Source organism: Leopardus geoffroyi, chromosome B1 (assembly GCF_018350155.1).
Source record: "Leopardus geoffroyi isolate Oge1 chromosome B1, O.geoffroyi_Oge1_pat1.0, whole genome shotgun sequence".
NCBI classification, from domain to species: domain Eukaryota; kingdom Metazoa; phylum Chordata; class Mammalia; order Carnivora; family Felidae; genus Leopardus; species Leopardus geoffroyi.
The window spans coordinates 154,923,239-156,076,671 of NC_059327.1; the positions used below are offsets into that span (position 1 = coordinate 154,923,239).

General features: G+C 35.5%; 1 protein-coding gene and 5 long non-coding RNA genes across 44 annotated transcripts; 3 read left to right on the forward strand and 3 right to left on the reverse strand.

Annotated features, from left to right (window-relative positions):
• Positions 1 to 105,845: 105,845 nt before the first annotated feature.
• ADGRL3 (adhesion G protein-coupled receptor L3) lies at positions 105,846 to 934,695 on the reverse strand. Of its 35 annotated transcripts, none has more exons than XM_045473897.1 (29): positions 934,121 to 934,695; positions 750,816 to 750,884; positions 630,333 to 630,589; positions 610,447 to 610,650; positions 529,830 to 530,043; positions 447,042 to 447,151; positions 398,176 to 398,190; positions 395,254 to 396,054; positions 347,642 to 347,722; positions 269,541 to 269,828; positions 267,121 to 267,224; positions 256,958 to 257,143; positions 253,911 to 253,949; positions 236,478 to 236,661; positions 235,435 to 235,557; positions 228,113 to 228,321; positions 226,935 to 227,111; positions 204,863 to 205,072; positions 201,351 to 201,571; positions 189,424 to 189,490; positions 187,275 to 187,366; positions 169,199 to 169,231; positions 161,137 to 161,163; positions 158,403 to 158,571; positions 148,101 to 148,226; positions 140,196 to 140,292; positions 120,537 to 120,665; positions 115,885 to 115,902; positions 105,846 to 113,974 (listed from the first exon to the last, which is right to left on the reverse strand). In XM_045473897.1, the coding sequence occupies exons 3-29, from the start codon at positions 630,385 to 630,387 to the stop codon at positions 113,175 to 113,177; spliced, it is 4,779 nt and encodes a 1,592-aa protein (XP_045329853.1). In that variant the 5' UTR covers positions 630,388 to 630,589; positions 750,816 to 750,884; positions 934,121 to 934,695; the 3' UTR covers positions 105,846 to 113,174. The 35 variants fall into 35 exon arrangements, with proteins under 35 accessions (XP_045329853.1, XP_045329850.1, XP_045329862.1 ...); XM_045473894.1 differs by having other exon boundaries at positions 269,541 to 269,843; XM_045473906.1 differs by lacking the exon at positions 120,537 to 120,665 and adding an exon at positions 137,724 to 137,765 and having other exon boundaries at positions 269,541 to 269,843.
• LOC123595932 lies at positions 326,881 to 345,300 on the forward strand. The gene is made up of 3 exons (XR_006711436.1): positions 326,881 to 327,535; positions 337,668 to 337,879; positions 344,524 to 345,300. It is a non-coding gene; the product is annotated as an uncharacterized LOC123595932 (long non-coding RNA).
• On the forward strand, positions 789,926 to 793,242 carry LOC123595933. Its single transcript, XR_006711437.1, has 2 exons — positions 789,926 to 790,913; positions 792,489 to 793,242. It is a non-coding gene; the product is annotated as an uncharacterized LOC123595933 (long non-coding RNA).
• Positions 934,696 to 938,638: 3,943 nt separating the features above from the next.
• On the forward strand, positions 938,639 to 951,453 carry LOC123595934. Its single transcript, XR_006711438.1, has 2 exons — positions 938,639 to 939,812; positions 951,211 to 951,453. It is a non-coding gene; the product is annotated as an uncharacterized LOC123595934 (long non-coding RNA).
• A 31,664-nt stretch (positions 951,454 to 983,117) lies between these two features.
• LOC123583450 lies at positions 983,118 to 998,222 on the reverse strand. Its single transcript, XR_006704878.1, has 4 exons — positions 998,131 to 998,222; positions 984,040 to 984,162; positions 983,543 to 983,651; positions 983,118 to 983,247 (listed from the first exon to the last, which is right to left on the reverse strand). It is a non-coding gene; the product is annotated as an uncharacterized LOC123583450 (long non-coding RNA).
• A 9,917-nt stretch (positions 998,223 to 1,008,139) lies between these two features.
• Positions 1,008,140 to 1,040,264, reverse strand: LOC123595935. 5 transcript variants are annotated; one of them, XR_006711443.1, is made up of 7 exons: positions 1,040,060 to 1,040,264; positions 1,039,630 to 1,039,933; positions 1,039,159 to 1,039,309; positions 1,033,999 to 1,034,092; positions 1,031,193 to 1,031,263; positions 1,013,209 to 1,013,283; positions 1,008,140 to 1,009,626 (listed from the first exon to the last, which is right to left on the reverse strand). It is a non-coding gene; the product is annotated as an uncharacterized LOC123595935 (long non-coding RNA). The 5 variants fall into 5 exon arrangements; XR_006711439.1 differs by having other exon boundaries at positions 1,039,630 to 1,040,264; XR_006711440.1 differs by lacking the exon at positions 1,039,159 to 1,039,309 and having other exon boundaries at positions 1,039,630 to 1,040,264.
• Positions 1,040,265 to 1,153,433: the final 113,169 nt, after the last annotated feature.

Genomic DNA, 1,153,433 nt, shown 5'->3' on the forward strand with positions numbered 1-1,153,433 from the left:
TTCACACACACATACACACACACACACACACACACACATTATTCATCTTTAAAGATGCTTTATATCCTACCATTAATCTAAGAAAGAGTATATTTGCTTATATTTTTTAAATGTAGAAATACCACAGGATGCAATCAGCACAATTCAGACTGTGAGAAACTCTGTAACACAAACTATGTTTTCTTCAACAAAAATTGTAAGAATCATAATAGTGAGATGGAGGTAGAAGCTATAGCTATAGTATGAGACTTAAGATACATGACCACCAATTGCCATGCATGGAATTTATTTGGATCCTGACTTAAAGAATAAAATTTTTAGAAAGAATTAGATATAAGTATGAGAATTTAAACAAATCTTTGTATGTTTCATCATATTAAGGGATTCTAGTTAGTGTTTTATATAATAATAGAGGTTACATTTTTAAATGAGTTATCTTTTAGAGATATATTGAAATTACATTTAAATGATATAATATGATATATAGTGTGTTCTCTCCAAAATAATCCAGGAGAAAGGAATAGGAATAGGATGAGAGTATACTTGAACCCAACTGGACATGAGGTTGGTAACTATAGAAATGATGAGTATATGACGTTATATTATATAATTTTCTCTTCTTTTGAATACATTTAATTTTTTTCAAAATAATATTGAAATGCTAAAACAAACAAACAAACATTTGTCTGGGTCTAACCAGAACAAAAATCAAAAGAGAACATAGAGTAGAAGCTCTAAGGAAGTTAATGGCCAAGGGGAAAACATCAAGAAACCTGTGTCCTTCCCTACAAACTGCTTGGCCAAAGTCAAGTTTTGTTATCTTTTGCATATTCTGTCTGGAAGAAGTGATACATCTAATGAAGCTAATGAATTGAGTGGAAATAAAGAAAGGAAGTATAAAGGTATTTTAAGATCATCAGCTATACCTTTGTCCAGAGGAACTGAACATTGAAATAGAACTTCTAACAAAATTACAAAGGAATAAGAGCAGAGATCAAACCTGTAATAATTATTTTCCCATAACTCTATCTGAAAAGAAGAACTGAGGAGGGGACACCACATGACAAGAGAAAAACAGATCAACAGTTGTTCTGGTTTGTATTTACTCATTCGGTAGTAATGAAACCAAACAAACTAAACTACCACAAAACTGGAGTGGCCATAAAGAGATGTCAGAAGGAACACTGACAAATGTCCCAATTTTTTTTAATCCATCTTAGTATGTGGTCAATAAAAGACAACCTCTAAAGTCTATGAGTCAACAAAAAACATGTTTAAGCATATTATATATCACTTACTATCAAGATATCCTACTATTGAAAATTCTGTCCTTGGGGCACCTGGGTGGCTCAGTTGGTTAGGTGTCCGACTCCTGATTTCAGCTCAGGTCATGATCTCACGGCTCAGCTCGTGAGTTCAAGCCCTGCGTTCAGCTTTGTGCTGACAGTGCAGAGCCTGTTTGAAATTCTCTCTTTCTCCCTCTCTCTGCTCCTCCCCCTTCAAAATATATAAACATTAAATAAAACCATGTTATATAAGTTTATAAAGTTAACTTCAATTAATACCAAAATAAAAGTGTAAACTTCCCAAAATAGCAGAAATAGAAAAAAAATGTCAAAAAAATTAAAACTAAATAGCAAATCTATAAACAAAACACAGAAAATACAAATGATACTCTGGCACATAATACATATACAACATAACTACTATGATAGAAGGTTTCTTTTCAACATTTTATAAAAACTGATCATATGGGGGGTGCCTGGGTGGCTCATTCAGTTGAGCTGCTGACTTGATTTTGAGTCAGGTCATGGTCCTAGGGTGGTGGGATCAAGCCCCATGTCACACTCCATGCTGAGCATGGAGAAACCTTACGATTCTCTCTCTCTCCCTCTGCCCCTCTCCCCTGCTTATGCTCTCACACTCTCTCTCTCTCTCTAAAATTAAAAAAAAAAAAACTGATCATGTAAAATCCTCAATAATTTGCAAAATATTTGTAAAACTACAGATTCTATTAGCTATGTAATCATTCTGAAAAGTTTTCGAAGTTAGAAAAAAAATACTTTATCACTTGGAAATTTTAAGACTTTATCTTAAACACTCTTAGGTTAGAATACAGTTAACAACCTATGGGGTGCCTGAGTGGCTCAGTCAGATAATTGTCTGACTTCAGCTTGGGTCATGATCTTGTGGTTTGTAAGTTGGAGCCCTGCATCGGAGCCTGGAGGCTGCTTCTGTCTCCCTATCTCTCTGCTCCTCCCTTGTTCTCTCTCTCTCTCTCTCTCTCTCTCTCTCAAAACAAATAAATAAACGGGGCACCAGGGTGGCTCAGTCGGTTAAACGTCCGACTTTGGCTCAGGTCATGATCTCACAGTTTGTGAGTTCGAGCCCCATGTTGGGCTCTGTGCTGTCAGTTCAGAGCCTGAAGCCTGCTTTGGATTCTGTGTCTCATTCTCTCTCCACCCCTCCCCTGCTCATGCTCTGTCTCTCTCTGTTTCTCAAAAAATGAATAAACGTTAAAACATTTTTGATAAATAAATAAACAAACAAACGAACAAACAAACATTAAAACAGTTTTTAAAAAGAAAACACTTGGGGCGCCTGGGTGGCTCAGTGGTTAAGCATCCGATTTCAGCTCAGGTCACGATCTCACCATCCGTGAGTTCGAGCCCCGTGTCGGGCTCTGAGCTAATGGCTCAGAGCCTGGAGCCTGCTTCGGATTCTGTGTCTCCCTCTCTCTCTACCCCTCCCCCATTCATGCTCTGTCTCTCTCTGTCTCAAAAATAAATAAACGTTAAAAAATTAAAAAAAAAAAAAAAGAAAACACTTAAGAACCTAAATGTCTGGTTATTTAGAAAATAATTGTAGATAGGGGTGCCTGGGTGGCGCAGTCGGTTAAGCGTCCGACTTCAGCCAGGTCACGATCTCGCGGTCCGTGAGTTCGAGCCCCGCGTCGGGCTCTGGGCTGATGGCTCAGAGCCTGGAGCCTGTTTCCGATTCTGTGTCTCCCTCTCTCTCTGCCCCTCCCCCATTAATGCTCTGTCTCTCTCTGTCCCAAAAAAAATAAATAAACGTTAAAAAAAAAAAAAGAAAAAGAAAATAATTGTAGAAGCAATTAAAATTATTTAGGAATATTCTATTTCTCCGTTGTTGGTGGGCACATTGTACACACACTTCCCATTCCACCCTTTATATTTCCACATTGATAAGCATTTGTACAATTTCACTGATTAAGTGTCCTTCCATTCTTCACTATGTATCACATCACTGCTGTCATAAATAAAATTCAATAAATGCGTGTTTCTGTTTCCAAGCCCTGTGTTCTATTCTATTCCTTTTTTTAAATTTATTTTTGAGACGGGGGGAGGGGGGGCAGACAGGGAAGGAGACAGAATCTGAAGCACGCTCCAGGCTCTGAGCTGTCAGCACAGAGTCTGACGTGGGACTTGAAGCCATGAACCATGAGATCATGACCTGAGCTGAAGTTGGACGCTTAACCAACTGAGCCACCCAGGCACCCCTATTCTACACTTTATGGGGGTATCTGTTTTAATGACTATAGGTTTATAATAAGTCCTGATATCTAAAAGGACTAGTCTTTTATTCTTAATTTCATTCTTCAAAAACATCTTTGTTATTCTTGGTCCTTTACACTTCCATGTTAATAGGGACATAAAGATTTTATTTTGTGTATTGTTATATTTAGAATATATAGGTGGTATTGTGCTGGAAAGCTTATGATGTTACTTTTGCTTTTTTTTCCCACAAATAACTATGTTTCTAAGAGTTATCAAGTTCTTTGTGTACATCTAGTCATAGTTTCCAGCTGCCCCAGGATATGTTGGAGAACACAACCACATAACACTTATCCATTTTCCCAGCAATAGTTAAATTGCCTCTAACGCTTTGCTACTACAAATCACCATCAACGTCTCCTTACACCCTGTGTAGAATTTCTCTGGGACATACCCCTAGGAGCTGGGTTTCTGGGATGTCGGGTAGGCATACTTCACCAAGTGATATAAAATGTCTTGACAATGAAGTTGAGCCCACCGACGCTTTCAACATTAGTATACAAGATTCCTTTCTACCTACATATCTTCCAGCACTTGGAATTATAAAACTGTGTATCATTGTTTCTCAATCCGATGAGTAAAAAGTAGTATCACATTTTGATTTTAATTTCTGTGATTACAAAGAAGTTTGAGCATCTCTTCATATAACTATTAGCCATCTAGTTTCCCCTCATTTGTATTTTATAACTTGGCCTTTATTGAGGCTTTGCTATCTTTTTCTGTAACACAGGATTCTCACAAAGAATGAAATTATATTGATACCTTTTTATCAATAGTATTGTATCTTGGAACATAATACCACACAAGGACTATTATTTTGATCTTTGAATTCAATCCAAACAACCCCCAAAATTGAGACATTCAGGTATTCAAGAAAAGGAACTCAAAAATGGGGAAAAATGAATCTTAAAGCACAAATTCTTAAACTAGAAAGCAGAAGAACAAGCAAACTAAGTAAAAAACAAAATACATTAATAAAGCCAAATTGGCTCTCATCACAATTGCATATAAAATGATAAGCATTTTTGATTTTTATCATGAGAAAAAAAGAAGATAAAAAGTGTCATTAGGCATCTATGCAGACACAACTATAACTATGATAGAAATCTAAAAAGTATAAATAACTATTATATATAATTTTGCCATCCATGCATTTGAAGATAAAAATGAAATTATCGAATTCAATAATCATAAAGTCAAATGATTATTTTTCATTAAAAATATGAGGAGGGCAAATATTACTAGAGACTTTCTAGTAAATTCAGAAACAAAATAATGAAGTTCTAATCAATATAATAACCAATAAAAAATAATGTGTGAATATTTAAAAGAAAATGAAAATTATCATTTGTGCAGATAACATAATTTTATACCTAGACAATAAAAATATAAACTCAGGCACTAATAGATTTACTAATTATCAAGATTGTCATAAACTACTCAGAAGTGAAAATCAGTAGTTTTTTCTATAAATAATTACAACCAGATATAAAGAAAATAAACTGTTGGCTTGGAAGTTATCATTACATTGCAACAGCAAGTAAAAAGTTGACAAGGCTAAAAGGTCAGCAAGTCTTCTAGGATCCTAGAAAGGGGTGTACACATAGGGCGCTCTGCTGCCCTCAGGACTAGAGACACAAGCACCTACAGGAAATGGCAGCTTCTTGGAGCAGGGACTCAGTGCAGGAAGAAGTACCAGGGTAGAAAAACCTGAACGGTAACTGACCAACTGCCAGACCTCAGTACATCTCTGACCATTAAAACTCCAATGGGACTTAATCATAGGGGGCCCCACAATACTGTGAGATTTGCCACCAGGAGCATGACTGGGTTTCCACAGCACATCACAGAGGCAAATTCCCTTTGGCCTATAGCAAGGGAAGGTGGGGCGGGGGACAGCCATTTTGAATTATACCACAACATCGGGTTCTTCTTAACCAGGCCTGTCCTCAGGTGAAACTAGTGAACCACAGCCTAACCTGCTCAGTTATTTATTATCGGAGCCTAACTGACCTGGGGAAAGAATTCCTAACGCTGGCTCTAGCCTCCCATGGGAGAGAAGGGAAATACCCAACTCTAGCCCATTCTAGCCATCTGTCCCACTTAACGGGGGTTGGGGCAGGGAGTGAGAAACTCTCGTGAAGCACACAGTCCAGAGGCACAAGCTAGAACACTTCCCCTCCCCCACATACCACATTAATAAAGGCCTATTTACACCAGTTCCTTTTAGCCAGTACATCAAATCCAGGTATCAAGAAAAAATGACAAAGCATCCCAAAAGGTAAAGGTCAGTTTGAAGAACCTGAACAAGCATCAGAATCAGACACGGCAGAGATGTTGGACTTCTCAAATCAGGAATTTAAAACAACTCTTGTGTTAAGGACTCTAACAGATATAGTAGATGGCACACAAAAATAGATGGGCAATGCAAGTAGAGAGATGGAAATCCTAATTGGAAAAGAACCAAAAAGAAATGCTAGGGATGAAAAACAATGTAACAGAAATGAAGGATACCTTTGATGGGCTTATGAGTATACTGGACATAGTTGAGGAATGAATCTCTGAGCTCAACGATATACCAATAGAAACTTTAAAAACCGAAAAGCAAAGAAAACAAGTAGTGAAAAAAATAGATAAAAAAATATTGCAATATATTCATGTATCAAATCAACATGTTGTATACCTTGAATTTGCAACGTTTTATGTGATTATATCTAAATAAAAGGCAAACTTTGAAATTTTTCCTTTTTAAATGTTTATTTTTAAGAGAGAGAGAAAGAGAAAGACAGAGCATGAGCGGGGGGGGGGGGGGGGGGGGGGGGGCGGGCGGAGAGAAAGGGAGACACAGAATCCAAAGCAGGCTGTAGGCTCTGAGCTGTCAGCACAGAGCCCGATGCGGGGCTCGAACTCACGATCATGACCTGATCCGAAGTTAGACACTTAACCAACTGAGCCACCCAGGCGCCCCAAGAGGCAAAAATTTTAAATGTAAAATTCTAAGAATAAAACTAATAAGAAATTTACAAAACTTGAACAAAATTTTTTTAAAAACTATGAAACGTACTGAAGGATACACTTACACTCTTTCTCAGTCTCTTAAATGATGAAAAGAGTCAACAGCATGAACATAATAATTCTTTCCAAATTCACGTACAAGCGACAGGAAATCTCAACCAAAATTCCAACTTTTGAAGAAATATGTTTATTCTGAGAGAGAGGCAGAGAGAATCCCAAGCAGGCTCTGCACTGTCGGTAAGGAGACTGATGTGGGGCTGAACTCACAAACCATGAGATCATTACCTGAACCAAAGTCAGACCCTTAACCAACTGAGCTACCCAGGCACCCCCAAAATTCCAACTTTTTAATGGAATTTGAAAAGCTAATTCTAATGAATGGAAGATATTTGTAAAAAAGAAAAGCCACATTTTTTGAGGGGAAAAAAAGAAATAATGTATGATTACATGCTCTAGTAAAAGCTTCTAGAAATATAGAGTTAAATGAGGTGTTAAGAACAGAGATAGGTAAAGTGGAGCAACAGAACAGAAGAGACATTCCAGAAACACATTCATGTAATACATAAGTAAGAAGTCGGTGCACTTACTTTTTAACTTGTGAGATCAGTAGGGAATATAGAGTTTAACAAATAGGTTAGAATAATATTCAGCCTTAAAAAAGAATGACATTTTGCCATTTGCAAGGACATGGATGGAGCTAGAGAGTATTATTATGCTAAGCAAAGCAAGCTAGACAGAGAAAGACAAATACCATATGATTTCACTCATTTGTGGTATTTAAGAAACAAAACAAATGAGCAAAGGGAAAAAAAGAGAAGCAAAACAAGAAACAGACTCTTAACTATGGAGAATAAACTGATGGTTACCAGAGGGGAAGGAGGTCAGGGGATGGGTTAAGGAGGACACCTGTGATGAGCACCAGGTGTTGTATGAAAGTGTTGAATTACTATATTGCACAGCTGAAACTATTATTACACTGAGTTAACGAACTATAAACAAAAATTTGAAACATTAAAAAATAAATAAAATAAAAACTTAAAACAAATGAAAAAATTAAGGAAATACAGTGATAAAAAACCAAATAGGTTAGAAATCATTGAGAGGTTTTTTTTTTTTTTAAGTGAAATACTTCACACTACATTTAACAAAAAATTTAGTATCTTAAAGAACAAATTTATGAAAGATATGGATAGCTAATTTTTAATTATTTGGAGGTAACAAATTCTAACAAAACTCAGAGGCCATAAAGAAAAAGACTGACCTGTTGAATTACATAAAAATGTAAAACTTCTAAAATACAAAAGAAATTATTAAAAAGTTAAAAGTCCAATGTCAGAAGAAAATTATTTTTAATTTAGATAATACACAATAGATTAATATCCTTAATATGTAAATTACTTCTAAAACCAAAAGGGAAATATAAATTACTCATTAGAAAAAATGGATTAAGTTTATTTAAGATATTTCAGAGAAAAGCATATAAGCAGCCACTAAACAAATGAAAATTTGCTCAGACACACTTAATTTTTTTTAAGTAGGCTTCACGCGCAGCATAGAGCCCAACGGAGGGCTTGAACTCACGACACTGTGATCAGACCTCAGCTGAGATCAAGAGTCTGACACTTAACTCATTGAGCCACCCAGACACCCCCCACTGAATATTTTTAAAATAGATATCCATTTTTCCATTGCGCAAATAAGAATATGTATATTTTTTCAATAATAGGTCAGCGGATGTATGTTGATTCCGAAACTTGGGAGCTTCCTGGGTGAAATCTGAAACTTGTCCGTGAACACGGAGGGCAAAGAGGGACCAAGGAGAGAGGCAGGCCACCCCAGGTTGGTTGGTGGCAGTTTAAACAACAAGCGAATTTCCTTACCAGGTTTATCTTGGGTAGCTGCAAGACGAGTAGATCTCCGCCAGAATTATAAAAGCTTCCATCAGGCCTCAACTGGGTTCAGGCATGAAGTCCAGACGGTCCCAATAGCACCTTACTCTCTTAGGGATATGTACTTGAAAATAGCTCTGGCTGGGGGAACCACGGAGGCAATGTGTATTCCAAGGACAGGGAAGGAGGGGGTGAGGAGCCACAGAATGCCCGGATCTAGCTCTGGGGTCAACTAGGGGTCACGTCCTCGTGAGGACCTCCTCTAACAATTTATTGAGTAAAAATGTGTAGAACCTTGATGAAAGACAATTTTCCACTATCAGCTCCAGAAATTTATTCTTTAAAATATTCCAATATTTTTACAAGCTACCACTTGTTTAAAGAAATAAATTAAATGCTATATAAATGCCCATCAAAACAGGTAAATGGTTATGTAAACTATGGTTTTCTATATTAAGAATACTATGTAGCAATTTAAAAGAATAGGAGATCTATTCTGAATACAAGAGTTTCTCTGCCTGTATTGGAATTTAAAATCAGGTGCAGAGGGTCACCTGGGTGACTCAGTCTGTTAAGTGTTCAACTTCGGCTCAGGTCATGATCTCCCGGTCTGTGAGTTTGAGCCCCATGTTGGGCTCTGTGCTGACAGCTCAGAGCCTGGAGCCTGCTTTGGATTCTGTGTCTCCCTCTCTCTCTGCCCCTTCCCTGCTTGCATGCATGCGTGCTCTCTTTCTCTCTCTCTCTCTCTCTCAAAAATAAATGAACACTTTTTTTTAAAATCAGGATGCAGAAAAAACATTGGCAATTATTAATTTTATCATTCATTTATAAATAGATAAATCATACACTGGAGGCACCTGGGTGGCTCAGTCGGTTAAGTGACTTCGGCGTAGTTCATGATCTCGCGGTTTGTGAGTTTGAGCCCTGCAGCGGGCTCTGTGCTCACAGCTCAGAGCCTGGAGCCTGCTTCAGATTCTGTGTCTCTGGCTCTTTCTGCACCTCCCCGACTCACGCTCTGTCTCCCTCTGTCTCTTTCTCTCTCAAAAATAAACAAACATTTAAAAAAAAGAATTGAAAAAAAATCATACACTGTGTGTGTGAGAGTATGTGTATGTGTGTATACATGTTCTTTTATGGATACATCTATATACGTATGTGTGAAATGATTCACAGCAAACTGACAACAGTTGTAGATAGAATAGGAAAGAAAGGTGTTTTGATTTTGTTCCTGTTTTGATTTTGGCATCTATACAGTTTAAATCCTTTATAATAAAATGTAGTTACGGATTATTTAAAAATTAAATGAAGTTTATTTTAATGTAAGTCAGTTAAAGCCATGATCTTGAACACATCTGAAATCCAAAAACTTTAATTCTATTACATGTAAAATGAATGGGATTACCTAGATATTCTCAAAGTCCGAAAGGTCTAGAATGAAGTCCAGTTCCAGTACTCACAATAAAATGACTCTGAGATTCAGTTTCCACATGAGTAATAGGGTTAAAAGGAAGTGGCTAACTTTCAAGTCTCTGTGAAAAATCAAATGCCTACAAAAACTGCAAAAAGTAAAAAAAAAAAAAATAATAATGTATTATAATTATTATAATCTTGCAATGCCATGGATCTATCAGTAATATATCCTGTTGTCTAAAAATAATATAATTATATGTACTATTATATAATATATACTATATATACACTGTATAATATATACAATTATATTATATATAATTTTCCTTACTCTTACAATATCAACTTGTTTCTATAATACACTCCTCTGTCCTTTGGTAACCCTAAGCCTTAAATGCAAAGAGTCTGTACTAGCAATATTTATAATATATATATATATATATACACATATATATGCTAGCAATATTTATTATATATATATTAGCATGAAATTCTATTTCTAAAGAAACTTCATATACCTAGAAATTATTCTATCTTTATTTATAAGTGAAATGTACATTTTAATTGAACTAAAAGTACTGATTTCTCATTTTTGAGAGAAAAAATGGAAATAGCAACTTAATTTCTTGGAATAGTTTTTACACATCATGGACGATTAAGTGGATGCCAATTGATTTCTCCTCACTTGATTGTCTCCATGTCAAGGTAAGTCTAGCCAGCCTCACCTCTAACTTTCTCATTCCCCTAAGCTTTAACGAACTGAATCTTCCTAATAGAACAATTATGGCCATGTAACTAAATCAATCATCCTTCCTGAGGCATGGGCTTGCTTTTACTTGTCTGGATCAGAAAGGCTGAGGATAATGGACCATTGAGAACTGTACTTTCCTAGCCACAAAAAAATCATGAGGCTTACTGGCAAAGAACGGGTTTTTAGATGAGAATAAAAATCCTAAGAGGGTCAATTTGTTTATAATTTGCTTGGAAGAGTGCCCTTTCCTTTAAAGTCCCACGCTGACAGAGTTGCTTATTTTTACTTCAGAACAATTATTTTAAATTAGGACCATACAGTTATGGAATTACTGACACTGGAAATCTTTTATAAGAAAAAACAAGTCACCTCAAATTATAAACTTTAACATCAGATTAATAACCGAAAGCTATTTTGAAAGAAGGAAAATGTATCTCTGTACAAGTTAATGTTAAGTCATATCCAAAATCTGGAGAAAGAGTAAACATTTCAAGCAAAATTCTACTTGATTTTTTTTTAATTCCCCAAACTAAGCAGCGTATTTGAATTGATATTTTGCCAAACTCGAATTAAAAAAGAAAAAATTCTCCACTCCCAGTCGAACTCAGCCATTTGCAATAAGAAAAATACGTATGTGAGCGTACAGTTCTAGAAAACGGCAAAGGTGAAAATGTTTCTCCCCTGTAAGTGGTTCATCTCTCAGGTCCCTTCTCCCTAGGCAATAATATCAGCGATGAGTTTAAGACAACCATACTGCAGAGACCTGAAAAACACTCTCTGATTACTTATCAAGAGAAGAGTGTGTATGAAAACTGACACACCATTCTATAGAAGCACATAGGAGTTATGCCCTTTGTTCCCCAGACCAGCACCATGCCTCAGTCCACAGTGATAGCCTGTTTGGGGACCACTTTCTCTTTGATCACTCTTTCTTTCTTTGCAGGCAACCACTCAGAAGCGGCAGCACAATGGCTAGAAGCACTTTCTCAGAGAGGCTATTTGTTTATCAGACAGGAGGGCTAATGACACCAGTGGGAACCGTTGGTGGTAGATTTGCATCTCACCTATGCACATTAGCCTGGTAAAATCAGGCTTCTCTGTTTCATAAAAGGTCCCACACCTGACAAAGTGACCTGCATTTTGGCAGCCATTCCTTCAATTCAAAGACTGTACCAAAAAGCAAATGCCCTTGCATACCAGGCAACAACAACAACAACAACAACAACAACAACACATTCAAGGGTGCCATAAGGTGAGTTTTCATTTTTTTTTCCTTTGTATATTAAAATTGATAGAGTTAAAGAGAATAAAGTATTGGATGAATTCTGTAGCAGTTTAGAAAGCTTCTGCCATTATTGGTAAAGGGGATGCATAGCCTTTTCAATAGCTCACAGTTTTTGTTTTCTTCTTTTTAATTAATAATGATTCCTTTCAAAAGTTTTGTTAATGAACTATTGTTATGTCTAATGGGCTATGTCTTATCAAAACTGCATTTCTAAGGCACAGCTTCATGGTCTCAAATTATTTTCAAAACTATTTCTTTACTTCCCCAATAAATTCTTTTTTTTATAATTTCATAAATATAAAGTGACACACAGATGGTAAATATAGGACCATAATTTTGTGGGTGAGAAAGCTAAATCCTATGTGCAAGTTAAGGATTTTAGAATCCCAGCTGTTGACTCAGCTGCCGCAGCAAAATCTCCCACATGGGTATTAGTGGTAGCTACCAGGTGCTGAGCTCACTCACCACTTCTGCATCTAAGAATGACCTGAAGTGACCCCAGTTTGAAAACCAACTTGTTTGCAAAGTATCTGTTGCCTGAAGAACAGGAATCTATCACCCTGAGCCAACTACAAGGAAAAGTTACTTTTCCAAGGCACAGCAGGAAGCCATGTAACAATACCACTTAAGCTAAAATCCCTTAAGAATAAAAGGTCTATGTCTATTTTGTCTGATGTTCTGTACTCTGTCTAGATTAACAATGCCTTAAAAAAGACTGCTTGGAACTGAGAGGCTGGCGGAGTTATTAGTCGTTTTCAGAACAAACCTAAGAATATTACACTGCTGGGAGTTTGGTTTGCTTCTGCATGTAGCTCCCTAGTTGACCTGAAGAAGCTGCAAGTTAAGGGTATGAGGGATCTTTACACCAATGTAAAAGGAGGAAGAGAGAAAAAAATTCAAAATTATAAATTATTTACACCATTTTTGTTTCTGAAAATTACTCCCCTTTGACTAATCATTTATATCTGTTTAAAAGACATTTTTTTTTAAGTATGGACAGGAAAAAAAAAAGTTTGGCCACACAATGGAATGAAAGAAGCAAATAACTACCATTCCCTTAGGAGTAGGAATTCTTCCTTCTAAATTTGGAGCATGGCTAGCCTGGCAGGGTCAGGATGTATTTTAACAGTGGAAAGGTCCTAAGTAATTAGATGAGCACTATAGACAATCTTATGCAATACACTGCCCTTTTTAATTGCTCACTTATTCGAGACATGCTGATGTGGCAAAGAAGTTTCTGAGTGTCTTTTTAAAGTAAAAATGAAAAGTTTATAAAACATGTTTTTTAAAGAAAAATGGAAGTAGGTCTTTTACAACTGAAAGAATTCACATTTGCCCATACAAGGCAAATCATGTGGGTCCCTCCAATTTTGTTCAATTACCTGCAAATTCCCTTCCTAATATTCTTGATTCTTTTAATTCATTAATTTACTAGATCTTATTGAGATCCTATAGTATAGGAGGTGTTCATCTAAGCACTGGATACAGTGAAGAATAAGATCTATATGGTTTCCTGCCCTAATAGAATTTGTGGTTTTAGAAGAGGAGAGAGATACCAAATAGATAATTGGATTGATAAGTTAGGGAGTGAGTGAATGAATGAGTGAATGTCAATTTTGATACAACCATGAGGGCGGGTTTTAAAAAAGAAAAGGAAAGTAAATATAAGGCCATGGAAGGAATAATAGAGAGCCTATAACGTCTGCAGGTGAAGAAGGCTTGCTGACTAAAGTGACATTTAATAAGGAACCAAATGACAGGTAGGGTATCCAACTGAAGAGATAAGGGAAGCACACTCTAGGAAACCAGTTCAAACAGTTGAGGCCAATGGAAGAAAAGTCATAATGTTTGCACAAGAGAGTCCTTGCCCTATCAGAGAAACTTACACATTTAAACTTGTAAATTTAGTGTAAAGATGGGACTTGCCCAGTTCAGATCTCTGTGGCTTAAACAGTTCTCAAAGGTCTTCAAACTCTCAAAATGTTTCATCAAATAATTCCTTAAGAAATCTGATTCTTGGGGCACCTAGGCGGCTCAGTTGATTAAGCATCCAACATCAGCTCAGGTCATGATCTCACAGTTCGTGAGTTTAAGTCCCACATCGGGTTCTGTGCTGACAATTCAGAGCCTGGAGCCTGCTTCAGATTCTGTCTGTCTGTCTGTCTGTCTCTCTCTCTCTGACATCCCCTACCCCTCAAAAACTAAATAAACATTAAAAAAAAAGAAATCTGATTCTCAATAAAAACAAAAATAAAAACAAAATTAGCTTTTACTCAACAAATATGGTATTCTATAGAGAATTGTTTACATACATGGACTTTAATTCTGCATTCTACTTGGAAAATTTCAGTTCACGTAAGTGAACTTAATAGACTTTGTTTTACAGGTCTGATGTTAAGAATCTCAAGTTGCTCTCAGCAAAACTGTAGAAAGAAAGAAACTGCACATAATATGCACATACATAATTTCAGGGCATAATTTTTAAGATAGGCATGACCAAATAAATAATAGAGAAGACATCTCTGTTTAGTTTTACACATGTTGGGAAATTATGAGCTATAAATATTTCTGTATTCTTAACAAAATTATATCCATTCAAATTTCCTCAGTAAATATGTATTACATACCTATTACCTGCTAGGTTGTGTGGTTGGTACTGGAATTGGAAAAATGAATAATAACCTGCCCTAGCCTTCTATTAAGAGGTGATAGCCGAACTACCTGAAAACTCAGAATCTTCTTTAACCAACTTCAAGTTTTCATAGGTATAATTAATGTTATAATTTTTCTATCCGTGATTAATAGTGTGTTAAACGCTATTATAAAGAAAAGCTCAGAGGGGGCACGTGCGTGGCTCAGTTGGTTAAGCATCCAACACTTGAACTCAGCTCAGGTCTTGATGTCAGGGTTGTGAGTTCAAGCCCTGCCTTGGGCTCCATGCTGGGTGTGAAGGCTACTTAAAAAAAAAACAAAACAAAACAAAAAGGCTCAGAAGCAAAGAGAGGAGAACCTTCTGGAGGATGTGGTAAAATCATTCAGTCATGAAGGAGTAGATGAGTGTAGGGAACCTAAGCAAAGACTACATGTTTTACACAGAAAGAGTAGCATGCATGAAGTTATGAATATGGAACACTAAGGTAAGAATGAACCAGGGGAGACTGCCTCTGTGTAAGTAGGATCAGAATGAGATTAGGCAATTATATCTTTACCAAGGTCTTAATGAAAGATGAATCACGGAGGTATGACAATAGACATAATTCTACTTTTTTTAATTTATATGTTTTTATTTATTTATTTATTTATTTATTTATTTATCTTAATTTAAATTTTAGTTACCTAATATACAGTGCAATATTCATTTCAGTAGTAATTCAGTGATTCATCACTCACATACAACACCCAGTGCTTATTACAACAAGTCCCTCCCTTTTTTTTAATAGCTCAATTCCTGTTCCTCACTTCTTTTTTTTTTAAGTTTATTTATTTATTTTGAGAGAGAGAGAGAGAGAGAGAGAGCATAAACAAGGGAGGGGCAGAGAGAGAGGGAGAGAGACAGAGAATCCCAATCATGCTCCGTGCTAACAGCGCAGAGGCCGATGCGGGGCTTGAACCCACGAACTGTGAGATCATGAACTGAGCTGAAATCAAGTGTCAGACATTTAACTGACTGAGCCACCCAGGCACCCCGGTTCACTTTTTAATACCCATCACCCATTTAGCCCATCTCTCACCCATCTCCATTCATCAACCCTCAGTTTATTTTCTATCATTAAGAGTCTCTTGTGGTTTGTTTGCCTCTCTCTTTTTTCCCCCTTTCCACGTGTTCATCTGTTATGGTTCTTAATTTCCACATATGAGTGAAATCATATGGTATTTGTCTTTCTCTGACTGACTTATTTCGCTTAGCATAATGCACTCTAGCTCCATCCACATCATTGCAAATGGCAATATTTCATTCTTTTTGATGGCTGAGTAATACTCCATTTTGTATATATACAACATCTTTTTCACTCATCAGTCAATGGACATTTTGGCTGTCTCCATTGTTTTGGCTATTGTTGATAATGCTACTATAAACATCTGGGTGCATGTACCCCTTTGAATCTGTATTTTTGTATCCTTTGGGTAAATACGTAACAGTGCAATTGCTGGATTGTAGGGTAGTTCTATTTTTAGTTTCTTGAGGAAACTCCATACTGTTCTCCAGAGTGGTTATACCAGTTTGCATTCCCACCAACAGTGGGAGAGGGTTCTTCTTTCTCCACATCCTCACCAACACCTCTTGTTTCTTGTGTTGTTATGTTTAGACATTTTGACAGAATTGAGAGGTACTCATCATGGTTTTGACTTGTATTTCCCTGATAATGAATGATATTGAGCATCTTTCCATGTGTCTTTTGGCCATCTGGGTGTCTTCCTTGGAAAATATCTATTTATGTCTTCTGCCCATTTCTTAGCTGGGCTATTTGCTTTTGGGGTGTTGAGTTTGATAAGTTGGTTATAGATCATGGACACTAACCATTTGTCAGACATGTCATTTGCAAATATCTTCTCCCATTCTGCAGGTTGTCTTTTAGTTTTGTCTTCCCCGAAAGAACCACCTGAGAGGGTGCTATGAGTACACAAGAAAGAATATTTGTGGAGTAGACTGACAAAGGATGCAATTTTCTCCAAACAAAAAGGAGTCTTCAAAATACCTACAAAATTTCTGGCAATAGAAAAAGTTAATTTTATTTTTTTTTTATTTTTTTTATTTTTTTTTTAACGTTTATTTATTTTGAGACAGAGAGAGACAGAGCATGAACGGGGGAGGGGCAAAGAGAGAGGGAGACACAGAACCGGAAGCAGGCTCCAGGCTCCGAGCCATCAGCCCAGAGCCTGACGCAGGGCTGGAACTCACGGAACGTGAGATCGTGACCTGAGCTGAAGTCGGACGCTTAACCGACTGAGCCACCCAGGTGCCCCAGAAAAAGTTAATTTTAAATACATGCCAGAGCCAGAGCACACAAAACCATTCTTTTATGGTATCATTCAAGTTATTAAAATAATCATTTTTAATTTTTTTATGTTTATTATTTTTGAAGGAGAGAGAGACATATCACGAGTAGGTGAAAGGCAGAAAGAGAGGGAGACACAGAATCTAATATAGGCTATAGGCTCTGAGCTATCAGCACAGAGCCCAGCGTGGGGCTTGAACCCCCGAACTGTGAGATCACAACCTGAGCTGAAGTCGGATGCTTAACAGACTGAGCCACCCAGATGCCCCTATTATAATAATCAATAATCATATAATGATAGCTAATGCATATAGAGGGTTTAATATTTGCCAGACACTGTTGATATATACACACACAAATACACGTGTGCACATATCATATTTTATCAATTTCAGTATGTCCACATTCTCACATCATAACACTTTTGAAATCCAGATCCATTTTACAATCAGTATACTTTCATGATTAGCCATTAGCCAGTTATGGCACAGTTATCATTGTCTGTGCAGACCTTTATTTGGTCGTTTCCATGACATGACTGGACTACTGCCCTCCGCCCCTTAATATTTTAATCAGTAAGCCATTTAAGGATTATTTGAGGAAGAAGGAAAAGTCCTGATTACCTGTTTGTCTAAAACACTTTTCTTAATAACTTCTGATAAAATTAAAATGACACCTTCATCAAAACTTGAAAGAAGGGAGTCAGCCACTTGGAAGAAAATTCCATAAACAGTAATGGAACATTCTTTTAAGAAATGCCCTATCACTAATGATGTTCATGGCATAAAAAAAGGAAAGTATGCAGAAACACACAGACATTAATGACAGTCAGATAGTGATTCCAACATGTTAGACTGAATGTGAAAAAGTTTTAGAACTACATTAATAAATTTATCTCACTTATAGCTTCCTTATTTATATATTAGAAGGGTCAAAAAACTAGATATAAGTAGATACAAAAATTATTTCAAAAATTATAAAATAAACAGTAAAAATGATTTAAAGTAGTATTGTGTCACATTTTAAGGGGCAACATTTGTTTTCCCTTTTTTGTGGTACATCGCATAAGTATGGTTTTACGATCATTAGCATCTTAGATTCTGTTAAATATGGTGTATTATTTCACTTCTCACAACAACCCTATGAAATAAGTGATATTTTCCCTTTTTTTTTCCCTCTCAAACCCTGAAGGCCAGAAATAAAAGTTTATCAGTAGGGAAAGAAATGAGAGAGAAAGAGGAAAAAATCAGAATAACAGCTTCCCAAAAAGCAGGCAGTGCATCCGCAGAAGCTGAGGGACCTGGGAAAAGTCTTAGCTTTGAATAAATACTGAAGTGTCAGTTAACATAGTGAAGCTGAGACTTTAATTAAGGCCATGAACCCAAACTTGCTTTGCTATTAACACTAACCAAAATACTCTATCCATGAAGAGTGAAAAGCCATGCATTTACTTCCAAAAGTAAGGGAAGTCTATCCTGCTTGACCAGGGGGATAAAAAGAACAGTGGCAGATAAGACTAAATTTGCATTTATGATTATACTCCATGAATTCTCCTTGTTTAATGTACCTACTAGACATGGAGTCAGTTCCTATTTTGAAAGAAGTCTGCTAGATTAATTAATGTAGGTGGCCTGTACTTGGCTTTCTTCCTTGTATAGATGATGAGACAGAGAGAAAGTGATAAAGAAAGAGATAGAAAGAGAGAGAGAATCCCTCCCTCACCAATAGGCCACATTCCTTGAATAGAGGACACTAATTGATATTTTTAGGTTATTGGGCAGGGCCCAGTGATGTTTTTGCCATTAGGGTATATAGATAGCAAGTCACTAAGGCAACTAGAAGCTTCTTCTTTGCCCCCCCCCCCCCCAACTCTTGCCCTCCAGCAGTATGGTACAACTTCAGAAAGGTATATATAGGGCATTTTTTTTTTTTTTTTTTAGGGAAGGATGTCTTTTTGCTACATCCACTTTTCAAATCTATGTTTACTTCAAATTTCACCGTGCTTCTCTCTCAGAACTCAGTGAACTCGCCCCTGAGGCCACTTGCAAACTCTTTCCTAGAGTAGTTCCCCGGCTTGAGCCTAAGGGTAAAAGTCATTGCTGCCAGCCTAATTATTTACAGGAGAAAGAAAGAGGCAGCTCTTTAATGAATCACTGTGCTGATTGCTCCCTGGCCCACTCTCACTTTTACATGTTGACTCTGACCTTGGAGTTTCTACAGAAGATCTATGCTTATGTCTAGTACCAAGCACTAGTTTTCTTTTCTTACTCTTTCAGCTTTATCACTTGATTTCTATTCTCTAAGAATTCCTTAACCTTTTGTTGTTCTAGCGAACCTTTTCTTGATTTCTAATGACAGTATTGCTGTTTGTTGCTTATAAGGTTTTTCTATAATTTCAGTAGAATCCTCAGGGAAGAGGAAATAGTTGCCTGAACTTAGTATTTGGAGACTCTTTTAAATGGTTGAATTCAGCCAGAGATATTTTTCAAATGATTGCAGCCATTCATAGTAATATATTAACTGGATCTATGATAGAATTTGAATGGTTATTTTCTAGATCTGGCTTAAAACATTCAAATAGGTTATAATTTAACTTTTTTTTTTTTTTTTTTTGGTATGGAGGCATTGGTGCAAAGAAATAGACAGCAATTTTCCGCCTTCTAAGAATTAAGGCAAAATTAAAATGCCTTTTGAATCTATCAGTTCCTTGAGAACATCAGATTAAAAAAAAATTTTTTTAATGTTTATTCATTTTTGAGACACAGAGAGATACAGTGTGAGCTGGGAGGGGCAGAGAGAGAGGGAGACACAGAATCTGAAGTAGGCTCCAGGCTCTGAGCTGTCAGCACAGAGCATGACACGGGGGCTCAAACTCACAAACCCTGAGATCATGACCTGAGCCGAAGTCAGATGTTTAACTGACTGAGCCAACCAGGTGCCCCCAGATTGTTTTTATTCTCTTCATTTCTTTCAAAAAAAAATCTGTAGAGAGGAGCCTCATGATTCCATCTGACCACAGACTAGAGCTAGAAAATAGGAAACCAGGACCACTCTCCCTGTCTCTTTGGTGGCACTTTTCTCAAGCCTGACTCTTCTGCTCTCCAGTAGCTTCAGCTTACGTGTGGCTTAGGTACGTTGGACTCCACCTCGACTTAAGGTAACTCACTTGGTAGCTCGCAGATAAAATTTAGCTCTTTCATATTAGTCATTGTGTTTTCTTTTGTGACTTGCAAAGGGCTACTCACATGAGGTTAGAGGTAGCTGTGGTATAGCAGACTGACAAATGAACCAAAAGTCAGAAAATCTCAGTTCAAGAACTCAGGTGCTCACCCAATCATTAAACTTCCAAGACTCATTCTTTTCCTGTAAAATGAGATTAATAAGAAATTTCAGAGGGAGTTGTCAGAATCACATTATGCATTTTTAAAAATGGGGATGGCATTATAAAATCTGTATAAAGCTTAGTTGTTATTATTAATTGGAAAATGTTATCTTTTATAGTCAGAAGTGACATCATCTGGGCATAAGCTTAATGTAATGTAAATTACAAACATAAAAGAGGACACTTTTTTCTTTCTGAATTTGAACATAACTGGACACAATTCAAAATATGCATTCACCACCTTCGGAAAAAAATACCCTCTGTTTTCTGAAAGTAATGGTTCCACTTCCTTACTAGTAAGCTAAGCAGGAAAGGTATATACAGGTCAGATGTAACAAGTTACACTGTAAAAAAAAAAAAAAAAAAGAATTAACTCCTGACGAGACCAAGGGATTTGCTTTCTCTAGAAGAATCTTTCAACCCCTGAAAAGTGAACTTGTTCAGAAGTTCAGAAGTTCAGTTCAGCTAAGTACCCCAAAAATTTGGCAGTTGATCCAAATATTATTTGAACCTTTAGAGCACATATAATTAGACTGGAAATCTTATTAAAACAGGATCACTGTCTGGTACTATTTCCACAAATTTTGCCTCTTCATATAACCATAACAGAGGACTAGAAACATATGTAAAAGTAATTGATGAAAATTACCCACATTTTTGTGAAATACAGGACAAGACTAAAGTTGGATCATGCTCATGTATAAAGTTCAAGTTGTTTTAAAAGCACTCCCATGTGGCAGCTTAAGAGGGTGAAAAGTGAATGGTTCAGGTGATGGCTTTCTCCTAAACTAAATTGTGAAAGCAGATTAAAACAGCCAAGTTAAAAAAAAATGAAAAAAAAAAAGAAATTAAAAACAGCCAAGTAAAGAAACCCACCAATTTCTTACGTACAGTAAAAGAGAGAGAGAGAGAGAATCATCATTCCCCATTTAAAATCCAAATATATATATGTATATATACAGAAATATACCCTGGTGCTATTATATATGTATATATTAAACATATGTATATATTTACAGATATAAATATATACATAGATATAGATATCTATATTAGGAATATGAGTCTTCTTATAGGCTGATAAAAACCTTGGTCAATGATTATAAAATTCTTTAGAACAGAAATCATACTGTCATTTAAAAGATATCAGCTAATTTACTCCTTTTAAAAAAAAAAAACTTTTTATAAGCTTATTTATTTATTTATTTATTTAGAGAGAGCAGGGGAGGGGCAGAGTAAGAGGGAGAATCCCAAGCAGTCTTCATGCTGTCAGCTCAGGATCCCGTGAGGGGCTTGAACTCACCAACCTGGAGATCATGACCTGAGCTGAAACCAAGAGTCAGACATTTAACCAACTGAGCCACCAACTAACTGCCCCAGAGCTAATTTAATTCTCATCTCCATTCAAGTGAGGACAACATGCTTGCAAATGTAGAATATAAATTTCATTCCCCTCTCTTCCCAAATAGTACTCTACAGCATAACTACATGTTACTATCTAATGATTTCATTTTAAAACACAAGAATAACATGACCCCCAAAAAGCCTAAAAAGTGCTCCCAATCCCTGTGTGAACTCTGTAAACTCTACCATTACCTAGAGGGAAGAAAAAGAGGAAAAATTTTTTTATTGTCACTCCATGTCAAGTTTTGTTTTCTCATATTATTTCATTCATCATCAGTCTAACCTTGAATACAAAAATGCTGTGGGATTGTGCACATAAATGATAAATATTATTAAAATAACTGTGCAGTAGAGAAAGAAGGTGTGAAGGCAGAGCCTACAGCTTGAAGTCAAGCTTTATTGCTTATTATTCCAAGTGTATTTTGGTAAATATAGGCTTATGACATCCTACTTCTCAACCCATAGGAGAGGGGGAGGAAGGGAGGGACCGAGAGAAGGAGGGAAGGAGAGAGATTTCTGCAGTTTGTCCACCCCAACTTGCTTGGGTCAATGTATCCGTTAGTATTATGGTCACCTTTATATAACAGCATAAACAGGGCTTACAGAATTACATGCAAAAAAACAAAAACAAAAACAAAAACAAAAAAACGTGTAATTCTCTCTAATGAGTAGTCCAGGCTGGAGATAGCAGCACCACGGTCACGCAGTCCCCAAATTTCTTCTCCCTTTTTCTCTAAAATCCTTGCTTCCAAGATCTTGAGGTTACATATTTCCTTGAGATCCAACAATTCTCAGGGATTAAAATTTCTTATTAAAGATATTTTTCTTCCATAAAGGATACAAGTACTTACGTAAGGATTGTCTTTTATTTCAAAGAGCTTTCTTTGTAAGTCATGCTTTCAAGGTGCCATCCTGTATATTTTTATTTCCACCTTATTCAGGGATACTCCTTATTTCAGTTGGAAACTAAAAAAGGCTCATCTTGGAATACAGATTTACAGGGTGTGAAAGAAATAAAATCGGGGTGCCTGGGTGGCTCAGTCAGTTGAGCATCTGACTTCGGCTCAGGTCATGGTCTCACGGCTTGTGAGTTCAAGCCCCACACTGAGTTTGCAATAATAGCATGGAGCCTGCTCCAGATTCTCTGTCCCTCCTCTCTCTCTCTCTCTGCCCCTCCCCTGCTAGCATGTCTGTGCTCTCTCTATCTCTCTAAAAACTAACACAAAAAAATAAGAATTAAAATCCGTTCTCTAATAATTCAGCTTCTTAGGCGGGCAGGTGGCAAACACTGACTGTTAAACAATTTGTTTCTGAATCATTTTACACAATTCATTTCTAAAGTTTAAAATTAGTCCTTTTTCCCCCAAAAAAAGACAATGAATGAAGAAATCCAAAGTAAATTTTTCAAAATCATGTAAAACAACGGCAAAAATAAACATGGAACACAGAGAGGAATAAACTCACCCTATGTAGTCTTTATTATTATTGCTATTATGATGATGATGATGATGATAAAGTACACATGATCTTTAACGCTTTAAGCATCTTGTTTTATTTATTTTAAGTAATCTCTACTGCAAACGTGGGGCTTGAACTCATGAACCAGAGATCAAGAGTCGTATGCTCTTCTAACTGAGCCAGCCAGGTGCCCCCATTTACGCCATGTAGTCTTAATGCAGAAAGCTCACTCTACCTATAAGACTACCCACACGCTTTTAGAAACCCACCAGGGTGTGTTCTCAAGGCATATTTTAAGTGGGTATTTGGCCCCAAATTTATGTGTTGTACAAATCCTCTCCATTTAATAATTCCTCAATGTTATTCCAACTGTCAAAGTAATTCACATATAGTTTATATATTCATAAATTTCACTCAAGAATTCTTAGATACAGTTGGCTGTCCCTCTCTTAACACTGACAAAAAAGACCCTAAGATGTGATATAGTAGGTATAGAGCCAGAACTGGCCCTTGAGAGAATAGGAGAATGTCTTACTTATCCTAGAGGTACATGTTTACTCATATCAATACCAAAAATTAAAAAATGACCTAAGGACTAAAGGCATTTTGATTTTCCAGGAAGTCTGTCTCCTTTACATCATTGTAGCATACATTCGAGAGACTGTGAGTTTCATTTACTTATTGTCATAAGCACAATTATTAAAACCATCATCTCACCTTAAAATTTACTCAATTATTTTAACTTTATTGTTTAAAAAATTTTTTTTTAATTTCCTTAACTATTAAACAGCCTCTGAGGAAGGCGGTAAATCCTTGCCCATCATCAGTTCAAAAACTTTCTTCATATTGAATTGAGCTAAAAAAGATTTTAAAACTACCTGGGAAATTTTATAACAAAATGATGTTTTCATTTTCTATTTTGATTATTGATGTGTTCTTTGCAGAATCCCTAGAAATCCTACTGGTGTATAGGCCTTAAACAGACACCTGTCAGAGACAGCCAGACGCACCAATTAACAGCAAATCTTTTTTGCTGCTAAATCCTGGCAGCAGACCCTTTCTGTAGAAAAGAGCCTCCAGAAATCTCATGAACTGCTTTTTCCTTAGAGGGCAAGAGAAATAAACCTCTATATTAGCAGAAAGACAATATTAAACAGCTGCTCACAAGTCTCTCTCCAAAAGCACTTGATTTCTATAATAAACAGAATTAAATTGTGTCCATTTCTGGTCCTAAACAACAGGGCTGGGCTTTCCAATGTAGACCAGGCACATAAAACCTCACTGTAAAATCCAGCCTCTATCATAAATGGGATAGTCTAGGGAAATTCCAGATTGAAATGACCAGCCAGAGCTTATTAACCAACTGCTTTAAAAGGACATAGGCAAGTTTTGTTTTAATTATTTTTTATCTTTATTCCTGGAAACGAAATTAAAAACAAACAAAAAAACGTTTTCTTTGACAAAACAACAGGGTTTTTCTTCTTTGATTTTTTTTTCCTTCCTAATTTGGAATGATGATAAAATTAAAATCACTACTCTTGTTTAAATGCCAACACATGTCATTTGTGCCAAAGAGGCTTTATCTGTGTCCCAGCCCCATCAGTTAAAATCCGCAAATATGAGGGACTGGGAGATTTCGTGCTTGACCTGTTGAGCGGCCAGTGAGCAAAGAACTTCTATTCTTTCATATGTAATCCCTGTTGATGACCTGATTGCACAAAAACCCTGGTGACAATAGCTGGATTGTTTCCAGGCTCCTTATACCTTCCAAATTCCTCAAGGCTCAATTGTTATTTTGCTCTGGGTGCCCTGAAAACATCAGAAGTGAGCTCTTGGATCTATCCACCTAGGACATGATTCCCTTGGTCTATTTAAAGGACTCCCTCTTTGGGGCGCCTGGGTGGTGCAGTCGGTTAAGCGTCCGACTTCAGCCAGGTCACGATCTCGCGGTCCGTGAGTTCGAGCCCCGCGTCAGGCTCTGGGCTGATGGGTCAGAGCCTGGAGGCTGTTTCCGATTCTGTGTCTCCCTCTCTCTCTGCCCCTCCCCCATTCATGCTCTGTCTCTCTCTGTCCCAAAAATAAATAAACGTTGAAAAAAAAAAAATTAAAAAAAAAAAATAAAGGACTCCCTCTTCAAATACTTGAATCAAAGAAAGCAGAGGAAATAAAGGCAGAGAGCCCATAAGAAATATTTTTGTATGGCAAGAGGCCTGAAGGGTAGACATTTGGGAAGGTCTCTTGATTGTCTTGGGATTTTCTTCTCTTTAACTATGAATAGATTCGACCCTGAACTACAAGAAAAATACAATAGTGATTTAAGCTTATAAACCGGCACAAGCCTTATGCCTCAGGTTCTTAACTCAGGCGTGAGAACCTAATAAATAAAGGATAGCATCTTTTAAATAAATAAATAAATGGGGTGCCTGGGTGGCTCAGTCGGTTGAGCGTCCGACTTCGGCTCAAGTCATGATCCCACAGTTCATGGGTTTGAACCCCGCATCGGGCTCTGTGCTGACAGCTCTGAGCCTGGAGCCTGCTTTAGATTCTGCCTCCCTCTCTCTCTGCCCCTCCCCTGCTCATGCTCTGTCTCTCTCTCTCTGTCAAAAATAAATAAACATTAAAAAAAATAAAAACAATAAATAAATAATAACAAACAAACAAATAAATAAACCTAATAAAGAAGGATAGCTTCCTGAATGAGGACCTGGCCATTCAGAGACAAGCACCACAATGCAAAAAGGCCTATTTGTTACCTTGGGCCATCTGAATAAATGAAAAGTTTAGTTCTAATATGAGCTACTTGCTTAAATACTTAAAAACAAAGTATCTTAGGTGCTGCCAAGTTCAGTCAAAATGTGTTCAACTCAATTACTAACAGGCCTGATTGGCAATGAGTAGAAATCATAGCAAATATTTGTAAAAGTGTGTTTTTTTAAAGCATAAATTTGCTTTCATAAAATATATATGCATGATTGGAATATAAAAAAAATCATAAGTGCCAGGACTTTCCAGATCCCTGAGCAAAAAAGTAAAATTAGTAACCTCAAACAATTAAAAATTATTTTAAATAAGTAATAATGTTTTAAAAATCATATATGTGATAATGACTTTCATATTATTTAGTGAATTTTGCATTTCCTCTTGCTATTATAAGACTAGAAATACCTTGAAATTAAAAAAAATATATCCTATAGCACTATTTCAAAATTTTCAATTGGGTGACATTGAGAATCTCATAACCTATTTTATTCTACCATAAAGATACTTGGAAAATAAATAATTTATTTCATCAAATAAGTATAAGAATGAAAGACGGTCTGAAAACTTTCATACTAAAAATTCTAAAAATGAAGAAATATTCAAGTTGAATTAATTCTATGTCATACATAAACATGTAGATACATGCATAAATGAACAGCTCTTCCCATTATTTGTCCTTTGAATTCTATTATGTTTAGGGAACATATTGCAAATAAATAGACACATATGGAGGAAAATTTGTATTATATTTGTGTCTACAAGTGTGTGCACACATGCATGCACGTGCATGTGACACATGTGTGCGCCATACACTTATATGTATATTTCAGTCAGGATGCAAACGATAGAACCCTTTCAGGCAGGTTCCATAGAAAATGAATATATTAGTGAGTAGGTGGTCCCAAGATTCTCTGGAATCATGCTCAGAAGCTACATAGTTAGAGACATTTCCCAGAAAAATAATAGAAGCTGATCATGGACACAGACATTAGGGTCTCTGCTACTTAGAGTCCAAAAAACTGAAATCTCTTCAACAGGCTGTGCCCAAACTGCCAGAAAGATCCTATGAGTGCCTCCCTCTTCATATCGCTCTCTTCCAAACAGAATTCTTAAATAGTGTGTCTAGTAGCATTTAGGTCACATACCCATATTTTAGCTATAAGAGAATCTGGAAAAGTAGAATAAATACTATCCATTTTCTAGCCTCCCAGCATCACCAGATATTTTTCTTGCACATTTAAATTTCAAACGAGAAAGTGCCCCACCTAACATATTGCAAAACTATTCTTCATGCATATGAAAATACAAGTGCCCTTATTCTCAAAGAGTGGCATACCCAAAGCCTCATAGCCTTCAGTATCCAGTTCCAAATCAAAGATAGTATCTAGATGATAGTCATAACTCTTCCAAGTGTATGATAATGCCATCTTAATGTTTCCTAACTTGTGAACTAAATTGTAAAATATAAATATATAAATATAAATTAATAGGGGAAAGGAAGAGAAGAAAAATATTTGAAGGTATGTAAATACGTGTAAGATACTGCAGGGAGTATGAATAGATACTATATTCCCCATTTCTGGAATTGTTCATTATATCAAGTTTTGATTTTCTTTTTCCATTATATATTTGAGGTTTCTTTTTCCTTCAAACCATTCCTCAGTTGTTCAAGGTTCTGATTTGTGACGGAAAACCAAATTGTATTTCTTAAATACAGAAGCATTGGTGGTCCTTCTGGTGTGTTCCTATCTATGGTAGTCTTCCATTCACTATACCACTAGCTATAATAACACTATTAAGATGGGAATATATCCTATATTTCAAATATTTATTCCTATACCCATTGTGTAGTCCCTCCTTATCTTTGATAATCAGGATCAATCATCCTATCAACATTCTAACTCCCATTACTGGTCAACTTATAAGAAGCTTGTAATGATCACGAAGCACTTTCGGCTCCTAGTTCTATAAAAATATAGTTAAGTGTCAGGGAGAAGCATTATTCACTTGGCTGCTAAGACTTCCAAACCAACAGCCATGAATCATAATTTTTGCCAATAGGTCATAAGGAGTAAAAGTAGAGGTGATATTCTGACTCCTAACATCTTTGTTCCCAGATTGTTGGAAGAAAAAGCACCATATACTAATTAGTGGCACATAACATAAGCCACATTCTTCAAGGTGGCATACTAGTCATGTCACAAGATTCGTACCATAATGTGTATTCAATAATCTTTTACACATCTATCAAGACAAGCTGCTTTTGGGTGATAGAAGTACATAGCTGGACCTCTAAGTCTAGTATGTCTAATACATCTACGCTGTAATTCTGTCCCTGTAAAATCAGTTCCTTGGTCAGAAGCAGTGGTACATTGGCTATCATAAAGGCAGACAAGACATTCAATTAATCCACAGATATTATTCCTGGAAAAGAAAGAATGTAACTTTAAATATCCAAATCCAAAATAGTAATTTATTTCAGTGAGTCCAAATCACTCTCTAATTCATAATAAGTAAGTTGTCACACACAACAATGTGGGTTGTTAAGGGTTATATCAGGGTTAAGGGTTTTGCTGTCTGAGACTTCTATCACTGGCAAACTGCAAATGTAATATAATCAGTAAATGGCTAGATCGTGTTAAGGGAAGGACATGTTGATTTGGTACATATTCTCCTCATTGAAAGCAAGAATGGGCCCATTCAGTATTGGCGTAATTACTGACATTTATTAGTGAGGTCATCTTTTGTATCTGAATATTAATAACCTCCTTCACAGTGAGAGCCCTTAGTTTATCATTAGTGTGGGAAACAAATAGTCTCACATTCTAGGTACATTTTGTTCTCCATCTAAATAGCGCTTCCTTAACGTGTCTTGTCAGCAGCCCTCCGTTCTCATTTCTTCTGAGTTTGAGTCCATGCTGAATTACTAATCAGTATCCATGAATGGGTGTAAAAGGTACTTCGGGTCTTATTTCCTTCTAAGTGGGCAATGAAAGATATTGCCCAAAATTCTTCCCTTTAGGATATTAATTCTCCACTGTCTTTTAGGTACATCCCTGAGTACTAGTCTAACACTGCGGAGGTCCATATTTCTTATATACCATGCAGGATGGTCTATAAACCAAAGCAAGTTCAACCTTTTCCTTCTTTGTTAATTAGTCATTGGGAACTTCTAATGAGATCATAGGAATAAATTAATGAAATGGATGAATTCACTTAATGATGGAGACTTACTATACATGCCCAAATTTATGATTTGGTACATCAGGTAACACCTCATACATAATGGTAGCTCCTCTTCCAAATGAAACTCAAATAGATGCTTTGAATTGGCAAAGCCTTCTAATTCCATGATCTAAGTTGCAAGGGAGGCTGGGAAATTCAATACCTGGTATTTTCCTTGAGAAGACAGGACTTATAAGGAAGAAAATCACCCCAAACATGAAAAGGAGTGTTCAAAATGTGGTGAATAACCACTAAATATGAAAAATAATCATGACAACATACTCATAGATCCTAGATGCAGATAGAATTGTCATCCAAATTAAAGATATTGAGACAAAGAATCAAATAACAACGTATTACATACTTTTTGGTAGAAGATAGTGATAAAAAAATAAAAGAAAAAGCTAAATTGTCTGATCTAGATATTCTTTCAAAAGAAGTTCAAAAAATCCACTGGAAAGAGTAATTCATTTATCTGTGCTATTTATTTAGAGCATATGACATGATGACTTCATTGCTAAGCACTAAAGTTAGAACATTGCCTGCATTCCAGTAGGAAAGCTTAAAGAATCATATAATTTGAAGTCAGACAGAACTCTATGATACAGACCCTCAAAGCATTGCCAAATATGGAGCTAGTCCCAACAAATGAGGCAAGTCTGTTGCTTACTGAATAAAAGTGAGCAGAGACAGCAAAATTAAAGATAAAAAACTCTATTAAAAAAGAGAGAGAATTTTGATGTCATCACAAAAATGTGTTTGTCCAGAAATGCAATGAGCTATATTGAATGGCACTAATTTCTAATCCATTCCTTCATAGTGATTAAAGAACTTAGTGAGATGTCTTGGTTCTTTCTGGTCTGTAATGTTTTCTAGGCATTGCTTTTGCAGTGCCAAAAGCCAGAAACAACGAAAGAATGAATAAAATGAAAATGACAGAGTCATTGATTTTTTTGGTCAACAAATTCCAAGTTGATAAATTATTTCCAGGTCAAGCTTCCAGTCAGGGTGTGAAATGTTTCTCTGGCTAAACTTTTTTTAAAAAGGCACTATATCACGTATCATCTTATTTTATTTTATTTTATTTTATTTGCTTGCTTACTTGGGAACATTTTTTAAATCAACCATATTGAATATAACTGACAAACAGCAGAAAGCACCCATTTTAAGTGTATAGTTCAATGCATTTTGGCAAATGCATACAGGCATGTAGCCACCACCATCATCAGGTTATAAAACACAATCATCACTCTAAAGTAATCCTTTGGTCCCCTTTCTGTTTATGATCCCTCCTCCTGCCTCCTCACCATCTTTTGTTTTTAACCTACAAAAACCCCTAACATTTGTATTTTCAATTATTTTTTAATCTAAAAAATGGTATATATATCCTAAACTTCTAGATGGACATTTCATTGTCTCTGCCTCTCTGTAGCCTCCTAAATTTGTCTTCTCATAACAGCTGACAACAGTCTTCACAAGGTTAAACTCATTCTACACTTAACCATTATGTTTCTCTGTCGTGGAATGTTGTTAAATCTGTAGGCGTATATCTCTTTATGCCTGCAATAGGGAAAAAAATCATTTAAATCTTTATATCCCTGTATTTCAAATATTATTGAGAATTTACTTTGTGCCACACATTATATTTAGTGTCAAAATATGGTGCTGAAAAGATTAGACAATGTCCCTGCCTTCATGTATATTACAATCTAAGGAAGTTGAATAAATTTACTATAAACAGACCCAATATTCTATCGAATCCTATAGTCTATCATGTACAATTTTGACACCAAAAATATTTTAGCTGTACAGAATTTTCATATATGTTATATGCATATAATTAAATCTATATAATCAATAAGTCCTTTCATAAATAATAATTGCATATTGAATTACTAAATTTAACATTTATTGACTTCATTCATTTGGTTGGTTTGAAGAAGTATGATCTGCATGTATATACAAGAGAGTGGTTTTGAAAACTAGTTCTAAGAGTCTTCTTTCATTGAAAGTAATTAACAAGATACATTATATGGCAGCCAAACACTCCCACCAACATCTCTTCATTTTCTCCCCCGTATCTGCCAGCTTCCTTATCAATTTGACAGTTGAAAAGATTTTTAAACGCTTCTGTTATTTCCCATAATATTCTGACATTTAAAGAACACTGTTAAAGATTAAACTTCATTATAAATGTCTTTCTTCTGAGTTAAAAAAAAAAAAAAGTCAAAATCAACTCTACAACAAAATATAAAAATGGCTCCACTGAATGTGTTCAAGCCAGGCAGCAGAACAGGCACAATCTGTATTACATGTTGCTCGATGAAATAGAAATGGATGATAAACTGAATGAAAAAAATATATACAAGCAAAGATGGAATACAGCCAGAGAGCTAGTAAATGGAAGGTTGTAATTAAGCAGGCACCTAGTGGATTAGAGGAAATTAGACCACTGCTGCTGTGTTTCTGCTGCCAGCACAGAATGCTTTTTAACTCAAAATAGTCAACAGCCTACCAAGAGGACTGTAATTATATATTTTTAATTTTATTTCACAGGGTATGATTGCAGACAAGATAGAATCAACAAAAGTTGAGAAAAGGGCCTATGACTATCAATGATACTAAGCTTGATAAGTATATCAATGTGAGAAGAGTTATTAAACTTTAAGTTTAAAAAGTTAGATTGTTTATTTCTTTTCATCGCAGTCATGTGACAGCCAGTCAAAGCCTCCCAGATAAAAATCAAAAGGTAAATATGCGAAGAATTTCATTGCCAGCATCCTGCACAAGAAACATCTGGCATCATAATCCTAAAATAACATATATAGAGAGCAAATGCCTCGAGCTGAATAAATAAATTCAAAGCATCTCAGGCTAGAGTATCTACATTTTGAATTAACTCAGTTTCCTTTGGAACTTTGACTGGGGGCCGGCTTTCACGGAAACTAAGGAACTCAAAAGTTTCCAGACTTGTCTATTAACTCCCTCTTCTCTTTATGCCAACCCTGCCACCCACCAATGGGTCTATAACTCCCATTCAGTTATTTACTTCCCATGGACTCTTTCAATGCTAGTTCCCCACAATATTCCCCAAAATGGCTCTGGTTTACTGGCCTTAATGTCAGAAACAAACCCAACAATTTATTTTTTAATGTTTATTTATTTTTGAGAGAGACAGAGTGCACGCAGAGATGCACAGAGAGAAAGGGGGACAGAGAATCTGAAGCTGGCTCTGTGCTGACAGCAGAGAGCTTGATGCAGGGCTTGAACTCATGAACTATGAGATCATGACCTGAGCTGAAGTCAGATGCTTAAAGCATCTTAAAGGACTGAGCCACCCAGGCAACTCATGAATCTGACATCGCAAGACTTAAATCACTGATTTACATGCTACTCGTTCTAAGAAAACATCTACTTCCAGCAAGTATTATGACAACTGCAGATTGAGTGGTGGAGGATAGTTGAAGCAAAGACTTCAAGAGATTGGAGACAAAAATTCCAGAAATCAATGCCTTGTCTAGTAATCTCTGGCCATCCTTTTTTCCTCCTCCCCCCCCCCCCCAGCTCCAAACGCCACTGCTCAGGTTATAAATCTGCCTGCTTCCTCTTCCATTGCCATCACCAATTTTAACATTATGAATGGTTTGTGACTGGTTATAATTCAATCAACCAAGTTGCTATTGAGCACTTAAAATTATATAATTTTAGAATTGGAAAGCACTTTAGAGATGATTTAGCTAAATACTTTCATTTAAAATATGATGGTATTGAATCCCTGAGATAAAAATCCATTTGCATAGGGTAGCACAAGTTAAAGCTGGAAGGTCTATGTCTCCCAATTTTCAGAGTAGCACCTTTTTTTGAGAACGGTGAAAATGGAAACAAAGAATCGTTTCATGCTGGTCAATTCACGGAAATGAAAATGATTATTGAATATGCATTTTTCTTCATTTAAAAGAAAAATAATTTTATTAAGACTACGAAGAAAAAAGCATATTCTATACATTATATTGTTAACAGAGGTTATTTCTGAGGAGGGAGATAACTGAAAAATTTCACTTTCCATGTTGCATATGTAACCAGAATATCCCACAGTCTTTCAGCCTTCCAGAGTTACCCTTTATTAACATCTTCACAAAATCAACTCAAGCCTCCATTTCATAAAACTGGAACAGGTTCGTTCCTTCTCTTGCTATCTCTGAACCTTCCTGAGATGCCATACAAAAGGGTCACAAAGGAGCACATAGACTTGTCCAGATACTTTGTTTTAAATCCCTGTTCCTGACTCAGTTTTCCATTACTCAGTAACACCCAATGCTGCCACAAGTTGCTTGGGTTTTCTATGTGTCATTTTTTTTTTAATTTTTTTTTTCAACGTTTATTTATTTTTGGGACAGAGAGAAACAGAGCATGAACGGGGGAGGGGCAGAGAGAGAGGGAGACACAGAATTGGAAACAGGCTCCAGGCTCTGAGCCATCAACCCAGAGCCCGACGCGGGGCTCGAACTCACGGACCGCGAGATCGTGACCTGGCTGAAGTCGGTCGCTTAACCGACTGCGCCACCCAGGCGCCCCTCTATGTGTCATTTTATCCGACATCTTTTGTTTAATGTTTATTATATGCCTAACAGTGGTGTAAGAACTTTATATGCATTAACTGATTTGATCCTGAGTACAACTCTATGGATTAAGTACATTTTACCTCCATTTTGGGGCTTAGGTAAATGAAGCACAGAGAGGTTGGTAGTTGTATTGTTGGAGCCTAGATTTGAACCAAAATAAGCCTGGCTACAAAGGCTGAGATCTCAGGGGTGCCTGGGTGGCTCAGTCGGTTGAGCGTCCGACTTCGGCTCGGGTCACGATCTCACAGTCCGTGAGTTCGAGCCCCGCGTGGGGCTCTGTGCTGACAGCTCAGAGCCTGGAGCCTGCTTTGGATTCTGTCTCCTTTTCTCTCTGCCCCTCCCCACCTCATGCTCTGTCTCTCTCTGTCTCAGAAATAAACATTAAAAAAACAAAATTAAAAAAAAAAAAAAGGCTGAGATCTCAAATATGTCTGTACTGCTTCTATTTCACTTCCAACGGTACAACTAATATAATGCTGTTATGCAAATCTTCTACCAGATCCATAGTATGCTGGAGCATAATTACTGCAGCGCAAAAAATAAAAAATAAAAATTTAATGACAGCATTGTTTCTAAGTTCCTAGACATCTCTGCCACAAAAAAAATCTTTCTTTTATTTGTTCTCCAATTTCTCACATTAAAAAAATTTTTAATGTTTATTCATTTACTTCGAGAGAGTGAAAAAGAACTTGAGCAGGGGAGGGACAGAGAGAGAGAGAGAGAGAGAGACTGAGAATCCCAAGCTGGCTTCACGCTGTCAGCACAGAGGCCGATGCAGGGCTCGAACTCACAAACCATGAGATTTCACAACCTGTGAAATCAAGATTTGGATACTTAGCCAACTGAGCCACCCAGGTGCCCCCATAATTTCTCACATTCTTGTTCCCCTTTTAGGGTCATCTTTTCCTCTTTTTCCTCTTGACTTGAATCGTTGGAGCAAACCAGTTTTCTTTCTTGAGTCTTTTTTTTTTTTTAATTTTTTTAAATGTTTATTTATTTTTGAGACAGAGAGAGACAGAGCATGAACAGGGGAGGGTCAGAGAGAGAGGGAGACACAGAATCTGAAACAGGCTCCAGCCTCTGAGCTGTCAGCACAGAGCCCAATGTGGGGCTCGAACTCACGGACCGTGAGATCATGACCTGAGCTGAAGTTGGACGCTCAAGGGACTGAGCCACCCAGGCACCCCAATCTCTTGAGTCTTTAATAGACAAAGGGCAGCTCAAATATCATATAATTGTTTTGAATAAAAACTATTTCTTTTTTGTCTCCTCTCCACAGTAGCCTGGGCTTTAACCTTCATAGTCAAAACTCTATTATTCTGAGTTTCCTTTAAAGTTTCCTCTTTTTAAAAATTTCTACTTTTCCTTTTAAAATGAGACTGTGAATATAGTTGAATTTCAGTTGACATTCTTCTTCCCATTGCATGGATTTTACAAAAAGAACAGATTGTTTGGAAACTAGAAGAAATTATTCTAAAGTTATGAAGTTGGATTTACACTTAATTCTTTAAAGTGTCAATATGGAAATTGACACTGTTTTCTAGCCACTAAAATGTAATACTGTGATACATTCTACTGGAATAGTAAAGAGTCCTATCTGCTTTTTCATTGTGGGTATAAATGAAGGACTCTACTATAAATCAAGTGAACTTATGTCTGTTAAGCTATGGGATATTAGGATATTCATAAAGAATCCAAAACAAACAAACAAACAAAAAAGTTACTTGCATGAATTTTTTTTTCTTCCAACTTTTTAAAAATGTTTGTTTATTTATTTATTTATTTTGGAGAAAGAGCACAAATAGGAGAGGGGCAGAGAGAGAGAGAGGGAGACACAGAATCCAAAGCAGGCTCCAGGCTCTGAGCTGTCAGCACAGAACCCATTGTGGGGCTCGAACACACGAACCATGAGGTCGTGTCCTGAGCCGAAGTTGGATGCTTAACTGACTGAGCCACCCAGGCGCCCTGATGAATTTTTTTAATGTAATAATTAGAAAATGTTCACCTACTATGCAATCATCGTTTGAACTATTAAAAAATAATCATGTATAATTATTTAAGATATTTTTTGCTTTTGATTACTAGCTTAGAATTGATGAAAACTAAAGACTCTTTATGGAGAAAAGCATACATACATACATGTGGACAAAAAGAATTTTGTGCAAAATAATGGAAAGTTAATCCACTTTAGGGTCCAGGCATCTACTGATCTCTAGGTTTAAATTCTAGTGTCATGTTAAAATTATTTTTAAATGTATATTTTATATAGTTTATTAATCTTACTTTTAGTAATGAATATCTTTTTCTAAATTTAAGGTGTATTACCATATTTAATCAGATCAAAGTTAACTTCAATTGTAACAAGCCTCCTTATTTTGTGTTTCATGAAGAAAAGAATCATCCAATTTTAACTGTAGGATACCACTGATTGTAAGATGTCTACAGGTTTCAGAGATATTAAAAATGTTTTAAAAAGTGCATCTTAGGGGTGCCTGTGTGGCTCAGTTGGTTGAGCAGTGGATTCTTGATTTCAGCTCAGGTGGTGATCCCAGGATTATGGCATCGAGCCTGGAATAAGGCTCTGCAGTGAGAGAGTGGAGGCTGCTTGGGATTCTCTCTCTCTCCCTCTGTTCCCTCCCTTGCTCTCTCTAAAATAAATAAAATGAAAAAAAAAAATGAAGTGCATCTAAGAATCAATGAATTATGGTATTTCATTTTTTATTTTAGATATGAATTTACTTCAAATAAATGAATATATGAATAGTAGGTCTTAGAGTCTTTGCCATTTTTCTCTATTATTTTCCAAAAACTGAATTCACTTTCCTTCAGAAATTCATACACGTGTACCTGATTTTATTGTAGACCTATTATTTCTGAAAGATTATTTTAGCATGTCCGACCTTATCCTGCAAGCTTCCGACCTCCTTCTTGGTTAAAATGATATCTCATGACCTGAGCCCACCCACTGTAGGAGATAGTATAAAACAGGGCAGAGGCCAAACAACCTTCAATTTCTAGAATCATTTTTGTTCTCCTATTACCTAGAAGTTGAATTCTATCTTCTGATATTTTTCAGTTGGATGTCTTTGGAGTCTAGGACTGAGATGTCTACCAGACTACACCTATTTTGGTCCTGTCTCCCTTATCAGCATTATGTTGAAATAAAAGGCTTCTGAATCTTTGATCCACGTCTTTGCCTCAAATAAGTCCTAACACCACCCTTCTGATCCATCTCTGCCTGAAGTTGTCACTAATGCTGACATTAACCATGGGGCTGGCAAGGTTTCCAATCCCAAAACCATCTGGGACATGGTTTTGGAATTGGATGGCTTTTCTTCCTTGTTTCTTCATAAGCTACATTTCATATCATTATCTCCATTGTCATACACCAAAGGTCAAGAGTAAGTAAACCAAGAGAAAGCCGGAAACGTTTAAACATTAAAGTACAGAAAGCACTTAGCCATACCAACATCTTGTGGTTTCTTTCTGCTCGTGTCCAGAAAGAAACCACAGGTGGGAATGTTGACAGGAATTAGGCTAAATTATTTGTGTTTTAATATCTTTAATTTGCCAAGGGCTCAAGAAGTCACTTGACTGATAAGATCTATCCAACTCATCAAATGTGTAAATAGTAGAAAAAATTACTTCAATCTGAAGTATCTTTAAACAAAGGAGGGCAATTAAAACTTTAGATAATTAACTTTCAATGTAATTTAGAAACTGAAAATATTATACAGGAGTTGGGCACTAGCTTTTTATACTAAAAACTTGAATAATGGCGAGGAGATTTTGACATAGCTAAGTAAAACCCACAAATGATAAGCAATTCATAGATGTAAAAACGTATTCGAAGTATTAGCAGTTAAACCAGAAAATCAAATATAGGAGAAATATAATTTCCTACATTATGACATTTATCTAATAACAGAAATATACTAAGAATTTTAAACATTGAAAGGTGTCGATGCCACTACAGAATTTTTGGGTATGTTAGATCATTGACTTACATTACTATGACTTCAGGGTTTATATGCATGTGTATGCTTTACAGTTTTCAGAATCACAGCAGTACTTGTCAATTCTAAATATATATGTGTGTGTGTGTATGCAATATATATATGTATATATATGCATGATATATATGTATACATATATATGCATTATATATGTGTATGTATACATATATATATATATGCAGTCTATCTTCATTGTTCACAGATTTCATATTTGTGAATTTATCTACTTGCTGAAATTTATTTGTAACCCCAAATCAATACTCTTGGTACTTTTGCTGTCATTTGCAATCATACTCATGCACAGAGCAGCAAAAAATTTCAGCTGCTGGACATTCACATTCCCAGCAGAAATTAAACAAGGCAACACTCTGCCTTCTTGTTTTAGCTTTCATACTGTAAATGTGTCCTTCTTGCAGTTTATGTAGCACCACATTTTTTAAAAACATTTTCGTGCTTTTTGTTGGTTGTTTTGCTTTTTAAAATGTTCCCTAAGCACATTGGCAAAGTGCTGTGTAGTGTTCCTAAGGGCAAGAAGGCTGTGGTATGCCTTAAGGAGAATATACATGTGTTAGATAAGCTTCATTCAGGCATAAGTTATAGTACTGTTGGTCATAAGTTCAATGTTAATGAATTAACAATGTATGTTAAGTAGGATATCTTTAAGCATAAACAGAAATAAAAAGAAGTTAAATATTGATCAGTTGATGAAAATGTGAAAAAGGCTCACGTGAACCTAATTCTGTATTTTTCCCTGGGTGTAATGCTTAGTATTCACTAATACTTCAGTGTTCAAGGAGATTTTACAGAACATAACTACCACAAATAACAAGAATCGACTGTATGTATGTGTGTGTGTGTATAATGGAATGCCACATTCAAAGGACATCTGTTTTTCTTCAGTTTTCCACTACTCAAGATTTCTTCTTATTTGATGGAGAAGATTCTCCTATTATTTAAGCCTTGGTTGACATGTAAGTTGGCAAGCTGAAGAGATTCAGATATTGTCTCTTCATAATCTTGGCAGTAAGGGTATAGTCACCTGACGTAGTTTCGGTCATTTGAAGTAAGATACTGAATGTTGAGTTAGGATGTGAAGACAAAGGTGTGGTTTTCAATATATTCTCAGTGGGCAACCATCAGTAGTAATAGTATTTGGTCACAAAGACCAGACCAGACCAGACAACTTTGCAATGTTTCCAGAGCTGGGAATCTTGATACTAATGCTTCCTTGTTTCCTGTCCATTTTCTGAGCCTGATTCACCAGTCTTCACAACAAGATGGGCTGATACATTTCCAATAAATTTCTTTTCTGATAAGTTAGCCAGACCTTGTTTTTGTCGCTTACAACCCAGAATCCAGACTGATGTAACTATCATATGCCATATGTTATGCCAAACACTATCAAGTTATATTGAAAATCTATATGATTTTGGGATTATTTTAGAAAATATAAAACATATGAAGTAAGTGTATTTCCCTTAAATGATTTATCATTTTATGTCTACCCTTTATCTAATATTTAATCTAAATTATATTGAAAAGAACCAGAATTTTTAAAAGGTACTTAATATATTTTAAAAGATTAATATGTAGTCAATAAAACTATTAAAATCTATATCAAAGGCTTAGAATAACCTTGAATTTGAGTCTAGATGTTAAATTATTTCACCGATAAATCGATTTAATTTTCACTTTCTTAGAAAGACCTTTCAAGATTTTTTACCTTTCTACAATCTTCTGAACCTTAGGGTTTGACATTTTCTCCTGCCAAAGTATCTTATAATTATAAAACATCATAAATTACTTTTCAATTCCATCAAAATGTATAAAAATTTATCTTACTAGGAATTAAAAGTTAAAAGTTAATAAAGTCAAACAACTCTTCCATAGATGTTTCTTACAAATATAAGTTTAAGTAACTTGATAAAATCTGTATATTGATTTGCCACAGATAATTCAGTGTTTATAGGGTGATTTTCCTGGCATAAGGCATAAAGCCTTTTGCTTACACCCTCTTTCCTATTAAGCTGCATATTAAGTATCTAAAGCCACCAGAAACATGCCTTTAGATAATTCTTGTATTTTATAAGCTATTCAGTGTCATGGTGCCTTTGGTTTGGTTTTGTTTATTTCATTTTCACATTTCAGAAGTGTTGAATAATAAAACTGTTTTCACAGATTATGTTACTCAAAAATTGTTTATATCTACTTGCAATTTCTCTCATTTCTTAAAAAAGATGGCTCTTGGTCCCACATGTTGAAGTGTTGAAGGCCCCAGGAGGAAGAAATAAGAGTTTTGTTACTCCTAGATTAAGCTTATTACTGAAAGCAGTAAGAATTACTCTTCACGTATTGGAAATACAACTGTCAAGTTCTAGCAATAACAGTCACCAACCCCACCTGAGATATAAAGCTGACACAGACCCAAAAGAAGCCTTGTGGTTGCTGAATGTCTTGGCAGCTTCTAAAGCCAATGTTTCTGGGTATTTGTAAACTAAGTGAGCATATCAGGCCATCGCTGAAATATGCAAGTATGTCATCTATTCATATAAAACCGTTAAAGTTGAAAAGGAATTATACCAATGGTAACATGGTCACCAACCAAAATGACATGACCTTTCTTCATCCACACTGTAGAAGACAGAAAAGCCACAAGGCCAACCAGATATTCTGCATCCTATTATCTACACTCTCTGAAAAATTGCCCCTTTCACTTGCAATTTTTTAGATATCTTTTCCTGGAAATATATTCAAATTCCTAAAAAATCAGTTTTATGTAACAGGATATTGGCATTATTTTTCCAAATGTTTTCAATTGTCCAATAAGACATTTTAACAAATATTGTTAATCCTAAGTATTGTTAACAAATATTATTAGCATTGTTCAAGTGTCCATAGCACCCAAAGCCATTTATAGATTTAATGCAATTCCTATTAAAATTCCAATGGTATTTTTTTACAGAAATAAAGACAACCATCCTAAAATCCACATGGAATCACAAAAGACCTCAAACAGCCAAAGCAACCCCAAGAAAGAGTCCAAAGATAAAGTATTACCTTTGCAATCAACTAATATTTGACAAGTGAACCAAGAATAATCAATAGGGAAAGGATAGTCTCTTAAATAGTGTAGCAAAAACTGGACAATCGTAGGCAGAAGAATAAAATTGGACCCTTATTATACATTGTTCACAAAAAAATAATTCAGAATAGACTTAAACATAAGACCTGCTCCCAGAGATAAAAAAAAAGGGGAAAAGCTACTTGACATCAGCCTTGGCAATGATTTTTGAATATGACATCAAAAGCACAAGCAAACAAAGCAAAAATAAGTTAGACTAAATCAAACTGAAAAGCTTCTGCTTGGCAAAAGAAACAATTAACAAAATTAAATAGCAACCTATGGAGTGGAGAAAATAGTTGCAAATCATATATCTGATAAGGGGTTAACATCCAAATTATATAAAGGACACTTACAGCTCAACAGCAAAATAATTAACAATATGATTTATAAATGGGAAGAGGATCTGAACATACTTTTTTCCAAAGAAGACATACAAATGGCCATCAGGTATGTGAAGATGCCCAACATGACTAATCAGGAAAATGCAAATCAAAACCACAATGAAATATCACCTCACACCTGTCAGAATGGCTACTATCAAGACAATAGATAAGAAATGTTGACAAGAATGTGGAGGAAAGAGGAAACTTGTACACTATTGGTGGGAATGTGGATTGATTTCTGCCACTATGGAAAATAGTACAGAGGTTTTTCATGATTTTATGATCCAGCAATCCTGCTTCTGAGTATATGTCCAAAGGATCTCAAAGAGATACCTGAACTCTAATGTTCATTGCAGCATTAGTCCACAAAAGCCAAGAAATGGAAACAAGCTAAGTGTGCATCAGTGGATGAATGGATAAAGACGTGGTACATATATCGATAGAATATTATTCTGCCATAAGAAAGAATGAAATCTTGCAATTTGCAAAAACATGGGTGGCCCCTGAGGATACTATGTTAGAATAAGTCCAATAAAGCAAAAAAAAAAAAAAAAATACTGTATGATATCATTCATGTATGGAATCTAGGAAAAAAAGTCTAACTCATAGAAATAGAGTAAATGAGAATTGTCAGGGGCTAGAGGTAAAGGATATAAGGGGATAGTAGTCAAAGAGTACAAACTTCCAGTTATAAGATGAATAATTTCTGGAGATCTAACACATAGCATGGTAACTACATTTAACAATACTGTATTATGTGCTTGAAAGTTGCTCAGAGCGATCTTAAATGTTCTTGCCACAAAAAAGAAATGGTTATTATGTGAGGTGACAGAGGTATTAACTAACCCTACTGTAGTAATCATATTACAGTATGTAAGTATATAAAATCATCATGCTTACAACTTAAAATTACACAAAGTTCTACGTCAACTATCTCTTTCTAAAGCTGGAAAACATGTCATATATTAAATGACAATAACTTATATGAAGAAACAAAGAAAGGAGCAATGTATAGAGAATTTCAGATGGTAGATGATAGATATTGTCTTTTCTCTGTGTGGTGACAGTTAAGAATCACATGAGAAATACCCATGAAATCTCTTGGTGAAGAGCACAATGAGAATAGCAAGTGAAAAGTCCTCAGAAAGGAACATGTTTTGCATATTCAAGAAACTGCACGTTGGCCAGAGTATTTGAACTCAGGTGAAACCAGGAGGAAAATAGAGGATGAGATCATAAAAATGCCATGGAAGCCACATCATTAGGGCTTCGGATTTTAGCCTTGTGGAGATGGGTGACAACTCTAGGGCTTTGTAGGGAATGGCATGATTTGACATGTTAAAAAGAATCCTCCTGGTTGTGTGAAGAGACTGAACTATAGTGAGACAAAGGTGATGATAGGTCAGTTATAAGGTGATTGCAAAGGCCAGGCAAGAAATGATGGTGTTTTGGATGATGATGGTAGCAATGGACGTGGTAAGAATTGCAGTGGGGGTGGTGAGAATTAGTCAGATTCTGTATTGTATTTCAAGGACAGACATGATAGAGTTTGCTATTGGTTTGGACGTTGGGATGGGACTATAGGGAGAAGTCAATGATAACTTTAAAGACATTGGCTACCTAGCTTGAGTAATTAAACTGATTTTTACTAGGATGGGGAATTGCAGGGGGGAAAAGCAACTCTAAGAAAGAAAATCAGGAACTTGATTTTTGATACATCAGTCTGAGACATCTAAGTGAAGATGTCTATGGCAGTTTGATAAACATGCCTGGATTTCATGGAAACAGTTTAGGCTGGAGCTAGAAATTCGGAATCATCGGAATATTGACGCTTTTTGAAGCCATGTGATCCAATGAGGTCACTGGAGGTGAGTTGCTAGATTGACAGGATAAAAGCTTCAAGACTGAGCCTTGTAGACATTTTACCCGAACCTGTATACATTATAAAGAGTGGAAGCAACACGAGCAGGCTGAGGAAGACCAGCCTGTGAAGTAGGAAAAAAAAAAAAAAAATGAGAGAGAATTTTATCCCAGAATTCAGGAAAGAAAGTGTTTTAAGAAAGGAGTGATGAGGGCGCCTGGGTGGCGCAGTCGGTTAAGCGTCCGACTTCAGCCAGGTCACGATCTCGCGGTCTGTGAGTTCGAGCCCCGCGTCAGGCTCTGCGCTGATGGCTCAGAGCCTGGAGCCTGTTTCCGATTCTGTGTCTCCCTCTCTCTCTGCCCCTACCCCGTTCATGCTCTGTCTCTGTCCCAAAAATAAATAAACGTTGAAAAAAAAAAAAAAGGAGTGATGAAATACTTCAAATGTTGCTGTTGGGGCTCGGGACATGTACCTCAAAATACGGCACTTTGATATATTGAATATTTTGAGCAAAAGGAGTTGGAGAAAAGAGCAGGAGCAGGAAGATCCCTCTGACCTCTACTACTGCTCATACTTTTTCCCCTGAAACAGCCATCAAACCCTCAACTGAGATGCCTATACCTGGAGGAAAGGAGCATCCTTCTCTGCAAAAACAAAGGGACACCAAGAAGAATCCTAACAAACATCCTGCTACATTTCCTCCAGTTTATTACAATTACCTCATGTTTCTTAATTTACATTTCTCCATGACTGCACTCCTCAACAAACCTAGCATGAAATACTCAGGTCCAACCGTTTTCTAAGGCGTCATTTTCTTATGAAGGCTTCCACGTCGGAGACTATGAGGAGACTTCTAGAGAAAGAATTGTCTTACATGAAGCAGGAAGCCAGAAACCTCCTCTTTCCTAAGATTATGCAGCAAGAAATCCCTTCCCATCCATAGCGAAGGCATCATGACCAACAAAATGATCTGTTTGTCTCTCTTTTAATTCTTCTCGCATCCAAACATGAGACCACTAATTTTACCACACAGAGCACACCCTGCCCCAGGTGTACTTCTCAGAGCTAACCAAGTTCCACTATCCGTGCAAAACTAAAATCTGATAGAGATTAGATTAAATAGCAGTGGAACTAATCAAGGGGATACCTCCTGAATCATCAGGCTATGTTTCAGGTAGAGGATGACTGAAGTAATTCTGGATTGACTGAGTAAACAAATCAAAATCACTTAAGTTACTTCATGATTTACATAGGCTTTTTGTAATTCAGAAATAAGTTATATCAATGCTACCAAGCATGAAAGTGGCCTATGGGTAGGTGCTTCATAAAGGTGTTACCAAAATAGTTTCATTTAGTATGTGGATAGTTGTGATGGGCCTCAGTGTCCCTACCCTGAGTGTTCAGATGTCTTGCAGTTTACTCCTGGTCTTATAGGACTGGGGCACAGACTATCTCTTAATACTTCTGGGATCTTAAGTCACTTGCATTGACCAACATCTCTGTAATACACTTCCTGAAGGTGTGGGTTTCATCTCCTGTTACCTATCATTTAGATTATCTGGCCCCCAAACACTTGTCCTTTTAATAATACCACTAAGGAGGTACAGAAAGGCATAGTTATCACCATCTGATTCTGGAAAATTGAGCAAAATCTTGCTGAGCATTTTATTGAAAAGCAAAGGAGGGTGCAGTTTTCTCTGCTTTTTCAAGTTGATGCACTTTGTTTCCATTCAAAGGATAAGAAGTATCATGTTTTTCATAAAATTACAAGAGATCAGTTTACAAGATTAACGATGAAGTTAATATAGTTTACACTTCAGGGCTCTCATTAGACCACACTTCTCCCAAGGCCCTGGGAGGAGGCCTACTAGTTGTGTCTTCCTAAGTTTGTACTTTATGTCTTACAAAGGCCTCCCGAAATGTTACAGGCTTCAGGCACCACAAAATCTGTATCCACCCTGCCTAAAAGTCTTCCATTTGATGGACACAGGGCAAAACAAACCTAGTCACATAGTACTAAGTATCATTAATTAGCATTTGTTGAATAAATAAATCCTCATAATTTTTAAAGAATATAATCTTTATTTTGTTTCATATGTGAAACAATATGTTTGAAGGGGAAGTAAAAGAATGAAATTTATTATGATCTAAGTGAGAACCAAAGTTGTAGGTTTATGTCACTTTCTGAACACTTTCAAACTTACTTTAGGATTATTGCCTCATTTTATCCAATAGTTCTTTTTGAGTAGGAATGATATGCTTCATTTATGTGGTAACAGTGTATAGGGTTTCATGTTTTAGTATATTAAGCCATCAATAATAAAATCTTTGATTGTAGGTCTTAGGAAGACTATTTAAACTGGCATTTCTTTATGTGATCTTAATCTTAGTTTTTGTTTATCTCTAAAACTAATCAGGTAACATCTATGACTACCTATATGCTTGCAAAGCATAGTGACTCGTTTTATGGAAATCCTTTCAGTTTGAGACAAAAGATAACGTGAAACCTTCATCTATCTACTCTGTCTGCAATGACTTGTCAGTCTTTGATGTACTCATCAATCCTCCCCTGGCCATCCTATAATTTAAAAGTGGTCACTGGGACTAAGACAGAACTTCACTAAATATTGTTCAGTTTGCTCAGGGAGGATAAACTAAAATGAGTTTTAGAAAAAAGTGTTCGTGATTTTTATGTGTATAAATTCAATCTCTCTTTTCACATTCTCCCAAACCCAAAGTAAACAGGCAGAATTCAGCTTCCTCCTGACTCTTTTTCCAAATATTGTCTGACTCCATATCTGGGGTTTTTTCCCCTCAATTCCACAGTTGTTAAATGAAGTTGGATCGCAAGCTCAAAATGAAGAAAACCTAATTCTTGTTTTGCATGAAGCTGTAGTTCTGAGAAGTAAACACCCCATCCACATGGGGAATTAAGTGCCTATAAAGCGTGTGCATGATGGGGGACTTTTCTCTTCAGTTGTATTTTATTGCTTCACCTATTGACTTGAACATATTAATTCTCATGCATTTAATTTCTTGCACAGATGAGAGCATTAGGGTGAACAGAGCAAAATTAAAAACTACTCGCACACATAAAGTATAATGATGCCAATCTCTCTCGCTTTTTTCTCTCTCACCCCCCCATTTCTTTCAAAGCCCAAGGAACTGGAAATAGAAAATGTTATTGATAGGAAACAGCATATGCATGGACTATCCCTTTGTCTTTAAAGAATGTGAAACAGAAGCAAGAAATAACTTTCCTATTAGTCTCTACAGACCAAAGTGATGAATAGAGCCCAAATACTTCCCTCGTAAATAATATTACAGAGTTTCTGGCTCTCAGCTCAACTTTGTTTTTGACTATGAGCAGAACTGAACATTCCTTGGTATTATAAAAATATTCTGAAATTTAAAAATTCTGATTGCTCATCAGATATATTACTGACCATTTTAATTTTCATACATAACTATGTATTGCAAATGACCATACTTGTAAATCTCTGATCTCTCTGGCTCTTTCTCTTGCAATATGCCTCTCTCTTCTTTCTGCAAAATCACTTAGAAATTTTAGTTTAGAAAACTAAATTTGCTCAAAGCAGCAAAAAAGATATTGGTAGAGATGGGCATATAAGATGTGTCATCTAAGCTATGAAATTTAATAAATATATCAAACCTTAGTAGGGGAAAGGATTTGAGTCAGCTATCCTGGCAATTTACATCACATTACCCACAATGCCCAGTACTTGGAATAGTGCTTAAGAAGTCATGATTACATAGGAAAGAATAAAAGAAAACCCTAAAAAAATGTCCGATTAAATCATTGAATCAAATTTGTGGTAATCACCTATTAACTTGTGCTGATAAATGCTTTTCCATGCTGTTTGTAAATAAATTTTAAAAAGAACATGAAAGAAAGGTAATTTTGTCACACAATAAGGGATTGCATTTTAATGCAAAAGCAGGTCTCTACAGGGCCATCAGACAGCTTCCTGGAGTGGAATAATTAAGTTTGAGATTGCCGGAGGAGACTGCAATGGTATTTTAGTTTATAGCCGCAAAGCCAAGGGGACCCATTAAAATGAAATAAGTGAAATTGTGCTAGTTCCTTGTAGGCCAAGTACCTGAGTGATGTCACCATCATCAAGGTAACATACTTAAATGATACCAGGCTACATTTAATAATAGCGGAATCTCAGACAGTCTTTCTGCCATACAGGGTAAAACAGTGCTCTAAGGAAAGGGACCTGACAGAAAATAAGCCATGAATGGGGGGAACGATTAATTAACGAGTCATCTGGGAGTTGAGAGAGCTGATAAACAGTCATGAGAAAGTCACTAAAATCTGATATTAAATGTGATTTAGCTGAATTCTCTTAGAAGGTAATTTCACATTGTGACTTCCAGACAGTCTGTCTCTAAAACCCAGTTTTCTCATCTCCAGTGGGAGATGTGGCGGACACAGCAGTGTTCTGACCCTGAATGACAAAATCTAAGCAACATAAGTGGGACTCAAACTCTTCTGGGGATCCCTACGTTTCAAAATGAACTGTTATACCATAGCCTGAAATAGTATGGCGCACACACGAAATGTTGAGCATGTATGATTCAAACTTTCTAATAATGGAAATGATAGAAACTAAAATGTTTCCATTGAGTGCTAAGTACTATTACACCCTATCTATGCATTGATGGCACTATAAAAAATATGTTGCGTTAAAAAAATGAATCCGTTAACAATATAGGCACTGATTGCTTGGATTCTAGTTAAGCAGCCTAACTTGTATGATGAACAAGCAGGACTTGAGACATGAATAAACCAAGTTTCTTTTGCTCTCTCACCACTCTTTTAAACTTTCTTCAATACAGACCATCTTTGTGTAGACCTGGAGGGAGGCTCAGGCAGGTGCTGAGGCTTTTTTGCACATTCCTGAAGAATAGATCACAATATGATCATTTTAATTGCAAACAAAATTTAAGTTCAGCAGTCAGAATACCCACTGTAAAATATTTGAAACACTCTAGTCTTGATATAGGTTTAATTCTCTTCCTTGCCCCCAACTAGAAGCTCAAGGAAGGTAGGCTGGGATGGTGCTTAGTGCTTCTGCTATCTGCCACTGGGTCCTATCTTTCCTTTGCTTGCAAGCTGTTACTTGGCTCCTTACTAGATTTGCTTCACGGGAAAGCCCTTAACAGATGATGAAAGCTGATTCTCATGACCTTGATTTTATGAGCTGTGGAATGGTTCTCTTCCGCCTCTTACCTAAAATTCCCTTGTCCTGGGTTGATTTGTCTCTGCTGTAAGTGAACTCTTGTGACCCTCTCCTAGTCCCAGGGTATTACGAGGGTGCTTCCAGCCCTCATGTCTATTAGATCCCCAATAAACAAAACCCCTGCAAAACAAACAAACAAGCAAACACAAATCCTCATGCTATGGCCCACATCTGGTTCCCTAGAAAATCACACACCTCCTTGCCTTGATAAGCCTGGAGAGGGAGGGCCAATCCCAATGCAGCCACCAAAGCTATTTAGTCAGAACTTCTCTCTTCTTCTTGATTTCCTGGTCAGGAAAGACCTCAGAACACATTCTGCTTTAGCTTCCTTTGTTGTGGTCAGGCACTGGTAATCAAAATTTCCTGATTATCTTAAAGGTCTTCAACTCCAAGCCTAGGAGCTCATCCTCTTCAAGCTAGGGATTGAATTTCTCTCCCTCAAAAAAGGATGGAAGAGAGGCTCCTGGGTGGCTTAGCCAGTTAAGTGTCTGACTTCGGCTTAGGCCATGATCTTCCAGTTCATAGGTTTGAACCCCATGTCGGGCTCTGTGCTGACGGCTCAGAGCCTGGAGCCTGATTTGGATTCTGTGTCTCCCTCTCTCTCTGCCCCTCCCCTGCTCATTCTCTCTCTCTCTCAAAAATAAATAAACATTAAAAAAAAGAGTGTGGAAAAGTCAACAGCTCTCTCCAAAGAAGTCTCTTTACTAATCCCCTTCATAAAAGCCTCTCTCGAGACCATGATCCTCTTGTATATTCTCTAAGTACACGAAGGTGTTCAAAAAGTACAAGATTGCATTCTTAGTTTCTTTTAAAATCCCTATGGGTAGATATTTCTCATACTCACTTTGGTATCTGATATTATGAAAATAGAGTCTAGGCTGAAACTGAAGCAGGAAGAATCCAATACTATCACACAGCCTAGAGTCATATAAATGTCATGTTATCTTTGACTAGAGATAAGCTTATTAAGCTTACTAAATTAAATCATTAGAATGCACAAATGAAATGTACAGCTTTCAGGAATGTCACTTGGATGGTGTTGAATGGCTTGGAAATGAAGTGGGACTAGTCTGTATTTGAGCAGGGCCTGTCAAAGCCAATAGTGTTAGTGGATTTTAATCACTGAAGTAATGTATTGCCTCCATCAGTTAAAGGGCAAGATAATTCATTTATTCAGTGAAACATTGAAAATGAAGGGGAAATTGAATCTTTTCCTGTGGAATTATATAGAGGCAGAAAGCTGGGGCTTCAGGGGAACTAAAGGTGTTGGGAGTCATAGACCATCAGAACTTAGAATCTGATACCTAATGCGAAATATACCCCTCAAAAAAAAAAATCACACACACACACACACACACACACACACATAGACACACACACACACACACAGGCTTAAAATTATTGCATACAATTTCAGTCATGAACTTTAGTTTAGCACCCCTCAGGGACATGACAGTTATTTGTTAAGTGAGGTTGCTGCTTAGAGGAGCAATTTGTGTGTTAGATAACACTGTGGTTACATCCTTTGCCTAACGAACTTCTGTTAGTGGATCCCTTCAATAATTAGAGTCCATAATAGAAACGTTTATGAAAAACAATATAAAGGTATTCCTCCTGGAGTTTGCTCCTGCTCACCTATAATGGCAACCTGGGCTTTATTTCAATCTCCAAATTTAGATATTATATCACAGATATATAAAGTTCTATAAAACTCTATGGTGAGGACAAAAATAATATGAAAATACAAAATAAAGAGAATGAAGATACAGAAATGCCTGTTCTAAAAATCACTTTATTTTTGTTGCCCAACTCACTAAATGTACCCAAGTGAAAAACACAAATCTTTAAAATAAAATATAAATGAAGTTTCTATAATTACTGAATGGGGAGAAATCTTAGGTATAACCCCATCCTATACTTTCTCTTCCTCACAACATCTATACTGCCTGCTGAATATATTAGATGCCTACCTTACATGTGCAAATTAAGCAAACATTTAGTTTAAATTATTACTAAAAATTGCTGTCTTATTTTTCAGTTTTATTAAGGGGATTTTTAGAAATGAGGAAATAGGAAGAACCATCTATAGACAAAAGGGATAAATAACTAAAAGGGAAAAGATCAGATAATTGGCTTCCTGCAATTTTATGCCTTCTGTATCTCTTTGGGAAATTTTTCTGACAAGTGACATTGATCTTCATAATGAGAATTTTCCCCATAATATATGCACAAGTGTCTGTTTGTATGTGTGTGTGTGTGCATGTGTGTGTCTATATATATATATATATATATATATATATATCAGATAATATTTGACCTCATTCTATGAAACATCTATGAATTCTCATTACTATTTTCACCTTTTCAGCATGTGCTCACTAATTAGAAATTCAATTAGAGAAGTAAAGCATTTGAAAATTAAATGATGTATTCTCTTTATAATGCTGAAAATGCTTTGCCATGTAACACTGAGCTTAACCAATTTATTAGTTTGCATTTTAAAATTTCCTCAGTCTCATAAATATTTCAATTATAACAAAAATATTTTGTATATATCTAAAAATAACCAGACAATATTTAGGAAGCTGTATTTCTCTCATTTTAAATCTAGAGTTGAAAACTTTATCTAGTCAGGAGACCATCAAATGAATAGGCTCTCTGGCCATTGGTCTCAGGTTGAAGTTTCCACTATGCTATAAGGCAAACCAGATTATTTTAAGCTCCTGTTCCTCAGAAAAGAATACCACAGTCTGAGGACAATGGTATGGTAAAGGACATACCAGATTTATACACCGGGGAATAGGTGAAGATCTGTAAATGTACATACATAAGGACTTCAGGATTTCATAGATCTCTAGAAGTGGGCATAGATCAGTGCTATCAAACCAACTTTGTCTTTTTATAACAAATATTTGCAAATACACACTTTAATACCCAGAAATGCAGATCATAGATACGAAGATCTACCTACACATAGATTTTTATTTTTTTTTTAAAGTTTATTTGTTTGAGAGAGAGCAAGAGAGAGAGATAGTGCACAAGAGTTTGACTGGGGGAAGGACAGAGATAGAGGGAGAAAGAGAATCCCAAGCAGGCACCACGCTGTCAGCCTGGGCCCATGTGGGGCTGGAACTCATGAACCATGAGATAATGAACTGAAATGAAATTAAGATCAGATGCTTAACCGACCAAGCAACCCAGGAACCCCTACACATAGCTTTTTAAATATATATAATGCCCTGTCTGCAATTTAATTATAAGTAATAAGAAAGCAACTTAGGAAAAACAATCTGACATTCAGTATGTATACTTTTAGGTACAACTACACAAGAAGATTCATGAAATAGGTGCTAATCTCTATGTGTATAATCACGTAAATACGAAACTATAAATGTTGTCTAATTCAGGTGTGAAGCATTGAGGACTAAAATTCTATGAACAACTTGCTATTGCTAAAATGATTTTTCTGGAACAGCAGCTGATACTGGATAATTCTGGGTACTATTCTAAATAAAATAAAATGCAATAATCCCTCAATATACACAGTAATTTGTTTTGCTGAAAAAAAAATCTCTGGAATTATGCAAAACACTATTTATATCTCTCTCTATAAAAACATGCTTGAATTTCTATTCAAATAAATCTGAACAGTCTTTTTTTTTCCTGTGTGAATGCCCTATGTGTCATTTGAAAATCATATGGAACAAAGAACAATTGAATATATAACATTTCTGGTCACTTCTCACTAAAACAGCAAGTTGCACCTACTTCTAATCATTACGAAAAAGAAAGGTCTCAAATAGTATCTAAATGATACAGAGAATGGATGCATGGCCAATTAAATACAGAATGAACATTAAAGGCTATCTAGCAGAGGTTAGTGAGTGGTTTCAAGAAGATCTGCTGAAATTGGTTTGACAAATGATGTCAATGCCTCAGGTAGGTATTGAAATTCTTAGGTTGGTCACAGGTTCCCCATTTATAATGATTATTCTATGCTCACTTTCCCTTCTAGCTCCTAAAATCATATAAGTAAAAAATACCTGATTTTAGTCCAACTTCTCATTTTATAAAAAACTAAGTTCAAAAGTGAGTTGGACATTGACTAACAGGGAAATCAAATCTTCTCATTTCTTTTTCACTGGAAGGATCTAAACCCACAAACTTGACAATAACAAGTGGAGGGATTTCATGTAAAGCATATGTAACTGGTCATTGAATGAAATGTTTTCCAATGTCCAAGAATCAATGTTCAATGTCTGAAGTTGAAGACAAAGAGGCACTGACTATTCATTTTAAAGAGATCTGGTCAACAGCTAAGAGCAATCACAGCCCTTACTCTCACTCCTGAGCTAATTATGGTTTTGGAGAACCAGCCTTAACTTTGCACCCAGCTACTATTCCATCATTTTTCCTAATCTAAGAAAGAGGGTGGGTCAATGTGGAGTAAAAGATGCAGATATTACGTTGTGTTTCTTGCAACAACTGTAAGCTCTTCGAAGAAAATGATTACCCTCTCTTCCCACAGGGAAAGGGGTGCTGCTTCTCAAAAACTCTGAAACCATGTGATACTCTTAGAAATAGATTTCCTGCAAGAAAGGGAGCCTGGCATAACAGTACTTAAGTTAAATATCTGTTAGGCCGTAGACCCTTCATAGCAGGACAAGAAAATTAAAGAGGGGTGTGTGTGGAAGCAGAAGGAGTAGAGTGGCTTCTCTTCAGTATTTGGCATGTTAAGAATATGTGGATTTCTCAGAGTTCAGGGAAATATAACTGAATGTCTGTGCTACCTTACCAGTATACCATGTATGAGGACTGACCCCAAAGCAAGAGGAAGATAGCGGCACAAAGTTTTAGAGAGACTGCTTGCCACAGGAGCTAAGAGAGGAAGGAAAGCTGAGCTTAAGACTCACCTTCTAGATTAGAAAACTTAGAGTGGGGATATTCCCTACCATTCTCTTAATAACTCGCATATGCAATCCAACATAGCAAATATTGGATGTCTGCCACAGAGGTGTCAAGAATACGTCTGTATTTGTTTCCTAAGGCTATCATAACAAATTGCCACAAATGAAGCAGCTTAACCCAACAGAAATTTATTAGCACACAGTTCTGGAGTCCAGAAGTCCAAACTCGAGGTGTCTGAAGTGTTGGTTTCTTCTCAAATATCTAAAGGTGTTGTTCATGGTGGCTGCCAGCCATTCTTGATGCTCCCTGGCTTGCAGATAGAAAACTCCAGCTTCTGGTTCTACATTCACATAGCCTTCCTCTCTGTATGTTTCTGTGTTTTCTCCTTTTCTATCGTCAGGACACTCATCATTGGATTTAGAGACCACTATACATGCAGGAGAACCTCATGTTGAGATCCTTAAATTAATTACATCTGCAAAGACCCTATTTCCATATATGGTCACATTCACAGGTACCAGGGGTTAGGACATATCTTTTTGAGGCCACTGTTGTGTATGCTGAGAAGCTGTATGTGCCACAGAAGGGGATTTCATCACTTCCCACCTAAATAATAAGATAAGTCTTGTCTCCTAAGTTTTGCTCCCAGTTCTTGACAGAGAATATTTTGGACCTGGAAGAGAGTGGTGGAGGATGTATCCCAGAGCCACACTACACTTCTCAGTGCTGTCATCATGTCCTACAGCCAGGAATCTAGTCTGTTCTGAGGAGAGGAGAGGAGAGGAGAGGAGAGGAGAGGAGAGGAGAGGAGAGGGGCAAGGAGAAAAGAAGGGAGGGGAGAGATGGGAGGAGAGGGGAGGAGGAGGAGGGCAGGAGAGGGGAGGAGATTTAAATGTATTTGAGGCCCAATTTTCTAACTGGACTGCTTTAATAAGTGAGAGTGACAGGGTTTAGAAAATCTCCCAGATACTGCTTAAGGAACCAGAAGAAGAGATTTGTTATAGTCTAGATCAAAGCAATGATAGAAGAAAAATAAAACTGCTTCATGTTTTTAGGCAATTGAATATAGACAGTTCAACAGATTAGTTACATGAACTTCAGAGTTTTAAATATATATATGCATATATATATATATATATATATATATATATATGAAGTTTGAAAAGGGTAGTCAAATTGTTAGAGGAAGGGGGGAGTGACAGGACACCAGTAATCAGATCACCTCCCCACCCAGAATGTATCCCCACATCCAGGACCAAAATCTACCTGACACATTATCACCTCTTGAATCATGTATTTAAAAATTTATTAATATGTCCTTTCTCCTATCTCTGATGTTATGTTTTTCATGAATATATAAATACATGGTATCTTTTTGACCAGGATTTGTGGGTAAATCTGAGCTGAAACAATTGCATGTTCTATTTTATGGCCAGAATTTATAGAAGATGAATAGAAAAGTGGTTAGATGAAGAGTGTAGGAAATTTATCTCAAGACTGCAAAATATAACTTAAGTCTTAGTTCATCCTTTGGATAAGTGAAAAGGGCTGAAATTAATAATAATTTCAATATTTTTAATGGATAAAAATCTCACACCATCTAATCAGAAAAAAATCCATTGGAATCTATATCAAATTAAATTAAACTCAATTACATTAAATCTTAATTACTTACGTATTACTGTGAGTAGTACCAAGAAGGGAAAAGACACAGGTCCTGTCTTGATGGAAATTAAAAGCTAACTGGACAGATTAGACCTGGAAAAAAAACCTGAAGAATTTAGATACCAGTGTGGAAAAATTTATAAAGAGTATTTGCAAAACAATAACATAAGATTTCAGAGAAGAGAAGGTTAAAAAGGGTCAAAAAGGATGTCCTTTTTGAAGAAGTATAATTTGAAGAAGAAAAGATTTATCATAGGAAAGTGTTGCCAGGTGAGGGAATCATTTCTGTAGATGCAGATTCATTTTTTCCAGACATGGTAATCAAAAACCATAAGTTTTAGAAATGCAAATTATTAAGATAAACACCTTGACATTATTTTAGCTTCATTTTAGAGTCTGATATGTTTACCATTATATTAAAATGTACTCACTAGGGAGTGAGTACATCTATTTAGGGAAAAATGATTATTGACCAATTCTTCCGGAATTTTTTGTTATTGAAATAGTCTATTGAAAAGCTTTAATAAATATGAGAATTTCTATTAACAAATCTGCTGAGCTATTTCAAAGACACTGATCTCTAAGTATTGATGAACCCTTATAAAAAATATGAAAAGCAATTTTTTCAACTAAGATGATGTGTAAGAGCTATGTTTCATGGGTATCAATGTATTTTTCCTATGCTAAGAATTTTTTTCATACAATTTGTGGCAAGTTTCATATGCATTCTTATTCTCCATGTGATACTCATAACACTGCCACTTTTATAGCTTTTCCCCCCTATTTATCTAATGTTCTTAAGAACTAACTTCCTTGCTTTTTCAATAGTCTCTGTCATTTATATGCCAGTTGATACTTATAAGATCATTATCACAAGCTTGATAGAAAACTAGGCCAAAAATAGAATTATATCTTATTTCTGGTTAATTGACTAAGAATTCATGTTTATTTAACCAAATATATCTTGCAAATTATTATTGCTAAGTATTTACCAGGGGTTGATACAAGTTTTATAGAGCCTAAAATTCATATGACTTGGGGGCTCTATTTAAGAAAAATAAACTTACATTCTTCAAAAAGCTGATTGTAGCATAAAATCAAAATTTAAGGGGAAAAATATTTGTATTTTTACAGTTAAGTACCTAACACTTTCATACACCTTTCCTGTATATTCTGAAAAATATATAAAATTAACAAAATTAAGACATACTGTGTAATTTAAATTTTCTTCTAGATTATACTGACCTACATAATTATGTAATCAGATTATGCTTTATTCTGTGAATGATAGCAGAATTTATTGATCCAAAATATCTTTTCTTAGCATAAGTATTATTTTGAGATGATTATTTTGAGAAACAGCAGACATAGGAGAAGCTCTGGAAACAAGTAGAAGTTACCCTTTTGAAAAGGAAATTTATATTTATAAAGGAAATCTCCATTTATAAAGGTGTCTTCAGCTAAGTACCAAGAAGAGAAGGATGATTTTATTTATTTATTTGATTGTTTTTATTTTGAGAAGGATGACTTTAAATCACAGGAAAATCTTATCATTGGAGAAGGCCTCACTTAAATCTGTATAACAAACTTTACCCTCCTTTGCTTTACTTTTCCTGGTAACCTCTATAACTAGCCTCCCCTCCACCCTCCACACACACACACACCACTTTCTTTTTGTGTGTGTGTCTTTAGCTAAAGATGGTATTTAAGCCTGAGTTCTAAGCCATCTCAGAGTTATTCATTTTCCCCTGGATATCTCCCATGTATACATGAGGCATACATGTTAATAAATTTCTGTTTGTTTTCTCTTGTTAATCTTTTATTACAGCAATCCCAGCTAAGAACTCAGAAGGGTAAAGGGAAAATTGTTTTTTCCTGCTCTACATCTGTATTCTTTGTTTTTCTACATTTACATATTCAATTGTAATTGAGTTAAAGAGCAATTAGCAAAAGGTCAACCCAGCTACCTCTCCTTTCTCCCATTTTCACTTTCCATGTTCTAATATTTAAGAGTGTGTGACAGTATAAAGAGAGGCTGAAGAAAGTAGATATGAATTAGTGTCCTCATTCCATTCATTTCTCTATTCTTCCAATGAATGAATGAATGAATAAATGAATGGATCCTATGGAACATTTAACACAACATTCTGGGCACAGTGTCTGAAACATAGTAAGGACTCCATTCTTTTCATGGGCTTCAGCTATTCTTAAGAGCCCTTTAAAGGGTCAAAGACCATAGAAATAGTATACTTTTAAGATTACTTCTTGTTCTTACATCCATGTCTTAGTGAACAAGTGAATTTACTATTACTAAAGAGCCACAAATGAAAAAAAATGATCTTAGACTCTCCTTCAACCATGGGCAGTCTCGTACAATGCTCTTATGCATGTTTGAGATGCAATGAGGCTGAAATACACACTAAGTCAGGTGTTTGCAATGATCAGAGATCTTGTGATATGCTTCCCTTTGAGACATGTTCTATCACCACATCACATACATTGCCATATCCAGTTATGATTTTCATCCTCTTAGGTTTTTTTGCAATCCACAAAAATACCCACAAAGTCTTTCTTTATTTGATCCATTCCTTTTTTAGTGCAAAACTAAGACAATGCAGAGAAAGCATAATGAAAATAAAATTGGATTTATAAATATAAAATCCTAGGTCCAGGGTATTCTCCAGGTTTGACTGTTTTTCTCCTCTGCAATGACAAAAAACAGTGTTATAATCAACATGCACAAATATTGGACAAGCCAAACTTGCCTAATCCGACTGTGAATTTTAGTCAGATTTAATGGGGATTCATGGCCATGACACAGCTTCCTTATATATCAGGGACTTAAAATACTGTCAACTGCACTTTTACTGAGCCCTTAAGTCATGTGTTGAGCATGCGAAGGTGAAGGATTCTATCAATTTTATTCCGCTCTTCCCTTGCCCTCTACATCGCACATCTCTGAATAGATTTTTCAAATAATTTCACTGAAATCAGGATTCTTAGAGTCCCCTCTGGCAGATCTATAAATCATATGCTGTAATAATGACTTCTATTTTCTGGGCCTTCTCTATTTTTCTATTTAGTTTGCACATAAGATTTTGTTGTCAGCCTCTCAACTTCCATGAAATATAAAGTTATATCCTTTAGCATGGTGTTCTGATTTTTTCTGGATCAGCTAATTTCGCTCTTTACTTTTGTCATGAGAGTAATAGTAATTTATCTTATACTCTGTCCACAGCTGCTTCTGAACTTCCAAAATTTCTATTGCTATTACAGAATACATGTTTCTAACAACAATGATCAAGAAACTTTTCTGAGCCTGTTAGCTAACAAAGAAATTGCTGGGCCAAAGAATTCACCTTATGATAAGTGGTCAAGTGCTCTAGAGTTGTTATCCATATAAAATAAAGAACCCTTGAGATGAGATGACCTTATAGAAGCATCAAAACCTGGCAAAGGAATAAGTAAATTTAATTGCCAAAGATATATACTTAGGAAGATAAAGGGGGCAGAGAAGACTAAACTATGTAGATAACACCACAAACTTCATTTAGTCATTACTGACACATACTCTAGCAGTTTTGATGCAAGCTGGCTGGATCTGAGGACCCAGAAGGGTCCAGTAGGGCTAGTCAAGAGGGTCCTTGGCTTCGCACAGGATGGAAATCAAACTCAAGCTGAGAGGCAGTAAGAGCAGAGTTTATTAAAGATATATAGAGTATAGAAATGAACAGAGTGTCCAGGAGACTCAGAAAGGAAAGAAGAGTGAGTTTAATCTTTGCTTGGGGTCTAGGGTTTTTATTGAGGATGGTGGTCTTGTGCACATGCTTTCTCAGTAATCCAGGAACAAAGATGAGTGTTTAGGTGTCCTCCATAAGTCACTTATGGACAAAGCCAAGGGTCTTGATGAGTCAGTGGTCTTGGAACCATTCATGATGACCCTGCCCAGTCACTCCTTAGATGTTATCTATTGTGCCGGAAGATTCCAAAGACATCATTAACTCCTTGACTTCTACAAGCAGGACATACATTCTGTGTTCTATAAGTTGTGTGTAAGACAGGGGTGTAGGTCCTAGCAAGAATAAAAGCAAGAAAAGAAGCAAAAAAAAAAGCAGTTTTTCATGGGGTCCCCTTAGTTCCCTGTCTCAGTTTTATCTCTGTTTTTTTTCTTTCTTTTTTAAAGTTTATTGATTTATTTTTGAGAGACGGAGAGAGAAAGAAAGAGAGAGAGAGAGAACAAGCAGGGGAGGGCCAGAGAAAAAGGAAGATAGAATTCCAAGCAGGCTCCACACTGACAGCACTGAGACCAATGAGGAACTTGAACTCACAAACTGTGAGATCATGACCTGATCCAAAACCAAGAGTCAGATGCTTAACCAACTGAGCCACTTAGGCACCCCATCTCTCCTTTATTTCTACAATGATGCTTCTGAAGTGAGATGCAGCAAGCAAAGTGAATCTGCAAGGGACAATGGAAATGGAAGGAAAAGTGATAGTTGTGAATTGTCCACAAATAAGTTGAGTGTCTTTTTAAAAAAAATCTAAGTTGGTAGCTGGTACATAGCTTCAGTCCTGAGATGATGGCAGATACCTGTTGTTGTGATTTTTTTTTAACGAGAAAGAAGTTAAAAGCAAATTTAAGCTAATCCACAGAAAGGAAATGGCACCTTGTAGAATGACTTATTTGAAAGTATTTAAATACTCAATGAATTAGAAATCTGAAGGAATATTACTTGGCAGACTTTCTCGGGGAAAAAAAAGTGAGTATAAGGATTGTAATGCAGCCAAACAATAAATGAAATAGAGACAAATTCATTTCTAAATATAGCACTTCAGTTTACAAACTCAAAACAATCACTTCTGAATTAAAAAAAAATAAAAGCACAAGATGAAATTAAAAAGATAAGCCATCTTAGTAGTAAAATTTATGGATTGCTTTACAAATAAGACTTGGCTTCTTTTTAAATGTTTAATCAAAAAAAATTGCATTCAGATTAGTTCAAAACAACATCCTATCACCCCACTATTATTTAACCATTGAATTATTATTAGAACTATACCCTGTGGCTAAAGAACATATCCTTTTAAATTTTTCTTATGCAACAAAGTTGTGAAAAACTAATTAATTCTTCACCATTCCTACTCCAACCATATTCGTTGTCAATCTAGAGGATTCATGTGGTGACATTTTATGTTCCAATTTCAATCTTAGTCACAAAAGCAAGTCTTCTAATTCTGTCACCATTTCATGATAGACAGATGATTTTGCACTCATTCGACCTTTTCCATGCTCTGTTTGATTAGCAGCCCATTCCAGGTCTCTTACAATAAAAGGTAGAATGGATTAGCCGGTCAGAATTCAGAGTATTTAAGTAGTTAAAGCATAACAACAGACCACTGCTGGCATGTAATGCGGACATTAAAATTCTAATGACTCATTCCCCTGTCACAGATGAGGAAAGGAATAGAAATAGACATAACATGGATCTGTTCTTCTGAAACTAATTATAACAGGAATTTGAGATGGTAAAGACTTCATCCATTCATGTAAATCAGTGTTTCCTTTAGCTTTGGTTTGAAGCTCTTGGAGTTTACCAAAATTCAGATTTTCCGGGTATGGAATCAGGTTATTCTAGGATTGAGTATTAAAAGAGATTTTTTCAGGTGAAAGAACAGAAAGATGTGAAAGAAGGAAGAAAGAAAAGTTATAAACAAAGGTAGACTCTCTTTACTGACAGGCATAATTTAACAGAAAATTTGATATTAAAAAAAAAAAAAGAAATCAGACTCTAAGAAAAAGTTGTAAACATTCTGTCAGCAAGCCCTCTTGATCAACTATAGACCCAAACAGTTAAAACCAGAAATAGATAAGACCACTTACCGCATGCTCTAAAACCCATTGTGCTTATTTCTTATCACACTTCCTTGAGGCATTGACAGACATTTTGCCATGATGGGAATATTCCAATGTCCAGACCAGAAAAGATCTGATAGCAACAGAATGCATAGATCACACCCCACACAACCCCTTCACTACCCACCAGTGCACACTGAACACATACTGAGCCCCGCCCACGATCACAGGCTTCCTTCCTGCTATCTTGCATGTGTACCCCTAAACCTCTCTCTCTATAAAACTCTGGGTGTCCCTCTTGGTGGAGGAGGGGTCAGTTGTTAAGGCTTGAGCCCATAACCTCCCCCAGATGCTGGCACCTGAAATAAATTTCTCCCTTTCTCTTTTTCAAACTCTCATCTCTTGATTTATTGGCTTCTCTTGCAATAAGTTTATCTGGGTTTTGTTCAGCAACAGTATTGGCAAACCCAGCCAGAAGCTATGCTTTTGATTTGTCCAGCTCCCCACCACCCCGCCCCAGGATTCCCTGGGATGAAGCAGGTGGCTATGGCAGCAAGCCAGGGCTTACCCATTCGTTTTCTGATTTAGTGACTATGATAGGTCAGTAACAATTCTATGACAAGTAATGAATATCTACACAAGATATTTCCTTTTTTTTACCTATCATAGTGTAATCCTAGATATTATAAATTACTTTTATCTTACACTATAGGAAATAATAGTTAAAACAATCCAATAAATATATTTGTTGAATTTGTGGAGGTGCTTTGAAATGCACTAGTGATATCACAGAGACTAAACAGAACGTGTTTCCTGTCCTGGCCTTTACTGAGTCTCTAAGTGAGTCAGTAAGAGAGACATTAATCAAATGATCACACAAAGAAATATAATGCTGCCATTTTAATAAGTAATACGAAAGGTACCAGAATATGCCTCTCCAAAATACGCCCCTTTTGCTTATGGATTATTTTGGTCTTTTGTTTTCTTTTGTTTCTGTTTTGTTTTGTTTTGTTTTGCCATTGAGGACCAGGAGATGCAGGAAAGCTATAAAAACAGGGTACAAGTTTTTAATTTTCCTTTATGAAGGAAAATTACATTTGTAAAGGAAACTCCTATTTGTAAAAGGCCTCCCTCTCCCATGCCAAGAAGAGGACTCTTAACAACTTTTATCAACAGAGAAGGCTAGACTGCTTAAATCTGCATAGCAAACCTTACTGAATGAACCTTGTTTACTATACTTTTCCTGGTGTCTTGTCCCTCTTCCCCAGAAGCGTAAAACCTCTCTTCTTTCGTCTTAGCCTAAGATGGCATATAAGCCTAAATTCTGTTTTTTAATTGAAATATAATGGACATGTGTTCGTTATGTTAGTTTTGGGTGTGCAGCATAATAATTTGATATTTGTATACATTGCAAAATGGTCACAGGAAGTTTAGTTAACATGCATCACCACACGTAGTTACAGGTTTTTTTTTTCTTATGATGGGGACTTTTAAGATTTACTTTCTTAGCAACTTTCAAACATGCAATCCAATATCATTAACTATAGTCATCAGGCTGTACATTATACCTCTAGGACTTATTCATTTTATAACAGGAAGTTTATACCTTTTCATGACCTTCACCCATTTCTCCTACCCCTTACCCCTAAGCCTAAATTCTAAACACCCTTTTGGGTTATTCATTGCTGGGTGATCCCATGTACATGTTCATGATGCACATGTTAATAAACTTCTGTTAGTTTTTCTCTGGTTTGGGCCAGTCTAATTAACAGAGCCCCAGCTAGAGAATTCACACTTATGTGTGGAATATGATTAGATTTCTACTTAAAGCACCACATTAGTATATCGTGGAAAATGGGTTGATGGATGATAAGGCAACAGGAGATGTATGGGGCCCAGTTAGGAAGCTGTTGAGACTGAGGTGATTATAACCAGGGTGGAGCAGAAGATGGTAAGGAAGAAAAGAAGTTTGAGGATACAGGTGATGAAGCACTGGAGGGTTCACAATTACTGTCTAAAACTGAGAGGCAGTTGGATAGTTTAAGAAAAGACTAGAAGCTGTGAAATTTAATATATACATGATGCTGGTAAAAGATAAACAAGACAATCATAAAACTGAGAATTATTTAATCATTCATATTATCTTTTTTACTCATCATCACTTCAGGGAAGTGGAAGTTAGTATTCTTTTATTCTTTATCTTCGATTTGCATATGGGGAAGCTAAACATTAGAGAATTGAGGTGTCTCCCCTGTGATCACTCAGGTAAAGGGTGACACAAATAGGTTCTGACTCCAAGGTTGAAGCCTGTCTAAGGATTTCATCATCTCCTGTTTGAAATATGTTGGCTGGTTGTTGACGTAAGCCATTAGAGGATATCTGTGATCCAATAGGTAGCATATTGTCCATTTGGGGGGAATGGTTTAGAATAACATTTTCCAATGTGCCTAGTATTTTATTACTCATAAAAAAAGTTGCGCAATCTTTATTGAACAGTGTTGTTTTAGATTGAATTAGTACTCTGAAACTTTTCACTTCATTGCCTCCACATACTTACCATGGCCTCAATGTGGGTATGTTTTACCATCCCTTGACTTTGGACTTGATGAAATCATTTTCTTTGACCAAGGACATATAAGCAGAAGTAACAGTGCCAGTGCTGAGCATGGACCTTAGGGGGTCACACGTGTTTGTGCTGATTATTTTGCACCTTTGCCAGTGCTGTGAGAGGCAGGGACATCTCTGACTACCTCTCTGACACAAGAAGAATGAGAGACACTGAAGCAGGGCTATCCATTCTGTCTTCAGTCTCACTACTGTGTGCAGCCTGCTACCTAGTAATGTCCAACCGAGATTAGCCAAGTCCCAGAAGACAAACAGATGACCAGAATAAATGAGTGTTATTTTAATCTATTGAATTTTGAAATGGTTTGGTACAGAGCATTTTGTGATTTCTCAGAATCTTTAAAACACTGGGAGTCTGATGACCCCTCTTTTGGAGGAGTGCTCCTCTAAACCGGCATTAAGAAATACTATGTTAGAATGAGAGCTAGCAATCAGAAATATTATTTTTCAAAAAAAAATACTTTTCACTAAGTCTATCTTAGTTCATATGCTTTACTTTTTCTGAGCAGCAAATGAGCATAGTAATATATGCCATGTTATCAGCTTGAAAAATTGCAAGATAGTCACCAATCACCAAAACTGCAGATAGTAGGTGAAATATTACTCCTGCATTCAAAGAGAGCTACAAAAATATTCCCACAGAAGTTACTAATATGTGATTAAATCGGTCCTTGACTGTTAGCTACCATCACCCACTTCCCAATCTCTGTTAAAAATGACTGGAAGGTTCATTGAGGAAACTACTTAAAGAAAATCTGTAAGAATAAAGAATGCTGTGATGGCTTCTCTCTTTCCTTCCTCTGTGGGGAGAGGAGGGTGTGTATCTCCACTGTCCCACCACCATCATGTGAAGAGAGATGCCTGAGACAATCATTCATAGGGATGACAGTGAAGTCTACAAGAAAGAAGACTGCATCTCTTTCACTAACTGGATCTTAGGCTTGCTGAGCTACCAATCTCCTAATGATATAGAGCATCAGAGAATTCTTAGGAAAAAGTGGCATGAGTCCCCAGGATTTGGGGCAATATGTGAGGAGAAAAATATGGTACACATTTCCCTCAGGAAATTCAGAAGGTAGGATGCCAGCCAAGGAAGCACTTAATGACAAAGGGAGTGGACCATATAGGAATCAGGCAGTGGTGCACCTTCGTTTTTCTGCACAGCAAATGAGCATAGTAGGATACGTTATGTTTTAGGATGTTGAACATTTCCTATCGATTCAAACAACTTGGCTAAATTTATAATTTTGTTCAGCCAGGAAGCATGAGTTTCCTTGGGCCACTTGATCTGGAGCTGTGGAGGAGTGGCCAGAACCACTGGGGTTTCACCCAAGAAAAGGCTGAAAGGAGGGCCAGCCAAAAAGTGTTATGTGCAATGTATAAGCTTACATAAATTCATAGACACCCAGCACAACACACCGTATTGATAAATTACAGTGCTATTCAACCAATAAAATATATGTCCTATTTCTCTGTTGCATTCAAATCCTACCTTGGTAGTATCAGAAGGACTGGGAAGGAGGTGGAGCAGGAGAGAAAAACAAAATTAGGCCTCATCCCTACTGCAGGCACCAGGCTACAGATCTGGTATGAGGAGAGGGAGAGAAAAAGCTTTAAAATGTATTTAAAAGCAAAAGAGATCATTTTTAAAATAGACAGTGACTATATACAGCTACAGAATCTGCCAGAGATATTTCTATCAGGTAGGGAAAGCAGACCTATATCAGAAGACAGTAATAGGTAAAGAATAAAGAATAAGGCTTTTCTTTTATTTCACCTTACTCATTTAAACCCATTAAAAAAACTAGCTATACATGTGTATATGAGCGTATGTGTGTATATATGTCTCTATGTATAGCATCTGTGTGGTAAAGACTTGGCCTTCCTTAGAGAGAGGTCTGGCCTTTGCCCTCAGCTTCCAGAAGGTAATCTATGTCTTTGTTGAGAATTGGGGCCTGGCCACACTGGATCTTACTGTGGACTGGGCATCCTAGAAAAACCAACCACATGATTTAGGGTAGGTGCTCTGAGTCACATGGTATCAGTTGACCTGGTATTAGGGGTTGACTGACTGTGTTTCCCCAAACTTCATATGGTGAAGCCCTAATGCCTAGTATTTGGAGATGGGGCTTTTGGGAGATAATTAGGGCTAGAGAAGTTAATGTGGGTACAGCCCTGGTCTGATGAGATTAGTGACTTTATATGAAGAGACACTAAAGAGCTCTATCTCTGTGAACACACAGCAACAGGGTAGCTACCAACAAGCCAAGAGAAGAGGCTTCGAATAAAACCCACCTTACCAACACCCTGAGTCTGGACTTTTCAGCTTTCAGAACTATAAAAACATAAATGTCTGTTGTTAAAGCCACATAGTCTATGATATTTTGCTACAGAAGTCCAAGCAGAGTAATACACCTGGTGACTGACTTAAACTGCACGGGCAACAAACAAGTGAAGCCTCAATAAAAACTGTGGACACTGTGGGGCGCCTGGGTGGCGCAGTCGGTTAAGCGTCCGACTTCAGCCAGGTCACGATCTCGCAGTCCGTGAGTTCGAGCCCCGCGTCCGGCTCTGGGCTGATGGCTCAGAGCCTGGAGCCTGTTTCCGATTCTGTGTCTCCCTCTCTCTCTGCTCCTCCCCCGTTCATGCTCTGTCTCTCTCTGTCCCAAAAATAAATAAACGTTGAAAAAAAAATTAAAAAAAAAACAAAACAAACAAACAAAAAAAAAACTGTGGACACTGAAACTCAGGTGAACTGCCTTACTTGCCAATGCTTGGAGTATGCTGTCACATACCAATGACAGGAGAGTGACTCGTCCAAAAGGCAAGGGAAGCTTCATGATAGATACCTCCCAGATTCTGCCCAATGCATCTCTCCCTTTGGCTGATTTTTTACTTTGTATTATTTCCCTGCAATAATTCATAACCATGAGTATGCTAGCATTCAGTGAGTTCTTTGAGTTCTTCTACCAAATTATTGAGATCAATAGTGTTGGTATGATGAAACTGATGGTTTTGGTTACTCCCACAGTTTGCAGTCAATGTCGGAAGTCTTGGCCAGAGTTAGCAGTCTGGAGGACTGTGTCCTCAAAACTTACAGTTTGGCTAACTCTGTAAGAATATTTTTCAGTCTAATGGAATTCACATAAGTAATGTTGTCAATACAACTGATCTGATTAACACATTACTCATGTATATTTTTCTGATATACCAAACAAAAAGTAATACATGTCACTTTAGAAAATTTTAGGTAATAAAATAGAAAATAAGAAAGAAAATTAAAATCATCAGAAATCATACCATCCAGATATAATGCAATATGAGCATGTTAACATATTAGTGTATTAATTTATATATTCTGGGTCACATGAGATAATATTACTGAAATATTGCTCTGCAGAAAGGTTGAACTACCTCCTAGGCACAGTTGGATTCCTAGGCTCAAATAATGTCATGTTCTAATATCTTTATTTACTTGTTATGCTCTTCTTTCTTCTATATGTAAACTTTATTCTCAAACTTGACCCAGTGATAAGATGCCTGCAGTCTCTAACTTCATATATTCTCAGGTTCAATTTCAGTAGAAAAGCTTCTGTACTAGTAACCCTGGGAACATCCTAAGATCTGAATGGGTCCTCGCAAGACACATGCCCAGCCATGAAGTACTGATTGGTTTGAGCCTAGATTACATGTTTCATCACCGGAGTACAGGCTGGAGTCTCTAAATAACTTTCAGGGCCTTTGTCAGAAGAGGGGGAAATAACTGTTGGAAAGTTCAAGCAAAAATCAATCAATGAATCAATCAATGGTTCATCACATTATACTTATAGACTATTAGTATTAGTATTATAGGCCACTAGCATTTCTCTATGAGCTATTTACAAAATTCACCAAAAATTTGTAGAGAGTCTTTGGGGAATGTTTTTTTAAAAAGTAAGGTATTGGGGCACCTGGGTGGCTCAGTCGGTTAAGCATCCGACTTCAGCTCAGGTCACGATCTCACGGTCCGTGAGTTCGAGCCCTGCGTCGGGCTCTGGGCTGATGGCTCAGAGCCTGGAGCCTGCTTCGGATTCTGTGTCTCCCTCTCTCTCTCTCTCTCTGCTCCTCCCCCATTCATGCTCTGTCTCTCTCTGTCTCAAAAATAAATAAACGTTAAAAAAAAAGTAAGGTAGTAAGGTAATACATTTTTGTCTGTTATATTTTTTAAACATATAATTACTTCCCAGTTTTTCATGTGCATTTAATTCGATTATTTTTTCATATAAAGAAATTTTTCTAAGGGACCAAAATTGAATATCTTTTGTAACTTCTTTCATTTTTTTTTTCTTAAAGTCCTCCCTGTCATAAAAATTTACCTGTTGGGGGCACCTGGCTGGCTCAGTTGGCAAAGCATGAGACTTTAATCTCAGGGTAGTGAGTTCAAGCCCCACATTGGGCATAGGGCCCAGTTAAAAAAAATGTTTTTTAAAAAATCACCTATATATTCTCATATAGTTTATTGTATTATTTTTGCATTTTGTTTTGTATTGTATATTTTTGAATAGTAATTTCATACTTGTTTATTGTTTTCTGTATAACAAAGAAAAACACATTGGCATGCTGAAAAAGTACTGCATATCTTTCTGAAATTTGACCTGCCTGGTTTTCTCTGTTTGAAAATGCAGAGAACTGTGTAAACTGTTCATATCCTTTAATAAAAAATTAAAGAATCCTGTCATACTGTAGAAACCTAAGAATTGTGCTTCTTCCACATTGTTTGCAAAGACCAGCTGTCCATAGAGCTTTGCAACCACAGATCTTACCAATTCCCATCATAACAAGGGATGAATTCCTAATGACTGTATAGTGTGTTTTGTGGTCATGTTTGCTATGATTTGACAGTCTAAGGTCATTCCTCAGAAGGGAGAGGAAGTAATCCATTGGATAAAGATTTTATCTTATCTCCTAGTTATAGAACCTTTTACTCTTGTCTTTTTCTTATTTGGATTTCCTCAAAATTCAGCACCTTGCAATATCCTGGAATCACACCAGGAAACAATCCTGAAAATACTGGAAGACAGGAGCAGAGTAGGAAAATTTTGTCTCATTGTCTGGAACAAGACCATTGCCTCTGATACCTCTTAAATAGCAGAAGGAGACTGTCAAGATCCTCTCAGTTAAAACATTCCCAAGGGCTTCACTAAAATGCCATAGTCTTCTAAATAGCATGACTTTCTGACTAATTTGTAGCCATCTGTTTTCTATCTTTTTCTTGATTGGTTGGGCCTGTGAGAATTAGCACCATCTAATTCTATGGGAGCGTTGGAGAAACCCAGTGAAATGGTTTAAACAATGATTGTAATAAATGTATATGTGCAACAGGGGCCTAATTGAAGGGCCAGATATTGAGTACACTATGAATTCTGTACTTCTTTTAATGCAAAAATGAAAAGTCTCCTTAGAAAAAGTGTGAAAGGACCCTAAATTCTGGCAGGTAACCTAGGAACCCACAAAAATCTATGCATGAGATTTACATTCAAACAAGCTTCATATACTGTGACAATTACCTTTTACCTAATTCTTAAACTTGTCCACTTTATCACTCATTTTATTATTTTTTTAATTTACTTATTTTGATGAGAGAGCAAGAGAGAGGGGGGTGTGTAGGGGCAGAGAGAAAGGGAGAGAGAGAATCCCAGGCAGGCTCCGCACTGTCAGGAAAGACCCTGACACGGGGCTTAATCTCACAAAATGTGAGATCATGACCTGAGCCAAGATCATGACCTGAGCCAAGATCAAGATTTGGACACTCAACAGACCAAGCCACCCAGGTGCCCCTCACAATTGCCATTTTAGAATGAAGCCACCATCATGCCTCAATTGTATTACTATACTACGATCCATGCTGCCCCACCCAATCCATGTCCAATCTTGCCACTTTCCTCCTTTCCATTGTAACATGAGTGAAAGAAAGATTTTCCTAAACATCAATCTTAAAATAGCTTTCCATTTCAGGGACTTGTCTTTGCTCTTTCTATGAAATCTAAACATCTTAAAATGACCCCAATGTCCTCATGATCTGGCTAACCTCTCCAGTTTTCTCTCTTCCCAGTCTCTTGGCATATGCAATTTAGCCATACTGAAGCTTTCGAATGACACACACTCTTATTCCCCAAGTCTTGCTTCAGGCTTTTCTTTCCTCTTTGAATATCGTATTCTCCTTACAGCCATATGTCTTATCTTGCATTTTACTAATTTAAGGAGAGATGATTCTTTAAATCTTATCCATCAGACACTCCAAGTTAGGGTTAGCTGCCTCTCCTATGTGGGCCTGAATATCTAATATTCCTTAGCATATCACTCTGTATTACTATTACCTGTTTTCAGTTTTGTTTTGGGTTTTTTGGTCACACTTACTATGAACTTCTTAGGCAGAGACTGGAGCTTTTGTGTTTATCAACCCTGTCCTGATGTAAACCAGATTTTTGGTCATTATTTATGTCCTGACAACAGAGAACTCATCCTGTGTTTGGCAAAAGGAAAGTTGTCATCTCAAACATCTTCAGTCGAGGAGGCAGCTGATGGTAATGTCCTCTAATCCAGCCTGAGGAAATCTGCTTGAAGTGCCTTATTGAGAAGGCTAGAAGAGACCTGTAGATGTCAATTAATACAGGAGTGTGCAACATTAAAGTTGGTAAAAAAGAAAGAAAAAATAGAAACCTAGGTAGAAGGGACCAAAAATGGGTCAAAGCATCAGAGCAATGAAGAGGTCGGGAAAAAAGAAGTTTTAGAAGTACCACAGAATGTAGAGGTGCCTACGTAGGATCTTGTGAGGAAAAGGAAGAGATCCCGGTGTGCTTGGAACTCCCGTGATTGCACCAGGTGATGCTCAGAGATAAAGACAATGTTTACCTTTATTGCCTTTGTCATCCATATTCTTTGAATAACATAAGATGCGATGGTGTGGCTGTAAGGGAAGCAAGTGATATCTATGTGTGTAATTAAAAATTGGCCCTATTTCTTTTTTTTTTTTTTTTAACGTTTATTTATTTTTGAGACAGAGAGAGACAGAGCATGAACGGGGGAGGGGCAGAGAGAGAGGGAGACACAGAATCGGAAACAGGCTCCAGGCTCTGAGCCATCAGCCCAGAGCCCGACGCGGGGCTCGAACTCACGGACCGCGAGATCGTGACCTGGCTGAAGTCGGACGCTTAACCGACTGCGCCACCCAGGCGCCCCCAAAATTGGCCCTATTTCATAATAATAATATAGCTGCTAGCATTTACTAGCATTCACTTAAGGCCAGACAAGGTATGAAATACTTTGTGTGCATCATCACAATTAAGGTAGGCTGAATAATGGCTCCTAAATTTATCTACATCCTAATCCCAGAACCTGTGAATATTTCATTATCTAGTAAAAGGGACTTTGAAGATGTGATTAAATTAAGTATCTTGAAATGGGAAAATGATCCTGGATTATCCTTGTGGGTCCTAAATATAATCACCAGGAAGCCACCAGACATTGAAAAAAGCAGGAAACAGATTCTCCCCACTGAGCCTCTAGAAGGAACCCACCTGACCAACACTCTGATTTTAACCCAGTGAAACCAATATAGGACGCTCGAGTCTAGAAATGTAGGAGGATCAACTTGTGTATTTATGTCACTAAGTTTGTGGTAAATTGTCACAGCAGCAACAGGAAACTCATCCACCACTTAGTTCTCAAAACTACTCAAACCATTATTGGAAGCACAGAGCAGTTGAATAAATTGACAGAAGCACAATTCAACCCAGGCAGTCTGATTCCAAATGCCTTGTCCTCAAACCACTACACTGCATTCCATGGCAAGAAAACCTCCTGAGTACATATTCGTGGTCGGTCCAACCACATGCGGGTTTTTGATTAACTGATGTAATAAGTATACAAAAATGGAAATGTACATTTTGGGGAAATTTTTTTGGAAATGGTTTCAGTTACTTTTATGTTTCAGTTTCCAGACTGATTCCCACGTTAAGATAATGATTCCTTCTATTTTATTAAAGATTTTTAAAAACTATCCTAAGACATATTAACTCATTTGTGGTTATAATCACATTGTTATTATATTTTCATAAACAATACACTCAACTGTAACTAATGCATGATTCCATTCCAAACAAAAAAAGATATTAAAAAAAATTACTGATGTGCATAGTTGAGTACTAGAAACTTGAACCTGTAAGTTAGGAGACATGAATTTCAGCATCAGATTTGCTTCTTAGAGTATAACCTTGAACAAGCAATTTAACCTCTCTTGATTCCCTTATCTATAAAATGTGTCATTTGCCCTATCCGCCACCTTTCTTTTCTAAGATTCTATGAGTCTGTGATTCAATTTTCTCCTCAAGCATATTGGTGACACTGGATTTTTCCATATAAAAAGTTATATTTTGCCCTGTCCTGAACATATTGCTTATAGTTTGTTTCTAAACAGAAATCCATCCTTTGGCCTATTAACAACTGCTTTGGTCTGTTGGGAACTCTGATTTAGTAGCAGACTGAGACATTTTTAGTGACACTATCTGCATAGCCAAAATTTGGTAGAGGTGGTGGGGGAGCATTTATTTGGTGCTTAGACCTAACAAGTACTTTTGCAGATTATCTCTAATCCTTGCAAAGACCCTTCAAAATAAGTGCATCCTCCTAATGAAATAATGAAGAATTTGTCAGATAGTAAATAATTTAACAGGATCTTTAAGTTAATAAGTGGCAAATATTGTTATCCCAAATCCTTGTCTTTCCCACAATTCATAATATGATATAAAAATAATAGTTTCTGTATGTTGAACACCGTGTAAGGTTTTATTTTCTAAAGATGTTTACACAGGGGCACCTGGGTGGCTCAGTCGGTTGAGCGTCTGACTTCAGCTCAGGTCATGATCTCGCAGTTCGTGAGTTTGAACCCCACGTCAGGCTCTGTGCTGACAGCTCAAAGCCTGGAGCCAGCTTCAGATTCTGTGTGTGTGTCTCTCTCTGCCCCTCCCCCATTCATGCTCTGTCTCTCTCTGTCTCAAAAATAAACATTAAAAAAAATAAAGATGTTTACACAATGTATGTACCCCATCCCATATGTTCTTGCAATGTGACTCAAAATCTTCTCACCAAGAGGTGGGGTTTCGCTGTATGTGGGCAGGGGGTTGTGGCTGCTCTAACCAATGGAGTGTGAGAGATTGATTTTATGTGACTTCTGAGGCTACATTTCATAATAAATGCCGCTGCCACCTGGCACCCACTCAGGACAGTCATCCTTGAACCCCAGCCACTATGCTGTGAGGAAACTCAAACTAGCTCTCACGTGAAGAAGCTCATGGGAGGAGACATGGAGGCCCCCAGGTAGCAGCTAGCATCAACTCTAGACGTATGAATTGATGATTTCTTAAGATACCTCCAGCCTCCATCTTTCATCTCAGGCCAAGGACATTGTAGAGTGGATACAAACCATCCCCACTGTATTTCTGGACCTAAGGAACCCACAAACATGGATGTTTTGCACCGTTAAGTTTTGGAATAATTTGTTATTCCAAGCAAATTCCCTCTACTGGGAAGCCCCAGTAACTAGAATAGTATGTAACATGTAACATGTACAGAATAACTTACAAATTTTCCATTTTACAGAAGTGAAAACAGGCAGAGATTATATGACTCACTCTGAGCCACACAGTTAATATATAAAGATACTAAATTAGAAATCAGGCTGTTTTGGGGTGCGTGAGTGGCTCAGTCGGTTGAGCATCCGACTCTTGATTTTGGCTTAGGCTATGATCCGAGGGTCGTGAGATCGAGCCCTGCATAAGGCTCCGCACTGAGCGTGGAGCCTGCTTAAGATTCTCTCTGTCTCTACCTCTGCCCCTCTCCACTGCTCTCGCATGCTCTCTCTCCCTCTCAAAAAAAATAATGAAAATTACCAAAAAATCAGAACTTTTCCCCCCCAATACTCATGTCCCATTCACTATATTTTATTATCTCCTAAAAGAATAGCAATTTGGAAGTTGTTGAACTTTATGGATACTCACCAGCCTATATGACATTAAATTATATTATTTGGTAAGTCCAAGGCCATTCTCTATATGTAATCTGGTGCATCAAAAAACAAGCAAAAGCAAATAATATGATTTTAGGAAACCATATTATTTCTAGGCCATTTATATTTTGTATCTATTTTATCAGTTTCAATGACTTTGGTATATATTTTTATTTTGTCATTTTACATTGGAAAGCATAGGATTTTGTTTCATTTTGTTTGTTTTTGAGAGTTTTAGCCTTCACAAGATGGACAGCAATTAATACATTAATTTAGTAATGCAATAATGTTATACTTCAAATACATTGAATAATTTGACTACATCAAAATTGATTTCAAATAAGCACTTGGAAACATATGTGGTTGGTTGTCTATCCAAAAACTATTTATTCTAGCTTTGATTTTTCTCTCAGAAATCTGATATTTTTTGGTATTTACCAGCCCTCTTTCCTGCTGGGAATAGACTGTTTTTAAAAGTAAGTAAAATAAAATTTGCTAATCTAAAGGTTTTTGTCTTCCTGGAAAAGAATCTTTAAAAGAAATAATATGACAATTAGGAGGAGGAACTTCTCAAATAACATTTTAAAGTAAAACTTAAAATTCACTGACAAAATATATATCCTATATTTATTGCATTCTAACCCCAACCATTATTACAAAAAAATTCTTAATATTTCATTTTTTGTTACCATTTTCCTTGTACTTTAAGGGTAGTTTATTATAAACAGCTCTTCCTTTTTAAAATAAAGTCACTGAAACACTAAAAATAGTACTTTGTTCTGATTATTTCTTTTAAATGTTCTCCCATAATATGTCTTTTGCATTTCCTCTCTGAAGTCAGACATTTCTTCAAGTTTTTTAACCAACTGTGGAAATAGGTCAATAATTTCACTGTGAGATTAAATGTTGACCTTCCTGACCTTAGACATGAAAAAATATAAATGCTGGTATAGGGACTCTCTAAATCTTCACTAGATTTAGAGTATAATACACAATTCCCTTTCAAGTACAATACATAATTCTTTTTTTAGAGGAGAGTATTCTCCTTAGAGTAAATAAAGTATTTTGATTGATGCAACAGAAATTTGAGACAAGTTTTAAGATGTTGTGCCTTTTAGGAGTAATTTAATAAATTCAAGTGCCAGCTAACTTCCTGAGAAATTTTTGTCACTGATAGAATCTGGCTCACAATGAATGAAATGGGAAGCATTTTAAAACCAAACATATGTTTCTAATAACTCTCTTGTGTATGCAATTCAGTGTTTTCAATGTAGATGAGGTACTCTGGTGACATCATCCTTTAAATTCTCTTTAGGTAAACCAGATGGTTGAATGTGTATGCAGTAAGAATGCTGTTAAGTTGTCCAGAGAGAATAGTTTAATAATCTTTAAGAATGTCACTAATATCCAACATGTGTATTTTTAAACGGGTGTTTATATTGAAAAAAACTGAGGTCCCGAATCTGTCTCAGACAATTCTTAATTAAACTAAATGATAAAAGTTGCAGAACTTTTTTTTCAAAAAGCAACCTTTCCCTAAGAAATAGTCTTAAAAACTTTGATTAAGATACATTTCTGTATAGCAGCTAGCAATTTTGCTGCCATACAATAAAATGAATGACATTAAAATTTGTACCATACTACAAGTAAGGAGCTGTAATTTTTTTTCATGTCTAAAAACAAAAAGAAAAGAGACTACTAAAGAAGTTTGGAAAGGAAACAAACAAACAGGAAAATAAAAAATGGGAAAGGAGAAGCAGAACTTAAGCTTCTCTGTCCACTCAGGAAACTTTATAGCCCAGAGATTTGACAAATAAATCTTGTCTCCGTGGTTTTCTTATGCATTCCACATACACAATGTCATGGGAAGAGATTAGTTTCTTATGATGAAAGAATAAGTTTAACTGAGGTTGGAACTGGAGAAATCAACATAAATTGAGTCGATTCAATGAAGAAGAAAAGTAAAAATAAATTCTAAATTTGATACTTGGAATTTTTTTATCAACACAATTGCATTGTAATTATTGGTTTGCTCTGGATCCTGCCCAATGAGATTCCTCCCACCCTGCAACTTGAACTATTAGAAGGGAAGTTGAGCAGAAGAAAATACATGCAATTAGAAGTGTTTTAGTAAAGAAGGTGCATCCTTCAATTATGAATGGTAAGAGGAAATTAACAGCATTTTAATTATACCTTGAATGTCAAAATAAGTCTGAATTCATAATTCCAACATTTGGGCTAGATTTTACTTCTCTGAGGATGTAACAAATCACTACTTAATCTTATATAAAATATAAAAGGACAATTAAAATTTCAAGTGAACAACCTATCCTTATCCTGAAAACTACCCAGAACATTAGAATGCCATTATTTACCAGTGCTTAGGATGTCTTCAATTCCATAGCGGTATAAAGTTTGGTGGCATCTCACTGCATTACCATGAGAAAAAAAATGCATTGAACCTCAAATTACCTTGATCACAGAAGGAGGAATGACTTTCCTGATGGTGATTCTGGAAGACAGAACTGAGCGTAAGACTGTTGGCAACTTCAATGCTTCTATTTTGTGTGTAGGAGGCACCTATTCTGGTCTGTTTGCGGTCCCATTCAAAGGTATGGGAAGAAGTATGCTTTGTCTACTCTGGGAATGTGCAATATTCCCATTAATGAGTGAGTTAGTCTAATAGAGATTAATTATTAACAAACCAATTTACCCTTACATCTAAATTCACCTTTTCCAGTTAGTCATGAGAGAAATGAATGTGACATTTTGCCCTTTGTTTGACGTTTAAGTCTATCTTTCCATTGGTTCCAAACTTGAGAACAGAATGAACCTTGAAAAAAAAAATTAAAAATTCTATGTGTTTTATGCAAAGTACACTCTACCTGAATTTTTCATCGTATGAAATACATGAGAAATAAGAAACAAAATATTGAATCAAAATAATATTCCACCTAACCTCATGTCCTACAGAGATATTAAAGGATATTTGCAAAGTTCTTTAAAATCAATTTTTATAAGATCAAGGATTGCCTTTATGATTATAGGAAGGCAGAAATTTACCACAAAACTTGTAACCTGGAGGTTCTAACCTCTAAAATGTTGCATGAGGGGTGCCTGGGTGGCTCAGTCCATTCATTGAGCCTCCGATTTTGGCTCAGGTTCTGATCTCACATTCATGAGTTTGAACCCTGTGTCAGGCTCTGTGCTGACAGCTCAGAGCCTGGACCCTGCTTCAGACTCTGTGTCTCCCTCTCTCCGGTCCTCCCCTGCTTGTGCTCTGTCTCCTTCAGTCTCTCAAAAAATAAAATAAAACGTTAAAAAAGATTTTTTTAATGTTTCATGAATTATCTGCAGCAAATCTAACATTGAATCAGGAAATCAAGAAGCTGAAGTTCTATTTATGGAAGAAAGCTTTGCAAAAAAAATATATAAACATCATCAAACAATCTCTTCCATGTTGTCTTTTCTGTGCTTACCTGTTTCTGAGTAGTACATATACAATGGTGTAAGATTACATGAAGTCAACCTAAACAAAGGCTCAAATTAAAAACTCGAAATGGGAATTCATAATCAAATAGAGACAGCATACACTGTTTTCATGTTCCCATTCAGGATGGAGACCTAATGGCAATAAATATCTAACCCAAACCAGCTATACTTGGCTCAGTAAAAAGAGGCTTACCAAAGAAGAAGACTTCTTTTTGCAAGATGTTAGATTGAGTAAAACCATTTCCAAAAGTAACATGAGAACACTTGCTGTCATGAGCCAAATGAAATTAAGTAATGGTGAGCATATAAGTTAAATAATTATAATAATAACTAATCCTTACTGAGGCTAATCTTACGTCAGGACATGTACATTTATTTTCTCTTTTAATCCTCACAACTCAATAAAAGTATTGTAACTATTGTGTCCACTTTACAGACAGGGAAATGAAGCCTAGGAGGTTGATATAAGAAGCCTAAGCATAGGCAACTAGTAAAACATTGAACGCAAATTCAAATCCAAGGCAGTCCAACTCCATATCCAAGCTCAAGTTAAAATGTGTACCATGATGATAAAAAAGAAGAAGAACAAGAAGAACAAGAAGAAGAACAAGAAGAAGAAGAAGAAGAAGAAGAAGAAGAAGAAACAAAGAAAAGGGAAAGGAAGAAAGAAACATTAGTTTCTAGGTTACTAGTTAAAAAAAATTATATTTGCAAAATTGCAGTTATAGTGGATCAAATCTGAACATGACCAAAAAATCTCTGTAAATCTATGTAAATTATTTATTGTTTTTATTTTAGAGAAAGAAAGAGAACACTTGAGTCAATGAGAGGGGTAGACCGATAGAGAGAAAGAGAGAGAGAGAGAGAGAGAGAGAGACTCTTTATTTTAGAGAAAGAAAGAGAACACTTGAGTCAATGAGAGGGGTAGACTGATAGAGAGAAAGAGAGAGAGAGAGAGAGAGAGAGAGAGAGACTCTTTATTTTAGAGAAAGAAAGAGAACACTTGAGACAATGAGAGGGGTAGACCAATAGAGAGAAAGAGAGAGAGAGACTCTTTAGCAGGCTACATGCTCAGTGGAGCTCAATCCCACAATGAAATCAAGAGTTGGTTACTTAACTGACTGAGTCACCCAGGCACCCCTATATAAATTATTTAGAAAAGCTTCTGGCTTGTAAAAAAAACCTTAATAATACTTGGCTAATAATTTTTTACTCTACAAGATGTACTTACATAAAAATTAAGGTAAACTCAGTTAAGTGTTTGACTCTTGATTTTAACTCAGGTCATGATCCCAGGGTTGTGAAATCAAGCCCCATGTCAGGCTCCACAGTGAGTGTTGAGCCTGCTTAAGATTCTCTCTCTCTCTCTCTCTCTCTCTCTCTGTCTCTGTCTCTCTCCCTCTCTCTCCCTCTGCCCCCTTCTTCCCACTCCCTCTTTCTCTCAAAAAAAAATTAAAAATTAAGATATATTTTACCTCAGAACTGAAGATTTCCAATATCATAAATACCTACATCAAGGTTACCTGGATTACTTGTTTCCATTTGAGTTGTCCATTCAGCTATTATTTTTTGTTAATGAATATAAACATGTCATACCAGTAAAATTTAGAGATGCATTATCAACGGATATATTATGCTATCATTCATATATAAATTTGGAACTATTGATTCAAAGTATTAGGATCTGAACCTTAAATTGTTTGATTTTTCCACTAGTATGAATGAATTTGTAGTGATCTATAACTCTCAACATTCCCTTTATGTTATAATTACATAATATATAAAAAATTATACACAAAAACATTTGATAGAGATTCTGCTTGGATATAAAGGGTTAACTCAAGAAATTAAAGGATTATATCTGATTAAGAGTAAAATGTACCTTGAAATAAAACCTATTTTCATGCACCTGATGCTGACTAGAACCATGTTTTTAATTTTTAATGTGCATATAAATCACCTGAGGATTTATTAAATGCAAATCGTGATTCATAAGGGATAGGGCAGGCCTGAGATTTTAAATTTCTAACAAACTCCCTAGTAATACCAGGGTTGTTCCATTGACCTCATTTTGAATGGCAAGGGGTTAGAGAATGCAGCGACTGTTCACATACAAGAGACCCTGAATAAATTATGTGCCAATATCTCTTTTCTGGAAATATTCCTTTTTCTTTCCCTCAATACTGGTACAATGGCAGTCATCATGATAATACCTGATTGTCATTCACACGTCAGGGGTGTGCCCTGAGCTCAACCAATCAGTTACTTTTCAAATATTGAGACCTGAGGCCCAGAGAGAATCAATTTAGTAATTCTCAATGACCTTGTGACTTTACATAAATTTCAGAGCAAGTGTTTTTGGTCATTTTCTACCTAGGGGACAGGGAAAGAGAAAAACTGTTTTGCAATGAAAGAGAAAAAATAAAGTATGATATACAGACAGAAATAGACATGAGAGGCACCAAGAGAGTAACTTAATGGATTTTTTAGTGTGTTCGCATTCAAATTCTATTCTCGAGGCCCAAGTATATTGCTGCCCTAATAAATTACCTTTTGCTCAAGCCGAGTGGGTTTCTATTTCCTACAACCTAAGGAGTGCTAACTTTACACTCTAAAGTGTAATGTACTTTATCTTTATACATCTAAAAGCACATGAGCTTGGGATCCATAATCACAGCCTCATTTACGTGAAGTGCTAGGAATTTGCACTAAGTATGTATATAATAATATATGTTACACACATGAACATTATTGTAATGAATTTTTGCATCGAATATTTTATTTCAGTACATCTGTTACTTTAGAATTTGGTTCTAAATAAATAAACATAGCACTCATTTAACTTACAGATGTGCAATGATAGAAAAATCTATTAAATGATATATAAGAGTGAATATTATATTCCATGAGCTAAACAAACTGTCTTTTAAAAATGTATGCATTTCTCCTTTCAAAAGCTCAGTAGTTATTATAATGATGAAAATCTTACATTAAATACATGTGTTGATTGCTAACAAAGGCACCAGAATGGTATTTTCCTTTAGATAAAGGTATTTTAAACTACTCCGTATTATTCACAGTATCTATTCATATTTAACTGCTTGAAAGTTTAGCCTGATTAAGCAAAATGTTTACAAATAAGCAATGCCATAAAAGCATCTCCAGTTTTGGGGCTCTGGCCAAATCAACTTCCTGTAAGCATTTAATGATGAATTCTATAACTGAATAGCTAATAAACCCATCTAAACTTAAATCTTATACTGAATCCACACATTTGTAGCAATCAGATCATTTCAGTAACACAGGTGTTATAAAACTATCACAGAAACTAGGATCTAAGGGACAGATCAGACTTATTTTTCCTCAAATATTTATATTAAGTGCAATGTAAGCTTAAAGTGTGGTTGTTAATCTTAAACAAAACTAATTACATTGTTTGAGTAAATCACCAATATTAAATTACAGGAGCAAATCTATAGAATTGGCTTTGTGAAGCAGTAACTCAAACTGGTCCTCTGGTGAATTGGCAGCCCAGGTTCACATTGGACAGTTAACCCAAAACAACAACAGCCACAACAGCAACAACAAAAAACAAAACAAACAGAAAAAAACACCACCACCACCAACAACAACAAAAGCAACTTTTCATAAATCACAGTAAAGGTATTGGAGATTGCCAAGACTTCCAGGGATCTGGAAGAGGCAAAGGAAATCTTCTCTAGAGGACCAAACTCTATCCTAGGACTCAAATAATTCCCATGAATAAATTCCCTTCAAAACATGAGCAGCACTAATAAGAATGTCAAAAAGTACTCAGAAAATTAAGACACTATGTGTAGGAACACACAGACATGTAAGTTTAGTCCATTATGTAGCACATATCAAACAGTGGATTTATTTGAGAGCAGAAATAGACGATAAATTCATCATGTACTCACATTATTAGAATAAAAAATAATTATGCTGACTAAAATTAAAGAAAGAAAACACTAGTTTGAATTTATGTTCAAGGAACTAGAAACAATAACAACCAGCAGTTTTGAAAAAATATATAAAAAATTGTATTTTTAACTTTCATATAAATATGAACACTGAAATTAAAAACTCAATGAATGGTTATAATATCAAATTAGACACAACAGAAGGAGAGTTAGTAAAATGAAAGATGAAAGAAGTTATACATAGTGCAGCACAGACAGGAAACAAGTAGACACTGGGAAGAAGGTTAAGAGATAATGAAGTTAACTGAGAATGTCTAACATAGTTCTATTTGGTGATCCAGTAAGAGAGAAGGGCATTAATTGGTGAAAAGAACAGGGATGGGAACATTCTATAACTAATGTAAAATATCAAACAAAAGATTCCAGAAACCCAATGCAGCATTTTTAGAATAAATTTTTAAAAATCCATACACAGGAACATCTTAATGAAACCACAGAACATCAAATAAAAACAGAGTATTAACATGGGGTAAAGAAAAGGAGAGGTTATTTCCTAAGGAACTAAAGATAGTTAACTTTTTAACAATAAAAACTGAATCCAGAAGATAAGAGAGTTCTATCCAGTTTTCAAAGAAAAAAATCATGCCAAATATTGCAGACAATAGAAACCAGGAAGTCTTTCAAACTCATTCCACTATTTCTAGATAGATCTGACATTAAACTCAGAAAAATTTATTGTAAGAAGTAAAATTAGAGAAAGATTTCTCTCAAGATAGATGCAATATCCTAAACAAAATAGCACATTGAAGCCGAATGAATTTTTCAAATAATATATCTTGGCCAAATGGTACGCCAGTTATATGAGAACAGGTGAATATTGTCAAATTCATACATGTAATTGAACATATTAACAGGTTAAAGGGGAAAAAAGTAATCAACTACTTAAGATTGAAAAAATGTTTAATAAAATCCAATACTGATTTATTATAAATACTATTAGTAAATAGGAATACAATAGAATGTCTTTAACTTTATAAAGAGGAATAACATTCTGAAAGGGGAAACATTAGAAGAGTTCTCTTATAATACTAGTGCTTTTATGCAGCATTGTATTAGTAGTCTTAACAAGTATAAGACAAGACAAAAAAAATGAATATGAAGATGCAAAGTAGAAATTATATCATTACATAGAAAATCAAAAGGTCTGTAAATTGCTGCAAATAATTTAGTAAACTGGCAACACATACAACTAATATTTAATTAAATAGCAAAACGAAATTTATATCAGTTGCATTTCTAATTACTAGTAACAAACAACCTTAAAATGCAATTAAACAGATATCACAATTTATAATACTGTCACAGGCTATCAAGAATATTTAAAAATGTTCAAGACTGCTCAGGGGAAATTTTTTTAAGGTTTTATTAAATGATATTAAAAAACATCTAAATATAGGGAGTGATGTACCATGCCATTGGCTGGAAAAACTGTCACTTAGAAATAGTACATCTCCTGATCATGTCCATTACAATTCCAATGTGTAACCAAGTTATTCAAGAAACATAAAATTTTATATGGAAGAGTAACAGACTAATAGTAGCCAGAAAATAGGGGGAAATGAATTGCCCACCAAATTACCAGGAATTATTACACGATAAAATGGCGCAAGGATAAAGAAAACGACAACCGAAATAGAAAACTCAAAAACATTTCCACACGTGTTGACATATGACAGAGGTGACATTTCAGATTGGTTGGGAAAGGAAGAATGTTTGGGGAAAAAATGGCCATCCATATGGAAAAAAGATTAAATTGAAACCACTTCACCCCATGTAAAAGTGCAAAGAAATAAAGACTTAAATGTCAGAAATGTAATGTTTTAAATGTCTTGGAGAAAAACCTATCTGAAGTGTTTTTAGATTGAGGGATATGGAAAAGTTTCTTAAAAATACATTTTAAAAAGGTTGACCATAAATAAAAAGACTTATAAAATTGAGTACATCTCAGTTGAGAATGGTTGTTAAGCAAAAGACACATTAAGTGAAAAATGTTATAAAGTGGAAAAAATATTTGCAATATAAACAACGAAATATTCAAAATATTGAGATGTCATAAAAGAAACTTCCACAAATCAATATGAAAAACTTTTAAATGATAAAAAAAAATGGTCAAAGGGATAAAAAGTCTTTCCCAAGAAAAATTCATATGGCCAATAAAAGCACTAGTAGTGACCAGGGCAGTGCAAAATAATACCACAGTGAAATACCATTTTATACATGGTAATAACAAAGATTAAAATGAATAACCATTCCAAGAGGAAGAGATAGAAACAAATCCGGGTTTTGTAAAGGGCCAGACATTTATTTAATTTCTCTCTCTAAGAAAAAGAAAGAAAGAATAATAATTCTTAGGTACAACATATAATATTCATTTAGAATGAGAAAAGAAATCATAACAAATTACAAGTTTTAAAAAGCTGATAAATACTACAAACAGCAGAAGCCAAAACAAATACTTCCTTGTGGTCACAGCTACATAATAGTATTTGCCTAGATCTTGGGGCTGCATACTTTTTTATGACTTCTCATGTAATAACAATTTTGGAAAATTTTCAGTAAACAGAAAAGAAAGATACTTCCAATATTTTCACACGGTTGAGATTTGTTTTTAATGTTCAGAGCATAGAAAATGTATCAACTTTATGACTTATCACTAGTAATATGTCAGTTTATTAAGGATTTCAATAAAAATTAGGAAAACCTCTAAATTTGTTTCATACGTGAGCTGGGAAATTTCAGGGCATTTAAAAATTTCCTGTGCAGAGAAATATATTAAAGAATTATGTATTCATTAACCAAATTATTTTTGATAGCCTCATTGTATGGCATATTTATAGATGCTAGTGTTTGTGGTCACATTAGCAGAAAATATATATATATATATTTTTAATATAAGCCATGTCATCTGAAACATAAAGGACAAGATGCATCAGATATTCTAAGATGTGGTCCTTTATGTTGAGATGCATAAAACGTAAGATTGAACACAATGGTGTGCTTATTTGTAGCATGCTTACAGGCTTGTGTCCTATAAAACACAGGAGGTCTGATAGATTCTACTGTGTCATATAATATTTTAAAGTGTATATTTATAATTGTACATGTGAATTATTGAATATACACCTGCCAGGATAGAGCTTCTATTCTAACCAAGCATCAAGAAGAACCAAAAAAAAAAAGGGGGGGGGGGGGGGGGGGGGAGAAAAAGAAGAACCAAATCTTATGCTGACAATTTTAAACCTCTTTGATTAGAAGAATTTTCCACAGCTAAATTCCTGCATTCATACTTTTCAAAACTCATTTTTCCTCCACTTCACACAAATTTTTGGTGCCAGGTATTGTAGGAAAAGTTCATGTGGCAATTCAGTGTCAGGGTCATAAGTTCTGTGCTATGATGTCAGCTAAGTCAGCAAGATGTACAGTCTGAGGTCTTCGGGAAGGCATTCTGACACCAATAAGACAAACGAGAATTAATATTCAGGACAGTGACTCTATAAATTATGCAAACATATCTTTCTACACCTAGAGTACTTCTCACTTTAGCTGAACTACCTTCCCAAATTCCGTGGCCACTCTATTGCCATCCATCTAGTGGAGACTATGCAATCAGTAGTTGAAAGAATGAGGGAATTAGCAGTGATACACAACCTATTTTCAGCAGATGCTCATTTAATAAAGTGACTTGAAGGGCTAATTGAAGAGTCATGGTACAGAAAATGGACTGGTTTCGTGGGCATGAAGTTCACTTAGATAGACAAAGAAACCTGAGTACTAAGTTAAACTGTTTAGTTTTGTTCCCAAATAAAATGTTTCCAAGTTTTCTTAATCTCATTACTCATTGAATGTAAAAGTATTCAACAACACACCTGCTTGTCTCACTCAGGCTTTATTCTTCCTCAGAGTTTAAAAGAGTGGGTTATCTAGTAGATGCTGGATATAGATTGGAATTAACAACCAAATTTGCACAGAGAGTGCCATTATGTAACTGTTTTCTATTATCTAATCTCTTTTATCTATAGCTAGGCTGGATGCACAAGATCATCCGAAACCATTTCATTTTTTTGTTATTCTTTATTGTATTTTAAAGTCAATTTATTTGTTTTGAGAGAGACAAACAGCACAAGCAGAGGAGGGGCAGAAAGAGAGGGGGACAAAGGATCCTAAATGGGCTCTGCGCTGACAGCAAAGAGCCTGATGTGGGACTTGAACTCACGAGCCCGTGAGATCATGATCTGAGCTGAAATCAGATGCTTAAGTGTCTGAGCCACCCAGTCTCCTCCATCTGAAAACATTTAAAAAATTATTTTATTTTAATTAAGGCTGGTGCCTTAGTTAAGTGACTATGTCCTTCATGCTGCAAAGTGACCTCCTGCCAAAAGCATTTCATTCAACTGAGAATAAGGACATCTGACACGTCTTCCTCCTGAAGGTAGTGCGCATGCATCCTGTCCTGGGCACCACAAACTAAGTTCTATTAAAAGTAATGAAGTAGGAATGTCAGTACAATTATTTGCAAACGGTTTGTTTCTGTCCAGGTTTTTTCACAGTTCAGGGTAATAGCTGCTGCAGGCTTATAAAATTCCTATGCAGCAAAGCCTTACTGCATGATGTTTATGCGGACTTTAACCCGTAGCTGGCTGGGTTTTTTAGGCACTGAAATGTCTTACCTAGAAGATGATATTGGCCTCAAAATTAGTCCCTAGCAATGAAATAGCAAGTGTCGCGATATTTAAACAAAGACTTAAAAAAAATCAAAATGTTTTGTTTATGATGTAGTCATGGAGTTGAAGACAGGCCAGATATTTTTTACTAGTTGTAGGACTTGGGACAAGTTACTTAGATTCTCAAATACAACACGAAGGAAATAGTATCACCTAACTCGTAAGACTGTGCTAGTAATCTTATGTGAATACCAAGTGACATAAACACGAACGACGTTTTAGTCTGGCATTGGCCATACAGTTAGGTTTAGTAAATGTTAGCTTATCAGTAAGAGTAAAAATATTACTAAAAATACTAAAAAGAAAATATCGGCATAATTTTATCCCCTGCATCTCTAGATATAATTTTATTGATGATTTATAAATGCTTCTTTTCTTCCAGCACTCTCTATTGTATAGATAAGCCAAGGTTGCAGAATGATTCCAGAGAGTTGTAGGCAGACTTCTAAGATGGTCTATAATGATTCCTGCCTCCTGTTATTCCAGTCCTTTTATGATTCCCTCTACCCGTCTGTGGCACGAACCTAGTGATCCGCTTCTGAGGAAGTGAATCCAGCAAAGGTGATAGGATGGTACTACTAACACTAGATTAAAATCTGACGGCCATTGCCAGCTCACCTTCCACTTTTCTTCTTGCTTGTTTGTTCTGATGAAGCAAGCTGCCAGGCTGTGAAGTGTGCTAGAGAGACGTCTAAAGGGCAAGGAACTGAGGGCGGACTCTGACCAACGAGTGAGAAACTGAGGCCCTGAATTTGCCAGCAAGCCGGTGAGCAAACTTGGAAGTGCAGCCTTAGTGGGACTTTATGATGACGACGAGGATCTTGGCTGATATCTTGATCGATTGCAACTTGAGCCAAAACACCTAGCCTAACCTCGCTTGGACATCTGATGGGCTGAAACTGAAATAATAAATATTGTGGTTTTAGGCCACTAATTTTCAGAGTTGTATTGTATGCAGCTATAAACAACCAATGTAAAGAGGAAGGACTTGAAACCTGAGCCATGTTTTCCAATATATCAAATAATCTTTAAAAGTGAATTGGGAATGTGAGTGAAGAGTCTTTATGTATAAACTCCAGCAGCAACCGTTTTGTAAAAGAGATTATACCTACCCTGTTTTTTAAAGATATAAGCCTCCTTTTTATTCCTTTTTAAGTATTTTTATCCCATAAAAATGAATCCAAACAAAAATTATTTCAAAAACTGTCTCTGTGCCCAACTGATGTATTTATGCTATTAAAAATGACTACTTCTGTGGGTTTAAAGGCTTTATAAAGATTTATATATGATTTTTCTGGTGGAAAATTGGCAATAAAAAAGGATAACCATAGAATATTAGGCAATAAGCTCTCAAGTCCAGAAACAAAGTAATTTCTCTTTGTAGACTAAGCAGGTAGCACAGAATGCAGCACACAGACCATGGCACATGTTTGTTTTTCTTGCTGAATGAAAGCAACTGGATTTTTAAAAAAGAACGGTGCAAATAGAACATACATTTTGGAACCACCAGCAAAGTTAATTCCAAATGCTGCCTCTGCCCACACCATTATATGACCTCACGCAAGTCAATTATTTCCTTAGAAAGTGAAAATTACCCCTAAAATTTAATCTGATAGAACGAAAAAAAAATTGAAAATGTGTCAAGAGAGACATAGTCTTTATAGATATTAAACTATATTATAAAGATAATAATTTTAAATGAAAAAAAAAAACAGAAAAAAGTAACCTAATTTGTTTAAACAGAAAAAAAAAATGACCTAATTTGTTACTATGCTAAATAGTAAAAGAATACAATCTGTTAGAATGATGTTCAAAGGATGTAAAGCATTATTTCACAGGAAAATATACATGATTTGCTTAATACAACCATGAAAAGACCTCAAATTACTTCTTCTTTTTTAAGTTCATTCATGAAAAGTAACCTAAAACAGGGTTGCACAGCTGTTCATTCATAGGCCACCAAAGATAAAAACTAATGATGATATCTAATGTTAGCCAGGTTGTCAGATAACAGACTCTCATAATCTTTATGTAAGAGTAGAATGAAGTAGACTTTACTGAGGAAAATTTGCCACTATCAAAATTAAAAATCTACACACCCACTCTTCTAGAAAATACTAAAGACATGGTTGTGGTAGCATAATGTTGTATTTTCCAAAATTCCACCAGAAAAAGAGACAGAGAAACTAAGATAGCAAAACCAAGGCCTCACAACAGGCAACTAGAGTCAAAATGATGAGATAGTATCTCTTAGGGCTCTCTATGGAGATAAACCACCTGTCACCATAAACTTGCAATGCATAGCACCTATAGGAGGGATAAGAATGAAGGAAATGGGCATCTGAATAACCTGAAAGAAGAAACCCCAAATTCCAACAGGGTCTCACTAGAAAGCACAACTGAACACAGACAAGCTTTTTGCACAATCTGATTCCTGGTGCCTGAGTTCCACGACAGTCTCACAGGATGGAACAGTCTGGTTTCCATAAACACTCAAAACTAACCAGTGGAAACTTCCATCCTGGACAGAGTTCCACAATGAGAAGAAATTGTTGGGAGTAGAATCCAAGGTGAGCAAGACAGAGACAACATAGGTGAAAAAAGAGTATGTCCAGACGGGGAGAGTTTAGAGAGTATAAAATCCTATTTTTTTAAATTTTTATTTATTTATTTTGACAGTTTGAGAGCAGGGGAGAGGTAGAGAGAGAGAGAAGGAGAGAGAGAGAGAGAGAGAGAGAGAGAGAATCCCAAGCAGGTTTTGGACTGTCAGCGCAGAGCCCAATGTGGGGCCCAAACCCACGAACCGTGAAATCATAACCTGAGATGAATTTAAGACTCAGATGCTTAACCCACTGAGCCACCCAGGGGCCCTATTTTTTTTTTAATTTTATTTAAATCCAGGCAGGTTAACAAATAGTGTAGTAGTGGTTTCAGGAGTAAAATCATATTTTTCAACATCTCATGAAAATAAGAAGGAGCCCTGGAACTAAGAAGCTAGAAAAGGTGTTCTGACACACCTCTCCTTCTAACAGTCCGGGAAAAGCAATTTCACATAAGAAACAGGCCACAGAAAGTAATTGGTTTGAAGCCTATACAAAGTTTTTGGAAGTAACAAAAGAAAGTGGAGTAAAAAACCACCTACAGACATGAAAGTAGGCCAGAAATGCTCAAAAGAGATGAAAATTATTAACTAAAAATTTCAAATGAATTAAGAAAATAGTTAAATAAAAGAAGTTATAAAAGAACAATATAGATTAGAATTTTAAAAGTTCATATAAGGTGACTGAACTCAGAAAAAATTACAAATTAAAGGAAATATAAATTCAGTAATAAAAATAATTATAAAAAAACAGGTGGGCTACTAAATCAGATAATCTTAAAAGAAATACAAAGGAAAAAGGAAAATTGTACAAACAAAAAAAGTGAGAAAAGCAGTAAGAAATTTTGAGGGAAAGCCAGACTTTTTATTATTTTTTTAATGTTTATTTATTTTTGAGAGGGAGAGAGACAGAGTGCAAGCAGGGGAGGGGCAGAGAGACACAGAATCTAAAGCAGGTTCCAGGCTCTGAGCTGTCAGTACAGAGCCTGATGCTGGGCTCCAACCCACAAACTGTGAGATCATGACCTGAGCTGGAGTCAGCTGCTTGACCAACTGAGCCACCCAGGTGCCCTGGGAAGGCATACTTTTTAAAATGGGAAAATAAGCTCCAATATATCTAGAACAGGAATTCAATAAAATGAAGTGGAAGGAAAATTAACTCTAAAATATGTATAACAGAAGTATCCAAACAAGAATATCAATACCAAGAAATAGAAAAATATTAAAAATTATAATTCAGGAAATAACCATATTGGAAAGGTATGCATACTGGAAAACTTGAACCATAATTGCCAACTTTGAGAGCGTATTTTAATATTGTTATAGATATTTGAAGAAAAAATGAAAAAATAGCTCTGTGAACATTAAGGCAAAAATACCAAGTTACCTATGAGGAAAAGAAAATCAGAATGTCATCAGATTTTTAATAGCAGCATTTTATTCCAAAAGACCAAGGATAACGTATTTATATTTTACATACTCAAAAAAGCAAATGTGAGTCAATAATTTTTTTCAGCCAGATTGTCTTTCCAGCATTTATGACTTTTGTCACAATTAAACTTTTTGAAAATCTATGAATTCAGCAAATATTGCTTAAAATGAATCTTCCTTGAGAAATCCACTGAGAAATTAGCCTCAGGCAATGAAAATGACTGGAAATATATTGAGATGAATATTGATGTGATTATCAGTGGCTACTAATACCTTATAAAGAGAGATGACCAGACATTATTTGCTTCCTGATGGCATAAAATATCACCTATGAAAGTCTTGCCAAAACTATTTTACCTGAATCTACTGAAGTTTCTGGATTCAACTATATTGTTGTAGAAGACATTCAGAGAATGAAGGGATATTGCAAAGACACCACAACGATATATCAAGCAAAATCCAGATTGTTGTAAACACCACAAAGCAAACAACATGATTTCTTTAAGGTACACACACACACGCACACAAGGCAAGAAAACAACAACAACAACAACATAAAACTTGAGAGATCTAATCCGTGAACTATATCTGGTTCCTGATCCAAACTATAAAAAATTGGCAGCTGAAAATATAAACGCTGACTAGATATTTTAGGATTTTAAAAGAATTATTTTTAATTTAAAAAAGAGCAAATGGTATCAGCTACATTTAAGTTAAAACCGTCATCATCTCTAAGAAATACATATTGAAATATGTATGAATGAAATGGTTGAATTGTTTCATAAAAAGGAATGTAAATTATAAAGATGATTTCCTTCAAAATGAAATAGGAGAGGAGGACATGGATAGAAATATAAATGAAACAACACTGACCAATTTTTGATAATGTTTGAAGGTGGTCAGTAAATATATGGGGGGTTATATTTATCTATTTTATTATATGTTAAATATGTTCCATAATAAGTTAAAAATGCACACACTTCTGACTTGGCAATTTTACTTCTAGAAGTTTATCTACAGATATGCTAACAAAAGTATAAAGAATATATGTAGAAAGGACACCAGAAGTCTAGAATTAACTTAAATTGAAGGTTCAACCTGGTTGAAAAACCTACTATTATAAAAACTGAGGGACGCCTGGGTGGCTCAGTCAGTTGAGCATCCGGCCCTTGATTTTGGCTCAGGTCATGATCTCACAATTCATGGGTTCAAGCCCTGCATCCAGCTCTGCACAGACAACATGGAACCTGCTTGGGATTCTCTGTCTCCCTCTCTCTCTCTTTACTCCTCCCACACTCACACACGTGTGAGCTCTCTCTCTCTCAAAATAACCATTTTAAAAAGATGAAAAAAATATATGTATATGTATATATACATATGAAAGATGAAAAAAAAATATATGTATATGTATATATACATATATATATGCATGAAGACAGACATACACATGTCTGTAAGTGTATACACATTGGCACATCCCCAGAAAGGTTTTAGAAGGATATACACCAAATTGATACCTGTGACAAATTTTATAAAATGCTATTTTTAAAATTTTTATTATTGCTTATCCATTCATCTACTCATCCATTCAACATATATTCATATAGGCCTGCCCTGTGTCGTGTGCTATTCCAGGAACTGGGAACAAGGAATAACATAGACATAAATCACAACCCTCTTGAAAATAGAACGTGGAGGGACAAAGTATATGCCAGATAAATAAGTGAAAATGTTATGTGATAAGAAAAAGTCAAGAAAGAGAGTAGTAGGGGGAGATTGCTGGATTTTTCATAGGTTTGCTAGCACAAGCCTCACTGAGGAAGTGTGTGAAGCAACTATGGGGATTTGGTTGGGAAGGAGCACCGCAGTAGAGAGAACAGCAATTGCAAGTTCCATTAGCAGGAGCACGTCTTCTGTCCTTGAGGACTAGCGGCGCAGAGAAGTGTGGCCGAGAGGACAGGGCGAGGGGAGAGTAGTAGGAGCTGAATGCAGAGGGTGCTGCATGTAGTTCATCATGTAGGGCCTTGTACGTCTTAGTATGGATTTACTTTCGGTTGCTGATGAGATGGGAGAGGCCATCAGATGATTTTTGTGGTTTTGCAACCCTAGCTTTGAGGATTTTGCTTGTGTAGCTATATTGTTGTGATTTATAAGTTTGTATTGTTTCCATACGAAAATATTTATAAAAAGACATCTGCAACTGTCTTCATATAATTTGGAAGTCTGACCATTTCCAAAAAAAAGAAAACATTGGCCTGCCCGTCAGCTGGCAGTCATCTCTTTAAGAAGCTATCAAATCAAACGTTGAGTCATTTTTAAATACTTGGGTGTTTACCTCTAATAATCTTCACTCTTTTTCCTGGTAACCACTTGCTAGAACTAGTCTCACCTGCTACTACATCTAATTATACTCTTCCTGCTTGCTCCTCCTAATTCTCATAACAGAGTTATGTGCATATGGACAAAAGATGGAGAAGGTAGATACATCCAGAAATGCCTCCCTAAGCAATGTTTTACCAAGTGGTTTTACCAAAAGGTAAATATTTATCATCTATAAGTGATTATATCATGCCAGTCATGGTGTGTCATGTGTTACATGAACAGAGAGGTCCATCTTACTCAAGACTTCCAGTAAAATTACATGGCCTTATCAGGAGAAAAGCTAAATTACCTATGTGGCCACCAGCCCCCTAATAAGATACTACACCATTTGTTAAATGCCTCCTCATGGTGTGTTTGCGACTATGGCCCCTGCTAAGCCTTCTCTAGGGCTGGTTTCTAATTGACTGATCAAGTGTTGGTATAGACAGCTTTTCTACATGAGTCAAGAAAGAAAAGAATGATTTGTGTTGCTACTGGGTTTTAATTGAAGCATACTTTAGTGTCTTTTGACTAACTACTTCATTGCGTTTTCATAATGATTACAACCTTGAGAGGGAACTCTTCTGATAACTGCTGGCTAGGCATGAGAAATCATGCTGTGCTGCAGCTAACTGATAGCTGAGATTTTCCCCACAGTAATACATACTCCATGAGGAGATTAGAATTAAATGGAATGGTCCTGTCTTAAACAGTCTACAGTGAGACCTTGATGCAAGCTGCAGTTTAACGTTGAAATGTAAAGCCCTGTCACTTTTATGTTTAAAAAAAATGGCATGATTGGTTTGTGTCTGGGTTCTCTGGCACCCTCTCCATCATCATCTTCGGAAGCATCCCGCATTATTTCCAAATATTTCTTGGATAGGCAAGGACCAAATGCCAAAAATCCTCAGCTAGTAGTATTAATCTGCCTGCTTTTGCCTTTTAAAAAAATGGCATTAAGATGCCCTCTTCCTATTTTGGTCAAGAAAAGAAAACAAGTTTAACTGACTTACTACTTTATCAGTTAGGAATTATGGATAGTTGCATGTGACAGAAAAGTCTAAATAACAATGACTAAAACAACATGGTGATTTATTATTGATCACGTTAAAATATAGGTCTGAAGGTGGACAATTCAGGGCCGTACAAGAGCTGCACAGTCATCAGGGACCTAGGCTCCATCAGTCTCTCTGCTTTACCATTTTTAGCATAGCTCTTTCTTTTTCAAAGTGACCTAATGGTCCAAGACGGCTGCTAGAGTTCTAACCATTATGGCTATATTCCAGCAAGAAAAAAGAAATAGGGAAAGAAGGGTAAAGAACAAACACACTGCCTCGCTGAGGCAACCCCCTTTAAAGAAACTTCCCAAAATTTATCCAAAGGATACAGGAATGCTGATTCATAGGGGCACATGTACCCCAATGTTTATAGCAGTGCTTTCAACAATAACCAAATTATGGAAAGAGCCTAAATGTCCATCAACTGATGAATGGATAAAGAAGATGTGGTTTATATATACCACATCTGGTATATATACCAGGTTTATATATACCACATCTGGTATATATACCAAGATGGAATACTACTTGGTAATGAGAAAGAATGAAATCATGCCATTTACAGCAGTGTGGATGGAACTGGAGGGTATTATGCTAAGTGAAATAAATCAGTCAGAGAAAGACAGATATCATATGTTTTCACTCATATGTGGATCTTGAGAAACTTAACAGAAGACCATGGGGGAAGGGAAGGGGGGAAATAGTTACAAACAGAGAGGGAGGGTGGAAAACTATAAGAGACTCTTAAATACAGAGAGCAAACTGAGGGTTGATGGGGGAGTGGGGGAGAGGGGAAAATGGGTGATTGGCATTGAGGAGGGCACTTGGGATGAACACTGGGTATTGTATGTAAGCGATGAACCATGGGAATCTACCCCCAAAACCAAGAGCACACTTTACACACTGTATGATAGTGAATTGGACAATAAATTATATTTAAAAAAATAAAGAAATAAGGAAACTTCCTAGAAGCAACATTAATGATTTCTACCTATGTCTCATTTATCACCTGTAGCTATAAAAAAGGGTAGGTAATAGAGATTTTTAGCTGGACAAATTGCAACTGTACTATAACGTCAGGTCCTATTGGTAATAATAATAATAGTTTAATTATATACATTTTATGTGTGTCAGGCACAAATGTGTATCACAAGTTCTAAGTGCTTTTCATAGATTAATTGCTTAGTTTTTGTAACAACCCTATGGAGTAGATAAAATTATTATTTGTTTTGCAGAAGAGGGAATTGCACTGAAGGATTAAGTAACTTGCCTAAAGTCAAATGTGAGCCAAGATTTGAAGATCGATTTTTGGTTGTGAAGTGTGTGCCCCTAACCACCACTCTTCCCACTTTTTTTTTTTTTTTAAGAGCCAGATACTAAATATGTTAGGCTTGTCAGCCATGAGGTCTTTCTGAAGCTATGCATCTCGGCACTGTCACTCAAAAACAGCCATTGATGCCACAAAAGGAGTGGGCATGACTGCGTTCCAGTAACAGCTGCAGGCCATACTTTGTTTATCCCCTGCAAATATCCATCCTTCCTCTCCAAAAGGAGCAGTGATGACTGGGTAGGTAACTCAGAGTTGTTTGTTCACCAAAGAGTGAGTTTATTCTGCCCCCAACACTTGATGTGTAAAATAGAGCACAACTGAAATCCTGCTCATCGAGAACTAAGTTTAGACATCAATGGATCATGGACTTAGTAATGGATGACTAATGTTTGTTCTAATTTGGTTTCCTTCTTTTATATCCTATCCTCTTAATAAATATTCAGTTTATGCTTTCTTGGAGGAGACTCACAATGAAGGTTAGTATATTAAAGCTTTTGTGGATTTTGTGGTTAAGAAACATGTTTATTTTAATTTGGTCTTCCTGAATTTCCTTGACCCACAGAGTTCCCCCTACCCATTACATTCCCCCCTCCCACACCCCCACAATGTCTCAAAACAGAAGTTTATTAAAGTAGTTTGGGAAATACTGACCTAAGTCTTCGAGTAACTTCCTTCCAGTATGCTTCCTTGCTGTGGAAATGTCATCATGATAGAGATCATTTTGAAGGCTGATAACTTCTTCTAAACTCTTTGAATAAGAGGTGTAATATAAACATCAATTTACAGGGGAACCACTAACCTTTGAGCTCAGTAGATCATTTTTTCTTTTCTTTTGAATAACTACAAAACGGAAATAGTTATCCAAAGGTTTTATCTCTAGTGCTTTGTGTCTCAGTTTTCAACACAGTAAACACTCTGTTGCCAAGCTATGGTAGATTTTGGCAGAGAAAATAACCCTAGGAGGATGTATTTAAAAAAGAAAGAAGAAGAAAGAAAGAAAGAAAGAAAGAAAAAAAGAAAGAAAGAAAGAAAGAAAGAAAGAAAGAAAGAAAGAATAAAACCTGTTACTTGCCAGCGACCCTCCACATTCTTTCATTTCTCTGTTACTTTTCTTCCCCAAACCTGCTTAATGTAGTTTGGGGTTCAGGTTAAAGTTCTAAGTTGATTGCTATAGGTATATATTACAAAGGAAGACAGATAATACCAGCCAAATAAAATGCAGGTCTATCTTCTCATTTAGGAAAACAAAAAACAAAAAATAAGAAATGCACTAAGAGGATGCCTGCTATGGACAAGGCATTGTTCTGGGTATAATGTTAAATGTTTGTGAAATAATTGGAAATAATTATTTGGCTAAGCTGTTTCTATCTAGCAGTAGTTATGTATTTATTAGTCTACTGACTCTAATGGTATACTGGAACTTAATATGTAGTAGTAAATAAATATCTAATGGGATAATTAAATCTCAATAGGGATATAATTACCGAATAGCATACTAAAACTCTGGAGCCATCAGAGCTTCAGCTCATTTATTCAATAGGGTTTTATTATTTGCATAGACAGCTTATATTTTCCCTCTAAAGGATGGCCTTTACAGCACCTATTTTCTGTAACAGTCACATCAAGATTTATTTGTAGCACAGTATGCTTTGTTACAATAGTCTTGAGAGTTATAATCCTCTTAAGCTTTCCCTTCTCTTAAAAGCATTTTCAAACACTTTGGGCATGAGACTATATAAGCCCCAAATGTGATTTAATCCTCAGTATTTTGGTTTGTTCTTGAAGGTGCTATTCCTAGTGAAAGTATATGTTGGTTTTGTATGTTGTTCGCATTTATGTAGGATAATGAGAAATGGTTGATCATCCTATCACCTTAAAAATTTTAGTGTCCTTAAAGTATGCAACTGCTCTAACATAAAGCCCATATACATAGACAAAGGAATAGCCCCCTTTCAGCAATCAGATTCCACAATTCCAAAATCTAGGCTTTTAAATCTAGCAAACCTTCAATAAAGCATTACCATTCAACTGAATTTTGTTTTTAAACTTGGCAAAATTTAATCGTATGTGTAACTAAATCACAATTAGTCTTTAATTATTCTAATTAAAGATTCGTATCATTTCCTTACGATGGTCTCCCCTGTAGTTTGTTTTAAATTAAATCTACTGGAAATAATAAGTAATTTCTTCTGATGTATGTCCAAGTGTCTGCATCTCACATTTGGAACACTTCAATCTATCTTTTTATTGAGGCCACTCAATTAGTTTTTCCTTCTGTCTATGGAAATGCTGGAAATGCTTCAAAAGAAAAATCAAAATTTAGTAGCACTTCTTCTACTTTGTTTATTCACAAGAACTCAACCACTTCCACTTAGAATAAAACTGAAGCTTCTAATAAATAAAACACAACTCTACACACATAAGGCTCATTGAGCAAAAGAGGCAGAACTGTAATTGTTTTTCACTTCTGATATTCTTTGGGTAGTGCTGGAAGTCCTATGGCATTATACGAGACGTTGGATCTTTCCCTTGACTCACGAAATACACTGCATACAGGTTCTTCGTCAAGTATTTGTGAAACTGGGGGGAGGAAATGCTAAGATTTCTGTTTCTTTACTAGAATTGCATATATATATATGTATAATATTTTTTAACTTATTTTTCTAACAGTTGCGTGTGTGTGTATGTGTGTGTGTGTGTGTGTGTGTGCTTGTTAGATAAGATAAGCAATCCATATTTTAAAAAAATGCTTCATTACAAAGTGTATCTTTGGAAAAATCTCCACAATGTTATCTCAAAGATTATTTCTAACTGGTAGCAGCATTCTTTTAAACTGTTATTTTATTTAGATATATATACGGTGGTGGGGTGTATCCCTCAGCTCTTAGCCTTTAGGCTTGGTGAGAATACCAGCTTTTCTGGCTATCTCTTGCTAATCCTGGATTAAACCTAATAGCATTTTTATTTCTACCCCTTTTTTCAGGAAGAGCTTTCATCAAAACCAATTTAATTATCTTTTCAAGGACATGTAAGTGTTTAGAAAAAGTAGTATTTCTCTACTTCAAATTTCCAAACTTACAGAGTGAAATTCAGGACCTCGGTATAAGAGAAGAATCCATAGAAAAACTAAGTATTCATTTCTGATTTTCAAATGTTTACAATTCAAGTTTATTAAGGAGAAGATAGAAATTAATTGTAACCAACATAAATATGCAGCTTTGTAATTGCAATTGAATTGTGAGTTTAATTGTTGTTTTTAATTAGCATTACACTGGTGAGATAGAAATGGAACTGAATAAAGATAACAGAGGTCAGTTGGATATGAAGCATAATATAGATATGAAAGAATGAAGTTTACAAGGCTCATGTCTCAGATGGACCAGGCAAGCTGTAGCATTGTGACAACTGATAGTAGCCTAGGTGTCTTTGTCCAGCTTCCCCCTCACATCAGCTTCTGGTAGGACTTTGCTACCCTAGTTGGAGATGTAACCAGTAACTTAGGCTGTGCCTGTATTATGGTAGTCAATCCCTCAGGCAAAAACTAGTCCAGGGTAAGGAGTAAACCAATCATGGTGAATCTAAATCCTTCCTCAGGCTTTTCTTTTCTTTTCTTTTCTTTTCTTTTCTTTTCTTTTCTTTTCTTTTTTAAATTTTCTTTTTTCTTTTCATTTTAAGTAGACTCTACGGCCAACGTGGGGTTTGAACCCACAACCCTGAGATCAAGAGTAGTGTGCTCTACTGCCTAAGCCAGCCAGGTCCCCCTTTCCTTGGATTTTTCCTTTTTTTCTTTTTAGAGAGAGAGAGAGCAGGGGAGGGGCAGAGGTAGAGGGCGAGAGAGAATCTCAGGTGGGCCCCATGCCCAGCATGGAGTCTGACATGGGGCTCCATCTCAGGACCCTGAGATCATGACTTGAGCTGAAATCAAGAGTTGGATGCTTAACCAACTGAGCCACCCAGGCACCGCAATCCTTGGATTTTTCTAATCGGAGCCTTTATATATTTCCATGGAGCTGTTTGATTGAAATCCAAAGCTTCTACCAAACATGACTCTGTCTATAAAAAGAGATTGGCCTGTTAGTACAATAAGAATAGGGAACAATTCTTAAGATTTATTTTGTGTCAAGCACTGTCCTAAACACTCCAGTAACTCATGATTTTAACTCCATTATTCCAAAAACCCTATTCAGTAGATTTTATCATTATCCCTATTTTACAGAGGAGGGAATTGAGATACAGAGAGGAACTTTCTAGTCACAAAACTAGAAAATGGAGAAGGATGCTTTCAACCCAGGCAGTCTGCAAAGTCTGGGCACTCGACCACCATAAAATACTGACTCTTAGTGGGAAAAAAATCAAGCTGGCTCATAGGGAAAACAAGGAAAAACAGAGAAATCAGACACAGGGAAAGTCTTTGTGTTCATTGTCTAGTTTCCAATTAGCCCTTGCCTCACCTTTTCCTTCCCTGATTAAGGTGAGTCAATAAATCTCATTAAAGGTATTTTATGTTTTTATTTGTTTAGCTTAACTAAGTTTGAATTATGGTTATTTATTTAAAACCAAAGGCTCTCAGGGGTGCCTGGGTGACTCAGTAGGTGAAGCATCCCACTTCGGCTCAGGTCATGATCTCAAGGTCCGTGAGATTGAGCCCCGCCTTGGGTTCTGTGCTGACAGCTAGGAGCCTGGAGCCTGCCTCGATTCTGTGTCTCCCTCTTTCTCTCTGCCCCTCCCCTGCTTGCACTCTCTCTCTCTCTCTCTCTCTCTCTCCTATATATAAATAAACATTAAAAAATAAAGACAAAGGATCTCAAAAATACTCTAGTAAGAGAAGAGAAACTAGATCACATGTGAGGCAGACATATTGCAGTAGGAGGACTTAGCCAGGAAAATATGAAGAAAAGATAAGAAATGAACTGATCAGGAAATTCTGATCCAAGAATTAGCTCCAGTGTGAATGAAGTATGATATTGAACAATCACATGTTCTCTGTAGTCCTCAGTGTACTCACCTGTGAAGTAAAGGGATTGAATTAAATGATTTCAAGGGTTGTTTCACATCTGCAATTCAGTGAATTTACACTGTACATGGAAAATAAATAAATAAATGAATAGCTTAGAAAGCAGGGAAACAGGGGCGCCTGAGTGGCTCAGTCGGTTAGACATCCGACTTTGGCTCAGGTCATGATCTCATGGCTTGCGGGTTCGAGCCCCGCATCGGTCTCTGTGCTGACAGCTCAGAGCCTGGAGCCTGCTTCGGATTGTGTCTCCCTCTCTCTCTGCTTCTGCCCTGCTCACACTCTGTCTCTGTCTCTCTCTCAAAAATGTATGAACAGTAAAAAATATATTAAAAATTAGAAAGAAGGGGAACAAAGCAAAGTCCTGGCTGGTGAGTTGATCTCAAGGCTGAGTAAGAGAAGATGCTGATTTATGGAGCAGAGAAACATCAATTAATATGTAAATGACCTTTACAAAACACAGAAACAAATGGGGGAAAAGAGTAAGGCTAAGATTAAACATAAGAGGCAGACTGAGATTGATATGTAGGAAAGATCATAAAAGAGAAAAAGGCTTCCACATTTCTATAAGAACTGGATGGAATTTAGGGCGAATGTGAGGGAGCCTGGTCAGGGATGTGGTCAGCTGGAGGTGATGACCGGCTAGAGCGGAGAAGAGCTCAGGTATGGCTTTGTGAAAAATAATGGGATAGAAAATCATTCTAAACTTAACCCAGTGGATAACATAAAACAAACATGTGGAAGAAGTGGAATAAATGATGTAAATAACTTTTCTTCTTCCCTTGTGCACTATTTTCTATTATTGCATAACTGAAGCAGCTGTCGTCATAAAGAAGGGGCGGAGCATGGGCAAAATAGGTGAAGGGGATTAAGAGATCCCGACTTCCAGTTATAAAGTAAATAAGTCATGGCAATGAATGACAAGTACAGCGCAGGCAATATAGTCAATATTATACTAATGCTGTTTGGTGAGTACGCTTACCGCGGTGAGCAATGAGACACACATTCAAGTGTCAAATCAGTATGTGGCACACCTGAAATTACTATAACTAGTGTAATTATGTCAACTACATGCAAGAATAAAAAGTTTCTTAAAAAGGAGTTAGGGCTCTAGATTCTTGTAAAATAGGAACATCTGATATTTGTATTCACAACTTCTCTCCCAGGGAGGGCATATAAATTGCACGTGAATTGATGGATCATTTCCCCTCTGGTCCCCTTCCCTGATTGTAACAGATACAAATAATCCATCATCGAATTCTTTCTTACTAATTTTGGGTAAAGCCTATTGAAGACAGTGCTCCAAGCAGGCATTACCATTTTATCAGTTGCCAAGAGAATAAAAACTTATTTGACACTCTGTTACTCTATCCATGAACGTTATGTGTTAAGTATCTAGGGAATTTAGAATTCACTTTAACAAGGATATTTTGGGATAGCTGTGACACTGTGCTGAATACCACGTGTATATATATGGTCTGATAACAGTCAAATATTCAGAGAAATCTTGAAGAAGCTTTTGATCCATGTAAACAATTCCTGATATGTGTCTGTGAATTTTGCCTGATGTAAAATTAATAACTGACTTTTTTTCTGCTATGATAATATTTACGGACTTTGAAACTATTGATAGGAACCCAGATATTTTGAATAAGAATTTTTCTTCCGTTCATTAAATAATGAAATATATGATTAATAATCTAGCTGAATTTTATTTGAACGATATGTTATCCATTTTCATAAATTGGGAGGAAAACCATATTTAGGTGATTAACTAGATTCATCTGAGGATAAGAAGTTTACTATTTTGGTCTTTCCCATACATCTTCCCTGCTTCAAAAAAAAAAAAAAAAGAAAAGTTGTGTAATATTTAAACATGATTAATGCAGATACTTATCCAATATTTATTGAACAGTTAACTCTGTGATTCTTAGCCCAAACTGCACATTAAATCACCTGTGAGCTTTTAAAATTAACTTATACCTGGGCACCATCCCTAGAGATTCTGATTTAATTGATACGGAGTGAGACATGGGCTATTTGTTTTTTAAATATACTCTAGGTGATTCTAATTGAAGCCGGAGCTGGGAAACACTGAACTATTTTATTGACCCTCATACTAACATATAAACATAGCAAAATAAGCTAATATCATTGTTTTCAAAATAAGTGAATAAAATATAACATTGAATTAGTTGTGTTTTACACAGGGATTTGAATTAGTCTTGAGTCCTCAATCTTAGATATTACTCCGATTTGAATTTTTAAAGCCAAATGTTATTAGTTATTATTTTTAACCTTTTAGGCAATTTATAAACTACAGAAACTATGTACTTAATTTACAACTGTAAACACATTAATTTAAAAATTGTACATTATAGAAAAATAACATGCTATACTTAAAATTTTAAAACAAAAGACCAAGCTTAAAAAGAAAGTTTATATTCTTTTTTCACTTTCCTATTTCTTCTTGGTAGGTTTTTCTGCATTAACAGAATTAATGGAATTCTGTTTTCATCAGTTACAATGAAATTGTGACAATCACCACTGTGCTAAAGACTTTCTACGAATGTGAGAAATTATTAGCTTTAGGACGTATAAAGCTTATATTTTAATTCACTTTACCTTTCCACAATGCCCCCCAACATTTAAAAATAACTGTGAATTTCTAGACCATGACTTAATTGGTAGAATCAACAGTATATACTAAGTATAAAATACATATTCTCATATCTTATATAAGCAAAGCATGAATATCAAAATAAAAATAATGAGGTTTAGTGAGATGTTTTCACCATTTGGAAATATAAGGAGAATTATTATTTTGGAGATCAGACAGGGTTCTTGCTTTTTAAAGAATCGTGATTATCTGAAGATCATGTTCATTATAATCTAATTCATAATTATCCGGGCATTTGTGTTTGATACCATGGTGTGTTTGACTTTAACACACTTAACACACAATTACCAATATAGACAAGATCTTTTATTTCAATTTATACATAACATCTTCGGAGCCTAACATTCTTGATACTTTGGGATAGAAATTAATATTTTCTGATCCTGTGACTGGGAGTGAATCCTAGGTAAAGCATCCCAAGTAAGTAGAAAACAGTGAGCTGACTTTCACCTCATTAGATATTATACTGAGACAAGATTCTTCACTGTCAATAAACAAGAAACTTTTTAGTATTGTAATGAAACACATAATTATAACTATTTTTAGAAATGGATTTATCTATAAAATTCAAGATGATGTAACTTTCTGGGCATTCTTTAACTTTTCAATTTTTGCTGCATCTACCTGTGTGACTATTTCCACTCTACATACAAATAGAAGACCAGCAAGTATCTCTAACTGCAACAATGAACTCTTTTACATACTCAAAAAATTAGTTTAAAATTTTCTAATAAATATTTCTAGTGTGTTATATATAATGTTAATGAGGAAAATTCCACTTTGCTAAGATCTTTCTTATAGGCAATTGCTACATATATGTCTTTTACATATACATGCAATTACATATAGACACAAACACAGAAACACACACACACAGTCTCCCCATTTTTCCATGTTATTTTGACCCAAAATGGTGGAGTAGAACAGTAATGGCCTCTGCTTCAGTTCTACTCTATCCATAACCTACTTTGAGAATCCACTCCATATATATTTTCCAAAATATTAATAGATTTTTTTTTGGTAAAATTGAGAACTTTCTTGATTGTCCACAAAGAGAAACTCGGTTCCCCTTTTCTATAATATATCCCTTAGTATCCAAAAATAACCAGTTAGGGGAAAAATACCCTAAGGCATAATGTGTTACTGGGGAAGAAACAGAACGAGACCGTAGAAAACCTTGGTATTGGGAGGAGTGGCCACGCAAATGTGTGAGCGCTTGTTTGAGATTGAAACCCCAGACTACCGGACTAACACAAATCAAAATTTGCATTATTTTTTTAATGTTTATTTATTATTTTTGAGACAGAGAGACAGAGCACGAATGGGGGAGGGGCAGAGAGAGAGAGAGAGAGAGAAGGAGACACAATCCGAAGCAAGCTCCAGGATCTGAGCTGTCAGCACAGAGCCCGACAGGGGAGATCATGACTGAAGCCCAAGTCGAACACTTAACTGACTGAGCCACCCACATGCCCCCCAAATTTGCATTTTAACAAGATTCTCATGTTATTCATGTGCACTTTATAAATGAGAACCACAGTTGTTGAGAATGAACTCTGTCTCCAGTTGCTGTAGCCAAATGGACAGGTAGCATTAGAAGATAGGGGACTATGCTAAAAGGAAGGGAGTCGATGGTTAGGGCAGGATTCTTACAGTAGGACTCATTTCATGAATTGTCCTTCCTCCACTTAAAGATTGGGACCAGACATTAGCGGAAATAATGTTACTATAATATTATCTTATCATGGGTTATAAAGTTATAAATTAATATTGGAGGGCGTCACACCTCCAGTATTTCATTAACATAAATTACTTAGGGAAAAAAAAACTCAGTTGTAAGAAAAATATTTTGGGTGGTGTATCACAAACTGAGTTCCATGGGTTAATAGTGCTCAATGCATTGCTATTCAGGTTCCTTGAGGATTTCAGGGCCAGATAGTTTTACGAAAGAGTGCAATATATAGTACTCTTTGCAGTGTGTTCTCTGAAGTCTGCAATTAAAAAAGTATCTATTTTACTTTGTTTAATCTGACAACTCCCAAATACAATTAAACTTAGAACCATTTTTTTTCCATCAAATAAGACCATTTGAAAGCAGATTATAAAATGGTGTATTTGATCACTAGAAGTACAGCTGTTAAAACCGTTTTATAAAGATTAAATACTGAGAAATTGCATACATAAAGACAAAGAAATGTGCAGTTATTATGCTGCTTTGATAAGGGATGAAATAATCCTATAGATCAGTGTGAACCTTTCACTAGAATTTGATGTGGGTGTATAGCACTATTCTTTATCCATTATGTGTATTGGGGGTGAGGGTGTAAGAATACAAACAACAAGATACTAGTACTAACTCAGAATGTGTTTCAGAATTTTCTAAATAAGGGTTTCATGTGCGCCAAGTACAGCATATATATATATATATATGGTGATACATATATATCACGCTATATATGTAATACACTTTTACATATATATATCACATACAAAATAAATATTGTATTTACATTGTTTTGTTTATTTTTTCAGATATTATATTTACTTTAGAAATGAGCTTAGAAAAGTAATTTGTTCAAAGATACAGAATTGGTGAAACCTCAGTCTGCCAAGTAAAATGGAGTTTACATAAACTTTGAGTGTCTTAAAAGTAGGTTCTGTATGTTTTCAATGATTCCTTGGCTGTCTGTTACCCCGGCTTCTTATTTAAATGAAAAGGGCTGGGTTAATTTTTTTTCAACGAATCATTTAGTTGATACAGTGTAACATTGTAAAAAAAAAAATCAAAATGGACTTTAGACTGTGAGAGTGTGTTTCAAAACTCACTAGCTCTATGACTGTGAGATCTGAATTTCAATGTCTTCTGTAAAGTGAGCATGAATAAAAATCCATTTCACTGTATTATTAGAAAGATTAAATGAAGCAATGCAAAGTACCAGGCACATCCTGGGCACTCAGTATCTGAGGATTCCTCTTAATTTCTTTTCAAAATATTTCTTATGAAAATGTATTTTTAACATTATAAGGGAGAAATATCTGGATTAGATTTTCCCAGCTGATATTTTGTTCATTTTTCTGATGCTCAGTGTTAGTAAACTAAATAATCAGAATCCCTGACACGACAAAATGATGATTATATAATGTCTATCTTTGTGATCCACAACATATACTAATATTGATAGGGCCCTTTATTCAAAAGAGGAAAAGCATGTCACAGCACAGACCTCTGTAGTCTTCTGTGCACCAAAGTCATCAGTGACTGTCCTTACTTCTACCCAACAATACCCTAGTTTGAGGTGGGGAGAAATAAGATCAGGGGACAGATATGACTACATTTGATTATATCTCAGTATCGGCAGACTTTAAGGGCACGCAGTTCTTAATTTAACTTCCTATCTTTTCTGGAAAGAACAAATAACCTCATAGATACCTTGGGTGGTGGCAGCTCTCTGAAAAAGTTAAAAGAGAAAAAAAGAATAAAAGCCCTTGCATTTTACTTTGGATGTGTGAAGAGAAGGGTGGCAGGGTGTAGGGATAGCAAGGAAATATATTAGGAGTCTATGTTTCAATTATCCTGCAGTCTGAAAAACTGTCCCAAAACCAAAGTTTTGGTACTCCCATATAATAACAGTGACTACATCACTTATTGTTTACTGACATTTTTTATTGAGGTTTGTAGCTCATGATTTTACATGTGATTGTACAGAGCATTTAAGAAAAAAAAAAAAAAGAGGTTGGAAAGGTTGTACAAGGGAAAAAAATCCAATAGATAGAAACCTGGTAGGTGTATATGATAAGATTAATTCCACATGTAAATATATGAGAATGGTAAGAGACCAGAGCCTGCGATAGCTATATTCTTGTTCCTAAAAAGAGAAATCGTTCCTATCAATGAGAAATAACTTAATTAGTTGTTATTTTTAAAAATAAACTATCATTTTAAAAAAAGATATATTTTGAATTAGATTTAATGATTGGCAAGTGGGAAAACAGTGTGGAAAAATGTCCCAGATTATCCTTCTACTTCCAATGCATTTACAGACGCCAAATGAAAGGAAATCCAGCTGACTCTTTCTACACTTACTGATTTTGGAGGTCATAGGCAAAGAATAGTGTTAGAATATACAGAGACTTGTTTATAAATGAACACATTCTGATTGTCTACAGCTGTTTCAAGACACATCATTTTTATTACTTAGAATGGTAAAGGAAATCTTTATTCTGAAATGAGGCATGAAAACCAACTTTAAATGTTTTTTCCTCATCTTTCTTGATTCATGATGGTATTTAAAACATAAGACATTGTGACAACTTGAAATTCAAGGCATTAAAAATGCTCTCCAACATGAGGCAGTGGTCAGCAGAAGAGGACATTGTGTTCTAGTGACTGTATTCTGTATCCCCAAAGACCTCTACCTACTATTAAAGGGTTGATGACATTCTTGATTTTTGCCAAACACTTTTTGAAGTCAACCAGTCCATTTCATTTTGAAGCCAGGATCATTTACCAGTTTTACCTTCAGAAGAATCAGGGAATTTTTAACCTTTAAAAAGCTACTTCAGGTATGGATTTCAAGCACATTTCCTTGCCAATGTAGTGTGAAATTCTGCAGTCTTGGGCCATTGAGACAAACTTAACTCTTTTTAAATTTAAAATCCTCCAATATTGGACTAACTGTAAAATTTTAATAACCTCAGATCACAGAGTGGAACATTCTCATTTTAAAATCACTCATTCTGAATGGCAATGTTAATCTAAATTAGATCCTTAGGAGTCGGCTTTCCTTTCCTCTTCTTTCAAGCTCTTTACTTTAGCATTCTAGAATGAAAGAAGCATTGGGAATACTTTTAGACACATTTGGATTATGGAGTACTTTGATACATGTCATACAACTGTCTGCAGAATTTTACGAATTGACTACAATAATTGAAGAGAGAAAGGACTTGAGAGTAACATTTTCAGCTGTGTAATTATTTGTTCGGTCTCAATGTAATATTCATATATGTTATAAATTAGCCTGTAATATGAATATTGCTTGGTTACGGATTATTTTGCACAATGTACGTAATTCCAATTTAATATTAATTGAATGTTTATTAGAAAGATTCATAATAAAGCTCTAAAAGGTGCATAGCTACTGGTAGCATTAACTGTGTTGGCATACAATAGAATAAGCAGATTAGAGAGTGAAAGAGAATTGAGGCAAAATACTTATATTTAAGAAACATTTATAAAATATTCATGTGTCCTTGAGACAAGGTGTGGCTAGACAAGAAATATCTAAGGAGTGCTGAACGTGTTTAGAGTTTCCTGCGTAAACAGCAGGATAAAATTATCATATGGTATACTTCAATTTTTGTTTTAACACACCAGTAGCACTTGTTACACTGTTTAAAGTTTTTACCACTCTAAACAATTTCATTATTTTCCCTGGAATTTTTTTTTCTTTTGAACTCGAATTTAGGTCCTGCTGCCTCACCATAAGTATGCCAACTTGGATCTGCCCTTCTTCTGTTCATATTGTGATGGAAAAGACTTGCTTATCCCAACAGAGGTTTTTCCTTGTGTAGTCTTCCTCAACTTCTCCATTATAAATCAAAGTTCTCCTTTCACGTGCCTTCTTAAAAACCATAGTTTGCCTTTACCTTTGAAATACTCTGATGGGACACAAGTGAAATGAGAAAAGTTTGTGTGACATACTATTAAGAGAGAGAAAGAAACATCAAAACATAGCTGAAACGAAGACATTTGAATAATAACCTACAGGTCCTGGATGTTGGAGACGTGCTTTTAATTTTTTTAAGGAGGGTAGGGCAATAAGTTTATTGAAAATGAAAATATGCAAAACTATAGTAACTACCTGTTCTATTGCAAAAATCACAAAGTTTGCAATATTGTAAACAAGCTATTTCTTCTGCAAGCTGTAAATAAAAGGAATCAAAGTATGTAAGTGTATAGGTGAAAGTTAAAGATTGATTTCCCTTTTAAAGCAAAAGTGAAGTAGAAACTAATCAGGTTAATTAGAAAATAGGAAAGATTCCTCTTATGGCCTAAGCAGGAAAGAAGCAGCTACCAACATTTTAATTTAGAAATGAAAATTTAGATATTTATCAATATTTTTCAGATGGTTTCAGAAGTATGTATTTGCTGATTACAAAATTGAATTTCTGGTTGGGATCCATCAAATCTATTTCGTGAGCTCAAAGAAGCTTTCCACGTAGAATTCATTTGCACAAAAATGCTTCCATAAGCTATTTTCTAATGTTGCTGTTTCACTCTTGTGCTCCCATGTTCTTAATTTATTAATGTGCAGAAATCTAACAGAGGATAAATGTAAAGTATTTTTAGAAATGCATAGTAATTGTTTATGTTGTGAGTTATAATTATGAACCACTAAATATGAACTCATCAAATCTTAATACCTTGGTACTACAATATACTAGGAAGATCGTACATATTGTTATTTTATCTCAAATAGTTTTGTAACAGAAGAAAGGACATCCTTGTCAATATTTTTAGAATTGCTCAAAATCAAATTAGAGTCGGGGTTTCTTTCTTTCTCTCTCTAAATTTGTAGTAGTATAGTAGTCCTGTAGTGTTTTTGTTTTTTCTAAAACACCTCAAGCAGTAGCACTTTGGTATAATACTAACGCACAACTTCTGAAAACAAATGCTTCTTTCACTAATAGGAGCTGATTATTGATTAGTCTGGAGTTGATCTTTAGACAACCCAGAAACTGGTTTTCCTCTCCCTTTTGTTCTCTATACTGCAGAAAGTCAGTCTTTAAAAGTTTTTAATGTCATTTTTTAAACTAAGTAAACCTTTGTCAATGGATTGGAACATGTGTGGGGGAAAAAGCTGAAGATACTGGCTAAATTTAAGTCCATGGGTTCTATATGACTATTACTAATTCTCTTCTATGTTTATCTCTATTACCATGAAAAGTTTCGTCACGCCAACTAAATTAATTTTTTAAAAACACTAAATCTTAAAGATCTTTTATCAATATGTTGACATTTTTAGGTTAATGGGGATTTTAAAAGTATATATCATAAACTACACTTTAGTTTTGAGTCTTTGTGAATTTGCCTGATAGGAAGTTAAGGATACTTCCATTATCTACATTTTATTAATACAGTTTCCTGATTATTTTCACTTTGACATAATTGTTCTCATGCAAGTTCTTTTTTGTCATGATTATTTAAGCATGGCAATTTATTATTCAACTATAGTAGTTTTTACTTTTAATAGTGTGGAACTGGAGGGATGTTCAAAAACTTAAATTGAAATTCAAATCTATTTTTCCTTTACAAAATGTAGTTTTCTCCATAAATATTATCAGGTAGGAACATGGGCTGTGCAACAATCCAACAGTCTGTGAGTCAACTAGACATGAGATCTGTTAGCTAGTGTCCTGCAAAGTACCTTGGGAGATAGACCTCAAAAGAAAAAAAAAAAAGCTTGAGAGTAAAATATTACAAAAATATTATTTTACTAGGAAATAATAATTGGTTTGTTTTATTGGCATAACTTTTACTTCCAGCTACCCAAATGATGTGCTATGTAGGTACAGTCCGTCTGCTTGATGAAAATTTAGTTTTTTATAGAATTTCAGATAAGCATATCAGAAGTAGGCAGATAAGTAAGTCATGAATGGCACAGGGTATTGAAGTATAGTCAACCAAAGGTGGTAAAAAAACAATAAACTTTTTAAAAATTATTAATTTATCAATAGCTATGCATGAAAATACATGTGAAAAAAAGTCAAGTTTAGGAACTCAAGCCTTGCTAGTATAAAAAGGACTAAATGAATACATGTTAGATATACACAAATTTCTATTGAAATGTACACATAATTAGCTCCTATATCTACTGTTTTGTTTCAGTATAGTCACATAAAACTTGAGGGAACAATCTCTTTCTGTAAAAGTCTTTGGGATCTTGTCTCTCTGATAGCACATCAATTGTGATGTATTCGAATTCAAACATCTCACCCTTTCATCTTTATGCAAGGGCTTGGTAGTAACTGACAGTCCTAAATGGCCTTCCGCACCAGTTATGTATTCAAGTGATTTTCTTCAGTTGGTCTGTGTAAAGCTGGGGAGGCTACCTGTTTCAAATTCCATGTAATGACACATAAAAGATAGCGGGCAGGGAGGTAGCAATATCAGAAAATCAGAATTGGCAGCCTCAGCAAGCTGACTTGAGGTAGTTTCCCCAATGTTCTGTGAAACTAGCTTCTTACTGACGAGCTGCTTTCATATAGATCTCTGCTGAATTGGCGAAACAAGCATAAGCGCTCATAATCCACAGGCCAACTTTAGACAAGTTGTCTAAAAGGGGCTTTTTCATTACCAAATGTATTCTATGCAACAGATAGGCAAACCACCTTTCAGGTGCTAATATTGCCACAGTGTGGGATGTGAAAACCTAATTACCATTAAAGCTTGAGGTTCTCCTGCAACTCAAGAACAATTCTAGAGACTTAAAAAGGAATGATGCATAAAATATTCTGAGGTGAATATTAAGATTATGATGTACTCTGGCCCAGCACAGAATTCTTTCTTTTGTCATATATTCTTAAACTATATAGAGATTACTGGTTATTCCATAAACTATTCCATCTCATCTTAATTTAAGAAATTAATTAATAGGTGGGTGGTGTTCAGATTTGGGGGGGGGGGGGAAAGAAGTCACCAAAATATCATACACTACAAGATAAATTACAATTTGGCAAATTCATTCTAGCTTTGCTCTAGAAGGGACTCTATGTTTAGACACTGCTGGTAAAGGTTCTTCAGTAATTGGAGATCTAGAAAGTTTCTTTGAAAGGACTTTGTTTCATATATGGGGCAAGAAAAATTAGCATAAAAATGTCTTCTACTATCTTTATAAAATGGATATTCTCTTTGTCATTAAACTGGCAGCTTTGAGCCAACTGAATGACTTTAAATTTCTGACATCAAAATAGAACTTACAGGAAAGGAAAATAAGTGACTCACCCCCTCTTCAATTCAATACATAAATCTCTGATTGAAGCTGGTTTTCATAGTAAGCATGATGGCTGCTGCTTATAAAATAAGCACATAGTAGCTGATATTAACCTGCTTAAAAGTGAGTTATGCATCTTATTTCATTCAACATAAACATGCCCATCCCATTTTTCTGGTTTACTTTGTCTGCAAAAATGGTAAAATTTTGTGCTTAGGTTATTCTTCTAGGCAGATCTGATTTCTATTGCATGGCTCATTTGGGCCATAGAGTAATCGATTAGCAAAGTCTATATAATGAAAACAGAAGGAAAGACGAGAAAAATGAAAAGAATAATTCATCATATAGTACATACATCAAAACAATATCTTCTAAATCTCAATCAGTTGTTTATTGGTTGGCAAACAAGTTTCACTTTTACAACAAATATTAGTAATGAGGTCATCCAACTTTGAGACCATACAAAATGGATCATAAATTTAAAAAAAAAAATTATATGTGCTGCTAATTTACCTCTTGTATTCCTACATTACTTAAAATCCTGTCAAATAAATAAATTTTCCTGTTAATAAACAGAAGAGTTTAAAAAAAATCACATCAAAATAACTTGACCTTTCATTTCTTACTACAAGGGAGTGAATTTCCTTTAAAAATTGGTAGTGCGGGTGCCCACTTGGGGATCAGACTGAGCATTCAGCACTTTAATGCCTATGGGATACTGTTTTTTTTTTTTTTCACATGCAGAAGCCCCACTAGTTCTATTGACGCCTCTTGACTTCTAGAATCATAGCTACTGTCTTGGTGATGAACTGCTTGCCAAATATACTTTGCATTACAACAGATGTATACTGTAAACATAAAAGTTCGTCCTGCTCTAATCTGCAAAAATGCTCTTGGAAATATTCTGACTGAATAAAGATATATAGTGAGGGAAGGAAGTCTAATTTTATTTATTTTATTTTTTTGTAAAAAATAATTTGTTTGCATTACTAGAAAATGATTCTTATAAAGTGATAGTTTCATTTATTTATTTATTTATTTATTTTTTTGCCAGGTGAAATTTTAAAGAAAAAATCAAGGAAAAATAAAAGGAAAGAAAAAAAAGAAGAAAGGAAAAAGAGAAGAAAAAGCAAAGAAAATGAAGGAAGAAAGAAAAGAAGGAAGGAAGGAAGGAAACTTTGCTCTCTTACTGGCAGACAAACTTGCAAGACCAGCACGAAAGAAAAAGAAAAAATATCTCTTTTTTTCCACTACATTAACAGGACTCAAATTCTGGAGGAACAGAAAGCTGACTATATGTGCAATGCTAGTATCTGTACATTACATAGAAATTGTTCAATTTTTTTTCTGCCATTAGTTTTATCATCAGTTAATACAGCAAATCATAAAATATGCATTTAGCATATAATTCTAGAATTCCCCTCCATTTCATTATTAATTTGTTGTTTTATTTTGTATTCCACAGCTATTCCCACTGTGGTGAATTCAGGTTGTGAGTGACTAAAAACCACTATGTGATACAGTTTTGCTTTGTTTTTATGTTTGTTTGTGCAGCACTCCAATCTAGATGCAGCATTGTTACTAATGTCAAACAACTGTTCTGGCCTTTTAAAAATCAGGTCCTTGTAATTATAGTAACAGAGCATCAGAGATGTTAGAACAAACACAACATAATTCAACAAGGCCACAATGAGCGCCATTTTCTTCATATCTCGTTCATTAACATAATGAAGTCTCCATCTGAGGGGGAAAAGACAAGAAAGGAGAGGGCACCGGGGAATTTCAGCAGTTATCTTTCTCCCCTGGGCTGACCTAAAAATCCCAGTTTAAAAAAAAAAAAAAGTCTGAAAGTTTGTGTTTGTCTTTCAAGAACAGCATAAAGATTTAGGAGTACACACATTATTACCACTGCTTATATCAATTCAGAACAGTCGACCAGGTGTTAGCAGTTTTGTTGGTTTCAATTTCTGTGTCATCTTCTATAGACTAGTGACCAAATGCGCTGGTCCTTTTGAACTTCCCTCTGGCGGGGTCCCATCTTTGTTTGGAGGAACTATAAATCCATCACTGCTACCGCGACCTAGCTGATAGTAGGTGTGCAGCTGATGGACGTGGTTTCTGGAGCCTAGGTTTGGCATGCTTTTGTAGTAAACATCTTCGGCATCACCACATTTGGCCGGTGGGGGTTCGGTCTGGGTGCTGGTGGTAACGCTCTCTGTGGCAGGCACACCAGCCAGTGCTGGCATGCTGGTGTACAGAGAGTCCCTATGGGGTGACTGGAGATCTTCTGTGTGCTCGTTGGTTAGCAAAGGGAAAAAACTCTCACTGTGGTCTTGGGGGAGCCGCCTTCTGGTGTAATGGTGTGGCTGGTGGTTCTCTGTGGAGTAGACTCTTGGGGGAAGCAAAGGAGCATCAGATTCCTCATGAATGAGTTCCAGGCCCAAACTCTCCTCGTGGTTGAAGGAGGTGGCGTCATCCAGGACAATGGCATCATCTTCACTCCCACTGCCAAGGTTATTCACCAGCTTGTTCATCAGATTCCTGTTCTGTTCACTGGAGCGCTCGTGGTTGTTCAGGTAAGACGGGATATAGTTGGAAGTGAGTTCCTTCAGAATCTTTTTCTCTAGGGCGGTCTCATTGTGGTTATAGCCACGGTCTATGATTTGCACACAGTTGCTCAGGTATTCGCCACTGGCAATGCTGTAACTATTGCCATGGTTACCATTCAGTGGTAGAGTATCCATGACACTTGTATCCCTGGCATTGTTCAGAAGCCCCTCTGAAAAAGATTACAAAACACTATGACATTTACATCCATTTGGCCACAGAACACACACACAAACACAAAGGCAGAAACATCCGACTATGAAGTATGTATAAATTGCTAGCACGTTTAATTAATTATAAAATGTTTGGAAACAAAACATACTATTAAGTCTATATGTACACATTTCTATATACACTTGGGGACAATTGATAGGAACCTTATAAATGGAAAAGTATCTAAAATAATTCTTTAAAATAACAATTTAAAAAACCTATAAATTTGTAGTTTCCACACAAACATTGCCTGACACTATTTGAAACATATTTGGTTATAACTTAGAAAAAAAAATAACGCAAAATTTTGGTGTAATCATTCATAGCTTTCAATTTATACACATCAAAGTCAATTTAATAATTCATTACCTTTAATTTTACATGTTGTTTTAACATTAAAATAGGCATACTATTAACATAATTCATGTGTGGTACTTTGAATATTCTGGTCAAAAGTGAAAGAATCAAGCAGCTTCTAATAATTTGATATATAATTTTGCAAGATTAAACATAATTCCTACACACAAAACCACAAAAGGATTATGTTAAATTTGTCAAAATGATGTAGTCATGAAATAATGCTTAGTCAAATAAATGGCACATCAAAATAATATGCATCTAGGAACTTTCAAAACAAAAATATTTAGATATACTTTCTAATATCATTTTCTACATATTAACCCATTAGCGATTGTTTAGGGTCATTAGGTAATACTACAAAAGAATGTGTAAAGACACAGGTATCTGATTCCTAAAAACATAGTGTCAGTATTAAAGATTCCATGTCATAATGAGTGATGACTTTGTGTGCATATTAAACTTTGAATTTAAAAGAGATTGAACATTTTATTCTGGGAAGAAATAGTTGCAGTGAAATAAAATTTAACCACATGCTTCTTCAAGGTTTTTGCATTCTCTTGAATGAACAGAAATCCAAGAATCTATAATAGTTCCAAAATCAGTTCAAATGCAACCACGAAAGAAAATAAAACACAAACATTTAACCAATACTCATAAGAAAGGATATTTCTTTACAGAACAATTAATTGAAGAATTCTATTAAACTTCTCAATACACTGCTAACTTGTGAAAATATAACATTCATTCTATATCTGTGATGCAGTTATGTTTATCAAAACTGAACTCCTTCTTTGCTGGTTTAAATAAAGTGTCCCAAATGTATCAATTTATATATGGACTTTTGCTGCATACTCTGTATTCAAGTAACAGTTTCTAAAGACAGCAAAGCATAAAATTCATTAAAAAGCAGCCATCACAGACATAGGGTGAAGCGATTTATTTTCATGTTATAAGATATCTTGTAGACAAATCCACAATGTTAAGAAAAATAAAAGTAAATGTTCTTTAAAGGGCCATATGTGATGGGTGATCGCTGCTGTGGAGGCTGCCATGGTATGCATGATGGTTATGGCTGAGTGACTGATGCATTGAAACATGTGTATTACTTCTGTTGTCAATGCATTAGGTACAGGTCGGAAACAACCATAGTAAAATAAAGTGGATATGCTGCATGTGACATATATGTGTATGATGGAATGTAGTAATAAAAAATAAAAGCTTATGAATTACTTAGCAAAAATAAATGCTTAATTTAAAAACAATTTAACTCACACAAACATTACATGAGACTTAACAACTATGTTGATTATGTGACACAGTAAAAGAATCAGACAACAAAAGCGTCTAATCTCTATTAACGTAAATTTATATAAGTCGATTCATAGGCTCTTTAGTTTTTAAATTGTGAGATGAACTGTTTTTAATAACTACATCATCTATATGTGATGCAATAAAAGTGAACTAAAAAAAATTACATTTGATATGCAATGTTTAGCTTTACTCCCATACTTGTCTCTCTGTAGGGCTCTAAACGACAGCATGAAGAAAAGGAAAGAAAAAACAACAAGTAAGCTTACAGCGACAGTAGAAGAAACATGAGTAAAAAGCAAATTGATGATATGCAGAAAAAAGAGTCAAAGGAAATAATTTCCACTGCCCCCAAATTCATGAGTCTGTGTTACATGGTTTATCATAATTAAAAATACTGAAATGTTAGTCAGAAAATAAGAACCCCCCCTTAACACATGCTAATAAAATGAGTCTTTAATAAGCGTTTCTACAGTTTATAACAAATTTTAAACAAAAACACATCTATTTTAAAGTTAAGATTATCACACCAACCAAGGAGAGTAAAGATTTGAAGGCAAGCCATGACGATTCCCACAACTTCATTTCAATATTGCATATATTTATGTGTATGTATGTTTGAACATACCTGCTTCTAAGAAATGTTATTTAATTTTAAAAATTTTCAGTAAAATTATAAATAAAATCTTTAGCATGTACACAGAGGAAAAAAAACACAGTTGTAGGTTTCCATATTTGTGTCTTTTTTCCTTTATGAATCTTTTTTTTTCCACGTAAAAAGGTTATATTTCCCCCATTATAACTATCCAAATGCTTCTTATCATTTGTGAATAATACTGATCAGAACTGTCATTTCTGGAGCTCATATTCAAAAGTCGTGTAACTTTGAAAAAAGAAAATGGTTAAATCCAACTGTTATTCTGTATCAAGACAACGGGAGGGGAAGAAAAATACCACCATCAGTGTCCGGTTTTCTTCTGGATTCTTGCACAATCATGCAATCAAACATTTTTAGAACTGATCCTTTAAAAAACAATCCTGGCAAAATTATTTTTTAAAAAACACTCCTATTTTAATCAGGTCATGAAGGACGGCTCTTGCTGATTTTGTTTACAGGAAGGTTAAATCATCCTAAAATCAAAACCAGGAAATTCATTGGGCTAGATCGTTTTAGGAGATTCCAGCTTGTTAGAATTTCACCATTCCTTTAAGAGATGGTTTGTGCACTTAAAAGTTGATTTGCTTTTCAGAAAAAAAGACTGACTTTATTTCAAGATGGAGAGGAAGGTTCTCTTAAAAAAGTTTCAAAATAGCTTTAGAAAAAATAATTTCAAATAAAGAGCCAAACCAGTATACTAACAGATGCAAATCGTTTGTAAGCTCATTATGGCTCCTTCCTTAAATGACAGAATTTTAGAACTGGAAAGCCCATGAGAGATAACTGAAGTTCAATTCCTGATTCTCAGAGATGAGGGAACTCCAGCCAAAATAGGCTGAACCTTATCTAACTCCACCCTGCTAACAGTGGAAGAACTGAAATGAAAAAGAAAATCTTGTAGATTTCCTCTGTGCCCTACTATCTAGTTCTTCCATCTGCCTTAGGCTTTGAAGCCATCATAGAACATTTATTTACATATTTTATAATATAATCTTGTATTCTTACCACCTATCATGTATTCTTCATTATATCCCGTCCTAAGGGTATGTCTTTCTTTAAGTTCTACGGTAGAATTAGTTACTTTAAAATGTAAATTATTTTGTGAAATCATGACTTCGGCTCTATATGCTGTCTTGATAGGTTAATCTATAACAAGATTTATCTTGCAAAAATTGAATTTTCTAATCCTGATAAGAATATAATGGTCCAGAAATACAATGCATGAAGTTTTCAAAAATGTCCACAGATAGAATCTCAATCCAATATAATAAAAGCATATTATTCATCTTTATTCCTAACTCTACATGCTTCAGTAACTCTATAAACACATCTCTACATATTTTAAATAAAGGCATTACAAACAAATATGGATACTTATATCTGAATGCTCCTTTGCTTGGATGGTCTTAGTGCAACTGAATTACAGGACCCAATAGAACAGAACCAAGTGGTACTTCAACATAAACCACTCCAGAACATACCGAGCCACCTATATTTCATGTAAGATTTCCCCTTGCCAGTAAGAATATTAAGTGCATTCATCTGAAAGCATAAGATTAGTAGCAATATGACAATCACTAAGATTTATTTGGGGTCAGTGGTAAAAAGAATGATTTTAAGCACTAACATAGTTTAATATCTTAAAAAATATTAAAACATTAAGCCATTAAATAATTTCACCTCTGACTCTGAGAAACATTAATGAAATTATTTGCTCTTGTTTTTAAGAAAAGTCAGTAGTATTTATTTAATTTGCTGGGAAAAACAATAAACTCATTCAGAAGAATCATTTGTGTATTTATTGATCATCGTAATAGCAATATCCAGTAATAAATTCCACAGGAATAAAACCTTATATGTATATGATATTACTTTAAATTTGCATCTACAGAATTTCACTTTGATAGTGTTTACAATAATGTTCCATCCTTAGAAAAATCGCCTAATTTATGATTCCAGTAAAAATAAAACAGGACAAGAAAGCAGATATTGAATTAGGGAAGACATATAGATTAATAATTGTTAGTTTTTTGTTACATAAGACATTAGGAATTATATCTGAATAATCAAAAACGCTAAACAAAATGTGGTCTAAATTTTTACATGTTCTGAAACAATATTCAATAAGTAAAACAATTTTTAGTGTTTTTCCAACTCTTTGCATAAAGTGAATAATGTAGAGTAGATTTAATTTGCAGATATGGTATAAATCTTCACTTAACATCACTGAAAACTTACTAAGATGTCAGCACATTGCAAAATGTTTATAATGACACAATTATCTGTAACTTAACCTAATTTAAAAACAAAAAACAAAAAAACCCAAGCCTGTATAAGGTTTGCTGACTTGTTCTGTTAAGCCACATTTGTTATGTTGTGAAATATACAACAAGTGTTATGTACCCTTCACTGAGGGCCACAATAAAATAGGGACGTTGACAGAGGAAAGACAATTTAGAGAGGGAACCACCAGGAAGGACCCAGAAACTATCTCCTATTGATGGCACTGGGGCGGTTTTACTGGGGAAATGGAGGACTCAAAGAAGCCAGATCAATTGCTTTCAAAGTATTTAAAAGGATTGACAAAGAAAGCAGAATACTTTGCTCTTCCTTGCTCTAGAAGGCAAATCAAAGCATCATGGCCAGAGGCAAATTTCAGCTCAGTGGAAGGAAAAAATATACATAACAAATGGAGCATTTCAACAATTGAATGTATGAAATCCTGAGGGGAGAAGGGTCCCATTAAAGGAAATGGGCACAGGCTGACAGAATGTCAGCAATGTGGTGAAGAGAATTCGTGAGCTCTATCCCTGCTTTTGATTCTCAAAGTCTGATTCTTAGACATGCAGGCCTTCTGAAACTTGATAATTAAAAAATTCGCTAATTACTTCATCCTACTGAGATACAGTTTGGGCATATTCCTGAAGTCACTCTGTATTACTGACTTCAGAAATTTTGAAATAATTTAAAATCATCCTTTGTCCCTGGCAAGGTATCTGGGAAACTCAGAAGGTTTTAGACACCCAATTTCAGTTCTGCAACAAGCAAACTTTCATGGGATGGCCACTCACACCAAGTTTAACACACTCATGCCACTAATCTTTTATCTCTGACTGAGAAGGAAAAGAAAACACAGAGATTCCCATAAAGAATAATAGAAATTTTATTCAGAATTGCCTAGGAAAGTTAATATACTGCTAATCTGTCACATCCAACTTCAAACAACCACTTTTAAGTCTCTTCGTTATAGTGAATTTTCTTTCAGATATAATATTACATAAGTGGATCCCTAACTAGGACTTTTCTTTTGGGAAAGTTTTATTTGACTAATTTTTTTCCTGTGGTTTCTTCCAAATGATATGAATTGTTTTAATTTCTTGTGCCCCAGTACATCTTTATTCTTAGAGAAGGTAATGCCTGTCCAAACACTCATATTGTAAGTGGTTTTAAAGAGAGTTATGCTTATTTGTTTGGGATGTAATTAAAATTTTATATCATTTAAAGTAATTAAATTTTCATATCATTCAGAAGAACCATATCCCAAAGCTTTGTTTTTCACACGTAGCCACAGCAGGACAGAAAATCCCAACTGTCCTGAGTCACTCACACAGGCAATGGCAAGCTAGTGTGGAACCTAACTTGGTATTGTTCAGTTCAATAGCAAACGGAATGGATCTTTTCTCCATGGCTTAGCTCAATGTAATTTTCCATGGAGCTGACCTAAGTGCTTTCAACAGTACTGATGACTTGCACCTAGAGTATTCTTCATGGCATAACAAAGATTACTTTCTTGATCTTATACCATTAAGACTATCGAATCAAGTCTTTATTTTACTTACCTTAGGCAAATTCTCATTTCTCAAAATACATACATAGGTGTTTAATATAGAAATCGATCAACAACAAGACAAGCACTGACACGACACAATACATTTTATAACATTACAGAGAAACAAACACGTATTGGTGAATTAAGCATTTGTTTATCAGAAGGAGGGAAACCATTTGTTACTAAAGGAAACCTAAGGAAAATGGAAAATAAAAGCACCAAGAGGGGTGGAAGGCAAAGGGAGTCTGTGTGTCTGCTTCCAAAAGAAAGAAAAGGCAGTGGAAAGAACGCAAAATAGAATGTGGCCATAAAAGCTACATAAAATGGGACTCTCACTTGAAAAAATTAAGATAAACTCCAGCACACCTTGTGCGTTGTACATGCTGACAGAAGGGTTGTTACAGACCGCCGGTTCCCCAAGCAATGTATTATAGGGATTGTTAGTACCATGCGGACGAAGCAGAGCATTGCTTATAAGATGATTAGCCATGGCTCCTGGAGCAGCCCCATAGAAAGACAGAGAAAAAAAAAAAGGTCAATCAGGCAAATGTGTTTGAAAAAAAGAAAGGAAACATTTAGAATGACAACAGTTGATATAGTCCTGATTACAGGCAGGCAGCTAATTAGACTCAAAAATATATGCCACTAAAGCACACATGTTTCCAATAATGCACATATCCAAGAGTCAATGGGAAAGAAAGAAAATGGTTTACGATGTTGATTAAGCCATATATAGGGTGTTCTCTTTCCCAAAGTATAAGCAAGAGTATACTCCCATGCTTGCTAAAAATAAAAAAATGAAAGCAAAATATAGTCTTCCATATAAACAAAACACAAAACAAAAGCTGAAAAAAAAAGTTTAAAACACGGAAAGAAAAGCCAAAGTAAACAAAACATTCCCTCATTCACAGAAACCGTTGGGTTGTTTTCAATGAAAGTAAAAAAGAATAAAAGGCAACATTTACAATAAAACACACATTTGGAGAGCAGTTGTGGACAGAACAGAAGAATTTGACATTTCTTAAAATTCTAAGAAAAGGAATCCCTTACATCAAAATAAGATATAATCACTCTTGTTAGTACACCGTAGTAAGCATACTAATTAGGTGATTTTACAAATCTAATAATCATATGGATATTATTTTAAATATTTCAAATAAAGTATTGACTTCATAATATCCAGCATATATATAATTCCATTTTCCATTTTCCAACTGGTTGTTTGAACTTTGGCACATAAAGTAAGAAAGCTAAATTATTTCATCTCTTTGTAAATAGATGTTCCTAGTGCCTAATATATCATTAGTATGAGTTGCAACCTCCAACCTCCAAAATTGTTTAACCAAAAAAAAAGCAAAATATCAGAGGAATAGTTTTATTAAACATAATTAGGCCATGTGTAAAAAAATGATAGGCAGAATGCATGTTTATGTTAGATGATAAAGAAAGAAAATGTGACTGAGGAGAGGAAAATACAAATTGTATGAGGATAGTCAGATTGAACACAAGTATTTGTTAATTCAGTATATACATTAGAGAATGAAAATACAATCAGTAGACCAGGAGAAAATATTTGCAAACAAAGTTACAAATATTTGCAATCCAAGAAAAAGTTAGTATCTGGAATACAGGAAGAACTCTTAAAAGTCAACAGTAAAAACAAACAAACAGACAAACACCCAAACAACCCAAAGCAAAAAATTAACAACAACAACAACAAACCCAATCCAATTAGAAAATGGGCCAAAGACATAAAAAGACATTTTACAGCAAAGGATATACAGGTGGCAAACAAGACCATGAAAAGAATTGCTATTAGCTATTAAGAAAATGCAGATTAAAACCACAATGTGGGGAGCCTGGCTGGTTCAGTTGTTTTAGCATCTGACTGGATCTCGACTCAGGTCATGATCTCACAGTTTATGAGTTTGAGCCCTGTGTCGAGTTCTGCACTGACAATGTGGAGCCTGCTTGGAACTCTCTGTCCATCTCTCTCTGCCACTCCCCCACTTGTGCTGGGTCTCTTTCTCTCTCAAAATAAATAAACTTTAAAAAAAATTATTAAAGAAACCAATGTGATATCACTACACACTTAAAATTTAAATGGTGACAACATTAAATGCTGGCAAGGGTGAAGAAAACTGGATCTTTCCTACTTTGCTGGAGGAATGTCAAATAGTATAGCTACTCTGGAAAATAGTTATAAAAGTAACCATTCAATTACCATACCACCCAGCAATTGTACTCTTGGACATTCATCCCAGATAAAATGGAGATTTATGTTCACATAAAAACCTATACATGAATGTTCATGCAGCCTTATTTATAATAGTCCAAAATGGAAACAGCCCAGATATCCTTCACCTGGTGAATGGTTAAGCAATCTGTGGCACATCCTTACCAGGAAACACTATTCGTTAATAAAAAAAGAACAATTATTGATACAACAAACTGGATGAATCTCTAGATAATAATACAGAGTAAAAAAGACAATCCAAAAGGTTATGTACTAAATGATTCCATATATATATATATATATATATATGTATATATATATATATATATATAATATATTTCCATATAGATATGCATAAGATTCTTGAAATGACAAAATGATAGAAATGGAGAACAGATTAGTGGTTGACAGGGTTAAAGATGCAAAGGGGAGGGAAGTGGAAATGGTCATACATGGGCAACATGAGGCTTCCCTGTAGCTATGGAGCTATTCTGTATATAGGCTATGCTGGTATAACACAAACCGAGTCTTGATAGATAGAATTGCATTGAACTAAACACACACACACACACACACACACACACACACACACACACACATACACACAAATACAATGAAATATAAGTAATATTGAAGACATCTGAACAAGACTGCTGGATATCGGTCAATATTCTGGCATGATTTTGTAGTATAGTTTTACAAGGTATTATTGAAGAACATTGGGTAAAAGAAACACAATCTCTTCACTATTTCATATAACTGTAAGTGAATCTACAATTATCACAAAATAATAAGTAACCTATATTGAATGAAACAAAAATGTTTATTTATTCATAGAAAATGCAAAAAAATGAGAAGAAAAAACTTAGCCATGGTAGTTTTATTTTATTTTTTCTCAAAATCATAGTTCTTTGTTATATAGCAAATTATCAATCAAGTAACACCTATTTTATCTATTTTTTTAAGTAAGCTCTGTACCCGATGTGGGGGTTAAACTCATGATCATGAGTCGCATGCTCTACCAACTGAGACAGCCAGACACCCCAAATAACAGATATTTTAACCTCAAAATTGGGTAAGTGAACATCTCTCGATTTAAAGTACAATATAGCTTGTCGGATTTATAAAACTGGAAGGTTACAATTCTTTCAGGAAATAAGCCATGTGTTTGCATCCTACACATTCCACACAGAACTAGCACAGAAGTAGCACAAAATTTTCCACTTATTAAATGCTCGATGAGTATTTGCTGAAATTGTACAACATATACATTTAAATGTTTTTAACAGAGTGAGACGGCAGATCTCCACTTTATCGTACAATGGATCAATCAGGATGTCACTTCCCACTGATAAATATATAGAATACCAGCAAGAAAAACTACAAAGAGTTGGCTATCGTGCCATTCAGATAAGAAACAGAATACTATACATCTTAAACATGTGTATCATTGATGTTACACAAATTTATGATTGTTAGAGACCAGATTTGGCCTGCACAACGTTTTAAAAAAGCAAACTACCTGTAAATTGCACCTGCTACTAATGTTTATTATTCTAGCCTTCAAGTTACAATACAGTTACAATTCTAGCCTTCCAATACAAATAATTACTTTCTAAAATTACTCTAAGAATTTTAATAGAAAATGAAAGGTGTAAACAACTTAAAATGAACAAGGGAAAAACCCTAAATATATAAAATTGCTAAAATTCATTATTTTCCCTCATAGATCAAATAAGGGTTAGATCTTTATGGCCGGAGCATCTATCTGTATTTCTTCTTCTTCTTCTTCTTTTAAATGTTTATTTATTTTTGAGAGACGGAGAGACACAGAGTGCGAGCAGAGGAGGGGCAGAAAGAGAGGGAGACCCAGAATCCCAAGCAAGCTCCACACTATCAGTGCAGAACTCAATGTGGGGCTTGAACTCAAATCGCGAGATCATGCCCTGAGCCAAAACCAAGAGTCAAATGCTTTACCAACTGAGCCACCCAGGCGCCCTATATCTGTATTTCTATATATTTTCCTTCATTACTACATATTTCTTAATTTGAACTAATTAAAAAACAAACGAGCTGGGAAGATTGCATGCTACTTCTGCCCACTTGCTTCACGTAGATTGCCAAAGAAAATATTCCTTTGTCATATCTGTCTCTCTCTATATGTATATATATTTTTCTATACCAATGTAAAAGAATATGCTCTGTGATTTAAAATAAGGAAACAATTGAGTTAGGAAGAACCAAACATAAGCAAAAAGCATGTGACTCAATATTTTTTCTGGCTGTCATTCAGTTTATTTAAAAGTTAAAAATATAAGGACAAACAATTTAATCATACAAAAATGGAGTTCTGTAACTGAATTCTAATGAGGCTATCAAAATTTTTGATAGATAGGCCATCTGGTTATAGCTTTCCTAGCATAAAGTTGTTTTTAGTTTTGCTAAGTGTGTTCTAACTTTTGAATATACCTAAAGACACTCTTATTAGTGAAATTACTAATGTAGGAAGACTGAGTTTTTTTTTATTTGTCAATTCTTGCTAATCTGGAAAGTCCAGCAACAATAACAGAAATGCTATTGGTATACAGCCATGGAGTGATACAATATTGACTAAACGAAACAATATTCAGTCCCAGGCACGTGGCTTTGGAAGGTAGCTTCCTCAAATCCAGGTGTAACCCAGATCAGGTACAGATCTATAGTCACAATGAGTGACATACAGTCATAATTAAGATCCACCTGCTTTTAAATCTAAAACCACACAAATACTGATAAAAATAATCTAGAACTTTCCAACAAAATACATTTTCTTCTTTACCCTTGGTATTAAGAGCCTTTTTCCTGATAGAAGAAGGATCACTGGTTAAAGTTGCTTTTTTATGATGACTCACCTTTTTACATCTTATGCCCCATTTGAAATCAAATTAATTAGTGTCACTATAACTGACTTTAATCCTAAAAATTGAGTTAAAATATAAGTGAGGGCTCAGTAACAGGAACTGAGGAATAGGATATCAAATTTGATCATTAGAGTTTTGCAGAGTATGAAGTTGTGGATAAGCTTTATGGGTTAGCTGGTTTGAAAGAATGAGGGATATGTTTGAGTAACCAGTTATCTGTGGTTTGATTCCCTAGTGTTAGAAGGCAATCGTTTTCCATCATTTTATGGACACTCAAATCTTGCAAGAGGCCGTTTTTCCTGTTGCCATTCCAAACAAGTGCGATAAGGTGTTTTCGCATGGTTCCTACAGTCCATGCTCACATTTATGCATTTCAATTGTACCTTTGAAAGGTGGCCCTGTGTCAAAAACACTGGCTTGTTGCCAATGCCTAGATCTCTTAACTAAAAACTTGTACGGAACCTGTCTTCTTGGGTCTTCTGTGTACAAAGTTGCATTTGTCTTTTTCCATAGCTGCACTACATTTCACTTGTCTTAGCTGAAGCCTATTCTGTTTGCTTCTGGCTGTTTCCCCAATTTACCCAGGTCACTTTGAATTCCGATACTATTTTCCAAGGTACTGTCCATCCTGTCTCTTCCTCTTCCTTCCAACTAACTTCTGATTTGTAAACTTCCCTTCTAACAGCTATGAAATTGCTGCAGACTTCCAAGAAGATCGGTGTTTACAGACCATCTGTCACTGTTTTTCAGCTGAAAAGTTAAGCTTACTGGTTAGTCAGGTTGAAGACACAAATAAGCTGATGTTGCTGGGTAGAGAAGATAGTTACAACACTACATATGGGAAAAGAATGTTTATGTGCAAATTTCACTGGAATGTAAACACCAGAAAAACAAGGAATACACTGGATTTTATTACCGCTCTATACCAAGGGTCTAGAATAGTTCCCAGAGCTTGGTAAATACTTGCTTAAATAATGAAAAAAAGCCCATGTGAAATCTATGGCATCTTTAATGTAACAAACTAACACAAGTCATTTTATCAATTATGAGCAGTTTTATAATTTGAGTAAATTTTTTACAAGTGCCAATTGTCTAATTCCTAATGTGATTTATTTCCTTCTAACACTATACCAGGCATATTTAAAGCAGGAAAAAAACAATCATATAATTATTTGGAAATACAAATTGCTACTTGAATAATAGCTGCAAATAATATGACAAGAGGGGGGGAAAACTCAGCACAACCTACTGTGACTTAAAATAAAAAGCTCAAATTGGGTAAAAAAAAAAAAGCTCAAGGTAAAAATCTCAAAGCAGTAATATAAGAATAGTTGTTTCTTAATTATCTGACACACTAAATCCTGGGTACAGTCTAGTCAAAACTGCCTATTTGCTGTCAGAAACAAGGGTTAGGTCTTTAATAAAACCATGGAAAAGGAATTAAGTTGAATTTCAATATATGTGAATCGTCAGAGAGCCAACCAAGAGATCTTTATTTCTAGTAAAAGCATGATACAAAGCAAAAAGGGATTTTCATATTCCATACTGAAAAACGTAGGGACGTTTTTCTGACAATTATTTGAAAGTCAGATCCTAAACCTACTGAACAACACGAAGTGAAAAATCATAGTCATTTGAAGAAGAGTCTTTTTTACTTTATTTATACCTGAAGATAGACATAGACATAACAGTTTTTGAATGAGTGAAATTTGAATGGGATAATAATGAGTACACCCTTTTCAAATGCACAGGTTTACCACAAAAGTGTTGTACTTTTTTTCCTTATGAAAATAACATAGGTGTTTTGACACGGGCAGGCCTTAAACGACAGCACTGTCTAGGCCAGTTCAGTGTGATACACGTAATTGAGGCCTGAAAACTGAAGTTAGAGCTGCAGGCTTTGAAAGTGTGAAGTGAAAAAAAGATCTGAAAAAAAGATGACAGTTGAATCCCACTTGAATCCATATCATATCATTCAGAAACATTTTCAAACGTTTCTTCTTGACAGCAGGCTAACCACGGTACGCTGAAAAGCTCTTAAAATAACTTGAATTGTCACTCTGCTCTGCCCCTCGCTTTTTTTTTTTAAATTTACTTTCGTTCTTATTTGTCTTATTGGACAAGCAAAGGTGTATAATTCTAGACCCTGGTGTTCTAACGAACCGACTGACTATCCCATTCCTGAGAGTCTCATACCAACATGTCTAATTTTCAAATTCTTGTTATTTATGAATATATAGGATGGTAAATTTTTTGTTTGTTGTATTTCAATCAAACAGTTTCACCTGGATCATTCTTTCTTCTTTAATATGTTTTGTCCTCCATTCCATCCCCTCATGGTTCTCTCTCCCTTGATTCGACGTATTTTTTGTTTTATGAAGTCATTTCCATGACATGGACTGACTAATGCATATGAATTGGAGTTATAAATAGAGCAAAGTTACTACTGGATAATGCCTCTGTGCTTCTGTCTTCAGAACATAATTTTGGCCCATCACGGAGGCTTCATTTTGTTCAAGTAAAAAATAGCTTCACTAGTGACGGTATTTTCTACAGAGTTATAATACTAACTCGAGTGTTAAACAAAGGGTCTTTTACCAGGAGATGGTATCTACTCAAGTTGCGACTCCCTTAAAATTGTATGTAAAATGGTTTAGGTGCATGTTTGTGAAGCCAGTTGGGCACCCACACATGACTGCTTTTCTTTCTGGTGAAAGGGTCCTATGGCTTTGATTTCCTTTTCAAAGAGCTAAGAAAACTGGTATAAAGAAAAAATAAAAAAGGTAAGTCTTTTTCTTTAGTGAGTTAACTTTATTTAAAAATTTTTTTAACGTTTATTTATTTTTGAGACAGAGAGAGACAGAGCATGAACAGGGGAGGGGCAGAGAGAGAGGGAGACACAGAATCGGAAACAGGCTCCAGGCTCTGAGCTGTCAGCACAGAGCCCGACGCGGGGCTCAAACTCATGGACCGCGAGAGCATGACCTGAGCCGAAGTCGGACGCTTAACCGACCCAGCCACCCAGGCGCCCCTAGTGAGTTAACTTTAATATAAACAAGAAAACCGGAAAAAATGAATCAGAAGGACCCCACACACATCTTATGTATGTAAGTATTACCCGATGAATTGCAGTATAACACAATGGAAGAAAGTTATAACTCAGAATTTAGAAGTGAATAAGGTTTTAACATTATCTAATCTACTACCATCATTTACTACATAAAGAAACAGGTCCAAAGACATTCATAATCTGTTCAAGGTCACACCTGACTCTGGTGATTTTATTTAAACATATTTAAACAGTGATGTTTGAATATTTTTAGCATCCTGTCACAAAATTATGTTTTTTTTTAATGTTTATTTATTTTTGCAAGGGGTGGAGGGGCAGAGAGAGGAGGACAGAGGATCCAAAGCAGGCTTTGTGCTAACAGGCTAACAGCAGCAAGCCCGATGTGGGACTTGAACTCACGTACTGCGAGATTGTGACCTGAGACAAAGTCAGATGTGCAACTGACTGAGCCATGCAGGTGCACCCCAAAAACATGTTTTGATAACATTTTATTAGGAGCCTTATAGGAGTGCATTACTTTTCTGTAATGGTCAATTATTTAATTTTCATATTCATGTCTTAATTTATATAACACAAAGAAAAAAAAATGAAAGTAAATCGATAAAAGAGACTTCCACATCTATGGAAAACTGATTGAATAGGCATTGTCTATTTTAAGTATTTTGTTTCCTGTTTTTTCTTTTTCTGTGTAACAATGAAATATCAACATGCACACACAATCTACAGACAGTGCAAAAATGGTAAGTTCAACTTTAAAGGTTTATTTTATAAAATAGGAACAGCCATATAAATCAAGACCAAGTTGTTTATAATCATTAACAGAACTAAAAGAATCTGCATGCTATCCTTAAAAATTATATAAAATAAATTTAAAAACCACAGAAACCATAATTTTATATTTTGTACTGTTTTTATTCAAATAATTAATGAAATTACAAAGTGTCAAAGAAGAAATATTTTATTGAAAGCCAAGAAACCTTCATCATTTTTTTCTGAAGTCATAAATTGAAGAGCTGACATCTTGATTTATCACACTGTGCACTTTTAATAGCCAACAAGTTTGCTATTAAATTTTAATCAACCTGCCTATTAAATTTCTTTCAAATGGTTCGGAGATACCTCAGCTTTTTTTAATAGAAAATTCATTCACTGGGAATCTATTAACATGGACTTCAATGATATGTTTTCTCCAAAGTACAGATTTGGGTTATTGTTAGTTCAATACGAAATTAAATATTCTGAATGTAGAGGTGTTGTTCTATTGTAATATAGAAGTTCAAAGATTTAGATGTGGGAACCCTAGACGTTACCTTGTCTATTTGTCTTTATTTTGCGCTAGCTGACATTATATAGGTCTTCTTGTCCAGACACATGGTTTTTTCTACAATAAATACTTAGAAGTCAAGTTACTGGGCCATATATTGCTCACATTTCAATTTAGAACATATTGCCAAAATTCTGTCAAATGTATTTGTATCACTTTACACTTCCATGAGAAATTAAATTTCTCAGATTCTTACTAGGACTTAGTATTGTAAGCCTGATATTTTTGCCAATTTCATACAAGTATCACATGATATCTCATATTACTATTATGCTTTGCACTTTCCTGATTACCAAAGAGATGGGGTCATTTTTCATGTTTATTGGCCATAAGGGTCTCCCATTCTGTGAATTGCCCGTTCTTATCTTTTGCCTGTATATATTGGTTTATAGACATTCTTTATACAATGTAGGCATAACATTTTGTGTGTTATATGTTGTTTACTCTTTCTCCCAATATCTTACTGTTATGAATACTGTTTACATTTTGAGGCAAGAACATTACTTTTTGTTATAGTTCATAATCTTTGTTATTTTGTTTTTAAGAACTCCTTCTTTAATCTAAAATCTAAAGTGTATATATATACATATATATAGCTTTAAAGTTTAATTTTTCGTATTATATATTTATATTTTATATAATATATATTGCATTACATATTATAATTATATATAATAATTTTACATAATTAGCTGAAAGCAAAGCTTCTCAAAGATCTTAGGTTTTCTGACAGCTCAAGACAAATATGGTAGAATTGGAACTTAGAATTCTTGGTGAATCTTGGCTGCACAACAGTGTAAGTAGTTAATCTGTAACAGAAATGATGAACCTATACTATTCAGTCATTCATCTCTAAAACTCATCCTTTGTAGTCAAAGGCATATCTTTCTGTGTGCTGTTAAATTGGGATGTGTTGAATACATTTGGACATTTGGACATTTTTGAATACATTCCATAATACTGAAAACAAAAAATACGAAGCCTAAAGATAACCAGCTGAGTTTGCTTAACCACAGGTAAAACAGCAGTAAATTACAGTTCTTTTTAGTACATCAAAGGCATTTAGCATAAGAGTATTTATCTTTGTCATTCACACTATATTTAATTCATTTTCTCTACATCAGATTATCTCTTGATATCTGTTAATGGTATGTAGCCAATTCCACAGCTATATTTATTTGTAAATCACACACAGCTTGTGCATTTTCATTTAATAAAACACACTTCAGAAAAAAAGGAAAATATAGTAACTACTTAATAATAGGAAATGATTTACCAATGTGAAAAAAATCTGACTTTTTGTATAATGCTCTGTACTATATTGACATACTTTCCTATTTTGAACAAATTGTATAGCTTACATGCAGAAAGTCTATCCTGGCTAAAACTTGAATATTAAATTTAGAACCAACATTTTAAAAACATGTCTGAGAAAAGTAAATTCAAACAAGTTATCTATGAACAAAGAGATTCTTTTTTTTTTTTTTTTTAATTTTTTTTTTCAACGTTTATTTATTTTTGGGACAGAGAGAGACAGAGCATGAACGGGGGAGGCGCAGAGAGAGAGGGAAACACAGAATCGGAAACAGGCTCCAGGCTCTGAGCCATCAGCCCAGAGCCTGACGCGGGGCTCGAACTCACGGACCGCGAGATCGTGACCTGGCTGAAGTCGGACGCTTAACCGACTGCGCCACCCAGGCGCCCCACAAAGAGATTCTTAATAACGTTCAGAGAAGGCCTATTGCATCATATACTCATAATTTTGTCCTTCTTAGAAATGAGGCTGTTTCAGGAAACTTACATTGTTTCCATTTGTCTCCATCAAGATTAACTATCTTCTTTCAATCTGTGTATCCTCTCAAATCTTTCTTAATTCTCCAATGATTTTCCAGGGTTACAAATTACTTTCTATGAATGTGATGGGTAACTTATCTTAGTTTTTGAAGCACCCACATTCCTTATAATGATAAGTTATGGAGAAAGACTATTAGGAAAATCATAGGAGAACCTATCAGATAAACACTTACTTTCAAATGACATGCAGTATATAAGGTTGAGCTATGTAAAGTGTATGCTTCTGAATGTAATGTAGTTCAATAAAATAGAAGCTATTTTAATCAGATACTACACAATTATTGGTAATGACAATTTAAGTACTGTATCTTTCTTTTTTTCCTTTTTTTAGTGTTTTTTTTTTTTTTTTTTGAGAGAGAGCGAGAGAAAGAGAAAACAAACAAGTGGGGGATGGGCATATAGAGAGGAGACAGAGAATTCCAAGCAGGCTCTGTGCTGTCAGTGCAGAGTCCAATGTGGGGCTCAAACTCATGAACCATGAGATCATGACCTGAGTCAAAGTCAAGAGTCAGATCCTTAACTGACTAAGCCACCCAGGTGCCCCATAAGTATCTTTTTCTAATGAGGGCTCTCTTTGGCTAACCCTCTTCCACAATTTAATTTTTCATGTAATTGAATTAATCTCTAATTACTTTGAAAGTAGCATATATAAGTTAATACAATCTATTTCTTAGAAAAAATAATTTGAACAAGTAATGGCTTTGTTAATTAACTTTGGATGCTATAAACTACATTGTATCATCAGAACTTTTATGTTTATAATCCAGTAGAAACATTTTTCCAGATGAGAGGTACAGTCAGGTTTTGTTTTTAAATTTTAAGACAGTCCATAGTTTTTGTGAAACCTGGAATTAGCACATAAAATAGTTTAATTTATACATCATCAGTGTCTTCTTGAAGTTAAACAGATTTTCTACTTGTTCTAGGCATTTTCACATTGTCCTGACAAAGGACAATATCAACTTCAGAAGTATAAATAGCTGGGGAAAGTTATATCTTTGTTGGTTTTAATACTAAATCATTATAGGCAGAAGCTATTTACCTGATTTTTTAACAAAATTGTTCCCTGACCAAAATGTTCATTCATCCTTTTACTGAAACATAAAAAATTAAAGATAAAGGATTCTGCCAGTTAAATACCTTGAGGCCTTCCAGGAAAGAAAAGAATGATTATAAAAATCTTCTTGCAACCTAAATCCTAAAACTAGGACAATAATGCATAGCAAATCAGCATATTCCATACCAAATAGTTTTGGAAAGTATGGCCAACCCATTTCTCCATATATTTACAGTATTTTAAAGCTTTTCTTTCACTAAATGAATAGGCTGAAACCACACTAAACAACTATACCTAGAGCAAAATAAAGTAGAAGGAAATCAATGGTACATGAAGGAAATTAAGAAATAAAGATGTTATAACTTGTGGTTTTAAGAATATCTTATTTCCATGTGAAGTGATAAAAATCACTTTGAAATACATTCTTGGAAAATACCTTTATTCTAATCTTAGCAAGCTTCATGAAAAACTGTCATAATAAGAAAAGAGTGAAAATTTTTGTTGTCATGAATAGGGTTTCGTGCTCAGATAGATCTTGTTTGGGATCTAGATTTCGTCCTTTAGGAATCATTTCACAAACCTGGCTTCTTCATGGAAATGAAGACAATGGATGAATAATGAATAGTGTACAATAGGCAAATTTGTAGCTGTACACATTAAAAGAGAAATCCCAAGTTGATCAAAAACTATAAAGAGCCATACTGTGTTCTATTAGAAAAAAGAATACCAGCAATTTCGGAAGAGAAGTTGAGTATGTGTGTTTAGTTGTTCAAAATATATATTTTTTGAAAAATTATATCTTCAGTGACGAAACAACAGTAATATTTCAAAAATCAGTGGAAATGTTTTATAGTGTTACATTTAGAAACTATCAAGGTATTTCACCGCAGCTTGTTTGACTAATAGTAAAGAGGTATGAGGGGGGCACGGGGATGGCCCAATCAATTAAGCATCTGACTCTTGATTTTGGCTCAGGTCATGATCTCACGGTTCTTGAGTTTGAGCCCTGCGTTGGGCTCTGTGCTGACAGTGCTGAGCCTGCTTGGAATTTTCTCTCTTCCTCTCTCTCTGCCCCTTTCCCCTCTCTCATTCTCTCTCTCTCTTTCAAAATAAATAAATAAGCTTAAAAGAAATAAAGACATAAGAGATAGTGCAAACTATATATAAGGCAGTCAGATAATAAACCATAATAAAAAAGAATCTACACAGAGAATTCTCTTTGTGAAGGGATCTATAAAAGCTATAATAATAATAATAATAGTAGTAGTTGTTGTAGTAGTAGTAAAATACAAACCATTTTTGCTACTGTAGAGTTGATTGTGAGAGGCTGGATGGTTATGACTGAAATGATTTACATCAAAGAGACAAATTTAAAAGCAAAGCATAAGAAGGACTCACTGGACAAGCATTTTAAAAGTCTTCTTTTTCAGTTCCTACCAACAATTTATAGCAAGAATATTTGCCCCAATTGTGTAGAAATCAATATTTAATATACTTAATTTTGTAATGGAGAATTTATTCTGAAAGTTATTTGGTCTCCTTGAGTTAGGAATCAAGATACTAATAGCATTGTTTACTTATCTATTTGACATAGCATTTCACTTTTACAACCTGTAACTATTTTACTTTTGTGTTATTAAACTGATTTTCCTAACACAGAAGATTTCCTTATTTTTTGTACATTTTCTGATTATGTCTTTATTGATGACATGTATAAAGGAAAGGAATTAACACAGGAAGCAATGTTGCCTCATTTACAAATGAAGAATGTAAATGTCAAAAAATACTAGATATAAATGTAATGTGAATTTCATATGAAAACTTTATCTGTGTCATATGTACTATATTTGTACTCATAATATCATAATGCTTATTCATAACAAAAAGTAATTTGTTATACAGGTTCTACTCTGATTTATTAGCTATGCACATCATTTAACTCTTTTGCAAATTCCTCAAATAGATGTCAAGTTATAGCAGGATCTGGTTAATGTTTACAAACAATTTTATAATCCTTCAAAGCAGCAAGGCTTTTGAGAAATATGACATATTTTATGCATATAAGCCAAATTTTATTTACTGACATTAATAGAGCGCAGTGAATGAGTATGAGGGTTTCACCCTAGTACGCTTTAATTTATAGAAATCATTAATTGCTGTGAAACACCACTTACACATCTTCATTTGCATTTTTCTTTAAAAACACAAAAGCAAAATAAGTTGAAAAGCCTGAATATTAATGAGGTGACAGGTGATTTATTGTGAAGTTTCTTCTGCCTCAGTGACCAACCTCCCAGGAAAGACAATACAGGCTCTGAGAAGACATGAGTTTTAAAATGGGAATGAGTCACATCCCTGCTCTGCTACACCACTGGTTATTTAGCAGGACTGTTTGAATTGAACTAGTGTTCTCTAAGCTTCTGAAGGGCAGGATGGGGCTTGGAGGAAAGAGAAGACAGTGTTTGCTTATTTTATTATCTAAGGTAGGGAGAAGAAGTATTTTACCTTTATTGCTTCAATGCTAAAATATGGTTACAAATCAAAAGTGGAAAGCACAACTAGGCAGATGTAATGTGCATTTAACTTCTAATTTAGAATAGACAATTCAGTTTTATTAGTTTATCTCTTTTTTTTAGCCTCAAAGGTAGCACCACTTTAGATAAATTATTATTTCTTTTACTTGGCATTCAGGTAACTACTGTATTCCGACTACCTATTACTAGAAAAAAAAGGGGAAAGAAAACCTTCAGTAGTGAATGATGAATTTTAATATCTAATTATCTCAGAGCACTGACAAGGATCAGTTTTCATTTGTTAGAAGATATAAGTGAACTTCTGAATAAAATAATGATAATAGTACTTGTGTTCCAGGCACTATAGTAAGGAATTAACATATGTAAACTCACTTGGTCTTGTCAAGGTCCCTGTGAAGAGGGTGCTATTTATATCCTTATTGCATAGACACTGAGAAAATAAGCAAGTTACCAAACGTCACCGGATTGAAACCCCATTCTCAAAACTACTATGAAAACTACAATGAGTAAGTCAACAATTTGCAAATGTCTATTTGATGATGCTTTCCCCCTTTGTATCAACAATGTCCCTAACAGGTGATGCCTTTCAGTAGGTCGTTGTGCCACTGAGAGCCAAGATTTACCCCTAAAATTGATGAAAAGATCGTCGTACGCCATCATAATTGTACTGATTACATAAATTTACTGAGAATGCATGTGTAGATTAATATGAATCTGAACCTTGAATGGAGAATCCCATCAACATTAATAAATAAGTGCCGGACATCTACAAAAGAGACAGTTTTCAGTCATACAACACATAGATTTGGCTTAAATAAATCTAGCTTTACCAGTCAGATCTCCATGTATAAAAATCTAAATTGCATTAATTTCTGTGGGAGGTTGATAAGACAGAGGGTGGGAGGTAGGGGGAAATAAAAATCCACCTTTGCTAGTCAAGCTATTGTTTCAAAAGAAGAAATGCCTTTTTGCTAATCCTGCCACTACAATGGGTTACATTTTTGTAATAACTCCACAGCTGAGGAGGGGTGGGCATGGGACACTTGTCATAATTCATACAACATCATATTGGTAGCAGCTATCTAGCAAAACTAGATTTTAAACTGAAATTTCTGATGTCAACTCAACTAATGAAATAAAAAGAAAATGGGAAATGCAATTATATTATTCACAATGAGATAAAGCCTAATAAAATCTAATTTCAGAAAATACCCCAATTTCTATACAGATCTATAAAAAGAGAGGAAATGTTTAACCATTAACTGAACTAGCAGAGCAATTTCTCAGAAATGCTTCATTTTATGATTAAACTCAAGTTTCAGAGGCATTGATGGTCTAACTCATTCAGGGCAAGGTTTGGCCAGTAGAGATTGTGGGTAGGAGATATGAGTAGTGGATTACTCTAGCTACATATTTTTTCTACCACTACTGGGAAGTTGGAGCTACTGGAAAGTTGGGTGAGATTTCTAATACACCTGGGGGAGGCTCAGGGATTGAGGCCTGACTTCAAGATATGAACAAATAGTAAATATTTAAATGAACAAATAAATGAACCCTCCCTGTGGCATTTGTAAAATCTTGAGTTTGGATCAGAGTTAAACTTCTTTAAAACTTTTTATACTCAACTACCACATTAATTTTCTTGAAAAGCTCCTTCAAACTGTGTAGGCAGTGGCATCAGGGAAATTAACTTGATAGTTGCCCTGGGGTACCGGCCTCAAGGAATTCTTAATTTATGAGTGAGTACCATTGTAGCAAACAAGTCAGAAGCAGAAAATATATCTTAAAACGCACAGGGAACCTTTGCAAAAACCCCTTCATGAGTATACATATTCAAAGGACAAATGTAATGGAAGGTTTTTAAGAGATGAGGTGACCAAATAACAAAATTCCAAAGAGAATATATAAGAATGATTACATGAACTGAAAATTATCAATAAATCTTCCAAGGTTTTGCATGATTCTAAGGAATAAAATCCCAACGGTAATCAAGTTGATCACACTGGAAAATCTAGGCAGGTAATCTGACACATAGGATATAACAAGTTGGTGCAAGAACAGAATGTAAAAGATGGTTTGAAAAAATAAAAACCCTTGAGAAAGAGTTCTGTACTGCATGGTAGATGTTTTATTCTTAATGGATCCCAAAGATGATAATGATGAATTCCTGTTTGGAAGAATAGATGGTAAGACATACAGAATTATAAAATAATTATTCTTCTGATGAATTGAGCAGTGGTATGAATATGAAAGAAAACCTAAAGTAAAAATAGGACTAGCTTTTAGACAACTTCTTGTAGTTTTCAAGGGCCAGAACTGTTCTAAAGACAAAAATAAGAAATTTAATATAACTGACTTGGAAAGAAAGGAAAATGGGGTTTAAATTAACAAAAAATTGCCAGCTGGTAAGAAACTAAGAATGAATGGGAAGTTAGAATATATGAAGATGCAAAGATGCGGTGCCTAGAATTTTTATTTAACAGAGAATATAATCTTTCGATTAAATAACGGTGAACAATTATGTTGCTGAGGTGACTGAAGGGTTTATCTGGAAAGGTGAATCTTGGATTCCACCTACCTAAATATGATACACACGCCTGAATGCAGGGAAGATAGGACCCTGGGAAATAAGACAAGATTAAAGAAGGAGGTTAAAGACGATCTTCAGAGATATACTATGAAGAAATAAAATTTTAAAGTACTCCAGGCATCTAAGACAAAAAAATAATGAGATGAGAATAAAATGAGTTTCTGACTTGGGGGAATGGGGAATTAATGTGGGAAATCAAGAAGATCACTCTGATGTCTACCACCATTAAAGTCACTGAGTGAAAGGAAGAATATATATCCTGAAGGAAGAGATCACTGGCTGGACACACTTCAAATCATAAATTCAATTTAACCCCCTCCCCAAAGTCAACATTAGAATAACTTATTGGGTGTCACAAGAAATTTTATACCATTCTTCAAGAGTAACTTTAAGAAATACTTTTAAAACTGAAGATTTTGCAACCAGATTTAAACATATGATCGGTCAGTATAAAATATTATTTCCTTTAAATATACTTCAAACTGACCCAGTCATCCACATAATTACATATTCCAAGTTGATGAAATTCGTTAGAAGGGACTAAAAAGGTAGAGAATGTTATTTGTGATTGACCTGAAAATCAAGGTCATGAAAATGTGTCCATTTAAAACAATTTTTAGTAAAGTCACATACCTTACAATCTTTATATAAATTTAGATCATAATGCTAGACAACATAATAATTTTACATATTTTAACCATCTTCGCGGTAGGCAAATAAACAGTACATCATTAGAATATGTGATCTCATCTTTTGTTGAAACAACAATTGTTCTATGGTTACTGTGATCATTAGATGCAAGATACTTCTAATAATAAATCCTATTCATAAGGGTAGCTTTCTTTCTAGTAACATACTGTAAATTTTCCATCTGTGGGATTAGGCAATAAACAAAGTCTGTCACTATGAAAGCAAATTAGTTCCTAAATGTTGAAGGCATCTGTAAGTAATCTGCATTGTATGATTTGAAAGTATGTCTTCAGTTAGAGTATTCATATTAAAATAAATTTTCACAAACTAACCATTAAAATAAAACTTGAAAAAGAATATTTAGATGATACTATGTAAATCAAAATCTAGCAAATAAAAACAGATTAATAAAGAAACAAAATACAAAAAGGTATTTTTTGGAGGAATAATTGCACTCACTATTCCTACTCAGGCAGAAGTGACAGAGAAAATGTAATATCATTATTAGGTTATAGTTATATCACTGCCCCAAATAACATATTAAGATTACATATAACATGGGTCCCTGTATCAGGTTCAACTTGGACACTATTAGTCCCAACTTCTTTTATGTAAATAAGATGCAAATTAATTGAGTAAAAGTAATTAAGAGCCGCACCAGGATCTAAATTTTTCTGAATCATAACCCATGATTTTTAACTGTTTGTTTCCAGGTAGCATTTAATGTAACAAAAAGCTAACAGAAGCAGGTTTAAAATCAACTAATAATCCTAGTTCGGGGATAAGGAAAAAAACAATGTTGTACTCAATATATGTGTACTCAATATATACTTAATATATGTATCAAAAATATCTGTTAGGACACTGTGACTAGAATAGGCTTATGCAAATTCCACCTTTCCAGATAAAACTATAGTCTAAGTATTCCCCAGCAATGTCTACAGTGTCCTCTAGCTCTAGACAAACATAGCATTTACTCATTTTGACTGGAGTTGATTTAATTCTAATCACCCCCGCCCCCAACACACACATACACTGAATAAGAGGGAGGGAAGGAGGGAAAGAGGGAGACGGAAAGACAGAGAAGAATAAAAAAATCAACCACAAACAAAATAGTAGCTTAAGGAAACTTCACTTTCAAAGTCTAAATTGATGCCCTAGGCACATGATAAACAGAAGCACACACACACACACACGCACACACACACACACACACAAATCATAATATATGTATATATATTTTGTTCTCCTAGATCTTTAAATATGCTGGATAAGTTTGTAGATACTAAGATCAGATGCAATTTTTACCCCAAATATACAGGTTGTCTCAAATATGTATTAGACAGTATATTTTTACTTCCACAAAGACTATGAAATTGCTCTATGCCTGGGACAATGTGGAACTCTATGATGCTTAGCAGACTATATAGCCACATAATTGCCCATTTTCACTGCTTCCAATGAGGCCTGACAGCTCACCAGTTTATTAAAGTGGCAGATGACTAGAAAAGGAAAGTTCTCATTTTCTAACTTCCTTTCAGAAAAGATTTCCTGAAAACTCAGGATTCAAAAAAAAAAAAAAAGGCTTATGAATAATGGAACACACTGTTACACTCAGCCAGGTTTTATATCCTTGCAATATTCCTATCACTTGGAACAAGGTCCAGAAGTTCCAAAAAGAAAAAAAAAAAATAAAAAAAAAGCAATGCATTTAAGAACTTCATAGAGTAATCACAAATGTACTAAATAGGAAAAATCATTTCTACTTACCTCTGTTGAGTGACGCTGAACTGTTTATGTCTCCAGTAATGAAGGAAGACTCCGACTGCTTTCGGACCGTGTCATTCCACATTCTACGAATTCGGCTCTGGATGGGGTAAAGGCACAAAAGGAAATGAACTCACCAGGCAGTGAAGTTTCACACAAATCGTTCTGTTTCTTTCTGTCGTAGTTATACGAGACCTTTGGTCCGGCATCTGGCAAATGTGTAACTTTTACATGCTTGCAGTATGGTAGCATAAGAATATCAGAAACTAAATTAATGACAATAATTGGTTCTCATTAAGTGCATTCCGAAATGCTTATACCAAAAATAATTGTAACTGAAAAAGCAATAAATGTAATGTACTATACCAATTGAAACATGTTGAAGGTATATGGAAGTGTCCTCTAGACAGTTAGAATTTTAATAATTTTAGTTTCCAGAATGAAACAATTATTTTCATTGTAACTTTTATGGGAATGGATATTTAAATATGTATTAAATTGTCAGTTTTATTAACAAAAGATCTAGTTCAAGAATTCAGAAACTTGCAGGAAAGAAAAAGGTTAGTAAGAAAAGAATAGAGTATTATTAAAATGTGACTAAACTCAATATTTTCCATAAATTTTGTAAGATCAGTGTAATTTCACAGGTTATATATGATTTTGACTTTTCTTTCTCTCAAAGGAGATAAAGGAAGTCAGTTCACCCTATTCATTTCTTCACAGTAGGTAATTTATAGAGAACTGAAAATTCTTACATCATTATTTATATTCTCAAATTCAGTTTTCTAAGTGCCAGATAACTGAAGCAGTGTAATATTTGTCTATTATTGGGAGGTGGATTTTTTTCTGCTTTATTGTTTTGCTATTTTATTGAGTTAGGGATCAAAAAAGTATTAACAATCCTGTGATGAGGAAACAAAATATTTTCAGTTTTTCCAAGGATGAATAGTTTTAAGAACTATTACTCCTAGTCATGGTAGTGGTAAAACCAAGCTCATAAATGGGTTATGTTCCGAATATATGTGAACACCGTGAATAAGAGGAGTACCTAAACTTAAAATATTAGACAATTGGTTTTATAAATCTTGGGGCATTTCTACATTGTGTACATTGTTTTATAGGTCAGCAACCACACACAAAGAAACACACATAGACACCAGACACACACACACACACACACACACACACACACACACACACACAGAACAAAACTAGTAAATAAAAGAATAAGAGAGGTGCCTGAGTGGCTCACTGAGTAGAGCACTTGACTCTTGATTTCAAGGTCATGAGTTCAAGCTCATGCCTACTTAGAAAGAGAGAAAGAGAGAGACAGAGAGAGAGAGAGAGAGAGAGAGAGAAAGAAAGAAAGAAAGAAAGAAAGAAAGAAAGAAAGAAAGAAGGAAAGAAAGAAAGAAGGAAAGGAAGGAAGAAACGAAGAAAGAAAGAAAAAGAATAAGAAAACTGGTGCAGGATTATAGATCGTCAGCACTTAAACACTTTCTATTGAAACATACTTAAAAACTTCAAACTGAAATACTGGGGACAATTCTCTCACATTTGTTTCTATTTGTCATTTAATTAATTAAAAATATTCATTAGGGGGCACCTGGGTGGCTCAGTCAGTTGGGCGGCAAACTACGGCTCAGGTCATGATCTTGTGAGTTAGAGTCCCGCGTTGGGCTCTGTGCTGAGAGCTCAGAGCCTGTAGCCTGCTTCCTATTCTGTGTCTCCCTCTCTCTCTGCCACTTCCCTGCTTGCTTTATGTCTCTCTCTCTCTCTTCCCTCCGCCAATAATAAACAATAAAAAAAATTAAAAATATTAATTACCCTCTACTGCATACCAAATGCTACTCCAGAAAATACAAAGGGAAAAGGCAAACGAAAAATATCTTTATCTTTGTGGAACTACTAGGTTAGTAAGTGATAGATACAACAAATTACCAGAAAAATAAATGCCAAAGTAAACAATGTGCCCACAAATCTTCACAGAACCATTAATTATTATAGCTGAAGACTACAAACCCGAATGACTGACAGTGGTAGAATGGATGTATAGAACGATACAGAATAAGAAAAACAGAAAATCAACATAGCTTCCTGCAGCAACATAGATGTCTGAGGAAAGGAAGAAAATAGAAGAGAATATGTGCTGGATGATGTCCTGTGAATAAGCATCACACACATGCAAAACAAAATACATGAAAAATTAAGATGATGGATATGTTTGAGGTGAATGATGGAGAAGGTCCAAAGGGTTTCTGAGGCACTCCCAACATTCTAATATTTAACCAGGGGGGAGGTACTAAATCACTGTGCATACACTTATCTTTTGTATACTTTTGTTAATGTTTGTTATACTACATAATTAAACAAAATGTTTCAGTGCACATGAGAGGATACATCCTTGGCTGGGAAGTCTGTGAGCACTGCACTGAAGAAGTGATTTCTTAACAGATTTGATGAAGTTATGATTGTTGGTAGGCGACATTTGTATGAGCTACCCCATTATCTCAGCTTCTGTTAGTCTCCCCAACCTGAGTACCCACACTGGTTCTCTTGCCATTCCTTAACAAGCTAAGTATGCTTCTGCCTCAGGCTTGGTACAATTGCTTCCTCGGCCTGAAGTGTTCTTCCCCCAGATACACGTATGGATAACTCCTTCTTCTCTTTAAATTTTTGCTCAAATATTTTCTCCTTGAACGGACCTAACTTGATCACCCTATTTAGAATTGTATTCCACCCACCTAGCCCTGCTTTCCTCCCCATAGTCATTATTATGTTATACAACATGACCTATAACTACAATGTATTTATTTCTTATATTTATATATAATGTCCAATGTTTAACATCTAATGTCTGAATTAGATCTGAGACTATCAAAAAACAGAAATTGTGTCTTTTTTGTTTATTGATGTATCACCACCCTGAAATACTATGTGGTACAAGATAAAGATTATATGTATGTATATGTAAAATATGTATTTATATGTAAAATATGTATTTTAATTAATTCTATGGAATTAGAATTAGAACCTAGAATTCTAGGTTATATACTATGTTCACTCATTGAAATCACACAAGAGTTTCATTTATTCACTCATTGAAATCACACAAGAGTTCCTTGAGGCAAGTACTCTTAGTGATTAGAAAATTGAGGTTCAGAATTTAATTAGCATGTCCAATGTCACAGGCCTAATAAATGACAAAACCAACATTTGAATCCATTCAACTGGTTCCTGATCTAGGAGAAAAAGGTGAAATATTGCAGGCAGAGGAAAAGTATACATTATATAGCACAGAGACAACACTTAAATGTTTATGGAATGAACTAGGATAATGTGGGGGTGAAAAGAGCAAGTCACAGAAGACAACATATAGTAATATACCACTTAGAAAAAAGATTTTAAAAAGTAACACCAAACATCTTTTTTGGAGGGGGAGAAACTATTAGAATACATCAAGGAAATGAAGAACAGAAGTCTTCTCTGGTTGGAGGCACAGGAACTAATTCAAAAGAGGTTTCAAGAAGGCAACATATATGGAAAATGTTCAATTTCTGAGTTGGATGTTCACAGGTATTCATTTTATTACGATGCTTCATAATTTAATAGACATTACATACACGGCTTATGTTTCAAATTCATGTGATAAATATAAATGTACCTAAAAAGTCAAAACAAATAGAAAACAAATGACAGATTAAAGAAAGGTCAAAGAGGAAGGATAATACCTTAGTCCATAGTTTTTATAAACACATACAAACACAAACCAATTCTATACATATGGCTGTGAATATCTGTTTGTGTGATTTGGGTACTACAGAGCTTTTGTAAGTGTTTATTAGCAACATGTAGGTAGGGGGAGCAACAGGTAGAGAGGGCTTTCACTTTTTAGTCTTGCCAGTCAATGCCCCTCCACCACCTACATGGAAGCCACGTGATCTTTGTCATACGTGGATGATCTCCTGCCACTTCCTGTTCTAAATCATCTCATTGGCTTTCTAAAGTATTCAAAATAAAATCTAAATTTTCGTACTCTTACAAACGATTACTGATCCAAGTCTAGCCTTCTCCTTTGACTTATCTCCTATTCACTTTCACCCAATTTAGTCAATGACATTCTTTCCATTCCTGAGTTTGCCTGTCTCCTCTACCTTAAGGGCTTTGCATTAGATGTTCTCTCACCTGGAATTCTCTTCCCCTGAATTTCTTTCCTGTCATTCAGAATCTTGGTGTCAATATCATCCTCCAAAATAGTCTTTTTCCAGCACTTAATCCAAGTAGCCACCTGGAATTTCTGAATCAAATCACCATACTTGGCTCTCTACCAGCTTTTATAATCTGGTATTTTCTGTTGGTTTATTTTTTAATAAGTTTTCTATCTTCCACAATTAGAATGAAAGCTCTAGATCACAGGGGAAGGTATTTGTCTTTTAGCCACTGTAACTTGAGAGCTTAGAAGATTGTCCTGCCATTAAATACAGGACATTCAATACTTTTTAGTAAAAAAATTATATATATATATATATGTATATATACATATATATATACATATATATATGTATATATACATATATATACGTATATATATATGTATATATACATATATATATACATATATATATATACATATATATATATATGTATATATACATATAGGGATTGTTATTTTACAAGTTTTCTGACATGGATAAGGCATCCGTAGTCCCAAGATTTTACCTAAATATCAATGAGTAGTTTAGACTATGGAAGGTCACAGTTTATATGAAATACATTTATCATTTTTACTTGAAAAGATGATTTAAATAACTATTACTTTATGTAGGGTTGGATGGTCAGTTAATCAGAATTAGTATTATAGTCAGCATAAGGAAACAATGTAAGGTTTTTTTTTTTTTGGAGGACTAGAACTGTGATATCAGAAATATAATAGTGAAGAAAAAATATGATACAGTTTTGAAATATATATCTGATATTCTATTCTGTAATAATGACACTAATAAGGGATAGCTGCTCCAATTTATTGAGTACTCACAATTTAAGTGTTTTGAATACATTACCTCAATCTTCCTAACAACGTAACAAATAAGTATTATTACCACTGCTTTACAGATGAAAAAACTGAGGGTCAATGACATTAGTAACTTGTTTTTGGTCATGGATGATACATGCCAAGGCGAGACTTCTAACCATGGGCTACCACACAGCAAATGTATGGTTATTCTGTTAACCTGCATTGCTCTTTCACCTTAAAAGTATTGCTAAACATTACACAACTCTGTTGTAACATAATACGTGAAACTTTCAAGTTGGATTGTTTCATTAGTGACATTTGTCAAATGTCACAAGATGGTGGCTGATGAACTGAGTTATATGGAAAGCATGTAGGAACTAATCAAGCTAGATGGCACACAGGATCTAAGCAATGTCAATTTCAAAGTTGTGGAAAAGGTTATTACAAAAAGGGAGGTAAGGATTATTGGTGTGAAAGTAAAGGTGTGGAGAAGAGCCTCATGCTAGAAGCATCATCCACGTGTATCCCTAAAATTATGTGAGACCTCAGATTATTAAACATTTATTTATTTTGATAGAGACAGAGAGGGAGTGAGTGGGGGAGGGGCAGAGAGAGAGAGAGAGAGAGAGAGAGAGAGCTAGAGACAGAGAGAATCCCAAGCAAGCTCCACACTGACAGCACGGATAGAGCTCAATGCAGTGCTTGATTTCACAAACCATGAGATCACAACCTGAGCCAAAATAAAGAGTTGGACGCTTAACTGACTGAGCCACCCAAGTGCCCGGAGACTTCAGATTTCTAATTGGCTGATGTATTTAGTAGTCCTACACTCAGAAATCTCAGCCCACCTAAATTGATACATCTGTTTCCCCCAAATTTGCAACTTTGTAACCTCAGTAAGGTATAGAAATAAAAAAAAAAATTCAAACCGTTAATGATTGTGTATTATATGTAGGGAGAGGCTTCACGATCATTATGATAATTTGTGGTTATTAATTTAGATTGTTAATAGTTGGGTAGGTTTGACAGTTACACGTTACTTTTAAATGTTTAGTTACAAATGTTAGATTGATATTAAATATGTGGTTTTACTCATAAAAGAGAACTCCAACAGTTTGAAGAAAGCATTTCTTTATGAAAATATTGTGCATTATTTTTCATTTATAAGTAAGAGTCATTCCAGTGCTACTTAGGTGTATATAATTGTCCAATCTGACATATGAATCAGACATATTAAATTTGTAAATGATATTTAAAGGTCAATGATACTTAATTTTCTTTATTTTTTAATGTTTATTTCTTTTGAGAAAGAGGAAGAGAGAAAGCATAAGTGGGAGAGGGGCAGAAAGAGTGGGAGAGAGAATCCCAAGCAGGCTCTGTGCTCAGGAACTGTGAAATCATGAGCTGAGTTGAAATCAAGATTTGGACGCTTAATTGACTGAGCCACCCAGGCAGTCCAAGGATATTTAATTTTCTAAGCACAAAAATGGAATTGTTGGTAAATTTAATCTTAAGTTTACAAGACAATCAAGCATTAAACAAAGAACACCTAAAGTGATCTTTCTTATTTCATATAAAATTACCAAATTTACAAAAAAATGAAGATCCACAGGTTGAGCTGAAAGGGTTAAGAAAAACTAAGTTCCTGATTTACAACTTTATCAATTTAAATTTAAGCCTTCTTTAGAAAAAAAAAAAATAAATTGACAACCCTGAAAACATGATTGCTTTTCCCACTGGATCAGGAAATCTCCAAAATATTAGTCTGCTAGTCTGAACTCAAATTCACCCATGGCCCACATAACCTTGGCATTTATTTTATTTATTTATTTTTTTTATTTTATTTTATTTTTTTAATTTTTTTTTCAACGTTTATTTATTTTTGGGACAGAGAGAGACAGAGCATGAACGGGGGAGGGGCAGAGAGAGAGGGAGACACAGAATCGGAAGCAGGCTCCAGGCTCTGAGCCATCAGCCCAGAGCCCGACGCGGGGCTCGAACTCACGGACCGCGAGATCGTGACCTGGCTGAAGTCAGACGCTTAACCGACTGCGCCACCCAGGCGCCCCTATTTTTTTTTATTTTTATCATTTTACTTAGTTAGGCTACATGCCCAGTGTGGGACTTGAACTCACGATCCTGTGATCAAGAGTTTCATGCTTTACTGACTGAGCCAGCAAAGCACCCCAATCCTGTCTTATTTGATCGGCTCATTTTAGCATCCTGGAGTTGCTGAAATTTCTATATAATAATCTTTGGACTCAAATTGTGGCATGGGAAAAACGTCAGTCAGGTTACTCAAAAGTTTACAGCTTCCCAGGTGACAGTCAATGCAGCTGCTCCCTGGAGTGCTGGACGGCCAAAAGCAACAGGTAGAGCAGTTAAGCCAATGCTGCTGTTACTGTATCCTTCACAGCTTTGAACTGTATTCAACTTATCACCATATGATAAATATAATATGAATCAGGGCTGTTTTTACTAAACATGCCATTTAATAAGTACATATTTTCAGTATGTGATAGAGAATTACTCTCCTGGTTAAAAGAGGTAATTCACTTAAGAATCATTTATATAAAATGTCCCTTTCTTAGAATTTTGGGGAAAGTGTCAAATTCCTTTTTCTCACCATCTATATTCATTCAACTAGGAATAATCTAAAATCATTAATTATCATGCAAACCGAGACCCTAAGTTTCATAATTTTATTGCAATGCGGCTTCTTAAATTTTTGTCATAATTGTTCTTGTGTGAGACACTAAAACAACAGCAACGGCAACAACAACAAACTGGATGTATTAAACACTTGGGATAGAAGATAGTTCTGATCGAGGACAGCAACGTGTAACAGAATATAGGTAAGAGATATCTCATTTTAATTAACAAATGCTAGTTACCTGTGAGCCCGTGGAGTAGCGTCCAGGAGTTCGAGAACCAGATGTTTTCCCTGAGCCAATGGAACTCTCTGTACTTTTGCCACTACAACAATGCGTCCGCAGGCATTTCCCATACTCTTTTCGTACCTAGCCAATTAAACATTAACTTCTGTTAGCAAGTAATTCATTTCAGCTGGGAACTGTGGTATAAAATGTATGTTTTATTTTTAGATAATTAATATAATTATTTCCTTGCCCTTTCAGATACAAGAAAGTCTGTTCAGCATACATTTTCCAATATAAAATGATACTCAAGTCATCAAGCTTGAAATTTGGCATAACTGGAGCCTTTTAAAACATGCACTCATGCACACGCACATGCCCAATCATGCCATAATGATACTACTTCTTAGTTCGAAGAATAAAAATGTTAAGACTTTTTACGACCCTATTTTTAGCTTCATAAATTTGATTTGAAGTAGCCTATTGGTGCAATTGTTCTTTAAAGAGAAACTGAATGAAAAAGCTACAGAGAGAAGAGGGGAGGGAGAGAGGGAGAGAGGAAAGGAATGTCTAAACACAGGAGAAAGGAATTTCCTTGTTTCTTTCATTTCTCTTAAAAGAGGTCAAATTTATAAACTTTAGAATATAAAACACAAAATAATTTAAATTTAATGCCCTCATAATAGTTCTCCTGAATAATTACAGTTCGCTCTTCTTTATTAAATTCTTAATCCTGCTTGTAGTATAAAATCATAGGAAAAACGGGAGATAAACATTTTTTAGCGGATGTTTTCCAGCAGGAAGATATCAACAGTTTCTGGGAAAACTTTTATCATGTTTAAAATTTTTATTACTGCCTATTTAATTAAACAAGACATACAAAAATAAAACAGTAACTGCCCTAAATCATCCTTCTACTATCTACAACAAAAATATTCCCTTACTCTGTGTTCATCAACTAAAAACACATTCTGGGACATTTTATTGGTTCTACATTCCAAATTTGCGTTCATTATGAAATAATGCTGTATATATAGTTATTCTTAGCTCTTTATCTATTGAATTCACATGAGTTCATCCGTTCCATAATACATGACAATGTCATATTCCAACGTAATTTTATTTAAAGCGACGTTATACGCTTTTCTAAGGGATGTTATTTAGAAGCAAAAGCAAAAAAAAAAAAAAAAAAAGGAATGTGGATCATACATTAATATTAGCATTCAAAACTGAAACATTACTTCTTAATATTGGAAAGCTCCTTCTATGAAAGATATAGCAGAATCAGAGACAGAACAGATTCAGAATTGTTCGAAGAATTCACATTTATTAAATGTTTATTCTGTGACCAGAACAACAATATGGAGACAGGTGAATCAAAGCATGGAGGAGAAGTGCCTGCTGACAGTAGGTCGGAGCCCCAAAGAAGACTTCTCAGAGAAGAGGACTTTTGAGAGAACCTTCAAAAGACAAGTTCGAATCTGTCAGGTTGGACAACGAGGTTGAAAGAAAGGACAGACAAGAGAGACAAAGGCATTCCAGGTGTTGTGAACAGTGTGAGCAACTTTGAGGACTTTCTCTGACCCGGGATGCCAACATTACATTCTTTAATATACTTGAAATTATATTGATATGTTTTTCAATCTCTTCTATGCTACATTTATGATTAATTAGAAATGATTCGTTTTATTCAGTGTTTAAAAGCCAATTCATATTTTGTTACTTTTTAAAAGAAATGTCTGTACCCACTTGTGTGTGTATCCAAGATATATGTGAACTGGGGAGTATGGAATGAAGAAGCTTCTAAATTTTTTAAAATTTTATTTTAGAGAGAGACAGAGAGAGAGAGAGAGAGAGAGTGCATCAGTGGGGCAGAGGGGCAGAGAGAGAGAGGGAGGTATGAAGAGAGAGTGAGAGAGAGAGAGAGAGAGAGAGAGAGAGAGAGAGAGAGAGAATCTTAAGCAGGCTCCACACTCAGTGCAGAATCACACATGGGGCTTGATCCCATGTCCATGGGATCATGATCTGAGCTGAAATCGAGTTGGAGCACCCAGGTGCCCCAATAAGCTTCTGATTTTTAATTGCTATTTACTAGAAATTGTGCTAGGTCCCGCCCTCAAAATGACTCTGGGGAATAATTATTACCTACATTGAACAGATAAGAGCACTGAAAAAGTTAAGCAATGAAAATAAACTGGAAGACTGAAAAGATTAAGCAATATATGCCTTATGTGAAAAAATCCACTTCTCATAGGTGCTTTATGATCAGAAAGTTCCTTCTAAGAGGCCACATTTCTAATATTAGTATATTAACATCATTATTAAAGTAATCTATTAAATTATCCCTTTCTCTGTATCTAGAAAAAATAAGGGCAGATGCTTTAGTTAGAATTTGAGAAACTTAAAATAATCTCCACCCAAAGGTAAGCACTATCAAATATAGTTTAATATTAGTCCTGAGTTAATAAAGTATCTCCAAGAACCTAAATTTTGATCATAACCTACATCCCACTTTGTTTTTCCTAAAGCACTCAACAAGTATATTTTTCTTTTTAGAAAAGAAAGTGTTTTTTAATGAAGTGATTTAAATCTAAACAAATATTTTAGGAGATAGAGGTAGAGAAAGAAAGAGAGAAAGGAACCACTCCCTTTCCTGGTACAAAGGCAGCAATAGTGTATAAGCCATAGGAATTCATCATGAACTATTTATATTTTTCAACAAAGGTTATATGTTCTGAACTGATTATATAAATAACCAGCAAATCAAGATATCTAGTGATGTCAAGTTCCATATTCAGGTATAATACTTACTGAATCTTTACTGACTTGACTTTATTTTTCTGCTATTAGATTTGAAACACTAAGCATGTGTTTTAAAAAGAGAAAAAGGGCTGTTTCTATGACGTATTTTCCTTTAGATTAAAATAAAAATTATTTGATTGTTCGATCATATCCATATTCTAATCCACTAATTCACATGATATTCCTCTTATCCCAATCAATATGTCTTATTTTACTAATATTGTTTTAGGATAAAGAAGATGGGAAAGAAACTATATCTTACCAATATACTCTCAGATCAGAAATAGTATAATATGATATACGCTCTGAGATTTATCACATAATTGAGTGTATAACAAAAGAAAAAGTAACAACTTTAATGTCTCCAGTATTACTGGTATCAATAATACCATGCAATCCACTCTCAGAATAGGACTGATAACTCAAAGTTTGATTTTTGTTAATGAGTTGAATCAATCAACAAATAACCCTATAAGCCAAAATATTTCAACAATGGAATATTTCATATTTCTCTAATCAAAGCATATGACAACTATATCAGTATGGGTATATTATTGAATTCAATCAAATGGCTTAAGAGAAACTTCTTAAGAGAATTAAGATTGTTAAAATGTCCATACTACCCAAAGACCTCTATAGATTCAATGCAATCTCTCCAAATTCCAATGTTTTTTTTCACAGATACAGATAAAAACAATTCTAAAATGTGTACAGAACCACACACACACACACACACTCACATACACTCACACACACAGAAAGTAATTCTGAGAAAGAACATAGCTGGAAGCATCACACTTCTTGCCTTCAAACTATATTACAAAGCTACAGTCATCAATACAGTATGGTGTTGGTATAAGCCAAGAGACCAGAATTAGCCCTAAAATAAATGCTTGCATTTACTGTCAACTAATATTTTACAATGAAGCCAAGAATATCTGGTGGGGAAAAAGACAAACTTTCCAATATATAGTTTAGGGAAAACTAAACATGCAGAAGAATGAAGCTGGGCCCTATCTTACACCACTCACAAAATTTAACTCAAAGTAAATTAAGGACTTAAACATATGACCATTAACCATAAAATTCCTAAAAGAAAATAGAAAAGTTCCTGGAAATTGGTGCTGGCAATAATTTCTTGGACATGACATCGAAAGAACAAGCAATGGAGCAAAAATAAGTGGGACTACATCAAACTAAAAAGCTTCTGCATAGCAAAAAAAAAAAAAAAAAGATCAACAAAATGAAAGGGCACTCTACAGAAAAGAGGAAAATATTTGCAAATCCTATTTCTCTAAGGGGTTCAAATCCAAAATATATCAAGAACTTGTAACACACAATGGCAAAACATCAAACAATCTAATTAAAAATGAACAGAAGAGGAGCACTTGGGTGGCTCAGTCAGTTAAACCTTGACTCTTGATTTCAGCTCAGGTGATCCTTTCATGGTGACATCGAGCCCTACGTTGGTCTCCACACTGACAGTGCAGAGCCTGCGTGGGATTCTCCCTCTCTCTCTGCATCCCCCCTGCTCTCTCTCTCTCTCTCTCTCTCAATAAATATAAAACATTAAAAAAAATGAAGAGAGTAAATGAACAGACGTTTTTCTTAAGAAGACATACAAATGACCCACATGAAAAGATGCTCAACAGCACTGCTCAAGGAAATGCAAATCAAAACCACAATGAGATACCACTTCACACCTGTTAGAATGGCTATCATCAAGAAGACAAGAGAAAAAGAAAAGAAGACAAGAGATAGTAAGTATTGGTGAGGATGTGGACAGAAGAGAGTCCCTGTGCACTGTTGGTGGGATTGTAAATTGGTACAGCCATTATGGGAAACAGTATGGAGTTTCCTTATAAAATTAAAAACAGAACCAGCAATCGATGCAGAAAAAGCATTTGACAAAATTCAGCATCCTTTCTTAATAGAAACCCTCGAGAAAGTCGGGATAGAAGGAACATACTTAAACATCATAAAAGCCATTTATGAAAAGCCCACTGCTAACATCATCCTCAATGGGGAAAAACTGAGAGCTTTTTCCCTGAGATCAGGAACACGACAGGGATGTCCATTCTCATCGCTGTTGTTTAACATAGTGTTGGAAGTTCTAGCATCAGCAATCAGACAACAAAAGGAAATCAAAGTCATCAAAATTGGCAAAGATGAGGTTAAGCTTTCACTTTTTGTAGATGACATGGTATTATACATGGAAAATCCGATAGACTCCACCAAAAGTCTGCTAGAACTGATACATGAATTCAGCAAAGTTGCAGGATACAAAATCAATGTACAGAAATCAGTTGCATTCTTATACACTAATAATGAAACAACAGAGAGACAAAGAAACTGATCCCATTCACAATTGCACCCAGAAGCATAAAATACCTAGGAATAAATCTAACTAAAGATGCAAGAGATGTGTAGGCTAAAAACTATAGAAAGCTTATGAAGGAAATTGAAGAAGATATAAAGAAATGGAAAAACAATTCCATGCTCATGGATTGGAAGAATAAATATTGTCAAAATGTCATACTACCCAAAGCTATCTACACATTCAATGCAATCCCAATCAAAATTGCACCAGCATTCTTCTCGAAGCTAGAACAAGCAATCCTAAAATTCATATGGAACCACAAAAGGCCCCGAATAGCCAAAGGAATTCTGAAGAAGTAGACCAAAGCAGGAGGCATCACAATCCCAGACTTTAGCCTCTCCTACAAAGCTGTCATCCTCAAGACAGCATGGTATTGGCTGTCTGACCTCAGCCGTAGCAATTTCTTACTTGACACATTCCCAAAGGCAAGGGAATTAAAAGCAAAAATGAACTATTGGGACCTCATGAAGATAAAAAGCTTTCCACTGAAAAGGAAACAATCAACAAAACTAAAAGGCAACCAACGGAATGGGAAAAGATATTTGCAAATGACATATGGGACAAAGGGCTAGTATCCAAAATCTGTAAAGAGCTCACCAAACTCCACACCCAAAAAACAAATAATCCAGTGAAGAAATGGGCAGAAAACATGAATAGACACTTCTCTAAAGAAGACATCCGGATGGCCAACAGGCACATGAAAAGATGTTCAACATCGCTCCTCATCAGGGAAATACAAATCAAAACCACACTCAGATATCACCTCATGCCAGTCAGAGTGGCCAAAATGAACAAATCAGGAGACTATAGATGCTGGAGAGGATGTGGAGAAACGGGAACCCTCTTGCACTGTTGGTGGGAATGCAAATTGGTGCAGCCACTCTGGAAAACAGTGTGGAGGTTCCTCAAAAAATTAAAAATAGACCTACCCTATGACCCAGCAGTAGCACTGCTAGGAATTTACCCAAGAGATACAGGAGTACTGATGCACAGGGGCCCTTGTACTCCAATGTTTATAGCAGCACTCTCAACAATAGCCAAATTGTGGAAAAAGCCTAAATGTCCATCAACTGACAAATGGATAAAGAAATTGTTGTTTATATACACAATGTAGTACTATGTGGCAATGAGAAAGAATGAAATATGGTCCTTTGTAGCAACGTGGATGGGACTGGAGAGAGTTATGCTAAGTGAAATAAGCCATACAGAGAAAGACAGATACCATATGTTTTCACTCTTATGTGGATCCTGAGAAACTTAACAGAAACCCATGGGGGAGGGGAAAGGAAAAAAAAAAAGAGGTTAGGGTGGGAGACAGCGAAAGCATAAGAGACTCTTAAAAACTGAGAACAAACTGAGGGCTGATGGGGGGTGGGAGGGAGGGGAAGGTGGGTGGTGGGTATCGAGGGGGGCACCTGTTGGGATGAGCACTGGGTGTTGTATGGAAACTAATTTGACAATAAATTTCACATATTTAAAAAATAAAAACAGAACCAGCATATGATCCAGCAATCTCACTTCTGGGTATACATCCACAGAAATAAAATCAGGAACTCAAAGAGATATCTACACTCCCATGTTGATTGTGGCATTATTCACAATAGCCAAGACACGTAAACAACCCAAGTGTTCATCAACGGGTGAATAGATAAAGATGATGTGGTACATACAAACAATGGTATATTGTTCAGCAACCAAAGAAGAAAATCCTGCCATTTGTGACAACATAGATAGATCTTGAGGGCATCGTGTTAAGTGAAATAAGTCAGATGGGGAAAGACAAATATTGTATAATATCACTTATATGTGGAATCTAAAAAAGCTACACTCATAGAAACAGAGTAGAATGGTGGTTACCAAAGGTTGCGGCTGGAGGAAATGGGAAGGTGTTGGTTAGAGTACAAACTTCCAGCTATAAAATGAATAAGTTCTGTGGATCTAATGTACAGGATGATAATTATAGTTAACACACGTGTATTATATACTTGAAATATCTTAAATGTTCTCACCACAAAATAGAAATGGTAATGCTGTGAGTTGATGGAAGTATTAGATAACACTATAGTGCCAGTCATTTCGCAATATATGTGTATCAAATTAACACACTGTATGCCTTAAACTTGCACAATATTTATATCTCATTAATATGTCAATTTAAATAAAGGAATAGAAGAAAAATCTCCTAAGATATTTCTGCAATTTTGAACAAAATTACCTGTTTTTTGTTTTGTTTTTTGTTTTTGTAGGGAGAAAGGTAAACAATTCCTTTTCTATATTCTGTGATGTTGGGTCATGTTCTTGATACCCAATAAAAATGCCATCAAAATTTAAAATTCAAAACATAAAAATGAATGAAAGAATAATATGCTTATTACTTGTTATTATAAATAAGGCATAAAAGAAAGCTTCTAAGTCAGGGATTGGTAAATTTTATCATGAAGGGCCAGATAGTCAATATTCAGGCTTTGTCTACAAAGAGGCAACTAAAGATGCTGCTTTTGTACTTATTTTAAATTTTAAATGTAACCATTTAAAAACATAAAAACCATTCTTGGCTAACTGGCTGTAAAAATTAAAAGGCAGCTGGACACATTAGACCCATGAGCTGTTTGCTAAACTCTGTTCTAATGAATCACAAAATTGAGTTTGATCACATGTATTTTTTAGAATTTCACTTATGTTAAATATACTAAAAATTCTAGACTTTTTTTTTGGATTCTGAGGTTTAATATCTCTTCCTGGATACCAAATGCAATTCCTACCTATACCAGTATGTATATTTGTAAGATGAGAGAAATAAAAATAATTATTGGGAAAACCCTAATAGATACTGGCCAATAAAAAATACTCAACATCAAAATAATTAATATATACAGTACAAAAAGTATTCTTTGCTCTAAAGAAAATTTCTATATAACATTCAAACTTTTAATTTTACTAGCCCAAATTCCTAGCTAATACATAAAATAAAAATAATAGGTAGATCTGTTTCACTATATTTGAAGATGTTATAACTGCTTATGATGGCTCAAGGCTCAATATTCCCTTATTTACACAGACAAATGCTACCTTTTCCTTAATCTCCTGATTTTGCTCCCATCTTTTTACACATATCTCTTGTGACAATCAGTTATGACCTTCTTCTATCAAAATGTAGAAATTTTTCCCAAGTGCTTAGTCTCTCTGACTTCTCTGAAATGTTTTATAATACTGGCTGTTGTCTACTTCTAGACATGCTCTCCTATCTTTAATTTAGTGTATCACCTTTATACTCAATCTTCTCATCAGACACTTCCTTTTTTCCATCTCTATTCCTATGCATCATTTACATGTCCTACTCTTTATACTCAAAGAGTAGGTAGACTGCTAGCTGTTTACAATACCTAATTCCTCATCTTCCTGAGGTAAAAAAGCTAGACTGTATTTTCGAGTCTTCCTTGTAGTTTAGGTGGTACCATTGATAGGGTCTTATCTGATGGAAGGTGAGTACAAGTGAAGTAAGCCTCTTTCAGACCTTTTACACAAGATCACCTCTTACTCAGACTACCTACTTGATGCCAATATTCAAACTGACTGTGGAAATCATATATTAATGTTGGTTGAGATTTCATCAGCCTACATCCCTCCATGAGGGACCACCATCAACTGGGCCATAAGAATAAAAATAAATATTTACTGAATTAAGCAACTGCAATTTTAGGGGTGTGTATACTAAGTATTTGGGAGGATCATCCATTCTAATACAACCTCTTTTCTACATTAATTCTAATCCATTAGGTTAGAATCCATCCACTCCCCAGTAACCTCTACTTTTCTGTAAGCTACATTTATAGGTCTCAGTCATCATTACTATTCTAGCATTATTTATGATCATGTCAACACATTTATGTGTTATTTATAATTATGTCATTATTTATGATTATGTCAACACATTCATGTGTTATTTATAAATATAAATAATTATTTATAATTTATAATTATAGTATATAATTTATAATTATTTATGATTATGTCAACACATTTTTTGATACATACCACCACATACAACTGAAACAGAAGACAACTGGACTCATATTGACAAGCAGACACCCTCTCAAGTTTTGTCTAAGATCCCATCAGTCTCTCAAACCAAAATTCATAGACATTGATATATTTACTTTTTATTTATTTTTTTGTTGTTTTCCAAAGAAAAAATTTAGGTGGTGTTATTTCTTCCTTAGAAAATATTTTCACATTTTGACATTTCATTTTCAGAGCCACCTCTCAATATCTCATAATTATTTTTATTACCATCATGTTACACATGAAGAAACTGGGGCATGAGAAGGTTAATTAACTTGCCCACAGTCACATAAGCTTTTAAGTAGAAAAACTAGGATTTAGACCCAGACAGTCTTGGCTCAGGGGTCTATGTGATTGGAAGTATAATGACCACATTTTTAATAGAGTTAAAAAGTATAAGATGAGAAAATCAATCTTGAGATTTCTAAAAAATGCAATGAAAGTATTTAGGGGCTAAAATTAACTTTGAAAATGAATATTTTAAGTCATTGTAAATGTGAAAAATCACAAAAATAGACCAGCATAAAAAAATTAAATATTGCATTCTAATCATCTAACTCATAGATTTTATAAAATAGGTTTTAAAGAAAAGAAGTACACAGACATTTACTTAGTACTTCATTATTCATTTAAGAAACAAATATTATTATAAAATGTTAAACATTTATATTTTCCAGTATATGCAAACTGTTTTTTAAAGAAAAACAGAAAAAACATATTTCTTATGCCATATACGCCATCTCACAGCTCCATAACATCTTAGAAAGCTATTTCCAATACACAAATTCCATATGTCTGACAATAACAATATTAAAGGCTATAAGGTCAAGCCTACAAGAATATATTTTTATTCATTGTCCAAATCAGAAACTATTTTGACTTTTTTTGCAGTTAAATACATTCACTATTATGCATTTATTTTGTGTCTTTTATTTTTACTATTGTAAAAATAAAATTAATAAAGTAATATATTCATTTCTTAGAGGTCAAAATATCAAGAATGATTTATATTATGGTTGGTTTGTTATCATGAGATACATATGCCATTTATTCTTGAACAGAGAATTTTTGCTTACCTTCTTTTGTAGGACACAATGGAAAATGAATATAAACATTCCCTGTAGAGAATTGAAAATGGTGAAGAGATACGCCATGATGACTGTGCTTTCATTAATATACATGAGTCCAAAGGCCCAGGTCAATCCTAACAGGCAGAGAAGAGCTATTGCACCTATAACCCATGACCTGTAGAGAGAAAAGAAAATTAAAGGTTATCAAATGATCGGTCGTTAATTAACACAATCATATAATATCAACAATACTGACACTGAAAAAAATGTTACGGTAAGTTTTATTGACAGAAAATGTAAGACAGGTGGTATAAATACTTTAAGATTTTAATGGGGACTACAAGTTTTCAAATTTGAGGAGATATACATGAATGAAAATGTTATGAACACAGAAATTCGTTTGAGCAAAAGCAGATTTGTACTATTCAATTATTCATGTATTTGCAGCACATATGCAAATGATATGGAGATGTAATTATGGTGAATGGCAAGGGGGAAAAAGTCTATAAAGCTATGTTAGTTTCCACTGGCCTCATTGTTATGATAACATTTGTTTGATTGGACTCTCTCCATTAGTGCTTCATCCGATACGCTTTTACCCCATTTTTCCAAATTTCCTCTTTTTCCATAAAAATTTTAGTATTACTGACAAAAACAGAGCTCATATTAGAAGGAGCCAGTATATGGAATATATGTATGAATTTTAAGAGCTCTATTTGTCTGTTTCTATAGTTAGGTAAAACAAATGTGATACAGCGGGTGGGAAAAATTGTTCCACTCTGCATTGCAATCTACTTTGCCTTTGGATTGCTGTCTTCTAGGTTAATCTGGACTAGACTTTGAAAATCAGGCAACTGGCAGCTTTGTTGAAAAGAATCTTAAAAGCTCAGGGCACCTTCATCTCTTTGAAGGGTCTATAAATTTGAAGGAGAAGATGGAGCTGAGAATGGGATGGAGCGGTATGAACAAAGTAGGCTAGAATGGAAGACAATTCTCACTCTCCATTCCCTTAGTTTCCTCCAGCTGCCGTTCGCAATAGTAATCAACGGGTGACATAAGTCCATATATTTGTGGCCATGTGTTATGTACTTACTATCAATGTAGAATGAATCTTTCCAATAGATGGGAATTCAATATGTGAAAATGGAATCCTTTTAAACTCCTCTCTAAGTGTATGGGAGAATAGGACCAAACCAGTCTAGATTTCTATATCCTCATGAAACCACCCTTTCCTTTCCCAACACACCTCATTTGAACAGAGTAAACTAATATTTCTTTTCATCAGACTACACTCCTCCACTTGCATTGTCTAAGGAAGAAATGTTTATTGGGATTGAAACTTTGCAACATGAAGGGGTTAAAAAGAAAACACATGTATTTACTATAATCTGAAGCTGGGTTGAGTAAAGTTTTCAGAGAGAACTACATTTTAAGAAAGATATGGTCCCAAAGTAGTCAATTAATATTAAAGTCTTGTTAAAATAAATCATGAACATTTACTATTTTTCTTCAACAACCATCAGCTACTATATTCCATATTTAAATATCCACTAAATTTAACATGTTCAATTTAAAACATTAACATTATTGAATAAAGAATCCCTACAGGAGGTTTGCCATTGTATGTGGAATGTTTGCTTATATGAATTAGAAAACATCTTAGATATTAATATTTTATTCTATAACTAGATTAAAAATATGGGAACTTTCAAGGTAAAGCTCTCAGCTTCTTCTTACAGACATTGGAAAAAGGAAAAATGGAAAGAATACCATTGAATCAAGGCAAAATTGCTATTTAAATTTAGAAATACAAGTATAGGATAAAATCCTCAAGTTAGCTAGTATCTACTTGTAAACACATGATGGGCCCAAGAGTTAATAATATAAAACTGCAATGAGCCCAATTTCTAAAGAAAAAAATAAGCAAGAGCATGAAGAAGTAAGTGAAATGTCATTGGAGAAAATGAAAACAAAGGACTCTTCACCAGAAGAACAAACTGAAAGTCTACAGTAAGGTCACTCCTCGGTTGCCAATCAAGTTTATTGTGGCAGGACACGTAATTTTAAAATGTACAAAAGAAAAGAGCCCGAATATCGACATTTATGTTTACTCTTATCAGATTAGTACAGACTTGTAGCTTTGTGTCAGAAATTTAAAAGGTATATTCATAAACAATTAGATCATTAATCCAATGGCATGTGTCAAAATTAAAAGAGGTAAATTTGCATATGTAAAATTGAATTTTTGAAGGAGGCATTTTTTTCCTTTTTGGATATTTAAAAGAGAAATCCAGTAATAACCAATGCAATCGGGTAGTTTCATACTCATAAGGTCATTTTGAAGGTACCCCGCTAAATCACAAAATAATTTTAGATGAGTGATGTCCAAACAAACAACAGAAATGACGACATATGCAGCACAGAGGAACACGTCACAATGAAAGGAGAAAGCTACGAAAAGCGAAACAAGTCTGTACCACATGAAGTTGCTATTACTGTGGCACTGATTTCAGGTGATATCCAATTAAAAGAGGTGAAGCAGAATTTGTTTTTGGCAATACACCTGCAGCATATTTATTCTGCATACAAGTTGTATGCCTGATTATTTTCCTGCACAGTTTGCTTTTCTGCCTCAATGTGAATGACAGAAGCTCTAATGATTTTTCAGTACTGATCTGACAGCTGGTTCATGGGACCACACTGATAAATGGAATTTATCAGCCATTCAGGTCATTCTTACTTGATGAAGGGTCTGTTATCCTCATAGCTAAAGAATGCATAGACATAAAGACAAGAACACCAACATTAGCATTTTATGACAAAGATTTCATATGAAAAATATTCTCCTGGTCCCCAAAGGCGTCTGTACCCCACCTCCCTACAAGGCATCATAGCCTTCCCTCTGTATCCAGAAGGTAAATCCTAAAATGACCATGAGAACTTACATAACAAGGAATAAAATCAATTTTACAATACTGCAATAGCCCTTATGAGACTAAAAAATTCCATTTTTTCATCATGTGCTCATATTACTTGTGACTTGACATAGACATTTATTTCTTAGAGATCGCATTTCTCTAGAGAATGAGAAATCTTATGAGCAATCTGGAAAAGGCTTGGGGGCATACTTAGAATGACAGACTCCTTGTCACCTAAAGGTATCCTTATTCTGTAATATTAGTAGGTAAGATTACTTAATTATGGACAGTACATTTCTAAGTAATTTTATCTTGCAGATGATTGATCTGAGATAAAACTGAACACTATAGCCCTTTGAAAATAATCAATCCTGACCACTTTAAAATTCTTTCTGTTAGTGTATTAAGAAAAAAATCTGAATAATTTTTTTCTAGTAATAGGAGCAAACATACAGCACCCGTTCATGATCACTTATGTTAACTAATTTGTTTTGTATCATTCTGATAAAGTAAGATCCCAGTGCCAAATTAGTAAAGATTAAGTTAGGGAACATTTCAGATCACCCTTTTGTAAACAGTCTGTTCAGTGAATTGTGACAGAATAGAAAAGAGAAAGTCTCTGCTCTTTTCTCTTGCTAGGGGCAATCGTTTCCAATATTACGCATACACAAATAAAGCCCTTGGGCCCCAACTGTGATGCATTTTTGATTAAAGAGAACAACTGATGGGAAACCTTGCTTCTCCAAAATGATGACAGAATAAAGAATGGAGAAAGATCCTGGGATTTAAAGCCAGTTTGTTTGGAAATTACATCCTAGATCAGCCACTTAACCAGTTATTTGATCTCAAGCAAAAATTAACTAACCTGTGGTCGTGTCAGTTTATATATCTATAAAATGGTAATAATCATACATAGGTTTCTTGTAATTATGGAATTATATATTATATATAAAGTTCTCAGAATGGTGCCTGGTATGTATTGTGTACAGTAAATATATTGTTACCATTAGACTATTTAAAGCTCGAGTAAAGTCACACTGAAAATATAGAATCTCTCACCCAAAGAATAAAACACCAAATAATAGACGTTGAGTAGTCAAATTCACTTGAGGACATTTCAGGAGCAATATTATGCAGTAAAATAGATGCGGCGGAAGTAAGTTTGTAAATGGAGCAGGGAATGACTAACTGTGCAGTCTAATATGGTGACTACTGGCCACATGGGTTTATTTAAATTTAAATTCTTTAAAATGAAATAAAGCTTAAAATTCAATTCCTTAGTCACACTAGTCAGATTATAAGCACTCAAAAGCTTCAGTAGCTGCCATATTGAACAGTGCAGTTTTAGAACATTTCTGTGTTCACAGAAATTTCTATTGGACATTGCTGGACTAAGACATTCAAAGAAGGTTTTAAGCCAGAAAATGGAATTCCAAGTGATATTTAAATAATGCCATGGATATGTGAAAGGTAAAGAGTGAAGAATTTCTTAGAATTGATTGTTTTTAATAGTTGTAAACTGTTCCTACAAAGAAAATCTTGTACTTAGGTTAATATTGAAATGTTATAGAACATAATACTATGAGACTTATCCCATTATATGCATTCCCACTGTAACCATATATTCCACCTGTAATTCCAAGGTTATGATTGGAATAACTATTTCTACCTTCATCTGTATAGTGGAATGTCAAGTAAAGAAAATTTCAGAGGCTGGCATATAGGAATATATGCAAACACACTGTACGAAATTGTACTGAGCTATCTAAACGTTTCAAAAAATAAAATACAAAACTTGCACTGTAATCGCTGGAGTGAGATGTTTTCCCATCAATGGGAAATATCAAAACATGGTACAATTCAGCAGTTTTTGTCAGTAATTGTGGGAAAGCACCAGTTGTTCCACTCAATAACCCAGATTGTAATCCCAGCTTCACTTACAGTTAGCTACAGCCATGCATTTAAGTAGTGTCCATTGGGATGCAAACAGAAGCGAATTGTGACATTTCTTGGTCTTGCCAATTAAAGGATTGCAGTCGGGCTTCCCTTGACCATTTTTTCCTCCCCCCCTTTGCTAGGAGAAAATGACAGGAGAGCCTCAGATTCAGAAATGGAAGCTGTTTACTGATGTGGAGCTGGCGTATTAGATTTAGACCACTTTTAAACAACAAATTTAGGCCACTATATTTTCGAGTATTCTTTTAACTGGGGCTTAGCCTGTGCAATAACTGATAAAGCATTTAATTTGTATATTTTAGCTATAAGAATTACCAGTTCATATTGAATATGAAATCCATGCTCACGGACAAAGAACCATTCATTATTTCTAGAATATAATAAATAATATACAATAATTCAAAATCTAAAGAACACTGAGGATTACCTAAAATATATCAGCGCTTTCCATCATCTTGTCAGATATTCTGTTGGCTTAGAGGATCTAGTTTAATAATGTCTTTCTACTAAATTCAAGTTAAATTGATCGTAATGTTGCCACCATTTATGGCGGCAAAACTGTATGCTATTGATTCATCTTTTTATTTATCTACAAAACTAGTCTCTAAAGCTCAATGATTTTCATTCTGATTTACCAATGAAAGTCTATTGAAATAAAGTCTCATTCCATGCTGTATGACGAAAACAATTTCAGTGCAGTTATCTTAAGATTTTATAAAAATATGGACACAAAGTCCTAACATGCTCTTGGCAGATGTTAACAGGAATTTTCAGGTTACCTTATAATTTCTAAGTGGTGACTTTCTGAAAATGAAGTAAATTGTCTTGTACATACAATTTTTAAGAAACAAAAAGAAACCCTCTTTTCTTTAGCAAATATATTTTTTTGCCAAACATTTTAGTTTATTATTTTATTCAACTAACATCTAAAATTAAAAGCTTTAAATATTAATGTCATAAAATTATCTTAAACTGTGATCATTAGAATCAATATCAGAATCAAATTTTTATGGGTCTTTGCACAGATTGATAATAATTATGCATATATTTATGTATTCTACAACAATTTCAAAGCCCACAAAAGGGCTATTAAAATCTAGCCCCATGGAAACAACTCGGAATACATCTTCAAGAAAACTGATTTCTTAGCCAAAATATTAACTGATACATACTAATACTGTGATATAAAGATTCATAATACAGAATATCAGTATAGACAGATAATGAAAGGATAGAAATAATGTGAATGAGTCAAGTTAATTGTAGGATATTTTTTCTCAATTTTAAGAGTTCAAAAGAGAACGTTGTTTTGGGAGATATTTTTTGAAGGAAATATCTAAAATTCAAGATATAAGGAAGATAGATTAGTTAAATAATTTAGAACTTTCCCTTCTATTATATTTACATATAGAATTTTTGTTGTTGTTGTTTTAAGTAGTGGGATGGGTAATGTTTGGTGTGAAGGAAGATGGAGTGATGGGAGGTGTATTTGAGAATTTAATCCCCATGCCAAAAGATCTGATCATTAAGTCACAGCAGGTAAAGGAAAATGAATGGCTTAGGCAGAATTGTAGATAGCATCAACATTCATCCCACTCATCCTATCAGGATGAATGCATTCTGGATTGCTTGGGTGACTCAGTTGGTTAAGCGGCCAACTTCGACTCAGCTCATGATCTCACAGTTCCTGAGTTAGAGCCCCACACAGGGCTCTCTGTTGTCAGCATGGAGCCTGCTTCAGATCCTGCCCCCCACCTCTCTCTTTGTCCCTTCCCTGCTCACACCCTCTCCCCCCAAATAAATAAACATTAAAAAAAAAGATGAATGCATTCTGGGATCCTCTGGAATTGGGTAGTTTGCTAATTGTTGTTGGTAATTGAACTGTGTGTTTAACAGTGAGAAAGAGAGCTATCAAAGTGTAGATAGATATCCTGATTAGTATCCCAATATTTCCAAATTCAGTATGCAGCTAAATTTACTTTCTCTGGTGTGAAACTAATTGTATCAAAGGAATAAAGACATTTCCCCTTGAATTTGGTTTAGGTTACCATAGCAATGAGAAAGGTATTGTCAGTGAATTTCTTATATAAATATGTATCTTATATAAAGTGTATTCTTCATTCTTCATTGAAGAAAAAATAAAAAGCTAACAAATACTTCTGTGTCTGTATGATAAGCAGGTTTTCTACTGTTTTTTAATCAGTTCCCAAATGAGGACTAAGAAGGATTCAGTTACCCACATTCTAAAAGGATCTGGCAACAACCCACACTAATGGACTTCAGGTAGAAGTAATCTTTGAGACACTGGTTAGCCAAACTACCAATCTGGGGTTCCCCAGTCTTTACAACTGGAATCATAGAGACAAGGTCTTTTAGGACTATTATGTTCACAGACTACAGGAAGCAGTGGAAAGAAAAAGGAAAGTAACACCTTTGCTTGTACTAATTCCCCAGCAACAAATCTTAGCAGACAATGGGAATGTTTTAAATGGGATATATTTTTCGAGTTTTAAATTGATCAGACATTTAAACACCAGAATAGCCTGGTCAAGTAGCCACATCTAAGACAGCATTTAGAGATCTGCTACCCAGTGGTTAAGGAATATTTAAGATAGCATGCCTCAAAGAGTAGTGATCAGAGCAAAATCTAAATATTTCATGTTTCTACCTCATTCTGTTAAAAATGCTTAATCAATTAGTAACAGGACAAAATCGTGACTGTTTTATATTTCTTTCAAATGTATTTTATATATCAGGACTATACTATCCTAGAATTATATTCAATTCTCTCTCTTAACCACTACAGGAAAATTAAAGAAAAGTCATTTAGAATATAATTCAACATTTCTGAGTAAAATATGAAAAATGTTTCATTATGGTCATATGTTTAAATCACTAAGTATTAAAGATATTAAAAATTCTTAGAAAAATATGAAAGTCATATAACATCAATGTAGAAATTATCAACGGCAGAGAAGATGATTGTATTTCAACTATGGATTTTATTGCAATGACAGTATTACTATTAAAAGCTATATTGCTACATTTTGTTCATACAAAATTTATTAAGAGGAGAATGAAATGAACCAAATAAATAAAATAAATAGCTTAGAATATATCATGAACACTTTCATTCCCATGAATCAATGTCCCTATAATAATATTACAGATTTGAAAGCATACACCAATATTAAATTTTTAATCACAGATTTCACACTGCTGATGAATTGGGTAAGTCTGAAATTAAGCAGAATTGAGTATAATAAATCAGGATCAATAAATATTAAATCAATGACTGATAAAACTTTAATTATATTATCTTTACAACTCAATGTTATGCAAATTTTTACAACCCAATATAATATGGTTAAAGAATTAATTTATATATGAAAGAAATTAAGGATATCAATTATGAGAATGAATAATGAGCATATATTGTACACAGCTACAATTTTATTACAATTCAGTGTCTCCATCTACCAGGTTTATAAAAAATGACTTGGTCATTTCTGGTCATTTATGATCCATGCAAATAAGATATCAAATTTTGGAATCTTATGTTGAAAGCAAATAATATCACCCTATGATAATGTATTAATTTTAATGTATAGAAGGTAGTATAGGTAGGTTTTTCCCACTATCCTATGAAACCTGTCATAAACTCAGATGGTGTAAAGCAAAGAAGGAGTTACATTAATTTATATGTAAATTTTTTGAGTGTTCCTACACCCCAAAAGGAATCTCTCTTGGACTTGTCTTTTTTTCCCTAAAGTTTACTTATTTTTTTAAGCAATATCTACATCCAGTGTGGGGCTTGAATTTACCATCCCGAGATCAAGAGTTGCATGCTCTTCTGACTGACTTAGCCACGTGTCTCTCTCTTAGGTTTTTCTGATCCCTTACAACACATCTTGCTAACAGATGCACAACATAAACTGAGACAAAGCACAGATGCTCACAGATACAATTCAAAGCTATGGTGACTTGATGCTGAGATGCTGAGCGTAGTTCCCAGGGAAGGAGCTTGGCAGCACCGCTCTTGTTGCTCAGGATGTGCACTGCTTCTATAACAGCTCGCTGCACAACAAACACTGAGCTCTAGTTTTGCTTTTCACCTTTTTTTTTCCATAAAACGAATATCCTGTTCAGATTTTTTCAATTAGCAAAAACAGCTACCAATGTAGGCCTTTTGCAAAAATGAAATAGATTAGCAAAAACTTTTCAAAATAGGGGGATACCTGTATATCATAGTAACTGGAAGCTTGGATTTGTGAATCATCTTGGCCTGAGTTTGAAAGCCAGCTGAGACTTTTACTAACTCTGCAAACTTGGGCTAATTATTTAACTTCTCTGATCCTCACATTCCACATCTGTGAAATATGGATGAATACACAAATTTTCCCCCATTTCCCCCCATGTTGTGTATATTAAATAAAAGGGCTTCGCTGGCAATCTTCAACACACACAAAAATATGCAAATTTACAAAATTTTAATTTACAAAAGTACCATATAAATATTTGCTATTATAATTACTGCTGTATACTGACCTTCTGACTTCAAAAAAGGGGTCAAGGGAAAAATACGAACACAGTGCTACATTAGGTTTCCTTTTAAGTGTTTTGGAAATTCATATATTAAGTAGAAATCCAAAGGGGAAAAGGGAGTCACTGACTCTTTTTGAAATGATCCTTGGTTTTACCTTTAAAAAGCCTCAGTTTATGGCGCCTGGGTGGCGCAGTCGGTTAAGCGTCCGACTTCAGCCAGGTCACGATCTCGCGGTCGTGAGTTTGAGCCCCGCATCAGGCTCTGGGCTGATGGCTCAGAGCCTGGAGCCTGTTTCCGATTCTGTGTCTCCCTCTCTCTCTGCCCCTCCCCCGCTCATGCTCTGTCTCTCTCTGTCCCAAAAATAAATAAACGTTGAAAAAAAAATTTTTTTTAAAAAGCCTCAGTTTATACAATGTTTCATTGAAAATTTTCTTTGGGCATAGTAAATGCTGTGAATTTTTACATTCTCATTTGAAATGGGGTATATCTGGATTCCTAATGAACATTAAAGTCAAATCCCAGAGTTCTCTGAATTAGATGAGAAAGCTAAATTTAATTCATAAACATGGTGTATCCTCAGTGTCGAAAAGTGCACTGAGGAACCACAATGTCCATTAAATGAAATCATTTGAATATACAGAATAAAAGACATAAAATCACATGTGAAATGTTCATAAAAACTCATTAAGAGATGTCTGTTCTAAAATAGGGCTTCACTAATATTTTGATGACTTTTTTGAAAATTTTAAATCATGGATAGGAAAAGATGAGATAAACGCTATCTATATAAAGAGAAATTTGTGTTTCTTTTTGATATGTTTTATCTTGGAATCAGTGAAAAATGTGGCTTTAGTCCATAATATCTCAAAATCCATAAAGTAATAACTACGAGTTGAAATATCTTCTTTATTGATACTTGTAATTAAAACCACAATGTTTACTGTTCATTGTCTGAGGGCCAGTGTTTTTTAGACTCCCACAGAGTTTTAGAATTTTCTGTTTCTTCAGAACATGTGATTACTGGGCTGGTAAAATTTGGTCATTGCAATGCAAGGAGATGAAGTTCTTTAAAGAATATACTACATACTTTCAGGATTTCTTTTTTTCAACTTAGAAGATGCACAAACTTTTAAGTTCAGTAAAATAACTCAGGGAATTAATAACTTTTTTTGTATTCATGCCAAATGTGTTTTGACAAGTTGAATTGCTATTATATTCTTTCTCATGCCATATGGTATCATCACCTCTTGTTGCAACAACTTGTGATAGAAACATTCATCATACCCCTTCTGTGAATAAACCCCTTATTATAAACTGCTTGTAAGAACAACTAAAAATTAAAAAAAAGCACAACCGAGTATTTAAAACATGTCTGTACTTACTAAAGATTCCAATAAATGGAACCAAGGGAGGCACTGAAATACAACAGAAAGCAGACAAGTTTTATTTAATTGTGGACAAGTAAGGTAACCTTCATAAGCTTTAGTTTACTCACCACCACAATGAGTAAAATAATCTTGCTAGGATCTTTTCAGGGTTAAATGGAACCAAGGAAAGAATAGCCTATGGCTCTTAGGTTATCAGCTGGTATAAGCTATTGAAAAGCACTCTGAATTCTTGAATTTTTCATTCATAGGAACAGTGAAGGTCTGTTGGTAAGGAATTTGAAGAAGTTGCCCCCACATAGATAGGGCATAAGAACTAATTCCTTGGACAGTGAGCAGGCCTAATTAATGATCTAAGATTTCTACCACATCCTACTTTTAATAAGATGTTGTTATTTACAATTAAATTTGTTACTGGGAATCTAATCTTGAAATTATGTCAATGAAGAAAAAAAATTAAGCAATATAATAAGCAAATACAATTTTGTAGATATATAAAAAGCTCCAAACAGCAAAGTTAACAAATTTTAACTCAATCACATTTTAGGCCAAAGGGCAGCCTCAATAAAGTACTAAGAATCAATATTAATCAGAAGGTATTCTCTGATGATAATGAAATCAAATTAGAAGTCAATTACTAATAAAATATGCATACATACACATGAGCTATTATCTATCTGTTGCTACTTCCAAAAATTCTTCAAGCCCCCAAAACATTTTACAAATAAATTCTATCTAATATTCAAGTAATAAATAATTCTTTTCTTGCATAGGTTAGGCCTAAAAAGAAAAGAAGAAAAACTTTATGAGACTACTATAACTTGGCAAGTAAGGAAAGTTTAAGAGAATAAAAAACAAATTATAACAACGTTTTACTTAAGAACTTACATTAAAATCCTAAATAAGCTATTAAATAGCAACATCTAATGGTACATAAACATCATGATCAATTACGATTTATCTCAGAAGGGTAAGGAATACATTAAAAGAATTTAAAAGCTAATTCTGGAAAATATGTGGAAGACTAATAAAAGTCTATGAGTAGCTAAGGCAATTCTGAAAGACACAATCAAAATGGGAAGTCTGACTAGAACAGATATTAAGCAAGTTCTGGTAATAACATGGTGCTAGTAGAGGAACAAAGTGTACTCCATGGAACAGAAGAGAGAGCACAGAAACAAAGCTTTGATACAGGATAGTGTGGCAGCACAAATCTGATGGGAAAAGATGGATTATTTAGCAAATGATGTTGGAAATTTGGCTCACTAGAGAAAGAATTCCAAATGTCCTCCAAAGACTACAAAGGCACACACTGTAGAGGGAAAAGGTAACTGCTTAAAAGTATGTATCTCTTTGTAACAAAGACCAATTAATAAAGACAGGAACCACTGGGCAGAGACATAACAATGGCAAAAGCATTCAAATTGTGTATCAGCAAGTGAAAGAAAAAGTGTACGGGAAAGATAATAGGAAAAATAGGAAAACATTAAAACTTGTTATAACAAAAACAAAAACAAAAACAAAAAAACAGAGGGGCGCCTGGGTGGCTCAGTTGGGTCAGCATTCAACTTCAGCTCAGGTCATGATCTCTCGGTTCATGAGTTTGAGCCCCAGCTCAGAGCCTGGAACCTGCTTAGGATTCCATGTCTCCCTCTCTCTGTGCCCTTCCCCCACGCAGGCTTTGTCTCTCTCTCTCTCTCTGTCTCTGTCTCTCAAAAATAAATAATAAAAACAGTAAAAAATAGAAAATTTAGCAGGAACAAATGTGCATAAATATTTTACTAATAGGGTTCCTCTGAGTATTACTAAAGATGTTACATATGTGCTGTTTCATTATATTGTACTAATGAAAGTTACTGAATAGAAGATCTGGCAATTTTAGAAACCTTTGTGCAGCTAATTGAATAGAATGTGGCAAATTCAAAGAAGGCAGAAAAATGCCATTTTTGACTTACATCTTGGTAGAAGTAATATATTACTATCCAATGATGTCAATACTTTTGCCGATAACTTATTACCTTCTATGCTCAAGGCTTGTTTTTTTTTTTTTGTTTTTTTTTTTTTTTGATCTCATAATTAAGCAGTTTTAAATTACAACCTTAAACTATCAATCTTCAGTTCTGGAACTGAGAGGACTTTTCTATTAGCACATTGAAGGATCCGATTGAAAATATTAACGTCCACAGAAAACATTCCAGAGTATTCTAAAATGCATGCTCAAATAGCACATTTATAAAAGTTCCAGAGACTTTGATGACAGACCTTATTTAAAATACATAATTGTATGTAGTGGAAAAATCCAACAATTGGGACTCAGTCAAGAGAAAATTAGATTAGGAAATTTTCAAGTGCAGACTGAGAAGCTCAAGACACAACATCCTACAATACTGTCTGCACATTTTAATTACACATTCAATGATTTAATACATAATCCTTTATTTAAAGTAACTACAATTTATATGCTTTCACCACTTTTTAAAATGAGGTAAAGAAAAAAAAATTATCATTTTAAAACACGGTAACACTCCTGTAAGAAAGCACTCCTGGAAATAGGAAAATGAGAAAAGTTGAAGTCTGAAAGAGTTGTTATTATCTTATTCCCTTATTGTTGTTTTTACTTAAATGAGAGGTACACCCCTGAATTAGGGGAAACTGAAATGCACTCAGACTATGTTGGTAAGACTTTCGGTCCATCTGTGTAGTCTACAAACCCTTGTGATGATTAATTTGCCAATCAGTGACCATTCATTTATTTTCTTTAATCATAGAGCATTTTTGTCTCCTTTTATAATTTGGAATATATTTAAGTAGTTTGAGCTGTGATTCTTAAGACTTATGTATCTCAGTATTTTCTAGAATTTGGGGAGAATATGTATTTATCTAAAGGCAGAGTGTAAGCAGCATTGTCACCCATCCAGGGACTTTTCTATCACCAGTTGATACTGGATAGGGACTCTATTGCTCAAGATGTTAACTGCCCGCAAAAAGATAGTAAGTAATGAATTTGGACAACAAAAAATGGTTACAGGCTTATTACTTCCATTTATTTTTTGGGGGGGAGTATATCTGTTAATCCAATCCAGCTTTCCACCATTTCCCTTCCTCTCCCCACATTCCATCCTGTCCTTTGGAACTCACAGTCAAATACCAACCAATCCCCCTCTATACTAAACTTCATCTCTAGGTGTTTCTATAACCTTCATGCTTTAAGTGAAATTGTCCCCTGAGGACAGCACTTTCCCCGAAGACCACACAAACTCAAATATTTGTTCTCTCACAACCTTTTGGCAGTAGAAGTGCCATGGTGAGACCATGATTTCTCCTCCAAACTCCCAGCTCCTTTGAGGTTTTTACCATCAGATGTTTATTACCACTTCAGACCTCCCATTTTTCCTACTCTTCACTTTTTCACTTTAAATCACTCCCTTTGTGTTCATACTTTCCTCCATGGCTAACCTTGATCCTATGACTTCTTACTTTCTTACCTCCTCTTTCACCTTTAATGATTCTAAGAAACCCCAACTTTGGATAGGCAGGCATTGTTGGGGGGAAAAAATAAAAACACAACCAAAAAAAAAAAACACGAAGAAACAAAACAAAAAACACACAACCATGATTACTTAACACATGCTAAATTCATGACAACACAACAGTGACACTTAACAATGGCTGACATGCCAACTATTCTTTCCTAGCATATATGTTTTTCTACTCTCCATCTTCCTTCAGTGTCAAACTTTCTGGTCATTCTAAGCTCTCAGTTGAATATTGTCACCTATTTGCTTGAAAACAAAATGAAATCGAGCTGACATTTGCAAACACACTGGTGCCCTGTGCAGACTTCACAGTCTCTTGTAGAGATCCTGAATCTATCCTCTAGCTGCTGCACGCTCGGCTGCTAAAGGCTTACCCCTGTGACCTATGGATGACTGTCCTTGGGCATGAGAGCTATTATGCCACAGAGTAACAAGTACCTGGGAGTTTACATTCCATTCACACCACACAGGGAGCCTGTGGTCAATTACTAACAGGTGTGAAATTATACAATACCAGCTCCTTTGCCTCAAGGTTGGAAAGTTGCAAAGTATAATTTACACTCCAGTGCCCCCTTTGGCACCTGGGTCAGTCTGAGACTTCACCCAAAATGACAACCTTGCGCGCTTCTCCCTCTTACCTACGCTGCTTCCCCTTACTTTCTTACTGATTTCTTCTGAAAGCACTTCCTAAATAAATTGTTTGACTGAATCCTTGATTCAGAGTCTGCTTCTGGGAGAACTCCACCTAGAATACTGACAGAAATGTTCCCATCTTCCAACACTAATCAATCAACTGTCTTCACCAGCACCCCCACACACTATCTTCCCTCCTATTATAATGAAAGAAGTGCCTTTGTTCTTATAAAGCCAACATATCTGCTCATCTAGGTGCTTCTAAAGAACTGTGCTTCTGTAGTGATTGTGCTCTCTCCTGTTTCATCAGTGTCTTCTTCTCTATTGGCTCACTCTCACCAGGAAACACACTCTAATATTCTTGACTTTGAAGAAACAAAAATACCTTCTTCCTAGATCTCAGACGCTCTCCAGACTCTCCAAGAATCTTAAGCGTTATCTTTTACTGAAAAATGTATCAAGTAATCCATACTTGCTCACTTCTCATTTTCTTAAAAGCTACTCTCTTTAGGCATCTTTCCCCACAAAATTCCACAGTGCCCCTGTCACTGACAGGACCATTGTTAATTTTTTCCATATTATCATATTTGCCCACTCAGAAATATTCTATGGTTGACTACCTCCTTCTATCCTTGGGCTTCCATGACATAATGTTATTACATTTACCTTGTTGACTATACTTTCTGAATCACCTTTCCCAGAACAACATTCTTCTTAGGTGGTTTTATTCAGTAATTCACCCTAAATAACAGTAACTCTGAAATCTCTATTTCTAATCCTGACAAGACTGCTGTGCCATTAAAAAATCCTGATAATTGCATTTTCCTTGCATGATTTTATGGTCCATAACTTAAAAATACTAGTAGAATCACAGGTTTTTAAAGATGGGGCCCTTAGTTGGGGCGCCTGGGTGGCGCAGTCGGTTAAGCGTCCGGCTTCAGCCAGGTCACGATCTCGCGGTCCGTGAGTTCGAGCCCCGCGTCAGGCTCTGGGCTGATGGCTCAGAGCCTGGAGCCTGTTTCCGATTCTGTGTCTCCCTCTCTCTCTGCCCCTCCCCCGTTCATGCTCTGTCTCTCTGTCCCAAAAATGAATAAACGTTGAAAAAAAAAAAAAAAAAATTTAAAAAAAAAAAAAAAAAAAAAAAAAAAAGATGGGGCCCTTAGTGATCATGTAATCCAATCACTAGATTTAAAGTTTCATAAGCACATACTCAATATAAAATGATGCTTGCTGAAAAGAAAATCATCTCTTTTAAAATAAAACGCAATTTATTTATAGATGTGCAATGTGACCTAACAAGGAATATACAGTAATGGTTAAGGAAATGGACCCTCAGGTCTGACAATCTGCTGAAATCCTAGTTCTGGCACTAACTAGCTATGAGATCCAAAGGTGAGTTAATTACCCTCTCAGAAACTCAGAAGGTTTATTGCAAAGATTAAATTTACACATGAGAAGGACTTAGAATTGTGCCTAGCACACAGTGAAACTTCAACAAGTTAACTAATTGTCTTATTATTTTGCACAAAATTTCAAATAGAAACAACACATAAAATCTCAAAGTGCTATCTGATCAAGTGCAGCAATTACAGTTGATTTAGGGGCAGAACCAGGGAGTAGTGGAATCTGTGACTAAATTTTTACTTACAGTATGTGACTGAAAATGCACCATAGTATTTAACTTAATATTGCCTACAATATTTTACTTTAAATATCTTCAAGAAGCATTTGAAATGGGTTGATTTGGACTTGGAAGCTAACAGTCTTTCAGCCCAATATTACTTATTCAGAGTTTCCCACAACACATTTTCAAAATCAGTAAATTTTGTAAAATTTTCAGACAAATTTATATATAGTCACCGAACTAAATAAAAATTACAATTTAAAATAATTTGTGTCATTTTAAAGAAAGCTCTGTTAGGAAAAAAAAAAAAAAGTATTTCCAGTTAGTTCTGATTACAGTAACCAAAAGAAACTTTTAAAAGCCCCCAAATTATGATACAAGTGAGATTTCTTGTGTACTTCATTCAGCCTTTGGAAGTACTCATATCTTCTACATAATACTTCAAAGAACTATCCCTTAAATAACGACTGGGTAAAAATTGGCTTTTGTATTGAAAAACAATGATCTGCTTGGAAGTAATCAAAAGTGATTCAAATGCTTTCATTTACATTTGGAATCTACAAACCCAAATTTACTCATTCCTTATATAATTGTTTATAAGCTGAAACTACATTAAAATAATATGTTAAAAGTAAATGAAATCATGTTTGTGAGTTTTACCCATAGTACATACGAGTTCATTTTACAAAATAGAATTAAACAAAATATCGGGTGCCTGAATGGTTCAGTCAGTGAAGCGTCTGACTCTGGATTTTGGCTCAGGGCATGATCTCACGTCGTGAGTTAGAGCCCAGCATCGGTCTCTGTGCTGACTGTGCAAAGCCTGCTTGGGATTCTCTCTCTCTCCCTCTCTCTGTCATTCCCCTGCTTGTGTACTCTCTCTCTCTCAAAATAAAGAAATGAACTTAAAAAAAATTAAACAAGATATTGCTAAATATTTTTAACCTTTATTCAAATGTTTAAAATTCAAGGAAAATAAAGAGCAATTATATTTTTAAATGAACAAAAAATATAAACATAGAGGAGGTTAAAAGTTTTTTATCCCCAGAGGTGCCTGGGTGGCTCAGTCTGACTTTGGCTCAGGTCATGATCTCGCATTTCATGAGTTCAAGCCCTGCATTGGACTCCACACTGACAGAGCGGAGCCTGCTTGCTTTTTTCTCTCTCTCTCTGCCTCTCCCCTTCTCTGCCCCTCCTCAATTTGAGTGCACTCTCTGTCTCTTAAAACAAATAAACAAGAAAAAATTATCCCCAAATTGTAACTAGATTCTTACATTAATTTTTAAGTGATATATATAAAGCAATTTAAAACACTATTTGGAGACAAATGAATTTTACAGTAATTAAATGTTCTCATTTTCATAAGATTTGATTAAATTTTCATTATGCAGCTATATACACAGTAGCATATTAATAGAAAATTAGACTTGATTTTTGGAAACTTTTTCAGAAGTTAGAAATATAGGATGACTCAGAAAAATGACATTCTTAGGCTGTTCTATCACTAATATGTTTATGGACATAATGTAGGGCAAGCCATTTTCAAGGAAAATTTTGTATGAGTACTATAATATTCACCACACTAACTTCAAAAAATCAAGATTGCTGTGGTATAACAAAAAAATAAATATTTGGTCTTTGTTCCTGGGGCAGACTTTCTCAAACCCTTGAAATCTCTTGAGTGATAACAGTGTCTTTTGTATGCTAATGAATGATGGAGGTGGGCAGAGAGAATAGGAAACAGTGGAGGTGAGCAGAAGGGACAGGTCTGGAGAAAAAGCCATGATTAGAGGCTTGGAACTTTCAGCCCCACTCCTACCTACAACTCCACCCCTAGTAAAGGGTGGGGGCCCAGAAATTGAGTTCTATCATTATTGGCCAATGATTTGATCAATCACATCTTTGTAATGAAACCTCCACTAAAACCCCTAACAGATGCTGCAGTTCAAGGAGCTTCTGGGTTGGTGAACACTTTGGAAGGGCTGGAGGGTAGACTCCAGAGAAGCCACGCAAGTTTTACACTGCTGCCAACTCAGTCCCTCCCCCTAATGCGTCTTTTTTTTTTTTTTTAATGTTTATTTCTTTACGTTAGAGAGAGAGAGAACACAACCAGGGGAAGGAGAGAGAGAAGGAGACACAGAATTTTAAGTTTATAACAAGTATATATATTAATATTCATGTTAATATATAAATAGGGAAGTAGAGGATTAAAATAATCTTAGAATAATGTTATAGTTTTCAATGTTATATAACTTTCTTCCCAGGTAGACGGATACTTCTAGACATAATGGGTACTTACTACATATGAGTCATGATAGTTTACTACATTACTTTAAAGGAAAACATCTGCTGGCCAGTCAGTTAACAGAACTCAGTCATAATTTTATCATATAAAGGAAGAACTGTTTTGTCTATACTCCTTCTTATATAAGACGAACCTTCACTGTACACATAGATCCCATCCCCCTGCCTACTCAAATGTAGAAACCACACAATTCTCCCCTCTTGCCAACATCAACTACTTGTCCATTCTTACCAGATTAAAAGGAAGAGGCTGTAATCTCTATCATGCTGAAAATTAACCAATGGATAAAACACAAACAAAACTCCCTTGATCTTACATTTTCCTTCAGCTACTACATATCTTGGCTCTTATTTACAGAAAAAGATCCAAAAGAGTTGTGTTTACATGTCATTTTTAACTCCTCTCTTCCTTTTCTCCCCTCAATCCACTCTAATGAGGCATTGTCAACCACTTTGCTAAAACAGCTTTTGTCAAATGCACAGGGATCTCCAGGTGGTCCAGTGATAATGGTTAAGTTCCCACCTTAACTGAAAGGCTTGATTCACCTAGCTTCCAGCATCTCTAGTCCTCTTCCTCTTTCACTGGATGCTTTTTCTAAATCTATTTTGTAGGCTCGGAATTTCTAAATTTTTTTTTTCAACGTTTATTTATTTTTGGGACAGAGAGAGACAGAGCATGAACGGGGGAAGGGCAGAGAGAGAGGGAGACACAGAATCAGAAACAGGCTCCAGGCTCTGAGCCATCAGCCCAGAGCCTGACGCGGGGCTCGAACTCACAGACCACGAGATCGTGACCTGGCTGAAGTCGGACGCTTAACCGACTGCGCCACCCAGGCGCCCCATAGGCTCGGAATTTCTAATATGTCTAAAAGTTAGTGACACAGGGTTATTTATAGTCATTGGTGTTCTTATTTCATTTTACCCAATATCCCTTTATTTTATCCAGTATCATATAGATTTTTAAAAAAATCCACCTTGACCAATTTTCCTAAGATTGCAGCCAGTACCCACACTTCTAGGTCTGAGGAGTGGCCACAGGGAAGCTGTTTGTGGGAAGGATAGATGGAGCTTAGGTCCTGACTAACATCAATGAGCTACTGAACTGACTCTGGAACCATCTAGTTCTGGATTGTTTGGGCCCATAAATCATCAGTGTCATAATTTAGACCACGATATGGGTCAGCATTTGATACTTATGGCAGGAGCTATCCTAACAGAAACATACGTTCCAGTGACTAGTGAGGGAAACCAGTGTGACTAGAATATCACTATCTTATTACACCATCACATACCACTTTTATATATATAGAATATTATATGATTTGAAAAAATATTATATTAATGATATCAAATTATTATTTATATTAAATATTATATTAAATGATTTGAAAAAAGTATATATATATACCACATACTTATCACATACCACTTTTACTATTTTACTGCTTTTTTTTTCAAATCATTTCACTCTGCTTAATTTTTAAAGGAGATGTATCGCTGTGACAAACAAAAAAGGATTATTTGGCATTATGGAAAATAATAAATATACAGAAAGTGAAATCAATACTAAACACAATTGGGGGGCCTGGGTGGCTCAGTCGGTTGAGCATCCGACTTCGGCTCAGGTCATGATCTCACGGTTTGTGAGTTCGAGCCCCGTGTCAGGCTCTGTGCTGTCAGCTCGGAGCCTGGAGCCTGCTTCAGATTCTGTGTCTCCTTCTCTCTCTGCCCCTTCCCCACTTGTGCTCTGTCTCTCTCTGTCTCTCAAAAACAAATAAATGTAAATTTTTTAAAATAAAATAAACACAATAAAATATAAAACCACTACATGCAAACATAAAATAAAACAGACCTACACAGTGATGAATCCAAACTGAAATCTCCAGGGTTCATTGTCATTGCTCCAACGACCTACTCCACATCGACACTGAGATGTTCAGTCTTTCAAAGTTATGTTGTTGAAAAAACCTCTCTTGACTGACACCTCATGTATTTTTCCTACAGTTTTCCACATCTTAGTAATAACAACTCACCCTTCCAGTACCCCAAGCAACAAACTTTGAAATCACGATCCACTCCTTTCTCTTATAGCCTATATAAAATAAATTCACAAATTGTTTGTCTTCAAGATAAATCCAAAATTTTAGTACTTCTGATTTATTAAATAAACTAATGAAAAATTAAAAAATGAAAATCAAATAAAAGTTCCTATATAAAAATTAAATAAAATCTGTGAATAAGATGGACTACTAATGTTATTTACTTATAATTTTCACTCAGACTTCTTCCACTCTTATGAAAATTTGCACTTAACTATTTTTGGGGAAAATGAATCTTATTGACTTCAGAAATGTTGGTTTCATAAAAAAATTCCATTTCCCAAGCTCTTCCAAATTCTGACTGCACACCTCACGTAGGATACAAAGGAAATCTCAGTCTAAGTCACATATAAAAAACAAAAAAACTGCTAATTTTTATGTTTTTTACTATAAAGAAGAACTTTTTTTCCCTTAGGTAGGCAGCCTTTAAGGCTTTCTCATCCTTAGACTGTAACTGACTCTCCTAAATTTGATATAAATTTTATGTGATTATATTTTAGGGAAAAGTGAAACTATTATTTGATCTTAAGTATAATGCAGAACAGTTCCAGTGTGCCTACGACAGTCATGCTTCAAACTATTTTCCTCAAATGTCAGCTCTCTCAGTGTATAAAACAGTGATGCATAAACCACCTGGCTTCTAGAAAGATCATATGGGGATTTAAATACACTTTAATGAAAAAAAAACTTAAGAAAAAAAAAAAAAAGAGAGAGACAAACACTTTTACATTTCAGAAAACTTTAAAATGCATGATTCAACGAGACTGGCAACAACACTTGCAGAATGCACACCTTTGTGAATCTGTGGCTGCAATTCATTTTCCAGATAAGTAATTGTGAAATGCTTTTACTGTGGAAATTAACTTACTCAGTAAAAGACTAACGGCTACTTACTACCTTAACTTGTTGGAAACAAATCTAGTGGTGTTATATCAATACACAGAACTGCACACAGTGTTTTTTAGACCATTACTCTTCAGAAACACCTGGATCATTTATGATAATGTTATGATGCATTTCCAGGGATCTTTAACCACAGACCAAGGAAGTGAAGGAAGACTGGGAAAAATGAAATAACAGATAGATGTATACCTTTCAGAATTTTCTTGAACATTATTGTATCTTATTATAATCAATAAAATAAATCAATGACTATTTCTACTCTTTCTAGAATGAGAGTGCTTATGGGATATATGAGAATGAGCAGGTTTACCTGATTAAAAAAAAAAAAAAGATTTGGTGAAATACATCTTTACTATAGTGTGCTGACCCAGTAATCTTTTTATAAGAGAGGTGACAGTTTTTAAAAACCACATCTCTAAATATTTAAAATACTTACAAATTGGTAAAATTTTCATTGGAATTTAGCAGCATCCGTGGTGAAAGGTAAACTATGAATAAAATCAATTGCTTGGAGATATAAGCTATTTTTTTAAGTCTTCATGGACTATATGGACTATACTGAGCTTCCTTGTAAAAAACTTAATATTTCAACATTTTTATATCACTAGCTAATATTTAGAGAAAAATGAGAAAGTACTAAAAACATTCTCATAAAAACTCATCTGGAAACTTTGAAATGGATCAATATTTTTACTAAACACAACTCAGAACTAGACTTACTATCCTCATAAACGTTCGAACTCTTTTTAGGATATTACTCTGACCACAGTATAAAGATGATACCTGCTGTTTGAAAAGGCGGCTGGCTCTCTCCTTTCTCCCGTCTCCCACATACCCTCTCTCTTCTAGCTACATATACATATATAGCTATCTTAATGTATTAACATAAGGAGAAAACTTAAAGCCTTAAAATATTCTGGTGATATTGTTGCATTTTTCAAGATTAAGTCAATTTGCTCTTCTGTCTTCTATTTACAGAACCCTACACCCTAACTCCATAAAGTAATAATGTAATACTGTAATACTGTAATAATGTAACATATTACATTCAAGCTGAATGTAATTCTGAGTTAACTGTTTCCAGCAACAGGTAGAAACATAGTCCTCAAAGTGAAAGTTACCTTTAAGGAACAGAATAAGTAATTACTGACACTGGTGAGGTATAACTTTTTAAAAATTATTATTCAGCCCTTAAGTTATTTAGAGCATTCTTAGATTTCTTTATGTATGGCAGGTGTCCAAACTCACTGAGCATACTTTTTTTTCTTCAGGACTAACTATAAAATTTGCTATTTAATAGTTAAATGAACATTTTACTCCTATAGCCAATTCTTTCATAATAGAATAAGTTTGGTTTTTTTTTTTTTTAAAGCCATCCTTAACAACATTCTTAATGATACCCCATGGTAAACAAATTCTAGGCAGTCAAATTCTAACAGGATTTTGACATGAAGTTGAGCAGATTTCATCATGGAAAACACAAAGAGCCAAAGGAAGCAGTGTATTTCTACATTATAGTTAAAAATAATCATACCATTATGTATGGGCACAAATTATGTGATGTATGCATTATACATATAATTATATTTAATTACCTCAAAGCTCTACAAAGTAGATGCAATTATGCCCAATTCAGAGGAGAGCCATGATGAAACTTACAAGGTAATATAACCGTTACAAGACTGAATAGAAAATCAAACCCAAGTGTGTCTGACACTGAAGTCATCGCTCCCCTCTATTATTGTCTTCCCTTAGCAATTAGAGCACAGGGAAGAAGGAAGAAAAGTGAAAGTATTTCTTTAAACCATGTGACAATATGTTTGCCAACCCACCACTCCTGCTAAACCTAAGGTAAGAGGAGAGACCAGCAATCAGAAAACATGACTAAGCCAAAACTGGAAGTCTCAATGCCAAATTCTATATATGGGAAAGGGCAAAGGGACAAACACAAGAAAGGGAAGCTTAAGTTGACTCCTTGTCCCTCCATACAGGCACTGATTTTCTTTCTTAGGCCTAAAAGCCTCTACTATGACTTTTTAGTTTTTAAAGTACCTGTGATGTTATTAAACCAATAATAGAAGAAATAGTTGATAACCATGTAAACAATACATTTTTATTTTGAAGGTAATTGTCAAGAGTGCTATAAATGCTCCTCAAGAAGTAAAGTTTTAGGGGGCACCTGGGTGGCTCAGTCGGTTAAGTGTTCAACTCTTGATATAAGCTCGGGTCATGATCTCACAGTTCCTGAAATGGAGCCCATGTTGGACTCTGTGAGGATGACAGTGCGGAGCCTGCTTGGGATTCTCTCTCCCCTTCTCTCTCTTCACCAGCCCCCCCAACCGCTTGTGCACTCATGCACATGCTCTCTCTCTTTCAAAAAAAAATAAATAAACATTTTTAAAAATAAAAATAGTTTTACACATCATTATACTTCAGCAACAATGGAGGTTGACTTTGTGCTAGTAATAATTCAATAATTATTTTATCCATATTTACACATATGTATGTATTTAAAATTAGATTTTTGCTATGATTACTGTAAGCTGCAATTTAAACTTGTCAGAAACTCAACCAGAAACTTATAAAGACTGGAATTACTTTTTTTTCAAATGATTACCTATTTTGATGAAAAAGAGACAAAAGACAAGTAAGCAAACAGTAAATAGAAATGTAGTTTTAAATTTTAATTACTTATTTAGAAATCTGAGAATGGGCATACCTCAGTTCCTCAGTAATCATGTTACCTGTAGTAATTCACTCTATTATTTTTTACAGAGTATAACATTAATATAGTAATGAGCCAGCCAAATGAATTCTCTAAACTAACACTAAAATGTGCTTATTTTACTGACGATGAAATAAATTTTGATTTAAAATATAATTAAATTATTTTAAAAAAAATTAAATTAATTAAGGTAAATTGGAAGTCAGCCAGGCATAGTGTTAGGGAAAAGAAAGTGTTAGGGAAGGGAAACAGCAGAGTTAAACCCTAAAGCAAAAGAGAGTACATCCAGAGTGCCAGAGGGGCAAATGGTTTAACAAGAGGCCAGGGACACCTTGGTTGCTCAGACAGTTAAGCATCAGGCTCTTGATTTTGGCTCAGGTCGTGATCTCACTGTTTGTGAGATCAAGGCCCTCATCAGGCTCTGCACTGATAGTTCAGGGCCTGCTTGTGGTTCAGTCCCTCTCTCCCTCTCTCTCTGCCCCTCTCCTGCTCACTCTTTCTCTCTCAAAAATAAATGCATAAATATTTACAAACAAAACAAAACAAGAGGTTAAAGAAAGAAGTGACTAGACCAGGAAGGTTTTGTAGGGTGGGGTAGGGAGTCTGGACTTTTGTGGGAGAGTAACAGGAAGCCACTGAAGAGTTTTACCCAAGGGAGTTGCACAGTGGGATTTGCTTTTAAAGAGATTGCTTTAGCTGAAGGTGGCAGCAAGAATCAATACAAGGAAAGATATTACATGACCACCGCAGTGGTTCTGCAGAAGTTGATGGTGGCTTTTAAAAAATGGTGGCAGGGGTGCCCAGGTGGCTCAGTTAGTTAAGTGGCTCAAGTCACGATCTCATATGAGTTGGAGGCCAGCCTTGGGCTCTCAGTTGAGACCTCAGAGCCTGGAGCCTGCTTTCAATTCTGTGTCTCTGTCTCTCTCTGCTCCTCCCTTGCTCATGCTTTGTCTCTCTCTCTCTCTCTCTCTCTCTCTCTCTCTCTCTCTGTCAGAAATAAATTTAAAAAAAATTAACTAACTAACTAACTAACTAACTAAATGGTGGCAGTGAATATGGGGAGAAGCAAACACATTTTAGATAAAGGAGAGATCTATGTGTGAAAGAACATGCATAATGAAGGCAGTAAATATTTGATAATTGAATGAATGGTTTTAGAAAGATGTTGACTTTTGAAAGGTCTTATATGTTGGCTTTTTGTCCTCAATAAAGTGAACAATCTTAATAAAGTGGCTCATCTTAATCATTTTACAAAAATACAAAAAACCCAAGAAAACATTATTAAATTTTATACCCTGTCTTATATACTGAAAAAAAGATTATCCAGATAAATTTATAAATTTATAAAATTTATTTACAAATAAATACTCTCATATCACCTGTAATATTTAAAAATACATTATTATACAGATCCTTGTGAATTTTTCAAAATAAAAAGGATGCCAGGCTTTGTGCTTTCCCTAGTGATCAAAATCATTATTACCTTTTTAAAATTCTTCTTTCCTTACCAATTATGCCCTGTTGATTTCTTTACAAGTACTTCTTAAATAGTTAATATATTTTAAATAAAATGAAATGTCCTTCAGATTCTGGGAAGTTTAAGGAATACTTTCTTGAGACTGCTTTCTTATTTTCCCTCTCCCACATGCCCCTGTGTCCTGCAAATGGCCTTCTTTCCTACTTCATATTGGAGAGTGGGCAGAAGTTCCTGCCCTGCCCTGCTTCTCCACCATATCTACATCATCTATATTACTTATTTCATCCAGTCTCAGTGGAAAAGAACACCCTTTCTTCTCTCACCTAGGTAGAAAAGCGTCCTTCATGTAATCTAATAGAGTAGAATTGGTTGACCACTATTCTGGATCTCATTCTCTACAATTCCTCAAGTCACAGCTATAACAACGATTCCCTTTCTTATATTTCTAACCACTCTATTACTGTTCTTCTCCATCAGCACGTCCATACCCTGTTTTTTCCATCTCAAAACTATCCCTTCTAATAACTACTTAATTTCTCTTCTTGCCTTATTGACTCTTTAGAAAAAAATCATCAAAGGCTGTATATATATTCCTCTGCTCATTTGATGGTTGGGTATGTTTCATTATTATACCCATTTTGTCTTATTTTTATTTTTACAAGTAGGTTATTTATTTATTTATTTATTTATTTATTTATTTATAAGTAAGCTCTGCGTCCAATGTGGGACTTGAAGTCACAACCTTGAGATCAAGAGTCACATGTCTACTGACTGAGCCAGCCAGGTGCCCTATTATTGTACTCATTTTAAAAGGACAGGAAGGCTTCACAAGGTTAGATATATTTTCCAAAGGCTATAAACTATAAAGCAGTTTGGACAAAACTTAAATCAAGATATTCTCATTTAAGGCTTTACTTTGCTTTGTAATATAAAGCTTAATGCCATCAATGTCATTCATGTAATTATTGCCATTTGTGTGTTTGTTTTTCTAAGCAATAACATCATAAAGACTTGACCCATACCACCTGAAGAAATATATGTGAATAATTACAGAACAAATCGGTCTTTTAAAATATGTGACTATAATAAGCACAAGACCTTTTTTTGCTGATTTTTTTATGTTGTAAAAGCTGTTACATAGATACCAAAGTATTCACTTTTTATAGTACTTTAAAAACAACATAAATGGTAATAAAGTATTACTTGCAGTTTGCTTTATACCATAAAATAAAAGAGACAAGGAAGTTATCATTTACACTAAAGTAATAAAAGTATGACATGGCAAAGAAAACTTATTTTATAAGCCTATTTATTTATTTATTTACTTACTTACTTACTTACTTATCTAAATTCAATTTCATCAGGAACAGACAGTCCAAGGAACGAAAACTACAGTTTAGAAGGGCAGTCTAATTGTACATAATTCAAGAAAGTAATGACTATTATCACAACTAAGTAACATTACGAACTACAAAAGTCTACTACTCATTGTAGATAATTCTTATTTTGCTCCATTATATTATTTCTCTAATTTCTTAGCTATCCTTTTCAGTAAATTTAAACAGATGATTCCTTCAACAAAATTAACCACTTAGTGTCAATACACTTTTGTCACTAAAGTCTTTAATGTATTGCTTTATTCTATAACATTCATTAAAGGCCTACTATGGGCAAGAAACTGTGTCAGGCACTAAATGTAGATGAAAAATGGGTGACATAGCTGCTATCTGAGGTAGTTCGAGGAGAATGTTCAAAAGTCACAGGTGACCTCATGAAACGTCTGAAAGTACATTCATTTAAATAAAAACATTTAGCCAGGTTAATACATAGCACAGGCAAATTATATACAATTACAATTTAATATATAACATATATTAATGACTAATGTACATCTCCCCATTACAATCTCTCTCAAATGTCCCAGCCTCTGAAGGGACAACATAAAAATTTTGGTTATACTGAGAAACTATTTTTCTTTTCAGAAAATGTAAATTAGCTTCTTTTGTATATATATAAAACAAGCACTACTAGTGTGGAAAGGAATGTGAATATTTTCATATCTCTGCATGGCAAAGGCTTTCTGAGCATAGAGAAATAGAATTTGGATTAAAGGACAAACCTTGGAAGTTAAAAGATGGCTGAGTAGATAGAGAGACTTCTGGAGTGCTTTACCTCCCAAGAGGGAAGCGTTAACATTTCAAAGGGGTTAAAGCCTGGAGCTATATATTTATATACTATAGGACTTTCCATGGGGAGTTGGGTTTTCTCTTCCTCTCTCAGAAGGAGAGGGGGGCCAGCTTCATAACAGCTCCTCTACAATTGCCCAGATTAATAATCTTGGGATTCTTCTCCTCTGGGGTAAAATCTCCCTTGTGCTGTTTACAGGGTCACCATTCTACTCTCTTCACATTGCTCTGAAGGGGGAAATGGGGTGTTGGTAACTGATGTGGTTACTGCTCCAAGAAATAACAGTCTATCCAGATACAGAAACTTTGTATTGGCTCAGGAAAAAAATAATAAATGTACATCTTAAGAGCTTCTCATGTTGAAAATCAGAGTTTTGGGAAAAAGTATTTTTGAAGACAAAGCTTCATTATACTTATTTTCAGGCAGATCAGGTCATCTCAGTAGTCAATAAATGATCTTATTCAGCAAAGACAACACATCGATCCTCATCATTCTGTCATAAGATTTCAATAGAATTAAAAGTAGGGATAATTTAGAGTACCAAACTTAGGATGGCTAAAGAAAACAAAAAGAAAAATCACTTACTTGATATTATCAAGGCAGCCCGATTCAGGTTTCAGAATGGCAGTATGATGAAACATTTTATATAAAGCAATCCCAAGGAAGATTACATTAAGCTGTAATGTAAAAGGTACTGTTATGTAGCATAACTGGAATAAAAAAAAAAAAGTAAGTCTATTCTCCATAACAGATGAGTTGTTCTGGGAAATTAGCTCTCACTATACTTATAAAGGAATTGGATCATAGATGATTGACTAGTATTTTAGCAAAGGCAAGAAGCCACTTTAGGGAGTTGGGATACCAATGAGTTACAAAGCACCATTATGCCAAAATACATACAAATAAAAAATCAGCAGCAGTTGGAATGATGCTGTGGAAATTGTAAAACAACTCAAAGCCAGGTATATGTTGAAAAAAATGGGCGTCTGGGTGGCTCAGTTGGTTAAGGTTCCAACTCTTGATTTCTGGTCAGGTCACGATTTCTTGGTTGGTGAGTTCAAGCTCCACGTCAGGCTCTATGCTGACAGCATGGAGCCTGCTTGGCATTCCTCTCTCTCCCTTTGTCTCTGCCCCTATCCTGCTTGTGCATGCGCACGTGCTCTGTCTTCTCTCTGTCTCTGTCTCTCTCAAAATAAATAAACATTAAAAAAAATAAAAGCCAAAAAAATTATTCCAGGTGTGTTATTATTTCTGCCCTCTGAACGTGGCCCCAAATTTACTGTTTGGGGATATATTTTGTGAACACAGCCCCAAATTTACTATTTGGGGATATATTTTGAAATGTTACATTCCAAAAACATAAATGCTAAAATCAATAATATATTTTTGAAGAGCTAGATCAAAAGGATTATAAAATGGTGGTAAATTCTAATGCTACAAAAAACTAGGATTAAAGTCCAGAAAACACTCAATGATACTGTTATATCACTAGAACCACCAGAGAGAGTATAGAACTTAAAGCAAAACAAAACAAAAAGTTCCAGTGTAAATTCCACATATTACATATATAAAAACTATAGAAAATATATTGAACTGCCCTTTGTGACCTGGTTTGTTTTAATATGTTCCAAAATTTAGGATTGGTGGGGTCGAGGAAAATCCAATTATAAGCCCTACTGAAGTTCTCTCAATAATACAATTCTATAATCCTTTATCAAATCCAAAAAGTCTGAAAAGTGAGAGTATTAAAAAATTAATTGAGTGGCCAAAAAGCCTAACCTTAACTAAATCTATTTGGTGGGAAAACCGAACTTGTACTGACATAGGGTTCTTCTGTCTTTATTCCATTTGCTTTTACTTTCCCATTTTTTTTTCTGCTGAATTATTACTGTTTGGTTTTAGAGTACTGCCTCGTCCCTACTGTTGATATTCATTGATGTGTTTGCTTTGGGCAACTGTTTATTCTCTACTAGGAATTCTATCTAATATGCAGTACATGTACCATATTGTCTTTCTGAAGTTTGAAAACTTTCTGAATTCTAAAATATGCCTGTTTCAAAGGATTTCAGATAATGAATTGGAGATCTGTATCTTATTCAGAATCAAGAGGCCATTTTATTTGGAGAATGACTTTGTATTATAAAATGATGAGTATATAAATAATGCCAAAAATAGAAACTAAATTACAATAAATAATTCATATTTGAAATCAAGATATTATGCATCTAAAAATACAAAAAGAAGTATGATTCCGAACACTTGCATAACTTATTTGTGCCATTCTTAAATGAAATCCTTCTGAATTTTAAAGTTTTTGAGATTTATATAAAAAACAAAACTGGAAGGAATAGTAAGGTATATTGCCACATTTCCAATTTCTGATTTCATTCATAGTTCAAATTATGTAAATGAAAGACAGGAAATATACTGTTGTGAAACTTGAAGTCATTGCTGTTCAAAATCCTACAAAGCCAAATAGATTATGTTGGATCGGGCTCCTAAGGAACTATGGTACTGCATAAATATTTGCAAAGGCATGTTTTCTACTCCAACAGCGATGATTACATTTTTTACAATATAAAAGTAGACTCTAATGAGTGTCTAATTGCTTGAGTCATATAGGGTCAAAAAGTAGATGCTTTTCCCAAATTCATCTATGTAAATTAAAGATGGCCAGATCATAGAAGTTTTATTTCTTGACCTGGGAGACACATAGTTAGTGAGGAGTTCTTACCATAATTATCAAGGTCGCTGGTCCTATAAAGCTCCAAATGAAGTAGGTGTCAAGTCGGAGCCAACATCTGCGATGAAACACAAGGGAGAGAAGGGATTAAGGACTGGGTATGGGACATACATCAAAAGTGAGAGAGTGACAGAGAAGAATGTGAACTGCAAAGCATCCCACTGGGAGACAGGAAATATTACATTGCTTGTTCATTTAAATGCTGAATTATGTGCCCAATTTCTGACAGCACTATTGATGGAGTAAGATAATTACCCCTGGAGGAAGCAGGGAAAAAATGGCACTAGGCCTATTTGCTAAGTCCTTTTGTGTCTGTCATAGGACCCTTAAAAAAAAAAAAAAAAAAGAAAAGAAAAGAAAGAGAGAAAAAGCCATACACATAGCCATTAAATCGAGTAGCTTTAAGCTATCCTTTTCTCTCCAATTATGGTGCTACATAACCTGTCTATCAGCTGTCAGGCAAAGTGACATTTTCCTGTCAAGAAGATCTGAGGAAATTCAGTACAAAGAAGAAATAAATTTGGTATCAGAAGATTGAAGTTTAATTAGGTTGGGCAGCCAACCTTTGAGAGTTCTTGAGTCTGAAAAAGTGCATTGTTACCGCCAATGCTTCTGGGGTTGCAAATGATCCTTAGCATCCCGTGAAGTTGATTCATGACCCAAAAGTAAATTATTAATCACTTAATTTCAGTCACATTTAATACTCCCCCAATTCTTAAAGCCTCTGGGAAATTACATTTTCATTCTTCAGGATGACAGGAAGACAAAATGGAAGTGACTAGTTATGAGAAAGATTAATGTAAATTTTGAACAAATTACATTTGATGTTAAAAATCATATCTTGAATTATTTGCCATTTTGCTATATTTGAAGAATAATCAAAAAAGAAAACACCTCCAGTGGAAAATATTCAAGAGTGGTTTGCTAAGTAGTCTAAAACTGCAAGTCCAAAGTAGATAAATATTTGATTATTATGAAAATGTTACTTAAATCTCAGCAATAATGGACTACCAGAGAAGGTATGAAGAAAGGAACTTATCAATGTCCATCGGTAGAGGAATGGATCAATCAATTGTTTTCTATTCATATGAGGAAATGTTATAAAACAGGTAAAAGAGAGGAGGTGGATTTTTATATGTCAACAAGAGAGATCATAACAACAAATGCCTTACACCTTTGAACATGCAGTTCACCCTTGAACAACATAGTTTTGAAGTGTGTGGGTCCACTTCCATGTGGATTATTTTTTGATAAATACAGTACAGTCCTGTAAATGTACTTTCTCTTCCTTGGGATTTTCATAATAACATTTCCTTTCCTCTAGCTTACTTTATTGTACGAACACAGTGTATCATATATATAACATATAAAATATGTGCTAATTGACTATTGATATTATCGGTATGGCTTCTGTCTGGTCAACAATAAGCTATTAGTAGTTACGTTTGGGGGGGATCAAAAGTTATATGCAGATTTTGGACTGCACAGGGGTCAGCACTCAGAGCTCTTCAAGTGTCAAGTGTATATTTAAAATATTACTTATATTTTTGACAGATATACACACACATATAAGTAATTTTATCTAATTGAAAGGGAAAAAATCAAACTCATATTAGTGTTTGCCTCTCATATGAGAGTAGGAGGACTAAAAGTGGACCAAAGGGCTTAACCATATGTTTTATTTTAATAATTACTGGAAACAACATGCCAAAATACAACAGTCTAACATCTGAGTGATTGAGGCAGTGATGTTTATTATGTTTTTCTTTTGACTTTTCCATAACTTAATTTTTTAAAAAAGGTTAAATCCTAAATTTTTAAGCAAATTAAAAATAACCATATACTCTGAAAAGATCAATTTTAAAACAACAAAAATCCAGCTTTCTTCTACTAAGTTAAATATATGTAATTTCAACAGAAGTTTAATATTTGTCCTCCAAAAAGAAACTGACTACAAGTTCATATTTTTTTACATAGACAGATGTTTTTTCCTATATTCAAGATAAACATAACAATCCTACTTGAAAAAATGCTATCATGGAAACAATAAACACTTAAACTGCTAGCTCTTAGCTTGCTTGAGTAATTAGTTATCTTTTTGTTGGTCTGTTGTCCAAAAACTGTGGTCATGGAAAATCAAAGTATGGTGGTGCCAATAAGCAGAATCAAACCAGAAAATTCAGGTTTGAAATATGAATATTATCCTCATGCTGACCACAGGGTAGTTTGCTATCACCCTAATACAGGTGTGTGTGTGTGTGGAGGGGAAAGACCAGAACAGAGGAAGTATTCATGAATCTCTCTTGGTTCTCATCAAAGATCATATTTTCCTTCAAGACCTCAAGATAAGAACAATAAAAGACAAAGCATGGACATTTCCCATATTAAAACATGCACACACACACACACACACACACACACAGAGTCCAAGAATGCTGCTGAAATTATAACATGATACAATACTAATAAATTTTGTATTTATTATTTATAACAGTATTTATGACTGTTAATAGTATAGCTCCTGTTGTTTTGTAGGTCAAACATGTTTTTGAGAGCTAATCTAAGACATAAAACACATCTTCAAATTCTTTTTAAAAGAATATGTGCTTTAAGAACTTCTGAAAAAATGTTACTCTACAGGTTAAGGATTCTTATAAAGATAATTTAAATTATGTTATTACAGAGGGCTTTGGACTAGGTAGGGAATTTAAAAATTTTAAATCATCTCACCAAATGCGTTGTTAAAATGAAATAATGCCATTAAATTTTAGCCTTACAAAGCTTTACTTTTTGGAAAACAGTCTCAGCAAACGCTTTATTTGGAAATAAACATGCTTTTGGCATAGTGATCTTTAAATGTGGAACTGAAGTTACTTTAGAAATTATTATTTTTTTATTTTTTAAGAAAATGCGACAATATCTATTTGGTGTAATAGATTTAAATTCCCTTTGGAGAGGATCAGTGAAAGAGGCAATATGAAACACTTAAAATGTACTGAGTAAATCATCCCTTCTTGAGCACTCTCTGGGCTTGACTATCTTCTGGAAGGCAGTGTGGCAAAAATCCCTTTTCTAATTCGATTGCCATATGGCCACACCTGCTGTTGTTTTTGGCCACATGCTGGTTTTCTCAAAGCTTTCTCTCTTTCCCATTAACTACCTTAAAAGTTTGAATGATTCCTGCCCCGAGTTCCCTGTGCCAATGTTGAAAGAATTCACCTGGCTTTAAGGTAAAGGAGAGTATTATGTCAGGTGTTTATTACATGCATGGACACATATATCCCATGTCATGGTATTCGAGAAGTCTAGGCCATTCAATGTGATGTGGCTATAGTGAAAATGCTCAGGTTAAGAGGAGACAAATGTGAGAGGAACAACTTACTTCGTGAAGCACAATAAAGTCCAGCTTGCAAATGGCTAGACAGACCTGTTATTGAAGAATATGATTTATCTGAAAATTGCCTTCATCCACTAAGCAATATTTAATTTGTGAAGTCATTAATGTTAATAGACCATTCTTGCTAATTTTTAAGATATGTCAATTTCTTTTTCTAATGAAATTCAGTCATATGAATATAATTTATAACGGATGTTTATACCAGTACAAAAGAGATGGCTTGCAGTTGAAAAAGCAAGTACATTCTGACCTCACTACATGCTTATTTGAAGTCATGTTGAAAAATATTGTGAGGTCAGATATATTTTGGAATTCAAAGGAGCACTTGTCATATATCATAAACCTTGACTTTTTTCCCATTTGCCTAATACAAAGAAGTCATAAAAATTATCTTTTTGTAGCATTTTTCAAATTGTAAAACCAGAATATATTGTTATATATTTGATGAAGTCTTACTATATTAATACAAGTTTACTGATTAAATATTCAAAAGAACTGGCATATTGCAGAATTATTCTCTTCTAAAATGTAAGAAATCATATTGCAAATTAAATAATAAAGTGTTGATATCGGATCAGTCTTCCATAAAAATGTCAATTATCAACCCAGCCTTTACCACCTTCATGTATACACAGAAATAATAAAACAAATTAATTTCTCAAAACAAGACAAGAGAAATAGACAAGAACATACTTCTAAAGCTTATTTTCTTCTACTATTAAATTGCCATTTTATTATCATTAGTCATTTTAAAAAATGTCTGATTCTGTATTTAGAAAACTGGTAAGTTAATTACCCAACGTATATTAAGTGCCACCTAAAACATTTGTTTTACAATGCTTTTAGATTTCAGTAACATCATCAGAATCTACTTCCTTATGTCAAGTTAGCAAGTTTAATATAGTGTCATTAATATGCTCTGGGACATTATATTTTGTTGCCTATTTAATTTACTCTTATCCAACTAGATATCTGACTATTCTCCAGGGTCTGAAACAACGTAAGTTAACAATGGTGTTTTCTTCACTTCTACTCGACTCCAAATTGCAGACTGAACCATCCTTGGTGAGTATTAAATGTAGCCAATAAACAGGGGCGCCTGGGTGGCGCAGTCGGTTAAGCGTCCGACTTCAGCCAGGTCACGATCTCGCGGTCCGTGAGTTCGAGCCCCGCGTCGGGCTCTGGGCTGATGGCTCAGAGCCTGGAGCCTGTTTCCGATTCTGTGTCTCCCTCTCTCTCTGCCCCTCCCCCGTTCATGCTCTGTCTCACTCTGTCCCAAAAATAAATAAACGTTGAAAAAAAAAAAATTAAAAAAAAAAAAAAAAAAAAAATGTAGCCAATAAACAATATTTGGCTACTACTAGACCATAAAACTTACAAGGCTTAATTATATCAGGTTGTTTATGAGAGTTTGTATAATACATAATATTTCTTTTCTCTGTAACATATGCAGATCTCTTTATATTTGTACTACAAATATCTGGCAAGATTGAGAGAGAAAAGAAGGAATAAAGAGAATTGCGGCAAGAAAAAAAGGAAGTGAGGGGGAAAAGGGGCAAATATATACTTCAAGCATAATAACTTTGGTTCTAAACTCAGTGCATAGTATGTCTGTTAAGATTTTTTTAAGTTTATTTATGTATTTTAAGAGAGAGAGAGAGACAGAGACAGAGAGAGAATCCCAGGCAGGTTTCATACTGTCAGTGCAGAGCCTGATGTGGGGCTCTAATTCATGAACTGTGAGATCATGACCTGAGTTGAAATCAAGAGCCAGATGTTTAACTGACTGAAGCCACCCAGGTGCCCTTGTTAAGACTTTTTTTTCCCCTGTTCAGATTTTTTTTTAACGTTTATTTATTTTTGAGATAGAGAGAGACAGAGCATGAACGGGGGAAGGTCAGAGAGAGAGGGAGACACAGAATCCGAAAAAGGCTCCAGGCTCTGAGTTGTCAGCACAGAGTCCAACGTGGGGTTCGAACCCACGAACTGCGAGACCATGACCTGAGCTGAAGTCAGATGCTCAACTGACTGAGCCACCCAGGTGCCCCGCCCTGTTCAGATTTTTTAATGCCATTTTCATCACAGCACACTCATGCATCTAATCTTGAAATACTTTGTGAGCAAGTATATGAACTGGAAAAAATATTGGCAGAGTGATGCAGGAATGGAGTGTGACCAGTGGTAGTCAAGACTAGCATTTGTGGTTCACCTACAGCTTGGGATTGTAGAATTCAGCACTAGATCTCATAGATGAAATGCAGGTTATATTATCTTCATGTCCCCAGTATGTTACTTGAAAGATAAATGTTTCACTACTTCATCAGCAAAATACATCCTACACTTTTAGGGTGGACTACAAAGGTTAGAAAAGCTTTAATTTATTATTACTAACTGTTGGAATATTTCCCATGGTCCCACATTGCTTAAGTTAATTGAGGCAACAACATAAGAATTGTAATCACTACTCTATAAATGGATGCTTTTAATACAATTTATTGTACTAAATTAGAACAATGTTGCTAATCATAAAATCTGTATTTCTTTATTTGTATCAGACAAATAATAGTACCAGTAATAATAATATTTCTAATTCAATAAATGCTTATATATACCAGATACTTTACATATATGCTTACTTATATATAGGGGCGCTAGGTGGCTCAGTTAAGCATCCGACTTTGGCTCAGGTCATGATCTCGCACTTTCTAAGTTCGAGCCCCACATTGGGCTCTCTGCTGTCAGTGAAGAATCCACTTTGGGTCTTCTGTCCCCCTCTCCCTCGCTGCCTCTCCCCTGCTCACACTCTCTCAGAAATAAACATTTATTTATTATAAATTTAAAAAGATATATATGTTCATACATATACACATATACATATCTATTTAATCATATATACAAAAACACATATTCTCAAACTTTGTAATAGTTTTGCAAGGTGCTTATAGATTGGAATTATAGATTGGAGAATGAAACTCTGGAAATCTAAGTGACCTGTCCATAGCTCCAGGCTGGAGCTCAAGGCCCTAAGATCTGAGTCACATGCTCTACCCACTGAGCAGGCCAGGAGTCCCCATCCAATTCAATGTTATTTAGCTGGGCTCCTTGTTTAATAATATTATAATCTAGTATTTAAAAAATATCAAGGGGCTCAGTTGGTTAAGCATCCAACTTCGGTTCAGGGCATGATCTCTCAGTTCATGAGTTCAAGCCCTGAGTCAGGCTCTGTGCTGACAGCTCAGAGCCTGCAGCCTGCTTCGGATTCTGTCTCCATCTCTCTGCCCCTCCCCCACTCGTGCTCTGTCTCTCTCAAAAATAAATATTAAAAAAATATTTTTAGGGGTGCCTGGGTTGCTCAGTTGGTTAAGCATCTGACTTCAGCTCAGGTCACGATCTCACAGCTCATGAGTTCAAGCCCAGTGTCAGGTTCTGTGCTGACAGCTTGGAGCCTAGAACCGGCTTCAAATTCTGTGTCTCTGGCTCTCTCTGCCCCTCCCCCACTCATGGTCTGTCTCTCTCAAAAATAAATAAACATTGAAAAACAATTTAAAAAAAATCAATACTCACTTTTCTACCCAAATGATTACATGGGTTGAATAATGAAGTGAAAATAAAAAACTGGGGGTGGGGTTTTTAACCAGCACAGGGGAGACTACCTCTTTTAGAGTTGTTCTTAAACTATTGAGCTAGGGAGACAAATATAAGACTTAATACATGATTTATAATAATTTTCAGATCATAAAATTTGATTTCAATTATTTTTAAGACCTTGGTTATGCTTCTAGTACTCAATGATGCTCTGATTCACTATAAATGTTTATGACCTAATTGACATATTTCGGAAACCCCTTACAAATACTCAAGCCCACGTTTTAAATCTTGGGCTATTCTTTGGGCTTTACTCCGTTCCAAGCCCTCCCTCCTCCTGGAACCTGCTCCCAATCCTTTTCCCATCTACCCATCATGTTAACCACTCCTTTCTCTTATATTATTTGATTGTGAGGAAAGTGGTATAAACTATAAATGTGATTTTCTCTTTAAAGAAAATTTAACTGTTAAAATGGTTTGTTTTTTGGTAATATTGAGGTAATTAAAATTTACATGAACTAATTAGTTTCAGGTCATAAAATTAAAGTATCTAGCATGAAAATTCCAAATCAGCCCTGTTTAAATTATCGTTAAGTCAATGCCAGCCTTTATGGTCTGACAGTATCATTTATTGGATGACGTCACTGAACGTGCATACGGATAAGAGTATAAGAGAGACTAAGAGAAGAAACAACAACAGAGATAAAATTGAATAAATGCCCATTGTTAACGGTACAATTTAGAATGTAGTCCACCAGCTGAGAGTTACTTATTTTTTTAAATGACTATACTGATCTCCTAAACTCATTTTTTTGAATGTCCAATTATTGTGACTAAATGTAATTCTAAGTACATTCTCGAGAATACTGTCAGCACAGATAAAAAGATTTCACTAAACGATATCAGAAAATAATAATAAAATTATCTTACAAGCATTGTAAATTGATGGCAAACTAAGCAACTTCTCAAAAACAAATTATGTGTGTTTTGTGTGTATGTGTTTAGTAATCAACAACCCTAACAACATTTCATAGAAAAACACATCATAACGCATCAGCCAGATGAAATATGATAGTTACCACTATCTGCATCAAAATAACATTTATTTAACCTAGAAAAGTAATTTTATCTCTTATTTTATCTCCTACCATTGATATGCTTCTCTACTTTATAGAAATGTAAGTACTTATTACTATTATTATTATTATTATTATTAAAGGTTTCAGAGATAAAATCTTATTGGCAGTATAGTAAAATATAAGTACATTAAGAGGAGAGAAAAGGGAAAAAGGTTTATTATTATTTGGATTACTATAATATATATTCAATGGTTTTATTCTAGATGTACTCTAAGTGGTGGAAACTGAGGAGTAAAAACTTAATAATAATAATAAAGTTCCAATAATAAGTGAAATAGATTTCCAAGACATAAAAATTCAATGTATTGAGCTTAATAAGAATTTGCAGAAAGTGGCTGATAATATGTTCTGAATCCTGGCTAATTCCAATTTATTTAAGACTGGATTTGTATTAAAAAAAAAGTCAATGTAGCATATAAGAAGGGGCCGCTGGTAAACAGACAAACAAAAGAAACAGTGCAATTGAGATAGTAGATTTACATGAAAAAAAGAGTCAGGAGATGAACAGGGAGTCAGGAATGCCATCCAAAGTCAAATAAAAGCAATGAACAATAGTAACAGAAACTGGAACAACAAAGACAGATTTGATAATAAGGAACAAGATATATAATTCTATACATAGAAATCCTTCGAGTTGTGTAAAAATTCATTGCTTATATTTTTCTTTGAGAAAATATCTTGATTAAACACCTGATAGAAAACATGATCTGTTCATTTCAGCTTCTCAAGTAAATACAAATGACTGAATAATGTTTCTTTCTCCACACCTGCTTCTTCAATGGGCAAAATAGACACTGGGTTGGATGAATTCCCAATTGGTAGAAGTTAAACATTTTTTTCCATGTATTCTGAAGGTCTCTCTGTGGACAATGTATTTAAGATGCACAAAAGAGCCACCAAATGCTCTATGCCTGCCTATGATAGAATTCTAAGCAATTTTCCTTGTTCTTCTCTCTCCCTCTTTCATCTATCCTTCCTTTTCTCTATATCTGCTGTGTTGCTCTTTGTGTTGGGAAAAATCATAATTGTGGAACCAAACTATTATCAAGGCTTATTTTAAATCAGTGCCTGGGAAGTAAATTAGCCTCTATTCCCACACAGTAATAATGTCAGTAAATGAGAGCTTCCAGTTATGGTGCAGGAAATTAAAGCAATGATGGCCAAAGATTGAACAGTCACAAGAGACTTACATATTATTGATTCTAAGAAAAGATAGATTCCTACTATCCAGAAAACGACATCTGTCTCAAAATAAATGACTAAAACACAAAGCAAGCAAGTCTGAGTCAGTTTAGTAACAGGAAAATTTGGAAATATCTAAAAAGAAAAAAATAAAATAAAAGCAAATCAGGAACTGCAAGAGAGTGAAATGAAATTATTGAGAAGCATATTCGAATGCTATAAGGTCACAAATAATTACATATCACTCAATTTAATATCTGAGAGGGGATGTACATTAATTAAAGTATAAAATCCGATGACCTAAGTGTAGTGACTGCTAGGGAGTTCCTTTTTAAGTTGTTGAAAACGTTGTAAAATTAGACGGTGGTGATGGGTGTATAACTGTGAATGTACTAAAATCTACTGAAGCATACACTTTGAAAGAGTGAATTTTATGGTATGTGGATTATATCAATAAAGGTGTTATTAAAAACAACAACAACAACAACAACAACAACAACAACAAACTTTTGATTTAATCCCCCCACGCCTAAGAGGTCTTTAGAGGCAAACATTTTTAATGTCTTTAATCCTAATTTGTTCTACAGTGGTCACTGGGATCCACAAAATGAACTCAGACTTGACCACAATTCATAAAGGTCAGATTAAGAAATTATTATTGTTGTATTTACACAAATGGCCTCATATAGCCCTCACCGTACTCCGGGCGGGGGGGTGGGGGGGACAATCAACAGAAGTGAGACAGTCTTCTTTCAATCACAGTGTTCGTGCCTCGGAACAGACATGTATTCCACTTTAACTGTGCTCCCAGTAACACTTCTGCTTGTCTTCTCTCCTTATGAATTCTCTCTTCTGGGAAGTGAGCTGCTTTATTGCCAGCATATTCAGGCTGCTGATTGCTGGTGGCAAGTCATGAAATTTGGCTTATTAACTTCTGTACAAATTGATGTTATCTAACCTCATCTGAGCCTTCACTACTGCTTGGAAATCTTATTAATGTCTAATTGGCTCCTTAACACATTTTCCATAGTGCTCATTTCAAGGCTTTTCAAATCTCCTGTCCTCTCCAAATGACCTCACCTATTCACTCAGCCGAAGTCAGGTTCTTCTGATTGATGGAAAAGTTCTTCCACTTCGAAATTTATCTTATCTTTTCTTTCCTTCATACTCATCTCAGAAGAGAGGGGTCATTTTACTCTTCCCAAAACATCCTAGTTTAGTGGAAATAAATCTGACCTGTTTTATCACACACATCTGCCACTAACTAGCTCTAGCATCATGGGCCAGGCAATTAATTATCTGATCTTTGATTTTTTTTCATCTGTAAAATTAATGTCTTGGACCACGTGAATTCCAATACCACTTTCATTATTAAATAAGGTTTTCCTAATCTTATGTACAATCTTATGCCTTTCTATCCCTCAGGACCTTTCCTTTTCATTCAGCCTCTCTCTATATTAAATACAAATGAAGCATAAGATATTTTCTATTAGTCTCCTCCTATCAACTTGATTCTTCCCACCCTAGACATTCTTCGGACTTTATTTTTAAAAATTCTTCTTCACTACTGTTATCATGAGTTAAGCCTTTCATTATTTCTCAAACTTTTTCAGGGTGCAGGTAATACTTGAAAACTCTACTTTCTTGCTATTGACTTCTCTCTTTGAATCTTCCAATTTGGTTTCTGCTTCCAGCACTAGCAAAATAATTGTTGCAAAGGACAAATCATTTTTCCTCAGTGCTTATCCTACGTGAATTATCTTTGATATAGAACACTACAGATGGTGTTCTGAAACACCATCCTGAAACTGCCTTCTCATTTTCCTCATGATTCTCTTTCAAGGCTCTGGTCACCTCTCGCCTTTCTCTATTTTTATTTTCCCGCCTCAATCTATGTCCTAAATGTGGGTATTCATCAGAGATCTATCTTGGTCTTCTTTCTAATGTTTTTCTATTGAAACTTTCATTCATGCTCAGGGTTCCAACTGTTATATTGATGTGGATTACAAAAATATTTTTCACTGAATTCCTTTCCAGTATGTTGGACATCTCTACATGTATGTCTCACCAATTTGAACGTACACTGAAACCAAAATTCATCTCTATGACCCAATACTCACCTAGGGGAAAAAAAGGGAAAAATACAAGCTGCCCCTGTTCCTATTGTCTCTCTTTCTGTTAATGATATAAATTTATTTCCAGTAACTAGAACTGACAGGTAAGGAAGAACAGAAGCCATTAATATCAGGGACTACACTGTCCTCTGAATACACAGTTTCTGACATAGCTAGTTCTACATTTGACAAATGTCTCAATGCTCTGAAAGATATTAAAACAATCATCTTCTTATAATTACTCAAGGGTATGATGTAGTTGTGGGACAATTAAGTTCTTTTCTAACAGAATCATACTGAATCTCAAGGTTTTTCCTCTTTCTACCTCATAACAGAAGTATACTCATGAATTGAATTACCCCCATTTGCTTCTCCAGTTCAAACATCTATTGCTATGAGGTGATATAAAGACCTTAGCTTCCAAGAAAATACAAGGCATTTATTTCAACTAGATTTCAAAAGAGAAAAGAAAAAGAAAAGGGAAAGAAAACATAAACTCACACTTTATCTGTTCCATAACTCCTGTAGTCTACTGCCGCGGACACAGCCACTATGAGCGCAGGCATCCCATAGCCAACCAGGTAAAAGTATTTCCTCCGTGAATGCTCACTCTCAAAAACCTCCACCAGCATGATATAGAGTTGCACTCCCTCCAGGAACATCCAGGTGAAGGCCGCCAAGAAGAAGAAATGTAGTAGGGCAGCAAAAACTGCACAGGCAATCTAGAAAAGAGAACAAATGATTTGAATGACAACCAAAAGAAATATGACCAACTACCATAACATCAAAACAAATATTTATCAGGGTGCCCGGGTGGCTCAGTCAGTTAAACGTCTGATTCTTGATTTCGGCTCAGGTCATGATCTCATGGTTTGTGAGTTTGAGCTCCGCATCGGGCTCTGTGCTGATGGCATGGAGCCTGCTTGGGATCCTGTCTCCCTCTCTCTCTCTCTCTCAAAGTGAATAAAAATAAACTTAAAAAAAATTTTATCAAGACTGCGGTAATACAATAGGTCTGTCAAAAAATAACCTAAATAAGATTCTTAAATTTCAGATATTAAAACCTAATTAAGTATAACCTACCTTTCAAAACTATATTTAACATTCTACTAATAATGTCTTACAGATGACAGCATAGTATTATAAGGAAAAATAATAAAATTTAGGAAAAAGTTCTAATAAGAGCCTAGTTATTGATAATTATTTCTGAGATTAACGTTTTAAAAACACAACATGAATTATTTTTCTTGGCCTTAATCATGGGTGTTCTAACATATTAAATTCTTCAATTGTAAACGAAAGAGAAACATTAAAACCAAGGAGAATAAAAGCTCTTAAATTCAAAACGAGGGGCGCCTGGATGGCTCAGTTGGTTGAGCATCTGACTCAGTCTCCGCTCAGGTCACGATCTCCTAGTTCCTAGGTTGCAACCCTGCAGCGGGCTCTGTGCTGATGGCATGGGGCCTGCCTGGGATTCTCTCTCTCCCTCTCTCTCTGCTCCTCCCCTGCTCATGCTTGCTGTCTCTCTCAAAATAAATAACGATTAAAAAATAAAAATAAAATAATTATAGTATTTTGTGATGGGATCACCAATTCATTATTATTATTTGCTTGTTTATTTCTTCCCTGCTTGATTTCAGAAAGGATTTAAGGTGGCATTAGGAAGTTCATACTAAAAAGTATAAAAGTAGGTTTAAAATAAAATAAAATAAAATAGAAGGCTCCAGAGTACTTTCTTTCCCTCTATTTCTTTCTTTCTTCCTTCCTTCCTTCCTTCCTTCCTTCCTTCCTTCCTTTCTTTCTCTTTCTTTCTTTCTTTTTTTTTGTTATTGTAAAAAATGTTGGCCTAGAAGACAGCCAGCCCCTACTTTGGCATATTCTCTAAGGCACTACGAGTTTCAGCTGACCATATATTCATTTTCTTATGTGAGTTCTGGAATTCTCACTCCTTGGGGGAAGCAGCAGTCTTTATTTTTAATTTAAGAAATTCTAGTTAAAAATCTATAGCTCCTACTAGAAAAAGGCAACAAATTTATAGAAATCATCAGATTATTAGGGATTCAATGATAAGTATGATCCTTGAGACAGAGACAAAGGCCAAGTCAGTTTCACCAAGTAAGAGAGATGGCGATGAGGATGTCTCACGTCACCAGGCTAGAGACAAAGCCGAGCCTACTCACCGTAGAAAAGTCAGGAAGAGGACACTTATCCAGCAACAAGAAGAAAGACAAGTTGGGCTAAGATGCACTCTACTCAACTTTTTCTTTTTTTTTTTTTTTTTTAATTTTTTTTTTCAACGTTTATTTTATTTTTGGGACAGAGAGAGACAGAGCATGAATGGGGGAGGAGCAGAGAGAGAGGGAGACACAGAATCGGAAACAGGCTCCAGGCTCTGAGCCATCAGCCCAGAACCTGACACGGGGCTCGAACTCACGGACCGCGAGATCGTGACCTGGCTGAAGTCGGATGCTTAATCGACTGCGCCACCCAGGCGCCCCTCTACTCAACTTTTTCATATCAATCTTTGTTCTCTAGGCTACTTGTCAGAAGTTAGTTTGTGCGGCACACAACGTGTGGTGAAGTTTGTCATACAATATGTACATTAGGAAACAAAAGTATGAATAAGGTTTCTAAATGAAAAGAAATCACACAGCATTTGAATTGCAGGTTAACAAGAGAATGAAATGATTTCTTCTTGGAAATAGCACAGTTTTCCATTTCTTGCTTTTTAGAGTTGGAACCTCAACTATTAATTTTTGTTATCAGAAGACTTAACTCTTTTGGGAAAGCAATGTGCACTTTGATTGCTTATTCATATGTATGCATTTATGGGAAAAGCTGTCACATTTGTGTATGATAACCAATTAAAAGTAAAATCACCATAATTGTACCCTTTACAGCCATTAATCATGAATGTGTAATCACAAACATGAATCCAACTGCATTTTTATTGTAAAGTACTCCATACTTATGGACACATACCAGAGAACAGCATTAAGGGAATGAATTATTTATTATGCCTACACATCTTCTAAAAAAATGGAAGTTTTTTGTTCTCAATTGCAGTTTAGTCATGAAGCAAACTTGCGCTATGTGCATGAATCCTAAGTAAATAGAACGGGCCTCACAAAAAGTATAAGCAGGCATAGAGTCTGTTGAATAATTAGATACTATCTGTTATTCACGTTTTCTGTTTGGTTTCACCCCAAACAGTTGGCTGGTGCAGTTCCTTTCCCCCTTTTACTTTTCCTACTTCTTTCCTTCCTCTCTTTCATTTTCTGATGACTGAACATAGTTAGTAGTAAAGTACAAAGCTGGCATTAAAGATGTAAAAACAGAACTTGCACAAATGTGTGTCAAACAAAATTTGGGAAGAGTTTATAAATTCTAAAAATGACCTACGGTTTAAACTATTTTCCAAATAGGTCAATTAAAAAAAAACTCATTTTATACATGAAGTTTTTAATATGATATAAACTGATTTTTTTTTTAAGTATATGATGGGGGCACCTGGCTGGCTCAGTCAGGAAAGCATACAACTCTTATCAGGGTTGTGGGTTGGAGCCCCACACTGGGTGTAAAGATTACTAAAATAAATAAATAAATAAACTTAAAAAAAAAAGAGTATGTAACTTTGAAAAATAACAATTGTATCTATCAGGAGAGATATTCTTCAAATCCCCACATGATTTTATTTGACATTCATCAATATTCTGCTCTGATAAAAACAAAATGAAACAAACACCCACACATACAAACTAATGAGGAGATACAGTTCCTTAGAATTGCAAGGTTATGAACAGAATTTCTCAAGAAATGCACATTCATACATCCCTAACATTCACTGCCTCTTTACAACAATGGGGTATGAAAAAGGGAAACTGAGTAAGATCTGAAAATTAACAATTATCTTAGACAACTAGAAGAGAGGATACTTTCAAACAAGAATATTTTGGGTATTAGAAAGCTGGAGATGGAGACATTTTTTCCTAACATCAGTGGAAGCTGCTTACTGGTTGGTCCGTTCGGTTGATCCCAATCAGGAAGAGCAGTTCAGCTACAAAAAGGCTGATGCAGAGGTTCTTGTGGATGGTGTTACGGTCACTCTGGAGCCCACGGAAAAAGCAAAATGTGAAGATGCAAATCAGGAGACAAACAAGGGACAGCAAAATTCCAACCCACGTGATCACATCCAGAAGAAGGTCATGGACCGCATCACTGTGCTGGAAATACAACAGAAAAGCCATAAGTTGCACTTATGCATAACAGATTGTGAAGTCTTATGAGGGCCTGGATTCATGAAGCATGATTATCATAATGCGCTAAATATCCTATGCACACACAATGAATAAGATAACTTAATTGTTCAGGTTTTCTAGTCCACAGGTAAAAGATTTTATATTTTCTGCAGTTTAAATCAGTTTGCTATTCAGGGATGTCAGTAGTGTTTGTACCTTTCTTGATTAAATATGCTTTTAGGATACAAATAGTTGAAGCAACCTAACCTAATTCTGGCCTAAGATTTCAGGGAAAATTTTATTTTTTCAACTCATATCACTTTTTTAGGTTAATTCTTTGACAACTCCCACTAGGGAATACTCTATTTAAAAAATTAAGCTATATGCTTAAGGAAGTGGTGTCTCAACTGAAATGCTTTTTCAATCACCAAGGGATTTTTTAATAAAAAAATACAATTCCTCTGTTCTGTAGGTTCTTTATTAAAATTTCCAAGGTTGAGTTCATAAAAGTATGTATTTTTATAAAGATTCCCAGTTAATTCTGATGAACAGCCACATATGCGCACCATTTATTTAGTGGAAGATCTAAAAGAGTGAGGATATACACTGGATTTATATTCATATTGAATGGCTTAAGGAGATCAGGAAGTTTGATCCTTGAAGGGTTTGCATGAATAGAGCCTGTTATACATAGATGGAAAATAAGCATTCAGTATTACTATACCCCATAGCAGCATAAAACAGATAGAGCTAAGAAAAAGAAAAAGCTCATAAAAGCTTCTGTACTAAAACTGCATTTTTTTTTTTTTTGGTTCTGTTAAAATAATCTTGAGAGTTCCATACCATCCATGTTCCTTGTTCTTTGTACTATCTCATTTCTGTCCTTGTTCCAAGATTCCAGACTCTATTCCTTCCCTATGGTAGATTGACTCTACCCAAAACACTTCTGTGAAGCATTAGAATATATAGTGGCCCAACACAGCAGCATGCCAAGGTATTGGAGCAGAGTTCAGAAATTGTCCATGACTGTCAATGCCTCTTTTCTTCACAAGTTTCTGGAAAAGCCCTGAAGACCTAACTTCCATAAGTAGGACTTCTTCTCAAAAACCTAACATTAGATTTTTTAAAAATGTAAGTGGCAAAGGGATCTGTATGATGCCATTTATACAAAATGTTAAAGGACAAAAAAAAACAGTGACTTTGATTTTTATGGATATGTGCATAAGCAGTGCAAGTGTAATATGAGGACGGGAAATTTTTTAATTAAAAACAAAGAAATGCATTTCTTTTTTTTTTTTTTCAACGTTTATTTATTTTTAGGACAGAGAGAGACAGAGCATGAACGGGGGAGGGGCAGAGAGTGAGGGAGACACAGAATCGGAAACAGGCTCCAGGCTCTGAGCCATCAGCCCAGAGCCTGACGCGGGGCTCGAACTCACAGACCATGAGATCATGACCTGGCTGAAGTCGGACGCTTAACCGACTGCGCCACCCAGGCGCCCCCAAAGAAATGCATTTCTAATTGACATCTTTTTCCACTGTGTAGATCATACACGTTGCTTGTTATTTTAGGATGGAGATTACTACATTTGGTTGTCTTCCACACTGTTAACTCACTTTCAAAATACATAAATATCCAGGTTTTCCAGTGTTACTTGTGTCTATTCAAACTTCATACTTTTAGGTTTTTTACAAACATCATACAAAGATTATTCTGAATATGAAAATTCTTACAAGTGAGTCCCTATGCTGTAACCTAAATCATAACTCTTCTCAGATTGCCAGATGAGACTTCACAGTTGTTATTTGATACAGAACTCTGCTAGCACACTGTCAATGAAACCGTTTTGAAATATTCCTGCATAACTCTAGGTATATTTCTCGGAAGGAGCTGAAATCATGAAAAGAAAACTACATGAAATTTTGCTTTAACTGCTTTGTTCTCCAGGGGACACTAACATAGTGTTGGGTCTCAGATAGCTTAAATTACTTTTACTATTTGAATGTAGAGAGTGGTTAGTGCTACCCGGTTCCCTGAACAGAGGGCTATTTGCTCTCTTCTTTGACTCAAAGGAAAGATGCTGTGTTTGAGTATCAAGCACCAATGTTCAGCACAGCAGTCTTCTATAATGGGAAAGATGGCAGGTATAATACATTCTCAAATGTATCCTAAAGACCTAAAACACTAACGAGAGAGAGAGAGAGAGAGAGAGAGAGAGAGAGAGAGAAAGAAAGAAAGAAAGAAAGAAAGAAAGAAAGAAAGAAAGAAAGAAACCAAAAAACTCCTGCCTTTGTCTGGGTAGTTGCATTATTAGAAATGTATTTACTTTACTCAGTGCCTTCATAAGTCCATCAAAAACCCCATGCAGAGTTATTAAGAGAAGAATACCAGATGCCAAAACATCAGTAGAAAAAGTACATTACACTCAAAGACAGAACAAAAAAAGTCTAGTGATGAATTCACCTTTCAGGTATTAGTGTCTAGCTCAGAAATCATCAACACCAACCACCCTGTGCTTACTATACTGTGATAGCAGAGCCCTTCAGGATACAACTCACCACTTGAATTTTATAAATAAGATGAAAGGAAAAGAACAATGGATATTAAATGCCAATAAAAGCTGTAAGTATAGACTTCTTTATCATAGCGTACCATAACAGAACTTTCAGAAGGCCAAGCTATGAAAAAAACCACATCCCCTTCAAAAGGATGGCCAATTGAATAAAACTCTTAGGCATGGTGTAACAGTATGATGATCGATCAAGTATTCTTATTTCCAAGGTTTGATGTTTGTGAGCACTATATAACTCAATCACCTATAACCTGTACTATACGTAACATTATGTGCCTTGAAATCTTATTAATCTAATATCTTATTAATGTTTTAACCCAACATGTAGTACTACTAGGTTTGACAAACGAAAAATCCTTAATAAATATTTGTTTTTGAATGATGATGATAATCGCACTCTGCTTAGACCAAATGCCTTAGAGCTGAATTACCTATATCAGTATAGGTTTAACATCCCTTTAATCTCCACTGAATGCTTAAAAAGGTTTCAAGTATTACATGTTAAAAACTGAGATCCTCATCATATCCTGTTTCTTTCTCCACCCCGCAAACAAACTTTTCTTCCCTCTGTTTTCCCATTTCAGTAAACAACAACAACAACATTCTTTGAGGTATTCTTGCCAAAAACTTATGAGCCACGTTGATTCCTCTCTTTCACATGCCACACTTTATCCACCAGGACATCTTGTGGGCTCTGCCTTCTAAAGCTGGTATATGCCCATCACTTCAACTACACCAAAGTGGTTGGAGCCATCCATTTTTTTTAGTAGCCCCCTAACTGATCTCCCCACTTTGATCCTCACCCCCCTTCCCTCTATATACAACAGGGAAGAGAGATTATTTTTAAATATAATTCAGACGATATGACTCATTGATGAAAGGCATCCAATGTCTTCTTTCCCAATGACAGTAAAAACCAGTCTTTCAAAGGTCTGCAAGGCACTATAACATCAGCATCTCCATGGCACCATTTCCTATTCTCCCCTTCATTCAGTTAATTCCACCGAGTTGTCCTGCTCCATTCTTTGAATATGTCAAAGACATTCCAGGCTCAGAATCTTTGCATTTGCTGTTCCCTTTGCCTGGAATGCTCTTCCAAAAGGCAGCTGCATGCTGACTTGATACCCTCTTTCAGTCCCTCTTTCAAATGGTACCTTCTCATAGTTTTTCTGAGTCACCATATCTGAAATTGCAACCACATTTTCCCCATTCTGACTTTCTCTATTACTTTTTCTGCATTATTTTTCTCATCAGCACTTATCTACAGTATATATTTTGTTAACATTGCTTGTCTACTGTCTGTGTCTCCCTCTAGAAATTATACTCCAAGAGAATAAATTGTTTTATCTTTCTAATCACAATTTTATCCACAGGTATAACATAAAATTACATACCATAGAGTGGATGCACAATTAATATGTTGATTGAATGACTCTCTAATTATCCCGATCTTCTAGAGTGGATTTAAATTATAAACTAAAATTTGTATCATGCTGTCCACTGCACAATCTTTGGAACTCTTTGGTTTTTAAATCACACACTCTAAAATCTTAACTAAAAGATAAAGAAAATTAGAGCTGAAGAATGAGAAGGATGTTACACCATAATATTTTAAGATATGTTGAAACGTCAAGGTGTTACATTAATTATGACAATGGAGGCCAAACTATGCAGCGAAGTAAGAAGACTTCAGAAATAAGTCTTAGGGTCTAAAGGCATGGATTTAACCCTGCCACTCCAATTTCACAATTGTTACCTTGAACAAACTACTTAACCTTTTAAGTATCGAAAGCCCCATACACATAGAGATAAAATGACTGAGGCTTCAGCGTCTTGTGATAAGTAATTAAGCTAATATATATGAAAGCAAGAAAGTCAATGTTTCTTATTTCCTTTTTTAAATTTTTTTTTAATGTTTATTTATTTTTGAGAGAGAGAGACAGAGAGTGAGCCAGGGAGGGGCAGAGAGAAAGGGAGACACAGAATCCAAAGCAGGCTCCAGGCTCCCAGCCATCAGCACAGAGCCTGATGTGGGGCTTGAACTCACAAACCGTGAGATCATGACCTGAGCTGAAGTAGGACGCCTAACCGACTGAGCCACCCAAGTGCCCCTCTTATTTCCTTTTTTAATTTGAAAATAGTCTGGATTATTTTCTTGTTCGACAGCAGCCTTCATTTAAATAATCAAAAGTCTGTATGAATGATAAGGGTTGGATCAGAAAAATAATAACTGTGACAAGAATAAATGTTAATGTTATTTTAACTAACATTAAACATTGGACACAAAACATTATTCCAACCAACTGATGAATTACCTAAGTTCACTTTGTAACATTGCCAGTTTATTTTATGTTAATTATATTTGTGCTATTGATGAATTAAGGTCACAAAGTGCCTGCATTATCTGAAGGAGGCAGATTTTAACTTTAGAATCTGAATTCTACATACACTATTGCACAAATGTGTTTATAACTTTTACATAATATAACACAAAGGTGCTCAATTTCACCTTTATATTCTTCTTTAACCTATAACAAAAAGACAAAGTAGCAACGGGAGATATATACCTAATCCCCCCCCACCTCCGCCAGAGTCTGACCATACATAGATTACTATAATCTGTTTGGAAGAATTCTTAAAAAACTCACAAAAAATTTTTTTAAGACAAAAAATCAAAAGATTCAAGGAGATTAACTTCTTAAGAGAAGATGGAGAGGTGTGAAAGGAAATCTTCACGCAGAATGACAGAATGATTCCCAGAATGATATTCCAGAAAGAAGATACTTTTGGAAAAGGAAATGATTCTATACTCTCTAGAAAGAAATTTTTATTAAAACAATATTTGTTTTTCAGGTTTTCTATGACATTTCTATTCATATTTTAAATGCCAAATATTTTGTCAAATCTACACAAAGTTTGTGATTTTCTGTTTTCTGTTTGTCTCAGTGAATTTGCTTTGCCTATCACCATGGAGAGCTGAGAGAGTAACACAAATGTCACAAAAGGGTGAGTGTCACATTTGGGGAAAAAAATGCCCTAAACAATGATGTTTTGTGGAAGACACTCTGTCAATGTAAAATACTCAAAGATACAAACAGGTACATTTAATGAAACTAAATCCAAATTTATGGAAAAGGAAAACGTGACTTTCGTCTCATGATTTTAAAATAATTAATCTGAGTACACTAAGACCTTTGGTGGAAGTCTTGATGTTTCTAACTTTATTGTCATAAGGCAAGTCAACAAACAAGATGGAGAAATAGATTGTGAAATGTTTTTCATTTTAACTGCATAAGTGTTTCCAGATGGGACATGAACTATGTGAATTAATTTGTAAACCCTCCGGATGGTTTTTCTTTTATCATAATTTTAGAAAGTTATATTTTCTAGACACTACTTGAATAATCACTCCATATAATTATTAATTCTGGGCCAGTAATTATCAAGAACCTGTTTAACTTTCTGCATAATAATGTATCATTTAAATGTTCAGTCAGATTTGTTAAAGCATAATAATATGATTTTTTAAATTGCCTCTTAAACGTTATCTCTTTCTGAAATACTTGGAACATAACTAAAATAAATTTTCTTTCTTTCTTTTTTGCAAAAATATGAGCACTTGCTTTGCTATTAATGTATCACAAAAGCATAAGGCCAGTAAGGTTACAAAAGGCTATTTTCTGATGAATGTTGTGTAAACTGTGTAAATCAGTTCCTAGCATTGCTCTAACTCTTGGGAGACAGGTCATCAGACACAGTTCACTCTGCAAATGCTTGCAAAAATAAAGGGTTCAATGCACTCAGGAAATTAGGATTTCCTTGTGGAAGAAGATGAAGGTCAAAGTTGAGTAAGACATTGAGACGAACAACATAACCACATTTAATATTTTCACAGTAAATTAACCAAAAATCAGCAAAATTTTTCAGATTTGTATTACATTGAAAAAAAAAAACAATCTAAATATTTTCAGGCGTTTATTGCTAAGAGAGAAATACTGGCACCTATGAGCACACAAAAACATACATAACCAACTGTCCTTTGGATTCAACAGAACTTATTCAGCAAATCTTGGTTTCAAAAGTGTAGCATAGCAGCCTCAAAGTTATTTGACATTTTCTTGCTTTGAATTAAAAAAAAAATATTTAATTCACCATATTTGGTGAGCCAAATTTACAACCACCATAAAATAAGGAAACAGAAAAGAAGATAGTAGAAAATGTAGGAACTAAGTAAGTATCTTACTGGCGCTGCGTTAAACACAGTAATAGGTTAAAAAGGGTAGATTAAAGTTGATGAACCAATAATAGATTAGTGATCAGTTAGAACTTTTCAAAGGCAATGAAATGACTGAGCAGTAAATAAGAAAGAAGATTTTATAAGTATCTGGGATGAGGGTAGGGAATGAAGCTAGGCAGACAGAAAATTCCATCCTTAGCGTTTCTAAGTAAAGTAAGGTGATGATGATGATAGCCAAAACATAACTTTTAAAATGTCATACTGTGTTAGAAGTGCTTATTTGTTTTATTAGGATATGCAATCACATAAAACATTATGATGTGATATTATTATTATCTCCAAGTTATAGATGAAGGAACTGAAGCACAAAGAACAAGTAATTTACTCCAGATGATTCACCTAGTATGCAACAGAGAAAGGATTAGTGGTAGGGTAAGTAACTGTCGAGGTTTGCTCAGGACTATCCTAGCTTTATGTTTTCGAATGCTGGGAAAGATCCTTCATGAAAGGATCTCAGCCTTTAGAGATGCTTCAGAAGTTTGGGAGAAAATTATAAAATCTGTATGATAGTCTGGCTGAACACAGGCTGGAAGTTCTACTATCTGCAGTGTCAAATTCATGTAGCATTGATTACCCATTTTCTTTAGCGACTTCTGCTGTTTTTCACCCTGACTCTTGATGTTGGCATCCGTTATTTGCACTTCCCAGGATCGGATCATCCAATGTTGCATCCCTCTGAGTGATAACAGTTTCACTGCTTGTGATCATGTCTTCCTCTTTGACTTTGGATTGATTTTGGTATGTATCCATTTGTATGTATCCATTGCTGTGTATGGATTGATTTGTATGGTGCTTTGTGCTACTTCAAGTCTTAACACTGTAAATATTGTGACCATGTTTCTAACAATTCATTACTGAAACTGAGAATGACAATAATATAACAAGATGACAATACTAAAACAGGCCAAACAACTGTGCTATTTTAAAGACACATGGAAGAATTCATGAAACCATATTGGAGAAGAAAGCAAAGTAGAGCATTTCGTACAATATGCAGAAATAAATTTGGGACCACACATGAGAGAGAAGGTTGTATGAATGTGGATATGGAGGTTGAATCTCACAAGTTTAGGATGAGGCAGGAAAGTTTTTATAAAACCAAAAGTTTTTTTTTTTAATCTCCCCCCAAAAAAGACACGAATGCTCAGTTGAAATGAACACTCATTGAATGCAATGAGTGTATACCATAAGAATAAACGTTCATTACTGTTTGTTCCCATTATTGTTTTGTTCCTGACTTGGAGATGGCACATTGCAGTGCTGTGAGAAAACAAAAGGGGAAATTTGGATAGCCAATGTTTTGTCCCTTCATAGTGTAGAGCTGATTCTGTCAGATCTTAACCAATGACCATACTTTCTCTAGTATATCAGGTGACATATTGAATCATGGCAACAAAATATGTTTCCCCTAGCTCTTAGGTATTTTGATTTGAAACATGGGGTTTGAACTTTCTTTTTTTTTTAATGTTTATTTTTGAGAGAGAGAGAGAGAGAGAACCTGTGTGAGAGGGGAGGGGCAGAGAGAAAAGAAGAGAGAAAAGTCCAAGAAGGCTCTGTGCTGACAAGCACAATGCAGGGCTTGAACTCCCTAATTGTGAGATCATGACCTGAGCCCAAATCAAGAGCGGGACACTTAACCGACTGAGCCACCCAGGTGTCCCGAAACATGGAGTTTGAAATCATTTTCTTGATTTCTATAAAAGTTTTAATGGAACTTCAGAAGACATAAAACAAAAGATTGTTGACACGTTGTCCAGGCACAAAATAGACTTTGCGCATCTATGTGCATATTCAATAGACAGTGCAAATGTAAATTTTGGAAAAGTCAACCCAGCCTATAAACTTCTTACCTAGTAAATGTCCTGTATACCTTGTACACAAGGTAGCTATAAGGAGATGTGGTTTGCTTACTATGATAATGAAGTTTCATAATGAAACTTTTTGGTCATTTTTCAGTTCCCTCAAAATGGGCATAGGTGTTTTTTTTTTTTTCCTTTTCTTTTTTTTTTTTTAATTTTCTAGAAAGGGAAGGAGACAGTCTCCTAAGACATGTACCTACAAGATGGATATCATTGCTGCTGGCCATAGAGAAGACATGAGAATACTGGCCTTCTATAAAATCATATTTTCAAAGTGTGGGACAAGAAGAATGTCTTTCCCTAATTTCCCTAATGACATTCCCTAAGAATGTCTTATATGACAGATAAGAATGAAGAAAAAGATTATAATAAAACAAATTTTTATGATGTTTCTCCAAAGCTACTGAACTCTGAAAAAGCTATAAGGAACCGAGAAAAAGATAGACTGACTCCATTTGAGTTGCATGAATTTCTGTGTAGGTTAGGACAAAACCCCATACAGAGAAAACATTATTGGGGATTTAAGATTTTCCAAAAAAGAAAAAAAAAGTCACTAGAAAGGGCAATCAAGTTAAACAGGACTTTCTCATTCCTTTATTAAAACCTTTATTGTTATTTGGAAACCAATCTTGATTTCATAAAGTAAAGTCACCTCACTGCTTTAAAACCATTATCCTTGATAGTGTTTTACATTATTTAACAACCAGTGTGCTTGGAAGTGTTTAAAAATGATGAATATTTTGGACACGGAGATGAATTCACAGATGCAAAAGAACTGATTGACAAACAGCTGGTCTACCAAAAGAAGCTTCTAGATACAAAGTGGAAGGGCATATTTAGAGAGATGAGAACGAATTCCTACAAGTCTGAAAACCTATTAGGTAAAGATATTAAATAAAATCCTTTGCATTCTATGCTCAATATTTTTCTTGAAGGTTTTATTTTTAAGTAATCTCTACACCCAATGTGGGGCTTGAACTCATAACCCCAAGATCAAGAGTTTTATGCTCTACCAACTCAGTCAGGCACCCCTAGGCTCAACATTTCTGTTGAGAAGATATTTAGTTTGATGTCATCACATTGGATAAAACATAATACTAGGAATGTATGTAATATGGGCTTGGTAAGAGCAGAACCATAGGTCAAAGTGAATTTTACTTCTGACTTTATTCAATTTTAATTCTCAAAAAAAAAAAAGACAGAAAAAGAAAGAAACATGACAGAGCTATTTCTATTAAATATGAGTAATCTCTCTCTCTCTCAAAAATAAATATAATTTTTTAAGGGAGTGCCTGGGTGACTCAGACGGTTAACATCGACTTTAGTTCAGGTCATGATCTCACGGTTTGTGGTTCTGAGCCCCGCGTCAGGCTCTGTGCTGTGTCTCCTCCTCTCTCTGCCCATCCCCACTCACACTCTGTATGTGTGTCTTTCTCTCTCAAAAATAAACATAAAAAAATTAAAAAAATATGAGTCATATCTGTTTATGTACTAACTTTTTGAAGTCTCACACTTACATATCTTAAAAATACACAATAACATAGTCCCAAAATTTAAATATCCAATAAAATTCACAGTATCAGAGGACAGAAAGACACATATAAAAATGTTTTATAGTTTTTCACACTTATTAGCCCTACTATTAATTAGTGTTAAAAACTATTAATGTCATTATTCAGTAGCAATAACACAGATGTACATAATTACTCATTAAATATTAAGTATATTTTTGATCTGGTAGTGCTGTTTCCCAACGAGCTCTCCAAAAAGTTGCTCACTCTGGTGGCCAACTACTCCATGCTCTTAACAACTTCACCAACAGTGGAGAGAACCACAGATCCTCTCCCATATTCCTTTTCTGACCAATTTTACTAAGTTCCTTAGAAATGGACAGGGCCAGGCTTTCAAAGGTAAAAACTTCCTTAAAATATCCTTTGAATGCAATGATTAAATCTAACAGTTTTATTAACACGGTTTGCCAGTGATTATTCAGCAAATTTCCTAATTCTCATACAAAATGGGTAATCTCTACTAAGACTGTTTCCATTAACACACACACACACACACACACACACACACATACACATACACACACAACTTTTGAAACTACATCTTAAAGGGGTTACATGATATGAATATCATAGAGGAGCTGAAGTACAATGAAAGGAAACAATGGAACAGCCAGACTTGAATTACGCAGATATGTTCATTGTTATATATGTATCATTCTTCTCATCCAGTAATTTCCTTCGGCATGTAAGCAAAGATAAATTCACCACAATAAGAAAGAAAAGTTTTAAAATAGAAACAAATCAACTTAGGTTTAAAAGAGAAAGTAATTTTGCATAACTAGATTATGAAAACCATACAGATAGAAACTACACCAAACCCTAAATATCTACTAAAATTTTGGTAGATTCATGGTAAGAATATTCCTTGTATGCCTGCTATACTTCAGGTACTAAATAAAACAGAATGTAGATATAAACACTCAGATACACACACACGTGCACACCTCTTATTTTTACTCCATTATTCCATGTTCATTTGATTTTCTTAACTAAAGCAATTTCAGGAGAAAGAAAAACGGGATAGTAACTAGGCTTTCTTTTTTCCACTCTCATGAATAAATTTATTGCATTTTAAACAGAATAGGGGTCTTCCAGATAATAACCCTGGGGACAATTACCACACAGGCCTATAGACAATAACTTGAGCTAACATTAAATTTTACAAAATTAACATCTTAAAAGTTCTATGAACTGGTAGTTAAATCAGTAAGCAAGCGACCATAGAAAACCTTTAAATAGTAATGCTTACACTATAAGGATACATGTAGTAAACTGGCAATTCTTTGAATTGTCTATAACAAGTTAGGAAAAGTGGTTCAGTTCAGCCATATCTTTGTTCAAATGCTTTTCAAATCTCATTTATACAAGTAGACCTAGTTGCCTACCTTAGAAAGCTATATAAATAACTATTCTGGAAAACCTAGCCTAATTCCTCTGGAGTCCAATAGTTCTCTAGCTTTATCACTTTATTTACTACACACAATGGAATGAAATAGGCTAGGCAAAAAGAAGAACAATCGCTGAATAGTCTCAATGTTAGAAAAGAAAGTAAAATTTTGTGATCTGGAACAAATAGAATACAGTTAGTAAACACATCAACTAGTTCTAACGAAGAACAGTATAAGCAGTTGAGGATATTTTTAGGACATTAGAATGGAGAAGGTTTTTATGCTTAGTTTATTTGCTTGGTTGGTTGATTATACCTCCTAAGCATGGGAAAATTGTGTAAGTAAAGTCATTATATTTAAAATAATTAAAAAAATAATTCTTTCAGTTAGTCAGTGCCAAAAATTGTTGCACGAATGAAGAAGAGACACAATCAATAAAAAAGATTATGGATTGATTGTATTAGTATTGATTTATAATTTCACTTAAAATGGAATTTGGGAGTGCTGATAGTGCAGGAATTGACAATGTCCGTCTAACCAACACTTTGAAGGGCTGGAAAGTTATATGCAGTTATGATAATATCTTGCTGCAGATCTAGTATTGGCTATTTCATTGTAAAAAAAAGAATCTGTCACTTCGAAAATTGATGCAAAGTACTGGCCTACACTCTTCTCTTTTTTAGGGAAAACTTAGCTGTGTAGGGGTATGTAAAAATCATTATAATTTATTAGAAATAAAACTAAATATTTGGGTCTTGACAGCTAAGTATTCCCAGGCTCAAGAGCTCAAGGGTTTGGAGGTCAGGCAAGCATATAGTGAATTAAAAAATATTTTAAGTGGGGCATCTGGGTGTCTCAGTTGGCTAAGCGTCTGACTTTGGCACAGGTCATGGCCTCACAGTTCATGAGTTCAAGCCCCACATCAGACTCTCTGCTAGCTCTCTGCTGGCCCTCTGGCTGTCGGCATGGAGCCCACTTCGGATCCTCTGTCCCCCTCTCTCTCTGCCCTTCCCCTGCTTGTTCTCTCTCTCTCAATAAATAAATAAACTTAAAAAACTTTTCAGTAAAGTTTATAATTCTCAACATGATTTTAATATTTTTTTATTCAGTCCCTAAAATAATCCTGAGATAATGTTAGAAAAAATTACTAGTCTTAAGTAACTGATTTAATAGTAAGAACAGGAAGTTCAAATGATTTGCCTGAGAACAAGAAGCAATTTCCTCATGACTCTAAGTCTCCTGATTTTTAATTCTCATTCTAAGTTCTCTTCAGATTATAAAGTGGGCAAATAAATTATGATGATAATACCTATTGTGGTATTGTGAGCTAAATGAAACAATGTGTGTAGACATTAGAGACATGATATTCATCCCTATTATTATAGGATATGGTGCCCTTTCTGAGAGGGGAAGTCCTCACCCAATCTCCAGCTTTGGAATCTCCATAAACTTGATTACTTATCTTTTTTTTTTTTATGTTTATTTATCTTTGGTGGGGGGGAGGGGCAGAGAGAGAGACACACAGAATGTGAGGCAGGCTCCAGGCTCTGAACTGTCAACACAGAGCCCAATGTGGGGCTTGAACACATGAACTGTGAGACCATGTGGGATACTTAACAAACTGAGCCACCGGGCACACCTTGATTACTTATTTCTTATAAAATATTTCTCACTAGAACTGCAGATGAATCTCAAGTTCCTATTCTTAGTCAAGCTTATTTACTGAAGATGATAAAGAACCTAAAAATTGTAAGTATGAGGATCCACTCTGGGTATGAGAAGACCACAGGTCTCTTTCTACTTAAAAATTCCACTACAACCCAGAACTAAAACAGAGAGAGTGTTATTAGTACTCTTAAAAATACAAATTTTACTGAAAAAATATACTTTAAAACCACAAAAACCTAGGCTCATTTCATGCTACTTCAACCCTGTCTCTCTCATTTTGCTTAAACAGTTATGTGCCTTCATCTAGAACATATTCCTTGACACTTCAAGGACAAGTTAAAGCTTGTTCTTATGTGTTTCCATAGCATCCCGTACCACAATGATAAGACGCTTCTCACGAAATTCTGATTTTAGTGATTACTTATCTGTATTACTAATTAGACCATAAGCTTTGCCTCTCACAAAGACAATCACCAACTACTTGAGAAACAAATAAAGGGTACAGTGAACACATTACAGTTTTTAAAATGAGATTAATAAAATCGAGTTTTCAAATATATTTCAACAGATTCCTCTTAGTTACAAAAAGTTCAATGTCCTATTCAATGTTCTAATAAGGGGCCTCTTGATGCAAGAGGAAGGATATATAGCATTGCCCACAGGGTTTTCTTGCCAAAAATGTTTAACCCAAATCTAATTATGAGAAAATAATCAGAAAGATTGAAATTGTGGAACATCCTACAGGACAAATGGCCTGGATTCTACTAAATGTTCTTTTCCTGAAAGACAAAAACAGGTAGGAAAACTTCTACATTAAATAAGGCTAAATAGATGTGGCAATTAAAGGCAAAGTGTGATTCTTAATTGGGACCTACATGGAAATTCAAAGGCTATAAAGGACATTATTAGAAGTATTGGAAAAAATTGTAATGGCCTCTGTACTAGAGGGTAGTACTTTATCAATGTTGAATTTCCTGTGTGCATTTATGGAACAGACAGAATGTCTGTGTTCTTAAAACATGTATGCTGGAAGACAGGAATTAAGTATTATAAAGTCAGTAATTTACTTTTGAAAAATCAAACAATACTGCTAAATATATATGCATACATACACATAAAAGTCAGAGTCAAATGCGGCAAAAATTTAAATGTAAATTCAGAAAAATGGTGTATAAATTTATTGTATATTTGTTGTTTATTGTACCATTCTTTCAACTTTTAAAAAACATTTATTTATGTATTTTGAGAGAGAGAGAGAGAGAGAGAGAGAGAGAGAGAGAGAGAGAGAGAGAATGAGGGAAGGAACAGAGAGGGAAAGAGAGGAAATCCCAAGCAGGCTTCAGGCTCAGCACAGAACCTGGTGTAGGGCTCCATCCCACAAACCATGAGAAAACGACTGGGCTGAGATCAAGAGTCAGACATTTATCTGACTGAGCCACCCATGTCCCCTTCAACTCTTTAATAAAAGTTCTATAAAAAGACTAGAGAAAAAAGTGATAGAAGAATTTTTAACAAGGGCACCTGAGTGGTTCAGTCTGGTAAGTGTCCAATTCCTGATCTTGGCTCAGGTAATGATTCGGGTTCTTGTGTTAGAGCCCCGTGTTGGGCTCTGTGCTGATGGCATTCTCTCTCTCCCTCTCTGTCTGCCCCTCCCCCTCTTGTGTTCTTTCTCTCAAAATAAATAAATAAACTTAAAGAAAAAAGAAAGAAGAATTTTTAATGGTTTATTTTTCTTCAAATCCATAATTTCAGCTGTTCTCTCTCTATAAATAGCTAATTTTGTTTTTTTTTTATTTAACAAAATTTTTTTTAATGTTTATTTATTTTTGAGAAGAGAGAGACAGAGGATGAACGGGGGAGGAGAGAGAAAGAGGGAGACACAGAATCCGAAACAGGCTCCAGGCTCCGAGCTGTCAGCACGGAGCCAGATGTGGGGCTGGAACTCACGGACCTTGAGATCATGACCTGAGCGGAAGTCGGACGCTTAACCGACTGAGCCACCTAGGCGCCCCAATAAATAGCTAATTTTGGATGTTCCTGCTCCTTTCACAAACTTAAGAAGTTTGACACTGGCCAGTTGCCAATTCTTCTTCTCAAACGCATATGCAAAAAAGTATCCTCCTTGCTATCATCAGATAGGTTACCTTTCTTCTTTTCCTCCCTATCCTGTACAGAGATAGAGGGAAGAATCCATAAAACTTTCCTCTTCTAATAATTTCCCCCTTTTAGAGCAACTTCATCAGAAGTCACACGAAAAAGACTGTAGGCAATTGGTGATCCAGTGTAGATTAGAGGGAAGTGACAGGGAGACAGCACTCTTCATTCCTTATTTATGCAAAGGAGCATTAGAGTTGAGGTCATGTGGTACTCTGGGAGCCATGGTGGTGAGAAGAAAATTCTCCCTTCACACTCACTCATATTTTGAAATATCTCCCTTGCCTACTGCTCACAGTGATATGAAATCGTAAATATTCTCTCTGACCTAGGAAATTAAAAGATGTGTGTTTGCAAGTGTCTGGTACAGAGGGAGGGGTGTAGGTCACTGAGGAAGGTGGTGCTGTCGTTCTTTTATTAACTAAAAGGGATGTGTTGCTTCTTGGACAAATTAACTTAGACAAATTAATGCCTAGACAAAAATGTAATGAGTTCTAGAAAATCACAAATTGGTACAGACTTAGTTCTAGGTATGTTGGACTTCAGACTAAATATAGTAACTGATTTCAAGGAACTTAAAATTCAGAGGAGCTAAAAGAGACACAGAGATAAGCTATCTTGCAAAGTATTTATTCCTCAGTGTAAAAACTAACCCACACTTTAAGGAAGTATATATAACATTTAAGGTCTGGGTATGGCTGAAGTTTTGTATGTATTTCAAACTTGTAGATATAAGCCATTTAATATATTACTTATATAACATATGCTCAAAACTCTCCTGCAGCTTTCCATTGTACTTTGAGTAAAACCTGCACCCAAATTCATTCTGAGGTCCTATAAAACCTTCCATTCTAGACCCTTTGGCTTTTTCCACTAACGCACTTTCTCTCTTACTCTTTCCACTCCCACTACACTGTTCTTCTTGAAGCTCCTCAAACACATCTTGTCCCATGTACCTGGAACAGTGTTTCCCCAGATGATCCGCATGGCTGACTCTTTCATTTCTCTCTGCCCTTAATACCACACTAGTGTATAGTGAGACAGGTAGACAATAAAACAGCATACTAGCCAAGAAATAATTTCAAATTTTAATAAACCTATGAAGGAAATGCATCATTATAAAATGGTTCACTACGAAAATCCAAGAATAATTCTTGGTTACAAAAAGGTTGTCAATTTTTTAATATAAAGTTACTATTCAAGATAAGTAATATAACAAAGTCTTATATGTTTGACCATTTTCTTTTTTGTGGAATATCCTGTATTTGGAAGGTATTCAACCTCAGCTTCTAGTTTTTTTTTTCTTTAAATAAACACATAGTTTAAAGTACTATATGCCAGTTATGATTTTTAATCTCTCCCTCTCCCTCAGTCCCATCACCCTATATTGAGTGGTAAAATTAAAAAAATAAAAAAATTTATATGGTAAAATTTAAAAAATGAGCATAAAAATTTGGTAATAGAAGTATATAACCTTAAATATCATAAACTAAGCATTTTATTTTTCACTAATAAAATCATTGCTTAAATTCAAAATAATTTTTTTTGGCATTTAAAGAATAAATAAAAATACTCTTTTTAAAAAAATAAGTACTTTCCTTCAGGAGCAACTGTTGAAACTTGCAACATAAAACTATCTATTTTCTTCGAGCATAGTAAAAGTTTAACTATAAAATATTTGACACACAGAATCTATGATATGACACTAAAGTTTTCTAAATTGTCACTATTTTGAATCACTACTAAAAAAGAAATAAATGCAATGATTTCAAACAGCAAAATCAATGCTTATACTTGGACTGGAGTGAAGTTGGGGTGGGGACAATACACAAAACACAGAAAAAGAAAGAGACGCAAACATCAAACTAAGGAAAGTAAAGACTTCTAAAAATAATAAAAATCAATATTGAGTTGAACTGACAGGAAAAAGTTTTTTTTTTAATTTTTTGTTATTCTTTATTTATTTTCAACATTTATATATTTTTGAGAGAGAGAGCCTCCCCCAAGTGGGGAAGGGGCAGAGAGAGAGCGAGACAGAAGATCCAAAGCAGGCTCTGCACAGACAGCAGCGAGCTCCATGTGAGCTCCAACCATGAGACTGTGACCTGAGCCGAAGTTGACACTCAACCAACTGAGCCACCCAGGTGCCCCGGAAGGTTTTGTTTTTTTGTTTTTTGTTTTTTTTTAATCTCTCAAAGAATTACAATGTGAGTCGAGGAAGGAGCTAGAGGTGATATAAATGGTCAACCTTATTTTAAAGCATTTATTACAATCTTATTAAAGAATAGACAATAGATAATAGAAGCAAACTCACAAATAATTAACCAGCAAGATTGCCACCCTATGGTAGAAGCAACTCCTTCCTTTTTTAACCTGCCTCAATTGACCCAGCTATTGTTGAAGAAACCACAGACCCCCAAATGGCATCACTTAGGCTAAATCACCAAACTGGGACTTAATACCTAACCCCAATTGCAGTTTCAACCTACCCTAAGAAATGTAACTCTTAGCCAGTCAGGAATTTTCTGGCTAGTACCCATGAGGTAATCTCTCACATAGGCCCTCTACCACCCCCACCCCCCACCCCCCAAAGGTGAGGTCATTACACCTAAATAGATCCATGCCCTTCCTCCAAGGGAAGGTGACCTTGCCTGAAACAGTCCTTTACTTTATTTTGCTAATAGCTTCCGTGTCCTCTCCTCTCCTATAAAAGCCTTGTATTTTGTACAAATCATCAGATTTCCTCTCTACTTGTTAGATGGGACACTACCTGATTCATGAATCGCTTATTAAGGCCAATTAGATCTTCAGACTTACTCAGTTGACTGTTTCTTCTTTAAAAATACAAAATCGGGGTGCCTGGGTGGCTCAGTCAGTTAAGCGTCCAACTCTTGATTTTGGTTAAGATCATTATCTCACAGCTGTGAGATCTAGCCCTTGGTGGTAAGATCGAGTCCCTTGTAGGGCTCCAATTTGGGTGAGCTGGGCATGGAGGCTGCTTAACACTCTCTCTCACTCTCTCATTTTGACTTTCCCCCACTCTCTCAAGAAAAAAAATAATATGAAATCTCTCTTACCACCCCATTCAAAAATCAGTGTTAGCCCTTCTTTCCCTTGATAAATTACGACTTGATAAACTACAAAGTGTAGGTCAGGGAACTGTTTTGCCTTATTTATTCCTCAGAGTATTTGGTGGGGGGCAGGTAGGGTAATCTGAAATTTTAAATAGTGTGGACAGGGTGAGCCTCTTTAAAAGGTGACAGTGAAATAGAGACTTAAAGGAGTTGAGGAAGTTGGCTATGAGGCTGTTTGGGGGGTAAGAGGAGGGGGCGGACTTTCAGGTCTAACTAATAATACCTGATGTGTTTGTGGAAGGCAAGGAGGTCTGTGAAGCCAAGCGAGCAAGAGGCAGAGTAGTAGGAAAAAAGGTCAAGAGATGCTAAAGAGGCCAGAATTTGGGATTTGCTCTTATTGAGATAAGGAGTCATTCAAATTCAACCAAAGATATGAAGTACATGATTTGCATTTTGAAGGGATTACAGAACTGATTTTTGAGAATGAATCAGACAAGAGTGAGGTCTGACTCACATTTTAAGAGTACCCCTCTGGCAACTATACTGACAATAAATTTAAGAGGGGGCATGGAGGGAAGCAGGGAGACCAATGAAGGGTCTGTAACTAGAATCAGAAGGATAGATGACAGTGGCTGGAACCTAGGTGGTAGTGATAAAGATGCTGAGAATCTGTCAGATCCTGGATCTTGCAGGATATGCTCATAGGGTGGGTGTGTGGTATGAAGGAAGAAAAGAAACAAATCAAGGATGGTGCATGGCTTAGGGCTTGAACACCAGGAAGGGCAGAACTACACAGAAGTGTAGTTCTAGAATGGAGACACTTATTAGAAGCCTAAGTGGATATAATAAGTCAGCAGCTGAATCTAGGAGTCTGGAGTTAAAAAATGGAGATAGACGTCTGGGAATCATACGATGTTTAGAGACATATGAGTATAGGAGATCATCTAGGGACAAAGAAGAGATAATGCCTATTCTAGATCTAAGATTACACTTGGGCCAGAGAAGCAATGAGAGGTCACAGAGATGAGGAGGGACCAGCAAAGGAATCTAAGAAGGACCAGCCACTGAGGAAGGAAAGAAACAAGAGGGAGTGGTATACCCAAGGTAAAGTGAAGAAAGTGTTGCAAGAATGCGGTCAGTGCAAATTCTCCTCACGTTGCCCTACTAAATACATCCTATTCATCCTTCAGAACAGAATCATTTTTTGATAAACCTTTTCTGAGCAGCCCTGCCTTAATAAATGACCTTCCTCTGCATTATGAAATCACAGTGGAAATCTCATTTACAATACTTATCAAAATTATGACTGCACCTTCACTTCTCTTCCCTTGCCTACTTCCCTCTCCCCATCAAAAATGTGAGTTTCTTGACGGCCAGAAGCTTCCGTGGAATGCTGGAGCAAAAATTATCTCTGGCAGATGGGAAAGAGGAACTTACAATTACTGGGAGCTTCCTGTGTAGCAGCCAACATGTCAATACCTTTACTTAAGTGTTCAAATGTTGATTTAAAAAAAAAGTTCCATATAAACAGCAAAGATAACATAGATGATAGGTAAGGGCAGCATGTATGGTGCACATGTGGAGTCTGGAAGGAATCGGGGTACCCATGCATCAGGGTACCACAGCTTAACGGCAACTGCTATGAGATTACTCAATTCCTCTTGCTCTCTTCCCAAGCTCATCAAACAAAACTACCCAATGTAATTTCGTTTCCTTCATATATTTTCCTGTGGAGTTAGAAAGTGACGGACAAGCGAACAACAAATATCTATTCCAACTGGCTGCTGTATTTCTCACTGTGCACAGATAAATTGGTGTTCTATTTTAGAAATTAGTCTAATGTAAGTTTGGTTAGTGTATTTCTTTGGGACTTGTAGTGTTGTTCAAACTGCTTGTTTTCTGTTTTTCAAGTGCCAAAAGCATGCTGTGAGATCAAAATGACGCTGACTGGCAATCATGAGACTATGGTACTGAAAACCAAGACATCTAGGGTGTCCGACTAACAGCTAAGGGAAAATATTTTGCATTTATATTATCTCTTGTTGACCTACAATAATGGTCATCGTCCGAATTCTTGCATAATGGATTGAGGAGATGTTGCTATACAAAGCCTTGAACAAAAAATGATATTTTTTTATTGTTTCAAATAAGATCCATTTTGTGTTTGAATTTATTCCCTAAATGGACAAATAGAATCCCAGAGCCACACTCACACATTTCAGGTTTAAATCTAACATTTGTTGGTATAGCCAGTCTTGCTTAAACTAGATCAATTTGTGACACTCTGACAAAATAGCGCATGTAGTCCTTTAAAGATCAAAATTTCAACAGTGCTGACACAGCTAAGGTAATTTACTTTCAAGATGCTAACAGGGTTTGGATTGGGTCTCCTTCTGGGATATCCATACTATCTCTAAATTCAACAGTGTCAAAGAATATTTTGGATGAAATCATTTGGAAAAATGACATCAAGTAGATAAAACCTTTGCCACAGTTTTTATCTTTGAAAACATGTTGGAGAGTAATCCTTCCTCTCTTTTTATTGACATCAGGGAGATGAGAAGAGAAACTGTAAGCATATACTTTCTTGGTACTAACCCATCAATCTCTATAACCAAGTTAATAAACTCTTTGTATTTTTACGTCCTAAGTATATCTGAAATTAAATCCTCTTCATGTTTCCTATGGCAGCCAACATCATGCTGGGAGGAGACTGATACAGCCAACTTAGCTATGTTTTTGACTTTGGAAACTACCTATCACCTGGATTTTTCCTTAGAATAGGCTTTTCTCGAATGGACAAAACTCACTACATTATATTAGAATTTGCTAAGCCCTTTGCATTGCCAGGCATTTTTTATTGTGCTAATGGCTGTTTTCCCAAGAGTCATTTTGGCATATTTAATCCTATGCATAGCTTGTTAGTTTCCAAACTACGAGATCCTGGGGGTCCTAGTTTGTTTTGTTCATGAGATCTCATTTATTCATACAAAGTAAGAGCAGATGAGAGTAAGGGGAATTTTATAAGCACAATTTTATTTTATAAGTGAACTTCAATTTTATAAACTATGTTGATAATAGAACAAAAAAAGGCTTCTTTGAATCATCCAGGAGGATATGGGTTGAACCATAGAGAGTTTCTTTATAGAATTACTAGAAAAGTGGAAAATCTTTGAGTAAGACTGGTCTGTGGAGTTAGGGCTTTTTACAATGGTATCCTGACCATATGCTTAGACATCTTTATTTTATGGTATATATCTTACCTTAACTTCCACATGTGCCATCAGTACTGCAAAATTGGTTAAGTGGTTACAAGAGCATGTAGTATGTGTCTTATTTGTTGTTAGGAGCCGACAGCCTTGTGTTGACCAGTAACCTGTCATTGTGCGCTTGGAATAGCTCCAAAATGAACAGTTAGGGTTGAAATTCTCCTCGGACTGCTACAGGGAAAAAAAAAAAAAATCAATAAAGCCAATAACTACTTTATGATCACGTAAATTAGATAGGCATTTTTCTTTACATTTAACACAAGTTCATCCTTTGTTCCAACTTTTATGGAGATGTATACCAGTGTTTTTTTGTTTTTTTTTCTTTTTTTTTAATATATGAAATTTATTGTCAAATTGGTTTCCATACAACACCCAGTGCTCATCCCAAAAGATGCCCTCTTCAATACCCATCACCCACCCTCCCCTTCCTCCCACCCCCCATCAACCCTCAGTTTGTTCTCAGTTTTTAAGAGTCTCTTATGCTTTGGCTCTCTCCCACTCTAACCTCTTTTTTTTTTTCCTTCCCCTCCCCCAAGGGTTTCTGTTAAGTTTCTCAGGATCCACATAAGAGTGAAAACATATGTATACCAGTGTTTTTAAAGTAAGTGGGCCTCATCAAGCCTAAGCAAATTTGAATATATGTTGTTTATTTCCTCTGAGTAGAGGTAAGTTTACTTTTTAAAAAATTAATATTGATGGAATACTAGTATCAATGTCTCAGAATGCCTTCAACTAATTTCAAAGTATTGTACATTATAAAGAATTTAAACAATCAACGTCTGAAAACATGGTCTTCAGAAATCTTTGTTCAATTTACAATATAATCTTTCTACATACATAAAAATATACCTATGTATAAAGACATAATTACATGTAACATCATATATGAAGTCATGTCCAATTCCACTAAATGTATTGCTAGCTCTTTTTAATTATGGAGACACATTTATAAATCCATCTATAAATATTTTTACCAGAAGCATTTACACGTTAAAGAATTACTATCCTCCTTCATTTCTGAAAAAAAAATCACCACTATCATTTTATACATAATGAATTGCTTACCTGTTGAATAATAAGAAAAAATGGAGGGAAAATTAATATACTTCATGTTCATGCTGTAACAAATACAAATAATGCACATAGCTAAATTTAACATGCCATTTTCTTACCTTAATATGTTTAACAGTGAACACCACAGGATCAGCTAAATAAACTTTATTGCTGAACTCTTTGTTTATTGCTGCTGTAATAACAGGGGAATTGACAATAACAGAATGATTGGTGGACATAGCCTCTGTTCCCAACTTCATGCTGGCATTCTCCGTGGACAAATAAGGACCCAAGTTGTTATACAGGACAAAGGCCACTCTGATTTCTCCTGAAAAAAATGTAAATGTGAATTATAAGTTGGGAAGAAACTCTGATTATTTCGTACATCCCATTTAACTTAGATAGTGCTAATTACATGATAATCAAATCCACACAGTACTTATTTACAACAAAATTAAACATTCATTTTAACTACAGTGCCAAGTCATTCATGAGAAAAGAAATGTCAAATGATGCTGAAAAAAATTACATTTTGGTATTTCAAAAGATGAATGCCAATCCCTACCTCACTCCATACTCAAAACTTAAAGACAGATCATAGACCTCAACATAAAAACCATGAAGTCTCTGGAAAAAAATGTAGGATCTTTGTGATCTTGGAGTAGGCAAGGATGACTTGGATAGACCCAAAAATATTAACCATAAAAGAAAAAAAGTGGTAAACTGTATTTTGTGAAATATAAAAATGTGTCTATCAAAATATAGTATTAACAATAATATATATGAAACTCATGACTCTCTATAGCATTTCTGCTGATCAATAAAAAAAGAATAAATAACGCATGAAAGTGGCAAAAGACATAAACATATATGTTAGAAAAATCATGAAACATTATCAACATCATTAATAATTATTGAAATAAAAATGAAGGAGCACATTTAGATACCATTTGATACCCACTGGAATTTTAAAAATCAAAATGGGGGCGCCTGGGTGGCGTAGTCGGTTAAGCGTCCGACTTCGGCCAGGTCACGATCTCGCGGTCCGTGAGTTCGAGCCCCGCGTCAGGCTCTGGGCTGATGGCTCAGAGCCTGGAGCCTGTTTCCGATTCTGTGTCTCCCTCTCTCTCTGCCCCTCCCCCGTTCATGCTCTCTCTCTGTCCCAAAAATAAATAAACGTTGAAAAAAAAATCAAAATGACTGATCACACTAACATTTATAAAGATGTAGAACAACTGGAGCTCCTGGCCACTGCTGAGGCAAATGGAAAATGCTTCAACTATTTGGAAAATGGTGATTTCTTACAAAGTCAAATATCTACCCCTTCTAGATAAGTGAAAACATATATCGGCAAAAAAAAAAAAAATTGTATAAGATTGTTAATAGCATTCTTATTCATAATACTCCCCCAATGGAAATAACACAAAAATATATCAATAGACAAATAAATGATGGCATATTAATATAATGCATTATACTATGCATCAATAAAGAATGCCTGATAGAGCAAAGAACAAACTACTATTAGAGCATGATGACAGAATCCCCGAAATATTACGTTCAGTTAAACAATACAGACAGAAAAGAGTACATTCTATCTGATGCCAGTTGTATGAAGTCTAAGAACAGGCAAAATCTGTCTATAGAGACACGAGTGAGAAGAGAGTAGTTTAATCAGATGGGGAGAAAGGGTAAGAAGACTGGAAAGGGGTAATAATTTCTAGGTAATAGAAGAGATTTGTATCTTATTTTATGTAATATTACAGAAGAAATACAATTATCAAATTCATCAAGCTGCATACTTAAGCTATGTGCATTTTATTGTATGTAAATTTTATCTCAATTGCAATAAAACAAACAAGAATTCAAAATCCTTATCTGTCTTAAAATTCAATTACCATGTTCTTTCAAGGTCACTTTCTCCATACATCCTTCCACCTCATCTTTTCCCTTATGACTATTTCTTTCCATGCAATCTTCAGTAAAATGAACCTTCTTTTAACATATTTTTTATCGTATCATTTTCTTTTTTTATGTTTATTTTTGAGAGAGAGTGTGCATGCAAACAAGGGACAAGCATGCAACAGAGAGAGAGGAAGAGAGAGAATCCCCAGCAGGCTCTGTGCTGTCAGTGCAGAGCCCGATGTGGGGCTTGATATCATGAACACTGAGATCATGATCTGAGCTGAAATCAAGAGTTCAATGCTTAACTGACTGAGCCACCCAGGTACCCCCATATGGATTTGTTTCTTAAAATAAATCAATCCCTACGTCTCCCTTCCAGTATGAATTCATATCAGTTCACCAAGTGCCAGGCACCATCCTGACTACTGTGGTTACTAAGATGAGGGTATCTCCATCCTTATCCCTGAATCTTAGAGTCAAGTGAGAATAAAAACAAATTTTAATATATTTCTTTTGAGGAAGGAGAAGGCTGTGCAACATCTACACTGTGCTCCCATGTTTGGAAAATTCTCTACTATTAGGGATTTATAGACACAAAATGGATGTATATCTGTTTTCCCAGCCTGTCTTGCAAAGAGGTTACCCTGGGCAACTCAGCTAGATGCCTTCCATCAGATGCACTAGTCTCTGACTTTGGATGAGGAGCTGGTGACACAAGGAAGCAGGAGTGGAGCAGCACACAGCCTTCACTTGTGCTTCACCTGTGGCAGCAGTGACATCTCACAGCAATGATTCTGTGTGATGATACAGACTGCTGTCAGCCTCCTTGCTCTTGTATGTTTTCTGGGCCTGATTCTCTAGCATTCTCTGATTCCATGAAATATCTATTATCCTTTCAGTAATTCAGCAAAGAGATTATGATAAGAGCTCCATAAAGAAAAGGGGAACTCTTAAACTTCCAACCCATATCTGTTAACCCAGTATTTAGCAAACAACAGTAATTCATTAAATACTTCCGGTGTGTCATAACACAGCATTAAATTTCAGTTTTCTCTAGATCCAAGACAAAAATACTAAATTTTGCAAGGCTATACTTAAGAACATCTATGTATTTTTCTTGTTGACAGTAACAACTTTTATTTTAACTGGTATATAACTGGCTGATAATTCCTATCAATTTCCACCTGTGGGCCAGTGTCATATGCACATTTGCCTTGTTTTATCAATGCATTTGGTCACATATAATTGTTACAGATTCTCCACTCCAAAATTAGTGCTTAAATGTGACCTAAAACATGCAAACACACACACACACACACACACACACACACACACGCACGCACACACACTCACATGCACATATTACTTTAGTAAATAAATGAGCACAAAACATAATATGACTAATATAGTCATATTTTTAAAAAAAATTGTTTAATGTTTATTTATTATTGAGAAACACAGACACAGCATGAGCATGGGAGGAGCAGAGAGAAGGGGAGACACAGAATCTAAAGCAGGCTCCAGGTTCTGAGCTGTCAGCGCAGAGCTGGACACAGGACTTGAACTCACAAATCGCTAGATCATGACCTGACCTGAAGTCAGACACTTAACTGACTGAGCCACCCAGGTATCCCCTGATATAGTCATATTTTAATTGTCATTAGCTCACACACTTACTTGATAAATTCTTAGAAGTTTATCCATGTGCCAGGCACTAGGGTTACATCAGTGAACAGGTAAGAAAAGGTCCCTGTTCTCATGGAGCTTACTGTCTAGAGGGCAAGTCAGATGATAGATGGGCAACTTAAAAAGAATAATAATAAAGTTTCATATAATAGTAAGTGAATAACTGCTATGAATAGTAAGTGAATACTATGAATAGTAAGTGAATAACTGCTATGAAGACGTATTGGCACAAAATGGTTAATAGGAAAAGAGCAATTATGAAAAAGTAATGCCAAAATGCCCAAATGATAAATGGATAAAAAAGATGTGGTATGTATGTATGTATGTGTATATTACCCAGCTATAATTTGATGGAATATTACCCAGCCATCAAAAAGAATGAAATCTTGCCATTTGCAATGACATGGAGAGAGCTTGAATGTATTATGCCAAGCAAAATAAGTCAGAGAAAGACAAATACCATATGATTTCACTCACATGTGGAAATTAAAAAATAAAACAGGGGAGCCTGGGTGGCTCAGTCGGTTAAGCATCCAATGTCAGATCAGGTCATGATCTCTGAGCTCTGGCTCAGGCCTGGAGCCTTGAGCCTGCTACAGATTCTGTGTCTTCCTCTCTCTCTGCCCCTCTCCCACTCACACTCTGTCTCTCTCTCCCTCAAGAATAAATAAACATTAAAAAATAATAAAAGAAAAAATAAAAGAAAACAGATAAATATAAGGGAGAGAAAAAACGAGAGAGAGCGAGCAAGGGAAACAAATCATAAGAGACTCTTAATGATAGAAAACAAACTGAGGGTTGATGGAGGGAGGTGGGGGGGGGGGATGTGCCAGGTGGGTGATGGGTTTTAAGGAGGGCGCCACTTGTTATGATGAGCACTGGGTGTTATATGTAAGCAATGCACCACTGAATTCTACTCTTGAAACCAATATTTCACTGTATGTTAACTAACTAGAATTTGAATTAAAATTTGAAAAAAAAATTAAATTTTAAAAAAGGAAAGAGTGGTAGACCCTCAGGGAGACAGAGAAAAACTTCCCTTCCTAAAGAGGCAAGATTTATACTGAGCAGTAAATGATAGAGAAGCTTCTAAATAAAAAAAAAAATGTATAAATTGCATTCTAGGAAGAAAATCAAAATGCAAAAATCATACACAGAAATACTCTTGGTATTCAAAAAACAGAATCACGACTAGACAAGAGAATCCTTGTGCACTGTTGGTGGGGATATAAATTGGTGCAGCCATTATGGAAAACACTATGGAAGCCCCCTCCCCACCCCCCCTGCCAATGAAAAATAGATCTACCATATGATCCAGTAATTACACTTCTGGGCTTTTACCTGAAGGAAACAAAAACACTAACTCAAAAAGATCTCTGTATTCCACATTCATTGCACCATTATTTATAAGAGCTAAGACATGTAAACAACCTAAGTGTCCATTGATGAATGAATGGGTAAAAAAATGAAATATTATTCAGCCATTAAAAAGAATGAAATCTTGTCATTTGTGATAACATGGATGGACCTTGAGGGCATTATGCTAAGTGAGATATGTCAGATAGGGAAAGACAAATACTGTATGATCTCACATATAGGTGGAATCTTAAAAATAACAAAACAAACAAAGTAAATTCATAGAAACAGGGAACAGACTGGTGGTTGCCACAGGCAGGGGGTTGATGGGTAAGCAAAATGGGTGAAAAAGGTCAAAAAGTACAAACTTCCAGTTATAAAATAAATGTTGTCATGGGGATATAATATATAGCATTGTGACCACGGTGAATAATACTGTATTTTATATTTTGAAAGTAGCTAAAAGGGTAAATCTTAGAAGTTCTCATCACAAGAAAAAATGTTATAACTATATGTGGCGATAAATATACTTATTAAACTATACTTATTGTTGTGATAGTTTCACACTATATACAAATATAGAATCATTGTATTGTATACCTGAAACTAATATAAAGTTATATGTCACTTATATCTCAATTAAAAAAAAGAATCAAGAATAGACTGGATCATAGACAGCATGTGAAAAAAAGACATAAAATGGGGCAGATGAGGCAGGAAAAAGGGGATGAGCCCATGGTGCCCTAGTGAAATTATCTGATTTCATTCTGAGTGTAACTGGAAGAGAACTGGTCAGATTTACATTTCAGGAAGATCCCTTTGTCAACAGGATATCCTATTGGGGGGTGGAAAGAGTGGAGGGAGGGAAACCAGTTAGAAAGCTAATGTAGAAATATGACTTTGCTCCACAGAAAATCTGATTGCTGCCTCAAAATTCACATAGTCAGATTAGCAATAGAACAATTTATATGCTTAGTCTTATAACATTTCCAACACTTAAAAAATAATTGTGTTCATGGGGCGCCTGGGTGGCTCAGTCGGTTAAGCATCCGACTTCAGCTCGGGTCACGATCTCGCGGTCCGTGGGTTCGAGCCCCGCGTCGGGCTCTGGGCTGATGATGGCCCAGAGCCTGGAGCCTGCTTCCGATTCTGTGTCTCCCTCTCTCTCTGACCCTCCCCCGTTCATGCTCTGCCTCTCTCGGTCTCAAAAATAAATAAACGTTAAAAAAAAATTAAAAAAAAAAATAATGTGTTCAGCTGACAACAGCCATATTTTGTTTTTCTTGGTATTCTTCTTTTTTTTTTTTAACCCCTCACCCGACACTATGAAATACCAGCTCTGAGTTGGTTGCTACAACCTGAGGCCATCTTCCCATTATCACCAAATAGGTCAGAGGATCTCACTTAGTTTGTAAAAAGAACGGTTTTTAGGGGTGCCTGGGTGGCTCAGTCAGTTAAGCAATGGAGTCTTGGTTTCTGCTCAGGTCATGATCTCAGAGTTTTGTGGGTTCGAGCCCCATGTTGGGCTCTGCACTGACAGTGTGGAGGAGACTGCTTGGGACTCTCTCTCCCTCCCTTTCAGCCCTTTGCACACTCACACTGTCTCTGTCTCTCTCAAAATAAATCAATAAACTTAAAAAAAAAAGAAAATGAATGTTTTTAAAAATTTAATAGTAGTGAAAAGAATGATTTTAAAATTTAATACTAGTGACACTTGAGACATATTTTCTCTGGGTTTATTTTATATTTAAATTTTTTTTCACAGTTTAGTTCTCAATGAGTTTAATTCTAATTACATTCAGTGAATTTACTCTAGTATTAAACTGACCTACATTTACCAATTCCTTTTCCTGAGGTCATCTTTTTTTTTTTTTTTAAGTTTGTTTGTTTGTTTGTTTAGTTAGAGTGAGCGGGGGAGGGGCAGAGAGAGGGAGACAGAAGATCTGAAATAGGCTCTGCGCTGATAGACTGTGAGATCATGAACTGGAGCCGAAGTTGGAGGCTCAACTGACTGAGCCACCCAGGCACCCCCAAAGTCATCTTCTCACAGTTAAATTTTCTGTATGTGTTGCAAAGAAAAATCATAGAAACACTTTCAAAAATAAGTGAATAAGGAAAAAAAGACATACAATTTTAAAATTAGAATTAAAATTTCCATTAAAAATTTTATAAACTAAATCTGTCAACTCAGGGGGAATTACTCCTTTGAAGAAAAAAGTCAGATATCTGGATTTTGTTGGTCATTAATTCTCCTCAGTTTCAAGTGTCTGACATTTTACTCCAACTGAAAAGGAATAGAACAATTTCCAAATCTGACTGAGAATTTTGTGGACACGTACATTGCAGTGTTGCTGCTGCAGAAGATAAGAGGAGAAAGACAATAGTTGAATGAGAGGAGAGCTTTTGGATAGCAGATATAAACTCCCAAGCCAAGAAACAAGGCATTGATGATAAGTTCAATTTCATCATGCTTAACAAACAAACGCTAACCTACCGTTTCGACCATTTTGTTTTAGAGTATTTGCGGAAAGCTGGATAGTGCTTCCATGACCCATGTTTTCTGGAAATTTTAGGTCTTCTAAGTTTCCTTCTGTGCTCAGCCTTGCAACTTCCAATTCTGTTAATGGAAAGAGTTATCAGTCTTCACTGAGAAATGCACCAAAGCTAAGATGATTTCCTAAATCACTAAAATATTTCTGAAATCAAAACACTGGAATTAATGTTCTATTAATTTATAGTAGTCAAAGTTTATAGTACTTCAATGTTTCATTTACAAAGTATTTCTTTAGTATTTTAAAGTAAAGGAAACCAAGCTATTAAAATCAGGTAAATAAGAATACAAATGTATCAATTATAAAGCCTAAAATTTAAAATTCAAGCTCAAATCCTTATACTTCGTCATTTACATTAAGTTTATTTTCAAAATGTATCTTTATCTTGTGAATTAAGTAAAAATATTTTTATAATCTAGAGCTGTACTATGATATCAAAATTGATGTGTCTTTAAATCTAATAAGCTTGAAACAGCTTTATCAAATCTTCTGAAATAAAACTGTCAGCTACATCCTTATGCACAATAAAAAGAGATTTACATTCCTTATGAGCCAATAACACAATTACAAAAAATGGTTTTATCACCTTCACTTAAATGACTGATTTCTTTATAGTATATAATTCAGAGACATTCTTATTATAACTGAAGTGACCCATAAGCACTGTATTAGGAGGATAAAATTTTAAATAGCACAAATACATGCATAGATACATTCAGACATACAAAGCAAAGGACCTCACTGTGATTGATCTCAGGTTAATATATCCAATATTGGAATGTCCTAAGGAGGATAACATACCTGATTATGAGGACCCTTTTAAGCCAATGGCAAGTGATATCCTTCCAATTATAGAAAAGAATCACTGATCTCCATTGAAATAAAAATCACTCATAATATCTGGGCTACCACAGAATTTTTTTTTCTTTTCTCTCTTCTGCTGTACAAGGGTCTCTGGCCCTTCTGTATAACAAAGGCCACTTACGAATATTGTCTGTGTTCTCTCTGACAATGTCAGTCTTCAAAAGGTTATCAGCCAGCACAAAAGCGCTTTCCTCCACAGTGTCAAGCAACATGGTCGCTGCACGTAGTTGATCACTTGTAGTCAGGTCTCTCCATGCATTTGAGGCTTGTGGCTGGAGGAGGTTGTTAACTGTCTCGACCATTGCCTACAAGAGGATGAACAGAATGACAGAGGTCTCTAGTGAACTCACAGAGCTGTCAGAAATCCAGGTGTACATGTTGCTCAGCAAGCAAGGATCAGCGGTGTGCATGAGTTCAGTATTGTCCCAGCCTCCCCTGTGACATGCTGCAGCAGAAGCATTCATTATTTTTTTTTCTGTTAAAACCCTAGCTGAGACTGCAAGGCAAGAGAAAAATCAGCTTTTGTTTTGAAGGACAACAAATAGATCTGTGCTTGCTTCTTAGAATCAATAGCAAAGGCTTCAATAAGACTATAATCACATAATTAAATTATTTGGCTGGGGAACTGTTGGCAAGTAATTGAAACCAACACTTTTATCATATTACCCACAGAAAAAAAAAGATTTTTTTTCTATACATCACCATAAAACTACATGCTGAATACAACAGATGAAAGGGATGACTATAGACAGGACAATATAAGAATTAGTTGCCTATAGGTTGAGGACTCACTGAGCAAAGCAATTTTTTTCTTAACCAGCTGGTAAAATGTCAGAATGGGAAAAAAATGTATCAAAGCATACATACTCCCAGGGGCTTTGGATATGTTATGTGTGAAGAAAAACCTTCTTCATGCTGTTTACTGTTAGGGAGGGGAGTAAACAGTTGGAAATTGCTACCTGTAGCCCTTAGGTGTTTTCCTTTTAAAAAAAACAGCAGTAGGTACCCACAGAGATAAAGCACCAGAGTTCTCATTGCTTCATCCAAAAGAATCATCTCCCTAGTTACAATTTATATATTTCCCGTGGTTAGCTTTATGCTCTAGGTTACAAAGGAAAAAAAAAAAAGTTCTCCCAATAAGGTCTTCCTAAGGTTTCATTCAAACGGAGAATTGCAAAATAGAAAAATATAAAACCTGCAGTTTTAAAGTGATCATCCCTGATACCGTTGATTATGAAATATGTATCTAATCGTGAAATAAACTTGAATAAATGGCCAACACAGGCACTTTCTACAGAGCGCATGGATGTTTTAAAACAAGACTCACGTTACTGACACACTGGAAGAAGGATTAGGAGAGATTGAAGAAATATCCATTACACTGCAGTGTTTTCTTCTGGCTGGTGTTTTCATAGTAACCAAGTAACAACTGTTAAAAATTCAGCTTCATAATGAAACACCTTGGCTGCCAATTAACACCAGCTTCAAAAACTAATTTGCCTTTTGATAAGAGTTGTTTGTTCTTGATATTTTTCCCCCGCGATTCCAAGTTCTGGCCAAAAAGCAACATCACTGGACGTTTATTTAAAATAGTCCCACTCGCAACTTGAATATTTTGCATCATTTAAAACAAAAAAACTAGCAAAAGAACACCAAAAAAATCTCTCATGAGTTTAACGACTGGGCGTTTTGACATAGTTCTGTCATTTAGTTTTGTCATGTGTTCTGAGTTTAAAGCATGACCTAGAAGTCAGACAAAAGCATTTCCGATCACAACAAAACGATCTGCTTTTCAGGACGTCCTCCATAGGGATAACGCCAACAGGATATGCCAAAAAGGAGGTGCCACATAGGAAATAAATGAACAAAAAAAGTTTAGGTATCTTCAGAAGCCAGAGAACCTCCATCTCTCAAGTGCAAAGCAGTATTCTTTCTGTGATTAGATGATCCTTTGAACTCACTGGAAATGCTCTGAAAACCCCACATGCAACAGAAAGTATGCCTGCTCTTTAAGGAGCAGCCATTTTAACATTATTTAACAATCTTAACACTGATTAATTTAAACCTTACCTCAGGGAAAATTTTACTAGGGATAAATGCAGTATTTCTGCTCCACCCTTTATTGTTTTTATTTTTTTTTAATTTCAAAAAATGCAAAAGGAGGAAAAAAGACAAGAAAAACAAGAAAAACAAACAACTGTAGTCAACTCTGAAAATGTTCTAAAGGCTACCCATTTACAACAGACTGCTTTAGGTAAAATACCATGTTTGAATGGGTAACAAACCAAAGGCACCCCTTACTAATTTATCTCCGTTTTGCACCCAAAAAATGTATGTAGTGCAGTATTTTTTATAGTTACAAATTTTAGTACCATTGCAACTTCCCAAATAAGTTATAATCTTTAAGGAAGCTTTCTATTACAGCCCAAATGATTTCCAAGTTTATTGTAGAAGAGGGAGACATAACATATAGTCCTAAAATCTGGATGGGTTAAGACACAAATCTAATATTTATTCATTCTTCTTTAAAAAGCATCTATTGTGACTGCTTAAGTGTAAATTTAAGGAAATGGCAACACAAGGATTGGGAGACAGAATCCTGTAGTGGTAAAACTGGAGTATGGGATTTGGAACCACATCTCCTGAGTTTGTACCTGGACTGTGCCACTTACTAGCTGTGTGATGTTGAGCAAGTTACTTAACTTGTCTGTACCTCATCTGTAAATTAGAGATGATGATATAACCATTTTATATTGCTTGGCAATATAAATGCATTTATGTTGCCTGGCTCATAACACGTGCTTAAGGTATAATCTTACATTGACTTTCATTGGATATCCAAATCCAGTTTGGGAGGAGGGGGGTGTTCACTGAATGAAGCACATGTACTATCTGATAATTACAAAATATCCGTTCTGAAGTGAGATCTGTAAGGAATAACTTCTACAACGCAATCTTCATAAACTGTTTCACTACTTAACTGGTGTAAGACTATGCCACCTTAAGCTGTGAAGAATAGGAGAGTACAGGAACATGTGTATTAAATAATTCATAATGTGTATTTTAGAGGTTTGAAAAAACTGTCCTGTTTTCTGCTAGTGTAATACAGTGTTTAAACTTCCCAAAGTTTGCTGATATGTCCCTGTTACCAGTTTAATGATGCCAATTAAATAGTCACAACTCTTCAGTGACAAAAGAATATCTATATTTTGTTTTCCTTATACATTTCTGCATTTGTATATTTTACCCACAAATGATGACATGAGGTCAGTGTGTGTGTGTGTGTGTGTGTGTGTGTGTGTGTGTGTATGGTCAAACTAGTTATTTGCATTGCTTTCATCAGTTCAACAACATCTCCTTACAAACATATTGACTTTCATTTTATTTGGTTACAAGGAAATGAGCTTACCTATGCTTAGAACCAAAATTAAACAGGGAATGTACAATAAATTTGATTAAAGTAAGGTACTGGGACATCACTTAATGTCCAACAGCTCTCACTGATTTCTCTTTTTCTGCTATATTTTTCTAATCTAAAATGTATATGATAAGTTTGGAAGAAAATATGCTTGGTCTTGCATTTATCTTAAATTTATATTCTCAAAAAAATGATTTGATCTGGGAGGAAAAAAAATCACCTAATGGTTTTGACAGGTACAGATTGAAATAATCTAAAATTCAGAAAAGTAAATTTAATAAAAAATGTACTTGTCAGAAACAAAATGCTAACTCACTTTATTATTTTTTGTAAAACACTAAAAACTGGATAGGAGACAGCACTGGAAATTTGCATTCTAATAGTCACTAAATTTCCATGTGTCTTTGAACATATTTATGTTTTCTAACCAGTCAACAAAGTGAGAACTACACAAGAAAGTAAATCTCATTATGTTCCAACATGAGGGGTAGTCAGGGGCTTTTGACTATTAGCTATTACTCTTATTATACAGTTGTATAGTTTATGGATAGACTCTAAAGTGACTTTTGACTGTTTCTAAAAATCAAAAATAAATTAGAAAGTGTAAAAGTCACTTGAACTCACCCCAGGATCATGGGCATCCCATATCCTTCTGGATACACATTTGCATTACACACCATTATTGGACCACCAATCATAAAATTCAGATCTTAAACAAATTCATTTGACTAGTTTTACTCATAGCATGTAATTGTAGTATGTTTGGTAAAAAAATCTTATGAAGTGTATGATCATACTATTTCAAAAGGAAGCATTTACTTAATGGCTATAACTACTGCGAAATTGGGGGAAAACCAGCTATATATCTCTCTAGTAACAGCTTTTGTCATTATTCCAAGAGTTCATGCTTGTGAAATAGCCTAGGATCAGTGATGAGAAACATGTCAATGGCACTTCTTACTCAAGAGTGGGGAGTAAGTCTCAAACTAGGAAAGCAAAATCACCTGGAGAACTTAGTGACCCCTCTCTCTTCACTTGAAAACCACCAAAGATCCAAATAGAATGAATGCTTTGTAAAAAGATATATCACTTTACCACCATTGCATTTGTCTGAAGATAGGCTTTTTAATCATAAGCTCTTTTTAGGTTTTAGCTCAAGTACAAAGAGTTCTTCCATTATCAGCATACCTAGGGAGAATCCCCCTACCTGTAAATCTGTTATCTGTTTTGTTTTCTCTGTATCATGCATCATTACCTAAAGTATATAAAATATTTATCTTAGTTACTTATCCACATGACTAATTTAGATCTCTCACTCAAGAAAAGGTATGCCTCATGAAGGCAGCAACTCTATGTCATTTAGAAGTGCCAAAACTGTGTGGCATAGAAGTGTTCAATAACTTTTTGCTGAATGACTGCCATCCAGTGAAGATTCATACTTAAGTGAGTTTTCTCCATTTTCATGCTAGCAGGAAAAAATAATCTCTGAAGGTATTGGTTTTATAAGAGCAAAAGATACGTAAGTACAAAGGAAAAAACCCTAGGAACTAGCCCATATTATCTGTATCCTTACCATTTAGAGATTCAATGTCATAATGGGTTCCCATTTTAGTACTTATTCACCTTGACTATAACTATCCATACTTGTGGTCTGGCTTTCTCACTAGATTACAATGTTCATAGCGAGAGACTGTGTTCACTGGTGTTTTCCCAAAGTAAATTTTAGTGCCTTGAGATATTTTAGGTACTCAATAAGTGCTCATTGAGCAAAATCATTAATGACCTTATATACAATAGGAAAATGAAAACATCTAGTTCTATAACTTTTTGCCATGTCTCCCAAGAGGTGTTCTGAGGGTATAAAGTGCTCAGATATCATCACATGATTTGGAAGGAGGACAGGCTGAATTAGAGAGAATTAAGAAGACAATCAGAGTTCAAAAGGAGAAAAGCAGAACCACAGGTTATTGTAGTAAATGCAATCCACTATGCATAACAACAATATATTCTACAAAACAGCTTTCCAAAATGTTTTTAAGTATACCAAAGTGCACTTTCAATGTAATGCAATGAGGTCCTATTAAGTATGTATGATATGCAAACAACTAGGGAAGTCACTGTTGGAAGAGGTTAGGAAAGAGAAGAAAAACATAGAGTCAGCCTTCAGTTTGTCTACACGCCAAGGCAGAAGGTAAGCACAAAATAGAGCTAAAAACTCACAGCATATGGGACAAAAAGTAATGAATTCTTACACAGGAAGAACAAGAAAAGATCCCAGAAGGTGTTTGATTTTGAGTTAGAGACTAAAAGATGAATAAACTTTCTTGATTATGATGAGGAAATTTGAGGCTAAAGAACATAATAAGCAAGTTAATGATTAGAACAAAACTAAAGCGGTAGGAAGGCAGGGAATGTGTTGAGTTTGGGATGAGGAAAGTGTGTGGTGCCTGGAAAGAGAGTGTGACAAGGTGAGTGTGATGGGAGAAATGGTAGGTACAAGTCAGATCTTAGAAGGTCTTCATTCAGTATGATAGAAGTTTGGGCTTTACTGCATAGAAAATATTAAGCCACTAAGTATTTTTAACAAAGGAGCTATATGTTTAGATATCTATTTTTAGAAAATTTCCTCTGAAAACATATCAAAGGATGAATTGAAAGCAGAATTATGAAGATGCCTCCTGCCCCCCCCCAAAAAAAAACCAGAATAGAAAAGGAATTCTATATTAAGTTTACTCATTATTTTTAAAAGTTATTTTGTATTACAGTAGAACAAACATTTATAAATATGCAAATTATCATTAGGCAGCCCATTACAAAGTTAAGAGCAATTATTCCCTCTTAGTGCATAAATTTAAGGTAATAAATTGCTGACAAACTTTTGACAAACTCTCCAGTAATCTGAAATTTTATTTTACTCTTTACTTCCATATCTTTGTTTTTTGATGTGTTCTCCTGAATATAGTATTTCTTTGTCAATATATACTGTAATCATTATGCTGAACATTGCTATTTTATTCTCATGTATTATATATACAGTTATGTTTAAATATTTTTCTTCATGTATAAATCTCAGGATATGCAGACAAAGAGAATTAAATGTGTTCATTGCTCCTATCCCCTGCTTTCTAACTATATATATGTGTGTATATAATATTATAAAACATACAATATATAATTATATATATAAAATACATAACATAGTTTATACCGATTTATACTTTCAAAAATTAAACTTTCTTTAATTCTTCATTTTTGACTTGTTGATATGAAAGTTATCAGTTGGGAAAAAAATAAAATAGAGCAAAAGTTTAAAATTGTTGCTGAATAGGGCACATTGTATTCTAATCTACCTTTATATATTGATTCAAATCAAAGTTTTAAAGATCAAATGTTAGAGGAGTCTTCAAAAACAGTTTTGAACTTGCTGGATTTATTTTTTTTTATTAGAAGTCAAGTTGAGTGACTGATATTTACACATCTGATCAATAAACCTAAGGTTCTTTTTACAATCACTGTCATTTAATATTATTAAGCATATAAAAACTACTAATCTCTGAATTCCCTTTTATATTACAGTGAAGTGTTGGCATTTTCAAGTCTTAATTAAAATTAGATTATATAACACAACTGACCTTAATGTAGTAATAAGAGCCCTTAACAGTAGAACAAGATGAAACTAAAAATTTCATAGAAAAGACTGCCTCTTTAAGACATCCCTTGTTGCTTAAAAATGTATTGCTTTTAGCAAACTGTAATTTATTGTACTATTTAAAAATCTAATTTAGAATTAAATGATTGAATGCTGTCAAATCTATATTGTGTTATAAGAGGTAAATAGAGCTATAAACTTGATTCAAACGTCTTGCTAACTCAACATTTATTCACCAAATATTAACTAAGTACCTTCATTTGAGATGCTGCAAGAAAGTCAGATGTTCTCCTGTCCTTAAAAGTGATGACAATATAGTGAGGGCAGTTAATTACACAAGTACAAACATGGCAAACATTAACATAGTGGAAACAGTGTTCAAGCACTGTATTGAAAAGGCTCCGTGAAGTACAATTCCAAGTTTAAATTCAACATGGACCAAACAGGCAAAAGGTAGAGCATGTACATATAGGTCTGGAGGTGAAAGAGAACAAGCACCTCCAAGGAACTGAAAAGATGTCCTATGGCAGAGCAGAGTGCTGAGGGTTCCATGACAAGATAGTAAGTGAAGGCAAGTTTTCAAAGATGTTTGCAAAGCATGTGTGCAATTCTTCCTAAAGACAATAAGAAGTCACTGAAAAATTTCAAGTAGAGGAGTGATGTAAATTATGATGGTTAATATTTATTGAGAATGTTCCAAACTCTGATCTGAATGCTTTATGCATCAGCTCCTTTGACTTTGACAATAACCCAAGGAGGTAAAAGTGATTATTATCCTCATCTTGTGGTGAGAAAACAGACTGAGAGAACTTGAGTAACTTGCTTAAGGTTAATTAGCTAACATAGGGCAGAACCAGGGTTCAAATCCATGCATTCTGGCTATGGGGATGAAGAAAAGTAGAGATTTAAAAGAGAAGCAAAGCTTTGTCTATTAAAATGCAGAGGGCATTGAACATAATGAATTCTTGGTTTCCCTATTTTGAATGCTATGTACTTGAATAGCATCAATTTAAAAGGTCTACAGAGGCCTGGTAAGGGAGGAAAAATCTTTCCTCAACTCCAATCTCTTAGGTTCTATAATGGGACCTGACAATTAAGCTGACATAAGATAAACCAAAGACAAGTATACACATTTTATTTAATATTTTTATGTGCATATAGGAACTTACATAGGAAAAAATATTTAAAGAAGCAGTTAGGACTGAGAGCTTAGATGATTTTTTAAACAAAAGGACAATATATTTGTAAAGAAGTGACAAGATAAAGGAAAAGGTTTAAGCTTTCAGGAACAGTATATTGTGGGAAACTGACTAGGAAATATATAGGGGAATCTAATGGAAGATAAGGGTTATTTTAGTATATTTGTTGCTTTCAAATAATCAGTATGCCAAAGTGGCACATCTGGGACATGTTCTTACCCCCCTCAGCTGCAGCTCACTTAAACACCCATTCTTGACATACAGGTTTAGGCAACATAAATTTAAGTAAGAAACAAGCCATTGGTACATCCAACATTACCCAGATAAACTGAGTAGAGGAAGAATTGATGGCCCAGAAACATTAATGATAGAGAAAATGTAGAAAGAACTGTCAACACCTGAGATGAAGAAAAAGGAGCCAGAAGAGTGTTGTATCACAGAAGGGAGGAGAGTTTCCACTGGTTTCAAAATGAATTCAACCATAAAAACATCCAAAAAGCCCTTCTTCTTGAAATAATAATGACTCTAGATATTTTTGAGAACTGGTAGAATGGTTATAAAATAAAGAGAAAAAACACCCAGAGAAGCTGTTCTTGAGGGAAAAATCGGTTCAGTTATATGATATTTCACTTTGAAGTAGGGCATCTAAATATATAAAATAATGTATATTAATAAAAAAATTAAAAGTATACCTCTTGTAATGTATTTTTTAATACAGACATATATAAATTAAAACCTGAAAGATGGTTTATGGGATAACACCACCAACCTCACCAGAAAAAGAAATCACTCTAACTGTCATGGATCCTTCCAGACTTACAAATATTTACATGTCTATACCAACAAATGTGATCACTACAAGTATGTTGTTATTTGTTTTTTGCCTCTAATATACCACACCTACCTTTCTAAATCAATGCAAGATCTATCTCATTTCTTCCATAGCTAAAGAGTATTCCATTATTTGGTGTAGCAGTTTATTCAACCCATTTCCTACTGATGAAGGGGTAAGTTGTTTTGTTGACGTAAACCATGATGCAAGTCTACCTTGTGACTATCTCTACACATTCATTCCTTTCAGTGGAGGAATGCTGCCCCATTGCATGGTTCTGCCACAAGCTAACCCCAAAGTCCTTAATGTAGGCAGAGAGAACAATACGGTTTTGTGATTGTATGACAAGATTGATAAAAATAAAATTGATCACAAAAACATGGATAAGAATAAAAATAGTCTTCTCTGGTAGGATTTTTAAGAGGCTGATAATAGTGATTGCTATAAAGAGCTGAATGCCTGGGGAGATGATGGGGAGATCTTCCTGTTTAGAGATTAGCATGAAGTGACGACTGGAACCTAAGTAGCCATTGTCTCATTTTTTCTTTTAAGTTTATTTATTTTGAGAGAGAGAAAGTATAAGTAGAGAGGGCCAGAGAGAGAAAGGGGGAGTGAGAGAGAAGCCCGAGCAGACTCCACACTAACAGCACACAGACCAATGTAGAGCTTGAACTCATGAACTGTGAGATCTTAACCTGAGCCAAAACCAAGAGTCCGATGCTTAACTGACTGAGCCACTTTGGCACCCCTGCCATTGTCTCATTTTGAGGATGGAAGCACATGTTTTAAAGATAATAGAACAGAAAAACAGATGAAGCCTTGGTCTCTGATGTGGAATTTTCATGCTAATCCTGGACTGCAATTCTTTTTTATGCATATGAATAAAACCCTGGTTTGTTTAAGTCACCATAGTAAAGTTTGTGATACTACGAGCTGTATAAAATTCATACATTAGATAAGGGAAAATATCAAAATTAGAACTCTGTAGGGAGCAGTACTAAAAAATCATTTGTTTGGTTCCAAGCCATCAGGCAACTACTTTACTGCAAATTATACCTTAAAACTTCCATTTCTTTTCTGACCTGCATCAGAAAAGGTAATGATAGCTTCAGAAAGTAGGGTCTTAAATCTGTAATGCTATTTTTAATATCTTTTTCCTTCTGGTTAGCTATGTGATCATAGAGATATTAAAGAAATAACAAAGTAAACTGATGTCTATCCTTTTTTTTGCACAGAAATAATATTTATACAGTCTATGTATTTAAAACTTTTCTGAAAGTAAACCCTTCAGAATGAAATGATACATTAAAAAGAACGTTAAATTAACAATTAATTAATGACCCAGGCTTTGATCAGAAAATTATAAGAGAGAATATAACTTGGTGAAAAGAAGTGGGAAAATGTTTTTGTTTCAGATGAAAATATTTTATTTAAAAACAGAAGGGGTTTTTTTGACCCTCATAAGAATTACTTCCCGAAGCATTCATAAACCATGTATATACAAAGAGCAGCTGGAACATTTTGTTTATTTATAGGAATGTGCAAAATGGAAGAGTCGGAAATGACTGTAAAGCAGCCATCACTGCTTGACCTGACACATTCACCACAGGAATTTTGAGAGATTCCCCAGAATGATGTTCTATGCACGTCAGAGTAGGATCTGCATGATTAACATCTGTCATTTGGAGGTTGTTTAATTATGAGATAGATGAAGTGACCTGTCCATGTTTTAAATGATAACCTGTATAATTTACTCTGCTACATTACATGCTGTTTCACTGTCTTTTGATTCAACGACTGCTTTCTCACAGCATTTAATAACTACAACTTACAGGAGAGAATTCTTACAACTTCTTTCTCTGAAGAAAACTACTCTGGTTTTGTCGATGGAAGTCACTTTCTTTGATCTCAATGTTTTTCAGCAATAGGTTCAGGGCACCAGAAACACGCAGGGTGCAGATTTATATTTTCTCTCTTACTGACACAAATCAAGTGCAGATTTATCAAGCTGTGAAATATATTAAGTTCACAGGGTTTTAACAAAGGGTTACCAAACCTCAAGAACCTGCTGTGATTCAAACTACTTTCAGATGTCCTTTTAATTATATTAAATGAAAGTTTGGGTTGGCTTTGATGCTTATGGGCAAACATCGAAATCTCTTGAAAGAGCTGCTAAAAGTACTCCCTGTTGCTGTAGTTAATATACTACATTGTATGCACACCACTAGCCAATTTATTCTAGCCACTTTAACAAGGATATCCAGCCTGACAGGCCACACAGAATAGTATCACAAGTCAAGCAAAGCACAAATCATTAGAGGACTCTGAAAGTTGTTTGACATGCACCACGGAGCTCTTTGTCACACAGCCAATTAAGTGACCAAACAAGGAACTTGAAAATACTCATTAATTTCTTCCTAGCGGTATAAATGGAGGTTAGAATCCTTCCTGTCTCATGCACCAAAGGCAGACAAGTAAAACGGGCATAATTCAATTTGCACTTTGTCCAAGACGCAAGTGGCAACTTAGGTTCACAAGAAAGTCTGCATTGGAGACAAAAGAATGAAAGGAATAGGTAAAAAAAAAAAATCAGAAAGTACACATAATAATATAGATATATGGGCTTTGGGATTTTTTCAATTAATCAACAGTTGACATTACTTTTATCCTTGAAAACCTGTGTCAGCATTTCTGAGCAGATTCAGACATTGACATTATTACCTCCTCTGTGAAATACGAACTGGAGTGGATTCCTGAATGCCATGCTCTGCAGGTTTCCCTTGTTCCTCAAGGCTGTTCTTCAGCCTCTCCTGTTGGTTTCTTTTCTCCCTGACCTCTTAGAGTATGGCAGTATCCTGGGGCTCCGTCCTAGATTCCTTCCTCTTCTCTCTACACTCATTGTGTTGATGTATTCATCTAGCACGTTGGCTGTAAATGCCACTTGAAATGAAACATTGCCAAATGATGATTTCTAGCCTGATCTCTCAGCCGAACTGCATGCTTATATAACTAACTGCATATTTAACATCTGCATTGCGCAACTAACGGGAATCTCAAAGTTGACATGCCCTAAAGTGAAGTGCTTTTTGTTCTGGTCCCAAGTTGGTCACAGACAGACTGTCTCAATAAATAGTGACTTCATCCTTCCAGAAGCTCAGGCAAAACTTTTTGTCATTTTGACTCCTTTCTCTGACATGTCACATATGATCTCTTAGCAAATTCTGTTTGGTACACTTAAAAAGAAATCCTGAACCTGAGTAATTATCTCAGCATCTCACACTCAGTGAGTCTCAGTGAGACTCAAATGAGTCTATTTGACCCTATTGTGCTTGGTCACCCTGTTTCAGGCTTTAGTTTTCCTCCAATAATCTATTCTTTACTTTTAAAACACATTAGGTCACGTCATCACTCTGCTCTGAAGCCTACAGTGGTTTACTGTGTCTCTCTGAATAAAAGCCAGCATCCTTATGATGGTCTGTCACATCTGAGCCCTTGCTACCTCTTATACCCTCTTCTCTTTTACAGTGCACCAGTTACAGTCCATTAAGCGTCCCACTTCAGCTCAGGTCATGATCTCACGGTTCGTGGGTTCAAGCCCCGCCTTGGGCTCTGTGCTGACAGCTCCAAGCCTGGAGCCTGCTTCAGATTTTGTGTCTCCCTCTCTCTCTCTGTCCCTCCCCTGCTTGTACTCTGTCTCACTCTTTCTCTCTCTCAAAAAAATAAACATTAAAAAAAATGTAAAATTACAATGCACCAGTTGCACTGGCCTCCTGGAATACCACAGGCATTTTTCTACCTCAGAAATTTTCTGTCTCTGTACAAGAGTGCTTTTCCCCGTGTATCTGCATAGTTCACTCCCTCACCTCCTTCAGAGTTTTGCTCAAATATCAACTTGGTGATGCATTTCTTTTTCTCCTTAGTATTTATCATCATCTCATATGCCATATTTTTCATGTACTTACTGTATTGTTTATATTCTGCCCCTAGAAATATCACGGCAGGATTTTGCCCGTTATGTGTGTTGCTGTATCCCAGTGCTGATAAGGTTATTGGGCTCATGTGCTCAACTATTAACTCCTGAATGTTTTTGTTGTTAATTATTATGTGGTATTTTTCCATAGTCGGAGACAGACACTGTTTTGGCACTGCTGGTGCCTAGCCCAGAGATATCTCGTGGATAATTAAGGCAAAACAAACAAACTAAATTAACAAATCTATAATGAGCAAATCATAGTCGTGAATTAAAATTAACAGTGTGTTTCAAATTCTTTGTAAGCTTTAAAGAACACAAACCATCTGCCTTTGAAGAAAAAGAAGGAGAATGGGAAGGAGAAGGAGAAGGAGAAGAGGAAGAGGAAGAAGGAGAAGGAGAAAGGAAGGAAAGGAGGAAGGAAGGTAGGACGGAAGGAAGAAAACTGTGTGTGTGTTCATTTGCATCCATCTACCAATTTTTTCCAATCAGTTCTCAGCCTGACTGTGCAGGTAATAGCAGCTTCCAAAGGATGACTCAAAAGATTCATATCCATAACTGTATGTTCTTATATTTTCCATTAAGCAAGGTCAACTGCAGAATCTACAGGGCATATGTGCTGCCTCTGAGATCTGGAGAACAAAAAGAATGGCTGATAATTTTTTTAAATATATATAACACTTAGCTAGGAAAATGTCCTGCTTTTAAAACTGTGAAAAATGATTGCCAGTATTTCTTAATATTTCCTTCTAAAGAAGAGAACAATGCTAACAAACATTACTATTTAAAAACTGGGCACAGGGTTGACAATTGAGAAAAAAATGAAAATCTAAGTTCTGGTTTCATTTATACAACATGAAAGCAGTTCTTGAGTGGTTTGAGGTCAACCTGTACTCCCAGAGTCTCATGAAAACCACGGATGTCTCTTTGGAGTCATATGACTTTTCACTGGTTCACATACCACACTCCCACACCCACCCAAGCCCCCATTCCATGACTGGAGTTAAGGACTTTTGCAATCCACCTGTACTAGAATGACTATACTCAAAAAAGAGAGAAAATAACAAGTGTTGCCGAGGATGTGAAGGAAGTGAAACCTTCATGTATTGCTGGTTGGAAGTGTAAAAGGGTGCAGTCACTTTGGAAAACAGTTTTACAGTTCCTCCTTTAACACAGCGTTACTGTATTTTCTATTTGCTTTTTCCTTTCTTAATATGATCATTTTTTATCACAGTGTCCTCTGAAAACAAAAGGACCTCAAAGCAAGTTATGTGTGTATTTGAACTTAGCAGTACAAAATTATTACTATACAGCCATGTGAACTGAACCTCAAACAAGAAGGAAAATAAAACTATTTTATTCTATATCATCCCTGAGATAAAATAAAATAAATCAGTAAATGTAAACCAGTAGATCTATCCTGACTCCTAACACCAAATAATGAAGTCAGTTCTGGAATAGCCATATCTTAGGGATTTGGAACATGAGTTTCAGAATCAGGAAGTCCAAGCTTTGAATTCAGGACCCCCTTCATTACTGTGGTATGATCTTGTTAAAGTCACTTAATTTTCTCCCTGGGTCTCATTTTCTCTACTCTAAGTTAAAAATAGCAATAATTGGGGTGCCTGTGTGGCTCAGTAGGTTAGACATCTGACTCTCGATTTCCATCCAGGACATGAACTCACAGTGCATGAGTTTGAGCTCCACATCAGGCTCTGCTCTGACAGTGCGGAGCCTGCTTGGGATTCTCTCTCTCTTCCTCTTCCTCTATCCCTCTCCTGCTCTCTCTCTCTTATAATTATATCAAAAGATTGTTGTGAATATTAAATAAGAATTTATGCAAACTGCTCCACACAGTGATGGCCACAGAATTAGTGCCTGATAAATGCATTTATTCTCAACAATAAATCACTGTTCATGTTGCAAAAACATTACAGACATGTTAGGACAACAGCATTAGTGCCTTCGGTGCTAGTGGTTGACCTTGGGCCAATCATCTCATCTCTCCAGATCTCAGTGAACTCATTTTCATTTTTAAGGTACCTTTTATTAACATAGGACATCACAGTACGTGTTACAGATGTAACACAAGCCTTACTTCTCTTTCTTGGCATAATACTTAACACTCTCTTCTTGAATGAAGGTATCTATTTTGCCCCAGACATGATAATGATTTTTTTTTTTTTACTATGACTTGTATCAGTTTCTATCTTTTGGTAGTGAACAAAGACTTCAGTGTAATCTATATTAAAACTAAATGAAAAAATACTGGACCCAATTTTTTTGTTTGTTTTTGTTAAATTTTTTGAGGTACGAGCATACTGAGTATTAGGAGATTCGCATATTATTTAAAAAAATCAAAGCAATCACCTTTTAATTATTCACCTACAGAACAGTATTCAGTTATCATGGCTGCCAGATGATAGTTCAGTTTTTACTGGGCTTTTTATGTTTAATAAACAAATGTAGGAAGTATAAAGAAGTAAAAGACTGATCTAGATAAATCATAGAATAGACACAGTACCTCTAAACAATTAAAAGCTAAATGGATTTGATGGTCAAAGTCAAACCTAGAAGAATCATTGTTTATACTGATGTAAAGGCCACAGTTTTAAAGAATCTCATGTTTAAACAGCTACTTTTTTTTTTTCAAATTTAATGCATAAAGCGCTTCTAGTGTGTTTTAAACCTATCATATATACATAGCTCAGAAAGTGCTCCAAACCTAGAAACAATAGGGAACATAAAACAAGTCTTTAAAATTCAAATAAAGTTTAAAGTGTTATTTACCCTAGAATTTCATAGAGTGATCATCTATGTTAAAATGAATAGAAGTAATGCCAGGTCTTAGTAAGCAGAGCATTTCTACTTCACAAATATTCTGTTTGTATTTGGTCTTATCAGATGTTTAGTCAATAACTGAAACATTTATTCATAGCCAGGCAATTATAACACCAGGAAATCAGCCATTGAATAAACTGTGCTATTAATTTTCCATCAGAGATTCATGTTTGAATGACCATGCATTTCACAGATTTAAATACCAAAAGGCTAATTATCTCCAAGGCCCTATTAAAGGGATAGCATAGATTGCAATCAAAAACAATCCTAAAATTGCTAAAAAATGATCTTCAGCTTTCATTGCTGAGGAATACTTCAATTTCTCTACCTATTATACATATTACGAGGACAGGAGATATATCTTAAGGGAATATATATATATATAAGATATATATATATATCTTATATATAGAATATATATATATCTTATATATAGAATATATAAATAAGATATATATATATATTCTATATATATAGTTATATATAGAATATATATATAAGATATATATATTCTATATATATAATTATATATAGAATATATATATAAGATATATATATCTTATATATAGAATACATAAATAAGATATATATAATTATATATAGAATATATATATAAGATATCTATATCTATATATATATATATAAATATATATATGGAAAAAACAAAAAAACAGCTGAATGTTCCTTACACTCAAAGATTCATAAATTTATACAGTAAAATGCACATTAAAAGCTTATCTTTCTAATATTTGTTTGATGTAAATTATTGTCCCTCTTTTTTAAAGCCTCAGGTCCTTATCCCATTCCTTAGTTTAGAATAACATTCAATTGCCTGACTGCCTTCCAGTTCATGTCTTTGGGGGTTCCTGTACATCTGGAATTACAGTTGTTTTTTTTTCTCCTGTTAATCTGTCTTATGTCAATTTAATTATTAGACCAGCCAAAGAACCTAGAGGGGAAAAAGGAAAAAGAAAAAATTTCAAACCTCTACACTGCCTTCCTGTCTTGTAAAAATAACTATAAAGTTGTTTCTGCCATTCTTTTCACACAGACCCCATGAACAAAGTAATGGTTTCTACCCTGCTTAGAAACAAATTGCAACATGTTAGCTGGGGAAAAATTATATTTATATCAGGACTAAGATGTTCATAATGGGTGGGAAGGTAAGACAGTCACCACGTGGGTGGAATATTTTGGTACAGAAGCACGATGTTCCAAGTATTCTGGACTATTCGTTGTCTTAAATGGCTGATTAAATGTCATTTCTGAATGATTTGCTAGTCAAATATTAGCTGGCCCAGTGTATTAATGAAATGCTTTCACACACACACACACCTCTATGAAGAAATTAGAGATTTACGTATTGCACCCAACTCACCTTTTAGTTATGATCAAAATTCCCACATTCCAAGTTACACCTCCTTGTTGGTCTGTGTTCATCTTGGATGACAGAGCATGGGCACTGCCAATTTCTTTTCAGCACATACCCTTTCATATGTCTTTCTGTCCCCACCCTTCATGCCCTCCCTGAAATCCCTTTAGCTCAACAGGGTACGTTACCGTTTTGCTATCAGATGCCCATCAATGCTATCACCAACAGAGACAATTCAACAACTTAACACATTTATAAAAACGCAGAAAGTACCTGGACATAGGCTCTGCAAGAGCGCTCTCTTTTCTGAAGCTGAATCCATTAAGACAGCAGATTAAACACAGAATAGAAAAAACAAGTTAGTGACAGAAGAAAACAAGAAAAATAAAAGAACGCATCTACACAAAACACCTTATTCTGTTGTGCACTACTTTCTAGAGGAGAATGAAAGCTAAGCAGCAGCAAAATGTAAGCCATGGCTTGAAAGACAGTCGCCAACGCCCTTTCAGAATAAGCCAGGTGGAAACTGTATGGTATAAAGTTGTTAATGATGGGAGGAAATCTGGGGATAAATGTAGTAGAAATTAGTAATAATCATTACACTTCAGTTATTTGAAATGATTCATTTCACATCAGGTTAGCGGTTAATTCATGGGCCACAAATGAAGACATGAAGTTAAGGAAGTTATATCAAAACTTTGGAACCCATTGTTTGTGGTTTAGAGATTATAGAGATGGTTAATATGCACCACAAACCGTATGTTCAAACACAAAAAATTCCGTTTATCAGAAAAATAGAAATGTCCATTCATTATGGTTATTTGATTCCAAGGGAAAGATACCAACAGATAAGTAACTTCTGATTAGAAGAATGTGATTCATCTTCTGACTTATCACTGCTTTTATTTCTTGAATAATTTCTTTTCACAGTTTTGACCAAAAAAATTTATACATTTTAGAAACTTCTGTGGGATAAGAAGCCTGTTTTTATTTGTTTGCATACTGAGTGATGTTTTTCTGGGCAAAAGGTTAACAACAACTCATATTCAATCCCAAACATTTTTTTTTTCTGATGATGGAATGAATAATTAATAAGTTTAATTGCCCTGTTTAAATAAATGACACAAAATTTTATAAATTCGATTGTGATTTTCTTCCACTTCCCTATTTTTTTTTTTCCCTTCAGTAGCCTTGATTGTTGAAGGAGAAAATTACCCAGGTTAAAGAAGCAGTTACTCTGATGCCTTTTGTGTGGCTAATACTCTCCCAACTTTAATTCATGCATTCTTCAAAGAGCACACTGCAGTTACTCCTCTACAGAATTAAGTGAGGAATGAGTGCAAGTAAATTGCCAGCGCTGTCATTTGGATCACTGACTCGCATCTTGGTGTTGCAGGACTCTAAACCCTTCAGAATTTCAATGTGGAGTTCAATTGATTTGTACCAAGTTGACTTTGCAAATCTGATGGGTTATAACTGCTTCGGGGAACAGTGGGAACCACAGGATATGAGAGCAAGCCAGCAAGCATGTGAATAACCTTTGCCCTCCCATCTCCTTACCCCATCATGCAAATTAACATATGACAAACCACATTATATAAACAACTGAAAAGAGCCAAATGGGAAACAAAAGAAAGCATTAAAAAGCTTCACAAATGGAAATTTGCCCATTATGTAGTTATTTGATATTCAGAGTAGGCAAGCTGATTAGCTGTAGCCAGTTAGAATGTGACATTAATTGCCAGCTTTACCTGATATTGTCAGACATCAACATCATTTTTAAATAAAGATACAAAGTATTGCTATAACAAGTAATGTTATGGATATGTAACATTAATAGAAATTACTACCTCCAGTACATTAGGATAACAATAGCTGGCGGCAATATTCATTAATAGCATCCAGTCAGCCTGGGTAATAACACATTAAAATCACAGCATGCCCAGATTACATAGGCCGCTGTGGATTACATTTTATCAGGGACTTGGTTGTGATTCTGTCAGGGGTATAAGTGACAAAAATAACTCCTTTATGTTCAGCATGAACAAAAAAAACAAACCTCTAATGATAATTTATATCTACTAGATAAAACAGAATCTGTTTTCTGAGGATGAAACTGCAGGAAAAACTGTATTTGCCAGATAAAATAGTAGGCTTTCCTATATCCAACCATCATTATTGGAAAAATTTCTCCATCTTTATCAGTGAGACTTTAGTCTAATAAGACACAAAAGAACTTAACATATTAAAACACCACTCAGAAGTCATTTGTCATTCTAAAGGGGAATGTTCATTTAGTGAATTCCATTGAGGACTTTAGTCTGTTACTGCCAAATTCTTGCTTTATACAGTAGTAGGACTATCAGACATTCAAGGCCTTAAAATCCAGTTTCCATAATTGATCACTTCTCCTGCACAAAGATCTTTCAGGGAACATATGTCATTTGATGGTAGCAATTCTAGTTTGTTTTTGATCATGGAGTTATTTCACCATGTGATTTTATAAGTAATAAATTATATTCCTTATAAATATGTAAAATATATTTTACAGTTATGTAAGTTAAGTGCTTATATGGTGTATAGGTTATATACAATAAACATAAAATGCTTGTATATGTTTATATAATGTATGTAAATATATTGTATATTTATAAGTATCAATAAGAACATATAAAATGTATCTTCTCTGAAATTTAAAAATGTATTATTTTCATTATTCAGATTTGCTGAAATACAATTAAACCTTCTAAGTGTTAACATAGTGAAGTAAAATCTGAGTAATTTAAATATCAAAAGGAAATACAAATTAAAACCTAATTACTTGCCTCATGAGTTTTTAAGTATAATATTAATTAGATTAAGTCATTTCGTTTTTAAAGCATCTTTAATGAATTGCTAATATCCTTTCTCATTGTTGCTATTTTCTAAATTTATACTTATTAGATTTTTGTTTATTGCAATTAGACATTTGTTTTATTGTAATTATTTTAAAATAAAAGTTTAAAAGGAAGAAAAGAAGCAAAATAAATCACATTTACTCGTATTGACCTTGCCAGAATTTAGCATTCAAAACAGTAAACACTAAAGAAAATAGAATTGTAAATTCAAAAAATTTACATTTTTTGTAAAGAGAGAGATTATCATTTATTGTGTCTTTAGAGGCCAAATAGGGTGGGTCATCATTAATAATAAAATAGTGAAGCAGACTGAATGTAACTAGTGATGCTCTTTAGAACGAACAAATTTTATAGAGAGAAATTAACCAAGGAAGGTTCACTGATCCTACTACAGCTTTAAAAATATATAGCTGAAGTCCTTACCTTGTTCAAACTCCGTGCAGCACTATCTTTTCCACCTGGGGTCAAGTTCCGGAGTTGTACATCTAGGAGCCCTACCAGCTGGTCCATGGCACGGACTGAGTAGGTGATGTCTCCAGCATTCAAATGATTTCTTGTTTGTTCAGCCAGCTCTCTAGCTATGTTGGCAGCTGTCTCTCCAGATTTTAACTGCGGTTTTTTGAAAACAGAATAAAAAGGAAAGAGATCTTAAGTAAGGGATTTTATTGGTCTCTGTGAACAATTGTTTTTGCATGGGAATTATAATCATCAAGCCAAGACATAGTTATTTAACTCCGGCTTCACCTGGAAGATAGTCTCAGGTTTTCCTACTAATCCATCTTTTCCCACAATACCTAACCTGAAATTCATATCTTTAGGAAAGTCCCCTTTGAAGAGTCTTCTAAAAATTGTTCTCACCCTAATTATCCATTTGAGTGGTCACATCTAAGGTTTGCCCTATGATTTTCTCTGTGAGTTTCTAAATTGGATGCTGATGAGTTGTGATGATGCAGTTGTGAATCCCCAACCATATTCTAAGTTCTAAGAGACAAGCACAAAGTTTCCATTGTGCCTAATTTAGCACTTAATACACAATGTATACGGACTGATGCTAAACTCCAAAAATTTGTCCCAAATACAATCCCTGTTTTTCAAAGGGTCTTCATTTTCTTCTTAACTAAATATGAGATTTTGTTCCCACTGAACTAGGTAGCAAATTACTGCTGTTTCTAGCATCTTCCTTTTCTGAAGCTGCATGCTTATTATTCAACTATATTATATAAAGATATATCAAACTGTCAATACCCCAAAGATGTTATTTAAAGAGACAGATACTAATAACCCATGTTCACGTGAACAAATTTGACAGCTTTGGGTAATAAGAAGATAGGGATATCTTACAGTATTACGAATATATAATAGTGTCATGTTTAGGAAACTTTTTTTTTATAAATTTTTTTTACGTTTATTTATTATTGAGAAGCAGAGAGACACAGAGCATGAGTGGGGGAGAGGCAGAGAGAGAGAGGGACACAGAATCCGAAGCAGGCTCCAGGCTCCCAGCTGTCAGCACAGAGCCCGACCCGGGGCTAGATCTCACAAACTGCGAGATCATGACCTGAGCCAAAGTAGGTCGCCCAACCAATGGAGCCACCCAGGCGCCCTGGAAACTTTTTTTTTTTTTTTTTTTTTAGCACAGTCCTATATAAAACTTAGGGTCACACAGAGAAAAGTCCTTTCTGTAAGGTTATCTTCTAGCAGGTATTCAGGCTATAAGGAGCAAGACTAAGACTCTTAGTCATGTAAGTTAACACTACCTCCTCAGGGATGCTCAATAAATATTTATAGCAGGATTGACTATTAAGAAACAAATAAATAAGTTAGGGTTATCGGAACATCTATATCATTAATAATCATATCCTCAAGTATATTTAAAAATCCAAATTGAAAACGAAGCAAGTATAGTAACACAATGTTGGGAAGGATTTGTGGAAATGTCTATCACCCTCAGAAACAGCTCCTGGGCATATATATTTGTATAGGCCCCACGTAGAATTAATTACCAATGTCCATTAAATTTTGTAATGCGAAGACTACATAACTGAGGGATTTCTCTTATCACTATCAACCATAACAAATAATCCCACAGATGTAAAAGAGAAATATTCAAAGATGTTTATTCTAGCTTGTTTAAAATACAAAACAAAATGGATTATAACCTGCAGAAAACTGCTCATGTATATAAATATCATGGAATATGGTACAATGGTTTTTTTTTTTTTTTTTAATTTTTTTTTCAACGTTTATTTATTTTTTGGACAGAGAGAGACAGAGCATGAACGGGGGAGGAGCAGAGAGAGAGGGAGACACAGAATCGGAAACAGGCTCCAGGCTCTGAGCCATCAGCCCAGAGCCCGACGCGGGGCTCGAACTCACGGAACGCGAGATCGTGACCTGGCTGAAGTCGGACGCTTAACCGACTGCGCCACCCAGGCGCCCCTACAATGGTTTAAAAGTATAAAGGAGATCAATATCATTAACATCAAATTTCAACATGCAATGCTGAGCTAAAATAAATGCAAGTATAAAAAAGTATTTATTTACGCTAATATCTATTAGCATGCTACTTGAAATAAAAATACAAAATGGAAGTAGCATATAAACATGCTATCTATGAAGAAGTAATACAATACATAAAACATGATATTTTTATGTGTTTATTTTACATATATTTAAGCACGAGGTCTGGAAGATGGGAATCAAAGGAAAAATCCTTTTCTGTAATGTTTAAATTTTACAAGAAGAATGGTTAAAGTAGTTATTATATATAACCAGTGTTTTTTAGAAATCCTTACAATTGTAAACACCCGCACTAACTTTAATAAATTTGTAAAATATGGTCAAGGGGCGCCTGGGTGGCGCAGTCGGTTAAGCGTCCGACTTCAGCCAGGTCACGATCTTGCGGTCCGTGAGTTTGAGCCCCGCGTCGGGCTCTGGGCTGATGGCTCAGAGCCTGGAGCCTGTTTCCGATTCTGTGTCTCCCTCTCTCTCTGCCCCTCCCCCGTTCATGCTCTGTCTCTCTCTGTCCTAAAAATAAATAAATGTTGAAAAAAATAAAATAAAATAAAATAAAATAAAATATGGTCAAGACCTACATAGCTAGATACCTGTAACCAATGGAACATATTACAGGGTTCAAGGATAAGTACATAACAAATTCAATGTGGATCAAAGTAGCATTCATGGCCCACTGACTGTCATGAAAGTATTTTCAAGTGGTCTCAGAGTGAAATAAATGTGGTTGTAATTCATACATTTTAATTTTATATACAATGTAAGGCTGTTTACTGGTAATCTAATAATCAATAAGTGATTTACAGAATTTAGTGTTCGTTAATTTAAATCAGTGAGAAGCTAGGTATTCTCAAAGATTTCAAATTCAGTATTCCATTCAGACTTATTGAATGGTGCACATGATATACAAGTGCTTGGTAACTTTGAAAAACTCTTAGTGTGCATATGAACATCCAGTGGTTGGAATTCCCATAATTTTCCAAGAGGATGTTCTTTTAATCAACACATGATACATAGTGGGCTGGCATTTGTTGTAGTTTCTATCTATGTTATTCCTCTAATAATGAATATATTTGTAGAATTCTGTGGTTTTACTTTGTTAATCACTGTTGTACAATTGTTCATTTTAATTTTTTTTTTGAATTTATTTTGAGAGAGAGAGAGAGAGAGAGAGAGAGAGAGAGACAGTGTGAATGGGGGAGGGGCAGAGAGAGAGGAAGAGAGAGAGAATCCCAAGCAGGCTCTGCACTGTCAGCACAAAGCCCAGTGTGGGGCTTGAAGTCACAAAATTGAGATTAGACCTGGGCAGAAACTGAGAGTCAGACACTGAGACACCCAAGCACCCCTGTACAATTGTTCTATACCTTTGTTGGTTGTTATATTGTTTTCTTCTATTTCTTTATTGACATGTATTAGTTTTTCTATGAGAATGGTCAGGGCAGATGGACCTCTAGAGTCTTTTGATTTACTTAAATGGTCCGTGTTGAACAAAGTTTGAGAGGCATCTGGGGTTAGAGGCATACAAGTAAATAACATTAATGCAATGATGCAATTTTATTTTATTTCTTATGTTTATTTATTTATTTGTGAGAGAGAGAAAGAGCACAAGCAAGGGAGGGGCAGAGAGAAATAGGGAGACACAGAATCCGAAGCAGGCTCCAGGCTCTGAGCTGTCAGCACAGAGCCCAATGCAGGGCTCAAATCCACAAACTGTGAGAACATGACCTGAGCCGAAGTTGGAAGCTAAACAGACTGAGCCACCCAGGTGCCCCAACGAGACAATTTTAATAACAAGATTGAATATGAGGTATTATGGGAATATTAGTAGAGGGGTAGAAAACATCTGGAAATGGGGTGGGAAGGCAACCAAAGTAAACAACTATAACAACCATGGTTTGAGAAGACAGGATACTGTAGGTACAACAGAAAGGAAAAGCACACTTTTCCACCTTCAGAACTCAATATTGATACCTACACAGTATAAATTGTATTGTCTATGAGGTAAATATGTACTGTATCTTGCTTTAAAAATAGGATGAATATCTCTATAATTTCAACAGTTATTCACTCTGTTTATGTTCTTTTGCTTTTTTAACTAAAATTTGAATTTTTAATGGCATTATGCTAAAGTCTGAGGCTACAATACTAAATAAAATGGTTCCCAATAAAAAGGAGCTTACGTACTAGCAATGGAAAGAACTCTTAATAAATTAGCTACAAAATTATTTAATTTTAATTTTGTGGAGTGCAATACAGAATCCAAGTTTAAGGGCCTTTTAATCGACTGTATGAAGTTAGGGAATAATTTAGGAAATGCTTTTCTAAGGAAGAATGTTTCGTGTGAGGTGGAGGAACGTTTCGTGTGAAGAAAAGAAAGGATTGGGTTAGAATATAGGTGAGGGCCTCTAGGCAGAGACGACACTTTCAGGAGGGAGGGGTATGGGGTCCTAGGGGAACTGCACAAGGGGTGGTATAACTGGAATTTAGGTGGCCAGAGAAGTGAGCAAGGGGCAGATTAAGTTGTCCCCTTCATAAGTCATGATGAAGACTTTGTGGATCATGCTAAGATCAAGGGAAGGTACTAATATGTCTAAACAGGAGTGATCTAATCAGAGTTGTGTTTGAAATCAAATGCAGGAGAATGGATTAGAGGGTTCAGGAGTGACTGAATGAATGAATGACAGGGTACTTGCTAAGAGGCTACAGCAGCAGAAGCTGTTGTGGGTTAGGGTAGCAGCAGTGGAGAACAGCGGAAAGTGGCCTGATTTGGGAGAGACTTATAAGTACACTGACAGGCCTACTCTCTGAGGGGAGGAGAAGGGAAGAGAGGCACTCCATGGTAATGCCATTAACTGGATTCTCCAACAGCCATTATGACCTCAACATTCACCGCTCAGTTCAAAGGTTGCCTTTCCAGATAAGGCTTTCACTGACCATATTCTTTCCAGTGGCAGCCAGAGGTTACTCCCCTGTCCTGATGGCCCTATTTACTTCTCTCACCCCAGCAGTCACGGACCACAAGTATCTCATTTCTATACAACAAATACATGCATATCTTGAATCTGCCTCAAGCCTCTGCACAGAGGCAGGGTTGAAATAATGTTATTCTGTATATCCTAGCTTACAGACCTAATGAAAATATCTGTCTCTAACATTTCTTTCACTAAATTCTACTGAAGTTATTTCTCAGCAATAAGCACATACACTGAGAAATCTTACGAGTTCTGTGAGGATTAATAAATTAATACCTGTATTGAAATGGTGGGATTATATTCAGGACTTGAATAGGGGAAGGCAAACCCTGCAGCTTTAGTTGAGGATAATTATGACAGAGATGGATACTATTTACATGTCAAATTTTGACACATGTAAAAACAATTTTCTTTGAAATAAGCTTTGACATTTTATGAGATTTATTACATCAAACATTAATCGGGTGCCAAACCAATTCATGAAGGAGTTTCTCATAGTGTTTAAGTATATAGCTATCATTTCTTTGAAACATCTACTTATGCTATTTTGCTGTAAATCAGAGTCAAGTAGGTATAGAGACAATTAAATGCTTCTATCTTACAATTGAAAGTAGGTTAAATAAGCCTGAAGTCCTAGAAACCCTACCAATCTCTGATAAAATTAAGAAGCAATTTACAGAATCTCTATGGAGATTAAAAGAATGGAGAAATTAAAATCTGGGTGACAGGATTCGACTTTTTCTTCCAAGGCAGGCAACTGGCTTATTTTATACAATTAAATAGCAAAAATTCTAGGTATTCACATCCTTCATTAGAAAACGCAGGGAGAACTCTACTTATCTCAAAATCTGTCAGTAGCTTGTGAACAAACAAAAGACAAGACTCTTCCGTTTGTTAGAAACAGAAAGACTATTTTCCAGTGACAATTCAGTCATTTCTTTTCCATATAATAGTTGAACTAGGCAATGAAGGAGGAAGCTTACCTCACTTCACATGCAAAGAAATATGAAAGCTATTCAAAACTGTAATTTCAAAGAATTTTAAATTGGAGGGAGTGTAAAATGCAATCAGCTCTTTAAAGGTATGCAACACAGAAAATATAAACTCCTTTTGGAGAATCTGAGTCTAATCTAGAGATCAAGCTGAAGTGAGAAACTGTATTTTAGTAAGCAGTCATTATGGCGAGAAAATACGATATTTTGCTACATATGTGTGAAGAGGCCGAGCTCTGAACCAACCTGCTTGCTGTCAAGAAAAGCTTGAAAATATTTAAAAAAAATTAATTTGAAGACCAATCTATTTTTCTATCCACTCATCTATTTATCTTTGAACCTGCCTTTCCTTCTATCCAACCATCCATCCATCCATCCATCCACCCACCCATCTAACCATTGACTCATCTATCTATCCACCTACCTACCAATTTTTCTCTCTCCCTCTCTCTCCCACCTCCCTTTCTATTGCTGCTGGAGTAAAGGCCACGTTGTGCACAAATTTTTGCCTTGCTCTTTCTGTACATATTATGCTTTTATTAAACCTCATCATTGGGGCGCCTGGGTGGCGCAGTCAGTTAAGCGTCCGACTTCAGCCAGGTCACGATCTCGCGGTCCGTGAGTTCGAGCCCCGCGTCAGTCTCTGGGCTGATGGCTCGGAGCCTGGAGCCTGTTTCCGATTCTGTGTCTCCCTCTCTCTCTGCCCCTCTCCCGTTCATGCTCTGTCTCTCTCTGTCCCAAAAATAAATAAACGTTGAAAAAAAAAATTAAAAAAAAAAAAAAACCCTCATCATTATGAAAGTATTCTTGCTCATTTGTAACAAATTTCTTCATGAAATTCTGACTTCAAAGGCTTACATTTTCGCTAATAAAATATAAGCTACACTTACTTTATCACCACACAAAATTTAATCTATAATTTCACCAGTATGGAAGTGGCCTGAATTCATTCATGGATCAGAAGCCATCAAAATTATTTGCCCGTTTTCTCCCTTCTGGCCTGACTGCAGGGGTGGGGGGGGGGTGGGCAGAGGTGTGTGTGCATAACTCATTTCTTAGCAAACATGAAAATATAGTTTGCATTTTCAAACTAAAGTAAGCATCCTGATGCATGTACTTGTGTATACTTGCTGTCTACAGGGGTGCCGGACACACAGTGGGTGGATAGTGTTAGTGATAATGATAATGAAAAGAATAGTCCTCCGTGTGGTATAGATGCTGAGACTGTGATCCAGAAGTGTTCTTTCCTTGAAAGCCTTCAGGAATTCCCTGAGAAGCACTGTACAGTCATAAGGGAGGTGCCTCACAGGCCACGATGCATTCACTCAGGAGCTCACGAAGATGGGGACATTGAATACACTGTTTATACTGAATTACTCCCTCCTTTCTTTTCTCATCTGTGCTGTCATTGGGGGTCAAAAATGTTCCTTTATTTTAAAAGTTTGAAGTTCACAAGACTACAAAAGGGGGAAGAGAGAAGGAATGAACCATGAAAGATAACTCTTCCACTTTAATTTTTCAACATGACATAAAAAAATCCACTAGAAAAAGGGGAAAGTTCAGAGCAGAGGACAGGGGATGGGGCATGGGAAAGGCAGAAGGGAGGGGAGGCGGAGTGCAGGGAGAAGGGAGAAGAGGAGGTGGATGGGAAAGGGAGGAGGGGTAAGAGAAGGGAAATGCAACACTGAGAACTATACAATTCCTGGGTCAAGGCCACTTTCCATCCTCCTCCATCTTGCTCTCTGCCCTAGAGGGTGAACTCAGAAGGATGTTATTCAGAGCGCCCCTCTTCTCTGGCTTCTACTGGGCTTGTCCAATGGGGAGGGTGGGCAAGGGAATGGAAGGAGGAGGGAGAGTGAGGTCAGTGTATTTATTTCCCTTTGGTCTTCTTCTGAAAAGTTGCCTGGGGCTAGGCTGAGTCTCTTGTCTGTAGGCCATCTTTCTTCTCAAAGACATCCGCTTCCAATTTTTTGTCACTCCTTTTATCCAGCAACAGTGGGCCTGGGGTTGGGAATAGCTGGACCTCTGTTACTAGCACTGGGTTCTTGCTCAATCCCTCGCAGTTCACCTTTGCTCCCCCAATACTGCTAGAAACAAACCCTTTTCCAATGTCCTATCTGTTGTTGGGACTCAGGTACTGAGGGAGGAAATGAGCAGAAGTATGAATTCTGTGAAAGATGCTTTGGAGAGTTAGGGAGATAATACGGACAAATCGCTCAGTGAACACTGCACACAAATTCTCTCTTGGAGGTTTACAATGTTAATATTTAAAAGTGTTGGAGTTTTATGGTAAAGAAACCTGTTCAACTACCCTTTATATTCAACGGATAGCATACATATTTGGAGGTATGAGGGGCACACCAGGTAAAAGGGTGGACAAAAGTGAAGAGAGACTAGGGAAGTAAGTGTGATGTAAAGGCAGGAATTCTGTGCAGTTTAGTTTAACCAGTGTTGTGGCTATACGTGATATTTTGACAAAAGTAGACCCAGCTAAAACCCCAGCTCCAACACTGACATTGGGCTACTTATATAATCTGATTCAGACTACTCCAAAGCCTCCTGTTATACTTTTGAAGATTTTATAAACTTATGAAAACTGCAGCGAAGGTATTATTATAAATTCTCATTGCCTAAATTCTATAATCTTACTATAATTATAATCTTACACAATTTTACAGACTCTACAGGATTAAACAGAATTGCTCCAGAATAATGGAACATATTTGTTATATTAAAAAAAAAAAAACACCCATCCATAAATCAAATGGGCAACAGCTGTCTGGTCTTTGCAAAGAATTATCTCTTTTGTCATAAGATTAGGAGGTCTGCAGAGGAAAGAAAAGAATTAAGAATCATTATCAGTTAAAGTCACCCAGTAATTCCTGCAATGAAATAGTCTAACCATATTCAGGAATTATCATGAAAACACTCAGCTTTCTAGGTGAATTATTACTGAATTAATATCAACCCCTGGGCTAAGTATGTAGGGAGTATTTTTTAAAAGTTGCTAATGTAAGGAGATATGCTACTGATCTCTTAATCTGATCACATCCAGCAAGAGTTATTTGCCCTGGGGTCTGAGCTACACTGTAATAAAATCAAAGGACATAAAAACTGTGGCAGGAACAGTGCTGAAATTGGAGAAACATCATTATGAATAGCAACAAGTGTGGAGATGCATATGTAAGAGGGTAACTAGAGTCAATATAACCACTGTTCTCCATGATTTAGGGTAAATAGATAGTTATGGCTCATCTGCTAAATAATCTACTGGGTAGATATTTATGGATTATTATTCAGTATATTACTGAGGATCAGCCTGGTTAAAAACAAATAGAGAAAAGGGCAAATGGCACAGACAGGCTTTTAGAAAGGCCATCATTCGTAATATTTCTCAGGAAAAAATCTCTTTCAGAAATTCCTCAGCATAGCTAATGTGCCATAGAAGGACTCTTCATTTTAGGAGTGCATAAATCCACACAAATTGCTATAATAAGGATTCATCCCATAGCCCTTTTGGCATAAATGCACATCTGGTCTCTGTTTGTAATGAAATCAATTCAAAGCCCCACAGTGCATTAATAATAAAAACGTTCAACATATTGCAACCAAATAAGCCCTGAAAATTTGAGTATGCAAGATTTTGTCACACGTACATATACTTTTAACACTGATAAATGATTAGGTTACAGAACGTTTATCAAATAGCTTAAGATTCCAAAGGTAGACTTTTTTTGGTAATTGCTATTTTCACAGGAAAATCCATATGCATGTACGCTAGATGTTTTGCTTGCTTGATTTATAATACCTCTTGGACTTTTATACCTATAGTTCAAAATACCATAAAAATTTTATTATTAATAAAATTATCATAAGCAATACTGCCTGGTTTAGAGGAAGTTCATGGATTTGCCCTTTAAGGACAACAAAATTCTAGATTAGCTCATCACATATCAAAGGGTGTCATTAAATCTTAAATAAAAATATAATGGAAGAATATTTCCACATTAATTAAAAAAAGATCTTAACCAGTTTGTCTGCACCAGCTAGAGTCAACAGCAGAGGATTTAAGTTTGGGAAAACCTTCCTTGTCAGTCACGTGATTTACCTTTTGTGTTATTTGGTTGACCCAAGGAGAAGAACAGTTGCTAAGATCCGGTCCTTGGGGATCCCAGATTCCATCAGGAGCCAGGCATAGATATGTTGACACTCCTAGAACAATGAGAGAAAAAGGTCTGCTTTAAATACTCAAACCATGTTTCTTACAATGACTTTATATCCACGTTATGTTTAAATATGAACACAGGCAAAATGGAGATCATTAAGCTAAGCTAATGTTTATTGAAACACCACATCCAGAGCCTGGCAGACAACGGACACCGGAGAAATGCAACCAACCAAACAAAAACGTTCAAAATTTTTAAAACACTTGCTGGCAACTACACCAGTTACAGAGGACAATTTCATAAATGAGATAGATGCGGTGCCTGCCGCCATGGGGCTTATCGTGTGGGTTTTCACACAGGCAAGGTATCAGTTGAGTCTTAAAGGAATCAGTTTGCAGGTTTTTCAGGAAGACGAGGTAGGAAAGGGCACTCCAGGTGCAGAGAAGATATGTTGTCCTTGGGAAACCTCAAATGTTTTATTTTTATTTCTTTTTTAATTTTTTTTAACGCTTAATCATTTTTGAGACAGAGAGAGACAGAACATGAACGGGGAAGGGTCAGAGAGAGAGGGAGACACAGAATCAGAAGCAGGCTCCAGGCTCCGGGCTGTCAGCACAGAGCCCGACGCGGGGCTCGAACTCACGGACCGCGAGATCATGACCTGAGCCGAAGTCGGACGCCCAACCGACTGAGCCACCCAGGTGCCCCTCAAAAGTTTTAAATTGAGGTCTACTGTACAGGAGAGTTATATGTAATGGGCTTGGAAAGGCAGGCATAGTGAGATCATAAACTGCCTGGTCTGCCACCTGTGGGTGCTGGAAAATCAATGAACATTAAGCAGAGGAGAGAAATGAGCTGATTAAGGTTTTAGTAAGATAACTGTGGCAGCAGCAGAAAGGATGAATCTGAGGGGGAGATGTGAAGGTTTGGGGGACACTATCGCAAAAATTCAAGTGACAGCATGTGTGGGTCTAAACAGCAAAGGAGACAAAGAAAAGGTTAAAAATAAGATTTCAGCATAGGGACATTCACCTGGGAGGGCTCTAGAAGGCTCCCTTTAAATCTCTCTCCCAATTTTCACAGAACAATGGTGACATATTTCTGCCATGCTTTCAAACTGCTTTCAAATAAAGTACTTCAGTAACCTTCACAACAAACATTTGACAGGGTGGTGGTGGGGGGGCTGTTATTATTTCTCTTTTAGAAATGAAGGAAATGAGGCCCAGAACGAAGGGGACAGTGCTAAGAGGCAAGGTTTCAAACTGTTGGAATCACACTGATTTCAGTAACACAACTGAATTGCACCCTTTCCTAAAGGGAAAAAAGATTTCAGAATATTTTTAAACACTTTGCTGAAAAAAAATTAAATGTGCACTTGTGTAAAAGTCAATATTCTTTTTGGTCTTTCTACCACTTCATATACTATAGAATTCAGAATGCTATATCCCCACTGGAACAGTTCTAAGAGAAACCTGTTTGAAGCAACCAGATCAATAACACCCAAAGGCGTAGTCACTATTGTTAGTACAGTGACATCTATTGTATATTTGCTTTCTTTACATACTTTATGGAATAAGGCACATTTTATTTAGTGTATCAAGTATTAGCTTTATGAAGATCAATGTATGTGACAATAAGAAAACCAGGCATTTTCTGGCTTAACGATTGTAAATAATAGTATGGTTACCATTGGGGGATGTTATGAATCGCAACAGTAATAAAAAGGGGGGGAAGTAGAGTAGAACTATTTAGCTCTTAACTGTCTCTCAGAGGAAACAATGGAGCTTGCTCTCTCTAGTGGATATTGAGTAGTGGGAGTCTGACTCCTGTCTATGTGAAGAGCCCTTGACTGTTAAGGGATGGCTATGATGACTTATGAAAAGGAGAGTCAAACTTCCTCTTCCGTTAAATTTTAGGTAGTTTCAATGATCATCTTCTAATGTAAAAGTCCTTGACCCCATTTTCTGCAATCAACAGTTGATGGTCGGTGCCAAGGACGAGAACTAACTCTCTTCCAATCCATTGATTCGCTCTGGGCTGCTGCACAGAAGGGCTGGCCTTCAGGAGTAGCCAGAACATGCACAGCCTAACTGCAACTCCACCCAGGGACCTCCCCCCGTGGGCGAAAATACTGACCTCACGTGTATCCCCACCAAATCCTCACCAGTGACTTCTTCAGAATGTATTTTCCAACTCTGAAAATACACTGCTTGAAATCGTCATTCAGCTGAGTTCAGAATTCAAGTGAACTAACAAAAATACGTAGTGACAAACAAACAAAAACACTAAAGAAACAATTGCGAGAAAAGCAAGCTAAAGTAACAGAATACCTTTCTTTAGCTTGGCTCTAGGACACACTTACCTATAGTTCCTGCAGGGCACGGCTGCTTTGCCATCTGTCCTTGACGGGTCTTAAACCACATGATTTCTCGGGCTTCCACGGCTTCACAGCTCTCTTCCAGGGCTGGGATTTGGGACGCTGCTGATGGCAGATGTGTGGTAATGTCGTCAAGCACCTCCACAGCTGGAGATGGGGTGCTGGTACTCCGGTTTCTTCTTCCTGACACTGATGGGGTAGTACTCCTGCCTGGGCTCCAAGTTGTGGTCCGCAGGGTGGTACTGGTGGTGGTACTTCCCATGCCAAGAGGTCCTGTGGTAGAGATTTCTGAAATAAAATTCAAAAGAAAAGACCTACATTGCTTGCTCCTCACCTCAAGGTGTCCTCATACTTCAGAAACCATTTTCATTTGAAAATTCCAAGAGCCCTCCACATGGGAAAAATAAGCCAGTGCCAAGGTATCAAAGTGGCACTTCAGGATGATGACGGTCAGCTGACCAGTGACAAATGAAGGCTTGTTCATGGTTCTACTCAGCTCGAATCGCAGGAAAAAAAGTTAACAGCATAATTCAACTCTTTAGTAAGCTTCTTAATGTTTCAAGCCTTTGTAACAATCAGAGGATTAATACTTAAAGCCCTCACCTTAGAATATTCAAACCTGGTACATAGAATGGGAGAAAGCTACCTAAACTAGACTTTTCACATTAAGTATAACATGAGTTTCTAAAGATGAAGCACTTAGGGGGAAAGGATCGGAAAAAAAAGGGCCTCAAAAATTAAAGTGCTCTCAAGCTAAAAGAGAAAAGACAATTCTGAGTAGAGTCTCTTTAACTTGACGACCTACCAATGCTCTTAGAACTGACCCATCTTAACAAAACTGTGTGAAGTATAAGTGGTTTCCAATCAGTTGTGCCATTAATTACTGTCTAACTAGATTTTTTAAAGTCTAGTATGTATGCCAAATTCCAAATAAAACTAGTAAGGCTCCTTGACCAGATGTTAATAGGTTATTAAGCCTATGAAGTACTCAAAGGAATGTTCTAACAATACTATGGAAATAATCACTGCAGAGAATCACCTTTCTGGGAAAATATATTCACATTTCCATCATAGGAATGCAAGAGTATGCCAGTCCTCCACGTACATACATTGCATTCCTAACTGTAAGGTTAGAAACTACGCTTAACCTCACTTACTTGCAATAAACCTAGGGACACCGGCTCTAACCAGATTCAAAGTAGCTCAGGGTTATGGAATTCAGGGAGTCCTGTACTAAGCCTCCAGATGTTTGTCATTCATTGTCTGCCGTCTTTAACATGTCATCAACTTGACTCTGCTATACCAGAAGAGAAGCCACATCCATCACAGTGCATTTAGTACATATAAAGCTTCCCCAAACAAGACAGAGATGGCGGTGGGAAGGGGGTATGGATTTCCTGAACATTTAATCACTGAAAAATTGTAGCATTTTCTGACGTGATGCTATTTTTCTAGCTGTCTTGTCTGTTCTGTTCCTCTTTGCAGCTTTCTTTCTTTCTCTTGTGTTTTCTCTCTATGTGAATGTAATGTTCATAAATTCATTGACTCAAAATTCATAAAGGAAGAGAGGGTATCTTTTTTCCTCTTCTTTCATTTATACCATATTCCCCAAACTGCCAAGTCTTGTTGATTCTGTTTCATTTTTTTACTTTTCTCTCTCCCCAATCACCACTATCTGCATTCACCCCACCATCATCAGTGGATGAATACAATAGCCTTTTAACCTTTTTGCCAGTGAAAGCAATACTAGAACAGAATGGCAATACTGGTATTTCAGTATCTATTTTTGCAAAAGCAAAATTCAGAACTCATAAAATAAAATTGACACAATTTAACACAATTCAAATATAAAATTTAGCAACATAACTAAAGTTGAATTCTTAAAATTATAAATAGTAGAAATGTGATTCTAATGTATGTTGTTTACATTTAAATTTATTGAAATATCTCAAAAAGAAAAATAAAACTAAGAAATATTAATAACTTGAAATTAAATATTATTTAACATTATATTATTAAAATAAATTAATATTAAAATTAAATAATATTGTTCTTAATAATATTAAGTATTAGTCTTAAAAACAACATGTCAGTGGTGTCATGGCTGGGATACAAGAACCTTTTTGTGCAAATTTTTCTGGCTGATGGAAAAATTCTTCTTAACTTTATATTACTTGATAAAATAGTAAGGCAATAGTTAAAAGTTAACTCCAAGTATTTTTTCTGGCCCCTTCAACTTAAAAAATGCCATGTCTCATTTGTAGTTTCTTGAGAATTACATAGATACTCCAGAATGCTTTCTAAATGAGTGAATTTCTTTTCATTTAGATATTTTAATTAGCATACAATGCTCTATGAGGGAGGAGATTCGTTTTGCAAACATTTTTGCCCTGATAAAACTGCACAATACCCCATGTAGCAAAAACATGGACCAGCCTATTGTCTCAATCACACAAATCATAGGAAAGGAATGATGACACATTATCACAAGATGCTTGTCTGCTGTGACTTTGGACTTGCCAATTTTGAATAGATTTGTCTTTTAGCATAGATTTAATATATATATCCTATTTAAATGATTGGGATTTCAGATTTTTAAAGACTACAGTATCACACCAAAAGGTACTTAACAATAGCACAGCATAATGGAAATCAATGTTCATTATTTTTCTCTAAAATTATCCCATTGAAATAATTTTCTACCTTTTGCCAGAGGCATCTTGTAGGGTATAAATTGAAATGTGTTACTCCCCAGATTAAAATCCCTTAAATCATTTCTGTCTGCCCTCTAAACACAGATTGGACTCCTTTTCTTCGTGCCTTAAGCCCTTCATGAGTTTATTTCTCTAGCTCATTTGTAATGCTTCTTCATCTTTCAGCTCTACTATTAACCCATACAAAATTACCAGTAATTCCCCAACTGCACCCTGTTCTTTCTGCCTCAGGGCTTTTGCACATGCTGCAGTGTTCCTGCTCCCATTTCCACCTGGCTAATTTCTGTTTAGCCTTTGGGGATTGCTTGGATGCCATCTCCACCAAAGGACCTTTTCAAAGAACCAAGATGAGGTTATATACTAATATGTTTTATACACGATTACTTCCTCAGCTTTTAGCTTTTTGTCTGACTTACAATAAATTAGGTCTTAGTCAAAATAGATGACTATCAGGGATAGGTCAAAGAGGCAGGGGAGAGTCCAGTTCTGAAATGTCACACAAAAAAGGAAAAAAAGATAAATAGAGGGAAATAACAAATGGGGTCATTAAGAGTCCTTATAGTTGATAGGCTAAAAAAGTTATTTTATAAATGCATTTTAATGCTATCATTAAGAAAATTACCAGATAACTCAAATGAAAAGAAGCAAGAACTCTTCTTCCCCAAATTGACTCTATCTCACAACATTCATATTTAAATTGAATACACTCTTGTGAAGCAATGATACCGATAAAAGAGATTTTTTAAAAGTTTGATTTGTTATGCAGTACATCGCAAGGCCTCAGTTTAATACAGACATACTAATGTTCGGGATCGATATAGAACTTATTTCCTTGGAACTGTGCTGCAGAGAGATGTATACAAGCAGGGCCTTTTCATATCATTTGACTTTCAGCAGAATAAAAGTCAGATTTAAAAGCTGTTCCTGATTCCCCAACCCTTCTATTCCATTTACTGCCATGTAAGACTCTCAAGAGTTTTGTTCGGTGCCATCCTTCGGCAGAGTAAGTACTAGTGATATACATGTCATCACCAGTGCCCAAGAAAGAACCTGTCTTATTGTAGATACTGCAAAAAAAGATGTAGAATCACTGAAGAGTCATAGCAGCACACTTTGGCCAAGTTCCAGCCCATACCGTAAGCCACAGGAGTTTGTATTTTTCTATCTTCCAGTAAGGAAGAAATGATATGACACTTTTTCACTAGATCCTGTTATCGAGTCTTACCTGATAATGTAGCTACTTTAATAAAACTATGTTATTAAGTGCCTCGTGTGGTTGCGTCTCAGGGAAAGTTTAAAAGAATATAAAAGAAAATAAGTGCGAGTGACTATCTGCATATAACACTTTATCAAGCTTGGGTAATTTTCGTTACTATTTTGTCATTGCTATTGTGTTTATTGTACTTATGTAGCTTAGCATTTTCATAAAAGTAACTAAACTCCACATTAATAATTTCCCTCATACTTAACCTATTTCCAGAGGAAAATTTCAATTCTCCTATTTACTGAAATATATTGCCCATGGTCTATTTCATTTTTACATTTTGGTTTATTTTGTTTAATTTATGTCTCCTTCAATTTCCTTGAAAGGAATAAATATTATTTTGAATATTACTACAGGTTATAGTTCGTGGAGTACACTCATGGAAAACAGTGAAAATAACCAATATTTGTACGGTGCTTTACATTTTTCAACGTCCTTCTTTATCTCTATTATCTGATTGAATTCATTGCAGAATAATTATAACTATGAATTCCTTGTATTACAAATGAGAAAACATAGGCTCAAATGGTAAGTGAATCATAATTATACATATAGAAAGTAAATCAGTTTCCTCTAATTCCTCCATGTTTTTATAATAAGCTATCAAAATGACATTCTGAATTGTTCCATGCATTCCACAACCATGAGTCTATCATATGCTTTAAGAAGGGACTTAAGTAAATACAATGATTCTAAAAAAGACATTACTACTCTTGATCACAAACCATATTTATTATTTGGGATGGACATTGTTAATTTTTCCCCCCAAAGTCGTACATTGAAGTCCTAACTCGCCTATAACTACATTTGGAGACAGAGCCTTTAAAAAAGATAATTAAGGTTCAATGAGGTCATAAGTGTGTGGCCCTAATCCAATAGCACTGTTGTCCTTAAATGTGGAGGAAGAGATACTACTAAATGTGGAGGAAGAGACATGCTCACAGAATGCTCATTTTGATAGCTTATTATAAAAACATGGAGGAATTAGAGGAAACTGATTTACTTTCTATAAAGGCCATGTGAGAAGGTAGCCATCTCCAAGTCAAGGAGTAAGACCTCAGCAGAAACCAACTTACCAGCACCTTGATCCTGGACTTTCAGTTGCCAGAACAGTGAGGAAATGAATGTCTGTTGTTTAAGTCACCTAGTCTGTGATATTTTGTTATGGCAGCCCTAGCAGAGTAATACAGGCATCTTCTAAAAAACTATAAAATTTAAAACAGAAGATTAAACTTCACAGTAGAAGAAATGTTTACGTTCTACTCATAAAGTGCATGAACTTTCTTTCTGATTCGCCTTTATTTTTTCCTTTCTTCTCTAAGATATGTATCCCCCTTCATGGTTTTCCCTTTTCTAATCTGTGTTAACTTCATTCCAACATATAACATTTGGCTAACTACAGAAACATTTCCTTCTCCCCACCCTCCAAGTATTTATTTAAATCCAAGGTCAGTTATTGAAGAAATCTTCCCAAGGGTTTGATATAGGAAATAAGAAAACTAATACTATAACAATACTCCAAGTGGCTTTTGGTTATTTGTGTAGTGCTCTGGGTAGAAAGAAATTCTGCCTGGTCTCCATGGATATCAGTTGGTGGCAGCTGATTTGATTATACCTAGTTTTTAAAGAGAAACATCAGTTTTATCTGTCATGAAATTATCCAATTCTCTTCAGAATCCATTCATTATATTTGGCTCAATGGCCTCTTAAGATAGTGAAATTCCACAAATTATCAGCCATGTGAAGGAATACTTATTTTTGTAATTTAATCTATTTACATTTTCTGATTTTTTCATAGCCTATCATTTTTTTTTTTCAACGTTTATTTATTTTTGGGACAGAGAGAGACAGAGCATGAACGGGGGAGGGGCAGAGAGAGAGGGAGGCACAGAATCAGAAACAGGCTCCAGGCTCTGAGCCATCAGCCCAGAGCCTGACGCGGGGCTCGAACTCACGGACCGCGAGATCGTGACCTGGCTGAAGTCGGACGCTTAACCGACTGCGCCACCCAGGCGCCCCATAGCCTATCATTCTTATTGCAAATAGAGGAAAATATCTGTTCTAATTAAACATGAATTTGTAATACACTTATTACGTAAAATAATGAGCTAAAATATGGGATTTAGAGCAACCTATTAAAATTATCTGCTACATATTGAGCCCTACTATGCCAGGAACTATGTGGAATACTTTATATGTGTTCTGATTTAGTGCTGCTAACAATCTTTGGGTAGATATATTTACCTTCATTTCAGAGATGAAAGAAGTCAAATTAAGTAATTCTCCCAAGCTTATAGACTGTCCAGTGACAGAACCAGGAGTCAGTCTATCAAAGTCCAAACCAAGTCCATCAAAATCCTTCCCTTTTCATTAGGACATTTCATTAGGACTTTTCATTAACCACGCAGACAAAATTTAATAACAGAAACACATATGTAAAAAATCTTAATGAATGTGGAAATTAATTTGTCTCAAACACCACTCACATGTACTTTTATTGGTATTACTATGGTTCAGACCTCTTGGGTACTTAATGAACTCTTATTATTGGATCAGGCACTATTCTGAGCACTTTACAGGAATTGGCCCATTTAATTCTGACAACAAATCCGTGAGGAGGTACAATTAATTACCTTCATTGTACAGATGGTGAAACTGAAGCACCAACAGATTCAGTAATTTCTCAAAGGTTAAAAGTTCATAAGTAGAAGAATAGAAAAATAACTGAGGCATGGTTAGAGAGACCTCACTCTTAACCATACTAACCTGGAGGGAACATGGAGAGCCTAAACTTGATCCACAAGAAAGCAGCCTGCCCTCTGCTGTTAAGAATAGAGGAAGTGATCATCTTTGAGCTAATTTCTGTTTATCATTTCTAATTCTCCTAAAGAGTCAGGACTGGCTGAGAAAAAAAAAAATGTAGAATCCACAAAATTTAATACATTGCTCAGCATTCAAGTAGATAATAAACAAGCAGCAAATAATAATGTGAAATAATAGTTGGCTTTCTTTGAGCATATATTATATACCAGGCAGTGTGCTAACACTTTACATGCAAAATGGAAGTACAGAGAGGTTTTGTGAATTTCCTAGCTTCACATAGTCCATAAGTGATAAAGCCAGCATTTAAATACAAATAGTTTCACTCCCAAACTTTTGTGTATCTATGTTATCTGACAGAGGTTTAAAGTCCTTTTTTTTTTTAAGTATTATATATGGCATACATTATGTGCCTATAAGAGAGTTCAGTTCTAGGAATTACAAGATAAATTCATTCCATCCATATTTATTAATCAACTATCATGTGACAGGAGTTGTATTGGGAATACAATGTTGAATATAGTTACCATGTTCCTTGCTTTCATGATGCCCCCTCTAAGAGGCTTTTACAGAAAACGCTACTGAAAATAATAGGAAATAGAAAGAAGAGAAATACACCAACTATATTTTTCATTTGGTATATATTTGGTAGTGTTTGTCTCATATTACACATTGTGCTGGGCACCAAAGATTCAGAGGCAAAGCAAAGAGTACCACCCTCAAGAAGATTTTAATATACTACATTTTGTTGAATGTACAACATCATCAATTATTCTTTGTGCCACTTATAAAAAAAAATCTCTAATTAAACCCTGACATGTCTTCAATTGTTAGGTGCACTCTAGCTTATGAAATATTAAAAGGTGAAATCATGAGAATCTTAAAGTTGGTAAAACACTATAATAACAGAAATGTCTTCTTTTAACACACTTAGATAAATACTCAATCATTTAAGAGAGATGTGACTTTGAACAAATTATAATACTCTCTGTGCTTTAGTTTTTTTTCACTTAGATGGAGGTAATATATACACTTATTTGAGAAAAAAATATACTTATTTGAGAAAAAAATGGCAGTATGGATTTAAAGTACATAGCAAACTAAATGACAGTGAATAATACATTAATAAATATTTACTATCAGTAATAATATTTTTACTTATTCCTTGCTTCAACCAAAAATTACTGATTGCTTACTATGTGCCAAGTGCTATTTTAAATGCTGGGGACATAGAAGTGGACAATAAAAACAAAAAAAGTAAAAATCTCTGTCCTCATGAAGCTTACATCTTAGTAGGAGAGATACACAGGACAAAAAATTCAAATATACAGTATATTATATTAAAAAGTACTAAGGATAAAAATAACAGACAAAGCAGGGGAAAATAATAGAAAGTGCTGGGAGAGGGCAATTACAAGTTTTAATTGGGTGTCAGGCATGGACTTGTTGTTAAGGGGACAAGTGGCGGACTGAGAATCAGGGGCCTGCCAGGTAGAGGAGTCAGCCTCTCTAAAGGCCTAGGCACAGTGAGGTGGCCAGTGTGGCTGGAGGAATGTGTGTGAGGGAAAACAGCTATGAAATGAGACCAGAAAGGTGGTGGGGACTGTAGCACATAGGAATTTATAGGTATGGTGAGGACTTTGGTATTTATCTGGTGTGGAAATTCACTGGAAGGTTCTGAGCAGAGCAGTGACGCGATCTGACTTAGGTTTGCTTACACTGCCGTGGTTAAGAGTAACTGAATGGGCGAAGAGCAGGAGTAGGAAGAACAAGTGTTTATGTGGCCATACATCTGAGGCGCTGGTGACGACGATAACGGCCAGCATGCTGTGGGGATCCACATAGACCCACGAGAGCACGGGGTCTGATAGAGGAGGTGATGGCTTTCGGGTCTGGATACGATGATCCTCATTGACACATAGTAGGCCTTCAATAATTGTTGACTGAATTGAACTGATTTAACAAAAGGAGAGTTAGTCCTTCTCATGTGAATTCTTCTCTAGCTCCATTCAATTATTATCATTTATTTGAACTTAAAACAACCACATAAACATATTGATCTCATACTGTATAAAAATATTCCTGAGGGCTCCTGAATTATAATCAACAGAGGCATCTCAGTGTGCTCTTTACTGTAAACCTTCTAGAAGTTTTAATTTATGAGAATATTAAGTAAACTCTGGTGGTGACAAAACCATGCAAACTGGGGAAATCAGTTCAAGTGGGTTTGAGTTTGCTGATTTCTCGACGACCAGTAAAACATTCAAGAAGGGGAAGTAGTTGAATTGCTGTTAGGATTTAGAATAATTCCTTACTTCTAGCCTCAATATTATGTTTTATTCCCCCAGATTTGACATCATTATTATCCAGTTACTGGAGTTATTGCCTGAGATTTGCAGTGACATATGTTTTATTATTAACTTGTGAATTGTAGTTTACCTACAAAGATAAAGTGATACTGAAATTCAAGAAGGGTTATGCATGATTTATTTATAAGCATAAAGTTAAAATAAATTCAAGAAAAACAAAATTATCCTCTGTATTTGGAAATGAAATATTCAAGTGAACAGGGAAGAAGTGTTCATCATTTACGCTTCAAGTTTTTTTTTTTTTTAAGGAATGCAATTTTAGTAATTTTGATCTATTGCAGATGTTTGAAAAATATATACATCCTTGTCCTTGTTACCTTTGCACAAGTTTCTAAGAAACTGATAAAACGTAAGCCTCTACTATGGGATAGCTACTGTTCTTGGTTATTTGTTTTTGTTTATGTTTACAGTCTGGAAAAATAAAGGATATTACATTGCTATTTAAGTACCTTGAAATATTTCTTAACCCACCCCCCCTCCAAAAAACTCTAGCATTGATTTTTCACCTAACCTGAGAGTGCCATGAATAGGAGTTCCAACTAGCTGCTAGAATGGGCATATGAGTTTGCATAAAACATGGTCCCTCTCTTCAAGGAGTTTACAGGTTGGGCAATCTAATTTTATCATCAATTGTAGAAAATCAAAGGGTGGCTCTTCACCATGCCCATCATTTCTCTCATACTGGTGAGTCCAGGAAACAGTCCATTTTTTCACATAATTTAAATAATAAAAAGGAAGGCTGCTGTGTAATTGGCATATAAGTGATTAATTTCAAATGCAACCACAACCATATTGGAGAGCCTTCTAAATGACTTACTAATCAACATATAGATTAAAGACTTGATATATGAATTAAGTCTATCTGCCAAAATCACAATTAAACTCTACAATTCTTCCTGAGTACAGGGAAATTTGACATTCTATTTTGTTTCCATGCAAATATACTACTTGGGATACATTGAGTACTCACTCATGCACGTTAGGTGAGTGGGAATAAGTATCTATGCTTTATTTTGAGAAGAATTTTCTGAAGATCTATGTATATATACTACTATATCTGAATTACATTGACATTTTGATAAAGTTGGATTAAATAATTTAATCAACTACTCCAGATTACATTTTGTAAGATTTGATATACAACAGTTTCAAATTTTTACATACACAATATTCAAAAGCCAAACTACAACTGTCAGAAACTATATAGACTCAGGAAACTTAAATATTTAAATAGATGCTATTAATTTATAATTACTTCTCTTGAAAATAAATGTCTTAAACAAAAAGGCAATATACTCAAAATGGAGTCCATTGTGCTAAGTCCCAAGTCAGCAAACCAAGACTTAAAACTTAACCTAACTGCAGTTTCAGCCGCTCCCAGGAATGTAACCTTTAACCAGTTAGTGTGGAAATACATGGTCAGCGCTAATGACTAACCTGCCCTGATAGACTCTTTCTGCTCCCCATAGGAAGGTCACCTTGCTTAAAATATTCCACTTTTTGCCAGAAATTTCCTTTTCCCGTTCCCTTCTGTCTACAAAAACCTTCCACTTTGTATAGCCCCTTCCTAGACGGTGTGCTGCCCAACTCATGAAATCATTGAATAAAACCAATTAGATCTTTTACCTCAGTTAAATTTTGCTTTTTAACAAAGGAAAGGGTAAAAATAGCCCTGTTGAACTGAGAATTAGGCAACTGAATGATTAGGCCAAGGTATTTTCTGTTATAGACTGAGGAACAGAATTCAGGGCATCTAAAGCAAATGTTTCAACTAGTCCTCACGTTGAGAATTTAGCAGCTTCTCCTCACTCATGTATGCACCAAACTATTTTTCTTTCAACCATCATGCCAACCATGCCTACCCATCACCTTCCAAATTAATAGAGTAATAAAACCTCCCGATTTTGCTTTCTCCTGGTTATTATTATTATTAAAGAGGATGGAGTCGTGCACTCCATAGGTAATGATAAGTAGGTCAGAGAAGCAAATTGCTTAGGGGGAATCTGCCCACAGGATGATGATTCTCAGGTTTTTCTATTAAAACAGAGAAAGAAAATATACATGTATCTGCACAAATACATGCACATCATACATATATTCCAAACTGCTAGGGAAAAAAAGTAAATAAAATGAATACTTTTCTTCTTGAAAAGAATTATGTTCATTTTCAGAGATCTATGAAGAAACCTCAAAAACTTCATAAAACAGTGCATTTACTGTATTAATAATACAGTAAAAGGCAGTGGTATCCTGGAAAAAGCATTGATTTTAGGTTCAAATATTAGATCATCATCACTAGTTATTTGGCTTTGGGCAAATTAATCCTCCAGAAAGTCAAAATTTCCTTATCTTTAACAATGTGGATCTCTATGTTTACTTTGATAATACTGACACAGGATAGACCTTCAGTAATAATATAACATTATTATAATCAAATTCAGGTTATCCCAAGATGCCATCAACTTTCTTTCAGGAGAATTATCAACAGCTATCTAACTTATGAAGGTGAAATACTTTTTGCGTGTCTATAACAGAGAAGATAGGCCAGCCTGAAATAAAATCATAAAGTTTATCTTTTTCACCTCAGTCTCTGAATGACATTTAAAACCCCCGTAGTAATTTACCACCCACTTTATCCAACCCAGCTTTGGAAAAGACAACTGAGATTGTTAGTTGTGCTCCAATGGGAAATTATTTTTTAAGACAAAAAATAATATAAATAAAGAAAAAATTACTTCAAAATCATGTGCCTGCTCTGTGGTATTTCAAATTTTAAGATGATCAGATTTGGGAGCATAAAAGATATTTCAAAACATTTTAAAAACTTAGTATTTAGCTTTGAAAGTAAAATGGGGGACTTGAAAGAAAAGAACCATTTTAAGTCAATATTGAAATATATAATATGAACAAAATCACGCTATTTTGGATTCAAAATTGTAGACGGTCCATATAATTTAGGAGTCCACAAGTGATAAAATTCTGCCTGGAGCCTGATCTCTTGGAAATACAACCGGATCTTAACGTAGAAGAGTGTCAAAATTTGTGTAACACTCTCCGCAGGCCAAGTAGCCCAAAGGCCCCATGAAGACAGACTGTTGCTGTTTTGCTTGACCACCATCCTCAGCGACTTGACACAGAGGAGAGGCTCAATTAATATTTGTCCAATAAATGTACTTCATCATCAACTGCCTTGATTCACTGCAAAATATTCGTAACAGGACTTGCAAAATTGATCACTGATGTGCTGAGAACATTGCTTTACTTATTCTTCATCACTGTTCCCGTTCTTTAAAAAGCCTGTTCTATTATAATAGTCTTAAAAATGAAACTTTTTATTTTGAAATAAGTATAGACTCATAGGAAGTAGCAAAAATAGTAAGAACAACCCCTTCCTTCAGCCTCCCTCAATGACACGATTTTATATAGCTACAGTATAATATCAAAGCCAGGAAATGGCATTGGTACATGGCTGTACCGGTCTGACTACAGACAGGCTTTATATAGAGAGTTTTACCTGCATTCATTTATGTGTGCATGCTTATGTTCTATGAGATTTTATCTCAGGTATAGATTTGTATAACCACTGTCACATTCAAGAAGCAGAACTGTTCCATCACACAAAAGAGTTGCCTTGTGCCAACTCCTTGTATTCAAATCCGCCCCCACCCTCCCCATAGCTATCTCCTGGCAACCACTTATCTATTCTCCATCTCTATAGTTTCATTCTTTCAAGAATGTTACATAAATAGAATTATAAGCATGACACCTTTTGAGATTGACTTTTTCCACTAAGGATAATGTTCTCGAGGGCCACCCAGGTAGTTGCAGCTATCAGTAGTGAAGTCATCTCCCGACATCATCAAATGAATACCTATAATCTATCTTTCACCTTGTACCTGGAGTGATCTTTGAAAAATGCAAATCTGATGCTGTTGCTCTTTAAAAGCTCCCAACTGATCGTACTATAAAGTCAAAATCTTTAAACATGACCTAAAAAGCCCACTAATCCTCAGCTCGCCTACCTCTCCAGTCGCCACTTAAGCCTCCCTGCCTTTGCTCTCTCTCTCTTCTAACCATCCTGGATTTATTTCCTGTGTCCCCAGAAAGGCCCCTTCTCATCTTCAATGATGCGAATGTCTTTCTGGAACACTCTATGCTCAGTTTTAGGTATTCTTCCATCCCGTGTCCCACACCCTTTACTTGGTTAAATCACTAATCCTTTTGATAACTGATTTAAAGTAATTGTAAGCAGAAACGGGAAAAAATTAATGAAGTTGTTATTTTAGACTACTCATACTTGTATTCAACATATGTTTATTATTTTTAGGATACAAATTCACAACAAGAATTTAAGATTGCATTCTTTCTGAGAGTGATCATTAATCACACCACTAGCTACATAGAGCCACATGAAGAGACATCTGCCTATAGGTACTAGCTCCTGTACATTCTAGCTATGACACTTTGGGCAAATCTCTAAACCAAGATGGCATTGGTACATGGCTGTACCGGTCTGACTACAGACAGGCTTTATATAGAGAGTTTTAGTTCTCTTTGAAGCATTAGTTCTCTTTGAAAAATTTGGCAAAGTAGACTTATGAATGATAATGCAATATTCTACATCCAGTATAGTTCCTGGCACATAATAGGTGCTTAATAAATGTTTTGTGTACTTGCGAATATCCATTGAAGATAAGCAAATGGTGCGAACATAAAAGGAAATCATATGAAGGAAACAAAAAAATCTATTTGTATAATTTCCACATCCCCTAAAATTATGCATTATAAACACAAATGATATAAACTAGAAATTCTGAATTCTCCTATGAAAGTGAACAGCACACTTGGTACCTATGTTAATACAACTTTATTGGTCATCAAATATATATTAAATATCCCAGAATATGTCTTATAGCATATTTAGTACATCAAATGGTATCTGAAAAGAACAATACTTATTTACACATCTTAAGAGGACACAAATGGATAAAAGATTCAATGTAATCATAAAATTCTTATTCATTAATATTTGCACCTCACTGCTTAACAATGAATCTCTATAATACTACAACCTTTGTAGTATTACATTCTCATCACTAGCATTAATTTCCAACAATGTAGAAATTAATATGGCTTAAAGACAAAAGGAGACATAGCTGCATACAAAGAATAAAGATGCAGCACACATTTAAAGTAAAAGCAAACAGGTAACGTTCCCCAGCAAGTGTCCAGTAAACAAAATTCATTACAACATATTTATTATAACAAGCTAAATTTAATTTATGGAAAGAGGGATTCAATACCTATTTTTGTGTTATGTAACTCACAGTACTTTCAGTTATTAGTCATTCAAGTTATCCTATTTATGATTATATATATTTTTTTATTTTTACTTTTTTACAGTTATGTATTTTAAACACAGAACGATCTTCATGACTCACTAGCAGTAATGGACCCAAGACGGCCTTTCTCCTCCCCAAAACCCCCACCACCAACCACCAAATGATGTGAAGATTCTTAATACAGAGAAAGAAAATGAAACCAACAGAGAGGTAGGCAAGGTAAAAGTGACAAAATATAGGTCTACAGAAAGAGAGGAACAAATAAACTAGGCAATTTTGTGAGTTGATTATAGAAAGAGCACTTTGATTATTTCAAATATTCTACACATGTGAAAAAAGTATCAGTGATAGTCACCATGTGACAGTCATCTGTGATCTCCCTTTTAGTTCCCTGAATGACAATATGTGTATTTTACTGTCAAGTATCTTACATTTAGCCAATTAACTTTTAATGGATAGCAACTTTTTTTTTTCAATTGTCAAGTTAACATACAGTGTAGTCTTGGCTTCAGGGGTAGATTCCCGTGATTCATCACTTACACACAACACCCAGTGCTCATCCCAACAAGTGCCTTCCTCAATGCCCATCACCCATTTTCCCCACCCCCCTCAATCCCCTACCCCCCCATTAACCCTCAGTTTGTTCTCTGTATTTAAGAGTCTCTTATGGTTTGCTTCCCTATTTGTATCTTATTTTTCCTTCCCATCCCTTATGGTCATCTGTTAAGTTTTTCAAATTACACATATGAGTGAAATCACATGATATCTGTCTTTCTTTGACTGACTTACTCCACTTAGCATAATACCCTACAGTTCCATCCACAGTGTTGCAAGTGGCAAGATTTCATTTTTTTTCATTGCCGAGTAGTATTCCATTGTGTATACATACTACATCTTCTTTATCCATTCATCAGTTGATGGATATTTGGGCTCTCTCCATACTTTGACTATTGTTGACAGTGCTGCTATAAACATTGGGGTGCATATGCCCCTTTGAATCAGCACTCCTGTCCCCTTTGGATAAATTCCTAGAAGTGCTATTGCTGGGTTGCAGGGTAATTCCATTTTTCATTTTTTTGATGAACCTCCACACTGTTTTCCAGAGTGGCTGTACCAGTTTGCATTCCCACCAACACTGTAAGAGGGTTCCCCTTTCTGCACATGCTCACCAACATCTGTTGTTTCCTAAGTTGTTAATTAAAGCCACTCTGACTGATCTGAGGTGTTATCTCAATGTGGTTTTGATTTGTATTTCCCTGATGATGAGTGACGTTGAGCATCTTTTTATGTGTCTGATTGCCATCTGCATGCTTTCTTTGGAAAAGTGTCTATTCACGTCCTCTGCCCATTTGTTCACTGGATTATTTGTTTTTCAGGTGTTGAGTTTGATAAATTCTTTATAGATTTTGGATACTACCCCTTTATCCAACATGTCATTTGCATATATCTTCTCCCATCCTGTCAGTTGCCTTTTAGTTTTGTTGACTTTTTCCTTTGCTATGCCAAAACTTTTTATCTTGATGAGGTCCCAGTAATTCATTTTCGCTTTTATTTCCCTTGCTATGTCAAGTAAAAAGTTGCTGTGGATCAAGGCCAAAGAGGTTGCTGTCTGTTTTCTCCTGTAGGATTTTGATAGTTTCCTATCTTACATTTAGGTCTTTCACTCATTTTGAATTTATTTTTGTGTATGGTATTTGAAAATGTCCAGTTTCATTCTCCTGCATGTTGCTGTCCAGTTCTCCCATCACCATTTGCTAAAGAGACTGTCTTTTTTCCATTGGATATTCTTTCCTGCTTTGTCAGAGATTATTTGGCCATATATCTGTGGATCCATTTCTAGGTTCTCTATTCTATACCATTGGTCCATGTGTCTCTTTTTGTGCCAATACCATACTGTCTTGATGACTACAGCTTTGTAATACAGAAATAGCAACATTTTTAAAATGCAAAAACAAACAGAATATATAGATTCCCTATGATAAACTGTTAAGTGGCCCCATGATCAGTACCTACTGGTGTTCATACTTTGGTGTAATTCCTTACTCTTGAGTGTGCGTGAGATCTGTACTTGCTGCTACCCCATAGAATATGGCAAAGTTGATGAAATGTATGTGATCATGTACATCATTTACATTATATATTGTCTGCCTTATGAAAAAAGACTTATCATTTTGGCTTTGAAAAAGTAAGCTGCCATGTTGTGAGCTGCCTTTAGAGAGAGTCAGAGGACAAGGAGCTGAGGATAGCAAGAAACTGAGGTCCCAGAGTATATAATACTGCCCATGACCACATGCTCTTGGGAATAGATTATTTCCCAGTCCAGCATTCAAGTGAGAACTCGTCCCTGGGTGGCACTATTATTGCAGCCTTATAGAAGACTCGCCGAAGCTGGGTCTGGACTCTTGACCACAGAATATCTGAGATAATACATAGGCATGTTTTAGGCCACCATGTTTGTAGCAGCATTGTTATAGACCAGTAGATAATACAAGCCCTAACTCTTTTCCCAGTTTTTGTGAATAAGGATGTGATTTGGCTTCATATCTTTATTTACAGCAAGAATTCCCAACCTTGGTACTATTGACATTTTAGGATATACAATTCCTTGTTATGTGAGTGTGTATATGGCGTGTTTTCCTGTGCATTGTAGAATGTGTAGCAACATCCCTGGCCTTTATGCACTAGATACTGGTAGTGCTCATTACACCTCCAGTTGTGACAATCAAGAATATCTCTAGAAATTTCCAAATGTCCTTTTGGGATAAAATTAGCTCTGTTTGAGAATTACTTATATACAGGAATTTCTTCATTTACCTCTAATCTGTATTTGTTCAATGAGAGGGCTACTGCATGCTGATAATGGTTTTAGGATATTTTAAATACAAATTAATCTACACATGAAATGGCTCCATGGTTGCTTCTCAACCTGAGAAATGGCTCAAAGGCTGTAAATAAAAGGAAGTTGAATGGGTTTCAAAAACACCAATTCTGCCTTTTCAATTTCAGTAATTCAATGTGCCTAAGACACGCTTCCACAAATCACACATTAATATTTAAAAATTGATTTCATTTTGCTGTTTTACTTAATGAGGACATGCATAACAACATAACGGGAAACCAACGAAAACCACAAAATATGAAGCATCCCAATTGCATGCCTGAATGCACTCAAGAATGGGGGGTGGGGGAAGGAGTTAATGAGAGAGAAATTAGGGTGGCTTCATGTTTTCTGATTTCAGAGATTACACTACACAGAATGAACTCTGCCCGCCTCTTGTTTGTTACAGTATGTCTGCCTTCCAAAGATGTTCAAATGCCTCTCGTGTCCAGTTGCTTTCTGAGTGAGATATCTGAGGATGACACTTGTTGCTTCATTGCCGCTCCATTCAACGATCACAAATTATTACCTTTCACATAAACATACCTTGTAGATGTGTTCTCAAGTTAAACATTTAAGGAAGAAATCATGAAAAACACACAAACCAGCTCTCTGAAACTAGTTTATATCTTCCTCTTCCCATTTATTATACAGTTGGCTTCACATCATTAACATGCAAATCATACTGCACTACAGTGCATTTTAAACAAAGAACTGAAAGCAGAGCTTGTAATTTCCTTGTGGGTTGATAAACAGATTTTGCTCTAAGAGCATAAAATAAACTCTGATCACTTTGTGTGCATTCTTTGGACGATGTAATAATTTCAAAACGAAACAAAGAAAATTACTACTTTTCTCACCTTGCCCATGGTCACTGGTTAAGTTGCCCCAATTTTAGTGGGAAAATCTAAGTAGTGTGGTAAACAAAGTTAAATTGGAAAAATACTCTCTTTGTTGTTGTTTGTTTTTTTGTGGAAGATAAAATGTTTTCTCTTGCCTGAATTTCTATTCCTTTTTTAATAAAGTTAACATTGAGACTAGAAACTGACTTGTGAATAGATTTAAATAAAAGTCTGATTGAGGCCATGGGAAAAAAGTCCAAATGAAAATAGTAAATAAACATATGTAAATCATGCTACCCATCATATATCTTCAGTGTCACCTTTCCTTCTAAGTACATGATCATATAAACTATTACGGATAGGGTAGGAAAATAAAAAATAGTTTCAGAGACACTCTCTTACTTGAAAGAAAGACAGAGATTGAGTGAAAGAGAAAGGGGGGAGAGAAAGAGAGAGACATACAGAGAGAGAAAAAATTTTAAAAGACACACAATTGCCTGCCTTCAAGAAGGCAACACAAAGAACAATGATCACCTCATTCCCTTGCCCCCCTCCCTTCCATGGTTCTCTCCTATTTATAGCGTCTAAGATTGAACTCCTTCGTGTGTCTGTAACAGATCCTCAGTCTCAGGGCTTCTCCCCTCCACAGCCTTATTTATCACTATACCCCTCTGATCCAGCTATTTGAGAACCATTGGTAGTGCCCAAACATACCAGGTTGCTTGAGATCTGGGTGTATCTGTCACTTTTTTTATGTGAACAAATATGTACTGAATATCCACTACATGCCAGGCATTTTCTAGAGACTAGAGATAAAGCAATAAAATCAACAAGCAAAAGTTCTTCCCTTTTGCTTGGCAAATAATAAATAAGATAAGTAAAATAGCTGCATGTTAGACAGTAATACATGCAAAGGAGAACATTTTGAAATTTATTGGTGACCAAAGCAGACCTAACTGAAAGGAGACATTTGAAGGCGATGAAGCAGTGAGCCACACAGATAACAAGGAAAGCTCATTGCATACAGAGGGAATGGCAGGCAAAAGGAACATGACTCTCTGCATCCTTTTGCTTTAACTTTTAAAAAGTAACAGCTTTCTTGAGATGTAATTCATATACCCTATAACTACGCCATTTGAAGTATACAATACAATGGTTTTTAGAATATTCATTGAAGTGTGTATCTATCACACGATCTATTTTAGAACAATTTCATTGCCTGAAAAGGAAAGCCCATACCCATTAGAAGTCCCTCTCCATTTCCCCTACCCCATACATAGCTCTAGGAAACAACTTGTCTGCCTTCTACCTCTACAGATGCGCCTGTTCCTGACACTTCATAGAAACAGAATTGTGACTGGTTTACCTCATGTAGCATAATGTTTTCAAGGTCTGTCCATGTTATATCAGAAATCAGTACTTCATTGTTTTTAGTGGTGAATAATATTCTATTTATGAATATACCACATTTTATTTACCATTCATCTGTTGACGGACATTTGGGTTGTTTCTACTTTTTGTTTGAGTACACTTTTCTTTTTTTTTTTTTTTTTTTTTTAAATTTTTTTTTTTCAACGTTTATTTATTTTTGGGACAGAGAGAGACAGAGCATGAACGGGGGAGGGTCAGAGAGAGAGAGAGAGAGAGAGACACAGAATCGGAAACAGGCTCCAGGCTCTGAGCCATCATGAGCCATCAGCCCAGAGCCTGACGCGGGGCTCGAACTCACGGACCGTGAGATCGTGACCTGGCTGAAGTCGGACGCTCAACCGACTGCGCCACCCAGGCGCCCCTGAGTACACTTTTCAATGTGGACAAATGTTTTAATTTTTCTTGGTTATATACCTAAAAGGTCAGTTGCTGGGTCATATATAGCTCTATGTTTAGTCATTTAAGGATCTTTCAGACTCTTTTCCAAGGTGGCTGCACCATTTTATAATCCCACCAGCAGTGCAAGAGTGCTCCAACTTCTCCATATCCTTTTCAACACTTAGAGTTATCTGTCTTTTGAATACAGTTTATCCAATGGTTACCAAGTGGCATCCCATTATAGTTTTGATTTCTATTTCCTTGACGGTTGATAATGTTGACCATCTTTTTGTGCTTACCAGACATTTGTATATCGTTTTAAGAGAACTACGCCCAATTTTTAATTGAGCTATTGGTATCTTATTATAGAGTGGTAAGAATCCTTTATATATTCTGAAGACACATTTCTTATCAGTCATATAATCTGCAAATAATTTCTCCAGCTCTGTGAGTTGTCTTTTCACTTTCTCGACAGTACCTTTTGCAGCACAATTGTTTTACATTTTGGTGAAGTCTGATATACGTATTTTTTCTGTATTACTTGTGCTTTTGTTGCCATAGCTAAGAAACTACTGCCTTACCCAAGTTTATGAAGATTTATTACTGTTTTCTTATAACAGTTTCACAGTTTTAGCTTAAAAAAAATATTCTGCCAAATTCTGTTCTTTACATTTTGGTTCTGTATTACATACACTTTGCTACAGGTGACCCAGTTTGTGGTTGTCATACAGGTTTTATCTAGACAGGTTTTAATGAGATTATTTGGTTTATGTTTACTGTATTTAAACTGCCATTTATGGGGCGCCTGGGTGGTTTAGTCTTTTAAGCCTCTTACTTCAGCTCAGGTCATGATCTTGCAGTTCACCAGTTCAGGCCTTGTGTCGGGCTCTGTGCTGATAGCTCAGAGCCTGGAGCCTACTTCAGATTCTGTGTCTCCCACTCTCTCTGCCCCTCCCCTACTTGCGCTCTCTCTCTTAAAAATAAATAAATAAATAAATAAATAAAAACATTAAAAAAAGATAAAAAATAAACTGTCACTTACGTAGGTCCCAGAAATTATTCCTAAATTATTTTAGTTGTAATTAAGAGTGATCTCACCTCGTAATTTCTTTACAGAGGAAGTTAATTATTTAAAAAAATGTATGAATTTTACTAGCTAGTTCAAATTGGTCAGTTTATTTCATTTACCTGCATGTTCTTCAGGAAATTTCACTGTTGTTCCCACATATTCTCAACTGAATTGTTGTAAGGATTAAATATCATTGTAGATATGAGAATCTAGCATTTCAACTGACATGACTGCCCTGCATACAGTAGGCACTCAATAAATGTGAGATATAGGGGTACCTGGGTGTCCCGGTTAAGTCGGTTAAACATCTGACTCTTGATTTAGGCTCAGGTCATGATCGAACAGTTAGTGAGTTTGAGCCCTGTGTTGGGCTCTGTGCTGACAGTGTGGAGCCTGCTTAGGATTCGGTCTCCCTCTCTCTCTCTGTCCCTTCCCCCCCCTCCTCAAAAATAAATAAATATTTTAAAAAATTAATGTGGGGGCACCTGCGTGGCTCAGTTGTTAAAGCTTCTGACTTCAGCTCAGGTCATGATCTCACAGTTCCTGAGTTCGAGCCCTGCACTGGGCTCTGATGCTAAAAGTGCAGATCCTAACTGGGATTCTCTCCCTTTCTCTCTCTCTCTTTCTCTCTGCCCCTCCCATCCACTCTCTCTCTCTCTCTCTTTCTCCAAAATAAATAAACATTTAAAAAATTTAAAAAAGTGAGATACTATTATTTTTTTTCCTGGAAAATAATAATCACAATACCTACTACCTCTTAGTGTTATTATATAAATTAAAACGTGGGTCCTTTCCCTCCTTCCTTCCTTCCTTCTTTCCCTCCCTTCCTTCCTTGCTTCCCTTAATTCCTTCCTTGCTTTCCTTCCTTCCTTCCTTCCTTCCTTCTGTCCTTCCTTTCTCCTTCCCTCTCTCCCTCTCTTCCATTCTTTTTTTTCCTTTTGAGACAGGAGAGCAACACAGAGATTCCCCAGTCATGAAGACAGTGTGCTGTGGCAGGAGGCAGAGGTGACTTGAACTGGTGTGGACGAAAGCACAGGTGCCACAAACACACAAGATACAACATCCCTGTGCCTGATAGAGCAAGAAAATAGCTTGCTCCTATCACCAGCTGGGCTGAAGCTTCTGATTTGCTCTCTGCCCATTCCTCCTTCAGATCAAGTATCATCTCAGTGAGGGCCTTTCTGGGTACATTCTCTAGAATTGCCACACACCTCTCTCTTCCTTGCTGGCATTTCCCTTTAGCTGTTATCATTACTTAACATGGTTTAGCTCTTATGTTTAAGATCAATTTTGAGTTCATTTTTGTGTATGGTAAGGTATGGGTCCAACTCCATTCATTGGCATATGGATATCCGATTGTGCTTGCACTATTTGTTGAGAAGACTACTATCCTTTTCCCATTGAATTGCTTCGTCCTTAAATTCTTGTGTCTGGCTCATCATTCAAAGCAACTCAACTTCCATTCATGCTGTCAACAGTTATAGAATTGTGTGACTTTATTTTTTAAATGTTTATTTATTTTTGAGAGAGAGAGAGGAAAGAGAGAAAGAGACAGTATGCACAGTTGTGCACAAGTAGGGGAGTGGCAGAGAGAGGGAAGGATAGAGGATCCAAAGCGGGCTTTGCACGGACAGCAGAGAGCCCCACACAGGGCTTGAACTCATGAGCTGGGAGATCATGACCTGAGCCAAAGTCAGTTATTCACTGGCTGAGACACCCATAGAATTGTGTAATTTTAAATCTCACATGAGTGCAAAGAGTTTCCCAAGAACAGGAACTATGTTTTTGTTTGTTTGCCTTTCTTTCATTTTGAATCTCTCAGTGCCTGCTATATAATTGGCTCTTAGTAATGCTGGATAAGTTAAAGAAGGACGTTTCAAATGGATCTCAAATTATTGGTAGTACTCTGATGATTAATGGTACCAGTGAAAGGATTTAAATTTAGGTTGCGAAGTTATGAAAGTGGGTTAAAGGGATACTTTCCAGTATCTTGAATGTCTTGCTAGGGACTTTAATTGCCAACTAAATTAGAAGTGAAAGATTCTGTGGAGGCTTAGGAAAAGAGAAGGAAGTTCTGTTTTAGGAAAATTAATTTTGCTACAAAATGTGGAATATAAGGGGAAAAAAGGAAGAAGAGGTAGAAAGAAGAGTATAAAGGTGATTATAATAAACAGTAGAGTTAAAAGAAAATAAGGTCACAACAGCACTAGTAATGGAAAAGATAGTGTACATTTTAAAATGCATTCCTATTATTAGTTTGTTATTGAAACAGAGATGTCAAATGCTGAATTGGAAATTCACAACCAGAGCTCAGAATAGGTTTGGGTTAGATGTGTAGATCTGGTAATTATCTATTCAAATGTGCTAGCAATACATGTGAGGACAGATGAAGTTAATGAGGAGAGAAGGAGGCAGGAAAAGAGAGAAATCTCTTGGTGTTTAAAAGAATCAGAACTGGAATTTAAGATTTCCTGAAGCCTAAAGGGAAAGAAAAGGATGGAAAATATGTGAAGAGCTAGAGAATCTTGATGAAAGTCTTAATCACTGAATTGCCTTCATATTTCTAGGACATTTATAAATGGAAGACATATTTTATTCATTTGTAAACAAAAGCAAACACATTCCCTTGTCCCTGGGAACATATATGTCTCAATTCACATTTTTTTGTTATGTGTGCATATCTAAAACATTAGCTAAGCTGAATTTTCTGTACGTAAATAGGATTAAAATAGGATATTATAAATTTTCAAGCTAGATAATAAACGATAACATACCCAGAATGGAAAAAAAAAAAAAAAAAAAAACACAATACACTCTTTTCTCTTTATGGTGCCACTTAAGGAAATATATTACAAGAGAATTTTATGAAAGAAATCCATATATTTATACAAAATGATGCATATTCATACTGCATATTAGAGAAGAGATGAAAAAATACAAACACGGTGTGAGAAAGTGGCCTCCTGATTATTGCCACTTTGAAAAGTGCAAAAGATATAGTGATAAATATATAACCTACACAGATATACCTAAGAGTTTATACAAAATCTAAGAAGAAAAAAGAAAAAAAAAAGTACAAGACCCAACAATACGTACCTAATTATTATAAACATCTAAATACATGCTAAAAGGTATAGTTTACATTTCTGGATTGAATTATGTAGATATGCTAAGTAGTCAATAGAGAAAAAAATCTCTGCTGTTCATATTATTCTCTATGGGCTATCTTATATTCTCTGATTTTATCCCAAACTCTTTCACTGGGAATTAAATATATGAGTATATTTATAGGTATGACTTTATATAGCAATGTTATCAAGAATATTACATTTGTCATATCAATACTGTAACTTATTTAAATCATGTGTATATCGCTTATTACCCTAATACTGAATGAGAAAACTCTACAGCAACAACAATGTCATTCTTACTTTTATATATTTAACTAACCTAAATAAAAGATTGTCCTTTTCTGTAAACCTGCATAATATGACACTTAGGAATTAAAAATAATGTACAATGGCAACATTTCAGTTAAGTGATATTTCTCCTAAATAAGAAAAGATATAAATTCACCTTTATCATGAAGGCAAAAATCCATTATCTCTCATCAAGTACTCCACATGTATTTAGTAAAACTCTAAGATAAAAGTTATTTAAGGAACTTCAAAAAAATTAACAAGTAATACTGTTTTTTCTCACTAGAACAACTTCAAAGAGCAAATCCAAACTCTTTTCACATTTTATTATAAACATTGGACAAATTTAGCAGTTTAATGTGCTGCTTAAAAGACGCCATACCATGAATGCATGAATCAAGCTGCATTTTATAACACCTACTTTATTTGTTTATTTATTTATTTTTAAAATTTTTTTTTAACATTTATTTATTTTTGAGACAGAGAGAGAGAGAGCATGAACAGGGGAGGGTCAGAGAAAGAGGGAGACACAGAAGCCAAAGCAGGCTCCAGGCTCTGAGCTGTCAGCACAGAGCCCGACGTGGGGCTTGAACCCACAGACTGCAAGATCATGACCTGGGCCGAAGTCAGACGCTTAACCGACTGAGCCACCCAGGCGCCCCAAGCACCTACTTTAAAGAATGTATACATTATTTGATGTTAGACTACTAGCTCCTCCTTAAAATCAACTTCATTTAAATTCATTTGTTTGGTAATGTTTTGGGGGAAAAATTTGGCAACCTTTTGGAAAGGCAATGTCAGTAACTATCAAAAACAACTACTTAGAGGGGCTCTTGGGTGGCTCAGATAGTTAAGTGACCCACTCTTGGTTTTGGCTCAGGTCATGATCTCACAGTTTCGTGGGTTTGAGCCCCGCGTCGGGCTCTGCACTGGTAGCACAGACTCTGCTTGGGATTCTCTCTCCCTCCCTCGTTCTCTGTCCCTCCCCAACTCGTACTGTCTCTCTCGAAATAAATAAATAAACTTAAAAAAAAAAAAAAAAAACTACCTTAGAAATATTGCAGGGAATCAAAACAAGGTCTGTCTGACTCCTAAGGTGGGTCTTCTCTACTTAACTGGGTGAAATTTGCTCCTTTCACCCCTTACTACCTTGCTAAGTTCCTGATCACATTTTACCTGCCTTAAAACCCTCTCACAGGCTTCCTTTCTCCACCTCCTGTGTCTCCACCCTTCATGATAGTCTTCCTCCTCTTTTCCTCTTAAGTTTAATTCCTTAACTTACTACTGGGTGTTAATATGGATATCTCAAAAAATATTTCCATTTAGATGTAGGTTTCTGTTTGGTTTAATCTAACCCATAATAATGCAAATATTCCTTAGCATATCTGTTAAAGAAAACAGATATGGGCTAATATAATCCCTTTTCTGTTTTTCGTTTTTTTTAACGTTAAAAAAGACAGAATTTGAAGGCCAAGTGTTAAAGAATTTTCTGTGTTGTAACCAAGAGAAGCTGGCAACACAGTCAGTATGATACTTACACCGTCTGTACATAATATCTGCTGTGCCTATAGTTGACTCTCACAGTACAGCTAAATGCCTTAAGCTTCAAAAGAGCAGAGGAGTTTTTCTTTTATTTGGTTTTGTTATTTAACAAGTACTTGGGAGGACTTGGGACACTACCTTTAATCCCTAAAATAGAACTACACCAGAAGTGAGAAAATAATCTTCCCTCCAAGAGGGCTTGAGGGCATGCTCAGGGGAGATATGCAGTTTAGTTAATGCCAGAAAGGGGAGAGTCTTCAGTGAAAAGAGTTGAGTATAGGGAGTTCCTTAATTATGAAGCTTCCGAAGGCACAGTTGAAAGCTTGGAGACATTTTGAAATCTGAGTGTTTTCCTGACTCACTGTTGACAAGAAGAGAATAGAGTAGCTTTGAGCCAATATCAATAGCATCTGACTTTCTCCTCACATGGAAAACATCCATGCTCAGTCACCAGCTCCAGAGAAGACTAATCTGATGTCATTAAAGACTGCAGACAATCCTAAGTAACGAACATGAAGAACATACTACAGCAAGCATGGTGAGATACTCCACCATCAAGACTAACTTATTTGTTTTCCCTTTGATTAAACCTAATGAGAAAGGATTTATGGGAGCTCAGTATGTGTGCTCCAGAGTCTGGGGACAAAGAGGAGAAAGAAAGACCAGGATGCACAAGGAATTAGCTATATTCTACTCTAAAGATGAAAACAAGGCTACATGAGTTTATCAGGGACCAAGAAGGGATGGGGGCTGTCCTTGAAGCACAAGGCGACTTTTTGGAGGTGAAAAGTGGTATCTAGATTCCCAGGGGCATAAGGAGGAAATGTAAGTGGTCAACAGCTGAAAATCATTCATTTTCACATGAAGCACAGTCAAGTATTTTTCAGTGGGGCCATTTGGCTTTCAAAAATCTGCCCAAGCCAGAGATTCATCTTTATGCATCTTCCTAAGAGAAAGCTATTTTGACAAGACTTTTCCTGTGCCTTAGCCCCTCTCCCCTTCTCCCCTCCCACACTTAACCATCTAGGTGCCAACAGGAGAGAAGTGGAAGCATTAAGTGAACAAAATGGAGAGAAAGCCTCTAAGCACCCATTTTGCATGGCAAGCATCCCACCTACATCACTGAGGAGAGGGGTAAGTTTTGAAGAAATTTTATTGCAAATGAAGTTCAGAAACTTTGCTACATATGGAACTATACATTGAAATTTTAAAATTGGATTGTTCTTAGAACTAAAAATTATGATCATGAAGCAAAGGTGGCTATAAGGGCAGGGGGAGCAGATGGTAGAATTAGAATAAATGCGTTTTACGACTGGACTCGGAATCTTCATTTAATGTGCTGATTGCAGTCAGTTGATTATTTTGGTAGATTGAAATGCTGAACCATAGCCTTTCAGACATCCACGCTGTTTTAAAAATCTTGTCCCAGGTACTACCAACTCCAAGTTGATAGGAGGCAAAAGCCTAATAATATTTTGAAGCTACTATGACCTGATATTTAGGGGCTTTTTGTTGTTGTGTATTTGTGTTTTTTTAAGTAGCTCTGATTGTAGAATGGGGATAGGAGGCAATTGCTAACTTCTTTTAGTTACTAGACAACCAACATATCTCAGATACTCTGGTCTAAAGAAAATAGACTATTAAAATAATCATGCATAATACCAATGATATGTCAAAAAGCAAATCAAAACAAAAATCACACCAAGAAATAACCATTATAAAAAATAAATGTTGCTATTTATGCCTTGACCAACCTTCCTCTGTGTGAAAGTTATTTTAAATAGCTAAAATATATTAGCAAATTTATTATTTATTTTCATTAGGGAAAAAAAAGAGATTATCCTCAAATATAGTCTAGGAGATCAGCAGGTCTCCACAGGGACAATGGCAATATTTAGAGATATTTTTGATTATAAGAACTGGGAGGGATGACATCCAGTGAATAGAGGCCAAGGATCTCCCACAATGTTCAAGACAGCCCATTAGAACAAAGAAATATCCCACCCCAGGTGTCAAAATGAAAAATAGGCATATGCCCAAAGTGTTGAGGTTGACAAAAGGGAGTTGAGAAGTAGGCCAGAGGGAGAAAAAAGGGGCATAATCTATCTTATTGGACTAATTTTTGCCATTAAATAAAATGTGTGTGTGTGTGTGTGTGTGTGTGTGTGTGTTGTTTCAGGGATACTCGACAAATTTACCTGTTAATCTGAAGTGGAAAAGTGTCAGATGAGTAAAAAATTATCCTACATTAGTATGATTAATGAAAACAAAGTCCTGCTTTGCTTTCTGTGTTGAATATTTGTTGACTTTGCTTCCCTCTTCTTGGGTAAGCACTGCATTTTGCTTTGACAAACTGTCCATCCAGACTATGTGCCTACAAACTTATAAAATGCCACTGAAGATGCCCTCCCCTTCCCTGGACCAGAAGTGGGTCTGTGAATCAAGCTAGACCCAAATAGATGTACTGGGAATCTGCATCCTGGGTGAAGTGATATCAGGGTACGAAGGAGTTAAACTAAAGCCCTGAAGAAACAAATTCATTCAATTCTATTTTGTTTTGTTTTCCCTTGGATGGTTTCAAGTTTCTTACCTAAAATATTCATTTTGTTCTTAAGATCAAAAAAATTTTTTTCATAGTTTATGCCTAGTTTAAATCAAACTCATTCAGTGAGATGTAGGTAATTAGCAAATTACATTTATATATAAGTAATGTCTTCTATATTCCTTTAAAAAATATCTTTTCTATTCTAACCTAACAGCCTAAAAATAGGCTTATAATGCTTTCTGCATTATCATTTAGATATTTAGGCCATTCTGGATCAAAGTAGTAAACATGTGATAGTGTATGTCTGCTAAACAAAACCACAAAGTACAATTAAAGAAACAATAATAGTATATAAATACTATGTTTCTGATTATTGCATTTTAGTTCAACAGATTCACAATGTTATGTTTTTCCAACCTGTTCCTTTTATGTGCCTCTGTGATACTATTCACAGAAGCCTCTCAGTTCAGTAAATGTAACATTTTTTTTTTTTTTCAGTCAGCTCAATACAAGATTCAAAAGAATCTTGTTTAAAGATTCCATTTTTTGCTCCAGTTTCTGCTGGTGACTTTAGCTTTATTTGGTGCCTCACCCATATAAAGTTATTCTAACTGCAAATAAAAGGAAATAGAAGATCAAAATTCTGCCCTTCTAAAGCCAGAATTATTAGTTTCTGCATGTGTTTTAGGCAGTAAGTGATGGTCACAATAACATCTAAAAGCTTGGCTTTCTGGTGAATGAGCTTGATTTAACAAAGTATCTAATACTCTGGGGCTTTGAAAATGTTCAAATCAAATGTGAGATAAAGAACCAAGATTTTACGTCGGACATGCCAATATTTACTGAGACTCAAGAAAGGCCTTTTGCACTGAAGAGAAAACTAGTTAGCTTGCCTTCTTGCTCTGATAGCTTGAATTTAGTGGGGAAATTGTTATTGGATTAGAGAAGTTATCTGTCTAGATCAATTTCCAATATCACTTGCCAATTTACTGATAAATTAGAATACATGACAATCATTCATGAGTAAATTGATTTGAAATGGATTTTTTAAAAGTTTTTACACTAAAGACTTTACTTCAGTAACTGAACTTGTTTTTAATGTTTATGTATTTATTTTGAGAGAGAGAGTGTGTGCGTGTGTGTGCATCTGGAGGGGCAGAGAGAGACAGAGAAAGAGAGAGGGATAGAGAGAATCCCAAGCAGGTTCCCTGCTCAGCACAGAGCCCAACTCAGAGTTTGATCTCATGACCATGAGATCATGACCTCGGCAGAAGTCAAGAGTCAGACGCTTAACTGACTGAGCCACCCAGCCACCCCTCAGTAACTGAATTTTCAAGGATGAGATACGTAGATACAGCTCCTTCCTGTACCAGCTAAGTGTTCACCATCTTTCACTTAAATATATTGATACTATTTTCAAGGTTTTGATGAGAGCCTAACTACTAGTCATATACAATGTACTTTATAATAAATTTTGTCAACACAACAACACTTTCCTTGCAGAGCTAAGCGTTCAGAATAATCGACGCTGACCAAAGCTTCACATGGATAACTGCATTTCATTGCAAACACCTGTTAGAGTGTAATTAAAATAATTTATAGGTAAAAATCAGTCTTTTCTACAACTATGCCACATAAAAACAGATGTTTATGAAGTGATGCTTGTATGTTTTCAATTGTTTAAACTGTGTCCTCATGCTGGCAGTGAGGTTTTGTGTCTTTATTGAAAATAATGAATTACTGCCTTGAAGTTAACAAAATATCTTAATTCCTCCTACAACTAATGTGATATATTTGTAAGACTTGGGTTAAATAATGCTTGAAAATAAAGTAATTACATGTGTACTTAAGTGTGTGCTTGTGTGTGTACTGCTATCAACATAAAATATCCACTTTACCTTGCTTGCCTAAAAGATGTTTATGCCACTATTTCCCCAATCTACTGAGACAGGATAATTTTGGTGATGAAACCTAGGAAGCCGAATTCAGGGTGATTTAAAACCTCCTCCCACCTCCTACTCATCCTGGGATGAGTAACGCTACCCCAGTACTTGTGTTGGAGCAAACTTTCTCAAACTTCAGCAAACACAAGAATTGCCTGGAGAGCTGTCTAAACACAGCGTCCTGGGTCACCTCTCAGTGCTTTTTTTTTTTTTTTAATTTTTTTTTTCAACGTTTATTTATTTTTGGGACAGAGAGAGAGACAGCATGAACGGGGGAGGGGCAGAGAGAGAGGGAGACACAGAATCGGAAACAGGCTCCAGGCTCTGAGCCATCAGCCCAGAGCCCGACGCGGGACTCGAACTCACGGACCGCGAGATGTGACCTGGCTGAAGTCGGACGCTTAACCGACTGCGCCACCCAGGCGCCCCGCAGTGCTTCTGATTTAGTCAGTCTGGGATATAGTATGTGAATTTGCAGTTCTAACAGGCTCCGAGGGGAGGCTGATGCTACTGGTCCAGGGACCGTACTCTGGATTGCGCTGGCTGTGAAGAACAAGAGGATCAGTACATGCAAAGACTTGGAGCAGTGGTTTCCCCGGGGTAGTGTTGGCAGTGGGGCTACACGTAACACCAAGGCCATGTGTGAGCAGACAAGAGTAGGCTTTGTTCTCACCCAGGGCCAGATTACTCAGTATCTTATCATCATAGGCCGGTCTCCTCTTTTAACCCACATTTGACAATGCCAACAAACAACTCTAGTAAAAAGTGGGTCAGGCCAGCTGAAACAAGCCAATGCCATTGGTTGGCTGATCCAGACTCTGGCTTGACATAGTTACGGCTCTACTCCATAGTTTCCATCTTTGGTGCAGACGTATTTTGAGCAACAATATCTTCCTTCCAAGCTCTTTTGAATGTGATCTTGCCACAGAGAAATCAAACTGTCCTGGTTTTCTGGGACTTTCCTTTTTTAAAACTGAAAGAATTATGTCATGGTAACTCCTTCTCAGAGCTGGGGAAACGTAGAGGGTTGGCCACTTCCTTGCCATTTCCCCATCAAAAAAAGAGTCTAATTCACCTTCCTTGAGTCTCAGCTATCTGTCCCTAATAACTGCCTTGCACCAAGAAAATGTTCCTGAAGTGATTTTATATGACTTGCAGGTCAAGGTCAGAAAAGCTTATGAGGTTTCTACCGTTCTTTTGGGACACATGTTGAGTGCCTTAATTGGGACACTTTCTTTCAGAAAGCAAAACCCATGCTGAGAGAAGTCACTTCCACATGGAAACACCATATGTAGATGGATGCTCCAGTTGTCAGCTTCCAATAGTGTGTTTGGCCTTTAAGTAAGCAAGTCCCAGCAGTAGCCATGTGAATGGAGAAGTTTCTAGATTATTCCACCTCAGTCATTCAAGTCACCTCTACTGTTCAGGTCTTCTCAGCTGGGACCACAAATATCATGGGGCAAAAGCAAATCAACTCGACCATGTTCTGGGTGAAGTGCTGACGTCAGAATTCATGGGCAGAATAAAATGAAAGCTTATGCTACTCTATTTGGGGTGGTCTGTTATGCACCAATAAGTAACCACAATCCCATCTCCTCAAAAAGGTAGCGTCCTTGTTTCTATTTAGACTTGGTTCTGTGAAGACTTTGCTCAAGCATGCTGCTTCGCTATTGCATTTAATCTTCCCACCCTTTGAAGCTTTGATTTAATGGAATCCAGCACTCTACTCTATCAGAATACTTCTCTAAACATTAAAAGCACTGGCTATTCACTAGGCATTACCCTAAATCAATAACCTATACTATTTTATGTGCTCTTCCCAACACCCTGTGATGCTATCATCCCCATTTCACACTCAAGGGGACATCTTATTGGCACTGGATTCTGAATTCAAATATGTGCTTCATTCCCAAATCTTTGCTTTTAACAATCATCTTTCCCCAGTCCTTACCTGGTAATCCTGAAACCCGTTTTCTTAACTGGACTTATTTTTTTGAATGTTTATTTATTTTTGAGAGAGAGAGTGCACAGGGGAGGGACAGAGAGCAAGGGGTACAGAGGATCTGAGGCAGGCTCTGTGCTGCCAGTGGACAGCTCAATGTGGAGCTCAATCTCATGAACTGTGAGGTCATGACCTGAACTGAGCCACCCAGGCACTCCTGGACCTGTGTTTTTTTTGAAAAAAAACAGGACATAACTGGGGTGCCTGGGAGGCTCAGTCAGTTGTGTGTCTGACTTCAGCTCAGGTCATGATCTCACGGTTTGTGGGTTTGAGCCCCCGCATCGGGCTCGGTGCTGGCAGCTCAGAGCCTGGATCCTGCTTTGCATTCTGTGATTCCCTTTCTCTCTGTGCCTCCCCTGTTCACAGAGTCTCTCTCTCAAAAATAAATAAAGATTTTTTAAAAATTAAAAAAAAAAGCAAGAACACATAACTGCCTTTCTATACCTCTCCTATTCCAAAATTGTGTCTTCTGGCACAAAGCAGCACCCTCCCTGCATGCTCACTACACTAGGAAATAGATTTTAATATTTCATATGTAGACATGCTGTCCAATTCGATACAATGTGATGAGTGATTTAACAGAGTAATATTTGGCAGCTTGGCTCAGGGAAGAAAGCAAAGAACTAAGGATTAGACCAAATATAGTTCTTATCTTAGCTCTATCGCTTTCTATTGCTGTGTAAGTTACTTTCCACTTGCTGACACTTAGTTTTCTTACTTGTAATAGAAGGATGATGATGATGGTGATAGTGATGATAACAACTACCTTGTAATATTGCGATGATCACTAAACGAGAAAATATAAAGTTCCCAAAAGAGTAGTTGCCACATGACAGGCACTCTCCTGGCAGCTATTAATAACATGAAGGAGCTCTGAGAGACGATTGCCCCGCAATGGAGCATTTCAGTGGCAACTCTGAGCGTAGCACCCAGGGGAGGTACCGCAGATGGAGTGGAGTGGATGAGAAGATTTGCATGATGCTGGCATCAACAAAGGGGCCCAGATACTGGCATCAGCGCACTGTGTCAATGCCAGCATCGTAAAAGTCTCTGCTCCACCCAGGTTCAGGGAGATAAAAAGATTAGCTGGCAGCTGCTGTTATCCTATCTCTGCTTGTGGGCAAATTTGTTCATTTTCTGATCAGTAACGCAAATGATTCCACATTTCATTCCAACCCTGATAATATGATTTTGGACAATGCGAGGAAGTAAAAGGGCTTAAGTTTATCTCCATATTGTTATGGAAAAAGACAAAAGAAAGGAGAGAATGGGTTAGTTGTCCCACTGCAGACACGGAGAAGGAATACAGAAGTGCATGTACACACACACACACACACACACACACACAATACACAGCATCCCAAAACACATCACACACACATACACACACATCATAACAACACACACACACACACAAATACCACAACATACCCAGCACACCCACCACACCCCCTATACCCCACGACTGTGTTTCTTAACTTTAAGCCGCATGGTTAGAAGGCCCCTAGGGAGCAGTCAGAGAAAAGACAAATACCACATGATTTCACTCATATGTGGAATTTAAGAAACAAAACAGATGAACATAGGGAAAGGGAAGCAAAAAATGAGATAAAAACAGAGAGGGAGGCAATCCGCAAGAGACTCTTTTTTTATTATTTATTATTTTTTTAACTTAAATCCAAGTGAGTTAGTTAACATATAGTATAATAATGATTTCAGAGTAGAATTTAGTGATTCGTCACTTATGTATAACACCCAGTGCTCATCCCAAGTGCCCTCTTTAATGTCCCTCGCCCCTTTAGCCCATCCTCCTTACCCAACACCCCGCCGGCAACCCTCAGTTTGTTGTCTGTATTTAAGAGGCTCTTATGGTTTGCCTCCCTCTCTGTTTTTATATTATTTTTGCTTCCCTTCCCTTACGTTCATCTGTTTTATATCTTCAATTCCACATATGAGTGAAGTCATATGATGTTTGTCTTTCTCTGACCGACTGATTTTAAAATGCAGCATTGATATTTGATATGCATTGTTTCATGATATTTGCAATTTACATTATAAAATCCTTCTGTATCAAAAAAAAAAAAAAGAAATTAAATGCCCTGCTGACTCAATCCTACTGAATCAAAACTCTCTGCAAGTAATTCTGAAGTATATCCAGTAGTTAGAAGATTTGTTTCAAAACCACAAACATAGATATGCACCTTAAATTTCTATTTTTCAAGGTAATTATAAAGATTTCCACTTTGAAAGATATCCATTTTCTTTTAGTATGCTGTTATTTTATTAACATAAAAGCAAATGAGACCATATTTTTCCAACTGAGACAAGCATCAGAAAAAGATAATGTTACTTTTTTAACATAAATGATCAGGCACTAACTTGCCTCCCTTAAAATTGGTTTCACTGATGAGATAACTGGCCGTGTTTAGTGGTTCCCTCTTGACTGCAAATAGTGGCACTGTCATGCTACATACTGTAGAAATAGATGATTATCACAGATCCCTAATCACAGCTATGTCCCAGAATTTAATCAGAACAAAATTATAAATACATGTTTAAAAAAATTAAAAAAAAATTAATGTTGATTTGTTTTTGAGAGAGAGACAGAACATGAGCAGGGAAGGGGCAGAGAGAGAGGGAGACACAGAATCTGAAGCAGGCTCCAGGCTGCAGGCTGTCAGCACAGAGCCCAACGCGGGGCTAGAACTCATGAACTGCCAGATCATGACCTGAGCCGAAGTCAGATGCTTAACCAACTGAGCCGCCCAGGCACCCCAATATTTTCTAAGAATGTTTTAAAAAATTTTTTTAACGTTTTATTTATTTTTGAGACAGGGAGAGACACAGCATGAACAGGGGAGGGTCAGAGAGAGGGAGACACAGAATCTGAAACAGGTTCCAGGCTCTGAGCTGTCAGCACAGAGCCCGACACGGGGCTCGAACTCACGGACCGCGAGATCATGACCTGAGCTGAAGTCGGCCGCTTAACCAACTAAGCCACCCAGACGCCCCTGTTTTAAAATTTTTTGACCTTTGAATTTCCTCTACTTCTTACGAAACTGCACTAAGTTTTTGTTTCTATGTCATGCTTTTCAACAACTTAAAAACTGGAAAGAGGAAAATAGTATTGAGAAAATATAGAGTTTGGTTTACTAAAACTTACTTCATGATTAGGGACTTAATCACTTTTAAACACCACAAAATTACAAAAAATGAACAAAAACATTTAACACAGTACTAATTTGATCTGAAAATTATTTCAAAGATGACAAGAATTTTAGTTTCTTTTCTGCTTCTGTAGGTAGGCAGGGGAAAAACAAAAAACAAAACAAAAAAAAAAACAGCTCCCAACTTCAGGTGTTAAACAATTCTAAATAAGGCATCACAATCTAACCATCTATGCCATAGACGTTTTTTAAATACCTCTATTGCAGGTGGTGCATTAAGCACTGAAAAAAAAGGGTGAGGCAAGAAATGCTGACGGAACAGTAAATATTTTATATAGCTAATATATTTATAAAATAATTATGGGATTATCCATTACAAAACAGGATTTGTTTTACTTCCCAAATCTCTTTTATTGACTCATCTCTTAAATTCTGGTGGTTCCTTAGCCATGTCTCATACTCTTTCCTCCATCAGTTCCTAGGTGAGCTGGTATTCACAACCATCCCTTGAGATGTTTCCTTCTATGCTGATAACAAAACCATTCCTATCCCTACAAACACATTTCTTTGTAGGTCAGGGGTCAGCCAATTAAGGACCTTGGGTCAAATCTGTCCACTGGCTGTTTTTGTACAGTCTGTAAATAATTTTCCAGTTTTTTAATAGTTGGAAAAAAATAATATTTCAAGACATGTGAAAACAATATAAAATTTAGATTTTAGTGTTCATAAAGTTATAGTAGAATGCAGCCACACTCCTCTGTTTACATATTTCCATTGCTGCTTCCCACCTATTAAAACAGCACTCAGTAGCTGTGACAGAGACCTTATACAGCCTTTAATGATGAAAATATTTAACACCTGCTTCTTTATAGTAGAAGTTTGCCCAGCAGCAGCTCTAGATCATTTTATTTACTGCCCTTTGGGCATGGTACCTCTGCATCCCATAGATAGCTCAAACTCACTATGTTAAAACTGAATTATCTTTCCTCACAAGTCAAAGTCTGTCCCTTTCAATAATGAAGTCATTTGAGACATCTTTACTCTTACCACTTATCATGGATCAAGTTCTAAGAGATTCTGCCTCATTGAAGTTTCTTGCATTTATCTTCCTCTCTATCATTATTGCTAAAGCCTTAATTCAGACCTCTCACATGGGCTATTAAAAGTCATTCAACGCTTTCTCAGTTGTCTACAATCTCATCTCCCTCTAAAGTTGTTCTCAACTTCCTATCCCATCACACTTAAGGGTTGTTGTAACAATACTCTGAGGTGTATTATTTCATCATAGTGGAGGAAATTAGTAGTGTTTGGGTGGAAGTGAGATAAAATATAGTTCCAAGACACTCCAATAGGCAAGGCACCCTCATTGTCCTTGATGAACAGCTGCTAGAATGACTTGATCACATTATTACCTTATTTAAAACTCTAGCTAGGCTTATAAGCTCCATTATAACTGGAGTATGCATACATTTCCAGGATTTTCTTTTCTAGAACCTTTCTCTTATACAAATTCTGCTTCCAGAATGACTGAGGAATTCTCAAACACTAACGTTGCCTAAGTGTGACCTACTGCTTCTGGATTATGTCTATGCTTTTGGTTTCCCAGATCTATTGGCATGGTGAAATATACCTAAGCATTGCGACCATCTCTTCTGCAAAGCCTTTTCAGCTATCCCTGATCTCTAGAATTGAGGACTCCTTCAATGCTCTCAATGCACCCAGACAACTAACTTACTTAATTGCTCTTATTGACTATATGCTCATTGTCCTTTACTAGATTATAACCTCCTTGACATTAGGGACTAAGTTTGTATCCCAAGACATAGCAATTAGTAGGCATTAGAGAAATGTTGGCTGGAAAAATGAAGGGAATTGCATCTATCACTTTTCAGATGACAATTCGGTAAGTATTCTTTTCTTCATTGATAGCTCATAATCCTCACAGAACTACCTCAGATTACTTAAAATGGATTATTAAGTCCCAATGTGGGCCATTTGTCTATGTTATTGGTAACAAGTTGCTGATATGTAAATCTGTCATGGTATTTTCAACAGTCCCAGGAAATTTCTCGAAAGTAAAAAATAATCTTTATTAATATTCCCTATTGCTATTTCTACATTCTTTATTGATAGTTCACTCACTAAACAAGGTCTTTTATATCAGAACTCTCATCTGTTGAAAGCAAGCAAATACCATACACTTTTTCAGTTTTTTTTTCTTCTGGATTTGAATGCTTCCAGAAAGTATTGAATCATACAAAAACTTAGTCAATTCTAGAAATGTGAAAGTTTGGTCCTGTAATTTTACTTATTTTCTCTTTAATTACCTTTTTTTTATACAATAAAAAGAACCAGGTTCTAGTTATTATGTAAGAGTTGTATAGATTCTTTGCACCGGATTCCTATATACGTAGCACTCAGTTTCCCCTATTTTTAATGTCTTACACCACAATTGTAAACTTGTCACAAGCAGTAATGCATACAAACTGAAGATGTTAAGTAGATTATGCTATCAGTAGTATACAAGTATTCAACAATTCTGTTGTACACCTGAAAGTCATATGATGTTATATGTCAACTATGCTTTAAAAACTCCCACCAGTATTAATAAATTATTATTAAATATAAACTCCATAGTTCATTTGAATTTCATTAGTTTTTCTCTAATGTCTTTTTTCTGTTCTAGGATCCCATCCAGGAAATCACATTACATTACTTGTCATATCTCCTTAGCTTCTTCTGGACTGTGACACTTTTCCACCCTTTCCTTGTTCTTACAGATGTTAACAATGATCAATGCTAACATCATCATTGATAATTACATCATATCAAGTGTCTATACTATTAACATGTTTTATTGATGATGGTGTTAGCTTTGATCATCTGAGTGAGATAGTGTTACCCAAGTTTCTCCCCTTTAAACTTACTTCCTGTTTGTTGTTGTTGTTTTTCTTTCGTATTGTATTTTTTGGTAGCAAGTTACTAGGTGTGACTCACACTAAAAGTGTGACAATTAAGCTCCATCTCATTGAGGAGGGAGTATCTACATAAATTGGAATTTGGAATTCTTTTCCACAGGAGATTTGTTTCTCCAGTCCATTTCTTTATTTATTCAGTGGTTCACTTGTATCAGTATGGACTCAGATATTTATTTTATACTCTGTGATGTAATCCAATGCTATGTTATTTAATCTGTTGCACAAATTGTTTCCATTTTGGCTATGAAAACTGTTTTGGGTTGGTTGCTTTCTTCTCTTTGGCATATTCCCATCATTTTATTTGTTGAGCACTTCCTTACTCTCTAGTACTACAAGATTCTCCAGGCTCATTTTCATATTTTCTGCCCAGCCCCAGACTCAGATATTTTTCCAAGGAGCCTAGTTCCCCCTTTTTTTTAAATATGAAATTTATTGTCAAATTGGTTTCCATACAACACCCATCCTAGTTCCTTTTATTGGAGAATTCTGTTAGAAACAAGACGTGGGTGCTGGATGGTTTCTTTTATTTTTTACTTTGACTTCAATTTTGAGAGGAAGGTATGGACCAGTGAAATCTCTGGATGTCCTCCATTACAAAGCAATCACTCCTTCTGATGAATATGAATACAATATTCACATACATACATACTTCTACAAATAAAGAGGTAATAAATTCCCAGATATAATGGCTTAAATATGCAAAGATAAAAGATTTCTTAGAAAATATACCAACCATATCTGAAAATGATAATTATAATGCATCAACACCCATCACTACCCAAAAAGTTAGATATATTTTCAATGTCAAGCAATAGATCTACTAAATACAGGCCTCAGAAGGGTCTATAAATAAAAACTATGTTCATTATAGGTCATACTTCCCACATCTGGCTCTTTCTTGTTGAGTTTTACAAATGAACCTATCCCTTGAGACTATGATTGAGGATACTGGAAAATAAGAATAAATCTCAAATACATATAAATATCAGTGTAGGAACGCAAATCATGTAAAGAGAAACTGCTTCAGTAGGTGGGTCAGAGGCAGAGGACAAAACGTGCTTCTGTAGTGTCTGTAGGAGAAAAATGCATTTTAACATAATTAAAGTAATAATAATACTTTATAGACAGAGAGTGTATTTAAATTCTTCCAAGTATTTTCATAGTCATTATGCTGAAACCAAAACTGAAATTGTGTAGTAAAATATAAGAAAATTAGCAAATGACAGGGCAGTAGTTCAGTCTGGTTTATTGCTTTTGTTTGCTTCACACTGTGAAAGCTTACTGATGGTTTGGGAGATAAAAATAGAGTAATAATATTCCACTCTCCTCAGAAATCAAATGGTGGCATGAAAAAAAAAATTGGTCTTGTCCTCAGTAACTGGCACAGAGCTCTGAAAACCCTTGGAATTTTTCAAGCGGATAGAGTGTCTTTTATTATGCATTAAAAATCTTTCTAGCATACCTGAGTTTGTGCTAATGAGGTGACTCAGGGTGGATACCCAAGATAGCTTCAGGAGGAAGCTGGTTAACAGAAAGACCGAATACATGATTAGAGTGGATGTTTTAGTCTCATCCACCAACCTCCTGGGAGGGGAGCAGGGTCTGGAAACTGGGTTGTAAAAACTCTTGAACAACAGGATTCGAGAGCTTCTGGGTTAGTAAACACCGTGATATTCCAGGAGAGTTGTATACTCAGAGAGGGAGGAATGCCACCCCCTCCCCATACACTGCCTTATAAAATACTTCCATTTGGCTGTTCTTGAGGTGTGCCCTTATATTAAAGCTGTGGTCATAACTGGAGAATTTTCTTGAGTTCAAAGCTCTATGAGCTTTGTTTTACCTAATTACTGAAACTGAACTTGTAGTCGGCTGGGCAGAAGTTAGCCTGGGCACCCACTTGTGCCTGGCGTCAGAGGCGTGGACAGTTTGCATGGCCTGAGTCTCAAACCTGTGTGGTCTGCTCTTATTCTGGGAGTTAGTATCAGAACTGAATTGAATTGTTGTAAACCCAGTTAGTATCAGAAACACCACATACAAACAATATGGAAACAGACCTTAAATAAATGACAATATTTATTAAGGATACAGCATTCAGTCCCATTAAATTCCATTAAGACTTTATTTTTTTAGTGCCTTCAATTCAGTAATAAGAAAAACAAAAACAAACCAAAGAACTACGAACTATTGTTATTATTTTGAAATTACAACTGAGAACTTTTTTTTAAACATAATATTAGGCACTGGTAGCATTCTAAATATATTTTTAGTCAAAAGAAGGAAGTAGCAAACTGAGAGAGAAACACTAGGGATACTTTTTTTCACAGAAATTAAAAAGGAAAAAGCACGATCATGGGATATGGATCGTTAGCCACTTAGGAGATTGGGCAGTTATGATGCAGTTATGATGCTACAAAAACTTTAAACTTTAAATAGAATGTTAAAATACTGCATGCTTCCAAACTCTGAGAATTTGAAGGAGGCCATTTTATAAATAAATATAAAAGCAGGGAGTAAATCCTAAGGAAGCTCTTGAAAAGACCGCATAGCTAACTGCCTAGAACAGTGGTTCCCAAATGCCAGCCCAGGAACACATACCAATCCATTTCAATTTTTACCAGAACTCAAAACAACATCCTTATTCTGAGATTGTGACCTTTATTCTCCCCTTCCCCAGTAAGAAAAGGTCCAGTACAGGTTCTAATATATTATATATTATATATATATATATATATATATATATATATATATAATAATCTATATATATTATATATATATAATATATATATAATATATATATAATAATATATATATATTATATATATATAATATACTTGTATACTTATATATACTTAATATACTTGTATACTTATATATACATACATATATATATATACATACATATATATATAATATACTTGTATACTTAATACTTATATATACATACATATACATATATATACATACATATATATATATATATATAATATACTTGTATACTTATATATACTTAATATACTTGTATACTTATATATACATACTTACATATATAAGAATATATATAATTATTATCCTTACTTGGCAAAAGTAAAAACTGGTCAATCTTGTGTTTCTTATCCCTTTTTTGTGTATACATATATTTACTTGGTTAAGTTTTACGGGTACAAGAAGTCTCCTTTAGGGACTTTAGGGCCTGTAATTGATAGCATTATTTGGGTGAGTTGTGCCAAGCATAGTAACAGATTAAGAAACAAGGCTGGAGCACAGAGTTGGATTTAAAACAATCCGCAGTGCATTTCTTAAAGTTACTTAAGAACAGGCAAAAGTCTGTGAGGACTGTTGGTGGCTGTGGTCATCACTGACTGTAGAAAAGGGGTTATTACCACAAGAAGGTGCAACTTTGACTTAGACCATTTTCCTAAGGGGAAAAGTGCGAGGGTGATTAAGAGGATGTTTGTTCCAAGCTTGCATTAAAAATCACTGCCATTCTAGTGAGAGACATTAACTCATTGTTCAGTAGATATTAGACTGCACATGTATTACGTCTATGTTAGTTCAGTCTGGTTTATTGCTTTTGTTTGCTTCACTCATTTTGTGAAAACCACTTGAGGGCATTAATACTTGTTAAATAAATATTGAAAACTTTAAGGCAAGGGATTTCCATAAATTCACTTATTAGCTTTGCAATTTGGGACAAGTTATATTCTCTGGGCTTCAGTTATGCTTTGCCTGCAAAACGGAGACAAATAGTGCCTACTGAATAAAGTTGATCGAACAATGTAAAAAAAGGGTACTTAAAAAAAAGTGCACACAGTGCTACCTGGCACATGCCCCATAGTTAATAAATATTAGTAACACGAGTCGGCAATAGCAGTAGTAGTGTTAGGATCAGGATCAGAGGAATAAATGGGCTTTGATTATAAAAAAAATTCCTAAAATGTTTGTTAACAAAGCAAATTCTCTTTCACCATCACAAACCTAAAGAATCAGAACCTCTGAGATGGGTACTGGAATCTCCATACCAGATAATTCTTATGCATATTAAAATGTGAAAACCATCTTAAATAGATACTGGTTTACATGTATTCTACAGGTTTACATTTCTTTTAAAAACATATTAATTGCTTGAGGCAATCAGTGAGAACCAGAGTATTAAATTTTGCCCCCAAGAGTCCAGACTATAGACATTGTGCTAACCAAGGAGCACAGAGAAGGATAAGGTGCAGATGGGGACACACTTCCAGGGCACAAAAGAAGTTTCTTCTATAGCCAATAGCTGGTGATGATCAAAAGAAGGGAGTTAAATGCATTTTTAAAAAGCAGGAAGTTGAATTCTAAAACTGGATTCTTTTGTGGAAAAATATACCTTCCCAGCAGTTCCAAACATTTTGAGACTTGATTCAAAGATTTTCCATATTTAATTGTACACATTCTAACTAAATGTACTAAGCAGACTAAATAAACTATGACATCTGTACTCCAAAAACAGGTTTTTTTATGATACTAAACGATGCATCAATGTAATATCTATGCTAACTAGGCAGAGTTTAGAAAGACAAACTTCCACTTTTTTAATCTTAAAAAAAAAATCTGATCTAACAAGGAAATGAAAACAATAATATGACCACCCTCAAATTTGTTATTTTTCATCCTGGAAGCTTCCCAACATGTAAACTTTAAGACCTAAACTTTAAATTGTTTCAGAAAAACTTAAACACTAACAATATATATTTTAACTATGACCTTTTTTTCTCCATAAACACATACCTAACTACATAATCAGTTCTGGACGAACTGAAAGTTATGCTGATCTTTTTTTCTAGGTGTATGGCAAAACAAGTCTTCACTATGTTGTATGGTGACAACGTCATTTAGATCTAAAAGGTAAATCTATTGCATCCATTATTTTCTACCCAAAACACATAAATTATTTCACATATCATTGAAGAAGTTGATTCTATATAATATCTCAAAAAGGAAAACAATCTTCAAAATATAATTTCAGGGAACACCAGTTTAGAGTGATATCCTTTTTTCCCCCCTAAGTTTATTTATTTTGAGAGAAAGAGAGTGCACGTGAGTGGGGGAGGGGCAGAGAGAGAGAATCCCAAACAGGCTCTGTTCTGTCAACGCAGAGTCCAACGTGGGGCTGGATCCCACAAACCATGAGATCATGACCTGAGCAGAAATACACAGTTGGACACTTACCGGACTGAGCCACCCAGGTGCCCCATAGTGATATTCTTAACAAAACCTCTACCAGTTACTCTGTATAACTGTCCCCTACAAATGACACTCAAATGCGTGAAACCAAGAACCTTAATTTGTTATTCACACTATAGGTACTTAATAAATGCTCCTGAAATGAATACATATCTCTTTCTGAGCTATACATACCTGCTCACTTAAGTGACTACTAAGGATTTTCATAATTTTTCTACATAATATGACTTTTATATAAATCACTGTATTTAAAAATAAATAAAACTTGGATATTAAAACAATATATGTGATAAAAATAGTAGATACACAAGATAGAATTACATCTTTTAGAGTAATAGATATGAACTATTTAATTCAAATTTCCTTTTTTACGCTGAATGATTAAAAATGCCATTGACTCACTTTTTAGTTCACTTTCATTATTAAGAAATGTGGTTTGTTTGGGGTTTTTTTTTCCAGTAAGGTAATACCTTGGGGGAGATGATTCCATTTGGGGATAGAATTTCCTTTTTAAGTGTTTATTTATTTATTCATTTATTTATTTAGAGAATGCATGCATAAGCAGGGGGAGGGACAGAGAGAGAGGAGAGATTCCCAAGCAGTCTCTGAGGTGTAGGCACAGAGCCAGATGCTGGGACTCAATCCCAGGAATGAACCCTGAGATCATGACCTGAGCAGAAACCAAGAGTCTGTTGCTTAACTGACTGAACCACCCAGGTGCCCGAGGACAGAATTTTCAGTAGTAGTATATCTTCATAGTGATTTATAAATTTGCTTTATCTAAAGTTATTTTTTTGTCTTTTCCCCTTTGTTGCACTATATTTTTCACTTAATTACAATCTTTTGTGACATGGAAGATATTTAATGCTGCTATAAAGAAGTCACAGACCTAACCCAAATAGATTATCCACTTTAAGGGTAAAATGCTGAGGGAAAACAAACAAACAAAAGGTGTCTAGAGAGATTCCAGAGAACCAGTGCTGTTATGCTGACATTTTATCTGTCATTAGCAATATGCTTTTTTCTTTCACAGTCTGAAAATCTTTGGCCTAGAACAAAATTAGGCAAAGGATCTAAAATGGATGTGGAGTATTTAGTTAGTTAGTCAAGTTAAGTTTGTCATCTCACTAAGGATGGTACGAGAAGCTAAAGTCATAGCAGAACCCATTCTAGTGTTTTTATTTCACTGATGATAAGTTTGTGTTAAATGGAATAATAGCATTTAAAACTAGAACAAGAAACTTGATTACTTAATTCTTCTAGGATTTAGTGTCTATACATATAAAATGGAAGAAAAAATAGCTCAGAACTATTATGAGTATAAAAGGAGAGACAAACACGAGGTGCTTAGCAGAGTGCATAAGGCCCATGATGTGTCCTCAATAAATATTAGCGAATGTGAACTGACCATCACAATGTTCTGAATTAAGGAGTTCCTCTGCTCACCATTTTCATCCAGACCTGTATCAGATGACAGTACATATCTATTAGGAGTTCAGATTCTGATGTCCACAAAAGGAGAAAGTAGGAAAATACAATAATGCTGAAAATCTGCCTGAATATGCTATATTATGCCATACAACTCAAGTGGATATTTTTAAGTCAGTCTGCTTTGCAAAAGCATTGTTTACATGTAATGTGTTTATACTTAAAATACCCAAGGCAATGTTTACTGGAATATGAAAATATTTTAAGCACTCCTCAAATTAAGAATAAACTAAATGTGTTTAGTTATGTTGATTGCATTTTCTCTTTGTTTGTAAGAAATGAAGTCACAGCTGGCATTTAGATATTAAACGAATATAATATCTATGAGAAAGAATTGGAAATTTAACCCAAAGAGAATTAAAATCAGAGACAAGGAACAGAAGATACAGAACTATCTCTAAAGGCTACATATAACTTCTATGTAAAATGGATAAGAAAACCTTCCAAAAGTGCTGCACAGAGACTGTTTATTGGGGTTACATAGCAGCTGACATGCCAGCTTTTGCTCATTGAATGAAGGGGGATCCAGTGTTTGAACCACATCTCACAAAAATTATATAAAACATCACTGTCATCACAGAAATGTAGAAAACGCATTGGAATCTATCTTAATGATACAGAGAGCTTCAGCACTAAGTGAAGCTTTGTAATAAAGAGAGCAGTCAGCATTTAGAAGTTTGTGCCCTAAGGAAGCAATACTTCATTGGTAATGCAATCTTAAAAAAAATATTGAATTTAAAGTGAAATTTGAGCATTTCTATGGGCAGAATGGGATTTTCACAAATTGTAGTAAGGGCCTTAATAAAGAAAGTGACATACATTTTCATCTTTTTGTGAGAAATGAAAAAAAATAATAAAAACAAAATAATCAATAGAACTTACAGCAGAAACAAGGAATCCAGACCAATTTAAAATGAATAATATTTTTAAAACAGTGGCTAAGACATTTCACTAGAAGAAAACTGGTTATTACCATCATAAACTTCACTGTGTATTGCTAAGAGCTTAACTTACTAGAATGTTTATACTATACTTCCTTTTTATCCAAGCCGATTCAGTAATTATGAACTATTTAGACAGTTACATAAAGCAGACCTTTAGTGATATGGACAGAAATATGAATACACTGGAGCTCTCTTCACCACCTTCTGCCATGATCTAGATGCCTGTGACATCAGTAGCATGTCTCAGAAAATCCTCAATGTATTTTGATTTTTCTCTTATTTGTACGCAGGAGAATTGTTGAAACAGTAGTCATAGGATGCTAAATTAAGCTTTTAAAAAGTATGATCATTTAATTAGTTTCTCCTTGCATGAGGTAATACTATTAAAATTATCAACATAGGAGTAAAAACTACTATTATCTCATTCCTAAAACTAGTTACAATATATCGAAAAAAAATTTGGATACATGGTATTATGGTTTGAAATGTGTCTTCCAAAAAGAGCTTGGTTAAAGTCTTAAAGTTGGTACCTATAAGTGTACAAAATAGCATCTTGTCAGATACAATCAAGTTAAGATATGGTCAAACTGAAGTTGGGTGGGCCATAAACCCATATCCTGGTGTGCAAAGACAGACAGAGGAAAGGTAGCCATGTGAAGATGGAGGCAGAAATGGGAACTACACTGATACAAGCCAAGGAACTCTTGAGGCTGCCAGAAGCTTGAAGAAGCAAGGAAGGATCTCTTCCTAAAGACTTTGGAAAGATCATGGTCCAGCTGTTACTTTGACTTTGAACTTCTAGCCTTCAAAATTATGGAGAGAATAAATTTCTATTGTTTGAAGCCATTAAAATATAGAGTGCTTTGTTACAGCAGCCCTAGGAAACTAATACACATGGTTTCAGAATTAAAAATAAGAACTACTATAACTCAGCACCAAAAATAGGACTGGTTTTATAAGATAAAATTTTAGATATAGGACTTAATTAAAACATTAGAACATTCTGCCTTTCTTCTATCACTGTTTAAATATATATGTGTATACACATGTGTATATAATACACACTGTTTAAATATATATGTGTATATATGTATACATACACATATATACTTATATTTATATTAATTTATTTTCATTTAATATAAATTCCTACTTGGGACTTTTCTTTTAAGATTTTATTTTATGAGTATGTGTATTGTTTTTTTAATTGTTTAATGTTTGTTTACTTTTGAGAGAGAGAGAGAGAGAGAGAGTGAGCGGGGAAGGGCAGAAGAGAGGGAGACACAGAATCTGAAGCAGACTCCAGGCTCTGAGGTGTCAGCAGAGAGCCTGACATGGGGCTCAAACTCACGAACCATGAAATCATGACCTGAGCTCAAGTTGGATGCTTAACCAACTGAGTCCCCCAGGTGCCCTGAAGCATGTCTATGTTTTTAATTAAAAAGTAAGACTTTATGTAAATATAAAATTTCACAAAGAATAAAGGATAAAAAAATGTTATGCCAATAAATGCTGTGAAAGCATACTTAAGACTACACATCAATAGAATAGTACTGGTGGAGACAATTGCTGACAAGAGTTGGTTTACCTGCCATCATGTAAATATCTACATTGTCTCAGTTTAAATATGTTACTAGATCCCTCTAATCTCTTCCGATTTTCCCCCAAATTGCCATATTTCCCAGGAAGCTACTGATTTTTATCGTTAAAGGTTCATAACACTACTGAGCCAATTCTGGGTTACTAAACAGTGCACAGCGGAGTGATAATTGTTAATAAAAGAGAAGAGAGAAAGATACTGAGAGACCTGACCACTTTTCATGAATAGTCTCTTGGTTGTCCAAAAAGGAAGAGGTAAGGTGGTGTTCCAAGAGATTTTATGCCTCAAAGAAAATTAAAATGCAAAGAAAATACCAAAACACAAAATTATAATAAAGCTGTTTGTCATACATATTAGAATGTATTTGATGACTGCGCTTATCCACATAAAAATTTTAAAATTAATATAAAGTGGAAAGCTGGCTTTCTTAAAGAAAAATCTCTTCCTTCTTTCCTACTGTCTGTAATTCCTTTTTCTCTCCTAATTTTTAATGGGCTGCTACTGTGTGACCATTAGTCTAGACACACAAATCCCCTGCAGGAACAAACAGTTCAGTTGTCTTTGGCTGACATGTCAACAATAATTGCACAGTGTGTGGTTAAGTGTTAAAGAGAGATAAATACATGGTAGCACGAGAGAAAGAGGAAGCTGGTCAGAGAAGGGAAAGAAAACAGTCCAAAAGCAGTGAGTGCGGTTTGAGTCTGTTGGAATAACACGAAGTGAAGAGAGTTTGCAAAAAGGCAAAGGTAGTTGGAATAGATATGAAGGCTACATTAATGGCAGTATTTAAAGCAGTTCAAACCACAAAACAGTGAGTTTAATGCCAGCACTCACTTTTAGACAGTCTTTTCCTAATTTAGAGAGGAAAAAAAAAAGTAAATATATATAGTTAATTTTTATTCTCAAACCTCTTTTGACTGCTACTTTTGTTTTACTGACAGCGACTGCTATCAGTAAAACTAGCACAGGAATAAAGGAAACAAAGATGAAATAGAAAACACAAAAATATATACAATTTTCAACATTTGTTATGCATTTTTGAGAGGCAGAGATCCTCGTAAACGTGATATAGGCACAGTCTACTCGTGAAACTGTTATTGGATCTTATGCTAGAGTATAAAAGATGAAGTTTCTCTGTTAGTGACAGAAAATCCAACATAACAAATGGCTAATGCGAGGGATCATTTTATTTCTCTCTCTTAAAACAGGTTTCTGGGCTGGTATGGAAGCAGGCATCTTCTATCATGTTCTTTACTTTTCCTTAATACATAAGGGTCTATTTTGTGATCCATAATGGCTGCTGTAGCATACTGCAACCAGCCCATAGGAAGAATAAAAAAGGGAGGGAGAATGACACCTTTATTCAAGAACAGTTCCAGAAAGTTGCACATATCATTTCCATTTATGTGTTATTGGTTAAGACATACCTTAGCTGCAAGACAAAATCTCTTTACTCCCAGTAGTCAGGAGTCCGGCTAAAAATGAAGGCTCCACTATCACAGAAGAAAGGGCAAACAGATACTAGTGGGCATCTAGCTAGGTGTCTATGCTACACGGATTTTGCATCTCTATAAGTTTGTATTTATAAATTAAGAAACAACATTGACTTTGACCCACTTTCTAAAAGTGAAAGAAATTAAACCATTTTATAGCATGAAAAGTAAATCTGTTTCTCTGTCTCTGTTCTATTACACCCTTCCCACCTAGACCCACATTTTGAAAGATTTACTCCCCTGGTTCTCTTTATTTCCCTTGTCCATTTAAATCACTCAATACTTGTACAGAGGGGGTAATTATTATAAGAATTGTAAGTTGCTCTTTTTCTTTTCTTGCACATATTTCCTCATAGCCTACTACTGAAAGCAATTTATAATAGCCCTTTTAGGATCAGCATTGGAACACCTGTTTCCAATCTCCAATGTATAAACTACATCTTCAGTGCAGACCACATGCAATCATGATGAGAAGCATCTATTTAACTGATCTTTTTAAGAAAATGATACCAAAGTCATCAGCTGCTGAAAACAGCAAATGATGCATCCTCATACAAAACCCAAGCTGCTTTTGAGTAGAGTTTATATAGACTCATCCTCTAGCCTTCGGATTATGATAAAATTGATGGATTTTATTCATCTGAATCTGAAATCAATACATTAATAAGGTTTTGGTTTTCTAAATGATGTGGTAGGTTGTTGTTGTTGGTTTGTTTTTTTTTTTTTTTTTTTTTTTTTGAACCGCATACACCTGAGAAGATGGCTCTTTGGCCAGATGCTTTTTTTCTCTGCAGGAGAAAGTCCACAAGTGTCTTTGTGCCTGCGTAACCAAGTGTAAAAGAAACCCAGCTCACTGGCCTTTTCAATCAACCAGTCACTTAAATCTAACCTCTGAATGTACCAAAGCAGAATGATGAAGACTTACAGCTTTTAGAGATATCCCTTTAGTTATTTAAAAAGTAGATATCTTGTAGATCAAAAAATCCATTAGACGATAACAGAATATAAACTTGATTATATACTTAACTAGGTAGAAAAATTCACAGGAAACAAACAAAAACAGGGTGGGGGAGAATGGAGGGAATTTTAAAAAATGCTCCTAGCCAAAATACGATTATCTTAGCCATCTGTAAACCTTTACCTTAGTTCTCTCACATGAATAATATTTTAACTTATATAATTTATTTTCACATTTCTCTGTAAGATACTGCTTTTGGTATTTAAAGGTCTCAACTATACAGTGCTTTTCACTAGTACCTTTTTTACATCTCTGTGTTATGAAATTCTGCACACATAGAAATACAGATTTAAATTTGGCTTTGGGAGTTTGCCATTTCATAAAATTTTCCCTTAGGAGTTTCAGCTAATTAAACAAATGATTGCAAAATACCCACAGCGTCAACTTTGCTGGCTCTTACAACTGACTCAAGCCCAATTTCAGTCATCTATCTCTATGTATGCCTGCTTCTCCCCATGCCCCACACCCTCCCACTACAAGTACTTACTACAATAACAACGTGTGCCAAGGTAAGAGTGAAGTTTAGGCAGCAAGGAATTAAAAACTTTCAAGAAAACATCAGGCACCTACACTTAACTTCAGTATTCATACAGGCATGCAGCAATGGAAATCATTTTCTCCTCATGGTAATTTATTTTACTCTATGCGACAAAAATTTTTCTTCCATTCTACAATTTTGAAATTATCTCATGGGTTGAATTATTTCACGGCTGTGTTCCTTCTCCTCAAAAACACTGTGTCCTTCTTGTGTGACATATTCTTTGAAACCAATCTGTCTTGCCCTTACAGGGAGGCAGAATCTGCCACCCCAAAATGTGCCACTTTGGCACGTGGATTATTTCCAGTTTAAGTCAGTCAAGACCTAGCAGACTCAAGAAAACCTTGCACCTCTCCTTTGAGTACCTAATAGAATTTAGATAGGGGGCCTGTCCAGAAAGAGGGCTAATACCAGAGGTAATTTTTTATCTGAAAGACCTTTCTGTTTGGCAAGACAAACATCTAATTAATAAACATAGATTCTTCTCATCACCTTGTGAATTACCCTCTCCCCATTGAAGTCGCAGGCCTCCAGCTCAATCCTTAGTTCAGGAGGTATATAAGCCTCAACTGACTGATTTGCCCTTGAGTTTCATATCTTTGGGGTTCCCGTACAAATCAAATTGAATCTGCTTTTCTCTTGTTAATCTGTCTTATATCAAATTATTGATGAAATCAGCCAATAAATCCAGAAGGGGAGAAGGGAAAGTTTTTCTGCCCTTATACCTTCTTTAACTTCTTGTTCTCATTTCCATTTTCAAAATCTCTTCAACTATGTGGTGCTGATGTAAAGTTTTAGGTCAATTACAATGAGCAGTTAGCCGAAAAGGTATGGAAAATAGACACTTCAAAACGAATTTCTTTAATGGCACAAGCTACTGTGATTTTGACTTGAAAATCACCTGAGAATATTTGTAAGGCCTAAGGATGTATATGGAAATTTAAGAAACTACATAATTTATATGCAAATATATAAGTGAGCCTCCAGCTTATTGGAAAGTCCTGGTGGGAACCAGTAATTTTTAGTTATGCCTAAGGAATTTCATACTTTGAATTTTCAAATATTCAAGGTTTAAACTAGGGTTTTTATTGTTGTCATGGTTGTTTTTGATTAGGCAAAATGAGAGACAGAAAACGGAGAAAGACCTAGAATATAGAAAGTAAGAGGTGAAGAAAGACAAGGGGCAGGGCCAGGGCTGGCAGGCCAGCTAATGGCTTGTCTTTCAGAAGAATGTCAGATATTTGACTTTAAAAACCTATCCAATGTAAATTTTTAGTTTACACTGGTAACAGACACCTGGAATTTAGCTATTACTGTCCCTAGAGATTAGAGGAAGTTCAAGGAAGAAATCTTCATTAGACTTGGAATAGAAAAAGAGGACAGAGGGAGGGAAACAATTCTAAAAGATAAAATTTAAACCCAAACAAACAAACAAACAAACAAACAAACAAACCGCAAACAACTTCTGGTCCTATCAATGAAGAGGGAAACTTTGTCTTAAGTATCATATTTTGGTAGATTGTCCAGAAGTAGCAGTAATTCTTTTAACCCTTTCCTTCTTCCAAATTCAGATGCAAACTCATGAACTTGGGCTATTTCCCAAATTATCTGACTCATTCTTTTAGGGGAAAATTCTCATTTCAAGAGGGGACAGTGGGAAAACTAACAAATAACAGCAAACACCTTTATCATAACCTCCCAAAGGCCCCAGCGCAGTAACTAGTAAAATAAACACTGAAAAAGAGAAAAGTGAAAATAGAGAAGTTCATTCATGTTTGGCCAGTTAAAGGCCATATGTGGAGATGCTGAATGATTTAGAAGAGTGAGCTCACACTTAGACTCCCAAAAGGGTATACTCCAGATGTGTTATTACCACTCACAAACTGTTAGACCTTCCCTTTCCCTAATCTGTTAAAATGCATGACAACAGGCCCCAAATTGAGTCGTTTTGCTAAGCCTCATATTACCAAACCAAGACTTAATTACAGTTTTGGCTCTCCCAGAAATGGAACCTTGAACTGGTGAAACAGGAAGTGACTTGGTCAACACTAGTTAGGTATGTGGTCTGATAGGTCTGATAGGCCCCTATCATCCCCTGTAAGGAAAGTAACCTTGCAGCCAGTATCCAACCTGCTTTTTTTTCCCCCTAGAATAGCAGTCCCCTCCCCTTACCTGCGTTTTCTCTTTGTGCAGTTTCAGTTATTCATAGTCAACTGTGGGTCAGAAGCAGATGATCCTCTTTCAGAACCACTATCTGAAAGTCAGTAGTAGCCTAATACCACATCACAATGCCTACCTCATTCGTCTCACTTTCTGTCATCAGGTAGCCATTTTATCATCTCACACCATCATAAGCAGGGTGAGTAAAGTACAATAAGATATTTTGAAAGACAGACCACATTTATATAACTTTTATTACAGTATGTTATACTTGTTCTATATTTTTTTAAGTTTTTTTATCTTGTGAGACACAGAGAGAGAGAGAGAGAAAGAGAGAGAATCAAGTGGGGGAGGGGCAGAGAGAGGAAGAGAGAGAATCCCCAGCAGACTCTGCACTGTCAGTGAGGAGCCTGATGTGGGGCTCCAACCCACGAACGGTGCAATCATGACCTGAGCCAAAGTCGGACGCTTAACCGACTGAGCTACCCAGGTGCCCTTGTTCTATTTTATTATTAGTTGCTGTTAATCTTTTACTGTGTCTAATTTATACATTAACTTTTACCACAGGTATGTATAGGAAAAATATAGTACACATAGTGTTTCCTACTACCCACGGTTTTAAGCATCTGCTGGGGGAACTACTGTGTAATTTTCTTGTTCCTTTTCCCTTCCGCTCATAAAAATCTGTCATTTTGTATAGCTCCTTGGTGTTCTTTCTATCTGCTCGATTAGATGCTGCCTGATTCGAACTGAGTGTTGCTTAAGTAAACTCTTATTTAAAAAAAAAAAATAATGCCTCAGTCTATCTTTTTACCTATGTAAATAGAAATTTATATCATTTCATGTGTGTTTGTGAAAACTAAATGACACCACTAGTTAAAAGTTAATTCCTTTAAATAAAAAAGGTAACATCATTCTATGATATTACATGAGAACCTAGATTTGCCTTTTTTTTTTTTTTTTTTGGCAGACTATAATCTTTCATGTTTTATCTCCAGAACCTATAACTGAATCAAAAGCAACCAACTAACTAAAAGAGCCAGATACACTATGGCAATGAAAAAGTTACCGTGAGAATAATTTTTCTCATTAGTTAATTCAAGTACCACAGTATAACTACGAACTTTAGTCATATAAAAACAAAGAATACCGTGGGTAGCAGCACACATTTTAAAACTACCACAAAAGTATGAGAGTTTTCAATGCTGTAGCACACACCTTCTTCCTGCTCCACTCCCCACCACACCCTACTTACCAAGTTTCTTTAAAGAAAATCACTCTCCCAACACAAGTCTTCATATTAAGTGTTGGTGAAGATCACTTTTGTGTTAGTCTCACTAGGATTCAACTCAGATTTTTAAAAAGATTGTTTCCATCTGCTTTAGGCACTTAGACATAGAAATGAATGAGAGTTTATAGACAGGGCCATTTAGTTCTCATTAGATTGAACCAATCCTTCTATCTCTTCTACAATAAAATATAACAAAAGGAAGTAATCAAATGAATCAGCATCTTCAGTCTTACTCTTAAAGATAAAGGACACAGACCTTTTTCACTTTCAACCAGACAAGTCATAGTTTTTCTTGTGATAAGATTTCAGTCATTAACATAATACAGCTGATGATTTTTCAATTTTTCTACTCTAAGATGTGATTGATATACATATTTATATATTAGATATCTTTATCTATAGTTAACCAAATTAACTCAATTTTACATGTTCCTATGCAGTTTTAGTTACTCCATGTAAATAAAATTTGAAGTTTCAACAAATAGGAGAATGGTATTGAGTTTTACCTGCTTGACAATCTTATATTAAACAGAATCCTCAATAACACAAATGCTTCACCACCATGAAAAATTCTATAAAAATTTCCTGTTTATTTCTAAGTTTCCTTTTTTATAGAGCTAGGTTTACATTGCTTCTGGTAAGTCATTTCAAACCACTGTAAACACACTCTTAAAATAGCTCTGCATTTTCAGAACTACTCACGAGGTTTCTTCATTTTAAATTTGATATTTATCTTTATATATAATGAGATGGTCAAAGCGGTTCATGAACACTTCTTTCCTCCTGTGATGAAATCCAGAAAGTGTAATTATTACTAAAAATCATCACAATGTGGTTTATATTTAGCTTCAGCTTGGGGTCTGGGTAATGTGACCCATTGTAATGAGAATCTGATGAGAAACAAACTTTATCAACAACAACAACAAACAACACAGTTCTAAACCTTACTCCTGACTGCATATAAGTATCTGACAAATGGAATTCAACTCACTTCTTTTAAGTCTGAAATAACAATGCAAGGCCATCCCCCTGAAATCCTGTCTCTGGGAAATAAGGCATAATTACTGATAACAGTGTGTGTGATCTTGGCTGTTTAGAAGGCTATCTTAATTTTAAAATTTAGGTTGTTTCCAAAGACATACTAGTATTTTGCTACTTTTGTCATATCTTTTACTCACTACAAAAACAGTATTACTGTTTACAATCTTTTCCAGAGTCCTGGCTCTAACACTTAATAGTTCTGGATAAGCGACCTCATCTTCTCTAAGCCTCAGTTTCTTATTTGTATAATGAAGATGATGATACCTACTTTCCCAAGTTTCCATGAGAATTAGATATAACCAAATGAAGCACCAAACACTGTACCAGGCTTAAAATTGCCATTCAGCCAGTGGTGACCTTTCTGGTTCTTATTTTATTTGCTAATGACATTTCTAATGATGTTTCCTAAGTCTTGGATTTCAATTTTTCTTCTATTATTCAGTGTTACTCCTATAGTTACAGTTGGACAGAAGCTGAGTGAAAGTCATATTTTAAATTACATGTTTATAAAGGCAAAGATTTCACATGACCGAATAAATGGAAATCATTACCTTTTTTTCTAATTGAGAATGTATTAGAAAAGTTCCACAGAAGTAAATTTGTTTCATAATAAATACTGTTGTTTAAAAGCAAGATGTTAATAAGTGCTATAATAAGCATTCATGAATAACATTGTTATTCAAGGAAAAATATTAGCATACGGAAGACATTTGGGTTTTACATTTCTCTTGACTTTAAATTATGGTACTTCAGATTCATATAGTTTTAGAAATGAACAATGTCCTGAATATCACACATTCAGGATCTGATTGGTAAAAGGAACAAAAGACTATAAAGTTTCATTTAATCATATAACACTAATGATTTAAACATATAGCACTACTCCAAATCATACCAGAAAAAAGAAAAACTACAGTGGATTTTATAAAGGAAACAATGCACTTAAATGGTTTCCACTTGGCTCTATGACTTTAATGATGCCAAGGTCCAAATTATTTGTGTAGCAGATACGATTTGAACAGCACATACAACAATGAGTTTATATAGTTTGATAGAACCTTGTTATAAAACATTTTTCTCAGGGATCACAGGATTTTGAAACTTTAATGTATGAATAGTTTTTCTAGTCTAGAAAATAAACAGATCAAGTCACTTAACCTATATGAAACATAAAAAAGAATAAATCAATAGTAAAAGTATAAATTCTCAAACAATTATGGCATTTTTCTTTGGTATTATTTAATGAATTTCTGCAAAGAAATCCATTATTCCCAAATCCCAGCAGTTTAATGGATATGATTACAATAATGGTCCTAATTATACCCAAGAGGGAAAAGAAAGCTGCTTACATTTTGGAATTACTCCATTTCTTACTGAACTGAAGGTAATTTACATTTAGTTGCCCTATAGCTTAAAAGAGATGCTATATCTCAAAGTTTGCTATTAAATTCATCAAAAATTTATTGGATGACTAGTGTTCAAGGTAAGATATGTAAATATCATTATTTATGGTCTTTTCATTGTGACCATACACACCCTAATTAAATTATAGTTGACCCTTGAACAATGGTTTTGAACTACATAGCTCTAGTGATATACAGATTTTTTTTGATACAGTACAGTACTGTAAATGTATTTTCCTTATGACTTTCTTAGTCACATTTTCTTTTCTCTAACTTACTTTATTATAAGAATATACTATATAATACATATACAAAATATGAGTTAATTTTTTTAAATTATTGGTAAGGTTTCTAGTCAACAGTAGATGATTAGTAGTTCAATTTTGGGGAAGTCAAAAGTTACATGTGGATACTTGACTGGGGGGTGGGGGGGGTTGGTGGCCCTAACCCCTGTGTTGTTCGAGGGTCAACTATATAATTGGACCACAGGTTTCTTCCATGTTGCTGATTGCAAATGACTGCTATGGTATTTTCCACTCTGTGCTGTTTCATTAAAGAAAAAGAAAATTAAAAAGATTTTCACCTTTAATAATAACATCTTCTCTTATTAAACACTTAAAATATTTTAAAGTACATTTTCTTGCATTTGCTTTATCACTTAGCAGGGGTTAAGCCCAATATCAGGGTCTATGATAACTGAAACTACTCACATGGTTTTCAAAGACCATAAACATAGGTAGAACAAAAAGGCAGTATTTACCACTGCACAATTTTAGTATGAACCAAGTGCCTTTGCAAGAATTATGCTAGTTTCCAAACAAAATCTCAGTGGAACCCATATTTTTCCTACCACTTATATAACATGATATATGCTTCTATTCCCAATTTAGTTTTGGCAAAACCAGTAAAAATAAAATGAATTTGAGGATAAGTTTACAAATAAATGTGTATTTTTTCTTTTATTTTCTACATGGTAATATCCCTTAATGGTTTTTACTTTGCACAGAAGAGCAGTCAAGGTCTTGCCTGCAGACACCGCAGAAACTATATGTGCCTCTACCTAAAGCTGATGCTCAGAAAGGTAAGAAAAACAATGATTCTAAACCAGTCAAGTGATTATAAAAAAACAAGTTTTCCAATAAGGTTCCAGATGAACAAGCTAGATATCTGATATGGCAGATCCAATGAAGCCGTGAGAAAAAAATAGATGTAAGATAATGGGAGAAAGGACAGTAATTTACCAGAGGTCCCTGCCAAGTACCAGATTGGTGGTTTAGAACAGGCACTGAGGTCTAGTCAGTGTCTAGTGCTTGAACTGGCTCAGAGCTCTTCTATGTGAAGCTTACTCTGCAGGGTTTGGAATATTTTGCTAGCCAAATGCGACTGGCTGCCAGCTCCCCCCTGATTCTGCTTACACTTGCCCAAGAGTTCAGATCTGTAAATGAGTGCCGTCTTGATCCATTCATCTGGGGAGTTTGCATCCCTAAAGAGTCTCAGCTAGAGTAACTTTAAGTCACCTTAGTGTGATTTTTCACCAAAGAAATCTGAACAATATTTTCTGGGTTGGTCATTAAAAGATCATCTCCTGTAACCTGAGTATCTTACTGAGCTTTACACTTTACAGTCATTCAAGTCAATGGGATAGTCTATAGACTCATGGGTCTCTTGACCACTGGCATCTACAGAGTAGAAATCAGAGGCAGTTAGGTCAATGCCAAATACAAATTTATTAGTGCAATTGCATTCTTTCACAGTACCAGAGCTTTGAAATTCTTTAGGATATTAGAAATGAATTCAGTGTTATATACCACCTATAGCATTTTCCCCTTATTTCTTCTTGATGACATCTTTCAGTTGTGTAAGACAAACATTCTAAATACATGATTCCTTTAAGCTTCTGACTCCATGGAAGAAGTCAGTCTTCGGCCACAATGCTTCCAGTGCAAGTGGTACAATTCATCACCCTGAAAGCCAGAACTGAGTGGAAGACAGCCAGGTCCATAATATTATGACATAGGCAGAAGCTTCTTTTTGGCAGCTCTGGCTGAAGTTCATATAGTAAAAAAATAATCCTGCTATGGTGTTGGTAGTAAATGTAGATTCATTCTCACACCATCCAACTCTATTATCAGTCTGTTAATATTTTCCTATCTGTAACACTGTTTCCTTCTAATCTGGTAGGTCCAATAGTTTTATTGATTGTTAAATAGTTTTTGAGATTTTTCCCCCCAAATAGTGGGTCTTACCACCAACCCAGTGCTAATATCATTATACAGGAGTTGAGACATCTCTAAAGGGAACTTTTTCATAGATATTAATTCATCAGGAATCTTAACGAGAACTGAAGTTCTAAGAGTGATCTTGAAAATAGACGCATACACATAGACTGTATGTTCTCACATTCAAAGAAAAGGACCAGAAGATTCTGAAGATGATAGTAGAGAACACTGATTTTGCTTTTATTTTTATTTTATAGAGAGCGAGTGTGAGCAGGGGAAAGGAGCAGAGAGAGAGAGAGAGAGAGAGAGAGAGAATCACAACCAGGCTCCATGCTCAGCACAGAGTCTGACACGGGGCTCAATCCCACAGCTCTAGGATCATGACCTGAGCCAAAATCAAGAGTCAACTGCTCAACCAACTGAGCCAGCCAGGTGCCCCGGGAGCACTGATGTTAAAATCCTACAAAGTAGTTCCTTTGCTCTTTCTCTCAGCTTCCCTCTCATAAACCTATGCTTCTCTTTTCTTTTCACTATCTGTCCTGTATATATCAATCAGCCTGTTTGATGACAGTGCCACCTGTGAACATATACTTGTTTATGCTGTCCAGTGGAAAAGTTTTTTAATTGTGTTAAAGAACACATATAAAAATTGACTCTTAACCAAATTATACTACAAAATTGTTAACTATATGCACATCGTTGTACAACAGATCTCTAGGGAGAAGTTTGTTTGTTTGTTTCTTCCCTAAAGCACTGTCACTTTACCAAAATCAAACTAAAGTTCCTTAGTAAAGAAAACTGAAAAACTGCACTATTATTTTGGACAGATTGGTACATTCACATATGGAATTTTATATCATATGTGATTCACATTTGCCCTTTTCTCAAATTTGCTAAATATAAACAAATAGTTTTGTATTCTAAAACCCCAAAAGGGTATCGAATTATTTAAATGTGTTTGCAAAAGGGGCCAGCATTAGGAGAAGGAAATTTACGGTGAAAGTGACATGAATGGACCATTCATTTGTATGGCCACTAATTCCATAGGGCAACTGATCATAAATTAAGTGCCTGACATTCAGTAATAGATGATTATATCTGACATAATGAAGTTATAATGGAAGGTGTTCGCACACTGCTTGACTATTAAGTGCCCATTTATTGTCCCTGCACCAGGTGTGATAGTGATAGGCTATACAAATCATCCAGAAGAAATGTCAAAATAGGCTCCTTTGCTGATAAAGCACCACACATGTTTATTAATACAGCAGCTTGTCTTAGAACTGGCCCATCTGCTCATTTAAAACGAATCTTTTTCCTATAAATATTTCAAAGTTAAGAGCATGACCACTCATAATAGTTTTAGAGAAGTAGGAATGGAAAGAGGAGAAAGGCAAACTCAAATAAAATATTCTGCTCTTCCTTTTACCTGAGGTACGTTTAACAGAAGGGGCAGGGAGGTAGTTTTTAATGTGGCATTTGCTTTAGATTAGTGCTGCATGAGTGTAGGCCATTGAACACGGTCCAGGCTCCAGCTGTTGCTGGTGCCAGGTGGGAAATGGCAAATTTCACCAATGTTTTCAAAGTACACATTTCAATAAAGTCCAAAATGAAGTACTCAATTAAGAAATTCTCCAGAGCAGTAGTTCATATGCATTTAAGCTCATCAGAAAATATTTTAGCTGGGTAGATTTTACAAAGAAAAATAATACTACAAATCTTTCTTAGGGGAGGTGATTTTAAAACTCTGAGGGTTTGCTTCTAAGTCCATTTTTTTCTAAGATTTCAACGTCACATTTTTATGTAACGAAAAAAAAAAAAACAACAGAAGCAAAATGTGACTGTTTACCTCTCTTCTTTTTAAGACATCACAAGTACAAAGCTAAGACATTTTCCATCTGGTGTTCTGAGTTTTATACTCTTGCTGCGCAGCCTGTTTGTTCTTTGTTCTATCTTCAAGAATGGTTTTATCTAACCAACAAACAAGTGTGCCCTGAGGCACCCCTCTCAAATGAACACACACATTTGAAATGAAGAAGTAAAATCCTTCAAAATAGTGAAACAAAGGAAAGGCATGGACCATTTGGTAACCAGAGGTGGTTTTCACTCTATAGCCTTGGCTTCATTTATTCATTCATTAAAACCTAAATAAAGTCTGGCAGGCATGCCTTTCAGGTTCCAGGAAAGAACTTTATCAGACTCAGTATCACATAAATCCACTAGTCATACTTTTCTAAATAAATTACATCTTGTGATAACTAACCACCTGGTGACCAAAGGGCCAATTCAATTACTTGTAAAAGGCTAAAGGTCTCAGATACCCTTGAAATTATGTTTTTTACATCTCCCATACACTGAAAGGAAACAATTTCCAATCATGTTTTATGTTACATGTATTTCCAAAAATTGATAATGGGTGATCTTTAGTTTGGATATGAATTACCTCTGTCTTCCAGAACACCATCAATATCCACCCAAATTATCCAAACTGGAAATCAGATAATTATCTCTTATTTCTCTCTCGTATCCAATCACCAAGTCTTATTATGCTTTAACTACAATGTCTAGGAATCTATCGTGTATTCTTCCTATTGCTACTGTTTTTTATTTCGCACTTTCAAGAAACCTTTCTTGAAATAACTTACTAATCTCTCTGCTCCCAATCCATCCTACGCATTTTAATCAACATTTCTATGCAAATTATGCCTTCTATGCTTATGTCCTTTGTAGTTTCCCAATGTCTATAGGACACTTAGAAATGCTAGGCTTAGTACACATAAAAATCTACTACAATCTGAGCTACAAGCCCTTTTGCCAGTTTCGTTCTTCGCAGTTCATACCACATCAATTGTGGACACAATCGTGTCTAGTTCCAGAGGCAATTCAGACTAACCTGACCAACAGATTAACAGCCCCCCAATCACCAGCCAAGAGTCTCAAATGATGCTTGAATCAGTATTCTGTGTGTAGCATGAGAATATGATCCTTATGGGTCTAGCAAATGTAGTCTTTTCATTGCTTATGTATTAGTAAGTGCTCTTCTTCCCTGCAGGGACTATAACCCCTCGCTTGGGCATTTATTGGAATCCAGGCAAGTGTTCTATCAGGTCCTGCTTCCAAAGGGCTCAGCACATGGTCCCACAGCAATGTGAATTTGCCTGTTTCCAAATCCTTCTGCTATTTCTTAATCACAGAAGTCACACATTATCTTAGGCTAGTAATGTGGAAAATGGAAGGGACAGAAGGGAAGAGAATCTTCAGAGAATTTAAGTGGCAAGAGGGAATTCTGTAAATGAAATTTTAAGGAAAAGCCATACCAATATGATTGGATTTATCTCTCTTTAAGCTACTTTCCACCTAGAATCATCTTTTAAAAATTGAAACAGATTATGTAGTACTCTGTGTAAAAACCCTTCAGAGGTTTTTAAACCCCTCAGCAATCTTAAAACCCTAGCTCTTGGGGCAACCGGGTGACTCAGTCAGTTAAGCATCCAATTCTTGATTTTGGCTCAGGTCATGATCTCATGGTTCCTGATGAAGGTGCAGGTGTAGCCTGCTTGGGGTTCTCTCTCTCCTTCTCTCTCTGCCCCTCCACCCCCCATGAAAAAAAAAAAAAAACAGAAAAACAACAACAACAACTCAGCTCCTTTCAAGACCTACTAGGCTGACAAAAATTCTCTGCTTGACCAAACTTTAATTAGACACCTGAACCTTCTCTTATGACCCTCTGTGCACTTCCTTGTAAAATCCAGTTACAGCAAGAACCCTACTAAGTCATGTCAGCCACAACCCCCCATTCTCTCCATATCTGATCACCCTCTGTATCTGATCATGTTCCTCATCCTCTACCAACCCCTTGGTGATGTCTGATCACTCTGGCCTGTCTTTAGCACGAATCCTATCAAGTTGCTTCCAGAGTCCCTCTGGCCCCTGACATTTCCTCTTAACAATTTTCTATACAGGGATTTTCTACCCTATTCCTTGGCTATGCATGCCCACTTGTCCATGCTGTATTTGAAGTTGATGCCCACTATATACCTAGGTTTCTTTTCTCCCATTGCAATAGTTCTGGGGAAAAAAATGTGTTTTTATACTGTTTTAACTACTGTCCATCTTTGTTTTGTTGTTATCTTTGGAAACAAAAAAAAAAGTGCCTGATCTGAACCCTATGTAAGTACTCTGTCTATATCTCCAGTTGCTCATCTCGCTATGTTCCAGAAGTATCATGTGCACTTGTCTGTTTAATTTTTGTTCATTTTAACTTCTCTCCCCTGTCTAGAGTGTATGATTAATGAAAAGCCAAGTCTTGACAGATTTGTAAACTGCACAATTCCATCAAAGCCTGGCATATATGAGGCCCTAATCAGTATTTGCTTAGCGAACAAATGAAGTAACATACCATGACTATTCCACTTCAGGGCGCTGATCATACCATCCTTCGACTTCAAGTGTGGCCGACTCATGTTCTTTTGTTTGTTTGTTTGTTTGTTTGAAATCATGTTATCTTTTTATTTTCTTTCTTTCATCACGGTAAGTGTACTCTTTCATCTCCATCCCGTATTTCCCCATCCCTCCAGCCACCTTCCTTCTGGTAACTATCATTTTGTTCTCTATACTGAAGAATCTGTTTCTTGGTTTGCCTCTCTCTCTTTCTCACTCTCTTTTGTCCTTTGCTTGCTTGTTTTGTTTCTTAAATTCCACAAACGAATGAGATCATAAGGTATTTCTCTCTCTGACTTATTTCACTTAGCATTATACTCTCTAGCTCTATCCATGTTATTGCAAACGGCAATATTTTATTTTTTTCAATGGCTGAATAATATTCCATTATACACACACACAAACACACAGACACACACACCACCACCACATCTTTATCCATGTATTGATAGACATTTGGGATACTTTCATAGCCTGGCTATTGTAAACAGTGCTGCAATAAACAGGAATGTGTGTATGTCTTTGAATTCGTGTTTTTGTATTTTTTAGATATTCAACCATGCAATTATTGGATCATAGAGAATTCCATTTTTAGTTTTTTGAAGAACCTCCATACTGTTTTTCACATTGGTTGCACCAGTTTGCATTCCCACCAACATTATAAGAGGGTTTTTTTTGTCCACATTTTTGACAACACTTGTTTCTTGTGTTTTTGATTTTAGCCAATCTGACAGGTGTGAGTTACTATCTCATTGCAGTTTTTATTTGCATTTCCCTAATGTTGAGGGACACTGAGCATCTTTTCATATGTCTGTTGGACATCTGTATGTCTTCTTTGGAGAAATGTCTATCCATGTCTTCTGCCTATTTTTAATTGAATTATTTGGAAAGAGAGAGGACCCAAATAAACAAAATCACTAATGAAAGAGGAGAAATAACAACCAACACCACAGAAATAGAAACAATTGTAACAGAATGCTATGAAAACCTCCATGCCAACAAACTGGACAACTTAGTAGAAATGATAAATTCCTAGAGACATATAACACCAAAACTAAAGCAGGAAGAAATAGTAAATTTGAACAGACTGATTACTAGTAATGAAATTGAATAAGTAATCAGGAAACTTCCCAAAAACAAAAGTCCAGGACCAGATCGCTTCACAGACAAATTCTACCAAACATTTAACTTTTTCAAAAAATTTTAGAGAGAGAAAGAACACACATGAGTGGGGGATAGGGACAGAGGGAGAGAGAGAGAATGTTAAGCAGGCCCCATGCTCAGCACAGAACCTGATGCAGGGCTGTATCCCACAACTTTGGGATCATGACCTGAGCTGAAATTAAGAGTTGGACACTCAACCAACTAAGCCACCCAGGTGCCCCTCTACCAAACATCTGAAGAAGAGTTAATACCTATTCTTCTCAAACTATTCCTATATATATATATATATATATATGTATATATATATATATATATATATATATACATATATATATATATATATATCTTTTCTAAATTCATTCTATGAAACCAGTATCACCCTGATACCAAAGTCAGATAAAGACACATGATACCAAAGCCTAATAAAGACACCACAAAAAAAGAGAACTATGGACAAACATATTTTATGAATATAGATGCAAAAGTCCTCAACAAAATATTAGCGAACTGAATCCAATAATATATTAAAAAAAAATCATACACCACCATCAAGTGGGATTTTTTCCCAGGATGCAAGCGTGGTTTAAAAATCACAAAACAATCAACATGATATGTCACATCAATAAGAAAAAAAGATAAAAACCATTAAATCCTTTCAATAGATGCAGAAAAAGCACTTGACAAAGTACAACATCCTTCATGATAAAAACCCTCTGCAAAGAAGGTCTAAAGGGTACATACCTCAACATAATAAAGGTCTCATATGAAAAACCCACAGCCAACATCATAGTCAATGGTGAAAAAATGAAAGCTTTTCCCTTAATGTCAGGAGCAAGACAAGGATGCCCTCTCTCATCACATTTACTCAACATAGCACTAGAAGTCCTAGCCACAGCAATTAGACAACATAAAGAAATATAAAAGGCACCCAAATTAACAAAGAAGGAATAAAAGTCTATTTGTAGATGACATGATGCTATATATATGAAAATCCTAAAGACTTTATCAAAAACCTAGAACTGATAAATAAATTCAGTAAAGTTGCAGGATACAAAATCAATGTACAGAAATCTGCTACATTCCTATACACTGAAGCAGCAGAAATTGAAATTAAGAAAACAATCCAATTTATACTTGCACCAAAAACAAACAACCAAACAAAATCTAGGAATGAACTTAACCAAAAAAGTGAAACACCTGTACTCTGAAAACTATATAACATTGATGAAAAAATTCAAGACAATGCAAAGAAATGGCAAGTCATTCCATGATCATGGGTTAGAAGAACAAATACTGTTAAAATGTCTATACACTCAAAGTGATCTATGGATTTAATGCAATCCCTATGAAAATACCAACAACATTTTTCACAGAACTAGATCAAACAATCCCTAAAATTTGTATGGAACCACAAAAGATCTCAAACAGCCAAAGTAATCTTGAAAAAGAAAAAAAAAAAAAAAACTGGAGGTATCACCATTCCAGATATTAAGTTTTACTACAAAGTGGTAGTAATTAAAACAGCATGGTATTGGCAAAAACCAGATAACATAGATCAATGGAATAGACCAGAAAACCCAGAAATACACCAATGATTATATGGTCACTTAATCTTCAACAAAGGAGGAATAAATGCATAACGGGGAAAAGATCGTCTCTTCAACAAATGGTGTTGGGAAAACTGGACAGCAACATAGGAAAGAATGAAACTGGACCACTTCTTTCACTTTTTACACTTATACAAATATAAAGTCAAAATGGATAAAAGACCTAAATGTGAGACCTAAAACCATAAAAATCCCTGAAGAGAGCATAGAAAGCAATCCGACATAGCCTGTAGCAACATTTTTCTAGATTATGTCTCCTGAGGCAAGGGAAACAAAAGCAAAAATAAACCATTGGAACTACATCAAAATAAAAAGCAGCACAGCGAAGAAAACAATCACCAAAATTAAATGGCAACCTACTGAATGGGAGAAGGTATTTTCAAATAACATCTCTGATAAAGAGTTAGTATCCAAAATATATAAAGAACTGATACAACTCAATACACATTCACTTTCATTCTTCACAGTTCAGCTGAGTAGTCACCTCCCTAGAGTGGTTTTTCTTTTCTTTTTTTCTTCTTCTGATTTTTTTTAATGTTTATTTTACTTTTGAGAGAGAGACTGAGCACGAGTTGGGGAGGGCAGAGAGAGAAGGAGACACACAATCTGAAGCAGGCTCCCGGCTCTGAGCTGTCAGCACAGAGCCTGACATGGGGCTCGAACCCATGAACCAAGAGATCATTGCCTGAGATGAAGTCAGATGCTTAACCGACTGAGCCACCCATGCACCCCTTGATTATGTCATTACATAATTGATCTATTGTTGACTTTCTCCGATACACGGTAAAGCCCATGTGGGCTGTATTGCCAGTCCCCTGTAAAATGCATGGCAAATAGTTGGCAGTCAGTATAGTACTGTCACACCAAAATTCATCTGACTTAAAGTCAACGATATGCATTCAGAAAGAATTTGGGGGAAAATCCACTTAGCATTTTAATCAATGACAGAGTGACAGGAGGATAGGGACAGTGTTCCCTCAGTTCTCTGTTTCCCCACACTGTCCACCACGCATCGCCACAGCCAAAGGAGGTTTTAGTATTTCTATTTTCACATTTTCTGATATCGAGGAATAACTCACTGTTGGATATATTGTATTTTATGGATAATTTAGAGGATATTTGAAGATGGGTTATATTTTTGTTTTTGTTTTGACCTTGCTCACTAACTTCAGAATCTAACCCATGCATAAGATGCAACCACATAGAAAATATTTGGTCAGTACTGAAGGAAAGTTAGTCTTTCAGAGGGGCACAGAGAAAAGCTAACATATAGTTTTCTTGTCTGATACGTGTTTGAAATTAAAGGCATAGACATTTACAGAAAAAAAATATGGTTATTTTTAATGTAAAACTACATCATAATTAAGCCAGTAGGATTTGAGGAGGATAAGAACATTGCAAACCATCTTGAGGACTTATTTTCTTGATCTCACCATGTCTGAGCTATACTGAGTCTTAGACTGGAACGATAAAGATTGCTTCTAAATTATATTAAGCAATATTTACATAGCATTTTATAGGGTATGGGTCAGTTTCACATATAATATATTTGTTATTTGATACTTAAACAATCTTGGGAAACAGGTTGTTGCTGTGGCTCTGCAAGTTTTTCTGTGATCATATAGTTAGCAACCGGGGTGGATTTATCAGATTAACAAGCATTAATATTTAAGCTGTATACTTCCATGTAATTCCATCTAGGAGAATGTGATGCCAAACTTAACAGGAGCATCTGCTCCAGTGAGGGAAATTGTCTTTTTTTTTTTTTCCCCCTGAACTCAAGGACTGAAAATAATTGCTGGACGCAGAGATACAACTAACAGAGAAAAGTACTTCTTAGTACACATTGGGGGAGATAAGTGCCTCTTCATGTGAAGGTAATACTCTTTGGGGTGTTACAGGATGAATAATAGCCAAAGTCAACACTTTCAATAGAGAAGAATGTGCCTTTTAGCAGCGGAAGAAACAAGATCCTCATTTGCTGACTAGTGATATGTAAGTGGATGTTGCGTCCTTAACAGTCCCAACGCTTACTGTCCTTACTGTCTAGGGATCCAGATGTCTCTAGAGAAAAGAGATCTTACCTAATCTTATGCAACTGACTCAGAGTAAAAGGTATTTTAAAATTTAAGGACTTATCATATATAAATTTTATCATGTTGTCTTTTACATCTATTGTAAAGTAAGAATTGTTATATTAAAGACGATACTCCGGAAGGGCAGGATCATGTTCATGAGTACACCAAAAAATTGGAAATCCTGCAGCTGTGAACATTCAGTAGGTGGCAATAAGGGTGACTCTTCCATCTGGAAGTCAAAACCTCCTCCTTTGTCCCACGCCAGGCTTTGGTAGTAGCAGTCAACACAACTGTCAGCTAGCTGTCTCCTCCAGGCAATAAGACCATTATTTTTAGTATACTGGTATAAAATTATTTTCATAAATAATAAGAAGCATTTGTGGGAGAGAATATTTAAAACTACAAAAATAGCATATTTTATCACAATGTCTGATTTCTTGTTTTATGGTATGATTTCAAATATTTCTTTTGAGAGAAACAAAGATATTTTATGAAAAGAGCAAAAAGGAACAGTGTAACATTAGAACAAAGATATTCTACTTTATTGAAGAAGACAACAGACACACAAACAACTTTTGTGCCATATTCTGTTCTTAAGATGACTAATAGAGATGGGTGAGGATTTTTCTTTAAAATACCATACTGTGGATAGTTAGACCCCCCCACCCCATCCTTTGTGGTAATATGTTTCATTACTAATTACTGGCTAAAGTATGTTGTTTTGGAAATTAAGTCATAGTTCCTTTTGTATAAATGAAAAACTGACAGAGCAGAATTTTTATAGATGCCTGGGCTTGAACCTGGTTCCAATGTGTAATACTTAATCTGACCTTTATGAAGTTAAAAAAAAAATCTCTCTACGGCTCAGTTTTTTCATTCACAAAATTACAACAAGAATACTACCTGCTTCATGAGATTCAGGAAATTAATGAAATAATGATCCATATCATATGCTTCAAATACAGCCAGGCACAAATGTTATGTGTAAATATTAAATGTTCTAACCATGTCCACTCAAAAAAGATGGTATCTACTGGAATATTCAGAAAAATATTATGATTGGTTTTCTATGGGAATTGGGAGAGAGGAGGACATATGGATAATTTTCAGTTTGTACGATTTCTAAAAGTTAATTTGAATAATAAATGTTTATTATTATTATTACCATCATTATTACTGACTAGCGATAAGAAGTTGTGACATTCAGAAAACGCTAAATATTTTCTCTCTGAACAAGATAAAGCAGCTACACTCTCATCTTTTTGAATGAGAATAAAAGCCAAATAAAACAAAGATAGGTCAGTCCTGGAATCCATAGGAGTGATCATAGGAGGGCTGGGCTAGTGAGCAATCTTAGGAGAGAAAACAGGGAGCTGGGGAGGGGCGTCAGGTAGGGAAGTATGAAATTCAAGGAACTGAACCCTGGTCATAGCTGCTTAGACACACATCCTAGTTCCAGAGACTTTCCATTCCCTGAGCAACAGGCTCCATGGAGGAAACATCACATTCGAGTCAAGGATCATTACCACTGGATCTGCTTCCAGCCACACTGAACCTGAAGGAGGATGTTCAGATCACAACGATATCAAGCCTCTATTTAATACCTTTTGAGTACTAAGAATATCATTCCATGAGCCAGTGCGGAAGTAGAATCCAAACAATCTCTATCTCCCTTCTCATGCAGGCTTATTGAGAAACTACCAGAACAAGATGACCAAGAACCTACTGCAAAAAACTACCAGGTCACACTACTCCCTGGAATAATTATTCTCCACATATGAATTATGTACCACAAGGGCCTGCAGGATTGTGCTAAGTTGTTTCAAATGATAAATGTTGGCTTTTAAATAATAACTTATATTTGCAGAGTATGTTATAATTTATAAAACACTCACTTATCCCTAGCAATATTGAATAAAAAGTATATTTTACCATTTAGAATTTAATTTCAATTAAATCCAACCCAATTCAATTATTACCATACAGTGTTACGGGAGTATACATGACTCTAGAAATACGATGATGATGACGGATAAGTCTGAATGAAAAAGTGATAGTGTCCTTGTAAGACTTAAATGAGACAATGCAGGTAAAATACTTTTTCCTGTGTCTGACACAAGACACATACTTCATAAATGGGAATGATGTTTACCATTCACAAGCTCTATATTGTAGGTATTCGCAGTGTACTTTAACACACAGTACAAAAAAATGTTTGGCATTTACAAGTGAGGGAAAAGCGTGTTATTTAACGTGGTCAAAGCAATCTGTTATATGCAAGTTTCATGTTTATTCCCTTGGGTTAAGGGTGGATAAAACTAGGAAATTATGTTCTACCATATAATGTCTGCTAACAAGATAAGTTAGAAAAAAAAAAAACACACGAGGAATACTAAAAAATAGGCCTGGAGTCTCCTCAATAAGAATGCCAGATGTCTTGTTCTTATTTTATTTTAATCAATCTCAAATGTTTTTACATTCCACTAGACAATATCGTGCGCTAATGTCTCTAATGTGTGATGCTAAATCTTTGGCTATAGCCTATTTTTAATATAGATGCACCAGGCAGGAACATCTGTTTACTTTGAACTTTAAAAAATATTTTCAATGTGGATTTGCTGAATGTAATTCCATTTGCACATGAAACTTAATGCCTGGCATTATTCTAGTTCATTGATTATGTGCCAATTGAACCATATTTATATTACTCTATTATAGCAAATTAAAAAAAAAAATAGATGTAATCTCCCAATTACCCAAATATTTTAGCTTATTTGACATTAGGCTTCTAATTAAATATAAGATCTTACCTAAAGAAAGATTATACAAACAAAACATACTGGTTTCACCAGCTTTATTACTAGTTGTTCACTGTATTGGAAGGTGGAGAGTACCAGTAACTGTCAAACTTTTTATACAGTAGAACATTAAAAGTATCACTCAGACTTTTTCAGAAAAGAATGTCTTTTCTTAGTTCTTGACAGGAATTTATCTAACTTGAACTGCTAGTGATGTTATGAAGAATTCCTAGGTTGGGTTCTATAATTGCTAAGGCTCTCACACAACTATACAGGAAAACAATGAAGCAAAACAACATCAAAAACAAAACAATAAAGTCTCAACTCCAGGGCATGCCTCAACTGGTGTATCTGAATCTCAAATAATAGACACCTCTGCTGATAGGATTCTGATTCAGCTTCCAAACAAACTCCCACCCAAGCACTTCATTGAGTCATTCTGCCCGTAATACAGACACACTCTGGGGTAAGAGGTTTTGCATTATGAGTACTAGGGAGGTAAAGGAAAGGTCAGGGACAAAGCACAGTTGGAGAGGACACATGACCTTCAGAACTGCAACTTGGTTTGTTTTTGTTTTTTTTTTTTCCAGAACTGCAACTCTTAATGAATCTTGCTAAGAACTCCAATGCGTTTATTCACAAATCTGCTACAAAACCACTGAAGTAGTTTTTCATTCCCAATTATAGTATAAAAAATGGGGAAACATGTCTCAAAAGCATGTAGAACATATTTGCATTCAGAAACATATAATCAATCCCATTAAATTTACTAGAAATTATAACAAACTTGTTTTAATAATGAAAGGTTTAAAAATAATAGTGCTTCTAGATGAGCCTATTTTTTTAAGTCCTGATTAATGAGACATATGGCAAGAAAAATTACTATAGTGGTGAATGCTGATTCAGGATCTTATTTTTATTAAGTAGTTTATAGTGAGGGCTGTGACAATTTTTCTATTTATAGTGGCAGCTCTGGTTAATTACCTTGTAATGTATTGTGACATTAATGCACTAGTAAACTATTGGAATTTACACCCCTATTCAGTAATAAAATCTGTAAATTGAAGAATGCAGATAAAGCCATCACAGGCATAAATTATGTAACCAAATGCCATGTATGATCACATTAGACTTAAAGAACAGAATCTCTCAAATTTACTTATCTGTGGGTAAGTTCCACAGAATTTATAAACTCCTGCTATTTTGAAATGTAGATTACATTTTATTCAAGGCTATTTAGTAACTTGCTAGTACATTTTCCTGTGGTTACTAAGAGCATGTTGGTCAGAATTAAAATGCACAATACTAAAAAAAGAAACATTATGACAAACAAATGCATGAATGTCATATTTTTTTTCCTAAAAAATGATAGAAAGCTGAAAGAAATCAAGACAACCGAAAGGAGGGAAAATAGTGACACGTGGATTAAAATCAAAATGATTCACAGGTGATAAAGAACTTGAGGGGATAAAAAAAGAAAATATGATAAAAATGTGATTTTTTGACATATAATAATTATTATTATTGGTTTATTTTTATTTTTTAAGTTTATTTATTTATTTTGAGAGAGGCAGAAAGAGTGCGAGCTGGGGATGGGCAGAGAGAGAGAATCTCAAGCAGGCTCTGCACCGTCAGTGACATGGGATTCAAACTCACAAAACTGTGAGATCATGACATGGGCCAAAATCAAGAGTCAGATGCTCAACTGACTGAGACCCCTAGGTATCCCATTATTACTTTTTTAAATGTTCATCTATTTTCAGAGAGAGGGGAGGAGGAGCAGAGAGAGAGAGAGAGAGAGAGAGAGAGAGAGAGAGAGAGAGAATCCCAAGTTCTGATGTGGGGGTCGATCTCACTAACTGTGAGATCATGATCTGAGCTGAAATCAAGAGTTGGATGCATAGCCGACTGAGCCACCCAGGCACCCCTGAGATATAATTATTTAATTATTTTTCAGAATATTATTTTACAACACAATTCCAAAGTTACCAATTATTAGCTCACTATCTCAAATACTCAGAGCACAATCAGTATATATACATAAAAAAGTACCAACTAATTCAAAATATTTCAGATGAGAACAGAGTAAAATGACAAGATATCTGAAGCAATCTGATGTGTTTCTGAGTGTTAGGTAGTTAACATTTTCTATTGAAGAGTCCCTTGTGTTAATATTGGTAACCATATTAATAACATTTTAAACATTGCTGTTTTATTTTATTTTTTTTTAATTTTTTTTAACGTTTATTTATTTTTGAGACAGAGAGAGACAGAGCATGAACGGGGGAGGGTCAGAGACACAGAATCTGAAACAGGCTCCAGGCTCTGAGCAGTCAGCACAGAGCCCAACGCGGGGCTTGAACCCACGGACCGCGAGATCATGATCTGAGCCGAAGTCAGATGCTTAACCGACTGAGCCACCCAGGCGACCCGAGACATTGCTGTTTTATATGGCTACTTTAATGAATGTCAGAAAATTAAATATGAGTTCCTTATAAAAATATAAGCCTACAAAATACATAAAGAATTAATATATAAAGCAACAATTCCTAAGACATCAACATGCAGGTAGACTAGTGGAAATTGGTATAGGAAGGGAAAATAAGATAATATAGAGACACAGAATATAGAGAGACTTAGAAATATCAACACAAATGTCTTATATTCTCAATACATATATAATTATAGTAGTAGAAAAATAGAAAAAGGAAAGCAGGTTAGGTAATGTCAGTTTTTAGATACTTCAAAAGATATTTTTATATATCTCACATAAAAAAATCCAAGTATTGGAGCTAGAATTCCATATTATTTAAAGAACCTGATATCTTATTGTATAAATTCTTATAAAAACCTAGAATATACCTGAGAAATTCTCTCTGTATTAGATATAGACAATAATAGACATATCTAGAGTTCATTTATATAATTTGACTGCATACAAAGTATCAATAAAAGTATATAGTTAATTAAAAATAACAAATGAAGGGGAGTGATGGCTGAAAGTTGAAGGGAAATACGTTGTGGCTCCAAAGTAATGGCACTACTATGGCAACTCTATCCCATTATTAATATTTGTTTTTAAATGAATTACTAGATAGTTTTTTTTTAAAGGCCAAGATTTTTTTCAGTGTTATGGTGATTTATACAAATCTCTTTATTTACCTATTGAAGGGTCCTCTTTTGAATGCTGCAGTATTGTGGCACATGAGCTAATAACTCTTAACTGTAATTGTATTAATCACAGAACAGTCTAGGAATGGCTCTGGGTCAATGCATGGAAAGGATTGCTAAGAGAACTAGAAGTTATCAAGACAATCATTCTAAGAGTGCGATTTGAGGGAGAGAGCAGCAGAGATGAGTGTTGGATTCTAGTAATTCATTCTTTACCAGGTCAATACCATCACTATTTTGACCAAGATTATGTCATTTTATTTTATTTTTTTTTTAAAGTTTATTTAGTTTATGTTGAGAGAGAAAGGCAGAGAGAAAGGGCGAAAGGGAATCCCAAGCTGTCAGTGCAGAGCCCAATGTAGGGTTTGAACGCACGAACCGTGAGATAAGACCTGAGCTGAAATCAAGAGTCAGACACAGGTACCCCAAGACCATGCCATTTTAAGGGGTAACTTTTAATAATGCCTACCTACCTTCTAACTCTTCAGGGTCTAGTTTATGTCAAGTATTTGCCAGGAACTTGATACTTATTATTTTATGTAATTACCCTAATGAACTTGGCTCAGGTGACATTATTATCCTTGTTTTACAGATGACAGACAGAAGCTGCCTAAGGTCTTACAGGTTTGCCTGGCTTCAAACTCCAATTTCCTCCCATATGCTATAGAAGTGACCACAAAAGTACATAGTAATAGCCACATTTTTTATCTAGGGCCTACCACATGACAAATTCTATTCTATATTATCCCTAATCCTCACAAAGACACTGTAAAGTTGTTATTTCTGATCTTCTGCCTAGTAGTTGAGGAAACTAATGATAAAATGTCTGGAACTCCCATGTTTAAGCTAATTGCCTCTAAATCCCTTCATTTTACCAATGTTTGTCTTATTTCATTCTAAACTCATTTTACCCTTTTCAGCTTTGCTATGGTAGTCTGAAATGATCCCAGTTCCCCTCTTTTCTATATCCATGGTCCTTTGGATTGTGGCTTCCCAATCAAAATATAGAGTCTTTTTCTCCCTTTTTATGTCTGGGATTGTCTATGTGACTTACTTTGGCCAATGAGACATAACAAACATGATACAAGCAGAGTCTTGAAAAATACTTGATCTTTGGGATTTGTCTGCCTATTGTTGGGAATCCTGTCATAATGAGAATGAGCCTGTGCTAGACTGCTTGGTGATGACAGCCATACGGCTATCATCCCAGATGACATTAAGGTGACTATCAAGCATGTGACTGAGTTCCTTCCCCTATAAAACCAACCAACTTGCTAGCTCCTAAACATCTAACTTCAGCCAAGTTAGCACACACACAACTCAAATAAGTGTGAGAACTATAATAAATGTTTCCTGTTTTAAACTACTACATTTTGGAGTGTACTGTTATACTACCCTACGCCTGATTTTACCACACTCTTCCCAAATCAGACTGGGATGTCAGAAGAAATGAATTATATTAAAGTCACCAACTTGCATAAATGGACCTCCATCTTTGGTAGGGACAATATTCTAGTAAGGATTAACATGTCTAAAACAATGCACCAATTTAAAATTCATCTATTCCTCGTGATGAAGGATTATGTCTTAAGCATCCAAGCAGTTAATCCATATTAATTTAGAGGCATTTCTGCTCCTTTTCCCTAAGTCTGTTCACTCAAATGCTATGTCTCTTCAGTATAAAATATGCATGCTGAAAAATAAGACACGGATGTCTTAAATGTTATAACTGAGGCAAGCACAGGGGACATTCAGAGAACAGATACACTCCCTTCTCCCTAGTGCATAGCCAAGGAAGCCCTGACAGAGGAACTGAAGACCTTGCCATAGTAGCAGACACATTTCTAATTTCCCAGTAATCTTTTACCCGGATGACTGAAACTCCCTCCCCTCTGTTAATCTCTTCTTATCTACACTGGCTTCAGAGATCTTTTTCTTATACCAAGAACATAGTGTTATAACGCAAAACCTCACTAATTTAGAAAAACAATTTTTATTTTCGTTTTATTTTAGAAAAAAAAAATTTTTAATTTAAAAGTATTGCAGGGGTGCCTGGGTGGCTCATTCATTTAAGCATTTGACTCTTGGTTTTGGCTATGGTCATGATCTCATGGTTCGTCGATTTGAGCCCCCCTTTGGGCTCTGCACTGAGAGCATGGAGCCTGCTTGGATTCTCTCTCTCCTTCTCTCTCTCTGCCCCTCCCCTGCTCACTCTCTTTGTCTCCCTCAAAATAAATAAATAAACTTAAAAAAAAAAGTATTCCGTAACCTTTTTTTTTCCAGGATAAAATATAACCTTGCCATGTGATACAGAATCCTTCCCAATCTGCCTTCCCGCATCTTTTCAGTCTCTTCCTTGAGAACTGCTCTCATTTTACTGTGCACCAAGCACATTTCTTTAAAATGTCACAACTTTCACAATTTTGTGTTTTGGTTCATTCTGCTTCCATTTCATGGAATTCCATTATCATCCCTTCTTCCTTTTCTTCTTGAAAAAGGAGGATGCATCCTTCAGAACCTAGGTTGTCACCTTCACTTTCAGTTACTTAAAAATCAGTGTATAAGTTCCTCCTATGTCCAAAGCATAGAGCAGTGGCTGGAGGAGAAATAATAATTATGACACGTTCTGTCCTTGAGGACCTTACAGAAGAGAAAGGGAACTATGCATGCTGAAAAGTAAGACACGGATGTCTTAAATGTAATAACTGAGGCAAGCACAGGGGATATTCAGAGAACAGATACACTCCCTTCTCCCTAGTGCATAGCCAAGGAAGCCTTTACAGAGGAACTGAAGATAAAGCAGAGCCTTCAAACGCTGGCAGAAACTAACTGGGCAGAAAAGAAAAGGTAAGAGATTCCTGGCAGAGGAAAAAACATGTATAGAAAACTTGCTCATAAAAGGCAGACCTAATGACTTTTATTGTATCAAGTGGTTGATACTGTTGAAGGTATAAGAAAATATCCTGAATCACTTAAATCTGAAAAAACAAATTAACCTTAGAATATTTGGTATTTATAAAAAAAAAAGTATATATCAATTTCATCAACTTTGAACATTATAATACATTTTGAAAATAATAATATTTATTTAAAAGTATAAAAATTCTGTATTTAGATATGGGAAAACAAATGTTACTTTTAATTTTTATTTTGTATGGCTGGTCATTTTTAAAAATCTTTAAACTGATGGTATCAATTTAAAAAATGTAATTTTAACATATATTTTAAAAACTAAATGATCATATTAATGCCATAATGATTTTTTAAAACATAATAAAATATAAAATATCATGTTGCAAGGAAATAAATGTCAATATGACTTAGTTTAAGACATCTTAATTTCTTTTAAAACAAGTAGAAGTTTTAGTAAAAAAAAAAAAAGTAATGGTTATCTGGTGATCTCTAAATCTAGGTTAGTTTTCAACTAGTCCTCCACTAGTTGAATCACAATGTAGCTCTATTTCTTATTTTGTTTTATGAATATTTCTCAGAACGGTATTTCATACTTTAGTTTACGAATAAGATTTGCTCTTTCTGCTCTCAAATTCTTTATATACAATCCCCCCCGCTTTTTAAACAGGTACTGTATTGCAAAATACATATTTAAAACTATCTATAATTTAATTAATTGTCTCCGTCAAAATAACAGTTTCTTTTTCTTTAAATAATAATAACCATAGTAATAGTAATAATAATAATAAACAACTCACCTCTCACAGGGGGTCTTTCTAGCTCAGAGTCCAGGTGAATTGGAGGAGAGATGTATGACACCTGCCCATGATGTGCCTGCCCTGTTGACCCAAAAATAAATATTAAGAAGACATTGAAGTTACGCCTTTATACATATATATATTTGATTTGTGTGATATCACATTATCTTTCTTCACACTGAATTAACTGTCATCAAACTGTGTCGACAGATCTATTCAAACACAGGAGCATTATGCATCATCCAAACACCAACCAATCACATCAGTCCTTCTTTTTTTTTTTTTTTTTTTAAACGTTTATTTATTTTTGAGACAGAGACAAAGCATGAACAGGGTAGGGTCAAAGAGAGAGGGAGACACAGAATCCGAAACAGGCTCCAGGCTCTGAGCGGTCAGCACAGTGCCTGACGCGGGTCTCGAACTCACGGACCGGGAGATCATGACCTGAGCCGAAGTCGGCCGCCCAACCGACTGAGCCACCCAGGCGCCCCATATCAGTCCTTCTTAAACTACCATTTGTTTCCTATTATTGGATTACAGACCCATTGTGGAATGACACTTTTAAAAATACAACATAAATGATTTACAAAAAAATAATAAAATGGAAGGAAAAAAGACATGAAAAAACAAGTCCGCATTTTTTATTGTTATTAAACAGACAATACGTAATCTGTCAATTTGCCCTGTTTCTAAAGACTTATTCTCAATTTATGCGCTTATTTCATTGCAGACCAGTAATATACAGTCTTCAGACTGGCATCAATGTCAAATAACACTCTGATAGCATTTACTTAGATAACTTTATAACTAGTTAATTTGTATTTTATTTTTTTATAATTTACTTCTGTTATTTGAAGAAAAGTACCCCTTCGTGCTATGTGTATTTTTTGGAAAAAACAATAATTAGCCATGATATAAAAAGTAGGCAGATTGTGGCACCTGGGTTATTCAGTCGGTTGAGCGTCCAACTTCAGCTCAGGTCATGATCTCACATTTTGTGGGTTCGAGCCCCATGTCCAGCTCTGTTGTTGACAGCTCAGACCCTGGAGCCTACTGCTGTATCTTCCTCTCTCTCTGCCCCACCTCTCCTTGTGCTCTGTCTCTTTCTATCTCTCCAAAGTAATAAATAAATGTTTAAAAAAAAAGTAGGCAGATGAATTCATTTTCTATTCCTTGTAAAACATTCTGCCAGCTCACAAACATATTTGTAATATACTTTCTGTCTTACGAGTTAAGGTGTTGATTTGAAGGCCAAGATGCTGATTGAAAAAATTGCTAGCTTAAAAACTAAAAATTTTTCTAATGTTCAAAGTAGCTACTCGTTGCATACTGATGATTCTGTAAGCAATTAGAATCGTGAGGTAAGAAAGCACGATCACAGAGCCAGTCCAATTGCTAAAGCTACTTTTTAAAGCTATTTCTAAAAAAGGTTTGGGTATGAGTGGAAGACCCACCACTTTCCTTCTACAATGGGAATATGCAGTTATATTTTACACATTTACTATAGCCATTTACAGGGTTGTTAATCTCTTTTCCTAAACAAGGAAAGTTAATGATACATAGATTATGATAACAGTTAGAGTAACCTTCCCGTTTCAAGTAATATTCGACTTGTAATAAACTCTGCTGATTCCTCTTATGAGGCACATTTCAAATAATTAATATGGCTCCCTGTTGATAGAAGCTGCTGTTCCTCCCAGCATTTTTCTAGCTAACGGCAGACACAGTGGAGACGTAATATACAGAGCCCCTCATAATGGTAACTAAGAATATTGTACATTCACTGGCCACGTTTCAGTGGAATACTAAAGGCACTGTTATAAAAGAAGTAAGACAGTGACTGTGCACTGGTAGCAGTCCATGTGTAATACAGCTTATTAAAAACTTCACATTATCTTAATTATAAAAATGCCTAATGTTTACCTTATTTGCACACTTGATTGCAAAATCACTTTTTATTTTTAAGGTCCTGTGTCATTACAAATGAACTGGTTTGAAACTTTATTGATCATGTAAATAAAAATAAGCATCTTTTACATTATGTTGATTCAAGATAATCTCAGCATATAAAATAATATTGATTTCATGTCTAAGCAAGGAACATGACTTTCACCACGTATAATAAGTATCATGCATTCACACAGACATCATCTCCATTTATGCAACCATGTCACTATGGGAATTAAAGGTAGGTATTATGTCAATATATTCATATTTTAAAATCAAAGGAACAAGCAGAGGAAATGGAGTAACTTGCTCAAGCACACACAGCTAGTAAATTGCAAGGCCAGTAGTGTTTTGACTCTAAATCTGAAGTGTTTTCAAGTAAATCAGAATATTTTTCTCAAAGAAGGTCTCAGTATACTAAACCTGGGGAAAAAGTCTATAGATTTTAGTGATTAAACTCTGACAAGTAACTGCTTGTGCAACTGTCACCCCTACATTCAGTTTGAAGTTAAAAGCCCCTTTAAATGTCACATTTGCCTCTGTTCTTGGGATAAGCATGTAACTTCAAGAGTTCTCAACAGGGATACTTCAGGTAGCACGAGATCTCACTGTGTATATCCCTAAGGGGGTTGGAATATCAAAGAGGCAGCAGAGTGGAATGAGGATATTGACAGTCAAGTCCTGAACTTGGTTTGCCGTAATTTCCATTCTCTCTCCAATGAGAACTCTAGCAAACTGTGGCTGAGTTGTGGCGGGAAGAGCCACAGTGGCAGGAATTGACAGGGGCTCTCAGCCTTAGAGGAATGGCAGAAAGGCAGCAATAGACTTCAATTTGGTGATTGAGATTTCTGATCCATAGAACAAAATCCAGAAATTTTGGAGGTTGCTGTTGATTAACTACATAAGCCAAATACTGAAAGAAAGATTTCTGCTTCACTTTAAATCAATGATACTCATGCATTTGTCTCCACAAATATACATAAAAAGTTATAAAACCTATTCTAATCTGTGCTTAACTAAGGCAATGACTCTCAGGGAGGTAATTACTTCTCATCAGGGACAGCATTGCACAACATGAGAAGTTACAGTTTGTAAAAAACAAACAACCCAATGACTATCAAAGATCTATCCCCTCATTAAGAATTACTGTAAAATAATAATAATAATAATAATAATAATAATACACTGTGGTTAAAACAATAACTAACTTCCATGTATCTTCCTCCTAGATATTATGGCAAAGAATATTCAACCAAAAATGTGAAAACCAAAAATCTCATAAAAAACAAGAGTCCAGAGCTGGACAGCTTTCCAGAGGAATGCTATCAAACATTTAAAGAAGAGTTAACACCTATTCTTTTGAAGCTGTTCCAAAAAAATAGAAATAGAAGGAAAACTTCCAAGCTCATTTTATGAGGCCAGCATTACCTTGATTCCAAAACCAGACAAGGACCCCACTAAAAAGGAAAACTGCAGACCAATTTCCCTGATGAACACAGACACAAAAATTCTCAACTAGCCAACTGGATCCAACAATACACAAAATAATTATTCACCACGATCAAGTGGGATTTATACCTGGAATGCAGGACTGGTTAAATATCTGGAAATCAATCAACATGATACATCACATTAATAAAATAAAGGACAAGAACCACATGATCCTCTCAATAGATGCAGAGAAAGCATTTGAAAAATACAGCATCCTTTATTGATAAAAAACAAAAACAAAAACAAAAACAAACTCAAGAAAGTAGAGATAAAAGGATCATAAAAGCCTTACATGAAAGACCTACCGCTAATATCATCCTCAATGGGGAAAAACTGAGAGATTTTCCCCTAAGGTCAGGAACATAACAGGGATGTCCACTTTCACTACAGTTATCCAACATGGTATCGGAAGTCCTAGCCTCAGCAATTAGACAACAAATGAAATAAAAGGCATCCAAATCAGCAAGGAGGAAGTCAAATTTTCACTCCTTGCAGACAACATGATACTCTACATGGAAAGCCCAAAAGATTCCACCAAAAAAAAAAAAAAAAGCAAAAACCCCAAAAAACTGCTAGAACTGTTCCATGAATTCAACTAAGCTGTAGGACATAAAATCAAAGCACAGAAATCGGTTGCATTTCTATACACCAATAATGAAGCAGCAGAAAGAGAAATCAAGGAATCGATCCCATTTACAATTATACCAAAAAGCATAAAATACCTAGGAATAAATCTAACCAAAGAGGTAAAAAATCTATACACTGAAAACTATAGAAAGCTTATGAAAGAAACTGAAAAAGATATAAAAAGTGAAAAAAATACTCCATGTTCATGGATTGGAAGAAGAAATTTTGTTAAAGTGTCGATACTACCCAAAGCAATCTACATATCAAAATAACACCAGCATTCTTCAAAGAGCTAGAACAAACAATGATAAAATTTTTATGGAACCAGAAAAAAACCCAAATAGTCAAAGCAGTCCTGAAAAAGAAAACCAAAGCTGGAGGCATCACAATTCCAGACTTCAGGATGTATTACAAAGCTGTAATCATTAAGACAATATGATACTGGCACAAAAACAGACACTTAGATCAATGGAACAGAATAGAGAACTCAGAAATGGACCCAAAATGTATGGCCAACTAATCTTTGACAAAGCAGGAAAGAATATCCAGTGGAACAAAGACAGTCTCTTCAGCAAATGGTGTTGGGAAAACTGGACAGTGATATACAAAAGATTGAACCTGGACCACTTACTTACACTATTCACAAAAATAAACTGAAAACGGATGAAGAGCCTAAACATAAGACAGGAAGTCAACAAAATCCTAGAGGAGAAAGCAGGCAAAAACCTCTTTGACCTCAGTTGCAGCAACTTCTTACTCAACATGTCTCCAGAGGCAAGGGAAACAAAAGGATAAAATGAACTATTGGGAGCTCATCAAATAAAAAGCTTCTGCAAGGTGAAGGAAACAATCAGCAAAACTAAAAGGCAACTAAATGAATGGGAGAAGATATTTGCAAATGACATATCAGATAAAGGGTTAGTATCCAAAATCTATAAAGAACTTCTCAAACTCAACACCCAAAAAACAAATAATCCAGCGAAGAAATGGGCAAAAGACATGAATAGACGCTTTGCCAAAGAAGACATCCAGATGGCCAACTGCACACGAAAAAATGCTCAACATCACTCATCATCAGGGAAATACAAATCAAAACCACAATGAGATACCACCTCCCCCCTGTCAGAATGGCTAACATTACCGACTCAGGCAACAACAGATGTTGGTGAGCATGCAGAGAAAGAGGATCACTTTTGCACTGCTGGTGGGAATGCAAACTGGTGCAGCCACTCTGCTAAAAAGTGTGGAGGTTCCTCAAAAAATTAAAAATAGAACTACCCTACGGACCCAGAAAGTGAACTACTAGGTATTTATCCAAGGGATACAGGTGTGCTGTTTTGAAGGGGCATATGCACCCCAATGTTTATAGCAGCACTATCAACAATAGCCAAAGTATGCAAAGAGCCTAAACATCCATTGACAGATGAATGGATAAAGACACACACACACACACACACACACACACACACACACACACACACACAAACAATGGAGTATTACTCGGCGATCAAAAAAGAATGAAATCTTGCCATTTGCAACTACATGGATGGAACTAGAAGGTATTATGCTAAGCAAAATTAGTCAGAGAAAGACAAATATCATATGACTTCACTAATATGTGGAATTTAGGATACAAAACAGATGAACATAATGGAAGGGAAGCAAAATAATATAAAAACAGGGAGGGGACAAAACATAAGAGACTCTTCAGTATAGAGAACAAATTGAGGGTTGTTGGAGGGGTTGTGGATGGGGGATGGGCTAAATGGGCAATGGGGCATTAAGGAAGACACTTGTTGGGATGAGCACTGGGTGTTGTATATGGGGGATGAATCACTGGAATCTACCCCTGAAATCACTATTGCACTATATGCTAACTTGGATATAAATTTAAAAAATAGTAATACTAAAATAAAATAAAAATGTGATCAATTCAAAAGAGCATAGGAAGATAAAAAGCAAGGCAAATGCATACTGGTTTTCAAGATTTGACTAAAATATTTTAGACAGGGAACATACCTGCCTTCTCATTTATCACTTTCTTTACCATGCTCTACTGTCTTACACTAGACTGGTCTTGTTCTTGTAACAGAAGCTTTATATATCCAAGTGTGAAACCACTGCTCCAATTTTTCCCTTACTTTTCCAAATTAAAAAGATATAGATTTGTTTACTTTTTTCTCCTGAATTTTATTTTATTTTATTTTTTTTTGGATTTTAAACTCAAAGAATCATATTGAGATTTTGATCAGAATTGCACTAATTCTCTAATTTGGAGGATAAACTTTTAAAATATTTTGTCTTCACTTTCTTTTAAATGGATCTCCATTTGTTTGAATTGTCTTTAAGTAAGTTGGAATAAGATAATTTTTGAAAATGTTTGTATTTTGGTTATAATAATATTTCATTATTTAATCATTCTATTTTCCCCACTTAAGTGAAATTTTGAAATTTTCTTAATAACTTTCATTGAACTTTTTTGATGGCTATTGTTGGATTTATTAGTTATTGACTTTGATCTTCTAGTTCCTTCAAGGTAGATACACTGATAACCAAGCTTAGTTATTTTCTGTGATCTTTGTTTCTTATACGAAATATATTCCCAGGTTAAGATTTATCTATATACCCTTTTACTTAATTATTTTGTGCCATGGATTTAAATTTCACACATTTATATTATAGGATTAATGCAATTTAGAGGAGTTTCCTGGTGCTGCTATTCACCTGTCATTTTACCGTAAGTTCCTACAAAGTATTTACCAAAGGAATAAACAGTAGTGAATGATAGGTTTCATAAAAGAATTAAAAGGGAGAGAGAAAAAAAAAGCTTCATGATTTATTGCTAAGGAGTCAAGGAAAACAATGGCAATAGGGAAATTGTTGGGTAGCTTATGGATTCTGGAAAAGCCATTAATGTTTTATTTTCCATCTCTTTTTCAGCTTTCATCTAATTTCTATTTTATTGAGGAATCCTGTTCAATTTCTACCAATTTCAAATATAGGAAAGGCTTGACTAGCATTAGGTAGAAGAGAAAAGTTTTTTTTTTTTCTACTGTCAATACTTTACTTGTACATCAGAGCACAGAAATACATTTTTAGAGCCACAGAATTTGGAGGGAGAAAGATATTTGATAGCTTATAGCCCCAACCCACATTTTAGAATGAGGAAACTGACACCTTGAGAAGTTGGTGACTTTCAAAAGTCAAATCAAGGTGGTAGTTGTCAAGAGGATGGTAAGAAAGGGATGCTTTACAGCTAGCCTGCAGAAAAAAATAAACATACCCTCACTATCTTTTAACTCTGAAGCTTTATTTAGTAAGCCATTATTTTCAAGGCATGTGGGGCATAATCTTTCAGATGTGTTAAGACATTAATTATTTATTTATTATGAAACTACATACATTTTTCCCCTGTAAGGCTATATCTAAAAACCAAAGGCTGTTTAGTATAAAAATAAGATCATGTCCTGGGAACAGAACTACCTATGTTGGTATCTGGACTCTGCCACTTTTTAACCATTTAACCATTAGCCATATAACTAATCAGCCAGGAACTATCAAGTTGTTTAACTTCTATGTGCTTCAGTTTCCTCATGTGTATAACGGGGATTATAATAGCACTTACTTATAGGGGTGTTTTGAAGGTTAAATGAACTTATGCATATGTAGTAATTAGAACAGTGCTTGGTACATAGTAAGTACTTAAAATTTTTATCTATTATTATTATTATTACAAATTCATTATATAATTAATTAATTTATCAGCCAATATTAGTTGAGTACCTGATACATGACAAATGCCTTTCTAGATACTTGGCATACATTATACAACAAATTAAAGGCTAATGCACAGTCTTATGTAAGGGGAGACAGACAGTAAGCAATTAATACAATCAGTAATACATCAATGATACTTTATGTACAAGATGGGGCAATGGAAACAGAACACACTAAAGGGGATCTAGAGCAGCAGAGGCAAGCTGCAATTTTAAACAGATGATCAAGGAAGGCCTAATGTGATTTCCACGAATAGCATTTGAAGAGTTCAAGAGAAAAGTGACAATATCTGACTCTGATAGGAAACTGTTAAAAGATAAAAGTACAGATAAGGGCCCAAATCTAATATTAATAATGAAGAATAAAATAACACAATGTACTGTATCAGATGCTTTTTCCCCATGCTTTTGTATTTCAAATTGTACACATATTGATAAACATATTAATACTATCACCAATGACTGAAGAAGAAAAGAAGACATAAATAAAATATGGGTATAATTTGGAAATGAACACAACTTTCTTCCTAAAGCAAAAACACACTTCCCACCATAAAGTCCCCATTGGTTTCTCTAGTTACATCATCTGTCAATTCAAATTTTTCTCATTTTCTATATCATAGTGTAAACAAGTTTAGTAGTATATGGCCCTCTAGGCAGATTTCATGCCTTTTGTTTGTTTGTTTTAAATTTTCAACTGCTAAACTTGATTATTTCCTCTAGAGGCATGACATTCCCCCTCCTTAAAAAACAATAAAATAGATCTCACATTTTTGCTCTTGAAGTTTTAAATAATATTATCATTTTCCTTTTACAACCTTTAGGATGATAACAGGTTACATCTCTGAATCTCTCTGTCCTACGATAATAATGATTTCATGCGGAATGTGGGAATCTACTTACTAAACTACGGTTAAGAATGGCATATGGACTTTTTCTAAGTTTTTCAAATATTCTGAAAGTAGCTAAGACTCCTTCTCAACGGTAAAAAAAAAAGTTTAGTTTCTTGTTGAAAATAATCTCAGCTACTGATAAAAAATATCAGAGGTCAATATGTTGTTTGTGCTGATGGAAAATTGGGTGTGCCTAGCATTATAACAGCTTGCTTTTTTTTGTCTTCAAATCCCAGTCTGACTATAACCATCTGGCATTTATAAAATCAGCTTTAAGGTAAAGACGTAAACACCAATCAAAAGTAATCATCAAAGAAAAGAGCTGTAAAGTCACCAATTTGATACTTATCTTTTTATACTGACTTCCTTTTCCCCCTTTATCTTATTATTCATACTTATTCTCAGTGAATTTAGTAAAATATGAGGTAGCAAAGAAATCACAACATGCTTGACTTATTGAAGATATAAAGTCATTGATGGAGGTGCAAAGGTCACTGATGGCCTTCTCCCCCGTGGATATTATTTGCACACAGAAAACAGATGGAGTAATCTGAAGCAAAAGTAACTTTCTTGTTTGTGTGTACATGTGTGCATTTCATTCAGCAAATGATTTTTCAGGACTCACTTCCTTTAGTGGCCAATCTTAACCATACCATATAAGCAAGATAATACCCCTCCACAAAAGAAATTTAGGTTTAGATGTGGATTAAACAACAATAGTGAAGCATGATACATACTTTGATAGAGATCCGAGAGAAGGGCAGGACAACAGTATCTAACTGAGGTAACTGAAGTAAGAAAAAACAGTACCTGGAGGACACAATGTCAGGTGTTGAAGGAGAAGGAACATTAGGCGCGGATGCTTACAGATCATGTGACTTAGAGGGATAGGGGACAGGGAAAAACAGGTGGAAGCAGGCAAAAGAAAAAGATGATTTTAAAATAATAAACATTTTCAGAAATGTACCTCCCCAAAAAAAGAATAAATAATATATCCCTATTACTCAGTTTTAACAATGGTCAATTCAGGGCCTATATGATTTCCTCTCTGTCCCTCAATGCCTCCTTCCTCATTCCAGAATGTTTTGAAGCAAATCCCAAACATCATATAATTTCACTTGTACATTATTTGAGTATGTATCTATAAACATAAGGCCTTTTTAGAAACAACCATAAGATCATTATGATATCTAAATTAAGAAGTTATATTATGAAAAATCAATTTAATGTCAAATTCAGGAAAGCAACTGTCTGGAAGAAATCAACAATCTGAAAGAAACGAATTCTGCTGGCCTGCAAAATATCTCATTGGTCCTAGTGTTGAAATTGTGTTGGCCTGAGGAATGCTTTATATTAATGATGAATTTCAGGAGCTCACAAATATAAAGGGAAATGTATTTGACAAAACCACACACATATATTTCTCTCTTTCACAAGCATGAAAAATAGATTTGGTAGTTAAATGACAAACATCAAATTCTGGAAGCACCACTTCAAAAATTATTCCATGAAACCTCAAAAACCTATTGTCGCAAGCATTATAACAATAAACCAAAAAAATCGGGGCATTTATCTTCCCTGAATTTCTAGTTTTTTATAATCCTCCAAAAATAAATGGGAATGAATACATTAAAACTGAAGATCATGTTAATAAAAATGGTTATTTTCTAAGAGCCTAATACTAAGAAGCACCCGGCGAGCCAAATATTGTTTCCTATTTTAAAAACGTGAAATCTAAAGCTCAGTAAGGTTAAGTGTATTTTCAAAGGTTACACAATAGTGTGTGTGGGAATTGGGTTTCAAATCCAGAGACCATGTTCTTACTCTATAACTCACTGCCTTCACATCCTATAAATATACCAACGGGGGTGGAGAGAGAAGACAAATATACTATAATTTGTGAAACATTAGAAATTTTTACTTCTCTATTTCTAGACTACCTAAATTTAAGTGTTGATATTACTAAAAGACTAAATCACAGAATAACCAGGATTATAAAATTACTTTTCTTAGACGATGAGCAAAACATTAAATTCTCAACAGGAATGTAGGTATATTAGCCCTCTCCTGGCTTTTTTTTTTTCTTCTTTTAAATGGATGCGTTCATGGGGCGCCTGGGTGGCGCAGTCGGTTAAGCGTCCGACTTCAGCCAGGTCACGATCTCGCGGTCCGTGAGTTCGAGCCCCGCATCAGGCTCTGGGCTGATGGCTCAGAGCCTGGAGCCTGTTTCCGATTCTGTGTCTCCCTCTCTCTCTGCCCCTCCCCCGTTCATGCTCTGTCTCTCTCTGTCCCAAAAATAAATAAACGTTGAAAAAAAAAAAATTCTTTAAATGGATGCGTTCAACAGGGCTAGGGTTCAGTAATACAGATCTGTTTGAATCATTCTGATTTCCAAAAACTGGAAAAAAAAGACTTCAAGTGGACTTCAATCCCCTCCTCTCCAAATTATACCCACACTCACATCTTTGCTGTTTTTTTTTTAATCATCATTGTACTGAGTTCATGTTTGCATATGGTAAAGTAAGAAGAAAATGTTTTACTATCCAAGCGGTTAATATTCAGGTCTATAGAATTGAGGGTATGTGTGTTCAGGGTGGGCAGCTATGATAAACTAGATTAGAAAAGATTTTGAGTAACGTAGGCAAACCTAATCAGGAGAACTGTGATGTTAGCAAGAACTTAGGGATCAATAATTCCAGTTGGTCAATTAACAAAGGACATAAAAAAGGCTGTTCCTAAGCCTCCTTCACTGCCAGAGCAACTCTGATTTAATTCTGAGTGTCTGAATTACAGTCACTTCAGATATTTTGCTTATAGCTTATGTTGGGTAGAATAATGGTCCCCCTAAAGATGCCCACTTCTTAATCCTCAGAATCTGTGTCTGTGTTATCTTAAGTGCCATAATGATTTTGCAGACATGATTAAGGTTGAAATTGGAGATTATCCTATCTAACGATGTGAGTGCTTGAAAGTGGAAAAGGGAGGCAGAGGAATAAGAGGGATATATTGCAAGAGAGACAAGGCAAGTCATTGATGGCTTAGAAGACAGAGGATGTGGACCAGAACCAAAGAATGATGGTTATTTCTAGAACCTTTGACAAGGATCCTTCCCAGAGTCTACAGAGAGAACTGATTTTAGCCTGGTGAGACTCGTATTGAACTTTTGTTCTAGAAAAATATAAGATGATAAATTTGCATTGTTAAAGCTTCAAAGTATGTGGTGATTTGTTCCAATATACAATTTAAGAACTGGCATTTATTTTAATTCTAAAAACTCCTGTTATTCAATGTACTACTTATTTGAATAGATATTATATGTACATGATACATATTCAACTGGGACAAAATGATAGCATCTAACCCACCTGCTGACTTCCCACAGGCAATATCTCTTTCCAGTATTTTGTATATCTTTGTGGAGTTATTCAATATCTTTATAACACATACCTGCACATACACACATATACTCACATGATCATATATATATATATATATATATATATATATATATATATATATATATTTGTTTTGTTGCCTATTAAAGCACACTGATATTCTGCATTTTGTTAAGCCTGTTCTAAAAGGTAGTTTAGAGCTTCAATTGTTTAACCATATTTTTTTAATATATATCGATCCCTACATTGCATTATTAAGAATGCACCATGATCTAAAATGTCACCAATGGCACAGATTTCATGATATTCTTTTAATCAGAAGTAGAACATTTCAGAAGTCAATGTAATAGCTTAATGATTGCAAATAAACGGCTGGCAGAGGAATGATCACAAGAAGGATGCTAGAACTCTGTAAGACTAAAGTTATTTGTTATGTTAACTCTCCTAATTCTCTTCTAATATTTGGGAATATGATTGACCATATTACAAAGTGCTTTTGAAGAGAGAGAGAAAAAAAAAAGATGAGGTGGTTTTTTGATATTTTACCTATGGTTAAATACTACATAAAGGGCATAGTCCATGAATTTCTTGAATCTATATTTTTACTTATAATTCAATTCACCTATCAAAACAATGTCAAAAGAAGATACCAATTATTTAACTTTTTTTAATATGCAGCCTAGGTATCAAATTCCAAAAAAACAAAAAGAGTGAAATAAGCTTTATACTTATTTTATCTATTATGATGGTTAAAAATGTGTGCCTTCCAGAAATTGTGTACCACATGAACAACTGTAAATGGAATGTATGTGTCTACATTTATAATTATATTTATGTTCACATATATGTGCACAAACATCTAGGCTACTTTCAAATTATTCTAGGATTTCTTAAGCCTATTTTAACATTTGCTATAATTTTATAAGCAACAAAAAGGAAACAGCCTTTCACTTTTCTAATCAGTCTTAATTAGAACAGCAATCTAAATGCACACATCTTTTAAAACTTTTATTATTTTAATCTTATTTTGAGAGCGAGAGAGAGCGTGAGTGGGGGGGGGGCAGGAAGGAGAGACAGAGAGAGAGAGAAAAAGAGAGAGAATCCCACGCAGGCTCCACACTGCCAGCACAGGGACTGACATGGGGCTTAAGCCCATGAACCGTAAGATCATGATCTGAGCCAAAACAAAGAGTCGATGCTTAACTGACTGAGCCACCTAGCAGCTCCTAAATGTGCACATTTAGTAAAGACTTTACAGAGGACAATTCAGATATAAAACTCTATGAGGGTTGGAAGCATAGGAACTACAGTTTCCATGCCTTCTCTGTCATCCTAGGACCCACTTGAATGTTTCAGACACTATAAGAACTCAATTCATTTCTGGAGAAACCTCATATTAATGACCTAAAAGAAATTAAGGCAACTATTAACTTTGTTATACTTCTAATCATAAATAAGGCAAAGGGTAAAGCTCCAGGAAAATTTCTTTCAAAACTGGAGACAAATTCGCAGTGCAACTAACTTTGCTTACTTGAGAAATGTTACAAATTTGATAACTCCATTAACTTTCTCAGCCTGCTCATTTCTCACAGAAAACATTCATGGGGTTTCTGAAAAGATCTTTACCAAAGGACACACATACTAATTCCCCAAATATAGACTTTAATTTAGTGTATTTATGTAAAGTAGATCCTTTAAAAAATAGTCTTTTACCAAACATCTAAAGAAGACTTAATATCTATTCTACCAAACATCTACTGATGTATTTTTATTGATCTTATTTTCCCCAGTAAAATAATTATGTAAATGGCAATTACATCATTATGAAAAACTGTGAAAAGCCTGGATAAAGTGACACCATATTTCTATTATTTATCTGTATATAATGGAACTGAAAATAGTTGATGCCATTAAAGGAAAGACTGAATTTCTCTTTTCAGGAGAAAGGGCTATGGTGCCTGAAAAGTGATATTAAAATTACTTCAAAGGAAAACTAGCAGGTGAAAATTTGCTTCTAGAGCCACAGAAGCAAGTGGCAAGAGGAAAAGTATAGACCAGGGTATTTACAACAAAGAGGTTTGTCCTCCAGAGTACAGAGCCAGGAAGCTGGCCTGCTGTGCTTATGTTTTTAAAGTTCTGCTTCAAAGACTAACCCAGCATGCTAAGAAAAACATAAAATGTTAAATTTTCCTGTCCTCCCTGCTGATAGATCAGAAAACATCAAGTAACACTAACTCAAAAAGAAGAATGGTAAAGCATGTTAAAGGTACCTGAAACAAGGTTCATAAATGGAGAGCAACAAAACGGTAACACCTCCTCTATAACCACCTCCCCTCCCAAGGAAGGGTCCAAAATATGAAAAGTAGCAGCCTGGATTGGACTGAATAAATGCTACCAGTGCAGGAGTATGATGAAACAGATCTCAAAGTAAAAGCTACTCATCATGTGTTACTCTCAAATGATGCCCATCAGGCATTTTTCCTGTCAGCTTCCAAGTAAGTAAAACTTAGAGAAGGGAAATTTATGGGAAGATTAGAATGAGACCTTTGGATACCAGTCAAGGTAAATTAAATGTACCTCAACTTACTTCAGAGAAGAGTAAAAAAAAATTCAAATATATTTATTACAGGAACAGTGTTCAAATTTCTTTATATGTATAATGATAGAATGAGGCAAGATAATGAAGAACCAGAGGAGGTTTTCACAAGAATATATATAAGATTTGTGAAATTAACTGGTGTTTTGAAGAAAAGAGACAGGGAGACGCTCATTTCCGCCACAATTAAGTCAAAATCTCTCCTTTCTTTTTATCATTCCATGTGGCCTGGGGGAAAATCTCTTAAGAAGATAGCCCAGCAGGAGCTGCCAGCATGGTCAGTTAGTTGAATGAGATCAACATATGCCCCAAGTTACCTGGTTTCAGAAAATTCCACACAAAAGTATTATATGCATAGCCTTACAAAAGGGAGATAAGAATGACCCAAGCATAATAAGACCAGATTGGCACATCGAGAAATAAAAGGATATGGGTATTCTCTTAGGATGATGAGAGCAAAATTTACCACCTAATTCTTCTCAATAGACTCTAAAATATATCCTTCTATAGAATGAAACTGCCTGTAGTGAAATTTTGACAACTCCCCTCTGTGTGCTAAAATGCTGTCAGCTGAAAAATTTGAACTCTTTGTGAAAATTGTTCATTTTTGACAGATTTATCCTACTTTTATGTTTGCAGTCTTAATCAAAGGAATTTGAAAAAGTTAGAATTTAGCTTTACACTCGAAGTCTTGGAAGCACTATTAGCATAATTTAGAGGCAGAAGGGCATTTACAGTTATCTATAAAAACTGTAATTATCATAGAAATGAAAATATTTAAAAAGTAATACCAAGTTCAAGATTACACACACATACACACACACACACACACACACACACACACACACACACACAGCCTGTTTCTGTTTTATTCCTTTGCTCATTGCTACTAAATTGTTAACAAGCTTAGTCTTGGCTGGACCTTACAAGGCTGAGCTGAGATAGGTTTCACGAACCCGAATCAAAGTCACATATTCTAGAACACATAAGCTTCCGTGGTGAAGCAGTGTCATGTCATGGTTAAGAACACAGGACTTTAGAGACACACGGCCTGCATGTTTTCATGTAGTGACATCACTTACAGACTCAGTGGCCTTAGTCATACTCATCTTTTAGTGTCAGTTTCTTCATCCATAAAAATCAAACAATAATAATCCTGTTTCACAGTATTGTGGTAAGGTGTTTTTTTTTTTAAGACATATATACGAAGCAGTGTGCCTTCTACAGAAGCACCTAAGTGTTGAACGACTGTCATTATCCTTGTTTATATCATCATTATCTCACACATGTTTCCTCTGAGACAAACAATACCAACACAGCTAATCAATCCCTTTGAGGACAGGTTGTTTTTTTTGTTGTTGTTGTTGTTGTTTTGTTTTCTTAAGTTGGTGATTAGGAGATGGTATTTGGAATTGATATTCTTAGCTGAGGATCAAAGCACTGTCTTTAAGTGAGGAACACCAAGCAGATTGGTTAGCCTCTGAGAGGTTCCACGTCTCCATCTGTAACACGGGAATAGTGATGGATATTTCATAGACGAGGGGACAGCCAACTATAGTCCACGGGCCAAATTTGGCCCATGCCAGATTTTGCATGATCTGTGTTCTAAAATTGTTTCTCAATTTTTAAAAGGTTAGAAGAAGAAAAATAAGTAGAAGGAGAAGGGGACGATGGAGGAAGAGGGCCACCAACAGTACCAGCAGCACTAGAGACCAGGTATAATCTGCAAAATCTAAAATATTAACTATCTGGGCCTTTATAGAAAAAGTTTGCTAATCCCTGTCTTTGAATTACTGTGAATACGCAAGAAGCCAATATAGGAAATATGCTAAGCAGAGGACTTGATATAATTGTAGCTATGTTCTTGCTACTGACATTCTAAGCATTCACATTAACAGTAAAGGAAGCAGTAATTCTTCTTGGGCCACCTGTAACTGCTAATGCGGAAATCTCTGATATTCTAAACTCATTAGAAACTTTCAACAGTGTTCCTTCTCTGGTTAAAGAAATATGCTAAATAAGGCAGAGGCAAATATACAATATCATTTTTGCCAGGAATCATTTGGCAAAAACAGTTTGGATCATTTTGTTTCATGCAGCTTCACTTAATGGAGTCCTACATCAAAGATCTCCATCAAAGCATAAGAGACTCTTAAAAACTGAGAACAAACTGAGGGTTGATGGGGGGTGGGAGGGAGGGGAGGGTGGGTGATGGGTATTGAGGAGGGCACCTTTTGGGATGAGCACTGGGTGTTGTATGGAAACCAATTTAACAATAAATTTCATATATTGAAAAAAAAAGATCTCCATTCAGAGACACATATACACATAAACTCACACGCACATACAAAGTATTGTGGGTGCTGCATTGTGTGTACCTACAGTTTATTCAATTTTGTCATAATGGACTATCACATACTATGGGAGTCAGAAATGATAAAAAATTTCCAATGTTATTTGGTATGATTTTAGCTCTGAGAAAATTTTAAAACTAGTAACTGTTGACTGTCTCTCTTGCTATTTTATTGCTAATCAGTACAACAGAAGACAAGAGAGTGGGGGTTAGTTGCTTCATAAAATGTATGCTCCAAATTTTGTCCAAAAGGTACAAAGGTGAAAATGAAACAGTGTGAATAATAAAGACTGAGATACATTTTCTAGGCATTCTTTGATCTTCCTAACCCTTCTACTTGCCAAATGTAATAGAAGACTATGCTTTCCTATGTTAATACATAGGAGTGATCTAGTGACTACTCTAAAGTCACAAAGAGGGCCACAAGAGGTAGGTATAAAAATAAAATAGCTAACAAGAATGACAATACATTAATTATTTAACATTAATAATGATACGGCCCCTGATGTGCAAGTTGAACATGAAAGAGAAAATTAATCCATCTATTAAGAATTGAGAATTCATGTACACGATAATCAAATTTAAACTAAAAAGGAATATGTATTTATGGTTTTTCCCCCCAACAGCATGAACATTTGGTTAAACATGGAGACTTTTTCTTGGTTTATCAATTGGTTTGTATAAAGACAAACTGTTATAGGGGTGCCTGAGTGGCTCAGTTGGTTGGGCATCTGACTCTTGATATTGGCTCCTGTCATGATTACATGGTTTGTGAGTTTGAGCCCATATGGGGCTCTGTGCTGACAGCAGGAAGCTTACTTGGGATTTTCCTCTGTCTCTCTCCCTCTCTCTCTGCCCCTCCCCTGCTCACGTACTCTCTCTCGCACGCAAAATAAATAAATAAAAATAAAGATAAACTGTTATAAAGGTAATATGAAAATGAGGATAATGAAAAAACAATGAGGATAATGATAACATTGATGATATTTGTTGAATATATAACTCTGCTAAATTCTGTTAAGTATTTTATAATCTCATGTTTATCCTAATAATAAATTTGAGTTGGTTGCTATTGTTATCCATGCTTAACCAATGAGGACACTAAGTCTCAGTTTAAATTATATTTGTTTGTTCTTTTCCCCCACATATTCTACCTCAAATCTGTGGCAATTTCAGAGAAAACAGAACCTCCCAAATAAATACTAAGGATTTTGATTTAGAATACCATTTTGAGGGTTACTTAATGTCCATATTCATCTAAAATTAAGTAATTATTTTGAAACATTAGTCATCATGTGTCATAAAGTCTGAATATCCAATTTGGATACGAGAGTTTAACCAAACATCTGATTTTCTTACATTATCAATTTACCTTCCTTAACTTCTCTGTGGATTGAAAGCCATCAGAGAGCTGAAAGAAGGGACGTATCACCAAATTTTATTTGAATTAGTCACGTAAAGAAAAAAAGGCAAAGCCTTTTGAGAAATCTCTTTAATTCTTTGAAGAAGCAAAGGGGTGCTGTGTTTGAGAAGCAAAGGGAAAGCCAGTTTAAGAGAAGAAAAAACAAAAGCAAAGGCTATAAATGCTGACCTTCAAAAAAGGGGAAAACAGCTCGACCATGAAATCACATTGTTTAATTATAAAACCTGAAATATAGAAGGGTCAAAAACTGCTCTTTTTTTCCTGTTTTTGTTTTAGAAATCTGTTTCTATTTGTTAGAATGAGACCCATCAATTTTTAAACTATTCTAAGGAAAAATTTAAAATTGTATGTGGCACATAACTACACAATAAACCTAAACCACAACAAAATGAAACTAACACAGCTAACTAAAACAACAAAACTAAATACAACTACAAACACAAAAATGGGGGGTAGCATTTAGATTTAGCATGAAAAAAAACTGAGGTAAAAGTGAAATCAGTAAACCTTTTTCTGTCATAATAAATTTGATTTAATTTTTGGAATAGGTACCTCTTTTATTAATTCAACAAACATTTATTAATTCCATATAACTTGTTAAGCCAATGATTATCTAGCCACATCTCCTTCAGAATCACCTTCAAGGCATTTTCAAGTTTCATAAGACCTCTGACTTCAGTTTCTTTTCTTTATTTTAAAGTTTACTTATTTTGAGAGAGAGAGAGAAAGAGAGAGAGAGGGTGCACACATGAGTGAGTGGAATAGGAGGCAGAGACAGAGGGAGAAAGAGGGAGAATCCCAAACAGGCTCTGTGCTGTCAGCTCAGAGCCTGATGGGGGGGCTTGAATTCACAAACCGTGAGATCATGACCTGAGTAGAAATCAAGAGTCGGACGCTTAAGTGACTGAGCCACCCAGGCACCCTGAGACTTCAGTTTCTGATGTGATCCCTTCATCTTTAATTCAGGGAGAGACACCTCCCCATCTCCACCAAGAATTATTCTGGTAATGAGGCACAGACACTGATGACAGGAGGAAGTCCCTTAAATATTTTGGGGTGGAAAAAAAACTGTGAAGAAAGTATGACGAAGATTCAGAATGATTATGGCATAAGAACCTTTCCTAAAAGATCCCTTCTAGTGGGAGAGACAGGCATGTATCCAGACAGTAAATTTACAATGTGTTAATTGCCATAAGAGGTACAACAGCAACAAAAATAGGAAACAAGCATCCCTGTTTTGGGTGAAACCATCACAGAAGAGATAAGGCTCCAGATGGCTTTCAAGTAACGTGACCATAAGATCCTACTGACACCCACATTCAGACTTCCTGTTTGGTTGGCTCCCCTTTTTTTTCTCAAATATTCCAATGTGGGTGATAAATGGTAAGATCATCACAATCTTAAAAAGTCCTGAGGAGTTCGCCTCTTGAATGAGGACAGCAGCATCAAGGTAACACCCTGTGGAAAGATTCATTTGCACGCAATAGCACAGGGACAACAACAGTCCATTGTGTTGGGGTGCAAACTACTAAGAGTTATGAGATAAGAGCCATAAGCAGGATCAGATGATGGCAGTCTTTTCCAAAATGGTCGCAGAATAACTGTTTGGGGGAGTGAAATTAAAAAATAATAATAATCCTTTTTCAAAAAGTAAGTTTCTTTGGGTTTCTCTCTGAATTCAGTACACCTCTAAGAAACAATGGAACCCCCAGGAATAGCTGAAAAGTATTCCTTTGAAGAGAGTAGTTGGTACACTGGGCAAGTAACTAATTTTCATTATATATTTTATTTTCAAAGTTTGCATAATATATATACCTTTTAGCCATAGTTAAAGGGAGAGGAGTTCAAATGATTTCTTCAGGGTCACATATGAACTGAAGGAATGCACCTCAAGAATTCTAGTCAGTAGTCACTCACTAATCATTCTTGATCTGTTCTTTTTTCAATCTAGGGTGAGCTCAAACTGATTCTTTTCATTTTTTAGAAACTAGTTATTATTGTCCCTATTTGATATACAGAAAAATCCAATGAATAGCTCTTCAATTTCTCAACAGTGGCCTGACAAAATTATTCACGTAAGATGCATTTATTGCTCAGGAATTTTTCTGAGCTGCTTAGGCATGAAAAGAGGTTAAGAGATATGAAGTTATTTATGTGGAAGAAACTGTGAAAGCAACAGCAATAAGTGACTTTCTTAGAATAATTTGCAGTTAAGATCTATGCCGAAAATGGTCATTAGTTCACAAGCAAACATGACAGAAAATTGAAGGAGCCATCACCTAACAGTTTACTTCATTTGAGCTCTGTGACTTACAAATGAGCAAGTGCTTCTTATAACTCTGCTACTCTATTCTTCGAGGCAGTCAATCATTGCCAAGTATATTTGAGTTCCTCTTCACTAAGAATATCTCCACGGGCAATAGTGAACAATCACTCGTCTTTCCTTTCCAGGAAACTCAATAAGAGGAAGTTTTTATTTGTTTCAAGTTGTGAGAAACAGATAACCAGAAATGAATCACGGCTATTCAGATTATCATCATCTTTTAAACCTAATTCACAGGAAAACATCACACTCATTATTTAAGAAGACACAGGTGTTCTTTTTTAGAATAATTGGTTTAAACCAACCGACTTGGTCTTTTCAGAAAGTATTATAAGTAGAATTTCCTCCCTGTTTTGAATATGTTAGTGAAGGATATCACAGAGGTACAAGTTCCTACAGTGGAAAAAATACTAAGGACACCATGGTGCAATAATTCATCCACTTATGTGCTTACTTTGTGAGGACAAAATTATCCCCTGACTAATGTTTGGGTAACAAGTGATCCCCTTTCCCACAAACAAGTTTATAAGTAGAGGAAATAGCAAAATGACATTTTGTGTGAGTATTGTCAATGAAACTAGGTCCCAAGTTTAAGACTCTTCTAACCACATAAAAGAAATAGGATCTGGGTGGTTCTCTTAAGGCAATATAATGTTATCAACTATGACTGTGTCTGTAAAGTAAGTTATGGCATCATAAAGATGGCACCTAGCATCCTTTTGTGTAAAACCGATTACCTATGATTGAATATGCTGATCGTTATATATACTATTAGGAATTTATTCTACCTTCTCAAGCTCTTTAATGTATTCAAAATCTATTTTTTAAGTTTAAACTTAAATTATTATTTTTCTTTTTTAAACATCAAGTATATAGAATGCATTCTCATTTATAATATGAAATTAGATGAAATTATGACTGCACATTGTTTTTGGTATAGACTATGAGTTGAGGCCATATTTCTTATGATAGACTTCATAGGGTTTTTCATAGAACAATAGGGAGTCAAGAAAATAAACTACAGGATTTAAATTATTGTTTTGAGTTTAGGAAATATTTGGTAGTGGTAACACAGGACAATCTGAGAGTGGAAAGTAAGGTGGAGACGAGTGTTGGAGACTAGAAACTGGGACTTTAATTAGTTGTTGTCAAGAGGATAGGCAAGTGAGGCTGGGAACCTGGGATAGTTTCACTTTTCACCCTTCAAATACTTAAAGGAGACACACTTCCATCAGAAACAGTGACACATAATAGCAGCCATTCTCAACAGGTAAAACTCTGAAGGATGAAGGGGTTTCAGACTCTTGATGTGTATTGAGGTGATTATAATACACTAATCCCTCCCACCTCCCACCTGAATAGAGAACCAGTCGTTGAACTAATACAATGGGAGTAGAAAGGGGGATTCCAAGAATATGTGATTAAAAAGAAATAAATAAATAAATCTAGTTTTCTAAAATTTGAAGAGAATGGATGCAAGTGAAGTGTTTTTCCTGTGTCAACACTATTCTACCTTCTGTTTTTTTCAACGTTTATTTATTTTTGGGACAGAGAGAGACAGAGCATGAACGGGGGAGGGGCAGAGAGAGAGGGAGACACAGAATCGGAAACAGGCTCCAGGCTCTGAGCCATCAGCCCAGAGCCCGACGCGGGGCTCAAACTCCCGGACCGCGAGATCGGGACCTGGCTGAAGTCGGACGCTTAACCGACTGCGCCACCCAGGCGCCCCTCTACCTTCTGTTTTTGATGATTTTAAATAATATGGCAAATGCATTTCAGTGTAATCCAAATAATATGATTACATAAAAAGATGTAGAGCCCAGCTATTGTCAGAAGAGCTGTGTGATATTCCCAGATTTTAATTTAGAATTATAAATGTTTACAGTGAATATTCGTTTTAAGTTATGAGTAAACAATGTCACAGTAAAGAAAATAACCTATTTATTTTTAAATGAGAAATTTAAATATGAAATATACAGGACAGGTCAAAACCTACAAGCATAATGATCTGGAGTGACCAAGAAAAAGTTAAAAGTTAAACTGAGTTAACTTTGCTAAGGAAAAAAAAAAAAGTGTCATGTAAAGATTTTAGAAAGGATCATTCCAAAATGATTAAAATGCATCTTAAATGTTGTAGTGCTTAAAATTCTCATTTAGATGGAAAATTTATCTATTCAGAATGACTCATTTTCTGAGGGATTCAAATAGGAAAACTTTCATTCTATTTTTAATGATAGGTGCTGAGAAAAGGGCATGGCTCATTTATGCATTTGCAATTTACATTGTATATTCCAGTTTTAATTATGCAACACTTTTTCAGTATCTTCAAAACCTTCAGCAGTTGAGTTACATAATGTATGTTCTAGTGTATGAACATACTTTGGAAAAAATGAAAATAATTAAAAATTAATTACATCTTGCTGGTAATGAAGACTTATTTCACCCCTTAGAGAATTCTTTGAAAGTGGACTATCAGTCATTTTTATTATGAAGTACCAATTAAATACTTAAAATTCAAGCTTGTCAATTAAAAAGAAGCTTAGTATTGCTATTATGTAGCAATAATGTCCCATGCATAATTAGAAAAACTAAACAAACAGTAATACATTTTAAACTATGAAGAAATAAACTTTTAAATGTTATATAATTGCCAACATTTTTGTTGTTTTTTTTTTTAATTTTTTTTTTTAACGTTTATTTATTTTTGAGACAGAGAGAGACAGAGCATGAACGAGGGAGGGGCAGAGAGAGAGGGAGACACAGAATCGGAAGCAAGCTCCAGGCTCCGAGCCATCAGCCCAGAGCCCGACGCGGGGCTCGAGCTCCCGGACCGCGAGATCATGACCTGAGCTGAAGTCGGGCGCTTAACCGACTGAGCCACCCAGGCGCCCCAAATTGCCAACATTTTTGATAAAATCAGAAAAGAATCTGAGATCTTCCTTTATCAAACCATAAAGCAATTGTTTTCCTCAGCAAATTCGATAATTAATTGGTCTGTTTTTAAGGGTGTCATATAAAACGCACATAGGACATTTCTGCTTTCTGAGAGTTTCTTCTTTTATTAATAAAGACTTGATAAAGACCTTATATCCATATTTTTTACTTGAATCATTTTGTGAAAACTATGCCCAGAAAATATAAATTCAGAAAATATATACTTTTTATTACAATAATAGGTCTGTTCTAAAATCTAAGGTATATTTATTTTAAGAAAAATATCCTGAAAATAAAAAGTGAACAGTCTAAATAGCACCATTTTAATGCATGTGTTTATGCCATAAATGGATACATTTCTAAGCTTCTATATTAAAATTCATTAAATGATTCCTATTCTCTGCTTAAACTTTAAAAGTGAAGAACTGACTTCATATAAGATCCCATAATTTGACTGAAGTTTTAAAATATGTAATATACATATATATATATATATATATATATACACACACACACACACACACACACACACACATACATATACATATCTGGAGGAAACATAGTTTGATATTTCATAGAAAGAAATCATATTTTGGAAAGTTGTAGTTGGTTTTCTTAACCATAAACTCATCATGAATCAACAAAAGGATGCAAATGTTTAACTTTAATATACCTTTTTTTCTATGTTAAAATGGTTTAGTATTCTGAACAAAGTCAGATGTAGATTAAAATCTTGGCTACTAGACTTACTAGCTATGTGATCATGGAGATAGAGTTAAATCTTGTAATTCCTAGTTTCTTTATTTGTAAAATGGGAAAAATAAAACCTCACAGTTAATTGAAAAGCTCAAGAAATTTTAGTGGTTACTGTTGATTGTCAAACAACCTCTACAATGATCACATTATAGGTCTATGTTGGGCCTAGTTTGAGAATGGAGATTAAAAAAAAAGAGAGAGAGATAAGAAGTCTTGGGAACTATGTCATAAAGATACATGGTTGAATACTAAGGATGTTCAGACTGGAGAAGAAAAGAGGAGACAGGGGCAATTATTAAGTTTGTGATGGGCCATTCTATATTTTTAAAATGCTGATTTATTGCATCCAGCTCCAAAGGGAAGTGGGAAGAACTTACTATGCTGGAACAATGAAGTCAGTTCTCTACAGTGGAATCCAATCTTAAAAGTGGAACCACATCACACAAGGCAGAAAAAGGATAACCATGGACATTTACAGCAGGTATTTCAGTATAGGGAAAGAAGATGGATATAATAATAGCTCATTGTTTTGTCAACTCTATTCATAATTATGTATAAACACACATACATTCAGTTACATATATAATTATATATACATTTTATTTATAAACTTATTTATAAATTTTAAATTTATATATATTTAAATATATATTTATATTGTTTTATAAATATATATTTATATATTATAAATATGTTATATATTATATATTTATTAAAATATTATATTTATATTATACTATATATATACTTAAATGTATATATATTTAAAAGCTCATATTCTCATTTATAGAAATGGATCCTTATTGTTACAATTGTGGCCAGATATCAGGTTATGTAGTATGCATTTTTAGCATCATTACTTCTTTACATTATTTTCTTTATTTTTCTTAGTCTTTTTCAGTTTTAATTTATGTGCTGTCATTCTGCTTTAAGTACCAATGTAAGCCATCTTAACTTTTTCTGGATTTGGGGGAAACTATTCTATATCTTCATTCTGGTAGTGAATTCATGACTGTATTTTCCAAAATTGGCAGAAACCTACACCAAAATGGGTGACTTTTGTTTACTATGTATAATTTATTCTGTCATTAAAAAAAATGAAAAGACATTTTTAAAAGAAGGTAGAGTCTAAATAAAATAAAGAAAATAACAAATCTCATAAGAAATTCTGGCAATTTACAATTTCACAATTCTTGTAGACTGTAAGAAAACAGATTTTTTTAATAAAATGTGCATCTGTTTATTTTGAGAGGGAGAGAGAAGAGAGGGTAAGTGGGGGAGGGGCAGAAATAGAGGGAGAAAGAATCCCAAGCAGACTCCACACTCAGTACGGAGCCCAGTGCAGATCTTGATCTCACAACTGTAAGATCATGACCTGAGCCAAAATCAAGAGTCAGATGCTTAAATGACTGAGCCACCCCGGCACCCCTAGAATTATTTGTAATGGGTTTGCTTTAGATATTAAATTCCATTGGATTGTTATTTCTCTTCACAGGCATAAACTAATACTGAAATCCCTCAAAACACTATTTAAGGTGTTACTTCATAATATTATAAAGAACATAACAGTGCTAGATATGATCTGACCAAATATTATTTAATTCAAATTCACTGTCAGATTCTCTTTTTTAACATGAGTATACATCAATATTTGCTTTTATCAATAATGATAAAAAATTATCCTATTAATTTATAAGGTTGTCTGTGGGAAAACAAAAAAAATCATTTTTTTAAAATTTCAATGTTCCCACTCTCCAACATGATGATGTCCTTTTCAGGTAGGTGATATGTTAAAAGGTAAAAACAAACAAGTTTGTTATATATATATATATATGGAATATAATACTTGGTTGGCTAAAGGCAATAGTAACCAAAGTAAGGGTGCCTTATCAAATATCTTTTTTTTTTCCCCCTCTCCTTGCTCTCTCACACCTTTTACTTTTTTGAGTACTATTTCATCATTTTATAAATACTTTTCCTATCCTTTCTCCATTTGGTTATTCATTTAAAGTCTGTGTCCTGAACTGGACTGCATTCATTTTTGGCAAGAATCATACTTTTATATATGTTAAATCCAGACACGATGCCCACCAAATAACCTCACTCAAAACAGAATGAATGAATCCATGAATGGATGCTTGAACTTTAGGAAGAAGAATAAAAGAACTATATACTGAAAGCTAAAAACTGCTTACCAATCACATTCCAAAACTTACACATTCTAATAAGAAGAAATGGGTGCTTTTGAAAACAACAATGAATGAATTTCTACTAGCATTAATGTAGATATGTATCAGTGGAGACACAAAATTAACAATTCTACAGATGAAGCTGTAAAAATTGTTCAGCAAGTAAATATAAGAATATATCACTATCTTAGATATGTAGCCTTCAAGTTTCTAAGGGAAATCTTCCATTGTCCAATTATATAACACTACACATCTAATATCACCGAGCCAGTGTCACTAGATGTGGCAACACTCTTATTTTTCTGGATTACTTATGGATCGCCTAAAAATATCGTAGACTTAGCATACTAAGAGAAAAAAGCAATTCCCTTTCAAATACAAATCAAAACCACACTCAGATATCACCTCACGCCAGTCAGAGTGGCCAAAATGAACAAATCAGGAGACTATAGATGCTGGAGAGGATGTGGAGAAAAGGGAACCCTCTTGCACTGTTGGTGGGAATGCAAATTGGTGCAGCCACTCTGGAAAACAGTGTGGAGGTTCCTCAAAAAATTAAAAATAGACTTACTCTATGACCCAGCAATAGCACTGCTAGGAATTTACCCAAGGGATACAGGACTGCTGATGCATAGGGACACTTGTACCCCAATGTTTATAGCAGCACTCTCAACAATAGCCAAATTGTGGAAAGAGCCTAAATGTCCATCAACTGATGAATGGATAAAGAAATTGTGGTTTATATACACAATGGAGTACTACGTGGCAATGAGAAAGAATGAAATATGGCCCTTTGTAGCAACGTGGATGGAACTGGAGAGTGTGATGCTAAGTGAAATAAGCCATACAGAGAAAGACAGATACCAAATGGTTTCACTCTTATGTGGATCCTGAGAAACTTAACAGAAACCCATGGGGGAGGGGAAGGAAAAAAAAAAAAAAGAGGTTAGAGTGGGAGAGAGCCAAAGCATAAGGGACCCTTAAAAACTGAGAGCAAACTGAGGGCTGATGGGGGGTGGGAGGGAGGGGAGGGTGGGTGATGGGTATTGGGGAGGGCACCTTTTGGGATGAGCACTGGGTGTTGTATGGAAACCAATTTGACAATAAATTTCATATATTAAAAAAAAAAAGCAATTGCCTTTTAAGGAAGCATTTTTTTTTTAATATCATTTTAAAAGCTCCACTGTTTCTTCATGACCAGGGTTTTACTTTGAAAATGTTAGCATTTCCATTAAATTAATGTTAGCAAGAGAGGTTACACTTAAACCATTAAGAATAATCAAGTAGTATGAGAAGGATGAAGTCACTGCAGTATGACCAGTTACCATAAGAAATCTCTGATAATGTTAGTAGGAACACTGCATTGATGAGATTTTATTTGGTTGAAGAAAAAGAGAGAAAAAGAGAGACCAAGAATATTATTTGAATTCATTCTGAGAATCTCTGGCAGAAAAGCTCCTGGAACAGATTCTATGGCTTCTGGTAACCTCTCTAAGTCAATTCTATTATCAGTTAATGGGAAGTCATGACTCAACATCGCATATACTCAGTTAGATTCCAAAACATTACTAAGAATATATTTTGTTTCCATGTTAGGAGTTAATAATATTTCTGAAGTTGGGGCACCTGGGTGGCTCAGTTGGTTAAGCATCTGACTTCGGCTCAGGTCATGATCTCACAGTCCGTGAGTTTGAGCCCCGTGTCAGGCTCTGTGCTGACAGCTCAGAGCCTGGAGCCTGCTTCGGATTCTGGGTCTCCCTCTCTCTCTGCCCCTCCCCTGCTCATGCTCTGTCTCTCTCTGTCTCAAAAATAAATAAAAACATTAAAAAAAACTAAAAAATATAATATTTCTGAAGTTTGTTCAGACCCTAAAAACACTGTCACCTACTTCGTGTGAAGGTCTCATGTTGCAGACTTGTTGAAGCTAATTTTGCAGATTCTGCATCATTTTGGAAGTGACCAACATTTAGGAAGGAGGAGAGCATTGTAGAGTTAAAATTGGCTGAATTATCTTTTTAATTAAATTATGTTTTAGAGAAGAATATTTATCCTCACCCTATGGTTTTGAACCACTTGCTAATGCTGCCTGTAAAAAGAATGGAGTAGAAATACTTTCATATCCACAGAGTTCTCTTCAGATATTTGAAGACACCTTTTCCTTTCCCTCCTAAGCCCCCTTATTTATTTATCAATAATCTCACTCTCCATCCACGTATCTATCTAGCCATTTATGCAGTTAACCCTTGTATGTTACCATGTTGTATTCATTATAACTCACATACATATATATATTAACTCACTTCTCCTCAACAAAGCTGAGAGGTAAGTACTATTACAATTCCCATTTTATATAAGAGGGTACTGAGGCAAGAAAGACCAAGTAAATTGTCCAAAGTCACACAACTAGTAAGTGAAGGAGCCATTTTCAAACCCAGGCAATCAGATTTCATAGACTTTAGCTAAATATTCCAATCATTCAAACTTTCATCAAATGTATCATAGTTCCCAGAATATAAAATAATGGAGATGTCCTCCATTAGATGGCATTGAGCTTAAAATCTGGTGCCCAAAAGTTCTGAACCAAGTTCTTAGGAACCATATCTTAGGAAATGGTCTGACCAAATGCGGAAAACATGAAATTTTATCCATTATTCTAAGTGCTTTATCTTCATTGTCGTCGTTGTCATCCACATCATCAACACTGTTGAAGACTGATTTCATCTTTACCACGTCATACCGCAAAATACTGATACAAATTTAATCTGTGGTTCTTCAAATCCTGTAAGCTGGTTACTGACTGACTGTTGCCAGGACTATTCAAGGCCTTGCATCCCCAGTATATTATGCAATGACTGGCAAAGAGTTAAGTCAACTATTTGTTGGCTGAAAATGACTGCAGTTCCCCTCCTCACTCCCCTTCCCCCATTGAACAACTGTCTAGCAAAATCTTCTCATTTTGGAATTATATAGCAAACAAACCTAAACAGAGGACTTTACATTTATCTGTGTTAGATTTCAACTTTTTCGTTCTAGGTCCTTGATAAAGTCTGTCCATACCCATTTGATTCCTGATTTTATTATCTGGTCTGTTAGAATATTCTTTCCCTATCATCTGCCATCCAGCATTGCAAATTGTCACATCTTCTATATCTTCCTCAAAGCTATTGATTTAAAATATTGACCAATGACAAAGCTTGTCAACAAGCCCGGAAGACCACCGTCAGGCAGACTCTGATCAATCTTGCAAGGTTTATTATTTTATCAAGATTTATTATATTAATTTGGTAGGCTTTATTAAAAAAATAATACAAAATGTGGTTACTTGCCATGCCTAAACTTTATTCAAGTGTGCTATCTCCCTAACTAAATTATAAGTTTCTCATCTATGGGGCCCACGCTCTTATGTCACCTCCCACGACATTCAGGGATGCATTTCACACACAACAGATATTCACTAAATGATGAACAAATGAAATTAAATATTTTTGAGTATGGTCATGACTCATCTAACAAAGATTCTTCATTGGCAGGCTTTATATACAATTTCCTGGAACTATCTATTTTTAAAATATCTCCTATCACCAATCTAACTTCCCTCTGATTTAATAACTTTTGGCACTTCTTATTCATATGAAGTCCATATATAGGACATTTATAAATAAGAAAAGAAATCCCTTTTTCTGATTAAAAGTAACCTCTCCAGTCTATGGGAGTACTTAATCACCCATTCAGCGTGGCCTGGAGAGGAGACACTGCTGATGGTGGCATGAGAAAAGAATAAAGTAAAGCAACATCACCTGCTGTAATCATAATGCATTCACAAAATCAGTCATAGTATCTGCTTAGTTATTAATGCCAAGAAATATAAGTTTAACCTCTGTTTGGCCCTTAGGCAAAATTGATGCTGTATTAACATACTCCAGTATGAGCATTTTCATATCATTGTATCAAATACTACATGACACTCTAATGCATAGCCAACAAAAAATGAATTTCTGATAACACCAGGTCTAGTCAATGGAGCCTGGGAATAGTTCCCTTATCAAAATCCAGAGTTCTTAAGTAGGCTTATGATGCATCAAAGTCACTTATAATTAGAGGAAAATATCAGCAGTAACTATGGGATTCTTTCCAGTTATGGATTTCCTGGTGCTTGAATTAAGATTTCTTTGGCTCTAACATGAAGCAGACTAACACACTCAGACTATGTCTATCAATATTTCTGGGCTGGAGAGCTCACAGAATTCCAGGATTCTTGGTAAGCTGTCTGACTTCTTTACTGGCAGAGTCTTCTTCTATCGGAGTGAATTCGTTATTAAAAGATAACTGCTTATTTTTCGTTAAAGTAATCTTCCCTTTTCTACCCATGTAGTAGCTTTATGTTACGGAAAAACAAACAGAACAGGGGAATGGCAGTCACTGTCTTCAGACATGAATGAGTATATGTTTATCTGTACTATTCTTTTGAAACTGAAAGCAAAGGATCCTAACCTAATTTTTCTTGTAATCTGACTGTTTTCCTCATTTGTCTGAGGCTTATTATGTGTATCTGTGGATGACTACTGTAATATTTTTAGCACTACTTATTAAAACTCATCTCTTGAAGTCTTGCTCAATATTGCTAATTAACTTCTTCATTACCATAAGCAGGCTGCCCCGCCACACTACTGTCATAAAATGTTTTAAATGAATAAACAAAATCATGGAATATAAACAATGATACAGCTGCTCATTGTTTATACAGCTCAGCAAATAATAGCCAAGTGCTGCAGACTGAATCAGGGAATATTATTCCTTCTCATTAATGGAAAGAAGAAAGGAATTTAGTACAAGCACGTCAAAATAAGAGAGTGCTCACAAATTCAGGATGCATCAGCATCGCATCTCTGCCTCCGGCACTCATCGATACTCTGCCACATGATAACTATGCCCTGCTCATCCCATTTCAAAGAAAATATAATCAGTCCACTTGGAGGCTCAAAAGAATAGCTTCAGAATTTAAAAGAATCAATTCCATCACATATTCATTCTTATTCATTTAAGATCTTGAGTACAGAGCTAGACACAAAATTAAGAATTCAGCAAGTATTTGTGAATAGCACATTATATAAAAAAAATTTTAGCTTTATTATGTAAATTAAGGAAATCTAAAAGCCCTCCAAATTATCTCAGAGGAAATATATTTAGTATCTAAAATAAGTAATCACGATGACTAACAGTGAAACAAGAAACTGATCCACCTTTTAGATTTTCCTTTCTCCTACAGTTTAGAAAAAAACCTACATTTATGTGAGGCTTTAACATCATTTTATTGCTTTTACTATTTCACATTCTTTTAATTTTTTTAATGTTTATTTACTTTTGAGAGAAAGAGAGACAGAGCATGAGCAGGGGAGGGGCAGAGAGAGAGGGAGACCCAGAATCCGAAGCAGGCTCCAGGCTCTGAGCTGTCAGCACAGAGTCCGCCATGGGACTTGAACTCGTGAACCATGAGTTCATGACCTAAGCTGACGTCAGATGCTTAACAGACTGAGCCACCCAAGCACCCCTATTTCACATTCCTTTAATTAGGGATAATAGCAGAATTACCTTACATCCTAATCAGAATACAGTCTAAACAAATAAATCAAACTTCACACAATGAGAACGAATGACTGCATTTTTAGCTTTAAATTGGGGGGAGAGTTGGCATAAAATTAATAGAATTAAAGGAAACTAAACAAAAGATCTTTAGAACAAAGAACTCCTACTCACCCTAGCCACTAAGCCAAATATTTCCAGGGATAATTCTGAGGCTACGTATAAAAATAGGTGACAGGAAAATCTAACATAAAGAAAAGCTTCTCTTAAAAATAGTCGCTTCATTAAGTGAGATAGCACCCCCATGCACAATTTTAATTGAAAAATGAAAAAGAGATACAAAATTTTGAGTATCCTTTAGCATATCAGAATATTTAATTCGACAGATTCACGTCTGAAAATGGCTTTTAAAGTTTAGAATCTTACTGGGTCAAAGCCACCAGATATTTCTGTCTTAAAGGAAAAAAGTCAGAGCAGCACGGGCTGGCCCAAAGGTTACACATCAGCCTGATTCAGGATGGGCACATTCTCTGCACTTACCCAGATCTCAGCTGGCAAAGCTGAGGGCCACTCACCGCAGCCCTGAACAGCCAGAATAAATGACCACAGTCAGAAAGAGTGATTAGAGTCGGGCAGCAGCACAGCATTTCCAAACCCCTCACACCTCTTCCTCTGTCCATGTTTAGGAAAGTCAGTGGAAATGGACAGAAGAAGAAACCATCATGTGCCACAGACTATGTGTTAGTACATGTGGAAAATTACAAACATAAACGAAAGGTTCGGAATTCTACCAACTCCTACTTTTGAATATGAAAGAAACCTTTGCCTTAAATTAAAATATAGAAGTGTGAGGTTCTGTTCATGGTGAGGATAGGATTCTACTGCTTACTACATTCCTTCAACTATAGTGACAGGACTAATTTATTTTGCTGCTCATTTTTCACTTGTTTTGTTTTGTTTTGCTTTCCCAACCCACAAACAGACCATGAGTGGTTGCAAAGCACTGCCTGATTGCCTAGAGTCTTACTGCTGTTCTCACCGTGTTAATTTATTCCATCTATTCAAGGTGAAGATGAATGGCACCTTGCTTTTGCCAGGACAAGCTTGAGAGGGGACGTGTCCAGCCTGTGTCAGGCTGCTGTTCTTTTCTGTCAACCACACAGGTAGTAATTCTATGAGGACACAAAAGAGGCTCATTTAATAAAGCAAAGTGATACATTTTACTTCCAGAGTAGCCTTAGCCCAGAGAGGGGGTAGTTAGTATATATTTGCTCTACAGGTTCTTAATGCATTAAGACAATATTTGTGCTAAAATATAAATTCTGTTCAACCATTAGGGAATCTAGAGGAGTGATTCTTTTCCAAACCTAGAACCACCTCTAAAAAACCCTATCCCTGGGCCTCATTTCATATACTGAATCAATGATGGGGTGGGAAACAGACAGGAAACCTGCATTTTAACATGTTTCCCTCAGCAGTGAGTTATACGGCCTCTTTCCAGTAGTCATTAGATAAGAGATGGGGAAACACTTATTTAAAGGTAATCAACAAAACAGTCACATAAATTCTAAAAAAGAAAACAAAGCACCTGTTTAATATGTTTATTACACTCTATAGTACATACTAACCTTGTAGGGGTTATGGCACACGCAGTAATTCTCAAATTTAGCAGGTTGTTAAAAATAGATTACTGGGATTCATCTCCAGAGTTAACCTGGGATGCAATCTGACAATTTGCATCTGTAACAAGTTCCTTAGACCACACTTGGAGATCTATTACCCCATATAACTTAGGTATCAGTTACTTATAACTGATTTGCAGAGTGAAGTTTTATCATACAAAGAAATATAAAAAGAAGCTTCCAGTAAACCAAAATATTTAAACCCACTGATTACTAGAACAAAATTACTTGCCTCCCAAAATAAATACACAAAATTGTGATATAACATTCTAACACTTTCTCTACAATAATTTTTAATATCATTATACCATGAAAATAACTATTAGTGCTTTTCTCTCATCAAAAATATTCATTGAATAATCTTGTTTTGAAAGCTAAAAGTCAATGTTCAAAGAACATACTTAAGTACCCTTTCCTAGGAAATATAAGGATGGGCATAAAAAGGGCATAGTTGTATACATAAAACAAATAATATTGACTCTTCCTGGTGGGTGAATTTACCTGTTTCACTGTCAAAGCTAAAAGAAAAAAGACTTGTCAATTCTGATTAGAATAGCTGACTCTCCTGTCATTCATATTCAATGTTGGCATAGTTAAGCTATTAAAAAGAAATGACAGACTCAAAACGGAGTCACTTGTGCTAAACCCACATCACTAAACCAGGGTTTAATACTTAACCCAATTCCAATTTCAACTTTCTGTGGGCATGTAGTCTTAACCAGTTAGTCTAGAAGTTTCTAATTAGCACCAATAAAATAATACGCCACATGGACCCTCTCTATCCCCCAAAGGAAGATGAGGTAAACTGTTCTTTCCTTAATCCTTCCCCTTCTAGCCTATAAAGCCTTCCATTTTGTACAGCTCCTAGTGTTCCTTTCTACTTCCTAGATGGCTTGCTGCCCAATTCATAAATTGTTCAATAAAACCAAGTAGATCTTAAAATATCACTTGAATGCATTTTTGTTGTTTAACAAAGCTTAGTTTTCTTTTTCTGTTTTTTTTTTTTTTTCCTTTTTCAGTGTTTACTCTTATAAGCAACTGGTGAAAGCTGATGGTTTTAACTGTTTAAAAGTCAAAATCACTAGACCAAATAATGTGATGAAACATTGGAACTATTTCTAAGGTCTCTGGAGAGATCAACCTACTCTGTTATTCCATATTTCTGTACAAGAGTAGATTCAATCTGGGTTACGTAGTTTTGTAGGGCTCTGTAACCAAGGGGTAGAGGCAAAGTTTCTAGGAATGTCCAAGAAGAACTACACGTTTTTCTTCTTTAGCAAAGAAAAAAAAAATACCAAAAAAACTAACAATAGATTAGGTCTTCTCTCTTTTAGTTTTGCTCTGTCAGTACGACTTTGGCATTTTCTTATTTGTGTCCTAGTCACCAGGGGGTGCTAATTAGTTGAGTAACTATCCTCACACAGTTAGAAGGCCTTCTTACATTCCCTCATAGAATTCTAAATAGATTATCGGTATTCTATTCATGTGGGTCAGTTTTCAGAAATGTATTTCACTACTTGAAAGACTGAACATATTCACTAAAGAAATTTGGTAAAACCCAAAAAAGCTCAAACCTGAATAATTTAGAGCTTAACTACCACTAAAATTCTGAATTATATGCTTATTAAAATACATACTACTACTAGGACTGCTAAAAGGCTTGTCCTCATAAATCATTTTTAAAGCTTTTTATAGAAATTTTCAAATATAAACAGAAGTAGAAAAAAGTATACTGATCTAAATTCCAAATCATTTAAACCTGCTTAAAACAACATCAACAACAACTTTAGAAGTACATAATGAACATTTCTCATATTAAATATCCTTACACCATATAACCTTCTTAGTTGCCTTGTTAAGATATTTTAATAAATGATACAATAATTATATGGAAGCTTAATTGGAAAGTAAAAGTCAATATATTCAAGAAGAATAGATGTATTGTTTAGGGGGAAAGTTCCCAGAGAAAAAAATTACACAGAAATAACTATGGGACTCTGTTAATATAGAAGAGTTGCATCACAGATACATTTAACTGACATTAATTCAAGAAGTTATGGTAGGCAATTAAAATACTACAAAATATACTTTGTAAATGTACTTTTTAGTATGTAGAATATACACTGCATAATAATATGTCATAACATATCTGTACTCTATAGGGATATGTATGTTAAAGATTCACTGTATTTTATAAACTATAAAGGAGTTTCAAAAATCAATTGCTTCTCTTTAATTTTTACTTTCATACTTTAATGTATAATGCAACTTCACTAGATTAATATTTTTATATTCTTTATGTGAATTTTGTCTTGAAGTTCAACATTTTATGGCACATCTCTTTTGATTGGTTTATCTTTTTCATTAAACCAGAGAACTAAAACCCTCATCTTCATTCATATATAAATCTTCCTGTTCACTGTTTGGGTTAGACAATTTTAGCTTTTCGTGCTTACAAAAATGGGTACTTGAACCTGCGTTGTGGTATTTTAAATTCCTAACTCCGGAACATGTTCAGGAGTCCTGTTCATCCACTGACATACTCCGCCATGTTCCTAAAAACTTAAAAAGTATGGTCATACTGAAAGCTATCATGGGAATCCAGAATGCATGGCAAGTTAATACATTCATATTTAGGGAAAAAAATTCAGTGAAGGTGATATAAAAATAATTTTGAAGAAATTAAATTCTCAAGAATTGCTCAATACATTCAATAGTTGCAACGCATGATAGCTACTAGGGGTCATGCTTGATTAAAATTCCAGAGTAAAAATTTACTTTTCTGACAAGAGAGGGCTTCTTTTACTAAAAGTGTAATGATTTCGAAGAAGGAGGTAAAGGTGTTGGTGCTCTGGGGAAATTATAATCCTGGCTTCTTTGAGTTATTAAAGAGACATGGGGCTATATGACTAGTAAGGGGAAATGCCACTTGAAGATTTTTTCTGACTTACCATTTCATAGGTACCAACAGTTGATTTGATGTATCAGGTTCTAAGGGAGGAGTGATCACATTATCTGGTCAGTGTGGATGTAGTGGGACTCTGCCATCCACACTGACCAGGGCTTTTAAAGTCTCTGGTGCCAGCCAGATAGCTGTCACATTCATGCCTTCTATTCCAGTTGCTTATCATACACCTGTGTAACTGCACGCAAGCCTCTCTGTCATCCTTTCCTGCCATGCCCTGTACCCTTTCACGGAATGAGGGACGGTCTGGTATAATCCACTTTTATGTTATTTTATACGGCGCTATAATGAACACCTTTGTACAAGCCTGTCTTCATATAAGTATGAAAGTTTCTCTAGGGAGGAAACCTAGAAATAGATATGCTAACATACAAAATAAGCCTATCATTTAAATAAGGATTTTACCAGATATTGCCAAGATGCTCTCCAAAATGGTTATGCCAATTTACATTCCAACCATAGAGGTATAAACATTCCATACTTTGTCCTTTATTTTATCTTTAACCACTTAAGGTAATTAAATCAATCTTGGAAATAGCTTTTTAACATTTTTAAAGGCATGTTCTTTCATCACCTTCCCTTTGAGAAAAGGGAACGCATTCATTTCCTGCCCATTTAGAAAAATTTTCATGTTTATTTTATTTTTAAGAGAAAGAGAGAGAGACAGAGAGACAGAGTATGAACAAGGGAGGGGCAGAGAGACAGAGGGAGAATCTGAAGCAGGCTCCCGGCTCTGAGATGTCAGCACAGAGCCCTATGCGGGACTAGAACTCATGAACTGTGAGATCATAACCTGACCTGAAGTCGGACTTTTAACCAACCGTGCCACCCAGAAGCCCCTCTTGTCCATTCATTTATAGGAAACAAAAAATATTTATTTCCCTTTTATTTCTCTCTTCCCTAACTTCTTTCTTCCTTCATTTTGCTTTTCACCATTTTGCCAATCTTACTTATAGAAAACATAAAAGTTGTGCTAGCCATACATCTAAATGATAAAAATTGAAATAATAATATATGTTAACTAGAATTAAATCTAATAAAAGCCAGTCCCCAAATCTCCATGTGGACCTTCTAATTGTTCAGAATTTCTGCAAAAATTTCTCATTCTCCCAATATTCCAATAATTACATCTGTTTCCTCAAGCATTTCCAAGAACACACATACATATCTCCCACACCATATCCATGCACCATTATATCACATTTTATTGGATACTTGTGTGCATTATAATTTTTTCCATTGTAAATATAAAATGTTGTGGCTCCATGATTCAGTCAAATAAACCTGAGCTTCTTTGAAATCTACATTACAGGATTCCCTGGCCAGGTGACTATGTTTCTGAGACTTAGTTTCCCCACCTGTACCTCAGACCATTTTTTTAAGGGCAAAAGTATGTGTGTGAAACCTAGTGCAATTTGGTGGGGATGACAGTCCCCTACGGTACCAGTTGCTGTCTCTTGTCCTTACTCTAACTGAAGGTCAGTGCGTCCTTGCTGCCTTGCATTTCTACTTCAGCTTAGCTGCTTTACTTACCTTCTAGTACATGTATATTGCCTCCCTGCCTTCTGCCTTGCTCCTTATGCCTCCCTGCCTTCTGCCTTGCTCCTTATGCCTCCCTGCCTTCTGCCTTGCTCCTTAGCTGTGGTACCTGTATTCCTTTCAATCACTGCCAGATGCTAAAGGACATAGCAGAAAGTCAGACAGACTAGGATTCTAACCGCAACCCTGGACCATGTATGTGATGTTTGTGTTATTGCCCTTCTCTGACCCTCAATCTCTTCATCTGGAAATGAAGATGGTGCTTTCTTTGCATGATTTTTGTTTGGGTTACATTTGATCATTTAAGTAAATGGCAAGAAAAGAGAACATTCAGTAAATAGTAGGTGATGCCACTATTTTTTTGACACCCCCTTTTCTATCTCTTTTAATTTGTTTTTAATATTCTGTAATCTCTGTGAGGATAGGGTCATAGTTCATAGTTGTAGCCACAGAGCATAGCATAATGCCTGGCCTCAACTATACTTAAAGACCTGTTTCCTGAGGGAGAGGCTGGGAGGGAAGGAAAGAAGGAAAGAAGGAAAGAAGGAAGGAAGGAAGGAAGGAAGGAAGGAAAGAAAGAAGGGCCAATCAATTATTGGTCTTCTGATTTAAACCCAGTTTTGATCTCCTGCTTCTGCTTTCTACAGCAGGTCAGATTTTGTGGATGAATTTCATCTTTGGCTTTTTCTTAGTATTTCCAATTCCACTTTCAAGCTTCCTTTCCACAAACGATTACCACTTATGTCTCTTGGTGGGCTTCTCTATAAAATATAAAACTCTAAATATTTTGTTTAATATGTAAATATGTCTGTTATATGGCAATCTTATTGTAGATTTTGAAAAGTTTACTGTTTTAAAAATCAGTCTGTTTTATATTTTTATTAAATACAGGTTTCCAAATAAAAGTGCCATTTTCTTTTTTTCTCAAAGGAAAAAGTTTCTTCAAAGACATTTCTTATCTTTTCAAAAAAATAGCATAAAAGATCAATTTAAGTCATGAAATCAACCAATACCTAACACTTCATTCATGCGTGTGTATTTTTGGTAGAATTGTTTTTTCTAACATTATTTCTAAAAATCTAAATTTTAAGGCTAAAATATTTCCATCACAAGACACTTTGGAGAGAAAGGACTGGGTAATTTTAATTTGTATCTTACCTGAGATATGTGGATGCAAAAAGTTTGCCCATGAATTTGTACTACTGAAGAGAATAACGAGGAACAGGCAGAGTTCTTATTAAGCAAATAAAAGGGAAATGTTCTCCATTTGTTTTCAGGAAAATCTGACATGTTTCTTCCCCAAAATTATACAGCACATATTTTACCTATCATTTATGTATCTTAAATTATTTGGTCATTAATCACTATACTTTGGGAATTAGGCTTCCTGAGGGACAAGCCATTAAGAAGGAAATACCTTGGTCCTTATATTCGTACTTTTGATTGTCACTCTATTCTCAAGTACTTGAACATTATCTAAAATTTGAAAACAAAACAAAACAAAACACAAAGAAATAAAGCAAATGTCAGACTTCGCTTTATAACAAAATCAATTCTCATTTATCCGTGGCACTGTGGACGGAAGCAGAGCATTCTGAAGCGGAACCTTTGGATAATCAGAAATCTCATTTTAGTCACTATCACCAACCCTGAGGAGATGTGCTAATAACGAAACTATTTCACTTCCACCTGTCTGCCCTCTGCTGGACATGCTAACGAGCAGTGAAATGGCTACAGAAGGGACAGCTGGTGTGAGTGGGAAGCTTATTCACAAGTCATCTTTTTATGACTGTGTGTTACATGGAGAAATGATTTTGATTACACTTCTAATAATGCTACATTTATCAGGGACATCACTCTGTAGGGAAAAAAATATAATAAGTTAGTATCATCTGTGAACCTTTTTATCCTCGGCATCTTATCTTCTACACATCAGATTAATGGCTAACACTGGACTCATCGGCTGTAGAAAGGCAGGTCAAGTTTTGCTTTGTACAGGACTGTGATTTGATATTCAGAGGCTGAGAAGCAAAAGGTGTCATTCTGAAAGGGTTTAACCTTCAATTATGAAGACAGAAAAATACAAGAAAAGTAAAAACAAACACAAGAGAATTCGGCTGGTGTGAAACGGCAGCGGAATAGCTCTTGCAAATTTTGCAAGTTTTGGCTGTGCTCCCTGAAAAATCACCAGCAGCAACGCCCTTCAGGCAGCAGCTGTCACTACAGGCAATGAAGCAGCATTGAGAGGAAGAAGGGGGGCTCCTCTGCAGACAGGGAAACAGCTGATGCATAAAAATACAGACTGCGATGAAATTAGCAACAAGTAGCTGACTATTTTTTCTTTTTGTAAAGTTCACTCAGTTACTAAGATAGATGTAAATTAAACTTTAGAGACAATGTGGCATCTCAAGTGGAACTGTGAAGTAATCATAACCCAGAGGCTCAGGACAAGTTTGATTTAAGATCACACTACTTTCAGGCTCTGTTTTGTGATTAGGGTGCATCATATTTAACTAAACCGTTCAGGAAGCGAATTCAGCTACCTATTAAACACGTGACAGTTTCAAAATGCTCAAGATTCTCTGCCCAGCACTCACATTACTCAGCTGTCAAAGTAAAGGGCTCAGATATATGATGTGAAAATTACATTTTAACGAGGTGTCATGTGTGTTTAAAGTTCTTATTCATCACTACATAGTCACAGCTTTTACTGGAGACACAAATGCACCTAATTAGCATATTATAAGGACAGAAGGTTCACCTTATCTGCATTGTTAAACTGTTATGTGTAGGCTTTTTGTTGCTGTTTTAGATTCTATTATCCTCAGCATATATAAGAATGGATACATTTACATAATCTGAAATGGCTTTCAAGAAAATATGGATTGTGTTAGGGAAGCAGAAGAACAGACATAAGACAGTAACTACATGTCTTTATTGTTCTGTCGTTCATACTGATTGTTTGATGTATTTCACTAAATCTCAACCAGTAGACTTTGAGATGTGTTAGGCATGCTGATTTTAGGAAATTTTTGGAAGTGAGCTTCTCTGCCTATTCTTACTGTCAACCTAAATCTACTCCCTCCTTCTTTAGTAGAAAATAATACTGGAAAACATCTGTATATTTGACAAGGGAAGTACAGATGTTCTGTGGACAGTTTAGAAGCAAACTGGAAAAGCCAACAAAAAGGTCCCACGTTCCACTGCCAGTCATTAATGAATAATGGATTCAGCACAAGGCAGTTTGTGACAAAGAACTAAAGAGTTAAAGTCAGTCTATATGTCACTTATAACAGCTAAAGGGAAGTGATGCCACTGATTCCCCCACACTGCATGTATCAGGATTCAGGTAGTTCTAGAATTATTTATAATGCCAACCTGAGAATCATTCAAATAACCTGTGAAACAGCTTAGTATTGTTTGGAGGGTTTTAATGTCTATCTTACAAAACAGCTAACTGAAAGCAGTGAAGAATGTATAGTTCATATTGAATTTTATAAGATAGGAAGGATAAAGGCTTAGTTAAAAGTGCATCTGAAGAAATTTCTAGATCTGATAGCTCTAGGTTTGGTTTTCTGCTCAGAAAAGAACAGAGAAAGCACTTTTGCATTCACTTGTGCATTTACTTTATACTCAGGTGCTAACGCTTACAAGCATTTCTGATACAGGTGCCCCAAACTGATTCAGCTGTTCAGACAAAATGTATTTTGAACAGAGCATGATTATTACTCATTTCTGAATATGCCACACGTTCCATTTTCTCTGAGTTGAAGAAAATCCTGGAACTCGTCAACTGAAAAAATTGAGAATACGTTCTGAATGTGAAAGTCATTGAACAGTTGCTCACTTTCTTCCCTCTTCTAAGACTAGTGACTTTAATTTCTTCTAATTACTTCTGAAAGAAAGCGCATTAGGTGTTAATGTGCTTTGGCACGTCTCCTTAACACCTGCTCAACTTCCTTTAGGTTACCAAAGCTCAATATAATCTTCGTGAAGAAGGGAAGAAGCTGGGTGCAGGTGGTGGGGGTGGGGAATAACTGGGATGACTCATAAAACTTCTAGATTATAGGAGAGTGCGGAAAAGAGTGAAGATGACAACCTGAGAGGCATATGTGCAATTTTTTTTTCTTTTTAAGTCTATTTAGAGAGAGACAGAGAGAGAGAGAATCTGTGCGAAGGGCACAGAAAAAGGGAGAGAGAGAATCCCAAGTGGGCTCTGAGCGGTCAGTACAGAGCACCAACCAGGGCTCGAACCTACCAACCGGTGATCATGACCTGAGCTGAAATCAAGAGCCAGACACTTCACTGAGCCAGCCAGGCGCCCCTGCATACATGTAATCTTTTTTTTTTTTTTAATGTTTTAATGTTTATATTTGAGGGACAGAGAGTGCATGAATGGGAGAGGGCAGAGAGAGAGGGAGACACAGAATCTGAAGCAGGCTCCAGGCTCTGAGCTGTCAGCACAGAGCCCGACGCGGGGCTCGAACTTGCAGACCATGAGATCATGACCTGAGCCGAAGTCGGAGGCTTAACTGACTAAGCCACCCAGACACCCCATGCATACATGCAATCTAATTAAACAAATTTTAGGACTAATATTCTTATTTTCATAATATTCTGAATATTAATATGTATTTTAATGCATTCTTGTATTTCCTAAATCATTCAACAAATCTTGGCAGAGCACCTACTATTTATTTACCAGGCACTCTATAAAGACCTGTAAACCAAAGTGACTGAAGCTATATCAGCAAGATTCTTTCTTTTTTTTTTTTTTTTTAATTTTTTTTTTCAACGTTTATTTCTTTTTGGGACAGAAAGAGACAGAGCACGAACGGGGGAGGGGCAGAGAGAGAGGGAGACACAGAATCGGAAACAGGCTCCAGGCTCTGAGCCATCAGCCCAGAGCCTGACGCGGGGCTCGAACTCACGGACCGCGAGATCGTGACCTGGCTGAAGTCGGACGCTTAACCGACTGCGCCACCCAGGCGCCCCCAGCAAGATTATTTCAATGTGAATCAAAATCTCATTAGTTCTGGAACAAAAGCTTTTTATAAGCTGGAAATTCTTTGCATTTGTATGTTCTTTACCATTTGAGGCAGAACTCTATTATTAAAAATTGTTTTTACAAAATGTGCAGGTATAAATTATGTGAATAGCAATATGAATAAATACGGACTCATTTTCCACTACATTCATGCTGGAAAACTACAGAAAATGCTGGCAAACTTGCATTAATATAATGCAGAATAAATGATGACAGTTTTGAAAATGTTTTTAGGCAGAAAGGAGAACAAGTTTGAAGCATTTTAAAACTTTGTCCAGAAGAATAGGCCCATTAAAGCACTTTTCAAGGAGAAACTTCACTTAAAATTAACAACTGGGCATTTGAAAGACAAGTTTAAAAAATAAAATTAATTAATTTAAATGGCTATGGTTGAAAACAATCTGTTTCACCTATCACCATTCCCAGGATGGTTTCATTTGAAAAAGAATACAAACAAATGTCCCTAATGAAAGGCAGCGGGATTAGCCCTTTGAGAATGGGTGCTGGGAAAAGTAAGGGAGCAAAGTGAAATGACTTCTGAAGCTACTTTTTAGGATATTTCTGAGACACCATTTTCCTTGATATTCTTCCTTAAAGTTTACCATTTCAAAATTTTAAAAAGGACTCTTGTTAAAAAAGAAAATGCATCTGATTCATGGTTGAAGAACAGATACAACTTTTTAGAGCACACATCAACGGCAATCTTACAGTGAGAACGACAGATTAGATTTGCATCTAGAGAGTGCCTGGCCTGTGGGGATACTGAGGTCACTTCCACCAGAGGAACAAATCTGGTGACACAGCCTCAGGAAACACACTTTCCACGACAAGTGTCACAGGAGGGAACATGAATCTGGAGTTGAGCTGCCCTTCAATCACTGGGCAGGTTTTGAGTAATATGAGTTATAGTGACTTAGTTTCCTGATTTAGAAAATGTGGCTGGAAATGATTTTTGTAGGGTTGGTGTGCAGCTGTTTGATTGTTATTGCATAGATTGTCTCATTAAAATCTAACAATAATTTCCAGAGGTAGGTGTTATTTTTTCCATGTTATAGTTGAGAAAACCCAGACCAAGAGGCTGAGCAATGTGTCCACAGTCAACACCACAGGAAGAATTCAAGCCCAAATCCTTCAGACTCCTAGGCTTTTACCGAGCTGCATGCTACTTGTGTGGACATAGCACCCAAGGATTGCTATATATACAAGAGGAACATGTTTGCCCCTTAACTTCTAATACCCAGATCTTTCAATGTATAGAAAAGTGATATTTAGTAGATGTAGAGCACAGATACCCCTTTTCAAAAAAGCTTCAGAAGTGTGAATTTTCATTGATGTAGAGCAAAAATAGCCTGCTTCCAACAGATGGCAACAGCAAACACGCTTCAGATTACAAACTCAGAATTAGACTTCTTGACCCTAACATATTCATGGGACGTTGGCTTCTGTACATAAACATGTAAGAAGATCCATAGTAAGAATTTACTACAGGCAATTTCTTTGAAAAATGTCAGCCTAATTTACTAAAGAAAAACACCCACCTGAAACTGTCTGTGAGGAGTAAGACAAACAGCCTCTATCAATGCTAATTGAAATTCTCACATCCACACCGACGATGCATAAAATTTACTTCTAACAGTTATTCTTTCACCTTTAAACTGCAGTAAGTCCACACCAAAATACTAGCTTTTCAATCTCAGCATTCATGCATGGAAATTGATAATATTTCTTGCGATTATATTTACAAATTTAATACAGATAAAATCTTACTCGTTGCAAAACAGACAAGGTCTTCATAGATGGAATCTTACTCACTGCAAGTCAGACAAGGCCTTTATTGTTTTATAAAAAGAGAGAAAACTGAATCTCCTGGCATAAGTTAGGAATTTGTTTCAAAAGCTGAACTTTATCATTTCTCAATGTTTACCACTTTAATATCATCCTTTTAACAAACCTGAATACTAGTACGTTTGGGCAAAATAGTTCATATTTTAACTCCCATAAAGAGACAGACACATAACATCAAATGAAATAGTGTACTTTTCCTTATGTCCACAATTACAAAGACTTATCCTATATATGTATACACACATATGAATTTATTACTGTACATTAGAAAAATCTTTGTGTCATGCATCTAAAATGAGACTATGGTATCACCTTGCTCTTTAAGGATAAGTTAGAAAGCTAAGAATTTGCTTCAATTCATCAAATCTAAATCTAGAATGCTAATTAAATATAACCTATTCATTGTTCTATATAAAAATAATGTATAATCTTTTCTATAAATAAAATTTGAAGTATGTTACCATCCCTTCTTCACTGATTAACCACAAAATATGAATTATTATTTCTTTGGAGGCAATTAGAAATTACGTCCTAATGTAATTTAAACGTCAGAAAAGGCTAAGAACCACACAGAGAGTTTTCACTAACAAGATATAAATTTTAATTCAAGAATATCACAGCTATGAAAAAAATATTTTCGCAGATTACTGCAGATGGTTGATTCTTGCTTAGGTTTTCAACTGAAGGGTGTCTTGAATTGAAAAAAAACTTACCTATACACTGGTGAGCCAGGTACTGTACTAGGTCTAGGAGAATTTTTGAGGATTTAGTAAGGAGAAGTTGCTTTTGTTGCTATTGCATATTTAGGCTTCTCCTTCCATAAGAAGAGGTAGTTCAATATAATACCAGCATTGCTGGCTATGGAAAGAACTGCTGTCACTCTGACCAAGGCCTTTCAGATTAGAGAAAAGGCCAACTAATTTTTCATTCTATCAGAATAAGAAGTGGAAAGCTATTCATTCATTCATTCATTCATTCATCCACTTATTCAACAAAGAGTTACTAACCCTTTATTTTATATATGCCACATATATACTAGTGTCTGATAAAGCAGAAATAATGGCCACATTATACATATATACATATACATATACATATGTATATACATATACATATGTATATACATATACATATATGTATATACATACATATACATACACACACACACACACACACATATATATATATATATATATATATATATATATATATATACACACACACACATATATATAAAGGGTGGGTGGTAAAGGTCACTGGCCATATGGAACTTAGAATCTATTTGTGTAAGAAGATATGTATATAATGAAATAGTTAGGAAGCAGAATGGCATGCTAGTAAAAGCATGGTAAAAGCAATGCAGAAAGTAAGTAATATTAACATGTAAACACTGAAAGACAGAATATAATCTATGAACTGCTATATTACTATCAAAATTCAGATACCTGTACCTTAGTTTTCCATTACACTTTATCATGAAGAAGAGCATTATTGGTAGTTAAAATAACTGAATCTCTAAACTAAGATAATTCTTTTCAGTTATATAAATAAAAGTTTAAGATAATAGAGCACTTTGTCACAATCTTTAGACGATATTAAAAGGAAACAGTATGTCCTAGAGAGGAAAAAGACAATTTCAAATAATTGAAATTAAAAACTATTTGTGGTTTGATCAAAATAGTGTTTTGCTTTGTTGTTTCTTACAAAATTGAGGTCTGTTTTTTCCTCTATTTACCAGTTATAAACATTTTTCTGTATACGTCCAATTAGGTACACTCAGACATATCTACACTCGAACCGACAATGTTCCCAATAGGAGTGGTCATATACAAAGCTGTCTGCAAAGTGAATATATTGGCGTAGGGCTCCCGAAGCATCATATCAAGGCAGCCCTTGACATTTTTCCAAACGGAGAGGGCATGTCACAATTAATTAGACAGGATGGCATTCTATTTTAGCAAAGCTTTTGTGCACTTCCCTACACAAAGAGCTAACCAGCTGATAATAAAAATGTCCTTCAAAGAAGGGCTTAAGATTGGAGACTAAGCTACACAAAGAAGAGAAAGTTTCTTTTTTTTAACAGCTGAAAGTGATTAATGACAACATTTTTAGATGAAAAGACAATGAACAATTTGCAGGTACATAGGCCAGAAGGAAGACAATAAAGGTAGTCTAATCATATGTACAAGAAACTTATTGAAAACAAACTATAAATATTTCCCCCTTGAGTATCATCAAAAGTCAAACTTACCTGATCGACTATCCAGAGGTCCAAAATCCAAAGAGTATTTCACAACGTGATAGTTGTTCCAAACATAAAGAAGGTTGTCCCTGGGGTTGTAATCCACAGCTGCTATGTACTGGTATGAATTGGGAAATGGTACATCCACCAAACTATCCTTACTTTGGTCAGTGTTATAAATGTAGTCAATCTTATTCCCTGTGGCCTCATTGTCATCATCCTCATATACAGATTTGACCACATACAGAATCCCGCAAATCATAAATGCGTTGGAAGCTGATCTTTTATCATATGCAGTATCCCATGTCCCTTCAATCCGTAGAGTATAAGGGTTCAATTGACTAATGACAATTTTACCATTGTTTTGTTCTGTTGCATAGATCACCCAGAGCCCATTTTCATCCACTGCCAGGTCTATGTCAGATTTGCCTCCCCATCGGTAAGGAGAGGTATCATGGTAATTGGCATTTGCTATGATAGCCTCTCCACTCTTTATCCTAGTCCGCAAATCAAACTTTACTATGTTCCTGGTGCGTTCTTTGTTGAAAAACAAAGCTCCATCATACACTACAAATCCTGTGCCATCCACCCTGTGAGGGAGCTTGTAGGTTGTAGTTGGCCTTCCAGCAATGAAGTCATCCTTGGATGAGTACTCAGTCAGGGTATCAGTTCTGTAGGGAGTCCAGGGCATATAATAAATCTTGTCAGAAGCCTGTAGAGGGTCTTTGCACCATGCCCCAGACTGGTGGTCAGATTCAAACAAATGTTCGCTCTGGTATACTCCTTTTAGTAGTCCAGGGCAAAGAAAAACTGTTGGAAGGGAAAGAGTTAAAATAATAAATATATTAATTTTAATATTGTCACATATTCTTAGTTTTTACCAAATGGACTGTACTTCTAACAAGAGATACCCACCACCACTTAATTATTTTGCTGCATTCTTCTGAGTATGCAAACCGTCTTACATATTGATTTTGACTTTTGTTCAAAATCATTTTGATTTCATCTGCTGAAAAATGTGGCCTCTCCATGAGTAGTTGTTTTTTCCTTTGATTTTTACCTTTGCAAACATGTTATACAATATTTTGGATACACATATATAGTTGTGATGTACGTCTATGTATTTTACAAATACAAAGGTTTATATAGAATATTTTTACTTATCTTATTTGGAAATTAAATATATGTATATTGATTTCACTCTGATATTAGCCATTCAATAATTTATCATTAAGAAATAAATATAAATCCAATAGTAAATAAGTATAATAATAAAGGAAAAGCAAAGCCCTGTAGTACAGGCCACTGAATCTTCTAGCAAAAAAAACTCTTAAAGCTTCTATAGCACACACAGAGCATGCAACCCATACAATTAAAAATGAGTGATGGATGGATACTGGGAGGAAAAAGAGAAAGGAAGAAAAAGAAAGGAAAGAAGGAATAAGAAGAAAAGATGAAAGGTTACAGAGAAGAACCCAAGATCTAGATTTTAATCAGTTAAAAATGTCCTGTTAAATACAGTAGTATTGGAACTTAAAAACATGTACCTTTTACTGTTACATGAGAAGAACATTAAAAAACAAGATTACTTGCTACAATATTTTGCTGCTCATACTTCAGATAGAAAATGGGCAGGAATTATCTGATTCATTTGATTTTTAGTATGATTCAGTAGCGCATTCTGTGAATAGTGGTAAGAAGTTTTGGCTGGCTTGTAATGAAGGGACCATAAAGCAATGTTTCCCAGAGAGTGGTCCTTGAAGCACCTGTTTCAAGTGGATATTACACAGAAAGAAAACAGGGATCCTTAGCCATATGTTTAAGAAATATCATATTAAATAGAATTGTGGCAGAGACTTGAATAGCTTTAGTGCATTAGCGAATCTCCAAGGCAGAAGTGAGGGGGGGTGAGCAAATTTCACAAACTAATTTGATAGTGGAGCCCCCTTCCACAGAGCCTGTTTAAAGTGTAGTGTTCTGTTGAACCTGCTGTGGGAAACACTGCTCTAGTATTTTTTGCAAAGAAAACACACTGAAAAATAATCATGCAGTCCACTGTTATGTTTGAAGTGATTAGAACTGTATTGGATAGAGCAATTAAGAAAGCATAAGGAATTTGGATGTTGACCCATATTTTAATGATTAAAGTATTATTCTCTTGTTATTAGTGATTAGGTCTTCAACAGCAACTATAAGCCTAGATCCAATGGAAAACAATCTAAGATAAAACTCAGCTAGGATGTGCAGGTTATTAAAAAGGAAAGTATATTATTAAAGTGCCCAAAGTTTTACTTTTGTAGAAATGAAAAGTTTGAGGGCAAAGTTGGCTACCAAAATCTTCCATAGCAAAGATAGAGGGCCATCATCAATTTATACTCAATAACAAAGTTGATGATTAGAAGAATTTCACAGGATTCTAATATGATGGCTATAATTATAAAGAATTGGATAGGCACTGTGTTACCATTGCATATAAACTTTAGGTTTGTTAATAATCAGCCCATGGTAACTAAATTAATTTATTATAAGGCATTTCAGAAAACTATCTCCCCTTTTCCCCCAGTAGTTAAAAATTAAAGGAATGGGGAAAATCACACCAGAGCTATGGAAAATTATCTAGTAGAGAAATAAAAACAGATCTAAAGTATTCACTATCCATCACCGTCTACCAGATATCTAACTACTTATTTAAAAGTAAAGAGGAAGAAAATGCACGGTTGAAATTTTTACATGATTAAACTGTTTTAGGATAAAAGGATCAAACCAGCACTGGTCATCACAACAGATTAAAGTGAAGTTGAGCAGCAGAAGTAGTAAATAAATTTTCATAAAATCGATAAGAATTAATACAAAATTATTTTAACTAAATGTTAAACTGTTAAATAACTTAGCCTATAAATAGTATATAATTTATGAAAGGTATTTAATTACCTTTTTGTTCCACTTCTATTGGAGAGAGAGAAGTACAGAGAGAAAGGAGAAAAGAGAATAGATTAATGGTACGGTATTGGCCAAGCACTTTTTATTCACCTCTTCCAAACTGAAAGTTAATAATTTATTTCATTCACACTTGCTTTTTGAACATAATGTTTTTAAAAAAAAACATTTCCCTAGTAAAATCATTTGTTAAAAAAGCAACCATATTATAAACTTAAAAAAAATATAGTACAGACTTGGAAAATGTAAGGCAAAAGTTAATCAAGCTAAGATTGAAAAAAACAAAAAACAAAAAACAAAAAAACACAACATACAATTCCAAACTATAGACATAGGAAATTAAGATTCATAATAAGAACACCAATATTTCCCTTTTAAAGTTAGGAAGGTAATTATACATACAAAGCTTTCAAATAGTTGACTTGCCTCATTTATAAAATATTATAGTTTATATCACCATTTAACATAATAGTCTTGCTTTTTACCCATCTCAAGGATTGATCTCTTCAGAAGAAACTACTCTGTAACTTGTTTCATAAGGCCTAAGATTTTCCATGTCAGTTTTGTGAGAAATAAACCTCATGTGGTACATATTAACACATAATTCCCTCACACTAAATAATTGATTCAGAATCTTTATTGAAGAAACTTCTCTCCCTCCCACTCATCAATATTTGATATTATGGAAAAATATCTTTCAGAAAAATCTGTTATCAGAGGGTTGACATAAATCATGAGCGACCTGTTCTGGCCTTTTCTGAAATTCTTAACTGAATCAACATACTCTTATAAGAATAAATTCAGATCCTCAACCGTGTTATAGCTATGCACCTTTCAAATTAGATCCCATTATTATTTTTAAGGTACTGACCAATTCAGGTCAGGGAAAGTTCTGGGAAATTGTAGCATTCATGTAACTGATCAAGCAGCATCTTGTTTATCTTATGAACATTTCTCTCATTAGAGACAATTTGTCCAAATCACAAAAAGAAGAAAAAAGGACCAACAAAAAACAAGAGGAAGAGTTGTAGGGAGAATGGGTTCATATCACAAACTTAAAAATCACAGATTGCAAATGATAGAAGTCTAAAAAACTTTCAACAGAATGGATAAACCAAAATAGTATTGCACAATAAATAAAACTCTAAGGAAGTTTCAAAACACAGGAGAAATACTGTTTGGGTAATTGCATTTAGGTGAGATTTTGTGCTTTGACCTAAGCTGTTGTCTTCTATTGTCAAAATCACATTCATTTCTCCCCATTCACTTTTTTGAAAGCTCAATATTACATGTGTTAGAACGCAAAGCTAGTACACGCCAAAAGTTATGCTTAAGAAGTTGCAAATGTAGTTTTTTAAAAAGATTCCTTATCTCATTAATATACAAATCTTATTTTAATAGTATTTCTAGGACTCTTTTAGCAATTCTATACTCTTACAATTTATCATTATGTTCAATCTTTATTGAGTGACTGCAGTGTTCATTGGACTATATGCCTCACTACATATCAGTTAAACTCTTAAGACATGCACTTCATGCTCTGAATAGAATACTAACAAATCTGGGTTCAGACTGACAACTGGAAGAAGCATAACTAAGCACCTTAAGAAATTATTCAATCAATAGTCTCAAAAGTTTGGACTCAAGGCACATCACAATGAAAATGGAGGTTGGGAGTGGGAAGTCATACTAAAGTTGACATTTTTTCAACAACTAGGTTACAAAAGAATTTCTAGAACTAATTTTGTTCCTTGAAATACATCTAAATATATATCATTTTGAGAACTGTATATAGAACGTTTATATTCTGAAACATCAAATGTATACTCATACAACTTGAGTTTTATTTTACATAAAACTCTTCATATTATTCTAAAGCATAGTTACCCTAACTTCTTGGCAACTAGTATTTCTCTTTTCAACAACTACTAAATGAGGAAGGTGGGATATGTGATCGAAAGTATTGATATTTGTTATTCTCATCGCTTCTCTGCCTTTTGGTTAAGATCAAGTGATATTTGTCATTCTGTAAATACTATCTTACAATTTAATGGATATTGTTATTATTTTTAAAAATTTTAATGGTTATTTATTCTGAGAGAGAGACAGAGTATGAGCGAGGGAGAAGGCAGAGAGAGATGGAGACACAGAATCTGAAGCAGGCTCCAGGCTCTGAGCTGTCAGCATAGAGCCTGATGCAGGGCTCGAAACCACAAGCTGTTAGATCATGACCTGAACCAAAGTCAGATGCTCAGCCAACTGAGCCACCCACGCATCCCTGGATATTGTTATTTTTAAAGAACTTTTACTTCTATCTTCTCAATTGTCATTAGGTAAAATTTTAATGCTCTGGTTTCAGTCTAAGAATTGGTATAAGCTGTGGCTTAAGTAAAGCGTGCTTCTGTTACTTGCTGGTTACTCAAGATTTATTAGGCAGTTTCACTTTGGAGAAAATTATTATGTTCTTGCCTATGTCATGACTGGCTGTAGCTCATTTATCATTTATTTGCTATTTTCAAGACTCTAGTAAAACAATCCTATAATTTAAGTAGAAACAAGCATACACAAATCATATTCCCTTTAACAAAAATTGGCAAGGCAAACATAATTTGTCACTGAAAAGCTTAGTAAGATTGAGGATTAGCCAGTCACTGTCCATCATGTGGTTCTGACTCTAGAAGCTTCTTTCCCCTGGGGAAACAAACAAACAAACAAACAAACAAACAAAAAACACTCATACAAACAAACTGTATGGACACAAGTTAACACCCTTGACACTATATCCTTCATAATGCCTGGTGCATAAGTACTCAGTGAATAGCTGCTGAATTAATATATAACCCAAATAGAGGTGATTAATTCTGCTTCTTAATGTTTTAAGCATGTAGTAAAAAGAAAAAAAAATGGTGAAAAGAATCTAGATTTGCTATATATAATCATATGTGCAATGTATTATCTGTACAATGCCTTTGTATTTTAATGGATGTGGAGGAAGGTGCAATTCATGTGCAATATGTATCTCCAACTAATTAAGTGTAAAACTGGAGGGAAAAAAAGGGAAATAAGAAAAACTATACGAATGGTCTTGAGAATTATATTGGAGAGAACAAAGTGTTGCTATAAAACAGCCTGTAATGATCTAAAAACACAGACCAAAAATACTCCCTTCTCTTCTCTCTGTAATGAGATCATAAATAAATGAATCGTACGATGAAAACTGTGTTCAGGCTTCTTCAGTACCTCCTGTCTTTTGGTCTGGTCCAATATCCTGAATTCTGGCATTATAGTGTCACTGTTCATTTCCAATCCTCTGTGGAACTAGTTACTCTCTTTTTTTTCCCTCTTCACTTTTAATCCCCAAACTATTTTTATTGTCCATTCAGCCTCTGCAAATATGTTTATATATTTCCTCAAAGTGATTTCATTGTTGTCCTTTGTCAAACTTAATGTTGTAAGCTATATCCTGTGGTTAGAGTAAATGACAAATTCAAACTAAGGGTAATTTTATTCTGTATAAAAGGCAGAAACAGGAAAGAAAAAAAGACTAGTAAATTTTCTCTTTATTTCCCAAGAGTTCATAAAAGAGAAATAATATATAGCCAATAGCCATGTTATTGTTTAGAAAAAATAAGATGTTATTAGTTCTATCCATATCTATACCATATGCGGTACTTTTGAATTGCATTTTTTAATTAGAAAAGGTATGGATGAGAGAGCATATGCACGCATTGCCAGTCTTTTCCAAATTGCATTGCAAATTACAGAGAAATAAAATTGTTGCGTGCTAAAAATTGTTAGAACTAAATTGTCATAACTAAGAACTATGAAATTGTATCTAATTCTAATATAGGTTAAATTTTCTTTTATTTTAAACTGTAAGTCGTACTAGATATTTTCCATCCATGTTATATAATCCAATGATGCCTCTATATTTCTGTAACATACAAATAAAAATATTTATGGGGAACAAGAGATAGTTATACAACATTAAAAATTATAAGTACCTTTTTTATCATTTAAATTTATTATTTTAAACAGCATTATTTTCTTGGTTGCATTTGGCTTGGACTATTAAAATACCCTTATCACTGGCCAGCTGGGCAGTGAAGGAGACAGCAATAAAGGAAACTAAGTGAGTAATAAAAAATCAGTCTTGGATGAAAATTTGCTGGTGTATCATCTATAAAAAAGGCCATCTATAAGTGAATAATCAGAAGTTTACAATACTTTCACTTCTATACCACTCTATACTTTAACAAAATGTTTTCATATGAATCACCTGATTTAGTTCTTCAAACAACACTGTGATGTGGTATTTGTTATTCCTACATCAAAGATGATTCAACAAAAGCTCAAGGGTTAAAGGAGTTGACTAAGAACAACCTTGACAGATGGAAGAGTCTGTCATTTGTGTAATAAACACTGGCTCTCACTACCTGTAAACTCAATGAAAGTGTTTGTTGCATTCTTGCTCTCCATTTCCTTTCTGTCAAGAAATTCATGTGAGAGTGCACTTTGGAGGACATATTTAACACAAATGGAATCTTCCTGAGGGTAAGCACTCTGTTACAAGAACATTCGCTAAGCATGTACCATGTGCCATATATTGCCCTGAAGTTTTTCATACAGTACTCATTCAATCATCTCTGAGAAACCTTATGAAGTAGATATTCTCTTTATCTTAACTTTTCAAATGAAGAAACAGGTCCCTTCCATCTGTCTCAAAGAGGCACTGCTCTCTGATTAGTGAGTGGTAGAGTTGAAATTCAAATACAAGTGATCTTATCCATTGTTGCATCTCCAATATGCAGCACGTAAGAAAAGCTCAATTAGTGTTTCTTAAGCCTGCATGCAATGATGAGTTGTACTGTAGTATTTTCAGGGAATGAGACTGCATGTCATATTTTTCAGGGCTTTTAACCCTGAGACTACTGATGCAAAGCCTCTCCAAAGAAGACAAAATAATAATAATTTTCTAAAAAAAAAAAGTTTCCTCATTTCTTGCCCAAGGAAACAAGATGTTTCTTATCACCAGAAACAAAACTGTGCTGAATACCTCATGTCCTGTTAATTCTCATTATTCTGAAACAGAGAAAATTCTCTTTTTCTATTTCACATACACCAATAAAATACAGAAGCACTTCAGTAAATAGAAATAAAAAAGACCTGTGAAGTTCATTAATTTTGGTATACTTCATATCAAAAATTCTGACACACATCTGTCTCTTTCAATAAATAAGGTGCTAATCCTTTATTTAATGAAAAGACAGGGGTAATCTCTGCAGCTCAGCTTCTAAATTATGTTTTTCAAGTAATAGCCGTGCACTGGTGAATAAAAGTGCTGCCCAAGCACCTCTGTATTACAATGGCTTTATATAATGTGTTTCCAAAATTATTACCTTCTAATGAATTTCACCTTGGAGTGTGTAGATTGAAAATGTCAATAATTTACAAGATGCTTTCAGTAGCCACATTCTAATTCAAATACTTAAATACAATATCAATAGAGGGTGCAGAAACTGAAACTACTTTTTATTTTGTATTAACTTGCCATCCTTTTGATGGATCTGTAAAATCTTCCTGCTAATTTAGCCTTTTAAAAGAAAATGGTGCTATTAGTAGGCTCTTTGGAGAATATATATCAGTAATAGCTTCTAGTAAAAATAATAATTTTTCTAAAATATTATTGGTAGTAAAGACAACATTGCATTTGGTTCATCAATGATGTACCCCCATCATAATGACCTGTTACCACTGTGTAACAACAGCATGGCATTTAAAGTTGCTGAACAAGAAACAAAGGCAGAGTCCCCTCAGAGTGTGTAAGACTATAATGTATATTTATATTAGGTCCACTGAATGTACTTGTTATTTGCAAGACCCTTAGAGCTGTGAATACAGAGACGTGTAATTATAATCATAACACCTAACTTACTGAATGTGTAACTATGTGAATAGCTTTCCTGAGGATCATTTTATTTAATCCTCAGAGAAACTTTGTGGATTTGGTGGTTCTTTTACGAACATGTTACAGACAAGGAACTGATCTCTGCCTCAGGAAAAATTGCAGTCTAACAATTGCTGATTTTCAGTGTACTTATTTACCAACAATAAGCTATTTTTAAATGCTTGCAGAGGAACTTGTGTAAAGAGATAAAAAACATACAAAAATAGAAGTGAGTAGCAGAGAGAGGGCATCGTTAAGAGAAGTTGTAGTTAAAAATAAAACAACAGTTTGACTACAAACTGTTCTAACTTCTTGTGTAAAATGTCATCCACTTGTTCCTGAGAAATATATTTTTGACTGATTCCTGCTACTATGTTCTATGCATCCAGCTCTGGAGATGCAATAAATGAGATCTTTAAAATTCATCTAATCTAATCCTACATATTTAGTAAATATGTTGTAATTACTGTGGTTTGGGGGCTGAATTCTTTTAGATGTCATTTATTCTCAGCCAATATGTTACAAATAAAAAAACAAATGAAGCCAGAGAATTAGATATTAGCCCCAAATCACAATTTACTTTTAAACTCTTAATAGTATTAAAAACAAATTATTGGGGCGCCTGGGTGGCGCAGTCGGTTAAGCGTCCGACTTCAGCCAGGTCACGATCTCGCGGTCAGTGAGTTCGAGCCCCGCGTCGGGCTCTGGGCTGATGGCTCAGAGCCTGGAGCCTGTTTCCGATTCTGTGTCTCCCTCTCTCTCTGCCCCTCCCCCGTTCATGCTCTGTCTCTCTCTGTCCCAAAAATAAATAAACGTTGAAAAAAAAAAAAACAAATTATTAAGTAGGGTAATATTTTTTTATTTGTTTCACAATTTTATGTATTGTGAGGGCAGGAACGACTGCTCTAATTTTACTGATGAGAAAGATCAGAAGCTGAAAGAAATCAAGTTACTTTACTTTTTTTTCTTTTACTTTATTTTATTTGTTAAGTTTTTGAGAGAGAGAGAGCACACACAGGATTTTTCCATTTCTATGTCTTATTAATCCTATAGCCTAATCACATTCTTCATAATGGTTTATTCATTCTTATTTCATATACTCCACACTTCCATATATTTTTCAACTTTCTCTCACTCTGTTGCCCTTGTTCAGAATGCCTCACATCTTCTCCTATTTCTAGTTAAGCCAAATTCTACAGTAGGTTCGAAGTTCTTCCTTCATGATTACTGCTTTATTTAGCAGTCCCATGTTGAATAAATGTGTGATTTCAGCTTAGTTTGTGGGGAGGGAGGTATCCAATAATGTTCTAGTCTGAGGATTGGCAAAACTTTTCTGCAAAGGACCAGATAGTAAGTGACACTTTGAGAGACACACACAGGCTGCACTGCATAGCTGCTGTCATCACCGTTGTCGCTGTTGTCTTCTTTTTTTTTTTTAACATCTCTTAATTAAAAAATGTAAAAGGTATACTTAGCTCATGGGCTAGTAGAAAAACAATCCAATGGATGTTTATACCATGGCCACTGCTTGCCAATATCTATTCTAGTTCATTTCAATTATACTGTCTCATTTACCATTCTCTTGGCACCCGATATTTTTGCCTTCTCCTGGAAACATTTGGAGGTTCTTGAAGGCAGAATAGTCTATATCATACACCCAGGCATTACTGGGTTAGATTTCATTGTCCTGTTATAAGTGGTGGTAAATAAATGTTGGCACTGACATGCTTTTAAAACCACAGGCAAATGGCTCCAAATATAAACTTCGTATGGTTTTTTTCAATGATATCAACAAAAGAGAAGAAGACAAATCTTACAGATAGCAAAGTGTGTCTTTTATTTCTGCTAAGAAGGCACAAAAATTCTCCATAGGTAGAACATCTTATCAACCTCTACAGTGGAGTCCATTATCTCTTTAGCTACCTATATAACTGACATTGCAAAATATTTATTCTACAATCAATTGCTAGGATGATTTTGTAATCTCTGTGAAGTTTCTCCTTAATATTAAAACAATAAGTTTTAATATTAGTAAAATAGTAAATAATGCTATTTACTTAGCATTTATACTATATCAGCCTATTTGCCAAATATATTATCTATATCATCTTATGCAATCTTCACAACAACTCTATTGAGATTATAGTCACCATTATACAGATGGGGAGACTGAGTACAGAGGCCATTAACTAGCAATTGGTAGAGGTGGTATTTGAACTTCTAAGCCTACACGCTTAACCTCTATGCTTTGCTCTTTGGCTAATAAGAAAGGGATTAGGGCAAAAATAATGAGGATAACTAATATTAATTGAGTGCTTACTGTTTACTAGCTTATGGTTTTAAATAATTTACGTATTATCCACTTAACAATTACATTACTGCCATAAAGTAGACAGTATTACTACTTCAATATTGGAAAAAAAGAAACCACGATACAGATAAATTAACATGACAGACCAGGATCGAATGCCAGGCCTCTGATATCAGAAACCAAGTGCTAAACCACTATCTTACAAGTACATGGTACTTGCATTATTTGTTATCATTGAATAATTTCATTAACTGAGCGAGGGAATAGAGTTCTCACCTACCTCTATTACTTTCTAAGTGCCAGCCCTGCTCTACCCATTAACTTATATTTAATGGGTATAGAAAATACCGTTTTTGACGTCCTGCTGTCCGTGACAATATCTGATTGTGATTTCAACAAAGAAACAAAAAGTTTTTTAAAGTTAGTATTAATAACTAGCAGTAATGCATATTGAAAAAATTATTATACTGATTTTTTGCTAAAGAACTTCTCAGAACCATCTAGTTAAGATCTGTTTTCAGACAAGAGGCTTTCTTTGGATATCTTTTAGGGCAGTGTCAGATTCCAGACTCACAAAGCACAGTTGGTCACTGTAAAGTGAGGGGCCAGTGTTTGACTTAAATCAATAATGTCTGCAGAGGTGAAACAAATGCAGGGGTAGAAAGATTAAATGTGCCAAAAAGGAAAGTGGCATACATAAAATCGTTTGCTACTTTTTTTCCTAATTGAAGGGAAAAAACCATGTTTTATTAATTTTGGAGCTTAGAAAACTATAGAAGTAGCAGTTTTCTCATAGGAGTTTCCTGTTTCTTTAATTCTTCAGGGTCCATCAGAGTGTATCTGTGACAATTCTGTGTCAAGATGCCCCTGGCCCAGCCAAACATAGTTAATTGTGTAGGAAACAATTTCTACTTATTTCCGACTTGCAGTGGAAAACATTCACAATGGGATCTAGCTCAATAGTGTTATAATATTTGACCCAGGAACTGTGTGCTCCTGAGAAAGAGGGCAGATTCTTCACAATCTGGTTTCCTTACGGACTTACGTCCTTCCTTTGAAAGACAGTGACAGAAGGAATAAAGATTCCTTAAACGAGAGTTGTGCATTAGCTAGGTCAAAGTGAGGTAACAAAATGAGCAGACAGCCCCCCAAATGTATGTAATGCAGTACAATACCCAAAGCTAAGATATTAAATCTAAAATTAAATTAAAACAAACAGACAACAAAGTGTGTTTTCCCTCCCATTCTTTATAACACTCAACCAACATCTGTTCAGTAATTCACTGAATGCACTTTTTGTTTATTTTACTGAAATGTGTCAGTTGAGAGGAAAAACAGAGTTTTAGGGAATGAAACAAGTCATTACATATTTATTTTCCTATTGGACTGGTGGCAACATACTTCACTGTCTGTTTAAACTAACCAGCCTCCAACTGTTTGTAGAAGCAGCTCCCTCTAAAGGATCATAAGAATGAATTTGCTGGTTAGAGCACCACGTAAGGCACTATCAGTGGTATAATATTATTAGTGTCTATTGTTGTTGTTTACTTTTTAGTGAAATAACCTTCCTTGGAGACAAAATTAAATAAAAAAGCAATTGATACCTGTCAACTGCAGTTGCTATTTATTAAAATTTTAATTTCTTATGTGTAGGCGCAACATGAAGTATATACAACGATTATGAAGTATTTATGTAAGTACTATTATTATGTCTACTGTATTAGGTCATTATTTTAAAAAATACAACATTAAATACAAACACATTTCAGATAGAAAATATATCTCCTTAGAAACCCTCACACTGTGACATACTCTGTTAATCTACTAGAAAGTTAGTTGTATATATTCAAGGACTCTCTCCATTTTCTTCACTGCTGTGTCCCACCATCCAGAATAGTACCTGGAATGTGGAAGCTATTCAGTAAATAGTTTGAATTCGTTGAATCAGTGCATGTCTTACTTTTGATGCTTTTGAATAAGTGGTATAACTTTACTCATATTACCAAAGGCAAAATAAAGGGAAACGAAATTTTAAAATAAAATGTAGATGTGGATTGTGTAACTGCTATGCTGAAGTGAATATTTTCTAAATATGAGGTTTAATAAATCCATGTGATTTTTAGCTTAATATCTAATTACTAAAACAAAACAAAACAAAAAAACTACTATACTCTGTTCCATTGTGCTACATTTTACAATAATGAATACTGAAAACAAAATAGCTTTCAATTTTGGGCATTTTTAAATATGAATGAATAAATGCATAATTTGAAACAAGCATTTACGACAACAATAGCTAACAGTTGTTGAATGTTGACTGTGTGAAAACACTATTAACTCATTTAATTATCAAAACAGCTCTTTAAGGTAGGTATATATTGTCACCATTTTATAGATGAAGAAAGTATGGGATAGAGAAATTAATTAACAAATCTTAAGGTCACAAATCTAGTAAGAAACAGAAGTAGGATTTGAAAAAAGATAATCTTGGCTGTAAGATTTATGCTCATTGGATGGTCTGCATAGTCTCCCAAGAAGATTACTGGTCATTTTATATTGACTAATTTTTCTCACCCAGAAAATGAAGTAACACAATGGTTCGATACACTATTTCAAACTTAACAAAGTTTGAAAAATAGATTCAAAGTATGATATTTTGCATGAAATCTCAAGTTGTGAATTTTGGCTGATTTGCCACTTATCGAAAAACTACGTGACCTCCGAATCTGGTATCTACTTTTATTCTACTTTGCTTTTACTTTATTTTATTATCATTCTTTTAAGAGAGAAAAAGCATGTCAGTGGGAGAGAGGGGCAGAGGGAGAGGGAGGGAGAATCTTAAGCAGGCTCCATGCTCTGCAAACAGCCTGACACGGGGCTCCATCTCACCACAGACCATGAGGTCATGACCTCAGCCAAAATCAAGAGTCAGAAGTTTCACTGACTGAGCCACCCAGGAGCCCCTGGTATCTACTTTTAAGTAAATGACATATACATTTGGAAAAAGAGTATGGAGGTAAGTTTTACGTTTCTTAGATCTCTCACATGGTATTTTTTCATCCCAAACAATGGCATCTTAACTCACAAGTCTTCCCTGAATATCAGCTCACTTGTTACATGTGTAACATGGGTTCATCAGATCATGGTGAGGTTCTATGCTCTATTGTGTCTACCAGTTTTAGAGAGGAGAGATGTGAGATGGGAAATAATAAATCCTTCACAACAACAGTAAGAATCAAGAGCTTATACCATCAAAGGAAAAAGAGAATATAAAATTCTTGTGTGCAGCAGCCTATGAGAATGGGTTTTCCTTCTTTTTGAAAGCAAATGTAGTTTCTACAACTACTGAAGAACTGATGTCTGCACATCATGTCTAAGTTAAATTTATGCATTTGGAGAAGCCAGCAGGTCTAATGAATCTTCTCCCTCAGCTTAGTCAACTATATATTGTCTATTTGAATTCAGGGCCATTAAATACTTGCAAAGTGTTTACTGCTCTATACATATTATTGGTCCTGTCACTGAACGGTGCCCTCTCTCTGTTTTATAGCTAATGTAGCATTTCTCCATGGCATCAATAGATTAAAACATTTACTACCAGAAAAAGTATGTGAAAACGGAACAAGCTCATTTTGCTACAAGCTAACTCAATAAATCTGTCTAGTTTACTGATGTTCACTTTCATTTAAAATTGGTACATATTTATCTTGCACACTTCAAGAAGGCAGAGAGATAAATTGTTTTTCTGCTTTTGCTTCTGGCAGCAATGCTACTTTGTTAATATTAATAAATGGCAGTTTAATAGGACCAGATCTATATTTCTGATATGTACATGGGAATATTCAGAAAGGGCCAATGAAGGGTATATTAAGACTTTAAAAGATTTTATTTATCGTTTCTAGAGCCATATGACTCCTTCACTAGAGAAAGAAGCAAGACAGTTGAAGTTAATTGGTTTAATTTTATGACGTTTGATGCCTTTCTTAAAGCTACCACCAGAAAAAAAACGGGTCATTAACGAACTTAGTTTATTTGCATTTGCATTTGGACAAATAAAAATTAAAGCAAATTCAGTCCATAGTCTTAAACTCATAATGGAAGGATAAACAAAATGTTTGAAATAGTCAGCACTTCTCTTGACAGTATTGTAGAGGGAGAGGGGGTTTTTTTTTGGTCTTTTTGTTTGTTTGTTTTGTTTTGTTTTGTTTACTCTGAAGACAAACAAATTCTTGCTTTTTCCGGTCCCTTTCCTCCCACAGAAGATGGTTGTAGACATGGTTTATGTAATTGATCCTCCACCGCCATTCTGACCAGGTAGTCAAACATGCAAAAGTTAGAATAGGTGCATGGGATAATACAACCTGTTTTCTCCCAGTTCTGTGATAATTACTTTCTCCTTGGTTATGATAATACAATGGAAGAAAAATATTGATATTCATCAAGCCAGATCATGTATGCAAATGTAAAATAGCTATACTACATCTTTTACACACCTACAAGTCCAAGATATCTAAGTAAATATATGCCAGCATTTTTGTTATGACACATTTTATTTTCCCTCTGAAAAGCTGTGTGTGAATGGATGCCTTGCTTTCATTTTTATATACTATTTTTTTTGCACATAAACTTCCATTTTTACACAACAAAAAGCAAGTTGGTTATAGGACTACTTTCTCCCTAAGCATCTCTTTTGGCTGAAACATAATGATTCTCCTACATCTGTGCCCTTGCACATACCGCTAATTTAATACTGACTTTCACAGTCTCCAACACAGTTACCTAAAATTGGGTAAAATCCCTCCTCCTCTACAAAGTTTTTCACAACTTCCCATGTGAACCATACCTTTCAAGAGAGCCTGCTTTTGAAAGATAAGCTTTAGGTAGAAAGTTCTGCTGAAATTGATCACCTTGAGACTTCTGGAGTAAGACATCACTCCAATTAGTGTGCTACCAAGAAATTCGGTAATCAGTAAAATGGCAGAAAGGCACAGATTCTCATAGTATCGGCCAACTGTTTCAAACATATAAGTGTTACTTCACCAACAAGATGACAGTTGCTTTCCAAGAAGGTAGACAGTATGTTAAATGTTAAAAGAGGTGGTAAGATGATTAATGTTTTGTCAAATCAGATTTACAAAAGACTGTGTGATATTTTCCTAATAACACTAAATAACTAAATGGTTGGCAAATACTTATGGATTGATTATGCCTACAAATGTTTGGAGGTATTCAAACATAATCAATTCAAATGTTCCTATATGGCATAATACTCTCATTTGGAATCCCCAGAAAGTAGAGGACAAGGTAAGGACCTTGATGCAGGTAGTTTATTTGGGAGGTGATCCCAGGAACTAAGTGTTAAGCAACAGGGAGAGAGAGATGAAAAAAGAAGAAAAGCTACAATATGTGTTATTATTGAAGTTGTCACTGTTGGCAAGGAGGACCAAATTCTGCCCAGATCTCTGAAAAATATAAAACTGGGGTAATGATGCACAGGCCTTTTCTGCCAGTGACTGAAAACAATCTTCACTGGCATGAACTTAAGCAGATGGGTGCTAGCTGAGCAAACTACTGGTCCTCAGGAAGTCTTATGGCAGAATGCTGAAAGACAAGTAGGAGGCATTTGAGTTGACAATTAGGTAAGTGGGATAGGCCTGAGTGCCAACAAAATAGTTCACTCTGGGTCTGGGTGAAAACAGAGTTGAGCCAAGGGAATACTATGTATGCCAGAGGCATCTGCTAAGAGTATCTATGTAGTTTCTACGACTACTGAAGAAATGATGTCTGCACATTGTGTCTAAGTTAAATTTATGCATTTGGAGGAGCCAGCAGGTCTAATGAATCTTCTCCCTTAGCTTAGTCAACTATATATTGTCTATGTGAATTCAGGGCCATTAAATACTTGCAAAATATGTGTGTGTGTGTGTGTGTGTGTGTGTGTGCGCGCGCGCGCGCACACATATGCACATATGTAAGCAAAACAGTACCTACCTTAATCTTGAACTTTTTTTCATAATGCCCATTTTACATTAATTAGTATCATTTTGATTTTGGATACCACAAAAATTTGTTTTAACATAGCAGTTTTTCTTTGCTTTTTCTCCAGGTAAAAAAAAAATATACTACTGCAATATTTCTAGCTCATTTTTGTAACAGCCTTTCCAGTTACATACAGTTAAGAGTGCAAGTTCAGAAAAAGATTGTAGCTAACGGTCGAAATCATACACACTCCACAGAGCTACTGCTACAGGCACAGAAAGAGGAAAAATAGAACTTGTTGTAGCTGATTCTGTCTATTCTCATGTCAATGTTGGGAATGGAGAAAGATAAATCATTTAGATCATGACTCTTGAGTTCACAAGCAGCTAAGGCTCAACTGACAAGTGGAACTTCAGCAGAAATACTAATTATTTTCTATTACTTTCATGCTATAATAATGTTCAGTTAAATGAAGCCCTTAGATTGCCCTTCCTATTCTGGTAAGAGAAAATGTGTTTAGATAGGCCTCCATCATAAGAAATTATTGAAATACTTCCCACATAAAAACCATAGCTCTTTTTCTAGAGCCTTACTTCTTTGGCCTTTTAAAATACAACATAGACCAGCTAGTTAACACACAGTGCAACACTAGTAGGATTCTTGAATAGAGAGTATGAAAGAGATAGGCATGCTTGCAATTTTAACTTATATACTTTCATTTACTAACTTATGTCTGGAAAAGTGAGCCCTTGAAACTTTTAAGATTCCAGGAGAACATAATTTAAATCTATAACTAGATCAAGGTCAATTAATCTACACAGTGAATTAGCAAGTAACTGAGATATTTATAAGCAATTTAAAGGCAACAAAATGCTGCTTCGGTGAACACTGGGTGCACAATAAATACTTGCTGATTTATTGATGTAATGAACATAATGATGAGTTAATAAAAATTAATTTCTAGATTAAGGAAGAACATACCAAAAAAAGGGGGGGCATACTCAGTCCTCATCACAGAAGCATAATTGGCTCCAAAATGTTTTCTCATTGGAGGGAAGAAGCAAAAACAATGATTAACTACTGATATAATTAATATAAAACAACGCTAGGTGCATGAATGTAAAAATAGACTCCAGAATCAAGTTAGTGATATGGTAATAGGCATTCATATTTGCATACTTAAATAATAATAAAGTCTTATCATTATATGTATATATAAGTACTTTTTAATGAGGAAGGCACTTAGAAATAGTTGCAACATCAGTCCCCATAATTTTCCAAGTATCTGGGTGTTATGCAACTCAGATACCTGAGTTTAACTGATAGACGATCTTGAAAGCATATGACAGTCATTTCTGTCACAAAGGATAATCTTAATTTTAAAACAACACATTTCAATGCAGAAATGCAGAACTTAAGTGTACACATGGTGCTATATCAAGAGACAAAAGGAATTAAAATCACAGAAAAGAAAAAGGCTTCATTTGTCTCTATGCAGATGGCAGCCAGCTCTTGAATTTAAATAGGTGACAAGCATGCTCATATAATGACATCAGCCATGTAACAGTAAGGACCATGAATGGGATGAGAATATCCTTCCTTAAATATGGCACCTTGACATATTAAAGATTTTAAGCTGAAAGCTTGTGTGAAACAACAGGTGCAAGAAGGACTCTCTAACCTTCCCCTTATTACCTGAAGCAGGTCATAAGGCCCTCTTATAAGAGGTGCCCTCTCTGTAACCAGAAAAAAGGAGCATCCTTATCTCTGAAGACAGAAGGATGTCAAGAGGAATCCAAAAGAACAGGCCTAAATTTCCTCCAGTTTATTACCCTTCACTCATACCCTTTTAGTGTATCCTGTTTTCCCACAACTTTCTGCTCTTTGTCAAACCTAGTATAAAAACTCAGGTTTAACATTTCATAAGGTCATCATTTCCTTATAAAGATTCTATTGCCATATAGAACTTATATTAAATTTGTGTGTTTTTCTCTTTTTAATCTGTCTTATCAATCCACCATATAGGTCCCCACCCAGAGAAACTAAACGGGTAGTAGGAAAAATAATTTTTTCCTCCCCCTAGATAACTGTAAATAAAAACTTGCAAGAATTGGGATACACTGTAGCAAATTACACACATTAATTTTTTAAATTCCATTGAGTTGAGTGATTGATTACTATATACTTGGCACTGGGTTAAATATTTTACATATAATTTCTCATTTGTTCGTTTTGTAGTTATAACTTCATGTTGGGGTTGAGGGATCTAGGGCTCATGAGCAGAATGGTCCAAGGACACATAGCCCCCAGTTGACAGGCTTGGGATTTCAACCCAGATCTGTGCGATTTCAAAACCTGTACTCTAACTAAAATGATATGCTGCTATTTATGGATATAACACAGGATAGAATCAAATGCAAACATTTAATATAATTTTATGTGCAAGGATTCCTAAAACTGTCAAAAATGTTTTTCCCTAATACTGTTCCAAGCCAGGAGTATTCTAATTGACTTACTGAAACAGTGACATCTATTAGTTTTATAATTACAGCAAAATATCTGAGGCATATGTTTTGAGACAGCACTGTTAGGTTTGCAGCATACCCTATTGCCAAATGGATCCTAACTTTAATAATGCACAGAAAGAACTGAAGGAAGCACCAGCGAATATTGTCTACTCTTTATGTAGAAGGAACTCGACATTGCAGACGAAACATCATCTATAAATGGTGCCGTGAAATACATTCTTCTAATAAAATACCAGACAAATAATATTTGATCACATTGTGATTACTGACAATCATGCTACACTAGGTATGTTATGAAAAAGCAATCTCTGATATAAGAGGAGCTGTATTAAGAAAATTATGTCTAGGGGGGCTTGGGTGGCTCAGTCGGTTAACCGTCCAACTTCAGCTCAGGTCATGATCTCGCGGTCTGTGAGTCTGAGCCCCACGTTGGGCTCTGTGCTGACAGCTCAGAGCCTGGAGACTGCTTCAAATTCTGTGTCTTCCTCTCTCTCTCTTTGCCCCTCCCCTACTCGCAATCTGTCTCTCTCTCTCTCTCTCAATCTCTCTCTCAAAAATAATGAATAAACATTTAAAAAATTAAAAAAAAAGAAAATTATGTGTCTAATAGGTCATTGAAATAATGGGATTGGTCTTTACCTAGGAACAATATCAACCTTTTGGTAACTTTCCTACACAGTTGACAGAAGTCTATATAACTCATTATATATCACAACTCCTTCACATACTGTGCTGTCACATTTTGATCAATGTGCAGAATATATCATTAATACATTAATAAGTATTATATCTGTTGCATGGGGTGTTATATTGAGTGGAATCATGTGGTAACATGTGGGGCACAACTTATTCAAAGTATAGCCAACACCAAAATAAAACAAAATAAACAAAAACCCAAATCAGTAATATTTACTTGAAATGTATGAAACTTGCTTCACAATTATGTAAGTGTAATAGGTCAGCAAATAGTTATGTTGACAGGCCAGCACACTAAATGAATATACAGTGCTATATTTGTGAATGAAATTTAATGCACTCAAGAGAACCACCAAGATTCTGGTATTTGGATGTGTTTTAAATATACACAAGTTCACAACCACTGAGGTATACTCTAAGCATAATCTATAATACCCTTACTCAATATAATTCTTTTGGAATTAGACCTGTTGGCCTGCTACCTGGGCAGACAAATTAATGGATCAGCCATCCAGGATAAAGGCAATGGCTCCTATGGGCAGATACCTGGAATACTGCAGGCTAGGGCCTCCAGAAGAGTAAAGGGACATTACGAAGACAGGCCATAGAAGGCCAGGGCCTCCCCATCAATAAATTTAAGGCTATTTTAAAGTTTAAGACTGGATCAATGGCTGTTCCTCACCACTGACCCCCATTGGCTTTTCTTTGTGTAAATATCACACAATATCACACTATTGTTTCTGAATAAAGTTATTAAAAATATTTCTTTTATAAATACAGAAATATAGAATTTCACAGAGCCTTTAACTCCAAAGGCTAGGGCAAACGTACCACGTAGCCACTGAATTCAGAACTGCTTTTTTTTTTTAATGTTTATTTATTTTTGAAAGATAGATTGTGAGTGGGAGAGTTGCAGAGAAAGAAGGAGACACAGAATCTGAAGCAGGCTCTAGGCACTGAGCTGCCAGCACAGAGCCTGATGTGGGGCGGGGCTTGAACCCAGGAACTGCGAGATCATGACCTGAGCTGAAGTCAGACATTTAACCGACTGAGTCACCCGGGTGTCCCCAGAACTGCTTTTAATGCCATTGTTTAGATATTTGGATAAGATGAAATACCCATCTCATGTTTAAACATCTGTAAGAGTAGCTACCATTAACCAAATTCAGTTTAAGAAATAATAAGCTTGTTTTCTGTTAATTATTTCAAAGCTTCAACCATAGCAAAACCAACTTGGCTATAGCAAAACCTTATGCTTCTTCAAGTAACTGTTGCCTAGGGAATAGCATGCCCACATCCTGATAAAGGTCACTGGGACTCACAAGTCACTCTAGGAAATTAGAAGTATTTGCCTACCTAAATCCTATACAATTATGTGTAGCTCCATATGCCCAAGTATTAACACCTTGAATAAGGCAGTCATTTGATTTGCAATCATTAACAATGGTTATACTAATCATTACTGGCAGAATTCAGACTGATCTATGAAAAAATAATTTACTCAACAAATAATTCATTGGTTGGTTTATTTTCTTTGGTAGGGTAGTGCAGTAGTTGAGAGAATAGGCTTTGAGTCACATAGTTTCAAATGAGGTCAAATCCTGCCACTACCACTGCATAGCTGTGTATCATTGGATGAGTTACATAATGTTTCTGTGCTTCAGTTTCCTGGCTAAAAAAAAAAAGTATAATAAAATTCTCTGCCTCTCCAGCTATTTATGAAGCTTAAACAGAGCCTGGCATAGAGTAAACACCTGGTAACTACCAGGTACTATTATTACTATTGTTGTTTGTTGTATAAAGACATGATTCCTCCTCGTTGAATAAGTAGAACATTAAATACATGGAACAAATCAATAACATTTAAATAGGAAATAAAGTACCATGTAAAGTATAAACTGGGCTAAGATAATAGGCTAAATTTATGAATGTGATACAAATGGTCAGAAGGGTGTAATATCAAGATCAATTATGACTCTGAAATGTCTATGGGTAAAGTAGGGCTTAAACAAAATTCAAGAATTGTTAAGAATGGAATAGATAGAAAATCTTTTAAAAATCTCATCAATTTTCATTTATAACTGAAAAAATATAAGTAAAAAACATCATCATGTATTTCTCTGATTTTTTCTTGAATTTTCCTATTTCTACTTAAAAAAATACATCTAAGAAAGTCTGGATTTTCAACTTGGAAATTTTGCATTAAAAGGAAATCTGAGACCTGAAGAATGTAAACAACCAATAACTTAGGGGGAAAAAAAGTACCTGTAGAAACATGTTTTAATCTTCCCTTTAAAATATTAAGAATACTCAAGTTTTTTGGTAGTGATAGAGAAAAAAAAAAAGCACCCAGCAACTGCAATTAAAGAAATGCATTTGAAAGGTAAGATTTATGACTGTGATACATTTTACTGTACGTAGAATGAGACAATTTATTATAGCTCTAAATCCCTCTACATCCCAAATGACACTTATTGTTGGCACAGACGCCACCTTCTCCCAGTGCCAGTGTAAATTCACATGATATTTTTTATGAATAAACATGAAAATGTCAGCAATACTAAACAAAAGGGAGATGGCAAGCTTGGAAATAAGCCAATAACTGTGCCAAATGACCCATGAAACTTGAATTTCAGAAGGGAGTATCTGAAATTTGGGTAAGTGGAAAGCAGCATTCTGAAGAAAACTTAAATCGCACACTATAGCCACAAAAGAAGGGAAAGAGTAAAAATAAAACAGGGTGACCCACACTGAGTTTGAAACAAAGCAATGCAAGCAGTGACATGGTGAGGTAAGCCCTCCATGGTGCCTGTTAACGGGGTCCTGTTAGGCTTACATCAGGTATGTGCGCACATATGGGCCTATCATCAGGGGGTCTCAGAACAGTGGATGATCTTACATACCACAGAGTACGTGCTGGGATACACATAAAGAGAGAGAAGCACATGAAACTCTGGGTTTTCATTTCTTACCCATAATTAGTTTTCATTTGCTTAAAAAGATTCTCAGTACACTTATTTGTACGTGCTTCAAAGAATTTCTAAGCTCTGATTAGGCACCTAAAGATGTCCACATGCTTGAACAGGGTTAAAGCAACGTAGCCTTAAGAAAATCAAGGTCAAGCACACATCTTTAAAATCCGTTGAAAAGACAGTAATAGCAATACCTTAAAAAGAAATTTAAAAACTGCCATTTAATTTTTTAAATCAAAACTGTCAGTCTGTATTTCACTTGTCTTTGCAAGTATTAGTACTCACAGAAAGGTACGTCATGTGAAAATGTTTACCGATTGGCAAGTGGAGAGACTGGTACATTTTTTTCAATCAATCATCGATTTGCCGTGATATCAAATAACAGAGCCTGGGCCAACCTGACCTTCTTTAGCAATTATAATTTTTATGGTTCCATTAAAATCCTTCAGCCAGTAATGGTGTTGCCCCATGAAGCACTGGTAATTAGATTTCAAAACTGTTACACATTAGGTCTTCTACAGAGCACTGGAGCTGCCCCAAAGAAAGAGTACCCCGCTCAGCACTTTTGGAGCAGGTGATTCTGGGTCCTCAATGACAACTGACTCCTCCCTCCTCCTAGGGCACAGATACTATTCCTCATCTTTCGTCCATCCTGGCTTCCAAACAAACCTTTCTTTGTCAAAAAGAAAATGGCTAAAATAAACATCAAAGCAAACAATAGAAGAGACATATCATAAAGGAGCATCATATAGTCTGGTGGAGGAAGGGGATATAGATTCTCTGGTGACAGGGTTTGGTCTTTTTTTAGCACCCATTTCGTCTGTCTCTCTGACTCACTGCCCAGCAAGACCGTCCTAATTTGCTCTCCCTAACAATAGAAATAACAGTCTTGATGTCTACCACTTTTATAAATTGATCCATTTTTCCCAATACCGGATCCTGTCTTTCTAATAATACCTGGCATTTTAACTTCAAACTCAGAATGTTTGTGTTTTCAGATGTTGCCCTGCATCATTACACATTTTAAACTGGATGGATGTATCCCACATGCTGTGTGTGTAAAAATAATTGAATACTAGGTTCCCAGAAAAACCCTTACACTCCTCAGACTTAGTAACTGAAGGGAACTTTTGTATTTATTAAACCATTTACAGTTCCCCAAAGCATTTTCACACTAGGGTCAGAAATGGGTCATGTTTCTTAGTCAAGATTAGTGTACTGAAAAAATTAAAAGCAATATTTGTTGAGCATTTATTTTGTGTAAGGTACATTCTAAGCATTTCAATTAATCTAGTTATCCAACAATTTTATACCATAGATAGTATCATTATCCCCATACTACTGATGAGGAAACTGGGGCACAAAAAATTTGGGCAAATTACTCAAGAATCCAAAGCCACTACGATAAAACTACTTCACAAATGAAGTAATAAAACACCAAAGTCAAGTTGTGGGGAAACAAGACAGACAGGTGCCTTTCATACAAAGAAGGAAATGTATGTTTAGAGAAACATATTAGTGACATTGAGTTAAGGCAAATCAAGATTCTAGCATGAATGAGGAAATGGCTCCTAAATACCTAAACATGAAAATGGAATCACTTACAAACTGTATCAAATCAGTACAACTTTCTTTATAGATAGAAAAATCAGAAAACTCAGGTATAAATATTTTACTGGACTCTAAACAGTTTTGACAAAGTTCACTCTGATACATAAGTGGCTAGAACATAGACATAAAACAAAACAAACAAACAAACAAGAACCAAACAACAACAGCAACAAAAACAATAGGAATGACTGATTTAAGAGGATTCAAAGGGACACCCAAGGGGTTGGGCACAATAATTGTAGCCAAAGAGATTCCTGGGTAAGTTAAAGTCGCACAATTATTTCTTGCGGCTTTCAGCAAACCTCTGTCCTTCATACTGATCATTTTAATATTAATATTCATTTGATGAAATCAAAGACATAAAAGTAAAATCTGTTCACACAAAGCTAGGAGCTCTAATAAAAAGGAATTCAGAATGAATATTTGAAAAAGTCCTTTAAATGCCAGGCAAGAATAAAGGGCTGATAGTAATAAAATGTAAATGCAAATTCTAAAGTAAAGTTATAAAATAACCTTAAAAAGGTGTTTCATTCATGTATAAAAGTTGTATAATTACTAGAAGAATTTTAAAAATTCATATAAATTGAATACAATTGACTGAAATTCAAAGGGAACAAGCCCTCTGATCATGTTGCCAAAGGAGATAAAACACACAGTGCCTTAGAAAAGACAACTGAAGTACTGTTTTCAGTTCTGAGCAACATATTTTGAGAGCAACATCCATCAAGTGGACAAGACCAAAGAATGAAACTGGAAAGGAATAGGATCCAGAAACCATGAAAAAAGAAACCGGAACAATTAGCAGGAGGAAGTCTGTCAGGGCTGGTATTACTACCACTCTTTCCACATCCCAAGTCCCCTCCAGTAAGTGGGCTTTGTAACCGACCCGGCTCCAGGGAGATTTTAACACTCAATCACCAGACTACTGGACTACTGGCTTTACCCTTTTGTTCTAATTGCACAATTCCTGTTTTGTGAGTTTTCTTCATTTGTTTATCCCTAATCCTCATGCTCAGATTTAAACTATTCTTTTATCTCATATCACCCCCCCCTCCTTTGAACATTCCTCTTAATAACTAAAGAGCTTCTCTCTATTGGAATCCTTGTTCTATCACCAAACATGATCCTTTTATAAAAATATTTTCAAATATGTATTCTCTAGGTTAATTTTTTTTCAATTTTATTTAATTTTAGAGAGAGAAACAGACAGCACAAGCCAGGGAGAGGGGTAGGGGGAAAGGGAGAGAGAGAATCTTAAGCAGGATCTACGCCCAGTGCAGAGCCCAACGCAGGGGGCTTTCACAACCTCGAGACCTCGATCTAAGCAGAAATCAAGAGTCAGATGCTCAACTGACTGAGCCATCCAGACACCCTTAAAATTTTTTTTAAAAGGAAGATGCCTCTAAGCTACCATGGGGTTAATAACTTCCTTTAATTATTTCCCCTTGCCTTTAATGTCCTAATTTGCATTTGTGGTTCTACAAGATGAGGGGAAAGAGGGTAGTGAGAGCTTATTATTTTGTGTCCTATACACTTATTTAAGGATGGATAGAATCCTGTCTCCCTCCAATGTCCAGCATGGTTTATGTTCCATAGAATGTACTTTGAGAAACGCTGCTCTACAGAATTCTATAAAGTAATGTACTTCTTTCTCTTTAAACTTCTTTCTCCTGGTTTTTGTGACATTAGGTTCTTTCCTAGATTTTGGATTAACTGGTTTCAACTTTGACATACCTTCCCCATATACATCTTCAGTTTGTTTTTGTTCTCCAGCCCATTAAATTTTCCATATTTTGTTGTCTACCTTTTTTTTTTTTTTGGTTATTTTCAGACATTCCCCTCACCCTCGAAATTTCACTTGTACCTTTATACCAATGATTCTAGGATGTTTAGTCCTTCCTGAGCAGCAGCACAGAGGTGTGGTTCAGTGTATTGACTCTGAAGGAGTTCAAATCTCAAGTCTATGTAGTAGCTGTATGACCTTGGATTTCAGTACTATTTGCTCAACAAGTTTTGAGAATTAAATTAGGTTTCAGGCAAAAACATCTCAAATACTTATTATTAGCTATTATTTTTCTTTCCTAAGCCAAGCTCTATTCTGACCCTTCAGGCTGTCATCACTGTGGAACACTGTAGACGTCACTGGCACCTCAAACTTAATGTATTTAAGACTTCCTTTAAACCCCAAATCACTGAACTCTACAAATCAACATTTCTTGATTTCCTATGGTAAATATTGGTATTAGCACTTGCACGATCACTACAGCTCAAAACTCAGTTCTTTACTTTTTTACCACATTCAAGACTTTGTTAGTTTCTGGGGCACCTGGGTGGCTCAGTCGGTTAGGCGTTGGGACTTCAGCTCAGGTCACGATCTCACGGTCCGTGAGTTCGAGCCCCGCGTCGGGCTCTGGGCTGATGGCTCAGAGCCTGGAGCCTGTTTCTGATTCTGTGTCTCCCTCTCTCTCTGCCCCTCCCCCGTTCATGCTCTCTCTGTCTCAAAAATAAATAAACGTTCAAAAAAATTAAAAAAAGAAGACTTAGTTTCTGTCAAATTTTCTTTCCACCTCACCCCAATCTCATTCCTTTTCGTGACTGTCATTGGTGCCTTGGCTCAGGTGGAATTACTCAGCATTTAGATTGTGGCACTCATCTACTGATTCATTCACCTACCCATTCTTTCCAAAATCTAAGGCATGTGAATGTAACTGACGTAGTATTTCCTAAAAGTGTTCTGGCAATACTTTTGTCTCTTTTAAATTGATATTTAAAAGGAAGACTTGTCCTCTCTTCAATCAAAACTTGGTATTTTATATTCTATTATTCTCTAATATAAGTTTTCCTTGGGTTCTCTAGTCCTGTTAAATTTCTTCTTTCATATTGCCATTTGGTGGCACTCAGGGCATTATGTCTACTAATTCAAGTGTTTTATGAAATTACTTATTTTGATAGACCATAAGCACTCTGAATATAGAAACATTGTCTTATTCACATTTATATGTTCCTTTTCCCCTTTAATTCCAGTGTAGTTAACATACATTGTTATATTAGTTTTGGGTGTACAATGTAGTAATTTGATAGCTCCATATACTACTCAGTGCTCATCAAGATAATTGTACTCTTACTCCCCGTCACCTATTTCCTCTTAAATCACTTTCCATAGTGCTTGGAAAGTAACTGACACAATATGTGAATTTATTTATGTACGTTTCATGAATTGATTCATATATAACCTCTTTCTCTCTCAATGGTAGAGAGAGTCACTTCTCACTAAAGTAATGGTTTTATTTTCAGAACTCCTACAATACCCTATCTAGCCCACATGACATGTATCTGAGCACTTTCCTATCAGACTGTAACTTCTTGTAAACATGATTTATCCATAATACTTTCTTTTAAATTAAGCAATTTTCAAGTAGCTCCCGAATGAATGCAATAGCATATTTTATTAGAAAATTCAATACATTTCACATTACTTATTCCTATATAATTGAATAGATTTCTAGAAGTGACTATTATCTGTTTAGGAATCATTTAGCATGTGGTTAAGTGATAAAAGCAACAACAACCAGTATACAATGTTAGAAATTAAAGTCCTAATGGGTTTTCTATGTTCGTACTCTTAAATCCTCTATTTCACAATTTGACTGAGAATGAATTTTTAAATCCCAAGCCTGCTTTAAGCCCTTCAATAAACTTAAATCAAGTCTAAAACCTGTTCTCTAGCTCACAGTACCTATAGGATCTGAATCAATCCTATGTCCTCCTCTCTAACCTCTCCTGATTATATTTTGTTTCCTGCTGCACTTCGTGCATAATACCACAGGACACAGAGTAGCCAGCTAATAAACTATTACTTAAAAAATGATAAAGAAAGTTAAATGTTAGAATTGATTAGAAAAAAAATATTTCTCAAACATCATACACTCTTTTGCAGTACATCTGATATTCAGCTTACTCCTTCCAGTTTTGTTTCCTCATTTTTAAATGTTCATTACATTATAATCAGAATGCTGTCTTAAAATCACTTTTGGAAAACTGAGCTTTTCTCCTTCATCTCCTTTTTCCATCTGTAAATCTGAAAGACTCCTTCTCAGCTTGTGGCTATGTCTCACGGATGTAACATTGCAAACATGAACAAGGTCATATTGGAAGTGCTCAAGACTTATTTGGATGAAATATGTTACCAAGTAGAAAGTATTATTACCATTTATGATAGGATTACATTCTGATTGGGAAAGTATAAATGGGAGTCCCTGGAGGAAGAAGCACACTAATGGTTTAAGTGAGATGCTGAAGCCTCAAGATAAACTAATTTAAGTCAAAGCTCCAGAGTTAAAAAAGAAAGTAATTTTAACTGGATTAAATAATGCCACCCATCGCGTAAGAATACTCTGCCATTTACATAAGACATAATTTTAAAGTGGATTTTCTGGAAGTCTATGTAATATGCAATTATCTCAGTTTATAAGCAGGGGCTGGAATCAAAGATCGAAATACACTGTGACTGGATGAAGACGCACTCTCCAAAATGATTCTCGAACATACTTCATCACACATTTTTCCTAAGAAAAACTCACATTCTACTAAAACTTATGCATATAATGTATTTAATGTGTAATTAAGAACATTTTCAAAATAAGTATTTGAGAATGTCCAAAGAACTTGAATGAGTATAATCTCTTTTCCACTCTGCAAGGCCAGCGACCAACTGTTTTTCACTTTGGGCCTCAGCTTTTCGCCCAATGTCTAGCATATAGCACTCAAGCTCAGTAAGTGATTTTTTTTAATGCATCATAAATTTAACAATCATTAAAACTGTATAACTACATATAACAAGTCTGTTTGGGTACTAGCATATCAAAGAAAGAGTCAGAAACCCAACAGACAAAACTAACATGAGTAATGCTCTCTTCTACAAATCCTAATTTTCAATTGTGGGAAGCACCTTAAACAGCATTTACTTATTCTAAACATCCCTCCATACCTGAGAGATGATGATATAGATCACACTGCTCTGCTACAGTCGAGTGATCTCTCCTGGGCTGCATGTGGCAGAAATGTCTCTGTGGTCAAACAGCAAATGTAACAAGATACTTTCAGAATAGTTAAGTGAGGTTCCATGTAACAGCACAGGCCCTCTGAAGACGACTTGGAGCAGAAGCTTTGTACCTGCCTTATGGGTTTCCAAAGAGGGCACTGGCTCAAGTTCAAAGACACAGCAAAGTCTCTTAAGTAGAACCAAACTATGGTACAATTCTTAGGCCAGCTCTTGGAGAATTTAGAAATGGACAGAAATCCAGGTGATACAGTTTTCTTGAAAACACCTCTGCTTCTTGTACAGGGTGCTGTGATGGTTCACTGAAATTTTGCATGCCCCCTCATGGACAAGAAATATATAGTTCATGACCACATGGGACTTGAGGGATATATCACTTATTATTCATACCAAAGGCGTTTAATAAATATTTATAGAAGGTATATGAGAAAACTTTTCTTCTGTATTCAGTGGAATTTAAAAATATAGCATGTGTTACAAGTACAATTAAAATAGAACCTCGTTAGACAAGTTCCCTAAATAATTACATTAATGAATTATCACTTAAATCCATGATAACAGTGGTTAAAAAGAAAGAAAGTAGATAATTAAAATCACAGTTGGCCTACTATTTCTTATGGAAGGAAAATGACCATGAAGGTTAAGTATCACCTGCAGGTAACTGGTAAAATTCAGATGGCTAAAATCTTGTCCTAGGAGGCCAACTGCTTCTTAGAATAGGTTATGTCCCCTGACTTTGTGGATTCAAAGTCAGATGTTGATTTGGAAATAAATTTAATTAAGAAATTTAACCCTCAAAAATGTACCACCAAACATTTTGCTAGAGCCTTCCTTTGTAATATGTATTACAAATGTAGTTACTGACTATATTTAATGACCATTTGCTACACTACAAAGACAACATCTTAAGGGCAAGAATCTCTTCCATTGTACTCATTGTTCTATGATGATTCCTTAGCGTGATGCCTATATTAATTGCATACAAGATTAAACTATTGTGCAAATTTTGTAACTTTTTGAGTAAACCAAAAACATAACCTTATTGAGTAAACAGAATATTCACACCTCAAATGTGACCAAGTTTTTCGTAAATGAAATTTCTAATTGTTTCTTCTTTAGACATATAGTCAGAATATTAAGAAAGTGACTATAAATTTTTCGATAAGGCATGGCAAAAAAATGAGATCATTACATGATAGGCGCTGGATTACAAGTAAAATGTGGAAGACATGCTGTTTTGAAATCATTTTCAGTTGCTTGCTTCAGAAATAATTTTGAGAATTACATAATATATACACACATATACAAAAATGCCCAATATTTGAAGAAACAGAGTATACGGATTATCATAAACCAGTTAGGCAATAAATATAATATGTAAGACCTGCAGATATATTTCAAACTTTCAGCACTGGGAGACTATTAGAAATCATTAACCACCTTGACAAAGAATTTGGACTTTTTAATGTTCTCTTAAATAGACTCACAGTATATCTGTTCCATATTACTGTACATAGTCTTTACCAAATTTCACAAGATGCTATTTAATATCAAGCTGAAGAAAGCTGACACGACCAGTCTTTTCTTGCCAAATATTGGAAAATTTAATTAAATAGACATTTAACTTCAAGAAGGCAATGTTGAAAACTAAATAAACTTTATCCTTTTAACCTTATTGACTGACCAAAGTAACATGAAAACATCAATACCTCATCCGCAATGAGAACTCATATTGGATGAACTTTGTCTCTGTCAGGGATGTGATTACTAATGGAGGTGGTGGAACCAGACTTAAAATCAAATTACTCTGATGTGACAGCTTAATCTCAGACTTTACATAATCTTGATTCTACCACTTTGAAACTTCTTGGTGATTTAATAATACTGAGTTTAAGGGTCTAACATTACAAGCTTTAGGCATGCCAGTTACAATTCTAGTGTGCTAAATCTTCAGTTTGTCTAAAAAACATATGAAAACACAGAATAAATTTTGGTGGGACTAAAGTTACCCACATGCTTCGAAGCTTTAGAAAAGTGAGCATGACAGTTAAAAGTATAATCTGGTTATTTGATGTAGGAAACTTAAATAAACAGTGTTAACAGTGAGTGAAAGCATGATAATACAATGATGTGAAACAAAAGGACATCCTTTGTGTTATTTTTCTAATTATTGCTTTTCTTTTCATAAAAGCAAAGAGCATTAAGCCCTACAAAGCTAAGAAGAAAACAACAACAAAAACTGCCCTTAACGTTAAGTACTTCTGGTCATGGATTTTGGCATTTTCCCCCCGAGTTCTAAATTACTTCCACATGGGGAAGCTTTACAGAAAATGACATTATACAATAGTTTAGGGACATGAAGGGATTATTACAAAGCAATAATAATATTCGTGGTAAAAATTCAAACGTTTCCATGCCAGTCAGGAACACACTGAAGCTACCCACCACACATTTATTGAAGGAGCAGAATCATTGAATTCTTCAAAGTATAAAAATCCAACTAAGTACAATAATTGTAATATGAGATTGAACGGGAGAGGGGTTCTTCAAAATTTAAAGACATACTGACACTATCAATGAGAGACTTAGAAAGACTGAATGACCAATGGTCAGGTAGAACATATATAAAACTCCAACAACCAGTACTGTGATTTTATAGTTTTTTTTTTTTTTAATATTTTTTTTATTTAAATTTTTTTTTTCAACGTTTATTTATTTTTTGGACAGAGAGAGACAGAGCATGAACGGGGGAGGGGCAGAGAGAGAGGGAGACACAGAATCGGAAACAGGCTCCAGGCTCTGAGCCATCAGCCCAGAGCCTGACGCGGGGCTCGAACTCACGGACCGCGAGATCGTGACCTGGCTGAAGTCGGACGCTTAACCGACTGCGCCACCCAGGCGCCCCTTGATTTTATAGTTTTTTACATGGAGTCTGAGAAATAGAGGGGAAAGAAAGAAAGTACAGAGAAGAGGGAAAGAAAGAAATGCCAAAAAGAACTAAGAAAGAGAAATGAGAATATGCAACTAGATATTATGTAGAAGATATTTTCACGTTAAGTCCGAGGAAGAATTTAGTAAAGGAGGAGGCGATACATGGTCACAACCACTGCAGAGATAAAGATGACTTCTGTGAAAAATGAAGTCTGACCCAAAAGAAAGTTTCAGATGATTTTTTGATAAAACATTATCAGTAAATTCGGGGAGGCAAAAGACTGCAAGGAGGTGGCTACTAAATGCTTAAAGTGTGTCATTGAGGTAAAAAATAAAAACAAATGTCCAGCTTTGCTGCCACTACGGAAATTAGTTCATATGTGTCACAGTCCCTCCTTTTTTTGAGTAGTTCAAAGTTATTTTGCTTCTCCTTTGGTACATGTTTTCATTAAGTGATCTGCACTACCTGTGACAGATGTTATGAGGCACTCCCACAGTTTATGTAATGACAATTCTCCAAATCAAATCACTGTACAGGTACATAAAACACATGCCTCAAACATCAGCAAAGGCTAGAAACTGTCAATAGTATTGGGTCAGTCACTTTGCTGGAGAAGTTAAGGTCACGGTTTCAATCACGCTTGGCTTTACTCTTTAGCTTGAACCATTAACTCTGGTCAGCAGACAAGTTCTCTTGTGTCAAATGGCAAATATCTCAATACTGTTTGAAAAGTAAGATAAAACACATGATTCTAGCACATCAAGATAACCTTACTAGTAAAGATTTTAACATCACCCTATGATATAAAGAAGCAATAATAATAATAATAATAATAATAATAATAATAATTTCCACCAATAGGGGAGTGCCTAAATATACTCTCTACATCAAACCATGAACTGTCTTAAAGACCTTAAAAAGAATTAAATAAAATTATTCCAGCTGACTTAGGGGGAACTTCATAAGACATCATATAGTGAGACATATATAGTGAGAAAAGCAAGATGTATATAACATGATCTGTTTTTGTAAATATACACACACAGACCTACTTAAATCAATATTCATGCAAAAGTCTCCAAAGGACATTTGAGTATATAGAGAACTATTAAGAATATACACTAGGTGTGTGTATACATGTATACACACATACATACACATGGGCGTACGAATAAATATTTATCCTTCCTTGAAACGCATTGTGTGTATGTATGCACGAAGTGAGGCCTAAAAGAATGGTCATTACAAGATTAGTTGAATTTATGTCCAGTGGTCGAAACTCAAGTAAACTTTACTTTCTTCTTCATATGTGTTATTGTAGCATTTTCATTTGCTTATTTATTATTCAGGTAACCAGAAAGACAAAAAGGCATTATATTGTAGGATCAAAAGGCAAGTGGCTTGGCTTCAATTTTATCCACCAGTCTGAAATCAGCATGGACTGCCCAAGGCCACTTCCTCCTAGATATTATATGAGTATTCTGCGATCACAGATACTTGATAATCAGGTATACTTGATTATTGAGAAACAGAAAACAGACATTTCTCCAAGAATGGCATGCAGATGGCCAACAGACACACGAAAAGATTTTCATCATCACTTGCCATCAGGGAAATGCAAACAAAAACCACAATGAGGTATCACCTCACATTTGTCAGAATGGCTAAAATCAACAACACAAGAAACAGCAAGTGTTGATGAGGATGTGGAGAAAAAGGAACTCTTGTGCATTATTGGTGAGAATGCAAACTGGTGCAGCCACTATGGGACACAGTATGGAGGTTCCTCAAAAAGTTAAAAATAAAACTACCCTGTGATCCAGCAATCGCACTACTGGATATTTACCCAACCAATACAAAAACACTAATTCAAAAGGATACATGCACCCCTATGTTTATAGGAGGATAATTTTATTCTTTATTTATTTTTTTTTTATTTTAGGGAGGGAAAGAGAGTCCACAAGCAAGGGGGAGGGGCAGAGGGAGAGAAAGAGAGAGAGAGAGAATCTCTCAAGCAGGCTCCATCCTCAGCACAGAGTCTGAGGCAGAGGTGGGTGGGGTTTTAGCCCATGACACTGGTATCATGACCTGAGCCAAAATCAAGAGTTGGATGCTCAATTGAGTCACCCACCTGCCCCCATAGCAGCATTATTTTACAATAGGCAAGATACGGAAGTAGACCAAGTGTCCATCTATCGATGAATGGATGGATAAAGAAGAAGTAATATCTATATATCTATATGTGTATATAGATACCTATATTGATATATATAGAATATTATTCAGCCATAAAAAAGAATAAAAAATTGCCATTTGCAACAAAATGGATGGATCTAGAGAATATAATGCTAAGTAAGCCAATCAGAGAAAGACAAAGACCGTATGATTTCACTCACGTGTGGAATTTAAGAAAAAAAAAAAAAAAACAAATGAGCAAAGGGAAAAAATAGAGAGAGAAACCAAGAAACAGACTATTAACTATAGAGAACAAACTGATGGTTACCAGAGGGAAGGGAGAAGTGGGAGTATGGGTGAGACAGGTAATAGCGATTAAGGAGTGCACTTGTGAAGAGCACCAGGTGTTGTATGGAATGGCTGCATCACTGTATTGTACACCTGGAATTAATACAACACTGTAGGTCAAAAAAAGAGTTTCACATGCGTTCTGTACCAAATTAAAGTTTTAAAAATAAACATCTGTACTTAACTAAAACAAACTTGTGGTGGTCTGAATTATGTTCTCCCCACCTGATGTCCACACCCTAATCCTCAGAACCTGTGAATGTTTTAACTTTCCAGGCAGAAACATGGTTTGGTCTTTTTCAAATGTGATTAATTTAAAGATTTGAGATGAGAGGATCCTGAATCACTCAGGCGGGCCCAATCTAATCACAAGGGTCCTTATGCGAGGGAGGCAAGAGAGTTGACGTCAAAGAGATGTGAGGACAGAAGTACAGGTTGGAGCGATGTGCTTTGAAGATGGAAGAAGAGGCCACGTGTCATCAAATGCCAGTAGGTTTTGGAAGATGGAAAAGACAAGGCAACAGGTTTTCCCCTGCCACCTCCAGAAGAAAAGCAGCCCTGTCAGTACCCTGATTTTAGACTTCTGACCTCTGTACCTGTAAGAGAATAAACCTGTGTTGTTTTAAGCCACCATGTTTGTGGTACTTCAATATAGTAACACTAGAAAACTAGTGCAAAATCTCAACTATTAACAGCAACAGAATATTATAAATAATATCCAATTCAGGACAAGAGTTACAGACTCAGCGATAACGACCATTCCACTCACCAAGTGCAGTTTTTCTCTCTACTTGTTCTAACGCTAGGTTCCAAACAGTGATTCTTACTTCTTGATGAAAAGTCATTTAAAGTCAAGCACAAGCCTACCTTTTAGGCACCAGAATACAGGGAAGTAAAATTCTTAACACTTAACCGGCTGAGCCACTGAGGTACCACCCTTATTTTTATTTTTTTTTAATTATTTTTAAATGTTTATTTTTGAGACAGAGAGAGAGACACACACACACAGACAGAGAGCATGTGCGAGTGAACAGGGTAGGGACAGAGAGAGAGGGAGACAGAGGATCCAAAGTGGGCTCCACACTGACAGCAGAGAGCTTCATGAACTGTGAGATCATGACCTGAATCAAAGTGGGATGCTCAACCAACTGACCCATACAGGCAACTCACCCCACACTCTTATTTTTAAATGGGAATTGTACCACCTAAATAAACAAATTGCTGTGAGAAAAAAATGATATTTTACACAAAGTATTTAATGTAATATTGACACTTGGTACTAGCTCAGTGAACCGTATCTACTATCAGAAAAAAAGCTCTTATTTTTCTTTCGAAATTTTTCTTTCCTTTTTGATTATGACAAAGAGGAAGAAATTAAGTTGAGGAGTTATAGTCTGTTTTTATTAAACAGCTCAATATATTCTTTTTTCAATCAGTTGTTTCCTGGGTTGTCAGCCTCTAAGTCATTCCTGTTTCCACTCCAATCAGGAATGAGCTGCTAAATGTTTAATGATTAATTTGCATCAGAGAGTTACCTAGCAACCACCACTAATATAAAATTAGATCAGAGTCTCTGTACAAGTCTATAATCTATTAAAAGGATTCAAAGATAGATGAATGCTAGTCAATGTCAGAATTTTAACTCTTAAAAACACACCCAGATAATCTCAAAAGCTCATATTGGGAGGGTACAATATTTTTTATATCTTGGTATTCAGAGTTTTATGGCACAGTGTTTTCAACAATAAGCTAAATATCTATATGGTAGGGAAGACATTAAAATAACAATAGCAAACTCCTATTAAGTGCTAATTGTGTGCTGGAAACTACAGTGAAACCTTGGTTGGCAAGCATAATTCATTCCAGAAACATGCTTGTAATCCAAAGCACTTGTATACCAAAACAAATTTCAATAACCATTGGCTCAGTTGTGATCATGTGACATTCTGCATCACACACTACTCGTATTGCAAGACATCGCTCGTTTATCAAGTTCAAATTTATTAGAAATGTCATCTCGCAGAACACTTGTAGACCAAGTTACTCACAATCCAACATTTTACTCTACTTTAATTCTACTGTGTATATCACTTATTTTAAGTAAAAGTAACCTTGAAGTGTTTGGACTGAAGATATAAATCACATTTCAAAAGCATTAGATTCATTTGGAGATGTCCAGTAAATAATTAGACTCTTCACCCTAATATCCAACATAGAATTAAAAATAAGCCCTGGCCTTCCACTATGTAAGTTAAATAAAATGACAATCATGGTCTTCCCATGTTAGTTCCTATCAGCTCTGGATTTTCAACAGTTAGAACCTATGATAAGTAGGATTTTTAGTGAACAGCTCCTACTGGTGTTCAAGATACTGCCTAGGGGTAAAGATAAGGTATTTCATCATTTTAGAAAATATCATCTTATTCTCACAAGGAGCAGCAGCTGGTATCCAATCAACTAATATAACTCATCATAAACTCTTGGATTGTATATTAGAATCAGGGCTCCTCACAAATTGAGGGGCAAATATTGATAAATGAGGATTGCTGAGTCCTAAAGACAAAGAATAACATATGTTTCTTGCTTCACAGAATAACATGTTTCTTGCTTTACACTTACCACTCATTCTTAAAAAGAGTAAAACAAGTCATCTGCTGCAGGCCAGTTATTCATAATTTAGGAGATTCAAGCTTGGTATTTGAACCCATTTAATATGAGTATTAGAGAGTTCATGATAAAGAAGGGATGGGGAATTCTTAGAGCTCTGCTTTGTAAATATACCCAATAATATTCTTTTACCTGGAAGTTTTTTTTTTTTAATTATGCTTTATTAGGTATCTCTTGGTAAATAAAAGATTAGAATAAGACCAAAATACTGCCATAAAAAAAAAAAAAAGTCTTCTATTAGACTTTGATACAGACAAGTAGGCAGTTACCAGTTCTACTGGCACTTGGGCAATCAGAATGAATCCAGAAGAAATAAAATGGATTCATTGTTGTAGGAATAAATGCATTTTGTTTCCAACAAAGTTGAATATGATCTTCCTCCTGAGACTTTCCTGTTATCTTGATGAACTTAACTCTATGAGTTCTCTAAGAGGTCAGGAGAACAGGAAAGGGAACAATAAGTCAAGGAAAATAATAGTAAAGGAAACCTTATGTTCTGGTTTTTGGGGAGAGATTAACTCTTCTATAATCCCATTAGCTGTGTGTGTGTGTGTGTGCATTTAACTGTGGATAGTTTTTGACATCTATGAAATTTCACTATTACTGAGCACTGAACTTATTTCAAACTGTTCTAAAAACTAAGACAAGAAAACATTTGTCACACAAATTTGGATGCCTATTTGAGGGCTTTCAAAAAGCAAATGGTTAGTGTGTAGTTATTTGGTATATAGCGAACATTAAAGCAAACTGGACAGTCAACCTTCTCTAAAAATGTTTACTCAGGGGCTTTTTGGAGGTGATTTTGAAATAAATTTATGAGGAATGCCATGCAGCTTCAAATATAGCTCCTTCCACAGAAAAGACTATCCTTTTATAATATGGAGAAAGTTGGATTTTTTGATATCTCAGCATGCCATCATTAATTGTGTTAGTTATGGGCTATATTGAAGGCAAACAAAAACCAAATAATCAAGCAGCCACATTAGGACCATTGTGAATTCTAAAAATTTTCTGGAAGAATTTGAATTAAAATGAGGAACTGGGTTAGACTGCCAAATTTCATTTAAAAATGATATATTTAGATCATTTATATTTTTGAAGGTAAGCTTACTCACTCCTTCCATCTCTAAGCTACAGAAAACCTACTTGAAATAAAAAAAAATAGAGTAGCATGATGGAAAAAGAGCTTGACTGACAATCAAGAGCCAGTAAGTTCTAACTACATAAACATTGATTATTTTACTTATTCTGAGTCTCAGTTTCTTCACCCATAAAAAAAAAAAAAAATTAAAGATGGGTTTAGATTGCTTTAAAATTGAATTCCACTGTTATTACCTAGAGACAGTATGTGAAGACTCATATAATAGAGGCTCAACCGATATTTGTTGAATGAAATAAATGAATGTAGTCAGGATCCATCTGGACACATTTGAGTACATTGATACATCCTTACCTCTTGCTGTCTATGAGAAGAAATAGGGCTGGAGATAAATTAATTGGTAGTAAAAGCTAACACCAATGATAAAATATGAAAATAAAAGATACTATGTCCAAACTCCACGGCAAGCTTGGTGTGATTTATGCAATTGACAGTACCAGCAGTCAAATCCAAAGAGGTGCAGAGCCTGAAATTTAGGTGATAAAAGAACTCACAGAAACCCAGTGGGCTGAATGTGGATTCAGAAAAGTTGCTGGACAGGTCTTAGTTATCACTTTGGGATTAAAAAGAATATCCCCATAAGAAAGAACTGGTTTAAAATCTAAATCATATGCCAGATGCCCTGATCGAGCTCTGAGAAGGACTCAAAATCCAGAGGTGATCTGAAATGAAAAATGGAGCATTAAGACAGAAGTCTGGGAAAATTATACCAGTAGTCCAAAGAACTAGAGAAAGATGTAACTCTACAATGCCTGGGGCTCCCCAAATCCTGGGATAAGTTAACAGCATTAAATAATTTCAAGCCGCAGTGCATGATGGTACTGATTGTCAAAAGACTTTGAAAATGGCTGAGAGGCAACAGGCATATTAAGCTGAATAGCTACGATATACTGGGCATTTCTAATGTGGCTGTCGCTGTACAAAGCTTTTAACATATTTCATTTTAAGTTTCACAGAAACTCTGTAAGTTGATTATCATCCCTATTTTCTCTGTGAAGGGTTTCGTTCACAGAGCAGTAAAACAACGTCATTAGGACATAGCTAGTAATTGACAAAATCAGAACGTAAATTCTAAGGCTCTCATTCTTAACCACTATGTTATATTTTCCAATGCTTGAGAGAACTTGGTAATGCGAAGACAGGGAAAATGTGGTAGGAACTGATAAAGAGCAGAGGTAATATGTCTTTGCCTTAGAGATGCACTTAGAAACAGCCACTTCTTTTTCTTCCGTGTCACTTACTATTCTATTCTGCCCTGGTTTCTGTTCTAATTGAAGCTGAAAAGCAATAAGCATAGAAAGAAGATAATATGTTTATAATACATATTAATAAAAACTAAATGGTATTGAGTTTCCTTCCCAGTCTTTGATTCTACATCGATGTGATTACTTGAAGGAGGACAGAATGATGAGGAGATTATGGGTTCTTGGAAGTTAGGAACCACTCATAGTTGGAGGCATTATTATTGGAGGCATTTGAACACTGTGCAATATTTTGAAGATAACTACGTTTTCATTAAATGTTGGTAAAACTAAATTATATTAATACATACAGAACAGACTTGGAAGGCCATATATATGGGTTTAATTCAAGTATTATAAGTCAGTTATTGCGAGAAATTCCTCTTTAAAGATACAAGAAAATTTACATGGAAACTCACTACATTTATTCATACTATTTATGTAGTTCATATATTCACAATCAACTCCTTATTTACTGAATTCATTTTTTTTTGCTGCCTCACATAAATAGTAGATATGTGTAATATAGCAAAATTAATTATACTAAATACCAACTTGACTTGGGATTGCCTAGGGTTTGATACATTTACAAAAAGAAGTAACATGATTTCTGTCTATAATGACGTGCTGCATATCCTACATCTAGCAAGTCTATTACAGAAAGTTTAAATGGTTTTCTTTAAAAGTATCATGAGAGGGGCACCTGGGTGACTCAATCAGTTAAGCATTCAACTTTGGCTTAGGTCATAATGTCATGATTTGTGAGTTTGAGCCCTGCATTGGGCACTCTGCTGTCAGTGTAGAGTCTGCTTCAGATCCTCTCCCTCTCTCTCTCTCTCTCTCTCTCTCTCCCCCTCACTCTCTCTCTCTCTCTCTCTCTCTCTCCCCCTCACCCTCTCTCTCTCTCTCTCTCTCTGTCAAAAATAAACATTAAAAAAATAAAAAAATAAAAATATGAGAAAAATACGATAATCTTTACTTAGAAAGAAAAACTATGTCTTTGTTAGTCCACGTCCTAAGTAAACAACAATTAAAAAACAATTTAATAATTTTAGGGAAAAGATAATATTATAATAAGTTTTATTGGTATCCTACTGCTGTTGTAACAAATTACCACAAATGTAGTAATAGTTTCAAACACTTACATCAGAAGTCCGGTGTGGGTCTTAAGGGCTACAATTAAGAGGGTGGCAGAGGGGCACTTGGGTGGCTCAGCCAGTTAAAGCATCTGACTCTTGGTTTCTACTCAGGTCACGATCTCACAGTTCATGAGTTTGAGCACCACCTCGGACTCTGCACTGACAGCATGGAGCCTGCTTCAGATTCTCTCTCTCTCTCTCTCTCTCTCTCTCTCTCTCTCTGTCTGCCCCTCCCCACCTCATGCTCTCTCTCTCTCTCTCTCAGAATTAATAAATAAACTTTAAAAAAAAAGAGGGTAGCAGAATTACGTTCATCCTGGAGGCTCTAGGGGAAAAATTATTTCCTTGTTCTCTCCAGCTTCACAGAGGCCACCTGCATTACTTGACTAGTGACCCCTTTCTGTATCTTCATGTACTTCACTCTGCTTCTGTTGTCATATATCCCTGCTTCTAACATTGCCTCCTTCTTATAAGGACATTTGTGATTACAGTCAATCTACTTGGGATAATCTAATATAATCTCCCTAACTCAAGATTGTTAATCTAATCACCTCTACAATGTCCCTTTTGTCATTTAAGGTAACTATTCACAGGTTCTAGGGATGAGGATATAGATTTTTGGGGTGGCATCATTATTGAGTCTGCCATATAAGAATTTAATTGTTAAAAAGTCTTTAGGCTTACAGAAGGGTTTTAAAAAATTATTAAGCAATTAAAAATGTTTACAGCATTCATAGGAACTGTGATATCCTACCATTTGAGAAGTTTCTCAAAAATAAAACAAAACTATTAAAATTTACACATATTTTCCCTTTATCGCTTTATTATTTTTGTTTTAATTTAAGTGGGCTCCAGGCCAAGCACGAAGCCCAGTGTGGGACTTGACCTCATGACCCTAACATCAAGACCCAAGCTGAGATCAAGAGTCAGAGACTTAACAGACTGAGCCACCCAGGAGCATCAACACTTTAGCATTTTAATGAGATATTGTGTTGAAATTTTAATATTTGGGGGCGCCTGGGTGGCGCAGTCGGTTAAGCGTCCGACTTCAGCCAGGTCACGATCTCGCGGTCCGTGAGTTCGAGCCCCGCGTCGGGCTCTGGGCTGATAGCTCAGAGCCTGGAGCCTGTTTCCGATTCTGTGTCTCCCTCTCTCTCTCTGCCCCTCCCCCGTTCATGCTCTGTCTCTCTCTGTCCCAAAAATAAATAAACGTTGAAAAAAAAAATTTTTTTTAAAAATAAAAAAAAAAAAAAGAAATTTTAATATTTGAATGAAATACTTTCAAACCAATTGGTTCAATTTTTCTAGCTTCATAAAATTAATGATTAAAATACAAAAAAAAATAACTAGGCGCTTTTATAGTATTTTTGATTTTGCATGTATTTAGAAAAAAAATACCTGGACAACTGACTCCACAGGTAAAATACATCATGATGTTTGCTACGAACCCATTTTAGCAATAAACACTTTGGAAAATAGCCTTACCTTCACATGTTTTCACTAGTTTTCTTCCCATATGCAGTATATTTTAAAAACAAAATGTTATATTCCATGTCTTTTTTAATCCTACATGTTTATGCAATTCAATTAGAGCACCTTATAAAAATTTCTTTGAATTAAGTTTAAGTGCACAAGCTCTATAATTTTACTATTTCAAATAAAGCAAATGAACATACTTAAGCTAACCTCTCAAAGTTTATTCATGTCTATATAACATTGTACTTCCTAAACCAAATCTTTTCCTGATTCTGGCATTGCAATTAATTCTTTAATACCCTCAATTTATCTTGGTCCCTTATAATCAGCATCTAAGCATACATTTACATATTATTAATCTACTATAACTATATACAAAGCTTACCTCGGTATTGATGCCATGTGACATTTGGCTTATTTGATGAAAGTTTACCTTTATGTTACTGTAGAATCATGCAATGTGTTTCACAATATATACTTTAAAGAGAATGCCAGTTTATTTAATTTCATTCAGCAAACATACTTTGATTCTTAATAAATCCTAGAATCTTCAAAGAAATTTCTGTTTCACTAGCAATGTTATTAACAATATTAATGGCAGGCTTGTAGCTCTCCAAGTCACTGGCCTCCATCTTGACTGGACTGTGGTCACACCGACTTTCTATCAGGTATGAGAGCTGCCTGACCTCCTCCCCACCTGGCAGTCTTCATTACTGCTGCTCTCCCTGCATTGGAAGTTCTTTCCCAGGCTCTTTGTCTGATTGTCCTATCCCCATTCTTCAGGTCTTTCAGAGAAGTCTGTTACCACACCTTACATAATAAGCTGGTCCTTTCACTGCTATCATACAGTCATGTTTATTTTCTTCTTGCATTTTATTGCTATCTTTGATGATTGTATGTACTGGTTCATGTGTTATTTATTTGCCTTATCCCCCAAGCCTGCCAGCTTCACAGGGCCGAAATCTATTTTTCCCCAGCACCTAACATAAGGATGGACCCATATTGGGCACCAAAAACCTTCTGTTGGTAGAATTATTCTTGGTATAAGAACTTACTATCTTTTGAAAATTAAGAAATATAGTAACAATTTACAGTGCTTTTACATGTATTAGCACTGATTATATCCAAACTCTAGAATAAGAGTTGCAAAATTTAAGTATCTTCAGAAATATCCAAACTCTAGAACAAGAGTTACAAAATTTAAGTATCTTCAGAAGCCAGGAGACATTTTAAGTGATTATAGTGAACCACGTAAAATACAATAAATGCTGGATAATACAACAAATAGAGAAGAACAGACCTTATTTATGTTTAAAATTTTTTTTAGCATTTATTATTTTTGAGAGACAGAGCACGGCAGAGAGAGAGAGGGAGGCACAGAATCGGAAGCAAACTCCAGGCTCTGAGCTGTCGGCACAGAGCCCAACATGGGGCTCGAACTCAGACCATGAGATCGTGACATGAGCCAAAGTCCGACACTTAATCAACTGAGCCACCCACCTGCCCCTTATTTAAGAGGGAGCAGCCCCCGGCCAGCTTCAGTCTATCATTGCCCAAGGAAATGCAGGCCCAGTATTGCTCCAGACTTTATGTTAAATCTGTCTTTCCGGGGTTTGAGAGGCTTATGGAATCCCTCTGCAGGCTGAAGCTGGCCCAGAGCCACTACAGGACAGGTTTGCTCCCGATTCTACGGAGGGATCTGGTCCTCCTGATCACATTTAGGCTCTTTTCCAGCCCCACTGTCTTTGTATGAAAACACCACCTTGATACTAGATGTCATGAAGTCTTAATGTCCCAACCTAGATCACTACAGGAATTACACCAGATGAAACATTTTTGGAACTAATTCATCTGAACATAATAGAGCCCTTAAGACACTCTCCACCAGTTCTTGTTCTGTGGCTCACGGGATCTTATTTTCCTGGACCTGGTTGTTACCTGATTCTGGAACTGCTACTTTGTATCCCCCACCACCCCCCCAAAATTTTTTTCAACTTAAACCAGTCAAAACTGTTTTTTTAAAGATTTGCAATCATGTCTTATTAACATATCAGTTAATTGCCTTCAGAAATAGTTTTACTGTCTTTTCTGTGATCCACACTGCAATAGGTATTAGGTCTCACAGGGATCACAGCATACACAGAGGTCATGATTTCCACCTGCCAATTGACAGGTTCATCTCCTGTCACTGTTATGTTCTGTATTTTATGAAAACACCAAACACTTTTGGTTTTACATTCACCATACAGTTTCTTATCTGACATTGTCCCATCTGTTAAAAACGACTGTCGGGGCGCCTGGGTGGCTCAGTCGGTTGAACGTCCGACTTCGGCTCAGGTCATGATCTCACAGTCTGTGAGTTTGAGCCCCGCGTCAGGCTCTGTGCTGACAGCTCAGGGCCTGGAGCCCGCTTCGGATTCTGTGTCTCCTTCTCTCTCTGCCCCTACCCTGCTCATGCCCTGTCTCTCTGGGTCAAAAATAAATAAATGTTAAAAAAAATTAAAACAAACAAAGAAACAAACGACTGTCCTTCTCACTGGAGTCTACTCATTCTTTAAGACTCAGCTCAAGGGTCATCTCCTCTAGAAAACCTTCCCGGAAGATACCCATCCCCATCCCATACTAGCCGCTATGGGAAGGGCGTGCCTTCTCTGTACACTGCTAATGTGAAATGCTCCTTTGCTTTGCTGAACTAATGACATTGTAACTTTGGGGACCTTGAGCCCCACCGGACTAAATTCTTTGAGCGCAGAATCTTTTTTCAGAGCTTTCTATGCTAATATGCAGCAATGCCAGGTATATCACAGATGTTGAGTGATGACACATAAGTGGGAGGTCTTCAAAGCAAATGACATCATTTAGTTGAGAATAATTTCCATAAACATATGAGCAAATAGACAGAGGTATGAGAGAGTTTAGGATTAGGACCTCCAAGAAAGTACAGTCCATCTAAGTTTCTTGTTTTGTACCAACGAGGGCAATTTTTATAGGTATATAATACTTTAGGCATATAAGCAGAACTTAAATTAACTATCAGCACACAATTTATGGATTATCTGTTAGGTACAAGATATTGTGAAATAAAGAAAAACTATTTGAAAGAGAAAGAAATAAACTGGGGGGGGGAGCAAAAGGAGAAAAACAAAGAAAGGAAGAATTTGGTTGCTTTTGTTACAAATATCATTCTAAAAAAGAGAATTTAGATAACTTCTCTTACAGATGGAATAATATTTACGGGACAATACTTGCTATGTTGCATGGAGGCATAGAGAAGAATAATGTGAAAAACAAATGGGTTGCTATTAGCATTCTTGAGGAATACAATCACCAATTTGGAAGAACTAAAATTCATATAATCTATATTTTTACCATAGATCTTCCCTCTGAACTAATAAGGTATTTTCTGTAGATAAGAGCTTCTTGAATTTATCATTAGAGCAATAAATAGAAGGAACCATTTTGACTAAATTTTCTTTTTTCTTCAATCATTTAATACATATTTCTTGAATGTCTCCTATAGGTCAGAAACTCAAAAAGGTGGTGAAGCATTGTTATTCAAATTATAGCTTGACATTTCTGTGATATCTTAAACATTAAACATATGGGTTAATTTCAGTACATGAGTTTTAAAAATTTTTTAAAACTTTATTCATTTTTGAGAGCAGGAGAGAGAACATGCAAGTAAGAAAGAGGCAGAGAAAGAGAGAGAGAGAGAGGGAGAGAGAGAAAATCCTAATTAGGCTCCATGCTTTCAGCATCAGAGCCCAATGTTGTGCAAGAACCCACAAATTTTGAGATATGACCTGAGCTGAAATCATGAGTCAGGTGCTTAACTGACTGAGCCACCTAGGTGCCCCTCCACACATGATCTTTAAAATCTGTATTTTTTACATAATAAGAATCAAAGAATGCATATATTAAAAATGAACTGATTTGACCATTAGTTGCAAAAATATATTTAGTTATTTATAATTAAAGAATTGGTCTGTTTCAAATGCTGAAGAAAAGTACAGCACTTTTTCTTACAGTAAAACGTATGAAATTATTTGTAAATACTGATTTTCCAACAAGATACATTTTGCTTGTCTTTCCATAGACGATCACAAATAACTCTTCAGATGGCTAATGTGTATAGTGAGAAACCCTGCAAGTGCTATAACATGATTGGTTTAATCAAACACTCATTTCTAATAGCTCTCCAAATCGTGTGCTTCCTCCTCCCCCCATTTCCTAAGAAAATCCACCATGAGAGAAGATTGCTAGAATAACTAATAAGTGCTTTGTATTCCTAAAAGGAAGAGACAAAGAACTGAAGAGAAAAGCTGGCTTGTGAGAGAAGACAAGCACTTTGTGAGTGTAATGTGCGTGAAATTGTATGCCTTGGAAGAAAGACAAATTGTCAGCAGGATACAAAGTAAAGATTCTTTGTTCAGAAAAAATACTCTACTAGGTGGTTAGTTGTTTTATTGTTTTCTCCCTAACACAAATCTTCCCTGTAAACCTGCTAAACAAGGGTAACTCTACTGGAAGATGCCACAATTTCCATCCCCAATCAGGCCAAAAGGGATGGAAGTGAGGCAAGAAGGGGGGTGGAGAGCAAAAGTGTGGCCCCGGTAAACGCAGAGGTTTAACCCTTGGAATATCTGGGTCATCTCCCGGGAGAAGAAAAAAAAATCACTAAGGAAGAAAAATCTCAAAAGAAAATGCAAAAGCTGTAAAAGTCACACTGGAACTGAGGTGTGACAAGAACAGAGAAAAGTATTGATTTCATCTGTCCCAAATTTGGTGACAAACAGGGTATCTGTGAGCCGAAATAAGAAAATACAGACTGGAGGGAGAAATTGAGATTTAGAAAAAATTAAATATAACTTTAGTGATTCAGAAAAGTTGACAAGACACTCTAAGAAAGTGGCCTCACAAAATTGTTTATAATCACTATTTTTTCTCATTTTCTTTCCCATCAGCATCTAAAAAAAAAAACACACACAAAAAAAGAAAGAAAGAAAGAAAGAAAGAAAGAAAGAAAGAAAGAAAGAAAGAAAGAAAGAAAGAAAAAAGTCATACCATTTGATTCAGGTTAAGGTTCTTCTAGAACTGTCATTGTTTAACCATATACCTATTTACTGATTCCTAAACCTCTGTGCAAAATTTATTGCAAGCTCACTTTAGATATTTTAACTCCACGTTTCTTGTGTGATACAAAGAATTTTGCTGAATATTTATCTATATTACCTGTAATATGCTTATATATCATTAATATTTATACACTTTCCCACATAATTTTTCCTATATTTCTTTCTATATTTTCATTCTTTCTATGCTTTTCCATGGGGAAATATCATCTTAAAAATCAATATTACCATGGGAACACACACACAGGACATATATAAAAAAAGAAAATACCAATACTAACATTTTTTCCATGGGTTAATATTAAGAAGAAAACATTCATAAATACCAAATGCATCGCTTATATACAGTGAAGTTTTTTGTCTTAAATTAAAAATGAAAATGGATATTACTGAATTGTATAACAAATAGAACCTACCATAATTTGTTTATTCAGTTGTTCAAGTAGAAAGTTTTAACATACGAATAATGAATCCTACATCTGAAGTTTACCTTCTAATCATACATTAGGGATATTTCAATAAGCATATTAAGTACTAGGACTTCTCTTATCATACAAGTGGTTTAAATAACTTCTTCTTAAGGTTCTACTTAGATAAGAGCCTCACTCCAAATTGTGGGTGGCATTTTAACAGCACAATCTAGTCTTTGCCATTATGCCTTGTGAGGTGTTTGAGGAAATGGAAGTTTGCAGTGATTCAGCGGCTTGAAGAAAGGCATTAAAACCTCTTAAAAGTAAGTAGCAAAAGAACTAACAAAAAAAAAACTCTAGGCTCTTCAAGCATTTGTTTTCATCGTGTGCCATTGCTGTACTGATAACAATTATAATGGTTAAATACTGAATGAGATTAAATAACTCATGAAACTATCAATGGGAAACCCCATGGGGAGAACCAAAGCTGAGTCCTTAAGAACAGGTACTTGAGACAGGCTCCACTCTTGGCTCAGTCATGATCCAGCTATTCTTTGTTTTACATGAAACGTTAGCTTATCCTGTTGTGCTTCAGTTTCTTCTTCAGAATAGCAATACTCATACCAAACAGGGAGGAGGATATTGTGAGAACTTAATAAAATAACGTATGTAAACATTTAACCCATGTGGTAAATGAGATATAGTAAGTGCCAAAAAATGGCAGCTATTTTAAGTAAGTGATTTTTTTTTTTTACATTGAAAAAGTCTGTGTATTTTATGCTACAGATAAGAAAAAAGAGCTTAGGGTTGGTCTAAATCACAACTTACAACAGATCAGGGAATAGGTCTACAAGGTGAGATCCAGAAAATTCTAGTAGCTTCTCAGCTTAAGGACTAATGCTTTTTGTTAAGTAACCAGACCATATTCTGAACGCACGCTCCCTGATCTCTGGTCGTTTTTCTACAAAATAAACCTCCCTTTCAAATAAGTCACTATACTTTATTTCACGGTTTATATATTCTTTTGCATTTTTTCCTATAAAATCATTTTAAATTTACTAAGTGAATTCCCATTTGTACATTACACTTTTAACTGAAGATAATTTAAACAAACACAATCATGCTACACCGTATAAATCAAACCAGTATATAAACTGGCGAGTGGCTGCACCTAAGTTTATAATTCTTATTTAATGAAACAATCAGAAAAATATCTTAATATAATACACATCCTTACTAGACAACCAGTAAATTTTTAGGATTATCAGAAACCTGTATAGATAGGATATTCAGGAATCAAATTGTTTATCTCTGAAGATTTATAAGAGAGAAGGGAAATGTGTAATAAACCACACTCCTTCTATGCAAAAGCATATGAACAAATTCTTATTTATATTGAAATGATTTAAGTAATGATTTTTCAAGATAAGTTTGGCAGAGGATTTTGGAGGAACTATCCTCAAAGAAATTCTGAAGAAATACAGAAAATTGAAGAGACAGCTGTGAAATTCTTTAATATTTAAAAATTGTGAAAAAATCTAGCTTGACAGTTTCTACTTCAGCTTTCACGTTTCAAAAATATGATTGCAAGTTTCCTCAAACTGTCTTTAAAAATGAGGTACTCCTTATGGTATATTTTTATAAAATGCCTTTGGAAACAGCTATTCTATATAATTCACAAAGATTTTACTATATAATCCAAATATAATTGTCAAAGTTCCAAAAAGGACTACAAATGTTCTTTTTAAAAATTTCCCTAATGAACAATAACTGGTCAGGAAGAGCTTTATACTTTCATAGAAGGGTCCCTAGAGATAACAATATATACAAAGCATAAATTCAGTTGAGATTTCAACAAAACCTATGCACTCATGCTGTTTTCATAACAAGGAAAATTAGCTTATAAAATATCACTAGATAAACTTTCTCTAATCAATCACACTAAAAATAAAGCAAAAATGAAATTCTCTCTTGATTGCTTTCATTATTATTTTAAAATTTCAATTCATTTCTTGCTGGCCAATTTGCTCTCTATTATTGGATTATGCACACTTACAGCTTAGGAGTAATGTGTTGCTTCTTAAATGAGCAGAAATGCGGCAAGCTGACGACTATCTCTTAGCACAACAAACTTGTTGATCCTCAGGTACTTTCCTTCTGAGATGTCAAAGGAAGTTGGAACCTGGGATTTACTTGTGATCCCAGGTGTTTTGAACTTTGTGGATGAACTGATTATCTAATATGAGAATGTAGGATTTCCTAGGCGATCTTTACTAAAGAATCCCATGAACAATTAACTGCCAGATCAAAAATATTTTTATGAAATGGTATTCCTCCTTTGGGTGGAAAGTCAGAAAAAAATGTTCCAGTTTTGATTGTTTGATCCTTCATTACTCCTGAAGAAAAAAAATGATGTTGTTGGCATATACCATATCTGACTTAAAAGCTGCAAAGACAAACTTCTTGAGGCTGCAAAAGATAAGTTCTGAAGAGTGCTTTAGCTCATGTAACTTTTGTAATATCTTTTCAGTTTATTCCTTCTGGATGAATATATTTCTAGTCTTCCAAATGTTGACAGCACTTATAGATTAGATAATGCAACTTCTACAAAGTTCAAAATTTATCAATTTCTATACCACTAATGTAAGTATAATAATATATATTATATCATATAGACAGCCATATATTATATTATATATATAATACTAATATAATATAATATAATATAATATAATATGCAAGATATTATTCATTTTCATTGCTTGTTTGCTTAGACCTAGAGGGAGGCAGTCTCCTTTTTTTTCTCTTAACACTTTTCTAAATGTTTTATATTCTTGCATTAAGAAAAGGTTTAGAATAAGTATGGATATACAGAAATGTATAGTCAAAATGAATACTTCAGGATCATTCAGGCAACATCTAATTCTTCCAATGGTGGGAGGATTTATGATCCTGAAAACTTAAGTCTTTAAAAAAATGTATGTAATAGTTCTTACACTTTCATAGACAATATGTGGTCAATGCACGCAAAACAATGCTTAATGTCTTTTCACAAGAAAAGTACAGGAATATACATACTGTAAGGGACACATTCATACTGCACTTCAAGGTATTTATAGGTTCCTGGACACGGGTCTGGAAAAACATCAGGACCTGCCACCACTGCGCACTGTGTTCTGTTATTGCACCTGCAATCAAAAAAATAAAAAAGAAGAAATAATAAACTTATGGGAAGTGAAATCATGATTAATACCAGTGCTGAATTTATTTTGCTTCTTGTTATAAAAAATTAAGTATGGTTTTGCTCAATTTAGAGTTTTAGACTTTGGAAGGAAATATCTGTAGTATACTCAAGAAAAAAAAAACAACAAACCTAGAAATAAAAATCAACTCATTCAGTTTACTCATACTAACGAATTTGATTTTTCAGTGAACACAGTGCAACTTTGAGTTAGAAATTAAATACTGCTTAAGCAACACTAACTGGTTCTTAGGACGGCACCAACGTGAATACAAATAACTGTTTGGTAGGAATCACTCACTGTCGTTGTTAAAAAAAAAATTGAAAAAATATAACCACAGAGTTTTATCAGAAATTTGTAAAATACATTCAATGATTATCATGACATCCATTTTAAAGGCAGTCAAAATATAATGTGGAAATGCTTTGGCCAAACCTAAATCAATAAAAATTTAATATTTGAGTATTAAAATCTCTTAAAATTTAATTTATATCAATTAATATATTACTAACACCATAAGTAAAGCTATTTTTATGAACTGATTCTCATGTTCCTTGTGTTTGGCCAAATAATTACACTAACCTCACAGACGGCTGTTCACAAATACCAATATCCTATAACTTAAAATAACTTTGAGTCCCCAAAGAGAATAATCAAAAACCACTACTAAAATAGAAATATACACTAGGCATCCTTTGTGGCAACTCGGCTAAACAAATCTGGGCTACCCAGATTTAATTATGGGTAAGTATACATATAATGAAATTGATTCTTTGATTTGGAGTGGCTTTGCTAAGGTAAGTTTTACTCAGAAATTGTCTATGTTCAATAATTTATTGATAGGTACATTTTTCTATAGAAAAATAATGTTTTCCAACTATTGTATTGTCACTAAGTGTACAGGATGAGGCATTCTACAGTTATCCTGTTTTATGTTCTTGTTTATTCATCTCAGAAATACACTACCTCATGGCTAGAATTTTCTGTTATATCTACTTGAAGATATGCTTTATTCTATGAAATGACCAATACTTCTGAATCATTCTTTGCATACTGGCGGAATAAGGGAGCACTGAAGGAAGAACTCATTCTGATTTACTGTGAAAATACCTTGGGTTTGCTTGAGGCTACCATTTGTTGGCCTTAATGAGGATTTTTCTTAGTACCTAAATTAAAATTGATTCATTAGTAAATGTTGTAAGGTGAAAAATATATTCTGTGCTTTCAGTGGAAGATTAATAAAAGCCAATATTCTATACTTTTTATGAAATTTAGCATGATAGTTAATCCTGAGGAACAACATGTCCCTAATGTTCTCTTGTGTGGATTTAATGTCTAAGGATGATTACCAGAGAACTTGTAATAACGGTAATGTAAATGTGGCTGGCCTCACACATAAGAGGCAAGGAGACACCTTGCCACTTTAGTGCACTCAGACTTTAAAAAATTGGAGTACTTCCCTTTTACAAAGAAAATCTTTTGGAAGGAGATGTCTCAAAGTCAAAATACATGTTTCTTTGCAGTTAAGGCATACAATTTTCATATCACACCTGGAAAAAAACTCATAAATCTATCTCAGATGTTTGTAAAAGGAGCAGCTATATAAACTTAGTTATTTCTGTAATTTGTTAAAGAAAGTTATCATCAGGATTGCATTTGAAGTAGTAATAGTTAATAATGAAAGAAGTATACATCATAAAATTCAATGAGATGTAAATATTTTGTAAATGTAGTATTTTTGATCTGCAGTTATTAAATCATAGGCTTTCTTGGTCTACTCTTGTTTTACACCCTATTATCAACCTTTCATTCTGATTTCTACACCTGATATAATAAAATTCATTTAGAAGTTGTGTCTATTCTTCTAATTCTCAGATACAGAAGGGCAACTACATATCTTTTATTATTTAATCAATGTTTTATATCAAAAGACAGATTACTATTCTATGCCCTACTACTTTATGCCCTATTTATGAGTAGGGCATAAAAGTTAAAATTTATAACTATGGAAGTGTTTGTTGCACAGAAAGTGGTCTTGAATCAGAGATTTCACATGGTTATGTTTGAAGAGTCTCAATTAAAAAATATAATATGAACACTATTCTAATCCACCTATCCACTTATCTATCTAGACATGCACACCAAACAGTATTCATACTAGTTATTATTTAAGTTATAAAAATATAATTTATGTATGCATATTTAAGAAAATTAAAATAAGTGACCATTTGCTGTAAATATAAGCCAAGTAAGCCTTCTAATTAATGAGATAGTATATTGAGGAGGTATATAAATAAAAACATGCTATACCAATAATATATTTGCAGTCATTATCATCATTGTTCTGGATCAAACAACAAGGCTTTACAACATTAACTTTTCAAAATAATTACATACTTTATTAGTATTTATTAGTATATTATATTGCATTATATTAAATGCTCTTTATAAGTTAAGATTCTTAAAAATCAGGGAGACAGGTAGACAATCTCTAGAATATTATTTTTGTATAAGATACATTAAGAATATTATTTTTGTATAAGATACATTATAACATTGCTTGAAGACCAACTACACTTCAAAAACAGAAATTTAATGGTTCTGTCTTCTGTTTTAAAATTTTTTTAATGTTTATTTATGAGAGAGAGAAAGGCACACACACACACACACACACACACACACACACACACACACACACACAGTGCAGATGGGGGAGGGGCAGAGAGAGAGAGGGAGACACAGAATCTGAGGCAGGCTCCAGGCTCAGAGCTGTCAGCTCAGAGCCCAACATGGGGCTCAAACCCACAAACCATGAGATCGTGACCTGAGCTGAAGTTGGAGCCTTAACCAACTGAGCCACCCAGGTGCCCCCCGTCCTCTCTTTTTGTATGACATCAGTTACTATAAATTAAAATGAAATTAATTATACTTTTGATTAAAGATTATTGAACAATGAACAGTTTACACCAGTAAGAGTACTTTTATAGTTATAAAAAATAAATTCATTCTAAAATATTAAAGATGATAAACGTGAAATAATCAAATGTTCTCATGTGCTTTAAACTCAGATTTTTTCATTGTTTACTTTTAATATAAATATAAATTAAAAAATGATTTTCAGTATTCCTGATATTAAAGATACTTCTATAACCCACAATAAAGGATGAGAAAAGACTGCCATAATATGGTTAAAGCATCCTAATCCACTAATATTCACAGAGAAAACATCATAATCTTAGAAAGTATTAAGGCTTATTTACAGTGATAAAAGTTTCAATATTTTTTCATCAGAAAGTCTATGCGGTTAAAAAAAAATCCACTCCAACAATAGTTTTGAGGATAAATGGCTGGAGGGGGTCAAAAGTTATACACTTCCAGTCATAAAATAATTAAGTCATGGGATACAGGGTACAGTTCTGGGACTCTAGTTAATAATCCTATACTGTACATTTGAAAGTTGCTAAGAGAAGACAGTAAAGTATAAGCAGATGGCACTGACAGAATTCTCAGAATCCCTCGGAGTTTCACTTTTCACATACATAACATGGAGCCAGTTATTTAATTACTGCACAAAGTTGCCATGCTTATAAAAATTCATTAGGAAAAAGTGTGAAGTACCATATATATGCACAAAGTATACTTTTGGTTGTCATAGTACAACTATTATCATGACTAACATTAGCCATTTGTTTCAGGATAGGTTAATAATACTTCATTCCAAAACACTGGGTCTTTTGAGAGGAACTTAGAGTACAAGTGAGATAGCACACAAAAAAGCAGATAAACTATTTGGGTTTAGAGTAGAAACAGGAGAAAAGTAGATTCCCATTTAAAAAAATCAAAACTGTAAGCCAGATCATTAGTTATACATAAATTACTTTACCTAGGACATACTAAGTCCAAAATGTAGAGTAACAACGCCCTATATCTGTGTAACCTTTCAAACTTGGAAAGCATAGTCACACAAATCCTACTTGTCACTTCTTTTATCAGATGAATATTATTACCTCCAATTTCACAGAGGAGGGAATAGGTTTGAAAATGTTAAATGACTTTTCAGATTCTCAGAATTCAAATCATGGTCACTGGACTGCTGAACAGTGACCCGAAAACCATGGGACTGCTGTCTTCTGAGACTGTGAGTCATGCATTTCATGGTCACTTTGGGAAACTGACTTAATTCACTGATAGGTTCTCAGGAGTACTTGTGATGAGCCGATGAGATACAGACCAGGCGTAAAATATCTAAGTGGCCCAGGATTCCTTAGGTCGTGATGTGCATCAGGCATTCCAAGGAGATCCCGAATTCAAATTAACATTACACAACCAGGCCCCTGCAATCCAAATTGGTATGTAGCAACTGGAAAGATCAATCTCTGAGCATTGGAGGAACAAAGGATGAATGAATATTTATTCAGATGTTTCCAAAAGAAAAGAACAACATCATGTCCTTTTAATTCAACCCACATATAAACCTTCAAGGTGCCATCTACTGATCAGGTTTATTTAGTAAATGTTATTTAATATGTTGGATGCTATTATTAGCAGTAATCTTAAAGCAATATTGTTTAATTTAAAATAGTATGTTATGATGACTGCCAGGGAAGACATACATAATTCCAGGGCTAGCAACAGGATACAAAATCATCACAGTTTTCTAATTCATTCAGATCATTCACAGTTTACTAATTCATTCAGATATGGTTAAGAACAGTACAGGAACAAAATTAGTTAAGTGTGATATGAAGAAGTCATCTCCGGGGAAAAAAAAATTCCTCTATTTGCTACAACCTAGGGCAGCATATAGTGAAAATGATATTGCTGAGTTTATGTGCATATCACCTATTCAGATAAGTTCTTATTATATATAAAATAAATTAATTAGCCTATTTTCTGTTAAATACAATAAATTTATCTTTGTTTTAACTTCAATACCCCAGATAAAAATTAGCAGCTATTGGGGTGCGTGGGTGGCTCAGTTGGTTAAGCAACCAACTTCGGCTCAGGTCATGATTTCACGAGTTGGTGAGTTCGAGCCCCGCATCAGGCTCTGTGCTGACAGCTCAAAACCTGGAGCCTGCTTTGGATTCTGTGTCTTCCTCTCTCTCTGTCTGCCCCTTCCCCACTTTCTCTCTCTCTCTCTCTCTGTTCATCTCTCTCTGTCTCTCTTTCTCTCTCTCAAAAATAAATAAACATTAAATTTTTTTTTTAAATAAAAAAAATCAGTGGCTATTGTCTCGTGTTTGGTTACAACATATTTATAGGTTAAGCATATAAACATGATCCTTAACTATATTTCTTAAAACTTCTAATATAACAGATACAAGGATGGTATTAGTTGCTTCTACAGCTCTAGTAATTGAAGTAAAATTTTGTATTTATGTACTGGGGGTCTAATCCAATGGTGTTCTCCATTAATAATCACTTCAACCACATATTCTTATTACACTCTAAAATCAGTGTGTACAGGGGTGCCTTGGTGGCTCAGTCGGTTGAGTGGCCAACTTCGGCTCAGGTCATGATCTCATGGTCTGTGAGTTCAAGCCCCACGTCGTCGGGCTCTGTGCTGACAGCTCAGAGCCTGGAGCCTGCTTCGGATTCTGTGTCTCCCTCTCTCTCTGCCCCTCCCCTGCTCATGCTGTCTCTCTCTGTCTCAAAAATAAATAAAAACACTAAAAAAAAATTTAAACCAGTGTGTGCAAACAAGCCATTCCCAGGAATGTTAAGAAACTTTTCACATGATGCCTCACCCATGTAAGTGTTAAATGTGTAAAACTCCACTGAAAATCACTGCAATGATAAGCTATGATAGTGGAAAAATAAGTGCTTTGTGTCTTTTTGTTAGCAAAATTAGTCATTTGAATTTATATTATCGCTTTTCAAACGGCATTTATATAAAAGCATGTATGTGAAGAAACACACATACACTTAGTAGACCCAAGTATTTCCCAGTATCTAAAATATGGCAGATCAGTGTTTGAATCATATAAGACACTATTCTCTAAGAGGAAAATATTTTAGAGATAGGTTTATGCCAAAAACAAAACAAAACACCACCATCATAATACTTTAATGTTTAAAATCTGAAAAGTTTAGGTAATCAAGTAACTCAATTTTTCAAATGCTCATGATAGAATGTACCAATATAAAAATGCACAGATTAATGTGTGAGCATCAACAATATTTTGCTCAATGTCAATCAACAGAACAACTCTTACACATTCTTTATTTTCCACTGCCTGTCACTCAGGGACCTGCTGATCTGGCATTCATTTTGAACTTAGAGGCCTGGAAATGAGAAGGCAACTATTTCATGGCAGAATATGAATATATACATGTCATAAAGAAATCATCTAGATCTCAAATGGTAAGAGAACTAAGTAGTCTGAGAGAAAGAAATCAATCATTATTATTAAAAAAAAAGAATTAATTCTGGGGTGCCTGGATGGCTCAGTTGGTTAAGCATCATCCAACTCTTGATTTAGGATCAGGTCATGGTCTCACTGTTTGTGGGTTCAAGCCCCACATCAGGCCACGCACTAGCAGTGTGGAGCCTGCTTGGGATCCTCTCTCTCTCCCTCTCTTTCTCTACCTCTCTTTTCTCTCTCTCTCTCAAAATAAATAAAAAAAAAAATTCTTACATTGTAGCCATACACTTAAGCATTTACAAAACAGTTTGGCAAGGCTGTCTACTTTTTTTTTTATATGTTACAATTTCTTTTAAAAAAAAAATTTAATGTGTACTTAATGTTGAGAGAGATAGAGGTAGAGACAGAGCGTGAACAGGAGTGGGCGGAGATAGGCAGACACAGAATCCCAAGCAGGCTCCAGGCTCTGAGCTGTCAGCACAGAGCTGGATGCCAGGCTCAAACCCAAGAAATGAGAGATCACGACCTGAGTCGAAGTTGGATACTTAACCGACTGAGCCACCCAGGCACCCCTTATGTATTACAATTTCATTTAATTTTTATATATTTAAATATTATATGTATCTCATGTTGCCTATTTTGTATTTTATTTATATTTTTATAATAATTTGAATCAGTTATTTTTCACCCCATTTTTCACATGAGAAAACTGAAGCCCAGCAGGCTTAGATAGCTTATCTAAAATCCTGCAACTAGGAAGTGACAAACAGAAGGCAAATGCACCTCTTCCCACAACAAGGAATTGTGCCTTTGAACTTCTATGTCAGCTCTTTGGGTTGGTCTCATTCTCACAACTAGGGTGTGACCAGAGGCCGAGTTAAGTGGCAATTTAAGAAGTAAGGAAAGTGATAAGGCCCCTAATTTGGTGTTTTCATTTTTGAGGAATTTATTCTAAATTATAAACTAAAAATAATGCAAGATCTCATAGAACACAAGTTGACATTGTATGCACTTCGCAAGGTAACTGCCTAACCTCAGGTCTCTCATTTTCTACATTCCTTTACATCGAATTTCACAAACATTCCTTTATATTAGAAAAAGGTAATCTGACACAAGCAAGTGAAAACAAGACCAAAGTGATTAGTGAGGAGCATAGAAACTAGGATACTGTATTAGTCTTCTTGTTGCTTCTGGGACAATCTATAACAAATTTAGTGACTTAAAAAGAATGCAAATCTATTCTCTTGTAGGTCTGCAGATCAGAAGTCCAAAATGAGTCTTATATGTTTAAAATCAAGCTGTTGGCAAGGTTGGTGCCCTATGGAGGTTCTGAAGAGAATCCGTTTCCTTGTTTTTTTCCAGTTTCTAGAAAGAACCTGTCCTTGTTTTTTTTTTTCTAGTTTCTAGAGGCTGTCCCTTCATTCTTTGGCTTGGGCCAAATCACACAACCTTTTCTCACTTTGACATGACATGATCTTCCTCCCTCTTTGACCTTTTGGCTTCCCTATAAAGACCCTTGTGATTACATTTAAGGTAATCTGCCTATCTCAAGAGCCTGAATATCATCACTTATGGAAAGTTCCTTTATCCATATAAAGAAATATTCTTAAATTATAAGGATTAGAATGCCAGTTCAGCATATTGCCTGCCAGCACTCAAGTAAAAAGACATATTGAAAACTCTCTCCTGAGGTGATCACCTTCAAGAAGTCTTACATAATAAGATGCATGTCACTGCAGTAGAGCATGGTTAAGTTAGTGTTCATTGTCTCCATAAGGAACAGTTTTATTTATTAAAAGAATGAATAGGCCTCCACTTACATATATTATCTCCCAGTACAAATGTTTTTAGTATAATTTGGCTAAAAGACATCATATTATACATTTGTTTTCTTTGATCACCAAGAAATTCTCAGTGCATAAATCTTGTTGCAATAGATGTGGGAAACTAACCTATATTACCTGACAAAGGCAAACTTTTAAAGCATTTTACAGATATTGGAATGTAGTTTGACTTTGGACCTATATAAAACCTTATAAAATATGAAGTATCAAAAAACACTAAGAAATTATTAATGAAGCCCATTGGTTCATATTAAACTGAATTTATGTTTCTGTGTTACTATGCCATTCTATCAACAAATTAAAAAATGACTACTTCATGTTTATGGACTGAAATAATTTTATTTTGACAAAACCCAATTTAAAATAATAATTCTCTACTACACTAAAAAAATATTGCTTTCTTATGTTCTAAACTTTACCAGTAGCAATTTAAAAAATAGAAGCCTTTTCAGATTCTCTTCCTACAATACAAATTTACAAACTTATGAACCTTAAGGGCTTATTCCTGGGAATTTTTCAAATTGATTTAATAATACTCTAAAAATATAGAAATACATTTGAAAATGTGGTAATCTTATAAGGAAGTCCAATTTCCCAATGTTCTACATATTTCTGGGTAATAGTTAAAAGAACAAATTACCATAATCATCAGTCAACATCCATAGAATATTTATGGAGACCATTCCAAAAATAAAATGATTAGCTATGTCAGACACATGAGTACAATTCATAGAGGCATACATCCATAATAAATGGAAATATGCTTTTAAAATTAACATATTCACAAACATTGCTTGGAAAAACATTTGAGTCCCGTTCTGTACCAATGACTTCTAAGCTATAATCTTCTTGTAGCTGAATGTTATAACAATGGGAATGCTATAACAATATAAAATTATAAAGGGCCTTTTCAGTTAAAAATAAGTAGCATTGCATGTGTATTAGTGTATTACCACCTATGTAGGACAGCATTTCAGAGCTGAACATTCTTTACCTGAATGTATGGTTACCAAATAAATCAGTGTGTGTCTGCATTCATTATCTGAACGTACACCAAATAGTGGTATTGCTCATTTTCTCCTAACTAAAAAGGAACAATATTTTATATGCATATATATTATATGCATGTTTTTCTTAAGTGAAGACAATGTCCACTTTACTGAGAGCTAGTTAGGATACTTCTATATATTCTTTCCAAGACTACTTATGTTATTGTACTTTCTCTTTTTTTTTTTTTCTTTTTTTCTTTTTAAGTCAGAGACAGACTTACTTCATTATACTTCCTCAAACTTTTGCAAGGCATTCTTTTCCTCCATGAGCCACAAAAAGGTCTTGTCTGCATGACTGGGCTAAGACAAGGAATGTTATCCTGAGACATATAGTTAAATCTTTTTTTTTTTTCTTTTCAATATGTGGCATTTCTAAATCAAACTGTTTATACATGAGAAAAATAAAAATATATAAAATAAAACTTCAGAAAGAGAATTGCAAAGAAAAAAGGAATTTTAGTAACATTGGATACTGAAGTGAGTTAACCTGAAAGCCAATAAAAGGAACAAGATGAGCTGAGAACAATGCCTTTGGCTTCCTCACATTTGCTTTTAATAAAGTGCTAAATGAAAGCAAATGAAAACCTGTGTGTGTGAACGTGTGCATATGTATGCATGCCAATAGTATACACAACATTTATATATTAAAAACAAGACATCCAAAGCAGGAATACACAGCAGAGAGAAATGATGTTTTCTGTTTAACTCTGTCCTTATATATAAATTTTTGAAGAGCTCAATAGTGTTTTTTTTTATATTACATAAAAATAATTTTAGTTGTCTTCATAATTTGTAAAGATAGTGTAACAGACATGGTACACAGTAACTAAGAAAGAAAGCCCACACCTGCCAGTGATTGAAGACCAATAATTTTCATGAGTTCCTCTCCCCTTAGATGTTTCATCTCTCACTTCTGGCAGCAGGGCTTCTTAGGCTTACTTTATTAATTCCACTCGTGACCTCAGATAGAGATACATGTCAAGCATAGATAGAGATACATGTCAAGCATATCTCTTTCTTACCTGCTTTGATTTATGGTATCACCAGAAAGCTATAAATACAAGAGAAATGCTATGACATTTCTTTGTATCAGAATGCTTTAGGCTGAAAAAAAAACAGCAAACATAAATAAAAGTGGCTTCAAAATAAGGCTTGCGACATCTCACGTATTAAAAATTAGAATATGGTTTGTTACAACTTGGTTAATTCGGAGATTTAACAGGCATCACCGTGGCTTGAATTCTATGACATTCTGTTGGATTTTGTCTTACGGTCCTAAGATGACCACTTGTATCTGCAGGTGTTACACAGAGATGATACAATCTTGAAAAAAGTAAGTCCTAGCTTCTGTTTTATTTTAAAAGTAAGGATGTTCTATACATAAGCCACTCACCACCATCCTTACAGAACATTAGCCAAAAGTAACCAATGCCTATGCGTATGTCAGCATGCCTGTGCTTAAAAGAGTCACACAAGAGAAATGAAATCCACATGACTGGTTTGCCCAGTGAAGGTTCATCATCACAGGGCCAGAGGGGCACACAGGATTCTCTGAAGGACTGCACTCTTTACAGGAAAATGAACAAATCAACATTTTGCTAGTGAGGAAGAAGGGGGGAGTGGTTAGAGAATGGATTTTTGGAAAGCAAACAACAGCATCCGTTCTCTCAGTTTCTTTCTCTAGTGAAAACACCTCATATTTAAGATATTATAAAGTTTATAGCACAATTACTAAAAAGAAGAGACATATAAGAAAGTATTTTTCAAATTTAAACACAGCATTTTACTTTGAAAGAATATGGATAAATACTGTGATGTATAGAGTCTGGATAAATACATTAAAATGCATCTCTATTATTGGATGATAGACAGCCATGAAAAATGATGAGGCCAGCATTACCCTAATATCAAAACTAGATAAAGATACAACAAAAATAGAGAACTACAGGCCAATATCTCTGATGAACATAAATGAAATATCCTCAACATAATATTAGCAAACCAAATTCAACAATATATTAAAAAAAATATTCACTACGATTTAGTAGGATTTATTCCTAGGTTGCAGAGGTGGTTCGTTATTTGCAAATCAATCAATGGATACATCACATTAGTTTACAGTGAACATACCTCAACAAATAAAGACCATCTATGAATAACCCATAGCTAATATCATCCTTAATGGGGAAAACCTGAGAGTTTTTCCTCTATGATCAGAAACAAGACAGGGATGTCCACTCTCACCACTTTTATTCAACATAGCAGTGGAAGTCTTAGTTACAGCAATCAGAGAACAAAAAGAAATAGAAGGCATCCAAATAGACAAGGAACTAGTAAAACTTTCACTATTTGCAGATTACATGATACTATATATAGAAAACCTAACAGACTCCACCAAAAAACTGCTAGGAATGATAAACAGACTCAGTAAAGTCACAGGACATAAAATCAGTGTACAGAAATCTGTTGTGTTCCTATATACCAATAATGAAGCAGCAGAAAGAGAAACTGAGGAATGGAAATGGAATCTTGCCATTTTTAGTAACATGGATGGAGCTAGAATAAGTCAATCAGAGAAAGACAAATACCATATGATTTCACCCATACATGGAATGTAAGTAGCAAAACAAATGAGCAAAGTGAGGGGAGGAGAGGAAGAGAGCGAGAGAAGCAAATCAAGAAACAGACACTTATCTATAGAGAACAAACTGATGGTTAGCAGAAGGGAGGAGGGTAGGGAGATGGGTCAAATAGGTGGTGGGGATTAAGGAGGGCACTTGTGATGAGCACTGGGTGATGTATGGGACTGATGAATCACTGTATTGTACACCTGAAGCTAACAGTACTCTGTATATTATTACCTAACTGGAATTTAAATAAAAGCTTAAAAAAAACAAAGAAATGATGAAGTAACTCTTCCTTTACTAACCTGAAAAAAATCTTCTACATTAAAATTTAAAATGAAAACATTAAAAAATAGTTTTATAGGTGTATGTATTGTAAATGTAGAGAATAACTCTGAAGGACTTGTAGCGACAGTGATTATCACTGACATGTAGGATAATTGTTATTTCTTGGTCCATAGTACTTTTTCTCCCTTTTAAAACAAGATGAACATTTGTTATTTCATGATCACTTCAAAGCATATTTAAAATTTAAAGGCAATGATAACTCTTTCAGGATTATCCATATTAACTACTTCACATTCTTAGATAACTTTCAACTCTTAAAATTTTACGTAAAAACACCTATAACAATGCAGCTTTCATATAAGTTATTTTTTTGCAAATTTCCCCAAAAGTTTCTCTGAGACTTACTGCACATCTATCTCTAAAGCATTACAGTTATTTTTTTTTATATATTGAGATGAGATATAGCCTTTTTCTAGAGAAAATTAAAAGATGTAAGTCACCTAGGAACTCTGGCACAATGGAAATCAACGCTGCCAAATACCCAGCAAGCTAGTACATATCATTTACATCTCTGTGATGGTTGCTAAAGGCTTTAAGAGAACAATGTTAATCTACCTTAGAATGACTGACAATTATGACATCTTATCATGAGAACAGACAATGTCTTCAGGAGTGTTTCATATTTGTTTTTTTCAGACTTGTGGACCTGTTCCATAACTTAGAGAATTATATCCAAGTGGAGTTGTGATACTTACTCAACACAACACAATGAATTATCTGGGACACATGCTGCATAATATATGCATGATTGAGAAAGCCACCAACAATTTAAGGTTTGCGGTGAAAGAGAAAAAGGGGAAATCTAGTATCACAAGCTATTTTTTAAAGAGAATAAGCAACCGTTAGGTAAATATAATGTATTTATTTTCTTGGTTGCCATTTTCAATGCTTGACATTGTCCTTATATTTGGAAGAGATAGATAGAAAGATACATAATTTACTGAATATCTCAAATATACAATTTGAGCTTCAAGTGAAAGAACTTTGCATTACTGAACAAAAACAAGATTAAACACTTTTATATTTCATTAGTTTCCTTTGTGATTATGAAATCACAAATATGAAATATAAATATGTAATAGAATGCCTAATGCACCATTGTAGAAAAACTTATAATGAAATGCACACAATCATTACCCTCTGCCTTAAAACAGAGCTAAAATACCAATCAATATCTATATTTTTTCAATGAATATTGATATTATTCAATAGTCATTACATTATTCTTTCAAGATTGTTTCCTTTAGAGAAACAAAGTTTCATAAGTACTCTTGGCAACTAGCAAACACACAATAAAAACTAAGGTTTTTTATGAATACTTACTATGTGCCTATCATGCACTAGATACGTTATTCACATATATTCTAACACATAAATTAGGAGAATGCTCTAATGTAAAGAAATCTTTTCAAGAAAGAGTCCTTTTCTATTTTTATTTATTTTTAATGTTTTTAATGTTTTTATTTATTTTTGAGAGACAGAACACCAGTGGGGGAGGGGCAGAGAGAGAGGGAGACACAGAATCAGAAGCAGACTCCCGTCTCTGAGATGTCACCACAGAGCCCAATGAGGGGCTAGAACTCACGAACTCTAAGATCATGACCTGGGCCGAAGTTGGACACTTAACCAAGTGAGCAACCCAGGCACCCCAAGAGTCCTTTTTTAAAAAAAGAAAATATAGTCCCTCCTTTTCTAAGAAAAATATGATTCTAGTACAGAATAGTAGCTGCAGTTTGATTGATTGATTGATTTTTGATTGAAAAAGTCTGTAATCAAAGTGATTGTTTTATCTTTGCTATTGTTAAATGGATTTATATTGTATAATTCACAATGGATTATACACATATTTGGAAAATATGCAAAATATACCAAGTATTGAGGTTACTGACAATGCTTGAATGTGAAATAATACTAAGATACTTAAAATGGTTAGATACCCCTCGTGATATAGAAAGTGCCCTAGAATTAAACTCAGAACTTACATTTGAACCTACAGTATTGCGAAAATCAAGACAAGATACATAGCCTCTCAGGGCCTCAATTTCTGCTTATTTGTAACTACAATCTATGATTATTTTGAGCTTCAGAGCAACAATGTATAGGAAAACACAGCACAGAACCTGAGATGGTGTAGGCACTCAACAAATGTTGGGTTACTGAATTGAGGATGGATGACAGTTAATTACATAGAATTAATAACATAATAACTCTAAACATAGAGTTAAACAATTAAAAAGGCAAAAAATAAAATAACCTTTTCTAAAAAAAGGAGAGAAAAACAGAGAAAAAGCCTCTCGTAAGTATTTCATTTGGAATTCCAAGTAAAATAAAACCACCTCAAGCCTCGTGGTCTCACTTTTGATCACCTGGGTTCAACTTAGAAATGTCAGTAGAAAGAAGCCACATAGTACTATGTGCCTCAGTTTTCTTACTTCTCACCGGATTGCCATGAACTAAAATTAATACATAGTGACCTTTACATCACTATGCCATCAGATCTTATTCATGAACAGCTTCATTAAAATGCTCTTGATTAACAGAGACAAAAATAGAAAACCATTTAGTTTGGGACAATTGTGCTCCACTTTAAAACCATGTTCATCTCCAAATACATATAGTATTTTTTGACTTTACAGGACAGTAGCTCTATCCCCGAAGATACATAATGATTAAGAAATATCTGTCGAGTTTTAGTAGTTAGTAAAATGGGCTATATGTATATAGTAAAAAAAAAAAAAAAGTAAGGTTAAAATTACATATATGCTTTACTTTGAGAAAGATTCTGAAAAGACCGGTTTTAATAAATATAGAAGCAAATCATTTATCCTTCTGAGTTTTACTCTACTCATGTGTAAAACAAATGTAGCACAGCTTTACTTCCCTACATCAAAGGTACTAAAAGTGGGGAACAGTGAGGAAATGTAAATATTTTATAATTACAAGGTATAGTCACTTCAATAGAGGCCTCACTGATACACACTTAACACAGAGAAAGACATGTAAAGCCTCTTGTGTTGATCAAAAAATACCATTCTACTGAAGTCTGGAAAGTTTAGGTTCCAGTATCTATAGCATAATACCTGGCATTTGATAAGGTTTTCAACAGATTCAGCCAACAATACTTCCTGAATCCCTTTCTCCTTCCTACCTCCTAATATCCAATCAGCCTTGAACCCTGTGTGTGTTTCCCTCATCTCCAGGATCCCCTCCTAACCAGGTGCAATACTGCTTCTTCACCTTTTCTCAAAATCTTCACTTGATAGTGATGACCCTTTATTCATTTCCTCCAGGTGAAAATTCAAACATGACATATATAGGACCCTGGGAAAATAACTAAATCCTCTTTGTTCCTGATCCAAGGTATTCCTACTTCCTTTCTCTTTGTAACAACAGGAATATAGAAATCAGATTGTTAAGCATTATGCGACATGATCAATCCTTGTAATCTTTTGTATTACAAGACCTGTTTTTTAAATGGTAAACGATGTTTTGTTCATTTAATTGACATGTATTGAAAGCCTACTATGTGCCTGTGCTAAAAGATAAAGATAGATTGGATATGGCTCATGCTCTAAAGAACTTGAAATCTACCAGAAGAGATACACACCTCAACAGGTTATTAACATACGATGAATTAAGTGCAATGATAGATATATGTACGTACAAGTATATCACAGTGCCATCGGGTGACATACAGTCACTATTCTAGGTTGAACTGTGTCCCCCCAAAAGATATGTTTAATTGCTAACCCCCAGTCTCTCACAACATGACCTTATTTGGAATTAGCCTGGCTGCAGATATAATCAGGTAAGAGGAAGTCAGATGGGGTGGGGCGGGGTGGGTCCTTAATCCAATGTGATAGTGTCCTTTTAGGAGGGGGGAAATGTGTACACAAATAAAGACACCTTGGGAGAACAAAAACTTATGACAGAGGCACAGATTAGACTGATGTAGCTGCAAACCAAGGAGCACCAAGGCCTGACAACCACCAGCAGAAGCTAGGAAGAGGCAAAAAATAATTCTTTTTTTCTCTTTTTGATGTTTATTTATTTATTTTGAGAGAGAGCGAGAAAGCAGGGGAGGGGCAGAGAGAGAGAGAGAGAGAGAGAGAGAGAGAGAGAGAGAGAATCCCAAGTAGAATCTGTGCTGTCAATGCACAGCCCCATGCAAGGCTTGAGCTCTCGAGATCATGACCTGAGCTGAAATCAAGAGTCAGAGGCTTACTCTACTGAGCCACCCAAGCACCCCAAGGAAAAGAATAATTCTATCCAGAGTCTCAGAGGCAGCATCCCCTGCTGATTTCTCAGCATCTCTGTCTTGCAGAACTGTGAGAGAATACATGTCATTGTTTTAAGCCACCTGGTGTGTGGTACTTTGTTATGGCAGCCCTAGAAAACTCATAACAGATAGTTAACATGGACAGAATAAAGGGGATTAGGGCAGGTTACCTGGAGAAGGTGACACCAGAACTGAGTGCTAAGAGCGTTCACCTCAGTTAAATTAATGAGACTAGAAAAGGAATTTCAGGCAAATAAAAACAGAAAGGGAATTGAAACAGCATGGTAATGTAGAGATCTAGAAGCCATTTGGTGCTCTTGGAATAGAAGCAAAGGCTGACAAGAGAAAGGTTAGAAAGGTGACCAGAGGTTCAGATATAGCGATTTTGTATAACATGTTCATAAATGACAGTAGCTAACATGTATTGATTGCTTCTCTGTGTTCAGCACTGTGCAAAGTGTTTTAGGTATAATATTGCACGCAATCTTTACAATGACCCTAATGGAGATGTGTACATGCGTTAAGTGAGAAACCCAGGCTTTGAGAATCCATGTGATTTATGTAAATGCTGTCCAGCTGCTTATTAAATGAGTCTAGACTTGATTTATTTGGTTAAGTGGAATCATGGAATGTGTTATAAACAAGGAATTAATAAGCTCTTATTGCTTTTGATATAGGTTAATCTGTGATTTCTGTAGACAATGAATCTGTGGAGGATAGGCCTACACACATAGGGATCTCATAACAGAAATGGAGAAAATGGGTGAACTGAAGAAGTATTCAAGACAGTAAAATTAGAAGGTCTTCCTAATCGTTAGGAATGCCAGGAATTAAAAGGAGGCAGGAACCAAGGAATATTCTAGGCTTTGGAAACAGAAAGGCTGGTGGTGCAACACACTAAGACAGAGAATACATGTGGGGGCATAAGTTACAGTAGATCTACATTAGAAAGTGACAGAGTACTGGTTCTGTGTTGATACGTACACAATAGGAGCTCTGAATGGCTGCTGATAAACTTCCTGTAGCCCTCAGCAAGAAATCACTCCTCGGCTATATTGTACTATAATGTGGCAGAGTGGCAAATGACAGCACTCTGTTAAACAGACTCCCGTCCCTTGCTCTTCGATGTTTATTGTCCCCAAAGAGATTAAGATATAAACCTAACTCTCAGATGTCAAAATCAAGAACTTAGGTATTCATCCTTTGGTTTTTTAATAGATAGTCTGATTTCCAATTTCCAATAAACCACACACACATTTATGTAATCACATTTTGCTGTTGTCTGTGCTTTCTCCAAAGAAACAACCATTTCCAAATTAGCCAGAAAGCCTCGAATTTCTCAGAAAAGCAATTACAAGACATGGTTTAAGTAGTCTGCTACAGAATGAAAAGGAGAACCTGGTTTCTTCAGTCTTGTGTTAAATGGGAATTTTTACACTACGTTTTAAAGAAATGAGTCTCTAGAGAGAACAATACCTATGTGAATAAAATTCTCCTATCATCAGATATTGATTTGAGTTACCATTGGTTAGCAATATATTTTTGAACATATGCAATTATGAACCAACTTTTATTTACCTAAGGCATATATAAATATCTGTAGATTTAGCTCTTGAGGGTTATGATGTTTGAGTGCGTTGCGGAGATGACAGACAGTCCCTAAAGGCAGGGAATAGGTGGCTGTTTCTTTCTGCAGCAATCCCTATGGTCTAATTATAGAGCGATAGGATACTTGCGTCAGCTTGAGTGAAAGCCACTCTCTTGGCTTCTCGGCTGGAAGCAAGTTACATAAAAATGATGGAAAGAAAATGGAGAAGCCTAAAAGCAAAGTACAAGAATGGACAGGAGCAAAGGAGAAAAAAAAAAAACAACACATTATGTTTTTTATTGGTTACCACATTTCAAGCATTTTAACCCACTTGATAAGTAAACACATTTTACAAATAAAAAGTATCAAAAGGACAGACTTTTGGCAAGTGTATGCAAACTAACGGATTTGTTTGCTGCTTTTGCTAAGGGAAAATAATACTGGGAGACTGCCATTAATAGCACGCCAACTTAGAAACCCAGTAGAAGTTTAGCAAAGATAGAAAACAGAAGGGAATAAAAATTAAGTAGCTGCAATGGCTAACTGGACCTGAAATGTCTGAATGGACGTAGACAAACAGTCAACTAGCAAGTATGACAGTACATGCTGGGTGAGAAGGTGGATAAAGCTAGGAAATGTACTGTTTCAACTCTCCATTTAGAGAGTACAATGACTTTTCTTGACATTAGTGTGGGACAACTCTAGGAAAGTGGCATGCAACTACCACATCTCAACTTGCCAAAATTTTCAAAATGGTAAGACAAAATGTTAAAAAATAAAAACCTTTTTCTTGACTTGTGTTTCACCAAGGAACCAAATAACTCATTTATACAGTCATTTGTAACATGCGGTTCATAGATTTAGTTTCCAAAATTATGGTATATACGTTTCAGTGAATACTTATTCTAATCCGCAAGGTCTTGCTGAGTTGATTGCATGCAGCAAATGAAATAAAGTGTACCTGAGTACATTTTTTGTATGTTTCAACCAATTCATATAACTTTATTGAAAGTTTTTTTCCCCCCCGCCGGCAAATGGTCACATATAAGTTTAATTCATAAAGAAAAACTAACTTAATGATTCATATTAATCTTTTAAAAACATTTTAAGATATTGTCTTACAGTTATACATGCAAGCGATAGCGTCAAAAGAAAGGTGGTGAAAGACAGAAAGTCTGCTTCACTAAAATAACGAATGCCCCTTTGGCAATAAAGTGAACATTTAATGCTTTATTTCAACAACAAAAACATATGATTGCAAAAGTGCATCCAAAGCCACTGGAGAAAATCAAACAGATGGGACTAAGTCAGTCACTAATCCTGAATTTCAACTTTGACAAGGAAGCAGGTTTTTTTTCATATCAATGAGTAAAATATATTCCAAATTTGTCTAGAATCACAGTAAGCCAAAGGAAATACATGTTTTTGCTCAAAATATAAAATTATAACACTGTATTTGTTTTAATTGAATTAAAGTTAACTGAATATTTAGCATTCCATAAGAAGAAAAGTAAAATAAGTCTTATTTGAGAATTTGTCTCATTCAGAGGTCTTAGTTTCCATTTTATACCACAATTTACTTCAATAGTCAGCGTACAGAAATCGCTGATTGGAAAAGGTTTTGAATGAATCCATAAAACTAAAGAAAAATGAAGGTGTCAGTTGCTAATAACCACCACCTCAGTCTTGAGCCAAAAATGCTAAATAGGAAAGACAGGTATTTGCATAAAAGCAACACAACTTGAGGCTAATTTTTTCCTCATGTAAAGGTATATTTTAAAGATGTTTCCCTGTTTTTTATTTTAATTTATCTTGGTTAATACTGACTCAATTGTAAGCATGAGGAAATACTATTACATGCAATCATAAAATATTTGCTAGCAAAGATTTTATATGTGTATAAGTGCTTTTATTATATTGATTTTTAAGTTACATAACAGAGGTAAGAAGCTACCCTTGCATAATTTAAAAACACTTGCTTAAAAATTAGTCATAGTTGAAAAAGAATCTTGGGTCCATCAATATCAGCTATTATTATTATATTATAATTTACATAAGTTACTTAATGTCTCTAAGCCTCAAATTCCTCATTTGTGTAATACAGATTGGACCCACACCTCAGGGGGTTCCCATGTCAATTAAAAGAGGCAAGTCATATAGTATGTGTAAGTACATTCCTGCTCACAAAAAAGACACTTTCTTTTAGGTATCAATAGTACTGATGATAAGAGCCATACAACAAATAATAGTAAAAGCCAGCTGACTTAGAAAGAACATGTCTCTTGGGGGCGGGCGCCTGGGGGGCTTAGCCGGTTAAGCATCCAACTTTGGCTCAGGTCATGATCTATCAGTTTGTGGGTCCAAGCCCTGCATCACACTCTGTACTGACAGCTCAGAGCCTGGAGCCTGCTTCAGATTCTGTGTCTCTCTTTTTCTCTGCCCCTCCCCTGCTTGCTCTCTCTCTCTCTCTCAAAAATAAACATTAAAAAAATAAAAAGAAAATTCATGTTTCTTGGAGAACTATATCCTTAAAACATTGTTTCCTTCCCATCTCTCTCTATATACTAACATATACAACAATTAAAGAATAAAGTTTTCTTTAGACTCAGGTCTTATTACTATACAATACAAATTATAGAATAATTTCTATTTCAGGAGATAAGAGAACATGACATGGAATAGAATTCTACGTACAAAGGTGTAAAAATCATTTTACTATTTAATTTGCAAGTCAACGATTTATCCTACAGTGTATTAAAATTGTATATATTCATCTGAAAATACTTAAAACTCAGCACATAGGTAATAGTAAGAGAATTGAACTTAACATAAAAATCACATCATATTTTTATTTACATTTTATAATGATTTTCAGAAATTTTATAGTGATTTTGGGAAATTTTGGTACTAAGAAAAAGTTCAGATATAAATTTTTTCTTAATAAAAAAGTCACATAGATTACAAAAATTTTCATTATCAAGGACATAAAAAACAAAAGTTTATTGAAAGTTTCAATTTTGAAAACTAACTACCAGGATGTACATAATCTGAGAAATTCACAATTTTACCATTACTGTAGAAAATCCTAAGTATATGGATTTAGTGCATTATTGAAGTTTCTCTAGAACAACTTTTCATGTTAATTGAATGTCGCTGACATCTATTTGCTCACCTAGCACCTATCCCTATAAGAGCATCTGGATTTTGTTCTGTATGTTCTGTAGAATCATTTGCCCATATTCTCAAGCCATTTGGGCATGTCTACCATGCCTACCTAATTCATCTCCCTGGTCACAATGATTAGTCAATAATGTCCAAACTTGGAATTTTTGCTGAAAACCCTGGGAAAAAAAAAAAAAGAAAAAGATTGCTGGTAACCTAAAACTGAAATTAAAAGATCAAGCACATAAGCCTGGCACTGCTGTGTGCCAATGTGCTGATACCTTTAAAAGGATGCCCAACACAAAGGGTAAGAGAAGTGGAGAAAGACAGACTTCTGATGTATCCTAAGAGCACCCGGATGAAGACAGACCTAAAGTCAATTAAACCGGGGGTTTTTCGTTTAAAGGAGTAATTTCTTTGTGAGTCATTTTAAGGTAGGCTTGATTGAGCTCCTTGCAATGGAATCTTCAATAGTTGACTTTCCTTCAAGCCAGATGACATGTTACCATTGCAGAAAGAAAGCCTTCACAGAGACACAAATAAGTAAGTTGTGTTTCGACAGGCCTATTTGGAAGGAGGGCCTTTTGTTTGCTGTCCCCTGCTTTGTTTAATCAGTCATTTTTTATCTCAATAATAATAGTGATCTTTAACTTTTAGACCAGGTAAAAATTAAGGTGAAAAAGTTATTAAAATCTTATGCATTCTATCATTAAATAACACACAAAAAATTACCCCACTTTAATTATATAGCTACGCATTCCATTCATACGTTGGTATCTAAAAGAAAAAAAAAACTTCAGTATTTTGCAATATTCTGATGAAATTATCTATACTATGGGCCATCCCATGGATTCTTGATAAAACATAGAAAACAAATTGTTTTCTCTTATAAATTTTCCAGTTTCGTTATAGGGCATTAAAGACATTCTTTATTAATATGCATATACAAACTCTGTCAGGAAGATTGGCTAAAATACATACATATATACATATATACTTAATCTAATTACCTCTTCTTTGACTTAATAAGCATTTAAAATTTTTAAATAAATTTTTATTTTTTTAAATTATTTAAAAACTTACCTTAAAAAGTAATTTATTTTGAAAAATATTACTCCAATAAATGTTTTAGCCCTCCCCACAAGAAATTCTAGTCTCTCTGAAGAGTTCTCATTCCAAATCCTAAAAGCATTATCACTTGAAATGTGTTTTCAAAAATGCCTTTGTTGGATAAGGCTTTTGTATATAAGTGCTCTCATGTAGCAGTTAAAGACACAGAAATTTAAGTAATTTAGTGATTTTTAACTTATTTAAAACACAGTTATAAATATATTTAGTGATATTTTAGTAATTTTGGAAACTGTAAATATCAAGGATTTATTTTCATTGTGCACACTTACCCATTTTCATCACTCCACTTGCATTGTTTGGGGACTGTAATTACCCTTGCAATATGATCCAAAAAGGATCTGTTTTCTAATGGACCATTAATGATTTGCTAAGATTTCTAACCTCATTCTCATATGAAAAGTGCCTCCATAAACTAAAACCTTTCCTCCCAATATTTTAAAACTATCAAATTAGCAGAAAAAAATAATTCATTTTGTCCAAGAAACACAACAATGAGGTGATCATATTATTTAAATAAATGTCTTTGTCCCTTCACTGATCCTTGGCTGTATTTTTCTATTACTCCTTTTTGTTTTACTTAAGTAGGCAATCAAAAAGATATTCAAAAATTAAGTTTCTAAAATTATTTATCACTCACTGTCCAAAATAAGCATGGATTTTGCCAACTCACTCTTACTTCACATATAAATATAGGAACCATATTAACTTTCATTATTTTAATATTGTATTTTATTTAAATTACTTTACGTACTATGGTTAAGGTGAAGGATGATCTCTATCATGACCTTGTAGCAGATAGTCAAACTATTCCTCTCCAATTCATGATGATCTAGGTCATAGTATTAAAAAATATGTAAAAAAAACCCCTAGAAAACATATTAAAAAGACAATATAAAAATATAAAAAGTACATTTTTATATATAAATAAAAATATAAAAAATATAATATAAACAATATAAAAAATAATAATAAAACATGAAGGCTAGGATTCACAGCTTTTTAAATAAAACTTGTGACAAAAACAATAAAATTGAAATTTACTATTTTAGTTTTAGTAATATATCATCACAAAAAATATACAATGGAAAAACTTTAGCCAATATAAGAGCACTAATAATAATGATTGAATATTGAACCAGATAAAGTCTTTGGAAGCTTTATCTATGTTCCTATTCGATACATTTTTTTCTAATGTTACTAAGTATGTATTGACAACAATTACAATCTACTTTTTAAAAAGTATTAAATAGGGGCGCCTGGGTGGCGCAGTCGGTTAAGCGTCCGACTTCAGCCAGGTCACGATCTCGCGGTCCGGGAGTTCGAGCCCCGCGTCAGGCTCTGGGCTGATGGCTCAGAGCCTGGAGCCTGTTTCCGATTCTGTGTCTCCCTCTCTCTCTGCCCCTCCCCCGTTCATGCTCTGTCTCTCTGTGTCCCAAAAATAAATAAACGTTGAAAAAAAAAAAAAAATTAAAAAAAAAAAAAAGTATTAAATATTTGAGAATTTTTCAAAGTTTAATTTTGATTATAGTTTATAAAATGGTATTTTATTTTATTGATTGTCCTGCTTAATGAATTTGCATGGTACATCCTGATAACATAAGAAGATATATGACAACATTTACTATTGTTCAAGCCACATACTAAAAGCTGATATTTTGGGGCTCCTGGACAGCTCAGTCAGTTAAGCGGCCAACTCTTGATTTTGGCTCAGGTCATGATCTCATGGGTCATGAGTCTGAGCTCTGCATAGAGCTCTGTGCTCACTGCACAGAGCCTGATCAGATCCTCTGTCTCCCTCTTTCTGGCCCTCTCCTGCTCATGCACATGAGCGCTCTCTCTCTCTCTCTCAAAATAAATAAACATTAAAAAAATTTTTTTTTAAAGCTGATATTTTCCTTGGTAGATTCAGTTGCCCTAAACTGCTTCTCTACTTCCACATTGCCAGATGCTTACTTTATATATATAGATATGTAGAGATATAGATAGATACATATAGATGTATAGATATCTCTGTTACCTGGGTCACAAGACTCTTCCATTCACACAGTGGATTATAGTTCTAACTCCAATTGTCCATCCTGAAAATGGTCACAGTGAAGGCTAGACAAGACTAAATCATTAAATTTTTGTCACTTCTAGTGTAACAAGAATCACAATTCCCTCCTAAAATATGAAGGGTCACTATAACAGGAAAGAAAACTGAGATGCGCACTCGTATGCATAAAGGCACACACATACACTAGGTGAGTATTTTGTAGAGCTAATAATTTACATAGAAGCTGCACCAAAGGTACTTTGTTCTCATCCTGACTTTGCTCCTCATAGGTTGAGGAACAAACAGTGCGACAGATACATGAAAATCTTCTCATCTATAAGGGGATTGGACTCTCTCTAAAATTTTCATCTTAAACAACCAAGGATGTAAAATCATAAGACAATCAATCTTTAGGATTAGCCTCGAAAAGACTCTATGTCTTCTTAAGTGCTAAATAAATTTCTACAAAAAGTATAGATCTTTAAAATGAAACAATGTGACAGAACGCTAAACCCTTTGACAAAGTACATAAATAAACTATAAATCTAGCATAAGAAATAAAAGACCTCTAGAAAACAAAGGATAGTATAAAAAGGCAAAGCAAAGTTCAACCTATAAATTCACTGAGGACTGAAGGCATAAAAGATAAACATATTCTGAGAATAAAGAGAAAACTACAGCCCTAAATTTTTTATTTGGCAAATTTAGATGTTGCTGCTACTAGGGATGAATTAATTATAGATCTGCATATTATTAATAAAATACTGAATACTACAGGGATGCATATCTTGTTATCGTAGTATAAAAACTTATGAACTTGATTTTTTCATTAATAAATAAGTGATTGCACATCCACAGATAACAAGATAGCACAATATTTATTAACATGCACTTCCAAAATGTGTTTTTAATTTCAAATACCTAATTGCAGAGCAATATACATAGCAAGATCCCTTTATATGTAGAAGGGGATATGTGTAGTATGAAATAAACATGTGTAGTATGAAAATATGACTGCTAAAGTGGTTCCTTTTAAGGATTAGGATTTGGTGTTGGGGAATATTATTTCTATAATTTAAAGAACTTAAAAGAGGGAAAGATAGCATATGGAATACTAGAAAGGGAAGAATGAAGTCATAGGAAACTGTCCTTATGATGTACCTAGTACTTTTAAAGGTGTAAGACCATTTTTAAAAATTACCAGATCCATTAGCCTTCAATTTCCTTATCAATAAAATTGGAACGATATCTAAATGACCAGATTAGATGAGAAGTAATTGAAATGATATATGTAAGGTGCCTAAAAATGTCTGGCACGTAGCAGCGACTACATGAATGCCAATTTGCTACTTTTCCTCCCTGTTCATTAGTGAAAGGCAATAATGTTTCATATTGTAGACTGTTCTTTCTCCTCTAATTAGAGAATAGAAACGTAGCTTATTAGACACTTAGCTTCACAGACTAGAAAGAAGATTGTTAAGCACTGGGAAAGACTTTTTTAAAACCTAAAACAAAAACCAAAAAAAAAATTTCTAATACAAAACTTGCTACCTGTTACTGATAAAAATGACAATGGAGACGAATCCTTTACTTGACTGTTTTAGTCACTTAGGAAAGGAATGTGTGTCATTCCAACATAGCTGAACAGAAACGCACTCTGTAAGATTGTTATCAATTGAAGAACTATATGCAGATTTCATTCCTCAACTATTAAAAGGTACTCACTAAAACCCTAGATTAAATATAAAAGATTTAAAACTTCTTCTCTGCAAAAGATAATTTAAAGAGAATGAGAAGACAGTCTAGAGACTAGAAGAAAATGTGCAAAAGATATATCTCATAAGAACTATTATTCAATGGGCTCCTGGGTGGCTCAGTAGGTTAAGCATCCGACTTTGGCTCAGGTCATGATCTCATGGTTTGAGCCCCACATCAGGCTCTGTGCTGACAGCTCAGGGCCTGGAGCCTGCTTCAGATTCTGTATCTCTCTCTCTCTCTCTCTCTCTCTCTGCTCTTCCCCTGCTCACGCTCTGTGTGTGTCTCTCTCTCAACAATAAACATTAAAAAAAAAGTATCCAAAATATACAAAGAACTTTTAAAATACAACAATGAGAAAACAACACAATTAAAAAAAGGGTCAAAGATCTTAACAGACGTTTTGCCAAAGAAGATATACAGATGGCAAATTAGCACATGAAAAGATGTTCTGCCCTATATGTTATGTGGAATGCAAATTAAAACAAGATACTATTACACAGCTATTAGAATGTCCAAAACGTGGAACTCTGACAGCGCTAAGTGCAAACAAGGATGCAGAGCAACAGAAACTCTCCTACATTGCTGGTGGGAATGTAAAATGGTACAATCACTTTGGAACACAGTTTGGTGGCTTCTTATAAAACTAAACATACTCTTACCATAAAATTCAGCAATTACATTCGGTATTTATGCAAAGGAGCTGAAACTCATGTCTACAGATGTTTACAGGAGCTGTCTTCATAATTGCCAAGATGGTCTTCAATAGGTGAATGGATAAATAAGCCATGCATATCCAGACAACAGGTATTAATTATTCAGATCTTAGAGAGAGAGAGAGAGAGAGAGAGAGAGAGAGGGAGAGAGAGAGAGAGAGAAAGCTATCAAGCCATGAGAAGACATGGAGGGAACTTAAATGTGAAAGAAGACAATCTAATAGATTATACACTAGGATTCTAACTATATAACATTTGGGGAAAGGTACAACTATGGACATAATAAAAAAAAGATCAATAATTGTGAAGGGTGGGTCAGTGGCAGGGGTGAACAGGCAGAACACAGAGGGTTTTTAGGGAGGTGAAAATATTCTGTATAATATTATAATGATGGATGTTTCCTTATATTTTTTTCCAGATCCACAGATCTGGTATGCAACAGCAAAAGTGAATGCTTAAGTATACTATGGATTTGGGGTGAATATGATGTGTCAATGTAAGTTCTTTGGTAAAAAAATATATGATTCTGATGAAGAACTGGGGTGGCTATGCATATGTAGAGGCAGGGGGTATAAGGGAAATCTAACTTCTTCTCACCTTTGTTGTAACCCTAAAACTGTTTTAACAAAATAATAAAGTCAAAAAATTTTGAAAGATGTATCATTTAATCCAGAATACGGAGTATTTGGAGAAAATTAAACAGAATCTCATTCTCTCAAACTCTATTTAATTCACAAAGGAAAATAAATTTAACATAGAAACACAAAGCATTTTTGTTTAAAAGAATATAAAGAGCCCATCCAAGTGTAGCTCAGGAATAACAATTTGACCCACTGATCAATATGTATAAAGAATATTAAAAATAGGTCTCTTTCTAAGTATGAAGTCGTAGAAGTCAACAATATTTCTTTTTTTTTTTAAGTTTATTTATTTTGAGGGAGAAAGAGACAGAGAGAGGGAGAGAGAGAATCCCAAGCAAGCTCCGTACAATCAGTGTGGAACCTGATGTGGGGTTTGAACTCACAAACCATGAGATCATGACCTGAGCCGAAATTAAGAGTTAGATGCTTAAATGACTGAGCCACCCAGTCGCCCCCCAGATTTCCTTAAAAAAAAAGTGTTATACACAAATACCTGAGTGCTAAATATGTGGCAAGTCCTGAGCCAGGGATCACTATGATAGATAGATAGATAGATAGATAGATAGATAGATAGATAGACAGACACTCATAGGATTAATTCTATGGAGAAAAGATGGATATTGACAAATAAAAAATGATGATGGAAATGTGTCACAAATATAAGGTCACATGGAGAATACACAATATTTTGCTCACAAAATCCCAGATAATGCCCTAAAAAGGCAATTATGCCTAACCATGTATGCATATAGGAATCTTCTGCAAGGCAACATTAAGTTTCTCACTTCAGTTCACAGAAGGCAAAGATGGTCTCCAAAGGATGTTGTCAGTGTCAGAATGATCTGTTCTGTACCTTATTCTCAAAAGATGACACCTGCTAAAAACATAGTATTAGTATTTAATTACTTTTGTCTTGCTTTGTTCTATTCAAAATAAAGGTATATTAATTCCTCTTGCCATATTCTGTTTTAATAGCTTTGGCTGGCAGCAGCATGATCTAATCTGATTATTTGGCCACAGCAGTTTAAATGATTCTGAGTAGTTAGTCTGCTAAAAGTAGCAAGAGGTGTTAAGTATTCTGAACACTTCTTGCTTAGGGAGATAAGGATATTATACTCTGAACTGCTCCCCAGATCCCAGCTGTCGCAGGAAAGTCAGAAGTCATTTCTTCAGACAATTCTGTTCTCCTTTAATGAGTGTGAGTATTGGTTAGCCTTTTTGAAATATAGACGGTCTCAATTGTTTTTCCATGTAATCTGTAATATGAAGGACTCAGTAGAAATCTAGATGGATACTAAAATGATTTGAAAAGATGGTCAATATTAATTAGGATTTAATATGGGGTATGTAACTGAAGTTTAAAAATTAGGGTTATGAACACATAATTCTGAATGAGAAATATGTGCGGACTCATTCTCTTTAATTTTACCCACTACTGAGACTACGATTTTAAAATCCTTTTTAATGAGATTTTATGACCTCTCTGCTACTTCAGTTTAGACTTGCTTCAGTAGAGTCTTCAGGAGGAGATTATAATATGTTTTATTAATTGAGTAAAATAAATTCCCCTAATGAATCAGTCCTATTTTAGATGACAAACCTACTTTCCAGAGAGATTTTAATTTATATTCACCCTTTTCTATGTTGAGTTGCAAATGTAACTCTTGAATGTCCTTTTTGAAATCTCATCAGGATGTAAGTTTTGATAACCAATTACAGAACGCAGCAGTAAAGTTTAATTCTATTTTTGGAGAGAGTTCTTCTAATTAAAAAAAAATTGTGCACGATCATTTTATTATTAAGGGAGTAAATTATTCACATAATACATTAAACTTCATTCCCAAGTCTTATCCTCCTCTTAAGAATGTTGTAAAGACCTAAAGTCTCTTAATAATCATCACAACACACATTAACAGCCTTGGGGAAGTAGGGCAAAGGAGATGGCAGAAAAATACAGTTTAAAAAATGGGTTTTCTACTTTAGAGCATAAAGATAACTTCGAGTTGGCGTATTGTCTACTTCGGGACCTAGGGCATATACATAGGAAATAGGCCCAGTCTTGTCTCTGGTGTCCTGGCTGCTTTCAATAAGTAGGTTTTCATTGAGGGACATGTAGGTGCCATGTAACCAGCTTAGGGCAAATGGTCAGTTCAAAAAGTCACCTGGAAGCTCAAAGAGAGCTCCTGTACATAAATTAGACGGAAGAACAAGCAAGTTAAGTGAGGAAACAGGGGCGGTGGGGGGGGGGGGGACTAAATTTACATACTACTGAGCTTTTAGTAGACGAAATTTACTGAAGTGAGTCAGAGTCAAAATACCGTTATTTAAGAATCTTGGCCACTGATCACCTCAATGATTCTGAATAAATAAGCATGAGTGGCATTATTCCCTCTATAAAGAAAAGAAAATCATACTGAGCCTTTCCTGTTTAACTCAGAGTAGTTTTGAAGCCTGAATAAAATACTATGTATGTAGAATACTTTGTAAACTAAAACTCAGAGTATAAACAATAATACAATTTATAGCAGTAAAATACTACTAGATTAAAGCATAGTGTACATTAGCCCACTAATGATAAACTCCAAAACAACAACAACAACAACAAAACCCCAAAAACTATATGCCAGAATAAGGAAATGTGAGGGTGTTCTTTATTCCAATTTCTTTCCTTTTTTTTTTTTTTTTTTTTTTTTTTTAGTTTATTTATTTTGAGAGAGAGAGAGAGGGAGAGAGAGAAGCAGAGAGAGGGAATCCCAAGCAGGCTCCGCACTGTCAGCACAGAGCCCAATGAGGGACTCAAACTCATGAACCATGGTATGATGACCTGAGGTGAAGTTGGATGTTTCACCAACTGAGCCACCCAGGCAGCCCTCCCATTTATTTTCCAAGTTACATAAATACAATGAAGAGATCTTAAATGTATTTCAATCAGTTTTGACAAATGCCTAGATTCATCTAACCCAAAACACTGTGAAGCATAGGATATTCCCTTTATACCAGTTCCCTCACATGCCTTCCTACTGGATCCCCACTTGGCTGGCACAAAAAAAAAAAAAAAAAAAAAAAAAAAAAAAAAAAAACTGATTTCTATTACCAAGAAATCTTACAGTATATACTTTGTGGTGTCTGGCTTATTTCACTCAACTATGTTTTGGAGAGTTATTAATTTTGTGGCATGTATCAGTAATTTCTTTTATATTGGTGAGTAATCTCATATTGTAGGAATATGCAACAGTTTATCCAATCTCCAATGGATGAACTACTATAGGCCATTTCCTGTTTGGGGCCACTATCAGTAAAACTAGCATGAACATCTTCTATTTTTTTGGATATCTGTTTTCCCAGATAAATACTTAGGATTGGATTTACTGGGTCATTAAGTTGATGCATGTTAATTTTTATGAGAAAATGGCAACCAGTTATCCAGTCTGACAATTTCTGCCTTTTAATCCGACTATATTCTATGCATTCATTATAATATTTGGATTTAATTCTACTATCCAGGTGTTTGAGTTCATTTCATCCAATCTGTGTTTTGTCCCTCTGTCCTCTTTTCTGCCTTGTCTTGGGTATGGGTAAATCCAGTCTTTTCAGTATTTATTCCATCTTTACTGAGTTTTCGTTTGTGCCTGCATTCGTTTGCTAGGGCTGCTGTAAGAAAGTACTACAAACTGGTGGCTTAACCAATAGAAACTAATTGTCTCACAGTTCTGGGGGCTAGAAGTCCGAGACCAAGGTGTCAGTAAAACTGTTTTCTTCTGAATGTTGTGAAAAATCTGTTCTATGCCTTCCTCGTGGCTTCTGGTGATTTGCGGACAATCACTGGTGTTTCCTGGCTTATTGAAACATCATTCTGATCTCTGTCTTCATCTCTGCTTGGCATTCTTCCTGTGTTTGTGTTCAAATTTCTCCTTTATATAAGGATACCAGTCACACTGAATTAGGGTTCCATGATCCTCCAGCATGACCTCATCTTAACTAATTACATCTGCAATAATGCTATGTCCCAACAAAGTCACCTTGTGGGGTACTGGGTTAAGACTTAAACATATGAATTTGAGACGAGGGGACAGAATTCAACTTAGAACAATGCCTCTCTGCGTTGACTTCAGTTGTTTCTTAAAACATTACTACACATATCTTGAACTCATCCCAGTGTACTTTCAAAAAATATTCAATTAGTTCATAAGAAATATAAGAAACCTACAATAGTATATTTCCAATAATCACCCTCCCATCATTTGTGTTATTTTATTTACTTATATTTTACTTACTTTATATTTTACTTCTATATATGCTATAAACGTATTAGGTTGCTTTTCTTTTTTGTTAATCAGAGAATGTCTTTAACAAGATTAATAATATGTGTATATATTTTATTGTATAAAAATATGCATGCATATATTATGTAGAGATATTCCTGTATGTGCCTCTCTCTATATCCATATATAATAATAAGTTCCTTTTTATATTTATTGACATATGAATCTTTGAGGTGTTCTTCTCCTAGAAGATTACCAGATACATAACTGGTATCATTCCCTGAACTGAACAATCTTTTTTTTTTTTTAAGCATATCTTGTAATGGACTACTCTTAGAGAAAAATTTACCTTTTTTTTTTTAATTTAGAAAAATTTCTTCATGTCACCTTATTTTTTGAAAAATACTGTTTGTGGAATATTAATTCTAGGTTGACAGATAGGTCTATTCTATTATTTCATGGCTTCCACTGCATTGGATGAGTAACAAAAGATCATTCATATCACTTGCCTTATATTTGATGTGTCCTTTTTCTGTGGTTGCATTCACAAGTTTTCTTTATCTTTGATTTTCAGAGTTTCTTTAAGTCATGCCTAGATATGTCTTTCTTTGTGTTTACCCTGCTTGAAGTTACCTGACTTCTTGATCTGTGGGTCAATGTTTTTCATGAATTTTGGAAAAGTACTAGTTATTACTCAAGTATTTTTTTCCATTCTTTTTCTCTTTTCCTCTTAGGATTCCAATTTAAAGATAATCGTACAGAAATCAGTTACTCTGTAATAGTTCTCCCTGTGTTTCAAGTTAGAAAATTTTTATTGTCTTGTGTTTGGCTATGTTCACTGATACTATCCTTCAGGTGTCAGATTACTGTTAAGTCCATGAAAAGAATTATTCATCTCCAATGTAGTAGTTTTCATTTCTGGCATTTACATTTGATTCTTTTTCACAGTGTCTATATCTCTGCTGAAATTCCCCATCTGTTCATATATGTGGTCTATCTTTTTAAATAAGTTCCTCAATACATTTATCATAGGTATTTTTTTATTTTCTTTAAAAATGTTTTTAATGTTTATTCATTTTTGAGAGAAAGAGAGAGAGAGAGCGCACAGGAGAGGGGCAGAGAGAGGGAGACACAGAATCTGAAGCAGGCTCCAGACTCCAAGCTGTCAGCACAGACGCGGGACTCGAACCCATGAGCTGCTAGATCATGACCTGAGCGGAAGTCAGCCGCCCAACCAACTGAGCCACCCAGGCGCCCCTCTTATAGGTATTTCAGAATCCCATCTAATAACTGCAATATCTTGACCATGTCTGGATCTGGTCCTGCCAAAGGCTGCTCTGTTGGCAGGGCAGCACATTTTCTTGCTTTTTTGTGTATTGTGATTTTCTGATTGTAACCTTGTGTGCAAAAGAACAATAAAGACTGAGGTAAATAATATTTAGACAGGAAGTGTACATCTCTTGTTTGGGCTGGTTGTTAGTATAGCTGGTTGAGTCAAGCTAGTGTATAGTATAGATAGATTATTATGAGTTCAACTGTGTCACCTCAAAATTCATAGGTTGAGGTAATCCCCACTACCACTCAGAGTGGTTGAAAATAGGGTCTTTAAAGAGGTAATCAAGGTCATATGGTGTCATTAAGGTGGGCCCTAATCCAGTATGACTGGTGTCCTTACAGGCAAAGAAAATCTATACACATCAACACACAAAAGGAAGACCATGTGAAGACAGAGGGGGAAGACAGCCATCTACAAGGCAAGGCAGAAGGCTTCAGAAGAAACCAACTCTGCTGACACCTTGATCTAGGACTTGTAGTTTCCAAAATCATGAGAAAATACATTTCTGTTCTTTAAGCCACTCAGTTTCTAGCTGTCTGTTCTGGCATAGCTCACACTAATAAAATGGGTTTGGACCCTTTTGTCCTTTCAATTAAATTCAGTTCACCACTGGCTTAAATTATGAGAGCAAAATACAAAACTTTTCTTTATCAGGACTTGGAGTCTAAGTGTCTTTTTCCGTTGCTGTTGTACTTTGTCTTTGGATGCCTCAGAGGTGTATTTCAGCTCTCCTTTCCCTACCCTTGGGAGACACGGCCCCTTTCTGGTACTTGTGCTAAGGCCCAGAGTGCCTATGGCGTTTCTCTCAGTTCCCACCTCTGCCTTCAGGGTACTGGCAGCCACCTCTGCCCCATCTTCATTTAACTGGCTCTGTGCCATGTGTGACTTAGAAGACTTCTCTCTCAACTCTCCGCTCCCTCCCCTAATGGAAGACACACACTGACTCACCCAGGGGAGACCCCTGTGGGTCCTTTGTTTTCCCCTTGCCCTCAACCAATAGCAGGCTGCATGGGAAATCTCAGCTCTCCTAGCCTTTTCCCACCAGCACTCAGTTTAAGGTCCAGCCTTGTGTGTATGCATCTCAGATGGGGGCAATCTCTCTGTCACTTCTTCAACGGAAAGCCCAGACTGCAAAGCGTTGTATTAGTTCTCATTCTCTGCACTCTGCCACTTAGCGTGCCTGCAACTCATCCGGTGCCCTTTCAGTTCCCTTGCTCTTGCCCCAATGTCTTTCATGAGCTCCCAGTGATGACTGATGGAAAAGAGAAAGGGAGTAAGTAAAGATTCTCCTTGTATCTTTGACTCCTAGGAATTCTAAGCTCCTAGACCTGCCTACACTTGGCATTTAAAAATTTCAAAGTTCAGCTGTGCTATTTTTTTTTAAACTGCATCTATAGTGACTTCTTCCTCCCACATCTCAAAATTGAAAGCAGCCATGGGTACTATACATCCTAGGAGGGGGTTGTCAAATCTTGGATTTTAATTTATTCAACTGCTTTGGGCCTGGCTCTTTGATGGGCTAAAATAACTGATCTTGTTGTTTACTTGGCTTATTTTTATGGTTAGGCTGGGAAGGATGTTCTCTTGCAAAATTCTACGTCCTAAATAGAAAGAGCAGCCTCACCACATTTATATTTATTTATCCTTTCTCATTTCCCTGTTCCCCTCACTTTTCTCTTTTCTTCCTGGCTGTGTGTTTTCATGTTCCAGGGGTCACTATATTGTTTGAAGTTTTCATTCTATTTTTTTTTCATAGATAACATTACCAAGTGTTCACTAAGTAAACACACTGTATTGACGGCATTACAGATATTATGCCATTTAATTTTCAGAACCACTCTATAAGGAAAATACTTACTGCTGCCCCCTTTACAGACAAGAAAGATGAGTCTTAAGTAACTTGGGCAAGGTTACAGAGCTTAAAAGGGGTGAATTTAAACCCGGATGGTCTGACTCCATAAGGAATTCCAGACTGATAGACTTTTAACTTCCCAGAACACTAGAACTTGTTTCTTTTCTGCGCCGTTAGAAGATGGGAAATCATATGCTTACAGAGTATTGCAACAGAGAAGTGATTTGCAATCAATATTAGTATTGAGATTCCATTCATTTTATTTTTTTTTCCATTTTATTCACTAGAAAGAGGAACATAAAAGATAAACTTAGAACTGTATATGAAATAGCTGTTAAGCCTAAGTGTGTATGCCAAGTAATTTCCCATCCTATAAAACCCAAAACTGCAGTATGAATCCGGTTTAATCAAGTTACTAAATCAGGAATAAAGGAATAAGAAAACTAGCTTTGGAGTCCCACTCCAAAAGTTACTATGTGTGTGAGTACACAATGTAATTGATTCTCCAATATGCAATTTGTTCCTCAGTTATATGTAATAATAATATCTATAATCTTCACAGGGTTACTGCAAGGACCAAATAAAATAATACATGTGCAGGCACACCTGAAAACCTGTAAGAGGTGAACATCACTGTTATTACTGGGAAGCTCCAAACTTTAAAAGTTATCAATGTTATTTTCTAAAAACAAAAACAAAAACAAAAAAAATCCCAAAAAACGTAATGAGCCTTTTAAAATGTCAATAACATAAACTCGTATATAGTACATCAATGTCACCCATAAATGATAGATCAACTAAGGTGAAAAACATTCTGGAAAACCAGAGAGGTCATTTACCTCAGCCAATAGTAACAATGTACTGATAATTTATATTTACACTTTTAAGGAAAGTAATAAGAACTATGTGCAATTATCCTTGGCAAGAGAAATAAAATAAGCATGAGAACAGAGAAGTTGTTTGGGGGTAATGAGGCTCTGAAAAGGGAGACAATAATTAGCTTCCTGATATAAAACATCAAGGACCAGTATCTAGATCATTTTTATCATGGACTTAACAGGCATGACACCAGACTCTACATCTAAAGGCTGAACAAAGACTCTTTCTAAGCTTCTAGGCAGAGGGGGAAAAAAATTGAAAGTAGAAAGAGCAACACAGAGGGCAGTTCTCTCATTGATTTTTAAACAATATATGCTTTGATGATGACTATTGCTTCCTTTCATTAACTTAAAAGAACAAGCTAATCCTCATGGAGATTTAAAGACTCAATAACATATTCTCACTCATAATGTGACTTTCATAATATTTATATAGACATTTTCTTGAACTTATAAAAATTATTATGGCCTTAAAATTTCTAGTACACAAAGTTAAATATTTTGGGGGACAGCAATTTAAAAATGGAAAACATTTCCTGGTATTGTCATTTTAAATAAAATCATATATGTAGATATAGGCAAATAAAAATTAAGGAATAAATGATCAAAATTAATACGGTCTGACTTATCCTAACTATCAGCAATTATTCCCTTGGAATTGATGTGTGTTATAAAAGCTGTATAGATATTTTGTTTCACAGTTCTCTCATAGACACCTTCCTGATATACGTATGTATATAATAGTTTTTATGCTTTTTGAAATTAACTTGTTTATTTTAAAAGTAACCAACATATGTTATAGTTTAGCAAATAATTTGATTTTAATTAAACTCGTGTTCTTCCTCTAGGTAGTCTAGTCCACAGAGGTTTAGTAACCATTTTCTATATGCCTACTACATAGTGCTATTTCATAATTATTTCAATGCAACGTGTAGAATGCAGAGGCTCAGAAAGATAATAAACAAAGAGAAAGCAGTTAAGAATCCCTTCTAATGGTCGACCTCAGCGTTTTCCAAACATTGATCTACAGAACATGAGTCTCATGAGATACCAATAGATATTCCATGCTAAAAGGATTCATTGGTCAAACGCTTTAAAGCAATGCTGGGATAATCAACATTAAACAGGTTTCTTTATTGTAGAACTTCTCAGAGCACTAATGTACACTGTGAATCTCCAAGGAGTGATAGAATATACAGCTTGACCTAATTAATTTGACCTTAGAAATGTTTGTGTTTTGTTTTGTTTTGTTTTGTTTTTTGTTTTTTTTTTGTTTGTTTGTTTGTTTGTTTTTTTTTTTTTGCTGAACACTCATTAATATCTTGGTGGATATGACAATTCCACCAAACTGAATTTAGAAAGTGCTGAGATAGATGAAATCAGAATTAGGGAGATACCATTGGAAATGCCTAGTAAAGTGTAAATTCATTAAGTATGGTAAAGAAATGACAATAACTACAAGAAAAACCTCTAAGAGTGTTGTAAAAGAGCATTAGAGAGAAGGACTAGTCAAAGATAACTGCCACGGTGTTTAGCTTAGGAGATGGAAAAAAAATGGAATTATTGATGTAAATTGAGATTCTGAAAGTTGTGTCTGACTTCCATTAGTTCAATTATTTAATCATGCAGTAAATATTTATGTAGCACTCAGAATTATGGAGACTAGGAAGAGGGCCTGTGAAGGAAAAATTATCCTTTTTTCAGTAAGCTATAGCTTAATGACCAAACTACAATCTCATCTAACTGATACAATCTCGTCTAAGCGATAGGCAGTGTGTCTGCCTACTTCATCTTTCAGAACTACTGTCAACATCCCCGTCCATAAAAAGGCTCCATATCTATATACGCACTTTGCATGTATTCATATATCTACTTTGTGGCCGAGATTTATAATCTAACCTAGGTAGGTTTGTTCCTAGGTATTTAGCTAGCCAGCCTTGTTTGGTTTTTTAAACTGCATGACTCCTATGGGACTTTTTAGCCATGCATACATATTAGCTGTAAAAAACAAAAACAAAAACAACCCACCCCCAAAAAAACCCCAAACTTTTAACAATGAGAAAAATAGAGTGGAAAAAGAAAGAGAGAGAAAGTAAGGGGGAGAAAGAGAGTGGGGAGAATATGGAAAGAAATGTAACTCTTGGGTTCCTGATGTCTTTATTATTCCTTGTTGTCTTAATTTTTTAATGTTTATTTATTTTCATTTTTGAGAGAGAGAAAGAGAGACAGAGTGTTAGCGGGAGAGAGGCAAAGAGAGAGAGACACAGAATCCAAAGCAGGTTCTAGGCTCCAAACTATTAGCGCAGAGCCCGATGCGGGGCTCAAACTCACAAACCATGATATAGTGACATGAGCCAAAGTCAGACACTCAACTGACTAAGCCACTCAGGCACCCCTTTATAATTCTTTATTATAGAACAATGTGAAGTCAGTTGACAGCACAGTATTTTTCAAAAAAAAAAATTCCTTTTTAACCAATAGATTGTTTACTCAGATCCCATTGTCTGCCGTTAAAAGACCTATGATTAAAACAGAAATGTCATGTATAACAGTACATATATGAAATTCTAATAATGTCATTAGTGAAAAAAATTACTTCACCTTTAAGTCACATTATATTAGTTAGGAGGGTAAACATATGCCTGAAATATAACATGTGTATAAACATATTACAATAATTTAATAGCCAATTCAGTTCAGAAAACTGTTCAAATCTATACAACACCCTGAAAGCCATGCAAAGTACAACATCCTTTAAGTACTGATTTCACAGGATTAATATTTCACGTTTAAACAAGGTGGGTATGCAAAATACACAGATGAAGAAATCTGTCATGTTGCTCTCACTCCGGGGTGTTAAAATGGCAGTACTGGGAGGCATATGCCCAAAGATTGGCAGGAATTCTATCAACAACTTAGCATAGTAATTGATGGGAAATACAGAATGTTTAGACAGAATTGATTAGAATTAGTCTCTACAGAATATCATGCCAACACATGGATACAATTAGGACACATGTTCAGTGAAAATGACTCTGATTCTGGAAGTCTGTATTGTGATTTTTTTTGATAAATCCAAATTATTTAGATTTTCTTAGAAATGGAAAAAACATCTAATAGAGCTTCAGTGCTAATAACTGATGGCCCTGAATAAAGTTAAAACACGTATGTGTTAAAATTCAAATATAAGCTCATAAATAAGGGAGGGGGCAGAAATAACTAACCTTATCAGGTTGACATGGAGATATACATTTATCCCTACAAGCTATCATTATTTATCATTTGTAGGGATAAGCTATCATTTATCCCTATAACTATCATTATTATTCGTTGCTAGTGACTTACAAGTTGTCCCTTCAGAAAATGAAAAATGAATCTTTTTTTTTTCCTCCAAAGCAGTTTTAAGGCAAAAAGGTTCCTAAAGTCAGTCTCCACTGCATAAGGTAAGTTGCACTCATTCACACCTTACTGATCTGCAAGTCATATCATTCTCACCAAAGTCTCACTGGTCTTCTCAGCATTGATTTGTTAGTGGAGTGAGGTCACAAGATCTCACATTCCAGAGACTTAGAGGCTCTCATGCAGGCAAAGCTGTATTTGCTTTGTAGGAAAGAGGTGCCATGTAAACAGAAAGTATCACTACCATGTCCTGGCAGCACCTACTCTCTGGGGGTTTTATATACTGTCAAAAAGAACAACATCTAACTTTATTTACTTTGATACTGAGATTCTTAAACAGGACTGTCCCTCAACTTTATTTTGAAGTAAGAAAATTTGAGTTTGGGCAAAGCAGTTCCTTAACTTTACAGACATCTCTTTGAGAGATAAATACTGCCTTCAAAACCTCAACAACAAGAAGAACAACAACAACAAAATGGAAAGAACAGTCTGTAAAAAAAAAAAAAAAAAATCAACTGTCTTTAAGCCTGTGGAACTACATCCAAACTTTCTCATTAGGCAGGTCAAGCTGTCAAACTGTGGTTTAAACTCTTACCCTTCATTTATAATTAAAGTTATCATCAGTGAGGGGGCGCCTGGGTGGCGCAGTCGGTTAAGCGTCCGACTTCAGCCAGGTCACGATCTCGCGGTCGGTGAGTTCGAGCCCCACGTCGGGCTCTGGGCTGATGGCTCAGAGCCTGGAGCCTGTTTCCGATTCTGTGTCTCCCTCTCTCTCTGCCCCTCCCCCGTTCATGCTCTGTCTCTCTCTGTCCCAAAAATAAATAAACGTTCAAAAAAAAATTTTTTAAAAAAAGTTATCATCAGTGAGATGTACAATGTTAAATGAAATTGCTTTCATTGTGAGTAAGCCACATTATAAATACTCAATATTCCCCAAGAACTCCTTTACTTTGTCCAAGAATCTGAAACATGTATTATTTTCATCCTACTGATTATTAAGTCACCACATTATTAGCAGTAGGTTGGGGCAGTCTCATCAGATTGGCAGTGTGGGGTCATGGCTAAGAGCAGAGAGACTATGGGACCACACCTGCTTAGCTTGGTACCCAGGTTTCAGCACTTGATGGCTGTGTGATAACTGTCCAAGTGAGTTAACCTCTCTGTGCTAGTTTTCTCATAAAGTAGTATCAGACAGTAATTGTACTCATATTTAAGGGTTGTTATAGAATTAATTAAATGGATAGCAAGCCTCACAATAGCCATGTTATGTGGGTATCAGCTACTATTATTGCCATTATTAGTATACTGTATACATCTTTCTACCATATAATTAAGTTAATTCCAAGAAGGGCTTCCATGTAATATGCACCAGTTTGGTCCAAAAGTCGCTGTTATTCAGCCTTGCTCCCAGCATTATGCCCTTGTTTCCTCATTTCCTTTCTTCTCTTTAATCCCTATCATACCCAATCACAAAAGATATGACAATGACTCAAAGATAATCATTAAAGTAATGTGTTCCTCTTAAAAAATTAATGCAAAAAAGGTATAAATGATTGGAAAATTAAGGCATTATACACAGGCAGGGTGGGCTGAGGGATCTGTCCCTTTTGAAGCATGACTCATTCTACTTTGTAAAATGCAGTCTGCTATTGTAATCCAATATACTGAGGTAATATCTGTTGTTAATAGTGATCAATGCACCAGCTCTGAAGGAAAATATGTGAACATTTCAGACAAGAGGGGTTTTGTCATAAGCTATAAGTAGAAAATAAGGCAAAATGAATAGAGATCGAGATGCAAAATTCTGCAGCACAGCAGAATTGCAATACCTCCTGATATGTGAGGGAAACGATACTAAAAATTATGAAAATTAATCAGAAGCAACCCAGAGAAGAAGGTTTTTCTAATTTATTTGGAAAAGAGCAATATCTAGATTAAAATCATGAACTGATGCAGCATATGATTGTTTTAGGTGGTCAAATATAATGGCGCCCAATGAATTTAAGAAAAGAGGACAAGAAGTCAAAAGGAAATATAATTGTACGCTATCTTTTATGACAGATACATTGCAGGGTGACTAGTATATGATATTTCATTTAATTTTTTAAAAAGCTGTATATTTGATATTATTTCCATTTTAGGATTGAGGAGAGTAAAAACCAGAAGATTAAATTAAGGGACTTTCACTGATAAAGAAAAATTGTTATGCAACTTAGGCACATACCCCTTTAAAGCCTGTGTTCTTCCATCAGACCAAACTACTTCTAGTGTTTTTGTTCATAAAGGTAACAGACTGTGCAATTTAAAAAGGAGGTGATTTGTAAGCATCAATAAGAAAACATATCATTAGAGCTAAAATATAATTTTTAATTAATGATTAATTATACTGTTGTTGCTCTTGATCCCTCTTGAGGAAGAAAAAAACTTTACTACTTCAACCCTGCCAGAAGGTAGAAAATACTAGCAGGATAATGTAAGAGAGGTCCAAAGGGGAAAAAAAAATAGCCTTTTTAAGAAGTTTGAAGAGAATGTAAATAGCATATAGTCAATAACTCCTGTCTGTTTTTTATCTAGCTTTTATGTTTGAAGAAATATGCTGAATTATGAATTATATGAGAGTATAAACCAAAGTGGTTGATAAGTGGCTTCATCCAAATATATGGGCATTGAAAGAAAAGGAAATAGAGCTCAAGACACAAAGAGAAAAGGTTATTCTGTGTAACACATTCATTTAATCACTATCAAAGATTTCTGGATAAATCATTAAATTGTATAAAAATAAACCCTGAGAAATTATTTAATATATCTATCTATAGTTTTCTTATTAGATATGAAGACCAAATAAAAGACCATGCCAGCATATTCTAAGCTGTAAAATGCTGAGAAAATATGTCAATGGCATTTAACTACAAATACTTAGATTTCTACTTAATAAATAGTTAACACACTTGCAGAACTGCTTGATCCTTGCTCAATGGTACACAGCCAAAGAATAAAGCATGGAGCAAAAGAAAATACTGTCAATCAATGCAGTATCTTTCCTTTATGTATTTACTGTTAAAAGCCCCCACAGTTTTAATGATATGCGTAGCATGCCCACAGCCACGCCTTTATTTGGCTTTATTTTGCCTTCAAGTAGCTTATATCTTCTCTGTGAAGTGTTCTTCACCACACTGTGTTGAATCACATGCTTCACCAGTGTGATCTCCTATCACTCTGTGTTAATCCTATCCACGTTCTTAGCTTTGTATTACACATCTTGTTCTGCCTGACTTCTCGTTAAGACTACAAGGTCTGAGAGGAAACAACTGATCTATTTTCTAATTCAAAAATATTCAAATTAAAGAGTAGAAAACATCTGGGTTTGGGTTGATATATACACATAGCATTTTTTTAACATTTTAAATTAACAGTGTAATATGTAGGAATCTATAAAGCAATTAATATATACATAGGCTTTATTCCATTTAGCACTCAAAATTACTACCCAAAAAGAACAAAACACTATCACGAAAATACTTGAAATTTATAAATTAAGTTGATGTACTTTTTGTAACAAATACAATCTTGCTTATGATTTTTTAAGAAGGGCTTTTCTGGGGGCGCCTGGGTGGCTCAGTCGGTTAAACGGCCGACTTCGGCTCAGGTCATGATCTTGCGGTCTGTGAGTTCGAGCCCCGCGTCGGGCTCTGTGCTGACAGCTCAGAGCCTGGAGCCTGTTTCAGATTCTGTGTCTCCCTCTCTCTGACCCTCCCCGTTCATGCTCTGTCTCTCTCTGTCTCAAAAAAATAAAATAAACGTAAAAAAAAAAAAAAAAAAAAAAAAAGAAGGGCTTTTCTGAACACCTTATATGTAGAGCAACTTGGCCTATACCATCCCCAAAACATATTTTATCTGGTTTGTTCATTGATTTCTCCCAGTGCCATGAACACTGCTTGACATATACCACACACTAAATAAATATTAAACGGATGAAAAACAATATTTATACCTTAATGTAATTACACCTAGGGTCAAAGTCAGGTGGCACTGTTTCACTTCCTACATCTCATTTTCAACATTTAAGGCTCTCTTGGGATCTTTATCACCATCTAAGAAATTTTCCAAAATACTTTCTAGTTTTCTACTTCAAAAATAATAAGCTATGCATACTTCAAAAAGAATTGCAAGTGTATCACATTTGCATTTTTTAGTAGAAGACAAAAATTTATCTCTAAAGTATCTGAGAAAGGGTACATTAATGATACATAGCTACTACTATAGTGTAATTTTTAAAAGATGTTTTATAAGTTTTTAAAATGTATTTCTTAACTGCCTATAATAAAATATGTAAGCTGCTTGGGAGGTATCCTAACTATTATATAAAATTAAGTTGCTGTAGTTAATCTTGTCATGGGAATGATTTTTCTTCATATCAAATGCTTAATGACATCTCTGATTCATTATGTTCAGAACATAGGTAGAATGCTATGCAGCATGGAACAACTCAGTCTTTCTCAGCTGAAGTTCTGCAAGATAATTAAACCTTATGTAGTGACACCTGGGTGGCTCAGTCAGTTAAGCATCCGACTTCGGCTCATGTCATGATCTCACCATTTGTGGTTCGAGCCCCGCGTCTGGCTCTGTGTTGACAGCTCAGAGCCCGGAGCCTGCTTTGGATTCTATGTGTGTTGGTCTCTCTCTGCACCTCCCTCGCTTGCACTCTGTCTCTGTCTCTCTGTTTCTCTCAAAAATAAACATTGGAATAAAAAAAGAACTTATGCAAAATGACTTGATTGGCTATCTTCTCAACTTCTTCCAAGGAAGGTACAAGATTAGTTTTACTCTAGATATACAGAAAAATAGTAATTCATTATATACAACAAATGCTTTATGAGGCATTTAGCGTTTAATTTTTTCAAGAAACTCAGGATGGGTAGAGCTTGAGTAAGCACTCAATAAATATTTGCTGACTCAATCTTCTGCCCAAACCTTGTCTTCTAATTTTTCCTCTTTACTATTATCTACTGAGCAATATAAGCCAAAATAAACAAACAACAAGCAAACAACAACAACAAACGGAAGTCATCCTGAACATTTCTCAAAGCCTCATATCCTATATCCTCTCCGTTACTATTTGTCCAACTGCTTATTGCCCTTCCTTTAGACTCTAATCAGTAAGAGCTGTCTTCTTCTTAAGTTTCTTTATATTTTGAGAAAGAGACAGAGAGAGAGAGAGAGAAGGACGGGCAGAGAGGGGTTGGGGGGAGAGAGAGAATGCCAAGCAGGTTCTGTGCTGTCAGTGCAGAGCCTGATGCAGGGCTCAATTCCATGATCCATGAGACAATGACCTGAGCTGAAATCAAGAAACTGATGCCCAACTGATTGAGCCACCCAGGCGCCCTAATAAGAGCTGTTTTCTGACTTCAACCTGGATAGCCTCCCATCAAACTCCACTCTGAAGCGAGATCTTTCCAAAATGCAAACCTAACAGACGCATTTGCACCACTGCTTAGATCCATTCAACAAATCTTTAATGGTTTTAGGTTTATACCAAAATGCTATAATGTGGCCAGTAAGACCTTGCATGATATGACACATTCTTGCATCTCTAATATCACTGTGTACTCATTCACCACCTTGCACTCTGAGCCCCAGTCACACACTGGAAAGTAGTCTTTAAGTTCCTTAAAAGAGCCTTTAGCCATACTATTTCCTCTTCTTTAAACGCTATTCCTATGTGAACACCACACACCTCCTGACTCTTCTCCTGTATTTCAGTTCATTTCTCTTTAAGGGTGATTTCCCATACATGCCCTTACTCCCTAAACTAGCTTAGATTCCTTTGTTAAACACTTACAGAATAGTGCTCCTATCTTTCAGAGCACTTACATCAGACTAATAATATACTTGTTGGAGTTATTATTTGATTGTCTTCTTTAATAGAGACTATGTTCTCCCTATCACTTAGAATAGTGCCTAACATATACCAGGAACACAGTAAATATTTGCTGCAAGAATTAAGATCAGGGACAAGATGAATACTCATTAATGGTGAGCACAGGGAATGATGAGAGAGACTGTATCAGTACCTGAAAGATAAATGTGTATTATCTTTGGAGAAATCTAGGAGTATTTCTTAAATTCAAACCTCATAAAAGAAGATAATACAGTATTTTGTGTTGCTGATTCACTCATATTAAAGTCTTTTCAAATTATAGGGTTGTGACCACATGGATCTGCTTGAACATAATCCCTCTTCTTTTTTCTTTATTTCAAGTTACTGTTTGCCTTTGTTTTATCCACTTTTGAAAGGACCAAGGCATATTGATCGGAATAGTCTCTTGGAAAATGAGGACATGGCTGTGTAAGGACTAAATTTATCAGAAAGGTGTGAATGGATACCACTGCATCAGGGAAGAACAACTCAGGACCTTAAGTTGGAGAGGAAGACAGGTGGCAAAGACAAAATGGAACAGCAGAGTAAGGTTTGAAGAACAGGAGACTGGGTCATTTCCTCAAATTTCAGATGCTACTCCAGGCTCCTGTGTGGGAAGGAGCATTAATTTGTTAAGCAGGCAACAATTCCATGTTAGCTTTCCAAATCCTTACCTATTTACTAGCCTACTAACATGACCATGGTAAGATACTAAAATTTTTTTTTCATTTTTATTTTCCCTTCTGAGATGAAAAAACTGCAGACTAACCAGCTGGTTTTCTCCACTTTTGCTTGAGTCTTCCTCAGAAGAATGGCATCATAGGTACTTTAGGTGACCAAACTTGTCACTGTGGAGGAGGAAAAGGGGAAAAAGACTACCACAGATAGAGTGGGTTCCAGTAAAGGACTAGCTTGACTACACTGCACTGCTTACTAGCTGTGTGACTCTAGGGAAAATTTTAAACTCTCTCTGGTCCAGTTTTTTTGTTTTGTTTATTTTAATGGAAGCAAAATTTTATCTAATCCTTGTGAGGATTGAATGAGATAATAATAACGTAACATGCATACCAGAATGTCAGGCACAGCAAACGATAAATGTTAACTGTCCTTCTCCATGATCACCCTACCACCATCACCCCCACCATCATCATCATTTTATCATTATTAGTGTTACTTTCATTACCATTATCCCACCACATGTATAAAAAGATACCTTGGGCTCCTGGGAGGCTCAGTCGGTTAAGTGTCCGACTCTTCATTTTCGGCTCTCATGGTCATGAGACCATGATCTCATGGTTTGTGAGTTTGAGCCGCACATCAGGCTCTATGCTGGTAGTACAGAGCCTGCTTGGGATTCATTCTCTGCCTCTTTCTGTGCCCTTCCTGCATGCTCTCTCTCTCTCTCTCTTTCAATATAGATAAATAAACAAACTTTTAAAATAAAATAAGATGATACCTTAACAGATCAGACTGATTTGTGAGAAAACCTTTGGGGAAATGGAAGCTAATGGTGAGAATATAGGAGTCCTTTGTAACACCCACGGAGGAAATTACATGGACTTATTTTTTTTTTTTTTAAATCTGACGGCCATAATACTACTATCAATTTTGGTTTGGATTAATATTATCTTCATTTAATGGAATATCCCCAATCTGAATATGGAAGGGTTAACACAAAGTTTTAAATTAAAATGAAGAGATCTGGCTCACTGATGTCAGGTCAATGGTTGTACATAATTTTTGTTAAAAAGGCTATCTTCTTATTTTGCAATGTTTAAAAGAGATGCAGTCCCAAAGTCTTCTTTGTTTTGTACACATGCTTCAAACTTGGCTCTGTAAACTCTCAGAAAACACTGAAAGTGACATCATTTTAAGATAAATATACCAACAGCAGCCACACACATGTAGGGACCTCTTGATGAATTAGCACTGTGGTCTAACTGTCTGACTGAAATTTTGCTTATAAGTATAGACATAGATGAAAACAGCAATTTTTTCCACCCTTAGTCTTCACTTAATAAATTCTAGAGGTAGACAGTAATTGGCTTTTTCCCCTTTTAAGGCAGGAAAGGAGAGGTATAATTCTTTTTCTTTAATTTTAAATTTCACAACAAAAATTAGAAATACTTTTTTTTAAATTTTTTATTTATTTTTGATAGACAGAAAGAGACAGAGCACAAGTCGGGGAGGGGCAGAGAGAGAGGGAGACACAGAGTCCTGAAGCAGGCTCCAGGCTCTGAGCTGTCAGCACAGAGCCCGATGTGGGGCTCAAACTCGGGAACCTTGAGATCATGACCTGACCTGAAGTCAGACACTCAACTGACTGAGCCACCCAGAGGCTCCTCACAGCAAAAATTAAAACCACAAACAAAACCCTAAAAATTGCCTCATTGTACTCAGATTAATTAATCCTGGTGACAGTAAGTGAAAGGAAAATTAGCTGTTTAGAAGAACTAAGCAACCATTAAGTAAAAAGAGTAATGTTGGTTATACTGGGAATGATTAATACACGTACAAAGATTTTATTAATGTTGAGTGTAATATTTTTTTTTAATTTTTTTTTTCAACGTTTATTTATTTTTGGGACAGAGAGAGACAGAGCATGAACGGGGGAGGGGCAGAGAGAGAGGGAGACACAGAATTGGAAACAGGCTCCAGGCTCTGAGCCATCAGCCCAGAGCCCAACGCGGGGCTCGAACTCACAGACCGCGAGATCGTGACCTGGCTGAATTCGGACGCTTAACCGACTGCGCCACCCAGGCGCCCGAGTGTAATATTTTTTTAAAAAGTTGAGGGAAGAGGAAAGGAACACAAATGATAAAATCCCAACATTAAAAAAAATGAAATAAAAAAAATGAAAATAGCAATTTTTTTTCCCATTAAGTGTTACTAACATCATGAAACGTACTCTCAAAACTACAAATGCTAACATTTCTGGGGAGCTCACTACATCGTGAGGTGAGGTCCACTGGGGAAAAGCAGGGGGTACAACATCTTTCTTAGAAATGATCAGTTATTACTATGCGTTTATCATCATTGCTATTGTTCAACTCCAGACAAGAACTTAATCTGTGATAATTTCATTATAATCTTCAGGCTTCAATCGATCCATGTTGTTAAAATAAATTATATAATACAGAAGGAATATAGGTAAAGAAGCAGCTAGGAAAAAAGTAAGACAATATGTGGGAAAAGGTTAAAAAAGCATTAGTCAAAATTAAATCAAACCAGAAGAGTATTCAGTATAAATGTACGACTCTTGGGATAAGGGAACTTCTCCAGAGTCCTAAGGAGACTTTCTTGTTTAAAACAAAAAGAAAGCAAAAAGGAAGAGAAACACAGAAACAAAAACAAAAACAATAAACCCAAAAAATCACAAGTTACTAAACTGAATTATTTTAAAGCACGTCATAATTTACATGACATACACAATGCACCAGAGTTGGGAATCAGTCAACTCAACTGTTTCTTTGTCTACTACTGCAAAAGAGATGAGGGAAAGCGAACAAAAGGCATCTAAGAGACACTTGTGTGGATTCAAGTACCCGGACTTCTCTGAGAGTCTGGCTTATTAAGTAACTTTATTTTAATTTTATTGCCCATCGCCAGAAGGACCTGATACTATCAATCCCTGCAGATGCAGTTGGTTTTAGGTTCCCCACAATGTCATTTTGAAAGGGTGGGCCTACGCCGGCCGACTCCATCTTGTTCTGTGTCCTTCACCTAGACTACGCCTCCTCCCCTTGAGTAACCTCCCGCTCACCCGTTCAAACTTCCTGATCAAAACACGCCCAGCGACCTGCGTAACAGGACTCTGACCCTTCCCCAGCCAATCAGCTGAGGCCACAGCCATTACCTCACCAACTGCCCCTAGACCCCTATAAAACCTTTGTGCTTTTGAAACTCGCTCTCTCTCCCTGGTATCTCACCGCTGCATCGGTGCAGGTAGGGGATTGAGCTCCAGCTAGTTCGAATAAAGGCTCTTTGCTTTTGCATCGGACTCGGCTCCCTGGTGGTCTTTGGGGATCACGAATTCTGGGCATAACAATTTTAGAACTGAAATTTCTCAGGTATGCTCACCCGTCTACTTTCAAGCTTCCCAAATCCTCTAGCTATTGTTTCCTTTATCATCCTTCCCATTGTTGTAGAATTCATGTCTTAAAAAAACCCTTTACTCTCAGTTTAGTATGGGTTTCAGAAGGTAGAGACATTAGTTTTCTGAGTTAAACAGGCTACATTTACTGGGAAGTGTTTTTGTTCATGTTCTGTATTAAGAACCCCCAACTGCTTTCTTTAAGAAAAAATCCTAAAGCTGCCCTTATTTAATTTACATATATTTAAATTTGTTATTTATTAAATTAAATGTATAAATACAAACTTTTATATAAATATGTGCATATACTTCTTAAAATATGAAAAGAAGAATCCTGAATTATTTAAGAAAGCTTTTAAGTACTTTTCAGTTATAATTTTACTCTGCTCTGTTCTTTCTATTTCTTTTCACTGCTCTATTCTTCCTAACCCTAACCCTGGTTTCAAGTTCATCAGAAACTTAATGCAGACCAAATCTTAACTATTTGTTCTTACTAAGATGAGTACCAGTGAATTTTTGCTTAGTCAGCAGTTCCCTTCAGAAATTAAATTTGCCTTCCCCCAAATGTAAATTACGTGTTTCTCTTGAAACAGTTGGTATATTTTGAGTAAAGAAAGAAAGAAAAATATGAGCTAAGTTCAGCCCCTTGAATTTCTAAGTGTGAACTGCTCTGAATGGCACCCTGGTGGCCCAAAAGCAGCAGCGAGCACCCTCGGAAGTTTTAATTACTAACCAGGAGTACCTTGGACCCTAGGGAAAAACTGGATCAAAAATATTATAAAAGTTGCTATCAATCCAAAAGCATGACAGAAAAATAAATCTGTAACACCTTCTACAAATGCCTAGTGATCAAGCTATTGAAACCAGAATATTTCAAATATGGATCTGAGTAGCACAGAAATGTCGTTTAAAAAATAATTTCAATATCTCCTTTCAAAGAAAATAATTATTTTCTTGCCTTTGATTTTTTAGAGAAAAAAGGTATTTTGGGTAATTTGTTTATGGAAGATTACAATAAAGAGGCTAAGAAGAAAGGACAGAGGAGACGTACTAGGATGTAACATGTATTCAGTTATTAGTAACAAAAGCAAACAGACTGGCCCTTCTTGTTCTAATTTATAACTAATTATTGGCCCCACGGCAAGTTGGAATGTGCCTGTCAATGTGAAAGCAATACAATGAAGAAAGAAAGAAAAAGATCATAAAACTTTACAAAGCCTACAGTGTGACTGGTAGATTGCAAAGCCAGCCAGAGAGTTTTCCTCTCCTTGTATAAATGGTCTTTTTGTAAACTGAACTGCAACTACTCCCTTAAAAAGGTAGAGTTCCTTTCTCCACAAATTGTCTCTGGAATTGGCAATAAGACTGCTTTGCCTAATGGTTCATTAAAAAAAAAAAAAAAAAAAATGACGCAGGCAAGGATTTGAGACATTCTTGTGCATTGGGCTTTTCTCTGGCTTGCAGCTCTTTGGAACTTTAAAACAATCACTGTATAAAGAAGCCTGGAAATCGGGGGCACCTGGGTGGTTCAATCAGTTGAGCATGCAACTTCAGCTCAGGTCATGATCTCACAGTTCTTGAGTTCAAGCCCCACGTTGGGCTCTGTGCTGACAACTCAGAGCCTGCTTCAGATCTGGGGCAGCCCTCTATCTGCCCCTTTCCATCTTGCACTCTTCCAAAAATAAAAAAAAATAAAAAGAAACTCTGGAAATCAGAGACTAAGGAAAGCTCAGACAAGCAGCCCTATTTGATCCCTCCAGTAACCAAACAAATCACTCTGCCAACCACTAGATATATGGGGAGAGCCATCCTGGGCCATCAAGCCCCAGCCTAGCAGGCCCAGATCATCTCAGAAGACCTACACAGCTAACAAACAGAACTGTGGATTTGATAAATGCTTATTGTTTTAAGATCCCAAGTTTTGGGGTGAATTGTTAAATAGGAACAGCTGATAGAATAATTTTAGGCACTATCTTAGTTTGCCTAAAATTCAGAAGGATAAAAAATATTTTGCAACAATTATTAAAAATATACAACTGTGGGTGCCTGGGTGGTTTAGTCAGTTAAGCAACCGACTTTGGCTCAGGTCATGATCTCACAGTCCATGGGTTTGAGCTCGTCCGAGCTCTGTGCTGACAGCTCAGAGCATGGAGCCTTCTTTGGATTCTATGTCTCCTTCCCTCCCTGCACCCCCCAGCCAACCCCATTCAATTTGTCTCTCAAAAATAAATAAAAAAATGTTAAAAAAAATTTAAAAAAACAACTGTTTTTATTTAAAAAATGTAAACCACAGTTTTTTCTCATATTCATTCTGTTTCACATCTCTGGGCTTCTGCTATTAGAAATACCTTCCTACTTTGCTTATTTTTCCAAGATAGAATTTTTCTCAGGAAGATATCTTTCAATTTCAAGATTGGTCCAATAATTTCTTACTGGATTCCAATAGAACCCGATCACACCTCAATTCCAGGGCTTACAATATTGAAATTATCCAGTAATGTACCTTTTTTCCCCTCACTAGATTTTAGAGTCTTCAAAAGCAGGAAGATGTCTTATTGTCACTGAAACTCTAATATTCAGTCAGGCATTCAATATTTTTAAATAGTAGCTATCAAATCTATGTTATTGAGCTGAATTTACTAGCCTGAGATCTCAGATTTGGCTGATACAGAGCAGTCAGAGAGACCCTAGGTAGGTCATAGATGTAGGTAGATGATTCAATTAGAATTTATTAAAAACAAAAATACTGAGCAGGTTGAGGTTTTTTCTGTGATAAGGAGATTCCAAGCGTGTCTTCAGAGTTCAAGCTATGTTGCTGTGCAGTGTTGGTGGTATAGTGGTGAGCATAGCTGCCTTCCAGAATTCAAGCTATGTCAATAAGATTCACAGTTCAAGAAATACAAAGTAGAGCTGTTATTAAGAAGCACTGACGTGACTTGAGTTGAGGCCGATGTTGAAGTATTTGCTGCCTCTTACTTGCCCGTTCTAAACATGGAGCCGCTTTGTAGGAGAAAGCTCTTTCTGACTGAGGAGCGGAGGTGCTGGCCTTAAAGGAAGCCCTCACAGTAATTGCAGAAAAAAGTGAGAGGTGGAAGAACCAGTCAGTGATCATCAAGAATAACGGGAGAAATTAAAGATCTTGAAAGACAGTGTTCACGAAACGGCTTAGTGAAAGTAAGTGCTTTGGGTTTTGAAGTTTAAAAAAATGTATATGGTGTAACAGGTTAAAAGAAGAGAGAAGGGGAAAAAAATGAAAATATGAATATATTCAATCAATCGCCAAAAATTCTGAAGGCCTACATTTGTCATGAGTTACATACACATCAAAACTGATAAACATATTAAATAAAAATGCTATGCTGTTTAAGTGTAAGGTTATATTTTCACATATTCAAAATATTTAAAATATCCCATTCTGGGGCTCCTGGGTGGCTCAATTGGTTGAGCCTCTGACTCTTGATTTTGGCTCAGGTCATGATCTCACAGGTTTGTGAGATCGAGCTCATGTCAGGCTCTGGGCTGTCAGTACAGAGCCTGCTCGGGATTCTCTCTCCCTCTCGCTCTCTGCACCTCCCCCGCTCTTGTGTGCACATATGTCTGCACCCACTCTCTCTCCGTCTCTCTTCCTCAGAATAAATAAAATAAAAAGAAATCTCATTCTAATGAACAACACAGACTATCTGCATTTTGTAACCAAGTCCCTTAGGATTCAAAATCAATTAATACTATGTCTATGAAAGTACTTGTGCAACTCCAGAGTTTCCTGAAATGTAGTAAACATAAGAAATATCTGATGTATCTTAAAGATTTTATTTTACGGAGGAATCAGAAAGTATAGAATCATGTTTAAATAGTAAAAATCCATCCAAATTAATATTTTTAAAAAAAATTTTGGACACCAACATGAGTGAATATAACTTATTTATCATATAAAAGCTTAGTCATTATCATTAGTCACATGGTATAGTATGGAGAACAGAAGTGAAAGTCACAAATTGGTATGAGAAATACAGCCTTTCCTATTCCAGGAATCAATCAAAATTATAAAGGAAATCCTTGTCAATGTGGGAGGTTGTAGTCAATAGTTGGATAGAGACAATTTATCCAACTGGTAAAATAGCACTACTTTAAAAAAAAAAAGAAAGAAATCTGCTGTTTGTGAAAAACAAGCCTTCTCTTCATATTGCTTATAATTCTATATGACATCTATTCAGGACAGCAAAATTTAAATTCTTTTCTCTTGATTACTGAAGTAAAAATCAATCTCCAGTAGTGATGAAATTGTTTTGCCCACTGAACTATTCAATAGCTTTCATTCTCAAAATAAAAATAAAAATGCCCTTAATTTATACTTTAAAATGTTAATTGGGTGAGTTTTAGGCATCCACCATGCACATTTTCATATTTTTAATAACACACTGCTTTTAAAAACTTTTATTTCTAATAACGTTTTGGTTTCCAATGTATCCCTAAGTTGCAGTAATTATGTAACTACTAATCATTCTGATTAAATAACTTATTCAAGTCCACCTTTTCCTTCCTACCCCTTATATCACCAACCTCTTAAAATAATTATCTTTTGAGCATTTTATTCGTGTCTAATTCCCTCATAATTTTCAGTGTGATCTTTACTATATTTCCAATGTCCTTCCTGTGATTAAATAAAATAGCCAGTTTTTTGAAATGTGTATTTTCAGACTCTCTGAGTTATAAACTCTCTCCACATATTATTTTCTATAGAACAAATTTGTTCTTTATATCAAGGTGTCTTCAAAAAATTTTTGAAGAAATTCTGCTTTGATGGCATATAATTATGAAGAAAAATATCAGACCGATAAATTCAAATATATATATATATATATATATATATATATATATATATATATATGTATGTATTTGAGGTTCTTTTTAGTGTATTTATGTATTTTCAATAAAGAAAATCTATGAAAACAGCTTTCAACAGAAGTCATAAATTCACAGCAACAAAATGAGTCACTAAATTGTATCAGACAATCACTTTATTGACACTACTATTGCTCTTAGCTCAAGCCCTCATAATTTATTATCTCCCATCGTTTCTCTGATGTCCAGGGACATTCAGTGTATGTAAGCAAATAGCTTCTCTCTTATGCATCTAAGAATGGTATTACTCATGGATCACGCTTGGAAGAATTTCCAAGACTCACTCAAATAAATTTCTACAGGACTTAATTTTCTCACAAAAGACTAGCTGAGAAATTCAGCTTAAATGGTAGCCCTAGGGAAAATTCAAAAGAATGTCATATAAAATTTGGCAGGTGGCAGTTGACAAGAGGAGGGACTGTAGATGATCTGTGGCCATGATGTTTGGAAAATACCATACAACATGTCCCCCATCTTAGAGATGCATGATAGACATAAACATACTGAATTTTCTCACAAGTTCTATAATAATAATTAATAGAACAGCACTAACAATAATACAAATAATAAACCTGTTTATCTTTGCTTGACTTAATATTTCTAAAACATGGCACATTGTGCAATCCTTTTTCACAAACTCTCCATGGACACCACCTAAAACCAGTGTTTGATTGAAACTTTGGAACATACTGGAGAGCTGAAATATCCATCTCCTACCTTGTCATATTGTCTCTCTCCACATTCTGGCCATAGAAACAATTTTTTAAAAACCCAAGCCTGTTCAAGTTATAGTCCTCAGCTTAAAATTCTTTGCCAGCTTCCTATCACCTAGAGAACACAACAAAAATGCATTCTCTAATCTGGTATTCAAAACCATAATTCTCTCCCTTTCTCTTTTTCCATCAGAGTCTTCTGCTATTTTGTCACATAACACATACATGATTCCGACCAGAATACACAAATTCTTTCTCACATCTTTGCTCCTTTTTGTCTTTCTGTCTAACCAACCAACACAACCCTATTCATATTTCAAAATTCAATTGAAATAGTACCTGTTGCTCAAAGTTTTCCCTTTACATTACAAGGCTATTCCTACTTTGTTCCCAGAGAGTCTTGTACTAGCTTCCATTTTAGCACACACAGTATTAATTTAAATATTTTTTAGTTGTTTTCAACCCTCTCTAGACTGTATACCTGAAGGGCAAGACATGTGTTCTACTAATCTTTTTATGCCTAGTGTCTAATGTGATGTCAGGCACATTAAAGATAATTTAATAATTATTACAAACAAGTTTTAGCAGTCATAATTCAAGATAACAACAGATTTCATAATATCTTCATCCTTATACATGCCTCATGTTAGTTTTTATTCCCTTTCAAACTGCACCTTTTTCCCCTTATCATTCTCCTATAAATGCATAGCTTCCTTTTCATTATAAAAGTTTACTTATAAAACATTTTCTATATTATTGCATTGCTTATAGAAATTTCCTTACTTTGGTTCCAGTGAGAAAAAAGAACAATACTGTACATTCCTTCTTATCCACACCATTCAAAAAAAAATTTTTTTTTTTAAATGTCTTTGGGGCACCTGGGTGGCTCAGTCAGTTAAGCATCCAACTCTTGATTTCAGCTCAGGTCATGATCTCATGATTCATGGGATTGAGCCTGGCATGGAGTTGTGTGCTGACAGCGTGGAGCCTGCTTAGGAGTCTGTCTCTCTCCCCCTCTCTCTGCCCCTCCCCTACTTGCACATGCGCATGCATGCACACACGTGTTTTCTCTCTCTCTCAAATAAAATGCTTTTTTTTTTAAATGTCTCTTATGTTCCAATATTTTAAACACTGGTATCTCACCATGAGCAAAAAAACAAAGTCCCCATCCTTACAGAGCTGATATTCTGAAGAAAAAAACTGAAGAAAAAAAAATTAAGTAGATTACATTGACTGGTAGTCATGTCTAAATTAAATCAGGAGAAGGAGACAGAATGAGAAGTGTGTCTGATGATGTGTGTGGGGTAGAGGGATTGCTATTTTAGACAGGGAAGTTAAGGAAGAATTCTTTTATGAGGTGAGTTTAAGCAGAGACTAAATTAAGTGAGCATCACGCCATGTGCAATATGTCCTTTCTTGGCACCCTGGATTTTTTTTCTCTATTAGACTTGACAAATTTACCTTAATTCTCTTAGCAATAGGGTGATTACTATGCTAAAAGGTGCTTCAAATCCAGTGTGGCTTGTTGAAACTATCAGAGACTCGCCTTTATATTTTAGTCATCAGGATCCCGATTGATTGCTCACATCCTGCAGTGAAAGTTTTCGCAGTAGGGATGAATGGCACACAGAATAAGCAGTGACCTTAAGCATCAGCTGCCTGATAGCAGACAACAGCAGTTGTTTAACAAGATCAATCACTTTCTTAACTGCATGCTACAAAGTTTGGAAAGAGACCCTTCTGAAGTTTGCCACTTGGGATAAATTCAATTTTTTTGAGATCATTCTCAATGTAAGCATGCATAATGCTATTAGTGAAAGTAGTGTATTGAGTAGTATGCTGGCAGCCTTTGAGGGTTTTTTAGTGACAACTTTCAACTTCTTTGCTGGTTGGTGACTGTGAATATCGCAAATACAACAAGCAGTAGTACCTTTTTACTTTGTAGTATTTTCTTGAGCTCTAGGTATTTTATTTTCTTTGTTATAAAATACTTCTTTTTTCAAGTCTATTAAAAGTTGATCATTATCCATAAGGCATTCTTGTTACTAAGTTTTGGACGAATTCACACGGATGATTCTGATACATACCATTTAGGAATTTGACACGTCTTTCTTTACAGCTGGAATCTTGCACTCAACTGTATCGTGGCTGTGATACAGGCTGATCGTGGCTGTCACAGGGTTCATTTTTGTACATGATATCTTCCTACGTTTGCATCTCAGTTTATCTAATTCATTTAACATTGTACTACCGTTGTTACCATTAAATCTACTACTGCAACATGGAAGTAGAACACACTCCTGACCGGTTTTTTAAATATATAACAGTTCTTAGAAACATCAGTGAAAATTTCCAGATGAACCTGGAATTGTACACCTAGACCTTAAATATATCATCCTTCATAGTAAAATATTCAAAACAAGACACAGAAAAATTATGTTCTCATTTACATTGTCTTCAAATCTTCCTCCACCTAATATAAAGAACAAATAATGAAGGAACATATCCAGGACCCTAAACATGTGGGCAGAATTTGGTGAAAATGGGGGAATATGGTGGGAGATGAAGTCAGACAGGAGTTGAGGGTTCACATCATATTAAGTCTTCAAGGCCATGCAAGGCACAAAATATGATTATTTAATTTTAAGAGGTAACCTATTCCTTTAACATGTTTAAGTTACTCCAGCTCCATGATGATAGGGACTATCATATCATATCACATCATATCATTTCATATCAATGATTGAGTGAATAGGAATGATTGAAAAAAAAAAGAAGAGAAAAATGAATATACCCTAAGATATAAAGAAGCTTAAGAATGTCTTTTTCCCTTTCTCCCTTGAAGTAGACAGCAGCTCCCAAGCATGCCCTGGGGTCTACATGTCTTAAAACCTCATGTGGGGCTACCAATCTTGTGCTTAAACTGGCTAAAGTGGCGAGCACGCTATTTCACATTTCAGACATCCATGTATTTAACAATGAATGATTCAGCAGTGCTCAGGGAGGTGAAATCTATAAATGGCTTGTTACTTTGCCTACTAGGTTGCAAAAGCCAAAATCTGTAACCTTTTTGTAGACAGCAACGTAATCCATTTTCCCATTAATAAAAAAAAGAAACTGATGCTTGTATTTAGAGGCTTTTTATTTTTATTATTCTTTTTTAAGTTTATTTTTGAGAGAGAGAGACTGAGACAGAGAGCAAACGAGAGCAGTGGAGGAGTAGAGAGATAGAGAGAGAAAGAGCAGGGGAGCAGAGGGAGAGACAGAATCCCAAGCAGGTCTCAAACTCACAAACCATGAGTTCATGATCTGAGCCAAGACAGACACTTAATCAACTGAGCCACCCAGGCTCCCCTTTAAGGGCTTTGTAAAGGTACCTTTACATTGTCTCTCAAGGTGTGTTACAATATCTACCAGAGGTCATTGAAAGCAAGGAGAAGATTATTGCCATAGGTGAACTCTTTAGAAACTACTTTAAAAAACTTCATATTTTTGGTTGATCCAACAAATAAGTAAGGTTATATATTTTCAGGACAAAACACAGAAATGGACCATCACTCTTCACTACTACAGTCTGGGGTGCCTTTGACTATTGTTTCTGATTTCTAATGAGTCTTTTAGCAGGCTGTATCACCTGGAAAGTTTTCAAAGGTGAAGAGAGCTAGCTTCCCATCAGTAAATGCTTTATTTGATACAATTCACAATAACTTTATGGCAGAAAGACAAAATGATATCAAAATCATGCCATGTATTATGCAATATTTGCTTTTGTTTCTAAAGTTCTTGTATTCATCATATGCTTAAAATGGTTGCATTTCAATCTGATGAGAATAAAGGGTTTTTTTTTTCTTTCAGCTTGTAAATTAGTATGAACTTTTTCCAACAGGCAAATTAAGCAAACCCTTTCTCATGTTTTCAACTTTTATTCTCTTTAAATGATCAAATTTCCATCTTGTAATGTGCTAAGTGAATAGGAAATGTACATGGTTTATACTAAAACAGCAGGGTAGATGAGTTATCGATTACTAAGATTCCTTTCCATTAAAATTAACACTTACAAATTTAAAAATACAGTCAAAATCTTGGGGCACCTGGGTGGCTCAGTCGATTAAGCGTCTAACTTTGGCTCGGGTCATGATCTCACCTTTTGTGAGTTCAAGCCCTGCATTGGGCTCTGTGATGACGGTGTGAAGCCTGCTTGGGATTTTCTCTTTCTGCCCTTTCCCCACTCGTGCTCTCTTTTTCTCTCTCAAAATAAATAAATAAATATTTTAAAAATATGTATATGGTATTAATTCCAAATGTAAAAAAGGTATTCACTGAAGGTATTTTTTCCCTTCAGAGGCCCAGCTCACCTCCGTAGAAGTACTACTCTGACGGCTTGTTAATACTCATCTTTCAAATGGACTTTCACTATCAAATTAAATTTACCACAGTTACTATGGTAGAGACAGCTGGTTACTAAATAAATAAATAAATAAATAAATAAATAAATAAATAAATAAATAAAAATTGTGTTGTTTATTCCAAAATGTGGGGAGTGGCCGCTCAAAGAAACCATAGAACTGAACACGTTTATCAGGAGTGGCTATGTGACTAGTTCTTGCCAGAGGATTGTGATTGGAAGCGAATGGGTGACCTTTCCAAGGCCAGGGTTTCCGGGAGCTGTTAAGGGACCCTCAGCATCTAGCCCATGTCTGCCCTGCCAACAGGCAGGGGACTCCCAGACCATTGGGAACAAGGAAATCACAAGTTAAAGGAATCCAGGTTCTTTGATAACCATATGAAAGAAAATTACCTGCCAAAGCATCAACTGTGAAGTCTTACATGGACAAGAAATACACTTCTGTGAGTTTAGCCACTAAAATTCCAGGGTTTACCTATGAAAGTGTCTTGAACCTCCCTGATACAGAATGGTTCTACATATACTGGCATTTTAACATAACAGACTTGAAGTGAACAACAATAACAACAACAAGAATATTTTACCTATGCCTAAGAATATGAAAAGATTTTGATAAGTAGTTGTCACTTTTTAGTCAAATTACTAATGCTAATTATATGCAAATATTCTTTACCTCACTATCCCTTCAGTATTTATTTACATTTTTTTCTTATTGAAGTATGATTAATATGCAGTGTTATTTTAGTTGTAGGCATACAATACGATTCAAGAATTCTATATATTACTCTATACATTAGTCATTATTTGTCTTTTTGACCTCTAGGAAATGAATTTCTAACTTAGAAAAAAGACTGTCACTTTCAATGTATTAATATAATGTTCTGCTCCCCTGATTAAAACATTTTTTTTTCCTTTTTTCTTACCACTAACAAGCAGATAACATTCTAGAAGAATAAACTGAACATGTGAACGTTTGCCTATATCCTTACTAAAAATCAGAAAAAAATTTGATCTGTTGACCATCTCACTATTATCTCTGTGAAGTTATTTCTAAAGGACTTCCCTTAAATATTTAGACTATGGTTATTCTTTTAATCTGCTAGATCATTTATGCTACCAAAAGATTAGGCTGTATGTACCTTAAGTTGGAAGTAATTTTTCTCTGTCCATCACGTCCTTTAAGGATCAGTCCTGCTGTAAGAAGGTGACCTATCATGTCTAAATTTGAAATTACACATCTTCTAAACTGTAGGTTGCTGACTTGCCCCTGGGCAATCTTTGGAAATAGAACCCATGAGAGATGAAGAAACAATGCATTACTCATGTAAGGTTAGAATTAAGAATGGCTTTCAGGAATGTGGCAACTATCTCAAAGAAGAGTACTAAATTAGTCAATAAGCCTATATATTAAATGTTTGCATCATAGATTCCTCTACATTAAAAATGAAATAGTTTCCATTCATGAAAGAGGCATAGGTATCACTTCCCTTATTTTAACATGAAGTGCTCATAAAGATACAATTAATTCTAGTGGCTAGAATTCACATGCCATTTAGGCCAGGTCTCTCCTGGTACACATCTATAATCTTGACGTAATTACGAACACCGCCCACCTTCGCTTTCAAAAGCGTCTCTGTTTAGATAAAAATACATATCATCCTACATGTGACACACCTTTGGTAACTATTATATATTTGTTTCATTTCAATTTATTTATTTATTTATTTTATTTTTTTAATTTTTTTTTCAACGTTTATTTATTTTTTTGGGGACAGAGAGAGACAGAGCATGAACGGGGGAGGGGCAGAGAGAGAGGGAGACACAGAATCGGAAACAGGCTCCAGGCTCTGAGCCATCAGCCCAGAGCCCGACGCGGGGCTCGAACTCATGGACCGGAGATCGTGACCTGAGCTGAAGTCTGACGCTTAACTGACTGCACCACCCAGGCGCCCCTCAATTTATTTTTTGGAGGGAGTTTATTGAAAGCAGCAAAAGAAATCATGGATAATTTATGCCCATTTTATTCTGTATATGAAAACCAACTACTCATGGGCCATTTTTTAAATTCAGATCAGAAGCTGGAGGGTCCTAATTTGATAAATTTGTTATCACAATATTACACATTTGAAAATAACACGGGGCATACCCCAGGGAAGAAAGGATTAAGATACAACAATATTAGGTGCAGCTGAATTGCATAATCAGGACTGCACATATAAATACAGGAAAGGAAATGCAGGAAGAAGAATTCTAAACTATTGAAATACAGAGAAGCTGAACTAAATAATATCAATTAAGGCATGAAACAATTCTTCAAAAATGAATCCTAAATATTTTGGGTCTTTCTGCCATGAACCATGTTTATGTCTTCAATTTTAAGAGCTAAACTATTAAATATTAATAGCCATGAAAATTAATCAGACACATTCTTACTCATAAATGACTTTATGAAACCTAATAAAGGTTTTAAAATAGTCTTTAGGGTGTAGTCCAAAATAGTATATACAGCATATTGTACTTTGCTTATTAATTATATATTCGCACATGTCTGCACAGATAGAATTTATTATTTCAGAAGGTGAAGGGTAACACATGGGCCTATATTTCTCTGGGAATACTGATGAGTAAATTTTAATTAATCTCAACATTAAACAGTTTGGAACTCAGATATCTTTTTCCATGTAAAATTGGCAAATGGACTAACCAATAAGAAATTGTTGGCAATGATTTCCCTGCCTTATCCCTGCTGTGACTTCCTCTATGCAGTTAATAGCTTCACAGTTGATAAGGCTTATCTACATAAACACAAACAAATAAGCATTATCATACATTCTAACAGAATGCTAAACTAAAAAAAAAACAAAAGAAACAATTTTAGCGTGCATGCGCGCGCGCGCACACACACACACACACACACACACACACACACATTATTACCTGTCACCTTAATCTTAAGAAATTCCAAATAAATTCACAGATAGTCAGTGAAATATTAATTTTCCCAAAAAGATAATAACCTTGTTTCAAAAACACTCTCACATGACTGAGCTGATTGGATGCCACCAGCAATACCCTCAGGTACATTTCTAATCTCATACCTTTATGCTGTCGTATATATCAATCATATAGAACATTCCCAATTAATAGTATAAATAAAAGGCACGATAAATTCCATATACCTATGACCTTGTAGTGTTTCCCATAAAAGACTATGCCCATAAAAATAAAACAGGCACATGTTTAAAAGATGAAACTAATGGATGAAAAGTTCACCTCTTTCTCACTCGTACAATCTCCTTGTTCACATGAGGTAAAGTATGTGAAAAGGCCAGCAAAAGCATGAAATAAATAAAAGAATAGCTAAGTAACAAATCTCGGGTGTCTGGTGCCTGAATAAGTCATATTTTGAAAGTCACGGTTATATTTCTATATTTTTCAACTATGAAAAATCAAAGATCATTTGCCCTGGTTCATTTGATTTACTTAAGCAACATCTTCTCAAATTACAAATAAGTGAAAGCATACCATTTCTAATGACATCATGTCTGAGGGAAAACAATTTCTAATATGGCTATAATAATTTATTACTTTACTATCTGGCTCTGACCAAATGCAATTATGAGGACCTAGTTTTGACAGGACTCCAGTACGTGCTGCAAAGTTATACCCCGATGGTCTCCACCTCCTCCTTCCACCACCACTATCCAAAATAACCCTGGAGTATAACTGCATGCTATGATTTTCAAAGTAAACTGAAACAAACTCTGATATTGTCTGTTGAACTTGAGAGATTGCTTATACTAATTAAGACCCCCGAATGGCTGAACTGCACTTTAAGTTAAAAAATTAAATGGAGGGGCGCCTGGGTAGCGCAGTCGGTTAAGCGTCCGGCTTCAGCCAGGTCACGATCTCGCGGTCCGTGAGTTCGAGCCCCGCGTCGGGCTCTGGGCTGATGGCTCAGAGCCTGGAGCCTGTTTCCGATTCTGTGTCTCCCTCTCTCTCTGCCCCTCCCCCGTTCATGCTCTGTCTCTCTCTGTCCCAAAAATGAATAAACGTTGAAAAAAAATAAATAAATAAATAAATAAATAAATAAAATTAAATGGAGCCCTATTCATTGACTTCTTAAAGTAACAATCATTCATAATAATTCATATTTTTACCCTCAGATTCAGTAAATTACAGTAATATTAGCAGTAAAATACAAGTTGAATCTCTCCTTCAAATTTAACTTGTTTGAACTACAATGCATTCTTTAAATGGTGCAAATGTAAGAATTTAAGAGATTTTCATAAAAATCCAATTTCTGGTTTCTTGTTAATAATAATTAAAAAAAAAATCTAATTGCACATAGATAGCACTCCAACATAGCAAACTTTCTAAACAGTGCACATATCTTCAGTTTCACACAATTCTTATCATTAGTCCCCCTAAAGCCATCAGAATTTATCTCTATACTTCAATATATAAATAAATAAACACAAATTGAATGAGTTTGCAAAATGTTATGTTTTCCCTTCTACATTTCTAATATTTACCTCAGTTTTTGTGTGACTGTTTTGCAATTTTTGTGTTTTCTTTCTCAGTTTATTTTATAATGCTGGCTATACTTACATGTTTTTCTATTTCTCTGTATATACGTCTGAAATTGTCTACAGCATTTCACATTAAGTGAATGGGAACAATGTGTTGTTAACTTGATCAATGAAAGAACGAATAGCATCATTAAGTGGTTTGTGTCTGTCATGTTCAAGGACACCATCATGGTGGGATCCGAAGGAGCAAAGAGACAAGATCAAAAAGGCAAAGCTGTGTGTACATTGAGGGATCCAGTTGTATAGGCTATATGGGTACTTAATCCCTTTTCATGTAGGCCTGTTCTCCTGTGGTAGTACCACCATCTATTTTCCTAAGACAGAAACTTGAGATTTATCTTTTCATTTATTCCTTCTCTCACCCTCCGCTTCCAATTAATGATGGATTTCTCTGGACTCAGTCTTTCTCCATTCATTCCACAATTGCCAAGAACAGTCTCCTATCTGGACAACTTGTTACATGTTTCTAACTGGTCCTCAGGCCTGCATTCTTTTTCCCCTTCAAATCTATCCTCATTATGCACCTAGACACAAATTTTTCTAACACAGGATTTTATTTCACTTCTTCACTTAAAATCTTTCAGTGGAGCCTCTTCAAGCTTGTTATGGACAGACCTGTATCCCTACCAATTCATGTGCAGGCGCCAATCTCCAATGTATATGGATTTGGATTTTAAAGAAGTAATTAAGATTAAATGATGTCAGAGGGGACAGCCCTAATCCAATAGAACAAGTGTCCTTATAAGAAGAGGAAGAGACCCCTGGGATGCACATGCACGGTGGTAAGGCCATGTGAGGATGCACAGAAGCCATCTGAAAGCCAAGGACAGAGGCCTCAGGAGAAAGCCAACCTCCCAACACTTGGATCTTGGACTTCTCACTTCCAGAACTATGAGAAAATAAATTTCTGTCGTTTAAGTTGCCCAGTCTGTGGCATTTTGTTATGGCAGCCCTAGCAAGTGATTAAAGTCATTATAAAATCTAATACTCTGAAAATAATGGTCAAGGCCATTATTTGCCTCTATATGCCTCATCTTTTACTACACTCTGATTTATACTTTAACTTCCAGTGTCACTGAGCAGCATCTATGCAATTCCATACTTCTCCCCATGTCCATGCTAGCCCCTTAGCCTCCAATGCCCTTCTGATGCCTGTTCTCCTATACACCCTAAGACTTAGCTCAGATTTCATCCTCTGTGTTTCCCAGTACACCTCAGGCTACCCTAGGACCCCTGATTTTAGTCCTTAAGTTATCCACATCACTCTCACTGCATCAGCCACATTGAGTTGATGTAATTGTTTATGCAATCCTCCCCCCAAACCCATTAAGCACCCTTATAGTGAGGAACTCTTTTCGTCATGTTAAAGTTCCTGGCATTTAGCATGATTCCTGACCCAGCAGCCTATGTGGAAGCATCTTTAGTAATAGCTTATCTCTATTGTTAATTTGAGTCAATTTGTGCTACCAAGCCTGGACTTGCTCAGCATCAGTTTTCAATACTTATTTCACATACACAAGCTCTTAATAAATGTCTATGCAATAAAAAAAACTCTGGATATTTGCCAGATGTTTGAAAAGTGAAACCTGAACTTTTTAAAGCAAAGTGATTTTATTGACAAAACAAAACAATAGCCTTTAGGTTTTTCTTACTTTCAGTTTGAAATCAAGGATCCTAAACTATTCATAATTTAACTGTATCTCCAGACTACAAGTAGCACTACATGTCCATCACAGTGTTAATATAGAATGTGTAATTACTAAAGAGAGTGCACATTCTTGCATTTATGATGACCTATTCAAGTGGAGTAGCTTGATGCTTCTAAGACGTAGCACCACATTACCTATTCAGTATTGTTGCAGATACTCAGTTGCTACTGTTATTTCTGAGTAAAGGTCAAGTTCTCTCTCACAAAACATAATAGTCTTCTTCACCCAATACATACACATAAAAGGTGAAAAAAGATTACTTTTTGAAGATCGAAATTCTGCAAAATGTACTTCCTTCTTTTCTTTTCTCTCTTTTATTTTTTCCTCCACTTTGGTGGATACTTTGTCCTTTATGTTTTACAACCAAAGCATGTTGCCATAACAGATCACAGTTAAGGCAAAAGAAAGGAAAATCTAGACAAAAATCCTGTTCAGGTGGTAGGAGGAACTGAAATGCCTTCAATAAACTACAGTCTTTTGACCCAATCTTCTGTGAACATCTGGTTACCCAAGTAACAGATAATCCAAGTAACTGCACTTTGGTTTGGTAGGTATCATTTTACCTTTATGATAAATGTAAACCCTGCAGCTTGTTTACTTCAGCCTGACATCAAAGTGATTTAAAATCCCTTAGAGGGGAAATGGCAAATGGTGAAGGATGACAAGCAGAAGACTGGCTCTTGTGGACACTAGTCCCAGGCCAGACACACACAGCAAACGGAAGCTGCCTCTCTGGTCCTGCCCTATATATAGCACTCTTTTCTATCCTCTCCTTAGTGTGAAGAAACCCACATGACCTTTCTCCCTTTCTGGCTTAGAACCTTGGCCAGATACCAAGGCTGACACCTTGGAGGTAGATACTCAGTAACATTCTTTTAGGACCAGAGCTTTGGATAGAAATATGTTTTTCTTTCCTCTAATATCTGACTCTCTACTTTCTTGTCTTTTCATGATGAGACAAGTTTAAAGGCTTCCAAAAAATGGAATAATTGGGGCATCTGGGTGGCTCAATCAGTTACGCACCCAACTCTTGGTATCGGGTCAGGTCATGATCTCACAGTTTTAGTAAGTTTGAGACCCGCATCGGGCTCTGTGCTGATGGCATAGAGCCTGCTTGAGATTCTCTCTCTCCCTCTTTCTCTCTGTCCCTCCCCTGTGCTCTTTCTCTCAAACTAAATAAACTTAAAAAAATGGAATTAACTTTTAATTTCCATTTTAGTGCACGGTAGTTTGTTCCTATAATGAAAATGTTCTATTTTTTTTGTAGATTAATAGACCTCATGTGTCTATAATATTAACTTACAATTTTTTTATTCATAGTTAAATAGAAAATAATTTTAATGTGATAATCACTGTTAATAGCAATATATGTATATATGTGTGTGTATATAGGTGTATGTATATATTAGATATATACATATACATATACTTTTTCTGTTAGAAATGAATCATACCATGTGCTGTGGGATATCTAACAATGGTTCATTTACTAGGTGTAAACAAAAGATGTTAGGACTCTGTAAAACTGCAGTAATTACTTCTATAGTAGAACATATGGAATTGTTTTATCGAGTTTCAAAGTGCAATTTGAACTAGAGGAAGGGGAAGAAAGGATCATTTGAGATTTTACATTGTTTTAAGACTTTTTTTGTGCTGTCACATAATATGCAATCTAAACATCTGAAAAAATTCAGAATAGAATTCATGGTTATTTCATTCCAATGAGCAAACTATGATGATATTTCTCTTTTTAACTTTTTGGGCACTTTATTTCAGAGGGAAAATGCCATTGACTAAAACATTAAGTGATTTTAAAAGCTGTGTTGTTATAAAGTCTGGCCCATGATCCCACACCCAGTTTCTTTCATTAGCTCGACCTCCACAACCTGAAGTGGAGGGCAGGTGCAACACAGACACGTGTCCAGGTCTCAGCTCAGAAGCACTGGCTCATGTTCAGGGGAGAGTCCCAGCCCAAAGCTTCCATGTTAGTCTCCACAGACCAGTGATGGAAAGAGAAGGGGAATTTGTAAAAGACTGAGATTCCACCTTGTAACAAAACTAAACTTGAAATTTAAATTATATCAGTACCAAACATTTCTTCTTTCCTGCAGAATCTCTGTCAGATGGTGGAGCATCCAACGCTCTAAGTGCTGCAAGACTAAAACTAAGGCACTGGTTTTCTTTCTTTCAATGCTGAAATACTAACGTGGGGAAAATGTTTGCCTTCTTTTATTAGTTTGGTTTGGTTTTTGTGGGGGGACCTGGTACTGAAGAGACCTCAAACACTCTGAGGGTCTGAGGCTTCCATTGGCATTGTTATTTGTAGTAAAAGGTAAACCATTTTGTGATACTTCTGTTTAAAACACTGACTTGCCTTTGGAGTATGGGATGGAGAATTTTCATGATCTCTCCAGCATCTATTTATCTCATTTTCTGTCAAGAACATACAGATTTACTTTTGGTAACCATTCTTCCTTTATTTTTAGGAATGTGCTTTGCCTGGGATTAGAACCATGCTTAGCCATGGTGTCATTAAACTGAATGACAGAAGGAAAAAGGGCGGAGGGGGGAGGGAGGGTAACTAAGAGGAAAGGGAGTAAGTTTGGATTTTCAAAGAACTTCTGTTTCTTGTTAATTTTTTCTTTCTGAAAAGATTCTGAATGCTGAGAGATGGGTACACTATTCCCAGATCCATGAGCTTATGTAAAAGAGCCTACTTAAATAATTTTTTCTCTAGTCTTATGGAGGAGGGTCTTCACAAGGAGAATTCTGATCCTATTTAGGCTTTGTGGCTTGTTAGCCTACACATTGTCCAGCTATACTAGAAAATGTGTGGTAATATATATTTTGAGAGAACCCTAAAGTTTTCTAAACTCCTAGACTGGGTTGTCCAAGAAGCATCTCCTTGCAAGAGTACTTCTTATCATTTTTGCTAGTAGCACACTTTGTATTCAAACCCTTGTAACACTTAATAGTTTCTGTTCCACAATTTGACCTGCTGGGTTTAAAAATGCAGTTGGCTCCCCACGGTGCCTGTTATTTCATTAAGAGGAAAATGTTGGAGTGGTGACAATGCCTATAATCTCCCCTAAAATTCTCTGTTAATTACTAATGTAAACAGTATGTGGGTGACTGTTCCTTATGTGGTCTATCAAGATGTTTTCAACAACACTGGCAGAATGGTATGATACTGGTGAGACAAAATTCACAAGGATAAGACCTCCTTTTCTCTAAAAATCTATGAAGATTATTGTTTGGGACCTATCTTACTTAAAGAAAACAGAGAAAATTTATGAAACTTGATTATTCAATCTCGAACCTAAAGGAATGATCTGTGGAGACACTTCCAAGCCACATTCTCACCAATCTAGTGACATTTTCACAGCTCAAAACACAGCCTCTTGCTGCTGTGTAGATGAACTCCTAAGTGTAAGGCAAACACTCTGGAGAGATGCTAATAGCACTGGTTATGTGTGTAATCTACAGGATGATGCCTAGCATTGTTATTTCTACTAAAGGGTGAACCCTGTTGCGATGTTTCAAATACAATAACAAATTATCTTTGGATGAGGGAATGGAGAGTTTTGATTATCTCCCCAACAACCATTTCTCTCATTTTCTGGCAAGAACATAACAGATGTACCTTGGATGAGCATTCTTTCCTCATTTTTAGGCATGTGTTTTGCCTGAGACTGGAATCATTCATAGGTCCAAAGACAACTTTAAAGGAAGACGGTGATGACATTCTTACTTAGGACTATGAGGCCGAAGAAGTGGGGTGGAAAAGACAGATTGTACAGATGAGAGACATGAGACCTGAGGTCCCAGGAGTTAAAGAAATGATAGCGCCCCAATAAAAACTTGTTTGACTTTCAAAGGTAAACTTAATGCGCTTTATGGATTTTCCCAGAATCAGAACTTTTTACCCATAAGTCATAAAATAAAAGAATTAAAAATAAGTAGAGCAAGAAAAATATTTACACATGTAAATACATCATGACATCTATCTTTATAATATAAAACTGATGTATTGTTGAAGTCATACTGGGGAGATTTTTTCTGAGACAGGAATTCTTTAAACACTTCTCTTTCGACCTACACAGGAAAACAAACATCAAAATCCAGAATGGCACCTCTTATTCAACAATAGAGAATAATGTAAAGCCACGTATCTCCAGGAATAGTAAATAAAAACCACATTAGCACAATGCTACTACACATGTGGAAAAACATAGATTTTACTATCTTCATTATGAGTCTTCCAGGTAAGTAGTTTACTTCTAAACTGCTCAGTGAGACAACATGTAGTAAGACGCAGGGCTTGGGTTTCAAACGAAAGTCTACTGCAAAGATTTTAAAGTGCATGCGCCAAACAGATAAGATGAGGCATAAATATCTGAAAAATAGGGGATAGTTACTAAACATCCTTGCAAAACCAGAACAATTTTGGGGCTCCAAGAGACATTGTTTTTCTTAAATAGCCTCTAGACAATTGTTGAATATTCCCTTCCCAATGTGTTTCCTGTTATAATTAGAAAAACATATTTTTAAATTGTAAAGTCTAATGATTTCATCTAAGTTTTCTATATTGCCAACAAATAAGAATATTTTATAATATCAAATACCAATTATTCTGCTTTCCAAAGAAACTAGTTCTGAAAACATATTTATATAATTAAAATAAAAGCACAGGGTCACATTTAACCTTGGATCACTTTGTCTGTGTGAGCATCAATACTGTCAATAGTAAAATAATTGTGTACGCTCTTCCTAACAAAAATATAAATATTTTCAAACATGAGAATAAAATAAATGGATCAGAAACCTATTCCTTTACTTCTTAATAAATGAGAGAAAAAGTAAACCTGGTATCTTAAACCATGAGATAATAATTTAACTATTTGATTCCAGGGTAAATATATGGTATTTTTCTTGAAATTCATCCGCATCTTAGCAATACACATCATAAATACCCTATACATTTATATCTCAGAAGTCGTGTCGTGTGTGTGTGTGTGTGTGTGTGTGTGTGTGTACGTGCGCGTGCACGTGCGCATGCGCGCATAGGCACAAGCATGTCGGCAGGCTCGGCCTACTACTTTCAGAGTTGCCCCTCTTAAGGATACACTGAGCTCATGCCATCCCCATCAAAACAACATTTTCTTCAATTATTTTCTGCAAGAAATTGTGACACAACAGAGTAAAAGAATCTAGGAGATAAGATTTTATGCTGCAGCTTCGTTTTATCATTTTCTGCTGACATGCTTTCGTAATAAAATTACAGCGATCCCATATGCATCCAACCACATCACAGGAAGGATTACCTTTTCCTTTGTGTGCACTAACGTGTAACACTTTTGATATGTGTTTGCACCTCACAACGTTCACTGAGACACATTTTTGGTTAGTTTGCAGAAGGAGGCTCATATCTCATTCCAATATCCATGTGAGCTCGTCCTGCTCTTATTAATTTATTCCTTTCCACTTCCATGACTTTCATTGAAATATTATACCACACATAATGTTTGTTGTTATAGTTGCAGATTTTTTTTTTTTTTTTTATGTCACAGCAGGGAAATGCTATTGGAGGAAATAATTAAATGTAAAGTCATTTGAAGGACTCTACATTTTCTTTAGAAATGAAGTTGGAAAGTAATTCAGAAGCCTATCTCCTCAGGCAAGGATGATATACTTGAATTCCTTGGAAAGGTGAAAGGCCTTTTATTAGGACAAATTTTGCAGAGACTAATTTGTGAAAAAGGAGTACATTTTTCTGACCCTAATTTCTAAAATACCTACAGAGAAATAATTCCCACATTCTAGAAGGTTGTAAGTGATGAAACTGGTCATAGATATTTTTATACCATAATGAAAAGAAAAATATTTGTGGTCTGGGTAGAGAAATATAATAGAGTTTAGTATATAAGTTAAAAATACATAGATATAAACATATATCAGAAGTACACAGGTAACATGCCTGAAGGATGTGTTGCCTGCGGCCAGGCTTTGGTGGGTTTCACAAGTATAATTCTAAAAAGAAAATAAAAATTCCTATTATTATGAAACAAGTCAATGCTACCAAAAGAGGAAATAATATTAGAATACTATGTTTGATAAGATGCTCATATTGATAGAGGCCTGTCATGAATCTTTTGCAAAGCATTAATATACTATATTTGATAAGTAAGTTCAAATCTTCAGAAGTAGATTAATTAAATGTAAAATATCCAGACTTGTTTAGATGATCAGTGGTAAAGGTTGGGAACCTCAAAGTGTATCTGAATAAATTAACAATGTCAATAATTTTAACTGAAAAAGTTCTCCTCATTTCAATTATCTACTCACCTTCAAACCCATAGCCATCTAGTTTCCTCCTTGTGTAACACCCATTGCTTCTTGCCTTTTTTATTACTTCTGAAGTATGGTTTCCTCTTTTTATTGCAATCTTCCTGTAGACTTCTATTCGTTTTGAAACATTTACTTCCTCAATACACTAATAAGTCTAAGAAATAGCTCAAAATGTTTATTTTCATAAGGTTGATGGTACTAACAGTTATGGGTAATAGCATTTTGGAAAGACTTCAAGTCTTTTCATGCCAAAACACACATACATGTATTTGTCTATCGAAATTACTCCATACACATGAAAAACATATTTTGCTTTTGTCATTTGGTAAACTTAATCACAAATAAATATATTTCTGATATAAATGTGATAAGGTAAATATCTAGTTTTATGGAAACCATCAATTAATGCAATTTTTCACATTAACAAATATTAGGGATTTAGTTATTATGCAACAACTTGGGAAAGAACATTTCTCTCAGAGTTAAAGTACTCTCACATCAGCACATAACAGGAAGATTCACAATGTATTACCAAGAATGATTTACTAACTATATTTTTTGTAGTTTTTTTTCACATTTAGCTGTATTTGATAATATTCTTAATAGTAAAGAAACAATGAATCAACTAAAGCTTATGGCCAGTAGAATATTCGTGGAGGCAAATTTAGCAATATTTTTAGCATAACTGAATTTTTAGAGGATATGAAAAATAAAACAAAAATATTAAACAGGCATAAACTGATTATATATCAAAACAAAGTAACTATAGTGTAGTAAAAATAAGATCCGATTTTGTCTTTATGACTTATTAGCAAAAGCTCTGTAAACATTTATGACATCTAAAATCTCATTATACAAAACATTGGAAATTTTAAAGCATTCTGTTCCTTATATTCAAGTTTAATTAAGAAAGGCTGGCATGATACATTTTCTCATTTGCAAGTATTTCAAAGTACTCATGTAATGTATTTAGTTTTCTAACTCATGAGCCTGCCCTCTTCCATAGTTTATATATGAAGTGACATTCATTTTCCTTTATTTTCATGAACCATACAAATTTCTATTTAATACCCATTATAAACAATATGTACATTTTTACTGAAGTATTGCTATAGATAATTGTGTCACCATGAAATCCAAAATGTTAAAAACAAAATCTTATCTCACAGATTTTTTTTTAACTGAACATTTTCATTACAAGTACTTAAGTGTTTTTGCCTGAAAATTTATCCTAAGGCAGAAAATAAATAAATGCCACATGATTTAATAAGTTCCATGCCATGTTTTCATTATTTGGATGTGTAAAAGATAACCAACCTCTAATAGCATATGTGTGTGTGGGGGATGAACATGCACGTGTGCGTGCGCACACACACACACACACAAACATGCACACACATGTATATTTTCTTTTCAGTTCTAGCGACTGGTTCACAACTGCTTTTTCATTTAGTCTACTTTATTAAAAATAGTACACATTTTATTTATTTAACTTTTTTATGTTCATTTATTTTGAGAGAGGGTGGTATGAGTGGGAGGGGGCGGGGGGGGGAGAGGTGGGGGAGAAATCTCAAGCAGTCTCCACACTCAGCAAGAGCCCAACTCAGTACTTGATCTCACAAACCATGAGATCATGACCCTAAGCCAACATCAAAAAATGGATACTTAACCCACTGAGCCACCAAGGCACCCAAAAATAGTGCACATTTTAGACAAAGCACAGAAGGTGATGGATTGCAATATTTATCCTGAATTTTGGAGCTGGATTGCTTAAGTTAAAAAAGACAACTTTATAGGAAACTATGTACCTTTTGGATGTTAATTAAACTCTCTATGCCTTAGTTCTTCCATCAGTGAAGAAGACAACAGTATCCATTTCACAGGAGTGAGGGAAGAATTAAACTGGCTAATTCACACACAGTGCTTAGAACATTGTCTGGCTTATAGGAACTTCTCAAAAAATCTCGCTTTATATTTTTATAGCTAGAAATATTTAGCATTGGTAATACAATCAGCTCTGTTCTATCAATGCTTGTTTTTCCAAGAAGCACTACATTACCTAAAACACTTTATAAGCACAATTGATTCAAATAAAAAAGAGGTTTAGAATCTGGAGGATTTCAGATTCACAATTATTAAATTATTTCTACCCAAGACTTTAATAATAAAAAATGTGTGTACAGCTGTAATTGGATATTAATAAAACCAGAGCCAAACCAATTCCAAAGTTTGATTGAATGTTTGCATGAGAGAAAATGAGTTTCTTTTTTTATCATCATGATCATGATCAGGAGCACAGTTCTTAACTTTTTTTGATACTTTATCATTTTATCACCCTTGCGACAATAAACAAAGCCTCAAATCTCTCAAGCAAGACAGTACATTGGCTTAAAATAAATTCGTCATCAAGAAAATTTCTATGTGCTTTAACTACCTCACTGGTACAATAGGAATGATATTAATGGTTATCTCTTAGTGTTATGGGGAAATATTAATGAACTAATGAAAGGTAAATTCTTTACCAGAGTTCATGGCAAATACAAAGCACACAATAAAAGTAAATAAGTATCATTATCACCAGTAACAAGTGAATGTATTTCCTATTTATACAAGCACATCATACCCTGAATGTTAAAACTACAGCTAAAGGTAAAATTCCTGAATAATCAGCAGGCAAGGAAAGGATATTTTCCTAAAAATCTAACTCAATGGCTATTTTGATCAATTTTGTAAGGTTGGCTTCTTAGTAAAACTTTACTCTTCTTTAACCAACAGATTAATTGAATTTATAAATTGTGGATGGATTTGAAACTTTCACTGGCTTCTTCTGATGTCCTGAGAAATGAAAAGAATTTTTCTGATAACAAAAATTATTTTTAGAACCTTCGAAGAAAAACAGTAAAAAAAAAAAAAAAATCATGGGCTACCTACCCAAAGAGAGCAGCCATGCTTACGCCATTGTATAGTAAATAATTTTAGGTGACTTTTTAAACTCCATGTTCCTCAGTCTCCTCATCAGGAAAATGAAACCTAAAAGGTAGTCAAAACACTTGGAGACTCACTCCCTCAGTAGCCTCAGCAATCTTTAAAATCACTAATGACAGAGCAACTGAAGTATCAGACTGAATGGCTGCTAAATATCACTACCACTTAGTTTTCTCCAGAGTCCTGCGGTATCCAATAAATCAGTGACAGAATTTATGTTCATAATCTGCTTCGTTCTTTTCCTTATAAACTTAAGCTATACTAAAGATAATTACTAGAGTATTTATACCCTATATACTCTCCTTTTCAGAAATTTCTTATCCTTTTTTTCCATGGTGATATCTTCTAAATATTTTCCACAAGATGTCAAGTTCTTCAGACTGACCACAAAGTGTAAAAATATCTAAAGAGCTGGAGGTGGGGAAACAATTAAGGTGCTCATTCAGTATATATATTTAAAAAATATTATACTTTATAAATCAAATATACAACAGAAATATAGTCAATAATATTGTAATGACTTTGGTAGCAGATGGTTCATCCACTTATCGTGGTGAGCATTTCATAATGTATAGGATGACTGAATAATGATGTGGTACACCTGGGAACTAACATAATATTATATGTCAACTATACTTCAATATAAATAATAATTAGCTCATGAGGGGTGCCTGGGTGGCTTAGTAGGTTAAGTATCTGGCTCTTGATTTCTGCTCAGGTCATGATCTCACAGTTTGTGAGTTTGAGCCCTGTGTCAGGCTCTGTGCTGACAGTGCAGATCCTGTTTGGGATTCTCTCTCTCCCTCTCTCTCTCTGTCCTTGCTACACTCACTCTCACTCTCTTTCTCTCTCTCTCTCTCATAAAGATTTAAAAATAATAATTAGTTCATGAAAAAAACTCTAGATGATTTTAAAACAAATACATTGAGTATTATGCAATGTAAAAATAATGAAGACAAAATATAATTTTCACCCATACGTGGAAGCGAAAAAAATATTTGCTAAGTATCAATACTCCTACCCTTTGTCACTCTTTAAATCATAGAATTATTAAGATTCTCAAAGACTATTATTTTATATGAGTTATATTATTATGTGTCATATTAGCAATTAAAACTGTGAAACTTGGGGCGCCTGGGTGGCGCAGTCGGTTAAGCGTCCGACTTCAGCCAGGTCACGATCTCGCGGTCCGTGAGTTCGAGCCCCGCGTCGGGCTCTGGGCTGATGGCTCGGAGCCTGGAGCCTGTTTCCGATTCTGTGTCTCCCTCTCTCTCTGCCCCTCCCCCGTTCATGCTCTGTCTCTCTCTGTCCCAAAAATAAATAAACGTTGAAAAAAAAAATATTTAAAACTGTGAAACTTTTAAAAGTACATTATCGCTACTGTCTTTATCCCTGCTAAGATGGCATCAGTTTTACCTACCACTGCTTTGGCATGATGTCTAATACAATAAAAAAGGCAAATAATAAGTCAGTATTGTTATGAAAATAGTTTTGGCCCTCCAGAAATCCCTGCAAAGAGCTCAGGAATTCCAAATTGCCATGAACCACACTTTGGGAATGACTGCACAAGGCGTTAACATTCCCCATGGCCAGTAACAGACAGACAACATAACTCCCTTTAGCTTTTATCTTAACCAATCCTGAAATACTTTCATCGTTTACTAAACTCTTAAATTTCAAACATAATTCATTCAAATTTCATAACATAATTTCATTCAAAATTAAATGTGAATAGCAAGAAGTACTAGAAAGCATTTTAGTAGGACATTCCCAAAATATATTCTCAGAATTGAAATAGGCTGAAATATTAAAAAGGAGGTAAATGGCTTCCAGAAAGGAATTTCCCAACTTCTCCATATTCTCTACATTTGGGATTTGATAATTACCTTTCTTCCTTCCTTCATTTACTTTTTTTTTTTTTTTTTACTAAACATGCACACAAAAAGTAATCCTTAAGGCAATGAGTTATATATTATAGTTTCTATACTCAACAGTTCTTTTTACTGCATAGAATGTGCATTCAATGGAAAAGTCCCTGATATGAGGGATTATTTTTGATCTGTTATAATTCAGAAGAAAAATGCAAGATATAATGTAATAATTCGGTGAAAGGAGCAAAGGAGAATACTCAATTGAAAAACTCATGTATGTATACACAGTTATTGCAGAACATTTACTCAGTTACGTACACATAAAAACTGCCACTGACATTTCTTCTTTGACTGCTATTGAAAGAGTTCTTAACGTCACCAGGATAGAATACAACAAAAGCCAAGATCTTTTTGTAAGCTGTAAAATCCCCTGCAGTGGTACTGATATAAACTGAAATATAACTTTTTCAGAAAGGTGAGAAACAGCTTTCTCCCTCTCCCTTCTTCCCTTCCTCACTCCTTCCCTGACTTTTTTTTTTTCATGTTCCTGATGTGACTATGACATGTGAAAATGTAATCTTGCTAAAATGCTGGTAGAAGATGAAAAGTAAAACCTAGATCACTCATTGAAATAGAAAGAAAAAATCATCCTACTTTATATATTTAACATTCCTACTTGGTAGAAAACTCTAGAGGGTATTTGTTAAATGGCTAGATTATGATCTTTGATTCCAAGAGAATGCAGAATACAAGCAACATATTTATATCCATGCCTCCAAAAATAACTGCTATTTCTTTGATTTGTCCCCACTGAAATGCCCACTAAGTCTCACTTGATTTCAAATATTCACTTTTTAGATTGAAACATAATGCATTAAGAATAGACATATATAGAGGCACCAGGATGACTCAGCTGCTTAAGTGTCTGATTTCGACTCAGGTCATGATCTCACTGTTGGTGAGTTCAAGCCCCACGTCAGGCTCTGTGCTGACAGCCTGGAGCCTGTTTCAGGTCTGTGTCCCCCTCTCTCTGCCCCTCCCTTGCTCACACTCTGTTTCTCTCTCTCTCTTTCAAAAATAAGTAAACATTAATTTTTTTTAAGAATACACACACACACACACACACACACACACACACACACACAAGAACAGACATACAGACAGAATATACCTTAGTCATTGCATGGGGTAGGAGGAAGATGGGGATTATCACATGGGCATCAGACTCTCAATGTGGTGATGGAAATATTCTAAAACTGATTTATGATGATATCGAATCACTTGGTAAAGTGGTAAATTTACTTTAAAAATCATACACTTGAAATGAGTGAATTATACAATGTGTAAAAATGCTTCAGTAAAGTTATATATAAAAAAGAATGCAAGGAATGAGAGAAGCCAGACATCAAAAATCATATACTATATGAATTCATTTACCTAAATTATAAAATGGGAAAAACTGATTTAAGTAGCAGCAAAACACAGGGATGTGGAGCATGGCTGGTGCAGAGCAGAAAGGGCCACATCGGAGGTGCTGTTAATGTTCTGTGTCTTCAGCTGGTTGTTGTTTAGATGAGCTGGGTTTGTGAAAATTCATTAAGTTGTATACATTTATGATCTGTGCACTTTCCCATATGTATATTATACCTCAATAAATATACACTATGTACACATATACACCTGTTTGCAAATGCCTTTTCAATTTGAAAAGTGTAAGCAATTCTACATAAAGTAAGACTGTATACCACATACTCAAAATATGTGTCCAAAGAGTTGGGATGAGCATGTCATACAATATTCAAACTTCCCACATTTAGATGGAATTTATGTCCAACTATAAAGAATAACTCCAATAGGACTTTGTATTGACAAGGGGATAGATAGCATAAAGTTAGTTTATCATCATATTATCAAGATTTCCTTTTTGTTTTTAAAGTTTATTTATTTATTTCTGAGAGAGAGAGACACAGCATGAGCGGGGGAGGGGCAGAGAGAGAGGGAGACACAGAATCCGAAGCAGGCTCCAGGCTCTGAGCTGTCAGCACAGAGCCTGATATAGAGCTCAAACTCAGGAGCCTCAAGATCATGACCTGAGCCCAAGTCGGACCCTTAACCAACCGAGCCACCCACATGCCCCTGAATGATCAAGATTTCTTAAAAGCATGTGCACCACATCTATGGGGAGGTTGGTGGGGAGCTGGCCTCAAGTACTGGGACATTTGGGGAAGCTTTAGAGAGATTAATAGTGCCCAACAAACACCAATAAGCTTTTGAAGCCAAGGCAGAACAGGATGGATGAAGTGTTATTGAAGGGAATCTGTTTCCTCATGTTCTTTTTTGGTGCCCAGGCACTCATATTTTATATATCTACTATCACTTTGGTCTCTTCTGGTTCCACCAATGCTGCCATCCTTCAAGGATCAGCTTAACATTCTCTCTTCAATGAACATTCCTTAATATTATCTAGCTGAAAGAGCTTTCCTTTTTTTGAACTCCTCAATAAATGTAAATGAGATAAAAATAAAATATTGAGCAAACAATCTAGCTGTTTACTTTTATCTGCCAAAGAGCTATAGTTTTGTGGGCAGAGACCATGCCCAGCTTATTTATCCACCAAACTCCAAAGCTGTCATGGTGAACTTCATGTTGTGTATTTTCAAGTGTTAGTGGAGTTAAAAATGGAAATACATCTATTAATAACTGAAGATAGCATGAAACCTCAGCTGAATTCAAAATGTAAAATTTCTGCAGTTATCAGTTGCCAACAGTCATTTTCACATTTAGATCCTAAAGCTGTATATACCATTTTTTAAAACTCACTGAAGTGTGTAAATGTAACACAAAAAGAAACAAAAATCATTCAGAAATAAGAAAGCTTCTAAGTGGCATCACACAATTGGAGAGCAGATTTACTTATTCATTTACATAGCATTAAACATAAAAAGTTAGTTTTAGGTAAAACCAACAGAAAGTCTGCCCTCTAGAAGCCTACAATTTACTTTAGACAAGGCAATTGTCTAGGATGTGATAATATGGGTTTATTAATGTTTAGATACCATAAAGAAGGATGTAGATAATAGCAAGTGAGATTAGAAGTTCCAAGAAGGATAAAGAAATGTGCTCTGACAGTTTAAGAGGTCTTCTAAGTAGGATAATGAAAGAAGAGGTAAAAGCACAGAACTTTCAGAGAGGATGAAGGCAAAATGGTATAAGAACACACTTGGATTTACACAAGGTGTAATCTGAAAAGCAGTGAGGAATCTGGCTCTCCTGGAGCAGATATCAGACTGCATAGTTTTCCTGGGGAAAAACATGGAAATCAAAATAACTAACAGTTATTGTTATAAATACATACATAAAAGTAACAATTTTATGTATGTATTTGTTCAATGTGTATTCAAACATCTACATGAATAATATTTCATGCCTGTCCTTGCCTGTGACATCCAGCGAATTCATGAGGCTGAAGTAAGTTACAAAACCTTTTTTACAAGGTTATGCAAGGATACACAAAAACCTTTCACATTTTGTAATAATAATCCTCCAATCTAGAGACATGCTTAAAAATGTTTAGACACCAATATAATGCCTTTCTAGAAATTTAAATGAGAGAAAACAATAATTATCTAAGATATTTTTTAGAAAAAGTTTCCTCATAATTTTAGTTTCAAATGCATTATTTAAACTGTACATATCATTATGAATATGATACATTATGAATATGAATATGATCCATATCATAATTAGAAATTATTAGCATTATTTAACATGCTGTCACTGGCATGACAGTGAAAGCTCATTAATTATAAAGCAGCTTAAACAGACATGGCCATCTCATCTCTTGGGAACTTGCAAGATGGAACCTAATTTCATCTATCCAAGAGTCATAAGCATTTATTTTGGCCAAGTGTAAATGTAGTACATTTAATAGTCAAGATACAACCAAGGAACTTGCCTCCACACAAAATTAACCACAGTTATTTCAGCTGACAATTCTCACTTTGAGAAACCACCAGGGGGGCTTCCACAAATGACTCACTCAGGGTGCTTAAAGCCATTTCACTCTGCAGATTTGTCACTTTCCAGAAACATCCCATCTAATTCAGCCGCTTGAGAGGATCCATTGTAACTATTTTTTGCAATAATTATAAGATTAAGGGCTTATTTTGGGAGCCATTAATAATATCAATAAAAGGATTAAAACATTTTCAATGAAAATCATAAAGAGATCAAAGAGCTAGTGAAGTTAATGCTTCTGCTACATTGAAATCAAAAGCTAATAACCACTGAAAAGCAGAATCTCCTCCTCAACCCACACTTCAAATGGATTCAAAGAATCCATTTTTGTATGTTGTTCTGACAGAAACAAATAAAATAACAATTTAGTCACAGTGCCCATTCATTCTACTCATGGAAAACCAGGCAGGACAGACCTGTTACCACCTTGCGCACGATGATAATTCAACTTTTTTAAGCAGATCATCAGAAAATTTAATTATAGTTGGAGGCAAGTCAAATGTATAACAAGAAGAGATCCACAATGAGAGAGAAACACATGAAGAACCAAATGAAACCAAATGAACTTATATCAAGAGGAATCCCTAATTTAAAAATTTTATTTCTCATTAATACTCACCTTATCATGACTTAGGTTTTAGAAACAAACAAAAGCCCTCAGATTTGCTCAGAGAGACCATTATCCTTCAAGTGTAATACAGATGCTTTGGTCAAAAACCTGGCATATTGTAATTTCAATTAATAACCTATATAACAGTAATTTATAGAAAATAAGATAGCGATTCTACCAATTTATTAATCACACACATAGATATCAGAATTTTAAGCATCGAGAAGACAAAAGGTTAAAGTTATTGATTTTGTTTTTATGTACTTAAATTTGTTTATTTTTACATATGTTATGATTTCACCTATATTTTAAGAACACTTGAAATAATGGAAGAAGTGTCTAAATAGAAAAATTATGAAAAAAATTCACTAGATAGGTCATTTGATTAATTATTTAAAAATTACTTTGTGAGCATATAGTCAGAAAGTATGAATGCTTATAGTAAATTAATGACTTCACTAATTTCTGAGAAATCATAGTAATAGTGAACAACTATTTGTAAGATATGTAATATTTAGCCAATTTATCAAGAAATTTTAGCATAATTTAAACCTTTTACAGTATGGATTCCTATTGACCAGTCTCTGCAGAATTGAAGACCTTTTCCTTTTCCAATGATATCATATGATACCTTAACTTACCTTATTTGAATATGGTAATATTTTGATTAGTTTAAATGAATTACGTAAACTAAATAATAAAGAAATAATTTTTCATTGTTTTCAAGGCCAAAAAAATCATGAATCAATAGCCTTTTACTACATTTTGATTAATGGCTATAAAAATTGCTTATTAATTTTTATTCTTTTTCCTACACTGAAAGGAAATATTTATTAGCATTAAAATAATTTTTCTGTAGCTTCTAGAGAAAATTACATAAAAGCCTGTTTTTGAAAACTGTGAAAAATAAATTTAGTTTCTCATCTAATCAGCCCAGTTCCAAAGCACTCAGAGTAGACCAGGCAACTTAATAACTAATCTAATAAATTTTAATAACGTCCAAATGCCATTTGCAATTTCTAATACTAGCATTTTAGTAATATGGGGAACTAATTTGATATGGAAAAAGTAGTTCAAATGATTCTAAAACACACATACTATTTGTGTTCTCACTTAAGGTCAATAGGTCACACAGATGCAGGCTGAGAGCTTACATTAAATGCGTCCAAGAAAAAGATTATTAGAAGTATCATACCTTTGGGACATAATCTTATAGGCATCTGGCAGATAGCATCGTATATTCTCCATCTGAGCAGGGTCAGAGTCACAAATTTTGTCATCAGTCCTCCCATAGTTGGCACTTTCTATCATGATGACATCTGTTCCTGGACAGCGGAGCTCAATGGGGTAGCTCTCACAGGAGAGCTCTCTGCGGACCACAGCCATCGGAATTGGGGCACGGCTGAAAGCTACAGGAAGGAGGAAGAAGAAATGTAAGTCGTCTTTATTATGCACAAAGAAGTACACGTGTTTGCCTATCCAGTGTTTGAGATAAACTAACACCAAAAACACAAACCGGGCGCAATTAACAATTTTAACTAAAATAGAATATTTCTCACTTCAATAACTTTATTTTTAAAAATCTAAGAATAACAGATATTTCTTAAAAATACTATCTAATACAGTTTTCGTATACATGGGGAAAAAAAACCCTCTGGATTTTCTAAAATTTTGGCTGTTATATGAAATAAAGACTATAAAGAAATATTACCCCTTTCTCCCCCACTCAAAAATATTATCCAGTTTGTAGAGAAAGATTCTCAAGTAAATCTCAGGGGTATCATGCATGTGTTTTGTTTTATTTTATAGAAAGTATTACCCCAAAATTGCATTTTTGTTGAGTCATATCGTCTTAAGTTGTCTATTTCAACTTTAAAACAGTTTTCATTTTTCAGTAATAATTAACATAATCAGTGCACTTTATGATTTAATTGTAGGGATAATAAGTGTTCTACAAGAAAATAGAGATTTGTATGGAGAAAAAATAAATTTTCCTTCAGCTCCCTCCACATACTTTCCCCAGCCCCCACCGCCACTGTCAAGAGATAACCAGTTAGAACTGTGATGACTCTCCTACTAGAATTTTCTACAGAAAAAACAAATAGACATTGTATGGTCCCTCCTACTCCTTTTTACATTTTATTCAGGTATAGCACACTACACATGTTGTCTGATACCTTTATCTATTTATTAATTTAATGGATATCTCTTTTCATCTTTGTATTGTAGCCCTCAGTTTTAATGGCTGCATTATATATACCTATAAACATTATACAATTGATCTTATGTTGATGGGCATTTGGGAATGTCCGAGTGTTTTAGTCATAATACTGCAAAAAAGCATAAACATATCTGTATACCTTAGCTATAGTATTTTAGAAAAAAATAGTTATCCCAATATATTTTATGGTATATTTTTACACCATAAATGAAATTGGTGGATCAAGAGGGAAATACATTTCAAGTTTGGCAAATGTCAACAACTAGATATCCAAAAAACTTAATAAATATGCACAGCTCTACCAGGATCACTTTTCATTTCAAAATTACATATTACCAATTCCCTTAAATTTTGCCAATGCGGTAGACAAAGAATGATATAGTGCCTTTTTAAATTTTTTCAGTATTCTATTTGTACAATGAAACATATTTTCATATGTTTATCAACCCTTCATATTCCTTTTATTTATGAATTGTTTGCTTATATTTATACATGGTTTGCTATTGTAAAAGTTCTTTTTATAGCAAGAAAATTTAAAAAATATCCTTTATATTGGTGGCAAATATGTTCTTTTAGTTTGTTGTTTGATTTTAGATGTTTGCTGAACATATATATTTCATCTTTATACAGGGAGTTACCCATCTTTTCATGTCAAGTTTAAGTTTCCAACTCCAAGATTGTGAACATAATCAGTATATTATTGGAAGAAAGTCAAATGTTTAATTGTAATAACTCAGGTTTTCTTTTAAAAGCATAGAATTGAAATTCTCAATTAAGTGTTTACCAACTATCTAATAAGTTGATTTCGACATAAGAGAATTAATTATGGAGATAAATTGGAGGTATAAATATGCATTAATATTTTATTAATTCACTAATGTGTACATATATAAAATATGTATTTAAATAAATATATGCAACTTTTCTTGTGGCTCTTTTACTAAGCACGAAATGTGAAAGGAAAGGAAGGGAGGAGAGGAACAAGGAAGTGAAAATAGAGTAGAGGTGGGTAAGAGAGAAATTTTATTCTATAAATATTTTCACTTGAAACTTAGAGGAAATATTTGGTTTGTGAAACCATAACTATTATTTCAAAATTGAGAATGACATTAGTTTTTGCCTCATTTCTATAATGTTTTGGAAAAGCTGTAACTGTACCACACACCCCATGCATAACTTGTGAGCAGGTCACTTAAAGTTCTCAAGAAGCACACACAGGTAATTCCATTCTGGTTGTCATTCAACATCTCCTTTGTGTGTTCTCTCTCTCTCTCTCTCTCTCTCTCTCTCACACACACACACACACACACAAGAATCTAGCACATCCACAGCATTCATGGGAGAGTTAACATAATTAGAGGTTGGTTGTAACATTATTTTTAACATTTGGTCTTGAGCCAAAATTTTGACAGGGTATTCCCACAATAGAGAGATAATGCATTTCTATTGTTTCTAAAATAAAACATCCTTGTTTATCTATCACTCTGAAATTAGATGGCTGTTAAAACATGAAGTCCTTTTTAATAGTGAGATTCTATTTTTAAGGATAAAGATATTTTCATTACTGTACTTAGTATTTTAAGTAATGGAATCATTGAATGATAAAAATATTCCAATTTGGCAATCCAGTTTCCTGATTTGGTCAATTTAAATGGGATCATAGAGGTTGTTTTTGTTTCTTTGGTGTTTTTATTTTTTGTTTTTAATAAAATGTTTTGAAATCAGAATTTCCAGTAAATTTTTTAGCATTTGCTAAAAGGCAATTTGTTTCTTAACTTCAGTATAACTACTTAAAAAATACCATTGAAACTGCTTCCAAACATTGAATTGATCTGGCTATATTTTAATTTAAACAATTAAGTTAAATTAAGTTAAAAAAAAAACAAGCTAATTTAACAAGGAAACAAAACAAATAAGCAAATCATACAGTCAAAGCATCTGTTTGACTAAGTGGACAATTTGGTTAATTAAATTCATCAATTTTTGTCAAAACATGTGTATGTAGACATAGCTTTATTCTGGTTCTCAACTGTCAAAAATATGATTTAGAACCAGACACTAGACAGTTGCAAAGTCAACTAAAATGTGGAGGCCAAGATTTTCCATGTATCTCTTTTGACCCTGTAAGAATTATGCAAAAGTGATATATATATATGGCAATTTTTACAGAGAGCCAGAGTTGATTTGTGGATGCTTTCTTCCATTTAACATATAATTGCATTTGTATCAGTAACCTAGTGATAAACTGCACTCCTAAATGATGGATGCTTTGTTTAAAGGAATGTATTACTGGAAACTATAACATTATCTAATTAGCTATTTAAATTACTTTTAATTATGTTGCTAAATGCTTTAATCAGCAACGAAAGTCCAATGGGGGAAAAATATGCTTTAAGTTAAAAGTTGTGTTGTTTCTTGTTTTTTAACCATTCAGTTACCGTGCTAACAAGAGACAGATTTTCCCTAAAGATTAAGACATGGAAAATGTCAACAATTCAAATGCTGGAGAGTCCGTGAAATCATCTATTACATACCGTATCAGAGTAATGTTACACTGGGCATTGTGAAGTGGCTGTGGAAAAATAATGTGAGGCAAAGAAGGCATATTCTAGAACTCCTTCTCACTTTTATTCTATTTGTTAATCTGTTATAACAAAAAATAGAGTATTATAATTTGATGTGTAATAGGTATTAGCTGAATAAACTGGAAAAATTTCAGATGTAAAATCTGATAACCGGGTACTATGTAGTATATACTATGGAACTACCCGCTGACCATGGAACTAAGGAGTCATGGATGAAATTAATCTTCTCCTCTAAGATGGCCAGAAACTCAGCAACTGCCCGCGTTCCATGGCAAACACACACCTAATGAAAAGTGCTCCTGGCCAGGGATTAAATAACAAGAGAAGAAACCCCCTCTTCTTGCTCACTTGTTTGCAGCACAAACTACTTTCATGTTTTGCTTTTCTGAGGCCTCAAGCACTCTGTTGTTGAAACCTCTTCTTTCTCTCTTTGGCCTCTCTCTTCTACTGTTAAGCCCTCTTGGTGACGTTTGACTCAAAATGCCCTAAGTCCTTGGTGAACTGTGGATGGTAATAACAAAGACACAGGTCTAGGGACGGGAGGGGGAGGTGAAGACAGAGAGTAAAAGCTGGTGGCCAAATACTAGTCAAATGATTCTTTATGGATCCCAACCAAGTACGGGGCTCAGAGACCTGCTGGGAGAACCTTAGGGTTTTAGAGGGGAGCTTTCAAAGAAGGGAATGTTACTTGAGACATAGGATTTTAGGGCACAGGATATCTGTCAATAAGAATAAGGCTAAACACAGACATAGAGGCAAGCAGCCAGTCAGTTGAGTGAGAGCATAACCCGGTGTAATTATGTTTTAAACGTGGTGAATTTAAGAAGTCAGAATAACATTAAAAATTTTTCAACTATTAATTGGGTTCAGAAGTAGAATACAGGCTAAAACTATGGTAAGGACATGAAGTGGTGTACTGGGTAGCTATAGAGAAGAAGGGGATGGCTGCAGAAGTTGGAATATCCATAGGCACTAAGGAGAAGAGTCCCACAGAGAGAGGCTCTGTGGATCTATTCAAGGAAGAATCTGATTAAACAGACTAAGCTGCCTACCACTTACCACTGCTTTGAGGATAAGGAAACTTACTTATAGGACAGATGAATCTGTGTGTGTGTGTGTGTGTGTGCATGCACATGCGTGCACAAGCACGTGTGCATTTCCCCAGGTCAAGTCTTCAATGCCTTATTTAAATCTGGTTGGATTTTCCACGAATTATTCCACATACTTAAGAACCCATTCAAAAAAATAAAGCCTGTAGCCTAATCTGCATTTAGCAGAGACTGAAATCTTCAGCCTGCTCTATATGTTTGTTATGAATATAAAAATATTAGCAAAACAGCTTATGTTTGTGTTTATCTTCCATTCCTTTACCTTTGTGCTTTGTTTAACCCAAATCCTGTGTATTGAAATAGAATTAAGTCTACCAAATAATTTTTTTTTAAGAATGGATAAGAGAATGCAAAATAGAAGGCTATTTTGTGGCAGTAAGGACAAGATGATTGCTTTCAATGAATAATGACAGAGAACATATTTGATCTATATTTAGGAACAAAAAGAAAACTGCATGATTTGGTGATTGGCTGAACAAGAAGAATAAAAGGGAGGGTAACAAAAATAACTACCATGCTTCTGGCATAAGCAAATGGCTAGATTATCGTGTCATGAACAGAATCTGGTAGGAAGTTGAATACAGGTTAATGACTCAGAAAGGAGATCTTTATAAATTTGAAAATTGTAAGGTAGTATCTGAAATCAGAGCAGTAGATAAAATAACCTAGGGAGGGAAATACAGATTTTCTTAAAGAGGTCCATATGGCAGTTTTCAAATATGTTTACAATTCTTTGACAGTTCTCCATTTTTATTCCCTTTTCATTTGAAAAGACACTACTCAGGCACTCACTTCTAATGGACATAATGTGGTAGAAATGAGTGTGTGATTTCCAAAAGTAGTTCATTAACAAGATACTGCAGCCCGAGGCTCTCTCTTGATCACTCATTTTGTGCAAAGCCAGTCACCACATCTTGAGAACACTGGACCAGCCCAATGGAGAGGTCAATGGAGAGGACAGCCAAGCAAGGCAGGTTGGTCCTCCAAATACCAGAAATCCTGTTTTTGAGAAAATACAACTCTATGAGAGACACTGAGCCAGAATCAACTAAGTAAACTACTCCCATATTCCTAATGTAAAAAACCAGAGCAGATGCTAAATGCTTATTGTTTCAAGCCACTGAAGAAATGTTTAAAAGGTGGACCCTGAAACCAGTAGACAGATATTGAAGAATTATCAAATCATTAAAAGAAAAATACGATGAATGACCCACACAGAAAGTCTAATATTACCATCCCTTTGCTCAAATGATCACTTAGACCACCAGATTAAATATATATACATATATAATTTTATTTATAATTTAATTTATATGAAAAAATATACAAATAAATGTGTATACACACACATACAGTTTTCAGCACTTAAAAATGATTATTACTAGGTGCTAAGAACATTTTTTCCCCTGTATGTCAATAATCATGGGGTGGGGGGAGCTCTTTTGAAAACGTTAAAAAAGGAAAGAGATCGGTCTCTTATAAGAAAAAAAGTAAAACTATTTGTAAATCACAGTTAATGATTTTAAAGGTGTTTCTTAATTATGGAGAGGGAAACAACTATCTGAAAGTGGGTTAGTTTCTACTTATCACCAATGACTTAAAAAAAAAAAAAAAAAAAAAACGTCATTACTTACATGCTGCCCCAAAGCAAATACGTCCAATTTTAAGTTTCAAGAGAACCTATGACATAATTTTCTTAAGTATGTGTATTTTCTCTGTACCATTTTACATGCCAGCACACTTATCCAAGTTTTAAAAAATGTGCTCTGAAAGTCAAGTCTGAAATATTTGGCAGCAAAAAATAACATTTGAAACCCAATGAAATATCAGCCTATCGTACTTTCTTTAAAAGTACATCTGCTGTTGGCAAGGATGTGGCGAAAGGGGAACCCTCGTACACTGTTGGTGGGAATGCAAACTGGTACAGTCACTCTGAAAAACAGTATAGAGGTGTCTCAAAAAGTTAAAAATAGAACGACCCTATGACCCAATTGTAGTATTAGGTATTTATCCAAAGAATACAAAAATACTGATTCGCAGCGGGGGGCAGAATGTTGATAGCAGCATAATTAACAATAGCCGAATTATGGAAAGAGCCCAAATGTCCATCGACTGATCAATGGATTAAGAAGATATCATATATATATTTTATATATATATTATATATATTATATATATATATAAAATATATATCTCCACTAATATATATATTTCGAATACACTGAATTTCAACATATTTATTTCAGCAAAAAACACATATAATTTAAATATTATAGTATCTAATTAAGTGTTTCACAGTGACAATTAAAACTGAAGAAATAACCTGGGGTGCCTAGGTGGCTCAGGCAGTTAAGCATCTGACTTTGGCTCAATGCTGACAGCTCAGAACCCGGAGCCTGCTTCAGATTCTGTGTCTCCCTGTCTCTCTGCCCCTCCCCTGCTCACTCTCTCTCTCTCTCTCTCTCAAAAATAAATAAACAAAACTAATTAAAAACAAACTAAAGAAATAACCAAAGGCAATTATGGTCTGAATGGAAAATACAAAACAAAGCAAAATAAATAAAATAAATAAATCAACAAACCCCCCAAAAAACATGAAATTTAAAATTTCTGAAATTACATGAAAAAAAAGTACTACTGAGTGGAATATTATAAAACAGTAATGAATGTCAAGCTATTCTTTTGACTTAAGGAGCTTTAGCATGAGGGTAACATTAATTGTGCTTTTTGAGGATACATATACAAAATGGTGGTCTTCAAGTGAAATTGTCCACACAGAGAATGTGTAAAAATTTAGCAACTGTTTGAATAAATGAATTCATATCTACTTGTTATGACTTTCCAACATTCAATAAAATTATATTCCACACTATCTTCCAATTATATTCATGAGGGATAAAATTTCTAAAACTGTGTCAAATTTCACCTATAACAATTATTCCAATCTTTTTCTAAATGTCAAAAACTCAAAACTGGCTGTTCAATACATTCTTAAGAGTACAATTTATAATTTCAAGATAAATAAAAACTCAGTGAAAAGAATTACACAATTAAAAAAAAATAAAGATATGCTAATGTAATTCTCAATGCATACTGATCACCTACAATGTGGCCGCTGGGAGTTATTAACCATAAGGCATGGGTGTTGTTTAAATTCTTCCTCCACACTGGGGATTATCTCAGACCAAGGAGTGGTTCTGCACAGAATGGGATTCCAAAAATCTGGTAGAAGGAGCTTCAGAGTTATCACATAAAATCAAGAAAATGATGAAAATTCACGTGTGTGATGGTTAATTTTATGTGTCAACTTGACTAGGCTACAAGATGCCCAGGTAACTGGTAAAATATCATTTCTGGGTGTGTCTGTGAGGATGTCTCTGGAAAAGAGCATTTGATAAAGTATGTTAATAAAGAAGATCACCCTTACCAATTTAGGTGGATTATCATCTAATCTTCTGAGGGCTCAAATAGAACAAAAAAGCAGAAGAAGTATGAATTTGTTCTCTGCTTGAACTGGTATATCCATGTTCTCCAACCCTCTGACATCGATGCTTCTGGTTCTCAGGCCTTTAGACATAGACCAGGATGCACACTTAGTGGCTCTCCAGATTCAGGCGTCTGAACTCAGACTGAGACTTACACCACTGCTTTCCCTGGTTCTCAGGCCTACAAGTTGGACTGGAATTATGTCACTGGCTTTTCTGTGCCTCTAGCTTGCAAACACTAAATCATGCGGGGCTTCTCAGTCTCCATAATTACATAAGCCAATCCCTCACAATAAATCTCTTCATATTAATATTATATATTATAATATAATATAATATAATATAATATAATATAATATAATATGTGTGTATATGTGTATCTTTATCTATATCTTTATATACATCTATATCTTTGTATATATATCTTTATATATGTCTATATACATATGTCTATACACACATGTATATACACATGTCTATACACATGTCTATACACACACATATATACACACACACATATATATATATATATACATATATATATATATATATAACATATACACACATATAATACCCCTAAATATGGATCCATATATATGGATAATTGTGATATATAAAATGTTATAGTTTCAGAAATTTTATTCATCAATATGGTTGGAAAACAATCTGGAAAACACAGACTAACAACGAGTGTGGCAAGTCACAAAAACCAAGAGATGGTATCCATGATTACTAAAAACAAAAGGTTATAGGATAATGACACCAAGACCAGAAGAGTAAAGGTCTGGAGCAAGGAGGACAGATGAGGCAGAGGATTTAGAGCAAAAGTACTGAGAATCTTCCTAAGTGTCTCCAGAGAACTCCAGAAGCTTGTAGTTAGAGAATGCACACACCTATGCAAGGCTTAAAACATCATAAAGCACAATGAATTATGTAGAACCCATTAAAAAATGACGGAATGATAAGTATGTGCTTGGGTGCTTAAAAAAGATTTCTTGAAGGCAGCAAACTTGAGTCGGACATTAAAGATGAAACAATATGTGAATACAGGAGGAGAAATAACAAAATATTCCAGATCAAAATTCTGAGTAAAGAAAGAGGTATTCAGAGTTCTGAGAGGATTTCAAACAAAGATCTGCACCTCCTTGTTCATTGCAGCATTATTCTCAATAGCCAATACATGAAAACAATCTAAGTGTCCACTGATGGACAGATGGATAAAGAAGGTGTGGCATATATACATACATAATGAATTATTATTCAGTCATGTAAAAGAAGGAAATCCCTCCATGTGTGATAACATGGATAGATCTTGAGTATATTGCGCTAAGTGAAATAAGTCAGACGGAAAAAAGACAAAGATCACACTTATATGTGAAATCTAAAAAAGCCAAACTCATAGAAACAGGGAGGTGAACAGTGGTTGCCAGAGGCTGGGAATGAAGGAAATAGGAGGACGGAGGTCAAAATCCATAAGCGTCCAATCTTAAGATGAGTAACTTCTTAGGATCTAGTGTATTACACAGTGATTATAGTTCACAATTCCGTATTATGACTTAAAGGTTGCTGGGGTAGATTTTAAATGTTCTTACCAGAAAAATAAATGGCAATTATGTGAGGAGATGAAGATATTAACTAATCCTATTGTGGTAATCATTTTACACACGTAAGTACATCAATCAATGCACTGTACACTTTAAACTTACACAATATTATATGTCAATTATATACCAATAAAGCTGGGTTAGAAAGAAGATACATTCACAAGGGAATCAGAAGCAGATGGCAGAACTAAGCAGTGGTCAAATCAGAAAGAGCATCAAAATCAGATTCAGAATACAGTCCAAATTATATAGAGCAGTGTTAGATTACAGTGTAATATGATATCATAACTATATTAATATAATTAATCTTAAAAAGCATTAGCCAATAGATTATTCAAACAGTAAAAGATACCAGATAGTATAAAGAAAGATAACAGAGTGTGCAATTAATGAGGAAGATGTTGTGATAAGAGTGAGATGATGATGATAATTGCTGACATTTATCGGGTGCTTTCCATGTGCTGGTGCTTTAAAAATATCATTGCATTTCAAAACCAAACAATAAAGGCTTGGCAATATTATCATCCCTATTTAGTACACGAGGCAACTGCAGCTTAGCCAAAAATGGTAAGGATGGGAGGGATGGGCTAGAAACTTATGTAGGTAACAGATGCAATGACTCTCCTTGTGTGCCACACAGAGAAAACAAAGGAAGGGGGCTTCTCCTAGGAAATACATAAGGCAATATGAGAATATCACCCTAATAATCAGTAATACAAAGTTCACAGATTCTCACTGTTTTAGTGACATGAAGTCTAATTCCTGAATATAAAATGTAAATATTCTATTTATTGTTCCTAGCAAGGTTTTTTGTTTGTTTTATTTTAAATAGCATAAAACATAATAGCATATTATTACTATTACTATTCTGACAATTCTAAGAAATTCTTTCCTAACACTTTGATATTATATCACAAAAATTAATATGAAAATTTCTTTGTGTAAAAACCTCAGTAAGATGGAAAATCATTACTTAATTTTAAAATGTGGCATTAATTTTCAAATGTAGCATTTTACTTTCACTGCAGCATATAAATAAGTAATGTTCTTTATTTCAAGTCAACAAACCTAAAGTTTATCTTATTATTTTTTATCTTTTTATGTTTATTTATTTTTGTGAGACAGAGCGAGAGCCGGGGTGAGGCAGAGACAGACGGAGACACAGAATCCGAAGCAGGCTCCAGGCTCTGAGCTGTTAGCACAGAGCCTGACACGGGACTCAAACCCACGAACTGTGAGATCATGACAGGAGCTGAGGTCGGACACTTAACTGACTGAGCCAGTCAGGCGCCCCAAAGTTCATGTTATTCTTATATTACAACTAAGGAAATCTGTAGTAATACAGATCCTGACAGAAGAAATGCGTAAGAAATTTAGTGAAGGGTAAACATAAAATTTTGAATGAACAGTGATGTCACAGATTAAAACGGAGCAAAATTTAATTCTGAAGGAAAGAATTCCTAAACAGTGAATAAATGCTCTAGGTCACAGCACACACCATTCAGAAATACATAGGCAGCACTTCCATTGGCTCCCTCCTCCCCATCCCACCACACACAATTCACCCGAAAGGATAGAGATTTCAGTAGCTTATAATTTTTTGTTTTATCTTACTAAAGAGGAGTAATACTAAGGCATTTCTTTCTAACACATTTCTTTCCAAATCTTCTGCAGAAGAGCCCTGGTAATAACCTCTTGGGTAATCTTCAACACTGAAAAACATACAACAGTTTTTATGTAAATCATTCACCCACAGCTCTATAACAGCTTTTATGTATGTATGTATGTATGTATGTATGTATGTATGTATGTATGTATATATGTATGTATGTATGTATGTATGTATGTATGTATGTATTTATTATATCCACTCACCCAGTGTTGAACTGTTAGTACCTATGCAATCCACCTGAAAGTAGAACATTATACCTAGCCATAAAGAGCCTGACCAAATCTGTTAGCTCAACACTGTTATATTTTCTAACCAAAGTTCTGGATCATCTGTTTAGAGTAGCTAAAAGTTAACAATCATGCCACTGGAATGTATTTGTTGGGAATAAGTATTTGAAAATTAACTGTGCTGCTTACAGAATGAAATGCTTATCCTTTATTCCCAGTGAAAATATTTATTAGCAATGTTTTCAAGCAAATAGATTTTCATTAAGAAGTTGACTCACACTGAATAGTAAAAGTAAATCCTGTCTTAAAGACTGGGAATCTCTAAATATTTAATAATATCAGTAAATGAGGAAATGTATTAACCAACCCAATCTCTCAACCTATAAAACGTCCAGATCCTTGCCAAATACTCAAACTGTGGGATAGGAAGCGTAGCCAGCTAATTTTTTTTTTCATAAACACCGATGACAATTTTCTATCCAAAACAGAAAGAAAACAGAATGAGAAAAAGCCTAGCCAGAATGAAACTACAGATGCTAGGCAAAACAAACAAAACAACAAACAAACAAACAAACAAAAACAGCACACACTGGATAATTCTGGACAATAAGTGAAGATCTTTTAAGTGAAAGTGAAATCTCTTTGGGCTAGTTCAAAAATGAATTCTCACCTGCCACCATTTTGAGGCAAAGCCACCAGAAACACTCTGGATACACACATTTTTATCTTCTTTTTAACAACAATAAAAACAACACTAATATCCTGAAAGGCAGAAAAGCAGCTCACACACTTAAGATTCTAAAGCCTTATAAACTGACTTCCAAACCACATTTGAAAAAAAAAATTACAGGAAATACGTGATAAAAGCTAGACCAAGGATTATTTGTATCCGTAAGAAAACTGTCATGAAATGACATAGAGCATACAGAGCACACTTGTATATTTGTTCATCTCAACCACAAAATACACCATTGAGGTTTGTAAAGCATATTTTCCCACATACAAAAAAAAATTTAATAAAAATTCTTTATAGAATACATTTTCAGGGACAAAAGCAAGTTTCTTGAAATAGGTTAAAGTCAAAGTTACAAACATCCTCCCCAATGTTTCCTCAAATCATTAGACAAATAAATTGTGAACTAAACAGGCATTTTCAAAGTGATGGTTGAGAAACACATTCTGTTATGCCTCAATGATCAATATCAATTCTCCACATCAATGATTAACTTCATTTACTCATTCAACAGACATAAATTGGGCACTAGGGCAGTGTCAGACACTGTTCTAGGTTGTGGGTATTCAATGCTCAATAAAACATTGATTCATGACCTCATGGAATTTGCAATATAGATGGGGGCAAGGGATAAACATTAAATAAATACACAAATAATTAAGTCCCCAAATAACCATGCGAACCATGATGGAGAAATAGAACAAAATATGATACTCTGAGAGAAAATAGCAGTGTCACCAAATGCTAGCTTGAACAATATGTCTGTCTCTGGCGTACCTAAGAAAGTTCAGAGTGTCCAAAATGATTTTAACAAGAGAATTTTCAAAATTACTAAAGCACAAGTTCAAAATCTCATAATGCTCGGTTATTCAAAATGAATTACATCATTAAGTCTTGCTCAAACTCTTTTTTCTTTAATTTTTTAATTCATTAAGTGTACTCTTTAATGGTTTATGTTTATTTTTATTTATTTTTTTTTTTATTTTTGAAGGAGAGAGAGCGAGACACAGAGCATGAGTAGGAGAGGAGCAGAGAGAGCGGGAAACAGAATTCTAGGCAGACTCCAGGATCTAAGCTGTCAGCACAGAGCCCTATGCGGTGCTTGAACTCACGAACCATGATATCATGACCTGAGCCGAAGTTGGATGTTTAACCGGCGGAGCCACCCAGGTGCCCCAATAAGTGTACTCTTTAACTCCCATCCCCTATTTCCCCTATCTCCTCACCCACTTTCCCTCTGGTAACCATCATTTTGTTCTCTATAGTTTAGAGTCTGTTTCTTGGTTTGTCTCCCTTTTTTTTTTTGATTTCACATATGAATGAGGTCATATGATATTTGTCTTTATCTAACTGACTTATTTTGCTTAGCAGTATACTCTCCACCTCCATCTATGTTGTTGCAAATGACAAGATGTCATTCATTTTTATGGCTAAATAATATCCCACTCTGTGTGTGTGTGTGTGTGTGTGTGTGTGTGTGTGTGTGTGTGTGTATCACTTCTTTATCCATTCTTCTATCAATAGACACTTTGCCTGCTTCTATAGTTTAGCTATTGTATATAATGTTACAATAAACACAGGGATGCATGTATCCCTTTGAATTCATGTTTTTTTATGGTGTTTGTTTGTTTGTTTGTTTGGTAAATACCCAGTAGTGTGATTCCTGGATCAAGGAAACTTTATTTTTAATTTCTTGAAGAACCTCTATGCTGTTTTCCACAGTAGCTGTACCAGTTTGCATTCCCATCAAGAGTGCAACAGTTCCTTTTTCTCCCTATCCTTGCCACTACTTGTTGCTTCCTGTGTTTTTTATCTTAGCCATTCTGATGGGTATGAGGCAATATATCACTGCAGTGTTGATTTGCATTTTCCTGATGATGAGTGATGTTGAGCAACTTTTCATCTGTTGGCCATCTGAATGTCCTCTTAGGAAAAATGTCTGTTCATGTCTTCTTCCAGTTTTTTAAATTAGATTATTTGTTTTGGGGCATTGAGTTGTAGCCATTCTTTACGTGTTTTTGGATACTAACCTTTTATCAGATATGTCATTTGAAAATATCTTCTCCCATTCAGTAGGTTGCTTTTTAGTTTTGTTGATTGTTTCCACTGCTGTGCCGAAACTTTTTATTTTGAAAAAGTATTTTGCTTTAAATTTTTTTTTAATGTTTATTTTTGAAAGAGAGACAGTGTTAGCAGGGAAGGGGTAGAGAGAGAGAGAGGGAGACATAGAATCTGAAGCAGGCTCCAGGTTCTGAGCTGTCAGCACAGAGCCCAACATGGGGCTTGAACTCATTATCTGAGAGATCATGACCTGAACCAAAGTCGAACACTTAACCAACTGAGCCACCCAGGTGTCCCTGTAGTATTTTTCCTTTTATTCCCCTTGCCTCAGAAGACATTTCTAGAAAAACACTGCTATGGGTAATGTCAAACAGATTACTTCCTGTGTTCTCATCAAGGATTTTTATGGTTTCATGTCTCACATTTAGCTCTTTAATCCATTTTTAGTATATACTTGTGTATGGTGAAAGAAAATGGTCTAGCTTCATTCTTCTGCATGTGGCTGTCCAGTTTTCCCAATACCATTTATTTAAGAGACAGTCTTTTCTTCTTGTGTATTCAGTCCTCCTTTGTTGAAGAGTTACTGACCATGTAATTGTGGATTTCTTTCTGGGTTTTCTGTTCTATTCTATTAATCTATGTGTATTTTTATTACAGTACCAAACTGTTTCAATTACTTCTACTTTGTAATATAACTTAAAATCTGAAATTGTGATACCTACATATTTTTTTTTGAAAGAGAAAGAGAGAGAGAGACAGAGAGAATATGAATCCCAGGCTAGCTCCATGCTGTCAGCACAGAGCCCGATGTGGAGCTCAATCTCATGAACCATGAGATCATAACCTGAGCCAAAACCAAGAGTTTAACCGACTAAGCCACCCAGGCATCCCACACAGGAGAGTCTTTAAGAAACTTAAATTTATTATGTTGAGATATGTTCCCTCTAGACATAATTTGCAGAGGGTTTTTATCATGAATGGAGGTAGTACTTTACCAAATACTTGTTCTGTGTCTATTGAAATGATCATATGGTTTTTATTATTTCTCTTATTGATGTGACAGATCACATTGATTGTTTTGTGAATATTGAACCGCCCTTTTGCATACCAGGAATAAATCCACTCGATCATGATGTATGATTTTTTTTAATGTATTGTGGATCCAATTAGGTAATATTTTATTCAGGATTTTTGCATCTCTACTCATGAGAGATGTTGGCCCATAGTTGTCTTTCGTTCTTTCTTTTTCCTTTTTTTTTTTTTTTTTTTTTGTGGTGTCCTTATCTGGTTTTGGTATCAGAGTGATATTGGCCTCATAGAATGAAATAGGAAGTTTTTGTCCCTGTTATAATTTCTGGAATAGTTTGATATGAATATGTATTAACTCTTAAAATGTTTGGTAGAATTTGCCTGTGAAGCTATCTGTTCCTAGATTTTTGCTTTTGGGGAGTTTTTTGACTACTGAGTCAAACTCTTTGCTGGTATTCCGTCTGTTCAAATTTACTATTTTTCCCACTTTGGTTTTTGTTAGGTTATAAGTTTCTAGGAATTTATCCATTTCTTTTAAGATGTATAATTTGTTGGCATATAGGTTTTCATAATATTCTGTTATAATTGTTTGTATTTCCATGGTATTGGTTGTTATCATTTTTGTTGAGTCCTCTCTCTCTCTCTCTTTTTAATGAATTGTGCTAGAGTTTTATCAATTTTGTTGGTCTTTACAAAGAAGCAGGTTCTGGTTTCATTGTTTTCCCTCTCTCTCTCTCCAAATATATATATTTCCTTCCTTCTGCTGGATTTGGGTTCTTTTTTCCTACTTCTTTTAGGTGTAAGGTTAGGTTGTTTATTTGAGATTGTTCTTGTTTCTTGAGGTAGGTCTGTATTGCTATAAACTTCCCTTATAAAACTGCTTTTGCTGCATCCCATCGGTTTTGGATTGTTGTGTTTTCATTTTCATTTGTTTCCATGTAATTTTTAATTTCTTCTTTAATTTCTTGGTTGACCCATTGGTTAGTATCATGTTATTCAACCTTTATGTATTTGTGCTCTTTCCAGATTTTTTCTTATGGTCGATTTCTACTTGCATAGAATTTTGGTCAGGAAAAATACATGGTATGACTTTGATGTTTTTTTTTTTTTATTTGTTGAGACTTGATTTGAGGTTTATTATGTGATCTGTTCTGGGAAATGTTCCATGTGCACTTGAAAAAAAATGAGTATTCTGCTGTATTAGGATAGAATGTTCTATCTGTTAAATCCATCTGGTCCAGTGTGTCTTTCAAAGCCACTGTTTCCTTGTTGCTCTTCTGTTTGAATGATCTGTCCATAGATGTAAGTAGAGTGCTAAAGTCCACTATTATTTTATTATTATGAGTTATTTCCTTTATGTTTATTATTAATTGTGTTATATATTTGGGTGCTTCCATGTTGGGTACATAAATATTTACAGTGTTATATCCTTTTGTTAGATTGCACCCTTTATTATTATATAGTGCACTTGTCTTTTGTTATAGTCTGTATTTTAAAGTCCATTTTGTCTAATGTAAGTATTTCTACCTGCTTTCTATTGAGGTCCATCTGCATGGTAAATGTTTCTCCATAACCTCACTTTTTTTTTTTTATTTTGAGAGAGAGAACATGTATGCAAGTGGGGAAGAAACAGAGAGAGAGAGAATCCCAGGCACTAATAGTGCAGAGCCTGATGCAGGGCTTGAACTCACCAATGGTCATTTCAGGACCTGAGCAGAAGTCAGATCCTTAACCAACTGACGCACCCAGGTGCCCCCCATACTCTCACTTTCAATATTCAGGTGTCTTTAGGTCTGAAATGCACCTTTTCTAGGCAGCATACAGATAGAGGAATCTTGTTCTTTTTATCTACTCTATCGCCCTATATTATTTGTTTGGAGCATTTAGTCCATTTACATTTAAAGTAATTATTGATAAATATGTATTTATTGAGATTTTGTTATTTGTTTTGTGGTTGTTCCTACAGATTTTCTGATCTTTTTTTCTCTTGCTCTCTTTGATGGTTTATTGGTTTTCTTGAGTGATATATTTGGATTCCTTTCTCCTTTTTTTCTTTGAATATCTATTACTGTTCTTTGATTTGCAGTTACCATTAGGTAACTTTCCATGTAACATCTTCTGTATATATCAGTCTATATTAAGTTGATGGCTGCTTAAGTTTAAACTTTTTCTTTATTCCTTTCCCCTGCAACATTTTAGGTATGTGCTGTCTTATTTTACATCTTTTTATTTTATAAATCCCTTGACTTATTTTTGTAGAAGTATTTATTTTTACTGCTTTTATGTTTTTTTACTTTCCATACTCTCCGTTACGGTCTTTTCTTTCCACTCAAAGAGTCCCATTTAATACTTCTTTCAGGGATGGTTCAGTGGTTATAAACTCCTTTGGATTTTATTTGTCTAAGAAACTCTTTCTCTTTCTGTTCTGAAATGACAGCCTTGCTGGATAGAGGACTCTAGGCTGCAGATTTTTTTTTTTCCCCTTTCAGAACTTTAAACATATTATGCCACTCCCTTCTGGCATGCAAAGTTTCTGCTGATAGTCTCATGGGGTTTCCTTTGTATGTCTTTTTTTTTTTAATCACGACTTTTTGCCATTTTGATTATTATGTGTCTGTGGACCTCCTCAGGCAGAATTTTTGGGGGCGGGGTGGATCTCTGTGGCTTCCAGATGTGAATATCTGTTTCCTTCCCCAGATTGGGAAAGTTTTCACCTATTATTTCTTCAAATAAAATTTTGCCTTCTTATCTCTTTTCTGAGATCTCTATGATGTACATATTATTATACTTGCTCAAACCCTTAGTAGAGGAGGCTGAAAATGTATTATTATGAAAAGACATTTACTTGAATCAAGTAGTTGTTGAGGGAGAGAGCAGAAAGGATGATTACAGTCACAAATGGCTTTCTGCACTTCATACCAAAAAAAAGGATAAATGAAGAGATAAATTGCATTTATTTTCCTACTTCAATCAAACCATATCACTTTGTAAGAATATTTAAAGAAACATGATAAAAAGAATATGCTCATTTATAAGTAGATTTTCAAACATTTGATCTAATTGGCATAGAATGTCGTAAATATTCTTAAGAAAGTAGCTATGAAAAGATGTAACCTTTAATAAATAATATAGAGGTGCCTACTAATATTAATAATAAATTATATACTGAGGTAGTCTAAAACAAGTTTGCTATGCTATTTCTAAAAGATTTATGTGAACAAAGATATCTTACAGATTTTAATAAGTCCCCAAATTATTATTTCAGGATTACAAGGTAAAATGAAAGTTATTTTTAATGAATCATTTTAATACCTAGAAATTTGCCCAACTCCAAGACATAAATACATTATTATAAGTACATAAATCTAAAATTATTTCTTAAGTTGACACATTTTCCTGTCAACCATATTGCATTCACTAAACTGAACTTTAATTATATCTTGCCGATCAACTATTTCATATTCATTTTTCATTTGGATATCCTCTAGTATTTCCAACATCCTCATTTAACGTTGACTCTTATTGATATATTTCCTTATTTTTCAAAAGGATTCTGTTCTTAGTGTATGAAGAAGATTTTTAACTAACTTGTCCATCAAATTGATAAAGTGAGTCCAGAAGGCATTTTGCCAACTTTAATATTTTAAAACTAAAATTTCAACTTAATTACTAAATTTCTAAATTGATACATTGACAAATATTTATGAATGACAAGTATATACCTCATTGCATTTATCCCACTTATGCTTGTTTTTTATGTAGAAGAATCACAAATCACATACTCACATACATGCATATATTTGCTTTATGAAAATGTGCAGTTTTAACCTATTTTCTTACTACTACTGATGGTTTAAATCTGACAGAGCCATATTCTTTCTCTTATTTTGATTTCAAGTATGCTTTTAAGGTGACCAGTTACCAGTATATGTCTTAGTCATAAAACAGAGTTAGGCTGAATCACAGAGGTCACTTGCTTTAAGAATGAACATATTTCACTTTAAACAAACAAGTAAAAAATAACCATAAATGTGTTTTTTCAGTGTTCTTAATTTTTTCTTGTTTTTAAACTTACTTGGCCAATGATGTGTTTTTTCTTCTCCCACATAAACTTTTAAGAAAAAGAGATCCTTGGTTATATAAAAAAAAAATCAACTATCATTCCATAATAAAATGAGAATAATACCTAGTTTTCCACAGTTAACATGCTTTTGTCTGGTTATGTTTTATATCTGTCCAAGCCCATAGCATAATGAATACAATGTAGCAGTTTTTTTATAGATACATGTTGAATGCAAGCCAGTAGAGGTTTCTTTAAAGTTATTTTTTTATATTCATCAGTTTTAATTGAACAGCCTCTTCTTTCAAAGTCTCTCCAAAAAAGAGATCCTATTCTAGTTCATAAATTGATGAGAAAGTGAGAATCGTTTGACTTCTATTCACAGACATATAATTAAATATGACATGAATGTCAATTCCGGGAAAAAAATCCCATACATCATATAATGGATATAGAGGTTTTCCTGAAAGAGAATGGGGAGATGGGAAGAAGCAGAAATCATATATATGTTCACTCAGTCACTCTTACTCAATGTGCATTAAATGTCTATCTACTGTGCATGAAATATGTTTAGGCACTTGAAAGTTTGACAATGAAATTAAAATGTTTTCTATTCCGGGAGCCATGACTAATATTAATGCAAATATATTTAAAGTGTGTGCTAAAATAAAAATTAAATCCAATTTAACTAATTAATAGCTCTTATTTGGGGAAAAAAAAACACAAAAACTTAGAGCAAATCTGAATCTTTCCTGAAAATTCAAGAGTATAAAATATTAGGGCCAATACAAGTAATACCATACATCATATTTATTTTATGGAATTATATTTTCAAATATGACAGAACAGATCCTGCTGGATCCTAATACCTAACACTGCTTAGGATGCAGTGGGTGCTCAATTTTTATTGAATAAATAAATGTCTTTACATCTCTAGTTTTCTGCACTAATAAATAACTGTCACATTGGGCCCATGATTTCACTCAGAAGACCCATAAATCTTATTTCAGAAATGCACTAAGAATTTGGCACATAAAAAAAATATGAATTTTTGGCAAAAGATGATCATTTACATAAAGATGCTTGGAGATTCAAAGTACCAAAAGCATTTTGTTATTTGGGTGGTCTCAAAGATGAGGTCATATCACAGAATGGGACCTTGAAAACACATGGAACTTTCACATCTGCAATAATTATAAATCTCTGCAGTAATTGCACATGACATAAATTAATGCAGTGCTATTTATGGGGAAAATGGATTGCGACATAAGTAAGTAAGGTTTTATTAATCACAAGCTGCTGGTATATTACTTAATTTATAGGTTTTTGAGATACCACATTGCCATAAACACCACCAGTTACATGGTTTAAATTTCCTATGATTGGATAATGTGCTTTTCGAAATATGTATTAAAGAATATGTTCATCTGTAGTCTCTGAGATAATTCATACTGTCTCATAAACTGCTCTATTAAAAAATATATACATATTTAAAATTGTGCTTCTTTTCTCACATTACATCTGGGTAAACTAAGAATTTTAACTTCTGAGTTCAAGGGCAGATTGAGCTATAAATTGATTCACAGAGCAAAATAGAAGACCATGGGAAGTTGAATAAATTGTGGTTTTCAGTGAAGCAAAAAGATGACCCAAGGAAGAATAACTACACAAGACAGAGTTAAAGTCTCTTCTGTACTTATGGTCCTATGAACTGGTTCAGTAGAGGAACTGTAGGCCCGCTGGAATAATGTTTGCACTTCTAAAAACAGTGATGAATTGCATGATTATAGAGTTTTGTATAGTTTATGGTCTTGTTTACCATAACATTAAATCTCTTAAAGCAGGTTTTGCCAAGAAAAAGGATTTAAAAGAAGCCAACAGAATTTCCGAAAACTCCCTAACAAATATTATTAAAAATCTTCAAAAACACGCAAACAGTTCATTTTGGGAAAAATCATCTGATGTAAACCTCTTATTATTTGTAAGTTAATACAATTTATTTATCTATCTATTCAACCATTCATTCAACAAACAGCTGTTGAGTCTTATTATATGCCAAGAAATAAGCTTTATTCTCGGGGAGATGAATATGAATGTAATGAATATAAATGTTATGGTTCTTATCCAAAAGCTATTTATTCATGAGCAACTTTCTCAAAGTTTTTAAGTTTTCTTCTGTATTAAATGAAGATAAGGGGCGCCTGGGTGGCGCAGTCGGTTAAGCGTCCGACTTCAGCCAGGTCACGATCTCGCGGTCCGTGAGTTCGAGCCCCGCGTCGGGCTCTGGGCTGATGGCTCAGAGCCTGGAGCCTGCTTCCGATTCTGTGTCTCCCTCTCTCTCTGCCCCTCCCCCGTTCATGCTCTGTCTCTCTCTGTCCCAAAAACGAATAAACGTTGGAAAAAAAAAAAAAAAAAAAAAATGAAGATAATAATTTGAACCTCCTTCATAGGAATTAAACCAATTGTCTACCATAGTGCCAGGCACATAGTAAGTGCTCAAAGTTGCGTATCTAGTCTGTTTTGATACTGCTAGGGCTTTAAGTGTATTTAAGAAATACATACAAAATCATTCCTAGTAGATGGAATGGTATAAAAGCATAGAGAGCCATCTGGGGTTTCTAAGAGCATCCAATAAAATAACTATCTGCCTCCATGCTGCCCTAAACATCCATGTTACTCTGGCCTGAGCCCACTAATTGCCTTGATATCTGCATATGTAGTTTCTTCTGTCTGCATTCTCCAGTTCAGTGTAAATCTTCTTTGGATTTTATGATTTTCCTCAGACCAAATCTTGTGTCCTTTTCTGTGTCTTCACTACCTAAAGACATCTTTTGAGATACTCTTGATTTCAGAACCTTTTTGATCAACCCTCCTTCTAATCCTCAGCCTCAGTCTCTTCTATGCTCACCCATTTCTCTGTTTGGTTTCACTTAAACAGTAAGAAAATATAGGTTTATTCAGGAAATGGCAAGGAATTTGTCATATTTGCTATAGCTATAGGTAAAAGACAAGAAATGATATATTTTACCAGTGAAAATATGTATTAGGTTGTGTTGAACAAAGCACAAGGTTTGGTTTTTACTTCATTCAACAAATAATTATTGAGCCCCTGCTGATAGTTCAAAGAGCTGGAGCACAGGGATAAACAGACAAAAATCTCCACCTTCATGGAGTTTAATTTCTGAGTGGAGGAGGAAAAAAAATGAGCCATAAATTCATGTTGTGTCAATTAGTTGTAAGTGTTATGGTGAAAAACATAACAGACCATAGTGTAAGTTCCTGACATTAAGCTTTTTGATTGTAGTACAAGTGCCTGTCATTAAACTTTTGATTGCTGAGACATCCATTTCAAAAAACATCCGTCTTGAATAAACATTGCCAGCTGTATGGCACAGCTACTAGCAAAACAAACAAGCCTAAGCCACCCACAGTCGTGACGTTTTCTTTTTCAGAAAACCCTGGGTAGCCCAGATAAATAAGTACTGGAGAGACCCTCATCCCTTCCAGAGTTCTAATTCCCATTCCTATGCTTTATATTGGCCAATAAAGGGTGAAACAACAAAACCATAGACACCCACCCTTAGACCCAAATAGAGGCAGAGACCCAGGCCAATGCTCTTTCTTTCTACCTGCAGCCTACCTGTATGGCCCTTGGGTATGCTGTGTACCCTCTAGGACCTATGAGTAATCAATCTTGGTCCTCAAAGTTGCCAGGTAGGTTTTTTTGTTTTGTTTTCTTTTTTCTGAAGTGTGTCCTGGGATCATAGTAAGAACCACAAGGGCCAGTTCAGCCACAGCACTGACCCCTGTGGCAGAAATGTCTATGGGCACTCACTACAAGTAATGCAGGCCCAAGTGAGCACCTCATGTGTTCCCAGCTAAGGGTACCAATACCAATCAATACACTCAGGATGAAGGAAGCATAGACTATGAGGGCAGGTAGGGAGGTGTTTCAAAGAGGTGGCATTGCTATCTCTGAGGCAAGTCTTGATTTGGTACATAACTGCATATTAGGAAGAATAATCTGCATGAGAAGAACAAGATGGACTTGAGAGAATTTAGAGATTAAAAAAAATTGGTAGAAAGAATAATAAGACAATAAGTGTAATCACCCAAATAAGAAAATGATGATGTTAGTAATGAAAATAGAGGATGGGACTCTAAAAAACTTGTGAAAATTAGTCCAAATTTTGTTCTCTTTTAGGATGTGGGAAGAAAGGATAAGATGCTATCAAAATTGATAGAGATGGCTATATTAGCAGCAGAAAAAAGGGAAAGTCATGAGTATTCAAGTCAGTGGGGATAGAGACAAATATGTTTAAAGATAAGACTTTCACATATAAAAAGGTTTAATGAAATATTTAGCATTTAAATCTGAAGCACATATATAAATCAGTCTTGGGGAAATATAAATGATGGTTATCTAAATTACAAATGATATGCAAAGTCCATAAGTTAAGAAAGATTGCCAACAAAAAGTTGTATAGAAATGTTCATAGTAGCAATATTTGTAATAGCCAAAAATGGAAACTTCCCAAATGCCCATCAATTGATGGATAAACAAAATATGGTATATTCATACAATGGAATATCTTTCAGCAACAATGTTTTAGAACTTGATATATGTGGTTGCTACACCTCACTGCCAATATGTTAAATGTCACATAAGTGTGTAATTTTAAATAGTTAATTTTATACTATGTGACTTGGACTTTGATAGACAAATTAAAATGAAGGAAAAAAGGGGCGCCTGGGTGGCACAGTCGGTTAAGCGTCCGACTTCAGCCAGGTCACGATCTCGCAGCCCGTGAGTTCGAGCCCCGCGTCAGGCTCTGGGCTGATGGCTCAGAGCCTGGAGCCTGTTTCCGATTCTGTGTCTCCCTCTCTCTCTGCCCCTCCCCCGTTCATACTCTGTCTCTCTCTGTCCCAAAAATAAATAAACGTTGAAAAAAAAAAATTAAAAAAAAAAATGAAGGAAAAAAACCTTAAGTACTGACACATGCCATAACATATATGAAATTTAAAAACATTGCATCAAGTAAAAACAATCAGTCACACAACAGAACATATCATATTATTCTATTTATATGAAATATCCAGATAGGCACATCTATAGAGACAGTGGATTAGTGGTTGCCTAGGGCTTGGGAGTTTCAGGGAAAGAGGTGAGTGATGGCTAATAATTATAGTTTTTCTTTGTGGAATGATGAAAATATTCTAATTTCTAGATTGTGATGAGGCTTGCACAATTCTGTGAACATACCAAAACCAGTGAATTGTATACTTACAAGGATAAATTTTATAGTATGTGAACTATATCTAAATAAAGCTATTATTTTTTAATGCCAAATAGAAAATCTAAACAGAGGAGTGTTTCAGAAACTTTTTTAAGGATGATCCTATAGTAATAAATACATTTTTATCTTTAACCCAATACAAACCTCATACACACAAATGAACAATGGAAAGAAAAGTCTCTCCAACCAATACCCACTATATAAGGTTTATTCAATTCTATTGTAGTTCATCAAAATAATTCTAGTCTCAATACATTAAACTAATTTTGTAACTCAATCATCAGTCATAATCCACAGATTGAAAACATCTTCTAGAAGATAATAACATAGATGAGGATTATCTGAAAGATGAGACTGATTTTGGTGAACAAGGTAAAAATAGAAGAAGAAATAGTGAAAGATAAAGAAAGGGAAATTAAAGAAATAAGAGGAGAATGATCATTATGCTTCACAGAGTCAAATGGAATAAAAAGGATCATGAAGGAACCAGCAATCAATATCAGATCGTGAAAAATTTTCAGTGATAAAGACTAAAAACGGCCATTAACTTTAATGATATAGACTGAATTTTTGTGTCCCCCCAGAATCATATGTTGATTCTTAATCCCCAATATGATTGTATTTGGTAGTCTCTGGAAGGTGATTGGGTCATGAGGGCAGACCCTTTATGAATGGGATTAGTGCCCTAATAAAAAAGACACCAAAAGGGGCGCCTGGGTGGCTCAGTCGGTTAAGCGTCCGACTTCGGCTCAGGTCATGATCTCACGGCTTGTGAGTTCGAGCCCCGCGTCGGGCTCTGTGCTGACAGCTCAGAGCCTGGAGCCTGTTTCAGATTCTGTGTCTCCCTCTCTCTCTCTGACCCTCCCCCGTTCATGCTCTATCTCTCTCTGTCTCAAAAGTAAATAAACATTAAAAAAAATTTTTTTTAATTAAAAAAAAAAAGACACCAAAAATATTCCTTGTCATTTCACCATGTGAGAATACAGCAAAAAGATGGCTATGAACCAGGAAGCAGGCCCTCATCAGACAACAAATCTGTCAGCACCTTAATCTTCCAGATCTGTAAAATATGAATTTCTGTTGTTTATAAATCGCCCAATCTATGGTATATCTGTTATAGCAGCCCAAGAAGACTAAGACTGCTGGAAGCCGAGCTATCCCAGCCTGAGTGGCAAGGCCAGGGCTGTGGACAGATTGGTGACTGCAAGGCAGCCCACCGACACGGAAGCTTCTTGCACTCCCGCTTTTAGGTAATTTGACCTTATTAAAGTACCTGGGGTATTGTCTGTTGGGGAACTGCCCTCGGCAGGTACCCTGGGAAAATAACCATTAGGAAAGAAAATAAGGTTCCACAAGAAATTGTGCGGCCTTACATTTAGTCCTTGCCATCCCTATGGAGACTCTTCTACTTACAGGAAGGATAGCCTCATGCATTTGCCAGCAAAGGCGGCCAACAAGAGAGAGACATATGGATCTGAAAGCCCCACTCCAGTAACTAAGGAGTGTATCTATGGACGCAGGTCACTCTAACCCCTGGGCCCACTTGGCCCCCAGGAAGCATTCCAGATGATGATTGAACCTAGTCGGTTAAGGTACAGAACGGTTCATTGGTTCCTAGGTGCATCGTGTCTCTGAGAATGCATGAGGCATGGGTTTCTAAGGCCCTCTTGGCCCCCTCCTGGCACCTCGGACCCAGGCAAACACTTTTGTTCTTCAAAACCATGAATGGTTCAGGGAAACAACTAAGAGGTCATGTCCCTGTAACTGTTCCACTTGAGGTGTTGCAAGATAAATGACCTTTCATGAAAACAGCAAAGCAAATACTTTATAGATTATAGATAAACATAGATATATAATAAAAACAGTAACAGAAACTAATCAATAAGCAAAGGGCAGGAGGGAACGTTATGAGAAAACACTCATGTTATTCTTTATTGGGTGATGACACAAAGGAACAATTTTAGAATTGGGTAATGCCAGAAAACATAGATGACGTATGCTACAAGGAAATCACTAGCATATATAATGCCACGTTTACTACAATAAATCGGCCAGTTCAACACACTGGTGTTGTCTGTGTCCATTTTTATTTTTTGTTTTTATTTTAGTTTTTTATTTTAGTTTGGGTTATTTTCACTTTTTGGCCGACGCCGTTCATCCTTTGGGAACCCTGGACCTGCTGGAGCTGGGCTCCGACATAAGACGTTTAGTTAACCCCTTCGCTTTAGTACATTAGAGTGGGGCTAATATACAGAGGGTAGAAATTCTCTGTGATAGAATTTTGACTTCATTACTTTTTAAATATATGATCAATGTGTAATTGCTTAATTCCTTATAGCCTCAGATATGAATGTTGGGATTTATTTCACAATGCCTTTCATCTACTGATCAAGAACTGGTTCTATAGAATAGGAGGAAAGAAAGGAAAACGTGAATTTGGATCCACTAAAGATAAAGAATATATTCAGTTACAAATTTATCAGTATGAGTTGGAGAAAATGTACAAGAGGATAGGGTATATGGTATACACTTTTGGAAACTATCACCATTATTATTTTACTTTGTCTATTCTCTTGTTTGTTTCAGCATGTCTTGCTAAGAACGCTTAAAAACGTTTATAGATTTTTGGTGTGAGGCCATGCCAGAAGATTAAAAATGAAAGGAAATGATTATATATTGAAAGAGAAGAAAGATTTCAAATAAAGTTAGATAATACACTAATAATATAACTTGGTAGATTAAAAGATACATGAAAACGTACTGAGGAAATATATAAAGTGCCATGATAAGTGGAAAAACCACAACAAAACAAATTAGTAATTAGACTTAATTGACTTCCTGCCCTGACGCGAATGGTATACCAAAGACATCAGTGAATTCGGTAGAAAGCACCAGAAGGGGCTAAGGAGCAGCAATCTAGCTAGATGTTTAGATGATGGAAAGACAGAAGGTCTTATCCTTAAACTTTAATGTAGTTTTTCTTCCTAATAAGCAGCTACTTACTCAAATAGTACTACAAATTAAGCTGTGACTAAACAGTCTGAAGATTGCAAATACTCTGCCTATTTTCCCCATTTATGTATGCATTTGCTTAAATATTTTTAGTAAGTGTATCTAAACACTTTAGCAAGTGTTATCTGGGGGATGGGATGATGAAGATCAGGCTACCTAAAGGCCCATAAAACATTCCTTGACACTGAACTTGCTTGAATTGAGTTAGAAACTAGTATACCAGTTAAACTTGCATTTTAATATTTACTCTACAACTGAACTAACTGTATGACTTTGACAAATTATTTAACTTCTCTGAGCCTTAGTTCCCTCATCTGGAAAATTACAGAGTTGATAAAATCAAAGGTCATTTAAAGTTGTAAAATTAGTTGAATTTTTATTCTATAATTTCTGGGTTCTTGCCCTCTATTTTCTACTAATTGCATAACATTTGGCAAGTCCCTTCTCTGCTTCAGGCATCTATTTCCTTATCATTAAACATGGGAAGTAAAGTAAATGATTAATAATGTTCTTTAAGCTTAGAGTCCAAGTTGAGTAGGTGATTGATGATACAATATGGGCAGGTCCATGTTATCTAAATTAGGATATTGTATTTTTGTTGAGCAAATAGATCAGCTTTCATCAAAGAAAAAAAATTTAATTTTAACAATCGAAGGGAATAAAATGGGTACACATGTATTGCTAATGACAGTAAAAATGGCACAAATTTTACACTAAATTATTTTTTAAAAACATTGTCTAAGTAAAGTTAAACTTTCCTGTATAAACTATTGCATGTTATATTTAATACTTAATTGTACTCAGGAATCCTACCTATCTTATCTTCACCAGACATATTAAAACTATTGAGTCCTATGCCAAAACATATTTTGTAAATTTCCTCTAATATACCACAGATACCAAGAGAAAACATTTATATTGTAAAAAATACCTTAAAATAGCAGGTATAGCCCTACTGGGAAAAGAGAAAATCAGTTATTTTTTTTGTTTTGTTTTACTAAAATTCAACTTTCCTATTATGTGTTGAGTTGTGTCTCCTGCCAAAATTCCTAAGTTAAAGTCCTAACCTCCAGTATTTCAGAATGTGACCTTATTTGGAGACAAGATCTTTAAAAAGATAAACAAGTTAAAATGAGATTATTAGGATAGGGCCTAATCGAGTACAACTGATGTCCTTCTAAGAGGAAATCTGAACACAGGGACATGCATAGAGGAAAGATTGCATAAGAAACAGGGAGAAGACAGTCATGTGTAAGCCAAGAAGAGAGGCCCAGAACAGACCCTTCCATCACAGACATTAGAGGAAACCAACCCTGTGAACGCCTTGATCTCGAACCTGTGGCCTCTGAAACTGTGGGAAAATTAATTTCTGTTGTTTGAGCCACCAGTGGGAGGTGCTTTTTACAGGAGCCCTAACAAACTAATAGACTTCCTATAGTTCTTGGGCAAATTCTCTCATCTTCCTTTTCTAAGAATCAATAAACTTTTAGACTTTTCCCCCTCAAAACTATGAATTAGAAATTATAAAACTCAAGAAAACAGTTTATAATTCCATACAAAGTCAAGCAAATTGGGGGGAAAAGAGGGTCATTTTAGCAGTATTACAGCTAATATTAATAGACCCCCAATCAAAGCACATTGAGGAAATGACAAGTTTAGTTCCAATATATTGTCAGTTCAGCAAGAGTTATTATCCTCTATCATCATTAGTAGTCCAAAATAATATGTGATTAAATATGATTTAAATATAAATTTTAAGTCTACTTAAAACACTAATATAGAGCTAGGGCCATCTTATGAGTAACAAATTCACTCAGGCAAGGCTGTGTTTAGAATTAGTAAACCATAGGATAGATGGCATGATAAGAATAAACATTATGCCATATATGCCATATATATATATATATATATATATATATATATATATATATATATATCACTAAATGGGATTTTCCAGCTAAAAATAGTTTCTAGAGTCAAGAATTAAATTCTCTAAAGTGAGAAGTAAAATAATAATTCATATATAGATAGATTTTTAATGAAATTTATTGGTTATAATTTATAAGTTTCCATGAAATAGAAATAGAACAACAGTTAGTGTGTCTCATAATAGAGAGAAACACATGCAGAGAATATTTGCCTTTCCTACAAGAACTTGACCAGTATTTACTTAGCATAAGGCTGTGGAAATTTCAGGTATTCAAAAATTCTTCTAGAGTTAGGTCAAATACCCTGAAGAGACTTCTGTTTCCTCCTTTCCCAGACTTCTGAATCATCTGTTTTAAAAAAGCAGTAAATCAGTCATTTTTCTTCCTGCAGCAGAGGTGTTAGGAAACCTAATGTACCTAGAGTTAAATGAGATTACAAATGAGATACAGGTTGAGGTAACTGCATCTTGATAATTAGAAGGTCTATCATCTTCCAAAACATGCATTACTTTATCAACAATTTTCCTAAACCAGAAAATTGGAAATGTTCTTTCAAAATTATGTTAAAATGGCATTGTTAAATAATGGAAGATAAGCAGAATTAGTTTCTCTTTTATCTACTACCAAATAAGTGATTCAACATGCATCCTAGTAGAAATGAGTCTTCAATGGCAGAATTAATTTTCCCCGGATGGCAAAAAATTTGTTGTGAGAGTTTATAGTAAGTACTGATCAATATTATTAATAAGGCACACTCATACTCCTTAAGAACCTTGAAGGAAAGTTAAAATAAAAGGTACCATGTTTATTTATTTAGTTATATGATAGTATATCTTTCTCTATAGTCCAGATACTTAAGTTATTAGCAACCCAAGTAACCATGACATTTTACCTTAAAGAAAATTGCTACAACCCTAAATAAATCAGAAGACCTGAATTTTAGTGACAACGAAAACAAACCTATTACTGGAGAGCAAACAGGCTTATTATCTCTTTCCCACCATCTCACTGCCACAATAAGGAGATTCATGTATAGCAGACCCTAAGCAGTGTGGGATGCCATATGGAATCAGCCAGATGAAGATGAAAAAAAACTTCTATAGGTTGTTATAAAGAGGTAGATTATCTCCCATGTCTTTAAATTAAGGTTAAAAAATTTTTCAATGGGATTTGGAGAACTGAGCCAATTTGGTAGTACTGGGTTTCTCTATCCCTGCCCACTTAGTGACCTCCAAAAGCATGTGGTCACCATAATTATTTTAGGTACTCAGATCATCCCACCATTTCCCAAAAGACAATCACAATCATCACAATTTCAGGATATAATAATTTGACCCTTGGAAACTGAGATTCTCTTGGTGACTTACAGGTCAAGTATAATCAGATTACCATTAGTTTTTACAACTTCTACTTTGAAATATACAAGAATGATGTTATATAGCAAGTGATTTCTAGATAGATAAGAGACACCCTATTAACTATTACATTATTACATTCATTATCTCATAAAACAAACAAGAATTTATTGCAAATGACAAGCTAGTCACCATACAAAGCACCAGCGATTTAAAATAACAACACAAAGACACATCCAGCATTTCTCTCCAGTTTGTACTTCTAGTTTGTGTCTAGACAAATAATCAATAGCAATATAATAGGGTAAATGCCATAATAGAGCCTGGCAGGGTAGGCCACGGGAGCAGCAAGGTATCTCTAATGTTGTCTGGCCAGGGAAGGAGTCATAGCACGGGAGGGCTTCTTTAGGAAGTAATGAGTCTTGAAGCTGTATCTTCAAAGATAATTAAAAGTTTGTCATGTGAATCAGAGGGGGATGGTTAAGCATCAAAGAGAAAGAAAAAGATTCCATGTCGAGTGAATACACATGAATGAATACGGCATGCTCACAGAGCACTAAGTGAACTGAGTTTCATATTCTATTCCTTCAAAACTAATTTTGTTCCATAAAATATGCATAACGCTAGACTAAAAAAATAACGTGATTGTGATTGTGCATAAATACTTTATTATTTCCTCTTTAGGTCACCAAATTATGCACATGAATATGGACATAAGCAAATTGGGAAAAAGGCACAAATATTTTACTCTTGCTTTTCTTGTTTCCTACGTTTTTAGTCACACTTTCATCCCCTTATGGTACTGCCAGAAAAAAAAAAAGTAACACATAACAAATATGTCCACACACTAAGCACAAAATATTATAAAGCATGAACATTTGTGCTGGAAAAACCTACTGCCAATGTGTCAGATGCACTGACTATTAGTGTACAAGTAAGAGCCAAATCCAGTCTAATCATACTAAATGCCATGGTGGGTACAATCCAAGCTTCTATTTTTAAACTTTTTTTTCATTTTCTAATTTTTATTTAAATATCCAGCCAGGCCATAAACAAAAGCAGCTTATACTGACAAAGGGAGGGCAGCTCACAGAAGACATTCAAGTTATCATGCAAAAAATGAAGCGGACTGAAAAAGAGTTCATAGCCATGGATCCATTTATCTACAAATCATTTTATTTATCATTCAAAGAATAATATTCGGAATTTTAGGTAGTGAGAAAGTGACAGTGGTTGGGTAGCGATGATGGTGATGATGATGATAATCAAGGAGTGCCCACGCAGACAGCTTCCTCTGTGCCAAACACGGCACCGAATGTATTGTATCTTTCTCATTTATTCTTCACATTGAACAGTATGTGGTGATAATAATAATGCCTAAGTATGACTAAGCCCTCATTCTTCACCAGTACCTGTGCTGAGCACTATTCTTATTTAAACCTCAATGCAATGATCATTTACACACAGTAGGCTTCTTTCATTCTTATATAACCCAAAGGGTATTATAATCTACATTTACCAATGGGAAAAGAAGACTCAGAAAGTTTAAGTCAGTCACTATAATACCTTAAAAAAGATTTGGATATGTCAAATATGTTCTTCGTGGCCTAGAAAAAGGTACCCATTTCTACCAGGACCTTAACAGGATCTTGCTTTATAATAAAATGGTCCCATGGGAGGAATCCTACAAGAGTTCTTAAAAAACAGGGAGTTCTATCTTAGCTCCTTACTTATCATAATCACTACCATCACCACCCCTAAAAGACAGTAGCACCAGGAGCAACATTATGGGTTACAGGTTTACCAAAGGGCTAAATGTACATGTCAGCATGCTATCTTTTCTTACTCAGCCTCTAAAATAGGCATCCAATACAAAAATAAAAAATAAAAAATAAATTAGAAAAAAAAAAAAAGATGGGGGGCGGCGCCTGGGTGGCTTAGTTGGTTAGGCATCTGGCTTCGCTCAGGTCATGATCTCACAGTGTGTGAGTTCAAGCCCCACGTTGGGCTCTGTGCTGACAGCTCAGAGCCTGAAGCCTGCTTCAGATTCTGTGTCTCCCTCTCTCTGCCCCTCCCCCACTTGCACTCTGTCTCTCTCTCTCTCTCTCAAAAATACACAAATGTAAATTAAAAAAATAAATAAATAAAATAGGCATCCAACGCACACTGGAAAAGTCTACAAGGAAGCCAGGAACATGTAAGAAAAATGATTGAAAAGTGTTTCAATTCTATCAAAACCTCCATTCAACTGTATTCGGATTTTTGTAGCCAGAAAATCCAAGGTATTGTTATAGAACAGAATATAAATCAATAACTTTGAATTTTGAACTAACTCAACAGAGGCACTAACATGCAAGATATATATTCTGACAGTCCCAAAACTCTGGATGCTTTTTAAATCATATTTCACAAGCCACATATCAAAATTGCTGTTTCACCCATAAGTCCTACACAAGGCTTTCAGGTAAAGATCCATATTATAACAACAGTTTTGTAAATATTCTTATCCAAGTAACCTGTTATTCCTTTCTCATGAAAACTTGCTGCACTTAATCATAGTTCCTTAATAAATGTTGTATTTTTTTTAATTAAAAATAGAAAAAAAAACCCTGAAAATCTGTTCAATGACTTAAGGTAAAATGACCAACGTATACACTTTTATACTAAATAAACTACACCCTTTGAAAGATTCCTAAGGTTAGATTGGAGTGCTCTTATTAATTCCAACTCTAGAGACCTAAAGCACTTTAGCCTTATAGAGTGAAAGACAGGCAGTCAGCCTGCTGGAGAATTTTACAAGTAATGACTTATAAATGACACTGTAAGGCAGCTCTGTCCACTGGAACAGGCAGTGCCGTCATTAAAATGCCCAATTCTGTGGAGGGTACACATTGATAATAAATGGGTTATCGACTTTTACTGTTTTATTTTTACTAAAACCACATAGTGAGTCTACGAACTCCAGCAATTCCTGGTGCCTGACGTCTGTGAATCAATGACATGTTTGTAATAAAAACAACTGTACCATGCATCCACTAAGGATACATAATGGAAATCTGTTTTAGATTATATATGTGTATGAGTGTTCCTGCTATTTAAGGATGAAGTATTCTAGAATGTGTATGTGTGAAGAATCATTTTAATCTGATAGCGTATTAAAAATCATTGAGACAAAAATGCTTTAATTTAGGTCATACTCACTATCGGATTATGACTAAATATTTTTGAGAAGAAAATTTTGATGAGCCTTTCACCTGAAAAGATCTAAATTTAGAGACTGATCTCTCTCTCCCTTTCTTTTCATTTTACTTCTTATTTCAGTGTTGAAACTATCTGCTTTATCCTGCTGTAGATTAGAAAATGCAAACTGGAAGCTTTCTGGTAAATCCTACCCTCAGAACTGCTTTAATCACCCCGCCAGTAATGGACCGCAGAGTGCTTTAAATATATTAGTGTCCATACATCGAAAAATAAGGAGATTCAACAACAACAAAAAATTCCCATTTTGGCTTCTCTTAAAAAATATGAAGACCTAGCAATGCTTGGGCCCAGGTTACTACACTGTAAAACTGAAGGTGACCAATGACTTCCTCTCCAAACTGGCCTCCCTCAAACCGACCTACCTAGCCTTCACAACTCCCTGGAATCTTCATCACTGAGGCTTACCTACCTACTGCTGTTTTTCATCTTAATCCCCAGCTGCTTTCAACACTTAGCTTTACTATTTCACATGATCTCCTGGCCCTGTAGGAATCTTTGTTTGTTGAGTCCAGTTCAAGGCGTTTAGCAAAACCTTTAATTCTTATTAAAAACTCTTAAATTCAACCTAAGGAAGGTCCTTTCCCACTGCAATAGGTGTTCTATACAGAGGGCAGAAGAATCCTTAGAAATGAGAAAATCAAATCATGTGATTGCTCTGCTCAAAGTGCTCTCATTTGCCTCAGATCCAAAGCCTTTACTCTGCCCTATCTAATCCCCCTGACACACAACCACTCCTACCTCCAAAACTCTCCCATTGCTCAGTACCCATCTCATTGCTCAGCATGCGTTAGTCACACCAATCTCCTTGCTGTCCCCCACACTCCAGGCTCACAGCCTTTTTTTACTTCTTATTTCTTCTGCCTAGAATGTTCTTTCCCAAAATGATAGGAGAAAGATAGGATAAAATAGGTAGAGAGGAAAAGGTTAGGACCTGAGGTCCCTGGGTGGGGAAAAACACATATTTTGGAACAATGCTGGAAGTACCCGACCACAGCAAACTTCCTCAGGTGTAAAGTTCTTCTTAAAAATGTAATAGACACCATCTACTCTCGCTCAGGTTTCCCTTAGGAATTTGACAATAGACCGGACTAAAAATAAGTAGACCATAAAACGTATGACCCACTAGGAACGGTATGGCCATAGACTACCCCTCATACAACAGAAACAAGCCAAACAAAAAGGAATGACAGCATTTAGAGTTACTTAGCCAATAAGGGTAGACTACGAAAAGAAACAAGGGAGAAGGAAAGGGGGCCAACAAAAACCCTATAAAACAAGGACCCTTGCCTATAGTCTGTGGGTATTAACTTTGGATTGTTCCCTTTCTATACAGACAGGTTTCATGCTATTCTTACTTTATGAAATTATCTCTAATAAACTTTTGTCTGCTGCTCATTTTATTGTGTCTACCTCTTCATTCTTTGAAGTGGCTAAACAAAAACTCTGGGTATTAAGGTAAAAAAAAAAATCCTGCAACACCAAGATATGCCATTGCTCAGAAGTCACTTTTTCAGTGAGATACTCTGTTTATATACTTTATACTTGCAACCTCTCCATATTTCTGCAATCCCTCTCCCCTGCCTTATTCTTCTCCACAGCACTTATGATGAGGGAGCATAAGGTAGGCAGAGGGCAAAGTACAAGCTACCACACCATCACCCCAGGTGAAATATGTGATACTCCTTGGACATTCCCAGCTATGCAAGGACAAAGGGAAGGACAGAAAACAAATAGTTAAACTGATAGAGTCTCCATCAGTTTACAAATATCTTAGTAAATTACAAGAAAGAGGCAATCTTATCAATAACCTAATATCCAGAAACCTATAGACTCAGTGTCCTGGAGTTCCAACATCACATAGTGATGTGGGGAACAACGGCAAGAAAGAAATCACAGGTACAATTAAATTTCTTTATAACCTGCAGCCCATTGACAAACACTTGAGGCAGGCAGAGTAAAATGTTTCTCCAGGAACTCCCTATGGTCTTAATGTTAATGCTTCGCCAGAGGGAAAAACAACCTTACCCTGAAAATAGCTACATCTCCAGTAACCTGTGAGTCTTTAACATATGGAAAATTCCTTTAAGAAACCTCCTCTTGACTTTATTTGCCCCAGGCCCACAGTATATAAGGAGTCACTCTTCACAACCCCTGTGCAGCTCTTCCTGCCCATGGGTCCTGTCCCAGTGCTTTAATAAAATCACTTTTTTGCACCAAAGACATCTTCAAGAATTCCTTCTTGGCCGTCAGCTCTGAAACCTCACCATCACCCCAAAACCTCATCATTAATGAGGGAACATGGGGCAAGATGAAGGCAAAGTGCAGGCTAAGCGCACCCCCCTCCCATGTGGGACAAGTGTGATATTCCTTGAACACTCTTGGCTACCCAAAAACGGGAGAGGACAAAAAACAGATGGTTAAACTGATAACACCAGTTTACCAGAAAAAGGCAATCCCATGAATGGCCTAAAGTCCAGAAACTCCCTACTGTCTTAATGTTTTGCTAGAAATAAAAACAACCTTAGCTTGACAATAGCTAGGCTACTAGTAAGTCTTTAGAGTGTGAAAGTCTGTCTGGAAACTACCTCTGGACTTCATCTCCCAGATTCCGTAACACTGTTACCCCCTACACTTACAAAGCAGCTCTTTCTGCCCAAAGGTCCTGTCCCTGTGCTTTAATAAAATCACCTTTTTGTACCAAAGACATCTTCAAGAATTTTTTCTTGGCCATCGGTTCAAGACCTCCTGAACCCCACCAGCATCCCAAAACTTCATCAATATAATTACCATATTTTTAAACCATACTTTCAACTTTTTTGTCCCTCTGTCCGCTAGGCATTTCCCTAGAATGCCTTCTCATGGGAGCAGAATATTCTGCCCCTTGCTCACCTCTATCCCACTCTGTGTTCTCTGCCATCTAAAACAACTCCTGCAGCCGTGGTGCTCAATGTTTATTGAAAAAAGGCAGAATGTGTAGAATCTTGATTATATTTATTTATTTTTAAACCACTTTATATGTCTTTTGCATTCACGAAGACAAAGATGCCTGCTACTTTTTACCTGGGAAATAAAGACATACAATTCATTAAAATTAAAACATGGCTACATAAATTGGGAGACCGTTCTCTTAGTGGACATTTAATGAAATTCTAAAGCAAATGAAAGGCATCAGCATACATCACCCCCAAATATGCCACAGTGGCATAAGAATTATTTTGAGCTGAGGCAATTAAGAAATAGCAAACACAGGAGGAGCTCTCTGCCCTCCTACTTTCCACATAAAAAGCAGGGAATAAATTTCCCTTTTGTCAAGGAAATTTACATCTGTAAAGGAAATTTCCATTTGTAAAGGTATCCTCCTCTCCCACTGTAGGAAGAAGAGAACTCTGGAAACAACTGTTATCACCTGAGATTACTGGACTCTGCATAACACGCCTTTTCATAAAGGACCCTCCTTACCTACATTTCTATTCACCTTACCCCAACTACCCCTGCCCCAGAAGTCTGAACACCCTTTTCTTCTACCTGGGGTCTTCGCCACACTTTTTCTTGCTTTGTTAAAATGCTATATTAGCCCCAGGTCTAATTCATTCCTTGAGGTTGTCACTTTGTTTCTGTTATACCTCATGTGCATATGAAATAAACCTTTTCTCCTGCTAATCTTGTCTTCTGCCAGCTGAATTCAGAGGTTCCAGCTTCTGAATCTAAGAGAGCAAAGTTTTGCCTCCTCTACACTGGCATAAATTTAAGTCAGTGTGCCCAGTAATAGTATTTTATACATTTAGATACAAAATTAATTTTCTTCTCTCTCCCTTTCTCGCTCGGGCTCTCTCTCTCTCTCCCTCTCTCATCCCACCACTCTTTCACACACACACACACACACACACACACACACACACACACACACACACAAATGGTGGTTAGGAAACTCCTTGTAGAAAATATCAATATAAATGAGAGAGCTAAACAACTAAATTTAGGAGAGAAATTTTTGTAAGTTAAAGTAGAGCAGAATTCGTCACCCCAATATATGTTTCTATGGCATAAGAATTATTTTAGGCTCATTATTTTTAAGAAACTACAGATTCAGAAAAAGCTCTTTACCTCCCCCTCAATTGCCTAAATTTACATTGGAAAGGGGGCCTGTACCAGAGAGCTATTCCCAGAAATACCTTCTACCCTAAGACTCTTATCTGTTAAACAGGGTAACCTCTGTTTTCCAAACACCTTGTTTCCTTTCCAGTGAATGACCTTATGCCCCCTTGTGTCCCTAGACCTGTATCCTTTCCTTAGCTCAGCATATTGTAGAAACTTCAGTTGGTTGGCTACACTTTGGGTCTTATATTTGTATGCGGCTCCTGTATGTGTCTAATTTGTTTTTCCCCCCATTAACCTGTGTTATATCAATTTAATTAGAGCAGCAAACAACCCTAGAAGTGAAGAATGGAAAATTTTTCTGTCCCTACAGTAGGTGACCAGGAAGGGACTAACTTCACCGACTAGACACTGCTCACTCTGAGGCTACTGCAGCCCAAAGATCCTGGGACTCCTAACACAAAGCTGGCAGGAGGTAAGAATTCTTACCACAGCAGTTTCCTGGACCTCTGCCTGCAAGGTCCAGTGGAAGTGAGAGTCCTATACATCCCCCATTTTCCTTTTCTAATGGAGATTAGCAGGAACAAAAAAAATTGTGGAACTAGTTTCTTGGGTACAACAACTCTGATAAAGATTTGTTTTGTGTACTCCTGTTTTCACTGATCTTTTTCCTTCTGACGATGGTCCCCATTTTGCTTTGTCAGTCTGATGTCTCTCATTAGAAGGAAAACCACAGTGTAGAACACAGGCATGTAAACCTATAAGCCTATTATTGGAGCTGCTGTCACCAGAGCAGCACCTGTTTAGATAAACTTTGCTGTGGGTTAACGTGCAAATTAGATAAAGGCTGTTGCTAAGGGACATCTTGGAAGCCGAAGGCAGAAAACTGATAGGCAGAGGCTGAGCACTTAAAAGCTATTATGGCACTCACCACCTAACTCAAAGACTCCCATGTTAAGAAAAATTGGTCATGAAATGAGATTGAGACTAGGTCATCCACCAACCCCAAGAAAATGTCCATGCAGTAAGGTACTCTTTAAAACATCTCACAATTCCCACCCAGTAGCACATCCCTCTCAGGTATTAGTTTGGCTCCAAGAGACCCAAATCTTGGGTCTCCTTTTTTTTTTAAGAGCTTTTAAAAGCTCTTAAAAAGAGAATTAAAAAAAAAAAAGGTAAGAAAGGAAAAGAAAAGGAAAGGAAAGGAAAGGAAAGGAAAGGAAAGGAAAGGAAAGGAAAGGAAAGAAAGAAAAGAAAGAAAGAAAGAAAGAAAGAAAGAAAGAACAGATGAGGTTTTCCTTTTTATCTTTTTCTAAATCTAGCAAGCTAGGCTTTGTGGTCAGTGAGAATATTCTCTCTGGTCTCCACCAGCCAGAAGGTGCATGTACTGGCATGCATCTCGGTCGCCAATCAACTCTACAGAGGCCCTGAGACACGAAATCGCAAGTACACTCTCTTTCTCAATTGTGCCAGCTCTCAGAGGAATTCATCATAAGGGGTCTTGTCATTTCAACCTTCTTATCTTGTTAGTGCTGGAAAGTTCCCATTCCATAGCACCTGCCTGGTATCACAGATTAGCAGGTCTGTGATTAGAGGAATCCTGTATTATCATGGGAGACCAGAGACACCATTTTCACTATACAATTCTTAATGCCTGTGGCAATGAAGTTCTTTTCTATTTTAGGCTAATTCTGAAAGTGAAATTTCTGGATTTTGTGACAACTGCATCTTTTTTACTCCCCTTTAGGATACCTCTTACACACATGGACATGGTTGAACCATGAAAAGGTTTAATGGTTTGAGTCACTGACATTAACACAAGACCCTTCTTGTCAATGTCCAGATATGACAGGGAAAGACAAGATAAAATGGGTGGAGAGGAAAAAGTTAGGACCCAGGTCCCTGTGTGGGGAAAACACATATTTTGGAACAAAGCTGGAGCCACTGACCACAGAAAACCCCCTCAGGCTTAAGATTCCTCTTAAGAATGGAACAGACACCACCCACTTCCCCTCAGGTTTCCCTTAGGAATTTGACAAAAGACAATTAAAAATAAGTAGTGGACCTTAAAACGTATGGCCCACAAGGAAAGGTCTGGAATAGCCACCCCTCATACAAAAGAAGCCCATCAGGAATGGACAACCAGTACCCAGAGTTATCCCGTCAATAAGGGTAGAAACTGAGAAGGAACAAGGGGAAAGGAGGGGGGTTGTTACCAGAACCTTATAAAACAAAGACACTTGCCTATAGTCAGAGCATTCACTTTCATATATCCCTCTCTGCAAAGAAAATTTTCATACTATTCTTACTTTCTAATCTTACACTCTAATAAGCTTTTATCTTCTGCTCATTTTATGTCCACCTCTCCATTCTTCAAATTGGGGAGACAACAAAACCTGGGTATTGAGGTAAAAAAAAAAAATCCTGCAACATAGACAATGGATCCTGTGAAGTGACTACATTTAAAAGAAAACATTTATTGGTACCTATGTTAACACCAAATTAACACACACACACACACACACACACACACACACACACACACACACACGAGTATAATGGCAAGCCTTAGGGACTCCCTTAACAAGGTGAAAGAACAGAAATTAGAATTTAAACAAAAATTAATGTTCACATCCAATGTAAGTCCCCCTTCTCAAAATCCAGTCCCATATGCCTGTTTCAGCTTCCCTTTTCTTAGCAGATTCACAAAGAGCACTCCAACCTGATCTCCAGGCCCAGGATATGAAGGTTACTCACATACATGCTAAATACCAGAAATACCTGAGATAGGCACTAAGGCTCACATTGCTATTTCTTACAACTACTACTTACCAGAGCTCTGGGAGCTTCAGGCTTTCTTATGGGATGTCTTTTGTAGACATATCCCACAGCCTCACCAAAAGAACTCATGTCCCTTGGACAGCAGCAGATTTTTTAAATTATAAAGCCCTTTCCCCTTGACATTCAGAAGATCCTACCAAATTTAGAAAGGAATTAGCATCAGATGGAAAACTGGGTTAAAGAAAATCTTAAATGTCTTCTCCACAAATATTAGCAAAAACCTCAACTATCTAAATAGGTAACCTTAATTTATTCCATCTGCCAGAAACATAGTTTGGATTAAACTTGTCTTCTCTCACTGTATAAAATAGTGAGTTCTGCATTATTTAATAAAAATGTTTATTTTTGTGTGTGTGTGAGAGAGAGAGAGAGAGAGAGAGAGAGCGCGCGCGCGCGCAGGGAAGGGTAAAGAGAGAGGGAGACAGAGGATCAAAGCAGGCTCTACTGATAGTAGAGAGACTGATGTGGGCTCAAACTCATGAACCATGACATCATGATCTGAGATGAAGTCAGTCACTTAACTGACTGAGCCACCCAGGTACCCCAAGTTCTGCATTATTATAACTGTCTCATGGCTAAAATTTTGAAACTGTAAGATGTTTACATCTCTTTCTAAATTTATGAGTGTCTATATATGTGTATTATAGATATGTGACATGTTTCTACTACTGAATGGTATCACCAAAATTAATTTCTAAATTAAAAAAAAAATTTTAATGTTTATTTATTTTTGCATGAGCGTGGGGAGCTCATGAGCAGGGGAGGAGCAGAGAGAGAGGGAAACACAGAATCCGAAGCAGGCTCCAGGCTCTGAGCTGTCAGCACAGAGCCCAACGTGGGGCTCGAACTCACAGACCATGAGATCACGACCTGAGCCGAAGTTGGACACTCAACCGACTGAGCCATCTAGGAGCCCGATTTCTAAATTATTTTTTTGTTTATTTTGAGAGATAGAGAGAAAGCATGTGCATAAGCGGGGGAGGGGTAGAGAGAAGGAGAGCAGAATCCAAAGCAGGCTCCACACCATCCACGCAGAGCCTATTGTGGGGCTGGAACCCACGATATGCAAGATATGACCTGAGCCAAGATCAAGAGCTGGATGCTTAACCAACTGTGCCATACAGGTGCCCTTTTTTTTAATTATTTTTTTAAGTTTATTTGTTTTGAAAGAAAGAGTAAAATTAATTTTTAAAGAGCTCTATTTAATTAGCTTAAAATTAAGCACTTACAAATTAATTATTCCTAGAGTTCTCAGAAACTAAAGGAAATGCTCTTCAGGTTCATGTGGTCTGGAAAAAAATATTAGGTACTAAAGTTAAAGTTCGTTGTTTTAATTAAAACAAACATATCTCTAGATTTATCAACATTGAACATAATACAGACATACAATTTTTATTCTGCCTGGTTTACTAGCCAAATAAGTTCATGTTTTATCTCCTTCAAATTTTGTTAGCAAGAAAAATAGCTTAGGATGATAGCTGACTTTGTCTAATGTCTCATGGAGGTTTTGTGTGTCATGTAAACATAGTTGTTGGGAGAAAGTGATTTAGGTAGACATAAGTGGGATAAGACTTTTGGTGAACTTTTTAGTATAATTACATTTTATGGGAGGCATACTTAAAAATAGCTTCCAAACTAGTTTTGGTAACTTGAAATGTTAAGAGTTTTGCTGAGTGAAATGAGAGAAATTCATCAAATATGTAGATTATTAGCAAATGAAATAAAATAGTGAAACATTAATTACTAAACTAATTATTGAACATAAATATATCTACTTTTGGCTTGCTTCTTACAGAGATATGAAAAACATTTGAGCCTATTAGTATATATACCTTGTGCCCCATTAAAAGATGATACTACAAGGAAGTACATATTTCTAAAAATTGTGATATGTATTAAAAATTTTGCCAATCAAAAGGCTGCTGGTATAACAGTTTACAACTGCTTACTTTTTTCTTCAGTTTTGTTAGAAATTAAGGTTTCTAAGAGTTAAGATTCTAATACATGTGATTAAAACTATTAGAAATAAAAAGGGAATCTCTATATACAAGACAACTCGGATGTGTCTTTGGGTGAAAAAAAAAAAAAAGGTATGAGATAAGGATATCTTTTTGTTAAGAGAAAAGAAACTAAATTTGTCCTAAAGTAAAAGTGGTTATTTCAAAAATGGGAAAGGGAAGAATAAAGGACAAATTTAAATAGAAAGTATGGAAGAGAGAAAAAGAGAGAATCTTACATGTGTAATCAAGTGGGCTAAAATTGAATAAGTTTATTATAAGGGTTATAAAAAATTAACCTTTAAAATTAGTAGTGTATTTAACATAAAGCTAAAACAATTTTCTTTTAACTGCTAAAAGGACAAAGATTTCCTCTACTGTTGGTCCATTCTTGATACTAAGATATTGTGAAAGGTTTTCCTTTACTTTTTAAGTAATCTGTCTAGAAAGCAAAGATTTTGTTTCTTACCAAAATAATTTCCTATTGTCTTAAACAGGCCTTTGATTACTTAAGAAAATTGAGCCTTGTCAGTATTAAAAGAGTAAGTTTTGCTTACAACTATGTAACAATTTGAATTTGTCACTGAGATCTTTTATCATCACTTTGGTTAATTAGATAATCAAATATTGTTTCATAATGGTCTGTGGTCTTCACTTAGTCAAGTGTCCCAATCTTTTGATATTTTTGACAAATTTCTCCAAATTAAATTCTAAATAAAGTCTTTTGAACATGGAACTAACTTTAGGGTTTTCAAGAGGGTCCCTGAAACATCTCAAAAGATTTGTTCTGTTTATAAAAAGAGATGTTACACTAATTAGGCTTACTTGATATGTGAAATTATGTGGGAGGCATTATCCAACAAGTGATGCTAAACCTTCTTAGATTATATTTGTGTGAATATAGGTTACTAATGTAAGTATTCTAAGAATTTTACGGAAGTCCTGGAAAACTAATGTGTCCTGGTACAATGTTATCAGTCATAATTCTAGTTATTATCTTAAAATGTTGGATGTCACAGAAATAAGCAAAATTATTTGTCAAATGTATTAAAATGAACTCAGCAGATCTTTAATCATGGCCACTCTGAATTCTTTTCTCATTTACAGTTTTTTTTTACTCTGATGCTTTTGTAAAAGTGCTTTATCATTATTGAGATTCATGGAAAGAACTTTGAGTATAGATTTCTGATAATTTAAGATCATACCATTGAACTGGGTAAGAATTTTAAAATTTTCTAATAGAAAAATTGGATTCATGAAACTGCTAACAACAGATCAAGATCTGCAAGAATTAATTATATGGGACTGAATAAATTAATGATGATTGATTATAATTTTTTATGACTTTTTGTTTGAAACATTGCTGGTTCTTTCATGTTTATTTTTCCAGATTTAGGATTTTTTTTTCTCTTAAGCTACATATAACTTTAGAACAAGTATATCTTTGTGAACAAGAATGAAACCAATTTTCTCCTTACCTGATCCTTCCAGAATTTAGAAACTTTTGGTGAGTGAGTACTCTTATTTTTTGTGACAATATATTTATTTGCCTACGTTCAGTAAGAATCGGTCTTCTTGTTAACAGGACACAAACAGAAACTGGTTATATTATCAAGGCTTTGACTGGAATGTCATATTTGAAAATATACATAGAATCAGATATGCCAGATAGTTTTAAGGAACTAGATTGACTTTATGAAGCCAATAAAGCCTTTTGGGAGTCAGGGAGGAAAAACCAGCCTGGTACCTTTCTTACACAGTTCCCAACACCCTAACCAGATGAGTAATAAAGATCACTTCCTGGTAGGTGCAGGAATCTCAGAATGTTTTGGGGATCTGGAGAAAAGAGTAATTTACCAAATCTATAGATATTACAGGGTAAGTCTGATGGCAAGGCCATTGCCTGGCCTCCTGATCTCAAGAGACTTTTTAGAAGTCCTATCTCCTCCTGATTAAAAGTTTCAGTATAGCAGAGTTAAAAGAGCTTGTATGATCCGTCACTATTTTTGCTGCACTTACATAAATGATCAAGTCAAATTTAATGAATTAAAAATTATTTTCCAAAAAAGTAATATTAATTCAGTTATCTTCAGTAGAAATGAGGGTGATTTTAGAGACAAACATTATGTTTCAGTAAAAATTATAATACACACTTGTGGGTATCAGATTCTAGTTCTGTTAACTGTCCTTGAGGTTTTATTATTTACTTATAAACTGGACTGGATCCTAAATTCATCTAGTTTCCTTATCTGACTGTAAATCTCTAAATTAACATTTCCAATTTTCTCCCTTTGATGTGGAATCATTGAGAACTAAAGCTGCCCCTTTTCTTGAAGCCCTGCAAACTGGAGCTAGCCAATTTGATAGAAGTTTCAGAAAAACCACCACAATAGCTTATATGTGGACAGTCTTTGTGCCTGTTGCTCTGTGGCCACTCAGATCACCAGGAGAATTCAAACTGCAAACAAGGAAAATCTAGCAGATTGCCACTGTCTGCTCTCATTCCATCTTAAAATGCTTTGAGTCTGACATCTATAAATCTTCTTGACTGGCAACTCTCAGGATTCAGACACTGGACTTATAATTTGTTCCAACTATTCAATCTTTATTTTTCTTTTGTTTCCATATAAATGCCTTATGTTAACTGCTTGATAATATAAACCTAATTTTGGGAGCCCACCTGCAAGGCCATCTCCCAAAATAAGACACAAAATGTTTCATTGTGCTGACCTATTCTTAAGACCAAAAGTAGTTTATAGGATATGGAGCAATCTACCAATTTAGCTTCTGGATTATGAAACTTCTTATTTCAGGGGCACCTGGGTAGCTCAGTTGGTTAAGCGTCTGACTTCAGCTCAGGTCATGATCTCACAGTTTGTGAGTTCAAGCCCTGCATCAGGCTCTGTGCTGACAGAGCCTGGAGCCTGACTCAGATTCTGTGTCTCCCTCTCTCTCTGCCCCTCCCCTCACTCACATTCTGTTTCTCTTTCTCAAAAACAAACAAACAAAAATTTGAAACTTCTTATTTCAAGTTTTAAAGGTGGGACCAAAAGGAACCAACTTTTTTCATCCCAATATATGTCTCCTTGGCATAATGATTATTTAGACTCATTATTTTTAAGACACTACAGATTAAGAAAAAGCTCTTTACCTACCCCCTCAACTGTCTAAACTTATATTAGAAAGTGGGACCTTCCCAGGAAGAGGGCTATTACCAGAGATAATAGGTCAAACTTTGTTTCCAATTCATCCCCTCTTGTCTTCCTGCAAATGGCTTTTTCCCCTGTTTGTATCCCTAGACTCCTACCCCTTCCTTTAGCTCAGGATGTTATAGAGGTTTCAATTACCTGAATCTGCATTTTGGACCTCATATTTTTATAGAGTTCTTGTACATACAAATTTGTTTTACTTCTATTAATCTGTTTTATTTCAATTTAATTTCACCAAAGAATCTAGAAAGGAAGACGGAAATTTTTTTCTGCCCCTTCAAATCAAATAGGATCAAAATTTTAAAATGTAAAAAACGTTCCAAGTCTAATTTGCAGTTAAAGTCTATAACTAATATAACTTTGAGATTCTCATTAAAGACCTTTCGTTCCAAATTGGGGAAGGCTAAAACTATATCTTAATAATCTTATGAATTAATGAGGATTACAATGAATTCCTAAAACAAAGATTGACAAAATTGACTTTTTTTTTCTTTGAACAGCTTTCACTCAAAAACATTCTCTTCAGTCCTCCATCAAGTAGAGGCAATGCCCTAGTACTAATTTAAAGAAAATTCCACATAACATTGATATGCAAATTCTGATTGCTTCAGCTCAAATGCTCTTAATTTGCATAAGCTAATTTAAAATGGGCTGTTAACTCTACTTTGAGCTTGAAAATCTGAAAACCCAAAGATGTCAATTGTAGAAGTTAATTGAGAAGTTTAGAAAATTTCCACCAAGTCTAGAAAACATCCTGTTGCCTAGCCACTGATTAACCAAATACTTCCACTGGTGAGATGTTTAGAACAACAGGCTAAGCACTTGAAAGAAAAACACTCAATAAATTAGAATGATTGCAATTTCCTTTTATGCCCACAATTATTCTTTTTAGCTAAATAATCATTCCTTTTATTATATTGTAAGGTCACCAATAATCAATAAGTCCATATGGGGGAAAATATTAAATAATGGTTCAAAAATCACAGTACCATCCAGTTGTGTAATCAATTGGAGAGGTCAAATCTATTTTAATGCTAAATAATTTACACTGTTTGGTTTTCTTTATTTAGCATTCTGGGACATACCCGTATGTTTATAGGAGCATAATTAATAGTTGTGTTATTTTATCCAGCTAAAAACTCCTTTTCTCTTCTGCATAAAAATATGTTCTCCATTTTGTCTATTGCACTGAAAACTTATTTATGCTTATTTTTATTATTATTTTTGATCTGGGTTATATGTCATAAGTACAGAAATGCTTATGTGCACAGACATGCTTTCTTTGGCTTTGGAATTTCAAACTAAAGGAGGGTGAGAAAACACAGGAGTAAAAGCTGTTTCATGTCCATCACAGCACATTTATATACACTTTGATTAAGAGAGACCTGTCCAGGGAACATAGTAACATATCCCAATGTGAAATATGCACCCATAACCTACACCCATTTCTTTTTTTTTTTTTTTTAATATTTATTTTTGAGAGAGAGAGACAGAGCATGAGCGTGGGAGGGGCAGAGAGAGAGGGAGACACAGAATCCGAAACAAGCTCCAGGCTCTGAGCTGTCAGCACAGAGCCCGATGTGGAACCATGACTGAGCCATCCAGGTGCCCCACCTACACCCATTTCTAAAAATGACTGAAGGCAGCTTATACTATACATGGCACAGGTGCAATAAACCAACATGCATTGAAATTGTCACTAAGCAAGACTCCCACTAACCCTGTTTCCTTTTCACAGGAAGGTTAACTTTATCTTTTAGAAGCAAAAAACAGGAAGAACTCCTACTGGTCTAGACCAGTTTGAGCTTGAACACCAACTCACACCTGCACAGATGGACAAAGGAGTGTCCCATAGCTGCCTCTGCCTCATTATAATGCTAAAAATCTCTGTCCAATTAGGAGCACAAACCTCATTAACATAACATAGGATGCATGTATTAGACATGTTTCCTGAATACACATAGGCAACTTTATGCCCTCCCCCTCTACCTATGACGACAAAACTCCCTTTTCTGAATATTCATCCTGACCCTAAATATAAGGAACCCACTCACTCCTGCTCAGAGAGTTACAGCTTTGGACATTATTCCCCATGATCTCTTTATTTGCTGCAAATAAATTTTCTTTTTTGTGACAACTTTACCTAGTATAGTCTTTACCTGTGACTTACCAGGGAATTAACTCACCTTAGTGTAGTTACAAAATTACTTATAACCATCATCAATAAATAAATCAAATTAAAAATATAGGGGCGCCTGGGTGGCGCAGTCGGTTAAGCGTCCGACTTCAGCCAGGTCACGATCTCGCGGTCCGTGAGTTTGAGCCCCGCGTCAGGCTCTGGGCTGATGGCTCAGAGCCTGGAGCCTGTTTCTGATTCTGTGTCTCCCTCTCTCTCTGCCCCTCCCCCGTTCATGCTCTGTCTCTCTCTGTCCCAAAAATAAATAAACGTTGAAAAAAAAATTAAAAAAAAATACTTATTATTGCTCCCCATTAGGCAAAGATTGAAAGACATAGAGTTATAGAGACAGAGACAGAGAGAGAAATAGAGACAGATTAATCTTTGTTTCCCAGAGCTTGACATGGCATTGGATACACTGTAGACTTGAAGAGGTTCAGGATAAGCTTTCCCAAAATGTGCCAGTTTGGCATGTGGATTATTTTGAGCTGAAAACAATCAAGGCCCAAAAAACTCAGGAAGAGTTTTCTACCTCCCCCTTAAATCCTTCTAAGAATTTAAGTAGAGGACCTGGTCCAGGAAGGGCACTGTCACCAGCGATAACCACAAATAGTATGGGCTAAGTAGCAATAATACAATGAGTATGGGTTAGGGGGTGGTAAGCTGCAGAAAGCTGAGAAGCTCATATTTGTTCAAATTCCACTCTGCGTCCCATTGTGTCTGCCTGGCATGACAAACATTTGTAACATTTACTCTTCCCATCTACCTGTGAATGGTCTCTCTTCCCTTTGAAACCCCAGACTCCTAACCCCTTCTCCTTAGTGCAGGATGGCACATAAGCCTCAATTGTCTGACTGCTTTAAAGCCTCTCATGTCTTTGTGGGACTCCTGTACGTAGACAATTAAATTTGTTTTTCTCCTGTTAATCTGTTGTAGGTCAATTTAATTAATAAACCAGCCAAAAGAACCTAGAAGGTAAGGTAAAATGTTTTCCTCCCCCCGCAGACTCTTCATAAATATTTATAGAAATAGATAGGGCTTGAATATAGGATAGAATATGAAGAACAAACAAGAAAACAGAGGAAGAAGCTAGACAGAAAAGGAATTGGGGGGAGGAGCATACAAGGTCTAATAATATATTTATGGCCTTTGTATAACAAAGACAAGTGACACAAGCCTTCCACAGATTAAAAGGAAAATGTGATTCAGTTTGGTAGTACTACCCTGTGATGCAAAGTTTAGTAATCTTTTAAGGATTTCCTTTTTTGTTTGTTTGCCTTTGCATTTTTTTTTAATAAAAAATACTTTTAAATTACAAGGTCTGAATCAAATATTTGTAACTAGTTACCTAAACTACAGATTAGAAAGTTAAGAAAGCAATTGGTAATATATTCTGAGAGACAAGATTATAATGAATGATACTATAGCAGGTGCATTCAAATGGCATTCAGTTTGGTTGAACGAATTAATGAGTAAGGACGTGTACGAACCTTTTAATGTTACTAAGCTGCTGCTCCTATATTTATTGCATCTATTCCCTAGACAATCATTTATTCTGTATTTCTAATCAATATGTATCATAAACATTTAAAATAATTATCCCCAAAATTCATGGTGTTAAATAACTTAATCCATCTAACAAAAATGGTGGTTTCGTTTCTCCCTTAGTGGGTTGGCAATATTCCAGAATATTGCACCCCAAATATGTCTCTTTGGCATAATGGCTATTTTGAGCAGATTATTTTGAGAAATAGAAGGTATGGAGGAAGCTCTGAAAGCAGAGAAGTTCCTCTTTTGTAAGGGATATTTACATTAACGAAGAAAATCTTCATTTACCAGGAATAGATGGATGATTAAATAACAAAATCTTATCAAAGCACTAACTTAAATCTGCATAACAAAATTTACCTTTGTTTATCTTGCTTTTCTTGGTAAACTCCCATAGTTGACCTCCTACATGTTTATTTTGTATTTAGCTGGGAATGGTATTTTAGGTGGTGGCTTAGGCCACCACAATGAGTTGTTCCTGTTTCCCTGTGTATCTCCCATGTGTAAATGAGATGTATATGTTAATAAACTTCTTTTTTGTCATTCTCTTGTTAATCTGCCTTTTATTACAGGAGGCCTCAGCCAATCACTCAGAAGGGTAGAGGGAAAATTATTCTTCTACCTGTGCATCTATATTTATGATTAGATTAAATTTATACTTATATAATAACATATTATATAATGTGTGGGTGTGTAAATATATATACCTGTATAAGTGCATATACAATGTGTATACAGTGCATATACAAAGTGTATAAACAATGCATATACAATATGTAGTTCCATGTAGTATCTCTATAAATTCAGCATTTTCAGAATATTACAAACTATTTTCTTTCTGTGATGGCCAACGTAGGTTTTAAAAAATCATGTTCTCTTGTTTTAGTTACTCCTCATCATTGTTTCTTTCAGTGATTCCTTGCAGTAATCCAGGCATGAGGATATTTGTTTGACATGAATATATAGTATAAATGCACTCACAGACTGTATACATGCTAACCCTACCTCATATGAATACAGTGCTGTGGCTTTCCTCAGTTAGCAAGTCCTTCAGTCTCCTCTAGAATTATAACTCTTATTTTTGATATATGATAAAAGCAAAATAAGGAAAAATAACCAAAATACTTAACATTAAGATGTCCATAGTGTCCATGTGAACACCAATTTTGAAGAATGACTGCATAGCTACACTTGTGTCAAGGCCTTGTGCTGGAGAAATAGCCTCAGAATCCTTAGTTTAATCTAGAAGGATTATGCACAGTGACCCAGTGACCCTTGGATCAAGTGTTTAGCAACAACATACTAACAGATGAGATCCTAAGAGAAAAGGACAGCATTGCTACAATGTGATAAATATCTTCAAAGTGAAAATTTACAAGTGCCTAGTCACTCTCACACACAAGCTGACAAGAGAACTAAAAATCTTGTGACTAGTTCAATTTATAATGTAAATAGTGAAATATTTAGGAATTACCTGGATTTATTGCGTCATTATTTAACAGGGCAACTACTTAGTTGGCCAGCTCCCAAGATTAATGGCCCATAAATTAATAAATATATCATGGCTCTAAAACTAAGCATTAGCCAACCTCTCAAAATCAATTAGCCTTACAAGTAGGAATACATCTGGAATCAAATTTATATTCCTTCCTTTGTTATCCCTTGACTACTGCAAGTATCACTGATTTACCACTCACCATAGCAAAGTATCTAAAAAATGTTGTCTGTTGCTCCATAAAATGAATCAACAAAGATTATATGACAGTGAAATAATCTGTATTCCCATAATATTTTATTGTTACATCCAAATAGAACACATGCACATGCATACATACATCTCTGAATTACTACAAGTAATTACAAGCAAGGCATGCCTCTTTCTAAGAAAGTACACAAATTTCAAAATTATCTTTTCTAAGAGAGGTGAATTATTTTATCACGGTGATTGTCATTATTAACAGTAGTCTTTTTTAGCATGTGCCAATTAGTCCTCTCATCCTAAAAACCACAAAAGGAAAACAGTCTACTTCCATGAATCTACTTAACTTTCTAGACCTCAACTGAATCCCAAAGTAAAATTATTTTGATCAAAAATATTGTCTGCAAAAATGAAGATACTGTACGAAGAAAATGAAGCAAACACATCTCATGTACTTAAAGCCCAGGAAGAGTTTCCTGTGTAGTTGATTTCTTCCACAACAAATATATACAGTTTCTAACAGCCCAAAACAGAATAACCCTTCAAATGGTTTATTTCATGGTGTTGCTGTTTTGCCAGAAAGGTAAATACTTTTATTTGTTCCCATACCATTTTGATATGATGAAATTATACCCTACAATTATTCTCAAGTCAAAACAATATTAGATTTGTCACAGATTGCCATATTTGAGTATTTTACATGTAATTTAAAAACCAAATGGCAATCTTTAAATGTAAACTTCAATGATAAAAAAGAGGGGAAAAAAACCACAGAGAACTGCATTTAAACATAAGAATTTATGGCTAAGTTTAAGTTTGTATCACTATATTGCTGGAAGAAAATAAAATTGGCCAACTTCTTCAATAGCCATATTATTTATTAACAATCAGATTCAGGATCTATCTAGTTTTAATTGTTCTGATTAGTTAAAAATATTCCCTAGTGTTTAACAAATGCTAGATATTGTTTAAGATCGTGTGAAAGCAGCAGTTACTAAGTCAGACAACACATGTGGTCTCTTACCTTTCATGGTCTCTTACAAATCTCATGGTCTCTTACACCCAAGAGGAGCAGGGTAAAATTTGGGAGGAAGATAACAAATAGCAACAATAAATACTACTACTACTACTACTACGATCTAGTCTTCTGCAGTGAATTAAAATAGAATGATGCAATAGACTATCTTGCTTTTTTGCCAGAGAAGATCTCTAGAAAAGTAACAAACTGAGGATTGCAGAGGAAATACCCATGCAAAAATAACCAGGAAGAACAACCTAGGCAGAGGGCATATCTAATGGAAAGGTCCAAAGTGAGAGTAAAGTTTGCTGAAAACAGAAAAAGCAAAAAACAAAGAACAGCATAGCCAGTTTAAAGGGTAAGAGCAGCACAGCAATGTGCTGATAAATGTTTAACAACTGCTTTCTAGTAATATACATGTGTGTATATAAAAACATACCTTAAGGATGTTACTGATACAAAAGATGCCCAGCACATACAATTTAGTTTTACTCAGCATTCAAAAAGAATGAAATCTTGCCATTTGCAACTATGTGGATGGAACTGGAGGGTATTATGTTAAGTGAAATTAGTCAGAGAAAGACAAGTATCATACGACTTCACTCATATGAGGACTTTACGAGACAAAACAGATGAACATAAGGGAAGGGAAACAAAAATAATATAAAAACAGGGAGGGGGACAAAACAGAAGAGACTCTTAAGTATGGAGAACAAACTGAGGGTTGCTGGAGGGGGTGTGGGAGCGGGATGGGCTAAATGGGTAAGGGGCATTAAGGAATCTACTCCTGAAATCATTGTTGCACTATATGCTAACTTATTTGGATGTAAATTAAAAAAAAATAAAATAAAAATGTAACTGGCTAGGCACAACCCACTGTGAAGTTTACTCTGCATTAATAAAGTTTTCTCCAACGATGTTTTCTGTTTAGACAATCATCAAAACAGTAAGTAAAGCCTGATGTATAATGTTTACCAATATCAATGATATAAATATTCCCTGTAGAGTTAATTCCAAGCTACCAACATGGCTTCACTGTATATGAAGTTGGAAAGAGTTATACAGGAGCAAATAATTATACAGTATTTCCATCATACTCATTTAACATAATGAATAAACATACACACATACACACACAAAACAAGAGCACAGATAACAGGAAAAGGTGGTAAAATGATTAGAAAGTAATGAGCTCTGAGAATGTATTTCATTTGCTTGTAATGCAGTTTACTTAATTATAGGATTATATACTATTTGTAAAAGTTGGTTTTAACAACTGTATGCCAAATATCTGCAAATTTAACAAGTGGTTCTCACAGTTCATTGCTAGCTGACTCCTGCACTTAGTGTGGATATAGTGATATAAACGAGGCTGCAGATATAAACAGGGACATAGCTGCTAAGGGCTTTATAAGCCAATGCAGGGAGTTTTTATTCCATTGAAAGAATTAAAAAAAAAAAAAATCACGGGAAAGGTTGAAATCAAGAGAGAGGTATGACTTATTGTCTTTGAAAATGTTCCCTTCCAGTGGTCTACAGAATTGATTTCAAGCATCTGCGAATAGGAAGGGAGGACCCAGAAAGACAGAAGTCACTGTGAAAGTCTAAGGGAGAGATAATGAGGGCTTCAAAAAGAAGATACTCCTTGCAATGATGTTTTGATGGTAGATGGACAGGACTTATTGATGAGGGATTGAAGTGCAGCACCTCTGATTTTAGACCAGATTAAGAAGACCCACATATCGCATTCATAGAAACTCATTTCTACTCCTTTTTAGGTCATAAGAAAGATTTCTGAAAGCTCGGTATCCAAGGATAATGAAAGAGAGAGACACAAGCACTGAACTGACCACAGAGCACAAGAAGAGAGTGTGAGACTAGCTGGTGAGGTGGGGGAAGGGTGGAAGGCAAGGATGGATTAAAAATCCATAGATGGTGCAGAAAATCAGAGGATGGTGTGGCTGCTTTTGTTTAAAGTCACCAATCTGCAATCACCTGGAGTCAATGTCTGAGCACAGTTCCCTCTCTCCCCACACTCTGCTTAGAAAAGCCTAGAACTGCCTGGAAATCCTGAGTTGGAAAAATGAGATATGGAGAAGAGGCCATGCCCACCCTTTTCTCCTTAGAGTTTGATTTTGTCAGTCCTGCCTCAGGGTGGATTTTCCTCCCAAGCAGAACAGAACTACCTTCAGGTTTATCAAGGTGGGCCCCAGGAGGGAAAAACTCCTTTAGCCTCCAGATTGAAGGATGATAACCTGAGAAATCACAGTGACAGCCTGATTTATAACTTTTAACTATGACATATGAGATGCAGGATTCCATTTAAACTGTTCTAGGCCCCACAAATGTTAAAGGCAATGTGGAAAGGAAAAAGGGAAAGGAAATAGAAAAATCTATGATTTCTCAATTTTTAAAAATGAACATTGGTAGGATTCCCTTACGAACTTCACACAATCAATCTGAATTCAACAAATTTCCAATCAAAATCCAATCATCAATTTTGGGAAGAATCTGACAATCTGTTTTCAAATATTTTAAGCCAATTGTGAAAAAGAACAGTAAAAAGAAGGAACTTGTTCCTGCAGGTGTTAAGCAATATTCTGAAGTCATAGTGGTATACTGGATTAGCTACAGGTTAATGAACCAGTGAGACAGAACAAAAAGGCTAGTAGTTTATGGGAATTTGTCATATAGGAGGCACATCACAAACCACTAGAGACAGCTTACATTATTTCACAATGTGTACTGCAAAAAAATGACTCACTTCATCTAAAAAGTGCTGTATTTCTAACTCATAAAAAATTCGAGTTAATTCATTTGAATTCTAAGTGCAATTCGAAGAGTGAAAGGTAAACTATGATATTGGGTGAGGAATGGTTTCTGAAACACCTGCAAATCGCAAATTAACAGGGGAAAATGGAATGTTCTGACTATACCTCATTGAAAAATTTCTGTCCAAACATACGTAAAGAGCAAGAGAGAGGAAGAAGATATTTAAACAACTGAAAATGGCAAAGGCTTACTGTGGAGGCAGGGACTATAAAAAGTCATTTTACAGAAGAAACTATCCAAATATTTAATTAGTACTGAAGGAGTATAATCCATCTCAAAAGCAATCAGAAAAAATGCAAACTAAAACAATGAGATACTACTTCATGTCTATCAGGTAGACAAAAATCAGAAAGCTGGCTTCTACCATGAAGCTTCAGAAAGGAAAAGAAAGCTCTCCAGACCTGTTTGTTCAAGTGAAAACTGTTGCCTTGATTCTGAAGAGCAATCTGTCAGGGCTTAGTGAAGTTACCTACTTGTGTAAACTTTTATCTCTCCCTTAACTGCCTAAAAGAATTTAGATAGACCTGGCCCAGAAGGAGAGATATTACCAGAGATAACTTTTTTTATCGGAAAGACTTATCTGCCTGTCAGGGAAAACATCTGATTACCAAACATCTGCTTTTCTTTACCTTCTTGTGAATTTCCCTCCTCCCCTTTGAAGTCCCAGGCCAATATTCCATCCCTTACCTCAGGATGGCATATAAACCTCAATTGCCTAAATGTCTTTGGGTCTCATAGTTTTAAGGGCCTCCCATACGTATAACTTAAACTTCTTTTTTTCTCCTGTTAATCTTTGTTATGTCAATGATTAGACCAACCAAAGAAACTAGATGGGAAAAATGGAAAAATTTTCCAACCCTTCAACCAGCGGTATGGACAGAGTTCAAGAATGGCTCTGAGTGAAAGAAGGAATAAACAGATAAGATGAATAGCACAATACTATCTAGAAAACATTTATTTTTTTTCTTTCTTTCTTTCTTTCTTTCTTTCTTTCTTTCTTTCTTTTCTTTCTTTCTCTTTTTTCTTTCTTTTTTTAGGATACATGTACATTTAAGTAAACTTTGAAAGCATGACTGGAGGAATATACATGAGATACACTGGACTACAGTGGGGAAGGAAAAAGATCTTGAGAAAGGGAAGATGAAAAATATGTATTATTTTTCTATTGCTGCAGTAACAAATCACCATATGTTAAGAGGCTCATAACAACACAAATTGTATTATCTTACGGTTGTGTAGGTGAGAACAGATGTGATTCTCACTACCAACAATGCAGGAGTGTTCTCATTTCTCTGTATCCTTGCCAACACTTATTATTTCTTATGTTTTTGATTCTAGTCATTCTGACCGGTTTAAGGTGATATCTCACTGTGGTTTTGATTTGCATTTCCTGGTGATGAGTGATGTCGAGTATAGTTTCATGTGTCAGTTGGCCACTACATGTCTTCTTTGGAAAAATGTCTATTCAGTTCCTCTGCACATTTTAATCAGATTATTGGGTTTCTGCTTTGTTCAGTTATATAAGTTCTTCATAAATTTTGGATATTAATCCCTTATTAAATATATTATTTGCCAGTATCTTTTCCCATTCAGTAGGCTGCTTTTTATTGTGTTAATGGCTTCCTTCACTGTGTAAAAGCTTTTTATTTTGGGGTAGTCCCAACAGTTTATTTTTGCTTTTGTTTCTCTTGCCTGAGGAGACATACCTATAAAAACACAAATGTTACATCTTTGTGCCTTTCTTCCATTTCCCTCTGACTCCTTTTACCTCCTAACTTCCACTTTCAAGGATCCTTAAGATTCTGTTAAACTGATTTGTATAATCCAGAATACTCTACCTCTAGGTTCTTAACTTAATCACACCTGCAAAGTCCTTTTGCCAAGTAAGGTAAAATATTCACAGGTTCCAAGGGTTAGAATACAGACATCTTTAGGTGACCATTATTCTGCCTACCACAGGGAAAGATAAAAAATAGTAAAAATAAAGACTGAACAAATTAGGAAGAGTGATGATAATAAGTATGACACCCAAAGAAGAATGAACGAAACCAAATTCAGTGTGCTTGAGGTCGTAAAACAGAAGAAGTAGCAAAAAGGGAAGGAGGGAATGGGGAATTGTCAGCTGTCTCAAATGATGCTGAGAAGTGAATTAAGATAAGGATAGAGGAAACCATCAATGGATCTGGCAAAATGAAAACATTTAGTGAACTTAATAAAAGCAGTCTGAGGGTCGTGGTAGCAAACAATGCAGGTTCAAGTGGACTGAGGAGAGAACTTGAGATAAGGAAATGATTAGAAAACACATGTCACATCTATAATATGTGTTTTTATTACCCCAAAATCTCCTAGTTAAAATGAAATAACACACACACACACAAAATAGCACCAAAGTAAATTATTCTATCTTTTAATGGTATATCATGCAAATGCAATTATTCTAAACACTTTCTTTTTTTTTTTTTTTTTTCAACGTTTATTTATTTTTTGGGACAGAGAGAGACAGAGAATGAACGAGGGAGGGGCAGAGAGAGAGGGAGACACAGAATCGGAAACAGGCTTCATGCTCTGAGCCATCAGCCCAGAGCCTGATGCGGGGCTCGAACTCACGGACCGCGAGATCGTGACCTGGCTGAAGTCGGACGCTTAACCGACTGCGCCACCCAGGCGCCCCTGTAAACACTTTCTAAGAGTATGTTTTCAAAATTTTGGTTGAAAAAAGGAAAGGTAAACATTATAGCATAATCACAATTGAATTAAAATAAGTGGATGCACAGATAAAAGGATCAAAATATGTAAAAGCCTTCATAGTGGCTGTCGTTAGCAGGCTGATATATGATTTGTTTAAATTTTTCCTGTTTTCCAATATTCTCTCATGAAGATAAATGTTTTCACTTTCCAGAAATAATAGAAATTCTTAGACATACTAAGATTCCTCAAAACTGTTTTTGTTTGAACTAAAAAAGAAAATGTAAACATCTGACTTCAAAATGTATTTATGTGCACAATAAATAAATTGTAAAACTGGATTAGAAATGCAACTAGGATTCATAACTGGGTCAGCCCATTACCTACAGAGAAGTTAATTAAAACTTCTGGGCTATAATTTCCTCATTTGTAAATAAGTGGATGGGAAATATCTGAAATGTTGTAACTTAAACATTATGAGAGTATTCAGATTCAAATATTATTTTCATGTAGTCATCTTTATTTATATAAAAGTCTGTATAATTTACTTCTATCAAAAATTATCAGAGGTGCCCGGCTCAGTTGGTGGAAAATGCGACTCTTGATCTCAGGGTTGTAAGTTTGAGCTCCTGTTGGCTGTAGATACTGCTTAAAAATAAAATATCGTAAAAAAATAAAAACTATCAGAAAAAAAACCAAAAGACAAAAAGAAAGTGAACTCTCTTGGACCATTTCTAGTTATCAAGGTTTTTCAAAGTTTGGATGAATTTGCTACAACCCCATAGGACCATGTCAACAAATACAGTCACAGGTATGGATAGACCAAAACATTTAATGTGGTTTCAGAAACTCAACCACTTCTGCTACTGAAATACTGGTGTATATATATCTGAGGCTCAACCCATCCATGTGCCTGGTTGGTTGTCTTTCTTTACAGGTTGTCTGTTTTGATAAGAGAGAAAGGAAGGCCACACTTGTAGCCACAAGGGAACTTTGATAATCATCTAGTTCTTTTTTGCAGAGAGTTCTCTCTGGAAATGTACAGAAACATGGCTCTCCAGGTAATCCAGCTGAATGGCGCTCACATTTCATACCGTCTGGCTTTGCAATGACAGTTTTCCCATCATAATGACTTTGGAAGCTTAGCTATGAGATAGGAGCAAATCAACTTTAAGAGTAGAAGAATATCAGTAATTCATTTCCAATCCTTTCTCTGTTTATATTTCCTGAGACACATCAGCCTTGAAGGATATAAAAATGGCAGCCTTGTGGGCATGGGATTATAGAAAGAACCATTACAATGTCTGGCTAAAAGAGTAAACTATATGTGATTTGCCCAGCTGTCAGGGGGAAAAAAAAAAGCATCTACCAGAAAATAGCATCTGCTGTACCCCTGCCCTCACTAACAGCCAGCTGTTTTCAGTTATTCTCACCTGCTGGCCAGGTTCTCTCAGGATGAACTTTTGCCAGGGGTGAAACAAATAAAGACAGCCAAAACTGAGCAATCAAGCTACTTCAGTCCTTTTTGTGCTGCTGGGGCATGAACTCCTTCTGCCCATCCTGCCCTGGACCTTTGGTTTCCAATGGCTCTCCAGGCTGCCAGCAATTTCTGTGAACTTTAGAATGCCCCTCTTACCCTGCCTCCAATAACAACGTCTTAGTGCTTTCTGCTTATCAAGCCTCTGGGTCATTATCTCCTTGGCTCAGTCCAACTGATCCTAATTAGGTTGTGACTAAACGTGTGTGGCAGTTCTTGTTTTTGTTTTTCTTCTTCTTTGTGGGAATATTTCCTACATCAAATTTAACCTTTGATAAAAGTCTAATGAAATTAATGTTTTATATTTTAACTCCTTTTCTATACCCAAGGATGGCCCTTTCTGTCACTAATTGGTTGTAGTAAGCAATGGTAGATTTCCAATAGGCACACATTTAATCTCTTTTTAAAGTGTTCCTTTGAAACATCAACCCATTAAGATCTAATTAATCCTCAAGCACAATAACTTCAACTTGACAACTGTGCTGTAGTCTCAAATCTTGTCCCTCAAGAATCTGCTATATTTAATCCAGCTTTAGGAATGTGTTTAATAATTCTAATGTCCAAAACATATGAAAATCTTAGGTTGCTTGAAGAAAGTCTATTGTATTCATCCAGTATTAATGTTCGAAAATGTGGTATAGAAATGAAGATTTCAGACTTGGTGGCACATTGCCTGAGTTCAAATCCTAACTCTGTCATTACTTTGAACAAGCCATTTAATTGCTTTATGCTGCAACATATTTGTAAAAGGAATAGTAATGGTTCCTACCTTACAGGTTGGTTATAAAGATTAAATAAGTTAATCCATGTATGTGCTTTTAAAAAATACCTGGTGGGGTGCCTGGGTGGCACAGTCGGTTGAGCGTCCGACTTCAGTCAGGTCACGATCTCGCAGTCTGTGAGTTCGAGCCCCGCGTCAGGCTCTGGGCTGATGGCTCAGAGCCTGGAGACTGTTTCCGATTCTGTGTCTCCCTCTCTCTCTGCCCCTCCCCCGTTCATGCTCTGTCTCTCTCTGTCCCAAAAATAAATAAACGTTGATAAAAAATACCTGGTATGCAGTATATTTTTAATAAATAAGCTATTACTATTGGTGTTGTTCCTATTCATCTGTTTTTTTCTTTGCTAAAAGGATCAACAATAGTTTCAAACTCATCATTAATTAATTATTTTTTCAGGAAACTTATCAGACACTTGAAGGAAGAGCTATGCTTTAGAAATCATAATATTGGAAAATTCATAAATATGGACTTTTCAAAAATAGGAAATAGATAACCTAACCATCTGCCATTAGACACAGCAAGCAAATAACAGTGTTGTGACAGAGAGGCTAATGCTGGAGAACAAAGGAAGAGTCCTCCAAAATCTATTTAGATTTTATTCAATGGTTCTTTTAGTCACTAAAACTAAAAAGTGAAACTAGGGAAGACAGATAGAATGAAGGTGACAGAGGATGCAAATAGTCTCAGAGAGATTACAATCCCAGTAATTGTAGCTTCCCACGAATTTTACTTATTATCTGAGTCTAAGCTAGTCCCATCATTTCGCAGATGAGAACTCAGAAACACACAGGTCAGAGGTGCTGTCTTGGATTACAAGTTCTGGAAGAAAATGAGTCAGAACCAGCGCCCTTGGCTTATCTCGAGATCCCATTTGCTACCTCATAAAAACTTCATATGTTCGAGATCTTAGATTGAAACTACCAAGGCTGCATGTTCAAAAGTTCATCATCGATGTATTTTACCCACAAGACTCCCCAAAGACGACTAAATTTAACTCTGAGCTTTAATTGGCCTGAAAAGTCCTTATCAATAACAAATGCTATCAACCCTCCTGTAGGTTTGCTTATTCTTTGTTTTACGACAGATGGCTTTTCCCTAATTAAGACTCCTTTCAAAATACAGAGATTATGCACTGCACCTCGAGGAAGCAAATCCCTTTCTCCTAAGAGCCCCATGTTCTTAATATCCAAAGGAACTGAGGCAAAGAAGCTGAACATAATCCAGTCCTCCTTTTCCAGCTGGGCTTTCATTTCATACTTCACTACAGTTTCTCTAATCCCCACTTTCTCTTTGGGTTGCAGTGTATGGCAAGCACACAGCACGTTTAAAATCCCTGCTGATCCGTTGAGATGCTACACAGTGCATGACAGAGTTTGGCAAGCATGTGCATTGAGACCTTTTTTTTTTAAAACATCTAAATAAAACAGAGCCTGTGTTACCATCAGTTTTACTCAGTTTTTGAGGCCACTAAATCTTCTCACTACTCCCAGGGGTGCCCCTTCATATAACAGACATCATCCTAATTGGGATGGGACCAAACAGCTGGATTACAATGAAGCATTACCTATTGGCTGAATTACACACACACACACACACACACACACACACACACACACAGAGCATCCCACAGAAACAAGACTTACAAATGAGTGCTTGAAGACTCATTTCTCACTCTGACCCCCGGGGTCAATGATGTCAGAGAAACTATTTCTGAAGAGAGCTCTAGAGTGGGAGTGAACAATGAGGACCAACAATAATGAGCAGCTCTTGAAGGTCACAGCTGTTGAGCATCTAATTGTAACTTGAAAAGCTGAGTCCCAAGTTATTAATGATCTTGCTGATAAACTTTTTTTTTCCCACTCCAAGTCATGTAAGCTTTTATTCTAACTTCAAAGATAAAGCAAAGAGCTGCCATGGCTATAGAAGCAAGACTTTTCCTGTTTCGATGCAGCTGTGAGTATGTGCTGCCTCACACACTGGGTGGAAACTGGTGACCTTCAGATAAATTGAGGCACGTCTTCTGATTCCAAGATCTCTCTTAAGGGAAGAGATCATCAACTCTGCCAAATATTTTGTTTTAGCTTGTTAGCTACTTAGTATTAAAAAACAGACTGAATGGAATAAAATAAGTAATTTACTCAGCCAAAATGATCCTTTTCATATTTTATACACATGTAGCAGAAAACACAACACCTTTATTTGAAACACAGATGCTATATTATGTATTTTAAGTTGGGTTATGGGAGGTGGAAATAATACTACCACAGGCTAACTAACAAAAATTATACTGAAGGATAAAAAGAACTGTCTGCTTTTCTCAGAAATCACTAAAGACAAGGTCATACTGACATGAGGAAATATAAGGTGTACCATTAAAAAATTAGGAAACAGGGCACCTGGGTGCCTCAGTCCGTTAAGTGTCCAACTCTGGCTCAGGTCACGATTTCACGGTTGGTGAGTTTGAGCCCTGCATTAGGCTCTCTGCTGTCAGCACAGAGCCTGCTTCGGATCCTCTGTCCTCTGTTCACACACTCTCTCTCTCAAAAATAAATTAATATTTAAAAAAATTAGAAAACTCATCACACATGAGACTTCCATTCCAGAAAGCATCCCATATCCTTCAACAAGGATTTAAATTGGGTTTGCTCTCTTTTCTGCTTCATTTAATCTATTGGTTTATAATTTCTTCCCAAGTAGGGGTTAAATCTCCAGATTTCTCTGATTTATCTAAACAGAGTCATTTATTTATACACAGTACATTCACAGTAAATGCTTGCTGAATGAAGGAAATGAAATGGTTTAATTATAATGTCTTTCCAACTGGAGGGTTGTTCATTGCTCTCACCACAGCAAGCCATTAAGGTTCTTGAATGAACCCCTGAGGCTGTCACAGAATGATGCAAGGCACTCACCTGCCGTCCCCACCTCCCCCAACTCCCCAGCAGCCCTAAGGGAATTAGTGAGCAGCTTCACCAAGCCCAGAAGCAAACAACCGAAATCTGGACTGCAGCCTGTTAGTACAATGTTAAGTTAGACTAGGAGCAAAACTTGTCTCCTGTAGGGGAAGGATGAGACCAAAGCATCTAATTGTTTTACTGAGATTCAGGTTTGTGAAAGAACATGTATGCAAATATACATTCTCATTTTCTTTTCTTTTCTTATTCTTTGCTTAAGAGACTCTCAGTGATATGCCATACAAGCATGACAATATTTTATCAGCTATTCCTTGCTTTCATAGGTGGTGGTCTACAGATCACAAATATTTTGCTATTTGCAATTTAATTAATATACCATTAAAGAACTATTTATCCAGTAAATATCATGAGCCACAGATGATATTAAGAACCCTAGTAAGGGGCGCCTGGGTGGCGCAGTCGGTTAAGCGTCCGACTTCAGCCAGGTCACGATCTCGCGGTCCGGGAGTTCGAGCCCCGCGTCAGGCTCTGGGCTGATGGCTCAGAGCCTGGAGCCTGCTTCCGATTCTGTGTCTCCCTCTCTCTCTGCCCCTCCCCCGTTCATGCTCTGTCTCCCTCTGTCCCAAAAATAAATAAACGTTGAAAAAAAAAATTAAAAAAAAAAAGAACCCTAGCAAATACATCATAAATAAAACACAGTTCTGTATCTCAATTATTTTATTTTTAAAAATTATTTTAATGTTTATTTATGAGAAAGAGCATAAGCTGGGGAGGAGGGTCGAATCCAAAGCAGGCTCCACACTCTGAGCTGATGTGAGGCTCGAACCCACGAACCGTGAGATCACAACCTGAGCCAAAGTTGAACGCTTAACCAACTAAGCCATCCAGGCACCCCTATTTCAAGAATTTTATAATCAAGTAGGAGGAAAAGGTACATATACACACAACTATAATACGACAGTGTGATGAGTTCCCTAACACATTTAAGTGCCAAGCGTTGCCATCTACACTTATACTAATTCCTAGAAACTGCCAATAATGCACAGATCAATATATTGCCATCATTCTTCCTTCTCCATACACCTGCAAAATGAGGAAGTTTCTGCCAAACTCAAGTCATTTAATCATCCATCAAATCTCTTGATATTTTCACATTACCACAGCAGGCTGGTACTACCATTTTTTTCAGTAGTATCAGATCACCTAAGCAGGGATGCAGGAAAACTTGAATAATGAATGGGGAGACCCCCATTCACTTCAAACTAGAATAACAACGTACGTGCAGAATTCCAAAAGGCAAATCTCCCCACAGTGTCTGTTCACCAAACTTAGATAAAATTCCATGTTAAGTCATGGAATTTTCTAGCTATGACAAAAACTGAAAAAAAAAAAAAAAAAACAGTGTTGTATTAAAATGAAACAATTCATATATCTATATAATCTGAGATTTTTTTTTGAAGGGGGAGCAAACCCAGTTACTATATGGTATTTTTAGTGTGAACCTTGAAAGACCCAGGGAACAACAAACCAGCAAAAAGAGTCAGAAATGCTATCCAAATTCTCTTCACTTCCCTTCTACATCTATACTAACCCTTCTGGGACAATTCATACATTTATTTGATTTTTCTCTCTGTAGGTGATATCCAAATCTGTTGCTAAAGATCTGATTTACTTCAATTCCCATTATTCTCAAAATTCCTATAGAACTGGCTCATGAACACATGGAAATTTTTCAAATTGGAAAGTAAAATCATTACCTTCCTCAGAAACCAGTATTCCTTGCCAACTATTTAATTCAATGTACAGATAAGGAATATATAAGCATATGTTGAACTCACAGCCATAAAATATTTTTAAAACCACATATAATGATTTCAAAGCCTTTTATTTAACATACTCCATTTTTAAAGAAATAATGAAAGTGCTTTTAGTTTTTCAACTTCAAAGTCTATGGTCAGAGTGTCTCAAATATTTTGCCCCAAGTATAAATTAAAAGTGTAATTTTGCACATTTCAAAGTAGTTAATGCATGCATTTATATTCAACTTGCATTTAGATCCATTTTTAAGTGGAAAAATGGACTTGTCTTCAGGGTTGTAGTCCTACAAATAGACTCAAGAAGTACAAGCTTTATTTTTCTTTTCCATAAGCGTCCAGGAATTTTAGATTTGGCAAGGACTTTACAAATAATAGCCAACCTGCAAATTTTATAGACGGGGTATTATATAATTTACCTCAATTTACATAGTTCTACAAAGTAGCAGATGGTAGATTAATACTAAGGTGACTATATACATTATCACTCAAATAAGGACACTTTGGAAAATGAAAGTGGACACTCCTAGGGATTCCTGCAGGACAACATGTTACTCTGGGAAAACCAGGGCATATGGTCATCCTCACTATAACACACACAATGTGTATTTGCTGTTTTAATTGAAAATAGTCAATCTGCCATAGAGACAAGAAGCAAACAGTACAGATAAAAGTTATTTCTTACATATACATAATATATAGGCAAGTAATTTGGGAGACATTGGCAGAATTCACAAAATGTATTGAGAATAGACAGTAATATAGAATTAATGGAATGTGGGTCTATTAAACTTCAATAACAAGAATGGAACAAATAAGTGTTACTAGAATGGGATGTGAAGACCATAAAACTAAAATATCCATAAACCCCAGATCACATCACCTGTACATTAACAGGATACTCAAGCGGATGTGGAAACAGCCACAGGTGTGGCAAGGGAAGGCTTCCTCTCCCCTGCCCAGCAGCTGGGAAAGGAGAGAGGCCAAGGTGCCCTGGCCCTGGGTTGGTCCAGCCATTGTGGCTCCTGGGGTTGGTGGGCAGAGGGCTGAGGGTAGAGCCCCTGGGAGGGTGGGGCAAGCTCCTAGGTGGGGTTCGAGATCCTTCGTAAAAAGCCACGAAGCTTGATACCCATGAAGCCCAGCCCCGCAGGGTGGGAGGAGGTATGGGGGCGCAGAGCCCAGATGGGGGACCCAGCCTGGCCTGGCCCATGAGGGGAAGTAATGGAGAGATGCTGCCTGTGGGGGAGGAGGTGGGGACGAAGCGTCGGACCAGGAGGGGGGAGGACGTCCAGGTGGGGGCGCAGGGCGGAGAGGAACGGCCCCCAGCCCAGCCCAGGCGCCTTTGTGTGGGGTCAGGAAGGTAAAACAAAACAAAACAAACTTCTTCCCTTGAGGACATCCATTATGGCCTCTCTCTGACGCTGTGTGTTCTCTGCTTGAGAAACTGATAGAAGCTACAGCAGCATAAAACACTGAATGGTGAGCTACAGGGTGGTCAGGTATGCAAGTACTTGCACCTCTCCAACAAGGTAAGCCAGTGTTCCCTCCAGGCACCTGAAACTATTGAGCTTCCTTCTTTATCTGGTCTTTGTAACCACAACATCAGGAGAAATAGCTGATGACATGGATACTGCAACACTGTATAAAACACAATTAATATGTGATGCTTCAGTCAATCCCATGGAACCCTATATTAACTATGTACACCAACTCTATAGCTTTGTCCTTGGCTTCCCACTACAGAATGAATGAACCACATGGTTCCAGAATCTTGTCATCTTCTTGGTCTGTGAGCCTTTAAGTTCCATGCCCTCTGTTAAAACTTCCCTGGTAGTTTACGACCAGGTTATCATTTATTGATATAAATGCCCATACAACAGAACATATCTCCAAAATCTCATTAATTTATTTACTCATTCAACAAACATGAGTGCCTTTCACAGATCATGCTCAATTTTGGGTGCTTGGGATATAAAGGTGAAAGTACACAGCCTCTGTTATTAAACAGGGTCCAAGGAGGAAAACAGGAGTCAACAGACAAGGTATGATAGTGTTGTCATACCATGGCCTCCAGGGATCAAGGAAAGCTTCCCAGAGGAAGTGACACCAGACAATACAGAACAGAATGAAAGAGAGAAGAAGGGAAAGATAGGCTCATGGACATATTACTTACTGACGCTATAACATTTTCTAGGTGATGCAGATTAACTATTTAATACAACACACAATGAGTTATTGTTGTTATTATTCCTAATTGAAAAGTAAGAGAAGCTTGGAGAGGTTAGACATCTAGCAAGTAGAGGAGTCCAGATTGAATGCCAGGAATTCTGGCCCAAGAAACTATCCTCTTTATCACTAAATGACACTCTTATCTCGAATGCTATGAACTAAAATATGACTAGTTAGAAAGGCAAGAGAGGAAGAGAAAGACATGGCAATGAGACAACCCAAACCAACAAGAGTTAGACGTGCCATGGGTATGAGGAAGAACTGTAAGAGATTAAGCTGTTCAATTAGGCAGGGCCCAGAAAAATGAGATTACTGAAGCTCTTACAAAATCCCTATGGTGTCCCCTGTCACGTCGCCTCACAACTCAAAGTCTCCATCACAATCTTAAATGGGAAAACAAGTAAATACCTTATACAGCATGAAAAACAAAAACAAAACAAGGCTTGACATTTTCAATTAATAATAACTTTCTTTAGATTTACGGCAATATCTCATAAAAACTCTACATTGTCTAACTACAACACAACACAAATAAAGGTTTTAACAGAATGTATATATAATCTAGAGTTCTATCCATGGGTTACCTAACCATTTCAACTTCGCTTAAATTTCACACATGTAATAATTATATGTAAGCTTATGGAGATGCACTTATGTTATATGTATGTCAACTAATACAGTTGAGAAATGCAAAAACAGATCTCACACAAATAGCTATTCAACACTACTATGTTGTAGGTGTTTAAGATAGTAAACAGATTTGTATAATGGAAAAAATATAATATAGATAAGAAATAAACCAATAAAATACATATCTTCATATGCTGTTCAGGTAATTCTGCTAGAATATCTTCCCCTTATAAATAATCATATTTTTTTTCATTTGTTATAAGTAATTACATTACTTAAACTGGGTGAAATCAAATTTATAAATATCAGATGAACAAAATGGTAATTTTTTTTCCAGACGTGAAACTGTGGGAATAAATTACTTTAAGAAGGTCAACAGTTTCAAAGAAAATTGAGAAGTCAATCTTTTTGGATTCCTAAAATTTTAAAAAATAAAATTCTTAAGGTATTTACTTTTTAACAGAAATGAAGGAGGATATAAATATTTTTGTGTCTCAGAAAATGCACTGGAAATAATGTTAATTTTATTTTCCATATTTCAAGCCTAGTTTTGATAAACATGTCATTAATGACAAATATTTTTGCCATAGTATAATTTTTTTTTAATTTTTTTTAATGTTTATTTACTTTTGAGAGAGACAGAGACAGAATGCGAGTGGGTTAGGGGCAGAGACAGAGGGAGACACAGAATCAGAAGCAGGCTCCAGGTTCCGAGCTGTCAGCACAGAGCCCAATGTGGGGCTTGAACCCACGAGCTGTGAGATCATGATCTGAGCCGAAGTCGGTCGCTCTACCGACCGAGCCACCCAGGCACCCTGCCATAGTATAATTCTTAAATTCAAAATGATTTAAGTATTTATTTTTTTTAACGTTTATTTATTTGTGAGAGAGAGAGAGCATGCCAGATAGACAGAGTGTGAGCAGGGGAGGGGCAGAGAGACAGGAAGACACAGAATCTGAAGCAGGCTCCAGGTTCGGAGCTGTCAGCCCAGATCCCGACGCGGGGCTCAAACTCATAAACCATGAGATCATGACCTGAGCCGAAGTCAGACGCTTAACCGACTGAGCTACCCAGGCACCCCAAAATGATTTAAATATTTAAATAAGTCTTCACCTTTTTTGTTTTGTTTTGTTTTGTTTTTTTGGCCGTAGGTGACATTTAAAATATTTAGATTCATTCATTTAAAATGTATTACAATATATGATATTTAGTTTAATTATTAATTTATAAGTGTGATCCAAAAATATTTGTGTTCTTCTGTTCATCTCAAGCAGCATTATAACATACCAGGAATAATTTTATTTTTTATTTTTACTCCTTTTTTTTTTTTTTTGAAAGAGAGCGAGCAGGGGAGGGTCAGAGGGAGAGGGTGAGAGAGAAGCTGAAGCAGGGTCAATGCCCAGGGTAGAGTTCCCTACATGGGACTTCATCTCACAACTGTGAGATCATGACCTGAGCCAAAATCACGTCAATGATTAGCTTGACTGTGCCACCCAGGCAGCCCTGGGTGCTTTCACTCCAGCACTACTTGAACTAAATGAAATATATTAAATTTATTATTAAATGTATTAAAATTAACCAGCAATCAAAAAGAAACAGGGAAATGCAATCCCAAAAAGGGAGAAAATCACTAACCTTGGTCATATTTCCTTAATTCCATCATATATACTTAGAAACCCAATCCTCTATGATTTCCTCTACTTATATATAGGGCATGAAGTTAAGAAATATCACAGAGATATCAATTTATCACTGAGAATCAAAAATACTTTCATTTATTTTTATCCATTTAGCACATGCTCTGTCATCATTATGTACATATGACCTTTCTGTGGATTAACATTAGCAGAGGCTGCCAGAGGGGCAAACCATAAAAAAAAAGTTTGGGACTTCCCTTCAATTTACCAATTGTGTCAACCCGTGATTTGATCCCTTTCAATGGCTTATAATTCTCTCTTTCCTAAATGTACATGTATCCCCAGGATCTCTAATTGCCTACTATCATCACTGCTTTGGATAATCTCATAAACCCCCATGGCCTTAATTATCACCTTTATGTTGAAAACTCCTAACTTTATTGCTAGCAATAACTTTTCTCTTGATATATAGATTCATATGCGAGAGTTTGCCTCACCTTTTATACCTCTAGTTCAAAACCTCTAAGATTAGGCTCGCCACTTTTTCCCTGAAAACTAAAGCTTCCTCTTACATCCTAATTCTGTAAATGGTACCACCCAGTCACCTAGGCATCTTTGATTCTTCCCTCATCCTCACTTCCTACATCCAATTAGCCAATAGCCAAGCACTGCAGATTCAGTCTCCATGCATCTCTCACTTTGTTCCTTCTCTTTCCATCCCCATTGCTATCTCCCCAGTTCAGATACTCATTACCTTCTGCCCTACGGCAACAACCTACCTGTTCTTCCACTTTCAAGTCTCTCTCTCTATCCTAAATTTTAGCACATAATTCTGATAGTCTCTACACTGCAACTCTGATCAAGAGCTTCTAAAGAATCTCAACTGCGGACAAAATTATGTACAAAGTCTCACCCTGACATTTAAGACCCCCTACAAGATGGCTACAATCTACCCTTCAAACTTCCTGTCCCAATACTTCTTTCTTCATGTCTGTATTGTTGGTTAAACTACTCACTATTTGCTAAAACTGACATAATTTTCACCAACTAAAATTTTGTTCACATAATTCAATACTTTGGAACACACCCCATCGTCCAACACCTCCTACCTATGCTTGCAAATGATGGTAGGGGTTTTCACCAGTCAGTTTAAATACCACATTATCTAACAATGCTTTGCCCATCCTCCCTTCTCTTCCATCCTTATGTCACAGCAGGAATGCCATTTCCTCCTTCTTTAAAATACTATAGCACTTGCAGAACACTACCTTTGACCAAATCCTAGTCAAATGCATACTGGATTGCCTATCGGCTCTGTCTCCAGCAATGGACTGGCAATCCTGGAGGAAAGGAACTGCTTGACAGAGGGTTCTATGTACATTACAGGCACAAAGTGTGTGAATTAACTCGAGTTGGTTTCTCTTCTAAACATTTATACTCAATGTTCAGTTATCCAAGCTATCAACCCATAAGGTGCCCAAAAAACAGAGCCAGTATTTTGGAGAATTACTTTGTCTCTTCCTCAATCTAAACAGAAATATTGACAAGGACTAAACAAATTCATTGAAAATTCTTCATGGATCTTCCATTACATATCTCTGACATAATTATTACAAAACAAAGAGCCAAAGAAATGGTAAATAGTAGTAGGTAACACTTACTAGGTCTCAAGGACTATAGGCTTAATCATATTTAATATATTTATATATGATACTTAGTCATTACAACAACAATGTACGTACTTTTATTATCACACTATACAGAAGAGATAACAAAGATTTTTTTTAAACATAAGTTCTTGAACTTGGTTTTAAGACTGCTAATAAAACATAAAGCTAGGAATGAACCCAAAGTTCATGCATTAATGATAATTCCATACTACTCTGTCTGTAGCAGTAAAAGCAAACTAGTGAAGAATTAAAGATATTTCTAATAACCAAGAAAAAGAAATTGATTCTTAGGAAGTAACAGTTGGGAGGGAAAAGTCATCAACTTAAGTAACCATATATATGAAAGAAAGAACAGAGTGCCTGGCTAAGTTTCTATATTTCTGGACTGGAGACAATATGAAACATTCAGTATCTAAAAACCAGACATAAGCTGATCTATGGAAATGTGATGTTCTATGCACAGTACCTGTCATACCCTTCCCTTCCATCTTAATTTAGGGTTAAGACTTCTATAAATACAATGGAAGTTTCCTCTTTGTATCTGAGGTACACTGATCTCTTTTACCACGTACATTGAGTTGGGGGAAAAAAAAAACAGAAGAAAAAGGAACGGATTTACTAGTAATTGACTAATTTATTCTGAAAAGTATCTGTCATTAGTAGTGTCAAATTTGCTCCTTGGGACATACATACAATTATTAGCACATGGCAGATACTCAATTAATGAATTAATGAAACAGTGTGCAATGCATTCCTAACTAAATCAAAGGAACAAAACCTTGTTTTGCCTAATAGTCAAAGATTAACATCTACTTCCCATTATTCATATTCTTTGTGATAAGAAAAACCTAATGGTGAAAAATATAATTTCTATAAGCATTTTGAAAAGCTACTCACATACTACTGAGACGGAAAGGGAAAATATAGTTTACACTAACAGAAACAAAGAATTTATCCTATTTTCCTTTAAATACTTGAAGGCCTAACTCACTAACACATTTATTTGCAATTGGATTCATCATTCTGGTATTTAGAACATTTGGAAAAGAAACTCCTAAAGAAATGCTTTGAAATCATGTTTAGGGATGTGAGGTTTATTATTTTATTTTTAGCTCTATTTCCCTAGAGGCCTATTACCCTTCTGCCCACATAAAAATATAATATGGCCCTAAATGCATATAAGAATTCTAAACGGTGATGAGCCAATAATATATTTTGTACATCAATTAGATCTGACATTTTGTCTAAAGTAGCAAACCTCACTGAAAGACAAATACAAGTGAACAGGGTCTTTTATCTGAAATAATATTATATTGTCATATGAAACAAGAAGCTAACACAGCACTTTGAAGGCCACATTATACTGTTCTCTTGCAGTAACAATTACATCCAAAAGGCTGAGCTTGTAAAACAGGGTTTTCCATCACTGTAGCAATATTACTCTCTGTTCTTCTGTGACAAGTTCCTTCATCCCCTACCTCCCCATGAATTCCTAGACTTTACCTACATGCATCAGACTATAATGCAATAATAAAATTAGAACCAGCTTTGCCAAAAATTTGGGAGTATGGGGAGTCAGATTATGAGAACATGCCAGAAGGATAACTTATCAAAGTCAATATAAGTAACACTAATATAAACATAGCAAGGGTAACACAGTCTCAGATTTTCCAATGATCATCAGTTATAGTAAATGAAAACATAAAAACCAGTAGAAAGTAAAGAGAAATGGTTTACCACATGCCCATGAACAACTTTCAGAACATTCTAGCTGAGAATGGGGAGAAGGATAGGAATTGTTATGTCAAGAATAGGGCTAGAGATGGGTGAATACGAAGGAAAATCAATTCAATTCGACCCTACATCGAATTTTTAGCTGAGCTGAAGAGGACTCAGGTGGCAGAGGACATTCCAACCAGCAAAGACAATATCATTTGCAAAGATGGGGGGGGGGCATGTTTTGTCTGGTAATTTGACAGAACTTCCATGAGGCTGAAGAAAAGACATGTGTGGAAATGTATAGTCTGAGATAAGAGGAAATGTGCTGCCTACTAATGTTACTTACTGGGTATGTGTTCTGGCCCACGGGTATTAAAGCATCTCACATTTACCTCTCCCCGTTCCTCATTTACTCCAGTGTCCATTGATTTGCCCTAACATGTTGGTGAGTTCATGGTATAGAAAAGAATTGACTCCATTCCCAAATCATTTTGTCACAGGTAACCCAACAAATGAGCTTTTGCTACTCTTTCCCTGCCTCTATCAGTTTGTTATAACACCGTTGCATGTATAATTAGGTGAGCTGTGCAGCTATGTTCTCAGATTTATGACTTTAAAAGTTATCTTTTTTTAATGAAGCTTTGATTTTCTGCACTCTTAACCAGTGAGAATATTAGACATTTCTTTACGAAATATCACCACTTTACAATGTCATCAAAGGATATGCTATCTTAATAATCAGTTTTAATTAGGCAAGAGCATAATTCAAGATTCGTTTTTGAGATACTCTCAAAAGGCGCATGGAGATTATATTGTTATTATTTTATTAAACTGTGTGTCATGTTACACTGTTAGTGAGTATAAATAGGAGATTAGTCTCCTGTATTCTTCCAAGTTTTGACATGGAACATTGTACTGAGAACTGAATGAATGTCAAATACATCTAGGCCTGCAGATCACCTGTTCTAACTGTTCAACCTGTTTCCTCACCGTAGCAATAAGGAGTACATAGTGCAGACGCACATATATGGTAAGAATTCTGTCAGCTGTTTCATGGGAACACAGGACAGTTTAAAATCAGATCTAATCTTGGCTCCACTAGAGCAGAAGGAAGGATGTATTACTGGAAAGCAGAAGGAAGGATAAATAAAAATCCTAGGAGATGCTCTTTGGTTACAGACTATCTTATCATACCTAAGCCAAAACTGAATGCCAAACAAAGAATGGTAATAACTTTTTTTGCTCCTTTTCGATGAGAATAACTTAGGCTCAACAAATAGCATTTTTAATTATCCTTTTTTTGTTTGTTTGTTTTCAGACTTGTATATTGTAATAAAGCTATGAGTTCTTAAATTTGGGACCAAAATTTAGGTTTCTATTCAAAGGAGTATGTTGAAGAAGTTACTTGTAAGTGTTTGGATAACATGATCATTCCTTACCAACATTCTCTGTTCCATCTTATCTTTTTTTTTTTTTTTTTAAGCGTACTTATTTTTCAGACAGAGAGAGACAGAGTGTGAGCAGGGGAGGGATGGAGAGAGAGAGGGAGACACAGAATCACAGAATCTGAAGCAGGCTCCAGGCAACACAGAGCCCCATGCAGGGTTCGAACTCACAAGCCATGAGATCATGACCTGAGCCAAAGTCAGACACTTAACCTGACTGAGCCACCAGGCACCCACATCTTGTCTTTCATATCTAAGTGGTACAATCATTTTGTACACAGGTGTAGGTGTGTCTTACTTTGGGCACACTACAGAGGGGACGTAGTGGGTGGCAGCAAGGGGGGTGCCCTTTATAAAATGACCAGAGGCGCAGAGCAGCAATCAACCTCCATAATCGGCTAAGATGATCCAACATGGATACGTGTAGAGATCCTCAGGACTTCCCAGCAACCCTTGCAGTGGGGAGCCCATAAGCTTAGTAAGCTTATTTATTTTGAGAGAGTATACATGCACAAGTGGGGAATGGGCAGAGAGAAAGAGAGAGAGAGAGAGAGAGAGAGAGAGAGAGAGAATCCCAAGAAGGCTTCCCATAGCATAGAGCCTGACATGGGGCTCGAAATCATGAACCACGAGATCATGACCTGAGCTGAAGCTGGATGCTTAACCGACCGAGCCACCCAGGAGCCCCATCATACTTTCTGGCTTTTGAGCCAAAAACCTGTTTGTCCTCTGAGTTTTCTCTCTGGCCTAGTCCCGTGTTCCATTAATCTCTAACTCCTGCCAATTGATCCTCATTGCCACTAATGTCACTCACTCCTGGAATCAGGTCCACCATTATGTCTTACTTGTAATAGAATAACTTTCCTATCTCCAGTCTTGAAGCCTCTAGTTCATTGTTTAAATGCAGCAGCAGGTCAGTCTTTGCTTAATTTGTCTAAGGTTAATTTAATTGTTCCCTCCCTGCCATCAGAAACATTCTAAACTCTGCATAATGTTATATCAGGCCATTCTGATCAGATCTTTAACCACTTCTCCAAAGAATTTCTGCTCCTACATTTATCATTCTCCCTCAAATATGTGCCGGTCAAATCTTGTGTTTATTACCATTTTACACACAGGGGTCTTGCCTCTCTTTTTTTTTTTTTAATGTTTTTAATTTATTTTTGAGAGAGAGAGAGAGAGAGAGAGACAGACAGACAGTGTGCAAGCAGGGGAGGGGCAGAGTGGGAGGGAGACACAGAATCTGAAGCTGGCTCCAGGTTCTGAGCTGTCAGCACAGAGCTCGATGCAGGGCTGGAACTCACAAGCTGTGAGATAATGACCTGAGCCGAAGTCAGGCACTCAACTAAGGGAGCCACCCAGACGCCTGGTTCTTGCCTCTTTGATTGCAGGGGAGAAGTAGCCTCTAGCAAGCATTTGCCATACTGTACCCTCTTATTGTCTCTCAATACTCACTGCAGGATCAAAGTTTGTGGGTTTCCCATCTGTGTCTTCCTAGCACTTAGTGCAGTAGCCAGCATCATTTACACTCAATCCAGTGTCATTAAAAAATAATAATAATAAGGGCAAGAATGAATGATGGAACACCCAGCATTTAATATAATTCAGGCTAATTTTAAAGGTTGGCTTTTGCTTAAAGTAACAAAACAATAAAATGGACTTTTCTACTTGCTTATAATTATCATAAAAGCATTCCCCTTTATAAACATAAAAGCCTAAGAGTGGGGAAAATGAGAAAAGAAAATGATGGTAGAGTTTGATGTGATTCTCCAAAAGAACTGATAGAATATACAAGTCCCTTGTAAAAGCATCTTGGCTCTTGCAAAAGGTAAATTTTAAAATGAATACAGGGTAGAGTTTTCATCACTTGTCAGGACTGAAACGGTTTAGCTGTGTTCCGAGTGGATCCTTCTGTGAACTCTGCACACTACATGCGTGGCTTGGAGGAGGGTTATTTATATATTATCTCAATGAACTTTTTATGCACCTGCATGAAAATCACAATTAAAGCAAGAAAATGTTGATAAAAAACACATTAACATTCCTTTGCCTTCAAGGAAAAGTCTTGATATCTAGTCATTAACTGGGCAATCTGCCCTCGACTTCCTTCTGCCTTAATACTCTAAAGAGAAACATGTCTTCTGAGAACAGTGTTTTTAAACTCTTCATGCTTTGCTGCTCTACTGTGAAGTCCTAATTCCAAGGAATCCAAACACTCGTTAACTCTTAAGAACTGTTATTAGCTATTCTGAGTCAAATGAATATAAAATTTAAACAAGGACAAAGTTCAATTTTTAACCAATAAAAAGGTTTTGGGGAGTTTTGTTGCTATTGTTTTGCTTTTGTTTTTACGTTGTCAAGGCTGCTTTTGTTGGGTTTCTACTTGCTTCTGTGGCTACCTATAGAAAAAATACAGAGGTTACGGGGCACCTCGGCACCTCGGTGGCTCAGTCTGTTAAGCGTCTGACTTCAGCTCAGGTCATGATCTCATGGTTCATGAGTTTGAGTCCCCTATCGAGCTCTGTGCTGACAGCTCGGAGCCTGGAGCCTGCTTCAGATTCTGTGTCTCCCTCTCTCTCTGCCCCAACCCCACTCACGCTCTCTCTCTCAAAAATAAATAAACGTTAAAAAAAGAAAAAATACAGAGGTTAGCAATTTTTAAAAGGAATATTAGTTTGATTTTTCAATTAAAGTCACATTAATATCAGTCTTTATTATTTATATTTATTTCTGAGTGTTCTGTACCGTAGAGTATCTTGTTTCTGTAACAGACTGTTGCTTGTATTTTGAGAAAGGCAGAGGAGGGGAGCAAGGGAAGGTTGACATTTTCTTGTTTGCCTTCTTCCCTGTCTTTTCAACTTGAAGAGCTCAAAGAAATACGGTATTTCTTATTTCAGTTTCATTTTTAATACCTGCCCTAGCTCTATGTATTATCTTCTATATCAGGAAAGATTATGCCCCTGTAATATTTACTCATTTTTCTTTATTATTTCCATAGGTAGCACTACAAGATGACCTTCAGTTACTCTTTGTTTGGATGATAAACTTACTTTTGCACAAGGCAACTTCCAAAACACACTGTATCATTATAACGGGTTAACATGATTCCTCAGTCTCCTTTTTAAAATCACATGACATTTACTTCAGTCTCCATTTAGGAGATCACATGAAGTTTGCCTTATACCCTCACTTTCTTTTCTGTCTAAAGCAAAATATGATGAAACTTTCTTAGTCATAAGTTGATAGAAAAGCATGATTTAAAACTCATTACTACACTGTCACCTGCTATATATGTCGCAAAAGGTAAAAGCTAATATCAAAGAAAAACCTTATAAGCTATAAGTGTTGGGAAACATTTAAAGTTGGCCAATTTCTAGGGGCACCTGGGTGACTCAGTTGGTTAAGCATCTAACTCTCAGTTTCAGCTCAGCTCATGATCTCATGGTTTTTGGGATGCAGTCCCGTGTCAGGACCTGCACTGACAGCATGAAGCCTGCCTGGGATTCCTTGCCCCCCAATCCCGCCCTCTCTTTCTCTGCCTCTCCCCTACTCGTGCTCTCTCTAAGTAAATAAACTTTAAAAAATAAAGAAAATTAAAAAAAATAAAAATAAAATCAGCCAACTTCTTAGTAAAAGTTCTCTAGGAAAAACTATTCTGATATTCTGCAATTTTTTTCTTCTCAAAATTGAATTGCCAGCAAGTGTGTGTATATGTTAATGTTAGTTCCTGATTTAAACATTTATAACATTTACTGAAAAATTAAACTTCATTGCTGGATTCCTTCGTCACTACTGCTAGAAATTATGATGGGTGTTATGTGCATTGTAGTAAATTAAAAAATATTAATTTTATATAATCATTTTACAATACAAATCCAGGGCATCATGAGGAAAACTTTGAGAGTGTTAAAGAACATTCTGAGAAAAATGTGACTGCATCCAATTGAGACAATTTCAGGTTTGAAATGGTAATACAAAACAGCAGAAAAAAATGTTCTTAAAGAATATTTACTACACTTTCTTTCAATTTTTTTAACATACTTGAGTCAATTTTACACACTTTTGTAGAAGAAGCATAGACAATCATCCGTCACTAATCATCAACACCAAGGAAGAAATGTTCATCCGAATGGAAAGATTCTAGAACATTGATAGAATGATATAACTGAATGGACAGACCCACCGTGAGTGCCAAGTCATTTTTTCTATGTGGCTGTAGTAATTAAAGAGTTAGATTTAATTCTGACAAGTCTGTTAAATCTAAGATGAGTTTTTGATACATCTCTCTTGGTCCCTGAACCAAAAACAAAGTATTCTAACTCATTTTACCAGAGAATACTGTAACAGGGTTAAGAAGATAAGCTCAGCTAATACACTGGTATTTTACCTTCCTTTATCAGTAGTTTTGTATGAATATCCACTTGAAGAAATTAAGGGGTAGGAGAGGTGACACTGTTTTAGGAAAAGACTTGATATTCATGGTTCTACCAGTCCAATGCTTCCCAGCCTTTTTCATGTTGTACTACACAAAGAAAATTATAAATATAATATATATTATAAATATAATATGTGAAATATATGCATATTGTATTTAATAAATTTATCAATTTGTATAAATATCATAAATGAATAAATATTAACATATATGAATATGTACTACATATATAAAAATATATCACATATATTATATAAATATATATTACATATTATATTTATTATATTACCTGAAGGACATAAGAGGGATAAAAGTGACTGTATGGAGTTTATTTTTTATTTATTTATTTTTTTAAACGTTTATTTATTTTTGAGACAGAGAGAGACAGAGCATGAACGGGGGAGGGGCAGAGAGAGAGGGAGACACAGAATCTGAAACAGGCTCCAGGCTCTGAGCGGTCAGCACAGAGCCTGACGTGGGGCTCGAACTCACATACCGCGAGATCTTGACCTGAGCCGAAGTCGGATGCTCAACCGACTGAGCCACCCAGGCGCCCCAACTGTATGGAGTTTAGTGAGCCAAAAGAATTACACTGCCTAAGTATTACATACAGATAAGATAAAAAAGTATTGGGGGAAAGAATAGTATTGAATTTTGTGCAAATATTGTGTAATATTTCTCACTAGACCTTCAAAGGATGGATGTCATTCACTGCACTTGCCAGCTGCAAACACAGTGTTATAAAGTACTCTCAACATTTTTAATAAAATCAGGTAGCTTCTATAACCGTCACTTTTCTATCAGATTTTATGATTCAAATGACTATGTATAATCCCCAACCAAGATATTTTCATCATACTCTCCTCAAAATCTTGCTAGTTTCCATTGATGAGAATTTTTTTCTTCAGACAAGCAGATGATCAGAAATGTTAAAACTTATCTTTTACAACCATCACATTTTACAGTAGTTGAAATTGTCACTAAAAGTAATTTTAATTTCCTGTGATAATGCAAAGAGAGTTCAAACCCATTCAAAAATTTAAAGTCAAACATTTTGACGTAACGATGAGTCTCTAATGTCAAACAAGCATGCAGTGTTAAAAAACTGCTAGGAGACCACGAAGTCCATTAAATCAGCCACAGTGAGTGGATGCAGATAGTCAATAAATGAGAAGACACATTTGGGGCACCGCCTGGGGCCGAGCCCTGTAGGAGTCCCTGCCCAGCCACCCCCAGCCCCCTTTCCCCACCACTGGCCGCACCTTGGGCTGCACTCTGGGCTCCTTGGGCACCTGGACCACGAACTCCTCTGGTAGCTCCACGGGGCCCTTGTCCACGATGAGCAGTGGCACGCTCGGCTGCTGGCTGCTGAAGGAGATGTCTGGGTGGCAGAGCGCCTCCTGGGCTGCGCTCAGCATGTCGCAGTGGGGCAGCGAGGGCTGGATGTCGCTCACTGTGCTTGCCACCTGCGGGGACCGCAGGGCGCACCATCAGACTCCGCTCAGCTCAGGCTGGCTGCAAAGAAGCCCGGCTAGAGACTATTCCCAAGGCTGCTCTCTGCTGCGGGCCATAGTCCCTGGACTCCAGCCACCCCAGGACCCGCTCAGATAACCCTGGAGTTGGGGAGAACACATCCCCTGGTCCCTAGTGTGATATGGACTGTGCAGTTCTGTCCTAGCTAATCACGATCTTAAATAAGCCAAACACCTCATCCTAATCCCTGACAATGATTGGAAAATTAGACACAATTTTCAAGAGAAAGCTACTTGAGAAAATATACATTTTATATTTTATAGATTCACAGTGTTCTGCTGTAAATCTATAGGCACTAATATCTGCAAGTATAAATAAAAATGTTAGTGAACTGAGTACACGCAAAAAGCTTGATAAGATAATGGGTGTCAAAAGTTTCAGAGAGGTATTTATTTATTTTTTATTAATTTTGTTTTGTGTGTTGTGTTGTTACATTTACATGGACTGTTTTATATGTTTCAGATCATTTAATAGTTTTTGAAAGACTGTATTAAGATCTGTGATGAACATTAAGGTGAAAAGGAGATACAAACATTTTTGCCATTTAAATACACAGTGATTCTACTGACAGATGGTACATATTACATAAATGAATCAATATGGAAGACCAAGACAATAATGAAAAAATAAAATTGTAAACATAGGATTTTTTTAATAATTCACAAAACAGTAATACACTGTATGCTATGAAAAACAGAGCTATTTAAGTACAGGATTTTATTTTGCTGGTGAATTGGTACAGGAAATACACATTTTTCTACACTAATTCCAACTAGTGTGATAAACACGAATGATAATGAAAATGCCCCCACTAACAGAGAGGAAAAGAGTTTACAAGGAAAAAGATTTTGCTTGACACAATTATTTTTTAACAAACATGCATATTTAAAAACACATTAATAATGCTATATGGCTATCATTCAGCAGTCAGGAGAGAAAGTAGGAAATTCAATAATGCAAGAGAATTTTATAATCATCTTTCTAATCCTATAAATTTATAAAGTAGAACTATAATTTCTTGACATATAAAATTTGCAAATTAAGAATGAAATACATGTTCTCTCCCAAATCACAGGAACTATATGGCCCTTACAGAGAACAAAAATGATACTAAGAAATTTGTCAAACAATCCATCTATGATAAAAAAAAATAGTTCTGAATATCACTAGTCTTGAATATAACTAAGTTTACCATTGCCCTTTTATTTATTCTCATTATAATGGATAAGTACTAAAATATCTGGGCAAAAGGTAATCTCAATGCTATTTTGATAGATTGTGTAAATGAAAAAGGTGTCAAAGAAGGTAACAAGTTTCAAGACCAAAAAAGTTGTGAAAATCAAAATCTCTATCTCCTTTAATGTTTAATCCAATGATTACTGGATTAAAGATTAAAGATTATTTTCTGATCTTTTGACTTCTAATATTTTTTTTTTCAACGTTTATTTATTTTTGGGACAGAGAGAGACAGAGCATGAACGGGGGAGGGGCAGAGAGAGAGGGAGACACAGAATTGGAAACAGGCTCCAGGCTCTGAGCCATCAGCCCAGAGCCTGATGCGGGGCTCGATCTCCCGGACCGCGAGATCGTGACCTGGCTGAAGTCGGACGCTTAACCGACTGCGCCACCCAGGCGCCCCTGTTTTGACTTCTAAATATCCCACCCTCATTGCCCAAAATGTGACTAATTTTAAATTATTTTTTACGTGAATACATACAGGCATGTTTCCCCTAAATCTTTATAAACTGTATTATGGAAGGAAATGAGCAACAGATGATAAAGCTACATTTTCCTAAAAGCTTTGGTTATAATAGAGTTGAAAGATTTCGCCCTCAGGCAATTTAACATATAAGAACACTTGGAGTGATGGAGCATGCACTTATTTGTTCATTCAACAAATATTTATTAAGTTTGCATTATGTGCCAGGTCTTTTTCTAGGTGCTGGAAGATGCTGGTGAGCAAAACAGACCATGTACCTATTTTAATGAATCATCCATTCTGGTATACGAGAAAAAGAATATGCAAACAGATAAGCAATTTTTAAGTGCTATAAATATAAGTCATCTACAGAAAGTTTGAATAGGAAAATATGTAAAGGCTACTCTGCTTAGGGTTTTATGGAGGACTTATCTGTGGGAGTAAAGTTTAAACTGAGATCTCAGTGAGACTGGAATTTGCTAGTCACAACAAAATCAGGAGTAAAGAACATTCCAGACTATCACAATTCCTCAAGTTGGAACCACCACAGTCTATTCAAGGAATAACACAATGACCAACGAATCTATGTGCAGTGGGCTGGGAGAAGAATGGTTTGGAATGAGATCAGAGAGGTAAGCAACACCTAGATCATGAGCTCATACTGAATGAAGTCCCTGGGAAGGAAGAATAAGGCAGGATAGGGAAAAAGACTTGGCAATAGTGACCTCTACTCAACTAGAGATTATTTCAAAAAAGGTCAATCTCTACAGTAAGTAGAGAATAACACATGTTTAACATGCATAAAAGGTGAAACCATGATCAGCTGAAAAATATAATATGATCTGTATTAAAGGAAAGAATATACACTTAAACAAGAAAAAAGAACATTCTCAAACTCACTAGAAAGCAAAATCTAGGGACCTAGAAGGAACAGGTTTGTATTGGAGATTTAAATGATTTCATGGAGTGAGACTGAGGAATACAAAATATTGGAAAGTTAACTTGACTTTGTTAAGTTGAAGGAAATTAGACTCTGATTTGTTCTATGAAACTGGAGTATTTTATGTATCTGTAGATCTGACTCTCCTTTAACTTCATCATCTCTATAAAAGGAATCCAGCATCACCTATCAGTGTAGCAAAAGTGAAGTAGCTATTACACTGCCCACATGGTCAAGGTCTAACAGAACACAGCCAAAATCTGAACTTCTGTTTTAAAATATTGTATATGTTACTGTTAAAATATTGTATGACTTCTGGGGAAATATTTATTTGAGTTATAAATATAAATCTAATTTGTCTTTCTGAAGCTATTATAAAAATAAGTCTCTGAGATAAACATCAGAGTTTATAAGTCTGGTATTCCATTAGAAGCACGGGATCTGAAGTCTGGAAAGAATCATTCAAATCAAATGCTAGCTAATAATCCTTGGAGCATGCCTGTTTAAAAAACTCCCAAATTTCATGCGAAGAGGCAGTGATCAGAAGCTCGGTCTGTCCTTGGGGCACCCAATTCTACCTGAAACAATAAGTTCTTCCTCATGTCAAGAAAGGTGATATCTATACCCTGGCATTCTCCAACCACTTGTCTAAATTCTGCACCAATGGCTGTGCAAAACACATCAAGTTGTTCCTGGAAGGTACTTGTCTTCAAGCATATTTGAAGAGACCTTTACATTCTAAATGTCTCTTCTCTTCTCAAGATTACTAAGGGGGAAGATAATTTAGAAGCATACACGTACATCCCTCTCACCCTATTCCCCTCCAACCTCCATTTGAGACCACATTTGCAAACTCTGTTTATGTACACAAAGATGTCTCAAAGGTAATTTTGGTTTGGGGACAGGAGGTAATGATAAGGCCAATATATCTTGTTGTTCTTTCTTTCTAACCTTCTTCAGAAAGAGAGAGAAAGAGAGAGAGACAGACTTCATTTTATCCCCTTTAAAACTTGCATATCTGATTAAGACTTCATATTTTTAATTTTTTTAATGTTAATTTATTTTTGAGAGAGGGAGAGACAGAGCACAAGTAGGGGAGGAGCCGAGAGAGAGAGACTCAGAATCTGAAATAGGCTCCAGGCTCTGGGCTGACAGTCCAGAGCCTGACACAGGGCTTGAATCCATGAACCCCAAGATCATGACCCAAGCCAAAGTCAGACGCTTAACCAACTGAGCCACCCAGATATCCCAAGACTTCTTTTTTTTTAAAACAGAGAGATTCACTCATATTTTACAAATTTGAATTGCTTTAATCGTAGATAATGTTTAATATTTATAAGTAATATGAGTCATTGCCATATCCAAATTATCTACATAATCAATTCATACTCAGATTTTTTACTATGTAAACACTTTGATTTTGTTTTCCTAGGGGGCAGACATGAAATATGAAAATATTTCACAATGTACTGAAATGATCAAAATATTTCTCCCATGTTTATGTTAGTCTCCAAATATCAAAAGCCATCACAGCATCAAAGCTCCTGAATAACAGTTCAGGGTGAACCTAAGGCAAGTAGTAAAAAAAGGAAAAATAATGAGCATATCAGATGTTAAGTATATATGATGGCAGTACCAGAATTTTCATATCTGTGGAGCTCTAAATTGAAATAAATATAAAAAAATCATATTTTAATGAGATATACTTTGAGATCAATACTGACTTATAAATAATAAAAATACTAAATAAGAATTATTTCTAACCAATTTCAACTGTTTCTTGTTTTCTTGTTCTCCTTATATGAATAATTTTGTAATTTAGTCAATGATTCAGCTTCTACCCCCAAAACATCTATTGATCATAATAATGACCATGGGATGTAGACAAAACCATGAACTGTAATGCTAAGATATTTCTAAGGTGAGAGAAATGCTAACAACAAAACCCCACCAGAGCATATTTATCAGAGTTACTAGTGATTTCACTTTCATATACTAATGATTTTTCTCACAAGTTTTTTTGTCTTTGGGAGCAATATTTTACCATATTTTTAAAATAATTAGCTAATTATGAGCCTCGTAAGAATTTAACAGTACTATAATTACAACTATGACCCTAACCCACTGTTCAATTTTACCTTTCACTATTATCTCTAGGTTTACATAAACACAACATTGTTTTCTTCCTTAAATTAAACTTAAAAATTTTACTTGTTTTATAATATTCTAGCTCATTCTTCCATAAGTTGTTTATTTCTCATTTAAATCATAGTTCTACAAAATAAGGCAAATGCTCAGTAGGCTATTAAAATGTCATGGGAAGAAGCCTCCATGAGATGTTTAGGAAATTTTTGAGTTTCTCTTCTAACAACTATTTGAAATGTCACTGCATCATTAGATTGATGGCTCTGAATCTATTTTTTCATCTTATTACTGATACTACTACCTGTGACTCACTGGATGATTGTAAGTATTCATTGAGCTACTGTGTGCATAAGTGCTCAGCTAACTGCAAAGTGCTATGTAAATGCTAGAATTTATACTGAAATACTTATAACAAATGGTTGAGTGATAAGGAATGTCTAATCCAAATTCAGTGCAATATACATAATGAGGAGAGAGGGAGGGGTAGGGATGGAAGGGAGGGAGTGGAGAGAAAGAGAGGGAAAGAGAGAGAGAGGGAGAGACAGACAAACAGACTATTGCTTTCATTCTTTTTCTTGTCGGTAAAGGCATTTTTCCAATTCTGCTTCCTTATGCATACTGAAAGGCTCTACCTTTCCCTCAGCACCTTCATTTTGGCCATATAAGAATATTATTTCTTTCTTGATTTCTCCCTAAGGTGTATGTGACAGCTGCATAATTTCTTTATAGGCTGGGTAGTAATCTCTAACAATAGTCATAAAAGTTTCAATTCAAGCAACTGACAAGGAAGCCACCCGGTAGAAATTACAACATGGAAGTTCCAACACAGAGAAAAATCTGTTTCGGTTCCGGTTCTCATAAGAAAATGGTTCTGTAGTGATGAATTACCCACCTGTGTATGATGAAGCAACTTTCATAGTATACCTGGATATTACTCAATTTAACTCAATAGACTTCTCCAGACCGAAATGCTTCATGAAGTGCTGGTACGCCCTATGTGGGTCCTTTATTATTTTTCTCTACAACATAGCTTATTACAGTAAAATAAAATATATTCTGGCTAAACTGTCACTAGAAGACTGAACAATCATGATATAAAAGCTGGATGATATTCTGAAAATAGTGGGAGAGTCAAACACTTGATTATGAATAAAGCTAAATACAGTGGGGAAAACTGTGGTTCGTTCATTAGAACGGCCACCTAGATCGTAATACTGTGGTGTAAATACCTCAAGTATTGGTTAAAATGAGTAAGCACAGAGTAAAGTTTCTGGGGATATAAATTTATTTTAAAAATGCAGCTTCTGACATGAAGACATTATTTTCATTCAAATTGAATGTGTATTATATATCTTATTCATCAGAGTAGTAATAACCAATACACTTTCTTTTCTAACTAAAAATATCTGCTTTTTTGTAAACATAATACAAACGGATTTAAATTCATGGCACAAAAATAAAACTCTGGAATTTATAATTCAGAAAATACTGATTTTCTTTTAATTTCCTTGTGTCTACTTCCCTGTTAAAATATACTAAAACTTTAATGGTATGGAAGCGACGCTTTCCGAATGTTGTAAAGTCAATAATTTCCTTCCTTACAAATCTTTAAAACAATAGTAATGGGGCACTTTCCCTGAATCCGTGCCAATGATACTTGATGTGTGGGAAAAACCATTGAAGGCCACATGTATTTTGGGAATGCAAGCTGGTGCAGCCACTCTGGAAAACAGTATGGAGGTTCCTCAAAAAACTAAAAATAGAACTATGCTACAACCCAGCAATTGCACTACTAGGCATTTGTCCACAGGATACAGGTGTGCTGTTTCGAAAGGAAACATGCACCCCAATGTTTATAGCAGTGCTATCAACAATAGCCAAAGTATGGAAAGAGCCCAAATGTCTATATGTCTATCGATGGATGAATGGATAAAGAAGATGTGGTATATATATATATATATATACACACACAATGGAGTATTACTCAGCAATCAAAAAGAATGAAATCTTGCCATTTGCAATTACATGGATGTACCTGGGGGTATTATGCTAAGTGAAATTAGTCAGAGAAAGACAAAAATCATATGACTTCACTCGTATGAGGACTTTAAGAGACAAAACAGATGAACATAAGGGAAGGGAAACAAAAATAATATAAAAACAGGGAGGGGGACAAAACAGAAGAGACTCATAAATATGGAGAACAAACTGAGGGTTACTGGAGGGGTTGTGGGAGGGGGGATGGGCTAAATGGGTAAGGGGCACTAAGGAATCTACTCCTGAAATCATTGTTGCACTATATGCTAACCAATTTGGATGTAAGTTAAAAAAATTAAATTAAAAATGAAAAAAAACATATATTTTGACAGAAATCTATCTTGTTAGTGATTTCTTCCTATCTTAAGTTAATCATAACTGGTATCTCTGAAGATGGTTGAGAAGAATGAAAAATTTTTATCTATGTTTTTTTTTTTTGGTCCTAAGAGGTTTTTACCCCCACCATCCCTCCTCAACACACACACAAAATGAACGTCTAAATGCTGGTTAACAAGAAAGCAGATACATTAACAGGCTAGCATGTTAAAATGATCTATTTTATTATGCTGGTTGTATTTACATAGAATATGATTATTATTGGACACCTATGCTTAAAAATTGACACAGTGGTTTTTATCTCAGTGCAGAGGCATGACATCCAACCTGTGTCCTAACAATAGCTTGTAAACTATAAAACATGTAGGCTATCACAGCTATTGCCACTGTCCTGAGCTATTGTGACTAATCTGAAAGGCTCCCTTTTAGCCCAATGTGCAGCATTCCCCAGAGGGATAGCATCATACTAGCCTGCTGCTTTGAATTTTATGTATTATCTGTCTTCATTATTAAATCATGTGCCCTTAAAGTTTGCATGGTTTCACCAACTTCACTATCAAAAGGGAAAAGAAAGGGTCGTTGCAAAATAGTTGCCACCATTGTTGATTTGTCACAAGAGCTACAGAAAAGAATAGTCCTGATCTAATTCAGGTTGTGTCTATGATTACTGCTTTCATGGTACCTCCAACAGATTGGTGAGAAGCGGTAATAGGTAAAAGCCAACTGTTCATTCTCTTTATGAATATATAAGGCTTGTTTTTTTTTTTTTTTTGAGGGGGGGTTGTCTACATATCTACATGATCTAATCGTATCTGCATTTTGTTCCTCACGTCATCTGTTATCCTCTAATGCAACAACAATGTTTCAAAGTCATCTGGGTAGAGGGGAGAAAAAATTCAATCACTGTAAAATGCTATTTTGGTTTTACATATTATTTTTACCTTTGCATTTAATCAAGATAATAATTTCTCTGATTTAGCTCATTGTACTTATCCCCCTTAACATTAAACTAATAATACCAAAGTCGGAGTATATCTGTCACTCACTATTCAATTTCTTTCAACCTTGGATGAATAGTGAAGACAGGACATTTTTTTGGGGTTTATAGTCTAATTAAAAGCAACAGGCTTGCACTCTGAATAGCTTTTCAACACTCTTTAACATTTTTTTAAATGCTGATCTAAGCTTAAGATGTTCATTAGTAACTCATTAAAGACTTAGTTACAGTCCAGTGGATGAGTCCTGAATATAAAGATAGAATGTGTATACAAATGTGTAGGCTCATAATTAGAGAAACTGTCACATTTGGGGATTAAAAATACACAATGCAGTCTTTGAAAAACACTATGGAAAGTAAGTGACCCCAAGATGGTGTTGGATTTTAAATTTTGCTTACTATCCAGGTCATTTGTTTTTTTAAATTCTAATTCCAAAAGGTATGTTTTAATGACCACATTCTCCCAGGATTAAATGTGTGAGGCTTTGTGTTAGGGCCTTTCTATACATTATTTTACTTGATCCTCATACTATAACAAAGTAGGCCTAATTATCCCTTTGACAAATAAGGAAACTGTGAATCACATTAGTTAAGGTCACATACCTTGGAAGTCACAGAATTGCAATTAGACTCTAAGTTTTGAAATCTTTCTTTTCATTCAATAGGGGCATGCAAATTAGGATTCTAAAAGCAGCTTAGATTGGACAATATTGTAAACTTCAGTTTCTGGCTTCACATAAATATTACTTCTAAATATGTTGACATCTTCCTCCATTCATGATCCCTTAAAACTGCAGGAGCTATTCTATAGCAACCTTTATAAATCATGCATTATCTTTATTTAGCTTTCTCCTCATCTTTTCTTCTCAAATAGAAATATTTCAGATAAGCCTAGTATGCTGAAATAGTGCAAATTTGTTAGGATTGTTGCCATATAAAATCTCAGGTTTTCTTCTGATTCTCATCTTTGTTTGTTTAACGCTCCAGTGTGAGTAGGTCCAGGAGGTGCCAAGCTGGCTCAGTTGGTAAAGCATCTGACTCTTGATCTCGGGGTCATGAGTTTGACCCCACAATGGGTGTGGAGATTACTTTAAAAAAATAAATCTTTAAAAAAAATAAAGCTGTGATGTGAGTGGCTCCAAAAGTCACTATTATACAATATGCAGATTTGATAGAATAATGAATTGCATAACTTTCTTGAGATTAAGAAGCATCCAGTAGTTTGCAGAACATATTAGAGAAAAAGTATCTATGGAAATGAAATGAAAGATTCAATATTTACAGTATTATTTGAGTGAAAATACAAAAAATATATAAATAAGAGGATTTCCAAAATATGGAAAGACTAGAATTCAAACTAGACCAAAAACAGAAACACTTTTGGTCACCAGGATTAAAGGTTAATGTTCTTTATCATGTTCTTAGGCAAGAGTAATTGGATACTACCAGAAGAATCCAATTAATTACCTTGATGTTTTGTATAGAAGTCACTGCTACATAATTCACATATTAATGAGTGAAATTTCAATCACTGTCAACTACTAGTTTTTGTCATAATAAAAATCTGAATTAATGCATTATTTCTAGAAATTAAATATGTAAGTAAAAGGGAGGAGGCATGAGGCTAGAGAAACGGTGTATGATTTCCTACTGAATATAAAATGGATGAGATTTAAGTGGGTAAATCCAGGCAAAAAGCTTCTCTTAGACTATGCAGTCAAAAGAACTCTTAAATCTAAATATATTCTAACAATATTCTCTGTTCTTTTCTAATAAAATGTATTTCTATAAAGAACACTCAGAACTTCATAATAAAAAATCATTAAGAAATGATTGAATATTTCTCCAGGTCAGATATACACACAACCAAAGAGCACATGAATAGAAGCTCAACATCATTATGCACTAAAGATATGCAAATCAAAACTACAATGAGACACAATTTCATCTTCACTAGGATGACTAAAGTAAAGACGACAGCCGATAATAGCAAGTGTGGTGACGATGTGGTAAAATGAGACGCTTCATATTGTTTGGATTGTGTAATTGTGAAATCACTCTGGAAAACAGTTTAGCAGTATTCAGAATGCTATTATGTGACTCAGCAATTTCACTCCTACATGTACCCAAGAGAAGTAAAAACAGGTCCGTGCAAAAACTCGTGCAGGAATTTTCATAACAGAATTATGCAGAATAGCCAAAAAGTAGGAATCATCCACATTTCTATTAACTGATAAATATGATGTAGTACGTTGCCACAAAGGAATATTATTTGGCAATGAAAAAGAATCAATTACTGATACATGCTATGATAAGCATAAATTTTTAAAATGCTATGTTAAGTGAAATAATCAAGTCACAAAAGATCAAAAATGATACAATTCTACCTATACAAGAAGTCCAGAATAGGCAAATCTGTAGAAATATAAAGTAGATTAGTGGTTTCCAGGGACTGGGAAAGGGGAAACCAGGTGTGACCACTAATGGGTATGGGGTTTCTTTCTGAAGGACTGATAATGTTTTAAAATTGACCGTGTTGATGGCTGCACACCTATGCATACAATAAAATCCTCTGAACCACATACTTTACATGGGTGAGTTTTATGATATATTAAATGTATCAGTAAAGCTGTAAAAATATCCCTCCATTTATACATTTAAAAACTGTATTAGTGCATTAGATCCACTTTTCTTTGTTAAAGCTACATGGTATCTTTTATACATAGCTTCCTTTATCTCAAGAGGACTACACCTTTCAGACCCCTTTATAGGTGTAGCTATGGAGTTTTATTTAATGGAAATGGATGCAGAAGTAATGTGCACTACTTCCAAGCATATCCATAAAAATTTTCGATTAGAATCTCCACAGTGCTCCTTGCTCCTCCCTGCAGACCGGAAAGGCAATGACCCTCAGAATGACTTTGGAAGCTTCACGATATTAGACCGGTTCTATGTATAACTGTGAGAGCAGAAGAATGACATCTATTACCATTTCCCACCATATACACATGCCCTGATCAGAAACACTTACCTGCTTTGGAATGTTTGGTGAACAAGGAAACATTCTCTGGAAACCTTTATTAATTTAGGAATCTGCTGTGACTGCAGCCTACTTTATACTATTTAATACGGTGTTCAACGTTTATTTATTTTTGGGACAGAGAGAGACAGAGCATGAACGGGGGAGGGGCAGAGAGAGAGGGAGACACAGAATCGGAAACAGGCTCCAGGCTCCGAGCCATCAGCCCAGAGCCTGACGTGGGGCTCGAACTCACGGACCGCGAGATCCTGACCTGGCTGAAGTCGGACACTTAACCGACTGCGCCACCCAGGCGCCCCTTAATACGGTGTTCAAAAAAGGAGATTAAAGTAGATAACTCAAAGAGGACTTTCTCCAGAAATTTCATAATATATACTTTGAAACACACACACACACACACACACACACACACACACACACACACAATTGGTTTGATCCCTATTTTAGTACTAGACAATTGATTTTCTGAGGAGTCCTTCATACCACATTGCCACACAGACATATAAACTGCAGTGCTATTTTATGGATCTCATTTTTACAGTTGATCACTTTGCCTAATTTTGAGATTTTTATCTTTCATTACTGTATTTGTACAATACATATTTTTATGATCACTTGGGCAAGCGCCTTATTATTCTTTTTCATTTTTACTAGTTTTCTTATTTAATATTCAATGTAGGTTTTAGAATAATTCTGTTGAATTTCTACATAGAAAAGCTCATATTGGTACTTTGAATATAGTAGTGCAAAAATCTATACAAAATAATTTGGCAATATTCGTTACTGTTGTTGTACTCAGTCTTTTCATTCAGGAACATAGTATGTTGCATGTTCTCTTTAAATATATTTTTAAAATTTTTTAAACATTTATTTATATTTTGAGAGAGAGACAGAGTGTGAGTGGGGGAGGGGCAGAGAGAGAGAGAGGGAGAGACAGAATCTGAAGCAGCCTCCAGGCTCTGAGCTGTCAGCACAGGCCTGACGTGGGGCTCGAATCCATAAACTGTGAGATCATGACCTGAGCTGACGTTGAACGCTGAACCGACTGAGCCAACCAGGTGCCCCTACATGTTCTCTTTTATAACTCCCAGTAAAGTTTTAGACATTTCCTCTCATAAGTTCTATGTATTTCCTCCTATGATATTTCCTAAGTAAGTCATACATTTCATTGCTGTTTTGACTCAAATCATTTATGAATATGAGAATCATATATCTGAACTATAAATGTTCTCATTATTCTGAGAAAGTTTTTCTTTTTAGAATTTTCTGAATACATCATCATACCCGGCAAATAATCTTAACATTTGAATGTTTATTCTCATTTGTATTGTTCATTATTACAGTAGCCAAAACTTGTGGAATTGTTCTAAACAACTGCATTAATAACAAGCAAGGTTGCATTGATAATTTATTAACATTGACTTAAGATAGTTATTAATGAACCTAAAAAGAAGTCTTTTTTTTTTCACTCTCTATTTCTCAGGAGATTTTCTTCTAGGGATACAAAGATATAGTCAAATTTTATGTACAGGTGTGTTCCTTTATAGTGCTATTTATAATGGCAATATGTCAATGACCTTCACTTTTGAGCTATCAGTAAATGGTTAGGTAACTGATGGCTCCTACATATGATATATATATATTTTTTAATTTAAATACAATACAGAAATATCTACATTTTAAGGTTAAATCAAAATGAAAGACAAATTTCATTTATAACATTCCAATTTTAAAAAATATATACACATACACGACTACACGGGAAATCTAATAAACATTAATATTTATTATATCATTGGGTCATGGAATTATTGGAATTTTGCTTTCTGAGTTAAATTTGTATGAGGAGAGTTACTTTGACAATAAAGTAGGTGACACTGGCAATGACAAACAAAGAGATATATGAGACTATGTGCTTGTACTTTACCAGTAAGCTATAACCTTGACTTCAGGGCATTCAAATCACCACAAACTATAGTGTGTATAGATGAAATAAACACCTAAAGCTTAACAAATGTCATTGTGAGAGCCTATTTTATACAAAGATTCATATCTATTACTTCTGTAAATACAACTATCAAATTTTTCTGGCAAATCCTTAACTACCCTAGCTTATTTGGTCAAATGTTTCATTTCAGATAGATTTTTTTTTTAATAGGAAGACAATTTTCTATATTGAAAGGACCTAATTCCTGCTATGATAACAATATAGGGCAAGTATAGAAATAAAACAAAATGTAATTATTAACAAAATGTAAGTTACTTGTTTTCAATTTATCAGTTAAAAACTCAAAAACAGGGGGGCCTGCCTGGGTGGCTCAGTTGGTTGAGCATCCGACTTCGGCTCAGGTCATGATCTCACGGTTCGTGGGTTCGAGCCCCGTGTCGGGCTCTGTGCTGACAGCTCAGAGCCTGGAGCCTGTTTCAGATTCTGTGTCTCCCTCTCTCTCTGCCCCTCCCCCACTTGCACTCTTGTCTCTCTCTGTCTCAAAAATAAATAAACATTTAAAAAAAAAACTCAAAAACAAGTAGAGAATGAATGAGCCCTATTTTTCAACAAGGTCTTATTCTAAATTGCCAAATTAAAATAGATCATAATACAATATATTGTCTCTTATTTACATAACAAATCAATGAGACTCTTTCAACTACTGAATTTCAATTTTTTGAGTGGTCATTAAAGAACCATTTAGCAATCAGAATGGAGGCAGTAAATGCATGAAATATGTATTATAGCTACTTACATGAAATTATACATGTGAAAACACTTATTCTTACATTGAGAATGAAAGTAGTTAGCAATGCAAACAAGAGGAAAATAAGTAGATATTTATAAGTTATGTAATCCAATTGTTTTTTAATTCACTCTACACCAAGGGTACAACTACCCTATTGCAGTCCTGGTCAACCCCAAGGCCAAGAAATATAAAAAATAAGATATGATCCTAACCACCCCCAAATAGTCTGACCTAAAATCTGAAGATAGGAAAATGCTATTTCGCTCTCACAGTAAATACATGTTACTCATAGAGTATCAGTACCATATAATTCACATATAACACATTTTGCAAGTGCAAAGGCAAAAGTTCTTTTCCAATAACTAACCTGCATACCGAGTAGGTAGGGAAGGTTTCTGAACACGTTCTTATAAAAGAAAGCTATCATCTATGTGTATTTGTGATTTATATTGTGATATTAGAGATTGCAGTTAACTTACAAAATATATATTTTGAAATTCAGTACCAAGTGGGTAATGCAGATGGTGTTGGATGTGTTCCACAGTAGCCTCATATATCATGACCATGACAAAGACTTTTTTTCTGTATAACATACTTGACCATAAACATAGTGGCATTACTGGGAGTATTACAAATTACCTAGGCTGGCAAACATTATAAACATTCCAAGGATGATTAATTTCTAAAAATAACAAAGTTAAGCAGAGCTTAGAAGTCAAGCTGACTTTTTCACAATCAATAAAATATGACTTCATAAAGAGAATTATATGGCAAGATGCTATGCAGTGAAATGTATTTTTATATTTTCTCAAGCTTCATATTTTATTAGAAGTTAAGAAATGTGCATATTATTTTAAATCACTGACACATTAAACAGTATTATAACTGTAAAAATCAGATTAATAATAAAATGCAAATTACATAAAAATATAGTACTAAATATATATGGGTATGATCAACAGTTTTGCTCTTAATAGCTGATTATTATAATTAATTCCTTGAACATAATAAAAAACAGCCTATAAAGTCCACAAATATATAAATACACATGCAACTTTAAAAAATAGACTGTCAGAAAAAATATGCATATGGTGGTTAGAGAAGGATTTTTTTAAGCCTCATTTTGCATGCAGAGGTACCATAAATATATTGTTCCCCTTTACCCACAGGAAGTTCCAATTATCCTGTTTTCTATCTTTTCAATTGTGATGCAGTTTATAAGTACAATTTAATCAAGAGGAGATACAGTTAAAATATCTGAGCACCCCAACCACCTTCTCAATCCATTGTGGCTTGGGTACCAGATCTCTTAGCCCATGTATCACACTGGACATTTACTGCCAATCATAATAAGCCCTACTGCCCAGGTTATTATCAGATTATTGTTCTCCAATTCCCTTCTTGTCCCTTGCTCCCAACCACATCAATAGAACAACAACAACAACAACAAAAATCCTTTATCTTCATGCTACACTACATTAGTTAACAGCAAAAAACTGGCCATCTGCTTTAGTGGTTTCTTTTTACTTCTGCCAGGTCTCACTGCATTATAGATAAGGGTTTATGGCTGTACGGGAAAGGGGCACAGTCATGGAAAACAGAAAAAAAGAGAAATACAGAGGTACACAGAGACAAAAAATATGAACAGATAAACACAGAACCAGAGACATTTCCTACCTTAAAAATTGTGTATATATACATATACAGTGTGGATGTACTGATTAATTTTGTTTTCCTATATCAAACACTGGCCAGACTTTCTAGGATAACATGGAGATTATTCAACTAACGTAAACACTTTTCAGATTTATTCTATAGCTTACTTTCTAATTTTACCCATGTGGAAATCAGGCACAAAATGCACCACCAACAATTATATATTACCAGTTATGTAGTACCACCACTGCAACTATATACAATCATATACTATAATACGTTATTATATATAGACAATTATATACTAAACCTTCATGCATACCAGGTTGAGAATTTGTTTAGAAACTAGTACTGAGAATATACTGGAAAAACTTAAATGGAGAGGTTCAAGTACCAAAAAAAAGCGTATTTCAATTCTCACAGTAAGATGAAGATAATTTGGAATTCTTATCTAATTCTCAGAGTGTTAGCTCCATTTCAAGGTAGTTAGGAATAGAACAATATAAGAAAGATTTACCAAAGCCAAGTACTACATTAGAAGCTATACATAGATATTATTCTATTTTCTAAAATAACTCTGAGGGAATAAATGTTCAAGCTTGCAAATAAAAAGCAGGCTTACAAATTTTTAAGTTGCTGTTAGCTCCTTGAGGGAAGAATTAAAATTTTTTGTTTACTACCATATTTTTAGTAGCTAGCCCAGTTTTCTGGCTCACATTGGGTGATAATGGATATTTGTCAACAAGTTTACCAAGTAACACGGTTACAGAACTAGTAGCTGGCAGAGCTGAAATTTCATCACAGGTCTGTAAGACTTCCAAAGCCCCATCTGCCTGTGCCCAGAACATGGAAGAGGCAGGGGATCTGCATGTCTGCCTCACCTCCTCCCAAATGATCAGAAGAATTGAGATGGTTTGCTCTGCAGGGAAGAAAGGCCTTCACAGTAATTGATTAACTACTGGCAGTAAGGCCAGAGCTCAAGAAGCCAGGTCCTTCATTTTAAATCCCATCTAGGTCTCATAATAGTTGTATAACTTCAGTCAAGTTCCTTTACCATTCAGTATGTCAATGTTTTTACTGTAAAAAAACGATAATGATAATACAGTAAAACCTTGGATTGTGAATGACTTGTTCTGTGAGTGTTCTGCAAGATGAGCAAACATTTCTAATAAATTTTAACTTGAAAAAAGAATGATATCTTGCAATATGAGTAGCACATGACATCTCATGTCACATGATCACAACTGAGCCAATGGTTCTTGAAATTCGTTTTGATATACGAGTACTTTGGATTACAAGCAAGTTTCCAGAATGAGTTATGCTTGCAAACCAAGGTTTTATTGTAATAGTAAATATATTAAACCCATGAGAATGTTGTGAGGATTAATTGTATCAATATATCTAAAGTTCATGGCTATGAAATCAGTAGCCATCTTTATTATTTGCTCTGGAGAAAAAAGCAATTCAGGTCATACCCAGATAACTTAATTCTCTATGGTCAGGAGTAGCAAATGAAGCTGGACATCTCAACAGCAGTAGGCAAAGAGATGCTACCAGGGGATGTTTCGGAAACAAGAGTATGTCCTTCTGTAACTGTGACATCATTTTAACTCAGCTGTCTAAATTTCCAAGTTATGTGGTATTCCTTTAAGACAGGATTGGTAGGGATTCTAAAAAGAAAAAAAAGTCTATCGTCTAATATCAACACTGATCAAAGGTACATGCATTCCTGTATTTATAAGCAATCTGGGTTCCAAAAGGCTGTTCATATGAAGAAGCCCTTTATTTACAAGTCAGAAATGGCATCACAAAAGCAGTGGAGAAGGCCTTCTATAGAAGATAGACAAAACTGGCTTGCATTTTTTCAGGTGTGAAGTTTTAAAATTCCTATTCAAGGTAATAAGGATAAAGTTTATAAATAGAAAGCTTCTATATTATGTAGCATAATATGGCTCAAAGTCAAGATAATATAAAGTAGTTCACATGCAGCGGAAAGGATTACTTCAGTTTTAGCCCAACATATTTTATATACCAGGTCAATTTTCTATTTGCTCTATTAGGAGTTTTTAAATACTTTTCAGAGTTACTCAGAGAGAGGAAGAGTGTGTAAATGGGTGTGTGTGTGTGGTGGTGGGGAGCGGGGTGAGACAGGTCCAAATCCAAGTCCCATGATCTGTGGCTCAGCCATGTTTGGGGCCAACTGAAATACATAGCGGGTATCAGTTTCTAGAAATTAGAAATTTCACCTCTGAAAAGAGAGCCTCTTACAATGTCTATTTCTGCTATTTTTAATCTACCTTCCCCTAACCAAGTATAACTTTAGACTGACTTTTTAAATATGAATTTTATGTATACATATAGAAACAGTGAAAGAGTTTTGTTTTTTGTTTTTTTCTGATTATCAACATCAAATGAAATAGCTCTTATGGTTAGCTAATTTCCAGTTGTTACAATTAGAACAAAAATAAACTAGTGAGGCAGATAGTATGATGAAGAAAATTAACATGTTCAAACACTGAATACTTGTCATGCACTGTGCTAGATTCTCTACACATGCTATTCATTTAATCCTCAAAATAACCTTATGAGTGAGGCATCTTTATAACACCAAAAAACCCAATTAGAATAATCTTTAGATATACAGATAATTAGAAAAATACTTGTTTAAAGGGACAGAATTCTTTTATTGTCCCTTACCACAAAATGATATATGTACCCAATTATGTGAATGTAAGTTCTCCATCAGTATATGGATTAAAGAAACATTTTGAAATTTTTGATGAATTTGCATCATTTAAAACTAGATAGTTGTACAGGTTTACTTTCATGTCTTTAATAAAGCACTACCTTACGTTGTAGTGATTACTTTAGAAAACATGTGCTAAACCAGGGAAACTTTAGGGAAAAAAATGTCAAAAGACACAGAAGGTATTTTATCCAGTTTTTATAGTGATGGCAGAATGTAATTCAAGTTGACACAAGAATATGTGCCAAATTCAGAACTGCATCCCTGATAAACTACAACAGATATTTGTAGTCAATTAAAAGCCAAAAGTGGGCTAAAGAGGCTAAAAATTGATTTCAGGTGCTTGCTACACTATACTATTCTGAGACCTCTTAAGCAGTGGTAAATACAGCTGTGTCCCTTTCTTTGCTATAATTGCCATTAATGTATGAGAGAGTGACTGTGTTATACCATTTTCATCTTAGTGCAAAACCAGTGATAATTAGTAGAAGACTTTAAATTGTCAATAAGCTACATATGTATGTAGACTCTGCCAGCTTTTAGAAAGATTCAGTGAATATTCTACTAAGCCGTATAGAGTTTCTCTTATTTATTAAATAATTATCTTTCACAAAATTTGCAACGATGGATCATTTAACTATCACATTTGTGTTATAAATACCAAAATGTCTAAATGAACAAAATATACAGTTTTTTATAAGGTGATTAGTTTTCTTCCGTAAAATTATCTTTCAGCATATGTTCATATCATTTTGGCATTTTTTTTCTTTCTTTGCATTAAAAGGTATATGAAAGAAACTATTTTTGGTTAAATAAGAGGTTTAGTTTGCATTCTGTATATTAAAGACTGAACACAGTAGTAAACACTCAGAAACAAACGATTACTTGGTGTAAGAAAGCAGATTTTGGGGGTGTTTTCTTTCAAATATACATACTTATTAAATTAAAAAGTATTGTAATTACAAAAATATGAAGGCCAAAAAATTCAGAATAAATGATATAGTTAACAATTCAGCTGATTTTCCACAAGTGTGGTAAAAACAAATAGTAAAACATGCAAAAATTCTTTAAAAAATACATTTCAAAAGCTACTTTCAGAAATCAAACTCAAAGTTGTATTTATTGCAGCTCATGGTACATATTATGGACTTTTTAATTTAATTTACTTCTATTTATGCAGGCAAAAGCTGCTAAATCATGCAGCAAAGATTTACAAGAAAGGATCCAGTGCAAATAGGGACAACATGAAGCTTCGCACAGAAAACTAAGTAAAGGTCTTACCTTGAATGATCGGTGCTATGAGCATCACAAAGACTAGTAGCTGTGATGGCCACATGGCTGTGAGCTCGGGCGTGAGTGCCTCAAAACTGAGTGTTCCCAGCGTGAAACAAAATGAGTGTATTTCTGGTTCCTCTTCTGTATTCCAAGACCGATGATTTAAAAAAACAAAACAAAACAAAACAAAAAAAAACAACTTTCCCTCAAAAAAAAAAAAAAAATCCTCAAAAACAGAAACACCAGTATCCCAAATTTGAATCCTGCAAACAAGAAAACAAAATGGATTATCAAATACACATATTCTCATCTTAATTCCTTGAAAGTTCATTTGCTGACTTGAACATCTGTATACCTCCCTCCCTTCATTCTAATTTATTAAGGCGTCATATATAAAAATGAGGAAGTAACCTGCAGGACACTATTTATGCATATATCACCACAGAGTTTATTTCCCTGCTTGCAAACTGACTGAAAGAAATAATTCAGTCTCGCTGGAAAAGTTAATATCAATGTTATATCAATTTGTACCATAATAAATTAGCAATTGATTTGTATAATTTGTTAATATGTATAGAGTTGGGGTTTATTTTATATAAAAATTTTCCACTAACCTATTTTTTACTAGCATTAGAATAATAAAGCAAAAAATTCATTCATTACCATTACCATAAGATTCATTGATCACCATATACTACAAGTTAACAAATAAAAGTTACATGTATGAGTCTTACTTTCATTCTAGTCCCTGATATTCAATTCAGAAATCATTCTAAATATTAACTATATTATTTTCCAAAGCATCTTTGTACATTAATCCATGAAGATCTTAGATTTATGTTAAGTACTTATGCTTAAATATAGCTAATTCATTCAAAGGAGGTTGACTGAATATCCGCTGAAATACAAAGCACTGGGCTAGGAACACAGGATAGGACACTGAACAAAACATGGAAATGATTCTTCAGGATCTTACAATTTAAGATGTGGAATCTTGCTTAAAAGTTTTAAATATGTATGGAAGACATTAAAAACTTTAAGCATTAAGAAAGTTATTTTACTGAACCAAACTGATAGAGCTGCCTTCTCTTAAAGACTGCACAGATTTATCTTAAGAAGTAAAAATACCAAAAGAGTGTGACCCAAATTTTGAAGATGTTTTTCACAGTCAGCACCTTTAAAACGGATCAATCAGTACAAACTGGGTCGTTCTCCTCTCTCTCTCTTCTAGAAAGCCCTATAGAAATCTCCATATAATGAAATTTATTTCTATCAGGAAAGGAGTTCGCATTTCAAACCCAATATTTAAAACAATTTCATATTTTGGGCTTATAAATTTAAAAGTTTTCCAGAAAGGGTTATACAAAATAGAGATAGTTTACTGAAGCCTGTATTGATAAATCTCATTCCGATGAAATAAATTCCAAACATTTCTGAAATATTTGCCTTAGTTATAAGGCAAAACTACACAGATTTATGTGAATTTCTGGCATTGTTACTTATAGCATGGCACTTAAGAACACAGATTCTGGAGCAAGACCACCCAATTTCAATGATTTCAATTATTAGCTCTACCAGTACTGTGACCTTGCTTGAGCAAGTCATTTAAACCCTCAGTGCCTCACTTCCCTAGTTGATTCATATGCCTATATGAACATTTAACGAGCTAAAATTTGGAATCTTAAATTATATACGTAAAAATATGTACTGCCCAGAACAGTGTCTAGAACATAAGTGTATGTCTTCAGATTATTATACATCTCATTAGTTTTCAACATTATCCTATTCATCCTTTTAACATGTATGTATTAAGAAGCAAGACCATTCAATAATTTGGCTCAAAAATGTTTTGACTCACTATGGTATAGACAGGCTCCAAGAACACTAAATCTGAACACAATAGATTAAAAAAAAGTTTCATCTCACAGACACATTGTAAGAAAATGAAGCTCACAGGAGACAGTCCAATAATATTTTACTTTGACAAATAGGATTGATGAGAAAAGAAGTGGTTGAGAGAAAAGAGAAGGTATGTGGAAAGGAAGCATGTGAAATATTTCCGTTCCTTTTCCTATTCACACTCTGACAAAGAAATCATTCAGAACTTATTCTTAATTGCTATGTGTGTAACGCTTTCAAAGAATAACTTTTGAAAAAAATTGCTAATTTAAAACATTATTTAATATACATGTGATAATTAATGGGCACTCAAAAATGGATACTAAAACTGACTGATATACCACCAAGTAAACAATACTTCCTTATTCTCAACATTTAGTTACTATGTCTTTTCTTTTCTTTCCTCTAAGTCCATTGAATATACCAGTGTCAAAAATGGCATTAGATGCATGTATGCACAAAGACACACACAAACACATAAATATACACAGAACTACTTTGCCATTGGAAATAACCGTGGGTAGCCACTAGGTGAATTATTTATTCATTACTTGAAAAATATATACTAAATACTAACTCTGGCAAATACTGAGAATGCAGATGAAGGAGAACAGTTTTTCTCACAACTCACACTCATGGGAAAAACAGAACACAGGAAAGGAAGTTACAAGATAAAGAAGAGAATAAATTATATTCTCTTATTTATTTTATTATTTTAATTATTATTTATTTAATATTTAATATTTAATAAATAATTAATTATTTAATTAATTATTTTAGTGCCTATCATATATCAAGAAGTATTCTGGATATTATACAATTATCTGCTTTAATTCTCCATTCAAATCTGTAAAGCAGATAATATGATTTCATGTTTACTGAGGAAGAAAATCAAAAATGTTATGCAACAAGAATTCCAAACCAAATGTCTGATTCCAACACCAGTGTTCTTTGCTCTCTCTATAGTAGAAATAAACAAGAAAATGTAAGAGGATAATTAGGGGTATTAATTGTGCAAAGGAAGGGGCCAATGTAGCAAGTTTCCCAAAAAGTATTAGGCCTTTCTTAAATATGCTTTTTTTTTTATTTTTTTAAATGTTTATTTATTTTTGAGAGAGAGGGAATGAGTGGGGGAGGGGCAGATAGAGAGGGAGACAGAATTTGAAGCAGGCTCCAGGCTCTGAGCTGTTAGCACAGAGCCTGACACGGGCCTCGAACTCACGAACCACAAGATCATGACCTAAGCTGAAGTCAGATGCTTCACCGACTGAGCCACCCAGGCGCCCCTTAAATATGTCATTTGATTGTGAAGAGTGGAGAACCTGGAACAGCATGGATATATTAGGTAGACATAGAGGGGCAAAGAGAAAAGTGAAGACATGTTTAAAAAGGAACCCAGACTAATTGTAACATGGTATCCTTCGGAGGAACAGGGAAAATTATTTCCATAGTGAAATATGAGTATTACTATTGTGAATTCTTGTTTTAGTGGAAATCAGAATAGTTTATTTCATGTTATATATTTCCACAATGATAAAACAGTGGGAGAAAGTTACTTTATAGAAAAGATAAGAAAATGCATATTATTTATAATAATGATTTGTTTTAAGATATCATAGCAGGACATGAAACCACATCTACTCAGATATTTTTCATTGTATTTGAGCATAGGAATTTGTTTTCATGATTATCAGGTAAACAGAGGTGAGGAAAGAAATTGAGAATAGAAGCTATTATTTAAAGAGGGTAACATGTCCTCACAATCCAGTAACATCACCCACCTATCATTCACCCACAGCCCCAAAATAATGTGCTAATATGGGGGCATATATAATAAAATTGCAATAATTAAACCATATAATTTTTTTAAAATTTTTTTAATGATTATTTATTTTTGAGACAGAGACAGAGCATGAATGTGGGAGGGTCAGAAAGAGGGGGAGACACAGAATCTGAAGCAGGCTCCAGGCTCTGAGCTGTCAGCACAGAGCCTGACATGGGGCTCTAACTCAAAGACAGTGAGATCATGACCTGAGCCGAAGTCGGAGGCTCAACCGACTGAGCCACCCAGGCGCCCCAAACCATATAAATTTTAATAGATACTTTGAAAGACAAGATTGCTCATATCCTATAGAAAGACAAACTATTATTGCTTGCCTACTAACAGTGAAAAAAAAATAGGAAACTTTCTGGGATATTTTGTTTTCTAATTTACGTTATTAACTACCAAAACAATCAGTTTCATACAAAAGGGATTTCCACTTAAGACATCTCTGAAACAAAGCTCTTCAAACACACACAGAGAAGAAAAACCAAGAAAAGGCACTAAAGACTCATCAAGTCACATATAACAAGAAAATTACACATAAAAAAGACTCGCTATTGATATCAAGCATTTAACCAATTTCAAAACACAGTTCCACCTACAATAAATTTCTTTTGCCTTCTCTATGTACCACACACTGTGTTAACACTGTGGGTCAAGGGGGAAGAGTGTGGCTACAAGTCTAAGACGTAGTAGCCCTTTTACAACCACTGACAGTAAAATATAAATGCTAAAAGGTATATTTACCAATAATTATAGCGCTGTGCAGAATGTGATATGTGTTACGTGAGATGTTCTAGGAACACAAAGTGAAAAGCTGTCAGATGTTCTTTTGTAAATGCAAGGGATTTAAAATTATACTTGACACAAAATTAAGGTTGCCAGAGGGAGGGAGTGGTAATACGCAGAATGGGCAAAAGGCAGTGAGAGATACAGGCCTCCAGTAATGGAATGAATAAGTCACGGGGATAGAAGGTACAGTATAGGGAATATCGTCAATAGTATGGGCATAGTGTTGTATGGCGATACATGGTAGATATACTTGGATGAGCAGAGCCTCACATATAGACTTATTCAACCAATATGCTTTGCACCCGAAACTAATGTAACATTGTGTCTCAACTATACTTCAATTAAAAAAAATTATGCTGACCTAATATTCTGGTGTTAAGGCAAGATTGAATACCTCTCTGAATCTCAGTTACTGCAAGTATAAAAGAGAGAACAATATTCACCTTGCAAATTGGTTGTGAGGTTTACAGATAACGCAAAATACCGTGTGACAGAGATTATCACTGATCATGCATGTCTGTTAGTGTGTGTCTGTCATTCACCAACTTCCTTTGTTTCCTTTATTCCTTCAAAACTGAGGGATAAAGGAAACACCTGATCTCCACCCCTCTCACTTCCAAGTTTGATGACTAATAGCACAGGTATCTGGGTATCCACACTCTCCTTGAGAATTCTATAGCTGAACAATGCACACTAAAGTAATGTGAGGTTTCATAAAGGAGAATTTTCAGTGTTTCTCTCATTTAAAATATACTATTTATGACACTAATTTCCAATAATAAACCAACACACTAATGTTTTAAAAATTATTCATAAAAGGTGGCATTTCTAATTTTTATCAAAGATTACCAATTATGACAGTTTTGCCTGCTACCCTATACAAATCATTAATCATTAATATTTAAGATTATAATTATGAAACTGTGTTATTTGACTGATGTTCCATTAAAAGTTAAAAAAAAATCACAAAATGGAAAGATATTCTACAAATGTTTTATGTAACCAAAGCCTTCTGTCATAAACTATACAGATCATCCCTTATTTGTTAAATTTAGACTAACCTGCCCTCATATCCAATACACTTACACTCTGAAAGTTATTTGAACTTTTCTTGTTATTGCTGAAACAAAAGTTCTTTTAAATTTAAAACATTGATTTTACTTTGGGCAAATTCTCACCTTAAATTGTAGTGTCATAATTTGTTTTCCCTGTTTAAGTTTTTGATGTGTCCTTCTTTTTTTAAAAAAAAAAAATTTTTAACGTTTATTTATTTTTGAGACAGAGAGACAGAGCATGAACAGGGGAGGATCAGAGAGAGAGGGAGACACAGAATCTGAAATAGGCTCCAGGCTCTGAGCCATCAGCACAGAGCCCGACGTGGGGCTGGAACTCACAGACCATGAGATCATGACCTGAGCCGAAGTCAGACGTTCAACCGACTGAGCCACCCAGGCACCCCTGATATGTCCTTCTTAAATCATATTTGGAAGCTTTAATTTTTGTTGTATATTCACTTCCTTTCTACACACTCCAGATACTATTTATCTTGGAATCATTACCTTCCTTTGAGCTACTCTTTTTTTTTTTTTTTTTTTTTTTTTAAGAGAGAGAGAGAAAGTATGTGTGTGAGTGGGGAGAGGGGCAGAGGGAGAGAGAGGATCTTAAGTAGTCTTCTCTCTCAGTGCGGAATTGGACACAGGGCTCGATTCCACGACCCTGGAATCATGACCTGAGCCACAAGCAAGAGTCTGACACTCAACCAACTGAGCCACCCTGGCACCCCAACATTTTAGCTACTCTTAATCACATTTCTGTAAGATAATTTACTCTCTCAATCTTTTTCCAAGGAAAATTGCATTTTATTATTAACCTCAAAATAATAATCTATTGAAGATACTATATCCTTTTTCTATTATTTGTACATTTTCCCAAGTAATAAATGTTCATTTATCACAAGTTTTGCTAACTATGAACTTTAGTTCATATGAACTTTATAAATTTAAATTAATCCATATTTTACTTTGCCTATTTGCTTCTTTTTGCCATGTAAATCTTTTTCAGAGGTCAATCTTTTTACATGTTTAGTGCACGCCAGATGTATAAAGTGCCACATAGCTCTATTTTAATAATTAATTGGTTTATAGTCCTATAGCCCCATTGCTAATTATAATACAGGAGTTTCCTATATAACATGGTTTGTTTTTCCTTATTTCATATAGGGAAATCATAGCTATTAACTCAAAGGAAAACAAAAAATCCTTACTTTTTTTTTTTTTTTTGAGATTTTTTTTTTGCATTTATTTATTTATTTTTGAGAAAGAGACAGAATGAACAGAGAAGGGGCAAAGAGACAGAGAGGGACAGAGGATCCAAAGCGGGCTCTGTGCTGACAGCAGAGAGCCTGATGTGACCCTCAAACTCACAAATCATGAGATCATGACCTGAGCTGAAGTCAGAAGCTTAAGTGACTGAGCCACCCAGGCACCAAAAAACCCTTACTTTAGAAGTGTTTACAAATATCACTTGGGTATTATTCTTCCAGGGTTAGTACCTGGATTCGGAAATTTGAATGATTTGAAATTACATTCATTAACAAATCAAATATTTACCACGATCCTTCTCCATAAATTATCTTTTTTGTTATATACAATTGACATATGGCAACCTATGAAAAATAATATAAATATAAATGTGATTAACCTAGCTATTCTATCATTTGTCACTACCTTAACAAGTAAATATCCATTACAGAGCATCTATGTAATCTGATTTATGTGCACATAGCTCACTACATTTATAAATAAGATCTACCAATTGTAGCCCAAAAAAGACAAGTGTTTTTGAGAAATATTAATTTAATAAGACTGGAAAATATATTTCACCTACATTGTTTAGTGTGGCACAGATGCTTATATGAGAGGCTTTATTCAAATCTAAGATTGCAAGATTTCTATGATTTGCCAGTGCTGCATAATCATAAGTACATATACAGCAATGTTTCATAGTCCATGTCCTATGAAATGACAGATGACCTTTCTCCCAAAAGTGTCTTTCCAAAAGTAGTTTTACATGGACGACTCCTTCTGATGTGAATGGACATTCTATGAAATAGTTAATTCTTAAGGTAAAGAAGCAGGTTAGCAAGATAAACTATTAGATTATAAGATAGTTTCCTCCCACCACAATCCTATAAAATATTAAAATGTTTGGTGTGTGGGGCGCCTGGGTGGCGCAGTCGGTTAAGCGTCCAACTTCAGCCAGGTCACGATCTTGCGGTCCGTGAGTTCGAGCCCCGCGTCGGGCTCTGGGCTGATGGCTCAGAGCCTGGAGCCTGTTTCTGATTCTGTGTCTCCCTCTCTCTCTGCCCCTCCCCCGTTCATGCTCTGTCTCTCTCTGTCCCAAAAATAAATAAACGTTGAAAAAAAAAAAAAAAATTAAAAAAAAAAATAAAATAAAATGTTTGGTGTGATCATCACTAGGGAGAAGTAAAAAGAATTTTAAACGAGTTTAGACTGAGTAAATATGCATTTTTTTAAATTTATTTATTTGAGAGAGAGAGAGAAGGAGAGCGCACAAGCACACAAGCAGGGGAGGGGCAGAGAGAGAGAGAATCCCAAGCACGCTATATATTGTCAACACAGAGCCCAATGCAGGGCTCAAACTGAAGAACTGTGAGATCATGATCTGAGCAGAAATCAAGAGTCCTACGCTTAACTGACTGAGCCACAAAGGCGCCCCTTAATGATTTTATTATTTTTATGGCAGCTATAATTGGCAGTTTATGAAATCTATACACATTGTGTTTCTTTTAAAGTTTTCTTGGTGTTTACTAAAAGAATTATATCTATTATTTCTTTTTTTTTTTTTTTTTTTTTAGTTAGGCATATCTTTTTTTTTTCAACATTTATTTATTTTTGGGACAGAGAGAGACAGAGCATGAACGGGGGAGGGGCAGAGAGAGAGGGAGACACAGAATCGGAAACAGGCTCCAGGCTCTAAGCCATCAGCCCAGAGCCTGACGCGGGGCTCGAACTCACGGACCGCGAGATCGTGACCTGGCTGAAGTCGGGCGCTTAACCGACTGCGCCACCCAGGCGCCCCTATCTATTATTTCTTAACTGAGAGAGTAAAGGTGACTATACTATTACTTTGGTCCTCGTATTTGTTTGTTTTTAAAAATTATTTAAAAGCATTTAAAAAATATTTGTGTTTTAAAAATTAAACACTTTAACATTTTGACTCTGAAAACAAAAGCATTGCAATAAGTTTAAGGATCTTTTCTTTCTTTATTGATGGAGAAAAAAACCAACAACGTTGTATTAAGTAACTATTAACAAGTATTCAACTAGGGAGATGGGGGGATGGGTTAACGGTGATGGAATTAAGGAATGCACTTGTGATGAGCACTGGGTGATTTATGGAAGTGTTAAATTAACTATATTGTACACCTGAAACTAATAGAACACTGTGAACTCATTGGAATTAAAATAAAAACTTAAAAATTAAAAAAAAAAAGTTTCCATAGATTAAAACAAACAAACAAAAACACACACACAAGAAGAAAATGGTGATGGTCATGCAGACGAATCATACACATTCTACTAATACTTGGTTAGTCCTACTAAGTTTCATAGATGACCCTGTGCTTTAGCCATACAAGGGCACTTGCAGACTCTTGAATGTGCTGTTTTCTCATCTCCAAGCCTCCATCCTCTTTTTTATAACTTCACTCATCCTTCAAAATGCAATTAAACAACTTTTCTGGCAGAACTTCCCTGTCTTCTTCCTTTATATTCTCACTGTCTAGTATTGGGCCAAGTAATAGGTACCCAATAAATTTTGAAACAATGATAAATGATACAGGGATCAATACTGGTACTGAGAACATGTTCTTCCTTTCCACTGAAGAAGGCATTGGAAGGAGACAAAGGTTTCAGAGATGAGGAAGAAGAATGGAGATGTGAAGAATATAAAATTCTTATGTATGAATTCACTTTTGGAATCACATAAAATTGAGCCTCTGATAAAAACAAATGGAACAAGGTAAATATTCAACTACATACCTTAATTGCGTCTGAGTGACCAAATTATTTGCATCAAAATTTATAAAAAAGTATTTAACTATCATGCCTACTTAGTAGCAATAGGGAGCTGAACATTTTAGTAATAAACACTATCTTAACTAGTACTTGATCCCTTTGGAGATTCAGAGGAGAGATAATACAACCATCTTGTTTAATATTTTCTTTCTTTCTTTTTTCTTTCTTCTTTCTTTCTTTCTTTCTTTCTTTCTTCCTTTCTTTTCCTTATTATTATTATTTTTTTTTTATTAAATTTTTTTTTCAACGTTTATTTATTTTTGGGACAGAGAGAGACAGAGCATGAACGGGGGAGGGGCAGAGAGAGAGGGAGATACAGAATCGGAAACAGGCTCCAGGCTCTGAGCCATCAGCCCAGAGCCTGACGCGGGGCTCGAACTCACGGACCGCGAGATTGTGACCTGGCTGAAGTCGGACGCCTAACCGACTGCGCCACCCAGGCGCCCCTGTTATTTTTTTAATATAGGAAATTTATTGTCAAATTGGTTTCCATACAACACCCAGTGCTCATCCCAAAATTGTTTAATATTTTCAAGAAATATTGAATTCAATCTACCCACACATGTGTTCCTTTAGTAATATGTACCGAGATCTTCAGTGAATACAAAGAATGTAAACTTTTTTTTGGTCATAGGAGATATGTCTCATATAAATATATATATATATATATATATATATATATATATATATATATATACACACACGCACACACACACACGAGTTTAAGCCCTGCACATATATATATATATATATATATATATTTATGAGATACCCACATACACATGCATTATAGAAAGGAGAGGAAGAAAAGGAAGAGCAGGAAGAGAACACTGCAGGAGGGCTACAGGAAGAGATAACAAAGGAAATACAAATAATAAAATACAAATTCAAATATAATAAAGACAAGAGTTTTAAAAAAATAGAGGAAATAATCGCTTGGAAGATCTGGAAGACCTTCTAGAAGAAAATGGTAATTGTGCTAGAATATGAGGAAATGAGTGAGATTTCACTAAACAGTGACTGAAGGATGAACGTTGTGGGTTAAGGGTTGCTGTGAAAAAGGTAAAGATGATAGAAGACAGCATATTACAGAACGGCCAGTCACTTTGTCTGTCAGGTACACTGAGTAAGGAGGAGCTGCAGAAAATAAATACACAACCTGTTGGAGGAGCAGAAGAAAAGATTTGAAAGCTTCACAAAGGAATTTGAATCCAATTTGGTCAGTTTTTACCTGTGTATTTTTGTAATATTTAAATATCATTTTGCAATGCATTGAAAGGCAAACATAACATAAATACATAAAAATCACTGCAAGTACCATCTTTGAAGAATGAGAGTAAATATTTATTGTGAATATTTTCCAAAAATTTTTAGAATCCTCTATATTGCTCCTGAACGCTTGAACATTTTGTTCTGAGTTTAATTTGTGTAAGTGATCTCTGGTTTGAAATAAACAGCTTGAGTTAATAGAGGTATTAACCTAAATAGAGATATCATATGAATCATTAAATTAATGAACTAACTAGTATTTATACAGTACCCAACATGACACCATACAAAGATAATGCCATCTTTGCATTTTCATAATACGATGCTTTGTCAGGGTTCCAAACTTCCCTAACACTTCTTAGTGGCTATTACACTATTTGAGATCAAATATTGATTCCAGAGAATCACAACACTTTTAGATACAATGGTACTGCTATCCATTTGGCAATGCATTACCTCCAAATGACAAACTCTAACTGTACTATTTATCTTTATAGATGTACATTTAAAATTTTTTTCAACGTTTATTATTTATTTTTGGGACAGAGAGAGACAGAGCACGAACGGGGGAGGGGCAGAGAGAGAGGGAGACACAGAATCGGAAACAGGCTCCAGGCTCTGAGCCATCAGCCCAGAGCCTGACGCGGAGCTCGAACTCCCGGACCGCGAGATCGTGACCTGGCTGAAGTCGGACGCTTAACCGACTGCACATATTACGTATGTATATGCCTTGGCCTAGATGTGGATATAGTTATATTTTTCTTAATCCTTCCTTTTTTTTTTAATGTTTATTTATTTTTGAGAGAGAGAGACAGCATGAGCAGGGGATGGGAAGAGAGAGGGAGACGGGATCCGAGCCTAACTGAGCCATTCAGGTACCCCTCTTAATCCTTTATGTCTGCACTTTAAAAAAAAAAATACTAAGCTCCTGTCTTCAAGTATTAGATATTGCATAAGACAGAACCATCAGAAGCAGCAAGAATGAAAGGTACAACATGAACTTTGGAATGAGAAAAAGTGTTAAATCTTCTCCAAGTTGTAAGCTATATGACCATAGGCAGATTACCTCAATTTTCTATACCCTAATGTTCACATCTGAAATTAATACATATTCCACCAGGTGGTTATAAGGTTTAAGTAAATATATATAGTACCTATAAAGATTCCTGGCAAGAGTAGGCATTTAATACATAGAAAAATCTTTCTTCTCATTTAACGTAAGTTTTACGCTCAAAAGTAGGGTTAAAAATGGTAAATGAAATTACATCTGGTGGTAAGTATGGATAGAATCAGAAACACTGAAAAACTATGCTTTTAGAAGATTAAATTGGTAGTGGTCTATAGAAGAAATGGAGGGGAAAGAAAAACTACCTTACCATGTCAATGACAACATTTTTCAGAGTTAGTATGGTAGGAGTCCACAGTGACCTAGAAGCCTAGAACTGTGACTTAAAATAAAGATTATTTGAAGAAAGTCAAGACAACACATTTTCAAGTTGTATAAATATCAGTTATATGTTTTTCGGGGTGGGAAGAAAAAGAAATCAGGATGGGAAACTGAGGGAAAAAATGAAGGATGGGCACAGAAGATACAGAAAAAAAAGTTAAATCAAATTAGAAGTAGGAAGAGTAGTTTAGGAATACAACTGCATTTTCCTAGAATTTTCACTCAAGTCTGCGTTCTTCCTTCATTTCTTCCCCATCCCTCCCTCCACAAGTTTCAGAGAGGTCGGAGCAAAGAAAGACCTCTTTGTATTCAGTTAGTGTTTTTTTAAAGGTCACTTACAACACTTTTCAAGCAAGGAAATGCTAAATCTCAACAAGCTGTCTGAAAAACTAGCAAATGACTTTTTTCATTGCTTAAGTACAACACCTATCTGCTTATAATTATATTTCAAATACAGTTTGATGCTACGTTAGAAAACAAGTAATCCAGGAAGCTAATTTTAATAGGAAAGTTCTCTAGAGTAAAAGTCCCATGTAATTGTCTTTCAGATAATGTTATAATCTATTAAGTGTCTATTAATGTTTAGGAACAAATTTGGATTTAATGAACATGGCTATTTTTGGCTTTAGGGCAGCATATCATTTAACCATGAAACAGATTGATGTTTTACACAGGATCATTTTCTTGCAAAGTGTCCTTGAGTTAACCTCTTCCCCAAGATCCTACAAAGCATTTGACTGAAGTCTGTTTCCAACAGGCTTTGAATAAGAGAATATTTGCTTCTACTGATACATGCAATAGGAAATAAAGTAAGTTTGAAATTAAGGTAAGGAGAAATAATTATGTTAATGCAATTAGTTTGGAAAACAATTCAACTGCTTTAAATGAGATGAAATTAGGAAATGGATCTCATATTCTTTCCATACATCTGATTTGTCAATAGATCCTTTACTTCACTCTTCAAGAATAAAAATACAGTTGATATTTACACAATGCAGGGGTTGAGGGAACCAACTCCGTGCAGTTAAAAATCTGGGTATAACTTTTGACTCCCCCAAAAGGTAACTAATAAATAGTTACCAATAACATAGTTGATTAGCACACATTTTTGTATGCTATATGTATTATATACTGTATTTTAGAATAAAGCTAGAAAAAAGAAAATATTAAGAAAATCATATGGGGGGCACTTGTGTGGCTCAGTCTGTTGAGCATCCAACTCTTGATTTCGGCTCAGGTCACAATCCCAGGGTCCTGGGATTGAACTCGCGTTGGGCTCCAGGCTGAGCACGGAGCCTGCTTAAGATTCCCTCTCTTTCTCATTCTCTCTCTCTCTCCCTCCCACTCCCCCCCCATCCCTCTCCCCCAACTCATGCTCTCTAATAAAAAAAAATAGGGGTACCTGGGTGGTTCAGTCAGTTAAGTGTCTGACTCTGTTTCAGCTCAGGTCATGATTTCACGGTTTTTGATTCTGAATCCCAGATCTGGCTCTGTGTTGCCAGTGCAGAGCCTGCTTGGGATTCTCTCTATCTCCCTCTCTCTGCCCCTCCCCTGCTCTCTCTCTCTCTCAAAAATAAATAAACTTTAAAAAAAAAGGAAAACATTTTTTTTAATTAAAAAAAGAAAATCCTAAGGAGAGAAAATACATTTATAGTATTGTACTGTATTTATTGGGGGGAAAAATCCATGTATAAATGGACCCATACAGTTCAAACCCATGTTTCTCAAGAGTCATCTATGCTCATAAAATCTCAACTTTTTATTATCAATGTTAGTCTGAATCAATAAGTCTAATTTAATTTCTAATAAGAGGCTGTGAATCTATTTCAAAATCTAAAGTGCAGTAGGCAAGATAATCTTCTTTATAACAGTAAACAGCTATTGAGCCCTTACATACCCAGGCACTGTCCTAAGAGCTCTTCACATATTAATATATCAATCATTTAATTGATTTTAAATATAAGCATTATGGTTATTCCTATAGAAACTCTAAAGAAAGGGACTAATATTTTTTTTTTCATTTTTTAAATGTTTTATTTGTTTTTGAGACAGGGAGAGAGAGAGATGGGGGGGTCAGAGAGAATGAGCAGGGGAAGGGCAGAGAGGGAAACATAGAATCTGAGGCAGACTCCAGGCTCTGAGCTGTCAGCACAGAGCCTGATGTGGGGCTCAGACATGGAGTTCAAACTCACAAACTGAGATCATGACAAGAGCTCAAGTCGGAAGCTTAACTAACTGAGCCACCCAGGCACCCCCAGAAATGGACTATTGTTATTCCTACTTGACAAATGAGGAAACGAGGAAACAGAGGGGCTAAGAGTGTAAAGAGCTTGCTGAGGTCATATAGCTAAAAATAAACAAGCCCAGATTTACACCTGAACAGTCTCGATCCATAGTGTGTGCTTCCATTCACTTGATTCTACCGTCTCATACCACTTCTATTGACCACTGATTCCAAAGCAGTACTAGTACAAACTGAATGTTTGTCACCCCCCCCCCCACCCCGTCCAAAGTTCATGTGTTGAATACTAATGCCCAATGTGATGGTAATTGTAGGAGGGGCCTTTGGTGAATAATTAGGTCACAAGAGCAGAGCCCTCATGGATGGGATTAGTGCCTTTATAAAACAAAGTCCAGAGAAGTTTCTGGCCCGTTCCACCATGTGAAGTTACAGAAAGAACACGGCTGTCTATCACCAGGGAACTGAACTCTCACCAGAACCCAACCATACTGGCACCCTGATCTTGAACTTCCAGTCTCCAGAACCGTGAAAAATAAATTTCTATTGTTTATTAGACACCCAGTCTATGGTATTTTTGTTATAGATTCCTGTGCTAAGGCAGCACTTTACATAAACGTAAGGTGCTTTTAGCTAGGTTTGGGTAGCATTTAATTTAGGAGTTGTAGGAAATAAGATGAAGATTTAGGATATAGGCATACACTGATATATTCAAACAAGCTTCAGATTGAGAGAATCATGCAATCAACAAAAAGCCTTCATTAACTTCACTTTTAAATAACTCCTACCTAGCATGCTGTATGTCTGGTACATTTGAATAGACAGCAATGACCCATTTTATTCATGCTTGGTTTGGGTATGGGGTAAGACCACAGACTTCATTAGGAGAGCAAGCCAGGAATGATGATTTTGTAGGTTCTTAGGTGCCAACAAAGTGCTTCTTAAATTATACAAAAAGATGAAAACAATCAGAAAAATAAAATAAAAAGATATCTCCCAAATAAAATGTTGGATACTTCAAAACCTATCAATCTCATTCCAATCAGCGTGACTATTTAATTACTGAAGTATTTTTTTCCAAAAAGGGAACCGAGATTACTCTGATTCTTACCGAAAAAAGCAGATAGATGTTCAAAGTAGAATTGTTGTGACTTTATCATAATTATTCTAATGTCAAGATTCAAATTGACAAGTGATCAGTCAAACTAATCTCAAATGATTCTAACATTTGTTGGATTTTTATTATCTACAGAGGCTTTATGATTGGGCTAGATTAGTACTGTCTTCTGCTGTTTTCTTGTTGGCAATTTTATAACTAAAATTACCTGAGTACTTCAAGATTGAAAACCATGATAATATAATACATCTAGTGTAAGTTGGTGTTATAATTAAAGTTCCAGAGTTTGATTTAAAACTGCCATAGTCACATTTTCTCCTGTAAAAATTTAAAAAAATATCTTCAATGCAAATAGCACTACAGTTGAGATTTGTTAAAAGGCTATTTCCATAGCTGGGAACAATGAATTTTAAACGTCAAATTAGGTGACCAGAATCGTATCAAGCCACATTAATGGCTTCAGGGCTGAGCTAGAAAACATCTTATTCTTAACACTACTTCTCTGAATACAATTCCAGCCACAAAGAAACGGACTTAAAGTCTAGAATAGCGAAGTTATAAGAAATGAAGTAGTAATGTCAAAATCATTCTATTCCAATTCCTTCAGGCAGATAAGGAAAAATACACATCTACTCACACTTTCTTTGAAGACTTTCCAAAACCGAGAGGAATGCAGGGGGGAGTTAAATTTCATTACGAGCTAGCGGACTATATCACAGTTTCACTGTGGCTTAGTTATCATGACTGGTCAGTTCCATTCATCTCTTTCATACAAATATTTTGACTTTAAACACGATATTTCACATTGTAAAAAAAAATTCATTAAGTCTCCTTTTCAAAAGCAGTTTAAAACAAGTATTAATAAGAAAATAATACAAGAGTAGACATTTAAAAAATGTGTATCAGACAAGGTCTAAAAATAATTCTGTTAGAACCATCTTAAATAAAAAGGGTATCTATGTTTTAAATATACTTCTTGAGATTATGAGAGAAATGTATTGTGTTTTGTGATTCACAAAGTATTCCAAAAGAGCTTTTCCATATTTCATTCCTTGTAGTTAGTATATCAGTGGCAACCAGGCAGGAGAGAAAATACACATGTTTTGAAATTATCTCATCTCAGTAGGATACACCTGGATAAGTCTCAAATTAAACATTTTCCTTAATGGCCCATTATGGAGTATCAGTGCCTAAAATACCCAAAGGGAGTCAGGGACCATTACTGCCAAGGGAGAGTTTCTAAAGTTGTAGCATATGATGCAATATTTCTGCTGTAACTTTAGCCTGACTAGAAGTTTATTTAAATACATATGTATGGTCTTAAAAGCAATAGCTACCACAGTAAGGTTTAGCATGACCCTAAGACACAATTTAAAAAAATATGAATGCATCAGTACATTTTTATAGTATTGCTTTGATAATTAGCATTTATAGGTAGCTATCAACTTGTAAAACAGGACTTTCTACAAAGTTAACTTTTATTAAAATGTTTGTTTATTTTTGAGAGAGAGCGAGTACACACATGGGGGAGGGACAGGGGGGTGGGGCATGGAACACAGGATCTGAACTGGGCTCTGTGCTGACAGCAGAGAGCCTGAAACAGGGCTCGAACTCACAAACTGCGAGATCATGACCTGAGCCCAAGTCAGACGCTTTACCAACTGAGCGACCCAGGAGCGACAATCAAAGTTAACCTTTAAGATAGCTCCTTTGATCTCAAAATATATTCTTCATGGGGAAGGGAAAAACAAACAAAAACTAAAGTAAACTTAACATTTATACTAAAATGCATATAATTTTGTAGAAACAATCGCCATCATAAAGCTGTTCTTTAGGGGTTCTTAATAGGTGTTAACACAGTGACAGCATTTTACATATATTATTTCATTTTACTCTAATATATAAAACAACTGTAACATGGAGATATTGGCATTCCAGCTTTCAGTATTAAAAAGCCCATCAAAAATACCTCCTTAACTTTTAGAGCTTTAATTAGTAGGCCGACACCAAATGAGTAAAAAGAAGAAATCAGAATGAAACTCTCCTTTTGCTCCATTCCTCTTACTTCTGTTTGTCCTATCACTGTAGAAACTAACACTAAATAGAATAAGGAAAAAGGAAAAAGCACCAAATTAGGTCTGAGGATAAGTAAGTAAAGGGTTGTATGGAATGAAAAAAAAAAAAAATCAAAAGTAAAAAAAAAGGAAAAAAACGAAAAGAGGTAACTTCCAAGTCAGATCCTGTTTAGATTTCCATAATTAGTTTTATAAGATAATGTATGATACTTCTTTTTATTAATGTACATATTTACTCATTCGTATATTGAAATATATATTTATATAAACATACACATAACTATACACAAGGGCATATAATTTTAGTATACCGTTCATTCATATTTTTATCCAATAAATGTTGCAACTCAAAATTATTGTGGTTTTAATAAACTTCTACAAGATAATGTTTATGAATCATTAAAAGCTGCCATTAGTCAACTACTACATTTCAGTGTATATCCGGTATACTTAACAGTAAAAATAAGGGGCGCCTGGGTGGCTCAGTCGGTTGAGCTTCCGGCTTCGGCTCAGGTCACGATCTCACCGTCTGTGAGTTCGAGCCCCGCGTTGGGCTCTGTGCTGAGAGCTCAGAGCCTGGAGCCTGCGTCAGATTCTGCGTCTCCCTCTCTCTCTGACCCTCCCCCATTCATGCTCTGTTTCTGTCTCAAAAATAAATAAACATTAAACAAAAAAAACAGTGAAAATAAATGGCACCTCAAATTAAATAATTTCACAGTTGTCATTTAAAAATTACACTGGATGATTCCTAAAGATAACTACACAAATAATATATTTTCTGATGTAACAAGAAATAAACTCAATTAAAAATAGTGACTTAGGGGCGCCTGGGTGGCTCAGTCGGTTAAGTGTCCGACTTCAGCTCAGGTCATGATCTAGCAGTCGTGGGTTTGAGCCCCACATCAGCTCTGGGCTGGTGGCTCAGAGCCTGGAGGCTGCTTCCGATTTGTGTCTCCCTCTCTCTCTGCCCCTCCCCCATTCATGCTCTGTCTCTCTCTGTCTCAAAAATAAATAAACATTAAAAAAAAAAATAGTGACTTAGTTAAGACAACTGGAACAAAAACAAACAAAAAGTCTTGGTTAATGGGAAGAACAACACTTGAAAAAGAGCAGCCTGATTAAGAAATGTGAAAACAAATGAGCTAACCATAAAAGTGACATACATATCGTACCTATAATAATTTACACTGCATCCTCTGTACTTTTCAAAGTGTTCAAAAACTAGAAACTTCAATGAAATCATCTCACTGATTTAAGCAAGGTAGAATTTTAAAGGATGACTTTTTTTTTTTTAATTTCCCATTAGGTAATAAGATATCTTATATAATTATCCCCAAGTTATATTTAAATTAATTTAGGCCAAATAGCAACCCAATCTAAGTAAAGACACTGAAATGCATAAGAAATGAAAACTTGAAAAAGAGAAGCATAAAAGTGACCGTCCAAAATTATTTTAATAAAGATTATGGCTTAAGATATATGCCTGTGAGACAACAGTTTTCACAAAATTTTACTTTCTTAATAATTAAGACACCTAAATTAGCTTAATGGCTTCTATTTACTCAAAGATACCACTGCTTGGGTCCCCACAAAAAGGCTTTTTTTCCTCTTTGGTAAAAATACCTTTGAGTTATGCGATTTAAGAGTCACATTGATGTTTCAGTACATGAATCATTTCTTTGTTCAGTCCTTTCTCTGCAGAAGGATGATTTTACAAGGACAATTCAGAGCACCTAGGTTCTAAAGTAGCAAAAATTGGCAAATTGTACAAAAAGATATATAGTGTCATTGTTTAAACTTGGCTCTAGCTAGATATAAAGTAGGGGAACACGGATTGACTATGATGGAAAATCCATCAGAGATAGTCAAGCTGGAAAAATATTATATGTATATGTATGATAATCTGGATCATTTTTAACTAACATTTTGTTTAAATATTCTCACTATTTCACAGTGATAGGATAGCAGGTAAAGAGTCAAAGCAGATTATTCTCTATCATGAAAAACGTTGAAACATCTTTATGTTAAAAACATTTCTTAATTTAATAATAATATGTGTATGAATTTTTTAAGAGTTAAAAAATTGTGTTAATTAGAATAATTAAAAATCTGTCTTTTACCTGTTTTAGAATCAGAATATATCTATGCTTTATGGTTTGCTTTTGCCAGCATGTCTGTGATTATTGAATAAGATACAGTTAAAAGCAACCTAAAGATCATTTTCACTTTGCATTTTAGACATTGATTTTTTAGTGATTTAAAAAAATAAGGTGTTCCCTGAAATATGTCAGGACAATCGTATTCAGGAAGAAAACACAGTATTGCTTTTATGAAGATTTACTATAGATTTTTTTTTAATGCTATGCATGAAGATGACATAATTTAAAAACAGTACAAATCCTTTACTTTTTATATTCTAAAAATGTTTGAAAAAAAGGAAAGATCATTACTTTTCTGTGTGAAAGCATAAGATTATTTAGTCAACTAAAGTGGTGGTCTTCTGATAAGTGACCCTCTTTCTCTTTTCTCTATATTTGTTTGTATTATTATTATTAATTTTTAAAAATTTGTAATGTTTATTCTTGAGAAAGAGAGACAGAGTGCAGGTGGGAGAGGGGCAGAGAGAGAGAGAATCGGAAGCAGGCTCCAGGTTCTGATCTGTCAGCACCGAGCCCAATGCGGGCTCGAACTCATGAGTAGTGAATTCATGACCTGAGCCGAAGTCAAGACTTTCAACCAACTGAGCCACCCAGGTGCCCCTGTCATCATCATCATTATTATTATTATTATTATTATTATTGTTTATTTTTGAGAGAGAGAGAGAGAGAGAGAGACAGAGCATGAGTGGGGGAGGGGCAGAGAGAGACACACACACAGAATCCGAAGCAGGCTCCAGGCCCTCAGCTGTCAGCACAGAGCCCAACACGGGGCTTGAACTCACAAGCCAGAGATCATGACCTGAGTCAAAGTCGGACACTTAACTGACTGAGCCACCCAGGCGCCCCCATTATTATTTTTTGAGAGAGAAAGAAAGAGAGAGAGAGTGAGAGAGAGAGAGAGAGCATGTGTGGAGGAAGAGCATGTGTGGAGGAAGGAGAGAAAGAATCTTAAGCAGGGTCCATGCCTAGTGCAGAGCTCATGAGGGGCTCAATCCCACGACTGTGAGATCATGACCTGAACTGAAATCAAGAGTTGGACATTTAAGTGACTGAGCCACCTAGATATCCCTAATGTATTTTTATCTTTAATAAAAATGTATATTTTAATATGTTGTGTTCAAATAAAACACAAATAAATACAATTTATCTCAAACCCGTGATCTTAATAAAAGTACCTAATTAATATATAAAGTCCCAATTAGTCCTAACATAAACGTTTCCATTAATTAATTTTATTTAATGGCCTTTCATTATCTTTTCATGTTTGTATTTTTTTTTATCCTAACAAACTATATCAGTTTTGTCCACATGAAGAACATGTATGTTTGTGGTGAGTCTTGTTGGTCTTTTAAAGTTGGATTTTTTCAAGTCATTTAATGTTTCAACCTCCCTCATTACACCCAGGGTCTCATGACTGAGGTCACTTCATGGCATCATCAACAGTACACATTATTTCGAGGGCGTTATTGTACCTTTATTTTGCCTCCTTCTTGTTATTTTTTAAATTATTTATTATGCAAATAAAACTTTGTTATTACTGGGTCATTTTAGTCAAAATGAAAAAAAAAATGCATGAAATCCTTTCATTTGATTTGGTCACACCACCGAGTGTATCATCGCATATTGATTAGGTCATTGACAATTATATAATGTGAGACCCTAGGTGTCTGAAATAAATGATTGTTCATTACCACAGCCAGCATATTACTAGAGGTGTGTTAGGGACATTTTAATTTTATAATTATATAAAAATATCAATATTCACCATTATACACTGTTCAGTAATCAACTCTTTTAGAGGAATTGATTATGATTTAATAGTAAGAATTCTGTACACCTCAAGGAACTAAGAAGAACAAATGAATCCCAAAGTTAATAGAAGGAAGAAAATAATTAAGATTAGAGAAGACATAAATGAAATAGAGACTGAAAAGAAAGTAGAAAAGATCAATGAAACCAAGAGCTGGTTTTTTGGAAAGATAAACAAATTTCATAAACCTTTAACTAGACTCATCATGAAAAAAAGAAGGCTTGAATAAATAAAGTTAGAAATGAAAGAGGAGACATTGCTATCACAGAAATACAAAGGATCATAAGAGACCACTAGGGACAATTATATGCCAACAAATCTGACAACCTAGAAAAATGAATAAATTCCTAGAAATATAATATGTAATCTTCTAAGACTGAATCATGAAGAAAGAGAAAACCAGGACAAATTACTACTAAGAAGATAGAATCAATAATTTAAATACTCCCCAGAAATGAAAGTCCACAAGTAGACAGTTTCAGTGATCAATTATACAACAAAAGGAAGAATTGATACAAACACTTTTCAAACTCTTTTAAAAATTAGACAAGGAGGGAATACATGTAAACTCATTTTATGAGGCCAGCATTATCCTGATAATCAAAACCAGACAAAGACACCACGAGAAAGGAAAATTACAGGCCAGAATTCCTGATGAACATAGATGTGAAAATTCTCAACAAAATATTAGGAGACCAAATTCAACAATACATTAAAAGGATCATATACCATGGTCAAATGGCATTTATTCCAGGGATGCAAAGATGGCACAACCTATACATATCAATCAGTGTGATACACTGCACTAATAAAATGATCATCGAATGGTCATCTCATTAGATGCAGAAAAAACATTTGATGAAAATGAGCATCCATTTATGATAAAAACTCTCAATAAAGTGGGTATAGAGGGAATGTATGCTACCATAATAAAGCCCAAACATGGCCAGTCCACAGCTAACATCATACTCAATGATGATAAGCTGACAGCTTTTTCCCTAAGATCAGGAACAAGACAAAGATGTCCACTCTCACCACTTTGATGCAACATAGTATTGGAAGTCCTAGCCAGAGCAATTAGGCAGGATAGATAGATAGATGATAGATAGACAGACAGATGCCATCCAAATTGGAAAGGAATAAGTAAAACTGTCACTATTTGCAAATGACATGACACAATATATAGAAAACCCTAAACATTCCACCGAAACACTAGAATAAATGTATTCAGTAAGGTTGCAGGAAACAAAATTGATATACAGACATATATGTCATTACTATACACTAACAATGAAATACCAAAAAAAGAAATTAAGAAAACAATCCCATTTACAATTTCATGAAAAAAAAAATCTAGAAATAAATTTAACCAAGGAGGTGAAAGGCTGGTACACTGAAAACTGTAAGACAGTGAGGAAAGAAATTCGAGAAGACACAAATAAATGGAAAGGTATCTGTGCTCATGGATTGGAAGAATTAATTTTGTTAAAATGTCCATACTACCCAAAACAATCTACAGATTCAATGCAATGTCTATAAATATCCCAATGACATTTTTTACAGAGCTAGAACACGCAATTCTAAAACTTGAATGGAACCACAGAAGATATCAATTAGCCAAAGCAATCTTGAGAAAGAAGAACAAGCCTGAAGGCACCACCCACCCTGATTTCAAACTATATTTCAAAGCTATAATAATCAAAACAGCAGAGAATTTGCAAAAAAGGAACACAAAGGAACAGAATAAGAAGCTCAGAAATAAACCCATGCACATATGGTCCATTGGTTTGTGACAAAGGAGCCAAAAATTTACAATGGAAAAAGGACAATTTCTTTAATAAGTGGTGTTGGGAAAATAGATGGCAACACACAAAAGAACGAAACTGACCTCTATCTTACACCATACACAAAAATTAAATCAAAATAGATTAAAGACTTGAATGCAAGACCTCTAACCATAAACATACTAGAAGAAAGCAAAGGTGGTAGTTCCTTGGCATCAGTGTTGGTGATGATTATTAAAATTTCACACCAAAAGCAAAACAAAAGCAAATATAGACAAGTGGGACCACATCAACCTAAAAAGTTTCTATACAGCAAAGAAAACGATCAACAAGTGATAAGGCAACCTACTGAATAGGAGAAAATATTTACAAATCATAAATCTGATAAGGGGTTAGTATCTAAAAATGCAAATCAAAACCACAATGAGATATCCCCTCACTCATGTTAGAATGGCTATTACCAAAAAGACAAGAAATAAGTGTTGGTGAGGATGTAGAGGAAAGGGAACCTTTGTGCACTACTGGTGAGAATGTAAATAGGTGCAGCCACTATGGAAAACAGTATGGAGGTTCCTCAAAAAATTAAAAATAGAACTATTATATGATCCAGCAATTCCACTTCTGGGCATTTATCCAAAGAAAACTAAACCTCTACCTCAAAAAGATATATGCACCCCCATGTTCATTGCAGTATTTACAATATTCAAGTTATGGAAACAACCTAACTATCCACTGATGGATGAATGGATAAAGAAAATGTGACATATATATACAATGGAATATGATCTAGCCATTAAAAAAAAAGAATAAATCTCTTGTTATTTGTGACAACACGGATAAACCCTTGATGGCATTATGCCAAGTGAAATAAGTTAGACAGGGAAAGACAAGTACTGTGTGATCTCACTTACATATGGAATTAAAAAAAAAAAATCAAACACGGAGTAAATAGATTGGTTGTTGCCAGAGGCAGGGGGAAGGGGAAAAATAAGTAAAGGGAATCAAAAGGTACAGACTTCCAGTTATAGAATAAATAAGTCGTGCGGATGTAATGCACAGCATGGTGACTACAATTAATAATCCCTAATTGCACATTTCGTCACAAGAAAAACATTCTGTAACTATGTATGGTGACAGATACTAATTGGACTTACTGTAGTGATCATTTCACAATATATGCAAATCATTATGTTATACATCTAAAACTGACATAATAATGTAGGTCAATTATATTCTCGTTTAAAAAATTCATATCCTTGGAATATAACAATGTTAATTTTAAAAAGTAGAAATAATATCATTAAAAGTTATATGAATATGGATTATACATTTTAAAATATCATGTAAACCCTGTATGCTCATTACACCTTTGATGTACATCTTTCCAGTGAATTTACACTATATTTTTATCCTTCAAATTTCTTTTATCACATTAATCTAGACATATGCACCTGGGTGTTTTTCCCAAGGCTGAGCTTAATAAACAGTTTATGACTTACATTTTCTCTAATTTGCTAAACTTCTTTACATTTACTTATAATAAAAAATACTTTTAGAAAGGTTTCCAAAGAATAGCTCCCTTTATGAGCTATTTTATTTCTCCTTTCAGAGAGGTTGATACCCTCCATTTTATATTTTTATCAATCCAAGAAATGTCTTATGGCCCAAATGTATTTTTCCCCAAGGAACTCCATAGGGAGTTAGGTAGATAATATTAACCAAGTATATTTTGAGTATATGTTTTTCTACCTTGGAGTATGTGTACATGTGTTCCACATACATAACGTTTATAAATGTCCAAGTATCTTATCACAAAGTCCTTTTTTAAATATGTAAAATATCTACCATGGGTAGTTGATTTATACTCAGGGATAATTTGCTTATTAATATTAATTTTCTTGTAACAGAAAGGAAAACTTGGATCTGGCTGGGAGTCTAGTGTAAAAAAAAAATGGATTGGGAATTAAAATGTCAAAAATGCACCTTATTGATAATTTTGTCTAGAGGTGACCTGCTAACAACCAATATCTAAAATAAAAGGAAGAGAAGAACAGGAAATCCTTATCAGTTTAGATGTCTACAAATCAAACAAAAATATGTTGAATGTCATTCATATATGACCTATGCTACATAAAGAAAAATATTTTAGAGTATATCAACATTTTTTTATTCACCATGAAAACATATTCTCTGAAATAAAATGTGCTTTTATTTCATATAAACATATTTAAAACAAGCACACATATGCACATTTAAAATTTTGATAGACCCCGGGCACCTGGGTGGCTCAGTGGGTTAAGCATCCGACTCGTGATTTCAGCTCAGGTCATGATCTCGTGATTTGTGAGTCTGAGCCCTGCATGGAGCTCTGCACTGACAGCATGGAGCCTGTCTCTCTCCCTCCCTCTCTCTCTCCTCCTCCCACGCTTGTGTTCTCTCTCTCTTTCAAAGTAAGTAAACTTTAAAAAATATTTCTTAGAAGAGAATGTATTATTACAAATCAATAGTTAAGGGCAAATATGTTGAATACTGCCAGTAAATATCAAACTATAAAATATCTTTCTTATCTAAATCCAAGAAATAAGTATAAAACAATGATGATCTTTATCTCAAACAGAGATAAATTGTTTCATACTGGATTCCCAGTTTTTAAATTCAGACATGAAAACATACAGCAGAGGCCAAAAAGAAAAGTGATTGGCAGTCTGGAGAACATCAGTATTCCCAGTGATTAAAACAGTTAATGTAATGGAAAAGTTTCTTTGAATTCTAAACAGCATTAAAAAATACATTTCAGACATCATTAAACCAAAAACATCCATTAGCTACTCTCAGACATGACCCCACTATGTTTCTTTTTTTTTTCTTTCTTTTTGCTATGTTGACTCACAATGTTCAGCCAAGAAAGAAAAGGTTCACTAACACTATTACCAGAATCACCCTGTGATAATGCAGATGCTTTTATACAAACACATACTTCAATGTGAAGTTGAGTATTTTAAAATTAAACAGAAGACACACAATTGTCTAAAAAGAAATGTAGCATTAATCCCTTTGGCACAGAGTTCATCCTAGATACCCATAAAAATTACTCTGACATAGATCAACTTTTTATTGGCTTTTGGAGATTCTGTTCCAAATGAAGTGATTATTATTTTATGTTCTATTCTTCAAGCAAATTTATAAGGAAATAAAAACGAAACATGTGACTCTTGAGATATTTTATGGAGAAATTAAATAAAATGGTTTAATATATATAAAAAGTATAAAGTCCATATTTGGGTAATTATGGTGTGTTAGAACTTAGGAAAACTGTTAAAATCATCCATTTCAAGCTTTTTTTTTTAAAGACAAATGTAATGCATTAAACATCGAAAACTGATTATTTTTTTCATGAATTCTGTAGTAAAAACCTATTTTATGCCAAAAGAATTAACTTTTAAAATAATAAAGATAAGGAAGTATCATAATATTATGGCAGAATGCACTGACTCCAACCTCAAAATACACTCCAGGACACATTTTGAATTATCCACAGTTTCTCAAATCCTTTAAACCAAGGAAGGAGGAGATAATCTTATATACGACTTCCCTAAGCTCTCTGAGTCCTTTCCCTATACACATTTCTTACTACTGGGATATACTATCAATTGCCCTAAGCTGAAGATGATGTAAAATACAGTTGGGAAGTAACTTTGTGTTTCCAAGGAACTGAAGAGTTTAGCTCGAATTCTTGATTCCACACATTGTTGTACCAAGCATGTTTGTCTAGAGAATTTATTGGTTCTTGAATCATTAATAGCTTTACAAACAAACAAACAAATGGGAAGAGGAGTCTTTTGGTTAAATCTTTTTTTTAATAATTTTTGATTGGAACATTTTTTTATTTCTTTTTTTATTAAAGAATTTTTTAATGTTTATTTATTTTTGGGAGACAGAGAGGCAGAGTGGGGGAGGGGCAGAGAGAGAGGAAGATGCAGAATCGGAAGCAGGCTCCAGGCTCTGAGCTGTCAGCACAGAGCCCAACGCAGGGCTCCAGCCCACGAGCACGGGATGGTGACCTGGGCTGAAGTTGGACACTCAACCAACTGAGCCACCCAGGCGCCCCTAATCATTTCTTTTTTTAAATGAAGTATCACTATGTCTTTTAAAGTAAATGTAATCACAGCTTAGTAATAATAAAACAGAAATGATCACCACACCAAAGCTTGACCATATTGCCAGCTAAAAAATTTTGGCCATGAGTATTCTAACATAATAACGGGAAATTTCATTAATTTCCTTGGTACCTTTGTGGTTTTATATTATCTGTATGGATGTCCCGGCTATAGTTCATGTTAGTTTACATGTATTGAACAAATAATTACTTAAAAGCTATGAAATTCAGATGTTTAACAATTATGTATCAAACATATTTCTGTCTGAAAAATGCTTTGTCAAATCATAAAGAGTAAGATTTGGTGCAATATATTTTCATTTATTTTTGTATATTTCTTCAGTGTTGTCACATGAACTAAGTTCAATTTTTTTTTTTCCAGTGGGAAGTAGGAGGTGGGACAGAAGAGCCCTGCCAATAAGAATATGTAATAATGTGCAAGAATATTTGTTGAATAATCAATTATGATAAAAAAAATGTAGAAAGAATACTTCATTTAGAAAGGAATTAGCCATAAGATAAAATAGTATGTCTATTGTGCAACAGAAAACCTTACTTACAGATACAGTGATAAATATGAGAACTCTTATGACCCAAACTAAGCACAGCCAGAAAAGGGCACAAGGTCCAACACAGATTGTAATGTTAATTCACCCACACTTCTCCAGATGCTGCTTTATACTTTAAGAGTCAAGTCTAAATTTTCAACTAAAATGTTTGTGTAGTATCATGAAGCTTTTTAAAATTAAATGTCATCCTTATTTTTCATCAGTATATGATCTACAGATTTGCTTCACAATGAATAAGATGATGCCTATAGATTTCAACACTAAATGCACATAGTCTATAAATCTACTGAGGTAATAGAATTTAGAAGTTTCATTTATCCCTGATTTAAAATTCTCGAATTGAAGTTTAAATCTTTGAGGTACTATCAAAGCTCCTGAGGAATCTCTACAGTCGTAGCATTTAATGCAAGATCTTGGCAGGTATTTTGACAAAACAAAGAAAATGTAAGATATATTTTATGAATATTAATCAAGACCTACACTTGGTAGTCATAATTCATCACTGTTTCAAAAAATCAGAGTGGCTTTGCTAACATTTCCCAAATCCACCTTTAAAATACACCTTTAGAGAAAATTTCTTGCCATTAGTACTAACTGTTTCTTATATACTTCAAGAAAGATATAGTACCATGGGGACTAAGTGCGACTCTCAGGAGAGAAACTATAACTCTTTGTCACTTTCACAAATGAGCTCTGAATTCAACCAGAATGAAGCATTTTCCTTCTCTCTCAGCTGGGCTAACAGTAGTTTTGTCAATGGTATTACAACTTATTCCATCCTCTTCAGGTTCTAACAAAATATGTTTATAAATTGTATGATTGAAACAAATACCATCATATTTTTACACAGAGAATTAAGAACGCTATGACATGTGGCACACAATAAATGCTACTAAAGAACAAATCAATGATAAGCAAGCACCGTAAGAAAATTCCATAGCTTATGAAAACTCTGTTCAGAATGTTCAATTAGAACACAGTGAGAAGACATTTATTTTGTATTTTCCCTCCACATTATAAGATAGTTTTAGATTAGTCTAAAATAGTTTAATTGATTGTCATGATGTGTGCACATTCCTTGGTGAGAGATTAATTATTTTAAATTAAAAACGTAACTTTATGCAATTGGGAAACAGTGATTTAATGAGAGTTGGACAGTAATTTATATTAATTTAACAAGTAACCAAATCTTGTGGGAGAAAATGATTTATCTTTGGAAGAGATACACTGCATTTGGACAAACAGGTGAAATATAATAACACTAAAGTGAAATACATTTATGCTTTCTATACTAATGAGGTAATTCCTTAGAGCTAAAGCTTTGAGATATATAGGTCTTTTCCTCTTAATAAAGTCTATCATGATGCTGATGAAATTAACATATTCATTCTAATTTAGGGTGAAAATAAATTATGAAAGGAGTACAACAAAGACATTTCTCATTTTGGAGGATTCATTTTGCTATTTAAAGTGTTCTCACTGTTCCTTCTTGTTAGCCAAATGAATGTTTTAACGGTTCCCTCTTTAAAAAAAAAATCAATATTTTAAGGCAACAATGATGACACTTTAGATCAATGAATAATCTCAATATCCTAAAAGTACTATTAAAACACCTAGTGAAACTTGTTTGTCTACACGTACTTAACTTTGAGAATCTCATCTAGTAGGGAGGCAAAAGAAAGTGTTATTGAGTATGTTATCTATACTGAAATAAAAATTTTCTAAAACGACTCAAATTGTTATTTTTCACCATCATTCACAAAAAGTGATGGGACCTTTTTCACATTCTTCTATTTTCCTTATTTAGAAGTGATTCACACAAAATATTTGTAACTAAATGCCCAGGCTACATTTTATAGTCTTACAATCTTTGCAAGATTGTCTTACAATCTTATTGTACATCAAAACTTCCTCTTGTACAATGTTCTATCTGCTGCCAATATTGTAAAAGTAGAGACTCAGGCATGAGTTCCCTAATCATCTATATTGTTAATCCATTAATCTCTTCCCATCAGAAAATAAGCCCCATTTTAGTAATATTCATGTATTTCTCCACTGCAAAGCTTTTCCTGACAATTCCTTAAAATACCTACTCAAAATTCTATCACTCTCATTTGTTCACATGTGTATATCTCCTCCTGGACAACAAGGCCCAAAAGGATAAGGTCATGTTTTACTCATTTTTATGATCCCATCAACTAGCACAAGGCCTCACATCTTATAGAAGGTCAATAAATATTTGCTTCACTAAATTGTAACACAACAAGCCCATGATTAATGTTCCAGATAACAGAGAAATTAGAGTTGGTGAAGTCAGAAAGAAAATGCCTGAAAATCGTTTTTATTCCCTAAATAAAACTAGTTAATAATAAGGGCTAACACATATTAAGCTCCTAGCATGTCTTATGCCATATTATAAACATGATATATGTTTTGGGTTTGTCTTTGTCATTGTTTTCCTTCATTTATTTTCTGTGCAGTCTGGAATTATCCCATGGCAAAGCTGAGCCACAAAAACTTTCAAAAACTTACACAAATACATGTCACCAAACTGATAAAGGACTGGAGCCAGGATTCAGTCAGGCGGTCACAATCTAGAACCTGCTGTGAACGTATATTGTATATTCTCTGCCTCCGATGACCGAAGAAGGAAAGCTGCTTCCGTTCATTTACCAGTGACCCTTGCCCCGTGTTTGCTTTGCACCAGGCCCTGTACAAAGTACCTAGGGTACAAAGATGAATATGACTCATACTTTTTCTTTTTTTTAATCCCTGGTCTCTATCTTTCTCAGAAATACATGAATGTCTCTCATGCTTTAAAAGAATAAAAAAGACACACACCCTCAAACACATATGAATAGGTGTCTTTTTCCTTTCACTGCCAAAATTCTCATCCGAGTGACCAATAAATGTTGATTCTGGCACATCTCAGCCACTTGAATCTCTAATTATTTGAGTCTTGAATCTCTAATTATTTTCAGTCCAGTTTCTGTCTCCTTCACTCACTGAAAATTCTCAAAAAAAAAAAAAAAAAAAGCCCAAAAAAACAAAAACACACACACACAAAACAAAACAAAAACACCCTACTGGCCTTATTACAATTGTAAAATCTAATGGTCTCTAAATAGTTTTCAATCAACTTAATTCACTTGTAGCTCTGAAGACCCTTATATCCAATCAGATTCCCTAGCTCCTAAATTTCAATCAGATGCAAGGAATATAATGAAATAACACCAAATAATAAAGAAACGTAAGTATAGTTGAGCCCAGTACCTCACTTTACAAATTGGAAACCTAAAGAAGTTCTCTCAAGGTTTTACCTTGAGTAAGACATAAAGCCATGGTTAAAATTTAGAGATATCGCTCCTAAATCTATCAATATTTATCTTAATACAGATCTTTCTTTCTGTTTCTACCAAATATGAGCCTCAGGTTTTAATATCTGTAGTAAGCAGCCTTAAGGTGGACCCCAGCGATTCTTGCCTGCGGGTATCCACACCTCTCATTGAGGCTGGAGTGGACTTATTCACTCACTGCTAACAAAAAGTATATGGCAGAAATGATCGGATGTCACTTCCTAGATGATAGATGGCTTCCATGTTAGGCACTATTGCATGACTCACTTTGGGGGAATTCAGCCACCATGTCATAATCCAGTCCTATACAGTGACACACATAAGTGAGCCTGAAGATGGATTCTCTTCCAGTTGAGCGTTCAGGTAAGACTCCAGCCCTGGCCAACAGCTTGACTGCACCCTCGTTAGAGACACAGAACCAGGGGCACTCAGCTAAATAACACTCAGATTCATTATCCATATATATTTTCAGATGACATTTGCTTCAAGATGGTAGTTTTAGAGTACTTTTTTTTTTCATGCAGCAAAGATAATCAATACAACATCTTATCCTGAGACTACTGGAATAGTTTAAATACCTCTTCAGCCCAAACCAGTTTGCATAGTTCAACTTCTTCATGCTTCCAAAACTATCACATGGACTGTGTGTTTCTATTAACCAATATCCCATAAGCAATGTCTTAAACATAATAGCAGACAAAGGATATGCAAAAAAACACTGAAGTTAATACTCAAAGCCAACCATAATCTTCCATTTTGTCCTAACAGATTTATTGCTTCTCATACAGATCTAGTAGTTTCCTGTTATTATTTGTGATCTTAACATTTGAGACCTTTAAAACAGGTATTAAAATCTTACAAAAATGTTCAGATTTAGCAAAAACTCTGTCAGCAATACCTATATTGACTACTTCTGCAATTCCAAAAGTCACTATTAGCAAAATGTTTTTGTCAATCAAATAAGAGCTGCCCAGTTTTAGTGGTTCTACTGTTACTTTCAATTATTTATTAAGGGTTTTAATACAAAGTTCTTTAAACTCAGGTGTGCCTATCCTGGTACTATAGACTCTCTAAAAGGCATGGGATTCCCTAATAATTTTAAGAGCATCAATTTCTGGATCATAAAATTCAACATATTCTCTTTTTAAAAATGGATCTGTCTCAGAAATTATCTGGGATCAAGATTTTCCTCCCCAGTCCCTTATAAAAATCACATTTTTTCCTGATTATATGAACAGCTTTCCTCCGCCTAGAATCTTACTATAATATCTAAATGTGAGGGGCACCTGGGTGGCTCAGTCAGTTAAGTGCCTAACTTAAGCTCAGGTCATGATCTCCTGGTCCGTGACTTTGAGCCCCACATTGGGCTCTGTGCTGACAGCTCAGAGCCCGGACCCCTGCTTTGGATTCTGTGTCTCCCTCTCTCTCTCTGCCCCTCCCCTGCTCACACTCTGTCTGTCTCTCAAAAATAAACATTAAAAAAAATGTGATCAGAAGGGTAAAGCTGTATTTAAATTAGCCTTATCTAATTAGTATAAATAATCCATAATGAAAAATAAAGCATCCAGCTGGTAGAAAGCATACCCACTGCTTTAGAGTATTTTTTTTTAACAGAAAGGAAACAAATTAATTCTTATCATGATAAAAACATACTGTTTCCTTTTCCATCCTAGGCATATACAGTTAGAAGCCTTGGAGTTATATTTGACTTTTCAAACAAATCCTTCAAAACTATACCTTAAATGAATTTCTATAATACACATTCTCTTGGCATTGAATTTTGCATAATATTCTCATGCTGTAAACTATAAATTGTCTTGAAAATGGACAACATTTAGAACTTGGAAGATTCACATGGCCAAATCTATTTATCCCCTTTTCTATCCAAGTCAACCTCAAAAGAGTCACTAATAAACTGCAACTCTGACCAATGCTTCTAAAGAGAAATCCATGGGGCTGTGAGAGCTTATATATAGAGGTCATTACTTAGCAAAATTTTCCCCATACTGAACACCTACTACGTGCAAAGGTTAATTCATTTAATCCTCATAGTAATTCTTTAAGTTACACACTATTATTATCATTGCTTTTACTGATGAGGAAGCTGAAGTACAGAACAATTAAACAATTATCCAAGAAGGTATCACTGTTCACAAAGTCACATAGTGGTAAAAAAAAAAAAAGGATTTGAACAAGGAAGGGGTGACTCCAGAGCCTGAACTCTAAACCTTTCTAAAAACTGAAGGTTGAACAGGAGTCAATTAAATGTCATGGTGGTCAGACCTCCCATTTAAGTACAGAAAAAAAAAAAAAAAATCCAATACTCTAATGCTTCCTGGAGTTAGGACAAAGGTATAGGACATAGCCCAGGCAAGTAGAACATACAGTCTAAAACTCTGAGTCTGGCTCAAGATGGACAAATTTAATTAGTACCCTATTTTGCTTTTTATTTTTTTTTTCATTTTACCTATTATTTACGAAAAAGGAGCAATATAAGTACAAAAGGGTAGTTGTGCTGATAGTCAATGACTCAAGTAGGGAAGCTTTTTTTCTCCAGTTGAATCTGCAGTGGAGGCTCTGCTAAATACCACTCACTCTCTTTATGCCAGCCACTGTAACAAAGCCTTTATTACTAAGTCCATTAAACAAGAAACAATGGCTTCTCACAGTTGTTAATAATTATCCTAGTCCTATTTCCAGCCTCTACTGCAAGAGTCTCAGTGTTCTCTCCACTATTTGCAACATGCAGATTCAAAAGACACTATTATTTTGGACAAAGGGAAGGAATTTTTAACTCAGTTGAGGTTAAGGTTTTGATAAAGTAAAATGTTATCTAAAACCTAATCATCTTGTAGATCACAGAATATTTAGGACATTCTGGAGAAGACTTAAGGAGAAACAGTTCCCTTCAGGTGGACTTGACAAAAGTAGACCTGTTGAAAAGCGATCCCTCACTAGCCGTCCAGCACTGGTTTTCCAGATGCACTCTTAATGATTCACCAAAGCCAAAAAGTCAGGAAAACAACTGCTAAAAGCAAGCTACCTGGTATTTATATGCCTGGCAATAAAACACAGACATGGTTTCACAAAAAGTTACATGACCCTTGCTTCAGGGATGGTGGCAGCTCTATGGGTAGGGGTTCAGGAAAAGGGATGGAAGAAATTACGCCAATGGTAACAGTGTTTCAACAATGATTTTTACTTTATTTCCTTTTACATTTAATTCCTTTGCAGCACCTGTTGCAATACGTGTTGCAATGATTTAGAGAGCTGTTAGCCTAAAATGATTTTTCTAACTATAAAGACTACAGGGGAAAGCCTGTTAGAGCCTGGCTATTTATTGCTTCCCTAGCACACAAGGAAAGGAAAGCAATATGTGCATGAATGTGGCAGAACTTAAGTTCCTGTATGTGGAATCGCTTAAAATGAAATTATTGTACATTGTACGTAGCATAGAAGTGTTATATGTGGACTTTTACAAAGCATTATTTTATGAGGACAGTAGTAGATGTTTCAAAGAAAAAGAAGCATAATTTGATATATTTGGGACTTATGCATCAATATTCAATGCTGCCATTTTAAAGTTTCCTCAAGACATAAACCAATCATCATTAAAATCTGGAAATATCTTGAAAGACATACAGAATTATAATGAAACTGTCAAAATATTTAGAAGGAAAAATATCAACTATTAATGAAAAACATCATTAATGAGGAGAAAAATCAATGTGATTATCATTTAGTTTGTCAAGAAAGAATCTCAGTTCCATGAAAACTCCTAAATCCATTTGTTCTAATAAGGAATCACAGTTGACCCCTGAAAAACACGGGTTTGAAACACACATGTCCACTTACACACATTATTTTTCAATAAATACTGTATAGTATTATAAATGTATTTTCTCTTATGATTTTCTTAATATTTTCTTTTCTCTAGCTTACTTTATTGTAAGAATATATAAACATTATATATATAAACATTATATATATGTGTGTGTATATATATATATGTGGATATATATATATATATCACAAAATATGTGTTAATCAATTTTTATCAGTAAGTCTTTTAGTCAATAGCAGGCTATTATTAAGATTTTGGGAGTCAAAAGTTATACTTGGATTTTTGACTGTGTGAGGGATCAGCACCTTTAACCCCACGTTGCTAAAGAGTCAACAGTACTTGGCAATGTTTCCAGCACACCCGATATTTATTAGAAACATCAAAACTCAAGGGGTTACTATTCTTCAGCAATAAGGGTTTAACTTTCCTTTTTTTAATTTCAATTGTTTAAATGCTATCTGAAATAGGAAATCAAATGTCTCAGAAATGAATTCTTCCAAAGGGTATGTTTGCAAGTTCTCACAACTAGAATAAAGAGATAAGTTTACTGATACCCAGACAGTACCACCAAGGCTTATAAACTAGTCAAGAGGACTATAGATCAAGTGTTCACTAACATTTAGTACTACAAAAAGCTGGAAAATAAAAAAGGAAATAGTTTCAGTAATATTGTTTTAGCTCTTTATATCAGGAAACATCCTAAGACAAGTAAAAATTTACATAAGATCATATAATTATATTTTTAAAACCAGAGTATATTTTTTATTCTATAAAAAAATGCCTCAGTGATAATTTTTTATATAACTAAATGCGTCATCTTGAAATAAATATCCAATGGTGGCTGATTTTAGATATTTCAAAAATTAAAAGGATAGGCAATTAGATCATTAGAAGCTAATGCCAAAAAACTTTAATAAGGTTATAAACATGTTACTAGGTCGCTAAACATGAGTAATCTCATCAATCCCCTCTCATCAATCTCATCTTCCCCCAACCAGGGAAGGTACACTCTGCGGCCCCCACCCCAAACCTCTTGGTTAAGAATTGTACAAAATTTCAAATTCTGGATAAAAGTACCATCTGACACATAAAATAAATCAATCAATGAAAAATAGATTTCTGCAGTTCACAGTTTCACTTAGGAAACTGACACATTCCTATAAAATGTTCAGTATAAGTTTTCCCCAAACTTGATTATACTCAGAGAACTTATGTTTGAGTTAAAACAAGAACATGTAGAGTACCAATACATATTCCAGAATGTGTCATCTCTCTTTAGAGGAATATTTGTAATCCTTATTTTGATTATCAATTGCACAGTTTATCAAAGAATTCAGATTGTACCTTCACTTTTTATATTACATTTAGCAAATATATTGAAGTAAATAATTATGGATTGCTAGAGTTTAGAGGACAAAACGACATCAATTGTGTGTGCTTTGGATAGCAATGTAATAGGCTTTTTTGTGGCTTTGTTTCTAAAGTTCTAGCTTCCTCCTATAAAAGAGGCATTTTGACCAGTTAAATTATTCCAAAATTCTCTATTCCAAATATTATCATTTGCCTCATACTACATTATTGACTAACACCTGGTAAATCCCATGTCCTTTCTCCAATTCATCCCCGCAACAAAGAATAACATGCATTCTCTTCTCTGGACATTTGTGTTCTTCACCATGTCCCTTTTAACCTATTATCTGAGATATCATGGTAAATTTGTCTTAACCAGGGTCTAATTTATCCTTTCTTTGACAAAAGACTATTAAGTACCAAGAAAAATTTTTTTTTTGCAATGATTACAATATTCCTCCCTGGTGTACATATCAGCTCAGTGATTAAAAAGAAAAACAGGCATACAGCCATAGTTATGAATAGAGAAGTGCATATATGTGAATATATATAAATATTTCCAAAGTTTCAAAAATTAAAAATATATATGAGAGAATGAGAATTAAGTAAAAAAATTTAATGTTTATTAATTTTTGAGAGAGAGAGAGAGTACGAGTGGAGGAGGGACAGAGAGAGGAAGACACAGAATCTGAAGCAGGCTCCAGGCTCCAGCTGTCCACATAGAGCCCGACACAGGACTCAAACCCACGAACCATGAGATCATGACCTGAGGTGAAGTCGTATGCTTAGCTGACTGAGCCACCCAAGTGCCCCATTTTTTTTTAAATGAAAAGGGGAAATTATTGAGGGAAAGTAGAATCTGCAAAGTTTACAAATGGGATAATGAGGTGCCAAATAATTAGGAGGTGACCTAGCTATACTCACATAAACTGTTCTAAGGAAACTAGAGATCACTTCTATTCCAGAGTGTTTCAACTTTATATGAGTGCCTTTCATTGACACATTTTTTAAAAGAAATTATTCTCCAAGTATATCTACTTCAGTCTTCATTTACTTTACATATATGTGTCCAATGTGAAATACAATCAAACTCATTAATTTGTTAATTCATTCATTCAACAGTTATTTATAGATTAGCAGACACTGGATTTCTTTAACTAAATGTATGTTAAGCACTAAATTCCTTAAATGTATTGTCTACCATACCATAAAAATAATTTCAAGAGTAGAGAATGGAAGTCAAATGTAACAGCAATACATTCAGGTCCTTAGGCAGCTATCAAGCTTTGACACTGATAGATGAGAGATTAAAACAAAATATATCTAAGATAAAATGAATGTCCCCACTAACACTTTAATGTCTGTATCTCTATTATAAGCATTAAAAATTTAGTATTATAATTATTTATTTATATATAACTCTTTCTTCTCCTTGACTTTGAACCCCTCCAGGCTGTGTCTTATTCATGTCTGCATCCACAGGACCTAAACCAAAGCTTGGTATGGCAGGTAATTATCATATGGTGATGAATAAATCAATTCATATGTATAGTGTTAAAAGAGTTACCTTTAAAATGTGTGGTTCCTATTTTTTATGCATCATTTTAAGTCCCTTAAACACACTTTTTGCATTCAGTCATTGTAATAACTTTGCAATTTAAATATTAGCACATTTATTAAAGTGACCATTAAGGATCAAAAAGACACAAGGAGCTTGTCTAAAATCACCGAAGCTCACATTCAAGCTGGGATTTGTTTGATTCAAAATTTATTTTCTTCGGGTGACGGGGTGGCTTAGTCGGTTAAGATCTTGGTTTTGGCTCAGGTCATGATCTCAGAGTTATGAGATCAAGCCCTGCCATCAGGCTTCACCCTGAGCATGGAGTCTGCTTGGGATTCTCTATCTTTTCTTTCTCGCTCTCTCTCTCTCTCTCTGCTCTTCCCCCACATGCATGCACACACTCTCCATCTCTCAAAAAATGAAGCCTATATAAAATTTATTTTATTAATTTTTAATTTTTTTTAACATTTATTCATTTTTGAGAGACAGAGTGTGAGCAGGGGAGGAGCAGAGAGGGAGGGAGACATAATCTGAAGCAGGCTCCGGGCTCTGAGTTATCAGCACAGAGCCTGATGCAGGGCTCGAATCCATGAACCATGAGATCATGACCTGAGCTCAAATCAGACACTTAACCAACTAAGCCACCCAGGCGCCCCTATTAATTTTTAAATGATGCATTTTTCCAAACTATTGTTGTTTCAGTCAAACCCATGGTTTAATAAACATGGAAAAGCATCGTTCGTTCAACAAACATCTATTCAATGCCTACTCTATACCAGACATTCTAAGTCTCTGGGACAGAGCAGAGAACAAAACAAATCATATGAAACTTAAAATCTCTTGAGAATATTTAATTCCTAAGTAATACTGAGCCCATTCCTTGGCAACTTAAAAGCATAAATAATATGATGTAAAATGCACTCACGCATGATTGTATTTATGTATCTGCGCCTAGTTGGTCTGGAAGGTTGTACGTCTTTTTTTTTTTTTTTTTTCAACTTATTGTTTCAATCTGATCTTTTTCTTTTTTTTTTAATTTAAATCTTTTTTTAATTTTTTTATTCAGTTAAGATACAGTGTAATAATGATTTCAGGAGCAAAATTTAGTGATTCATCACTTACATATAACACCCAGTGCTCATCCCAATGAGTGCCTTTCTTAATACCCATCAAACTAGACCAACTATAACTTCTTTAATGGAATTTATCCAGTAGGCCTTCTATTCTTGGTACCCATATGAAATACCAATGATATAAAATGTTTAGGGATTTTTAAAAACTATCTTTCTAATAAAAAATAATATGATGATGAGTTAAAACACATTCTATAGTAATTTTAGAGATGACTAATTTCCCCAATGCTTTGTTTTCTGATACTAGTTAATGTATGAGATAACATGGAAATAAGATTCAAATGAATCAGTTAGTAGAAATTATTTTAAATGTTACTATCAACTTCAAAACCCTTCAATTTTTCACATTAAATATTCATAAAAATTTTATTTTGCATAAGCTAAAAACAGAGGCAAACCACAAGAGACTCTTAAAAACAGAGAACAAACTGAGGGTTGCTGGGAGGGGTGTAGGGGGATGGGCTAAATGCATGATGGGTACTGAGAAGGACACTAGTTGGGATGAGCATTGGGTGTTATATGTAAGTGATAAATCACTAAATTCTGCTCCTGAACCATTATTACACTATATGTTAACTAACTTGGATTTAAATAAAAAAAGAAAAAATCAGATTGAAAAAATAAATTAAAAAAGAGATACAAACTCCCAGATATGAATAGTCACAGGGATGAAAAGAACACTGTATGGTAACAGATGGGGGCTACACTGGTATTGTGGGGGCTATTGTGGTATTATATAATATACAGAATTGTTGAATCATATGTGGTACACCTGAAACTAATATAACATTGTATAGCAACTGTATTTCAAATATGAAAAGTTTTTAAAAAGAAAAAAATGACTCTGCAAATTTTATTGTATTTTGATAATATAACAAAAGTGTTTCCCATGTAAAACTCATGTATATTATTTTTCCACTCAAGAGCCAGCCCAAGAAACCAAAACAAGGTATGATGTTATTTTCTACAATCATGTTGGACAAACTTACCAATCGATACTGGGCAAATCATTTGGCAGTTAGAAATGACTCATATTCAAATTATTATTAGATATTTTTGAACACTTAATTTTAAAATTATAAGAAATATAAATAGAGGGGCACCTGGCTGGATTATTTGGTAGAGCATGTGATTCTTGCTCTCAGAGTCCTGAATTCAAACCCCATACTGGACCTAGAACTTACTTTAAAAAAAAAAAAAATCTTTAAAGAAAAGGACATATAAGTAGAAAGTATAGTATTTGATTTTCTTTTAATAAAATACAATAAAAATTCATCTAGGTTATATATAAAATGAGCAATCATATGTCTTTGCAATTATATTTGTTATATTTAAACATAATTATATGTATTGTGTTAGAGCTTATAACAAAAACGTGGCTATTAGTACATTGTATTTATACTATCAAAGAACTTCTCAAAATTATTTCATAAAAATCTTCTCATCTTCCTCTGGACATGTTATACTAACTTTAAATCAGATAAATATTACTATTAAATCAAATATATTTGAAGACTTGGCAAATTCCTGTATTTTTATATTCGCATACATATATGCGTACTCGCAGATGCTTTTTAATTGATATTTTTATTGATACACAAAATATTTTATTTAAATGTTTATTTTTTTTTTTTTTAATTTTTTTTTAACCTTTATTTACTTTTGAGACAGAGAGAGACAGAGCATGAACGGGGGAGGGTCAGAGAGAGAGGGAGACACAGAATCCGAAACAGGCTCCAGGCTCTGAGCCATCAGCCCAGAGCCTGACGCGGGGCTCGAACTCCCAGACCGCGAGATCGTGACCTGAGCTGAAGTCGGACGCTCAACCAACTGAGCCACCCAGGCGCCCCTTAAATGTTTATTTTTAATTTTTTTAATGTCTATTATTTTTGAGAGAGAGATGGAGATAGTGAGTGAGGGAGAGACAGAGAAAGAGGGAGACACAGAATCCGAAGCAGGCTCCAGGCTCTGAGCTGTCAGCATAGAGCCTGATGTGGGGCTCAAACTCACAGATCACAAGATCATGATCTGAGCTGAAGTCAGGTGTTTAACTGACTGAGCCACCCAGGTACCCTGTAATGTTCATCTATTTTTGAGAGAGAGAGTATGAGTGGGGAATGTGCAGAGAGGAAGGGGGACGGAGGATCTGAAGTGGGCTCTACACTGACAGCAGTGAGTCTGATGTGGGGCTTGAACTCAGGAACTGTGAGATCATGACAGGAGCCAAAGTCAGACGCTAAACCAACTGATCCACCCAGGCGCCCCCATATATAAAATATTTTATTTTTATTTTAAGTTTATTTTTATTTATTTTGAGAAAGATGCAGAGAGCTCTTGGGCGGGGGGAGGGGGGGGCAGAGAGAGAAAGAGAGAGAATCCCAAGCAGGCTCCACACTGTCAGTGTAGAGCCTGACACAGGGCTCTAACTCAGAAACCATGAGATTGTGAGCACAGCAGAAAGCAAGAGTTGACGTGTAACCCACAAAGCCACCCAGGCACCCCTAAAATACTTTTAAATGTAGCATTAATTAAATTTTTGTAATGTCTACATGTGTCTTCTAAAAAAGGCCCAATATTTTAAAACTTATTTAAAGGTATTTTCCCAAATCAGTTGAGCACAACAACTTATAAAGTACATTTAAGAAAGACACCCCAAAGCCTTTTGGTTTAACCTGAGATTCAGAACATATTAATATCAGAGGAACAGTTATGTTGCTCTGCAGACTACTGTGCCTATTGTACTTCATGAAGCATTCACTAATTACATATACCATAAATACAAATCAGTTGTCTGCATTAAAGTAGCAAAGCATGTGTGTGTTTGATCCAAATGTGAAGGTTTTCTAGAGGACACATAATAAAGGCTCCATCTAAATTTAAAGCAATTTCAAATCAATCAGTCAAAAAAGAATAATGAAGGTATTATCAGTTACATGCAACCTTCATTATCAGTTACATGCAAAGCATATTCCTTATTCTAATATTAAAATGTGTATTACACAATGCAGACTCTTTAGGAATTGTAGTATCAGTTAGATGTCACTTTAAAATAATAGAAATATATTTTATTTTTTTAAGTTTATCTATTCTGAAAGAAAGAGAGAGAGAACGAGTGGGGGAAGGCAGAAAGAGAGAGAGCCCGAGTGGGGGAAGGCAGAAAGAGAGAGAGAGAGAGAGACAGAGAGACAGAGAGACAGAGAGAGAGAATCCCAAGCAGGCTCCATGCTGTCAGTGGAGAGCGGGACATGGGGCTTGATCTCATGAACCATGAGATCATGATCTAGCTGAAGTCATGAGTCAGGTACTTAACCGACTGAGCTACCCAGGTGCCCCAGAAATATATTTTAAATGTTTTGATTTTAGAACTTTAGTTAACATGTTTTCCAAAAGTCTAAATTAAATGCAAAAGGTGTTACAAAGATCTCTTAAGTAAATGGATATTTTTAAATATCATATAGATAAAGAGTACAGACCAAAGGTTAAATTTAAGACATAAAAATGTTTTGGCAACAAAAGTGAATCTGATTTAACATGTTCTAGCTAACAGTCTTGCTTACCTATATTTCCAGGACAGGCATTAATGACTCATTTATGTTTCACTCTCTTCTGTATTTCCATGCATGCTCATCCTAACATGCCAAACTTAGGAATGAAGTATAAAGATTTGTTTTGAAAATATAATTTGTTCTAATACAATTGATGTCTTCGGGAAACTATCTGAGCATAATACAATGTCTGCATTTGCTTCTGTGAGATTTTGTAGGCAAGAAACCCTAAGTCAAGGGTCTGCAAACCTATGCAAAACAAGCAAGTAGTCTGTTTTTGTAAATAAAGCTTTATTGGAGCCTTGTCTTTGCTTTTATGTATAGTCCATGACTGCTTTCGTGCTTCTAGGTTAGAGGTGAGTATAAAACAGACCATCTCTTGGCCCTTTAGGAAAATGGCTGTACGCAACTGACCCGAGCTGCAGGAGAATACACAGAATGCACAAACACATCTTCCAATGTCTACTAGTGACTTTAGTTTATTTTGTATTAGTGATGACCATCTACAACTAGTGACTAAACTTCCCATCAAATTTTAGATAACACTCATACAATAACTCATAAGCTGACACCCGTTACCATAATCAACCAAAAGTCTTTTTCAAAGTAAAGCACCATATTTATCGCATTTATCATGTTCTCATCGTCTTTTCTTTTTAATGAAGTTTTTGAGTGCTGTGCCCCTAAACTAGGCTTTGTCACATTAAGGTAAAGCATAAGGGCACTAGGTGAAATGTGAATTTCAGATTACAACGTATACTTTTTCAGTATAAGTGTATCCTGAGTATCGCCAGTCATTGTACACACCCTTTCCCCTCCCCTGTCACCATACATAGGATCAACGGAAAATTAAGAGAGGCTATGACTGCTCCTTTGTCATGTCCTTCTATGTTCACTTTAAATTTAAACTCTGTCACCTTTGGAACAATATGAGCTCTATAAAAACCGAGGTTTATATATTTTTTTCCCACTGAACACCCTGAAGAAGGGAAAACAGCAAGCATCAGAGCAATGGGCCATTTAAGCAGCTCTGATAAGGCCCAAATGTGACAAACTTTTCATCTCTTTGGTGTCATCATATCCCTTGCCAATTATGTTTTAGTAAATAATATGTTCCTACCGATTCAGTGAAAAGGACCAAACATGCCCAAAGCATGGAAGAGACTGCCACCCAGTCTCCTCTATTTTGGAGCTACTGTCTCCACACTAATATTTCCTTCTCTTTTCAGAGCCCCCCTTATCTCAAAGTTTGACTCCTCATCCACCTTACTCAGGAAACAATGTGATGAACTCCCTTAGGTACACCGTAAAGTTCCACAGGGCTCAAGATGCTATCCTTCCTATGAACATATACATTTTAATAAAAGACAAGAATTCATCTTATTGCAGACTTCACTCATTAGCAAAGTAAAAGGTTAGAGGATCCAAGGGCTTTCTGGCACCCTTAAGATCACAACACCTAGACAGTAATTTACTGGTCTATTTTTAAGTTAGGCCCAAATTAGAAACACTTGATGACAGCATATTTCTTTCTATCTCCATGTATGCATGCAATGGTTCCTAAAGGACTATTAAAATAAAAGGTCAAGTATAAATTTTATAATAAGATGCTACTTAATGGCATCTATAAATATTATATTTTTATCATATCCCATACAGTTAATAATAAATGCATAGACATTGATGATGCTTTTGTTAATCTGATTTTGTAATTACTTTTTTTTTCTTTTGGTTTAAATTAACACAAGGCAGTCTCTCGGGGAAGAGAAAAGATTCAACTGTGAGTTGACTCACAACAGATAAAGGCACAGAACTAGAACTGCCTGTAATTTTGAGGTTTATCATTGTTCCAGCCTGAGTTCCATTTGTTACAGCACAATGTTTATATATATATCCATTCAATATGGTAGCTACCAAGATCTGTGTTGGTGACTTAGGGATCAGAAATAATTCAGATTCTTATAATTTTTTAAGTCCTTACTGGTTCTTAAGATAAGTGCATAAAAATTTAGTGTCATGAATGAGAATGGACTTAAAATTTAACAATAAAATGTGTCCTTAATATTTAATATGACAAATTTATTTATTTTTATTTTTTTAAGTTTATTTATTGTGTATGTGAGAGAGGGAGGGTGTGAATAGGGGAGGGCCAGAGAGAGGGAGAGAGAATCCTAAGCAGGCTCCATGCTGTCAGCACAGAGCCCTATGAGGGGCTTGAACTCACAAACCGTGAGATCATGACCTGAGCCTAAACCAAGAGTCGGACACTTAACTGACTGAGCCACCCGGCACTCCCAGTATGACAAATTTATAAAGATAATTCATATGCACTAGAAAAATGACCTAAATATGATAAAATAAAATTCATTTCTGGCTATAATATAAAGTTCATCCATTCAGTTTAGTAATTGCACGTTTATAATAACTCACAGGCAGGGCTCTGTATCATATTTTCCTCCATATCGTTTTTCAATGAATGCATATTATTTTATTTCTAATGTTTTGCTTATCCTATCCCAGTAGAACATGCATTCCAGGAAAGTATTTTTTCTACTGCCATATATAAACCAAGAACCTAAAAGAGAATTTAGTCAGATATCATTAAACATTTGCTGACTAAATAATAAATGGAAATACAAGAATAGCTTAAATGCAATGTCTGTACAAAAAAATTCTACCATATATTTTGAAAACGTGAGCATATGTTTTTTTTTGTTTTTCCCCTCTACATTATTTAATAGAATATGAAGAAAATATCTACTCTTTAAGTCTTATTGTTGTTTTTAATATTCAACAGAACCCCTAAGATATATTAACACCAATTATGTCATAAAACATTAACATGTTTTTGAACAAATATCTTATTGGTGATATTTTAAATGTAGTAAATCCATTAAAATAAAATGTGATACACAGGAATTACAAAACTAAATAGAATTGAAATTCTGAAACCCTAGTGTCATACAAATCACATTGCAATTTCACTATTTCAAAAAACAAAGTATCTAAAAAAATGTTTACAGATAACAAAATTCTGAAAAGGAAATAAAACCCTCACAAAATCAGTTTCTTAGCAAGATGACATTATATTGTCCTATTTAAGAGATGGAATAAATGGGTATCGAAGATCAAATTTCAGGAATTTACCTATTCTAGTCTATTACATTCCCTAATTCTTTTCTCCTAACACATATCACCATCTGGAAGTCAACAGCAATATTATTAGATCAGGTTCATGTCTTCAATAAATTTATAAATCATATATCTAGTACATATTTAGTATATAAAGAACTGTCACTGGAGGTGATATTTCTAGTCCCCAAATTATATTAATTCTGAGCAAAAATTACTAATAAAGGTTTTATTTATTACTTTTTCATAAGTCTCCTTGATTATCAAGCAAAAACTTTCTTTTAGTTCAGAAAAATTGAGTTAATATAAGTGAATTAAGGATATTTAACAATTGTTTCAACATATTTTTATGAATTAAAACACCATATCTATGGACATATCTACTTAGTGATATTCACTTCCCAAGAAACAAATGCAAGTCAAATAGAAGTGGTCTCAAATTATAGTGTAAAACACCCTATTATGACAAAAACAAGAAATACTATCATATGCAATCTAGTTTTGGATAATTACAGTCTATAAATATGTAAACTCATTGACAAAGCATGTTGACAAATTTGTGGCAAAAAGCATTTCATTATATTTGAAGACCTCCCAAAAGACTAAATTCTATATTTGCAAGACCTTAATACCCAGTGGTTTTTTATTTATTTTTGGAGACTAGGAACTTCAGGACAAAAATCAACGTCACACACACACACACGTATGTGTATGAATGTGTGTGTGTGTGTGTGTGTGCATGTGCATGATTTTATACAGAAACTCAAGGCATTCAGAAGTAGCTAAGAAACTCTAACCTTGTCCAATCTAATCATTTTACAAGTCAGTTAAATAAGAAATGTTAAATGACTTTCCTGAAATTCACGCATGTAGTAGCAGACCTTCAAAGGAAACACACATGAATCTTAATTGCCAGTTCAGCACTCATTCTAGAATAATATACTGAATCTGATCAGTCACAAAGAGGAAGAAAAAAGTCAGAAGGGATTAAAAATGTAAATTAAAACCCCATTAATTTGATTAAATTCCCATTATTCAACAGTATGTAATTTGCATTTTAACAGAGGTTTTCAAAGTTAGCTACCGCAGAACATGACTGTTACATGATTTAAGCTGAGAATTCTGTTATCAAAATTGTATTCAGAGAAAAGAAGTTAATGGATAGATTTCTAAATTTTAAAAATCTCTCCCATTTTTCTTAACGTATAGGTAGGTAAGTAATTTAATAAAAATAACTTTAACTTTTATTACTTCATGTTTAATAATCAATTTCCCATAATCTTCCAAGTTAAGCAGAAAGACTACCAAGTGAAAGAATAAATACCAAGCATCCCTAACTTTTTAAACTAGTAAATAACTCTGTATCTAGAAAAATATTAACTTTTTAAACTAGTGAATAACTCTATATCTAGAATTAACTTTTTAAACTAGTAAATAACTCTATATCTAGAAAAATATTATTTTTTAATGTTTATTTTATTTTTGAGAGACAGAGAGAGACAGAGCATGGGTGGAGGGGGGCAAGAGGCAGAGAGAGAGGGAAACACATAATCGGAAGCAGGCTCCAGGCTCTAAGCTGTCAGCACAGAGCCCTACGTGGGGCTCGAACCCATGGACCATAAGATCATGACCTGAACCAAAGTAGGACCCTTAACTGACTGAGCCACCCAGGTGCTCCTGGAAAAATATTATTAAAGTGGGAAAATTTATATTTTCAAACTGTGATTTAATAAAAGGACACTGTTTTTGTTTGTTTTCAAACAGTGGAAACAGCCACTGACTCACATTCTAAAAATAGTTAAGAGCAGGAAGAATGCCCCATGACATATTAATTTAAGTAAAAGACATAAACTGTACATGTATTCTGGTCCATAAAGACTATAATCAGAAGGAAAATCATGGGTATACATATTTTTCTCAAGATAATAAATGCTATTCATTGGGAGGAAAACATCAAAAGGAAATTTATAAGAGAAATTGAATTATATAACTCCCTGAATCTTACCATATAATAAAATTTGTATGACTAAATTTTAACGAATAAATGAAAAGACAGGAAATCCCAACTTTTCCTTCTGATAACTTTTTCTACATATTTTCAGACCCACCTCAATACACCTCATTTCAAAAGTCCTATTTACCTCTTCTAAAACCAAAGTTATCCCTACACAGTTTTATCTGAACCACATATTATTTTGTTTGTCCTTATTTGTTCCCAAAACTCCAGGGGCTGTTTTACTTTACATTTCATCTGCCTAAGTTGCACAGCCAAGACAGACAGTAGTTATGGAATAGAGACCAATTAAGTAGCTCGGTCATTAAGCACCTTTCATGTTTGTTTTATAATATTTCTTTCAAATATCCGGTGTATTATCAGTAATATGAAGAATGAATAGACAACTTGGTAGAGGCCAAGAGAATGAAACAAACGGAATTCCTGGCACCTATGTGAAAAGTTTTTTTGCTGTTGTTGAACAAATAACTAAACACGTATGTCTACATTGTTATAGATCAAAGTGCTTTATATATAATTGTAAAGTAACAGGTTTATTTAATTTCAAATACTTCACTGATATAAAAGAATGTGGTTTTTTAGTAGAGTATTAACTGAAAATATTTTTCCTTAATTCAGAATCAAGTAAAGAATAGAATGAAGTAGAATGGAATAGAATACAATAAAATGGGATGGGATGAGAAGAGATGAGATGTTTGGGGATGTTTGGGGATGTTTGGGGATGGGATGGAATAAAGTAGGGTGAAGCAGAGTAAAATAGCTGTAGACTATTAATATATAATAATGTGATTTATTATACTTATAAATATTTGTCTATTTCCCACTAATCAAATATGAATTCAAAGGAGAACAATGTTTTCTGGGATTTTTTCACACCTACAATTTCATGGCCTAGTAAAAGGCTGATGCTCAGGAAGATTGGAGAATACATGACTGAATTATTTACAGTCATGTGCCCTCAGCATCCAGCCTCACGATATTGCTAAGCTCTCACATATTCTAACTTTTTCTAGTTTTAAGTGTCCTATCTGTAACCCTTATCATAGGAAAACATTTCCAACTACAGAAATATTCGAAAATTATGATTTTCTTTTTTCACTTTTTTAGTTGCTTTCCCACTGCCTTGTGCACTCCTCCAACCTTCACGTGATCTTCTTCCTACTTCAAGAGTCATCATTAGGCGCATCTGGATAGCTCAGTGGGTTAAGCATCAGACTCTTGATTTTGGCTCAGGTCATGATATCACTGTTCATGAGAATGAGCCCCCTGTTGGGCTCTGCACTTCATGCACAGAACCTGCTTGGGATTTTCTCTCTCTCTCTCTCTCTGCCCCTCCACTGTTCACAGACTCACGCTCTCTCTCGAAATAAATAAAATAAACTTTTAAAATAAGAGTCATCATGAATTAGGAAATAACCTCTTTGAAATGTTTCAAATCTAAAAGTTTTCATGTCCCAAGCCACCACATTTTTTTTTTTTCATTATTATATTTAGGTACACAAAAAGGAGACACACAAAAACTTAGTTCTAAGATTGTAAACTGGGGGGCACCTGACTGGCTCAGACTCAGGGTTGTGAGTTCGAAACCCACATTGGGTGTAGAAGATTACTTAAAATCTTTTAAAAAAAAGATTATAAAGTGTTTTTTTGAGAGTCTTTTTGTTTGGGGTTTTTGTTTGTTCTTTGCTTTTGCTTTAACAAACGTAAAATATATTACTAGCCACATAATGAAATTTCTCCTGTCTAATCTGTAGTGAGAAAGGATTTTTTTTCATTTTTTAATGTTTATTTACTTTTGAGAGAGAGACAGAACGTGAGCAGGGGAGGGGCAGAGAGGGAGACAAAGAATCCGAAGCAGTCCAGGCTCTGAGCTGTCAGCACAGAGCCTGATGTGGGGCTCGAACTCACAGACTGTGAGATCATGACCTGAGCGGAAGTCAGACACTAACAGACTGAGTCACCCAGGTGTCCTGAGAAAGGATTTCTAATGTGAATGGCATTCATGCCTTCCTGGTAATGTGAGCTCTAAACAAAAGGAAATCCAAAGATAGATACTCCTCTCATTTCTTCTCCTCTCAGAAGAAAAAAATATCTTCCATTCTGTCCTATCAAATATTTGTATGATTGTCTAGTTTGTGATATAAAGAAAGTATCTGTATATGAGTCTACACAGACAAAAGTCTAAAGACCATATATGTGTATGTATATTCATATATGTACACACACACACACACACACACACAGACTGGAACACAAACAAAAACCTACCACTTGTTCAGTCAAATTCTGACTATAAGCAAAATAAGGTGTTCTTAATCTCTAAATAAGCTCACTATTGTAATGTTTGATTTATTCATATTAACTATCTAGGGTTATAAATCATGCTCTTTACACTCCAGCACACCGTATTAATATATCATATTTTCACCAAAAAAATACTCATCCTATTTGCATACATTCTCATTGTTTTGTTTGAAAAATAAATCTTTCTTCTGAAGTAAATTTAAGAAAGCAAAGCACTTGTGTCATGTTATAAGTTATCTGAATATTATCCTAAAAGAAAGGTAGGACTGAAAACAACTTAAGAAAATAAAGGAAGGAAGGAAGGAAGGAAGGAAGGAAGGAAGGAAGGAAGGAAGGAAGGAGGAAGGAAAAGGAAGAAAAGCCAAAAGCACTTATTTTTGCTAAAGATACCTTTTTTCTTTCTCTCTTTCTCAGTGAAACCGGTATTTAGAAAGCAGAGGCACAAATTTTCTTCACTTCTTGTCCAAGGCTAAGTTAAGGTGAACCTTAGTCATGGCAGTTGTTTAATTAAAACTTCATGCTATTCAGAGCTGAGGAAAGAACTGTAGTTCAAAGACAGGCCACCATGATAGCTGAAGCTTTCCTTCCTGGCAGGCCCTTTCTTAAGCAGGTTACATATACATTAGCTCATTTAACATTCACAACACCATTACGAAGTATCCTTAATGTAAGTAAGCTGAGGAACAAAGAATATAAGTGACTTGCCCAAGGCCACTCATCAAATAGCTAGGAGAGCCAGGATTTGAAACCAGACTCAACCACATACATTCTCTTTTAACAACACTACATTTTACTTCTCCTTTATAAATGTTTCTTACAAACTGTATATGAATTTAAACTGTATTATCTTGCATATTCATCCCCTTTTCAGGAATATCTTATTTTAATTGTTCTTCACAATAAATTGCTATTTAAAATTGATATGTCTAGACATGGGTTTTGAGGTCTTTTATTGCCAAAGTACTTTCTTCCCCAGAAAAAATGTAAAAATAATGAATTTTTCACTACCACAAACTTCAAAATATTTTTAATGTCTACGTATCAGCTGCTATCCTAAAATGATCTATAAATTGCAAGGAGAAAGCTGTTACTTTCCTTAAGAGCAATTTTAAATCCCAGAAGTAACTTTCTCAAGAATTTTTTATTAGTGTCAAATCACAGAATTGTCGATTAAAATATTGTACTAAAAACTGTGAGCATTAACAACTTTGTATTCCCAATCAAAATATTAGCTACCATGGTGTTGTATATACAAAATTAAAGATAATGGACAGCTCAGAAAAAAACAGAGTGTAAAATGTATTCCTTTGTGGGGTGCCTGGGTGGCTTAGTCACTTAAGTGTCTGACTTGGACTTGGGTCGTGATCTCACAGTTCATGGGTTCGAGCCCCGCATCGGGCTCTCTGCTGTCAGCTCAGAGCCTGGAGCCTGCTTCGGATTCTGTGTCTGCCCCTTTCCCCCTAATACTCTGTCTCTCAAAAATAAACAAACATAAAAAAATTTAAATGTATTCCTTTGATTTTAGGTAAAGCTAGGAAAAACAGCAAACCATTATAAAGGAATAATGCGCCTGACCATTGCCCCTCTGCCCACAGCATTACCTCAAGAGTCAGACATTCACAACTACCATTAGGTGAACGTGAAGTCACCTATACGTGATCCTCAAAGCAGGTCAGTTTATTTATGTTCTGGTTACGAATTTTAAAATACACTTTTTATTTTTGCCATTTTATTAGAATTATGATCATTCTAGAAATCAGAATTTATGATAAATCAGAGAAAGTAGCCTTTGTCTTTATCTAGCCTTAAATGCCAAAAAATATCCAATAATAATACTCTAATCATGAATATTTTCTTTTTGTCTAGCAACATTTCTGCCCTCCAGGGAGAGGACAGAGGAATAAAGGATTAAAAATAAAAATTTACAGGGGGCCTGGGTGGCTCAGTTGGTTGAGCATCCGACTTTGACTCAGGTCATGATCTCACCATCTGTGAGTTCAAGTTCTGCATCGGGCTCTGTGCTGACAGCTCAGAGCCTGGAGCCCACCTCAGATTCTGTGTCTCCCTCTCTCTCTCTGCCCCTCTCCCACTCACACTCTGTCTCTGTTTCTCAAAAATGTGTAAATGTTAAAAAAAATTATATATACAGATATAGATTATATAGACATAGATTGTTCATAGTTTTGCTACTTCTGTGTAAAAATCTTGACTAGTATTCAATATAACATAAGCTTTTTTTCTTCAACAAATCTAAAAATAAAGTGATATGATCAGTTTGAGTTAATTTTTAGTTCTGTTAACTTTATACTTCAGGCTTTTTACTTTTTCAGTTATCTCTTAAACCTCTGTAACATAAAATGATCTGTGCTTACATAAATTACATACTTTTAATAATATTTTTATTTACAATTAAGTGAAGTAGCTAGGAATGAGGAAGATACAAGCCTGGTTTGGAATCACACTTCTGTTAGTTTGAAAAGCGATACTATTTACTTCTATCAACTCTATGGGAAATAGGTAATGTTCTCAGCAAATGTGAAGTTTATAGAGTCTATAACAAGAAAATATAAATGCAGATAATAAATAATTTGTTCAATTTTGAAATACTGGCTATGTGGAAACGCATACTAATTCAATTAAAATTAACAAATGAACAATGACAGCAATTTGAAAGCAATTCAAGTAAATAGAGATATATAGATATTTTGAGATATATATGTATACATCTTTACTTGTATATATATCTACATGTATATATAAAATGTTCCATATATATATATGTATATATCTTTACTTGTGCATACTTTATCCACATATATATAGTGCATGTGTGTGTGCAGGTACTTATGCAACTTTTAGATACTACACCTAGTGCTTCTACCTATTATAATGTTTTAAAAAAATTTTTTTTAATGTTTATTTATTATTGAGAGACAGAGAGACACAGAGCGTGAGCAAGGGAGGGGTGGAGAGAGGGGTGACACAGAATTTGAAGTAGGCTCCAGGCTCTGAGCTGTCAGCACAGAGCCCAATGCAGTGCTCGAACTCACAAACTGTGAGATCATGACCTGAACCCAAGTCGGTTGCCCAACCAACTGAGCCACCCAGGTGCCCTATTATGTGTTTTTAAATAAGATGAAGGGGTTAATGAAGGCTAACAGAAGTCCCTCAATCAGTGTGGCAGAGGTAAAACTATGTCTTTATATAAGAAATGGACAATAATTGTAAATTAAAGATTGATGTGTACCTGTGAATTCAAATCAAATTTCAATTATCTGCCCAAGCATGAAGTACCAGGTAGAACCAACGGCTTTGTAAAGTATAAATACTTTCAAATCAATTTATTTTCTCCTGCGATAAACTTAGAGACAATGTAGATAAGAAGAAAGCAATATATTTAATCTGTGGATTTCAGTGATTTTTCTGATTTTCGTCAATATGGTATCCATTACAAACTAAAATGATTATTTTGTGACTCAACAGGCCAATATCTAACTGTTTAAAAGTTATCTGATAATATAAACTAATCCAAGTCAATAGTTACCCCCAGGAATCAATCCAATGGATTTAAAACATAAACATATGTGTAAACTTTGAATAACGTGATTAAGAATATGATAATCAAGTAGACCCCTGTCCTACTTTGACATTGCTTCCCAAATGGCCTTTCCACCGTTCTCTTCCTGTACAAATTCATCTTATATATCACTTTTTAACCTGTAATATATTTTCATGCTATTTATCTCTTAAATCCTTTAAAACTTCATACTACCTACAAAATAAATTGCAATGTCCTTAGACTAATATTCAAAAGCTTTCATAACCTACTTCCATTTTATCAGACCTTACTCAGAATGTTCTTGCATTGCTGTTACCAAATCTTTCACCGCAGAGCTAGTCTCTTCTCTTCTATGAACTTTTCCCAATTACACTATGAGTCTTCTGAACTACAATAGTAGTTATGGCCTTTATTATTTAATTATAACGTAGTATATAATTTCTAATAATATAATGTATGCATGTCTTTCTGAGCTACTGGAAAATGAGACTTATGATGAATATTTCCTAAGTAATCTATATAATAGATTTTAAAAACTCAGGAAAACAATAATAAATCCTTTATAAATTGCCAATCTAGGGCGCATGGGTGGCTCATTCAGTTAAGCATCCCACTCCTGATTTTTGCTCAGGTCATGACCTCATGGTCCTGGGATCGAGCCCCACATCAGACTCTGGAATGAAGCCAGCTTGAGATTCTCTATCAAAAAAAATTAAATTGTCAATCTATTTTATATGCTGGCATACTGCAGGTATTTTGTGAAATAAGAGTTGTCTCATTTGCTTATTCTGTTTCTAAAGACAGCACATCATGAGATCTTGCATGCCAAAAATGCTCCAAATCTCAAAATGGATTGTGGACATATCACATTCACTAGACTTGCCTGCAATTTTAGAGATAATGAGAAAAATACAGGATTAGACTTACATATTTTGTGCCTTAAAACCCTGTTAATGGTTTACGAGGTGTCAAGGATGCTTTCAAACACCAAGCAAGGTACAGTTAAAAGAGTCCCAAACATTACCATCACAAGTTCAACAAAAGAAAAACTGTCTCCCTCTTCCAGGAATCAACAAAAACTGAGATAATATCTGCAAACTCTGGAATATTATCCTGAATGTGACTATTGATCTAGGTCAGATTCCCTGGAAAGCAGACTCTGAGACTGAGATATTTTTGTAGGGAGGTTACTGGGAACAACAGGCAAGAGGGAGGAAGTAGATCTGGGAGGACAAGGCAGAACTGTGATAAGGGGAAAGGATTCAGCCTATTCCCCAGGAGACAGCAAGGCAAGATGGCCCTTGAGGGCTGTCATGGAATGAGGCACTGGAGAGGGTCTGGGTACCACAGTATTGACCACTCATTGGAGGAAGACTTTCGTAGGACAGAGATATAACCTTGAACAGGGCAACGGCCTGCCTGAGAGAAATTCCCGCGGAGAGATTCAGCTGTTAGCCTAATGCAGCCACACTCCAGGCAACTGGGGAAACCACTACTAAAGAGGGGGAAGCTGGACAATCTATACAACATCATTACTACTAGTGATTTCTTTTGTGTAGGTAGAAGACAAGGACTTTGGAAATAAAGTAATATAAAATCAGAGTTCAGTATATATTAACCTTAGTCTATTGTAGCCAGTCTGCTTGCTACCATACCCTCCTGGTGACTTCTGGGAAACTGAGCCCTATTCTTGTTTCATTGAGATCAGAAAAGATTAAGGGAGGTTGCTAACCAGTTGATGTAATAGCCAGAATATGTCCCGAATAGGCTATGTGTTGGGATAATTCAAACATATAACTACGTACACATACAGAGAAAGACCGCCTGAAGATTACATTTAGGCTTTCGGAAGACATAATGTAAGCATCACCCAATCAGATATTATTTTCTGCACCTCTGACCTTTGGTCAGGAACTGGAGCTCAAAGTTTGAATGTCCATTTATAATAGAAAATATTGGGGCGCCTGGGTGGCGCAGTCGGTTGGGCGTCCGACTTCAGCCAGGTCACGATCTCGCGGTCCGTGAGTTCCAGCCCCGCGTCAGGCTCTGGGCTGATGGCTCAGAGCCTGGAGCCTGTTTCCGATTCTGTGTCTCTCTCTCTCTCTGCCCCTCCCCCGTTCACGCTCTGTCTCTCTCTGTCCCAAAAATAAATAAACGTTGAAAAAAAAAATTTATAATAGAAAATATTTCTCATCTCTATGCCATATTTGCAGAATGCTCTGAGTTTTTCATTTGTTTTTAATTTCTTAGGTAAGTAAACTCTTTTATTTACCTTGATAGTATCTGAGCTACTCTATCCATCAATCTAGAAACTGTTGAAATGACATTCAGCACAGTGTTTGTACATCTTTGTGACATTTTTCATTTCATGTGAATTTTCATAAGATTATAAAATCCTTCACCATTCAGAGGCAAGTAGTATTTGGCCCATTTTGTTAATTAAAATATTATATCTTTTATATTTATATCTTTAAACCATCTATATAATTCATTAGCCATACGGTATGAAAGGGGGTCAACACATTTTTACAGAAATGTCTAGCAAATTATTAGAGGAGTAGTTCTTAAATACTTATTACACACACACACATATATATGAGTGTCAATTTTATCATATATTCAGGTCATGTAAAAATCTACGAGGGTCTGTTTGCGACCTGCTTGTGACCGACCTGAGCCGAAGTCACACCACTTAATTCTAATAATTGTCTGACTATTCTTGTACTAAATTTATTCCTTTAATAAGATTTAAACTATTAAAGTAGATAATAAATGCAATAGTTAGCAAACAGTAAGAGCTTACAAAGTGGTCACTAAATTTCTTTTCAACTATTTATACCTTGAGATTAAATTTTAAATAATTTCATCAAACTTTAATCTTATAATTGTGCAACTCCATAGGTACTTATATAATCAACACTTTTATTGTCCATCAGGTCACTTTATTAAGCCTCGATTTCAATAACAAATAATTGCATTTAAAAGAAGCTGAGAGAAGAAAAAAAAACAGAAAGGGAAAATAGAAATAATTAACATAATAGTCTTAAACCAAAATATATAAATAATTATATTTCATGTAAATGGGCTCTATGTCAATTAGAAAACTCTATGTATTCAAAGAATAACTAGACCAAATAAAGTCCTATGATTTGCCCCAAATCACACTACTGAGACACCCAGTTTGGACAATGAACATAACATTCTATTTATGTAACATTCTCTAATTTGGCCTTAGTTACTCACATCACAAATTATCATCATCTAGAGAACAGGGTAATGTAATTTCTTTAGTTAATTTTTCTTTTTTGGGGGGGGAGTATCTAATTTTTACCTGACTAAATAAGGACTCCAGAAACCAACAAAAATAAAATGTTTATATTAAACACCTTCAGTAAATATAATTAATACTAATCCATGGCAACCTGTGTTTCTCCAATATACTTAATAATTATATTAGAAAATGTAAAATCTTACAAGAAAAAGGATATAATAGTGTTTTTCTAGGCAGGTCTGTTAGAAAAAGCAGTGTGATATTCTAATCCAAAATAATAATAACTGTCTTATTTAGATTTTTGGTTTTATGGCTTGTCAATAACAAGTCTGTCGGGTCTAGGAAGAGTAGTAAAGGCTTAAAACTGAAAGAAACTTGTGTCTGCAGTCTCGCCCATGAAATATGTGGTATATGTATAATCAAAGGTTGCACTGAATAGAATATTTATATTTTTTTCTAAAGTTTATTTATTTGTTCTGAGAGAGAGACAGAGACAGCACAAGTGGGATAGGAGTGGAAAGGGAGAGGGACAGAGAGAAACAGAATCCCAAGTAGGCTCTGCACTATTGGCATAGAGCCTGATGTGGGGCTTGAACTCACAAACCATGAGATCATGACCTGAGCCCAAGCTGGATACTTAACTGACTGAGCCAGCCAGGTACTCCAGGATATTTATGTTTTTAATATTTATGTAATTTTAGGCAATTTTAATTGATTAATTGAAATTAAATTAGATCTCTAAAAAATATTCATTTTGATATAGCTTTACAAAATCTCTAAAAATATAAGACCAAAAAATAATCCTGCACTAGTAGAATATACGTCATTATAAATAACTGATGATTGTGAAAGTAGCGATAATGTAATAATTTCCTTTGAAAGAATTAATTCTTGGAGCAGTTAATTGTCACATATTAATCCATTTGTTATTTATTTAAAAAAATTTTAATGTTTGTTTATTTTTGAGAGAGAGAGACACACAGAGTGTGAGTGGGGGAGAGGCAGAGAGAGAGAGGGAGACACAGAATCCGAAGCAGGCTCCAGGCTCTGAGCCGTCAGCACAGAGCCCGACGCGAGGCTCGAACCCACGAACTGCGAGATCATGACCTGAGCCAAAGTCAGATGCCTAACAGACTGAACCACCCAGGTGCCCCTAATCCATTTATTTTTTAAAACTCTTAAAACTTCCAAATTAAAATTTAATTGAATGTAAATACTAAGATGGAAAAATATACATATTACTCTCATATTATTATAGGAAATAGAAATAATATATTAAAATAAGCATTGATTTGAATTTAGAGATGAAAGACTAAATAGCTTATGATAAAGTAGTTAAAAATAATTATAAAAATAAAAATAACAGTTCATATTTTGACCAGCATTGTTCTTTTTTTGTTAACTTTTTTTTAATGATTATTTTTGATATAGAGAGACAAAGTGCAAACAGGGGAGGGGCAGAGAGAGAGGGAGACACTGAATCTGAAGCAGGCTCCAGGCTTTGAGATGTCAGCACAGAGCCTGACACGGGGCTGGAACCCACAGACCATGAGGTCATGACCTGATCCGAAGTCAGACACTTAACTGAATGACCCATCGAGGTGTTCTTATTTATGTGTTTTATGATATTTAAACCTCACAAAAGTGTATACGGTCCCTACAATTATCACTCTTGTATTGTATTTTGGAAAACCAAGGCACAAAGTAAACACACACCCACCAAGTATTGAGCCAGAATAAGAACTCCAGCGAGGGTATATAAAAAGGCTGGAATCAATATATCCACAACTAGGGTATGGGATGCTATAGGATTGCTACTCCCTCTAGAAAGTTTGAACTTAAAAATTGATTACTTTGTATTTTTCATATTTGACTAAATTCCTTTTTCTACCCTTGTATATAAAGAAACCACATATGAATAATTTCCATTTTCTCACAAATACATCACTCGTTAGCCCCATATAATCTGACTTTTTCTCTTAACAATCTACAAGGGCCTTTATCATCATTTGTGTGAATATCTTATTAATCTAGAGCAATATAGAGAGATAAAGTGATCTTAACCTTCAACTCCAGGTTTAAGTTACAATAATGAATTCAAGTCATGACTAAAATTGTACAGTCAATCTTCATTTGTTTAAGTTAATAAAAAGAATAATGAAACGTCTAGAAAGAGTTTGTTCTGAATAATTAAAAGATGAGTGTAGGGTGGGTCATATTTTTTTGTAAAAGTATCTCTGTAGAATAATTATAACTACCGTTGAATAACTCTAGGACATAATACATCTATGATAGAGAATGTAATTATATTATCTAATGCTTACTGTCATTGTACATTAGATGAACATTAGACCCAGATATTCAGGGCTGCTATTAGCCCATAGGATTAGTTTGTGCAAATTCATTCAATAAAGACTCCCCATCCATGCATACTTACCCCCTACTAGACTATATGCCTTCATAAATATAAGCAGAGTGTGGGTTTCAGGCTTCATTGGCCTCTTTGACTTGGACAGTAAACAACCTGTACATCTGTACATGACTACCTTGTAAATATTAGAAAGCAGTACACATGAAAAATGTTGTCCAAAAATATCATGTGATTATTTTGTTTATAGCCTTTGAAACTGTACTGTTATGAGAAGAATCAAATGGAACACCAGTAGAGAGAAAGAAAAACTCAAAAATAATATTATCCTTTAAGCTTTTAAATGCCTTCTTTCTGTTCCATTTTAGGGAAAGTACAGGCAGCATATCCATCCATACCCCATTATTCTTAGCAAACTATATATTCTACAGATTATATGGTCAGATTATATGGTACCTGTGGTCAAGAACTCAAAAAGACGGGAAAAACAGTGGATTATTTTTCCCCCACATGTACATTATTTTCCCATCTGAAATATTCAAACCATATCACTCCAAAGTCTAAAAGTGATTAATCAAGGTTTCTTACTTATCAAACTCCCTTACTTATCTTACTTATTGATCAAAGTGAGCTGAAAAATCTAGCTTTAATAAAAAATAAAAAAAAAAAACTAAGTGATTAAGTGAACACTTCAGTTTATTATGTTGACCTACAAAACCCCAACTACCCTCAGTAATTAGCAAAAGAAAGGCACTGCCCAATTTCAACTTCCCTGAACACAACTTCCACTGCCATTTTTGTCTTTTAAGGCTATTAATGATATATATTTGAATCAAATTCCAACCTAATAATTTAAAGTCCACAAGATGTAATGTGTACCACTGACCAAATGATTCATATGCTAATTGTCCCAAGCACTTTATATACATTTTGTCATTTAAACGTCACAAGAATCTATGAAGTACTTTTACTGTCTTCATTCCACAAATAAGGATAGAAACTGAGGCACAGAGAGGTAAAATAACTTGCCCCAATTCCCCAAACAGGCTCACTGTTAACCAGTAGCCTGCTTAGAATTATTTCCCAAGTATTTATCTCTCATTATTGTCCCTTTGTCCACTTCTTCTTAACAGTTGGTTTTTTTTTCAGTTTTGCAATTGCTAATAATTTGCTAGCAAATACATTTTTTGTTCTATCCTACGCCTATAAGAACTTAAAATAAATACACACCTGGCTGTTTACAACAGAGAAAGAAGCGGGGGAAGATTTTATCAACATACCTTTAGTGATTTCAACCAATACATATGACAGCTCTATGTATGCCACTAAGCAAAATTGTGGGGATTGAACAAAAACAAGATTACCCTTGCCTTTATAGATGATAAATCTTCTGTGACTTTCAGTATGCTCATCTATATTTCCTCTAACTATCCTAGACAGGACATGCAGAATATATCTTTTCCTATGGGCAGCCCTGCCAGGATCAAGAATGTACTAGGGCCTAGGTTTTCTTTCAAAATCCAGAATCTAAAACATGAAAAGATATCCCGTATGGAATATCATCATTTCATGATGATCAAATCATGTTTTAATAGTTTGTCAGGGGGCGCCTGGGTGGCGCAGTCGGTTAAGCGTCCGACTTCAGCCAGGTCACGATCTCGCGGTCCGTGAGTTCGAGCCCCGCGTCGGGCTCTGGGCTGATGGCTCAGAGCCTGGAGCCTGTTTCCGATTCTGTGTCTCCCTCTCTCTCTGCCCCTCCCCCGTTCATGCTCTGTCTCTCTCTGTCCCAAAAATAAAATAAACGTTGAAAAAAAAATTTAAAAAAAAATAGTTTGTCAGTTATCAATCCAACCTCTCAGGTTCAAGAAATCTGATCAAAATGTTTATTCTAAGGATCCATGGATTATGGAGGGAAAGAAAACTATAAAATCTGGTTCATGATTAGCTTATGACCATGGTATGATCTATGACAATACAGGTCACACTGGGGGTGGGTGAGAGCCAATACTGTATTATAAGAAACAAAGTGAAGGTTGAATGAATTGAGAAATAGTGACACAAAGGGATATCTGTAATAAAAGATCAAATGACAAAAGTAAATGATAAAAAGAATGCAAGATTCACCAAATAGAAAGATGTAGTGCCGAAAACAAGATCTCTGGAATTTATTAGATTAGGAAAGAGATAAACATCAGAGAGCAGGCATACACAAACTGGAGTAAGGAAACAAAATGCAGGTTGAGGTAAAGTGAGCTCAAGTCAGAGGCGGGGTCTAAATATCAAGACAAATAGCATTCACCAAATATGGTTTGTGTTGGGAGTGGGGAGGTCCACTGGCCAATCCAAGAGTCTGGACAGGAGACAAAGCTGGAGATTCAAGAACTGACAGATTTGGGAGGATGGTATTAAGGGCCTATGACCACAGACAGAGCTCCAGGATTCTTAGAAGTTGCTCATCCAAGGAATTAATTACATTAGGCTAATATATCAAGTGAGGAATAGTACAAATATACCTTCAAAAATAGAATGATATCACATGCCGAAATGTTTTGATTTTAAATGCATAGAACTGATTTGATATTGTGAACAAGAAGTGCCTTTTTATTCCAGCAAATATAGTCCCTTTGCTGACATTAGATAATATAAATTCCTATCATTATTTTTCACCTAATAGCACACCTTGACTCAGGAATGAGAATCAAATACACGTGCAATGTTTTTAAAGTGATACCCACTGAAAATGAAACCATCTAATCTTGTGTTAGTGAATTAATGAGGTTTTCATATAAATTTCACATAATTTATAGAATTTGTCCTTGTACTCACCATCACGCTCAGTGAATAACAATAAAAAGTTTTGATACTTGAAGTTAGTTATGGCTTATCTCTATCCTATTCTTCCTTTGGAAAACTGATATGTGATTCTTCAGTGAGGTACAGAAAGCCAAAATATGTTATGAATTTGTGTATTACTCCCAAACCACCGGGCTGGAGTAAAGGAAAACCATCACAGCAAGTACACATAACATATGGTTAGTGATGTCTTCAAATTTCAAGAAAGATAAAAAAAAAAATTAAATGTTGGCTATCTTGTATGCTAACTTTATTCGGACATTTTTAAGGGCTTCCTTTGATAATAAAAATTTACAAATGAGCAGAAATAATAAATAGCGTCTTTGTTAATGATAAAACAATATGGCTTCAATTACTTTGAAAGAAAGAAACCCATTATATTTTAAGTAAGATTAAATAACAAGTACTGATATATTGTTTAGAGTATATGTTCCTGTAAATCTTCATTTAACATTTAAAAATAGAATATTTATAAAGAACATAGCTGTGTAGGCTGCAATGGGATTTGGAAATTACTTCATTTGCTGGTAAACAGACTGTGTTTCAAAAAACAAAGAGTAAGTGGCCTTTAGTTGAGGAAGCTGGGTGACTTCATTGATACAAAGCTGGCTGAATTTGGCAAGAGAAAGGTCAGAACCAGTACACTAGATTTAGAACAAAATGGTTTTGTATCTGACCCTTTCAACTTCTTTTTAAAAATGCTATAGACAGCCAGTCCATTTTATGTTTACAAGACACATTAAATACAATTTATGACAAAAATGAATTTCAGTCAAAAAATATCCTACAGCAGTCTTGAACAAGAATGTTTTACATTTCTTCTGTCTAGTCATTAAAAAAATAAACAAACAAATAGAACTTCCATGCTTGGGAATGGAGATCTGAAGTAGATGGTTATGTTGTGTGTGTGTGTGTGTGTGTGTGTGTGTGTGTGTGTGTGTGTGTGTGTGTTTCAAGTATATATTATTAAAATAATTGTGTTTTGACTTCAAGGAATGTAGGTAAAAGCCTAAGAATTTAATAAGCTTAAGACAAATGCATTATGCTTGTTCCCTCTCCCAAATTCTCCTGCTTTATTAAATTAGTAGCATTATCACCTACCTAGTGTTTGAGATGATCATCTAAGTGACCCTCTCCTTTAAACCCACAATCAGTTAAATACGATTTTCTCTTCCCTTTCACACTTGCCTCCTTCCATCATTATTCCCTATCCCACTCCAAGTGTGATATTCTCTCCTAGATTACTGGATACAGTTGCTCAATGATCTCCCTCTCAGTTCTGCCTCTCTAATCTAAGATTGGCAATGTCATAAATATGATTGTGTCATCTCTCTGCTTACAAGGACCCAATGGCTCTTTTAGTTATTCTAGCCTATTTTTAAGCCTAACCTCTCATCATTTTTCCCAAGTATCTGACACTCACCCACTCCACTCACTCTTCCCTAGCAGAACACACATTCACACCTCCTAAAATCATCTAATACTCCTCCCTTTACTTGTAGTATCTTTCCTATACTCAGACTTATGCTTCGATATTTAATTCAGGTATAACCGTCCCATGCAAAATAACCAACTCTCCTATTTCCCGAATATTTTATTTGAACTAACATTATAGTTAACATCAAGGTATTTTTGTTTGTTAATGCCTGGTATTCTATTTTAAGTACTGCCAAGGGGTCTTATTTGTCTCTAAGGCATGCAGTATAACATACAGACTAAGTGTTCCAAATGTTTTCTCAAACTCAAAATAATCGAATTAATATGTTTTAATGAACTGAGTATTATTCGATAAGGAATAAAAGTATTTGCAGCTTTGGTGAAGATAGCTATTTGCTCCCTGGAATTCAAATTATTCCAGTAATTGAATCCATTGCTCAAAATATTCATTGGGTAGCATAAAAATCTTCTCAAGTTTTAAATAAGAATAATATGAACATCTTGAACCGTACCATCTAGTCAAATGTGGTAATACTATAGAAAAAGCATATCCAACCAATTGCTCATAATCAGAATCAATATGATTCCAGCAAATATAGTACTTCATATGAGCTAAGAGCTATGAAATTATATCTTGGTAGCCAAGATTAGAATTTAGATGAAGCCTGTTCAAATCAATAAAAGTTTAATGAACATCTACAATGGAAAAATCAAGTATGGCCTGTTCATTCATGGAAAAGACTATTTCCCATTGGAAAAAGTTATCTAAACAGAATCAGGGATTGATGGGATTCAGGAAGGCAGTTAATAAGAGGATGGTATGGAGGATAGGACATGTCAGGGAGGCAAAAGAGCCATGAGCAAGGACTTGAACATATTAAAAAGTAATGAAAAGTTGTCTAGCTTGATTTAAGTTTATGATTTGTGAAGGAGATTTCTGGATGTAACCAATACTTGTTGACATGCAATTATGGTGATGGCGAATACCAAGATGGCAAGCGTGCCCTCTAATTCTTTTTGTAAAATGTGTAGGCAATGAAGATTGTTACAGGATAAAAAGAGTCTTTACAATAATTTCAGAAAGATTATTCAGCAGTAACATGTAAGGATAATTTGTAGGGCTATTTGCAGGCTTTAGAACACGCTGAATAGTAATGACGTATAAAAGAATTTTATGCATCTGAGGGATGCTGCAGATATAGAAAAATAAAGCAAACTAGCAAACAGGATAAAAATCAACATTATGTGCCTCCTAGCTGTAGATGGCAATCGAAAGAGAGAATAGAGACAAAAAGAATGTTAAGTCTGGATATTTTAAAAGGATAACAAGAATAGTCATCAAGAAGAATACGGGGTAAATATTGGTAGGGAGGCAATGAAATTTCGAGGGCATTTTCAGGCAGAGGCATTGGTCAGGCATTTGAAGATACAGGTTGGAAGTCAGAAGACAGGGACTGAATAACAGATATCAATTTTAAGACCTATCTGCAAAGAAATGAAAATTGATACAGCAAGAATAGAGCAGAGAGGAAATACAAAAAGAAGAGGAACAACAGGAAAAAATAAATTTGAGGGAGTCACTTGAAGAGACCTACATCAGCCATTGGTCCTACTATTTATTTACATAATGTTGAACGACTGATATAACCTCTTAAGTCTTAGAATGTTGTGAAGATGAAATGCAAAATGTTTAACTTACACAGCACGACTGATTATATATTAGGACCTCAGTAGGTTAACTGTAATTCTATTATTGTTCTGTTGCTATTGTCATCCTCATGATCATCTCCACTAATATTAGGAAAAGAAAAAGGTGAGGAACAATGACAATCAGGATATTGTAGCACAATACAAATCATGACAGGAGAAACGAGTAGAACATCGCTGGTCAACAACATACTGTGTTACATTATATGTATTTCCATCTCGACCTTTTCAAATAGTAATTCCACTTCTACCACCTGCAGGTGTTAGGCTCTTATAAAATCACCCCCATTGTGCTCTCTTAAGAAAAGCTACTCACAAACTATAAGAAATCTACTGAACATGGCTGATAAATCTGAGAAGTCCTATTAGACAACAGATGGTGTTTTATAAATAGGCTTGTATCACCTGTTACATGACTTGAGCAGCCCAATTACGAAGTCCTCTTTTCTAACCTTTGTCAGTCTCCAAATGAACTGTGAAAAAAAAATCTAAATGCAAGGAACATAAACTTTATATTAAAAGAAGTATAGGACTGATACATCATTGAAGGGAATAGCTAAAATTGCAATAATTTTACTGCATATTACGAGTAGACATATTAAACATTGTATACCCATGTGTGTTGTGCAAGGGGAAAAAAAGGATGAAATAGAAAGAAGGGGTCAAAGGTACAAGATAAGTGTAGGAGAAACAGTAAAGGTAGAATATTTTTTTCTCAAATTTATATGTTTTAAATGTTTATTTCTGAGAGAGAGAGAGAGAGAGAGAGAGAGAGAGAGAGAGCGCGAGCACAAGCGGGGGAGGGGCAGAGAGAGAGGGAGACAGAGAATCCATAGCAGGCTCCAGGCTCTGAGCTGTCAGCACAGAGCCCTACTCAAGGCTCAAACTCACGAACAGCGAGATCATGACCTGAGTCTAAGTCAGATGCTTAACTGACGGAGTCAGACACTTAACCGACAAAGCCACCCAGGCGCCCTGAAATTTATACTTCTGTCATCTTCATAAGAAAAACAAGAAAGCTGTTTAAAGAAAAAAAATTCATCCAATATATTTATATCTCTTTCCTTAGCAAGAAAAATGTCACCTCTGATTTATAAGGGTCACTCTCAATCATTACTTAAGACTAGATCTCCGCAGAAGGGCAAACTAAGAATATATCATTGCTCTTATCAAACACTGTCTTTAAACCTCCTACGGTCTATTTTACTCTTCCAATATTTTCTAAGTATAGTGATCTCAGAGTTAATAGATGTCAGAGATTTACAGAGAAGCTTCCTTATCAGATGTAGTCCAAATCAGCAAGTTTTAATTGAACAGAATATTATAAATTGCTGATATTTTCACAAGCATTTTGATTTTGCTATATAATTTTTAGCTCAATATCATTCCTTTAATTTAAAATCCAGTAAATGAGAGTAACATAACCTGTAGGGTCGACCTTAGGGTATTAACATTGCATATTTTTGCTTAGTTAATCAATTAATTCAACTAATATTTATTAAGTTCCAGATACCATGCTGATGCTGAGGACACAATAAAGACAAAAGAGTCTCGTATGGAACCTAGCCTATATATCAAATAGAGAAAAATTCAACATAATAGAGAGGTAGATAGATAATAGATTCTCTTCTGATAATACTTAGTACTATGAAGGGAATTAAATAGATTAATGTGAAAGTGACAGAGTGATTTCAATACTTACGCACAGTTTTATATTTTTGTATGCATTTTAGCATGCAAATTCCTAAGAAGGGTATTAAAATATTCATAACTTTTTTCCACTCTGTCATATTCATATTCATCACCTCACTGGGAGCACATTTGACTTATCATTCCATCAAAAAAAAATGCTTGCAGAAAGACAATGGGTACCACGATGTTGGGTATAGGAATTCCGGGAAGTACAAGGTATGTTGTCACCCCCTATGGAGTTTTCCAGGTAGCTGGGGAAAACACGGTACAGAGGCCTAAGAAGTCGATCACGGAAATCTGCTAACAACATTAACGATTAAGTTCCATATATAAACATGTGTCACAAGAATTCTGAGAAAAGGGCCACTAATATCCAGTGGAGAAGAACAGTATTGACAATGAGGGCATGTTTTGGCAAGGGATGGAGAAGGATGACAAGAGTTCCAAGCAGGGAAAACAGCACGAACGGATTCTGGACTAAGCTTGTCTGAGCTGGTCCCTTATAGGAAGGGAAGCTTCTACTGAAAGGAGGTTTGCTTGAGAAGAAGCTTGTTCATGGATTTTTATCTGCATCCGTTAGTAATTCAGTATTTCTGAGGAGAATGATATGATGAAAGTGATATTTTACAAGAAGATTCTGAGACCAGTATGCGGTTTAAAAGCAAAAGAGAAAATTCACAACAATTAGAAGGTGACAGCTTTAACAGAAGTTCAAATAGCAGGGACAATAGGAAAACACACATATAAAACTATTACCGAGCAAATGGAGAAGACAACATGATGGATGAGATGAGTAGGTTAAGAATACAGAAAAAAAAAAAAAAAAGAGTTGTCAAGTTTATTGCCATTGACAGGAAAACAATGCAAAGCATCTTGTTGCCTTATTGCCAGTAATATTATGCTACATTAAAGACTACTACTTAACAAACTTAGCAGTCATAAAGAGGACATGGATGGTTTTTAGGATGTCTTCACACTTTTAGCATACGTCCCAAAGATTTTTAAAGCATTCAGTATGTTGCATGTGTTCCATATAGTAGTATACTCACCTTATCAAATCCTTGAAAAGAATGTAATTGTAACATACCAAAATTTGAGTTTGGGAATCAGTGGTCTACTGCCCATTAGTTTCTTTACCTCTAATATGATTTTTCTATATTCATATGTAATAATATTTTTATAAATCCATCTTCTATTTTCTGACTTTTAGGTTCCTATCAAAATTATTTAGTCCAGCATTATGTGCTATCTTCAGATATTTACAGATTAAAAAAAAAATCAGGAGGGGGCTTAAGGGAATGGTGAAATAGGTAGAGATGATTCAGAGGTACAGACTTTAGTTATAAAAGAAATAAGTCTCAGGGTACTAAGTATAAAAAAAAAAACGGGAAACAAACAAAGTTGATAAGTGCTAAAGATCTGTTAAGTTCAAGGCTCCTGGAAATTTCAAGTAATTACACACTTTTTTTCTATTATCTATATATGCTGATCAATCCCTGTATCCAGCCTAGACCTTCTCTTCTATGCCAAGTATTACATATTTAGATACATTTTTCTAACAGTCTCTGTAGATGGACAATGGCTTTGGATCCCATCGTTCATTTTATATGAGGTATTAATTTTCTCATCTATAAATCTTACCACTAGAGTTTTCAGACACCTGATCTTGACAATTATAGGGAGACTATCTATTGCTATACTTTAACTTTGGGGAACATCATACTGTTTTACCCCACTGTGCCTTTTAATATATTTTCTCTACCTGCAATGAACAGCCACCAAAGCTACATCTCATATTTTCCTACAACTTGCTTCCTTGTGAATACTGGCAGATTTAATTGTTCTCCTATATATTTCAGCAATGTCCCTTGTACATACATCTTATATTTATAAGTCACTCTTCCCAAATCAGCTATAATCTACTAAAGGATGCACTCTTTGAGAGAAGAAACTGTCCAGCTAGATATGCATCACAAAATGGAATACAGAAAAATAGAGTGACATCAGTAACTTGCTCATGGACTGCATAAGTCAATGAACACATAAGAATAAGAATGAGCTTATGCATATAAGAAGTGATCCTGGGCACTGATCATGTTCTTTTTAGGGTGGGATGCTGATAAAATTCATGTCCATAAATGTTTATTCCATAAATGAGTCAAAATTTGGAAATACTTTAAATTTTAAAGAGAAGCAAAAAATGAATTAGAGTTGTCGCCTCTAATTCTTCCAAACAACAAATTCTAAAGCTGATAAGACCTAGAAGATAAAGAGGATGTACTAACCAGTACTGACAAGAGTACTGCATTATACATGAGCAACTCACATTTGAAATCATAAACTTTATTCAGTACCCATGATCTCTTACTCTTGATTATATGTAAAATGAAATTAACTCTTTTTGTCCTTTCATACTAATGAAGTTATTCAGAGTATCCCAGGTCTGTAAACATTTACATACTAATTTAATTATTAAAATAAATCCCAAAATTATAAAAAGTATTTATTATGAAAGGTTCAGAATTTACATATATTTTGTATTAGGAAGTACGTGTACTTTAACTTTTTGTACATATTTTTAAATATGCTAGATTCTATAAGATTAAGACGTTTCTTTTCAGTTTTTGTATTTTAAGAAAATAAGATTAAAAAGCACGAGAGACAGAAGGTGATGAGTAGGGGAAAGAAAATACACTAGAACTCAACAGGATGAAAATGTTCATAAAATGGACACATTCTCTCATTTTGTCTCAACTTGACAGACTGTACTATTATCTGTTCCTAAAAAAATAACTATAACTCTCTCCCTTAAGTGACCTACCACCAACATCCAATAATTACAACAGTATGTGTATTCATCAATATACATGAAAAACCTTGGAATATAAGTTTATACATATATGATCAAAAGAGCAGATGCACAAGAATTCATACACAACACATATATGTACACAAACACTCAATTTCCTTGTCCTTATTAAAATGGAGGCACTCATGGGGCATCTGGGTAGCTCAGTCAGTAAGGCAGCTGACTTTGGCTCAGGTCATGATCTCATGGTTTGTGAGTTTGGGCCCTGCATAAGGCTCTGTGCTGACAGCCCAGAGTCTGGAGCCTACTTCAGATTCTGTGTCTCCCTCTCTCTCTGTTCCTCCCCCGCTCATACACACTCTCTCTCTCTCTCCCTCTCTCTCAAAACTAAATAAAGTTTAAAATAAATAAATAAATAAACAAATAAATAGCCCAAGAATAGACTCAACATTTTACAATACACAAACTGCAACACATACATATAGACTACAGTTTAGATATAAGAATAGCCTGCAAAGGGAAATCTGTAATACATATGACATGCTTGGCTAGGCCAACATGGAAAGGAGTATTAAATGGTCCAGTGTTCCAAAGTTTTTTAATATGAATCCTGAAATATTCTTAAAAATATCTGACTTAGTCTGGTATTAAAAATGATTATCTTGAGATCTTTAAAATTTTGTAATGGTGACTATTACAAAAATGACTTCTAACAAATAAATAAAACTGACACAATGAAGATTAATATCTCAATGATAACTTTAATTTGGACTTCTCAAAATAATGAATTAGCTAATTGTTGTTTTCTTTTGTTTTAATTCTTTTAAATGTTTATTTATTTTTTAGAGAGAGAGAGAGAAAGAGTATGAGTGGGAGAAAAGCAGAGAAAGGGAGACACAGAATCCAAAGCAGGCTCCAGGCTCCAAGCTGTCAGCACAGAGTCGGATGTGGGGCTCCAACTCACGAACAGTGAGATCAAGACCTGAGTTGAAGTCGGATGCTTAACCAACTGAGCCACCCAGGTGCCCCTATTGTTGTTTTCTAATTAGCTATTTCTAATTTGAAAGTTCTAAGCAGGAAAGTGATGAGATTTGATTTACCCTTTGGGATGATTTCACTGGCTATTTTATGGAGAATGGACTGTCTGGGGACAACAGAGGAAGTGAAAGACTGGACAGGAGGCTAAAACATTTGCCCAGGTAAGAGATAAAACATTTGGATTATGTGTTGATCAGAGGAGATGGTAAGAATTAATGAACTTTAATACATATTTCAGAATGAGACAGTATATAGACAATAGAATACAGACAAAATAACTTTCCAGGTCTAAACCTAAACCAACCTTTCTATTTTCACATTGAAAATGAGCATATATACATTCATCAAGAAACATAATAATGTGTACAACTTAAGAATTTATGAAGAATCCATAAATGTCTGACAGAAGTTGAAATTTAAGAATAGGATTATAAAGAGACCCCCTACATTTACTCTTTATATATGCTGTTATTTTTCCTTCTTATTAGGGGGTATGAACTCCTTTTCAAACAATGAACAACACTTCAATCATGAAAGAAAATTATATAATTGGCAAAGTCAATGATGCAACATTAATTTTAGGGACTACAACCTCCATAAAAAACCAATAGTTCTAAAAAAAAAAAAAAAACAACAATAGTTCTATCTGCAAAAAGGATATAAAATTTAAACGGTCAACTCATAAAAATTCACCAAAATATTGTAATCATATATAACCATACGTATTACTGATAAAATATTTTCAACATATACGGCAAAGCAAAATTGTTCTGCCATTTAAAAATGTTGGTTACTTTGCTTTTAATTCATCATCTATAATAAATGGAATTATGAATTCTGTTTTCTACAATTTTATGTTTGAAAACTGTCTCATAGAAACTGATACCTTTAAATCTGTGTCCATACTACCATATGAATCAGTTTTATAAAAGTGAATTATAATAATTAATATTTGAAAATATTTGCAAAGTCCATTTGGTTTCAAAAATTAGAATAGACCTCTTCAGTTTTACAAATCTCAATTTTTACAATTTATATCAGTTAAACCAAGCTGTATGTTTTAAAATCAGCTCTAATCAAAACCTCTAAAACTGGCATAGCTGAAGAACTTTAGTTAATTTTGAAATTACTCAATGAATAAGAAGTTAAATATTCATTAAATGCAGTAGCATTAAGTACACTTCTTGATTCAAAACTACTACATCTCAAATTTGAGAAGTTTTAAAAAGCAGGATTCAAGATAATCATTAAGCTTTCATTGATGTTAAAGAAAAAAAAACTTCTCTGTTTGTGTTCATTATCTATTGTGACTTTAGAAACAAAGGATTAAAATCAGAATATCTTTTTATTACTATTTGGATACATGGAATTTTATAGTTAGATAACATATATTTGGAATTAAAGACATGCACATACATTGTATTTGCAACACTGCTTTCATCTTAATCATGACTCCTTCTATCAAAACTTATCTCAGTGTCAAAGTTCCAGAAAGACTTCATTAATAAGGTCATCTGAATTTACCCCAAATAATATCAGGGTCCATTAACACAGGATTTGTCAGCAAATCTTGCTACCTTGGCTATGGTAGACGTCACCATCAAGGTATCATTTATCAGTGATTGTATTAGAGGTTCCTCCAGGAAACCCCAAAGAGCCCATTCATTTCACAAATATCTTGTGATACCTCTGGACCAGGTACTGATCTAATTGCTTAAAAATATGACAAGAACCCAATCATACCTAATCCCTGCCCATAAGAAGCTAATATTTTAATAAGGAGACTGAATCAGAAAAGTATAAGTGGCTTGTACTAAGTTAGTGGTATATAGGAATAAAATGAACATTGAATCTCTAGGAGACATATTTTGGGAGGTCTACTTAATAGGACCCGATGGAGAAGTAGCTTCTGGGGTAAGACAGAGGCATCAAGAAAAATTCCCAAGTTTTTCGCATGATGAAAGCCTTATTTAACAAAATAGGGAAGATTGGTAGGTGCAACAGCTTTTGGAAGGCAGAGAGAAATTTTAAAAAATCTTTTTTCAAATGTTAACTTTGAGAAGATGATGAGACATCCGAGCTGAAATGTCAAGTAGGCAGCGGGAATATATGAGTCTGTAGCTCAGAAGAAAAGTCCATAAATTTTGTGAGTCAGTGGCATAGAGTCGGTACTTACAAAACAGATACGTAAGAGTTCAAGTAGGAAGAAAAGCAAAAGAGTAAACTCAGTATTTACTAACAGGTAAAGGAGGATAATCAGATGGCATTACCTACAACTGAAAAGGAAATACAAGAGACATAACTTGGTTCATCACATTAAAAAAAAAAAAAAAAGGAACAAGTGAGACATTTAATATTGAGACTTAAGTAAGATGAGACTGGGAATTATCCAGCATACTTTGCAACACAGAAGTTATCACACAGGCCACTGAGGTGACCTGATAATTTGAAAAATATTCACAACCATGAAATTATCAAATTATCAAAAGTCATGCTTTTGTAAACATTTCACCATCTAATGCAATATCTAAACATCTTACCCAATGTGTACATATTGACTAATTTAACAAACTTTTATTAGATTCCTACTAAGTGACAAGCTATCTGTGGGCTGACAATTGAAAGGGGAATAACACACTAGATGCAGTCTTTATATATAATGAGCCCAGAATGCAGTGATACAAATACACATAAGAGACACTGAAAATACAAGGTATAAGTGGTATAGATGAAACACAGGAGTCCTTAGAATGTAGGAAAATAATCATGTCATTTCTCTATTCCACACATTTTGCATCTACATCTAAATGCTAAAATAGCACTTACAAGGACTACTGCTTTTATAGGGTATGCTTATCTTGTGCTTTAAGAAATTAGTAACTATATGCCAAAATGAAGCACCAGAAACACCAAAGGCACCAAGCATAAGAAAAATATTATAATATAAATAATGAGACACTTGCAACACTAATTTAGGATTGGTAGAGAGTCCAATATACTCATTACTGATCAGATTTCTGTTGCCTTTTAAAAGTTAAAGGCTGACTTACACTCTTATTTGCATGATGGGAAATACATAGATATGAAATGCATTAAAAATGGACAAGCACAGAAGAAATATATCATGGCAAAACTGTCACAACCAGGTTAATGTGACATAACAACTTGACTTAAAAGAGCCCACTTTTTTAGCTTTAGAATTATCACAAATAAAAACGTATGATAATCACAGAATCATAAATGTAGCAGTACGATTCCAATTATATCTCAAAATAATCCAATATCAAGAATTTGGTCTTGAACTAATTCTTTAGGGGAGAAATTCATTGGTTTACATATGCTAAGCAAAGAAAGTGATTCTGCAAAAGGCTACAAGAAGGCCCAGTAGGTTCACCGTGCTATTATTAATGATTTAAAAGTAACAGCAAATATTTAACTTACATCCTGCTACAACACTTTTGAACACTCACATTGATTCAATCACCATACCAAAACTCTGAAGTAACTACTTTCATCCCCATTTTACTTATAAGGAAACTAAAGCCGAAAAGCAATTATTAACTTATCCATAGTTACTTAGAAAGTTTACTGATAATATATTTTATTAAGGGCTTAAATTATTTTTAAAATATTATAAGACTCTATTAGACAAGTACATGATAAGGTAGAATTGATATCAACAATAACTTATAATGCCTTTGTTCTAGATTTTCTGGTTTTCGTTTTATTCCAAACACTTCTGATACGATGATTTTACAACAGAAATCTGTCCTTTTCCAGTCCATTTTGCTGATATTTAGGTCTGCTCTCTGTGCACCACACAAAAAAAATTACAACAGTTTAATGTCCATGAAACTTGTTAGAAGTGGTAGCAAGCAGGTCCAGTTGCCTAAGACTGAGCACTCAGGAAGAACAGTTGTCCTCTATCTCAGTAGGCCATCTTCCCTTGAGTGGCCTCTGAAGAGATAACCACTTCCCCTGACAAAGGAAGCAGCTTCTACTCTCCAATGAGAGCAACCAATGTGGGGAAGGGGGACAGATGCTGATGCCAGATGGTCCTCACATCTATCGGTCCTGTTTTATAGAGGGACTGTTTAAAGCACCTTAAAGATCCTGTTTCATGGTCCATGCAATTTACCTCAGATTCCTCACAAAGACAGACTGTTTAAAATTAAAACGGCAGAAACCATACAGAGGCTGCATCCCAATCCACCTCTTTTCTTTGGTCGCAACCAATGATAATAGTGATTACAATGGCAAGTAATTTAAATTTAGAGAGTCAGTTTATCGCACACTGGCATGGCTCAAACTTTTGGGAAAAGGCCAAGACTTATGGAAGGAGAATGGATATGAGCAATCAATGATTATTTGAACATCAAAGACACTGAGTATGAAACAACTGTTTAAGGCTCATTATTATTTTAATAAGCATCTGGAGGCTTTCCTGAGCTCCTGGTTTTAATGTTTTAATGTTGTCACCAAACCTCCGCTATCCTCAATGACAAAATACTGAGTGAAATACATTCTGATATCAACATATCAGATATGGGGTGTGTTCGCAAGAAAAGCTTAATACGCATAAGGAGTTAGTGTTAGATCCAATTTCTTAATTCTGTATTATCTAAGGGACACTGAGAAATACCACCTTTATAAGGAATGAGAAAATGAATGAAATTCAGCATATAAATTTTTCAAGTTGTATTTTCATATCTCAGTTTTATTGATTGTGGGTTTTAAGTACAAGCAATGTTAAAATGTACATTTCAATAGGAATAAAATAACTTGGCTAAAAGAATGAGAAATAGGAATAAATTTTCATTTGAATTCAATATTGTTAATGCATGTTGCATGTACACAGTCTTATTCTCCTTACAGAGGTTGTACTCTAAATTGAAATGTCATTGGTATACTTTTTATAAATCAGAAGTGCTAGTTCATGTATATTTTATTCTCTATACCAATCCTTTTAAGACATAATTAAATGCAAACAAACAGAAAAGAACTAACCCGAATCAATGTGTCCTTCTGAATGACATATCCTTCATACCTGCAAAGCCATCTCATCAACTAGGCTACTGCACTCATGCTCATAAATTTGAAAAGGTTGGTTGATTCCCTTCCAATCCCATTTACATTTAGAAATATGTAGCCATATAACTTATTTTTCTATTAATTTATAAAGTGCTTCAGTTATGATGAAAGGCAAAATTACCTATTTGTTTCCAAAGATAGGTTAATATTTTGATTATCTTTATATCGCACTGTTGATGTCGAGCTTTTGAATATCAACTGAAATGTTAGACAGTTTTTGTTGTGTTTCAGAAGACAAAGCATTCAGTTAGGATACTCCAAAGCTGTCGATGGGATCATCCTTCACCACAGCCACTTCAGCCAATATATGGATAAAATGATTCATCACTTCAACTCTACAAGCCATTATTTCTAATTAAAAACTACCCCATAAATACCTATTTTATTGTGACGTCTGTGTGGTAAATAAATTCAAGTGATCAGTAAAACACTCACCAAGGAAATTACCTTAAAAAAATTACTTCATTTCCAAGTGTATCTTCCTAATTAAAATGACTATTTCCAATTCATATTTCTGAACTGTAATTTATGATAACTTGAGTCTCTGAACATCCAATATGTAGGCAAAGCTATTGCCCTAATTTCTTAAATCATACTGCCTACAAAACAGTAACTGTCTTTAACCATTTATTGGCCTTTGACTTTTAATGGGTACAAGAGAATTTACAGAGCAACCTCTTATTTTCAAAGATAAAAGGGAAAAGCTGATCAAACTCCAAAGTCATTTTTCCCAGCTTTCAACAACAGCAAGGATAAAATCCATTTCTATTATACCTATTATGAAGTTACCTTGGAATATACTGAAAGATATATGATATATTAACCCACATAATCATTAAGATTACAGCCGAAGTGCCTTCTCTCTCTCCCAATTTATTTAATGTATGCTTGATTCATCTTCACCTTTAACTTTTCAGCTTGCTTTCTACCCATATTTCCTTCTTTAGCAAGGCAACATAACACAACGGAAAAAAAAATTAGGATTATGTTTCCTTGGATACGGATGTGAGTCTTTACACTGCCATTTACTAGGAGTACTTCTTTGGGCAACACAATTTCCTTTGCTCAGTCTCAGTTTAAAATTGTCTAGGTTCAATTCCCTTTATTTCCTATGCTCCCAAGTAAGTAAATAGGAACTATATGTTCATGAAGCAGCTCCTTTCCAGACCTAACTTTTGTAACGATTGGCACCGGTGTTTTTCTGAAAACTGTCTTCAGTAGTATCTCCTATGACATTGTCCATCCCTTCTGTGTTTCCTTCTAATCTCTACTTAATATTAATCCTTCTCAACTTCCTTCACTGACACCTCATCTTCTATTACTTTTTTAAATGGAAGTGTTCATCGAAGTCGCATTTTTAAACATGTTCTTAGTCTACAATCCTTCTTTGGTTTACTGCTACTATATATACATTGTGCCCAACTCTTATCTTTTTTTTAATGTTTATTTATTTTTGAGAGAGACAGACAGAGACAGGGTACAAGCAAGGTCCAGGGGTGGTGCAGAGAGAAAGGGAGACACAGAATCCGAAGCAGGCTCCAGGTTCTGAGCTGTCAGCACAGAGCCTGACATAGGGCACAAACTCATGAACTGCGAGATTATGACCTAAGCCAAAGTTGGACACTCAACCGAGTCACCCAGGCACCCTGCCCAACTCTTAAGTTAACATTGGTCTTGCTTCTAAGTTCCAAAACAATGCATTTCCAACTGCATCATGAACAACAGACACAACCAAGATTTTCAGCAAGTCTTACAAAACTTAAATATCCTACAACCATTACCCTCTCCTAGTAACCCCAACTCTTAGAGTCCCCGTGATTTCAGTCTATTACAATTGCATCACTAGCCTTCCATTCTTCCCTGCTACAAATCCTGTTACAATGTCAGAGACTTTCCTCTTCCACATTCTTCACCCTCACCTAATCATAGGAATTCTTTTAAACCAACTACAAAATACCCCCTTTCACCATCCCCTTCCTTTTATTTCTATAATTCTAGAAGTTGAAAGTTCTTGTGAAGCTTGGCTCCTAACTTATCTTCCACACTACTGCCAGGCAGGTCTATTTGAAATGGACTCTGCCTATGTTTTCATCAAATGTGAGTAGGCTTCATATGACTATAGCATTCAATCACTCTCAAAATTCACCTACAATATATCTTCCAGCTCATGTCTTGTTAAACCTCTCCACACTGGATTCACATTCCCTGAAATGCCATGGAGGTTCATGGCCTCTTACTTTGCTCATGCTATTCCCTGAGTCTCATCCCCTCATCTTCTCCCTCTGCCTATCAGAATCTTAACAATTCTGTTTCTTAACTGAAGTGATCACTGCCTTTCTAATAGTTTTACTGGAATAGTAGCCTCTCAACTCTAACACCTGACTCCTTAGAATCCTCCACTCCTGCCACACAAAATACTATGTGAGCCAGATAAGTCAAATTGTAAAATTTATGGAGTAACTGACTCAGACAAGCTATAGATTGTTTTACCTCAAAGCTCCCATTAGTTCTCAATTTCAAAAAAATTTTAACCCCTCACACCAAAATTAATGTCAAAACTCATAAAATGTAGTCCTCTTAGAGTTCTCAGCAATAGTAGCACTAAAATTAATATCATTAAGACTAATATTAACATTAAGACTAAAAAATAAATATTAAGACTAAATATTAAGACTAAATTTAATACTATATTAATATTAATATTAAGACTAAAAATTAATTTGTCTTATCTACATTTCTCTTAAAATTTCACTGTGAAAATTGTTAGTTTTTCTGTTATCTGCTTAACTTACTTTTTTTGGCCAAATCCAGATAGCAACTCATAATTTCTACCTGATCTTTAAAAAAATTTTTTAATGTTTTGTCTTATTTTATTTATTTCTTTTAATCTTTATTTATTTTTGAGAGAGAGAGAGGAGACCTAGTGTGAGGGGGGAGTGGCAGAGAGAGAGGGAGACACAGAATCTGAAGCAGGAAGCAGGCTCCAGGCTCTGAGCTGTGATGCCGGGCTCAAACTCAACAAACCGTGAGATCATGATGTGAGCAGAAGTTGGATGCTTAACCGATTGAGCCACCCAGGTGTCCCATGTTTTATTTTATTTTATTTTTTGAGAGACAGAAAGAGATAGCACGAGCAGGGGAGGGGCAGTGAGGGAGACACAGAATCCAAAGCAGGCTCCAGGCTCTTAAACATCAGCACAAAGCCTGACGCGGGGCACAAACCTCCAAATGTGAGATCATAACTTGAGCTGAAGATGGATGCTCAACCGACTGAGCCACCCAGGCACCCCATCTACCTATCTATTCTTAAGTCTATATACTTAATGTGCATATAATGTTCCTTTATGCATCATCCTGATATTAAGAAAATATGAAATCCTAAACTATTCATAAAAAATAAAATCACATAATGAAAAATTTTATGCAAGTGAAAACTGTGTTGGCAGATTACTATTAATCAATAAGACAGTGTGATACCCCTTCTACACTTTATTAAACTTTACAGTATCAATGACTTAGATATTCTAAAGCATTTAAATTAGCATGAAATATTCATTTGCATATGCCACATAAAAATAACAGAAACTAATTTTGTTTTCTCTTGTTTCATGTTTATAGAAAGTATCTTGGAAACCATAGTATATAATATAACCAAGTATAAATAAGATGCTCCATAATACTTCCATTTTATCTTATCTGTGTTTATGCATAAACATGATATGTTTGTGAATATGTTAGTACATATTGATAAGTATAGTAATAACATATGTTTGTCACAATCTTATGTGACAATACATGATGAGAAATCAAATAAACTAGAAATCAAAAAACCTCATTTCTTACTTAGAAAAAGCCAAATACCTAAGAATGTTTTAAGGCAGACATTTTAAAGGTATTCTGGTTGGTTATTTTTCTAGAGATACTGAAATAAATATTTGCATAGAAGGGTTATAGATCCATTTGAACTCTAATAGTTAATTTAAATGAAAGATTCTGAAGACTCCCAACACACACACACACGCGCGCACACACACACACACACACACACACACACACACCTAATGATTGTTCTCCTTCAAATATGGAAAGACATGAATATACAAAATAATAGCACACTACATTTGCCTTTGTTGGGACAAATTTTCTAGTATCTCCTTATACAAGTTATCAAAGTTATGTAAATTAAGGGGTGAGGAGTACATTTAGGTGAAGGACATTAAGATTATATTCATCTTGATGAGCACTGAGTAATATACGGTATTGGTGGATTACTATATAACATGCCCGAAACTAACATAACATTGTATGTTAACTACACTAGAATTATTTTTTTTTAAGTTATACAAATTAAAAGATAAGGCAGGAAAAGATTCTCAAAGGTGGTGGTTTCTCACTGGGACCTTGAAGGATAAAGAGTTATTTTCAAGACCAAGAAAGATGATGGAACAAGTTAATGATGACTAAAAAAAAAAAAAAAAAAAAAAATCCCTATCTAATTATAAAATTGTGAGTGCTATTTGGCTACAAATATACATACCAGCAAGTTATGTTTTTGCTTTCTTTTTTTTAATTTTTTAACATTTATTTATTTTTGAAACACAGAGAGAGATGGAGCATGAGCAGGGGAGGGGCAGAGAGAGAGGGAGGAAGACAGAATCGGAAGTAGGCTCTAGGCTCCAGGTATCAGCACAGAGCCTGATGTGGGGCTCGAACTCACAAACCGTGAGATCATGACCTGAGCTGAAGTTGGAAACTTAACCAACTGAGCCACCCAGGCGCCCCTATGTTTTTGTTTTCTTGAAAATAGATACTAAAATCAGTACCATCAAGGTATTTTGACTCATGATTATCAATCATACCTGTGGAACTATGTAGAATCAGATGACTTTACTATGTTCCTAATATTGAGTTATTTGATACTATAGATCATATTTATTATAAACTAATTTTAATTAATTTGTAAAATAAATACAAAATAAAATTGTTTTGAAATCATAGGGTAAATTTTCCTACTTGTACTCAGCATCACAGCATATAGAAATATTTTTCATTCTTCCTCTGCATACAATGTAGGAAAAATAAGCAGGTCAAATGAATAAGGCACTAGAGCAATAATATACTGCCATAGAATTATAAATGATTCTTCTTATTGACACTATTATTAGACATCTAGTGTTTTTCACATGCATCTCATTTGATCTTCACAGCAATTGTGTTAATTTGTTAATAAGATGGCATTTGCCAGTTTTATAGAAAACTGATAACAGACAAGTATTTTGCCCTAGGTTATGCAGTTCTTAAGAGACGAAGCTAAAATTTGAATATAGGTCTTCCAATAGCGTTCTAAAATCAGTAGTGTGGGATTTTTTTTTACCTGGTACACAAATTTCTTTTTTTTTTTGACACAGGTGATAGAAAAAGAAACATTTGAAGAATGAAGTTCAAATTCACCTTACCAAATAAGTGCCTGTTTTGACCTTGGGTATGACCCTTGATTCCTCTATGCTTTTGTTTCTTGATCCACAAAATGAGATTCTGAACTAATGTTTAAACTTTTGTCCAGTGAAATATTTATTATTATTCTAGAGTTTGCCATGACAAAAATACCTGTGAAGAAACACCAAACAATGTGTATTTAAAGAAGCCAAAAATGTTTTAAAATTACTGATTAGTAAATCTATTGCACATTCACATAGCAAAGCCCCCTAATGTAAAAGAGATCATGACAGAAAAAGAAAAAAAAGAAGAGAATAGAAATGTGGACCTTAACATTTTTAACTGTGTAGTCATACCCAATCAGATCTAAAGTTGTAAAAAAAAAAAAAAGAAAAAAAGAAAAAAAATATTATTTAAAACATTTAATTATATTTTAGTTCTCTGAAAATACAAAAATCAATATAGTCATAATGATTCTAAAAACTCTACCAGCTTGAATTATACCTACATTCTTAACCACAATAATTATTATCTAAGCTATGAATTTTGAGAACTATAAAGCCAACAAACACCATAAGACCACACCTTAAATAAGGATTCATATGTATGAATTCATATGTATGAATTCATATTCATATGTATGATACAGGATTTCTATTTATAGTCAATAATGTAATAATATAGGAATTAAATATACTTTTTGCTTCCTATGTATTAGAGCCTTTAAATTTTACTTTATGCTGCCTACACTCCCCTCAGAAGTATGAATATTCACCACAGCTAATAAAATTAAGTACTAAGCCATATTACTTTAATTAACACATATTAACTGAATGAATAGAACGTTTCACTGGAAAGTGAACCAAAGATTGGGCCATATTAATTTTCTGAACAGAATACTGTTTCACTATTCAAATGATCTGTTTTAAACCAAAGTGTTTTCTTTTGCAGAACTTATCAATCTATCATTTTATTAAAGAATAAAACACTTTGGGGCGCCTGGGTGGCGCAGTCAGTTAAGCGTCCGACTTCAGCCAGGTCACGATCTCGCGGTCCGTGAGTTCGAGCCCCGCGTCAGGCTCTGGGCTGATGGCTCAGAGCCTGGAGCCTGTTTCCGATTCTGTGTCTCCCTCTCTCTCTGCCCCTCCCCCGTTCATGCTCTGTCTCTCTCTGTCCCAAAAATAAATAAACGTTGAAAAAAAAAATTTAAAGAATAAAACACTTAGCAAGACCAAAAAAAGAAAAAAAAGTGTCTTATCTGAAGTCTTGAAGTCTTATTTGAAGACAAAAGCAGGTCAGATGTTCAGAATTTGAAGCATGCTCAAATCCATAATATCAAACAATTGCTATGGCAGAGACTGCTGGGTGATTACCCAATACCCATTCTCTAGTTCCTCCTTACTAACAGAACTCTCATTTCTTTCAGCAGAAGCCCTGCTCTCATCTTAAAGAGAAATTACACTTCTACTCTTTCAGATAAGCAAGAATACAAAGCATCATTTTTTTCTAATGAAATAGGAGTAAGTTGTTGAGTGCAATGCCTAGATAATCTCCAAAATGAATGGCAGTCTTAGATGAAAGGTGCCTTTTGCCTCTTCTTCTCCTTCTCCAGCCAAACCATGGTGACTGGCACTCCAATGACCATTTGCAAGTATGAGAAGGAAGGTCACGTGTAAGAACAAAAGAAAAGCTTATTTCTATGAAACCATATCAGCTTCCATACCCTGTGTCTGAATGACTCATCTTAGGAGAAATAAAAAATTCTATCTTTAAGCAATTTGGACCAAACTCAACAGCTAATTGATATACTTGCCTGAAATCTCTCATTTTTTAAAAACAGTTTCAATAAATGCTCTTGAAAGCATTCACTGCACTACCACCAACATACAATCAACATGATCCCCCTTGACTTATTACTCAGCAGTCAAAATTTCCCCCCAAAACTATCTCCCTCACCAAAGTTCATAATCCATATGCCTCATTTATGGAGTATGGACCCAATTTAAGCACGAAATTGGATGCTCCGTTATATTTATACACACGTCCTTTAAAGTGAAAACAAAAAAAAAAAAAAAGGAATTTGGCTTACCTATTTTATTTTATTTTTTAATGTTTGTTTATTTTTGACAGAGAGAAAGGCAGAGCATGAGCGGGGGAGGGGCAGAGAGAGAGGGAGACACAGAATCCAAGCAGGCTCCAGGACCAGAGCTGTCAGCACAGAGCCCCAGTTGGGAGTTGGCTCCAACTCCCAAACCTCGAGATCATAACCTTAGCTGAAGTTGGAGGCTCAACCGACTGAGCCACCCAGGCGCCCTTGGCTTAACTATTTTTAAACATCTATTATCATTTTAATTAACATTAAGGGAGACTTTTCTAAATTATCCCAGAAATAACCATACAGAAAACAATTAAACCAAACAATAGGATTATTTTCTAAAGTAGCGCCTTATAGACTATCTGTGAAGGATCCCCCTTTTTTAATGCAATCTATCATAAACCAATTCTTTCATAAAATATACCACCTCTCAGCAGCAAAACAAGTCCACTGTTCATGATTTTGGATAGTAAAACAAATAACAAATTGCTATAAAAGTTTCCCAAAAGAGTTTCCCTTGCCTTATCACACACTGGAAGCCAGCAGTGAGCACACCATGTAAATCCACAGCCCATACTTTGTTACCACTTTTCTAAGTCATTTACATTAAGATTCAAACATGTAGGCAAAAATATTTTTCTAAATATTATTACTACACATTCTGATCTAATTTAGTGTTCAACCATCTTATTTTCTTTACCACAAATTGGAACTGAATTAAATGAAATCATTTGAGGAAGCTAAGTTTCTGATGCCATTATTCCTTAATTTGGGTGGGGGGGGGGGGGGAGGAAGTTCAATGGCTTTTTGAAAGAAATTTAAAGGTTAATTGGTATATTCTAATAGATGTAGAAATATTAAAAACACTCAAAGTTTTAGCTTTTTCTAAAAATGTACTTGTTTTAAAAAATTTCTATGATAGGTCTTCAGCCAAAATTTATACACACGTCACTATTATGGTTGTGAAAATATACTAACAATAATTTCAAATCAACACATTATAAATACATTATCATATTTCACATATTTAGCTTATTATAAAAATGAACACATAGAGAGAAGGACTCAAAATTCAGTCCTTTTTATAATCTCAAAATTCCATTCTGTAATAACTTAAACTTCTTAACAATGAATATGAAGGAGTTTTGATGGATGTTTAAACCACAGAAGAGACCAATGATGGGGAGAAGTAGTCTTCAAAAGGCAAGACTACTACTAAATTCTACAATGCCTTATTGGAATAATAGCGAAAAGAAAGAATGATAAGTTGATGTCAGAACATGGCAAAAATGTCCTCATCTAGATTTTCTACTTCAGGAAATGTCATGCCATATTATTCAAATGTATGTCCCTGGTTCTATCAAGTAGATTATCTGAAAAGCCAAAGATATATGCTACATAAAAAAAGAAAAAAGAGGGGAAAAAAAAGCACTTTAGTTAAATAAATGGTTTATTTTGTTTTGTTTTTCATGAGAAGGATGAAGAAGAGAAAAAGGAGAGGAATAAGAAGTTATTGGTGAAAGGAAGTAGTAGTTACAAAAAATAAAGGAAAATGAGATCAACTAACAACCAAATTTATGTTTGGTTTATTACTGCTACTCATTAGAAGGTTATCTTTATAAAAACAGCATTTCTTGGGGAACCCAAGTGGCTCAATTGGTTGAGTGTCCAACCTTGACTCAAATTATATGATCTCATGGTTCATGGGTTTGAGCCCAGCATTGGGCTCTAAGCTGACAGTGTGGAGCCTGCTTGGGATTCCCTCTCTCTCTCTCTCTCTCTCTCTGTGCCCCTCCCCTGCTCATGCTCTCTCTCTCACTCTTTCTCTCTCAAAAATAAACAAACATTAAAAAACAGGATCTCAACCTCAGGTAAACGATGTGCTAGGTGATAAAACTTTTAACATTGTTGTGGCCTTTATGTAATAAATTTCTAAATTTGGAGCTTCCATGATTATTAAGTGTTCTGCAAAAATTGTTTGGGATACACTACAATGGAAACACATTTTGTCTTTCCTCAATAACTCTTTAGTTCTGTATGAAAACAAAACAAAATCCACTAGAAATAATAAAGAAACAAGTAAGGCAATTATTTATAAATAAATAACGTTCTTCAAGAATGAATTAATTATCGGGGCGCCTGGGTGGCGCAGTCGGTTAAGCGTCCGACTTCAGCCAGGTCACGATCTCGCAGTCCTGTGAGTTCGAGCCCCGCGTCGGGCTCTGGGCTGATGGCTCAGAGCCTGGAGCCTGTTTCCGATTCTGTGTCTCCCTCTCTCTCTGCCCCTCCCCCGTTCATGCTCTCTCTCTGTCCCAAAAATAAATAAACGTTGAAAAATTAAAAAAAAAAAAAAAAAAAAAGAATGAATTAATTATCAATACATGAAAGGCAAGCTAATAACACTGTCAATTGCTTGGTATAGGACTTTTAATAATTTTTTTTCCAGTTTTTTGGACATATAATTGACATAATTTTGTATTAGAGTATACAACATAATGTTTTGATATATGAATAAATTTGAAAACGATGATCACAATAAGTTTAGTTAGCATCCACTAATATGCTTCAAAAAACCTAGTTTTAAAGTTTCTAGTCTTTTTATTCAAGACTATTCTTATTAAAAATATTAAAAATATTTATTTATTAAAATTTATTTATTTATTTATTAAAAATAAAATATTTTCTAAAGTCAATGAAAAAAACTAGGAAATAGCTATAAAAATATAGCATCTCTTTCCATTCAGATACAATTTAGAAGCCAACTTAGAATACTGGTTGCACATTATTGTCAAATATTTTTAGAACAACCAGAAAGCTATGATATAGATTAAGTAAGTATTGTATTTACTTAGGATTGCCATAGAAGGTTGGAGAATTTAAGCTGAAATGATAATATAAATCTAAAAACTTTATTAATATTAATTTGATGAATACAACTGAAAATTTTTATATTTTTAATCAAACTTTACCAAATTTTGCCTTTTATAAACAACTAAGTAAAAAAACACATTTTTATATGACAAATACCAACTCCTATAACCAGAAGAAAAAAAAACAGAAAAAAAACAGAACTATAACTCTTTCATTTAATATATTATTGCAAAAAACAAACCACGCTCGTATTTTGTCTATCTCCTCTCTTCTCTTTCCCTTAATACAACTGCAAAAACACTGGTTAACCAATAATGAGACAGTTAAGCAAAAAACAAAACAAAACAAAACAAAACAAAAAAACAAAAAAACAAGCATAACAATACAATTGTTGGAAATACTCATTTTTATTATGTTACTTTAAATAACTCATCTCTTTACCAGAAGAGGTGAATAAAAGATTCAAGTAAATAAAAGTCTTCTCTGGGAATAAGAGCAGTATGTACTTACCATAAAAAAGAATAAACAAAATTATCAGCTCCAATGCTCAAAATAATTAACATACACTGAGTGGTAGAAAGAATATTCTTAGCAGTTCCTGTTTAAATAACATGCAAAGGACAACGTTTTTTTATATTTGTGAAGCATTTTTCACTGAAGAGTTTATGAAACTTTATTATAGACTTTAACTAGGCCCAACCAGAGGCAGGTGGAAGCTTTTGTTTTACTATTATTCCCCTTCTATCAGGTAAGTTAGCTCCCAGGGGCCCCCCCATTTCTATGCAATGCTTTCTGCTTTCTGTGAAAGAGTGACTTCTGAAATAATTTCCTGACCTGTTTCCCAGTGACATTAGGAATTCAAGTCTCAACAACATGGTTTAACCTAAAATTGAAAACAGAACCTCTAGACATAAACGTTCACAGTAACTGTAGGAAAATCATACATAGCTATCAATTATGCAGAAGTTATTTGAAAATGCATAATTTTAATAAATTGATCTGAAATCAGTAAGACACAAGATACACCAGGTCAATAAGTTTGGTTCTTGTTTGGCTTGTTATTCCAAGGGTCCAGAACCCAATATAAAGGAAAGAATAAAGTAAAAGAAGGAAATAAGACTTAAATATAGTTTCCTATTAACAAAAGCAAAACTACAGTAATTTCTCATACTTAGGCCAACCCATTATTAAACTGTGAATAAACAAAGGGTGAATATGATTTCTTTTTATTTTTCATACAGAAAATGTCTAAAGAATTAATTTGTCAAATGAATGAATTAGTCTGGATCACTAAAGAAGAAAAAATACTGCCAATTCAAGAGAAGGAATAAGATAATTAAATAAAATTAAAACAATGTAAAGTTTTTGTAAAAATGTGAAAGTTAATGTAAAAATAATGGCAAAGGTGTGGATTGGTATAACCCACATTAAGTTAATAACTGTTAAGTTATTAATTGGTATCTTAATAGATGGAACCATCTATTCAGACAAAATTTAGTAATAATCTGGCTTTCATATACAAATATACTTATCAGTAAAACATGTTATCTTAATAATTTTCATTAATAGTAAAAATTAGCAATAACCCATTCACTCTCCTTAACCCTGAATCTACAGATATTAGTAAATATATTCAAATTGATATTTTCTGAAATCAGAATGGTATCTGGAATTGTTCTTACTAAAAACAAGTTAGGGGTGCTGGGTGGCTCCGTCCATTAAGCGTCTGACTCTTGATTTTGGCTCAGGTCATAATCTCAAGGTTCATGAGATGGAGCCCCATATTGGGCATTCTCTCCCTCTCTGACCCTCCCCTACTCACACAGGCTCACACACTCTCTCTCTCTCTCTCTCTCTAAATAAATAAATAAACTTTAAAAATAAGGTAAAGAGAATACTGATCCAAGAAAGAAGGTATACATGTATTTCACTTTTTTTCTATTTCTCTAGCTAAGTAAAACTAAAAACATTACACATAAAACAAACACCAGAAGACTATGAGGAGTGGCAAGAATAAGGCAAATGATTTAGAGACCTATAGATTCAAAAACAATGTGGCGGTGAGCTCCCTGTTGTTTGTTTGAACTTCTATAACCCAGACTTGGAACACAAGAAGCTGATAACCTGAAAACGCCAACAGGTATGGGCAAAAAAGGTCCAACTAAAACTTGTTCTAGGAAAAGAGGCAGCATAATAATTCAGAAAACTTTTAACAAAAACCACTTTACCCCAGGCAAACAACGCAGAAAAAAAACAAAAAACAAAAACAAAACACTATAGCCCCACCACTATCCATGCCACCAAAGGTCAAGAAAAGCTGATAGCCCTACCTCCACCAGGTTATAACAAAGCACCTCAATGCCGCCCACCCAACAGTGGTGGTATCAGACAAGGCCCAGTGGGAAGTTTGGACTTTGATCCCTCTAGGCAATAGCAATGATTACCCAACTCCATACTACCAGTAAAGATTACAGGGAGAACCCGGATATTCACTGCCAACCGACAGTAATGAGGCCCCACTTACAGGGTAGGTTGAGCAGAGGCGAAGTACAGACAGGCCTTCACCACTGCTCACAGGTAAGGAGGCTCCACTGCTCTTTGGTGTCATGGGAGGTCACACAGGGAATAGTAACAAAACACTATCAATCCTCCCAAGTAGGGGCCCATCCATAGAGGACTAGTGAGAACTGGGAATCCCAGCTCCACCCAACAGTAGTAAGAAGCTCCCTTTCTGGTTTTAATGGTGGCTAATTGGGGAATTTGGACTTCTAGCTCTATGGTATCTTACCGAACAAGGCAACACTCAACCTCACCAGTTGGGGCAGTGACAAAACCAATCAGCTAAAATAGAAGACTTAAATAAAATTCACAGCTTCATAACATAATACGTAAAATGTCTAATTTTCAACTGAAAATCATTCCTCACTTGAATAACCAGTAAGATCTCAAACCGAATAAAAAAAAATTGAATAATGTCAATGCTGAGATGACAGAGATGTTGGAATTATCTGATTTTAAGACAACGATCACAAAAAAGTTCCAATGAGCAATTATAAAAATACCTGAAACAAATGATAAAAGGCAATTTTAGCAAAGAAATACAAAGTCTCATAAACAACATAAGATGAAAAGATCTAAATGGAATTTTTAAAAAATTTAATGTTTTATTTTTTTGAGAGTGGGAGACAGAGTGTGAGCAGTGGAGGGGCACAGAGAGAGGGAGACACAGAATCTGAAGCAGGCTCCAGGCTCCAAGCTGTCAGCACAGAGCCTGACATGGGGGCTCAAAACCACTAACCATGAGATCATGACCTGAGCCAAAGTTGGATGCTTACTGGACTGAGCCACCTAGGTGTCCCTAAATAGAAAATTTTGAGCAGAAAAATACAATAACCAAAGCTAAAAACTCAATCCATAAGCTCAAGTGCCGAATGGATAGGAAGGAGAAAATAATCAGTTAACTTTAGGAAAGAACCACAGAATTGCCCAATTTGAACCATAGAGAGAAAAATTAAAAAAAAAAAAAAAACCTCAGATGCTACAATGTTTCCTGTTTTGTCAAACATTAATTGACCATATATTGGGTTCATTTCTGGGTTTTCTATCCTGTTCCATTGATCTATGTGTCTATTTTGTGCTAGTACCATACTGTGTTGATGATTACAGTTCTGTAATATAATTTGAAGTCTAAGATTGTGATGCCTCCAGCTTTGCCTTTCTTTTTCAAGGTTGGTATTTGGTATTTTGGGTTTTCTATGGTTCCACATAAATTTTAGGATTGTTTATTCTAGCTCTGTGAAAATACCTATTTGTATTTTGATAGGGATTGCTTTAAATGGGTAGATTCCCTTGGGGAGTGTATGTACACATTTTAACAATATTTTTTTCTTCTAATCCATGAGCATGGAATGTTTTTTCATTTCTTTGTGTCATCTTTAATTTGTTTCATCAATGTTCTATTGTTTTCAGGGTACAGCTCTTTTACCTTTTTGATTAGGTTTATTCTTACTGTTTTTGGTGCAACTGTAAATGGGATCAATTCTTGATTTCTCTTTCTGCTGCTTCATTATTGGTATACAGAAATGCAACAGATTTCTGTACATTGATTTTTTTTATCCTGCAACTTTGCTGAATCTATCATCAGGGAAATACAAATCAAAACTATAATAAAGTATCACTTCACACCTGTCAGAATGGCTAAAATCAACAACAGAAGAAACAACAGGTGTTGGCAAGGATGCAGAGAAAGGGGAACCCTCTTGCATCGTTAATGGGAATACAAATTGGTGCAGCCACTCTGGAGAACAGTATGCAGATTCCTCAGAAAGTTAAAAATAAAACTACCTTACAATCCAGCAACTGCACTATTAGGTATTTACCCAACGGATAGAAAAATACTGATTTGAAGGGATATATGCACCCCGATGTTTACAGCAGCATTATCTACAATAGTGAAGTTATGGAAAGAGCCTAAATGTCCATCAACTGATGAATGGATAAAGAAGATGTGGTACATATATATACAATGAAACAGTACTCAGCCATCAAAAAGAATGAAATCTTGCCATTTGCAATGACATGGATGGAGCTAGAGTGTATTATGTGAAACAAAATAAGTCAATCAGACAAAGACCAATACCATACGACTTTGCTCATACGTAGAATTTAAGAAACAAAACAGATAAACATTAGGAGAAGGGGAAAAAAGAGAGAAAGGCATATCATAAGGGACTCTTAACTATAGAGAACTGAGGGGTGAAGGAGGGAAAATGGGTGGGGCATGGGCTAAATGTGGGATAGGTATTAAGGAGGGCACTTGTGATAAGCACTGGGTATTATATGTAAGTGATAAATCACTAAATTCTACTCCTGAAACCAATATTACACTATATGCTAACTAACTAGAATTTAAAGAAAAAACAAAAATTGAAAACAATTGAAACAAAACAAACAAAAATTCAAACAAAAATTGAAACAAACAAAGATAACAGGAAAAGCAGTTCATGAACCAGGCAGACCCAGTCTATAAATAGAAAATGCCACTGTCAGAATTTCACAGCTGAAATCACTGTTCTTATGACCTATTAAGGGTCAAAAAGACAAATACAGGAAATTTTATTACTTAGACTTTAAGTCAATATATTTAAGCTGAAGGATCAACAGCTTTTTTTTTTATGGCTGACTTTTAAATTAATCTATAATGATATCTTTAAACAACTCATAAATAGAGGGCGCCTGGCTGGCTCAGTGGGTTGATAGTCCAACTCTTGGTTTCAGGTCAGGTCATGATCTCGTGGGTTTGAGCCCAACGTGGGCCTCCTACATTGTCTGTGCAGAGCCTGCTCGGGATTTTCTCTCTCCCTCTCTCTGTCCCTCCCACACACATGCTCCCCCCCACCCCCCAAAATAAATAAACTAAAAAAAAAGTCTCATAAATAAGCTCAATAGCATGTTAGATATAGCAAGAGGCAATACAAACACTTTGGCATCATAAAAACTCCCGTGTTTTCTTATAGAATTAAAACAAAATCAGGCTATCACAATATTTAGATTTGAACCTCACTCGAAAACCATACATACTAGTTTTAAGAATTTTAAAATGCATCATTATTGATGTTTTTATACTTTATATAAAGTAATCTAAGTTAAAAATCAATTTCCAAGTTAAATACTGGTAAGTAGAGGACTTTTCGCAAGGCTTAAGACAGAAAAACAGGCTTCAGTCCAAAGTCAGTCCTCCATATCATTAAGAGCTGGAAAATAAATGTGAGGCTTCTGGTAACCTATTCTCATAAGCAAGGAATGATCAAATTAATCTCTGTACAGACTGCAACCAGGCAAATCTTTATAAGCAGCAGAGCAGGGAAAAAATGGACAGCAGCTAATACCCCCATGGGCTGCAAATACCCAGGTGCAGGGTCAGTAGTTTAAAATAGCCTTTTCATTGGCCAACTGGGGCCCAGTAGGAGAAATAGGGGACAAGCTAATAAGTTTGGCACATTTGGAATTCATTGTAGGCAAAAGGAAGGGAAAATCTCCACAAAAAGAAAGCGTACAGGAGAGTATAATAGTCAATTTAATGTGATCTTAAAAAAAAAAAAAAAAAAAAAAAGAACAGAAAAACCCTTACTAGATATTAAATTTTGTAAAACATCTCAGAGAATCCTACATTCATATTGCAAACAGTACTGGGGCTCTTGATTTTAACCTTTTTGTATCTTATTTTCCTTTCCTTCTCCCTCCTTCCCCCTCCCTACTACCTTTTCCAAAATACAATGCAGACTCACTATCCTGCATATTTGGTGGTTATTTTTCCAGATACATTCCTCATAGATATTGTCTACATAGTGTTATGGAAAATTATTGTATAATTTTGAGTCTGTGATTAACAAAAGAATCCCTTTATTTATTTATTCACTCATTCTCAAGTGAATTCATTCATTCAGTTATAGAATACACACATTTATACTGAGAATGCAAGCCAGAAGCCAAAGAATTCTTATAGATTTAAATAGACATTTGTGAAATTAATGGTATAGTATGTCCTTTACATATGAGCTAATCCAGCCTCCTTCCTCTCTTGGTATATGAATCTCTATTGCTTTTTACCAATCCTTCAAGATGTTCTATAAGATGACAGAGAGGCTGTTGTAATAGAGCTTCATTTGGAAGGTAAAACAAGATACAATGTAAGCTAAAAATTGATTTACACAGCTGCCGTTTTCCTTTTTCTTGTGGACAACTCTAAGACACCATCAACAAGTCAGGAATAAAGAAAGATTGTGGGAGCCTTAAAGGAAGTTTGAGGGCTTCATGAGATATAAAGAAAGGAAATAAAAGGATTAACTATTATATTTATTGTATTATACTTTCAGACTTTGTCCAAATCTTAAAGGGCTAGAACTATTTTTTCATAATTGATTTGAGCAAAGAGAAAATTAATATGTGAAAAACTAATGACATACCTACTTCTGCAATATGAAAGCAGGTTATTATTTAAGGATATTATTTGGTTTAATTCCTTAATGTAAATTTTTCCATGTGGCTCTAATCATGGCTTCTGGTTGTAAAAAAAAATACTTCAAATTATTTTTGTTATGAATTCTGCAAAATTGTAACAATTATAAGGTTTCATTGTATCAGATTTAGCCATTGAACATAAATTTTATCACTGAAACCAAAGTACACAAATCCTGCTGAATTACTTATATAATTACTTACCTAGCTTACAATGCCATAGGAATAAAATAAAACCAATACAAATCAGACTAAATAACATCCATAACATTCCATTTTGTTATTTTAAATCTGAGTTGTAATATGAAACCGCATGGTCTACTTTATGATACTTCATTCCATGAAATGATTTGTTGCATACAGCATACTGTTATTAGCTAAAGAAAATACCAATGACATCATTAGCTATTATAGGAGATAAGCTCACCTACTAAAGAACAATACTGTGTTTTATATTTTCACTAACGTGGAATATCAAATGAGTTGCAAGAATATTTTCTTCTACAAACACATTATGTATAGTTAAAAGTGTTTGAACTCCCCTTGCCTCTCCAAATATGAATGTGAATGTAATATTGCAAAGGGTTGATAAGACCACTGATTTAACAGCCACATTACCTATCCTGTTGAATTTTAATAAACAAGAAACTTGAAATAAGAAAAAAGACCTTAAAGCAATACAAACATGAAAATAACTTTTTTTTAGGGGCGCCTGGGTGGCTCAGTTGGTTAAGCATCTAACTTCAGCTCAGGTCCTGATCTTGTGGTTCATGGGTTCGAGCTCCACATCAGCCTCTATGCTGGCAGTTCAGAGCCTGGAGCCTGGTTCAGACTCTGTGTCTCCCTGTCTCTCTGCCTCTCCCCCACTTGTGCTCTGTCTCTCTCTCTCAAAAAAATATTAATTTTTTAAAAAAGAAAATAACTTTTAAAAAATAATGTGATTCATCAATAGATTTATTAGAATATATAGAATATATATATAGAATATATTATAATTTAAAACACAGTAAAAAATTCTGTGTGTTCGCCAGAGAAAGAATCTTAATAAAATATTGCCTTATTTATCTCCCTTTATAATATATAGAATGTTTAAAATGCACTAGTAATTCATAGGGATTACTATTACTATAGTAATACAGTAATACATATTACTGTTGTCCTTTCTTAAATATCACAAGAATTAAGTTATTTGACCTGTGAAATTCAGCCATTCAAGTTATTCTTTTAGGCAGGGTCAAAAATTACACCACAAACCAGAGCAACACAGATGGAGACTGCATTGTGCAGCATTTCGTTCTCAGTTTCAATTCAAAGCTTGGCTTTCCCGCATGGTAACTGGATGACCATTCACAAATTATTTCTGCTCAGTTTTCTCATCTATACCATGAAAAACAAATAGAATTTGTTCTCAGAGAGTTGGTGTGAAAACTAAACACGTAAATATATATAAGTAAATAACAGGTGTCCAGGGCTTTCACAATAAATGTTAACTATTCTCATTAGGAATGTTTTTACTATTTCAGTGAATAAATGGCTAACCTGTTTGAGGTTTGTTTATTCCTGGTAAGATTTCTGACTTCAAATACATTTTGCTGAACTAAATAAAATATAATGCAACCATAAGTCACATCTGGCAAGAGTATTTCTGGTAGGCTTAGCATTACAGTGACAACCAGATGTTGAATTATACAGATCAAAATGCTTTCTTCTTCTGCTGTGGTTGACCACGACACTGAGCAATGTTAATTATTTAGAAAGCTTAGCATTTGGCAATGTGAAAAACATGTTTTGCATTTAATACAAAGAAGCCTCTCAACACAACAATTTAGTAAAGTTAAGGTCTAAATTTAAATTCCATTTTGGATCCATAAATAAAAAAATCTATGTCTTATAGTATTAATTTTTGCCCATAATTTTAAATATAAATGTTTACATATGTTTTTATATATACATATATATGTTTTACGTATGTATGTATGTATACACATATATGATTTATGTATGTATGTATATATACACATACATATATACATAAACATATACATACATATGTTTTTAGTTCAAGATTATGGGGGACTTGAATCAACTGAAATAAATAATATGTACCAGAATACAGTGTATTATTCTATTCAACTTAATAGACTGTCTTCATGCCAGAGGAATGCTGCCATCAGTCTTAACAAAAGTTTTTATTGTCACTGCAAATCTCAAGGAATCCCTTTGGATATTACTACAGATATATATCTGGACTACATAGATCCTACTAATACAATCAGGAATCAGTGCTAGGAATATACAAATAGTATGTCTTCTAGAACTGTGCCCTTCGCATAAGAAATGTAAATAGTTACTATAATATCAAGCATAATTAAGACTGAGTTCCTAATATGCATGGAAAAATTTGTCAAACCCATAATTTTATGTCTCTTTTCCGAATGCAAGCATTATTCTCTGTAAAATCATGATTGTTTCTTAATCTGCCACTATTTTTGTATTCTCCATAATAAGCCAAGGGGCAGTGGTTCCAAAGACTCTTGACATCTACATTCCTTCTTCAATTATTTCCATTTCTTTTCAAAGACAGAAGTAGCTACCATGAAAACTTCCCAAGATCAGACCTGGGAAAGGGCTAGTAGAAACTTCTGGTCAAGTGGAGTGCAACGTAAGCACAGTCACCACAACTTTATTTGCATCTCAGTTGTCTAGATACATTCCATCATTCTCTCTGTTACTCTCATGAATATTACAAATGGTTTGAAACATTCTTTTCAATATTAGGATGATACTAACCTACTAGAGTTCTAAAAAAGAAAAAAGGTTTTTATTTAATCCATTATTTTTATCATGATTCTGATACTTTTGACTTGATAATTCAAAACATGAATAGATTTTCCCCTTTGATATTAACCAGACATTTTTTATAAAGGACAAAGTAAACATAAGTAGTACCTTCTTACAGTATGAAAATTTTTATTTTTCATTCTGGGTGGTGATAAAAAATTGATGGATTGAAAAATGTTTCCACTGCTTAGCAGTAACACTCAGTTGAGGCATCCTCAATATTAATAAATATTAAAGCCATTTCAATTTTTTGAGGAACCTCCATATTGCTTTCCACAATACCTGTACCAATTTACATTCCCATCAACAGTGTGTGAGAGTTCCTTTTTCTCTACATCCTCACCTACACTTGTTATTTCTTATCATTTTTTTTATTTTTTAAGGTAATATCTATGCCCAACATGGGACTTGAACTCAAAACCCCAAAATCAAGAGTTGCATGCTTATGGACTGAGCTAGCCAGGCGCTCCTATTTCTTACCTTTTTGATTCTAGCCATTCTCACAGGTGGTCAGGTGATAGCTTACTGTGGTTTTGGTTTGCATTTCCCTGATGATGAGTGATGTTGAGCATCTTTTCATATGGTTTTTGGCCACCTGTATTTCTTCTTTGGAAAAAATATTTATTTAGGTCATTTGCCCCATTTTTAACCAGATTTTTTTTTTTGGTGCTGGTTATCAATTCCTTGTATTTTTTTGGATATTAACTCCTGATTGGATATATCATTTGCAAATATCTTCTCCCATTCAGTAGGATGACTTTTTGCTTTGTTAATGGTTTATTTCACTATAGACAAACTTTTTATTTTGATGTAGTCCCAAAAGAATATTTCTGCTTTTGTTTCCTTTGGTTTATGGGACATACATAGAAAAATGTTGCTACAGCCAATGTCAAAGAAATTACTAGGTTCTTTCCCAGGAGTTCTATGTTTTCAGGTCTCATATTTAGATCCTTAATCCATTTTGAGTTTGTTTTTCTGTAATGTTTAGTTTCATTCTTTTGCATGTAGTGGTCAGTTTCCCACAATCTCTGCAGTATATCTTGAAATCTGGAATTGTGATACCTTGAACTTTGTTCTTCTTTCTCAAGATTGCTTGAGGTATTTGGGGTCTTTTGTTCCATATAAATTTTAGTATTATTTGTTCTAGTTCTATCAAAAATGTTGTTGGTATGTTCGAAGGGATTGCTTTGAATCTATAGGTTGCTGTCAGTAGTATGGGCCTTTTAACATTATTAGTTCTTTCAATCCATGAGCATAGAATATCTTTCCTTTTGTTTGTGTCATCTTCAGTCTCTTTCATCAGTGCTATATAGTTTTCAGAGCACAGGTCTTCACTATATCTTGTAGCAATTCCACTACTGGGTATATACCCAAAGAAAATGAAAACACTAATTTGAAAAGATATATGCACCCTTGTGTTTACTACAGCATGATTTGCCATAGCCAAGGTATGGAAGCAGTCCAAGTTACCATCAACAGATGAATAAGGAAGATGTAGGGAAGGGGTGTGTGTGTACGTGTGTGTGTGTGTGTGTGTGTGTGTGTGTGTGTGTGTGTGTGAATGGAATATTACTCAGCCATAAAAATTATGAGTCTTTTTGCCATTTATGGCAACCTGGATAGACCTACAGGTCCACTTATTACAATAAGTGGAATAAGACATAGGAGGACAAAGTACCATTTGATTTCACTCATATGTGGAATCTAAAAAACAAAAAGAAGAAGCACAATCAAACCTATAAATATAGAGAACTGATTATTTTGGCGGGGCGGGGGGTGGTGGATGGGCAAAATGGGTGAAGAGTGGGAGATACAGGCTTCTAGTTATGGAATGAATAAGTCACAGGGATACTAGGTACCACACATTAAATACAGTCGATGATATTATGATAGTGTTGTATGGTGAAGGATGATAGCTATACTTGTGGTGAACATAACATAACATATAGTACTGCTGAATCACTATGTTGTATAACTGAAATTAACATAATGTCGTATGCCAATTGTACTCAAATTTTTAAAAAAATAAAAAACATTCTTCCAATCCACGGAAACAAAAGATCACTGGTTTCAAGGGGTGGGTCGGGGGAGAAATGAATAGGTGGAGCACAGAAACTTCTTTAGGATAGCAATATTATTTGTATGATTTTATAACAATGAAAACCCACAACACCAAGAGTGAATCTTAAGATAAACTATGCATATTGGGTAGTTATAATGTGTCAATGTAGGTCCATCCTTGTGTTACACAGAAGCTAGACATGAGCAATGGAAAGAACACTTCCAGTCAGAGTCCCAACTCCTGGAAGGGAAATGATAGAGACATGAGCCTGAGGCAAGGATGGTGATAAATAAGCTACACATCAGAAGCTTGGGGGAACAACATCCTGACTTCAAGGCTTGCAAAACCTTGTGATTGACAGATCATAAGACAGGAGTAAACATTCACTCTTCTCTTCCACCTCTGCCCCGGCGTAACCTCTAGACTCTTTATAATACATTTGCATTGCAGGTACACCCTTGTCCCCATGGAGAAAGGCTGTTGTGACAGTTTTGGTATAAACCTTGGAGGGCCACTCCCAACCCATGGGAGGAGTCTCCCAAGTAATTGGAAACCGTGTCCATTGGAGATCACCCCACTATACGTCACAGCACATCCCAGACCAAAGAGACCCAATAATATGCAATCCCAAAACAATTGAGAGGCCGATTGTACCTGGAGGAACATGTCCCCAGCTCTCCCACCTTGAGAGATAATAAACTGCTTAGTGCTTGCTACTTTCTTTCTGGCTGTCTTTATTCCAGTGGCAAATCCCCACAGAAATCTTCTCTTGAGAAATCCAAGCGCCGATACCTTCATTCACATAAAGCAGACTCTGACTGGATAACACTTGGTTTAAAAAAAATGTACCACTCTGGCAGCTGTATATTTATATCAGGGAGGCCTCTATGTATGTGTGGAGGAATGGGGTATATGGGAAATCTCTATCACCCTCTCAATTTTGTTGTAAATTTAAAACTGCTCAGAAAAAATGAAGTCTTAAATTAAAAGTTAAGGAAAAATATACTTATAAATGTGAGAATAAAGAAGTGTCAAATATGGTTCTAAACTTTTTCAGGTAAGTTGTTTCAAATTCAACTAAATAATTTTTATAGACTGTGGACTCAATCCTGTATTTCTGCGGACCACAAAGTAAGTTGCAGTTGGAAAAGTTCAAGGTACTATTCCTCTCACAGTATCTGAACTGTAGGAAAGACTACAGAAACATGCTCCCTGTAGTTAAGGGGGATTTTTTTTCACAAGCTGTTTTTTTCTGGAACATTCCCAGGCCCCACGAGGCCTTCTGTGAACTTATCAGGCTAAGTTACCTTTTTTTATTATGCATTACATATGTATTCTTTACTACTATAATGTTCTCAAAAATACTGTTCCTTTCCTCAAAGAACTTATTTCAGTTTGCAATTACACATCAGTTCATGAAATTATTTGTGTAGTGTCTGTCTCTGCCAATATGATGTAAATAACATAGTACCAGGAACTTAGTGATCAACTGATTGATCTATCTCTACTAGAACAAAAGCTGGTAAAGAGTCGGTATTATGGACTGAAATGTGTCCTTCTGAAATTCATACATTGAAGCCCTAAACCCCAAGGTGATTGTATTTGGAGATGGGACATTTACAGAAGTAAATAACTTCAAATAAGGTCATAAGGATGAAGCCCTGATCCAACAGGATTAGTGTCCCTATAAAAAGAGAAACTAGAGAGCTCACTGCCTCTATTTCTCTCTCCATGCACACGTATGGAGGAAAGGCCATGTGAGGATAGAGTAAGAAGGCAGTTATCTGCAAGCCAGGAAGAGAGGTGTCTCCAGTAACCAAAGACAGGCACTTTGAGATGGGACTTCTAGCCTTCAGAACTGTGAGAAAATAAAGTTTTGTTGTTTAAGCCACCTCAGACTATGGTATTTTGATATGGCACCCTGACCAAATACAGTAGGTAAATAAAAAGATGCGAATGAACAATAAAAGATAGGAGAAAACAAACAAAAACAAACAAACAAACCTCTTTCCCCTAAATTCATTTTTTCGAGACAAATAACAGCATTCAATATAACTTTCAGGCATTTTCCAGACTTGATTCATTCTGCTAGAAGGAAGAAATGACTTCTCTAACTGATGAGTTTAGGAAAGGAACATGGCATACCCTGGTCTTTTCTTTCCCTCTCTCCTCTGTGGGCAGTTAGGCACACACAAGCAAAGCACAGATTCAGGTGTGTTTGGCATCACCCTACACGGAGAGAATTATATGTATCCCGATGAGCATGAAAGTGCTTAATTCTGGGATGGAGTATTAGGGAGCCCACGGCAGCCATCTGTGTAAGTAAGCTATGTTCTCCAACCCCTTATTAACATTTTGACCTCAATCTACCCAAATTCTTGTCTAGCTCTCAATTTGATTAAAACTCACGTGTGAAAAGTGTGCTATTAATTAAGCCTATGAAACCCACTTAAATGATGTTAAACAATTATTTCAAAATAGAAGGGATCATCAAATATTCAAATGATCAATGTGAACTATATAGATTTTAAAATATAATTTTGAATGCATACTGTTTAGTGTTTACTAATTTTTATCATGCAGGTAAACAACACACTTTGAATGTCAATAAACAAATAGCCTCTACCCAAAACAACACAAAACAAAAATCAAAAGAGAAAAACAGGGTTTAAAAAAAAACAAGAGATTAATCTGCCACACTGCTTTTGTATGTCCCACAGCTAAGAATGTTTTTGTTTTTGTTTTCACATTTTATAATAGTTGGAAAAAAATAAAAAAAATATTTCAGGACATGTGTAAGTTATATGAACCTCAAATGCCAATGTCTATTGAACTCTTATTGGAACATAGCTCTGCTCATTTTTTAATGCACTGACTACAGCTGCCTTTGCTCTGCAATAGCAGAGTTCAGCAGTAAGCACAGAAACCACATCTCCTGCAAAGCCTAAAATGTTTACTACCTGGCCCTTTCTAGAAAGTTTGCTGACCTCTGCAACAGACAAATGGTCTATAAAATGGTGTTTGATTTTAAAGTATGACCCATTGGCATTCATCCATGACTAAGTATTAATAGAGAAACAATCTATGTAATCTTATTTGAATATATGTTACAAGTTTCTGAGCTATCGATCAGCACTTTCTATACTTAGAAATGAAAACAGAAAAAAATTTTGTCTTTACCTTCACTTATTCTCAGCAAAAATGTCGCTAGCTCATATGCTCCTTGAAACGTATCTTATATAATGACAAACTTATAACAAGCCCATTATAGATGCTCAATAGAGCATTGCCACAGTACATGAAAAATTCCTTATCTGAGCAGGTCTCAGTTGTTCCTACAGCACAAACATTTCTCACTCATGTTTATGTATATATATTTTTGAATTGTATGAAACATATATACTAAATATTACATTTCTACCCCAAATGAGATAGGAATTTAACAGAACAGCTTAATTATTCCCATTCTTCTTCTTCTTTTTTTTAAATATATTATCAAGTTAGCTAACATACAGTGCACACGGTGTGCTCTCGGCTTCAGGAGTAGATTCCCATGATTCGTCGCTTACGTAAAACACCCAGTGCTCATCCCAACAAGTGCCCTCCTCAATGCCTATCACCCATTTTCACCGATCCCCTACTCCCCATTCTTGAGTAAAATATATTCTTTAAAAAAATCTTCTCCAAATACATTTTACCCTTAGTGACCAGTGTCTTCAATTACTTTTTACTGTTACAATCATTTTATGATCCAATGCTCTACATGTACTGAATTAGTCTCATTTCTTGCTTGGGATTCTTTTCATGTTGATGATGAAATTAACTTCATAAAAATGGAACTTTAAATAGCGTCTTAATCTAAATATTCAAAATGAAAGATTATAAGCAAAAACCCAGTACTACAAATCTATGCATTTAAAAAGTTTTCCAGTGAAAAAAATTCTTTTCCACATGAATTATCATGAGAGCCCTAAAGTCAGATTCTGCAGATATTTTAAAAATGAAAATAAATTGAATACATTAAAAAATGCAAAAGGTGCTATAAAAATAATCATTTGAAACCTAATGAAAATACAGAAGCCCCATGAGAATCACAACAGACCTTTCAGTGTACTGCACAAACACGTGACATACTATTAAGCAAATATAATTAAGGACAAGGGAGCTGGACCTTTTTTTCCCCTTTTTTTTTCTTTCTTCTTTTTTTTTGGTAACTTTAGCTGCACATATGGAGCATTTTGTTTCACTTCTGGTTTACTTTCTTTTAATCAAAGACCCCCACTGTAATGCCTTCACACAGGGCTCAGTGTTGTAGTCACCATGGAAACCATAATTCTGAATGTCCTAACTTGTGTGATTAAAATTTAACACAAAGTAACATTGATAGTCTCCCTCATTTCCACTACTACCAATATCCAATTCTAATTAGCAGCACAATAACTGGTTTGGAGGGAATAAAGAGCTCTGAAGCTCTGACTACTCTAGCCTCACATCGCCAGTTATTCACAGGGCATCTCGTGGACAATATATAGTGATGGTTCTCTTTGACAAAATGTCGGGTCGAAACAGAGGAATTATTTCTAGTTGACTTTCCACTCTCCTCTAGAAAATAAAGTGTATCATTTTCTTCTTACATAGTGTAGGAACTTTTTAAATTCTCTATTTCGCTTGCCTGTTCAACTGGAACAAAAGCTTTTTATAATGGTCTAATATACGAAGGCAATAAAACACTACATGACATTTTAATTCCTCAAATCCACGTGGAATAATTATATTCATTTCTGTAATTATTACAATGCTCTCCTCAACATGGAATTAACCCTTCTAGATATATTAATCATTAAGATACTACATACGCAAAACCTTTTTATTTATCGGACATTTAAAAATCCAACTGGATCTTTTCCCTTTTCTTTCTTTTTTTTTTTTTTAGGAATACGCTAATAGAAACTGATAAATTCTCAGGACTCCATTAAGGACATATATGCTCTCTTGCTGATTATTTTGATTTGCAGAAAATTATATTGTCTCAGGGGCACACTTCCGCTGATCATATGCTCTGGTTCTCATCGCCTGTGCTTAAAACTAAGCATAAATTTATTGCATTAGTCAACACAACATTTTAAATTTGGAAATTATACTCTGTCATTCTGACTGAGCTTCTTGTCTACCTTATCATATATAAGAGCAAACATGAATGACATTCCTCCCCACTCCTAAAATCCCAAAGGAAAGAGTTTGAGTTTACACAGCAGGAGGGAAGATTTTAAATATTAAACATTTAGTGTCAGGAGGATACCTTGCTCATTAAGTCCAATGTTCTTAAATTTTAAAGTAGAAATTGAGGCCCATAGAAGTTAAATGATATCCTTAATATATCCAGTAATGGAACCAGTACTAGCTGGCTGAAGTATTCATTTAGCATTTTTATTCATTTACTACAAAAGCGTGACGTTTCCATTATTAGCTGACATTTTTCTACTTTTTATTACAAATCTAAATACCTTAAAAATATAAAGTACATGTAGTCTTTGTAAAATAGAGCTTGAAAATTAATGGAATTGATCCAAAAGATGAAACAGGGATAAATTAATAATTTTGTTATTATATTATTGTCTAATATATGATTTATGATATTTAAAATTTTGATTTTATACTGGAAATAATCTGCTTTTAATATTACATCTTAGCCATAAAATGCACAAAGTCAGTGGTAAACTAGTCAGCAGTGCCCTTTACCAATGAAAAATATTTTTAAAAATCATCTCTATTCACTAGTTACACACAGTCCATTTAATGTTATTTATTAGCAAAGATCTATTTAGTAAGCAATGTTTTATTTCAAATACCATTTTGACATTTGAATAAATAATAATTTTATTAATGTCTGACTGTAGACAATTTCTATTTCCGGATACTCTCTACTTACAAGTAAGGGATTGTCCTGTCCTATAAATGGTCCATTCAGAACTTTTATTTCTCATTAGAATATGTGAATAAATTCAAGTTACCCTAGTATAAGTTATTCTTTCCTTTTCTGTAAAAAAGAATCAAAGAGAGAAAAGTACCGGTGGGGAAATGTGCAGAGGGAGACAGAGGTTAGGGAGACAGTTATGGAAGGAAAAAAAAAAAAACATTTGCAAAAGAGAAGAGAAGAAAGGGCATATTCCTTTATTTACATGTTCTCTACATCAAATCTGATTCAGTTATTGAAATCAATATTAGATTTTGAAAGATTCTTTGAATATGTCATTTCATATTTCAAGAGTTTACCAAGCAAGTCGAACACATAAATGTAAAAAAAAAAAAAAAAAAAAAAAAAAGTGTCCTATATCAGGGTGAAGTTGGAGGATAAAAGTACAGAGGAAGCCCAAAAGGTAGAGTGGTCAGCCAGAAAGGTATAAAAAGAGACATTATTTTACTACATAATAGTGAATCAGGTTAATGTTTATAGATAGGATTATCACAAATTAAACTTGCTAAACAAGTCTGGATGAAGACTTTAAATATAAAATTCTTTGCCATGTATTTAAGTGCTAAAAGATGAGAAAAAAGATAAAGTAACTTATCTCGATGAAAAATTACGTTATTCAAATTGAACTCTGGTGCCATTTATTGTTAATATATTTATAGGCTAATAATTATCGCCCCCATGATATCTAATAAAAGGTCTACTTTTATTAGACCTAATAAGATGGGTATTTTCAATCGATCAAAATACAAAATTCAAAGCTAAAATCATCATATTTTCTATCTTTAGAGTTTTAAAGGCTGTTTCTTCTTTAATAAATTACTTGTTTATCACACTTCAACTGTTCCTTAATATTAATTAATACCTAGACATATCACAAAGGACACTGACAAATTTTCAGGATTTTATTTTCTGTAAAACATTGTTCAATAATTTCTTTTTCTCAAGGTAAAATACATCAAAACTAACATCCCTCTGTTATTTCATCATTCAGAGGGTAGGCTGGTGGATGTAACAAAGACTTCAAAAATATTGTGAAGAATGATTTACTCCAGAAATTTCATCACAGCATCGACTTCCAAAGTCCAGACTTACTTCCGTTTTCAAAATATGTGTGTGGTATGGTACTCCACTGACCAATTTCTTAATCATACATTCCATTTCTACAACCATCTTTGGAGTAAAATGCAGAGAAGAAGTAGAATCTTTAATATATACTTTAAAATAACTTCTTTGAAAAAAAAAAAAAGAATTCTTGAAGAGATCCAATATACCACTTAGGAGCCTGAAAAGACCAATTACTATCTTCGAATTTTCTGTGGGAGATTAGGAGCTCTTGTGGTTATTCCCATTTTCCCAAGACAGGTACTTATATGCAGCAGTTAGAAAATACAGGGATCAAAACAGGCGTAGTCTCAAGGAGCATTAGAAACACTGCCATTCTAGCTCTGCGGTGCAAAAGAGCAGGGAAAAGCTGGTCAGGACGTAGGTATGAGCTATCTAGAAATCGAGGGGTAGAAGAAAGATGCTGTAAAAAAAACACAATTCTCTGGGGAACTAAGGTAGTCTCTGAAGGGGTTTTAAAAGTCAGGGCCTGTGGAAATCATGTGCTCTCATATTTTCATATCCTCACATTTGCCCTATTTCCCTTCTGGATATCTTTTTGACTATGAGTATCTAATGCTAACCAGACCGCAGCAACGGAAGGCAAATCTGCATCACTTACATCTGTCCTGTTACTTAATTTCTTTTGTACAATTTTTTTGAAATTCAAAAATTTTTGTGAGAAGAAAGCAAAGTGTTATAGAGGGGAAAAAATAAAATAAAACAGAGGCTGTATTAACATGCAAGAAAGAAAAAGCTTGTGCTGGGGCGTCTGGGGGGCTCAGTCAGTTGGGAGGCCAAACCTTGGTCTAGGCTGAGGTCATGATCTCATGGTTGGTGGTTCAAGCCCTGGGTCCCAGCACTGTGTCCGGCTCTGTGCTGACAGTGCGAAGCCTGCCTGACATCTCTCTCTCTCTCTCTCTCTCTCTTCCCCAAAACAAAGTTAAAAAAAAAAGCCTGTGCTTAAAAGTCATAACTTTATCTAATTTTGCAATAATTACTATGTGATGATGTAATGATTTGATGACTTTTTTTATAAAAATGAACTAGAAATTGTGTTATTGATATATATTGTTTTATGATTTTAACAATTATATTGAAAACTACTAATGAAATATAAATTTTTATTCTACTAAATCAAATCTCCATTCCTCTTAGTAATAGTAATGATATCTTCCTTACAAAAGTTTAATAAATGATTAAATAAGTTACATGAACTTATGTTTCATAGTGCGTAAGACATAACAGATAACCAGTGATAAGATTTTGAATGTAAGAAGTTAAAAAAAAAAGTCAAAGCACTATCCGAATGTATGTTATTGGGGTCAACTTGTACATGAACTTATTCTTGGGAAATACATGGATTTATAGTAAGTACATTTTATGTTAATATAACAACAATAAAGGCTTTCCTCTTGGATGAGTTATTTGGTTGTGACAGAGAAGGCAGTGACTGGGAAAGTCAAAAGTGTGCTGGTTACTCTTGATTTTTACCCATACTACATGTTCTCAGAGATCAAAGCCCTTCGAATGATAAAATACTCAAAAACTCCGTTCAAATCCATCAAATTGGCAATAGTTTTCCAATCTAAGTCAAAACAAGAATCTCTCCTTCTAGATCGACATGACAAATGTGTTTATTATAACTTGATATAAGTATATTCACAGAAAAGTTTTAAAAGTTTGGTTGATCCAGGGTATTATCAAGGAGAGTAAATTAAAATCTTTAACATCATTAATGGCAGAAATGGGCCAACATTAATAATTGAATTTGTATTTTAAATATATTAAACATGACTATACATAATGTGAAAAATGTAATATTTTATTAATTTTAAACTTTGTTAAAGTTCCTTTTCTGCTACAGCTAAAGTTTAAAGAATTTTGTTACTGGATACCTTGTATGTACAGAGAATGTGTCAATTATTTGGGTGAAATGCCCAATCTAGGGATAACTTCACAAATAAAGCTTTTTCCTTTTTACCTAAAACAAGCTATAGTAAACGCAATTTGAAAAATGGATCTCAATTCACATGTGGTCTTCAATTTATGGTGAATACAGTTTGGTGGAGACTCCATTAGTTCATTATTCCCTATTTGTGTATTAGCATTAGCACAATGTGCGCTCTCAGAAAATGGAATAAAAATACCTATTAGTGTTACTCTTTCTAAACGAACAGTTGAGCTATTCTCCTCCATATCAATGTTTTCCAAAGTGTTTTATAGTATTAAATTTATTGCCTGGCATTCTACTGAAGTCTGTGCCAGTCAAAACATCTGCTATCTTACCATTTTCTTATCTATTTCAAATGGGTTGCAATTGGCTATTTTTTCAATGAAAGCTTTAATTTGCTGTGGTATTTTGCTGAGTGGATTTAATAGCCTATTATAATCTTCATATTTTTATTATATTTATTGTCTACTAGTATGCTTTACCCATGGTTAAGAAATAGTCCAGTAAAGCTAGAAAGCACCTGAAATAACACAGTACAGTGAAGCAAAGTTATTAGAATGATCTGTATAGCCGTTTGCCCAAGGATAATTTTTCAGAAGCTATATACTCAGCAAAGGTTTTATAATACACTTCCTCTGCTCTTTTCCTTTTAGCAATGCTTTTCAAAGGTGGTATCAGAGGGAATTGCGGCTAAAATATTTACCGATAAATGTATAGTAATCAGAAGCATCTATTTTCTTTGGATATTTATATATGCCCAGAATAAATGTCAAACTTTCATTTTCAACAACTTATCACTAGATTATCCATAAACTGACAATCCAAAACCATTGCTAATTCAGTGCATTTAATTAGGGATGAAATTACATTGAAATGAAAAAGAAACCTATTAAAAACTTAATGTGTAGAATAGTTAACAACACTGAGGATTTCTTCACTCATGGCTGGGAACTCTGAGACACAATGTAACAAAAAGTGTTTGTCTACAAAATTCAGTTTCTTCAAATTTACAATGGAGACTTTATATGATTACACATGCATCACCACCAAGTTTTATAAAAATCTAGCCATTCACAATTTTTGGCAACAAAGCCAGAAAACAACTGCTTGCTTCCATTACACTTGTAAGAGGCAATTTGAGAAGTTACTCCCCAGGAATTAAATTCTGTGGATAAACATTTTAGCTAATTGCATTATTGTTCTCAGAACATTGAAGGCAGCATTAAGCCAAACTAAGAAATCCAATTTATTTGTTTCTTTCTTTTTGCAAAAGCAATTAAATTCTCTTCCACTAACACATTTTAGGACTCAGGAAAAAAAAAAATACATAGACTGTATATTAGATGGATTGGAAAGATATAAAAGAAAGGTTTATTTAAGTATAAAATTTATGTTTTAAAGAAGGAAAAATGTGGTCCCCTTGGGTTAAATAAGTTCTAAAGGTATATATATTTCAAAGGCTTATGTTAAAGTGCAGTGAAGGGAGTTCATCATTTGAACTTTCATCAATGCTGAGAGCTCTGCTATTTGCCAACAGTTTGCAGAATACTGTAGCTGGCACTTGTACTCCCATGCAACGTTTTTTATCTGATTGTTTTATCCTACCTTTAATGCATCGCTCATACTTCCAAGACACGTGTTCTTTCAAACAACAGTATTACAATAATACTTTAAAATTAGATCTCTAGTAAATACATAATATAAAAAGGGCCTCTTCCTACGTCCTTAAATTTCCTCTTAAGTATCTCTACCTAACACTATCACTCTGAAAAATTATATTCCTCCGGAACACAATATTTCCTATTCCCTAATGAATGCTCTGGTTTTGTGATGACCATCACTTAGAGTGGCCATTCTCTGTTCTCCAGTAGTAAAATCCTTCTCATATGCAACCATACTTCTCCTTCTCATATGCAACCATACTTCTCCTTCTCATATGCAACCATACTTCCATACTTCCATACTTCCTTCCTTTTTCTCATGCTTCTACTATAGTACTTGGGATATTGTAATGTAGCTAGTTGTACATGTTTCTGTATCCCCAACTAGACTTCCGATTTCCTTTAAGTTAGAGCGTTATCACTCCAGAACACAGCAGAGGTCTTACACACACCAGATACTAATATAATATATATGAAATAAGTGACTTTAAAAAGAAATTAAAACTAATGTGTTTTAATCTTCATTCCTCTTAAGGATTTATGACATTCTTTAGCCTTTGAAATATGTCACTTCAGGAGCAACTGGGTGGTTCAGTTGGTTAAGCAGCCAACTTCAGCTCAGGTAATGACCTACAGTTCAGGGATTTGAGCCCCGCATCAGGCTGTCTGCTGTCAGTACAGAGCCCACTTTAGATCCTCTGTCCCCCTCTTTCTCTGCCCCTCCCCTGGTGATTCTCTCCATCTCTCTTTCTTTAAATAAATAAACAAGCAAACAAACAAACAAACGGAAATATATTACTTTGTGAAGTAGTAGTTATTCTGCATTAAGCATATGCAGCCAAAGTTGATGTTTTTAATCAATCTCCCCTATTTGTGAGTATCTAAGCTTTAAATTGTTTCAGAAAATGCATATTTACTCTGAAAAAACTGAGAATTTATTATGAAACCTAAGTTTCATAATTAAGGGGAGTTCTAATTAAATCTGGAAAAATTTCAAATACGGTTCCAATAAAATAGTCATGTAATACTAAAAACTAGGAACATGAACTTACATTAACTCACATTTACTCAATATAAAACAAAATGCAGAGTTTTTCATATTATTAAACTTCTGAAAATCAGTAGGGAAATTAATAATTGTATAATACTCAAGCTTTCTGGAATAGTCGGTTAATTTGTTCAAAACACCGAAACTGTTTTTCAAAATCGTACATATTTTTTAAAGTTTTTAAAAATGTATTGTACATATCCTTGCCAAGTGACAAAGTACATTAAACACACACACAAAATTACTTTTTCTACTCAATGATCCAAGACCATCACAGAATTGCAGCATCCTATTTTTTGTAAAGCAAGAAGGTCCTTTATGGATAATCCAGTGCTGCCCTCACTAATTGGACAAATGAGAATACTACAACCCAGAGAGATTATGCGATGTTCCCTGGGTCTCATAGCAGGTTAATGGCAAGACCAGACCTACAGTAAAGGTGACCTGATCCAGAGCTCTTCCTAATAGGAACCATATTTGTAAAATGTGTGTAACTCAAGGGGTCTGGATACATATAGAAACTGTGTTCTGACATATTGATCCAGTCTGCTATAATTACTAAAAATTTTTATGATGACTTTTAGTGGTTACTTGGTTCCTATCCTTAATGTACAATGTGAAAATTCATATTTAGTTTTTAGTATTTCTAAATACTTACGATAAACCATTTTCTTGTGAGGGTCTTTTCTATGTAAAAAGCACATAAGCTTTAGTTAGAATGAAAGAACTGAATATTGCATCCAGTGCAGAAATATTTAAGATTTCAAAAAAAAAAATTTTTTTAATGTTTATTTATTTTGAGACAGAGAAAGGCAGAGCGTGAATGGGGAGGGTCAGAGAGAGGGAGACACAGAATCTGAAGCAAGCTCCAGGCTCTGAGCTGTCAGCACAGGGCCCGACACGGGACTCGAACTCGTGGAGTGTGATATCATGACCTGAGCCGAAGTCGGATGCTTAACCGACTGAGCCACCCAGGCGCCCAAGCTTTATTTTTTTGTGGTTAGTTGTTTAGGGATAATTTACTAAAGAAAACAAGACACGCTCCTAAAGAAAAGTAAAAATTATCATGGAAGGAAAAATCATAAAAGTAGCATTTTCTATTTGGAGCATATCATTTTTCCTACTTAAATTCAGAGACCAATAAAAACAGGTCTTGACATAATCGGACTAGTATTACAAAATTAATAACTTAGCACTTGAAGAAGACAAGTTTCTGTACAACACGGATTTAAGTAATAACAATTGCACTTAAAATAGAAATAAGATAGAAACAGGAATAAAATCCAATAAGACAAAATAAAACACAGAAATAATTAAAAAAGCATATACATGCACTTACCAGGTGACCAAACAATCCAACTCGTAGGTATTTACCTTAGAGAAATGAAAATTTGTGTACACACATACACACACAACATATGAATGTTTATACTAGCATTATTTTCACTAAAACCTGAAACAATCCAAGTGTTCTTCAACAGGTGGACAGATAAATGAACTGTGAGACAACCATTCAGTAGAATACTGCCCAGCTGGAAAGAAGAAATGAATTCTTGATATATTCAAAAAACAAGAATGAATCTCAAAGACATTAAGATAAGTGAAAGAAGTTGGTCTCAAAAGACTACTCACTGTATGATTCATTTATATGACATTCTGAAAAAGCTAAAAATATGGATTGAAGTACTATGGAATAAAGAACAGATTAGTGGTTGCTATGGGTAACGGACAGAGGCAGCAAATGACTAAGAAGGGGCAGCACAAGAAATTTTTAGGTGATAAAACTATTTGTACCATACTTGTAGTGATGAAGACACAATTCTACACAAGTCTTAAATCTTTTTTGTATGCTTAAATCACAGCATACAAAAAAAAAAATAAAAACAAAAACCTATAAGCAGAGATAGATACAGAGACAAATAATAGTCATAGCTGCATGTGTGTATACATTTTTTAAAATTCCTCAAATATTTACAACGGGTAATTTTAAACATATATACTCAATCAAAAATATAAAGGTATATACGTAATTTTATTTAAAAAAAATTTTTTTTTCAACATTTATTTATTTTTGGGACAGAGAGAGACAGAGCATGAACGGGGGAGGGGCAGAGAGAGAGGGAGACACAGAATCGGAAACAGGCTCCAGGCTCTGAGCCATCAGCCCAGAGCCCGACGCGGGGCTCGAACTCACGGACCGCGAGATCGTGACCTGACTGAAGTTGGACGCTTAACCGACTGTGCCACCCAGGCGCCCCCCCAAAAATTTTTTTTTTAATGTAAACCGTGGCTTCCTCTGGCTGTGAGGTTTTGGATCGTATTATTCTCTTTGCCATATTTACTAAATTTTCTGTAATTAGTATACATCTACTTTACTACATAAAATCTAACATTTTAAATGATTAAAATTTAAGTTTAGTCATTTCAAAATATAAAAAGTTTAAAAAAAAATGTTTAGTGAATAAAGCTACGGCTACCGAAACTACTCATCCAAAGATACTAAATTTTTGGTTATAATTTATTTAGTCTTTGTAAAACTCTATTAAAAAGGCTTTATTTTCATTTTTGATGAAAAATGTACTACCGTTGTTTTATATATAATTCATTTGCTGTCTACTGCTTCATGGCCCATTCTGTGGTTTAAGCAGTGGCTAACAACTTTTGCTTTGCTCAACTGACTGGCAGCTATCATTTGAATGCTAGACTTATCTTTATGCAAATTTCCAAAGGTCACCATTTATGCATGTAAATTCTGAAGGGCACTAACTCTACAGCTGACAGATTCTGACAGCCACTATATCTCCAAGAATGGAATAAGCAGGGAAGACTATCTGAATAATTAATGTGTTTTTACTGTGCCCATGGCCAGTTCTTACATCCTGCACTTTCTGACTGGTTTTCAAATTAATTAGAAAATGTAATCTCATGGCAAACCAAAACCTTTTTTTTTAATTTCTATAAACAAATGGTAAAGAAATGAGACAATAATTAATGACCCTCAGTTCAAGTGTTATATTAGTAGAGATCACTCCTATCTGGAGATAAAAATAAACATCTAGTTCTGGATATTATTTCTGTAAAAGAACATTATTTTTGTAAAACAAAACAAAACACAAAGAACTCTGCTCCCTAAAGTTCAGTATATGGCACCATTAAGCCATGGGGTTGCCATTTCAAACTTGAGAAACATCCCACTGAGACTTCAACTCTCACGACTGAAACGCAGTCATTAAGACCTGCCAACTTACCTTCTAAATAGTCTCAAACATATTACTACTACTCAATCCCCAGGGTTGTTGCCTTAAACCAGGTCTTCATTATGCCTCACCTGGTATTTCCCAGATAATCCTCCTGCCTATGGCCACAGTCACCCACATTGCCTCCCGAGTTACCTTTCAATGTCCAAATCCACGAATAAGGCCAGTTACCCAATATAAAAGACACTTAAAAACAGAAATTAAGAATGGGGCGCCTGGGTGGCTCAGTCGGTTAAGCGACCAACTTCAGCTCAGGTCACAGTCTCGTGGTTTGTGAGTTCGAGCCCAGAGCCACGTGTCAGCTCAGACCCTGGAGCCTGCTTCAGATTCTGTCTCCCGCTCTCTGTCCCTCCCCCATGCTCTCTCACTCTCTCTCTCAAAAATAAATGAACATTAAAAAAAATTTTTTAAATAGAAATTAAAAGGATGCTCTCAGGAGAAAATATTTAGAATATATTAACTAATGGGAAGAGATAATAAATTTTTCTGACATGTGGTAATATGTGATCTGGAGAAAAGTAAAGCAGGCTATTCAGGGAAGGCTGCCCTAATAGAGGATAGTTAGAGCCTAGGAAATAAGCATGGGGAGAATGACGATTGGCAGAGGAAGCAATATGCTAAGTCTCCCAAGTAGAACAGCCTGTGTGTTCAACAAATGGTAATGAAGCCAGGGTAGCTGGAATGCAGAGGAGACTGAAGGTAGACCAGGGCTCTGAGTTCTGAACACTGAAAATGATGTAGCAAGGAAAGGTGAAGGATGTTGTAATTCTTTAGGCAAGAGGGGACTGCGATCTGAACCAAATATCCAAGGAGAGGTTCAGAAGTAGTCAGACAGTATCTGCTGATAGATGTGCAATGCATGCAAAAGAAAAGCTGAGATTCACTCCAAGGATTTATGCCTAAGGAACAGGAAGAATGGAGCTATTAAGCAAAAGTTTCCTGAGAGTGATGGAGTGCCTGGTTGGCTCAGTCGGTTGAGCATCTGACCCTGGATTTCAGCTCAGGTCATGATCTCATAGTTCGTGGGTTCCAGCCTTATGTCCAGCTCTGCACGGACAGTGTCAAGGCTGCTTGGGATTTTCTCTCTGCCTCTTCCCGGCTTGTGCATGCTCGCTCTCTCTCTCTCTCTCTCTCTCTCTCTCTGACAATAAATAAATAAACTTAAAAAAGTTTCCTGAGGGTGAGGTTTCTGAACGGTCCTTATTTTTAATTAGTTTATTATTTTGAAAACTTCAATTTGACACTTTGGGGTTAAATCCATTCCAAGAGGTGCCGTACTGTTGACCTTTCCAGTATGTCCTTCAAGGCTCAAAAAAACTGTAGTTTATTTTACAAGCGCTTAGTGTTTGTAAGTGCTTAGATATGCCTAGCTCTATTTTAAATGACATGTAGTACATAATTTTATTAACCCCATATTACCAATGAGGAAACTGAAGTATAGAGAGAGTAAGTAATACCTCCAAAGTCATCCATAGTGTCTCTCTTCAAATTTTGACCTCTTTGCTCCGCTTCCTCTCACAAGTGGTTTTTTATTTCATTACTAAAAAAGAATAAATCTAAAGGTTCCCAGGGCTGATAGTGGTAGGAGGTGGGACCTACAGAGGGGCACAAGAGGACTTCCAGGGATGACAGAAACGTACTTGACCTTGATTTTGGTGTCAAGATAAACACAGCTTTACGTGTTTATCAAAACAGAAAAATTGTACATTGAAAATAGCAATTTTACTACACATGAATTATACATAAATAATCCTGATTTTTAAAAATTATTTAGCAAATATCCTAAAGTGGCATAAATTGATAATAAATTGATATGGAAATATATATATTTTAAGGTGAATCTTTCATACAACATAATTTGTTTGAATATTTTGTTTGACAAACGCAGTATGCGTAATGCTGTCTTGCTACAGTATTTACTGAGAATGTAATACATTTTTATTTTTCCCATATAATTTTTCATGTGTGATTTCAGCCATTTTGACCACAGCAGGAAGTTCTAGGCTTTTTCCAATGATTTGATTCATCCTCTACAGGAATTTCAAATAAAGCATCTAAACATTTATCAATGTTCAGTGAAACTTTGTAAATGACCAAACTGAACATGACTTTAAACATTGCTGAAAAACCTGGTTATCTGTGCTTCAGATGTCATTAAGTCTCGTATTAACGTTGCTGTGCTCTACCAATAACTTATACTCAAAACAAAATTTGTCCTTAAGACAAGTTTAATCACTTAGGATCTAAGAGACAAATCCCTATTTCATAGTTTTGATTATTTTGAGTTATCTTATAATAATGATGATGATCTGATTTTGATTATCTTGATTATTTTAAGTTTTAAACTATCCTTAATAAATCTAAGTAGATTATTAATGTTTATATTAAATAATGAATCTGAAAAATATCCTATAATAGGAGGAGGGAAAACATCAGCTGTGCAGTTTTTTGTTATTGTTGTTGTTTACTCAGGCATGTATTAATCAAATAGTCTTCAATTTGTAATTTGTATTTTGTAATTTGTAATTTGTATTTAACTCTGTAAAATCAACTGTTTAAATAGGAGTTGTGTAGTTAAAAATTAACATTAATTTGAAGCACCTGCGTGGCTCAGTCATTTAAGCGTCTGACTCTGGTGTTTAGGCTCAAGTCATAATCTCACCGGTTGTGGAATCAAGCCCCGCTATTTGTGCAGAGCCTGCTTGGGATTCTTTCTCCCTCTCTCTCTGTCCCTCTCCCACGTGTAGGTGTGCACACACACTCTCTATCAAAAAACAGTAAACTTTAAAGATTGATATTAATTCAATTAACACACTTATCCAAACACATATAATATCAAATCAGTACACTAACATATTCTTAGAAACAATCACTGCCATCAAAATCCCATGAGATAACATCTGATTTCCATAAGGATGGCTATAATCAAAATAACAATAACTTTTGGCAAGGATATGGTAAAACTGGAACACATGACTGGTGGGAAATGTAAAATGGTGCAGCCCCTTTGAAAGCAGTTTGGAAGTTCCTCAAAAGTTAAAACACTCAGTTGACCCAGCAATTCCATCCCCAGTATATATCCAAGAGAAATGAACACATATGTCTACATAAAACCTTGTGTATATTCATAGCAGCCATTAGTCATAATAGCCAAAAAATAGGAAAAACAAAACAAAACAATGTCTAACAACTAATAAATGTATGAACAAAATCTGGTATACCCAAATAATGGAATATTATTCAGATATGAAATTGTGTTCTGATTTATATAACAACGGTAAAAGTTGACATTATGTTAAATGAAGAGGGCACATACAAAAAGCCACATATTTTATGATTCCATTTTTTTTTTTTAATTTTTTTTTCAACGTTTATTTATTTTTTTGGGACAGAGAGAGACAGAGCATGAACGGGGGAGGGGCAGAGAGAGAGGGAGACACAGAATCGGAAACAGGCTCCAGGCTCTGAGCCATCAGCCCAGAGCCTGACACGGGGCTCGAACTCACGGACCGCGAGATCGTGACCTGGCTGAAGTCGGACGCTTAACCGACTGCGCCACCCAGGCGCCCCTATGATTCCATTTTTTATGGTAAATCTGTAGCCATGAGACACAGCAAGCAGGCAACAGTGAGTAACTGCTCATGGGTTATAAAGTGCTTTTCAGGAAAGATAAAAACATTCTGGATTAGATACTGGTGATAGTTACACATCTTCGTGAATTTCCTAAAAAATGCTGAATTGTACACCTTTTAAAAGAATGAATTTATGGGATGCAAATTATATCACAATTAAAAGACAATGAAGTTGGGGCGCCTGGGTGGCGCAGTCGGTTAAGCGTCCGACTTCAGCCAGGTCACGATCTCGCCGTCCGTGAGTTCGAGCCCCACGTCGGGCTCTGGGCTGATGGCTCAGAGCCTGGAGCCTGTTTCCGATTCTGTGTCTCCCTCTCTCTCTCTCTGCCCCTCCCCCATTCATGCTCTGTCTCTCTCTGTCCCAAAAATAAATAAACGTTAACTGCCCTTAAAAAAAATAAAAATAAAAATAAAATAAAAGACAATGAAGTAATCCCTGCCAATCAATTAACACTGTAACAAATTCCTATGAATCTTCCAGAAACTTCATATATGGGTGCCTGTAGCAGTCATTATGTTAAGTATTACAATGTCTCAATTATTTCTTATACCTTTTTTTAAAGTTTATTTATTTTTGAGCTTAAGAGAGAGTAGGAGTGGGGGAAGGGCAGAGAGAGAGAGGAAGATAGAGAGAATCCCAAACAGGTTCCATTCTGTCAGTGCAGAGCCTGACATGGGGCTCAAACTTCCAAAACTTTTGAGATCATGACCTGAGCTGAAATCAAGAGTTGGTTGCTTAACCAACTGAACCATCCAGGAGCCCCTTTCCTACATTTCTTAATGAAAATAAGTATCAAGAAGAGGTTATGAAACGTTCTCCTCACAACCCTATGAATACCCTTAAGCACTCTAGAGACACCTCAGCTGGAAAATTAAGCTCTAGTCCTGCAAACCTGCTCATCTCCTAACATTGTCCCACTGCGTGAGTAATCCTTCAGCAACATTAGAAATATCAGTCTTTCACTGGCCATGCCTTGCTCCTTTATGTACACTTTCATAAGCTATTCTGTTGGCTTGGAATGCATGACCTCACTTTCCCTGCTCCAACAACCCCTCAATGACTTCATAACTTCCATGAAGATTTCAAGGGTCTCCAGCAAAAGTGACTTGCTCCCAACTTTGTTTCCTTAACAGTTTGTCAGGGACTTTTGTGAAATGAATATAGTAATCTCATAGTTTCTTATCTTTCCCACCAGAATTTAGTATATCCAGAGCAAGCACAACTAAGTCTTGCATGGCTGAATTTTTAAAAAGATGACTGAATCAGCCTGTTTTTCGCTAATTTCGCTAAGTAGCAAAACCACATTTCCTATTCAAGATAGTAAAAGAATGCCTGCAAAATTTATATGTTAATGTATAGATAAGCTAGTAAATACAAATAAAGTAGATTCAATCATATCTACTGTGGGAAACAGAAAATGATGTTTGCCTATGTGAATATATATGCTGAAGAAATCTGTGGCAAAGAAATTGAGGCAAGATTATCTAAAGGAAGGAATACTAATTGGAAAAATTAAGGTCTACAATGGTGAGTACAATATCATATCTTAAAACACTCAGTACTCTTAAAGTAAAAAGTACAGAATCTCTGAAAATAGATTTTTAATAATTTATAATCAAACCAATTATATCAACAACTCAAAATGAACATGATTTAATGTGAGTAAGAAAATTGGTATTTCTTTTTTTAAAAAAATTTTTTTTTCAACGTTTATTTATTTTTGGGACAGGGAGAGACAGAGCATGAATGGGGGAGGGCAGAGAGAGAGGGAGACACAGAATCGGAAACAGGCTCCAGGCTCTGAGCCATCAGCCCAGAGCCCGACGCGGGGCTCGAACTCACGGACCGCGAGATCGTGACCTGGCTGAAGTCGGACGCTTAACCGACTGCGCCACCCAGGCGCCCCGAAAATTGGTATTTCTACTTTTAAGTTGTGTTTTTATAATAATTTATGTTCTAGGTATTACAAAGTCACCTTACAGAAATGTACTTTGGTAACTTCAAGAAGAAAGGAAATTCCAATTTTACTCTTGGTTGATTAATATCAAGGCCTACAGAAAACACGAATAGACACTTCTCTAAAGAAGACATCCAGATGGCCAACAGGTACATGAAAAGATTCTCAGTGTTACTCCTCATCAGGGAAATACAAATCAAAACCACACTCAGGTATCACCTCACGCCAGTCAGAGTGGCCAAAATGAACAAATCAGGAGACTATAGATGCTGGAGAGGATGTGGAGAAACGGGAACCCTCTTGCACTGTTGGTGGGAATGCAAATTGGTGTAGCCACTCTGGAAAACAGTGTGGAGGTTCCTCAAAAAATTAAAAATAGACCTACCCTATGACCCAGCAGTAGTACTGCTAGGAATTTACCCAAGGGATACAGGAGTACTGATGCATAGGAGCACTTGTACCCCAATGTTTATAGCAGCACTCTCAACAATAGCCAAATTACGTAAAGAACCTAAATGTCCATCAACTGATGAATGGATAAAGAAATTGTGGTTTATACACAATGGAGTACTATGTGGCAATGAGAAAGAATGAAATATGGCCCTTTGTAGCAACGTGGATGGAACTGGAGAGTGTTATGCTTAGTGAAATAAGCCATACAGAGAAAGACAGATACCTTATGTTTTCATTCTTATGTGGATCCTGAGAAACTCAACAGAAACCCATGGGGGAGGGAAAGGAAAAAGAAAAAAGAGGTTAGAGTGGGAGAGAGCCAAAGCATAAGAGACTCTTAAAAACTGAGAACTGAGGGTTGATGGGGGGTGGGAGGGCGGGGAGAGTGGGTGATGGGTATTGAGGAGGGCACCTTTTGGGATGAGCACTGGGTGTTGTATGGAAACCAATTTGACAATAAATTTCATATATTGAAAAAAAATATAAAGGCCTATTTGTCTTCAAATGATTTGCTAAATAAGATGTAAATCATTTATGTTATTAATATATGTAACAAAATATTTTTAATAGCACATTTATTTTTCATAGAGCTAGAGTATACTTCCTCACAATGGCAAATATTTTGAACTACATTACTTACATATTTGTCCACAAGAAATGTCAATTTATTTTCCAAAAAATATATAAAGTTCCATTTAAGTAGCTCATTAAACAGTTTTTAATATGAACCTCATAAAAACATACATTAAGTTGAATGTAAACATTCACTGAAATACACTGAAATGACTAACAATTATGATTGGCAAAAAATATTCCAATAGTTACCTTAATTTTCTCTTCAGTAGCTAAAAGTCCATGTTCTTTTCCTCCAATTTACTGAACATTTAAACATTCCTGTAAAAAAAATACATTACATGATTAGACAAAAATGTACTACTTTATGGTTATTTTTGTAGGACTATTTGAGTATACTTATGTATTTCTTATTGTTGGTCAACTGTATTTTCCCCCCACAATGGTTGGGGTATAGCAGCAGAGCCAAGGTATAAAAACGAAATTCAATTCACCTGTGACAGATCTTCCTCAACCATCTAATCTGCTGTAATGTACGTTGGGAATAATTAATGAATTTGGTAGGTATTGGAATTTAAACATTTTCCTAATTAAAAGAAGATGTAAGATTTTATAATAAGTTCTCTGATTTCTTCTTGCCATTTGCAAAAACGTGCATGGAGCTATAATCGATTAAGATAAGCAAAATAAGTCAATCAGAGAAAGACAAATATCATATGATTTCACTCATGTGGAATTTAAGAAACAAAACAGATGAACATATGGGAAAAAGAGTGGGGGAAAAGAGGAGAGAGGGAAACAAACCACAAGAGACTCTTAAGGACAGAGAAGAAACTGAGGTTTGATGGAGGGAGTCAGTTGGGGGATGTACTAGATGGGTGATGGGCACTTGTAATGGGCACTGGGTGTTGTATGTAAGTGATGAATCATTAAATTCTACTCCTGAAATCAATATTGCACTGTATGTTACCTAAGTAAAATTTAAATAAAATTTAAAAAAATGATCATAAAAAGGGCGCCTGGGTGGCTCAGTTGGTTGAGCATCCAACTTAAGCTCATGCCATGATATCACGGTTTGTGATTTGAGTCCTGTGTTGGGCTATGTGCTGACAGCACAGAGCCTGGAGCCTGCTTCAGATTCTGTTTCTCCCTCTCTCTCTCTCTCTGCCCCTCCCCCACCTACACTCTGTCTCTCTCCCTCAAAAATACATACACATTTAAAAAAAATTTTTAAAGACCATAAAAAATAAAATAAATTCTATGATTTCTAAGAATTTTCTGGGTTTTTGTTTTTGTTTTTGTTTTTTTGCAACAGACACTTTTAATAAGATCCTGGGCTATATTTAATCACTTTTATCATTAGAACTGCTGTGGAAAAAAAAAATGAGAGACAAGTATCTTGCCACTTAATCAGTATATACAAATACATGCTCTGTGAATTTATGTATATACAGAGACTGTGATTATAATAATTTAAACAAATTCAGATTTTAAAAATAGAAAGGAATAAACAAAAAAATAAGACTTAAGTGGTAGGTTTAAAGGGATTTTTTTAGTCTTTATTTTTCTTTAAATCACCATAATATCTCTACTCCTTTTATTATTAAACTAATATCAATATGGCAAACATTTTATTTAAAAAAAAGGAGTAGTGTCTTTCATAGTATTTTCTTTGGGATTTCAATGTTTTGTAATGGTTCTGCACTGGTCATATCAAAGTCTGAACTTTCTAGTGAGTCCATATAAGTGCTTTATATGAGCATCAGCTGCATTAGTTAATTACTATGATACTTAGTATTTATTATGCTATTAGTAGTAATATGCTATTAGCAAAAGCCTAAGTAATCATATATGTGCCAAAACAATGACAAAATCTAACATGTATTCTATAATCTTGTCCCCAAATGGATAAGAAATTAGATATGTGGAGAAACTCATTAGCATAAAATTAAAATTAAGCTCTTCATAGAATCACTATTGATTACCATCAGATATATAAGAAAACAAATTAGTGGTAAATATATTCACTAACAAAAGCATTATATTTTGTTTGAGGATTTCAGATTATATTTTCCTAGTGAATACCCACCCATATTTGGCCAATTAGTGAGGTTTTATACCATAAGAATAATTCATTCCATATTTGAATGGCACACTTGACTACTTGAACAGGCAAATGCAAGCAATTGTTTTACTCAATTCTTGGCTGTACATGTAAGGTATTTTTTTTCCTGTTTTTTTTTTTTTTTTTTTTTCCATCCAAACTTAACTAATATTCTACATCTGATCATGGGTAATGACAGCACGGGCTATCCTGGAAATATCCTCAAGCTTTACATTTTGTTTCCCCCAATAATGAAATACATTCTGAAATCCAAACATGACTTATTCCATGAAGTTCTTTCTCCCCAACAGCACCAAACCCACTCAACCACAGACAGAACCAGTCCTATGTTCCCTGATGATCCTGTACCACTTTTTATATTCTTCTATTTGGCTGAACCCCTACAACTGCTTGAGAACAGAGGCTGTGACTACCTCTTCAGTTGATATTACCCCTTCCTAAAGAACTAAGCATTTAACAGGGCCTCAGAAATGCTGACTGGGTAAACAAAGTATTTTCGTTTTAGTTAAAACAAAAAAAAAAATTCTAAGTATTTATTGGAAACTGTCTGTATTGGCCTCACATAAATTGAGGCCAAGAACAAAAATGCAACATTATATGTGTCTTTGAGTTTGTTTGCTTAACTATCTTTATAGGTCCATTTTCTTTTTGTTCATAAGATCAGAGATTCTTTAATTTACAGTTTGGCTATAACTGTATCAGTGCTTCATTCAATTATATCCCTTTAGGCATTTAAGAATTAGTAGACAACTCGGACAGAAGAACAAAGTGACACAGGGTCACAGCTTCCTATTATGAAGGAGACCAGGACTGAGGTAAATCGCAGAAAAGGAAAAGGGGAGTGAGTGTCTGAAGGGAATTGAAAACCAAAAGGAAGGGAGGAAGAGGTCATATCAAATCATATCAAATGATACTGTTCCATCAACATGAAGTGTTAGGATAAGTTTCTTTTCCAATAAGTAAATGTGATCTAAAAGATTTTTATTTTTATTTCTTAATGTCTATTCACTTTGAGGGATGGAGCAAGGGAGAGAGATAGAGAATGCAAGCAGGGGAGGGGCAGAGAAAGAGGGAGAGAGAGAATTCCAAGGAGGCTCTGTGTTGTCAGCACAGACCCCAATGTGGGCTGAGTGTCACTAATCATGAGATCATGACTTGAGCCAAAATCAAGAGTCAGAAACTCAACTAAACTAAACCACCAAGCACCCCTAAAAGGGATTTTAAAAGGAACTACTAGAATCATTTTTGAGCAATGTGACTACTTCGAAAGAAAGCACTCAGGAAGGATAGAAAATTTGGTGTGTTTATATTTTTATATTTTCATCACCATTCAAAAGTGACATAAAAAGAAATTCACCAGCAGTTATTGAAACTCACTCTATGCTTTGCAAATTATAGATGGAAATATCTGAATATTAGATAGCTTTAATTAAAAATTAAAAATTAAATTAATTCATACTTTAGATAAAACTTTGTTATGAAGCACATATGTAAGACAGCAAAAATGGAAAATAAAATGGTAAGGATATGATTACTAACTAAAAAAGGGGAATACATAATAAAGATAAATGTTCAAGGCAAATTTTCTAATTCTGAGATAGCAAGTTTAAAAAGTAGAGCAACATTCATTCATTCACCCATTCATCCAGTACTTCATCAAATATTTTACCCAGTACCCAGGCACAGTTCTAGGTGCTGTAGATTCAGGAGTGAACTGAACAGACAAAACTAGCCCTCAAAGAGTTTATATTTACATTGTGGCTGAGGAATGGGAACAGAATGAGAAAGAAACAAACTTTATACTCTCCAAACACTTTTAGTAACATTTTAAAATTTTAAACACTTGATATTTTTGAAGATTCTATGTTCCTATTTAACCTTAATTTTTTTAAGGTTTCAAACACTTTATGTCTTCACTTCACCTTTATAAAATCCCTGAGGTTAGTATGAACACTTCCTTGTTTATTTCACAAATAAATATTCTGAGACACTGAGTGTCAAAGCCAGAATTTGAATACAACTAATCCAAATTCAGTCTATACCCTCCAGCTTCTCAAAGAGCATTGTGCTGATTATTATTGTCCATATTTGATAAGAGGATGCTTGCAATGAAAAACAACAGGCTTTCTTAAATGCATTCTTTATAAAATAATCATCTCAGAATTTCACAACACTGATTATGGTTTGAAGGCACCTTCACATTCTAATATTTAAATAAGATTCCAGGAAATCCAAGTAAAAATTAGTCTGGAATTGAGATGAAAATATATTTTATTATCTTGGTCTGTGTGGCGTTAATTATATTTATGTGACATTTCCCACTGAACTGTCCAATAAAGGTTCAGGAAGCAATGAATAACTCATGGGTACAAACACACTTTAAAAAGATCATTCTAGTGTCAGGTAAAAGATGGTTTGCAGCCTAAGATGACACTAAAATGTTTTAAAAGATTAGTGAGAACTAAGAATAAAAAAAAATAGAGTGAATTAGTAAACTACTTATAAGGTAATATATATTTTTTTGTCTATGAGAGTCCTTAAATCAGTTTTAGAACAGTTAAATACTAGATGTCACAATTTTATTACCTGTAAAAAGAGGTATATAGCCTTATATCTATCATTTCAAATTACTTGGAAGTTAAATAAGAAAATAGGAGTCAAACTGTATATAGACACATTAACTACACTTATGACATTCTACCTCCATTACTAGATTTTCCAGTGCTCTAGCTGTGATGTTATTTTCCAACTACCCAGTTTCCATCTCCCAACCTATTAGTCTGAGTCATCTTCAAATATCTTCTACTTTCAGTCCATATCAATAACTATTAGCATGTACCACCACATTATGTTCTCAGGAGACTGTTCAAATTTGGCTTTCATCTCTATTTCCAAATGTGCCACTGATAAAGATTATCATGGTTATAAGGTAATAGTGCTAAGGCAAGATCCCAAAGCATTTTACACTTAGTTTGACCTCCTGCCAACATGTGGTCACCACTGGCCCTCATACTTGGAATACTACAATAGCAACTTCTTTCTTTTTTTTTTAAATTTTTTTTTTAACATTTATTTATTTTTGAGACAGAGCATGAACGGGGGAGGGTCAGAGAGAGAGGGAGACACAGAATCCGAAACAGGCTCCAGGCTCTGAGAGGTCAGCACAGAGCCTGATGCAGGGCTTGAACTCACGGACCGGACCATGAGATCATGACCTGAGCTGAAGTCGGACGCTCAACCGACTGAGCCACCCAGGCGCCCCACAACTTATTTCTTATAGTGCCATTTTATCCCTGTTTTATCTACCTTGCAAACAGCTGCCTGAATAATCTGAGACCTTATTTTCCCCATGATGATTTCTGCACATTAATCCACAAAACATCCTATTGTTTTTCACAGGGTCTGGTTTTCAAGACCCTCTACAAGATGAGTACATTCTTTTCTATTACGAACACCTTTTTGACACTACTCTACTTTACCAGACAGAATTTCCACATCAGCCAGCTGAGGTTGCTGACTGGTTCCTCAGACAGATTATTCCAAATAGAGTGGTTTGTTCATGCACCAAGGATGCTGTGTAGTTCTCTACACTTATAATTTTTTTAAATGTTTATTTATTTTTGAGAGAGAGAGAGAGAGAGCATGAGCGAGGGAGGGGGAGAGGAGGGGAGGGGAGGGGAGAGGAGAGAGAATCAGAAGCAGGTTCCAGGTTCTGAGCTGTCAGCACAGAGCCTGACGCGGGGCTCAAAATCAGAAACTGTGAGATCATGACCTGAGCCAAAGTTGGAAGCTTAGCCGACTATACTTATACTTTGAATACTATGCTAATAGTGTGTGAAGGTCTCATCCTCTAAAGAAATTAGCCTCAAGACTTAGAGCACAAACACACCTGTAAACTTCTGGTGCATTTTAAATCAAGAGTACAAAGCCTAGTCCTCAATGGGTCAAATTTTCATATGAAATCATTTTCTGCCCCCATGAATGCAAGCCATTGTAATAAGGAAGGTATCTTGGTTGTAATTTTAAATCGATAATAAAACTGGACGACATTGACAAAAACAGTTTGTTTCGGGATTATGGAACTGGCCAGTCATCCAATAAATTAAGTGTTTTTGCGAGAAAAATTACTCTTCTTTTGGTAAGAACTGTGGGGATCCTGTAGTATTTTTGCCTGGAAATTCTGTTATTTCTCACCCCAACCTCCAGCTAGACACTTAGGTCATAAAACAAACCTTAATGAATTTAAAAGAACAGAAATTATACAAAGTAAAATGTATGACCAAACCAGAGTAAAATTTAATTTTTTTTAGAAATCCCCAAATATTTGGAAACTAAAAAAAAAAAATTTATAAGTACCTTATGCAAAAAAATCACAAGAGAAATTAGAAAATAGTTTTCAACTGAGGAAAACTAAAGCAGAGTATACCATAATTTAATGGAATGCAGCTAAAGCAGTGCTTAAAAGTAAATTCATAGCTTGAAACATCTAAGAAGAAAGAGAAGAAGAGCAAACTAAATGCAAACTAAGCAAAAAGAAGGGAAGAATGAAAGGAAAGAATGTGTGACAGTGATCAGAATATCAACTGTAATATGAAAACATTCCTATTGCTTATTGTTATTAAAATCCCTTACCTTTTCTAGCCCTTAGTATCTTCATCTTTAACATGATAATTAGAATAAATTACTCACAACCCTCCTCCTCACTGAAAAATACAATTAATATTTTCTGGAACAGCAAACAAAAGTATAAATGATATTAAAAATACGCACTACATCGACAACTAATAGTGTATTAACTGAGGGAAAGGACCACAGATAATCCAAAACAAGAAATAATCTTGAAAGCTTAATCATACATTACACACAACATTTTCACTTATAAAAGGCTAACCCTTTTACATTTTATTTTGATGACTATCAAAAGAAGTTATAATTAATGCAAGATAAGGGAAAACATTTATTATAGTGACAGTCTGCCATAATACATACATAGAGAGGAGAACAGAAGATAGCCTAGAATAAGACAACATAGGATAAAGTAGGGTAAGACAGGATAGGGAAGGGAAAAGAAGTATGCTTAATTAATGTCTACCATATACCCTGCCACTGGGTAATATCAAGCATTACAGCAGTATATATAAAGACCTTGCCTTCATAGAAGAGAGTTTTTTATTTATTAAGATCAAATTCAGAGATTAGTCCTTCTACTTATTTCCTTTAGTTTCAATTCACCTAGATGGAGATTGTTTCTTCCCTCACAGAAATGGCAATGTCCTGATTAACCAATCAATTTATCAGAAGTCCATGGCATCCATAACCAAAACTCTCATCCCAGCAGGTTTTGACTAAGGTAGTACCCTTGAATGGTAATTCTTCCAGGAATGTGGTTTTTTTCTGTACTCCTTCAGCTTATAAAGATACAAAAAGGCAGGGACATTATTCATTACCAGGTATCCAAAACTAATGCAAAGCTTTCATACCTACAAACACCTCTTTCTCAGAGTTTAGTCTAGGAATGAAACAACTGATGCTTTAGCTTATATTGTCTAAGGACTATGCAGCCACTGCTCTAAGAAGACTTGGTGGGTTTCCAGGAACATTATTTCCTCAGCAACATATTGTCTTCTTTCTCTGCTTGAGAAACAGCTTCCATGTTATCAATATACAAAGCAATCATTCAATGTAATCTGAGTTTTTACCCCTCATAAGTGCCTATGTTATAACTATAATTGCACATAACACATTCGCATCCTAATGAAAGTTTCCAAATTCTATAATAAGAAGCTATGATGCTATTTTCATTTACAATAAAATGTGCCTACATTCCATCCTTTTAAAGAATCATTTATTGGTAGAACACACTGAAATCTGCCTTTTTACTTATATCTCGTTGTGTTTTATCGCATGTTCAAAATTTAAACAGGGAACTTCAAAAATGCCTAGAAACAACAATTCTGATACATGAAAACATCTTTTACTTTAAACATTATCCTATCCTTAATTATCAGGTTCTTAGTTCACAAAAATGTACTTCCCCTTCATGGCAAACCTAGACAAATAAAACAGCTTAATCTCAAACTATTATATGTAGTGAAAATAGCCTAAAAACAAGTTATTGTGCCTATGTGCTACTGAATATTTTCTACAGACTCATGATTGAATTTTTATAGATTTATACAGTTTCTTTCAGTTCTAGAAAAATGATTTTTTATCTCCCATTTCTCAATCCCTGTCACCTGATCTCAATTCCAAGGAAAATCCAGTATGCCAGAATCCTAAGTATTACTAACGATGAGAACCTAGTGTCTAATGAAGTGTTCTCAAAGGTTTAAGAAAGTTTGGATTGCCAAGCCAGACACTGAATCTCAGATAAGCTTCTTCCAAAAATTCTCATTCCTCTGGTCATTAAAAAAAAAAAAAATCAATAGATGTAAATCAAAGTTTAAAAAGCTTCTGAGAAATGACCTCTGCTAAAGTCTCTTGGGGGCTTTCCAACTGTGCAGGGGGCAGGGTGTGGGATCAAAAAGCAGAAAGAAGTAAAGAAATGTTTCTGAGCAAGTGAAAAAAAAATCTAGCTGGAGGACTAAAAGGGATTAGCTTACATATCAAATATCAGATTTCCATTGCATTGCTACTCTGCTTTCTCCTTTTTTTTCTGTCCCATTCTTGCATTGCCCATAGTTCATTACATGAAACTTTATTTCCCCACTTCGTGTAAGATTTCAAGCAGAAAATCTTCAGTACTGAAATCTTTAAAATGGTATGCTCTACATTACACAGTAATAAGCACCTTATCTGAGACTCCACCATCTGGAAATCAGACCAATTTAACACACAGCCCCAAATCTGGAAATATATTTAAAAGAAAAAAGAAAAAAAAATCTCACAATGCACGAAAATCCAGTGAACTTGACTCACAGAGAGGCCTTCAGTCAAAACTTATTCTTTATGTTCTCCAGTATTCTAACAAAGAGAAATGAGAAGCAGAAGCAGCAAACAGACTTAACAACCACCACAAATACCTTAAGATCTGAGGAGAACTGAAAAGTACCTAGAAAGAACTGTGGAAACAGTTTTATTCAAACTGTCAAACATCTGGAGTTCTGTCACGTTAATTGAGTGGATGTTTGCCTCGATTTTTCAGGAATTTTTCTGTACCCAAAGAGGCCACCACCCGAAGCAAGACTCTATTTAACTGAAGTTTTACTCATGTACAATTCAAACTAAACATCAATCAATAAGGTCCAATTATGCTGGCATAATAAGACAATTAAAAGTTAACAGCTTTGATAAAGTATAAAGGATATGTGTGTGTTTTTGTGAATGTATCCACCCCTCTTGAGGACATTACTTTTTAAGCATATTTATTTTATTTATATCTATATATACATAGATAGATAGATATAAAGAAGAGTATATAAATCCACATATAAATTTGATATCACATATCCATGATGGGGTAAATCCACATCAATTGTTCCAAAGTGTATACTATATATTTTTTTAATTACTTGTCTTTTTTTGGGGGGAGAGGTGGTAGGTTGAGCATATTTTTTCATAGGACTTTTGAAAATAAAAAATGTTGCCTGCAAGCATTCAACAATTTTTTTTAAAGTAAGGCCTATCCAATTAGAACAGTATTTTTCAGAATAACAAGTAAAAGAATTTAACACAAGGGAAATTTCTTAGGTGAATTAAAATAGTAAGTTTTTTTTTTTTAATTTAGTTAGTACTAAATTATAGTTTACATGGCTACTGAGTAGGACCGATTTACTTTGAAGTATACATGCAGAAGATATAAAGGAAACATTAATAGTTAAAATAAGAAAAATGTTTTTTTTTTAACTTTATTTTGAGAGAAAGAAAGAGTATAAGCAGGGGAGGGGAAGAGAGAGAGAAAGAGAGAGAGAGAGAGAGAGAGAGAGGCATAGAATCTGAAGCAGGCTCCAGTCTCTGAGCTGTCAGCACAGAGCCCAATGCAGGGCATGAACTCACAAACTGTGAGATCATGAAGTGAAGTGAGATGCTTAACCGACTGAGCCACACAGGGGCCCTAAGAAAAATGTTTCTATTCTTGCCACTTTCCCTCTTAACAAATAAAGTTAATTTCTCAGATTCATACAGGATAAAATACACAAATATGACTTGACCTATAACTATAAATGAAAATAAATGTGTTTCTTATTCCTTCAAATACTACTTAAAGCTAAATGACCATGTTTTATAGAAAACACAGTCATATCTCCATCTTCTCTTACATGATTATACACCTATTATGACTATCAGAATAGCATGCTATGGTTATTACTGCCAAAATTCATGACCAAAGAAGAATAAGATATTTCCAGGATAGTGGCAGAAAAGAGGTTTCAAAACTTGGCTGAGATAATTTTTCACCTGTAAAATCAATTTCTTTCTTCTATTGCTTCACAAAATCCCTAATAGGCAACTGCTTTTACATTCTGTATTTCAATTTAAATTATATTTGTTTAAAATGGATGAAAGTTTAAAATGCATAAAAAACTATATAGTTAGATTTCAAGTAAAGAAAACTATTTATAGCCATTTTCATTCAATAATCAATCCAGCAAAGAAAGCCACAGTAAACCTGGAGCTGGGTTAGCTAATAGTCACAAAACTGAATTAAACATTATTCCTGCTGCCAGAACACTTACAGCCAATTGTGCAAATTCTTAATAATGTACAGCACTCTTGGTTTGAAAATATTTAATTATCAACATTAGGGATAAGAATAATAATAGCAACAGTCACAAAACAACAGCAATAAGCTTAAGAGGTCAACTAACTTAATCAAAGCACGATTTAGATTACAATCTGGACAAACTGTGTTAATAGCACAATGGAGTACACAAGCAAATATACTGAAAATATTACCTAAATATTAAATAGCAAATAAAACGAAAACCTTTCTCTACTTCACTGCAGGCAAAGAAAGTCAAATGCAACTTGATCCAATTAGGCCAATTTAGGATACACAACTACTTAAAAGCTTGGGCCATACTAAGTGATGAAGGCAAAATGGATTGAGTCCAAATCTGCTTTATTTGTTTAGATGCTATTTATTACGGCTATATTTTATTAGACAGTAGTAAAAAAAAAAAAAAAATTACAAGGCGACATCCTGTTATTTTCCACTGGGAAAAATCTTACAGATGCACTATTAAAACTCAGCACAGACAGCAGCATGCCAGGCTGCATTCCACTTGTGCCTTTACAGTGGGTCAATAGACACTGATGTTTATGCAGCTGATGGTAAAACTAGCCTAATTATTGCCACTTAAATCCATAAAAGTGTGGCTTTCTAGACAACTAGAACCTTTGACTCTATACATACTGTAAGGAAAAGGGTTGTTTTATCTTTTTAAATGTTTATTTTTTAGAGAGACAGACAGAATGTGAGCAGGGGAGGGGCAGAAAGAGAGGGAGACACAGAATTGGGAACAGGCTCCAGGCTCTGAATGTCAGCACAGAGCCTGACGTGGGGCTTGAACCCACGAACTGCGAGATCATGACCTGAGCCGAAGTCGGACATTGAACCGACTGAGCCACCCAGGAGCCCCAGGAAAAGGGTTGTTTTAAAATAAAGCAACTAAAACACCATTATGTCTTCTTAAAAAAACAAAATGTCTTGGGGCTGTCTAGGTGGCTCAGTTGGTTAAGCATCCGATTTCAGCTCAGGTCATGATCTCACGGTTTGTTGGTTCCAGCCCTGCGTTGGGCTCTGTGCTGACAGCTCAGAGCCTGGAGCCTGCTTCAGATTCTCTCTCTCTCTGTCTCTCTCTCTCTTTCTCTATCTCTCTCTCTCTCTCCGCCTGTGCCCCGCTCACACTCTCTCTCTCTCTAAAAAAATAAACAGTACAAAATTTTAATATAAATAAATAATTAAATAAAATGTCTTAATTTCCCCCCTAATACTACTACCCTATTTTTCAGGGTAGCTAGCATATCATGAAATTGCTATCATCAAATTGTAAACTGTGAGCCCTAGTTCAAATCAGTTATCTAATAAATAGTCTTATTTGTTGAGAAAGTGAATGAGCTTCACAATCACAAAAGAATAAAAAGCAAAAGAGAAAAGGAGGGAGGGAGGAGGGGAGAGAGAGACGGGGTGGGTGGAGAGGCAGAGGGTGAGAGAGAGGGAGAGAGTGAGAGAGAGAGAGACAGAGAGAGGGAAAGAAACCAAGAAATAGACTCTCAACTATAGAGAACAAACATGGTTACCAGAGGGGAGGAGGGTAGGGGTTGGGGGAAATTGGTGATGGGGATTAAGGAATGCACTTGTCCTGATAAGCACCAGATGATGTATGGAAGTGTTGAATCACTATATTGTATGCCTAAAACTAATATAACACTGGATGTTAACTATACTGGAACTTAAAATTAAAAAAAAAAAAAAAGATTATAATCAATTTCAAAAGAAGAGTTAAGATAATTACTTTTCTAAGCCCTACAAATATCATCTTTCTTCCTGTCATCATTACTCACATCAATCCACATTCATTGTGTACTGAACATGTTGCAAGCATTATACAGAGTTCTAACCATACGAAACAGAAAGACTATTTTTTCCCGATATTTTAGGAAGAGACTCAGAAGATAAGGCAAATTAATTTTTTTGGTTAGTATTTGCCACTTCCAAGGACACCAATTGGTGTCCCACAGTTCTATCCACTTTAGGCTAGAAATGGAAATACTGGGCTGCAGAGCTTGAGTTCTTGGAATTGCTTTCAGTTTTGAAGCAGAATCAACTTTAGATTTATGGCCCTAAAGCACTCCCTCAAAACTCTGCTGATTCAAAAGCTAAGAGTTCCTGACACACAACAGCATCCCTGCAAAGGACACCTGGACCACCTGAAAATGTAGGGCAGGGATGGCACCGGAGAGGACACACTTTCCTTGCCTCCAATATGTGGATAGGGTTCTTTTTGAGGTATTTTAGCTTAAATGATCTTGAACATCAAATAGCCTGTGTTTGCTGAGAGTCTCCTCTATGCCTTTCCATTTCCCAAAGTATGGGTCCCTTCAGCAGCTCTGCAGAGCTAAAGCAAATTAGATTTTCCAACTTAGAAAAGCCAGTTATGCTTCTGAGTAGTTGATAGCATTAAAGATTTTTTTTTTTGCATTGTGATCTCCAAAGTAGTCAAGTAAACTCAACATTACAATCTCCCTTTTTTGTTTTCTGCTTTTTTTTTCTTTGTTTTGTTTCGTTTCTGTTCAGAACAACTTTAGTTAGGAAGATGCCTAGGCTGTAGCATTTGCATGGTAGCCATACTGTCATAGCCATTGTTTTATGACTTGAGCATAATGGTGTTAGCCAACAATACCCATCTCATCTCATCTTCCATTTTCTTTACCAGATAAACATGGGGGTGGGGGTGGGTAGGGGGTCATTTAGAGAATATCCTACTGCTTAATGTTCCCTCTAGAAATTCAACCTAAGGCTAAAGTAAGATTTGTCATAATTGCTAAAAACAGTTTGAAGAACATAGTTGCAGGATTATTCTTTATTACATCTATTATAATATCAATCACAACACAGCTATTCAAAACTTGATAATGACATTGAGACACTATTAAAGAGAAAAGGCCATGGCACATCACACTACAGTAACTTTACCATTATTTCTGAATTTTGGTGATCTCTCAAATGTCCTGTCCTCACCTGTAACACCAACCTGTTTGTACACATGGTAACCCACACTTAGAGTGTCCTCAGATTCTCCATCTGTGTTAATGGCTTCACTTACTTGTTCATTCATTCATTCTACAACATTTATTTGAAATCTACTCTACTCTAGACATTGCAATATTATGTGTGGCATAAAAATAAAGAACATGAAAGTCTTGCTTTCTAACAAACATAATGCCCTGTGGAAACACGTTGTGCAATTAAATATTAAAAAACATGAGGTAAATACTATTAAAAAAAAAAAGAACTGATAGCAACATAGATGCACAACAGGCTTTTATGCAAAATGAACATAACAAAATCTTGCCTTGTATATTCAATACTTCATATTTCATGTATGATTACCACACAATAACAGGATATTCCATTACTAAGTAGTTTGACCACTACCCCAATTATTTATCACAAATAATCCATAAAACATATAAAATACATATGTAATAATAAACAGCCCATAAAGCCTGGCTGTGCTGATTACAAATTCTACCTCTGCTATTAGCAGCAATGAACTTAAAGTGTTTGAGCCTCAGTTTGTTCATCTGTAAAATCAACACTGCAAGTTATCTTAAAGTGTTATTAAGAAGATTAAAAGAGGGGTGCCTGGGTGGCTCAGTCAGTTAAGCATCAGATTCAGCTCAGGTCATGATCTTGCAGTTCACGAGTTCAAGCCCCCTGTCAGGTTCTGTGCTGACAGCTCAGAGCCTGGAGCCTGCTTCAGATTCTGTGTCTCCCTGTCTCTCTTCTCTCCCCTGCTTACACTCTGTCTCTCTCTCAAAAATAAACATTAAGGGGCACCTGGGTGGCTCAGTAGGTTAAGCGCCCGACTTCAGCTCAGGTCATGATCTCACAGTCTGTGAGTTCAAGCCCCACGTCGGGCTCTGACAGCTCAGAGCCTGGAGCCTGCTTCGGATTCTGTGTCTCCCTCTCTCTCTGCCCTCCCCTGCTCACACTCTGTCTCTCTCTCTCTCTCAAAAGTACATAAACATTAAAAAAAGTTTGTTAAAAAGATTAAAAGAAATCATCCATCTGAAAACACAGAACTGTCTTTAGCAAATAGACAAGTTTTTTAACCTATTAAATGTTATAGTTGATATTTTACATACATATGTTTTTAAAATCATAATTTATAAATCATATAACACAAGTATCATTCAATAGGTGATAAATCTGCAGCACAAAGAATGTAAAACATTCTCAACACAACAGAGTTACTAAGTGGCAGATTCATAAGAAAAAATACATCCACAATATTCACAAAAGACAGAAATAAGTGACACACATATTGAGCATCATAACCAATATGCTCACAACTGTAGCCACTTCAAGAGATGAGTAACACTACCAGAAAAATTCTTGGCAACAAACAGCAAAACTTCTTCAAATATCAAAAAAAAATCTCATTGTGGTTTTGATGTGTATCTAACTAGCTAAATATTAACAGCTTTTAATTCAATCGATCTTTTTTTAAATCGAGGCCTTTGTCTCAGGAAACCTGATAAAATGAAGTATAGATATCATTGGATTTTTTATTAATAAGCAAAAGAAGAATATTATATAATCACTTCTGATATTTTGTATTACATCATTCATGAAATTACTTCAATGAAGTTTAATCTTCAAGTCTTTTGGAGTAAATATGCAATTTAGATATAAAATTTAGATAGATCATACAAGATTTAGATATAAAAATTCACAGTGTTTCAGATGAAATTATATACTTGTTTTTGCTTCTTATCAAGTTTATAATCATTTAGTTAATTTAGTTCATTAATTATGTTTAGGCTAATAACTTTGCCTATAGTCTTAGAAAGAATGATTATAACCATTTTCAACAATACAATTTCAAAAACACGGTAATTGTTTCAACAATTGAAACCGAAAATTCCCTTGGGGCGCCCGGGTGGCTCAGTAGGTTAAGCATCTGACTTCAGCTCAGGTCATGATCTCACAACTTGTGGGTTCGAGCCCCACGTCAGGCTCTGCACTGACAGCGTGGTGCCTACATGGAATCTTCTCTCCTTCTCTCCCTCTCTCTCTGTCTCTCTTTCTGTCTCTCTCTGTCCCTCTCTCACTCATGCTCTTTCTGTCAAAAGAAAAAAAGAAAAAAAACAACCTAAAATTCCCCTCACCGGAGTGGGAAGCTAGGACATCTCTAAGGGCATCATCAGTCTTACAATATGATTATCAGAGTCATCTCCTCTAAAACTGTTACGACAAACGCCACTCATGCCAATAAACTGTGAGAGAAGCTACTGTTATAGTAACACATTCAATATAAAGTTCTAATAAGATATATCAATTCCTCAAGCTAGGCAGTTTGTCAATAATACAGAGTTTAAACTCAGGGAAAAGGTAAGAGCTTCTCAGGAGGCATTGGTGACAAATGTTATGCTCTGAATTAAAATATAAAAAGGATCAGGTTTTCATTGGTAAATAGCTGTACAAAGCTTTGAGAAATAGGCTTTAATAATAGACACTGAGATATAGCAGAAGTGTCCAGGAAGTAATCATTTTTCCTTACATAGATTTACCTTATATACATAAAATAAAAAGAGATTTTTAAACATACACTTGTATCATAAAAGAAAACACATCCTTCCTCCGAGAACTTCTCTACTTCAGCTCGCACACAGTTAATTTTCTAAGTCCTTTAACTGTTTCTGGATCTCTTTCTTCAATTTTATGACGAATTATGCAGGTTTCATAATGTATGTTTTTTTTTCCTTATTTATTTTCAGAGAAAGAGAGGGAGATAGTGGGGGGTAGGAGCAGAGAGAGAAGAAGAAAGAGAGGAAATCTCAAGCAGGCTCCACACTTAACGCAGAGCCAACAGAGAGCCCATTGTGGGGCTCAATCTCACGACCCTGGGATTATGAGCTGAGCTGAAATCAAGAGTCAAATGTTCAAGCGACTGAGCCACCCAGGCGCCCCTGTGCTTATTTCTTTTTTTTTTTTTTTTTTTTTCAACGTTTATTCATTTTTGGGACAGAGAGACAGAGCATGAACGGGGGAGGGGCAGAGAGAGAGGGAGACACAGAATCGGAAACAGGCTCCAGGCTCCGAGCCATCAGCCCAGAGCCTGACGCGGGGCTCGAACTCACGGACCGCGAGATCGTGACCTGGCTGAAGTCTGACGCTTAACCGACTGCGCCACCCAGGCGCCCCCCCCTGTGCTTATTTCTAACAGCAGCAGCAACAACAACAACATCACACTGCAGTATTCTTAATTACATTTTTTTTCTAATTTTTAATTTATAGAAATCTATCAGTTTCCTATATACCCACTACTCTCTGCCAATTCATACCGTTCACGGCTCTCAGAGTATCTGTCCTAAAGTACAGGCAAATTCACAATAAAGTAGCTGGTTTTACTATGTGCTAGGGCTGGTTGTAAGCCCTTTACATGCAGTGACTCATCTAATCCTCACAACATCATGAAAGTAGCTATCATTACTGCCCTGATTTTAAGATGTAGCAACAGAAGCTGAGAAATTTATTCATAATTGGCAGGGCCTGGACTACAAATCAAGCCTGTTTAACCCCAAAGCACATGCTCTTAACCACTTCATTTTGCTCTCTACTTTCTTCGACTGGCTTAACGCTGTTTGTATTTCAAGACTCAAACCAAAAGCAAATATTTCAATAAAGCTTTTTAAAATCATGCAATCAGTCAAAACAAAGCTCCTTCTCTCTTCTCAGAATATGTAGCTATTCTTCTCTGACCCCTTCCACTTACTAAATACTTGCTATATACCAGGCACTGCTTTATACGCACATCACCACACAAATGACATAGATAATAGAGTTTCCTCCATTCCACAAACATAAGAAATGAAGGCCAATGACATTTAAAAAGTCACAGGAAGTCAAAGGGCCACTGAGGACTCAACCCAAGCAGCTGTGCTCAACATACCATGCGGAGCACACAACCTTCTACTGCCTCTTGGAAAGAAGAGACGGGGGCTCATATTCACGGTCTCCTTTTCAGAATATTCAATTCATGGCCTTTGGTGGGTTACAGTACCTCTTAGCCTCAGTTTCTTCACTGGCAATATGAATATAAAAACAGCGTTTACCTCACAGTATTGTTTAGAGAACAAAATAACACAAGTACATGCTGCTAATCCTCTAGAGGAAGAGCTTTGAAAGTAACCATATCCTCAAAACTGTTGCATTAAATGTCTAGAGGGTTGTAGCCTTCACTATTTGTAACTCTAAGAGAGAAAAGTCTATTGAAATATATTGTATCCAGCAGCTATGTTTACCCATCTAATATCCAAAACCCTCTTAGGGTTTAGTTTCTGGAGGCTTCTCAACAAAGAGGTTTTCTCTTTAAAAAAAAAAAAAAAACTACCATGTGAAGCTAATTTTATTAATATCACATCCTCCTATTTAGCAGCTCTTAACTCATAAGAAGTTTGGGCCAAAGACCATTTCTTAATTTCTTTTGTTCTTTTCTTTTTGGTAGCTATAAAAATTATTTGGTCCATGCCCTCTGTCATATACTTGAAGGCTGCCATCGCCCTTTTTTCTTCAGGCTGAATAATCTCAATTTCTTTGGGAATTTCACATGCATCGTCCTTTCTAATAATTTTGGCCACTTTTAAGATGCCTACCTCTAATAAATAGCACGTATGTTGGATTAAATACTGTAAACTATATTCAAAGTTACCTTAGAAATATTTGTAATCTTTAATACCACAACATGGCACTATCTAGCTCCCAAGGCCACCTGGGGCATAGACTATTTCCTTCTGGAATAGCCCTCAGGCATCTGCCGTTATGTCCTACCTCTCATACATTTTGTTGAAAAGACTGAAAGAAATACCCTCCATCCTATGATACAAGAGTACAAATAGGTTATTTTTTAAGATATTTCTCCCATAGAAATCCGATCAAGATAGAAGACCAATACTGCAGAAAATGATTAATCAGTATTATATATAATACTATGTACATTAATGAAAATAACAGGATAGGAGTGAATACTAAGAACTGATTATGTACCAAGTGATTTAAAATTCACTCGTCCTGGGGCGCCTGGGTGGCGCAGTCGGTTAAGCGTCCGACTTCAGCCAGGTCACGATCTCGCGGTCCGTGAGTTCGAGCCCCGCGTTGGGCTCTGGGCTGATGGCTCAGAGCCTGGAGCCTGTTTCCAATTCTGTGTCTCCCTCTCTCTCTGCCCCTCCCCCGTTCATGCTGTCTCTCTCTGTCCCAAAAATAAATAAACGTTGAAAAAAAAATTTAAAAAAAAATTCACTCGTCCAGTAAATACTTAACTAATTCAACAAATGTATTGAGTCTCTCCTATGTGCTAAGCATTTTTTCTAGGTGCTGGGAACAAAGCAATGAACAAAACAAATATTCCTGACTTTGAGGGAATTAGATAACAAAACATGCTAAATAAAATATAGCGTATGTTTCATAGTGTGCAGTGATAATAAAACTGTGTAAGAATTTAAAAGTTTTAGGTAGTATGACAAAAGAAACTTTCAATAAGAAGTGACATTTCAATAAAATAACCTAAAGGAATGAAGGTAGCAAGGTATGTGGATTATCTCTAGCAAGAACATTCTCAGCAGAGGGGACAAGTGCAAAGGCCCTCAGGCAAGAGGTGAAAGGATTTTATATACCAGCAAGGAGACTAACAGGTTGGAGTAGAGAAAGGAAAAAAAAAATGGTGGAAGGGATCAGATAGCTACCAGGGAGCTAAATCTTTATTTTGGTGCAACTTTGTAGGCTATCATTCATACTGTCTTTTATTACATGGGTTAGAAAGCCACGGGAAAATCTTGGGCACACTACAATTCATGACACATTCTAAAATGATGATTGTGGTTACAGTGTTGGGAACAGATTACAGGGGCCAGGTGGACTAGTTAGAAAGACAAGGCAATAATCCAGGTGAGTGAGGATGCATTTTAGTTACAAGGTAGTGGCAGGGTAAGCAGTGAGAAGAGGTGGAATTTTCAATGTATGTAAGGGAGAACCCATAGGATTTGTTTGTGAATTGAATAGGAGGTGGGAGAGGAAAAGAAGTCAATGTTTTCTACATTTGCAGCTGAAGGGACTGCAATTTTCTGAGGCTATAAAAGCTTCAGAAAACCTTTCAGAAGTTTAGCATTAGACATATTAAGTTGGAGGTATTTATTTTTTTTAAATTTTTTTTTTTTCAACATTTATTTATTTTTGGGACAGAGAGAGACAGAGCATGAACAGGGGAGGGGCAGAGAGAGAAGGAGACACAGAATCGGAAACAGGCTCCAGGCTCTGAGCCATCAGCCCAGAGCCCGACGCGGGGCTCGAACTCACGGACCGCGAGATCGTGACCTGGCTGAAGTCGGACGCTTAACCGACTGCGCCACCCAGGCGCCCCCAGTTGGAGGTATTTATTACAAGTCATAGCGTAGATGTCTCACAAAGTGTCTACATAGGTGAGCCCAGAGTTGTTGTAAATGTTTGGGCAGAGATGAAAATTGGGGAGGAATCACCACTTAGATAAGATTTAATGTCAAATTAGAAGAGATCACCAAAGAAGAGAATACAGGCAGAAAACAGAAAAGTAGCAAAAATACAGCTCTGGGCATCTCTGAGATTGGGGACAATAGAGAGAAACTATTGAAGAAAATTAAGAGAGATGCCAGAAAAATACAAGGAAAGTGGTGCCCTAAAAGCAGAAAAAATGTTTCAAGGAAGAGATGACCGGTATTGAAGGCTGCTGAAAGACCAAGACGAGAAAACTAAGACTTGATCTCTTGATCCACAGCATGAACATGGTCAGGATTAAAGCTGGATGGTTAAAAGAGGATGGAAGGAGGAAATTTCTGTCAGCGCCTCTCACCTGCATACCTGTGCATAACTAGGAGAATACTAAAGCTAAGTAAACTGCCCGTACTTAATCACCCTAGTTCTAAGGTCAGTACCTGAACCACTGGCAGTATTATAACTTCCTTCACATGTCATGTGTAAGGGACTATTTCCAATTTCTGTTAGAGTAACTTTTTTCATAGAAATGCTCCAATGTGTATATATTGAATATTTTCTCCATGAATTCTGGATTCTTGCCTTTCTTCCCAAAGAGATCAAGGTGTTTAATTGGTTTTTGACAATTTTCATGTGTCTGAAAACTGCGATATTTGTATATTTTTATCAAGAGACTCGCCAGTCATGAATGCCAAATAGCCCCCCCGCCACACACACACACGTGGCTTTTGATGCCTAAATGAAACAATCACTGATATAAAAAGTGTAAAAGTCTTAAAAATACTTACAACATAAAAGCAGCAAGAAACCAAGGTAGATAGATATAGATACACATGATATAGATATATAGATATAGATATATAGATTTAGGTTTAGATATAGACAGATATAACAGTATAGTTGTTTTAAAACACATATAAAAATGGTAAAATAGTATTAAATATTTTTAAAATTTGGTGACCTTATAAGTGAAAAGCTCTTATTTTTGTTTTTTGTATCCCTTCACAGATACACATTAATGATAATGGAAAAATATCAACATGTGATGTTATTCAATTTAACAATAAATTCTACCGCACTATTTAGTTGTAATTGTACTGCAATTCTTGCCCTTAAAAATTTTTCTTGGGGCACTTGGGTGGCTCAAATCAGTTGAGCATCGAACTTTGGCTCAGGTTATGATCTCACAGTTCGTAGGTTCGAGCCCCACGTCAGGCTCTCTGCTGACCGCTTGCTCAGAGCCTGGAGCCTGCTTCAGATTCTGTGTCTCCTTCTCTCTCTGCCCCTCCCCTGCTCACTCTTTGTCTCACTCTGTTTCTCAAAAATAAAAACATGTAAAAAAATTTTTTGGGGGCGCCTGGGTGGCGCAGTCGGTTAAGCGTCCGACTTCAGCCAGGTCGCGATCTTGCGGTCCGTGAGTTCGAGCCCCGCGTCGGGCTCTGGGCTGATGGCTCAGAGCCTGGAGCCTGTTTCCGATTCTGTGTCTCCCTCTCTCTCTGCCCCTCCCCTGTTCATGCTCTGTCTCTCTCTGTCCCAAAAATAAACGTTGAAAAAAAAATTTTTTTTTTTAAATTAAAAAAAAAATTTTTTAATATTTTTCTTAGTCCAAACTATTATAATGATAATATACAAACTGAAATACATATTGATCTTTAAAAAAATCAATTTAATTTAGGACATTTATACTGTAAAATCAGAAAATGTAATCACTTGATAAAGAAGGCTATGAACCATTACTTGTCCCACATTAACATGATAAAATAAGCTTGAAAATTTGCTAATGCCAGTGGATAATGGACTGAATTTGTAATGACAGGATTTAAAATTAATGTCACTTAATTGACTAATTCAATCATCTTTGCACATATAATATGACCAACATTTTACTGAAAAAAAAAAAAAATACAAAGCAGTATATTGTGTCAGTAAATTGTATCACCAAGCAGTCAAATACCAAAGAGTAAGTTGAAATAAAGCCTCAAAGTGTTCACTGAGGTAAAAATACCTGATGTCTCAACTGGTTGTGTGAAACAGAAAACAAACAAACAAACAAACCTTTTTCAGGACAGGATTTCACAGACATGATATTTTAATTGGTTATTTTTTTACACGAGTCTTTTTCCTGCTGATGGTAAATAATAAAACGGATTTGCAAGAAGTTTTCTTTATGGAGAGAAACTGCAAGGAAAATTTTAATGTTTGTTTTTCATTTAAAATGAGACCAAGCAAAGAAAATTAAGAAGCAAAAACTGAAGAAGCTATTTAATATAATGACCTTGTTGAATATCCCACGGAATGAATTGTGTTTGCTTCACTAGAGTATTACAAAATGCTTACAAAAATGAAATAAAAACTATGATTAGTATTATGGAAATGAAAAAAGCTATTGTAGATGGCCATTAGTTACATAACTATTTTTTCCTCTTTAAGGAAAAAATAATATTGGATTCTTCCTCTTAATATGTGGAATCATTTTTACTGCATTAACAGTAACAATGTTCCATTTCACTAATGAACTACCAGAAGACAGTGCATTTGAAGTAGCCTTAGTGTTCTGAAAAGAATTTTATGTAACATATTTCTTAAGGCTTAAATGCACTCTCTTCCAATATCATTGTTTTGGAATGCAGAAATCTATAATCACACAACTAGACAACAATAAGAATACATACTAGAGGCAAGTAATTTGATCAGGGGCAAAAGCTTTTATGTTCTTAAAATTTTAGAAAAAAGAAAAGGAATTTGCCATGAATAAAAGAAAGAAAATTATGGTCAGATTCATATAATCTCCTCTCTCCACTGGTCATAAGTATCACATTCTATAAATAATGTTCTAGTGTTACGTTTTCCTACAGAAATAGCACCCACATATATACTTGTGTGGATAGAATAATTAATAAATTATTAGATTGTTATTACTGAATCTTTAATAAAAGAAACCAAATTGACAAAAATGTAATTATTATTACTAAATCTTAAATTAATAAAAGGAACCAAATTAACTAATAGATTCAGGATTTTACTTCAAAACTTGAATATTACCATGAACATTATGTCTGCACCCAAAAGACTATACTCAAAATAATTTAGGGGCGCCTGGGTGGCGCAGTCGGTGAAGCGTCCGACTTCAGCCAGGTCGCGATCTCGCGGTCCGTGAGTTTGAGCCCCGCGTCGGGCTCTGGGCTGATGGCTCGGAGCCTGGAGCCTGTTTCCGATTCTGTGTCTCCCTCTCTCTCTGCCCCTCCCCCGTTCATGCTCTGTCTCTCTCTGTCCCAAAAATGGATAAACGTTGAAAAAAAAAATAATAATTTATTCTCCCTACATTTAATCATCATTTATTGAAAACCTGCCACTTCTTGTCTTCTCTGCCAGATACACAACTCCCATAAGAAGGCTCGCATAGCCCACCTATACATAAATATCTTGAGGAGATAGTGGGGTCAATGGTCTGCTGGGACAGCCAAGGCAGGCTTTGTCTAAACAGACATGGCCACAAAGGGCTCTGTTACACACCCTCTATAATTAAAAATACCCAATTTTCACATCACCAATTTTAGAAAGATGGGTAAAATGGACGTTTTCATATTTTGATACATACCTTCACCTGAGAACTACAAAATGCTCTTAAACCAAATACAGTATCTGCTTATACATAACAGGAACCAGCTCAATTTCTGTGGCATGGATCTTGCATTATTATCATTTAAGGACTGAGAAACTATTTAAAAAGATAGTCTATGGGTACAAATACATATTTGGAGAGTGAAATACATGTCTCAGAGGAAGACTTCTTAGAAGAGGCTTAAAGTAAAATTAACACAATACTAACAATCTAATAATATAATGCACACAGTTGTGGCATCTGTTTACAGCTGATGAAAGTATTTTATTTTACTTGACACATTTTTGAGCAATAAACAGATTTCATTTTGCCAAATTTTAAGATCAGAATGTCAAACCTTAGTTGCATCTCAGCTAATATCACCCATCAGGCAATAAAAGAATTCGCTTTAGAAAAGAAGTTATTATTTTCACTATGAAAAAGATTCCTATTTTCATAAAATAAATCTAGTCTTTATATTTCTACTTTTAAGTAAAAGGGCCAAGGACAAATTATTCTGGTCCACTGACCTTAAATATTCCGATCAATTCAGACTGAGACTGAAGGAAAAGTTGAAACCAGAGACTGACCTACTCCAGCAAATATAAACTGAAAGGAGAAAAAAGGCCATAAAACTATACCACTCTTCAAACCAAGGCAGAACAGAGAACTCAAGGTGAACACTAGAAGCTTTTTAAAGAGTCTTAGCAAGGTCATGCTGATAAATTGAAATGAATAAGACTTAGAAGTACCAATAAATCATGCTAATTTCTTCAGAACCCACTGTCCTGGCCTCTCTGAACCCAGAGGTAATGGGCAGATTATTCACATTCCTGATTAATAATTTTAAAAATTTTATATATGTTACAATAGCTTATTGAGTCAGAGTTCAAAGTCTGTATTCTATTTGGGTCACTACAGCATCAAAAAAAAAAAAATGTTATATCCGCGTAATAGAGGGCTTCATACGAAGTATATAATATATGCCATTGTGCCCCATTTCCCAAATAAACAACCTCAACCATTAAAAATTCTTCTCAAATAAACCCTTCCTTTATTCCTATAATTGTTTGTAGTGCTCTTAACATAATTTTTCCTTAAACAATTGTGTTCCTGTAAGTCCATTTTATATTGTAATGTAATTAACTTAGAACTTCCAGGTATTTAGAATAAACTATTTGATAGGAGCAGCATAGTTTAGTGGTTAAAAACATCAGCAGTACAGCTAGACTGCCAAGGATTCCATCCCTGATCCTCCACTGGTTTTGAGACCTAAGGCAAGCCACTTAACTTCTCTGCACCTCAGTTTGCTCCCCCATGTAAAGGGAATGAATCATTACCTGCATCATAGGGTGGCTGTGAAGATTAAGAGGTAACAAAGTCAATCACTTAGAGTACACAAGGCACACAGTAAAAACAAATAAATACTTGGTATTACAATTAGTTATATACTACACATTTCTGAGAGAAAAGAAGAGAAACACAAATGCAAAGTATGGCTGGGTAAGTGTTCTACCATGAAAATGAAAATGAGACTATTAAATCCACTTGTGGTATTAGAAAAGTGGCAAACAATACTAGTTAACTTTATTGCTTTAAAAGAATTAATTCCAACAAGAAAAGTAAATAGAAAAATGCAAAGCATGGGTTTATAGCCATCAGCTACACATAATAACTGCTAAAAACCTTCACTCTGTCATCTCTTTTGGAGGGTGAGTGGAAGCTAAAGTATTTTGAAATCATTACACTTAGAATGACCTTTAACTCATATATACTTTGGTACTTATATCTAAAAATATTTTCTATTTAGCCATTATTCTATTTTTACACCTGATTTAATAACTAGTTAATATCACCCACTATCCAGTTTGTTGTTTTATTGTTCATTTTTTTCAAAAAGGATCCAGTAAAAGTTTAGATCCAGTATTTAAATGTTTTTTTAAAGCTTATTTTTATTTATTTTGAGAGAGAGAAATAGAGAGCCAGTGGGGGAGGGGCAGAGAGACAGAATCCAAAGCAGGCTCCAACATATTAGGGCAGAGCATGGGTAGAGCCCAACGTGGGGCTGGAACTCACAAACCATGACATCATGACCTGAATGTAAATCAAGAGTCAGATGTTTAACCAACTGAACCACCCAAGTGCCCCTTACATATGGTTACTAATGGTCTCTTAATCTAGAAAGACTCCCTGCAATAGTGGAATTTTCTTTTTTTGAGTATAGTTGACACAAATGTTATATTAATTTCAGGTATGCAATATAGTGATTCAACATCTCTATATATTATGCTATGCTAACAATGTGGAATATTTTTCAGTTGCACCTTTCCAATGCTAATCTCAGTTAGCTTATTTTTTGTTCAGGTATAATTGACATAAAATATTATATTAGTTTCAGGTATAGAACATGGTGATTGGATATTTGCATATATTGCAAAATAATTACAATCTAGTTAACAATCATCACTATATAGTTCAAATTTTTTCTTTTCTGATGAGAACTTTTAAGATTGACTCTTAACAATGTTTAATATGTAATACAGTATTATTAACTATAGTCACTATGCTGTACATTCTCTCCTTGACTTACTTATAACTGGAAATTTCTACTCTTTGTCTCGCTTCACCAATTTCTCCTTCCCATCCTGTGCCTTTGACAACCACAAATCTATTCTCTGTATCTATGAACTTGCTTTTTCTTTACTTTTTTTTAATTGTACAGATAAATAAGATCATATGGTATTTGTCCTTCTCCGACTTATTTCACTTAGCATAATGTCCTCAAGGTCCAGCCATGTTATCACAAATGGCAAGATTTCCTTTTAATGGCTAATATTCCTGTGTGTGTGTGTGTGTGTGTGTGTGTGTGTGTGTGTGTGTGTGTGTTTGCATCTGCATGCGTGCACCACATTTCTTTTATAAATCCATTGATGGACGCTTTAGATTGTTTCCTTTCTTAGCTATTATAAATAATGCTTTATATCCCTATGTGATAAACGTAGGGATGCATATATCTTTTTGAGTTACTGTTTTCATTTTTTTTGGATAAATACTCAGAACTGGAATTACTGGATAATATACTAGTTCTATTTTTAATTTTTTGAGGATTCTCCATACTGTTTTCCATACTGGCTGCACCAATATACATATCTAACAACACCACACAAGGGCTCCCTTTTCTGCACATCCTCACCAACATTTGTCATTTATTGTCTTTTTTTTATAATAGCCAATCTAAAAAGTGTGAGGTGATATCTCACTGTGGTTTATATTTCCAGAAATGGATTGTTTAGTACAGAGTGAAGAAAAGATGATAAAGTTGCTTTCTCCAAGGTTAGGGTGACTTATCTATTACTTTTATATGATACAACCACAAGACATTCAGGAAACCTTAGCCTTTTAGTCAACCCCATCAACAAATATTCATTGAGTACATACTTTCATCACAAACAGTAGGCTATACCAGAAGCATCTGCCCTTTCCTTTCTTATAAAGGAATTCTCAAACATTGTTAATCAATTAATTAATCTTCTCTCCAGTTTATTTTAGTATTCTTCTCAACTTTGAAAGGTCTTTATGTTGGGAAATACAGCAGGAGCAGAAGGGACATGTGAGAGGAGAGGAGCCTTTGTAATCTACTTTCTCAAATCATCACTATGTTGGCCATATCATCACCACCTCCTATCTTTTACTCTCTTGGCTTTCTATTCCTCAACTAGTTTATCAATATACCACCGCCATGGCAACTGATGAGCATTTTTGATTTACACATTTTGTTCAGACCTCTTTGTTGATGTAATTATAAATACTTTTCCATTTTTTCCCCAAAGTTTTTCATTTCTTTCAATACAACTACAACATCTCAAATCAGTATCGCAAAACAAAATTTGACATTTCTATCTCTAACTTAAATTTTGTAACTCTAATTATATCCAATAATGATGCCTATCAAATTCCTCCTTTGCCCATTATCTTCCTACAAATTTAACATCACAATCTACATATAAACATTAAGATGACGTGTGGGAACACAAAACACGCTGCTTCCCTTTTGCCTCAAAGTTATGACTAATTGAGAAAATTATATAGAATTTATTAGAAAATGCATAGGTAAATAATGTACACATTTATATGAAAATGGTTTGAAAGATAAGGCTACCTATTAAGATAAAAGCTACCTCCTTGGGATAAAACCAAGAATATACATATTTTATCCATATGCACACAAATATCTAAATAACTAAATAGGCTAAATAGGCTTTTCACCAGGTTTTCCGTGGAAACAATTCATAAAATAAACTTAAAATGCATTTTAAATAGAAACTATGTAAAATGGCAGAGTTTGATATGTTTATATATGTGTGTATAACTATAAACATATATAGGTATATATGCACACACATAAAATATATATACACACAGACTTACTTACTTCCTTATTCAAAACAGCACACATCTTAATGATAACTTACACCACCTGGACCACTTTGTCTGCCCAGAACAGCAGCAACTTCTCCTTCTGGGAAGTGTGAGGGGCCTGTCTCCCTAAGCCAGAGCAGCTAAACCTAGAAGATTCCTCTCTTGGGATTTTTCACCTGGGGAGTCAAATGAATGAAGAGACTCAGTTTCTTTCCTTTCATGTTCAGCTGTAAGTCTGAGAACTAGCAAGCACAGAAAATTTTCAATTCATAACATATCACTCAAATCATTAGGTGCCCCAATGTATGAAAGTAGTAATTACGAATAACCGAAAGACCACTGCATCACTACCCTTAATTTTACACTTTTGACAGGACAGTTATTATAAAGATCCAGATTTGCCTACGAAGAAAGAAAATCCTCCATCACAGTATTTTGGAAGAAGCATACCTTTTCATAAAAATTATACTCTCTACTACATAATTACTTTTCAGTATTGAATTCAAAATTCTAAAAGCACTATGACAGGTATATTTTCTTAACTGAAACTATTACACATATGGGTTCATGCTCCATGGATGTCAGGACCTCAAATAATTTTCTCTAATTGATTATCAGCATTGTATTTGAACTTGTTTCCCTGCTTCCAACCTGAACCCGTTCTGAAACTGTCTCTACAATACCCGGTCCATACGCATTAAGCACTCAACATGTATCTGTCAAACTAATAAATTTCTAAAATAACTAAATATATCTTAACCTATTGACAACCTTAGAAAGTGACCTGGTCCTGAGTGATTACTAAATACATATTTGTAGAATAAATGTTAAGAAGTAGTGAATGTTTATGCTTTTGATGGCTAACTCAAAAATAAGCAGGAGCAAGGTATAGTGTGAAAATACCATCTATGAAACATTGATTCATTCATTTACTGATTCATTTAACATTGACTATAAATAAGGCACAATTTTATGAGCCATGGATAAATATCACAAAGAAAAAAGCCTCACAGACCCCACAGTTTAGGGGAAAATAATGATATCTAACATTTTTTTTGAGTGCTTACTTTATATAATAAAGGTACTAGTACTTGGCAAGCATCATTTCCTTCAATCTTCATTGCAACCTATAAATCAAGTACTAATATTATTTAACAGACGTCAAAAGAGGTAAGCAGTTATAGCCTTTTGTGTGATCCAGCAAGGAGTCTGGACTTGATTAAAGTTGATAATGGGACACTGTGTTTTATAATATGGTGAACCTTATAAAGAGAAAAAAATAGAGAACTGTGGTGTGTCATTTTAGGAAGAAGAGATTTGTGGTTAAAATAACCTGGATTATTGCTGTGTTATAATTTCTATAATTACTGAAAGAAAAACAATAATACTTAATTACCTTTAAAAGTAAAATTATATCATAAATCGTTCTCAGTAGAATGGAGACATTTTAAAATTGCTATTGTTTTCTGTTATTCAGAGAACATTTATTAAATGTCAAAAATTGTGGGGGTGCCTCAGTGGCTCAGTTGGTTGAGCGACCGACTTCAGCTCAGGTCACGATCTCCCAGTCCCCAGCTTTGAGCCCCAAGTTGGGCTCTGTGCTGACAGCTCAGAGCCTGGAGCCTGCTTCAGATGCTGTGTGTCTCTCTCTCTCTGCCCCTCCCCCACTCGTGCTCTGTCTGTCTCTCTCTCTCAAAACTAAATAAACATTAAAAAAAATTTTAATATTAAAAATTGTGAAGCAGGGGCACCTGGGTGGCTCATTCAGTTAAACGGTCAACTCATGATTTCAGTTCAGATCGTGATCTCACAGTCCTGAGATAGAGTCCACACTGGGCTCACGCTGAGTATGGAGCCTGCTTGGGATTCTCTCTTGCTCTCTCTGCCCCTTCCGTGTGTGCTCTCTCTCCCTCTCTCTCAAAAAAAAAAAAAAAAAACAAAAAACAAAAAACAAAAAAAATGTGGAGGAAAAGAATCCTCACATGGATGGAACATATTTTTAAATAGCAAAATAAAAGCCTGTTTATTATCAAGTTTTACTATTTCATAAGATTCAAAATGTTTGGTTACATTTAAAAATTGCATTGCTTTTTTATACATTATAACTAGGAATATCATAAAAATCGTATTTACTTATCATTCAACCATAATCAATTCTAATAGAAATAAGATAAATATGTTAAGGCAGCTAAATCTATATATCTTAAATAACCGTATTCCCAACCTCTTCAACTTCAGTTCAAAATTCCCTTTTGAAATTATATTAAAAACGTTTAAAATAATAGTTTTTTACTTTTTAAGTCTAGATTTTTTTTTACTTTCAGTTGTATTATCACTTTGCCATTACGCCAGATTTCTACATTCCTTAAGACAAATTTAGCTAACTGGTGCAGTGGGAGACAAAGGAATAATTGATTTAAAAAATTAACCACTGAATATTAAAAGGCAGATTTATCAGGTTGCCAGGTCTTCCAGTTTATGAAACAATGTCTAATAAAATGGCAGTCATGATTTACTAAGGTTTTAAAATTCATTATTATATCTACCATATTTTACACTTTTGACTAGTCCTTTTCTCACATTTAAGCTTTCTGTATCATAGAAATTTATTTTTGCTCATTAAATAACCTTAATTCTGTCTTGTAAAAGTTTAATTGGAGAATTATGTGTCCACGTTCCAGAGAATATAAGTTTTGTTAATGTATTTTAAGAATATACATTTATTCTGGTAGTACTACCAGGATACTCGTTTGAATATGCCATGTTTTTTCTCCCCACAGCTCTGCTTTATAATAATAAAGAATATTTATTACACAATCTCACTGAAGTACCCAGGGAAGAATAATTACAGAATGTTAAAAAGAGAAAGCTGTGGCTTTTTTGAATAAAAAAGAAAAAGATTAGTATCTTGATACACGTTCAAAAATTACCCTCCTGGCAATTTCAAACAATATAACATAAATAAATGCAAAATGAAGAGCCAAATGCATTGGAAAATAACCATATTATGATCATTTTGATTAAAAACATTCCTATGTGAATATGAAAATAAAGAGTGTCTTATCTCTGGATTTTCAAGTTTGATTTGCTTTGCCTTCTTTTTGGTAATCATTATTTTCTATTTTTTCAATAATATTTGCTTTTTTTACATATTGAGAAAAAGTACAAAAATATCTAAGAGTATTCTCTGCTGGTTTTAGATGATGGGGAAACATTAAAAAGTCAGCTTGTCTGTCTTTAAGAAATGATGGACAAGAAATAATCCATTGAGGTAGAAATAAAAATTACAATCTGAATATAGCTTCTTTTGATCACTACAGAATAAAGATATAAATTTTCTAATAGTACTTTTAACAAGTACCTCAAGCTGACTTTTTTCACCATGGTAAGGTAAATGCAATTTCTCCATATAGAAGATACACAAAGTCAAGATTCATTTTAAAAGATAGCATTAATCAACAGGCCAATTCCTTGTCTTATGATTTTGGTTTTGAGCACAGTACAAAACTTCAACATTTTTTTCTCACAGAATATGCAACATCTTTGAGTATCTAACTTAATAAATTGCCAATGTCTGTCATAGGTCCTTTCATTTGACTGGAGTCATTACTTTCACTAGGGTTTTAAATATGAATCACGGGGTTTAAACACAGGCATAATTTGCACTAGCTTTATTTCTAGTGAAGTCAGGCATCATACCGAAGGACTTATAGTTCAAAACACCATTCTGAGTAGTTGTGAGTTATATACTGAAAACCAAAACAGTGTATTAATAACACACTGGGCTCTACTGTTTGGTAATGCATTAAGCAATATCTGTTGGACTGAAAGAGCTAATGCACCTTCCTCTAGCTGTAGGAAGTGACTTAGTCACGGGGCAGGGGGCGGGGAGGGGGGAATATAATTTAATATACCTTCCCACCTGGTAGCAGGAAATGAAAAAAAAAAAGAGCTATCTCTCCTTTTTTTTTCCCTTACAAAGCTAGAAGTTTTCACTTTGATGTAATGAAAGGCATATAAAAAATTTAAAAACAATTCTCATTACTAATCTAGGGAGGTCTCACATATCAATGGAAAAGCTTAAAGTTTCTTGTACATTCACATATGTAATTTTGGGTGCTCTGAAAGTTGCATTAACTCTCACAAACATCCTGGACAGTTACAGGACACAGAATAGTAAAGCACGGATCATGGCATCTAAGGACATCTATACAAAGTTGTCATGCCCCCAAGTATTTATACTCTTTCTCAGGCTAAACAGTTTTTCTACATTTCTTTATATAATATGATCTGGAACTTCTTCACCATCATAATTTTTCGTAATTAGGACCTCTAAGAATGGCTGTCATTCTTAAGTTTCTTTCTGTTCAATACCAAGCATAACTGCTTTATTCTGGATAAGATTAATTTTCATTAATGACACCACCACAATGTCAAACCGTGGTAAGGTAACTGAAACCTAAAACTTCCAAAGTGATGCCCACGGTTAAAATAACTTTGGTTCTTTTCTTACGCAAACCTGCCACTTTTGACGGATCGAATGCATAGGAAATGCAATATACTATTGAACTTCACTCATTTGTATATATCTGTTTCAGCTGGTACTATAAATTCCTTGCAGGTACAGGAGCACCCGAGCAACACATACAGTAAGCCCTTGATCAGAACTGCCAAATGAATTAAACCCCCTCAGTCTTATCTACATGAGTAGCTCCAAACCCACTTCATGTCAATATAGTAATTCGTCAGATGATTTCTTGAATCATAGAAATCAGATGCCATGAACCTCTTCAACTCATGCAAATTTTATGGCCTGAAGAGAACAATGTTGGAATTTATTCTGAAATGTATGATTTTGCTACCAAGTAAGTGTCCTCTGCAAATAAGGAGAAATTACATTTGATGTCATTCTTCAACTCATTAATAAAACGTTGAGCATTTTATAGGAGGACAAAAGAGACACAAAAGTGTAGTATGCCACAGAAAACTTCCTGTCAGAAAGTATCAATAATGACGATCCTCTAGGTAGATTTCTTGAATCTGTTAATAATAACTGCCCTTGTACTTAGACCAGAGTTTTTATTCCTGGACATGCAATAAACAGAGATTTCCCAATGCTATCACATGGGCTTTTTGTTTGACTTAGAAATGTTTCCTATAAAACAAAAATCAATAAATTAAATGAGAACTCAATCAACATCACAGCCGATAAAACAATTAATTTTTAGAAATAACAAAATATGTAATTATTTAATCATAACAGTTATCAAAATTAAACATAATTTAATTGCTTATTCAGAGTCATTAATTATGTAGAGTTGAAAAATTACACTATTGAAGCAATCATTTAATCATTAGAGCTAGAAAAATGTCTAAGTACTAATTCATTATTTCTGCTATGCTCTTGGGAAATTATATCCCATATTTATAATAAAACTAACATAATTATTTAAAAATGCATAACTAATAACATTGGCGTAAATCTTTAATATGCTAAATCAATATATGAAAAAAGGTCAAATTTAGAAATATTTTCTCAAAAGATAAATTTAAGACAATGAAATGAGCAAACAAAAAAGGGATGTATACAATTTATATAGTTCTCACTCACATGTACTACACTTAGTTAACTTAATTAAAAGCTAAATCTCTTTATTACTTAGTGACTAAATAAGGTTCAACAATTATTCTCACGAATTTCATGTTGCTTTAACTTGTAAAAGAAACTTTAAAAAAATGCTTTATAGTTCTGACTTTTATGATGCCAGGAAATACCTAAATTTGAAAACTCTCTTCAAGGGAACAGTAGACAGAAGCAGGACTTTTGGCTGACCTTTTAGGGGACATTATTCAAGGATTCATATGCTGCAGAATTACAATTAGTCTCTGCCAGTGACTTTTGTTAATCAAGTTTGCATTTCCTTTGAACTTTACAATCCTGTACATCCGTGCATCTGTTTAACTTGTACTTACTCAAGCAACCTATCAGAATCACTAGATTATGCAAAGCAACTATTGGCAATTCTTATATATACATGCATTTCAAAAAAAATGCATCTTTTTCATTTAAGTGACTTTGAAGGAAGGTCTTAAAGAAACCTTCATTTTCCCTGAGTGATGACTGTGGAATAAGGGATTACTTGCCATGCTGTAGTTAATAAATCATAGGAATTGTTTCTCTCTCTCTCTCTCTCTCTCTCTCTCTCTGATATACCATATAAAATACTGCTGATCTCTAAAAAAGTCTTCTTAAAGAAGGACCACTGTCAATGCACTATTTTATTTGTGGGTGATACATAGCATAAATCCATCTCACTGAATTATGGAGATACTGAAGTGCATCTATCCTAGACATTCTTGGTGACTGAACAAGCATATAAAGTAAATTAAAGAATCATGAAATTAAAGATCAAAAATAAATAATGCCAAAGATAATCTGGAACAGCATCTTCCAAAGTGTGTTTAACTGAAGTCAAGTTCTGCAGATATGAATTAAGTGTATGAGGCTCCATAGTCAAATAGGTTGAGAAATGCTAGGATAAACAATGTTAAATTGTTTTTTCTCCCTATAGGAATTCTCAGACTTTAAGATGTTATTAAGCACTGTAAATTTGTAAGAGGAAATAATATGCTGTGTTTGCCAAATTCATTTGACTGTGAGATTCCTTTTTTATGTAACATCTGGGTCTAGCATCTATTATATTTTAGAAAATGATGATCTAGTCCAAACATCACAATTTATATAGCCTAGATTAGTGAAGTAACTTGCCAAGGTTATAATACTAGTCAGCAAGAGAGCAAAGACCTGGCCAGGGTCCTCCCAACATATCACTTATGACACATAGTAGGACATCTTGCCAGGCTGGTATGATAGAGGGAGAAGGAACAAGGCTTTTGAGTGTAGTTGCAAGGCTATTAGCAAAATGACGATATGGGATCTAACATAGATAAGGAAAAAAATATCAGTGCATTAAACGTATTGATGCTATGAGGGGAGGGGAGGGGAGTAGAGAGGAGGGGTGAAGGGGAGGGGAGGGGAGGGGAGGGGAGGGGAGGGGAGGGGAGGGGAGGGGAGGGGAGGAGAGGAGAGGAGAGGAGAGGAGAGGAGAGGAGAGGAGAGGAGAGGAGAGGAGAGGAGAGGAGAGGAGACTGTAGTCAGAAAGGTTAGGTCTAATTTTTGTGGTTATGAAAGTTGAAATACATATATGGTGATGATAAGATATAGGATAATCACAGCAGAGGGGTAAAGTAATAAGAAATGGTTAAGCCTCAAAACTGAGAGGTATTAAGGGGCACCTGGGTAGCTCAGTCGGTTAAGCACTGGACTCTTGATTTCAGCTCAGGTCATGATCTAATGGTTCCTTGGATTGATCCCTACATCAGGCTCTGCACTGACAGCATGGAGCCTGCTTGGGATTCTCTTTGTCCCTCTCTCTCTGCCCCTTCCCTGCTCGCACACGATCTCTCTCACTCTCTCTCTCAAAATAAACAAACATTTAAAGAAAAAATTGAGACGTGTTAAATCACAGCTGTTTGAAGTTACTGAAAGCAAGGTTAAGGACTTGATGAGACTGACCCTTGAAGATTTCCTGAATGAAAAAATGACTAGATTCATTATTTCAGCAATTAGGAAGAAGGTGGTAAAGCCCAGAGACAGGAATCTCAAAAGAATATGGCTTATCACAAAAAGAAGAGAAATATGAAGGAGAAAATGGCCACCAAGGAGACGGTGATACCTTTTTTCCCCACCCTGAGCTATGTGGGGTATGTCAGGTATGGATGCCCAAGACATTCTCCTCCGGGGTCACTTAGAAACATACAAATTAGAAAGGAAACTTTACATATACATGACATTTCTCTAGAGACAGAGTGTAAGTTTTCATTATCACTATTAAATATTTATATAATTGAATAGTTTATCATTGTTTATCCCGATATTGCAAGGGAAGCTGCAATAAGTAAATAGTCATGAATTAATAATTTTGGTCAACTGACAGGCTCCAGAGGTTTGGCCCAAATTTTAACTTTAAGCCAAATCTATAAAGTGCCTATAACAAATAGGAAATAATACCCTGGGACTCCAAGAAGTGAAATGGATTGTATCCCTTCAAGCATCATAAAAACCGTTTACCAGCAGCGTGGGAATGCTGTAATAGGCATATTTAATCCTACAGTAGGGAATGCAATTGGTACAATCTATGTGGGAAATAATTTGGCAAAGAGCATCAATCTATTATAATATGACTACTATTTAACCCAATATTTATATAACTTCTATGACTTAAGAGACTAATTAATACAGAGAAAACTTTACGTGAAAGATACTTACCTTATTATTCAAGATTGCTAAAAATGGAGACCTATTAAGTATCAAAATAAAGACATGAAGTATCATAGCAGTGCTATATGATAAATAGGATAATCAGCATATTGGTGTTTCAATGTTTCTAATGATGCAGGTATAAATGCCTACATTATAATGCCAAATAGGAAATTAAAAGATAAAATTGTGAGCTATCAACAGAGTAAAAATTATGCATAGGGAAATACAGATTGGAAGTAAACATATCACAATAAAAACAATGCTTGCCTCTAGATGGTAGGAATATAAACCCTTTTTTTTATTCTTTAACATTTCATAATTCTAAAACTTCTACAATGAATACTCATTATTTTATAATCAGAAATAAAAGTATTTGCCCTAAAATACCAAGATCCTAGTTTTACAATAAGCATGTATAAGAAAAACCTCCATTTTAGAGTGGTTTGCAATGTTTAGCAAAACACTATTTATTTCATAACTCCCCCTATAATTCCACTTTTACAATTATACTCTCCCAAAATAATCGCACCAAGACACCAATAGGTATGACCATGATGTCTGCCGTATTTATATTCAAAGTAGGAAAAAACTTAAACCAACCCAGAACTCCAACTATAAGGGACTGAATAACTAAATTGTGGATCTTGTTTATAAAAGACTACTATAAAACTGATAAAAGAAACCTACATACACTAACAGGAATATTTCTATGATAAGTTTTGAAATGACAAAAACATCTGAGGGAACATTCTGTATAACAACTGTGTTTTAATTCTTAAATGGATATTTTATGTGCTTTATATGTAGATGCCATATTTATGCACAGAAATATCTCATTTATAAATACACAATCCCGGGGCGCCTGGGTGGCGCAGTCGGTTAAGCGTCCGACTTCAGCCAGGTCAGGATCTCACGGTCCGTGAGTTCGAGCCCCACGTCGGGCTCTGGGCTGATGGCTCAGAGCCTGGAGCCTGTTTCCGATTCTGTGTCTCCCTCTCTCTCTGCCCCTCCCCCGTTCATGCTCTGTCTCTCTCTGTCCCAAAAATAAATAAATGTTGAAAAAAAAATAAAAAAAAATACACAATCCCATATAGGACACAGTACATACAAAGAAAAGTCTAGAAAAATACACGGTAAATCATCTACCTTATTTACTTATGGGCAACAGGAGGGGCTGGAGTTTTATACTTTAACTTGATACACCTGTACGGTTTTTTCTAAGAATTCATAAATTCCTATAGTAATAATATATTCAAATAAAATTTACCCAAATAAAAATATGAACATTCCCATGTTCACAAATATCTCCATGGATTAATAGTTTTGAAAATATGAAATATAGCTATTCCTCAAAATTACATTGATTTCCATAGGTTATATACTTAATAAAATAGTTTTACATAAAACAAGAACAAAAGACCCACACCCCAGTCATTATACCAAACAAGACAAAATATACATACATCTTAAAAATATCAATGTTATTTTGACAAAGTTACATCCCAGAGAGTGCATTGAAAGCAAACTATTTTAAAAGAATTGTTATTAAATCCATTTCTGGCCTCAAAGTCACTATGGTTCCTCAAACTAATATAACTCCCAGCATCGTACACCCCACCCTACCCCCATGCACACAGACACAATTCAAAGGAGGAAAAAAAACCCTATAAAAAACAACAAACAAAGTCCTTTGGCCCCTGATGTATCATTATTTATTACCGCTTCTGTTGCTAAATACTAGTGAAAAACAACTTCATAAAAAAGTCTTTAAAGGAGAAAGTTCAGCATAATTCTCCAGACAAGTAGTAATATTCCAGACAGAGCAAGATAAATAAGGTAAGACAGATGAACTGGTATATACTGCATTTTGTCAAACTGGACAAAAGCAACATTGTTCAGTCACCACCAGTGACACCATATTAAAGTCTACAATACAAAGAGGTAGCCAAATGACACATTAACTCATTCTGCTTTTATTAAGCACTTAGTATGTGCCTGACCTTAAACTGGGGATTTGAAAAAAATAAAGCTATACAGAAAGAGACAGTATGGAAATAAATGCCCATCCCACTCTCCTTGCCCCCCAAAAGTGAGACAAAAACAATTAGAAGTTGTTAATTGCTATAACAAAGACAAGCATGGAAGATATGGTGGGAATGAGGAAGGTGAGAAAGGATTTACTGAGAAGGTGATTTTTTGGACTGGACTTTCAAATGAGGATTAATAGAGCTAGTCGGGCTACCCTCTGGTGAACAGCAAGCAGTCAGATGTGAGTAGAGCAGAATTATTCCCTAGAGCAGAATGTCCAATTTAGTTTGAATCTGAGTGATGATGGCTCTGATGCATGTCCTGTCTAAAATACAAGCCTAATCACCACATCACAGTGTGAAAATAAAGCACTTCATCTTCAGATGGAGAACTTAAGGAAGTGCAGAACAGGCCGAGTTAGATACCCCACCCCATCTCACGCTCCTCTTTACATGGCAGCCACGGCCAGTTGAAAAAAATAAATCCCGAACAAGTATTCCAATAATGTTGTTTTTCAGTTATTTGAGCGAACTGACGGCTTCTATCTGCCTGAAGAGTTCCTGCCAGAGTACCTCCTCTGAGAATAAGCCAGCTGGCAGCAGACGGGTTCCAAAAAAAACCTGAGCTTCACAAACCCAAGGACCTAGAAATCCGAGATTGTCCCCCTGGGCTCCATCATCATACAGAACCAATTCCAAACTATGGAACCATCTCTGCCAATTCATACTAATATACAGAGGGCAAGACAATTTTAGTCATAAGACTATTTAAATATCTGTGTAGCTATATGTTCTCACTAGAACAAATTCAAAAGAAAAAAATATTTTTTAAATGTAGTATAAAAGAAAGTTCACATTCCCAGTAATATTTAAAATACATGAAAAACCTCTTACGTGGTGTAAATGATAATCAAATGGATGCTATTCAATAACAATGAATTCAACCTCTGTGAGTTGGGGCACCATAACTTAATCATCAAAAGTGCAGTGAGGCTAGAAGGTATGTATTTTATATCTGAATCAAATAAAACAATCCAACACCGGCTCATTCATTATTCTGTATACATTTTCCTCAGTTACTGAAATGAAAGATGGTGGCATGGGTGTTTACTTAAAAATCTCTCAGATCTCCTTTAGTATAAAAGAAACAGATGTAACTGCATTGTTGAGCTTAACAAACATCTAAGTTAAACAAAACTGTGCTGAGACCCACAATCAACAAGTCTGTAGAGTGCCTAGGTTTCCTTGACACTCCTGATCACCTAATTAAAGACTGATGGAAGGCTGAGTATTTATGATGCGCTGTACTAAGGGCTTGTGCACATGTTTTCACCAAGTCTCAAAATAAATATCTATGAGTTACAACTATTCTTATAATTGTTTAATAGGAAGTACTGAGAAATGAAGTGTCCTGAGCAAAGGCTAGAATGAAGCGTGAGTTTGGATCAATCACTGTTGGAGTCAGTCTGACAGAAAAGCATTTAAATACTATATTAGTGGGCCTATGAAGAGAATGTTTAAATCTCCCTAATACTACCATCAGTGCTCAGTCATGAGAACAGTGCCAGAGATTAGGAATCTAATCACATCACAGTAGTGCATGTGTGACCCATGGAATGATCATGAGTCAAGTTTGCTGGCATGGGGAAACAGTATTACTTGGTAAGATTTAATGTAAAATACACTTTCATAATACTGTTACATTCTTTTAGCTTACCTAAATTCTTAAGACTAGAGTAAGGCATTTACATTCATGTAAAATGCCCATTATAGTTTATTACACTGACTTTCACTTAGTAGTTATTCAATTGTTTTTATGATGAATAGAAAATATATTGTGCTACCTGTACAATATTTAAAAATATATACAAAAGTTGTGTGTGTGTGTGTGTGTGTGTGTGTGTATACAGTGTTCTTCCGGTGATCAAATTTAGAGATACATAATTAAATCAGCCAAGTTGATGAACAGAGCTGCATAGAGAATGATTTAGAACATTAGATACCACACATGACAATCTTTCTCAATGTCCTTCCGCTATGGTTTCTGAACTTCTTGTATGAAAACCAAACTGCCTACTTACATATAAATCTCTGTGCCACAACAGTACCTGATATATCCAGTCAACCTCTTCTCTGTTTCACACACACACACACACACACACACACACACACACAAATACCAGTGAATCAGAGGCACGATGATTTTGAGAATCACCTACAAACATAATGAACAGAAAGGCATATTCTGCATTGCATGGAGGTCTTGAAGTACTACTCAGAAGATGAATTAAAACTCAACGTTAAGGGGCACTTGGCTGGCTAAGCCCCATGTTGGGCAGAAAGCTTTCAAAACAACTCAGTGTTAGAGAGATCATGATATATTTTCTTTTAGAGAGAGAGGGCACGTGCAAGTGGGGGAGAGTGAGAGAGAACCTTAAGTAGGCTGCATGCTCAGTATGGAGCCTGATGTGAGGCTCGATCCCACAGCTGTGAGATCATGACCTAAGCCAAAATCAAGAGCCAGACACTTAACAGACCAAACCATTCAGGAGCCCCTCTTTTAATTACAGTAGCTAAAAGACCTAGGACCTGCCTTGTATCTATCTACATTTATGAAAATATCAGTAGACATGGCTATCTTTTTAGTGTATGCATGTGTTTAAATAAGGGTTTTCTTAGGTATTTATGCAGGTCAATGCTCTGCATAAACAACCAAGGTACAATAATATGAATAGACTTACGTGTCTTTAAAACAACAACAACAACAACAACAAAGAATCTCCAAGGAAGCACCGTCATGGTCACACCTTAAGTTGATTAAATGAGGAAACACATGTGAAGCAGAGTACTAGGCATGTGCTCAATACTTTAATGTGTTCATTCAAGTATCAGCTTACACAGATTTTTTTGTACAGAACAAATGAATGCACCATTTCCATCTAAGTCAAAATTTCGACTAAACAGAAAAGAGGAAAAAAGGAAGAAAGTACCTGGAATTTCACAAAGCCTCTGCAAATTCCCTAGGAGGGGCTGGGAATGATAAAAGGCAGAGGCATAGTATTTCATTAGCTTGCTGTAACATCCCGATTGTCTTACTTTCCTTCGTAACTCAGGGTTTTAATTCTGTCTCTAAAGTAATGGGTGAGGGTGTGGAGGGAAGGAATACAAGCCCGTTTAATTTGCAATTGTCACTTATCTGCTGAAGATTCTGTCATTTTTTTTTTTTATTCTCCAAAGCACCTCAGTCATCCACAGAGGAGACAATCAACCAAGGAGACTCAGAGGAGGTAACCATATAACCATAAAGAGGTCAAAGGCACCTCTTCCCTTGAGAATGCAGTTCAGGGGTAAGAATTCTAAAGGACTGCGGTGGACAAAGCAGGAGATTACAAGGATCAGAGAGGCACTTCTAAAGCAGAAGCCAAGAATAATCAATGTGGCCACCTGCCAAGGAAGGTAACTGCAGGAAAACAAAGGCCAATTCACCCACACCTCCGCAGGTAGGAAATTGGCCTCAAATGTAGCCCACTTTAGCCTAACAAATGAATCAGGTTTTAAAACTAGGAACTTCCCTCCTCCCTCAACACATCACATTATGAAAGTATGGAACAGAGTGGGTAACTTGCGTGTATTTGCCTCCCCATTTCCAGAAAATCCTGTCTTCAAAGCTATTTTTTTAGGGATTATAAGAAGACTAAGAAATACAAAGAATGCCTTTGTGGCTCAGCACACTGTTTATATCCAGATATCATGAAGCTTTGCATTCAAACCCCAGTTGTAATGGAGTTCCACAGTAGAATGGGTACAGTGAATGCAACCACCATGAATGTTGGCAGATTATTATACAAAGGGCAGTTATCCCACAGAGAGGGCTGGCAGGTTGACAGGGGACCAACAAACGAATAAACTGAAAGGCATAATGAGCCCGATTTCCACCCTAATACACACACACACACACACACACACACACACACACACAGGCACTCACTCACTCACTCACTCCAAGGAAAACAAGCTACCAAAATAACCTGCTACCTTCCATGCTCCTTACACTGCTTTTAGAGGGGAAACTCTAAAACTGGCAGACCTTCTCAGTCAGCAGAGTCTAACGAGAGAATTAAAATAAAAGAAAGGAACAGAGGCTCAGCTTCACAGACCTTACAGGACTGCATAGACTTGATTGGATTCTACAACATGGGCATGTTGGAAGGTATTTTCAATCCATATGGAGTAGGGATAACAAACAAATCATTTCTCAGGTCCAACTCATTTTTGAAACGGAAAAGAAAAACAGCTATCCCAAACCCTTTCCTCACAAAAGGAGAATTTTCAGAGATTTGAGGGGGAGCGTTTTGTTTAGATTTGACTGCCAATATGAAAATGTAGCTTGTGTAGTCCAGCACTGATCTAAATACTACTCGCCAAATTTTTATTTTTAAGGTGTACAATCTGATATGTACATTGTGAAACGATTACCACAATTAAGTTAATTAACACATTTGTTTGAACTGTTTTAAAGGGAAGATCGATGTTGTATACATTATGCATCTTATGTATTACAATTAAGTCCTTATAGAATACATCATATATTTTCTATTATTACTATTATTTCTATTATTAGAATTTAGAATTCTATGTCTATATCATATTATTTCTATTATTACTATTTCTATTATTACTATTTGTTTTCTATCCAACCTATTTTCCATATACATAATATCCTTGGTTTCCTTATTGTTAATCTGAAAATAAATAAAATTCTAATTATCAGGGAAAAACATTTAATCACAGTTTACATTAGATATTTAGATGTAAACAATAGTTAATTGAAAACTTCTCTACCTTCATGCAATATCAATGATACATCAGGTCAGAACACAAAAGTCCCTTCAGAGTTTGAAATAAAGTGTTTACAGGAATGAAGAAATATTTCTCAAAACTGAAATTTGGGAATCAGATGTTTTATACACATACATGGATATTTTTTATCTGTACTTCCATTTTACCTCATGCATTGTCCTAGAAATACACAAACTGTGGGAACTCTGATACTTATTTGAACATTTATTCCTTTCAGCCAGTCTTTGCCCCAATGGCTGCAACTGTCAAATCTCTTTTTTCCTGGGTAAATTGCTCTAAGTAAAAAAAAAAAAAGAAAAAAAGAAAGAAACTGACATTCCACTCTTTAAAAAAAATGAAGCTTTTGACATTTCAGGATGTTAATAGATGGATAAACTGCATAACAGGAACATCAGTCCTGAAAGAGAATTTGACCTGAATAGCCATACATTGCACTCATGCATTTATAATTTGCACTAGGAGATGAATGAGAAAAGATGAAGTAGAACCATTTTTCAAGATGCATGCTGTGATTTCTCATTACAGGGATAATCTTAAACAGTCATGATATGTCTTTAAAAGCTGAATAATCTTAAGAATGAAACAGAATGAAAAGGAATCTATGCATTGAGCAGTGCTTTTCTAGGTATCCCCTATTTACATGAGACAAGCCCATCCTCACAACCTGGATATAAATTCTCCATGAAGTGTTTTTAAAAGAAGTTTTCTTCAAATAAAAAATAAATAACTGTTATTAACCCAACACTTCATTAATTTTTAATAAGCTGGTTCTATTATTTTTAAGCAAGTTTTCCAAGGAAAAGTAAATAATTCTATTTTTCATAAATAGTTTATAAATGTATTTTTAAAAGGAAGAGTTATTAATTAAATTTATATAGATTATAGTCACTCTTTTGTGTTTAATGAGGAAGCAAATAGCATGCCTCCTATATGAATTTAGGATATTTTATTCAATGTCATAATAGAATACCACTTAAGACCAGATTTTGCCCTCATTTAACCTATTAGGATGACAAATCTCTTTCTAAATCCAGTTTGGTGAATAGAAAAATCCTAACAAAGCTGTCTCACCAATCTAACTTGACAGAATTCAAAAAGACATTATTTTATGGTCTTGTCAAAGAGTTTTTTTAAAAACTATGTAGTGTATAAAATCATATTTATGTTTATTGTTCCTAATCAAAATTAAAAAGATTAACATGGTCAAACCCAACTAGCAACAGAGGCAGAAGGTTTTCCAGAGTCTCAAAATATGGCTCAAGAAATCCTGCTTCTAAGTCACATTTTCTAGACCTATGGAAACTGGTCACAGTTTAAGGAAAAGAAGGTTGCCCCAAAGGACATTTAGCTATAGTGACCACAGTGTTCTCCTTTGAAAGCTTTAGGTATTTAATTTTAGAATGCTTCCTTTTACTTTCATTTTATGCCAACATTCACCCTTCTAAACTCTACTACACATAATTAGTATCTCTTCAACACAGAGTATTTTTCTCAGTTTCTTTCCTGATTATACCAGAAAGAGGAAAGCAATTTACAAAATGTTCCAAGGGTAGAACTTCTTTTCTTCCTTCCTAATATTTCAGAAAAACTACTCTAATCCTCAGATAAAGGAATACATTTAAAGTATCTGCAAACAATGGAAACTATTTCTTATGTAATTTTTGCAAATAAAATTTTATATTGAATGATGTTTTGGCAATACTAAGATCAGAAAGTTCAATAAAATTCAATGTTTAAATAAGAACATATCCAGAATAAACACCATAGAAGTGACAGTCGCAAATAAAATTGAGGAACTTCTAATTTAGTACATTCCCAGGATATTATACTATATATTTTGTGATGTTTTACCTGTACCCTGAACAATAGAACACTGAATAAAGTAGAATCCCATTAGTTTTTAATTATAAGGACTCAAAAGTTCCAGAGTTCAAATCATGTCCCCTGAGTCATTACAGTGCTGTGGTAAAGCCTTATAGAGCATAGCTAATTATCACAAAGATATAGTTCTGTCAGCAATATTAGCATGCTTACACCAAAGTTAAAATTTCCCTATATATGCTCTTTCATTTACAAAAAAAAAAAAAAAGCTTCAGTAAGTATTCTCATGTGCTTAGGACTTAGACTCAAACCAGCCATTTTTATCTGTGGTTTATTGGTAAGGAGACAGCTTTTTAACTCTTGTACCTTGCCTCATTTCCCCAAAGCAGAAGAAATAAATCTCATCATTTTACTTCTTTGTGAGAAGTATCACATAGGTGAGAAGTTCACCCATTAATGCATTATGGATTTTCACCATGCCAGCAATCCAATGGTCAGGGCCATCAAAGACAATAAATTCTTTAACCTTGACCTAACATAGAATAGTGGGTTTTCTCAAGACAAAAATCCACAAAATGTGAGGTGGCAGCTTTATTTTCATTGAAATGTATCCACTTTTCAATTAATTATATAAAAAGTAGAATATTTTAAGAGAATTGTGGAATACTTCAATTTTCCTTACTACCATATATAAGTATATATATTTATTTATAAGCTAAAAGCAAACTCAGATATATATCATAACAGGAAAGAGCACTTCACTAATTTAAGTGACATTTTCAGTTACTCTGTCAACCTCTAACCATTTACTTATTTGAACTAATGTTCCATAGTTCATTTTGGTCATTAGCATTGATCAGCAAAAGAGCTTATATTTCACAAACACATTAAAACCATAATTACCAACAAACCCCAGCTAAGTTAAACTCTATTTTTATTGTATACAATTTTTAAGAGAAAGAGATAGATCACCAGAAAATACATTATAAATCATTATTCTTAAAACGCTGGTAGCCAGAGTAGGTCCTGGACTCAGGAGATATGTCACATAATTTCATTCATAACCCACAATTATAATTAGAAACTTCATATTTCAAAAAATGATCCTTAGGCACTATAAGATCTCATATCAAAGAGGATATATCATTTCTATAATGCCCTACTTAAAAATTAATGTGCTAAAGCATTTTAGAAATATTTGTAATACAAATGAAAAATTTAGGTAACTAGTTCACACTTCATAAATTTGAAGCTCCTTTAAATCAGCATACTTAATTATCCAAAACTTCCATTTCTCAGTGATTTCTTATACTTTTGAATTTTAACTGTTTGCATTCCTAATAGTGGCATGGGCCCATTAAAACTTTTTTTTAAGGTTTAATGCACATTATTTTTTTTCTTTTTTTTTTTTCTTTCCAAGTTTTTATTTAAATACCAGTTAACATACTGTGTAATATTAGTTTCGGGTGTAGAATTTAGTGATCCACCACTTACATACAACATGCAGTGCTAAGTTTGTTTGTAAGTCAATTTATGATAATAGCTCAAAATAGAAATAGAAGTCACTAATAAAACTCTGAGCTTCTCTCTCATTCATGGGTGTAATTCCTATTCCTACTTTACTTGCAAAGTATACATTATTATCTTCTACTTTGATTAAATTGCTTATTCAAAGCAAATGATTTTATTTTTTTTTTTTTGGAATAAAGCCTTTGCAGAGAGTAAATTTTAATAAAAATTTAGCCTTATTAAGCCAAAAAAATGTGTCTACTGCCAAACTTGATGATAGATTTAGAAAACCATGATGGATTTAAAGCCATATAAATATCTCTTTTGTGAAAAGGACACGTACTAAGATTTTACAAGGTTCATTCCAATGAAAAGAAGCCCAAGACATAAGCCAATATTTGAATAGTCAGAATTGGTGCAAGGACAGCTTACTCCAAAATCACTCTCAAGGTTCTTACCTTGCTGGTACATTCATTAAGAATAGTCCAAACATTCATTAAACTCCAATTTAGGGAAAATACTCTACAATCTCTTATCTACTGCAATAAACATAGTTCCTTATCTTTAGGAAGCTTACAGGCTAGAGGGGAACCAAGAACAGGAAACTGAAAGTTGGTAAATGCCTTAAAAGCATAATGAACAGGGTGTTCTGGAATTGTAGAGGACAAACGTTTACCCCTACAACCTCCAGCTTCAGGGGAGGCTTCCAGGAGGAGAATATACCTGAACTGAAAAATAAAAAATGGGTTAGATCTACAGAGGTTTTAAAAAAATGGGAGAAAGGAACAAGCCCCGAGAGCATAGCAGAAAAGAGCATGAAAGCAGAGTTCTCTTGGTAGCTCGATGTTAACAGAAGATAAGTGTGAGCAAGAAAGTAATCAGTGGAATATTCTGACAGACAAAAATCAGATCACAGGAGCAGATGATGATGTACAATCTATCACACCACGAAGGCTTTGGATGGTCTCTTAGCAAACAAATACGCCCAGTATCGAAACTCTGGGTTAGACAGTAAATGGTGGTAAAAGCTACTGTCCCAATCAGTATGTCTGCTCCTATTTGTGGTTATGATTCTAGAAAGGTTTGGGGACAGGAAATGAAAGACTAAAACTTAAAGGCAATGCACATTTACTAGGCAGTAATATAACACAACAAGAAGAAATGTCCCCTACCGTCATGTATATCACAGGGAAAAACAGGGTCTCTCAATGGGGGCACAAAAGCAAATGTGGGGAAAAATTATTTGTTCTAGGAGCCTGAAGTAAAGCATTGCAATATGTTTTAACATTTCTGTGTCCCAATCACTAAATGCCAGTGGCAACTCCCAGTCAATGTGACAAATGAAAATGTTCTTGCGAGTTTTCAAATGCTACAAGGGTGGTACTTCTAGCTAAGAATCATTGGCCTGGATGGCAAATATCCATTAAATACATCCTCTTCCCCAATTAGAAACCAAGTTTATAGAGCACAGGTCTGTATCACTTTTATATATCATATAGTATAATATATATGATATAATCACAGAAAGGACAGTTGTACATTTTGACAGAACTAAATTCACATTTCAGTTCTATCATATACAAACAGCATGATAAGAAAATTTAGTTCATTTCTCTGAACCTCAGATTCTGCATACATATAAAGCAGGCAACAATGCCTACCTTATGCAGTTGAAACGCTGAATAAATAAAGAGCACATATAAATAGCCTGATAAATTATAGATACTCAATACACAGTTATAGAAATTACAGTTCCAAATGTCTTCTTTTACAGTAGATGAAATGAAACCACATTGTCTAAGAGACTTGGCCCACTCCCATAGAACAATGAATGTGCCCACCTTTGGCTTAAAGTCCATGTTCCTAGTTCCCCAAACCAGGAAAGAAAGATGGATTTGAAATTATATGCATTCAAGTTAGAAAAATGACTACTAAATTCTGTGAGCAATTATATACATTTTTGTATACTTATCTGCAATTTAGAGCTAGCAATGTTAAGTACTTAAGGCTAAAGTTAGCCTTATGTAGTATATATATTCCTCAAACCCAAAATTCCATAATGTTTAATAATGGGCTAGGTAAAACATTTTAATGCCTGTATAGCAGAACCATCATAAATGAGATCGAAAGTCTAAGTGGTAAAATAATTTATAATCAATGATAGACAAATTATTAATAATCCAAATACTAAGAAAAAATTCCTACAAATTGAGCCAAAAGTGACACAGAAAAATTAATTTATGAAAATTTAAATAGGGTGCCTGTCTCAGTGAAGCATCCAAACTTTTTTAATGTTTATTTATTTTGAGAGAGAGAGAGCGTGTGCATATGTGCGCATAGTGGGGGGAAGAGCAGAGAGAAAGGAGAGAAAGAGGGTGTGCATGAGCAGGGGAGGAGCAGAGGGAAGGGGAGAGAAAAATTCCCAAGCAGGCTCCATGTTGTCAGTGCAGAGCCTGATGTGAGACTCGAACCCAAGAACTGTGAGATCATGATCTGAGCTGAAATCAAGAGTCAGATGCTTAACTGACTGAACCACCAGGTACCCCTTAAATAAATGTTTAGAAATATAATTGGTAGTATTTTTTTGGCTATGATATAGGTTCAAAGTTAAAAGACTGGCAACCAAGGGCTGTTGGTGTAAGCACCAAGGAAAAGAGCATTTATTGCAGGTACTATTGGAAAGAGTGCCTCCTGGAAAAACTTTTCTGATAATCAAATTGGCTGGACATGCTAAAATTTGCAATACGCATCTTTTATCCTGAAATTTTACATATAGGTATTTATCCCAGAGTTATAATAAGACAAACATAAAAATACATGCAGAAGTATTCTCTCCATCATTACTCCCTCTCTTCGGAAAGCCTGCACACCTACTATCTCCACGGCTCCTACTATGCACTCCATCTATCTGCGGTATTCCTCCCCTCCTTGAACCTAACTGATTAGAAAGCAAGAGCCCCTTGACCAATGCCAACCAGACACTGTTTCTCTCCTTGGAATTTGGAAATAAAAGTGAAAACGTCAATCAATCTCAAGTTGTGAGGACATATAGTTATGCAACAATCATCTTCCACTAAATAACCCCAACACAAAGACTACCAACAGATGCCAAAGAGAAGCGAAGATGACGAAATGTGCCCAAAAGTGACCCCAATTCATTTATTCTTGATTTCAGGCCCTAAAGGAGGTAAAACTTTGAACATCCCTAGGTTCTCTGAGGTACATCTATACCCTTCTAAGCCATCTCTATGTGCTCAGACAGCTTAAATAGCTATATCCTGACCCAAAACAATGAATTAGACATAGTTATTCCTCTGCCTTGTTTATGGTATTAGAAAGCTGGAAATACCCCCACATGTCCACCATTAGAAAATCAGCTAAATATCTGAATCTTGTACAGCCATAAAGATAGAACACAGACCTAAGACACAGACCTGTCTTAAAAAAGAGTCATGACATATTGTTGAGTAAAGAAAAACAGTTTAAGGAACACCATCAATTTAATAAACATGCAGAGAGAGATATCTGGAAGAACAGTGATCTAAACTGAACAAAATTTACAGCACCGGGGTGGCTCAATCGGTTAAGTGTCTGACTTTGGCTCAGGTCATGATCTCACAGTTTGTGAGTTTGAGCCCTGTGTCGGGCTCTGTGCTGACAGTTCAGAGCCTGGTGCCTGCTTCTGATTCTGTGTCCCTCTCTCTCTGCACTCGCGTGCTCTCTCTCTCTCTCTCTCTCAAAAAGTAAACATTAAGAAAATAATAATAATAAATTTAACAAAATTCATTTGTGTATCAATATCAGGTGATTTTATTAATTTCTAGAATTTTCTATATTGTTGGCTTTTCATTGAACATCCCTCTCTTTTTATATAAATCAGGGGAAAAAAATCAAATTTCTACACTAAAATCAGAATCCAAGCAAAAAAAGAAAAGAAAGAACAGGAAGAAAAGTCTAAGTGACCAAAGGACTGATTTTTCATTTCAAACAAAGGATGGTTTGATCCCTATAGGAAGGAAACTCTGACATTACTATCATAAGCTTTCAAGACCAGGGACAAGCTATGATACCATACTGTTGAAGATCTGAGTTTCTATTAACCAGCTCTTTTTTTTTTTTCCCAAGTACATCACTTAATCACTTAATTTATTTTATAAAGTTATTTGCAACCACAACAGGAAGACACGCAAGAATAGAGGAGTTATTGTACTTAAATGCTAAGGGTATAGCTTTTAAATTTGTATCCTGTCCTCCAGTTGTTCAGAAGCAAGGGGGGAAAGAAATCTATACATACCAGTCCTTCATCTCTGCTCAATTTAGCTCTATGGTGGGCAAAGAATTCTTTATGGCAAACATCCAAAGCATCCAAATTTCAGGCAGCTTGACAGCCCTTTCAACCAGTTCAGTCCAAACAGAGACAGTAATCAAGTCTCCCACTATGAATTTCATTCACATCGTCAGAGCAGGACTGATCACGGAGCAGGTCCAAATCACTGCACACTACTGACTGGAGATCAATTTTCAGTTTGAGGGACTATGAAGAACAGTACACAATAAGGCAGGAAGAGGACCAGGAGATTTCAATAGTGTAACAAACCAAACCCATGAGACCCTCTTTGTATAGAAGCCGATAACACTAGTAATCACAGCAAAATTTAGGAAGTTTCTTACGTGGAATAATCTGCTAACCAGAAAGTACAAACAAGAAAAGTTCTCTTATTCTTAAATGATCAAAAAAAGTTGTTTTTGATTGACTATTTACAGAGTTACAAGGATCTATAACTAAATAATACTATCCCAAACCAAAATATAATATAGTCAGTATCTGACCAATTAGCTTTCCAATAAGTTTGAGTTTCTCTAAATCCAGCATTCAAAAAAAAAAATGCAATGAAAAAGCACTTGAATGATAAAACATGTACAAAAATAGAAAAGAAAACAAACTAGGAGCACATTTATAAGGATGTTCATGTTCTTTGCCTCAACCAGCAAAATGAAGAAATGAAGATGATAAAGCTCAAGGTATGGCTTATGCTAGATATGTTTTTGAAGACTTGGATGTACTTAGGTTAAAAACAAGGACAATGGAGGGGCGCCTGGGTGGCTCAGTCAGTTAAGCGTCCAACTTAGGCTCAGGTCAAGATCTCGCGGTCTGTGAGTTTGAGCCCTGCATCAGGCTCTGTACTGACAGCTCAGAGCCTGGAGCCTGCTTCGGATTCTGTGTCTCCCTCTCTCTCTGTCCCTCCCCCACCAACACTCTGTCTGTCTCTATCTCTCTCAAAAAAATAAACGTTAAAAATTTTTTTTTTTTTAAAAAGGACAATGGAGAAAAAGAAGGAAGCTCTAAGAATATTCCTAACATATGGCATTACATTAACGAATCCATTGGGTGCTTTCACTTTGTGCCATAGTGACTTCTTTTCAGAATCATAGCATGGAATAAAATGAAGTCAAAATAAACCACAGCATCCCTGTCTTGTTTGAAGTAAAATATATAGTTTAGTTCATTAAACACCACTATTTTCAATATTAGGAGGCAGTGTATCAGATTTGAGCTCTTATATAACAATTCACATAACACTGTATCAAATAAATATGCTTAAAACTATCTAAATATATATTTATACTGTGGACCATAATAACTTTATTTTAGTATCTATGATAGCCCAAAACTACTCAAACGTTAGGGGGTACATTTTCAGCACAGCATGAGCAGATTTAGCCCAGAGATTCCCATTAACATCAATGAGAGTTACATGGTTCAATCTTAACACACACTGCGTTGAAAATTTACCCCAAAGCATCAGTGCAAAAGCTCCCCCAAAGAAAGGAAATTTAAAATTTTCCAACACAACTCTGGCTTTTTCAGTATAATTACCCATTTACCATTCTTTATGAGAGAGAGAGAGAGAGAGAGAGAGAGCGAGCATACAAACTGGGGAGATGGCCAGGAGAGAGAGAAAATCTGATGAAGCAGGCTCCATTCTCAGCATGGAGCTCCATGTGGGACTCAATCCCAAGATCCTGGGATCACAACCTGAGCCAAAATCAAGAGTTGGATGCTCAACCACCTGAGCCACCCAGGTGCCTTCCCATTAACCATTCTTAAATTTATAATACAAATTGGTATTCTTTCCCTTAACAGGAGTTGTTTTATCTTCAAAGCAACAATGAAATAGTTTAGTAGCAAATTTTGATAATGACGGTTCTGTTCCCCATTAACCTCAAAGAGAAAGAGAAACTCCTCCAAGTATTTTTTAAAGATTTCACTCAAAAACTTTGTTGCTGGATGGCTAAATAGTCTTGTGCTTACCAAAATATACTATGTTAACTATATAGCTTTCTGTTTACTATCGATAACCTTCAGTGCAAAGAGAGCATTAACTGTTTTTGTATCTTATTTCTCCAACTTTCTGTTTTACATATTTTCCAAAGTTTGGGCTCATAAATTTAAATTTGTGTTTAAATTTAGAGCTTATTGTATAAAATATAAAAGTAGTTTGGCAAAAAATACCACTCTCGGACAATACCAACACTCACACAATTCTCAGGCTAAATATATTCCGATATCAATCTCTGAATTCTTTTTTTTTTTAATTACATTCCTAACTGGAATAATTGGCTAGCTGGATATATAACAACGTTGCAAAAACAATTCTTAATTAGAATTAAGTTCTTCTAAATAAAATCTATTTAATAATGGTTTGTAGATTTTGCCACATAAGTAATTTTAGCTACTGCTAGAAATAATACTAGTTTGCTAACTAAATTGTTCTCGATTTCTATCTTTTATAATAGTTTTAAAATAGTCATGATTATGGTTTATGGAAAATATCTAATAAAACATACCAAATGACCATATACTTCCTCATGTGTCTCAGACAACATTTAAACAAAGTGAATGTATTGCCACATATTTAGCTCCTTGCTAAAAAGATTAGCAAATTCATCCTCTTACACCCAGCTCATAGCAAATGGCTGCTACTCAAAAACGCTTCCTATAAGATTTTGTTATATATGCAGCATTTTTTTAGATTAACAAAATGTACTTTTTTTTACAATGACAAAAACTTTCCAGGTATATGAAAATAAAGGAGAAAAGATTACAAGTAAATTTTAACTACAGAAAATTATTTCATGCTTATGGAGATTCAAAATTAAATTACATGATTAAAAACAGTTTATACAGGATCCATTTTTTTTCTATAACAATGAAACAAATTATACATGTTTACTTATGGTATTCTCAAATAAGTGCTCATTTGAAACCTATATGCAAATCCCAGATTTCCTAGAATTCCCACTGAGATGCAGACAAATGAGTCTGTTTTATTACCTTTATGTGGATTCCAATGGGTTATAATGGTTCTGATGTCAGAGGACTCCTTCTGTGTGATAATACATGCAATGTGGCCAAAGAGACTTCAAATTCCTCTTAAAACAGTACATATTAACAGCACACAAACACCAGAAATATCTCACTCAAGAGAGTTGGTAACCTGCAAACCAAGATGTCAGGTTTCATTTGGGTTAAGAGTATTTATGTTGGAATGAAATACACTTGGTTTCCAGTCCCAGCTGAGGCTCCTGCTTCCTCCTCGCTTGTACAACCACAGGCAAACAATTTAACTCTCTAGGTCCTGGTTTCTTAATTTCCTATATGCAAGTTATACTTTTCAATGTAACAGGTCCTAGTATTCCTAAAAGGACAAAATTCTCTGCAATATGTCAGTAATCAATATTTATTTTCACTCACTGACCCCCTTCTCCTCCTATATCACAGTAGTTGAAAATTAACTTTTTATATAAAAATTTATTATAGTTTTACTCCTATAATTTATTTCATGTATCTAGTAACAAAAGACTACCATTAAATTACCAAGAAATATAAAGAATTTTGTTAGCAAAAAAAAAAAAAAAAAAAAAAAAAAGAAAAACAAAGAAAAAGCTAGAATATAAGATGCATAGGGGCAGAATCTTTTCTATTTTAACTTGTCCTCAATACCCAGAATTAGTATTGAACATGCTAAATAAATATCTGTTAAAAGAAAAAAAAAAAAAAGGAAAAGCTAGTTAAGCAAATGAGAATTTATATACAACTTTCAAAGTGATGGTTTTTTTATTGAGCTACTAAAAAGTTAATTCTACTCACACTTCAGTAGTACTTCTGCCTTAGTATATAAGCATATGTTAATATACAAATATTGCACTGTAACGTAAATAAAAATAACAGTACAAAATCTGTTATAAATTTTGTATACACTATTTTTAAGGAATGCATTTCAGTGAACTCATCTGTGAAGTCAGTTTCCCACAATAAAAATTCTAGTAGAACTATGAGAATAAGGTTATTATTTGAAACTTTCAGAATTTAACATTCTATTTCATGTATGGTTTAATGGATTATATTACCCAGGTGCTTGGTTAAAATTTAGCGTCTCCCTAACTATGCCAGTGTAAGTATGAAATTCACAGCATTTGTCACAGACAGGAATTGTGAGAGCTAAAACAGAAAAACGCAAACACGTCTAATATGCAGCCATTGCTATCAAAATCTTAAATCTAAAAAATGCACACCAGAGTGCTCTGTAAATATTTTCAAATTCAGTATAAAGAAGATATATCATCTGTGCTATTTCCATACTTGTGTGTTAGGCTGCCAGGTCCCAACAGGTGAAATATTTGGCAGATTACTTCTCATTTCCAACAATAAAAACTACAAATACACACAAACCTATGTCTGAAGTTGAATTTGTAATCAAATCTGGTTTTGCTTTTGATTTTCTGAGGTGATTTAATGTTTGATTATAGGGCTATATATTCTTTAAAATAATAAGCCTATCTTACTATCTGTTTCTAAAACTCCCACGTCCTCCTTCAAATCAGAAGAACATCAGAACACAATCAATCCCTCCTTCAAACACTTATTTTAATATATATTCATTAACCTTTCTGGTGATGCTTCGTTTCCAGGCATGAAATATCTTTTATTTAGTAGGTACATGTGTATATATAGAATATGTCACAGTGTCTCTAGATTGCAAGATAATGTAAAATAGGCAAAGTGATTTATCCTGGGTTGCACAAAACCTAAAGTTGTGGAACTGATCATTATTAGATCTACCTACTTCCCCCTAATCAATTTACATTATTTATTTATTTATTTTAGACATTTACTAATTTTGACAGAGAGTGGGTGTGTGCGAGCAGGGGAGAAGCAGCAAGAGAGGGAGAGAGAGAATCCCAAGCAGGCTCCACACTCAGCGCAGAGCCTGAAGAGGGGTCAGACCCACCCTGAGATCATGACCTGAACTGAAATCAAGAGCTGGATGTTTAACCGACCAAGTCACCTAGGCACCCCTATATTACTTTTAATTCTCTGAAACAACTACAATTGAAATCTATAACCAAAAAGTAACAAATGAGTAGATTTCTTGATATATGCTAACCACACGTCTAGGTACTTTACAAGTATCGACGCAATCTTCTCAAAAACTATGAGTTCAATTTACAGATGAGCAAACTGGGGCAAAATGAAATCACCTGCCAGGAGCTCAGTTAAAAGGAAGAAGAGCTGGGCTGCCAATTCAGGTGGTTTCACTTAAAGTTCTAGTCACAACAATTAGCATATGCTTCTTTGACCACAAAGATAGGTTAATGAGGTAGACAGAAGAATGGGTTCCCCACCCAAGATGTCCCTGCCGTAAACCCCAGAACTGGTGAATATCTTATGTTACATACCAAAAGGAAAATAAAGTTGCAAATGGATTTAAGGATGCTAAACTTCAGATATTTACACAAGGAGACTATCAGGATTATCTAAGTGGACCAATGTAATTACAAGAGCCCTTAGAAAGGGAGCAAGGGAGTGAAAGAGAGGAAACCAGGGAAAAGGCAACAAAACTTAGCTTTGAAGACAGAGAGGTGAAACCATGAGCCAAATGTGGACAGACTCTAGAAACTGGAAAGGAGAGGAAAAGAATTTTCTTCTAGATCCTCCAAAAGGAACTCAGTCCTGCCAATATCTTGGCTTTATGCCAGTGAGAACCATTCCAAACTTCTGACCTCCAGACTATAAGGTAATAAGTCTGTGTTATTTTAAGCCACTAAATTTGTAGTAATTTGTTACAGCAGTGTAATGGTTAATTTTATGTCATCTTGGAGGACTATAATGACCAACTGCTTGGCCTAACACCAGTGTAAATGTTACTCTAAAGGTGTTTCTTTAGATGTGATTAACATTTACAATCTGTTGACTTTACGTTTTTTTTTTTTATTTTTGAGAGAAAAGGAGAGAGAGTGTGAGTGGGGAGGGGCAGAGAGAGAGGGAGACAGAGGATCCAAAGCAGGCGCTGTCAACGCATAGCCTGATGCAGGGCTCCAACTAACAAACCACGAGATCTTGACCTGAGCTGAAGTCGAACGCTTAATCACTGAACCACCCAAGAGCCCCTACAATCTGCTGACTTTAAATAAAGCAGATTACCCTTCATAATATGGGGGAAGGGCCCCTTCCCATAAATTGAAGGCCTAAGAGCAAAGACCAAGGTTTCACAAGGAATAAAGAATTCTACCTCCAGGCTGCAACAAAGAAATTCTACCTGAGTAAGCAGCCTTCAGACTCAACACTGTAATATCAACTCTTAACCTGACTCTCCAGCCTGTGTAAATTCCTTAACATAAATTTCCGTGGAATGCCTGGGTAGCTCAGTCAGCTGGGTATCTCTTGATTTCAGCTCAGGTCATGATCTCATGGTCCTGGTTCTGGGATGGAGCCCATGTCAGGCTCCATGCTATGTATGGAGCCTGCTTGGGATTCTCTCTCTCCCTCTCTCTCTGCCCTTGCTCTGCTCATGCACACACTCCCTCTCTGTCAAAAAAAAAAAAAAAAATCAATCTCCCTTTCTGTGTGTGTGTGTGTGTGTGTGTGTGTGTGTATAACTTATTACTAGTGACTTTCTACTAGTTCTATTTGTTACTACTATCCTTAGGTATATCAGTATATCAATAAATGTGCCTTGGGCTGCCATAAATAAAATACTACAGACTGGGTGGCTCAACCAGAAATATATTTCTCACAGTTCCAGAGGCTGGAAAATCAATTAAGATGCTAGCCAGTTTGGTTCCTGGTGAGACTCTCTTCCTGACTTTTCACTGTATCCTCACATGGAGAAGAGAGCTCTAATGTCCCTCTCACTTCTTATGGGGGCGGGTGTCCTATAGGATTAGGGTCCCACACTTACAGCCTCATTAACCTTTATTACTTCTTCACAAATCCTATCTCCAAATGCAGTCACATCGAGATTAGGGCTTCAACACATGAGTTGAAGCAGGCGACCAAATTCAGTGTATAGCAGAGGAGAAACAATTCTGCAAAGCACATGCACATATTTTAGTACTTTCATATTTAAAATTTAAGAGAATTATACAGACAGGAACTCCTTACCCTATGCAATTGCTGGGGATCTGCAGTTTATCACTTAATGATGTAACTAAATTATTTATATAGCATTTGATAGTTTAAAAAGCACTTACAAACACATTACAAAAAAAATTTAATAGTTACTCCTATTTTATGTATGGCCAAATTTGAACTCAGTGGGATATACTAATTCTCAATATATGAGTCTCACAAATGGTGAACTGAGATTGAATCTACACCCTTTGATTCTAAATTTTACACACTTTGCATGCTCAGAACTGCTCATCAAATGCAACCTATGGGAGAGGGGGGAAATTTTCTAAACCAGTAAAATGCAATAAAGTCAATTTTCAAGAATTAGCCAGATATTCCCATCCTTTTCTTACCTAAGTATAAACATGGAAGAATACCCAAGATTCTTAACAGAATAAAAGGTAAAGAAAAATTTTAAATATTTTGGACATATACAACAGAAAGAAATATTGTTGTACATATTTTTATCAAATTACTTAGCAATTTAGTCCAAGTGATTGCAGAGGACCGAAATTTTCTTTCCCCATAATGAAACAAAACTAAAAGATTGCATTTTCCTTGATTGGTGTTTTTTCAGTTTCCAAAAATGCCACATTTCTATCTAAAATTTTGTTTAGATTGTTCACCAAAAAATAACCGTGGAAAGGAAGTGTAAGGTAGTTTCATGCTTGTTTTAAAACCAGGCAGCCTGGTTCTTAATTACACCATTTAACCAGTTGTCATCTAGACAAGTTACTTAATATCTCTAAAGTTTCCATTTTCTTTTAACTAAAAGGAACATAATAATGTAAGACGGCTATCATAATTAAATTAGAGAAGTAATTTATAGAACCTGCCAAATATCTGATAACTAGTAATTGCTAAGTAAAGAGATTTCACTAGCATTGTGACTGTCAACATAATAATCCTATTTAGAATATTTTCAATTCTCTGGAATAATAAATTTGCCAAGGAAAACATCCAGGAAAATTTAACCGAAGGAGTTTTCATCTTTGGACAATCTTCAAGGTGTCGTAACGGGGTCAGAGCGTGGTGTGCCCTATGGGTGTAGTGTATCGGGTGGTGCAAAGCTGCTATCCTGACAAAGCTCCCTGATGACACTTAACCTGAAGACTGTTCGGAGCATCTTTGCCATTCTGCGAACTAGAAGGAGACAACTCCACAGAAGAGAGTGACAACATTGCAGCACACAGTGTGTGTGTTGTGAGTTCTTCAGGAAAGGAGTGATAGCTCAAATCACGAGCACTGTGGTGATATGACACTACTTCATGAGTCACAAATCTTCTCGAGCATTATCTCAATTGATCCTCTAAACAATCTTGACATGACAGCAAGGCAAATACAATGGCCCTCTGGCTGCTGGATAATTGGAGTTCTGAAATGGTAAAAATTTGGCCCATTAGCAAAACCAGGGTCTCCTTGTCCAGTGTTGCTTGTAACAATCTTTTTCCAAAGTAGAGTGAATTTGAAGAAATCATTTATTTTCACTAATATCCTATTTATCTTCTTTTTAGAATGCCCCCAAATAATAGCTCTCTTTTCAAAGTTTTACGTCAGGGTGGAGAAGAGGAAAAACGATTTTCAGAAGATATTTTGCTATTAACGCTGTTAGCGTGACAGGTTAGTGGCTGATCTAGCCCCTGCATACTCTATAAGGAGAGAAGCTACAATCTTCACTCTTTCTTTCTGCAACCAAAAAATATGACCAGGAGAGCTACTTCGCTCTCCACTAATCTGCATTCACATTTCACAATTCATACCTCTGTGCCCTTCAAAAAAGTACCAAACCCAATGCATAAAGAAAAGCCTACTAATGTCTCCCTTATGCAAGAAGAAAAAAACAAGTTAATAGCTTTTGATGTAGAGAGATCCATTTCCAGCCCTCCTATAAACCCCTTAAGGATCCTGGCAGTACATAATGAATGTACTCTAACCACTCTTTGAATAATGACACGGCAAAAGCCTTTGCGAGGTTCCTATTAATCTTTGGGTCAAAGTGCCTTCAATCTACTAGCGTACTTGCAAATGGTTCCACCACAAATCTGCTTTATATTTTAAAAAGTTAAAATAATTGCTACTTCTTTAGTGGGACCAGCAGCTTAGAGTAGTCTGCCAGATCCTCTCTCGAATTTAGCTGTAAGAAATACACTAATGTGGTTAAAAACCATACATTCCAGTTCAAGCCACACGGTTGATAACAAAACAATCATACAACCAGAAAGTGACCACAGTTTTCAGAGCTGTAAGGGAATTAATTTTTTTTTTATTTTTTAAATGTTTAGTTATTTTTGAGAGAGAGAGAGAGAGAGAGAGAGAGAGAGAGAGAGAGAGACTGTGTGCAAGTGGGGAAGGGGGAAGGGAGACACAGAATCTGAAGAAGGCTCCAGGCTCCGAGCTGTCAGCACAGAGCCCCACACAGGGCTCAAACTCAGGAACCATGAGGTTATGACCTGAGCCAAAGTCAGACATTTAATTGACTGAGCACTCAGGCGCCACTTCAGAATTGTAAGGGAATTTAGAAGTCAACAGTGTTTTCATTTCTACAAGTTTCAGGGTTTAATACTTTTCCAGGTAATAAAATACTCCCAAAAGTTAAGTCTCAAAACCTTAATAAAAACACTTAAAAACAAATCCATTTACACTTTAAAATTTTTGTATTATCAGGAATTTAATTACTAATTATCTTTAACAAAATTTATCTTGGGTAAGAGACATTAGAGAAATGGCCTAAAACTGTCTACCTCCCTTTTCATAGTTCAAAAGAGGGGGGAAGAGGGCAGTGGGGAGAGGGAGGGAGAAAGAAAGGGAGGTACAACATTATACATCAGACACTTGATACGTTCACAAAAAATGTACTCAGGGGCGCCTGGGTGGCGCAGTCGGTTAAGCGACCGACTTCAGCCAGGTCACGATCTCGCGGTCCGGGAGTTCGAGCCCCACATCAGGCTCTGGGCTGATGGCTCAGAGCCTGGAGCCTGTTTCCGATTCTGTGTCTCCCTCTCTCTCTGCCCCTCCCCCGTTCATGCTCTGTCTCTCTCTGTCCCAAAAATAAATAAACGTTGAAAAAAAAAATTAAAAAAAAATGTACTCAAATATTTAAAATGATCCCAAGATGAACAGTCCTATAAACAAGAAAATGACACGAACTAAATGGAATAATTCCAAATCATATCCTGAATCAAACTAACTTTTTTTATAGTTCACTACAACAGTTCTAGAAACTTACCATTATCTTTCACCTGGAAAATTGCAAAAGCATTGTAATCGATCTCCTGCCTTTTACTCTTACCCCCAACTCATTATCCCAGTTCATTATCCATGTAGTAACCAGAATGATTTTTTACAATGTAAACGTAAGATCTACCATTCCTCCTTCTTCTAACTATCTAAACTTATTTTAAAGTACAAGAAAATCCAAATTTCTAACTGTGGCATTTTAGGACCCTAAGTAATTCAGACCTAGTCTTTCTAACTTTATAGTTTATCCCACTTGGCCTGCCATACTAAATGCCAACCAGTTTGGCCTCTTCTCCCTTTGAAGTAAACCAAATTTGTTTCAAGTCTCTTGCATTTGCAATCCCTCCAGCTCCTCAAGAGGTTTCTTCCTTCTTATCATTTGGGTCTCATTCTAAATCTTAGTCCTTAATGGAACCTAGGTGAGCATTCCCAGGTCACTCTACATTTCTTTACCTTGTACTATTTTAATTGAACTTAGCACTATCTGAAATCATTCTATTCAATAAGTTATTTATAATTTTTTTTTTTCACAGTCCATCCCTCCCACCCCTCAGCCCCTGCCAAATAGAATTACATTTCCTGAGAGCAGGGATAAATTTTCACTTACTGTTATGTCTCAGTGCCTTAGTTCAGACACACAATAGATACTCTCAATAAATAGCTACAAATGAAACAGTAAAGTATGATACTTCAGAACTGTATTTTTACACGTGATATGTATCTGGAAAATAGGGAGAAACAAGACACTTATTCCAAAAGTTCACTGGACAGTGTGCTTGCTAAAAAGTAGTGTCATCTTCAGGACATTACTAAGACTGAGAGCAATCTAAAAATGGTTTTATGGCATTTTAGGAAACAGCAGTCAAAAGGCCCATAAAGCCAATCAAGTCTGGCTCCTATTATGTTGTTTGGTCCTTACTCTTCTTCCAGGATTTCCAGAAGTTGCTGGTAAGAGGAAGTGTCCTGTTAAATCTCTATAGCCAAGACTTCAACCAAGCCCATCCTGGTTCCTTGCCTTCGCAGTCCCTCCTTCAGGATTAACTGAACTACACTTTTTTTTTTAAGGCTTATATTGAATTACTTTTTAACTTATTTATCTTTTAAAAGTTTTAATCCCGGTATAGTTAACATACAGTATATTTCAGGTTTACAATATAGTGATTCAACTATCCTATGCATTAGTCAGTACTCATCATGATTGAACAACACTTTTTAACTCTGTCTTTGGAGGTTCAGTCCCTAACGTCATGGAAAATGGCTTTATACAGAGCCCTTGCCTAATATCCTGAGGCTCACCACAAGGGTATTTGTGGCTAGTTTAGAACTTTTACTCGATTCCTTGAGTGGTTTGGAGTGACCTATAAAGCACAGTTATTAATTCTGTGTCTTGGAATTGGGGTAGAGAATCAAACACTGTCTACAGTCAACCATGGACCGGATATCAAATCAGAAGTAAGGGTGTGAATCCAGGGACAAGGCACCTGTAAGCTACCCGTGAGGTAAGAACTGATCAGTTCCTCCTCTTGAGAAGGCAGACCTGATTCTGATCAGTCTCAGAAAGTGTTAGCTCTGTTTTGAACACTCCTCCCTGTGCACACCTTCCCCAGGCCTCTCTTACAACTTTCACTATCCCATACCCTTCAAATCTCAACTTATTAGGTAGACTTCCCTAATACGCTAGGTTGCATCAAGCCCCCAGGTATGTATTTGCACTTAAAAACATTAATTACACGTTCTTATTATAGTAGCTACCTAATAAGTATCCAATGACTGAATTAATGAGTGATGAAGATGATTAGGTAATGGATTTCATTTCCAACAAAGCGTGAAAAATGCTAAGGCTAAGCAGAATTTCTTAACCATTGTACTACTGACATTTGGGAGTGAATGCTTTTGCTTGCTTCGTTTTTGTTTTTGTTTTTTGTTTGTTTTGCCACGGGAGGCTGCCCTGTGCTTTACAGAATGTTTAGCATCATCCCTGACCTCTTCTTTCTGGATCCCAACAGTACACATTGCCTCCCCACCTCAACCATAACAACCAAGAAATGTTTCCAGACACTGACAAATAACTTCTGGAAAGCAAAACTGTCCCCAGTTGAGAACCACTGGATTTGAATAAGCTAGAATCTGCTGCAAAATTAATACTTTGCAAGGAACTAACAGTATATGAAAGTCCTCACCTCCAGCAAGTGGAAAAGTTAAAGTGTCCAAGAGGTTACTACATGGCAAAAGGTGGATATGCTCAGAAAACACAGTCAGTATGTGCTAGGGGTGGGTTCATGCTCAATAAAGAAAAAGACACATTCACCTGTTAGATTAAGGAGAAATGACTGTCGTATTTAAATTATTTTTAACCAGTTGACTTTATTTTAGAGAAGTTGACCAAAAAAAATTGAGCAGAAACTATACCGTTCCCTTATAACTACTTCACCCCATCCCTCAAAACACATGCAGTTTCCCCTACTAGTACATCCCGTATTAGTGTGATATACTTGTTACAGTTAATGAGCAAATATTAATTATTAAATACAGGCCATAGTTCATGTTATGGTTCATTCTGTGTACTGTGCATTCTATGCGTTATAACAAGTTATGGGGACATATATCAACATTACACTGTACTACAGAAGAGCTTCACTGCCATACAATCCATCTGTGTTCCACCTTTCCCTCCTTCTCCCATTCTCATGAGTCCTTGGCAACCATTGGTCTTCTTACTATCTCTCAAATTTTCCCTTTTCAAAAATATCACATAGTTGGGCTCTTTCCGTCTCCAGCCATGGTAGTGAGAGGAACTGCCACCATGTCTGACCCCCTGCAATGGATGGTGTTTTGCAACAGCTCCAGCTTCCTGATCAAGAGGTACACGCAGACATACAACACTGAGCCCAATAGCCTGGAAGGCTCACATCCCCTTCTCCTCCAATGGGCAGATAGCAAAGGTGTAGTGGTGGTCACGAAGTAGAGATGAGGCTGGAGAAAACCCACCACCTCCTACAAGTAGACCATGGAAAAGAATGCCTGGCTTATGATCCACAAGGCTTATGATCCGCAAGAAGTATTGCCCAGATCTATGCATGGCTGCCATTCGCAGACTCAGCGCCATCCTGAGCAGCCAGAAGCCTGTGATGGCAGAGGCAGCTGCCCACCCAAGAGCTTCTGGGCATCTGCCCCTACTTCCAAGGCAATAAAGATGTCAACCACCACCACCACCACCACCACCAAAAAAAAAAAAAATTACATAGTTGGAAATCTAGAGTATGGAATCAGACTAGCTTCTTCACTGAGAAATATGCATGTAAGACCCCCCCCCCATGTTTTTAAATGCCCTGATAGCTCATTTCTTTTTATCTATGAATAACAGAATAATATACCATTGTCTGGATATACCACAGTTTGTGCATCCATGCACCTAACGAAGGATATCTTCCAAGTTTTGGCAGTTATAAACGAAGTTCCTATAAATCTTCATTTACCGATTTTTATGTAGACCTATGTTTTCAACTCATTTGGATAAATACCAACAAGCATCATTGCTAAATCATATGTAAGAGTATTGTTTTTATATTTATATTTTTAATATTTGTTTATTTTTGAGAGAGAGAGAGAAAGAGAGAGAAAGAGAGACAGAGACAGACTGCAAGCAGGGGAGGGGCAGAGAATCCGAAACAGAATCCGAAATAGGGTCCAGGTTCCGAGCTGTCAGCACAGAGCCTGAGGCGGGGCTCCAACTCACGAACCATGAGATCATGACCTGAGTCAAAGTTGGATGCATAACTGACTGAGGCACCCAGGCACCCCAAGAGTATTATTTTTAAAAAACTGCCATACTGGGGTACCTGGCTGGCTCAGCTGGAAGAGCATGAGACTCTTGATCGTAGGGTCCTGAATTTGAGCCCCAGGTTGGGTGTAGAGATAATTAAATGTAAATAAACAAACTTTAAAAAAATAAACCCCTTAAAAACAAAAGCAAAGCCTGCCCTACTGTCTTCCAAAGTGGCTATATCATTATGCATTCTCACTAGCAATGAATGGGGGTTCCAGTTGCTCCATACCCTTGCCAACATTGTCTGGTGGCAGTGCGTTGGATTTTAGTCATGCTAGGAACTATGTGGTGGTATCTCGTTGCTTTCATTTACCATTTTCTAAAGACCAACGATGCTTTGCCTATTTTCACATGCTTCTTTGCCATCTGCATATCTTCCTTTGTAAGTTATCTGTTCAGATCCTTTGCCCACTTTTTAAGTGCATTGTTTTTTCTTCCTATGTCCTTTAAGAATTGTTTGTATACACTGGATACCAATCTTTCATCAGATCGGTGTTTTGTAGATTTTCTCCAAGATAATGACTTCTCTTTTCATTCCTCTTAACAGTCTCTTTCACAGAGCAGAAGTTTTTAATTTTAATGAAGTCCTATTTACCAGTGCTTTCTTTCACAGATGGTGTCTTAGTTGTTGTGTAAAAAGTCTTCACCAAACTCAAGTTTACTTAGACTTTATCCTACATCGTCTTCTAGGAGTTTTACAGTTTTGAGTTTTGCATTAGGTCTTTGATCCATTTACTGAGTTAATTTTGTGTGAAAGATGAACGTGTTTCTTGCTTCGTACGTTTTGCATGTGGATAGCCAGTTGTTGCGATACCATTTGTTGAAAAGACTCTTTCTTCACTAAGTTGCCTTTGCTCTTTTGTCGACCATGAGTTGATCTTATTTGTGAAGGTATACGTGTGGACTCTTTTCTGTGCCATTATCTTTTAACAAAAAAATTATCTATTCTTTCACCATTACCATACTGTCTCAATTACTGCAGTTTTTATAGTAAATCTTGAAGTCTGATAGTGTCATTCTTTTAGCTTTGTTCTCTTTCTAGATTCCTGCTAATGTTTTATGAACACTAAGAAACCTAAAGTATCTAGGTGTGCATAATATGGTTTGAAAGTAGCTCTCAGGGCAAAAGCATAGGTTTTGTTAAATGAGTTGATGGGAGCGTTAACTATGGGCAGACAATGGAGCTCATTCACCACATTATAAACTGTGGGCAGAGATGGCCCTTAAAATACAGCTTCTGGTCTTCTGGCTCTTTTTGTACTACCACAGTGAGATTAGGAGTCATATATTCCAGAAGGAATAACAACAAAATGGAAGCAAACTGGGTCTACAAATCTTGATTTAGAGGGGCGCCTGGGTGGCGCTGTCGGTTAAGCGTCCGACTTCAGCCAGGTCACGGTCTCGCGGTCCGTGAGTTCAAGCCCCACGTCAGGCTCTGGGCTGATGGCTCAGAGCCTGGAGCCTGCTTAGGATTCTGTGTCTCCCTCTCTCTCTGACCCTCCCCCGTTCATGCTCTGTCTCTCTCTGTCTCAAAAATAAATAAAAACGTTAAAAAAAAATTAAAAAAAAAAATCTTGATTTAGGGAAGAAGTAACCCAAGAAAATCTCCTGATACTTTATCAGTTAGAAGCAAGAAACAAATCTTTATTGCATCAAAACTTTTATTTTTAACTGCAATATATCCTACATTATCCTGAATAATACCCTAGAAATAGTTGTTTTCTCGTTTTGTTTTTGTTTATTGTTTTTGTGTTTTGTTTTGTTTTGTTTTGTTTTTGTCAGCATCATTCAACAGGGTAAGAAGCTCAGAAAATAGAAAATGTACCTAAAGTTGAAATTTGGCACAAAGTAGAATGTCCTTACTTAAGATCTGGATATCCTTTATCCTTTCTCTATCAAAATAATACAAGACAGCTAAGATATTAACTATTCATCTGAAGTCACAACCTGGACTAGAATATACCCATTCCACTCTTTCTAACTCCTGTGGAACATGCATAATTTATTTAGAGGCATTAAATTTGTAGGGTCCACAAGCACTCAGCCTGAGGTGATTCAATTATCTTCCCCTGAAGTGGGACAAGTAAAAAGCAGCAGATGAAAGAAAAGGGAACAAAGGAAGTCTTAAAAAAAATAAGCTGATCTTAGAGGGCATGGAAAAAGCATTTCTTAGAAAGTAGTAATTGTAATGAGGATGCTCATCATTTTCACATGCTATCTTTATTCCAAAAAAGCTCAAAGGATTTTGGATTTGATCTTGCAATTTCAATACATGTGTGACTGCTTGAGAAAACTAATAATTCTCACAAGATATTCTCTTTGAAGGCACCAAAGTGAAGGATATAATTATATGTCCTGATGGATTGATCACTTGACTACACCCTGGAATAACCCATGCCCTTGGCAAAGAATGGAAAATCGGTATTCTTCATAAAGAGAAAGCAGATTCTTCATCTAAGCAGCCGTCGTATAGTCAGGAGAGATGGAAAAACTATCTGTACAGAAGCCAACACTGTTGGTATAGTTTACACAGAGCCTCAGCACTCTATTCTTCCCTAAGCCTGGTCATTTAATAAATTATCTTCGAATGGTTAATTGGAATAAGAGTTGGCCCATTTTTAAAAACTTTTTTCTATTTATTAGGTTTTATCCAAGAGAAAGGAGGTCTCTACTTTTCTAAGAGCTCTCATAATCTGCACATGATCACTGGGCAGTGAGACTACCTAGAATGTTTTCTAGACCTTAACCTTCCCATGACTTTTTGAAATTCAATAAGCAGAAGACCCTTTAACAGTATATTGCATTCATATCTAACGTTAAAAGGTTAAACAGTATATATACATTCAGCACACAATTTGTGCCAAATGCCAAAAAATAATAATTCAGATCCCAAAATGAGTTCCTGATATATGTAAAGTTGCTTGCAAAGGAGAAAAACAGATAAATTAGCATAATTCTTTCTTTCCTCAATATCCTTGGCAGCAAAGAACAAAACCCCCCACTGGTAAAAAGCTGCTCCATCTGCCATCATATTGCAAGAACAGCTTGCTTTCTTGAAAAGATGATTTATGGGACAACCAAATCAGATCTTTCATTTTGGGATGTGGAAGACTGTGGTAGTGAGGTTTCTGTGGAGAATGTCCATCTATTGTAGGTCCAATGGCATAAATGCCTAAAAAAGCAATACTCTGAACTAAGGGAATTACCAGCAACCTATCTTCCCTTTCCTTCAAACCTCTTTAAGGCATGAGGTCATCATTCTTATCTAAAGACATTGCTATGTGTACATGATTTATTAAGAAAATTGTGCACAGAAGGACGAAATTTTTTAGCACAATAAATGATCACTGCTGCATCGCAATATGGAACTGTTATGGTGGAAGGAAATCTCTTGCTAATCTACACATATAGACAATGAGTAGATAAGATGCTAGTAACACATCCCAGCAGTGACTCTTCCATATTTTAATCTGTAGATGCAAAAGGGGAGGGGGGTAAGTGATTTGACTTAAGTCCCCACTATAAAACTGTGGCAGGACCAAATTAGAGTACCAGATGTGCTGACCTGAGATACTGAACCACATAATAGACCAAACTGTCTTACTTTACTGAATTCAACAAGGTTTTCACAAAAATAATCGACAGAAATTAGTTCCTTTCTTCCTCCACACTTTCCCCCCTCTAGAAAATCAATTAGAAATGAGCAACATTTGGGGCGCCTGGGTGGCGCAGTCGGTTAAGCGTCCGACTTCAGCCAGGTCACGATCTCGCGGTCTGTGAGTTCGAGCCCCGCGTCAGGCTCTGGGCTGATGGCTCAGAGCCTGGAGCCTGTTTCCGATTCTGTGTCTCCCTCTCTCTCTGGCCCTCCCCCGTTCATGCTCTGTCTCTCTCTGTCCCAAAAAAATAAATAAACGTTGAAAAAAAAAATTTAAAGAAATGAGCAACATTTAAAGCTTTACATTTTCATGACTCAAAATAAATTCTGATCTCTTGAAATTTTCTGAAGGAGTATTCTTGTGTCTACATATGCAGCAAAAGTATAACAGAAGAATATTTTACTTTATTATAAAGAAAGGAAACATAAAATGGAAAGGGAAAATGGTATTGCTCTCCACTATAAGACAGTAAACTATAATACTCTTATCAATTAAATCATGTTGATTGTGCAAATTTCTCCTTCCTTGGCTTCATGACCTTCAGAACTGTAATTTAATGATGAGAGTAAGATTTCAGACACCCTTTTAAGACAAGGCAAATGTTCAGAACTATTATTCCATTGAGTTTTACATATGCATTTTCATTTTTCTACTTTATGACTCCATTAATCTCTCATTTTCAACAGCCTCCATTTTTAATTAAAGTACAAGTTTTGCAGACCTTATTTTTATTACTGACTGATGCCTTCACTAATGGTTTTTATTTTATTGTGAATCTCAAATGCAGTTATGGTGCCAGGTTGAATTCACACACTAGCAGCAGCAGTCTTAAGTGAGTGAATGGGTTAAAGCAGAGTTAAGTGTCCCCTGTCGAAGTCTTAAAAATGCTAGAGCATAAATATGCAAACACACTAAGGTCACTTACATTGAAACCTCAAGGTATATGAAAGCCATAAGCAGCAATGAACACAGATGAGCCCCTTTCTCTCTCCTTCTCATGACACCATCTTGGGCAGTGCTGGTGCTCTGCCATAATCTTTCCATACTTAGGAGCAGGTCAGAGAGGAGATCCTGCTCTCTCTATCCCATAGTTGTTCCCCACAAAGGAGTGGAAAAACTGGTACAAAGCTAGTTTTCAGTGAATCTTACTCAACTAAAGCAGAGTTCATATGCCAGGGTCCTCTCCGTTTTTTCTGGGCCCTTTCCCTTTTGCACAGACCTGCACGCCCAGGAGTATCTATTCCTTCCCACTCCAAATTCATTAGAACAAGCCTTGTTATGCTAGCTTTCAGGGAGATCTAGATTCTCCAGCTTCTGACTCTACAAATAGGTAGGTAAGACCAGTTTGGGGGATGTAGCTGGAAAACTTGCTTTTTCATTGAATCCACATTATTTAAATTAGCTTTGATGATTCTAAAAGTAACAGTTTGATCTTAATTTCTAATTAATTCAGGAATGAAACAGAAGGGTACAATTAATTTGTACTAAACACTCCACCAATGGGATAAAAAATTAAATTGCTAATTATCCAGTGTCTGGACTATAGAACTCACTTTTCAGTACAGTATGTTATATATCTTAATTGTACTCTGATTCTTTAAAAAAATATTATGTTTATATAAAAATATATATCCTTTCATCCACATTGTTCCCATAGTTTTATGAACACCTATATTATTTGCATTGTCATATTCCTTATTCATCGATATCTGTAATTCATAAACTTATTTGTTATGAGTAACTCATCAAAAATAGTTTTGTCAAAATAAAAATTAGTAGCATTAAAACATAAAAATAAAACAAGTAAAATAGTTTTACAAAGAGCTCAGTCTTTAAAGACCACTGTTTAAATTCCACCTCCAAGATTCACTGGATATGTGAATTTGGGCAAGTCACTTACTATCTCTAATCCCTAGTTTCCTGATCTGTGAAATAGGGATGACAATATTACCTCATAAATTTGAATGTAATGTTGAAAATAATATCTCAGAATGGTGTTAGGCAATTAATAAATGGTTTACACCTTTTAGATATTGTCAGCCTCATATGGTAATCTTATATATAACCATTTTATTATCATATTAATTTTCAAAAACTACATTTCCAGGCTTATGAAAAAATAGAAAAGTAGAAAAATAATCTTTAAAACCATGATTCTGGTTTTTCATTCTCGTCTTGCCCACTAATTGTTAGACATTGGGTAAAGTCATTGTTTTATTATGAGCCTCAGTTCCTGCATGTAAAAAATGATGCTTTAGAAACTGCAGATTTTTTGTATATGGCAATTTAATAATGGATATGAAGTGGTTAGCACAGAATTAGTGTTAAATAAATATTATTTCCCTTTCCTCCTTCACTTGACCAAAAGAATGAGTTTTTTTTGTTTTGTTTTGTTTTTTGCTTTATAGCAAGAGACTAACAATAGAAATTGTAGCCTTTGGGCTTTATCTGTTATAAAGGCAGATACCCTTTAAAATAAAGTTCTAGGGGCGCCTGGGTGGCGCAGTCGGTTAAGCGTCCCACTTCAGCCAGGTCACGATCTCGCAGTCCGTGAGTTCGAGCCCCGCGTCAGGCTCTGGGCTGATGGCTCAGAGCCTGGAGCCTGTTTCCGATTCTGTGTCTCCCTCTCTCTCTGACCCTCCCCCGTTTATGCTCTGTCTCTCTCTGTCCCAAAAATAAATAAACGTTGAAAAAAAAAATTGTTTTAAATAATAAATAAAATAAAGTTCTAGGGGCACCTGGGTGGCTCAATCGGTTGAGTGTCCGACTTTGGCTCAGGTCATGATCTCACAGCTCGTGAGTTCGAGCCCCGCATCGGGCTGTGCTGAGAGCTTGGAGCCTGCAGCCTACTTCAGATTCTGTGCCTCCCTGTCTCTCTGCCCCAACCCACTCACATTCTGTCTCTGTCTCTCTCAAAAGTAAATAAACATCAAAAAACATTTAAAAATAATAAAATAAAATAAAATAAAATAAAATAAAATAAAATAAAATAAAATAAAATAAAATAAAATAAAAGTTCTAGGGGCACCTGGGTGGCTCAGTCAGTTGTGTCCAACTCTTGATTTCAGTTCAGGTCATGATCTGTCTCTGTCACTCTCAAAAATAAATAAACATTAAAAAAAAAAAAGAAGAACATTCTCAACTCCCCTGAATGTTTCCTAAGTGCCCTATTCCAGTCAATTTTCCGTACTTTTCTTTTTCCCCCATTTTCTAGAATTTTATCTTTTAAGTTTATTTTGAGAGAGAGGGGGGCAGAGAAAGGGAGAGAGAGAACCCCAAGTAGGCTCCACGCTGTCAGCACAGAGATTGATTCAGGGCTTGAACTTCCAAACTGTGAAATCATGAGCCCCCAGGCATCCTGAGAATGTTATAAATTGCGTTTTAGGTGCTACCTACACAGTTGTATGTAACTGTCAAGAATGATTGAAAAGAACATTTAAGAGGTATACATATTATTTTATTTTAATCAAGTCTCAATGTTTTTAAACTCAAGCTAATCTGAGAATTAGAAAAACAAAAGACTTTATGAAAAGATACTGTCCATCTTCTTTCCAGAAACCGTTACTAAATAATCACAGAAAAAAAGTTTGAAACACTAGGCAATATTTAAAAACTAGTAAAGATCACAGGGAAACCTAGATATCCTACTTCTCTTTAAAAATCAGAAGACCTGGTAAGAGTGAATCTACATTTCCTCAAGGTAACAGTCACTAAAATTGAATAAAAACTAACCATTTAGAAAAAGTTTGCCCTGGCCCCTCCCAAATCTAGTGTTTTCCTCCATCAACTATCCATACTCATGAAAACAGAAATCTCACTGATACTGTAACCCATTTTAAAATACCATATGTAACATTGTTCTTGGTACTTCAAATTGAAACTCTCCTTAGAAGAGATACAAGATGCTACTTAAGTCCTTTTAGGATATAATAATGTAGAAATTCTAATACATATGTCCTACGACTGAAAGCCCAAATGTAGCCTAAAACTCATTTTTCAAAGGAAGATACTCAAAACTGAAGTATTCTAGTGAAAGTATATCTTGTTTATTATAGACAAAGTAAAATGGTTGAAAAAAATCATTTACAGCATCTGTTGTTTCAACGAATTAAAGAGCCTTAAATTATTCTTACAAATGGTTTATGCAAGGCGCAAGGTTTAAGATTGCTAGGAAACACTAGCTTTTTAAAATTTTGAACAATACAATCTTATCTTCCTAATTGAATAATTCAATCCTGTCTCATAATTTAGTGACTTATAAATATAAGCCAGAACTCTTTCTTTGCTAAATTTGAGCAGTAGTATGCAAAGACTCAGGAGTTACCACCAGTGTGCTACATTATCAAACGTGATTCCTTTCTAGGACTGGCAGATCATGTCAGGTGATTCTTCTCTTAAGATGGGAAGGACCTTCCTTGTCAAAGGTTCATAACGTTCTGGGATTTCCGTAAGCAGTCACTGTATTAGCAATAGTCATTAATGAGATTTAAATCAATGAGAAGGCACCCAGGAGAAGTTACACCAAGGCCCTTTGGAGCTGATTAAAACCGACACAATGAAAACCACAGACACACGTTATTATAAGAAAGCCACACATACACACACGACACACACATAATACACACAATTAACTTCTCCTAAAGGAAAATCTGAAAATTATAGCAACAAACAAAATAATAAAGGGATAATAAGCATACAGAAGCTAAAAAATATTCATATGCTATAAAACTGAGTGGGAATACACTAAGTAAAACACCTCAGGTATAAAGCTTAACAGAACTTTTTTTGTTTTTTTAAAGGGCCTCCTCACTGCTTTGTTGCCATTTAACAGTTGGTTTTTCAATGGCATAATCCAAAGGCAGAGTGGGGTACTCAATCGCTTTATCCGATAATACGAACAAAGAAGCTGGAACCGTCATGACCTGGAGTGCGCGCAGAGGATTCCATCTCAATAGTACACTGCGTGTTCCCTTGAGAGTCGCACAACTGTTGGATTAAAATCAAATGTATTTCCCTACAAAATGAGAAACAAGGATGGAGTCGATTACCTGAATGCAAACCCAGTCACACAACGGAGTCTTTACTACTGCAAATGCAGCAGAAGAGCGAAGTAGGAGGGCTACATTCTACAATTATCAGCAGCACTCCACAAACAACATTGTAGCTCTCAATTACCTGGAGAGACTGTCACATCTGTGCACAGCAGCCACAGCTGCGACCCCAGGCACAGAACCAACGTGTTCACACCCTTGAAAAAAACATCCTATCGATTATCATCTACTAATGCTGAACATAATGACGGGAAGAGTGCAAAGAGTCTGTTAAATACATGTCTTTACGTTGTGATTTCCGCAAGGTTTAGTATGTCTTTTTTGTTGTTGTTGTTGGATGCATAGTTTATGTAACCATCCAAAACTACTGTGCATTCTTTAGTATTTATTGAATTAAATGAGGAAAACAAACGATAGATACAAAGTAGTCTGTGGAACCATTCATAAAATTCACCATGATGTTTAAGAATCACTTATTTCTGGGGTGCCTGGGTGGCTCAGTCCGTTAAGCATCCGACTCTTGATTTCAGCTCAGGTCACGATCTCACAGTTCATGAGTTCGAGCTCTGCATAGGCTCTGTGCTGACAGCGAGGAGCCCACTTGGGATTCTCTCTCTCTCCCTCTCTCTCTCTGTCGCTCCCCCACTCACTTTCTCTCTCTTAATAAACATTTTTGTAAAACAATCATTTATTTCAAAACCCTGAGAAAGAAAGCTGTCCTAACTTTAAAAATCCCACGTATGAAACACTTATTACTGCTACCTGAACTGTAAAAGGAGTATACATCTAATTAATTGGTCTTTAGTATAAAAGTATAAAACTCCCAGCAATCAATCAAAGAAAATGATAGATTCAGTCCTGTAACAGTACTTTCCCATAATCAGTTTATGTCACACCTACTTTCAGGTGAAAACCACAGGACCATTTAATATTAAATTCGCTAGAGAGGAAGAAAGATTGGATATATTCAAATCTATCAGTATCTCCTTACTAACTGTCGACACTTAGGTAACATCTTCCATGTGCAAGGTACTGTTCTAAGTGCTTCACATGTACTAAACTATTAATTTCTAAAACAACCTATAAGAAAGACACTATTATTTTTTTTTTAATTTATTTATTTTGTGAGAGACAGAAAGAGGGAAAGGGAGGGGCAGAGAAACAGGGAGAGAAGAGAATCCCAAGCAGACTCCGCACTGTCAGCACAGAACCCACCATGGGTCATGACATGATGACCTGAGCAGAAATCAAGAGTTGGTTGTTTGGCTGACTGAGCCACCTATGCACCTCAAGACTGATTTACAGATGAGGAAACTGAGTTACAGGAAAATGAGGTGCCTTGTTTTCCCCTTAAGACCACACAGCTAGGAAAAGCTAAAGCTGGGCTTTTGAAGAAGGCATTCGGTCTCCCAGGCTCTGACAGTCTACTACACAGTTAGTATCTAAGCTATTCTCCCAAGAAGCAAATGTTTGGGGTGTTATCTCCATACTGAAAAGTTACAAATCTGGAAAATAACATGAGTTTATATTATAAACTAATCTAACTTATTTTAAAAAGTTTATTAGCATGTATACATACTAAGGAATATGATTCCTTTTATACGTTGCCTTTAAAAAATTTATACAGTGCAGCAATTTTTTTATTAATTTAAAAAGAGATACATTGGGACTCCTCTTTGAATTCAGCATTTCTGTTAGAACTCATTTTCATATTCATTAATCACTAATGTTTTGGGATACCATTGAGATCTATACCATATTTAATAGTATACTGCTGTCTCTTGGGAGTGGATTTTATTTTTTTGAAAAGTCAAAATGCATTTTCAGCCAAGCCAGGTGTGTGAAGTGATAGGAAGAAATAGTTCATACAGTTTTTGGCAAAACAGTAGTACCTACCTTCTTATCCATTACTGATTATAAAGATAATTCCAGTGAGAAGTTTCAAAAATGATTCAGCAATATCCTTACCACTAGAATGTGTAGTTTTCCAAAATGACTACTTTAAAAGATGGTCTTATTTGCATTAATTGCACTAATTCTGAAAGTTTGGTTTTAAAAATCACATTACCTTGTAGGTCTATGTCATAATCTAACATAAATAACGAATTAGGATTTTAATGGTATTTTAAAAATATGAATATGCATTATGATATATATTAAGTTGTGGAACCTGAATAATAAAAAAAAATCCACCATACTTTAGAGGTGAAAGTAAACCTCTGGTGCCCTCTGAGGGCACCTGGGTGGCGCAGTCAGTTATCTGACATGGGCTCAGGTCATGATCTCACGGTTCATGGGTTCGAGCCCCACCTGGGTCTCTGCTGACAGCTCAGAGCCTGGAGCCTGCTTCAGATTCTGTGTCTCCCTCTCTCCCTTCCCTTCCCCTCCCCTCCCCCACTTGCACTGTCTCTCTCCCTCTCTCAAAAATAAATAAACATTAAAAAAAATTTTTTTTAAATATCCATGACTGGAGGAATTTGTTTCCAGCACTCAACAAAAATTTTTTAATTTTTTTTTTCAACGTTTATTTATTTTTGGACAGAGAGAGACAGAGCATGAACGGGGGAGGGGCAGAGAGAGAGGGAGACACAGAATCGGAAACAGGCTCCAGGCTCTGAGCCATCAGCCCAGAGCCTGACGCGGGGCTCGAACTCACGGACCGCGAGATCGTGACCTGGCTGAAGTCGGACGCTTAACCGACTGCGCCACCCAGGCGCCCCAACAAAAAATTTTTAAAAAGAAGAAAAAGAGAGACAGTGACTGTTCAAAACAGAAGTAAATGATGCCCAGTTCCACATATTGTTCAAATTTTACTAAAAATTTCCAATACTTATTTGTTAGATAAAAACACGCAACGACCAGACAGATTTTGAAACACCTGCTTCCACTAGCAAGTAGCCTCCACTGTCCTATCTTTAGCTCGGGGCAAATTCTCACTCTCCCAACAAACGAGTGGCTCTTACGCATCGCCCTCATCTTACTATACCTTCAGCGCTTCCCCTCATCGTTCTTTCCCCACGATTACCTATTATCAGCTTTGAAATAAAATCCTGCTACGGCAGGAAAGGCAGACTCCTCCAATGTGGTCTCAGGCACAACCTTCCGCCAATTGTTTCCTCTCAATTTACGTCTGCAGTAATACTATGCACTGGTGAGTCTCAAGTACCTCAAAGAAAATTTCTTCAGAGCACGGATCATGATATAATCTTTATAATGTAATCTAAGACTCAAGCAGATAATTATTCTCCAGCGTTTAATAACTACCTTCAAACTCATTTCCAGGCATTCATTTTGTGCCGTTGCCAATCTTGATCTGCATGTTTCTGAAGGTCAAATTCTGGACTTTCCTTCTTTCAAACAAAACACACACACATGCACACACACACTCTAGCGATAACCACTAAATAAATAAATTCATTACCTGGGTATCTGCTGAACTGGTCATAGATAACATTTTGTTACATTTCTCCCATCGTTGTTATTGGTTTTATTATTGCAGATTTGTCCTCACCAACAGACAGAATGAGATTTGTTCTTACTCCTAATACTCAAAGAAATCTCTCTTTCTCTACCAAAATTGCTGCTTTGGTTATTTCACCACTAGGGGAGTAAAACCAGGAAGAGCAACAAACAGTTATCTGTTGGCCCTTTGGGGGGAAAGAGAAATTTTTACACCAGCTCGGATGGTTGTAAGTGAATTTAAAATATTGACACAAGATTGGCAGCTGCCCACAGTCGGCCTGAAAGGTTTACTACTGGCAGGAACTCCCAGCAGCTGCTTGTTTGAAACGTGAGAAAACATTTGGACAGTTAGGATAGCCTGATTTCCCCCTTAAAATCTGTTTGGCAAAACTTCCTGGCAGTTCATATGATCCTGTGAAAGGCTTTTTAAAAAGTGTTCACTTCTCGACACAAAACTTGTTCTGCCGGTGCAGACGGTATTTTCAAAAGCGTTGTTTTAAATTCACGATCTTTTTATTGCTAGCTAATATTTTTCCTTTGGCCAATACACACGTAAAATGGACGGCAAGACCTGTTTTTATAATAAAACAATGAAATGATCCATAGTGCAATAGTTAAGAGATTACCAGTGCCCTCCTTGAAAGTTAACTTTCTTATACCAAGTAGAGATTAGAACAGAGACCATGATGCACATCTTCATCAGTGAGTTCAAACTCTCTTTTAAGAAACGGCTCTAACAATGCTAGGATTTACAGAACTCGTTCTTAAGCACTAAGGTCAATTTGCAGGAACAGTTCAAACATCTTAACTTAGTTCTGCAACAGTCAATGTTAAAAACCAGCATGAACCTTCTCATTTGTCCATGTACTCTGCATAAAATAACCACTGCCCAGGGATGTGTAATTTGTGTACTCAACTTTTATAATAATTTTCTGAGCATTTCCTTTCCTTAATGGGTGTTCCTCTCTCACTTTAACTGCTTTCCTCTCATCCACTTTCAAGGATGTCATGGCCTCAGCATTGCTACCCCTTATCTAAGGCAGAGCAATCTAAAGGATATTGATTTATGATGGCTATGTAATTTACACACTCTGCAATTTTCCTGTATGATTTATTCAAAGAATAGATTGTACATTAAGCTTGGCATTCATTAAGCTGGCCCATTCCAGTTTCATATTAATCCTGTATCAGATATGTTTGGAAGTTTTATGCATTTAGAGCATGTACAGGTGTTTGGCAGATTTTAAAGTATATGCAAAATCTTAGTAACCCTTTAGAAACATTTGCACTGAAACACCGAATGAAGGCCATGACACCAGTAAGATGGGATCACATCGAGATAGAACACAGCCATTGTACATGAGAATGAGTTACTCAGCGAATATGACTTTGAAGAAGTTGATAAACTTCAACACATTTTTTCCTTTCATTAACATAAACATAAGAAAATTGTATGACCTATCCATTATTAATAAATGTAAGCTAAATATATTCTTAAATCTGTGAAAAAAATCTACTTTTCAGCATTCTGCTATGCTTGTCTGGAAAAAGAAACCTGGATCACAATATTTGATGTTAAATAACACAATTGAAAACCCTAAAGTTAATAATAATAGTAAGAGTAATAAAGGATACCATATACATTTTCTACTATCAATATTCTTGGTAAACTTTTAGGAAGTTATCTCTATTATTTTGGATTTGCTAATGAACAGGGAATTGTTAGTTATTAAGCTTTTGTCAACAACTGAGAAAACATAAAACATAAACCTATAAGAGGATTATCCAGATTCTTAACAATAGCCCTCATGTACATCAAAGAAAAAGAAAAGGAGCCTTCAGGTCAGTTCATGTATGCATCTTTTTTCATCTAGTCAAAGCTGAATTCAAATTCATATAAAGCTCCTCATTTGTTCAAGTCCATACTCCAAAAGTAAAGCAAATCTTTTCAAAGATGTCAAGTGTTCAGCAGAAGGTGGCATCATTGTGCATAGATTGATGCCTCTAATTCCATACGTGACTTAAAAGAAAATTGCCAGCAAACTGACAACCTGAGTCAGCATTTCATCTCATTTCCTTTATTTTTGGAATGAGAAGGAAATTAAGTGAAGATGCAGACAAAAACATGGGCTTTCATTTAAGACATCAGTAGAAAAGAACATGATCAAGGGCATTTAAGATAAGGAGAACCTGACACTACACAAATGAGTTCTATGAAAGTGTCCCTGACCCAGGCTCACGATGATGCTGTACAAACTAATATTTGTATTTATGCTTTGATTGCAATATGTAGAGTGTTATTTCAATGTTCTGAACAGTGATGTGCCATGGAACGCCATAGAAAAAAGGGGGGGGACGAAAGGCAAGGTGTGGGAGCAGGATGGAGGGGAACACTCAACTTGTAACTTAAAATATTATTTTTTAATTTAATCACAGATATACTGTATCACACATTTGAGAGCTGGCTAAAGGTTCAATCTGGCAATGTGCTTATTGTTTCCAATGTAGAAAAGACTCATGCTAATTCTGTGCATTAAAATTATTTAAAAATTAATAATTCTTCAAATAGTCACAGAGTTTTGACTGCTCACTCACTGAACTACAAAAACAAAAGCTGACATCTGATTAAGTTATGGTAGCCTGCAATAAATCATTTGAAGTCATTTATTTGGAAATGGAAACTTTTATAACCTTTTCTATTTTTAAAACATATCAATCTAATCAATTTAATTTTCAGCACAGATATTGCTTTTCTCTCCCTGTCAAAATGTACAATGGGATTTCTGCTAAATAGAAGTAATTAATTTTTAACTACAGAGGTAAAGAACTCTGCTATTTAAGGATTTAATTTTATTATTATTTTTAATGTAGCAATGTCCTGATGGTTATTATTTGGCTGAGTGAATTGAAGTGAGGCTCCCTGGGCAGCTGCTGACATAATGACTGATTGTGTGCAGAGCTGAGAATGTGAATGATAAATTTTGAAAGGCTATGGAATTTGTGAATAACAAAAGTAGCTACAGTTCCTAAAATCTAACCATTTGTTCTTGGCAACAAAAGAAGACTCAAAGGCTTTTGTTTAATGAAATGATTCACAAACAGGAGACACAGGAATTAAGGGTTATCTCTACCAGCACAATCCAACAAGCAGCTTGTGTGCCAAAGTAGATGGATCACAAATGCAGGCTGGTTAACATGATATAAATGGAATTAGTCTGATTCTATTCCCCTTAATATTATTATGATAGTCTCATGACAGCTTTCTTAATGTCTTCATGCTTTTGTGCAAGGAAAAAAAAAAGCACATAGAAATAGGAATCATTAAATAACTTTTGCATGGACAGGTTAATGATTAATTCAAGAATATTCAATCATTAAAATATACTCGGGGGGGGGGGGGGGGCACCTGGGTGGCTCAGTCGGTTGAGCGTCTGACTTTGGCTCAGGTCATGATCTCATAGCTCATGAGTTCGAGCCCCGCGTCGGGCTCTGTGCTGACAGCTCAGAGCCTGGAGCCTGCTTCTGCTTCTGTGTCTCCCTCTCTCTCTGCCCCTAACCCACTCGCATTCTGTCTAGGTCTCTGTCAAAAATAAACAAACATTAAAAAAAAATACACTCAGGGGTACCTGGGTGGCTCCATCGGTTAAGTGTCTTACTCTTGGTTTCAGCTCTGGTCATGATTTCACGGTTCATGAGATTGAGCCCTGCATTGGGCTCTGCGCTGACAGCACAGAGCCTGCTTCCAATTCTCTCTCTCCCTCTCTCTCTCTCTGCCTCTGCCCCGCTTGTATGCTCTTTCTCTCTCAAAATAAATTTAAAAACATAAAAAAAAGTACACTCAAATTAGTTTGTAATGAAAGTGTCATAAATTGTAAAAAAAGATGTTTAAAAAAGAACTGAAATCCTTAGGTATATGTACTAGCTATGTGATCTTGAGGTGCTGATTCTTCTTAAAGCTCAGTTTCCATACATGTAAAATGAGTATCTACAGAATTTAACAAGCCTCTCCAAGTAAAACACACAACAGAAAGCCTGACAAACGGTAAGTATATTAATGTTGGTTTCTGGTGGTGGAGGAAACAGTGGTAAAAGTGCCATTCCAGAGGGTATCTTATTTAAGCCTCATAAGAATCTCCTGAGATAATTAAAACAAACCCTTGAAGGGTAGCAGAATATGCCACCCTAAAATACGACTGTAGGAGTTTAGGACATCTCACTCCAAAATATGCTGCTTTGGAATACTAATTATTTTGAGCTGTAGGCACATGAAAAACAGCAAATGCAGGGAGAGGCTTTCTCTGAACTCCAGTTATCTACCTAAAGACAGATTCTCCAGAAGAAACTCATTGTGCCTCCTGGGGAATTCCGTGAACCAGGGAAGACTGACCATTATCACAAGAGAGGAAGTGAAAAACAGACACCACACCCAAACAAACTTTGTCACAAACTATCACACCTCCCAACTATTTTTCTAACAGCGCATTCATCTGTCCTAAAAGTCATTCACTCTTCTGTTGCCCTGTGGTCCTTCCAGCTGGATTTAGAATGAAACTGACCTGAGACAGACGAACAGAAGAAAATCAAATGTAATAGGTATACGTACCAGGAATTCACACAGACATGAAATTCCAAAGGTAATGAGGCAACATGAGCTTATATGAGCTAAGGAGAGAGGCAGGGTCTGAAGACACATAGAGGAGAAAGCTTATTAGCAAGAAGGTGAAAAGAGATGTTTGGAAAAACAAGGTTGTCCTGTTATGCAGATAACGTTCCCAGGCAAAGGGGAGTCTCCATTAATAGCTCTCTTTCTGGTACAGGCTCTCCTTTCCAATGTAAATTTAGGCAGTTGAGGGGGAGGCAGAGAGCTTTTCCTGCATCTGCTGGGTTTTGATTACTTTTAACTCAAAATAATCTTTATGTCAAAGTGGCCCATCTTGGATAGCTTTCCCTAGACTCTTACACCTCTGTGAGGCCTACATCCCTCTAACTTCTCTAATCAGATGGTAGTGAATACTGAATTAGCCCCCTCAGGGAGTTACTCATTTTTCCCTGGGTATTGCCCAGGTATAATTATGTATATGTCTTAATAAACTTCTGCTTTTCCCTTATTGACCTGTCTTTTATCACGTGGGTTTCATCCATGAACTCAGAAGAGTAGAGGAAAAATTAGTTTTCCTCTTATACCCTACATCAGAAATGAGACAATGGGGTAATCTAAGGTAAAAAATAAATAAATAAATAAGATGGCAATTCAGTGAGTTCTGTGACACTCAAAAGCCCACCTTTTCCCCAGGACTCCCTTGTGTCAATTAAAGGGATATGACACAAATTAAAAAAAGAAGGGAGAAAAGTCCTTTGTTAGGAATAAAAACTAAAAGCTTAAAAAAGCTTTATAAAAATAAATTAAAGCTTTATAAAAATTCAAGGCAGAAATGAAAAATGTGGCAAATTTTTATCATCACTGTTAATAAATTAGAAATTAACTTAAATATTTTTTTTTCCACAGCTTTTCAAAGTACATATAAACATTCCCATTCTACTGACAAAGGCTTAAAATAAGCAATTTCGCATATATTATATAAGGCATAGAGCCAAACTTAAAAATTGATTAGGTTGGCAGTATATTCAATTCAATTAAAGGAACACCAAGAAGAGAGAGAGAGAGAGAGAGAGAGAGAGAGAGAGACTCTCCTTTCCAAAAACACCTCTGGGATCTCTTGAGTAATGATTTTCAACACAGCCACTCAGATCAAAATTATCCAACTTATCTAAGAAGTAAAACAATAGCTTTAAAAAATAAACTGTTAGCTATGCAATCAAAAAGTATGACAGATAACATCAGATTCAAAAAGTGGCTCAATAATTATGAGTAAGAAATCAATAATAATTTGGATAATGGTGCAATTCTCAATTACAGTGCTATACACTGATCTCTCATTTTGATGTTGTTTATAGTTTCTTAAGGAGGTATAGAGAGAATACCAACTACTATAAAAGTGATATCGGGGCACCTGGGTGGCGCAGTCGGTTAAGCGTCCGACTTCAGCCAGGTCACGATCTCGCGGTCCGGGAGTTCGAGCCCCGCGTCAGGCTCTGGGCTGATGGCTCAGAGCCTGGAGCCTGTTTCCGATTCTGTGTCTCCCTCTCTCTCTGCCCCTCCCCCGTTCATGCTCTGTCTCTCTCTGTCCCAAAAATAAATAAACGTTGAAAAAAAAAAAAAAGTGATATTACCTTTTGAAATACTTGGTGATAGTTTTCAAATAGTATGAGTATCCTAAATGTACCATAATAATGTGTTCGTAATTGCATAGATTTAATTAAAGTAACTTTGAAGTAATGACTCGAAGAATTGACATTTAAATTATATATTTGAGCTCTGCTACTTTCACAAGGTAATATTTTATAAACATAATTCAACAAGTTTTGCTTTGTGGAAAGCAAGCTACTTACTTCCAAAAATAAAGGGACACAAAATCTTACCTTATAATGATAATATATTTTGGAAATATGAGAGTGTTAATTTCCAAATGAAGTTTCAAATAAAGACTTTTGCTATTTACACTTTCTCTGTTTTGATGTGAAGTAATCTGTTTTCTGGAAAAAGAAGACCAAATAAATCCCTTCATTCTAATACAGTATATATCATCCTCACTGTGGATGGATCTTAAATCCTTAAGCAATTTATCTATCAAAATATAAAGCAACGCACTAACTTCCAACTGCTAATTTTTATTTCATGTATCTGCTGAATTTACAAACCTGCAGAAAGGCAAACCGGGGCATCAAAAGCTCCCTCAGGGCTAGGTTTGCAGGCATTTACCAGGAAAGAGCAGTTGAGTTCGTCTTTGTTCCCAGCCCCTGACTTTCAGTTAACCTGAGATATTTGTGTAAAAAAAAAAAAAAAAAAAAAAAAGTAAAGAATCACTTTACCTTCTTTATCTTTTCCTGTGACTCTCAACCTGCCATGTTCTGGGTCTGATTTTCATTGCTGCACTCTGACACAAGTCTACCTCATCGCATAATTTGTCAAAGCAACAACAAAAAAACCCCAAAAAGATACTAAACTAGTTTTTGAAACCTCTTATGCATTATATGGTGATCAAATGTTTAGCAGGAAACTTGGTGAGGTATGAAAATAGATTTGGGAGGGGGGCGTCCGAGTGGCTCAGTAGGTTAAGCATCCTACTCTTGATTTCAGCTCAGGTCATGATCTCATGTTCCCCACACTGGGCTACGTGCTGACAGTGCAGAGCCTGCTTGGGATTCTCTCTCCCTCTCACTCTCTGCCTCTCCCCAGCTGATGCACTCGTTCTCTCTCCCTCTCAAAGTAAACAAACAAATAAATAAATAAATATCATCTCTTTAGAAAAAAGAAAATAGATTCAGCAGAATCATAGCAATTATTAACTTGTTCAGTCACAAAAATTTCAGTACGTTTATTATTTGCTTTATGTTTATGAGGTCTATATTTTATTAATAAAAAAGCATGTATATATTCACATATATACATGTACATTTACGAATATGTTTATTGTTTATCTATTTTTTAATTTGAAAAACACAAAAAGAGCCTAGATTGAGACATACGTAGCCATTAACATTAGACATTGTCTGATAACTCCAAATACTAGCTGTACAGAAAAGGAAAGGGGACGAACAGAGTTATGGTGCACATTTTCCCATATTCAAAGAGATTAAGACACCTCTCATTAAAGGGCAGAATATATTTTATATGCCACTTTATGAACCATGTTTCAACAAATATAATCTGCTTCTGATTATAAGACAGAACATAATTTTATGTATCGTTAAGGGAAAAAATATGTTGCCAATTAAACTGATGGACTATTATGATGCATCCAATTTCAGATATCCAATGTAGGTCTTGAAATTGATAAATTACAGTATGTTCTAGTCATTATCTGTTTTATTCTTAAACACCACAAGAGAGCTTTTCATATCCACAAAGTGGAGACACTGGTGGAAAGAAACTTAGTTACTCGCTCTAGTAACACAACTAGGAGTTAAAATTAATCCCACATTGGCTGATCCCTCCTCAATGCTTACTGCTTCTTAGATCTGAATTATTAACAGACTTGAAATCAGATTCACTTATTTAAAAGTTAGTAAACAAATATTTGGGACCAACAGAATGTTTCTCTATCCAGTGACTTTCTTCAAGGATTATCAATGGATAGAGCTTTAATCAGAACATTCTTATTGGAATCTAATAATTTCTGATTAACAAATACCGTTGTGATGTAGAAAACACAGGTAAGGTGTTTGCTAATGTTATACACAGCACAATTGTGTATATCATAACAAGTAAAATAAGTTCGTAAGTCTGAATTCTGAGTACCTCAGGTCTGTATTTACTTCCATTTACAGGAAAAAGAAGAGTTTTAATATCACTATGAAGAAATGGAAATAAATCCATTTTGGAAATGTCTGAGCAACTGCTTTAAATCATATGGCTTACAGGTGAAATCAAGAAGGCTTTATTCAACATACTGAATACAAACCTAGCAGAAATTATGTTTTATGCAGACCCCTTCCAAAGTGCTATGGTAATAGTGGTTTAAAGGACAAAAAAGAAAAGGGAACACAACTATTCTCTCCACTCCAATTATCTGCACTCTTCCTTCTGATGAGTCAGCTCCATGGCTCTTTTCCCCTCGATACTACAGCACTTGAGTTTGACTTTGGTGTCTTCTACTTCACAAAACCTCCAGCTGCTACATAATGTGTGTCAGCAGTTAACCAACTCTGTTTCTTGTTCATGGCTGCTCTGCTGAGGCGGGTGTTCAGTGTGTGATAACTAGCTATAGATGGGATGGAAACAAAGCCACGAAAATGGTTCACCTGAGTAGCCTGTGATGTCCCCCAGTACTGTTCCACTGGAGCCTCAAATTGGACAGGCGATCTTAGGAAATTAGGGGTCAGATGACATAGTCAAGCCATTCAGGTACACATTTTGTTAAAATTATCCTTGGTTTGTTGGTCAAGAAGGTTCTATTTGCCTTCCCAGCAGTGCAATCTGAAGACGGGGAGTACTTTGAGAATGGGCATGAGAGAGACCATAAAAAAGCATCTAAAACTCTCCACCTTTGTAAACCAGATTATTTCCTGCCTTCCAGCTACCTTCCAGTGTTCAGGGCTTTCTCTCTGACTCCGGTCTCTAACTTTGGTATTTAGCAAAGAAAAGCCCCCAAGCAGACCCTCTGTTATGTTATTCACTCCAACACCACCATGCACGGGATGTATAGCATGGTCATGAATGACTATGTTGCAGGCTATCTTGAAATTCATGGTTTTTTTTTTTTTACATGTTCAAATTATGGATACACAGTTATACATATACACACAGGCATGTTTTTACATAAACAAAAGATAATTACAAACATGTGCACGCTTGCCATCTAGTTAAACCATAATCTGATTCCCAAATCTTAGCGGTGCTTTCCAGATAAGCCATAGTATACTAGTATCATAACTGTAGCCTCAAAACCCCCAGACACTATTCTATGTTATTATGTTTTTTGTCATCACATTTAGAAGACTTTCTCACTGAAATAAACAAACTAGATTAAATTTACTTTCTTTCCCAGAATGATATTTTATACTTCAACCGTAATGAAAAATGAGTATATTTCAGTAAACCTTAGGGTCATTTTAATTATGATTTTGGCCTCCCTATAAGTTATACCTGTTTATTTACTGAGGTTTGTGCTGCCTTTGGTATTAATTGTGGCTCTATACTTTTGACCCCACAAACTTTATACCAGTCCACAGACACTGAAGAAACACCATTCCCATCTCATTTATTCAACTCTGAAGGGTATATAATATTTGCTCTTCCTCTTTCAGTTGCATGATTTAAAAATTAATGGTAATTAAAACTACCTTTTTTTTAACATCAGAGCTTAAAACTGATGCTTTCAACAAAGCAGTGTATTTCCAACTACCAAAAATTATCATACTATAAAACATAAAGACCTACCCTAAAAAATGCAGATTAGATGTAAAAGAAACAAAATCTTCTCCTAAATAATTTGAAAATGGTCATTATACTATTCTTATTATGTCTCTGTTTTAAATTCCTGTCTCAACAGTAGCCTTTTTTTTTAATATACTGAAAATGGTATAAGGACATAAACATCTTCCATGAGAAGTTATTGTGTGGCTTCTGTAGTTAACCATTCATTCATTTATTCAAAAATGTGCACGCACATACACACACACATTTATTAACTCAGATGAAATACTATGCCTTTGAAATTCAAAATAAATATAGCACAATTCCTATTTACAAGGAAATATAATGGTATGGTAATGATCTTTTTTTTTAATATTTTTTTTAAAGTTTATTTTTCTTTGAGAGAGAGCATCAGCAAGGGAGGGGCAGAGAGAGAGAGAGAGAGAGAGAGAGAGAGAGAGAGAGAATCCCAAGCAGGCTCCACACTATCAGCACTGAGACTGATGCGGAGCTCAAAACCACTAACTGTGAGATCATTACCTGACCTTAAACCAAGAGTCAGACACTTAACCAACTGAGCCACCCAGATGCCCTGGACAATGAGCTTTATTTCACCAATTTCTAACTTCTTTCAGTCAAGATCAGTATTTTCACTAGGACTCTAAGTGACTTAAAGGAAAAGAGGCAGTGCATTCTTAAATCATTTTTTAGAGTTCATCCATTTCTTAAACATTTCATTTATAATATGTGGTGCTTATAATATGTTCTATTATTTACATGTAGAAATATAACTTCTGGAGCTAAAACAATAATAATATGCTACAGGTTTACAACTGAGGAACATGAAATTAATCAAAGGTCGACTTGGTCAAGGCCCAATTCATTGTAAATAAAATCACATACCAGGATAAAAATAACTTAAATATAGTCCTATATTCCTTAACATTGTATGTGTGTGTGTGCATAGACAGATAATGGGATGAATAATGAGAGAGATAAAATATGTCAATAAGCTTTTAATTATATGACAATGCCATATAATTAGAATACTGAATTTCATAATTAACTATTTAAATTTTTGTTAGCCAAACTGGGTATTCTGATAATATGAAGGACAACTCCAAGAGGTCATTTATGCTAAATTAATCTCAGATAAACTTTGTAAAAGTTACAAACGTTGTGGCTGATCAGAATGGGCACATTCAAAAACGTGGTAATAATCAATATATTTTGGTGACCATATACAATTATGAGCCTAAGAGTGTTAAAATTCTTTTATAAGTAGATCAAATACTTAATGGACACATGAAGAACCACAACACTTTGGGAATTCAAAGGGAGGTAAGTTTTGTTTGTTTTCCATTTTTCAAAATATAAGTCTAAGTACCAATTCTACAAGTCTTACAAATCAAATGATAGTGACAGGAGGTAAGTTACTTACTGCTTACCATATTTTAAGCACTATGCTAAGTGCTTGTGTGGATAATTTCATTTAATCTCCATAACAACCATTTAACAGTAAAGTAACCCAAGGAACAAAGAGCTAAAGTAAGTGGCCCAAGGTCACTGAGCTCATAAGTGGTAAGCAGAGTTATTAGCCCTGACATTTTGTCTTCAGTACCCTATTACTATCTCCTAACATTATATTGGAATTGTGAAATTTGCCTTTATTCTTTTTTTATTGATCTAATCTGAAAAAAAAAAAAAAACAGTCATGGAGACAATCTTTGGTATATCAACATCCAAGTATTTGCCTTGTTCAAAAGTTTGAAAAAACTGATTTAGAAGTTCTGATTCTAATAGCATGAGAAAAAAAAAACTATTATGTTAGAACTTATCTCTAAATGGATATCTTAGTATAAGTTATGACCATGTCATTAAGATAATTATTGCCATAATATATATCCCTATAATTTATTATTCAGCATGTTAACAGTCTTCTAATGTTGGAAGTGACCAATGAAACAAAATTATCTATGTCATAATTACTTACGTCTGGTATATAATGATAAGTACCTTAATAGCCACATAGTGTGAGAAACAGAAACATGGCATGAAATGTAAACATTTCTCTGAGAAGATGCTAATATTTTCCATAGGTGAAAATATACATAAAGTGTTTCTTCCTAATAGATTACACTGATCATGTAATTGGAATAGAAGGATATAGAAAGTGGTGCCCATTTAAGCCCATGAAAGGAGAAAAGTTTGACAAGTAGGAAATGAAAGGAAAATATGATGAGGTTAGTTTAAATTACAAGAATTCCTCAGTTGGGCTACATTGTAAAAATGTATCTTTCTATAATACATAGAAGCATGTACACATCTCTAGGTGTATATAATATTCTACGGGTGCATTGTGCGTATACGTGTATAATTTCACTTTGTTTTTTTGAAAAGTGAACCAACGTGTTTGACCCAATGTGTTTTCACTATTAGTGCCCTGAGTGAAGAAAATTACAAATATAATAAGTTTAGCATGATGAGTTTTTATTATATAAAGTATTTTATTAAAATGGCACTCTCCTAAAAATTCAGAACCACTGAAAAAGCACAAGAATTAAATGAGAAAAGGTGGATCTCAATACTAAGTCTTCAGTGGGGACCTGGCCTCTTACTTCCATGTGTCTACACAAAACAGAAGAGCTGTCTCTTCCTAACTTTCAGCAATAGTTGGAGACACTGGTCACCCAACTATTCTCAGTCACGTTCTACCTGGCACAATCCCCATATAGGTATTGGAAACCTACTTACTTAATCATCTTCCTACAGATAGGAATTATTACATATCCTAGCTCTGGCGAATGATATGGAAAGGCAGTTTGCTGGGCGAATTCAGAAAAATATGTGTTAAATCCACCATTTCCATCTTTGAATGCTGTTATGTCAGGACCTGATGCCAAGATAATCCGAAAACCATCCCATTACCTAGAGTTAACAAAACTACATAGCAAGGATGTTGAAAAGAGACTGGTGCTTGATGATTCAGTTGCAAGGCCAAACCATCACAGGTACCCCTTTATTTTGGAATTCGTATTTAGTAAGCAAATGTCCTTTTTAAAAACATATTTACATATTTTGAGAGAGAGAGAGAGAGAGTGTGTGTGTGAGCAGGGAAGGGACAGAGAGAGAGAGAGAAAGAGAGAGAGAGAGAATCCCAAGCAGACTCTGCCCTGTCAGTATAAAGCCTGCCGCAGGGCTTGATCCCACAAACCATGAGATCATGACCTGAGCCGAAATCAAGGGTCGGACACCTAACCAACCAGGGGCCCCACAAGTGTTCTTTTATTTACGGCCACTGCCAGCTTGGTCTTCTGGTGTGTAGAGCAAAAAGCCCCTAAATGATTCAATCAAAGAGAATGATTTACTTGGTGAAATAAATATATCTTAGGGACCAGGTAAAAACATCCTTTGGTGAGGGGAGGGACATGGCAGCTGGAAAAAAACAGAGCAAGGTTTTCTCCCGGCAAAACCCACTCACACTATTAACTACATAACACTGAGCAAATGATCCTCTCCAAAGCAGCCCTGTGTTAAGGGGAGGCCTAAAAGAATTATATTATATTCTGCTCTAGTTATAGTGTTCTACTAACTTTTCCCAATACACTGGATGGGTGAAATCATATTAACAACAACAAAAAAAAATCATAAAAATCAGTGGAAGAGTGTGAATGTCACCGTCCAAAAGTATAAAAACGTATGCTAAGCCCTCTCAACCTATCAATATTCTCAATGTCCATGAGCTCCAAAAAAATGAAACACACTTAGTATCACAATGAACATCTATTAGTTGCCACCCCCTCATCCGTTATCTTTTTAAATAGTACCCCAAATTTCCTAACAATGGGAAATTGGTCTCACATCCATCTAGACATCAGCCAATTAATACGTGCCATCCTCATTGCCATACAGATGGATTGGGATAGGGATACTCTCCAAATCAAGCCAGTCTGAGCAAATGGCATTAATCCTAAGACATTTATAAAACAGTATGGGAAGACAACTCTCCTCTTTCTTATCAGAATTTTAAAGAAAAAGCATGTAGTCCTTTGTGGGCACCATCTTTGAATCACTAAATTAGAGAGCGAACACCGAGGAAGCAGGACCAAGAAATGGAGAAAGACGAATCTGGTCCTGATCATACCTCTTGATTCATGTTTAAAGTTGTCGCTTGAAGCCAGACATAAAATTGCAACTTATTAGTTGCATCAATACATTCACAGATTTTATTAAGTCATCTAGGTCAGATTTTCATCATCACTGCTTAACTATAGTATTTCAAATCTTACCTCAACCATCTAACAAATATTAAATAATTTGTTACAGCTTACTAAAGTTATATATCAAAAGATACATATTGCTCAAGGATAACAAGTTTTTCTCAAGTTACCAAGAATTTTAATCCGTAATCCTATACTATCAATTTCTTCTAAAGAGGTAAAGCTATAAACAATACCTTTAAAAAATGTTAGATCAGGGGCATTAGGGTAGCTCAGTGGGTTGAGTATCTGACTCTTGTTTTCAGCTTGGGTCATGATCCAGGGTTGTGGGATCCAACGCCGCTTTAAGGTTCTGTCTCTCTTTCTCTGTCTCTCTGTCTCTCTCTCTACCCCCGCCTTCCCCTTGCCACTCTTCCCCACTTGCTCACTCTCTCTCTCTCTAATTTTTTTTTTTAAAGTTAGCTCAAGTATAGCCTATATTTCTATGCTCCTGGTTACCATTCACGAACCTGCTTACAGAATTCATTTACAGTTCAGTTAATGTACATCAAGTGACATTTATTCAAACAATTATTTCCTACAATGCAGAAAGAAGTAGTAAGTTAAATTACCTCCCTTAAAGTGGGTTTTTTGTGGTCTTTTTTTGTCTTTTCAGGTAATTTTTTTTAATGTTTCAAGAGCACATTAAAGTAATCCTCAATAGACAGGTATAATGCATTAAAATGGAAATGTCAATATACTGGACCAGGATGTGTCACCTTAATGTCATCATCAAACATATTTGTACCCTTGGTGCAAGACCACAGCACCGAAGATTATGTTAGTAGACGACTGTTACTAAAATCCTAAGATGTTCAAGGGGACAAATGGTCATCAAAGTGCAACTTCTGTACTAGTCAACTTCTACATTATGACTACAATAACTAAATATTTTGTATATGGACTGCTTTTATTTTGGTGTGTGCAAATGTATTTTCTACTGACATACAGAGAATATAGTCTCCTCTACATACTGAAAATTTCTACTATAGCTCTCCCCAGGTTTGTCAGGGCTGTTGAATCATTAAACATGAGTTAAGTGAAAGTAAAACTGGATGCTATTTTTCATCTTAATAATTTGAGAGTGGCTGTTGACCTTTATAATTGTCAAAGAACACAAATGTCCTATTTACGAAAAGGTAAGAGGATAATATTTGAGATAAAGAAAATGTACATAAAACTAGTGACCTCTACTTAAAAAAAGATTTACTTTACACTTTTAAAAGAAATATTATTGGGGTGCCTGGGTGGCTCAGTCGGTTAAGCAGCCGACTTCGGCTCAGGTCATGATCTCGCGGTCCGTGAGTTCGAGCCCCGCATCGGGCTCTGTGCTGACAGTTCAGAGCCTGGAGCCTGTTTCAGATTCTGTGTCTCCCTCTCTCTGACCCTCCCTGTTCATGCTCTGTCTCTCTCTGTCTCAAAAATAAGTAAAACGTTAAAAAAATTAAAAAAAAATAAAAGAAATATTATTACCAACATTATACATCTAGAAAGTGTGTGTGTGGGTGGGGTGTAGGTATGGGGCATGTTGTTTTGTTTTCTTTTACCCTTTTTCTTATCTTATTCAAATTAGAACCTCTAGAAAGAACATACTGCTAAAAGAAAATCAATGAATATGATGAATTTACATTAAGAATTTACAACCATCCACTAAGTTTATCTGGAAATACGATAGAGGGAAAAATTCATGTCAGACTGAATTATTATATTTAACTGTTTGCATAGTTCCCAATTCACCAGGTGATCATATGTAATTCACCAATTTGCCTTAGTTACATGGATACCATCTTGAAGTGTCAGACTGAATTTATCTTCTCTCATTTAATGACTTCTGTCACTATCTCAAATGCTCTAAAATATTCTAGAAAACAAAACTTTTCAATATTACTTCCAAAAGAAACAAAGGCTGTCAAAATCAAACCTTCTTTAAAACTCATTGCCAATGCCAACCAGCTTTCATGACAAAGTGAAAATCTTAATTGTTGAAAAAAGAAAAAAAACACTAAACAAGTGACTCTATATTGTAAGCAAAAAACAAACTCCATTGTTTTCTGAGGATGACATGAATTTGGCATTACAATCGGTGTGAAATATTCTATGGGTTCAAATATCTATGCCAAAAAGATAAATCAAGTTTCAAATAATGGTATTTTAAAAAATACACTATATATCCCCATGCCAAGAAACTGTGAAATAGTTGACCACAAAGAGGATTAATTTTACAGCAGAATAAATCAAAGTATTTTAATATATTTAAGATCCAGTTTCATTTTTTAAAGGATTCTGAGGGAATTAAATACCCTTCTGCAGTTCTCCTATGCATGAGTTGGAGAAAAAAAGAAATGGGAAAAGGAAAAAGAAAAGCAGAAGTCAAAATTGCCAAGAAAAAGCAACTGAATTTTAAGAAATTTCCTAAAGGGGACTAATCTCCTCTCTATTCTTCTCTGGTCCTATGTAAAATGAATTTAAGTTCACTGGAATGCAGGAAGAGCAACGCACTTCACAAAATCTGCAACAATTTCTAGCATGACGCCAGGTTCCCAGTTGGGTTCCTTTAAACCCCTACCTAAAATGAGAACAGGTTAAAAGTGAGGTTAGAAAACACATGTTTTTTTGTTTACTACAATGAATGACTGTCCTGCTTTCCTACCTCTGGAGCACAGAGTTTACCAAGGGGCACAGAACAGCGCTGAGCAAGACACTAACACTGGAATTTGCAAAGTGTGACTGTGGAACAGTGCTGCCCAGGGAAAACTTAAATACATGAGGGTCAAGTCAATGGATTCATCAGCAACCTCGATGCATCGCCGAGAAAACAGGAGAAAAGTACAGATAAACATCTTACGTTTGAGAAAACATATTTGTTAAGATCAGAAAAATAACTATTTCTAGCCAGCAATAAGCAAATTACAAGAAACAGACACATCTACCCTTTAGTCTGTCATATATATATATGTCATATATATATATATATATATATATACACACACACACACACATATATACATATATATGCAATGCAGCATCCCGTAAATGAGAACTAAAAACGTTTATATCTCTCCCCCATTTGTTGACAAACATTCTGTATTTTTACTTCGGAAGATAAATCTGCAATCTTTTTTATTTTTTTTTTTAAGGTTGATTTAATCAACACAGGCAGGAAAACCTTCTGTTACAATTAACATCTAGAGATACGGTCTTTTATGTGCATTATACCGGCTGGTTAAAGCATTATACCAAATAAAGCCAAGGTCATATTTCTTTCTTTTTCTACAAGATTAAGTAATTCTTCTTTCATTGCCAGAAACCATACACAACTACCTATAGCCAAACACCTCAAAAATACACACTTTGTATACTAAGATCATCAAGTTATTATAGAAAGATTAAACAAAGCCATGTGTAAAATGTACAAAAAAATGAAGAGAAGTAAGAGGGGAAGGACAGTTCAAGTGACATGAAGAAAGGAGGAAGAGAGAAGAGAAGGGAGGAAAGAAAGCATGAACAATCTCTTTATTAATTCACAACATACGCTGATACCTTTTCCGATTTGATATCCCACCCTGCTCCACGCCAGTATGATGCAATTTCATCATCTGTTTCTGTGTTTTAAGGAAAATACACAATTCTTTTAAGGAGAAGACTTCCATTGCACAATACAATAAATGAATGTACCAATGTAAAATTTGGGATACATCCCCCCCCAGTTATTTTGACAGCTAGGCAAACTTTAGTTAAGAGGAATTAGAGGTGGGTTTCTAAAATTTCCATAGTAATTAAACCAAAATATTCTTTTTAAATATAAACTTCCAATTTCCTTAGTAGTCAAAAACACTGATTAATAAACTTTAAAACTCTGCATAGTTTTAGACAGAAAGAAGATGTATCTCTGGATCCATCATTCCCATGTAGCTCAAAAATGATATGTGGTGAGATGTCTTGGCAAAGAGTAGGCACTAAGCTTTCAGTTAAATGTGCCATAAAATTTTCTGTCCCTATCTGTGCAGACTTCAGACTTCAGACTATTAGTTAGGTTAGGTTAATATGAAGAAAACAACTGCCCGTTTTTCCTTGTAGAAGACTTAAAAGCAGTGGAGTAAACTGATACAGATATATCAGAAGGAAAGCAAGTAGTCTCAGTGATTAAGGAAGTTGGTTATACCTCTTAAATCAGTTAATATTCTTTATATGTGTTATGAAGTTATGGTGAGTTGTTACTGCTGGAGAATGGGTGAGTTGTTACTTCTGGGGAATGCTATCACAGAAAAAATATTGCTTGTTCAACCAGATGCTTGCAGGAAATGTGGAGTTTCAGACTATAAGCATCATCTCACACTAATTTAAAGGCCACTGAAAGACTGAAATGGCAGGTTATTTTATCAATGATAAACAATCCAGAATGTATTGAGTTCAACTATATACTGGGGACAAGACCACAGCCTTGTGACTGTGGATGCAAACAGGTATGGTTATAGAGCTGATGAGTCTAAAGGGAGAGAGCTCTCTAGAGTATGGACCTGAACCCTATGAATCATCTCAACGTCAGAAGACATTCCGGACTCTGGACATGTCCCTCTCAAAAGTGGGCCAGAATTTAGAGGCAGTGAGGTGCCAGAACTACTCCACCTGGTGGAGAGTAAGCTATCCTAGGTATTTGGAAACTGGTAGGTACTAGAAGACCCTGAGGACAAATGCAAGCCTTTGAGATCTGAGATTCTGTAACATTTGTAAATTACCAAGTGTTGTTTTGGGTTTTTTTTTTTCCCTTGTTATCCTTGAACTTTACCAGTAAAGTCTGAACCACTAGAGTCTAATCTCTACTGTACTTTGGAGAACTGTACCATTTCTAAAAGTTAGTTGCAAACAGGGAGAGCAATATCTCTCGTTTTCTAGGCCACAGGGGTGACAGTATTTGTGATCAGCACAGTTGAGGGTACAGGCAAGGGCAAACCTCATGAAAACTGTCAGTGCCTGAGGCAACTGATGCAAACAGAAACAAAGAAAGGAAGAAAAGAAAAAGAAAAGGTAAAGAAAGAAAAAGCTGGAATTGAAGAACATAAAGGGCCTATTCATGAGTACGAATGAAGACAGTTCCCCTAAAAACTTTCAGGTTTTAGGGCTATTTCTGTGGAAGCTAAGTTTTAACCATCAAGCCAATGGGAGGTATAGTTATCATAAGTGCAGAAGCTAATAATCCCAATACATTCAAGCGATATGTTTGTCACAACTTGCAAAGAAAACATAAATGCAAACGAAACAGAGGATACTTTTATTTTTCCAATTCTATTAGACATTGTGTGATGCAATTACTGATAGCCTTACTGAAGACCCCTAACATAGTGTGATTAGCTACTTTGCTAAATAATCTTTTACTGTGATTCCTTAATATTTGTTCTCTTTGGCATAATAACACATTACTAAGGAACTGTGCAGATTAAAAAAAAAGTAGGTGGACCATGATTACACAAAAGAGACTTGGGGCGCCTGGGTGGCTGAGTCAGTTAAGCATCCAACTCTTGGTTTCGGTCACGGCATGATCTTGTGGCTTTGTGGGTTCAAGCCCCTCACTGGGCTCTGTGCTGGCAGTGTGGAGCCTTCTTGGGATTCTCTCTCTCCCTCTCTCTCTGCCCCTCCCCTACTCGTGCTGTGTCTGTCTCCCTCCAAAATAAATAAATAAACTTAAAAAAAAAAAAAGATTTGATCTAATATGAAAATGTGTGCTTTTCAGTAGGAGGCAGTTCTCCATATTTGAAATCTTTCAATGGATAACAGAAACTCTGAGTCTGCCAAGTAATAATAAATGAAATAACTACTAGTTGTAACCTCTGGGCAACAGGTTTCAACTATTTGTTAAATTTAAATCGTGAGTATAACAACCAATACCAAATCTGAATTACTGTAGAATTCATACTTTTATTTGTATCAATGCTATTTATTTTAAATCTGCTACCAATATTCACCCACAATGAACAATTCTAGGCAATGTGTTAGGCAAAAAGATTATAAGTATAGGAACTAAAAAAGAATTTACCATGTTAAATAAGACAAGTGTTAGGATCTCTGTAATGCAGCCACAAATCATCTAAAAAATTACTCAAAAAACTCATATAATGTTAGGAATTCAAAAGGATTATGAATCTAACTTCCCATATCCCAAAGCCAACTTTCCACCGATCTATAGTATCACACATGCAAAAGACACTTGCACTCTCTATCTTACACGAATATTAAAATGATTACCAATCAATTTAAAAAACCAAATGTGGATTTTAAATGTGATATGAAACCTCATTATCCAGTACAGATTTTGATCTTGCAAAAGTAGCCATTAAACACAGTGTTTAAAATTATGAGACTTACTTTTTAATCCTCTTTAACTGAAAAATTCTATTATAAGCTACACTGGTAGCTTCAGAGAAAAAATGAAGGCATATAAATGGCATTCTTTAAGACCACTCATGAAGCCTGCTACTTAGAACTTTAAGATATGCAAATAATTCCCAAGCTTCCTCTCAATGAATGATTAGGAGAGACTTTATTTTATTGTATTATATATTTTTTACAATGTTCCACATTCGGAAGGCAAGCAGCTGCCCACCCTAAAGTCTAGAGAGCAAAAAGAAAAATTTGTATTTTCCACTGGATGTGGTTCCCAAAGTTAGAAGAACCAGAAACTAAAAGCCAAGTGCCTTTCCAGTACAGAGAAACAAAACAAGTAGTCCAGAAGACACAGTCACAGTGGTTACTCTAGAAAGATGATACTGACAATAACTGAACACATTTTCTAAGCCTTGGGGGAAAAAATGTACTCTTCTAAACTAATACTTCCTTTAAACTTTCCCCCCAAATCAATGTTATGGTGTTGTCATTTAAAAGAAAGGGCATGTTGTACACAAAACTGTAACCAGACAACTAACCAATGTTCAGTCAAAGTCAGCCAATGTGCCCAGATCTAAAAATGAAATTACTTTGCCCCACTCTCTCTTTCCTTTGCTTCTTTGGCCTTATGACATACAGAAGGAATCAAAGGGAGGGGATCCTTCAGCCTAAAGACTCTGATGTCTAGATTCTGCCTTCCTTTCCATACCTGTTTGTAACTTAATGCTTTATCCAGGAATCGACTCCCCATAGATACTCTTAATGATTAATAAGTTTTACTACATGTACCTTTTCTTAACATGTTTAGCTCTTCATTAGAATAATAATTTTACGTGTAAGAAATAGTATTCTTGAGGCGAAAAAAGGTTAGTTCAGAGAAATATTGTCAGACTCATTTTAAAAAAGGAACTTTATAGGTAAAAAGTTTAAAAATAGCAGCAATAGGGGCGCCTGGGTGGCTCCGTGGGTGAAGCGTCCGACTTCGGCTCAGGTCATGATCTCGTGGTCCATGAGTTCGAGCCCCGCATCAGGCTCTGTGCTGACAGCCTGGAGCCTGTTTCAGATTCTGTGTCTCCCTCTCTCTGACCCTCCCCTGTTCATGCTCTGTCTCTCCCTGTCTCAAAAATAAATAAAAACCGTTAAAAAAAATTGAAAAGAAATAAAAAAAATAAAAATAGCAGCAATGGATATACCTAAAAATTCAGTTTTGAATATCATAATCTTACTGGTCTTTGGAATAGTACCCCGTTTAGGCAAATAATCGTATCTCATTTTTTTTAAAAAAACTTAAAATAGCTTTATTGCTTTGTCAGATAATAAAGTGGTATTTGCTAATTTTCAAAATTCTAGACAGATATAAAGGCACATAAAAATTTAAAGATATCAGAAACTACTAGAAGACTTATCAAAATATAATATCTTTATAGACAATATTCCAGACCTTTTTCTACATTATACCTATCAGTATGTTTTACTATAAAAATAGGTCATATAATGTGACTCATCTTTCTTATTCAGTAAAATATTACAGCTATTTTCCAGGTCAATAAGTGTACATTTTGCATCAATGTTTCAAATGTTCCAAAGCATTCCACCAAATGGATACATCACAATATATTTAATTAATCCTTTTGTAAGACATATAAATTGATTCTGATATCTTGCTGTTAAAATATACATCTTTACATGGACTTTTGTAGCTAACTACCTCCTTTTAAAGAGGTATAGGATGCCATCTTAATCATTAAACAGTGACAGTTTTTTTTAATTTAGAAAGCCAATCTACTCTGAAATAATTTTCTCAGAAAAATAATCTCAGATAATAAAAAAATTTAACTTGGACGGGGGATTTTAATTTAACATTATCCAACATTTAATCCCCACTAATGTTTCCCAAAGTAAGTACTGTATTTCAGAGCAACACAGTATATTAGGTGTATTAGGGACAGGAAACAACACCTTATACAAAAACCTCTTTTACTTCCATTAATTTATCCTTTCCCTTAAAAAAATACTTTAAACTGATTTTAGAGAGCAACAAATCAACTGGGTTTATATCTCCTCTAATAGTATCAGCCCCTCCTGGGGTGAATGTACTACAACATATATTTCCAACATATTTTATACTTCTCAGATGTCTTTTACATGTATTACTACATTTAATGCTGAAATATTAATCACCTTCTAGTGGTTACAACACATAACTATCCTTATTTTCCAGATGAGGAAACTTTGGCCAAAAGAGGTTAAGTAACTGGGCCATAATCACATATTTATTAAGAACCAATGTAAGAACAACGCATTTGACATCAATCTCCTAAATCCAACTGTTTTTGTCATAAAGCAAGGATGGGGAGGAGGCGTAGGGGGTAATAAAACAAAAAAACAGATGGAAAAGGAAGAAAAGAAAAACAGCAGCAGAAACCAGTAAATTCCTCAAACTAAGGACAAACATGGGAAAGGCAAACATAGGAGATTATTGTATTACTCATGTACATATAGAATCATAGATGTGACCTTACCTATCAAAAATCCAGCCTTATAGAGATGAAGGGCTAGCTCTAATGTTTTAGTCCTGAGCTTAAATATCATCTATTCAAAAATTATTTCCTTGATCTCACACTCAAAATTCTCTCGTTAATTTTTTTTTTTTTTTTTTTTGTATCAGATGCTCAGTAAATGTATTCTGAATGGATGAATGGGAAGATAGTCAGCTGGCTGCTGTGAGAAAATGACTCTTGTTCAAGGAAACAAACATTTTTAGCTAATGAATACAAAACAAAATAACATTCCGAAATGTCAGCAAAGACTCAGTTTTTGATAGAGCAGTTTAGTTACATACAAGTAAGGTAAGTTTCAGAAGTGATACCTTTTTGGCTTCAACACCCAGTCCACATAGATCGATCTATATCTATCTATGTATCTATCTATATCTATATCTATATCTCTATCTATCTATCTATCTCTATCTATCTATCTATATCTATATCTATATAGATATAGATATTTAAAGCTTATATATATTTTTTTTGAGAGACAGACAGAATGTGAGCAGGGGAGGATCAGAGAGGGCGAGAGAGAATCCCAGGCTGACAGTGCAGAGCCTGACATGGGGCTCAACGCAGGGGTGGATCTCACAACTGTGAGCTAAAATCCAGAGTCGGATGCTTAACCGATTGAGCCACCCAGGCGCCCCTCAGGAGATCTATATTTTAAAAGGAGCTGCCCCTAAGCTGAAATTTTACAATTTCCATTATCGAATAATGCAATATCCTTTTTGAAACCAGTCTAGACAGACACAACCTGCTGGAGTCTGAAATATTCTTCTTTTATGATCATGAACAGATTTGGAACAATCACATGTTTAAGGCACTAAACTGTACTCACATAAGAACCTTATTATTAAAGGAGTTTTGTTCAGTATGAATTAAGCGTTGGCATGTCTGTATGCAAAAGATACAAAACCTGTGGAGTAAACTAGGCATTGATGCTGCACTGTGCTCTTATTTACCCCTTTTTGTATACGTGCTCAAAACTATCTCCTACTAATAAATCGTTTCTTTTCCCCTTTGAAATATCACTGCAATGCACCCTAAGATATTTTGCAACTGACGTCATTTCTTATTTTCAACCCTTAAGGCTACCAGAAATACCGTATGTGTTAATAGCTTTAGAAAAGCCAAAATTCCATTTGTGACTCGCTAATGAATTATCTTTGCTCAGAACTCCAGACTTCTGATCCGAGGAAAAAAACAACTTTAAAATTTAGCTCCATGTTGGAGGGCAAGAGAAAGGGCAGATGAAAAAGACCATCTTCTCAGAATATAAACATGATCCATGCCATCACCGTAAGTAGACAAACCTGGCTAAAAAAAAGTTAAAACAAAACAAAACAAAGAAGTGAAAGGATCGGCTATGTCTCAGTGGCACAACTTCAAATCTAAAGATCCTGGGGAATCATTATGCAATTTTACTTTAATCTGTTCTCTTAATTTCCTGACCAGTCCTTTGGAAATTGTTGACTGCTCACAGTCACAAAGCCTTTCGACTGAGAATTTACCCAGCAGGTATAAATACTTGGCTGGCTTCCCTCAGGGGTTTGGCCCTTACTGCTTCTTCTATAGGTATGAAGGTCTGGCTTTCTTCTGCTGAAGTGTCCCCTCCTGATATTTGCATTGCTTGGCCTAATATGAACAATAGCATCACTTATTTTTATAGCTCAATAGAACCTGTAATACATTTTGACATGTATAAATTTATCCGATCCCCACAACAGACTTTGCTGGTATACAGGATAGATCACATTATCCCATTTTTATAAATGAGAGAGGTGGAATCCACAAAGGTTAAGTAAGTTGTTCTGAACAACACAGCTGTCTAGGTGTGGCTCTGGGACTGGGTTCAAGATCTTGAGACTTCTATTTAAACATTCTTTCCACTATATCCTTGTGATTCTAGATTCTGGATTCTAGTCAATTCTATGCTAAGGGTGACTCTAGATGTTGACTCTATCTAAGTAACTGAAACTTTGATCAAAAAACAATATTTCAAGTAAATAAATATGCCATAATTTAATGAGAAGAGGAAAATAAAACCAACACTGGTGTTAGGATCATGCCCTATGCTGGGTACTTCATATGTCACCTGCGTTCATCAAAATAAAGCAATATCGGGGCGCCTGGGTGGCGCAGTCGGTTAAGCGTCCGACTTCAGCCAGGTCACGATCTCGCGGTCCGTGAGTTCGAGCCCCGTGTCGGGCTCTGGGCTGATGGCTCAGAGCCTGGAGCCTGTTTCCGATTCTGTGTCTCCCTCTCTCTCTGCCCCTCCCCCCGTTCATGCTCTGTCTCTCTCTGTCCCAAAAATAAATAAACGTTGAAAAAAAAAATTAAAAAAAAAAAAATAAAGCAATATCAACCATTTACTACAGTACTTTAATTCATGTGCTATTCTGAGATTCACATACGTAACTCTAGTCCATATAAGTGGGTCAGGCCTATATTATCATCCACAAAATGTGGAACTTGAGGCTCAAGAGGTCAAATGACGTATTTTCAAAAGTGTCAGAGACTGAAATCAAGTCTCTGGCCCTCATAATATTTAAAAGGGAATATAATGTATATAGTATAAATCCCACCCATAGGTAGCCATAAACCATCAAAACACACTTGCTGGAAGTTCAGACATTATTTCTGAAAGTAATACATAAAACCTGAAGGATTTATTTTCTAATAACTAGAAAATAAGAAAGAAATAAAAATTTAAACTTGTTTAGTACTTCAAAGTTTCCACTTTCTTTCACAATCATTAATTATCTGATTTTCACAAAAATATCCATTATGTATATTGGGCATTACCTCAATATTATAGATGAAGTTCACAAGAATTTAAGAAAGTCAAATAACAGTCCTAAGATTTAAAAATCTTTTAGAAAAAAAACATTAAAATACATTTCCCCCCTAAATTTTAGCTGTGTTCTTACTAATGTACCAGCTTGCAAAAAAGCGGGGGGTGGGAAGGTGGGGGGCGGCTGTCTAAGGAACACAGGCAACCCAACATAAAATGAAGCTCGGTTACACATTACCAACTCAGATGACTAAAATGAATTAGAAATGAACAGCAGGGATTCCAAAATCTGTAATACAAAATGATTCTTTAACAAATCTGTGTAAACCCCACTAGAGAACAAAATAATTTACAGCCCAGAAAGCTAGAAACGAAGAAAAAGTATAGTCAAGATCTGGAATAAAATCATGACTACTGGGAATAGACATTCACTAAATGCACATATAGCAGAACTGAGCGCTATTCTTTTAAGTCAGAAAGAGGTTAATGCATAGCAGATGAAAACAATACATTCTGTACGCTGCAACCATTACATGTGTGAACCCAAGAGTTGTATGGACGAAAATCGTTAAGTGGCGTAAAAACATCTAGGCTTGTGGATGACATGCCTTTAATGGGGTAGGCCAGGGTTAAGCTCTAGAGTTATCTTGGGGAGCGGGGGGGGGGGCTTCCGTTGTGGACAGCAACATTCTGAAGATGTTGAAAAAATATATAATATATTCCTTTCGGCCCAGCAGCAAGAACTTTGTTTAAATGGATCGCTTTGCTGAATAGGATAATCAACTTCCTTTGTCTAAAAGTCTTTGCCCCCAGGTAACTATTCCTCATTTTGCCAGAATAATTCTCCCATCTTTCTGCTTTTGGCCCACACTTTTATTATTATGCACTCTGATGCCAGCTTATTGTCTTTTCCCTAACATCTGTCTTTGACCTGTGTTACAGTCTCAGATCTTATGCTTTAAAAAAATATAAAGTAGAGTCACAAATGCCTACTTCTTTAATCTGTATTTAGTGTTCTACTTCTATTTTTAAGAGAACAAATTGACTCTGCAGGATCTCCCCTGAGGCCAACAGACATCACTTTTATTTTAGATATGTAAGTAACCAAGTGCCCAGTCTGACCTGTCTAGACATGGTTAACACTCAAAGGCCTGCAGGAACCTGGCAGGTTATGTAAATGAGCCAAGTGGGCCAGGCAGAAACAATGTGGAGTAGTGAGAGCTATGGTAAACTAAAAAATGCATGCTCCTTCTAAAACAATCTACTTCAAATTTCTAAAGAACATGGAGAGACAAACTTTGCAGACTGGATAGATCACGCAGGACATCTGAGATTCCTGGAGAAAAGAACCAGAAACTCAGTGCTCCCTTAGGATAACACAGTGACAGAATAGTTACTCCTAATCGACATAAACTCCTATATGTACATCCTATTAAAACAGAAGCCCTCTGGCTACCACACTAGTTTGATGCTCTTGGAAGTACTTTTTTTTAGTTATTACTAAAAGGTACTTTTTTGTTGTTACTAAAGAAGGTGTTAGGGCTAGTATAAAAAAACACACGTCACAGGCATCACTCCAAATTGATAAAGGTAAGATTCCTACCCTCAGATAAACTTACAGCACAAAGAGGAGATAGTCATCTGATAATACAAAGGAGTGAAGTTCAGTACAGCAGACAAAACCTGACAGCAAAGAAGAACTACTTTGTTCCTGCTATAAGGACAATATTGACTGTCTGGGAACAGTACAGAAATTGACTCTACCCTCTTTACATAAACTCTGAAGGCTGGAACTGTACTCCATTGCAATTCGAGACCACTGTTCTCCAGAAAGGAGAGTAAAGCCCAGAAAAAGAAAGTGACTTGCCAAAGGTCACAAAATTAGTGCAAAGCCAGGAGCTGATTTCTAAGCTGTTCTTAACTCACCAACACTCTACCTCTGACAGTCACAGAAACACATAAAGAAGACACATTATGTATCCTAAACATGTTATTTTTTAAACATTTGTTCTGATAAATAGTCATTCATTCAGCACATTAACTGAGGAGTTCTAGGCTAGATACTGGGAGTACAAGTTGCTAAATACAGCATAAACTGTCCTGCCCTCACAGAAATTCAGCGTCATGGAGAATTAGATGTTTGCATCATGGGGCCAACATAGTTTCAAGCTCATAACACATTCTTCTCTTCTTGTCTTCCACTAATGGGATACAATTTGGAACTCCTCAGTTTCATACTGGAGATGGCAGTCTCTCCCGCGGTTTATATAATAATGTTCACATTTATCATTTTTATATTTGCTCATTAAAGTGTTAGGGATTCTTCATGTTGAAAGGTAGGGAAAAAAAAACACTCGTGCCAGGACTTTGTCATCAAATATTTCTCAGACTTCCACACTTTAGCTAACTTCCTCTTGCCAAAGTTACTCAAATCGCAGTGGCTTCTTCCTCTAATACTGCTACATATGCACTTAAGATTTCTTAATTCTTTGCTCATTTATTATGTTGCATGTAGATTCACCTACAAGATGAAGGTCATTTTAGCATCCTTTATTATAACCATGATTGCAGAAGACAATAGATTATTTATTGAAAAAGTCAGAATTTTTGCAATTTTTCTAACCATTAATATTTACTCTATCAATTTATTTTATTTTATTTTTTTTTTCAACGTTTATTTATTTTTTGGGGGGGACAGAGAGAGACAGAGCATGAACGGGGGAGGGGCAGAGAGAGAGGGAGACACAGAATCGGAAACAGGCTCCAGGCTCTGAGCCATCAGCCCAGAGCCCGACGCGGGGCTCGAACTCACGGACCGCGAGATCCTGACCTGGCTGAAGTCGGACGCTTAACCGACTGCGCCACCCAGGCACCCCTATCAATTTATTTTAAAATGACATTCTTTATGCCTACGGACAGATATCTTTGTGGGAGTAAGTATTTTCCAAATGCGTATTAAAACGTGCACTAGGTAAATAACAAAGTGTCATTAAGATCTGCACCAGAAATTCCATTTGGGGGGACAGACATTAGTAAGAGAAAATGTGCCTTAAAACCTGGCTTTAATGTTTTTATGATACACAGAATTAGTAAATTTGAACTAGTGTGGAATCCGTTCTCACATGCCACATGTTGGGGGGGGCGGTGGGTAACAGACAAAAATTTTACTACAGCTTTTATAAAACTACACTTCCATTTTCTAGTGCAGTTCTCTTTTTCTCTTTGTCTTTTAACATTGGCTAAAAACAGATGGAAACAATTAAATGCCACAAAATATGTCACAAGGCCTTTCTATACAAGCCTATTGTGGGGCAAGTACAGGATCTCTGTACAATTCTGCAGAAATGGCTCCGTAGATGGGCATATTCAGGGCAAGAGTGGCAACTACGCCACACACACTTGCATGGAGTAAAGACGTTAGGCTGGTTTTCTCCATATTCAGGACAGTGCCCCTGCCAAGTGCAAAAAGGCACTATATTACACCGTTTGCTTCAAATACCATACTCAGGAAAAGAGAACTTCAGAAGCGGAAGAGTCATCTTAAATATTTATTTCCCATTCCAAATCAAATAAATTCCACACAATAAACTAAAATCTGGTCCTGAGTGAGTCAACATGTACCTTTGTCTTAAAAACAACAGCAACAACAAAAATAAGAAAGCTAACACTTATGCCAGAAACTGTATTGAGCATTCACATGCTCCTTTTCATTCTATCCCCACACAAAACAAAACAACAAAGTAGGTTTAATCATTATTCCCTGTTTATTAAGGAGAATATCAAGACTTAGAAAGTATAACTGGGGCGCCTGGGTGGCTTAGTCCGTTAAGCATCCGACTTCGGCTCAGGTCATGATCTCACGGTCTGTGAGTTTGAGCCCCGCATCGGGCTCTGTGGTGACAGCTCAGAGCCTGGAGCCTGTGTCAGATTCTGTCACCCCCTCTCTCTCTCTCTGCCCCTCCCCTGCTCATGCTCTGTCTCTCTCACTCTGTCAAAAATAAATAAACATTAAAAAAAATTAAAAAAAGAAAGTATAAGTAACTTACCCAAAATCATATAGCTAGCAAGAAGAAGAAAGAAAATCCAGTTAGATGTTAGAATCTACAGTATAATATACTACATCACTCCACATAATAGTTTAAAGGATATTTTATTTACCTTCAACTTATTATCTATGTAGAATATACTTTACACACCAATCTGAATGCTCTTCGATGGGCATTTGATTACACAGAATCTTGATAACTTTTACTTTAAATGAAGGTTCCTTTTCATAAACATCAAAATGAATTCAATATGATTGACAATTCAAATCATTCAAGACTTAATTTTCCTCCTAAATATTTCACATGTCAATTGAATAGCAGAAGCACTGCGAGTTTTAGGTATAGCATCATATCATGGAGTCCTCGCCGAGGCCACAGCAGTATTCTTAACAGCAGTGCGTCCCTAGCTGTCTGGGGAAACGTTAGAATAGAGCACTTTCCACTTAATGAAAATCATGATTGCATTTTTTCCCTTTAAAAAGGATGCTCAAGAAGTAAAATCTACCCTGCAGTCTGCAATATATAAAATACGGTGCTTGCACAGATATTTGATTTATGTGAATGCAACATTAATCTTACTAACAAATTACCTTTAAATTCATTTGAAAAATGTAGGATTTTACCCTATCTCTGCCTTTTTTTAGACTCGCTTCCTTTGCTTATTTTTAAAACATACAGTTTCTGAACATACTTCATGTTTTTGAATGTAAACTGCTTTCATCAAAAATTTAAGTTTGTCAGAAAAATCCAAAAAATGGACACACAAAAATTCAACAGTATCTCAAAACACAGCTTGTTTTAAAATTCTATAAAAGCTCTGCTTTAGCATAAGCACAGATTTTTATGAGAAAGTAAAATGTTTTAATGTCCTATAAGACACCATTACTTAGACAAATCAGTTGTTCTAAATAATCTCCAAATATACAAATTATATGGAATTGACTATGAATTCATTCTATTATCTGAGTACCTTACAAAGATCAAGCACTTTAAAAAAACAAAACAAAACAATGTGTTTCGCCTCTAATGGTAAATTTAATACATACTGAAGGGTTCTTTGTTAAACAGACACATCATTTTCTTCCCTCTTGGTTTGCATTAAACATCACACAAATGAACAGCAAGAATCTAGAATTAGATAGAACTATATATCATCCATTCATTCTCTAATGAGAACGAACATCTATGAAAAGGAAACCCTTCTACCATTTAGCGCAAACAGAAGAGAGGTTCATGACATCTAAAAATCTACCTCTTCCAATGATAAGTGACGTTTTCCTCTGTCCCAGTTCTGAGAAAGGTCACTTACACATTAATTCTGGGCTGGCCATGAATGCTGCTTCTGAATAATCTGACTCCCAAAAGCAGTGAATACTCTTCCGTAAATTAGTGAGCTCTAGGACGCAGCTGCCTTCAGCAGAGATCAGAAAAGAAGTAGGCTTCTCTATTTTCCTCACCCATTTGAGCCCTTAGTAATTTATTTTTTCCTTAAATGCTACAAAATCAATCTTATAAAGACCTACTTCATACCAATGTGTACATAAAAGTTCTATGTACATAGCATAGATTTCATTTTGCAAATTTTCCCATTTATCTTAAAATCTGAAATACTAAAAAACTTAACAATACTCTGTATTCTGAGCCTCGGGTAATTATATCTGCTAATGCCACAGTATATAAACTCATGTGAGATGAGGTCTTTGAAAAACTGGGTAGCATTCAATTCTGTCAAATCTTGACAGGCAAGGACTTTAGACATTCAATGCAACACAATTGTGAAGAACAAAGATTTACCACAAATAATAAATTTCACAATTTCAATTTACCTTCTTGGCTCCTAAGGGCATTTGAGCTTATAGTCAAGTCCTAACTTAGACTCTAAAGGTCTGGATTTGAATTCTGGTTCCATTACTTCTTAGTTGAAACTCCCTGAGCATTATTATTTTTTTTTTAATGTTTATCTATTTACTTTTGAAAGAGAGAGAAAGAGAGAGGGAGCACAAGCAGGGGAGGGGCAGAGAGATATAGAGAGAGGGAGGGAGGCACAGAATCTAAAGCAGGCTCCAAGCTGTCAGAGTAAAGCCCGACGTCGGGCCCGAACCCATGAACTGTGAGATCATGACCTGAGCTGAAGTGGACTGAGCCACTCAGGCGTCCCAATTTTATAGGAAAAAAAAAACAAAACAAAACACTAATACCTATCTTTAGCGTTTTCTAAAGAGAAGGTCTCTTAATGTTCCTCTCATATAAGAGACGTTCAATAATGTCTACTAAAAGCTACTGCTTTCTTCTCGCTTCCTTTAACAGATTTCCTCAGTTTATTATGAGACAGTTTTCTAGGAATGAATGTGCCACACAAATATTATCATTTCCCATATTTGTAGTATGAAAAGAATTTGGAAACCACAGCATCAGGTCTTCCAAAATGAAGTGTTGACATAACTATGGTCAATGAGGGAACTGATCAGGAAAATCATGAAACGAAAACCGGGTGTTTCTGACATAGCAAGGACTCCATATTTAAGGAAACACTTTCTCAGAGGCAGGTGTTCAGGACATTCTGCATTTCTTGGCCATTCTTACATTTCGTCTGCCTGTTGGCAGTGATAATAAAAACATGCTTCTGATAACATTAATTTCCTGACAACCTCTCCAACTGCCTTTGCGTTGTATATGTCTTTCCTCTGATGCAGTGTTACATGCAAACCCACTGTAATTGCCACTCCCTCCTTAAAATGCTTACTTAGGACCTTCATGATTACACAGACATATGCTTCCAGGAATATCTAATCTCATATAAACAGATTTTTTTTCTTATTAAGAACATTAACTGAAAAGTAATACAAACAATATGATTCCAGTGTGGGAAATATTGGTGCTGATCATGTAAAATTCTCTCAAATTCCCACCCTCTACAAAATTGAATCTGTCATGCAACAACATGCTATGAGCACTTTAACCCTTAAGACTGCCTTTTATGAAAATACAGAAGTAAACAGGGTCCCTGCACTCAGGAGCCTACAATTTTTAGTTTAGTCTTAGAAGCTGTAACTATTATTCCTGGGCCTCTAACATTTAACCTTTACATATTCTGACCTTTAAATGTGACTGTTGTGGCAAGCTCCAGGGGTCTAAATTGTTTGTACTCTGATAGTTAGAAACAAATTGGTATCTGAAAACAAATTGCTTTACATAAACAATTTTAAACAATTATTGTGTCTTATAAACACAGTAACCAATCTCTTAGACATATTTTGGAAGAAAAAAAAAAAAACCCTGCAAGTTGGAAGAACTGGTTTTTCTGGCAAAAATTTGATATTTAACTTGGGCATGCTACCTAATTTCCTTTGGTCTCAGTTTATCCATCTGTAAAACAGGGAGCAGAGCTATATAATTTGTAAAAGTTCTTGCCAGCTCTCAAATCAATCTCATTTAAATCTTTTACTGAGATGAGTTAAATGGCAAGTTAATAAATCATCTATTATATTAAATGTGATGGTCTGAGTAAGGCTTTGCCCAAGAATGGCAAAGACTTGCATTTTGGTATAATCTTTAAGATAATGGCTCTAGCCAAATTTAGAGCCAGTCAAATCTGACAGCTTGTTCTGCAAATGACATTAATACTTGAATAGAGCATTAGGCCATATTTGGAAAGTGCTTGAAGTAGCAAAGCAAAATAGATTCTATTATGGCTTTATTTAATGCCATGCTTCAGAAAAATCACAAATCAGTTTCATTAAATTTAAACACAGACACATTTAAAACTTGGCAAAGGGGACTATGATAATGAAGAATGATGATTTCCCTACCTTTCTGGTACAACCAGTCTGCACACTAGCATGATAAGATTTAATCTATTCAAACTGGAAACAAATAGGCTCTGTGCAGAGTTCAAGTGCATGTAGTTAAATTTCTCAAAATCAGACCTATTGTTCTCAAATGCGTTTAGAAATCCCTTCTCAAAAAAGCACACACAAGAGAACAGGGAGGACAATGTGAAATGCACCAATAAAGCATATGTGCTTTTAAAAAGGGAGAAAAAGAATGTCTGAATTCTCATTCCACCTTGATGTTCTAATTAATATTAGTCATACAGCAGACACTGCACTGACTAGCCAAAAGTTTATAATGAACAGAGACTTACTTCAGAGTCTCTTATCAGTGTAGCTCCCTTGGGGCCACAAATATTGATCCCTTTCATTGAATAAATACTAAAGTAACAACAGGAATCCATTATGTCTGACCTAACACGAATTTTTAATTGAACAAGTTACTATCTGAATGCCCAGGAAACAGTGGATATACTATCACTTACCATTCACTTCCTAAAGCTCTAACTATAAAAGGGCAAATAATTAATGAGTTGGCAAAATTATTCGTTTTCCCAAGAGTCCTCTCCAAACTCCAAGTAAATGTCCTTAGTCTTATAGAATATAGTTTTTGCCATCTGAAAAACTCTTACCATATATTTCCAATAGTGTAGTAGCAATGTTTCTCAAAAAAATTATCTTGCCAAATTGATAAGTGATATATTAGAGGTTTAACATTTAATTTTACCTAAGGTCTTTTTCCAAATATGTGTCATATTTAAATATGTCACACGCAACTGGAATGAAATGAAAAGGAAGGACATTTCTTTCTCTTTAAGAGTAGATTATTAGCACTAAAAAGGTACACTACAACTCTATGTTAAACTTTCTAGAGGGCATTTCCATAGGAAATTAAGATATATGAGTATCTTCCTCAATCCACAGAATTTCCCTCAAAATTGGCTGAGTCCAATAAATTCTTATACACTTTATTAGACCCTAAAACATAACTGATAGCAAGAAGATGTAGATTTAGTAAGATTAATCAGAAAGTAAAAGGAATAACTATCCTTGAGATGAAGTTTACTGAATCTGAACTGAGGGAAAAAATGAATTCACCAGAGAAAGGCCAGAATTATTTCAAATTGGAATACTGGGCCTATAACTTTTACATTAAGAAGTTCACTTTGCCCACTCAAAATACAAATAACTTTCAAAAGATCTGAAGCAATATTAATCAAGATATATTTTCCGGGGCGCCTGGGTGGCGCAGTCGGTTAAGCGTCCGACTTCAGCCAGGTCACGATCTCGCGGTCCGCGAGTTCGAGCCCCGCGTCAGGCTCTGGGCTGATGGCTCAGAGCCTGGAGCCTGTTTCCGATTCTGTGTCTCCCTCTCTCTCTGCCCCTCCCTCGTTCATGCTCTGTCTCTCTCTGTCCCAAAAATAAATAAACGTTGAAAAAAAAATTTTTTAAAAAAATAAATAAATAAAATAAAATAAAAAAAAGATATATTCTCCCCCCTGGGGCTTATGGGTGGCTCAGTTGGTTAAGCGTCCAACTTGATTTCATGGTTCACAGGTTTGAGCCTACCATTGGCTTTCTGCGTCAGCGTGGAGCCCACTTTGGTCCTCTGTCTTCCTCTCTTTCTGACCCTCCCCCTGCTCATATGTGTTCTCTTTCAAAAATAAACACTAAAAAAAAAAATACATATTTTCCTCCCAAACTCTCTATACTTTTTTTTTTTCATTTTGATCAGTCAATAAATTGGATTCATAATAAAAGCAAAATAAATTTTATAGATTATCTAAAAAGTAGATTCATATGTTTTAGAAAATCAATCATACATTTACATGGGATCATAAAAAATGGTATGCTGGCCAACCTGATAATTATATATATTTATAAATTTTAAGTGAATCATCAAATTTTCCTTGGCAAGATTTTAAACTAAGGTCATATTCATATACTTCCCCCAAACTTACTTGATTAGGATTTTACATCTCTAAAGCTTTCAACATCTCTTTGAAGATACATGTGTACTTAATGCACAATTACAATATTTTAATCAAATTGTGGAAATAAAAAAGTGAAGATAACTAAAATACTCCATACCCTATTCCAATTTAAGACATATAATAGCTTCTCTGAAATAGATACAGAGATTCAGTCCATAAACAGTCTGCCTTTTAACTGAACATCAGTTCAAAGTTTTTGTTTACCAGTACATGAGAGAGAAAAGGCGCTTTTGTTTTTCTTTCTTTCTTTCTCTTTCTTTCTTCTTTCTTTCTTTCATTGAAGTATAGTTGACATACAATGTTAGTTTCAGATACACTGTTTTTCTTCTTATAGAGCTATGCTATTAACAGAGGGACAGCATCCTTATTTACCAAGCTAACAATAACCCACTTTGATCTTTCTAGTCTATGCTGAAACACTGAGGGTAGATTTTAGGTAAGCTAAAACCAAAAGAAGGATAAGGAAATGGGACATTCTGGGTGCAAATGAATCAAATTTTGGCCTCCTCAACTCTCCACGGCTAATGTGACAGTGGAAAATGGGAGGAGGGTGCCTGCAGGTTGGCCAGTCTCTGAGATCAGTGATGGTACAGTGGTGTTACAAGTACTCTTTCTATGTAACTCTTACTTTAAACAGATAAATCTTTTGGGGGGGAGGGGACAGAGGCTTTTATTCACTCTAAGCTGCAGCTGGGACCCTCATGGAAAATACAAAAATGCTGATTGATGACTCACAAATATCCCAAGCCAGTAATTTATTATAGGAGGTGTTTATTTTGCTTTTACAAAAGTTATTATAGGTATATTCCAACTGAGTTGAAAGTTTAGTTTTCCAACTAGAACTGTAGCTGCTTTCATTTATACGGTTTATTTATGTCTGCTTAAATCTTTTAAACATATTTAAAAATATAGCATTTTATGCACCAAAATTACTATTAGGCTCAGTATTATAATATTTAAGGAAAACACTGGGGCACCTGGATGGCTGACTCTTGATTTTGGCTCAGGTCATGATCTCAGGATTCATGAGATCAAGCCTCGTGTCATGCTCTGCACTGACAGTGTGGAGCCTGTTTGGGATTCTCTCTCTCTCCCTCTCTCTCTATCTGCCCCTCCCCAACTCACACACATACATGCTCTCTCTCTCAAAATAAATAAATAAATGTTTATATATATATTTATATATATACACACAATACATCAAAATTAAGAATATTTGCAAAACTACTGAATAGTAAACACTACTAATACTAAAATACTACATGTTACTAATATACCAACATTATATACTAAATACTACTAATACTAAAAAACTAAATTAAAATTCATTTATGAGCAATAATGCTGCACATTTCCATTACTGAAAATATCATACTAAACACTAATTCTCCACTGCCTTACTACAATAATGTTATTATGAATTTACTATTAAAGAACAAAGGCACTAATATTAGTCTATAGTTTACTTTACTTACTGGACTACTACCACTTGGATCCAAAAGATTTTTAAGTCAGACATAAAATTTTTTAGGATGATTAAATTTGTATACATACCAAACTACCTTCATTCTATAAAGATAAGCATTAAATTCTAAATAACTAGATTAGGAAAAAAAAGTGCTTCCTAAAAATTCTTATCCCTATATTTTTATAACAGTCTGTAAAAATGTATGTACTACAAACCTGAACATAGGATTCGCTGCAGAACATCCCTCATCCACAAATTCTATCGAAAAACACTGGTGTTTAGTCAATCAAACCAATATGTGACAAATCTCTTCAAACAGAAATAATTTTAAAATTGAATGGCATGTTTCTTAAGGGTCTAGAATCCCTACTCTCTAAAAGTCTCCCCAAATAAAAGTCATCTCTTTTTTTTCTGCCTTATGAATATGTATGAGCACAATTTAATCTTTCTAAATTATCCCTAAATGCATTGAAAAAGGTAACACAGTAGTGAAGCATGGAAAAAACCTAGAAAATGGAGCTCTGTGGTAAGTAGTACCAAGCCTGAAAGCTCAAAAAACAAAGAACCAAGTCCAGGGTCTAAAAGACGCTTTGGATAGAGTTGTGCAGGGTGGCTAAAGGAGGCCTGAAGGAAGAGACCCAGAGCACCTCTCTGAAAATAAAATCACTGTTCAGCTCACTACAAAACTAAAAATAAAAATCTAACCTGAAATGGTACAAGCTACCGTTGAGTTTGTTATCAAATTGTAATTGCCTGAATAAAATTCTACAAATATAGCAAGACTTAAAGATGTGAAATAGTAAAGATGCAAAAATTAATATGTTAGAATTCCTTATTAATTTTACACCACTGTGGATAATTTTCCCAAAATATTTATGTGCATTGATGAATGTGTTTTTTGTAAGGACTAAGGAAAAGATCAATTTCAAAATGCAAACTTTGAAGATCATTATTTTTTTAAGTTAATCTTTTAAGTTCAAATGAAACTGTATTGAAGGTCAAAAATCTTAGATTGAAGCTAATTTTTCACATTATCTTACTATGTGTGCCAGGACCTCCCACTTACTGGAACTGACTGACCTCCACAGTTTGTTATATTGCTTTTATTCAAAAGCCAGTTTGATTCAGCACTTTTCATCATGTTCAAGGCTAGTAAATTTCAAAACCTGTCCAGTTTAGCCAATTATCTCCCTTTTTCTTCCCCTAACAAAACTCCTTATGTTACACTTTTTATCTTATATTACTTGGAGCTTTTGGCCACAGAGATTAGAGGTTGTTTATAACCCATGGTATATCTGCTACATTGTTCTGCCACTATTCAAAGCCACCTTATTAACTGTTCTCTTTTTGTTTAGCCTGGGAAGATAGGGAACAACTAGTGTTATCAAGGGGTAGACACGAACCCTGGAAGATACAGCCTAGAATGGTCCCGTACATGCCAGCCCCGCCAAGGAACCAGGAAAAAGTCAGTTATTGAAAGAGACGTGGGAAATAACCTTCTGAACTGTGAACATGATGAAGAAAGATCATCAGCAAATGATGAAGTTTCACTTATTAAAACCCACTCTCTGTATCAATGTCATGAATGGTTTTTATCCAGTTGTTCTTTGGTAGGTCTTAAGTTCCAAGAAATGCAAAAATATTAATCAAGTTGATTCAATTAATGAAAATTAGTTCTAATATTCTGTATATAAAGATAACACCCACTACTGATCATTCAGATGAGCACGTTTTGAAGGGTTTATGATTTTTCTTTCCATCTTTCCCAGGTAGAGACAGATGGTTGTGATTTTTCACTAATACTTTTCTGCCTCTAACTAACATGATTAACAATACAGCTTTACAGATGACTGGCTGTAGCCCTGAAACATAAGATGCCCTTTTTTTGACACTGTTAGTTGGACCTAAGACCTTGGCCTTCCAAACTTGTATTGGTACCTACTCAAAGGCTGTGGTGTTTTTTTTTTTAATTTTTTTTTTCAACGTTTATTTATTTTTGGGACAGAGAGAGACAGAGCATGAACGGGGGAGGGGCAGAGAGAGAGGGAGACACAGAATCGGAAACAGGCTCCAGGCTCTGAGCCATCAGCCCAGAGCCTGACGCGGGGCTCGAACTCACGGACCACGAGATCGTGACCTGGCTGAAGTCGGACGCTTAACCGACTGCGCCACCCAGGCGCCCCAAAGGCTGTGGTGTTTTTAAAGAAGTTTTTTTTTTTTTTTCCCCCAGACATAGTATATGGTTTCCATACAATGTATTTTTTTTTTCCTTTTCCGTTCTGGAAAGCACAAAAGATAAGGAAAATTTCAGTAATGGCAGTACTGGTCATAGATTAATTTACACTACTCTGATAATTGTCCATTTCATTAGGTAAAAGTATGTTTAACCAGGTTTTCAGTGTCTTCCAGGCACAACATTTATCATTATGGATCTATAATTTGACATAAAGAAAACAAATCTTCGTGTAATTCACACTGGTTTTGCTTTTGTTGAATACACACATCAGTGATTTTTAGAATGGAAGAAAGAGAGGGAGAGAAAATTAGAATTTTGAAGTGATTTAGAAAGACAGCATCCTTCATACTCTTATTATATGTCTCAAATATATTTCATCATGTCTTTCCAAGTTTATAATCACTCTAAGCAAAATCTGAATCCAGATAACATGGTTCTTTGCTACATCTGCCCATTTGGAGTTCTGTGTGTAGAGGGTAGCTTAAGGAAAAGGTTAATTAACACAGCTGTGGCCTACATGGAACATTTTCTAGGCTAAGACAATTTCAATTCAGTTCCCCTAGAAATCAGTTGACTGGAATTCTTGGCTTTCTCCCAGGCAGTTTCTTAAAAAGGTTACTAGCTTAATTGAATGAAATCAGTGTCTGCGACCATCAACAATTATCTGTAGAGCAATACTTGTTATTAGACTGAATAAAATCAAAGTTAGAAACCAACCACAATTATTCATGGAGCAGTAATTCTCAATATTGGCCAGTTTGATTGCATCTGTAACTATTATGGAAACTTCCTGAAATCTATGTGTTTATTCTTTCATGCAGACACTACACAGATAATCAAAGATATCAACAAGTTCATCTCAAAATGATTTTCATTTATTTCTAAGAAAGTCAATTGAAACCTGGATCAAATGAGGAAAATCTCCCTGAAATGGTTAAATACACATAGGCTATTTTCTCCACAACTATGAAGTTCTCTGTTTTACGTTTGCTGTTGATCCATCGCTTCCACTTTATGGCCAGTTTGTTCCTCACTATTCCAGTACTTACGTTTCCCTGGCCCTGGGAACGTTTTTCGATTCATTTGAGAAACCTGTGCCCACAGTTTTGATAGACAGAACTTAAAATGACCAAGTAACATAGTCATAATCACGTTGCACTGAATGCCTCATCACATGCCTAGGGGTGCACCATGTATCATTTAAGGCCTTTTCTGCCACCTCACAGTAGAAAGACATGCCATCTAAATGGGAGAAGCTTAGAAGTATTTATTCTTCTTGCACAATGAAGGGCTAGAATTAAGCTTAAAAATCCATAAAGATCAGACTCTTCCGTGGTCTTTTTTTAATGTAACAGGAACCAATCACTAGGTTCCTCTCCCCTAGGAATAGCTCATTTTTTTTTTATAAGAATAATTACTTTGGGTGCCTGGGTGGCTCAGTTGGTTGAGTGTCCGGCTCTTGATTTTGGCTCAGGTCACGATCTCAGGGTTTGTACGTTCGAGCCCCATGTCAGGCTCCGTGCTGCCAGCAGAGAGAGAGGGCCCCAAGAAAACTTCCAATCCAGGCACCTCTCAAATTTTTTTTTACTGCCAAAGTGAATTAATACATTATTTTAAATTCTTTCTTTCTGGGAGAGTTAGAGGTATCTTTACTACAAAACTTTTATTAAGTAGTATTTTACACATTGTAAATCTCATTCCAATTATTACAGTTAATAATGTTAATGAAACTGTATATTTTATACTTAGAAAATAATATAGCATATAGCAATTTGGGAATGAACTGTTTCTGCAATGATTTTACATTTGCTGAACTTTTAAATTTAGCTATTCATTATCTTCCTAATGACGAAATATACCAAGATTACATTCAAAATTTTTCAGAAATCTCAAATGTGAAATTTTCTCCTTGGTACTAGAGTCTAAACTCATCTAAACATGCACAGTTCCTAATCCATCTGAATACTCTTTTGTAAATCTCCTCTGGCACTGCCGCTGAGACCAGAGGTGCTGGTGCTTTGTCCAGAAATATTGTAAAAGACATGTCCTTTTGTGGTTGAGTTTTAGCAGATTTTGAGAATGGTGGTAGTGCATCACAGGATCAAAGTAATGAACGGGTTCCTCATTATCCCAAAATAAGAAGGTAAGGCGTCTACGATTCTTGGTGAGTAGGTGGCATTGTAATTTTGTAGGACAAAATCAGAGGAGACAGAAGTTTCCAACTCCTATTTTCCTCCTCTTTTCTAAATCAAGGTAAATGCTCTTAATATTGACTCTGATGGAACAAATATGATTAGGAGGAAACGAGTGCCCAAAATAAAGGTCATGGGAAGAAACCAAGGAAGAGATTTTTAATTAAGTTCAGGCCTAGGCAACAAGTAGTCCAGGTTAGTCGAACATCTGACAGCGGTGATTACTAATAGACCGTTCAGAGAATGTGAAAGCAAAAGTTGCCCAAATTTTTTCAAGACACTTGAGTCTAGAAATAACGCCATGGTGAGGTCAATATTTCTTCCTGGTAAAACTGAAATAGCTATAAAATAGAATTAGCATTACAGAAGAAAGGGGTGACTCCTGAGAAGGTGACCCCAAACTGAACTTATTTTCTAATCTTGAAAGAGTTACTGTTATCAGGAAGAATTCAGATACTCAGCATCTGTATGGAATTTCATAAAGGTCTTTATTAAAAAATAAGACACATAATACATAGGAAGGAAAAATGTATAATTAGGGTAGTCCTGGATGGCTAAGTACCCATACAACATATGGTGGCTATAAAAAGACCATAGATTTCACAATCTATGGCACTGCTAAGAAATAAAACAATTTTTATAACTGTTACACATTAAAGATGGCCCTTTTAGAGAAATCTTGATTCCTTCAATGTGTAGTAATGTTGAAAGTGGAAACTTGTAACCATGGCTGGCTGCACCCTTCCTGGATCTCTGTTTTTCCTCTTCAATCTCCTCTTTCCTTAAGTCCTCTATCTCCCCTCGAAGTCTAACATCTAGCCTCACTGAACTCAGTTGCTTGAAAGAATAATCCTCTTTACCTTTGGACCTTCATACATTGTGTTTCCTTCTGCCTCAAAGACTTTTCTCCTCCCATTTTGCATGGTAAATCCTAGAGCCGTTCAGAACTCCATTTAGATATTACTTCATTTCAAAGAAGATGCTCTTTGACTTCCCTGGCTGGTTACAAAGCCCTTGTAAATACTACACTGGAACACTATATTATGCTTTTGTATCATACTTTACTGTGATTCTTTAACCTTGTGTCTCTTTTATTCAACACTGTGCTTGTAAACCACCTTCTGAAAAAACAAAGATCTCTAATCTGTAGTCCCCAGCACCACCACACATCACTTCGGGTAACTTCAAAACACCAATCATTTGAAGTCTTTAAAAGACCTTGATAAATTGATATCTTTCTCTAAATACAGATGAAGAGACTAGATTTGGTTGCACGGATGACAAAGGTCTTAAGCAAGCCTCTTACATAAGGTCACAGTTCAATCATTTTGGGTCAAGGTGTAGTATGTGACAGAAACTGCTAAGCATTTACTTTTTTGTTTTTTATTTTTTTTAATGTTTATTTTATTTTAGAGAGAGAGAGAGAGAGAGAGAGAGCATGAGCAAGGGAGGGGAAGAGAGAGAGGGAGAGAGAGAATCCCAAGCAGGCTCCTTGTTGTCAGCAGAGCCCAATGCAGAGCTCGAACCCATGAACCATGAGATCATGACCTGAGCCGAAATTCAAGAGTCGGACACTTAACCAACGAAACCACCAAGGTGCCTTTTTTAAATATCACAGCCACCCTGAAATACACATTTATGGATGAAAAAAAATAATACTCAGTGACATTAAATAATGCTTCCAAAATCAGAAAGTCAGTAAATATCAAAAATAAGACTCAAACTACATTACCTACACCAAAGCCTTTGTTTTTACCATCACACTCTACTTCTGACATAAATGATACTACACTGAACTGTCTCTAGTCATTTCATTATTTATTAACAAGTAGATCAAGCAATGCCCAGGGAAAAAACAGACAGAAATGTGCTCCTGTGTTTCTTCCTATTAACAGCTGTTGGCTAAATGCTTTGGTAGGAGATACAGCCTTCATCTATCCCTCATCCATATAGTTTAGACAACCAAACTATTGTTAGTTCCAAATATTCTTCAAATGTTTCCTATCTTTACAGGTTTAATATTCAGTGAAACCATCTTCAAATATCTGAATTATTCTCATCTCTTCCAACTCTGACCTCATATGGGATTAGTATCTGGTATGTTCATCATGTGTTTTGACATTTAATCATACACATCTCATAAACACCAATTAAATTTGAAATTCCTTGATTGTAAGAACGATTTTTATACTTCCTTAGGAATCCCTGAAGCCTCCAGCACAGTGTTAAATAAGAAGTACTTATTCAAATGTTTCCTAAATTGAATCATAAAGTAATGATTTTTGAAATTGTAGAAAAGAGAGAATCTAGTATGTCACTGGCATATATCTTGGTAACCTATTTGAGTCTGCATTGATTTGCATCACTTTATAATAGAATCACATAGATTTCCAATGAAAGTGAGTATTTTAGAATATAAACATGTTCAAAGAAAAAAAAAAGAAGTACAAGGGTAAGATATGAAAAGCGAACACTGCCGTTTCCCTCCTTCCTCTCACTATGTCAGCGGTGAGACTTGCTTGTCAGGCTAACTTGCAGCTCAGTGAGACTTCAGGCAATACAAACACCATGAAAATAAAACTGCAAAGACTCTAGGCTGCTTTGCTTGGTTGCTTGGTTTAGGAAGAACCCTCACCAATTCTGAGTAGTGACAGTCTTCTATTAAATCGTCATGCCATCTGTCTTGATTAAAAAATAATTAAATATGGTGGCAATGAGAAGATTCTGGTCAGAGATTTTATTGGAATAGATCATGAATTAGTTTTGAGGTAAGCTCAACTGATGGAGAGGCATGCCTGAAGTGATATTAAGACCTAATGAGGCAAAGGACAAACTGAGGGTGGATGGGGAGGTGGGGGAGAGGGGAAAATGGGTGATGGGCATTGAGGAGGACACTTGTTAGGTTGAGCACTGAGTGCTATATGTAAGCCAATTTGACAATAAATTTTATTTTAAAAAAAGAGCTAATGAGGCAAATGTGGGAATGCTTTAAAGTCTTGGAAAGACAGGTAAAACTACATTAGTATCTTCTTATCTTGGATATGGAATTTAAGAAAGCAAAGTATATATAGACTATTTTTATTGCACTTGCAATATTCAAAGGTATCTAATTATATTTCCTAAAACTGAGTTACTTTATTTTTATGACATGTATGAATGATATATAACTCCTGAGGTCGTTAACTTATCTATTGCTTATAATCGTATTCATGTTATAGTTTGGGGGCTGCAAGGGATGAGTATGCGTAGTAGTACTCAAGGTTTACTCTTCCACTAGTTAGACAACATCTCAAGAATCTCAGTGACAATTCATTGCTTTCAAAAAACTGAGCACTTACTGTATGCCTGATACAGAACTAAGCACTTTATGTACCTTATGTTATTTAACATAACAATCAGAAGGCAGGTACTATTTGCATGGCCGTTATGTATATGGATGGAGATCAGGGAGATAAAGTAACATCCCCAAAGTCACACATCCTAGAGAAGTAGATCAAAATCTTGCCCCTAAGGCCCCATGAGCCATTTTATGATGATGTCACATATGCCACATGCTTACATATCCCAGGAGGTCCTGATAAGTTTTAAATATTGCAAGAGCAATATGGATGGAGACAGGATTCTGATATAGATGGAAAAGGAATCATCAGTACCAAAACTATGGTGGCTTGTATAGCAAAGTGTGTCTTCATTTGTGGATTCTCTGATGTAATAAGTAAGTGTTTTGTTGTTGTTGTTGTTGTTGTTTCATTTTTGTTTTGGTTTTGTTTTTTTACTGGAACCCCAACTGCAATTTACCAAGGGGCCTGGTCTGTGAATCCATTCAGCGCTAAGAAGTAAGATCCCTTGGGATCACTACTATTTAGTTTTGATGGGGTAGAAATGTTAATGCCCAGCCTAAAGTTTATAAAAATAAATTAGTCCTGGGGGAATCAGGGAACCAGTAGCTAAAATGTCCTTCTCACATACCTCTTCTTATTCTCAGAGAAAAAACAGGCAGCTGGGACCACATGCACATTTCCCCCACAAACTACTATGCCTTCTGCTCAAAAGTGCACATGTACACACACACACACGCACATGCGCGCGCGCGCGCACACACACAACCTTAATTAAGCAAAATGGATCCCCAAATAGTATCCAGTAAAATAATCTTTTATAAGTTCATATAAGCTGACTACAGAAAACAGTGATAATGTAACATTACAATGTTTTGATTTAAACTTCAAGACTATTAACCAAATCATACACACCAAAATATTAGCAATAGTAAGTTTTTTTAGTTGACTTTTAATACTTATCTCCAAGTTTTAAAAATGGAACTCACAATATACATTTAAAGTATTCCTGAACTACCTTAATGTGTCTAATTGAAGTTCAAAGAACTTGGATCTTTTTTAATACACACCTCATCTGTAAATGTAAGCAAATAGGTTTGCTGGCCCACACAATATAAACCTGCTACCAAAGGATTATAATGGCTTACAAAATACCAATAATAAACAGAACTAATTAGAAACCATGAGTAAACATTAAAACTATATTTTCAATAACTGTCTTTTTTCTCCTCTCCAAAATCTGAAAGCAAATGGAATTTGTTATTTCTTCCAGCAGAGTTAAAAATTGGACCAAGATCAGTTTCTTGACATTGTGATCTATCACAGACTACTATGATATTATTCATAGGAGGGCAAATGTGTCAGGGGTAGACCTGGGAATATGGATCTAATAGAAATGCTGCATTTCAATCCTGAGAAATTCAAGATATTGGAAAGTAAAGTAAAAGCAGTGAATATATTTTACAATGAAACTGACGCTAAGAGCTATGGGCAAGATTTGTCATAGGTTTGTGGAATGGACATTAAGAATTTTTCAGTATGCTTTTGTGTTCAGCTGAGAAATGTTGTTTTAAAATTTTCATGTTTGAATACATGCTAAAATTTGGTTTTAAGTGTACCTGTATGTGTGTGTACAAAAGACCTCAAGCACAAAAAAAATAAGAAAGCGAATCCCAAAAGTGTTAGGATTTTTAATAGTAAAGATATTAAATTTAGTTTGTCAAAGGTACAGATTATTTTTCCATAAATACAAATGACAGGATATGACTACAGATAGTCAAATGCACTACAAATTTAACTAGCTTTGCATTTTAAAAATGTGATTCTATCCTGGATGTCCTCAGTCATCCTTAGAGTTTACAAATCCAGTTTGTTCCCAGATTATACTTGATGGAAGGTAAAAATTAACATAAAGTGAATTACTGGCAAAGGAAAAATGTGTTTCCTGTGTTTGATCCAGTCTTCATTAACTGACAATTCCTCTTCCCACAAAACAAACAAACAAAAGAAGCTACCCTCTGGAGATTTATCTTGAGAGATATAAATGATGTTCCTAAAAATGTCAAGTCCTTGGAGCGCCTGGATGGCTCATGGGTTAACCGTCAGACTTCGGCTCAGGTCATGATCTCACAGTTCGTGGGTTCCAGCCCCCTGTCGGGCTCTGTGCTGACAGCTCAGAGCCTGGAACCTGCTTCAAATTCTGTGTCTCCCTCTCTTTCTGCCCCTCCCCACTCACACTCTGTCTCTCTCAAAAATAAATAAAACATTAAATTTTTTTTTTTTTTTTTTTTTATGTCAAGTCCTTTTACTGGGCTCATACCCAGAAGAAAAAAAAAAAAAATGTTGGTAATTATCAGTCCCAGCTAAGAGAAAACTCTTGTGGTTTTCGTAAAGTCTACTCAGCTTTGCAGATAAGATAACTTCCGATTTACTTTTAAATTCTCTCCCAGCTAAAGACGAAGAAAATGCTGCAGTAATTTAAAGCAACATGCAATAATCACAAACAAGGAAGGAAAAGGCACACATTTTGAGATGAATGGTATAAAAAGTAAAGGATAATTAAAAGACAGCCAAACAACTAATGTTTGTTTTGTCTCAGAATTCTCTATCAAAGAGAATGACTGACCACTGGACTGAAAAGAGCAGATGAAAACCTGGTCAGGAAGAAAAAGTGAAGCTGAAGAAAATGTAGAGAAACACTCACCTGCTGGAGAAGTATTCCCATCTCCTGGACCACCTGACCAGAGTTTTGTGTTTTTCTGTTTTTGTGTTGGTTTTTTTGGTTTTATTTATTTATTTATTTATTTATTTTGAGGTAACTTGCAGCATAGATCCAACAACTGCAGTAATCTTTGAAGGAGCTTAAAAGATTGGAGTGGGGCCAGAAGACTGCAGGCAGACAGACAAATGCATTTTCAGTTTGTGAAACGGAACAGTAAATTCTTCAAGATATCGACAGAAGAGTTTTACTTTATTCTTTTAAAAGCTTCCATAACAACTTATTAGGAAATGATGTGTGTGGTGCTAGAAAAGGATTATTGTTTACCTTATAGCGTGGCAATACTAAGCATGGGCTATCCGAAACCAATGAGAAAGAGTAGAGTGCAGTGGTTAAAAGTAAGAGCTTTGTGTTCAACCTCCCAGGACTAATTTACCACCCGTGTGATCTGCTGAGTAATTTCCATTCCTATATTTTGGCTTCCCCACTGTAGAACAGTAATAACAGCCCCTCTACATAACACTGTTGTGAAAAAATAAATGCATTTAATAGATCCCCAGGACAACATAAGACAACGATGCACATCTCTCTCACAGTAAATAATCAAAAATGGCATCTGACTATAACATCATCCTTTCAGAACACATCAGACACGTATGGCAGGGAAACGCAGAGGATAGAGTTTAACTGGTGTCAACAAGGCAATAGGCAAGATCACTCATGACAGTCTCGTCCATACACTGGAAAACAGACAAAATCAAACTGATGTTTGAGAGAGGAACCCAAAAATCATTTCATAAGAGGACCGGCTCAATCACTTCAGGGACTCTAATGCACCAGTCTATGTATACTATAATTTCGGTGCCATATGAGCTCCTTCAGACCAGAAGCTCTTTTCTTGAGAATTTTCCACTTTAAAATTTCACAGAAGTGAGCAAGTCTGTGTTCAAGAACAACGGCTATATCAACCCTGACTGCCAACCACAAATGGATTCAGCCGTCAGGTAATGTCATTCTAATACCAGCCCACAGCCCTGTTCTTTAAACTAATATGTGGTCACTATATTTACGTTACACTTGTAATTGCTTTGTGTACATGATCCATTCCATTCTTCACATTAATGTAAAAAGTACAAGAGTGTTAACAGCGATAAGAAGGGACATATGACAGTAATGAAATGATAGTAAGAAGGGGACTGCTAGTGCTGAGATGTGCACTGAGTCAAGATCAGGATGACTCTGAAAGACAAAGAATAAATCAGAAAACAGGGAAAACATTCTAGGATGATCCACAAGAAAGAAATGTGACTGGTATAAAGGGAGAGTTCTGAGTACGTGGATTACCAGAGGGTCAGCATCAATCTGAGATGCCTGTGAACCTGATGTTAGTTCGGGAGACAAGAAAGTTGTTCAGAAATTTAATAGGCATGGTAACTACCTCTGAGGAACTTTTGTCAAAATCCAGGGATAATTATAGTTACCGGGCAAGTTCACACTCGTACAACATAGCAGTGAGGAGTGGAGGTCCCCCAAGGGGAGGAGTCTATTTGGGGGAATGATTCACAACAGAGTATCTATCAGCATGAAGCTGAACAGCATGCCTGGCTTTACAATGGAGATTAAGAACGAACGGACCTGGTCTTACAGAGTTACTCATATTCCTTCTTTTTCTTCTTCCTAGGAGTTTTAAAGTAATTTCAAACAGCACTAAGAAAGTGGAGTATTTAACAATAAAACCTGGGCTTCTGGCTTCTTGAAAAATAATCTGAGAATCTGGCAACACTTAAGCAATATATACCTAACTCATTAAGGATTTCTCCTTGGCCCTTTGAAGCTTCTGAATTTTCAAACTTCTAAAGAACTGGACCACACTCCCACGTGATGGGAGCGAATGTGGGACTGAACACTAAATCCTTCTTACACACTCTGACTAAACTGACTCTGAATATAAATACAAACGTAACTGGGCAGACAAAAATGCACAGTGAGGTTGAGAAGTGGTTAAAGTAGGAAAAGCTAACAGTAGAAAGCTTTCCTTTACTCAACCATTAATACTGCTAATGTTATTTCATTGTGTAACACTTTGATCAGGGTAATGTTTACACTCAGAATTTAGTAAAGGTAAAAAATAAAATTGGAGGCTTTATTTTAGAAAAATAATCAGGATCACAGAACCATAGGGATTTAGAGCTACAAAAGCCTTTGGAGATCATCTGGTTCAATTTAAGAATGAACTAATTTCTACGTAAAATTTCAAAGCATTAGAAACTTACTTTAATTATAAAGCACATAATAATCCTAGCAATGAACTTAGTAATTTATAAATTTACAAAAAGGCTGTGACTATATTCTAAGCCATGTATATCTCCATATATGAGTGAAGCTGAACATATATATAAACAAAGTTGTGGACATGTCACACGCTAGGCCCCTCTCAGCTCCCTGTGCTCTCACCCCTGTGACCCAGTCAGGATGCTTTAATGAATACGCAAGGGGATCCCACAGCACCATATATTCCCTGGCCTGCTTGGAAATCAGACAACAGTCCCTCTTGGCATTCAGTCTTTGGTTCAAGATTCTCCTCTCTTTCTTCCCAGCAAATGAGAACCATGTTCACCACTGGAAAAGAAAACGCTGGTTACCTACCTGTAATAAATACACTAAGCCAACACCCTAGAGACAATCAAGGAGGCTGGTAATGACTGTCCTATTCATAGTGCAAATACAAAAGTAAATTACCAAATAATAAATGCTGAATCTTTGGAATTTGGAGAAGCCGGCTTAAAAAAAAAAAAAGTCTGGTGCATGAGTCAGAATCATTAACATAATGTTGCCGTGTCTGCAAATTTCTGGCAGGTTAATTTTTGATAGCTGGGGAACAGAAAAGCTTCCAACCAATTTTCTAAATCATCTTTAGGCAAACATCCAGGGGCAATCACCTGTAGACTCTGCCTAAAGGCCCAGGTATGTTTTGAGAAAGCAGTCAGATTCCTGAATGATTTACAAAGTTAACTGTCAGGACTGCTCATATAACCAGCTTAGACTAAGAATAAGTAACTAAAAAAAATAGGCATGACACATTTTAACCTCTGTTTCCTCACCTCACTCAGAGGAGAAAAAACATCAAGAAAAGGCATTTTTACCCTGGCTATTCAAAGAATTTTTAGACTCCTACTAATGCAAAGTGCTCCTAGTATGAAATCACTATAAATACAAACGATATAGCAGTCTTGATAGCAGACAGAAGAAAGTATGGTCATTTGGATGTAAATATATTTCCTTTTAATAAGGTAACAATAGTATCATTAACCACTGGGTACTATAATCCCAGGTTTTGAAATAAGCTATCAGGGCCCATTTAATTTGAGACAACTGGAATACAAATCATGATCCAAAGTGCAACAATCTGAACAAGTGAGCTATTAGAACTAAGTTTGATGATATGCTGTTGCTTCCAAATAGATAACGGATGAGTATGGAAAATTAATGAGATATTCACATCCGAAACACAAGTGTAAGTACAGACCTTAGAAAAAAGAATGTTCATCCGCGGTCATTAAAAAACTTGAGTCACTATTTTGTTGACAATGGATTTTGACCTTTAAGACAAATTCATCAAAGTCACTTTCATTTTTCAAATCTTTTGACAAAATACTGTGGTGATAATCATAATGGTACAATATTGGCAAATATTATATTGACATAAGAACTATTTGCTTCCTATTATTCCTTTTGGCATTTTAAGAGTGGTTTACAAGCTTTTTTTTTTTTTTTCTAACTTAATGAACATTTATACTGGACTTATGGTAAACTTGGTAGTTGTACTAAGTTTTAAAAACAGGCAATTTCATCTTCATAAAAATCTTAGAAAAACTTCTGTGTAAGAAAAATAATGTATGCCTGCCCGACAACCACAATGACTTTTAAACCTTTTAAAAGGAAGATTTACCCTAGTGTTAGGAGTGTAAAGATCCAAGATTAGCAGGATTAAAAGGTAAGATTACATTTACAGTGATTTTAGGCCATTGATGAAAACGTTTAATGCTTATTAGAGGGAAATAGATTAGAGTTACACTACTTTGGAGAATTATTTACCAAGAAACTATGTTCATACCAAATCATTTATTCCTCGTCATCTTTCTTTCTTCTACAAGGAGCAGTCACTGGAGATGGCCCCTAGATCTCTGACCTCCCTGCAACGACACAGAAGGTTTATGTCCCCTCCTCTGGAATCCAGGAGGGCCTGTGTGTGCTTCAACTAATAGAATGTGGCAGGAGTGACGCTATGTGGCTTCCGAAGCCAGGTCATAAAATGCCATGCAGTCTCCCCCTGGTTGCTTGGAACACTCCGCCTCTGGATGTTCCCCCTCCAAACACAGCTGTCATGCTGGGAGAAGTCCAAGCCACGTGGAGCGGCCATGTGTACGTTATGTGGTCAATGGTCCAGCTGGACACAGCCTTCAAGTCACCACAGCCCAGAAACCAGAATGAAGGAGCCTCCAGATGATCCAGTCCTCAGACCTGAGACACCCCGAATTCTCCCGACTGAGGCCCTAGACGACGGCAGAGGTAACACGGTCACCTCGATGCCCTGTCAGAATTCTGCCCACAAAATCTGTGGTCATAATAAAATGGTTGTTGTTTTATGGCATCAGATTTGGAACAGTCTGTTACAGAGCAATAGATAAATGGACCATTACCCTCGTTAAATTAGCTGGCTATCTAAGCCTGTTTCTAAAATAGTAGAAGTAGTAGTACTACTAATAAAATAATTGTAATAGTCTCTTCCTCCAGATATACTGTCAACACTGCGTTTTCATGATTGTATTTAACTCTCCCTCATAGACCGATAAAACAAGTATAATACATATTCCCATTTCTACAGACGAGAAAACTAAGTCTTTGAGAGCATAAGTAATCTTCCCAAGGAGCCAGAACTAACAAACACCAGAACAAGTATTTATCTGGAGTTATTTGGGATAGGTCAGTTATTTATTAGTAAAGCACTGGTCATTTGCTAGGAAAACAAGTACAGTTCCTTTCATAAAGTGCATGTCAAAAATGTATTACTATAAAGGACAATAATGTACAATCAATCTCATAGTCATTTTAAAATGGCAATAAAAAGAATATTAATGTTAGTATAACTATATTTCATTCTCAGAGTATCTACTTGGAGTAATTCAAATTGGAATAATCTGTAATTCTTAGGATTCATGAGAGGAAAACAAAGAAGTTAGCATCTAGACAGCAAAAATCAACAGTGTAAAATTGTAAGGGCTCCTTAAAGCCCACCAGATAAGCCCCTCCCTATCCATCTTCATATAAAAGGAAGCAAACACCACAAGAACCTAATTGACCTTAAAAGATCTAAAGAAAATGAGATCCCCACAGTCATATTATTTTAAAAAAGGAGGACCTCAGAGATTAGCCAATCCAATCCTTCCTTTGAAAAGGAGAACAACCATGTGACTTGTCCAGGGCGGCACTTTTCTGACCCCCATACAGAGCCCTTCACTAAAAAGCTTCTGCTCTTCTTTAGATAGATTGATTGTTCCCACGAACTCTGTAGTTCCCAAAATTTCAGAATAGATTAATCACTGTTGTGGCTAATCTTCTTCCATTTCAAAGAATGACTAATCCCCAGTTCTGAGTTATATATAGGGCATGAAGATAGAAATAACCACGTTGTATAAAGCATTACAGAATAGAGACAATACAAAGAGACACCAGTTACAAAGCACAGATTAGTCCCAAAAGTGAAGTAATTCACAAATTAATGTGGATCATCCTGTCATAAGTGTCCATAAAGCCTGGAGACTTCCTACTGCTTTAATGTTATGATAATGATAAGGGAAATGAGAATGAGAAAACAACCATGGTGGTATTTACTGTGTTCCAGGACAAAGTATCATTCGTACGATATTCCCTTTAACCCTCATACAAATACCATAGAGAAGACACTCTTTTTCCCCTTTTACAGATAAGGAAACTGAAAATTGGAGAAGTAACTATCACGTATATGGACAATGACTAGCTGAACGTAATTGTTGGCTGAACATAAAATCCATTTTCAACTTTTTTATTTTATTTAATGGGGCAATTGCACCCAGTTAAGGGTGATTAGGTTTACCAACTACTCTTTCAGTTAGGTGTTGGCCATGTTATTAAGTTCAGGCTGATGATATATGTAAGTGTTGTGTCGAATTCCCTGGAAGGATACAGCTTCAGCTGAAAAATGCATTCCTTTTGTCCTCCCTGTTTTGCTTCCTTCCTTCCTGCAACATGGAATGTAGATGAGACAGCTAGAGCCCTAGCAGCCATCTTGTAACATGAGATGATCCTGACAATGAAAGTTAGAGCCAACAGGATGAAGGAGGCAGGAGCCTTGGACTCTGAAGATCATGAAGACAAAACAGAGTGATTCATTGCCTACTGATAAACTTCTTTTCCAAAACCGGAAAAAAAAAAAAAAAAAGAAAAAGAAACTTCTGTACTACTTGGACCCCTAATATGCTGGATATTCTGATAAATCCTTAGAATTACCTTTCCAGAAAAAGGTTTGTTTCCTTGCCAAACAAAACTGTTAGACACAGTAAATCCTTACTATTACCTTTCCAGAAAAACGCTGCCAAACAAAATGTTGAAAACTCCTTTATAAAAATCAATGCATACCTAATAGTCTAGTTTACTGTAATTTCTATTTAATCCTGCAAATGACCTATACTTCAAGAATTCATGTACAAATTTAAAGATTGGCACTGAAGGCCATAATTGTCTAAACTGTATGACTCTGTTTGGATCATATTGCAGGCAGGGAGGTGAGTTGGGGAAAGGAGCTTAGCAAGAAAAAGATAGCTTAAGGGAGAATCAGAAATGCTACAGTTAGTGATTCTAAGCTTTATGCTGTGCACGTAGAATACAACCAACCAAGAAATTCTACCTATTATTTACGCAGTGACAGATAAAGGAAAATGAGGTGTAGCTCGATAAACAAGCTCTCTCCTAAAGCAGATTTAGACACTATTCATTCCCTTCTTTTCAGTCTAGAAGCCTGCTTAGCTGGAACTGTAGAATAAATTCCAGCACTCAGAACACTTCAAGGAGGAATAATTTTCAAAACTGGCTCAGGCTTTATTTTTCTTCACTTTAAAATTGATTAGATGTGCCGGTAAAAGAAAAATTGTTAGTGTCTCAAAGAAAAGACAGTACTTTAGACAAATCTAAGATAGCTAATTTTAAATGCTCTAGCTATTAACCATTGCAGCCCATCAGTCATCAATCCACAAACAAATCTTGTCAGATTGGGTTTTACTGCAAATCAAATTATGCTGAAAGGTAAAATAATCAATATTTTAATATTAACCCCATATTTGTGGTGTAGTCAACTGATTATCAAATAGCAGTGGAATGTGTTTTTTAAAGGACTTTAAACAAACAATAAATGGACTAGGCAATAGAAATAAAATCACTGATGAGCTGCTTCGTAAGTAATGGAAATCAAACTCAATACTTGCAACGAAATGTTACATGAATAGTAATTTAACTTTTCAATTTAGAGCATGCCTAGTCATATGTAACTTTGTGAAATGAAGCATTTCAACAACTCACCATGGGTCTGCTTTAGAAGATAATCCAGGAATCTATAAGAATGACAAAAAAAAAATTACTCTACAGTAGCACTGGCTCTAACTGCTAAAGAAGCAAAGACAAGTAAATGAGAATGTTTAGATTCAGTGAGTCAACACTGCATTTCACACATATAGCAGTTTGCCCCTCTAAAACTTTAAGTGGCATTCAAACTAAGTTACTACACCCTCCTTGTGGTAGTGGTGGTGGGGGGCAGGGGGTGTCTGCAGTAAATAGAATAGCTCTAAAAGATAAATCAAACTAACTTTGTTGTGAATGGTTTCATGTTTGTTTCAAGTTTTACTAATAAACAGAATTCAAATCGGTTTCTTTGCTATTAGCTCTGTGAGCAATGAAACATAATCATGGGAACAGAGCCAGCATGCAATACATTAATTTTCAAATGAATAAGGAGTCAATGAATGATGCACCAGTTTATGTTCCACAGGGTCTGGATATTGCAGCACTAGTCATAACTGGCTGGATGATATCGATTAACTCATTCAAGAGAGACACAAAGGCAGAAAGGCAGTGAAAAAGTTTGAGGCAGATATGGATTCAAATCCTGAGTAGCCAGGGAACAGGAAAGGCATTTGAAGGCCTGAACTTCAATTTTCTTAACTGTAGAAATAAGTTAATAATGTATAACTTCCATGGCTACTATAATGCATATAGTACATATTTGTCTATGTACTAGTCTATGTACTTTGTCTATGTACTGTCTATGTCTATAAATGACAACTATCATTACTATTATTATTATTACTATTATTGACATCTTTGAGGATCATTTTATTATATAAGAAATTGCAGAAAAGTTGAGAGGATACACTCTGATTTTTAATGTGAAAACACAGTAAAATATAAAACTCTATAGAATACAAATGATAGGGGCACCTGGGTGGGTGGCTCAGAGGGTTAAGCACCTGACTTCAGCTCAGGTCATGATCTTGCGGTTTGTGAGCTCAAGCCCCACGTTGGGCTCTGTGCTCACAACTCAGAGCCTGGAGCCTGCTTCAGATTCTGTGTCTCCCTCTCTCTCTTGCCTCTCCCCAGCTCATGCTCTGTCTCTCTCTCTCTCTCAAAAAAAAAAAAAAAAAAAAAAAAAACATTAAAAATAAAGAATGTAAATGATAGCAGAATCATTCTTCTGTAATTCCTCCAGAAGCCCCTGCAACTAACTGAAATTTGCCTGAAAAGATTCAATACTTAAATACCATTCTGAGGCAGGGAAACAGATAACCGTGAATTACGGCAATAGGTGGGAAATATGGTGGAAAATAAGCCATTTGAAATATTTTAACTCCCATCACAAACTGTGCAGACAATATTTAAAAACCTACCATGTTTTACAACTTGTATTACCAAAAAGTGAATGCCCGCATGAACTTTCAGAAAAGAGCTAAATATTTTCTAGAATTTACAGCACACAAATGACCATATATATCTTGGTCTGCCTATAGGAAAGAGTATACAGGCAACATTTCTACTTATAAAAGTGCCCCTGAATGGATATAGAAAACAATGAAGGTTCGTTGTGGATTGTCTTCACCTCTCTGTCCCCAGGATGTAGCTCAGTGTCTGGAACCCAATAAATTTATGTTAACTTACTGACTAAATAAATTTAGCTAAAACCAAAAGTGATTGCTTTTCATCATTCTCTGAAAGCCAACGTGCTCATAATAAGGGCATTTGAAACTAAACCAAATGATAGAAAACTATTTTTTAAAAAATCTCCGTGTCACATTGTTTTATTTTCACATATAGTATTTGCCTGCAAGGTAGCCTAGTAGTAGCATTCAATGTGTCTTCTCTTATAGATTATAAATGGAGCATCTTTCCTATAAGCACATGATAAAATTTGAGACCACACAATAGGTAATCCTAGTCAAAAGCACTCATCCCAATTCTGATCCCTTACCAAAAATAAATAAATAAATAGACAAAAACTTTTCAGTCTGAAAAAATAATTAAAACCACATTGTGATTGAAATGTTACCAGCATAAATCTATTATTTTGAGCATAGTGAATCTTCATTTGTTCTGGACAAAACACAATTAAAACAGTAACACTGACAAAAATAAGACAAATGAAAACAAGTAAAATTTGTATCTGACTGGGAGATCTTCAAAGCCAATACTGTTAAGTTCCAACCTAAGTGCATGTTTAAGTTTCAGAGTATGGTGAAACTTGACAACTTTGGGCATATGCAAATAGCCAGGTCCTGAAGGTTTGCACTTTTTCAAAACACAACACCCTTTAACAGTCCCAAATGTGCGGCAATGTAGCAATGACTACACTCACCCCTGATGCTTGACAGAAGTTCTATCGGGCACCATCTAGCTTCTCCCAGACTAGTCCTACTATTAATCATCTTACAGAAAACTCTTCCCTGATCACCTGTTACAAGATAGATAGCAGCTGGGCTATTTTATGTAATCAGGGACTTGGGTTTTCAAGGTGGGGAGGGAAAAAAACCAGAAGCTTGGCAGCTGTGAACCACTGGCCCTACCCTTTCACCATATAACAAAAATCAGCTATTGCCTCAACAGCTGGCAGGTGGCTGATGACTATGAGAGCCAAACAGAGTTGTAGATTTTATGTAGAAAAGAGCCGTAGGTAGGAGGCAACAGACAGTAGCAAAGGGAAGAGGTGGTGAAGGTGGGAAAGAATCACAGAAAAAGTTAAAACAAGTGGTAGCATAGCTATGCTAAGAAACTGGCAGGAATGACTTGCAGACATTATGGCAGCCTAGAACCTAAGAAACCGTTAAAAACAAAAACAAAAACAAAAACAACAAACACAGGCATCTGCCTGAAGGTATTTCATTGTCCTACCTGAAAGGAAAACTAGGTTACCTTTTGAACTATTTCCTCACCCTTCCATCTGTGTACCACTTAATGCTATTCCTATGTAATGATATATTTAAAGCATGATAATTATAAACAGGAAGAGATTTGTGACAAATGTTATGACGACTCTGGCTTCTCCAGCAGACTGCATTTTGAGACCGGTAACATGTTCACGGGCATTTATTTACCTAGCAAACCGCACTGATGTCTAGCCCAGTACGTGGCACATGGTTGACAACAATTAATGAAGCATGGACATAGCCTACATTAATGTGAGAGAGAAAGGTATGAACACTGACAACAACACTATTTGTGATGTGCTAAAAAATGAACAAAAGGAAGAGACTTGCTCTGCCGGCAACAAGACATAGGAAGATGGGTAGGAGGAAGGGGCAGGAAGGAGGAAGATGGGCTTTATAAACTGAGGTAACATCCTGCTGGTCTTGAAGGATGACTAGGGTTTATCTGAAAAGAAACTTTTTACAAAGGTATTTCTGAAAAGAACAGCACATGCAAATACAAGAGCATGATAGATGGGAAAGAGAGCTGATTGGGAGGCAGCGAAAGGATTTGTGGAGCAGTACTCAAGCTTCTGCCGAGGCTAAAAACCTTACACGTGTAATAGCACTGATCCACAAGTCTATTTGATTTTTCTTCAGCCGTCCTTGACGGTCTGGCAAGGAAAGCAGAAGTAAGGACAGCAAAATTGAAAGTGCTTAAGAGAGAAGAGGATGAGAAGGAAAGACAGAAAGAATGCCCAGGATGCTGTCTCTGCCCTAACCCACTCACCAGACCCTAAACACTGCCCTTACCCACTCACTGGTCCACAGCCCAATTCACACCAGTATCTGCAGAAGAGTAGGGGGGTAAGGAGAGGATTATGTGGAGGGTTTCCCCTTTTACCAAACCCTTCACTTCTCTCTATACAGGCGATCTTTCATTTAAAAAAGGGATGGGGGGGGCGCCTGGGTGGCGCAGTCGGTTAAGCGTCCGACTTCAGCCAGGTCACGATCTCGTAGTCCGTGAGTTTGAGCCCCGCGTCGGGCTCTGGGCTGATGGCTCGGAGCCTGGAGCCTGTTTCCGATTCTGTGTCTCCCTCTCTCTCTGCCCCTCCCCCATTCATGCTCTGTCTCTCTCTGTCCCAAAAATAAATAAACGTTGAAAAAAAAATTAAAAAAAAAAAAGGGATGGGGAGCGCCTGGGTGGCTCAGTCGGTTGAGCATCTAGCTCTTGATTTCGGCTCAGGTCATGATCTCACAGTTCATGAGATTGAGCCTTGCATCTGGCTCCACACTGACAGAGTTGAGCCTGCCTGGGGTTCTCTCTCACCCTCTCCTTCTGCCCCTACCCCACTCGCTCTCTCAAAACAAATAAGTAAACATTAAAAAAAAAAAAAAAAAAAAAAAAAAACAGAACACCAAGTACATGGCACAGTAAGCAAGGACGAGTGGCGGAAATAAAAGAATAGACAAGCAGAAAGAGCAAAAGTCATCCAGTGAAGTCATAGCACGGTGATAGGTGCAAATGTTTAGGTGAAGATTAATCTGGCTGCCTACTTCTCCAGCCACTGTACAACATCCCTAGTATCATTCTATGTCCACCATAGTCCATACAGTCTACCAACTTCCAGTCTGTGTTTTTATGGAGGCTGATCCCATCTGTGTGCTTCCAATTATCGACTCAGGATACGTCGGTTCCAGAGTAAGAAAACCAAGAATGGGTTTTATTTGGCTCTATTTTATCAGTTTATTGTGTTATTGCACAATAACCCTAAAAGATTAAATGCTAGCTTTATTTTCTCACTGTCCCAGATTTAAACTCACATAATATAAGAGAGTATACCATTCATATATTTACACATGCATGCATCTATTTAACGAGAGAAAGAGAAACATCAGTTTTATGTTTATTTATTACTTGTGTAGTTATTTAAGCCTCACGAAGAAAGAAAAACAAGTTCTGCAACTCCTCTATGATTCTACTTAAGGGACTTTTATTTATTTCTATTCTATCAAATGAGCATTTATATCATTAAAACATTTTTATAAGGAAAATACTCCCCAAAGCGAAGATGGCCCGAAATACGAGTCTAATCCCCAATCTGTTTTCTGATCAGTAACGTGGAATCCCTCCCCTTTCATCATATTTACAACTACATAAATCAGTGTAACTGGAGTCAGCTAATAAACTTTCACAGCCAAAGATCTCACACTGAAGTCCATAACCCACAAATATTTGCTCTATAAAATATGACAGATTGGGAGGGTTAGGTAGATCTGAATAGCAACAAATAATCCTAATCTTTGCATTCTATCAATGAACTGTATTTAAAGTTGCCAATACAAATTTACCTTCAGTATAAAAAAAGTAAGTCCAAGGATAGTGTTTCATTAAAATATGTTATTAGTAAAGTAAAATTGAATTTAAATCAATCTTAATAGTGTGGTTAGCTTTATTAGATTGCATGGTGCAATAATGTCCTTTAACTTATTTTATGATGATGGTATTAAAATCAACCTTGAGTTTCATTCACAAATCAGACATAATAGCCTTTTAATATTACTTGCCAAAGATTTCTACTAATACAAACATGATTTCCCTTTAAAGGTCCTTGAAAGAAGAGGAACTAGAATGGAAATTTAATAATTTTCCTTCGAAACTCAATGATGCCTTTAAACAAAAGCCAATATTAGAACTAAAAAGGCCTTATTTGAATATTATAAGTACATATCATTTAAAACTTAAGCCAGTTTCTATTACGATATATGCTGTTAGGAGGAACCCCAATGCCCTCTCATGCAGAAACTTCTATTCCCAAGAGAAAAACACATTAGACAACCTCTTCATTTCTTAGTCACTGCCGCCCCTGGGAGAAGCAGAAATTACATGGTAGGGAGGACCTCCAGAGTCTGTCCATGCATTTACATTCTTTAATTTAGCAAGAGAAAGGTGTAAAAAGTCACCATTTGCCCATGACCTAGGGCTCTTTTCTCTCTTGGTGTGGATAAATTTAACTCAAAGGGAGAAGTATTTGAAAAACCTTTTGATGCGGGTCCAGACTATGGTTTCTAGTTGAGACCTAACAATAATAGAGTAAATGATTGGATCTCTACCTGATCCTTGTGTTAATTTCCCACTTGGTTTGAAATTCAACTGTCTCCACCGAACACACAGTGGGGTCACAGTGTTCTTACTAATCCAGTTTCTGAAATTATACTCATCTTTAAATGTTTATATATAACATCATCTGTTTCAGTGAACATTTAACTGATTCCCTTGTTGAAATTACATGTTTCTTCTCAATGTTCTCATGGCACCTTATAGTTTGGTTATAGCTTACAATAAACTCCTTAAACCCTAAAACAATCCATTATTGCTATACCCTTTAAACAGTGCCTTGCACAGAGCTATTTGATGACTGTTAAGTTCCAAAAGTCATATATTCCTTAATATTAAAATATTAAAATTAAAGAATGTATTTATGAAGAAGGAAGAGAACGACAGTCTACAAAAATGAAATCATCACATACATTCTATTTACCCAACAAATAAAAGTACATTCCTAAACAGTTTGGGGGAAACTGTTAGCCAACAGCCTTCAGGCAATGATAACTTGTGCACTGGGAATTCTATGTATTTTCTGCACTGCTAATTCTAATGTTCATGAAAAATGCATGCAACTGTTTCATTGGAAAGCTCCTCACTGATCAACCCCGGCCCTGGTTTTTCTTGGGATTTCACATTAATCCTAATTTTATGCTTACATGTAGATAAGAGATTTAATATTTAAAATAATGCAAATGCCCCTTGTTTCAAATATAAATCAATGTATGAGATAACAGAATAAAGAGGAAAACTGCAGAAGCATTCTACTAGCTATGCACAGGTTTCCTTGTGGCAATTAACAATCCTGTGTGTTCAAAAAACACTGAAGCACAAAGTCATCGGTCTGGAGGACAGCTATTCACCTCATTTAACAAATATTTACTCAATACCAACTACATGCCTGTCCTCTGCAGGAACTGGAGGTAGAGCAGTGCAACATAATAAACACAATCCTCATCCACACTGAAGCTATAATTGGTACAAAGAGATATTAAACAGGAAATCAAGCAAATAAAATCATCACTGATTGTCACTCGGGAAAAAAGGTGAGAGATGAGCAAGGCCTTCATGATCAGATATGTTCTGATATGCAAATCATGCCACATACCACAGCAAATTTAAAAAATGTTAATATTTAGATACATTATGAACTATAAAACATATTTTTCTCTAATAGTGCACTCCTATGCAAAATAAGAGAGTACAAACGATACTAAGAGTAAATGGCATATCTAATTTGCATTTTTGCGCACACAATTTGAAAAGTCAATACATTATGCTGCAACCACGTGATAAATATGTCGCTGCTTACTAAAATCTCAGAAAGGTCCCAGGTTAAAAATGGACAGGGGTGGCTCAGTCAGTTAAGAGTCTGACTCTGGGTTTCCGCTCCGGTCATGGCCTTGGGGTTCATTAGTTCAAGTCCCACATCAGGCTCTGTACTGGCAGCATGGAGCCTTCATGGCACTCTAGCTCTCCCTCTCTCTCTGCCCCTCCATCGGTCATGCTGTCTCTGTCTTCTCAAAATAAATACATTAACTTTAAATAAACAAAAATGGACAGGGATAGAAGGGAGGACATTTCTAATTAAAATCTACAGATTCTAAGGAACTTACAAATTTTATGACAATCAGATATAAAAAGCACAATTAAAAATATTTTTCTTTATAATATGCGTCCTAAAAATAATGAAAATAATTTCATTCAAAAGTATTTCCAAGACACTTAAAGATTAATCTGGCTAAAAAAGGTATTGATAATGTATTTTCAAAATATTGATGCCTCACTCAAGAATCTACATGACGTCCAATTTCCAGATGAAATACTAACCCTATGCCTGTCATTCAAGATCTTTTGATATCTATTTTGACATAGCCTCTTCCAACACCTTTACCCTAAACATTTATAAACCTGTCATATAAGTCTTTGTCATCTTTATTGAATCATTCTATCCCTTTATTCATCTCATCCCTAAATTATTTCTATCCCTTTAGGCCCAACACACGCTATATTTGTTCCATTAATAGTTCATTACACTATTCCTAGGAATTATCAAAGATTTATACTCTCACTATAAATCCTACCATATAGGTTTGGTATGAATATGTGTGCATAGAGACACAGTTATTTTCATGTAAAAATAAGTACAAAAGAACATTACTTATATGATTTAAGTGAAATTATGAACATAAAGACCTAACAGTTAAGTGCTCAATAAGTACTGTTAATATCGACTAAAATCATACCTATCATTAGTTTCAACAAAATCCTTCATTAATTCATTCAACAAATATTTATAGCAAGTACTATGCATAAAACTATAGTGAATAAGATAGATTTATTTCTCATGAAACTTACACTAAACAAGTAAATGCATGAACAAAAAAAAGTCATCTTTTGGCATGCATTAAGAAGAAATAAACATTTATGGAAACACTGCCAGTAGCTCATGAGTATATCCCTATCAAAATATCTATACATAGCTCCATATATCCATTGAACTCTCCTAAATTTTGCTAATAAGATATGTAGTAAACATAGAAAATTGTCACCTATTCAACAAAATTTTCTTTCAGCACTAACAGAATTTTTAAAAAATTATAAAGATCTTTACATCTGTTTTAAACATGTCCAAGTAAGCTCTATTTGAAAGATGAACCTTTCTTTATATTAAAGTTGTGGAACTGAAGGTCCTGCTTAGAGATGAGAAGAAAAGATCTTCGAAGATCAATTGGGGGAACACTCCTATTAATTAGGTCTGAAAACTAAACCGAAGTGCTTGCCAAATATTCAATGGCCTTACTATCTTTTGACACTCAACTAAATACAAATGCAAGTAAACAGACATGAGTTTATGAACTTAAAACAGCCAGTTCTTTCTCAAGAATGTATTTCTTAACTATTTTCTAATTCTAAAGTAACAACCCTTCTACTTCAGTTTCGCATTTTGTTTTACCTACTTTTTTAAAATATTTATTCATTCATTCATTTATTTTATATGAAATTTATTGTCAAATTGGTTTCTATACAACACCCAGTGCTCATCCCAACAGGTGCCCTCCTCAGTACCCATCACCCACCCTCCCCTCCCTCCCACCCCCCATCAACTTGAAGTGTATTCTCAGTTTTTAAGAGTCTCTTATGTTTTGGCTCCCTCCCTCTCACATAACTCCACACCCAAAAAACAAATAATCCAGTGAAGAAATGGGCAGAAAACATGAATAGACACTTCTCTAAAGAAGACATCAGGATGTTTTACCTACTTTCAATAGAAGTGATACCCTGCAAGAAAATCCTCCTTCTTTTTCTTCATGTTAAAATTTCATTACATTCAAGCACCACTTAAACTCTTAAAGAAATAAAGCATTATACCTTGCTGCAGCTTCTATGTTTTGTTTTGTTTTGTTTTGTTTTGTTTTCCTGTAAATCTACTTTGACTCATTTGTTACTCTTTCTCTGCCTTTGTATCTTAGTGGGTAGGCAGCAAAGAGTGAGGATACAGATAGAGACCATCAATTATTCTGCTCACTCAGAGTTTAAGTGTTCTGTTTGATGTCTCCTGGGAGAGAGTAACATCCATAGTAACAAATGTAAATGCACTTACTGTAGGGCTATTTTAAATGTCACCACTAGTTTAAAAAAGACAAAAAAAAAAAAAAAAGAATCTCTATAGGACGTTTCTCTGGACACTAGGAATCGGCAATAATTTTCCTCTTTAAATGCTACTGGCTAAAGTCTCATCACATTGAAGTTTGATACATATTAAGCAGTCAGCCACATGTTTACATCCCAGTCTCTACCTTCAACCTCAAAATGTAGCCTAACATTGTATATGTGGTCAAACTGACTTGAATTTATATGAATATTTTATCATTGATGCTTTGACATTCTCCCTCTGACATTGGTTGTAGAAAACATTTATATCAAAAAATAAGAACAAAAAAAATGGATACACCTAAATGTATCCTAAGAATTCCTAACTAAAAAAAAGAACTAGAATAGGTACACATAACAGGACAGGGCTTTCTGGAGAGGAAGTAGAGACATACATACATGCTGCTCACAGATAATATAAAAAGCCTGCCTGTCTGAAAGAAGAGAACATATTTATTTTAAGGGGATTTAGTTACTCTATAGGTGTTAATTATTTTCTTTCCTAAGTTTAACTAAGCTAAAATAAATAAATCATTTTTCTATATTTTTTAAAGGTAGGTTATGAGAATGAATATTACTTAATATACATAGTATGTTTTTAAAAACAGTGACAGTTACTCATTATTAACATAGCCTAGGTGCTTTTAATGAAATACCAGTGTTAATCTTTATAATGATTCTATTACAATCTTCAAATTAGAGATAACAACACTGAAAAATGAATTATCAAATAATATGCTCTCGGAAGTAGCATAGAAAGGATCTGAATCCAGGTTTGCCTACATCTTAACCCCAATCCTTAACCTCTGCAACTCTGTGTCTCCAGATGGGGCTCATTGACCTTAAGTTGATTCTCAAAATACCTTTGGAAATAGAGTGGGTGGTACCGAAATCAGCACAATCTGGAAACCAAGAGTCATGACTTTTACAGATAGCTTTAACATGCATGTATGTACATACATACAGTATAAGAATTTACCCTTTCACTAGTGTTTACGTTCCAGTATAAAATATTTGGATAGACCTTGAAAACAACCCTACGTTTACACATATAGTAAAAGGGGACTGAAAATACTTTGCTCTTAAGTGAAACTTCAATTTGTGGAAACGTTTTTGGTGACACAGTGATGGAGAGTATCGATAATTTGTAGTCTCTCTCATAAAGAAGATCTACAGAGGCAATGAGAAGAAAACACGGAGCCCTATTTGCTGCAGCACTCAGTTTGTGCTCTTGTACTTTAAGAACAAATGCTAATTACTGTTCAGCTCTAATGCTAATCTCAGCATCTGCTAATTAAAAGATCACATCTTCTGCAAAGTCAGCATTACCATTCAAATGAAAACATTAATCAGTTTAAAAACTCAAAATCAATCAGCTGAAAGGAGAAAGTTGTAGGCCTTCAGCACAAACTCAGGAGTGCAAAAGAGCCAGTGTCAATTTATATGCCTCAGGAACACAGATTCACATTGTTACAAAAGTTACTCAGAGATGTATTTCGCTGTGTTTCCTCATTTCACCCTAACCATTTCACTACATAATTGTTTTTATATGCAATATCACAGTATTATCCGGCTCTTAAAGAGATCTTGTTTTACATTTAATGCACTAGAGATGTGATTACTGACCAGATTTTTAAAATAGATGTTGCAGACTTTTCAAAAAGCTAATGTAACTTAGTGAGATATTTCCAGAATACTAATAACTGCAGAAAAGCCCAGCTGCATTAATTATTTTACAGCTGTTTTTTTTTTTTTTTTTTAAGCTAACCTAAGATTCCTTTTTTGTGATCTTTATCAATATTCAGAACATCTAAAGGGCAGACTGAAGTTCTACTTCAGGTCAAAGAAAAATAGCATGTTTCTCAACTTCACTCATGAAGTTGTCATAGACAAAAGACTTCTGGATTTTGCTGGTGGTGATCTCTCCCATCTCGTTCGGTGTTCTTCCCTGTGTCAAAGAATGGAGACTACCGGAGCCTTCTCTCTCTCGGTGGAGCAAAATGCAGCTATCCTAGTTCAGTTAGCCAAAGAATATTTAAACAGCCCAACCCACAGAATTAAAATTTGTGATATATGTATAGATAAGAGATGGCAAAGGGAGCCTGGGTGGCTCAGTCAGTTAAGTGTCTGACCTCGGCTCAAGTCATAATCTCACAGTTCATGGGTTTGAGCCCCACGTCAGGCTCTGCCGACAGCTCAGAGCCTGAAGCCTGCTTCAGATTCTATGCCTCCCTCTCTCTCTGCTCCTCCCCTACTCGCGCTCTGTCTCTCTCTCTCTCTCTCTCTCTCAAAAATAAATAAAAATATTAAAAAATTTTAAAAAAAGAAAACAGTTTAAGGAAAATAAACTTAGATGATTTCTTACTAAGTCAGTAACAACAATAAAATATATATAAAACTATAAGATGGAACACAACTGTAAATGAGTAAAGTAAGGTTTTTCTTTCATTTTGAAAAATAAATGAGTAAATAATTATATGTAAATTCACGTGTACAGCAAAAAGATATTAATGTAGTAATATCTGAAATAGAAAGTCAAATTCATAGACTTGCTTATCTAAAAAGATAGGAAGAACATAGTACTGGACAGATTTACAATAATGATTTCATCAGGCAGACAAAGAGTTTTGATATATACCACACCACGGAAACTTAGCACTAATTCACTTTATTGAATTATGAAATAAATAATATGTTTCCCATAACAACTTCATGTGACAACTGTAATTCAAAGGAATTATTACTCTAATTTATCATGTTTTTCTTACAGTTAATAAGATAGTCAACATGAATCTACAGATCTTACATTGACCTCCACTAACAAAGGCTAACAATCATTAAAAATAGTTTATCATAATATTGATACATGCTCACAAAAATCTTGTATCATATGTATAACCCCTAAAAAGCTTTATTAGAATAACGTTCATATGTAGTAAAGACTATTTTCATATAATACCAAAAAAAAAAAAATGAACAAGAACAGCTTTGAGTGATATAAATTTTTATCTCCAAGATGCAGAGTAGAAAAATGGCTGGTATATTCACCAAAGAAAAAGCTCAGGGTGTTTCCTCACTGACGCATGTTAGTGAGGATTCAATCTCACATACTTAGAAACACTGATGAAGGCTGTATATCCAGAAAAAATAAAATAAAATAAAATAAAATAAAATAAAATAAAATAAAGATCTGTCAAGAGCAGACTCACTATATCCAAGCCCACAGGGACCGATGATACATAAACAGAATGTCAACTTATTAATTTACAAGGAGAAATAACCTTCATAGGGACCAGGATACTAGAGGTCTCATCCAACAGTCCATTCCATCCCTAAAGGCAAACTTCAGGGAAAGTCAAGCAAGGAATCAAAACAAGAGGAATCAATTGACTCAAGTATTTAAAGACCTCCATACCCAGTCGAGTTATCTATCTGGCCACAGTGACAGTCTCACCAGTGGGAGAATTCCTTTTCCATATATTCACAGTTAACCAGCAATTCTCTGCAGTAACACATTCTTTCAAGTCTAGTAAAACTTCAACCCAGCCCTAGCAAAGCGCTTCAGCCCAGGGAGCAATTCAATCACTTTGAGATGGCTTTACACACCTAGACTTTATTCACTCTGTGCTCATCTCACTATCTAAGGAATTTTTGCTTTGTGTCTTTCTCAATTCTGTAAGCAAGGCTTGGTCCACAAGCTCTAACACACTACACTATCATTCAGAACTATAAGCTGATAGTTTTAAAGCTTTATTCAATCAATGACGTGCCAGAAAGATTTGGTAATTTAGAAATTAGCCAAATCAGGGGCTTGGGTTGCAAATTAAGACATGGAAATCAACTAATTCAATACTTTTTTCAATATCATAAACAAAAGTTGAATACTTTCATTTAATACGTATCTACTGAGGGGTGCCTGGGTGGCTCAGTCGGTTAAGCCTCTGACTTCAGCTCAGGTCATGATTTCATGGTTCATGAGTTCGAGCCCTGCCTCAGGTTCTGTGCTGGCAGTTCAGAGCCTGGAGCCCGCTTCTGATGCTGTGTCTGCCTCTCTCTCTGCCCCTGCTCATGCTCACACTCTGTCTCTCTCTGTCTCAAAAATAAATAAACATTAAAAAAAATACCTATCTACAGAATGCAAACTTTAAGTCCATAAGGCTGACTTTTGGAGTGTGGATTTAGAGGCTGAATGGATCTAACATTTATTTAGTGCCTATTACTAGCAGGCCCTTGGCCAGATAAATGAGAACATTTTTCTAGGATATAGCCATGAGGTAGGTACTGTTTCTGCACATGCAAAGGAGCAAGCTGAGCTCCCTCCCCCACCATCTCTTCTGGGAACTTGCTTTGTTGTTAGTCCTTCTTTTGCTCACGTTTTCACTTCTGACTTCTGAACTCAATACCATTTTAGCCTCTCACATCTTCATGGTGCAAGTGAGCAAGACAGCAAGAAAAAAAAAACTCTCATAAATGTCTACAATTCTCCTTTGGACACCACCAAATTTTTCCCTTTTCTTTCCCAACAAATGGGGAAGTAATTTAAATTTGCTGTCTGTTCTTACCCTTCATTCAGTCACCAACCAACTGTAGTCATCTCTCAGGCACCACCACCTTTCACTAAAACTTTTCTGGCAAAGTCACTAATCACGTTTGAGCAAGACCTTCTGAAACATTCTCTCTGCTTCCATTTTTAAACCGAAGGGATTCTCCTCCCAGCTCTTTGGCCATTCCTTCCTGTTTCCCTTTTCTAGTTTTCATCCTTCAATGTTAGGAGTTTCCCCATGACTTTATCCTTGGCCATATTCAATGCCCACATTTTATACATTAAATTCTTCCTGGTAATTCAATCCATAATCTTGACCTCAGCCTCCACTCAAAGATGCCCAAATCTGTATCTCTAGCCAAGATTCTCCCCTTAGCTTCAGATCTTATATCCAGCCCATACTCATGTGTAAGGGAAAGAAATGTCCTACACTGAATGCAATACTTTCCCACAAATTTTTCATAAGAGGACACCACACTTCCCTCTATCCCCTTACTATAAGTAAGCAATTTGTAAATCAATCTTGTCTTCCGCTTTACTGTCCACCTCTATCTAATTTAATCATCAATTCCTGAATAAATTTTTTACTTCCTTAGGTCCTCATACATCAGCCCCCTTCTCACCATTCCCATGGCTCCTGATTCCTTGGGTCTTTAATACTTTTCCAAGAAGCATATAACTGGTCTCTCTTCAAAGTCTAAAGCTCTCCATCCATACTCTACACCTGCTAACTGCAGGAAAATCCAAACTTCTCACCAGAGCGTCAAGGCCCAGGAATAGGCTCATACCTACTATCTTTCTAGCTCTAATCCTCAGAACTTATTCTGACTCCTCCCAAAATCACACCAATACACACACACACACACACACACAATTTATTCAAAAGTTCATACCCTTTCTGTCACAGCACATAGCACAATATTCAGGTCAGTGCCACATTGATCCAACACCTAACACAACCTCAGCAAACCAATTTCAACAAACTCTTTTGTTGACTGGCCTGATTCACAATATGTGTTAAAACCAGAATATAATTATTGACATTGTAAAATTCTCTTCCCAGTTAAATGTCAACAGATAATTCTCACTTTGCCAGTTTAGCATGGGCCAAACCACAATTTCCACCACAACAAAAATTTTGAGCAAAGGGTATTAAAATATTCTTCTCTGTCACAAATTAAGATGCTTTTCTGTCTACATCCACCACTATTAACCGGGCTCATATTTTGCCATACCAAGACTTTTGAATTACTTAGCAGTTTTGGCTCTCCATAAGAAAAAACTACACTAACAACATAGTAATGTTATTTAGGATGGAAACTGAATATGTGGCTCTAGAGCTCAGAGTTATTAGCAAACAGTTCTGACATTCTATAACTTCCAGTGTCAAGACAAAATTTAAATGTGATGCTGAGCCTTGAAGGCAAAATTTGCATTCACTCAGATAACATACTACTTTCTTATGCAACTGGATACCAAAACTGATTAAAAATATATTAAGTAACTATTATACCAAACACATTTTAAGATATAATAAACTTACTGTAACACTAAAGAAACGTTAATTTTCAGAAGGAAAAAATATTTTCTTCTCAAAAAGACTGTTCTCATTGTGGAAGGAGGATGATAAAATTCTTCGCCTAAGCAGGTCATTTATATTTATCATCTTCATTCTTTCAGTAAAACCTGCCCTGTTCCTTATTAGTCAATTAAGTTTTCCCTAACAAAGGTCCTTGAAATTCTACTGCTTACCTACAGAACAGGGTTCATATCTGTAGCTATGGACTATATATTACAATACCCAAGAGGTAGAGTGATAATTTTCATTTCCTCATTCATTTTCTAATTTCTATACAATTAAAAGCTGTAGAGAAATCCGGATTAAACTTTCTTATATACTTCCACATCCTTCAAGTCTTTGTTCAAATGTCATCTTCTCAATGAAACTTACTGTGAACTTCTATTTAGTGTGACAACCTGCCTTCAATCCCCCCAACCTGTCACTCCAATGCCTGTATTTTTCTCTGCTGTTTCTCTATAACACCAATTACCTTCCAAGGGCAATTGAACTGACTCAGCTATTAAGTTTACTATGCACTTTATACACACACACACACACACACACACACACACACACACACATATTGAATATATATATTCTCTCCTCTACAAAAATGTTTCACGAGGGCATGGATCTTTGTCTGTTCTCTATTTTTGACCCCAAGTAACCAGACTAATGCCTGGTTCTGAACAGGTACCCAAATGTATAATTGTTGAGTGCAGACTACATAATTTAAATTCACCTGTTTGTCTCTTAATGACTGGTTAATAAGCATTACAGGAATCTATGATGAAAGTGAGACTTGTAACCCTGGAACATTCCTATGGTCAGCACCATGGGGACTAACCTCATCTATCTTCTCATATATTGTAGGGACCACCCCCAGAACACTCCTCAATATCCTTCTCCAGGGCTCAGGAGCTCTAGCTTCCACAGCTGTCTGCCTGCCATAACAGAGAGATCACTGCCACAGAGGCTACTCAACTGAGCCAAAGACAGTGGCTTTCGTGCTGACTTCGTTATCGCAGCTTGTTCCTCTGTGAGTATGTGTGAGTATGTTGGTAAGTTATTTTTTTAAGTTTATTTATTTATTTTAAGAGAAACAGAGAAAATGTGAGTGGGGAGAGGCAGAGAATGAGAGGAGAGAGAGAATCCCAAGCAGCCTCCACGCAGCCGCACAGAGCCCCATGCAGGGCTAGAATGCACGAACCATGCAGTCATGACCTGAGTCAAAGTTGGACACTTAACCAAGACTGAGCCACCCAGAAGCCCTGCTGATAAGTTATTTTAACCTTTCAACAACTTCAACTTCTGGCTCTATAAAATGAAGCATTTGGATGGTAAAGGTAATATTCTATCAGGGTCAAAAAATACAAACATTGCATTATTTTAGCAGTATGGCTTGGGAAGAACAGTTAGCACATCTTACAACTAAATGGATGAAAGAAGAAAAATTAGTATACAGTATAAAGGGAGGGGAGGACTTAAAGAAAATCTGAGCATTTAAATGAAAGCATTTAAACATCTTAAAGAACTTAACACCTAAGCTTAATACCTGCAATATAAGACATTATTATTATTATTATTATTATTATTATTATTATTATTGGGGAATATTTACATTTCATTAACATAGTCAAATAAACTGAATAATGATTTTTCATAATTTTAATATTAATTATAAAGTAAATCTGTTTTAAAAGTCTGTAATAAGAAACACTCAAGCACATAATTCAACAGAACAACATTCAGAACTACTGAGGCATCATCACTCTCCACATTCAAGCTGACACAGAGACAACAAAATCATCCTGATTGACTACAACTTTGGGTAAATCATGGTACTGATGAAAGTCCCACAATACATACAGCATGGCCTCCTTTGGCTGTGTTTTTTTCAAAATGCCCTGATGACAACTGAGGGCCAGTCTCTTAACATAATATAATATAGTAAAATAATACATACAAAACAGTTGATCGCTTAGACAATTGCAAGCCTGATCCTGCTGTTTCATACACATCATTGTATTTAATTTGAACACCAACCCTAGGTGGAAGATATCACCACTCTTCTGTTTTTAGATTAGGAAACTGGGGCTCTGAGAGGGTAGCCACTAAAACAAGGTCATTATGTTTACAATTTTCCTCATCTATCCATCTAGTAATGCTTCTCTCAAACAGTGTCCTTCCTTTCCTTATTCCAAGCTAGTGGTTTCACTCTGGCATGGGAGTAGTACAGCACAGTCCGAAGTATCTCTTCACTGGGATATGCCGAAACACACATTCAGTCAGGGACTCTGAATTACAATGCAAATGTTTCAGGCTACAGAAACTTTTGCTTGATTTGTATTTATAATTTACCATGTGCCAGGCAGTGAGATAGATCCAGAGGATAAAAGGAGGAACACAGATACTATGTGTGGGGAAAACATAAAACAAAACAAAACAGTAGATAGTTACAAAAAGCCCTGTTAAGTTGTTGTGGCAAAGGAAGTGCAGTTGCTAAGACAACGCGGAGATGGACAATCTTATCCAGATTTGGGGGATGCAAGGTCTAATGGGAGCCCTGAAGGGTAAGGCTGAAATAGCCAGGGGAAGAGGGAAGGATGAGGAGATTGAGGTTGTAAAATACAGTGTTCCTGAAGAAAGAAAACAAAGGCCTCACACCGTGAGACTGCTTTTTGTTTCAACCCCCTCCCAACAACCTCCACAAATTATTTCCCTGTGTGAATCACTAGTCTTCTGTTGGCCTCTTCCTTCTTCAAACCCTCTCACCTGGAATTATAGGATGTCTTCCAACTTCAGTTTCTGCCCCACCCTATTGCCAGACAAGCCGGCAAGTACGCCCAGCTTAACGCCACCCACAGAAGTCACGTAGATTTAGTTTTATTGCCACAAACTGTTTCTGTGGCGTGCCTGGCTCCAGCCCTGTACACTGTTAGGACCATCTCCTCACAGGCATCGTTCCGACAAACTTCACTGTGTCAGGCCACTCCACACAATGGGGCTTTTGCCTCAGTTTCCCTGTCTGGCACAATAAACACCTGTATGGCCTGGATGCCTGCGTGGGACAAAAGCCTGCCTGACTGGGCCCAAGCCACCCTGCTCTTCTTCCCCAGGAGGCTACCTGTATTCTTTTACCTAAGACTAAAATATTTGACACTGATCTGCAAGCTCGATAAGCCTCAATATATTATTAGTCATATCAAGATACAGACTTCTCATTAGTGCATAGTAAATATTTTGTGGAATGGGTAAGTAAATCTGTACTACTACAAAACTCACACGTGACAGGCGGTTGAGAAAAACAGTAATATGCATCTTTTGTAAACATAACATGCAAATAAAAGAAACACACTGGGGATTGAAAAGGTTTAAACGACTTGGGGGGAAAAATTCTCTCATTATAGTTTCTTAATAGCTTATGCAATAAACCCCACACTACAAATTCAGAAATGATAAAGAAGGGCTGCCACATTAGGGATATTTACAATATTTGAGAGTTCTGCTAAGTACTGTTCTACTTTAATCAAATTTTTTGGGACTAATCTTCATGATTTAAAAGAAGTCCCACCCAATACTGTAACATGATAACGACAGTAGACTGGCTACCGAACATGGAAAACTCACTATGTGCAGGATCTGTTAAGGGTTTCTGTAAACAGGACAGGTTGCTTACCACCCACCCCCCCTTTTCCCAAATAACAGAATCTTAATTTTGTTCAGGATGAGAAAGTATTATGGGAACGTCACTTGCTTCCCCAGACATTTTTGCAGGTAGGGTGGCCCGTCTTATGATGAAAGACAGATAAGCTGAATGTTGCCTCGTAAAGTGTTCCTCTCCCAATACTGGTTCCAAACCCTCCCAACCACATTTTGTCCTTCCGCACGTGGCTGCCAGGAATGCCTGGAATGTGAGGGGCTGAAAGTAAAGTATCCCAGGTGTGACCACCAGGGCACATAGGATACCAGGGCGACATTATGAGGCTAAGGGACCAGAAAGAACAGGAGTTTCGGGTCTTACTGTCACCACGAACCTGCTGCACTAGTTTTGGACCTCTCACCTCGGGATGCACAGTTGTGTGAAAAAAATAAATAAATAAAGGTCTATTGGGTTAAATCTCTTTAAGCATATTTGCATGCATTATTTCACTTGGGATTAACAATATTCTTATTCCAGGAGCCTAGCAAAATAAAAATGCTCCTGTGGTTGTACCTTTACTGCCATGGTAATAAGGGGAAGATGTATTAAAGTCACCATTGTATAACTTCCCCCTTTTCTCATTGTCATACTACTAATTTATTCTCATCTCTCTACTTTTCATTATTCATACGGTTGCCTGATCATCTGCCCATTCTTGCCCTATTTTGATAAAGCAAGTACATTTATAATAATCTCTAAATTCATTTAAAAATAAATTAACTAATCTTTTCTTTATCTAAAATGAAAATAGCAAAAATACCAAAATTATGTGATACAAGTTTTAATACTATAACTTCTAACTTCTAATAATGTAACTTAAAACTACAAGTTTTAATAATGTAACTTCTAATGTCTACTTCTAACTAACGATACTTCCATTAATTTATCCTTAATACTTTCTCAAACTATTTCCATACAGTATACTCTGATTTAAATCCTAAAATGATGCCTTCTCTAAAGATTATAATAATTAATATTAAATCCTCATTAGGGACCAAACACTCTGCTGTTTAGATATATTATGTCTTTAGATATATCTATCTCTGCTTTAGATATATTCTCTCATTAATACTGTGGATGTACGTACCATTTAGCATCCCTGATTTTCCCCAGACTCTGGAACATGCCAATGTCGCATGGCTAAAAATGCTAAAGCCAAGTCCTAAATTCAGGGTAGTCTGACTTCCAAACATTATTAAGTCTTTACAGTTAGAAACATTTGAAGATCAGATATTGAAATATTTATTTTTAAGTACATTTTAGATTTTTGATTTATAAAGTCCTTTGATGTTAGCCTGGCTTTTTTTTCATCCATTTACAAAATTAAATGACTATACATATGGTCGTGAAAAAAAAAGTTATAAAAAAACAACAACTATACTCCCAGTGTTAATCTGAAGACCAAAGAGGAGAATATATCAAAATTCAAATCAAACATGGGGTGCCTAGGTGGCTCAGTCAGATGAGCATCTGACTTCTGCTCAGGTCATGAGCTCGTGATTGAGAGTTCCATCCCTGCGTCGGGCTCTGTGCTGACAGCTCGGAGCCTGAAGCCTGCTTCAGATTCAGTGTCTCCCTCTCTCTCTGCCCCTGCTCAATGCTCTGTCTTGCTCTGTCTCAAAAATAAATACAAACATTAAAAAAAAATTTTTTTAATTCAAATCAGACAAATCTCTGCTAGCCAAAAATTCACATTTTCTCAAAACAACATTATGAGGCTAATAATGCCTAGATGGGGCGACCAGAGAAATTGTTTTCATTGCTTTATTAATTTGAAAGATTTAATTCAAAAATTCAGCATCTATAAAACTCACATGGCACAGGCCTTTCTATAACTATGCATTATTCATAAACAGATGAACAAGGCTTCGATAAGCACCAAAGCAAAGACACAAACACATGAAATGCTGAGCTTACTGGGCAAACCGCTGGGAGCCTAATATGACCGATGAGAGTGAGGAATGTATGGGTCAGGATGTATGGGAATGTGACGGCCAGGGCCAAGGCATACGGGCTAGAGGATAACAGGGCAGCCCTCTAAAGCTTTTCCTTTTATTGAGAATCTCTCTCAAGTCCTGTTTCAGTCTGGAACAATTACACTGTAGCACCTACTATCTTCTACTATAAGAATAGTCGTGGGGCGCCTGGGTGGCGCAGTCGGTTAAGCATCCGACTTCAGCCAGGTCACGATCTCGCGGTCCGTTAGTTCGAGCCCCGCGTCGGGCTCTGGGCTGATGGCTCAGAGCCTGGAGCCTGTTTCCGATTCTGTGTCTCCCTCTCTCTCTGCCCCTCCCCCGTTCATGCTCTGTCTCTCTCTGTCCCAAAAATAAATGAACGTTGAAAAAAAAAAAAATTTAAAAAAAAAAAAAATAGTCGTTATTATGACTGATGAGATTGATAAAGTACCTACCTTTTACAGTATTATGGTTCTAACCTCAAACTAGAATATTTAACTTGATTCTACATCCACAACCACTAGGAAATACAGAATTTATCATATTTTGGAAAAGATCATTTAAATGGGGATACAAACAAATGTTAACATCATTAATATTCAATGATTTCCTAAAATAGTAATGAAAAAGGCTTCCCTACTATCAGAAAGTTCATTTCACGCCACTTTGCTTTTAGACAAGACCTACATTAGTAGGGTATTCCTTTTCTCGTATGATAGCATCCAGATATGTACTTCAGGATAAGAAAAAAGGGACATCATTCTCATGGCATCATGGATTAAAAGAGGCTGAACAAACTTCTGTCACCACTATTTGGAAAAAAAAAAACAAATAATGGCAATAACTGTCCAGCATACATAGCTCCAACTATAAGTTCCTCCACATATAAATACATCCCTACTACATTAGTGGAAAAACTGGTGAAATTTGAATAAGATCCGCGTTGTAGAATTGAGTTCATGGTATTACACTAATGCTTATTTCTTCATCTGTTTTGGGCTGCTACAACAAAATACCAGAGACTGGGTAACTGATAAGCAATAGATATTTATTTCTCACAGTTCTGGAGGCTAAAGGTCTGAGATCATGGCATTGCAGGTTAGGTGTTTGGTCAGACTTCCTGGTTCATATATGACCATGTGTCCTCACATGGCAAAAGGAGCTAGGAAACTCTGTAACATCTCTTTTATAGCAGCACCAAACCTATCAATGAGGGCTCCACCTCCACAATCTAACCAACCTCCTAAAGACCCCACCTCCTAAGACCATCGTATCAGGCATTAGGATTTCAACATAGGAGGGGCGCCTGGGTGGCTCAGTCGGTTAAGGATTTCAACATAGGAATTTTTGGGGAACACATTCAGACCATAGCAGTTATTTAAGTGATAACATTATGAAAAGCCGTTTAAGGGGTATAGGGGGACTCTGTACTATTTTTACAGCTTTTCTCTATTGTTGCAAATTGAGCTAAAATAAAACGTTTAAGAACATTCTCATTTCTTTTAACATAAAATTTTAGAGTAGCTTGCTGAGCAGTCCAGATGTCAGAGAACATCAAATGATGACCATTTCAAGTATTCAAAGCTTTAGAATATCAGCATATCAGAGCTTTTACTGACTGTGTTTAACAATTAGAGCTTATTAACCTTTGATTTTTGACAAAAGAAAGGTTTTACAAAGATAGATCTATGAATAAAAAATGAAAATCTAAGTGCTACATTTGAACTTGTGGAGAAAAACATTGTGTTTCATTAGTTATAAAATTCCAAGGCTCGGCTCAGGAAAGAATTAAAAACACGGATCACTCTTTTCCATTATGACTGTAATGTAATTCTTAGAGATAAGAAACACTTTATGGGAAAATGTGTTGCCAAAAGTAAAGGCAAAAATTCCTCAAGTCACCTTTGCAGATATCCTTGTGAGGGCAAATCAAAGCTGCACCCCTTCGTTCACGTAACACGCATTTATGAAGCACATATTCTGTGCTAGGGACTGTAATTAATGGTAAGCTCCAGAACACAAAATGTAAAACAAAAAGCTTTTATGCTCATTGTGATATAGAACTTACTCCCAAAGCACAGGTTTGTAAAATAATCTAGTTCTAAATATCTAAAAAAGGTCAACTATGATTTCCCAGTAGGGTATCTCTCCTGTTTCTGTTTCTCCCTCACGGAGAGTTTCTAAGTATCTCAGTTGTGAAGATACTGAGGTTCCACTTTCATATACCTTTTTTTTTTTAACTCTGGGGATAGCAGAAAAGAGTTGGATTTTGTAAAGTGCCCATTTTCCATCAGGTTTGCTCGTTTGTTTGTTTGTTTGTTTTTGCTTTTGCTTTGTTTTTCGAAACTAACACCTAAACATCTCCAGAGCTTGGTGAAAGTACAACTTCAGGGGCTCCTGGGTGGCTCAGTTGGTTAAGCGTCCGACTTGGGCTCAGGTCATGATCTCACAGCTCTTGAGTTCAAGCCGTGTATCCGGCTCTGTGCTGGCAGCTCAGAGCCTGGAGCCTGCCTCGGATTCTGGGTCTCCTTCTCTCTGCCCCTCCCCCGATTGTGCTTGCACATGCTCTCTCCCCGCCCCCCTCAAAAATAAATAAGCATTAAAAAAATTAAAAAAGAAAAAAAAAGTACAACTTCATGCCACAATCCCACCTGAGGTGCCTCTCAACTACTCTGCCAGGTAATCTGAAGTAGAAGCAGAAAACCTCTCCAAGTTTTCATTCTTCCGTCTTCCCATAAAGGAAGGCCAACACACAAAGGTCAAATATATTCTACTTCCTAATTCAGAGATTATTCACCTCAGGAGTGGTACTTGCATTTCTCCTAAGGTCCAGAATCTAAAAAGAGCCTCAGAAAATGAATGTTGTTCTGCTATACAGTTCACATCAAAATCTCACTTCTGCTACTAAGGACTCTAAAGTTGGGGTGCCTGGGTGGCTCAGTCGGTTGAGCATCTGACTTGGGCTCAAGTCATGATCTCACAGTTCGTGAGTTCGAGCCCTGCATCTGGCTCTGTGCTGACAGCTCAGAGCCTGGAGCCTACTTCAAATTCTGTATCTCCCTCTCTCTCTCTGCCCCTCTCCTGCTCATGCATGCTCTGCCTCTCTCAGTCTCTCAAAAGTAAATAAACATTAAAAAAAAAATTTAAAAAAGACCCTGAAGTTAAAATAATCACACATGCAAAGAAAACAAGAGAGTGGACATTGTGGAAAGCAATGAGACAGGTCAACAACAACAAAAAAAGATTTCTGTCTCCAACACTTCAAAATGAAATGATTTATTTGCTCTTCCAAATTCTAAAGATTGTCTAGTTACAGCTAAAATAAACTAACGGTGTTTTCTTTTAAAGAGGTAGTCATTAATCTCAGCCAATTGGATAACTATAGATTCTGAGGCAGTCCTCACAAAGCTAGGAGAAAGGTTTGTGCTAATGTCTGATGTGAAGCGTGAGCATTGTAATTGGGTTTAGAAATGTTAATGTTTATGGTAATATTTGAACTGAAGAGGAACAATAGAGAACTAAATCTAAGCTTGGCAAAAGTGACTAACCTGTAATGGCAAGATGAGTCATCATAAATTCTGAATGGTAATTCTTGGGGAGACAAGGATTAGGGGTGGAGAGCATTCTGAGTGGCTGCTACAGAAAAAATGAGAACATGAGAGTTTTTATGAAAAGGATTCAGAGAACAAGAAGGTACAGACAGTGATGAAAAAAAAAAAAATATTAAGAAGACCAGGAAAATATTCACTGGAATATTCACTGTGACCATGGGCCAGGGGAAAAAAAACAGATACAAAACCAAATCCAAAGAACATGATGAGCTAAGTTTGTCACTGAAAGGTCAGTTTTGGCTGTTGATAAGCCTCAGAGAATGAACCTTCTTCTAAGAATGAAGTAAGATTAGCTCCAGAATTAAACTGGATGTCACTAAAGGAGTAGAAGGAAGTAAAAACAGAGATGCCTAATAAACAGATGCCTGTCAAAATACAATAATCTATACCTTAATAAAGTAAATAACAAGGTGGTATTTGTAATTACTCATACAGATAAATCTCTACCATGGTATTGAAACTGATTTTTGTACATCTTGCAAAGTGAATCACATTGCTTGATAGTTAAATGGCATTAAGTTAATGCCCCCCGGACAGCACTGAGGTTGAAGAGGATAGGGCAGAAAGGATAATGTCCCTGTCAGTATGGAAATAGGAAGGGCAGAAATGGAAAGGCCATGCACTAACCCAGCAGCTACATAAAACTGGACATGCTTCTAAAATTCTCAGGCTTACACAGCCCCTCAACTCTGGGGCCATAAACTCCAGGAAGGTGGGTTCGGTTGGGAACTAACGAGTCCATAGTACCATTCAGGGAACAGCACAGGTCACAACACCATATCAAAGGAACATGGCTGTTCCCACTCCCTGGGATCACTGGACTGCCCTTCCATCCCACCAGGCAGCTGCACTGAAAGCAGCAGAGTGCAAGTTGTTACACTCCAGGAAGGAGTTATAACCTTGGGGTGAAATGATAACATTGACTTTTTTTCCCCTCCTTTTGCCAAGGGATAAAATACAAAGCAGATTCTGGCTTAGAAGTGATAGGACTGGAGACCATGGAAGGGAGACACTCTTCCTTCCCATTCTCCAGAATGTTTGGGGGATCGTGCAGGAAAGGGTGGCTGGTGTCACATTCTGAAGATCAAGTTTAATGAACAGGAGGACCCTCCCCCATTGTATACAGACGGTTTCAAGTTCCACCAGACTTACAGAAGGTGTCAGAAATCATTACGTGTCACTGTCTAATCAGAGAAGGCGGTGAGATAATGCTCCCAGGTCTCCAGAGCCCACCATTACTCACTTAGGTGTCCACCCAAGGATTCCTAAATGACCACAAGCCTAGGGCAGCCCTGAAGTTAGCCAGGCTGCTGATCCTGGACCAGGTCTGCAGAGGATTCGAGGTGGGTCCCTAAAGCGAGCAGCTGTGTGTTCATTTCTGCACCTCTACGGGACCACTATGAATTGTTAACGTCTTCTCATGCGTTCTAAACACCACCACTCCTTAAGCATACACTTTTTTTCTGGCCTTAAAAAATGGAAGGTTTGGGGCACGTGGCTGGCTCAGTCGGTAGAGTATGCGACTCTTGCTCTCAGGGTCATGAATTCAAGACCATGTGGGACTTAGAGCTAACTTTAAAAAAAAAAGGAAGGTTTATAACACAACTTTTCTTTATTCCCTCCAGAGAAAATCTGGAAAACCCAGTCCATTTTTTTCTCCTTCAACTAAGTACAAACACACAATGTTTTAGTAAGAAAACAATAAATCTATACTTGGGAACTTTTAATTTGTGGACCAAAGTCAACCCACACATTTAAAGTTTCTGACCACTACTAAATCACAATTGTAGTAAGTTTTAAAAGAATAAAAAAGTGTCTCCCACATTCATGTAACATATATTTTAATGTCAATAAAGACCCAAATAAAGGCATATAAACACATTTTAGATATTTAAAAGTTCACCCCAAAAATTATACCTATGAAAAATAAACATATTAAAGTTTTCTGAAAGCTGGAAGAAAGAGTAATAATAAAGAAAGTTAATGGCATGAAATTCCCATCAGCTCTGACTTTGAGAACCCACTCAGGTATCCACAACAAGGGGCACCTGGGTTACGTGGCCAACTCTTGATTTCAGCTCAGGTCATGATCTCATGGTTCATGAGTTAAAGCACAGCATGGGGCTCCCCACTGACAGTGCAGAGCCTGCTTAGGATTCATTCTCTCTCTTTCCCTCTCTCTCTGCCCTTCCCTCACTTTCCTGTTCTCTCTCTCTCCTTCTCTCAAAATAAATATAAATTTTAAAAATAAAAAATAAACTTAAAAAAAGTTATTATCAATATAAGTTTTCATTTACCACTATAGAAATTTTATGAGTACAAAAGGTATTGACTAATTAAACAAGACATTAAAATATTAAGATGAGAGGTTAACAAATATAAAGACACTTACCTAGTACTTTGTGAATTTGGATTTCTGAATGTTATGTTTGGCAACTCCCATAAATCATACATTTAAAGTCTGGAATCTGTTAACATTGCCCTGGGAAGCTGATTACTTGCTTTCTAGATTGTTGTTTCTATTGTGCTTCGTAAGGCATAGGGAGTCAGACAGAAACTGGCCAACATAAGAAGGACAACTCCAAATGACCTACCTCTTTTGCCCAGACAATCATTAAGTCACTAACACTCAAACACACACCCTCCACACCATAGGAAAAACATAAAAATCAAATATGGGTTGTTACCCCATAGCGTGTGGGCAAAACACCCACATGTTGACATATAAATCTTAAACACAAGTAGGCATTTGACTGACAGCACCACTCACCAATCTGGTTTTACACCTACATCCAAAACCACCCTGTTCTAGGAGAAGCTAAGAGTATTGTTTCACTCCTCACTCAACTCACTGAAGCAAGAAGACCAATGAGCAATCCATAAAAGGACAATTTTGCATCACTGTCTTTTCAGTGCTCATATTTTAGGTAGTATCTAGGGCTGCAAAGAGACAGCCCGTCAAATACCCTCTCTGCTCTTTTCTCAAAATTCCATAATCAAAGCAAGAAGAGATAAAACTAGTCCTATGATTCCCCCCTCCTTCCTTAGCATTCTAATTTCTCTCTAAAGAGAATTTTGTGACATGCTTCCAACCAACTTCCTATCTACCCGTGAAGAAGAACTCTTTCAAAACTTGCTTTCTGAAGAGGACATGAATAAAACCAAGATAAGAGAGAGAACATGACTTTGAAAAAATATCTGAGACTCATCCTTAAGAATTACCCTTAGAGGTAGAAATAAAATTCCAACTTCAATCTTCATTTTCTGTATTTCCTCAGTAAATGGCCTAGACAAACATCCACGTAAACCGGAACAATCAATTAGCTCCAGTAATTATTATACAGCTCATGGTGGTTTTCTACTATGTCAGCAATTTTCTCTCCAAGCTTTTCATACATACGACAAAAATCAACAATTAGAACCATAATATCAAACATCTTACTATATAACCCCTTGTGTACAGGCCCCTAAAACAATATAAATTTAAATTTCAAAACTTTTATTGCGATAGAAAAGCAATGTTGTTGATCCTGTCTTAAGAGGAAATTATTCACTTTCTGGTCTGAGTTCTCCTTTCCACCTTTCTTGACTACACAATAAGATGACTAGAATATGTAAACTCATTCATTCCTTACAAGTTTGGTCCCTGTACCTATCATGATATCCTGCCATTCTTCTCACTGGCATTTCTAATGGAGCTTGAAATTAACTTTTTTTTCTTTTTTGGCTTTATGCCTTATTTTATTTTGTTTTGTTAGTCTGGGTTTTGTTTTCCTTTAAGTGTCTCACTTTATGCACCATTTCCTGAGAAGTCAGTACAGCTCTGGAAGCAGTCTTTCTTAACTAACACTATAAACAAAAGAAGGAATATATAAAATATTAGTATTTAAATTTCTCTCATGAATTATAACAGATTTTAAAAAAGGTAAAGATAAAGATGTAGGTTTCGGAGAAAAAAAAAACCTTGATGATATGATAGTATTATGTTTGCAGAATAAACTACACAACAGTGTCTTAACAAGTAGCCTCAAGATGATATAAGATTAACACAAAGCTACAAGGATATATAATCTAAATGAAAAGTAGAACCTAACTCAATGCCTCCAGAAGGATAAAAAGAAGTAAAATTCATAAAAATAAAAAATCTAAAAGGCTTCTCTGCAATTATGGTTATGATAGAATTGGCACAGCATGGTTTTAACCACATTGAAGATTAATATTTATATTCAACAAATGTAGCTGGAAAAATGTTATTATATCGCCTCCTTTTCTCGCTAGGAGCATGCTGATTGAAATGGATTCATTTATCTAAGCTGACAGCTAGACAAAACTATATTGTGAATATTTTTTATCTCTGATTAAATAAGAACTTAGCAACATCTGGTGTGCTACAATTACCCTGTATTATTCAAAATAAGTTTTTTTAATACGTTTAACTGTGTCACACTGTGTTTAACAGTTGTTTTTAATACAACATTCAGAAAAAAATTAAAAATTAAACAATTTATTTATGGAAGAAAGTATTAAGTCAAAAATTCATAGAAAAATTATGAACTAACTTTTAGAGCAGTTAGGATTATAAGTAAAATCAGAAATTTGGTTACCCAGAATAAGAACCTAAGGTTTTTTATGTTCTTTAAAAAGTCCTTTCAGCTGTCAACACAGGTTTAAAATTGTATCTCCTCTACATACTATAATTTGAGAACAGAGAATATCCTATACTGAAATAACAGTTCTTCAAGAGGACACAAATATTGACATCATATTACAAACCTATCCCTAAAGGGCAAGTTCTCACAGGCTAAATATAAAAGGCACCAACTCCTAGTTCATGCACATCTGCAAATGCTTTCAGAATCCTGCCTCAAAAATATTTTTGAAAACTATACTGTTTTAATTATGCATGTCAATTGTATATTTTTTCTCGAAGGTGACAATACATTTGCTGAATATTATTTCATTATAATCCCTCATTGTCTTATATGTGTTTATGAAACGATCATTTCATTCAACATGACAGAAGTTTGTTCAAGATAAAGGACTCTGAGCTCATAAACTGTCCTCTGAAAGAATTATTCCTGTGACAATAACACTATTTTCTTAGACTGTCACTTGTCTTTTTTATTTATTTATTTTGAGAGAGAGAGAGAGCAAGGTAGGAGCAGAGAGAGAGAATCCCAAGCAGGCTCCCTACTCTCTACACAGAGCCCGACGCAGAGTTCAAACCCACGAATGGTGAGATCATGACTTGAGCTGAAATCAAAAGTCACTCAACCAAGTGTACCACCCAGGCACCCCAGACTGTCACTTTTAAAATGAGTAATTTTCGGGGCGCCTGGGTGGCGCAGTCGGTTAAGCATCCGACTTCAGCCAGGTTACGATCTCGCGGTCCGTGAGTTCGAGCCCCGCGTCGGGCTCTGGGCTGATGGCTCGGAGCCTGGAGCCTGTTTCCGATTCTGTGTCTCCCTCTCTCTGACCCTCCCCCGTTCATGCTCTGTCTCTCTCTGTCCCAAAAATAAATAAACGTTGAAAAAAAAAATTTTTTTTAAATAAATAAATAAAATGAGTAATTTTCTTCAAATTCTAAAAATAAATGATTTAGGGGAAAAGGTACAGTAGGGAAAGGGGAAGATGAATCCTCCCTGAAACACTGCAGACAAACTGCATTTTATAGTCTCTCTATATTAGGTATGTATGCCTACAGAATGGATAGAAATAAGTAATAAAGGCATTTCTGGCATTCTTATCTGACAGCACCTACAAGTGTTCAGGCTTCCATTTGTATCTCATAAATTGCTGGATAATCATCCTTTTCAGAATAAGTCAGAGATAAAAGATAGTATGGTGTACATGAAGTAACACGGCAAAATGATTCCAAATGGAAGGCCATGAAAATTGAAGGCAACAGATAAGAAATATGATGTTAATCTTACAAAAAGTTTGCAAGCAACGAAAAAGAAAAGATGGCTTGAATCACTGTGTTCCACTCCTTGCTACATAGAGCAAGGGCGATAGTTCCTCTATTTCCCATCTGACTCTCATATGTAATGATCAAACCTTATGACAATGCGCTACATTATATGAATGAATTTAATTCTCACAATCCTGCTGTGAAATAGATATCATTAGCCCAATGATACAGAGAGGAAACCAAGGCTCAGAAAGTGACCCAAAGTCACCCTGCTCTCATACAGTAGTTCCAAGGTTTAGCCTGAAGTTCATCCGCCTCTATAGCATGTTCTAAATCACTAAGTCTCATAGACACAACCAAGTTATTAGAATATGAGCTCTTAATTTTTTAAATCAGACAAGATGCATTTCATGTATGATGCTTTATCTTACACACTATATCATCACCTTTTAAAAAAGCAACGTATGAACATAAAACACAAACCTTATTTACATATTCGGGTGCTCCAGATTATGAAAAGCTGAAAGCAGCCCCAGCCTTCAATGAATTTATATTTCCACAGAGGTATAATGCAAAACAAGGAATAATCAGAAGCCATGGCACGATGTCATAAATGCCATAAAATACATATAACAAAGAGCTGAGGAGAACTAGAAGAGGCACAGGGAAAAATAAAATATTTAAATTATTAATGAAAAAGATAAAAGCTAAAATGCCTTAAATGTTCTTTAATAATACACAATTAATATTTTTGCATTTGTCACTCAGACTATCACACCACTGCAGAGTTGCAAGAAACATATGCTACTTACAGTCTTTTCATGTGTCATTAAAACAGGAATCCCTTTGAATGACTTCAACAATGAGAATTTATATATATATTACTTGAACTATAATGCAAGAACTTTGTGGTTTGAACCCTCTTAACTATAGCTCCAACATAGGACTTTTATGAAGCATTTAAAATACCAACATCTAGGGGTGCCTGGATGGCTCAGTCAGTTAAGCATCTGACTTCAGCTCAGGTCATGACCCTGAGGTTCGTGAGTTTGAGTCCCACATCAGGCTCTGTGCTGACAACTCAGAGCCTGGAGCCTGCTTCGGATTCAGTGTTTCCCTCTCTCTCTGCCCCTTCCCTGCTCGTGTTCTGTCTCTCTCTCAAAAAGAAACAAACATAAAAATTTTAAAAATAAATAAAATACAAACATATAAAAATTCTACTTTTAGGTCTCCAAAGAAGAAATTTTAACATTCAGGTAAAAATACATCTGATTAAACAATTGGGATAGAGTATTATAACTACACCAGTATATCAATAGGTAGTAACAGGAGTACAATGAGTAACAAGTTTAGATGAGATCATTTAACCACTGATCATCATCGCTTAGATCACCTGTGTCCTTACAATCAAATTAGAGTACAGAATATTGGAGTCAAAAGGCATTATTACTGGGGCACCTGGGTGGCTCGCTCAGTCAGTTGAGTGGCTGACTTCGGCTCAGGTCATGATCTCACAGTCCGTGAGTTCGAGCCCCACGCCAGGCTCTGTGCTGACAGCTCAGAACCTGGAGCCTGCTTCGGTTCTGTCTCCCTCTGTCTCTGTCCCTCCCCTGCTCATGTTCTGTCTCTCTCTGTCTCAAAAATAAATAAAAATTTTAAAAATAAAAAAGGCATAGGGCATAGTTAATGCAAATCTCTTCTTTATACATGACCCAACTGAGGCCAGAAAAAGGCAGGCTGTGTCCTACACCTCCCAGTTGCACAGCGGGAGCATGGACTCTCATAGAACTGGTCTCTCCACAACCTTTTCTTGTTGCCTCCTCCAATTATGTCTACACAGAGGAGCCAACGTGATCTTTGTAAAATGAAAATCTGATATCGTTATTGCCCTGCTTAAAGCCTTTAATATCTTCCCATTGCTCCTAGGATAAAGTTCAAAATACTTAACCTTAAAAAACAACTGCGAATTCAGAGCTCCTACTTACTAGCCAGATTTCATGCCACTCCCTCTCTCGGTCTTTGATGTTCCCCCCACTAGGCCTTCTCTGAATTTCTCTCACATGAACCAAGCTCCTCCTTATTCTACAGACTGAAACAGCCTTCTTCAAGAAGGTGGTCTGCTTGGCCAATTCCTACTTATACTCCAGAGCTCAGCAGGATGAAAAACCCTCTTCTCTAGAGTGGCTGAGATCCCCGAGCCTACTATTCTCATAAAACTCAGTATTTTCCCTTTTTTTCATCTCTATCACAATTGTATTTAATTTTATCACATAGGAAGCACCCAACTAACATTGATAAATGGAGGAGAAGTGATTAATGGTTCCAAATTTACTGTCTTCTTACTATAGTATTTCTTCTCTATTAAAAATTTTATTTGCAGGGATGCCTGTGTGGCTAAGCCGGTTAAACATTTGACTTTGGCTCAGGTCACGATCTCATCGTTCATGAGTTTGGGCCCCACGTCAGGCTCTGTGCTGACAGCTCAGAGCCTGGAGCCTACTTTGGATTCTGTGTCTCCCCCTCTCTCTGCTCCTCCCCCACACATGCGTGCGCCCGCAAGCGTGCTCTTTCTCTCAAAAATAAACATTAAAAATTTTTTTAAAAATTTATTCACCTAAGATACTTTTCTTAATCCATATTTATCATTTTGCTCAGACTCTTAAACTAATATCTGTTTTCTCAAATATGCTTTACTATCATTTTATTAATATGAAATGATTTGTACTAAATAACAATAAAATCAGCTTTCTCCTCAAACACTGTGGGAAGCCTTCAAATTTTAAATAATAAGCTTAATTCTAGAAGTGAAGAGGTAATACATAAAGTATACTCTTCTTAGTTAATGATAATTCCACATTTCTCTTAACAATTGTTTGCCAGATTTGCCAATTGCAATTTGCCAATTGCTATTCTTTGGCAAGGAAGCGATAATAACCAGAGCACTACCAAATGTTAGTACTGGTATTCCTAAAGCTAGTTCCTCACTTCTACAGAATTCCTCAGGAACAAAAGATAGCAGCCAATGAGGATGGGGAGAAATTGGATAAGGATGAACAGAAACCAACCTTCTAGAGCAAAACAACCTCCCAGGCACAGAAACACAGACACACATCTCCAAAACTAAACTAAAAAATCTTGGTTTCAACATCTGTATAGATCTTGAGTATTCTCCTCATCTCAGATCTACACTACCTGCCCATTCTTTATGGTCAACAGATAGTTTATTTTATCATCCTGAAATTTAATATTATGGGCAGACAACTGGTATTAAAATACTCTCTCTGTTGGGGCGCCTGGGTGGCGCGGTCGGTTAAGCGTCCGACTTCAGCCAGGTCACGATCTCGCGGTCCATGAGTTTGAGCCCCGCGTCGGGCTCTGGGCTGATGGCTCAGAGCCTGGAGCCTGTTTCTGATTCTGTGTCTCCCTCTCTCTCTGCCCCTCCCCCGTTCATGCTCTGTCTCTCTCTGTCCCAAAAATAAATAAACGTTGAAAAAAAAAATTAAAAAAAAAATATTCTCTCTGTTAACTTACTTTGTCTGTAAAAGGAAAAATTCAGATGTGTTGTCCCTACTGCCGAATCAAAACAACTATGCTCAATTTTCTTTTCTTTATGCAGCTCTATTAACCTCTTCCACTGGAACATGCATGGGTTTGTGATGAGCTCTTCTGATGACAGAATGTGAAGGGAGCAGTGAACCAGTATACTCTCTAGGGTGCCTAGTCAACCTTCATATCTCAGTTCAAATGTCAATTGCTCTGGGAAGTCTTTCCAGATCCCACCCACCCTCCAATACAGACAAGGTCTGATCCTGTTGCTGTAACTCTCATACCATCCTGGACTTGATCTTTGTAGCACTTACCACAATTTTAACTAAGTAATTCATGATCATAGATGCACTGTTTAATGCCCCTTTATTTCCAAGATTTTGCAAGTGCTATGAAATCAGAGGCTGTTTCTGCCATGTTATGCCCCATATAAATGCTAGGATCCTGCAGACATTTGGTGCTAACAAACATACATAGTGGGGGTGCCTGGGTGGCTCTAGTCAGTTAAGTGTCCAACTTCAACTCAGGTCATGATTTCATGGTTCATGAGTTCAAGCCCCACATCAGGCTCTGTGCTGACAGCTCAAAGCCTGGAGCCTGCTTTGGATTCTGTGTCTCCTTCTCTCTCTGCCCCTCCCACACTTACACTCTGTCTCTCTCTCTCTTTCTCTCAAAAATAAGCATTTTAAAAAAATTTAAAAAGCATAAGAGACTCTTAAAAACTGAGAACTGAGGGTTGATGGGGGGTGGGAGGGAGAGGAGGGTGGGTGAGGTATTGAGGAGGGCACCCTTTTGGAATGAGCACTGGGTGTTGTATGGAAACCAATTTGACAATAAATTTCATATTAAAAACATAAAATTTAATTAAATTAAAAAAACAAATATATATATATGTATACATATATACATATAGTGAATGACAAAATTAATGCCTTAATGAAGCTGGTCTTCTGAAAACTGCAGAATAAAGCAGAACAATTTATAGAGACCCACTTGGGAGATACCAACCTCAACAACAGATGAAAAATTAACACAAATAATAAAAGCCATCTATGTGCTAAATGTTTTACGTATATCGTCTCATTTAACCTTCACAATAACTTTTTTTTATATGAAATTTATTGTCAGATTGGTTTCCATACAACACCCAGTACTCATCCCAACAGGTGCCCTCCTCAATGCCCATCATCCACCCTCCCTTCCCTCCAACCCCCACAATAACTCTTAAAGGTAAGTGTTTTCATCCCCATTTTAAACCTGAGGAAACTGAGGCATGGAGAAATTAAGTAACTTTTACAAGGTTTTAAAGACAGAGGTTTGGAAATCATGCATTTGTTAGTCCCGAGTTTACTCTCTTTCTTTGTTTCTTCATGTATGTTTATTACTTTCAGTAAAGATAATTAGTTTAATAGGGAACTAAATGCACATTAATGTTTAAACCCTAAAAAATGTGTAATAATTTTATGTAAATAAATTCAGGTATTTAAAAAGGGGGGGGGAGATGGGGGAACACTGATTATTCAATAATTCAACATTATACTTCTGCTTTATAAATAAAGAGATGTTGAAATTGCCTTAGTATAAGATAATAGCACCTTGGGCCCCAAGCTCTAGATATGGAATTCATTTGATATGTAAACATAAGGGGAAAAAAAACTGATATGAGGAACTTTATCAAATCCCATATCAAATCTTAAAATGATTTATTGCTAACAATTAGCATCCTTAATATAGAGAAATTTGAAATAATATTCTTAGAGTCGTTAACAGTTTTAAAGAATGTAAAATATCTTCATTACGTCCAATTCTTTTTAAACCATCACAACCAGAATGTCTAACATTTTACTGTTTTACAATATACTATTATCGCATGCAATCTTGTGCTTCAGCCCTTTAAGGATGTAAGGCGAAAATTCTTAAAAAACCAGGGCTCCTGGGAGAGCGGTCAGTTAAGCGCCTAACTCTTGATATGAGCTCAGGTTATGATCTCATGGTTCGTGAGATCCAGCCCGCGCTGTTAGCGCAGAACCTGCTTGGAGACACTCTTGCACTACCTCTCTCTCTGCCCCTCCCCCACTCAGGTGCTCTCTCTCCCTCTCAAAATAAATAAATAAACATTTTTTTTTAAAGAAAGAAAATTCTTAAAAAAATACAACTACCTATAAAGTTTTCTGAAATAGCAACTTGCAAGCACAGGTATTCTAATGAGCTTTATACCATTTTATTTTACCTCGTGGATGTTTCTCGTAAGAAAGAGCCCCTTAGGCCTATCCACAATTTACAAATGAAACAGACCAAAAGAAGTTATGGGACCAGTGTGATCCAACTACACAGTGACTCCTCCATGCCTAAAATCAGAAATGAGGACACTCAAGTGCAGGACCGAGAAATTCCTTACTAACAGCAGCATATGTTATAAACCAGTCATGTCACTTTAGACAGGTCACTTCAATCCTTGACAAGTTAATTTCTTTTAACTTTTACTTTATGGTCGTAAAGACACTTAACATGAGATCTACCCTGTTAACAGGTTAACTGTACGATACAATATTGTTGCTATAGTTAACAATATCGTAGCAGATCTCTAGAATTTCCTCGTCTTACATAACCAAAACCTTGCGCCCACTATTTAGCAAATGGGGAGTTGCTAATCAACAGCCATTTAATATTTACTTTCAGGAAATAAAGTGTGCTACGGTGTACCTTTTAAGATTCTTTCTATGCCTTTATGATTTCATATGCAGGTACAGAGCAATTTACAGTGGTACTTGAATTTATCTTGGAACGGTAACTTTAAAAACTGCTTTCATGTTCAATTGTTTCTTCTAGGTCCATAAAGCACATTCATGCAGTTATACGTTCACTTATTTGTCAAGCTTTAAACTCTGTCCTATAAATATGTTCTGGTGCAGATTTAAAGACATTATAGAAAGTGAAGTAAGAATTAGTTACCAATCTGACCGCTAGAAATATACCTTATATTTACCTCTTTAGGACTGGAAGCAGAAGTCACACAGATGCTATTTAAAGTACAACTGTTCCTCCCTTTGACCAAAGAGTGAATTACTAAAATCAAACTCAACAGGTACTGTCATGACTATAAAAATTATTAAAAGTTGAATTACACACCTGCTGGTTTCCTCTTCCATTTTACTTAGAGCCTCTGAACACCTCACATTTTGTACCCCACTCTTATTCTTATGGATAGGTCTCTAATTGAACTTACACCTGGCAAAATCTGAGTGCATGTTTACTAATGACGAGCCGCATTGTACTGCTTAGTTACTTTTCTGTACTGACCCCTTTCTCTTTTTATGGACAACCTTCATTTACTTTACATGTGGTTTCTGACAATTTACTTCTACTTTTTCCGCTTAAATTTTAAAATAGTCCAAACCAAGCCCACCACTGTTCTTGTTCCGTATGGGTTTGGAAAAGGACAGCTTTGTCAAGTTGATGTTTTAGATGAACTCAAGAGATAAGAGGTCTATTCAGAGCAGAGAACAAAACTAAGAAAGTTTATGAGGACATAAATTGGATGGTGTACTTCTTAATTCTTCATAAATTAGTTTCATTATACTGTTTTGTTTTAATATTATGTTAAATTCAAAGACATTAGGCATGGTCCTATTAAAATGTTAATGGCCAGTAAATTTCATTATTTTATTCGTATTTTACTGACCCCAGCTCTTACACATTGATATACATGAGTTAGTAATTCTTACGAACTACCGAACACAAGTTGCTAACTTTACTTAGTGTATAATAACCTAGAGTTAGTAACTACTAACTATACACAACCGAGAGTTAACAATTCTTAAGAAAGAATGTCCAGAAAGTTAGGAGGACCACTTATGCACAGACAACAACCATGCATGTGGATCTCTGTAACCAAGCAGTAAAAGTCAGATAGTAATTATTTACTCTTTGTCCTAGTAATTGCATTTCAAGGAATCTGTGCTATAGAAATCATCAGAAAATGAGCCAAGCTTAACATTACTTGTCCTAGCAAAATATGACAACCCACGCGAATACAGAAATGTTTAAATAAATCAGTGTATCACACTATGAAATATTAAAAATTATGCTTTCAAAAAAAGGAATGGCATTGGGAAATTAGAATTATATAAACAGTATATATAGGTGAACCTCAATTCTACTAAAACAAACATGCATACGCATAAAATATAGATAATATATAGATATAATATGTGGATAATCAAGCTAAAATATGTGTGAAATAATCTCTGTGAACATTGAGATATACCACTATGATATATTGGGTTATTTCTATTTTGACTTTATGTATCTCCATATTTCACAAGTATTCAACATGAGCAAGTACTATAATCAGGGAAAAAAACTTTTTAAAATATGATTGTTCAGAATTTAGAATGAGCTGCATTGGGAAGAATGAATGGAAATCAAAATTCAGCTATTATGGGCACCCAAGTAGAATCAAAAGAGCACACATACATGATGAACACTTGGATAATACCAAAATTCCAGAATAGCATCTACCATGCTAAGACAGAGTAGCAGGAAAGGAAGTTAACACAGCCAGATAACTGAAAGAAAGCAGACAGACGACCATCCTCTGACATTGATACCGTGTCCCTGATACATATAGTTCATTCATTTGTAATAAAGTAGGTTAATTTGTCAGTTACAAACCTAATACTTTCTTTCATACCCCAATACTTTTGTGTTGTTGCTCCGTATCAACACTCCCTATATTTAAGGAAGAAAATGCACATACACACCACTGCAATCTATCATCCACTATTCAAAAAAAATTTTGAAAAAATGTCTCTTCAGAGGCTCTATGCAAATTTCATTTCTGAACACGACTGTCTGCAGCCCAGCAGGCTATTTCACCATGATAAGATCACACATTTAATCAAATGCACACGAAAAAAGAAATACCCACAAAGTTTGCTTAACAATGTCAAATTAGAAAAATACAATGTTGACAGCCTACTAATTTTTAGTACTGTTTCTTCTTCTAGGATATGCAACAATATGAAGTCACATGGGAGTTCTTCTAATTAAGTTTATACTAATCTTTTTTTTTTTTTTTAAATTTTTTTTTTCAACGTTTATTTATTTTTGGGACAGAGAGAGACAGAGCATGAACGGGGTAGGGGCAGAGAGAGAGGGAGACACAGAATCGGAAACAGGCTCCAGGCTCTGAGCCATCAGCCCAGAGCCTGACGCGGGGCTCGAACTCACGGACTGCGAGATCGTGACCTGGCTGAAGTCGGACGCTTAACCGACTGCGCCACCCAGGCGCCCCTATACTAATCTTTTAAAATTCTCCCAAATTATCTCCATATATCACTATTTATATTGAGTTGGAACTTAAAAATGGAAAGTCAATACAACTTTCCATTTTGAATAAAGACAAAAAAAATGCTAAAATTAGGAGGTTTCCCAACTTCTACAAATAATACTTCTAAAGCATCATTTTATTTGAGCCGGTCAAGTGTCCACATTAAATACTACCCAAACTCTAGTTTTTGTAATAATGGATCCATTATTTTCAATAATGCCTGTCATGTGAATAACATTATTATTAGATAGGTTGAAGTATATTTTCACTGCATTCTTTAGACACCTAATAAAGTTATCCTAACTCAATTATCTGAAATGTCTTACTTTATATGCTTTGAATATTCTGCTCTAAACATAAGGTTTACTTGACTAAACATATATTCCCATGGGTAACATGTCATAATGAGTATACTATCAAGTGTAAAATAATTAGATGTCTCAATGGGTGGATTCATAGCTCCAAACTCATCTTTTCTGTTTTTACTTCTTTTTTTAATTCTTTACTTATTTTTGAGAAAATGAACTATGCACAGGGGAGGCCCAGAGAGAGAGGGAGAGAAAGAATCCCAAGAAGGCTCCATGCTGTCAGCATGGAGCCCTATGTGGGGCTCAAACCCAGGAAGCATAATATTATAACCTGAACTGAAAGCAACAGTCAGATATTCAACAGACTGAGCTACCTGGGTGCCCCTCTGCTTTCATATCTATCTGCATTTCTTTTATGCTGTATTTTTTTTAAGTTTGTTTATTTGCTTGTTTTCGGGGGAGAAATAGAGAGCATGAGCGGGGAGAGGGGCAGATAGAGAGGAGAGAGAGAATCTCAAGCAGGCTCCACACTGTTAGCGCTGAGCCCGATGAAGGGCTCTATCTCATGAAACCGTGAAATCATGACCTGAGCCAAAATCAAGAGTTGGATGCTTAAACAACTGAGCCACCCAGGTGCCCCTACACTGTATTTATTCCCATGCCATAAGTTTTTGTTTCTTCAGTTTCTTCTGGGACAATTTTTTCTCCATGTAGCTTAGAGAAAAAAAATTTTTTTTCCGTTTCAGTAAGGACCATTTTACTGTGGCTGCTGGAGCTCATACATGAGATAATTTAACCATGAGCTCTGTGTCCAATGGCACATCTTGGGAGCTCTATTCACCTGGATATGCTCAATGCCTCAATAATTTACATTTAAAACTGCACCTACATTAAGGTCAGTATTCCTCTGCATTTTGAAGCATGTGTAGCAAAAATCCAGCACTCTATGTACCACCAAACTGGTATCCAGTGCCCCTGTTTGAAATTGTATAATGGTAACTCTACCATCATAGGACAGACCAGCATATGTTAAGTAAAGTCACATCTTTCAAATATTTGGTGGCTTTTCAGATATACATAGCCTTGACAACTCAGGCAGTTTCACAGGTGTTCTTGAACCTGTAGACTCGAATTCCCCGATTTGCATGTGTTTGTTGAGTTTTCTAGGTCAAGTAAGTAGGGAAGCATTTTCCACAATCACCCTGGCCACTTACAGGAAGAGAACAAAAACCATTTTTAAAGGTTTTCTTAACCAATTTTCCTAATGTGTAATCTGTCTCAGTTAACAACAGATCACTGCAGTGGACATTTGGGTTTTAACTGACTTTTTCGGTGCACAAAATCCCTCTCTTAACTAAGTCTTTCCTTCTTCAAGCAAATTATATATTTGTCCGTAGAGGACCTACACTACCTTACTGACTCCACTAATCTGGTGACAGTAGATTGATCTAAAGCTTGATATCTACCTGAAACTGTGGTCAAAGGGAAAGGAGCCAGTGGGCAGAGAGAAGGAAACACAGTAGCTTGGGTAGGGGTATGCAGCTGGAGCAGAATCCTAGTGGTATTCAAGGCACTATTTTTTTTTTCTAATGTCTACATAAGCCTTCATTCTTCCCTAAGATTCTTTAGGTAAGAAACACAATAACCCCCCAATAAATTAATCATTTCAGCCTAAAGCTAGCTGGAGGTCTCACTGCAATTATAAGAGAAATAATGAATACATTCATTTTACTAAATCTTGTATGTTGAATTTAGGTCCATAGGACAACTGACATGTGATAAAATATGCAGCATTCTGGAATGACTTAGATAATATCTAACTGTCATACATAGAAATTGTTGAAAATTAAAGTGAACTTTAACTGGAACTCAAAAAAATGTGTATTACTTTAAAAGAAAACAGTGTCTGAGCTGTTCTTCCAAAGTCAACTACAGTCAATAATATGATTAAACCTCAATAAACAAATTCAACAGAACAGTTAAAGCCAATATAAAGAAGAAAGTCTATAGATACATACATGCCTCATGTTAACACAAAACTATTTCTCAATAGACTTTTTGTCCACTCCTTGAAGTCATGATCAGTATTCTGAGTCAAGGTTCAAACAACAACCATCGGTCATTGACAAATCAAGAACACGAAAATTTGAAGAAAACAGAAGACATAAACATAAACCAGCTGAGCCCTTCCACTCTTGCCAGCAATAAAATCTCAGACAAAAAGATGACCATCAGTCAGAACCATTTACTCTTATTCAAAAGTATTTGGAAGAGCTTTGAGGAAAGGAAAAGGGGAAAAAACAAAACAAAATAGAACAAAACAAAACAAGAGACTGTTGAAAAACTTCTTACAGGGTCAGCTGTCAATGGAATGCATTTTAGTATTCAGGTTACCCACCCATGCAGAACATCAAAAACTGGGCTTGAGTCTCTCCCCTATTCTCACAGGCTCAGGCTACTGTGGAGCCACTGGGGCTGTCCTGAATAGTAACACACTCTGCCTCTGCGGGACACATAAACACCAACACAAGCTGATCAAACAGAAGGGGGTGTCGTTTCTACTTGGCTTTCGTTTTCTCAAGTCATACTTTACAACACTTGATTCTGGTACAATTTAGCAACTCAGCTGTCCAACGCTCAGCTTATTTTTTCATTCATTTTCACCACCTACCATGTTGTGGTACACTCTTTCCCCTTGAACAAAAATGCTGGATAATTATAGGTAGGAGTCACATACCTTAATAATGTCTTTTATTGGCAACTGTCACTGACATACAGATGTTATTTCTAAAATGTGGACTTATTTATGACCCTTTCAATATTTCAGGTCTATAAAACAATTTTGGGATTTGAATTTTAAGGGTCCGTCTGCATTTACAGCAATCTTCTGAGGACGGGAACTTTAGGACTATAAACCTTTTAAATTTATAGAAATCTTTAAATCTTGGAAGTTGATGATGACTTTATTTGGTTACAACATTGTAGAAAATCCTGATGCAGTTAAAGCTTAAAGAGCTGCTGATGCCATGAGAAAAGATGATCAGGAGTTTAATTTAAAATGTCTTAAGTTAAATTGCTACTTTCATTTTATACATGATTTAAAGTCAATCTTCAGGCACAGCACTTGGTGGCTGTCAAAAATATTTTCCTATCAGGATTATATGATTTTTGGTGGGGAATTAGTAGCAGAGCATAACATTTTAAGATTAGGAGGAAAAACTAAAAAATAGGTACTGAACAAAAGGTTAAGAAAGGAGAGAAGGAAAGAACATGGGAAAGCCAAGAAGATCCCTGAAACCTTTCTCAACTGCTTAAGAAAATGCTATTGATTTTCATAGTTCATCGAGAACGCTTCAATTAAAAAAATGATATCTGATTTAGCTAAATCTTCTTACTAATGGCACTTAAGGACATTTCTAATAATACTGTAACTAACAGTATCAGGTACCATTCATTAAGTGCTCATACTGTCAGGTATTTTTCTGTTTACTTCCTATTCCCCTCCCCAAATCAGCAATGTAGCTTTTATTACCTGTATTTTACAGATAGAGATGATAGAGCTAGAAAATTGTGGAAAGGGGATTGTATTCAAGTGCCTCTCATTCCAAAGGCCATTTCTGAGAAGTTCATAATTAGGGACAGTGCCCAGCTATGCCCATCTAAGGAATATAACTTAGTTTCTACAACACTTGTCAGCATTAACCAAAGTGGAAAAGACAAGTACTGTAACACTAATTTCATAGTGGCAGGCCTAGGTCAGAAATTAAACCAGCCACGGAATATATTCCCCCCAAATGTACTTAATTTATAAATAATAGATCTCTAAAGCTTTTGCATAGATGTTGATGTGTCATTCAAAAGTATTACAGTTCACCAGTCAAACTTTAGCATCTAGTAAAACTAATCTCTGTGTGGAGCCTCCCTTACTCATTAGGCATATTACCATTCACAAACAAACTGAGTTACATTAGATAATTACCCCAAAGATCCTTTTCACTGAAAATGGCCTGTTGTGATGCTTGGATAGTGATTAACAGACTAAGAGTGCAGTGAGTCGTCTTGATATCACTTCAGAAAAGTGATTTCCTCCTTAATAATTCCCAAGATACATAAATATTCAATTAGGGTCTTTGAAATCTAGTTTTAACTGGGTATTCATTCTCCACCCAACTTCAAACTTAGCCTAAGCCAAGAAAGCTGTTTTATTAGTTCTTACTATAAGTAAAAAAAACAACAAAAAAAAAAAACCACACAAACAAAAACAGAACTTTTCATGACTTTTAAAGTGGGAGGGTAAAATAAAGCCAAGATTATCTTTTATATGAAATTTTCAAATTTAAGAGCACTTAACAGACATACTCTAAAGCAATGAGGTGAAACATAATTGCATATCTGAATCACATGGGGAGTTGATTAAAGTTTTCTGGGACCCTTCTGAGACTCAGCAAATATAGTAATAATGACAGCAGCATATAGTTGCATCTCCATTATTATGTGCCTGGAACTCTTTTAAACACTTTGCATATATTTTCCCTTTAAATCTTCACAACAAGCAATGAATCAGGAACAACTGTTATGACCAATTAAAACATATCAGAAAATGGGGCACTTGGGTGGCTCAGTTGGTTAAGCATCGGCTTTTGATCTCAGCTCAGGTGATGATCCCAGGGTTCATAAGACTGAACCCAGCACTGGGCTCTGCACTAATGGTGCAGAACTTGCTTGGGATTCTCTCTCTCTCTCTCTCTCTGTCTCTCTGCCCCTCCCACTCAGATGCTCTTGCACTCTCTCTCAAAGTAAACATTAAAAAACATATCAGGAAATTGAGGCATAGAGAGATCCAGTATCTGACCCAAAGCCAAGTAAGTTATCAAACCTAGGCAAAGACACCACAGAGTCCCTTCTCTTCACCACCACAGCATTCTGTCTCTCCAGATATCAGAATATCCAGACCCAGGGCCCAGATTTTAAGTATTCCCAGTAACTCTTCTGCTACTGTCAGCAAATCAGGCTGGAGACCTGCATCTTTAAAATTTCTATTTCAGTAACTGGGAACCAAAAAACGAGAAACAAGCTTTCTACACTGGAAAGAGAATACTGAAAATGTCAAATAATAAAACATCCAACCTACTTGTGTCTTTTTAAAGTTTGAACAGTCTACTTATTTTTTCTTATCCTAGATGACTCCTTATATGGTCAGATGAAGAGACACTTGTAAGGACAAGGAGACAGATCTTGCGAAAGCCAACACCAGTGGTTCTTAGACCTTCCAGTCCCAGGGCCTTTTCACATGCTTAAAAACTGATGACCTAAAGCAACTTGATTGTGTTGATTATAGCTATCAATATTTATGTACTAATAGGTAAACTGAGAAAAATTTAAAACATAAGAATACACAAGCACACATGACATATGCTATCAGAGTAACGATGTCATCCCAGATCATGTGCCTTCTGGAAAACTCCATGGTACACTTGTAAAAGTATGAGAGTAAGGGGCGCCTGGGTGGCTCAGTCAGTTAAGCCTCCAACTCTTGATTTTGGCTCAGGTCATCATCTCATGGTTGTGAGACTGAGCCCCACATGGGGCTCTGTGCTGAGCATGGAGCCTACTTAAGACTCTCTCTCTCTCCGTCTTCCTCTCTCCCACCTCTCTCTCTCTCTCTCTCTCTCTCTCTCTCTCTTTCAAAAAAAAAAAAAAAGCATAAGAGTAAAGGCAAATAACATCTTAGCATTGTTACAAAAATGTTTTCTTTTTCCATTTCTTTTTACATACCCTGAAGAGAGCTTCCCCTGAAACTGCTCTACAAAATAACGGACCCACAAGTTTTACCAGAAAGAAATATTCAGTTGGGGGATTTAATTTTCCATCTCTGAGATAAGTTTCACAAAAAACAGAATTACCACCAATATTATTCCATTTAGATTCTTCAGTAATATGGACCAAATGGTAACTTCTTCAAATGTGTACATATAAACACTCTGATAAAGAAACTCATTAATACTAGAACTAAATTCTTGTTTTAAATGTCAGTAAGACATAAGCAAGACATAAATTATTAGGATCTACAGAATCTTCTATGATCAAATGTAGAAAGAACTCTCCTTCTTCCACCCACGCCCTAAAACAAATGGAGAATCACAATTAATTCTGAGTAGATGGCTAATTTTTAATGTATTTGTTACTGCATGAGCACACTTCATAATTCTAAGAAAAAAGTTATAATGGCCACTTATGCAGTTGAATTAATTTTATAGGGCCACACAGATAGTCAGCATGACATTAAAGAGTTTTGAAGGGATATATGCACATCTTAGGACTCATAAACGCTATCTAGAGGCATGCTCACACTACTTTTTCAAACTGGCCAGTAAGCAGCAATACGAAAATCACAATGAATGAAAAATCTGGATTTTTCTCCCCATTTATCAACAACAACAACAACAACAACAACAACAACACACACACACACACAAATGGAGACAACAACGGGAAAATGTCAGGAGGACCTTACTTGCATTTGAATGTTCTACTTTATATTTTATTATAAAATAGACTTTCTATAAAGAAATTCATTTGCATTAAAGAAAGGACATAAATGCAATAATAATCTAAGTGTAAATATGTCCTTCAATGTAAACAAAAGCTAAATTACAATAGAGCCTCTGTCTTCAGGGTTTCTCCCTATGTGAGCAAATTCATATTTGAATGTAATGCAAATCTAAGAAATCCAAGGGAAAACAGCCATTTGCAAAACTTAAGATCACCTCCCTCTAATTCCAACTGCTCTAGCCATCCATACCATGCTAAATTAAGGCTGCACATTTCTCAAAAATTGCTCTTTGTTCTTAAGTACAAAAATCAATAAGTTTTCCTTACTGATTTCTGGGCAAAAATGCCCCCCTTCTAACAGTCACTGTCACTCTTGCTTGGCAACCCTTTTCAGGGAGAGTTTCAAGCAGCAGGTAAAGTGGTCCAAATGAAATCTGAAGAACAATTCAGTTTAGCATTGTATTATTTGACTAACTTCAACCTTTTTGCTTTTATAACATGTTTAAATCTCCTACTTCAGATTTCCTAGGCTACATACAGCTCACCAAAGAATCAAAGACAAATCAAGACCATAAAAAATTTGCCTTTCTTAATTACTAGAAACAATGCCAGCCACAGTAGCTGGAGCCAGTACGTCTCACACTTGCTATTATTCCCTGTGGAAAGGAATATTTAAATCTCCAAACTGTAAGAAGATCATTAAGAAAACCTTCCATTCATGTTTTTGAGGAGAGCTCTCACTCTGAAGGATAATCACACCAAACCACTTAAAATGAGACATCAAAAGCATTTACCCATCAGGCAAATCACATGCTCGTTTATCACTCTTCAGGCCAGGGATGCCTGATACAGCCTAACAGGTCAAACTAAAATATTTAAATAGTTCACATAAACCTTTATACTGATCATTCCTCCCACCCCAAGTGTATAGAAATAGTCTAGGCCACCATACACACCAATGGAGCAGGTTACTGACTATTTAGCGATATGAAAGTGCTATGGAATGGCCTTCCACCACTTTGACACATTCACCTTCAGCTAAAGACAGCACAATACACTGACAGACTTGGTTCTAATGACATCAGGACCTGTGGAATGTATGACTGCTAGCAAACGCAGGCTGCTAGGAAACAAAGAACAGATCTGATCAAATCTTCTAGTGTAAGGGCTGGGAATCATTACGATTAGATCTTCTGAAATGACAGGACAAGTGTCCCTTAATCTTCAGAAATATTTACAAGTGTAAAGACTTTAACACATATCCCCTAGAAATCAAACAAATGTATGAAGCTAGAGCCTCATAAATTAAATCACAATTCTCTAAGTTTTCTATGAATATGATGGCTACTAGCAATCGTGCATAAAAACAGAATTTAATCAGAATCAGGCATCAGTGATTCTTTATTCCTTTTTTTTCTCTTTTGCAAAAGCCTAAGCTTTTTCAAGAAGTCAAGATCAAAAGAAAGAAAGAAAGAAAGAAAGAAAGAAAGAAAGAAAGAGAGAAAGAAAGAGAGAGAGAGAAAGGAAGGAAGGAAGGAAGGAAGGAAGGAAGGAAGGAAGGAAGGAAGGAAGGAGAAAGAAAGAATTAGAGTACCTGGAAAACAAGTACGCTTTTTACATTTACAGTGCTATACTTTTAAAAACAAAATAGAACACAGTCATTTGTGCCAAACACCAAAGCAGTCGAAGCTGATCTACAACTAAGGAATTTAGTAGCTTTTCATTACTGAAACTGAAAAGCAGGTTAGCTTTTTAACTTTTGAAAAACCATTCATCTTTGTACATTTTTAACCCTTGCTTTGGTGACAAAAAAAAAAAAAAAAAAAAGAGGGAAACAAAGCTGAGAGATATTTCAACACAAATATCCTTTTAGCTCCTACACAAATTATCCGGAAACCTCTTGGTGATGCTATAAAAGAACTGACAATTCTGTCTGTAATCCACGAACAGACAACTTGGGCGCCAGAACTCCGGGTCATTTGGTACCATTAAAGACTGAAAAACAAACCAGGGAAATCTAGCTAAATTCTGTTTAATCTCACAGGGAAATGAAGAGCATTCTGCAAGTGAAAAATTACTAAAGAAGTGTGCCTTTGTAGATTCTACAACGACATTCTTTAACTAGTGTTGATAGCCCATATGACACTAAATTAGCAGACCGCCTATTTACTTCAGAGCAAAACCCAGAAGGCAGTTTTTCCTTCCTGCCAGAGTCTATGCGTCTCCTCATTTCCCCAGCAGCTGGCTGGAAGGATGTAAAATCAGAGGTGCAAGAAGGCTTATACTTCCTAATGAGTAATCCACCCAGGAAAGTAAACACAACAGACACCAGCAGGTTCGGCTCTAAAGGAGACCGTGGCAGGGGTGCTTACACGGTTGTTTACAATGTGCCCCAACTACCGCAGGCAGGGTCACACACAGGCACAGGGAGGAGACACCCAGAGGTGGCTCACACACCTCCAGTTCGCCCAATTTCTGGGATATCTCTGGCCGTAAATAAAGCAGCGCGGGTTTCTATCAGACTGAGGGAAGTGACCAGAGAATTACAGGAACTAGGGTTGTGCTGGCTGGACTCGGCTATGTGAATGTGCCCCGGAGATGACTGTTCTATCCCTTGGTCCTCATCAGGGCCAATCTGGGGTGCGTCGAGCGCTGCACCAGAGACTCACGCGCGCCACGCATCTCGCGGAGGTGCTCCTCACGGGGGCAGAGGGGACACCGTGTGGCTTCCTCGCAACCCCTGTGGGGCCTCGCGGCCTCCTCAAACCAGATTTTCGAGTTAAGCGGATCCCAGGCGATTTCGATAAGCAAGATCAGCTCAACTAGCATCGGCTCTGCCATCCCCACAAATACCTCCGGCCATCCCCAGAGCGCGCAGGAACGCGCGCACACTGTCACGCACACGCCGACCCCACCGCCAACTGACCCTGCTAGCAGAGATCGCCCCCACCCCTGGAACACACACCCACCTATAACTGGGGGCCTGGCACGCTCAGCCCTTGAGCTCCGGCCGGGGACCAGTGGCGGGGGCGCGGAGGCACCTACGTCCCCCAGATCCGGAGCGTCCCCTTCTCCCGCTGGAGGCTCCGGGTCGCCCGCCCTCCTACCTGTAACCCAGCCGACCGCGGATACCAGTGCTCTTTCCACCCCGCCCTGGCATCCCCGGTGCCCCGATTCGTGCAACGCCGTCCCCCGCCCCGTGCCCACTCCCAACACCGCGCCGCCCCGGGCCACCCACGAAAGTAGCAGCGTTTTCCAACCAAAACCTCCTAACAAAGCCTGGGCAAGCAGCTCTAAACCAAACTGCCGTGAAGGGGACACCACGGGCGGGGTACGGAAAGGCAGCGCAGCTCTGCCACTCAGGGGCGCGACCTGGGCAACCGCGGCCACCATGGATGCTCCAGACGGGCGTCGAGGAAGGATCGCGGTGAGCTCGCCGCCCCTCAGTCCCCATCACCCCAGAGCGCAGCTCTCACCCGGTCCCTGTCTGCTCTCCAGCCCGCTCCCGCCTCCAACGGCACCAGCTCCGGGTCAGCGGAGAGAAGGCGCCCCCTGGTCTGCTTTCAGCCCCCACCAAGGGATGACACTAGGGTGAGAGTGGAGGGAGAATTCCCGGGGTGGAAATTCCAGTTCCTACTCCCAGCGTGTCGGACTGCGAATGCGCCGGGTCTGCTCTCCCCTTCATCCCTCTCCTCCGCCAAATCGCCCAGTTGCTGGAAGAACTCGAACCCGTGCCAAACCCCAGCGCCCACCAGCCAGGAGGCTCCCTTTCCCGCCCCGCATCACGATCGGATGAGTGTGCGTGCGGGCGAGTGTGTGAGGGCGACTGTGTGAGTGGGTGGGTGAGTGTGCGTGAATCCCGCACCCCCTCGGTTGCCCGCCCCGCGGACGCCGCCGCCTGCGCCGGGCCAGGGCCACCACTATTAGGAAGAGTGAGAAGAATAAATTACCTTTCGTAACCGCCGGTCCCTGAGATCGTCCCATCAGTTGCTCAACAACCTGCAGCCGAGTGCAGTTTCCACAATCCAGCCATGGAGCCCGGGGCAAAAGACCGGCCGGCCCCGGAGAAGACACCCCCACCACACGCCGCAAGGAATGATAACCACAGCGCAGAGAAAGCAGCAGGAGGGTGGAGACCCCAGCCAAAGAAACAACAACAAAAAGTCTCTCCTTCCCCCTTTCTTCTGCTACACAGCCACGGAGAAAGGGGAAGGGGGGGAAAAAGAACCAAAGATTTGTCTTCCTGTACGTTGTCTCGCTTCGAACACACCGAGGGGGTAAAAACGGAGCAAAGAGAGAGCAAGGTTCAAATGTCTCTCCCAGTCCACAGTTGCACAACTTCGGAGTCGGGCTCCGTCTCCAGCAGCGGCCGAGAGACCCAAGCGGCAGCTATTAACATGCGGCAGTCATAGCTGGGGCTGCTTCTCCTCCCGCTGCTGCTGCCGCCGCTGCCGCTGCTGCTGCCGCCGCCGCTCAAGAAAAGACGCTGCTGGAGAGACCAAAAATCTTCCACCATCCCCCCAGCCGATCTTTATATCCAGTTCTCCCACCCCACCCCCTTCTCTTTCTTTTTCTTCTTCTTCCTCGTCCTCCCCTTTCCGCTTGGGAAAGGGAGCAGTGGAATAGGTAGGGGGAGCCGCGACAGCCAGGGGTGGCTTCTTCTCCGCCAAACCCTCCTCCTTCTCCCGAGGTTTTCTCCCCGCGGAGGGTCTCCTCTGGCGCCCGCAACCTGCGCCGAGAGCCGGAGCGAGGGCCACGCAAACTCCTTCCCGAGTGCACGGTGGGGGCGCGCGGGCGGAGCGGGCGCCCGGCTGCCGAGGGCTGCGTCCCGGGGGTCGCGGAGCCCGGAGCCCGGGGGGTGGCAGATTAGCTTGCCGGCCGGGCCGGGCAGCTGCGGGCATGTGGGAGCTTCATCGCGCGGCCCCGAGCTCCGCGCCGCCGCCGCCGCCGCCGCCGCCGCCTCTTCGGTTCTTTCTCTTCTTCGACTCTCCGAGAGCGAGCAAGGCTCTGGCGCTCTCCACACACGCACACTCACACACGCGCACACACGAGCGAGCTCCTGCCAAAGCAAACCGTGCAATCCGCGCGCGCGCACACCCGGAGAAAGAGGACGGAGGCAAAAAAAAAAAAAAAAAAAAGAGAAGAAAGAAAGGGGAGGGGGCGAGTCACAGGCGGCGGCAGCGGCAGCTGTCGGAGCGGAGGCAACGAGCAGTCCGGGGAAAACCAGCAGCGGCAGCGGCGGCGCCCACCCGGACCAGCGGCAGCATCTGCATCCCCGCTCCCGGGAACTGGGGCGAGCGGTGCCGGGCGAGCAGGAGACCCGGCGACGCGCCGAGAGCGGGTCGGAGCGCGGGCGCGCCGGGGCCGTGCAGCCTGCGCGCGGCGGACGCAGCCGGGGCCCGAGCCGAGGCCAGAATGAGCCGCGGGCTGGCGAGCGCCAAGAGCGCCGAGAGCTGGGGAGGGGGCTCGCGCGGGGGGAAGGGGGTGGCAGGTAAAACCCGGATCTGGAGTGCACTCGGGCTCCGCCGCGCGGACTCCACCTAGCAGCTCGGCAAACGCTTGGAGGTGGCAATGAGAGGGCTGCTACAAGAGGCTTCCCTTTCAGGGTTTGTCAGACAAAGGGTACATCTCCTCCCGGCTTTGAGGCACGCTTCTACCTCAGCCCCTCTCTCTCTACCTCTCTTTCTCTCTGTCTCTGTCCCTCCCCTCTCGCACTCTCGCCCCTCTTCTTTTCCTCCACTCCACCCCAGGTGAGTAAACGTCAGAATGAAAGTCCTGCCAGCTTCTCCTTTTCTAGGTGCAGATTATTCCATATTTTCATTATGCAGGTACCTAGTCTCGGTGCGTTTTCTGCCTTTGGTCCATTTTATGTTTCTTCAAACTTACCTCAACGTGCAAGTTCATTGCAGACTTTAAAGTATCCTCGGATAATCGGACCTGGGGATTTCATGATTTTATTTCATAATGTCAGTAAAAATTACCATAATGGATATAGAAAGGTGCCGATTGCAAAGCAATGCCTTCTGATGGTGGGGAAAGCCTTCTCAAGTTAACTGAGTGACCTTGGTCAATTACTGAGCCCCTTTGTGCTTTCTTTATAAATAAGATAGAAGGTTAAGCGGGTAATTTATAAGGTCTTTTCCTCCTCTAAAATTTCATGATCTAAAAAGACTAAGGTGTTATTTTCTGTACCAGTAAATTCGAGTTACAATTATGAGAGAAAGTAAGATTTATTATATGCATTCAACAAGCACATTATATCCAAATTGTATTTGAATGTATATATTCAGAAGGGTCTAATGCCCGTCCAGAGCTCTTTGGAGGTATAATCAACCACAGTACATCTGAAGAACCCAAAACCTCATTAGCATTAACAGACCATACACAATACAAGTGACTATCAAAATCTCATGGGTTCTTCAAAGCTCAATTCCAGTGCCAAATGCTCCAAAAAACCTTTTCTCACCAACCCCAATCAAAATAATCACCCCTTTTCTTATATTCCCATAGCACTTTGGTGGTATATCTAGGATAACACCCATTTCATTCTGTTTGTTTTTTTTTTTTTCTTCTTATTCTTTTAAATAACGAGTAGCTTGTCTGTATGCCTCCTCAGATTATTGGATCTTCCTTAAATGCAAATTCCAAATTTTAATCATCTGTATCACCTTAGATTACTATGTATCCACAGTAGTTTGCATTGTAATTCCTTTAAAAAAAATGGGAGAGGGCTTTCATGATATTGCTGGATTCTGACTGAGATGTTCACACACTTAAATTAGGCTACTTGAATTTGCCTAAAATAAGGCATCCATGAACTCCCCCGATTACATAAAGAAAATATAAACTGACATCTGAAGTCACTTGTTACTTAAATAATTTTGGAAATAGTAGGCTCTAGCCAGTTGTGACAAGAGGCTCTTATTTGTAAAGGAGGCAAAATGGAAAGTACCCAATTCATCTCCTAAATGGATATATGTGGAAAAGCAATAAAATAATAAAATGGGAATGAAAGGTATGGTATAGGTATTAAATGTTATTAATGGTAGCAGCAGAAATATAAGTAAACAGTACCTATAGACCAATTTTTAGAATCAATCTTATCACATCTTGACAGTTTCAGAGGTATATGAGAGAGAAATTAAATTTCAAATGGAAATTAATATTTCAAGAAATAAAATATATTAACTGAAAACTATATATATTAAGTTATTAAATATGAAACATAGTAACTGAAAAGTAAGCATATTAAGTCAAATAAGTAATTGAAGGTATTCACCAAAGAATTGGTCACAAATAAAGTTATAGACAAAAAAAAACGAGGAAGAAAGAACCAAAAAAGGGGGGGAAGTGAGTAAAAAATAAGTTAAAGAAAAGCATGGAAAGGAAGAGAATAGGTTAATTATTTATACAATTTAATCAAATGTCAATGTAGCAGCTTTTATAGCAGCTACCTGTATGTTAGGCTCAAACTTCATGCTTCCAAATCCTCTTCAATCTGATAAGCATAGTCTTCTATATTTAAGACACAAAGCATCCTACTCCATTGCCAAGAAATCCATGACTCTTGCCAATATCTTTCTATGGTGAACCTTCTAGAAAAATAAAATCTAGTAAATTCTGTGCCTTATTTGCTACACAACTATATTTAACATTTTCTCAGGGACAAGATAGTATCCAAGATGATGACTGAGCAAAGATAACTATTATACATGGTAGTGCTGTGTGCTAGAGTGGGTTTTGAATATGATGGTACAGTTGACTTTAGCTCTATTAAAGTTGAAAAAAGTCAATATTTACCATGTGTAAAAGAACTCTTCTAAATTTAAAAAGCTGCATATCCAATGAAATAGGATAACCAATATGAACATATTTTAATAACTAGTAAAACTCGCTGACCAAAGGATTCTTTCAAATTAATAAATACACTAAGATCCCCAACAGGGTGAACGTGAAGAAAAGAACATAGATAATCTGTTCACAGAATAGGTAAACACAAATAAATAACCAATAAATGTAGAGAAGGATGCTTTGCCTATACAAACTATCCCATACATAAAAATTTATGCAATTACAAGATCTACCAGGTTTCATGTTTTGCCCAGGAAATTAGCTGAAAAGTAACAGGGGCCTACTCTAAACTCTAAAAAAAAGTGTGTTGAGACAGGCATGCCCCTATGCTAATAACATACACTGACACATTTTTCTGGAAAGAAAGTTGAAAATATATGTCAACTGATTTATAAAATATGGATGTCATTAATCCAATGTTTCTATTTACAGATACAACTTCTACAGAAATAAACAGAGGTATGGACAAGGATTTTTTACAATGATATACATCTCAGTCATAATTGTTATGTAAGGGGAGTGAGTATGTGAGGTATGTATATATTCAGAGAGATCTTGTTTTTTCATGCTCAGTAAAAGCCCTCTTATCTGATTGGATTGGTATTTAGTTAGTGGGGAAAATGTTGGTTAAAGCAAAAAAAAAAAAAAAAAAAAAAAATTTTTTTTTTTTTTAATGACCCATACATTCTATTTTAGTTAGGATTCATTTTTGCTGCAAGCAACAGAAACACAAAATAACAGCAACCTAAACAAGATAGAAGGTTATTACTTTTTCAAGTGAAAAGTCTAGCAGTTGGTGATCCAGAGTTATTATGGCCCCCCAAAACATCCTGGGTGTAGATGCCTTCTTTATCTTCTTGTGTGGCCACCAATGACCTTTATTCCCAGTTTCAGTTCTAGCAATCATGCCTCCATTGCAAAAGCAAAGAAGAAAAGGAGGAAGACAAAGGTATACTCAAACCCATGACGTTTTCCTAGAGCTGCACACACCATTCTCCTTTCATTTCATCCTCAGAAATGCTGAGATGGTAACACTTAGCTAGCTACAAGGCTAATGGAAAACATTGACTACTTCAGGCAATCATGTGCCCAACTCAAAATCAGATTTTTTCATATTTATCTTTTCCTCAGACTATAACTTATCCGTGTGCACCACCCTGAACAGAGCTTTGCATACATTAGGTTTTCAGTAACCGACTGAATGGCTAATGCAGACGCTAGACAATGTCCCCTTCACATGAAGTGACCTTTTGGTTCAACTTGATATAAACGTTCACAAAATTTGAAATTACTGAGCTCTGCCATCAAGAAAAATACTCTCTAATACCTGATCGAATATCAGTGGACAGTTAATATTGTAAATGCTACTGGTCCCAGACACACTGACAAATCCAGGTAATCAGGGTTAAATTACATCTGCAAAGCAGGTAGCAAATCATAGTACTCAGATTCCTAGTATGCCATGGCATGATGAGAATTCTAGGAGGCTTTGGGTTCACTAGAATATTGACTTAAATTTAGAATATATGGACTATCAACCTATTTGATTGCCCTAAGGGATAGCTTAAGTCTAAGAAGTGCCTGGTGATGCTCTCTGTTCCCTGGAATATACATCAAAGGACCATTTAAAAGACTGTAAAATCTTACCCAGATTATATCGACCTGCTAATTTGGTATCTTCTTTTCTCTCCTGCCTCAAGCAATTTACCCTTATTCTTTTTCAACCCATAAGAGGATCTGTGTATTCTACATTCTTCAAGACCTGGAAGCTTATCTATACATATAGATAAGGTAAATCTAGATCTAGATATTTTTAAACTCTTTTAAGTTCATTTATTTATTTTGAAAGAGAGGAGGGAGGGGCAGAAAGAGAGGCAGAGAGAGAGAGAGAGAGAGAGAGAGAGAGAATCCCAAACAGGCTCTGCATTGTTATCACAGAGCCAGATGGGGGCTGGTATTCACAAACCATGAGACCATGACCTGAACTGAAACCAAGAGTCTGATGCTTAACTGACTGAGCCACCCAGGTACCTCTAGATATTTTTTTAAAACAGCTTCTCCTAACTAATCCTAAACTTTTCCAAATCCTTTTTTTTTTCTTCCCAATGAAAGAGTCTCCTTAGAACTCTGTGACATAGTTTCGCTAATGTTTGCATACATGCATGTCAGTTTTGGAGGCTGTGAAAGAAACAACATGATGCTTCTTCTGTTTCTTTCCTTCTCCTTCTCCTTCTCCTCCTCCTCCTCCTTCTATTTCTTCTTCCCCTCCTCCTCCTCCTCCTGCTTCTTCTTCTCCTTCTTTACCTTCTCCTTCTTCTTACTCTTTGCCCTCCTCCTCCTCCTCTCCCTCTCCTTCTTCTTCTTCTTCTCCTTCTCCTTCTCCTTCTCCTTCTTGTAACTTTCCCCATTGCCTTCCCTTAGATCCAACAATTAAATTACCTTTCATGGCTGCAAATTAGGTTCAACAGCAAATATTTTCAGCCATATACTGTAAATGTTAGTAATAGAACACTGGCTCTTACAGAAGTACTCAGCACATATACAAACACAGTTGTCTTAAAAGAAGCACATCACAGTGTCTAGATTCTAGATTCTAGAAATATGAAGATATTCAAAAACCAAACACTGTTTTCTTAAGGCCTCCTTCTTAAGAAGACAAATATGCTTGTACTTTGTAAATGAAAATATCATGGTCAACCAGAGATAATCAATAATGACTGCCATATTCTCGAAAGGAAGGAAATAGACTTTTTGTTCCTTTGTAAAAAATTGCCACTCTGCTGGGTTCTGCTCATCAGCCTCTCCTTTAAGACTATAGTAGACACCAAGAGTAGATACCTACCTCATAATTATTTCCCTTTCTCTAAGAATGATTCCTACATGCGAGGTGACTTTGTCCATACTATATGGTCCTGTCGATTGGCCATGGTTGATTGGTTCAGTAAAGGCAGCCGACCCAAGCTTGGCTAATCAAAATGATTCTCTAGGATTTTTCAGACTATACTACCCAAAGGGTCTCAATATATCCCTGAGGGTGGAGGAAGCTCAGCAGCTATCCATGGCCATATATCCTGCTATATCGTGCTACCTAAACCTGACTTTGTGCAATAATTTCCTGAAGAATGCAGTCAGATTTTTAAAATGGTTAGTCTTAATCAGAACTTCTTTTTTCTTCTGCACCTATATATAAATTCTCAGATAAGATGTACTCAAGGGGAGATTTTTCTAAGTGCATGTTGTTATAGTGCTAACATGCAATCTGTGTTATGTTGGTACCTAGGAAATTAGCTTCCCCTTAAGATTGCCTACTGGATTTTCCAGAAAGGTGAACTCATAGAAAACATATTGCATTATTCTTCTGGGAATGTTGATCACATTATTTTTGTAGGACTCCCACTTAGATGATTTTCTCATTTCTGGTATCTGCTTCAATCATACACCTCACTTCTTTTCTTATAAAAGCAAAATGAGACGTGGTAGGAAAAATAATGGCTGTTGTCTACTTGGCAATAGAGTACTTGGCCCATAGTAGATATTCAGTAAATGTTTGGTGAATGAAATAATTCAAGGTGAGTGTTACATCATATATACTATCAAATACATAAAGTATATCTATTAAACTATGTCCAATTAATATTAATATATCTATCATTCTATTAAGATTATATATTAATAGAAGTTGTACATCTAAATGAGAGCCATCAAATTCAAATTAGTCACCTTGACTAGGGTAGGCAGCCATTGCTCAAAACAAATTGAACTCTTTCAAAATCATTTTATACTATAGCATGCTTTGGAATAGCCTTACAACATTAGCAAATCTCTTGCTTTTATTTTTTTATTTTTATTTTTATTTTTTTTTTCAACGTTTATTTATTTTTGGGACAGAGAGAGACAGAGCATGAACGGGGGAGGGGCAGAGAGAGAGGGAGACACAGAATCGGAAACAGGCTCCAGGCTCTGAGCCATCAGTCCAGAGCCTGACGCGGGGCTCGAACTCATGGACCGCAAGATCGTGACCTGGCTGAAGTCAGACGCTTAACCGACTGCGCCACCCAGGCGCCCCTCTCTTGCTTTTAAAGTACATTTGATTTTTTTGTTGTTGCTGGGCTAATGATTTCGATTGACTTAAAAAAAATCATCAGCATTAAAAAATTGTATTAGAGCTTGGAAATCATCTAATTAGTGATCAAGCCAGGGGATAACATTTTCTGTTCAGAATAAATAAAATATGACTAATTCTTTCAGTCGATTAATTTTAGACTATAACTTCTTTTAAGTAATGATCATCACCTGCTATGGGATGGGTCTAATCCTCCCAAGAAACCAGCAACATATTGGCCCATTTTATTAATAATAATACTAAGATTCCGATACCGTATACGGTATAATAACTTTCTCAAGGCGAAACAGTCAGTAGAATATACCATTTAGACAAGTTTATCTTACTACCCCTCTGCCTGTATTGGTAGAGATCCTAAAAGCAAGTTTTCACAATGAGATGCTCCCTCCTCAGGTGCAGTTCATTGGATCATGGAAGGGTGGAGGTAAGTTGCTTGATCACCAAGCTAATCAAGTCTTGTACCTAGGGAAATTGGAATTGGAGTTGAGAGAGTCATTGTTTCTTTGTCTGAATTGGCCATGTAAATGACCAAACTGTGGTGTGACCCTTTTTTCCTGCCGTATTAATTCAAGAATCAGAGGTGGTTCACTCTTGAGGAGAGATATAGACTATTCTATCATCAGTTAAACTTGCTTTTCCACCCAGCAGAAGCGATGAGAAGGCTAAGTTGCAGAGAGAAGATAAAATACACTCACAGAGAGGAATGTAGATAAACCGCAGAGAGAGATTTTGAATGGCTTTCTGGGCCCTGGTTCTATTTCTTTCCTCCTATCCAGCTGCATTTCTGTACTTAATTGGAAAATAGCCCTAGTGGTGTTGTACTACATTCTTCTTTTTGATGAAGCCAAAAGTAGTTATCAGTGGGTTTTGTCTGGTCATTTCTCTCCTCACACTTCTGGAAATAGTATACCTGTTCCTTGGGTGTCCTTTTCCTCTTCACTTTATGTATTGGTAATGATCTGTCCATTTTGATACCCAGCCTACAGAGGGAAGGCACATGATCGAGGCCAAATTGGATACTGTAAATAGTTCTCTCCATGATTTGTTACAGATGACCACATGACTTAAGCCTGAATATTCAGATTATTTTCCTGTGATTTTTTTTTATATGAGCAAATTTTCCCTCCAGATGAAACATATCTGGTGTGTTTTCAAGTTGGAATGGTATAAATCTGAAGTATTTATTTATTTATTTATTTATATTATTTCAAGCGTGCGCTCTCTCTCTCTCTCTCTCAGGGATTTAACAATTAGAAAAATAGAATAATAACTTTCCTCCAATTTCTCTCACAAATGGTGAAGAGATTGAATGTATACATGCTAATAGCTTAGTATATTCTTACCTTAAATTATTTAATATTAGATTTAAATGAGATATATTAGTGGACACCTGGGTGGCTCAGTCGGTTAGGTATCCAACTTCAGCTCAAGTCATGATCTCACAGTTTGTGAGTTCAAGCCCTGCATTGGGCTCTGTGCTGACAGCTCAGAGCCTGGAACCTGATTTCAGATTCTGTGCCGCCCTCTTTGTCCGCTCCTCCCCTGCTCTCTGTCTCTCAAAAATAAAAATAAAACGTTGAAAAAAAATTGTAGTGAGATATATTAGTTATATAAAAGGTTATGGAATAACATTCCAAATCTATACTGTACATCTTACACTAAGGTATGCATACTGTGTTTCTGATTCTATAATGGTTGGGATAATCCTGGGTCAGGACTCTATCATGGAAAGTGGAGCTGGGGGGGTGATATATAAGCCTTTTACACAAAGCTTTTGAGATTGTACTGGACAGCCTATAGGTAACCAAAAAGAGGGAAGGTTTCTTAGCATTTTATTTATGGCCCTGCACGATCCTTACCATATCCACTCAGATTCTGTTCACAAGAACTCAGTCATATGGTGACACCCAACTGTAAAGGAGATTGGCAAATATACTCTAGCTTTGGGTCCAGGAAGAAACCTATGTAAGTTTATAAGCAACTATGCAGCTCTTGCCATATACTCTTTTGGTGGTTCTGAAATAAAAAAAAAATTGTGAAAGAATATGGAGAATTGTGTAGCCCAATCACTGCCAAATAATTGAAGTGATATTTAGGCTACATGACATGGTACAAAGAGCTCAGGATGTGAATTCAGAAGACTGTATTTTTAGTTTTGTTCTTACCACTGACTCACTCTGTACTGGGAAAGTCACTTAATATTTCTAGGCTTTATTTTCCCTATCAGTAAAATTTGTATATTAAAATATCTGTCCTACCAGGGTTCTTGGGTGGCTCAGTCAGTTAAGTGTCTGAGTTCGGCTCAGGTCATGATCTCACAGTTTGTGAGTTCGAGCCCCACGTCAGGTTCTGTGCTGACAGCTCAGAGCCTGGAGCCAGCTTCAGATTCTGTTTCTCCCTCTCTTGCTCTGCCCCTCCCCCTCTGCTCATGCTCTGTCTTTCTCAAAAATAAACATTAAAGCAATTTTTAAAATATCTGTTCTACCTACACTACAAGTTTATTGTGGCTACCAAATTAAATATATTATAAATGTAGAGTGCTGTTCAAATGGAAGATCCTTCTTAGGACACACATACACACACACACACAACTATGCTATTTGCACACATAGAATTCCATGTGTATACTCTACTTCCCATGTTTTCCCATGCTGTTTGACTCTCTCCTCTATAATGTAATAACCTCTTTCAGGGATGCTATGAAACACCTTGCATTGTCCTTCTCCCTAGGACCAAAGTATTCATTTGCACAGCTGGAGGAATGTAGGCTGTTCACAAATGAGTCCCTCAAGTATTTCCCTCTCTCTGCTGAAGGGAGATGTCTTACTCAAGATTTTGTTCCCTCCCCAGAGGTCAACCTGCATTCAATACCTTCACAGGAGTATTTATAATAGGCCTATTTCCTATTTCATGATGATTCTGAAGGACCATCCCAGGTTCAGTGAGCCCCCACTGGAGTGCCTGAGGGCTCTACTGCTGTTCCACTTTTTCCTCCTAAGTCCTTCTCCCCTGCCCCCCCCCCCCACCTCCTCATGCCCACCCTGTATTTTTCCTGAGAGCACTCCTAGATACATCTCTTATTTGCAATCCTCTGTCTCAGAATCTGCTTCCCAGGACACTTGACCTAAGATAGGCTTCTCATTCCTATCCTTGACCTCGCTATAGTTTGTTCTCAGCATTCAGCCGGAGAGATGCTGTTAGAACTAAATGCTTGTATGTTTCCTAGAGTCACTATAAAAAAGTACCACAAAATGGGTGTCTTAAAACAACAGAAATTTGTTGTTTTACAGTTCTGCCAGAAGTTGGAGCTCAAGATGTCAGCAGAGCTATGCTCCTTCTGAGTGTCTGAATCAAATCTTTCCTTGCCTCTTCCTAGCTTCTGATGGTGGCCATCAATCCTTGTCATTTCTCGGTCTGCAGCTGCATTGCTCCAAACTCAACCTCCGTCATCAGATGGCATTCTTCCTGGGTCTCTGTCTTTTCCTTTTCTTGTAAGGACGGTGGACATACTGAATTAGGGCCCACCCTAATGACCTCATCTTAATCTGATCAGATCTTCAAAGACCCTATTTCCAAATAAGGTCATATTCACAGGTACCTGGAGCTAGAACATCAGCATAACTTTTGAACATCAGCATTCAGCTCATAACAGCAGTGCCCCAAATCCTCCACTTACTCTCTATATCACTCAGAGTAAACCTGGAGTGGCCTGCAAAGCACTATACAGTCTGTCCCCTGAAACCTGAATGGCCTGATCTTCCACTCCTCTCCTCTCCTAGAGATCACTTTCCTGCAGCCATAGTAGCCTCCTTGTTGCTTCCTCACTTGCCAGACACACCCCCATCTCAGGGCTTTGCATCTGCTTATCTGTTTACCTAGAATGTTTTTCACCTAGAGATCTCTGCACCACTCTTTACCTAACCTACTACTAATTTGTGCACAAATGTTGCTTCTCGGTGATGCTTTCTCTAACACTCTATTTAAAATTACAAACAACCTTATCCCACACTCTATCGCCAACCATTTTTTCCCTCCATAGAACTTCTCACCTTTAAAAAAAAAATGTTTATTTATTTTTGACACAGAGAGAGTGAGAGACAGAGTGCGAGTGCAGTAGGGACAGAGAGAGGGAGACACAGAATCCTAAGCAGACACAGATTCCGAATCAGCTGTCAGTACAGAGCCCGATGCGGGGCTTGAACTCGGGAACTGCGAGATCATGATCTGAGCTGAAGACACTCAACTGACAGTCACCCAGATGCCCCATCTCACCTTCTAATATGCCATGTAATTTACTTCTTCATTGAGTTTATTATAATCTGCAGTATGACTTCTGTGGTCTCAAGGCAATTTTGCCTTAATGGCCTCTTCCTCCATTAAAAAAATATTTATAATTGTATTTTATGGCTGCATTGATATAAAGAAAAATATGATCCAGGGTGGATGCATTATTGTAATATTCACGTTGTTTCTGGTTTTAAAAGAAATTACAATTAAAACATTTTTGTGGGCCTCCAGAAGGATCCTGGGCATTAGGCCCCATGTATAATGGATAACTTGGCCCTGGGTTTATAACTGTTTCCCCATCAGAAGGTAGGCTTTTGGAGGACAAGGACTCTTGTCTATTTTACCAATTGATATTTCCCCAGCAAGTAAAACAGGGCCTGGCATATAGCAATGTTCAATAAATATTTGCTGAATATACAAGTGGCTAAAAATATCATTTTGATTTTCCATTAGTTTGCCATTCCCTTAGTGAAATAGGTTTGTGTGGCCTAACCTAGAATGTACTGTTATTTCCACTTGAATACTTAAAACTTCAAGAATGATTCTTTAAGAGCCTAAGCAATCTTTGAACTAACCATAGGACTCCAACCTTATACAACTCTTGGGAACCATGGGAGTGAGCTAGAGGAGTTACTCCTCTGTATCTGTTCTTGGTGCTCTGTAAAGTTCTATGCTCTGTCTGGAAGTTATTACAAATACTATGAGGAACATTTTTTTTGAACTTAAAAAAACTTCCTTAAACAATTATGAGAAAAAAATCTTGCTAGCTTGAAATAAACCATAATATTGAAATATCTTCTAAGTAACGAAATAAGTCATGAAAATGCTTAAGATAATTTTATAAAACTAAACTAGTGTGGTTGCCATATTACAGAGATTCATTTTAATGAAAAAAAAGAAAAAAAAACTCCATGAAAATTGGTGGGTCTCAGGTGGTAGAGCAAGGATAAGAGAATGACTAAATTTGATTTGTATTTATTAGAAAAGGGGAGATCAGACCTTCAATTTGATTTGGGAAAACCGAAGTTAAACTTGCAGGGGTAAAATATAGCTTATTTTTTACTGAAGAATCTTGGTACTTATGAATTTCTTAGGATAAAATGTGGCCACTAAAACCTTTTTGAGAGGAAATGTTATTTCATGGGAGACGAAAATCATTACAGTGTTGCATACATTTAATAATATGAAGAATATTCTAATTTACAGCTGATGAGGAACTTTCATGGTGGTTTTCTTACCCTTTCTGGAACTACTGTGAAACTTCCCATTTGTTCTACAGGCAGCAGTCTTATTTGTTTTTCTTGGAACTTGACTAACAGTCAATATTTAGGTATATATGTCTGTCCCCCATTAGACTGTTGGGGGAAGCATGAGCAGTTTATTTTAGTACATATATCACCCAGCATGATGCTTTTCATATTGAATAGATATTCAATGAATGAACTGTTGAATGTGAAATGATTTAACAACTATGGACATGGGGTGATTTTCTTAAGCTTGTTTTCATTATATAAATATTTAGGAAATTCTTTCCTTTGAAGGTTTCTTTTTTGCTACCTGACATGTATCTGTTTCATTTACCTGCTTAAGATATGGGGTCCCAACCCTGTCAGAGTAGGGCAGAAGATGGACCCATTATCTACTTATCTAATACTTGCCTGGAAACTTGCTGGGGACATTATATACATGATCTCACTTAATAATAACAACTTAGAGATATAGGAATTATATACTTTATATGATAAATTAAAAAAGGCCAGCGCTGACTAATATGCTCAAGGTCAAACAGCCAATAAGTTAAAGGGTGAAATTCAGTCCTAAATCTGTCTAATACCAAGACTTACATTCTTTCTCACACGAACAAAAGATCAGCTCTACAAAGTAATATGACATTTAGGAATGGAGCATGCTTTTAAGGCAAGATATTGAAAGATAACATAATGAATTTTTATAAAGTAGCTTAAATTTTAATTCAGTAGCCACTACATTAAAATAAGAATTTTGAATCATAATGATCTGCCAGAGAGACCTATATGAAAATAATGAATACATTGCTAAGAAAAATGAAGACATTTACAGTGACAGATACTGGTCCATGGAATTTTATATCACTTTTACATCCGTATTTTGTCATGTCCAGGTCAATTGTGAAAATGATTCTACTACTTTTATATTCTTTGTGCTTCTTTACCTTTTGTGATGATTTATTTCTGTCTGTCTCCTTTAGTCTTATATATTGCATCTTCACTTGCATTGCTGATTTTTTTCTATCTTACTTCTATGAATTCATTACTTATCCAAAGTTTCTTTATATCTTCTTCTTTTTTTTTTTTTTTTTTTTTTGGTCCTCCTGAAAGAACTTATTACAATACTATCTGTGTGATTCAAAGAAGTCCCAGTGTAGACCCATGCAATGCTTCTTCTCAGATTTCAGAGCTAGGGAAATATCTCTTTCCTGATAATTTGGTTTTCTGCCTTATTAGCTATTGAGAGTGATGTATCCTATTATATTTCCCTTTTGCTTTGAATGCCTGAAAGATAAGCATTTGGTTTTGTGCACAATAGCAATAGTTTCCCTAGACTTCGTTGTCTGGGATGATTATTGTTCCCATCATTACTTGTCTGTTGTCATTGTTTAAATGATGTTACGGTTTTCTCATGTGTGACCTTAATCTGTAAGAGAACTCCCTTTCTTTTTGGAGGTAAGAAAAAGAGAAAAAGATGAGGAAAGAGACTGAAAGAGATAGAAAGAGACGTGGGAAAATTAAACATTTCATCAGTTTTGCATCAAATTTGGTTCTGTCCTGTTTTCTCCAATTTAAGTTAATAATTTCTGTCTTGCTTTGTATGCAACTTCGAGTAGCTGGGACAACTGTGTTGACAACATGTGTTCATATCTCATGTCCTTTAGGAATGGAGCACTTCTTTATTTTGTCAAACTTTTTCTACAGCCTGTCTTTTTCCCAGATTGGAGCCTTCTTTCTGAATGCCAGATCTACACAGGAGGTCTTGTTATCCTTGGCCAGATAGCCCCAATTCTGAATATGAGCCTCTCTGTCCATCTGTCTGTTGCTATGTATATGTATGCACACACGCCTGTATGCACACATGTTTAACATACACACATATGCATGTTAATGATATTAAGAAAGTCTAATAGAAGGTGCCGGTGTGTATTTATATTAATGCTAAACACTGTCTGCGCTGTTTCTGTTATCTGTGCCATATTTTAGTTGGTTGGCTTTTGCCTTGCTATTTGCCTTTCAATGTCCCTTTTACAACACAGCATCTATGTCTACTTTGAGATTCATGCCCACCACTGCCAGCTTTAACACACAGCAGGATAATCTGGTTTCATTTTAAATTCTTTTATCTCTCTAAAAAGTTAGAAGGAAACATTGCTTTATAGCTGTTTAGTTTGGTTTGGACTTTGACGCTATGTTGATAGTAGATTAGGTCAGCCTGCCTGCATGTACCTACATATGTTTATATGTATATACTTACGTTCTGCCATATCCAATAAAAAGAATATTCCATTCTACAAATTAGTTGTGCCACTGACATATTGTCCTTCTCTGATTCAGTTCATCAGAACTTTACTGGATCTCTACCATGAACAAGGCACTACACTAGCTCCATAGTAACAAATACAAATAAGACGTGAAGTCTGTTCTTTATGGAGTCATGGTCCATGCTGGAGACAAAAATACCTATGATATAAGTGGAGAGAGATATGGGTCTTGACAGTGATTCAAATTTTGTGGCTGACATGTTTCCTACTGGCACACTTCAGGGTTAGACCCAGGGACTTGTGTGAGTTGCAGAGCACTAGCTGTCACTGTCACCTGTTTCCCCATTTTAAAAAAAAAAAAAATTATGTTTATTTATTTTTGAGACAGAAAGAGACAGAGCATGAACGGGGGAGGGTCAGAGAGAGAGGGAGACACAGAATCTTAAACAGGCTCCAGGCTCTGAGCTGTCAGCACAGAGCCCGACGCGGGGTTCGAACTCACGGACCGTGAGATCATGACCTGAGCCGAAGTCGGCCACTTAACCGACTGAGCCACCCAGGCGCCCCTTTTTTTATAGTGGTGGTAGTACTGGATTATTTTAGGAATAATCTTGAATTCAAACACATGTATGCTGGCATGTGAACCTGAATAGATTACTTACCCTCTCTATAGCTCATTTACCTGTTAATAATATGCAGTCATATGTATTTATTAAATGTATAAATATTGTCATATAATGTATGTGCCTGGCACAAAGTTGTCTTAGAGGATACGGTGGTGTATAAGACACGTAAGTTTCTGTTTCATGAAGATTAAATTTTAAAAGACAACCATACTGGCCCAACTGTAGTAATATAGAATTACATACACAATATATAGTTTACTAAAGCAATATTTTATGTAAGTATTATTGCATATTTGAAAGATATTCAATATATTCTAGGTATTTATTTTTATTTATAGGTAATAAAAAGTGAACTTTTTCTTGCATCATACAGAAATCAAGATATCACAAAGTATTACATATGTCATATGTATTTAATGTTTTATCTCAAGGTAGAGAATACAATATAGTAAGTGTTTGTAGCAACTTTCACTCAGTGCAGAGATGTCACTGCTTGATTTGACATTTCACTGATTCTTGAATCTGGCAGTTGAGATGAATACCAGAGTTCCTAACATGCTATGTTCTGGGTTTTAAATCACCTTCTGGCTCCTCTATTATTCTCTGAACTTAATAAAGACATTATGCCCATGTGTTTTCCAGATCTCATAAAGCGTAAGGTGGTGTAACCTAAGGTGCTGGAGGAGGGAGTCAGTAGATACCTTAGAATGGCCCCTTTCATCCTGATCACAAGGAGTGGGACATTAACATGGATCTATGCTCTTCTCCAGCAGCTGGACCCAGGGTAACTTCTGAGAAATGCTGACCTCTGCACTGACTTTATGCAGAGATGAAAGAAATGTGTGTGCGTCTTAAAAGCAGTGATTAAAGATTTGTCCGACTTTCCACTATTCTTTCATCATTTACCCAAACCTATGAGTGTGACAAAGTGTGTGTCATTAGAAGGCTTTTGTTAAAAAGTAACCACATGAGATACACGTGATGATGTGTGAAGGTTCCCCACCCCCAAAAAGGTTTGTTAAGAAGTTTCAAATACTAACTTTTAGATCATCGGTAACATTTTACATCAGAAAGACAGTGTTTCTGAATGTAGATATATTGGGCCTCAGTTTACTTGTCTGTAACTCAGGGCCAATAATAGAGGGTCCTTGTGATTATTAAATAAGTTAATAGGTATGAAGTGCTTTGAAAAATACGTGGCAATAGAAAGTGCCCCCCCACCCCAGACAGGAAAAAGGTAAATAACTTCACCCAAGTCATGCTGCTTGTTACTAATTACCTATACTGCAAGAATTGATGTATGTTTCTTGACTTATAGTTTAGCAAGAAGTTCAGAAAGATACTATACAAGTGATGTTAATTTTATATGCTCACCGTGTTCAGCCACTGAGATTTTGGCATTCATCTCTTAGGCAGCCTGTGTTACTAGAACTATTACCCAAATTGTACTTAGAAGTGAGGAGAGCTGTAACAACAACAACAACAACAACAACAACAACAACAACAACAAAAGCCTAAAAGATATATCTCTTAGCTTGGTAAGACGTCAGTGGATGGCAAGAAAATTTGTGTAAGAGGCTAGAAAGATGGAGACCCAAGGTATACAGTGGCAAAATATCTGGCAAGACCAGCTGCAAAATCCTGGAAGGTGAACTGTATATTTACCAAATCTGCATCCATCAGAGTACCCGAATAAATTAATGAACGGGCAACGCCTCTACCCACCTGTTGTATTTTAAATGAGTGAAAAATGAAATTCTACTTTGTTGGTCATTAAAAATTTAGGTTCATATGTTATTGCAGGTAGTGCCACGTAAACTAATAACGTCTTTTGTGTAAACATCAATCCATTATTTTGGTCTTAATTTTTTTCTATTTACCAAATACTTCAAGTTTCTTGAATTTTGTGATGTTTTAATCCAAAATTATTTGAATCACTATTAATGAAGGGTACAATTAAGCACTTGCTTTTTGCCAGGTACTGTGCCAAAATATTTAAATTGCCTCACTGGCACTTTATAGTGTGACCCACGGCAGATGTACAATCTTTATTCCTTTTTACAGATGGGACAACTAAGGTTGAGAAAGCTTAAGTAACTTTGTTAAAGTTATAGGTGGTACATGAAAATTGTTAGTCACTTAGGATAAAGTTATCCTGTTGGCACAGGATAAAGATGAGGTCGATGATACTCAAACTCGTGAGTGTGGATGACATATTTTAGAGACAGTATGTTGTATGGGAAATAAATAAAACAAAAAAGAGGAGACAAGAGAAAAGAGCCTGGTGCAGTACTCAAGAAATAGCTAACTTTAAAACATGGGTAGAGTAAAAGAAGCTGTCAAATGAGAGTGATCAGAGAGTCTGAAAGGTAGGAGGAAAAATAGAAGAGTATGATTTCATGAAAACAAGGAAAATGAATGTTTCAAAGAGGGAATAATCAAGAGTGTTAAGTGTTGAAGAGAAGGCAAAGAAAAGGACCGAATGATGAGTTTCCTTTAGAATTATATGTGAAAACGTGACCTTGGCAAGAGCAGTGGAAGAGAAGGAGGTGAATCACACTTATGGTGCAATGACTGTAAGTGGAGGTAAGGAAATGAAGACAGGAAGTAGAGACAACATTTTGAAGAAGTTTGTGGAGAGAAAAGAAGTATAAGTTAGTAACTGGGGTGGACTGTGGTGTTGAATTTTGGGGTTTTCTTTGGGGGGGGTGTGGGGGAATGTATTGGGAAGAAATAGGAGAGGCTGATGATGTAGAATAGAGAACAGGTAATTGAGCAAACATGAACATCTTCTGAGAAAGCCAGAAGAATACATTCCAATATGTGGGACAAAGATTTATATTTTAATTCGAGGAAAGGTGAAAAGGATAGAGGGTGATATAAGTAAGTAGAATTATTTTAGCTAGGGAAGTTAAGACATTTTTTTTTGCTGGTGTGTTCCATTTTCTCTCCAAAGAAGGATATAGTCAGGTGGCTGAGGATGAAGACTGTTGAAGGTTTGAAGAGCGTGGGCATGATTTTAAATATCTTCAAAAACTAGAAAGAGAGCTGCTAGTAAAATATAGACATAATAATACAGGTCTTCAGTTTGGAGGAGCGAAATGAGGTTGAAAGCTAAACGCATACAGATCAAAAGCACTAAAATTTTGCATACTCTTTGATCTACTATGTTTGGACTAGAAATTTATACTAAATGAGTAATTATAGATGTACCCAAGATATCACCATGAGGATATCCACAGTAGAATTGAGGATATTGAAAAACTGAAACTAACTTAAATACTTACTGATAAAATTATGGTACATTTGTAAGTAGAATATCATGAACCCATTAAAAATTGTGTTTTAGAGGGGTGCTTGGGTGGCTCTGTCATTTAAGTGTCTGACTCTTGATTTCAGCTCAGGTCATGATCTCATGGTTGGGTTCATGAGATCAAGCCCTGTATCAGGGTCAGTGCTGGGCATGCAGCCTACTTATGATTCTCTCTCTCCATTTGCTTCTCTCTGACCCTTTCAAAAGAAGTGTTTTAGAATATCTAACATCTAGAAATATGTTTATAATATTCTAATGAAAAGTAGAGGCTGTAGAAAAGAACATTCAGTATGATTTTCCTTTTTTTATAAAAATAGATGTACTTACTAATGCAAACAAAAAAAAGCAGTCTTAAAAGTGGTGACTTCTACATGATGGGATTACATGTGACTTCTTTTTTTATTTTTTCTTGTGTATGTTTATACTTCTGTTATAAGCATTTATAATACCTATCATTAAAAATACCTAAATTTTTAGAGAATTTATTAAGGATTTAGTGAGAACCTAAAATATGACCTATGACATAGTACAGATACCCCAAACTATTGTTGCAGGGAATATTATTCCATGTGCTGTTAATAGGTATCTCTAGGGGCAAATCCTCACATAGGTTTGGAAAGTTTTGTTTTAATTAAGATTTCATAGGTATGACATAATGTTATGAATACACAGAACTTCTAGTATGCTAATTTTCATTGGGAATCTTCTTTCCCAATTTTAGTTGCCACTGAGCCCTTTTTGCATGAAATAAGGTTATCAGTCCCTAAGACTATAAATGTTCTCTACATTGGGTGCCTTGTTGTCATGAGACTGGCAAGAGCAGGCACATGACATTTTATGGGTTGATGAAGATTGTCAGTTTTTCGAAATCCATCTTTAAGAGGGCACTACTCAATGTATAGAGTTTGATTTTTCTCATTTCAGAGATATCATTTTTTAGGTGACAGAACTTTTACACAGCTTCAGAAATGCAACCGTTGTGACTTTTAACCAATTTAAATCAATGAAACTGTGTGTATGGTGCTCATAAAAGTAGTTTCTGAGAGGTAGGCCAACCAGTGCTATGGAAAATAAAGATATATAAAATGTGCCAACATACAAGTTTAAAATCTAAGCTTTTTATTGAATGGCTTCTGTCTTTATAGTATCAATGAGTACAAAATTAAGGCTTAATTATACATTTTATCTTTTTTGTAATCTTTTGACTTTATTTAAGATGCTTTATCTTGAACCTGTGAAGGTATATTTATCTTCTTTCTATTTATCCAAATGTATTTACCCTCCTTCTACTTATTCAACTATTCTACTTATAACCTACTTCTTATATTTTAAATGAACACATGCCAAAAATCCTATATAAATCACTAAGCAATGAGGGAACCAGTAAGATGTTACTACCAGTTTGCATGAGAATCCAAAGAGCTGTACCCATAAAGGCCTATGGTGCATGTTCAAATAAATTTGCTTAATACATGCACAACTGGCAAACTGGTTAATATCTACAGAGCAATAATCCACTAAACACAATTTGCACTTCGATGCTCAAGCATTATTCACATTACAGTTGACTCTTGGAACAACATAGGACTTAGGGGTGCTGAAAATCCCTAACTTCATGCAGTTGAAAATCCACATATAACTTTTGACTCCCCCCAAAACTTAACTACTATTGACCAGAAGCCTTACTGATAACATAAACAGTAGATTACCACATATTTTGTGCATTACATATATTATATACACTATTCTTACAATAAAGTAAACAAGAGAAAAGAAATGTTATTAAAATTATAAGGAAGAGAAAACACATTTATTTTTTTTATTTTTTTTTTCAACGTTTATTTATTTTTAGGACAGAGAGAGACAGAGCATGAACGGGGGAGGGGCAGAGAGAGAGGGAGACACAGAATCGGAAACAGGCTCCAGGCTCTGAGCCATCAGCCCAGAGCCCGACGCGGGGCTCGAACTCACGGACCGCGAGATCATGACCTGGCTGAAGTCGGACGCTCAACCGACTGCGCCACCCAGGCGCCCCAGAGAAAACACATTTATAGTACTATACTGAATGTATTGAAAAAATTCTTTGTGTAATGGGACCCATGCAGTTCAAACCCATATTGTTCAAGGGTCAACTGTATTTTGATATTCTACAATTTACAAAATTATAAAATAGGTTAAAGACAATGAATAGTACAAACCCCAAAGAGTCAGATAACCTGGAAGGGTGTGTTCTAGATAACACAGTTTTCTTTTTTTTTTTAATTTTTTTAATGTTTATTCATTTTTGACAGGGAGAAAGAGAGAGAGAGAGAGAGAACGAGCATGAGCTGGGGAGGGGCAGAGAGAGGGAAACACAGAATCCCAAGCAGGCTCCAGGCTCTGAGCTGTCAACACAGAGCCTGACACGGGGCTCGAACTCACAGACCAGGAGATTGTGACCTGACCCGAAGTCGGACGCTCTACCGACTGAGTCACCCAGGCGCCCCTAGACAGCACAGTTTTCTACTGAAAACAGTTAGCAATTTTTTTGATACCTTTGAAAGTCTTTCACAGTTTTCCCTGACAGTCTCTGCTTATCTTAAAATTGTGATAGTCACAAAGAAAGATTTTCTTTTTTTTCTTTTTTTAAATTAAAAAAAATTATTTATTTTTGAGAGAGAGAGAGAGACTGCAGGTGGGGTAAGGGCAGAGACAGAGAGAAACAGAGAGAGCCTGATGGACTCGAACCCACAAACTGAGATCATGACCTGTACTGAAGTCAGATGCTAAACCAACTGAGCCACCCAGGAGCCCCAAGAAAGATTTTCTTGATTATGAAATAAGTCTGGTCTCACTAGGTTTGACTTGATTATTCGTATATGTACACTAAAAGTATGAATTTACCACAGAGGCCTTCTTAAACTTTTTACAAATCAAGAGCCGTATAATATTTAACCATTACAAACAGCACAAGGTTAACTTCTTTCTGGAAAGTTTCATAAGTCAGTTCAAATTTGACTTATAAAAGCTTTTGTTACGTACTATCACAAGGTGACCAAATGAAGCTCATGATATTCCCTCCACTATATTTCACCTGAATTAGTTCTAAATTTGGGTGATTTTTCTCTCTTCTCATAGTGATCCAAATATCCAAACTTTCCTGACCTAATGGGAAATACCCTTCCTTACTACCTGCTAGGCTGGACCCTGAAAACCAGCCATCAGGCAGTTTCCCCAGGAGGGCTCTATAAGCATTGTCTTCATAATAAAGCTAGCCTTTGTTTCTCAAAAGCATCTTGTCTGTCTGATGAAATAAGCATTGTTTTCAAATATGACACTCAAGATAAGACCATGGTTGTACAATCATTTTGTTCTATTAACATCTGGTAAAAAGAAAGACTTTCTTATCAAACCTATGTAAATAACTATATTGCATAAAAAGTAAGGAGAAGTAGTAAGAATTTCTCAATTTGGTGATTAGGGAGAATTAGGTATCCTTTAAGAGACTGCATTTCAATTTACCAAAATAGAGTTTACTGAATTATTCTGGTTTTCAGATAGCTTAACAAATAGAAAAAACACACAAACCTTTCTTACATATTCATGAAATAGAACAATAGTCCCTGCTTAAGCATTACATAAAAATTCCCCTCATCAGTTCATACAGTCCTAGAAATCCTGACATAGTCCACTGGCACAGTTGAAAAGTGGTCTAGATACCACCTCACTCTGGTCAGCGTGGCTAAAATGAACAACTCAGGAAACAACAGATGTTGTGGAGGATGTGGAGAACCGGGAACCCTCTTGCACCATTGATGGGAGTGCAAACTGGTGAAGCAGCTCTTGAAAACAGTGTGGAGGTTCCTCAAAAAATTAAAACTAGAACTACGACTCAGAAATAGCACTAGTAGGAATTTATCCAAAGGATACAGAGTGCTGATTCATAGATGCATATGCACCCCAATGTTTATAGCAGTACTATAAAAAATAGCCAAATTATGGAAAAAGCCCAAATGTCTATCAACTGATGAATGGGTGAAGAAGATGTGGTGTGTATGTGTGTATATATATATATATAATGGAATACTGCTCGGCGATAAAAATGAATGAAATCTTGCCATTTGCAACGACGTGGATAGAACTTGAGGGTATTATGCTAAGTGAAATAAGTCAGTCAGAGAAAGACAGATATCATATGTTTTCACTTTTATGTGGAACTTGAGAAACTTAACAGAAGACCATAGGGGAAGGGAGGGAAAAATAAGTTACAAACAGAGAGGGAGACACACCATAAGTGATACTTAAATACAGAAAACAAACTGAGGGTTGATGGAGGTAGAGGTAGGAGGGTGTGGAAAATGGGAGACAGGCATTGAGGAGGGCACTTGGGATGAGCACTGGGTGTTGTATGTAAGGGACGAAACATGGGAATCTGCTCCCGAAGCCAAGAGCACACTGTATACACTGTATGTTAGCTAACTTGACAATAAATTATTAAAAGGAAAGAAGGAAAGAAAGAAAGAAAGAAAGAAAAAGAAAGAAAGAAAGAAAGAAAGAAAGAAAGAAAGAGAAAGAAAGAGGGTCTAAACAGTGTTAGGTCAGAAGCGTGTATCCAACATTCTTTTACCTAAAGTGTCAATAGTCTGAAGTCCCAAGTACAGTCCTTTTCCAAAAGGCTTTGAGACTGTCCTTTGTTGAAGGAGACTGATGGGTTTTTTTGTTTGTTTTTAAAGATGTCATTGACTGTTTTATCTTATTTTTTTAAATGGTCTATTTTTTTTGTAGAAGAAAAAATCTTGAGATATATAATGATACTGAAATAAAACACATGTATCAAGAGTATACAAAAAATATCAAATAAACACTGAAGTAGGACCTATGACATCTACAGTTTTATAAATTTGATGGGTATCATCATTTAAGAACAAATGGCCTAGAAGATGGTATATTCAAATGAAAGAAGGTGGCCTATGAACATTTTAAGTAATAACTAAAACTATGAGTGATGACATTATATTGTTATTGACCAATATTAAAGCATGAACAGGATTCTGAAAAAATAGAAATATAGGAAAACTTGAAAAAACTCTTTCTTAAGAGCTTTGATCAATGTTTTCCCTAAGGTTGAAACATTTTGAAAGCAAGGGCATTAACAAATGCCTAAAGGCTTCCCATCAAGTGTGAATTTTCTTGAATATTTATGTTAATAACGTTTTACCACTCTCAGTTTAACCTAAGGAAGTCTGAGTGTCTGTTTTGATTTGACAATTCTTCCCATGCAACTATCAAACTAATATAATTAAGATACTTCTAGCATCTTTTAAGAAGTGAAAGAGCTAATATTTGTGGTTTTCCAGGGACCCTCTGAAATAGTCTGATAGTTTTAGATATAAAAATATCCTGAAATTTTAATCTTATTTTTTTTACATTTAAGATCTGAGTTTTGAAAGGTAGAAATCAAAAAAAGTTTCAGGAGAGATTTGGGCATTTGGTTTAGATAGGATCATGGGTACCTGAGAAGTAATACTTGGTTTAACTAATTAAAATGATAATATAGCACTAAAAATTTAGATAACAGGATTGAAAAGAACCTTAGTTCTTTGATAAGCTATAACTTTAGTTTTTCTTTCTTTCCCCCCATTTAAATAATCAAGGCTATAATAAAGTTCACATAAAGCACAGAAAATTTTTCTGCTAAATCACAGAATTTTACAATGTAGGCAGATAACACAGAGGGTGAACAATTACCTTTCATATTGTAGGTGAAGGTATTAGTCAGTTAACCAAGGAATCAGGATTGAACAAATTGCTAAAATTTTAACATATTTCATAGCTTCTCTTCAGATTGAAATATTATAATCCAAGATAAATAAGTTTGTATACAAGTTTTGTTCTTCATTATGCTTTTTCAGATTTTAGAAGTGACACATTACTTTAGGATAGCTATTAGGGAATCCACCAGGTAAAAACTAATTTCATAATTATTTTAAGATATTATTACTGTCAACATGCAATGTATTCATCATTACTCTCTTCAGAGAAATAAAAAAAATCAGTTTTTATTTCTAATGTGGTAACTATGGGTAACTACACATAAACAAAGTCTTGGGGGATCCTCAATCATAAAGGGAGGAAAAGACCAAAAAGTTTGAGAACTCCTGATGTGGACAAATTACTTTTTCCCTACAAACAAACAAACAAAAAAGACACAAAAAACCAAAAAAAGTTGCATTCTCACTATATTGCCTGATCTCAACCACTCATATCAGTTATAACTTTTAACAAAGTGACTTCTATTTCTTTAAAATTTTTTTTTTTACTCTTTATTTAATTTTGAGAGAGAAAGAGACAGAGTGTAAGCGGGGCAGGAATAGAGAGAGAGACACAGAATCCAAAGCAGGCTCCAGGCTCTGAGCTGTCAGCACAGAGCCCAACATTGGGCTCCAACTCACGAACCACAAATTAATGATCTGAGTCAAAGATGCTCAACCGACTTAGCCACCCAAGCACCCCAAGTAACTTTTATCTCACAGAGGAAGCTATGTGGGTTGAAGAGTAGAATAGAGAACTATCTGTTACACTATTATAACAGATTGCAAAGTTTTTGAAAATAAATACTTGATAAAGTTTTTGATAGTCACACATCCCTTTTACACTTTCTTGAAGTGGCAAAAATGAGCATTCATTAACATCACCCCGAGATAGTATCTCTGTATAGCACGGAAAGAATAAGTAAAATATATAAACTTTATGTGTTGAGTATTAATCAATGGTTTTGATTTTTCAGTATTCTATTTTACAAATTAATTAGGTATCTAATAGTTATGAATTAATTCAATATTAATCCAAAGTTTTAAGGTGCCTTAAAAGATTTTGGAAATTATCTACAAAATGTAACTACTTTTGAAATCACAAGTTTCAGAACAATGATTCAATTTAATTGAATACAAATTCATATTTTAATAAGTTTTTTTTTCAGAGAGGAAAGAGAGCAAGCAGGGGAGAGGGGCAGAGAGAATGAGAGAATCTTTTTTTTTTTTCTTATTTTAGAGAGAGAGAGAAAGAGAGAGAGTACATGCATGCTAGTGACCGAGGGGCAGAGAGAGAATCCTAAGAGGTGCAGAGAGACAGAGAGAGGGTGCAGAGCCTGGGCCGGGGGAGGGGGAGGAGGGCTTGAGCTCACCCAATCCAGGGCTCCAACTAATGAACCACAAGATCTTGCCCTGAGCCAAAGTCGGATGCTTAACCAACTGAACCACCCAAGGAGCCCCAGGGAGAGAGAATCTTAAGCAGGCTCCAGGTTCAGCACCTGTTCTTTCTCTCTCAAAGTAAATAAATAAATAAATAAATAAATAAATAAATAAATATTAAAAAAAAAAAAAAGAACAAGTACAAATGGAATAAACTATATTCTTTCATTATACTTAAAATAGAGAAAATTTGAAAACTATGTCAGAGAAAAGGCATGGTTTGTTTTTACTAAACCAGAATTATGTTTTTAAAATGCTTATTCATTTATTTTGAGAGAAAGAGAGAGAGAGAGAGAACAATGCATGCATGTGTATGCACAGAAGCAGGAGAGGGGCAGAGAGGGAGAGAGCCTGGCCCGGGGACTGATCCCATGAACCGTGAGATCATGACCCGAGCCAAAATCAAGAGTTGGATGCTTAACCGACGGAGCCACCCAGGAACCCTGAGTTACTTTTTGTAAGAAGACATTTTTTTTTTAATTCAAGCAAATTTAAAATACTAGAAGTTAAATTTTCTTACTCTGTAGGCATTTTAGGAATAGCATATATATATTTACTTGTTTATCTCTATAAACCTGTCAGAGCATGTGAAAATTAAAACTTAAGAGAGTTTAATAATATACTTTAGTAATATAATTATTAATATTGCTATAAAAGCTAATATTAATGCATTTACTGTAATCAGTAACTGTTCTAATCACAATATGAAATACCTGATTTATTCATCACAACACTACGATATTAAAATATATATGTAGATATTGTTATCGTCATTTTATAGGTGAGGAGACCAGGACACGTAGAGGGTAGGTGTCATACAGTAAATGAGCAATTGAGTCAAGATTAAGATAGCTATTTTAAGGTCACAAAGCCAGTAATTGTGAGACTGAAATTTTACCTTGGGTTGTGTGACATCCAAAGTTCATACTCTTTCTTCTTCCTCAGATTGGTCCCTGGTGCTTTAAAAAACAAACAACTGAAGCCATGTACCTACAAAACTGTAATATGAAGCCAAGTATTATATGACCTGAACGTGTTATAAGTTGCTATTGGGTAGAGTTCAGAGGAAGACTGGACTGATTCTGGAAACTTTAAAGGTGGCATTGACCCTTTAACTCAATCCCCTTTTGCCAGATTTAGCACAGTAACACAGGTCTTAACATTATTTCAATAAGTACATTCATGATGTTCCCTAGGAATTCTGTAATTCTTTTGTAAGGATCCTAAGTCTGGAAAATGAGCTTAAAATAGGAGATACAGACCCAAAGAAAAACACAGGTGTCCCCAACTTTTTGAAAGTTTGTGCTATACCACTTCCTGTCTACGAAAGACCTGCATTGTTAGTACCTGTTCCCACAAATGGAAAGATGTCTGAAGAGAATTTTCACTTTTATGAAATAAGGCAGAAAGGGAAAATAATTTTCAGCGTTCGTTTGCAGCGAGCTGTTATAGAGGCAGCGCGCGCACCCCAAGCAGCCAGAGTGGCTCAGCCAAGCTCCTTCCCTGGAACTACACTCAACATCTCAGCATCAAGCCCCAATAGCTTTGAGCTGTTTCTGTGAGCATCTGTGCTTTATCTTGATTGATTTTGTTTATCCCGTCTTAAGGTATCAGAAAAGCCTAAGAGAGGTTATTTTTTGTCTCTGGGAATGCTCAAAAAATTTTCCATGTAAATTAATGGTAATTGCTTTTTCAGTTTATGCCATTTCAGTTTGTGAAAGGTTTCATAGGAACGCTCTACTTTTAGATGGCCAGGAAACCTGTTAAGTCACATATACCTCATTTTATGGGGAAAAAAAGGCGGGGGGGAGGAGGAAATCAGTGTTTTCCCAGGGAACGGAAGGTGAAGACAGGCAGTTGCGATGAAAGAGTCTGTCAAGGAGAGGCACATTACAGATGCATCACATTTTCTAATTTTCATGAGCAGGGAGGAGGAAACAAAGGTATCAACGAACATTCTGAGTAAATACAGAGGCTTCCTTCATCTAAGCCTGAAATGTGTTCCAGGCAAAATTGTCTTGAGTGCCTAAGCTAAAGTAATATCCAGGACCAAGGCCTGGGAGGGCTCACCATGAAAGCAACCTTTGAGAAACTTATCATGACACTTGTATATTAGCAAGATGAGAAATGTACACTGTGGGATTTGATTCCAATAGACACAGTATACCTGAATTTTAGTTTTAGTCATTTTACACATATTTCAGATACACTGTTAAAATTGTTTTCTATTAACTCTTTTGAACGACTGCATAGGACACTTGTGGGTGGAGGGGCAGGCCACCCAGGAGTATCTGTCATCTATCCATCTATCGAATGCCTACTAAGGGCCAAGAACTTAAAAAAAAAAATACATACATATATATATACACACACACATGTATATTTATACATATTTATTTGACTACCTACATGGATATTATTTCACAGATAAAAGAAACTCAGGTTAAAACAAAGTAACTTATTTAACTTCCAAAAACTAACAAGGGGCAAGAGTAGGATTAGAACAAAGATCTGTCAATTCCAAAATTCATTCTCCATGTAAAACTGAATCCAAGAAAATACTGTTTTTCCACCCAAGTGTTGAATAGGGGCTCAAGCCAACCAAAATGTCATTTCTTTCTTCACCTTGCCAACTGCAAAATAAAGTGGACTGCAAGCCCCAGGCATCTCAGACATGAGTTACATAAACCATAAACCATATTTAATCATGATAAATGTGGATAAAGAGTTCTTGGATATTCTCTCATTTATTTAGTGTTTATTAGTCATTCCTCAATCTAGCAATTAGAATCTGGGAAGCTGGAAACTTCAATATGATTTTCTCTGCTAAGTAATTTTTAGCATACACCTGTAGTACACAGTTTAAGATCTAGTTCAGAAATAAAAACCATTCACATACCAGTGTGAAATTTTATACTGACCAACCTTGAAATAAATACACGTGTTGAATTATTGAAAGGGTCCAAAATTCAGAAAAGGTAATTCACATTGACGTCTAAAGCTCAGATCTTAAATGTTTTACAGGTTTGTTTCATTTTAATGACTACTAAAAAAGGAAGCATTGGCAGAAAGAATTCATTTTACCCCATTTCAGGAGACTTGTCTGTAATATTCAATAATAGGTGTTAATATTGGCTTGTTTTAAAGGTAAGGGTTTATACTTCATATATATGAATAAATCTGTAATCTAACTATTTCATAACAATTTACTATAATCCCACATATTTCTAGCCTACATTTGTTATTATGATTTCCAACATGATTTTGTATTTGATTTCAATTTTATTATTGTGATAGCTTTTACTATTTTATATTATGTAAAATAGGTTTCAAACCTTGTGGGATATAGTTAACTATAATCACAGAAAAGCTTTTGATTTTTGAAAAAAATAAAATTATGGTCCTCTGATTACTAAATATTAATACATTTTTCTTAACCAGAATAAGGAATTTTGCATCATATTTTTTCTTTTTATTTGGGCATTAATAATTTTATATCTAGATAATATCCATTATTAGTGTAATATCTCAAAACTTCTGCAACAAGTAGGCTTTTACTAATAAAAAAACAATCTTTCAAAAGAAAGTTGATACAATCTTGGGTGAGTAAAATTTTCCGAAGTAGAAATGAAGAAAAAAGAAAAAGTTTACTGTATGCTTGTTCTTGTATTCCTAAACATTTTAGTTAATTCACATATTTAGAAAAAAATCTTCAGTGTTATATTCAAGAACCAAACAAAAACAATTAGCATATAAGTAGAATCAATACCTCATATGTAAATGAAGATCAGAGTTTCTTTAGATGGAGTAGAATATGATTTTCACGGAGCTTCTTATTTATTGTTAAGCATTTTCTGAGTTTCCTTCTGACCAGATATGGCAACAATCTTCTCAGTTTCTCACATTTCTTTCTTTTTTTAAGTTTATTTATTTATTTTGTCAGCGAGTGTGAGTGGAGGGGGGCAGAGAAAGAGGGAGAGAGGGGGTGAGAAACCTAAGCAGACTCCACGCTGTGAGCGTGGAGCCCAATGTGGAGCTCAATCTCACAAACTGTGAGACCATGACTGGAGCTGAAATCAAGAATCAGATGCTTAACCAATGGAGCCAAACAGGTACCCCAAGTTTCTCACATTTCTGAGGGGAATCTCATTAAAGGCATTTCATATAGGATACTGGTGACAAGGTTTATGAATTTGAAACGTAGTCATTAGGAGTATCTTTCAAAATAAATCTTGAATTTTTTTTTTTTTTTTTCTAACTGGAAGTCCTCAGAGAAATTAGCTTTAAACTTTTGGGACTTCCTCCTAAACGTTACCAATCTAGGAGTTCTTGTGCCTCCAGAACTCCGGTAACTTTAATGTTAAAGATTGGGTATTCTCTTGGTTAATGTAGATTTGATTTGCCAGATTTGAAGAACAAAAATTTAAACTCTTCTCAAGTATAGAGCTGGACATGAATCATCTAAATAACTATCAACCTGTTATTAACTGTTGATCCACTTGTCATGAGGAATTTGGAAATTGGTCTGTAAGTGTCATTTTGTAATGTCCATGTTACGCTTTTTTAGTTAAAAACAACATAGGCTGAGTAATGGTTATTTGGTCTCTTTTTTTTCATTTCAAAAAACTCTGATGCTAATTTTCTCATAAATAATAGAGGACTATAATGCTTTATTTTAATTATTGTATTTTTTCAGTTTATAACTTCCATATAATAATATTTTGTTATATCTCTCTAGTGAAATTCTTCACTTTATTTTTTTGTGACTGTGGTTTGTGTTTTTTAACTTTAAAATGTTTTATTTATTTTTGAGAGAGAAAGAGAGAGACAGACAGAGCATGAGCAGTGGAGGGGCAGAAGGAGAGGAAGCAGGTCCAGGCTCTAGCTGTCAGCACAGAGGATGAGGGGCTCGAACTCAGGAACCATGAGATTATGACCTGAGCCGAAGTCAGAGATGCTTAACCGACTGAGCCATCCAGGCACCCTTGTGACTGTTTTCATTTATTTTCTACAACATTTTCATAACAGTTACTTTAAATCTTTTTGTTAAGTAACTAACATTTGAATTACTGGTGGATCTTCTTTTATCACTTATTGTTTTTCTGTTGTTTTCAACCACATGGTCCTGACTTGGCATGACCAGTTACGTTTGACTGAATGATGGATATAGAGATTCCAGATAATGTTATCTTGGGTTTACCCTTTCCATTAGTTGAAGAGAGTGACTTGTTAATCCACAGAGAGTTTATTGCATAGAGGCTGGTTGTAGTCCTGGTAAGACCAGTGTGTTTCTGATCCACCCCTGTTTCTCCAGAATTTTCAACTGAAAGTGCACTCCATTTTCTTGGACCTTACTTCTGTCTTACCTGCTGAAAAATATGATCAGCTTTTCAGAGGTCTTCTACTTAAGGTTTTAGTCTCCAACCCCACACAGAGACTGGCCTGAGTCTTGCAAAAGTTTCCACCAAAAGCTTGTCAGGTTCTTCTTGCAAAGAAGTCCTTTGGGTTTTTCATCAGTATAAATATCAGATTCCAGCCTTCTGTCTTTGCTTAGAATTTCTGCATAACAAACTATCACAAATTCAGCAGCATGAATAACAGCACCCACTTATTAGGTTGTATTTCTGTAGCTCAAATGTTTGGGCATGGCACGATTGAGTTCTTTGCTCACAGTTTTACCGTACTGACACCAAAGTGGCAGCTGGGCTGTGTGTTTACCTGGAAGGTTGAATAAGGAAGAATCAGTTTTCACACTCATTCAGGCTGTTGGCAGAATCTAGTTCTTTGTAGTCGTAATACTGAGGTCCCCAACTTTTTGATGTATGCTAGCCAGTGGTTACTCTTAGCTGTTAGGGACTGTCTGCTATGCCCTGCTGTGTGGCCTTTTCCATTCTCAAACACAGTAAAGGAGAATTTCCTTCATTACCTCTCACATCTGGAATCTCTCACCAGGAACAGCCAGGTCCCTTTTAAGGCTCACCTGATTAAATCAGGTCCATCAGGGATAATCTCTCTTTCCTAAAGTCAACCATACCATTTTGCATAACCAAATCACAGGAATGATAACTGTCACATTCAAGGCCCTTCTCATGATTGACAAAGGCTCCAGGGGAAAAATGATCGTAATAGTAAACTTCTTTTTTCAAGGTTCTTCTGTCTTTGGAGTTTTATCCACCTTGATGCTCACTGTCTAAACAACTCTCTGAGCTTTCCACTTTATCCAGATTTTCTGGTTGTTCTAGGTGGAGCATTGTGTTGCAAGCTGCTCCATTCCACTTGAAAATAGACATCCCCATTAAGTCTTTACAATCCTTGAGTTACAAATTTCTAGCTACAATAATAGCGAGCCATGATTTAATCCTTTATATTATCTCAGTTCACTAAACAAAAAGTGATTTCACAAAGATGATATCTCTTGGTTCCTTGGTTTGGTAATTGCTCTGTATAACTCATATCAGAATGCTGTTTTCTTTCCTTTTTTTTTTAATATGGAACTCTTCATGAATTTGTGTATCATTCTTGTGCAGGGACCAGGCTAATGTCTATATCAGAATGTTGGTTTTGTTAGATGCGGTTATGTTGGTTTTTAATTCATTTATTTTTATATAGAGTTTAATATCTTTAAAGAGTTTTTAACAAAATTTTTAAAATATAATGTATTGTCAACTTGGCTAACATACAGTGTATACAGTGTGCTCTTGGCTCCGGGAATAGATTCCTTGATTCATTGCCTACATACAACACCCAGTGCTCACCCCAACAGGTGCCCTTCACAATGCCCATCACCCATTTTCCCCTCCCTCCCTCCACCCACATCGACCCTCAGTTTGTTCTCTGTATTTAAGAGTCTCTTATGGTTTGCCTCCCCTTTTTTTGAAACTATTTTTTCCCCTTCCCTTCTCCCATGGTCTTCTGTTAAGTTTGTACAAGTTCCACATATGATTGAAAACATATGATATCTGTCTTTCTCTGACTGACTTATTTCATTTAGCATAATACCCTCAAGTTCCATCCATGTTGCTACAAATGGTATTATTTAATTCCTTCTCATTGCCAAGTAGTATTCCATTGTATATATAAACCACCTCTTCTTTATCATTCATCAGTTGATGGACATTTGGTCTCTTTCCATACTTTTGCTATTGATGAAAGTACTACTATAAATATTGGGGTACATGTGCCCCTATGAATCAGGGCTCCTGTATCCTTTGGATAAATTCCTAGTACTGCTATTGCTGGGTCAGAGGGTAGTTCTAGTTTTAATTTTTTGAGGAACCTCCACACTGTTTTCCAGAGTGGCTGCACCAGTTTGTATTCCCACCAACAGTGCAAGAGGGTACCCGTTTCTCCACATCCTAGCCAACATCTGTTGTTTCCTGAGTTGTTCATTTTAGCTACTCTGACTGGTGTGAGGGGGTACCTCAGTGTAGTTTTGATTTGTATTTTACTGATGATGAGTGATATTGAGCATTTTTTCATGTGCCTGTTAGCCATCTGGATGTCTTCTTTAGAAAATGGTCTATTCATGTCTTCTGCCCATTTCTTCACTAGATTATTTGTTTTTTGGGTGTTGAATTTAGTAAGTTCTTTATAGATTTTGGTTAATGTTTTTTAATGTTTTATTTTATTTTTGAGAGAGACACACACACACAGAGCACACGTCGGGGAGGGGCAGAGAGAGAAGGAGACAGAGAATCTGAAACAGGTTCCAGGCTCTGAGCTGTCAGCACAGAACCCAACATGGGGCTTGAACCTATAAACCACAAGATCATGACCGGAGCTGAAGTTGGACACTTAACTGACTGAGCCACCCAGGCCCCCCGAGATTTATAATATTTAAAAAAAATATTTATAATCAAATACATATGAAAATCACGTTGGGATTTTGAGACTCTGGGATTTTGAACATTTTTTCAGTTTCACCAAATTAAATTGAAGCATCTATAAATAATAAAAATATTTCTAATTGTATTTAGAAAGAAGGCAACTATTTTAAAAAAGATGACATACTGGGATAAACTCAGTCAATAGGATAATTAATGTTCTTTAGAAAACGTGCAAAATTCTGGAGTTACTCTGCACTAAGGAAACGTTAATTCTGGCATTACTCTAGATTTTGAGGGAGGAAATCTCACTATTGCTACCACAACTTGTAACATATACCAACTAGAAATTTCGAATCATTAGAATTTTTAAATTTTTATTTATTTTGAAATTTAGGTTTCATTATTTTTTTAGGTTTTATGTATAGATTTTGCTCATTTGTTCATTTATTTACAGGAAGGGCTGGGATTTTTCTTTTTTTTAATTAAATTTATTTTTTTTTAATTTACATTCAAGTTAGTTATCATATAGTGCAACAATGATTTCAGGAGTAGATTCCTTAATGCCCCTTGCCCATTTAGCTCATATCCCCCCAGTAACCCTCCAGTAACCCCTCCAGTAACCCTCCATTTGTTCTTCATATTTAAGAGTGTCTTATGTTTTGTCCCCGTCCCTGTTTTTATATTATTTTCACTTCCCTTCCCTTATGTTTGTCTGTTTTGTAACTTAAAGTCCTCATATGAGTGAAGTCACATGATATTTGTCTTTCTCTGAGTGACTAATTTCACTTAGCATGATACCTTCCAGTTCCATCCACATAGTTGCAAATGGCAAGATTTCATTCTTTTTGATTGCTGAGTAATACTCCATTGTATATATATCCCACATCTTCTTTATCCATGCATCCATCGATGGACATTTGCGCTCTTTCCATACTTTGGCTATTGTGGATACTGCTGCTATAAACATCGGGGTGCATGTATCCCTTCAAAACAACATACCCGTATCCCTTGGATAAATACCTAGTAGTGCAATTGCTTGGTCGTAGAGTAGTTCTCTCTCTTTTTTTTAAATTTTTTGAGGAACCTCCATACTGTTTTCCAGAGTGGCTGCATCAGTTTGCAGTCCCACCAGCAGTGCAAAAGAGATCCTCTTTCTCCGCATCCTCACCAACATCTATTCTTGCCTGAGTTGTTAACATTAGCCATTTTGACAGGTGTGAGCAGGTATCCCATTTGTGGTTTTGCTTTATATTTCCCTGATGATGAGGGATGTTGAGCATTTTTCATGTGTTGGTTGACCATCTGGATGTCTTCTTTGTAGTAGTGTCTCTTCATGTCTTTTGCTCATTTCTTCACTGGATTATTTGTTTTCTGGGTATTGAGTGTGATTATTTTTAAAGTTTTTAAATAGCTAGTCCTAACCAAGTTGACACATTATTTTACTCCAAAATTCATATAATTAATCTGAGAAGAAATTGAAAAAAAAAGAATAATGAAAAAAATTAAATTCCATTTTTAGTTCAGTTGAATTAAGTACATTATATATAAGTATCTAATTTTTAGGTGCATTTAACTATTCATAGAAAATATGCCAAATGCTTGCTTGCAGTTGGGCAATTACAAAAATCAATACATTAATTATTTAATCCCATTAGCACTTTAACACACTATACAAGCAACACTCACACACATGAAAAACATTTTTTAAAGATGTTTTATAAATCTTAATGTAAAGCATTTAAGTGACAATGTTATAAGCAGATATATGTGGAAAATGCCCATATTCTCATTTTTGCAATTCATTACAAACCATTAAATCAATGCATATTATTAAAATAGTATTTATTAAGTACCAACTGTGCATACTAGTCTAAGTACTTTAGGCAGTTCATTCTTAAGACAAAAGATACTTTCTTAGCTTCAGATCTCAAGAAAGATTTCATTCTGAATTTTGTTTTACAGAGCTCCTTAATCTTTGTGTTGTGGATGAACTTTGTAATGTAAAAATCTTCAAATTATCCAACCCTCTTCCCCTCACCCCCCACAAAAATCTTTGTGGAAATAAGGAGAGCTTCTCTTTGCTTTTTGTAAGAATTAAATAATAACTACCCTCATGAATACAGATTGTATTTTAAATTTATTTGAGTAGAAAGTACAGTTTTTGTGTTTTATAAATGTAAGAACACATTTGACGGAATTGGCAGATTATTCAGATGACAGGCTGTTGTTAAAATGAAATGTTAGTGTTCACATGCCTATTAAATATATATAAGCACAATGACAAAGGTAAGGGAAATATTGATGAATAATAAAAATGTCTCATATTCACAATTAATATGTCTGCACTTCAATAATTATCTTCAGGCTCCCCCTTGTATTATATTTAACTTCATGGGATTCTTCGATAATGCAAGGATCAGAGAAGTAAACAGTTTATTATATTTGCTCTCTTTGGAGTAGTGTAGTATAGTAGATGAGCTGTAAACACATTAAATCTTTTTTTTTTTTTTAAATCCGTCTTCATCTGAAAAAATAGGAAAGTAAGACACACCTTGGAGGGCTGTGAAGATTCAAAAACACTTAAGCAAAGCAACTGGCCACAGGTTTGAGCATGCATTCTCAAAATGTAGCCTAAAGCAATTGTTATTTAACTGAAAGTTTTGGTAAGTGAAAATTTTAAGAAAACAACTTCAGCTCAAATTTAAAATTATCACCTTTCATTGGACAGTGAGGTTTATATCTGTATAACATAAGCACTCAAAAAAGTTTACTTATTTTCAAAAATTGTTTTAGGTGTCGCGCTGCAATATTCCAGGAACCTGAATGCATTTCTGAATGTCTCAGTGTATCTATAAATGGTCCCACTCTCCTTGGTACTAAGTTGTAGAGTCCTCAGGGCTTACTACCACTTTACACAACCACAATTTTCATTGCTGTGCTTACATTAATTTATTTAATACATTGTTTTGGGACTGAATTCCAATTTTTCTGATTTCTCAATAACTCTAAGGGTAGAGGTTGTAAATTTTTGGTGGTGGACTCTCCCTTGTTTCTGGAAGTGAACACATTTAAGAAACTTCATAGTTGGGGTGCCTGGGTGGCTGAGTCCGTTGAGCATCCGACTTCGGCTCAGTCATGATCTCACAGCTCCTGAGTTCAAGCCCCACATCAGGCTCTGCACCGATAGGATAGCTCAGAGACTGGAGCCTGCCTCAGATACTGTGTCTCCCTCTCTCTGTCCTTCCCCTGCTCGCACTCTGTCTCTCTCTCAAAAATAAATAAACGTTAAAAAAATTAAAAAAAAAAGAATCTTCGTAGTCATGCACATGTAAGGTAAATAAAAAAATATAAGTATGTTTTTCTATAGAGACACACAAACTGAGAATAAGCCAAAAGAAACATTTCGGGCTGGGAAGCTAAACAATCTGTTTTGTAATGGAATTGCTTTAGGTAGGGATATCTTTGTACAAATAATTATTATATTATCTGAGGGCTCAGACTGGATGTGGACTTTCGGCAGTTAGAAAAGACAGAATTTAAGAAGGGGAGTTTAGCTTAACTAAATGTGAGTTCTAGGACCATCGAGACAAATCTGGGCAAAGAGGAAGGACAACCACTAGGGACATGCAGTTCGAGGAGATCTTTCAGACTTGAGGATTAATTTTGAATTTTTACTTATGTTATTTCTAAGCTCTTAGGATGTTCAATTCAAAGTCTCAGATGAGTAGTAATTTAAAGAATAGAGGGAGAGGTTGTATTTTGTAGTGGAAATAAGTCAAAGAGCCCTACGACTTTTTGGACTGATAGGTATCTACTGGTCAAAGAAGATGAAGAGTATCAGAAGTACTGGTGGAAGGCACAAGATTTCTTGTAGTCATTAAGATACAGGTTCCAGGTGACTAATGTTTGAACTTAAGGGTAGATTGAAGGATGCAATTAAAATTTTAGATAGCGTAAGCACCGTAGGTTCTGCTGGAAACAAGAAACTCAGGAAAGCTTCAAATGAGGTGAGAGCACAAGTACAGGGATGTCTGGGGAAAGAACATTTGATGCAGAGGAAACAGTAAGCACAAAGACCCTGAGATGGGAATATGCCTGTTGTGTTTGAAAAAATTCAGGGAAGTGTGAGTGACTGCCTGGTGTTATTCAAGAGAGAAATCAGAAAGGTCTTTAGGGTCTTATAGTTTATAGTGAGAGTTCTGGCTTTTACTCTGAGAAGACTGGAAAGCTAAAACTGAAGAAAAACTAGAATGGATATTAAAAAAAAAGAAAAAACAAAACCGAACTCTAACTGCTCCCTCAAGAGTCAGGGCAGGATCAGAAAGACCACTGGAGGATGTGGAGATGTGAGAAAAACAGATTCCAAAAATTTTTTCTTTTGACTGGTTGGTTCTTCAAACCAGAAGAACAAAGGTGTCATTTACTGAGATGAGGAATCGAGGGAGAAGCAAGGGTCATGCAAGGTGAGAGGGATGGAAGGCTACCAGCAAATTTGTTTTGAATATCATAAGTCTGAGGCCAAGTAAAGATAACCAAAAGACAGTTGTATGGACAACTTCGGAATTCAAGAGAGAAAAACCCTATAGTGGAAATAATATATATCTTTAATATCCTGCTACCTACTTTAGTCTTATGAGAAAACTTTCATTCCAAGTGGTAGGTGCAGATGTTCAGATACGGATGGGTGTAGAAATATGTTAAATGCAGAAACATTGCCTTGGAAGGGCACACTGTGGAAGTTCCTAGCAGAATGTAACAAGATTTATAAAGAGGAGCGCTGGGGGCGCCTGGGTGGCGCAGTCGGTTAAGCGTCCGACTTCAGCCAGGTCACGATCTCGCGGTCCGTGAGTTCGAGCCCCGCGTCAGGCTCTGGGCTGATGGCTTAGAGCCTGGAGCCTGTTTCCGATTCTGTGTCTCCCTCTCTCTCTGCCCCTCCCCCGTTCATGCTCTGTCTCTCTCTGTCCCAAAAATACATAAACGTTGAAAAAAAAAAAATTTAAAGAGGAGCGCTGGCCAAAAAGAACAAGATGACAGAGTCTACCTTTTCATAGTTAGCACTGCCTTGATCCTGAAATCAGCCCTCTCTTCTTCTCAGGTGGAATTCTTTCTCCCCTCTCTTCCCATTTCCTTCTATAGCCTTTTTTGTTTTAAGAGGCCACGTTTCACACTGATTTGTAAATACAGGTGTTTACAGGTCTATCTCTACCATTAGATTGGGAGTCTTTAAAGAGTGAATTCATGTGGATTATTGTTTACACTTCCTGCTTCCAATACAGTGCCTAATACATCGTAGCTACTTGATGTTTATTTATTGAATAAATAATTGATTGAAGCTTTTCCTATGTCCAGAAACTAGGATTTTAAGCTGCTGGATATTTCCAGTTGGATGTTCTATAGTTGCCCCAAATATAATATATATTCAAAACAGGATTGATTTCCTTATATGAAAACTTTCCTTTTATCCTGGATTTTTAGTGTCACTTAAGGACATAACTTTGCAAGCAGATGTATCAAAACAGAACTTTCCAACCTCGACTTTCTTACTCAAGTCTTATGCCATAATGCTCTGTGTCCTATTAATTCAGTCTCTGAAGTGTCTTTGGAAGTAGTTCTTCTAATCTATTCACATCTCTACTCCCTATGTCAGACCCTGTCTGCTTTTCTACTTTTGCTCGCTTTTCCCCTACATTCCCCCCGTATCACAGCTAATTACAATCCTTGAAGTCCAGCTTAAACCTGCATGTGGCATGCAGCATATTTTTTTTTTGCCCTCTTCACTAGCTCAGTGCAGCTCTATAGCTCATTTGGTATCACAGGGGGGAAACGGACACATTTATTTCACATTAGCTTGTGGTTTTCTCATATTTGCACCCGAACGCTTAGCACATTGCCTTTCATAAAGAAGACACTCAGTAAATAATCGTTGAATTGAATGAGTGTGTGTGGATCCTGCTTTGCTGATTCTTTGACATAATAATTCTTTGCAGTGGAGGAGTAATTGCCATTCATCAAAAGTCATTCTCTTTGATATGTTTGCTTTTCACTTATAATAACCCTTACTATCCAGTAGCAGGATATATTTAAAAGACACTTTTTAAAACAATATTTTCCAATTTGAAAAAAAATTCAATCATTCAGCATAAGTTATGTCTTCACTTCTAGAAGGTCTAATTAGAGATGATTTTGTCAGGCTGCCGCACCAATGTATTAAAATGCTACACAAAAGTGCTAGTCTTTGCATTCTAAAGATTTTGTGGCATACTCTTTGTCTGGTTGAAGAAACACAATATTTTAAATTTTTATTTAAGTGCAGTTAACAGATATTTTGATAATGCATTAGAAATGGAATTGTGCACATAAATATTTCACTTTGCATTGATTATATTTATCACTCTTTTAGAGCATAATAGGCAAATATGCTGTCAAATATTCTTGAGAAGAGAGAAAATTGAGTCTATTGTTTTTCCAGAGAAGTGAATAGTCATTGTATCACCTTAAAAGTGAGGATTTATAGGTATATGTTTACAAATCAGAGGGAAAAGATATAGAAAAATAATTTCGTTTGTCAACACTAACACAGAAAGCAACAAATGCTTGAGCTGGAATGCCGAATGCAGGTCAGCCAAAAATCTTCAGATTGCTGTGAAATTTTTTGGATGGTCACCTAGGCTATGGATCTTTTTCACTCCTGTGAAGGGAGTATTATTCCAGGTAAAGGATCTAATGCAGCAGTTACCTACTAAATATATGATTTATGTGATAGAAGTATGTTATAACCTTTCTGAATCTTAGAATTCCAGATCCGTCATATTTATGGTTATACTCGAATAGATGTGCAGACATTTACTTAAATTCTGAAACTCTTCTCTTCTCTCCCCAGTTCTCTCCTACTCTATATTGCTTTGGACTCTGTCTTTGTCTACAATGAATACCTCACAGTGTAGCTGAATGTAAATAAATAATAATGAACCACGTTTTTCACCATCTCCTAATCAATGCACACCTTTCTTGTTTTATTTTCCAGTCTCTAATTACTTTTATTATGTAGACAATCTTAGTGTCTCATAAAAGGTCTTTTCCTACTCCATATATTCTTTCTTCTTTCTGTCAGCCTATTATCTAATTCTGTACCATAATATTCTGACAAAGACACACCGCATAAAAGAGAAGATGGCACAGAGGAACTAAGTAGAGAGACAGTACATTCTCTTTAGTTAATGAGGTACAAAGACTGGGAAATTTGTGAGTTAATATTTTCACCCTTTTAACACATTTACCCTGGTCAATCTTCACAGATGCCTTCAAAGGCAAATCCAATATTTAAATAGGACTTCCAGATGATCCTTTTATTGGCAATCTATCATGCATTGACTCCCTTTCTTTTTACTCTTCTACTGGGGGTAGAGGAGGAGGAGGTTTGGTGAGTGCTGTGTAATTTACCTGGAAAAACTCCAGAAAGAGTTGCAAGAAGAGCCTTACTGTGTTCATCACAGTCCTGCCTCTCTAATTTTAGGTTGGGGGAAGGGGGGTTATTGATGATTTATTTCCCTCACTTTTCAGGTATTACACAACAGTAGTTTGAGAAAGAAATTTTGTTTACTTTATAACAATATTAATAGCTGTTAACCACTGAAAGATCTTTGCGAAAACCAGTGCAAATGTGTAACTGGTTCGTTCTGTCCAAGCTGAGTTCTGAATGGATATCCAAGTAAGCATGGTGATTCTTTTTAGGGCCATTCTTAACCTGTAACTAGTGGAGTTCACTGATTAAGACCAGGTAACTTGTTTATTTCAGCCATCTGGGATCTTTCATCTTTTAAAGCCAGAAACAAACAAAGCCCTTTTGGTTTATCAGATTCATCCCATTTTTCAGTTGGAATTTCTTTAGTTGATCCGAATTCCTGATAGCTTCTAATTTGTCCTCATTTTCCTCTACAGCTCTGATTTGTATTACCAACAGTAAGATTCTGCGAGATTTTCAAAAGAGCCATGGTTTCCAATAGGGCTTATGAATTCTTTATATTGCTTTCATTTTAACTTCTGAGCCTCAACTTCTTGTTCAACTGTCCCTTGTGGAACTGCCAGTTAGAGTTAATACAGCTTGTACATGAGAGAGAATACATTCCCCCTGGTTTTAATGTACATTTATGAACAGAGGTGTCTTCTATTCTCTTGTATACTTGTTCTAGTGAAGTGGTTGGCAAACTTTTTCTGTAAAAAGCCAGGTAGTAAATATTTTAGATTTTGAGGCCACCTCTGGTCTCTATCCCAGCTTCTCAACTCTGGCCTTGTATGTGAAAGTAGCCTCAGATACTGTGTAAATGAATGTGTGTGACTATGTCACAATAAAACATTACTATGGACATTGGAATGTGAATTTCATATAATTTTCACATGTTACCAAATATAATTTTTCTTTTGATGTTTTTTCTGGCCACTTAAAAAGTAAAAACTGTTTTCATGGGTGGCTTAACTTTTTTCCCTTAATGTTTATTTTTGAGAGAGAGAGAGAGAGACAGAATACAAACAGGGGAGGGGTAGAGGGAGAGGGAGACACAGGATCTGAGGCGGGCTCCAGGTTCTGAGCTGTCAGCACAGAACCCGATGTGGGACTCAAACTCACAAACCTTGAGATCATGATCTGAGCAGAAGGCTGACGTTTAACTGAGCCACCCAGTCACCCCTTGTGAGTGGTTTAAAAAACAAGAAAGAAACGTGTAGTGGGCCCTTGAGCCATAGTTGCCTACCCCTGTTCTACTACAGTTGAGTTAGTGTCTTTGTAGAAGTACTATTTTTTACAGTTTTAATTCCCATTGTAAGGCTTGAAAACAAATTAAAAATGGTGGCTTTTCTCTGCCTGTAATTTTTTACATTTCTACTCAATGTCTGTAGTATATTCCAGTTATGATTCAGCATCTAACTGCCTTTGTAAAAATATTATTTCTTGCTTGTTTTCCAAGTTCTTTAGGCAAATAACTTGAACAAAAACTTCAAAGTTTCTTTTAATTCTAAGTCTTCTGTTATCACACCTGCCCTCCCACGCCCCCCACAAGATTTGGTCTTGTCCACAGAGGGCTGAGGAGAAGCCACTCACTTATCCATGCAAGGTGAACTTGGAACTCTTCTTATTTATAATAAGGACTCCAATTTCTTAAGAAACTGAATGTGGAGATGTGTGGATGTGTTGTCAATGGGTAAGCAAAGACTATATTCACTTTTGACACTTTTTTTTTTTTAGTGTTTATTTATTTTTGAGACAAAGACAGAGCATGAACAGGGTAGGGGCAGAGAGAGAGGGAGGCACAGAATCTGAAACAGGCTCCAGGATCTGAGCTGTCAGCACAGAGCTCGACATGGGGCTTGAACCCACCATCTGTGAGATCATGACCTGAGCCGAAGTTGGACGCCCAACCAACTGAGCCACCCAAGGCGCCCCTCACTTTCGACACTTCTTAAGGGAATAGGTTTCTTTTCTCAATGTAGTGGACTATGTGGGGCTACATCTGTTTGGATTTATGGCTCATATATCCACTTCTAAATAGATATTTTTCTCAACTTTGCATCCTTGACTTCATATAGTCATCTTCATAATGGCTCTTAAACTTTATAAGGTACATAAACTTGATTGTATCATCATCCTAAATCCCTAGCAGTACTGATTTTTATCTGAGGATTATTTTGAAATCTTGGATAGCCCTCTAAGGGCTGGATCCATGTGTCCAAAGAATTCCAGTGTTTGAGTGATAAAGCTCCATCTAATGGAAGCTCAATACAGAGTCAGAATCCCTTCTTTACTCTGGGTTTCAGTTACCTCCACCACCCAGACATCAAAAAATATCCCTCTTTGTTCATGCTACTTTAGTCCATGTGACTTCTCTCTTTGCCCCTCAGATTTATTACATGTATCTATTTGGCTTCTTGTGGTTTTTCTTCTCCCATTCCTCACATCTTTCTCTGCACAGTGTCAGATTCTGCAGCCCAAAAGGATTGGATTGCACAAGGTGGGATGTTTGGTGGGGGGAAGCTGAAGGGTCAAAGAACATGATCTGTGACGGATAGGATTTGCATGTGTCCAAGATTCTAGGAGCATCTGAACATTATAAATCCTAGAATTTACTGCATTATCAAGATTGAAGTGGGAACCCAACAGTGTCTTTCAAATAATAATATCAGAAATATCTGTTTCTGTTCTTCAGTTATATTTTCTTCCAAATGATCATCTTTGACTTTAGGGAATATTGTGAGAAATTATATCTTACCTCTCAGTTCAGAGGCATATGCTCTTGTTCAAGTAAATAACATGTTTACTTGCTATCAAAGTACAAACATTAGGATGATTGCTTTATTTACTGCATTAAATTTTATTTTCCAGTTAGATCAAGCAAATCATGTGAATAAACTTGAAAAAACATTTAAAATGTCCATATTTTCTTTTTAAAATGGAAGTACTGTTGGTTAATGAGAACTAGAATGAATTAAAGTCTATATTCATCAAATATTAAATGAAATAGAAAGTTGTGATATTGATGGATCAGGGAGGACTTTGACAAATTGTCTACATTGCTAACCCAAACCTCACAATATTTAGCTCATACAACACTTAGCTCACACACACAATTTCTTCTCACACCTAATATAAAAGTCTGGAACAACTTTGTGGTTTTAAATATTAATGGTCTGTAAATATCAAGCAACTTACATGCAAAAAATGCACCATATCACCAGCATTAGATCACATCAAGTTTGTCTTTTAATCTAGTGTTTTAGTCCTTAAAACCAGCATTTCAATATAGAAGATTTTTATGAGGCTGCAAAAATTTCCTTGTATTGGCCAAGATAGGTCCTGGGTAATATTTCAGTCAACCTCTCTACAAATGTCTCATGGGTAAATAGTATTCAGTGTTCATATATTCTCCTTCTTCCCATCTTACCCTGCGGTTACTTCATCATCTTGAGCCACAAGCCCTTTCTCCCATGGAAATCAAACCATTCCCAGGCAGTAACACTGCTTATTGGTCTGCAGAATGAATTGCAGACAAAGGTTTTTCTAATGCCCTTCTTTTTACATCTTAGCAAGTACAACATACAGTTATTTTCCACTTTTGCTTGACATCTTCTAGGCAAACACGTTCTAAACAGGCAGTTTTACATAGTGAAGTCAGAGTGAACAGCTGAAGAGGCTGGCTGTAAAACCATCCTTCCTATTGAACAATTATTTCTAGGTATTCTTTCCTTTTGCTCATGATGACTTTATTAGGTGGCTGCTAGTTAATCCCTACTCCCAAATGAAGAAAAATGATGCTCAAAGGGATGATGTTTCTGGCCCAATGTAATGCAATAATAAGTGAAGGAGATTGGAAAACTTCACTGTAATTATAATCTTGCTCCATATCACAGGCTGAACTCATGTATTAACTTGATTCATGAACTTGTCCTAGTCCCTTAACTTTCTAATTTTCCAGTTACTGATTTGTTAAGTAAAGATAACAATATCTTTCCTTCTCATTTCACACAGGATCAAACTGACTCCAAAATGATGATATGTAAACATCCATCAAATGTAAAATGTTTATACTTGTGATTCCTTAGGCATCTCTTCACCATTCTCTCTACTCTTTCCTCACTTTTGCCTTTATCTACAGAACACACAATTTTTATTTACATCCTAAACAGAGAGAGAAATATGATTTCTTACACCTATCAAGGAAAGGAAGTCTTACATTTCGAATTTGAAATCATAGAAAATAATCTCTAGGGCCCTTAAAATTACCAAGAAATCTCAGAGTCCTCAGAAGGCTTTCAATTCTTTCTAAATTAAAAATAATTTTGTACGAAACACCAGAAACAGGTGCTTTCATTTGAAAATTTGGAAATAATCTGAATTATTTTATTGAATAATTGTTAATCTTCCATTGGACCTGGGGCTAGACATATAATTATTAATAAGTCTATGATATTAACATATTTGCCATCTAATGGAGAAATGCACATACATACAGACACGATTACAAGTTAATAAAATAAATGCTAAAATTGAGTGCTGTGTTTACCATGAGATAGATTCATTTAGTTTACAGTATTCAGTATGGAATTTGGAAAGAATGGGGATAGAAAATGGGAGGTGAAGATTCAGGTGATGCGAGGAAGAATGGGGAATATATTCTTTTTAAAGGTGACTTGTGATTTGTTCAAAGTAACATGGCAAAAAAATTTCAATGAATGAATAAGTAATTGAATGTTCTATGTTGATCAAGTTAAATAATAAATTTCATTGTTTTAAAAATCTGTTGTGATTGGGGTTTTAAGTCATTGGAAAACAAGACAATTTACCATATCTACGGATTCATAAGTTTCAAGCAAGCCCTAAAATGACGACCTCCTCCCTTTACAGGGATATTTGAAGAAAAATTTTAACATTCGTGATCCTGACAATGTTGCTGTTGAGTTCAAATTTGGCTATTTATCAAGCCTAAGATGTCTCTGTTAGCTCTTCTGGGACTGGCGCAGCTTCAGAGTGCAGATACACGTGGGGCAGACTTAAGAATTGACAAGTGTTCAGTTTGACCTTGAAGTTTCTGAATGCAGGCCAGGTTGGACAAAGAAGACAAGTCCATGCAAACTCACTCATTCATCCACTTACTCATTATTCTTTCATCTGAAATGAATCAAACCCTTTAAGAGAATAGCAGTATTGCTCAATTTTTAGTTTTATTTCATGTCAGTATATACCTTCATCATAGTGGACATTTTCACATTAGGAACACGCAGCTGTGTACAGTCCATAGGGACGAGATTGGTAGGTACAATGATCTTCTTTTCCTTTTTCCTGCTGTTTGTATTTTTGAAGAGAATTCATTATTATTTGAGGTTTTTGCCTTTCCCTCAAATACTACAGGTGAGAGCATGTGGTCTAGTCCCTGCCAGTCACAGTATGTCATTTTCCTCTGGCCATACTGGTAAGGTCAGGAAAAGACAAATATGCTCTTATTGGCTGGGACAATCAAAGTACCTTTAGGACACATTTTCTTTTTTCTTTTTTTTTTTTTTTAATTTTTTTTTTTCAACGTTTATTTATTTTTGGGACAGAGAGAGACAGAGCATGAACGGGGGAGGGGCAGAGAGAGAGGGAGACACAGAATCAGAAACAGGCTCCAGGCTCCGAGCCATCAGCCCAGAGCCCAACGCGGGGCTCGAACTCCCGGACCGCGAGATCGTGACCTGGCTGAAGTCGGACGCTCAACCGACTGCGCCACCCAGGTGCCCCTAGGACACATTTTCTTGAGCTACTGGTAAAGAGACTTTTTTTTTTTCTAAAACTCTGTGATGCCTAACTGGTAATATGTAAGTTAAAAACATTCTAAGTTTTTGTTAGATGTTACATCATTTTTGTTACATGTAGAGAATAAAGCCAATAGAAGGGGAAGCAGAGACAACAGATAGAGATATGAGAGAGAGAGAGAGAGAGAGAGAGAATTCTGAAGCTAGCCTAATATATTCAGGTTTCACTTTTATCCTATTCCTATTCTAAACAGAATAAGCTGGATTTCATTCATTGAAAGATTTTGACAAATATGACACCTCAAATGTGCTTTGATGATGGAAACAAGACAACTAACTCATCCCTTTTTCTTTTCCTGGTAATTATGAGAAGGTGACACTCTTCTGATATTCCAAATCTTAGAAAAGAAAATAAAAACAAATGGTATGTTTTTAGTTTTGGCCTTTATGGTTGCATTTTGAATCAAGATAATTTCAAAATTTATTTGAAAAAATATAATGAATTTTAATCATGAGCATGAGTTATATTTGGCATCCAATTCTTCAGGGATTTTCTCATGTTTTTGAATTTTATTAAATTCTGATCAGCCATTATGATTAGTGTTGGGATTAGAAGTTAATAAGTGAAACAGTTAAGTATGGAGAAGAACAGCTGTGCCTTAAAAATAAGTGTAGTTATGCAAATATTGAATTAAATAATGTTTCAAAAAATTCCTTGAGAATAATGAAATGTAGGAAACACCCAAGACTTAGAGAGAAGCTTTATATATTGTTTTAGGTATGTATGAGCTATGGACATTTTATTTTAGTGGTGGGATTATGGGCATAAGAAATAAAAGAGGAAAAATAGAGTTGAACAAAGTCCTAGAAAACAAGTAAAGAAGAAGAGGCTTACCATCATTGTTTTGAAGTTCAAAGTTGTCCCTGGTTCTCCTGGATCAGAGACATACTAAAATCAATGGGTGATATAGTGGGGACCTTGAATCATACAAAACTCAGAAGACCAAAATGGATTCGTGGGTTAAGCCAGCATCTATACAAAGGACAAAACATATATATAAAGTGCTACGGGGAAAAAAGAGTAAAATCCATCACACACACACACACACACACACACACACAAAGATAATTTTGTTATGCTGTTTTTCTAAGATGTGATTATACCAGGGTCTGGGACCTTAAAATCTGCTGCAATTTGAAATCTTTCTATAAGTGTCAGATAAATTTAGGGAGCCAAGAAATATACCCACATAGGGAGAGCAAAGCGTAAGGATTGGGAGAGATATGGATGAACCTTACTTGAGGAAGAGTGAAGGTAGCCTACTTACCGCATTGATACACAAAGAAGTGAATCGAATAGTCTTGCTGTAGGGGTCTATTATATCAAAGCAGAAAATGCATTCAGCATAATTTAACACAAGACTTGAAAACATTTTTCTGTAGAGAGGCATATAGTAATTATTTTAGGGCTTGCAGGCCATGTGATATACGTCCCAGCTACTCACATCTAACTGTGTTGTGCAAACCCAGTCATAGTATGGGTGTAGCTGTGTTTCAGTGAAGCTGTATTGGCAAAATGTCACTTTAGTCTGTGGACTCTGATAGAATAGATGAAAATATGCATGAGTGGTGTTCTGGGGGTAAAAATAAATGCCCTGAAGGGAGTGTTTGCTGATTTCTGTGGTATAAATTATCACCACCATGGCTAATTTCAAACTACCAATGGTTTGAAAACCAACATGTAAAATTCCCGAAAATCAAACATCAGCAATTGGGAGCCCATACAAGACAACTGAAGGGCTTTACAAAAACATGTTTTACTTACATAGAAGTGAAGGTTCTGTTGTCACAATCTTTAGTTTTTAAGATCCTGCAATCTTACATTATTTTTCCTCCTTCCATGTTTTCTGTCCCTGCTCCTCAGATCTGCTTCCTGGAGTCACATTCCCTAAAAAACAAAATGAAACAACACAAAACAAACAAAAAAACCAAGTATGTACATCTTTGGCTTGGGAATTCCTCAACCTCAGACTTACAAAACATTTATATTTTATATTCTTATTTATTTAAAGGCTTACTTACTTGTATTTCCCTCATACAAGTAATAAGATTTTGAACAAGCACCTATATTATAGATTGTCAATGAGTTATTTGAGAAAAGAAGACAGCTAGAAATTAGTTGATGAATTTATATTGTAGACCTATAATGGAAATTACTACATATAACGAGGTATTCACATCAAAGGAAACATAGTACAAAAGAGAATACGTTTAGGAAGATACCCCAGAAAGGGTGGGCTGAAAGGGAACATAATTATGAAACAAAGAAATGATGAGAAACAAGCTTGTGTTCATTTAGGGATGTATAAAAACTCTGGGTCCAACTACTCATTATTAGACCATTTTCATAATGAACCTGTTCCAAAAAAGTCGAAGTGGATATGCACTTGGTGCTAAATGAGTTTAGAAATAAAACAAAGCTGGAAAAGATTTCTTTTATCCTCTGTCCAATTAGAAAAACCAAGTAGGTCTTTGTTCTTGTAATAGTCTATTTGCTTAAATACATAGACAAGTGGCAGGGGAACCATTTAAATGTTTGCAGGCAGTCAACCGCATTAAAGAATCACAAGAAAACAGGCTGAACTCTGAAGTCAAACTGCCAACTTTATTCTAATTAATAACCCTAAATTGGATAGCTATTAATGGATTGTTAATATTTGAGAGATATAAATGTTGAGGTTGGAGGATGAAATTAGAGGTAAAATAAAACAAAATCATCACCATACATGACATTTTTGGTAAACCATGTAGAGGTAAACGAAGATTGAACATCTTTTGAGATTTAAAAGATTCTATGATATGATTAGCATGTGACAACCAAAATGTTTTTCTCTCACATTACGTTACAGTCCTATCTTTACATTGGTTTATTTATCCCCCACTAGTCTGTCATAGAATCATTCTGTTATCCATCTAGTCTGAAATTTCCCTCAAGAGTTGCTTATAAATGAAATATATGAGAACGGGGTATATGCTCTACAGAAGATCATTACTTAGTCTTTTAAAAAATGTGAAATCCTGAGCACTTAAGGTAGCAAGATTCAGATCCTGTTCTTTAGAAACTTACAGTCTCTGTCTTCACTTTCTCTGTTTCACTTTCATGTGAGGACCCTGCTTCAAACTTCCTGAGATAAGTAAAGCAGATTAAAAATTTGAACTGCAAATAGTAATAATTTCTGCCGTAGTCCATTTGGGCTGATATAAAAAGTATCCTAACTGGGTGGTATATGAACAACAAACATTTGCTTCTTAACAGTTGTGGAGCCTGGGAAATCCAAGATCATGGCGCCTGCAGATTTGGTGTCTGGTAAGATCCTGCTTTCTCATTGATGGTATTCTTTTCACTGTAACCTCACCTGATGGAAGGGTGAGGGAGCTTTCTCAGCTTCTTTTATCAGGGCACTAATCCCATTCATAAGAGTTCTACTTTCACAACCTTCTAACAAGTCCCCACCTTCTAACAATATCACTTCAGAGTATCATTCAACATATGAATTTTTTTGAGGGGTGGGGACACAAACATTCAGTCTATAGCAATTTCTAAGTGCAGAAAATGTATCAGGTCCCCCTTCCTTCTCCCTCCATTGGATACCCTGGCTTATCAGAGTGCCTGGCCGAAAGTGAAAAATTAATAAATACATTTTTAATGAATTTTGAGTAAATAGTTGGGGATTTAATTAACAAGCAATTACACTACACTGAGATAGGAGCTTTAATATATGCCAGGTGTAAAGGAGCCTGGTTAAGATCACAGGACTATGAATATGAAACTTAAGATTTCTCCTTATTTTTATGACCCCCTTTCCTGTGCTCTTTCTGTTTTTTCCCAACAGAAAAGAAATGCTCAGAGTGATTTGACACAGAATTGGCAAATTGGGATAAAGAAAGTATAAGAGTAGAAAAAAGAGAAAGAACTGAAACAATGAAGTTTCTTTAAAAAATGCAGTATCTAGGGGCACCTGGGTGGCTCATTCGGTTAAGCGGCTGACTGCTTCAGCCCAGGTCATGATTTCACAATTTGTAGGTTTGAGCCCCAAGTAGGGCTCCATGTCAACAGTGTGGAGCCTGCTTGGGATACTCTCTCTGTCTCTCTTGGCCCCTCTCTTGCTTAAGTGTTCATACTCTTTCTCTCTCAAAATAAATAAATAAAATTGAAAAAAATGTGGTATCTAATAGCTGAGGAGAAAATCTTTCCTGTCTGTCACAAACTATTTTGGAGTCATTTATTTACATTATGGGTACAATCTGTACCCTCATCTTTCTTCCACAGAAAAGAATCCTGGGCAGCTATATTTGTTCTGCATGTCCTAGGTCTTTGTCCACAATCGACTGGGCCAAATGGACTCTCTTTCCTGGGAATTTAGAATTAGCATTTAGGAAGAGCTAGTACATCTCTACAACAAACTAAAAATAGGCTATGTATTAACTGCAAACCATGAAGAGCCTTTGACAACTATGTGGACTGACAAGCAGAGAGAGGAGGTCGATAGGAAAAGAATGAAGCAGATGTCCAGAGAGAAGCAGAGATGAGTGATAAACAGAGCGCGGACGGCCTAAGTTCTTGGAGGTATTCTGGGTTCTGAGTTTCACGCCTTCCTGAAGCCAAGCTAAAGCCAAATTTTGGTTTTTATTACAAACTTTTATTGCAAAAATGTTGTAGCTTTTGTTTTGTTTTACAAATCATCTCTTTCATGACTTTGCCCAAACATCCCCTTTGCATTCAAACCCAACTTCGTGACTTGGCATTTTAAATAATGCCAATTTTACTCCCTTTCCTGTTTTGAGCTGAGTTGAAAGCTCCTAAAATTTACCTGTTGAAATCATAACCCCTAGTACCTCAGAGTGTGACTGTATTTGGATATAGAATCTTTAAACAAGTTAACTAAGTTAACATGAAGTCATTAGTGTGAACCCTAATCCAGTATGACTGGTATCCTTTTAAGAGGAGGAAATTTGGACAGATACACACATAGAGGGAAGATATCGTCAAGATACAGGAAGTAGAGGGCCGACCAGAGAGGCCAAGAGAAACTTTCCTTGTGGTTCTCAGAAGAAACCAATCCTTCATCTCAGACTTCCAGCCTCCAGAACTGTGAGGAATAATTTCTGCTGTGTAGGCCACCCAGTCTGTGGTGCTTTGTTAAGGCAGCTCTACCAAACCAATTCATCACCTCACAAACTGATCTCCCTGACCTTGTACTATCGCATTATTAAATATATTTCTTATGTATCGTCCTTTTCCCATCACTAGAATGTAAATTCCATGAAGGCAGGGAGTTTTCCTTTATTCACTGATGTTTTTCTTAGGTCTTTGAACAATGTCGAACACATACATACATGCATGCATGTATACATACGGATTTTTGTTAGCACATAATCGTCTAGGGTAGACACTAAGAACAATGTGAAGAGCGAAGGTCACTATATAACTCTGGATAAATCAACTCAATTTATAATAATCTTAATTATCTTATATGTGAACATAAAATGTTTAGATTCCCTTAAAGTATAGAAAATCCCATCATTCTATGAAGGGATGGAATATTCAGCTTTTACCTTTTTGCTACTAGAAACATGTTTAGTCTTTGTACTTGGAAGTCTTTGCTGAAGTTCCTTGGAGCCAAGAATTTTGTTTCTTCTACTTTTCCTTGCAGACCTTAGGGAACATTTGTGTTTCTCCTTGTTTTTAGAAATTTCCCTGTGAGTTGTCTATATTGTGACTTGGGAGTGAAATAAATGCGCATATATTTAGATTCTCAACTTTATTTTCAGGATTAATAGTAGGTTGAAAATTCTTGTTAGTTTTGGTAGAAATTTAATTTTTCATGAAAAAATTTAAAGTTGTTTGTGGAAATGAATGACTACTAAAGAAAATTCAGTTTCATAAAATTACATTATTTCCTAGTCAGCCTCATTAGAGCACTTTTCTCCCTTTTATTCTGTGGATTAACTAGTTAACAGCTAACCGTCCAAGCTTACCTAACCTTTATTTTGGAAACAGTTACAGTTTGCATTGCAAGATTAGTTCAAATTTTATTATTCAGCTTATCCTTGACCTCAGTGGTTAAAACTATTAACTAAAGTAATGCTAATTGTGGTGGCGTTTTTTGATTTAGACACTTGTCCACTAGGAATTGGACTGAGACCAATTCATTTCATTCTGGCTACTGAAAAGACATCAAGCTGTAATGATTTTTGGTCACTGTTCAAGAGTTTACGTTAATATAAAGGGCACACAGGGTAAAACTCAATCATAAATACCACCCTATACATTTAAGTGGATGTTTTTGTACTAAACTGGGTGAAATCATGAGGAAACTATAAACATATTTTAATATTTTGCAACTGAATATGAAACATCATTATATATTTTATCCTGATATATTATCATTTTCATCAGATGAAAATGACAGTGTGTGTGAAACCTGTATTAAAAACTAAGAAAGAGGGGCGCCTGGGTGGCTCAGTCGGTTGAGCGGCCGACTTCGGCTCAGGTCATGATTTCGCGTTCGGTGAGTTCGAGCCCCGCGTCGGGCTCTGTGCTGACAGCTCAGAGCCCGGAGCCCGTTTCAGATTCTGTGTCTCCCTCTCTCTCTGCCCCTCCCCCATTCATGCTCTGTCTCTCTCTGTCTCAAAAATAAATAAACATTAAAAAAAAAAAACTAAGAAAGATATTATTTGCTGATCCAATAAATATTCGATTGCCTAATATTCCTAAGGTACTATAGAAAGAATACATAGAGTCCCAAATGAGTAAGGCATGATGGTGGCCCTCAGGAGATTTATGATTTAGTAAAAGTAATGGGATTTGTAAATAGATAATAAATGCGTATTTAAGATAATTGATAACATTTACTGAATCCTCATCATGTGTCAGGCACTCATTTAAGAGCTTTATATACATTATACCAATCAAGCCTTTTACCTGTACTTCAAGATGAGTATTCTTTTATTGATAAGTAAACTAAGTCACAGAGAGTTAAAGCAACTTTTCAAGGTCAGGAAGTTAATAAGTAAGCATGTTGGAATTTGAACTTGTGATGTTGGCTTCTGAATCACACTGTTAACCTATTTTGTCTTTAAGATGAGATTTTTAAAAGTAATATAAAAACAAAAGAAAACAAAACAAAAACCCTACAAACTTGTTTAATGACTCACATATGACAGAAATCACATCTATGTTGGGAGAACTCAAGCGTCTTAGGAGGGATGCGTTTGTAATGGACCTCAATTCATTGAGATATGTGGAACTTTGGAATGAGGTATCATCTTCAAGTAGACAGACTGGCTAGTTGGTCACCAAATCTTTTTCCTGTGCATAGAACTAGACTACCTTTTTCATCCTCCCTTGTAGGTAGGTATAACCATGTGAATGAATTCTAGCAAAGGAATATATACACAATGTAGAAATGTATAAAGTCTACAAAGTTCTAGGTCAGGCCTACAAAACCTCCCATGTATGATTTTTGCCCTGTTCTTTTCCTTGATGCATAGTCTGTGGATCTCAGAAGCCAAATAATGAAGATCAGAGATGACATTCACAATTTGGAAGAGGCCTAGATCCCCAAATCACAGCTTGAAGGAGAGCCAGCCACTGATTAGAAAAACCCATTTTAGGTATTTTTCAATGAGCAATAAATGTTTTCTGTTGTAAGCTACAGAAATTTCGACACTTGTGGGCTACAGCAAGTAAGAAGTAAGCCTATCTTCACTAATATAGGGAATATAAGACACAGAGTGTCATAAGGATGATAGATTAAATTTGCTTCTCACCAGTGGATAAGAAGTGTAATGTTAGGTTCTAAAGCCAATATGAAAGGTTAAAATTGCCCGTGGCAGAACTATTTTTGGAATTCCCTATACAAGTTGATATATATATATATATATATATATATATATATATATATATATAATAGTGCAATATAAAATATAATATACAAAGTCAACCTTATACAACCTTATAGAAGATTATGTCAGTTCTTTTCACTCTTGCATTGTTAATGTTTTTCTAGTGTTAATTAATTATTCAACTTCTTCCTTTAGGATATTGATGATACCATTACCTCTTATTTGTCTGGCCACCTGAACCATACATTTCATTTCTTTTTAATGGAAAAGAGACATAATCTTTCTAAAATGTTTGGCACTTTATGTATTGGCTGTTTCAGCCTCAGTTTCTGCCATTGCTTTCAGACACACTTCTAATATGATTTCATGGAATTGAGGGGCAGTTTAATACCCTAGAAATAACACAGGCTTTATAGGCAAGGACTTACGTTTGAATTCCAGCTCTAACATTGTTCAAGTTGTGTTGTGGATCTTGGGTAAAAAACTTAAATTTTTGGAACTTGTTTCCCAATTAATGAATTGGAGATAAAAATACATACATGGCAAGATTGTTCTGAATACATATGTATTCATATTATTTATTGGGTACTTATCATGTTACATTTTCTAAAATAATTACCCTAAGTTAATAATATTTTCCAGGTTTCTGTGTTTTATTAAACTTTTTTACTTTTGGTCGGTACATGTCACACATTCTATTCTAAGTTTATCGAGTTCCCAGCTCAGGAATAGGCAATGTTTTGGTTTATTTTCTTCTCTTTCTCTCTCTTTTTTTATCTTCTCAAATCTCCCAGTTACCATTATACTTTCTTTCAGCACATTGTTAACTCTGTTTACTCCATTTCCGTTAAGATTGATTACTTATATTTAAAAAATCTTTTTAAGTTAATGCATAAATTACTAAAATTTTGCACTTGTGGCATCCTTAATAACTAGTTCGTGAAAGTGCTATTATCTTTGCTTAAGAGTAAATGACTTGCCTGGTGTTCCACATTATTTGGTGACAGAGCTAGAACTAAAACACCAATTAACAATTATTGAGCACTTGCAAGTTGTGTAACACTTTTCATATACTAATTTCATCCTCATAAAAACTCCATGAATTAAGTACTCTATTATAATCAAATCACACATCAAATCACAAATCAAATGAGGAAAGGGAGGTGCAAAGAGGTCCGAGTTGTTTACCGTGGTGACATGACTATTGTTTGGTCTGGTATTTGAACTCAAATATCTGTGTCTAAATCAAGCTACTTTTTTTCTTTTTTTTTTAGTTTTTTTTACTTATTTATTTTGAGAGAGAGAGAGAGAGAAAGAGAGAGTGCATACAGGAGGGACAGAGTGAGGGAGAGAGAGAATCCCAAGCAGGCTCTGCACTGACAGTGCAGAGCCCGATGTGGGGCTCGAACTTAAGAACTGTGAGATCATGACCTGAGCCAAATACAAAAGTTAAACGCTTGGTGACTGAACCACCCAGGTGCCCCTAAATCATGTTACTATGTCGATTTACATTAGCGTGTATACAGTGTTTGGTACTGTGACTAATACATCATATCGGTGAAAGACATTGTTCTTGAACTAGTCAGCAGTCTGAGGTCAACATAACTAAATCATCTTGCTATTGTACGATTCGGAGGAAAGTTTAGCTAAGAAGGTATAGTAGGTACATGGGTTGACATTGGAGATCTTAAATGCCGTATTTTGCATCTATGTGCTTAAAGATTGAACATTATTGTTTAAAATTTTAAAAACTCAGATTAAAAAAAAATTAACAAAGGTATAAGATTAAAGAAAATGCCACTTCAATTTTAGGATTGAAACTAAAAGTTTAAAAAAAAAAGTAAAATAAAATCCCAATTGTACATGTACTAAAAAATGTTGTTTTTTACTAGGTCATGGGATAAATTTCAGCTTTTGGGAAAAAATATGAAAGTAAAAGCAAAAATACGTTGTTTAAATCAAATTAAAAATCTGATGTGATCATTTTTGCCTTACAGTGAATATTTATATTATGAAGATCTGTAACTGTATACTATGTATCAGTTTGATGAGATTATTTTAGACATTGTATGCAATATGTGTTGGTAGGCAGGAAATTTTTTTCTGTAATGCTACAGCCACCCTTTCTAGCTTTGGCTGAAGTCTGAAATGTATCAGAAAATACACTATTACCGCTTCACATTTATTCTTTGTAAGTGATATCCACGTAAAATGAGCTCATTTAAAAAGTTAAAGTTTATCATTTTCCAGCCGACACTGTGGTCTCAACCTAGGGATTGAAAATAAGGCCGTGTTTCTTCTCCCCCTCATATATCTCTGAGAAACATGAATTTTGCAGCTGGAATTCAGCTGACAAATTTGGTTGTGACCTGGTAGTCCTAGTTCTGTAAAAAGACAGCAATAGGTATGGTCACAGAACTAATTGTGTTGATTATGGATGTGCTATTTTTAAAAAAGTGGTCTTTGTCATTTCTTTGTGTATGACTTATAACCCATTTATTTAATTCTTTCTATTTATTTAAACATATATGTAAAATTATATATTTTATATAATGTACCCAAATTAAATTCACTTTTATGCTTATACATTTTTAATCCTATAGTCTTGCACTAACATTTGTTACTTAAAACATTAATTTTCAATAACTTGCCATCTAACTAGGAGGTTGATTAATTGTGGGTCAATGGAGAATAGTTAAAGAGAGACTGGGTGGCCTTTGCCTTCAATCACATGTAATTGAAACACTGTTTCTTGTGAACAAAGCACTAGAATTAGAAGTGATTCCAAAAAATTCATATGGTTTGTGTATATTGGTTGCAATCTGATGAGAAAGTGAGATGAGAAGACTCATGTTGACACTGTTTTTGGGTAACAATTATGCTTTTTACTTAGATTATAAATTGATAGGTTGGAACTGGGAGGAGTGAAAAGGATATAGAGGGGGCTACAAACCCACCTGCTCATGGGCACCACCACAAATGAGAGGATATAAAAACAATGTAAACACTTGTTTTCCTGTTCTTTAATCAGCTGGTGGACAGAGATACAAACAACAATCCTAAGACTGTGAATTCATAATAAAAGTGTGAGCCGAACGCCTGAAGCAGCACAAAGTGAACAACTGATTCTGACTGGTGGATCATGACACGTGTCATCAAAAAAGTTACATTTGAACTGAGTCTTGAAGGGTAAGACTTCAAAAGTTAGAAATGAGGAGGATAGATCTTCCACACACAGAAAATAGAATGACCAGAGACATAGAGGCATGGCAGCATATGATCGTACAACAATAAGTGACCTTTTATAACTAAAGATGGATCCACAGTTGGGTGGGGAAGGAGGAGGGGGTGGGACACAAAGCAAAAATGGGGCATAGATTTCATTTTAAAAAACCTAAGTGCCACTCTGTTAAGGATATTTATTTTTGGTCTGCCCTTCATGTCGCTGCTTCTTTTAATAAAAAGCACTTTTTTTACTGGTGTGTGTGTGTGTGTGTGTGTGTGTGTGTGTCCAGAGATTATCTTGTAAGAGCTGCCCATGACCAGATCTAAAGGCAGACCTTTGTGTTTTGGAATGTGCAACTTCTAAGTAACTCAGACTGCTGAGTTAACCATTTGCTGCCCACAGATAATGCCAAAAGTAGTAGAGAATCACCAGCATCTAAAATGCTGAAGTCTATTAGCAAACCAGTACAAGCAGAGGGAGGGTGAAGTTTGAAGAAGACTATTGAAGTTACCATGAGGAATCATGAATTCGAAAGCAGGAGTATGTAGTGCAATTAGGCAGGCTAGGTGGGTTTGGAGAAGGATGTGGGTTCTGAATCATTGCTTAGCTGTCATCTGTGATTTGCTTTTATGAGCTTACAGCGACTAGATGCAAAGACAGATTAATAGGATCCAAACCCAAAAATAAGTCAAGGATAAAACTGAAATAACCAGAGAAGAAAAACGAGACATTTAAAATTTTACTCTCTCCCTTTTTCCCCTGAAGAAGGTGGCTCTTGCTTAGTTTCTCTTCTGGTATTCTAAATCCTCAAAAGGAGAATGGGATGTCCAGAGTTGGGTTAAACACTATTTTTTTTTTTTTCTTTAAGGGAAGGGCAAAGGCTGACCTTAAGGTGGCAGGATCTATGGGTGCTGTATATATAATGCATTGAGTCTTATCTTTAGCTGACTCTTTTCCAGCATTTGACAAATGGGGTAGAATTTGAAGCAAAGGAAGTTATATTTTTTTAAGAACAAATTTTGTTGGTGGGTGGATAGAGAAATATTAGTTATATGAGGTAAGTAAAAAGGAAGTGTTGTGTCCACAGAGCCAAAGAAAATACAAAAAGAGTGGCACATAGTAAATCTACACCACTCCACGTTTTTGCATAGCATTGGTCCCTCTTTTCTCTCCACCAGATTGCATCAAGTCCTCTTTCGTTATACTCTCATTCCACACCAAGTTCCCTTTCTGACCCATAAACTCCTAGCCAGAGCCCTTACTCCTGTCCTCTCCTTATTTGCTTAGATGACTAATCCTAAGCTATTCCCCAGATGCAATGCTGACTCTTCTATATCATATTTTCAGGAGCACAAAATTCATCAACTGATGAACAACAAATTTTTTCTTGTGAATGACTGCTCCAAGTGGTTGGTTAGATACAGTCCTCAGAAAGATAGGAAGTAGGAAATCTAACTGGGTATGTTTGCTTTGAAGTGACTCCCTGTTCTAAGCCGTGTGACTAATAAAGTACCTAACACATAGTTGAGGCTCAATAAATGTTTATTGTTGTTCGTCGAGGCCAATGACTTCTTAAGTAGCTTATGGAATAGAATATACAATAGAGGAAAATACAGGAATTGTCTAACTGTCCTCAGTGGAGAAATGAACCAGCTGCAGCATGAGTGTGAAGTGCCCAAGAACAAAATAAAAATAATATTTTGAGATTTATTTGGAAAATAGCTGTTTCCTAAGGCCTTGCAGATTGCGGACCAGATTTTATCTTTGTGTAATTTTCTGTGACAGCTCTCTAATCTGCAGTGAACAAAAAACAGCATTTCAAGACAAGCCTTTGTTATTTTACTATTTATGAGAGCAGTTTTCATTGTTAAGACTTTGCAACCTTCTAAGATAGTGAAGCTTAGTATGTGAATCAGGATATTCTTGCCATCTTATAAATATAATGAGTGATGGATTTTGAAGTTCTATATTATATTAAGGAATGGGAAGATAATAGGAAGTATAAATTGAAATAAATATGTATTCCTTTTTTTTAATCCTTGAATTATTTTAAACATACATGTGTAATGGATAGAGATCCTTATGTAGATAATTAAACACTTTGGAAATGTTCCCCTTTACTTTTTTATGGAGTGCGAAGTGGTCATTGAATCCATCCAACAACCAATAAAATACCGTGAATTCAAGTGGGAATGTGGAAGCTTCTTTATCACTTTCTAGATGTGACAGCTCCAGCTAGTTGCAATGATTTTATTTAATGTTGTCTGCTCCAATAATTTGCTATTTGAAAGGTCTAGCTAACAAAACAATATCTTAATTGATACAAAGTTATGTGATTTTCATCATAAGCCAATATTTAGGGAGTTGTTCTCCCCCCCCCCCCCCCATTTATTTATTTTTGAGAGACAGAGCATGAGCAGGGGACAGGAAGAAAGAAAGGGAGTCATAGAATCAGAAGCATGATGTAGGGCTCGAACCCATGAACCGTGAGATCATGACATAAGCAGAAGTCAGACGCTTAACCAACTGAGCCACCCAGGCACCCCTGGAGTTGTTCCTTATTATAAATTATTATACTCATGATTTCAACCGATTTGTAAGGATGAATCAAAATCATTTGAAAGACCCCTCCCATCCTTGTTTTAAAGTAAGCTCTAGGCCCAACGTGGGGCCTGATCTCATGACCTGGAAATCAAGAGTCTCATGCTCCACTGACTGAGCCAGTCAGGTGCCCCTAAAAGAATTTTTTAACTTTGTCCATATTTTTGTCTCCAAAAACTGGAATAGAGAAAACAAGTTCAGAAATAAGAGAGAAATTCTTAGGGAAAAGTTTATCCCACATGGATAGAGCAATATCCATTGCTATTTTAAAAAATAATTTAATATGCTGCGCAAAAAATGTCTTTTTGTTGTCTCACTATTCAAAGTGAGAAATGGATTAGCAATTAACATATGGCAACTCTCTGATGCCTTAATAAATGGAAAAGAGCTTTTGCTCAAAGCTGTTGGAGCTCTTTCACAAATTAATTGACCCTAACAGGTGGATATACTGTGCCCCATGTTCCAAAGGGGGAAATGCGTACAGCCAGCTTAAAATAAATTCCAAAGTTGTAGGACATATCTAAAAGATAAATATTCCTGAGAGGTGAATTTGAGGACAGCTTTACATTTTCTTGTCTTAGTCTGGTAACAGAAGGCATCATTTCCATCCTTCCATTCTGACCTCATATATTATAGGACTAGTTTCGTCTTCGGTTCTAAGCCTGCGAGAGGAATTCTAAGCTCCATTTCCACAAAGTTACTTTTAAAAAGCTCTATGTGATTATATTAAGAATTTTTTTTGGGGGGGGTGGTTACTCTTGTTTGTACCTATCCAACATTCCACATTTCGTTTAAAGGTCACCTACTGTGTATTTATTTTATGTATGTGACATTATGGAAAAGACAAAGCCCTAGTGAGGAGTACAGATCAGTATTTTCCAGGAGTCAGGGCATGCTGTGATTACAAATAATAGCCCAGTAAGTTTTTTGGGTGGCGATGGAACTATTCTTTTTTTTTTTTTTTTTCAACGTTTATTTATTTTTGGGACAGAGAGAGACAGAGCATGAACGGGGGAGGGGCAGAGAGAGAGGGAGACACAGAATCGGAAACAGGCTCCAGGCTCTGAGCCATCAGCCCAGAGCCTGACGCGGGGCTCGAACTCACGGACCGCGAGATCGTGACCTGGCTGAAGTCGGACGCTTAACCGACTGCGCCACCCAGGCGCCCCGCGATGGAACTATTCTGAAGCCTGATCATTATGGTGGTTACACGAATTTATACACATGTTACAATTTCTTGAACTGAACACCCCAAAAGATCGATTATGCTAAAGTAAATTTGTAGAATAAAAAAAATTTTTTTTTAAGATGATTTTATTTTTTGTACTGTCTTAATTTTTTTCTCTTACCTTAAATGGTAGAATGATGTATAAATGGTTTGTAGGAAGAGCTGACAAAGATACTTTCAGAATTATGAATAAATTCCTAAATTTCTGAATATCTGTTCATTTTATTGATGGTTAAAGGGATACTGTGAAATCTTTTTGTAATACAGTCCTCAAGGGCTCAGAGCAAGAGATCACCTTAGAATCGAGATCCTTTTATTATCTTTACCTTTTAAACTTCTCTGGTAAAATGAATGGTAGTCTGCTTTTTGTTAAATTTTTCTTATGATTAAAGTGTTACAGTGAAATTTCAGTGCATTTTTCCAAACATTTTTCATAGTTTTGCCAGTCTGGTAGGTAGAATGGTCTCATATTTTTAAGTTATATTTTGATTAATAATCTCTGTTCATATTCATATATATACATATATATAGGTTTATCTTATCCAGTATGGTAAAGCTAATTGTTTATAGTTTACATCTCCATATTTTCAAATCTGAATCATATTTCATGAAGGATAAAATATATAACAGTAAAGGGAGTTTGTAAACAATAAAAAAGTATTACAGAATAATAAGAAGGTTAGTGTCAATCCATTCAAATTGGCCATGAATTTCAAAAGTGGTCAGATTTCAAGTTCTAACTGAATTGGGTAATTGAGCACTTCTTTATATCTGCCTGAAGAATGTACCTAAAAACCCATTTCTCCCTTGAGTGGTTTTGATCAACAATTAAATATTTATACTGTAATGTATACCATGATGAAATTAGATATTTTTTTTTTTACTAATAAATGGTAACACCAATGGTGTCCAGGTTTTTAAGCCCTTATTAGCCTTTGGATTTTTCTACTTACGTTTAAAGGTAATAATTTCCTTCATCATTTAACATTTATCAACTTCCATCCTCAGATATTCAATTTATTATACACATCTAATGAAAGAAAAAAAATAGTTCAGATATATATATATTTTTTGAATATATAAAGGCTGCCTTAAGAATTTAAAACAAAGGGAAATAAATGCAACTTTTGAAATTTACTGAGCATTCAGTTTAAAATACAAATTTCAGGACTTATATTGGGTTGGGATAAATTTAGGGTTGCCAGCCAATATTCTCCCTTTCTCTTTCTCACTCGCATTGATTTGTTTGCTTGTTCACTAAAAATGTAGTTCACAATTTTTAGGAACCCAGAGTACCCTAGGATTATGGTTTTTACTAATTAATAAAATTGCTAGTAGAGATTCTCTGTGTTGATGTTTGCCCAGGGTCATCCCTAGAGAAAAGGGAGTAAGTGAAAGGGAAGGATTGAATTAGAGAAACTTGTGAGAGTAAAATGATTAAAGAACCCATCCTACTTCCCCTTTAAACCTCTCTGATTCACTCACTGTTTATAATAAAATTATTTTAGGTTTAAATATGTGTTTATGTGAAGTGAGTTTTTAATTATAAAGGTTTTTCAGCATGGTATATATTGTGAACATTTTTTTTTTCAAGGACCTTCTAGATGTATAGATTGTCCAGTTGTACTTATAATGAATTGTGTGGATTGAAATTTCATTTCTACAATTTTAGATTGTTGAGTGAGTCAGCAGGGCCAGTTGTCCAATCAACAACAACAACAAAAAAGTATAACTGTGTGTAGTAGGCAGAATTCTAAAATGGCCCTGAGGATTCCATCCCCTCCCCTTGATTGTGGGAAGGACCTGTGAATATGATGGAATATCATTCCTGTGATTATGTGACCATATATTGCAAAAAGAATTCTGTATATATAAATAAGCTCCTTAATAAGTTGACTTTGAATTAATGAAAAGGGAGATTTTCCTGAGTGATTCTGATATAATCAGTCAAACCCTTAAGGCAAAGAATCAAACAGTAGATCCTGCTGTCTTTGAAGAAACAAACTACCATGTTGTGAACTGCCTTAAGGGGGTTGTGGGAGATTGGTAAGGTCCTTAGGAGAGCTTCTAGGAGTTGACAGTGTTCCTGACCTCCAATAAGCTAGAAAATGGAGACTTCCATCCCTACAGCCTCAAGAGACTGGATTCTGCCAATAGCCAGGATTGCAGTTCCTGGCTGCCATCTTGATTCCACCCTGGTGACACTCAGCACAAGAGCCAACTTAATCTGTACTTAGATTCCTGACCCAAGGAAAATGTGAGACAATAAATTTGTATGGCTCAAAATAGCTAAATTTGTAATAATTTGTTACATAGCAAAAGAACACTAACATTACAAATGAGTGGCTTTTAAAAAGGTAAACCCAATGAATATAAACTTCCATGAAATAATACTTATGAAAATTAGTATTTATTAGGATTAATAAGATACTTTTTAAGAAATGTTACAATTCCTGTACAGTTTGATCAGGCAGGAGGTGTTCGAATTTCCAGAAAAATTGGTGAAATTTCCAGGAGGCCAGATCATTAGGCAGCGTTTTCAGTGGCAAAGAGATAATTGTTTATGGCTTTAGAAATTCCTTCATTAAAAAGTACAAAATGAAGTTACTACCTTAGCACATATATTTTGGTTATCTATCTGTAATAAAGTTAAACTATCAATTCTCAAATAAAATATGATTCAGATTTTAAATGCCAAATCATTACCCTCACTATGTTCATCAATTAACTGCACTACTTTATGGGAAGTGGTTGGCTAAGTTTTAAGGTTTATTTACATGAGATATTACTGTGTATATTTGTGATATGTATGGGCACAAATAGCTGGGAATAAGCCCTGATATTCTGGTCATGGGACCTTTAAAAGTAAATTGCTTGATATAGATAAAACAAAACAACAAATATGAATCACAATGTGAGATTCAAAATCCATTAGCTAGAAGAGTTTTAATTTTGTTTTGTTTTATTAGAAGATACATATTTTATGACATTTTGCAGGATGTCTTCAAATTATTGCTTGAAGTAGTCATCCTTGAATACTTCCTCTAAATGCTTCATTAATGATAGATCTACCACCTGTCTCCTCATACTTAAATAACAAGAAAGGTGATATTAAGAATGGTATGACCTTTCTCAATGATCTTATACTTTTATTAAAGTCACAAAAATATATTTAAACATACATATGTGGGTAAGTTAGAATATTCTCTACAGTAGATTGTTTTATTATTCCTAATCATACTCTCCCTTCTCTAATAATTACATATCTCCTCTCCCATGCACTTGCCGTGTAGTTTACCATGCCTTTGAGTGGATAAAGTAGGTTTTCAGATTACTTAGCCAGTCTTGACCATCTGGCTCGTGGGAACCAATGGCATTGTAGCAAAAGAGATCTTGTTTCACTTTAAAGCTAGAGGCTTTAGGACATTGCCATTTGCCGAGAACTCTTTTTGTTGTGCCATGAGAAGAACACATCCCAGTAGGAGCTGCTCCTTCAGCATAATCTGAAAATGAAAAAAATGGTGGGGAGCAGAAGTGTAGCCTGGCAGCCGGAACTGACATGCAACTCAGCCATTCACATACAAATCTTTTGTTGTTTTGTAAGATTTTGATAATTGTTTCCCCAAAAAAACTGAAATTTAATTTTCTCTGAGATGAAAATATGACTATTTCATTTTTTTCTGAATCGTTTCTCTCACTGGTTCTTTATTGCCTTCAGACTAAATACCAAAGTCTTAACTGGTCTCGAAGGTCGTGAATGTTTGGGCCCCTACCGGATTTTTTTAAAACAGTTTCTAGAAATCACCAAACATTCTCTCTATGTCAGGAATTTGTTTCCTACCCTCCTTTCCACCCATTGCTTCTGACAGCAGAAACAACATATGCAAAGATCCTATGATTACATGTAACTATATATATATATATATATATATATATATATGATTAAATGATTGCTGTCTTTCCTACTTTACTTTGTAACCAAGATAATAGGGATTGTATTGTTTGTTCAATATTTTATCCAGAGTACCCATCACAGTGCTAGGACATAGCCTAATAAATATATGTTGAGTGAAGCAGAAAATGAAATCAATTGTTTTGATCTACCATCTTTATCCCAAGAGACATCACATGTTGTCTCCAGAATTAAGGTATGTTTTCTTAATTTTTAAAAAGTTTATTTCTAAAGACTCAGAGCATAATGTTCCTATAAGAAATGTAAGAAATATGCTTTTAAATATTACTGCACTATTTTTTAACTCAAAAGTGTAACTAGCATCGTGCATATCCGTCTTTAATAATTATTTCTCATGGAGCAAGGATTCATTTTCACTTTCGTTAGTGCCTAAGACTAGTTGAATGGTTTTCTGTTGCCATAGTAACACAACTCAGTTTTTACAGTGGTTTTCCTCATATTTTAAACATTATATTATTTCATTAAAGAAACTTAAGAATTTGGAGGCAAATAATATTGTCTGTTCTTGATGGCTAAAATACACACAATTTCATATGCTTTCTGCATATATTTAAATTTGACTTTTAAATTATACTTATTTTAATGTAACTCCATTCTCTTTTGTGGTTTGCACTTTCTATGGTCCAATTTACAGAGTCAATCTTTATTCTTTCTTAAGTTTATTCTTCTCAGTGTGTGTTTTTAATAATAATAAAAAAAGCATTGCTTTAATCTATCAAATGTAAGGTTTAGCTATTCAGACCTGAAAAGAAACATGGCGTAATATAATGCTGGTTGAGAATAGACTAGAAGGCAATTCTGTTAGACATACTCAGAATTCCATTACATTTATCAAAGATTGAAGGGCAAATAGTTAAGGTGTTAACTGGAATATGGTTTGTTACAATAAACATGAAGGTGTAATACTTTGGTAAATATGAACCAAAATGAAAGGATGAGTATTTTCTTTTCTGATTCCTAAGCAAATATAACTAATATTCTTATTTTTAGGAGATACAGATACAATATGAGCAAGGAGAAAAAGTTTTGGAAGGATAACTTGGATATAGCTGTGGTAGATCTTTACAGAAAATTGTATTTAGGGTCTTTTTAACTATTATTAATATTCAATATTCTACCTTGACAAGAAGTTTGGAATAAACTCATAATGTGTGCTTTAAAAGTTATGTAACTTATTTCTTGTGCTTTTGGTGTTTCTATTTTGCTTCTGACAGTTATACTTTTTCTTTAAGTGTTGAGTCAATAATTTAGGACTTTGTAGAGATGCAGTTATGAAAATTCGGCAGGAGCCAGCCATGAGTGGGTGAGATTTTTGAGGGCCAATTTTTTATACTTGGTGGTGTTTGTTAGATGATTGATTACTTTAGTTTAAACCAATGTAAAATAACACCTTTCTCCTTTCCACAAATATCACTATAATTCTTATCTGGCCTTTATATGTTTATACTCTAGAATGAATGAGTTTTGAGACTTTCTTGGAAGTAAAGGGATTTAAAAATAGAGTTTGGATAAAGAGAGAATAAAATAACAAAATAAGGGGAGGAAGTTAGCAAAATGTTTCATTTTCTTGGAATATTGAATGAAGTTTAAATTTTTGGAAATGAAAAAAAAAGGAAGAAAGATAAAAGAAAAAAAAGGAAAAAATGAAGGAAAGCAATAAGGAAAGAAAGGAAAAAAATTCAGTTTAAACATCTAAGGGCACAAATTCATCGTTTGAGTATGCAAATTTAGATTTTACAGAGAAAAAATATGTAATGGTGTGCTGTTAGAACTACTATACTATGGTAGATGGTATTACAATAATTCTGTATTTTGAGAGGCATTTGTATTAGGGAATCCTTTTGGTTCCCTGCAATTAGTGCTTTGTGCACCCTAATTAACTTAATGCCCATCAATTATCGAATATTGTTCACACCTAAAAAAACACATTTCAGTAAATTGTACATATAAATGGTAGATTATGAAGTAATTCTTTCTAACTTCATTGTATTGGCTTGAACATGTTGATGGTGATGACAATTAAGTAATAATAACTTATTTGATGTATAATATGTACCAGGTACAGTGCCTTTTTATCATAACAAATCAATGGGGTAAATATTTAGCTCCAGTTTTGCAGCTATGGAGACTGAAGCACAAACAAGTTATTTAACTTTCATAAAGACCATAAATACTATTAACAATATTTTGGAGATTTGAACAAGTATTTTTGGGGATTTCCCATGCTTTTGTATTATGCCCTCTCGTCCCTTCAAATGCAAAATTAACAGATGTATATAAAGAAAATGGTAAAGAGAATGATAGTTACCTATGTAAAGTATATTGTTTTTAGAACACTAAAAATGGTTTCTTTTAATTATAATATAGTAATAGGTAATAGTTTTTATGGTGTTTCTTCTTTGGAGTTGTATGTGGAACCAAGAGGTCAAAGATCATCCATTCAATTATTTATTTAGAGTTATTATGTGTAAAGCATTATTTTAGGTCATGGTGTTAATAAGCCCTCTTGCTCAAGAGTTAAAACCAGAAATAGACAAGACCACTTAACTGGTGCTGTAACTGAAACTCATTGTTCTTATTTCCTGTAACACTTTCTTGAGGCATGATGAAGATGTTTTGCATTGAGAGGAACATTCCAACCTCCAGACCAGAAAAGTCCTGATAGCAACAGAATGCCTAGGAGACCACACCCAACACACCCCCTTCCCTGCCCAGGATCCTGGGCTGAACACCTATGGACTCACGATCACACGCTTTCTGCTTGCTCTCTTTCACATACCCTGCCCGCCACCCCAAACCCTTTCTATAAAACCTTGGTGTCCATTTAGCTGGTGGAGCAGTTGGTTATTGGGGCTTGAGCCTGCCACCTTCTCTGGCTGCCAGCACCCAAAATAAATTTCTCTTTTTCTCTTTTCTAAACCCTCCTCTCCTGAATTATAGGCTTCTCTTGTGATGAGTTTATCTGAGTTGGTTTGGAAACATTGCTGGCAAAACCAGCCAGGAGCTGTGCTTTTGATTTGTCCAGCCCCCTTGGGATTCTCTGGGTCTGAGCAGTTGGCCCTGGCAGCGTTCCAGGGCTTACCTTTCCTTTCCTGAGTTAGCAGCTGGAATAGATCAGTCCCTAACAATGGAACTGAAAAATTGCAACATAGCTCACTCTAACAAAAAAGATGATTTTGCATAAATTTTATCCTTCAACAACTGTGTGAGGGTAGAGGGCAGGTTATCCTCATTTTATATTAGGAAATGGGGGAACCAATAGGGTTCTTCTGAATCAGAATGGGAAAACATGCCCTTGAAAAAATTATGTTTGGGATTAATAGCAATATACATGCAATATGAAATATGAAATAACTGGGCCACTGTAGACTTTTGAAAATGAGATATTTTTTGGGGGGTGCTGGGTGGCTCAGTAGGTTAAACAACTGGCTCTTGTTTTTGCTTCAGGTCATGATCTCACAGTGGAGAGACTAAGCCCTGTATGGGGCTCTTTGCTGGGTGTGGAGCCTACTTTGAGATTCTCTCTCTCTCTCTCTCTCTCTCTCTCTCTCTCTTTCTCTCCCCCTCCCCCACTCATGTGCTCTGTATCACTCTCTCAATAAAAAATGAATAAATAAACAAACAAATAAATAAAAGTTGTTTTCTAGTGTATAGATCATGTAGTTTAGAGGTGCATATAGTTAGAAGTATTGTAGGAGACCAAAAGCATTCTAATTCGTTGGCTTGCCTTACCTACTCAGGGGCTAGGGAGTTTTGGGTAAATAAAATTCCATTTTATTAATGAGGCAGCCTTGTCTAGCTGTGGAAAATTCAAGAGTTTTGGATATATATATATACACACCCGTATGTGTGTATGCATGTGTACATATACTATTTATAATGTATATGTCTTCAGGAATTTTGCTAAATCTCTCTAAGCTTCAGGATCTTTGCATTCAAAGAGATCCTAAATGTATGATAGTACTACTTAATATTTCAAATGTTATACATATAGGAAATTTTCAGTCATGCTAATTCTATTCTTGCCAGCTTCCCCTACTACTTGTTTGATCTATGATGCTTATACATTCCATGTCAGAATCTCTATTTTTCTCTCATTTCTCAAGTTTTAGATCTCAGAAGTAACGGCTTGAATCTTTGGCAAAAAATTTTAGTGTATTTATATATATATGATTATCATGGAAAATATGAAGTTGTTTATATCAGCATTAAGCCAGTTTGGTTTCTATCTTGCACACGATTCTTGAAAGCTTCAATAAAATTAATTTGTTTTACCCTGTTAGATAATAAAGAAGAGGAGAAATGCTTAAGTTTTATATACAGTTGACAAAAAGGAAAGCAAAAGGCAAGAGAGAGGAAGAGAGACAGAGAGAGAGAGGGAGGAAGATTGAGTGAGAGAAAGAAAGATCTACATGTTGAACAAAAGCAATCCCCATTATTGAACAAGAAGATATGTGACTGGCAAACGTCTGAAACTTAATTTTAGTAGGAAAAAATTGCAGAGAAACGATCAGAGAAAACTCCTGATATGTCAATACATGAAACAGATAAGAACTCATTTAGATAAACTGGGGAATTAATTACTTATAGAGAAACCAAAACCATGAACTGTGAAGTAACTGATTTCAAAACAATGGACTCTTTTCTGTCCTATGGTTGAACACAGAAGAGATCTACAGAGAGCCTGTCCTTAAGTATTTCTGAACATAAGTACTGGTGTTTAATACTGACAATACACTTTTGACAGAAATCATGGAGGATATTTAGGTGAAGGGTTAACAGAACTTCCCTGGTTTTATTTTGATGTATATTGGAATATTCTATCAATATCTAACTTGACTATTTTCAATAAATTAGGTAAATTATATCTATAACTTGCTTAATAAAAAAAAATTCATTTACTTGAATGTTGTGACTATCTGATTTTTAGAAATTTTACAGTAAAAAATTTTCAGGCAGCTAACTGAAGCTACCAACACATCAATAGGTAATGTTTAATCAGGAATCTTTGATGAAGAGAAAAAAAGTTTTCTGGATTATTGATAGCTAATATCATGACAATTTTCAAAACAGAATATCCAAATGAAATTGGGAAAACAACCAAACTTATCTGTGCACTAATTTTGTGTCAGGCATCGTGGTAGTGCACTATAGGTTATGATGTTTTAATCAGATGACATCACTGTTTGAAACCAGTCTCCTAAAATCTATGCAGTGGCAGAATATAAGTAAATCACTGTGACTGGAAAAAGTTTTTTTTAAAGACAGTTTTATTATTTTGTTAATGTTTATTTATTTTTGAGAAGGAGAGAGCGAGCAGAGGAGGAGCAGAGAGAGGGAAAGAGAGAATCCCAAGTGGGCTCCACGCTGTCAACTCAGAGCTGGACGTGGAGCTCTACATGTGGGGATTGATCTCACGAACCGAATTGTGGGATCATGTCCTGAGCCGAGATTAAGAGTAGGACGCTTAATCCAGGCACCCTGAGGAAAAGGTTGTTTGAGAGGGAAGAAAACATGCAAAGGTACTGCTGTGTTCTGAGTTTCTTAATACTTTAAAGTTCTTTACTTAAATGCTTATCTCTATCCCCAAATTTCAGAGGTACTTTTGTTTGGCTACATAAAGACACAACCATACTAGGAATAGATTAGATGCCATTACCCATTTTGGAAATCCGTTATACCAGGTATATTTTCTTGATGCTCATGAGTAACTTCCATTAGTGTTAATGAGAGTTGCATTCATGCATGGAGTAGAGAATAGATCCATTATCTCTAAAGGGCAGTTTCCTTTTTAATACATTGCTCAAGTTTCATTACATGTTTCCCTTTTGTCTATATTATGGAGACTCAATTCTTCATTTATAGATGGGGGTGATAACTGTGGATAAATCTCCTTCATCAGAGGTTTATTCAGACAGTTTTTAGGCCACAAGAGTGGAAGTATTATCTTTTAAAGTCTCTGTTCTTATAAAACTGTTACTATCCTTGATCCACTTAAAACAATAAAATAGTTTATATTTAAATCAAACAATAATTCCAGTAGTTACTGAACCAATTGTTGATATTTGCAATCATTTTCAAACCTACAAGAAATAATTTCTCCAGCAGCTTCGTTTCAATACAAGGGAAAGGAAGCTGTCAATGAAAACTTAGGTATTTCTATAACATTGGGTCAAATAATATAGTTGCAAGTAAAATATTTTGGATTCTTTTTTTTCACATAGGTTAAGATTCTTTAAAGAAAAGAAGAAAGGTAAGGAAGGGGAATGTTTTTTTTGGACAATTGTTATATAGGTGTTTGTAAATAATAAGAAATAACCATAAAGGAGATTGCCCAGCTATTTCCTGTATTCTACATTTGTATAGATTTCTTCTTAGCAATTCCCTTATCATTGGTATGGATGATGAAATGTGCCTTCAATGAAAGAATTCTTTATTGATACAAATAACAAAATGTTACTCCTTTTCTGTCTCATGTACTAAACAAAAATATATTGAATCAATAAACTACCATGTACGTATACAACATCCCTTCTATATTATTTGTTAAAATATATTAATAAAAACACAGCCTTTGTTGATAGTTGTCAGTGTTTTGTAATAGTTAATATATAAATTGTATCACCATGCATTCAGAGTGACTAAATGAAACTTGGTGGCTGAAAAAACTCTCAAATCCAATGCTACCTATAAAAAGTAAATGAAATGATTTTTTTTCTTATGCTAAATTACTTGACCAAAATATCTTTAATAATTACCAACATTACTGGGGCGACTGGGTGGCTCAGTCGGTTGGGCGGCCGACTTCGGCTCAGGTCATGATCTCGCGGTCCGTGAGTTCGAGCCCCGCGTCGCGCTCTGTGCTGACAGCTCAGAGCCTGGAGCCTGTTTCGGATTCTGTGTCTCCCTCTCTCTGACCCTCCCCCGTTCATGCTCTGTCTCTCTCTCAAAAATAAATAAACGTTAAAAAAAAATTAAAAAAAAATAATTACCAACATTACCAATAATTGTTAGTTACCAGTAATTAGTGATAAAGATGTAACTGTGTCCCATCTGTACCATGGATGGTATATAGGAGCTGTTCTATAATTGAAATTAGATTTGCAACAATGACCAAAGTTTTTAGTACAAGTTACTGTTCCCCTCTCCTTTCCACTCCATACCTTGGTCTACAAGCACTCTGTGGAGTCTTTGCTGCTCCTTTTCAGATAATTTTTCCAGATTCTGTCTTCTGTCTTCTCCTTCAAACTCTTTTGCCTGTTTGTTTTTTTTTTTTCTTACTTCTATCCTGTTCTTTAACACCTGAATTTTCTCTTTCAAAATGTTTGTGACCATCTGACTGGCTTTTTGACTAGGCTAGATTGTTAGATTGCTGCCTTTGGATCACTACAAATGCTAACATTTCTCATACTGTTCTTCATGTCATTATGTCATATCACTGTGTGCATCTATCACAGAATTTCCAAGATTTTCTCATTGCCATATTTTATCCCCATGTGGCTCTGTATATTTCCTAATCTCCATCTCCCTCTCCTTCTTATTCCACAGAATTTTTAGCATGTGCCCTCTGGAGCCATGGTTTTAGTTGAATAGATCAGTGTCCAGTATCAGATATTACTTTGTCTAGAGCCTTTTTTGCAAAAGGGCTTGTCCTGCATCTAACTCTAACCAATGTGATGTCAATGGATCTATTACATGGGACTTTCAGCGTGGCTGCTTAAAGAGAACTAACACAATTGAAAGGGTTCCCATAAAGAGAGCCTGAATTTCCTTCTTTCAGCTTGAATGAGCACATATTTACTGGATTTGGTCTCATCTGAATAACAACAGTTGAAATTGAGAAGGAGAAACATGTGCCAGGACAGCAGAGCATAAATATGTGATTTTGAATCTCCAATGATATTTTGATTATCTCTCTCCAGACTTGTTTTACATGAGCTATACTATAAACTTACATAATGTTAAAGTAATTTTTATATGGTTTCCTCTGTCATGTTCAGAGAAAAAACATATCTTGACTGATGTACCTCCTAAACCTGCTCCTTCTTCTGTTTTCCTTTTATTGGTGTATGGCAAATGTATTTTCCTAGTGGCTTAGATCCAAACCCTTGAAGACATCCCTGATTCTTTTTCTCATAGCCTTCTGCTAATGTATCAAAAGTCCTATAGGCTCAACCATCAAAACATATCCAGAATCTGACTATTTCTCACCATCTCTACTCTATCATCATCTTGATCCAAGCAACAAGTCAGTTGGCTTATACATCTTTTCAAAGAACATTTGGTTATGCTGGTTTTCTCTATTGTTTCTCTTCTCCCTTAAGTTGTATTAATTTCTGCTTTTGTCTTTATTATCGCCTTCCTTCCCCTTGCTTTAGTTTTATTCAACTCTTATTTATCCAGTTTCTGAGAGTGAAAACAGTAAAGGAAGAAAAATAATTTTCTTTCTACACTTCCGAGTTCTCAGCTGGGATTTCTGTAATAAAAAGCAGATTAACATGCCAAAAATAAACACAAGTTTTTAACCTGTATACTTTATGTATATAAGGAAAATAACCAGGAAAATATAAGTCATTCAAAGAGCTGGCTTAGAATTCAGGCATACCTACCATCTTAATAGGGAAAAGAGAAGTGTCTTAGGGGAGGGTAAATGATTTTTGGGAAAGGTGAATAGGTCCATAGAGGAATAGATGGGAACTATGATAGTTTTTGACAAAATCTGTCTGGATGTGGGGTCAGCTTTCTAGTCTCCCCTCCTGTAAGAAGTGGATCTTTCCTGGTTGATGAATCTCCTAGGGCAGGGATTTCTGACAACAGAGTTCCTTTTGGAGGATCTGTCTTTAGGCAGATAAGGGGAATTCAGAGAAAACCTTTCCATGCATTTGCTGTTTTTCATGTGCTTACAGCTCAAAATAATCACTATGCCAAGGTGGTATATTTGGGGGTGGCATATTCTGCTACCCTTCACAACCTAGTTTATATATTTGATATCTTCTTTTCTTTTTTTAAATTATTTTTAAAAAATTATATATATTTTTTTATTTTTGGGAGAGTGCAAGCAGGGGAGGGGCAGAGAGAGGGGGACAGAAGATCCTAAACCAGGCTCTGTGCTGACAGGCTGACAGCAGCGAGCCTGATGTGGGTGCCTGACTCAGAGCTTATGAACCACAAGATCATGACCTGAGCCACAGTCAGACACTAAACTGACTTGAGCTGCCCAGGTGCCCTCTTCTTTTCTAATATGAATATTTATGGCATAGTTCTTACTCTAAGCACTGCTTTAGCTGCTTTTCTCAAATTTGGATATGTTGTATTTTCATTTACATTTTACTAAAAATCTATTTTAGGGTCTTTTGAAGCATTTAGAATGCTCTGTGTATTTATTTATTTTTATTTTTTTTTTCAACGTTTATTTATTTTTGGGACAGAGAGAGACAGAGCATGAACGGGGGAGGGGCAGAGAGAGAGGGAGACACAGAATCGGAAACAGGCTCCAGGCTCTGAGCCATCAGCCCAGAGCCCGACGCGGGGCTCGAACTCACGGACCGCGAGATCATGACCTGAGCTGAAGTCGGATGCTTAACTGACTGAGTCACACAGGCGCCCCAAGAATGCTCTGTGTATTTAGAATATGTTGTTTAATTTCCAAATATTTGTAGATTTTTGTAATATATTTCTATTATTTATTTCTAGTTTGTGTTCATTATAGTGGTTCTTATTCCAGGTAAATGGAATAAGCATAGTTTACCCTGTCTCTCCTGCTTAAGACACTATAAAACTCGGACATAATGATTAAGCAGCAATTTGAGGATTCTGAAAGGAAAATAACAAGAATAATTTTTAGTGACTCAGGACTGGTAGTGATTTTACCATTTTTTCCATTATTTCTAGTTTGGATTCAAGTCATTGGCTATCCAGAAGTGGACATCAGCAACGATATAGAGATCTCTAGAAGGAGCCCCTTATTTCATGTTTAGGGAGCAGGAAGGAAATTTGGTAGCAACAGTCGTGATAGTACTACTACAATGATGCCTAAAATGAGAGAGGGGAAACTTCCTCTTCGATCAGAAGGACTGTGTTCCCAAGAGGTGGGAGCAGCCCTTACAGCTTTGAGTCTCTCTCCACCCTACCGTGACTCCACTCTGTGTGCAAGAATTATGTGGCTGAGTGAGGTAAATATAGCCCCAGCTTTCTGGATGGAGGACTGAAAAGGAGAGTCCTTGGGAATTGGAAAGTATAAGGGAACTTATGGAGAAGAGGGAGCTTGAAAAAGCAACCTACATAAATTTGTAATGAACTGTTGGGCTCATCACTGAGTTCTATATGCATGGATGTAATCCTAAATAGCGTATTAACAACTTTAAGAACTGAACTAAGAGATAGACCCCCCACTCAAGTTCCAGGCTGAGCAATGAGTGGAACACACAGAGAACAGATCCAAATAACATGGTAAAGGCTCTAAAAGTTGAAGTGACAAGGAAACCAAAACCTATAGAATGTTGGTCAGTTCTTGAAGCCTATACCCCATGGGGTCGATTGCCTGCTAACATAGAAACTTCAACATTATCCATAATACTTAAAATAAGACCCGAAGTCTCATAACACAATTTTCAAAATGCCCAGAGTAAAATTCAAGATTATTCAACATGTGAAGAGCCAGGAAAATGACAACTCACATGGAAAAGATGATCAACAGACTCTAATGGCAAGATGTAGGAATTTTCTAAAAAGACATTAAATCAGCCCTTATAAATCTAATGGAAAGATATATGACTTTTTATTGTTGGTGTTATTCTTGATCGCTTGTTCTGGGTTGAATAGTGTCTCACAAAATTCATATCCACCTGGAACCTGAAAATGTGAACTTTTTTGTAAATAAGTTCTTTGCAGTTACATCAAGTTAAGATGAAGTCATACAAATTAGGTTGGACACTGAAACCAATGCCTGTTATCCTTTTAAGAGGAAAATTTGGCAATAGACACAGATAGACAGTGAATAAAGCCATGGGAAGACAGAGGCAGAGATTGGAGTGAAGCGAAGGAATGCCAAACACTGGTAGTAACCATCATAGAAGAGAAAAGGAAGAATTCTCTTCTGGAGACTTCAGAGGAAGCATGGCCCTGCCGGCAACTGATTTCAGATTGATAACCTCCAGAACTGGAAGAGTATGCATTTCTGTTGTTTTAAGCCGCTGACTTTGTGGCACTCTGTGGTTACCATAGTCTTAGAAAACGAACATACTGCTTAAGGCGATATCTTCTAAATTTCTCCACTGTAAAGTTACTGTACTTCCCTTGTTACAGGCAAGTCACTAAAGCCAACCTAGACTCAAGAGGAAGGTAATTAAACTTCACTATCTGGAAGGAGAAGTAGCAATGCATTTGTGGACACATGGTAAAAACCATTACAATTTTTAATAAATACTTTTGGGGAAATATTTTGAAATTTGGCAAACATTCTGTTTCGCTTACAGGTTTACTTATTAGCTTTAGCATTCATCACTGGACTGCCTGTGTATTGTTCATTCCTTCTACATTTAGTTATTGGAATTTTCCATAAAGAGATTTGTTCCTTCTCCTCATTTATTTATTTATTCAATTATTTATATTAGCATGGGTGTATGAATATTTATTATATTCTTTGGGTTTGTAATTCAATATGATCCTTATTTATTGTATTGCAGAAATTGTTTCAGGTCGGCTATTGGGAACTCTTTCTGTTTCACGTCTGTGCCCCTAAGACAGGGGCTCCTACTCAGTCTCCTTTTCTTGAGGTTTTTCGTACTTTCTTTCTTTTTTCTAATTTTTAAAAATGTTTATTTGTTTTTGAGAGAAAGAGAGAGAGAGTGTGATCAGGGAAAGGGCAGGGAGAGAGGGAGACAGAATCGGAAGTAGGTTCCAAGCTCTGAGCTTTCAGCACAGAGCCCAATGCGGGGCTTGAACCCATGAATCATAAAGTCATGACCTGAGCTGAAGTCAGACACTTAACCAACTGAGCCACCCAGGCACCCCAAGCCTTTTCTTACTTTTTTTATACTGTAAGATACTCCAGGCTCACCTTGTATTTTCTCAATTTCAGCCTTAGAACAAGTCATTTCTTCAAGGATCTGTAAGTCTTTTTGGAATTATGTATCTGGAAACCAAGATCTGGGTGTGAGATGTACTTATTGTTACTGGATATCAACTTTTAGGTCCGTAGCTGACAAAGTCAGAAAATACCTGTATGTATGCATGGATACACATATCTACTGAACCTGTATGTATATATATTAACATAAAAATAAATTCATACTGATATTTTTGAAACTAACAGCACCATGAAGCTCATTATAGCCTTTCTTCCTTGCTTATTTGTAACTTCCTTCTCAGTGAGGCAGTGAGAAACTAGGTCTCACTATGTACAATTTATTTAATTATATGTTCAACCCTATATACATGTAAAGTAGTTTCAGAGTTGCTAAACTGCCCCTGACAGACAAATTTACCAACAAGACAACAGTGGTTGTATACAGTTCTTTTTGTCCTTAGCTTTAATATCTAATCAAAACACTGTTTTACAGTTATTTATGCTGACTTTTTTTTAGCCTTCAGTGAAATTATGCCTTATATTTGTAATCTAATAAGATTTTTTTATGTCACAGTCTATATTCCATCCTGCAATTAACTGACATCCTGGTTGATTTTTCAAAATTTGCAAACTAGAAACTTCAATCTTCGCTGTGAATAATCCTATGTGTCTTGGCAAAGGCAAGAGTCATGTACCTAACACCAGAGTACTATGTAAAAAAGTTCCATCACTGTAAAATTCTCTTCTGCAGGCTCTTGAAGGCAAAGTTCTACCTCTACTACCAATCTCTGGTACCACTGATCTGTTTTCCATCCCTAAAGTTTTGCCTTTCCCAGAATGGTCATATGGTAACTCTATATTCAAACTTTTGTGCAGTTGGCTAAATATTTTCCAAAGTGATCACACCATTTTACATATTCACCAGCAGTGTGTGTGTATTCCAATTTCTCCACATCCCCACCAATGTTTTCATTGTCTGATATTTTGGTTGTAGTCATCCTAGTGGGTTTGAAGTGTATCTCTTTTTAGTTTCGATTTGCATTTTCCTAATGACTAAAGAGATTCAGTCTCTTTTACTGTGTATTTTGGCCATTTGTATATCTTATTTGGATAAACGTTTCTTCATTTCCTTGGCTAAATTCTTAAATTGGGTTGACATTCTATTTTTGAATTGTAATAGTTTTTATATGTTCTGGATAATAAACCATTGTCATATATATAATTTGCAAAGGTTTTCTCCTATTCTGGGTGTCTTTTCTCTTTCTTGGTGGTATCCTTTGCAGCATGAAAGTTTAAAATTGTGATGAAATCCAACTTATTTTTTCTATGGTTTTGGTTTAGGAAATTATTACCTAATCCAAGGTCACAAATATTTACACCCATGTTTTTTTTTCTCTATGAGTTTTAGAGTTCTAGCTCTTACATTTCAGTATTTGACCCATTTTGAGTTAATTTTTGTATATGGTGGTAAATACATGTTCAATTTCATTCTTTTGAATGTGACTATGTGGTTGTCCCAGCACCATTTGTTGAAGAAACTATTCTTTCTTTATTGGATTTCCTTGTAGAAAATCAATTGACTGTAAATGTATGGGTTTATTTCTGAATTATCAACTTTATTTTGTTAAGCTATATGTATATACTTATATTAATACCACACAGTATTGTTTACTGTGGCTTTCTAGTAAGTTTGGAAGTCAGGAAGTGGAAAACCTCCAACGTTGTTCTTTGTCAATATATATTTTTTGGTTATTCTGGGTCCCTTCCATTTCCTTATGAATTTTAGGATCAGCTTGTCAGTTTCAACAAGAAGGCCAGTTGGGTTATCATAAAGATTTGTTGCCTCTATGGATCGATTTGGGGATCCTTTTCTTTTTAAGCCATTTTTCCCAACCTAGTTTATCCACAGACTAATGTTATTTAAATCCATTACAATGTCATTACAAAGGAATAAAAGGAGACAAATTAGGGGGTAATAAAGATGAAATAAAATGGTAGTTTATGAGGCATGGTGAGAAGGGCAGTTAGGAATAGACTTTGTTCTAGAGCGGTTATTCCCAGATGCTTATGGAGCACTCTTTGCACTCTGAAAAATGGTTATCTTTGTATAAGGCTAAATGATAACCCTAAAATACTTTTAAATAAATTATGTTTGTTTTACATTTTTAGTGTTATGATGTCATTTAAAAATATTATTTTGAAATGTCATATTTTAATATCACGATGTTTGCCAATTCTGTGTTAATTCATAAATCTATTTTCTCTGTTTTAATTGCCTAAAGGCTTCAAATTCGGGAACATTCTTAATGAATCTCTGATATCAGTCAAGATTCTCAGTTGTAAGAAACAGAAATAACTGGATAATTGAAAAAGAGAATGGTTTTGTTAAAAGGATACTGAATAGCTGATTACCTTTATAGGAGGGCTAAAAAATTATGGCAGAAGTTTCCATTGTGACCATACTGGTCCCATATGCTAATCTTAGCCTACACCACAGGAGATTTTCAGAAAGACCCCGGTAATCACATTCTGAGAATATGAATCCTCCACCATATTTTAGTGTTAAAAACTGGCGCTTATAATGGAAAATTTTTAAAGCTCCAATTTAGCTTAAAGCTCTCTGTGATCATTCAATTAAATTAGACAAATGTGCATTGACCACCCACTCTGAGCACTTGGCTAGGCTCCGATCATGAGCCCTGCTATGTTTGACTTGGCTTGCAAACAACTTAGCCATGTTAAATGTGTTTCCTTGCCTACCAGTGAATGAGAAAGGGGAACTCTCCAACTCTGTTGGGTTTTGATACTAAACAGCACATCCCGAGAGCCCCGCTGCACCTGATGTATACATAGAGAGCAGGAACAAGTATAATTACAATCAGGCTTCTGCTGGCTGTGCTTAAGATCAACGAGTCAGCAGAGTGCCAATCAGTGCATTTCTGCAGAAGCTTGTGATAGGAGCTTCCCTTTTCTCACAGCAAGATGGCCTGTTTGTGGGAAACAAACAACCCCGGCATGTTTTTCCACCATGTAGTGCCCCCACTTCAAAAAAAAAAAAATCTCAACAAATTGAGAGTGCCAAAGTGGTTTCCTGTGGTGTTAAATATAAGGAATATCTTCAAGATGTTGCACTTTGGAGCTCTTTATGGCAAGCAGGCAAATCGGTTGAAGCAGCAAAACAATCAACCCTTATGAACTTGTTTATGCACTTTGGTAAAGGCCTTAGCCAAGAAGCATTGTGTATTGATGGCAAGCTTACATGTTTAGTGTCACATGCAAACATTTTTGGTGGCTCATAAGCTACCTTTATGTCTGTCAAAATAAGAAAGTCTCTTTGGTAGCATAAACTATCTTAGTCACGGGAACACCAAATGTCTGAGAGAGTGAAAATGGTTTATTTTTAAATGATATACTTATGTAATAGAGTTCAGGCTAGCACCAGAATGGTTTCTGACTCTGAATTGAATTTTCACATCTCTAATAGGAATATTATTTCTTAGTTTCTATCATACAAACAATTTTTACATATGGCTTATATAAGAAAGTTCATGCTAACTAAGTCCGAAGATGTTGTGCCTTTATTTAGTAAGGGCATTATTTCTTGGCCTGGCGTGGTTCACATCCTATTTCTTTCTTTGTTTCTTTTTTTTTATTTATTTAGTTTTTTTTTTTTTAATTTACATTCAAGTTAGTTATCATATAGTACAACAAAGATTTCAGGAGTAGATTCCTTAATGCCTCTTACTCATTTAGCCCATCCCCTCTCCCACAACCACTCTAGTAACCCTGTTTGTTCTCCATATTTAAGAGTCTCTTATGTTTTGTCCCCCTTCCTGTTTTTATATTATTTTCGCTTCCATTCCCTTATGTTCATCTGTTTTTTATCTTAAAGTCCTCATATGAGTGAAGTCATATGATATTTGTCTTTCTCTGCCTGGCTAATTTCGCTTAGCATAATACCCTCCAGTTCCATCCATGTTAGTTGCAAATGGCAAGATTTCATTCTTTTTTGATTGCCCAGTAATACTCCATTGTATATATATACCACATCTTCTTTCTTAATATATGTTGCACTTTATTTCATATATCTAATTTATCTTTAACACACAAACTTGTGATCTTGCTATTTATATTGAACAAAAAATGCCAAAAAACATTGACAAATGCATTACTTTATGTTTTGTAAGTATGCTGATAATTCTTTCTGTCATTCAGTACTTCCGCCATCTAATAAAGTTCTGCTGCAAGAATCTACTATGCAGAATGCCTTTAGATTAAAAAAGAGTAGAAATTTATTTCTAGATCTTTCTATTCTTAAGAGGAACTAAAGAATGGGTGTAATGGTGTGTTTCTGGAAAAAATTGTAGGCCAATCTGACTTTTTCCTTCCTTGTTCTTCTAATAGAGGAAGAATAAATTGGTCATAAAACATCTGAATTTCTTTGGGAAAGAGTCTCACAACATAACAACCCTTGAGAGAGGACACAAAAATGACCTAACAACCCTGAAAGTGTTCTTTTAAAGTCTATTACATACTGAAGTATTATTTTGAAATGGAAAGCTTTTTTCTTGCTTGATAGCTTTGATTTTCCAATGTTGTATATGATTGCCTGCCTTAGTGTGCAAATTCAAATTTCAAAAGGCATTTTTTTTTTCTCCAAGAACATTCAGGTTGTGTTTTGCTTTGTGTTTTAACCTTGTTTTTTTTCTAGTCAGAATATTACCATTTTTAAATATGACTTTAAGGTGTTTAAACCATTTAGATTTTTATCTACCTTGATATAACTTTATTGATAAGACATATATATATTTATTTTAAATTGAATAAATTGGAAGTTTAAAGTGATTTCAAATGTGTTGTAAGTTACTCAATTTTATGACTTTTTACTATTACTATTACCTCAAAGTTCATTAGACATTTTTGAAGTTTATTTATTATAGATATAAAACTTTTATAACACAAAGGACTAAAATTCTAAGATATTATTATTTTGATTTGAGTAACTATCACTTTAAGCCTTCTTTACTCTTAGTTAAAAATTGAATATTTCTAATACATTATATAAATCTTTCTTGATCAAATGCTTTGAACCTAATTAATTCCAGAAGGAGCACTGAGCATGGATCACCGAACTATGGTAAGTTGAGGATTTTCTGCATTCCCAAATATAACAATTAAGATGATTAAAAAGGGGGGGGGTACTTTAGAATGAGCAGTGTCTGAATATGATTAGAGTTTGCATGGCTTATTCTTCTAACTGGAAGTTACCTCCAGAACAGTTGCAAATAGTGAGCAAAAGAGAATTCAATGCCAGCTGTGACTAGTGTCATAGCTTGGAGACAGGCCTCCGAAAAGCTTGCAGGCTATATGAAGAAATTCTGTCTTCCATCATGTAGCATTCAAAAGCCTTTAAATATTTTAAATTTGGGGATAAACAATCAGGTTGATATTTTTAAAAAGATTGACCTGAAATTGTATGGAGATGCAGTTAGAAGCTGCGAGCGTGGTTGAGGATATTGGAAGTTGGAAGCCTACTGCAGTATTTCCGGTAGGAGATGGTAACAGCTGGGACATAGGTGGTGGTAGTAGACATGGAGAGAAGTAAATAGAATCCTTAGGAATTAAGGTGACAGATTTTGGAAATGGACTGGATATGAGGGAAGAAAGATGGAGATGCTCCAGATTGCTTGCACAGCATTCGTCTTGCATAGATGGTTTCCTGGTCATGTCAGCCATTGAGATGTGGCTGCTGTCAAGGACTGGGCTTCTTTAACGTATCATAGGAAGAAATGTGGAGGTAATATGCCAAAAAGGTAAGGGTGGTTTTTAACATTTGTTCTGTTTTGGCAAACTTTTCAAAGTGCATCTCTATTATTAGCATAATATATAAGAAATTCATCGGTGTCTAGGTTGTACTTACGGAGTTTCCAAATCTACCTTTTAAACTGTATTAATTAAATTTGTCCAAGCACACACTGATGTTGATTTTGTTTTCTTTTCATGAAAGTAACTCTTTGTTTATCTGCACCGAAGCCTAGTTACCTTTCTTCTAGAAGGTAAGCAAATCTCATCCACTCTTTTTTTGTATTGCATTTTTAACTCCCATAATGAAATTCAGAAAGTTGCTAGACATAGCTAGATAATTGTTGCTTGTCAAGTAGTCATTAAAAGTGCTTTCAGAGAAAATAAATAAAATGCATTTTAGATAGTACTCTTCTTCCTGATTTTGACATCTGTGGGTGGGTCCTGTATTTAAAAGTAGCTCCTTTTTCTCTGCTCACCATACACCACATTTACACTCTGAATTCCCAGTTAAAAATGGGCTTCAGCACAGTGCTCAGGAAGATTCCTTCCCCATCTCTTGTTTGAACATTTTTGTTCTTTTGCCACCCAGAAAGGAATGGTAGTGGGGGCAGTCAATGGAGGTGAACTTATAGGAGGAGGAATCATAACTTTCCTTTTTTTTTTTTTTAACAGGAATTCATTCCTTCCCAGTAATCTCTGCATTTAAACATTTCTAGCAAGCTATTGAAAATGAACAAATTTATTTTTATCCCAATGTGAAGAATCTTGAGGTCCATTCACAAATGTTGCATAAAAAGAAGCAGGTAAATTAGGACTATACTGTCTGAATTTATTCAATGAGCTCATATAGCATTTTTCAAGGTCTCCTTTATTTTTCTCCTTAGGAAGCCTAGTTTATCCTGTAATTTGAACCATGCAATCATTTGTCTATGCTTCATTTCTATCTACAGAAAGGCTGAGCTAAGTTATTTTCTACTTTATGGTCAGTGTTCAGGTAAGTTCTTTTCTGGATTAAATCCTAACTCTATCACTCATTTTCACTTAGCAGCTATTTGAATAAAAAAAGTTTTTGAAATCTGACTTGGTGGTTTCCCCCTGCATCACCCACAAGCTTTTCTAGTTTACAATCTTTTCTGAAACTCAAGACATTAGTCCCAGCTTCAAACTGTGTATTCTCTTTTGTTTCCTTCTATCTTTATGCAACCAATATTTGTAATAACATGGAAAAAATAATTAACAATTGGCATTCAAATCCACCTTAGGAAAGAATCTACATTTATTTGGAAAAAGCCAAGTAAACATTTGTGAATAGAACAGGACTCTGAATCTACAGGATATGAATGGGACTGTTCTGCTAATTAGAGGGTAAAGGATTTGTTTGTTGCCCCAAAAAGGCATAGGGGAGACAGGATGAGCAAGGGAAGGAAAGAGGAATCAGTGAGCTGCTGCAAAGTCATGGTCATGAACCCTTGCATATAACCACTATTTAGGACACCATCTTAGTTTCAGTATCCCACCCCAACAAAAACAACAGAAAAACAGAAATTAATAGCAAACAAAAAGAGGAACAAAAACAGTAAATGTAAGAATCTGAGATATTGCCTTCGGTGAAGGTAGTTTATTGGGAAGTGGTTTTATAGTCAAATGTGAAGAAGGGGGAAATGAGACAAGGAAGGTAACAATGCAATGAAAGATGCATTAATAAGTATGTTTTGCTATGGAATCCACCCCAGTGTGGGCCCTCTTAGAAACTCTTAGATGTCCCACTGGAGGATAAGTTTGATGGGGAGGCTGGGGCATCCCCTAAGCCTATTTTCCATTCATTTCGGGTTGCCTTTGACTCCTTCCCACTCCACAGTGCCTAGAATTGTGCCTACGGGCAGCAGAGTGAGCTCCTGATGCAGAGATTACAGATCCCATGCCACCTTTGCCTTCTATCCAAGTCTTGAAGAGATTGAATCATGAAGAGATTGAACTGTTTCCAGGATGTCTCAAGGCAAGGGATGGAACTTTCAAGGATACAATGTGATGGGGGCAGAGAAAACCATGACAAAATAGGTTGCAGGAACTAGTAGAAATTCTTGGGAAGGTTTTAAACTGTAATAAGACTGAAGTTCAGATCCAGATTTGACCCCATCAATTAGTAGCACTATTCTCAATAGTCAGAAACAGGAACCCACCCACACATCCATCATGAATACAATCCATCATGGATTATGAATTGTGGCTCCATTCATACAATGGAAAACTACGTAGCTATAATAGTGAATGATCTACATGTCTAACTAATAATGTGGATGAACTTCGCAAACATAATGATGAGTGATCGAAGCCAGACACAGAAGGGTATATACCTGCATGATTGTATTTATGCCAACTACAAGAACAAGCAGACTGAAGTTCAGATCCAGATTTGGCCCCATCTTTGACAGGTAGGAGATCTTGACTTTAATCAGTGAACCCTACAGTTCCCAAAACTAGGGGTTCCGCGAACCATAAAATCTATCTAAATGACTTAAGCAGCTTAAAAATAAAAGGGATGGAGTGCCTGGATGACTCAGTAGGCTAAGTCAAGATTGGCTTACATCATGATCTCAGGGTTCCTGAGTTTGAGGCCACATTGGGTTCTCTGCTCTCAGTGCAAAGCCTGCTTTGGATCCATGCCCCCTCCCTTCTCTCTCTCTCTCTCTCTCTCTCTCTCTCTCTCAAGAAAATAAACAAACAAACAAAAGGCCAATAAATAAATAAACAGATAGATAAATAAATAAATAAATAAATAAATAAATACAAATAAAAGGGATCTCAGGGACTCCTGGGTGGCTCAGGTGGCTTGACATCTGACTCTGAATTTCGGCTCAGGTTGTGATTTTGCATTTCATGGGATTGAGCCTCTCACTGTGCTCTGCACGCTGGAGCCTGCTTGAGATTCTCTCTCTCTCTCTCTCTCTCTATCTCTCTCTCCCCCCACCTCTCAAAATAAAATAAATGTTGAAAAAAAATAAAAGGGATCTCAGTATTTCATTTTATTTCCTTGTTAAAGGACTGAGTTAATTTTTTAAACTTTTCTCCAAAATCTGTTTCTCTGTATCTCTCTATCTCTCTGTCTCCCATTAGAACACAGAGGTTGGATGGCCCATCATGCTATGTGTTTAAAATGATAGCTGCTACTTAGCTCAAGTACCTTCTACTGAAATGGTCTCTACAAAATCAAGGAAACTTTTCTTTCTTTACCACCCTTCCCTTTTTTTTTTTTTTTTTTTGGCTGTTGTTCTTTGATATATTCTCAGCATATAGAATGGTGCCTGGCCCATGGTCAGAACTCAGGGGACACTCTATGAATGAAAGAGTAAATTGGTTACAGGAGACTAAGCAGATCGAGTGTTCCTGAATCTTCAGATTTTTTAAATATGCAATCTGAGAATCTGAATATTTAGCTGAGACATTCTGATTTTTAGATATTGGAAATCAATTTAAAATGTTAAATAATTCTGTTGGTCTCCCTTTGACAGACAACTGAAATATACCAAGGAAGACTGCTATTCTACCACTAATGCTCTATGGTTTTTATTTGATTCTCTAAACATACATGCGTGTCTTAGCAAATTTGGCACCCAGTATAAGCATCCGCAAACTTTTAATCCTGGAGGTTTGTCAGAACATAACTAATTGGAATCTCCAGTCATTTATCATTACTTCTTAGTAATAGAAGTTTTGAATTCACAATTATTTTGACATGAGTTACATATATATAATTATAAATGTTATTTTATTTATTTATTTGTTTATGGTGGGGGAGGAGGGTATAATGGTTCCAGAGCTTTCTCCTTCAATTGCTACATAATTTAGCTGTCTTTTTTTTTGTGTGTCTTCAGATACCGGTAAGTGAAAGCTTTTGTGAAGGACCCATATTCAGTGTTTTTTCTTCATGAAATTTTCTCCCAACTTTTGTCTTCCTTGTTGTCTTTCTTTTTGAATATCTATGAAGCTTGCAATCTTTATCACTCATTTTACAGTCTTGTTACCGTGAAACTATGTGTATCTGTCTTATTTACTCAATAATAATCAAAACTTCATATAGACTGTCTTAATTAAAGCTTCTTATGGAATTCAAAGCTTCATTTCTATTTTTCTCATATTTTATCCAGTGCCTAGCACAGCACTGGGCTCAACTGGATGTTCAACAGACATCTGTCAGAATAAATTTTTCAATATCTGAACACAGGGAGACAAAACTTTTCACAAAACAGAACTTTTTTCCCCACTTGACATTTTCAACACTGTTGGAAGCACACCCCTTTCCCATTGCTCTCAAACATGAAACTTATATTAGTCTTTGCTTCTTTATTTTTTTCCCCTGCACGGATTTCAGTTAAATTCAATTTCTTTATTCTTAGCACCTGAGTCTGAATAATAATCATGTAGGAAATTGTAAATTATTTTCTTATTGATAATCTTCTAAAGCTTTCCTTTCTTGTGGTGTAATATTATAAAATATACTCTTTAATTGACCAAATCCTCATTTTCCTTAAAATCCTGTAGTTTCTCCTTGTTGACATTTGTGTCCAATTTGAATTTTGGATGACTTAATTTGCAGTCTTCTCATTGCTCTTCTTTTCTTGTTTATTTGTTTGCTTTACCTTTTACTCTTAGTCTAATATCTTTGAACCAAACAGAATGGCCAGTGAGGTCTTCTGCTGTGTGTGCATTCAATCCTCTTTCCTAGATCCCAGAATATTGGTCTATTGGTTTTCAATGAAAAATTTAATTAGTGCAGGTGAGACTATCCAAGTTTGCATGATTGCTGCAGTTTCCTCTCTTCGTAATTTGCATGGGAAGTCATATTGTAATCTAAGCCACTTATTAATTTGCCATAAGAAAGTATTGTCACAGAAACCATAACTGCTCTAAAATCCTTTTGATCAGCACATTCTTTCTCTGTTGCAGAACCACATGGGAAGCCAACTCATAATCAAAATGTTGGTTGGCAAGTGTAGAATTAGAAGCAGTAGGTTTAGATGACTCAAATATTACATGGGATGAAGCTAAAATCACTATCGTACAACTCTCTACAGTTGCAAGGTTTTCTAACAGTGTGTTCTGAAATCTTGGTAGGTAGAAGCTGTAAAAACTGTCATATAAAAAGCTACAGGCAGCTTCTTTAACGGGTAAGGACTTGAAGACTGCTTTGGAGCTGATTGTTCCTTCACTCTGGGAAAACCTTCTGAATGGGTCTTTAATTGCATAAATGTAAAGCAAGAATCACTTATGAATAATGTATTGTTCTTGAAGAAAAATGTGATGTAATTGTTCACCTGAATAAAAACATTTTGCACTATGCAGCTAAGTGTGCTGTTTGCTAATGTTTGAATCTGCCTCTGCTTGTGTAAGTTAGTGAAAGTCTCCTAGCCTCAGTTTCCTCCTAAGTAAAGCAGGGATAATAATATCTGGGAAGATGAAAGAAAGTAATACAAGTAAACCGATTTGAACGGGGTCTCACATTTAGTAAGTGTAATATTAGGGATGATGCTTCTGCAAATATCATTATTTTTTGAAAGAAAAGTTTCATTTTATTGGGACTGCAATTTGCCAGTAAATGGATTTTCATTCTTCCTGTAGATGTGGGTACTTTGTTTTGAAAGAAGATGGCTGAATGTACTGTAAATCTGATCTTTGCTTGTTGCAGCAAGACCTTGTATAAAGTCTAAGGCTGCAAGTGCAACATGGGAATGGCTGTTGACTGTACACATAATGAACCCAAATGGTTAGAGTAATATGCACTACTATGCTCTGCCATGTTTGTCTGTTCCTGGAAGGGAGTATTTTTTTTTTTATTATTAACTTTCCCACCCACAACTATCTTGAGTACAGAAAGATTCTGGGACAGAAAATTAGAACGTAAACTTTTAAGTGAGGTGAAAGGGAAATTGTTTATTGGCTTTGGTGAAAGGACTCTTTGGGTGGGCAGACATGGAAGTAGATGACTTCCATCCTCCTGTATGGTTGGGAGGGGTATAAATTGTTCAATATCCTATGAAATTTAACTGCAGTGGGGCTAAGGACCTTTGTGATTTGTGCAATATTGCTGCCTATTAAAATGTATTCTCCCTTTTTCCTCTGGACTAGAAATGTTGGACAACTGGTTGGTCAACTATACTACATTCTTCACCTTTCTGTAGAGTTAGATATTGACATATGACTGAGTTGTCTCTGATGGAATGTGAATGGAAGTGCGTTTCATTTTAAGGCCTGATTTATCAGGACATTTTGCCATGTTCTTTTCTACTTCTGCCTAACTAGTATGACAATGACCAGAGAGATCTTGGAACTCAGATGTGTTGAAATGGCAGAGTCACCATCAGACTAATTGAATGACTGCATGGAGAAAAGCCAGAGTTGGCCTGTAACCCTCACTCTGACTTTTATGTGAAAAAGACATATTTCTTAAACCAATAAATTTTTGGTGTTTGTTTCAACCAATTTGCCTATTGTAACCAATCCAGAAGTTAATGTTTGGGCAGTGGTGCCACAGGCTAAAAAGTTGGAGAAATATATGATATCATGGCAAAACATTAGCATTTATGGAAACCATCTCCAACTATAACTTGGAATAAAGACCACATGCTCATATAGTTTTAGGTGTAGTAGTTGAAAAGAGACAGAATGTTTATACATGTTGGCTGCCATTCATTGCTTCAAGTAAGATATTGTAAGAATTGGCTGGTTTGTGTACAGAGATTGACGGGGAGAGAGAAAATTCACAGATAAAGGGCCTCACAGGGTTGGAGAAGCTAGCTGCTTCTTTCTGAAACCCTAATAGGAAATACGATTGAGAAAGGCTTCAAATGCAAAGGCCCAATAAAATGTCTAAGTTACATGAAGGTATTCAACCTTCCAACAAAAAATCAGATAGAGTGATAGCTTCTCATCCAACTATATTTTATTTAATTAATTTATTTTTATTTATTTTTTAAAAACTGTTTTATTGATTTTTTATGTTGATTTATTTTTGAGAGAGAGAAAGAGAGAGCATGAGCAGGGGAGAGGCAGAGAGAGAGGGAGACAGAGGATCCAAAGCAGGCTCTGCACTGACAGCAGTGAGCCCAATGTGGGGCTCAAACTCACAAATCATGAGATCATGAACTGAGCCGAAGTTGGATGCTCAACCAACTGAGCCACTCAGGCACTCCTTACCCAATTATTTTACATGTCCTTAAGGTAGCTATCATTAAGTGTACACACACACACACACACACACACACGCACATACACACACATACACACACCCTGCAAGGAAGTTAAAAAAAACAGGCTGAAGGATTATCTCTAAGAAATTATTTTAAGTATGGGCTACTGACACTTGGATGGGACAGGAAATAAACAGACCAAAAACCTACTTCATTTTTGAGGCACTTGTACTGCTAAGGATATCTTAAGCCTCACCTGAGAAAGCTTTGGACTTTCTGATCTGTAAGGAAGACATACACACAATGTTCATCTCAAATGTGCCATGAAGGGTGGCAGAGAAGAAGGAATCTCTCAGAAGGCAAATTCAGCAGCCTCTGAACATCATGATCAAGGAACGCACGTACATTCTCCCACAGAGCAGAATCCTAACTAATCTGGGGATTCCTTCTATTACCAGGTCAAGGTTTTATACAATGCTAGCTCAGTAGGAGTGCATTGTTTTAATGGACTATGATTGCTGAATTCCCTAGTATTCTCTTTGAAAGAAAAATAGACTTCTTTTTTGAGCAGTTTTAGGTTTACAGAAAAAAATTGAGCTAAAAGAATAGAGATTTCCTCTGCGTTCCTTCATCCCAAAGCCTTCCTCACCCCATTTTGACCTATTATTAACCTCTTCCATTACTGTGGTACATTTGTTATAATTGATGAGCCAATATTAATACATTATTAACTAAATTTCATAGTGTGCATTAGGGCTTACTCTTTGTAATGTACATTCAGTGGGTTTCGACGAATATATAATGACTTGCAGACACCAGTTTAATAGCACACAGAATAGTTTCTTTTTCACTGTCCTAAAAATTCCTGTGCTCCACCTATTCATGCCTCCCTTCTTTTTCAAACCTCCACCCACCCTGGCCCAGCCCTAGCCCCTGGTAACTAATCTTTTTACTGTCACCAGTTTTGCCTTTTCCAGAATGTCATATAGTTGTAGTCATATGGCATGTAGCATTTTCAGAATGGCTTTCTTTTTCACTTAGCAATCTGCATTTAAGATTTTTCCATGTCTTTTAATGGCTTGATGGCTTCTTTAAAAAAATTCCTGGATAATACTCCATTTATAGATGTACCAGTCTGTTTAGCCATTCACCTATTGAAGGTCATTTTGGTTGCTTCCAGGTTTTGGCAATTATGAATTATTCATACGCAGGTTTTTATGTGGACATACGTTTTCAGCTCATTTGGATAAACACCAAGGATCACGATTGCTGGGTCATGTGGTAAGAGTATGCTTACTTTTGTAAGAAACTGCCAAACTGTCTTCTAGAGTGGCTTTCCTACTTTGCATTCTTCCCAGTAATGAAGAGAGTTTCTGTTTCTTCATGTATTTTTTCTTTTTTAACACATATTTTTGTTGTGGTTATCCTGCTTCATGAATGTATATTGACTGGACTTGGGGAAGATAACCTTTATGATACTTCTCTGTGCTGCAAAACAAAACAACCCATTGAGCCCTGGTGGGGAAACTTCACATTCCAGAGATACTGGACTTTGGAGTGGATGCAGTGAGTTGTCTCCTTGGAGAAGAGAAAAGAGTCTGTTTTATCTGCATACAGATATTTGATGATCACAGAAGTAGATTGTGATGGAGAGGACTCTATGTCCCTCATAACCTACTCCCCCTTTTTCCATTGGGATAGAATTGCTGGGCACATGGCCAGCCAACAACATAATGTTTCCCAACTTTCCTTGCATTTAGGTGTAGTCATGAAACCATGCTCTTCACGTTGGTTCCAGCGTTCTATATGAGTAGGGATAATGTGTGTCACTGCTGATGCAAGCTATGAAAACTCCTAGACATGCCCCTGTATGCTCTTTCTCACTTTTCTTTGGGCTTGAATGGTGATAATCAAAGGTGACCAGAAGGACATTTGAAACCATATGTTACAAATGACCAACCTTGTAAGCCTTGGTGCCTGAATAACAGCATTGAGAACTACCCTGCTGACCTAAACTCTCTCCCCTTGGACTGTTATGTGAATGAATAATGAACTTCTATTATACGTGAGGTTCTATTTGTAACAATAGCTGTACCTTTTCTAAATAATACATCCCATAATGTAAAGTCCATTGTCCATTATTCTCATCTTGTCCTAAGCTCTAAGAGAGCTGCCTACCTTTTAAAAAATAATGGTCATGGACAGGGAGGTCACAATCTCACTCTAAATTGATTTCCTCAGTGTTGTTGATGGGGTGATAGGCAATGTAATACAGAAGTAAACAAACTGGCATCTAGTTGTTTCTTTACTACCTTTGCCTACCTATATTTAAATGTCAGATTTTGTTAACTTGGGAAAACTTGTTAACTTTCAAACTTTAGTTTATTTATCTGAATAAGGGGGAATAATGTTGCTTATTTTATAGGTTTGTTGTAGAAATTAATTAAAATAAATTGGGTAGAATATTTAGCATACAAATTTGGCACTTAGGTACTCAGGCAACATTAGCCATTAGCTAGATTTTAATTCTGTGAAGTTGGAGTTTATACCCACATTTAGTGGAGAGTCTGGTGTTTAAAATAAAATAAACAAAAAATGTTTCTGCTATCGTCATAGCCCCTGGGTGAAATACCTTTCAACTTCAGTCAGAGGGAGAAAATGGGGAAGTATAAAAGACAAGGGTTTTGTTTGATTTCCTGGGGGAATAGCTAATTTCTCCAAATAAAGTAAAATAATAGCACCTCCCACTGGGCAGAGAGTTTGTAAAGAGAATTGCTGAACTTCTCCATACCCAAAAATCCAGCAGTCAGAGCAGATGCCAGAAACAGCAGTAAGGGGGTAACACAATGAATTGCAAACGTGTACAAAGAGTTCAGCAACTGGCAATCACTTGAAAACTGCAGTGAGCATGTGTTGCACGGAAGTTCTTGGCAGATTAAGTTCAGAAATCCAGCAGCAGCTGAAGCAGTGAAGACAATAAATAGCTTAAATTGGCAACCGACACTTTTAGCAAACACTTATATACACATAATGAAAACAATACATAAGACTGTGAAGGAGGGTGGGAAGGGGGATGGCTGGGATTCTGAAGGAGGTCACCAAGTCTAAATGTGTGGGTTAACTAGACTGTGTATCACTGTCAAGGGTCCCCACAAACCCTGACAATGACATCAAAGAAGAAATAGAAGAGCAGAGAAGTCAAGTACAATAAATTAAGCCCTCCTTTCAAAAAGAGGACGGTGAAGAAAATTGGAGACGAGATTCTCCAACTTCCTAGATAAACAGGAATTGATGGTCAAATCCAAATGTAATATTCATATATATATATATATATATATATATATACACACATAGACACACACACACACACACACACACACATATATATATATATATATATATATATATATATATTCTTCCCATGGTAAATTCATTTAAGTTATGATTAAGATATTCTCAATTAAGTTCCTCTTTGTTATAGTTCCCAATTCATAATTCTCACAGGGAATGATTCTACTTTAAAACAATGCAGCATTTTGGTCCTAACAAATGTCTGGCTGTTATAATAAAGTACGTCAGTGATTAATTACATTGAGTTGAATCCATCACTTCCCAACCTTTGAAGAAAAAGGAGGGGATAGGCTTAAACAATCAAAGTTGAGTTTAAATTCTTCTCTGGTATCCTGCAAATCAAATGATGGTAGAAAATGACTGAAATTGAAGTGCAGAGAAAAATCTGTAGGTGAATAACTCAAAGAAGCAAGAATGCAATTCTTTTTAGAATATTATCTAATAAATGAAGCTTCCAGTCTGGGCAGGCTGACTGCTCACTCTACCTCACCTTGGCCACAGTCCTTGCTTCTGAGCTCACTTTCTGTGCTCACACCATTTTTTTTTTTTTTTGGTAATGGTTTTTTTTGTAATGCAAAAACCTTGCTCCTTCCTCAGAGCCCAGATTAAATCTTCTGACCTTCTTTCCATTGTTGAACTTGTGTAGCATATAGTTCTTTGAACCACATAATTTAACACTTAATTTTATTTTATGCCCCTTTAATAATTCCGTGTATGCAAAATCATATTTTGCCAATAAGAGGATATATTCTTTGAGTAAAGGGCACAGGTCTTTCAGGAACATGGCTGACATTTAATAAATATTTATTGATTGTTTAATATGCTTCCTAATGCACATAAGTTACTCTTAGGAAGTAATTATACAGTGGAAGACTCTGGCTGAAAAAAATTGATGCAGAAGGATGTTGAGCTGAGAACTGGATAAAAACAAAGCTTACATTAATGGTAGCGAATGACATGATTAACACCTTTTCTGGCAGCCTTGCAGCTTGAATTTGATAAAGGAAAGTAATTTCTCCAAAGAACCAAAAGCTAAATTGAGTGATTGAATTTAACTCCATAGTGTAAGGCTGTGTTAGTAGATTTTTAAAAAGATGACATTTGAGTGTATTTTAAGTGCAATACATCAATCTGCCATTGAGCTAATGAACTTCAAGTTGAAAATCACTGAGGAGTTTGGTATAGATGACTCCTTCAAGTATCCTTGGGGAGGCAAGATGTGTAGGTAATTGAATGAAAATCTATCTTGACTGACCCCAATGACAACAATGTCCAACTCACATTACAAATCACCTGTAGTCTTTAATGGACTATTTTTTAATTGCTTTAAAACTGTTAATGGTAACTACAAGGGAGCAGAGTGTTTCTTATTTGTTTATTCCTCATCAATAAAAAAAATTTCTAGTGTTTTTTTTCTTTATCACTGGCAGTTCACAATTAGCTTCAGTTGCTCTAGTTCACATTTCATTGGAGGAGAAAAAAAGCACATTTGGTTGTCTTTTATTTTGCTAATCTCTCTGTCTTTATGAATGCCTTGAGATTATGGGATCAGATTTGTTCAACCATAAAATGTGGGAATAAACGAGTAATTGGTGACTGTAAACTAATAAAAAGGAAAATAAAATAGAGAAACACCTTTTTCCTATGAGTTCTTGTAGGCCTGCATCCAACTTCACAGCCCAATTAAAATATGATTTTCTGTTTTTCTAAAGGGAAACATAAATGTTTAAAGACTGTTACACAAATAATATATTATGAAGAAGTCATAAAATGAATATGTGTTTAAGTAATGGTAAAAATGCATGAAACTGAACATTAAAATATGTAGTAATATTAATAAAAACAGAGAACCAATAGCTAGAATATTTAAATTAGTGCTTGACCAAATGTGCTCTTTGAAGTACATCATCAGAATTACTTGGATGCTTAGAGTGCAGGTTCTGGGATCATACCCCAGATCTGATAAATTGGAATTTGTGAAGGTGAATCACAAAAATCTATTTTGTAAAATAGTGTCTCCAATAATTCTTGTAGATGCAGGAACTAGAAAACTATGAAATGCACTTGACTTTTTAATTCTTGACTTTCAAAAATATGTCCAGAAAGATAAACATCACACTATTAATAGTGTCAACTCTGGACTACAATGTTGAAGGAGGGAAAACTCTTTTAATTATACATCTTTGCATTGCCTTTCCCCCAGATTTGGCATCCTTTAGTAATAAAGAGAGTACAAACAAGTGATGGTTTCTGATATTATTATGAGTTGCATTTTGTCTGTGGATTCTCACCTCCAACTCATATCCTTTGCTTAAAAGTGGCATATTGGGAACATCTTGGTGTGGCTCAGGCTGCGATAACAAAATACTGTAGACTGAGTGGCTTAAACAACAGGAATTTATTTTCTCAACAGTTCTGGAGCATAGATGTTCCAAATTAAGTTCTGGCAGAGTCAGTTTCTGTTGAGAGGCCTCTTCCTGACTTGCAGACAGCCACTTTGCCCTCATGTTCTTTCCTCTAAGCCTGGGCAGAGAGAGAGAGAGAGGGAGAGAGAAAGAGAGAGAGATGGAGATGGAGAAAGGGAGAGAGAGAGAGAGAGAGAGAGAGAGAGAGAGAGAGAAAGAGAGAGAGAGAGAGAGAATGATAAAGCTTGTGATCTTTCTCCATCTCTTCTTAAAAGGACAATAATACTATCAGATCAGGGCCCAGTTTTTATGACCTCATTTAACCTTAATTACTTCTATACTCCAGGAGTACAGTACAGCCATGCTGGTGGTTAGAGCCTCAACATCTGAATTATGGGAGGGTTGAGGGGGGGGTGGTTCACAAACAGTCAATCCATAAGAAGGATGATCTTATGTTCTGACTGAGCCATGGTGAGGGAAGAATTAAGTGATCTTTGTCAAAATCCTTGAAGATAAGTGAAGGATCAAAATGTAGAGACCAAATGACTAATGTGGTGCAAATGTGGTTAAGAGAAATGAAATAGAACATGGATAAAGAAGTGGGAAGAAGAGGATTAAATTGAGAAGAATCCAGGAAGATGACCACAATCAACAGTGGGCAATTCCTTTTAGAGGCTAACAATTTCATAGCTGAGTTTCCATTTAAGGACCCAAGACTCAAAGATGATCCTAAGTTTGTTAACTTCTTTTATGCTTTTAATTTGTAAATTACAAGATGAAAAGAATATTTAACTCATTTTTATTTTTAAAAAGGTACTGCTTAATTTAGTATGAATGCTATGAATCTGACATTGAAAGCCCAAGTTGCTTATTCTAAATATTGCTGAATAAAACCCAGTCCATTAACAAGAGAAATAGAAACAATATAACATAGAAATATCACTAGTATAAATCTGGAATGATCTTGATATATTCAGGGACATAAACTAAATGGCTAAACTTAGTTCATCTAGGAAAAAAGTCTCTAGTGGGAAAAATATAGAGAAAATAGACATCTTGAATTTTCTATTTTTTATCCTATCACTTTCTCTCTTCCTCTGGATGTAGGTTTATGTGATATGAAAGATCTTGTTGACTCAGAACAAGGACAGGTTTTGTTACATATGTGGTGATGTCTGCCTCTCCCACTCCTGCTCAGCTGTGGACTTCTTTGCACTTTATGTGAAGATGCATCCTTGCTTAGTTCCTGAACTCATGTTGGCAAATAACAGGAACACATTTGTTATTTCCATCCCACCAATGTGACAGGGTCTAGAAATAGTTTTGATGTTATTCAATCAGGATCCGACATGCCTAAAATGAATTTATTGTATCTGGATGTTTACCCATCTATACTCTCCATATGGACCTCATCAGTTTGCTCAATTGTGCCTTCATGTACTGGTAACTACTAATTTTCTCCAGGGGGTAACTTTTTTCAACTACTTACCTAAAAAGAAAATAACACTTTGATTTACTTGTGGTATTGCCATAGTATATGTTATGTCTTATTCCTGATATAGTTATTACCTGTTTCGTATCTTCTGAACGACTCCATAGCCTGATACCAGGATTTTGTTATACACCTGATTTCAAGTCATTCCTGCTTCTTTGAACTTTGACTCTGTGCCCTTACTTGTCTGGTTGGAGTTCCTCCATCTTCAGTGGCTATTAAAACAAACCATGGCGGGGCGCCTGGGTGGCTCAGTCAGTTGAGCATCTGACTTCAGCTCGGGTCATGATCTCAAGGTCTGTGAATTCAAGCCCTGTGTCGGGCTTTGTGCTGACAGCTCAGAGCCTGGATCCTGCTTCAGATTCTGTGTCCCTCTCTCTCTGCTCCTCCCCCCACTCATGCTCTGTCTTTCTCTCTCTGTCAAAAGTAAATAAAATATTTAAAAAAATAAAAAAAAAACATGGCCTCTTTGGGCACTATTCTTTATACAGTGTGCCCTCCTTCAGAGTCTTGCCCTAGAGAAATATCAACTGTTTTCAGTTACCTCTCTCGTATGGTCCTCGTTTCCTCCTCATGTCCACTAGCCATGTTTCTTGTTCATCATGCTTGCTTTGAAGCCAAGCTCACTCAACGTTCAACTGAAAGAAAGTTTGAGTTATAGTTCACAGTGCTTGATAAAAGACATCTTGTTTCATAGAAAGAATATATATTTTTGAATCATAGACACACTGGTAGAATTATCGCCTCCAAGAATTTCCCAGGGCTTAGCAATCTCCCATCAGTGGTGGGATAAGATTGTTTGATATGAATTCAGGGGAAAAAAAAAAAGGTTTCCTTAGGGAACCTAGCCATCAGAAAGTAACTTGCCCTACAGACTAGTGTGTTGGTGGAATGATGGACCTGGTGCCCATGGTTATTTCTATTTTTTTTTTTTTTTTTTTTTTTTTTAAATTTTTTTTCAACGTTTATTTATTTTTGGGACAGAGAGAGACAGAGCATGAACAGGGGAGGGGCAGAGAGAGAGGGAGACACAGAATCGGAAACAAGGCTCCAGGCTCTGAGCGGTCAGCACAGAGCCCGATGCGGGGCTCGAACTCACGGACCGCGAGATCGTGACCTGGCTGAAGTTGGACGCTTAACCGACTGCGCCACCCAGGCGCCCCGGTTATTTCTATTTTTGAGAGGCCGACACAAACCTGGGTTTACTCCCTTCCTATGTGGCTTTTGCTATTTTACGTTATATAAGATATTTTGACAATGGAATATTTTATACTCCAGCTTATTCTCCACTCTGCATTTTTCAATACATACCTGAAGTAAAAGAAACAAGTCATGAATGCAGTTTGTATGATTCTTTTATAATATTCCATCAGCAGTGTTGTAACGCCAGTTTTCTTGGATACAAATGTAACAACAGCATTCCTACTTTATGTCTACCTACTATTTGACTGACAATCTCATGTTTTTACTAAATGATTCCCGATAAGTTTACACAATCTTACATATTCAGCTTGAAACCATGCCCCTGGTAGCACCCCTTATTTGCAAAACCAATTATATCCTTATGTGCTTCTATGCACTTTCGAATGCAGCTTCCTGTTACTACAGTGTATCAATTTGTATGAAATCCATTCTTTTCTTCCTCTTCTTCTCCTTCTTCTGTCTTATTTATTGACCTTGCATACTTTGAGCTACTGTGTGGACCATGTTCCCTTTGCCTTTATCACAAAGAGCCACTTTCATTTCTCTGGACTTAGACTTTCTTTCCTTACTTTTCTTACTGTAACTGGTAGTTCAACGGCTGGTCTGTCTCGTTTACCTTAGGCTTGTTTCATAGAGCTTTTCAGCAGAAAACCTGAAAGAAGATTATTTAGGTACTTTATGTGTCAGTGCCTTATAAATTATAAAATACATTAATTTTATTTACAAGTGAAAAAAAAAAGACTCAGAAAGTTTAAGTGATTTCTTCAAGGCCACATCAGTAGCAAATGATAAAATCAGATGTAAAGAAGGGTCCTCTGATTTTTAAGTCCAATAGATAAGTAGTATCTCATTGGCTCTTTTACTGGTATGAAAATAAAAAACAAGAATTTGTAAGCACTCATTGACTTTTCAGGTAGACCTTAGTTATATAGCTGCTGGATTCATTGAAGGGTAGTAGCAAAACCTCAAAATGTTATCCATAACTGTCTTCTTTGCTGAGGTCTTGATCTAATTAGAGTGTCCTCACTCTGTTAAAATATAGTTAGAGGACATTTTATGAATTTTAGCTGAAGAAGAGAAAATGAGGTACTAATTATCTGATATAACAGTATAACAGATTTTGTTGTTGTTGACACATAATTTGAAAGTTAAACCATTTCTAGAAAAGAGCAAGAGATATTTTAATGTAATGTAAAGGGAACCCATCTGGGACAAGAATCTCTTCACTTATAAATCTAGAACTTAAAATCCAAACATTTGGATTTTACTATATCTTGTTTTTACTATAATTTTTATAAAACAAAGAACTACTGGGAAAATTAAAAAATATGACCTATTTGTATGTTTGATTATAATACAAGTACAGATATGAGGTTCAGCCAACACTAGAATTTCAGGGGAACTAATTTGTTGAATATATATTTATTTTTGATTAAAAATACTGTTTATTAAACCAACATTTTAAAGAAACTAAGTTACCAACTGGGCTTAGTTCTGGAAAAATTTTAAGGTGTTTAAAATTTTTTGTGAGGTTTATTTATTTTTCAGAAGGAGAGAGAGAGGGAGAGAGAGAAAGGGTGTGAGCAGGTGAGGAGCAGAGAGAGACACAGAATTTGAAGCAGGCTCCAGGCTCTGAGCTGTCAGCATAGAGCCTGATGCGGGGCTTAAAACCATGAACTGTGAGATCCTGACCTGAGCCGAAGTCAGATGCTTAACCAAATGAGCCACCCAGGTGCCCTGGATTTTAAGGTTTTTAACTGCTTAGCTGTAGTATCCTGTTAGTGCAAGTTAAAAATAAAATAAACACGATATTATTGTCACTGGAGATTGTTATTATTTTAAAACTCTGTGTTTTTTAAAGTTTATTTATTTATTTTGGGAGGGGGAGAGAGAGAGAGAGAGAGAGAGAGAGAAAATCCCAAGTAGGCTTTGCGCTGTCAGCACAGAGTCCAAGGGGGGCTCCATCTCACTATCTATGAGATCATGACCTAAGCCAAAATCCAGAGTCAGACGCTGAACTGAGCCACCCAGGTGCCCCTGGAGATGATCATTACTGAAACTGCTTCATCTTCAGATAGGAAACATTGGGAAAATAATCTAATCTTCTTATTCTTTATTTTTGGCATCAAATTTGCCATGCACCACCTTTATATATAGATAGATATTTCTTTCTGAAATTGCTATTACACATATTGTTTTCTCTTAGAAACCTTTCACTCGTATTCATTCTCTAATCACTTTAACTAGATCACAGCAATAATTTTCTGATGTCCTGCTTCCAGTCTCTCTTCTTTAAACCTGTCTTTCATACTGTTGTCAGTTTAAGCATGCTAACATGTCACTTTCTTCTTGTCACTCGGTTAAAATAATCAATAATTTATAATGAGTTTAGGTATCTATAAAAAACCAGCTGGTAAGATGGGTGGGAAGTTCAGGTGAGAGAACTAGCAAAGAGATAATTAAGGGTTTTACAGAGCTAGAAGAGAATCAATATCAAAGAGGTGAGTTTAAAATTAGGAACTAGAAAATTAAACTGAGAAGGAATGGCTCTAGAATCGTGGCTTGCAAAATTTTCATCATGACTTGAAATGAGAAATACATTTCATACTTTGGCCAGGTATACACATGCATAATCACCCATCTACACGTCTGTGAGTGCACACACACACACACACACACACACACCATGAAACAAATGTCACCAAACATTAGTGTGATGCATCAGATGTTTTCAAGTCAATTCTCTTTTATTTGATTAAAAAACGCCACAAATTTGTGGCGGTAACCCACTGAGTTCACTAGTGAGTCTTGACCTGCACTTTGAAAAATACTTCTACTGAAGAAAATAGCTGCAAGTGTTGAGCCATTAAGACCTGAGAGGAAAGAGTTTTAAGGAGTTTTAAGAATCTTAAGGAGATTCATATAGGGAGTCAAAGACAGCAGAAATATTAAGATAATGGTTCAAAGGCCTCAGTTGGATTTAACAATCATAAAATAATAATAAAGTGGTGCCTATTGAGTACTGATTTCCGTGGTCAGATGTGGAATAAAACCAGACTGGGAAGGGCTAAGAAACAACCAACTGAGGACAGTTGTTTCCCTAAAGAAATTTGAAAAAGGCATGGGGATATTGTTTACTTCCACTTTACTAAAAGAAGTAGGTTCACACAGGATAAGAAGTTTACCACCCTTTCACAGGTAGTGGTACCAGAACCAGCATTCAAACCAAGCCAGCTCATACTCTGAAGCCTAAGATTTCCCCATCATGTCACAACAGGGCATGGCTGATGAAGACCATGGTGGGATTGATGCTTTGCTTAATATTTTGTCCTCCATTAATCTTTCCCTGTTCATTTAGCCACATCTTCCTTTGGAGCATCTACTGAGGAGTATTTATTGTAGTCATTAGGCACCTTTCAAATACTGTTTTTACCATGGTTGGTTTACATGTCTTATATGGCCCACTAGGTATTTAAGTTGAACCTCAGCAGAAATAATGTCCTATTCTTTAATTTTTTTGGTGATGGTGGTCAGGGACTGGATATAGTGTGTTAGTTATTACCCAGCACTTAGAATAATACCTTGCACTTAGAATATATTAGATAAACATTTTTGGGATAAGGAAAAACACTAGATGCTGTCTGGTCTTTGAAAAGACTGTTGCTTTAGGAATCAACATGTGTTGAACCTCACTAGGGTGATTGGTCACAAGCTATATGACTAATAAATAATATTAAACTCCTCACTATTCTTTCTAATTTTTTCAAGTATCTTGCAGACATGTAGTCTCTTTGGAAATCTTTTCAAAGCAGCATAATCTTTACATTTTCTGTTTTGTTTCTGAAAGTACCTCTAACTCACCTTAGTTAAGTAGAAGCAGTAATTTTTTTCTTTTAATAAGCCAAATGATACACTAGTGTCCTGCTTTTCTACTGTCGCCATTCTTTCCTATCAATTGGAGAAATCTGTTCTAAGAACCTAACAACTCACCAAATGCCTCTTACATATATCCTGACAATTATAGCAATTTTTCATTGTGATTGTGAAAAATCTTGTGGTAAATAGATCTACTAAGCCTGAATCTTTTTTTTTAGTATTGTGATTTACTTTAGTTAGTATTTTTATAGGAGCTACAAAATTTTATAGGCTAAATATATCTTAACACTTGAAGTTCCAAGTTAATTTGTCTGCAATTAAAACATTTCTTGTTCTATGGATTTTGTAAGCTAGCTCGATTAAGCCAAGTCAAGTTTAGTATGGCTTCTTAAATAAAGATCCAGTATATCTTTTACATTCTTAACTCTATTCCTAAGAAACTGCCTCTTTTTGAAAGCATGGAAAAAAAAAAACTATTAGAGAACATATTTTTGTTGAGTAGCAGCATATGTGAAGTGAGGGCACTATTTGGCTCTAAAACACTCCTTTCTCAGGAATTTTGTATCCTGTTGATATTGTACGTATTTCTCATCCTTGAATAAAAAGAGCAGATTTCTGCACTAACCAGAAAGGAGTCCATATGGCATTGTTCTGGATTCCCATTGTAAGTTGAAGGGGAAACGTCACCCTCCCTGGAGCCCTTGATGTTCTGTAAATGAAGGAGGAGGGTGTCCTCAAATTCCTTGCAGCAGGAATCCAGTTAGGTGGGTTGACTTCTAAATGGAATAAAAGGGAAAGTGATGGCATCTGCATCAGAAATTTGAAGAGAACCTGGGAGCAACTCCTGAAGTTACCATGAAAAACCTGGCTAATGTCAGTGGCATATCAGTCCAGGAATACTGGCCAGTGACTGTGCTAAAAATTGCTGCTGCTGCTGTTGCTGCTGTTGCTGGAGCCACTCCTGTTGCTGGCCACTTCGTTCCTGGAATCTTCACTAACCAGATCCAGGCAACTTTCTGGGATTGCAACTTCTGATAGTAGCTGACCCCAGGGCTGATACCAGGCTCCCACAGAGGTTTTAGGTTAACCTGCTTACCTTTGCTCTGTGTAATCCAGACTCTTCTTGGCACTATGCAGGCATTGCTGTCTCTTGCAAGAAAAAAAAAAAAAAAAAGAGAGAGAGAGAGAGAGAGAGAAAAGAGAGAAAAAAGACATTGAGAGAGAGAGAGACAGAGAGAGAGAGAGAGAGAGAGAGAGAGAGAGAGAGAAGGAGAGAGAAAAAGCTCATTTAGTGGTACTGATGTGGTGCATGCTGGTCCCGGAGTTTCTGCGCATGTACAGCGCCATCTCCCGTGAACACTTGCGGGAGCTCAGGCTCCAGCTCTCCTTCTACGGAGATCCTGAAAAGGTAGAAAAGGAAGAGCAGACCACTGCTGAAAAGACTGTGACCAAGGAGGAATTTTAGGGTGACTGGACTGCTCCAGCTCCCGAATTTACTGCTACTCAATCCGAGGTTGCAGATTCACCTGAAGGCGTGCAGTGCCCTCTGGGCCTATTCAGCAGTTCTTTGAGGACAATTGGAGCGCTGAGCAGGCGACTGAGATGGCCCTGAAGACCCCGCCGGGTAGGAACAGCCACTGCATTGTCTTAAGCTATTCTTTCGCAGACTCCTAAACACAAAATGGTAATAAGGTTGACGGAAAACAGCAGTTAAGGGGCTCCTGGGTGGCTTAGTCGGTTAAGCATTCGACTGTTGGTTTCGGCTTAGCTCGTGATCTCACGGTTTGTGAAACGGAGCCTCGTGTCAGGCTCTGCGCCGAGAGCTTGTGGAGCCCGCTTAGGATTCTCTCTCTCTCCCTCTCTCTGCCCTTCCCCGCTCGTGCTCTCTCCCTCTCAAAATAAATAAACATTTGAAATAATCATAATCATATTAATAATTATTACTCTGTCAATGATGATACCTTGACAACAAACCTGTTAAAGACTGTTTCCCCAACTATCACGAAATGCTGCCCCTTCCACTCTAGCAATGGTGTTGTTGTCCATGATGTACCTTCACTGTGGAGAAACAACAGAAACATTTCGGGGAGTTTTCTTTGTTATGGATCTTGCAGTGAGGTGCATTCAGTGCAACGAAGTAAGACCTTGTGCACAGTTTCCCACAGTGGTACTTTTACAAATGGTGGTTAGGTGCTGAAATACCGTTAATATTATACTTAACTAAGTTCTAGGTAAAATATGCTTACATGGGCTTGCTTGCCTAGAAGCATAATATTATTTTTTCCCAGGAAGAAAATGTGCAGTTTCTTCACAACTGCAATATATATATATATATATATATATATATATATATATATATATATATATATATCAACAACAACAAAAAACCCACAAGTTTTCTTTTAACCAATAACCTGCATTTAAAATCCCTGTCTGTGCATGTAAAGATATACACTCATGCACATAAGATGAGGCAGTGTGGGATAAGGGGACTAGCCCTTAATTGGGAGACTACTACCGAGATCAGGTGCTACTAGTGAATATCTATGCGAGGAAATTGGACCAGATAATACCCAGACTTTTCAAGGTGGGGAGTTTTATGCTTCTATTTTGTTTGTTTACTAGAAGAAATCAGAAGTCACTTTTAACTCTTTTACAGAGTAAAAGTCTTAGGCTTCATGAAGAGCTGCTGTTGCAAACTGGTCAGTCTTTAAGACAACTGGTAGGCTGCAGTTCCTCAATAGATCACTTGCCTTCTATCTTCTTGCACTTAAAAAGCACCACCATCTTCATACCATGATCTCTGGGTACCAGGACGTTCAAGTGGATGAGTCTGGAATGTGTGTATGTGTTTTTTTTTTTTTTTTTTCTTATAATGGAGCTTAGGCCCCTGATTTGCATTGGAAAATGTGGCTCTTAAGAATTGAATAATTAAGACTAAATGAAGAAGTTGAGCTATCATATCATTTGACAAACAGTTTTGAATATTTTCTGTGTGCCAGCTACACTATCTCTAACCTTGTGGAGTGTACATATTAATGCAGTAGGAAATAAAAAAATAAAAATAATTCAAACATATAGTATGTAAGAAGGTGATAAGTGCTAGGAGATGACAACACAAAACAGCAAGATAAGGGGGTTAGGATTTGGGTGAGTGTCATAGTTTAAAGTGTTGGGGGGGGGGTAGATAATCCTTCCTAGGAAAGGTAAATTCTGAGTAAAGACTTGAAAAATGTGAGGGAAGTAGCACATGGATATCTGGAAAATTGTTCCAGGCAGAGAAAATAGCTGGCGCATAGGCCCAAGATGGGAGCATGTCTGGTGTTCTCTAGAAAGAACTCGGAGGCTGTTGTGTCTGAAGAGAGAAAACTGGACAACAATGGGAAATGTGGTCTTAGCCATATCACGTAGAGGTTCATTGGCTGTTGTTAAGAGTTTGATTTTTACTCCAAACAAAATGTTAATCATTAAGTTTTCCTCATCAGAAGGAAGACAAGATCTGATTTTCTTGTTATCATGCTTATCTTGGTGGCTGTGTTGAGAATAGACAGTTGAGGGCAAAGGATAAAGCAGAGAAAACAGGGAGCTGTTGCAGTGATCCCCATAAGAAATAATAGGGGCTTGGATTAACATGATAAAGTAGAGGTGGTAAAAAGTGATCAAATTCTTGATATATTTTGAAGATAGAGCCTGTAGGGTTTCCTGACTGTTGTGCTGTTGTGTGATAGAAATGAAGAATGACTTTGAATTTTTTGGTCAAAGCAACACAAAGGATGGGAATCCGAAAGACTGAAATCCAGTTTGGAAAAAATTAAGTTCAGAATGTCAAGTAGGCAGTAAGAAATAGAACTTGGAATTCAGATTAATCTCTGGTATCAAGATACAAATTTTGGAATCATTGGCAAACAGAAGATATGGAAAGCCACAAGAGTAGCTGTCAAACTCCAAAGGAATGAAGGTAGAGAAATAGAAGACCAACGACTGAATCCTGGACCACTCCAATATTAAGAGGTTGAAGAATGATGAAAGATCAATTAAAAAGACCAAAAAGAAGCAATATATGATACCAGAGGAAAACCAAGAGAATCTGATGGAAATCAGAAGGATGAAAGTATAGTAGGAGAAAGGGGTTACCCAATTTTTCAAATTTATTTGGTAGATCAACTAACATCAGGACTTGGAATAGGCCAGTGGGCAAGCAGTACAGAAATAATTGGTTACTTTAATAAAAGCTAACAGACACATGAAAAAATGCTCAGCATCACTCATCATCACGGAAATACAAATAAAAACCACAACGAGATACCACCTCACACCTGTCAGAATGGCTAAAATTAACAACTCAGGAAACAACAGGTGTTGGTGAGGTTGCAGAGAAAGGGGAACCTTCTTACGTCCTTGGGAATGCAAACTAGTGCAGCCACTCTGAAAACAGTATGGAGGTTCCTCAAAAAGTTAATAATAGAACTACCTTATGACCCAGCAATCATACTACTAGGTATTTATACAAAGGATACAAAAATATTGATTCGAAGGGACACATGCACCCCAATGTTTATAGCAGCACTATGAACAATAGTCAAATTATGGGAGGAGCCAAAATGTCTGATGAATGGATAAAGAAGATGTGATATATACAGTGGAATATTACTCAGCCACCAAAAAAATGAAATTTTGACATTTGCAATGATGTGGTTGGAGGTAGAATGTATTATACTAAGTGAAATAAGTCAGAGAAAGACAAATATATGATTTCACTTATATGTGGAATTTAAGAAACAAAACAGATGAGCATAGGGGAAGGGAAGGAAAAATAAACTAAGATAAAAACAGAGACGGAGGTAAACCATAGGAGACTCTTTAGAGAACAAACAGGGTTGATGGAAGGATGGGGTTGCAGGGGATGGTCTAAATGGGTGATGGAACACCCATCACTTGTTGGGATGAGCACTGGGTGTTATATGTAAGAGATGAATCACTAAATTTTACTCCTGAAATCAATACTACACTATATGTTAACTAACTTGAATTTAAATAAAAACTTGGAAGAAATAAAACAGCAATGGAGGGGTTAAGTGGTTTAAGAGAGAATGGGAGGAAAGGAATTAGAGACCATTAACACAGACACTTTCAGGGAATTTTGGTGCCTAGTGGAGTAGCAAAACGGTTGAAATGGAGTAAAGAGAATGTTTTTTGAAGGGGGAAAAACAGCATATCTACTTGTGCATGAGAAGGATCCAGTTGACAGGAGAATTTGATAATTTTGGATTGAGAAGAAGGAATTGCTAAAGTGGTGTGATTAGGTAGGTAAAAGAGATGAGCTAGGGTATGAGTGAGAGACTGACTTACATTAGGTATGGAGGGACTAGATCTGGATCATTGTTATGCAAATAGAAAGAGAATATGAGTCATACATGTAATTCACTTTTTTCCCAGTAGTCACATTTTAAAAAGTAAAAATAAACAGATGAACTAATATATTTGTTTAATATACTCAAAATATTATCAATTTAATATGTAATAACATAAAAATTATTAATGAGTAACTTATATTCTTTGTTTTATATAAGATCTTCAAAATCCTGTGTGTACTTTGTATAGTGAACATTTTAATTTGGTCACTAAATTTTTATCAAAAATACTTGATTGTTACTTAGATTTCAAAAAATGTACTAAAAGCACATTTATATGTATATTTATGTGCAAGTGTTCCAGACATAATTAAAATCACCAATAACTGAATTGAGTAATTTTAAATTTAAATTTATGTTAAATAAATTGAAGTAAGATTACTTAGTTTTCCAGTTATACTAGCTATATTTAAGTGCTCCATGGCCACAAGTGGCTAGTGGCAATATCAGACGGGCAGCTCTACAGTCACAGGTAGGTTGGTAGAGGACATTGAAACAAATGCTGGTCGATAATTAGATATGGTGAGTGGGTCTTAGGAATTTTCTTTTGAGTGTCCCAATTTTATTAGTGAAGTTGGAAGTAATATTTTCAGCCTGGGATGAATGCATTAGTCTGGACTACATTGGAAATAGAATCTAAGTTTGTTCAAGACCCTTACTAATGTTTTGGAAAATATAAGGAAAACCCAAAGGAGACAAACACCATCAGAAAGATGTTTCACTCTTAGGCCTAAAGCGGAAAGGGGAAAAAACAGTAGTAAGTGGAGGCACTGCCCTTCTGAAGCTATAGATTTGGAAGGATGCAGCAAATGGTAGAACCACAGTCTATAGCAGAAAGGGAGCAGCAGGGAGATATTATGACCCCTTTCTTCGACACTTTGATATCCTGATGAAAACTGCCACTGGCAGACTCTGGGTAAATTTATAGGGTCAATTCCCAGAGGCCAGAGTAGTTAAGGATAGGGCATGTATCCTAGAGGTAGGAGCAGTTGAAGACACTGACAGTTTTGGAGAGGAAGTGTAGGTTTAAGGAGAGACATATCATGAAGTAGTTATCTGGGAAAATGAGAGCATAAGTGAACTAGAAAAAGATAAAGACTATATCAGCATCTTAATGTTTTTCTCCCTCTCTTTTCAACAAATGTGTATTAAGTGCTTACTGCATAGAGTATGCACGTTGACTTGTTCTAAGCCATGGGGACAGAGTATTAAAGAAGACAAAGCTCATCTTTATTCTACCATTCAGGGACATGGGCAATAAATAACTGAACAAATAAAAGATAACTTTAGATAGTGATGCATTCCATTTAGACAATAAGAGTCTTTGGATTGGGATTGAGGCTACCCCAGATTGTCAGGAAGGACTTCTTTTTAGCAAGTTATATTTGAACTTGTATTTGGATAACGTGAAGGAAGCAACCATGTGAAGACCTGGGGAAGAATATTCTTGACACATGAAGTGCAAAGGCCCCAAGACAGGAAAACTCTGATGTCTCGGTGAGAAAAGAATAAGAACAGTGTGGCTGGATGGTACTGAATTAAGTACATTGTTGTACCATGCAACAGGAGATTGGAGAGGTAAGATGGATTGTGAAGATCTTTCTGTTGTTGTTAAATGTGAACACTTCAAAGGTAGCTGTATGGAGGACAGACCAACAAGAAAGACTTGCAGAGGGTTGGATGAGAGTGACCAGGATGAGGGTGGTAGCAACTGAGATGCTCAGGCTCTGTTAGATTCATATCTGTTAGATATGGAATATATTTTTAAGTAGAGTTGACAGGAGTTTCTAGCTTTGCTTCTTTCCCTCCCTCCCTTTTTTCCTTTCTTGCACAAATGCTGAATGGCAGGGTGCTAGTATTTGGGATCCTGAGATAATTATGGTAACTTTCCTTACCATCAGAAGGAACAAGGCAGAGGTGGGAAGGCGGGTAGAAAGGAGTGAGGGGGCAAGAGCAGGCTTGTAAATGAGGATATGTGCTTGATGGGAGATGCACTATGATATGTACACCCTAGATGGGAGAGTGAGAATTCCACTGGGGTGGACATCCAGGAGGTAGGGATCTGGAAACTTTTCAGAAAAGGTAAATGCTTGAGCTGAATTTTGAAAGACGAGTAGGTGTTTGTTTGGTAGGCAAACAAAGATGGAAAGAACACTTGTGGCAGAAGCAGCAGTGTATGCAAAAGCAAGGCAGTGTGCAATATCCTGGCATCTTTGAAGAGCTGCAAGGCATGCAGTATTGTATGAGTTGAGGTTGAGAAGAGTGGGTGGATGAGTGGGAGAAGAAAATGAGAAGCTTGATAAGAAGTAGCTGGAAAGGTAGGCTGGGACTTGGACACTGAATGTCTTATACAGTCTGATAAAGAGTTTGGGCTTTGTCCCTTAGCCAAATGAGAATCTTCAAAGGGATATATAAATAAGGAAACTCTCGATCTTTGATTTTTTAGAAATGGCAAAGTGTTAGCCATTAGTTAGCCACTAATCCATTTTCCATTAGTAAGAGGATAAGACAAGGGACAAGTAGATTTTTTAAAAAATTAGTAGCTTTATTTGCTTCAAAACAATGGTTACTAAATTAGTTCATAATTACTTATAACAATTCACAAAATCCATTTATTATTTTCCCCAATAGTATATATATAATTATAATTAAAATAAAAACCTTATTTTTGTGTCCATGTGTGTTATTATTATATGGAAAATGTCCAATTCCTGTCATAATTTTTAGAAACTTTGTGAAGCTGCATGTTGGGACCTGCCAGCCAGATCGTCCCTTGGGTCCCTTTGACGTTCTGTGAGCTTGTAACTAGAACCAGCAGGTAGCTCTTGCTCCCTTTGCTGATGTTAGAAAGTGGCCCAGTTAAAATAGTTCATATTATCAACTACAACCTTAGTAAGTTAGTTCTCAATGAGCTGAATGTGCTTAGAAGTTGCAGCAACCAAACTTCACTCATGGTTGGCAGGGTTTAGGTATGAGTCATATGAACACCACATAGAGATATCTGTATTGTTTAATGATGCCATCATTGAAAATGAGAGAGAAAATTGCTCAAGGTTAGTTTATCCTTTGGAAGGCCAACAGCATTATACTGTTTCTGCAACTACTGTCTTATATTTGTGTAGAATTTCCTAGCTTGCGAGTTACCTTCACAAATATGCAGTAAACCCCATATTAAGCAAAACACCCATAAGGTAGTTATTTTCTCTCATCATCTGTGTTTTTGTGACACCAGGTTCTTTCTACTTACGTGAATATCGAGTGACAGTACAAGACCAATGCAAACAATTTGGTCCTAGAACATAGACAATCTGTCACCATTAAACCATAACGTTTAAAATTATGATAAGCTGGACAAGGCCAATGTGAAAAGTGGAATACAGCAGAACATCTGAACACCTGCCTTGTTTAAAGTTCAGCTGGGACAATTTCAGGAGAGTTGAAAATGCAGATGGACTTCTGAGTTGCACAATCTTAACCAACAAGATACGGCTCTAGATAACTTAGAAGTAAGTGCAACTGGAAAATTGGCCAATGGATGTCAGGATTGGATCAGTTCTATTGGTAGGAAAAAAAACAACCTTGAGTCTAGAAGGCAGCTTCCCCAGGCCTAGTGGAGACATTCACCAAAATAGGATTGATCATACTTGTCCACAGAATGGAAAGGGCTGTTAATTCAATATTATTTTCTTCCATCTTTCTCCTGCACAAAGACTTTGGTTCTTTAAGACCCAGGACAAATGCCATCATTTCCATAAGGCTCAGTTCAATCTAACAAGAAGAAATAATTTCTCCTTTCTCGTGATAGGCTCTTCTAAACGTTAAGTGAATACAGTGGTGTCATCTTGAAAAAGATAAACATCCCTGCTCAGATTTTTTTCTTACTTTATATTCATATCCATGCGGGGCACTGAAATCTGAAGATGGACTTCCTAATTTGAAATATATTAAACTTTTACTTTATCTCTTTCTGGTTCCATTTCAGTTCCGTTTCTTCTTTTAAATTTCCCCTTTTTCCTCAGCACTGTCATCAGACAGCTATCATATTCAGATGCTTTAGTGAAGATTTTTATTTCCATTTGCATTCTCTGGTCAATTTCGAGATGGGTGTCTGTTTGCTGTGATTAGTATGGAAAGGAAGCAGCTGTGAGTAGGGAGGCGCTGGCAATGAGGATTTTTGCTTTTCATTTTTTTGCCATTGGTAGAAATTGTCTAAATAACAGGTGCCTATCATCATAAGTGTGAGGACATGTTATTTTTATCACTGTGAGGGCCAGATCCAGCCTCTAGGTACTCATTTGAACTCAGAGAGGAGTCAGCTGTACCAAGTCCTTGAGAATAGATTTCACCTGTAAGATTCTGGGCTTTGACCTTCAATTGCTTCCATATGTAGGACTTCCACTCCTTAAGCATTTCTACACACCTTTGCCACAAAACTCATGAATATAAACATACCATTCATTGGCTATGACATAATACGAAACGTTTCTTCACAATGAAAACAGACTATTGGCATTTAACACCTACAGTTATACGTAGCAGATAACGTACTTTCAGTCATTCTGTAAAACTGAAACCCTTTGTTGCTGTCCTCCCACCCAGCCATGAAAATGTCTGATGATAATTTGAAAACATTTCACATTCCACAGATATATTTGAAGCATTTTTATGCTGGTGGCAACATACCATTAGCAACATGCAAGATCCTAAAACCTTTTCTTATTAATTATTTTAATATAAAGTGACTAATTATGTGGAATGAGAAATCCTAATGCATGAATGCACAGGAAAGCACAGAACTGTGCCCCATGCACAACTCTGCTCTGCACACTCAGAGTTCAGATGGCATAGCAAATTACTCTCCTTCCAATCATTTAGGTCATCAGAACCCACTTGCTGTGAGTACATAGCCTTTTAATTTAGCAGTGCAGCCTCTCTACCTAAAACAGCATGAGCCAAGCAAAGTATAAGACAAACACAATGTGCTGATTGCTGTAGTCCCTTTGACATGTTTTGCTGAGCCATGATATAAAAAGGGGAAAGGAATATGACTGCTAGGTGCTATTGGTAAGTGGAGAGATATATGTCCAAAGTGATGTAATGATGATTCCCAACTTATTGAAGATAGAATGGATAGATATATATTTTACAATTTCTGGTAGCTAATTCCAGGAGAAATTATGTTTTTCATTTAGCTTTTAAATTACTTGCTGCCGATGGCACATTTTTTTCAACTGTGTATAACCACCTTTTATTCTTAGCAGTGCTGTGCTCACGGTAGGCATTTAATAAATGTTTTACTCGATTTGAAAGTGTTATCTACAAATTAGTTCTCCAGCTAATTATATGTCTTCTATTTTTAGTAATTACTGAGGGCACAGATTGGTATCTTTTGTATTAGATTTGTAAGTCTTACCAAAGTGCTTTGCACACAGTAGGCACTTAACAAACATTTTTGAATAGAATTTTATCATATTAAAATGAAAGGAATCTTGTTTCCAATAGTATTAGTTTAACAAGTGACTTTAATATGAGTTAGTTTTTAATTATTTTTTACCTTTGTCACAAGTATGAGTAAGTGCCATTGCTTGACTGGGATTTAGAGTTAAATCTGATTCCTTTCTCTACCTTGTCACACAACCCAATATAAAACAAATTCTGTTTGCTATACTGCTAAAATATAGCCTGAATTTTTCTCCATCCCAATTACTACCACCCTAGTCTGAGCCACCTAGACTCTCTTTAAGAACTGCAACAGTCTCAGGGCACCTGGGTGGCTCAGTCAGTTAAGCATCGGACTTCTGTTCAGGTCATGATCTCAATGTTAGTTAGTTCGAGCCCTGCCTCAGGCTGTCTGCTGTCAGCACAGAGCCTGCTTTGCATCCTGTGTCTCCCTCTCTCTTTGCCCCTTGTGTGCTGTCACTATCTCTCTCTCAAAAATAAATAAACATTAAAAAAAAAAAAAGAACTGCTACAGTCTCCCAGTAGCCCCTGTTTCTATACTCCTGTCCCCCTGCAATCTGTCTCTCACACAGCAATGAAACTATCTCTTAAAAAAAAGTAATTTCACTCTCCAGCTTAACACTCTTCACCGGCTTCTGCTTTAACTTAAAATTAAACCCGAGTTCTTTAACAGGCCTAAAAAGCATTCCATTGTTTGGCACAAACCCCTTTCTCTCTGATTGCTTTTTTTCTCGCCACTTCAGTCATTACACCATGGCTACATCAGTCTACATTCTAGTCTTCAGATCTCCTAAGTTTGTTCGTTTTTGAGGGTCTTGGAGTTTGCTCTTCCTTGTGCATGGAATGCTTCTCCTTCGGATCTTTGCATAGCTAGATCCATGGCAAAATTCGGGTTTCACCTCAAAGATCACCTCCTCTAAGTGGCCTTTACTTCCCTCCTATATGAAGTGCTATCATATCATGTGCTCACTGTCCTGTCACTGTGTTTTATTTTATTCATAGCACCCATTCTCATCTGATAGTCATTATTTTGTTTCATTGTCTTTTCCTTTCAAGTAGAATTTAGAAGTCATAAAAGCAAAGACTTTGTCTTATTTATACTGGTACATAAAAATATTAGTAAACAATTTGTGGAAGGATGAATGTGCATATCTAGAAGGCAGATTTTGAGTTTAGTAGAAAATGTGATGAAAGCACACTATTTGTGATGATTTGCTTTTAATAGAACTCCCTGTAAAAGATCATGGATTTAAAAGACTTATTCCTCAGCTGTTTTCTTTTGATGTGTTGGGAATCATCATATTGATTAAAACTTTCAAAATATAGTTCTGAAGACTTTACATATGCTGAGATTAAATAGGGACAATTCAAGAGATGTGGCTTTGAGTTTCAGTATATACAGTCCTATTTTCTGGTATAGAAAAAAGGAATGAGTGAGACCAACCACTTTGTAATATGTTTTAATATTTTAAAATATTTTAGTGAATGACTTGGATTTCAAACAGGAGAATATATGAATACATATACATACATACTGACATATGGGTGTATACATATATAGTTTGCTCATAATACCTAACATAGGGTTGTTAGTTTGCACAGTACCTGCAGAGTGCACTCTGAATTTAAATTATCCTTATTAACTTAAAGAACTGGTCAGAAACAAATAGATTGAAATTCAGTGAGAAAAAGTACAGAGCAATATGTCTTGAGATTAAATGAATAATGGGTTTTTGTACCCATTTAATTACCTAAAGCTATTGTAAAATATTATGTGCCAGATTTATGTATTATGGTAGACAGTTGCATGCATAATGTGGTTTTGGTTTAAATATTTTTATAGAGTAAGAAAATAGTAGAATATCTTGTTTTACAGGACAAGAAAATATACTACAGGCCAGTAGTATATTATACTACTATGCTATATGTATATATACTACACTACTAAGGGAAATACTGTATCTCTCCATCCCAGTATATCTCTGAACTACGTGCCATATTGTTTGAAATTGCACCATTGTGGAGTCACATTACTTTGAGTTTAAGTCTTATTGTTCCAAGCTGTCCTTTGAAAACACAACTACATTCTTTTTCCAAAGCTGTTATCAGAGCTCTGGGATCCTGACTGCAAATTTTGAGGATGGTAGAAAGAGAGTCAGAGAGCCAGATGATATTGCAATGTAAGGTAGGGCCAGGGTGGTTGGCCATAGGGTGGTGGCAATGCTGACTGATAACTTACTAAAGGGGTGGGCATCACTGCAATGGAAAAGGGTGTGGAAAAGACTGGTCAGCAGCTGCTGCAGCCAAATTCACTTACCTTGCAATTGTGCCTTAGGCAGGCCCTGTCATCACACTCCTTTTGGTGCTAAGCCCAGATCTGTAGGGACTGATTAATGCTGATTACCTTATGGCTCTTACATTTTATGATCCTACTATCATGTATCCCACTATCATGTTCCTTTTCTTAACTACAGTCCTACACTGGTGTCCCATTGTCATCTTATCTGCTATGATTCCTGATCCTTTTCCTCTATACTCGTACATCTGGTCCTATCCCACCTTGTAATTGGGCAGCCTTTTTATCGGAGGCACCAGAATTTCTTCTCTTTTATATATTTTTTAAATGAAAAGACCTGAATATATGATTCTGTCAGTATAAGCTCTGCTTATAATAAATTGAACTGCCAACCTGAATGAAACATACATTCATGTAAGAACTTAAAGATCAGAAAGTGGGCAGTAATATATTCAACCAGCTTTTGAGTACTGGGAATTGGCATCACGGACAAAAGAGATTACAGAAAAAAAACAAAAAAAACAATGGATGCAGGAATAAACAGTGAGAAGCAACAGACAGACCATGTAAGCTATATGATAAGAGAAGCCCAAGCAGGTGGTGAGTGAAGAAAGGGCAAGAGACCTTGCTTACTTGTACCTCCCATTTAAAAACAAAGGCCAGAATCCAAGAAATAAAAACATTAAAAGGGAGAGAGATAAATGTAAAACCTTACTTAGAAAAAAGTGAATTTAATATGCAGAAGTAAACTCCTCTCTGGTTTCATTACTTCCATTCTACCAACTCCACATTATTTATTTCTACCAAATTAATCTTCCTAAATCACAACTATAATTATGTGTCTCACATGCTTAAAGCAGACATACACACACACACACACACACACACACACACACACACACAATCATTTTGCTAAATAATCTCCTTTCCTGGCTTTCATTATCCTTTACTTTGTCACTCCATTGGATGGTCCTGGTCTAAATGACGAAACTTCTCTACTTGCTCTTCTCAGATTGTTAACAGACTGTGAATCCATCATGTAGAAACTCCTTCATATCCATCATTGTAGGGCCAGTAATAAGCCCAATGTCTGGCCCATAATAGAATAAGCATACTCAGTCCTTTATTGCTTTTGAGCTTTTGCTCCTTCAATTCTCTGTTTGGAAAGCTTTCTCCAACTTATCTATAGAGAACATGATTACATCAACATTTCCAGAACAATTTCGGTTACTTTTTCATGATTCCACCCAAGTAAATGTATCCATTTTCTTTAATCATTTCTGTATCACTTAAAAATATTTTTAGTATTGGGGCGCCTGGATGACTCAGTCAGTTGAGCATCTGATTTCGGTGCGGGTCATGATCTCAGGGCTCATGGGTTCAAGCCCTGAGCCAGGTTTTGTGCTGACATCTCAGAGCCTGGAGCCTGCTTTGGATTCTGTGTCTCCCTCTCTCTCTGTCCCTCCTCTGCTCATGCTCTGTCTCTCTCTCCTTCAAAAATAAATGAACATTAAAAAATTATTTTGAAATATTTTTAGTATGTACTTCCATATTTTATCTTATGTTATAGTTTTCTGTATTACTGTCCTTCTTCCTAGGGGACTGTAAAAATTTTGAAAGGTAAAGTCTGTTTCTTACTTTTGGCATCTCATACAGTTCTTTGTACAGACAAATGTGCTCAATATTTCTTAAAATGAACCAATGAGTTTACCAATAAAGAAATAGGGAAAAGAGGCTCTCAGTTAAAATAAGATGCTGAGTTATGAACCCACTCTGAGTTTTAAAAAATTGCATTTGTTTTTCTCTCAACCAGTTTCATACTTCTAAAGAGATAAATATGTTTCTGAGAATTCTGCTATTTATTTGTACAGAATTAGGAATTTAGGATGATTGTCATATCTTCCAAAATAAAAGACTGTGATTCATCCTTAGCTGTCTTCCTGGAATAAAATACCCTTCCTATTAAAGATAAAACAATGTAAAACTATCATTCTTGAATTGAGACAAAAAGTTAACTTAAAAAGAGACTGGAAAATGCTACTCGGATTATTCCATATGAAAATATATTTCAGAATGTTTTGTAAACTTATGGAATACTATGTAATTTGATAAAAAGATTTAGAACTTCTAACATTTAACTATAGCTCAGGAGCATTAACATGGATTGTCAAAAATATGCTAATAGCATGCAGAGATAGAGCACTCATCTAGAACTCTGATAGAATTGTTTTTTTTTTTAAAGATACATTGAACCAGTTTATGCTGTCACCATCTTGTCGAGACAAGACAGTAGTCCTCCTCCTCAGGGTGTGTTTTTGTTTTTCTCCACACTGGTGTTTCTATATACCACTGTTTCCCAGTGTTTCTCAGTCTGTGAAACATCCGTGAACATGCCAGGATAATAGAGATGGGATTTCAATAGAGTGAATCTGAGGGAGAAAGGAGATGATAACTAACAACTACAAAGATTTGTAAGAATATACACATATACATGGGCATCCTCCCTTCTCATGCTGGTTGTCACCATTACCATTGACTATATTCATCTTCCACCTTCTTGGTTTAAAAGTAAAGACAAAGAGTTGTGTGAAAATCCAGAATGTCAGCAAAATAAGATGTCCTGATATAGTTCTCGGGAGGGAGTAGTCTGTGACAATATTAGTCACATAAATAATTAAATAATCTACTAACTTAAACTAAAAATAAATTGTCCTTGCTATTATTAATTATGAAGTTTTAAAATCATTAACTTATAAGAACTCCAAGTAATAGATCTCTAAATAAATAAGATGGAAAATCTTCTCAAAAGAAAAAAATTGGAAAAACAATTTAATGATGGAAAAACAAAATAAACAGAAAATAAAAAATTGTCAAACTAAGACTGGTATTACAGGGAGTGTTCTTCTTCTTCTTAAAATCCTGAATTTGGGCATACTTATTAATATTTATGAACATGGCTATTTCATATCTGGACATCTTTCCTTTATTGAAAATTAAAGCTTTGTAATGGATGAATGGAATCTTGTGAAGCACCTTCAAGTTTTTTACAAAAACAATGGCATGTAGATTAAAGAGCTACTAGATTTAGAATGAGCACATTTTATCTATTTATTTTTCTTCTTCTATTTAGTTACAGAACAGTTAACATACAATGTTATATTAATTTCAGGTGTACAATACGGTGATTCAACAATTCTGTGCATTACTCAGTGCTCATCATGATAAGTGTACTATTAATACCCTTTACGTATTTCATTCATCACCTTACTAACCTCCCTTCTGGTAAGCATCAATTTCTTGTCTATAGTTACGAGTCTGTTTTTTTGGTTTGTCTCTTTCCTTTCTTTCTTTGTTTTGTTTAGCAAATTCCACACATGAGTGAAATCATGTGGTATTTTTCTTCCTCTGACTGACTTACTTCACTTAGCATTATTATCTCTAGAACCATCCATGTTGTTGCAAATGGTAAGTTTTTATTCTTTATATTCCATTTTACTCTTTATATTCCACTGTGTACACACACACACACACACACACACACACGCACATATATGTGTATACACATATATTTATATACATTCCACTTCTTCTTTATCCATTCATCTATCGATGGACACTTGGGCTGTTACCATAATTTGCTTATTGTTAAGTAATGCGGCAATGAACAAGGGGCACATAAATCTTTCAAATAAGTGTTTTTGTTTTTGTTTTTGTTTTTTGATACGAATATCCAGTAGTGGCATTCCTGGATCATATGCTAACTCTATTTTTAAAATTTTTCGAGGAAACTCTACCCTGTTTTCCACAGAGGCTGTATCAGTTTGCATTCCCACCAACAGTACATGCAGGTTCCTTTTTCTCCACATTCTCACCAACACTTACTGTTTCTGGTGTTCTGATGTTAGCCACCTCACATGTGAGGTGATATCTCATCATGGTTTTGATTTGTATTTCCCTGATGATGAGTGATGTTGAGCATCTTTTCATATGTCCATTGGCCATGTGAATGTCTTCTTTGGAGAAATGTCTGTTCATGTCTTCTGACCATTTTTAATTGCATTATTTGTGTTTTGGTGTTAGGTTGTATACATTCTTTGTATATTTTGGATACTAACCTTTTATTGGATATGTCATTTGCAAATATCTTCTCCCATTCAGTAGGTTATCTTTTAGTTTTGTTAATATTTCCTTTTCTGTACAGAGGCATTTTATTTTGATATGGTCCCAGTAGTTTATTTTTGCTTTGTTTCTCCTGCCTCCGGAGACACATCTAGAAAGAAGTTGCTGCGACCAATGTCAGAGACATTATTGCCTGTGCTCTCTTCAAGGATTTTTATGGTTTCACATCTCACATATAGGTCTTTGACCCATCTTGAGTATATTTGTGTGTATGGCATAAGTGGTCCAGTTTCATTCTTTTACATGTAGCTGTCCAGTGTTCCTAACACATTTGTTGAAGAGACTTTTTCCCGTTGTATATTCTTGCCTCCTTTGTCAAAGATTAATTGACCATATACATAATCATGGGTTTATTTCTGGGTTCTCTGTTCTGTTCCAAAGATATCTGTGTCTACTTTTGTGCCAGTTCCGTGCTGTTTTTTTTTTTTTAACGTTTATTTATTTTTGAGACAGAGAGAGACAGAGCATGAAGGGGGGAGGGGCAGAGAGAGAAGGAGACACAGGATCGGAAGCAGGCTCCAGGCTCTGAGCTCCAACTCACGGACCGCAAGATCGTGACCTGAGCTGAAGTCGGACGCTTAACCGACTGCGCCACCCAGGCACCCCAGTTCTGTGCTGTTTTGATTACCACAACTTTGTAGTTTATCCTGAAATCTGGGATTGGGATACTTCCAGTTTTGTTCGTCTTTTTCAAGATTGCTTAGGCTATTCAAGGTCTTTGGTGGTTCCATACAAATTTGGGGACTTTCTGTTCTAATTCTGTGAAAAATGCTATTGGTATTTTGATAGGGATTGCATTAAAATTGTAGATTTCTTTGGGTAGCATGGACATTTTAACAATATTTGTTCTTCCTATCATTGAGCATGGGATATCTTTCAATTTGTTTGTGATGTGTTCAATTTTTTGCATCGGTGTTTTACAGTTTTCAGAATACATGTCTTTCACTGCCTTGGTTAAGTTTATTCCTAGGTATTTTATTCTTTTTGTTCAAATTTAAAAAGATTTTTTTAATTTCCCTTTCATTGGTGTAGAGAAATGCAATGGATTTCTGTATATTGATTTTGTATCCTGAGACTTTACTGAATTCATTTATCAGTTCTAGTAGTTTTTGGTGGAGGTGTTAGGGTTTTCTATACAAAGTATCGTGTTATCTGAAAACAGTGAAAGTTTAACTTCTTCCTTAACCATTTGGATTTCATGTATTTATTTTTCTTTTCTGATTGACTATGTGAGATTTCTAAGATGTCTGCTTAAAGACACATTTATTTTTTTTTCCCTTTTCTACTCTAGTAATGGGGATGTTTTGGTGGCTCCTCCAATAGCCATTTTTGTCTATGAGGCTACCTTGGGAATGGAGGTCATTATGCTGTGGCTGGTGGAGCAGAATGTTAGTAGGAGATAGGGGAACTGCCACTTGTGGAACCACCTAACCTGCCTTTAAAACTGCCTACCTGATGTCTTTAATTTTGAGAGAGAAATTAAATTTTGCATTAATTAAACCAATGACATTTTTATGTTTTCCTTATATGCAGCCAAATCTAGTCTTTAAAGAGGCCTACTCCTACAGAAAGAACATAAGCTGATTCGTCTCTTTCCTGTACTCAGTGAAATATGGAAAGATCTGAGATCCATATGGTATAGAGAGGAGCAGGGCAGGGGATATGAAATAAAGCAGGCATTATTCCACTACTCTGGTCTGAAACCATGTATCTTAGCAAAAAGAAGTATTCTAGTGATCCAGTTCAAGTTACCCAGATTTGCTGCTTTGGAATTTAGGGGAAATTAAATTAGAAAATTTGGTTTTAATCCCTTTCCTTCTCGGGGTGGGTGGTAGGTATTTATATTTCTGGGCTCCTTGTTCATGAAGTCATTTAACATCTTGATGCCCCTTTTCCTCTCCATAGCACCAGTCCCGCCACAATTCCTTGCCTGAAACTGGTTGGAGCTTTGGCATCTACTGTCCAGGAAGTGTCTCTGACAGTGTTCATACACCAAAGATGCCACAGTCTCCTTTGGTTATGATATTTGGCCAAAAAGTATTCCTTAATTATGGTAATATGTTATTAGAAAAGGAGCTGGGTGCCTGGATGGCTTAGTTGGTTAAGCATTGGACTCTTGATCTTGGCTCAGGTCATGATCTCATGGATCATGAGACTGAGCCCTGCATTGGGCTCTGCACTGACAATTTGCAGAGACTCCTTGAGATTCTCTCTCTCTGTCTCTCTCTGCCCCTCCCCCACTCATGCACACACACACACACACACACACACACACACAGACACACACACACACTCTGTCTCTTTCTCTCTCTCAAAATAAATAAACTTAAAAAAAAGGAAAGGAGCTACTTTTCAGTATATGTCTAGAGTCAAGTTTTAAATAGCTCAGAATTGAGCAAGAAGGTTGAGGACATTTATCTAATTTTATTTTCTTTTTATATGGTGCAGTAACCTAATGGGCTAATACTGAACATATCTTAAAGAGCCAATGATTATAACAAGGAGTAGATGTTTATTTAATAATCAAAACTTTGCTGATTTTCTCCACTGAACAAGATTCACCTTAAGTATGTGTTCCCAAGAAATAATTTCTAAAACTTATGTGGGAATTATAGGTCTAATCAAAATGAATAAATAACCGTATTAGGTGAGAATATCTGGAATAAATAGCTTGCCCGTTCTCTAAAAAGAGTGATTTTAAATATTGCCAGTATTGAGGATACATTTGCAGTATGATTTGTCAATTCCTTATCATAAACAATATTTTTTATAGTTTTATTTAGCCGTAACTAACGTTATAGGATTTCAGAAAGCCCATCAACGAATGGATCTTCTATCACACAAAAGACTGTTTTTGTCTTTTTTTTCCCTAGGAAAGAAGTAGTAGAAGCTGGAGAGAGAATGTTATTTCAGAGATATAAAAAAGGTCAGGCCTAATAGAGATGTAGTATTCACAGAAAGGATGAAACAGAATTAATCACTCCATGTTCATAATTCAAGAGTTATATAAGTACTCACTGGGCTTGAGAGGATATAGAAGTAACCCATTCTGAAAAATAATCTGTAAAAGAGTGGGTCACACATTGGGGAAACTCAAATTCTAATACAAGTGACCAGGAGATAGTCTTGAGGGAGAATAACTGAACTAATTTCCATATTTAAGGCTGAGAGAATATGTTAACCCTAGGGAAATGGTCTGCATAGAGTTTAGAAAGGCCAATCCAAAGAAAAACAGTTGGGATATTTATGTAGTGTTTCTCAAGGAAAATGGAAACTAGATCTGACGAAAGAAAGAGTTCCTTACACTCAATAAAATGCATGCTCAAAAGAGATTGTCATCCTATTTCATTTAAAATGCACTGCCCAAAGAATTAACAAGCTAATATTACTAAAAGAAGCAGGTGGGAGAAACACAGCCTTTAACTTAATTTTATCCAAAGGACACACTCTTGCTTTGAATAACCATGTGTAAAAGAGTCATCCACATTAAAAGAAACTAAAAGCAAAATTATGACTAGAAATCAAAAAGATGTTTGGCAGGAGGAGAGTGAGAAAAAGTGTGTAACCACAAAAAGCAGTAACTCAGGGTAGAGAGTAGTATATTTTCAGTACAATCTTATCAGCATCTGTCTTTACCAAATCCTATTTCTATATCTGTCCTGGAGAGAGGAGAGAAATGTAATTCAAAGGATTATGAATGGAGTGCCTTAGATGTAGGAACAACTTACTCTCAAACATATTGGGTCCAGATTCATATATTAGACTCTGAGAATTTGAGAGAGAGAGAGAGAGAGAGAGAGAGAGAGAGAGAGCGCGTGAGCGCAGTCATTTCCAAATAAGGACTGGGGAATGGGTTGAGGATACATGCTTTATCGTGGCCAGGTAGGTAGAATTTCTCTCGGGAATATCCGCTCGAACCTAACATGAAAATATATCACAGCTGCTCTAGCAAGTGTTCTGATACTGAAGGGATGTGTGAATATTGTGACCTTCAGATCTCATCATAAATGTCTTAAAATATCATATTAATGATTAATATTTATATATGAGTTAGGGGAGTACGGAACCCATACTAACTAAAAGTCACTGGAGGGCAGAGTCTCATTCAGTCTTCTATTATCATCTGTGGTAGGCAGAATAATGGCTGGAAACTAGGAGTATATTACTTTAATAGCAAAAGGGATTTTCAGATGTAAATATCCTGGACTACAGCAGGTTGGCCCAATCTAATTACGAGTTCTTAAAATTAAGAACCTTTCCTGGCTCAGAAAAATAAGATAAAAGATGGAGGAGATGTTTGAAGAGAGGAACTCAACTCATCATTGCTGGCTTTGAAGACTGAAAAAGGAGGAGCCAAAGCATATGGGAGAACTCTAGATGCTGAGAATGACCCTCAGCTGACAGCCAGCAAGAAGACGAGGATCTCAGTCCTACAACTGCAAGGAACTGAATTCTGGCAACAACTGGAAGCAAGGGAAGATTTTCACCCAAAAGCCTCCAATAAGTAACACAACCTGTTAACACCTTGATTTTAACCTAGTGAGACCTGTGTCAGGGTCCTGGCCTACAGAATTGCATGAAAATAACTGTGTTGCTTTAAACCTCTAAGTACATTGTAACTTGTTATGATAGCGATAGAAAACAAATATCTATCAACAAATAGAAAATGACATTTTGTCTGACATCAGAAGTGTACAATACAAACTTTAATTAAGTATGTCATTTTCTCATTAAAGATAAAAGAAAATCTACTCAAGACCTTTTACCTCTCAAACTTAACCAATATTTACCAAAGTGTGTTGCTCAAAACACCACAGCTGACAGATACTTTGTGGTGATAAGTGAGGGTTATAAAATATATTGAAAGAGACAAAATCCTTATTTGATGATTCATAGTTCACACTAGCATGGTAAAGACTCAAAGAAATCCTACAAAATGAACTTTATAAACTCTATTCAATTTCATTTTTCTCAAACTTATTTGACCTTTTTTATTCTTTATTTTAAAGAAAATATCCTCTGGAAGAAAAATAAGGACAGCAAGACACTGCTATTTGCCTGGCTTGAGCCTCTTTTCTTTATACTACAGGAGAATCAGTAACCTTATTAGTAGAAAGCATAATAAAATGATCAACATATTTAGCAATTATAAAGGCCATATGGTTAATAATAATACCAAAAGGATAATGTTCTGAAAGAGCAGACTGTAACATGGCAGGTCCATTTATTCTTTCAAGAATATCCAACCACAAAATCATTTATCTTTAACTTTTTTTTTTTGGTGATAATTTTCTATTTCTTTATATATGTGCAGAAATATTCTTATAATGTCAAGAAGTTACTCACTTATAAAAAATCCATGCCTTTGATCTCACGATAATATTTTGGCATTAAATTGCATAATTTTAAAAGGTTGAGAATTTTATAACATCTCAAAAGGTGGTAATACTTAACCAAATGCAAGAGAAAATATTTTTTTAAGAGAGAGCCTGCAATCAGGGAGGGGCAGAGGGAGGGAGAGAGAGAATCTCAAGCACACCCCACACCCAGCATGGAGCGGGATGCGGGGTTTGACCTCATGACCCTGAGATCATGACCTGAGCTGAAATCAAGAGTTGGAATATCAAAGCACTCAGGCACCCCAGCAACAGAAAATATTTTAAAAATTTTCCCTATTTCTTCCCAGATGCCTGAGGATTTTTACTAGAAAGAAAAAGGAATTAAATGATACAGACTCAAAATTTTATACTATTCTTAAAAATTGAAACATTATTTTTGCTTTAACAGTTATTCAACAAGTGGCCTAATGTATCAAACTGGAAATCATGGAACTAAAATTTAGTCTCTTCTTTTTTTTTTTTTTTAATTTTTTTTTCAACGTTTATTTATTTTTGGGACAGAGAGAGACAGAGCATGAATGGGGGAGGGGCAGAGAGAGAGGGAGACACAGAATCGGAAACAGGCTCCAGGCTCTGAGCCATCAGCCCAGAGCCTGACACGGGGCTCGAACTCCCGGACCGCGAGATCGTGACCTGGCTGAAGTCGGACGCTTAACCGACTGCGCCACCCAGGCGCCCCAAATTTAGTCTCTTCTATGATGTGCTTCTTTACAATAGCCTTGCATTCTTCTAATGGAGGTTAGTATGATGGTAAAACAAAACTTTCAACTATAATTTCTCTCTATTATTGGACTCATAGGGATTGATTTTACAATTCTGAATTGCAAAGCAAAAGACTTCTACTGTTCCTAAACTCCAAAGTTCACTTTGACAAGTATATTATAAATGTTCAATCAAATATTAAAGGTCAAGTTTCACTGAAGTCATTGTTACCCAAATCCCAGAATTCCAGAATTTTGAGTCCATAGCAGTAATCAAATAGTTAAACACAATTTCAAATAAAAGATAATATATATGTGTATTTATACACACACACACATATATATATATGTATATATATATGTGTATATATATGTGTATATATGTGCATATATATATGTATATATATGTGTATAGTGTATATATATACACATATGTGTGTGTGTGTGTGTGTATATATATATGTTTTATATTACAACTAAAATGTGACGATAGAACAGTTTTCATTTGTAAGTTGAAATTTTCCATCATGACTACTTCAGTTTTACTAAAGTCTGAAATTTCAGCCCCTCTTCTGACCTTTACTTAAAGTGTTGTCTTTACATATGAAATATATTAATTGTGGCACAATTAATCCATTATTTCAGCCAATATAACAGCTGATATCAACCACTGTAAGTCTGATGTAATCTACATCAATCATGAAAATGAATAAAATGGATGATATTGCCAGAGCCTGGTGTCATGATCAACAACTACTCAAAGACATGGCTGGCTATGGAGATTTGGATGATCTAAATACTTATGCCTCCAGCCACATGTGAGCTAAAATTAAATTTTGGGAGTAGATTTGGGTGATCTTGAATAGACATTTATTTTAATGGAGGAATACCTCCATCTTGTCATTTTGTCTAGTTTACTGTTTTCTTGTGTGTGTGTGTGTGTGTGTGTGTGTGTGTGTGTGTGTGTGTGTGTTAGGAAAGCCTGGTATATTCCTGCTCCTGAGAGCAGGCTATATTAATGGCTATATTAAGAAGAGGTCCTGTACTGTTTTGCGTCTGGCGATTCAAGAAGTGTTTCAGGATGTGTACTCTGGGGGCGCCTGGGTGGCACAGTCGGTTAAGCGTCCGACTTCAGCCAGGTCACGATCTCGTGGTCCGTGAGTTCGAGCCCCGCGTCGGGCTCTGGGCTGATGGCTCAGAGCCTGGAGCCTGTTTCCGATTCTGTGTCTCCCTCTCTCTCTGCCCCTCCCCCGTTCATGCTCTGTCTCTCTCTGTCCCAAAAATAAATAAACGTTGAAAAAAAAAAAAAAAGAATGTGTACTCTGTTGTTGTGTTTTGGCTGCTCCTTTCCTCAGGTTAATCCTCTGCAGAGTTTCTTCTTGCCTGCAGTGAAGAGTGTTTGGACCATGCAGACAGTTATTTTAAACACCTCAAAAAAATATTGTCTAAGAGACTGGAATAAACAAATATAGAAATAATCCTTTTGACAAATAAAAATTATTAATATAACAGTTTACTTGTCTCTTATAAACTTGATAAAGATGATTTAAGGATATGGAAAGGTATTTGGGATAATCTTTAAACAAGAAAATTCTCCTCTCTCTCAGGTTTATACTCAAAACACACAAATAAACTGAGTCACATAACTGACTGAGTCATTATGAACATCAAAGTTGAGGGAAACCATGAGACTTGACCTTCCATCTCTAGACCCTACTCTCTCTAAATAAGGCCGCACTTCTGTGAGACCTAGCTTAGTAACCTTAGACACTATTTTCTGTTTTTCTTACTTGCATGAGAGGTAAAATTAAACTACTTGTTAACTATCAAGCAGGGCTCCTCTAGAACACCATGGAAATTGGCTGCAACTGTGTGTGTAAGCCAATCAATATTAGCAGAATGTGGAGGTGGTTCTACCAGGTCACTGGTCTACTGACTAGCTCAGGAAGGCTGTAGCAGGAATCTTGGAATGTGTCCTCCCTGATTATGTCAAGGGAGAGTCTGAGGCTTGTTCTACCACACTGGTGGAATGGGGCTAAATAGGATTTACTATTTGTTGATGCTACTCTTGCATCCCAGCTCCTGATGATGCATGACATAGGAAGGACTAATGATTTCCTAATAAAGATATTTAACAGACCTCAAATTTTCAAGTTAGATTCCTGTCATTGATACATCTGTTTTCTGCCTTTGAAGGTGATGGTCAACAGTAGACTGTAGGGCACTAGTTTCTGTGAGTTTCCCCCCAAGAAATGCTTTCCAAAAGACTTGCTTTTTGTATGTTGGTTCACCATTCACTTTGATGCCTGACTTGCCGCAATATCTGAAGTACTATCACCTTGTCTTTATTTCTTGCAAGCTGCAAGTGCACAAGTTAGATACCATTTTATATAGTTAAAATAGAATAAAATTAAGAGAAATTTTTGATGAAAACACAAATCTTGCCAAGAAAACAAATACTGGCAATAGAGGAGAAAGAGCTTAAGATTTTACTGGCAAAGTGTAATTTTAAGAACCTGAAATTTCTCTGAAGAAATATTTAATATTGAGAGCCTTTCATCAGAAAATAGTATATATTCTCTTTTACCAACTAGGAGGCAAAATGATGTAGTCAAAACATCCCTGGATTGTAAGTCAATAGACATAGATTGTGGATCTGACTCTGAAAACAAATCAACTGTGTAACCTGCAGCAAGTGACATTCTTTCTGAAACTGTTGAAAAGAGACATTATAATAGAATGAGCAAGAACTGACATGGAAAATGAGGAGTATCTAATCCAAATGCATTTTGTAGCTTGAACTCTGAACCAGTAAATAATATGTATTAAAACACTCCTGTATGGTAAAAGATGGGCACCCAAATATTTGCATTTTAAAGGGCCCACCAATTCATAACTATGGTGAAAATATTTTACCATTAAGAGTTCAATGTCGGGGCGCCTGGGTGGCTCAGTCGGTTAAGTGTCCGACTTCGGCTCAGGTCACGATCTCGCGGTCCGTGAGTTCGAGCCCCGCGTCGGGCTCTGTGCTGACAGCTCAGAGCCTGGAGCCTGTTTCCGATTCTGTGTCTCCCTCTCTCTCTGACCCTCCCCCGTTCATGCTCTGTCTCTCCCTGTCTCATAAATAAAATGTTAAAAAAAAAAAAAAAAAAAAAAAAAGAGTTCAATGTCTATGTGTCCAGTGCTGAATGAGGAAGTAGATGAGGACTATAATACAAACTTCCCCTGATATAGAGTATATCTAGCAACTTCATACAACAAAATTACTTCGGAATAAATATAATTAGTACATTTTCAGAAACATAAAGGCAAAGTCACTGCCTCTTCAATTATTAACTACCAAGTTTTGAGAAAATATTTATATGTAAGGAACTTTCAAAATGTGTTCGCTCAAGGGAAACACCATAAGACTATCAGCAGATTGTCCAGCAGAAACTTTGCAGTCCAGAAAGGAGTGGCATGATATATTCAAAGTGCTGAGAGGGGAAAAAAAACAAAAAACAAAACAAAACAAAACAAAACAAAACAAAAAAAACCCTGCAACTAAGGATATTTTACTCAGCAAGGCTATCATTCAGAATAGAAAGGGAAAGAGTCTCCCAAACAAAAGTTAAAGAAATTCATGACCACTAAACCAGCACTACAATAAATATTAAAGGGGACTTTTTGGGTGGGAAGGAAAGACCATAGCAGCAGTAAGAAAAGTAAGAAATACAAAAATAATAAAATTAAGTGTATCTATGAAAATCAATCGAGATTCACAAAGTAAAAGGGACATAAAGTATGACACCATATACCTAAACTGTGGAGTGGAGAAGGAGAAAGCAAGAGGTCAAACTTAAGCAATCATCAACTTAATTTTGATTGCTATAAGCATAAGGTATTATATATAAACCTGATGGTAACCACAAATCAAAATCCAGTAATAGATATGCACAAAAAAAATAAAGAGAAAGGGATACAAGTATATCACTAAAAAAAAGCCAGCAAACTGTTAGAGAAAAGAGCAAAAGAAAGGAACAGAGAAGAACTACAAAAACAACCATAAAACAAGTAACAAAATGGCAATATGTACATACCTGCCAATAATTACTTTGAATATAAATGGACTAAATGCCCCAATCAAAAGACATAGGGTGACAGGATTAAAAAAACAAACACTCAACTATATGCTGCCTACAACTCATTTCAAACTTGTGACAAGTAAAGGGATGAAAGTAAAGGCATGGAAACACATTTATCATGCAAATGGAAGTGAAAAGAATGCTGTGGTAGCAATACTTACATCAGAGAAAATAGATTTTAAAATAAAAACTATAATAGGAGACAAAAAGGGATACTACATAATCAGAAAGGGAACAATCCAACAAGTAGATATAACAGTCCTAAATGTTTATGCACCCAACATGATAGCACCCAAATACATAAAGCAGTTAATAACAAACATAAAGGAAATAATCGATAATAATATAATAATAGTAGAGAACTTTAACACCCAACTTATATCAATGGATAGATCATGCAAAAAGAAAATCAACAAAGAAGCAGTGGCATGACACATTGGGCCAGATGGATCTAACAGATATATACAGAACATTCCATCTCAAAGAGCAGAATTCACATTATTTTCAAGTGCACCTGGAACATTCTCCAAGATAGATCATATGTTAGGCCACAAAACAAGTGTCCACAAATTCAAAAAGATTAAATTCATACCATACATCTTTTCAAACCACAAAGCTATGAAACTAGAAATCAACCACAAGAAAAAATCTGGAACCACAAGAAATCAACCACAAGAAAAAATATATGAAGGCTAAATTACATGCTACTAAGCAATGAATGGGTAAAACAAAATACCAAAGAGGAAATTAAAAAATACATGAAGACAAATGAAAACGAAAACACAGTGGTCCAAAATCTTTCAGACAGCAAAAGCTGTTCTAAGAGGGAAGTTTATAGTAATATAGGCCTACCTCAAAAAGTAAGAAAAACCTCAAATAAACATCCTTACACTAAAGGAACTAGAAAGACAAGAACAAAAAAACCCCCAAAGACAGCAGAATGAAGGAAATAGTAAAGATTAGAGCAGAAATAAATGAAATAGAAACTATATAAAAAAAAAAAGAGCAGCTCAGTGAAAACAGGAGCTGGTTCTTAGACAAGATCGACAAAATTGATAAACATTTAGCCAGACTCATGAACAAAAAAACAAACAAATGAGGTCTCAAATAAGCAAAATCAGAAATGAAAGAGGAGAAAAAAAAAAAGAAATTAAAAAGGAGAAAAAACAACTAACACCTCAGAAATAAAAAGGATTACAAAAACTATGAAAAATTATATGCCCACAAATTGGATAACATGGAAGAAATGAATAAATTCCTAGAAACATATAACCTCCCAAAACTGAATCAGGAAGAAATCAAAATACTGAACAGACCAATTACCAGCAATGAAATTGAATCACTAATTTAAAAACTTTCGACAAACAAAAGTCCAGAACCAGAGGGCTTCACAGGTGAATTCTACCAAACATTTAAATAAACATTAATACCTATTGTATTCAAAAAATAGAAGAGAAAGACAAGCTTCCAAAATTCATTCTATGAGCCCTGAATTACCTTATTACCAAAATAAGATAAAAACACTACAAACAAAGAGGACTGTAGACTAATGTATCTGATGAACATAGATGCAAAAGTCCTCAACAAAATATTAGCAAACTGAATTCAACAATACTTTTAAAAATATTCACCATGATCAAGTGGGATTTATTCCTGCGGTGCAAGGGTGGTTCAATATTGACAGATTAATCAATGTGATACATCACATCAACATGTGAAAGAATAAAAACCATATAATTTCAATAGATGCAGAAAAAGCATGTGAAAAAATACAACATCCATTCATGATAAAAACCCTAAACAAGTAGGTTTAGAGAGAACATACCTCAATATAATAAAGGCCATATTTGAAAAATATATAACTAACATCATACTCAATGGTAAAAACTAGGAGTTTTCCCTTAAGGTCAGGAACCAGACAAGGATGTCCACTTTCACCACTTTTATTCAACATAGTACTGGAAATCCTAGCACAGCAGTCAGACAAGAAAAAGAGATAAAATCAGTGAGGAACAAGTTAAACTTTCACTGTTTGCAGGTAACACGATACTTTGTATAGAAAGCCCTAAAGACACTACTATAAAACTACTAGAACTGATAAATGAATTCAGTAAAGACTCAGGATACAAAATCAATATACAGAAATCCATTGCATTTCTCTACACCAATGAAAGGGAAATTTAAAAAAAATCTTTTTAAAATTGAACAAAAAGAATAAAATACCTAGGAATAAACTTAACCAAGGCAGTGAAAGACATGTATTCTGAAAACTGTAAAACACCGATGCAAAAAATTGAACACATCACAAACAAATTGAAAGATATCCCATGCTCAATGATAGGAAGAACAAATATTGTTAAAATGTCCATGCTACCCAAAGAAATCTACAATTTTAATGCAATCCCTATCAAAATACCAATAGCATTTTTCACAGAATTAGAACAGAAAGTCCCCAAATTTGTATGGAACCACCAAAGACCTTGAATAGCCTAAGCAATCTTGAAAAAGACGAACAAAACTGGAAGTATCCCAATCCCAGATTTCAGGATAAACTACAAAGTTGTGGTAATCAAAACAGCACAGAACTGGGGCGCCTGGGTGGCGCAGTCGGTTAAGCGTCCGACTTCAGCTCAGGTCACGATCTTGCGGTCCGTGAGTTGGAGCTCAGAGCCTGGAGCCTGCTTCCGATCCTGTGTCTCCTTCTCTCTCTGCCCCTCCCCCCTTCATGCTCTGTCTCTCTCTGTCTCAAAAATAAATAAACGTTAAAAAAAAAAAAAAACAGCACGGAACTGGCACAAAAGTAGACACAGATATCTTTGGAACAGAACAGAGAACCCAGAAATAAACCCATGATTATGTATATGGTCAATTAATCTTTGACAAAGGAGGCAAGAATATACAACGGGAAAAAGTCTCTTCAACAAATGTGTTAGGAACACTGGACAGCTACATGTAAAAGAATGAAACTGGACCACTTATGCCATACACACAAATATACTCAAGATGGGTCAAAGACCTATATGTGAGATGTGAAACCATAAAAATCCTTGAAGAGAGCACAGGCAATAATGTCTCTGACACTGGTCGCAGCAACTTCTTTCTAGATGTGTCTCCGGAGGCAGGAGAAACAAAGCAAAAATAAACTACTGGGACCATATCAAAATAAAATGCCTCTGTACAGAAAAGGAAATATTAACAAAACTAAAAGATAACCTACTGAATGGGAGAAGATATTTGCAAATGACATATCCAATAAAAGGTTAGTATCCAAAATATACAAAGAATGTATACAACCTAACACCAAAACACAAATAATGCAATTAAAAATGGTCAGAAGACATGAACAGACATTTCTCCAAAGAAGACATTCACATGGCCAATGGACATATGAAAAGATGCTCAACATCACTCATCATCAGGGAAATACAAATCAAAACCATGATGAGATATCACCTCACACCTGTGTGAGTGGCTAACATCAGAACACCAGAAACAGTAAGTGTTGGTGAGAATGTGGAGAAAAAGGAACCTGCATGTACTGTTGGTGGGAATGCAAACTGATACAGCCTCTGTGGAAAACAGGGTAGAGTTTCCTCGAAAAATTTTAAAAATAGAGTTAGCATATGATCCAGGAATGCCACTACTGGATATTCGTATCAAAAAACAAAAACAAAAACAAAAACACTTATTTGAAAGATTTATGTGCCCCTTGTTCATTGCCGCATTACTTAACAATAAGCAAATTATGGTAACAGCCCAAGTGTCCATCGATAGATGAATGGATAAAGAAGTGGCGCACACACACACACACACACACACTGGAATATTACTCAGACATAGAAAAGAGTAAAATGTTACCATTTGCAACATGGATGGATCTAGAGAGAATAATGCTAAGTGAAGTAGGTCACAGAAGGACAAACACCATAAGATTTCTCTGATATGTGGACTTTAAAAAACAAAAAGTACAAAGAAATAAAGAAACAAACCAAAGAACAGACCCTTTACTATAGAGAACAAACTGATGGTTATAAGAGGAGAGACAGATGAGGGGATGGGTAAAATAGGTGACGGGTTTTTTTTTTTTTAAACAGTTGTCACTCTTTTTTTTTTTTTTTTTTACGTTTATTTATTTTTGAGACAGAGAGAGACAGAGCATGAACGGGGGAGGGTCAGAGAGAGAGGGAGACACAGAATCTGAAACAGGCTCCAGGCTCTGAGCTGTCAGCACAGAGCCCGATGCGGGGCTCGAACTCGCGGACTGTGAGATCATGACCTGAGCTGAAGTCGGACGCCCAACTGACTGAGCCACCCAGGCGCCCCAGGTGACTGGTTTTAAGAGTACATTGTAATATATAATTGTTGAATCACTATATTGTGCACCTGAAACTAATAAAATGTTGTATGTTAACTATGCTGGAATTACATAGCACGTATGTTTAGATATTAGTTATCAGCACAGAGTCACATTAACATACTTGGTACTAGGGGTGCAAGAAAATTATACTTTAAGCCCTACGCTACAAATAAAATTTCAGATTCTTCTATGTCTAAAACTTGAAATTTTCTATGAACTATTTTGAAGTTATTTAGGAAGCCTAGAGAATTCCATGGTGCTTTTTAAGTTAAATTTATGTTGATAAGATATATAGATTTGATTTTCACCATTTCAACCATTTTTTAAAAATCTAAGTCAAATCATATACTTTGGGTATACCCATTCTTTCCACTACAGAGACAGAAACACTATACTTGATGGCTTACTAGCTGATAAACAACAACAAGAAAAATACACTTTTTGTTTTGTTTCTGCTATGGGTGTATTTATTTTATACATTTAAAAAATGATGATTTGTTTCTGTTGTCTTAGACATTTATATAAATTAAGCAATGTTAAATTTTTGACAGTTACCTGAAAGTTTTTTTAAACAAACATTTCATGTACTACATTTACTATGTGTCAATTACTCTTCTAAAGCTTTATAGATTTTGACATTGTGAATGCTCAAAATGACTGTACTTGATGAATAATAATACTTTCCTTACTTAGAGGATGACGATACTGAGGCAGAGAAACAATAAATAACTTATTCAAAGTTGTACAGTTGTTGCTGTTATTTGAACTTAGGTAGACTGACTGTGTGGAATGTATGCTCGATATCACCATGTTACAGGTTCTCCAGTAATACATGCTCCATTTCTAAAGTACCAAACTTACTTCAAGAACTTACTGTTACTCTTTTAATTCAGCACAGCAATTATTATTTGATAGTACACAAATAGAAACTCCAGGAAGAATAAGCGAAATGTTTGGTCTTAGCTGATTATGTTGATTGGAGTTGTAAATAGAACTCAGATTTTCAGACTTCAAACAAATGCTAAAATAGCATGAGCTTTCTAATCTATTTTCCCCCAGAAATATTCATGACATGTCTCTCTAGGAAAATACATTTTGATCTTTTTCAATAAATTGTTGAGAGATGAAATGTAAGTCCAAATTATTTAACCTTATTTTCTTTTTTTAATATATTTAATAATTTTTGAGTCACAAGAATACCATGTATCATGAAGTTAAAACCAAAGATTTTATACGAGAAACTATGCTCCTTTTGTTGCTTACCAATTTATAGTCTTTGTTCATTTGAAAACACATTACTGGAAGTATTATACCTAGAGTCATCTAAAAATTAATTATGTCTATTTTCCAGGGACTACTACTTACTATTTGATATAGTTAGATATCTATATCTTCTATCTGTAGATAGAAGATTATTGCCTTAATCTTCTTTTATAAATATTTTAATGCTTATTTATTTTGAGAGAGAGAGAGAGAGAGAGAGAGAGAGAGAGAGCACATTTGTGTGAGCGGGGAGGGGCAGAGAGAGAGAGGGAGAGAGAGAGAATTCCAAGCAGGCTCCACGCTGTCAGCACAGAGCCTGATGTGGGGCTCAATCTCATGAACCATGAGATCATGACCTGAGCCAAATCAAGAGTTGGATGCTTAACCAACAGAACTACCCAGGAGCCCCTATTGATTTAATGTTTGTAGAGATTATATATCTATATCTATCTATATCTATATCTATATATATTTATTTATTTATAAATTTATATATTTACATATAAAGATTATCTGTATATGAAAATTAAACAGATGGATAGATAAGGTAATAGCAAATCTAACATTTGAAAAGCAGTTAAAAAATAACAATTTTAAGCCTGTTGAATACTATCAACTTCAAGCATGATTCAAACATTTCAGATCTTCACAGAGACAATTAGGAAATGAAAATGTTTATAAACCATATGCAGCATGTGTTTTACAACCTTTGGGTTTTGTTTTTGGTAGCTTCTGAATCATTGCTGCTGTTTGTAATCTGCATCTGTTACAAAATTAAATAAAAATGATAAAAATGTAGTTCATAAGAATATAATGAAAAAACAAGGAGAGTAGGAAATGCATTTGTTTTAGGAAGGAGATGAGACAATAATGAGTTTGGGGTACATAGAGGAGAAACCTTGTTTGAAGTCCCCAGAGAGTCCTAATGGCATCGCATTGCCTGAGAAAATTCATGGAGGCTCAGGGTATAAACTCAGTCTTTAGTGGGCTTCTGACCAGACTTGGGAGACAGATGAAACAATTAGATTTAGAAGACACTTGAGTGTATAAAATATCTGCCAAAGTATTATATATACTTTTTTGGCTTAAACCTAAGCAATATTTACTTTTGGGATTTAGATACATCTGGAAATCTCAGACAGACAGACTGAGCAGGTGGAGCTTGCAGAAACTTATTTGTATGACAGAGAAGCCTTCTAGGAAAGAATTATCTCCTAAGAGATGAGGGAGTTATCCTCAGTTTTCAAATAGAAGGAATGATGCTGAGAATACTCATAAAGGTTTGCCATATAAATTAATCCCTATCCTGCCTTTCATGAACTCATGTTTGAATCCTAAGTCAAGAGAGCTCTGAGTACATAATGCAAAACACTGGGCACCATGGCTGTGCTGTTCAAATTCTTCCCTAAGAGACACAAAAAAGCAAGAGACATTCTCTCCCATGTAGCCAAAGATCATAATGGAGTTTGGCTTCTCACGATCTCCCATGTATCAATAATATTGGCAGTGGAGAGCAGCAATAGATGTCAGCAGAATCAGTTATTCCTTAAAAACTGGTGGTATATTGTGAGGAGGCAGCAGTGTTTGCATGAGGCTGTTGTATAACATTCAGAGGGAGAGGTGGAAGTGTTCACAGATGGGACAGTTCTCTGTGGAAGTGGTGATATATCACAGGAAAGAGCATTGTCTGGAAGAGGCATGATGGTAATATGCACTCAAAATGGCAACAATACCTAGCAGCAGAGTTCGTACCAGGCAGAAATGGATAGACTGATGGAAAGCAGTTTTTCTCTAACTGCTGGAAGCAATGGGGGTAGTAGATGCTGTTGGTGTTTCTCTCAGCTCCTCTTGACTGGTTCAGACACTTATTCCCTAGTTGCTGTATGTGTTATCTCATTTCATCTCACAGATGGTCCCTTACCTATAGAATTGCCCAACATATTCCTCATCGTTCCTAGCATGCAGCTGCAAATGAACAGTGGCTCATGACCACTGGTCAATTATTGCCAGTATGGTGATTCCTTTCTTTGATATCTGGAAGCAAATTTTCCATCTGGGTCACTTCAACTTCTAAACCTTGGTTTCCAGATGCATGTATTCTAACTACTAGGAACATATCACCATACAACTACCATTGGCTAAAAGTCTATACTGCATTTTGAAGAGTAGCACCCCATCCACTCTTTGTGAAGAGAAAAATGGCCTGAGGAAAATGTGTATACAGACACACGAGCAGTATCAAATTGCTTACCTTATAATCAGTGGCTTGGAAAGTTCAAGATTGGAAGATTAGGGATAAGAAGGTCTGGAAAAGAAACATGTGGATGGGCCCAAATGAGTAAGCACAAAGAGTGAGGCTTTGTATCATATTCTGATGCCCACCAGAGAGCATCCACTGCTGAAGAAGAATTGAAGAACCAGATGGACAAAATGTCTCAGTTAATAGATATCAGTCAGATTCTGTCCTTGGCCTTCTTAATGCTAGTGCCCTATGGTGGCAGTGAAGGAGGCATGGACCTGGCAGCATGGGCTCCCTTACATGAAGGCTGGACATTCAAGCTGCCCACAACAAAGAATGACATTGAGCTCCCAGCATAGCATAATTCTTTGAGGATACCACTTAAGTGGCTTGGTGTCAAGTGGTTTATATCATTCTTGACACATTATGAAAAAGAAAATGTTTCTGATTGAGCTTGATCTGAGATCCAGATCCAGGTTTGCTTTTTTTCCCCTTCAGTTCCTCCCTCCACAACATTATTTAAGGGCTCATGGTATCTGGCCCAACAATGTGGGATTTTGTAGAATATTGCCCTGACTTCATATATGTATGTTTTAGAAATAAGTTGTAGTGGTGAACTCTAACCATAGAATCCACATAGCACACCATCTAAAAGCTGCTGGCTGAGAGAATCAGTTTGGTAATGAATCACTGAGCTGTTTGGGTGCTGTCCTCAAAGACGTCTGAAACTAATAGCCATTAACTAATAGGTAACACTATATGGAGCTGTGTATCCAATAGTTAGAATACATAGGTCTAGGAAACAAGAGTGGCTCACCTTTTCTAATCATTACCCATTTAGGAATTTGAAATTTTCATCTTTGCAACTTCAGCCTCTATAGATCCTGAGATTCTGATTTGCAGAAGGATCCAGAGATTCCTCACTAGAGGACACAGTGAGATTTTCACCAAACTTAAACCTAAAGATACTACTTGGTTTCTTTGTACACTTCAAACTAGGAGACCAGTAAACAAGGAAATGTTTGTTTCTGAGTATGTTGACTCTAACATACTGGCAGGGATAATTGATCCTGATCATCATGAGGAGGTATAGTTGCTACTATACATTGGGACATCTCTATAGCTCTATAACAAAATGAATGGTAAGTATAGTAACCATGGTTTGAAAAAGGCATGATAACCAAGGGTTATCTCACAAGGCAAACAAGAAATTCTGACAATCAGAAACACCAGAAAGTGAGCAAGAGAACGTAGAAAGGGTAATGGAAGAGGGAGATGTTTTGGTTATGGGTTTAGGAACAGGTACAGCAGCAGGTGAGGCAGTTCATCCCACTAACCCTTCTCTTGTAAGGGTTATGGAAATGAGATTAACCAGAATCCTAGAAAAGCTATGCTCAGATGAAGTACATTTAATGTGACAAACAAGTGGATCTGAGTTATACAATAAATGGGTATTGGTGCCTCATCTGGGTTCGTTTGGCATCACATATACTCATCTTCCTGTTGCTCTGAATGTTGGCTAATGATAACTCATTGCTCTCGCTTTCTACCAAAAGGGTAGAGCCTCATCGTTTAACCTCATGCAAACCACTAATATTGGGACTACTAGTTGGGGAATACTGGCTTAGAATAAGATCAAGGATTGTTATCCCAAATCAATGTCACATCTTGTCTCTCTAATGTTCTTACCTCTCTAGTTCCTGTGATCCATGGGCATACGAATTATTGGCCAAACAGAAGCCACCTCCCCTACTTCCTACAAATAGACCTTGGCCAATGACTGTGTGACATTGAGTGTTCAAAAGGGAAACTTCTTGCCTTAAGGTGGGCTACCTTTATGGTGAAATTTAAATTTCAGAACTTAATTGTAGGATCAGAAGGAAGGTAGTCACCAACTGAGACACATCCTTGCTTAGCTTCCCCTTCACCCTCCTGTTCTGTCTTGCTTCTCTCATCCCACTCCTCATAAAAGCACTGTCCAAAAACCACCCAAAAAGAATCCTCAACTCAGGCTATGGAGCACATCCTAAAGGAGTGATGAAGTGCCTTCCCACTTTTCAGCAGGAAGGAAGATTTGATGTTAGTCATGACCAGGGGCAAATCAAAACAAATAATGTACAAATGGAGTTGTCACATAGTTTCTGAGCAGAATTGCTCATGAATGCATGCAGATAACTACTGGGGCATTCCCTATATAACTGGAAAAAATTCTGCCAAGAATTGGAGAAACTGCCGCTCAGAGCAAGAATAAGTAAAATTTATTGCTAATATGTCTCTATTTTATACCCTGGACTGGGAAATGTGGTAAATTACCATAAGAAACAAGCATTTCCAGTCACTGAATTGCTTTTGTCTTCCATTCAGATTATTCCATGTTGTGTTATATGTGGCAAGTCATTGTGGCAATCCAAAAATGGCTTATTATGCATGGACTCAGAACTAATAGAGTACATGATTTGAAGTATAGTTCTTCTGGGCCATAGTGAATCCTGATGAATGATATTTACCATATTTTGTGATTTACTTTCATAGTACTTTTAAACATTGCAAACTTGAGCGTTATTTGACATAATTTTCCTATCTTCTGCTATTACCTTTCTTTTCATCAAATCTTTTTCTAAATAATTTATTTGATTTCCACTTTTTGAACTTGGAAATTACAATCCAATTTCCATGAGATATAACTTAGGTCTACTTAGGTTTTTTTATGGTCCTATGCATATCAGTCATACACAGACAGTTTTTAGGTTTGTTTCCACCAAAGCTACTGATATGGACATTTGTTTTAATTGGATTTTATTAGTTGGGACCTTAGAGCAATTTTAATTCCTTCAATTTCAAGTTCTAAGCATACATCTATTTTTTCTCAAATAATACTCATCACTTTAAAAAACTGGCCAGAGCTGAAGTGAAAAAAAAAAATGACCTGAATATCAATTATTAGCAAAATACCAGTGCATTTTATCTTAGAAGAAGACTGATCACAAGGATTTTCAAGGCTGTTAGTCTATCTTCATACTTTCAGGCTAGTACTAAACCTAACAGTTGAGAGCAGAGGATTTAATCTCTTTTTAGTTTATCTTTAAACTGAAAATGATTCCTTTATATTTTGAGATTAATCTGGAAGCTAAAGATACCACAATTCTCTCATAAATCACTATCATTTCATAACTATATAGCAATCAGAAGATCCTTAACACCTAAAACAGCTTGAATAAACTTCTACTTATCAGAGAGTTGATGTCTATCAGTTAGGACCCATAGACTGCTGAATCTAGGCGTATCAGTCATTTTTGGAACTAGAAAATTTCTTTTATTCATAAATACTCCCAGATTTTCCTGTCAAAGTCACTGTGACTCCATCACTACATGTTTATTTGGCTTAGGGCTTTGCTTCTCTGTGATTTGATTTAGCAACCTGGATGTTGGGTATCTAGGCTGAATTGGTTTGCATCCTTATCTGGGACTGTTTTTGCACAGGGGAAAAATGGTATTTTCCTTCTGGCCTCATTCTTCTTTCTTTCTAAGACTTTAAATCAGAATGAATACGATAAGAATAAGATTCCTAAGGACAGTTTTCCCTATCTACAACATAAAACTCGTCTAGTATTTCCCAAACTGTGTTCTGTGGAGATGTTAATAAATGATACGGTTTTCTTTGAATAGATGGCATGGTGGCTGCCTTACACCACAGCAAGAATTACAATGCAATTAAAAGCTTTGAAAAATGTTACAGAAAAGAATCTTGTTTCTTTGTTTAAACTTATACAAATAATTTTTGGTAGCATATAGTTTAACCTCATGCAAACCACTAATATTGGGACTACTAGTTGGGGAATCCTGGCTTAGAATAAGATCAAGGGATTGTTTTCCGAAATCAGTGTTGCATCCTGTCTCTCTAATGTTCTTACCTCTCTAGTTCTTGTGATCCATGGGCATATGAATTATACAGCATCCTCACCTGGGAACTTCGAATCTGAATGTGATAACAGTGGGTTTCTGTACTAATACTTTTTCAAGAGTATTTTTAAAAATTTTTTAATGTTTATTTTTGAGACAGAGAGAGAGACAGGGTGTGAGCATGGGTGGGGCAGAGAGAGAGGGAGACACAGAATCCGAAGGAGGCTCCAGGCTCTGAGCTGTCAGCACAGAGCCTGATGTAGGGCTGGAACCCACGGACAGTGAGATCATGACCTGAGCTGAAGTTGGATGCTCAACCAACTGAGCCATCCAGACGCCCCACAAGAGTATTTTTTTAGTTACAAGTTCCGGAAATGCAACTCAAATTTGCTTATACAAGGATTTTCATCATGTGATGAAATTGGAAGGTCATGGACTCAAAGAAAGAGCTTCAAGATTGAGAACAGGTCTGGGGATATCAGACTCCAGAAGCAGAGGTCTGATGACATTGGGGCTCCATCTAGCCTCCTCTCATCTGATATTGCTACTGCTTGGCTTCATTTCCTTTTACATCAGACACCTTTTTCCCATGTGGAGTGAAAGGCAATGGCTTCTACTAGCCACCAATTCACATTCATAAAACTCCATGACCATAAGTGGAAGGACCCTTTTCACTTGCTTCAGACAAAAAACTCAAGGCAGGAATCTGGACTATATGATACCATATAATTGGCTTGGACCAATCACTGTGGACAAATGAATTGACAAAATGAATCTAGACCTCGATTATATGCCTGCCTTTTAAGCCTTTTCAGGTGGGTTATAGAATACCTTTTAATTGAAGAAGTAGTTCACAAAAGGACAAGTTGGGGGAGGGGGAAAAAGAGGAGTTCCAAACAGGTAATAATAAAAATATTCATTATATTTCATTCTTTGATAGACACAAAGAGTATCTGAAAACACATTTACTCTCTTCTATCTAAAATATTGTTCAGTTACTGCATTTAGAATCTCTGGATTATATTCACTTTCTTTAATCAGGTCTATATGTACCAGCTCATGACCTGGCCATTTATGTGCTAACTGATAAATAAAACCACAAAACAAATACAATAAGACCCCTCTTTTAGAAACAGGGAAAATGGAATATAGCATGCAGAGATCAGAACTCCAAGATACAGATTTTATTCTAGTAGACAATGGTCTCTAAATTATTTCCTCCCTGGATATACAGTGAATTCTACAAGGGAGCAGCCGTATTTCCTATAAGCAAAAATGGTTGGAGCTCCCCTCACCTCTGTCCTCCATAATGACTCTTCAGAGGGATATTGGAAAGATTCCTGTCTGTGGACAACACCAATTTGGAAGTTCTTTTCCTCATTTACATGAGTTTGGGAAATCTTGGAATTGCTTTAGAAACTACATAGTCATAGGCCTTTGTTAGCCAGGCCTGGGTGGCAAATACTTCAGTAACTGGTTGGATGCCAGGCAGCTAGATTTTTTTCTGTCTGCACTAACTTCCTAGGTGGCCTCATGTATTTTCACAGATTTAAGCACATGTATGAAGGTCAGTAAATATATAACATCCCACATTTCTCCTGGGCATGAGACTTGCGTCCCAAACTCTTCTTTGGAAGTTCCAATGTAACAAGACTAAACCAGTGAGTCTTCTTACATCTTAGTATCTGGCTCTATGATTCACCCATATTCTCAGGCCAAACACTCTTATAAATCATAGATTTATGCACAAATCCAAGGTTTTTTTTTTGTTTGTTTGTTTGTTTTGTTTTTCTGAATCTGAGTACTTATCACCACTTCTACTGCCATCATTCTGATTTAAGCCAACATAATCTCATGCCTGGACTACATGATTCATATACAGAAGCTTCATAACTAGCCTCCCACTTGTACTCTTGACTCAGCAGCCAGAGTAGATTTTATTTTAAAGTTGTATATCAGATAAAGGAAACTTCTCTGCTCAAACAATCCTATTGTCTCTTTGTTTTAAAATAAAATTTAAATCCTGACCATAAGACTCTACTGTCTTGACCACAACCATCTGTGAAGTCTCATTCTGTTATGGGCTCCACCTTACTCAATTAATTCTGACCACACTGATTTTCCTGCTATTCACTGAACACTTCAAGCTCATAATGCCTCAGGGATTTTCTATTGCTGTTTCCTCAGCTCTTTCTATCCCTAGATCTGAACATGACTTTCTTCTTTTATTTCAAGTTGCTCCTCAAATGTCACCTCCTATACCTTATGTTGTTTTTTCTTCATAAAGCTTATATTTACCTGATATTATATATTATTTGTGAATTTTCTGTAACCCTACTAAAATGCTAGAATGTGATCTCTCTTATTATAAGGCTTTCTTTGTTTTGCTCATTGCTCTTTTCTAGAATGGTATCTGGAATATTTTATCTATTTCTCTATATGTATGCATATATAATTATATATACATAATTATGTATCATATTTAATGTGTGCAAAATTATTTCTATGGTTAGTAACCAATGCCTAACTCATGATCATTTAATATTGACCTGCCTTTTTGGTTTTTGTTTCTTAGCAATTGCTAGCATAGACTGTTTTTAATCTTGTTTCTAAGTCTAATAATGTGTCCAGCACTATTTTAAATGTTTTAACAATGCAGTAGTTCATTCTTCTATCTAAGCAACACTATAGGGAAGATAAAATGGTATTACCCTATTTTAGAGAAGGGAAGTGAGGCATAAAGTGTTCACTTACTTTCCTAAGTTACACACTAATATGAAGTAGAACCAGAATTCAACTGAATTAATTTGGCTCCCCAGTCTGTGTACATGAATACTTACATGACACTTTGTTCCACCTGGGCCCTGGCTTCTTCCTCAGAGCATTGAGTAACACTGGGTTTTGACGGGAGTCTAAGAGAACATCATCCCACAATGTGTTTCAGGGAGGCTCTCTCAGGAGGCTTGTGCCAGGGCCTTCAGATTTCTCACTTTCCTGGTACCATCTTGGCTTGAGGAGAGGGCCCACCCTCTGTTCATGCAATCCTTTGGGACAAATTGCTTCCATGCTTAGCCCAGAAGAGACATTTTATTCCCCCATAACTCATGGAAAATAACTAGGGACATGGCCAGTTCTCAAAGTAAGAGACTGTAAAATGTGTTTAGCTGCACACCCAGGTGAAGGAAACAAGTTAAAAATAAAACAAACAAACATTTAACCAGAATTATCCAACAGAACTTTCTTTAAAAATGAAAATGTTCTATTGTACTGTCTAATAAGGTAGGCACTGGCCATATGGAGCTACTTAGCACTTGAAATGTGGTAGTGTGACAGAGAAAATGAATATTTGATTTAATTTTAATGAATTTAAATGTAAATAGCCATGTGTGAATGGTGGCTTTCATATTGGAGAATGCAGACCACTTGCACAAGGCAATAGGATATATGTTTAAGGATGTTCATTGGGCTTTATTGGCAATAATAAAAATTTAGAGGCAAAATGAATAGCCAATTTGGGAATTTGTGATATGACCCCCCTCAGCAAATGGCTAAAATATTATGTGTTAAATATTGGTGTTTAGGTTCTGAGCCTGTGGCTAGAAATTTAGGAGACTTTGTAGAAAATATCAGAGCATCAGAGCAGATTGACTCTTTAAAACCTTGGTAAGGGACTGCAAAAAGCACCATTCTTTGGTCTAAGGCAAGTGTTCTCAAAGTATGGTCTCAAACCAGCAGCATCAGCATCACCTGGGAACTTGTTCGAAGAGGAAATTCTCCAACACCACCCCAGACCTACTGAATCAGAAATTCTGGGGGTGGGGCCAAACATTTTGAGTTTAATAAGCCCTTCTGACGATACTGACACATGCTAGCATTTGAGGACCATTGATCTAACCACTGATCTAAGGCAATAGTCCTCAACCCTAGCTGCTCATTAGAATTACCAAGGGAACTATAAAGAGTAGGGTTGCCATGGCTCATCCTCAGAGATTTTTATTTAATTGTTATGTGGTAGGGCCAAGTATTTTTAAAAGTCCCCTGGGTGATTCAAATGCACAAACAGAATTGAGAACCAAAACTTAGGTGACCCAAACTGAAAACAGAAAAGGAAACAGATCACAACTTTATTACCAAGACGTTTTCTGCCTGTGGTTCACAGAAAAAAAAATGCTGGTGAGTGAGAAATAAATCTTAATATGTTGAAGTGTTTGGTTATAACATGTAGCCCAACTTGATTAGTACATGCCCTACAAACATGTTAGGGACTGTGATATAACATTCTTAAGTACCAATAATTTTTCTTCAAAATACTACATACATTAATTAATTCATTCTTACTGTCATTTAGTATTGATTAATTCATTCTTACTGTCATATAGTAGACACTTGAATGCAGTTTCATTTTTTTATTTCTTTGTAGGTAACTTTTTTCTCTTGATATTTGCATAATTATTTTTTATTCATTAAAATATTTTATATATGTATGCATTTATTTTTTCTTGGTAAGTGGTGAAACTTTTAAATATTCAACTTAATGTTTATTTTTAGCTTAAGAATGTTTCTAGCTATTATTTCTTCGATTATTATTTTGGATCTGTTTGCTTTATTCTATCATGAATTCTTTAAGGTCTTTTTTTCCCTCTATAGATTGAATTTCCTGGATCTAGTTCCTTTTTCTTACATCATTGTTTATCAGTCTGTTCAGGCTGCCATAACAAAATACTACAGGCTGGGTGGTTTAAACAACAGAAATTTATTTTCTCACAGTTCTGGAGGCTAGTCCAAAGGTTCTGGCAAATTTGGTTTCTGACTCGGGCTCTCTTCCTGATCTAAACTAAAAGTGATATAAAGTTCAAATTTTTTTCAATACGCTTGTAACCTGCAGTTTTATTTTCAAAAGCAAATTGCAATAACTTTCTCCACCCACAACCCCAAACATTTGACTGGATTGTTGGGTTTCTTGGAGCAAGGACATTAGGCATTAAAAACAGTTGCTTCTCATGAACAATGACTTCCCTTTAAAGATAAGCTAACCTATCTTGAAATCTGAATTGATCAATTAATTTTTAATTTTAAACAAATTTCAACCTCAATTTTAATCTCAGCACTCAAATATTCAGTGTTTATTAAGTACAGAAATACCAGAACTAAGTTATTTAAGCATTACTCAGGAAAGTGCATTGTGTTCTCATTTCATTCAAATTGCAAAATAAACATAGAAAAAGGTAGGCTATGCTGTGATAACACACAATCTAAACCTCTTAATGGGTTGAAATAGCTAAGGTTTATTTCTTGCTTATGCTTCCTGCCCATTTCTGGGTAGCTAGGAGCTACCATCAAATCTTTCTTACTCTAAGCCAGGATTTCTTAACAGTGGCACTGTTGATATTTGGGCTGAATAATTTTTATTGCCCCAGGGAGAGGTTAAGGTTGTCCTGTGCATTGCAGAATACTTCATGCAGATCTGGCTTCTGTTTACTAGATTCAGGTAACTAGATGTCTACTCTCCAACTTGTGCCAACCAAAAAGGTATCTTTAGACATGGTCAAACATCCCATAAGATGGCACAAGTAGTGCTTGAGAACCACTGCTTCCAAAACGCTACTCTCAGGACAGAGGGAAAGAACCCATGGAGGACTGCACATTGGCTTTTCAAACTTTTACCTGGAAGAGACTCAAACCACTTCTGCTTATACTTGACTGGCCAAACGTGGCCATATTTAACTTCCAGAAGGAAGGGAAGTACAGTTCTATCATGTTCTTATGAGGAGAGTAAGAAATATTAGGGACCAGGATTAATGACAATCACAGTTATACATTTTGTGGGGAAATAAATATTTTTTTTCTTTCTTAAGAAGTAGTGTATGTTTCACAATGGTCACTGACTTTAATCATTAGTAGTTTCAGCACATATATGTAAAGTAGAGCAACTATTTGCTATATCTTTGAGGATATATGGGAAAATAATTACTAAAGATCTAGTGATATAAAGGAATACTACAGAGGTGACTGGGTGGCTCAGTCGGGTAAGTGTCTGACTTCGGCTAAGGTCATGATCTCATGATTTGTGGCTTTGAGTCCTGTGTCAGGCTCTGTGCTGACAGCTCAGAGCCTGGAACCTGCTTTGGATTATGTGCCTCCTTCTCTGTCTGTACCTCCTCTGTACCTCTGTCTGTACCTCTCTGTCTGTACCTTAAGCTATGTCTCTCTCTCTCTCTCAAATATAAATAAACATTAAAAAAAATTATAGGAATACTACATCATCCTCAACATTTTGTGTTGAATGTTTACCATGCAAGGAACTGTCCTATGGTCTGAGGTTTATAAAAAGAAAAAAGAAAAGAACACATACTTTTTGAGCATTGAGATGATTTTTATATATAGCATGTTATTCAATTCCCCAACAATCTTTTCAGGAGGTATAATTACATACATTATTTCATTGAGCATTATGAGAGGCAGGGGGTTTGAGTCTGTGACCACATTTATTCAGGTGGTAAGAAACGGACTCTGGATTCAGATTCTGGAATCCCGTACTCAACTCTGTGCTCTCTTTATCATATTACATCTTGGCTTCTCAGCCTTCACAACCAAGGAGCTCACAATTTAGATATGGCATATATGCAAAAATATCTAGCAACAAAATATTTAGAGGAATTATTTCTTTATACTTGAAGTTATATTAGAAGCTAGAATAATTTGTTGTCTCTTAGGGTTAGGGAGAATATTAAATACACTTCAGTAAAATTCAGATTGACTATATAATTACAATTTATAATCTAATTTTCTGATTGTTTAAATGTATAATGTTAAAAGTTATAAAAATATCCTAAGATATACTCATACTGTCTAATGTCTTTTTTATGGTTTAATATACTTGAAACCATAGCAAACTAATAGGAATAGAACCAGAAGACAGACAATGTTAAAAACATGTAGGACAAGTCAGTTAGAAAAATATAATGAGTGGAAGGAATCTACTGTAAGATAAAAATGCTATAAACACCATATAGAACCCACCAATAAGAAATTTACTTGTTTTAAAAAAAACCCAAATGCTGACATTGTCTAGAAAAATGTAACACATTTATTTATAATTGTTGTAAAGTTGAGGTGCTAAAACTTGTTCATCAAAACATTTTGACTTGCAGTAATGTTTATGTTCCCGCATTTATATTAACAATTCACACACCAGTGAAAATGGATAAACTGCCAATACCTGATTTCTGTCTCCAGTTTTTCAACTTGAAATCATATATACTTAGGTACTTTTTGACTCCATGGGGAAAAAAGATATCTAATATTCAGAACTACCCATAACAGGAAGAAGAGAAAATTGTTTTTGAGAACTTGATCAATCATAGGGTATAACAGTCTCTCATTAGTAGGGCCTCTCCTGACAGGTGCAGAAAAAGGAACCAAGACACTCTAGCAGCACTACAGCTGTCATCTGGGAGTATTTTAGGGTCAAATATATCATGGAGAGTTTGACATGGTAGTAACTCGTTTGCAAGCATCATTTTCAGAGACTGGTTTGTCTACTCAAATTGACCTCAGAGCCATTTTGGAAGACAGTTTGGTGGTTCCTCAAAAAATTAAACATAGAATTACCATATGCCATGGCCATTCCACTCCTGGGTATATGCTTGAGAAAATTGAAAACAGGTCCACACAAAACTTGAATATGAATATTGACAGCAGCATTATTCATAATGCTCAAAAGTGGAAACAATATAAATGTTTACAAACTAATTTATGACTAAAAATGTGGTGTATCTATACAATGGAATGTTACTTGTTATTTAGCCATAAAGAGGATTTAATCATTCTTTTCTGTCATGTTTGCATTATATTGGACATGGATTAGAAAACTTGGAAAAGCGTCTAGGTGTGTTCTTTTTCTTTTGATGTTAGAAATATTCTTTGTACAAATGTTCGTGAGTTAGGGATTTTTTTGTTGCTAGTAACTGAAATTGACTCATCTAATATAAGTAAAAAAGTAGCTTGTTGAAATACACAGAGAAGCTCACAAAATTGACAGAAAAATCTGAACAACCAAGCTTTTGGCAGGAGAGGAACTAGGGCAGTGTCAACTATCAGTAAAGTCTCTTTAGATCCCTTTCTTTGGGGAAGTTTGAATTGGTTTCTTTTTTTGCCCCAAACAAAAGGTCTCACATATTACTGAAGTAACCTACTAGCACAGAAACGCAGAAACAGAGAACACTCATTATTTTCCTAGTGAAACATGTCCAACTGTCCAGATAGTGGTGACCTTTAGAGCTTGTTATGGTAAGATGCGAGTGACCTTGATACAGCATAAATGTTTGTGCCATCCTATGTTCAATTCCTTACAGACCCAGCTCAGGTCTTCCTCAGCATCTTCTTGTGTCACTTTATGTGATTTCATTACTAGTTTTTATCTGGATCAATCAGGGAATGGGATAATTCTGATTTTGTTGCTTATTCAGCAGTCTCTTGATCCTGAAAGTCTTGTGAAAAGACATGGTCAAGAATGGAGTCAACCGCTCACACCTAGATGGTGGAAAAAGGCCATTTTTTAATGTTTGCTTGTTTGTTATTGTTGTTTTACCTCATGTCATTCTGCTCAAGATACAAACACTCAGGAAAGAGGTTTTGATTGTTCTGGTTTAGGTCTTATGCCAGTCCTTGGCCGTCCTACTTAAATTGTATGAAAGGTGGAGTAGTTTCCCACAAGACATTCAAGGAACTGTACCCCAGGAAGGTGTCAGGTGACAGAATTACCTCTGAACTGGCATTATTCTATATACATTTTATGTCATTTCCAAGGTCACCTAACAGGAGCGGTAGTCATTAATAAAAATTCATCAGGAAAAATGCTATTTCACTGGTAGGGTAAATGAATCATTGGCTTCCTCTCAATTCACTTTAGTTTACTAAGTGTCCACAACTGGGCAGGGAACTTATCGTTCTCCAAAATTTAGGGAAGGGTAGGGGCAAACAGTGTTAGGGTAATTGGCTCACAGGGGAGACATTCCTGCTAAGACTTATAAAAATAAAACAAAAATGAAGCAAAACACATTGCACAGAGCACTAGAACATAAATTATCATTGTTTAGCAAATGTCTTTTACAAATATGTAGCTCATATATAATTTAGTGTACTTAAAAAATTTTTTAATGTTTATGAGAGAGACAGCACAAGCAGGGGAGGGGCAGAGAGAGAGAGAGAGAAAGAGAGAGAGAGAATCCGAAGCAAGCTCTAGGCTGTCAGCACAGAGCCCGATTTTGGGCTCAAACCCATGAACTGTGAGATCATGACCTGAGCCAAAGTCGGACCCTTGACTGACTGAGCCAACCAAGTGCCCCAATTTTTTATGTTTTCCTATTAGGGAGTTTTGCTCAGCTACCAGGTAGTGACACTACTTCATTAAGGAAGCAGAGACCAAGACTTTCTTACTTTGTTATTTTTTTCTTTCATAATATTGCACAAAATGATCATTTTGAGGGCTCATGAATTTTAGATGATAGACTATTACTATTACTTTTTAAAATCCATATATGCTCTTATGGAGACCAGGAACTTTTGGATATAAAACAAAATTCAAAGATTTTAATTATTTTTGTGTAACCTACTTTTATTTATGCCAAGCTATACTTTCAACTTAAAAAAAAGTTATTTGGAAAACTCTAGGAAATGACTATTTCTCAAATCTTCATTTCATACGTTAGTAGTGCTGTAATTTATAAAATTTATTTTATAGGACCTGGCGATTTATTCTTTTATATTTTCTTTTATTGTTTATTTTTTCCTTCATGCAAACTTTACGAGGGCAGGAAAAATTTCACATAATTCTCCAATACTTAAAAAATATTTTAAATTATAAAAATTATAAATAACTCTATGAGATATATCTTATGTATTCCTCCTCGGAGGTAGCTAATACTGTCATATCGATTTACAGATGAAGAATTTGGGGCTTACAAAGGCAGCCTGTAATATATATGTAGTAAATAGAAGTGTTAAATTTCAAATACCAAAAGTTTGACTCCAGGGCCTAATGTTTTTTTAATTATGAATACTACTGCTTTAAAATGATTCTAAACACGTACCAGATACTTCATAAATGCCTGTTGATTTGAATGGAATGACTTTATATGCTTAACAGAATATTTATTAACTCAACAGTTGCTATCACTTAGTGTAAAGAAGAGTTTGCAAGCCCATATGATAAATCAAGCTTATTTATCTACATCAGTTAGTATCTTGCTAAAAGAAAAGCACCCTTTCCTGAGAAGGGCAGCAGCCAGTAGCAATGATTTTTCAATAATATTTTAGAGGGAAACACTTTATTATTAAGAAAATGAGTACTTTCTCACTAGGAACTGCAGAAGCCAGATCACATTCCCTAGCCGCAGCAGGTGGTTCCCAGAGTCACTGACAGTCAATAAGCTTCTAGAAGAGCAAACAGCAGCGGGCCTCCCAAGTTTCAGGGCCTCTCAGCAGTGGAAAAGGAATCCATTGCTTCAAGTACTTAGGGGGTAAAACAAAATCCAGTAGTTACCAGTTTTCCAGGCTCCGGGTTTCCACCTGACAATGAAAAACAAACACCACTACAAGCAAGCATAAAGAAAGAGCAGCAGTGAGAGTGAAGAAGGAGGAAAAAATGAATTGTTTGGAAAAGGGAATGTGAGGAAGAAAACAAGTACTTAGAGCAATGGGCTTTGAAGGAATTTGAACCCATGTTCACATAGAAAAGAAATATCAGTAATCATGTAGAAGGCCTACTTATCATAGGGTGGAGATTTTAAGTTTTGTATTGTCTCTTGTTAAATGACCTCATATTATTTTCAACTATATACAGATGTTTTAAGACTGTGGTGAGTTACATGAAATAAAGGTTTTTTTTTTAAACCTCATATTAGAATGCAAATGTCTTACCCTCACAGGCTCATCACATACTAACATCTGCACTGTATTTCTTAGATCCTACTTTTGAAGAATGAGTGTAGGCTTTAGGGTGAACAGTGTTTCCTCATGTCTCCCTAATTTTACCATTCTAACTAAATCTACATTTCTTACTGTTGTTCCATTTATAGACATTTCAGGCATCAAACATAGCTGGTAAAATCCTAAATGGAATCGAATTTAACTATGAATCATTTGAGAAGGTTCTTTAAACATTTTAACTCATGTTGCATTGAGGTTGTTTAAAGACATCAGGTCCTCAAGGAGACAGCAAACTAGTAATTTGAAAAGAACTATTAATTTGTAAAATGGGACTAGCTACTAAGAGAGGGTAAAGAGAGCTCTAGAGAATATTGGAATATCAAGTGAAAGGTTGAGGGAGTATACACAGGAAGGTACAAACCTGAAAGAGATACTACCTATAGCAGTGCTGAAATTCACTCTTTGTAAGAAGGAACACTGGATGGAGGAGGTTTCCTGAAGTGTCACAGACCAAGGTCGGTGAGGGGGAAAACACCTACTGGGGTTCCAGGGAAATTCTCTAGGTCACTGTCCATTTTGATTCTGGAAAAATGTTCTAGGAAGCAACTCACTACACTGTTTATTGGCGTGTCAGCAAGACCCAGGAAGATACTGTGCACTCGTGTACTGGTGAGACTTTCTAGGAAGCTGTTGCTGGGATGATGGTGAAGAGTTTGGAGTTCAAGCCCTGCCAAGTAAGAGGGTCTTACTGAACACCTCAGGTTTTCCACTGAATCCCAACTAGGTTCTCATAAATCCACAGATGACCTAGATATTGGAACTGGCTGACAAGGCCCTTCTCAATTTGGTATGATGCATGAGTAAATAGAATTTAAACTGAGAACAACAGTTTTACTAGGATGAAGAGATACAGGTTGGAGATTGGATCTGCCAGGTGACTGGAAATTGAAAATGAAATTACTGTGATTTCTTTTCTATTTTATAATAATTAAGAAAGTATTATACCATCTGTGCTAGTTATCAAAATTCATCCTTCTTTGCCCTGCTTTATGATTCTGGAACTGGACTTGCAAAAAATTTTTTTTTCTTTGCCATCTGGCCCAATATTAGACCTTATCAGTAAAAGGATCTGATAGGACATTGTAGAAAGAAAGGCTTCACTTATGGCTCCCTGTGCTTTTCTTTTTGCTGTAATAAGTGCTATGGCCAGTAGGAATCTTACAGTGGGTTACACAGTGACACATGCCTTTGAGTAGAAATAATTCCAGGATGAGAACTAGATACTTGAACTAAGAGAAAAATAAAAATAGGACCACCAAAGATGACAACTAAGATTCCATAAAATTGAGGTAATAAGCTAGTACTTTGTGGTTAAGCATATCACAAATTTGAATAATAACAGATACAAGAAGTTCAGCCAAACTCAAGTAGGATAAATACAAAGAAAGGTACATATAGGAATGTCATCTTTAGAAGACCAAAGATACAGAGAAATAATTGAAAGTAGTCAGAGGAATAAAGGACATACTACCTATGTACCATATACCTATATTACCATATTATCTATAGTGGAACAATAAGAAGACCAGTCATGTTTGACTGGTCATAAAACAGAAGCCAGAAGACAACAAAATGGCATCTTTAAAGTGCTAAAAACAAACAAAAAACACTATGTAACTAGAATTTTATGTCCAGTGAAATTATCTTTCAAAAGTAAACACAAAATAAAATTTGAAGATTTGAAACACATTCCAAAGAATGTTATGGAATTTTATTTATCAGAAAAAAAAAGTCAGCAAAAAAATTGACCTAGAGAAAAAAATAAATAGTGTTAAGGAAAATGAATATAAAAACTATCTCCAAATGATTTTAGAGTCTTTACTTTTTTCTACTTTTTAAAGTTTATTTATTTTGAGAGAGAGAGCAGAGAGAGAAGGAGAGAATCTCAAGCTGGCTCCACATTGACAACATCGAGCCTGATGCAGGGCTCGAACTCATGAAACCATGAGATCATGACCTGAGCTGAAACCAAGAGTTGGATCCTTAACCAACTGAGTCACCAAGGTGCTCCGATTTTAGAATCTTTAAGAGATAATTGACTAATGTGCAAATAATAAGAAAGTATTGTGGGGATTATAACATATGTAGACATAAAGCTATGAAAATATGAGCCAAAGAATGGGAGAAGAAAATGGAAATATAATGTTTCAAGTTTATTAAACTAGAACACTACTAGAACCCTAGAACATCACTAAAAACAAAGCAAAGCAAAACAAAACAAAACAAAACAAAACAAAACAGAAAGGAAGTATCACTAGCAAGAGAATAGTGGAGATAAAATGACACCTAAGTCTTCCGTTTATCCAAATGAAGGCAGAACACAAAGAATAAAAAGAGCAAAGCTCAAGTTGGATAAATAGGAAAGTAATATCAGGATTGTAAACTGAAATCCACTCGCATCATTAATTACATTATATATATAGATTGATAAATCCAATTAAGAGGCAGAAATTGTCAGGATAAGAAGAAAGCAAAATCCAACTGTTACCTATAAGAAAGTCACTTTTACACGTAAAGACACAGATTAAATGAAAAGGAAAATATTGAATGAAACTAAATGATAGAAAAATATATGCAGAAGGAATCTGGAGTGTTCATATTAATATTGGACAAAATAGATTAAGACATGGAATACCGCCAAGGATACAGAAGGAAATTTCAGAATGATAAGGAAATCAATTCTTCAAGAAAATAATCCTAAATGAGTATGCATAGAAACATGATTTTTTTGAAATATTTTATACCACCTAAAAGATTTTATACCAAACTACATAACTTTAAGATTAATTCTAAATGATAGCCATCTAGACTCTTTTGACACTGCTGTAAGGATACCATAGATCAAGGGAAAGGCATAAACCCACAAATACACAGTTAATTGATTTTTGACAAATATGCCAATTCAATAAGGAAGGACAGTGTTTTCTCAAACCATTATTTTTTAAAAACATTTATTTATTTTTGAGAGAGTGCAAGTGAGGGAAGGGCAGAGAGAAGGGGCAGAGGATCCAAAGTGGGCTTTGCATTGACAGCAAGTGAGCCTGATATGGGGCTTGAATGCATGAATCGTGAGATCATGACCTGAGCTGAAGTCACTCAACCAACTGAGCTACTCAGGCGCCCCATCTCAAAACCATTATTTTAATGGAAAACTCCAGACACCAGAAATTTTATATTATCTGATACCATTTGCAAAATTCTAAAAAAATTGAAAATATAGTGACACAAAGTAGACCAGTCAGTGATTGTCAGAGCCTAAAGTAAGGGTGGAAGTTTGACTAAAGTGAGGGGAGAGGAACACAGGATAACTTTTTGGGATCATAGAAATATTTTGTATCATGATTGTGGTGGCTGATATATGACTGTATATATTTGATCAAACTAATTGAATTATTCCCTTAATATTGTGAAGTTTTAAATAAGTTTTATCTCATTAAACTACATTCATAAAATGTAATTCACTACATTTATATAATAAAAGAGAAGAATCACATGGACACTATGATCAGAAAAAAACAAAACAAAACAAAACAAAACAAAAACCTCAGCCAAAACAAAACAGGTTTGATAAAATTTACCATTTATTGATAGCAAAATCTCTCAGTAATTTAGTAGAATAGAATGTCATCAATCTGATAAAAGGCATCTACAATAATCTACAATAATGCACTTTCTCTAAGATCAGGAATAAAGCAAGGATATATGCTTTTACCATTATATTCAACATTGTTCTGAAAGTCCTACCAGTCCAATAATTCAAAAAAGAAATGAAGGGCATAAAGATTGGATGTAGCATCTCCCTATGATATAAAATCAAAAAAAAAAAAAAAAAAAAAAAAAAAAAAGAATTGCATTGGGGCACATCGATGGCTCAGTCAGTTAAGTGTCCAACCTTGGCTCAGGTCATGATCTCATGGTTCGTGAGTCTGAGCCCCACATGCAGCTCAGTGCTGACTATGGAGCCTGCTTGGGATTTTCCCTTTCCTTCTCTCTGCCCCTCCCTTACTTATACTCTCTCAAAATAAATAAAACTTAAAAAAAAAAAAAGAATTGTATTTCTGTAGACTAGCAACAGCACTTTGCTACACTGAATAGTACTGTATACTATTACAATACATTACAGAGAAAAATGAAAGAACAAATAAATGGGGAGATATACCATGTTTGCTATTAAAAGACTCACTATATTCGGGTGCCTGGGTGGCTCAATCGGTTGAGGGTCCGGCTTCAGCCCAGGTCATGATCACGCCTGTTGTGAGTTCGGGCCCTGCGTCGGGCTCTGTGCTGACAGCTCAGAGCCTGGAGCCTGCTTCGGATTCTGTGTCTCCCTCTTTCTCTGCCCCTCCCCTACTCATGCTCTGTCTCTCTTTGTCTCAAAAATAAATAAAACATTAAAAAATATATATATAAAAAGACTCACTATATAAGATGTGAATTTACCTCAAATTTAGCTATAAATGTAATGAAAACCCAATCATACTCCTAGTAAATGATTCTTCTGAGAGAGTAATAAACTGATGCCACTATGTATAGAAGAATGCAAAGGCCCCAGAAGAAACAAAACAATCTTAAACATGAACAAAGTGAGAAGACTTATATTACTTAATTCTAAGACTTATTTTAAAGATGTAATAATCAAGAGTGTGTGATATTGGTATTAGCACAGACAAGTACATCAATGGAATGTAAGAAAAGCACAGAGATAGATCCACAATATACAAATTATTTTAAATAAATGTGTTTATGCAATCTGAAGAGGAAAGGGAAAGGCTTTTAAACAAATATTTCTGAAACAATTGGATACGTATGGGGGAAAAAAGAATGTCGACTCTTTTGAATAACATTATCCAAAATTAATTCATGACAGATCATAGAACTAGTCATATTAAGTTAAAACTTTAAAAAATTCTAGGCCTTAGATTAAGGAAATATTTCTTAGGAAAATAACATAAAAATAAGTGTAGTTAATCAAAATCAAAACCTTTTCCTAATCAAACGATACCCTTCCAATAAAAATCAAAACATTCACAATACATATATTTGACTTTTGTGAATGACATATAAAGAACTTCCATAAATCATTAATAAAAATAAAAACACATCAATAAAATAAGGGGAAAAGGATTGAGCAGATTACAAAAAGTATAAAAATGGTCAATAAGACATGAAAAGATGCTTAACATGATTTGTCATCACGGAATTATTAAAGCACAAAGAGATAATGCTTCACATCTTTCTAGATTGTTAAAACTTGAAGACTGACAATGAGAAATGTTTATGAAAGTATGGAGCACCTGGAATGATCAGATGTTTTTAAGGCCTGTGAAATTGTACAACGACTTTAGAAAGCTGTGTGGCAATTTCTTACAAAGTTAAACATTTCCTATCCTCTGACTCAGGAATTTTATTGTTATTTATCCAGGATAATGATAGTATAAGTTCTCACAGGAATGTGCACAAAAATGTTAACAGCAGCTTTATTCATGACAGTCTTAGACTTAAAATAACCCAAATGTCCTTGAACAAAAGAATGAATAAGCAACTTAAATCCATCATCCAAAGGAATACTTCTCAGCAATAAAAAAGGGAAAAGTTTGGTTCTAGACTGGATCCTAAATAGGAGGGAAAGATCGCAGAGAAAGACATACTTGAGAGGACATAATTGACAAAATTGGAATATGGGATAGTTTTATTAGAGGATCTTATCAGTGTTAAATTTACTGAATATAATGTGATTTTGTAGAGAATATTTAGTTGTAGATAACCCACTGAGTATATATAGGTAAGGAACCATGATGTGTGTAACCTCTCAAATGTTTGGGAAAAATTTTATATATTGTATAAAATGTAAGTATGGAGATATTAATATGTGCATACATATATATTCGTCTATGTGTGTGTGTGTGTACAGTTGACCCTTGAACAGTACAAGTTAGAACTGTGTGGGCCCATTTATACATGGATATTTTTACTTACAGTATTGAAAATGTATTTTCTCTTCATTATGACTTTCTTAATAATTTTCATTAGCTTAACAGTATATAATATATATAACATACAAAATATGTGTTGATTGTTTATATTATTAGTAAGGCTTCTGGTCAACAGTAGGGCCTAAATAGTTCAGTTTTTAAAGAGTCAAAAGTTATATTTGGATTTTTGACTTCATAAGGGGTTGGCACCCCCTAACTGTGCTCCCAAACCTCCATGTTGTTCATTGGTTAATCTTATATATGTATAAAACAAGAGAGAGAGTGCATACATAAATGTCAAATAAATAGGCAAATTCTGTCAATAAGTGAATCTAGGTAAGAGATACCCAGTTTTTTGTGTTATTACTCTAATTCTTGTACATTTTCTCTAAATTTGGAATTATTTCCAAATAAAAGATTATTTACAAAAGAAAAATAAATACTGAAAAACCCAAGGATGTATCTCAAAATATTATTTTTAGTGGAAGAAGTCAAACACAAAAGTGTACTTACTGTATGATTCTGTTTAGTTGATGTTCTAGAATAGATAAAGCCAATTCATAATGTTAGAAATCAGAATTATGGTTGCCTGGGCAGGCAGTAGGAAGTGATGTCATTATTGACTGAAAAGAAAACAAGGGAGCATTCAGGGGAGAAGGGAATGTTTTATATCTTGATTTTCTTGTTTGTTACAGGAGTAACATATATTAAAACTCAGGTATCTATATTGGGTGGTACCCTTTATGGAGAGGATATTTATGGAGAGGATATCTCAATAAAATTAATTATAAAAAGGGCATTTATAAATTGTCATTCCAGCAGGAGATGTAGCCAAACAAAATCAAGTTGCCTTTTGGCTCTCATTGAAGGATCTGTATTGAAAATTTGCTTTCTGGGCCTAATACTTACATCATTAGCTACCATAGCCTGTGACATTATTTTATTGTTTTATACTGACTGTTTTATTGTTTTATACTTTGTCCATCAGGGGAGTTTATGAATCTGAGTATGTAATTCACAAAAATACAATTAGGTTTCCAGTAGTGTGTTGAGTAAGTTAGCAATTGGCACTATGCAAAAAAAGGAAAAAAGAAATTTCCATGTAACTAGTCCTACCAAGGTCAGTTCCTAGCTACCAATGTGATGTCACTAAAAAAGCAGTTTGGAAAAGATTGTCAATATTAGCGTTGAGGTAGCTTCAGCACACCAGAGGTTTAACTATACACATGCAGTATCTACATATCTAAAGAATGCTTTTAATAACGCATAACAAGATCCAAAATCATCAGTAGAAAGATCACTACCTACTGCCTGCTGTTTGGCCCTTTGGATATCATTGACTGATTATTGGTGATCATATATCCTATTTTGATTCTTTTCTGTTTTAGTGACTTTTCTTTTTCAGCTGAATGTCAGCTTCTTTACCTCTGTAAATCTTGTAGCAGAAATCTGAGTAAGGGTCATTTAGGTCCATGACTAGCTGAATAAGCATTGGATACTGCTGATGGTGATTGTTTTTTACCTGGTGGCATTAGGAGATGTTTGCAGACAATGACATTGTCAGAATACTTATCCTTTCCTGTAGGTATTGCCCTGAAAAGTCTTGATTTTGTGTCATCTCTGATTAAAGAGGGCCTAGACTCTTCTCCTCAATACATGAGGCAGTTCTTCTTCCAGGGGATTTCAAACTGCAGGCTTCTTTGAAAAATGTATGGGAAGGAAAGCTTTTCCTCTATCTATTCTCCTCTTTTTTTGTCTCAGTTTTAAATTAAAGTAACACACACTGATCTTAAGTCAATGGAAAGGTTTAGAGTTTTTAATAAGACTATTTTTAAAATTTATTTATTTAGTGCGCATAAGTGGGGGAGGGACAGAGAGAGGGAGACAGAGAATCCCAAAAGACAGCATCACAGAGCGGGATGTGAGGCTGGAACTCACAAACTGGGAGATCGTGACATGAACTGAAGTTGGACACTTAACTGACTGATCCACCCAGGTGCCCCAAAACTATTTTTAATGCCAAACTGTAAAGGCATCTAGGATTGTAAACAAGAATTTTGTCAATTCATCATATGATTGGCAACTTCACTTTATAAATCTTTCCTCACTGTAGGTTTTTAAAAGACCCGAGCAATTAAAAAATCTCATTAAGTTCCTGCTAATGTTTCCTATGTGATATTTTGAGGTAGTATCTTTCTCCTACCTAACCTGGTCATTATATCTGCACTGTTCTACAGTATTGTAAAAAAAAAATAAGCCAACTATTTTATGTTGTCTGCATATATTCTGTCCCACTCCTGCTTTTTTCTGAACAATGAGTGTAATTCAATTTAATTTTGATTGTTAAATTTTTAGTATTTTATAGTTGTATGATTTTGACTCAGAAGACAAAATTAATACAAGGCAAAAATAACTCTGATTTATCCTACAGAAACATTGTAGACACATATAAAATTTAATTTTATGGAAGTTCATCTCAGTATTATTTATATTTGTGAAAATCCCAATGTATTGAAATGTAAAAAATGGCAAACTATATAAAATTATTCATATTGTATAAAAATTTTTAAACTGTAAACATGAAAAAGAAGGGTATAGAGGAATATTTAAAGATGGGGGATATTATGTTAGTAACTGAAAGGTCAGGTTATAAATATATAGGTTATGATTTCATTTTTATTTAAAATGCATGCAAAGAGAGAGAAGGCAAATCACAAAACAGACTCTTAACTGCAGAGAAAGATCTGATGGTTACCAGAGAAGAGGTAGGTGGGGGAATATGTGAAACAGGTTATGGGGATAAGGAGTGCGCTTGTGATGAACACCGGGTATTGAATGGAATTGCTGAATCGCTATATTGTACACTTGAAACTAATAGAACACTATATGTTAATTACCTGGAATTTGAATAAAAACTTTAAAAAACAAACAGTGGTGCCTGGGTGGCTCAATCAGTTGAGCGTCTGACTCTTGATCTCAGCTCAGCTCATGATCTCATGGATTGTGGGTCTGGGCCCCAAGTCAGGTTCTGCACTGACGGCACAGAGCCTGTAGGATTCTGTCTCCCTCTCATTCTGCCCCTCCCCCACTTGCATGTGCACTCTCTCTCAAAATAAATAAATAAACTTAAAAACAAACAAACAAAATGTGTGCAAAAAACATCAGTGATCTTTACTGGGTGACAAAGTTATGACACATTTTTTACTTTTTCTTTGTGCTTTTCTATACTGTATAAACATTTTAACATGAACATATTTTTCTATTAAGGAGAACCTTAATTAGATGAAATAATTTGTGTGACAGGATAATAGAAACTAAAAACAAATTTAATCATTTTATCTTTTTTTTTTTTTTTTTTTGATTAGTGAAGAAATAGGTAGAGTCATTTTATCCTTAAAAATGGTTTTTCTCTGCCATTACTGCTAGGCCTATAAGGGTTTTTCTTCTTTTATTAAGAAGGAACTGAAACTTATGCAAGCTATTTTATATATATGAGAGTTTAATGTAAAGCTCAAGTTCATCACACTACTAGGAAAATATGAACTATCACCTCACAGACAAAGCAGAACTGGAGAACCGGCGAACATACAAGGACTCACGGAGAAAAAACAAGACCTAAAAAGAGTCTGATTAAGACTTCAAAGGAGCACTGGGTTTCTTCAAGAAGAGCTTTTTTCCTTCTTCCTCATATTTCCTTTCTCCCTTTTTCTTTCTTCCCTCCCTCCTCTCCTTTCTTAGATATTTTGAGTTCCTACAAAATTCTAATCACTGGGGATACAGGCAAGATCTCTGTCTACATTCTCCTGGATGAGAAAAATAAGGGCTCCTAACCGGTAAACAAATAAGAGGATTGCAGGTGGTAAAGCAAGCAAGCAAACAAACAAACAAACAAACAAAACAAACAAGTAAGAATTGCAGGTAGTGAGTAGTGCTGAAAAGAATATAAAACTAGATGATGGGTTAGTGACTAGCGGAGGGGTTGGGAAATACATGAGAATGCCTTAAAGTGGGTGATTAGGGGAGTCCTTTCAGAAGAGCTGATATTTGAAGAAAAGATCTGGAGACAAAACATTCTAGGTACAGGTGCTCAGTGAGCAGGAGGAAAGGGTAGTATAATATGAGCTGGCGAGTAGGACCTGGGTGGATCATATGAGACCTTACGTTTTATTCTCAATACAATAGGAAGATCTTGGTGGATTTCAGGAAAATATTCAAGTGTGATAGGATGCATAATTTAAAAGACTGCACTGGCAGTTTTATGGAGAATGGACGGATGTTAGTGGGCAAAGATAACAACAGCATAGCTACAGTTAGGATGCTTTTACAGAAATCCAAAGGGCATATATCTTCTCCCTAGTCATTAAGTAGCTGGCTTCTATCTTCCATCTAATTATTATCTCATTTATTCCTCTTTCCTTATTTCTGCTTTTGACTCACTTTTTATTCCCTTGTATCCACTCTACTTTTTGGTACCTCATAATGTCTGTGTCCTCATGAGTTTGGCTCTCTGTGATTATTCATTCCCAGATTCAGCTTCCCTGTCTTTAGACACCTTTTGATCTTCTGTGTGCAGTTGTTCTGGTTTAGGAGCTTCCATCAATTGCTCGGTTTTCTCCAAGCCCAAATGCCAGAGAAAATCAGCTTAATTACACTTATCTTGCTTTATCACCCAACATCATGTGTTGCTGGTGAGCCTATAGATTATTGTTGGACTTGAATTAAATATCTGTTTCTAATTCAAGCACAAGGGAGCTAAGACAAATTGTATAAGTCATGGCCATCTATGACTACCCCCTCATCAGGAGCTGTGAATGGAATGGTTTCACTTAAATAGAGCCAGGGGGAGTGTTGGGTATCAGAACTGACATGCTGATATAGCTATGTGGCTTTTTTCTTTTGGTTGATTAGTAGATAATTCTAGTAAGGAATCCAATTAATCAGAAGAATTATGAGTAAAAGAGGGTTGCTGCCAGGGAATAACAGGAAATAGGTATTTGAATCGTGTGTGTGTGTGTGTGTGTGTGTGTGTGTGTGTGTGTGTGTGTATGCATGTGTGTGTTTCTGGTTAGTAAGCCACACTTCAGGAGGAAGGTATGTGTTATTGCTTTGGAAGTCTGAAGTTGTAGGCATACAATAAAAAATAGTATCCAATTTAGAAAACTTTATATATGTTTACTCAATTTGCCAGAGGACAAACTATTGAATAACAATATTGATTGGAAGTATGTTCTAACTTTTAGGTGCATGATGATTGAAGAGCAATTTTGGTAAATTTACAGATTAAACCAAAGTTAAGATTAATAATGCCTATATCTATCAAAGGTCTTGAAAAAATCTTTGTGACTTGTAGTACACCTAGTACATTTTTTTTAAACCAGATTACCAGTGAGGGTGAAATGTTATGTCATAGTCATTCAACCTAAATTTTATTTTACTTATTTTTATTTTTTTAGATTCAAGTATAACTAACATACAGTGTTATATTAATTTCAGGTATACCATATAATGATTCGAAAGCTTATACATTACTCAGTGCTCATAATGGTAAGTGTAATCTTTATCCCCTTTACCCATCCATCCATCCACCTCCCTTGTGGCAACCATCAATTTGTTCTGTATTTTTAAGAGTGTTGTTTTGTTTGTCTCTCTGTCTCTTTCTTTTTCTTTCTTTCTTTCTTTCTTTCTTTCTTTCTTTCTTTCTTTCTTTCTTTCTTTTGATGGTTTAGTAAATTCCACATGTAAGTGAAATCATATAGTATTGTCTTTCAGTGACTGACTTATGTATCTTAGCATTATACCTTCTAGATGCATCCATGTTGTTGCAAATGGTAAGATCTTATTCTTTTTTAAGGCTAAATAACATTCCATTGTGTATATATATACCACTTCTTTATCCATCCATCTATCCATTCATCTATCAGTGGACACTTGAGTTGCTACTTTACCTTGGCGCTTGTAAATAATGCTGCAATAAACATAGGGGTGCATATATATTACTGAAATTTGTATTTTCATTTTCTTTGTGGCATCACTGGTAAAATGGTAATCCTATATTTAATTTTTTGAGGAATCTCCATACTGTTTTTCCACAGTGGTGGCACCAGCTTGCTTTCCCACCAGTAGTGCATGAGGTTCCTTTTTCTTTATACCCTCCCAACACTTTTTATTTTTTGTTTTTGATTTTAGCCATTCTGACAGGTGTGAGATGATATCTCATTGTCGTTTTGATTTGCATTTCCCTGATGATTAGTGATGTTGAGCATCTTTCCATGTGTCTATTAACAAACTATATGTCTTCTTTGGAAAAATGTCTTGTCAGATCTTCTGCCAATTTTTAAAATTGGATTATTTGTTATTTTGGTGTTAAGTTCTTTGTATAATTTTGATATTAACCTCTTATCAAATATATCATTTGCAAGTATCTTCTATTCAGTAGGTTGTCTTTTTGTTTTGTTGATGGTTTCCTTCACTGTGCAAAAGATTTTATTTTTGTATAGGCCCAATAGCTTAATTTTGGTTTGTTTCCATTGCCAGAGGAGCCATATCTAGATAAATGTTTCTACAGCTGATTTCAGAGATTACTGCCTATGTTCTCTTCCAGGAATTTTATGGTTTCAAGTTTCACATTTAGGTGAGAGTGGATATCCTTGTCTTATTCCTGATCTTAGAGCAAAAGCTCTCAGTTTTTCACCATTGAGTAAAATGTTCACTGTGGCCTTAATTACATTGAGGAACGTTTCTCTAAACCTACTTGAGAATTTTTATCATGAATGGATGTTATACTTTGTAAAATAATTTTTCTGCATCTATTGAAATTATCATATGGTTTTAATCCTTTCTTTTGTTAATGTGATGCATCACATTGATTGATTTATGAATATTGAACCACTTTTGCATTCCTGGAATAAATCCCACTTGATCATGGTCAGTGATTTTTTAAAATGTATTGTTGGGTTTAGTTTGCTAATATTTTGTTGAGGATTTTTACATCTGTGTTCATCAGAAATATTGGTATGTAGTTTTCTTTTTTGTAGTGTCTTTCTCTGGTTTTGGTATGAGAATAATCCTGGCCTCAGAATGAATTTGGAAGCTTTTCTCTCTCTCCCTTTCTCTCTCTCTCTCTCTCTCTCTCTCTCTCTCTCTCTCTTTTTGGAATAGTTTCAGAAGAATAGGCATTAACCCTCCTTTAAGTGTTTGGTAGCATTCACCTGTGAAACCATCTGATCTTAGACTTTGTATTTTGGGAATTTTTTTATTGCTGATTCAATTTCATTGCTAGTAACTGATCTGCTCAAATTTTCTTTTTCTGGGGTGCCTGGGTGGCTCAGTCCGTTAAAGCATCTGACTTTGGCTCAGGTCATGATCTCACAGTTTGTGGGTTTGAGCCCCGTGTTGGGCTCTGTGCTGACAGCTCAGAGCCTGGAGCCTGTTTTGGATTCTGTGTCTCATTCTCTCTCTGCCCCTTCCCGGCTTGTGCTCTCTCTGTCTAAAAAGTAAATAAACATTAAAATTAAAAAAAAATTCCTTTTCTTCCTTATTCAGTTTTAGGAGGTGATATTTATAGGAGTTTATCCATTAATTTGTTGTCCAATTTTTGGCATAGTTTTTACAATATTCTCTTATAAACCTTTGTATTTCTATGGTGTTGATTATTATTTTTCCTCTTTCATTTCTGATTATATTTTTTTGATTTTTTTCTCTCTCTGTCTTTTTATGAGCCTGGCTAAAAGTTTATCAATTGTGGATGTTGTCAAAGAACCAGCCCCTGGTTTCATTGATCTGCTCTATTGTTTATTAAGTGTTTATTTAATTTATTTCTGCTTTAATCTTCATTATTTCCTCTTTCTGCAGTTTTAAGTTTTGTTTGTTCTTTTTCTAGGTAATTTAGGTATAAGTTTAGGTTGTTTATTTGAGATTTTTCTTGCTTCTTGAAGGAGGCTTGCATTGCTATCATCTTCCCTTTTAGAACAACTTATGTTTCATCCCAAAGATTTGGACCATTGTGTTTTCATTTTTATTTGTCTTCATGCACTTTTTGATTTCCTCTTTGATTTTGCAGTTGACTTATTCATTGCTTGGAAGCTTGTTATTTAACCTCCATGTATTTGTGTTCTTACCAGATTTTTCCTTGTGGCCCATTTCTAGTTTCATGCTATTGTGATTGGAAAAGATGTATGATATGACTTCAGTCTTTTTGAATTTGTTGAGACTTGCTTTGAGGCCTAACATGTGATCTGTTCTGGAGAATGTTCCATATGCACCTGGAAAGATTGTGTATTCTACTGTTTTAGGATCGGATGTTCTGAATATATGTTAGATACATCTAGTCCAGTGTTTCATTTAAAGTCAATGTTTCTTTGTTGATTTTTTGTTTGGATGACCTATCCATTAATGTAAGTGAGGTGTTTAAGTTTTCTACTATTGTTGTATTACTGTCAATTATTTCCTTTATGTTTGTTAACTACTTTATGTATTTGAGTTTTCATATGTTGGATGCATAAATATTTAGAGTTGTTACATCTTTTTGTTGTATTGTTCACTTTATGATTATGTGATTATGTGGTGTCTTTCTTTGTCTCTTGTTATAGTCTTTGTTTTAAAGTCTATTTTGTGTAATATAAGTATTACTACCCTGGCTTTCTTTTCATTTCCATTTGCATGATAAATGTTTTTTCCATCCCTTCACTTCCAAACTTCATGTTGTCTTTAGTTCTGAAATGAGTTTCTTATAGGGAGCATATAGATGGGTCTTCTTTTTTTTATCCATTCTGTCACTCTATGTCTTTTGATTTCAACATTTAGCCCATTTACATTCAGAGTAATTATTGATAGGTATATGCTTATTTCCATTTTGTGACTTTTTTATGGTTGTTTGTAGTTCTGTTTCTTTCTTATCTCGCACTCTTCCCTTGTGGGTTGATGGCTTTCTCTAATGTTATGCTTGGGTTCTTTTCTCTTTACTTTTGCATATCCACTACTGGTTTTTGATTTGAGGTTACCATTAGGTTTACATGTTCCATTCTATGCATATAGCAGTGTATATTAAGTTGATGGTCACTTAAGTTTGAACCCATTCTTAAAGCACTAAATCTGTACTCCCCTCACATGTTTTATGTATACAATATAATATTTTATATTTTTTTATTTTGTGAATCTCTTGACTGATTTTTATGGATATAATTAATTTTACTGCATTTGTGCTTTAACCTCCATACTGGTTTTATAAATGATTGATATACTACTTTGGTTGTATTTGTATATATCTGTGAATTTCTTTTCCATTCAAAGAAATTCCTTTAGCATCTCTTATAAGACTGGCTTAATAGTGATGAATTTATTTAATTTTTGTTTGCCTGGGAAATTCTTTATCTCTCCTATTCTGCATGATATCCTTGCTGGATTGAGTATTTTTGGTTGCAGTTTTCTTCCTTTCAGCACTTTGCATATATCATGCTACTCCTTTCTGGCTTACAAAGCTGAAAAATGAGCTGATAGGCTTTTCAGGTTTCCTTTGTAGGTAACCATTCTCTTTTGCTGCTTTAAAATTTTTCTATCACTACTTTGCCATTTTAATTATTATATGTCTTGGTGTGGACCTCCTTGGTTGATGTTTTGCTTTTTTTTTTCCTTAAAGGCTCTTTGTGCTTCCTGGATCTAGATTTCTGTTTTCTTCCCTAGATTAAGGAAGCTTTCAGCTATTATTTCTTGAAATAAATTTTCTATCCCCTTTTCTCTCTTATTCTGGGATCCCTATAATATGAATGTTACTATGCTTGATTGATGTAGGCTGACTGGGTGTGAGGACCCAGAGGGGTGCCTTATAGGACCAGCCAAGACGGTCCTTGGATTCATGTAGAATGGAAATTAAATGTGAGCTGGTAGGAAGTTGATAAAATAGTTTATTGAAGATGTAGAGAGAGCAGATATAGACAGACTATCTGGGAGACTCAGAAAGGGAACAAAGAATGAGTTCCATTTTTGCTTGGAGTCTGGGGTTTTACTGAGGAAGATAGTCTAATATACATGTCCTCTCAGGCATCTAGGAACTGGCTAAAACATGGCAAGTGCCCAAGTGTACTCTGTAAATCCTTTATGCCTTGAAGCCAGGGATTTTGGCATCAAGGTGTCTGGAGTCAGTGGTCTTGAAAAATATACATGACAACCTCACTCCTTAGATGTTATGTATTGTCCTGGAAAACTCCAGAGAAGTTGTTAACACCTAGACCTTTACAAGAAGGAAACACATTATCAGTACTATAAGACATGTACATGGTGGGGTGCAGGTCCTAGCAAGAATAGAATCTAGAAATGGAAAAAAAAAAAACAATGTTTTTTCATGAGGCCCTTTCAGTTTCTCTATCTCATGATGATGTTGCTGAGTTCCCTTAACCTATTGTCATTTTTTATTATTCTTTTTTCTTTTTGCTGTTCTGCTTGGTTGTTTTCTATTCCTTTGTCTTCTAGCTCATTGAAGCATTTTTCTGCTCCTGCTAGTCTACTATTTATCCCTTGTAGTGTCTTTTTCTTATTTAAGTTATTGAGTTTTCATCTCAGATTGGTTCTTTTTTATATTTTCTCTTTGTTAAACATCTCACTGAGATCTCCCACTCTTTTCTCAAGTCTAGTATCTTGTGACCGTTACTTTGAATTCTCTCAGCGTAGTTGTATATCTCCATTTTATTTAGTTCTTTTGATATGATTTTATCACGTTCCTTAATTTGGGACATATCCCTCTGTCTCTTCATTTTGTCTAAATCTCTATATCTGTTTCTGTGTATTAGGAAAATCAACCATGGCTCCTGATCTTGGAAGCTATGGCCTTACGAAGAAGAGGTCCTGTAGTGCCCTGTAGTGCAAAGTCCCACATTGACCAGAACCTGGTGCTTCATGAGTGTCTCCTGTGTGTATTGCATGCACCCTACTGTGGTTGAACCATGTTTGCCTTTAATCCAGTCATTTGCAATGGCCTTCTTTGTCTGTTGTGGGCAGGGTTTGGTCCCTGTGCTATTAAGAGCCAGTCTTGGTCAGACCAAATGCTTGCCCTCAACCTGTTTGCTGGAACTGCAGTTGCACTGAACTGCAGGGTGTTCTCCCTGCGTTGTCCCTTGAGAGGCTTTCCCTGGTGGGTGCGGCTGGCAGTCAGGCCAGATGTTTGCCTCCAGTCTGTTAGGGCTGTCTGTTAGGGAGACTGTGGTCAGATCAGACATTTCTTCCAGCCTAGTGCTGGGGCTGCAGTAGTACTGGTGTGTGTGTTAATCTTCCTCTCTCCTCAGAGCAAGAGTCACTTTGGAATGGTGCTGGCTACTGTTGGGGCTGCTTGATTAATGACAGGCATCTAGTACTACTCTGGAGGAACTCCTAAAGAGTGAGGTGAGTTTGGTGAGGGGAGTCTGCAGTAGAGTATAGGGTCGGGGTGCATGGCATTAGCAAGCTAAATGGTGAGTGTTTATGCTAGTTCCTGTAGGTGTCTGAGTATGTAGGTTTGGGGGGCAGGGGAGAGCAGTGGTGCCCACCAGCTCTTTCCTTCTTGGAAAAGTCTCCTAAGGATTTCTGCCACTTCTTTGCAAGTTCTGAGATTAGTCGTAAATAAATCTTCCCTATCCTCCAGGTTCTTTTTTAAACTGATGCTTTTATGCTGTATCTTGGTGGAGTTGTTTTGGTATGCTGTACACTTAAGGGCAGGGTCTCAGTTTCCCATTGCCCTAAGGCTCTTCTGAGTTGAGGCTACAGATTGATAAAGTTCCTGGTGTTAAGCCCAGTGATTGTAAAAACTCAGGAAGTTAAGCGCCTGCAGTTTTCAAACCCCAATGTTTTAGGAACTTGTCTTCCCAGTGTCGGTCCTCTATGTCTGAGGTGTCTGGGGTGGGGTCTGTCCTTCACCCTTCTCTGTGCTTGTGGTACCCCTCCTATTTGTGGTTAGTCTTGCTGGTTAGCTTGGACTCTACCCTTCCTACTATTTTCAGTGTGGACTCCTCTGTATGATTAATTATGGGGAGTATGTTCTGATAGGCTTTGTTTTCTTTTCTGTGTCAGTTATACTGATGTGGCTGTTACCTAGGTGTATTTGTGAATGAGGTGAGCTTAGGATTCTTCCACTCTGTGATCTTCCCAGGCTTCTCAGTCTATATTTTATATAGGTTTCTGTATCATTTCAGTGTCTTATTCCGTGAAATATGATTATATGATTCTAGTCAGTTAAGTTTTTTCATATCATTGTGATTTCTTAACTTAGAGACTGTTCTGTAATGAAAACTAAACAACTTATTTTCTGATAAACACATAAATAAAAATAAAAGAAGGCAAAATGATAGGAAGATTGTTTTTAAGACTATTGGCAATTTATTTAATGTGATATTTGGTAACAAATCTTTCAACTTCTTTCCAAAGACAATTTGGTGAGAAGACTGTGTCTTATTCTGGACCTAAAACACAGTGTAAGAATCTCCTGCAAATGGAAGAAAGTATAATTCTAACTCACTTATTATTTTATATTTCTCAGCCAAGATCTGCAATGCGCTCTCAACAACCAGCACTTTGCCTAAGAGGAGAAGCATTGTGTCATCCATATTAATTACACATCTTGGGTCTGGCAGTAATGTCACTACTGGTACTGCCAAATCTGTGAGTCTCTTTTCAAGGATATTCCTTGGGTATATTCAGTGTTATGCATGATTGGATCAGAATTGGGACACAGAGGATTTTTGGCAACATTTGAGAATTTCATACAGATAAAAGGAAAAGAATTAAGTTATAAGTGTTTGCCTACTTTGCTCTGTGGGGCTGATTGCAATAATGGGTAAAAAGTATTGATTGAAATCTAAAAAGGCTAAGTTGATCTATACAACATATGGCTGAATGTGGATCCATGCAGAGAGAGTGTATAACAAATGAAATAAAATGCAGAAACAGTAGAGGTTGTTTCAGCCGGAAAGATTTTTGGAAATCAAATATAGCGTCAGAGAGAGGAGAGAGTCCCTGAGCAAGCCATTGTAGATATTGGGGAACAGAAAATAGCAAAGACACAATCTAGAGCATATTGTTCTGTGTCATGCCATTTCATGCATCTCCCTTTGTCTTTCAGAAATTTGAATAAGAATGTATTTCAGTGGTTTTGGGTTAGACTTTTATCTTTTGAATGTGATAGTATATGGAAATTTGCCACAAAACAGAAACAAGAAGGCATAGTTGTATTCAAGTTAGTTAGGCAAAAACATTAGCCCTGGAATACACCTCAGTTTTCCATCTTCATTCTCTCAGAGAAAAAAACAAACCCAGAGGAGTTTAAATAATTTGCCTGAGGTCATATAGTGAGTAGGGGAAATCCTAGTATTAGGATCCAAATATCTTTGCTCATATTTCAGCATTTATACATAATCTCAGTTAGTGGTGCACAGTTGCATGGTATTAATATGCTCACTTTATTATTGGGTGTTATTAAAGAAATTGATATTAGGTATGAGAAAACAAATTTAATTCAATGTTTATGCATGAGAAAACAATAATAGTACTAAACTTTTAACAGCTACTTTCAAAAAAACAAAGGTTAATAATGACGAAAGAACAGTGCACTATCCAGATATCAGCATACAACTTTCAAACAACTACCACACTGGGAAATATTACTGTTGGTTTAATTAATGATAGCATTGTTGGTACCTTCTTGGCTCACTACCTTTAGACTTTATAATTGTCAATCAACTATCAATAGCTATTAAACATCAATAGGATACTTATATAACAACAAAATTCAGTATATTTTATTTATTTGTGAATTTATGTAAAAAGAAACAATATCATCTAACAACATTCCAGTTATTGTTCCATTCATTCTACATATGTTAATGATTAACCCTCATAGTAAATTTATGATGTATATGTATTGACCTTGTATACATTTACCCATATACATATCCCATTTTTTACAGATGGGATATTTAGACAATAGAATTTATTTATTTACTATTGTGGTGAGAAACACATAACATGAAATCTACCCTCTAAATAAATTTTAAGTGTGTAGGACAGCATCAACCATATGCACATTGTTATGCAGCAGATCTTTAGAAATTTTTCATCTTGCTTGACTAAAATTCTATACTTACTCAATAGCAACTCCCCATTTCCATATATTCCCCACCCCTAGCCCCTGGCAGGCACCATTCTACTTCCTGCTTCTGTGAGTTTGGCCACTTTAGATACTTCATATAAATGGAATCAGGTAGTATTTATTCATTACCGACTGGCTCAAGATTCATCCATTTTGTAGATTATTGAAGCATTTGCTCCCTTTTTAAAGGCTGAATAATTTCTATTGTATATGTGCACTACATTTTCTTATCCATTCATCTGTTAATGGGCAGTTAGGTTGTTGGCTATTATGAATAATTCTGCAATGAAAAATGAGTGCAAATATCTTATGGAGAATCTATTTTCAGTTCTCTTGGATAAACACTCAGAAGTGGGATTTCTGGATCATATCCTAGTTCTACTTTTAATTTTTTGAGGAACCTCCATACTGTTTTCCATTTCAGCTGTACCATTTTATATTCCCATCAGCAGTGTACAAATATTCCAGTTTCCCTGCATCCTTGCCAACCTTTATTATTTTTTATAAATGATAACCATCTTAAAAGATATGAGGTGACTTCTGATTGTAGTTTTGATTTGCATTTCCCTGATGATTAGTGATGTTGAACACCCGTTAGCAATTCATATTTGTTGTTGTTGTTGTTGTTGTTGTTGTTGTTGTTGTTCCAACTGAGTTGTAGGAGTTCTTTATACATTCAACATATTAACCCTTTATCAGATATAAGGTTTACAAATATTTTCTCCTACTCCATAGGTTGCCTTTCATTCTATTGCTTTCTTCCTTTGCTGTGTACAGGATTTTTAGCTTGATGTAGTCCCACTTATCTACATTTGCTTTTGTTACCTGTGTTGTTGGTATCATATGCATTCAATTATTGCCAAAATCAATATTGTGGAGCTTTTCTTCCTTCCTTGTAGGAGTTTTATAGTTTCAGGTCTTGTGTTTAAATTTTTATTCAATTTTGGGTTGATTTTTGCTTGTGGTGTAAATGTCTGGTTTCATTCTTTTGCATGTGGATAGCCAGTGTTTCCAACATCATTAGTTAGAGATTATTCTTCCCCATTGTGTTGTCTTTGTCACTCATGCTCAAGATCATTTGACCATCTATGTATGGGCTTACTGCTGAGCTCTCTTTTCTATTCCATGGTCTATATGCCTGTTTTTATGCCTGTATCATACTGTTTTGATTACTGTGGCATTGTAATATGTTTTGAAATGAGGAAGTGTGTTGCCTCTTTGTTCCTCTTTCTCAAGATTGCTTGCCTATTTGAGGTCATTTATGATTATATATGAATTTTATGTTTTTTTAAAATTTTTGTGAAAAATGGCATTGTGATAATGATAGAAATTGCATTGAGTATGTAGATCACTTTGGGTAGCATGAACATTTTAACAATATTAAGTCTTCCAGTCCATATACAGGACATCTTTTCATTTATTTGTGTTTTCCTTAATTTCTTTATGGAATGTTTTACAGTTTTTAGTGCATAAATCTTTTGTCTCCTGTTTAAGTTTATACCTAAAAATTTTATTCTTTTTAATGCTATTGTGAATGTGCTTTAAAAATAATTCCTCTTGGTGTGCCTGGGTAGCTCAGTTGGTTAAGTGTCCGACTTCGGCTCATGTCATCATCTCACGGTTTGTGAGTTTGAGCCCCGTGACGGGCTCTGTGCTAATAGCTCAGAGCCTGCAGCCTGCTTTGGATTCTCTGTCTCCTCCTCTCTCTGACCCTCCCATGCTCATCCTCTGTCTCTGTCTGTCTCTCAATAATAAATAAACATTTAAAAATATAATTCTTCTTAAGATTATTAGTTGTTTGAGCACAGACATGCAACTAATTTTTGTATGATGATTTTGTTTCATGACACCTTGCTAAATATGATTATTATAATAGGTTTTGTGGAGTCTTTCAGATTTGCTACATATAAGATCATGTCATCTGCAAGCAGGTAATTTTACTTGTTCCTTTCAAATTTAGATACCTTTTATTATTTTTCCTACCTAATTGCTATAACTAGCAATTTCACTACTAATATGAATAGAAGTCATGAGAGTGAGCATCCTTGTCTTGTTCCTGATGTTATTAAAAAACTTGCAGATTTTTATTGTCTTCTATGATGTTAGCTGTTACTTGTCATATATGGCCTTTATTTGTTGATACAGTCTTCTATTCCTAGTTGAGAGTTTTTAATCATGAAAAGTTGCTGAATTTTGTCAGATACTTTTTCTTCATCTATTGAGGTAATCATATGATTTTTGTCTTTCATTCTGTTAATATAGTGTATCACATTTGTTGATTTTCATATGTTGAGCCATTCTAACATTCCAGGGATAAATCCCACGTAATCAAGATTCATGATCCTTTCAATGTACTGTTGAATTCAATTTGCTAATATTTTGTGGAAGATTTTTGCATCTATGTTTATCAGGGATATTGGCAAATAGTTTTCATAAATTATCCTTTTCTGGATTTAGTATTAGGGTAATGCTAGCCTTAGAAAATGGGTTCAAAAGTATTCCCTCCTCTACAATTTTTATAAGAATTGCAAATAATTCTTTAAATGTTTGATAGAACTCTTCAGTGAAGGATTCAGGCCCTGGGCTTTTCTTTTTTGGGAGGCTTTTAATTACTGATTCAATCTTATCATCAGTTATTGGTCTGTTCAGATTTTCTATTTGTGATTTAGTCTTGATAGGTGAGATGTTTCTAGATATTTTCCATTTCTTCTAGTTATCCAATTTGTTAGGATATAGTTGTCATACTATTCTCATAATTCTTTTCATTTCTGTTGTATTAGTTGTAATGTCTCTTTCATTTCTGATTTTATTTATTAGAATCTTATTTTTTTTCTTAGTTTAACTACAGTTTTATTATTTTTGTTGATCTTAAAAGACCAACTCAGTTTCTTTTTTTTTCTTTTAGTTTTCTGTATGTGTTTTGTTTATTTCTTCTCTGGTCTTTATTATTTCCTGAATTTTGATAACTTTGGACTTAGTTTGCCTTTTTGTCCTACTCCTTTGAGAGTCAAAGTTAGATTTATTAATTAAATACTTCATATTATAAAATTAAATGTATAAAATATATAATGTAATTAACAACAATTGAGTATATTAATTATTGTATATAACTATATAGTATATTTTATATTGATTGCTAGTTAAAATTTCATATAATTATATTTCATTATATTAATAAGATATAATAAATATAATAATTTTAGTATATGATATTTATATTATAAATCTAGCATATTAATTATATGTTTCCTCATTATATAACATGAAGAAAGAAAATAAATGCATTTATTCCCTGAAAGCATTACACTATATTTTCTGAGTTTTTTTTAATGTTTATTTATTTATTTTTGAGAGAGAGAACATGAGCAGAGAAGGGGCTGAGAGAGGGGCAGACAGAGCATCTGAAGCAGGCTCTGTGCTGACAGCAGAGAGCCTGATGCAGGGCTTGAACTCATGAACCACAAGATCATTACCTGAGCTAAAGTCAGATGCTTAACCAACTGAGCCACCCAGGTGCCCCTGAAAGAGTTTCATTAGTCAAATTTTTGACATAAAATTTTCATATATCACTCATATATGTATTAAAACAGACATTTAAATGACATTAATTCTTGGCTTATCTCTAAAATGTCTTCACATTCAGATTCTTCTGGATCATGTTTTAGCTTAGTCATTGAGGTGTGTGTTTTTCCACACAGTATTGTCTTTTATGGTTTCAAGAGAACTGGTCATGCAGTACTTATTAAACAGTCCTCCACTACGTAGAAAATTGAAAGCAACAAAAAAACATAACATGTGGTTGGTGGACAATGATTATATGGATTTGTCTGGATCAACACTAAATAATGCTTATGAGTGTCACCAAGAACTCTGTATTTTGGTGGATTAGTTTAAATTCAAGCTCATCCATTTGTAACTGACTTCCCTTAGATCGATTCCAATACCACATAGAATAGTTGTGATGGTTAAAAGAGCTGATGCAATGTGGATTTATCCAGATGTGTTTGCTCTATGAAAATTCATCAAGCTATATAATTATGCACCCTTCCCTGTATGTATATTACATGTCAGTAAATTATTTTTTTTGATGAAAAAAAAAAAAAAAAGAACAGTCCTCCACTATTGTCTCCAAAACTTTCTACTAAATAGCTGTCAACCATTCTGTAAGTTTTCATGTTGCCCATTTTGATGTTAGTACAAGGACTGGCAGTGAAACTACACTATTGACCATGGCCTGGTCAACAGAAATTATGAGACACTATTTGATTTCAGAAATGTTAAGATGTGAAAAAAAGGAGGTGTTATGATCAATGACATATGGTAGCTGAAAGCTTTCCCTAGAGGATATGATTAATATATCAAGGCCAACCTGGAAAGAATTTTTAATGTATTTAACATTATGCCACAAGACTTTGCCCTTAGCCCTACCCTGTTCAAAATAATCATTAATATTCTAGATGACATGAATATCAAAATTATGCATTAAATAAAACTGGTGTGAATAGTCAATAAAATGGTCTTTATTATCTAATAATGAACACAATTGAACAGGAAAAATGTAATAGGGATTTATTATGGTACCATATGCACTGCTGCCTCTGCTCAAAGCGAAGTTTCCCACTGATTCAATTTAATTTTCTTTGGTGAAGGGGCAAGATCTTTCCTTCAAACCCTGAGTCCAACATAGAGTATCCAATTTCAAAGCTTTGTTTAGGGGGTAGGCATGGAGAGCTCTGGTGGCAGATTGTCCAGTACATTTGATCATCAGATTGTAAACAGATGATGAAATGGTGGACAGAATCCACACTGAGGGACAACTTCCAGGCCTTTTCTTTTTCTTTTTCTTTTCTTTTTGACTCACAGAAAACTGAAAGCTCTTTTCAAAAATCTTTTTTAACAACTATTTTCTTTTCTATACAACTTTGAAACCCTCTTACATTCTCACTGTTGGTGAGGAGTTTAAGGCTCATTCAAATGGTTCTTCACCACCTACTTTGAGATTTATATTTAGTTTGACATCTCACTTTGGTATTTGACACTTCTTATCTTAAGGTCTCAGCTGAAACTTCCATTTAAAAATTTTTTTAATGTTTTTATTTTATTTTTGAGAGGGAGAGACAGACTGTGAGCAGGGAGGGACAAGGAAAGGGAGACACAGAATCCGAAGCAGGCTCCAGGCTCTGAGCTGTCGGCACAGAGCCCAATGCAGGGCTCGAACTCACGGTTTGTGAGATCAAGATCTGAACCAAAGTTGGATGCTTAGCTGACTGAGTTACCCAGGTGCCCCTGAAGCTTCCATTTTAGCATTCTGTTACAAGGGTATGTTTAAGATGCTGCACCAAAATGTATAGACTTTTACTGGTCTACATGGAAAGATTGCTAAGTAGACTATCAGAAACTATAGCTTTTGAGCTTATATCTACAACAGATTCTTTATATTAGAACTTTTCAACATTTTTGGTTTTTTTGTTTTGTCAAAATGCCCACAATAAATGAAAATTTCTTATGTGATACATTCTCACACATAATTTTAATCATCCTAGTCATAAATGTGATACTTTTGCAGTTATTCAAAAGAGCATATTGGGGTACCTGTTTAGCTTAGTCAGTTGAGCATCCAACTCTTGATTTTGGCTCAGGCCATGATCCCAGGGTTGTAGGATTGAGCCCTGCATCATGTTGTATGTGGAGTGTGGAGCCTGCTTAATATTCTCTCTTTCTCCCTCTGTCCCTCTCCCTCACCCTCTCTCTCTCTCTCTTTCTCTAAAATAAAAAAAAAAATATTGACTTTGAGGTAAGAGAGAAATTTATGAATGTAGATATTCTTTGTGTGAGTGAGAAATTCTTTGAGCGAGAAGTTCTTTGTTCTAGAAAACTGAAAATAAACTGAAAATTAACATAATTTTGTTTTTATTTTATTCTGAATAACACATTACTTGCAATATGGTTCAAAACTACTACTGATTAACAGTGTGTTGAGACTCTTTGTTGAGAATTCCTATGTAGTCTTGAGGAAGTTATTATTATTATTTTTATTGAAGTATATTTGACAATGTTACAGTAGCTTCAGATGTACAACATAGTTGAGGAAGTTGAGGATCCTTTCCTAAACTGAAAATAAATGAACCTGAAGATAATTTATTGCTACATGTAGGATGAAGAGTTATGATTAATCTCAAAACATGTAAAAGACCTATGTATTTTAGTTGAGTTTAATGGATACACAATAAATATTAAAAAAAAGATGTTTATAAACAATTATTAGTATTTATAAGTCAATGTAATTATTCATTTTGAAAGAAGAAAAATCTACAAGACAAATATTAATTAAGATTTCCATCTATAGGGGCACCATGGTGGCTCAGTTGGTTAAGCATCCAAATCTTGATTTTGGCTCAGGTCATTATCTCACAGTTTGTGGGTTTGAGCCCTGCTTGGGATTCTCTCTCTGCCCCTCCCCTGCTCAAGCATGCATGCATGTGTTCGAGAGCATTTTCTTCTCTCTCTCAAAATAAATAAATTAATTAAAAAATAGATTTCCATCTATAATTTTGATGTTTCATTTTTAGTTTGCTTAGGTAAATTCTTGAGTCTTCTTCTTCTTCTTCTTCTTCTTCTTCTTCTTCTTCTTCTTCTTAATTTAAATAATCTCTACATCTAACGTGGGGCTCAAATTCATGACCCTGGGATCAGGAGTCACATGTTCTTCCGACTGAGCCAGCCAGGTGCCCCAAATCTTGAGTATTCTTGAAAAAAGTGGAAAGTGTATGTTATAATTGAATTTGCTTCATTACTTCTAAAAACTATTTGTTTAGAACTATTGCCTCTTCCAAAATGAACAAATCAGGAGACTATAGATGCTGGAGAGGATGTGGAGAAACAGGAACCCTCTTGCACTGTTGGTGGGAATGCAAATTGGTGCAACCACTCTGGAAAGCAGTGTGGAGGTTCCTCAGAAAATTAAAAATAGACCTACCCTATGACCCAGCAATAGCACTGCTAGGAATTTACCCAAGGGATACAGGAGTACTGATGCATAGGGGCACCTGTACCCCAATGTTTATAGCAGCACTCTCAATAATAGCCAAATTATGGAAAGAGCCTAAATGTCCATCAACTGATGAATGTTTAAAGAAATTGTGGTTTATATACACAATGGAATACTACATGGCAATGAGAAAGAATGAAATATGGCCTTTTGTAGCAACGTGGATGGAATTGGAGAGTGTGATGCTAAGTGAAATATGCCATACAGTGAAAGACAGATACCATATGGTTTCACTCTTATGTGGATCCTGAGAAACTTAACAGAAACCCATGGAGGAGGGGAAGGAAAAAAAAAAAAAAGAGGTTAGAGTGGGAGAGAGCCAAAGCATAGGAGACTGTTAAAAACTGAGAACAAACTGAGGGTTGATGGGGGGTGGGAGGGAGGGGAGGGTGGGTGATGGGTATTGAGGAGGGCACCTTTTGGGATGAGCACTGGGTGTTGTATGGAAACCAATTTAACAATAAATTTCATATATTGAAAAAAAAAAAAGAACTATTGCCTCTTGCAACAATATGGATGGAGCTAGAGTGTATTAAGCTAAGTGAAATAACTCAGTCAGAGAAAGACAGATACCATATGATTTCACTCATATGTGGAACTGAGGAAACAAAACAGATGAACATATGGAAAAGGAAAAAAAAAAGAGTGAAGCAAACCATAAGAGACTCTTTACCATAAAGAACAGATTGAGGGTTGCTGGAGGGGAGGCAGGTGGGGGATGGGCTAAATGGTTGATGGGTATTAAGGAGGATGCTTGTTATGAGCACTGGGTGTTATATGTAAGTGATGAATCACTAAATTCTACTCTTTTTTTAAAAAAAAGTCTTTTTAATGTTTATTCATTTTTGAGAGAGAGACAGAGTGTGAGTGGAGAAGGAGCAGAGAGAAATGGAGACACAGAATCCAAAGCAGGCTCCAGGCTCTGAGCTCCAGGCTCAGAGCCCAATGTAGGGCTCGAGCTCACAGACTGTGAGATACTCACAAACTGCGATATTATGACCTGAGCCCAAGTTGGATGCTTAACTGACTAAGCCACCCAGCAGCCCCACTAAATTCAACTCCTGAAACCAATATTAAATTGTATGTTAATGGAATAGAATTTAAATAAAAATTTGGAAGAAAAAAAGAACTATTATCTCATTCATTTTGATAGTGCAGCTTCTCTTTTATGTTGAAAATCCTTTAAGCAGGTTAGTAGTTTATAATTCAGTCTAGAAGAGGTAAGATAACAGATAAGTCAAGGAAAATGATCAACAAATTGAAGATCTACTCTTTAAGCAACTATTATTACACTATCTTATTCAGTGTTTTACCTTTTCATAGGATATTTTGAATGCTAAATTCCCATCTTTAGTAGTTTCTTGTGTCACATAATAGCATCCTTATGCTTTTACCATGTAGTTGTAATGAGATATGATGTTACTTTAATAATATGGCATTTACTTGTTTTCTGTCCAGTTTGACAGATCTCAACCATACCTGCAACACTGGAATAACCTGGAAAATCTTTGGAAAAGATTACTGTATCTCAACCTAAGAGATTCTGATTATTTTGATTAGGGATGGGGCCAGGTTTTAGGTACTTTTGAAAAGTTCCTTAGATGATTCCAATATAGAATCAGGCCTGAGACATACTTCTATAGACATTGCAGAAGAGATGGGAGTTAAATTGAAAACATTTAAAAATAGCCAAGTTTAGGGGCACCTGGGTGTCTTAGTCCGTTAAGCATCTGACTTTTGCTCAGGTCATGCACTCGCTGCTTATGGGTTCAAGCCCCGTGTCTGGCTCTGTGCTGACAGCTCAGAGCCTGGAGCTTGCTTTGGATTCCGTGTCTCCCTCTCTCTCTGTTCCTCTCTTGCTCTCTCTTTCTCTCTCACTCTCAAAAATAAATAAAGATTTAAAAAAAAATAGCCGACTTTAGGAATAGAAACAAATATAAAAATTTTGAAATTTATGGGTACTGTAGGTTGAATATGATATTATGTTAGGTCTATGAAGTCCTCTTACGTCCTTGACTAAAAGGTCATTTTGCTATTCTAGACAATGAAATATGAATAGAGCTCAAGATGGACCTAACCTTGGATTGAATTCTTCACAGAAAATATTTTTTTCTGTGATTCTGATACAATACATTGTTATATTCTCTAGAGAGGATATTTAAGTTTCTGGTAGTAACTAATTTATTTCAAACCAAATATTAATCTACATCTTTGGTCTTTGCATGCTGTTCTCAAGACGTGGCCAGGAATATCATGTCCTTAAGTAAACCAAATTCCATCCAAGTCCTAATTTTAGGGTAGGATCTGAGTGATAAAAGTTAGGAAGAAATGCATTTTTAATATTACTTGTTCTCTATTGTATTACTAGTGTAAATAATTTTGTTTCCTCTATTTGTTACTATTATTATTGTTTACTATTATTTTTTTTTAAATTATTCACTGCCAGTGACCTCTATTTGCGGCATGGGATTTATGACTTTTTGTTCATTATTCTGGATGTGAGTGAAGTTTAAAATGGGAGAATGTTTTCACTCCAGGAAGCCTTAACTGAATACTCATTATAAACAATGCATAGATTTGTCTCCATGAGGATTAGAAAGGTAATAAGACAAATACGTTGTCTTCAAGTGTTTTATAATGATGGGAAATACAACTCAATATTAATATGTACAGTTCAGAATTCTGGGAGTACTATAATAGAAACAGGATAATTAATATTAACTTTCAAAAAACCATCCCTGTCTTATATTTTCAAAACTATTAGAGCATGCAGTTTTGGCTCTAAAAAATGATTGTCATTATAGGTGGATTTGACTAGGCAGAACAGAATATGATTATGGTTCTCCATATAAAAGGTACTCAAGCCAATTATATGAATGTGTTCTAAAAATTGTAGTATTTTGACAATTTTTTGAGATATGTTTTTACACAAGAAGACATATAAAATGTAAATTTTGCAGGAGATGTTCTTTTGATATTATAATTTTAAGCTTGTAATATTGACAGATAAGAGACAAACTTTCTAAATGACTAAAAAAAGTCATTTTAATGAAGCACAAAGAAGGCTAGTTTTGCCTGTTGTGGCTATTGGTGGCATCCCATATCCCAGTGACCCACCTGGGATTACATGCATTAACAATGAAATTCCTATGGGGCACCTGGGTGGCTCAGTCGGTTAAGCATCCACCTTCGGCTGAGGTCATGATCTCACGGTCCGTGAGTTCCAGCCCCGCGTCGGGGTCTGTGCTGACAGCTCAGAGCTTGGAGCCTGTTTCAGATTCTGTGTCTCCCTCTCTGTCTGACCCTCCCCCGTTCATGCTCTGTCTCTCTCTGTCTCAAAAATAAATAAACGTTAAAAAAAATTAAAAAAAAAAGAAGCAATGAAATTCCCAGTGTGCTTCTCCTTCTTATCCCAAGGGTGGGGATTCTTTTCCTCTTTGCCTAAAGTCTTTCTCTGGTTATGGTGCAAGCGTATTCTATAGCACATGGCAACCAAGAAGTACAAGGTCATGAATATTCTCAGAGGAAACCTTGTCCAATGGGAAAGTGGTCTTCAAGGAATGCCCCAGGCTCCCTTTCTCAGGTGCAGTGATTCTTTTTTTTTATTATTAATTTTTTTAACATTTATTCATTTTTTTGAGAGACAGAGAGAGAGCATAAGCAGGGGAGGGGAAAAGAGAGTGGGAGACACAGAATCCGAAGCAGGCTTCAGGCTCTGAGCTGTCAGCACAGAGCCAAATGTGGGCTTGAACTCATGAAACACGAGATCATGACCTGAGCCGAAATCCGGAGCTTAACCGACTGAGCCACCCAGGCGCCCCTCAGGTGCAGTGATTCTGATGCATGTTTCATATCATCTCTCCGAGTGTACTTAAAAGACTATAACCCTATAGAAGTAATCTGCTTATTGTTGCTATGTGATTCGGGGATTTTCTTCTTTCTTTTCTCATTTTTAAAATTTGTGTTTCTAAGATAATGATCTAAAATCATCTCTTTGTGTAAGCATTTGTTTTTGGGGCAACCAAAGCAAAGACATCTCTCATTGAATAGAAGCCTTGAGTTTGGGCTGTGCATGGCTTTTCACAATAAAGACTAGATTTCTCTGCTCTTTTTTCAGCCATATATGAGCATGTAACCAGTCTTTATTAAATAGAATATGGGTAGAAATTTTTGTTGTCTGTTCAAGGTTGTACCCTTAAATATTAGGGACATCTTGTCATTGTTCCTTTTCTCTCTTCACTGGATGGACATAAGCAATCTTGACCACACAGAAGAAGGCTTTTGCAGATTTGGGAAAATACAACAGAAGTCTGGATACCAGACATCATAGAACCTCTGCAACAGAGTCCAGTGCTTGTATTTAGGCTATTACTTAAAAGAGAAACAAGTTTATTTCTGTATCTCTCTGTCCCAGCAGCCCAAACTATATTGAAATTATTACTCTCTTATTTCTGTATCTCTCTGTCCCAGCAGCCCAAACTATATTGAAATTATTATATTGTCTACACAGATTAAATATAAATGCACAGGACTGAGTACCTAAGAGCAGACTTACATTATACGCCTGGTGGAAACATTTTTTTTCTTTAGTAACATATATCACACCTACATAGAAATAAGACTAAGACAGAATTCTCTAAGAGATGATGCTCACCTCATTTTAACACTCTAAATGTGAGAATTTTAACTGAAATTGTCAGGTAGAATTGTATCACTGCAGGAACTACTTAAAACAATACTTGAAACAATTTTTCAGCTTAAGCAGTTATAAAATGAAAGTAGGAAAATACAATTGAATGTTCTCTCTGGAATGAGAACATTGTACATTTTATGATGCATTAGGCTAAGCATACAAATATTCAACAATAAAAATAGTTGTTGGTTGTGATATGAACTTCCAGTTCTTCCCAATGAAAGACTTTGTAACGATGAGGTTACTGAGAAATCATCTGCAGTTTTTTCTTCAAAATATACTTGCCAAGTTAACAAATCTGTATTAAAAAAAATAATCTCTAAGCATTTGATGAACACCAGAGGACGGGAGGCTGGGTATTAATCAGCAGTGCTGAGTGTTCTTTGTGAGTTGGCCTTGCTATTATTTTAGGATTCTTATTTTCAGGTTTCACAATACTTTTTGTCTGTGATAGTATTTTGTTTCAAGCATGAAGTTTTAATCAAACATTTTCCATGGATATTTTTCCCTGTGACAGTTCCTACAAACTATCTATGACTATTTAACTTAAGAATGGATTCTTTCTGTAATTGGAGTTTGCTGTTCTGCATTTGTGTTGCTGTTATTTTCTGTATCCTGTGGGTTCTTGGATTGACTGGGAGTGTTATATTTACTCATTTTCACTCATTCACTCATTCATTCACTAGTTCAGGCATGGTAATAAGCATTAATGTCCCTTTCTATATAGGGATCAAACTGAAGACATGCCTTTCTTGGAAGGATCATGATATTCCTTTAAGTAATATCCTGAGCACTTGTGGCATTGGCTAGGGTAGCCTTATTTATAACCATCTCATTGCCATGAAGTGGACTCCATTTTCTTATATTTCGGCCTTTGGTGGTTATATTTCCACTGTAATCACATATTATCAATATTATTCTACAAAAACACTAGGTTTCTTTTAAGATAACTTAAAGTTGAACTTCCTTATTTGCTCTGTATATAGTTTTCAATTTGTTGTTAATGACTTATTTTCATCTTGATATGTTTGAGATTTCTAGTATATATAGCTTTGCCTCTTCATTTAAAAGGTAATTGTTTTGGTCCTTCTTAACAAGGTGAAGAAGGAAAATGCAGACATTTTGCTACAGCAAGGCTGTGGAGAACCCACAGAGCCATGAATAGAGAGAAAGTTTATATTCTGAAAAGGTCAGTGACTTATATTGGCTGAGATTATTTTGAGCCCTGGTTTCTTTATCAAGTGCTCTGAATACATTATTGTTAATCTCTTTGTTAACCTAATGAATTATTCCATATATAATACTCACACTTAAGTAGTGTCATAAGGGTAGAAGTAAAAGGTTTTTTATTAACAGAAATGTGCAGACTAAAATAAAAAATGAAAAGGAAATTATTCTGTTTCCTTTTGGCCTCTTCATTGATTTCAGTGAAAATACAGCATCAAAAGTTTAGTGCTATCTTAGTTCATCTTTTATGAAAACAACTGTGTCTCCTGTTTGAATTTAAAGTAAAATTGACATCCTGAATCCATCTCAAAGTATTTTGGGATCATAAACACTTGAGTTTTAAAATCATGGCTTAAACTACATATGAAAGACACTTGGCTTAAATGATTTGTTCATCATTTCCTCATTATTGTCTTCTTTAGTCTGATTTGAGGAAGTGGGTAAAGTCACATAGGAATGAAGAGCATGATAAACATTCTTACTCTGTTCTTTATGCTACTTGTAACACCAGTCAGTGAGGAGATTCTGGAGTACATGAGGCAAAAGAAATTTCATCCTCTAATACATTTAGATCACATTTCAAACTGCCAGAAGTGGTTCGGCATCTTTTCTCCCCAGCCTGGCAAATTAGGCTATTTTAACGTGATAAAATATAGTCTTGATGAAAACTTTTATTTTTAGTTTGGTATCTTATAAAGGAGGCTTACAAAATCACTGTCTGTGTATGTGAGTGTCTGTCTACCCCCATATGCTGTCATAGACAGTTGGCACTGCCTTGGCAGCTTTGCAGGATCAAATTGCTGCATTCAGTATTCAGTGAAAACAAAAGCAGCACTGCCTCTTCTTCCCATCTGTAAATGAGAGAAGATCAGTCTCCGTAGGTCTGAGTCTTTTGTTGTAGTCAGATAGTTATAAAAAATTATAATAAGCTCCTTCGGGGCAGGGAAATGTTCACTTGACTTTGTAACCACAGAGCCTTGCCAGTACCTGGCTCATAAGTTCTCAATAAATCTTTTTTAATCAATTTTTTTTTAAAGAGAAATTGTATCATTGCTTCTGGATTGTTTCAGAAGTTTTAAGAAAGTGTAGTAAACTACTTGGTGATAATCACAGCTTCAGAACCGAGGTGAGTAACTCACAGCAGTCTTCAGCAAAACCTCACTTCTGTGAAGACTATTCTGCTCTTCTTCCTTCCAAATCTCCTAGGAATGCCTCACGTTGGTGGGAATTAACCCAGAGATTCTGGGAAATGTAGTTCCCAGGCTTTCAGCCCCTGTGGTGGAGACAGTAGAAATGGGGGACTCTTGCTGACTTGCCAAAAGGTAATGGAGCATAGCTTTCTAGGCAGAACTCTAATACGTATTAACTGGAAATGGACATATGCCAGGTATCAAGGAGACTTCAGCATGACTGGTCCAGAACTTAGACTTATATAAGGATTAATTGCATATCGGTTTCAAAAGGACCTCATGCAGTGTTTTACTATATGATTTGAGATGACACCAGTATATACAGGCAATTCCTATGCATGTCCTTTTGGGATTTTTCTTGTGGCCATGCTTATTAAATTGTCACTTTGAAGAGTCCTTGTAAACAAGGGCTGGTTATTGGAATACCTTGGGGGATATACCTTATGGGTGCTGAGATTCTCTGACACTTCAGTTACAATTTTTTTCTTTTAGGGAAATCAGAGAAAACTAACTACTGATCTTGGTAAATTAAAGGATATTTTGTTTGTAACATCTATCCATTTTCTCTTAGAGATTTATCTTTGTTTGGAAATAATTTTTGCTAATTTTTTAGAATGCTTCTATCAAAAACTGGGAGAAAATGTGTCCTCTTTGTTATCCTGAATGAGGTATGTCACTTCCCAGGCCCACAGTCTCTGCCCTCAAAAATAATAAAAAAAAAAGTTTGGAAAAATTCTCTCCCCATTAGACCTTAAAAAGTGGCTGGGACACAGTAGTTGTGCAATACATATTTGCTAAATTAAAAATGAAATAAAACACCATTTAGGATATCCATGTTTAAAAAGTTTTAATTTTGTTTTGTTACGAAACATCTCTTTGATGTGGCTGATGGCTGAAAAATAAGTTTAACTTCTGTTTATGTTGTTCTTCAGTGTTGATTTAATGCTACCATACCTTCTAGGAAACCATCTCCTTGGGAAAGCCAGTAAAGCCTGCCACCAGATACCTTCTTTCTGTAGATAGGAGCAAGATGTGTTAGGAATTGATGCCATAATACTTTGGGAAGACAAATGACTTGAATTACAAGACCTCTCTTACAAACTGCTATTCACCCATCAAGGCTCAGGTTTTGTGATTTAGGCAATTTCTTGCTTTCTTTTTCCTTTTTCTCTACATGCATAATATTTTCTACATACCTCATTTATCGCATGTTAGCTTTATATGAACTCAATTTGCCCATATTTATTGAGTGTCTGTCTTGTATTACATGTTATACTAGGATTAGCATACAGACAAAAATATAGTATCATTTAAAGAATCTGCAGTTGCAGATGGCAAACTAGAATTTTAATATTTTGGGTGAAATAGAAGCATAGAAATGTCCATTGGCTGCAATAAAAAAAAAACCCGACAATGCATTGAATTTAGAGAGGGGTTCAGGGCTGGAAGAACATGTTGTTCGCTTTGTATACCTAGCAACAATTAATATGATCTCAATTAATGCACAATACATTGATTAATAAATTACCAGAGCAGAATTACTAGTAGTAATGAATAATTAAAAGTATGTTTTTGATTGATCTAAATGTCACATGGCATATTCTATTTTGAAGAACAAATTTTATTTTATTTTATTTTATTTTTATTTTTTTATTTTTTTCAACGTTTTTTATTTATTTTTGGGACAGAGAGAGATAGAGCATGAACGGGGGAGGGGCAGAGAGAGAGGGAGACACAGAATCGGAAACAGGCTCCAGGCTCCGAGCCATCAGCCCAGAGCCTGATGCGGGGCTCGAACTCACAGACCGTGAGATCGTGACCTGGCTGAAGTTGGACGCCCAACCGACTGCGCCACCCAGGCGCCCCTGAAGAACAAATTTTAAACATTTAATTTGTACATAATTCCCTACTAAATTCTGAATTTTTCCACAGCTCTTTTGTGCTCAGTATGTTAAAACCCAGCATTGATTCTAAGTGGGAGGTAAATTAGGAAATTTGCTTGCTTTCTTGGTAGTGATAGAAGTGAGTGCTTCCATATCTTGGAAAATCAGTTCCTTCTGTGCTACCATGGCTACCTTTGGTTTATATTTAACTCTAAAGATAATATTGGAAGTGATTCCATGAATTTTTCAATGGGCAGGCTCAAATATAATTCAAGGTGTACTGAGAATAAATTTTGCCCCACTTGAGCACATGTGAAAAATTTTGCTGTCTTTTAGGTACACACTTGACTCATCCTTAACTCATACACTGATGCATGTTCCCGACACATCACACCAGCCTCCTACAGTTTTCCATCCCACAAACACACCACTAACTCCACATGGCACAACACCCACCACTCCTCAGGCCATCAGGATCACTATCATGTATTTTCACAAAGATATGCAAGAAAGAACACACACGGCTCTCCCACACAGCTCGGGACAATCATGCAGAGTGAAGCACAATCTATTCTGGTTTCATATCCCTGTTTTCTAAAGGTGAGTAGGCAGATACAAAGATGATGATGTTGTAATAATCTTTCTGGTCATAAAAAGTCTTTTAAAATATTCAGCAAATACATTCCTAGGGTTGTTCAGTTTTTAAAACTAACTCTTCGTTGGTAGGGATCAATTCACCCACTGTTTTTTAAATAAATGCTGGGTTTTTTGGCATAAATTCTTTCCCATTACCATCAGTCTCCTCCTTATAAAGGTAGCCAATCTAGACGGTCAAGAAAAATCTACTCTTGCATTTCAAATGCGAGCAAGCCTTATTATTGCCGGCCTTATATTGAATCCCTATTTAAAACAAAACAGAACTAAGACAATAAGTTGGGACGCATCCAAGTCAGGATGCTTCACAGATAACAGAAACAAGAAGGTAATTGTTAAAACGTGGGAAGATGTCCTTTAGGCATTCAGGTATTTACAGGCTACCTCAGCTTTGGCACTGATATTTCATGGGTGCTCTGCAATGAACTGAGAATCAGGAGACCTGGCTCCTCATCTCAGACATGCTGCTTAGTGCTTATGTGACTACGGACAAATCACCATATTTCTTAGTCTCAAATGTCTCCTGAGTAAAACTGGGCTTTAATCTAAGTAAAACTAGATTTATGCAATGGTATATAAAGTAGTACAACTCAACTGGAAAACACACACACACACGCATTTTTATTAGATATATATCTCTGGAGAAAAAAATTGGGAGAGTGTAAGGAGAGCTAACATTTATTGAATATCTATAATCATCTTACATAATCTTCAAAACCCTCATGGAGTTAAGCCTCTCCCCTCCTGTCCCTCATTACTTACTGGAAAACAGAGCCCAGAAAGCAAGAATTATTTGTATAATAATCCCAAACTAGTAAATGGTATAACTAAAAGCTCAATCTATTACACTAAACTATCTTGAATTATCCTTTTCTGCCAAGATAGTATTTTAATTATGAGTGACTTACAAATTTTAGGAGTATGTAAGTATTTAAAGAAATCTGTAATTATTAATAACTTTGGTCATAAGAAAAGAATTGTACTGTTATTGTAAAGTAATATTTTATATTTGAATGTATGGACCTAATTTTTTTTAATGTTTATTTATTTACTTTGAGAAAGAGAGAGAGAGTGAGAGTGAGAGACAGAGCGTGAGCATGAGCAGGGGAGGGGCAGAGAGAGAGGGAGACAGAGAATCTCAAGCAGGCTCTGCACTGCCAATGCAGAGCGTTATGTGAGGCTCAAACCCAGGAACCATATGATCATGACCTAAGCTGAATCAAGAGTCCAACACTTAACCCACTGAGCCACCCAAGTGCCCTTAAAATTTTTTTAAATCTATGTTTAATTGTAGACCAGTGGACACTTTTGTACGTGCATATTTGTACATATTTCTGGTTCCTTGTAAGGAAATTTTCTGGTTAAAGGGTCTGACTTTTTTGAACCTTTCTATTCATACTGAAAAGTCACTTTCTAAAAAGAGTTGTAAATAATTACACTTTGAATTCAGTCCATCATTGTGTCTATATCTAGCACCTATCCCCAAAATAAAAATCACTATTACTAAAGATATTTACTAGTTTGATTAGTAAAAAATGATATTTATTTTTTGTTTCAATTTACATTTATTTACCTATATTGAAGGTGAACATCTGGTTTTATATAGGTTTTTATATTATCAGTTTAATCTAGCTAGGATTTATTTTGGCGTTTGAGGTGAAGTGAGGATACACTTGGAACATTCCCTAATTGACAGCCAGTTTTTTCAACATTACTTGTTTCTTAGCATCATCTCTTTATTGATCTGTGATACTTCATTAATAATATGTTAGTGCTTTTTTACAATTGATACTAGATGATGCTTTTAGAGACTATATAGCCTTGTAAATATTTTTTTGCCATAATTCTACTCTGCTTTCATAATTATAATTTTAAAATATCTTTTAACAGCTCATGGTAGAGTTCTCTCATTTTTATTAATATTTTTTCCAAACTACTTTTGTTAATATCACTGTATTCTTTTAGATACACTTCAGAATAAACACGTGTACACACACACGCACTCACGCACACACACACACACACACATGCATGCGTTTTAAAAGAAAAATCTCTTGTGTTTTCATTACAAATGTATTACATTTACTAATATATATCTGACAGGAATTGATACCTTTATATTATTTAATCTTATCATCTGGGAACATGATATATGTCATATATTCCAGCCTTTAAACATTTTTTGGTTATTACAAGTTATGGGCAACCGATGCTATGATAAGTAGAAACTGTAAGAAAGTTAGAGTCAAGACACAGGAAGTGTAGAAGCATGGCCAGAGGGTAGCTGAGTCAATGAAATAAAAAAGCAGTGGAGAAATGAGCAGGGGATTCTTGCTGCTAAAGGATGACAGCATGGTGAGGGCTCAGGAGCATCCTTAGTCCTCTATATGAGTCCAGTTTCCAATAATTCCTGGTTGTGATTTCAGCAATATCCTAAAAGGTGTCCTATGCCCTTAGAAGCCTGGCTGTGGGCTGTTCCTATTTTGTTCTTATATTCTGGTTTATTTTAAAAATTATTTTTAATTAAATTATTTTTTAAATTAATTATCCTCTGAAGTAGCCTCATGATGTCTCTTTGCTTTTTTCTTCCTTTTTTAAAATGCAAATATAATTAATACACAGGATTATATTAGTTTCAGGTGTACAATATAGAGATTCAACAATTCTATACATTACTCAGTGCCCATTATGTAAGTATAACTTTAATCCCCTTCACTTATTTCACCCTTCCCCCCATCCACCTCCACTGTGGCAACCATCAGTTTGTTCTCTATAGTTAAGAGTCTTTTTGTTTGTCTCTTTCTTCTTTGCTCATTATTTTTTAAGTTTAATTTGAGAGAGAGAGAAAGGGAGAGAGAGAGAGAGAGAGACAGAGAGAGAGAGAGAGAGAGAGAGAACGGGGTGAGAGGAGGAGAGGGAGAGAGAGAGAATTCCAAGCAGGCTCTGTGCGGTCAACCCAGAGCCCCACATGGGGCTGAATCTCGGGACCGGTAAGATCATGACCTGAACTGAAATCAAGAGTCAGATGCTTAACTGACTGAGCCACCCAAGCACCCCTGTTCATTTGTTTTGTTTCTTAAATTTCACATATGACTGAAATCATATGGTATTTATCTTTCTCTGACTGACTTACTTCACTTAGCATTATATGCTCTAGATCCATGCGTGGTGTTGCAAATGGCAAGATTTCATTTTTTTATGGCTAATATTCCATTGCATTATATACTACCTCTTCCAATGTGTGATGAAGAAAGTGGTCTAGTTTCATTCTTTTGCACATACCTGTCCAGTTTTCACAATACCATTTGTTGAAGAGACTATTCATCATGTCTCTTTTCCCTGAAATGTAAAAAGGTTTAAAAGATAATAATTACTTATTATTTTTAAATTTTATTTATTTATTTTGAGAGAGAGATAATGGGGAGGGGCAGAGAGAGAATCCCAAGCAGGCTCTGAGCCCAATGTGGGGCTCAAACTCGGCAAACTGTGAGATCGTGAGTGAGCCAAAGTTAGACACTTAACCAGCTAACCTACCCAGGTGCCCCATTATTTATTCTTTTAATACATTATTAAATTTGACTTGCTAATGTTCTGTTTTGAAATTGTGCATTATATTCGTGAGATTTGACTCCTTTTGTTTGTGAGTATCATAGAGTAGAACTTTCTGCTACTTCCTTGATTTGGTTGCCTCAGCACTCCATTGCACTGAGGGTGATTTTTACAAAAAAGAAAAACACATCCAACCGTATGGTTGATGAACACTTGGAATATGTGGGGTTTCCTTCCAGCCTCTAAATTTCAAAGCAAGGAAAACATTTTAGAATTATGGTAAAAAGTAAGTGTTGCATTTACTAAATGAATCCAGATTTATTTATTTATTTATTTATTTATTTATTTATTTATTTATCTATTTATCTATTTATTTATCTATTTAAAGTAAGCTCTATGCCCAATGTGAAACTTGAACTCAAAACCAGGATCTTCTCTTTCTGTGTCCTTCCAGTATAAAAGACAATTCTTTTGTTTTGGTCACTTACAAGGGATTGCCTGAAAGCCAAATCAATTCTAGATTATTTTTTTATTTTTTATTATTTTTTAAATGTTTATTTATTTTTGAGAGAGAGAAAGAGAGAAAGACAGAGCTTGAGTGCGGGAGGGGCAGGGAGACAGGGGGACAAAAATCTGAAGCAGGCTCCAGGCTCTGAGCTGTCAGCACAGAGCCTGTCATGGGGCTTGAACTCATGAACTGCGAGATCATGACCTGAACTGAATTCGGACTGAGCCACCCAGGCACTCTGCCTAGATTCTTTTAATGTAAGCCTGGTTTTATGGACTGATGTTTGTGTCCCCCATCTCCCAAATTCATATGTTGAAATCTTAATCCCCCAATGCTATGGTACTAAGAGGTGGAGTCTTTGGGTGATTAGGCTATAAGGGTGGAACTCTCATGAATGGGATTAATGCTTATAAAATAGACCCCAGAAAGCTCTCTTTCACTCTCACCCACATGAAGATAAAACAACAAAATGGCCATCTACAGCTTAGAAGAGTGTTTTCTTGAGCCCCTGACCATGTTGGCACCCTGATCTTGGACTCAGAGCCATCAGAATTGTGAGAAATAAATTTCTGTTGTTTATGAGCCACCCACTCTGTGGCATTCTGTTATAGCAGCCTGAAATGACTAAGACAGCCAGCAGGCTAAGAATGCCTTTTGTACTTTTAAAGGTTTGTGAACAAACAGACAAAAACAAAAATGGAAATGTAATTGAGACAGCATGTGGCTGGACCCACAGAAACTAGCAAATTGTCATCTGGCCCAACTCCCTTTCTTCAGTGAAAGTCCTGTGATTATTACTGAATTGGCTTGGGGCATAGGACTGTCACTATCTAGTCACATTGATCATGTTCAGATTGGCCAGGTTTAGGTTTCATGCCCAACCCCGGAACTAAAAATGGAACCAGCTTTATCTGAAGTACCTGGACTGAGAGTTGAAGAGGTATAGTTGGTCTGAGAAAGATCAGAAGAAAATCTTCTGGGGCCAAAAAATAATAAATGTCCAACATAACCTGGCAAGCCATTTTGAAGGTAATGTATTCTTTCTTGAGAGCATCAGTTTGCCACTGAGGCTTTTTATTGTGTCGTGAGAACGTTTATATTTGTGTTTAAATATATTCCAGTATCAGGATTAATTTCAAAATTTTACACTGTTGTTTACTGTGAGTTTCGCTTCCCATTAGCACTAACAGAATTCTTTCACCTGCAACGCAAAGGCCTTTTCCCTTGCCAGATTACTCTGATGAGTATGACTAACAGGTTCTGGAAGCACAGAAGCTAGGATTCAAAAGAAGCTTCTGGCCAAAGTTACAGACACAAAGATTTAGATGTGTGCTAGCAGAATGAGTTTTCCACTTCCAGAAAGTAGAGAAGATTCAGACTGAGAATAGAGGAAGAAACCATGACAACTGAAAAAGAAGGAATGACATTTATTCCTGGAAGAGGGGTGGAGTGGAGTGGGGTGCTGTGGATTAGTAGAAAATTTCTCTTAGAGAATAGCTTCTTCTCAAACTTGAATGTACATATGTGTCACCTGATTTATTGTTAAAATGCATATTTTAACTTAGTAGGATTGGGATGAAGCCCAGGAATATGCATTTCTTCTAAGATACCAGGAGCGAGATTGCTAGGGTTCCATGGACCCCACTTTGAGTAGCAAAGGTACAAAGTTCTAGAAAGCTGCTTGGAAGCTGATTCAGTGCCCAACTCTTGTAACTGTCCAGAGAGAATTAAAATCTGTATTGGGCAGCTCATTTGACATCAATTCAAAGTGGCATTTGCCTCACAGCTTTTGCTTCCCCTCAACTCCATTATCCCATTGCTTGCGAAGAACCCAGAAACAGAGGGCCCTTACAATTTTAACTGAGCCCTATGTCAGAGCAGAAAATACAGGTTTGAACAATTTGGTGGTGGTTGATCAACGAAAGGAAAGCTTTGCTTCACGTCCACTATAGGACTAGATATAATCAGTTCAAAATTTCTCTCTCAAGTAACAGTAAACATAAAACCCCTTTAACCCTCCAGTACCAGTATGGGTGATGGAATGGAACAGGAGGCAAGACAAGGAAATAAAAGCACAGGATGCTGTAATATTCTAGAGGAGAACTGATAGTGTCATAAATTGAGATGGAGACAGGCAGTTGAGATATATAAAAGAGATCTGGAGAGATACTGTCAGAATTGATGGAAGTTAGTCCTTAATTTCACATGGGGTATAGAGGAGAGGAAGGAATCTTGAATAATATTTAGGTTTAGAATTTGGGAAACCGGATTTCAATATTGTTTATTGAGCTAGAAACCATTGGAGAAGGGACAGGAGGAGGTATTCGGGACTAAATATTCAGGAAAATACCTATGATGATTGAATTTTGGATGGAGGCTTGAAGGAAGGGTGAGAATTTTATAGATAGAGAAGCAGAGTTAGTGATGATTAAAAAGACCCATCCAAAGCCTAATTAAATCAGCTACTGGAGCTGTGACTGGAGATGTGAGTGTAGGGGATAGGGAGCAGAGAGCAGAATGAGCCTTTAAAAGTAGGTGGAGGTAAAATCTCAGAGAGTTTTGAATGCTAAACAAAGACTGGCAAATTGTTTCTGAAAACCAAGGGAAGCCATTCAGGAAATTAAGCAGAAGAGTGACAAAATCTAATACAGAATAGAAAGAGAGAAAGGGAGCCACCTTTGGCAATGCATTTTATGTAACAGGGTTTATATTAATTATCTTGTTTCAGCATGGAGGATGAATGACATTGGGCTTTTAAAAAGATAATGGTAAATTACTGCAACTCTAAGCGAGAGAGGTACAACTTCATTCTTAAAACACAAGGAAGCTTTTCTTTAAGAAATGCACCCTAGTTAATATTCATTTTAAAGGTGGACTACATAGTTAAGTATGATTACAGTATGCAATAGTTAAGTATGTGAAGTATGATCAACCTTTATTACAATGATCTGTGGCCCCTATGCATACCCCCACTGTAGTTAGTTTTGTTTGTTTGTTTCATTTGTTTGTTTTTGGTGATGAGTGCAGTCTTCTGTGTACCTGTCACTAATGTACTCCAAGATTTCTGGAAAATCTATAATGCTCCTATCAATCCATGTATCCACATTAGGTCATCTAACTTTTTTTTGTTTTGTTTTGTTTTGTTTTGTTTTGTTTACATATCTCTCTTAGAGGTCTTTACCTATACAATATAGATTGCTCTCTAGGCTGCAATATAGATACTGTTCTGAGAGTTCTTTTTGCCTTAATTTTTGGAATTCCTTTTTCTCTAGTGTTGAATCCTGATTCCTAGGTATCATCTCTTCGTCTTTTGGTTTATTCTTATTAGATTCTTATATTAGATTCTTGATAAGTGGTGCATGAGAGCTATAACTTTTTAGATACTACATGTCAAAATAGTTTTTATTCTATTTTCCCAATGACTGATAATTCAAGTGGATATAGAATTTTATATTGCAAATATTTTTCCCCGAGAATATTAGAGATACTCATCCATTGTCCTCTGTCTCTAGCGTTGCTATTGATATGTTCTATGCCATTCTGGTACTAGATATTTCATGTGACATTGTTTTTATCTTTATAACTGGAATCTGTTAGGATGGTCAACATAGTCCCAAAATTTGCACAATCCTATGATTTGTTGAGAATATATTTTCATTTATTTAACTGGGTTTTGGTCCTTTTAATTTGGAAACATTTTTTTCTTCATTCAGGGAAATGTTCTGTTATTATTTCTTTTTTAAATTTCTTTTTAATTTTTTCATTTCTTCCTAGAAATTGTAATATTTAGATGTTGGGGTTCCTGGATTGTGCCTCTAATTTTCTTATCCTTTTTTCTCTTTTAAAAAAAAAAATTTAACGTTTATTTATTTTTGAGACAGAGAGAGACAGAGCATGAACAGGGGAGGGTCAGAGAGAGGGAGACACAGAATCTGAAACAGGCTCCAGGCTCTGAGCTGTTAGCACAGAGCCTGACACGGGGCTCGAACTCACGGACCGCAAGATCATGACCTGAGCCGAAGTCGGCCACTTAACCCACTGAGCCACCCAGGAGCCCCTCTTTTTTTCTCTTTTAATATCTGTCTGTTTTTTTGTTCTATTTTCTTAAAAATTTCCTTTACTTTTCAAAGTTTCTATTGATTTTGAATAATTTTTTTACTACAATTTTCGTTTCTAAGATATCTTTATTCTTTCTGAGGATATTAATTATAATTATAGGGTGTGTAACATACATGTTATATATGAACATATATAAATATGAAAAGCTATATTTGATTATAAATTTTTCTTTGGAGGTTTTCTTTTGCTTCCTAATTTGTCACTATTTCTCCTAATTTCTTTTACTTGCTAAATCACTGCTATTTTTTCTGAATTTGTTATAAGAGGCTTTTCAAATATCTGGAAACATTTGGTTTTGCAGGCAGAATTCTAAGCAAGTTCTCACACTCAGTGTATATACTGTGTATAATCCTCTCCCTTTCGCTGTAGTGGGACCTGTGAATATGGATAGTCATTTCTTTGTTTAGAATATAGTCACTCATGAAATTCCCTTGTGTTATAAAAGACTCCCTCTTTGCAGACTGGAGAGAGATTTTTCTGTTGGACTTGAAGAAGCAAACTTCCTTGTTGTAGAAAGGACCACATGGCTAGAATCTGAGGTTTGTCTCAAGCAGCTAAGAGTGGCCTTCAACTAAGTCCGTAAGAAAACAAAAACTTGAGTTGTACAACCATAAGAAATTGAGTTTTGCCAGCCACCGAAACCACCAATTTGATCATTGGTAATGAATTCTTCCTTAGTCAAGTTGTACATGAGAACACAGTCTAGCTGATATCTTGATTTCAGTCTTTTGAGACTTTGAGCAGAGAACCCAGTTGAGCAATGCCTAGAGACCTTCTGACCTAGAAAACTGTGAGCTAGTTAAAGGATGTTATTTTAAGCTACTAAATTTGTGATAATATCTTACACAACAATATAATACTAATGCATCTGGTATCATGCTTTGTCTTTTCCTATTTAAGAAACACCACAAAGTAGTTTAGAAGCTCTGAGTACATGAACAAGCTGTAATTACAGTCGCTTAATTAATGTCTGGTCAAGCTGCACATCCGAAGATTGGCCTTTCTTTACCATCTTTTAAAAATAGCACCCATGATACTGTCTGTCTCCTTACATTCCCTAAATTTTCTGAAAACAATAAGCTATACATTCAGAAATTTAACTAATCTTAAGTAGAACAAACACAAAGATAATCATAGCCAGATACATCATAGTCAAGATGCTGAATGTCAAAAACCTTGAAAGTGGTAAGAGAAAAATGATTTGCTGCATATTAGCAAATCCCAATGATTTCATCCGAAACAGTGGAGGCCAGAAGGCAGTTGGGCAACATACTCAACATATTCAAAGTAATGAATATAAAAAACAGAACCAAACTATCAACTAAGAATCTCATATTTAGCAAGATTATCTTTCAAAAATTAAGATAAAATAAAGACATTCCAGGATAAGCAAAACTGAGAGACTTGGTTGCTAGCAATTCAACCTTACAAAAATATTAAAGAAAGTACTTTGGGATGAAAGCAAGTGACACTTTACAGTAATTCAAATCAATATACACACAAAAAAGTATCAGTAGAGGCAGTTATGTAATTACATATAACAGTATAATTGCATATTTGTTCTCCTTTATAAAAAAACAATTTAAAAGTACTTGCATAAGACAATATATATATATATAATTGTTGCATAAAAATATATAATATATATAATGTCAATATATAATTATATATATATATATATATTATGTCCAGCTTATAGCATATATAAATGTAATGTATTTATCAAAAACAGCACAAAGGAGATAGGTGGGAACAAAGCTTTATATGAGCAAGGAAATGACATCATATGGTAGTTTGACTGCACAGGGAAGAAATGAAGAGAATTAGAAATGATAAATAGGGAGATTAATATACAAGTTCCAAAAATACATATTTTCTCTTCTTTCTTCCTTTAAGATATAAGATTATAAAATGTACTATTTATACTAATGTATTGTAGGGTTTGTAACATATATGTAAGGAATATGTATGACAATAATAGCACAAAAATAGGGAGAAAGTTGTTAAATTTCACTGGAATCAATATAAATCTGAAGTAAATTCTGGAAGTTAAGATTTCTCTCTTTATCTATCATATATATGTATATATATCTATCATATATATATACATAGGTATATAGATATATATATATACATATATACCTATGTGTATATAGATATATATATATACATATATACCTATAGATGTAGATATAGATATACATATATACCTATAGATACAGATATAGATATAGATATAGATATAGATATAGATAGTGTAAGCTTCAGAGCAATCACTAAGAAAATACCTCTAAAATAATAATGAAAAATTATTAAAATAATTAAGATGTTACTAGAAAGTGACTAGCACAAAGGAAGGCAGTAAAAGAGGGACAAAAATGATATGAATCACATAGAAAACAATGTAAAATAATAAATATATATCTATATTTACAATAACATTAAATATGAATGAATTAAGTAATCAAGTCAGATAGTATGGAATTGCATCAAAAAAGCCAGGAGTCAACTACATGCTGTCTTTAGGAGACACACTTTAATTTAAATTTAAAGATATAAATACTTGAAAATAAAAGGTTGGAAAAGCTGTATCATGCAAGCAGCAACTGTAAGAGAGATGAAGCAGCTTTATTACAATCAGATAAAAGACTTGAAACAAATGAATTGATATATGAAAAACCATAGAGTGGCTGAGTAATACTACTGATTTCTTGAGGAACCAATATGCAGTAACTGAAGGGCTTTTTGCTGGGGCTGGTTACTTACTACAAAGAAGAATATTCCAACCCCTGTCTGTGGCAAGATTGGGTAGTGTTGGTGTGGCCTGAACTAACTGGGAACTATTCTGAGAGCTTGAGGGGTGGGTGGGCCTGAGAGGGACTTAACCGTTTCAGATGTGAATGTTTCATCTTCTTTTTTCAAGAATAGCATCTTTCTACCACCCTAATCTGTGCCCATGTTCTCAAGACTAGATTTTTTTTTAGGTTCAATCTCTCTGAAACTAGAGTCCTCTTCTACCTGGAGACAGAGTAATTGCCTAAATGGGAAATGTAGCAAAAGGGATTGGGGGGGGGGATATTAACGTTTTCAATTTTTTAAAAAGTTTTTAATCATTTTTTTTTAGCCTTAACTCATATTTTGGCCTTAATCTTCTCAAGGCTTTCTAACAGAAATTTATTTTTTCCTAGCTGCCATATGATTACCCTCAATCTGCTTTCTGTTTTCCAAATATTTGCTTATTTTATATATTATCTCCTCTTCTTTTTTGTTTTTGAGTTTATGCTTTCCATCCCCTCCTTTACTGACATTTTGGTGGGATTTTGAAGGAAGCAAAGATAAATGCAATTATTTAATTTATTATATTTGATCTTAAAGTATGGCCCCTTGAAACTAGGTCAGCAAATTAAAAATAATACAAGTTCACTTAAACAGATCTTGGTTCAGATATTGAGTCAGTCTTACACTGATGGTACTATAATAAAGAAGTTACATAATTCTCTGAGCCACTATTTTCTCAATGGGAAAACGTACATAATAATACCTACCTCATTGGTATTACGTAAGAAAAGATATATGTATAGTGCTTTCATGGCTTTTTTCTTTGTGGCTGTAATCATCATCATCATCATCATCATTATCATCATCATCCTGGCTGGAAATAAAATCAATATGGCCCCAAGTGTCTTAGATCAGTGTTCAAATTCTTCAGCCATTTAATAATTTAATATTATTATATGAGTTGAAGAAGATTCTTCAAATAACAAGGACCAATTATATTTCAAGCTATTGTTCTGCCTTTTTGGTAAGGAAAAATCTGCCTTAAAGAGGATCTATTAAATCTGAAGTAGAGGTGAGAAAGCTGGATTCATTTTGAAGATTGGGGTGGGCTGAGGTGCTAGTTAATAGAGTGGCCACATAGTTATAGAGGCATAATAAGAATTTAAATCCTTAGAAATATGAGATTTGTGAGATGTCATGACTTGTATAAGATGCTTGAGGGAGAATTCAAGATATATAGGGATTTTTTTGGTTCATTTTCCAGCTCATTGCATTTAAAAAATTTTTCATTTTCCTCTTCTTTGTCTTAAGATTTTAAATATGATGCCTTTATGGCCATAAGTCTTCCTTGATTAATACTACTTGCTTGTATTCATGGATCGTGTTGTCTTTAGTAATGAATAATTCATTCATAAAATAATAAGCACATTCTCATCATTCCAAATGAACCGTATGAGTGTGAAGCAGAAAGTTAAATAGCTCCTTGACATTCTTGTGAACCAGTAGCACCTGAGTAGAGTTTGATTGACTGAAATGATAAGAACTAAGAATAATAATAATAATGATAAAAGAGTTAAATCTTCAGGAATCAGAAGAAGTAAGTGCAAATATCTCACTGTCATAAGTAATAAAAACTTGTTTTCCAGTATTTAATGTGTACATCAATGTATTTTAAAATGTGATTAATATCAAAACAACTTTTATTTGTACACATTTTCTGAACAAGGGCCTTCCAGCCTTCATAAATGTTGTCTCTGTATAGAGAGAACTTTATTCAGAGAAAATAACTTGAATGGGAAATTGTCCCGTTAATTAAATGTTTTTTTTTAAAGAATGGCTGCTTTGCACACATTTCATGCTACTGGATTTAAATTGACTGTATCTAAATACTGATTAATAAATTATCCATGTATTTTGTGAACATTCTCAAGGAAGGTAGTCTGTAAAATAATAAAACTGCTGAAGCACAAATATTTATCACTGATCCAATAAGATTTAATGTATCCTGTAAATGCAGTATTATATATTTTATGCTTCCTCTGTCTTTGGTGCAATATACATTCATTTTTTCCCCGTGAAGTTAATTTCACAATCAGTAGATATCTCTGCACAATGTATTCTTACAACTTCATGGGTACTGCAGGTTTACAGTCATTATTTTTTTCCCAGGTAGTGATAAGGAACCAGACAATCTGAACCCACATTGTTTATATTTTGAAATCATGGATGATATCTAAGTTGTAATTATCTTTTATTTACTTAGATATAACATATTTATATGCTTTTTTCCACTTACTGTGAAGTATATCACTAGCTAATCTAACAGTTTATGTAGCATCATGGACATCAAAGCCAAGTTCAGAACAGGATGCATTTGCTTAAGTAACAAAATGAAGGGAAATCTGTTTCAGTTCTTGGTTTTGCATGATTAGGAGGGCAAAATGAACTTCTGATCCTCCCAGTTGCTTGAAAATACATAATTCAAGTATACACAAATATTTGATATGTGTATGTGTATATATGTACACATATATATTTATATATTCACTGTAACATAATAAACCTGTTATAATAAATAGAACTAATTTTGTGAGGAACAGGGGTGCATATTAAAAGAAGCTGGATAAGGGATTGAGATTTTTCAATTCTAATGCCAGTTCTGTCACTGCCCTGCTTTGGGAACATACACAAATAACTCATTCTGTTTACTTTTGCTCTAAAATAGAGATTGTCACATCAACTCAACTAATGGTTTTGTGAGATAAAATAATGAATAAAAAGGAATGAAAAGCGAATGGCCAATGATTGCTATTGAACCACTTCATAGCCTTGAGACTGGAGGTGAAAGGATACTTAACTTTTTGCATTTACACATACTTGGGTTATTGGGTTTTTGAAGTCAAGTCCTGGTTATAAACTCTGAAGGCAACTGTTCCTGAATCCTGTTACTCTTAATGGAAACAGCATTAGCTCTAGGATTCAATGTAATGAGTTCTAGCCCAAGCAATACCACTAAGTCTACAGGGTCAAATGGTATTTCTCAGGGAACATATTTTCTCACTTGAAAAGATAGAATAATCATCCTTCTTACTCATATAGTTATTGTGAGAATCACAACACTTTGAGGGCCTAGAAATCTGTTTGGAAAATATGAAATATTACATAAATGTAAGATGATATTTCTAAAGGTGTTTCAGATTCAAATATACCATAGGTTAATGGTTGGGGATATTCAGAAAACTACAGTGACTTTCACCTCAAAAACTATTCATACCTCCATTTTTGTTTTTTGGCTTTTTTTTAGTTAAAATTATTTTCCCTCTGTTAGGAGTTCTAACAACAGCTTTTAGTACTTAAATCATAACTTTGTAAGCTTCTAGATCACCACTCAATCACTATTCATTCTTTTCAAATGTAATCTATACATATATTTTTTTCTTTCTCAGTATGCATACAATCTTCATTCTTTATCAACCATATTTGGCTCCCCAAATTAAAATAAAACTATTTTATTGTCACTAAGAACTGTTTAGTCACCAAAACTGAAGACTTCTTTTCACTTCTTATTCTTATTATACTATCTACAGTATTTGAAATGTCCTATGCTATAGATACAGAGAACAGATTGGTGATTGTCAGAGACAGGGGTTAGGGCTGGACAAAATGGGTGAAGGGAGTAAAAAGGTACAAATTTACAGTTATAAATAAATAAGTCATTGCAATGTAATGTAATACTGTGTGGCAACTGTAGTTGATAATACTATAAGCATATTTTCAAGTTGCTAATGGAGTAAACCTTACAAGTTTTCATCACGAGGAACTGTAACTATGTATGATGACATGTTAATTAGACTTATTGTGGTGATAATTTTGCAATATATAAAAATATAAAATTATTATGGTTTACACTTGAAACTAATGTAATATTATGTCAACTATACCTCAGTTAAAAAAACAACAACTGATCAAACAAAACACCAAAACTATGCTAAAATGCCAGTGAGTTCCCCTCCACATCTTCCTTCCTTTTGCATATCTTCTCCTCTGCCCATGAAACACAGTTAATCCTCAAGATCCGTCTTCCTCTTTTCTCTCATTTTTTCTCTCATTCTTATTTTTCTTTCATTATTGAAACTATTATTCAACTATCCATTCAAATGAGGTTAAATGCCAATTCTATCTTTATCCCTAATTTCTACTACTTCTCCGTTACTACTTCCTATTATTTCCTAGTTACCTTTAAGGTTGGAAAAACTTACCACCATATTATCAACATGTTCAGTTTTTCTGATCTCTGTTATCTGGGTCATCCTCTGCTGTTGGTCTCAGTTCTTTCCCTATCTTTACATGGTAAAATGCTAAAAATGCAATGGTTGCATACATTCTATGGCTTCTAAAACATTTTACCAGTTTAATTAGAAAGACTGGAAATTAGTAATTAAGTACAAGTATATTGAATTTTAAATAAAGTAGTTGTGTTATTAAAATTATAAAAAATGTAAAATTAGATCACTGTAGGTTGAAACTTTATATTCAGTTTTGCTCAGTTTTTATTAAATGAATCCAGTCATTGGGAGAGTCAGTATCTATTTCTACTTTTAATGAGAGGGGGTGGTCATGGAGAGAATTATATGGAAAGGCAAGATTTAATCCAGACCTGTATTATGCATTGCGTTAACTACATTTTTTAAATCCAGTTTCTTAATGAAGGAGAGAGATTTCTGTTCTATCATTCAAAAATAATGAATGCTTAAAGGATATAGAAAATTTTAGTAGAGATTTTGGAGGATACAAAAAATCAGACCCAGTTTTTATGTCAAGGAACTTGGGGTCTTAATGTAAACTTACATGGAAAAAGATATGTAAAAATATTCATAATACTAGATGGAGTGAAATAAGTGCCTTAAGAGAGGGAGAGATAAAGTGCTATGCAGATTTTATGATATGCGATAAAATATATGTGGCTTGGTGTTTATAGTCCTATGCAAACTCCAATTTTTATTTTTTCCTAGATGTCTGCAGTTTTTCATAACAAGAAACTGAATAGTATAGTGTCTAGGCTCAGAGCCAGACTGCTTAGGTCTGACCTACAATCAGTCACTCATTAGTTGTATGCTCAGACCAATTTAATTAACATCTCTGTGCCCCAGTTTCCCCATCTATAAATTTGGGACAATAAAAATAGTACATACTTCACATGATTATTGTAAGATTTAAATTAGATTTATTTGTAAAACATTCTGAACAATGTCTGTGCCCTAGTAAGTGGTAAATACATGACAGCTCAATTTCTTAATGCTGTTACTTCTGTTTTTACTTGGCTTCGATTTTAAATGACCTTAATTTAAACCTCATTGTCACTGACTTCCAAAACGTTAGGGTACTCTCGTCTAAGAATTTGACAATAGACAATGATCAACAGTTTTGATCACAGAATCAGGCAGATATTAGGCAAATTTCATCCAAAATTATGGATGAGAATCATCAGTAAAATTACATGTTCTATGTAACATAATTCTTTTGTTTTTTAAAAAACATAATTAAAACAAGCATTTTTAATTTCAAAAATGACAGGAAGGAGGGGCACCTGGATGGCTCAGTCAGCAAAGCATCCAGCACTTAATTTTGGCTCAGGTCAGGATCTCACGGGTTTGTGGGTTCAAGCCCTGCATGAGGCTCTGTGCTGACAGTGTGGAGCCTGCTTGGGATTCTCTCTCTCTCCCTCTGCCCCTTCCCTGCTCTTGCCCTCTTTCTCTCCCAAAATAAATGAATAAATAAAAACTTTAAAAAAACACAGGAAGGAAAATTTTCCATTTTTTCCCATGTTTGTCCTAAATTATGTTATCTGTCTTGTATAAAAGTCTCCAGAGGCATGTTAAGTTAAAAATACTATTCATATGTATGTACACCCAATTTTGCTCCAGACTTTTTCAACTATAAAGGATATTTAATGTTTACAATGTTTGCATATAATTTCGCATTTCTTTTAACAATTTTTAAAAATTTTTTTAAATTTCTCCTTTTAAAAATTTTCTGGGGCGCCTGGGTGGCTCAGTTGGTTAAGCATCCGACTTCGGCTCAGGTCATGATCTCATGGTCCGTGAGTTCAAGCCCCGCATCGGGCTCTGTGCTAACAGCTCAGAGCCTGGAGCCTGTTTCAGATTCTGTGTCTCCCTCTCTCTCTGACCCTCCCCCGTTCATGCTCTGTCTCTCTCTGTCTCAAAAATAAATAAACGTTAAAAAAAATTTAAAACAAAATTTCTTACCAGGCTGGAATCTAGGCATTTATTTATTAACAATGTCCCTGAAACATTGATCCCTATTTAGTATTGTTTCAAATGCAGTGGAAGTTTGCTTGTGAGAAGCTAACTAAAATGTGCAAGTCTTGATTACATATAGTTATATTTAAAAGCAGAATTTCATATTTCTGTTTGAATAAATATTTCTCAGAACTATGTATGATATGAACATTTTTATTATTTCCTCTGTCTATAGTTTGAGATTAAAGTTTTAACATCTTTTATGTTGGGATATTAAAATAAAAAGTAAAATTTTGGTAACAATGCATAAATAATTTCTCAGTTATAGATAATTTGAATTTGAGAATTTGTTGTGTCTGACAAGTTGTCATTATTAGCATTTTAAAATTGAGAAGATTTGAGATTAAAAGCTTTAGACACAAAGGTGAACTCCATCATTGTTAAAAAAATTCATGAATATACATGATGGGAAGAAAATAATAAGTGTGTTCAAGTATAGATATAATAAATTTCACAGTAAAATTTTAGTCATGTAGAGGAATATTTGTCAAATCTTTTGACCCAGAATATTCTTCTTATATTATTATTGTCATTACATTTTTAATTAAAGAAGTATAATAAATAACAAGCTAGCTGAGAGTATTCAAGTGGACGTTTAAGATAAAGAAACAGCATACTCTTAATTTCCTTTAGTTTCATTACTAAAAAGATAATAATATGGAAATTGGGAGGGAATAATATACTAGAGCCTTTTGGAAAGCTGCAATCAAATTTCAGTTCATTTCCAACACTTGTTTCAACTCCTTTCATTCATAATAGTTGTTTCTTAAGGGGACATTTTTATAATGAGTATTTCTTGACTGGGATTTCCTGTCTATTTGTTTCATTGTGGGATTCATTAATAAAATGTAGTATATATTTAAAAAATAGATATATTTATATATAATTTTATTATTAGAACACGTAACACATAAATTATCATTATATAATCCTAAAGTAAAATGTATAAATCTAATTTAAGGAAAAATTTAGACAGGGGATCTATATGAATAGTCATTTGCTATTATTTTCAAAAATGTTCTCAAAAATAAGTCAGAAATGGAGTTTAAGAATGTAATTAAAAACAAGAATGGCAGAATCCTATGAATGTGGAACTACAGACCGTTCAAACCCATGCAAGTGAAGGTGAATAAGATCCCAGCTTGGGACAGAGTTTATTTAAAAGTGTTCTTGACTGCATGAAGAAGAGGCATGCAAAGAAGTTCACCCTGAAAGAAACCAAAATAAAGCAAATATTTTAACACTTGGAATAATCAGGGAAGGAACGAGATAGGTGCTGCCAATGGTGATATATGTATGAAATGGGAAAAAATTAGAAATATTCAATTATTTTTTAAGGAACTTTTTTAAGTTTATTTATTTTGAGAGAGCGAGGGAGGGAGAGGGCATGCGCCCCTCGTAGGGGAGGGGCAGTTAAGGAGAGACAGAATTCCAAGCAGGCTCCCTGCTGTCTGCCCAGAGTCCCACGTGGGGCTGGATCTCAAACTGAGATCATGACCTGAGCCCAGATCAAGAGTCAGTGGCTTAAACGACTGCACCCGCTAAAAGACAAGACTTGAAATATCTTTGAAGTAGTCTCATCTGATTCTTACCTGTCTCCCTCTCCTTTGATACAAAATGATGACGGAGGCCAACACCTTCACTTACCCCTTGCCCCTGCTTCCTCTCATTCTTATCTATTACTTGGATTAATTCATTCTCAAAAAATATAAATTATTAATATGTCATATTATGTATATGTCTGTCTATTCTTTCCATTTGTTATGCTGACCTTGGCCCTAACAGTTTCCCTCTCTTTCCTTAACCTAGAATTCTGGTTCCCAGATTTAGAAGGGTTGACCAAATTTATCTGGTTAAGTAGTTCCTCGCTCATGTCCTTCATTTTATCCATCTATAAAACGAGTGTCTTACTGAATTACAATACCAAAAATTTGGAAAAATTTTGTTGGCAAAAATGTCTCTCTTTAAATCACTTGTGAGGGAAATAAATAAGAAATATTAGCATACTAGAAACATCAGAGTATTTCTAGTGTACAATGTAGACTTACATAATTTACATGAAATTGGTTAAAGAAAGTGCACTATAGGAAGCGTTCAACTATGATAACCAAGTCAATCAATTCTGCCACTCAGCTTACTATGACTTGAAAGGTGCTTGTTGGCCTGCTCAAACTGTTAAAATTATTGAGGCAGATATGCTCTTTTTTCATGGAAATTATAATACAATTTGATTTTGTTTACTTTTATGAATGAGTAGCTCAATCAGACTGAGCTCAGCTCTGAGGGTAGCTCAGTCAGTTGAGTGTCCAACTCTTGATTTTGGCTCAGGTCATGATGTCCAGGTCATGGGATTGAGACCCTCACTGGGCTCTGTGCTGAGGACGGGGCCAGCTTAAGATTCTCTTTTTCTTGGAGTGCCTGATTAAGTGTCCGGCTCTTGACTTTGGCTCACTCGGGTCGTGATCTCGCAGTTCGTGAGTTCCAGCGCCGTGTTGGGCTCTGCACTGACAGTGTAGTGTGAAACCTGCTTGGGATTCTCTGTTTCCTCTCTCTCTGCCCCTCTCCCACTCGTGCTCTCTTTCTCTCAAAAATAAACTTCAAACAAAACAAAACAAAAAAGATTCTCTCTCTCCCTCTCCTCTGTTCATGCATGCTCTCTCTCTCTTTCTAACATAAACAATAAAACAAAATTAAAAAAATAAACACAGGTGGACCACACAACTGGTCTCTCAAATGCATAGATAATGCTTAATCATATTTTGAAATGTCTAACATCTTATTTTGTTTAAGGTTCAAACTCTTATTTACTACTGATCATTGTTCTTAAAGGTATCTTTTGCTTTGATTAAATTCAGATATCTTTCCTTACTTTTTGTTTATCTATTTATTACTTATAATGATTTTAGAGTTCTTTCATTTTTATATATACATGTATTTAAATACATTTAAATACATACATTTATTTTAAAACCTCTCATTTAAAATGTTTTCCCTTACACTACAAAAATGAAATGCATTCAAAGGTGGATGGAACTAAAATACAATAGGCCTGTAAGAGCTGTGGGTTGGTTAGGAATAAATAATCATTTAAATATATTCTGCTTGAGAGGTGACACAAGGAAGTTTGTTTTTCTTTTCTTTTCTTTTTTTTTTTTTTTTAATTTTTTTTTTTCAACGTTTATTTATTTTTGGGACAGAGAGAGACAGAGCATGAACGGGGGAGGGGCAGAGAGAGAGAGGGAGACACAGAATCGGAAACAGGCTCCAGGCTCTGAGCCATCAGCCCAGAGCCTGACGCGGGGCTCGAACTCACGGACCGCGAGATGGTGACCTGGCTGAAGTCGGACGCTTAACCGACTGCGCCACCCAGGTGCCCCGGAAGTTTGTTTTTCAAAATTGGTTGAGACTTCCTAGTGAAATAAAAAAAATATAGAACCATAATTTTGTTTGCTATGTTCCATTGTCACTGATTTTAGTTGTTAATTGAAATAGATTGTAAAATGCCTTTAAAAAATCCATGTTTAAGATGTTGTCAAGGATGCACAGAAAAGGGAACCCTCTTACACTCTTAGTGGGAATGCAAACTGGTGCAGCCACTCTGGAAACCAGTCTGGAGGTTCCTCAAAATTTAAAAATAAAACTACCTTATGACCCAGCAATAGCACTACTAGGTATTTACCTAAAGGATACAAAAATACTGATTCTAAGGGACACATGCACCCTGATTTTTATGGGAGCGTTATCAACAATAGCAAAATTATGGAAAGAGCCCAAGTATCCACGGATTGATGAATGGGTAAGGAAGATGTATTATAGATATACAATGGAATATTACTCAGCCATCAAAAAGAATGAAATCTTGTCTTTTACAACAATGTGGATGGAGCTAGAGATTACTATGCTAAGGCAAATAAGCCAGTCAGAGAAAGACAAATAAATGATTTCACTCAAACATGGAATTTAAGAAAAAAAATGTGTGAAATTTAAGAAACAAAACAGATGAACACAGAGGAAAACAGAGAGAGAGGCAAACCATAGAACAAACTCTTAACTATAGAGAACAAACTGAGGGTTGCTGGAGGGGATGGGGTGGGTGGGTGGGTTAAATGGGTGATGGGTATTAAGAAGGGCACTTGTGGTGAACACTGAGTATTACATATAATTGATGAATCACTAAATTCTACACCTGAAACTACTATTACACTGTATATTAACTAACTGGAGTTTAAATAAAAGCTTGAAAAATAAAAAAAATCCATGTTTAATTGTTTGAATATTGTGTTTCCTAGAATTTAAATCCTTCGTCATTCTGTGAGCATTTAAGGATTTGTCATTTTTTAATCGATATCTTTGCATTCTAAAGCACTTTTATAATAGCCTATTAAATATTTCTCATATGTTCAAAAATCCTTAGAGTTACATCAGATGATACCAGTTTTTTAGATGTAAGAAAATGAGAAAGATTGTGAATCTTATCCTTAGTTATTAATTTGAAATAATTTGAATAATTTAAAGTTAACTCAAGAAAATGATTTTAAAAAACAACATGTTAATTATTTAATAAACAAAATAATTATTGCCATCTGCCTTACCATTGTTGTGTAATAATAAGGTGAACTCTATGTTTTTAAATGCATATAAACTGATGATATTTAGGTGTGCAATTCTAGGAGGGTGAAAAAAGAAGTGTTTTCCTCCAATTTACTAGAGATTATAAAAGCTAATACTCTAGAGGATCAGGTTTATATTTGTAAAGAATTAGATGTGAAACCATAAAATATATTCTCATTGTTTCATGTGGGTGTTCTTAATGATTACTCAGGACCTGTGAAATATGTTGTTCAGGCAAAGCCATATGATACTGCCACAAATAAGTCTAAAGTGCTGCTAACTGGGACTCTGTATTGTATCATCTCAGCCTAATTCATTTACAATTGAATAATAAGATCTGAGTAAAGCCCTGGTGTCTGTTTACCACAGCTGGTATGATTGTAATTTATTTATATCGATGAAATTACAATAGAACCAGCAATTATATCACAGGTATTAATGGAGGATTACATTGCCTTAGAACTAATGAGCCAATGGTATCAATATTTTGGGATGGATAAATCCATAGGAAATAATAGCAGATATTAGTTTACTAGACACTTACATGCTTTTATTCAATGGACATTTACAAAATTTCTATAATTCCTATTAAAAAAAAACTTGAATAAGACCAGATCCTAGATTTAAGGAGGCCAAAGTCTATAGGGATAGGGGTCTCCAAACAAAGAATTATCTTTTAGGTGGACATAATCATGGGAGAAATACATTACACATTGTATGGTCAGGGTGGGTTGTGATAACATTTGTGCTAAGAGTAAGAGGGTGAGAAGATAACTAACATTTTAGGGGTGTAGGGTATGTGTAAAGGCCCTATCTATAGAGATAGAAGTACCCTTCTTTTAAAAGATTGTGTGAAGTTAAATGAAAGAAGCTAGGATCTGGGTAAAGAGTGAGCAATTGTGTGAGGAGTTTTTAAGTGGGGGTGACTGTGAAGGAGTAGATGAGCCTGAAAGGATAGTTCAGAGATTGCAAATGTATTTGAATGGTGAGTTGTTTAGACTTGTATGAAATGAGGGGGAGCCTGGGTGACTCAATTTAACGTCCAACTCTTGATCTCGGCTCAGATCATGATCTCACGGTTCCTGAAATGGAACCCTGTGTCGGGCTCTGTGCTGACAGCATGGAGTCTGCTTCGAGATTCTCTCTCTCCCTCTCTCTCTGCATCTTTCTCTCTCTTTCTTTCTCAAAAACAAAACAAAGCAAAAAACAGACTTGTATGAAGTGAAAATTTGTAAAAATTCCAAAAGGGAAGTGACATGATCACAACTATATTTAGAAAGTTAAATGGATGCTGGAGTAGAGGTATGGTAAATGAGTAAATAGCAGAGAGGAGAGCTTCTTATTTCTCTCAATGGGAAGCTATTGAAACATTTAATGTGAGAGATTAAGCAGGTTTGGAGTGAGGAAGTAACAGTTGGAACAGAGAAATAAACACACAGAGGTCACAAGGAACAGATAAAAGAATTTGTAACATTTCAATATACTGGATAAAAATCCTATTTTCAATTTACCAATCACTTACATTTATCTCATACATATACATTTGTCTAAAATTATTTTGTTCCTCTCTCATTAGACTGACAAAGCTTTAGTAATAAAACAGTCTCTCAAATGGGCTGAGATGAAGTAGACTTAGAAAAACCAAACTGAATGGAATAAGAATACAGTTTCACAGATTCTGCTTTAAGGTAGTTATTAAATTGCTCAAGTTTTCTAGAGATTTATCTACATCTGGGATTACCTAGAACATTAGTCCAAAGTCTAGCCCCACATTCTTGGGGTTGGGACTTATTTTTTTACATGGATTGAAATAACAAAATTATAATTGCCTACATACTTTTTGGCAAATATTTTGCCTTGCTGTTATTAATCTGGCAAAATGTGAAATTCTTTAGGAAAGAATGAACTTGACTTTTGACAGTAAAAAATTATAGATAATAACTATTTGACAGAGATGCAAAATATGCATTTTTTTTCCTGCTCTGTGTTGGCATCAGAGTGACCTTTGGCCTGCTTTGCACAGAAGGTTCCAGTCACATTCGGCATGGATTATGGCACACTGAGCTGCTTCTCAACATATTCTTACAGCCAGAAGATCTCAGGAGGGACTCCCTGTGGAGGATGTTGTAATCCCCCACTGGATGATTTTTTCCTTCTTCTTTCTTCTTTTCTTTGCTTTGAAGAGCTGGACAAGAAAGGTATCTGTGCTGAAAGCTGAGTAAACCTGGAGGGCAAGTGCTGACATTCATGAGATCAGAGTCACTCTTGCAAGAGCTAACCAGCAGGGTAAACAGTTTGCTATAACTTTAATAAATGAGAGTAATAGAAATGGTATCAGATCGGTTAATCTGCACACTTTTCATTTTCATACACAGCTAGTAGTCACTGAGCTCTCTTTACCACACAATTATTTTTTTTCGAATTCCTTTTGCTCTTTCTCTCACTTAACTCCTCAGCCTGTATAAACCAAAGGCAACGTTCTAAAATGTGATGTGATTATTGGGAACATTTTTGTTGATAAAAGATGCTCACACAACAGGAGGAAATTAAGTTGTTACTGACATTTCTCTATAGAAAGTGGAATTCTCTGCAGCTGAAAGACCACACAGTGTAATTTCCATTTAGCAAACTCTCTATGACTGTGAGAACTTCCTGGTAATATCAGATACTGTGATTTCAGACATATAGACTTAAATGAATAAATGGCAGTGTTGAATATGCTGTGGTGCAGAATTCTAGCTCTCTAGGGAGTGTCCAGTGTCCTACATAATAAATCACAGGAAAGGATTAAAAATAAATTAGGACAATCCTATACTTCTATTTTATTCTTACACTAAAAGACTTGAAAATATAGAGAAAAGATCATTTCTTACTTTACATTTCCAGCCAAGTCTGTATAAGAAAGCTGGATAAATACTACATATATGAGGAAAGCTTTCAAAACCAGCAGATTTTAATTTATAAGCATTTCCATTTCATCCAACGCTAGGATTTAGTTACAAGCCAAGATTGAATCAGCGAAGAAGTGCCCCTCGTGATGCTGTATCTGTTTCTGTCCACAGTGGTGGTCTTGGATGTTTTAAAGAGTTCCAGGTATGTGGAAATACTACTTTTGCTTTAAATTGGAGAAGGAAGACTTTTCCAAGTTGACCTTTTATGTTTTATGGTGACATAGCCTGAGCCAATCATAAGTTTTCCCATGGAAAATTCCTTTAAATTTTACTATTGGTAAGGTCATTAATGCCATGTGAAGACTAGATGTCTCATTATAGCATCTAATGCAGTATTTAGTAAAATAGCATTTGTTTTTCCTCCTGTGACACAGTAAGATTCAGGTAAAATCTTTTTTTACAACTTTGGTAACTAGTTAATGTCTATCAAAGATGAGAAAAGTAAAAGATTTATCTACACTGAGACTGCTTTCAACTTTATGGTGTTTCATATATATATATGATATTTTGTTTATATCATTCTGATTTTCTCTTTTGACTTTCTATTTATAAGGACTTTTATCTAGCTAAACTGAAGCTTCTGTTGGTTTCAGACAGTGGGTAGATGGGATCAGGAATTTGTGGCAGTATGCAAAGTTTAAGATTGAATTAATATTTAATTTCTGAAAATAAAAAAAAATTCACAAGAAAATAGGTTTGAAAGAATACCTTGGGGTGGATATTTTCTAAATTTTCTTAACATATCAATGTCTATACATCAATGCACAAACTTTTGAAAATTTTCCTGCTCTTCCTTTTAAATGTTTGTTTGTTTATTTGTTTATTTAGAGAGAAAGGGAGGGAGAAAGAGAATCCCCAGCAGGCTCCTCGCTGTCAGGGCAGAGCCTGATGTGGGGCTCTATCCTATGAACAGGGAGATTGTGATCTGAGCTGAAATCAAGTCAGATGCTTAACTCACTGAGCCACCCAGGTTACCCTGAAAATTTTCCTTAAGTGTAGAGAAGACAAAACTTCCATCTTTATGAATAGTCTTATTGGCTTAGTACCCATGGTAGAAGGTATGATGTAAAAGCAGTAGATAGAGAGCTCAAAGCCCATTCATTTTTGGCCCCAAGGAATTTTGAGAGATAAAGGGGGAGAAAGGCAGATAAGAAAAGGAGTGAAGAATCTGGGCCCCAATATCTCATTTTCAGACTTTGTTTTGTATAGGAGAAAATGTGTTCTATAAGTTGAAGGAATGCCAAGGTTAGGAACCCTTGCCTACATTCATCTCTGGAATTCTAGGAGATGGCCATACAAAGCTAAATTTTGTAACTCACCATTCTTGCCTGAAGAAGAGAGGTGGTTTAGCTTTGCTGAGTTGCTTGAAGTGACAATGAGGTATGGGCAGAATGCTAGCATGACCCTGCTCCCACTGGGAATGTTTGAGAGGATATGACCCTACTGCAGGGGTTAGAGGTTTAGGGATGGGTAGCCTTTTCTAGGTTCTGGATGGAACACATGGAACAGATACAAGGAGATTGGCAGTATTGGCAAGGGCTGAGGTGAGGCCTTATGAGTCAGAGCATACAGGTAAGACCTAGCTCACCACTAGGGTCTTGATGCAGCCTTGCAGAGCCCTGGCCATGAATGACAGCAGGGGATTCTAGCCCAAGGAGCAGGAGCCAGACAGATAAGAAATCTCCTTAGACATCAGAGGAGCCGAAGGACACAGGGCATTCCAGTACCCGTCCTACTCTGAAGGCATAAGAACAAAGTATGCCCCCTGATATACATATACCCCACTTTGAGAAAGAGAAGAGTGAAAAGGTAAGAATGTAAAGATGGAACATCTACCTGAAAAGCCAGAGCAGTCCACCTCCCCCCAGATCCCCCGAACCCCATAAAACTTTAAAAGAGTTCTGTGAGGGACTTGGACTTTTAAGTATAAAATCAGAAGTAACTGAAATACTGTTATTTGGTAGGAATAAGTTTTCTTCTATATCAGATGGGCTCTGGCAGAAGATCAGGTCAGATTTAGAGAACAAAGGGACAATATTTTTCTGTGTACCTTCGAATATTGTGGGAGAAAATTTAAGAATCCTCCATGTTTATATGATATTCTGTACACATTTGGGTCTTATAACCACAGAAAAATCTTACTCATAGCATATGACAAACATCATAAAAATTGGGAACCTCTGCATTAAAACAAGGACAATTTTTTAGTGTATTAGGATTCTATCACTTTAGAACAAATTATCACAAATTTTAGTACCCTAAAACAACATGCATTTATTAGCTCATGGGTCTATAGGTCAAAAGCCTGGACAAGTTCGACTAGGTTCTTTGCTTAGTCTTCCAAGGCAGAAATGAAAAGTCTCAACAGGTCTGAGCTCTTACCTGTATGCTCTGGGGAAGAATTCACTTTGAGCTCATTCAGATCATCTGCAGAATCCAGTTCCTTGTGGATTGTAGGTCTGAGGTCCCCATTTTCGTGCCACCTGGGATTACCCTCTATTCCTTGAAGAAATCTTATTTTTTTTTCCCTCAAGTGGCCCCCTCCATCTTCAAATCAGCAATGGCACACATCAAGTCTTTTTCATGCTTTCAACATCTCGAATTTCTTCTTCTGCTACCAGTTAAAGAAAACTCTGGGCTTTTAAAGGTTGATGTGATTAGATTTTGTTTGATTTAATGGAGTTATCTCATTTGGATTAAAACTCAGTTGATTAGTAACCTTCATTAAATCTGTAAAATCACTTTTACCATGTAACCTAACATAATCATAGGCATTATTTCTCATCAAATTCCCATTCTCAGTCCTGTGGATTAGGGAAAGAAATCATGGGGGTAGGGGGTGGGGGAAGGAGGACCATTTAAGGGTTACTCCTACCACTATGATTTCTTCTGTGTGCCTTTTCATATAACAGTAAACCCTAATAATAAAGTACTGTTGACTAGGAGAATAATGCTGTTGATAACAGACATGA

Excerpts from the sequence above, each read along its gene's own strand:
- ADGRL3 (XM_045473894.1), bottom strand. The coding sequence starts at position 630,387 with ATGTGGCCATCACAGCTACTAGTCTTTGTGATGCTCATAGCACCGATC. Across the intron at positions 158,572-161,136 it reads GATAACAGACCCTTCATCAA|GTCATGGGTTATAGGTGCAA; the intron begins GTAAGAATGACC and ends TTCTCTCTACAG. Across the intron at positions 148,227-158,402 it reads ATTGTGTCCTACAAAAGAAG|GTACGAAAAGAGTATGGGAA; the intron begins GTAAGCAAAAAT and ends TTAATTGGCTAG.